At 43.0% G+C, this 1,153,433-nt stretch overlaps 1 protein-coding gene across 13 annotated transcripts; it reads right to left on the bottom strand.

Annotated features, from left to right (window-relative positions):
* Positions 1–346,584: 346,584 nt before the first annotated feature.
* TJP1 (tight junction protein 1) lies at positions 346,585–1,085,283 on the bottom strand. 13 transcript variants are annotated; one of them, XM_077473241.1, is made up of 32 exons: positions 1,084,848–1,085,283; positions 1,070,930–1,071,083; positions 849,586–849,718; positions 793,441–793,494; positions 486,240–486,296; positions 457,348–457,472; positions 446,633–446,735; positions 445,790–446,069; positions 442,871–442,974; positions 434,185–434,353; positions 428,860–429,004; positions 422,387–422,520; positions 419,174–419,279; positions 417,326–417,476; positions 413,747–413,855; positions 411,674–411,893; positions 410,053–410,237; positions 406,838–406,933; positions 402,842–402,924; positions 402,264–402,474; positions 400,226–400,326; positions 399,364–399,711; positions 396,145–396,393; positions 394,754–395,635; positions 393,600–393,694; positions 392,035–392,259; positions 387,404–387,454; positions 386,296–386,441; positions 382,736–383,204; positions 378,079–378,296; positions 377,827–377,970; positions 346,585–348,325 (listed from the first exon to the last, which is right to left on the bottom strand). In XM_077473241.1, exons 1-32 carry the CDS (start codon positions 1,085,266–1,085,268, stop codon positions 348,231–348,233), a joined length of 6,063 nt encoding a protein of 2,020 aa, XP_077329367.1. In that variant the 5' UTR covers positions 1,085,269–1,085,283; the 3' UTR covers positions 346,585–348,230. The 13 variants fall into 13 exon arrangements, with proteins under 13 accessions (XP_077329367.1, XP_077329368.1, XP_077329371.1 ...); XM_077473242.1 differs by having other exon boundaries at positions 377,866–377,970; XM_077473245.1 differs by having other exon boundaries at positions 377,887–377,970.
* Between the last annotated feature and the right edge of the window lie 68,150 nt (positions 1,085,284–1,153,433).

Below are 1,153,433 nucleotides of genomic sequence, written 5' to 3'. Positions count from 1 at the left end.
AGAGGAGATCACAACCTGGGGGGTGTTGTTTGCCCCTGGGTAAGTCTGCCACATGTCTGCTGTTCATCAAGGTCCCAGCTAGGCTAACTGGGGAGGGGTAGTCTATTGGAAGCTGTTGGAGCTGACAGAGGGACTTTACGTCTGGAGATCTAGTCTGGTATCACTGGAGAGGTGTCTGGAAGATATCGGAAGGAGGCAACCAAGTATCCAAGGGCATTAGTGAGTACAGGCTTATGTTAGAGATCTTTGAGACTGTGTGCTGCTACCACCCCTCTCGTGCTAGAGTCAGTTTTGTTCAAAGGGGACATTGTGTCTGGTGTTCTGAAAAGCTCAGTCCATTAATTGCTTGTGCTTGCTCAGATCCTTAAGAGATAGTTCAACATCCTCAAGCTTTCTATATCTGATATATTTATCTGTTATGTGGCTGAGGCAGAGAAATGGGTAGATGACAATACAATCTCCATCTCAACCAAACAGAGGAAACTTTGTATTCATTCAGAGAATACAAAACTGCTTATGAATTGCTGAGCACTGCTCAGCCCTGCTCAATTTTGAACTGGTTGTGGAATGGGAGGCTCACATCCCGCTACTGGAACATAGAGCTGTATAATGTATGTAGCTGAGACGGGGGCATCTGTATGTGTAGAAAACAGTTTGTTTGGGCCAGCTTGTTAATAGATAAAGTGATAAAAAAATAAATAGATGCTAATAGTCTGCAGGAGATCTGGTAAGAAAACAAAATAGATACTAATAGTCTGCAGGAGATCTGCAAAAAAAATGAAATAGATGCTAATAGTCTGCAGGAGATCTTATGTAAACAAATAGTAATCTGAAAAAGAAATTAAAAATGAAATAGATAGTATCTATATTCTATTCTGTTCTATTGTTTTTCTAGTCTATTCTCTATTTCCATTCTAATCTTTTCTATTCAAAAACTCGAATGTCGAAAAAAAAAAAAAAATATATATATATATATATATATATATATATATATATATATATATATATATATATATATATATATATAGATATATATATAGATATATATAGATATATATAGATATATATATATATATATATATATATATATATATATATATATATATATATATATATAAACCATCTTCCGATCTTCCATCTTCGCATTTAGTATATAATGATTTTGACTTGAATAGAAAAGATTTTAATAGAATATAAAAGAATAGACTAGAAAAGCAATAGAACAGAATAGAATAAAATATAATATATTCTGTTCTATTGTTTTTCTAGTCTATTCTCTATTTATATTCTAATCTTTTCTATTCAAATTCGAAATCATGCTATACAAAATTCGAATGTCGGAAAGATATATATATATATATATATATATATATATATATATATATATATATATATATATATTATAAAACCACCATCTTCCGAAATTCGAATTTAGTATATAATGATTTCGATTTTAATAGAAAAGATTTTAATAGAATATAAAAGAATAGACTAGAAAAACAATAGAACAGAATAAAATATAATATATTCTATTCTGTCCTGTTCTATAATTTTCTAGTGTAATTTCTATTTTATTATAATCTTTTCTATCCAAATTTAAAATTAATGAATTAAAAAATTTGAATTCATACTATTCGAAATTCTAATTTATTCTATTTGAAATTTGAATTTCAGAAGATGGTTGTATATTATTTCTATTTTATTCTATTAAATTATATTTTTTTCTAATCTTTTCTATTTGAATTAGAAATTTTGGAAGATGGTTAGTTACTTATATACATCTTTCAACTCAACTTCTCATACTTGCAGTGTACCAGTGCAAAAAAACACACACATCTTATTTCTTTTATATTTATCACATCAATGAAGTTGTCAGCATGCCTGATTGAAGAAGTCACGGATGTCGATCGCAAGGCAAGTACCGTATATACTCGAGTATAGGCCGACCCGAATATAAGCCGAGGCCCCCAATTTACCCCCAAAAAAACTGGCAAACTTATTGACTCGTGTATAAGCCGAGGGTGAGACATGCCTGTCCATCCCTGTGTGTGTGTCCGTCCATCCCTGTGTGTCCGTCCGTCCCTGTGTGTCCGTCCATCCCTGTGTGTCCGTCCATCCATCCCTGTGTGTGTCCATCCATCCATCCATCCCTGTGTGTGTGTGTGTCTCCATCCATCCATCCATCCATCCCTGTGTGTGTGTGTCTCCATCCATCCATCCATCCATCCCTGTGTGTGTGTGTCTCCATCCATCCATCCATCCATCCCTGTGTGTGTGTGTCTCCATCCATCCATCCATCCCTGTGTGTGTGTGTATCCATCCATCCGTGTGTGTGTGTGTGTGTGTGTGTGTGTGTGTGTGTGTGTGTGTGTGTCCAGCCTACCTGTGTCCCGAGCCTTTGTCCCGAGCCTCCGTCCCGTGCCTTGCCTTGCCTTCGTCCCGTCCCGTCCCGTCCCGTGCCGTGCCTTGCCTTGCCTCCGTCCCGTGCCCTCTTCGTCGGCGGCCATTGTAAAATTCAAAAGCCGCGCCTCCTCCTTCGCCTGTGATAGGCGGAACACTGAATTTCCCAGCAGCCTGTGTTCCGCCTATCACAGACGTCGTATCATCCTCGTCCGTAGTACGAGGATGATACGACGTCCGTGATAGGCGGAACACAGGCTGCTGGGAAATTCAGTGTTCCGCCTATCACAGGCGAAGGCGGAGCCGGAGGCGCGGCTTTTGAATCAGAATGGCCGCTGTCTGTCTGCTCGACACGCTGATCGAGCGGGCAGACAGCGATGACTCGAGTATAAGCCGAGGGGGGCACTTTCAGCCTCAAAAAAGAGGCTGAAAATCTCGGCTTATACTCGAGTATATACGGTACATATGCTGTATGTCATTGTCCACTTGCCACGTCACCTGCCACAAGTTGTGTATTGTCCACTTGCCATGACACCTGCCAAGAGTGCCTCGTGACCTGCCACGAGTGCCACATGACCAAGTTGTGGATTGTCCACTTGCCACGTCACCTGTCACGAGTTGTGGGGTTCCTAGCACCAAGTGACTCTGAGATATGGGCAATATGTCAAGTACTTTTCTGCAGAAGAGAATGACATTTTGCGACCTTACTTTGGGGCCACGTATCTCGGGGCCACTTGTAGCTAGGAACCCCAAATTTGGTATGCAAACACAGTAGAACTAGCACTACAAAATGTCATTCTCTGCTGCAGAAAGGTGTTTGAAATTTTGCGACCCGAATTTGGGGCCCCGTAACTCGGGGTCACTTGAAGCTAGAAACCCCAAATTGGAGATTTTGTAGTGCTAGTCCTACTGTGTTTGCATACCAAATTTGGGGTTTATAGCTACAAGTGGCCCCAAGATACGTGGCCCCAAAATGTAATTTTTCGAATTTGATTCAAATTTCGTCCGAATTCGGTTGAATTCGTTAGCATTGTAATTCCGTAATTCGGATGCATCCGAATGTCCGAATAATGAAAATTCATCCGAATTTCGATTCGGAACGAAACGTAATGCACATGTCTAGTTATAACACATGTCAGATTTTCTTATTCTCCATCTGTTTTCCATTTGGAAGATCTCCCTTTACTTCCTGTCCCATAGTCAAACAGGAAGTGAGAGGAAATCCATAAAAATTAAAGTAGAAGCCCACCCTAACACTGAAATCTCTACATCTACAGACATCCATGATCTAACACTAACCTATCTAATCCTGTAAAGAAGAAATCAGAATACCCTGTATATACCTTTTTTGAAGCTGATCCGACCCGATCCTGTGCTGAGCTGTCAGCTGCGGCTTTGCTGTGGAGGTGGGTGCAGAGGACACAACCGACATTGGAAGCCCCATAGTAAGTCTATCCCCATGCATTTCACAGCAGCTGTCAATTGTGTCCTCTGCAGAGCTTCCGCTGCTGGAGACCGGACTGGATCGACTTCAAAAAAGGTGCGTATTCGGTCTTCCACTTACTAACTAAATTGATGCAACACCCCATAGATCCCAACCCAGCAATGGCCTTGCTAAATTTGCTACCCCAAGATCTTACTAAAGCTCAAAACCGACTCTTTCTCCAAGTAACAACTGCGGCTAAACAAACGATTGCGAAAGCCTGGAGGACACCTTCCCTGAATATAACTGAAACAAAACATAGAGTTACACAGGCAATGATTCATGATAAGATAGAGACAGTCATCCTGGATAGGATCCCATTGTTTAATAAAATATGGCCACCTTGGGTAGACCATTTCCTACCGAAAGATTTTGATACTCGTCTCATGGCTCCTTAGCCCAGAATGGGCGCAAATTTACTGCCCGTGGTTCGCGTGGGCCTTCCGACCATTCCCATTCCCTCTTACCTCTTCTACCCTATCCTCTGGTATTACCTCTTTTCCTTTTTGTGTCCCTATTTCTTTCTTTCTTCTCATTCCTCTCCCTTTTTCCTAAATTCTTTTTCCTTCACTCTCTTTCTTCTATACGTAAAACTTACCTCGCGGAACTCTCCTATCTACCGTTACCCCTGGTAATAGTTGTTATTTCAACAATGTTTGTTAAATGACTTTCCTTCTTTTGAGTCCGTAAGTTTGCTTTTACCCGGCCCCCTCCTGGGATACCGTACATCTGCTATACTTTATGTATAAAGGGTCCATGGGCCTATCTTAGAATCTTCTAATGTATCTACTTCTGCAAACTTAAGATGCAGCCTATCTGGTTACTTTCTGTTACTGCTACCATTGTAAATTGTTCTGCTTATTCTAGTGTGAATTACTTGACTTTTCAATAAAACTATTTGAAACAAAAAAGGTACGTATACCGATTTCTTCTTTATAGGGCTAGATAAGCTAATCTTATATCGTAGATATCTGTAGATGTAGCGATTTTGTGTTGTAGTGGACACCTTTTAAGGGAATTCCTTTGGTACCCCAGGTTACCAGATCTAGCGTCCCAATTGGAAGATTTCCACTCTGTTGCTTTTCTGGGGATAACCCAACATTTGGGATTTTCTTTACTTTCAAAAATAATGGTAAACCGGACAAATAGAGGGGGTGACACCTTAACGGGGATACTGACAGCAATAAAAACTGATAAGTGTTCTAATTCCGCGCCACTGCATCCAAAACTACAAAAAAAGTTTTGCCTTTAGTTATGCTTTATAAGCAAATTAAATCTTTCAAATGATATTCCAATTTTTTGAGAATTTTTGTTCAAATGTTCCAAAGATTTTTTTTCTACGAATTTTCATTCAAAATTGTATCTATCTAGGTTAAGGCCAGGTTAAGGCAGGTAAGTAACACTTATAGCTCTTGTCCCTAGCCTGTGATTGGACAGTGAACAAGAAGTAGCAAACCAATGAGCTCATCTCTCCATTACTCTGCTCCTTCTTAGCATATAAGCACTGCAGCATAAGAAATTGGCTCCTTGTGCTGCTCACATTCTTCTTTCTGTAGTACAGGGGATTGCACTTGATATCAAGTGAAATTCAGATACTTAGGCCCCTTTCACAAATGCGGACATTATGTCCGTATTTCATCCATCCGTTTGCGGATGAAATACGGACATACATGCATTCCTATGGGATAGCGGGTGTCTGCGGATAAACCTCCGCAGACACCCGCTATCGTCCGCATCCGCTATTGTCCGATTCTGCAGACGGAGGAAAATCCTATTTTTCTATCTGTCTGCAGAGCGGATCGGATGAACACGGACAGGCGGTCCGTGTTCATCCGATCCACCATAGAGGAGAGCGGGGAGCTGACAGGGCGGTCCCTGCACAGTGTGCAGAGACCGCCCTGTCCGCCGCCGGCTCAGCGGGGACAACGGAGCGATTCCTCGCTGAGCAAGCGGATCATCCCGGGGCGACACTGCCTGCATAAGAAAATACATTTAATAATGGATAACTGAATACAGAGCTGCATTAGTTTGTGTTTTTTGGTATTGCCCAAAATGTATTGTTTTACAAAGTTCTGTTATGCATCTATAGCCAAAATTTCAGCATGTTAAGTGTTTGTTTGTGATGGCTTCATCAGTATTTTGGCCATGAAAATCATTAACAGCTTGAGAAAGTGTTACACAGGGGTTTCAAACAGCCTTTCATTTAATTGGTTATCTGTGCTAAAAGCAGCTAAACAATCTGCTCTGAGCCAGCATGAGATATCCTGTAGCTACCTTAACTTCGTATTTAAAATAATTGTTAGTGTTCTATATTATTTCACATATTTTATATTTGCCAATATATATATATACAGTATATATAGTAGTTCCTTCTTGAAGCCAAGGCTTTGTTATGCTGTGTATGCTCCTTCAAACTGTCAAGAAATTGGAAAATATTTGATACAATGCTTTTCTATTGATTGTTGGTCTCTCTCTACCATCATCAATTGATATGAACGTATTTTAGCCAAAAATCAAACAGCTAAAGTGCCACCACCACCACATGAGCAAATATAGAAAACTCGAAGCGGAAGACAAGTCATAACCTATACCTAAAACTAAATTTAACCACTGAAGGACCAGGCCTATTTTTCAAAACATATTATTTGCAAGTTAACCACCTCGCGCCCGCCCTATAGCCGAATGACGGCCGTAGAGCAGGCGCGTTCGTCCGGGTGGCCGTCCTATTGTTTACTTCCGCAATGCGCGCCGCCGTGGGCGCGCATCGCGGAAGTTCTGTGTTCGCCGTGTCCCCCGGGGACAGGCAAACACAGATCGCTGTAAACGGCCAATCACAGCGGCCGTTTACAGCGTGATTGGCATGTCCAATGGGAGATGATCTCATATGTAAACATATGAGATCATCTCTCAGCGCCGCTCTCCCTCCTCACACAGAGTGTGAGAGGGGAGAGATGAACGGCTGCTTCGATCTGTGCAAAAAAAAGTGCCATCCTCCCCCAGCAGTGCCATCCATCCTCCCCCAGCAGTGCCATCCTGCCCCAGTGCCATCCTGCCCCAGTGCCATCCGCCCCAGTGCCATCCACCCCAGTGCCATCCACCCCAGTGCTACCTGCCCCCAGTGCCATCCCCCCCAGTGCTACCTGCCCCCAGTGCCATCCACCCCAGTGCTACCTGCCCCCAGTGCTACCTGCCCCCAGTGCCACCTGCCCCCAGTGCCATTTGTCACCAGTGCCATCTGTCATCAGTGCCACGTATAAGTGCCATCTGCCATCAGTGCCACGTGTCAGTGCCACGTATCAGTGCCATTTGTCATCAGTGCCACCTGTCAGTGTCACGTGCCATCTGTTGTCAGTGTCACGTGTCATCAATGCCACTTATCAGTGCCATCTGTCATCAGTGTCACGCGTCATCGGTGCCATGTATTAGTGCCATCTGTCATTGGTGGCACGTATTAGTGCCACGTGTCTTCAGTGCCACGTATTAGTGCCACGTGTCATCAGTGCCACATATTAGTGCCACCTGTCATCAGTGCCACATATTAGTGCCATCTGTCATCATTGCCACATATTAGTGCCATCTGTCATCAGTGCCACATGTCATCAGTGCCACGTATAAGTGTCATCATTGCCATGTATCAGTGCCATCTGTCATCAGTGTCACGTGTCATTGTCCTGGTGCTTCAAAAGTGTAATAAATAGTCAACAAGTTAGATGTGTAATTTATGTTCCTAGAACACATGATGGCGCTACCTGCATGTTGGGCCTCTCTATGTGGCCAGGCTGTGAAAAAGTCCCACACATGTGGTATTGTAATACTCAGGAGGAGTAGCAGAATTTTTTGGGGGGTGTCATTTGTGGTATACACATGCCATGTGAGAGAAATAACCTATTACAATGACAATTTTGTGGAGAAAAAAAAATGAAAAATCGTAATTTTGCAAAGAATTGTGGGAAAAATATGACAACATCAAAAAGCTCACCATGCCTCTTACTAAATACCTTGGAATGTCTACTTTCCAAAAAGAGGTCATTTGGGGGGTATTTGTACTTTCCTGACTTGTTCGGGTCACAAGAAGTGAGATAGTCCACCAGTACATCAGATGTGATCAATTTTGTGCGATTCGCACCACAGCTTGTAGACTCTCTAACTTTCACAAAGACCAAATAATATCCACTAATTTGTGTTATTTTTACCAAAGATATGTAGCAGTATAAATTGGGGCCAAAATTTATGAAGAAAAATTAATAATCTGCATAATTCTGTCACAGAAACAAAGAAATATGCGTTTTTTTTCAAAATTTTCGGTCTTTTTTCATTTATAGCGCAAAAAATAAAAACCCCAGAGGTGATCAAATACCACCAAAAGAAAGCACTATTTGTGGGGAAAAAAATACAAAAAATTCATTTGGGTACAGTGTTGCATGGCTGAGTAATTGTCATTCAAAGTGTGAGAGCACCGAAAGCTGAAAATTGGTCTGGGCAGAATGGTGTTTAAGTGCCCAGTAAGCAAGTGGTTAAAATCAGTTTGTTTTTTTGCTAGAAAATTACTTAGAACCTCCAAACATTATATATTTTTTTTCAGACACCCTAGCAAATAAAATGGAGATTGTTGCAATACTTTATGTCACACTGTATTTGTGCAGCGATCTTACAAATGCAATTTTTTGGGAAAAATACACTTTTTTGAATTAAAAAATTTGAAAGTTAGCCCAATTTTTTTTATATTGTTAAATATAATGTTACGCATAGCATATTGATACCCAACATGTCATGCTTTAAAATTGCGCCCACTCATGGAATGGCGACAAAACTTTGACTCTTAAAAATCTCCATAGGCTACGTTTAAAAATGTCTACAGGTTACCAATTTTGAGTTACAGCAGAGGTCTTTTGCTAGAATTATTGCTCTCACTCGAACGATCACTGTGTTGTTTGGACACTGCTTACATATGCGGGTGCGACTTACGTATTTGTTTGCTTCTGCATGCGAGCACGGCATAATGGGGCACTTTAAATTTTATTTCATTTTTCTTATTTTACTTTTTATTTTTATGTTTACACTGTCCCTTTAAAAAAAATCTTTTGGATCACTTTTATTCCTATTAGAAGGGATGTAAACATCCCTTCTAATAGAAAAAAAGCATGACAGGACCTCTTTAACCGTTTCAGCCCAGGAAGATTTGGCTGATCAATGACCTGGCCATTTTTTGCGATATGGCACTGTGTCGCTTTAACTGACAATTGCGTGGCCGTACGAAGCAGTACCCAAACAAAATTGATGTCCTTTTTTTCCCACAAATAAAGCTTTCTTTTGGTGGTATTTGATCATCTCTGCGGTTTTTATTTTTTACGCTATAAACAAGAAAAGAGCGTTGATTTTCAAAAAAACACAATATTTTGTCATTTCTGCTATAATAAATATCCACACTTTTTAAAAAAAAATATATTTTTTTTTTTGCTCAGTTTGGGCCGACATGTATTATTCTACATATTTTTGGTAATAAAAATCGCAATCTCCCCTAGCAATGGTGACGAAGGCCACAGAGGTGTCCCTAGAAAACCCAAGGGAGCTGTGCGTTTTGCAGCTGGAGGTTGCCTAGGACAGCTATTCTGCCACTCTGAGGGATAATAGGGTACCTGAACCTGGCTATAACAGGATGTTAAAGCGGAGGTCCACCCTAAAGTGGACCTTCTGCTCATTGGAATCCTCCCCCCCTCCAGCGCCACAATTGGCACCTTTCAGGGGGGAGGGGGGTGCAGGTACCTGTACAGTACAGGTATCTGCACCCACTTCCGGGATGGCTCTCTGCGGAAAGGGGCGTAGATTACGCCCCTTTCCGAAAGTCCCCCGCTGCCTGCTGGGAAACACAAAGATCCCAGAGGCAGCGGGTCCATGCTTATTGCGCAGCGCGACTCGCGCATGCGCAGTAGGGAACCGGGAAATGAAGCCGAAAGGCTCCACTTCCTGATTCCCATACCCAAGATGGCGGCAGCAGCACCCGAGAGACGATCGAGAGATCGGCTTCGGGTGCCGACATCGCGGGCGCGCTGGACAGGTAAGTGTCACTATTTTAAAAGTCAGCAGCTGCAGTATTTGTAGCTGCTGGCTTTAAAAAAAAAAACGCGGACTCCCAGCGGACTCCCGCTTTAAATGCAAAACCGAAATGCTTGAAAACACTCATGGTGGAATTTTTTTTATGCCGTCTGGCAATGACAGATAGGAAAGCGTTCATGCGTTTAATGAAGCGCCACCAGAGCAAGTTGGTGAGAGTGTGGTATTGCAGCCTACTCTGGTTAAAAATGTGTTACAACAGTCTGGTTTGAACAAAAGTGACACGTGCAACGTGTCCGTTGCTGAGCCACTCTGTCCCTTTGGGAGCACAGAGATAACAGAATGGAACAGGTGGGCAAAAAGCCTATTGGCTTTGTTGGAAAAGGCCTCTGTTAGTAAGAGTGTAGCAGACATGACTTCTGCGGTGCCAGATGAAGGACCTGCAGAGCAACTTATATGCAAGGGTGCACTTGCTACTGCAGATGTTGCTCACGAGATGGAAACGCCAAGTAAGGGTGAATGCACAGAAGAGGTCATGTCTGTGATCCACAAAGGGCATAATGATATGGTAATGGTTGATGCCATGCCAAATGAGCTAGGGTTGGTGGAAGTGCCAGACGGCACAGAAATAAATTAAGTGATTGTAGTCACAGGTCCAAATGTTGTATGTGATGGAGGTCAGGGGTCAGGACAGTTGCTGGCAAAGGATCTCATGCCAGTGGAGTTGGTGTATAGTGAAGCGGCCGTAGACGACCACTTCGCTGGGTGCAGTTCCTCTCCAGACACTGCCCTGCCGAACATGGGGAAAATGAAATATAACAAATGCATTTATATTTCTGACCATGATGAAAAATGCAGCGCATTGGCAATTATTGATGGTTTGGTTACCATGGGTGACAATAAAAATAATGGCGAGCGCACAGCAGAGACATTGTGTGTGACCCACAAAACTGAGGTGGACATGGAGTGTCCAAGTGACATTGTCGCTAGTAATAATCTGGAGCAATTCATTGAGGCTGAGCCTGAAAATTTGCGTATGAGTCCAGCACCTGGCAGCGCTTTGGTGGAGCACCAGGCTGTGGTTACCTCCAGCTGGGAGGATGTTCATTTGAAAGTTGCAACTTCTCAAGTCTCAGCAAATTAATCTGTCTGCATTCCCAGTGTCATGAAAGTCCCCAGGAAGGACTTAGGTCTGGACTCAAGGGCCTGGTTTATAACCAAAGCATTAAGAGATGCTTGAACTTTTGGATGTACAGCCAATCTATACTAGTGTGTCTCCTCCACAGTCTAACGGTCTGGTACTGCGGAATACCACTAGGTGGAGCACTGAATGGCAGGCTGTACAGAACAAAGAACAGGACAGGAATGGTTTATTCCTGAATTTGTTACTTTTGTTAAAAGTTGCCACTGTGTATGCTGCTTTATTACGTCCAGAAGAAATAATATTTGAGAGAGACTTTGGAAAAATGGAAAATAAGCCTAAAATGTCTGTGGTTTCACCTCCTAATAGCCAGATGAGAAGCATTTCTGCTGCTCTGGTCCAGGGTGGTGCTGGTCAGTTGTCAGTGAAGGGCGCGTATACTGCACCAGTGGAAAAACCACATGAGATGGAAGGGCCAAGTGTGGACCAGAAAACAGCAGAAATCCTGATCGGGGCTCAGATAGAGGTGGCTAAAGGAACCTGGGTCCCCAGTCCCATAGTAGGCTCATGTGACAAACCTGATACGGTTCCTGAGACAGGGAAATGGATAAGAAGTGCAATAAAAGTTGTATGTGGATCAGGCTGTGTTGGCAATGGTCAGGTGGTAGGACAGCTGCCTTCAGAATGGGGGACACCTGAGGAGGTGGAATCTGGTGAGGTCCCCATAGGTGATGGTCACCCTCTGGTGTGTGTGCCTTCTACAGACACTGCCCTAACAAACCCAGGGAAAACTGTTGATGACATTTGCAACATTGAGAGGTGTAATGTTGGTTTAAATATATTGGTCAATGATGAACCAAATAATTTGTTGAAGGTATATGATAATGCGGTGTCCAAAGGTGTTGGGAAACCTGGGAACCTGAAGCGTGGAGGCAGAAGGGTTGGTAGAAAGACCAGCGGTAATCCATTAAAATTTCAGGAGAGGAAGTGCTTATGGAAATGCACTCGGAAAGGAAAGTTGGGAAGGTCGCATCAAAGCAGAGTGACAGTGAGGCTTAGAGGGAGACACCAAAGGAGGCATTGGGTAGAGTTCCCCTTTAGGAGAAGTGAGGTTGGACAGGATTGGACTCTTGTAAATGGTAGCTGGCACAGAGGTGCCAAAAGAAACTTGTGTTTTCTGCCCTCTGGGTCGAAACAAGGGGGGGGGGGGATATGTGGTAGTGTGGTACCCCACCAGCAGAAGGATGCAGGGTTCTCAACCAGGCAGGTTGAGGGGCTCCAGGGGAGTTGTTTATTTGGGAGGAAACTGGCTTTTCAGTTTCCTCATTTTTTACAAAAATCCAGTTGGGGACCTGGAGCCCGGAGATTCCATAGCGTTATGGGTGGGACGGAATCTCCAATCCTGGGACTGGGTTTTGGGAACAGCCAGAAGTCTGGCTGCTTGATTGAACAGGTGGGTCCTTGGCTCATAACAGGGTCCACCCTCCCGAGGAGTCCAGGCAAGTAGACAGATGGTCCAGGCCTGTGGGCTGGAACAACGAGCAAGCTGGAAGAGTGCTGAGGTACAGAGTGGACAGGAACTCCATTATAGAGCTGAGAGGGCTGAAGCATAAGCCTGAGTAGCAGTGCTGCTAAAGAGAGCCAGGTGGCTTGATATTTTCTGTTCAACTTACAGTGTTTGCTGTGGAAAGCTGATACCCCTGTGTGGGCAACCCTCCTGTTATTGGACTTGTTTTCTTTTTCGTTTAACCACTTGCTTACTGGGCACTTAAACCCCCCTCAGTCCCAGACCAATTTTCAGCTTTCAGCGCTGATGCACTTTGAGTGACAATTGCGCGGGCATACAACACTGTACCCAAATGAAATTTTTATCATTTTTTTCCCACAAATAGAGCTTTCTTTTGGTGGTATTTAGTTACAGCTCGGAGTTTTATTTTTTGCTAAACAAACAAAAAAAGATGCAAAAAAAAAAAAAAAAAAAATCATGTTTTAATAGTTTGTTATAAAATTTTGCAAACGGGTCATTTTTCTCCTTCATTGAAGTGCGCTGATTAGGCGGCACTGATAGGCTGCATTGGTGGGCACTGATGGGCTGCATTGGTGGGCACTGATGGGCTGCATTGGTGGGAACTGATGGGCTGCACTGGTGGGCACTGATAGGCATAGTTAAGGCGGCACTAATAGGCACAGATAAGGCGGCACCGATGGGCACAGATAAGGCGGCACTGATGGGCAAAGATGGGCACAGATAAGATGGCACGGATGGGTGGCACGGATAAGTGGCACGGATGGGTGGCACGGATGGGCACTGATAGGTACCACAGATAGATGGGACTGATGGGCACTGATAGGTGGCACTGATAGGTGGCTCTGATAGGTGGCACTGCTGGGCACTGATGGGCGGCACTGCTGGGCACTGATGGGCGGCACTGCTGGGCACTGATGGGCGGCACTGGGGTGCAGCACCTTTGAGGCAGATTGGGTGGCACTGTGGGTGGCACTGTGGGTGGCACTGTGGGGGGCACTGTGGGTGGCACTGTGGGCACTATGGGCACTGACAGGGGGCACTGACGGGGGGCACTTACTTTTTCTTTTATTTTACTTCAGGATGGCACTGCGGGAGGCAGGTGGGCACAGGCAGGTGGCAGGTGGTCCCTTGTATTGATGGCCGTGATCGGGACTGATGTCCCGATCACGGCCGCCGGTGATCGGCTTTTTTTTTCTCTCCTCGCGCTGTCAGCGCGAGGAGGAATAATAGCCGATTACCGGCTCCGTTCTATCACATGATCAGCTGTCATTGGCTGACAGCTGATCACGTGATAAGGGGTCGGGATCGACCCCTTACACGGATCGGTGATCAGGCGAGTCTCACGGACTCGCCGATCACAGAGCGCGCCGCGCGCGCCCCTCAGGGGGCGCGCAGGCCGCTCGTAACCAGGACGACGTCAATAGACGTAGTCCTGAAAATGTAGGTCCGCGCTAATGCCGTCATTTGGCAATAGCGCGGATCTGAAGTGGTTAATAAAAGTGGGCCAACAAGCCCTTAAATGGCATGACTGGCGTGGACTCTGCTCAATGGTGTGCTCTACATAGAAGCTAAAGAACCTCCAAATATCACTATATATACATATACAGTATGAGTATACCCCTCACATTTTTGTAAATATTTTATTATATCTTTTCATGTGGCAACACTGAAGAAATTACACTTTGCTACAATGTAAAGTAGTAAGTGTACAGCTTGTTTAACAGTGTAAATTTGCTGTCCCCTCAAAATAACTGAACACTAGGGATGAGCTTCGTGTTCGAGTCGAACATACGTTCGATTTGAACATCAGCTGTTCAAATTCCGAACGTTATGGGCCGTTTGTGCCAAATTCGTGTGGCGTTCACGGCCCACAATGCACTGCGATGGCGCAGTACATTGCTGGCTCATGATTGGCCAAGCATGCACTGTGACCCCGCATGCTTGGCCAATCACAGCACCGGCAGCGAGGAGAGCCATGATTGGCCACAGGCAGGATGCCTGTGGCCAATCATAGCTCAGGCTGTGTAGTACACGCCCCACACTATATAAGGCCGCCAGCGCGGCGGCCTTGTGTAGTGTGTTGGTGTCTGTAGCAGTTAGTGGGTGTTCTGTGTACCTTCAACACAGTATACACGGATCGTTATCGGCCGATTTTTCGTTCTTGCTCTTCTTAGGTGGTTGTTGTCTGCGTACCCTGACCACAGTATACACCGCTATATTCACCTATATAGCTAGCGATATATCTATCTTTTATAATAGAGCTTGCAGTCAGTGTTAGGAGCTTGTGCTGTCTGCGTGCTCTGAACCCAGTACACACCGCTATATCCACCTATATAGCAAACAATCTTGCTCGTTTTATATAGAGCTTGCAGTCAGCGGTAGGAGCTTGTGCGTGCTGTCTGCATGCTCTGAACCCAGTATACACCGCTATATCCACCTGTAGCGGGGTCTCTTTAAGGACTATAAAACTACTGTTCCCAGAACCCCACTGGTTCCCAGAATGTTTGGAGTTATGCCCCAGAGACTCATGGGGGAGGGCATATAAGGAGGGGGAGAGGCCTAGTTCGCTCTTTTTGGACACCCCCCTCTCTCCTAGCAAGAGGAGATCTGTGCTGAACTGCTGGAAGCACAAGGCCTGAAGCCTGGGCCTTGTGCTCTTTTCCAAAGAGCTCTCTGCCAGCCTAGCTGCACCTGAGAGACATCTTCTCATCCTTGCTGCAGTACACCAGAAGGATTGAAGACTCGGAGGTCGGTGGATTCCTGTTCCTAGACGAAAAGGCAGAGAAAACGGACTTGGACTTGTCCGGGTGGTGAGAGCTGTTTAAAGACAGATGCTTTATCTTTATTATTCGTTTGGATTACAAAGTTGTTCTTCAAGTGCACCACCGAAAGATTGCTAGTGAATATTGTTTTACTGGACTTCCATCTAGATCAGTCAGGCCTGACTGCATAGGTAGATAGTGCTGGGTGTTAGTTTACCCATGCGGGGAAGTAGCTGAAAAAGGGCAGCGTTAGAGTTGCATAGCAATACTTTATTATGCTGATTACTCTGTTTATCTTTATTACTGGTTACTGCAGGGACCTGCTTATGTGTTGCAATCCAAATGTTTGATTCATGTTATTCCTTTTATAAAAACAACAAGTAAAGTCAGTTATATACTTTCAAAGATTGTCTATGAGCTTGAGTTATCCACCCACGCACACACACATATTTAGAGTATAAGCGATTTAATGTGTATTGCTAGATACTAACTGTGCCAGAGTGGGTAGAGCAGATTGCCGGGGGGGTTGGCAGAGCTGTGCTCAGGGCCCAAACCAAACTTGCGGCCCTCTTAAGTGAGGGTATCTCTATACGTGGGGGCTCGTCCGGGATTTCTGAGACAGCGGTGAACACGCCAGAGGTACCGGCATGGACCCACAGGGAGTCAGAGCGTGGTGTGAAGCGGCTAAGGCCGACCCAAGGCAGTCAGTGGTCATTAGCCTCCCAGGGGAGAAATGGTCGACTGAGACCGTAGAGGAGTTAATGAAGTCAGTGTCCCCAGACCATGAACCATGGGTGATGGAGATAAAATCAGACCTAGACATCTCATATCAGTACGCGCTAGTGGAATACTGGGATGGGATGCCGGAGGCTTGCAAGCGAAACTGTGTACGGACACAAGACAACAGATCCTATAGGTTGGCGCACGCAACAAAGGAGGAGCCATCGCCAACGGGATCACCGCAGGCTGCGGCCCGTACCTCACCCGAGAGTCTCAGATCAGCACCGGCCACCCTTAGCGCAGAACTGTGTGCTGTCCTGGGGGAGATTGTGGCCCAGTGCAAGAAGGATCCCACAGATTACCCGATGTCGGGGTACAGAAAACTCCGGATGTTTTCAGGGAGGAAACCTGTACCTTCGGAAGAAGAGGGATTTGAAGAGTGGTTAGATAGCGCAACACAGGCACTAGAGGAATGGGAAGTTCCAGAGCGCAGAAAGAAGCAGAGGATTGTGGAAAGTCTAAAGGGGCCTGCTCTAGAAGCCGTACGCAACCTGAAGATGAGCAGGACAGACTGTAATGCGCAGGAGTACCTAGATGTATTACAGAATGTGTTTGGTGGGACAGAGAAAATCTCTGAGCTTGCTTATCAGTTAGAGCATTGCTACCAGAAGAAAGGTGAAAAACTATCAGATTACATGGGACGTTTAGATAAAATCCTGCATAGGATGATCCTAAAGAAGGGGATCAGCCCAGGAAAAGTAGATGAGGCCCGTGCTCAACAGGTACTGAGGGGAGCTCAACCCATGGATCCTATTGCATGGACACTGCATGCCCGACTGGATGGGAAGAATCTGGAGTACACTGACCTCATCTGAATGATCAGAGAGGAAGAGGCCCTACTGGAAGAGAAAAGGGAAGAACATCTCATCGAGCCCGTCGAACAACCGGTAGCAATAGTTACACCGGCCATGACTCCCGCTAGAGATAAAGAGGTGGACACTTTGATGTTACAGATGTCCCAGGTGATGGAGATGTTGACTGCTATGATGGCGAAAGGTCAAGGGGGAGCCGAGAAACCAGGTCCTAGGAAGGAGTTGTTTCCAGATACACCAACACCAAGCCCCACTCGAGACCGAGAAGAGATGCTATGCTACAACTGCGGGGGCAGTGGCCACTTCGCCAGTAGATGTTCCAGTCCCAAGAAGAAGAAGATAGATAACCGCCAGCCGGCGGGAAACTTCAGAGGGCCCCGGTGAGAGAGTCAACCGGGTGCCCATGCCTTTCAGTGAACTCCAAACTGAATAGAAGGAAGAGAGAGAGAGAAAACCAGACCCCTCAGAAGGAATGTCTACAAATAAGAGACAATAACATCCCTCAGCGGGTTTGTACTCCCATTACTGTGGGGAGGGTCAATGCATACCAGGCTCGAAAAAGAATAAAGTCTAAAACCAACTGGATGAAGACGGGTCCCCAGAAGAGGGTGGCCTCAACCCGGCCCTACCCAGAAGAATTGGTCGGCCCGTCCCCCACTGTCTCCATCCAGGTGGAAGGAGTCTACACGAAGGCCCTCCTGGACACTGGAGCTCAAGTGACTTTGTTGTACAGAGACTTCTATGATAGGCACTTGAGCCATTTGCCTATACAGAAGATAGAAGAGCTGGAGATATGGGGCCTGGGAACTCAGAGTTTCCCCTACGATGGTTACCTGCCCATAAAGCTGACCTTCGATCCCTCTGTGACGGGGAAAACAGAGGTGTTTGACACCCTGGCAGTTGTGTGTCCTAGACCGCCCGGGGCCAGCAAGATGTCCCTCATCATAGGGACCAATACGGATCTGGTGCGAAGACTTCTGACCCCTCTAGTGGAGACGAGAAACCATCAAGATCCCAATATCCATCCCATGCTGAAGACAGCCTACCAACGGTTGGTCCTAGAGCAGAAGACCCCAGGAGAGGGGATAGGGAAGGTGTGGAGACTTGGGAGAGAGGGAGTGGTGCTGCAGCCCGGAGAGGTAGCCTGCCTCAGGGCCACGGTGAAGCTTACCTGGGAGCAGCCTGGCCCCTTTGTAATGCTAGAATCCGATCCAAGGGAGGACCACTCAGGCCTGGAAGTGATACCTGAAGTGATTTCAATCAAGGCCCTGAAGAAGGCTCGAGGAAGAGTCCCAGTGAGTGTGAGAAACCCTATGGAGAGACCCATAGAGATCCCTGCCAGGATGCTGTTGGGGCAGGTGAGTCCTGCGGCCCCAGTCAGCTGGTCAGAAGTAAAAGGAACGGGTATAGGAGGAGATGTTTGGGAGAAACTTTCCATGGAGAACCCGGACCTACCTGGAGCCTGGAAGGAGAGAGCCAAGGCCCAGCTGACTAGATGGGAGAGGATTTTCTCAAAGGATGAGTTTGATGTGGGATGTGCCAGGAGTGCCACCCACCGAATCCGCCTCCAAGAAGACAAACCCTTCAGGGAAAGGGTTAGGCGGGTCCCTCTAGCTGACCTGGAGGATCTGAGAGAGCAGCTTGCGGAGTTGAAGAAGACTGGTGTGATTCGGGAGTCTAGAAGTCCCTATGCCTCCCCCATAGTGGTGGTCAGGAAAAAGAATGGGTCGTTGAGGCTTTGTATTGACTACAGGACTCTCAACAGGAGGACCATCCCTGACCAGTATACCACACCGAGAATAGAGGATGCCCTACAGAGTTTGTCTGGTGCCAAGTGGTTCAGTGTAATGGACCTCAAGAGTGGGTACTACCAAATCCCCATGCACCAGGAAGACCGAGAGAAGACAGCTTTCATAACCCCAGTGGGATTCTTCGAATTCAACAGAATGCCTCAGGGCCTGTCTGGAGCCCCTGCTACCTTTCAACGCCTCATGGAGAAGACCGTTGGAGACATGAACCTCATAGAAGTCCTTGTGTACTTGGACGATGTCATTGTCTTCGGGAAGACTTTGGAAGAACATGAGGCCAGGTTGGAGAAGGTGTTGAGAAGATTTAGCGAAGAGGGACTCAAGCTTTCTCCCGAGAAGTGCCGGTTTTACCAATCCTCTGTGAACTATCTGGGACACATAGTGTCTGATAAGGGAGTGGCTACAGACCCTGAGAAGTTGGAGGCAGTTACCTCTTGGCCAAGACCGACAACAGTCACAGAGCTCAGACCTTTCTTGGGGTTCTGCTCCTATTATAGAAGATTTGTGGATGGGTTTGCCCGGATTGCCAAGCCACTAAACGAATTGCTCAAGACTGAAGGAGAAGAGGATGGCTTGGGACCTAGGAGGGCCGGTGAGTCGGTTCAAGATCAGTGGAACCCAAGGTGTGAAGAGGCTTTCCAAACCTTGAAGAGGAGCCTTACCACGGCCCCAGTCCTGGCCTATGCCGACCCCACCAGACCATATGAGCTACATGTCGATGCCAGTCATGAGGGCCTAGGCGGAGTGCTCTATCAAGAGTATGAAGAGCAGCTACGACCAGTGGCCTATGTGAGCCGGAGCCTGACTCCCTCGGAGAAGAACTACCCCACTCATAAATTGGAGTTCTTGGCCCTCAAATGGGCAGTAGTAGACAAACTGAAGGACTATCTCTATGGGGCGGAGTTTACCGTAAAGACAGATAACAATCCTCTGACCTACCTCTTCACTACTGAAAAGTTAGATGCAACCGGACACAGATGGTTGGCTGCATTATCCGGATTCAACTTCAGTCTAAAGTACAGATCAGGGGCTGGAAATAGGGATGCAGATGCCCTGTCCCGAAGATCTCATGTCATGGTCAATGACTGGGAAGACTGGACCCAGGTAGCACCGGAAGGAGTGCGAGCACTCTGTCAGGGTGCTGAGTTTCAAGCAAGAGGGGGCCCCAGAGCAGAGGAGATAGGAGTCACCGCAGTGGGAGTCCCTCAACCCTACTGTGGGGTAACTCAACTAGCAGAGGAACTCCTGCCAAAGCTGTCCAGAAAGGAGCTGAGCTATGACCAATTGGAAGACCCCATGGGGAGATTGATCCTTGAAGCTTTGGAGAACGAGAATCCAGAGGGACTTCGACATCACCCTTCCAAGGAGGCTCGCCTGCTGAGGAAAGAGTTGGATAAGCTACAAGTACATCAGGGAGTGGTCTACCGAGGGGGCCCCTCTGATAACTCAGAAGATAAGTGGCAGCTGTTTCTCCCAGAGAAGCACCGAGAGACGGTACTAATTGCCTTACATGACCAGCATGGCCATCTAGGGGCGGATAGAACTTTCCAGCTTGTCAGAAGCCGGTTCTATTGGCCCTATATGAGGGCAGAAGTGGAGGAATATTGCCGTTCTTGTGCACGATGCATCCAGAGGAAGACTCTACCCCATCAAGCTGCCCCAATGGGCCACCTACAGAGTCAGGGTCCAATGGATCTGGTGTGCATTGACTTTCTCTGCCTCGAACCCGATTTGAGTGGATCGGGAAATGTTCTGGTGGTAACCGATCATTTCACCTGTTATGCCCAGGCTTTCCCCACCAAAGACCAAAAGGCCTCCACTGTGGCCAAGGTGCTCATGGAAAAATACTTTGTCCACTATGGATTACCACAGAGAATCCACTCAGACCAAGGAAGGGACTTTGAGAGTCGTCTGATCCGGAACCTACTGGACTTATTGGGAGTAGAGAAGACCAGGACTACACCTTATCATCCACAAGGAGATGCCCAACCTGAGAGGTTTAATCGGACCTTACTAAACATGCTTGGAACTCTAGAGACAGAGAAGAAGCAACACTGGAGCCAACACATATCAGCTTTGGTGCACGCTTACAACTGCACCACAAGTGATGTGACGGGTTACTCCCCCTACCGGCTCATGTTTGGGAGAGAAGCAAGATTGCCGGTGGATCTGGCCTTTGGCATTTCCCTAGACCATGCCTCTGCTACCTCCCACAAGGGATATGTGGACCGACTTAGACACAATTTGAAAGTGGCCCATGAACGAGCTCAGGCGGCCTCGGACCAAAGGGGAGCCCGCAACAAGAGGAACTTCGATCTGAAGGTTCGAGTGCAAGACCTGCAGCCTGGGGACCGTGTACTGCTACGCAATCTGGGGATCCCTGGGAAGCACAAGCTTGCTGATAGATGGAGATCGGAGCCCTATGTCATTTGCAGAAAGCTACCTGGATTGCCTGTGTATAAGCTAAAACCAGAGGGGAAAGTGGGGCCCTTGAAGACTTGGCACAGGAATCATTTCCTCCCGCTTACTGAAGCAGTCAGAATACCTCCAGTGAGAAATTCACCTGAATCTGTTTCCATTCTGGATACCCCGAGACCCAGCACTCGGTCTCAGACCTCCCGAGTTAGAGATGGACAAGATTCCCAACGAGGTGAAGGTGGAAGAGGAGAGCTTGAGTGGCTGTGGCCTTCATCAACTCCAGGAAATTCTGCCATAGATCTCCCACCTACGGAGGATACACAGGATGGGACACTGAACCCAGAAGCTACAGAGTTCATTCCATCTAGTGGTGTGCCTGAAGGCTGGGAAGATATCCCTAGCATTTACTCAGAAGAGGAAAGGACCGATGTTCCAGAACCAGTGATGCTGTCAGAGTGTGTTCCTGAAGTAGAGCCTGAAGTCCCAAGAGAACAGAGAGCTCGCCGAGTTGTGAGACCCCCCAAGAAGCTAACCTACTCTCAAATGGGGGAGAGCTCTGAGGACTCTGTTGTGACTGCTAGAAGAAGTGCTGAACGCTCTAATCCCTCCACTGACCATTTGGTGGAGGGCCACCCCAGCTCACTCTCTGGCACAGTTAGGCAGGTCACTCATGCCAGTGTGACCTGTGGGACAGGGAATCCCACCTCTGAGTTCTGGTGGAAATTCCCTGTACCAATATCATACCCAGCACTTTCAAAATTGGTACAGGATATGTGTTAAAAGTTTATCTTTGGGGACCAAAGAGTTTAAGTGGGGGGAGTGTGTAGCGGGGTCTCTTTAAGGACTATAAAACTACTGTTCCCAGAACCCCACTGGTTCCCAGGATGTTTGGAGTTATGCCCCAGAGACTCATGGGGGAGGGCATATAAGGAGGGGGAGAGGCCTAGTTCGCTCTTTTTGGACACCCCCCCTCTCTCCTAGCAAGAGGAGATCTGTGCTGAACTGCTGGAAGCACAAGGCCTGAAGCCTGGGCCTTGTGCTCTTTTCCAAAGAGCTCTCTGCCAGCCTAGCTGCACCTGAGAGACATCTTCTCATCCTTGCTGCAGTACACCAGAAGGATTGAAGACTCGGAGGTCGGTGGATTCCTGTTCCTAGACGAAAAGGCAGAGAAAACGGACTTGGACTTGTCCGGGTGGTGAGAGCTGTTTAAAGACAGATGCTTTATCTTTATTATTCGTTTGGATTACAAAGTTGTTCTTCAAGTGCACCACCGAAAGATTGCTAGTGAATATTGTTTTACTGGACTTCCATCTAGATCAGTCAGGCCTGACTGCATAGGTAGATAGTGCTGGGTGTTAGTTTACCCATGCGGGGAAGTAGCTGAAAAAGGGCAGCGTTAGAGTTGCATAGCAATACTTTATTATGCTGATTACTCTGTTTATCTTTATTACTGGTTACTGCAGGGACCTGCTTATGTGTTGCAATCCAAATGTTTGATTCATGTTATTCCTTTTATAAAAACAACAAGTAAAGTCAGTTAGATACTTTCAAAGATTGTCTATGAGCTTGAGTTATCCACCCACGCACACACACATATTTAGAGTATAAGCGATTTAATGTGTATTGCTAGATGCCAGAGTGGGTAGAGCAGATTGCCGGGGGGGTTGGCGGAGCTGTGCTCAGGGCCCAAACCAAACTTGCGGCCCTCTTAAGTGAGGGTATCGCTATACACCTATATAGCTAACTATCTTGCTCATTTTAAATAGAGCTTTCAGTCAGTGTTAGGAGATTGTGCGTGCTGTCTGCGTGCTTTGAACGCAGTATACAACGCTATATCCACCTATATAGCTAACTATCTCGCTCGTTTTAAATAGAGCTTGCAGTCAGCGGTAGGAGATTGTGCGTGCTGTCTGCGTGCTCTGAAAAAGATGGACGGCAAAACAAATTATACAAGGGTGATAACCCTTCCCTATGTTTTCCAAAAAGCTTAAAAATAGTTTTTTTGACTGGAGCTACACTTTAAAAATGTACCAGTTGAAAATTACAAACAGATTCAACTTAACACAACAAACCTACACAGTCCCTGTCTTGTTTGCACCGCCTGTATACTGCTGTTCTGAGTATATAGGGCCTGGGGGCCACGCGTATTTCCATTTTTTTAATATGGGTACGGGGGTTCCCCTTAATATGCGTACAAGACCCAAAGGGGCTGGTAATGGGCAGGGAGGGCTACCCATGGCATTTTTCTCAATGATTTTCAACCATATTGCAGGAACCAGATATAACATTAAAACCGCAAGCAGTTTTAAATGACGTTATTTCCGTTAAATGTCATTTTGTGCAGGGACTCTTCTAAACACGGGAAACACGTGGCACTTCACAGGCATACTACAGACACCCCCCAGGCACGGTATTTAAAGGAAAATTTCACTTTTTTTTCACTTTAATCGTCATTAAAATCAGTGCTCCCGCCAAAACGGCCATTTTTAAAACTTTTTTTTGCATTGACCCATGTCCCCTGGGGCAGGAGCCAGGTCCCCAAACCCTTTTTAGGACAGTATCTTGCATATTAGCCGTTAAAATTAGCACTTTTCATTTCGAACGTTCGAGTCCCATAGACTTCAATGGGGTTCTAACGTTCGTACGAATTTGTGGTCCGTTCCAAAGTTCTGGTGCGAACCGAAACGGGGGGTGTTCGGCTCATCCCTACTCAACACATAATATCTAAACTGCTGGCAACAAAAGTGAGTACACCCAAAAGTGGAAATGTCCAAATTTGGCCCAATTAACCATTTTTTCTCCCCAGTGTCATATGACTCATTAGATTTACAAAGTCTCGGGTGTGAATTGGGAGCAGCTGTGTTAAATTTGGTGTTATCACTTTCACTCTCTCATATTCACTGAAGTTCAACATTGCTCCTCATGGCATAGAACTCTCTGAGGATCTGAAAAAAAGAATTGCTCTACATAAAGATGGCCTAGGCTATAAGAAAATTACCAAGACCATACCACAGTTTAACAGGACATGTTCCACTCAGAGCAAGCCTCACCATGGTCGATCAAAGTGAGTGCAAATGCTAAGCATCATATCCAGAGGTTGTCTTTGGGAAATAGATGTATGAGTGCTGCCAGCCTTACTGCAGAGGTTGAAGGGGTGGGGGTTCAGCCTGACAGTGCTCAGACCATACGCTGCACACTGCATCAAATTGGTCTGCATGGCTGTCATCCCTGAAGGAAGCCTTTTATAAAGGCAATGTACAAAAAAGCCTGCAACCAGTTTGCTGAAGAAAGGCAGACTAAGGACATGGATTACTGGAACCATGTCCTGTGGTCTGATGAGACTGATGGTGGTGGGAGCGTCATGGTCTTGAGCTGCATGAGTGCTGCCGGGACAGGGGAGCTACAGTTCACTGAGGGAACCATGAATGTTAATATGTACATGTGCTGTGACATCCTGAAGCAGAGCATGATCCCCTCCCTATGAAGACTGAGCCGCAGGGCAGAATTTCAACATAATGACCCCAAAAACAACTCCAAGATGACCACTGCCTTGCTAAAGAAGCTGAGGATAAAGATGATGGATTGGCCAAGCATGTCTCCAGACCTAAACCCTATTGAGCATCTGTGGGGCATCCTCAAATGAAAGGTGGAGAAATGCAAGGTCTCTAACATCCACCAGCTCCGTGATGTCGTCATGGAGGAGTTGAAGAGGACTCCAGTGGCAACCCATGAAGCTCTGGTCAATTCTATGCCTAAGAGGGTTAATGCAGTGCTGGAAAATAATGGTGGCCACACAAAATATTGACACTTTGGACCCAATTTAAACATTTCCACTTAGGGATGTACTCACTTTTTTTGCCAGCGGTTTAGACATTAATGGCTGTGTTGAGTTATTTTGAGGGGACAGCAAATTTACACTGTTATACAAGCTGAACACCCACTACTTTAAATTGTAGAAAAGTGTCATTTCTTCAGTGTTGTCACATGGAAAGATATAATAAAATATTTACAAAAATGTGAGGGGTATACTCACTTTTGTGAGATACTGTATATATACATACACAAGTAAAAATTATCAAAAACTGTAAAAACACAAAAGTGTGATATGTGAAGATGCAGTTTAAAAAATCAGGGTGAAAAGACACCAGGGTGCCTTGACGTGGCTCTGTGGCTCACGCATGCGTTTGCAAATGCGTGCGGACTAAACCCCTGTTTTTAACGCATACTGTTAGACAGGTTAATTTGGTTGTCTGCGAGCTGGTGGTAAGTAGGCTTTGGTTTTTTTTCCCTGGGCATTCCCCAGACCTTGTTGTTACCTTTAAAGACACCTCTACAAATATAAATTTTAGAAAAGAGTCCAAAGTATCAAAACACCAGCAAAAAAATTGTGTGCATCAAAGTGACGCACCCCCATAGACAGTGAGTCTATGGAGAAAGGAAAAGTGAATTTCTGTGTGTATAAATGATAAATCTGTGGCTCCAGAGTCACTCAGTGATCCTCCAGCATAAATACAGCAAGCACGCTTACCAAAGTGAATGGACTCATATACCATAGCTATTGAGTCAAATGGGCTGTTTTCTAGTCACTCTTTCGACGACTCAGTCCAGCCGTATAGCCTTTTTGCAGATCTCCATACACTCTGAATTAGGACCAATGCGGGGATCACCGCATTCACAGGTATACCTCCCATCTCATGGATATATGCAAAGGAATACCAAGCATTTGCACATAGTGTAAAACTATTGCTAAAATTCTTGTTATAATATACACTAAACACTTAAAAGAGTTTGATGAAACTGTTTAAAACATCCATCACTGAAATTGTAAGGGGAAAGTCCTGGAACAAAGCACGCAATGACATCATGGACACAAGCTCCGTCCGACATGTTTCGTCATAATTGACATCGCCTTCTACTGCCTGTGACTGGAAGTGAAGGAAAGAAACAGCATAGTGAGCGCATATATCTATCACTCTGCCTTCTCTTTCTATCAACATGCACGTAAACTGATTACCTCCTTGAATTATTTATTATTATTAATTATTTTTTTATTATTATTTTTTATTAATTAATATTATATTATTTTTTTCACACTCCAGCCCTGCTTCACAGGGACTGCAAGAGGCTAACCCCAGATAAAATTCAGGTACTTGCACTGCTTGCAATTAAAAAAAAATGCATGTAATGATGTATTTATTATTACAGAGCTACATCAATCTGTGTTTTTTTACATCTGCCTGGAGTTCAGTATTAAATTGAGAAGTATCAAAAACATAACATGATCAGAATCGGCAACTAAAAAAAATGGTTGCTATTCCTTTAATTCAGCCCATTTCTTCTCATGTGACAGAATAGCATGTGCTTCCATGGTAACCAATTTACCATATTGATGGTAATGTGTAGCTTCTATTTACTATTCCATTGCTCACCACCTACTGTATGTCTCACACATTCCTATATGACAACACAATTATATATTGACGTTGCACATCATATACTTGGCCAGACTGCTGTAAAATGTCCAATATTTACTGTGATAAATATGTGTGGTAGCGCAATTCCCTCAAAGTTACAATTTACAAATTGGCGCCTTATAGCTAAGGTTAGTTTCTAACTGAACCAGAATCTATGTATAGAACTCTACATTGGCCACCACTAATTTGTAGTACTCCACAATTTTTCCAATTGCAAATTGAATATATGTTTTCAAAGACCAGGACTAAAATATAGAGCATGTAACACCACATACAGTATAGTCATTTTATGTGTATACATTGCAAGAGATCTTGGATAGCTTTATTGTACTGTTATATATACCCAACTGAATCCAGAACCAATGCCTTATAATTCTGAGCTGATTTCTTTGGAAAGGTGGGAAAAAAAAAGTACCTAATCTAGATATTATTCTTTGTTCTTTACTTACATCATTGCCTGTACCTCTACAATAACTCCTTTGCCACTAGGTTTCCTAAGGATGATGCTGCTGCCTCACATCTGAATGAGGCACATGCACATTACACTTTGGTTCTTAAATGGTTTTACATTATATTTGATCTGATGCAAAACTACCAATCCTGAACAGTGTATCCCACAATAAACTCAATGTAAAAAAATATGCACAGCTAATGTCATACACACTACCTATCTAACCAAAACTGCCCATTGATTAAGTCTGATTTGTATCACCTTATTAAAATACATTGGGATTTTTATTACAACTCAAACTAAGATTGTAGGGGGCGCTAGGAGACAACTATTCTTTTAAATTCTTCTAGCTACTTTGTTTTGCAGTGAAAATGCTGCCAGTAAATTCTCCGAAGTTGTCAAGCAACAACTGATAAACTCTGGATGGCTAAAGAGGAGCACCTTGTACAAAAGTTCATAACACTCAAATGTATTTTTGAAATGTTTATTGGTAAAGAGCATCAAATACAGCCAACCCATTTTGGGGGAAAGTCCTCCCTCTTCATCAAGGCTTGAGCAGTGGAGTCATGATGAGATGCAATAGGAGACCTATGTTGGGGCTTGACAAATACTGTATTTATTGCTCAAAATAAAAAAAACATTTATGGTAATTATAATCTTAAAACTCATGAACTGCTGACTGTATTTTGTGGTTTTGGGGCCTCCTGGAATAAAGGGACCAGATCTTCAAATATTCCAAATTTCATAAAAGTTCATATCTATCATTACATAAGGATAATACCTAGGTGCTGGTGAAAGCATTTAAATATCTTACTCTAATGCCCTGTAAACATGGTTGGAAATTCCAATGGAAAAAATCAGATCGGATCTTGTTGTCGGAAAATCCGATCGTGTGGGGGCTCTATCGGATTTTTTCTGTCAGATTTTCAGACGCACAAAGTTTGACAGCAGGATCTAAAATTTTCCGACAACAAAGTCCGATTGCATAAATTTGGCCGTGTTTAGACAATTACAACATGCAGCATGCCACGCATGCTCAGAATGAACTAAGAGACGAAAGCTATTGGCTACTGGCCCGCTTATAGTCCCGACATACGTCTTTGACGTCACCTCATTCAGAACGATCAGATTTTGTGGTCAGAATGTCTGACCGTGTGTACAGGGCATAAGAAGGCCTCAAAACAGAGACAGCAAGTAGCTCATGTGTTTTAGGATTATCCTTAAAAGATTTGCATTTGGAGTAATAAATAAAGTCCTTATTAATTCCTAACATAGGTCTCCTATTGCATCTCATCGTGATTCTAATTACATCCACTGCTCATGCTCTGAAACACATTGGTAGTATTTAAAGTGATTGTAAACAATTATAGTATTACAGTAGTATCACCAGAGTAAGAATGCAATTATACACCTCGTGAAACACACACCCCTCTGGAGTACAAACTCACCAGACGCCGCTAGAAAGAGAGCCTTGTATCAGTATACAAACACCGCTCTGTGCTGACACCTCACTTATCCAGAAGGTCCACTGGTATAGGTACTCCGATTGTATCATAAAACACAAGGATAGATGTACCTAGCGTAATCTTGTTTATTATAATGCAAAATACCCATACAGCAGAAACCCCCCTTAATCCTAGCTGCTTACATTTATAATGCAATCAACAAGCATAAAGAAATGAAATAGAGGGCGCTATCACCATCTCCAGCTGTCCGCTGGAAGTGTGTTGTTCCTTGCAGACACTGTATTACAGTTCCGGGTAGAAGGCAGAGCGCGATGGAGCTCACAACGTCACTTCCGGTTTCCGTGCTGGTCAGACTGTATGGATATTTTGCATTATAGTAAACAGGATTATGCTATGTACATCTATCCTTGTGTTTTATGATATAATCGGAGTACCTATACCAGTGGACCTTCTGGATAAGTGGGGTGTCAGCACAGAGCCGTGTTTGTATACTGATACAAGTCTCTCTTTCTTGCGGCGTCTGGTGAGTTTGTACCCCAGAGGGGTGTGTGCTTAATGAGTTGGATAATTGCATTCTTACTCTGGCACACTAAGAGAAAAGTGACTGTGAATTATCTGAACTGTCCACATATCCATCTGCTACATAAAGACTGTTGGCCGTGGTGTTTGCCATTGCCCTATGGTTTCATTACCATCAATTTTTTATTTCTATTTTTTATTTTATTTTGAGCGCTGTTTTAGTATTTATCTGATGCAAGGAGGACTTTAGCTCTGGTGATACTACTGTAATACTATATTTATATTTATCTAAACAGCTGCTTAGTCTTATTTTATGTTTTGTTTTCATCTCTATTTTATATTAGTAATTTAATATTTTTATTTTTTGCTATATATATATATATATATATATATATATATATATATATATATATATATATATATATATATATATATATATATATATATATATATATATATATATATATATATATATATAATTTTTTTTTTTTTTTTTTTTTTTTTTTTTTTTTTAGATTTTATTGTCAGAGACATCGACATATGATATCGAATAGTTCAACACATCTACCTGCTGCTGGCACTGTAGGATTGAGGTGGCGCTGAGTGGGGACCCATAGGCCATAGTTATACCTCATTTATCTATTGATTGTAAACAATTGCCTTGTAAAACAACCCATTCAAATTATAATAGAAATGAAAGGCAAAACATTTGTGTACAAATATAAAAAGAATATAAAGTAAATACAAAAAAATAAAAAAAATTCTAAAGAGCTGTGTAAGAGCTTCCCAGTAAATGGCTGTCCAAGTGGTCGTGGGTGTCAGGACAAGCCTGTTCATTGGAGAAGAGCAGGCTGAGCTCTCAGCATAGCTAGAGAACTGTTCTTCTGCTTAGAGCCAGTTCACACTGCGGGCGATGCGAGGCGACACGACTTGCCTCGCCTCGATCTGACAAGTCGCCCCCGTTCTGTACAATGGAACCGTTCTGAGAGGAGCGACTCGAGTCGCTCCGACTCAGAAAAAAGGTTCCTGTACTACTTTCGGGCGACCTCGGGGCGACTTGCATTGACTTCTATACAGAAGTCATCTGCAAGTTGCCGCTGAGGTCGCGGCAGGTCGCGGCGAGGCAAGTCGGTGTCGCCTCGCATCGCCTGCAGTGTGAACCGGCCCTTAGTGTGGTTCGTTTTTAATAGGAAAGCAGAGGGACTGGCAGGAACACCAGGGATTTCATACAAGGAGGAAAATGATACTTTTCATATAAGTACATGGCACAGAAGCCACATGTCAGGAATATGAAATGTTGGGGTTACATACTATTTAATGGCAAATAGTAGCAAAATACTATGCAACGAGAGGCCTGTCCACTAAAACTTTGAAACAGCTTCCAAAAGGGCTGACTGGCAGCTACCTAAACATTGATTCTTTAGTGTAATTATAAAATGTGTCTTTTATTATAAAATATTGTATTTTTGTCATTGCCTATTGGTGCATCAGACATTTCAATTTATTTAAATAGTAAAAATAGCAATCACCAATGGTTGCAGGAAAGAAATTTGCACCGCGTATGGCCAGCCTTACTGTGGGCATAACATTTAAATATTGTGTTGTTTTTCCTAGCATTTGACATAAAATATTATTTACCAAATAGGACAGCTTTATGTAGTTGCTCCCTGTTTATCAGGTACAATAACAATTCTCTTTCTTTTTTTCATTCTGTTTTTTTTATATCCATGCAATTCTGTTTATTATTTTACTTTCTTTTATAATTATAATTATGTTTACCTTTAAAGTGTTTTTTTAAGTAGTTATTTAAATGGAACATTCAAGTAATTCAGCTTGGCACAAAAGGAAAAAAAGGATAGAATAGCAATTAATCTCCTTTATGATGCAAAATACTCATATGCTTTTCATCCATTCTCCAGCTTTATAGCTGAGGAATTGCTGAGAACTTTTAGACATTGGAATGCATTTATCATACCATTTCTTTGTTTCTAGAAATATATGGTATTGCCAAACAGTCCAGAATATTGCTGCTGGGTTTTATAGGCATTGTGTTTAAATTCATGAGACTTGTTTTTGTTTTGAAAAGATTTCTTAATATAATTTTTACAGGAATACTCAATAAAAGAGTATTCATGGGCTATGCAAGAGTTGGGCTGAGACAGATGAGAGATAGCAGAAGACAATATGTCAAATGATCAGTAAATCTACATGAAAAAAGTTTATTTTATGTGAAGGTGCTGTGAGTACATTCACAAACAAGTATATAAGAAAATAAGATATTTATGTATCTGTAACTTTTTTATGTGGCCTGGCATTTTTGCTTAAAGTGGTTGTAAAGGCAGAAGGTTTTTTTTTTATCTTAATGCATTCTATGCATTAAGATAAAAAGCATTCTGTGTGCAGCAGCCCCCTTCAGGCCCCCTAATACTTACCTGAGCCCCATCTCGATCCAGAAATGTTGCACAAGAGACCCAGCTTTAACTCCTCATTGGCTGAGACAGCAGCGAAGCACCAATGTCAATCAAAATCAATGAGACAATAAGGAGAGAGGGGACGGGGTGGGCCATGGCTCTGTGTCTGAATGGACACACAGAGCTATGGCTCAGCTCGGGTGCCCCCATAGCAAGTTGCCTGCTGTGGGGGCACTCAACAGGAGGGAGGGACCAGGAGCACTAAATAGGGGTCTGAGCTGCTCTGTGCAAAACCATTGCACAGAGCAGGTAAGTATAACATGTTTGTTATATTTAGCAAAAAAATAAAAATAAGACTTTAGTATTCGTTTAAATCTGTAAAAACAGTTTGTAAATTCTTTATATGGGGTTATACAATTGTAGAACAGACAGTCAGAGTGTGTGAAAAAACAACTTCCTGTACAATATTATCAGTTAATTAATTAAAATGATTTCAAGCCAAAAGTTTATTTTATTTTATTTTTTTAACTTTGGATAGGTTTGGGAAGAACCTCTATTATATTGTTTATTACTGTCTATGTCCCCGGTGGAAAGATTTTCCCTCACTTCCTGTTTCAGTGCTAGCAAAAATCATTGTAGAGGTTCTTACTCTTAACTTCTTAACTCTTACCTTCTTTATCCAAACTTGTAAAACACATGTACCTGGGCTCCTCTTTAAGTATTTTCAGTTTGGGTAATACCTATACTCCTGTATATTTATCAATTGATCTCATTAACGTTTCTCATACTGTACATAAAATGTGCAATATTTGAGGCTATTTAATTATTTTAGAAAATAATGAATTATTTTTAGTAGACCTTTTTATTATTTTATTTAGAAAGTAATTAAACTATATTTATGGACTCTATATATTACTTTGGAACATAAAGAAATAATGTTTAGTGGCTCTTTCTTTTAGAAAACCTGAGATATTGGATTTCTGCATGTTTACTTACATCTACAATGGGGTTTGTCCATAGATTAAAAATTAAAGTAAAGCAAAGATGCTGATATTTTTAATAGCTGTGACAATACAGGTTGATGCATATTCTCAAACCTGTTTTGGTTGCAAGGTTTTGGGAAACTGAGTGTGGTTAATGCAAAATTAGAACAGGCGCCTGTTTTGTGTGTTTTGTGTTTAAATGGACTTTTAATGAGGGCAAAGTAAATGTTTTTCCATTGTACACATTTTCTAAAAAAAAAAAAAAAAACCCTAATATTGCATATTTAATACGATCTTAATTACAAAAGAGGAAGTCTATACAAAATATTGTCTAAACTTAATGTTTAAACCCCAACTCTGGGAAATTCAAAAATGATACTTTGCAGTGGGGCTGCGCCAAAACTGCAAGGGTTAATTGCCCATTTCAGTCTAGGGGTCATAGACAAAAAGATCCACTTACCGGATCCTCAAACACTTCTGTCCTGTTTTTTTTTTTTTTTTTTTTTTTTAACTGATTCATCTTTATTAGAAAAATTTTTCCCAGTACAAAATAACAATGATTTCCACAATTCACAAAACAACTTCATTTCATACATAAATAGTACAATAGCGAGGGTGCTCCCGACCCACACATCGTGGCGGGCTCGCCCTCCATCTCTTCCACCCCACCACCCACCCCCGCTTCGAGCGCACACTGCTGATACCCACCCGACCAATAATGGACGGCTGGTTTAGAGGGGAATGAACACCAGTTGATATGGAGAAGAGAGAAGAAGGGAAACCAAAGAAGGAAATCCACTGCCACTCATCAACCAAGCAAATGCTAGGCCGCCCCCTCGGAAGACTCCCCTAGGGGGTAGCCCATACTGATCAGCCACGGGTTCCATATTGCCCTAAAATTTTTTACGTTGTTTTGTTTTATAAACATTGCTCTCTCGCACCAAATAGTAGAGTTGATTGCATTAACCCATTGTTCAATCGCTGGGGGATTTATGGCTTGCCAATTTATAGCTATCAGTCGTCTGGCCTGGTACAAGCATCTCAGGACAGACAACTTGATTAGGGGAGGGATTCTATCCTCCTCGAAAATCCCCAATAAGCACGTCCTGGCTTCTGGTTTCAAGGTAGTCTTAAAGGTCCTATTTATTCTAAGTACTATTTCTAGCCAATACCCATACAATTTTGGGCATTTCCATACCATGTGGAAAAGGTCCCCCGATGCCCCACATCTGGGACAGCTGTCGCTAGATTTCCTGCCCATTTTCCACAGCTTATAGGGGGTATAATATGCCCTATATATAAGGAATAAGTGTGACACTCGCTGCGATGGGGATATGGAGACCAATCTCCCCTGCTCAAGAGTCTTAGCCCATTGTTCCTGAGTTATCGGGCCCACATCTGCTATCCACCCCCTCCTGCTCTTATACGGGCCCTCTCCCTTCAGGATCCTGCCCCTGATCTTTGTGTATAATCTGGAGATCTGACCTTTTGCTTGCCTGCAATCTATGAGGCTCTGGAGCAGGGGAGCTTCGGTCCGTTCAATCTCAAGTGACCCAAATTGAGCTTGAATACCATGTCTCAGCTGTAAATATTTAAAGAACGTCTTATTGGAGACATCAAATTCCCGTCTAAGGGCCTCAAAGGGTTTGATTGTGTTCCCTTCGTATAGTTGCACCAACCTGTTAATTCCCTGCCTATCCCATTCTAAAGATCTATCTATTTTGTTTAATTCGCCTAGGTATCGGTTTTGCCATAGGGGCGTGTAGCTAGTTACTCCCACATATCCCATGGTTTGCTTTACATTATGCCATACCTTCCTCATTAGTACATTAGTAGGGCATCTGTGGACAAATGAATTAGCCTCCAAGACTTCAGCCAATAGCTTATGGGGTACCCCGACCATCATCGAATTATGGTTCGGGGGCCCTCCCTCTTGAAGCCCTGCCCCCTCTAAATGCTGGAGTTGGGCAGCTAAAAAATATGCTTTTAAATGGGGTATGGCCAATCCTCCCTCCTCCACGGATGTTCCCATAGCATCTTCTCCCTCATGCTTCAATAGTCTAAGATCTTGACATCAATAAGACCAATGCAGGGTCCCTCTTTGGACATAAGGATGACAAGGGACAGTCATTGCCAGAGCATGGGGGAGCACCATTTACCACGGGAGCGGAGGGTCAGGTAAGTTAAAGAGCAAAAACCTGACCCTAGTCCAAATAAGCAGTTAACCTATTTTTTCAATTTCCCAAAGTTGGACTTTAAATTAGCAATTGGCTTCTTTGGCGGTGTGGTCACTGCATCTGACTTTAAAGCAGAGTGCCAGCCAAAAATATCAAGATAAAAATGAGTAGTACAATAAAAGATACATTAACCAAACCAACTGAAATATTAACCTTCAATACAGAGAGTCCATCAGCAGTACTTTGTTCTACTGATGTTCTCAGATGGATAATCAAAGATGCAGCATTTATCAGGAAGAGGGAGCTTGGGTTCTAAAGAAGAATCCCAGAGCTGGCAGTACTAACGGGGAGATATTGTTGGGGAAATCACAGAAAGAAAATAGGGAGCATGGAGCCTGTCAGGGTCCAGTTAAAGGTACAGCATCAGTTCTGGGTACTTAATACATTGCATATTAATAATTAATATCCATCATTTATAATGGAGCATAAAGTAATACTTTTCATGGCTCTATCCACTGTTCTGAAATGAGAAATAATCCTGTTGATGGTACCCTGTTTCCCCCGAAAATAAGACCTAGCATTATTGTCGGTGATGGCTGCAATATAAGCCCTACCCCCAAATAAGCCCTGCCCTGTTTTCCCAAAAATAAGCCCTACCCTGAAAATAAGACCTACAAGGACTTTAACTAGGGCTTATTTGGGGGTAGGGCTTATATTTCAGCCATCACCGACAATCACACTAGGTCTTATTTTCGGGGAAACAGGGTATGTGATGGAATGATTTATGTTGTTTTATATTATTGAGTAATCTTTTTCATAATCATTTTAAAATAGTCCTATAGGAAGGCAAGCACTGTAAGGTGATTACTTTAATTACATAACTTTTACAGTATGTATTTGTTTTATTCTCTGCTTGCCTTGACAGTAAACATGGGAGTACTTTTCACATTTCAACTGACATTTTGGATTATTAAAAACAAATCAAAAAGAGAATATATCCTAATATTTATGTACAAGTATCAAGTGAAGTGAACATAAATGGAAAATAGTAAGTTTCAGCACCATGGATAGCAAGACTAAAGAAACGTTATCATTTTTTTAACTGTAGAAAAATGCCTTATCTTTCCCCTAGAAAATGTAAAAAAAGAAACACGTTCCCATGTGTTGTTTACAATATTCCTATTATGAATGCCTAGATGATTACTTAGCTATACTTTTCTGTGATCTGGTGATATGTGGACAGACCTAATATATAAAAGATCTCACCAAATATAAACAGAATATGCTTGAATAATCAAAATATGAGGCTTTATGCACACTAGAAAGCTATAAACTACTTTAGAAATGCTGACCAAAAAACCCTAATGTTTTATTGTTTTAACAATGTTTAGCCTAAGCTATGTTTAGTAGCTGTAGCATTAAGAAGTGGGCCACTGGTGTCCTTAATAACCAGTGAATAGCTGAAGGAGTGGGGGCCAAGAAGCCATGGATGCATCATCAGCTGTCAGCGGGGTTCTCTGCTGACAGCTGAATGTAAAAGAAAACATTGCTGACAAAAGAAAAAATGTGAAATGCCATGGGGGTCCCCCAAATTCATAGCAGACCCTCAGGTCTGGTATGGATTTAGGATGGGAACCCTCATACCAAAATAAAAAAAAATGTCACAGGGTCCACACCAAAATCCATACCAGACCCTTATACGAGCATACAGCCTGGCAGGCCAGGAAAGGGGGGGATGAGTGAGTGCCCCCCTCACCAAAACCATACCAGGTCACATGCCCTCAACATGGAGGGGTGCTTTTGGGCAGGGGGGCTTCCTCCAAAACACCTTGTCCCCATGTTGATGGGGACAAGGGCCTCTTCCCCACAACCCTGGCCAGTGGCTGTGGGGATCTGTGGGCAGGGGGGCCCAGATCCCAGTCCCCCTATGTGAATGAGTGTGGGATACATAGTACCCATACTCATTCACCCCCCCCCCCTCCCAAAAATGTAGTGTAAAAAAAGTCAGTAGACAGTTTTTGACAAGTCCTTTAAGTAAAAAAAAAAGTCCCCCTGTGTAAATCCATCATCAATCACAATGCTCACCGCCATTGCCAACCTGAAAAAAAAGAAAAAAAACACCTCCACACCTCTCCCGACAAAGGCTCCCGCCATCTGACAGCTCTTAAATATAATATATATTATGAAATCACCAACCCAGCACGCCCCTGGTCAATGACATTACAAGGGGGTGGGGTCATCCATCTTTTTACTGAATGCTATTGTTACACCTGTTAATCTTTACATTTTGCCTTCTTTGGAACATACACAATTTTTCCTGGTATTTTTCCAGTCTATCAGTTGCAGCAGACATTCAGTTTAGTAACAATTTTTCAGTTTAGTGACAATAAATTGTAATATATAAACAATAATTGTAATATGAACTATGGGAAACAGACACTAGAGAATAAAGTAATTAATACAAATGATTTAATAGGTGCATACAACCATGCTTTTCAGAATCAGAACCGTTAAATGTGAAGTTCTGTTAAATACTACCTACTGACGATGCCATATATACTCAGCATTTAGAAATCACCTTGTTAAATCACAAGATGTTACAGGTTCAAATTCTCCCTGAGAGCATACCTGACCTATTAGTGTTCACTTCAGAGAAGTAAAGGAGCATTGTGTGCTACGCACAATAAGAGACAAGAACCGTAACACATCTTGCTAACCATTGCTTTTAGGGAAACAATAGGAACTCTTTTTTTGATCCTTTTTCCTAACATATACTTCAGCAGATATTTTCCTACTTCCAGTATGGAAGAACAGAGCCTGGGAATGTGGGTAATTATACAGATTTCAGATTCTCATAAGAGATGCATGGTAGCAAATTCACTTCAAAGTCCCTATTTCTTGGCATATTAAAGTAAGTTTGACTTGATGACATCTCTTTATTTTCCAGAATTTATATTGATGATTGATAAAAATTACTGACTAAAGGTCCAAATTGTTGTTTCTAACAAATACATGTATCTACTTGTAACTAAATCTGGACTGATTATCAATAGGTGTGGCTAAATATTGACTCTCAGATCTCATGCGGTATACTATACATTTTGTATACCCTAGACCCACTTACTTGGAAAATAATGTCCAAGGTACATTTTTCTCAGGGAGTGTTTATTTTCTATAGTGCTAACCCCCAGAGGGATCGCTGAAAATAGAATGCGTTCCTCTCACCAACATATGTATAAAACGTGGGTTGCACTAACTGTTTTTAAGTTCCACTATATTTTACAAAACCCACAAAGTGCCGTGCATATATTAAAACTTCCTAAAAAACTACTTACTCCCTCTTCAAACTTACTGAATGTCGCAAGATTGCTATAGAACAGTGTAAACCAAAAACACACAGAGTAATGTGATTGAATTGACACCACTGTAGAACTGCCTACTTAACCCGTATTACGGGCATGCCACCTCCACAGTAGTGTCAAATAGTTTAAAGTGCAAAACGATGCCTTGAAAAATGTGAAACAAATATCAAAAAAATATATAACAATCAATTACAATGTACAATGGATGTCCTAGGTAAGTGATCACTCCAGTGTCAAACAATTCCAGTACACAATGCATATCCTAAGTGGGTGATCACTCCATTGCCGATTCTGGACACTAACACGACACTACACAGTAGAACATGCCAGGCACACTCTCACCCCCCTTCACCCCCCGATCACCCCCCCAATCACCCCTGCCCCCCCAGTCACAGTGACACCAATTGCATTTTTTTTTTTTTTTTGCATTGGTGTCATTTGTGACTGTAATAACTGTTAGGGCAGTTAGGGTTAGCCCCCTTTAGCTCTAGGGTACCCCCCTAACCCCCCCAATAAAGGTTTAACCCCGTGATCACCTCCCGTCGCCAGTGTCACTAAGGCTGGGTTCACATTGCAGCGGTTTATGAGAACGGATGTGATTCGCACCGCACTGCAGTGCAAATCACATCCGATCTCTGTGCGATTCGAGTTCAGCCATACAGATATAGTATGGCTGAATTCGCGTCGCACCCGCCGCAAATTCGCACGGGACCCTTTTTTTGGTCTGCAGCAGAATCGGATCGCATGGGTGTTCACACCATGCGATCCGAGTTTGCAGATCGCACTGCGATATGCAAACTGATCTGGGGGTGTCATTAACATTTCACTGACACTCCCAGCAGTTCGCATAGGGCAGTGTGAACTGCCGCCAGGAGGCATGCGATGCGGAAACCCGCCGCGGATTCGTGGCGTTCCCGCATCGCTCCAGTGTGAAGCCAGCCTAATAAGCGATCGTTTTTCTGATCGCTGTATTAGTGTCACAGGTGACGCTAGTTAGGCAGGTAGGTATTTAGGTTCGCCGCAGCTTTTTATAGCGCCAGGGACCCCCATATACTACCGCATAAAGCCCCCTGATTGCCCCCTAGTTAACCCTTTCACCAGTGATCACCATATAACTGTTACAGGTGACGCTGGTTGGTTAGTTATTTTTTTATAGTTTCAGGGCACCCGCCATTTATTACCTAATAAAGGTTTAACCCCCTGATCACCCGGCGGGTGATATAAGTTTGAGGGTCAGATAAGGTCTGCGTCGCCCCAGGCAGCGTCAAGTTAGTGCCAGTACCGCTAACACCCACGCACAAAGCATACACCTCCCTTAGTAATATAGTATCTGATCAGATCTATATTAGCGTCGCCAGCAGGTTAGGTTTAGGTTTCCCAAAACGCATTGTTAGCGGGATCAGCCCAGATACCTGCTAGCACCTGCGTTTAGCCCCTCCGCCAAGCCCAGACCAGCCCACCCAAGTGCAGTATCGATCGATCACTGTCACTTACAAAACACAACACACATAACTGCAGCGTTTGCAGAGTCAGGCCTGATCCCTGCGATCGCTAACAGTTTTTCTTGTAGCGTTTTGATACAGTCGCTGACAGCCTAGGTGCTTTTTTACCTGTGAGTCTCACTAGTGTACCCCTAAATTTAGGGGTGTCTACTTTCCAAAATGGGGTCATTTGGGGGGGTTTGTGCCATCTTGGCATTTTATGGCCTTCAAAACTGTAATAGGTAGTGAGGAGTGAAGTCAAAAATGTACGCCCTTAGAAAGCCTGAAGGCGGTGCTTGGTTTTCGGGGGGCCTGTACGCGGCTAGGCTCCAAAAAAGTCCCACGTATGTGGTATCCCGTACTCAGGAGAAGCAGCAGAACTTATTTTGGGGTGTCATTTCACATATGCCCATAGCATGTGTGAGCAATATATCATTTAGTGACAACTTTGTGAAAAAAATAAATAAAAGTTTGTAATTTTCCCGCAACTTGTGCCAAATATAAAATATTCCATGGACTCAACATGCCTCTCAGCAAATAGCTTGGGGTGTCTACTTTCTAAAATGGGGTCATTTGTGGGGGCTTTGTGCCATCTTGGCATTTTATGGCCTTCAAAACTGTGATAGGTAGTGAGGAGTGAAATTACAAATGTATGCCCTTAGAAATCCTGAAGGCGGTGCTTGGCTTTCGGGGCCCCGTACGCGGCTAGGCTTCCAAAAAGGCGACCACATGTGGTATCCCCGTACTCAGGAGAAGCAGCAGAATGTATTTTGGGGTACAATTCCACATATAACCATGGCATGTGTGAGCAATATATCATTTAGTGACAACTTTGTGTAAAAAAAAAAAAAATTTTTTTGTCATTATTCAATCGCTTGAGGCAAAAAAATAAAATATTCAATGGGCTCAGCATGCCTCTTATCAATTTCCTTAGGGTATCTACTTTCCAAAATGGGGTCATTTGGGGGGGTTTTGTACTGCCCTGCCATTTTTGCACCTCAAGAAATGAGATAGGCAGTCATAAACTAAAAGCTGCGTAAATTCCAGAAAACGTACCTTAGTTTGTAGATGTAACAACTTTTGCGCAAACCAATAAATATACAGTTATTGACTTTTTTTTTACCAAAAACATGTGGCTGAATACATTTTGGCCTAAATGTATGACTAAAATTGAGTTTATTGGATTTTTCTAATAACAAAAAGTAGAAAATATAATTTTTTTTCAAAATTTGCGGTCTTTTTACGTTTATATCGCAAAAAATAAAAATCGCAGAGTCAGTCAAATACCTTTAAAAGAAAGCTCTATTTGTGGGAAAAAAAGGACGCAAATTTTGTTTGGGTACAACATTGCATGACCGCGCAATTACCAGTTAAAGCAGCGCAGTGCCAAATTGTAAAAAGACCTCTGGTCATTGACCAGCAAAATGGTCCGGTCTGAAAGTGGTTAAAGACCATAGTGATAATACCACTGAAGGACAGACTTCCAATTACCTCAGATGGAGATATATTCAGGTGAATGAACTGGCTAGATATGGCTAGTTTGTTTATCCATTCATCAAACTGCAGAAAGACTAGTTAGGCGGCGTACACACGCGGGGACTGTCTGCCGAAACTAAGTTCGTCAAACAGTCCGCTCAAACTTTTGAATGAACGAACACGCCCACACACGGCACTTTTTGAGCGGACAAATACGGCAAACTTTGTTCGTCGTACTAAGTCCGCGCAACTTTTGAAATGAGCGGACTCGCCCACACACGAGGCAACAGTCCGCTCATTTCGAGCGCGTGTGCAGGTAGGCGGGGCCCGCGAAGGAGACGTCGCGGGCTCCGCCGCCTGGAATGGACTTAAAGGGGAACCCCAACGCCGAAAAAAATCGGCGTGGGGGTCCCCCCAAAGTCCACAACAGACCCTTGTCCGAGCACGCTACCCGGCCGGCCAGGAAAGGGGGGCGAGCGAGCGCGCCCCCCCCTCCTGAGCCGTACCAGGTCGCGTGCCCTCAACATGAGGGGGTGCCTTGGGGAAGGGGGGGGCCGCGCGGCCCCCCCACCCCAAAGCACCTTGTCCCCATGTTGATGAGGACAAGGGCCTCTTCCCGACAACCCTGGCCGTTGGTTGTCGGGGTCTGCGGGCGGGGGGCTTATCGGAATCCGGGAGCCCCCTTTAATAAGGGGGCCCCCGGATACCGGCCCCCCACCCTATGTGAATGAGTATGGGGTACAATGTACCCCTACCCATTCACCTGTAAAATAAAAGTACCCAAAAAAAAACAACACACGAGATAAAATATTTTATTGCACAGCTCCGGGGGTCTTCCGTCTTCGGGGGTCTTCTCGCCGGACTCCTCCGCTATCTTCTTGTAGCTCTTTTGCTAGCGGAGGAGTCTGGCTTTCTTCCTCCCCGCCGCCGGCCTCTTCTCCCGACTTCGGGGGTCTTGTCCCCCTCTTCGGTTCTTCTGCCGGGCCACCGCGCCTTCTTATAGCTCTTTTGCAGGCGGTGGCCCGGTCTTCTGTCGCCGCCTTCCGTTCTTCTGTCGCCGCCTTCCGTTCTTCTGCCGGGCCACCGCGCCTTCTTATAGCTCTTTTGCAGGAGGTGGCCCGGTCTTCTGTCGCCGCTGTCGCCGCTGTCGCCGCCGCCTTCCGTTCTTGTTCTTCTTCTTGTTCTTCTTGTTCTTCTCCAGGAGATGTTGACACGTCGCTCTCTCCGGCCGGAATGCCAGAGCCGCGCTGAGCGGCCACTTATATAGTGACAATGGGGCGGTGTCACATGGTATATGTCACATGGGTTGGTCACATGGTGACCCCGCCCCCTTACGATGTCATAGTCCCCATGTGACATCAACCCATGTGACCAACCCATGTGACATATACCATGTGACACCGCCCCATTGTCACTATATAAGTGGCCGCTCGGCGCGGCTCTGGCATTCCGGCCGGAGAGAGCGACGTGTCAACATCTCCTGGAGAAGAACAAGAAGAACAAGAAGAAGAACAAGAACGGAAGGCGGCAGCGACAGCGGCGACAGCGGCGACAGAAGACCGGGCCACCGCCTGCAAAAGAGCTATAAGAAGGCGCGGTGGCCCGGCAGAAGAACCGAAGAGGGGGACAAGACCCCCGAAGTCGGGAGAAGAGGCCGGCGGCGGGGAGGAAGAAAGCCGGACTCTTCCGCTAGCAAAAGAGCTACAAGAAGATAGCGGAGGAGTCCGGCGAGAAGACCCCCGAAGACGGAAGACCCCCGGAGCTGTGCAATAAAATATTTTATCTCGTGTGTTGTTGTTTTTTGGGTACTTTTATTTTACAGGTGAATGGGTAGGGGTACATTGTACCCCATACTCATTCACATAGGGTGGGGGGCCGGTATCCGGGGGCCCCCTTATTAAAGGGGGCTCCCGGATTCCGATAAGCCCCCCGCCCGCAGACCCCCACAACCAATGGCCAGGGTTGTCGGGAAGAGGCCCTTGTCCTCATCAACATGGGGACAAGGTGCTTTGGGGTGGGGGGGCCGCGCAGCCCCCCCTTCCCCAAGGCACCCCCCCATGTTGAGGGCACGCGGCCTGGTACGGCTCAGGAGGGGGGGCGCTCGCTCGCCCCCCTTTCCTGGCCGGCCGGGTAGCGTGCTCGGACAAGGGTCTGTTGTGGACTTTGCACACCCGCCTACCTGCACACGCGCTCGAAATGAGCGGACTTCCCTCCGAGCGGGAACAGTTTGCTCATTTCGAAAGTAGCCTACACACGAGCGGACTGTTCGCTCAAACCAAGTTTCAGCGGACAGTTTTTCGGAATTTCCGAAAAACTTTGTTCGTCAAACTGTCCGCTGAAACTGTCCGCTGAAGCCCCACACACGAGCGGACTGTCCGCTGAAACACTGTTCAGCGGACAAAGTTGAGCCAACAGTCCGCCCGTGTGTACGCGGCCTTAGGGTCAAACTCATGTTGAAACCTGAACCCAAAGCTCATTCCTAGTATATGTTTATATACATGCACAAAAAAAAAGTAAAATAACATGGGTATGCCAAAACAACCCATGCATCAAACATGCATTCTTTTACATACTATATTGATACTTTAAATCAAACCTTTAGGGAAAATATGAAAAAAAATTATGACTGGGAGCTTCTCTATTCAATATTGCAATGCAGCTGCTTGAGTGCATTATCAAGAGTCAATAATACTGTAAAGTTGAGAGGGCATGCCCATGGCTATTTAAATTCCAACTATCAGAAAGTTTGTATTTACATTGCCAATTTGAGAGGGCTGTGGTCAGCAATGCAATGACAAATTAGGCTTGGCAAAAGTAGTATGGATTACCTAGAAGGAGACCTAGTAAAGTGGTTAGGGTCCCATGGGTGCAGAGGCCTGGTAATGTAATGTAATCTTTTACCAGTTCTCAGTTGATGGTTACTTTATACACATCATACATTGCTGTTGCAGAAAGTGAGATTAGGATTTATTTTGTTCCCTCCCTCTAGTTATTGAACATATCAGAAGCCATGTGTAAACTGATTTATTTTATTTTATTTCATTAAAAAGAGATTTGTGCTCAATGAATGAACACTGAATTCCATCCAGTGTAAATATTACAAAACATTCTACTTGCCACTTTCTTCCTGCTTATACACAAGAGTCAACCGGGTGCTGTATACAGATTTTCTAAGGTCCGTTTCACACCAGAACACAGTGCAATCTGCGATCTGCAGCGGGTGTCAATGTTAACTTAATGCCACCCCCACATACAAGTCTCAAACGCAGTACATTTGCCTGCACTAGATTGCATGGTACAGTAGTAGCGTAGTGCTGTGTGTTTAACTACCTGTGGCCTGCCCGTCGCCATTGCACATCGGCTGTTTGAAGTGGATTACCGTTGTTATGGCAGCAGATAGCTGCCATAACCCTGATATCCTTTTAAATGGCAGACAGTCTGCTTTCAGATAAAAGTGGTCTCCGTGTTGGATTCGCCGTGAGATAACTTTTGTCGGGGACCGGAAAGGGCTCCCGCCACGCTCCGGTCGCCTCTGTCAAAAAAACATTTATTTATTTATTGCATTTAAGTGCAAATGTGAGATATGAGGTCTTTTTGACCCCAGATTTCACATTTAAGAGGCTCTGTCATGCTTTTTTTCTATTACAAGCACCCTGTCCCACCAAGCTTGTGCGCAGAAGTGAACGCATACGTAAGTGTTCAAACCACACATTTGGGGTATGGCCGTGATCGTTAAAGTGAGAGCAATGTGTAACTCAAAACTGGTAACCTTTAGACATTTTTAAATGTTGCCTATGGAGATTTTTAGGTGTCAAAGTTTGCCACCATTCCACGAGCAGGCACAATTTTGAAGCATTACATGTTGGGTATCAATTTACTTAGCGTAATATTATCTTTCACAATATAAAAAAAATAGGCTAACTTTACTGTTGTCTTATTTTTTTTTATTCAAAAAAGTGTATTTTTTCCAAAATTGCACTTGTAAGACCGCTGCGCAAATAAGATGTGACATAAAGAATTGCAATGCCGCCATTTTATTCTCCAGGGTGTCTGAAAAAAAATATATATAATGTTTGGTGGTTCTAAGTAATTTTCTAGCCAAAAAGAAATTATTTTAGCTTGTAAACACCAAGTCTGAAAAATAGGCTTGGTCCTTAAATAGTTAAAGTAGTGCATGCATGCTGAAATCAAACTGTACCTGGATCCCATGTGAATCGCAAAGGAATGCACAGCATGTTCCCTCTTCTGGGAAGGCTGTCGACAAAGTTAAGGAGTGTTGGGAATGTTTGACCATTCTTCCAGAAGCAGATTTGGGAGATCAGGCACTTATGTTGGAACAGAAGGCCTGGCTCGCAGTCTCCGCTCTAATTTATCCCAAAGGTGTTATAGGGTTAAGGTCAGGACTCTGTGCAGGCCAGTTAAGTTCCTACACCCCAAACTTGCTCGTCCATGTCTTTATGGACCTTGCTTTGTTCACTGGTCCAAATCATTTGATGGAGGGGGGATTATAGTGTGGCGTTGTTTTTCAGGGGTTGGTCTTGGGCCCTTAGTTCCAGGGAACACCTAAGGCGGCAGCATACAAAGACATTTTGGACAATTTCATGCTCCCAGCTTTGTGGGAACAGTTTGGGGGTGGCCCCTTCCTGTTCCTACATGACTGCACACCAGTGCACAAAGCAAAGTCCATAAAGACATGGATGAGCAAGTTTGGGGTGGAGGAACTTGACTAGGCAGGGCCTATACGTGACGCCTTTACGCTATCTGACTGCCGGAATACCCGTGTTTGGAAATCGCCTGCTCGGGAAACCGCTCTGTGCATCTTTTACTGTGGAAATATGTAAGTGCACTTCTATTATTAAAGCTATTTTTTTTTAAAGATTTTTTTAAACATATGGCACTATGAGATGTGGCTTTCCTGCTTTGCATTACATTGCTGGGAGAGTTTGCAGCAAGGGGATCAGGAGGTCCAGGAACACATCCTGGTTATTTTAAATGCACTGTTGACCATTTAATATGGTCCACACAATCTGGTAAGGAGCCAACCTCATCTTATGTCATGGGTGATATCACTGTGGTCATCAGCATTGGAGGTAATAACTATTTATTTGTTGTATTTCTTATATTTATTCAATAAGAGCGTATTCACAAAATTACTTTTTTTTTTTAAATTCATGAATTGGTACTTATTATTTGTTTATAGGATTTGAATATTGTTTTTTCAACATACTAGTTTTATTATATTGGTGTATTTCGTATGAAATGTAAATGTAAATTTATTTCACAGTTTTGCATTTTATGAATTGAGATTTTTATTATTAACTTTATATTAGCTTTTTATGTTCAGTAAGTATGGTATATTTTCTGTCATGTTGTATTAATTATATTAATTTAGTGCCACACAATTTGATTTATTTATGCACTAATTTGGTATCAAAAATTTTAGTTTAGGCTGCTTTTGTGTGTTAAAATCTTCCCCAGAACTATTTTTGTTTTCACAATTTAACAACAAACTTATCTATTCTACTAAAAGTTTACAGTCCATGTCTTTCACATTCACTATTCAAATCTTCTGAATAGTGAAGTTACACTGTGTAGTACACTTAAACATTCAATTTGTGTGCCCATACACCTTGTCATCCAGTCACCATCACACTTCTGCTCTCATCTTCTTTATTTGACCCAAAAAGTACAAATACAAAGGTCACAAATACAAATGGATCAGGAATATAAAATATATATATATACAAATAAATAAAAAATCAGGAATATAAAAGCCAAGGGGTATATACTTATTAGCATATAATATTGTACAGTGCCTTGAAAAAGTATTCACACCCCTTGAAATTTTCTACATTTTGTCATGTTGCAACCAAAAACATAAATGTATTTTATTGGGATTTTATGTGACCAACACAAAGTGGCACATAATTGTGAAGTGGGGATGAGCGAGCCCCCCCCCCTCCTAAGCCGTACCAAGCCGCATCCCAGCATCCTCCTGGACTGTAACATCATAAGGGGCGGGGCCACCATGTGACATCACCCAGTGACCCCGTCCTGTATCCCTATATAAGTCGGCGCACAACGCGTCCCTGCTATTACGGCCGGAGAGAGCGTTGTGTCAACATAGGAAGGAAGAGCAAGAAGAAGGAGAAGAAGAAGAAGGTGATGGCGACAAGACCGGGCCAATGTTAGTAAAAGAGCTGTAAGAAGATAGCGGAGGCCTGGTAAGAAGAACCGAAGAGCGGGACAAGACCCCCGAAGTCAGAAGAAAACCCCCGGACATAGCTTCTCGCAAACTGCAAACAGAACTTCTTATGGCTTTCTTTAAACAATAGCTTTCATCTTTACATTCTTCCATAAAGGCCAGTTTTGTGGAGTACATAACTAATAGTTGTCCTGTGGAAAGCATTTCCCACCAGAGCTGTGGATCTTTGGGGCTCCTCCAGAACTACCATGGGCCTCATGGCTGCTTCTCTGATTAATGCTCTCCTTGTTTAGGTGGACGGCTATGTCATGGTAGGTGTGCAGTTGTGCCTTACTCTTTCCATTCTTTTTAGATGATGGGTTGAACAGTGCTCCGTGAGATGTTCAAAGCTTGGGATTTTTTTTATAACCTAACCCTGCTTTAAACTTCTCCACAACTTTATCCCTGACCTATCTGGTGTGTTCCTTGGCTTTCACGATGCTTTGTGTTCACTAAGGTTCTCTAACAAACCCCTGAGAGCTTCACTGAATGACTATATTTATACTGAGATTAAATTACACACAGGGGGACGCTCAGTGGCGGAATTATAGGGGTCGCCAAGATCGCCATGGCGATCGGGCCCCTTGCTGCGGGTGGGCTCAAGGGCCCCCTGCACTCTTCCATAGGAGGGAAGGCTGAGAGGAGCTCCCCGATCATCAGCCGAACTGAAATCGGCACTGTGCGGGAGCTCCTCACATTAGGCTTAGTAGTGAAAGCACAGTGTGTGCTCTTTGTCTCCCCCTAGAGTGCAGTACCCGGCAGGAAAAGCCAGGAAGGTAAATGTCTGCCGTTTTTTTTTAATAAGACTATCTACTGTATTTCTGTTTGTGTGTGTGTGTGTGTGTGTGTGAGCATGTTTGTATGAGTGAACATGCTTGTATGTATGTGTGTGTGAACATGCTTGTATGTATGTGTGTGTGAACATGCTTGTATGTATGTGTGTGTGAATATGCTTGTATGTATATGTGTGTGAACATGCTTGTATGTATGTGTGTATGAGCATGCTTGTATGTGTGTGTGTGTGAGCATGCTTGTATGTGCATATGTGTGAGCATGCTTGTGTGTGTGTGTGTGTGTGTGTGTGTGTGCGTGTGTGAGCATGCTTGTATGTGCGTGAGCATGCTTGTATGTGCGTGTGTGTGTGAGCATGCTTGTATGTGTGTGTGTGTGTGTGTGTGTGTGAGAATGCATGTGTGTGTGTGTGTGAGCATGTATGTGTGTGTGTGTGTGTGAGCATGTATGTGTGTGTGTGTGTGTGAGCATGTATGTGTGTGTGTGTGTGTGTGAGCATGTATGTGTGTGTGCGTGTGTGTGAGCATGCATGTGTGTGTGCGTGTGAGCATGCATGTATGTGTGCGTGTGTGTGAGCATGCATGTATGTGTGCGTGTGTGTGTGAGCATGCATGTATGTGTGTGTGTGAGCATGCATGTATGTGTGTGTGTGTGTGTGTGTGTGTGTGTGTGTGTGAGCATGCATGTATGTGTGTGTGTGTGTGAGCATGCATGTATGTGTGTGTGAGCATGCTTGTATGTGTGTGTGTGTGTGTGAGCATGCTTGTGTGTATGTGCGTGTGTGAGCATGCTTGTATGTTTGTGAGCATGCATGTATGTGTGTGTGTGTGAGCATGCATGTATGTGTGTGTGAGCATGCTTGTGTGTGTGTGTGTGTGTGTGTGTGAGCATGCTTGTGTGTATGTGCGTGTGTGAGCATGCTTGTATGTTTGTGAGCATGTATGTATGTGTGTGAGCATGCATGTATGTGTGTGTGTGAGCATGCATGTATGTGTGTGTGTGAGCATGCTTGTATGTGTGCGTGTGAGCATGCTTGTATGTGTGTGAGTGTGTGTGAGCATGCTTGTATGTGTGCGTGTGAGCATGCTTGTATGTGTGTGAGTGTGTGTGAGTGAGAGCATGCATGTATGTATGTGTTTGTGTTCATATATGTATGTGTATGTATGCATGTGTTTATCAGTGGCGGTGCATACAAAAGGGTCCACAGGTTCCACCCCCTCTATGACCAAAGGATAGACTCATGCATAGCATAGCATGAATCTATCCATGGCCACCGCTGCCACCCCCATATTTAGGTGTCTTGTCCCTTTTGGGGTGCCGGGTGCCTGAATTACAGTGGCGGGGGGTGTTTTTGCTGCACCTGATTAGAGCCATGGGCTATAATAGGCTTCAAAATAGGTGAACTGCGAGCGCCATGCTTGACGCTCAGTCTACCCAGGTGTGTTAGAAAAATGAATTAATATTCACTTTCCTAACACTGAACGGCCTCTCCACCAATCAGGTGTGCGGGTCTTTTACCCATCACCCGATTGGCTGAAACGATAGACACAGCTATTGGACGCCCATCAGGAGGAGAGGACGGGAGATGAGGATGGCAGTAGCTGCATGGAGGACCCCGCTCATAGCCGTTACCCGCTGCCCCACCAAGACAGGGTAAGTGGCGTGCAGACAGTGAGCGGGCGGTGGGGATTCACAGTGGCAGCATTTGATGGGCACACCAACAGCATTTGATGTGCACAGTAGCAGCATTTGATGGGCACAGTGGCAGCATTTGATGGGCACAGTGGCAGCATTTGATGGGCACAGTGGCAGCATTTGATGGGTACACTGGCAGCATTTGATGGGCACAGCGGTGGCATTTGATGGGCACAGCGGTGGCATTTGATGGGCACAGCGGCAGAGTTTGATGGGCACAGTAGTGATATTTGATGGTACAGTGGTGGCATTAGATGGTACAGTGGTGGCGTTTGATGGGCACAGTGGCTTTAATTGATGTTTTTTAAATCGGTTCCTTTATATGCAGCCACCCACTTGGGACTGGGCCCTGGTGTTCCACCATCGGGCTCGGAGAAAAGAGCCCTGTCCGGAGGTCGGGGGAGGGGGGGGGGCGCCATGATTTCCTCCATCAGGGCCCTGAAGGTTCTAGTTACGCCACTGGGGACGCTATTTACTAATTAGGATGACTTCTGACGGCAATGGGTTCCACTATATTTTAGTTAGGAGTATCAGAGTAAAGGGGGTTGAATACAAATGCATGCCACACTTTTCACATTTTTATTTGTAAAAAAGGTTGAAAACCATTTATCATTTTTCTTCCACTTCACAAATTGGTGCCATTTTGTGTTGGTCTATCACATAAAATCCCAATAAAATAAATTTATGTTTTTTGTTGTAACATGACAAAATGTAAAAAAAAACTCATGGAGTATGAATACTTTTTCAAGGCACTGTATAATTTATATGCAATTGGGTATCTACCCTTTGACTTTTGTATTTTTTTTTACATTCATCACCTTTCATGACCTTTCGATTTTACATTTATGACCTTTTTGTCTTTATTTTGTAGCCTTGATTGGATTGTGTTTAGCCCTGGAAATGCATTGGATTTCTCTGCTATGAATCAATGTTATCATTAAAAACCCTGGACTCTTAGATGTTTGTTTGGCACTCCCATTGGATTTTAAGTCCTTTCTTCCTGCCTGTTATGGTGATGCTACTAGACATTTCAGAGGAAGATATGCTGGGGCTGCACAAACCTCTTGTCACAGAGAGAAGATGAAAAGATATGCTGTAGCCAGGAGACACTGGGGGGAATTTAGTAAAGCGTTACAACACCTTGAGTGGTAGGGTCCTTTTCAAATGGTGTGTGCCTAGTTCAGAAGAGCCTTGCACCAGCTTTGGCACTAGTTCCTACACATGTGACAGATTCTGGTAGTTCATATTACCACCAGTTTTGGAATCTGTGGCCATGGCTATAACAAATTCAAAAAGAAATACCACCAGTTTGTGGATTAGGAAACAGTAATTAAATGCTTCAGCTCCGGAAAAATGTACCCCCTTCCTGACCAGTGTACTTTTTGCTGTTCGGCACTGCATTGATTAAACTAACAATTTTGCTGTTGTGCGACGTTGTACCCAAACAAAATTGACATCCTTTTTTTTCCCACAAATAGAGCTTTCTTTTGATGATATTTGATTGCCTCTGTGGTTTTTATTTTTTGCGCTATAAATAAAAAAACACATTATTTTTTACTATAATAAATATCCCCCAAAAATATATAAAAAAAATGTTTTTTTCCTCAGTTTAGGCCGATTATGTATTCTTCTACATGTTTTTGGTAAAAAAAAATTGCAATAAGCGTATATTGATTGGTTTGCACAAAAGTTAGTGCGTCTACAAAATAGGGGATACATTTATAGCATTTTTTATTATTATTATTTTTTTTTTACTAGCGATGGTGGCGATCTGCAATTTATTGATTATGGGACTCATTTATGCTTTTAGCCTGAGCTACTCTGAAAACCTAAAATATTCCATTAAAGTTTTTCAGAAGATCTTTTGAGAGCTAGGTGTAGGTCTATCTTCTAGATAAGATCTATCTTCAAAAGTTCACACTTTAACCACTTGCTCACCAGCCACCGTCATTATACTGTGGCAGGTCGGCACTCCTGCGCAAACTGCTGTAGGTGTACATTGGTCTTTGCACAGAGGGTAGTGGGTGCGTGCCACGGGAGTGTACCCATGAGTCCGGTGGACTGGATTTCCAGCAGTAACCCACATTCGCGATGTACAGAGGCAGAACGGCGAACTGCATATGTAAACAAGGTGATTCCCTGTTCCTCCAGATGACATGTCAGAAATCTTCTGTTCCCAGTGATCTTTTGTCATGTCCATGGCAGCCCACCACCCCTACAGTTAGAACACACCCAGGGAACACACTTAACCCTTTGATCGCCCCCTGGTGTTAACCCCTTCCCCGCCAGTGTCATTTATTTATAATTTCACAGGTCCCCAAAAAGTGTCATTTGGGATCAGATTTGTCTGTTGCAATGTCGCAGTCCCGCTAAAAATTGCAGATCACTGCCATTACCAGCAAAAATAATAAAAAATAAATCAAAGTCCCTAAATCTTTCCTATAGTTTGTAGATGCGATAACTTTTGCGCAAACCAATCAACATGTGCCTATTGTGTTTTTTTTTTTTTTTACCAAACATATGTAGAAGAATATATAAAATGATGAATAAATATTTTTTTTAGCATTTATTTTGGCTATGTATTATAGCAGAAAGTAAAAAAAAAATATTTTTTTTCAAATTTGTCTGTCTTTTTTATAAAAAAGAAAAAATGCAGAGGCGATTGAATACCACCAAAACCTCTATTTGTGGGAAAAAAAGGACATCAATTTTGTTTGGGTACAACGTCCCATGACCGTGCAATTGTCAGTTAAAGCAACGCAGTGCAGTATTGCTGAAGTGGTTGAAGTGCAAATTACTTTCCTAAAAGGCCTAAAAAAATGTTAATACATTCTGTATTCTATGTTCTTCACAGATATACTGTATATACATGTGTGTGTTTCAGTTTGATTTGTTAGCTGAGAAAGAGGCATTTTTTTCTTTTTTTATAAATGTTCACATTTGCATTTGATGCTGCTTTAATAATATTACATTTGTAACACTTTATAAATAATAAATGTTAATTTGCTTTAACCACTTGCTTACTGGGCACTTAAACCCCCCTCAGTCCCAGACCAATTTTCAGCTTTCAGCGCTGATGCACTTTGAATGACAATTGCGCGGGCATACAACACTGTACCCAAATGAAATTTCTATCATTTTTTTCCCACAAATAGAGCTTTCTTTTGGTGGTATTTAGTTACAGCTCGGAGTTTTATTTTTTGCTAAACAAACAAAAAAAGATGCAAAAAAAAAAAAAAAAAAATCATGTTTTAATAGTTTGTTATAAAATTTTGCAAACGGGTCATTTTTCTCCTTCATTGAAGTGCGCTGATAAGGCGGCACTGATAGGCTGCATTGGTGGGCACTGATGGGCTGCATTGGTGGGCACTGATAGGCTGCATTGGTGGGCACTGATAGGCTGCACTTGTGGGCACTGATAGGCATAGTTAAGGCGGCACTAATAGGCACAGATAAGGCGGCACCGATGGGCACAGATAAGGCGGCACTGATGGGCAAAGATGGGCACAGATAAGATGGCACGGATGGGTGGCACGGATAAGTGGCACGGATGGGTGGCACGGATGGGCACTGATAGGTACCACAGATAGATGGGACTGATGGGCACTGATAGGTGGCACTGATAGGTGGCTCTGATAGGTGGCACTGCTGGGCACTGATGGGCGGCACTGCTGGGCACTGCTGGGCACTGATGGGCGGCACTGCTGGGCACTGATGGGCGGCACTGGGGTGCAGCACCTTTGAGGCAGATTGGGTGGCACTGTGGGTGGCACTGTGGGTGGCACTGTGGGTGGCACTGTGGGGTGGCACTGTGGGTGGCACTGTGGGGTGGCACTGTGGGCATTATGGGCACAGACGGGGGGCACTTACTTTTACTTTGTTATATTTCAGGATGGCACTGCGGGAGGCAGGTGGGCACTGGCAGGTGGCATGTGGTGCCTTTCATTGCTGGCCGTGATCGGGACTGATGTCCCGATCACGGCCGCCGGTGATCGGCTTTTTTTTTTTCTCCTCGCGCTGTCAGCGCGAGGAGGAATAATAGCCGATTACCGGCTCCGTTCTATCACATGATCAGCTGTCATTGGCTGACAGCTGATCACGTGATAAGGGGTCGGGATCGACCCCTTACACGGATCGGTGATCAGGCGAGTCTCACGGACTCGCCGATCACAGAGCGCGCCGCGCGCGCCCCTCAGGGGGCGCGCAGGCCGCTCGTAACCAGGACGACGTCAATAGACGTAGTCCTGGAAATCTAGGTCCGCGCTAATGCCGTCATTCGGCAATAGCGCGGTACCCAAGTGGTTAAAGCCTATTTCATGAGACTGTTAATTTTTTAAAGAACCATATTATTGTATTATTTTGATTTTAAAACCTTCAAACATATATCAAATACATTTGAAAAATAAGTTTTACCAACTTTAAAAAATTGAGTAAGTTAGTTTGCAAATTCTACCCTGTGCATGCATAGGTTTCCTCCCACACCCCAAAGACATGCTGGTAGGGTAATTGTGTGAATTAGCCCTAGTATGTATGAATATGAGTTAGGGATCTTAGTTTAAAAGCTCCTTGAGGGCAGGGACTGATGTGAAAGTATATGTAAAGTGCTCTGGAAATTGACAGCAATTTATAAGTACTTAAAAGAAATAAATTAATATATGTGTTCCTAACTTAAACCTTTCTAAAAACTGGAAAAATGTTGTTGCCTTTTCTTGAACCTATGGTCTATAAACTGGAAAAATTTAGTTGGCTGTACTTAAACCTATGGTCTATAAACTGGAAAAAATTAGTTGGTTTTACTTAAAACTATAGTTCCAGGCAAGTTAAGGTATGTATTCCTAACTTAAAAACACTATGGTCGATAAACCGAAAAAAAATTGGTTGGCTTTACTTAAAACAACAAAGTTGAAAGCATGAAAAGCCTAATGAGTCAGAAAAAAATAAGTTACAGCGTATGTGCTTGGAAGATATCGGAAATGTTACAGCTTCCTGCACAGAGCTAATTTTTGAGGTCCTTTTTTACCTGGTCCTCCTTTCACTGTCACATCATATTTCCAGTGAGTCCATGTTGGAATGACAGTGTAAAAATCACTTATAAGTAAAGAAAGGTGCCACAAATTGTAGTAGGTAGTTATTTTTAAATAGCATGCCCCTGCAAGCCATGCACACAGAGAGCTGTATTGCCAAAGCCTTCCAATTCTTCGTCCTACTATACTATGACACTGCGTATGCGTACATTTTGTCTTCTTAAAGGCTATTATTTCAAAACAAGAAATAATTATAGCTTAGTCACAGTAGTTCAATTATGTTTTGTTTTCAAAGAAAATCTCAGCTATCTATTGTACACTAATGGCCTAAATTATTCAACAAAATAAATCAGCAAAATATTAAAGTGGCATTAACAGATTACTAGGACTTTGGGAGTGTTAGTATACAGGGGTATGGCGGGGAGCCTGTAATGGCTGGGTGAGATTGTGATTAACTAATGACTCGCAGATCTTTTACTGACTAGCAACAAGAGAGGTTTTCTGAGTCTTTATTACATCTGTATGGATTCTAGTGCACTGAGCCCATTTTCTCTTGTTCATCTTCAAGAAAAGCACAGTTCTCCAGGGTACAGATTAGTACCACTATTATATAGCTTTGCCATCTCTGCAGCTAAATAGACTATGTAGTCATATTTAAAGCGGTATTAAACCCATAACCAAAAATGTGCTATATTGTGTGATCAGGTGCTTCCAAGAGTTTCAGCTTTCTGTTGCTGTGTTAATGCGCTCAAGTTAATTAGGTCAACTGGGTGCAAACTGTTACATTATCTTAATCTGGCTATACATTATACAATTCTTTTATTCCATTTCTTTTAGATTTAAAGAGGAAGTAAACCCTTCCAAACAACTTGGACCTATAGGTAAGCCTAGATTAAGGCTTACCTGTAGGTCCAAGCAATATCTCCTAAACCTATATGGTTTAGGAGATATTTGCCCGAAAATGGGCACCGCTGTCTACGGCGCATGCGCCGTAGACAGCGGCGCACAGGCGCACTAAATGCGGCAAATCCAAGAATGGATTTGCCTAATTTGTCGACTCCCGTGCGCATGCGCGGGAGTGACGTCATCGCGGCTTCGCCGTATGGCAGCGGCGGAGCTGTGAGACGCGACTCCCGTGCGCATGCGCGGGAGTGACGTCATCGCGGCTGCGCCGCTGTGATTCGTCGGAGCTGCGAGACGCCACCAGCAACATGGATGCGGCGGACTACAGGGGACAGCGGCGACTTCGCTGGCTCCTGTGTCAGGTAAGTGACACATAATGAGCTACTATGCGATGCATAGTAGTCCATTATGCTTTACCTTTGCAGGGAAAAAAAGAAGTAAACCCATCAGGGTTTACTTCCTCTTTAACTTCAACTATGTAGTCCAAGGGCCTCCCTAATTGCATACAAATTGAAAGTGTATAGGTTTGACCTCATATTATGTGGTTTTGGTCAATTTAAAGCGTGGACATGGACCTGTCATTCACCTGTTCAGTGGAAATCAGTGGAGAGAGTACCTGCTAAGCAAGCAGATTTGCTTTACAGAGTCCGCCCCATGGGAAAGAGGCCTTAAGCCTTGTACACACGATCCAATGGCCAACGGAGCGTCAGACTTTTGTCTGAAGGGCATGTGCCAGGAACTTGTCTTGCATACAAACGGTACACAATTGTTGGCCAACAAACACGAACATAGTGACGTACTAAATGTACTAACAGCTGATAAAGAGGAAGTTCAATTGTCAGGCACCACCCTCTGGGCTCCTTCTGTTAATTTAGTGTTAGTAGAAAATTTTGGAGTGTTGTTTTGCGTTTTGGAATTGGAGGAGAGAACGTGCTAATATTGGCCTTGGAGTTATTGCTTTGACCCAAGTGCAGTCCAGGAACAGGAGGAGGAGAATTCCTTGGACCAAAAATCTGTTGCTTAATCGTGACCAATTATGTCTTATGCCTTTGCTCCAGCAGAATAATCCGGATGATTTTCAGAATTATCTCTAGATGGCGGACCACTGCTTTCACCAACTCTTGGCATTGTTAACCCCCTATATTAAGAAGCAGGACACATGCATGAGGCTTGTCATTACTCCTGAGCAAAGGCTCATAGTCACCTTGCGGTACTTGGCAATGGGGAGAAGTCAGGACCTCACGTTTACCACTGGGATCTCCCCCCAGGCTCTGAGGCTCATTATTCCAGAGACCTGCTCAGCAATTATTTAAGTCCTGCAGAAGGACTATATTCTGGTAAGTTCTTTCCTTTAACATCACATTCTATGTATTTAATGTTTGCTAATGTATTGTATTCATTTCTTGATTCCATAATTAACATTGAAATATGCTGTGAATGTCTTCTTTGTCCTCATGCATGCTTTAAGCTTTTCCTGCTCCTTTTGTGACCTACATGCATATTTTCCTTCACTAACCTCCCCCGCATGCTATACTGAGCCCATACACACCTAGCCTAGTAATTTAACAATATTTTTTGACAGCTACATTTTTGTGCTTACCCTAAACACCCCCTAAAATGCGTCCAAATATTATTGTTGTGCTTCAATTCAGGTAGAGTACAAAAGGCCATTTTTTAGGGCCCAAACTCATTTGTAACCCTCCCTCCCTCGCCCCCAAAAATGCTAAGTCAACAGATACAAATACTCTATCTGCTGACTTTGCAAAACCCATACACACTATCCCTCTTTTGTGGTGATATTTCTGGATGAATTCACCAAAGCATGTAGTGCAAAGGTCTGCCTGATTACTCCTATTATCTTGGTTATTTTTGAATGTCAAAATGTACTGCAATTTGGACAGTGTGTATCCATATTTTTTGATTATGATACCTCTTACCTGTCCATTGGGGTGCCAATAGTGTAAGTAAAGAGGGGCTGGCCAAAGTATCACACATTATTTATGGAAACCGCTCTCATGGAAGTGGAGAGGGTTACCTGTCCAAAACATCTACCCATTAACCCCCCACCATAACATTTTTAGAATTGGTCACAAGAGGGGGTGAGGAATTAGATAAGTTGACCTTACACTTTTGTCTTTAAATACTCATTTAAGTTTTATACTTATGTTGGCCAAGCATGTTTGTGTCAAATCTGCTTGCAATGTTATGTGCAGAAGTAGTAATTTATTTTATTTTTATTTTTTAATCCACAGTTTCCTTCCAACCCACAGCAATGGCAGGACATTGCAGCCTAGTTCTATCATCAGTGGGATTTTCCTAACTGTTATGGTGCTATTGATGGAAAACATGTCCAGATTGTCCCACCATCCAACGCTGGTTCATATTATTTCATTTATAAGGGTTTAAATGAAGCATAGTCCTGCTAGCTGTAGTGTTTGCCACATATGAGTTCTTGTTTGTTGATGTTGGGAAGAACGGCCACAAGTCTGATGGAAGAGTCATTATGCAGACAGAGAGTTCTACAAGCGGCTCCAGAATGGCACCTTAAAGCGGAGTTCCACCCAAAAATTGAACTTCCGCTTTTTGGAATCCCCCCCTCCAGTGTCACATTTGGCACCTTTCAGGAGGGAGGGGGGGCAGATACCTGTCTAATACAGGTATTTGCTCCCACTTCCGTGCATAGATAGCCGAGCCACCTGCAGGTATCTATGCCACTTCTGGTGCCTTCTCTGCCCCCCCACTGTCTTCTGGGAGACACACAGGTCCCAGAAGACAGCAGGGACCAGTGGAATCATGCAGCGAAACTCACGCATGCGCAGTAGGGAACCGGGAAATGAAGCCGCAAGGCTTCACTTCCTGATTCCCTTACCGAAGATGGCAGGTGCCCTGGACAGGTAAGTGTCCATGTTTTAAAAGTCAGCAGCCACAGTATTTGTAGCTGCTGACTTTTGTTTTTGTTACAGATGAGGCCTTTGCTCTGGGGGAACATCTTATAAAGCTATTTCCTATGAGGAACTTCACCCCAGTGTGGAGAATATTTAATTACAGGCTCTCTCATGCCAGAAGGGTGGTTGAAAACACCTTTGGCATCCTCTCCAATTGGTTCAGGCTGTTTTTAACACCAATTAACCTGGCACTATACAAAATCAACCATGTGATATTGTGCTGCTGTATACTCCATAATTTTTTATGAAGGAAGGCTAGCAACTACCTTGCCTCAGTGCCAACTGATGCAAACCCTGCAGTGACATGCCCAGCTGAACAGTCTGCAGCTCAGCCATCTGTGGATGTGATGACGGCTCTAGAAACTTGCCATTCTGGATTGTCCTCCCAAAATGCCAGATATATACGTCAAAAATACCTTGATTATTTTGTGAGTAGAAGGGCAGTGTTTTGGCAGCAAATTGGAGCTGATCCTGAATAATATTTTTATTCAATCACAAACTCATCTTTCATTTGAACTACTGTTGTCTGTGTTTCTTATCTGTATAATATGTTCTCAAATTAAATTTTATTTTGGCCACTTGCTACAATAGTGCAATACCTTATTTGCTAAATGAGGTGACAATCTCTTCATCAGCTAACTATTATGGTGTGCCGTGGGTCTGCTACACACACACAATTTTTTTGTTCTTAATGGATCTAATGCATGCATTTCAAAAACATTATGGCCGGAGTTGGCCACATTTAAAAGCACATTGTCACTGTAACTACAACTTAACAAATACACTGGTATTGAGCATTGAAATAATAAGCCACACATTGTTTAGTAAAAAACATTTTACTCAAAGCACATTCACATGTGCATTTTAACATTTTAAAACAAACCAATATCTTGATGTATAACATGTATGTTTGCCATTATTTTGCCTTTTTTGTGGCTAAACAGGCATGTTCAAAAACATAAGATACACATCCCCAACTCAGGAACTTACAAAGTTTGATTTTGGTAAAGTGAAGGCCAAATGAGACATTAGTATCCCAAGACTGTGTGGATGTTGCCTTCCTCAGATGGGGTGATCACACCCCTCTCAAAGCCAAAATTTGTAGCCACGTATACGTAGAGGCCGAACTATTAAATGTTCCTTGTGATCCCCTGCCAAAATGTGTGTAATTCTAAACATGTTATTTTAGAAACCCACAAAACGCATAGTGTGTCAACATATGCTATCTCTCATCAAAGGGTATCAGTGGATGCGTTTTGGGGGTGCAACCGTTCCTCATAACTAAAGTAGGTCAGAGGAAGGGGTTTCACCCCCGAAACATGTCAATTGATACCCCATGATGGGAGCTAGCGCATGTTGACATGGTGTGTTTTGGGGCTTTAGCAAACTAGATGTAGGGAAAGACATTTTAGGCATGGGATCATGAGGGAAATATAAATGTTAAGGCACAATTTGTGGGCAGCTTCAAAATGTTGGCTTTGCTATTCTTAAAAACACAGAGATTACAATTCACATTAGCTGTAATATATTAAATGTTTGCTTTTGAGTTAAATACCACGTTAAAGCCTTTTTATTATAGAAGGACCCTAGCAAAAAATTTAATCAGGACACTTTTACCATTATAAACAGAAGTCCCCAACTTGTTTGGAACTAGGGACCGGTTTCATGGCTGCCAATTTTCCCAGGGATCGGGGAGGTGTTTGGTGGACGGGTCTGGGGATGGGATATTCACAGAGTCTGTCCTCAGCCCCCCCTTCACACCACAACCCCCTTTTACAGCACAGCCTCCCCTTTATACCAGTGTCCTTCGTTTCCCTTCACATCACAACCCCCCTATACATTGCAGTGCCCCTTTACAGCCTTTACAGTGTAGTCCTCTTAACATCACCACCCCCTTTACATTACAGTGCCCCCTTTACAGAGCAGCCCTTTTACAGTACAGTCCCTTATACATCACAGCCCCCCTTTACATCATCGCTACCCCTTTTACAGTCCAGTACCCTTTACATCACAGTGCCCCTTTACATTAATGTAATATATAAAGGGGACTTGCACTGAAAAGCAGCACTGTAATGGTTACAGTGACCCTTTACAGTGCAGCCCCCTTTATATTATTGTGCCCCTAGCAATCACAGCTTCCTCCATCACAGTGCCCCCTTTCCTCTCTCCCCATTCTAATCTCTGTCTCCCCTGTTTATGACTCGTACCTATGGCAGGGCAGAGGCTGTGCTCGGTACTTATGTCCTCTCCCGGATCCCCTGCCTGCCAGACAATGTCATTCTGTCAGCAGGGCAGGGGGCGGGAGGAGCTCTTCATTCTGAGCTGCAGCTCCTCCCTCCCCCTACCCTGATGATAGGATAACATCATCGGATGGGTGGGCAGGGGAGGTGGGAGAGGACACATGGGCATGGGTGCACAGCAGGTGATGAGTGGTGACCATAGTCTGTGATAGCTCTGTGCTGTGCACCAATTCATCAACAGGCTGTGGAACGGCACCAGTCCGCAGCTCGGGGGGTTGGGGAGCCCTTTTATACAGTAGATATGTAGGTAGTGCCAAGACATGGAGTAAGTTTAGGAGGGAATAAGGCTGTAGGCAAAATAGCAGTTTTGGCCCCCTATCCCTTCAATTAACATAATTAAGTATTATACTATGCACAGTTAAGCCACCCCCATTTGCATTATCTGTACAGGAATAGCCCCTTTAAACAGAAACTGCCTACAATTGCATATTCTTTTGTCAAGTGACAGGCAGGCGCACAGCTTTGACCAGTTAACCCCTGGTTTATTGTAGGAGTATGAAGGTTATACTTGGGCCCCTTAGATGTCCACCAGCTATAGGCTCCTGCTAAGGTTGACTTGTGGATGATATGCCTCTGGAAGTACCACAGCTATGGGACTGGGGACCTAAGCCTACTAGCACAAACATAATATTCTTCTCTAGTCTGTTGTACACCCAGAAGGTAGTATTCTATCATCTTCCGATAGTACAACCTTGGCTCTTTTAGGGTAATTTAAAATTCATATGGAGTGTTGTGCAGTTCACTGCGATATATTATTACTCTTAAGATATTTTTTCTCTTTTTTTCATATACAAATATTCTTTTGACTTTTAACCACTACAGCCCCGGAAGATTTTACCCCCTTCCTGACCAGAGCACTTTTTACAATTTGGCACTGCGTCCCTTTAACTGACAATTACTCGGTTATGCAATGCTGTACCAAAACAAAATTTGCGTCCTTTTTTTCCCACAAATAGAGCTTTCTTTTGGGGGTATTTTATAACCTCTGTGTTTTTTTTTTTTTTGCGCTATAAACAAAAAAAAGCGTAAATTTTGAAAAAATAACAATATTTTTTACTTTTTGCTATAATAAATACCCCCAAATAAAAAAATTAAAAAAAACTAATTTCTTCATCAGCTTAGGCCAATATATATTCTTCTGCATATTTTTGGTAAAAAAAAAACGCAATCAGTGTATTTTGATTGGTTTGCACAAAAGTTATAGCATGTACAAACTATGGGAAAGATTTATGGCATTTCTATTATTTTTTTTTTTTTTTACTAGTAATGGCGGTGATCTGCGATTTTTAGTGGTACTGCGACATTGCGACAAACAGTTTGGACACTTTTGACACTTTTTTGGGACCATTGACAATTATACAGCAATCAGTCCTATAAAAATGCACTAATTACTATGTAAATGTCACTGGCAGGGAAGGGAGTTAACACTCGGGGGCGATCAAAGGGTTCCCCCATTATGTTCTAACTGTGTGGGGAAGGGAGGGACTGTAAGAGAAGACAAATCGTCTTTACTACTTAGTAGGAACAAAAATATGTTTCCTCTTCCCTGACAGCATAGGGATTGGTCCCCGTGCTTACGCTCGTGCACGCGATGATGTGTAGCCGGCTGCAATCGTGCCCACTGGCCATGCGCGTCCTGACATGTGCCCTCTGGTGGCTGAAAAAGGGTAGGACATACCCGTGTGGTGTTTCGCCCAGGGGAGCCATTCTGTCTCAGTATACCTGAGCCGGTCGGGAACCAGTGCATCCCAACATTTGCCACAAGTAGATTACTCTTTTAAGCAGGTTGTTGCTATATCAGTTGACCATGGAAGGGTAGATGACAGCACAATCAGTGTACTTACAGTATCTCACAAAAGTGTGTACACCCCTCAAATTTTTGTAAATATTTTTTTCTATCTTTTCATGTGACAGCTTGTATAACAGTTTAAATTTGCTGTCCCATCAAAATAACTCAACACACTGCTATTAATGTCTTAAACTCTAGCAACAAAGGTGAGTACAGCCCTAAGTGAAAATGTCCAAATTGGGCCCAATTAACCATTTTCCCTCCCGGTGTCATGTGACTCATTAGTGTTACAAGGTCTCAGGTCTGAATGGGGAGCGGGTGTGTTAAATTTGATGTTATCGCTCTCACTCTCTCATACTGGTCACTGGAAGTTCAACATGACACCTTATGGCAAATTGTTGCTCTACATCAGTGTTTCTCAAATCCAGTCCTCAGGCCCCCCCAACAGGTCATGTTTTCAGGTTTTCCATTATTTTTCACAGGTGATTTGATCAGTTTCACTGCCTTAGCAATTACCACAGCCGTTTCATCTGAGGGAAATCCTGAAAACATGACCTGTTGGGGGGGCCTGAGGACTGTATTTGAGAAACACTGCTCTACATAAAGATGGCCTAGGCTATAAAAAGATTGAGAAGACCCTGAAACTGAGCTGTAGCACGGTGGCCAAGACCATACAATGGTTTAACTGGACAGGTTCCGCTCAGAACAGGCCTCGCAATGGTCAACTAACAAAGTTGAGTGCACATGCTCAGCGTCATATCCAGAGGTTGTCTTTGGAAAATAGATTTATTGCTGCCAGCATTGCTGCAGAGGTTGAAGGGGTGTGTGGGGGGTCAGCCTGTCAGTGCTCAGACCAAACGCCGCACACTGCATCAAATTGATCTGCATGGCTGTCATCCCAGAAGGAAGCCTATTCTAAAAAAAATGCACAAGAAAGCAAGACAAGCAGACTAAGGACATTGATTACTGGAACCATGGGAACAGAGGGGCGCCAGACTGAGTGCAGTATAAATCATATATTTAATAAAAACAAGTAGTAACTCACAGGTTAAATTAGATGAGTTCAGTATGCAGTGAAAATCGCCAGTCCTGGAGTCTCATAAATGTCTTCCCTTTGCAGCCTGGGGCACTGGTGTGATCTTACAGGGATCCAGAAAATGCTGGGAACCAGGAGGCAGGAAACAAGAAGCAGCTGGTCGTGACTTCACAGGAACAGGAAGTGTGATTATTCACAGTGGCAAGGAATGGTAATGCATTTCGAAGCTACAGCTTCTTCATCAGACCATGATTAGCTGGCAAACCTGGCAGTCTTATATTACAGAGGAAATAGAAACAGAGAGATCTGATGGGCTGGCCAGCCCGTCAATCAAATACACAGATTCAAAGAGGTAGATGGCTGGAGACCGAAGAGAATGTAAATATGAGTAAGAAGCTTGCTGATTAATAGTGGAAGATAAGTTTATAACGTTTGCAGAAATCGATCAATTCACTAATTGATTAAATACATAAATATAAAATGTATAAATATACCTCAAATTTAAAATGAATACATTTTTATAAATAAATTAACTAAAAAAAAGAATTAAGAAAATTATTAGCAATTTGGAAATCAATTGATTATTATAAATTATAATGAATTAATAAAATGGTGAGAATGGAGGAAAGAGAGGACTCTATGCTAGGTATAATATTAAGTTTCTAAGTTATATCATGACCAAAAACATCATGTACATGTTCACAACATGCAGTTGTAAACATGTACATGTGCAACAAACGCATGTATATACGTGAGTATATACAAACATCTTTCTGTCCCAATACTCTCTAGAGGGAACATACTATTGTATAAAAAAGGGGAAGGGGGAAGACATTTATGAGACTCCAGGACTGGCGATTTTCACTGCATACTGAACTCATCTAATTTAACCTGTGAGTTACTACTTGTTTTTATTAAATATATGATTTATACTGCACTCAGTCTGGCGCCCCTCTGTTCCCATTTCTACACAGAGCTCATCGCTTCACTCTAAGGGAGCTGCCTCCAGGTGCTAATCATACAAGATCTCGGATCATTTATGGACATTATGTTTTAAACAAATGTTTTAATATCATGTGTGCTTATTCACACACATTTTATGTATACCTATATTCCAGTTGTTATATAATTTTATGTTATCACCATATCTAGCGCCGCTGTTCACCCTTGTTATTACTGGAACCATGTCCTGTGGTCTGATGAGACCAAGATCAACTTATTTGGTTCAGATGGTGTCAAACGTGTGTGGCGGCAACCAGGTGAAGAATACAAAGACAAGTGTGTCTTGCCTACAGTCAAGCATGGTTGTGGGAGTGTCATGGTCTGGGGCTGCGTGAGTACTGGCACCACTGGGGAGCTACAGTTCATTGAGGGAACCATGAATGCCAACATGTACTGTGACATACTGAACCAAAGCATGATCCCCTCCCTTTGGAGACTGGGCCACAGGGCAGTATTCCATCATGATAACGACCCCAAACATACCTCCAAGATGACCACTGCCTTGCTAAAGAAGCTGAGGGTAAAGGTGATGGACTGGCCAAACATGTCTCAAGACTTAAACTCTATTGAGCATTCCTAAACGGAAGGTGGAGTAGCGCAAGGTCTCTAACATCCATCAGCTCCATGATGTCGTCATGAAAGAGTGGAAGAGGACTCCAGTGGCAACCTGTGAAGCTCTGGTGAACTCCATGCCCAAGAGGGTTAAGGCAGTGCTGGAAAATAATGGTGGCCACACAAAATATTGATACTTTGGGACCAATTTGGACATTTTCACATAGGGTGTACTCACTTTCGTTGCCAGCAGTTTAGACATTAATGGCTGTGTTGAGTTATTTTGAGGGGACAGCAAACTGACACTGTTATGCAAGCTATACTACTTTACATTGTATCAACGTGTCATTTCTTCAGTGTTGTCACATGAAAAGATAGAATAAAATATTTACAGAAATGTGAGGGGTGTACTTACTTTTGTGAGATACTGTATATGTCCCTGCTTTCTCTGTCAGTTTCCCTTCCTTCTTGTGCTTCTAAATGTCCGCCCTTTGGGTAAGAGGGCAAGTTTATATGCCGTGTTTGGGGGTGGGGTTCCGTCAGTGCTGGCCACTTCTGAATTGGTTTGTATATTTTGGTTGCACATCCTATGAATGAGAATACCATGTTATATAATGCTGGAAACTACTTTATATTATGACTTTTATAGATCTATTAAGCAGTTGTCTTTCTTGCTTCCCTTCTTCTGAAAAAGCCGGTCCATTTGTAAAACATGCCAAAAACTGTGAATCTTCCCCTCGCTCCTCTTGGACACTGGGTAATGAATTGCAGATTACAATTTGGTTATGTACTCTATTAAATTAATATGAAACTGGAATACATCCAATTTGAAGAAACCCATATAGGGGACTAATATTAGATCAATCAAAGCTGTTTTCAACAATGTTTTTAGTATTATACGAATTAAGTGATTAAGTGATTGTTTTAATTTGGGTACTATCCTTGAGCACCATCAAAAGTACAACTATGACCCAAATCCTCTTTTCCCACATTTAGTTCTAATCGAGCCGTGATCTTGTCTGGTACTGTTACTAGAGCTGTATTGTTATTATCATGTGTTCCAAATCTACCTCTTATATAATTGGTATCCATTATAAGGAGAGAATGTTACGCAATAGGTGCTTAGAAAACATTCTTGTGGTGTGATTGTTAGTCTGCATACACAAAGTGAAACATTTATTAAAGTTTATCTAAACTGTTCTATTTTTAGTGAAGTTCCAAATTTACTTCTCATGGAGAGCTGTGCATGATGTCATAAGTCTAGGCTAATGACCAAACAAGAAACAGGAAATGGGCAAGATAAGGTATTTACTGGCAAAAAAAAAAACTGGCGGTTTTACTATCCAAAGTTAAAACAACAAGGGAAGAAGATTTAATAGATGGAAAGATGAAAAAATAACTGAAGGTCTGTTATCAAAACCCAAAACCAAAAATTTTATATATTGCAGTTTGCAGTACAGATGGTCCGGGGACAATCTCACCCCTCCTCCTTCACTGAGAAAAGTTCTTTCATTGATTACACTTATAACATGAGCTGTGAAAGAGCTTATCTCAATAGAGAAGCAGGATAAGGTGTTGGTGGTGGGGGGGTTGTCTAGTGTCTTTCTGTTGGACAATCTTTACTGCTCTTCTGCCTGATGACCCAAAGCTGTTAACCATTGCAGCTCCAGAAGTTCAGAGTCAGGAAGAGGACAGGCATCCTACAGTGAAAGTTTCTCCAGGATCCAGCTTTATTTTTATTTCTTTTAGTAAAGTTCACTTTTAATACTCTATAGCTGGATTTGTTTCAATGGTTTTATATTATAGTGTGACAAGGAGAGTGTGTTTACCATTGTATGTCCATTAGCAGGCTACGGTCTATAGTGAAAAGTTTGGTGGCTGTAAATTATTATGTAATTCAGATCAGAAGACTAATTTAATGGATACCATTAGAAGATTTTTATTTTTATTTTTATATTTCTATTCTAGATTCTATTTTCTATTTGTCTCTTTCTTGCTTAACGTTAAGAAGAAAAAAATTAAAGAGTATATACTGTACATATGGAATAATGCTTTAAAAAAAATCTTATTACATTAACATTGCTGTAAGCTGCATCAGATGTAAAGACCAAGGTGAAAGCTACAGTATATTTATTAAGTGTGTCAGACTGTCTAAGGATGAGATAAGGAAAGAGTGTAACCTTAATGTGCAATGCACAGACCTGTACCACTCTTACTGTAAGGGGTGTAAAGGTCAGGCTTATCTGCATAATATATGTTAAAAGTAATTTGCAATTGATATGTCTAATCCACTTTAGCATTCTTATGAGAAACATAGGATGGAGTGAATGGAAAATTGTAACTTCCGTCTACTAATTAATGAGCATTTTATGTGTCAGGATAAAGATAATGGGCCTTGCAGCTTTGCTTTGTAAGCTGTGATAACTTTTGAGAGGAAACGTATCAGTTTTGCTAAGCTGCCTGGTACGAGAGAGTTTAAATCTCATGGGTGAGTTCATCTGAAAACTAGGAAAATGTTTAGAATAGATGCATTAGACCAGATGTTGGCCTTACCGATAGCTTTATATACAGTCCACAGTGCAAATTTACAGTCTCTCAAGCAATTCATTTTAGCCATGGCACATAATTAAAGGGATCCTGTAGTAAAATAAAATTCAAAGTACTAACAATAATTTACAAAGCCATCCATAACTCTGCCCCCAGCTACATCACTGACCTAGTCCCAAAATACCAACCAAACCGCCCTCTACGGTCATCCCAAGACCTCCTGCTCTCTAGCTCCCTTGTCACCTCCTCCCATGCTCGCCTCCAGGATTTCTCCAGAGCTTCTCCCATCCTTTGGAACTCCCTACCCCAATGTGTCCGACTGTCCCCTAATCTATCCATCTTTAGACGATCCCTAAAAACCCTTCTGTTCAAAGAAGCCTATCCTGCTTCTAACTAACACTGTTTTACTTCCTCCATCAGCTCATCCCCCACAGCTATTACCTTTTGGATCAATTACCCCTTCCTTTTTAGATTGTAAGCTCTAACAAGCAAGGCCCTCTGATTCCTCTTGTACCAAATTGTAATGTAAATGTAATGTCTGCCCTCATGTTGTAAAGCGCTGAGCAAACTGTTGGCGCTATATAAAACCTGTATAATAATAATAAAATAATAAAATACAGCCAGTTGTCTTGCCAGCCCAAGGGCTTCTGAAATTTCTGGTGCACTGACCTGGAGTAAGTATGGCAAACATAGTCAAATGCCAGGCCATCCTGACAAGCAGAGTCCTGACACTTCTCAGTAGTGCTGAGCATGCTGTTACCTCCCCTCCTGCTATCCACCACCACACAGATTCCTATTCAGTGTTGGGACAACGTCATCTAATACCCAGGGCAAAGATATTAAACTGCACCGCTCCAAGATGTATGGGCATAATGTATCAGCAAACCCCCCCCCCCCCAAAAAAACAAACAAAATCAAGCACTAATCTGCATGCTTGCCTCCTAAGCATAAAATCTGCTGCTGAAATCCCCCCCTTCCAGCACAAATCTTTGTCATCCCCCCATCCCACCTCCAAGCTTTAATCCTCTCTCTCTCCAAATCCCTCAGCACAATCCCTCCCACCCAGAAAAAAATCACCCCTCCTAGCACAAATCCTCTACCCTTCAAATCACCCCTCCTCCCAGCACAAATTCTCCCCCCCAAATCCCCCCTCTTTGCAAAAATACTTCCCAATCATTCCTACTAGCGCATATCCCCCCCCCCCCCCCCCACAAAAAACAAAACAAAAATCCTATCCTAACACAAATTCCCGCCCAATTACCATTCAGAGAGCACCCCTAGTTTCCCCTCCTAGAACAATTCTTATCTCCTGTCACCCTCCAAATTCCCCCTCCCAAAACAAATCCCCCCTCCCCTTAATCTCTTTGCGGTGCCCCCCCACCTCACATAATACCACAGTGTCCAGGGCAGCCACCCTTTCTGCCCACCCCTTGTCCTGCCCTGTTCCTATTGCTTTATCACTATTGATGGGCTAGAGAAATGTGGCAGAGGCAGATAAGTAGATCAATCTGAATTTAATAAATAAAAAAATAAGGTAAGAGCAGGCACAAGCAGGCTTGAAGTTACATTTACTGTACACCCCTTCCTTTGTACATTTAAATAGAGCTAACTTGCAAGGTTTTTCATTTGGGGTGGTCTCTGCCCTTTCTTCAGCCAAACTGGGTTTGACTTCCTTTCCCTGGCTAGGGTAAATAAAGTGGCGGGTGGACCTGCAAGGTGGGTTGGTGCATTGGAAGAGCTGGCCATGAAGAACCCCATCCAATGGTAGTATGATCGCCACGTGCTCCCCCTCAGAGATCCCTAGCTTGGGCCTGGGTCAGCGGTGCCAGGGTAATGGTCTATGACAATAGCTGGTGCAAGTACTCAGACACTGAATACTGCCAGCCAATACCTCTATGCAGGACTGTGTGTTTTTATGGATAGGACTGTTCTACCATTTATTTGTACTTTGTGATATCTGTTATTATCAAGTAAAGCATTCAGAAAAGCAAGTTCCATGACTGAACATTCTGCTAATAAGCAATCTGGGATGTATGTAACACCTAACATGGCGTGGAGGGTTCTCACACCCTGGTGGGCCTGATACATGATCAAGGCAGGTGTCTGGTGTCTTTTCTTGTGGCCCTCTAGGTGGAAACAGAGTATGGAGGATTTCACAGCTGTTTTGAGATGAAATGAGGGATCCTGGTCCATGAAGAAATGGAGAACCCATGGAGCATGAAGCTGTATTCACTGTGGGACATTTGGCCATGAACAACCAGGTAGGCCCTGTGATAGTAAGTTGGCAACGAGTCCTCTAGCAGTACAGGAACAGTGGTAGCCCAGTCTCTCAAGTTCCATGGTTTACAGCGGGCCCCCTGGTGCAGGGACTGGCTTATCAAGTGCCTCCAGGGGGCACTACAAGCTGATAGGCTGTAACTGCAGCCTCATCTTTCTGGATATTTGTCCCTCCCACTGTCCAATGAGACCATTGTTTGAGGTCTTCAACTTCAAAGACTCTCAAGCAGCACAAGATTTTACATTAAAACTGTATTTTATGTAATTCTCCAGGAACTGTATTTTAAAACCCAATGCTGTCAATACAGGTTAGAAATTAAAAGGAGATTACCCTCACCGACTAGGGATGTCTTGTGTTTGCAAATATGTTTTAAACAAAATGGGAGATAAAACCTCTACAGTACAAGAGCCATTAGGCGGTTTACATAATATTTTAAGCTGATACAGAATACAATTTCATTATTAAGTACATTTCTCTATGGTTTTTACTAGAGAAATGTTTGTAGAAAATGCTTAAACCTCTTGAACTTTCATGGACAGCTTGATAAAAACCACAGGGACCTGGTGCAAAATATCATATTATCTGAAATGGAGCCATTCATAATTGGGTAATATATCAGGTTTTCAATCCATAAAGCAAACCAGAGGCTCCAACTGCAGATAGCAGATTGGAAAAAAATATGAAGGAAGGAAAAATGCTTTATTCTGTATTCCATTTCATGTAAATAAGAAGAAAATGCAGTTTTAACCTAAAATACTTTCTGGAATGAGGAATTTAAAGTACATTTAGAGCCAAATCTTTTGTTGAGTAGAAAAGGGTTAAACCCCCTTTATGTTTTTTTTTATTTGTGTTTTGTCATTTGTGTTACACTTTCATGTAATTTTTCTGTTTTATTGGACTGTATCAGGTTATTATTGCTCTGTGGTAATGCTGACATCTGGTGGAGGTTTAGAGCCACTACCACATGTTTACTAGTGTGATTTTGGTTTCTTCCTCTACTGTTTATTGCTAGTTAGTTAGTCCAGCTCCAGCTAGACCTTTCCCATTTCTTCTATGTTCCTTCAGTTAGTGTTGAAAGTCATTGTCTGTTTACACTTCTAAAGACCTGAAAAACATCCCCTGTACTGCAAATAGATGAAGTAAAATTGTGTTTGATTCAACTTCTGTGTCTTATTGAAGAGTTAAGCTGCTTGTGGATGGTGCCAGGTCAGCAGGTGAGCTTAATACCTGGACAGGTTGAGCCTAAAGAGGTGTAGCAATGAACAAAATGCCAATTGGATAATTGTACATGTAGCGCTTCCCCAGTGGGGCTTCTTACTGAATCTGTACTACACTGGTTGCCCTGACCTTGCAAGTCCTCCGACACCCTGGGTTCAGACATTTTTGGTGATGACCATGATAATTAGAGAGACACACACACAATTTAAGTGAAACAGTTGAGCTTTGTGTTAGAAACAGATTCTAGCAACATAAACTTAGCCCTTGATAAAGTCTTACTATGGCAAGTGATAACAACAATATAAGACATTAGAACAGGAACAGTAACTTATTGCAGGATATACAGATTACTCACACAATATTCTGTTTAGAATGACCTTTCTTATGTCAAACCGGTCCTTTCTGTACCTCAACACCACAGTCCCAGAAAAGACAAAAAAATATAACACTGTACTTAATTTGATATGAATAATTAAACCTCTGAGTATTTAAACCCGCTCAATTAGCAAACAGAGTCCTGGGTGAAAATACTTGCCCTTAGGGCACTAACTGCTTTAATGGGGGGATATGTTGTAGTCCCCCAGAAGAAAGAAGGCCTTGTGTCTTCAGCTAGTTCCTTAGTGATGTACTTGAGATATCCTGGTAATTAGAAGGAGGTGAAGTAGCCTGGTGACGTCTTAACAAGTAGTGCGTTTCAAAGTATACTTGTGGTGTCCTGTGGAAAGAAAAATGCAGTTGCTGCTCCATCAAGAGTCAGTGTAGCGCCATATCCTACAGACTTAGGCAAAAGAACAAGACAATGTTTTTTTGCATGCAGTGTCTCTTATTGTATCAGAATGGGCAAGTGCCCGCTCACCAGTTCCAATGACTCTCTGTATTGAAAAGTGGCATGGAGCTCCGTGATAGGCCTCTGTAGAGCCTGGCTTAAGGGACAGTGCTGCCCTGTGACACACCGTGCCATGCTGCAGCTCAGCTGGATCTGCTGTGGACGTGTGAGGAGCGGCCTCCAGGCTGCCACTGGACAGTCAGAAGTAGCTGGCAGTGGATGCTCCTGCACCACACTGAAACAGAGTCACTTTCTTGTAGTTCCAGGTTGGGATTCCAAGAGAATGATCCCACCTTCACACAGGCTTTTTATCACCTCTCCCACCATCCTGTTCTCCTCCTCAAGCCGGCTGGTATTTGTAGTCCAAAACAGTCCAGCTGAATGCAAAACATGGCTCCCTGGACTACATGTCTCAGTCACTCTATCTTCAGGATGTAATGACAGTCCAAGCTGAACACTAGGAGAGAGCAGCTTCACAGTAGCAATGCTACACAGTGTCTCCTGACAATGCAGGGAATACTAGCCAGCTCCTGGTTACATAAGTGATTTAGAAAACATTGAAGCCACTGATGCAGCACAACAGTCAGGCAACTGCAATATTGTCTAAGTCACCGGCATGCAACAAATTTGACTTTTGTTGCTGCATATTTATTCAAGGTCAGTGACTCAAAGGATTGTAGCAAGAGACAGCCAGGCAACTAATATTTTCAGAGGGACGTTGGAAAGGACAGCCAACATACTGTAGGTCTCTCTTTTTATTTAAAGGAGAAATATATAATATGCCATTGATGACTTTTCTTTGAAAATGCCAGATGAATGGCTGTCTCAGTCTGCAATACATTGAATCACTGACCTGGAACAAACATGCAGCAACAAAAGTCAGACTGAAGTCAGAACTCTTGATGTGCATACTTATTACAGGTCAGCGACTCAGACAGTACTGCAGGCAATGGGTGAGCGTGACAAAAAGTCTACTAGCATTCAGGTGTATTGTGATCCCTAGCTGCTGAACTGGATAACAAGGAATAACCACTGATGCTTGCAATTCTGTATCTAGCTCCAAATACTGAGGAAAGTCAATAGCTAAGCAATGGAGTTAAAAATCTATGGAATTACAGCGACACAGACATTTTATTGACTGCAATTAATTTATTCCTGGCAACAAAAACAATACAAAGAGCAATTTTGCAACTGATGCATATAGCTGCCACAAAATGGCCTTATATCACTATCACTATGCAGCACTCCATTTAGTAATGTTCATTCCATTGCTGATCCCTCTCTGTTCTGCAGATGGAAGGACATACCGATTGCTGTGTATATGGCCCACGAAAACTCCTCCTTTTCTCAGTGGGTTTACTGGTACCATAACCTTTATTACATTGGCGCAAAAACATCCCCTGATCGATTCAAACCTAAATATGACTTTGATGGTACCACACCATAAGTATAATAAAAAATATTATCTTTATTGTAACAATATTAACCCCTTCACCCTGACATAACACATATATGCGGCCTTACTGCACCAGGGTTTCTTTTTTTTTTTTTTTTTTACGAGGGGCCGCATATATGTGTTTCTACCTTTGTGTTAGCACACAGAACGGGGTCTCACCATACTAATGATCGGGACCCGGATCTTCCAAATCCAGGTCACTTGATCGCTGTAGTAGCTTCTGATTAGCTACCAATCAGTCACTGTGAAGCCGCCCCTGTGAATGGAAAAGAAGGATACAATGTATCATTCTCGTTCCTTGCAGAAAGAAAAAAAAGTGTTTGCAATTTTCTTTTAAATAAATAAATAAATAAAAGTTTTGATCTAGGTCAGTGCCAGGGTTAGTCATACTTGTAACTTTCAACCTTGCAATGCCTCATGGGACTTGTAGTTCCGTCAGGGCTGGGGGGCCATCAGTTTGACACCTATGGTCTAGGGCAGTGTTTCTCAACTCCAGTCTTCAAGGTGCCCCAACAGGTCATGTTTTCAGGCTTTCCGTTATTTTGCACAGGTGATTTGATCAGTTTCACTGCCTTAGTAATTACCACAGCTGTTTCATTTGAGGGAAATCCTGAAAACATGACCTGTTGGAGCGCCTTGAGGACTGGAGCTGAGAAACACTGGTCTAGGGGATGTGAAAAGCACTTTTCCTTACCCAAAAACAAAAAATAAACTCAGTGCTCGTATGAGGAGAGACCCTGGAGGTGTACACAGATCAAATAAATGTGATTAAAAGAGTCTCTCAATAGGAAGGTCAAAAGTCCATAGCAAAAGTATCTAAAATGAAGAGAGGAATCCATGTACCAGCACTAAGGGCAGCCAGTGTGAAGAGCTAGAAGCAGTCTCTGCAATGCAACAAATGAAAAGAAACGCAGCGCCTCTAAGTGCAGTATTGGTAAACCATTTAATAAGTCAAAAGTGAAACTACTCACTCATAAACACAAGCATGATAATAATTCTGCAGAAAAATCCTGGGGTGGTTTTCTCCTAAATGTCCGTATCTCTGAAGTGCAGCTGACAGCTCATGCAGGTGGATTCCAGCATTCGCAGCCTATGAGAACAGCAGGGAACACAGGGGTTTCTGGGTGCAGGTTGAGAGGAAGTCCTGAAATGAATGCAGACACAGTTTTTGTTTTATGCAGCTGTATTTACTCAACTTTCAAGTGAAAGATATAACACCAACATGCCAGAAAAAATAAAAATAAAATCAAAAACAGAATTAGAAGAGTTGGAAAAAGGATCACCACTCATAAAAATGACTTGTAAACTCAAATAGGTATAGCTAATCACCTTCTTGATAGCACACAAAGCCATTTGACTTTCAACTGTGATCAAATGTGGTCATCTTGATTAGCTTAGCATGAAAATAGCTTTTCTGGAGCATTTCCGTCCCTGGTAGCGCAACTGAAGCAAACAACTATGAGTGACAAGGCACTGTCAAAAGATCTTTGGGATAAAGTTGTGGACAGGCACAAGTCAGGAGATGGATACAAAAGAAATGTCAAAGGCTTTATCAATCCCTAGAAGCACAGTGAAGTCAATTATTAAGAAGTGGAAAGTATTTGGTACAACACAGACCCTCCCTGGATCAGGACGTCGCTCCAAACTGGATGTAAGAGCCAGGAGGAGACTGGTCAGAGAGGCTACCAAGAGGTCTACAGCAACTCTGATGCAGTTGCAGGAATTTATGGCAAAGAGTGGCCATTGTGTGCATGTGACAACAATATCACAAATTATCCACGAATTTGACTTGTATGGAAGGGTTGCAAGAAAAAGCTATGCCTCAAGAAAGGCCACTTGCAGTCATGACTAAGCTTACCTGTCCTTTTTTTGGTAGGTTATTTTGATGAGGTGTTATGGTCAAATGAGACTAAAATGTATTTATTTGGCCTCAACTCCAAACGATATGTCTGACAAAAATCCAAATAACATCATTCCTACAGTAAAGCATGGAGGTGGTAATATCCTGTAATGGGGGAGTTTCTCTGCAGCAGGGACTGGAGCACTTGTGAGGATAGAAGGAAACATGGGTGGGGCAAAATACCATCAAATTCTTAAGGAAAATCTGCTACCCTCTGCCAGAAAGTTGTCACTAGGAAGAAGGTTTACCTTCCAACAATGACTTAAAGCACACAGCAAAAATACCATACAGTGGTTAAAGGAGAAAAAGGTGAATGTCTTTGCATGGCTTAGTCAGAGCCCAGACTTAAATCCCATTGAAAATCTGTGGCATGGCTTGAAGTTTGCAGTTTACAAACGGTCACCATCAAATTTAACTGAACTTGAGCAGTTCTGCAAAGAAGGATGGGCAAATATTGCAAAGTCTAGATATGCAAAGTTAGTAGAGACATATCCCAACAGACTAAAGGCTGTATTTAAAGCAAAAGGTGGTCCAATGTTGGAGTTTTATCTTTCACTTGGATGTCATAAGTTGAATAAAACAAAAATGGTGTCTGTGTTCATTTGAGGTTGCAAAGCAACAAAATGTGATTATTTTAAAGGGGGGGTGATTCGTTTCTATACCCACTATAAATGAGTAGTGGACCCTTCTGCAAGCTCAGCACCACTACAAAGGAGGGCTTTTTTGTTTTCTGGAATTTTGCTGTTTAAGGCGAACTAACCCTTTATATGTTTATCTCTAAACATAGCCAGAAACAAGTGCATATTAGTTTAATATACACTGTCATTTGAATAAATAGTAGCTAAAGAAAAAAAGCAGTTTTGTTTATTATTTTTGAGATACATTTCATCTCACCAAAAATGCCTTTCACTGCAAGCAGACGTCTGGCTTCATTTCCTTCAAATTTCCTGGAGGTTTCTTGTGACATCCAATTTCATGCTTTACTTTTTTACAAGCACCTGATGCATAGGAAGGGATTAGAATTATGAAGCTACTGTGCACCAGATGTATTTCTTCTTGCTGGTTCCATTTAAAACCGTAGGATGGAAGCTCAATTTTTCATTCTAACATTGCTACACTACAAAAATTAAAAAGCCACTCCAGATAACTGGTGAAAAAAATCAGCAAATTACAAATGCTTTCAAATAAACAATGCAACTATGCTAAAATCAAAAAGCTCATTTAACTTACCTTATATAAAAAATTGTCTATATTCTACTGCAGGAAAGATTTTCACAGACCATCCAACAGGATACCTAGGAGTGCCTCATCAGTCACATTCCAAATTCCAAGGTAAGTTTAAATCTGATTAGATGATGTAGGAAATATCTAAAGCCTCAAGATTGGCTCTTTATTGATTGGTTTCGAACTAGGATCTGAACACACCTGAGCTCATTCCTATTTAAGAGTATCTTTACCTTTACTTCAATCTAGTCTTCTTAGAACCCAACTTCAGGATAAAAGTAATCCTTCTTACAACCCTCCATTCCATCCTTCTCTCTCTGATCTTTGGTTAAATAAGAAAACTTTCTAAATCCATGTTTTCACTTATCCTATCTTCTGGCCAATTGAGTGCACATGGTGTACGTCCATCTCTAAAAAGTAGAGGCCTGGCTTAAGGCAGAGTATTCCCCCACAGCAGTCTCAGCCTTGTCCCAGGACATTAATGGAGACAGCACAAAACAGAGGTACTTCATGTGTGTGTAAAGTGACCCTGTAACAAAGTGCCTAAAGTAGCCCATAAGATACCATCCCAGGGGTAGACCTCTCATGTGACCCTTGCATGGCGCCCAATGAGGAGGAAGGGTGCATGCTGGGTCATTGACGTCACAAGGGGGGGTTCCACCAGGTGAAATTGCTAATTGGTTGACCCAACCCCTTACCTATTTAAAAACTGTCACATGGCGGAGCACACAGATGGCAGTAGCCTTCGACGCGGGCAGAGCTTCTTTTTTTCTTCTTCCAGGTCCGGTGTTGCAGCAGTTGTCACAATTGATGATGGGTCTACATCAGGGGACATTGTTTTTTTTTATTAAAGAATTGTCAAAAACTGTGTGTGTGTGTGTTTTTATTTCTTTTTGACACATTCTTTTGGGAAATGAGCAGGGGTACAATGTACTCCATACTCATTCACATGGGGGGCAGGATCTGGGGGTCCCATTTTTAATTGGGCTTCCAGATTCAGAGAAGCCCCCTGCCTGCAGACCCGCACAACCACCACCCAGGGGTGGGGGCCCCCATGCTCTCAAGCAATTTCCTCCATGTTGAGGGCAGCCATGTGGCCTGGTATGGTTCTTGGGGGGGGCGCTTGCTCCTCCCCTTTTCTGGCCTTCCGGGCTGCATACTTGGATAAGGGTCTAGTATGGATTCTGGATTTTGGCATGGGGTTCCCCTTGAAATCCAAAGCAGGCCCTTTGGGGGACCCCCCCAAGCTGTTTTTTTCACATTTTTGTTTTGCCGGCAATGGTTTGAAAGCTTTTAGCTGGGAAAATCTATTTAAATGTAATTTTTTTCTTGACATATGTCAGTTTTGTTGCAGCAGGTTCTATACATGGTACAGATGCACCACTTTACAGACAGATTAAGGGGACTCCCCAGGCACTTTATTTAAAGGAATGTTTCATTTTTATTGTGTTACTTTAAGCATTATTAAAATCACTGCTCCTTCAAAAACAATCTCTTTTTAAAAAAGTTTTTTGATACATGTCCACCAGGGCAGTACACGGGCAGTACCTGGGCCCCATACCCTTTAATGGCCAATAACTTCCATATACGCCTTCAAAATGGGCACTTTTGATTTTTCAAGTTCGGGTCCCATAAATTTCAATGGGGTTTGCGGTTCGGGTCTGAACTTTTGCGATGTTTGAGAGTTCTGCCGGGAATTGGTCCAATTCTAGTTTAGATATATATATATATATATATATATACACACACACACATATATATATTATAGTATTTAAAACAAAATACAGGGGTTTTTTTTCAGTGTAAGCAAATGCATGCTTTATTATCAAAGTATATTTACTGGATTTTTAAGCAGGAGCATTCTCCAGTTTCTGTTACCTGTGGCAGAACCTGACCCTGCAGCCACATGTGATGCTTCGTCATTTACCTCACAGCTGTTTAACGCAGAGAAACAATGCAATCACATACATTTCCGACCATTTAATTGAGCAAATCAGTAGCTAAAACCAAGAGGCAATGAAATAAACATGTTTTACTTCACCACCATCATACCCTATGTTAAGAACATACTTGCTTGTAGGGATGAGCTTAATGTTCAAGTCACCCGTAAGTTTAACTCGAACATTGGGTGTTTGCCCATTCACCGAACAGCGAACATTATGGGGCGTTCCCCATAATGCACTGTGAGATTGCTGTATGATGATTGGCCAAAGCGTGCACCTGACCTGCATGCTTTGGCCAATCACAGCGCGCTCTGCTGAGAGAGCCATAATTGGCCAAAGGCAGGGTGCACAGCGATTTGAAGGCTCTGATTTTGGTTCATAGGTTGAGGAAGGGAGTAACGTGAGCCTACAGAGCGGCAGTGCCACAGAAGGACAAGAAATTGGCAGTCATGTTCCCCCAGCTGCAGCATACTGCCATGTTTGCTCCAGTGATGAGAAGGGAGGGGATGATACGGTCACTGACTTTATTTGGTTGCCTGAGAAAAGAGAGGAGGAAAGTGAGGAGGAGGCACAACTCCAACAAGGCAAGATGTCCTACAGGGGGCAGCTTAAGGGCAGCCACCCTATTGCATCATACCGCAGAACTCCGCAGATGCAGGGCGCTGCTGACTCCCCACTGACTTTTAAAAGTTCCTTGGTGTGGGCCTTTTTTGACACATGTGCAGCAGATTGCATCATTGCTGTTTGCAACCTATGTCTGAAGAGGATCAAGCATGGCCAGAACAGCAGCCGCTTGGGCACCACATGCTTAACCAGACATATGACAACCTGCCATGCAGTCTGTTGGCAACAGCACTTAAAAGACCCACATTATAGGAAAAGTCCGACTTCTCCTTGCTCCTCATCTGGGATCTCCAACCCTACTATACCTCCAGTCCTCCCAAAAACCTGCACTGAGAGGAATGAAGGTATAGCAATAGGTGTCACAAGTACTTGCAGCCAATCTGCTACCAGTACACCACCAATGGATTTCAGCAGGCAAATTTTCCCACCCAAGTTCTTGAACCATAAAAAGAAATTCGATCCCAGCCATCCTCATGCTCAGCGTCATGCACTGCAACTGCTGCCCTTTCAGCTGGTAGACTCTGCCCCCATTCGTGAATTTGGGGAATGTGCTATACCACATTGGCAGGTTCCAAAACAGCATTTCTTTTCAGTTATGGCCATTCCGGCTCTCTACCGGCATGTGGAAGGAAATGTTTTGGCCTCGTTGGACAGAGCAGTCAGCAGTAAGGTTCATATTACCACTGACTCATGGTCCAGCAGACATGGGCAGGGATGTTACCTTTAATTCACGGCACACTGGATAAATCTGCTGGCAGTTAGGAAAGTGCAGGACAGGGTTCAGTGTTGAAGCTCGTTCCGCCAACATGCCTCCAAAAAGCTGGTGGTGATTTTGCCACAACATCTGTATGCTCCCCTCCCTCCTCTTATTCCTCTATGGCCTCTTCTGCAGAATTGTACTCTGAACCAGCAGTGCTCCCTAAGCCCTTGTACACACAATCGGAGATTCAGACGGAATGTGTCCGATCGGAGCGTTTTGTCGGATATTCCGACTGTGTGTGGTCTGCATCGGACTGTTCTGTTGGAATATCCGTCGGACCAAGTTTTCCAACTTGCCGGAAATATTTTCCGACAAAATGCTCTGATCGGACATACTCCGATCATGTGTAGAGAATTCCGATCGGACAAAGTGCCACCCATGCTCAGATCAAATTCCTACATCAAAGCTATTGGCTACTAGCCTGAACATAGTTCCATCGTAACAAAATTACGTCATCATGTTCTGAAAGATCGGATTTTCCAACAACTTTGTCCGACCGTGTGTATGCAACAGTTTCGGACAAGATCCATTGGACAAAATCCAACGGACAAAATCCGACGGATTTGGTTGTCGGAATCTCCGACCGTGTGTATAAGGGCCAAACCTTTAAGGGGCTACACAAGCAGTCAGGTTAAAAGATGCCATGCGGTGCTTGAGTTGGTCTGCCTGAGAGACAGGAGCCACACTGGGGCAGAGATTCTGTCAGCTCTGCAGAGGCAGGCTCAGAGGTGTTTGGCGCCATGCCAGCTTCAGCCACGAATGGTTGTATGCGAAAATAGCACCAACATTCTCTCCACCCTCTGACAGGGACACTTGACCCATGTTCCACAATTGGCACATGTCCTGAATTTGGTGGTGCAGCATTTCTTGACCAGGTACCCAAGCTTACAAGATCTCCTGATGCTGGCCAGAAAAGTCTGTGATCATTTCAGTCGGTCATACAATGCCAGTGCTCCGCTGGCTAACATTTAAAGGAAATGCAACCTCCTCACCAACCGCCTCATTTGTGACATCCCCACCAGGTGGAACTCAACGTTGATAATGCTACAGCGGCTGAACACACAGCAGAGGGCCATCAATGAGAACCTGTGCGAGTATGGCACCAGGACAGGGTCAGGGGAGCTTGGCTTCTTTTTGCCATGCCAGTGGCTACTGATCAAGGATGCATGCACTGTCCTGCATCATTTGAGGAGGCCACAAGGATGGTGAGCAGTGACAATGAATGCATCAGTGACACTGTCCCTCTAGTCTTCCTGCTACAGCACACTCTTCATGGAATCATGGACAGGGCACTTGAGGCAGAATAGCTGGAGGAAGAGTAGGTCTTCCTTTCCTCTCAAGGCCTACTTTATCCAGATAGCATCCAGGAAGAAGCAGAGGAGGAGGAGGATTGTGACAGCATGGATGTAGAGGCTAACTCACAGCAGTCTTCAAGGGATGGTTTTCAGTCCCCAGAAACCCAAGGAGTTGTACGTGGCTGGGAGGAGTTAGTTACGGATAATGTGATCCTTAATGACCCAGAGGACTCGGAATTGAATGCCTCTGCAAACTTACACTGCATGGCCTCCCTGGTTCTGCAAAGCCTGCGAAAGGACCCTAGAATTTGTGGTAAAAAGGAGAAGGATCATTACTGGCTGGCAACCCTCCTTTAGGCATGTTACGAGGGTAAATTTGAAGAACTCATCCTGCCTCCACAGAGGGAGCAGAGGATGACAGCATGGATGTAGAGGCTAACTCACAGCAGTCTTCAAGGGATGGTTTTCAGTCCCCAGAAACCCAAGGAGTTGTACGAGGCTGGGAGGAGGTAGTTACGGATAATGTGATCCTTAATGACCCAGAGGACTCAGAATTGAATGCCTCTGCAAACTTACACTGCATGTCCTCCCTGGTTCTGCAAAGCCTGCGAAAGGACCCTAGAATTTGTGGTAAAAAGGAGAGGGATCATTACTGGCTGGCAGCCCTCCTTTAGGCATGTTACGAGGGTAAATTTGAAGAACTCATCCTGCCTCCACAGAGGGAGCAGAGGATGAAACATCTTCAGGAGGCCTTGAAGAAAAGTTTGTGTAACACATTTCCAGACCTTGGGAGGTTGCCATTTCCTGGTGCTGGACAACGTGTTTCTGAGGCTTCGTTCGGTCAGAGGACGAGTGGTGGAGAAGGTGGTCGGCTGACCGATGCCTTTAAACAATTTTTCAGTCCTCAGCGCCAAGGTCTGATAGGTTCAAGCAATCATTGCCAGCGTATGCATTATATGGTGCAGGAATATCTAGGGGCAAGAGCAGACTTGGAGACCTTTCCAACAGATCATCCACTGGGTTACTGGGTCTTAAGGATGGACCACTGGCCAGAACTTGCTCAATATGCCATCAAGCTACTGGCCTGTCCTGCATCCAGTGTGCTTTCTGAATGCATATTCAGTGCTGCTGGAGGGTTTGTAATGGATCAGAGTGCACCTGTCCACAGACTCCGTTGAAAGGCGCATATTTATAAAAATGAATCAGTCCTCGATTAGCAGCTATCATTCACCTGATGCTGATGTAACTGCGTGGGGTTCCCATTAATATCCATAGCAGACCTGAAGGGCCTGGTATGGATTTTGGGGGGACCCCCAAGCCATTTTTTTATTTTGGTGCAGGGTTCCCCTTAATATCCATACAAATCCACAGGGCCTGGTAATGGACTGGGGGGAACCCAGGCTGTTTTTTTCAAAGATTTTTTATGTATATTGCCGGGATCCGGCAATACATTACAGCCGCAAGCAATTTAGGATTACATTTTTTCTTTAGAAATGTAATTTTGCTGTGGGACTTTTATGAACACGGGAAAGATGTGCTACTTTACAGGCAGACTAAAGGGACCCTTATATTATGATATTTAAAGGAATATTTCATTTTTATTGATTCACGTTAAGCATTATTAAAATCACTGCTCCTGAAAAAACATCCGTTTTTAAAACTATTTTTTGAATTAACACATGTCCCCTGGGGCAGTACCCGGGTCCCCATACACTTTTTTGGCAATAACTTGCATATAAGCCTTTAAAATTAGCACTTTTGATTTTTCATGTTCATGTCCCATATACTTTAACGGTGTTCGCACAAATTTTTCTTTGTTCAGCTGCAAACCGAACCAGGGGGTGTTCGGCTCATCCCTACTTGCATGTAAGTTAACATGAAAAGGTGGGTACAGTCTGTATAAATGGATAGTTTATCTTCTTTGTTGATACTGTTACCCTTCAAAATCTATATTTCTGATTTATTAATCAGAAGATATGATATGGGTTGAAAAGAGAATTCTTATTGACAAAGGAAAGAAAGGTTTAACATAACACCATTTATTAGAGTAAGTTACAGGTCTATCTAATACACAGAAAATATCTATAGTCTAAGTGAGGGAGTAAAATATTAGGTTAAAATACAACAAGAGTACAATACATTCATTACAATACAAAACAAGACATATGACAAGCAGGTATACCTTTTTAAGTGCTGGGAGATGATCTGATAATTTACCTAATCTCTGGTCAGTCTCATCTGCCATTATCCTGGGTTTGGGGTCCCCTTAAGAAGGGCCATTTCTCATTGACTTGCCTAGGACCACTCTGATTGGTTAGCCCTCTCCTCCCCTCAATAGCACCTCCTCTTTTGGGTTTAATTGGTTAGTGATAATTAGTCTGAAGCCCACTTAATTAAAGAGGAAGTTTGCTCTTGAATAGGACACTTAACTATGCATAGTCCCAGCCGGGGTAAATTGTCCATTCCTGAACAGATCAAAGAAATATTTTAAGCACATCAACCACCCTTTGAAATGGATAAATGGTTGATTAGCACGGAAGAATACACAAGCCTTTATCTAGCAAATGAATTCGGCTCCGTACCGACTACACACCCAAATGGTATCTGTTCGTGGGTTTTGACTATTACATTAGGTAAACAGCAGGACATCTCCCTCACACCCACACTTAGCATACCTGTAAGACAAAGGTATTTTTAATTTAATTATATACGCTGACCAGACGTCTGTTCCTGTAAATCAAACCATATGGGCAGGTTAAGCTAAAACTATTATAAACCTTCTTTATTTCTTATCCTAATATATACATCTATAATACAAATATTCTACAGATATTAATGAAGATTTCACATAAACTCATAAGGCAACAGATGGCCCCTTGTGGCCAGTTGAGAATATGAGACTCGGCCACACATAGAATAATGGTTTAGGTGTAATCTTCTTTAATATTTGGAACATTTGGCTTTGCCCTCTGAAATGAAATAAAAACTCTTTGAGGAAAAAAACTTTTAAACTCTCCATCTCTACAGTTCACATTTCTGGATCCTAGTATCGGTAGTCCTCACTTGTTCTGAATGTAATAAGTCCATAATAAAAATCATAGGATACAAAACACAATAAAAAACATGAGAGGGATAAAAAAAAACATGAGGATCCTTGTTCTCAACCGTCCAATAATGATAGTGCGAAAGTCAATAATGTCAATCTGGTCATGTTGCCCTTGCTTCTGGGACAGCCTCCCATGGTGATTCCCGGTGGATACCGCATACAGTACTGGCCTTTGGATCAGCTTTCCCGGCAAAGATTATACTTTGTTAATGTGGACAGAGGTAGAGAAAGAACACCACAAGTACCTTTGAGACACATGCATTCAAATTAATGCTTGTCTGGTAAGTCTGAGCAGTTAGGACCTTTTATTAGAATTACCATAGATATACTGCGACATACTGATGAGACTCCTTTCTCAGTGACATGTGTAACAATTTAGTTACGCCCTTCAGCCAGGTGTCTGATTTCCACCCCCCATCTTTCTTCCTCCATGGTCATATGCCTGCAAGTAACTCTGTTCTGCCTCTGCTGTATACCACTGTGTGTCTGTGTATGACCCTTCAAGTGTCCAGGGGGTTCTTGTTGCCATCGCAACTCACCACTAACTCCTGTTACTGAAGCTGTGTTCAGCGCAATATTTGGCCATATCGCTCCATCCTTGGCTACCATGTGTAGCTACTGTACGAGCCCTGCCTTTAGCAGGCTACGGAAGAGGTCATCCCTTTAAGAGTTCTCATTGCAGATTAGGCAGTGTCGCCTACGCAGACAAACATGACTGGATTTCAGAATACAGATAGGTGTGATGTCACCAGTCACTAGTGGCTTCAGGAAAAATCAACCTAAAATACTCTTAAGTACAAATGTACTATACTCCCTGCTATTTGCCAATCACTATGAGTCTCACAAGTCCCAGTATATCTATATGATATTCACGCAATGCTCTTTGAACTGATTATGGCACAAAAAGGAAAAACTGAGCAACATAAAAAAAGGAAAAATGATCAATGACCACATCTGATGACTACCCGATATTAGAACTGTAGAGAGGATTGTATGTCACATATACACAGAAAATAGTCACATGGCTGTTGCTAAAGCCTTATGTTACTATTGTCATGATAATAGCTACAATGACCTAAAGTTATATAAAACAATTATCCAATGTCATAAGAGAAAAACAAAAACTGTTGGATACTCGACCCATCCCCAAAATGCTAAAGGGAAGCTTTTAATATTCTATATCAACATTTGTAATTGCTTTAAATGTTCTCCATATAATGTTCCCCATACTCCCCTCTTTTTTTTTTTTTTTTTTCACCATAGGCAAGCCAAACTGAAGAATCACCAAAAAAAAAAAAAAGGTGATATAGGAAGTAAAGAGAAAAAAAAAAAAGTTTTCCTTAAGAGAAAAAGTTGAAGGAAAAACTAAACAATAAAAAAAAAAAAACTATTCAGATTGAATGCTGCCTCAACCTTTAATTTGTTAAAGAGCCTTGAATCTGTAATTGTGTTAAACAAAATGAGTGATTTTGCCTTTAAACATTGCGCAACACCCTCTCGCGGTGGTGATTAGCATATTAATTGACTCTCCGTGCAAAACAATTTGCAAGTCAAGCAGGCCACAAAAATTTGTATTAGAGAGAGCAGGACCTCTGTTTATTGAAACAGACCGCCCCCACAACATTTTTTTTTTTTTTTTTTTAGAATTTAGTTAGACCTGACTGTAATTAATTCCATTCAAGGCTTCTCCTAAAACCAACATAAAATTATGTTTTAAGGTCTTTATCTGTGTTTCACAATACTTTGCCCCGTCTGAGTCCAATCATCCATCCTTGTTTTGGGCAGTTACCCTAAAATACAAAACTTAAAAATCATTAATAACACCTCACTGTACCTCTCTGAGAGGTTCATAATGGTCTACAATAGTAGTGGATGTTTGGAACAGACTTCCAGCCAAGGTAATGAGTCTATACTTTGACAGACCAAATATGGAAAAACTGGGAGGGTTTGTAAATACTTCAATTCTAAAATGACAATATGTAGATCTATAACCTTCACACATATTAGCATCACATGAGTTAATTTGGAAGGAAAAACAAAACCAAACACAAGACCTACTGAATCCATAAGATGCCATAAGGTGCAAAGTAATGTATCATGGTAGTTTCCGAGTGTCAGAGTGAAAGAACTTTCACTCTAAGCCACAGGAAGGGAGAAAACAAAGATATACACAACATCCCTACAGTTCCTCCTAGTTATAGGGATTGGGATTTCATATTTGTGCACAGGTTATTTATTCGCAAGTACATTTAAACTTGTAAAAAAAAAATTATAAATTGAAACTGGTACCAGTATTGAGCTCATTTCCAATGAAAAAAAAATTATAAAATAAACAGTACAACGCATGCGCATTAGTGTGATCACACTTATTTATGGCCATAATGCAATGTTGAGTACACCCCCTAAGAAAAAAAAAAATCTTTGTTTACACATGGACCGTTCATACCCATGCATTCCATCACTCCCACATACACATTCATTTCGATAGCATGCCATACATCCTGGATAGCACTTTGGTAATTGCAAATGAATTGTTAGGCGTTTCTGGCCTCTGGGAGAATACAAAGGAAAGTGAGAGGAAGAGAGAACAAAAAAAACAAAAACAATGGACTGTTATACCTTACCTTTGTTAGGCGTGTTTTTACGCATATGTACAGCTAATTTGTATGGACATATACTTTCCTGAACTCACTTAAACCTGCAAACAGATTGCTTTGTAGAAGACAGTTATTAATCTTTCCCCCTTTTTATTTATTTAACCTATTTAAAGCAAAACAAAAAAAAAAAATTAAGAATACATCATTCTTATGTGTACATTGGTAAATGGACAATGACATTCCCACTTAGATCTAATGAAACTAAAATGCCATAGACCTCTAAAATGAATTTATATGTTGTATTTCATCCCTGCTTTTAGTGTCCTGGTTTGGTTTGCGCTGGACGAGTTACTCCCTCCATTTCTCAAATTCAGGGAGTCAATGACGTTTCTTTTAAAAGATTGGAATTCTTTCACAAATTCATCCCTTTCCTGTTTAATTTGCCAAATCTCCTGCTGTAAGGTCTCATTCTCAGCCTTAATAGTTGAGGAAGGGATGTATGATTTTGTATTTTCATATTTATTACTCCTGGGCCCTTCCCCCCAGCGTGGTGAGTACACTTCTATGTCCCGCCTCCTTGTTGTATATTGCTTCTGTTTAAATATCATTTCACCAGAAGACACACAAAATTGAGAAATGTGGCCTAAATACCCACAGGTATAGCACTTTATCTTTTGTAAAGTATTAAAACGTCTCTTAACAACTGGTGTGGTTTTAGGCTGAGAATTTTCAATGGCTAAAACCTGATGAACTGCTTTTCCTGTCTTCATAATAGATCTAGGGGTACTTACAAAAGAACTCTCACCTTTCAATGAGTTGTTGAAATTAACGCCTACTCTAGGCGGAGCTAGTTTTCTGTTGTCTGTAGGAAAACTAAAAATGGTTGCATTACAATCTATGTTATGTGTAGATTGCCCCCGCTGCTCTGGGCTGGGAGATGCCTTAACCTGATCACTATGCCATCTCACACCTGAGAGCTCCCCCCTCTGTTGCACATTGGTTGCGTGTGAAATAATGAGTTCATTATTTTTAATTTTGCCAATGTTGGGGAACTTGTCTTGCTTCTCATTTGTGGATATCTGGTCCCCATTGTCTGGTGGGTATGTGACCATGGTGCATTCTCGATTTTCTTGTGGCTCTGCGATTTCTCCCATCGCCACAGGAAAAGTAGAATTAGGATCGATATCCTCCTTTCCCTCATACTTTTCATATTCTTTAATGTCCCCAATTTCATAGGCACAAGTAGGTGCCATAGTATTACCATGTTCGCATCTGCTGGCCATAGCTGCCTGTCCTTTAAGGATTGAAATTGTTTGTAGCAATTGTGACATTGTAATATTGTTATTGTAGATTATAGCTTCAAATTGCTGTATTTTAGCATTCATAGCCATGCACGCTGCATACATGCCTGTCAAGGCTAGACCTTTGAGCTTTTTCTTTTTGGTTGTTTTAGCTAGTTCCTCAAATAACTCCTGGACATAAGTCCAAGGAGATGCTTTTAACTTGGCATCACAGGCAAATTCATTGTTCTTCTGTTTACGAGTATACGTTGCTACAAAACTTTCTAGACAGGACATGGCAGCCATTACCAATCTATACAATGCAAAATTTGTAAGCTAAATTATGTTAACTGTTCCCCTGTACTATACAGCCACTTTGAGATTACCGTATAGAAGGAGGGAAGGAAAACACCTAAAAAAAAAACATAAACAGACTCAAATAAAAATGCAGAAAATACAGTAAAAATAAAACAATATTTCAGCTCACAATAAAACCCTCTTTTATATTAGTGGGGAAACACTAATTATACTCACCATAACATTGAGCCTTCAATACAACAATTGACCCAGGGGACAATAGAACCAAGAGCTTTGAGAATGTGTACTGTAAGCCCCCAAGGATCTATAGGCTGACAATAGTAAGGTAAACGCAGCCGTGTTTACACTAGTATTTGTAACTCAATTCAGTAATACAAAAAAAACCAACAACAAAACTTTTGGAAGGTCTATTATACTATGCTCAGTGCACCTTATTTCACACTAATACACTACTAATAATCTTTCTCAAAGATTAGCTTCAGTATTCAGCAACAAGACTTCCACAGCTCTGTACTTTAACTGACAACAATGAGAATATTACTGCTTGTAAAATTCCACCGTAAAAACAAACAAACTACTTTCTTAAAGCTATGTTATGCATTTAGTGGATAGACCATTTAAATTAAAACAAACATTTGTTGAACCTTTTCAACCCAACCAAGACCACACTCCATTGGCGTCTTTTCAATAAAATAAATGTACTCACCATGCAGGACTCTCAAGCAATTGTTAGAGACAGCAATGAAGCTTGGTGAGCACCAAAGAATGCAATAATAAAAAAAAATTAATAACACTTTTCCCGCAAAGTTACTTCCTCCCCCTTACATCGACCGGTATATAAAGGTACATCCAAAGAACTTTTTCAATTATAATTTTGGGATATTAATGAAAAATAAAAAATAAAATAAAAAATTAATAATAATAAAAAAAAAATAATAAAAAAAAAAATCCAAAACATAAAAAAAACAATAATAATAACTTGTGGTGTATATTCTCTCCTTAGAGTTAATCTAATACCCACTTAATAATAAAAAAAAACATATAATAATAAAAAAAAAAAAAAAACATTTACCTATATTTTTCCCTATATAGATTGGATAAGCTGACTCAGCTTAAATTCCCCCTAATAACCTTTTTATCTAGATAGATTGAATAAGCGGACTCAGCTTAAATTCCCTTAATAAGCTTAATCTCTAATAAACAAATTGTGGTATTATATTAAATACTTTCAGTCCTGTACTCAACTTCGTGGTCGCCACTGTTAACCTTCAAAATCTATATTTCTGATTTATTAATCAGAAGATATGATATGGGTTGAAAAGAGAATTCTTATTGACACAGGAAAGAAAGGTTTAACATAACACCATTTATTAGAGTAAGTTACAGGTCTATCTAATACACAGAAAATATCTATAGTCTAAGTGAGGGAGTAAAATATTAGGTTAAAATACAACAAGAGTACAATACATTCATTACAATACAAAACAAGACATATGACAAGCAGGTATACCTTTTTAAGTGCTGGGAGATGATCTGATAATTTACCTACTCTCTGGTCAGTCTCATCTGCCATTATCCTGGGTTTGGGGTCTCCTTAAGAAGGGCCATTTCTCATTGACTTGCCTAGGACCACCCTGATTGGTTAGCCCTCTCCTCCCCTCAATAGCACCTCCTCTTTTGGGTTTAATTGGTTAGTGATAATTAGTCTGAAGCCCACTTAATTAAAGAGGAAGTTTGCTCTTGAATAGGACACTTAACTATGCATAGTCCCAGCCGGGGTAAATTGTCCATTCCTGAACAGATCAAAGAAATATTTTAAGCACATCAACCACCCTTTGAAATGGATAAATGGTTGATTAGCACGGAAGAATACACAAGCCTTTATCTAGCAAATGAATTCGGCTCCGTACCGACTACACACCCAAATGGTATCTGTTCGTGGGTTTTGACTATTACATTAGGTAAACAGCAGGACATCTCTCTCACACCCACACTTAGCATACCTGTAAGACAAAGGTATTTTTAATTTAATTATATACGCTGACCAGACGTCTGTTCCTGTAAATCAAACCATCTGGGCAGGTTAAGCTAAAACTATTATAAACCTTCTTTATTTCGTATCCTAATATATACATCTATAATACAAATATTCTACAGATATTAATGAAGATTTCACATAAACTCATAAGGCAACAATACATTGGAAATGAATTACTCATTTGACTCTTTTTTAAGAAAACACAAAATTTCATGTGCTGCTATGACCTTTCCTACTGATGTGCACTACAATCTCAGAAGAGCACTGTCTGTCATATATAATTGCTGAAGCAGATTATGTAATAACTCATCTTTGAGCCACAGTAACAGAAAACAGGTAACAGACATTCACTAGCCTAGCTGGCCTTGATAATATCAGTAGCTAGAGATTTTGCGTCATTTAACTGCTTGCTGGCAGTTTCGAACATAAGTGTCTGGAATTGTAAAGGTATGACAAACTTACCTCATGTCATTGACAGCAGTCCATATCCCCTGAGAGAAGGACATTCTGCATGATTACAGGATTGTACCTTAGGGCAGTGAGACAGCAGGGGCTACTGACAGTGGAGAGTAGCAGGCCAGACATCTATAGACTGTGTCAGCAACTGCATGGTGGACACAGGTGTCATGGAGGTGCACAGGGTACACTGGAGGCACAGAATGTTACAGGATGCTCTATGGTCACTAGGGGACATAGAATGTTCAGGGGCCAATAGATGGCACAGAATGCTCCAGAGTCATTAGACGACACAGAATGCTCAGTGGTCACTGGATGGCACTGGATGCTCAGGGTGCACTAGAGACACAGGTATGATCAATTGTCATAAAATACTAAGGGTGCATCGGAGTCACACAAAATGACATAGGATGCTCAGGAGGCACTGGAGTGACAGGGTCACACAGGATGCTCTGGGTGGTTTGTAGTCACAGGGATCACACAGGATACCCAAGGGGCTCTGGAGTCAGAGAGGGTCACACATAATGCTCATGGTGTTCTGGAGTTACAGGGGTCACACAGTATGCTTAGCAGGTTCTGGAGTCAAAGGGGTAACCGAGGATTCCCTAGGTTCTCTGGAGTCACAGGTGTAACAGAGGATGCTCATGGTGCTCTGGCATCACAGGGATCACACAGTATGCTCAGGGCGCTTTAGAGTCACAGGGGTCAGATGGAATCTTTCAGGTGCTCTGGAGTCACAGGGGTCACACAGGATATGTCAGGGGCTCTGAGTCACAAGGGGCCACAGGATGTGTCAGGGGCCCTGAAGTCACAGGCATCACAAAAGGTGCAAAGGGGTTTCTGGCATCACAGGGGACACACACAAAGAAGGCTCAGGGTGCTCTGGAGGGGTCACTCAGATACTCTGCAGTCACAGCAGTCAAGGGCATAACACAGGAGCTAGGTGCTAGTATGGAGGACACAACAGGCATTAAGATATAGGTGAGCACAGTAGCAGGAAGAACATGGCTGCAGCCTAGTAGGATGTTGCATAAACACTGAGTCATGTGTAGCTTCTCCATATAAAGCCATCGAAGAGGAGAACTATCTTCTGACTGAGAACAGTAGTTGTGCTCCAAGTAAAACCCAGAAGTGCTGATGGCCATGTGCCGTTTTAATCCAAGCCCCATAAAGGGCCACGTTTTACCAGTATGGCAGGCCCATTGCTGTCTATTGAGGCACAGAGGCTGCTGACAATGTATAATTGGTATGAGTGTGGTTGCACAGCTCCAAATACACCCACAAGGGTTGTCAGTTGGCCTTACAGCTGCTGCATCCCAATTGACAGTTGTGAGGCCGCTTGCATCCCTGTGCCAGTAACCACAGCCCTGCATGAGGCAGGGATAAAAAATGTCCTGTGTGACCAAGGCCTTACTGATCTGATTTTAGTTTAATTGAATCTGGACTGGTTGCTGTGGATTTTTGCATTTTGCATAGAAAATTTTGCTATTTGGAAAGTGGGTTTAATAAGAATATTGTAAATTTCCTAAAAGGTACACTTAAAGGAGAAGTACAGCCAAATCTTGTTTGGCTGTACTTTTCCTGTGGATCACAGGAGTGCAGTTCATTCTGCTGTTGGCTGACATCACAAGGCCGGTCCAAGCTTAGGAAAGATTGCAACAATAGTGGCATCTGGCTCACTTAGAGTTTGCAGCTTCTCCTCTCATTATTTTTTAATTTCTAAGGACTACATATCCCATGGTACCTTTCTGCCTGCAAGTAGTGATTCCTGTCCCGGACTGCCTTATGAAACTCCTCCTCCCAGCACCTCTGTAGTTCAGAAGGCAGGCTCTGTGAAATGTGTGACACAACAGTGCCTACCCAGAGGGCATGGTAAATGTGTGTCACAGAATTCAAGGAAGTAAATCTGTAAGGATCTTCACAAAGTTAATTTACAAACTTCAAGATCATTCGATTATTTAGAGTAATAGGAGTAGCCTAGAAATAATGGAAATACAATGTGGAAATTAATATATGATTTTACATTTAATCCTTTGCATTGTGTATAAAGGCTGTTTAATCCTGTCTGATCCTCCGCTTATTTTACTGTCTCCAAAAAATAACCTGATATTTACAGAGCCAAGGGATGGGCTGCACGTGCTCAGTTTGGTGTATATTGCTAGAGAGTTTTTCCTTTTTTTTTTCTTGAGAGAGTGGCCAGCACAGGACCAATCAGCACTGTTCAGATGTCCATACAGAGGATCAGGAGAGAATGAAAACTCCTACAAACTTTACTAGGAACTGTTACAAGTCACATGGCTGCTATATACTGCTGATAAGAAATTTTTTTTTTTTTTTTTGCACTGTGGGAGACCAGATATAGTGAATGCAAGTTCAAGGTTTAGTAGCAATTTAACTTTAAAAAAAAAAAATTTTTGTTTTGGATAAAGTTCTGTAATTTGCAGTTAGCTCCCGAGTTAAAAAAACAAAAAAAGTTCTATGTGAAAACAAACTCCAGCAAATAAACATTACCTGTTTTACAAAGCCATAAAAATACTGCTCGGCAGGTTTGTTTAAATTAATATACCATTATATTTTAGCCAATGATCTGTTTAATCTGCTTAGTAGACGCAGCTGGTTCCTGGGATTTTTGTTCTATAACCCAGCAGGGAGCCTCAACATAGTTTTGTGGATTTTTACATAATTAAAATGTTGCAAAGTGCAGGCGCAGCATTGAGTGTTACATATTACAAAACCACCGACATTAAAAGTCTGCCAGTCATTTCAGATACATCAGAGTGATTTCTGAGATATTGCCTGAAAACCACACAACAATTTATCATATTTTAGCACTACTGAAAGCCTCTTTATGATTCCTTTACATCTATTTTTTCCCACAAAAAATAAATAAGGAATGCTGTTTACTGATAAACAATATACTATAGCTCATGGGCATTTGACCAGGTGGCTTTGAACAATGCAACTCATAGTACTCCTTGATGCTGGGCAGTGGATGAGTTTTAATAAATAATATGAAAGTTCAATTGTTAAAGCTAATAATACTACATCTATGGACATGAGAATTATTGACAATTTTGAATCTATACGATTTTCTGTTATTCTAGGGATTGTACATGCAAAGGAAGTAGGCTTGACGTGTGAGATCTCTATGCCAGCATGTCTATATGGGTTAGTTTTCTGGATATGTAAAAAAAGCTAGGCTTACCTATTGAACACAAAAGAATATATACACTGATCAGCCATAACTTAATGACCACTGACAGTTTAAGAGAATAACATTGAATATCTCATTACAACAGTATCTGAAATTCAGTGGCATATATTAGGCAGCAAGTAAACATGTTGTCCTTGAATTTTATGTGTTGAAAGCAGAAAAAATGGGCATCAGAGTTTGTTGTGTATGGGGCTGAGTAGCCACAAACAACAATGGGCACATGAGCTCCAGAACTGGACCACAAAGCAATGGAAGGAGGTGGCGTGGTCTAAAGAATTGTTTCCTTTTACATCGCATGGATGGCTGGGTGTGTATGTGTGTGTATCACTTAACTGGGGAAGAGATGAATGAATGAATGAAGGAAATACTTGTATAGCGCACAATGCAAACTGAATCGCCTCTAGGCGCTGTGGCGAGCTTTGATCATCTGCTAAAAGAGGAAGGTCTTGAGTTTTTTCCTAAAAGCCAGGTGATTTTCTTCCAGGCGGATGTTGATTGGTAGAGCATTCCATAGCCGAGGCCCTTGGACAGCGAATCTCCGATCCCCCTTGGATTTATACCGGGCTTTGTGCACGAGGAGGAGGTTTTTGTTGGCTGATCGAAGATTGCGGTTTGGTGTGTAATGATTTATTTTCTCCATTAGGTATTGCGGAGCTTCTCTATGCACGCATTTGTGGGTGAGGCAAAGGGCCTTGAACGTGATCCGATTTTTTATGGTTAGCCAATGTAGGCTCCTCAGCGAAGGAGAGATGGATTCCCAGGGTTTTTTTCCTGTTATCAGCCTTGCCGCCGTGTTTTGGATCAGTTGTAATTGCGCAAGTTGATATTGGGGTAATCCTATGTAAAGCGAGTTTGCGTAGTCCAGTCGTGAATTAATGATTGTTCCAACTACCACTGCTTTGTCATTCTTTGGGATAAAAGGGATGAGTCTGCGAAGCATGCGCAGCAGATGGTGAGATCCACTGACTACTGCTCCTATTTGCGCATCCATTGACATTTATGCGTCTAAAATAACCCAGAGACTCTTGCCTTTGGTCTTTGGGGAGATAGTCTGCCCAAAGACGGTTGGTGGAGACCAGGAGGTTTTGGTTGCGGGCTTATGATTTCAGTGTAGGATAAGAAGCTCTGTCTTTGATTCGTTCAGCTGGAGGGAGTTAGAGGTCATCCAGTCCTCTATTGGTTTGAGGCAATTTTCAAGTTGTTGTTGGTGATCTTTTTTTCCATTGACCCGGAAATAAAGTTGCGTGTCGTCAGCGTAAGAGTGGAAGCAGAGATCTGAGCATCTGATGATTTGGAGAAGTGGGCGAATGAAAATGTTGAAGAGAACGGGTGATAAAGGAGAGCCTTGAGGGACTCCACAGGTGACTGCCTGAGTTTCGGAGAGGAATTTTCCTAGTTTCACTGTCTGTGACCGATTTCCTAGGAAGGACGCGAACCATTGGAGATCTACGTCTTGGACTCCGGCTACTTCTGTGAGGCGGACGAGTAGAGTATTGTGATCTACTGTATCAAACGCTGCACTTAGGTCTAGCAGTACGAGGAGACACGGCTCTCCATCATCTGCTGCTTCGAGGGCGTCATCCCAAATCTTGAGGAGAGCTGTTTCTGTTCCATGACCCGGGCGGAAGCCTGATTGCAGCGGGTCCAGGAGTTTTTGAGTATCCAGGTGAGGTTGTAGCTGATGTACTACAGCTTTCTCCATGATCTTAGAAATGGTGTTGAGGCTTGTAATTGGCCTACGGTTGTTTGGATCCTGAGGGTCCAGGTTTGGTTTCTTGGGTAGAGGTTTGACGATGCCTTGTTTGAGGATGCTGGGGAGATAAATAACACCAGGATGCAGTATGGGAAGAAGGTAAGCCGGTGGAGGCAGTGTGTGATGCTTTGGGCAGATTTCTACTGGGAAACTTTGCATCCTGCCATTCATGAGGATGTTACTTGACATGTACTACCTACCTATACATTATTGCTGACCAAGTACACCCTGTCATGGAAATGGTATACCCTGATGGCAGTGGCCTCTTTCCGCAGGATAATGCCACACTCTTAAAATGTTTTGAGAATGGTTTAGGGAACACAACAAGTTTGATACTTCAAATTCTCCAGTTCTCATCCAATTGAGCATCTTGGGGATGTTCTCGAAAAACAATTCTGATCCATGAAGGCCCCACCTCACAGCTTACATGACTTAAAAGATCTGCTACTGATAGTTTGGTACCAGATACCACAGCATACTTTCAGAGGTTTAGTGGTGTTCATACCTCAACAGGTCTGAGCTGTTTGGGCAGGAAAAGGGAGACCTACTCAATATTAGGCAGGATGTCGTGTTGTATATATACCAGGAAATTCCTGTTAGCCAGCTATCTTGGAAAATTGTTCTCAGACAATGTAGTTAATAGGGATGCACCGAACGGATCATTGCTTGGTTTTCACCAGAACTTTCGAACACCACAAATGATTGGACCCGAATAACGGACCCCATTAAAATCAATGGGACCCGAACGTCATCATGGCATCATCACCACCAGCTGTATGGAGATGTGGGGGCACAACAAGTGGAAGCACCGAGCCCTGTCCTGCATCTCTTCAGGTTGCACGCAGCATTACCCAGTGTGCTGTGAACGAAATATATCGTCCTTGCCCATGCTTGCCGGACCATGCGTCAGCAGTAAGGTGGATTTTACGGCTGACTGCCTTGCCCAATGATGCTAGAACATTCCCTTCCACGTGATGGAACAGTTTTGACAAGCTTGCCATCAGACGCTGGGCATGTGGGTGGCAGGGACTGTAGATGGGTGGCAGGGACTCTGTAGGGACTCAGCAGACGGGACAGAGAAATTTGCTTGCTACAGTCTACAGCTGGTGATGTGCTGCTGGCAGATATGCTGCTAGCACCTGGGACACCCTGTGTTATACCATTATCTCTGTCAGTGGAGGCTGTTGAAAGGTAATTACTTGGTATTGCAGGGGCAGACTGAAGTGGGTAAAGAGGAGGAGGAGGGACAGATTTGTGCCCCTTTTGTGTAGCTTTTAGGTGCTCTTGCCAACAGGCTGAGTGGTTGGACGTTAAATGCCTTGTTAGGCATGTGGTACTCAAATGGTTGGTGTTTTTGATGTGCCTGTGACACAGTTTGCAGATAGCAACAGTGTGATCTGCTGCAGATGTGCTGAAAAAGGCCCAGACAGCTGAGCTTTGAGGAGTGGAACGGGAGAAAACAGCTGTAGAATGTGATGGAATAGGGTTGCGCCCTCTACTCTTTCTTGCTGTCAGCCTCCTTGTGGTTGTGTCGTCTCACCTTCAGTTTCCTCCTCTTCTCTATCTGGCACCCAAGTCGCATCAGTGACCTCATCATCATTATCTCCATCTCCTTCATCTTCATCATTACCACTGGAGACAATTGGGTGATACGCTGTGGCTTGGGGAACATGAATGCCAATTTGTCTTTCAGCGTTCCTAGGCTCTCTAGGCTCATGTTCCTGTCATCCTGAACCTCAGAACCAACATCTGAATCCAGTAATGTCCGGGCATCATCAAGGAGAAAGTGGCTGATGCTGTGGTCAAATAACTCAGCTGACTCCTCAATGGCTGATGTTGGGGCTATAGCAGAAATAGATGTTGACAAGGAGGCAGATTTATCCACTCTGGCAGCTGCAGGGGACTACACACTTGCCTCTGCTTGCGCGACAGAGGATGAGGAGGATGAGGAAGGTTTAGTAAGCCATTCCACCACCTCCTCGGCATGCTGTATCTGGATAGCATGGGCAAACTCACTCAACAGGAGAAATGGTGCCCTGCCTTAGGACTGATCACCACATCCACCTTTGCCTGTGTACACATTTGTTGCTGGCCCCCTTACAGTGCCAAGGGAACGTCTGCTTCTCCTTGTTGCCCTCCCAGACATTATTGGGAAAGAGGGGGGGCGGTGCTTATAAGCAAATGTAAAGATGAAGTTGAAATCTGTACGTAGATGCACTTTCATCAAGGTAAAGAGGTGTTTGGTACTCACGCTACACAGACACACCCCACGGATACACTATAATATACTGCAATATAGTGCACCAATCGTACAGTGATGCACAGAACTATATAGCGTTAAACTGGCAGTAACGCACACCAAATTATATGGCATTAAACTGGCAGTAACACACGCAAAAATAGATGGCGTTAAACTAGCAGTAACGCACCCAAAACGATATGGAATTAAACTGCCAGTAACACACCCAGAACTATATGGCGTTAAACTGGCAGTAACACACAAAACTATATGACGTTAAACTGGCAGTCCGCCAAAATATCACAGTCCCGCTATAAGTCCTGCTATATGTAGCAAAATACATATTTGCCTAAATTTATTAAGAAATATATATATTTTTTTTTTACTGGATATATTTTATAGCAGAAAGAAAAAACATTTTTTTTTTCAAAATTGTATGTCTTTTTTTTAATGGGGAAAAAAATAAAAAACACACAGGTGATCAAATACCACCAAAAGAAAGCTCTATTTGTGGGGAGGGGGGGGGACAAAATTTTGATTTGGGTACAGTGTTGCATGATCGTGAAATTATCAGTTAAAATAACGCAGTGCCGCATCGCAAAAACCTGGTAATCAAGTGGGGTAAATATTCCTGAAGTGGTAATCTTTCTGAAGGATGTTTAAAGTGTCACAGCTAGTTTAATTTGAATTATCAGATAAAAGGTGTTGTTAAAACAAGGATTTTTTGTGTGGACATACCCTGTTACTCTGTTTGTCTGTTTGTTCATTGTTTGTTGATTATTTGTTTATTGTTGTTTGCTGCAGTTATAATGAGTCAGTACAGGTGGGTCGGTAGAATGTGCAGATCAGTGAAGATCACTGTTCAGCAACAGGCACAGGAAAAGGTTCAACCAAGGGTAAAAAGAGAGAGAGCTGGTGGGGAGGCTAGAACCCTTGTTGAAAGCACCCCACCTCGTGCGATGAGCAGCCCCTGATGCTGGGGTCTCATGAGACTTTTTGCGGGATTATGGTACTGGAGATTCATCGAGACACCAAGATGTTGGTTTATTGGGCAGTGATTAAATTACTGCTGGATTCACTGACAGGGGGACATGGTTACTGTTTTGGGGGGTCTGAATGAGGTAGAGGGAGATTATGAATCTTCCTCTTCCCCCTCGGATTCCCACAGATTCCCTCATTGCTCCCCGATTCTCCACCTCTGAGCTGGTGGGTTTGGGGGTTTGAATTCTGACACGGATCTCCGGTGAGGCGCTAGGGTCACAGCTTCATGCACTGACCGTTTCTGTGTCGATCAGTGAGGATTCTCAGAGTGCAGCGATCATCGGATCATCATCATGTTTAAACACTTCTCGCACGACTGTCTCTGTTTCATGGACTGTTTGTGGACTGTGATCAGTGGCAATCCTTGGGCTCGACGATGTTCGCAGTTTCATACGACGGACACCTACGTAGAGTAAAGTTGTTAATAGAGAGAACTGCTTCATTTTATGTGTATGTAAATTTTTGTCTTGTCTTGGAATTCTAGTTTAGAGTATAAGATTGTTTTTGTCTTCTGAATGCAGATAAATTGTTGGGTAGTTGATATATGTCCTATGATCCTGCCAAGACAGAGAGCTTTGCTAAAGTGGGCAGGTGAGAGGGACAGAGTAGGGTACTCATCTGTGTGTGGTGCTTTAAGAGGATTGAATCGTGGATTTGGACAAAGACAGATTACTATTTGAGTGATCCCTCCTGTCCAAAGTACGGGGGTACATATCCACTCGCAGAGATCTGCTATTTTGTTTCGGGGTGGAAGAGGGGACCAAACCACCAACCATGCCTTCACCACCGCTTTTGTGGGGAGCATACTGCTATATTTGCATTCCATAGTCAGCGAGTCAGAGAGACTTGCTGAGGTGGAGAATGAATGTTAAAGAAGGATTTGATTCAGAAAAGTTATCTATAAAGGTACATGCTTATTGTTAAAATGTTGCAACTAGTGCAGTCTATTCATGAAATGTGTTGGGTACATATTAAGCCCATGCCCACTCCATAGTAAATTGGGAACATTAAAAGGGGAATGTGACATGTCACTGATAAAATTATATGACTATACACTGGTACGAAATGTGTTTTTTTTTTTTTTTTTGAGGAATCTGATCAGATACAAATTTTTAAAAGTAGTATTTCAATTTATGTAATAGGATATTTTGATTATTTCAGTTAGAGTCTGACTGTTTTGGTTGTAATTGCCTATCCTTACATTATTGGAGTTAAAATGTGTTTTTTCTGATAACAGCAAATGTGCTATATTTGTGCAAATTGTTTTAATAGTGTTTAAGCTATATTAACAATGATTGGGGATTTTAAAATGTTGATTTTAACAAACTTAAGAATATTATAATTAAGAGTCCAGAATTTGAAAGTAAACAAAGGGAAGTTGTATATTCCAGGCGCTACGTCAGAGGAATTGTGGTTAGTAAAAGAAAAAGAGAAGTATCTGTGTTGTGTAATTCCGGACACTAGAGAGAAAAATATTAAGGATTAAAGGTGTTATGGACATATATAGGATGAATGGAATGGCCAAATAAATGTGGAATGAGAGAGTGGTTGTAACATTTGACAAAAATGTTTGAAGAAGTTACTAAAATTAAATGACTGGGATCAATATACATTGCTGCATATATTGAGTCTATGGGGTACTAAAATGTGATGGGAAGGATTTATTTGAAATAAGCAATCAGAATGACTATTCTGGACATTTACCTTCTGAATTCACAGGGTGTCAGTCATGAAGTGTTGATGATGAAATGCTGTCTATCCATCAATGTTTTGTTTGTTGCTGATGATAAACAAATTTGCAAAATCGGGAGAGTCAGAATATGTGTTTGGGTAAAATGTTCTGTCCTAAGTCCCTCGGGTCCACTTGGGTCCCGGCAATAGAAGAAACTAAAGAGGTTTAAGTTTTGTTGAAGTTCTGCTATAATACTGGATTTGGAAAAATGTTTAGTTAAATATATTTAACCTATATAATGAAAACCCTTGCTGAGGAACATTTTCATTCCTGCATGTTTTACTTATGTTTGAGTCAATTAAGAATATTATTTCTAATAATATTGAGAATAATGAGATTACGTGTTCGTTGTTTTCTGTTTTTGCATGTTTAGAAGGTGGTCCTGGTGAGGGTCAGGGGGCATATTGGGATTGTTATTGTAGTGTGCCCAGGACATGCTCGACCATTTCAGTGTGGATACTGTTGTTTTGAAGGGATGCTGGTATAGGCACTGTATTATATATGTATTGGTTCACATGTCATCTACCAGCCTCTGTGTTCTAGGGGGAGCCTTGGGGTTGTATGTGGCCTACCCGATAACACCACTAAAAACACACTCATTGGACATAGAGGGGATGCTTATTCAAAGTCTGCAGGAACTCTACATTGTTTGACACCTTAGATCATGTCCTACATCACACTTCATGCATATCTCTGACCCCCATACTGAGATGGCTAACTACTTTCACACCTTGCCCTTCCAGGATTCTCTGAAGGTGCCCAACGGGTCCTTAAGCAGACAGCCACTGGCCTTGGGCGACAGCACGTACATTTATTGTGGAAGAACATGCCATCCATAGATTCTGAATGATTCCAAGTGATGATGTTACTTGGCCTCATTGGTTCCGATAGTGGTGATTCTCAGGGACAGTGAGGAACGTTACTTGCTCAAGGCTAGTGTTCATGCTAAATGCCCCCTCAAACACCGTTATGCTGGGTCATTGTTTCTGGAAAAGAACTTGACCTGGGCATGCTTCCTCTCAGGAGCCTAAGGGGGTATTGACATGATGAAAAGGCAAAATAATTGCTTGGGAGCCCCCTGGGTAACATGGGGGGTTTGGTTTCAATGCTGGATCCTGGATTAATCCTGGATTAGGGATATTGCTATGTTTGTTGTACTGATTTTGCTTATGGTATTACTTTTATATGCCTGTTTCAAGTTTATTATGTGCATGATTTCCCGAGGTACTTGACCTTCCGACCCAGCTGCAGCTAATAGAATGTATCTTAACTTTTACTATGGTCACCAGGATGAGTATGGAACAATGAGAAGAAATAAGTCATGTTCATGATTTGATTTCATGACTTAAAGAGGGGATTGTAGTGATATGGCTGAACCGGAGTGACTCCATCTTTATAAGTTCATATAAGATTAACTTGGGTTAATCTGCTAGTTAGTTCAAGTTCTGCATTTACAGATTGTAGCAGTTTTCTATAAAGCATACATATAAGAAAATATAGCTTGCATAAGCAGTTTTATTCTTCACTGTCTAAATAAAGAAATTGTGTCTCAATATGTCTGAGCCACCCCAGACATGACATAGGGACATAGGGAAGCAGGACTCATGACTATGAGTCATGGAATCATATGGCATAATTAATGATATGTAATGATATGTAATGTCCACCTCTGTATTAACCACACCCATGTTCTATGCAATGATTGGCTAATAATAGCGTATATAAGTTGTATACCGGCCCAGAATTAAACCAGATAAGCTTTGAACATCAACTTTGACTCACTTCTTCTTGTGTTCAGAAATAAACTGTCTCCTCAGTACTGCAGTGCTCAGCTGGTTTCGGAAGTGTGGCAATTGTCATAATTATACCTAGCTGGTCTTTGTCAGGTATATAGAAATACCATTTCAATCACTACATTGTCCAGCTGGAAAATTTATTTTATTGTAAGCACTGAAGTAAATTACTGTGTTTTTTCTCTAATCAGGGACTTACTTAGGCAGTACCACCACTTTCTTAAACCAGGCAGAAGCAAATCAGTAAAAACAATTATTTTTTTTTGCTCAAATAAAATATCTTTTGTCAAAATGTAGCAACACTACTACAAAGCATCAATACTTTCCTTAACCACTTCCCGCCCGGCCAGGGGCGGATCCAGGGGGGGGGCAACGGGTCAATTGCCCCCTCCGAGAATACCGCCCACGGATGACAGAACGGCCGGTTCCGCGGGTCCAATCGCGGCCGGTTCCGCGGGTACCCGCGGGCCGGTTCCGCGGGTCCAATCGCGGCCGGTTCCGCGGGTACCCGCGGCCGGTTCCGCGGCTCCAATCGCGGCCGGTTCCGCGGGTACCCGCAGGCCGGTTCCGCGGGTCCAATCGCGGCCGGTTCCGCGGGTACCCGCGCGGCCGGTTCCGCGGGTACCCGCGCTGAGTGGACGGGTGAGGGGGGGGGCAGCTGGGCAGCTTAGGAGGGCTGCTGGCCAATCAGGAAGCCAGCAGGCAGGGGAGCAGGGAGATGACATCATCTCTCACTGCCCTGCGTCCCTCCAGTTCCGCCCTCACTGTGTAGGAAGCTGTGTGCAGCAGAGAGATTGCATCATCTCTCTGCTGCCTATGTTCACTCTGGGACCCAACAAAAGACCACCAGTAGGTGACAATCCGCAATGTGTGGCAGGCTACGTGGCAAGTGGCAATCCGCAATGTGTGGCAGACTACGTGGCAAGTGGCAATCCGCAATGTGTGGCAGGTGACGTGGCAAGTGACAATCCGTAATGTGTGGCAGTTGACGTGGCAAGTGACAATCCGCAATGTGTGGCAGGCTACGTGGCAAGTGGCAATCCGCAATGTGTGGCAGACTACGTGGCAAGTGGCAATCCGCAATGTGTGGCAGGTGACGTGGCAAGTGACAATCCGTAATGTGTGGCAGTTGACGTGGCAAGTGACAATCCGCAATGTGTGGCAGGCTACGTGGCAATCCGCAATATGTTGCAGGCAACGTGGCAAGTGACAATCCGCAATGTGTGGCAGGTGACGTGGCAAGTGGCAATCCGCAATGTGTGGCAGGCAACGTGGCAAGTGACAATCCGTAATGTGTGGCAGTTGACGTGGCAAGTGACAATCCGCAATGTGTGGCAGGCTACGTGGCAATCCGCAATATGTTGCAGGCAACGTGGCAAGTGACAATCCGCAATGTGTGGCAGGTGACGTGGCAAGTGACAATCCGCAATGTGTGGCAGGTGACGTGGCAAGTGGCAATCCGCAATGTGTGGCAGGCAACGTGGCAAGTGACAATCCTCAATGTGTGGCAGGTGACGTGGCAAGTGACAATCCCCAATGTGTGGCAGGTGACGTGGCAAGTGGCAATCCGCAATGTGGGTCAGGCAACTTGGCAAGTGACAATCCGCAATGTGTGGCAGGTGACGTGGCAAGTGGCAATCCGCAATGTGTGGCAGGCAATGTGGCAAGTGACAATCCTCAATGTGTGGCAGGTGACGTGGCAAGTGACAATCCCCAATGTGTGGCAGGTGACGTGGCAAGTGGCAATCCGCAATGTGGGTCAGGCAACTTGGCAAGTGACAATCCGCAATGTGTGGCAGGTGATGTGGCAAGTGGCAATCCGCAATGTGTGGCAGGCTACGTGGCAATCCGCATCTGGTGGCAGGCGACGTGGCAAGTGACAATCCGCAATGTGTGGCAGGTGACGTGGCAAGTCACAATCCGCAATGTGTGGCAGGTGACGTGGCAAGTGACAATCCCCAATGTGTGGCAGGTGACGTGGCAAGTGGCAATCCGCAATGTGGGTCAGGCAACTTGGCAAGTGACAATCCGCAATGTGTGGCAGGTGACGTGGCAAGTGGCAATCCGCAATGTGTGGCAGGCTACGTGGCAATCCGCATCTGGTGGCAGGCGACGTGGCAAGTGACAATCCGCAATGTGTGGCAGGTGACATGGCAAGTGGCAATCTGCAATGTGTGGCAGGCTATGTGGCAAGTGACAATCCGCAATGTGTGGCAGGTGACGTGGCAAGTAACAATCCGCATTTGGTGACAAGTGACAATCCACATTTGGTGGCAGGCGACATGGCAAGTGACATCCTCAGGGCTCCCACTGATTCTGCATTATGGTGAGTTGAACCATTTAATTTTATATTACAATGTATTAATAGAAATAATGCGCTTCAATCATCCTGACACCATAACAACCATGGTGCCGTAATGATTGAAGCGCCAATACCAGCCATTTCCCATATAAATTGCCCCCCAAAAAACATATTTTATAGCAGTGCCCCTCCCGAGATTAGACTCTGGATCCGCCCCTGCGCCCGGCCTATAGCAAAATGACAGCCGGGCAGTGGTTCAGTTATCCTGACTGGACGTCATATGACATCTTTCAGGATAACTGCCTGCGTGCGCCCGTGGGGGGGCACGCAGCACAGCGATCAGTGGTGTGACATGTCTGTCTGAACCATCACTATACTGATCTTGGTAAAGAGCCTGACAGAGGCTCTTTACCATGTGATCAGCCGTGTCCAATCACAGTTGATCACACTGTAAACAGGAAAAGCCGTGTATTGGCTTTTCCTCACTCATGTCTGACAGACGTGATTAGAGGAGAGCTGATCAGCAGCTCTTCTGATGGGGGGGGGCTGTGTTGATTGTTTCCACATAGGTTCCCACATTGGACCACCAGGGACACCACCAGGATCACCAGGGATGGATGACCAGATATGCCACCCATGGCCACCAGGGATGACAGTCAGTGCCCAAAATATGCCAATCAGTGGCCACAAATGTTGCCAGTCAGCGCCCATTACCAATGCCTGCCAGATTTCTCCCTATCAGTGATGCCCAACAGGGCCATCTATCAGAGTCCATCAGTGCCCATCAAGACCCACCTATTAGTGCCAATCTGTGCCACCTATCAGTGCCAAGCTTAAGTACCCATTAGTGCACCTTTCACTTCCAATCCGTGCCTATCAGTGCCGCCTATGAGTGCCCATCAGTACCGCCTATCAATGTCCATCAGTGCTGCATACCAGTGCAACCTATCAGTGCCCATCAGTGCTGCCTATCTGTGCCCATCATCAGTGCCCACTCATTGGTGCCATCTCATCAGTGCCCATCAGTGCCGCTTTATCAGTGACCATCAGTGTAGCCTCATCAGTGCCCATCAGTGAAGGAGAAAACTTACTTATTTACAAAATTTTATAACAGAAAGAAAAAACCTTTTTTTTTCAACATTTTCGTTCTTTTTTTATTTTTTGTGCAAAAAATAAAAACCCCAGCAGTGATCAAATACCAGCAAAAGAAAGATCTATTTGTGGGAACAAAATGATAAAAAAAATTGCTTGGGTACAGTGTAGAATGACCACGCAATTGTCATTCAAATTGCAACAGTGCTGAAAGCTGAAAATTGGCTTGGGCAGGAAGAGGGTGTAAGTGCCTGGTATTGACGTGGTTAAAGCAGAGTTCCACCAACATCTTTGATTTTATTTATTTTTTAATAACTCTTATGCCCCGTACACACAATCGGATTTTACGACTACAAATGTTGGATGTGAGCTTGTTGGCTTGTCCGACCGTGTGTATGCTCCATCGAAAAATTTGTTGTCGGACTTTCCGCCAACAAATGTTGGCTAGCAGGTTTTCACATTTTCTGCCAAAAAAAATTTGTTGTCGGAATGTCCGATCACATGTACACAAGTCCGATGCACAAAAGTTCACGCATCCTCAGTATCAAGCAGAAGGAGCTGCACTGGCTATTGAACTTCCTCTTTCTCGGCTCGTCGTACGTCTTGTAGGTCACCACGTTCCCAAGTTCGTAATTGTTGGCCAACATTTGTGTGACCTTGTGTATGCAAGACAAGTTGGAGCCAACATTCTTCGAACAAAAATCTACAGTTTTGTTCTCGAAAAGTCCGATCATGTGTATGGGGCATTACTCATAATGATAATAATAATTACTCATAATAATTCATATTTAGCAATTCTTACTCTTGTCATTAGTGTTGCCTTTATGATTATTTTATTGGCAAAAATACCTTTTGATTTTGCCTTCTTAGGTATTCCCATCTTACTTGTGGACAGGAGAAGCCCACAAGCATATTCTTCCAGTATATGGCTCTGCTGTATTCCCAGCATGCACTGCACAGCATGTAGCGCCTCTGGAAAATACACAGGTTGCCATCACAATGGGCGTCGTCATCAGAAGTGCCCGCCCCGTTGTTATGGCAGTCTAGCTCTGAATTATGTCAGGTGCCGCAGTGAGGAAGGGGAAGATTAGAAGGGACCACATAGAAGGAAACTTCACGAAAGGTTCTGCAAATGCTTACAGGTGCTGGGAGGAGGCTCAGCATGATGTGATGTGGGAAGGCTGGGGGAGGAGCCCGAGGCGGTGTCTGTGAGGACGGAAGGGGAGGCAGGAGATCCATGGCGGCGAGTCCGATGCAGATGCTGGTGAAGTGGGATAGAGCACCGTGTTAGAGGATCGCACATGGTGACCCCCGCAGATGCCTATTCCCCGCGATATTGGATCAGGAGACCAAGGAGGAGCGACTGAAAGATGGGGGTGGACAGCAGTAAAGGATGCAGGAAACTGAACAGGGGTAAGTGAGAGATATCCCTGGTTCAATCAAAAAAAAAACGGCTGCAAGAGAAAACACCTGATCCTGAGACCCCACGAGTGTCTGTTGGCGCTGACCCCCCCTCTGTCTCCTCCATACGCCCCCCCTCTTATCTCTGCCTTTGTGTGCTATGCATACTACCCTCCAGAGCCCCTAGGTTATCCAGCGCTGTTGCATTGTGAACTGTGTTTGAACTGTGTTTGCTGTGGAAGCTAAAGAGATTTGGTGACTAACTGAGGGAGAGATGCAGCAGCTGGGGCTGGCTAAAAATTAAATGACTGGAGACATAAGAGAGGTCTTGATGGAGCAATGATTCTTTTTGAAACCTATGAATCTATGAGAGCTACGGAATTCAAATGTTTGTATGAACTGTATGAACTGTACCAATGAGAGGACCTGTTTAAATGTCAATGACTGCCTAATAACCCTAGGAGTGGCTCAATTGATTAAATGCTGGAAGTACTGGAATTACTAAACTGATAGTTGAAACTAGTACTGAGTTTTAAGTTCACTTAAGGACTAAGTATTGATACAGCTTAGTACTGACTGAAAAAGTTATGAACTATGTTACGAACTAAGCTGCAAATTAAGTGATGAACTCTGCGATTTAACTATGCGATAAGCTCGGAGCGATATCTACTGGAGAGTAACTTTCCTCCCTGTGGTGGATAGCAGCTGATTAGATAATTGGGTTAAGCTGAAATAGAGCTGCAAAAGTATAAGGACATTCCTTTTTTTCTTCCCTCCCTCTGCGGTTTTCTTTTTTTTTTCTCGTACCCTCCCGCCTCTCTTACGCTATACAGAGACCGGGAAAGAGGGATGAATGGTACGTTTTTCATAGGTTCTTTATAGGATTTTCATAGGTGCCCCAGCAAAATAAAATACAAAAAAAAAAAATCCACCAAGTCGCAGAATTTTCAATTCCATCTAAACTAGGGGGCCTGAGAGGGTTAAGTGACTGGAGACATAAGAGAGGTCTTGATGGAGCAATGATTTTGTTTGAAAACTATGAACCCATGAGATCTATGGAATTTAACGGTTTGTGTGAACTGTACTAACGAGAGGACCTATTTAAATGTCAATGACTGCCTAATAACCCTAGGAGCAGCTCAATTGATTACAATTCTGGAATTACTAAACTGATAGCTGAAACTAGTATTGAGTTTTTAGTTCACTTAAGGACTATGTATTGATACAGCTTAGTACTGATTTGAAAGATTATGAACTATGTTACGAACTAAGCTGTGAATTAAGTGATGAACGCTGTGATTTAACTATGCGATAAGCTCGGAGCGATATCTACTGGAGAGTAACTTTCCATTCTGTGGTGGATAGCAGCTGATTAGACAATTGGGTCAAGCTGAAATAGAGCTGCAAAAGTATAAGGACATTCCCCTTTTTTTTTCCCCCTATGCGTTTTTTTTTTCCTCTCTCTCTGCGTGTCCTTCCGCCCCTCTTACGCTATATAGAGACCGGAAAAAAGGGACGAATGGTACGTTTTTTATAGGTCCTTTACAGGATCTTTACAGGTGCCCTAGTAAAATAAGTAAAAAAAAAAAAATCCACCAAGTCGCAGAATTTTCAATTCTTAAAGCAAAAGTGAAGAGAAGTATCCCATCTAAACTAGAGAGCCTGAGAGGTGAAACGGCAGGATATTCTTCTCTCCCCTTACCCCTCCTTTCAAATCAATAAAAGCAAAGATTGGAACCGAGAGGTACTCCCCTCTATACCGGACAAGTAATTTGTCAAACAAGATAAATGAACAAGATACATGATGAGGGGAAGATCACATAAAACAACAGAACCTAAAACCCAGAGGGAGAGTTTAAATACTAGTGTAACTGCTAGTTCAATACAAAAATATTTGACAACTAAAGAGGGTAACCAAAAAAGCACAGATGTAGAAAAAAAAACATCCTTGCCAACCAAAAACGCAAAAAAGGAAATGGCTAAGTTAAAAGGAGCCCAAGGAGATAAAACAAGAGAAGATACACAAACTGAGAGAGAGATGGAAACTAACGAGGGGGAAGGGGAAGAACAGCGAAGTATAGCTCAAATGCCCACAAAGATCGAGATGATGGCAATGTTTGAAAGGATGGAAAGTTTAATTAAGAGTGAGATTACAAATGTCCGGATGGATCTGGGCCATTTGCTGCGGAGAGTAGAAAAGGCTGAGGAGAGAACTGAGAAACAAACACAAGAAATCACAGAATTAAAATCGCAAGTGAAAGCACTGCAAATAAACCAAAGAAATACCTTTTATAAAATGGAAGCACAGGAAAATCAAAATAGACGCCAAAATCTAAGGATAAGAGCCCTCCCAGAGCAAAACGGAGAGAAACTGGAAGAAAAAATAAGGAAAATATTTAACCCCCTACTAGGACGAGAAGAGGACGAGGAGTTAAAGATCGATAGAGTACATAGAATCAGAAAGCCTCTAGGAATGAAGGAGGAAACCCCACGAGATGTCATTGTTAAATTCCATCGGTATACAGACAAGGAGAAAATATGGAGGAACCTCAGAGAGAGACACCCGTTGCAATACGAGCAAACAACTTTGCAAGTATTTGCGGACTTGTCAAGTGAAACATTATCCTGAAGAAGACAATTAAAACCATTACTAGAACATTTAAGACAAGCTAATATTAAATATAGTTGGGGGTTCCCTGCAGCATTGATAGTACATAGGGACGGAAAGACGGTTAGATTGAAATTTCTGGAAGAAGTACAGGACTTTTGTACAGAGTTACAGATTCCAACCATTAGTATACCTAAACGATCGGAAAGAGAAGAAAGACTAATTGAAGAGGGAATAGGGCAGAGAGCTTAATGTAGGGGGGGGGGGGTAGGGGGAGAGGGGGGAGGGGGGGCTGGTGTAATGTATTACAAAAGAAACGAGATGGGAGAGGTAAAGTAAATAAAAGTTAATGTGGGTATGGGTGGAAACGGGAAGAGCCTCCCTGGAATATCTGCTCCCTCCTCTCCCCCCCCATGTCTACCGGGCCTTCATGGCTGGGGGGGGGGGGTGGAGGGACACGGAATTCCGGGCTTGGAGCTTCACCCCAAGGGGTGAGGTACATATTCCAGGATGGGGATATATTCTGGATATAGGTACAAGGACCAAAGAGGGGTCTGGGAGGGTTGGGAGGAGGTTGGGAGGGGGGGTGGGAGGGGTGGGGGGAGAAAGAAGACCCGACAGCAGAGAACCTCCCTAAGTGAGAAAAGAGAAAAAACCAGCTTGACTAAAATCTATGTCTATAGTTAATTGTTTGTCATATAACGTAAGGGGGCTAAATGAATCAGCAAAGCGGTTTAAAATTTTTAAAGAAATAGAACAATATGAAGCGGGTATAGTGTTCTTACAGGAAACCCATCTATCATACGAAAGCAAGATTAGAATATATTCCCCTAGGTTCCCGGTGTGGTTTTATGGAGATTCTTACTCAAGGAACTCAAAAGGGGTAGCTATCGGTATAGGACGGGAGGTATACTATAAAATAGAAGAAAGATTAGTCGACCCGGAGGGTAGATTCCTCTTTCTGAAGGGGAAACTATGGGGAGTAGACTATACCCTCGCTAACATATACTGCCCAAATAGAAGTCCAACGGTTTTTCTGAAAGGAATATTGGAGAAATTATGGGATTTTAAAAGAGGAAGAGTAATTATAGCTGGAGATATGAACTTTTGTATGAATCCGCAAATGGATAGTTCGTCCTGTGTGCAGGGGATTGGGAAGGAGCAGAGGAGAATAATAAAACATAGGCTATATCAGTATCAGCTAATGGATGCGTGGAGAACAATGCACCCAAGGATACGAGACTACTCGTTCTATTCCCCTGTACACGGGACGTACACAAGGATCGACTACTGGTTAGTGGAACATAGGGTTCTGGACGAGGTGATATCCACAGATATAGGAATTAGAACATTGTCTGATCATTCTCCAATATGCCTGAAGATCAAAATCCCAGGATTTCAGAAATCTCCTTTTTCCTGGAAATTGAATAGGGAACTGTTGGACGAGAAGGGAGAGGAAATAATTAGAAAGGAGTTGGAGTTTTTTTTTACCACTAATTTAAATGAAGAGAATATGGAAAATATTATTTGGGAGACACATAAAGCTTATATAAGAGGGATATATATTTCACTAGGTACAAATAGGAAGAGAGAAGGTATTAAAAAGAGTAGGGAGTTGAGGGAGGAAATCTATGGATTAGAGCAAGAACATAAAAAGGCAAATGGCAGGGAAAGTGGACAGGTAGTGGACCTATTACATAAACTGGCTATGAAAAGAGAGGAACTTGGGGAATTAATGGAACAGGAAATGAGGACGATATATATCAGGATAACTAAAGAGAGATATTATAGAGGCATTAAAAATAGTAAGATCTTAGCAAAGATATTGAGGAAAAAAAGATCGAAGAATTATATAGAGAAAATATTAAATAAAGAGGGAGAGTCGGTCTATAAAACTAAGGAAATAGCAGAAGTTTTTAGAGAATATTATGGGCAGTTATATTCCGTGAGAAAAAAAGAGACAGAAAAACAAGAGATGAAGAGAAGGGGAAAAATCAAAGACTATATATTTCAAGCAAATATCCCTAAAATACTGGGGGAATTGGCGCAGGAATGGGAGAATCCAATCTCAGTCCAAGAAGTAATACAGGCAATAAAAGAGACCAAAGGAGGAAAGAGTCCAGGGCCTGATGGCTATATAATAGAATATCTAAAAAAGTTTGGAGACATACTAGCCCCAATTTTATGTGCATATTATAATGGACTAGGTACAAAACATGGACTGAGCGAGGAGGCCTCCACTGCGACAATCTCCACGATATTGAAAGAGGCAAAAGAGAATACAATATGCTCAAACTATAGACCAATCTCACTACTCAATACGGACGTTAAATTGTTCGCAAAAATATTGGCCGCTAGAATAAAGAAGTTAATGCCTAGCTTAGTCCATGCAGATCAGGTGGGATTCATTGAGGGGCGAGAAGGAAAAGATAATGGAGTAAGGTCAATATTACTGCTTCAGAGGATGAAGGAGAGTAGAATCCCCAGTCTACTCCTATCAATAGATGCTGAGAAAGCTTTTGATCGAGTAGACTGGGGATTCATGATGGGTACCCTAAGGGGAATGGGGTTTGGACCCAAAATTTTGAAGTGGATAAAGGCACTATATAACAGCCCCAAGGCAGTGGTAAGAGTTAATGGGGTACTATCAACAGCCTTCAAAATGAACAATGGGACTAGACAAGGGTGTCCGCTGTCCCCCCTATTGTTCGTTCTGGCATTGGAGCCACTCCTGGAGACGATAAGGAGAAACCCAGATATAAAGAGGGTTGAGATAGAGGGGGAAATACATAAGACAGCCGCATTCACGGATGATATTCTGTTTTATGTATTTAGCTCACGAATCTCCATGCCAAATTTGTTAAAGGCTTTACAGGAGTACGGGGAATTATCTAACTTTAAAATTAACCCAAGCAAGTCAGAAATCTTAAGCGTAAATATAAATTCGAGAGAAGAACTTGACATTAAGAGAGAATTCCCATTTGCCTTAAAAATGATTATTCAACCTAAAATCCTTTATAAATTTCAGCTATTACCAATATATATCCCCCCTCTATATTTTAAAATGATACATTCTTTAATTTCTAAATTTATCTGGAACAACAAGAAACCTAGAACCCCACTAAAGACTTTGCAAAAGGGAAAAGACGAGAGGGGTCTGAATGTCCCAGACTTTAGAAAATATTACGAAGCAGCAGTGTTAACACGGGTGGTGGAATGGGCAAAATTAGAAAGTAAAAAAAGATGGGGAAAAATAGAACACAGTTTATCAGGCACAAATCTAGGTAGAGAAATCTGGACTCCTTTAAAATATAGATCACTAGGGAAGACAACACCTTTGGTCACAAAAAATGTGTTTAGAGTATGGGAGGGAATACACAAACATAAGTGGAAATATAATTCCCCTTTAATTTATTTAAAAGATAATGATTTTTTTGCACCTGGTAAAAGTACAATAGGAGGGAAATGGATAAAACAAGATAATATGCAATTACGACACATAATTAAAGAGGGGAAATTGAAAACACTAGCAATATTACAGAAAGAAAATGATTGGATGGATTTAAACGAGTGGCGATACCTGCAGCTTAGACATTTTGTCTCAAGACTACCACAACCGCTTAGAGATGGAGAAAATTTGACTGCCTTGGAGCGGATATGTGAGGGGAAAACCCCAAGGGCAGGTATTGCCCAGTTTTATAAGGTCTTGAGACGGGAATGTGAAGCGGAGGTACCAACTTTCATTAAAAAATGGGAAGAAGAGATAGGAGCACGGGGTGAAAACCAAAATATAGAAAAAATATTGAAGATGGTGCACAGATCCACGGAATATAGTAAGATGATAGAAACAAATTAAAAATTTTTAGTAAGATGGTATAGGACCCCAGATATAATGGCAAAGTACCAGGAGGGACAATCTGGGAAATGTTGGAGGAATTGTGGACAAACGGGAAGTTTGGCCCATATATGGTGGGACTGTCCCAAGATTAAAGAATATTGGAGAGAAATAATAAGATATATAGAAGTAATAGCTAAAATACAGTTACCTGAGAACCCATGGTTATGCCTATTCCATGCAGTAGATACCCCAATTAAGGAGTATAGGAATTCCCTTACAAGCTCATTAATAAACGTGGCAAAAAGTCTGATTCCGAAAAAATGGAGGAAAATAGAAAGAAATAGAAGCACCCAAAGTAAAGGAATGGTTAGGAAAAGTTGAGGAAATGTATAGTATTGAAGGGCTGGGAATGGAGGAAGAAAGAGAAAGAAAGAGATTCCATGTGAAATGGAAATACTGGAAAATCTTTAGACAATCTATGATTTTTAACGAGGTAATGGGTCGGTAGGGGTGGGGAGAGGGGTGGGAGGGAGATATTTTAGAAGAACTCGAGAAGTAAAGAAAGAAAACCAGGATAATGTGAAAAATTGAAGGGCATGAATGTATTTTGGTCCTATGGTTTTCTTTTAATACTTGATTATGTTTTGTACGCAACTTAAATGAAAAATTTAAATAAAGATTAAAAAAAAAAAAGAAGGGACCACATAGCAACAGACATTAAAAGGTAAGTAAAAAAAAAAAAAATGTTTTCCAAATGTCATTAGTTAGGTTATTTTCTGCACAGTAATGTCAACTTATTTTTTTAAATGCTTAGCTCCAGCAAAAAGAAAAATCTTTTGTTTGAGATAGATGGAGTAGAGGTTAGAACTTTTATTATTGTTGTCTGTGTCCCCATGAATGAGAATTACCTTCGTCCCCTGTCCAGATATTGGGTGAATAGGGCACTGCTGGGGACACACATGGCATTTAATATTTTCCAAGAGTTCCCTTTTCTACTTTATCCAAAACTCAAAAAAAAGCTCTGTCTGGAGCTGGGCTTTAATTTAGGAGGTTTTGATACCATTGTTCATGTATGTGATAGATTTATTATTATTATTAGTTTTTTTTTTTTTTTTTAGGTAACGTTGTGCTAGGAGACATATAAGAAGCTATAGAACATCAAAGAACAAGCTGGGGATAAAATAGAAACCCTGATTAGATCATTTATAAAAAAAAGACTTTACAGAATTGTGGTAGCACAACAACAGTAATGGACTTTGACCCAGTCAGAAGAAAGCGATCATTTTCTTTTTGGAGTCACAGAAATATAGAAGATCATTTTACCTTCCTGTTAAAAGAAGGGAAATCATTGAAGAAAAAAACAAGAAAAAAACGGTATTTACGGGCATACATTAGCAGCATGTCATTAAACCATCAAATGAAGTATAAAATATGTATATGCAGTATATATTATCAGGAGTCAGAAAGGCAGAGTTACCTTGGTTTTCACTGGATTGATGTCAGCTTTTTCTTTACAATAACAATAAAAAAGGTGAGTGAGTATCTGCGCTAAAATAATAGAAAAGCAGTCAGCACAGTTTGTTGATCATCAAACAAAATATAAAGTCCAAAATGCAGCGCTTCAAATTGTCGTTATTCATATAACGTCCCAATCAAAACTCAATAAAAGCAGAACGATACGAGCAGTGGCGTAGCGTGGGGGTGCAGGGGGTGTCATGGTCCTGGGCACGACATTTAGAAAAAATTAAGAAATTAAGAAAAAATGTGAGCCGCCGTGGCCAGTCAGTGTAGTATATTGGTCAGTCAGTGTAGTGGTCAGTGTAGCGTAGTATGGTGGTCAGTGTAGTGTAGTATAGTGGTCAGTCAGTGTAGTATAGTGGTCAGTCAGTTTAGTATGATGGTCAGTCAGTGTAGTGGTCAGTGTAGTGTAGTATGGTGGTCAGTGTAGTATAGTGGTCAGTCAGTGTAGTATGGTGGTCTGTCAGTATAGTATAGTGGTCACTCAGTGTAGTGGTCAGTGTAGTGTAGTATAGTGGTCAGTCAGTGTAGTATAGTGATCAGTCAGTTTAGTATGATGGTCAGTCAGTGTAGTGGTCAGTGTAGTGTAGTATGGTGGTCAGTGTAGTATAGTGGTCAGTCAGTGTAGTATGGTGGTCAGTCAGTATAGTATAGTGGTCACTCAGTGTAGTGGTCAGTGTAGTGTAGTATAGTGGTCAGTCAGTGTAGTATAGTGGTCAGTCAGTTTAGTATGATGGTCAGTCAGTGTAGTGTAGTATGGTGGTCAGTGTAGCGTAGTATGGTGGTCAGTGTAGTGTAGTATGATGGTTAGTGTAGTATGATGGTCAGTCTAGACGTCAGTGTAGTATAGTGGGCTGTCAGTGTAGTTTGGGGGTCAGTCAGTGTAGTATAGTGGTCAGTCAGTGTAGTACGCTTATTTTGTGCTTTCCGCATTGCTTTTATATATATTTTTATATTTTTATGTGATGACCTTTTTTATCACATCTGTTTATATGCATGATGTGAATAAAGTTTTAGTCTGTTTTGACCTGCACCATCGGATTTCTTTTCCATTTTTTCCATACTGTATTGGATTTACACTGAGCCATTTGGGTGCATCGTATTGGATCCCTGTGGATTTATTCCATTGCAAGATTGCTGGCGTGAATAAGTGCCGCCTTTTGGATGGGTGTCCCTCGACTGTCCGGATCCAGCCTGGTCGCCTTTTTCCTTGCGCTAGTGTTTGGAGCGCTACAAGCTCATATGATACATTACCATATGGTATTTGTATCCAACACATCTGGTAAAAGTGTCACATCCTTCCATAAGATTTCCATCCCTTTCAGATCCACCCAAGATCCAATGTGATTATACCATCTTGTCTATTGGGGTATTCATCACCCGATTGGACTATCTGATCTGTGGGACTGTTGATCATATTGCTTTATATGGGTGATATCTTATAAAGACTTTATATGTATATTTACAAATTTTCTGGAATATTTGAGTTTTCACCTCCACGGGTGTCACCTTTTGATTTTATTATCACAGTTTGAGCATATTAATATTGGTTCTAGATGAATTAGCACTACACTATTTTGCTACATGTGAATTTTGGACTTTGTTTGAGTGTTGGCAGCTTTTTTATATTTTCACATATTATTTTTTGGTTTTTAGCGCAGTTCTTTTTTCACATTCTAAGTATTGGGACACCTGCTTTTAAACACACATGAACTGTAATTGCATACCAGTCTTAGTCTGTAGGGTTCAATATTGAGTTGGCCCACCTTTTTCAGCTATAACAGCTTCAACTCTTCTGGGAGGGCTGTCCACAAGGTTTAGGAGTGTGTCTATGGGAATGATTGACCATTTTTCCAAGTGCGTTTGTGAGGTCAGGCACTGATGTTGGACGAGAAGGCCTGGCTTACAATCTCCACTCTAATTCATCTTCAAGGTGCTCTGTTGTGTTGAGGTCAGGACTCTATCCAGACAAGTCAAGTTCCTCCACACCAAACTCACTCATCCATGTCTTTGTGTACTGGTCCACATCATTTGGTGGGGGGGGGGGGGGGATTATAGGTTGAGGTTGTTTTTCAGGGGTTGGGCTTGGCCCCCTAGTTCCAGTGAAGGGAACTCTTAAGGCATCAGCATACCAAGACATTTTGGACAATTTCATACTCCCAACTTTGTGGGAACAGTTTGGGGATGGCCCCTTCCTGTTCCAACATGACTGCCCACCAGTGCATAAAGCAAGTTCTATAAAGACATGGATGAGTGAGTTTGGGGTGGAGAAACTTGACTGTCCTGCACAGTCCTGACCTCAACCCGAAAGAACACCCTTTGGCTGAATTAGAGTAGAGACTGCGAGCCAGCCCTTCTCATCCAACATCAGTGCCTGGCCTCTAAAATGAACTTCTGGAAGAATGATCAAACATTCCCATAGACGCACTAAACCTTGTGGATAGCCTTCCCAGAAGCTGTTTTAGCTGCAAAGGATGGGCCAAATCAAATTTGAACCCTACAGACAAAGACTGGGCTGCCATTAAAGTTCATGTGTGTGTAAAGGCAGGCATCCCAATACCTTTGGCTAAATAGTGTATCTGGCAAGATTGACATTGGTGGTGGAACCCTCCTACACATAAATACAACATTTAGACATAGTTATAGGACCTAGGAGATGAGACAACTTCTCTACATGAAGCGGAGTGTTTGAGATTCAAACCCAGACACTCAGAGATGCTAAGCAGAGGTTCTAACCTCTTATGCCGCATACACATGATCAAACAATCGGGTGGAAAAGTCCGGCAAACTCAAGTCCGCCGGACAATCCCCCCGTGTGTAGCCTCCGGCAGACTTTTTTGACCCGAAAGTACGGCGGACTTAGAAAGTAGTTTTGCACTCCAATCGTACCGTACTTTTGAAATGAACTGACTTTTCCCACCCGGAGAAAAGTCCGCTCATTTTGAGCGTGTCTCCAGGTAGGCGGGGCCCGCGAAGGAGACGTCGCTGACCCCGCCACCTGGTATGCCCCCCCAGGTCCACATCAGACCCTTGTCCGAGCACGCTACCTGGCTGTTCAGGAAAGGGGGGGCGAGCGAGTGCCCCCCTTCTGAGCCATACCAGGCCACGTGCCCTCAACATGGGGGGTGCTTTGGGGAAGGGGGGGCCACGCGGCCCCCCACCCCAAAGCGCCTTGTCCCCATGTTGATGAGGACAAGGGCCTCTTCCTGACAACCCTGGCCATTGGTTGTCGGGGTCCGCGGGCGGGGGGCTTATCGGAATCCGGAAGCCCCCTTTAAAAAGGGGGCCCCTGGATACTGGCCCCCCACCCTATGTGAATGAGTATGGGGTACAATGTACCCCTACCCATTCACCTGTGAAAAAAAGTACAAAAAAAAAACACACAAGGGTAAAAATAGTTTATTGCACAGCTCCGGGGGTCTTCCGTCTTCAGGGGTCTTCTCGCCGGACTCCTCCGCTATCTTCTGCTAGCTCTTTTGCTAGCGGAAGAGCCCGGCTTTCTTCCTCGCCGCCGCCCTCTTCTTCCGACTTCGGGGGTCTTGTCCCCCTCTTCGGTTCTTCTGCCGGGCCACCGCACCTTCTTCTAGCTCTTTTACAGGCGGTGGCCCGGTCTTCTGTCGCTGCTGTCATCGTCACCACCTTCTGTTCTTCTCTTCTTCTCTTCAGATGTTGACTCTTTGCATCCTCCACTCACAATGGCTCCGACGTGACGGCGACTTATATAGGGACATCACCGGATGATGTCCCCGCCCATTATGGTGTCACAGTCCCAGAGGATGCTGGGACTGTGACATCATAATAGGCGGGGACATCATCCGGTGATGTCCCTATATAAGTCGCTGCACGCCCGGTCCCCGTCATTGTGAGCGGAGGGAGCGACGAGTCAACATCTGAAGAGAAGAAGAGAAGAACAGAAGGCGGAGATAGCGGAGGAGTCCGGCGAGAAGACCCCCGAAGACGGAAGACCCCCGGAGCTGTGCAATAAACTATTTTTACCCTTGTGTGTTGTTGTTTTTTGTACTTTTTTTCACAGGTGAATGGGTAGGGGTACATTGTACCCCATACTCATTCACATAGGGTGGGGGGCCGGTATCCGGGGGCCCCCTTATTAAGACCCCCCGCCCGCAGACCCCGACAACCAACGGCCAGGGTTGTCAGGAAGAGGCCCTTGTCCTCATCAACATGGGGACAAGGTGCTTTGGGGTGGGGGGGGCCGCACGGCCCCCCCTTCCCCAAGGCACCCCCCATGTTGAGGGCACGCGGCCTGGTACGGCTCAGGAGGAGGGCCGCCCGCTTGTCCTCCCCTTTGCTAGCCGGCCGGGTAGCGTGCTCGGACAAGGGTCTGATGTGGACCTGGGGGGGACCCCAACGCCGATTTTTTTCAGCGTTGGGGCTCCCCTTTAAAGTCCATACCAGGTGGCAGGGCCAGCGACGTCTCCAGGTCAAAATGAGCGGACTTTCATCCGCGTGTGTGGGCGAGTCCGTTCATTTCAAAAGTAGGGCGGATAGTACGGCCGACTTAGTAAGCCGTATTAGTCCACTGAAAAAGTGCCGTGTGTGGGCAAGTAGCCCGTTCGGAAAGTCGGACAGACAGTGATGAGCTTCGCCCGTTCGGCGAATTCCGAACGTTATGGGCCGTTCGCGCCAAATTCGTGTGGCGCTCACGGCCCACAATGCACTGCATCATCGCAGTGCATTGCTGGCTCATGATTGGCCAAGCATGCACTGTGACCCCGCATGCTTGGCCAATCACAGCGCCAGCAGCGAGGAGAGCCATGATTGGCCACAGGCATGATGCCTGTGGCCAATCATAGCTCAGGCTGTGTAGTACACGCCCCACACTATATAAGGCCGCCAGCGCGGCGGCCTAGTGTAGTGTGTTGGCGTCTGAAGCCGTTAGTGGGTGTTCTGTGTACCTTCAACACAGTACACACCAATCGTTTTCGGCCGATTTTCGATCTTGCTGTTGTGTAGTGGTTGTTGTCTGTGTGCCCTGACCGCAGTATACACCGCTATATTCACCTCACCTATATAGCTAGTGATCTATCTTTTATAATAGAGCTTGCAGTCAGTAGTGTTAGGAGCTTGTGCGTGCTGTCTGCGTGCTCTGTACCCAGTACACACCGCTATATCCACCTACATAGCTCTTCTCTATTTGAGCCCACTTGCCATCTGCAGGAGTTATTGGAAGTTGTGTGTGCCTCCAGCACAGCACAGTATACATCTGTATTTACCCCTTTATCTCTGGTGTTCTATAAAAAAGACATCTGCAGGAGTTAGTGGGTTTTTTGTGCCTCCAGCACAATATACACCTGTATCTACCCTTTATTGCTGTTCTCTAATAGAGGCATCTGCAGGGCTTAGTGGGTGTTGTGTGACTCAATTACACTATACCCCTTTATCTCTGGTGTTCTATAATAAAGGCATCTGCAGGAGTTAGTGGGTGTTGTGTGACTCCAGCACAATATACACCTGTATCTACCGTTTATTGCTGTTCTCTAATAGAGCCATCTGCAGGGCTTAGTGGGTGTTGTGTGACTCCATTACACTGCTGTTTTACCCAACTCCCTTCAGGCCATTACCATGTCTGGAAGGCCAGCAAGGAGAGGCAGACAGGCGCGAGCCGATAAAAGAGGGAAAGCAGGCTCTGTGTCTAGAGACAACAGTGCTGGTCGTGGACACGGTGCATTGTCATCAGCACGTGGCCATGGGACACGCTTGTCCTTCTTTTCCGCATCTGGACATGTTGAACCGCAACATGCCAACGACTTGGTAGAGTGGATGACCAAGCCCTCTTCATCCTCCTCATCCTCTCTCACCCAGTCTCAGGGTACTAGCAAAGCAGCTACCAACGCATCGTCTTCCCTCCTCTCAATGTCATCATCAGTGACTCCTTCCCTAGACCCACCACGTCCTCCTGAGGAGTCTCCTGAACTCTTTGAGCACAGTGTTGGGTACATGCTCCAGGAGGATGCCCAGTGTTTTGTGGGCTCTGATGATGACACTCAGCTAGAGGAAGGCAGTAGTGTGAGCGCAGAGAGAGGGGATGCTCAAGAAGGACAGCAATCTGGCAGTCATGTTCCACAAGCTGCAGCATACTGCCAGGTTTGCTACAGCGATGAAGAGGGAGGGGATGATGAGGGCACTGACTCCACGTGGGTGCCTGGAAGGAGAGAGGAGGAGGAGGAGGAGGAGGAGGAGGAGGAGGCACATGTCCAATGAGGCTGGATGCCCTCCGGGTGCCAACTTAGGGGCAGCACACCGACTGAATCACACCGCAGAGTTCCGCCTGTGCAGGGCGCTGCCTCTGCGCGTTATTCTAAAAGTTCTTTGGTGTGGGCCTTTTTTGAGACGAGTGCATCAGATTGCACCGCTGCTATTTGCAACATATGTCTCAAGCGTATCTCGCGTGGCCAAAACATCAGCCGCTTGGGCACCACATGTTTGACCAGACATATGTTGACCTGCCATGCAGCTTGTTGGCAAGCGTACCTCAAAGACCCACACCAAAGAACAAAGCGGACCTCTCCTTGCTCCTCATCAGCTGGCATCTCCAACCCCACTAGACCTTCAGTCCTCTCTGAAACCTGCTCTGAGAGGAATGAAGGTGTAGAATTAGGTGTGTCACAGCCAAGTGCTTCCGGGAACTCTGCTAGCGGTACACCCACGTCCGATTATAGCAGGCAAATGTCCCTGCCCCAGCTGCTGGACCGGCGAAAGAAGTTCACTCCCAGCCATCCACATGCCCAGCGGTTGAATGCTAGCTTGGCTAAATTGCTAGCACTTCAACTGCTGCCTTTTCAGTTGGTAGACTCGGCCCCCTTCCGTGAGTTTGTACAATGTGCGGTTCCTCAGTGGCAGGTCCCCAAACGCCACTTTTTCTCACGGAAGGCGATTCCGGCTCTCTACCGGCATGTGGAAGGCAATGTCCTTGCCTCGCTGGACAGGGCGGTCAGCGGTAAGGTGCATATTACCGCTGACTCATGGTCAGGCATGGACAGGGACGTTACCTGTCTTTCACGGCCCATTGGGTCACTCTTCTGGCAGCTGGGAAGGATGCAGGACAAGGTGCAGTAGTGTTGGCGGTTGTTCCGCCACCACGCCTCCAAAATGCTACTATTGGTTGTGACACACCTCTCTCCTCCACCCCCTCCTCTTCTTCTTCCTCCATGGCCTCTTCCAGTGCTCTGTCCTCAGAACCAGCGGTGCTCCGTAGGCGTTCCAGGGGCTACACAAGTACGCAGGCAAAACGATGCCATGCTGTGCTTGCGCTGGTTTGTTTGGGGGACAGGAGCCACACTGGAGCGGATGTTTTGTCAGCTCTGCAGGGGCAGGCCGAGAGGTGGTTGACGCCACGCCAGCTTAAGACAGGAATGGTGGTTTGTGACAATGGCACCAACCTCCTCTCCGCCCTCCGACAGGGACAACTGACCCATGTGCCCTGTGTAGCTCACGTCCTTAACCTGGTGGTGCAGCGGTTCTTGGGCAGGTACCCCGGCTTACAGGATGTCCTGAAGCAGGCCAGGAAAGTCTGTGTGCATTTCCGCCGATCATTTAATGCCTGTGCTCGGCTGGCTGAGCTCCAAAAGGAGTTGAACCTGCCCAAGAACCGCCTTATATGTGACATGCCCACCAGGTGGAACTCAACGTTGGCCATGCTGCAGGGGCTGCACACGCAGCAGAGGGCCATCAATGAGTACCTGTGCGACTACGGCACCAGGACAGGGTCAGGGGAGCTTGGTTTTTTCTCACCACGCCAGTGGGGCATGATCAGGGATGCATGCACTGTCCTGTCACCGTTTGAGGAGGCCACAAGGATGGTGAGCAGTGACAGTGCATGCATCAGTGACACTGTACCTCTAGTCCACCTCTTGGAGCATACGCTGCGTGGAATAATGGACAGGGCACTTGAGGCAGAACAGAGGCAGGAAGAGGAGGACTTCCTTGCCTCTCAAGGCCCCCTTTATCCAGACAGTGTTCCTGCTGTGCCACCCATCACACAGGAAGAGGATGAGGAGGAGGAAGGAGGAGGAGGAGGAGGAGGATGATTGTGTCAGCATGGAGGTGGAGGCTGGCACTCAGCATCAGCAGCAGCAGCAGCAGTCTTGTAGGGATGATTTACAGTCCCAAGAAACACGTGGACTTGTACGTGGCTGGGAGGAGGTAGCTGCGGATCATGTTGTCCTTAGTGACCCAGAGGACTCCGGACCGAATGCCTCAGCTAACCTACGCTGCATGGCCTCCCTGATCCTGCAAAGCCTGCGGAAGGATCCTCGTATTCTTCGGATCAAGGAGAGGGACCATTACTGGCTGGCTACTCTCCTTGATCCACGGTACAAGGGTAAGGTTGCCGACCTTATCTTGCCATCACAGAGGGAGCAGAGGATGAGACATCTCCGGGAGGCCTTGCAGAAAGGTCTGTGCAACGCGTTCCCAGAGACTGGGAGGTTACAAACTCCTGGTCCTGGACAACGTGTTGCTGAGGCATCGGTCAGAAGGAGCGGTGGAGAAGGTGGCCGTCTGACTGATGCTTTCAGACAATTTTTTAGTCCGCAGCCCCAAGGTATGATCGGTTCCAGCACCCATCGCCAGCGTCTGATTTACATGGTGCAGGAATACCTAGGGGCAAGGTCAGACTTGGACACCTTTCCCACCGAAAATCCTCTGGCTTACTGGGTCTTGAGGATGGATCACTGGCCAGAGCTTGCACAGTATGCAATTGAGCTACTGGCCTGTCCTGCATCCAGCGTTCTTTCGGAACGCACCTTCAGTGCTGCTGGTGGCTTTGTTACCGATCACAGGGTGCGCCTGTCCACCGAATCAGTTGATCGACTTACCTTCATCAAGATGAATCAGTCTTGGATCACCCACAGCTACCAAACACCTGAAGCTGATGTAACCGAATAATTTTTTTGAAATATCACATCCCTTCAAGACTGCCTATGCTGATGCTGAGTGACTGTCCTGTTATGTTGATTGTCTATCCTCTTCCTCCTCCGCTGATATGTTGGAAGAACATTTCTGGTTCTGGGTGATGCCTAAGGCCCAATTTTTTTGCCCCTGTTTAACAGGGGCGTTTAAGTACAATTTTTGATGCAATGTTTTGCAGCAGGGCTAATTCCTGCAATCAAACAAGAGTATATGGGAGAGGTTGCAGTGTGGTGGCACCAGCACCAGTGCCTAAGGCCCAATTTTTCTGCCCCTGTTTAACAGGGGCATTTAATTACAATTTTTGATGCAATGCTTTGCAGCAGGGCTAATTCCTGCAATAAAACAAGAGTATATGGCAGAGGTTGCAGCGTGGTGGCACCAGCACCAGTGCCTAAGGCCCAATTTTTCTGCCCCTGTTTAACAGGGGCGTTTAATTACAATTTTTGATGCAATGCTTTGCAGCAGGGCTAATTCCTGCAATAAAACAAGAGTATATGGAAGAGGTTGCAGTGTGGTGGCACCAGCACCAGTGCCTAAGGCCCAATTTTTCTGCCCCTGTTTAACAGGGGCGTTTAAGTACAATTTTTGATGCAATGCTTTGCAGCAGGGCTAATTCCTGCAATAAAACTAGAGTATATGGAAGAGGTTGCAGTGTGGTGGCACCAGCACCAGTGCCTAAGGCCCAATTTTTCTGCCCCTGTTTAACAGGGGCGTTTAATTACAATTTTTGATGCAATGCTTTGCAGCAGGGCTAATTCCTGCAATAAAACTAGAGTATATGGCAGAGGTTGCAGTGTGGTGGCACCAGTGCCTAAGGCCAAATTTTTCTGCCCCTGTTTAACAGGGACATGTAATTACAATTCTTGATATAATATTTCACAGGAGGGCCCCTTCCTGTGCCCACCCAGAGTAACGGTGAGGACTTATAGTGTTGTGGCACCAGCACCACAACCACCAAAGGTCAATTTTTCTACCACTGTTCAACAATGGCATGTAATTACAATTCTTGATATAATCATTCACAGCAGTGCACTCCAGCGCCCACCAAGAGTCACTTTGAGGGCTTACAATGTTGTGGCAAAACCAACACCTTGTTCCGCCAGTTCTGCAGAGCATATAGGGCAGGCCCCTATTTTCAAACATCCAACTTACAAACATCTCCTACTTACAAACGGAAGGAGACAACAGCAAGTGAGATGAAAAAAGATGGACGACAAAACAAATTATACAGGGGTGATAACCCTTCCCTATGTTTTCCAAAAAGCTTAAAAATAGTTTTTTTGACTGGAGCTACACTTTAAAAATGTACCAGTTGAAAATTACAAACAGATTCAACTTAACACAACAAACCTACACAGTCCCTGTCTTGTTTGCACCGCCTGTATACTGCTGTTCTGAGTATATAGGGCCTGGGGGCCACACGCATTTCCTTTTTTTAATATGGGTACAGGGTTCCCCTTAATATGCGTACAAGACCCAAATAGGCTGGTAATGGGCAGGGAGGGCTACCCATGCCATTTTTCCCAATGATTTTCAACCATATTGCAGGAACCAGATATAACATTAAAACCGCAAGCAGTTTTAAATGGTGTTATTTCTGTTTAATGTCATTTTGTGCAGGGACTGTTCTAAACACGGGAAAGACGTGGCACTTCACAGGCATACTACAGACACCCCCCAGGCACCATATTTAAAGGAATATTTCACTTTTTTTTTTCACTTTAATCGTCATTAAAATCAGTGCTCCCGCCAAAACGGACGTTTTTAAAACTTTTTTTTGCATTGACCCATGTCCCCTGGGGCAGGAGCCAGGTCCCCAAACCCTTTTTAGGACAGTATCTTGCATATTAGCCGTTAAAATTAGCGCTTTTAATTTCGAACGTTCGAGTCCCATAGACTTCAATGGGGTTCTAAAGTTCGTACGAATTTGGGGTCCGTTCGAAAGTTCTGGTGCGAACCGAACCGGGGGGTGTTCGGCTCATCCCTACTCAGGAGTTATTATTCTTGATTTATTCTGTGATATTTGGTGTTTTTTTATGGGTGAGTGTAGAATAGTGATATTACCCTCAAATGTTAGGAATTACAAATCTGATGTTGGAACACATATCACATGTTTTGGGCTCAAATTATGATTATTTGGAAATAATAAAAAGCACAAAAATGATGTTATTTAAATTTTAAATTTGCATCAGCAAATTGTTATTGTTTGTGCTTTGTAAAGACACCTGAGTCAGTTTTGGGTAAATATTGTTTTGAGATGGAAAGTAACAAGTAAAAGTGACAGAGAAAAATATATTTTACCAAAACATCAAAACATTCCACATTCTAGTATCCTTAAAAACAAAATGTTTTAAGTTGAAGCAACAATGTTGCGAAGGAAAATGTATTTCAGAGAAAGATACATTTCATCTCAACATTAAAAGGATTTATTTGTAAAAGTTACAATTGTACCATTAGAATCAATGGCTAAAACTTGCATTGGACTATAATAGCGGCAATTTTCACTCCCAAAAAATGCTCTCTAATTAGCTCTCATTTTGGTATTTACTAAAGCGCCGGGTAAAAAAGACACTTGAGTTAAAATGAGAGCTATTTGCAGGTCTGAGCATGCTCAGTTGTGTTGGTACCTAGTTGTCCAAAAATGGGGAGTTTTTCACTTCTCAGACTTTTAAAGATATTTTAGTGTAGAAATCACCTTTTCACACGGTTTAAAAGCAGATTATCTTTAAATAATATACTGCATATTTCAGTACCATTTAGGCAATTATATCATGCTCTAAACATTTTTTCCAAGTGCAATTCTCCAGCTTTTAGCAGCTTAAGGATTTGGGTGCTATTTGGATTCTGTGAACTATAGTAAATTTGATTTTGGGAGTATTTTCTTTCCAGTGCTATAGTGAATACAGGTGTAGCGCCAATTAGTGCTAATTTGTGGCAATTAGCACTAATTAGTGCTAATTCACGGCAATTAGCGAAAAATTGGCAATTAGTGATAATTAGCGCCATGCCACTATAGTAAATGACCCCCATAGTGTCTCTCCTCATTATCTAGAGCAGGGGTGCCCAACCAGTGGCCCGGGGGCCACATGGGGCCCGCGGAGCCCTCTGATGTTGCCCTCGACCTCCTGCTCTCTGATGGCGGGTTGGCAAGCCAAGATTGTGGGTTGCTAACCCACCATCCCAGAGCATCAGTGTTGTTAATGAAGCTGGTGATAGAGAAAGCAAGTGACTAGAGAGCTGCATAAACCGATGCTTCCTGTATAGCTCTTGGTACAGGCAGAGTGATACCAAATGCACTCTGCCTGGGAAATCAACAGCCAGGGATACCTGAATGGAAGACTGTTTTTTTATAATTTTTTTTTATAATTTTTCCTTTTTATCATTTCAAACAAGAACAAGGGAAAAAAACGTAAATAAACAATCTTTCGTTACTTAACCACTTCCCGACCGGATGTACGTCGGCAGAATGACATGGGCAGGCAAATTGGCGTACAGGTGACGTCATCGCGGCTTCGCCAAATGACAGCGCCGGAGCTGCGAGACCCCACCAACAAGATGGATGCGGCGGACTACAGGGAATAGCGGCGACTTCGTTGGCTCCTGTGTCAGGTAAGTGACACATAATGGGCTACTATGCGATGCATAGTAGTCCATTATGCTTTGCCTTTGCAGGGAATGAAAGAGGAAGTAAACTCATCAGGGTTTACTTCCTCTTTAATAAATTGAAAATAAATTAATAAATTGAAAAAGAGAAGACTGTTATTAACGGTAAGTTTATTACTAAAATCAAAGTGTATATATGGGCATATCTCTTCTGCAGTGGTTATTGGGCTGCTTTCAAACTGATCCGCAGGTGCAGTGCAGAACACCGGTGGGTTACCTGCACTGAGCCATAGACTTCTGTTATTACCTGCAGGTGTGGGGAGCTTTCAGAAAGTGCATCACACCTGCAGGATATAATAGAAGTCTAAGGCTGGATTCATACCTATGCAGTTTTAGAGCTTTTTGCATTTTGCAGATTTGAACTACAGTCCATTTAACATGGTTTCCTATGGAACATATTCTGTAGTGCAAATCTGCAAAATGCAAAAAGCACTAAAAATGCATAGGTGTGAATCCAGCCTAAGGCAAAGTGCAGCTAACCCACAGGAAAGCCACAGGTGTACTGCACTGCACTCGCAGTACAGGGAAACCACAGCATGTCAATGTAAAAGAAGCAGTAGGCCCCTTTGGCGTGATCAGTTCAACCCAATCGGACCCTTTGTTCACCTCTACTGAGCCACACATGTAAACAGACTTGTGGCCGTATACACCCACCTACCTCCAATCTGGTCCACTAAAAAAAACGGGGATCTGTCCCATTCCATCATGGCAGATCAGATCGGAAAGGCCCATAGAGTACAGCGTGCCATGTCCGTGTTTGCTCTGCATATGCAGGGTGCACATGGACCTGCCATCCGCCCGCTCCATTCAGTGTGGCCCGCGACTGGTTACTAAGTCACTTAAGTGGCCCTTGCTCTTGGTAAAAGGTTGGGCACCCCTGATCTAGAGTGTCATAACAAAAATCCTGCGGAACTACTTTTAGCACCATCGACAGATTTAACTCCCATTGGTGAGAAAGCATGACTAATGCCGCGTACACACGAGCGGACTGTATGGCGTACTTAGTTCGTCATACAATCAGACGGACAGTCCGTCGTACTTTCGACTGAACGGACTTGACCACACACGGATGCACAAACAGTCCGTCGAAAGCTTGCACGATGACGTGTACAGCACGTATGACGGGACTAGAAATAGGAAGTCCAAGACACAGCAAAGCACCCTTCCGCCGTGTAAATCCTTTCTGGGCATGCGCCATTCTTAGTCCGTCAAACTAGCATACTGACGAGCGGATTGTCCGCTGAAACCAAAGTACGACGGACAGAATTTCGAAAAATCCGAAATTCTTAGTACGCCGGACTGCATGCTGAAAAAGTCAGCTGAAGCCCACACACGAGCGGATTGTCCGCTGAAATGTGTTTCGACGGACTAAGTACGCCATACAGTCCGCTCGTGTGTATGCGGCATAAGAGGGAAATCTCATGGGTTGGAAACTCGCTGGATTTATGACCTAAAATGTTATACTCCTTTTGTGATGAACGTTGATTAGTACGTGAATTGTTTTATTAATGATTGTTGATTTTAGAATTCTATGTATTTTCTGTGTCTAACACTAGATGGCAGTGTTTTTTATTTTTTGTTTTAGATTTGTTATATACTTTTATATAACAAAGTAAATTTTTCCTATTATTTATTATTTTTCAATTAATAATCATTTTCGGGGATTAGAAAATAATTTTTGTAGTGACATTTGTATGATTAATCCCATTTTTGTCAACTGCATTTAACTTGTCTATTATCATATGTGTCCGTGTGGAGAGCCTCCATTTAATTGAATCCTCTCCTTCTGACACACTGGGGGTTATTTACGAAAGGCAAATCCACGTTGCACTCCAAGTGCACTTGAACGTGCACTTGGAAGTGCAGTGTTACATACAGCCCCTTCCCCCCACAGTTAGAATCACTCCCTAGGACACACTTAACCCCTACAGCGCCACCTAGTGGTTACCCCTTTACTGCCTGTGACATTTTTACAGTAATCGATGCAATTTTGTAGCCTTGATCGCTGTATTAATGCCAATGGTCCCACAAATGTGTCAAAATTGTCCGATGTGTCCGCCATAATGTTGCAGTCATGATAAAAATCGCTGATCGCCCCCATTACTAGTAAAAAAAAAATCTAAGGAGTAGATCTGAAATGAGTGGAAGCTCTGCTGATTTTATTATGCAATCATGTGCAAGCTAAAATGCTGTTTTTTTATTTTCCTTGCATGTCCCCTTCGGATCTACGGCGACTTTACTTCCAATGTAAGTGCACTTTCAAGTGCATTTGTAGTGCAAAGTGAATTTTCCTTTAGTAAATAACCCCCATTGATCCATTGCTCATTCATTATTGATCCTCTGTGATGGGCATTTTGGGTGAAGATTGGCAACCTTTCTTTGGTTTGACGGCATATTACATTTATTCTGTCTGGCCAAGATTGAGTCTGCCTAATTTCCTGTATCTCTTATGTGGTTTGGAGTGCAAATGCGGTTGCAGTGCGCTCCAGTGACATCACTTCCAGTCGGCGATGATTTAGGTGTGTTCACTATCTGTATTTCTTGGAGCACTTCTAGTTGGCGAGGACCTGGTTGTGTTCCGCCCACTGGAAGTGGTCATTATTTGTTTACTTCCGGTTTCGGAAGCTTGGCTGAATCGTGCAAGCATAGTTGTACTTCCATTTACACTGATTACACTGATTACAACCACAGCTGATGTTAATGCTGGGTGTCTAATCACTCAGCTCATACATCACTGGGTTGAGTATATATATGGACGTGCTTGCATCGATAGGCCACGCTTCTGTTATCCTATGGCTTTTAATTACTTACTAACTATTTAACTTACTATGCAACTTGACCCTCCCTTCTAGATTGTAAGCTCTAATGAGCAGGGCCCTCTGATTCCTCCTGTATCAAATTGTGTTGTTACATGTTGTAAAGCATTGCACAAACTGTTGGCGCTATATAAATGCTGTATAACAATATTGCTAAGAGTAGGAAGGCACATGGGGGCAAAGGCAAAGTGGGCGGAGCCTAGCAAAAAGTTACCAAAATCTTTTATCACAAGTTGCTACAATCCTGCAATTATTGCTATCAAGCTGATTTGCCTAAACTGGATCAAACCTGTATTGATGGACTGAGTCAGGGAAACCTGCTGTGCCACATTGTAAAGACTGGAAAAGAGTATTCCCATCAAATATGCTATTATTGCAATTTCAAGATATAGAAGCAGTAAAAACCTATATATCCCATTACATCTACTGCAATGACTATACATTGACTGAGAAATGTATCATTGTTTTATCTGTATGTTGCTAGTTGCAATCTGCAAAATGCAAAATGCAGTAAAAATGCATAGGTGTGAATCAGGCCTTACAGAGATCAGGCAAATCATTTACCATTGACAGGGGTGCTTACAATGATCAGCTTTTAATTATTTATGTAAAACCTTTACCCCAAAATATATATATATTTTTTTGTTGCTGTAACTGCTTATAAATTATTAGCTGATGTTTGGCTTCAATTAGTTAGTGTATTTAAATTTGCTAGCATCTAACACTAGCCTCCCTCCAGATTAACAATGATCCTGCCCAATGGTTCCCCTTGTGTTGCTTCATCCAGATTGAGGGCACTGTAATACAGGAGGTTTTCCAGGCAAAAACAGAAGCCCAAAAAAGAAAATTAATGCAGCCACCACATCAAATGATTAGTAAGCTGCAATATATTCCATTGTTGGTTTGGGGTTTAATATTGCTTTAACGATATTATATATTAATAGGCTAATTGCAAGCATAAGTGTCACCTAGCTTTGGTATGTTTGAGTCAGCTTCGAAGAAAATGATTCAATATCACACATTGTGGCATTGTGCTTGAACATACAGCTTGCTGATTTTGTTAGCACTGCAATGTACACAATGCTGCTTTCATATAGACGGAAATATGTGGGATGTTATATGACCATGATGAATTTCCTTTCAGGTAGGCAACTGTTTAACCACTTCAATACAGGGCACTTTCGTACCTTCCTGACCAGGTCAATTTTCAGCTTTCAGCGCTGTCACTTTTTAAATGACAATTGCGCGATCATGCTACACTGTTCCCAAAATTTTGTTCCCACAAATAGAGCTTTCTTTTGGTGGTATTTGATCACCTCTGCGTTTTTTTTTTTTTTTGCTAAACTAATAAAAAAAGACCGGAAATTTCGAGAAAAAAATGTTTTTTTCTTTGTTTTTGTTATAAAATTTTGTAGATAAGTTGGTTTTCTCTTTCACTGATGGGCACTGATATACTGCACTGATAAGGCAGCACCGATGAGGTGGCACCAATAAGATGGCATTGATGAGGTGGCACTGATGGGCACTGATAGGCAGCACTGATAGGTGGCACTTATATATGGCACTGATGGGCATTGATATGCGCCACTGATGGTCACTCATAGGTGGCACTGGTGGGCACTGATGGGCACTCATAGGCGACAATGATGGGCACTGAAAGGCTGCACTGATTGGTACTTATGGGTGGCACTGATAGATGGCACAGCTGGGCACTGATAGGAGGCACTGATGGGCACTGAAAGGTGGCACTGATAAATTTCACTGATAAGCATCACTGGTGGCACTGGCAGGCATTTTTCATTGGCACTGATTGGCAGCTGCCTGGGTACTGATTGGCATATCTCTGGTGGTCTAGGGCAGCACACCTGGTTGTCCAGTGTGGTGGCCATCCCTGGTGGTCCTGGGCAGACATCCGAGGGGGGACTGCACTGTTAACCAATCAGCACAGACCCCCCCCCCCCCCATCAGGAGAGCAGCAGATCGGCTCTCCTCTACTCGCGTATTTCAGACGCGAGTGAGTAAAAGACGATCAACGGCTCTTCCTGTTTACATCATGATCAACTGTGATTGGACATGGCTGATCACGTGGTAAAGAGTCTCTGTCAGAAACTATTTACCTAGATCGGAGTTGCGGTGTGTCAGACTGACATGCAGCGACAACGATCACTGCGATGCATGCCCCCGGGGACGCTGACAACATCATGTGACATCTTGTCAGGATATCGCAACCACTTTGCCGATTTCATTTTTATATAGTGGGTGGCAAGTGGCTAAACACTTGCCGCCTGCCCACCATCAAATGATGGCTGGGCTGTGCGGCTCTTGTTCTGGGTGGTCAACTCTCTCACACCCCCTGGGGTCCAATCACAGCTGGTCACGTGTAAACATGGAGATGCCAGTAATCGGTGCTCCTTGCCTCACACTGACAGAGCATGAGGAGAGGAGAGCAGATCAGTGGCATCTCCTCAGAGGGGGCAGCTAGGTATGAAATCAGGGTACTGATCATCAGTGCCCTGATTACAATTAAGTGCCCACCAGTGCCAGCAATGATTGCCCACCACTGCCAGCAATCAGTGCCAACCAACCAGTGTCCACAATTGCCACCAATCTGTGCCCGCAAGTGCCAGCAATCAGTGGCCATTAGTGATGCCAGTCAGTGCTGGCTATCAGTTCTGCCCATCAATGTTCATCACTGGTGCCCATTAATAATGTCCATCTGTGCCCACCAGTGCCACTTATCTGTGCCCACCAGTGCCGCCTATCTCTGCCCAGTTCCCACCAGTGACCCCCATCAATGCCACATATCAGCGCTACCTATCTGTGCCCATAAGTGCAGCATATTCATGCCTCCTCATCAGTGCCACCTAATCAGTGCACATAAGTGCCGCCTCATCAGTGCCCATAAGTGCCTCCTCATCAGTGCAGCCTATCAGTGCCCATCAGTACCACCTCATCAGTGGGAACATTAGTTGGAACATATGAACATTGTTTTCACATTTTTTTTTTTTTTTTGGATTATTGTGTATTTTTTTTTTTTCTTGATGGTTTAGTAGATAAGATTTGCACTGTTATATCTATTAATTAATTAGAGCGCCCCAAAATTATCATCATTTTACCACCTCATCAGTGCCCATCAGTGAAGGATGTCATTTAAAGTGTGACAGCGCTGAAAGCTGAAAAATGGCCTTGGCAGAAGGAGGGTGTAAGTGCCCTGTATTGAGCTGGTTAAAGAGAATGCGATCAATATAAAGTATATATTGCATCAGAACGCCTTTGTTGAAACTCACAAGATAAAGGAAGAGAAAGACAAGGCTGTTTTTTTCCTCCTGCAAGCCCAATTCACCATGCTGTCTCTTTCTTTATTTAACCCAAGGCACTGACTTTGGGAGTCACCTTACTCTATCTCCTTTTCTGATATTGCTCAGTCAAGGGATTGTTAATTAAAAGCGAGATGTGGTATCCAAAATAAATTCCAAGTGACAAAATAATAAAATGGACATTTTGTGGAGATTGAGTTAAGATATTCTGAAGTCAGCAGGATGTCTGCCTGCAGTACAGAATCAAGCAGAACATCAAGCCTTATCTCTCAGTGGGGCTCCCCAAATGTAAAACTTTATTATCCTTGAAATCCCACTGTTAAATGTGAAGAATAAATATGTAAAAGTGAACTTTTTCCATCTGCAGTATATGCAACATTATTTTGAGTACCACTAAAGTTAAATATATTTGTATTTGCTCATTTTATGATGGAAGTTGGTTTATCTTACTTTTGAAAATAAAAAGAGTATTTGTTTACAGCAGTAAAGGTCTTTGCTCTCATGTTTTTTAATGGCTCCCTGTTCTGGTATTGTGCTGCTAAAATAGGAATTATAACACTGAATGCCATTGTTATGTGCAAGTACAAAGCCTAGTAAGAGGACTGATAGCTCAGTGAAAAGGAAAAACATGTTGAAAGCTAGACATCGATATTAGATGGTGGTAAATTTGTTTGAAATAATTCTTCCATCAAAAAAATGATGGTATGCTCAAACTCAACATACGCTCTTTAAGAGAAGGTTTGTTTGTTTTGTACATGTTTTCTTTATTTATTAGGTTTACAAATAAAAAAATATCATGTAAAAAATATTTCTACTTTTTTTTAGTTGGGTAAATATGAAGTTTTGCATATCATTTTTTATTATCTTCTTTTCATCAAGCAGGTTTTACATGTGTTCTCCGGTATCTTGTTAATTCCAATTTTTACAGTGGTCAATAGCTCAAGCTCAATTTCCCATATACTGTATATAAATGAGCAGGAGTAGTAACTCACATCCATTTTCCCACTGCTTATGCACAGCTGCATCTTGTGTATCACTGAGAAATGGAATCCCCGTTTATTTCCATAGAGAGACATAGAGAAACATTGGTCCTTACGGTGATGACATTTCCATAAAAATGAATAGTGATGCTACTGGAAAGCCCCTGGAAAGAGTGAAGATCTATGAATGAGGGAAAAATTCCTAATTTCTAAATATGAGTATGGTGTCTTATGGGATATGTGGTTTATGCTCATGTAGGTGCTCAAAAAGGATATAGAAAAGTTGGTGAACTCCATGTTACATATGGCAACATTTGCATTAAAGTGGAACTTCAGTCATTTTTTTTCATCTTTCCAGCTATTAAATCCTCTGCCCTTGTTGTTTTAACTTTGGATAGTAAAACATTTTTTTTCTGCCAGTAAATACCTTATACAGCTCTTTTTCCCTCTCCTGAGAGTTTGCCAGGAAGGGAGGGGAGATGAGTCATAAGAGGGACAATTAGAGCTGCAGAGCTGGAGGTGTGCCTCTGTGTGGCTGTGTAAATCCAGGAAGTGAACAGGCAGCAGCTTCAACTGCCCACAGTTAAAATTATTGCAGCCAGACTTAGTGGAGGGATATTTCTGCAGCATATTTGGCAAGTACAGAATCACAGTATACATAAATATATAAAATAATGTGCAAAGTGGTATGAGAAGAGCTTCAGAATAGCAAAGATGTTTTTATTACAAATTATGGATTTTGGCTGCCTCTGTGTATGTGTGTGTGCACATGTGTCTGTATGTGTGTGTGTGCACATGTGTCTGTATGTGTGTGTGCACATGTGTCTGTATGTGTGTGTGTGTGCACATGTGTCTGTATGTGTGTGTGTGCGCACATGTGTCTGTATGTGTGCGCGCACATGTGTCTGTATGTGTGTGCGCACATGTGTCTGTGTGTGTGTGCACATGTGTCTGTATGTGTGTGTGTGCACATGTGTCTGTGTGTGTGCACATGTGTCTGTGTCTGTGTGTGTGCACATGTGTCTGTGTGTGTGTGTGTGTGCACATGTGTCTGTGTGTGTGTGCGCACATGTGTCTGTATGTGTGTGTGCACATGTGTCTGTATGTGTGTGTGTGCACATGTGTCTGTGTGTGTGCACATGTGTCTGTATGTGTGTGTGCACATGTGTCTGTATGTGTGTGTGTGTTCACATGTGTCTGTATGTGTGTGTGTGCGCACATGTGTCTGTATGTGTGTGTGCACATGTGTCTGTATGTGTGTGTGCACATGTGTCTGTATGTGTGTGTGCGCGCACATGTGTCTGTATGTGTGTGCGCACATGTGTCTGTATGTGTGTGTGTGTGCACATGTGTCTGTATGTGTGTGTGTGCACATGTGCCTGTATGTGTGTGTGTGCACATGTGTCTGTGTGTGTGCACATGTGTCTGTATGTGTGTGTGCACATGTGTCTGTATGTGTGTGTGCACATGTGTCTGTATGTGTGTGTGTGTGTGCACATGTGTCTGTATATGTGTGTGTGCACATGTGTCTGTGTGTGTGCACATGTGTCTGTGTGTGTGCACATGTGTCTGTATATGTGTGTGCACATGTGTCTGTATGTGTGTGTGCACATGTGTCTGTATGTGTGTGTGTGCACATGTGTCTGTATGTGTGTGTGTGCACATGTGTGTGTGTGCGTGTGTGTGCACATGTGTCTGTATGTGTGTGTGCGCACATGCGTCTGTGTGTGTTTTTTTTTTTTTTATTGCACTGCACCAAAAGCACCCTACATTTTCCAATGTGTGGGGTACCATTAAGAATTAACGGTGCCCCCTAAAGTGCAGAGCATTCGCCTGTGTGTTGGGAACGAGTGCGACAAAGGCAAGAGAATTCTTGTTGGGCTGTGTATTAGTGCTCGGATGTACACACTTAGACCGAATTTTCAATGGTTCAAAGAATGTCAGGCAAAATGGTCACCCTCAGGCATGTTCACTTCATCAAATCCGGCCCACTTTGAAAAAAGTTTGGACACCCCTGATATATACTATGTTACAAAAGGGTTCCTTTAATTTTTTGAGCAGTGTATAAAATAAGCATAACAGTATCACCAATGGGTTATTTTAAAAATACTTAGTGCACCAGAGCTGGTTGACCATACTTGCATAAAACTCAGAAGAACAGCACGCATAACGATGTTATAAAGACATTCCATATAATCTATCTGTCTAATATTTCTAAGCAATCTTTATTTAAAAAAAAAAAACATTTAATACATGGTGCAGCCATGAAACTGATTTTGCAGAGTGTTTCCTCTCTCATTGAAAGGCTTTATGAAGTTGGATACTAATCTGGGTTTCAGCTGTCCAGCTTTGTAAGACTGGCTTTTTTTCAGGCACAGTAGTTAAAATTACCCTATCACCACAAATTCACACATACACATAGAACATCCTGGAAAAGAACATGCTCTATATTTATCTTTCTGTGTGTTGAAACCTCACTGCTTCACTGCTCCCTGGCCGCTGCAGATATTCAATGCATCCACTGCGGCAAATACCTGTTAGATTTGTCCCACAACGTGGATCTGTTTCAGGCATGTATATCCTGTAGTGACAGTTAAACTAGTAAAGGAAACCACAACATGCGGCAGGGGAACATTTATTCTATACACTGGGTAGTATTAAATACCCTTTGTGGACAGGGAAGAAGTGAAGTGGCAGTGTTTCATTTCACATAGCGTTTCTTGAGTGTTGGCAAAACAGAATTGTATTTTGTACAACTACATCAGTGTCAGTGTTCAGTGTTCAGTAGAGATACATTTTTCAGCCAATAGATGGCAGTGTTTAGAAGTTTGTAGCTGCATCTATGGTATGCACAATGTCTTTTCTCTATAATTATGATGATGATTATTATTATACAGGATTTATATAGCGCCAACAGTTTACGCAGTGATTTACAACTTGAGGTTAGACAGTACAACTACAATACACTTTAATACAGTAGGAATCAGAGAGCTCTGCACTTTAAAGCTTATAATATAAGAGATAATAAAAGTTTCTGTTTCCTGTCTACAGTTAACCAGCAAAGCCCATGTGGACTGTGCACTGTCTGTTCTGTAGGGCTATATACAGAATTTCTAACAGGTTATGGACCCAGACATCCATCCACATCCCAAAAGAAAAAGGGATAAAATGGGATGCTTGCACAAAGGAAGGTGTTGTTGTCGGGTACAGTGAATCTCAAAAGGTATACAGAATTCTACACCAAGACACAAACAAGGTAACTATCAGTAGAAGTATAAACGTCAGTGTGTTCAAAAATTCATGAACTAACACAAACACTTAAAACTGAGGTAAATTCCACATCAGTGTCACATGAAGGTAAGCACCAAAGTGACACAGAAATATAAATAAATGAAGAAAACAGGCCACAAGAGGCTTCAATCAGGAAATCCACCAAAAGCAATAAAGGCATCCCAGCCAATCGTCTGTCCTATGTTGCTTGTTGGAGCATTAAAACCAGAGCAAGATTAATGGGATGAGATGCAAAGACTTCAAACTCATGAGAAAGAAAAATGGAAATGCTTTGACAAAACCATTTACAAGAAACAGATTTATATAACTGAGATCCGAAGGGTGAATAATATAAGGAGTAGTTGTTGAGTGGGGTTGTTGAAATACAGAATTGGATTTTGTACAACTACATCAGTATAAGCATTCAGTAGAGATATATGGCAGTGTTTATAAGTTTGTAGCTGCATCTATGGTGTGCTCTATGCCTTTTTTCTATAATAACATGTTTCCTGTCTGCAATTACACAGCAAAGCCCATGTAGACTGTGCACTGTCTGTTCTGTAGGGCTATATATAGAAATTTCTAACATCGAGCACAAGTAACCCTGTGTGTAGCATTGTAAACATACACAAAGGAACCTAGTGCAGACTGCTGGATGAAAATAGTAACTGTAAAACATTCATATGTAATATTTAGTATTTACCTAAGCGAAAACAGTATCCGGAATTATTTTGTTCATTTAGCTGTGAACATAAGTAAAGCAAACTGGCAATGCAGTGCAAAGAAAATACATTATTTTAATTAAGTAATACAAAAAGAATTGGCCAGTGGACTGTTTTTTTCTGCACTTATATAAGCACTTAGGGGCTGACATTTGACCTTACCAAAAGCACCACTGCTAAGCAAACCATTTTAATGCACCAAAGCTGGCCAAACACATGAAGAAATCCATAGATTCCCCTATCCAGGGTAAACAGCATGGGCAATGTGAATCTGCTACTGTTAACTAATGAACTCTGATCACTAGCACAACTGTCAGAATACACAAACGGTGGATGCAGTTCATTGATGGAAGTCGCTGTCTGACTTTTTTTGCCTAAGTTATTTGATTTCTCAGTGGAAATTTGTCCTGCTGAGTGGTGTCGGCAGGGCCACCCAAGGCTCAACATTTGGTGAGTCCACAGGAATTGGCCAATATTCAAGCCAAGCGTGGCTACTACTACTTTATTGCTAGATAGATGGACAGGCGATGATTACAGAGGGTATCAGTGTCAACATTTATAGAAAAGTTGAATGGGCTAAGAAATGTAAAAGTGATGGCTGTGTCTAAATTCCATGCTAACCATGTTCTTATAAATGTACCTTTTACAACACTTCAGAAATTCTACCTTTTTGCAGGGGAACCTACACTGGTAATAAAGACAACAAAAAAACCTTGCAGAATTGAAAATTACAAGTCGCTTCAACAATTGTATAAATGCTATTTTATATTTAAAGCTCTTCTTCACAGAACAGTTTGTTGTCAAATAAAACTGTGAGTTATCATTTTAGAATCATTAGAATGTTTTACCTGAGGTACATTTCCACAAAGCTAATGCACATTTAATCACTGAATGCTAGAGGGGCAAACAATGCATAATACAGTTAAGTCGCCCCCAGCAGCAACTTTTAAAATTCATGAAACCTTAGAAAAAGTTTCTATATAAAAGCCTTTATGGAAAAAAAAAGTAATGATTATTGGCCTTAAAAGTTTGTTTATGGATACCCACTGTGATAAAAGCAGTAGTTGATATTTAGTTGCCATTGCAGGGCAAACCAAAAAATAACTATGGAATTGATTCCTGTAGAAGGGGGTGCTACTAACATCAGTAGCGAAATGAAAATACCCTACCCTGACCTGTTTGAGATTCTATTGCTTACATCTTCTGAACTTGATCAATAATAATATAGAATTAGGACCTGAAAAAGAAGACTGTACTAAATGTACCCTTGTGGCTGACCAATGTTCAAAAAAGACTAGAAAAACCAAGAGAGAACAGTAGAGAACAAATCACTAGCACTGGATGGCTTACACCCAAGAGTTCTCAAAGAACTTAGCCATGTTAAAGCCAGGACCATTATTCCTATTTTTTAAGGACAGCTTACTGAGTGGAATGGTTCCAGATAAGTGGCAGAGAGCAAAACCGGTTAGGCCATATCCTGAGTATGCCATTAAGTTCTGGTCACCAAGCCTCAGGAAGGATGTGGTGGAAATGGAGAGAGTCCAAAAAAGGGTAACAAAGCTATTAAGGCGACTGGAGAACTTCAGTTATGAGGAACAACTACAATCATTAAACTTATTCTCCCTAGAAAACAAACACTTAAAAGGGGATATGATCACAATATAGAAATCTTTAACCACTTAAGCCCCGGACCAGTTGTCAGCCTAAGGACCAGAGGTCTTTTTACAATTTCGCACTGCACTGCTTTAACTGGTAATTGCACGGTCATGCAATGTTGTACCCAAACAAAATTTGTGTCCTTTTCTTCCCACAAATAGAGCTTTCTTTTGATGGTATTTGATTGCCTCTGTGATTTTTATTTTTTACGATATAAAAGGAAAAAGACTGAAAATTTTGAAAAAAAAATATATTTTCTACTTTTTGTTATAAGAAAAATCGAATAAACTCAATTTTAGTCATACAGTTAGGCCAAAATGTATTCAGCCATATGTCTTTAGTAAAAAAAATGTCAATAAGTGTATATTTATTGGTTTGCGCAAAAGTTATAGCATCTACAAACTAGAGTACATTTTCTGGAATTTACACAGCTTTTAATTTATGACTGCCTATCTCATTTCTTGAGGTGCTAAAATGGCAGGGCAGTACAAACCCCCCCAAATGACCCCATTTTGGAAAGTAGACACCCCAAGGAAATTGCTGAGGGGCTTGTTGAGCCCATTGAATATATTTTTTTTTTTGTCCCAAGTGATTGAATAATGACAAAAAAAAAAAAGTTTACAAAAAGTTGTCACTAAATGATATATTGCTCAGACATGCCATAGTGCACCCCAAAATATATTCTGCTGCTTCTCCTGAGTACGGGGATACCACATGTATGGGACTTTTTGGGAGCCTAGCCGCTTACGGCACCCCGAAAACCAATCACTGCCTTCAGGATTTCTAAGGGTGCAAATTTTTGATTTCACTCCTCACTACCTATCACAGTTTCGAAGGCCATAAAATGCCAAAATAGCACAAGCCTCCCCCCAAATGACCCAATTTTGGAAAGTAGACACCCCAAGCTATTTACTGAGAGGCATGTTGAGTCCATGGAATATTTTATATTTTGCCACAAGTTGCGGGAATATTACAAACTTTTTTTTTTTTTTGCACAAAGTTGTCACTAAATGATATATTGCTCACACATGCTATGGGCATATGTGAAATTACACCCCAAAATACATTCTGCTGCTTCTCCTGAGTATGGGGATACCACATGTGTGGGACTTTTTGGGAGCCTAGCTGCATACGGGACCCCGAAAACCAAGCACTGCCTTCAGGATTTAAATATAAAACGCTAACAAAAAAAAACTGTTAGCGATCGCAGGGATCAGGCCTGACTCTGCGAATGCTGCAGTTATGTGTTTAGTGTTTTGTAAGTGACAGTGATCGATCGATACTTCACTTGGGTGGGCTGGGCGGAGGGGCAAAACGCAGGTGCTAGCAGGTATCTGGACTGATCCCGCTAACAATGTGTTTTTTTTTGGAACCCTAAACTGCTGGGGACGCTAGTATAGATCTGATCAGATCAGATATAGATCTGTTCAGATACTATACCACTACGGGAGGTGTATGCTTTGCACGTGGGTGTTAACGGTACTGGCACTAACCTAGCACTGCCTGGGGCGACGCAGACCCTATCTGACCCTAAAACCTAATTGATATCACCCGCCGGGTGATCAGGGGGTTAAACCATTATTGGGTAATAAATGGTGGGTGCCCTGATGCTATAAAAAGCAAACTAACTAACCAGAGTCTAAGATATGCCCCATTAGGAAGTTTACTCTCCTTAACAGAGTTAGTATCATCACAAGGAGATATACATATGTCGAGATGGAGATATTATCATATGAGAAGATGTGCATGAAAATGGAAAAACCAAGTAATTTACTATCTCAGATGTATAAACTAGTTCTTAGTGAACAAAGTAACACAATTCCTTACTTTATAAGAGAGTGGGAGAAGGAATTAAGATGTACATTTAGACCAACACAAATAAAAAAACGTATGGAAATGACGCACTCGACATCAATAAGTGCAGCAATACAAGAAATGTCATACAAGTTTATAGCCAGATGGTACCGAACCCCAGCCAGAATAGCAGAGATATACCCAACAGCGGATGGGCATTGCTGGAGAGGATGTAAAGATAAGGGGACATACCTTCATAAATGGTGGAATTGCCCAAAAATTAGGACATTTTGGGAGGGAGTGGCAATTTGGATAGGGAGGATAACAGTAAAACCCATAGAAATGACACCCCTACAATATCAGTTTCACGGGACAGAGGGATCCATCAAATCATACAAAAAAGGAGCTACACCACATCTGCTGAATGCAGCAAAAATATTAATACCTAGGTATTGGAGGCAGATAGCATGTCCCACCTTATTGGAATGGAAGAGAGAGATAGATACAATAATGGAGGCTGAAAAATGGATATACGATATAAAAAATCAACAAGAAAAATATAAAAACATATGGGCAGGCTGGAAGCACTATTCCCGAGAGAAAGAGAAATGCCGCGTACACACGACAGGACTTAAGTCCGGCAGACTTTCGACGGAGTTCTGACGGAGTTCTGACAGAGTTCTGACGGACTTTCCGAATGAACGGACTTGGCCACACACAATCACACCAAAGTCCGACGGATTCGAACGTGATGACGTATGACTGGACTAGAATAAGGAAGTTCATAGCCAGTAGCCAATAGCTGCCCTAGTGTCGGTTTTAGTCCTTCAGACTAGCACACACACGAGCGGATTTCTGGGTCCGGCAGAGTTCTGTCGGAAAAATTTGAAACATGTTCCATTTCTAAAGTCTGTCAGACTTTTGCAAATCAAAAGTCCGCTGCAGCCCACACACGTTCGAATAGTCTGCTGGAATCATTCCGTCAGACTTTTGATGTTGAAAAGTCTGGTCGTGTGTACGGGGCAAAAGAGTAAGATAAACCAGATAAAGAATTCTGATAATCCCTCCTGAACCCCCCAGAAGTCCCTAAAGGGAGAGGGAGGAAGGAAGGGAAAGAAAAATCGAGAAGCCGCTGCGTGAGCTTGTGTCCTCCAAAGGTGCATCATAGAAAGGGTAAAGGGGAAGGGAGGGGAGAAGGAAAGAAGAAAGAGAAAGAAATGAGATCCGAACCACAACCTTTTATTTTCTGTTTTTTTTTTTTTTTTTTTTTTGTGTTTTAAGGTATATGGGAAGTGAATAAGTGATGGAAATGTTATCAGAGGAGGGGCTTGGGGGAAGGGGGAGGAGGAGAGATAACCATTGGTGGGGACACATAAATAAATAACACAATTTTTAGAAATCATAAAGGAAGGTGAAGGATCCTCTTAAGCACAAAAATATAAGTAATACACCAAAGTAGGACACAAATGGAACAAAATCACGTAATAACGACTAATGTTTAAAAATTGTTTTTTTCTTTAAAGAAGCAAAGGAATCACAAGGGCATAATAAAAGCACACAAAGAAGGGAAATAACACAGGGAGTAAATTTAAATTTTCCCCCTTTTTTTTTCTCACAGGATGTCTCTCCTCCAGTAACCCCCCCCCCCCAGGCCACCATCTAGTAGTGTTATAGATATGTTATGGATATGTATGTATGTAAATGTGGAGACATTGAAGGACTTGTTTAAGCCTCAATGCCTCAGGATTGAATGTAATTGTTTGTAGAATTTTACATAAGGAAAATAATAAAGATGAATAAAAAAAAAAAACTAACCAGAGTCACCCGTAACACGTATACGTAGATCACTGGTGAAAGGGTTACCTGGGGCAATCAGGGGGTTAAAACCTTTATTAGGGAGTATATGGGGGTACCTGGCGCTATATAAAAACCTGACGGGGAACCTAAATAACTAAATAACTAACCAGCGTCACCAGTGACACTTATACGGTGATCGCTGGTGAAAGGGTTAACTCTAGGGGCAATCAGGGGGTTAAAACCTTTATTGGGTAGTATATGGGGGTGCCTAATGCTATAAAAACCTGGCGGTGAACCTAAAAAATAACTAGCTACCCAGCGGCACCAGTGACACTAATGCAGCGATCAGAAAAAACGATTGCTTAGTGACACTGGCAAAAGGGGGTGAAGGGGTTAACTTTAGGGGCAATCAGGGGGTTAAAACCTTTATTAGGTAGTATTTGGGGGTCCCGGACGCTATATAAAAACCTGATGGGAAACCTAAATAACGAAATAACTAACTGGCTATCCAGCGTCACCAGTGACACTTATACGGTGAACGCTGGTGAAAGGGTTAACTCTAGGGGAAATCAGGGGGTTAAAACCTTTATTGAGTAGTATATGGGGGTACCTAATGCTATAAAAACCTGGCGGTGAACCTAAAAAAATAACTAGCTACCTAGCAGCACCAGTGACACTAATGCAGCAATCAGAAAAACGATTGCTTAGTGACACTGGCAAAAGGGGGTGAAAGGGTTAACTCTAGGGGCAATCAGGGGGTGAAACCTTTATTGAGGGGGTAGGGGGCTACCCTGGACCTAAAACTAACTGCCCTGACACTTTTTACAGTCACAACGGACACTAAATGCAGTGATCAGTAAATAAATGATCACTGCAATCAGTGACAGTGTGACTGGGAGGGGGAGGGGCTGGGGGGTATCGGGTGGCGATCAGGGGGTGATTTGTGTGCCTATGTGTACCTACGTGTCAGTGTAGTGTTGGTGCACTTACTATCTCTGCTCTCCTCGCAGTCCGGTCAAAAAGACTGCCCCGAGGAGAGTGACATCACTTCCTCCCTGCCTGTGTTTACACTACACAGGCAGGGGAAGCTTCTCATTCGCCAGGAGCGATCAAGAGGGGATGGCCCTGGCATGGTTTCATGCCAGGAACCCTACTGCGCATGTGCAAGGCCCAGCTCCTCTCTACTACTGGCCCAGCAACAGGGAGAGGAGGAGGAGGGAGGAGGAGGGAGCCCTGTGGTGATGTGATGGGCCATGGCCCAGACTCCCAGACTGTCCTACCTCCCCCCGAAAGGTGCCAATTGTGGCACCGGAGGGGAAGAGGAGACAAATGAGTGGAAGTTCCACTTTTGGGTAGAACTCCACTTTAAAAGACATTAATTTATCTATCTGTTGTTCAATCTATTTATCTTTTTAATAGCACAGCAGTTACATGTTTACTGGGATGATGCCTGCAGCTTCAGGCAACATCCCAGTGTCATTTTTGTTTTGCCAGCAGCCAGATTTTACGTAAAAGCCAGCCTAGCAAATATTTATCTGCTGGATAGCTTTTACAGGTAGCTGCCTTCCACCTCCCACTGGTGCCTCTATGGGCTCTCCAGTTCTAGTGGCAAGCCCAGAACGAAAGTTGGCACCAGCTTACTACAGAGATCGTCAAGGACTAGACGGTCCCCATGATCTCTATGGTATAGGAAACTGGAAGCGATAAGCAGCAATGAGATGTAAAAAGCGCAATTTTTAAGTGGGTAAAAGATCTGAACACACCAATCTTGATGTGATCAGATGCTTGTAAGGGCAGAGGAGACATCTGGGTCTAATAAACCCCAGATCTCCCCATAAGAAGTACCTGTCACTGCCTATTGCTGTCACAAGGGATATCTACATTAAAACAGGTGGGAAGGAGGCATAGCATCGCTTACTCACTTCCTGTCAGTAGCCTCTGGAGCACAAACCTAACACGGATTGGGCTTCAGTGGCAAGAGAAATTTAGACCCATGTTTAAATCTACCCTTACTGCCATAAGCTACAAGTGGGTGAGTGCAGGCAACAAGTAGCAATTGCTATCATAATATAAATGTGTCACAATGCACAGGTTGGGAATTACTACATTAAATGCAGGGTAGGTGTTGGTTGCCTTAAGCAATGGTTCTGGGGGTTCATTGGGCCAGCAACATAGAATTGTGAATTTGTTTTCATTCATTCTTCAGTGGATGTGATGTGTTTTTGGTTAGTGAATGTTGTAATGCATAAAAAGTTTCATTCCCAACATTCAGGTGTCAGCTAGCAAGAAACACCTCAGTCAGGTATCTCACATTTTTTGTGATTGCCAGATGGCAATTGAGTATAATAATGCCAGTGTCTTGTCCCAACGAGAAGTAAAGAGAAAACTCTCCAGTGGGGACAAAGACCACATAAAATATTCTGATAGAGGTTCTATGTCTTTCTCAGTCTGTCTAAATTTAAAATAAAAAACAAAAAAAGACATTTTTGCTGAAGATAGGTTATTAATGGCTTGCTTGTTGTTTGCAGAATTCAATACCTGAAGCTCAGATTACTCAAAATGAATGAGTCAGAGGAGTTACTCACCTCCCTTTCTCCCAATGCCGTATGGCTTCTATAGAGTTTTAATTATAGAAAGAAATGGCTACTACTGTGAAGTGTCTTTAGGAAGCCCATAATTGTCTTTCAAAAATATGGGTGAACTCAATAATTGTTTGCAAAATAAACATATCAATATTAAAAACAGAAAATGATAAGCATGTGACTTGACCACATAACAGCATTGATTCAATCAGCGCTGTCACACAGGAAGTTCTTAGCCTTGACTAAATTATGACTCCAGTAAGGCCCCTTTCACACTGACGTCCCGTTCAGGCCCGCCTGTCAGTTTTTCAGGCGGACCTGAACGGGTGCTCCATAGAGCTCTATGGAGCGTCGGATGTCAGCGGTTACATGTCCGCTGACATCCGACCCGCTCCGATCTGAAAAAGTTTAACGGAGGAAAAAGCTATTTTTCCATCCGTCTGCGGATCGGATCGGGTGACGACGGGCACTGCGGTCCGTCGTCATCCGATCTCCCATAGGGGAGAGCGGCGCTGTGACAGGTCTGTCCCTGTGCAGTGTACAGAGACAGACCTGTCATCTCCCTGCTCAGCGGGGATCGACGGAGTGATCCCCGCTGAGCAAACGGATATCCACGGGGCGTATCAGAACTGATCCGCCCCGTGTGAAAGGACCCTTACTCGTAGCTTACACAAGGTTTTCCTTTCACTGCTGCTGAAAAAAATCACAGTAGAGTGAAAGTAAGGGAAGCCTTGGAGAGGGCTACATTAACCACTTCAGCCCCGGACCAATTTTCAGCCTAAGGACCAGAGGTCTTTTTACAATTTCGCACTGCACTGTTTACCTGGTAATTGCGCAGTCATGCAATGTTGTACCCAAACGAAATTTGTGTCCTTTTCTTCCCACAAATAGAGCTTTCTTTTGATGGTATTTGATTGCCTCTGCGATTTTTATTTTTTGAGATATAAATGGAAAAAGACCGAAAATTTTGAGAAAAAAAAGATATTTTCTACTTTTTGTTATAAGAAAAATTGAATAAACTCAATTTTAGTCATACATTTAGGGCAAAATTTATTCAGCCACATGTCTTTAGTAAAAAAAATGTCAATAAGCGTATATTTATTGGTTTGCGCAAAAGTTATAGCGTCTACAAACTAGAGTACATTTTCTGGAATTTACACAGCTTTTAATTTACGACTGCCTATCTCATTTCTTGAGGTGCTAAAATGACAGGGCAGTACAAACCCCCCCAAATGACCCCATTTTGGAAAGTAGACACCCCAAGGAAATTGCTGAGGGCATGTTGAGCCCATTGAATATTTTTTTTTGTCCCAAGTGATTGAATAATGACACAAAAAAAAAAGTTTACAAAAAGTTGTCACTAAATGATATATTGCTCACACATGCCATAGTTATATGTGGAATTGCACCCCAAAATATATTCTGCTGCTTCTCCTGAGTACGGGGATACCACATATGTGGGACTTTTTGGGAGTCTAGCCACGTACGGCACCCCAAAATCCAATCACTGCCTTCAGGATTTCTAAGGGTGCAAATTTTTGATTTCACTCCTCACTACCTATCAGTTTCGAAGGCCATAAAATGCCAAAATAACACAAACCCCCCCCCCCCCAAATTACCCCATTTTGGAAAGTAGACACCCCAAGGAAATTGCTGAAGGGCATGTTGAGCCCATTGAACATTTTGTTTTGTCCCAAGTGATTGAATAATGACAAAAAAAAAAGTATACAAAAAGTTGTCACTAAATGATATATTGCTCAGACATGCCCTAGTGCACCCCAAAATATATTCTGCTGCTTCTCCTGAGTACGGGGATACCACATGTGTGGGACTTTTTGGGAGCCTAGCCGATTATGGCACCCCGAAAACCAATCACTGCCTTCAGGATTTCTAAGGGTGCAAATTTTTGATTTCACTCCTCACTACCTATCACAGTTTCGAAGGCCATAAAATGCCAACATGGCACAAAACTCCCCCAAATGACCCCATTTTGGAAAGTAGACACCCCAAGCTATTTACTGAGAGGCATGTTGAGTCCATGAAATATTTAATATTTTGCCACAAGTTGCAGGAATATTAAAAATTTTTATTTTTTTGCACAAAGTTGTCACTAAATGATATATTGCTCACACATGCTATGGGCATAAGTCAAATTACACCCCAAAATAAATTCTGCTGCTTCTCCCGAGTACGGGGATACCACATGTGGGGGACTTTTTGGGAGCCTAGCCGCATACGGGACCCCGAAAAAAACAAGCACTGCCTTCCGGATTTAAATATAAAACGCTACCAAAAAAAACTGTTAAGCCGCGTACACACGGGCGGATTGTATGGCCTACTTAGTCCGCCATACAATCCGATGGACAGTCCGTCCTACTTTCGAATGAACGGACTTGACCACACACGAATGCACAAACAGTCCGTCGAAAGCTTGCGCGATGACGTGTACAGCACATACGACGGGACTAGAAATAGGAAGTCCAATACACAGCAATGCAACCTTTCGCCGTGTAAATCCTTTCTGAGCATGCGCCATTCTTATTCCGTCGAACTAGCCTACTGACGAGCGGATTGTCCGCTGAAACCAAAGTATGACGGACAATATTTCGGAAAATCCGAAATACTTAGTACGCCAGACTGCACGCTGAAAAAGTCCGCTGAAGCCCACACACGAGCGGACTGTCTGCTGAAATGTGTTTTGACTGACTAAGTAGGCCATACAGTCCGCCCGTGTGTACGCGGCTTTAGCGATCGCAGGGATCAGGCCTGACTCTGCGATCGCTGCAGTTATGTGTTTAGTGTTATGTAAGTGACAGTGATCGATCGATACTGCACTTGGGTGGGCTGGGTGGAGGGGCAAAATGCAGGTGCTAGCAGGTATCTGGGCTGATCCTGCTAACAATGCATTTTTTTGGAACCCTAAACTGCTGGGGAAGCTAGTATAGATCTGATCAGATCAGATATTGATCTGTTCAGATTCTATACCACTACGGGAGGTTTATGCTTTGCACGTGGGTGTTAGCGGTACTGGCACTAACCTAGCACTGCCTGGGGCGACGCAGACCCTGACCCTAAAACCTAATTGATATCACCCGCCGGGTGATCAGGGGGTTAAACCTTTATTGGGTAATAAATGGTGGGTGCCCTGATGCTATAAAAAGCAAACTAACCAGAGTCACCCGTAACACTTATACGGTGGGGGGGGGGGGGGGGGGTTGTGTGCCTGTGTGTGCCTATGTGTTAGTGTAGGGTTGGTGCACACTTACTGTGTCCTCTCCTCGTAGTCCGGTCAATAAGACCGCCCAGAGGAGAATGACATCACTTCCTCCCTGCCTGTGTTTACTATACACAGTGGGAGGAAGCTTCTCATTCGCCAGGAGCGATCGAGAGGGGGTGGCCAGAAACCAGCGGCCATCCCCTCATCCCGGATCGCTCCTGCAGCGAAACGGACCGCCGCATCCAGCGGAAGGGGGTCCGATCGGACCCCCACACGCCGAAAGGCGAGCACGTACATGTACGTGCTTGTGCCTGTCGGTGCCATTACACTGACGTACATTGCCATGCGGCGGTCCTTAAGTGGTTAAAGGGGAATTCCAGTTATGGCTTTTCCATCTTGGACCAATCTAAGTATGCATATTCCATGCCTGGCCAATCCCTGAAGAAGAGGAGAAACACTTGAGCAGCCACCACTTATACAGAGATCCTGTTTTCTGGGTCCTGTGACAAGTAGTTTTACTCAACGAATACAAGGTGTCCTCTGATTGAATGAGGTGGAGATTGTGACATCACCACTCATCCTCTCCACTTCGTCCAATCAGAGAATGCTTTGTATTTATTAAGTAAAATGCAAGGTGCTCTCTGAATGGCACTTATGCAGTCCCTAATGGTTATTATGCACAGGGCAGCCACTTGGACAGGATCGATCATATGTAATATCATACATAATATATATAATTAGATCTGAACCAATATAACTATATAAAATAAAAAAAAACATATAAGGCAAACCTATTGCTTTCGCCTGCAATGATTGTTGGCTGTTTTTTTTTTTTTTTCTTTTTTTTTTTTTTTTTTATAAATTTTGTTATAAATGTTGTAAAGTTAGTAGTTTTGTGATATCAGATCGTTTTTCCTCTTTTAATTTTTTTTTTTCTGTAGCATGTAAATTTCAATTAAAGAAAATGAAACTTATGATAGATTGCTGCTTTTAAAAACCCCAAGGGATAATGCTTAATATTTATTTTGTAGCGTTATTGATCTATCTTCCTAGCCAGAATCAGGATTTATAATGTTTGTCATTGTTGATAAGATAAATCTCCCTGTCTTTTAAGACTGGGGTTTGCTAAGATTCAATAGAACAACAGCTGGAACCTGAGCAGCAGGGAGATATTTAATAGTCGGAGGGAACAAAAGATTTGTAAAGAGTAAAAACACTTCAGACAGAGATACTCTTTGATTCTAAAGAAACACAGGATGCTTTCAAACTGAAATATTTGTAAAGTTTATCAGTACCTTATTTTTGTGAATTTCTTCTCCTAAATTATATATAAGTGGAACTGCAGGCAAATAGCTAAATGCACAGCTGAAACAGGTGAAAGATGTGTTTTATTTGCCAATGCATGAAAAGGAGGATCACTTAGCTCTACAGCTTCTTGGGTCAGGGCTTGTGTATTCAGCTTGTGTTTGCTGCAGAACTGCTTTTCTCCCCATACAAGTCAAAGGAAAAGGAAAAGTCCATACAATACTTGAACCACTGTGAAGCCACAATCACAATGTCTACCAAACGTATACCAAAAGGAAAATTATTTACTGCATTCTTCCTCTATGAGTCCCGTAGAAGCAAAACGAGAAATGTGTTGACCCATGAGGACTTATCTCTAAAGGCTATCATTTCTATGGAATATGAATGCATATAGTATTAAGAGGTCATTTAAGAAAGAATATGTTATTGTGAGTGATATGTCGCAGTTTGCACTCACCGTTGTACTCATCAAATTTTACCATTGCATATAGGCAATATGTTTATATGACCTATGGGTTGCAATGTGATTTTACTGTGTTGATTTGTAATAATAAAATTTGTACATGTTTTTATATAAACCTGTACATAAACATGTCCCGCTTTTGTGTTGGTAAAGTCCGATCATTTTCCTTTTGGTATAGGAAATAAAAAAGTCCCTTAAGCCCCCTGTCACACCAATCACGACATTGAAATCATGCTACTTCACTTGAAGTAGAACGATTTCAAATTAGTACTACTTCAGGAGAATTCATGCACCTGATGTCTATGCAAGTCATACCTGAACATTCAAAAAGTAGTGCAAGCATCGTGATAGAGAGCACTGACACCAGCACCATGATAGAGAGCACTGACACCAGCACTGTGATAGGGAGACCGTTAACCCGATGTAGTCCGACACCTGTCGGTCTAGGCGTTCCCTGATGCTGGATCCGGGTGAGACCTGTCGCTGGGTCGGCTGAAAGAATGACCTCATATCAGAAGTCACCAACACATCTTCAAACCGCCCTCTCCTTGCAGGTGCTGTTGGATTGGTACCCGCAACTCTTTCTCTGGGAGTGGGAATTCCTCCTCTGCCAGTGCATGCAAAAGCAGAATGCAGCATTTCTTGAAGCAAGGCCTGTAAGTGTTCCATTCTGACAGCCCTCTGTGATGGTGGTAACACTTCCACCATTTTGTGTTTGTACCGGGGGTCCAAGTACATTGCCACCCAGTACTGGTCCTTGACCTTTATGCTTTTTATACGGGGGTCCCTGTTAAAACACTGGAGCATGAAGGCCCCCATTTGCACTAAACTGGAAGCGGTGTGGTGGCCTGGCTCCTGTTCATCATCCAGGATAATGTCGTCCTCCTCGTTCTCCTCTTCCCATCCACGCACAACAACAGGGATCCCAGAAAGGTTTAAAGCATGCTCTTCTTGCTTCTCCTTATCCACCCTGGCACCATCCTCCTCTGACTCCTCTTCAGACTCCTGTTGTTGACTTGTCTCAGATAGAGTAGCCCCCCCTGGGAATTCATACAGCATTGCGACTTTCTCATCTTCCTGCTCCTCCATGGCTTGATCAATGACACAACGCAATGCACGCTCCATAAAGAAGACATAAGGTACCATGTCACTGATGGCGCCATGGCTGCGACTGACCAGTTCGGTGATCTCATCAAATGGCTGCAGAAGTCTGCATGCATCGCGCATAAGCAGCCACTGGCGCGGTGAAAAAAGACCAAGCTCTCCAGAACCTGTTCTGCTGCAGAGTTCGTACAGGTAGTCGTTAACTGCACGTTTCTGCTGGAGCAGCCTATCAAGCATGTAGAAGGTTGAGTTCCATCGCGTCGGGCAATCGCAAATAAGACATCTGACCGGCAGATTGTGTCGCCACTGAAAGTCAGCAAGGCAAGCCATGGCCATGTAAGATCTTCTGAAATGGGCCGAGATTTTCCTTGCCTGCCGCTAGATGTCCTGGACCCCAGGGTATTTGACAACGAATCGCTGCACGACCAAGTTTAAGACGTGTGCCATGCATGGCATGTGTGTAATTTTGTCCTGTTTCAATGCGCTAAGCAGATTGGCACCATTGTCACACACCACTTTACCAACTGTCAAATTGAGAGGTGTTAGCCACTGATCTGCCTGTGAACGCAAAGCTGAAAGGAGTGCAGGGCCAGTTTGGCTCTTGGCTTCCAGGCACAACAGATGCAGCACCAGGGGCGGATCCAGAATCTAGTCTCGGGAGGGGCACTGCTATAAAATATGTTTTTTTGGGGGGCAATTTATATGGGAAATGGCTTGTATTGGCGCTTCAATCATTATGGCACCATGGCTGTTATGGTGTCAGGATGATTGAAGCGCATTATTTCTATTAATACATTGTAATATAAAATTAAATGGTTCAACTCACCATAATGCAGAATCAGTGGGAGCCCTGAGGGTGTAATTTGCCATGTCGCCTGCCACCAAATGCGGATTGTCACTTACCACGTCACTTGTCACCAAATGCGGATTGTTACTTGCCACGTCACCTGCCACACATTGCGGATTGCCACTTGCCACGTAGCCTGCCACACATTGCAGATTGTCACTTGCCAGGTCACCTGCAACACATTGCGGATTGTCACTTGCCACGTCACCTGCCACACATTGCGGATTGTCACTTGCCACATCACCTGCCACACATTGCTGATTGTCACTTGCCACCTCACCTGCCACACATTGTTGATTGTCACTTTCCACGTAGCCTGCCACACATTGCAGATTGTCACTTGCCACGTCGCCTGCCACACATTGCTGATTGTCACTTGCCACGTAGCCTGCCACACATTGCGGATTGTTACTTGCCACGTTGCCTGCCACACATTGCGGATTGTCACTTGCCACGTAGTCTGCCACACATTGCGGATTGCCACTTGCCACGTAGCCTGCCACACATTTCGGATTGTCACCTAATGTGTCACTTTTCTGCTAAGGTGGTCTTTTGTTGTGTCCCAGAGTGAAGATAAGCAGCAGAGAGATGATGTAATCTGCTGCACACAGCTTCCCACACAGTGAGGGCGGAACTGGAGGGATGCAGGGCAGTGAGAGATGATGTTATCTCCCTGCTCCCCTGCCCGCTGGCTTCCTGATTGGCCAGCAGCCCTCCTAAGCCGCCCAGCTGCCCCCCCTCACCCGTCCTCTCACCAGCGCTAAGCGCAGTCACCCGTGGAACCAGCCGCGATGGCACCCGTGGAACCGGCTGTGCTGGCACCCACGGAACCGGCCACGCTGGCACCCGTGGAACCAGCCGTGCTGTCATCCGCTGGCCGTATTCTCGGAGGGGGCAATTGCCCTGTTGCCCCCCCTGCGCAGCACAGCATGGCAACGTCTCACCTGGCATGTCCAATAGGTTCTGGGGATCTTGGGCGGCGCAGCGGAAGAACAATGTAAACGCATATGTCCGCCGCGCGAGCAGCGTCAGAAGTCCGCCGGTTTGGCAAATCGCGAACGACCAAAATTCGCTGCAAACCGACCGCTGGGCGAACCGCAAGGCCATCTCTACTATAGTGCTATTGTGATTCTATTGCCAGTGTAGAGTGTTAAGCCGTGTACACACGGTCGGACTTTCTTCAAATTTTTTATTTAATACAAGAAGGCCAGGAAACATGGATCAGTACAACCAAAAGTATAGAAAACAGTACAACTGTAGAATAAACAAACGGCAACATTTCTATACCCATGTAGACATAACGCCCTTCGTTAAGGTTTCACCACTAGGGAAGTCTAGAGAGTAGGGTCAGTTAGGCACATATAATTCCCACGGCCGACACCGTTTCCTCCAGGGAGGTGAACAGCCTGTCCAGGTGCGGGGGAGCAGCAATGCATCTGTCCATGTAAACGTGGTCCTTCCTTCTTTTTTTTTTTTTTTTTTTAATCTCAAGCTCTCCCTACAGCGTTCCTCCCAGAGATACTAAAGGACCGGAGGAGGTCCGCAGAGGAAGAGTGTAACCTAGCAAAAGGGACAGGCCAGTAAAAGAGGGGGAGGGGGGGGGAAGGGAAAAGGGGGGAGAAAAGGTAGGGAAGAAGGGTTCTGTAACAATATCCTGAAAAGGTCATCATTCAGCGCTCCTGAGAGCTCGGCCTTCAGTGGAAAACCTGAAGGCATTCCATGCCTGCCATGTTTTAGAGTACGCTTCCTGTCGGTGTTGGCTGGTGAGGATCAGGTCCTCCAGCCGGCTGATGTCATCTACTTTGTGTAGCCATTGAGTGATGGTCGGCGGGTTAGAGGATTTCCAGTTGAGAGGTATGCACGCCTTAGCTGCATCCAATAGGTGCCGTATCACGGATCTGCCATATTTCCGGGCAGGAATATCCGTCATATGAAAAAGAAAATAGGCTGGTGAAAACGGCACCTCCCTGTCAGTGAATGTCTGGGTAATACGCCATACCTCTCTCCAGAAATTATGTAATCGGGGCAGGACCAGAATATATGCAGGAGGGTACCCTCTTCTGAGTGGCACCTCCAGCATCTGTCCGAGGTCGTCGGGAAGATCTTGTGCAGGAGAGCGGGAGTTCTATACCAGCGGGAGATAATTTTAAAGTTTGTTTCCTGTTGCCCGGTGCATAGTGAGGATTTGTGGGTGTAATTGATTATTTGTCGCTTCTGACTGTCTGTGAAGGTGACCGCTAGGTCATCTTCCCACTTAGCAAGATATGGGGGCTGGAAATCTCTTGGGGGTTCAATCAACATCTCATATGCCATAGACAATGCGTGGGCGAGGGTCCCGGTCTCTGTGCAGAGCTTCTCCAGGCAGGTAAGGGGTCTCTGTGAGTCATTGGGTGGTGGCGGCATGCTCTGTAGGAAATGGGATAGCTGGGAAGCCCGTAGAAAGTCTAGGCGGTATGGGCCCCCCGGGTCCGTCAATTCCGCGAATGTCTTCCATCTACCCAGTCGACTAAAATGGGACGCTTGGGAGAGACCCTGTCTACCAAGGTCCCGGAAGCACTTGTCTCTGAGTCCAGGGGTGAAATTCGGGTGGCCGATTACAGGCCGCACCGGCGCGTCAGGTGTCGACAGGTCCGGGTCAGTTAAAAGGAGTGAGCAAATCTTTGCAGTATTGCCTATCAGGGGGTGACGTCTGAGCTCAATAGGTAAGTCTCCATAGCACCACGGACTGCCCGTCAATGAGATGTCAAATTGGTCCTGTTCTAATTGCGTCCAAAGTTTGGTGTCTTTATGGCGGCACCAGTCTAGGAGTCTACTGAGATGGGCGGCATAATAGTATTTCCGAATCTCCGGTAGCGCCATACCCCCCCGATGTTTAGGGTTGGAAAGCATGCTCCTGGGTAGACGTGGATGTTTGCCCGCCCACAAGAAGCGGGTGAAAAGTGAGTGAACCTGCCCAAAAAAGGCCCTGGGAACGTGGACCGGGAGGGCCTGGAATAAATAGAGAAATTTTGGCAGGATCGACATTTTAAGAATATTACATCGGCCCAGCCAGGAGTGCATACCGCCCACCCAACCATCCAAAAGCTTTTGTACGGTTTTCAGTAAGGGGGGAAAATTAAGTTTAAAAAGTTGCGAAATGGAAGGGGGAATAAAGGTGCCCAGATACTTCAGGGCAGTATCTGACCATTTCAGCGCAAAGGAGGTCTTTAGACGCTGCAAACGTGCGGGTGGTATCCCCACGCCCATTGCTTCGGATTTCGAAAAATTTATCCGCAGGTTAGAAAGTTGGCCGTAAGCATGAAATTCCTGCAAAAGGGTCTTAAGAGAGGTCTCAGGTTCTGCCAAGGAGAACATAAGGTCATCGGCATATGCAGACACCTTATGCCTAGCCCCCCCCATTCCTATTCCCTTAATTGCCTCGTTATCACGGACATGGCACAAAAAGGGCTCCAAGGTCAGAGCGAACAGCAAGGGGGACAGGGGGCAACCCTGACGAGTACCATTCGTAATAGGAAACACGTCAGAGAGCATCCCATTCACTCGTACCCTCGCCGTTGGCCCCGAATAGGCTGCTGAAATCCAGCGTAGCATTTTGTCTCCGAGGCCAACATGTTCAAGGGTGGCAAACATAAATGACCACTCAACCCGATCGAATGCCTTCTCGGCATCTGTGCCAAGGAACACACTCGGGGTCCGGGTCTTGGAAGCTATGTGGAGCAGGTTAAGGACCTTTGTAGTGTTGTCCCTTGCCTCTCTAGACGGAACAAAACCCACCTGATCCAGATGGATCAACTGAGGAAGGTATTGTTGCAGCCTCGTGCTCAGAACCTTAGTAAAAAGCTTCAGGTCCGAGTTCAGGAGGGAGATCGGGCGGTAGCTCCCGCATTGAGACAAATCCTTGCCTTCCTTGGGGATAACCGAGATATGCGCCCGCAGAGTGGTGTCGTGAAGTCTGGTCCCCGTCCCCAGCCCATTAAAGAGGTCTACCAGAGGGCCCCCCAGGGTCGGTAGCAGGATTTTATAGTAGGCGAGAGTCAACCCGTCAGGGCCTGGCGCTTTACCCGGTTTCGTACTCTTCAAGGCCGCTTGGACTTCCGTTAACGTAATGGGCCCCTCCAGAGTGGCACGCGCCTCCGGAGACAGGGATGGCATTTTGGAATCGGTAAGATACTGCGAGACAACAGAGGGCGACGGCGGCAAACCGGACAGGTTGTACAGAGAGCTGTAATAGTTCCTGAACTCCTGTGAGATCTGCAGGGGTAGCGACCGTTTTTGTCCCAACGGGGTCACGACCTCTGAAACGTAGGAGGCCAAACGCTGCGCTTTCAAGGTCTGAGCGAGGTGTCGTCCGCATTTATTACCCGACTCGTATACCGTCCGTCTACATCTCTGTAGCGCAGCCCTAGCTCTAAATTGAAGTAGGTCGTTGATTTGTGAGCGGAGAACGTCCAATTCCACGCTGAGGGCCGGCGACGGAGATGTTTTATGCGTCTGTTCCGTGGTATGGAGCTTCGCTAGTAGGGAGTCCAATCTTTCAGTCCTCTGTCTCTTCAGTCTGGCCCCGTGTTTTATAAGGACCCCCCTGATTACCGCCTTATGGGCTTCCCACACTACGCCCATGTCACTGCCTGGGGTGCTGTTTGTGGCAAAATAGTGACCTTTCCTTAGTCACGTCTGCCAGAACTACAGGGTCCTGTAGCAAACTCTCGTTAAGGTGCCACTGCGCTTGAGGGTGCGTAAGATTGTCTGACAAGGTATATTGCATGCTGATCGGGGCGTGATCGGACCACGTAATCGACCCGATGGAAGTGTGTGTCACTGCATGTAACTGCCCGTGCGGTATTAGAAAATAGTCCAGACGTGAATAAGTCTGGTGCGGTCTTGAAAAGAATGTGAAGTCACGTTCCCCCGGATGGAGAAGTCGCCAGACGTCGATAAGTTGTGCCGAATGTAGAGATAAGCCTATACGTTTGCGCATGTCTCTCGAGGTAGTAGATGTACCGGACGAGGTGTCTTCCAGAGGGTTGAGGGGGATGTTCAAATCGCCCCCAACTATCAACTGGCCTTCCGCAAAACGCTGAAGATGATCCAGGCGTTTGCGAAGGAATACATCCTGACGGTCGTTTGGGGCATAAAGATTTGCCAGTGTGACCTTCCTACCCCCAATCAGTCCCTTTAAATACAGGAAGCGGCCCTCCTCATCCGTTCGGGAGCCGATCAGCGTCCACGGTACCCTCGCCGAGATTAAGATCGTCACCCCTCTAGATTTGGCTACCGCATAGTTGGAGTGGTATGCGAAAGGGTAATGTCGACTTCTAAGGAATGGTAGACTACCGTCCCTAAAATTGGATTGGCCTAGGAGGATACCGGAAGTGACGTCCGGGGTACGAACGAGGAAGCCGTTCGTTGTTTGTTAGTGGAAAAACGTTTGATTTTTACTGCATAAATGTGAGTACCCAGGACTTAGTTCCTTTTTATAATAAAGTATTTGTGTGAACGTACTTCACCATTGGAGCCCCCTTTTTCTTTCTTGGGTCTGACTTGTGATCCCTTGCGGAATATCTGGAGGAAAAGGTTTTGGGGGCGCCCATACTACATTTAGGATATACACCGCAAAGTGTTGAAGTTCCCCTACACCCACTGAGGATATACACCCCATTTGAGGACACAACTGTTGCACTGGAGCATTTTGCTGTCTTACTGACAGCAGTGAGGTAAGGTACCCACTGCACTCAGTGTGTGAGCACCCACGTTTAAGGAGCTGCAAAATCACTGGTGGAATCATCCCGGGGTTGTTCATAGGATTAATTTCTTCACATAGCACAGCGTGGATTTATTTCATTTTCTGCATGAACTTTGTGATTTAGCTTTTTTATACTTATTTAGAGACATTTTTTTTGCTGGACTATTATCTTTTGTATTCTGCGATAATAATTTTTTTCACACACCGTTTTATATATTTTTATTGTGTATTTATTATCTTATATATATTTTTTTGCACACATGCTGGCACTTGGATGCACTTTCATGGACTGACACAGATTTGTTTGATGTCACAATTCTTTTGACAATTTTAAGATTTGCGATTCTTTTCCTGTCACTGTATCACGATTATATAGATCATTTTTTCATTTATGAATATTAGTAGGAAATAGTTTTATTTCAAGCACTGTATTATTCACTTGGTATTTATCTTAGAATTAATGGAATTTTAATCGCATGAGCACGTTTTTCAAGATTTTATGCGATTATTTAGTGATTTTAACTTTAATCACATGAGTGCGTTTTCAAGATTTTATGCGATTATTTAGTTATTGTGTTATTAGACTTAATTTATTTGGTGTGGAGCGCAACACCATCTATTTCTTATTTACTGTCACTTTGAGGGGAGGGTTTGCACCTCTGTCGGTGTTTTTTGCTGCAACCACACCAACCTGCTCTAACTTTACCACTATAGCGCGAGGATAACCTACCATTACTAATGGTAGACTACCGTCCCTAAAATGAGTTTCCTGGATAAAAACCACGTCCGCTTTGGCCCGTCGCATGTCATGTATGAGAATCCTACGCTTTTCAGGTATATTGAGGCCCTTCGCGTTAACTGAGAGGATGTGAATAGTATCCATCGCTATAGGCGAAAAAAGAATATCAAGTCAGAGGGTAGGGATGGGGGAGGGGCTGAGGGGAAGGGGAAATAAAAACAAAACAGGGGAAGGGAAAGGGAATGGAAGTGGATTATAAGAATTGGGGAGTATCAGGAAAGAAGGTGGGGTGTAATTAAACTAAATAAGGGGAATGGGGCCGTCACAATCCTGAGCGGCCAAGTAAGCAAAACTAAAGTAGCCTAGTCGGCTGCGACGCTCACCAGAGCTACCTCTGGTAACTGAGCGAAAACCTAAGTGGGAGCTGGAGTGAACCGAGTTGTAAGAGTGAACTCCCGGTCCTGTATAGCATCTCACCCCCGGCAACCAACAATCACATGTGAAAATAGCTAAAGACAGATGTAATAAGAAAAAACCGGCATAACAGTAAAAAACTAAAAGCAAAGACATTAGGTTAGCAATGGCATAGAGCGGCCCACTCGGCAGTAAGTACAGCCAGGGGGGAGGGAAACCACCAAGGCAGGTGGCCATATAGACCAAAAGAGTCCGCCATGTGGGAGCGGAGGCCGCTGCGGGTCACCAGCACCCATCACCGAACACTAAGTCCTGCAGGGCGCGCTTCTCCACCTCGGCCTCCCACCCCCCCAAAACGACCCCCTACCCCCCCGGGTGTATGTTCCAGTGCCGAGGCATGGGTCAATATAAAAGGAGACCCCCCCTCCCCAATACCTCTCGGTAATGTGCCCTATCAGGCGGAAAAGGCTCCCACAGGCCCCACGGTATACCCGCGGGTCCCCCTCCCCCCCCCACGTATAGGCTAAAACAGGTCAATACACAGCCCGGTGCTCCCCCCCACAAACAACCAGTGCAGCATATACAGGCCGCAAGTCCCCTATAACAGAAGTCCCGGCTGCTTCACCTGAACTGGGGTGCAAAAAGTTCCTGCAGATGGTGGACCAGCTGACAAACCTAGAAAATGGTCGGTCCGTGACGGTGGGTTTCAGTCCGGTCCCCTGCACCAGCAAAACATAGGTCAGAGCTGACAATTTGTTCCTCCAGACTGCAGCTCAAAAGAGGGTAAAGGGCCACTCAGCAGCGAAGCGTTGCCCAGCGCAGTTCAGTACAAAATGGGTGACAGTGGTGGCATCCGGGAATTGTCCACTGCAGATAGCACGGGGCGGATTTCACTGGCCGGGGTGCCGGGTTGTAGGGAGCGGAGGGCATCATCAAAAATAAAATAAAAAATAAAAAATAAAAACAGAAAAGACCTGTCCGGGAAGTGGCCCAAAAGTCCGCGACAGCCGCCCACGCCAGAATGGCCACCAAGGGCCTCCGGGGGGAAGAATCCCACGGGACCAACGGGGGGGCCTGACTGGCAAGGGGGGGGTGGGGGGGTGCCCATGGAAAAACAAGGTGGCAAAGAGGACAAGGGGGTACGTATATCCACAACAAAGTGTTCACATCACCTATGTCAGAGTTGCTTCTGCCGTTTAGAAGTGGGGCGAGTAGCTGGAGTGGGTGGCCCAGGGCCTACTCACGTGAGGCGCCTCCTGAAGCCGATCGGTGTCTCCGACGTCCTCGTTGCTGGCGGGGGGGCTGGGGGCCCCGGTTAACCGATGCACCCGATCTGCCCACTTGCCGCGGGAGTAGCTGCAGCCAGTCCGGGATCGGGATGGGCTCTGTCCCCAGAAACCGAAACAGAGCCGGCAGGTCGGCGGGCGTCTGTAGGGTGAAGCTTCCAACGTCTTTGCGGAACATGACGGACAGGGGGTACCCCCAGCGATATGTGCAACCAAGCCGTTTGGCCAGGTCAAGGAGTGGTCGAAGAAGGGCCCTCCGTCGCAGCGTAGAGCGGGACAGGTCCTGCAGAACCCGGATGGTCGCACCATTCACCTCCACATCCCCGAGCTCCCAGGCACGTCTCAAGATGGATTCCTTCTGCGTGTAACGGTGCAGTCTGCACACAAGGTCCCGCGGTCTGTCTGGGTCTGTCGGTCTCGGGCCGAGAGCTCTATGCGCTCTGTCCAGGGGCACCACCACATCTGGATCTCCGAGCACCGCGCGGAAAATATTGCCAACTACCGCACTCACGTCCTCCGGGCCTGCTGTCTCCGGGACCCCCCGGAGCCGCAGGTTGTTGCGGCGGCTCCGGTCTTCCAGGTCCTCCACGTGTAGTTGGAGGGAGACGGCGGCATCTCTGTGTTGGTCCCTCGATTGTTCCAGCGCGGTAACCCTGGCCTCCAAGGACGTCAGAGATGACTCCCCCGCTGTCACTCATTCCGCAATACCGGAGACCTCTCCGCGGACCTCCTGGATGTCTCGCCTGTGCGTTTCCTCCAGCCGCAGAATCAGCGCCTCCACGGCAGACTGTGTTGGGAGGGCCTGGTGCATGTCTCTAATGTCCTGGTCTAGCATGGAGGGTGCAGGAGCCGCCGGGGCAGGCATCACCCCTGCTTCCTGTTCCGTCTCCGCCATATAGTACTCCGGAGGTGTCTCCTCGCCGGGCCGGAGCGAGCCCGAGGGTTCCGGTCGTGGATGCTGCGGTGAGGCCTGCAAGGCCTCTCGTGGAGTTGCGACGGCCGCTCCCGGTGTAGAGCCCCCACCGCGCCCGAAGTAGCGGCGGAACGAACCGGCGGATTTACTGTGAGGGGTCCCTCGCGTTGCTCCCCGTGTCCGGTGCTTCCTGGATGAGCTCATGCCGGTAGAAAAGACTATCAGTGCCGGGGCATGAGGCCTTGGAACGGGAGCTCCAAGAAAAAGCTGCCTCACTCGGCCATTCCTTAGCCACGCCCCACGGTCGGACTTTCTGGCAGAAAAAGTCAGACCGAATCATTTCATTGGATATTCCGATCATGTGTGGGCTTTATCAGACTTTTTTTTTCGAAAATTCTGATGGACCTAGAAATAGAACATGTTATAAATATTTCCAACGCAATCAATTTCTATGGGGAAAACTGTTCATCTGTATGCTGTTTCAACGGACCAAAAACTGGCTATTGAACTTCCTTTTTCTAGTCCCATCATATGTGTCATAGACTTTGGTGTGCATTGCTGTGTACTGCATCACCTTATATTTTTGTGGGTCTGTAATGAACTGCAAATCCCCTATATATTCATTCAGTTGCAATAATGAGAAAAATACACTTTTAAAGGTAATAAAATAAGACTGGTACTTGGAAAACTAGGCTAATGAGGATAGAAATGAAATGGTGTGTTTTCATTATAGCCAAGAGGGCCATAGGGACTATGAATACATTTATATTGCCTATTCCATGATTAAATACAGGCACTGGGAGCCTAAAATGAAATATAAATAAATAAGTCACTATAAAGTTGTTCAGAATGGCATGTTATACCACAAATACATTACAGAAACTACTGGTTTAGATGTAAGGAAGTTTATCAAACTACTGTGCTGCTTTTTAATATGCTAACAAGGAATATGCTGATAGGAGAAGGAGAGTGGCCCCACCAGTGTGCTGCTGCTCTTTCACTGTCCAGTTATTAGACTGAACATCACTTTTTCTTTCTAAAGTATAGTTGTAACAAAGAATGTGGTATCATCCACCTGGCTGTGCTAATTGGTAGGGGTGTGTAAATCTCAAGACTGAATAGACCGAAATATGAATCATTTGCCAGGGAGAAAAGCTCAATTCAGGGCAATCTATAGTGCATGGCAAAAGGGGCAGCTGCCCTGGGAAAAGTAATTGTTGTGGGGCTAAAGTAGCTGCCCCTTGAGCCCCTTGTCATGAAGAGTCTCGATCTGGTGGCAACGGAAGCAGGGGGAAGGTGAGAAACTAGGGCAGCTAGTACTGGGAGCCCAAGGCGGAGAAGACCTACACTGCCGCCCTGACCCCAGGAGAGATGAGCAACGGGCGCTGCATCCTTGACGCCTCCCAGATCCTGGACCCCTCCAACCACCTCTTCTCTCCCAGCTCTGACATCAACAGCAATGGCTGCCTGAAGGCCAAGGGCCCAGAGGATGAGGACAGGCAGGAGCGCAGGCAGCCAGAAACCACAGAGCAGAGAAAGGAGCAGAGCACCCCCATCATCACCCAGAATGAGAACAGACCCTGCACACTGCTGGCATGCAAGGTACTGGGCATCACACACACCTACCCACAGACAGGGGCTGGGACAGGGAGACACAGGGGGGACTGCAGACAAGGCTAGGGGTCTCTCCCTTTCATCCCCGCTAACCTCACTCTCAACCCCCTCTCTCCCCCCCTCTCTCTCTCTCTCTCTTTTACCCCCTCTCTCTCTAATCCTTCCCCTCTTACACCCCCTCTCTCTCTCTTCTATTCTCCCCCTCTCATCCACCACCCACCCATCTCTCTTTCTCATTCCCCTTTCCCCTCCCCTCTCTTTCTCATACCCCCTCTCTCTCCCGCACCCCCTCTATCACCCTTTCTGTCCCTCTCACCCCCTTCTCTTTCTCACCCCCTTCTCTTACCCCCCAACCCCCTCTCTCACTCACCCCCCGCCTCTCTCTTTCTTACCCCCTTCTCTCGCTCACCTCCCTCTCTCACCCTCCTGTCTTTCATCCCTCGCTCTCTCATACCCCTTTCCCCTCCCCTCTCTTTCTCTTACCCCCTCTCTCTCCCTCACCCCCTCTATCACCCTTTCTGTCCCTCTCACCCCCTTCTCTCACCCCAAAACCCCTCTCTTGCTCACCACCCCACCCCTCTATCTCTCTCACCACCTTCTGTCTCTCTTACCCCCTTCTCTCCCCCCTCTCATTCATCCCTCACTCTCTCACCCCCCTCTCCACCCCTCTTTCTCACTTCCCTCAATCATCTCCCCTCTCACCCCTTTCTCTCATGTGTGTGGGAGGGTACAGTGGGGAACAGATTTGGGCGGTACAATGGGGAAAAGATGTGAGGGTACAAATGTGTGTGTGGGGGGGGTGGTACAGTGGGGAACAGATGTGCGGAGGGTACATTGGGGAAAAGATGTGGGTGGTACAATGGGAAACAGATGTGTGTGTGTGTGTGTGTGTGTGTGTGTGTGTGTAGGGGGGGTACAGTGGGGAACAGATGTGGGGGTACAAATGTGTGTGTGTGTGTGGGGGGTACAGTGGGGAACAGATGTGCGGAGGGCACAGTGGAGAACAGATGTGGGCAGTACAATGGGGAACAGATGTGGGGGTGCAGGTGTTTGTGTGTGTGTGTGTGGGGGGGTACAGTGGGGAACAGATTTGCGGAGGGTACAGTGGGGAACAGATTTGCATGGGGGTATAGTGGGAAAGTAGGGGGAAGGGTTTTTTTTGGGGGGGGGGGATCTGGCCACAGGGAATAGCTGAGAAACCTCGCACCGACACCCGACCACAGACTTTCTTTTAGAAATGGGGACAGTTTGCACCAGTCAGGAACATATCCAGGAGGCTTAAAGCCCAGTACACACTGCTATTTTTTTTTAATTCAACCCAGCGAACCAGATGGAAAAAAAACTGACAGCTCGGAGCCACTGTACTAACAATTAGATGTTAGTACAGCAATCTCACCGCTGTGCTATTGTGTTCTGACAGGGGGATGGTCCCCCACCCCCCGACGCATCAAAAACTGCAGCACATTTTCATGCGCTCTAAACCACATGGTGCAACAGCAACATGCGATTCAGTGCGGTGCAATTTTTAAAAAACGGTTGGGGAATTTCTTCCTATATTTCTGTGGGCAGGGCAGCCTAATGAAATGAATTGGCTGTCTACATGCAGGACACTAAACCACACAGATGTGAACACATTCTTAAGCCTCGTAAACATGATTGGATTTTCGATGGGAATTGTGTGATAACAGGCGGTTGGCGGAAAATTTGTACGCTCCATCAGACAATTGTTGGATAGCAGGTTTGCTATCCAACTCCAAATGTCTGTTGTTGGATTTTTCGAGCGTGTGTACACAAGTCTGACGGACAAAAGTCCAAAGTACAAACATGCATGCTTGAAAGCAAGGATGAGCCAAAAGCGGTCGGTCTTGTAAACTAGCATTCATAATGGAGAATTAACATTCGTAACGTGGCAAATTATGAATTCTCGAAATGCATCGCACAATTCTCTTCATCTTTAATGGGATAATAATGAAGCTGCTTTGCTGGTAATACAAAGGCTTTTTTTTCTAGTGATAGCAAGAATAATATTATTATGCTTTTTTTTTTTTTTTTTTTGGGCTGGTTACCACAGTACCATTATCCCGTAGTTTTTAAGATCAAAGATACAACTATGTTGGTGTCCCTTGTTAATTTTACATTGCATTTTTTAAAATGTAACTGCCTACTCCCAAAATGTCATTTGAAGTAAAACACATAGCCAAGTATTATTCTCCACAATTTTTTTTATTGTGCATTAAAAAAAGAAAACAAATAAAATTAGACATGCTATCTGCCAATAGAACTTAACCAAAAAGTACATTCTATGCATCCAAAAATATAGAAAATATACCAAATCAAATCATTATTCAACCAAAAAATTATGTCAAAGCAATAACTCCAAGGCCAACAATAAATAACACGTTATCTATTACAATCCTGCAACATGTGTAGTTGATGAACGGCCCTTCAGAAACAAACTGAAAAGCACGAAATGAAAAGCGTGAACTGAAAAGCGTTAGATGAAAAGCGCGAAAAATAAGAAAAGCGCAAATCACCACTCACCAAACATCTACTAACACAAAATTAGTAGAAGGAGCCCAAAGGTTGGCGCTAAAGAGCTGAAAAACCATGTAGTATGTCACTACGTTCGTGATTGTTGGCCAACAATTGTGTGCTGTGTGTATGCAAGACAAGTTTGGGCCAATGCCCTTCAGACAAAAACACGGTTTTGTTGGCGGAAAATCCGATTGTGTGTACGAGGCTTTAGGTTGCACTTACACTAGCATCCTGAACCAGCCTTGGGTGCGGTTCAGGCCCTTGGGCTGGTTTGTTGTGTAGTATCAGTGCTCCGAACCATGCCCTGCACCAGTTAACCAAACCACGCCTGGGACCACTTGGAACGGAATACAGTTCTCTCCATAGAGAAATATGTAATGAAATGGGGATTGCTGGCCTGGTTAGCAGGGGAGTGTGCCCAGGAACACTTGTAAGTGCTCAGGGTACCACTTCCTTACCATCTAGTGTGAGTGCAAACCGGGAGGAAGTAGGCGGGGGGACAAATGGCACTCCATTGGCAAAAAAGCATGCTACACCAGGTCGGACAGTGGCAAACATGGTGATAGGTAGCTTATGTTTGGGAAAATAGCAATTATACATTTTTGCACGCTATTAAAAATGATCATCCTAATATTAATGTTAAGAATTTGTGTATTTTACTTGTTCCTATTTTTAACATGTACGTTTGTAGGTACTTTATATATGTTTTGTCATTGGGCACCAGCTCACATTATAGCCTGCATGTGCCTATCTCTCTAATAAGCTGATACATCCCTTCAACATGACATCTGTATAGAAAAATAATATGGGGAAACAAAAGGCAGAGTTCTCTATACTGCAGTGAAATGGATTGTGTCAAGCTTAGTACCTCTGCCGGGTTAGCCCCCCCATATCAAAATGTTTGAACAAATCTTATGCAGTGTTAGAGCTTTGTTATATCAGGTTAGATCAACCATTTTTTACGTTAGATCTCACACAGAAGAAGCAATATTACCAGTTATTTGCTGGGGGGGCTAACACATCATCAGCTCCCATCAAAAATTGACCAAACAGTTAGCTATTTTGGAAGCTATTTGTTAGATCTGGTAAGATCAAGTGGTTTTAACTTTAGATCTCAGATAATTAGAAACTTATTAAGTGATTAGTGAGGGGGGCTGGCCAAAAATCATTCAGGCTAATAGATATTCATTAGATCTGGTAAGATCAAGTGGTTTTAACGTTAGATCTCACATCATTTCAGAGATATTTTACATCAATTTAGAGAAATTAGGTGGTACATAAGGACGGTTAACCCCCCCCCCCCCCCCCCCGTATCAAATTTTCTGGCCAAAAATCATTCAGGCTAATAGATATTCATTAGATCCGGTAAGATCAAGCGGTTTTAACGTTATATCTCATAATTTCAGAGATATTTCACATCAAAATAGAGATATTAGGTGGTATATAAGGACGGTTAGCCCCTCCACATGCAATTTTCTGACCAAAAATCATTCAGGCTAATAGATATTCGTTAGATCCGGTAAGATCAAGTGGTTTTAACGTTAGATCTCACATAATTTCAGAGATATTCCACATCAATTTAGAGAAATTAGGTGTTACATAAGGACAGATAGCCCCCCACCCCTGTATCAAATTTTCTGGCCAAAAATCATTCAGCCTAATAGATATTCGTTAGCAAGAGCAAGTGGTTTTAACATTAGATCTCACATAATTTCAGAGATATTCCACAAGGTCCCAATGAGCACATGGGCCTCCATCATCTGTAAATAGAAAAAGTTTGAAACCACCAGGACTCTTCCTAGAGCGGGCCACCCAGCCAAACTGAGCGATTGGGGGAGAAGGGCCTTAGTCAGGGAGGTGACCAAGAACCCGATGGTCACACTGACAGAGCTCCAGCTTTTCTCTTGGGAGAGAGGAGAACTTTCCAGAGAGCAACCATCTCTGGAATACTCCACCAATCAGTCCTGCAGTGGCGGCCCGTGTATTGTGGGTGCACGGGCACCATCCCCCCCCATCCATGCACCCCGCCCCATTCAGGACATTCATACAAACCTGAGCTGTAAAAAAAAAAACACATCCTCCCGCTGTCTGTTTTACAGCTCAGATTTGTAACAAGTAAACAAACCTGTTGCTATGACAACGACCATGTCTGCAGTCGCTGACCATCTTTAGTATAATGTTCTCAGTCCCTAACGATCTCCTGTACCATGCCCGCAGCCTCTGACACCTCCTGTATCATGTCTGCAGCCTCTGACATCTACTGGATCATGCCTGCAGCCTCTGACCATCTCTTGTATCATGTCCTCAGTCTCTACCCATCTCTTGTATTCTGTCCTCAGTCTCTAAACAGCACTTGTATCATGTCCGCAACCTCTGACCATCTCAATATCCAGATTTGTTATAAACATGAAAAAAAACGAACAAAAAAAAACAAAAAACAGTCCTTGAAAATGTTCATCCACAAAATTCCGTGTTATTGTATTAATCAAATGTCATCCCATCCCCCGTTCTTTTATAGAAATTATCCTTAAAATTCAATACAAAAAGTGCTCCCCGCCAGTGATGGTGCAAATGCCCCTCCCCAGAACCCTGAGGACCTCTGGGCCAATCACATGTTATTTTATCGCCAAAAACCACCAAATCAGCGTTTCTTCATCCAATAGATATATTCTCCCCTCAATGAATTTCCACCAGTCACCCAAAAAGGAAATGACAAGGTCATTGTACAACGTGCTTTTATTAATAAATCCCCTTTAGAATCTCCTCCCAAAATGATGCTTCCACATTCCAGTGCCCAGACCGGCGCCAGCTCCATCTGCAGATTTCTATCCATTAATATCCTACAAGTAGTTCCCCCAGCACCGCCGTTCCTCCCACCATCTTCCCTCTCTATACAAACTATTCTCTTTTCACTCTCATTTCTCTCTTTTAGCATTTTAATAAAATGACATTTAAATATAAAATGGCCCAATGAGTAACTCCTTGTCTTTGGCAGACTAAGATGTTCCTACGACTCCAGTTTCATTCACATGCAGTGCAGCATAGGAGCTGTTACATTGTACAGAAACATACAGCAAGAAGCTGCAGTCCCACCACAAGTTAGAGCAATTAAGTGGTTAGCTCTTCTGCCTGGCAGCACTGGGGTCATTTGTTCAATTCCCAACCACAGCGCCACCTGCCTGGAGTTTGCATGTTCTTCTTGTGCCTGCGTGGGTTTCCTCCGGTTACTCTGGTTTCCTCCCACACTACAAAGACATGCTGGGAGGTACATTGGCCCTAGTATGTGTATGAATGTGAGTTAGGGAGATTAGATTGTAAGCTCCTTTAGGGCAGATACTGGTGTGACTGTACAATATACAGGATGGAAATAGATGACTGTCTCCTGTACTGACTGATCATTACCACATGGCCTACCTGTTGGATTGGCTCTGCAGACTCCTCTTCTCTGTTGCCGATACCTGAAGGTTTCCTGCCAATCTCCTGGACAGGTTTGTTGGTGGCGGGGTGTCCTCTGGGCTTTTACGGCCCTCTGTGGAGACACCAATTACACAGCGAGACCCTTTATCTCCATAGCAACTGTGAGATTTTCCTTCCATCTTCTGCAGCATTGGGAAGGTTTGTGGTTTGTGGTTACTCATCTTAGGAAGGTCCGGTATTCATTGATCAGAGCCATAGACATTCCCTATCTGCTCACATTCACAATACATTTTACAGCTCTTCATACTCCAAAGTAAAGGAGAGAAAGAACTTTCCTCCAACATTTCCATCCAAAGAAAACATGGGCGCTTTACATGTCTGCCCGTTTCTTTAAAAAAGGTTTTGTATGGTGGTCACCGATACAAAATGGAAATATGGCGGAACACGGCATGCCGCAGAAATGCGCATTTCCACACAATCCTGGAACATGCAAAAAAAAGGAAGTGCCATTTATTGTAAATGTCCCCCCAAAGCGTGAGACCCCAATACAAAAAATGTGGCAAAATGCGTGGGAAATAAAACAAAGTGAAACGTGTCATGAGATCACACTTGTGGGGCATAGGGCAACGCACTGAAATCAATAGGGGGAGCTATGCTTGTTGGGTATTTGCCATCCAGGTGTATGTAGGAGGTTATAATCCCTCTCCACTCCATCCAACACTAACAATAAAAATATTTTTCTTTATTTACAATTTAACATATGACGGAGAAATAGAAAAAAAAAAATATTTGGCATTGAAAAGGTCAAAATGTGTGCGGATAGGGGGGGGAGGGGAGGGTTTACTTGGTTTAACAGTTAAAGGGTTGAAACAAATGAACAATATAGTTTGGTAGTGAAAGGGTCAAAAACTGAAAGAAAATAAATTGATTTGGCAGTTGAAGAGAATGAATCTCCCTAAAGGGGGCGCAGACAGCAATAATTCCTGACAGAGGTTCTAATCCCTCTCCACTCCATCCAACACTAACAATAAACAGGATTTCCTTCAGTTATACATTAACCACTTCAGCCCCAGAAGGATTTACCCCCTTCCTGATCAGAGCACTTTTTGTGATTCGGCGCTGCATCGCTTTAACTGACAATTGCGCGGTCGTGCGATGTGGCATCAAAACAAAAATTGATGTCCTTTTTTTTCCCACAAATAGAGCTTTCTTTTGGTGTTATTTGATCACCCCTGCGGTTTTTATTTTTTGCACTATAAATGAAAAAAGGGTGTCAATTTTTAAATAAACGCATTCTTTTTTTACATTTTGCTATAATAAATATACCCCAAAAAATATATAAAAAACATATTTTTCCTCAGTTTAGGCTGATACGCATTCTTCTACATATTTTTTGGTAAAAAAATATCGCAATAAGCGTTTATTGATTGGTTTGTGCAAAAGTTATAGCATTTACAAAATAGGGGGTCGTTTTATGGCATTTTTATTAATTTTATTCAATCATTTTTTTACTAGTAATGTCGGCAATCAGCGATTTTTATCATGACTGCGACATTATGGTGGACACATCGGACATTTTTGACACATTTTTGGGACCATTGTCCTTTATACAGCAATCAGTGCTATACACATGCACGGATACCTGTGTAAATGACACTGGCAGTGAAGGGGTTAACCACTAGGGGGCAGTGTAGGGGTTAAGTGTGTCCTAGGGGCGTGTTTCTAACTGTGGGGGGTGGCCCATCAAAATCGCCCCATCATACTGCACCCATCAAAATTGCGCCATCATACTGCCTCATCAAAATTGCCCCCTTCAAAACTGCCCCATGAAAACTGCCCCCATCAAAATTGCCCCCATCATACTCCTCCTATCAAAATTGCCCCATTGTACTGCCCCCATCAAAATTGCGCCATCATAGTACTCTTTTATAAATGATTAGTAGAGGCTGTCCTGTCCCCCAGGCTCTGTATTTAATCAGAGATAAGATGTTACAGCCGCCTCCCCCACTGCCCATCACTGTGTATAAGAAGCTTTGGTAATCATGGCGACAAAAGCCTGATTACCCTTTTTAAAAATGGCGTTGGCCACTGCCTTGCATCGCGTCATTTCCGGTTTTGAAATAACGCAATGCTACAGCCCAGCGATGCCTATTGCCTCCTGGGATTGATGACAAACATCTTCCAGGAGGCATTGCAGACAGGAAATGAAGCACTTGGCCGCGGCCCAGAGGAGGAAATTAAGATTTCAATCTTCATTATAACAATCAGTTTAACCACTTGAGACCCGCGCTATAGCCGAATGACGGCTACAGCGCGGATATCCTTTCCCGGGACTACGTCTATTAACCACTTGAGACCCACGCTATAGCCGAATGACGGCTACAGTGCGGATATCCTTTGCCGGGACTACGTCTATTGACGTCCTCCCCGTGCACGAGCGGCCTGCGCGCGCTCTGTGATCGGCGAGTCTATGAGACTCGTCTGATCACCGATCCGAGTAAGGGGTCGATCCCGACCCCTTATCACGTGATCAGCTGTCAGCCAATGACAGCTGATCATGTGATATAACGGAGCCGGAGCCGGAGCCGTGATTGGGACTGATGTCCCGATCACCGGCGGCCGTGATCGGGACATCAGTCCCAATCACGGCCAGCCCTGCCAGTGCCCACCTGCCCCCTGCCAGAGCCCACCTGCCCCCTGCCAGTGCCACATCATTAAAAAATAATTTCCCCCCTGTCAGTGCCACCCAGCAGTGCCCATAGTGCCACCCAGCAGTGCCCACAGTGCCACCCAGCAGTGCCCACAGTGCCACCCAGCAGTGCCACCCAGCAGTGCCCACAGTGCCACCCAGCAGTGCCCACAATCTGCCTCAACAAAGGTGCTGCACCCCAGTGCCACATATCCGTGCCCATCAGTGTCATCTACCAGTGCCCATCAGTGCCCAGCAGTGCCGCCCATCAGTGCCCAGCAGTGCCGCCCATCAGTGCCCAGCAGTGCCACCTATCAGAGCCACCTATCAGTGCCCATCAGTCCCATCTATCAGTGGTACCTATCAGTGCCCCTTAGTGCCACCCATCCATGCCACCCATCTGTGCCACCCATCCGTGCCATTTTATCTGTGCCCATCTTTGCCCATCAGTGCCGCCTTATCTGTGCCCATCGGTGCCGCCTTATCTGTGCCTATTAGTGCCGCCTTAACTATGCCTATCAGTGCCCACCAGTGCAGCCTATCAGTGCCCACCAATGCAGCCTATCAGTGCCCACCAGTGCAGCCTATCAGTGCCGCCTCATCAGCGCACTTCAATGAAGGAGAAAAATGACCTGTTTGTAAAATTTTATAACAAACTATTAAACATGATTTTTAATTTTGTTTTTTTTTGCATCTTTTTTTGTTTGTTTAGCAAAAAATAAAACTCCCAGCTGTAATTAAATACCACCAAAAGAAAGCTCTATTTGTGGGAAAAAAATTATAAAAATTTCATTTGGGTACAGTGTTGTATGCCCGCGCAATTGTCATTCAAAGTGCATCAGCGCTGAAAGCTGAAAATTGGTCTGGACATGAGGGGGGTTTAAGTACCCAGTAAGCAAGTGGTTAAAAAAAAAGATCTGCCAAATCGTTTTCAGCGCACACAGCGGCTTGGGGTGCCGAGGACTTCAAAAAGTTGGTGGGACTCTGCTTTAACATATGGGGGAGAAATGGGGGGGAAAAAGAATTGGTTTGGTAGTGAAAGGGTTAAAAAAAGAAAAGATTTTGTTTTGGCGCTAAAAGAGTTTCAGAAAACAAAAACTTTAAAAAAAACTTTGTTTTTCAAGGAAAGGTTAAAAAATGAAAAAATATGGTTTGGCAGTGAAATGGTTCATAAATGAAAGGAAAAACAATTGGGCCATTTTATATTTAAAACAATTGGTTAAAAAATGGGGGGAAATATGATTTGGCAGTATAATTTAACATATGGGGAAGAAAATTATTATGGCGGTGAAAGGGTTAAAATGTGTATAGGGGGAGGGAGGGTTTACTTGGTTTGGCAGTTAAAGGATTGAAATAAATGAATATAGTTTGGTAGTGAAAGGGTTAAATCTCATTCACAATAACATGTTCTTCCAGAAGCCGTATCCCTATTAGATCCCTATACTGATCCTACAGGCTGAATTCACAAAGTTCACAAATGATGGTCATCATGAGATTTAAAAAACAAAAAAAAACCTCTGCCTATAATGTCATTGGCTGAGCCACTATAAGCAGGCGCAGGGAAGGCAGGTAGCAGAAGCTGAGAGGTCACTGACCAGTAAAGACATGTTTTTTATCTCTCCTGAGATTCTTCTTGCGATTTGATTTCATTTGATTTCTTTAGTACATTTAAAGCGTGTTTCTTTAGTCTTAATAATGAACCGATTTAAATGTAATCAGCTTCTTACTCTGAAAAACACCAAAGAGAAACCCAGCATAGGAAGGGTAGCTATGGTAGGCGGTATCAGTGACCAGACTGCAGATACCCCAATCAAAAAGCCCCCCAAAATGAAGAGGACCCAGGCATTTGTGCGCGGCTGTTTCAGAGTCGTTGTTGGATGTTTTGGTTCCAGCTGTAAAGCCAATGGACATCACCGGGATACAGACACTGAGATTGATGAGTATTATGGATAGCGATAGATACAAAAAGTACTCTGGATAAGTCACCTACACTAATGGATCAAAGCAGTGTTGCCAACCTACTAGATTGAAATTTACTGACACAACACCCAAAATTTACTGGCACAGCCAAGTTTTTACTGGCATTTCCAAAAGTTACAAAATTACAGTTTTAGGTGCAAATGAGAGTATTTAGGCTACAAACAAATACAATATGCAATTAGCAATATGATTTAAGCCATTCCCGCAGATGTGCGTACTCGGCTTTCGGGGGTTATACCGGGATGATGCCCGCAGCTGCAGGCATCATCCCAGTACCATTTTTTAGAGCTGGCAATTGGCTTTCCGAGCATAACAACCGATGCAGCTAAAAGCCGCTCGGTTGTTGTCCCGGAGGAGCGGGAAGGGACTACCCCCCCCCTCCCCCGCAGCCTCCCGCCGCTCTTCCTAGACCTCCCTGTGGCACCGGAGAGCCAATCAATGATCCGGCTCTTCCGGTGGCTGGTGACAGAGTGGAACAAAGCCAGAAATGGCTTTGCTCCAGTCTCCTTGATGTAAACACGGAAGCAACATCACAACGTCACTTGCTGTTTACTCGACTGCCAATGGCACTGTATTTAAAAAAATATATACAGTATTCAGATATACCATTTTCAGTGATCTGAATACTTTGACGTGCAAAAGAGAGGTTTGGGGTCTTTTAGACCCCAGATCCCTCCATAAAGAGTACCTGTCACCACCTATTACTGTCACAAGGGATGTTTACATTCCTTGTGACAGCAATGAAAGTGATCAATTAAAAAAAAAACACAATTTGATAATATAAAAATAAATAAAATAAATAAGAAAAAAAATATCAAACCGCCCCCCTCACCACGAGGTCGAACAGCAAAGAAAACGCATATGGAAGTCACGCCCGCATATGTAAACGGTGCTCAAATCAAAATTAAAAAAATTTAATTGTTGCCTAAGAAGGTTTTTAGGTACCAAACTTTGTCGCAATTCCACGAGTGCGTGCATCGTATCGTAGCCCATTATGTGTCATTTACCTGACACAAGAGCCAGCAATGTCACCACTGTCCCATGTAGTCCAGAGCATCCATCCTCTTCCGGGTATCGCTGCTCCGGCCACTCACAGCGCCGGAGCAGTGATGACGTCACTCCCACGCATGCACACGGGAGCCACCACTAACGGCATATCACCATTAGCAGTGACATGCTGCTAATAGCGATAGTGAGACTGCGCACCGCTGTCTACGGCGCATTCACCGTAGACAGCTGTGACTGTCTTTTAGTAAATATCTCCTAAACCGTGTAGGTTTAGGAGATATTTCTTGGACCTACAGGTAAGCCTTAATCTAGGCTTACCTGCAGGTCAAAGGGGTTTGTAAGGGTTTATAACCACTTTAAGTCACTGGGCAATCAGACGCCAGTGGAGGGATTGGAGAGAGGGTTAGCTGAGTGGTTGGTAAGAGATGAGCCTAGCAGCGGTATTCATGATAGACTGAAGAGGAGATAACATGCAAAGAGGTAGGCCTAAGAACAGGGAGTTGCAAAAGTCAGAGACAACAAGTTAGTGAATGAGCAGCTTTCACCAGAAGTCATTACAAGCTTAGAAAAATGGCTAAATTTAGGGTATTTTTTGCAATATCAACAGTCCTTGCTGTAGCTAAATACAAACAGCATATTCCTAAGTGCACAAATGCATACTAAAATATGTATTCTCCATTTAAAGTGGTTGTAAACCCTTATGCCGCGTACACACGTAGCAGACTATCCGGCGGACTTAGTCTGGCGGACTTCCCGCCGGAATTTCAGAACGAGCTACTTGCCCACACATGGCACTTTTTCAGCGGACTAATACGGCGTACTAAGTCCGCCGGACTATCCACCGTACTTTTGAAATGAACAGACTCGCCCACACACGTGGAGGAAAGTCCGTTCATTTTGAGCGCATCTCCAGGTAGCCGGGGCCAGTGAAGGAGGCGTCACTGGCCCCGTCACCTGGTATGGTATGGTATGGACTTGGCGGCCCCCCCACCCCAAAGCACCTTATCCACATGTTGATGAGGACAAGGGCCTCTTCCCGACAACCCTGGCCGTTGGTTGTCGGGGTCTGCGGGCGGGGGGCTTATCGGAAACCGGGAACCCCCTTTAATAAGGGGGCCCCCGGATACCGGCCCCCCACCCTATGTGAATGAGTATGGGGTACGATGTACCCCTACCCATTCACCTGTAAAAAAAAAAAGTAAAAAAAAACACAGCACACAAGGGTTAAAATAGTTTATTGCACAGCTCCGGGGGTCTTCTGTCCGTCTTCGGGGGTCTTCTCGCCGGACTCCTCCGCTATCTTCTGCTAGCTCTTTTGCTAGGAGCCCGGCTTTCTTCTTCGCCGCCGCCCTCTTCTTCCGACTTCGGGGGTCTTCTCCCCCTCTTCGGTTCTTCTTGCCAGGCCACCGCGCCTTCTTCTAGCTCTTTTACAGGCGGTGGCCCGGTCTTCTGTCGCCGCTGTTGCCGCTGTCGCTGTCTTCTGTTCTTCTCTTCAGATGTTGCCTCGTCGCTGCCTCCGCTCACAATGGCAGGGACGCTGAGCGCGGCGACTTATATAGGGACATCACCGGATGATGTCCCCGCCCATTATGATGTCACAGTCCCAGCATCCCTATAGATGTCCCTATATAAGTCGCCGCCGCGCCACGTTCCGGCCATTGTGTGCGGAGGCAGTGACGAGGCAACATCTGAAGAGAAGAACAGAAGAACAGAAGACGGCGACAGTGGCGACAGAAGACTAAGCCACCGCCTGTAAAAAAGCTAGAAGAAGGCGCGGTGGCCTGGCAAGAAGAACCGAAGAGGGGGACAAGACCCCCGAAGTCGGAAGAAGAGGGCGGCGGGGAAGAAGAAAGCCGGGCTCCTCCGCTAGCAAAAGAGCTAGCAGAAGATAGCGGAGTCTGGCGAGAAGACCCCCGAAGACGGATAGAAGACCCCCGGAGCTGTGCAATAAACTATTTTAACCCTTGTGTGTTGTGTTTTTTTTTTACTTTTTTTTTTTACAGGTGAAGGGGTAGGGGTACATTGTACCCGATACTCATTCACATAGGGTGGGGGGCCGATATCCGGGGGCCCCCTTATTAAAGGGGGCTCCCGGATTCCGATAAGCGCCCCGCCCGCATACCCCAACAACCAACGGCCAGGGTTGTCGGGAAGAGGCCCTTGTCCTCATCAACATGGGGACAAGGTGCTTTGGGGTGGGGGGGGCCACGCGGCCCCCCCTTCCCCAAGGCACCCCCATGTTGAGGGCACACGGCTTGGTATAGCTCAGGAGGGGGGGAGCGCTCGCTCGTCCCCACCCCCTTTCCTGGCCGGCCAGGTAGCGTGCTCGGACAAGGGTCTAATGTGGACCTAGGGGGGTACCCCCACACCGATTTTTTGGCGTAGGGGTTCCCCTTTATGTCCAAACCAGGTGACGAGGCCAGCGACGCCTCCTTCGCTGGCCCCGGCTACCTGGAGACGCACTCAAAATGAGCGTACTTTTCCCCCGGGCGGGAAAAGTCCGTTCATTTCAAAAGTACGGCGGACTGGCACACACACGGCCGGATTGTCCACCGAAATGCGAGTCCGGCGGACAGATTGGAGTGCAAAAATACTTTCTAAGTCCGCTGGACTTTTAGGTAAAAAAAGTCCGCCGGAGTCTACTCACGGCGGGATTTCCACCAGATTTTTTGATCGTGTGTATGAGGCATTACAGACCACTTTAACCTACAGGTAAGCCTAGATTAAGGCTTACCTGTAGGTGCAAGAAATATCTCCCTAACCTACACGGTTAAGGAGATATTTTCCAAAAAACCGGGAACAGATGTCCGAAGGACCAAATACGACGCAAGGGCAGCTATTGGCTACTGGCTATTGAACTTCTTTTTCCAGTCCCGTCGTACGTCATCACGTTCAAAACAAAGGACTTTGGTCCGTTCATGTGTGGGCAAGTCCGTTCGGTCAGGAACTCCGTCGGAACTCCATCGGGAAGACCGTTGGACCTTTTCTGCCGGAAAGTCTGGCCGTGTGTATGCGGCATTACTATGGACAAAGGCAAACTTCTTCTGAAGCAGTTATCTGAGTGAGCCGTTTTTAACACTAGTTTTTCTAGCGTTGGGGCCCAGTCTATATAGTGGTGCACATGAGTACAGCCCAGTAACGTCTGCATGCAATAAATAACACTGATAGTTAGAAAGCCAGTTCCTATGTGCTTGGTCTCTGTTAGCAGCAATAGGTTAATGGCAGCAGTGTCTCCTCACCAGTCCCAGCGATACAGCAATAGCGTTCTCACTGTTCAGTTCTCAGTTCACTTCTGGATCTGCCTAGAGGGGCTCTGCTCCTCAGTCCTCATCCTAGACCTAGAGGATGGAGGCAAGGTAGTGTTAACCCATTCCGTTAAAGTCCAGTAGAGACATAGAAAGCACTGCAGCACAGTGTCCTAAATTGCTCACTAACTCTAGCCAAGCACCTGGCTACAATCCATGTAAACAAAAAAAGCTTTGGCTGTACGTTCACGTTAACTGGTTTATAGATATTATGAATTAATACTTTCACTCTTTGTTTTTTTCTGCCTTTTCTGCAATAACAATATTCAGATGAACAGAAGCCATTTAGCTGTAATTAAAGTATCTGCAACCATCTTGAAAGACAATAGACTTCCATATAGGAACGTATTACACAGCTGTGTGCAATTATTGCATCTTTGTTATTTTTCTAGCATATATAGTGATTCCTTGTTGCCTAGCCCTCTATAGTAAGACACTCTTTGAATGTGTAGTAGCTAAATTTCTGATTTTTTAAACAATGCCCTGTACTTGTAATGTCCTTTTCAATAATGACATTTGTTTTAAAATGTTAATTTTTTTAATCAATTTTATCCAGCTTGGAGTAATTTCATCTATATGATAGATATTTACAAGTGTGTTTTTTTTTGTTTAATTTTTATTTTATTGATCTATGCATTTCTACCTTATGGCAATTATCAATTCATATTGTTGCTTTATTTTCAAATTTTGTATTTCATGATTACAATGATATTCAGATTTATGTTTTACTATGTGTATGTAACATGCAATTTTATTTTTATCAATAATAATCAATAAAAAAAATTGAAACAAAAATTTTTAATTTTGCAAAAAAAATTAAAAATCATGTATTCCTTTTATTCTGCATAACTGCAATGTTGATGCCTCTGTGAAAGATTTGTAATTTGTAATCTGAGACATTCTTAATTTTTTTTTTCAAATTCAAAAGTTTACTGCAACCTTTTAAGACATAATTCAAGACATTTACTTAAATAAAATATAATCTGTACTCAGTGGTGGTGCATCCATAGAGGGGGCAGTAGCTCCGCCGCCTCTCTCCTGCACCGTTCTATCACCAGTAGATAGTTTCATGCATTGCATGAATCTATCTATTGTCACCGCTGCCACTCCCTATTCAGGTGTCTGGCCCCTTGTCAGGCGGGGTTTCTTTTGAAGCACCTGATTAGAGCTGTCGGCTCTAATAGGTGTCCTGATTAGAGCCGTGGGCTCTAATAGACTTCCGAAAGGGAAAACAGCAGGTGCAGTGCTGTGCGTTCGCTATTTACACATTGTTGTGTTAGAGAAGCGAATACATCGCTTCTCTAACACTCACCCGCCTCTCAGCCAATCAGGTTGCATGGTCTGTGTTACCTGTCACCTGATTGGCTGAAATCACAGGTGCCTACCAAGTGTCCAATCATTGCAGAAGACGAGAGGAGGAGCGTGGGAGAAGACATTGGGGTCAGGATGAAATGGAGGACACCGGACACTGCTCGCCGCCTGCTGCCGTCACCCGCTGCACACTAGAGACAAGGTAAGTGCCGGGCAGATGGCGGGCGGGGGCAGAGTGGCAGCACTTGGGGCACAGTGGCAGCAATTAATGGGCACAGTGGCAGCATTTGGGGCACAGTGGCAGCACTTGGGGCACAGTGGCAGCATTTAATGGGCACAGTGGCAGCATTTGGGGCACAGTAGCAGCACTTGGGGCACAGTGGCAGCATTTAATGGGCACAGTGGCAGCATTTGGGGCACAGTGGCAACACTTGGGGCACAGTGGCAGCACTTGGGGCACACAGTGGCCACATTTGGGGCACAGTGGCGACATTTAATGGGCACAGTAGCAGCATTTAGGGCACAGTGGCAACATTCGATGGGAACAGTGGCAGCATTTAGAGCACAGTGGCAGTATTTGGGGCACAGTGGCAGCATTTGATGGGCAACGCGGCTGCATTTGATTGCACAGTGAGGCTGCAATTCATGGGGGTTTTTTTCTGAATTTTTCAGTTTGTTTGCGCCCTACCAAAAATTTTGAGCACCAGCCGCCACTGTTTGTACTTAAAAAATTAGTTGACATTGGACATAAGTCTTGTAAAAGCCATAGAAGTTGGTAAATTACTTTTTTAAATAGCCTGAAAATGCTAATTCATGTAACTGCAATATACAGTATTCATTCAGGATTTGAGGATCTAAAGTTAAGTGTTAGGTTTAAGGTCAGGGTTTAGGAGGCTAAGTGGTAGGTTAAGAGTTAAGGATTAAGTTTATAAAGACCCTGTCACCATACTTAAGTTTGCCAGTAGAGCTATACCTGTAAAAGAAGACTGTAAGGCCACGTACACACGCGGGGACTGTTCGCCCAACTTTGTCCGCTGAACAGTGTTTCGGCGGACAGTCCGCCCGTGTGTAGGCTTTCAGCGGACAGTTTCAGCGGACAGTCTGCTGAACAAAGTTTTTCGGAAATTCCGAAAAACTGTCCGCTGAAACTTGGTTTCAGCGAACAGTCCCCTCGTGTGTAGGCTTGTTCGTCAAACTAAGTTCCGCGCATGCTCAGAAAGGATTTACACGCCGAAAGTTGTAATGCAGTGTATAGGACGTCGTATTTTCCGTCCCGTCGTACGTGCCGTTCACGTCATCGCGCACGGTTTCAGCAAACTGTTCGTTCGTCGTGTGTGGGCAAGTCCGTCCATGCTAATTTTGAGTGGACTGTTTGCTGAAACTGTTTGACGGACAAAGTTGAGCGAACAGTCCCCGCGTGTGTACGCGGCCTAAGTGCTTACCTTTCCCACTGCCTGCAACACCAAACACTGATGCAGTCTTAAGCCTAGTATGTCGGGCAGCATGGGCCGGTTCAATAAAAAACAGTCTCACGTCTTTGAAGTTGAACCCCAGCGCGACTTAGGCACAACTTGCATGTGACTTCTGTAACAGAAGTCAATGCAAATCATACCAAAGTCAGACCAAATGTAGTGCAGGAACCCTTTTTCTAAGTTGGAGCGACTCAAGTCCCACCGATTAGAATGGTTCCATTGCACAGAATGGGGTCCAACTGATGTGACAAGTGCGCCAAAGTCGGAGCGATTGTCGCATCAGTGTGACCCAGGCCTTAGGAAATATCCACCTGCTCTGCTCTGTAAAACATTTCCAGCATGCACATAGCTGAATAAAACTAAGGAACTTATTTAGCATGATAGAATTTGTTCAGGTAGGCAGAGATCATTCAAGTACACAGAGATCGTTAAGTGATTGGACATTAAAGCTGAAACAAGCACCACACACATTTTGGATTCACAGTGCATCTTTAGAAGACTTAAAGGGTGAAGAGTGAAAAAGTAAGATAAAAAAAATTGAAATTAATACAAAGATGAATTATATTTATACTATTTTTAATACTTCATAGAGAGATGATGGTGCCAACAGATGTTGTCATTAAATGATCATAATACAAAATGCAAAACATATTCAAAAGTAGTTTCTATGGTTACTGTACCTTAACTGAATGTTAAAAATATAATATTGTAAACTGGATAGTTTACAATTGCTACTTAACCACTTGCTTACTGGGCACTTAAACCCCCCTCAGTCCCAGACCAATTTTCAGCTTTCAGCGCTGATGCACTTTGAATGACAATTACGCGGGCATACAACACTGTACCCAAATGAAATTTTTATCATTTTTTTCCCACAAATAGAGCTTTCTTTTGGTGGTATTTAGTTACAGCTGGGAGTTTTATTTTTTGCTAAACAAACAAAAAAAGATGCAAAAAAAAATAAAAATAAAATCATGTTTTAATAGTTTGTTATAAAATTTTGCAAACGGGTCATTTTTCTCCTTCATTGAAGTGCGCTGATTAGGCGGCACTGATGGCTGCATTGGTGGGCACTGATGGGCTGCATTGGTGGGCACTGATGGGCTGCATTGGTGGGCACTGATGGGCTGCACTGGTGGGCACTGATAGGCATAGTTAAGGCGGCACTAATAGGCACAGATAAGGCGGCACCGATGGGCACAGATAAGGCGGCACTGATGGGCAAAGATGGGCACAGATAAGATGGCATGGATGGGTGGCACGGATAAGTGGCACGGATGGGCACTGATAGGTACCACTGATAGATGGGACTGATGGGCACTGATAGGTGGCACTGATAGGTGGCTCTGATAGGTGGCACTGCTGGGCACTGATGGGCGGCACTGCTGGGCACTGATGGGCGGCACTGCTGGGCACTGATGGGCGGCACTGGGTCGCAGCACCTTTGAGGCAGATTGTGGGCACTGTGGGTGGCACTGTTGGTGGCACTGCTGGATGGCACTGTGGGTGGCATTGTGGGTGGCACTGTAGGTGGCACTGTGGGCACTATGGGCACTGATGGGGGGCACTTACTTTTATTCAGGATGGCACGGCGGTGGGCAGGTGGGCACTGGCAGGGGGCAGGTGGTCAGCTGTATTGCTGGCCGTGATCGGGACTGATGTCCCGATCACGGCCGCCGGTGATCGGCTTTTTTTTTCTCTCCTCGCGCTGTCAGCGCGAGGAGGAATAATAGCCGATTACTGGCTCCGTTCTATCACATGATCAGCTGTCATTGGCTGACAGCTGATCACGTGATAAGGGGTCGGGATCGACCCCTTGCACGGATCGGTGATCAGGCGAGTCTCACGGACTCGCCGATCACAGAGCGCGCCGCGCGCGCCCCCTCAGGGGGCGTGCAGGCCGCTCGTATCCGGGACGACGTCAATAGACGTAGTCCCGGAAATGTAGGTCCGCGCTGATGCCGTCATTTGGCAATAGCGCGGATCTGTAGTGGTTAAAATATGGTAGTTGTAAAGCTACCGGGTTTTTAACCTTAATGCATGCCCCACATTAGGGGAAAAAAAACTTTGCTGCAGAATCCCCCTCAGCCCCTCCTTATACTTGCCTGAACCTGATTTCCATCCAGCACCGTGCACGAGAGCAGTGGCTCCCTCCCTCCTCACTGGACAGAATGATAGCAGTGGGAGCCAATGGCTCCTGCTGCTGTGAATCAAATCCATTGATGAGGGAGTAGAATAAAATGCATGACTTATTTGTCAAAAGCATAAAAAAATCAGATGCTTCATAGTGAGACTGGACAGAAACGCATTGCCCAGCCAAAGCTGAATTTAACTCAAACATTTGCAAGTGGTGGCTCCCACATGTTCTGTTCATAAAGATTGCTAGTGGATGCTTGCAAATGTAGAAAATGTGTTTGTGTGTACTTTATTACAGGTTGTCTTTTTAACAAATTCCTGCCTGGCCTATGGTAAAATGATGACCGGGCGGGACAATCGCAGTTCTGGGTGGATGTCATATGAGGTCCTCCCCAGAACGAAGCTTGCACATGCCCCGCAGGCCATGCTGTGGTGTGTTCTGACACCCGCTGTTTCCGGTGGATAACAGATCTGTGTACTGGCCCATTGCTGGTACCATGTGATCGCTGTGACCAATCACAGCAGATCACATGACAACTGTACACAATGGATGGCTTTCACTCATGCCATTCATTGTATAATATTGTGTTTATCTCTGTGATTGGTCACAGTAATCACATGGTACACACTGGGCCAATCACAGACCAGCTGTACCATGTGATTAGCTGTGGCCAATCACAGCTAATCGCAAAAGTAACCACTGAAAGTTAATTGAGAAAAAAATGGCTGCTCATAACAGTGAAATGCACTGTTATAAGCAATCATATTGTGCTAAAAAAATCCAGCTTGTCGCCATAGAGTAGTACAGTGCTGCTATGGGAACACTGTAATGCTCTGATCCTAGTATGTAAAAAAAAAAAGAAAAATCATAAAAAAAGAAAAAAAGTAATTAAAAAAGTCAGTGTCCCTGATCACTGCCACACCAGTTATATGATTACGTTGTACTGCACTGGTGACAGTATGTTTAAAAAAAAAAAAATTAACTTCTTAATTTTTCAAAAAATTGTAACAAAAAAATTGCAACTTCAAAAAGCTTGCCATTCCTCTTACTAAATACCTTTGAATGTCTACATTACAAAAGGGGTAATTTGAGGTATATTTGTACTGTTCTAGCATTTTCAGGCCTCAAGAAATAAAATAGGCCACCAGTACATCAAGATTCCTCGATTTTCAGATATACAGTGGGGAAAATAATTATTTGATCCCCTGCAGATTTTGTAATTTTGCCCACTTTTTGCCCAATTTTGCCAAAAGAAATGAAGGGTCTATAATTTTTAACATAGGTGTATTTTAAATGATAGAGGCAGAATATCAACCAAAAAACACATGATACAAATGTTATAAATTGAGTTGCAGTTCAGTGAGTAGAATAAGTATTTGATCCCCCACCAACCAACAATAATTCTGGCTCCCACAGACTGTACGCCACACTGAAAAGTGTGGCGTGCATTTGTATTCAGCCCCCCTGAGTCAATAAAAAGTTCCTATCCGAAAATGCGTTCATGTGTATTGAGTTTTTGGTTGTAATTTGACAAAATGTGGAAAATGTCAAGGGGTAGGAATACTTTTTCAAGGCACTGTATTTTGCAAAGAAAAATCGGCATAAATTTCACTCTCTAGATGTACAAAACTGGTAGAGACATACCCAAAAAGACTTGCAGCTGTAATTGCAGCCAAAGGAGGTTCTACAAAATATTGACTCAGGGGGGCTGAATACAAATGCACAGTTCACTTTTCTGATATTTATTTGTAAAAAAGTTGAAAACCATTTTCCTTTCACTTCACAATTGTGTGCCACTTTGTGTTGGTCAATCACATAAATTACCAATAAAATACATTTACGTTTTTGGTTGTAACATGACAAAACGTGGAAAATTTCAAGGTGTGTGAATACTTTTTCAAGGCACTGTAAATAATTGGTTTGGGCCATTATAAAACATGTGAATGCTTCTCTGCCATTCAGGAGAAGCTTTGTATTTTTAAAAGAGTTGAGTGGATGACATCACAATTTCCGACTCAACAAATCGGAAAAAGCCTTGTATCTATTGGTAAAAATGTATTGGTAAAAATATAAGCCATCAATAGTGGAGAAGCACTCAAAAAAAAAAAAAAAAGAACCAGTGTGCTTCTGGTCCTTTAAGGGGGATTGGGCTTCATCCAGGTCCACCTGCCCCTCATCTATCCATTCATGCATGTGCTTCCATTGTGGAGATGCATATAAACATAAATTCATTAGCGTTAGGACTGCAAGCATACACAGGGTGCCGTGAAGAGGCCTTGCAGCTTATGCATGCATTTGCAAATGTGTACTAACTAAACCCCTGTTTTTAACGCAAACTGTTGGACGGGTTACTTTGGTCAGTTAGCAAACTGGTTGGTGAGTTGAGCTATGGTATGTCCTGTCTTTGTATTTCATGTGTCTGCCCTTCTCTGTGCTCCTTGCTGTGAAGGCCAGTTATAGGTGGGGGCGGGGACCTTTTGGTTTGTGAGTGGAGAAGCACTCAACCTAACTTTTATTTTCGGCAGCAGACTTGAAGCTCTCCATGTTGCTGTCAGAACACAGTACCGCTTACTGTAGTAGGTAATGCTACTACAGTATATTACAGTACACACAGTGGCCACATTCTTCTGTAATGCAAATAGTTTATTTAGGGCCAGTTTGATCCAAATACACTATTTAAAGGCCAGCAGAGGTAAGACCTTAGGCCAGAAGGAAACAATCTAAGAAACAAATCCAGGTTCCTTCTATGGCTCACAGTAACGGAAGAGCAACACTGCTCCAGGTGAAGTAATCCCCCCTCTGATGACTGGGTGCTGGTTCAGTCCGTGGTTTGAGCGTAGTATCCGATGTATGAGAGAAGTTGGCCGCACTGAGTGTGTTATCTTCTCTCATACATTGTGCCTTCTATGGCTAACAGCACATGAACAGAACACAGAATATCTCTCATCCAATTCAATTGTCGGGTTTGCATATACATTTACAAATGTTATTTTTTCATTATTCTGTCTAAGACAGTTAATATTTTACATTTTGTAGACATGTCACTGGAGAAGTGATCGAGGGGGTGTACATCTCACCTAGGTTGCTACACAGTGTGAGATGGTAAATCTAGGATGGATCAGTTTCTCAGCAGCGATATGCTGCTGAGTTGTTATTTAATTTTGCCGGGCCTGGGTTTATATGGAATGGCAGGTAGGTTTGGTAGAGGGACCTGTCATTCCACATCCCCCGATCCAGTTCTGGGTTTGGGATCAGGTGAGCTTGGATCCTAATTAGCCTGGGAAGCTAAAGGCTCTGTAGGGTCTGCAGGTGATTGCTTCTCAGCCAGGGAATGAACAATCTGTGTGTTGAAGGAAGCTGCAAGCACAGCCACTGCTGGAGCTAAAACTCACCCTGCGATATCCAGGCGAAAGACGCGGTGTTTGTAAGTGTCAGATAGGTGAGCAGAACCTGTTAGTAAGCGCCCAGCCGGGCTAGGACTTTTATTTTTGTTGTACTTAGAAAGCACGGTGTTGCTGTATATTTTGTTTGCTGGATTGTTTGTACCACGAATAAACGCCAAGATCTGCTTTATCAAATTCCAAGTCTGCTGTGAACTGTGTCCAAACACACCCTACCCCGGGAAGATCCCTTACAATTGGTGGAGGTAGCGGGCAACGCGGTTGCTAGGGGCAACGGTGTGGACAGACTTGGCTACAGCTGCTGATGTCCTGGGTGAAAGCTGCAACTACACTCCAAAAACAGTCCAGCAACATGGAGGAGATGCTGAAGCAGTTTATGCAAGTGAGTTTGCAACAACAGCAGGCTCAGACAGAGGCCAATAGACGACATGAACAGTCCATGGCTGAACAACAGCAGATGATGGCTGCACAACAGCAGGCGCAGACAGAGGCCAATAGACGACATGAACAGTCCATGGCTGCACAACAGCAGATGATGGCTGCACAACAACAACTTATCGAGCACCTGATAGTAAATCGAGAGGCGCCTGTGGTTGCTAATCCACCCACAATGGAGGGAGCCGCTCCAGAGATTTTTTCTGGGAGAAGGACTGTGCAGAAAGCGCTGCAAAAGATGACTGCTGAGGACGATGTTGAGGCCTATCTAACAGTATTTGAGCGCGTGGCTGAGCGAGAGAAGTTACCAGCCGCTGAGTGGGCAGAGGTAATTGCGCCCTATTTAACAGGTGAACCTCAAAAGGCCTACTATGACCTCAGTGAGCAAGAGGTTAAGGACTATACTCGGCTAAAAGAGGAGATGCTTGCCCGACTAGGAGTTACTACTGCAGTCCGTGCCCGGAGGGTACGCAACTGGAGCTACAGTCTGGACAAATCAGCGAGGTCCCAGATGTATGACCTAATCCATTTGGCAAGAAAGTGGTTGGAGCCAGACACTTCTACTCCTGCACAAATCCTAGAGAAGGTCGTGATGGATCGCTACCTCCGAGCCCTTCCTACTGACTTGCAACGCTGGGTGGGACAAGGTGATCCTAAGAATGCAAACGAACTTGTCAACCTTGTGGAGAGGTTCCAGGCGACTGAGGACTACCTCCGTGATGTTCCTGCAGCATCTTCACCTCCCCGGAGCGCCAGATCTGTGCCGTCAGCTGGTAAGAGACTTCCATCTATTGGGGGAGTGTGGAGGGGTGCTGATGGGGGGAAAAGGGCTCAAGTGGTGTCTCAGGGACAAAAGACTGGTGATGGTCCCGGGTGGCTAAGGGGCTCTGAAAAGGACTCCTTGCCAAAGAGACCAGGCCCTATCCAGTGTTGGAGATGCCATGAGGCGGGACACGTGTCGGCCCATTGCCCTCTTACCTCTGAACCCATGGAATGTGACGCTAGCAGGCGTCAGTCGCTATTTGCGGAACCATCTTGTGCTGCAGTTCCTGGACTAGAGACTGAACCGCAAATCTGCAACATCACAATCAATGACTTTCCTGTTAAAGCGTTAATGGACTCAGGAAGCCTTGTAACCTTGGTGCATGCTAGCCTGGTGACTGGGGACTTAGAGTCTAAAAAGCATATGAGTGTTGTGTGCATACATGGTGATACAAAAGTGTACCCTATAGTGCTGGCTAAAGTCGGGACTGAACAAGGCACCGTACAATATGAAGTGGGTGTGGTTAAAAACCTCATGCATAATGTAATATTGGGGCGCGATTTTCCATTATTCTGGGCTCTTTGGGAAAAAAGAAAAATCCCCAAAAGGAGTGAGGATACCTCTAAGGGGGTTGCCTTGTCCACTGTGAATGATAAAAATGTGCAGGATGAAAATGATTGTTTTCCTTTGCAGGTCCTGGCTGGGGAGGAGGAGGCTCCTCCCACTGAGCAAAATATACTAGACTTAGAGGTGTCTAGCGATAATTTTGGGACTGCACAATTACAGGACCCCACTCTCAAAAATGCGAGAGAGCAGGTTGCTGTTATGAACGGGGTACCTCAGGAACCAGATGCTGAAAAAAGATTTCCACATTTTTCGGTGACTAATGATCTTTTCTATAGAGTCAATAAGGTTAAAGATGAGATTGTGGAACAGCTTCTGGTACCTAAGCCGTACCGGCGTCAGGTGCTTGACATGGCACATAACCATGTTCTTGGGGGACACTTGGGGACTGACAAAACGCGAGAGAGGGTTCTCCAGAGGTTTTTTTGGCCGGCCATATATGATGACATTAAAAAATACTGTGAGTCGTGCCCCACATGTCAGGTTAGTGCCCCAGTGTCACATTTTCGCAGTCCTTTGGTTTCGCTCCCTATTATAGAGGTGCCTTTTGAGCGTATTGCCATGGATTTAGTGGGTCCCATTGTAAAGTCAGCTAGAGGACACCAGTATATTTTGGTAGTCCTGGATTATGCGACCCGCTATCCTGAGGCTGTACCCTTAAGAAACACTGCATCTAAAACAATTGCACGTGAGTTGTTTTATATGTTCTCTAGGACTGGGATCCCCAAAGAAATCCTAACTGACCAAGGTACGCCATTTATGTCGAAAGTAATGAAGGAATTATGCAGACTATTTAAAATCTCACACATCCGTACCTCTGTGTACCACCCCCAGACGGACGGATTGGTGGAGAGATTTAATAAAACTTTGAAACATATGTTGAAGAAAGTGGTGGCAAAAGATGGTCGTGACTGGGATCATTTATTACCCTACCTCATGTTTGCTATTAGGGAGGTGCCCCAAGCGTCCACAGGGTTCTCACCATTCGAGTTGGTCTATGGTCATCACCCTAGGGGTCTACTAGACATTGCAAAAGAGACATGGGAGAATGAGTCCACCCCATACAAGAGTGTTATTGAGCATGTAGCACAAATGCAGGACCGTATAGCCACTGTAATGCCCCTGGTAAGGGAACACCTCCAGAGAGCTCAAGAGGCCCAAAGTAGAATTTACAACCGGTCCGCAAGAATCAGGACATTCAACCCAGGCGATAGGGTCCTTATACTAGTCCCCACTGTTGAGAGTAAATTCTTAGCGAAGTGGCAAGGTCCTTATGAAATTGTTGAAAAGATCAGTGAGGTGAACTACAAGGTGCACCAACCAGGTAGAAGGAAGCCTTTCCAAGTTTATCACATAAACTTGATCAAGCCCTGGAAAGACAGGGAATCCTTGGGGGCGACAAATACTGTTAATAATTTGTCACAACCAATCCCTCCAGTCAAGGTAGGTGATACTCTATCAGTGTCACAGAAACAGGAGGCTCAGGAATTTTTACAGAAAAACAAAAACAAGTTCTCTGACCTCCCAGGGCGTACACACCTCATCCATCATCACATTGAAACTGAGCCTAGAAGCAGAGTAAACCTTAAGCCCTATAGGATACCCGAGGCACGTAGGGAAGCCGTATCTGCCGAGGTAAAACGTATGCTTGCTCTGGGGGTAATTGAGGTGTCACAGAGTGAATGGTCCAGCCCAATTGTGCTAATCCCAAAGCCCAATGGAACTTGGAGGTTCTGTAACGATTTCAGAAAGTTGAATGAGATCTCCAAGTTCGATGCGTATCCTATGCCCAGGGTAGATGAGTTGATTGAGAAGTTGGGTAACGCCAGGTACATAACCACCCTCGATCTCACAAAGGGCTATTGGCAGATTCCACTTTCTGACGAGGCTAAAGAGAAAACTGCTTTCTCCACCCCTGATGGGCTATTCCAGTATGTAGTGATGCCGTTCGGGTTACATGGAGCGCCTGCAACTTTCCAGAGGTTGATGGACTTGATTCTGCGACCACATCGTGATTACTCAGCCGCCTACCTCGATGATGTGGTCATTTTTAGCCCTGATTGGGAAAGTCACCTCTGTAAGGTACAGGCCGTGTTGGATGCCATAAGTGATGCAGGGTTGACCATAAATGCCGAGAAGTGTGCTCTAGCCCTAGAAGAGGCCAAATATCTGGGCTACATTGTTGGAAGAGGATTGGTTAGGCCACAGCTAAATAAAATTGAGGCAATACAGAATTGGCCTAGACCCCTGACAAGGAAACAGGTTAGAGCTTTCCTGGGTATTACGGGTTATTACCGTAGATTTGTGCCGAACTTTGCCTCAGTTGCTGCTCCGCTAACTGACTTGACAAAGGGCGGAAAGACAGCAATGGTCACGTGGACCCCAGAGGCCGAGGAGGCTTTCCAAAGCCTTAAGTCTGCCTTGTGCCAACCACCTGTGTTAGTCACCCCCGATTTCAGGCGAGAATTTCTGGTCCAGACAGATGCCTCTAGCACAGGCTTAGGTGCAGTACTCTCACAAGTAGTGAATGGTGAGGAGCATCCGGTGACGTACTTGAGTAGAAAACTAACCCCGGCCGAGAAAAATTATGCCATTGTGGAGCGAGAATGTTTGGCAGTGAAGTGGGCCCTAGAATCTTTAAAGTATTACTTGCTAGGCAGGAAATTCAAGTTGGTGACAGACCATGCCCCCCTAACATGGATGAAGTTAAACAAGGAGAGAAATGCAAGAGTGACTAGATGGTTTCTCTCCCTACAAAACTTTAATTTCACTGTGGAACACAGGCCAGGGAAATTACAGGCAAATGCTGACGCATTGTCAAGGGTAAGTTGTCTGTGGGGACAAAAGGCTCAGCCCTCCGGTCTGAAAAAGAGGGGGGGGATATGTAGACATGTCACTGGAGAAGTGATCGAGGGGGTGTACATCTCACCTAGGTTGCTACACAGTGTGAGATGGTAAATCCAGGATGGATCAGTTTCTCAGCAGCGATATGCTGCTGAGTTGTTATTTAATTTTGCCGGGCCTGGGTTTATATGGAATGGCAGGTAGGTTTGGTAGAGGGACCTGTCATTCCACATCCCCCGATCCAGTTCTGGGTTTGGGATCAGGTGAGCTTGGATCCTAATTAGCCTGGGAAGCTAAAGGCTCTGTAGGGTCTGCAGGTGATTGCTTCTCAGCCAGGGAATGAACAATCTGTGTGTTGAAGGAAGCTGCAAGCACAGCCACTGCTGGAGCTAAAACTCACCCTGCGATATCCAGGCGAAAGACGCGGTGTTTGTAAGTGTCAGATAGGTGAGCAGAACCTGTTAGTAAGCGCCCAGCCGGGCTAGGACTTTTATTTTTGTTGTACTTAGAAAGCACGGTGTTGCTGTATATTTTGTTTGCTGGATTGTTTGTACCACGAATAAACGCCAAGATCTGCTTTATCAAATTCCAAGTCTGCTGTGAACTGTGTCCAAACACACCCTACCCCGGGAAGATCCCTTACAATTTATATAATTAAAAATTTCACATTATTGTAGAATTTGGGTTTTTGTTAAGAATGTACTTGTCCTTTTACTTATCAGCATTATTCTTTTAGTAAAAACTGTTTAAAATGTAATTTTTATCCTCAATTCCAATTGCAGATTCTTTCAACCGTAGTAAATGTTTTGGTCTAACACTTATTTTGGGTTCGGTGCTACTTCATCTCATGATAATGTTAAATATAAATGCAAGACAGGTTTGTTAAGAGGCTCATACTGATAGCGAGTATACACATCTTTTGCAGCACTTCTGAACAGGAAAGATTAGAAGCGATCACATAGTGGGGGACAAATGGCATACTGAGGAATAGTTCAGTAGATAAATGAGCTTCTCTCCTTTATCACAACATCTGTTTTGTTCTTATTCTTGCCTATACTGATACCCCCTACAATGATTCTGCCTCGAGGAGTTATCCAAATGCTTGCTAGTAGCTGTGTTTTCTGCTTATGGTGCCCTTCCAGAAATAAGCCTCCTGCATAGTAAATAATATAGGATATATACAAGAAATCTAGGAGTCATATGGAATATAATTTCTTTGGTGCAGAGGTTAACATGATAATCCATAGCCTGATTCTTATAACCTTCAACAAGAAAGCAGAATACAATCAGTGGTAATAGGTAGGGGATCATTTTTTTTCTTTTTGCTAATGAACATCTGGATTGAAGATTTTAAAAGACTCACTTTCATGCTGAGATTTTTGATTGGTTAGTAGCATGGGATTACCCCTTTGAAATAAATTGTTGAAAAATGGCAATCAGGCAACAAGGAGCTAAGTGATTAAAAACCTCATGTAAGGATGAACACTAAGTATTCTTATTAAGGGTTGTACTGAATAAAAATGACTTGATTCCCTAATCCACACATTCACAGTGGATGGGATATTGCTCCTCGCACTTCCCTGCTGTTAGAATACACTTCTGCCTAGCAGCTCCAGGGTCACTGGTTCAAATCCCAACCACAACACTACCTGCCTGGCAGGGGCATAACTAGAACCTTCAGGGCCCGGTGCAAGAAACCATAATGGGCCCCCCTGACCCAGCCCCATACTTCGAGGGCCCATGTGTCCCCCCTGTACACCTGAATAGGAGGAGTGTCAGGTGTGACATATAGAGGAACTGATCCCCTTCATTTTCTTCCTGCAGCCACTGAATGCCAGCGGGAGGAGAAGTAGGCTTTCAGTGACTGCAGAAGGAAAATGGAGGGTATTGGTTCCTTTATATACCGCCCCTCCTATCCTGGTGTACAGGGGTGAGGCATGGGCTCCCTGGAGCATGGGGCTGGGATGAGTGGCAGCGAACCGTGGTGGTAGTGATGGGGGAAGGGGATGGGATGAGTGGCATCAGGGTGGGGGGGATGGGATCAGTGGTAGCGGAGGTGGTGGGGTGGATGGGATAAGTGGCAGCGGTGGTGGTGGGGGAATGGTATGAGTAGCAGCGGTGGTGGGGGGGTGGGATCAGTGGCAGTGTTGGTGGTGGGGTGGATGGGATGATTGGCATCAGTGGTGGTGGGGGATAGGATGGGATGGGTGGCAGCAGTTGTGGCTGGATGGGATCAGTGGTGGTAGTGAGGGGGGTTAGATCAGTTGCAGTGGTGGTGGTGGGGGGTGGGATCAGTGGCTGTTGCAGGGGTGGTGGTGGAGGGTGGTATCAGTGTCAGAGGTGGTGGTGGTGAGGGGGGTGGTATCAGTGGCAGCAGTGGCAGCAGTGGTGGTTGTGAGGGGGGGTGGGATCAGTGGCAGTGATGATGCCATCCTCCCCCACCACCACCTCTGCCTCTTACTGATCTCATCCCTATCCCTCTCATCACCTGGTGATGGGTGGATAGGGATGAGATTTGTGGTGGCGGGGGGTTCAGTAATAGGTAGAGGTTGACTGACAGTAGAGAACGGGCGGGCCACTGACAGTGGAGAATGGCCGGCCCACATAGGCCAGTCCCTGCTGAAAAGGACAAATTTCGATCCATGTATGGCTGGCTTTAGAGGTTTATTTATAAAGCACTGGATCTGACATTCAGCAGCATTCATTGCAGGTCAATTTTCCAGGTGTATGTGTTTTACATGACGATGATGATGCCTCTTTTTTTCAAATTCTTTATTTATATAAAGGAATAAAGCAACCATCAGAGCAGAACAGTAATAAATGGATACAATATCCCACATAAGATAAAGACAATCCAAAGTGACATGGTAACATAATGCAAGATGCATAAAAAAGCAAGGTTTACTGATATCTAGAGTAAAACAAATAAAGTCTCTTTTCCGATGACAAGAAAATAACTGTAGTAAATATGGCAGGGCTCACTGCAACGGATACTCCAATTTTCAAAAGAGAAAATTAAAGAAACAGGAAAACTAAGGGATGCCTATAGGTGCCAGAAAGAAAGGGCTCAGAGGAAAAAAGAAAAGGAGGTCGGGGAAGAGAAAGAGAAAAAAGGGGGCAATTGAAGAGAAAAAGAAGGGGGGAGCCAGGGTGATGGGGTGCACTTGTACATTAGCAAGAGGGGCAGGAAGACTTCAATCTCCAGAGTAGTTTTCCAAAAGTGCCTTACCCTCTTCTAAATATACAAACATGTTCCAATATGATCATGTCTTAATATATTGCTCTCTCTCCTGTTTTGGGGTAGTAAGGACTAGAGCCTCTAGAGCATTAATTCTCCTGACTTTATTAAACCACATGGCACTAGAGGGGGGGATTAGGGTTTCTCCAGCACAAGGTAACACAAGCCTTGGCGGCATTAATCATGTGACGCAGGACTGATTTCTTGTATGTCTTAAGAGCAAAAGTAGTGGAGCAGGAAGAAGGCAGGATCCTCCGGTATCAGAAAATCTGTAAATTGTTGGGTGATATTTTGCACCTCCAACCAATACTGCTTAAGTCTTGGACAAGTAGATATGAAGCAAGGTCCCCTGTTCCTCATGGCATCTCCAGCAACAATCCGAAGCTTATGGAAGTATTTACACAGAACTGACAGAGTGTGATACCAGCGTGTTAATAATTTGTAATTGGTTTCTTGAATAGGTGTGCAAATGGATGATTTCAGAGCAAGGTGCATGATGTTCTGGCATTGGCAGATGTGAAGGTTCTATTGAGATCCCTCTCCCATTTGCTAGGGCAGACATAATAGAATCCTCCCGGGGGGGGGGGGGGATTAGTAGCATGTACATCTTAGAAAGAGAACGGGAAGGGGATCATTGTCCTCTCAGTATGATTAAAACATCGTCAGCCAACGTCAAAAGTTTGCCTAGGGTCCTAAGGTTCGGAGATAACAGAGCAATTGCAGTGCTTGCCAGAAATGTAACCCCTACTGTCCGACTGTGTCAATGTAGAAACTGAGGGCCAATTATCAGAGCTCAAAAATTAGAAGCTTAAAAACATCCTCTCTTGAGAAGACCATGAAACGGACCAGGCTCTGTTGCCGGAACGGAGCTAGAGTCCCCCAGGGTGGGAAAGAAATATGTCTCTTAAAGTAAATCTGTATGTCGCCCAAGCAAAGCAAAACAACAGGTACAATGGCAGCCCACCAAAGAAGCATATACGTATCTTCTTCATTGGCACTTCTTTCAGCCACCAGGAGTAAAAGGCGAGACGTGTGCTAACTATGAGTCACAGAAGCCAAAGTCAGCTCATTCAGGGCTATGGACTCCTCTGTAATAATAGTATTTGGCCCAGCATCATCACATGGAAAGAGTCACAGTCCTTTAACTCCCAACACTGAACAGATCAATGAGGAAATAAACAAAATGCAAATACATGCTGCTGGAGAGATTAAAGCAAATCTGTACCTTGGGCCTGACTAGGGACCTCTCTCATCCTCCTAGGTGTCTTTATGGTAAATATAACAGTCCATAAAATGCTCACATACTGTGATCTGACACCTCTGGCCTGCCCCAAATTTCAACTTTGATAATATCCTTCTTAGTGCGTTTGTCTCTTTGTTGGCCACACATGCACATTAATGTTCTATAGAGCTAAACAGAACTGTCTACAAACTCTCTGCAGTCTAAAAGAATCATTAAAGGAGTTCTATAGACACAGCATACACTTTTTATACCATCAGCATTGTAATAGCAATATAAACACTAATTATTGAGCATCCAATATAAGCTTACTTACTAATCTTCAATTAATTGGCCTTTTTAGCTACTTTGTAGCTATAACCTAATGGCCTAATTTGCAACTCATTATTATTGATGTGTTGCATGAGATAATTGGAAACAAAATGTAATCTCATTATACTAAACAGTTAAAAATTGAATATGTAGATAAAGTTTACTTATAAATATTCTTTTAACATGGAAGCCAGATTACTAACTATACGATTCCCATATGGAGACTACCATCACAGCCAGGTGTCTACTGAAAGCACTAATTAACTGGCTTTCAGGCTAGCCCAATGACTTCTGTACTTTCAATGACCCAAAACAAGTATGAAGTAAAATTCTAACTTATATTGACTTGGCTGGATATATGCTTGTTTGGGTTAATTCAGAGCCTGGCAACCAGTTAGTAAAGGCAGCCTACAAGATTCTTCCCTTCCTAGGTGTCTTTGCAAAGGTTGACATTTTTCCCAGGTCATAGTATATCTAGTAGTAGTTGGTCACATTCAACTGAACTTGTTGAAGACTTTTCATAGACATAGCATATCCAAGCCACTTCTTCAGTTTAGAACTTAAAGGATACATTCACCTTTTGAAAAAAAAAATGCAATTTTTTTTGCAGGTAAAAAAAGGTGCATTTATAATTTTTTCTCTAAGGAGCCTGCAGAGCAGTCATGCTCCTGCAGACTCTCAGCATAGCTGTCTATTCATACCTCGTATGGGCAGACAGTTACCTGAAAGCAGGAAGATCAATGGACTGTGAGGACACTCACCAGCACCCTCTCAGCTCATTGAGAACTACAAGCAGGGCCGTCTTTAATGCAGGGCAAATGGGGCAGCTGCCCTGGGCCCTGTCATCGCTGTGGGGCCCAAAGCAGCTGCCGCCAACTGGACAGAATACTCCAAATGTGGCCGAACCAGAGTTCTATAAAGTGCCAAGATTATTGTTTTATACTTGGAGTGACTCCCCTTTTTTATGTATGCTAATATTCTGCCAGCTTTGCTAGCTGCAGCTTGACATTAGGTGCTATTGCACGGGCTGTCTTATACTAGGACACTAGATCTTTCTCCATCCTTGATTCCCCCAGAGGTTCTCCCCCTAGTGAGTAATTTGTGTTTATGTTTTTATTCCCCAAGTGCATTACTTTACATTTGTCAACATTAAACCTCATTTGCCATGTAGTTGCCCACCCCATTATTTTATTCCGGTCTTCCTGTAAAATTTCTATATCCTGATGTGAAGTTATTGCCTTGCTTATTATGTCGTCTGCAACAACCAAGATTGAGCTATTTATCCCATCCTCTATATCATTTATGAAAAAAATTTAACAGAACTGGTGTCAAAACAGAGCATACTTGTAGGCATTTATTCACAGGAATTCACACACAGAGCCACGCTATTTTCAAATTGTAACAGCCAGTGTGAGGAGAGGATCCCCCAACTTCTGTGATGCCACGTACACACGATCGGAATTCCGGCCAGAAAAAGACTAATGAGAGCTTTTCATCAAAAAATGTGACCGTGTATGCTCCATCGGAATTTAGCTGCCCGAATTTCCGCCAGTCAAAAATTGATAGCATGTTCTCAATTTTCCCAACGGAAAAACTTTCTACCGGTAAGTCCGGTCGTGTGTATGCAATTCAGACACGACAAAAATCATGCATGCTCAGATTCAACTCGAGACAGAAGCTATTGGCTACTGGCTATTAAACTTCCTTTTTCTAGTCACGTCGTACGTGTTGTATGTCACCACGTTATAAATGATCGGAATTTGATGTGACCATGTGTAGGCAACACAGCTTGAGCCGAATTCCGTCAGGAAAACCATCAGAGCTTTTTCCAACGAGAATTCCGATCGTGTGTACGCGGCATGACCGGGAGGGGGTTTGGGGGGGGAGACTGCACATGCTGTTCCATGTTCCATGTTCTAAAGCTGAACTTATCCTTTAATGCCAAACTCCAGGTTTACTATGACTTTAAAGATTTTGATTGGCCAAGCTGGCCCATGCTTCATGCAGTATACAGTGCTGTGTTTCAGCAGTGGACACTTCCCTCCTGTTCCCAGAGCAAAGACTAGTTGGGCTGATCACTGATTGGCTGAGGTGGAGAGGCAGGTAGATGAAATCACAATCCCCACCTCAGCTAATCAGAGGAAGATTTGTTTAAATTTATAAAAATACAAAACTACCTGTGAATGGCTGAGTAGTGCTCAGTCCAACTTAGTTTTGTTCTGGAAACAAGATGGAAGTCTTTGTCCCACTGCTGCAATACAGCACTGTATATAGCTGATGCTACATACAGTTTATATAGTGCTCCCGGTGAGAGAATCTGTTTGTAAAGGAAATCATTTGTTTAGGGGAGCTTGGCCCAAACAAACTATTTAAAGTCAAAGTAAACCTGGAGTTAGGCTTTATGAAGCCACTTGGATTGGCTATGAAGCATCTTGTCCACTTCCTGACCCCGCTATAGCCAAAAGACGGCTACAGACCGATCATCCAGTTTTGGGCAAGTATCCATGGATGTCCTTCCAGAACCATGCCACCTGTGGGCCCTGGGTGTGCATCCAGAAGCTCTGTGACCGCTGTGCTCTTTGGACACAGTTGATCACAGATCGTGGTAAAGTGCCAATCACAGTGGCCCTTTACCACATGATCAGCTGTGTCCAATCACAGCTGATCACTTGTAAACAAACTTTCTGGTTTTCAGCATTCCTTTCCTTACACGCTGTCACAGCGTGAAGAGAGGAAAGCCGGTAACCAGAAATTCTGACAGGGCACGTTTACACTGACATCAGGGCACTGATCATCATTGTAGCCCCATCAGTGCTGCCTATCAATTCTTATCAGTGCCCATAATTTCTGCCTATCAGTGCTGTCTATCATTGACCATCACAGCTGCCTATCTGTGCCGCCTATTGTTGCTTCCTTATCAGTGCCGCCTGTCAGCGTCTTCTTATCAGTGCCTGCTCATCAGTGCAGCCTATCAGTACACATCAGTGCCACCTAACAGTTCCCATCCGTGCTGCTTATCAGTGCCACATATCAGTGCAGCCTCATCAGGGCCTCATCATCAGTGCCCATCAGTGCAGCCTCATCAGTGCATATCAGTCTTTTTTTTTATTTGTTTATAAAAAAAATAAACCCAGTGGTGATTAAATATCACCAAAAAAAGCTCTATCTGTCTCATAAAAATCATAACAATTTCTTTTGGGTACAGTGTTGACTGCGCAATTGTCAATTCAAAATTCGACAACGCTGAAAGCTGAAAATTGGCCTGGGCAGAAAGGGGGTGAAAGTACCCAGTATTGAAGTGGTTAAACATTAAAGAACATGTCCAGCTCTGTGTGACTAACGACCCCATGATAATATAGGTGTCCTTACTTTATAATCACTGTAAGAGAGCTTCTGAGCAATGTATTTTTCTGGTTAAGAAAAGCCCATTGATTGGTCCTGTTTATCAAGCCGCATGTCATGTTCCATAAGCACAAGATGACTGCTGGCCGAACAGGCATCAGCTGCCTGTGTGGGCACCTTGTAGAAAATCGCTGCTTACAGTCAAGTGTACAATCAACACGATCTTTATTTATCAAGAAGTCCAAAGGCTCCAGGAAAATTACACAACTGCTTGGAACGTAAATTATTATGCAGAGAGAGCAGCATGCATTTTATTTTATTACTTTTTACTGCAGTCTACCTATTTAACAGGCAAGGGGGAAGTCCAATTATATTGATTTAACATCAGTTGCAACATCCCCAGACTACAGATTGAAGACTTTGCCCTATATCTAGGGTGAGTAAATATATTTTGTTACAAATCCATGGGAAAAAAGTTATATATTCCTGTCTCTGCACTCATTAAGCACTTTGTTTAGACCCTGGTTAGCTCTACCAATAAGCAGTACATCTGCAATGATCGGAGTGAGCTTTATTCATGCTTTAACCTTTCTCTTTCATTAGCCTGACTACTTTTTACATGAAGCCATAAAAAGACATCTTATAGCACAGAGAGCAAACACCAACTCTTCTAGTGTTATAGTCATTACTTAGTCTTCCTCATTCAGTCTATTTTCTTCTATTTACTCCTCCACATCACAGATTGTGTTCAATAAACTCCATACATGGGTAAAAAACAGCATTCCAACCTGAGAATTACTTTTCACTAGTACGTCATTTTATTAATACATTTTATTAGTTTCTGGTTGGCCACCGGAGTCTGTGGTTGATTGTGACTTCAAGGAAAATCGAATTCAGATTTTAAAAAAGTCATTGCTGTGCAAAAATAAGCAAGCTTCTTTATTTTTCTTACCTCCCTCTAAGCCCACCCAAATCTCTGGTGGCTAACAACATGGACTGCTTGATGCAGATGAAAAGCCTTGTAAAATTAAAAATCACTGCTGTGAGTATTAATATGGGAAATTGGGAATACCCATAATAAATCAATGCCACCAAGCAGCAAGCAATTTATGAAGAATTTTGTTGAATTGTTGTTGCTGTCAATAAACATATGTGTAATGCATGCCTCTAATTCTTTCCTGGAGTTTTCATTTTATTATCTATACAGCCACATTTTTTTTGTATACCTGCATCTATTCCTATATTTTCAAGTACACATAGGTTGTTATTGCTGACCACATTCTTAAAATTCTAGTTACCTGTTTCCAACTTTCAGTTACTGACTTAGAAAACATATGTATTAAATAAAGTCAAATCTTCTGATTTGCATGCTTGTTTCAAGTAATTGATTTAAAAAGTATTAGTCATTAAATCAGCTTGAAACCCAGCAAAATTGTATCGTAGCATCCTCCCAGCAGGGGTTGATTGCTTTGGGCTGTTCAGTGTCCCACAGGCTGCTGTTCTGCTACTTCCCCCTGTTTTCTGGAGCGTTCTGGAAGTATAGTGAGAGGGAGAGAAGAACAAGCAGCCTGATTATTTATGGGTCGCTGGCCAATCCCTGGAGGGGATTGTTCTGTATTTGGTTAGAGAGCCTATAAATATTCTGAGGCCTGGCAGCCAGTGGGCATAGTTCCAGGGACCAGCCTTCTGGAGGAGACTTCTGTGCAGGTGGCTCTGCCCCTGGGGCAGAGGAGAAGCCACAGTAGTTCTTACTTTTGAAAGACATCACAGTCCCAGCTAGGCTTAACTGGGTGCTCAACCAGAGAGAGAAAGAGCCTGGGTCAGAGTCTGGATAAGAGCCAGGAGGACAAGAGTGAGAAAGCCCTACTATTCTGGGACTGAGTGTGTACTTGATCCTGCTACACAGTAGAGAAGTAACTGTGGGGCAATTCATCTTACAAGACAGTGCTTGGTGCAGCTAGGGGTTGTGCAAGACAGCCAGGAATTGTACTAAATAACCAAGAAAAAGTACAGTACAGCCTGAAGTTGTGCAATACAGTTTGTTACAATTTGTACAGAGCAGCCAGAAACCTAGCAGTCCTCAAGTTCTACAGTTTGAGGTATCCCACGCTCCCAATCCTAGAAAGTTCCTGTTCAATAAAAAACCCAAAAGAAACCCCTAGACTGATTCTTGTGTCAGTGGAAGAATGAAGAAAATGCAGTGCTGTTTAGAAATAAATAAAAAAAATTCTAACGTTAAAGCTATTTTCCCAATTTCCCTCCTCAAGGGGTGCAGTCTTAATCTGCCATAATAACTATTCCTTAGAGCTTAGAAAGTAAGCTGACAAGGAGACACGGCTTAACAGCTATTTCGCCCTCCTGGTTTCTAGCACAAGCAAGACTTCCTCTGCAAACTGAATGGAGGGCTGTCATTCAAAAGTGACCTCAAGTCTATACTGTAGTGTATGGGACACAAGGACACACTTACATTTATTTCTATGAGTCTGCTGTGTGTTGCAGTGCAAGCATTTTAAAATCTACTGTGCTAATAATTATAGCTAAAAATGTTGGGCACAGCCATGTACATTATCTATTTACTTTCTTCAGGAAAAAATAAACAGGTTTCCCACATGTGATGTGTCCTTTTGTGTGTCCTTTTGTCCTGAAAAGTATTCAGATGTAAATACTACAGGTCCAAAGAGCTTTGCTAAGACAATAGACATTTTTGTTTTATGAGTTAGTAGCATCAGCATCACCGTCATTATCATGAACCACAGCATGGCAACAATTATGGAGAATAAGATAAAAGGCAAATGCCTAATATGTTTCCAAATGCAGCAGCACTATAGCACAGCAAAAATAGCACCATCTGTATATTGTACTAGGTAGAAAGTCTGTTACTGAAGAAAAAATAGACACAAATTATTTTATTTATTGCAGCAGAAGCATTACAGCATAAGTAGCTTCAACGGAGCAGAGAGGATGACAATAGTAATAAATATCTGGACAAAAGCAGATAATTCATTTTATAATTTTATTTAAAGTGCAATGAATTCTGGAACCAGGTGATTAGTAGAGGTCCAGCAATATACAGTATAGCTATATGCAGTTTTTGCGTTGGACCCAGTAATGTACCTATCAAGCAAGGTATGAGGTTTGGGTTTTGCTGCAAATTTTAAAGGGGAGGGTGGGGGTTAGAGTTGCAATTTCTTTGAATTTTTGTGTGTGGGAAGAGTCAGTTGCTGTGCTGTGCTATGAAGTGCTATATTTACTGTGGGTTGCAGTGTGGTGGGTTACATATTCTTCTGTACCTTTCCATCCCCGCCGTGTTCACAGTTTAGAGACCAAACAGTTCTTTTTAGCACTACCTTCCTGTGTGCATTAGTAACAACTGTAGTTGCTGTTTAGCTGCTAGGCACCCATTTCCAGTATATATTTTTCTACTTTATTTTCTGCTAGGTTAAAAATAGGTTGTGTTTATTGCTTCAGGGTTTAGTTTTTGGATATATATATATATATATATATATATATATATATATATATATATATATATATATATTTTTTTTTTTTTTCAAGTGCCTTTTTATTATTTTGGGGTGCAGCTTACATTAGTTGTGGTCACAGGCAATGCTGCCCTTTGTTCGCAGCACTTTACCACATACCGTGCTTGTGTGCGGTAAAGTTATCCCCCTATTGCCATTGATGCTATTAAATTGAAAAAATGTTAGGCAAGCTAAAGTGAGAGGCAGAGATCCTTACGCAGAGGTAGTACAAAGGGAGCAGGTTCTGCAGTACAAGCAATGATGTGGCTGAATATAGAGGTCATGGGACCACACTGAGGAGGACAAAGTGAAGGATCTTTCGATTGGTGATTCTTGAAAGGGCACACAAAGAAAGGAAAAATTCTGAGAAAAAGAAAAAAAATAGGAAAAGGCAGGAGATCCATTATGGTCTGTAATTTAAATAATGCTAATGTGTTGTAGAAAGTGTTCTGAAGAACATAAAAAAAATGAACTTGCATATGTCAAAGCTGCAAATGACCAAATGTTATGGCAAATGCAAACTTCTGAGATAGCATATGGAGAATACGCAGGAATAGGGATGGCCCCGATGTACGTTTGACTCGAAAATCAGGTGTTCGTGTGTTCGCTGAACACATGAACAATAGGGGTGTTCGTCGGGCTGTTCGCCCACCAAGTGACCCATAATGCACTACGCTCTCACAGTACATTGGTTGCTGATTAGCCAAAGCATGCACCTGACCTGTATGCTTTGGCCAATCACAGCATAGTGCGTCACCACAGTTTTTTGTTTTTTTTGGCTTTCCTCATTTGTTTTTCTTTTTTTTTATATTTGCAGCAGCAGCAGCAGTAAAAAAAAAATATTCTCCACACTTGCTGCACCCTTATTTTCTTTTATTTAAAAATAAAATAAAATAAACTATAATAAAACGGTTTATGGTGCATCAAGCACAAAAGTATTGCTCCCAAACACCATATTACCATCCCACACTCTATAATAAAAAGTTATAAAAATCCTACCAAAGAATCTCCACCATGTCCGAAAGACCAACTAGGAGTGGCAGACGCTCACGTGCAACTAAAAGAGGTCAAGCAGCCTCTGTGTTCACAGTGAAAAGTAGCGGTCGTGGACCTGGTGCAACCTCTGCAGGCGGGGCATGCTTGTCCTTTTTTATTCCGGTGCTGGCCGTGTTATTGAGCCACAACATGCAGAAGAGTTGATGGAGTGGATAACTAAGCCATCCTCATCCTCTGTCACCCAGGTTCATACTAGTTTGACTTCCCCCATAGCTGCCAAAGCGGCCTATTCCCAATTTTTCTGCACCTGTTTGACAGGTGCATGTCATTTCAGTTCTTTTTTCTAGTTTTTAACAGAAGGCCTGTTCCTGCACCCAACAAGAGTAACTGTGAGGGGTTACAGTGTTCAGGCACCACCAACACCCAAATCCCATGACAGAATTAAGAAAAAAATGGCATGCCCCCCCCCCCCCTCCCCACCCCAAACCCATACCAGGCCCTTGGATTAAGTAAGGATTTTAAGGGGAACCCCATGCCAATTTTAAAAATTGGCATGGGGCCAGGAAATGGGGGGAAGGGGCGAGCAAGTTCCTCCCCTCCTAAACCATACCAAGCCACCATTCCCATTTTGATGAGGACAAGGGCCTCTTCTTCACAACCCTTGCCCAGTGGTTGTGGAGGTCTGCGGGCAGGGGCTTATCAGAATCTGGAAGCCCCCTTTAACAAGGGGGCCCCCAGATCCCAACCCCTCTTATGTGAATGGATATGGGATACATAATACCCCTACCAATTCACCCCAAAAAAATAAGACAAGAGGTGGTTTTTGACAAATCCTTTATTAAAAAGAAAATAATAAAATTAAAAAACAATGTCCCACGATGTAGCTCCATCATCAATCATGGCGCTCCCCGCACTACCGAGCTAGAAATAAACAAAACAAAAAACATAATGTTTACACACTGATGGCCCGCTGCCGAACATGCTACCTTAGAACCCAAAGGAGCTGCTCTAGAACATGACGGCACTAACCAGTTCAATATAGTGCAGAAATTACCATAATAACATTGAAAATTAATATTACGTGCAAATTATGCAAAAAGTGACATAAAGTGCTTTAAATTGATCAAATTACTAAAGTGCAAAAAATTTGTAAATAAATAAATATAAATAAGTACAAAATTAATTATATATATATATAAATCAAGTTCATAAATAGCTCATAAAGAACTAATATATACATGCAATAACCGTAACAATGAATCACTGTCATATAAATATTAGTCCAAATTCAATCTACTGTGTAACAGTCCTCAAATGTGTATTAAATATAAACACCAGCGTGCAGATCCAACTTCCACAAAAAGATGTCTGTGAGCCACCTCCACCACTAATAAACAAACTGCCGCTTACCAGAACTTAATGCTGAGACCACACAGCGTGTTGTTTGTAACCACAGCCGAGGGTAAGGGTATGGACACAGCAGAACTTTTAACGTTGGTTCAAAATATCCGCCACAAGGGGCCATACATGCGTTCCATTGATATACCAAAACTCCCACGTATTAATCCACAATGAAAGAAATATGCGGCCAAATTCCCAAAATGAAAAATAGACTCACATAGCATAAAACCTTTTTATACTTTAATTCGCTAATTTTAAAAATGCGCACTTGCATAAAAAACAAATATATCCAGCATAACAAGCGAGCCGGTTGGCCTCGCTACACAGCCACACAGCTACAGCCCGTGGCTTCCGGGACCTAGCGTACTGCGGTGGCGTCAGAACGTCGCTCCTCCTCCCTACGCGTATTTTCATCAATAGGACATCATCATGGGGCACTGCCTCTGACGATATCCCTCTTGGCTGAAACATGTAAGGCTGACTGATGCAAGCATGCTGAATATGGAATTCTGATTTTAATCTACTGTTTTTTGATGCCCATGTGTAACTTCATCACTGTAAGAGCACTACAATAAAATTTATATTCTTTTACGTACAGGCTTCACTATGTTTTGTTGCTTCACTTTTTGCTTTACATGTCATATGTAAATATTTGGATTGTTAAATTTAGAGTCACCCTGATTGCTTCTTGGATACATTCATGGCGGTTGGGAGAGATTGATATCAGCTAAGAGTGGCGCAGTCCTGGTAACCATCTGTCCATCTGGTGGCGAGTGGAAGCTGTTTAGCCCCTGTGATTTATATTTTGATGCTCTTCTCTATCTGATTTCTGGTAAGCAGATTTGATGCACCTGGGTGTTGTGTGCCTTTCTCTGCACTCCCTGGAAATGGTGGAAGCTTTCTCACTATCATAGAGTGTTTTTCAGCATTCTCTTCAATGATTGAACTTGAATAAGCGCTGCACTTTGGACTATATAATGTAAATGCCTGATTCTGTCTTGTTATATGACTCTTAACTTCTTGTACAGTAGTACTCAAGCCCCATATACACCTCAGAGTTTTGTAGATTTAAGCTTGAAGCTCCAAAATGCTGGAGAAGAAAAAAGCAATTATATTATCTCCACTACAAGTTGCCTAATTAAAAAAAGTTTTTTTTTTTCCACAATATTTTTTGTTCCATAGAAATACATGGAAACACTAAATTCAAGAATTTTAGTGCATTTTGTTGTGCATTTTTTAGCGTTTTTCTGCTCAAGTGCAACAATTAAATGAAAATATATAAATAATATAAATAAATACAAGAAATAAAAAGCACTAAACCCAACCCTTAAACCTAATATTAAACCCTAACCCTAATCCTAACCCATAAACCTAATCCTAACCCCCAATATTAACCTTTAACCTTAATATTAAACCATAACACTAATATAAACCCTAACCCTAATCCCTAATATTAACCCCTAATCCTAACTCTTAACCGAACAAAACAAATAAATACACAATAGGCAAATAAATAAAAATAAAATATTAAACTAGCCCCTAACCCTAACCTTTAAACCCTAATCTTTACCCTCCTACAAAAAAGTAAGAAAATTAATGAATAAATAAATAATAGTAATAAATAATAAAAAAAGCAAATAAAAAAGCTGAAAAACATAGCAACAAAAATGCCAATGCTCAAAAACACTTAAAAACGCTGTACACAAATGCGCAAAAGCGTGCATATAAACATTTGAAAAAACGCCCCCCAAAAAAATGCTCAAAAACGCGTTAGGGAGGAACGAACTGCACAAGGAGCCAATCCAGTTCATGCTGACAGGAGCAGAAGACAGAGGGATGAGCATGCTGCCACTTCTTCACTGTCCAATCACAGGCTGTGGGTGGGGAGGAGACAAGGTTGTGTTGCTTAACTGCAGTAGCAAAAATTCAAGTCACCAACCTTGCAGTGCCATCTGACAGGGCTGTGTATATCTCATATATCTGTACTTGATAAACAAACATGCAAATCCTCTGGCAGGTAAAACAGATAATATATATGTATTCTAGTTGTGTATTTATCTGTTTATTGGCAGTTTATCTCAAATTTGAATATGTGTCACACAAGATGATCCAGTCCAGAACAGGCTTAATTTAATATTATCCACCAGCCTTCTGTGAATAACAGGCTCAGTTGTCTTTTTTTGTACGTTACTCTTTATTTTCATGCAATTATCCTTCTTGAACTCCCCTCTTTTATGGAAATACTATAAAATGCACAGTTTTAAGGCTTTTTTTTTAATCTACATAGTAATTTCCCACTTTAATACATGCATCATTTTGATTGAAATATATGTGATGGTGGGAACTAGCAATTTATGCACAATAACACCCAATAACAGTTATTCTAGTATTATTTAGTATTGTTTGCATAGTGCCTAATAGCATAGATGCTCTTTTTCTCTGACAGAACTCAAGAAATAAAGTGTGAAATGTCATTTCTATAGAGTTACAGAACATTTTAAATTGTACACTTTAAAATAACACATTGCCGGTCATTTGACTCTGAAAATGTAATTTATGCAAAACGTAAAGAAAAAAAATAATGCCTTAACATCTCATATTGTAATACTTGTAATGCATTTTCTCATTTGAATAAGCATACTAAATGTGCACGCATGTTTAGCCTTTTGTATTCTATCAAAGCAAGGTATAGTCTTTTCATTTTCTTTTTAGCTATGCATGTAAAATGGATTAGCTTGATGTAAAATATATTAAAGGGGGGTATTTTTTTTTGTTCCTATCTATGATTTGTAATGATGTATATACACATGGACAGCTATATTTGCTGTGTACATATACAGCAGGGGTGCTCAACCTGTGGCCGAGGGCCACATGTGGCCCCTGGGGCCCTTTCATGTGGCCCTCGACCCCAAACCAGGGAAGCACACTTCTATTTTATCTTGCGGGCTTGCTGCTGTGCTCTCTGAAAGTGCACCACACCCGGAAGATATAATATGGCAAAAGCACAGACAACTCGCAGGCATTTGTAAATTGCAACACATCAGTGTGAGAGCAGCCTTATAAGGGGCTCGGGACAGTAAGGGCTTGTTTACACTCTTGGATCGGGGAGAGATAAAAACACATTGTTGAGCCATGTTTTTACCACACCCTCCCAACCATTGGTGTAGTGTGAGGGGTTGCAATGGTGACCCCACCACATGTTCCAGGGGGCCTACGCTCTTTTACACCTAGGCAGGAAGGGCTGCGTGGGCATATACAGGAATCAGTCCTCTCCATTTTCCTCCTGCAACCGCTGAAAGACAGCTTCTCCTCCTCTCCCAAACACCCGCAGGAGCTGCAGGAGGAAAGTGTTCATTATGCTATTAAAAATAAAAATTCTAAATTCTGAACCATTTCATTTAATTTCATTGTGGCCCTTGAGCGGTTACCAAATCACGTTAGTGGCCCTCTCTCTTTAAAAGGTTGAGCACCCCTGATATACATGATTATGCTTTGAATCAACTTCTCAAAATACTAAATAATGAAAATAAAAGTCAATGAACTGGCCAACTCATTGATAACATTCCACTTCTTTGTAGCTGATTTCTTATCTCAGCAGTTTTCAAGGAAGGATCTTGGGAGCAGTGAAAAAGAGTGGATGTGCTAAGGAGAAGCAAAGCCTGGTACACACTAAAAGTTTTTTTGATCAACCCAGCGTGCTGAACAAAAAAAAAAATGGAAGAGCTCAGGAGGAGCCACTGTACCAACTATCCAATGTTAGTACAGAGATCTCCCCTGCTGTGCTATTGTGTTCAGTCAATGCTCTCAGTCATTGGCTGAATGCGCTGATTGGGTGCCAATCAGCAGACATTTTTCGGTCGTGCCCCTTCGGTTGGCTCCTGGCGTCCTGGCTGTCATGGATACAGGCTGGATGTCCAGTTTTATTGAACCGGCCGAAGCCGCCTGATATTTGGTCTGTGTGTATGACCATTAAGAATAGGGTGAAAAGATATATAATACAATAATTAAAAATACTACTAGTAATGGTGTAAATAACTTAATTCTATGTGTAGTTTTTAACGTTACACTTTGTGTGCTGCTTGTGTGCAATGCTTTTTGGTCAGAGCAGTGGATACTTCAGTTTAATATTTCTAAATGTAAAATAATGCACCTAGGGAAAAAGAATCTCTTTAGAGAGTACAACATTGGGGGTAAGTTTTGGTCAGCATTACAGAAGACAAAGATTTGGGGGTACTTATTTAAGATGATTGCAAAATGAGCAAATCGCGTGACCAGACAGCGGGGAAAGCGAATAGAATTCTAGGATGCATCATTAGAGGGATCATCAGCGGGAGGTGGGAAGTTCTGATTACCCTATATACAGTAGATCTTTAGTGAGACCTCATTTAAAGTACTGTGTCCAGTTCTGGAGACCTCACTTACAGAAAGATATCGATAAGATAGAACGAGTTCAGAGATGGGTAACAAAAATGGTGACAGGTTTGGGGGACAAAACCTATAGAGAGCGACTTCAGAAACATAATATGTACCGTGTGGAGGAAAGAAGGGAAAGGGGAGACATGATTGAAACTTTTAAATATATCAAGGGGATGAATAAGGTTCAAGAGGGCAGTACTTTCAATATGAAACCAAAATCAAGAACATGGGGACATGACCTCAAACTAACTGGAGGAAAGTTCACAACAAATCTTGATATTATTTTTCTAAAATGGTAGTTGATGCTAAAAATAAACTTCTAGCAGAGGTAGTGAGACAGTCAACAGTAAATTGTTTAAAACATGCTTGGGAAAAACATAGAACTATACTCACTAACTAAACAAAAGGTTAATGGAAAAAAAAATTCACAAAACATGTATTAAAAAATAAATAAAACGTCTTTTTTCTGCCGTCACTTTTCACTGTAATCACATGATGCAAGTCTGTAAGTCAGCTAAATATTAAAAACAGTTGATAAGGGAGAAACAGAGTAATGGCATTGATCCAATGGGAATTCCCTAATTGCAAATACTTATATCTCTATAGTTAAAATTAAATATCTTTAGTTTGCTAAAGCATAATGTATCATTTACAGTTGCCATGTTTTTGTTTTGTTTTTTTCATTAACCACTTCAGCTCTCATAACGCCACACCCCCTATGGACCAGATCAATTTTTAAAATTTCTACTATGGGCATACTGATTTGGTTATATCTATCTCATCACCTTAGATAACTAAGTAAGAAATATGTAAAAAAAATGCAATCCATAGACAAAACAATTCCAAAAATAAAAGAAAACACTGTGGATAAAAAGTATACATTCAAAAGCGAAAGTAATGCCACGTACACACGACCGGACTTTCCGACAGACTGGGTCCGACAGAATCATTCCGTTGGATAGTCCGATCGTTTTTCTTTGAAAAAATCTGACGGACCTAGAAATAGAATGTTTCAAATCTGTCCGACGGACTCAATTCCTATTGGGAAAACCGTTTGTCTGTATGCTGGTCTGACGGACCAAATATGACGCAAGGGCATCTATTGGCTACTGGCTATTGAACTTCCTCATCACGTTCAAAACTAAGGACTTTCACCCGTTCGTGTGTGAGCAAGTCCGTTCGTTCGGACGTCCATCTTAACTCAGTCAAAAGTCCGCCGGGAAGACCGTCTGACCTTTTCTGCTGGAAAGTCCAGTCATGTGTATGCGGCATAAAAGAAAATTCCTCATTTTGAGTTTAACACCAGAACAGTAATAGAGGGGAAACCTTCCAATAGCGACACAAATTTTGGTGAGCCTGGTGACACCCCTGGATTCCCTCACTTTGAAGGGATTTCCTCTCACTTCCTGTCTCAGCAAAAACAGGCAGTGAGAGGAAATCCCTCCAAAGTGAGGGAATCCAGAGGTGTCACCAGGAAAATCTCCCCTATGGGACATAGCTGGCCAAAAATTGACAGGGGTTCTAACCCTCCCTTACTACATCCAAAGTAAAAATTAGTTTTGCCTTTAAATACATTTTAACTGACATCATATGAGGACTGAATCTCATTCTTTTGATCTGCAGATCAATAAGTAGATACCAAAAGTAATAATGTTACTTTGTATCTCTCTATCTCGTGGCTGAACAGTGTTTACAAAGAGTTGATGTGTCAGTGTTTGGCAGCAGCAATTTTTACAGCTGCTGTATTTACATAATACTCCTCATGTATGTTTGACAGTCCATATCCTGGCAACAAGGAGGGAGCAGCAGTGGGTCAGAAAAACAGGGCATACTACTTTGTCCATAGCTGCTTAAATACTGCACAATACCTCTATAAAGATAGAGAAAGAAAGGACTTTAACCACTTAAGCCCTGGAGGATTTGGCTGGCCAAAGACCAGAGCATTTTTTGCGATTCTGCACTGCATCATTTTAACTGACAATTGCACGGTCAGGCGACATGGCTCCCAAACAAAAGCAACGTCCTTTTTCCCCCACAAATAGAGCTTTCTTTTGGTGATATTTGATCATCTCTGAAGGTTTTTGTTTTTTGTGCTATAAACAAAAAAAAGCACCAATTTTGAAAAAAAAAAAACGCATCATTTTGTGCTTTTCTGCTATAATAAATATCCCCAAAAAATATATTAAAAAAACATTTTTTTCCCTCAGTTTGGGCTGATACGTATTCTTCTACATATTTTTGGTAAAAAAAAAAATTGCAATAAGTGTATATTGATTGGTTTGCACAAAAGTTATAGCGTCTACAAAATAAGGGATAGTTTTATGGCATTTTTATTAATATTTTTTTTTTTTTACTAGTAATGGTGGTGATCAGCGATTTTTATCATGACTGCGACATTATGGCGGACAGGTCGGACAATTTTGACACATTTTTGGGACCATTGCCATTAATGCATCGATCAGTGCGATTAAAAATGCACTGATTACTGTAAAAATGTCACTGCCAGTGAAGGGGTTAACACTAGCGGGCAGTGAAGGGGTTAAGTGTGTCCTAGTTTGTGTTCTAACTGAAGGGGGATGGGGACTGTGCAGGGAAAATAACAGATTGTCTGCTCTTACTCTGTATGAACAGACGATCTGTCAGTTCTCCCCTCAGAGAACCGAAAATTGTGTGTTTACACACACAGTTCCGTATTTTTCGCGTGCTCTGAGCCATTGTGAGAGGCCCCGCGGTGATCGAGACCGCCGGGCACTCGCATCGGCTCGGGGTGCACGTACAAGCTCCCTAATGGCCGTCTATGGTACCGACGTACCACAACGGTGATTTGCGCAGCCAAGCCATGTTTCCGCAGTATAACTGCAGTGGCTAGTCAGCATGCGGTTAAATGCTGCCACTTAAAACCCCCAATATAAAGTGAAAAAAAGCACTAGAGTATTTCATATAGTAAAACAATATACAATAAAACATTTTTTCAAAAACTTTTAAGTCCAACCTATGTGTGTGATTATACATCAGTATATACTTGTATGTTGTGGCCATTCAGGTGCTTATCTAATAGTTTTTTGAAACTATCTATGCCCTCGCTGAAACCACCATCTGTGGAAGAGAATTCCACATCCTTGTCGCTCTTACAGTAAAGAACTCTTCTACGCAGTTTAAGGTTAAATCTCTTTTCTTCTAATTTGAATGAGTGGCCACGTGTCTTATTAAATTCCCTTACACAAAAAAATGTCATCCCTATTGTGGGTCACCAGTATGGTATTTGTAAATTTAAATCATATCCTCCATAACTATAATATCTAGCCCAGACATTTACATGTGGTATACAAATAATGAAAATTGAGTATTCAAAATCATATACAGGTATCGATGGGCTGGATGAAGGCGGACCCAAAAAAATCTTGATCGCTACGCGTTTTGCTAGACTTCCTCAGGAAATCCTATATCATTGTGAGAATACATCATAATTATTCACAAGTCATTACAAGTTTCCATAAAAAGTATATTTTCAAATGTAACAATATTACATCTAGTGCTAGTGCATCGCAATTGTCAAATATTTGGATATTTGCAACCTGTGAAGCTCTGGCGAACTCCATGCCCAAGAGGTTTACGACAGTGCTTGAAAATAATAACGTTGGGGTTCCCCTTTAAGTCCATACCAGGCGGCGGGGCCAGCGACGTCTCCTTCGCGGGCCCCGCCTACCTGGATACCCGCTCGAAATGAGCGGACTTTTCTCCGGGCGGGAAAAGTCCGCTCATTTCAAAAGTACGGCGGACTGGCATACACACGGGCGGATTGTCCGCCGAAATGCGAGTCCGACGGACAGTATTACGGAAATTCCGAAATACTTAGTCCGCCAGACTGCACGCTGAAAAAGTCCGCTGAAGCCCACACACGAGCGGACTGTCCGCTGAAATGTGTTTCCGCGGACTAAGTTGGCCAGACAGTCCGCCCGTGTGTACGCGGCTTTATATCTAGTATGCATATCTTTTACTGTTATGTGACATGTCATTAACAATTTTTTCAATGCAATTTGGCAACTGTACTATGCATGTTATGCTGTATAATGTCATGCCATTTAATGATTTAGTAACAAACATTTGGATGTTTTTACTTATATGATTTGTTTGGTTTCCCCATGCACACCTCATTCAAAGTCCCAAACCTCCCCCCTCTTAAATTGTATAATGTATGGCCAGCCTAAGGGTATGCCACAGCCTTCCAGAGAACATTTTTATTTAGAGGAATTTGTAGTAAAAATATACTAAAATAATTTTCTAATTAAGGTATTTTTTACAATGCATATATTCCCTGTGACAAGTTTAAAGTTCCTACCCCATTGTGTGAAGAAAACGTCTGCACTTTTAAGAATTAAGTTTAGGTTGCATGGGAATTACTGCAGTGTAATATTATGATATTTATGCTTGGCCATAGGCTTGTTGTAGCAATAAGTTCTTACTGCAGTCCCCGAATATCTTTATTTGTCTATAACTAATGAAAAAGAAAAAAAAAAAGTCGTAACTGGGAAGCCAGTGTATGGGATATCTGTTCAGCAGAAATTTCATTTAACCTTTTTCCCTCAACAATTATAATACCAGCCCTGAGGCCACTGTTTAATGAACATTTCTCTTAGCTACCACGGTCTTGCGAACAGGGTGGAATTCATTCTGGATGTTAACCCCATAGGATTTGAGCCATCTAGAACTGGTGGCTTGTTTTCGTTATAATATAGTAGGAGTGAGACATTATAAACTGTAATCCTGGGATTAGTTGAAGTTTAAAAGCAATATAAGTCACCTAGCACAAGCACAGTTTCTACAGTACATTCCAATATCAAGCCAGCCGAGGCTGTGTGTTTCTTGGAATACTTGTATATAGCAGTGGTTATGTAACTATGTTGTATGTAGGGAGTGGGATTCAATCATTTCTGTTATTGTTCGTTGCACACATAGAACGTTATATTAGAGATATTTTACTATGCTCTAAATATCCAACGAAAACACCCATCCAGTAGAGTTGGGTTTGGTGATATATTCCCTTTGTGGCTATAGCAGGTATAATAAATAATGAACTATGTGCATTGTTGGTGTCTTTGCATTGCTTATTGAAATAGTATAGCAGCTCAACACTTGTGGAACCAGAGGTACATTGAGTGGGCGGTTATGTCTTGGCAGATATAGTACATGTGCTGATGAACTGTAAAGGAGAGCAGTACAAAGGCTGCAAAGGCTATGACCCAAGACGTGTGGACACAGAGTTCACACATTGGGTTGATTTACTAAAACTGAAGAATGCAGCTTCTGCAGAATATCTAAAGAATATCAGCTTCCAGGCTTTATTGTCAAAGCTTGATCGACTACCATGCACAGGTGAATCAGATTTTGCATTCTCCAGTTTTAGTAATCAACCCCACTGCCTGCACTAATATCCAGTTCCTTGAGCACTTCTCATCTCTATATACTGTATCCCTCTCCCTGCACTCAGTTATATTCAATCCCCCGAGTGATACTCATCTCCGCACATCGTATGCCTCTCGCTAGGCTCAGTGATATTCATTCTCTTGACTGATGCTGATCTGTGCACCATTCTCCACAAACCTTCATTCTGAACTCCATCAGGTTATTCCTCTGCAACATCTGCCATGGTCTGTCACCCATCACAAACCTGCAATCCCTACATCTTTGATACCTGTTTATGAATGCCATTTCAAGTTCTGATAATTTTTTATCTGCCCTTTCCCCATGCCTGTATTTTCTCCTTTAATAAGACATTACCTGTATTGTCAGCTCCTTAAAGGGCTGAACTCTAGTTCTAGCCAAACATAGCAGTGTTTGGTTCAAGGTAGGTTAGGTGAACGTTTCTAATGCTTGGGAGCTGAAAACTGGGGGGAAAAAAACTTTTAAAAATTCCATTCAGCCATGAGCAGTGATTTTTTTTAAATGCTTAAAAGGAAACATCAAAAATGTCCAATTCCTATAAATAAAATGCCTAGGGTGCCCGAATCCTGCCTGTGAAGCGGCAATCTCTATATTGTGCTGCAATAGCACAAATATTTGCAAAGGAAAAACTTTTCAAAATCTGGAAGCCCCCTTTAATAATAAGATACCACCCACTCCCCCTCCTTCATGTTAATAAATATGGGTTACATAGTATTCCTACTCATTCACGACAAAATATGTAACCTAGAAATAGACACCCAAATTAGACATATTCCTGGGAATTATAGGCTAGTCAGCCTAACATGAATTGGGGGTAAATTATTTGACGGGATGATTAGGGACTATATACAAAGATTTACTGAGGAGAAGAATATCATTAGTGGTAATCAGCATGGGTTTATGAGGAAGGGGCTGTGGATGTGGTGTATCTGCACTTTGCAAAAGCATTTGATACAGTCCCCCATAAACGCTTAATTTACAAAGCTGAGGTCTGCAGGACCATAGGGTTTGTGTTTGGGTAAAAAAAACTGGTTGCAGTGAGGAGTCCAAAGGGTAGTGATAAATAACATGTACTCAGTCTGGTCTGGAGTGGTAAGTGGGGTACCCCAAGGTTCTGTCTTGGGACCAATTCTATTCAACATATTCATAAATGATATGGGGTATGGGATAACTAGTTCAGTCTCAGTTTTTGCGGATGACACAAAGATAAGCAGAGTAATAAACTTGCATCAGGACATAGAAATTTTGCAGAAAGACAATTGGGAAATGAGGTTTAATGTGGCAAAATGTAAAGTAATGCACTTCGGGTCAAAAAACAAATGAAAAATATTCACTAGGTGAAGAACATCTGGGAGAATCAAGGATGGAGAAGGATCTAGAGGTGCTAATAGATGACAGATTGAACAACAGCTGCCAAGCTGCAGCTACCAAAGCAAGCAGAATATTAGCATGCATAAAAAAGGGATATACTCCGGGGACAAAACTATAATTCTGCCACTTTAGAAAACTCTGGTTAGGCCTCATCTGGAGTTTTCCGTCCAGTTCTGGTCACCAGTCCTCAGAAGGGATGTGCTGGAGCTGCAGGGAGTTCAAAGAAGGGCAACAAAACTAATAAGGGGACTGGAGGACCTCAATTACAAGGAACGGTCGCAAACACAAAATTTCTTCTCGCTGGAGATGAGACGATTGAGAGGGGACATGATAGCGATCTACAAATATCTCAATTCAGTCCGTGGGAATTTAAAAGGACACGGAGACACACAATGAGACTAGAGGAGAAGCAGTTTAACCTTTTACTGCATAGGGAGTTCTTCACTGTTAGGGCAATAAGGATGTGGAACTCTCTCACACAACTGGTGGTAGCTGAGGGGAGTATGAATATTTTAAAAGACTCTTATGCCATGCACACGACCAGTTTTTCCGTCAGAATAAACTCTGGTGGTCGTTATGATGGAGTTCCGCTGAAACGGACTTGCCTACACACGATCACACCAAAGTCCGTTCATTTAGAACGCGGTGGGTACAACACGTATGATGGGACTAGAAAAAGGAAGTTTAATAGCCAGTAGCCAATATCTGCCCTTGTGTAGTTTTTGGTCTGTCGGTATAGCATACAGACGGACAGTTTTCTCGATAGGAACTGATTCCGACAGAAAGATTTAAAACATCTTCTATTTCTAGGTCCGTCAGAATTTTTGAAAAGCAGAGTCTGATGAAGCCCACACATGATCGGAATATCCAATGAAATGATTCCGTCTGACCTTTTCTGCTGGAAAGTCCAGTCGTGTGTACGCATCATTAGATAATTATAGACACTGATACACATCTTTTTTCGGTCTTACCGACTATGCAAATGTGTGACAAGTCCTTTATTTAACAACTTGACCACTGGGCACTTAAACCCCCTAAATAACCAGACCAATTTTCAGCTTTCGGTGCTCTCACATTTTGAATGACAATTACTCAGGCATGATAATATTATATATATATTATATTAATAATATTGGTGTATATTATTTTGTCTTTGTGAAAGTTATAGAGTCTACAAGCTATGGCGCCAATCCCTGAAAATTGATCACACCTGAAGTACTGACAGCCTATCCCATTTCTTGAGAACCTAACAAGCCAGGAAAGTACAAATACCCCCCAAATGACCCCTTTTTGGAAAGTAGACATTCCAAGTTATTTAGTAAGATGCATGGTGAGTTTTTTGAAGTTATAATTTTTTCCCACAATTCTTTGCAAAATCAAGATTTTCTTTTCTTTTTTTTTCCACAAAATTGTTATATTAGCAGGTTATTTCTCACACACAGCATACGCGTAGCACAAATTACACCCCAAAACACATTCTACTACTCCTCCTGAGTATGGCGATACCACATATGTGAGACTTGTACACAGCGTGGCCACATACAGAGGCCCAACATGCAGGGAGCGCCATCAGGCATTCTTGGAGCATAAATTACATATATAATTTCTTGACTACCTCTTACATTTTTGAAGGCCCTGGAGTAACAGGACAATGGAAACACACCAAAAATGACCCCATTTTGGAAAGAAAACAACCCAATGCATAATTTATGAGGCATATCGAGTCTTTTGAACATGTAATTTTTTTCTACAAGTTTTTGAAAAATGTGTAAAGAAAATGAAAACGTATTTTATTTTTACACAATGTTGGCATTTACACAATATTTCTAACACATAACATGTACATGGCAAAAATTACACCCCGAAATAGATTCTCCTACTCCTCCTGAGTACGGCGATACCACATGTATGAGACATTTCCACAGCGTGGCCACATACAGAGGACCAACATGCAGGGAGCACCGTCAGGTGTTCTAGGGACATAAGTTTCAAATCTAATTTGACTATCTTACACTTTTGTGAGGTACTGTAGTGGCATGGATGTGGCATGGATAAGCATGAATGGGGATAGGTGAGCATTAATGGGGAAGGATGAACAGTGGATGGGGATGGCTGAGCATGAATGAGTATGGCCGGGTACGGCTGAGTATGGATGGGTATAGATGGTATGGCTGGGTATGGCTGAGTACGGCTGGGTATGGCTGGGTCCGGCTGGGTATGGCTAATTATGGATGGGGGTGGATGGGATGGCTGAGCATGAATGGATGGATGAGTATTGCTGAGGATGGATGGATGGATGGATGGATGGGTATGCAGAATATGGATGGATGGGTATGCAGAGTATGGATGGGTATGGATGGGAATGCAGTGTATGCAGAGTATGCAGAGTATGGATGGGTATGCGGAGTATGCAGAGTATGGATGGGTATGCAGAGTATGGATGGGTAAGCAGAGTATGGCTAGGTAAGCAGAGTATGGATGGGTATGCAGAGTATGCAGCGTATGGATAGGTATGCAAAGTATGCAGAGTATGGATGGGTATGCAGAGTAAGCAGAGTATGGATGGGTATGCAGAGTATGGATGGGTATGCAGAGTATGCAGAGTATGGATGGCTATGCAGAATATGGCTGGGTATGCAGAGTATGCAGAGTATGGTTGGGTATGCAGAGTATATATGGGTATGCAGATTATGGATGGGTATGCAGAGTATGCAGAGTATGGATGGGTATGCAGAGTATGGATGGGTATGCAGAGTATGCAGAGTATGGTTGGGTATGCAGAGTATGCAGAGTATGAATGAGTATGCAGAGTATGGATGGGTATGCAGAGTATGCAGAGTATGGATGGGTATGCAGAGTATGTAGAGTATGGATGGGTATGCAGAGTATGGATAGGTATGCAGAGTATGCAGAGTATGGTTGGGTATGCAGAGTATGCAGAGTATGGATGAGTATGCAGAGTATGGATGGGTATGCAGATTATGCATGTGGTTGGGTATGCAGAGTATGGATGGGTATGCAGAGTATGGCCGGGTATGTAGAGTATGGATGGGTGAGTATGGATGGATTGATTGATGGATCTCTCACTAAGCAGCACTGTGGGAACTACACATGTAGCCCACAGCGCTGCTGCCACAATCTCTCCCCTCTCCACTCACACTGGACAGAGAGGGGAGAGAGGAACCGGAAATCACGCCAGTTAGTTTACATGTGATCGCTCTGTCACTTGACGGAGCGATCACGTGGTAAACGGCCGCGATCAGCCTAGTCATCCAAGCGGCCATCTACCTGGCTTTCCACGGTATCCTACGACCTAGTGAATTTACCGTCATCGGCTCCGGCAGTCAAACACTGCTCCTACACCACCTGACTCGCTTTCGAACCATTACACCCTTTATCTCACAGTCTGCAAAACGAAACAAACCAGACCTGGGATTGACATCAACCTATCTTAGACTAACAACTCCTGGTGCCCAGTGACGCTGCTTGACCAACTACTGTCCCATCTACCCAGCCAATCTGATGGTAGCTTGTTGCTACCCCTTCTAACCAGCCCCTTGAGTGGCAGCCAGTTTATCAAGCATGTCAGGATCCTCCTAAGCAACTTGGGCTTAAACCCCAGTCAGTTCTCTCAACATTCCTTCCGGATTGGAGCAGCCTCAGCTGCCTTGCAGCATGGAGTACCAGACCATGTCATCAAAAAACTAGGCCAATGGAAGTCCACTTGTTTTGCCACACACATCCCAAATCATCAGGAAGAAATGGCACAAACCTTCACCAAGCTGGCTCAATAACCACAAGAATCAATAAAGAGTTATTCCCCTCTCTGAGTCATTAGCCCCCTTTTTCTTGGCATACTGACCAGACCACCAAGGCACACTTCAGGTCTATTTATGTTGTAAGTCTTGTCACATGTTTATGTGATCCACATCTATCTCGGTCATAGAACCACGACCATAAATAAGAAGGCCAGTATAGTGGCCTGAATTTATGGGAGCAGCCCGGAGGGTATTTAAGCAGCCCACTCGCCCATGCTCTTTTTGGTTCAGTGCGCAATACCCTTCTGCCCTTCCCTTTTTCAGGGCACTTCTCAGCATATCCTACTTCATAAACTGCCCATTACTTACCTTGGTTATGCCCCCTTTTCTTGTCATACCGACTGCACCACCAATGCACACTTCAGGTCTATTTATGTTGTAAGTCTTGTCACATGTTTATGTGATCTACATCTCTCTTGGTCATAGAGCCAGGACCATAAATTTATATATATATGTATATACAAACACACACACACACACACGTATTTCTGGTGGTACTGCTACATTCCAGCAATCTGCTTTTTGCAGTCAATTTATTTTTAATACTGAAAGCTGACTTACTTTTCTGCAGTGTAAGACATTTACTTTCTATTTATTTGAATGTTTTAATAGAGTAAAAGGGCAAATCTACATTTCACAAATAATTAATGTGCCTGCAGCATCAAATGCTTGTATTGTATAAATGGTCCTTCTCTACATGATTAATGAAAGGACAACTTCAAGTTAAGGCAGCAAATCAAGGCTGAAGGCATGGAGGAGGTAAATGTAGTACAGAATATTACACTCAAATATTATGTCCTCATTTCCAGTCTCATTCAAAGCAAACCTGTCACAAGAGAAAAAACAACAAGAGCTACCATTCACAACCTCTATTAAAAAAAAATGCTAGTTGTCAGGTTATTATGCAGACTCACAAATCAGAAAAAAATCAGACCATCTTATCTACACAATTATTCTGGATCATTAACTCAAAGTTTTGAAGCAAGAAGGTTACCATGACAGCCAAGTAACAAGCATTTAGAAGGATAGGTAACTATTAGTAGCCTCCATGTTTCTCTCAGGACAGATTTACTTGAAGCCCATCTTAGGTAAAACCAATAAAAAAAATCCTCCTACCACCTTTATCTAATCTAAACATCATCTTTAAAAGAAAACCCTAGCTAAGAATCCCACTTGTACCCAAATCTATGATCATGTTACACATCAGACCCAAGATTTCTTTTGTCTACTTTAGTAGGGGAGTATCTGTTCTGTAGTGCCGACATGACTTCATGGTGACATGGGCGTTGCCCACGGGCTGCCACAACTTTCGGAAGAGATGCCTGGAGATCATGTGACAGCAGAATCAGGTAAGCATTTATGGGTTTCTCAGTGTCTATTTTCAAAAACAGATTAGCCAGGTGGAATGGGTCACCTTTGCTTTTTCTAGGAGTTGGGCTGTAAATCCCCAGTTCTAAAGCATTTTTGCATCTTACAGTCTGCCATTGTGCCAGAAATTTCTACATCGACCTCTACCGCTAAGGTTTTTTTCTAATTTGTGGTCATTACATTAGAAAAATCAATTTTTCCAATAAAAATGAGACACAACTGCTGTTATGATCTCAAAGAGAAATAAAGTAAAGAAATACAATAGAAGGTTTTTAAAAAAATGATGAAAATGAGAAAAAAACAAAAATACCTTCAACCCAGACGAAGCTAATTGTTGTAGTCATGCTGAATGTTTTACACAATATATACGTCCTGTAGATATTTGGCAGGCTCCCCCATGGTCAACAAAATAGGATAAAAATGACACAATCACTACACCTATATTAAGTAGTGATTGGGCCCAGGAGGAAAAAATTGTGATAATAATTCACATGAGCTCCCACATGCCCTCACCTCAGAAAATTTCTTCATGGGAAATCTGAGATGTGTTCCTCTGAATTGACCCAGCATACAAAAAAAAGAATGGGAAATTAAGAAATTCCCAGAGCAATTCTTCAAAAAGAAACAGGCAGATTTGTCAACAAACATTAAGTATTTATTACAAAAATTCACTTAGCACTAATCAAAAGTAGAACATACCTCCACCAAATACACTAAAATTAGACAACGCTGCCTAAAGACTCAGATAGCCATCACATTCAGACATACATCCCTCATTATTCACTTAATGAATCATTTGAAATTACTGTGTTGGTGTAAATAATAGTGTTATCAAGGCAATTTGCTTATATTACATAAATACCAAACACAGAGTAAGGATCATGTCCGTGACTCTATTAAACCATGACAATAGGCAGTAATGAGAACAGTTGGCTCTGGTAATGTTAAGTAGTAGATCATAGACAGTTCATGGGTTAATAACAGAATGAAAGAAAAATTCACTGGTAATGCAAATTGGAAGATGGAAAAAAGTGGAGAAACAAAAAGCCAAATCTAACACACTCCACGCAAAACTCTAAATATGGACTTGACAAAATTATTGGTGTACTCAATTTAAAATTTGGTAGCACACCCCTTGGAAAAAATACAGTAATTGAAATCAATTCCTTCCTGTAAATATCAATGAGTTTTACACCTCTCTACTGTAATTTTGGGCCACTCTGTATAGCTCCAAGGGAAGCCACAGCACTCTATGCTTAAAGTAAATGCCCAAGTGTTCACCCACATAGAAATCGATATAAATCCAAAACTTCTTTAGAGGCACGCACAAGTCTTGCAGAGGAGACAGATCAAAAACAGCAGTGTTTTTATTGTCAACATTTCAGTGAAGCTCAATCCATCTTTCTCAAAAACGGTCTTCAGGAAAAGAACATATGAAAAAGGGCGAGTAAAAACAAACAATTTATTAAGTATCCACTTACATAGAAGACTCTAGCATGCTGTATGCATAGGCAATGTGGTATGTTGTACCATTGAAGCAGTAGGCAGGATGGACTGGAGGGCGGCTGTGTGTATGCAGGCACTGAAGACCAGAGGTCGGCGGTGCCAGCAGACTCCAAAGTGCCTCTGTCAGAGTACTAGATGGAAGAGGTGACTGCTCGCATAGACCTGGACCCGCCGCAATGGAAATTTGGAGTCCAGCAGCGTCAGCAGGCTCTCACACACTGCTGCAGACACCAAGAGATGAGACATGAACTGGGGAGGGGACGGGTCACAACACATTTCAGAGGCCCCGCCTCCTTCTTCAGGCTGCTTGAGGAAGATGGACTGTGTTTCAAGTCACAGAGCTATCTGAAATAAATCTGCTATAAAGGTGTACCACATCCCCAAAAAGATAGAAAAATGGAGAAACCCCCCTAGATGTGGGACTTTATAGGTACTACCATATTCACATACGTAGAAAAATATGTAAAAAAAAAATTATTATACAAAGAAATACATAGTTACAATATCACAGAAACATATAAATAATCAAGGATGCATAACAATACACAAAAAATCATGGATAGGTGTAATGGAGTAACCCAAACCCAACAATGTTTCAGAGATGAGTCGTATTCTCCTTCATCAGGGTTTTTTTTTTCAGGTAACACCATATCTAAAAGATTTAGACAAGGGAATCAGCCATAAAAATCACAACTAAAATTGTTGTAATGCCATTTGATAGTACAATACATATACTTACATCCTAATTACTAGATAGGTACATTTTAGCATCCAAAACTATTTTAAAATAAATGCAGAAGAGACATCCTGACGCAGGGGCCAATCCGGATCCCGTCCAACCAGATATTCTTTAAAGAGTATATAGATGGTAAAAAAAAAAGGGAAATTGGAGAAAGCAAGGGAATAATATTGCATTCCCCCACTTAATCACCTATCCTATCAGCCACACTGCAGTCCAAAATATCGGACCAACAGGGGGCCTACATGTGCACTGGGGCCCAAAAAAAGCTGGAGAATCTGCAAGGGAAAACAAACAGAGGGACATCACTAATAAAATAAATGAAATGCTATATACAGAGGGATGCATATCATGTTGTAAAATGCAGCCTCACCTTAGTCAAACAGTGATGTCGCTTACAGGCCACTAATGAACAGGAGAGGGACGCATCAAGGGCCCCGGGGTCCCATGAAATTGTATCCACTGGCAGGTAAAAAACAAAAGAAAATAAATAAATATGTGTATATATGTTAAATCCCCAGATGGGAAAAATACAGCAAATAATATAGCCGGATGTATATGCATGCAGCATAACATATCGATAATGAGTGAGAGATCCATCCATCCCAAGGGACATTTATGTTCACACAACAAACAAAAAAGAATACCTGCACAGACTGGGTTCAAGTCATGGCTCCACTAAGTATGCCAAAATCAGCGTCCGTCTCCAAGCCCTGTCTCACCTGTACTCAAGCAGAGCTTAAATAGTGAGCTAAGGGCCCAGAAAAAGCTGGAGAATCTAAATCAACCAGTGAAGTCGCTTGCAGGCCACTAATAAACAGGAGAGGGACGCATTAAGGGACCCGGGGTCCCATGAAATTGTACCCACTGGCAGGTAAAAAACAAGAGAAAAGGAATAAATATATGTATATATATATGTGTTGAATCCCCAAATGGGAAAAATACAGCAAATAATATAGCCGGATGTATATGCATGCAGCATAACATATCCATAATGAGTGAGAAATCCATCCATCCCAAGGGACATAGATGTTCACACAACAAACAAAAAGGAATACCTGCACAGGCTAGGTTCAAGTCATGGCCCCACCAAGTATGCCAAAATCAACGTCCGTCTCTAAGCCCTGTCTCACCTGTACTCAAGCAGAGCTTAAATAGTGAGCTAAGCACAGCTGATCGGTCACAGACCTGTGCATCCAGCTGACCCAGAGCAGTCCTCCAAGAGCGGGCCCCCTGAGATGACATTACGCCCCACCTCCACACTGCGCAAGTATGCCTGTGAAGTGGCACGTGTTTCCCGTGTTTAGAACAGTCTCTACACAAAATGACATTTAACGGAAAAAAAGTCATTTAAAACTGCTTGCAGTTTTAATGTCATGTCTGGTTCCGACAATACGGATGAAAATCATTCAGAAAAAAATGGCATGGGTAGGGGCCCCCTGCCCATTACCAGCCCCTTTGGTTCTTGTACAGATATTAAGGGGAACCCCGTACCTAAATAAAAAAAAAGGAAACGCGTGGGGCCCCCAGGCCCTATATACTCAGAACAGCAGTATACAGGCTGTGCAAACAAGACAGGGACTGTGTAGGTTTGTTGTGTTAAGTAGAATCCATTTGTAATTTTGAACTGGTACATTTTTAAAGTGTAGCTCCAGTCAAAAAATCTATTTTTAAGCTTTTTGGAAAACATAGGGAAGGGTTATCACCCCTGTGTAATTTTTGGGCCATCCGTCTTTTTTCATCTCACTTCCTGTTGTCTCCTTCCATTTGCAAGTAGGAAATGTTTGTATGACACTGTAAGCCCTCAAAGTGACTCTTGGTGGGTGCTGGAGCGCCCTGCTGTGAACAATTATATCAAGAATTGTAATTACATGCTATTGTTGAACAGTGGCAGAAAAATTGGGCCTTTGGTGGTTGTGGTGGTGGTGCTGGTGCCACAACACTATAAGTCCTCACAGTTACTCTTGGGGGGCGTAGGAATGGGCCCTGCTGTGAAATATTATATCAAGAATTGTAATTACATGCCCCTGTTAAACAGTGGCTGAAAAACTGGGCTTTAGGCACTGCTTGCTGGTGCTACGACACTGCAACCTCTCCCAGATACTCTAGTTGGAGTTCAGGAATGAGCCCTGCTGCAAAGCATTGCATCAAAAATTGTATTACATGCCCCTGTTAAACAGGGGCTGAAAAAGTGGGCCTTAGGCACTGGTGCTGGTTCCACGACACTGCAACCTCTCCCATATACTCTAGTTGGAGTGCAGGAATGAGCCCTGCTGCAAAGCATTGCATTCAAAATTGTAATCACACGCCCCTGTTAAACAGGGGCTGAAAAATTGGGCTGTTGTCATCACCCAGAACCAAAAATGTTCTTCCAAGCTATCAGCAGGATCATTGAGGAGGAAGAGGATAGTCAGTCAACATAACAGGACAGTCACAAAGTATCAGCATAGGCAGTCTTGAAGGGATGTGACATTTAAAAAAAAAATTATACGGTTATATCAGCTTCAGGTGCTTGGTAGCTGGTGGTGATCCAAGACTGATTCATCTTTATGAAGGTCAGTCGATCAACCGAGTCGGTGGACAGGCACACCCTGTGATCGGTTACAAAGCCTCCAGCAGCACTGAAGGTGCCTTCCGAAAGAACGCTGGATGCAGGACAGGCCAGTAGCTCAATTGCATACTGTGCAAGCTCTGGCCAGTGATCCATCCTCAAGACCCAGTAAGCCAGAGGATTTTCGGTGGGAAAGGTGTCCAAGTCTGACCTTGCCCCTAGGTATTCCTGCACCATGCAAATCAGGCGCTGGAGATGGTTGCTGGAACCGATCATACCTTGGGGCTGCGGACTAAAAAATTGTCTGAACGCATCGGTTAGATGGCCACCTTCTCCACCGCTCCTTCTGTGACTGACCGAAGCCTCAGCAACACGTCGTCCAGGACCAGGAGTTTGTAACCTCCCAGTCTCTGGGAACGCGTTGCACAGACCTTTCTGCAAAGCCTCCTGGAGATGTCTCATCCTCTGCTCTCTCTCTGACGGCAAGATAAGGTCCGCAACCTTACTCTTGTACCGTGGATCAAGGACAGTAGCCAGCCAGTAATGGTCCCTCTCCTTGATCCGAAGAATATGAGGATCTTTCTGCAGGCTTTGCAGGATCAGGGAGGCCATGCAGTGTAGGTTAGCTGAGGCATTCGGTCTCACACCAAAGAACTTTTGGAATAACGTGCAGAGGCAGCGCCCTGCACAGGCGGAGCTCTGCGGTGTGATTCAGTCAGTCTGCTGCCCCTAAGCTGGCCCCCGGAGGGCATCCTGCCTCATTGGAAATGTGCTTCCACCTCCTCCTCCTCTCTCCTATCAGGCACTAATGTGGAGTCAGTGACCTCATCATCCCCTCCCTTTTCATCACTGGATCAAACCTGGCAGCATGCTGCAGCTGGTGGAACATGACTGCCAGATTGCTGTCCTTCTTGAGCTTCCCCCCTTTACTGCCTTCCTATAGCTGGGTATCATCATCAGAGCCTTCCAAATGCTGGGCATCCTCCTGGAGCATGTACCCAACACTGTGCTCAAACAGTTCAGGGGACTCCTCAAATGGACATGGTGGGTCTAGGGAAGGAGTGACTGATGACATTGAGACGATAGAAGAGGACGCGTTGATAGCTGCTTTGCTAGTACCCTGAGCCCGGGTAAGAGAGGATGAGGAGGATGAAGAGGGCTTGGTCATCCACTCTACCAAGTCTTCGGCATGATGCGGCTCAACGCGTCCAGCTGCCGAAAATAAGAACAAGCATCTCCCATGGCCACATGCTGATGACGATGCACCACGTCCACGACCAGCATTGTTGTCTCTAGACACAGAGCCTACTTGCCCTCTTTTATTGGCTTGTGACTGTCTGCCTCTCCTTGTTGGCCTTCCAGACATAGTAATGGCCTGCAGGGAGATGGGAAAACCAGCAATTGGGTAGTGTATATTGTGCTGGAGGCACACAACACCCACTAACTTCTGCAGATGCCTGTATGAGAGAACACCAGCAATAAAGGGTAGATTCAGGTGCATACTGTGCTGTGCTGGATGCACACAACACCCACTAACTCCTGCAGATGCCTCTATTAGAGAACACCAGCAATAAAGGGTAGATACAGGTGTATACTGTGCTGTGCTGAAGGCACACAACACCCACTAACTCCTGCAGATGCCTGTATTAGAGAACACCAGCAATAAAGGGTAGATACAGGTGTATACTGTGCTGGAGGCACACAACACCCACTAACTCCTGCAGATGCCTGTATGAGAGAACACCAGCAATAAAGGGTAGATACAGGTGTATACTGTGCTGGAGGCACACAACACCCACTTTAACTCCTGCAGATGCCTGAGAAAAGAACACACTGTCCCTGCCTATCTAGCTCTTTCCCTGCACGCCGCAACACACTATACAAGGCCACCGCGCTGGCGGCCTTATATAGTGAGGGACGTGCACTAAACCCCCGAAATATATATATATATATATATATATATATACAGTGGTGTGAAAAAGTGTTTGCCTCCTTCCTCATTTCCTGTTCCTTTGCATGTTTGTCACACTTAAGTGTTTCGGAACATCAAACCAATTTAAACAATATTCAAGGACAACACAAGTAAACACAAAATGCAATTTGTAAATGAAGGTGTTTATTATTAAAGGTGAAAAAAAATCCAAACCATCATGGCCCTGTGTGAAAAAGTGATTGCCCCCTAAACCTAATAACTGGTTGGGCCACCCTTAGCAGCAACAACTGCAACCAAGCGTTTGCGATAACGTGCAATGAGGCTTTTACAGCGTCCTGGAGGAATTTTGGCTCACTCATCTTTGCAGAATTGTCCTAATTCAGTTACATTAGAGGGTTTTCGAGCATGAACGGCCTTTTTAAGGTCATACCACAACATCTCAATAGGATTCAGGTCAGGACTTTGGCTAGGCCACTCCAAAGTCTTCATTTTGTTTTTCTTCAGCCATTCGGTGGTGGACTTGCTGGTGTGTTTAGGATCATTGTCCTGCTGCAGAACCCAAGTTCGTTTCAGCTTGAGTACACGAACAGATGGTCGGACATTCTCCTTCAGGATCTCTTGGTAGACAGCAGAATTCATAGTTCCTTTTATCACGGCAAGTCTTCCAGGTCCTGAAGCAGCAAAACAGCCCCAGACCATCACACTCCCACCACCATATTTTACTGTTGGTATAATGTTCTTTTTATGAAATGCAGTGTTCCTTCTACGCCAGATATACTTGGACACACACCTTCCAAAGAGTTCCACTTTTGTCTCATCGGTCCACAGAATGTTGTCCCAAAAGTCTTGGGGATCATCAAGATGTGTTGTGGAGAAATTGAGACGAGCTTTGATGTTCTTTTTGCTCAGCAGTGGTTTTCTCCTTGGAACTCTGCCATGCAGGCCATTTTTGCCCAGTCTTTTCCTGATGGTGGAGGCATGAACGCTGACCTTAACTGAGGCAAGTGAGGCCTGCAGTTCCTTGGACGTTGTTGTGGGGTCTTTTGTGACCTCTTGGATGAGTCGTCGCTGCGCTCTTGGGGTAATTTTGGGCGGCCGGCCACTCCTGGGAAGGTTCACCACTGTTCCATGTCTTCGCCATTTGTGGATAATGGCTCTCACTGTGGTTCGCTGGATTCCCAAAGCTTTGGAAATGGCTTTATAACCCTTTCCAGACTGATAGATCTCAATTACTTTCTTTCTCAATTGTTCCTGAATTTCTTTGGGTCTCGGCATGATGTGTAGCTTTTAAGGATCTTCTGGTGGACCTTACTGTGTCAAGCAGCTCCTATTTAAGTGATGCCTTGATTGTGAACAGGTGTGGCAATAATCAGGCCTGGGTGTGGCTAGAGAAATTGAACTCAGGTGTGGACAACCACAGTTATAGTATGTTTTAACAAGGGGAGCAATCACTTTTTCACACAGGGCCATGATGGTTTGGATTTTTTTTCACCTTTAATAATAAACACCTTCATTTACAAATTGCATTTTGTGTTTACTTGTGTTGTCCTTGAATATTGTTTAAATTGGTTTGATGTTCCGAAACACTTAAGTGTGACAAACATGCAAAGGAACAGGAAATGAGGAAGGGGGCAAACACTTTTTCACACCACTGTACATGGATGTTTATTCCACGGAATAGAGGGCTCCGTAAAACAATACAACAAAACATTAGTACCCTATATGCTCAATGCAGCAAAAAGCCTTATCCTTAAAAGATGGCAGGAAGAAGAAAGCCACAAAATGATAGACTGGGTCCTGGCTATTGAAGAAACATATTATTTGGAAAGTTTGAGATTTAGCGGAGAAGAGGGAAAGGAAGAAGCGATGGATAAATGAGAACGCTGGCAGGAATTTAAGAACATGTGGAGGTATGTTGAAATAATAACTTAAAAAGAGAAGAGGTAATAAGCTATTAAAGAAGAAAAACATATAGAATTTAATATGACGAGAGGTAGGAGGGGAAGAGGGGAGGGTGAAAGAGGGATAACATGTACTGATTGGAAATCGGACTGTATATGTTTTCTGTCTTTTTTTTTAAAATGTGAAATTTGTAATAGAAAAAAAATAAAAATAAAATAAAAAAAATACATTTAGTCGGAGGAAAAACAAAAATTAGGAGAGCATTGAGTAAGAGCAATAATCGTTTGTCTCTATGTCAGGAAGTATTCACACTCAGAGTGGAGCACGTTAGCATGTTAAAGGCAGGTATACATCAGATTATATAGTTCAACCAAACAATAGTATAGTACACTCTAAGGCTGAAACAACTAATCGATTATTCGACAACTAATCTATTATGAAATGAATCGATTACTATTTTCATAATCGATTAATCGGCCAGTAACATAATGGGGTTAAAAAAAAACAAAAAAACGAAAATGAGCCCTTTATAGTAGAAAAAGAGCAAATAATCGCTAATGCAAATATTACTTTCACTATTCTACAGTAAAAAAATGAACCCCTTACAGTAGTATCTACTTTTTTCTACTATAAAGGGCTATTTTTTTTTTTTTTTTACAAACGTTTTTATTGGTGGTAAAAGAAAGATAAGTAGATCAACAGACACAAGTACATGACAGCGTCAATGGAAAGCATAATAGAAATACACAGCATACAAATGTTGCTGGCACAGCAGCGGACCAGGCACAAAAAGGAGTTTTTACAAAAGCGATTAACGTACACAGCCTGGACCGTATGCACCAGATGATGCTTATCAAGTTTAAAGATGTATATAATAGAAGGTTAGTAAAACAAGGGAAAATAAACTAAACACAAATAGAAAGTTAACCGTGCAATAATTATTAAAATTTACTTCACGGACAGATAGCTAATACTCCACAGTACTGTCTCCAAGCTGGTGCTAGTCTTAGGCCTGGGTCAAAGATATAGGAGAATAAACCATCAAAAGTAGAAATATAAGAATTCAGTGGGACCGCCTGGACTCCGATGTATCACCTACTGGGGGATATAGGGGGGGGGTCCCCCCATAGGACCGGAACACACCGGCCATTCGGACCATTTGGCTGTGTGGACATGCATGGTGTCCATAATGGTGTGGTGTACCCGTTCCATTAGACGGATAGCGTCCATCCTACCAAGGACCCCCGACCAGGAGGTGATCTGCGATCGCCAATGTAGCGCAATCGTCCAGTGAACAGCACAGAACAATGTGTTGATCAACCTTTGGGTGGGGCGGGAAACCCCTGTTATAGGAGCGAACAATAAACAGTGTGCGGGTGACAAGTCGACCACGGATCCAACAATCGAGGACACCATGGTGCGAACCCGATCCCAAACTCCCTGGAGCTGGGGACAGCTCCAGAAAATATGGATCAAGGAGCCCGTTTCCGGGCAACCCCTAAAACAGTGATCAGGAACCGTGGGGTAAAACCTGTGAATCCTATCCGGGGTGAGGTACCAACGAGTGTGAAGCTTCACCACGGTGTCCTTCACCGCCATAGACCTGGCACACCTATGCATATTCACAAGCATCGTACTCCATTCCTCAGGCGAGAACTCTGTGTCTAGATCAGTTTCCCAGAGGCACATCGCCCTAGTCTTCTCTGGCATCTGGGATTCCAGAAGATGTTTGTACACCGTAGAGATAATACCCCTGTCTCTGGAGTGTCTGTAGCATAAAGATTCAAATTGAGTATTGGAGATGGTGTCTAAAGAACTATAATGTGTTTGAAAAAAGTGTCGAATCTGGAGATATTTGTAAAATTCCGCCCTAGGTACCTCATGTTGTGATTGAAGTTGTGAAAAGGAGGTGAAGACACCTCGTCTACCAGAAAGGGCCCGCAGAGTGACCAAGGACTTCTGGATCCACCATCTGAAGGCAGCAGGAGACCCAAACGCCAGAGGGAATCTCCTATCGCCCAAAAATGATGCCAAAGTGGGTCTGTTAGGCCGCAGTTTAAATTTAGTCCTATACAGTGACCAGAGGTAGAAGGAGCTACTCACTATGTTATTAAGAGGGGCTAAGTCCCTTGGACGGAGACTCTCCTGCCACAGGACTCCTGGGAGGAAATAAGGCCGCAAAGACTGAGTTTCAAATTGCAACCACGGTATACCAACCGTAGGGGCATGCCATTGAGCCGTCTGGGCCAACCTGGCCGCTAAGTAATATAGCCATACATCTGGGAGTCCCAAGCCGCCCTGTAGAAGTGGACGATGTGTTAGGTGTCTCCCCAGCCTGGGCCTCTTGCCCAGCCAGAGAAAAGTGTTAATATCGCGTTGTAGAGTGGTGAGGGCTTGGCGTGACACATAAATAGGGAGAGCTCTGAAGTAATAAAGTAGTTTCGGCAAAATAGACATTTTAACCGCTACAACCCTCCCTATCAAGGGGATGCGATATGTCGACCACAGACGCAGCCACCTCCGGACCATTGTAAAGGTCGGCGGATAGTTGGCGCTATAGATTTCTGGTAAGGAAGGAGCTAGATGGACCCCTAGGTATAAGATAGTGCTTTTAGAGAGAGAGAGTCCAAAATAGGAGCGCATATTAGAAACGTCTGCAGGGGTAAAGTTGATAGGAAGGGCAGTACACTTAGCTAGATTCACCCCCAGGCCTGAAAGCCTGTGGAAGGTGCCCAAAAGCTCAAGAAGATTGGGGAGAGCTATCAAAGGATTGGGTAAAAACAAAAGGACATCGTCCGCGTAAAGGCTAAGCTTGTACTCCCCTTCCTCTTTCAAGTACCCCCCTATGTTCGGATTAGTAATAATGGCTCTGGCGAGGGGCTCCAGGGCCAAGGCAAATATTAACGGGGATAGGGGGCAGCCCTGGCGGGTACCCCGACCTACAGGAAAAAATTCTGAGGAACTACCGGGGAGTTTGATCCTAGTTTGGGGTCTATGATACAGTGCTTTAAAACCATTAATAAATTCGCCCCCGAAACCAAACCTGGCCAAAACCCGGTCTAAATAGGGCCAGAGGACACTGTCGAATGCTTTTTGGATATCCAACCCTAAAATCAGGACTTTACGGGAGAAAAGGTTCGCATCTTGAATGATATTTGTTGCCAAACGAATGTTATCAGTGATCTGCCTATTGGGGATAAAACCAGTCTGCTCCGGGCCCACAAGGGCACCCACAATAGGTGCCAATCTGTTTGCCAATATCTTTCCTAGGATTTTAATATCATTATTTAACACCGAGATGGGCCTAAAATTCTGGGGTAGGGAGTGGTCTTTATGGGGTTTGGGGATCAGGGTCATATTAGCATGCAACATCTCGTCAGGGAGAGTCTGTCCTTGTAGCGTCTGGTTAATGAGTCTGGACAATTTAGGGGCCAGGATCTGTGAAAATTTCTTGTAATATGTGGAGGTGTAGCCATCCGGGCCGGGGGCTGTAGAGGATTTGAGTGTCTTAATAGTGTCCAACACCTCCTGGTCGGTGCAGGGGGCGTTAAGTGCGGTCCGCTGTGAATCGGAGAGGGATGGAAGGGGGAGCGAGTCCAGCCACTGATCTACATTGTTCGGCAGGGGTTGCGAGGGAGGGGATAGAAGGTCTCGGTAAAAGGAGGAGAAAATTTTGAGTACTTCATTAGGGTGTGAGACCAGATTACCCTTGTCATTTTTCAATTTATAGACATGAGTAGGTTGTAAAGATTGGTGTAATTTCCGAGAGAACATCCTAGAAGCTGTGTTACTGTGTAGCAAAAATCTAGCTTTTGACCACCGAAGCGATTTCTCGGTACGTTCCGAGAGGATAGTGTCTAGTTCGGTTCGCTTTTGATTAATCAAGCGAAGGGCTTCAGGGGAATGTGCCTGTGCGTGGGACTGGTAGAGGGCTCACAGGTCCCATGTGAGGGCCTGGATCCTAGCATTACTTTGTTTCTTCCTAGTGACTGCAATTTCAATTAAACGGCCACGAAGAACCGCTTTATGAGCGGTCCAAAGAACCTGGGGTGAGATGTCCGGGGTGTCATTAATCGCAAAGTAGTCTGCTAGGTGGCTCTCAATCTGAGTATAGGTAGTGGGGTCAGAGAGTAGGGAATCATTCAGTCGCCAGGAGGCAAGAGAGGGGGAGAGGCCTACGTGGGAGGTATGGAAGGCCACAACCTGATGGTCAGACCATGGGCACGGGTGGATAGTAGTGTGTGAGGAATTGGCCAAAAGAACCGGGGAAGCAAAGATATAATCTAACCTAGCGTAACTATCATGAGGGTGAGAGTAGTGTGTATATTCTCGGACTCCAATATTAAGGGCCCTCCAGGTGTCGATAAGCTGCAAACCATCCAATGCTTTAGAGAGGAATTTAGGGAAAACCCTAGCGCTATGTGATGTTCGGCTCCTATCCTCCACGGGATTAGCCACTAAATTGAAATCTCCACCCACTATCAGGTGGGGGGAGATGTATCTGTCAAGAGTACGCAGGAAAAGGTGATAGAAGGCACTCTGTGCAGTATTAGGGGCGTACAGATTAGCAATCGTAACCTCCTTACCCTGTAATTTACCCTGAACAATTAAAAATCTGCTATCCTGATCTTTAAACACATGCAAGGGTTCAAATGGAACAGAATTACGAATATAAATTGCCACTCCTCTGGTCCTGGAGTCAAACGTAGTAGTGTAATGTAATTTATATGACTTATCAAAAAATGTGGGGCAGGCCCCCGAGGAGAAGTGCGTCTCCTGTAGTAAAATGATATCCGCCCCAATATGCTTATAGTATCGGAAGGCTTTCCTCCGTTTGTGTGGGGAGTTAAAGCCCCTCACATTATGTGAGATAACATGGAGACCCATATCAGCCAGTGTTTAACCGCAAAGGTGCGGTTGGTCCGCAGGGAGAATTGAGATTAATATGACTGGGTCCAGAACCAGAGGGGCTCGCATCGGCCAATATCAGGCCAAATCTAGTACATATAGGGCCATCAGGAGGTCCGATATGAAACGGAGATCCATCAGCCTCGAGCTTACAGTCAAAGAAAACACATTCCGTCGTGAAGTCAGCAAAACAAATAAACAAAAACATAAAAAGAAAACTTAACACTCTATGGGATCTGGGTGGAAAGTCCAGCCAGATCAAGAAAATTGTGTAAATACCAGGCCTTGCGGCCCAACTGCCACCTGCTCCGCACATGTCCCACAGTGGGTGAAGATCGTTAGCCTACTGGGAGACTAATCAGAGATGAGCGTGTTCAAATAACCTGGTACTCAGGTCTCTGGAACTAAGGATACGTGAGGAATGGTGTGCAGGTATGGAAGGGGGGAAGCGCAGCTACGAGTGTCAGAGAGGATGAGACACGGGAGAAGTAACGAAAAAACAAAGTCACCTCCTTCAGCCTCCCGGTACACGGAGAAAACAGAGGATAGAGTAGCCGAGTACGTGTTGAGCGTTAGGAAATGGGGATTCTGGAAGATCCAAGGACAGATGAAGGGAGGATTTCTTAAGAGGTTACGGTCCGGAGAACAAGACCTCAAACGTCCGGTAGTGGCTGAAGTCTGCGGGACCTTCTGTCTCTTTGAGGCGATGGTGTAGCCCAGATGGGGGATGGCCGTGGGGTCGGTGGGTGACGGGGTGAACGTTGTCGTTCCAGGAGACCCAGCTTCACCAGAATATCTTTGCCTTCGGATACCATAGAGGCAATGTAAGTAGAACCGTTGTGAGGCACGATCAGTTTAAATGGGAAACCCCAGCGGTACCGTATGTGGGCAGTCTGTAAGGAGGAGGTAATCTCCTTCATTTTCCTTCGCTTCTCTAGTGTTGCCGGTGAAATATCTGGGTAGATCTGGACAGAAGCTCCGTCCAGTTGGATACGAGGCATGTTTCGTGAGGCACGAAGGATTTCCTCCTTTATAAGGTAGTCCTTGAGACACAATACGATATCTCTGGGCGGCTTCTCGGGAGGAGGTTTGGGTCTCAGAGCGCGATGTAAACGATCGCATGTAAAGGCTTCGTTAGGTTGGTTCGGAAGTAGTAATTGAAACAGACGGACGATCGTGTCTGGGAGGTCTGTCACCGACTCGGGGATACCTCGCACACGAACGTTGTTCCTCCTGTTGCGGTTGTCGAGGTCCTCCAAGTGGTTTTGAAGTTGAACGACCGTGTCACCGAGCAGCTCATGATCCCTTCGTAAGTCCGAGTAGGCAAGGTGCAGTTCGTCGTGCTTAACTTCCAGGAGGTCAGTCCTATTGCCAAGGGCCGCCATTTCCTGCGATATCAAGCTCGTGGATTTATGCAGCTCCGCTTGGAATTTCTTCGCCAGCTTGTCATACATAGAGGACAGGCTGTCCTCCAGATCAGCTTTAGTGAGAGTGTCGCCCATACCTTGGAGCGGGCCCGCCGGCCGCGAGGCTGCATCGGCCTTGGGGGATTGGGCGCCATCTTGGGACATGTCTGGTCTGTCCGAGGTCCGCAGAAGGTAGGCCGTAAGAGAGCGTTGAGCGGTCTTCCGCTTGCTTTTCTTAGATGTCGGCATGCACAAGTGGTCCCGCAGGAGATTAATGTTATTTGTGGGCCAAAAGACGGTCCAAATCGTCCCGGGGAGTGATATTTATTCTCCGCTGCCCCGGGAGCTCAGAGAACTAGCTGCTGCCTCGTTCCTCGCCGCGCATGCGCCCCGGCTATTTTTTTTTTTTTTAACCCCATTATGTTACTGAACCTCTTAGACCTGGTTCACATCTTTGTGTTTATTGGTGCTTTTTGCAGAAATGCACTACATTTCATTTACATGGTTTCCTATGGGACACGTTCACATCTGAAAGGGTCAGGGACTTTTAACGCAAAATGGTGCTTTATTGGTTCAATATACTTCAATGGAGAAACTGCAGAAATGCATGTAATCCGTTTTTGCTGCAATTTTTGTTTTTTAATCTGCCCAAAGAAAAGGCAAAAATGCAAACTGCTGTAAAATCACGTGCACAAAAATCAAAACGCACAGCAAAAAGCACTGCAGACACAGATCAAAAGCAAAATGTGTACCGAGCTTTATGCTGACCACACAGATCAGTTTTCAGATGAAGATATTCAGACAAAAAATCTTTGTACATTCGCTGAATGAAAGAATTTTGTTTGAAATTTTCACTTGTTTTTAACATTCTGTTTTTAAAATGAATGTAATTTCTGAACGAAAACCACAAACACTATCTGGAAATTCCTTTGACTAAGAAGTTTTCTATTATTTCTAAATTTTCCTGTCACTGTGATTGAAAATGAACATCATTTTGACCCACTTTTTTTTTTAAAGGTTATTAACTGATTAATAGATTAATCGAAACAATAATCGGCCAACGAATCGATTATGAAAATAATCGTTAGTTGCAGCCCTAGTACACTCTGCTCGGCCTTGTAGGATTGTCATCTAAATTTGGCTTCACCTACTTGCTGCTATTGGGTTAGAGGCTTAGTCCCCACATGGAACGAGAATGCGATCCACCCTACTTAAATCTTTATCCATTTCAGCATTATTGCTTCTCGGCCTTTTGACCATGATCAAGTGTCACATCGACTTTAGCCCTTAGGGGTGTCCCTGTTTCCCAGCTGGGACGTTGATAGGCATTTTGATCTACCCAAGTCACTTGGTCCCTGTGGGGTACCCTCTGCTCGGCCTTGTAGGATCATCGATTCAATTCGGCTTCACCTACTTGCTGCTACTGGGTTAGAGGCTTAGTCCCCATATGGAACGAGAATGCGATCCACCCTACTTAAATCTTTTTCCATTTCAGCATTATTGCTTCTCGGCCTTTTGACCATGATCAAGTGTCACATTGACTTTAGCCCTTAGGGGTGTCCCTGTTTCCCAGCTGGGACGTTGATAGGCATTTTGATCTACCCAAGTCACTTGGTCCCTGTGGGGTACCCTCTGCTCGGCCTTGTAGGATCGCCGATTCATTTCGGCTTCACCTACTTGCTGCTATTGGGTTAGAGGCTTAGTCCGCACATGGAACGAGACTGTGATCCACCCTACTTAAATCTTTATCCATTTCAGCATTATCGCTTCTCAACCTTTTGGCCATGATCAAGTGTCACGTCGACTTTTTCCCTTAGGGGTTTCCCTGTTTCCCAGCTGGGACGGTGATAGGCATTTTGATTTGCCCAAGCCACTGGGTCCCTCTGGGGTATCCTCAGCCTTGTAGGATCGTCGATTAAATTCGGCTTCATCTACTTACTGCTATTGGCTTATAGGCTTAGTTCCCACATGGAACGAGACTGAGATCCACCCTACTAACTTCTTTTTCCATTTCAGCATTATCGCTTCTCGGCCTTTTGGCCATGATCAAGTGTCATGTCGACTTTAGCCCTTAGGGGTGTCCCTGTTTCCAAGCTGGGACGTTGATAGACATTTTGATCTACCCAAGCCACTTGGTCCCTGTGGGGTACCCTCTGCTCGGCCTTGTAGGATCGTCAATTCAATTCGGCTTCACCTACTTGCTGCTATTGGGTTAGAGGCTTAGTCCCCACATGGAACGAGAATGCGATCCACCCTACTTAAATCTTTTTCCATTTCAGCATTATTGCTTCTCGACCTTTTGACCATGATCAAGTGTCACAATCGACTTTAGCCCTTGGGGTGTCCCTGTTTCCCAGCTGGCACGTTGATAGGCATTTTGATCTACCCAAGTCACTTGGTCCCTGTGGGGTACCCTCTGCTCGGCCTTGTAGGATCGTCGATTCATTTTGGCTTCACCTACTTGCTGCTATTGGGTTAGAGGCTTAGTCCCCACATGGAACGAGAATGCGATCCACCCTACTTAAATCTTTTTCCATTTCAGCATTATTGCTTCTCGGCCTTTTGACCATGATCAAGTGTCACATAGACTTTAGCCCTTAGGGGTGTCCCTGTTTCCCAGCTGGGACGTTGATAGGCATTTTGATCTACCCAAGTCACTTGGTCCCTGTGGGGTACCCTCTGCTCGGCCTTATGGGATCGTCGATTCAATTCGGCTTCACCTACTTGCTGCTATTGGGTTAGAGGCTTAGTCCCCACATGGAACGAGAATGCGATCCACCCTACTTACATCTTTTTCCATTTCAGCATTATTGCTTCTCGGCCTTTTGACCATGATCAAGTGTCACATCGACTTTAGCCCTTAGGGGTGTCCCTGTTTCCCAGCTGGGACGTTGATAGGCATTTTGATCTACCCAAGCCACTTGGTCCCTGTGGGGTACCCTCTGCTCGGCCTTGTAGGATCGTCGAATCAATTCGGCTTCACCTACTTGCTGCTATTGGGTTAGAGGCTTAGTCCCCACATGGAACGAGAATGCGATCCACCCTACTTAAATCTTTTTCCATTTCAGCATTATTGCTTCTCGGCCTTTTGACCATGATCAAGTGCCACATCGACTTTAGCCCTTAAGGGTGTCCCTGTTTCCCAGCTGGGACGTTGATAGGCATTTTGATCTACCCAAGTCACTTGGTCCCTGTGGGGTACCCTCTGCTCGGCCTTGTAGGATCGTCGATTCAATTTGGTTTCACCTACTTGCTGCTATTGGGTTAGAGGCTTAGTCCCCACATGGAACGAGAATGCGATCCACCCTACTTAAATCTTTTTCCATTTCAGCATTATTGCTTCTCGGCCTTTTGACCATGATCAAGTGTCACATCGACTTTAGCCCTTAGGGGTGTCCCTGTTTCCCAGCTGGGACGTTGATAGGCATTTTGATCTACCCAAGTCACTTGGTCCCTGTGGGGTACCCTCTGCTCGGCCTTGTAGGATCGTTGATTCATTTCGGCTTCACCTACTTGCTGCTATTGGGTTAGAGGCTTAGTCCCCACATGGAACGAGAATGCGATCCACCGTACTTAAATCTTTTTCCATTTCAGCATTATTGCTTCTCGGCCTTTTGACCATGATCAAGTGTCACATCGACTTTAGCCCTTAGGGGTGTCCCTGTTTCCCAGCTGGCACGTTGATAGGCATTTTGATCTACCCAAGCCACTTGGTCCCTATGGGGTACCCTCTGCTCGGCCTTGTAGGATCGTTGATTCAATTCGGCTTCACCTACTTGCTGCTATTGGGTTAGAGGCTTAGTCCCCATATGGAACGAGAATGCGATCCACCCTACTTAATTCTTTTTCCATTTCAGCATTATTGCTTCTCTGCCTTTTGACCATGATCAAGTGTCACAACGACTTTAGCCCTTAGGGGTGTCCCTGTTTCCCAGCTGGGACGTTGATAGGCATTTTGATCTACCCAAGTCACTTGGTCCCTGTGGGGTACCCTCTGCTCGGCCTTGTAGGATCGTCGATTCATTTTGGCTTCACCTACTTGCTGCTATTGGGTTAGAGGCTTAGTCCCCACATGGAACGAGAATGCGATCCACCCTACTTAAATCTTTTTCCATTTCAGCATTATTGCTTCTCGGCCTTTTGACCATGATCAAGTGTCACATCGACTTTAGCCCTTAGGGGTGTCCCTGTTTCCCAGCTGGGACGTTGATAGGCACTTTGATCTACCCAAGTCACTTGGTCCCTGTGGGGTACCCTCTGCTCGGCCTTGTAGGATCGTCGATTCAATTCGGCTTCACCTACTTGCTGCTATTGGGTTAGAGGCTTAGTCCCCACATGGAACGAGAATGCGATCCACCCTACTTAAATCTTTTTCCATTTCAGAATTATTGCTTCTCGGCCTTTTGACCATGATCAAGTGTCACATCGACTTTAGCCCTTAGGGGTATCTCTGTTTCCCAGCTGGGACGTTGATAGGCATTTTGATCTGCCCAAGCCACTTGGTCCCTCTGGGGTACCCTCAGCCTTGTAGGATGGTCGATTAAATTCGGGTTCATCTACTTGCTGCTATTGTGTTATAGGCTTAGTCCCCACATGGAACGAGACTGAGATCCACCCTACTAACTTCTTTTTCCATTTCAGCATTATCGCTTCTCGGCCTTTTGGCCATGATCAAGTGTCATGTCGACTTTAGCCAGGCATGTACTGGCCATTGGGACTACAGGGAGTTTCCCGGTGGGCCGATGGCTCAGTGGGCCGGTTTCAATGACAAAGTAATGGCTGCGCGGCTCGCCCTCAACTTCACGCAGTGATGTGAGAAAGATGAGAAAAATACAGAGGAGAATAAGTGAAATAATATAAGAGGTTAGTGAGGACTCCTTATGTTATGCTACTTATGTTATTTTGCACAATAGCGTATAGTTTTATATAAAGTTTTTGCGCTTGTTTGAAAAATTAAAGTGGGCTGGTCTGGATGAAGCCCAGGGCCAAATTTTTGTCCCAGTTCAGCCCTGACTTTAGCCCTTAGGGGTGTCCCTGTTTCCCAGCTGGGACGTTGATAGGCATTTTGATCTACCCAAGTCACTTGGTCCCTGTGGGGTACCCTCTGCTCGGCCTTGTAGGATCGTCGATTCAATTCGGCTTCACCTACTTGCTGCTATTGGGTTAGAGGCTTAGTCCCCACATGGAACAAGTATGCGATCCACCCTACTTAAATCTTTTTCCATTTCAGCATTATTGCTTCTCGGCCTTTTGACCATGATCAAGTGTCACTTCGACTTTAGCCCTTAGGGGTGTCCCTGTTTCCCAGCTTGGATGTTGATAGGCATTTTGATCTACCCAAGTCACTTGGTCCCTGTGGGGTACCCTCTGCTCGGCCTTGTAGGATCGTCGATTCAATTCGGCTTCACCTACTTGCTGCTATTGGGTTAGAGGCTTAGTCCCCACATGGAACGAGAATGCGATCCACCCTACTTAAACCTTTTTCCATTTCAGAATTATTGCTTCTCGGCCTTTTGACCATGATCAAGTGTCACATCGACTTTAGCCCTTAGGGGTATCTCTGTTTCCCAGCTGGGACGTTGATAGGCATTTTGATCTGCCCAAGCCACTTGGTCCCTCTGGGGTACCCTCAGCCTTGTAGGATGGTCGATTAAATTCGGGTTCATCTACTTGCTGCTATTGTGTTATAGGCTTAGTCCCCACATGGAACGAGACTGAGATCCACCCTACTAACTTCTTTTTCCATTTCAGCATTATCGCTTCTCGGCCTTTTGGCCATGATCAAGTGTCATGTCGACTTTAGCCAGGCATGTACTGGCCATTGGGACTACAGGGAGTTTCCCGGTGGGCCGATGGCTCAGTGGGCCGGTTTCAATGACAAAGTAATGGCTGCGCGGCTCGCCCTCAACTTCACGCAGTGATGTGAGAAAGATGAGAAAAATACAGAGGAGAATAAGTGAAATAATATAAGAGGTTAGTGAGGACTCCTTATGTTATGCTACTTATGTTATTTTGCACAATAGCGTATAGCTTTATATAAAGTTTTTGCGCTTGTTTGAAAAATTAAAGTGGGCTGGTCTGGATGAAGCCCAGGGCCAAATTTTTGTCCCAGTTCAGCCCTGACTTTAGCCCTTAGGGGTGTCCCTGTTTCCCAGCTGGGACGTTGATAGGCATTTTGATCTACCCAAGTCGCTTGGTCCCTGTGGGGTACCCTCTGCTCGGCCTTGTAGGATCGTCGATTCAATTCGGCTTCACCTACTTGCTGCTATTGGGTTAGAGGCTTAGTCCCCACATGGAACAAGTATGCGATCCACCCTACTTAAATCTTTTTCCATTTCAGCATTATTGCTTCTCGGCCTTTTGACCATGATCAAGTGTCACATCGTCTTTAGCCCTTAGGGGTGTCCCTGTTTCCCAGCTGGGACGTTGATAGGCATTTTGATCTACCCAAGCCACTTGGTCCTTGTGGGGTACCCTCTGCTCGGCCTTGTAGGATCGTCGATTCAATTCGGCTTCACCTACTTGCTGCTATTGGGTTAGAGGCTTAGTCCCCACATGGAACGAGTATGCGATCCACCCTACTTAAATCTTTTTCCATTTTAGCATTATTGGTTCTCGGCCTTTTGATCATGATCAAGTGTCACATCGACTTTAGCCCTTAGGGGTGTCCCTGTTTCCCAGCTGGGACGTTGATAGGCATTTTGATCTACCCAAGCCACTTGGTCCCTGTGGGGTACCCTCTGCTCGGCCTTGTAGGATCGTCGATTCAATTCGGCTTCACCTACTTGCTGCTATTGGGTTAGAGGCTTAGTCCCCACATGGAACAAGTATGCGATCCACCCTACTTAAATCTTTTTCCATTTCAGCATTATTGCTTCTCGGCCTTTTGACCATGATCAAGTGTCATATCGACTTTAGCCCTTAGGGGTGTCCCTGTTTCCCAGCTGGGACGTTGATAGGCCTTTTTGATCTACCCAAGCCACTTGGTCCCTGTGGGGTACCCTCTGCTCAGCCTTGTAGGATCGTCGATTCAATTCGCCTTCACCTACTTGCTGCTATTAGGTTAGAGGCTTAGTCCGCACATGGAATGAGACTGAGATCCACCCTACTAACATCTTTTTCCATTCCAGCATAATCGCTTCTCGCCCTTTTAGCCATGCTCTGGTGTCACATCGACTTTAGCCCTTAGGGGTGTCCCTGTTTCCCAGCTGGGACGTTGATAGGCATTTTGATCTACCCAAGCCACTTGGTCCCTGTGGGGTACCCTCTGCTCGGCCTTGTAGGATTGTCGATTCAATTCGGCTTCACCTACTTGCTGCTATTGGGTTAGAGGCTTAGTCCCCACATGGAACAAGTATGCGATCCACCCTAATTAAATCTTTTTCCATTTCAGCATTATTGCTTCTCGGCCTTTTGACCATGATCAAGTGTCATATCGACTTTAGCCCTTAGGGGTGTCCCTGTTTCCCAGCTGGGACGTTGATAGGCCTTTTTGATCTACCCAAGCCACTTGGTCCCTGTGGGGTACCTTCTGCTCGGCCTTGTAGGATCGTCGATTCAATTCGCCTTCACCTACTTGCTGCTATTAGGTTAGAGGCTTAGTCCGCACATGGAATGAGACTGAGATCCACCCTACTAACATCTTTTTCCATTCCAGCATAATCGCTTCTCGCCCTTTTAGCCATGCTCTGGTGTCACATCGACTTTAGCCCTTAGGGGTGTCCCTGTTTCCCAGCTGGGACGTTGATAGGCATTTTGATCTACCCAAGCCACTTGGTCCCTTTGGGGTACCCTCTGCTCGGCCTTGTAGGATCGTCGATTAAATTCAGCTTCCCCTACTTGCTGCAATTGGGTTAGAGGTTTATTCCGCACATGAAACGAGACTGCGATCCACCTTACTAACATCTTTATCCATTTCAGCATTATTGCGTCTCGGCCCTTTGACCATGATTAAGTGTCACATCGTCTTTAGCCCTTAGGGGTGTCCCTGTTTCCCAGCTGGGACGTTGTTGGCATTTTGATCTACCCAAGCCACTTGGTCAATGTGGGGTACCCTCTGCTCGGACTTGTAGGATCGTCGATTCAATTCGGCTACACCTACTTGCTGCTATTGGGTTAGAGGCTTAGTCCCCACACGGAACGAGAATGCGATCCACCCTACTTAAATCTTTTTCCATTTCAGCATTATTGCTTCTCGGCCTTTTGACCATGATCAAGTGTCACATCGACTTTAGCCCTTAGGGGTGTCCCTGTTTCCCAGCTGGGACGTTGATAGGGATTTTGATCTACCCAAGCCACTTGGTCCCTGTGGGGTACCCTCTGCTCGGCTTGTAGGATCGTCAATTCAATTCGGCTTCACCTACTTGCTGCTATTGGGTTAGAGGCTTAGTCCCCACATGGAACGAGAATGCGATCCACCCTACTTAAATCTTTTTCCATTTCAGCATTATTGCTTCTCGGCCTTTTGACCATGATCAAGTGTCACATCGACTTTAGCCCTTAGGGGTGTCCCTGTTTCCCAGCTGGGACGTTGATAGGCATTTTGATCTACCCAAGTCACTTGGTCCCTCTGTGGTACCCTTTGCTCGGCCTTGTAGGATCGTAGATTAAATTCGGCTTCACCTACTTGCATCTATTGGGTTAGAGGCTTAGTCCGCACATGGAACGAGACTGAGATCCACCCTACTAACATCATTTTACATTCCAGCATAATCGCTTCTCGGCCTTTTAGCCATGCTCATGTGTCACGTCCACTTTAGCCCTTAGGGGTGTCCCTGTTTCCCAGCTGGGACGTTGATAGACATTTTGATCTACCCAAGCCACTTGGTCCCTTTGGGGTACCCTCTGCTCGGCCTTGTAGGATCGTCGATTAAATTCAGCTTCCCCTACTTGCTGCTATTGGTTTAGAGGTTTATTCCGCACATGAAACGAGACTGCGATCCACCCTACTAACATCTTTATCCATTTCAGCATTATTGCTTCTCGGCCTTTTGACCATGATCAAGTGTCACATTGACTTTAGCCCTTAGGGGTGTCCCTGTTTCCCAGCTGTGACGTTGATAGGCATTTTGATGTACCCAAGCCTCTTGGTCCCTGTGGGGTACCCTCTACTCGGCCTTGTAGGATCGTTGATTCAATTCGGCTTCACCTACTTGCTGCTATTGGGTTAGAGGCTTAGTCCCCACAGGGAACGAGAATGCAATCCACCCTACTTAAATCTTTTTCCATTTCAGCATTATTGCTTCTCGGCCTTTTGACCATGATCAAGCGTCACATCGACTTTAGCCCTTAGGGGTGTCCCTGTTTCCAAGCTGGGACGTTGATAGGCATTTTGATCTACCCAAGCCACTTGGTCCCTGTGGGGTACCCTCTGCTCGGCCTTGTAGGATCATCGATTAAATTCGGCTTCACCTACTTGCTGCTATTGGGTTAGAGGCTTAGTCCGACATGGAACGAGACTGAGATCCACCCTACTAACATCTTTTTCCATTCCAGGATAATCGCTTCTCGGCCTTTTAGCCATGCTCAGGTGTCACGTCGACTTTAGCCCTTAGGGGTGTCCCTGTTTCCCAGCTGGGACGTTGAAAGGCATTTTGATCTACCCAAGCCACTTGGTCCCTTTGGGGTACCCTCTGCTCTGCCTTGTAGGATCGTCGATTAAATTCAGCTTCCCCTACTTGCTGCTATTGGGTTAGAGGTTTATTCCACACATGAAACGAGACTGCGATCCACCCTACTAACATCTTTATCCATTTCAGCATTATTGCTTCTCGGCCTTTTGACCATGATCAAGTGTCACATCGACTTTAGCCCTTAGGGGTGTCCCTGTTTCCAAGCTGGGACGTTGATAGGCATTTTGATCTACCCAAGCCACTTGGTCCCTGTGGGGTACCCTCTGCTCGGCCTTGTAGGATCGTCGATTCATTTCGGCTTCACCTACTTGCTGCCATTGCGTTAGAGGCTTAGACCCCACATGGAACGAGAATGCGATCCACCCTACTTACATCTTTTTCCATTTCAGCATTATTGCTTCTCAGCCTTTTGACCATGATCAAGTGTCACATCGACTTTAGCCCTTAGGGGTGTCCCTGTTTCCCAGCTGGGACGTTGATAGGCATTTTGATCTACCCAAGTCACTTGGTCCCTGTGGGGTACCCTCTGCTCGGCCTTGTAGGATCGTCGATTCAATTCGGCTTCACTTACTTGCTGCTATTAGGTCAGAGGCTTAGTCCCCACATGGAACGAGAATGCGATCCACCCTACTTTAATCTTTTTCCATTTCACCATTATCGCTTCTCAACCTTCTGACCATGATCAAGTGTCACATTGCCTGTAGCCCTTAGGGGTTTCCCTGTTTCCCAGTTGGGACGTTTATAGGCATTTTGATCTGCCCAAGCCACTTGGTCCCTGTGGGGCACCCTCAGCCTTGTAGGATCGTCGATTAAATTCGGCTTCATCTACTTGCTGCTATTGGGTTATAGGCTTAGTCCCCACATGGAACGAGACTGAGAGAGACACTACTAACTTCTTTTTCCATTTCAGCATTATCGCTTCTCGGCCTTTTGACCATGATCAAGTGTCACGTCGACTTTAGCCCTTAGGGGTGTCCCTGTTTCCCAGCTGGGACGTTGATAGGCATTTTGAACTGCCCATGCCACTTTGTCCCTGTGGGGTACCCTCTGCTTAGCCTTGTAGGATCGTCAATTAAATTAGGCTTCACTTACTTGCTGCTATTGGGTTAGAGGCTTAGTCCGCACATGAAACGAGACTGCGATCCACCTTACTAACGTCTTTATCCATCTCAGCATTATTGCTTCTCGGCCTTTTGACCATGATCAAGTGTCACATAGTCTTTAGCCCTTAGGGGTGTCCCTGTTTCTCAGCTGGGACGTTGATAGGCATTTTGATCTACCCAAGCCACTTGGTCCCTGTGGGGTACCCTCTGCTCGGCCTTGTAGGATCGTCAATTCAATTCGGCTTCACCTACTTGCTGCTATTGGGTTAGAGGCTTAGTCCCCACATGGAACGAGAATGCGATCCACCCTACTTAAATCTTTATTCATTTCAGCATTATTGCTTCTCAGCTTTTTGACCATGATCAAGTGTCACATCGACTTTAGCCTTAGGGGTGTCCCTGTTTCCCAGCTGGGATGTTGATAGGCATTTTGATCTACCCAAGCCACTTGGTCCCTGTGGGGTACCCTCTGCTCGGCCTTGTAGGATAGTCGATTAAATTCGGCTTCACCTTCTTGCTGCTATTGGGTTAGAGGCTTAGTCCGCACATGGAACGAGACTGAGATCCACCCTACTAACATCTTTTTCCATTCCAGCATAATCGCTTCTCTGCCTTTTAGCCAGGCTCAGGTGTCACGTCGACTTTAGCCCTTAGGGGTGTCCCTGTTTCCCAGCTGGGACGTTGATAGGCATTTTGATCTACTCAAGCCACTTAATCCCTTTGGGGTACCCTCTGCTTGGCCTTATAGGATCGTCGATTAAATTCAGCTTCCCCTACTTGCTGCTATTGGGTTAGAGGTTTATTCCGCACATGAAACGAGACTGCGATCCACCCTAACATCTTCATTCATTTCAGCATTATTGCTTCTCGGCCTTTTGACCATGATCAAGTGTCACATCGACTTTAGCCCTTAGGGGTGTCCCTGTTTCCCAGCTGGGACGTTGATAGGCATTTTGATCTACCCAAGCCACTTGGTCCTTGTGGGGTACCCTCTGCTCGGCCTTGTAGGATCGTCGATTCAATTCGGCTTCACCTACTTGCTGCTATTGGGTTGGAGGCTTAGTCCCCACATGGAACGAGAATGCGATCCACCCTACTTAAATCTTTTTCCATTTCAGCATTATTGCTTCTCTGCCTTTTGACCATGATCAAGTGTCACATCGACTTTAGCCCTTAGGGGTGTCCCTGTTTCCCAGCTGGGACGTTGATAGGCCTTTTTGATCTACCCAAGCCACTTAGTCCCTGTGGGGTACCCTCTGCTCGGCCTTGTAGGATCGTCGATTCAATTCGGCTTCACCTACTTGCTGCTATTAGGTTAGAGGCTTAGTCCGCACATGGAATGAGACTGAGATCCACCCTACTAACATCTTTTTCCATTCCAGCATAATCGCTTCTCGCCCTTTTAGCCATGCTCTGGTGTCACGTCAACTTTAGCCCTTAGGGGTGTCCCTGTTTCCCAGCTGGGACGTTGATAGGCATTTTGATCTACCCAAGCCACTTGGTCCCTTTGGGGTACCCTCTGCTCGGCGTTGTAGGATCGTCGATTAAATTCAGCTTCCCCTACTTGCTGCTATTGGGTTAGAGGTTTATTCCGCACATGAATCGAGACTGCGATCCACCCTAACATCTTTATCCATTTCAGCATTATTGCTTCTCGGCCTTTTGACCATGATCAAGTGTCACATCGTCTTTAGCCCTTAGGGGTGTCCCTGTTTCCCAGCTGGGACGTTGATAAGCATTTTGATGTACCCAAGCCACTTGGTCCCTGTGGGGTACCCTCTGCTCGGCCTTGTAGGATCGTCGATTCAATTCGGCTTCACCTACTTGCTGCTATTGGGTTAGAGGCTTAGTCCCCACATGGAACGAGACTGAGATCCATCCTACTAACATATTTTTCCATTCCAGCATAATCGCTTCTCGGCCTTTTAGCCATGCTCAGGTGTCACGTCGACTTTAGTCCTTAGAGGTGTCCCTGTTTCCCAGCTGGGACGTTGATAGGCATTTTGATCTACCCAAGCCACTTGGTCCCTTTGGGGTACCTTCTGCTCGGCCTTGTAGGATCGTTCGATTAAATTCAGCTTCCCCTACTTGCTGCTATTGGGTTAGACGTTTATTCCACACATGAAACGAGACTGCGATCCACCCTACTAACATCTTTATCCTTTTCAGCATTATTACTTCTCGGCCTTTTGACCATGATCAAGTGTCACATCGACTTTAGCACTTAGGGGTGTCCCTGTTTCTCAGCTGGGACGTTGATAGGCATTTTGATCTACCCAAGCCACTTGGTCCCTGTGGGGTACCCTCTGCTCGGCCTTGTAGGATCGTCGATTCAAATCGGCTTCACCTACTTGCTGCTATTGGGTTAGAGGCTTAGTCCCCACATGGAACGAGAATGCGATCCACCCTACTTAAATCTTTTTCCATTTCAGCATTATTGCTTCTCGGCCTTTTGACCATGATCAAGTATCACATCGTCTTTAGCCCTTAGGGGTGTCCCTGTTTCCCAGCTGGGACGTTGATAGGCATTTTGATCTACTCAAGCCACTTGGTCCCTGTGGGGTACCCTCTGCTCGGCCTTGTGGGATCGTCGATTAAATTTGGCTTTACCTACTTGCTGCTATTGCGTTAGAGGCTTAGTCTGCACATGGAATGAGACTGCGATCCACCCTACTAACATCTTTTTCCATTCCAGCATAATCGCTTTTCTGCCTTTTAGCCATGCTCAGGTGTCACATCGTCTTTAGCCCTTAGGGGTGTCCCTGTTTCCCAGCTGGGACGTTGATAGGCATTTTGATCTACCCAAGCCACTTGGTCCCTGTGGGGTACCCTCTGCTCGGCCTTGTAGGATCGTCGATTCAATTCGGCTTCACCTACTTGCTGCTATTGGGTTAGAGGCTTATTCCCCACATGGAACGAGAATGCGATCCACCCTACTTAAATCTTTTTCCATTTCAGCATTATTGCTTCTCGGCCTTTTGACCATGATCAAGTGTCACATCGACTTTAGCCCTTAGGGGTGTCCCTGTTTCCCAGCTGGGACGTTGATAGGCATTTTGATCTACCCAAGCCACTTGGTCCCTGTGGGGTACCCTCTGCTCGGCCTTTTAGGATCGTTGATTAAATTCGGCTTCACCTACTTGCTGCTATTGGGTTAGAGGCTTAGTCCGACATGGAACGAGACTGAGATCCACCCTACTAACATGTTTTTCCATTCCAGCATAATCGCTTCTCGGCCTTTTAGCCATGCTCAGGTGTCACATCGACTTTAGTCCTTAGGGGTGTCCCTGTTTCCCAGCTGGGACGTTGATAGGTATTTTAATCTACCCAAGCCACTTGGTCCCTTTGGGGTACCCTCTGCTCAGCCTTGTAGGATCGTCGATTAAATTCAGCTTCCCCTACTTGCTGCTATTGGGTTAGACGTTTATTCCACACATGAAACGAGACTGCGATCCAACCTACTAACATCTTTATCCTTTTCAGCATTATTGCTTCTCGGCCTTTTGACCATGATCAAGTATCACATCGACTTTAGCCCTTAGGGGTGTCCCTGTTTCCCAGCTGGGACGTTGATAGGCATTTTGATCTACCCAAGCCACTTGGTCCCTTTGGGGTACCCTCTGCTCGGCCTTGTAGGATCGTCGATTCAATTCGGCTTCACCTACTTGCTGCTATTGGGTTAGAGGCTTAGTCCGCACATGGAACGAGACTGAGATCCACCCTACTAACATCTTTTTCCATTCCAGCATAATCGCTTCTTGGCCTTTTAGCCATGCTCAGGTGTCACGTCGACTTTAGCCCTTAGGGGTGTCCCTTTTTCCCAGCTGGGACGTTGATAGACATTTTGATCTATCGAAGCAAATTGGTCCCTTTGGGGTACCCTCTGCTCAGCCTTGTAGGATCGTCGATTAAATTCCGCTTCCCCTACTTGCTGCTATTGGTTTAGAGGTTTATTCCGCACATGAAACAAGACTTCTATCCACCCTACTAACATCTTTATCCATTTCAGCATTATTGCTTCTTGGCCTTTTGACCATGATCAAGTGTCACATCGATCTTAGCCCTTAGGGGTGTCCCTGTTTCCCAGCTGGGACGTTGATAGGCATTTTGATCTACCCAAGCCACTTGGTCCCTGTGGGGTACCCTCTGCTCGGCCTTGTAGGATCGTCGATTCAATTGGGCTTCACCTACTTGCTGCTATTGGGTTAGAGGCTTAGTCCCCACATGGAACGAGAATGCGATCCACCCTACTTAAATCTTTTTCCATTTCAGCATCTTTTTTACTTCTCGGCCTTTTGACCATGATCAAGTGTCACATCGACTTTAGCTCTCGCGCCAACGTCACCACGACAGTACAGCGGAGGGGCAGGGCGCAGGGCCATCCCACCGGCGCGGAGAGTCACAGCCCAAATAGCCATGAAAACCAGATGTAAAAGGTGACAGATCCCACCCTCACTGTATGCCCCAAACGGGGACTGTCTCCCCGCATCGGGCGCACATGAAAAAGACAGGAGAAAAAATATAACAAGGTAAATAGCTTTAAATAAAGCTAGAATTAAATCCAAGCAATATACATAGTCTATGGAGGATGGAATAAAGAGGAACCCCGCGTCAGCGTCTCTACCGCATTGTGCAAGGAAACGGCAAACCAAAGAGACAATCCAAAATAGAATAAAATAAAATAAAATAAAGTGAATAATTGCCCAGTAATGTGGGCATAGAATAGGAGATCAGCAAACTCAATCTGTATGAAAGAAAATCCAATGAACAAACGGTAAAAATTGCTCATATTACACTGGATCAGATGGAAACAAACATATTCATACAGACATACCCCAGTTAATTCTCCATTCCTCCAGAGTTGAACCCCTCCAAAAATGGTCCAAAGCAAACGTCCTCATTGAGGCCAGGGGGGCAAGTAGCCCTCAAGGTATGTTTCCACCTCAGTTTGAGCTGGAGGAGACTCTTATTCCAGTTCCCTCCCCTAGGACTGTGATGGATATGGTCCAGAATCAAAAATTTAACCCTAGGAAAAATGCACTGATGGACTAGGGTGGTGTGTCTCCCCAAAGGCAGGTCAGGATTACAGACCTGCATGCTACGAATGTGGCGATAGGCTCTCTTCCAAAAGGGGAGCTTGGTTTTCCCAATATAAAAACAGCCTGGTCATGTCCCCGTCTCCAGAATTTCTGGACCCAGGTGCATGGAATAGCTAGCTCCATTACTGACAGCCCTATTGATTTTACAGCAGCCCACATGCTCCTACACCACACTCCAATCCCAAACCGCTCCTATATGCACTCACTAGGCTTGCACCTACTCAACGCTGCCAAATTGTGCATCCCCATCCATTGGGGATCTCCCACTGTTCCCTCCACATCTGACTGGTTAAAAAGGGTGGCTAAAATAGCTGAAATGGAGGAACTCATTTACATTGCCAAAGACTCACCGCACAAATTCGCACAGATCTGGGATAAATGGACGACTTTTCAAAGCTGTCACCCCTTGAGCTTAGGGGCCAACCAGACTAGTCTCCCACTTAACAGGTGACCGCTTGTCTAAATTGGGTTACCCTATCTGCCTCGAATCACCCCGATTGCGTGGTCCCGGGATATGTAGGCCAGCCCGCTTTATCGTTTTTCCCCCTCATTCTGCTCACGGACACTTGGGGGAGCCCGGAGAGAAATCCCTCCTCCCCAACCGGGGCTCCTACTCCCTATCCCCCCATCCCCTTCTTTTTTTGTCCTTCCTTTCATACCTGCTCTTTCCCTCTTTCCTTCTTTCATTTGACTTGACTACCCCCCTGTATGGGGTTTAGACTTTTGACGCAGACTCCCATCCCGAGAACGGTTGACGACTTCGCACTGACTATGTGTACCCCTCCCCAGCCCCCTGCGCCTCTCTTATGACTGCTGTTTTACCACCCTTCCTCCACTTCACTCCACTACTCACTGGGGCTCTTGACCGATTGCCATGGGAGACTGAATATCCCCGTGTTGAGCTACATTGTAACTGAACTGCGACCCCCTTACCGCTTCCTGTGCTTGCATTCGTGGTGAGGAAAAGGAAGGGAGTAGAGGCGTAGGGGACATAACATTGTGTTTAGTTTTAATAGGAGACGCTGGGTAGGACTCACCTCTGCTCTCCAATAGGAAACCTTGTCCGATTTGACTGTTCACATGTTTTATCTATGCCATTGTTATTGTCTGTGATACCAACTTGTACTTTTCTCATTTTGTACATCAAGTCTTACCTGTTATACCTCTTTCTTTGAAAATAAATAAATATTTTATGGAAAAAAAAAATAAAATAAAAAACAGCCACAATCACATTGAAGGAGATACACCACCCCAAATGTTTGGCAATTCGCAAAATGGCGAGCTTTAAAAGTTTGACCACTAGGTAAACTGGGATTTTTACTAGTGTTCATGTATCGACAATACCCACATGCACCACACATGAAGGTGCCCTTATATTTGCAATGTTCACTAGCTTCCTTTTCCCTATATTCACTCTTAACTAGGAGGCAACAGATGTTGCCCTCCTAAAGGTGAAGAGAGGTACATCTGGGATTAGACAACCAAGTTGAGGGTCCAGAGTGTTCCAGTATTTTAAGACAATCTTACGGGTATCAACATATTGATTACAATATTTTGTTATGATTCTGAGGGGATTATCCTGACTAGGAAGTCGTTGGGAATACAAAATGTCCTGTCTAGTTCGAGTTGTGGCCCGTCGGAATGCCTTTTTAAGTGACATGTTAGAGTACCCCCTCATAAGAAGCCTATGTTTCAATTTATCTGCCTCTGTTTTAAAAGTAGCATCATCCGTACAATTACGTCTTACCCTTAAATACTGACTGTATGGTATAGACCTGATCAGGGTCTCAGGGTGAAAACTAGAAGCATGCAGGATATTATTTCCTGCAGTTTCTTTACGATAGAGACTGCTGCTAAGGGTACCATTCTCATTCCTGGATACCTGAACATCGGGAAATTAGATGGTATGGGTATTTAATGACATGGTAAAGGCAAGATTGAATTCATTATGGTTCATTCTTGCTAGGCATTGACTCAATAGTTCCAATGGGCCATCCCAAATGGTGAAAATGTCATCAATGTACCTAAACCATACCAAGAATTGGTCTGTGGACATTGATAAGTCCTCACCACTTAGGAACATGTGTTCCCACTCCCCCAGGTACAGGTTGGCATACGATGGGGCACAGCATGTCCCCATTGCAACCCCCTGCACCTGAAGGTAGTGGGAGCCATTAAAAGTAAAGACATTATGATGTAGGATGTAGTCTAGAAGGGACAGGATAAATTCGTTGTACCCCCAGTCCACATCACTACATTGATAGATGGTATGCTTCACAGCTGCCACCCCCTTGTCATGGGGAATGGAGCTGTAGCGCGCCTCCACATCGATAATCACAAGATGGGCACCCCTGAGAATCACTAGATTCTCAATAATCTTGAGAAAATGGATTGTATCCTTCACGTATGATTGTAACCCAGTGACAAATGGTTGAGATGCTTGTCAATGAGCCTACTGGCATTTTCACTGATGGGACCCTTGCCGGAGATTATCGGTCTACCCATAGGATTATGTATATCCTTGTGGACCTTGGGAAGGGAGTAGAAGGTTGGTACTTTAGGAAAGTTTGTTTGAATGTAATTCAATGTCGTCTGGTTAATAACATTGTTAGAGTAAGCCTGATCAACAAGTTGATAGTATTCAAGATTATATTTTTGAACTATGTCAGAGGTTATCCTTCTGTACCAATTCCTATTTCTCAAAATCTTAGAACACATAGCCACATATTGGGTACTGTCCATAAGGACAATAATGCCCCCCTTGTCCGCCGGTTTAATTACTATCGATGTGTTTTCACTAAGGGATCACTAAGGGATTTCAGAGCCCTCCTCTCAGAGGCATCGAAGTTGGTTGATATGGGAGAACCTACATATAGCTTGTCAATATCCTCAAAAAGGTTGCAATATTGGGATTGGAACTCGGAGAAGGAAACAGAGGATTTTTTCTTTTTTTTGTAGGCCCCCTGTTGGTCCGATATTTTGGACTGCAGTGTGGCTGATAGGATAGGTGATTAAGTGGGGGAATGCAATATTATTCCCTTGCTTTCTCCAATTTCCCTTTTTTTTACCATCTATATACTCTTTAAAGAATATCTGGTTGGACGGGATCCGGATTGGCCCCTGCGTCAGGATGTCTCTTCTGCATTTATTTTAAAATTGTTTTGGATGCTAAAATGTACCTATCTAGTGATTAGGATGTAAGTATATGTATTGTACTATCAAATGGCTTTATAACAATTTTAGTTGTGATTTTTTTGGCCGATTCCCTTGTCTAAATCTTTTAGATATGGTGTTACCTGAAAAAAAACCCTGATGAAGGAGAATACGACTCATCTCTGAAACGTCGTTGGGTTTGGGTTACTCCATTACACCTATCCATGATTTTTTGTGTATTGTTATGCATCCTTGATTATTTTATGTTTCTGTGATATTGTAACTATGTATTTCTTTGTATAATAAAACTTTTTTTTACATATTTTTCTACGTATATGAATATGGTAGTACCTATAAAGTCCCACATCTAGGGGGTTTCTCCATTTTTCTGTGTTTCAAGTCATCTCATAAATTTTCAATGGGGTTTAAGTCTGGGTTCTGATTGGGCCATGAAAGGACATGCAAGGTCAATGTCCTTGCATGGCCTAGTCAGAGCCCAGACTTAAACCCCATTAAAAATCTGTGGAATGACTTGAAGACTGCAGTCCACAAATGCTCATCAAATTTAACTTAGGTAAATATTGCAAAGTCTAGATGTGCAAAGTTAGTAGAAATGTATCCCAACAGACTAAAGTTTGTAATTAAAGCAAAAGGTGGTTCAACAAAATAAGGGGGTGATCTGTTTTCAAACTCAGTGAATATGATTTTGAATTATTTTTTTTCCTGACATGTTGGTGTTATATCTTCCACTTGGAAGTTATAAGTTGCAAGAGTAAATACAGCTGGATAAAACAAAAATTGTGTCTGTCTTGATTTCAAGCTGCAAATCAACAAAATGTGATTATTTTAACCAGTTGCCGACCGCCGCACGCCGATGTACGTCGGTGCAATGGCACGGGCAGGCATAAGGGCTTACATGTACGTCCCTTGCCTCCCGCGGGTCGGGGGCCCGATCGGGCCCCCGCCCGGTGCCTGCGGCGGTCGGTATTCGTTCGGGAGCGATCCCGGACGAGGGGACGGCCATTCATTCATGGCCACCCCCTCGCGATCGCTCCCGAAAGAAATGAAAATGCTCGGTGACATCACTTCCTCTCCTGTAATGTAAACACAGGAGAGGAAATGATGTAATCTCTCCTCGTGTCGGTCTTTTTCGTTCCGGCACGGAGGAGAGAGGATCGGTAAGTTGCACCCAACACTACACTTACAGTAGAACACGCCAGGCACACTTTTCACCCCCCTGATCACCCCCAATCACCCCCCAATCACCCCTGCCCCCCCCAGTCACAGTGACACCAAGTGCATTTTTTTTTTTTTTTTCTTTTTTTTTTTTTTTTTTTGCATTGGTGTCATTTGTGACTGTAATAACTGTTAGGGCAATTAGGGCTAGCCCCCTTTAGCTCTAGGGTGCCCCCCTAACCCCCCCCAATAAAGGTTTAACCCCGTGATCACCCCCCGTCACCAGTGTCACTAATAAGCGATTTTTTTCTGATCGCTGTATTAGTGTCACAGGTGACCCTAGATAGGCAGGTAAGTATTTGGGTTCGCCGCAGCTTTTTATAGCGTCAGGGACCCCCATATACTACCGCATAGCCCCCTGATTGCCCCCCAGTTAACCCTTTCACCAGTGATCACCATATAACTGTTACAGGTGACGCTGGTTGGTTAGTTATTTTTTTTTTGTTTCAGGGCACCCGCCATTTATTACCTAATAAAGGTTTAACCCCCTGATCACCCGGCGGGTGATATAAGTTTTTTAGGGTCAGATAAGGCCTGCGTCGCCCCAGCGTCAGGTTAGTGCCAGTACCGCTAACACCCACGCGCAAAGCATACACCTCCCTTAGTAATATAGTATCTGATCAGATATATATTATCGTTGCCAGCATTTTAGGTCTCCCAAAACGCATTGTTAGCGGGATCAGCCCAGATACCCGCTAGCACCTGCGTTTAGCCCCTACGCCAAGCCCAGCCCAGCCCACCCAAGTGCAGTATCGATCGATCACTGTCACTTACAAAACACAACACACATAACTGCAGCGTTCGCAGAGTCAGGCTTGATCCCTGCGATCGCTAACAGTTTTTTTTGTAGCGTTTTGAAACAGTCGCTGACAGGCTAGGTGCTTTTTTACCTGTGAGTCTCACTAGTGTACCCCTAAATTTAGAGCCCAAAATGGCAAAGCGAAGGTACACTAGTGATGAGGCCTACACGTTTCTGAGCATGACAGATAGTGAAGAGGACGTCACTCATCTGTCAGATTCAGGCTCAGAATACGAACCTGTAGAGGACAGCGGCTCCATGACAGATAGCTCTGACGACGGAGATGAGGCCGCTGCTAAGAACAGGTGTGCCCAATCCCGTATGTATTCTGTTGTTGAGGTGCAGGAACCGCAGGTCACTCGTATGGTGCAGAGACGTACTAGAGCCGCTCAGCCTTCTGGTGAACTGGCAAGCACCAGCGGCCTAGTACACCCTGGACCTACATCCAGCACTGCAGTAACACGTGGTGACGTGGCGAGTCCCATAAGTGCAGTTCAAGCTGGCGAGGTGGCAAGCACAAGTAGTGTCCCGCTGCCACCAAGAAAACAAAGACAGGCCCGTCGTACCCATAGTGCCCTTCCTGCAGAATTCGCCAATCCTATTTGGGTGCCCACCACTTCTGCAGAACCCGTACTTCCCCCATTCACTGGCCAACCTGGCATTAACGTGGAAACAGTTGATTTTACGACACTTGACTTTTACTCACTGTTTTTCACCGAAGATCTCTATAGATCTATTGTGGACCAAACCAATTTGTACGCTGCTCAACACATCGCCACTATTCCCCAGTCCGCCCTTGCCAGACAATGGAAACCAGTTACGGTTTCCGAATTTAAAATCTTTCTGGGCCTCTCCCTCAACATGGGCATAACCAAAAAGAGTGAGTTGCGGTCATATTGGTCCATTGACCCAATTCACCATATGCGCGTGTTCTCTGCTTCCATGTCCAGGGCACGATACGAGATGATTTTGCGGTTCATGCACTTCAGCGACAATGAACTCTGTCGTCCTCGTGGAGACCCTGAGTACGATCGGCTCTACAAAATTCGGCCCCTCATAAACCACTTCAACCAACGTTTTGCAGCCTTGTTTACTCCCGATCAAGTTGTCTGCGTTGATGAGTCCCTGATTAAATTTTCTGGTCGCTTGTCATTCAAACAATACGTCCCCAACAAGCGTTCCAGATACGGGGTCAAGATGTATAAGCTCTGTGACAGGGCCACAGGCTATACACGTAGTTTCATGGTTTATGAGGGAAGAGATAGTCACGTAGAGCCGGAGAACTGCCCTGACTACATAGGAAGCGCTGGCAAGATAGTGTGGGACTTGGTGTCACCCTTATTCGGAAAGGGGTACCACTTGTACGTGGACAATTATTACACAAGCGTGCCACTGTTTAGTCACTTGTTTGATCATCAGATTGGAGCATGTGGCACCGTGCGACCTAATCGCCGGGGCTTTCCCCAGCGGCTTGTAGAGTCCCGTCTTAGGCTGGGGGAGAGAGCCTGCTTGCGCAGTAATAATTTGCTCGCTATGAAGTGGAGGGATAATAAGAATGTTTTCGTTCTTACCTCCCTTCATGCAGACACGACGGTCCAAATTCCTACGGCGACTGGTATTGTGGAGAAACCCCTCTGTGTCCACAAATATAACCTTAACATGGGAGGGGTGGACCTCAATGACCAGTTGTTGGCGCCGTATCTAGTTGCCCGTAAGTCCAGATGCTGGTACAAAAAAGTGTCTGTTTATTTATTCCAATTGGCTATACTGAATGCTTATGTACTACACAAAGCTTCAGGACGGACTGGATCCTTCCTCAAATTCCAGGAGGATATCGTCAGAGCCCTTCTGTATCCAGGCGGTGCTCCACCTCACCTTCCCCTACCAGATGCAGTAAGCCGGCTGCATGAGAGGCATTATTCTTATGTCCTCCCGAGTACCCCTACCCAACGAGCCCCCCAAAGAAAATGTCGTGTCTGCAGAAAGCGCGGATTTAGGCGTGACACCCGTTCTTATTGTCCCCGCTGTCCTGGCCAGCCTGGTCTTTGTCAGGGTGAGTGTTTTGAACGCTACCATGAACTAGTTGAGTATTAGCGTAGGGTACAGCATTGCACAAGCTAGGCACACGTTCACAGGGTCTCCCAAGATGCCATCACATTTTGAGAGACCCAAACCGCTGGAACCGTTACAACAGAAGTGTTAAAGTTACATAAAAAAGTGTTAAAAAAAAAAAAAAAAAAAGTAAAAAAACCAAAAAAAACAAAAAAAATATAAAATAAAAAAACCAAAAATAGTTGTCGTTTTATTGTTCTCTCTCTCTCTATTCTCTCTCTATTGTTCTGCTCCTTTGTACTGTATTCTATTCTGCAATGTTTTATTGTTAACCATTTTTTGTTTTCAGGTATGCCATTCAGCTGTAGCGTGGATTTATTTATCTTGACAGCAACAGCGTTTGCTCCCACGATACGTAAAGCCACGACTCCAGCGCTGTCGGAGGTGATTTCACCACCACAGTTAAAAAAGAGCATATATGCCGAAGCATGGGGGCATAAGGGGTGGAGGAGCGATTTTGTTCCTAATGCCACGTACATACAGTCAAAATTCCGACGGAGGGCTTGCCCGTGGAAAAGTTTGAATGTATGTACGCGGCATAACTTTTTTGCGGGAGGATGCCCCCATGCTTCGGCATATATATATTTTAGGCACAGATTGTGTTAAATGTGTTATTTTTTGCGATTTTTTTTGTATTTGCTTTGCAGGTATGGTAAGTCCTACTGTTATACTGTAATGTTACTTTGTTTTATTGTTAACCATCATTTGCTTAGCAGGTACGCCATTCTGCTGCAGAGCGGATTTATTTATCTTGACAGCAACAGCGTTTGCTCCCATGATACATAAAGCCGCGACTCTAGCACTGTCGGGGGTGATTTCACCACCACAGTTAAAAAAGAGCATATATGCCGAAGCATGGGGGCATAAGGGGTGGAGGAGCGATCTGCTCCTACCTTTTGCGGGAGGATGCCCCCATGCTTCGGCATATATAAATGGTGCATGTATGCCCACCATTAGAAAGTGGGTGGATGAAGGGTGGTATCTAATGGTGGGCATACCCACCGATCAATATTTTTTTTTCGTTCAGCCCACAGGCTGCATGAAAAAAAAAATACAATATATGCCCAACCAGTTCCAGCAACATACTGGTATGTTGCGGGACTTTGAGTGCTTATACCAGAATGATGCCTGCAGGTTTAGGTATCATCTTGGTATCATTCTTTTCAGCCAGCGGTCGGCTTTTATGTAAAAGCAATCCTAGCGGCTAATTAGCCTCTAGACTACTTTTACAAGCAGTGGGAGGGAATGTCCCCCCCCCCCGCACCATCTTCCATGGTTTTCTCAGGCTCTCCTGTCCCAACAGGGAACCTGAGAATGCAGCCGGTGGTTCCGCCAGCTGACCATAGAGCTGATCAGAGACCAGAATGGCTCCAATCATCTCTATGGCCTAAGACACCGGAAGCTACGAGCATTTCATGACTTAGATTTTGCGGGATGTAAACAGCGCAATTGGGAAATTGGGAAAGCATTTTATCACACCGATCTTGGTGTGGTCAGATGCTTTGAGGACAGAGGAGAGATCTAGGGTCTGATAGACCCTAATTTTTTTTAAAAAGAGTACCTGTCACTACCTATTGCAATCATAGGGGATATTTACATTCCCTGAGATAACAATAAAAATCATAAAAAAATATATATAAATGAAAGGAACAGTTTAAAAAAAAAAAAAAAAAAAGCAAAAAAAAAAAAAAAAAAAAAACACCCCTGTCCCCCCCTGCTAAGGCGCAACGCGGAACACAAGCGTTGGTCTGGTGGCATATGTAAACGGCAATTGCACCATGCATGTGAGGTATCACCACGAAGGTCAGATCGAGGGTACTAATTTTAGCAGTAGACCTCCTCCGTAAATCTAAAGTGGTCACCTGTAAAGGCATTTAAAGGCTTTTAAAAATGTACGTAGTTTGTCGCCGCTGCACGTTTCTGCGCAATTTTAAAGCATGTCGTGTTTGGTATCCATGTACTCGGCCTAAGATCATATTTTTTATTTCATCAAACATTTGGGCAATATAGTGATTTTTAGTGCATTAAAATAAAAAAAAGTGTGTTTTTTCCCCAAAAAATGCGTTTGAAAAATCGCTGCGCAAATACCGTGTGAAAAAAAAAAATGAAACACCCACCATTTTAATCGGTAGGGCTTTTGCTTTAAAAAAACACTTCATGTTTGGGGGTTCAAAGTAATTTTCTTGCAAAAAAAAATATTTTTTCATGTAAACAAAAAGTGTCAGAAAGGGCTTTTTCTTCAAGTGGTTAGAAGAGTGGGTGATGTGTGACATAAGCTTCTAAATGTTGTGCATAAAATGCCAGGACAGTTCAAAACCCCCCCAAATGACCCCATTTTAGAAAGTAGACACCCCAAGCTATTTGCTGAGAGGCAGGTTGAGTCCATGGAATATTTTATATTTTGACAAAAGTTGTGGAAAAAATACATTATTATTATTTTTTTTTTTTTTTTTGCACAAAGTTGTCATTAAATGATATATTGCTCAAACATGCCATGGTTATATGTAAAATTACACCCCAAAATACATTCTGTTGCTTCTCCTGAGTACGGGGATACCACAAGTGTGAGACCTTTTGGGAGCCTAACCGCGTACGGTACCCCAAAATCCAAGCACCACCTTCAGGATTTCTAAGGGTGTAAATTTTAGATTTCATTCCTCACTGCCTATCACAGTTTCGGAGGCCATGGAATGCCCAGATAGCACAAAATCCCCCCAAGTGACCCCATTTTGGAAAGGAGACACCCCAAGCTATTTGCCGAGAGGTATGGTTAGTATTTTGCAGACCTTCATTTTTGTCACAAAGTTTTGAAAATTGAAAAAAAGAAAAAAAATATACATTATTTTTTTTTTCTTCATTTTCAAAGACAAATGAGAGCTGCAAAATACTCACCATGCCTCTCGGCAAATAGCTTGGGGTGTCTACTTTCCAAAATGGGGTCATTTTGGGGGGTTTTGTGCTATTTTGGCATTTTATGGCCTTCAAAACTGTGATAGGTAGTGAGGTGTAGAATCAAAAATTTACACCCTTAGAAATCCTGAAGGCGGTTCTTGGTTTTCGGGGCCCCGTACGCGACTAGGCTCCCAAAAAGTCCCACACATGTGGTATCCCCGTACTCAGGAGAAGCAGCAGAATTTATTTTGGGGTGTCATTTCACATATGTCCCTGGCATGTGTGAGCAATATATCATTTAGTGACAACTTTGTGAAAAAAAAATAAAAAAAAATAAAAGTTTGTAATTTTCCCGCAACTTGTGGCAAAATATAAAATATTCCATGGACTCAACATGCCTCTCAGCAAATAGCTTGGGGTGTCTACTTTCTAAAATGGGGTCATTTGTGGGGGTTTTGTGCCATCTTGGCATTTTATGGCCTTCAAAACTGTAATAGGTAGTGAGGCGTGAAATCAAAGATTTACGCCCTTAGAAAGCCTGAAGGCGGTTCTTGGCTTTCGGGGCCCCGTACGCACCTAGGCTCCCAAAAAATCCCACACATGTGGTATCCCTGTACTCAGGAGAAGCAGCAGAATTTATTTTGGGGTGTCATTTTACATATGCCCATGGCATGCGTGAGCAATATATCATTTAGTGACAACTTTGTGAAAAAAAAAATAAAAAAAAAAAGTTTGTAATTTTCCCGCAACTTGCGGCAAAATATAAAATATTCCATGGACTCAACATGCCTCTCAGCAAATAGCTTGGGGTGTCTACTTTCTAAAATGGGGTCATTTGTGGGGGTTTTGTGCCATCTTGGCATTTTATGGCCTTCAAAACTGTAATAGGTAGTGAGGCGTGAAATCAAAGATTTACGCCCTTAGAAAGCCTGAAGGCGGTTCTTGGCTTTTGGGGCCCCGTACGCAGCTAGGCTCCCAAAAAGTCCCACATATGTGGTATCCCCGTACTCAGGAGAAGCAGCAGAATTTATTTTGGGGTGTCATTTCACATATGCCCATGGCATGTGTGAGCAATATATCATTTAGTGACAACTTTGTGAAAAAAAAAATAAAAAAAAAAAAGTTTGTAACTTTCCCGCAACTTGCGGCAAAATATAAAATATTCCATGGACTCAACATGCCTCTCAGCAAATAGCTTGGGGTGTCTACTTTCTAAAATGGGGTCATTTGTGGGGGTTTTGTGCCATCTTGGCATTTTATGGCCTTCAAAACTGTAATAGGTAGTGAGGCGTGAAATTAAAAATGTATGCCCTTAGAAAGCCTGAAGGCGGTGCTTGGTTTTCGGGGCCCCGTACGCGGCTAGGCTCCCAAAAAGTCCCACATATGTGGTATCCCCGTACTCAGGAGAAGCAGCAGAATTTATTTTGGGGTGTAATTTCACATATGCCCATAGCATGTGTGAGCAATATATCATTTAGTGACAACTTTGTGAAAAATTTATAAAGTTTGTCATTTTCCCGCAACTTGTGGCAAAATATAAAATATTCCATGGACTCAACATGCCTCTCAGCAAATAGCTTGGGGTGTCTACTTTCTAAAATGGGGTCATTTGTGGGGGTTTTGTGCCATCTTGGCATTTTATGGCCTTCAAAACTGTGATAGGTAGTGAGGAGTAAAATTACATATGTATGCCCTTAGAAATCCTGAAGGCGGTGCTTGGCTTTCGGGGCCCCGTACGCGGCTAGGCTTCCAAAAAGTCGACCACATGTGGTATCCCCGTACTCAGGAGAAGCAGCAGAATGTATTTTGGGGTACAATTCCACATATAACCATGGCATGTGTGAGCAATATATCATTTAGTGACAACTTTGTGTAAAAAAAAAAAAAAATTTTTTTTTTTGTCATTATTCAATCGCTTGCGGCAAAAAAATAAAATATTCAATGGGCTCAACATGCCTCTTATCAATTTCCTTAGGGTGTCTACTTTCCAAAATGGGGTCATTTGGGGGGGTTTTGTACTGCCTTGCCATTTTAGCACCTCAAGAAATGAGATAGGCAGTCATAAAATAAAAGCTGCGTAAATTCCAGAAAATGTACCTTAGTTTGTAGATGTGACAACTTTTGCGCAAACCAATAAATATACAATTATTGACTTTTTTTTTACCAAAGACATGTGGCTGAATACATTTTGGCCTAAATGTATGACTAAAATTGAGTTTATTGGATTTTTCTAATAACAAAAAGTAGAAAATATCATTTTTTTTCAAAATTTGCGGTCTTTTTACGTTTATATCGCAAAAAATAAAAATCGCAGAATCAGTCAAATACCTTTAAAAGAAAGCTCTATTTGTGGGAAGAAAAGGACGCAAATTTCGTTTGGGTACAACATTGCATGACCGCGCAATTACCAGTTAAAGCAGCGCAGTGCCAAAGTGTAAAAAGACCTCTGGTCATTTACCAGCAAAATGGTCCGGTCTGAAAGTGGTTAAAAAGGGGGTGATTCTTATCTATACTCACTGTGTGTGTGTGTGTGTGTGTGTGTGTGTGTGTGTGTGTGTGTGTGTGTGTGTGTGTGTGTGTATATATATATATATATATTGTGAGGGGTTAGCTCGGCAGTGGGTGTGTGTGACCCCCTGGATGGGTTCACAACACAAAATTAGGCACAGCAGACAGCGTTGTAGGTGCAAAAAAACAAAATATGCAGTTTATTTATGCTACATGCAGTGAAACATATAACAGCCAAACAAAAATAAAACATGAAAATAAATCCTGCTCAGCTTGACCTCTAATTACACACTTAGACTCCCTGTCTAACAACTGAGTGCAGCCTTGTGCTGCCCCCAGTCCCTGTCTCTGTTGTAGGGGTTTGCCACACAGGCGTTAACTCACCGCACAGAACAGGTATCACACTCCCCAGTCTATACACACAAAACTGGTTCCAGGATGGAGCATCTCCCTAAGCATGCTGGGGTTTTTTGTAGAGGTCTTAATGAGCCCACTTACTTCAGCTGGGCTCATTAACTCTTCCCCTCTAGTTGTACAAGTCTGCGTAAAGCCTGAATCTAGGGCACACATATTTCCCATCCTGGATACAACCAGGTGACTTTACCTGCGTGCTGCCACAATATATATATATATATATATATATATATATATATATATATATATATAATGTATTTTTTTTTGCATGAGTCAGCAGTTTGTTTTGTGCTAAGTCTACAATATACAGTAGGAGTTAACCCCTCTGGAAAATGCTGCTAACGGAATGATAAAGACTCAACTGCAGTCAGTTGTAATAGAAGTGAGATGTACATACAGCATGTCAAAATGTCATTATCAGGTTTTTTTTTAAGACCAGCAGTTAAGACTAATCTAGGGTTACTTACAAACTGGTTGCTAGGCAATATGTTCTCTACTTCAGAGCACTGACTGCTCTTTTAACAGAGGCTAGCAATTAGTTGTCTGCAGTATTCAGCCTCAGCTTTTTTCCCCCAAATCAATATAAAATATATGTTTGAACCAGCCCATAAGGTCAAAGCAAAACATCAGAAATTATGGTGAGAAGGCACAATGAAATCATAACATTTTAAAGGAACTTTTTAGGTGATACAGCAATGAATCACAGACACACGAAAGTATAAACGCATTAAACCACATATATATTATTTGTATAACAGCTAAAACTCAAAAATTCATGACAAAATAATTAATATCAAAATTCAGTGCATAACACAGTGTGGAATAAAAGCATGTAATAACTTCAATCTTTGCTCCAACCACAAAAGGGAACTGCATTATACAGCCCGTAATGAACCAGACAGCAGGATGGGGGTCATACTCAACCTGATTCTCAGACTTCTGTGTCAGCTTCATCAGGAGATGCTGTGAGCATATCTAAAAAGACCATATAAAAAACATTTTGGTACACCCCTACACTGCACTAAAATATACATGTAAAAAACGTGAAGCAATGAAAATGTGAAAATCTGTGTCTTATTATGGATCAAATAAAACAACACTGCTTCTACATAAAAAATCCCAAATAAAAAATACACACAAAATATAAAAATAACACATTGTGGAAGTCAAAGTGCCTTTTACAATGCAGCACTGTGATAAGAAAACACCCAGTGTTCGTAATGCCGCCTACACACGATCAGACTATACGGCGGACCAGAGTCCGCCAGACAATCCGCCCGTGTGTGGGCTCCGGCGGACTTTTTCTTTCCAAAAGTCCGGCAGACTTAGAAATAAGCTTTGACTCAAAATTGTCTTTTGAAATTTTGAACACGACTCCAGTTAGCCGGGACTAACAGAGGAAGTCAATGTTGCCGCTTCCTTCGTCGAGATTGACACATCGCTAGCCCCGTCAGCTGGTATGGACTTAAAGGGGAAGCCCTACATCGAAAAAATGGCATGGGGGTCCCCCCCAAGTCCATATCAGACCCTTATCCGAGCACGCCGGTCAGGAATGGGGGTGGGGATGAGCGAGCGGCCCCCCTCCTGAGCCGTATCAGGCTGCGTGCCCTCAACATTGGGGGGTGCTTTGGGGAAGGGGGGACATACAACAAGCCCACATTAGATTTTTAAACAGTATATACAGGGATTAGTTGCCCCCCCCCCATATATACATATCAGGCTGTGTTCTGGAGCAAAATGAAGAAATCCTCCTCCAATTGGATACTGTAAACTGAAGGCATGAAAATAAATGATCAAAAAAGAAAATAAAGTGTGAGATAAAATGTAAAAAAGAAAACGTGGTCTTGTTAGATGTCTACTTATGTGCCCCTTTGAATCGAAGCCGATCGGCAGACCTTTTTTGGTCATGCCCCTTCCACAGAAGCCGGCCATTCGACTGCATTACACACTAGCCAGCTGCATTACACATGGCCTGATTGTTGGTCGGTTTCTATTGAACCGCCTGATGCCGCCCAACATTCGGCCTGTGTATACTAGGTTTTAGGCAAAAGTTTCCTACATATCCATATCACCCCAAAATGTCCTTAAAATTTTAATTAGGTGAAACCCAGAGGTGTCAATTTCCCATGGAGGTTCAGGTGGAGGCAGATACAGAGGGAAGGATCACATAAATCACCCCAGCTGTAAGCACATCATACAGGACAGTCCAAACCAAAGTTATTTTGCTGTTATTTTCTGTCAGGGGATACTCACTGCTCTCTACATCGGAGTACTGAAAAAACTGTGTAATTTATAACTTGCATGGTCCCACTTTCTCCAGGTGCAGGGCGTTGCGATGTGGACATGTTGTGCCCCATCATACGCCAATCTGTACCGGGGAGGGTTGTAACTTATTCAGTAAGGAGGGCTTGTCCTTATGTAACCAAAGGAACATATGTTTGGCAGTCAACAATACAAATGCCGTACACAGGAAAACACAATGCAATTGACAATGAAGTGCCAGTAAACTTGCGGCAGGAGAGCCGCAGCACAGAATGAATATAAATCAGTCTGAAAATGTCAGTTTGTGGCTGAATCAATCCACACTTACAAGATCTGCGATTTAAGGTAAGTCCAAGCAACGGTGTATGGAAGCCATCAAGGGAAGAGAAGTTTACACTGTAATTCGCAGCTTCTGTAAACCTGATCTGCGAAGGATCCAGATCCTTGTAAAGGAAAACAGAGTGACCAGAGTGCTGAACTAGTAAAGTGCAACATAGTTTTGTTTGTGAATATAATATCCTCATTTACATCAAGGCAAGGAACCAGCAGCTTCCAGAGTAGAAGGTTAATTCCATACACTGTGAGTAGACACAGACCGCTGTGATATGGAACCGAGCACCTGGGGTAGTGTGGAGACAGACCAGCCAAAGCGGAGAGACTCTGGCACTATCTGATAGAGATGCATACTAGCACATTATGACTTTACCTTGTAGGGAAAAAAAACATCCATCGGTATACAACCGCTGTAAAAGATCTTTGCAATGAATACTTAGAACAAAATAGATTGTTATAGCTTCTATGAATGCGGGTGATACTCTCTCTAGTAATGAGATACTCTCTCTCTAATGACGTACAATGTAGGAGTGTATGGCACTGTACCACTCACAAACATAAATCTATACTATTTCCCTTACTCTGAATAAATCCCAGTATCTGGGCATTTTTGCAACAAGTCATTAAAAAATAGATCAACTGTATTTGGATGGAGACATTCCCATGATCTCAGGCCCTAACAACAACACTAACAAAATTATAAGATCATTTTGTTACTACCCTAAAGCCAGGGGAGGGCTGGGCAATTGCATCCCTGCCCCCTGGGCTGCTCTGATATAGCCCCTCCCTACTCCACACCATTGGCTGGCAGAGGCTGGACCTGCTCTCTGCTCAATCTGAGCAGTTGGCTGGAATCCAGTGAGGCTCCTGGGAGGCTGGGACCATCCAAGTAAGTGAGCTGCTCCTCTCTCCTCCTCTCTGCAGCCAAAGAGTTTTTTTCTAGCAGCCTGTGCCAGTACCTTGCCCTCCTAGGGCTAGGTGATATGATGAGGGCTCTCACTGACATGCTGCAGTTTGGCTGCAGTGCTGGTGTACTGGCAGTCATCCTGCATGTTGCCTCTGGGACATAGAGGATGCACATTTTTACTGCATGTTCTGAAGTGCACAAAACGTCCTGCATGCTGCATGTTTGGTGCACTTTCAGAACATGCAGCAACAATGAGTAACCTAAAAGAAGTCTGAGGGGGTGTGACACCCGCCAGTACACCCGCACTTCAGCCAAACCGCAGCACACCAGTGTGAGCCTAAATGCTTGTATTCACTTGCAGCAGCCACTGCCACTCCTCTGAAAAGTGATCCATGCTCAGGTCACTTTTAAGAGGCATTTGACAGGCAGTGAATAGTTGATATCACATTTCATCCCTGTCTGCTTTAACCCCCCTAAATGCCAATCCCTGCAGGTAATGACACAGTTCACTTTGAACTCCACCTTATTTCCATTATTCTCTGTAGGTATTAGATGTGGTCTCACCTTTTTGTTTGCACATCTAATACCAAAGGGTACTTTCACACTGGCGCGATGTGGGTGGTAGTGGTACACCGCTGCTCGTTTTAGTGGCGCTTTATCATTGTTTTAGTGGCGCTAGCGGGGCACTTTTAACCCCCACTAGTGGCCAAAGAAAGTGTTAAAAAGGGCCGTGTTGCATTCATTTCAATAGGCTGAGCACCTCTCCCAAACCGCCCCAATAATGCTGCTTGTTGGACTTTTCAGAATGTCCTTCACGCGCACCGCCCCAGTGGGAAACCTGGGGTGGCATAAGAAGCGCTTTACGGGTGCTATTTTTTAGCACTAAAACGCCTGTACAGCGCCTTCAGTGTTAAAGGACCCTAAAGAGAGTTCTGGAAATAAGGTGGAGTTCAAAGTGAATTTCTACACCTAAGTGGAGCCCCCCTTTCAGAAGATTTGAGGATATTATTAAACCCAGAAACTGGTGGACTTAGGCCACAATAGACAGATTGAAATTCTGCCGGTTCAGCGGACATTTCAATCTATCTCTGTGCAGACTAGTTGTACAGAATTTGACTCCATCAACTGACAGTACAACCAGCGTGTCTTTATGGTTTTTAGCGATCAGTGCTGGCTGCTATAGCTGCCAGCAATGATCACTGTATTCTGATGGCTTGGAAACTTTCACCTCAGAGCACACACCGACACACGGCTCTTACGGAAGCTTGGTAATTCAAGTTCTGGGCTTCCCTAACATTACAGCCCTGTGGGGCTGTGACCAAGTCTGGGCAAGAGCTGGGATATGACATTACTTACCTCATATCCCTGCCACTCGTAAACCTGCTCCACTGCAGCACCAGGCCCACAATGCCCTTAATCTGGCCTGTGCTCCGGCATGCGCCTGCGTGTGCATTTCTTACTATCTGCAATTGAGACAGGAGGAACCTGCACCCTGGTGAATCTGGTGTTCATGCCGGGGAGACAGCAGGACTTGCGTGTTTAGCCTGCTGCGCTCACTGTGACTCTCAGCTACTCTGCTTGCTTGGCTTACCCAGTGGTGTGGTGCTCACTCACCAGAGAAGCTCCGGACTCCACAGGTAGTGCTTAGTGTGGTGGCAGTGACAGCACAGTCTTTAGTCTTCATCTTCCTGCAGTCTCATTGGTCTGTGTACTGGGTGTGGGGAAGGGGCCAGCTCTTTTTCTCAGTCTCTCTGGGGGCAATCATACAGTCTCTTTCTGAGAGACTGCTCCACTTCACACTGCCTGTGCAGAGACTGACTGCTTCACAGTGCCTGCACAGAAAGTGACTGCTCTCTCTGTGCAGGCAGTGTGAAGCGAGGTCTGTGCAGGCAGTGTGAATCGGGGTCTCTCTCTGTGGAGGCAGTGTGAAGCGGGGTCTCTCTCTGTGCAGGCAGTGTGAAGCAGTCTCTCTCTGTGGAGGCAGTGTGAAGCAGTCTCTCTCTGTGCAAGCAGTGTCAAGCAGTCTCTCTCTCTTTGGGGCAATGTGGAGCAGTCTCCCTCTCTCTCTGTACAGGGAATGTGGTGTAGATGGATGGTGAGCTGATTCAGTGGTTCAATGGGCCACTTGACTGGACTTGCCCCCCAGACCTAAGGCTGCCATCCCTCCCCTGCCTAAAGCCATCAAATAATGGGGGTAATATAGTAATCATGGATAATAGTCAATATGAGGATATGTGTTAAAAGATATTTAATAGTAAATGGTACCAAGCAATACCTGCTGAGAAAATGTGATACCTGCTGAGAAAATGTAAGCTTCAAGATGTGTTTTGGGGGATTATATATATATATATATATATATATATATATATATATATACACACACACACACACACACAGTATCTCACACAAGTGAGTACACCCCTCACATTTTTGTAAATATTTTATTATATCTTTTCATGTGACAACACTGAAGAAATGACACTTTGCTACAATGTAAAGTAGTGAGTGTACAGCTTGTATAACAGTGTAAATTTGCTGCCCCCTCAAAATAACTCAACACAGCCATTAATGTCTAAACCGCTGGCAACAAAAGTGAGTACACCCCTAAGTGAAAATTTCCAAATTGGGACCAATTAACCATTTTCCCTCCCCAGTGTCATGTGACTCAATAGTGTTACAAGGTCTCAGGTGTGAATGGGGAGCAGGTGTATTATATTTGGTGTTATCGCTCTCACTCTCTCATACTGGTCACTGGCAGTTCAGCATGGCACCTCATGGCAAAGAACTCTGTGAGAATCTGAACAAAAGAATTCTTGCATGTGCTCAGCATCTTATCCAGAGGTTGTCTTTGTGAAATAGATGTATGAGTGCTGCCAGCATTGCTGCAGAGAAGGGGTGGAGGGTCAGCCTGTCAGTGCTCAGACCATACGCCACACACTACATCAAATTGGTCTGCATGACTGTCGTCCCAGAAGGAAGTCTCTTCTAAAGATGATGCACAAGAAAGCCTGCAGTTTGCTGAAGACAAGCAGATTAACCTCCCTGGTGGTATGATTATTTCGGATTTTAGGTGCTGAAAGCGGTACAATTATTTTGCATGAAAATTTGGCATTTTATATTGTAGTCCTGTAATTCTTAGGAATAACATTTAAATCTGTCCAAACCAGAGTCTAGCAGACATCCCAGGTATGATAAAGTTTGAAAAATGAAATCATAAATTATAATATAATAAACAACTATAAATAATTATACCAAATAATAATATAACAATAATAAAAAATATTCAATAATGTAATCAAATCAAAAACACTGAAATTTGCTCAGTTGCAGAATTGTCACTGTCATTACTTTTCAGTATTTAATGACGGATCTCCCCACAAATCGATATCGCTCAATTCTGTGAGTGATTACAATTTATTATCGCTGTTTTTTAGCTGGTCTAAAATAATTTTTGATGTAAAGGGACAGATTTGGTTGCTATGGACAATCTCCAGTTTCCAGGCATAAAGAACAGTTTTTATAATATAACACTGCATGCAGGACACTGGGCAGACCACTAGGGTTAAAGGGGATGTGAAATAATTACATACAGCAATGTAATCTGTAAGATTACATTATACTGTATGTAATGTGTGTGTTTCTCTTTTTGAATTTGGTGCCGATCTCCGCCCCCGTGCGTTGCAACGCTCGCAGGGAATGGAGATCGGCTCCGTGATGAATCGAGCGGAGGACGAGCCACTCGTACAGCGGGGGGGGACATCGCTGGATCCAAGGGAGAAGGTAAGTAAACCTCCTCCTGGATTCAGCGATGCGGTCCCGACTCTGGCTCAGGGTTACCGCTTTTGGTATAAAACTTCCACACCGAGCCAGACTCAGGAACACGGCCAGGGGGGTTAAGGACATGAATTAGAGAGATAGAGAGAGCGCATTTGATACAGCTCCTATTGCTAAAGATCAATTGGAATATCTTATTGCAAGATTTCCTTGGATCCCCACACTCTATGCACTTCCAAAATCCATAAAACCTAAAGGTTCCAGCTAAGAGGCCAATTGTGTCTGAGACTGGATGCTACTTAGAAAATGCTAGTATACTAGTGGACAATCATCTAGAACCCCACATTGTTAGTCTGCTATCATACATAAAAGATACAATAGATGTGCTTAAAATTATTGAAGGTATTGCTGGGCCTTTTTTTGTTAGCTATACTGTAGATGTAAAAGCACTCTACTATAGCATTTCCCATGATAAGGGTCTCTCTATGGTTGATATCTTTTTGAAGAAGGGGCAATCTAGCTGACCATATAATCTTGGAGCTCTTAAGACATATTTTATCTTTGCTTTCCAAGGTTCCAGCAACCTTCAGGTGCACACCCATCATATGCAAACCTGTACCTACATGGCAAGATGGAAATGCTTCTGTCACATACCTGATAGTTACTGAAATGATGAGGGTGGTGTCTAATAGACGTGTGCATTCGTTTTCGTCCGAATGCATTTTCGTCCGAATTTCAGGTATTTTCGTTTTCGTTTTGACAAACGATAACGAAAGTGCAGATTCCGAAAAACTAAAGATCCGACATAAATAAATGCTTTTTTTCGTTTTCGTTGTTACAACAGTTCGATATAGAATAGGAGATTCGAAGTGACCGTTCGATATAGAATAGGAGATTCGACGTGACTCCATATGTCTATTGAACCTGTGGTCGAATGTGCCTAAGTTTCGTTTACCTCTATTAGTCCTATTATATAGAAAAGCTTCGACAGAGAGTAAATATTCGACATAGAGAGAACAGAATCGACAGAGAGAAACGATACTGGAATTGGGTGGGGGAAGTAAATAAAAAAAAAAATAATGATAATATTCGACGGGATCGTTGCACGTTTGTAATAATATTCGACGGGATCGTTGCACGTTTATAATAATATTCAACGGGATCGTTGCACGTTTATAATAATATTCGACGGGATCGTCGCAACTATACGACACTGCAATCGTACATTTCGGCAATCGAATGCTCCGCCTATAGGCTATATAGTTTAGCAGCTCCATCGAATCTTCTTTATCCATTCGACAGATACCATAAGCCTTCCAAGACAGATTCGACCGTAATTCATGTGGATTTTCGGACGAATGCAATTTTTGCACGAAAAACGAAATAAATAAAAACGAATTTCGGGAGTAACTAAATAAATAAAATTTACGGACGAAAACGAAAAAACGAAACAAAATATTCTAGTCTGCACATGTCTAGTGTCTAATATCTTCAGCCCAAGTGCCACTGGAAACTAGGCTGAAAACGAGCATTGATAGAAGGCATAAACAATTGAGCAGATTTACTGTTCTGAACACCGACAAGCCAGGACCCGCCATCGAGTGGATCGAACGATACCTCAAGATGGCTGACATTGCGTGTGAGAAACCATTGCCCGTTTAGGCTCTGAGGAAAGGGGTTCTCCCCTGAAACGCGCCAGCCATCTTGAGGTGTCATTCAATTCACTCAACGTCAGGTCCTGGCTTGTCGGTATTCAGAACAGTGAATCTGCTCAATTGTTTATGCCTTCTATCAATGCTTGTTTGTTGTTTTATGTTTAATAAAGCTTTACCAGTGGTAATGCGCTAGGTCGGTGCACCCTCCTTTTCTTTTCTCCTCTCGTGTATGAATACCCATTATTCTGAGGAGGGCTGCAAGATGGCAAGCATTACTGTATGAAGCTGGTCACATCCCGTACTGAGGAACTAGACACCTGAGCGCAGGAGAGATTTCTATTAAGGGACAGGGGGGGACATGAGTGCTGGAAAAAGTTGCTTGCAGGACTGTAGAAGCCAACTAGGAAGATCCGGCAGAAAGTGTGGGTAGAAGTATTGGGTCAGTGGATCTATTGGGAGAGCCAATAAAAGTCGAAGTGGAATTCAGGCTTGCTTATAGGCTCATGACTGCAGAGTCCACCAATGACACCAGCAAGCAGACAGGCAGCAGGAGTATACAAAGAAGTCTGCAATTGATTCATATAGTAGTCCAGGACTTGAGAGCAGCATGGAGCAGAGACAATAGCAAAGTCACAGGGCAAGCCAAGGCCAGCAACAAGCAAGAAGAGCAGTACCAAACCAAAAGCTGGATCAAGGACAGAGACAAACTGCTAAAGCAACTACAAAGAACAGGATCCAAAATCAGGTCAGGAGAAAGCTGAGTCAGTAAAAAAGAATCATAAGCAAAGCACAGGTCAGGACACAATGCTAAAGACCTAGTCAGGCATCCCTTAAATAGGCTGTTTGGTGCCAATGCTGACCCTGGGCATGCATACACGTCTATGCATGCACTGTGAAGCACATGCCTAGCCACGATTCCAGGACTCTATAACTCCATTGTCATTTGGACCACCTTACTTATTGAACTTCATAAATGTATGCCTCTACTAAGTATTAACGACTTTAATCACATTTACTATGCACAAAAATGCCCATCAAATCTCATTCCTGGATGTAATTATTAAAGTTATCGAGGATGGTACATTGGCTATGAATCTTGACTATAAACCAATTGTGAGAAACACCATACTTTACGTCATCAGTGCTCACCCCCGTCCACTAATAAGTATTACATACAGTCAGTGCCTCAGCATACAGTGCAATTATCGAGATGACTGTTTCTGAAATCAAATCTAAGGCCCTTTGTGATAGACTGCTATTGAGGTGTTACATCAAAAGAATTTAAAAGTGTACCACTGATCCTGTAAGGAATAAAGAGAGTGATTGTTATTTAACCCTAGAAAGCTACTATCAGAATTATTACCAGACAGCATACAAACATCATCAAAGTTTACATATACTTTTGAACAAATACTGGTATCTGCTAACCAACAACAATACATGTAAAACATACATTGGTAACCAACTGGGGCTTGATTTCAGGCAGTCAACATCAGTATGTGACAGGCTTGTCCAAATGCACTATCAAGAATCAGAGGTGGCCCATGTGAGAACTGGGGCACCAAAAAATGTTATCATTGTAATCAATGCCTAAGAAATTCTGATGAAAAAGAGTTTAATCTACCTAATGGAAATGTATTTCACCCCTGACATTTGGTCACTTGTACTACAGAGGGTATTATATACTTAATGCAATGCAATTGCAGAGCCTTTTACATGGGGTAAAATAAAAGAGAGTTCAGCAAGCGCATCTACTATCATGTATACTATATTTAACAAACAATGGAAACTGATCAACTCCAATTAGCAGAACTATAAAGGTGGCCATAGATGGAGTGCTCTTCTTTTCCCAAAATCACAGGAGGCTCTCAAAAATGTATACAGTTAGGACTGCAATCAATACTGGTGTGTCGTGAGGTGGCCCTGCAACGTCTGCATTTATTTGCAAATATATGCAAAACAAAACCTGTGTTTTTAACGCAAACTGTTAAACAGGATAATTTGGTTGGTTGCAGGCTGGTTGGTGAGTTGAGCTGGGAATTTTCTTTGGTTTTGACAAATTGATCCCATACTGCAGACCCAAGTCAGGTGAAGGGCTTTGGAGCGGTCGCACTCTAGTGGGCAAGTTCGTGGGTCGCATGCACATTGTTCGCAAATCATTTTCAGTGTGTTCTTGTCGTTTCTAAATTTCACCTCGCTCTTCTCAGGCCTTTCTGATTTCCAGTGCGTTCTGACCATCCGACCGTTTTGAAGCCATGTTGTGGGTACGTGCTCATCGTAGAGTTTGTGCTGTGCAGGGGCTTGGTGTTGGGGTTCTTACTTTGACCCAAGCCCAGTCCATGAACAGGACGAGGAGTTGTTCATGGGCGAAGAATTGGTTGCTCCAGCGTGACCAATTCTCTCATATGCCTTTGTAGCTGTGAGAATAATCCTGATGATTTCAGGAATTATCTCAGCATGACAGACCCCCCCTTTTCACCATCTGTTGGGTTTGCTGTTCCCTTATATTACCAAGCAGGACACCTGCATGCGGCAAGCCATCACACCTTAACAAAGGCTAGTCGCCACCTTGCAGTACTTGGCGACGGGGAGAAGTCTACAGGACATCAAGGCATCTCCCCCCAGGCTCTGGGGATCATTATTCCAGAGACCTGTTCTGCCATCATTCAGGTCCTGCAGAAGGACTATATTAAGGTAAGTTTTTTCCTTGAACATCACATTCTATGCATGTAATGTTTGCTAATGTATTGTATTTCTTTCATCATTCCCTAATTACGATTGTAATATGCTGTGAATGTCCTCTTTGTCCTCATGTATGCTGGGAGTTTTTAATGCTCCATTTTTGTTCTTTGTGCATATTTCCCTTCACTAACCTCCCCGGCATGCTATCCCGGGCCCATAAACACCTAGCCTAGTGTCACTTGATGTATTTTGTCAGCTCAATAGTAGAGCTTTACCCTAAACACTCCCTAAAATATGTAAAAATGTTATTTGTGTCCTTAAATTCAGGCAGACTGCCAGAAGCTTTTTTGGGGGGTCACAAAATGATTTGGAACCCCCCCCAACCGCTAGGTCAACCGATACCAATAGTCTGTCTGCTGACTTTGCCAAACCCATACACACTATACCTACCTCTTTTGTGGTCATATTTATGGATGAATTCACCAAAGCATGTAGTGAAATGGCCTGCCTGAATACTTTAAAATTGTACTGTTTAAAGTTTTGTTCCATTATACTGATAGGCAATTGCAGAATGTAAAAATGTGCTTCAATCTGGACAGTGTGTATTCATATTTTTGTATTATGATACTTCTTACCTGTCCAGTGGGCTGCCAATAGTGTATGTAAAGGAGGGGCTGGCCAAAGTAACACACATTATTTATGGATTCAGCTCTCAATGAAGTGGAGAGGGTTACCCCTCCAAAACATCTCCCCCCACCCCAAATTTTTTACAATGGGCCATCAGAGGGGGTGATGAATCTGATAAGTGGATCTTAGATTTTTTTATTTAAATACTCCTTCAAATAAATGTTATACTGATGTTGGCCAAGAATGTTTGTGTCTAATATGCTTGCAATGTTATGTGCAAATGTATTTTTTTCTTGTTTCACTCCACAGTTTCCTTCAACGCCACAGCAATGGCAGACTGAGGCTTCCCAATTTATATAATGTTTGGGGGTTCTAAGTAATTTTCTAACAAAAAAATTAAAATAATGATTTTAACTTGAAACCAACAAATGTCAGAAAAAGGTTTTAGTGTTTAAGTAGCTAAACTTTTTTCACTTACACACAAAGCCTATTCCATTGACAAATTGTTACAATGTTTATTCTTAAGTTCAACTGATAAAGAATGTTTTGATTCTTGGCAGACTGCCCGGTTTTTCTTTTCCTTTCTTTTGAGGGCTGTGGCTTCAGAAGGGCAGAGAGAATTATTTGCATAGAAAGGATTGTGAAACACTTTAGTCAAGATCACGATAACAATTCCTGACTTTTAATTGTGCAGCTCTACCTACAGGTATGTGCTAACTGAACCATCTCCACCCAAAAACTGAAACACTGCTATCTGCTTTTCTTATGTCTATTTAATAATTGCTGGTATGTTATTCTTGCTTAACCATCTGTAGACCTGTCCACATTAAAATGCTTTATTATCTCCCTTGTATTACCCAAAATTATCCACTTAAGGACCGCCGCATGGCAATGTAAGTCGGTGCAATGGCACCGACAGGCACAAGCACGTACATGTACGTGCTCGCCTTCCAGCGGGTGGGGGGTCAGTTTCGCTGCAGGAGCGATCCGGGGTGAGGGGATGGCCGTTGGTTTCTGGCCATCCCCTCTCGATCGCTCCTGGCCAAAGAGAAGCTTCCTCCGCTGTGTATAGTAAACACAGGCAGGGAGGAAGTGATGCCATTCTCCTCGGGGCGGTCTTTTTGACCGGACTATGAGGATAACAGTGAAAGTAAGTGTGCACCAACACTACACTGACATGTAGACACACATAGGCACACAAACCCCCCCCCCCGATCCCCCCGCCCCCCCTCCCCCTCCCAGTCACAGTGTCACTGATTGCAGTGATCATTTATTTTCTGATCACTGCATTTAGTGTCAGTTGTGACAGTAAAAACTGTCAGGGCAGTTAGTGTTAGGTCCAGGGTAGCCCCCTACCCCCCCAATAAAGGTTTAACCCCCTGATTGCCCCTAGAGTTAACCCTTTCACCCCCTTTTGCCAGTGTCACTAAGCGATCATTTTTCTGATCGCTGCATTAGTGTCACTGGTGCCGCTAAGTAGCTAGTTATTTTTTTAGGTTCACCGCCAGGTTTTTATAGCACTAGGTACCCCGATATAACACCCAATAATGGGTTTAACCCCCTGATTGCCCCTAGTCAACCCTTTCACCCACTTTTGCCAGTGTCACTAAGCGATCGTTTTTCTGATCGCTGCATTAGTGTCACTGGTGCCGCTAAGTAGCTAGTTATTTTTTTAGGTTCACCGCCAGGTTTTTATAGCGCTGGGTACCCCCGATATACTACCCAATAACGGTTTTAACCCCCTGATTGCCCCTAGTTAAGCCTTTCACCCCCTTTTGCCAGTATCACTAAGCGATCGTTTTTCTGATCGCTGCATTAGTGTCACTGGTGCCGTTAGGTAGCTAGTTATTTTTTTAGGTTCACCGCCAGGTTTTTATAGCACTAGGTACCCCCATATACTACCCAATAATGGTTTTAACCCCCTGATTGCCCCTAGTTAACCCTTTTACAAGTGATCACCGTATAAGTGTCACTGGTGACGCTGGTTAGCCAGTTAGTTATTTAGGTTCCCCGTCAGGTTTTTATATAGCGTCAGGGACCCCCATATACTACCTAATAAAAATTTGAACCCCCTGATTGCCCCTAGTTAACCCTTTCACCAGTGATCACCGTATAAGTGTTACGGGTGACTTTGGTTAGTTAGTTTGCTTTTTATAGCATCAGGGCACCCGCCATTTATTACCCAATAAAGGTTTAACCCCCTGATCACCCGGCGGGTGATATCAATTAGGTTTTAGGGTCAGGGTCTGCGTCGCCTCAGGCAGCACTAGGTTAGTGCCAGTACCGCTAACACCCACGCGCAAAGCATACACCTCCCGTAGTGGTATAGAATCTGAACAGATCAATATCTGATCTGATCTATACTAGCGTCCCCAGCAGTTTAGGGTTCCAAAAAAACGCATTGTTAGCGGGATAAGCCCAGATACCTGCTAGCACCTGCGTTTTGCCCCTCCGCCCAGCCCACCCAAGTGCAGTATCGATCGATCACTGTCACTTACAAAACACTAAACACATAACTGCAGCGTTCGCAGAGTCAGGCCTGATCCCTGCGATCACTAACAGTTTTTTTTGGTAGCGTTTTATATTTAAATCCGGAAGGCAGTGCTTGGTTTTCGGGGTCCCGTACGTGGCTAGGCTCCCAAAAAGCCCCCCATATGTGGTATTCCCGTACTCAGGAGAAGCAGCAGAATTAATTTTGGGGTGTAATTTCACTTATGCTCATAGCATGTGTGAGCAATATATCATTTAGTGACAACTTTGTGCAAAAAAAAAAAAAATTTAATATTCCTGCAACTTGTGGCAAAATATAAAATATTTCATGGACTCAACATGCCTCTTAGTAAATAGCTTGGGGTGTCTACTTTCCAAAATGGGGTCATTTGGGGGGGTTTTGTGCTATTTTGGCATTTTATGGCCTTCGAAACTGTGATAGGTAGTGAGGACTGAAATCAAAAATTTGCACCTTTAGAAATCCTGAAGGCAGTGATTGGTTTTCAGGGTGCCATACGCGGCTAGACTCCCAAAAAGTCCCACATATGTGGTATCCTCGTACTCAGGAGAAGCAGCAGAATATATTTTGGGGTGCAATTCCACATATAACTATGGCATGTGTGAGCAATATATCATTTAGTGACAACTTTTTGTAAACTTTTTTTTTTTGTGTCATTATTCAATCACTTGGGACAAAAAAAATAATCAATGGGCTCAACATGCCCCTCAGCAATTTGCTTGCGGTGTCTACTTTCCAAAATGGGGTCATTTGGTTTTTTTTTTACTGCCCTGCCATTTTAGCACCTCAAGAAATGAGATAGGCAGTCATAAAATAAAAGCTGTGTAAATTCCAGAAAATGTACTCTAGTTTGTAGACGCTATAACTTTTGCGCAAACCATTAAATATAGGCTTATTGACATTTTTTTTACTAAAGACATGTGGCTGAATAAATTTTGCCCTAAATGTATGACTAAAATTGAGTTTATTCAATTTTTCTTATAACAAAAAGTAGAAAATATATTTTTTTTCCATTTATATTGCAAAAAATAAAAATCGCAGAGGCAATCAAATACCATCAAAAGAAAGCTCTATTTGTGGGAAGAAAAGGACGCAAATTTTGTTTGGGTACAACATTGCATGACCGCGCAAAAACCAGTTAAAGCAGTGCAGTGCGAAATTGTAAAAAGACCTCTGGTCCTTAGGCTGATAATTGGTCCGGGGCTGAAGTGGTTAAGGCCCGTTTTACTTTAGTATCCTTTTGCAAGTCTGTTTCTGAAGTACGAATTTTTCTCTGTTAACCAGCCAAGCTTTATTACCTCCTGATTTTTTATTGAAATCCACCCACACCCCACTCCTATCAGTATAAATATATTTCTTTTTGGAGGAAGGATTTGCAGGTGGCACACATTTGCAACTAGGGCTGTTTCTCAAAGTGGGAGTACTTCTGACTCTGCACTTCAGCAAATGCACAAAGAGAAGGGACACAAGAAAAAAACTTTGAAAAACACCACACAGACATCAGGTAACCTTGTTTATCGTTTCAGCTCTTTCTCCTTGTAACATGCACTCTCTACCACTCTCTACCACTCCTTTTGACAGCTCTGTCCTCTATCCTAAATCTATCTCTCCTTCACCCCTCTTCTCCCCCCCACAGCATATGTATATCACCCTCACTTCTGTCCTCACCTTATTACTGCACCCACCAACTCCTGCTAATTCTAAATCCACACACACTAAAATATCTCCAAGACCCTGGGGCATGTCCCTTCATATAAATCCCACTCCCATATTACCTCCCTCACCCTCCTGCTTTCTCCTAACCTCAGGAGATATATCCCCAAACCCTGGGCCTCCATCATTTAACTGTATCCCATGCACCCTTCACCCTCACCCTTCTATTCTTTCCAAGACCAGACTCCCTTTCTCTTGTGTCCTTTGGAACTCCCACTCTGTCTGCAACAAACTCACCTCTCTCCATGACCTCTTTATCGCCAACTCATTTAACCTACTTGCCATTACTGAAACCTGGCTCCACGAATCCGACACTGCGTCTTGTGCTGCCCTATCCCATGGTGGTCTTCTCTTGACTCACTCCCCCAGATCCAGTGGACGTAAGGGAGGAGGTGTCGGAATCCTTCTAGCCCCACATAGCATGTTTCAGGTACTTCAGCCACCTCCCTCTCTGTCACTCTCCTCTGTGGAAGCGCACTGCATTCGTCTTTTCACTCAAGTTTCTCCAAGGATAGCTGTGACCTCTAGACCAGTACCAACCTTTCTTGATGACTTCTCTGCCTGGCTACCCTACTTTCTTTCCTCTGAAATTCCCACAATCATTCTTGGGGACTTCAACATCCCTATTAATACTAACACTCCTGCCCCTTCCAAACTTCTCAGCCTAACCTCCTCCTTTGACCTGAAGCAGTGGTCCTACTCACTCGGAAGGCAATACCCTTGACCTTGATTTCTCTCACCTTTGCACTCCATGCAACCTTTATAACTATCCATTCCCTCTCTCTGATCACCACCTTATTAGTTTCACTCTCTCCCTCTCCTCCACCTCCTCTCCCTCCAACTGCCTAAAAGTTACCCGCAGAAATCTTCTCTTCTCTACTCTCTAGGATAAAATATCACCCCTATCCTGCACCAACCTAGCCACTTCTGTCTATAACACTTAACTTCAACTTCACTGGACTCACTTGTCCCCCTCACTACACACAGAATCAGACCCCGACCCCTTCAACCTTGGCAAACAGATGATACTAGAAGTCTGAAAAAATGTAGCCGTGCTTATGAGCACCTGTGGTGTAAGACTCAGAGAGATTTCAACCAATATAAATCTGCCCTCCAAAAATACAATTCTGTCCTCTCTGCCAAGCAGACCTATTTTATCTCACTCATTAGCAACTTATCATCCCATCGCTGTCAACTCTTCTCAACCTTCAACTCTCAACTTCGTCCTCCACCGCCTCCACCCGCCAACTCACTCACTGCCCAGGAGATCGCTAATCACTTGAAATAGAAGATTGATACAACTCGAGAGGAGATCTCTACTGTTCCGATACCCTCCACGCTTTACACTTCATGCCCACAGGCACAATCATTACTTCCCTTTTTCAACCCCACCACTATAGACGAGGTTGCTAAACTACTTGGTAATGTCTATCTTACCACCTGCCCTCTGGCTCCTGTTCCCTCACAAATGTGCTCAGGGGCGGACTGACCATTGGGCTACTCGGGCACTGCCCGAGGGCCCCATGCCACTAGGGGGCCCCATCAGGGTTGCCAGCCTCAGTAAAACCCAAGATTATAGTTGCCCCACTTCCAGTACCTTCTCAGCCAATAGAAACATGTCTGTGTGTACTGTGTGTGTGATATTATACTGTGTGTGTGTTTGTGTATACTATGTGGCCCCATAATCTCTGATTGCCTGGGGGCCCCATAATCTCCTATTGCCCGGGGGCCCCATGAGTTGTCAGTCCGCCCCTGAATGTGCTACGTTCACCCTCTGGCTCTATGCTACACTCTCTAACCCACATCTTTAATCTCTCCCTCTCTTCTGGCATCTTCCCCAACTCTCTAAAACATGCACTTGCCAGACCCATACTTAAAAAACCCTCACTGGACCCATCCAATCTTAACAACCTATGCCCCATCTCCTTGCTCCCCTTCTTATCCAAACTCATCGAACGTCTGGTCTACAACCGACTGAGTGTCCACCTCGCTCATAATAGCCTTCTTGATCCCCTTCAGTCTGGATTTCGACCTCAACACTCCACAGAAACTGCTATCCTAAAACAAACGATCTACTAATGGCCAAAACCAATCGACACTATTCTGTACTCCTACTCCTGGACCTCTCTGCTGCCTTTGATATAGTTGACCACCCCCTCCTCCTCAAAAAACTCCATGCCTTTGGTCTCCGTGACTGTACTCTTCGCTGGTTCTCTTCCTACTTATCAAACCGCACCTTTAGCATTTCTTACAACTCAACTTTCTCCTCTCCTCTTCCTTTCTCTGTTGGGGCCCCCCAAGGTTCTGTTCTTGGACCTCTCCTGGGGGGGGGGGGGGGGGGGTTAATAATGGTGTTGTGGTAACTTGACACAAAAATGACAAAAAATATTATGGAGATCGGTAGAAGAAAAAATCTCATAAAAAACAGAAGATCTTGATAAAAAAAAAAAAGTAAATCACTATAAAAAAAATGGAGATCTTCGTAAAAAAAAGAAAATAGAGATCTTCATTAAAAAAAAAGAAAATGGAGATCTTCATAAAAATATGAATAAAAAATGATCAATATAAAAATAAATTAAAAGCATTATTCCGGAGATCTGATGAAAAAAATAGCAATAACATGAGATCACAAGAAATAATAAAGAAATCAGTTTGTGAGAACTCTGTGTGAAGATCAGCAGCAAAACAGCTTCATTATTTTAGAATTATAAAGAAGAAGAGAATGCGCTGCACTAAAAGAGTAAGAAATGCGCAGACTGGCGAATGTGCTATCTCCATTATGAACGCTAGTTTTACCAGACCGAGAGCTTCCGTTTTGTACTCGATTCAGAGCATGCGTGGAATTTTGTGCGTTGGAATTGTGTACACACGCTCGGAATTTCCGATAACGTATTTTGTTGTTGGAAAATTTGAGAACCAGCTCTAAAATTTTTATTGTCAGAAATTCTGACAAACAATGTCTGATGGAGCCTACACACGGTCGGAAATTTCCAAGAAGCTCCCATCAAACATTTGTTGTCGGAAAATCTGATCATATGTAACAGCATTATGCCCCGTACACACGGTCGGACTTTCCGACGGAAAATGTCCGATCGGAGCTTGCTGTCGGAAATTCCGATCGTGCGTAAGCTCCATCTGACTTTTTCCATCAGAATTTCCGACACACAAAGTTTGAGAGCTGAGTCTAAAATTTTCCCACAAAAAAATACGATCACGTAAATTCTGACGTGTGTAGCCAATTTCGACGCACAAAGTGCCACACATGCTCAGAATAAATTACAAGAGGGAAGCGATCGGTCTAGTAAAACTAGCATTCGTAATGGATATAGCACATTCGTCACGCTGCAATGTTAAAAATTGTTTAATGCGGCGCATTCTTTTTCTTTATGCTAGAGAAATGAAGTTGTTTTGCTGCTCATATTCACAAAGACGTCTCACAAACGTCTTTCTTTATTATTTCTTGTGATTTCATGAATATAATATTTTTATTTGTCAGATCTCCTGAATATTTTTTTATTTTTAGATGTTTTAATATTTTTTAAATATTTGTGTTTTTGTTAATCAAGATCTCCATAATTTTTTTGTGTGCTTTTTGTGTCAAGTTACCACAACACCATTATTATCTTTTTTTATTTTTTTTTATTTTTAATCTCAAGGAGGTTGGTGTGCCTTGTTAATTTGACTTGTACCTGCCTACTCACAAATAAACTGTCCTTTTTTAAGTCAAGCACTTAGGCAAGTATTTCTTTAACCAAAAAACCTTTATTAGGGGTCATAACTAAATAAAGAGAAAGGCAACGCTGGAGAAACAGTTGAAATTGGTGAAGTCTTTGGCCCCTAGGGCACACATCATCTCTTTTAATGCATTGGTGGCCTGAAGAGTCCATATATTAGGGAGTACAATCTGGTCCAGAAATCAAAGAGATCAGCAACTGCAGATGACATATATGTCCCCAGGCTGTGGTCATACAAGAGCCTGCATCTTTTATCAGACCAGACTGAACCCAGGCCATCAGTCTCTGGTCTTCCTTCCACGCTTCCTTCCAGGCTGTGGCTTTGGTGTTGGGGGTGTGGTAGAAGGAGGAGGAGGAGGATGGTCCAACTCACACAGGTGTTTTTTTTTGGTGATGTCACCCCTCAACCCCTTAGTGTGAGATAAATTATTTCCTCACACATGAGGCATTGGCCCTCCTCCATTTTCTGCAGTGTGCATGCAGCCATGGAGGCAAAGGCCTCTTGAAGAGTGGGGGTGGTTTTGAGGGCCGCAGAAGCCTCCCCAATCTGCCTGAGCGATGACTCCTCCACGTTCCTCCCCTTTCTGGGCCTTTAAGTTGGAAGGAGGAGAGGCGGAACCTGGGATTCTGTGAGGCTCCTAGGCCTGCCCACCTCCTGGCTGCCACCAACCCCTGCCTCCTCCTGGCTGCTACATTCCACAGCCACCTCCTCGCTGCCACATTCCATGGCCTCCTCCTGGCTGAGGTCTTCTGTGTATGAAAAAGGGACATTGTTTTGGTTTTTGGTTCATCAATCACACACAATTTTCAACTCATGACTGTTGCAAATTGAATGTTAACAAATAGAAAAGACTATCATTCTGACCCCAGAATTGTTCATTCTTGTCCCAATTATTTTTGGATACTACTGTTTATTGATATGTAAAACACTTTAATAAATCAGCAATTAGTGATCAATAATCACATCTAGTTAACATCATTAATTTTTACAAAACAAAATATGTAGAACAATACTATACCTGGCTCAATCTGGGCTCCTTCACTTCTTCCTGGCTGGAAGTCCCAGGGCTGGAGTTGGAAGCCTCAGCTGGGGTGGAAGGAAGTATGGAAGGAAGGGTTGAGAGGGATTCCCTGACTTCAGTCTGGTCTAACAGAAAATGCAGTCTGTCATAGTACCACAGCCTGAGGACATAAATGTCATCTGTTGCAGCTCCTGACCTCTGGGAATCCTGGACCTTCTTGCGATCCTCAGGCCAACAATTTTGGCTTTTAAATAGGGGATGTTTGCCATGGGGACCACCGGCTTCACCAACTTCAACAGTTTCTTCAGCACTGCCTGCCTCTTTAATTTGTTATTATAATGGGGTTGTTTGACCTGCCACAGACAGGGCAGCTCCCTGTACTTGTCAATGAAGATTGGGAGGAAACTGTGGTCTTTGAACCCATCCATTTTCTCTGCAAGACATAACACAAGACAAACCCTAATGTCAGTTTAAACTCGCCTAATCTTGACCTAATATAGGCCTCAATCTATAAGCAGTATAGGCCAGTGATGCACCAAGTTTAAATTGTACCCTCGTTATAATGATTGTTACTTCCGATACTCCGTCCTCCGCTCACAGATTGTACATATGACGCACACATGTTATGTTTTATATACACTGCACATGCGTGATATTCCGCCTACCCCTGACATTCTTTCCAGTCTATTCCCCACCCCCTCTCTTTTGGCGCAGTGGAGAGAGCACATGGCAGAGACACAGCATGCTAATTTCAGCAACGAGGACGACGACGAAAGCCCGGAGCCAGAAACGTCCTGATCCCGGAGGAGATTTAAGGCCTCAAATATGTCCTTTGTAGAGATGGTGGAGATGGTGGGCATATTGAAGAGGGCCGAATATGATGGGAAGTATGGACCTTCCCCAAACCCAAATGGGAGAAAGACCAAGATCATGACTAAAGTTGTGAAGAGTCTGCAGAAGAATTTTGGGGTACAACGATCCAAGGATCAATTGAGGAAACACCGGTCAGACCTGAAACTGAGGGCGCACGATCAGTACAGAATGATCAAGTGAGTTCTTCAAAAAAGTAAGTAGTTGTCCTGTGTTCATATTATTATTATTACTTGCATACTGCTCCATGTGCTTTTCTTTACTGTTGTACAGTTTAAAATGGCAACTTTCATGGGTTTAATCGGTCATAGGAAACATCATTCATTCACTCACTAAAATATGATGTTTTGGGAAGTTGCAGTTAACTGCATTTCTTCAGTCCTATTTCTATTCAAAGAAGTTTGTTGTCTAGATGGGTTTGTAACTAGAATGAAATGCAAACTTGATTCAGTGTAAAGAAGAGGACACTCAGCAGCTGTTTACACATCTGGACTCAGGAGCACTAGTGTGGGACACCAGAACGCCCTTTTTATTAGGGTGTCCCACACACGTGCTCAAGTGGATACTATAGGGGTGTCTCCATCTGTAAAACTTGCACAAAACAGGTAAGTATTCCAGCTTTAGAAAGTGTAAAAAATAAAGTTTTCAGCTTGGAACTCTGCCAAAAAAGACAATTGTATGACACTTTCAACAATGTTTCATATTCCTATTTCTGTGCTAAGTATTCCTTTTTTTAAATTCTCATAGGGGAGAAAAGACTCTGGATGTCTGAGGACACCAGGAACCCCACACCCCCGAAAGAAGGGGAAATACCAACACCACAAACAGAGGAGGAGGGAGAGGTTGTTGAAATTGGCAAAATTGTCACCGCAACAGGTCAGTGTCTGAGATCACAGCTTCAGGTAATAGATGTATGCCTGCATTTTTATAATACATGGTGTGTTTTTTGTTTATTTTTAGGTGATGTGGATGTTGATCTTATTTCACCAGTGAAAGTGCCCAGATCCTCATCGGGGAGATAATGGGGTGCAATCGCGATTTAGAAAATCTAAAGAAAAACATCAATGATGTTCAACAAAAAATGAAGAACATCATTGATGTTTTAGGGAGAATATAAAACACACAAAATTAACTAGCATTGATTTGAGTTTTTAAAAACAAGTTTAACATTTCTTGAAAAGCCACATTTTGAAGATGCACACAGTGTGTCAAAATGTGCTATCTGCCATCATGGGAGATCAATGTACACGTTTTGTGGGTGCAGCCCCTTTCCTCGCTACTAAAGTGGCTGCGATGAAGGGGTTGCGCCCCAAAACCCTTCCATTGATCCCCCATGATGGGAGATAGCACACATTGACATTAGGAGGGAAATGCCCAGTTTGAATCGCAATTAGTGTGCATCTTGAAAATTTGGCTTTTACAGGGGGGACATCACCTCATCTGATGAAGGCAATATCAACACAGTTTTGACATACTAATGTCTGATATTGCCTTCACTTTTCAAAGTTGAAATTTGTAAGTTCCCGTGTTGTGTATGTTTATGCTATGAAATATGCCTGTTTTTAAAAAATGGCTAGTTATATTAATGTTACAAAAAATAATGTTATTATACACCAAAAATGTTGGTTTGCTGAAAAACCCTTTTATAAATGCACATGTGAATGTGCTTTGAGTAAAAAGTTTTATTATCATCAACAATGTGTGGCTTCTTCTTTCAATGCTCAAAAGCATTTTTTGTAGTAAAGTTGGTGTTTTCAGTGACAATGGGGGTTATTTACTAAAGGCAAATCCACTTTGCACTACAAGTGCAGTTTCAAGTGCACTTTTGCAGTGCACTTGTAGTGCAAAGTGGATTTTCCTTTAGTAAATAACACCCACAGTGCTTTTTAATTTGCCCCAATCCCTCCATTTTCATGACTCCCCAAATTTCATTGTGCTGAAAATGATGAATATTTTTGTCAGTAATACACTACATACATTAACAACAAAAACAAGGGGTGTATGTGTGTGTGTGTGTGTGTGGCAGACCCACAACATAATAACATTAGCTGAAGAAGAGACTGTCACCTCATGTCTCAACAAAAATTTGGTTTGCACCGTTGAAGAAAAAGGCCCCAAAAAAAAGCAAAATAAGATAACCTGGGAGAAGGCTAAAAGAAACCCCAGCAGTAAATCAAAAAAATATTATTCAAAAAATAAATTTATTTAAAAAATGTCTCAGACATTATCTGGCATATCAATGGCCCCCCTACTCACAAAGTACTCCATGTATCTTCTTCTGACCTCACGGACGCTTTAGGGGGGAAAGCCAGGATGGCCAGCTTCAAGTGCCCTCAGGGTTGTAGCATTTGCAAAGTTGGCCTCAGGCCCAACTGAGGTCAGATAGTTTGTGGAATTTTTTATTAGAAAATTGTGCAGAATGCCGCAGGCAAGCACAATATGATTCATTTTATATTCTGCCATGTGTATGGGTGTCAAAAATAGGTGGAACCAGCTGGCCATTATCCCGAAAGTGTTCACCACTCTTCTGGCTCTGGCCAGCCAGTAATTAAAAACCCTCTGGTCCGGGGTGAGGGTCCTCATAAGGAATGGCCGCATAAGATTGTCCCCCAGTGCAAAGGCTTCATCCGTGACAAAGACCAAAGGGAGTCCTTCCACATTGTCTTCTGGAGGTGGCAAGCCCAAGCTGCCATTCTGGAGACGCCTGTAGAACTCCATCTGGGTAATTACTCCACCACCCGACATCAGGCCATTTTTCCCCATGTTCACATAGAGGAACTCGTAAGTAGCTGACACCACCGCCAACCTCACTATACTATTATACCCCTTGTAATTATAATAGTATGACCCAGAGTTGGGGGGTGGGACTATGTGGACATGTTTCCCATCAATTGCCCCTCCACAGTTGGGAAAGTCCCAAGGGGTGGTAATGTGGGAGGCTACAGTCTGCCATTCCTGTGGCATTGAAGGAAACTGTGGAGTCAAACAAGAAAAAAAAAATAGCACATAAACATTGCAAGCAGATTAGACACAAACATTCTTGGCCAAAATCAGTATAACATTTTTGGAAATGAGTATTTAAAGACAAAAGTATAAGGTCCACTTATCAGATTCCTCACCCCATCTGATGGCCCATTGCAAAAATTTAAGGGGGGGGGGATGTTGGACAGGTAACCCTCTCCACTTCATTGAGAGCTGAATGAATAAATAATGTGTGTTAACTTTGGCCAGCCCCTCCTTACTTACACTATTGGCAGCCCACTAGACAGGTAAGAAGTGTCATAATAAAAAATAAAAATACACACTGAACAAATGGAACACATTTAGATAATAATATGAGAAACAAACTTTAACCACTTGACCACTGGGCACTTAAACACCCTTAATAACCAGACCAATTTTCAGCTTTCGGTGCTCTCGCATTTTGAATGACAATTACTCAGTCATGCAACACTGGACCTATATGAAATTTTTGTCCTTTTTTTCACACAAATAGAGCTTTCTTTTGGTGGTATTTAATCACCGCTCGGTTTTTTATTTTTTGTGCTATAAAAGAAAAAATACAGAAAATTCTGTAAAAAAAATGAATTTTTCTTTGTTTCTGTTAGAAAATTTAGCAGATTAGTAATTCTTTCTTCATAAATTTTGGCCAAAATTTATACTACTACATATCTTTGGTAAAAATAAGTACAAATTGGTGGATATTATTTGGTCTTTGTGAAAGTTATAGAGTCCACAAGCTATGGTGCCAATATCTGAAAATTGATCACACCTGAAGTACTGACGGCCTATTTCAATTCTTGAGACCCTAACATGCCAGAAAAGTACAAATACCCCCCAAATGACCCCTTTTTGGAAAGAAGACATTCCAAGGTATTTAGTAAGAGGCATGATGAGTTTTTTTTAAGTTGTCATTTTTTCCCACAATTCTTTGCAAAATCAAGATTTTTTTTACTTTTTTTTTTTTTCACAAAATTGTCATATTATCAGTTTATTTCTCACACACAGCATATGCATACCACAAATTACACCCCAAAACACATTCTGATATTACTCCCGAGTATGGCGATACCACATGTGTGAGACTTTTACACAGTGTGGCCACATACAGAGGCCCTACATGCAGGGAGCGCCATCAGGTGTTCTGGAGCACCCAGGACAATTCTGACATTTCTCTCCTACATGTAAAAATCATCATTTATTTGCTAGAAAATTACATAGAACTCCAAAACATTATATATGTTTTTTTAGCAAACACCCTGGAGAATACAATGGTGGTCTTTGCAACTTTTTATCGGTATTTGCACGGTATTTGCACGGTATTTGCGCAGTAATTTTTCGAATGCTTTTTTTTGGAAAAAAAAACAGTTTTGTGCTTAAAAAAAAAAAAACACAGTAAAGTTAGCCCAATTTTTGCATAATGTGAAAGATGAAGTTACGCTGAGTAAATAGATACCTAATATGTCACTCTTCAAAATTGCACACGCTCGTGGAATGGCGCCAAACGTCGCTACTTAAAAATCCCCATAGGGGACGATTTAAATTTTTTTTACTGGTTATATGTTTTGAGTTACAGAGGAGATCTAGAGCTAGAATTATTGCTCTCGCTCTAACGTTCGCAGCGATACCTCACATGTGTGGTTTGAACACCGTTTTCATATGTGGGCGGGACTTACGTATGCGTTCGCTTCTGCATGCGAGCACATGGGGACAGGGGCGCTTTAAAAAAAAACATTTTTTTTATTGTTCATTTTACTTTATTTATTTTAGTTTGACATTTTTTTCCCCAAAAATAATTTTTTTGATCACTTTTATTCCTATTACAAGGAATGTAAAAATCCCTTGTAATAGGAATATGGCATGACAGGTCCTCTTTACAGTGAGATGTGGGGTCAATAAGACCCCACATCTCACCTCTAAGCTGGGAAGCCTAAAAAAAAAAAAAAAAGATTCTGGCTTTGATCGTATTAGCGATTCGGTAGAAGCACCGGAGGGCGGCGGGAGGGGGGGGGGAATGTCTATGGCTGGGTATTGCAGGGTATCACCGACTATGGCTGGGTATCTCAGAGTATGGCTGGGTATCTCAGATTATGGCGTTGCAGAGTATTGCGTTGCAGAGCATTGCAGGGTATTGGCGGGTGTTGCAGAGCATTGCAGAGTGTTGCAGGGTATTGGCGGGTGTTGCAGAGCATTGCAGAGTGTTGCAGGGTATTGGCGGGTGTTGCAGAGCATTGCAGAGTGTTGCAGGGTATTGCAGAGTGTTGCAGAGCATTGCAGAGTGTTGCAGAGTGTTGCAGGGTATTGCAGAGTGTTGCAGGGTATTGCAGAGTGTTGCGGAGTGTTGCGGAGTGTTGCGGAGTATTGCGGAGTGTTGCAGAGTGTTTCAGAGTGTTGCAGGGTATTGCAGAGTGTTGCAGGGTATTGCAGAGTGTTGCAGGGCATTGCAGAGTGTTGCAGGGTATTGCGGAGTGTTGCAGGGTATTGCAGAGTGTTGCAGGGTATTGCGGAGTATTGCAGGGCATTGCAGAGTATTGCAGGGCATTGCGGAGTGTTGCAGGGCATTGCGGAGTGTTGCAGGGTATTGCAGAGTATTGCAGAGTGTTGCAGGGTATTGCAGAGTGTTGCAGGGAATTGAGGGGTTCATTTTCGGTGAGCAGCGATGTGGGCACTGCAGATGCAGCCCACATCGCTGCTGACACCGATCTCTTCCCCCTCCGCTGTACCGATCGGTACAGAGAGAGGAAGGGAGGAACCGGCGTCATAACATGACGCCGGTTTGTTTACAAGTGATCACCAGCGGTCATGGATGCTCTCGTGTGCGTGCCCCAGGGGGCGTGCGAGAGCAGAATTCTGGGAGGCCGTTAATTAACGGCCTCTCAGAGTTAAACAACCGCCCTGAAGCCATTAATCGGCAATGGGCGGTTGTTAAGTGGTTAAACAGTACCATTTAAAAGTATTCAGACAGGCCCTTGCACTACATTCTTTTGTGAATTCATCCTTAAATCTGACCACAAAAGAGGTAGGTATACTGTGTATGGGTTGCCAAAGTCAGCAGATAAAGGACTGGTATCAGCTGACTTAGCGATTGGGGGGAGGGTTCCAAATGAGTTTGGGTCACCAGAAAAAAAAAAAGCCTCTGGCACTCTGCATGAATTTAAGGACACAAATAACCTTTTTACACATTTTAGGGGGTGTTTAGGGGAAAGCACTACTATGAAGCTGACAAAATACATTGTTAAGTGACAAGGCTATAGGTGTACATGGGCCCAGGAGAGCATGCTGGGGAGGTTAGTGAAGGCAAACATGCAAGAAGGACAAAAAAGGAACTTTAAAAGCTTCCAACATGCATGAGGACAAAGGGGCACAGCATATTACAGCCTTTTACAATCATGGTAATTAGGGAATGATGAAAGAAATATAATACATTGGCAAATATTAAATACATAGAATGTGATGTTAAAGGAGAAAACTTACCTTAATATAGTCCTTCTGCAGAACCTGAATAATGGCAGAACAGGTCTCTGGGATAATGATAAATGGGGGGAGATGCCTGTTGAGAACTTGAGGTCCTGCAGGCTTCTCCCAGTTGCCAAGTACTGCAATGTGGCGACTAGCCTCTGCTCCGGAGTGATGGCTTGCTGCATGCAGGTGTCCTGGCTGCTGATATAAGGGGACAGCAAAGCCAACAGACGGTGAAAAACGGGGTCCGTCATCCTGAGATAATTCCTGAAATCATCAGGATTATTCTCCTGGATCTCACGAAGCAAAGGCATGTGCGTGAATTGGTCACGCTGGAGCAACCAGTTCTTCGCCCATGAACTCCTCCCCACCCTGTTCATGAACTGGGCTTATGTCAAAGATAGAAGCCCAACACCAAGCGTCAGGAAATTAGCAGACCAGACTGTGTGGACTTCACAGAGGAAACCCAGAATGCATGTCAGATGCAGGCTCAAGGTCAGAATACAGGTAACAAGGTCAGGGCACAGGGAGAGAGATACCAAGGCAAGCATGTGAGGGCTTCCCGGGTATTTATGTGAAAGCAGTAATTGTCCTCATGTAACAAATGAGCACAGGAAGTGTTGTCTGCTCCATACTGCCAAGATTCATCTGCTGGTGGACGCCAGTACTGCGGCCCAATGATGACATAACACCAGCAGGGAAAGTCTCCCCTGACAGTTACAAACTGCCAGGAGACACCTGCTGGTGGACCTCAGTACTGCATGCCAAATGATGGATCTTACCAGCGGACGGACTCTTTCCTGACACCAAGCCCCTGCACAGCACAAACTCCACGGCAAGTACGCACATGCAACATGGCTTCAAAATGGTCAGCTGGCCAGACCGGACTAACAGGAAGCACTGAAAAACAGCAAGGCCTGGAAGAATAAGTTGAAAATCAGCAACGAGCAGACAAGAACGCACTGAAAATCAAATACGCTACTATAAATAGCACGCACTGACAAACAAATGCAAACTGACTACAAACACTGAAAAGCAGATACGAACCCACAAGCACAAACTGAAGAGCAGTAATGATCTGAAGCCCAAGTCTGAAAAGCGCAAATTGTCTCTAACCAAACTTCTACTAACACGCGATAAACACGAGATCAGCAGAAGGAGCCCAAAGTGTGGCGCACGTGGTACTGAACTTCCCTTTTATAGCCCCGTCTTACGTGTTGTACGTCACCACGTTCTTGACGATCAGAAATTCAGACAACTTTGTGCGACCGTGTGTATGTAAGGCAAGTTTGAGCCAACACCTGTCAGAAAAAATCTGATGGATTTTGTTGTCGGAATGTCCAATCGTGTGTACGGGGCATTAGAGTTCATTGGAGGCTGGCAGTTGGTTATCAGGTACATATTTTTTGAAAATGTTTTTCCAACCTTGGGAGCACAAGTTGGAATTTGGATGGATTTAGTTTGGGGCAGCTCACACTGATCTGCTGCGCTTTGGCTGCAGCACAGGGTAACCGGGGTTTTCTTGCAGGTTAGCTGCGCTTTCCCATAGATTTTTATTATGTCTCGTGGCTTTGGTGCGCTTTCTGAAAGCACACTGAAGCTGCAGGGCATAATAGAAGTCTATGGGAAAATGCAGCTTGTCCACATGAAAATCACAGGCACACTGCTCTGCTCTACAGCTGGAGGCAGCATCATAGCTCCCTTAGGCCGCGTACACACGGGCGGATTGTCTGCCCAACTAAGTTCGTCAGACAATCCGACAGACAGTCCGTCCAAATTTTGAATGAACGGACTTGACCACACACGATGAACAGACAGTCCGCTGAAAACTTGTGCGATGACGTGTACAGCACGTACGACGGGACTAGAAAAACGACGTCCAATACACTGCAATGCAACCTTCGGCCATGTAAATCCTTTCTGAGCATGCGCCATACTTAGTCCGTCCAACTTGCCTACACACGAGCGGACTGTCCGCTGAAACCAAGTTTGGACGGAGAAAAACCAAGTTTGGACGGACAAAATTACGGAAATTCCGAAAGACAAAGTCCGTCAGACTGTCCGCTGAAAAAGTCCGCTGAAGCCCACACACGAGCGGATTGTCCGCTGAAACACGGTTCAGCGGACTAAGTTGGGCAGACAATCCGCCCGTGTGTACGCGGCCTTACTCTGCTTACCCCTTCAAAAAAAAATTTGGGCTCTGAAATTGATTTCTTTGATTTCTACTGCAAACATTTATGATTATGTTTTAATATGCTATTTTTAAATATACTCACCACATCTGATGAAGCAGATGCATAGGTCTGGGGAACGTATTGAGTACCCCAGGCTCAGCAGTGTAATACATGATTATTAGACTTCTTCTATTAGTAAAGTTCATTAGGGGCTGTATGGTAGAGTTTTTTGTTGGTTTTTGTGGAGGCAGCTTACATACTTTTATTCCTAACTCTATTATGCACAGCATTTTGATACAAATTATTTTGTGTATTTCAGATTTTCAGCTTTTTGTACAAATAAAATATATGGTTTTATAAATATATACTTTTGTTTAAGTTTGTGATTCATCTTTGAATCACACTCCTTGAAAGAATAATTTCATCTTTATAAAAAAAAAATAATAAAAATGATAAATGCACATCTTTTTGCAAGTAAAAAAAAATGTGCATTTATTTTTTTATTAGGAGCCTGTAAAGCAGGGGTGCTCAACATGTGGCCCGTGGAGCCCTCTGATGTGGCCTGCGACCTCAAACCAGGAAAGTTTATGTCCAGACTCTGGGATTATGGTTCAGCAGGCCTAGATCGAGATCAATGAATTATTGACCCACCCTCCTAGAGCATCAGAGTGCATGGAGCTAGCACTGGTAGCAAAGGAAGCAGGCGCCGCATTGATACCAAGTGCACTTCACCTGGGACCTTTCCGGCAGCCTAGAGAGCGATGCCAGCAGAAACTGGTAGAGGAAAAGGTCAGTGTATTAAACACCACATACACTGCACTTTTGCAATGGGCATATTAGCACTTAGAAAAAGGGTTATTAGGCTGCTTTTACATTGATTCCCAGGTGCAGTGGAGTGCACCTGCGGCTTTCCTGCATGTCAGCTGCACTGAGTCATAGACTTCTATTATATCCTATGGGTTTGGTGCACTTTCTGAAAGGGCATCAAAACTCTTGAATGCAGGAGTTTTCGTGCACTTTCAGAAAGTGCACCATATCCACAAGATGTAATAGAAGTCTATGGTTCAGTGCAGCTAACCCGCAGGAAAGCTGCAGGTGCACTGCTCTGTGGGTAAACAGCAGCGTATCAGTGTGAAAGCAGCCTTAAGGGGGCTCAGGACAGTAAGGGCTCGCTTTTCAGAAGGTGAAGCACCAGCACCTGTACTGTAAAGCATTGCACCCGTGATTAACAGGTCATAGATGCAATCTCAGGCTCCTGCAGACTGTCAGTGTAGCTATCGGCCCGTACCTTGTTCGAGCAGGCAGTTACTGAATGATAGGAAGAATCAATGAACTATTTAGAGCTTTGATCAGCACACTGGTAGTTCATTGAGAACTACAAGCTGACAGCTACAATGGCTGATGGAAGTTGCATTTTTTCCATTTATAGTACTCTGTAAATGAATGACGCAGCCAGATGGCAGTGGGTGGGGGGAGAAGATGCCCAGGCTGCTGTCACAACAAGAACTCAGGAGGATACTTGGGGTGCTCAGTTAGTAACATGTTACATCCTAAATATGGGTGTAACATGTTACTAAAGGTGAACTTATTCTTTAAATGTTGTGTTTTCTTTCATACTTTTTTTTCTTGTGTGTATCATACAGTATTTCACAAAAGTGAGTACACCCCTCACATTTTTTAAATAAATTTTATTATATTTTATAATGCAATAACATAAACAAGAAATGACACTTTGCTACAATGTAAAGTAATGAGTGTACAACTTGTATAACCATGTAAATTTGCTGACCTGTCAAAATAACTCAATACACAGCCATTAATGTCTAAACCGCTGGTAACAAAAGTGAGTATACCCCAACAGAAAATGTCCAAATTGGGCTCAAATATTTCAATATTTTGTGTGGCCACCATTATTTTAAAGCACTGCCTTAACCCTCTTAGGGATGGAGTTCCCCAAAGCTTCACAGGTTGCCACCGGAGTCCTCTTCCACTCCTCCATGGCAACATCATGGAGCTGGTGGATGTTAGAGACCTTGCGTTCCTCGACCATCTGTTTGAGGATGCCCCACAGGTGCTCAATAGGGTTTAGGTCTGGAGACATGCTTGGCTAGTCCATCACCTTTACCCTCAGCTTCTTTAGCAAGGCAATGGTCATCTTGGAGGCAGTGCTCGTCTTGGCAATCTTTTTATAGCCTAGGGCATCTTTATATAAAGCAACAATTCTTTTTTTCAGATCCTCAGAGAGTTCTTTGCCTTGAAATGCCATGTTGAACTTCCATTGACCAGTATGAGAGAGTGAGAGTGATAACACAAAATTTAACACACCTGCTCCCCATTCACACCCAAAACCTTGTAACACTGAAGCCCCATACACACTATCAGTTTTTCTGCTGAGTTTTTCCTTCAGACTTACCAAAACCATATAATATGAGGTCAAACCTTAGGAGTTTCAATGTGTATGCAATCAGGCAGGCCCTTGTACTACATGGTTTTGGTAAACCTGAAGGAAAAACTCAGCAGAAAAACTGATAGTGTGTATGGGGCTTAAGGAGTCACATGACATCGGGGAGGGAAAATGGCTAATTGGGCCAAATTTGGTCATTTTCATTTAGGGGTGCACTCACTTTTCTTACCAGTGGTTTAGACATTAATGGCTATGTGTTGAGTTATTTTGAGATGACAGCACATTTACACGGTTATACAAGCTGTACACTCACCACTTTACATTGTAGCAAAGTGTAATTTCTTCAGTGTTGTCACATGAAAAGGTATAATAAAATATTTACAAAAATGTGAAGGGTGTACTCACTTTTGTGAGATACTCATGGGCGTAGCATAAGGGGTTGCGGGGGTCACAATCGCAACCCTGCCCCTAGCTCCAGGGGGGCCCTGCAGCCTCCCTGTCATATTACATCCTCCATAAAATCCAGCTCCGATCTGCCCTAGGGCCCAACAGCCACACTCTAGTACTGGGCTTCCACTTTTCCGTCCACAGTCCACACCCCTCTGTTCCCACTGGCTGGGGAGAAGCTGTGAGCCATTTCCTGAATGGAGAGGAGCACAAGGTGAGAACAGCCCAGGATAGGGAAGTGTCTGTGCAGTGTGCTGGAAACATGGAATTGTAACCAAGCTCGTTGAGGCAAGAGGAGGAGAGTGCCGTCCTGTAGCCACGATGGCACTGATGTTACTGGCGAGGTATGACACTGCTCAGTGTCTCCTAGTCACCAGCTGGGATTTTCTGTACCCCCCACCCGGGCATGTCTACTTACCCCACTTCCCTGACAACTGGGGAAAAGACATACACCTCCGGGAGGTGACCTCCTGCCAACATTGAAAGAGAAACCTTCAGAAATTGCTAAAACAAATCCCTTAACCTGCAGGGAGCTCTGGAGGGCTGCAGGCTCCAGATTTTGTGTCACATGGCTTTGCCCTCCCAGATCTTAGTTGCCCACCCAAAGCCCCCTGACCACCCCCTCCACCCTGCATGCTATGCCCGGCTGCTGAGCTCCTTTCCCATTACAGCACTCTATACTGTTCTTCCTCCACAGGGCTGAAATCACATTCCTTTACAACACAGCCAGTTAGTCATGATTTGCACAGGGTGTATCTGCCTACTGTAACTACACTACTGTTCCGACCAGAGAATTTCACAGATCAGAAGGGCAACATAAAAGCCAGATACACCCTGTGAAGACTGACAGACTGTGTGTAAAGGAATGTGATTTCAGCCCTGTGTAATGTGGGGGGGGAAGCTATATACAGCGCTGGGATGTGAAAGGAGCTCTGCCAAGTGACCTGCCAGGGGTCCCTGTCCTCTGATTCTCCAGCGGTGATCCCTGTCCTCTAATTCTCCAGCGGTAATCCCTGTCCTCTGATGTAAAGAGGGAACTCTGAAGCCACTATCTTGGTATGTGGTGGATGTATCTGCACGCACGTTGGAAGTAGTGAGGGGGGGGGGCCAGGTCAACCTTTGCATCAGGGCCCACAAGCTTCAAGCTATGCCTCTGGAGATACTGTATATACAAACTAGAAATGATTATGGTATTGTTACCTGAAAGCTCTACAAATTGCTATTTAAATCAATATTGTTCTGCTTTTATCAAAAATATGTTTTGTTACACTTTTTCCAAATAATTGCAGACATCGGATGGATATGGAAGAAAATTCTCATATTTTAGATTCTATGGCTGTTTATTTTTTATCAGTCCTTTTATTATTTTTAAACCTTTAGTGTAAGTTGGCTAGTGATGAAGTGTTCCTGCAGAGGTTTTGTAAAGGAAGAATTAGAAGCATGAACTATTTGTTCCTTTATACGCTTCTATAGAATGTAAGAGAGCTTCATATTTATCACTAAAGTAATCTCTCTACTGAGGAATTCCAGCCTGATCTGATTTTTTAAATAGAGACCATTATATGCCCTTCTTTTTCAATAGCATATTTCAACATTTTTATGGGTAGCATTAAAAAAGCTGTTCTGTGCACCTTACAGAAAGCATTCCCCCGTTGTCATTTATAAAAGAACAAGTCATCAACATCAATCAGACACCAACATCCTATTAAGGAAGAAATAAATGTAGATCTTATATTTTGCACTCACTCATATCTTTTGATTTAGATAAATACCTGTCTTCCTTTCATATACCACAGATATAATGAAATACCCACCAAATATTGCAATAAAGGAGCTATAACCCATTTTATTAACTTTTATTGGGCTACAGCTCCCACTGAAATCGAGGCATCCTTTACTTTTAACAGCCTTGTGGTAGAAATAATGAGGGTTAATAATTGGAATGCCTGATGAGGCCTCAAGGACAATTTAATACAAAATTCAAGAACAAGACAGCATGTGTGTTAAACAACTCAACATATCTTGTAAAGGGGTATCACCACCAGATAGTGACCAAAAATCAAAGAGAATACAAAAAGAGGAAGATTTGCGAAGAAAAGGTGGTAAGTGCTAATAAATGATTTGCTCTTCTTGAAAGACAAGGTTTTCTTTAGAAGTAGTACATGAAAGATTTGTAACAATGGTACATCGGAGGGGGTTGTCACCTCTCTGTATGTATTTACGTCAATTGACCCATGCCATCTCTCTTGGTGTCCCAACCATGCCCATGCTGTTGTAAACTCTTTATTGCTCACTCTCTCATGTCACATCTACCAAGCAATCCTTAGGGTCCTTTCATACAGGCAATCTGATCAGGTCCACCTGTCAGTTTTTCAGGCGGACCTGATTGGAAGGTCCATGCATTCCTATGGACCAGCGGGTGTGAACAGACTTGTGTCCATTTATACCAGACTACCTCCAGGTTCTATCAGGCCTACTAAAAACAATATGGAGGACTACATCCTCTTCCATTTGAACTCTCGGTCTCCCATAGAGCAGAGTGGGCTCTGTCCGTGTCCACTGAGCAGACACAGATCTGTCATCTGCCCTGCTCTTTTCCAATCAGGGGAATCAGCTCACAGATCCCCCGCTGATCTGGACGGAACTGTCTAATGAGAGAGCATAATTAATCTCTGAATGTAAATGTGAAAGTGTATGTATAGTCTACCTCAATACTAAGAACGAGTTTTCTAAAATGTTGTTAGGCAGGTATAACCAATAATGGTATAGTGGGAAATGACTAAAAGAACCAAAAATATATCCAAGTGAATCGTTGCATAGCACAGTAAACCCTTCTTAGAACTGAAGGTATTCACACGGAATGTAGCTCTCCTACTATAATGCTTCATCTCTTCATGTAAACAAACATGGACAATCCTTAATTTTCCATATACTGTGCACATTATCCAGCTTTCCTAGCATTATTCATAAAATGAAGCACAGGATAAGCAATATTGTTTTGAAGTTATACCATGCTGGCACTAGTCTCATTAAGAGTACTCATCAATATTTATGTCACCATGGAGATAACAAGTGCCCAATCACCTCTACAGCTTATTCTTATAACTCATCCAGAAAGGATGCATTACAATCCAACATAATGAATATTATGTCTGCATGATTATACTATTATTTATAGTCCAATAGGTCATTACATCATTAGTACAAATACAAGAATTCTTTGAGGAAAATGTCTAGTAAAGCATAGAGGCTTTTTTCAAGCACAATAGATCCAATTCTGCACTAGAGTGAGATGAGTGATAACAATGAAAATTTAGCTATTTGAAAATACATTTCCAGGGTGATAATGAAATGTTGCAACATTTAGGCTTAATAATCTGTTAAAGTAAATCTGCAATATAGTGACTGCTAAAAGAACAAGATAATACGGTACTTTTTAAAAAAAATGTCAGCGCTACAGGAATCTAACTACAAGGTTACGTGTTAAAGAAAACCAATATTGAAAAACATAAGGGCTGCCATTGCTGACCTCTTTTGAAAATGCTAGTTGCCTGGCTGTAATGATGGCCCTTTCCAAGTAAATAGATACCAAACATGTCATGCTTTCAAATTGTGCACGTCTGCACAATGGCAACAAATGATGTAAATTTTACTATCCATAGGCAATACCTTAACCACTTCAGATCCGCGCTATTGCCAAATGACGGCATTAGCGCGGACCTACATTTCCGGGACTACGTCTATTGACGTCGTCCCGGTTACGAGCGGCCTGCGCGCCCCCTGAGGGGCGCGCGCGGCGCGCTCTGTGATCGGCGAGTCCGTAAGACTCGCCTGATCACCGATCCGTGTAAGGGGTCGATCCCGACCCCTTATCACGTGATCAGCTGTCAGCCAATGACAGCTGATCATGTGATAAAACGGAGCCGGTAATCGGCTAGTATTCCTCCTCGCGCTGACAGCGCGAGGAGAAAAAAAAAAAGCCGATCGCCGGCGGCCGTGTTCGGGACATCAGTCCCGATCACGGCCAGCAATTCAAGCGGACACCTGCCCCCTGCCAGTGCCCACCTGCCACCCGCAGTGCCATCCTGAAATAAAGTAAGTGCCCCCCTGTCAGTGCCACCCAGCAGTGCCCATAGTGCCCACAGTGCCACCCAGCAGTGCCCACAGTGCCACCCAGCAGTGCCCACAGTGCCACCCACAGTGCCACCCAGCAGTGCCACCCACAGTGCCACCCAAAATCTGCCTCAAAGGTGCTGCACCCCAGTGCCGCCCATCAGTGCCCAGCAGTGCCGCCCATCAGTGCCCAGCAGTGCCGCCCATCAGTGCCCAGCAGTGCCACCTATCAGAGCCACCTATCAGTGCCACCTATCAGTGCCCATCAGTCCCATCTATCTGTGGTACCTATCAGTGCCCATCCGTGCCACCCATCCGTGCCACTTATCCGTGCCACCCATCCGTGCCATCTTATCTGTGCCCATCTTTGCCCATCAGTGCCGCCTTATCTGTGCCCATCGGTGCCGCCTTATCTGTGCCTATTAGTGCCGCCTTAACTATGCCTATCAGTGCCCACCAGTGCAGCCTATCAGTGCCCACCAATGCAGCCCATCAGTGCCCACCAATGCAGCCCATCAGTGCCCACCAATGCAGCCTATCAGTGCCGCCTAATCAGCGCACTTCAATGAAGGAGAAAAATGACCCGTTTGCAAAATTTTATAACAAACTATTAAAACATGATTTTTTTTTTTTTTTTTTTTTTTGCATCTTTTTTTGTTTGTTTAGCAAAAAATAAAACTCCGAGCTGTAACTAAATACCATCAAAAGAAAGCTCTATTTGTGGGAAAAAAATGATAAAAATTTCATTTGGGTACAGTGTTGTATGACCGTGTAATTGTCACTCAAAGTGCATCAGCGCTGAAAGCTGAAAATTGGTCTGGGACTGAGGGGGGTTTAAGTGCCCAGTAAGCAAGTGGTTAAAAGCCTTTACAGGTTACCACTTTAGATTTACAGAGGAATAATTGTAGAAATCCACCCAAGTTGACCCACAGGTTGCCAACATCCTGATATCAGAGAACATGTAAAGAGAGTACCCCCAGTAAAAGTACTATGGGACTTTAAGGGAAACTAATCAATAACAAAATATAGAAAAACGGAAACTTATTTGTTGATATAAAAGAAGTGTGGTGCATACATCACCATACATCAAAACACGTAAAATAGAGAGCAGAATTGGATCATGTAAATACACTTCCTTCAGTATAGAGACTGATGCTTTTCAGGACCGGTATAAAGTCCTTTCTTCAGGGACATTTCATGCAAAGTATTACTGCTATACAACATTCGATCCAAAGTAAGTCTGCACTATGAGTACCACCTGATATGGAGCCAAATATGAAAAGGGGCTCAGATGTTATAGGGAAACTTTGAGGGATATGAGACCTGGAAAAGTAATCTCAGTTGGAATGTTTACGGGCATCAGGTGAGTTTGAATAAGTGGAAAGCCATTTTTCTGAAATTGCAGATTTGAACTGTACTGCTGATTTTACTGGTAGTATTATCGGATGCCACAAAGAACAAAAATGTTTCTTTTGTAAACAGGATAGATAGCTAGCCAGGACCAATACGGACAAGCGTTTATCCTGGGATGTGGCTCCACTCCACACTTTTTATATAAACAAATACATTTTTATTTTTCTATATTTTGTTATTGATTAGTTGCCCTTAAAGAATTACAGAGGAAGTCTAGTGCTAGAATTACTGCCCACGATCCAACATTTGTGACGTTTGTGATGATACCCCACGTGTGGGATGATCACGATTTGCGTGCATGCAGGACCAGTGCATGTGTTCATCTTTGTATGGTGGATGGAGGCCATTTAAAAAAAAAAAAAATATTAATTTATTTTATTTTTACACTGTTGGTTTACATTTTTATTTTTTTATCATTGTTATTGCTATCACAAGGAATGTAAACATCCTTTTGACAGTAATAGGCATGTTAACAGGTACTTTTTATGAAGTGATCTGGGGTCTATAAGACTCCAAATCCCTCCTTTGCACTTAAAAGCATTCAAAAAGCCAAGATCACAGTTTTTTCGAATACTTACAATTTTCAAAGAATGGTGCCAGTAAACCGGAAGTGATGTCATGTTATCATTTCCGGGTTACCATAGCGGAGGCCCAATCAAAGCCAATCCCAGATTTCTTTGGTGTCTTTGACTAGCCAGCAGATGTCCTGGCTAGTAGTTTGGGTCTCCTGGTGAGACAGGAGAGCTAGAGTGAGCCATGGAAGACAGCAAGGAGGGATGTACAGAGCTGGTTAGCCACTCTGGTTGTTATTACAAGAGAGCCGACTGTCGGATCTAAAAAACAGTAGTCAAATGACGTACCAGGTACTTGTTTTGGGGGCAAAAATTGTGTTTAAGTTTCAGACAACAAATTCTACCATTTACATAATGGTTGCAAAGGAGGGATCTTGGCATTTTTGCACATTAATTAGTGCATTTTTTTTAGCTGTGATGCAGAACACAGCTTTAACCAGATGTAGATATATTTTCACAATTTCAATAAACGTTTGTTTTTCCTGTGATTGTGTTAATAAAAGCCAATATAATAATTCCATCTGTTAGGCAATTTCCTCTTTGCGAGTAATTCTGTGCCAACTGCATGGCCTTTAAAATAAGACTGAATGCAGTGTATTATATTAAACACATAATTGGAGATTTACAGATTGCAGCCTGAGTTTTGCTGTTCTATGAAAATATCCTAAAAAATAAATATTTTTTTTGGTCCATCAGCAAACCTGAAAAGTGCTTCATAAGAAAACTAAGGAGCTTGTTTTTTCCCAAACATGTGCCATATAGCACTGAACTGAGCTAAACAATCAAGATCAACAGATTATTACTAGATGACAGTATTTCTACTGAAATGACTACATGTATTATTTTACCTTTTAAAATGGAACTACACCTGGGGGGATGTTTTGCGCTCATCCTTCTGCGATATTTAGTTGTTTGGAACCTGGCAAGGATCTACAGAACATGTGTGCTAGTTTCTGTCAACAGACTAGGTGGGTACCAGCAGCTTTCTTGCACATGCATACAAACAACCCATGTGCATGTGTGCCACAGGTCTCTGTCACATCTCGCAGTGTGATTTCACTCTGCAGCAAATCAGAAGGCAACAGGGGAGCTTAATTTATTCTAGCCTAGGTCATAAAGCAGCAAGTGCTGCAGTGTAGCACAAAAAGGTAGTAAACCTTTTCGAATAAAAAGGAATACCCAATTGTTCAGAAGAGACAGGGAAGAACTAAAAAAGCTAAAATTGCGTTGAAGTTGGGTGAAGTTCCACTTTAAGTGGTTTCAAGCTTTCGTGTATGGTTTTCGAGGCTTTGGTAAGGTACAATTTGAGGTAACAAACTTCTACTTAAAAGGTATTCTGGTAAGCATCAAATGTTGGCCCTCATTTTCCTGTGGACGAGTCAAGATAACCAAACTTAGTCTTGTTAACTTGGAAAACAATCCATAGCTTAGTGCCTAAGCGGTTTTGGACATCTCCAAAGCACATGTATCGAATCACCTGGATTCTACCCACATTTGCCACAATTAATTCTTATAGGCCAACTGTGTACAGTGGTTTGGTTGTTTCAAATAGCCAAATTAGCTCTGTTCGGCAACAACCCAATGCTTATGCCATCGGTTTGTCAAGTTCTTGAGATCATTCATTGACAGGTGCATTTATCCTGCAGTTGACCTCCTTCAAGCAGGTTTATCATTTATATAGACTTGTGTGGGAATGCAAAACCAGCTTTAAGCAAAGGCCTGCTGACATAGGCACTTAGTCTGATTTACAAAAAAAAAGGATTTTATGCAATAGCCATGGTGACCTAGTAGATTGATGGTAGCAAGTGGCCTCAGTCTGCACACACTGACAGCCTTCTGTGAGGTCTGTTGAGCAAACCAGGAGTGAGCGTGCTTCTTTTCCCTGGTCTGCCTGTAGAAGGAAAGAGAAGCTGTTAGAAAATAATGGGGGAGATTTACTAAAACCGGTGCACACAGAATCTGGTGTAGCTGTGCATAGTAATCAAAAAAGCTTTTAATTTGAGCTTGTTCAATTAGGTTTTGACAATAAAACCTTGAAGCTGATTGGCGACTATGCACAGCTTTACCAGATGCTGTGTGCTCCAGTTTTAGTAACTCTCCCCAAATGTATTACTGACCAGGATCCTAGCGTACTGTGTGGGATTGTTAAAGGCGCATACCTATCAGGCAAATTTGTGTGCAAATATGTTATTGTATTTATATTTTTCAGTAAAATAACATTCCTATTGCACTAGCTTTGCACTTCCCCTTTTAATTTTTCATGTTTACAAAACTGGGACTGTTACGTGATGTCCAAAAGCCCAATAAACCACAGATGTAGCAAAATGTGCCTTGACAGGAAACAGTGGCACCTGCTTATTTAGACCAGCCTTTTTCAACCAGGGTGCCCAGGCACCCTGGGGTACTTACACGTTTCTTCAGGGGTGCCTTGGCAAAATGCCTAACAATTCCCCTAGAATTGTATACAAGCCAGTAGGTGGATCAAGCCTGCCAAGACATTGTGCACCACTACAACCTTCCAGCTGCTGGGCACCTGCACAGAATCCTTATTTACCCCTTTCCTGACTCTCTTCATCAGCACTGGGGTCATATTAGCGGAGTGAGGGAAAAGAAAAACATTGGTATACTAGTCAGTGCCAGTGTGCTTTTGAAGAATAAATTAACTCTAATGTTTGGTGTGTGGATGTTGCTGGGTTATGTAAGCTTTTAGATTTTTTTTTTCACATTTTGGAATGGGGTGGCCCAACAGTGTACAGAAATCTAAAGGCTGACTTGGCTATAAAAAGGTTGCGAGACACTGCTTTAGACCATAAGCTTGATGATCTGTCTGAGACACTTAAAAATGGTGAAAAAAGTAGACACGCACAGCTTGAACAACATCCAGACAATGAAGGAAGGTCTCCGTCTGACCTACTTTTGCCAAAAAAAACCCTGGATAGAATCACAATGTCTTGGTTAAGAGGAAAGACTAAATCCACCCTAGGAAGTAAGAAGGCTCTAGGTCGGAAGCTGGCAACCTGTTGAATGCAATCTACCTGTGGATCACTTCCAAAATAGAGGATACAGGAAAAAAAGCAGAGATCTACAAAGCCAGATTCTTAGCTAGGGTGGGCGGCGTTAAAGCCAGCATGTCAGATTTTTAGCGTGTAATTATTGCCAGTGGCTAAAGCCACTACCAGAAATGATTGTGTTCTCCTGGCAGGGACAGCTCCCTGTGCACTCTTGCTGAGAGAACACAATGGGGCTGATTTACTAAAATGGGAGAGTGCAAAATCTGGTGCAGCTGTACATGGTAGCCAATCAGCTTCTAATTTCAGCTTATTTAAGCTTTGACAAAAAAAAAAATGGAAGCCAATTGGTTTCTATGCAGACCTGCATTAAATTTTGCACTCTCAAGTTTAAGTAAATCAACCCCAATAGCTCCACAGGAGAAATTCCCTCATCAACACTGCCTGTGTTGATGGGGATTCAAGCGATTTTCTTTCTTGCAAGGGCCTGCATAAGTGTTACTTTCAGAACCTCCCTGCTCCTCTTCTTGCTGTCTATGACACTGCCTGACTACTCTTCTGGCTAACAGTCCTGGCCAACTGTTGCATACACTGAGCAATATTATAAAACGCAACACTTTTGTGTTTGCCCCTATTTATCATGAGCTGAACTCAAAGATCTAATGCCCCATACACACAATCAGAAATTCTGCCAGCAAAAGTCGGATTTGAGCTTTAAGTCAGAAATTCCGACCATGTGTATGTTCCATCAAACTTTTTCTGGCAGAATTCCAGCCAGCAAAAGATTGAGAGCAGGTTCTCTATTTTTTGGTCGGAAAAAGTTCCTATCCGAAAATCTGTTCATCCGCATGCAATTTGGACGTGCAAAAAATCACGGATGCTCGGAAACAGATCGACCCATGCTCAGAAGCATTGAACTTGATTTTCTCGGGTCATCGTAGTGTTGTACGCCACCTCGTTCTTGGCAGTCGAAAGTTCCGAGAAATTTTGTGTGACCGTGTCTATACAAGGCAATCTTGAGCAGAATTCTGTCGGAAAAACCATCCAAGTTTTTTCTGACTGAATTTCTGATTGTATGGGGCATTCATCTTTTTCTATGTACACAAAAGGCCTGTTTCTCTCAAATATTGTTCACAAATCTGTCTAAATCTGTGTTAGTGAGCCCTTCTACTTTGTCGGGATCCACCTCACAGGTGTGGCATATCAAGATGCGGATTAGACAGCATGATTATTGCACAGGTGTGCCTTAGGCTAGCCACAATAAAGGGCCACTCTACAATAAAATGTGCAGTTTTATCACACAGCATAATGCCACAAATGCCACAAGCGGAAGGAAGCTGTTGCGGATAAAAGTCTGACCGTGAGTACATCTGTGTCTAATTATTTGCCGGCAGAGGAATATAGAGATTCAGAGCTAGAGACATTGTCAGATCTAGAAGATGGGGACATTCTTGGGGTACTGTCGGAGTTGTTGTTGCGGGCAGGGGGAGATGATGTGGCTGCCACTTGTGCAAATGTTACGGACTGGTTAGAGTTGACCTCTGGGAATGGAGTGTTGAACGTGGCGGGTCCGGTCATGGTGAATGTGACTCTCCCAAAGCCTGTGAAGTTGTCCACACTAAAAAGGGGCTCTGCCATGCTGGTGCAGCGGTCCCCAAACTCCTGCATACCACCTGGAGAGGGAAATGCCCGTAGGCTACTAAAACTTGCAAGGTCACAGAGACTGTTACACAAAAGGGTGGCTGCTGAGTATGGGTTGGAGTTTCCCTATGTCCCCAGAGATAATATGACTATGATTGAGGAAAATCGTGCTGCTTGGTACGAAGATGATGTTTGGAACTACCTCAAGGTACCAAAGCCGCTTCGGAAAAGGGCCTTTTCACGAGAGCTTTATGAAAGGTTTCAGCGGTGTTTACTACACTAGAGCTACGGTTGGCACATTTACAGTGACAAAATTATAATATACCGTGCGGAAAAGGAAAGCGCCATCTACTTCATCACTACTGTGGATGCTGAAGCTAAAGATCTGACTCTACCTGACCCAAGGTTCTATTGGTGAACTGTTCCTGGAGCAAAGTTTTAAGAAAGTTTGCAGAAAGAAAAGGAGAGGAGTTTCCTTGTGTCTTTAAATTTTTTCAGTGTTTCTGCAATCCACAAAGACTCTGGGGTAGTTAGACAGGTGGTTCTACAGCAGAACGCATGTCAAGTTCTTCAGGATTTTTGGCCTAACGTATTCACTTGTTAAAGGACTTGCAGTTACAGCGGCTCTGACCTCTAGGTGGCGTGAGTTGGCAGGAAAAATAGTGATAGTGCACAGAGACATTTTTTTCACTAATGATTAGAAGGTGTTAGAGAAGACATTTCATATGCTGTTGAAGGAGGAACTTCCGTTGCATAAACGCTGGAAACTTTCCCTTCAAACTATAGGATGTAGTGTTGCCCTTCTGCATTATGATTTCTTTTTCAGGATACATTGAGATCAGCTATCAAGATCATCGGAGGAGTCCGGGTGGGCTAGATAGCTAGTTGGGTGGTGTGCATACAGCATTGATGTGACATTGTGATAAGTGTTAAATGTTTGAACATGTTTCCCTTTCTTTCCCTTCCCCAACACCAAAAACAACAACTCAGGCGCTGTTAGTTTTTTCGTTATTGAATAGGATTTTTACCCCAGTTGTTACCCAGATGATGGGGACATCGTCTAAATGGCTGGGGGCGATGTGTAGCGGATGACATTTGGGATCAAATGTCACACGCATTGTAAATTTAGTTTTTGTCTCAGGAAAATAAGATTCTGAGGGTTAATTATTGTAGGTAGGCCTAACACCAGTCTGACCAGAATAAGTTGAAAGTTCTGCTTGGTCAAGTGAACAGGGAGGTGCACATGACAGGCTAGAACCTAGTCTGGTTGGATGTTTTGGTATCGGCCCTCTTGGAACCAATCAGCGGGAGTGCCGGGGCCCGCTGAGGAGTCTGGGAGGAGGTACTTAAACAGGTGTGGGTCACGTGTTTGGGATTCCGGAGTTGTTTGTGAGATCCGTGTGGTCTGTTCTAGTTCCAGGACCGGGGTAGCCCCATGAGGTGTCCCGGTCACGGGGTGTTCCTGTCAGTGGCCCCTGAGAGACCTGTCTAGTCTGGGGTAGGGATCCGTCCGTTCCCGAGTCTTGGAACCGGCTGGTCCGAGGGGCTGTAACTGAGGGAGGATTCAAAGTTTCCGGGTGTGCTCTCGGCTTGGAGGGACACCACAGCTCGTGGAAGTGACCGGGGGAGGACTCTTCGGAGGAGGGCCGGCAAGTGGCATCCTGAGAAGTGACTGGTTACGGAGTTGGGAAAGACATTGACGAAATTCACACTTTTCCAGTACCACAAAGGAAGCGGGAAGCGTTCCAGGTACGGTTGGAAAAAGGTTCCCGTTTACTCTCAGTTGATTGTTTTGAGTCAACGTGCTGACTGCCATGATCTCTGGCTAGAAGTACCCAGCTGCGAGTGGCTACTCTCTGGGTGGAAATAGAGACTGTGTTAAACCTGCAGTTCAAGGTGCCTGAGTTCTTCACCCGTGCCCTCTGTTCCCTAAGAGACTGTGTTTGTGAAAGTTCTACTGCAAAATAAACCTTTTTGAAAGGACTTCATTTGTTTCAGTGTACAAGTCGTTGGGTATCAACCCAGGGAACCCCTAGACATGGAGGAGCAGGCCAGGAGAAGGTAACCGGTAAGCCCATTAAGTCAAGGCCGCCCTGCAACGGGTTATGGCCGCTACATCTATATAGTGTTTGGGGGTTCCGAGTAATTTTCTAGCATAAAAAAAAAGGTGGTTTTTACATGTAGGAGTGCCAAAATAGGCCCGGTATGGAAGTGATTAAATACTGACCGTGGCAATACATACTACCGTCTCCTACGCTGTGTATTACTCATTGATAGTACCCAAAGCTAAATGCTGATCCAAGTCTAATTAAAAAAGGGTTAGGATTTGTCCCACATGAAAGCTTCTTTCCCTGCACCAAGTGAAGCATGTTTTTTTCATGTACTATGGTAGACCTTATGGGAAGTGAATGTCCTAGCTTTTAGCAACAAAGGAATTACATATTCAGAAAGACCCTGTCCCTCACACCCTGGGTTTCAACAGATGTGCTGTTAAAGCTAGCGATGGTCAGGCAAGGTGGTAAACTGATCCTTGGGTCAAAAAAAATTCAAAACAAACTTGGAAAAGGCCTTTGCTAGAAGTCTGCTCAGGTCGAAGAACCAAATCTCCCTGGGCCAATATGGCGCAATGAGGATCAGCAGATTGTCTTGAATCTCTATGCTGCAGAGCAGATGAGGAAGGAGTTTTATATAAGAAAAGGCAAAAATCAAGTTGTACTGATTCTACAGTATCACCAGAGCATCCGCGGTTTTCGCCAGAGGATCATCTTGTTAAACATGGATGCCAGGTGGTCCACATCCAGTGTCTCGAACACTTTCAGATGTAGGGCCCATTATCCTGAATCTAAGAGCTGGTGGCTGAGAATGTCTGCCTGCCAATTGTTCACGCCTAAGATGTAAATGGCAGACATTCTCAGAACAGAATGCAAAGTTCTGTTAAGTACAGAAACCTTCCTACTTCTCTTGCTGGAAAAAGACTTCTGGATCTTCAGTGATTGATTTACTTCACTGCTATGGCATTGTTTGGCTAACACCTGATCAAATGAGCCACCAGTCAGGCTGTGGAGGCCATTGAGAGTACAGTGAACTCATTGTCATGTTCAAGAAACCAGTTTGAGATGATCAGAGCTTTGTAAGGTGGTGGATTATTCTGCTGGAAGTACCAATCAGAAGATGGGTACATTGTAGTCATTAAGACATGGACATGGTCAGCAACAATGTCCATGTCTTAATGGCCGTAATGTTTAAATGATGCTCAATTTTTACTAAGTGGCTCAAAGTGTGCCAAGAAAATATCTCCCACACCATTACACCGCCAGCCTGAACTGTGGATACAAGGCAGGATGGATCCATGCTTTCAAGGCAGAAAGAAAAACTTCACAAACCCTAGTCCATCCAGTTCTAATCTGTCACTTTTGCTGCTCCAGGCATTTTTTTATGATTTCACTTATGTACTTTACGATTTTACTTTATGTACTTTAGTTTGCCTGTTTGATTCACAAATCAAAAAACACACAATAGCTCAGTTTCTGTGGATCTCCAAATGTTTACACTCTTCTTTGCAGTTTTGTGTAAGGACTATTAAAAACTAAACTTTACATTTCTACTTTCTGCTAAGAAAAAACCAACACAACCCTATCAACAACAATACATACAGTGCCTTGCAAAAGTATTCGCCCCTCTTGAACTTTTCAACCTTTTGCCACATTTCAGGCTTCAAACATAAAGATATAAAAAAATTATTTTTTGTGAAGAATCACCAACAAGTGGGACACAATTGTGAAGTGGAACGAAATCTATTGGATTTTTTAAACTTTTTTAACTAATAAAAAAAATGAAAAGTGGGGCATGCAAAATTTGGCCCCCTTGCGTTAATACTTTGTAGAGCCATCTTTTGCTGCGATTACAGCTGCAAGTCGCTTGGGGTATGTCTCTATCAGTTTTGCACATCGAGAGACTGAAATTCTTGCCCATTCTTTCTTGCAAAACAGCTCGAGCTCAGTGAGGTTGGATGGAGAGCATTTGTGAACAGCAGTTTTCAGCTCTTTCCACAGATTCTCGATTGGATTCAGGTCTGGACTTTGACTTGGCCATTCTAACACCTGGATATGTTTATTTGTGAACCATTCCTTTGTAGATTTTGCTGTATGTTTGGGATCATTGTCTTGTTGGAAGATAAATCTCCGTCCCAGTTTCAGGTCTTTTGCAGACTCCAACAGGTTTTCATCCAGAATGGTCCTGTATTTGGCTGCATCCATCTTCCCCTCAATTTTAACCATCTTCCCTGTCCCTGCTGAAGAAAAGCAGGCCCAAACCATGATGCTGCCACCATGTTTGACAGTGGGGATGGTGTGTTGTGGGTGATGAGCTGTGTTGCTTTTACGCCAAACATATCATTTTGCATTGTGGGCAAAAAGTTTGATTTTGGTTCTGACCAGAGCACCTTCTTCCACATGTTTGGTGTGTCTCCCAGGTGGCTTGTGGCAAACTTTAGACGAGACTTTTTATGGATATCTTTGAGAAATGTCTTTCTTCTTGCCACTCTTCCATAAAGGCCAGATTTGTGCAGTGTACGACTGATTGTTGTCCTATGGACAGACTCTCCCACCTCAGCTGTAGTTCTCTGCAGTTCATCCAGAGTGATCATGGGCCTCTTGGCTGCATCTCTGATCAGTCTTCTCCTTGTCTGAGCTGAAAGTTTAGAGGGACGGCCAGGTCTTGGTAGATTTGCAGTGGTCTGATACTCCTTCCATTTCAAAATGATCGCTTGCACAGTGCTCCTTGGGATGTTTAAAGCTTGGGAAATCTTTTTGTATCCAAATCCAGCTTTAAACTTCTCCACAACAGTATTACAGACCTACCTGCTGTGTTCCTTGGTCTTCATGATGCTCTCTGCGCTTTCAACAGAACCCTGAGACTATCACAGAGCAGGTGCATTTATACAGAGACTTGATTACACACAGGTGGATTCTATTTATCACCATCAGTCATTTAGCGCAACATTGGATCATTCAGAGATCCTCGCTGAACTTCTGGAGTGAGTTTGCTGCACTGAAAGTAAAGGTCCCGAATAATTTTGCACGCACCACTTTTCTGTTTTTTATTTGCTTAAAAAGTTTAAATTATCCAATAGATTTCGTTCCACTTCACAATTGTGTCCCACTTGTTGGTGATTCTTCACAAAAAATTAAAATTTCATATCTTTATGTTTGAAGCCTGAAATGTGGCAAAAGGTTGAAAAGTTCAAGGGGGCCGAATACTTTCGCAAGGCACTGTAAATGAAGAGATCTTCTACAAGGTGTTGAACTTCAAGAGGATTGTAACTCAATATACTTGCGTTGCATTACCCCTTACAATGTGCACTTTTAACACAATATCACAAATCTCAGTACCTTCATCCATGCGTTTCCTTTTCATTCATGTCTGTAATTATTTTGGTAATGGAAAAATAGGATTTTTATAACAGCTTACCTGTAAAATCCTTTTCTTTTGAAGTACATCACAGGACACAGAGCCATAGTAATTACTATGTGGGTTATAGTCCACCTTCAGGTGCTGGACACTGGTACACCCTACGACAGGAAGTTGCCTCCCTATATAACCCCTCCCAATACTGGGAGTATCTCAGCTGTGTAGCAAAGCAATACACGTGTATACTAGAAAGAGGGGAAGGACCCCTTTGTCCCATGATGTACTTCAAAAGAAAAAATGTTCTTTAATCATACATCACAGGGCACAGAGCAATGGTAATTACTATGTGGGATCCCCCAGAGCAATACCAACCGAGGGGAGGGAGACGCAACCAAAGTAGGGCACAAAGAGATCAGAGGATTTATACTGCTGCTTGCAGTACACTGTGTCCAAAGGCGACATCCTCATCTCTTTTTACATCCACCAGATAGAATCTGGTAAATGTATGGATTGAAGACCAAGTTGCCTTGGTCTTGGCCTTGCAGAATTGAGCCATGGAGGCTTGGGGAGGCACTGCCCATGAAGCACTAACAGCCCTAGAGGAGTGCGCTTTGATTTTAGAGGATAGAACTACCTCTTTAAACCATAAGCTTGAACGATCTTTTAGGACCTTCAGGCAACATGAACAAAACATCAGTTTTAAGAATCTGAGCAGTCGCCTTTAAGTAGACTTTGACTGCTCTCACCACATCAAGAGAATATAGTTATTTTTCTCCCATAGAACAGGGTTTCTGGAAAAATTAAGGTAGAACAATATCCTGGTATAGATAAAAACCTGATATTACCTTTAGTAAAAAGTTAGGATGAGGACGCAATACTACCTTATCCTTGTGAATAAAATAGGATTTTTTGTACTCGCCATAAAATCCTTTTCTCTGTAGTTCACCAACTGACACAGTGCCTTTCTTAGACCATCGGCTGTTACGCCACCTTCAGGAGAGGACTAGGCAGAACATGTTAATATGTTATAACAAAACTAGAACTTTCTAGTTCTGCCCAAGGGGCAGTCACTTGGGTAACAACCCCTCACCCTGCTACTGCAGCCTCAGTATGTCAACAAGCAGTATAATGTAAAAATAGGAGGGGAGGGTGCTGTGTCAGTTGGTGAACTACAGAGAAAAGGATTTTATGGCGAGTACAAAAAATTATATTTTCTCTTACGTTCACCGACTGACACAGCTCCTTTCTTAGACCATCGGGACGTCCCCAAGCAGTGCCAAAACAAGGGGTGGGAAAACAGCATAAAAACTTCACCCACAATGGCAAGTGGGAACCAGTATAAAAACAAAATGGGCCTCAGACGATGCACTGACATCTACCTTGTAGAATTTTGTAAAAGTGTGAACAGACTACCAAGTCGACGCTTTACACACTTGAGTGACAGACGCTTGATGTCGGAAGGCCCAAGACGTTCTAATTGTCCTTGTAGCGTGGGCCATGACCAGAAAGGGGGCACCCGCCCCTTCAAGGAGTAGGCCTGTACAACAATCTGTCTAATCCACCTGGAAAACGGCCACCAAAACAAACAAGGAGTCTGACTTCCGCAAGGGAGCCTTGACAAATACCCCACAGAGCCCGAACAGAGTCCAAGGAATGGAGGGCCACCTCCTTAGGATGTGTCGGCTTAGGACACAGAGATGGTAACACAATGCTTCATTGATGTGGAACGCCGAAAACACCTTCGGCAGAAAAGACGGTTGTGGACGCAACACCACCCTATCCTGTGGATAACCAGATAGGACGACTTGCTCCGAAACCCTCCTGGCCGAGTGATGGCCACTAGAAAGGCCACTTTCTGGGAAAGAGTCAGCAGGGGAATCTCTGATATATTCAAATGGCGGTTTCTGAAGTGCTGCTAACACCAGATTCAGAACCCACGTGGGTAATGGTGGACGCGCCGGAGGAACTACATGTCGGACCCCCTGAACAAAAGTGCTCGCTAGAGAGGGAGACGCCAGGGGTCGCTGAAAAAAGACAGCCAAAGCTGATATTTGTCCCTTAATGGTGCTTAAAGCCAATTTCTGGTCTACACCTTGCTGTAGAAACAGTAGGATCCTGGATACAGAAAAGGAGCGCAGATGCCATCCTTTCTCCTCACACCTGGAGATGTAGTCCTTCCAGGTACGATGATATATCTTCAGAGAAGAAGATTTCTGTGCTCTCAACATAGTTGGGATCACAGAGTCTGAAAGACCCCGGTTCCTCAACACCTGGCTCTCAATAGCCATGCCGTTAAAGCCAGCGATGGTAAGGCAGGATGGAGAATCGGACCTTAAGACAGAAGGTCCAATCGAAATGGCAGTTGCTAGGAAGTGTCTGCCACCAGGTGCACTAGGTTTGTGTACCAAGGACGCTGAGGCCAATGTGGCGCAATCAGTATTATTGGGATCCATCGACTTCCACTCTGCGAAGCAGACATGGTAAGAGTTTAGTGGAGGAAAAGCGTAGATCAGCTGGTACTGATCCCACGGAGCCACCAGCGCATCTGCCCACGGATCCCTTGTCCTGGACACGAATCTCGGCACCTTCCGATTGAGACGGGAGGCCAGAATATCCACATCTGGTGTGCTCCACCGCAAGCACAGTAACCTAAACACCTCCGGATGCAACGCCCATTCTCCTGGGTCCAGCATCTGACGACTTAGATAGTCCGCCTACCAGTTCTCCACTCCCAGGATGTAAATGGCCAACAGGGCCGGTACATGTCGCTATGCCCACCGAAGTATGTGAGCGACCTTCCGTGCGGCGGCCTAGCTTCTTGTTCCTCCTTGGTGATTGACATATGCCACAGCCGTGGCGTTGTCTTACTTGATCCTGATCGGATGCCCTCGCAGTCTCATCGGCCATGTGGAGAGGCATAGCCTGATCGCTCTCAGATTGAGCCGATTGATCGGCAACTTGGATTCCTCCGTCGACCAGAGGCCCTGAGTCGACTGAACTCCCATTACTCAACCCCAGCCGGATAGGCTGGCGTCCGTTGTGATCACCGTCCATTTCAGAGGTAGGAATGACTTCCCGGTCTGAAGTACCAGGGACTTCAGCCACCAGATCAGGGAATCCCTGACTAACTGGCTCACCTGAATCTGTCGATCCAGGGACAAAAAAGAGATTTGTCCCACTTCGTCAAAATCTCCTTCTGCAGAACTCTGGTGTGGAACTGGGCATATGGTACTGCCTCGAAGGAGACCACCATGAGTCCCAGGACTCGCATGCAGAAGCGTAGCAAAGACCACTTGCGGATCATCAGCAGCTCTGAGAGTCTGCAGCTTGTCTGAAGGGAGAAACACTCTCACTTCCATGGAGTCCAGCAGCAAGCCTAGGTACTCCAAACGCTGAGTTGGTACGATCACTGACTTCTTTAGGTTCAACAGCCACCCAAATTCCTGCAGGGTCTGCATGGTGATCTCCTCCTCCAACTCTGAGGCGGAAAATGCTCTCAGGAGGAGATAGTCTAGGTAACTGACGATCGCGATCTCGCGTTGTCGTAGCAATGCCAAAACAGGAGCCAATACCTTGGTAAAGACTCGGGGGGCTGATGCCAAACCAAAGGGAAGAGCCACAAACTGGTAGTGGGCTTCCCCAACTGCGAATCGCAGAAACCTCTGATGCTGAAGGTATAAGGGTATGTGCAGGTACGCATCCTGGATGTCCAAAGACGGAAGGGAGTCCCCTTGATGGTGTGCAGCGACTACTGAGTGAACTGATTCCATTTTGAACCCCTGTACTAGGGATGCACCGAAATTTCGGCCGCCGAAACATATCGGCCAAAAATGGCCCTTTCGGCAAAAAGCCGAAAGAGAATTTCCGCCGATACTGGTGCTGAAAATGGGGCGGGGCCTGCTGGGCTTGGCCCCGCCCCCGGTGCCGCCCATCACGGGGGTGTCATTCTGTCTTTAGCTCTCCTCCTCCCCTCCCTCCTCACCCATGCTGCAGTCAGCCTGTGGGGTCTCGCTCCAAAGTCCCCCTCTCCACAGTGATGGCTGATGTGTAAATCGGCTGTGCAGGAGCTGGGCACGATGTTTACTGTGAAAGTGAAAGCAAAGGAGAGGTGTCTAGTAGTGTGTGCTGTGCTCTCTGCCTCCCCCTAGAGTGCAGTACCCAGCATGGAGATTAATGTAGAGCTGCAGCTGCCAATTTAAAAAAAAAAGAGACTGGCTATATAATATATATATATATATATATATATATATATATATATATATGTTTGTATGCCTGTGTGTGTGTGTGTGTGTGTGTGTGTGTGTGTGTGATATGTGTGCATGTTTGTGTTAATATATATATATATATATATATATATTATGTGCATGTTTATATGTGTGTGCGCATTTATGTGTTATACGTGTGTGTGTGTGTGTGTGTGTGTGTGTGTGTGTGTGTGTGTGTGTGTGTGTGTGTGTGTGTGTATATATATATATATACATATACATATATATATATATATATATATATATATATATATATATATATATATATATATATATATGTGTGTGTGTGTGTTTATATGCACTGGTGAGGCACAGGCAGGCTCTGGTAGGCTGCTGGGCACAGTGAGGCTGCATTGATCTCCTGTACCATGCCTGCAGTCTCTGACCAGCTCCTGTACCATGCCTGCAGTCTCAGACCAGCTCCTTCACCATGCCTGCAGTCTCTGACCAGCTCCTGTGCCATGCCTGCAGTCTCTGACCAGCTCCTGTGCCATGCCTGCAGTCTCAGACCAGCTCCTTCACCATGCCTGCAGTCTCTGACCAGCTCCTGTACCATGCCTGCAGTCTCAGACCAGCTCCTTCACCATGCCTGCAGTCTCAGACCAGCTCCTGCACCATGCCCGCAGTCTCAGACCAGCTCCTGCACCTTGCCCGCAGTCTCTGACCAGCTCCTGCACCTTGCCCGCAGTCTCTGACCATTTCCTGTACCTTGCCCGCAGTCTCTGACCATCTCCTGTACCATGTCCCCAGTCTCTGACCAGCTCCTGTACCATGTCCCCAGTCTCTGACCAGCTCCTGTACCATGTCCCCAGTCTCTGACCAGCTCCTGTACCATGTCCCCAGTCTCTGACCAGCTCCTGTACCATGTACCCAGTCTCTGACCATCTCCTGTATAAAAATATTTTTTTAAAAATAGTCCATTTCGGTATCGGTGCTGTTTCGGTTTTCGGGATCAAGGAAGATTTATTTTCGGTATCAGTTTCGGCACCAAAAAACCCATTCGGTGCATCCCTACCCTGTACTTTTACAAAGTAATTGAGGGCTTTTAGGTCCAAGATTGGATGTACCCCTTCCTTTTTGGGGACTACAAACAGTTTGAGTAGAACCCCTGGAAACATTCAGATTCTGGAACAGGTACTACCACCCCACGATTCAGCAGCTCTTACCGCCCCCGAAAGGGCCTCGCGGCAAGCCAGGAGTACGGGTATACTGGAGGGGAAGAATCTGTTTTGTGGCCAAGAGAGGAACTCCATCTTGTAGCCGGAGGAAATCAGATCACAGACCCGTTGGTCAAACAGCCGAGAGTTCCACCAGGTTGCAAACTCCCAAAGGCCATCGCCCACCCGAGTTGTGGGTGGGGGCAAACCTTCATGCACTTTTGGTAGCACTTTTGCTCGCAGGCTTGTTAGGCTTGGGGTTCCAGGGATGCTTTTGTCCTTCAGAAGCCCTCCTGTCGGGCTGGGGACATTTGCCCGGAGCTCAGGGCAGACAAAAGCCGTTTGTGAGCGGAAAATGAGGGCTCTTGCCTACGGCGTGGCTCCTTAGCCTTCCTGGCCTGTGGGAGTAGTGTACTCTTACCACCTGTAGCATTTTTAATAATGTCACCGAAAGAGGCTCCAAAGAGCCGGTCGCCAAGGAAGGGCAGATCTGTCAGGGCTTTCTTGAATGCCTGGTCATCCGACCAGCATTTTAACCAAATCAGGTGGCTCAGCACCATCTGCTGACACTGAAGTCCTGGATAACAGAGGGAGAGTATCCAGGGCCACATCACAAACGTACTTAAGGCCTGCACCAGTTGGTCTGCTAGTTCCACGCAGACAGGAGATGCCTGTTTTCCCAATTCGCGGTGCAACAGTTTTGCCGACTCAATGTCTGCGACACAAGTGCGGATGCCAGTACTGGTCGCATGGTTGACCCCACAACCGTAAACAAGGAATGAGCCACTGCCTCTGCCTTCCTGTCCGTGGGATCCTTAAATGCACGAGACCACCTCTTGAGAAGGCTTTCCTCAAAGGGGTAACGTACCGCCATATATTTGGGGACTGAAAAGGTCCGATGCGTTCGACCCCATTCCTTGTAAATTAACTTGTCAAAATAAGTCAGATACGGGAACACCTTAGGTGAACGGGCTGGCTTACGGGACCCAAAAGGGGCCGCTATATCAGCAGAGGGATCTGCTGGCTCCTGAATTTTCAGTGCATCACGCACAGCTGTGTTAAGTGCTCCAACAAGCGCTTTATCGCGCACGGACCCAGACGGGGACCCATCCTCACTGTCTGAACAGTCCTGGTCAGCGTCGTCTGAAATGATAGAGTAGGGGTCACCACCCACAGCAGGGCCCAAGTTTGCATCAGAGCTCTCCCTGGAGGCAACAAATGAATTGAGGACCTCCAACAAAGCGTCCAGGGGCACTGCGCATTCCGCAGGTGAACCGGTTGCAATTGCCTGGAATTCGGGGGAAGAAACACCAGTTTCTGAAGCCATGCTGACCCTACCCTGTCTGCCACTTTTGGGGACTTAGAACAGTGATGGTCCCAACCTCCTTACTGCTGCTGGCTGAGGGGCTCTTTACCGCAGGACTCACCACCCGGACAGGTTCTGCGTTGTCCAGCAAGTAGTGCCCGTGTTCTCTGACAGCTCCCAGGTGCAGAGGAATTCGCTCGGTGTCATTCAAAGCTGCTGCTTATGGCGCTGAAACCTCTCTGCAATGTGCTCGGGCTCAAAGAAAATGGCCGCCAAGCGTCCAGCATAAGGACATAAAGCTCTGGGAAAATGGCTGTCGGGCTACAGGGACACATGTCGTCTCTAGAGAATGCTGAAAAAACGTGCTCAGGCTTCGAAAAAATGGCTGCTGGGCGTCCAGTATAAAGGATAAAACTACAGGGGAAGTGGCCACTGAGAAAAAGGAGAGCATGCGGTCCTTTGCCCATACCCAAGATGGCCGCTGACACTGAAAAACCATGAGGTACAGTGACTGAAAAAGGCAGTGATCAGCGCTGCAGAGATCACAGACAGCCTCACAGGCACCTCCAGGGAAATAAAAAAACACATCACAGGACACAGCCAGCCAGAGCAGCCCCCCCCCCCACAGGCGAGAGCCCCCCGGAGAGCCCCTGTACAAACACACCGCTCAGCAGCCACAAGCAGCATCCCCCACGGGGGGGGGGGGAGCTAGGGACAGGGAGAGAAGAGAGGGAGGCGAGGGACCCCTGAATTGACCTCCCAGGGAATGCCCAGCTGCTCAGCCCCACCGAGGCAGGGAGAGCTGTACTTACCAGTCCTGAAGGGCTGGGAGACATTGCATCACAGACCCACTCTCTGATAAGTACAGGGTGGCTGCTGGCCTCGGCACACTGCGACACAGACATCAGTAGCCTGGTCATATGTGCGTCCCGGAGCATAAAAGCTCACGACCACCTCTGAAGCTGAGGTATTTTCGTGGCTGGCCTAGCGACTACAAGGATAAGGGTATCCAGCCTGTCACCCAGCCGGCTGTTGATAGCAGATCACAGGTTCATTCATCTTGCGCAAAAAGCAAAGCTTCTGCAGAAAAAAAAAAAACACGGACCGATGGGCCCGTCAGGGTTCCTAGGACCTTCTCCATCACTAGGCAAAATAAAACTGAGGCTGCAGTAGCATGCTGAGGGGTTGTTACCTAAGGGACCGCCCCTTGGGCGGAACTAGAAAGTTCTAGTTTTATTATCACATGTTAACATGCAATGTCTAGTCCTCTCCTGAAGGTGGCATTACAACCCAATGGTCTAAAGTAGGGATGAGCAGAACCCCAATGAAGTCTATGGGACTCGAACGTTCGAAATTAAAAGTGCTAATTTTAACTGCCAATATGCAAGATACTGTCCTAAAAAGGGTTTGGGGACCTGGCTCCTGCCCCAGGGGACATGGGTCAATGCAAAAAAAAGTTTCGAAAACGTTTTGGCGGGAGCACTGATTTTAATGACGATTAAAGTGAAAAAAAAAAAAAGTGAAATATTTCTTTAAATATGGTGCCTGGGGGGTGTCTATAGTATGCCTGTGAAGTGCCACATGTTTCCCGTGTTTAGAACAGTCCCTGCACAAAATGACATTTAACAGAAATAACGTAATTTAAAACTGCTTGCGGTTTTAATGTTATATCTGGTTCCTGCAATATGGTTGAAAATCATTGAGAAAAATGGCATGGGTAGCCCTCCCTGCCCATTACCAGCCCCTTTGGGTCTTGTACGGATATTAAGGGGAACCCCGTACCCATATTAAAAAAAGGAAATACGTGTGGCCCCCAGCCCCTATATACTCAGAACAGCAGTATATAGGCGGTGCAAACAAGACAGGGACTGTGTAGATTTGTTGTGTTAAGTTGAATCTGTTTGTAATTTTCAACTGGTACATTTTTAAAGTGTAGCTCCAGTCAAAAAAACTATTTTTAAGCTTTTTGGAAAACATAGGGAAGGGTCATCACCCCTGTATAATTTGTTTTGCCGTCCGTCTTTTTTCATCTCACTTGCTGTTGTCTCCTTCCGTTTGCAAGTAGGAGATGTTTGTAAGTTGGATGTTTGAAAGTAGGGGCCTGCCCTATATGCTCTGCAGAAATGGCGGAACAAGGTGTTGGATTTGCCACAACATTGTAAGCCCTCAAAGTGACTCTTGGTGGACGCTAGAGCGCCCTGCTGTGAACGATTATATCAAGAATTGTAATTACATGCCATTGTTGAACAGCGGTAGAAAAATTTACCTTTGGTGGTTGTGGTGCTGGTGCCACAACACTATAAGTCCTCACAGTTACTCTGGGTGGGCACAGGAACGGGCCCTCCTGTGAAATATTATATCATGAATTGTAAATACATGTCCCTGTTAAACAGGGGCAGAAAAATTGGGCCTTAGGCATTGGTGCTGGTGCCACGACACTGCAACCTCTCCCATATACTCTAGTTTTAGTGCAGGAATTAGCCCTGCTGCAAAGCATTGCATCAAAAATTGTAATTAAACGCCCCTGTTAACCACTTGCCGACCGCCTAACGCCGATGTACGTCGGCAGAATGGCACGGGCAGGCATAAGCACGTACATGTACGTGATTTGCCTCCCGCGGGTCGGGGGCCCGATCGGGCCCCCGCCCGGTGCCTGCGGCGGTCGGTTTTCGTTCGGGAGCGATCCCGGACGAGGGGACGGCCATTCATTCATGGCCACCCCCTCGCGATCGCTCCCGACGAATAGAAATCCCCGGTGACATCACTTCCTCTCCTGTAATGTAAACACAGGAGAGGAAGTGATGTATTCTCTCCTCCGTGTCGGTATTTTTCGTTCCGACACGGAGGAGAGCGGATCAGTGAGTTGCACCAACACATCCCACACACAGTAGAACATGCCAGGCACACTCACACCCCCCCTTTACCCCCCGATCACCCCCCCAATTACCCCTGCCCCCCAGTCACAGTGACACCAATGTCATTTTTTTTTTTTTTTTTTTTTTTTTTTGCATTGGTGTCATTTGTGACTGTAATAACTGTTAGGGCAGTTAGAGTTAGCCCCCTTTAGTTCTAATGTACCCCCCTAACCCCCCCAATAAAGGTTTAACCCCGTGATCACCCCCCGTCGCCAGTGTCACTAAGGCTGGGTTCACATTGCAGCGGTTTATGAGAACGAATGTGATTCGCACCGCACTGCAGTGCAAATCACATCCGATCTCTGTGCGATTCGAGTTCAGCCATTCGCCGCACCCGCCGCACCCGCCACACCCGCCGCACCCGCCGCAAATTCGCACGGGACCCTTTTTTTGGCCCGCAGCAGAATCGGATCGCATGGGTGTTCACACCATGCGATCCGAGTTTGCAGATCGCACTGCGATATGCGAACTGATCTGGGGGTGTCAGTAACATTTCACTGACACTCCCAGCAGTTCGCATAGGGCAGTGTGAACTGCCGCCGGGAGGCATGCGATGCGGGAACCCGCCGCGGATTCGCGGCGTTTCCGCATCGCTCCAGTGTGAACCCAGCCTAATAAGCGATCATTTTTCTGATCGCCGTATTAGTGTCCCAGGTGACGCTAGTTAGGCAGGTAGGTATTTAGGTTCGCCGCAGCTTTTTATAGCGCCAGGGACCCCCATATACTACCGCATAAAGCCCCCTGATTGCCCCCTAGTTAACCCTTTCACCAGTGATCACCATATAACTGTTACAGGTGACGCTGGTTGGTTAGTTATTTTTTTATAGTTTCAGGGCACCCGCCATTTATTACCTAATAAAGGTTTAACCCCCTGATCACCCGGCGGGTGTCATTTGTGACTAATAACTGTTAGGGCAGTTAGGGTTAGCCCCCTTTAGTTCTAAGGTACCCCCCTAACCCCCCCAATAAAGGTTTAACCCCGTGATCACCCCCCGTCGCCAGTGTCACTAAGGCTGGGTTCAGATTGCAGCGGTTTGAGAACGGATGTGATTCGCACTGCAGTGCAAATCACATCCGATCTCTGTGCGATTCGAGTTCAGCCATTCGCCGCACCCGCCACACCCGCCGCACCCGCCGCAAATTCGCACGGGACCCTTTTTTTGGCCCGCAGCAGAATCGGATCGCATGGGTGTTCACACCATGCGATCCGAGTTTGCAGATCGCACTGCGATATGCGAACTGATCTGGGGGTGTCAGTAACATTTCACTGACACTCCCAGCAGTTCGCATAGGGCAGTGTGAACTGCCGCCGGGAGGCATGCGATGCGGGAACCCGCCGCGCATTCGTGGCGTTCCCGCATCGCTCCAGTGTGAACCCAGCCTAATAAGCGATCGTTTTTCTGATCGCTGTATTAGTGTCACAGGTGACGCTAGTTAGGCAAGTAGGTATTTAGGTTCGCCGCAGCTTTTTATAGCGCCAGGGACCCCCATATACTACCGCATAAAGCCCCCTGATTGCCCCCTAGTTAACCCTTTCACCAGTGATCACCATATAACTGTTACAGGTGACGCTGGTTGGTTAGTTATTTTTTTATAGTTTCAGGGCACCCGCCATTTATTACCTAGTCTCACTAGTGTACCCCTAAATTTAGGGGTGTCTACTTTCCAAAATGGGGTCATTTGGGGGGGGTTTGTGCCATCTTGGCATTTTATGGCCTTCAAAACTGTAACGCCCTTAGAAAGCCTGAAGGCGGTGCTTGGTTTTCGGGGCCCCGTACGCGGCTAGGCTCCCAAAAAGTCCCACATATGTGGTATCCCCGTACTCAGGAGAAGCAGCAGAATTTATTTTGGGGTGTCATTTCACATATGCCCATGGCATGCGTGAGCAATATATCATTTAGTGACAACTTTGTGAAAAAAAAAAAAAAAAAAAAAAAGTTTGTAATTTTCCCGCAACTTGTGGCAAAATATAAAATATTCCATGGACTCAACATGCCTCTCAGCAAATAGCTTGGGGTGTCTACTTTCTAAAATGGGGTCATTTGTGGGGGTTTTGTGCCATCTTGGCATTTTATTGGCCTTCAAAACTGTAATAGGTAGTGAGGAGTGAAGTCAAATATTTACGCCCTTAGAAAGCCTGAAGGCGGTGCTTGGTTTTCGGGGCCCCGTACGCGGCTAGGCTCCCAAAAAGTCCCACATATGTGGTATCCCCGTACTCAGGAGAAGCAGCAGAATTTATTTTGGGGTGTCATTTCACATATGCCCATGGCATGTGTGAGCAATATATCATTTAGTGACAACTTTGTGAAAAAAAAAAAAAAAAAAAAAAAGTTTGTAATTTTCCCGCAACTTGTGGCAAAATATAAAATATTCCATGAACTCAACATGCCTCTCAGCAAATAGCTTGGGGTGTCTACTTTCTAAAATGGGGTCATTTGTGGGGGTTTTGTGCCATCTTGGCATTTTATGGCCTTCAAAACTGTAATAGGTAGTGAGAAGTGAACTCAAAAATTTACGCCCTTAGAAAGCCTGAAGGCGGTGCTTGGTTTTCGGGGCCCCGTACGCGGCTAGGCTCCCAAAAAGTCCCACATATGTGGTATCCCCGTACTCAGGAGAAGCAGCAGAATTTATTTTGGGGTGTCATTTCACATACGCCCATAGCATGTGTGAGCAATATATCATTTAGTGACAACTTTGTGTAAAAAAAAAAAAAAAATTTTTTTTTTGTCATTATTCAATCGCTTGAGGCAAAAAAATAAAATATTCAATGGGCTCAACATGCCTCTTATCAATTTCCTTAGGGGGTCTACTTTCCAAAATGGGGTCATTTGGGGGGGTTTTGTACTGCCCTGCCATTTTAGCACCTCAAGAAATGAGATAGGCAGTCGTAAACTAAAAGCTGCGTAAATTCCAGAAAACGTACCTTAGTTTGTAGATGTGACAACTTTTGCGCAAACCAATAAATATACAATTATTGACTTTTTTTTTACCAAAGACATGTGGCTGAATACATTTTGGCCTAAATGTATGACTAAAATTGAGTTTATTGGATTTTTCTAATAACAAAAAGTAGAAAATATCATTTTTTTTCAAAATTTGCGGTCTTTTTACGTTTATATCGCAAAAAATAAAAATCGCAGAGGCAATCAAATACCATCAAAAGAAAGCTCTATTTGTGGGAAGAAAAGGACGCAAATTTTGTTTGGGTACAACATTGCATGACCGCGCAATTACCAGTTAAAGCAGCGCAGTGCCAAAGTGTAAAAAGACCTCTGGTCATTTACCAGCAAAATGGTCCGGTCTGAAAGTGGTTAAACAGGGGCAGAAAAATTGGGCTGAAGGCATCACCCACAACCAAAAATGTTCTTCCAACATATCAGTGGAGGAGGGAGAGGATAGACAATCAACATAACAGGACAGTCACTCAGCATCAGCAAAGGCAGTCTTGAAGGGATGTGATATTTCAAAAAAAATTATTCGGTTACATCAGCTTCAGGTGCTTGGTAGCTGTGGGTGATCAAAGACTGATTCATCTTGATGAAGGTCAGTCGATCAACTGATTCGGTGGACAGGCGCACCCTGTGATCGGTAACAAAGCCACCAGCAGCACTGAATGTGCATTCCGAAAGAACGCTGGATGCAGGACAGGCCAGTAGCTCAGTTGCATACTGTGCAAGCTCTGGCCAGTGATCCATCCTCAAGACCCAGTAAGCCAGAGGATTTTCAGTGGGAAAGGTGTCCAAGTCTGACCTTGCCCCTAGGTATTCCTGCACCATGTAAATCAGACGCTGGCGATGGTTGCTGGAACCGATCATACCTTGGGGCTGAGGACTAAAAAATTGTCTGAAAGCATCGGTCAGACGGCCACCTTCTCCACCTCTCCTTCTGACCGATGCCTCAGCAACACGTTGTCCAGGACCAGGAGTTTGTAACCTCCCAGTCTCTGGGAACGCATTGCACAGACCTTTCTGCAAGGCCTCCCGGAGATGTCTCATCCTCTGCGACGGCAAGATAAGGTCGGCAACCTTACCCTTGTACCGTGTATCAAGGAGAGTGGCCAGCCAGTAATGGTCCCTCTCCTTGATCCCAAGAATACGAGGATCCTTCTGCAGGCTTTGCAGGATCAGGGAGGCCATGCAGCGTAGGTTAGCTGAGGCATTCAGTCCGGGGTCCTCTGGGTCACTAAGGACAACATGATCCGCAGCTACCTCCTCCCAGCCACGTACAAGTCCACTGGTTTCTTGGGACTGTAAATCATCCCTACAAGACTGCTGCTGATGCTGAGTGCCAGCCTCCACCTCCATGCTGACACAATCATCCTCCTCATCCTCTTCCTGTGTGATGGGTTGCACAGGAGGAACACTGTCTGGATAAAGGGGGCCTTGAGAGGCAAGGAAGTCCTCCTCGTCCTGCCTCTGTTCTGCCTCAAGTGCCCTGTCCATTATTCCACGCAGCGTATGCTCCAAGAGGTGGACAACAGGTACAGTGTCACTGATGCATGCACTGTCACTGCTCACCATCCTTGTGGCCTCCTCAAACGGTGATCCCTGATCATGCCCCACTGGCGTGGTGAGAAAAAACCGAGCTCCCCTGACCCGGTGCTGTAGTCGCACAGGTACTCATTGATGGCCCTCTGCTGTGTGTGCAGCTGCTGCAGCATGGCCAACGTTGAGTTCCACCTGGTGGGCATGTCACATATAAGGCGGTTCTTGGGCAGGTTCAACTCCTTTTGGAGCTCAGCCAGCCGAGCACAGGCATTAAATGATCAGCGGAAATTCACACAGACTTTCCTGGCCTGCTTCAGGACATCCTGTAAGCTGGGGTACCTGCCCAAGAACCGCTGAACCCCCAGGTTAAGGACGTGAGCCACACAGGGCACATGGGTCATTTGTACCTGTCGGAGGGCGGAGAGGAGGTTGGTGCCATTGTCGCAAACCACCATTCCTGGCTTAAGCTGGCGTGGTGTCAACCACCTCTCGGCCTGCCCCTGCAGAGCTGACAAAACATCCGCCCCAGTGTGGCTCCTGTCCCCCAAACAACCCAGCGCAAGCATGGCATGGCATCGTTTTGCCTGCGTACTTGCGTAGCCCCTGGAACGCCTACGGCGCACCGTTGGTTCTGAGGACAGAGCACTGGAAGAGGCCATGGAGGAAGAAGAAGAGGAGGGGGTGGAGGAGAGAGGTGTGTCACAACCAATAGTAGCATTTTGGAGGCATTGTGGTGGAACAACCTCCAACACTACTGCACCTCGTCCTGCATCCTTCCCAGCTGCCAGAAGAGTGACCCAATGGGGCGTGAAAGACAGGTAACGTCCCTGTCCATGCCTGCTGGACCATGAGTCAGCGGTAATATGCACCTTACCGCTGACCGCCCTGTCCAGCGAGGCAAGGACATTGCCTTCCACATGCCGGTAGAGAGCCGGAATCACCTTCCGTGAGAAAAAGTGGCGTTTGGGGACCTGCCACTGAGGAACCGCACATTGTACAAACTCACGGAAGGGGGCCGAGTCTACCAACTGAAAAGGCAGCAGTTGAAGTGCTAGCAATTTAGCCAAGCTAGCATTCAACCGCTGGGCATGTGGATGGCTGGGAGTGAACTTCTTTCGCCGGTCCAGCAGCTGGGGCAGGGACATCTGCCTGCTATAATCGGACGTGGGTGTACTGCTAGCAGAGTGCCCGGAAGCACTTGGCTGTGACACACCTAATTCTACACCTTCATTCCTCTCAGAGCAGGTTTCAGAGAGGACTGAAGGTCTAGTGGGGTTGGAGATCCCAGCTGATGAGGAGCAAGGAGAGGTCCGCTTTGTTCTTTGGTGTGGGTCTTTGAGGTATGCTTGCCAACGAGCTGCATGGCAGGTCAACATATGTCTGGTCAAGCATGTGGTGCCCAAGCGGCTGATGTTTTGGCCACGCGAGATACGCTTGAGACATATGTTGCAAATAGCAGCGGTGCGATCTGATGCACTCGTCTCAAAAAAGGCCCACACCAAAGAACTTTTAGAATAAGATGCAGAGGCAGCGCCCTGCACAGGTGGAGCTCTGCGGTGAGATTCAGTCGATGTGTTGCCCCTAAGCATCCTGCCTCATTGGACATGTGCCTCCTCCTCCTCCTCCTCCTCTCTCCTACCAGGCACCCACGTGGAGTCAGTGCCCTCATCATCATCCCCTCCCTCTTCATCGCTGGAGCAAACCTGGCAGTATTCTGCAGCTTGTGGAACATGACTGCCAGATTGCTGTCCTTCTTGAGCATCCCCTCTCTGCATTCACGCTACTGCCTTCCTCTAGCTGAGTATCATCATCAGAGCCTACAAAACACTGGGCATCCTCCTGGAGCATGTACCCAACACTGTGCTCAAAGAGTTTAGGAGACTCCTCAGGAGGACGTGGTGGGTCTAGGGAAGGAGTCACTGATGATGACATTGAGAGGAGGTTAGACGATGTGTTGGCAGCTGCTTTTCTATTACCCTGAACCTGGGTGAGAGAGGATGAGGAGGATGAAGAGGGCTTGGTCATCCACTCTACCAAGTCGTTGGCATGCTGCGGCTCCACATGTCCAGCTGCCGAAAAGAAGGACAAGCGTGTCCCATGGCCACGTGCTGATGATGACTATGCACCGCGTCCACGACCAGCACTGTTGTCTCTAGACACAGAGCCTGCTTGCCCTCTTTTATCGGCTCGCGCCTGTCTGCCTCTCCTTGCTGGCCTTCCAGACATGGTAATGGCCTGAAGGGAGTTGGGGAAAACCAGAAATTGCGTAGTGTATATTGTGCTGGAGGCACACACACAACAATCACTAACTCATGCAGATGGCTCAATTAGAGAAGAGCTATGTAGGTGGATATAACGGTGTATACTGGGTTCAGAGCATGCAGACAGCACGCACAATCTCCTACCACTGACTGCAAGCTCTATTTAAAACGAGCAAGATAGCTAGCTATATAGATGGATATAGCGGTGTATACTGGGTTCAGGGCACGCACAATCTCCTACCACTGACTGCAAGCTTTATTAAAAAAGAGAAATATAGCTAGCTATATAGGTGGATATAGCGGTGTATACTGCGGTCAGGGCACGCAGACAACAACCACTACAGAAGAGCAAGAACGAAAAATCAGCCGATAACGATCTGTGTATACTGTGTTGAAGGTACACAGAACACCCACTAACTCCTACAGACGCCAACACACTACACAAGGCCGTCGTGCTGGCGGACTTATATAGTGTGGGGTGTGTACTACACAGCCTGAGCTATGATTGGCCACAGGCATCCTGCCTGTGGCCAATCATGGCTCTCCTCGCTGCCGGTGCTGTGATTGGCCAAGCATACGGGGTCACAGTGCATGCTTGGCCAATCATGAGCCAGCAAGGCACTGCGATGGCGCAGTGCATTGTGCGCCGCGAGCGCCACATGAATTTGGCGCGAACGGCCCATAACGTTCGGAATTCGCCGAACAGCCGATGTTCGAGTCGAACATATGTTCGACTCGAACACGAAGCTCATCCCTAGTCTAAAGAGAGAAGCTGTGTCAGTCGGTGGATTACAGAGAAAAGGATTTTACGGCGAGTACAAAAAATCCTAGTTTTTTTTCCCACAGTGCCAAATCCGAATGGAAAAATAGGTTTGAATCAAACCCCAACTTCTGTTCTTACATGGGGACCCCCATGATCACTTTTTTCTTTTTCTCTGGATCCTTAGAAACGTTTGATCTGAGAAAACAAGGAGATGGGTACTCTAGTTTGTACCCTGGAGCTATTGAGAAAGTCCCCCATACGTCTCAACACTCTTCCTGCCAGATCATTGAGAACTGCAGAAAAGTTCCCCCTATTGAACCAGACGGTGGAAGCCGCCGTGACTGCCTGGAGGCTGATGCCTCTGGCACAGGAGAAGAAGCTTTAAAATGAAAATACCTTTACTCCTTTTCTTAAATTGCAAAAGGGGTGCTTTCCACTAGAATTTCTTTAGATGTATTATTCGAAACATCCCCAAATAGCTGCTTCACCGCAAAAGGGAAGACTAGCCAGGAGCTTCTTACAAGGGCACTTGGTGAAGAGTGTAAGGCCTGAAGGATAGAAGCTCTCATAGAAACTATTGCAAACATAAAGCTGGATAACCTTGAACACCCATTTAAACTGGTCTCTCAATGATTAAGCAATTATTGTCAGTGCAGCCGGAGACACTCAATCTGCCAGAGAAAAAAAAAGTGTTTTTTTTTCCATTTTTCAATAGGAGTTCCACCTTTTTATCCGTTGGATCCCTAAGCATTTGAGCATTGTCTGCTGGATAAGTCAAATGAATTCACAGACGATATAGCAGCGTTTCCTCCACCATAGGAATTTCCTCCACCATAGGATAAAGTGTGAAAACTTTTTAGGAGGGGAAAAAAAAAATGCTTATCTGGGTGATCCACTGAGACACAAAAAAGCTTTTCCAGCAATGAATGGACAGGAAAAGGCATGCACAGCTTGAGGAGGCTTTAGTGAACCCAAACACTCAGTTAATGATACATATATGTAGAGCAATCATTCAGCAAGAAATTGCACCATCAATCTTAAGATTGGAACAGCTGATCCTCCTACATTTGACACCTCAGAATAGGAGTCGTCAGCCTCTCCCCTGAGGGAATTTGTCTTCTTCTGTCCCTAGGTTCCTCAGTTTGAGGGTCCTGGGTAACGGAAGAGAACCTGTCACATTTTGACCCACACTGGGATGCGATTAAAGTTGCTAAACTTTTTTTTTTTTAATTATCATAAAATAAACAGGGGCTACAGTATCAGACATTTTAATGGCCCTGGTTCTCACTCTGACCAGCTATCTCCTCTCAGGTGAGGATGCCATTTGTAGAGATGAGTAGGCTTTCCAGAGCTTGAGGGAGACCCTTTTAGCTTTTTTGGGGGTTGTTTCAACCCCCCCTTCTGACCATAGCTCAATGCACAAAGTAGAGGTACTGCCAGAAGAAATCGCATCCACTGCTACTGCTAATGCTCAGCTTGAGTCAAATGGTAAATGTGTCAAATAGGAAATGCCTGTATCGCCAAAATCTATTTCATGCTATTCTTTGCTCTCATGTCTCTCTGACAATTTTGCAGCCAGCATAAATGGAGATTATTTTTTAAAACACACTCCCACGTTGGATGACAACGCCACGCTAAGCCCTGACACCACCCCCAGTCCCCCCCCCCCCCCATCATGCCCCCCCCCCCCCCGTTTTTTTTGGAAGAAATCGGCCTCCGATCTGACAGGAACGGCTGAGTGAGGGCGGGATGGCGTGGAGGAGACCTGGAAGCCGCCGCCGTGTAGGGCCAGTGAAAGAAAACGACATTGCCAATCATTTTTAGTTCTCCCTTATACTTAGCCTCTTGAAGAGGAGAAGAGTTCAGCTCAGGTGGGGGTGTCTGGAGGAAGCAAACCCTCCCAAAAAAAACTTACCAGAGGTCTGCCGCTAGCCGGAAGAAAAAAAAAAAAGACTGCTGCTTCTGTGACACAGCGTGGCTCTGAGCAAAGCATGAGAAGGTACGTGCTGCATACATGCCCCAGTGGTGACATTTAGGTGTGACATTTACTTTAAAGGAGATATTTTATAAGAACATTTAAAAATTCCTTAGAAAAACTCCACTTACCTTTCCCGCCACATGGTTTTCTGTGGTAAAACCAACGGACGCAATCTTCACCCTTCATGGTGGGTTCCGTTAATAAACCTTCAGGAAGCAGGGACCCCACAATTCTGGACCTGTAAAAAGCACCCTGCCAGTAAAACTTTATGGCCTTAATACCAAAAGTACTGGATCCCGGGGTCCAGCTCCCTACAAAGAGAAGGGTTGCAGGCAAAACCCAATTTCTTCGGATACGGGGCGTGGCTTGGAGCTCGGAGCGGATGGCAGCAGGCTAGAGGAGCTCCGTTACACCCTCAGCCCTGATAGCACAATATCCACCATAACCACCGGAGATCATGAACAGATCCGCCCGCCACAATTCTGGAAGCCGCTCCCGTCGTTCCACACCGACACCGAGCACCAGGAGCATCCCAGACATCTTTAAAACACAGCCTCGCCGTGGCAAGGCCCTATCCAAGATGGCGCTGCCTCGTGGTGAGGACGAGTTCAGCGAGGACTCTCAATCCGCATATGAGGAGGAGGTAAGAGATGCACCGACAGATCACCCTCTCACCCTCACAGACATGATGAAAATAGCCGCAGATATCAAGGGCACCTTTTCATCCGCCATCACGGAGTTGAAGGCAGACGTCTTGTCCATCTCTGAAAAGCTAGAGAGAGTGGAGAGGGCTGGCACTCACCGAGACACAGCTATAGCGCGCCTGGACAAAATCACAAACTCCCACACGACCCATCTCATTGCAATGAACAGACAGTTAGAGGATTTGGACAACAGGGGGAGAAGGAACAACATTAGGGTGAGAGGCATCCCGGAGTCGGTTGAAACCAGCAACATTCCTTCTGCCCTCCAATATGTGTTTAATGAGCTACTGGAGCGCCAAACCGACACTCCAATTGACTTTGTGAGGGCCCACAGAGCCCTGAGAGCCAGGCCTGCTGAAGCGGCCCCCCCACGGGATGTGATCTGTTGCCTCTCGGACTTTAAGTTGAAAGAGGACATTATGGCGAAAGCAAGAAGCAATGCCCATATCACATTTAATGACACTGAAATCTCCATTTTCCAGGATCTCTCCCCCATTACTTTGAGCAACAGGCGTGCGCTGCGCCCCCTGCTGGAGGCCTTACGGAGACAGAACATTCCCTATAAGTGAAAATTCCCCTTTGCTTTGAATGTGACTTATTCGGGCAGACAATTGTACTTACGCACCCCTGATGAGCTGCCAGGATTTTGTCGAGACATTCAACTGCCTTCTATTGAGCTGCCCGACTGGTACAGGGAATTTCACTACGCGCCTGCCCCTCAGGCCGCTCAGGGATCCCCCCACTCTACTCCCTCAAAACCTCCGCACAAAAGGGGGAAGTTCCTGAAACAACCTGTTCCAGGCTCCAGCGCTACCCCACGACGCTCCTCCACGCCTGGAGCCCTGCAGATGAATCCGGCTCCAGAATGAGGTTCGTTCGGCCATGGATGCTCCGCCTGAATTTTCGTATTTATAGGAACGATTAAGTCTAGACGTGCACCTCTTCGGTTTCAAGGGTTTCGTTTTAAACGTTCGCTGTCGCTGCTTCCCCTCCGGATTTCTGGCATCTTTTCTCTTCGTTCGTGGGATTGGTTCGTTTTGTTTTTTCGGCATACTCACCTACAGGAGAACGGTTGCTGGACGTGCAGGGGCACATTATCCAGATACACGAAGGGCTCGAATCGACTTACCTTTCCTTTTGCACTATGTATCTATGCAAAATGGCTCTGAGTGGTCAGGCCTTCCGAATGCATTCTCCCAACAGACGCTGGAGTTGGACTTATCACTTGCACAATTGTGGCCTTTGACTTGCTACTGCCTGACCCCTGCCCATCGAGCTTGGAGACATGTCGTATTGCTATGTTTTTACGGATGGAATTCGAGACCCGCAGCAGCGGTCAACTGAACTAACTATTTCAGGTGCCACAGGCTGGCGTTACACAGGTTTACTCCCGCTACCGGGTATTACGGTTATGGTGATATTTTTATGTTGCACTTTGGTTAGTTTTAGCGTGTTAAACATAGGGCTGGGGGGGCGCGGAGAGCAGCAGATACTTTGGAACAGACCACCTGTCCCGGATTGTCGGGGATCTGGACTGTTGACGTAGTTCTGGGTGTTACTCCCACTACCCCCACAAGGGACACCGTGGGTTGACCCCGTGATTGACCTTCCTAGCTTGCTGGGGTTGTCATCCGGTGGGTCATTTCACGGTCCCACTTCTTAGAAATCACCTCTGGGGACTGCTCTCCAGAGGCTAATTACCAGTTTTTTTTTGTGTGTCCCACTTTCTAGGTGTCGGTTAGTGGGCTCTCACCTTTTTTTCCGCTACTTTTTCCCCCCTCCCGTCTTTTACCCCACCTACTTTTCTTTCCCCCCGTCCCTCCTCTCTCTTTTTCCTGCCCCCCCCCCCCCTCTGCTCCCTCTACCTCCTGTGGCTTCCTCCTTGCTCCCCTCGTCCACTTTCTTTCTCTGAATCTCACTTTCTCTCTCCTTCACTCGACTCCCCTCCTGCTACACGATGATTTACTCTGCTCTGGGGGGGAACCCTACCGTAATTTCGCACAACGTGCGTGGTCTCAATACTCCACAAAAACGGTCACAACTGTTGCGCCACTTGGGGAAGGGGAGGCCGTCCTTTGTGTTTTTGCAGGAAACACATTTCAGGGCTAGTGAGATCCCTAAACTGACCAACCAATGTTTTCCCAAAGCTTTTCATGCAGCTAGCCCTGACACGAAAACTAAAGGGGTCTCGATTTTGGTGAGCCGGGACTCTGGCTTCGAGCTCACTCAGCAATTGGCAGATCCTGGTGGACGGTTCCTCTTCCTCAAGGGGAAGGTGGGGGAACTCCCTGTCACGCTGGCGAATGTCTATTTCCCAAATGTAGCACATGTGAGTTTTTGTCAGAAATTGATTGATGAGCTTTCTGGGTTTGCTACGGGGTGCATAATCCTGGGGGGGGACTTCAACATTTCGTTGGACCCCCTTCTGGATACTTCAGACGGCAAGTCTGCAATTTCATACCGCAAACTTAAAAAGATAAGATCCTTGCTGCATTCCATGGCACTGATGGACTCCTGGCGGGTCAAGTACCCCCAGGGTAGGGATTTCACTTACTTTTCAGCTATACACAACAAGTACACCCGCATAGACTTTTTATTTCTGACACAAAGGGACCTACCCACTATATTGGACGCACGCATTGGGACGAGATCGGTGTCTGATCACGCACCAATCTCCCTGACCTTAACACTACAACCGACTCGCCGACAGACGAGTAACTGGCGACTTAACCCCGCATTGTTGACGGACCCCCCGACCTTGGAACAGATAAGGGAGACCATACAACACTATTTCAGTGAAAATACGACTGCTGATGTCTCACATATGACGGTTTGGGAGGCACACAAATGTGTCCTTAGGGGCAGACTGATGGGATTGGCGGCACAGAGGAAGAGAGTGGCAGAACAGGACTTAAAGGAGGCTTTTGCTAGAGTGAGGGTTTTGGAAGCACAACACAAGAGATCAGTGGCAATGCTACTGGCCGACGACCTCCTGCTGGCACGCAGGACTCTCCAGGAGAAGTTAGACCTACAGGCCAAGCGGATCGTGTTTTTCCGCCGGGGCTTCTTCTACGAACACGGTAACAAAAGTGGCAAATTTTTGGCACGGGCTTTGAGAGGAGTGCGGGCCTCGCATACCATCACCCAGATCAGGAACCACGAGAACCGGCTGGTTCAAGATACGGACAGTATTGCGGCGGAATTTCACGGGTTTTACTCGAAGCTGTATAACATTCCTCCCCCGCATAAACCAGCTCGGGTGGAGGGGTCGAGACGCGAGATTATAGAACAGTACCTTCAAAGCAGTGGCATGCCAGGTCTCTCGGCAGAGGATGCCGGGGAGCTGGACAGGCCTATTACAGCCTCGGAGCTCACGCAGGCTATTCAATCATTAAAAACCGGGAAGAGCCCAGGCCCGGACGGCTTTTCCGCCATTTACTATAAGACCTTTGCACACCTTTTAGTGCCACCCTTATTGAGGGCCCTGAACTCCCTTCCCGAGCTCTGGGAGGTTCCACCGACCTTTAACTTGGCACACATTACGGTACTTCCCAAGCCAGGGAAGGACCCTAACGCCTGCTCAAGCTACCGGCCAATTTCGCTGCTCAACTTGGACATAAAGCTACTGTCAAAAATCCTAGCTACTAGGCTGAACACATTCTTGCCCGCACTGATCGGTCCGGAGCAGGCAGGCTTTATGCCCGGGAGAGAGGCTCGGGACAATGTTATCAAGGCGGTGAATCTCCTGCATTGTATGAGGGGGAGCGCGGTCGAGGGCCTTCTCCTGTCCACGGACGCGGAGAAGGCCTTCGACAGAGTGGCGTGGGACTTTATGTTCGCGGTTTGCAGGCGGGTGGGTTTTCAGACGCGACTATTGGCTTGGCTCTCGGCGCTGTACCACCGCCCGACGGCTCGTTTAAAAATAAATGGGGCTCTTTCTGAACCTGTAAGCATACGCAACGGTACACGCCAGGGCTGCCCGTTATCGCCAATATTATTTATCCTTGTACTTGAACCATGCATCCGCATGATCAATACAAACCCTTCCATTAGTGGCCTCAGGCGGGGACCTTCGCATTTCAAGCTAGCCGCTTATGCGGACGACCTTCTATTCTTACTGTCACAGCCCCACATCTCGATCCCTAATTTACTAACTGAATTTGAGATTTTTGGTTACCTTTCAAATTTTAAAATTAACTGCGAGAAATCGGAGGCGCTGAACATATCCCTGAGTCCTGCGTGCCTGAGGATTGCCAAGTCTAATTGTCCCTTTAAGTGGGTAGATCACAAACTCAAATATTTAGGGATTTGGCTCACGTCCAACCCAGACGGTCTATACGCACAAAACTTCCAACCCTTTCTGGGTGACTTACGTGGGGACCTACAGGCATGGCACACTCACCCGTTGTCTTGGTTCGGGAGGGCGGCTGCTATTAAGATGACAATATTGCCGAGGGTACTATATCTTTTTCACACACTTCCCATTAAGTTGCCTAGAAGGTTCTTCACTCACTTGCAAGCACTAGTGAGAAATTTTATATGGGCCTACAAGAAACCCCGAATTAATCTCTCTACCTTGACTTTGCCGAAGGTAAAAGGGGGTATCAATCTCCCAAACTTCAGACTCTACTACTATGCGACGCATTTGGTTCGCATACTGGACTGGAATTGCCACGCCACGACTAAAGACTGGGTGAGCTTAGAGGCTGGCCTGTCAGATACGCCACTGAGATTCCTGCCATGGGTTGTGAAGGAGGCTAGACCGGCCATGCTTGTGTCACACCCTCTGATAGGTCCAACTCTGGAAGCCTTTGGGGAAGCATCACGTCGGTGTAGATTAGCATCCACTCCAGGCCCATTAACACCCTTAGCTCACAATTCTTCATTTGCGTCCGGGCACTCTACGGTGTCTTTCCCACATAAGGCTGATGGGACACCCACGACTGTGACACACTGCTTGGAGAAGAACAAACTTAAAACCTTTCCAGTACTGGCACAGGACTTGCAGGCAAAACACTTCACTTACTGGCAGTACAGACAGCTACATGACTATATCCACTGCGCGACCAACAGACCGCATTTTTTGAGAGAACAAACATGGTTTGAACAATTGTGCATCACGGGTGAACCAGTGAGAAGGGCGACATCCCTGATATACAATTGGTTACAGTCCTCCAGGACTGATTGCTCGACCAGACATAAACTGGACTGGGAGAGGTTTTTCTCCAAGACCTTTACGGGCGAACAATGGAGTAATGCATGCATATTGGCACACAAATGCTCTATAAGCACTAGCACACAAGAAACGGCGTATAAGGTCCTGACGAACTGGTACTTCACGCCAGTTAGACTTAGTAGATGGTTCCCAGGCACGTCAGCATCTTGCTGGAGATGTGGAGGTGATGGCGGTGATATGTTACATATATGGTGGAGCTGCCCGAGCCTTAAAGGGTTCTGGGACGGGATCTGCTCGCAGATTCGCTCCATCACGGAGACGGGCATTGACCTTACCCCCGAATGCTGCTTACTCCACATCTCCAGCTATTCGTTAAGCAAGTACAAAAAGTCACTGGTGCGCCACTTGCTGAACGCTGCTAAGGCGATTATTCCCAGACATTGGAAGACCACGCGCCCTCCCTCTTTGAGGGAATGGCTGTTGGAGGTGGACTCCCTGTATAAAATGGAAGAAACGGTGGCGATGGCTACAGAACGGACTGACAAATTTCACAGACTATGGAGACCCTGGTTTACCTTTAAATACTCTGATGCTTTTGCGAAACTTCAAAGCGGTTGAAACCCTATATTAGCTATGCACGTGTCTGTTTAGTAGTACAATGGTCTCATGTGAATTAAGCTAAGCCTTACATTTCGGTTCTCAACTAACTCACATCCTGAATTGGGGTTATGTGATGGTTATAATGTAACATCCCTATTGCCGTTATGAAGCCAACTAGTGTACTCAAGATAGGTTATTGACAGGTTCTCACTTTTTCTGTTCCGCACCTCCCCCGTCGCGGGGTGCTCACCACCTTTTCTTTTACTCTCTACCCTTCTTTCTTTTCTCCCCTTTCCTTATAGACACTTAAAATTCACCCCCACCATTTGCAAGTATCCTATTATATGGACCATCGGGGGTTTATGGGCGATTACCTCATCAGATACCGCATTTACAGAGGTCCTGATTGATGTTGGGAGGGGGTCTCCTTTTTCCTCGGGCCTCCCCTCCAGGATGCTTAATGTTACCGAAATATAAGGCTCTCTGTATTGGTATCTAGGACTGAACGATATAATTTGTTATGCATCGTGGGTTTGATCCCACGACTGTTCCTTAATTTTTACTGCACTGTATTGTGATGTCAAATGTTTCAATAAACTTTTATTGGTCAATTTCTTCGGATACGAGGCCTGGGTACCAGTCAACGTGGCCTAAAAGACACATTGAATGGATCCAGCTGCATAGCTAGCCCAAGCAAGAATTGCTCCAGAGGAGCTCAGCACATCACATCTTTACTCGTGACCAACACCTTAGACACTGATGAAAAAACTGAAATACTCCCATTAGTGGTAGGGGTTATATAGGGAGGCAACTTCCTGTCTTATGGTGTGCCAGTGTCCATCACCTGAAGGTGGATTATAACCCACATAGTAATTACTATGGCTGTGTCCTTTGATGTACGATTAAAGAAAAGGGCTCTGCACATACAGTCAAACTCAAAAGTTTGCATACCCTTGGAAAATACCCTTGGTAAAATACAGTATGTATCAGAAGAAAACATGAATGAGCAGGCAAAACACATTTCCTTTCATTTCTTATGGAATTCATATTCAGCTGTAGGTCATATCAGAATGGCAAACCCTAAAATAAAACACAGCAACAAGTTAAAAAATGAAACGACCCTTGTTCAAAAGTCTGCATACCTTTAGTTCTTAGTGCTGTGTATTGTTCCCTTTAGCATCAATGACAGCATAAAATCATTTTTAATAGTGGTCTATGAGGCCCAGAATTCTTGCAGGTGGTATAGCTGCCCATTTGTCTTAGCAAAATGCCTCCAGGTCATGAAAACTCTTTGGTCGTCTTGCATGAACCACACATTTGAGATCTCCCCAGAGTTGTTCGATGATATTAGGGCAGGCGACTGTGATGGCCACTCCAGAACCTTCACCTTTTTGTGCTTAGGGTCACGGTTGTGCAGGAAAGTCCAAGAGCATCCCATGCGCAGAAGAATGCCAATTGTCTGCCAGTATTTTCTGATAACGTGCTGCATTCATCTTGCCATCCATTTTCACAATATTACCCATGCCTTTAGAGCTCAACCACCCCCCCCCTCAAATATCAGTGAGCCGCCACCATGCTTCACAGTGGAGATAGTCGCTCTAGGCCTTTTGACCCCTCTCCAAACATGGCACTTAGAGTTGCGACCATAAAGCTCTATTTCGGTCTGGTCACTCCAGTTTAGAGGGTGACAGAAGTTGAGGCATTTTCAACTCGACCATGCAGCTCATTTTTGATAAAGTATCGTCACACGCTTCTTGAAACTGCCACACTGTCTTTTTCCAGAGCAGCTTGCATTTGTCCTGAGATTACCTGTGGGTTTTTCTTTGTATCCCAAATGATTTTTCTGGCTGTTTTGGCTGCAATCTTTCTTGGTCTACCTGACCTTGGCTTGGCATCAAAAGATCCCCGAATTTTCCAATTCTTATAAAGTGATTTGAGAGTAATGACTGGCATATTCAAGGCTTTGTATATCTTTCTACATCCTATTCCATCTTTATAAAGTTCCATTACCTGTTACACAGGTCTTTTGACAGTTCTTTTCTGCTCCACATGGCTCAGTATCTAGCCTACTCTGTGCACCCACGTGAGTGCGAACAAACTCATTGACTATTCATACACAAAAACGATTTGCAATTCAAAAAGGCACAGGTGTAGGAAATTAACATTTAATTGCCATTTTAACCAGTATGTGTCACCTTGTGTGCCTGTACCAAGGCCAAATATTCTACAGTATGCAAAATTGATTAGGGCCAGTTGGGTGATTTCTGTCATCACTAGGATTTAAAAAGGAGCCAGAGACTATGCGATAATAAATGGCTTCATATGATCACCATCCTTAAATAAAAGACAGTTTTTGGCATGATCAGTCATTATGCCAGGATATGCAAACAACTGTATACTTATACATTCTGGGTAAGAAATTTATGTTAGCAGTGTAATATCTGGATAAAGTTGCAAATCTTTGTGTAAAACGAGCAAGATAAAATACTATTAAGCACTTTGATACCCTTGTAGATTTACATGTAGATCTGCCTGATCTACAGAAAAATTCTGACATTAGGAATCTAGATTATTATTCATCAACTGGCAATTCATTTGTCACTAGTAAAACACTTTTGGAGTTAGAGGGAAAAACTCTGATGTAGATCATTAGCTATACCTATGGCTTGTATATGCCTGGACTTTTCATTTAAAGAGGAAGTAAACTTATCCATAAAACAGTTTCATTTACGGCACGTGCCGGAAATGCAACACTCCCATTGGTTGTGCGTTCAACCAAACTGACAAACCATCCAATCGCTGGTGTTATAACTGATCACATGTGCAGCATCATGGCAGTTGTAGATTAAACAGTGGCAAAGATGGCAGCTTCCTTGGTTGAAAACAATTGGGGGGGGGGGTTACTTATACTTTAAGTGCTACTTAAAAGATTTTAAAATTAAAAACCTTCTGTGCTGCAGCTGTCCCCCAGAGCCCTTTTTCTTACTTGAACCCAATTGTTTCAGCGGCGAGCATGAGCCCAACAACTCCAACTGCTGTCTTGAGTCCTTATTGGATAGATTGATAGCAGAAGCCCTTGGCTCCAGCTGCTGTCAATCAAATAAAAGGGACACAGGAGTCGGGGGTGGGGCCAAGTACTGCTGCCTGTCTCAATGGACGCAGCAGCAAGACTCGGAGCAAGCCCGCACGGGTGTCCAGATGGAAATCGGCTCTCTGTGGGGCGACTCGCCAAAGAGAAGAAGCCAGGAGCTCCACCGGGGGACCCCAAAAAAGGAGGACCGGGCCGCTCTGTGAAAAACCCTTGCACAGAGCAGGTAAGTATGACATGTTTGTTATTAATAAACAAAACTAAAAACTTTACAACCACTTTAAAGTGTTACTAAACCCAGGACCCTGCATTCATTATATCTGGTCTCCCACAGTACACAGAACATGGAAATGCAATAATTTTAGTAAATATAAACCTCCAAATACCGTTTCTTATCAGCAGTATATAGCAGTCTTGTGACATCTACAGTGTATGGTTAAAGCTGTTAGGAGGCAATTTCATACTGCAATGGCTGTTCTACGAGTATGCAGGACCCCTGTCTGGACAGTGCTGATTGGCCCTGGGCTGATCACATGCACTCTCCCCCCCAAAAAAATAAAAATAACACTCTAGCAATACACACCAAACTGAGCATGTGCAGACTGACTCCACCAACTCTGTCTTATCCGGAGAGTTTTTGGGAACAATGCAAGAAGGGGAGGATCAGGGAAGACAGGCTCAAACAGCCTTTTTACACAATGCAGAGGATCAACCCCCTCAGAATCCACAGTGATTATAACAAGCATGCTTTACTGCATATACAGACTGATTTTATGGTTGTGGGTTTAGTAACACTTCAATATACCCAGTCTGTTTACCACCCTAGATTTCTTCACACCCCAAACCATGTGGAGAAAAGTCACAGCACGGCCTAGCAGAACCTGAAAGTTGCTTAGAAAAGAACCCTAAAGCAGTGAATGGGAAGACTGTGGATCTGGTGGGACCATTTATGCACTGCACTCACCTCCCACAGCCTACCTGCTGGATGCATTACAACACTACCATGATCCAAATGCAGTCAAAACAAACCACAGACTCAAGCAATATTTGATTTATTTTATTTTAAAACCAGTTTTATTTGTATATTTAGAAATGTGTAATTTTTTTTTTAATAACTGCAAAGAAAAAAAATAATAATCAGCCACACGTGAAGAACTAATAGTTGATTAGGAGAATGCAGTGCTGTATCTTCTACTGAAACCGTGCGTATGTGCCATAATAAATTGTCTATTAGTAAAAAAATACATTTTAGGGCACATTATACAGAATCCTTATCACAAATTGCAGCAGGAATACTTTTTAAAGATAATAAACTAGAGAATTCTGAGGAGTTATGCTCAGCATTTATAAAGATAGCAATTTTTGTGCATTTCGCTTCAAAATGTTCTTGTGGTGAGTACTGTAGAAATGCGCTTTATTGCTGCAGATGTTACAAAGTTCAAGGCTCAAAAAAGGTAGGAGTACAAAGGTATCCTTAAGAAACGTTCAGGTTTTCTTTTTCATTTTTCTTTTTTTACAAAAAGTAAAGCTTAAAAAAGTTAAATTTACAAAAAGAAAAAAAAAAAAAAAGAAAAAAAAAAAATAACAAACAAAAAAATAAACAAAAACAAAAGCAAAAAGTGGTATGCACGCATTTTATATACAGGCATTGTAACATCTTTGAGAATTTTCTTTTAAATGCATAGCAGAAAACATACAATTTCCTTCAGTATCTTCTGGGTTGACTTGCAGAGGTTAACTTCTTCCTTGCTAGTCCACCATAAAATGAGTTCACAATAAATCATAATTTTCAGCAATCTTTCTTCATTACACATTACCCTATATAAGCGCAAAAAGCCATATGAACTTCATAGAACAGAGAATTAGGAAACAAAGACTATCATAACATGAGGGTAAGGCATCCCTGCTGGTTAAATGTGTGTAGTAAATGGTTAATTTACAGATCCATAGAAGCACCAGAACCAGTCAATCTTGTAAACCTTGTAGTTCTAAAGGGGTCCACAGTTCATGTTCAGGCCCCTCTCAGCAATGGGGAGAAAAATAAATTATTATTATTTTTTTTTTTAACTGAACTATGCGGTGGGCTGGGCATTAAGCACAATCATGGCATTTGGTATTTTAAATAAAGTATTAACATTCAAATCTTTGCTGCTGGAGAACACCTAATGGGAGTTTTAGCTATCTCCACAGCATAGGCGTGAATAAAACTGATGACTGGTAGATCCTTCATACCTAACACGTCTTGGAGTTCTGGTGCAGATGCTAGTTGATAAAAAGTAAAAGTGCTAGTCTTTTCTATCAAATTCAAAAACAACAAAAAAAAAAAAACGCACGCAGGATCCTTCAGTGACATCGGGCGACCGGTTAAAGTATCATTCTGGGAACAGGCTTTATTGTAGTGTTATCAGGATTGGTCCTTTGGAGACAAACTAAAGCAACTGAAAAAGGCATTTGTTATAAGAGACACTAAAGGTGCGACATTGGTATGACCTTCATATGTCATGTCTGAGGCCCATATTCTGACCATGGCTTTAAAGTCTACTCCGTAAAACGCAAGTTCAGGCAAAAATTTCTAGCACTAATGAGTCCCATTGTAATTTAGCGATCAAATAATACTCAATAGGATGTGTAAAGATAAATAGGTCCAAAGCAGGTTTCACATTTTTTTCTGATCTTTACACTGTAGGCTTAGAAGTGATCTATCAATACAGAGACACAATTTGCTCCAACAAGATAGTTAGGATCACCAGGAAGTGATTTGTTCTGCCAGTGTTTGGGATCACCTGTAGATATATTGGGAAAACAAAAGGAAAGGTTAGTCTTTAATTATTCATATCACAACACATCACTTTTCCTTACGCCATGATGTAAAAAAAAAAATATATACATTTAATAGCTTTGAGGATTTCTTTTTTTTCAACACATGTACGGCTCTTTATATCTTCCTTCTTTTATTCTTGGTATATGGTAAAATTCATTCATAAACATTAAAGCCAAGTAACGCATGCTATAATTCAAAAGATCTAATACTGCCCTCTATAGGCCATTTCTAAAAAATGCAGTACAATACCTGGGGGGAAAAATATCAGTACACTATTGATATAAGATGAAGTAAAATTAATCATTTTCCTTTTCCTATTATTTACAGAGACCGGAGAGAATAAAATGACAATCACTGAAATATTTTAGGTCACACAGTATTTGCGCAGCAGTCTTTCAAATGCAATTTTTTTGAAAAAAAGGCACTTACATGAACTTAAAAAAAAAAAAAAAAAAACCATAACAGTAAAGTTAGCCCAATTTTTGTGTATATTGTGAAAGATGTTACATAAAGTAAATAGATACCCAACATGTCACACTTTGAAATTTCGCACGCTCGTGTAATTGCGACAAACTGCGATACTTAAAAATCTCCATAGGTGACATTTTAAAAAATGTCTACAGGTTACCCGTTTAGAGTTACACAGAGGCGATCTAGAGCAAGAATTATTTTTTATCACCAACGATTGCGGCGATACCTCACATATGTGGTTTGAACAGTGTTTTTTTGGTGCCGAAATCCGGGAACGAACCAACTGAACAGTGTTTTTATTTGCGGTGCGACTTGCGTATGCGTTCACTTCTGCCCACAAGTATGGAGAGAGGGGGCACTTTAACCACCTCATGCCCAAGGTACATATAAGGTCATGGACTTTGAGGGGGGATATCTTAATTTTTTTATTTATTTTTTGATCTCATCCCTTCCTGAGGAGAGGAGAGGAGAGGAGAGATGTGGGGTCTTATAGACCCCACATCTCTCCATAAAGAGGACCTGTCACGCATTATTTCTATTACAAGGGATGTTTACATTCCTTGTAATAGGAATAAAAGTGATTAAAAATTTTTTTTTTAAAAGGGAAAAAAAGTGTAATAAAAAAAAAAAAATAATGAAAAAAAACTAAAGCGCCCCCATCCCCGGGGGCTCACACAGATGAAAATGCATACGTACGTCGTGCCCGCATATGTAAACGAATCACACATGCGAGGTATCACTGCGAACGTTAGAGAGCAATAATTCTAGCCCAAGACCTCCTTCTGTAACTCTAAACATGTAACCTGTAAAAAAAAGTGCCGCCTATGGAGATTTTTAAGTACCAAAGTTTGCCACCATTCCGTGAACATGCGCAATTTTAAAGCGTGACATGTTAGATATCCATTAACTCTGGGTAACATCTTTCATATTGTACAAAAAAATTAGGCTAACTACTTTTTTTTTTCATTAATGAAATTTTATATAATGTTTGGGAGTTCTGAGTAATTTTCTAGAAAAAAAAATAGTTTTTACATGTAGGAGCGAAGTGTCAGAATTGGCCAGGATGGGAAGTGGTTTACATTTTTTTCTTATTTTTCTTATTTTATTCTAGTTTTATTTTTTTTACACGTTCTCTAAATTTTTTGTTTCTGATTTTTATTTTTGTCACAAGGAATGTAAACATCCCTTGTGACAGTGATGGTCAGTGACAGGTACTCCTAGTGAAGAGATCTGGGGTCTAAGACCCCAAATCCCTCCTTTGCATTTAAAAACATTCAAAACGCCAAGTTTGGCAGTTTTGATTGTAATTTTTTTTAAATTTGGCACCTATAAATCTTCAGTAAACTGGAAGCGATGTCATGTTATCGCTTCTGGGTTACTAGATCCAAGACCTGATCGAAGCAGATTCCAGCATTATTTGGGTCTCCGGCCAGCCAGCGGACACTCCGGCTGGTCACTTGGGCCTCCCGGTGGCACGAAAGAGAGGGGGTGTCCCCTCCCACTCCTTGGGATAACAGCCGAGCAGCTGCTAGCCGCATTAGTTGTTATCCCAAGAAAGCCAATTTGCAGTTTGCTCTAAAAAACGTACTGGGGTGTTGTGTGCTGCTACATCACCGCGGTACAACCCCTTCAAGACGAAGGCCGCATATTTGCGTATGGTCGGGGTGGAGGGGTTAAGGTAACGTTTCCCCACATATAAAAACAGAAGGAATTCAATTCACTGCAGTACCATTAAAAACGTAAGAGTTAAAAGTGATACTTTTTTTTTTTTTTTTTTTTTTTTTTTTTTTAGACAACAATGTTATACTTACCTGCTCTGTGCAGTGGTTTTTGCACAGAGCAGCCCATATCCTCCTCTTCTAAGGTCCTTCTTTGCTGCTCCTGGTCCCTTCCTCCTGCCCCCACAGCAAGCAGCTTGCTATGGGGGGAGACCCAAGATGAGCTGCAGCTCCGTGTGTCCATTCAGACATGGAGTCGTGGCCCAGCCCTACCCCCCTCTCTCTTCATTGGCTCACTGACTTTGAGAGCAGCAGGAGCCAATGGCGCTTTATTGCTGTCTCAGCCAATGAGGAGGGAGAGTCTGGTCAGCCAAGTCTCCTGTGCAACATCGCTGGATCCAGATGGGGCTCAGGTAAGTATTAGACCCCTTTCACACTGGGGTGCTTTGCAGGCACTACAGCGCTAAAAATAGCACCTGCAAAGCGCCCCGAAAGAGCCGCTCCTCATACTCCAGCGGTGCGCTGGCAGGATGGGAAAAAAAAATAAAAAATAAGTCCTGCTTGCAGCATCTTTGGAGCGGTGAAGAAGCGTTGTGTATACAGCTCCTTCACCGCTACTGCCCATTGAAATGAATGGGGCAGCGCGGCAATACCACAGGCAAAGCTCTACTGCAGCAGCGCTTTGCGGTGGTTTTAACCCTTTCTCGGCTGCTAGCAGGGGGTAAAACCACCCCGCTAGTGGCCTAATATCGCCCCTGTACCGCCCCATTGTGAAAGGGGCCTTGGGGGGGATTCTGCTTTTACAACCACTTTAAGCTCAACTATAATCAGCATACGCATAAATACATTACATTCATACATGGGTCTTTTCATTAAGGCACTAGAAATCTGATCACTTTTGTACTACGAAACAAGAACGATATTTTTGTTGCTGCTTGAAAATGTTTATCTACCTTTCTGACTATGCTTCACGTTACAACCATATTTAAAGTGTTTGTAAAAGTTCACATTTACAAAACAAATAAACAAACAGTCATACTTGCCTGCTCTGCACAGAGAAGCACCAAGCCTTCTCTTCTCCGGTCTCCTGCTGGAGCTCCTGGGCGACCCCCCCCCCCCTCAGCTTGCTCTGGGGGCACTTGAGTGCTCACTCCCGAGCCACCTCTATGCGTCTATGAGACAAAAAGCATGGTTTGACCCTGCGCCCCCATTCCTTCCCAACTGGCTGTGATTGACAGCAGTGGGAGCCAATGTCTCCTGCTGCTGTGTCTCAGCCGAAGAGGAGGCAGAAAACCCAGAAGTGCTTCTGCTCTTGTGCACATCGTTGGATGGGGCTCAGTTGGGAATAAGGGAGGGCTGCAGAAGGAACTGCACACTGAAAGTTTTTAACTTTCATGCAAAGAATGAAAACATAGTGCCATCCTGTAGCCCCGTCGCCAAGCGTCTTATTATGACGCAGACACAGCACAGGAGGAGTGGAAAGCACCGGCGGATGACTCCAGAGAAGGAGGTTCGGTGCAGCTCTGTGCAAACATTACCATCATTATCAACTATTTTCATAATCGATTAATCGGCCAGCCAATTAGTTGGCCTGCATGCAGAATGCACTATTTGTTTCACATATCAGGAAATACAGTGCAGCACAACGTCCATACACGTAAGTGCCCGAGAACTTGTGAATGCGAATGTGTGAGGAGCTATGCCTCATAGAACATGTAGTCCTGGGCAGGAAGTGAGTGGTTCTAAAGGCAGAATTTTCTTTTACTTTGCTATGGGGCGCTCTATACTATACATTGCAGCTTGCAATTGGGGCACTCTGAAGGCAGGAGGAGGAGCCAGAAGCATCAGTGGGGGGCCTCAGCAGAGGAGAACCAGGGCTGCTCTGTGCAAAGTCATTGCACAGAGCAGGTAAGTATAACATGTTTGTTGTTTAAACAAAAAAATAATAATTTAAAAGACTGTGCAGGGAAGATCAGCATCTGAACCCAGAGAAGGTGGAGACTGATAGACAGAGGTAATATAAGGCATTACAATTACATTTAAAGTAAACTTTTACCAGTATTGTGCATTATATTTAAAATGATCATATCCATATATATATATATATATATATATATATAGTCTGTGGAAATTAAAGATTAATTCCTCGATCAATCGATTCATTTCTTTCGATCGGTACTCACCTCTCCGCCAGCTTCCGGGTCTTCAGGTAGTTCAGTCGGAGATCCAGTGATGTCACAGACATCGATGTCACTGGACTCCTCCCCCTTCCCCAAGTGCCTCCATTTGCTAACGAAGGTAAGGGGGGGGAGGAGTCCGGTGACGTTGAAGTTCCGATTTAACGTAACGCGTACGGGGAGGAGATGCACATGATGTCACTCGCTGCTGCCCTATGGAACTAACACGATTGTCAGCTTTACATGCTGTGCTTTTATCATCTTTATGTGAGTAGTTTGTGTTTGAACACAAAAATGAAATCTTATACTTAAGCGTTAAGCACCTAGATCTTTTCTTTCTACCCATGACCTGGCATCCTTGCTGAGATCTAAGGAGACGTGAGAGAAGTTTATGGTACGTGTTAACCCTTTTGATACCCGCTTGCATGACCATCTGTCTGCACAGGGGTCCATGCCATAAGGTGAGAGTGATTCATTAGACCGGAGGTGGAGGGATTGTCACGCTACTGTGGAAAGAAAAATGACTTACGTCAGTGCTACAGTTTGAATTTAAACCGTATTTGTGTGAATTGTGCAGTTAAGTCATGGATTGTGGAAACTAACTAGTGTCGGGTGATTGTATATAGTGTATACCACATTTACCACTGACTAATGCAGAGTTGCAATGCAAGGAGATCAGCTAAAAGTAGTTGGATCTGTATGTGCGTTATAGTTAATCGAAATTAGTTGATAGATTTAAAAAAAATTGATTAATCGAACATTTGTATATATTATTACTATCACTGTTTCACTGTATAACGAACCCCTTATAGTAGTCATTATCTGCTCTTTTTGTACTACAAAGGGCTAATTTTCATTTAACCCCATTATGACAGGTGATACTAGAAAAAAAAAAAAAAAAAAAAAAAAAAAAAAAAGCATGCTGCTGCTCCTAAATGTCTTAGGCCTGGTTCACACCTATGGGTTTTTTGCAGAAACACACTACAGTTCATTTAACATGGGTTTCCTATGGGGCACATTTATATTTATGCTTTTTCCAGCAGCTGCATATTTGAGAAAGAGTCAAGGACTTTTTTCAACGCAAAACTGCGTTGAACTTAGACGTCATCAAACTCCTCCCCCCTTCCCTTTGTTAGCAGTTTTTTTTTCCTTTTTTTAATTCAATGGAGAAGCTGCACAAAAGCATGGCGTGCATTGTTGCCACAAATTGCGTTTTTTAATCTGCCACAACATATTGGGCAAAAGAAAGCATAAAAAAATAAATAAAAAAAAACTGCAAATCACAGCAGGATCAAATGTGCAAAAACATACAGCAAAAGGCACTGCAGAAAAAGATCAAAAGCAAACTGCATGTGTGCAGGTGTGAACCCAGCCTTAGGCTGACCATACATGATTTTCAGACGAAAATATACGAAAAATCTTTGTACATTCGCTGAATGAAAGAAGGTCGTTTGAAAATTTCTCTTGCTTTTAACATTCAGTTTTATAATGAATGTAATTTTTGAACAAAAACCGCATACACTGTCTGAAAATTCCTTTGACCAAGAAGTTTTCTATTCTGCCCTTTTGTATTTTCCCATCACTGTGGTTGAAAACAAATGTCGATTTGACCCCACTAATGATTAGAAAATCTAATGAAGATTCTTAAAATTGAATTTTTTGAGGGAGGACATGGTTTTTGTATGGCCAGCATAAATGACCGGGAGCTTTTATCAAGCCACCTGCCTATGACAAGGGCGTCTGTCATACATATCTTACAGTTCTGTCCGAAAATCTGCAAAACCATCTTTAATTTTTTTTTTCCTATAAATAAAAAATGTAATCTCCGAGTCTGATATTTACCAGATTCAACCTCTAATAGTATATACAGTATCTCTCTTCTGTCTGTTACCGTAGTCTCAAGAGTGGATTAGAGATTTTTCTCCCTAACAATATAGTTGGTCATTTATATTTATCACTGCATAGAGATATTTAAGAATAAAATTGCCTTTTATTTTAAACTTTACATACCAACTAAATTATACACCACACTTTTGTTAAGGTGATTATCTGATTCATAGAAAAAAATAAAAATAAATAGGCCAACTAATCGATTATGAAAATAATTGTAGTTGCAGCCCTAAAAATATAATTATATATATATATATATACGCGCACACACACACTTTACTACATTGATAAATGCACATTTTTCTTTACAATATGGGTGCATTTTATTTATTTTTTTACAAAAAAGGTAGAATATGCCTTTAACTCCTTGCTACATTTAGATATATACATGTCGAATGGGGTAGAAAGACTGAAATGATTAATACTACTTCAATTTCCAAAATTACCACTAGCTGTGCTTCATAAGAAAAATACAAGTTCATTAATGCCAAGAAAGGCAACATGCCAAACAGTACAGATAGTAATTTTCGGCTACAATATCAGAAATCATTTCCGTACAACCAATGAGCAGCAAATGACAGCCAATGCTGCAGTATAGTCCACAAGTCCTTTGCAACAGAACACCGCCATCCAGTGGCCAGAATACCAAACCTGCTTTCCTAATCTCTTCAAACATGAAGTTCAATTAAATGGGTGATCAATTGAGTAGTTTTATTTTTAATCATTAAAACATCTATCTGTGCAATACTGTAATCAGTTTCAGCTTCTTCATATCATGTCTTGACCTACTTTCATGACTTAATCATGATTCATGAAATAGAGAAAGTGGTCTTTTTACTGCTGGAGAGGCACGTTACCGTTTATAAAAACACTCCATAAAATGCAAATATGAGGAAATTATTTCTTACAGCAAGCACACGCAGCAAAATGTACTTGTGGAACTGCTCAGAAGTATATCTGAAGTGCGGCACCCAGAATATGTAAGACTTTTTATACAAGCTTTAGAATTCATGTTTGGCATATGAAAATAACAATTGCAGATGTGATTTTTTCCAACCAGGGACCACTGCATACTAGACAAGAGGGACAAATGACACTTCCTGTGAATGATGCTGACACATCAATACTCTTCTTCAAGGTTTTCTTTTTATATATCTATATATTAAAAATGACGGTGTTACAATAGTGCAGTGCTGACTTTTAGATGGGTTTTCAATTTGTTGTGTGAATCACTAAAGAAGAGTGACCAAATATTAAAGATATAGCTGAATGCTAATTTAACCACTTGCCTACTGGGCACTTAAACCCCCTTCCTGTCCAGCCAAATTTTTAGCTTTCAGCGCTGTTGCATTTTGAATGACAAATTGAACGGTCATGCAACGCTGTACCCAAATAATCATTTTTTTTCACACAAATGCAGCTTTCTTTTGGTGGCATTTAATCACTACTGGGCTTTTTATTTTTGATAAACAGAAAAAAAAAAAAACCCTGAAAATGTAGAGAAAAAAAGTTTTCATAGCTTGTTATAAAACTGCAAAAAATTGTAAACGGGTCATTTTTCTCCTTCATTGTTGACGTGCACCAATGAGGCTGCACCGACAGGCAGCACTTGTAGGCACCGATGAGGCAGCAGCAGCTCTCCCTGTTCGGGACTGATGTGCCTCTGATAGAAGACGGTGATTGGCTTTTTTGTCCCCTCTCCATGCTGACAGCTAATTACCGGCTCTGTTTACATCATCTGATCAGCTGTCATTGACTGACAGCTGATCACATGGTAAGGGGTAAGGGGTCGGTATCGATCCGATCTATGATCGACAGTCTCTTGGACTTGCTTATCACAGAGCGAGCCACATGCAGGCAGCTCATGCACGTACATGGATGCTCTCCTAGCAATTTAGGCCTGTGCTGTAGCTGTCTTTTGGCTATAGCGCGGGCAGGAAGAGTTTAAAGTAGTAGGGTGAAAGTTCTTTAAGCTATACTTTTTCTGTGGGTCACAGGAGTGTAGTGTACTTAGTTATGCACTCCAGAGACGCGTATTCAGCCCTCCGCTGTCTGCTGCCATCACTTACTTGGTCCAGGCTCTGAAGGGAACCCGACTTTAGGCTAGGTTCACACTATTGCGATGCGGGAACGCCGCGAATCCGCGGCGTTTTCCCGCATCGCATACCTCCCGCCGGCAGTTCACACTGCCCTATGCGGACGGCTGGGGGTGTCAATGTTATGTTAATGACACCCCCAGATCCGTCGGCATATCGCAGTGCGATCTGCCGACTCGCACAGGAATCGGATCGCATGGTGTGAACCCCCATGCGATCCGATTCCGTTGCGGACCCAAAAAAGGGTCCTGTGCGAGTTTGCTGCGGGACAGCTGCGAGTTCAGCCATACTATCTGTATGGCTGAACTCGCAGTGCTACGGAGATCGGATGTGATTTGCTGTGCGAATCACATCCGGATCTCCCCCCGCAGCAGTGTGAACCCAGCCTTAATGTTAGAATCCACCCAGATGTCTGAGCGCTCCTGCCCCCTCCACAGCCTGGGGCTCCAGTAGGTGCTGGAGGGGCAGAGAAGAGAGCCAGGATCTCTATTCACTGAAGACCAAGAATTGAGCAATCGGTGGTGTTATAGAGCACGTGGGGGCTGATGCTGCATCCACCTAGGGGAGTATGATTGATCGTTATTTTGAAATCCCCAAATTTCTCTTTTAAAAGGAAAAATACTTTAATATTTTTTTATTAATTTTTTTAATTATGCAGAGCTGGTACTTTAGCCACATACTGTATATTGTTTTGCTAGGAATAACAGATAAATACAAGCCAATTAAACAGTTTTTTTTTTACAAGAGGGGTGCACTACTTGGCTCTAACATGCTAAATAGGTCAAGTGGCCGCACCAGTCCTAATGAAATAAATACTTCCACTTTTGGTGTATTTTACAGATCTTCTTACAAAGGGCATTCGCTAGTTTAACCACTTGCCGACCGCCGCACGACGATATACGTCGGCAGAATGGCACGGGCAGGCATATGGGCGTATATATAAGTCCCTGCCTGCCCGCGGGTGGGGGGCCCGATCGGGTCCCCCCCCGGTGCCTGCGGCGGTCGGCATTCCTTCGAGAGCGATCCGGGATGAGGGGGCGGCCATTCATTCATGGCCACCCCCTCGCGATCGCTCTCGACGAATGGAAATCCTCCGTGACATCACTTCCTCTCCTGTAATGTAAACACAGGAGAGGAAGTGATGTATTCTCTCCTCCGTGTCGGTATTTTTCGTTCCGGCACCGAGGAGAGAGGTTCGGTGAGTTGCACCAACACACCACACATACAGTAGAACATGCCAGGCACACTCACACCCCCCCTTTACCCCCCGATCACCCCCCCAATTACCCCTGCCCCCCCAGTCACAGTGACACCAATTGCTTTTTTTTTTTTTTTTTGCATTGGTGTCATTTGTGACTGTAATAACTGTTAGGGCAGTTAGGGTTAGCCCCCTTTAGTTCTAATGTGCCCCCCTAACCCCCCAATAAAGGTTTAACCCCGTGATCACCCCCCGTCGCCAGTGTCACTAAGGCTGGGTTCACATTGCAGCGGTTTGAGAACGGATGTGATTCGCACCGCACTGCAGTGCAAATCACATCCGATCTCTGTGCGATTCGAGTTCAGCCATACAGATAGTATGGCTGAATTCGTGTCGCACCCGCCGCAAACTCGCACGGGACCCTTTTTTTGGTCCGCAGCAGAATCGGATCGCATGGGTGTTCACACCATGCGATCAGAGTTTGCAGATCGCACTGCGATATGCGAACTGATCTGGGGGTGTCATTAACATTTCATTGACACTCCCAGCAGTTCGCATAGGGCAGTGTGAACTGCCGCCGGGAGGCATGCGATGCGGGAACCCGCCGCGGATTCGTGGCGTTCCCGCATCGCTCCAGTGTGAACCCAGCCTAATAAGCGATCATTTTTCTGATCGCTGTATTAGTGTCACAGGTGACGCTAGTTAGGCAGGTAGGTATTTAGGTTCGCCGCAACTTTTTATAGCGCCAGGGACCCCCATATACTACCGCATAAAGCCCCCTGATTGCCCCCTAGTTAACCCTTTCACCAGTGATCACCATATAACTATTACAGGTGACGCTGGTTGGTTAGTTATTTTTTTTATAGTTTCAGGGCACCCGCCATTTATTACCTAATAAAGGTTTAACCCCCTGATCACCCGGCGGGTGTCATTTGTGACTGTAATAACTGTTAGGGCAGTTAGGGTTAGCCCCCCTTTAGTTCTAAGGTACCCCCCTAACCCCCCCAATAAAGGTTTAACCCCGTGATCACCCCCCGTCGCCAGTGTCACTAAGGCTGGGTTCACATTGCAGCGGTTTATGAGAACGGATGTGATTCGCACCGCACTGCAGTGCAAATCACATCCGATCTCTGTGCGATTCGAGTTCAGCCATACAGATAGTATGGCTGAATTCGCGTTGCACCCGCCGCACCCGCTGCAAACTCGCACGGGACCCTTTTTTTGGTCCGCAGCAGAATCGCATCGCATGGGTGTTCACACCATGCGATCCGAGTTTGCAGCTCGCACTGCGATATGCGAACTGATCTGGGGGTGTCATTAACATTTCACTGACACTCCCAGCAGTTCGCATAGGGCAGTGTGAACTGCCGCCGGGAGGCATGTGATGCGGGAACCCGCCGCGCATTCGTGGCGTTCCCACATCGCTCCAGTGTGAACCCAGCCTAATAAGCGATCGTTTTTCTGATCACTGTATTAGTGTCACAGGTGACGCTAGTTAGGCAGGTAGGTATTTAGGTTCGCCGCAGCTTTTTATAGCGCCAGGGACCCCCATATACTACCGCATAAAGCCCCCTGATTGCCCCCTAGTTAACCCTTTCACCAGTGATCACCATATAACTGTTACAGGTGACGCTGGTTGGTTAGTTATTTTTTTTATAGTTTCAGGGCACCCGCCATTTATTACCTAGTCTCACTAGTGTACCCCTAAATTTAGGGGTGTCTACTTTCCAAAATGGGGTCATTTGGGGGGGGTTTGTGCCATCTTGGCATTTTATGGCCTTCAAAACTGTAACGCCCTTAGAAAGCCTGAAGGCGGTGCTTGGTTTTCGGGGCCCCGTACGCGGCTAGGCTCCAAAAAAGTCCCACATATGTGGTATCCCCGTACTCAGGAGAAGCATCAGAATTTATTTTGGGGTGTCATTTCACATATGCCCATGGCATGCGTGAGCAATATATCATTTAGTGACAACTTTGTGAAAAAAAAAAAAAAGTTTGTAATTTTCCCACAACTTGTGGCAAAATATAAAATATTCCATGGACTCAACATGCCTCTCAGCAAATAGCTTGGGGTGTCTACTTTCTAAAATGGGGTCATTTGTGGGGGTTTTGTGCCATCTTGGCATTTTATGGCCTTCAAAACTGTAATAGGTAGTGAGGAGTGAAGTCAAATATTTACGCCCTTAGAAAACCTGAAGGCGGTTCTTGGTTTTCGGGGCCCCGTACGTGGCTAGGCTCCCAAAAAGTCCCACATATGTGGTATCCCCGTACTCAGGAGAAGCAGCAGAATTTATTTTGGGGTGTCATTTCACATATGCCCATAGCATGTGTGAGCAATATATCATTTAGTGACAACTTTGTGAAAAAAAAATAAAAAAAAATTATTTTTTTGTCATTATTCAATCGCTTGAGGCAAAAAAATAAAATATTCGATGGGCTCAACATGCCACTTATCAATTTCCTTAGGGGGTCTACTTTCCAAAATGGGGTCATTTGGGGGAGTTTTGTACTGCCCTGCCATTTTAGCACCTCAAGAACTGAGATAGGCAGTCGTAAACTAAAAGCTGCGTAAATTCCAGAAAACGTACCTTAGTTTGTAGATGTGACAACTTTTGCGCAAACCAATAAATATACAATTATTGACTTTTTTTTTTACCAAAGACATGTGGCTGAATACATTTTGGCCTAAATGTATGACTAAAATTGAATTTATGTGATTTTTCTAATAACAAAAAGTAGAAAATATCATTTTTTTTCAAAATTTGCGGTCTTTTTCCATTTATATCGCAAAAAATAAAAATCGCAGAGGCAATCAAATACCATCAAAAGAAAGCTCTATTTGTGGGAAGAAAAGGACGCAAATTTTGTTTGGGTACAATATTGCATGGCCGCGCAATTACCAGTTAAAGCAGCGCAGTGCCAAATTGTAAAAAGACCTCTGGTCATTTACCAGCAAAATGGTCCGGTCTGAAAGTGGTTAAAGGGTTAGTGCACCTTTCACCAAAGGGTGAATTAAAGAAGAAAACTTAACATTTCATATTCCTGATATGTACCTGCTCTACCATGTACTTATATGAAAAAGTAACCTCTTCCTTTGTGTGAAATGCCTGGTGTTCCTGCCAGTCCCTCTGCTTTCCTATTAAAAACTTCCCACACTAAATCAGGAGAACACAATGTGGTCAGTTCTCTAGCTATGTTGGGAACTCAGCCTCCAATGATCAGACTTGTCCTGACACCCTGGGCTGGAGGTGTAACAGTATACTGTAAGCAAAGGCAAGCGTTCATTGGCCAGTGCTGGCCATATGACTGCACTTGACCAATGAATATCCTTTTGAAGCTCCTTTCTTGCAGGATGAGGTCTAGGAACAAAGTAGAGGTTCTCACTGGTCAACAAGGCCAACACTGGCCATTGTGGGCAATAAGTTCCTTTACAGCTTCCTAGAGCTGCACAATTAATCGTCAAGAATCGTTATCGCAATGTTGACTAAAGTGTTCCACAATTCTTTCTTTTCAAATAATTCTCTCTGCTCTTCTGAAGCTACAGCCTTCAAAAGAAAGGAAGAGAAAAACTGGGCTTGGCCCCATAGTTTCAGTGAGTGAAACACTTAAAGTGGTTGTATAGTCGATTTAGGTACTTTTACCTACAGGAAAGCCTATAATAAAGCTTACCTGTAGGTGAAAAAAATATCTCCTACACCTGTACGGTTTAGGAGATATTCCCCCTCGCAATGCGCTGCTGATGGCAGCGGCGCATGTGCACAGAGGATTCTCGGCTGGAAGTCCGGCCGACTCCGGACCCTGCCGGGAAGAAATCTCCCGTGCGCATGCGCGGGAGTGACAATATCGCGGCTCCGGCCACTCACAGCGTCGGAACCAGGATACTCGGAAGAAACGCAGAGGGAACATGTCAGCTCCCTCGGCGTGGATCGGGCCAGATGTCGGGGCCTCGTTCTAAGGTAAGTATTTCATAATGAACTGGTATGCGGTGCATACTAGCTCATTATGCCTTTTCCTTTGCAGGCGAGTTAAAAAAATAATAATAATTCAGAGGGTATACAACCGCTTTAAGGCATCAGCATACCAAGACATTTTGGAAAATTTCATGCTCCCAACTTTGTAGGAACAGTTTGGGGATGGCCTCTTCCTGTTCCAACATGACTGCCCACCAGTGCACAAATCAAGGTCCATAAAGACCATAATGCACAACACTCTCCTCCCCCTTCTGCCCACTGCTGCGTGTACCTTATAAACTCCAATTTTCCAACACCCTCTACACATAGTAGAACATCCCAGAAGGTTAAAACTTCACAAAACAGTGCTGGAAGCTGTATAGTTACTGTAGAGTTCTCTTCACTGAAACCAAGGGTCCAAGCCCAACCCCTAAAAAAAAACACACAGCATAATTCCTCCTCCACCAATTTATTTGGATCGGTGCACAAAGCAAGGTCCATAAAGACATGGATGAGCGAGTTTGGGGTGGAGGAACTTGACTGGCCAGTTCTGACCTCAACCCAATGAAGAACACTTTTGGGATGAATTGCGAGCCAGGCCTTCTCATCCACATCAGTGCCTGACCTCACAAATGCAATGGGTGGGCCAACTCAATATTGAACCTTACAAATAAAGAGTGGGATGCCATTAAAGTTCATATGAGTGTAAAGGCAGGCGTTACTTTTGGTAATATAATGCATTAACTGCTGTTGAACGATCCATTTGTTTATCCAGTCCTGTGAGTTAAATACCTCTGCCACATTGCACAACCAAGAAAGCTACTCTGCCATCTCATAGCAGTTTTGCTTCCTAGGTCAGGAGTTTAGCATTGTAGAAAACATAGAATTCACAATATTGCCTGTACCGAATTGCAACCCATTTGGTAGTGAAGTTTAACTCCATATGAGGAAAACGAATATAGGAGCAAGGTTTGCGTTTCACCCAATTACTTACATACATATATATATATATATATATATATATATATATATATATATACACACACACACACACACACACACATAATAGACGTCAACCTACAACTAAAAACACTAATGTACAGATTCTGTTTGCAAACTATGGAAACATCGCCCACAAGTGGTAAATGCGATTAACCACCCCATTTTGATCCCTGTCATGAGGGACATTAAAGCGGAGTTCCAATCATTTGTTTGTTTATTAAAAGTCAGCAGCTACAAAAGCAACTGTAGCTGCTGACTTTTAATAAACACTCTCTTGTCCCAGAATCCAACGGTGCACTCACCGCAGCCGTGTTCTCTCTCGGCAGTGCCAGTATCTCTACTATGGGCACCCGGCTGCGACAGCTTGTGGTTTTCCAGCCGAGTGCCCACTGCACTTCACTCTGACTGATCTCAAAGTCTTCTAGTACCCGTCGTGTCCCAGAAGACTTCGGGAAGGAGAACTATCAGCTTCCAATCGCCTAAGGCGACTGGAACACAAGTGGGAGAAGGTACCTTTCACAAACAAAAGCCTATAGGCCTTAAAGCAGAAGGTCCACTTTCGGGTGGAACATCGCTTTAAATATAGCGATCCATAGAATGCTCTCAAAAGATCCAGCATTCTGCGGACAGTTAAGATGGTGGAAAAATAGGCAATTTCTAGAGTTTTCATATTCCACAAACAAAATTTGCGTTTACAGTGCCAGTCACACATACAAAGTTTATTGGGGGGGGGGGGGGGGGGGGGGGTTGGAAAAAAAACAAGCAAAAAAAAAAAACAATACAAAATACAATATCTAAATTGGGAGGATTCTGCCGCCCACATCAAAATGTGTGTATGGGGGGAATCCTTACCATTTAGATATTGTATTTTGATGGTGGGGGGACTTCCCTGCCATCAGAATACACAGATCAGTGCTGCTTAATAAAGCCTGGGGCGCAGATAGAGCAGGGAAAATCCAACAGGGCTGTTGTATAGAAGTGGATCAGTAGATAGCTTAGTGCCCATACATGGATCAAAATTTGGCCAGTCTCTCCTGAACTGGCTGAAATTTGAGCAACGTATGGCTGGCTTACGGCAGACCTGAAGGGGAACTATCCACTAGTTTCCAAAACATGAGCATTGTGATATCTGAGTAATAACAGCAGTATTCCCGGCTTCTTTGTTTACATAACATTTTTGGATGGGGAATCTCCCAGCTGACAGTTGAACGGGGCCTGGGATAAAGCCCTGTGTGACAGCAGACACATTCATGACAGCTTCCCAACGCAGACATGCCCTACTATCAGTAGCAGCTCAGAGCTGGTTTTAATTAATGCCATCTACTTGAAACTGGCAGTAGGTCTTTAAGAATCTTGTTGCCATAGGTTCCGGTGGTAGATTGAAATACCTGAATCTGTTGCCTGTTTTTACCAAAAATGGCACAAATGCTTGCGTGAATTACCACTTGCCCTCCAGAAGATTCCCCCCACAAACCCCCCCCCCCCCTACCCCAACAGCTTGCTATGGGGGCAGCTGAGCCACGGCTCCACGTGTCCATTCAGACATGGAGCGTGGCCTGGCCCATCCCCCTTTTCTCTCCTCACTGGATTGACAGCAGCGGGAGCCAACAACACCACGCTGCTGCCTCAGCCAATGAGGAAGGGAGTCCAACGAGGAGGGGACTCCGGAGACACAGCGCTGGATCAAGATGGGGCTCAGGTGAGTATTACGGGGGGGCTGCTGCAAACAGAAGGCTTTTTAACTTAGGATAAAAAAAATCTTCTGCCTTTACAACCACTTTAAATGGATTTTTTAAATGCAACCAGAGTAAGGATCTAAATTCTGACCTGATACTAGTTTCTTGAAGTCCCTGTACAGCAGGGCTGGAGTGTGAGAGAATAAGCACAATGAGCCATTGTGTTCATTTGCAGACAAAAATATGCTGATAGGAGGAGAGAACAGAGCGACATAGAAATTAGCTCATCGCTGTGCTGCTTCACTTTTCACAGTCCAGTCACTGGCTGGGGTGAGTCCAAGATGACTTGGGCTCAGAGGAAGTGGGTTGAATGATGCTGACCAGACTCAAGACATGCTTCAGAAAAAGAAAGAACTGCAAGGGAACTTTCTGGACTGGTGAATACTACAGCTGGATTGAAGGTGAATACTGTCATTTAATCTTTAAAAAATGTTGTTGTTTTTTTTAAGCTTGCTATTTTTGACTTACATTTTGCTTTCCTGTCGCATCATGGCAGCATACACTCTGGGTTGTGACTCCGCCCCCACAACCTGATAGGACCACATAGCTATAAGATGAAGATACGCCCCCCCGCCACGGTATTCTCTTATTTTTCCTTACCTGTTGGGACCGCATGGATCATCACCCTCTTACCGTTTCGCCCCAGCCAGGTTCTAGCCTCTCCTGGGTGGAAGTCCTTACCGGTACAGCCTCTAAAGGAAGCTAAATGGAAGGAACCCCACTCTGGTGATCTCAGGGGTATGAATACTTTTTCTCTGCAAACAGAGCATTGCCTCTGTAGCCGTTGGAAGTAAGCCTTAAACAGGCTGAAGGCATATAATAAAAAGATCGGTCTTAAAGCCTTAAACAGGCTTAGTACCTGCGGTGGTCTCCGGTTTCCTGTTCCTCCCTGGTGTCACTCTGTCTGCAACCTGACAGCATACTCTCTGCCTTCAGTATCTCTTGTCACCTTAGGTTTTCTGGTGCCTTTACCCCAGTGTTGCCTTTCTGCCATATTTTACTTCCTTTTCCTTAGCTCTGTAGTCTCACATCAACATCACCACTCTTCCTGGTCACTCTGCCTCTTTGCACATGCTCACTGTGCACTTTGGGCAGCCTGTGTATGTCTATCTATGTCTTTTCCCTTTTCCAAGATGGCGCCGGTGGCCGCATGGCACTACTGAGCATGTGCGGGCGGTACATGACCCCGGCTCCAATTTTAAAAGGGGAAGATGCCTTTTTTAACGCAGATACCTTTTTTTGCCTGTTTTTTTGTGCTCAGCTGAATTTCATGACTGCTGCATTTCTGTATTTTTCTACCCCAGTGTTGCCTCTCTGTTTGACAAGTATCTCCCCTGTATTTTTCTTCTCTCTATTCCCCTCTTGTTTCTGTTATGGCTTTATCTTCCTTACCCTTTTTGTGTTACCTGTGTCTTCAGGCTTCCTCTGTTCCCTATCCATGGAGACCACTGCTCCAGCAGATCACCACCAGCATAATAGGTAAGAGGGGAGGAGTTTGGTAAGTAGAGAAGATCGAAAAAGAGAGCAGGACGCACTAGCGCTACCTAAATGGTTAGCCCCATCAAGTCCACAAGATCATCTCGCAGAGATTCCTCGCATAGAAGAAGCCGCTCTGGCCATAGGCGGAGCCATTCGGGTGGAGGAAGTCGCTCAGGGAAAGGGAGTCGCAGAAGGAGTCGCTCCAGGTCTTGTTCAAGGCGCAGCCATTCCCGCCGAAGAAGATCCCCTGACCGGAGGCGCCATTCACCAGCACGCCACTGCCATCCTTCTGAAAATACGTGCTGGGTATGTGGGGCCATTGCTCTTCCAGATATGTTGGCATGCCGCTGGTGCTTTGAAGAAGCCACCAGAGAGAAAGGGCAAGAACACAGAGAGCTCACAGAGTCTTCTGCCCCACGTGTCGCTCCCGACACGGAGTTATCTCCACGGGGTGCTTCGCTGGCTCCCCCAAGTACTTCCAGAGAGCATGATTCTCCTTCAGATGAGGAAGAACTAGAGGCTTCAGCGGGCTTTGACTTCTCCCTAATAGAGCCTTTTGTGAGGTCAGTGAAGGGGGCCATTAGCTGGGAGGAACCCCAGGAGGCCCAACCCAAAAGCAGAAAATATTTCCCGAACCTGATGAGAGAACCCGAAGCCTTCCCCTTCATTGATGAGTTGGAGGAACTTATCAGAGACGAGTGGCAGAGACCCGAGTAGAAAGCAAATCTTAACAATCGGCTTGCCAAACTATATCCTCTAAAGGAGGCTAAAATTAAATCTCTCGTGTCCCCGCCAGTGTTGGATGCATCCCTCATGCGCGTGGCCAGACACGTTACGCCCCCTATCGAGGACGCTGTGTCATTCAAGGATGTCCTGGATAGGAAGATCGATACTGATCTCAAAAGAGCTTACTCAGCAGCAGGAGGTGTATGCAGGCCAGCAGTGGTTCTTGCAGCTGTGGGTAAGGCTATTGCCAGTTGGTCAGCAAGCACAGAAAAACTTGTATCCAAGGCGCTGATCAGGACCAAATAGTTAGGGCCCTGCAAGAACTAAGCCTTTCAGGGGATTTTGTGGCAGAGGCATCTGTGGATGCTATTAAGTCTGCATCCAGGGCTATATTGTCCTCGGTAATGGCCCGACGGGCTCTCTGGCTCAAACCCTGGGCGGCAGATCCTGCTTCCAAGTCCAATTGGTGCCGCATCCCGTATGATGGTGAGAACCTTTTCCGCGCAAAATTGGACTCTGCTATTTCTAAGGTTACTGGCGGAAAATCAGGGCCTATCCCCTCGGATAGAAAGCCAAAGCTTCAGAGGCCTCCTCCCTTTAGGCGTAACCTCCCGGACAGGTACAGGGATGCCAAGTCCTACAGGCCTGGTAGGGAGTACAGAAGGAACTGGAAGGCCCATCAAACGTCCTTCCTGACGTCCCAGAAGCCCAGGACCCCGGCATCTACTGACCAGAAGTCCTTTTGAAGGCGCGTCCGCCCAGCCAGCAGTGGTGGGGGCCAGACTCTCAAAGTTCACGCTGGTCTGGGGGGAAACAATAAGCGTTAACCACCGTTCACATCGGGCACAGATGGTCATTCAGGTGACTTCCCCCAGGGAACCATTTTTGCCCAACAAACCTCCCGTCATCCCGGCAAAAGAGGTTAGCCTTGACCCGATACGTTCAGGATCTGCTCCAAAAGGAAGCAATTACCGAGGTGCCCCTATCCCAAAGAGGTCGGGGGTTCTATTCCCCTCTATTTCTAGTAAAAAAGAAATCAGGGGACCTACGTCCGGTCCTGGATCTAAACGTAAACCGCTCTATCCAGGTAGAAGCATTCAAAATGGAGAGCCTACAGTCTATCCTCCAGGCCATAAATCTGGGGGACTGGATGCTCTCCATAGATCTACAGGGCGCCTACCTCCATATCCCTATCCATTCAGAACTCCAAAAGTTCCTCAGTTTTTCGCTAAACCACAGACACTTTCAGTTCTGAAGTAGTCAGTTTGGAAATTCTGTGGCTCCCAGGACCTTTACAAAGGTTCTTCTTCCCGTTATCGCGCATCTGATGGAGAGGGGGCTGCGAGTCCACCATTATCTGGACAATATTCTTCTCCTCTCAGACAGCCGGGAGTCGCTGTTACAGCATTGAAAGATCCTCGTCTCCACTCTGCAGAATCTGGGATGGCTCATAAACTGTGGGAAGAGCCAGACTCGGCCCACCCAGAGAATGATCTTCTTAGGAGCCCAGTTGAATACAGTGCAGCTGCCTCCGGAGAAGTCTTCCCTGTTGGTCCGGAAGGTGAAGAAGGGCATTCTAGCAAGATCCCTTTCGGCCAGAGTATGCCTCAGCCTTCTAGGCTCCCTATCAGCGACAATTCCTATGGTCCGTTGGGCTCATTGGCACATCAGACCTCTGCAGAACTCCTTCCCACATCAGTGGGATGGTTCATCCATGACCCAGACGATCCGGATCTCGGAGACAGTCAGGCGCTCATTGCGTTGTGGTCCCCACAACTTAAACAATTGCAAACACATAGTCATCCCTCCTCAGGAGGTAGTGACAACGGCCGCCAGTCTAGAAGGTTTGGGAGCCCACTACCAGTCCCATGTAGCGCAGGGCCATTGACCTTTCGAAGTACGGGACTCGGCATCGAATGTGCTGGAGATGAGGGCAGCCCTCCAGGCTCTCCTGGCCTTCAGCTCCCTTTTAAGGGGGAAGCAGGTCCTCTTAACGATGGACAACAAGGTTGCTGTCGCCTACATAAACAGACAGGGGGGACCAGGAGTCCCTCCATGATGCGGGAAGTTCTCCCTGTGATTGAATGGGCACCGTTGAACCTGAGGGTGACTTACATCCCGGGGGTCGAGAACATCTTTGCCGACACACTCAACAGGGAGTTTGCCTTCAACGAGTGGTCCCTGAGCCCTCAGCCTTCTCCCTCATCTGCCAGACCTGGGGTCAACCAGACATAGACCTTGCTACGACTCTGGCAAACTCCAAATGCCGAAGGTTCCTGTCGAGGTTTCCCTTTCACTTAGCGGAGGGGACAGATTGCCTCCAGCATCCCTGGAACTTCCATCTCGGGTATATCTGCCCTCTGACTCAGAGATCAACAGCATTGATGATAGCGGTGATTCCTTTTTGGCCCAGGAGGCCATGGTTCACCACCCTCCTACAACTGAGCACGGCAGACCCTCTTGCTCTTCCCTGTCAGCCGACTTGCTCTCCCAGGGCCAGCTACTACACCCAGATTCGGAGAAGCTGCACTTGATGGCTTGGGGGCTGAGAGGGCTAGGTATCTATGTCAGGGCTGCTCCCAGAAGGTAGCTGATACCCTGCTCCAGGCCAGAAAACCTACCACCAACTGCACCTACCGCAGGGTCTGGGAGAAGTTTGTTGCCTTCTCTCAGGGCCTTGGCCGGGATCTGTCCTCCCTTTCGGCTCCTCTGATCCTAGAGTTCCTGCAATCAGGCTTAGACAATGGTCTTAGCTCTAGTACTCTGAAAGTTCAGGTGTCAGCTCTATCCGCCCTGACAGGGGTTAAATGGGCTCACGATCCCCTTGTTATGCAATTTCATAAGGCCTGTCTTAAACTAAGACCATCTAGGAAGCCTTCCTTTCCAACATGGGACCCATCAGTCATCTTAGAGGTACTATCCAAAGAACCCTGTTTCCCGCTGGAAAACATCTCCCTCTGGCACCTGACACTAAAAGTCACCTTTCCTGGTCGCAATCACATCAGCGAAGAGAGTTTCAGAGATGCAAGCATTACTGATTAAGGAGCCGTATCTGATCATTCATCCAGACAGGGTAGTTCTAAGACCCTTGGATCATTTTATCCCAAAGGTGGCATCCTCTTTTCACTTCAACCAGGAAATCAACTTGCCAGCTCTTAACACAGACCAGGGTGACCCTCATCCTCTGGATGTAAGGGGCAACATCATAAAATATCTTTCCCTGTCCAAATCCTTCAAAAGATCGGAGAACCTCTTCATCATTCCCTATGGCCTTAGGAGAGGTCAAGCAACATCGGCCCGAACCACTGCCTCCTGGTTAGTGAAGGCCTACTTGCTGAGTGAGTCGCAAATTCCTGAAGACCTGAGGGCTCATTCCACCAGAGCAGTGGCCACCTCCTGGGCAGCATATTGTAGGGTCTCAGCGGAAACCATCTGCAGAGCGGGCACTTGGTCCTCCAGGAACACCTTTATCTCTCACTACAAGGTGGACTCAGCTCAGCTATCAACAGTAGAATTGGGAAAGTCCATTATTCAAGCCAACTCTTCTATTCCTTGCTAATAAACATTTACCTTTGCATCTCCCACCCAGTCTGCGAGTTAATCCCCAGAGTGTATGCTGCCATGATGCGACAGGAAAATGGAAAATTGTATACTTACCTTTCCGTAATTTTCCTTTCCTGTCGCATCTTCATGGCAGCATACAATATCCCACCCACAAAGGTGATTCATATATACAGAGAATACCGGGGCGGGGGGCGTATCTTCATCTTATAGCTATGTGGTCCTATCAGGTTGTGGGGGCGGAGTCACAACCCAGAGTGTATGCTGCCATGAAGATGCGACAGGAAAGGAAAATTACGGAAAGGTAAGTATACAAATTTTCCATTTTCTTAACCCCCAGGACAGCTAACATTTGCTTACTATGGGGCACATAGGATACCTGGTGACCCCATACAAATATAACTGGGCATGATGTTTTTTGCCAAGCTGTTCCTTCCATTGCTTTGCATCTTAATACAAAAATGTAAAGAACAATTTTGTAACTGTGCTTATAAAATAATTCATTACTCATTAAGATGATAATGAATGTAATCACATATTCTAATTACAGACAAAAGCCACGACGTCCTTCTGGAAATTATAATTTAGGAAAAAAAAATGTCCTTGTACCTATAAACATAGCAGAATCCAACATGTGGTCAGTTTAGAAGCAATGACCAACCTTGACAAGTGATGCTTTTCAGGAGAGTGCAAGCTGGTTCCAACAAGTAAACAATCCACTAAATGAGCCTTCATTAATAGCCTTTCTTGAAAGCATTCAAACAAAAGACTTGGCAAACTCGAAGCAGAGTATGCCAGCAAGGAATTTCAATACTGCAAAATGATTTAATTAGTCCAGACATTACAGCACACTGGCTCATTAAAAACAGCAAGCTTTCCTTCAAACCTTTAATTTAAGATGGAGGGTTAATTGCTACAAAAAGCATTATGTGTACCTCCAAGTACTTTTGAATTACCAGATGCTTTAGATAGAAATTCTAAAAATAGGATTTTTGAACCCGCAGTAAAATCTTTTTCTTGGAGTCAACTGAGGGACATGGGAAGTCTGTCACCTTCTGGTTATACTGCCGCCTGCAGGAAGATTGGATACTGGCAAACAAAACACCAATACCAATATGCCTTTGTTTTGTTGCAAAGCAGTAGAGGGCATGATTAAACACAAATGGGTGGTTTTTGTGTCACTCAATAGATCCCAATAAACAGACTTTTATAGCGAGTAGAAAAATTCAATTTTCCTTTCTGGAAAAGGGTACACAAAAAAAGTCACTACGGTGGCTACCACTGAAGCACTTGATTATTCCTGGCCCACCACACATTCATTCCAAAAGTAACCTATTGTAAGTCTTTGGCAATGTTTATGATCAATGCCACTAGACATTGCATCTTGTGCCGCCGCTGGTGGTCAGACCGGAGCCCAACAATAAGGGAATGGTTTCAGAGGCTCAACAAGATGGAAAAAGTTGGAGTTTATTAGCATCTCTCAGGACAACATGTCTAAAATTACTTCCAATATTTCCATGTTGGATTAATTTCAAAAACTATCCAACAATGCCATGACCTCTGCTATTAGTGTCTTTTTGCCAATACCAGAAGTCAGCTTGGAGAGCTCAATATTGTTCTGGCAGATTTTTGCTTGTGGTATTGTGGAGGGTAGGTGACAGGCCAGCCCCCCCCCCCCCATCTCCCCCAATTTTTCTCCCTCTTTTTTTCCCCCCTTTCTTACCATCTGCTTTATTTTTTACCCTCTGCCTTCATGACTACATTCAATAAGGTTTCTGATGGAGTACACAAAATCCCATATTGCCTAAAAGGAAAGTATGTATCAGAGAGAAAGAGACTCAAAGCCTAAACAGCAGACAAGAAAAAGACATCCCTCTTGGAAACTGAAGAGCCTTGTCCTGCTTAAGGAAGTGATCAGAGCCACCCTAGGGCAAAAGGAAATCAACGAACCTGAACCCATTGCAGATGTGGCCAGGTCAGACATTAACCTGCCAGAGGCGATAGATAAATACAAAGAAAGACCCCCTTGAGGTTGAAGAAGAAAATGAATACCTTAAAAAGGAGTTCAAGTTCCTGAAAACTCAGAGAGGACCACATTTTGATCCCGATACATGTGAAACTCACTTTACAAAGACTTAGGCAAGGGGTGGGAGGTTAATCTTAACCCAAAATAATGAGGTTAAAAAAAAAATGCACATTGGATACTGCAAATAGGTTGGGCTAGAGCTTGGCTACCTGCAGTAAGGGAGGACACCTCTTGGGCGAAGCCTCACGATGCACCTTGCTGGACAAGCCTTTCCATGCTAGAGCATCAAAGAATCACAAATTTAAAGCTTTACATGGCTCTTTGGAGTGCCACATTCAAACCCTAATCCAGTGTGGTTGGAACGTGGCACTCCAAAAACCAGGCTAAAGATATCAGCTCTAACAGCCAATGGCAGAGTTGCCTGTCGGAACATAACAGCTCAGTGGGGGAGATCTCTGTACTAACTCCGGATGGTTAGCGGAGCTGTCAGTTCTATTTTCCTTCAACCCAACCTGTAGTGTGCACCAGGCATTAGAGGAGGATCTCATCAAAATTTATGGCAAATTAATGCAGAAAACCAGTTCATGCCAAGGGGTTTACATACCTTTTCTTGCCACTATATAGACTTCTACTCTGTATTTAGCTGTCTGTCATAAAGCAGAGTTCCAGCCATCTTGTAATTTTTTTAAATAACCCCCGCAATTGTCGCTGCCACTTTACTCTAAATCGGCATACTGTATATTTGTAATCTTTTACTTTTTAATAAAGTCTAGCATTACTTACAGCACCCGTGGATAATGTTCGTGTCCATTCGGTGTTAGGCCGCGTACACACGCGGGGACTGTTCGCCCAACTTTGTCCGTCAAACAGTTTCGGCAAACAGTCCGCTCAAAATTAGCATGGACGGACATGGCCACACACGACGGACGAACAGTTTGCTGAAACCGTGCGCGATGACGTGAACGGCACGTACGACGGGACGAAAAATACGACGTCCTATACACTGCATTATAACTTTCGGCGTGAAAATCCTTTCTGAGCATGCGCGCAACTTTGTTTGACGAACAAGCCTACACACGCGGGGACTGTCCGCTGAAACAAGGTTTCAGCGGACAGTTTTTCGGAATTTCCGAAAAACCTTGTTCAGCGGACTGTTCGCTGAAACTGTCCGCTGAAAGCCCACACACGAGCGGACTGTCCGCTGAAACTTGGTTTCAGCGGACAGTTTCAGCGAACAGTCCCCGCGTGTGTACGCGGCCTTAGGTCATCTGAAGAGCGCTGGCAATTTTTCCCGGGATTAGGTGCAGCTGGCTACTCAGCATGCACCTCCAAATCTCATACATGTGCAGTGGGAACTACTCATGGCATACTATGTGTATAGCAGGTTGCCATAGCAACGGCAGCATCGGAGAACGTTCCCAACCCATTGTTATGGCAACTTGTCAATTAGTCATGCAACCCAACAAGTTGCCACACGGAAGGAACCAGCGGTTGCCAATGGGAGGAAGGAGATTACGTAACTCGCTGCGGCGAGGTAGGGTGGAAGTGGAGTGATTTCTTACATCTAAAAATTCACTAAAACAAAACTAATAAAAATTACAATATCCAAAAATTAATGGCACAGGGATAGGCAAAAAATAAGGGCGTGAGTGCAAAATAGAGTGCAACTTCGCTTTAAGTTCTAGATATTTTTTCTTCTTCTTCTTTCTATTTCTTTTTAGTTTTTTATACATAGGGTAAGGGTTAGAATATTTTTAGTGAGTGTTTCCCTCACTTTGATTATTGTTGTAGTTTTAACATATTTCTAAAGACTGATGTCACACTATGGTGTCCGTTTAGGAAGCAGGGAGATATAGTATTAGAGGAGAGATATACTGTATATACCATCAGAGGAGAGATATACTGTATATACCATCAGAGGAAAGATACACTGTATATACCATCAGAGGAGAGATACACTGTATATACCATCAGAGGAGAGATATACTGTATATACTATCAGAGGAGAGATATACTGTATATACTATCAGAGGAGAGATATACTGTATATACTATCAGAGGAGAGATATACTGTATATACTATCAGAGGAGAGATATACTGTATATACTATCAGAGGAGCGATATACTGTATATACTATTAAAGGGTGAATCTGGTAAATATCAGACTCAGAACAAATTTTTTTTATTTAACCCTTTCATGCCTTTCAAGTCTATGTCTGCCATTTGGTGTTTACAAGTAGCATATTTTTTTGCTAGAAAATTACTTAGAACCCACAAACATATATATTTTTTCAGCAGAAAATCTTGAGAATAAAATATTGATTGTCGCAATATTTTATGTCACACGGTATTTGTGCAGCAGTGTTTAAATGCAACTTTTTAGGAAAAGGGACACTTTCATGAATTTAAAACAAACTAAACTGTAAAGTTAGCCCAATTTCTTTTATATAATGTGAAAGATGATGTTATGGCGAGTAAATAGATACCAAACATGTCATGCTTTATAATTGCACGCACTTGTGGAAAGGCATCAAACTATGGTACCTAAAAATCTCCATAGGCGACGCTTTATATTTTATTTACGGTTACCAGGTTAGAGTTACAGAGGAGGTCTAGTGCTAGAATTATTGCTCTCATTCTGGCGATCTCACATGTGTGATTTGAACACCGTTTACATATGCGGGCGTGACTTCCGTATGTGTTTTCTTTGCTGCGCGAGTTCGCGGGGACGGGGGAGCTTTACATTTTTTTTATTTTTTCCTTATTTCTTTTTATATTATTAAATGTTTTTTTTTTTGTTTTTTTTTTAAACACATTTGATCACTTTTATTGCCGTCACAAAGAATGTAAACATCCCTTGTGACAGTAATAGGTGGCGACAGGGACTCTTTATGGAGGGATCAGGGGTTTAAAAGACCCCAAATCACTCCTTTGCACTTCAAAGTATTCAGATCGCTGAAAACAGCGATTCTGAACACTGTATTTTTTTATTTTAATCCGGCGCCACTGGTAAACCGGAAGTGACATAGTTTACATTCCAGCCTGTGGCTAGACAGTGGTGTAGTGGTTAGCACTCTCACCTAGCAGTAAGAAGGGTCGCTGGTTCAAATCCCAACCACGACACTACCTGCCTGGAGTTTGCATGTTCTCCCTGTGCCTGCGTGGGTTTCCTCCGGGTTTCCTCCCACGCTCCAAAGACATGCAGGTAGGTCACCTCCCGCTCCTCCAGGATAGCAATCAAGCGGCTTTTAGCCACATCGGTTGCTTTCCCTGGAAAGTCGATCAGAACGTTAAGAACGTTAAAAACAAGTGAAAATTTCAAACAACATTCTTTCATTCAGCGAATGTACAAAGATTTTTATTCTCATCTGAAAATTGATCCTTGTGGCCAGCTTAAGGCTCAGTACACACCTATGCAGTTTTGCTTTTGATCCGTTTCTGCAGTGCTTTTTGCTGTGAGTTTTGATTTTTGCGCACGTGATTTTGCTGCGATTTGCATTTTTATATATTTTACCAATTTGCTGTTGGGCAGATTAAAAAACACAAATTGCTGCAAAAAAGCATTACATGCTTTTCTGCAGCTTCGCCATTGAAGTATATTGAACCAAAAAAGCAGTTTTGCGTTACCAAAAAAAAAAAAAAGAAAGTCACACATAGATGTGAACCAGGTCTAAGACATTTAGTAACAAAGGGGTTAAAAAAACTAAAAAACTAAAATTAGCCCTTTATAGTACAAAAAAAAATACAATAAAAACCTATTGTAAGGGGTTCTTTTTTTACTGTAGAACTATGAAAGTAATATTTACAGTAGCGATTATTTGCTCATTTTAGTTTTTTTTAACCTCTTGAGATCCGCGCTATAGCCGAATGACGGCTACAGCGCGGACCTCCTTTGCCGGGACTAAGTCTATTGACGTCGTCCCGTGCATGAGCGGCCTGCGCGCCCCCTGAGGGGCGTGCGCGGCGCGCTCTGTGATCCGTGAGTCAATGAGACTCGCCTGATCACCGATCCGAGCAAGGGGTCGATCCCGACCCCTTACCACGTGATCAGCTGTCAGCCAATGACAGCTGATCATGTGCCAAAACAGAGCCGGTAATCGGAAAAAAAAAGCCGATCACCGGCGACCGTGATCGGGACATCAGTCACGATCACGGCCAGTGTATCAGGACCCACCTGCCCCCTGCCAGTAACCCCCAGAGCCTTAATAAAGTGCCACCCAGCAGTGCCCCCCATCAGTGCCCATGATGCCACCCAGCAGTGCCATACATCAGTGCCCACAGTGCCATACATCAGTGCCCACAGTGCCATACATCAGTGCCCACAGTGCCATACATCAGTGCCCACAGTGCCATACATCAGTGCCATACATCAGTGCCCACAGTGCCATACATCAGTGCCCACAATCTGCCTCAACAACATTGCTGCACCTCAGTGCCACATATCCGTGCCCATCAGTGTCATCTACCAGTGCCCATCAGAGCCACCTATCAGTGCCACCTATCAGTGCCACCTATCAGTGCCCATCAGTGGTACCTATCAGTGCCCCTTAGTGCCACCCATCCTTGCCACCTATCAGTGCCCATCAGTACTGCCTTATCTGTGCCTATCGGTGCCACCTTATCTGTGCCTATCGGTGCCACCTTATCTGTGCCTATCGGTGCCACCTTAACTGTGCCTATTAGTGCCCACCAGTGCCGCCCATCAGTGCCCGCCAGTGCCGCCCATCAGTGCCCACCAGTGCCGCCTCATCAGCGCATTTCAATGAAGGAGAAAAAATGACCTGTTTGCAAAATTTTATAACTATTAAACATGATTTTTTTTTTTGCATCTTTTTTTGTTTGTTTAGCAAAAAATAAAACTCCCAGCTGTAATTAAATACCACCAAAAGAAAGCTCTATTTGTGGGAAAAAAATGATAAAAATTTCATTTGGGTGCAGTGTTGTATGGTCGCGCAATTGTCATTCAAAGTGCATCAGCGCTGAAAGAAAATTGGTCTGGGACTGAGGGGGGTTTAAGTGCCCAGTAAGCAAGTGGTTAAATTCCATTATGTTACTGGCGATTAATAGATTATGAAAATAGTAATTGATAAATTTCATAATTGATACGTTGTCGTAGCCCTAACTGCCGCCACACAAAATTTTACCTTGTTCCTTTGAAGAATGGTGATGTGATTCCATTATACAGTTGGGAACCTAAACACTTTCTACTCTCAAATATACAAGCACAGAAAAAATAAAAATAAACCTGCATAACTGGAAAAATACTATACAAAAGTTTTAGGTTCTAAAAAGCCGTACATGTGTGGAAAAAAAACGAAAGTGAAACGGAAATGCAAATGTATGGATTCAATTGACCAAATCTTGGTAAACAGTGATTCATGCTATGTAAGCGAGAGCAACCAAACGACCCAAAAGGACAGATGGAAAAAGCGTACCCGACGAGGTGTCGGATGATTTTAGAGCAAAAGACCAACCATCAGGAGTCATAGACGCACAGTGTGGTAAGCGCAGCTCCACTGGCTTCAGGAATTTTAATCCATGGGGTCCACACATTACTAAAGGACTAAGCAACGTTTCGCCTGCAAAAAAAAAAAAAAAAAGAGAACCAAATATGAGAAATCATATTTACAATGAAGTGAGCTATGCAGTTATATTCTTCTAGACAAAAATCATTAGACGCCTCAAACCTTTCTCCTTATCCAGAGGTGGTAAGATGCTGTTGTCCCTGCAGACCTTGAAGTAGATTTCCTGCTCAATGCTGTCAGGGATTGCTCCTTGAGGTATGATGATACTGACCCCCGTCTCTATGGAACTCAGCACACCGCCATTGCTATTAAAGATGCCTCGAGCAGTTGCCACCACAGTGTGAGCTTCATCCTCATCATCGTCTTCAAGGGCAGAGGGACTAAAACAGAAATATTTGGTAAGGAAAACACAGATAATACCAACTAGAAAATAGAAATAACTGCAAGAAATTAGATCTGCATTTCTAGACCAACACACTGGGGGAAGATTTACTAAAACTGGAGCATTCAGAATCTGGTGAAGCTGTGCATGGCACCTTGTTCAATTAAGCTTTGACAATAAAACCTGGAAGCGGATTGGTTTCTATGCAGAGCTGCACCAGATTTTGCACTCTCCAATTTAAGTCAGTCAGTCAGTCAGTCAGTCAGTCAGTCTCTTTCACAAATTATGGTAGATTATAGACACAATAACTGGACTGGCCACAAAAGTTCTTCATGGAACAGATCTCTTAGCCCTTGTACACACGGTCGGACATTCCGACAACCAAATCCTTTGGATTTTGTCCGAAACTGGTGTTGCATACACACGGTCGGACAAAGTTGTCGGAAAATACGATCGTTCAGAACGTGATGACGTAATTCCATTACGATGGGACTACGTTCAGGCTAGTAGCCAATAGCTTTGATCTAGGAATTTGATCTGAGCATGCGTGGCACTTTGTCCGATTCTCTACAAATGATCGGACGAAGTCCGATCGGATCATGTTGTCGGAAAATTCTATAGCCCAGCTCTAAAACTGTCGGTCGGATATTCCGACGGAAACAGTCCGATGGAGCCCACACACGGTCGGATTATCAGACAACACGGTCAGATCGGACATTTTCTGTCGGAATGTCCGACCGTGTGTACAAGGGCTTACAGTAAGGCTCCATTCACACTTATACAACATGACTTTGGAGCACAACTTTGGATGGTGCAACTTGGATGCGACTTTGACCAACGATAATGGACAACTGTTGGACAACTGTGGCATTAATAACATTCAGGTTTGACTTTCATGTGACTTTTGAGGGTTTATAATGCAGTCAATGGCACTGTAGTCGCATGGAAATCAGAGCAAAAGTAGTGTAGGAACCTTTTTAAAGTCGTTGCAATTTTAAGTCGCACATATTTGAAAGGTTAACATTAACATGGTGTGTGACTTATGTGACTTTAGTGTCACAAGTCGCATGACAAATCGCGTGTAAAAAGTGTAAATGGAGCCCAAATGTATGTGTCTTGGCAAAATGAACAAATAAAAAATGTAGCTGTAATGTAAAGCGTTTATTACCCCAACACTTTATATTCCTGATATGTGGCAGCTGTACCATGTACTTGTATGAGAAAGTATCCTGTTCTCTATGTATCGCTTTCTTTATGCAGTCCCTGGTGTTCCTGCCACTCCCTCTGCTTTACTATTAAAAACTGACCACAATAAGCAGGAGAGCACAACGTGGTCAGTTCTCTAGCTATGCTAGGAAACCAGTGTGCTTTACTCCACTGATCAGACTTGAGAACATCGGGAATGTAATCACTTATAAAAAAGGGGAAACAGCATTTATAATGTTTTTTTCTATCTATACAAAAATGTTTTGCCTTTAAAGAGGAAGTAAAGACTGGGGTAGGAAAAACTTTCCCTACATGCATGACAACGTAGGATTCCATGGACTTAGAATTTTAAAATGTTATTTTTTGATTGTAAGGGTGGCAGAATTTACTAACAACTAGGAAATCAGTTCCGGATAGATTGATTCTTCGAGTGACTAACAGAGTTCTAGCTTCAGGACACAATTTTAGCAATTATACAGTGAAAAATATGCAGCTGACATTTTCACAATGTCTAAAATTCAACACCATAAAAATGCTGCAACTGTCTGAGAGTCCTGATTATGCCTGTGAAAGATAACTGCAGCCACTCCACGTACAGTGCAATTTCAACCAGCATTTTAATTGGGCTACATAGACCTTCATGAATCACCATGCTTCCACATGATCAACTGGTTTCTGCTTCACCTGCTTGTCCTAAAAATGCTACATTTTACCAAAGAACACTGAGTATCGATTGGTTAAATGTCTCATGAGTCACAACTACATAACTTCCGAGTACATGATACTACGATCATTATACTTGGGATAATTGTATCTGTACCTTAACCAATTTTATCTGTACTTTAACCACTTGAATGACGGCCACAGCGCAGATATGAATTCCCGGGAGGCCGTCATGATGGCCTCCCCTGTGCACGCTCCCTGCGTGCACTGTGATCACTGAGAGTCACTGAGAGTCGGGTGATCACTGATCCAAGTAAGGGGCTGGTCCCGGGCCCTTACCATGTGATCAGCTGACAGCTGATCACATGATCAAAACAAAAGCTTGGTGATCGCTTTTTTTTTCTTCTCGTGCTGACAGCGGAGGAGAAAAAAAAAGCCGATCACCGGCTCATCTTAAAGGGACATCGGTCCCAAAACAGAAGAGGCAATTATGCCATATGAAAGTGACCACAAGTGCCACCTATCAATGCCCACCAGTGGTGCCAATCAGTGCCACCTAGAAGTGCTGCCTATCAGTGTAACCGATCAGTGCCCATCAGTGCCGCCTCATCAGCGTACATCAAAGATGGACAAAATTTACCAGTTTTAAAATTTTATAACAAAATAAAACTTTTTTTTATTCGGTCTTTTTACATTTTTTTTAACACACACAAAAAAAAAAAAAAAAAAAAAAAAAAAAAAAAAAAATCGCACAGGTGATCAAATACCACCAAAAGAAAGCTCTATTTGTGGGAAAATAAATGATAAAAATGTCATTTCAGTACAGTGTTGTATGACTGCGCAATTGTCCTTCAAAGTGCACCAGCGCTGAAAGGTGAAAATTGGTCCGGATAGGAGCAAGTGGTTAAAAAGGAAAAGCAAATCTAGACAAACCTCCATAAAAAGTCCAAATACTCATGAATGAACTACTGTACTGGCTAAAGGATTTGTAATTGTGTTTCGTTTTGAGTCACACATTACTAGCCAGCCAGGCTTATGACAGCTAATTGCCGACTTGTCTTTGCAATTCCAGTTTCTACTTCCTTTCCTCTAACCTGCTCACTGCACATTGAATCAGCATCGTCACTGATGATTCCTCGTCCAATAAACAGGAAGGTGCCACAGAAGCTTTAGCCACTTCAGCTCCAGTAGATTTTACCCCCCTTCATGACCAGGGCATTTTTAGCCATTATTTGGCATGGCGTTGCTTTAACTGGTAATTGTGTGGTTTTTCCCCACAAATAGGGCTTTCTTTTGGTAGAATTTGATTGCCACTGGGTTTTTTTTTTTGCACTATATATCCATTAAAAAAAAAAAAAACGAATTTCATCATATTTAGGCCAAAACGTATTCTGCTACATGTCTTTGGGAGGAGGAAGAAGAAAGAAAAAAAAAATAAAAATCATCACGAAGTGTATATTAATTATTTTGAACAAAAATTATAGCATCTAAAAACTATGGCATATACTGGAATTGTAAAAAAAAGTCATACTACTAATGGCGGGTACTGGCAACTTATAGTGGGACTGTAATAGTGTGGCAGACAATCTAACACTTAGGCTGGGTTCACACTGGTGCGAAGTGGATGCGGTTTTCCCCACATCCAATTCACATCAGGGGCTTTTAATGGAATCAGTTTATACAACTCGAAGGACGGCTGTGAAGCTGTTTGCAGAAGAGTTCTGTGCTTCTTCTGGTCCATTTCAGGTCCAAATTCTGCCAAAGTTTTGAGCCTGAAACGGAGAACAGGGATGAACCAAACCCCTTGCGGTAAACCACTCAAATGTGAATGCAGCCTGAGGCTGGGAGGGAACTGACTAAATGACACTGACCTCACAATTGATACTAATACAGTGATCAGTGCTAAAAAATATACACTGTCACTGTACTAATGACACTGGCTGGGAAGGGGTTTACATCTAGGGGCAATCAAGGGGTTAACTGTGTGCCTACAATGTTTTCTGTGTGTGTTCGGTACTGTATTTTCACTAAGCAATGTGCCACTTTACACTTCCTGCTTTCCAGGGGGAAAGAAAAACAAACAAACAAAAAAACGGCACATCGCTGTTGTCAGAAGAGAGCTCAACGTTGTTTAACTACACAGAGCTCTCTTCCATCAATCACTCAGCCAATCAGCGGATGGCAGTCACAAATCATTGGCCATGACCATTGACTGGCTTGTGCTGCAGCGAATTGTAGCCTTATGCACTACCCCCTACCCAAAAGAAGCGGATCATGTACATTAACTTCATCTGGTGCAGGGAGGGACTCTGCTGCAGTATATCTGTGGCAGGTGGGCCCCAAGTGGTTTAAGATGAACCAGGTTCTCTTTGGCAGAGACCTCACAGGGCTAGCTGAACAGATTTATAAATACTTTGGAAAATAAAAGTATAGTGATAAAGGTGTGCTGGGTATTACTATAAGTGTCAATGTGTCTTATCTTTTTGCATAAATAAGGGAATATCCTTTAAATGTAAAATATTTTAAAGCATCACACAAATATTCGCAATATAATATTTAAAACACTACCTGACTGGGACTGCTTTAGGCACTGCATTAATATTATTTGGTTGATACTTAGATTTGCTCTCTGTTGGCTTGGATGTGCCATCTATCTCTGGAGATATAGCCACATTGGTTGATTTCAAAACGGATTGAGGAGAATTCTGAGGTTTGGTGGGCAGCTCCGGCTTTCCTTGTGCTTCATTGGACAGAAGATTATGGTTGAATTTGGGGCTCTCGAACTTGCGCTCAAAAGGTCTGGCAGAGCTTGTGTAAGGTTTAGGAGTAAAGCGGTTATATGATGGTGTGATGGTTTTTCCAATCTGTTCGGTGCCATTAACAGGAGCTTTGTCAGGAAAGCTTTTCTGAGGAAAGAAGTTCGACTGAACTGTGTCCTCTCTGTTGGAAGGTCGGAAGACGGTTGGCTTGGTTTGAGGTGGTGGTGGCTCTGGTTTTGTCACTATGGAATTTGTGATCTCCAGGGAAACAGAACTGACTGTAAAAAAAAAAAAGACAAAATAATTTACATTTTACATCAAATAGCTACAGAGAGCAGAGTCAAAGAAAAGTGCACCGCATCAAACGTCTAACTGCTCCCCTTATGTGCTTGAAAGCAGAACTCCATGAAATGTTTTCCCCCCAGTGGAGCCGTGCCCGCACTGCATGGGTTAACTGCTCATTTTGTCTAGGGATATAGTTACCCAATCCTTCAACCCTCCAGAAAACTGCGCTCCCCCATAGCCAGTGGTGGACTGTTCCTGTTGTCCTTACATCCAGAGTCGATCTATGGGTGTGATGACTTCAGGAATGGTCCATTCACAAGGCCGCTAGGGGGCAGAAGTGGTGGGGACTGGTCTTGTGCTTGGAGGATCGGTGGATTAGGCAAGAATATCTCCGCCCTGTAGACAAGCCCAGTTCTTTAATCGGTTGCTGGCTTGGAGTCTGTCACCCCCCCCCCCCCCCCAACAGGCCTAATCATTGATGAACTTTATGATTAAGCCCATCAGGTGAAACATGTTAAGCCGCATACACACGGGCGGACTGTCTGTCCAACTTAGTCCGCCGAAACACATTTCAGCGGACAGTCCGCTCGTGTGTGGGCTTTAGCGGACTTTTTCAGCGTGCAGTCTGATGGACTAAGTATTTCGGAATTTCCGTAATATTGTCCGTCCAACTTTGGTTTCAGCGGACAGTCCGCTCGTGAGTAGGCTAGTTGGATGGACTAAGTATGGCGCATGCTCAGAAAGGATTTACACGGCGGAAGGTTGCATTGCTGTGTATTGGACGTCCTATTTCTAGTCCCGTCATACGTGCTGTACACGTCATCGTGCAAGCTTTCAACGGACTGTTTGTTCATCGTGTGTGGTCAAGTCCGTTCATTCGAAAGTAGGACGGACTGTCCGTCGGATTGTCTGACGGACTTAGTTGGCCAGACAGTCCGCCCGTGTGTGTGGCTTTAGATGAATGGTCCTGGGTGCAAGGTCATATGTTGAAACTTGCCAGCTGATTAAAGTTTTGCCTGTGAAGACATCATCAGTGTGCGACTTTTCCTTTGGCATATGCCAAAATATCTACATATGCTATATTTAACAGTCAGTACAAGTTTTTAACTAGCTTAATCCCATAGAACTAACAAACATGAACTAAACAAAACCTTAAGGCCTTGCGCACAGGGCATAGGAGTTTATTCTCAAAACGTGCTGTATTTTTGCTGCCAGAACTTGGCAGGAAAAAATAAATTTATGGTATGTGCTTTTGTATATGTATGAGGTTGAGAGCACATGCAATCTACTGACCAGCATATTTTGTTTATTTTGGTTATTGGAATACATTTATGTGAATAAATGATGCTAGTTAATTCCTCTTAGAACACGCTCTCTTCAAATACACCTGTAAACACCTATGTGTACATGACTATTTAAGCTAACAAATGTGTTTACAGGTATGAAAAAAAAATAAAATTCTGAAGCCCGTATAAGAGGCATTTACACCCTAAATATAGATACAAATGCTATAAAATAGATTTGTAGTTTTTACCTTAAAAGAAAATGATCCAACATGCACATTTTTTAAATTGTTCCATATTTTTGTTATTGTAAGAAGTAGATTTTTGCAAGTTTCATATTGCACTGCAATCACACCAGTTTGCTTAATAATTTTAGGGATATTAGCAACACAGAGTGCATTGGTTTTTGTAGTTGGCAAGCCCAACAAGTAGCCTAGTAAGGCGCAGTAAAGCATAACTATTATGCAGTACTGATAAGCATTAAAAGGATAAGTGCAGCTGCATGCAAAAAAGGTTTTTCACTTTAATGCAGAAAATGTATTCGGATTAAAAAAATAAATAAAAAAAGTTGTGCCTTTAGAACCACTTGAAGCAGACCCCGAGTCCATATAATAATGGCTTCCCCATGTACATTTATTAGTACAAACTATATAGGAAGAAGACATTTTTTAACCACTTCCCACCCGGCCAATGCATATATACGGCCGGGTGGGAGCCGTCTACTCCTGATAGGACGTTCAGGAACGTCCTTCAGGAGTAGCGGAGGATCACCCGGACACGGCACATCTCAGATCGGCAGGAGGGCTCTGTGATTGGCCCTCCTGATCACATGACGGCCGTGTCCAATCACGGCCGTCATGTGATGTAAACAAACAGCCGGTTGCTAGGCAATCGGCTCTCCTCTCCTCACACGGAAGTCACCGCTGAGGAGAGGAGAGCAGAACGCTGCAGCCGGCTGATGATCAGTGAGTATGGGCTGCTTTTTACAGCTTTTTACTCACTGATCATCAGTGTAGTGTAAACACACAACACACCACACAGTACAAACACAGTCCCCACATATGTCCCCAAAACACACATGTCCCCAAATAATAAAAACACATGTCCCTAATAATAAAAACATGTCCCCCACATATGTCCCACTAAAATCACATGTCCCAATGATTATCTGCACACATATGTACGTGATCACCTGCACACATATGTACATGATCATTTGCGTACATATGTCCGTGATCACACAAAACAATTATTATACACTTAACGGAATTTTTTTTACCAAAAACATGTAGCAGAATACATTTTGGCTTAAATTTATGACAAAATTTGATTTTATTGGATTTCTTTTCAAATAGAAAAAAGAAAATATTGTTTTTTTTCCAAATTTCCGCTATTTTTGCGCTTATATCGCAAAAAAAAAAAAAACCGAGTCGTGAATAAATAACACCAAAATAAAGCTCTATTTGTGCGAACAAAAAGATAACAATTTCATTTGGGTACAGTGTAGCATGACCGCGCAATTGTCACTGAAAGCGCTAGAGCGCTGAAAGCTGAAAATTGGGCTGGGAAGGAAGGGGGTGAAAGTGCCCTGTATTGTAGTGGTTAAACATTAATTCATAGTTAGTCTGGTTAGAAAAAAAAAAATAAAAGACAGACAAGTCCATCTAGTTATAAAAGGGTGGAGAAAAAAAATATATATACAATCCTATATATACAAATGATCCAACACTCACATTAATAAGGTTTTTTTACATAAATTCATTAAAACATCGTATGAAGTAAAATAAAATATACAACTCACCCTCTGTGTGGGGATGTTTTGCATGTGCTGTATGATTGACGAGCACTGGAGAAGGCTGGTTGTACTGGGAGGTTACTTGAGGGACCGGGTCATAACGTTTTTCAGTTATGGGTCTGTCAGGAGAGTCCGTATCTACAGGTTTTCCCCTGTCAGAACAAACATCAATGAGTCCCACAGTAATAAAAAAACTTTTTTTTTTTAATTACATACTGAGAGGGGCTTAAATCCCAATGGAGACATTTCACTTAGCTACTAATTATAGCAGAACTGAACATTTAGGCATCAACCGAGAATCACTTAAGAATGCATGAGAGACCATTATAAGCGAATGCAGACAGGTAACAATACCCTAGCTTATCGATATATATGCCAAATGATCAGATAATAAATGTTTTTCTTCTACTTGCCTGATCTGCATTCTGGGACAAGGGTTCTCATATTCATTAAGCGAATACTGACTGCCAATGTCTTCAGTTCACCACTTTTCAAACACACACTAAGTGATTCATGTATGACCGGTATTGCCGTATATACATTCACTCAAAACGAGAAACAGCCACCTTCACGCCTTGGGTGGAGAACAATACAGAATCAGGATGTTAATGCAACAGCACAAACTCGACAAACAGAGGCAGATGACTTGTTTACTGTCCATTCCAAATGTATGATTTATCTCCTCCGTGAGACTTTTTTTTTTTTCCAGCAACATTGAATATAGCAAGAAAGCAAGCAGGAAATCCGTCCAAGTCACAGATGATGCAACCAGGATTTACTCCCAGACACAGACTTATTCATCGTCATTGCTGATGTTCTCAGCAAACTGGACATACAAACAAATGCCAACTGGAACTGGAAGCATCCCAAATAACAACCCCCAGCTTTATGTGCACTAGTGTGGCAAAAAAAAATTTTATTTAGCAGAATTAAAGACATTATAGGTTTAGATTTACTGATTGATTTTGGGTTGACCTTGAAAAATTTATTTCTATCTGTAGAGGAAAAACAGATAACAGGCTGTCTAAAATGACCACTTTAGCTGGGTGCACATAATGCTGTGGTAAGTCTAAGAGGAATGACAAAGACAGCCTTGTGTTAATGCCAATCTTACCACTTGATGTTCCTTTTCAAGTAGTCATAGCTAGTGTAAGAGCCAAGAAATCTAGGCGGTGGCAAAGCAAATGTGACAGAAGAATGAAAGAAAAGGGTCAATCTACCTTTAAGTAAATTAAGACTTGCAAGACTTTTTTTTTTTTCTTTTGAAAATACTTACACAAAGTCTACCTACTGAAGAGTGACAAACTCCTAATCTAAGAAGGTTATTTATGGAAAACATTGAAAAAGCAGAGCATTGCTGGCATTAAGAGAGAAAAGAGGAAAGAAAACTTTAAGCGGTCCCTAGGATCTATTTTGAGAAGACATAGTACATAAGCCACAGTGATCATATTAGCATTGTTATCACACACTGGATTATATAACAAATGATTATTTGATAACATAGTTTAGATAGCACAAATAACCATTTCACACAAAGGCTTTCATTCCTTCCACTTGCATCACAGTGTACAGATCGAATGACTAATTGGCTGCTCAAGAATATCTTATGCTAAACTTAATGTGGACTCCAAGTAAGAAAATCAAAGCAATTCAAATAGAGAATGGCACAAAATGTAGGAGAAATGAAGACAATTCTTGTAACATTTGCTTGGTTCTGGCACATTGCTACCCCCGGTAATGAACACATTCATCAGGCACCATCATCAGCAGGTAACTAGAACGTAAGGTACATGATCCATAAGCCATTACATAAAAATCTTTTGTAACTCTGCATATCTGCATCAATGTATTAAAACCGACAAATCAAATTTACACCTCAAAAATGAATACAAAGTCACTGAAAAGGTTTAAAGAGACGCTACAGTCTTCCTAGCCCAAATTTTAATAAAAACATCCTCATGATTTTCAGGCATCCAATTTGGATATTCTCATTCATGTCCATATAATAAAGTACCTGCCAAAAGTGTAATTTATTATCCCCTGCAGAAAACCCAGCAGCGGCCATCACAACTGTGGGCATTTGAAGCCAGTGCCCATTCTTATCCGTGATTTCTTAAAAAATGGCATCTAAACTTCTCCCAATCGCATCATTTCCGGTCTGGAAACCGCACGATGTTAGAAGCTTAGGATGCGCAAAGACTTCTAGGATGTCGTGGTGTCAGTAGGATAGGCTAACTACATCACTCACCTATGCATTTGAAACCAGAAGTGGCAGGAAACAAAGAAAAAATAAAGTTTTCATATCCAATTACAACACTACAGCTGGGTATCAAGATGAGCCCAAATCTAATTAAACAGCTCAGCCCTTCCCATATAAAAGGTAACAAAAAATAGGCCGAAAAAGTGAAGATGTTTAGAAGCTCCTGCAGTGGAGGAATACAACATTCTGCCAGCAAATGCTGCCAAACCGCTCTCTCAATGTCTCCAGTAATGAGATATGCTGCTGTAGTTCCTGGCTTCGCCCTCCTCCAAAAATGGAGTCTTAGCCGTTCCGCAAAAAAGAAGTGCTTGCATACTACTGGAAAAGAAAGATCCAACAAGACTGACTTCCTCATAATGGCTAGCATTACAGATCTTTCTGTTCTGATTCCTGAGAAAAGTGAGACGTAAAAGGGTGACTCAACGTGCCAACACATTACCTACAACTGAAATATTTATTTTGAGAAACTTAGCCTTTAAGCGAACTTTTGCTACTTTTCTTCTGAAAATTCTATCATTCTAGAACCAACATGGTGTCAATTGATTATAGAATGATTACTATAAATAAAATGGAACGATTAGAAAAGTCAGAAATTACATATATGATGCAGTTATTTACTAGCATTACTACGGGACTTTTGTTTACACGAGTCCCTAACTGAACATAATTTTAGTACCAATTGATCCTTCCAGTAGATAGCTGTTGATCTTATCAATGATAAGATTGATCTTTCATTAGATCAATTTTTTTACTTCCTTTAACATGCCAAGCTGTCCACCAAAGTGACATGTTAAATGGTTCAAGAAAAGAACAGTTATCACAGACAAGGGTGCTTACAACAGTCCTTTAGCAAAAGATTTTTTCCCAAAAGAATAAACTTCTTAGCTGGGATTAAGCGGTCATTTTTCTTTATTTTTTTTCTTTAATTAAAGCAGAACTGAAGTCCTGCTGTCAAAAAACACGAGCAGGCAGCAGGCTTTTATTGCAGGAGAGACCTACAAAAAAATGCCCCTACCTGTCTGAATGCCGGGATGACAGGTTCCTGCACATGCTGCATCCCCCCCGCCAGCCAAAGAGACCCTAAAGCCCCATACACACTATCAGATTTTCTGCCGATTTTTGTCTTCAGATTTACCAAAACCATGTAGTGCAAGGCCTGCCTGATTGCATACACATTGAAACTCCTAAGGTTTGACCGGATATTATATGGTTTTGGTAAATCTGAAGACAAAAATCAGCAGAAAATCTGATAGTGTGTATGGGGCTTAAGACCAGCACTCAGAGGAAGACTGCGGCGCAGGATTGCTGGACAGCCAAGTATGGAGACTTTAGTTCTGCTTTAATGTCTATCTACAAATACATCTAAGACTACCCTGTCTACAGGACAGCAATTTTGTGTGATTTTTATCGCAGAAGGAACTGCGTTGTCACCCTGTTAAGATAAATAGCAGATCTGCTGTCAGGATCAAAAAGTTAATACTAATGTTATGAAGGAACTCAAAAACAAAAACTACTGTAATTTTGCCAGTGACAGCATCATATTTTCCCATTTTTTATTTTGTCTATAGTCCCACTTTAAAAGATAACTAAAAGGCAAAATTTATTGTTCAGATTTGAAGAGAATGTAGATGGATTAGAATACCTGTCAGTGCCCTGATTTAGGGAGATTCGCCCTCTCTATTTGTCCTGTTTATCATTATCACTGAGAAAAGTGAAAGAAAATCCCAAATTTTGGGTTGTCACCAGAACAGGAACAGAGGGAAGGCTTACAATGACGATACAAGTTCTAGTGACAATCAGGGACTTTCTATCACTTCTTGCTTTGGCTATGGGACAAGAAGTGAATAACACGAAGACAGAAAACAAAAAAACTGACAGGGTTCCCTTACTCTAAACAAAAGCTTTGCCTTTAGTTCTACATAAAGCCTAGTACACATGAGCCGAATGTTGGGTGGCAACAGCCAGTTCAATAGAAACTGACCGACATTCGCCCTGAGTATACTGCAGCCGGTTGGACAGAAGCTGGCCAACGGAAAGGACACAACCAAAAAAAGTCAGCTGAACGGCTCCCGATCAGTGTTCTCAGCCAATGGCATCCACAGCTTAACAGGCCGATCACTTTACTAACATCAGATAATTGGAACAGCTGCTCCAACCTGAGCTGTCAGTCTTATTTTTTTTCGTTCAGCTTGCGGGGTTGTACGAAAATAAACTGGTGTGTACTAGGCTTTAGGCTCGGGTTCACACAGGGACGACTTGTCCAGGCGACTTCGCCGCCTTACAAGTCGCGCTCCGTTCTGTACTATGGAACCGTTCTAATAGGAGCGACTCAAGTCTCTCCGACTTAGAAAAAAGGTTTCTGTACTACTTTGGGGCGACTTCAGACGACTTGCATTGACTTCTATACAGAAGTCGTTTTGCAAGTCGCCGCTGATCGTGTGCAGGTCGCGGCGCTGCAAGTCGTGCTGCCCCTGTGTGAACTGAGCCCAAGTCTCTAAAGGGTGAATATAAATGTAGACTTTTAAAGACACATTGAATCCCTGAAATACAAACACCCTGAGGCATACATAACACACGCACACATGCACGCACACACACATGTGCAGCCAGTATTTAATCCATCAGAAAAGCAGGTGTGAAAGTGAGTATTATAACCTAGATGTAATCTCCAAAACAAACCGAAACAATTATTCAAGAGAGGTTTATGAGACAGTACAGGTCATGCAAAAATAAGGCATGTAATAAAGTGCTTTAATTGCTTAGGGTATTATCTGAAGTCCACATATTCCTGTCCATTTGTGCCCTATAAATATGTCAGATAACTGTAGGAATAACTTTTTAATTGTAGTTATTTATTGTAATCATGTTCTCCCTGGTTTAACTAAATTAAATTAACTGTATTAAAGAAATGTAGGAGCCAGCCTGTAAAAGAAACCACAACCAGCATTTAAAAAGGTTATCTTTGTTACAGATTTACAGTTATTTAAGCAGCCATTTCATTATTGCACTTCAGCAGTAACAATTACTTATAGTTAATAGTCTAGCATGGCAACTGAATATACACTGCAGTGTATAATAGCTTATACAGACTACTATAGTTTTTTTTTTTGTTTTTTTTAAATGGAAACTATCTAGGTTTATAATCTTTCTTTTAAATGGAAAAGGAAGGATCCTACACTTTAAATTTGGCAAGATAGAAATAATTATAGGTTATCTACTTTAAAAGAGGATTGTAAGTTTGCCAATTAGCCTTTGCCACCTTGTGCTTAAAGTATCCATACACCTGCAGTGTATGATTTCATTACAAACGCATGTGACAGCACAACACGTTAGAGAAGCCCCATCTTCCCAGCACACATTAGATAAGAGTAAAGTCACAAGTACAGCTTTCACACATGAGGTGCTACGTCTTTCACTGCAAAGGGTCAGGATGTAGGTGCAATGAAGAGGTCAGAGAGAGACAAGTGCAGCATGTCAGAACGTACTTGGAGGGGTAGCTGTTAAAGCTAACTTGGCTCTGAGACTGTCCAGGTTTAGAAGGTTCAGGGAGGATGTTTGTAGGAACAGCAGTAGTGGGCTTGTCAAAGTTTCTACGATCAAAGTAAGACAGCTGCTTCCGATAATATTCCTCATCTTCTTCGGGATCGTAATTGTTAGCACGAACTATATCTTCTGGTGGCTTCAATTGAGGTTTCTGAGGTTCGGGTACACTGAAACAAATAAAACAAATAATGAAATAACGCGTGTGAAATGCACAAGCAGAACGTTAGCACTGAAATTAACTATTTGTATAATTTTTTAATGTTCTCAGAGGAATGAACTACTGAGGACTAGGTGTGATCCGGGCTTGTAAAGTTGGACAAGTGACCACAGCTGGCCATATATATGTATGATTGCTTTTGTTAAGTCAGCAGGCTGAATGAAAGAAAAGTAACAGATTCCTCCATCCACGCCAAACAGAGCAGATGGACGAATCTCTCCTGGCAATTTCTGTATTTTGACAGCCGGTTCCCCATAACACAGCTGCATCTGTTTGGCTGTCAATTTTCTACTCAGGTACTACTACAAATGTCGACTGAACAAATCAACTTTGGTTGGGATGGATGGTGCCAGAGCTTAAACGCTGGCCGATTCAGTATGAATTGGTCAAATCTCAAGCTGTGTATGGAAGCCTCAAGAAAGATCCTGCACCATGAAAGCACAATCTACATGTACCCATGCGATAGATCCTGCAAACCAGCATTCCTCGGAAGGGGCTGTTATTGTGTGGGTCTAGACCATGGGGTCTCCAAACTGTGGATGTGAACCTTTCCTTGTCTTTATCCCTTTGACCAATGAGGCACTATTCCTCCCACTGACACCAGAGACAGGGAACCAATTCTCCCACTGACACTAATGATGGGGTACTATTCCTCCAACTTACACCAATAATGTAATTTTTTTTTTTTTTACTCCCAGTGACCACCAGGCCTATGGCATTACTTACTCTTACTGATGGCAGTGTGCTTTTTACTCCCATCCGGCCCCCCTAATATTTGAAGGGCAGAAAAATGGCCCTTTGTTTTGAAAGTCTGGAGACCTATGGCCTGGACTATATTTATAGCTCAACCTTCCATAAAATTTTAAGAAGGAGGTCTACATATCAGGGCGGCAAGAAGGTAAAAACTAGCGCTTCCTAAAGAACTTCTTTAAAATTAGGAAATTTGCATCATTATCAATTCATGACAAAGTATGCATTAGAATCCTCAAAATAAAAAATGTAAAAAAAAAGTCTATCATATATATCTCTATGTGATGAGCGACTGAAACAACATGTTTAAAAGCAACCAGATAAAATAGAAAAGAGGTACTTATCAAGCAAGCATGAACTCCCCTTTAGTGGACCGCACATTCACTTAGCTGGTGACTGATCTCTCCACAGTTCTCATAAGTCACAGAGGTAAAAAATATCATTAGCAGCAAAAATAAAAGCAGTTATAGAATATGCATGTGTGGTTTAGCCACTTTCATTTAAATAACAAAGGAACTTTGTGAAAGTTTGCTTCCTTACCGATAAGTAGGCTTTTCTTGATCATAATGAGGCAGTGGAGCAGCTTTAGATGCAGTTACTGGAACAGTTATTGGTTTGGGTGCAACTTCTGGAGCCTAGAATAGAAAAAATAAAATTGTGTTAGTGACAAACTTCCAAAGTCAAAAATTAAAACAGATGACCCTACAGAAAAGGTATGTTAAAAAAAAATCCATCTATTAGATGGAGAATATATATATATATATATATATATATATATATATATATATATATATATATATATAATCACGCTGAAAGAGCATTTAAAGCACATTATGTCTCTAAATTTAGTTTCCTCTTTATAAAGGTTTCCCCCAAAAAGCTGTGAATCCAAGTAAAAGCAAGCTTGTGTGAATGGTGTGAAAATGTCAGTTCAACTGTCTTTTCTACTAAGGAGGAGAAATTACATGCAGTGCATTATTTCAGTTTTTTTATACTGCCAAAGGCAACCAATATACATATGTCATATATCCTTATATTTGTGTTGTGTACAGGTATTAGAGAAGACTAAGCCAGAAACAAAAAAAAAAAAAAAAGATTTGGTTCACGCCAGTGCAGCTCTGCAAGCAGTGTTTGGCACTGGCATGGCAGCCCATTCATTTGATTGGGCTGTTGTGCCTCCTGAAATGCAGGGAAAAAGGTCCTTGCTCCATTTTTGGAATTGCAGCCCACACAGGAACTGCAAGTGCAGTGTGGATCCTTTAAGTTTATTTAATCCTTTAAGATTATTGGCACCCGCACACATCTTCAGCATTATTCTGTGCAGCTGTTTGCGGCTGCAGAAATGGGAGCAATCCCACAGCAGCAATTACCTGCACAGATGTAAACCTAGCCTAAGACCAGTGTAATACATTGAGGTTGATTTACTACAGGAAAATGTACTGTGCACTGCAAGTGCATTTGCTCTAGATCTGAGGGGAAGCTCTAATAGTTTCTATCATCCAATCATGTGCAAGCAACATTGCTGTTTTTTTATTTTACTTGCATGTGATTGAGTATTATTTACAAAGTGAATTTTACCTAATTTACTAAGCTCTGAAACAAGTGCACTTGCAATGCACAATATACTTGCCTTTATTAAATCAACCCAATGATTGCCTGCTATGAATGTATAACTGAATAAACCCATTGAATACCTTTAAAACAGATACATCATTAACGTCCTTGTTTTTTTCTCCTGGAACCGTTCTCTTGTTCTCAAACATTTTGACTCTGGTAAGAACAGACTGTGGTTTCATGGCTGGGTCATCATCATCTTCACTCACAGAGGCTGGTGCAGGAACAGGTTTACTGTTGGTTGGCAGAAGGTCAGACTTCATCTGAGTAGGAGGAGGAGGAGGAGGAGGCATGGTTTCCCCTCTAGGAGAAAGATCATATTGCCCTTGTTTTGCATTAAATCCCTGGGAAGGACTATGGTCATAGCCTCTTGGATGTGGATCAAAATATGGTTTAGTTTCAGCAGCCCTAGAAGTGGGTACAGAAGGAAAGCTTTGAGGCTCTGGTTTATAACGCATATGCATATCATATTCTGCAGGAGCGGGCTCCTCATATAGTAGCTGGGGTGCTTTGTAGTTTTTAGCTGGTCGAGGTCGATTGTCGTAGGCAACAGGAGGAGGCTCTTCAAATCGAGGCTGTTGTGGAAAGTAGCTGCGTTCAAGGCTTTCTTCTGAGTGCTGCCTCACACTGAAGTCCCTATGCTTACCATCAAACTGCGACCTGGATGAATACGGCTGCTTATCATCATAATAGCCCCACTGTTCATCATAAGTAGGCACATGATCATCACTATGTATTCGAGGATCATAACCATGAGGGTATGGATCCACATATTCTGAAGCAGATTCATATCTGTAAGATGCATCAAACTCTCTACTCATTGGTTTTTCTGCATAGGATGGAAGAGCATCAAAGTTCAGGTTGCTTTCTTTCTCTGGTCTCTGATGGCTAAGCACTTGTTGTTTCATCAAGTAGTTGTGCCTGGGATTATCTTCCACAGAATATGGCTCTTTTCTGAAAACCTGCATGATAAAAGAAAGCCTTCGGTTAACAACCAGAACAAAACACAGGATAATAGAAATCAAATCACATCAAAGCACCAGCCACAGGGTGGCAGCAAACATGCAGAATTTCCATTCTCTATGAAGTGTGAAGCAGTGCTGGAAACATGTTAAATGGAAAAACACGTTAGGTTTTCAGCAACGTGATTTTTGCAACATAAAAGACATTTATAGCAAGTTGCTTGGTATATGAAGTTGGTAAGGAAAGCATGCAGTACTGGAAAGCCATGCAAGAAAAAAAGCAAAGTAAACCCCAGTTGATTTAGATGCAGCATAGTGAACTGCTCCAAATTTCCAATGTCAATTTATTGACTACCTTTGTTACTGTAGGCACCTGACCAATACAGTGCCGTATTTCAGGTACCATCAGTAAGGCAAGGTTAAAGAAGAAGGTGTTAAAGAAAGAAGAATCTCAGATGCAAGTATGACTGGAAGTAGAACAGACTGGTGCAACAATGTAGCACAGGTACCTTTGCTGGATCTATGTGCACAGGTAAAGATGAAGGCTCTTGGTCTCTTAGCATTATGTGAGCTGCCTCAGTGTTTGGTGATCGCATTGGGCCAGCTTGTGCTTGGTAAGAGCTGTATGGGGCAGGGTTTGGTTCCTCCAATCTGACATTACTTAGAGTTACATTAGGATTTACAGCAGCAGTTGAACTTGCAGTGTTTGTTTCAGACGGCAGAGAAAGGTAAGGGGCAGCGGGTAAGGCGTCTGCTTTCTGTGGAGTGTGTAAAATAATGTGTTCACTTAATACAGCACAAAAAAGCAATCCAAATGTCATAGCAGTCTGTTAAGAACTGCTTCACAACTACAGATCTATACAGCTACTAACTCATCCTAAAAGCAGATACACAAAAAGCAAAGAAAAAACATCTATTTTATATATTTTTTTTTTTTTTACATCTGACTAAGCTAGGCAATTATAGTACTGAACTGGTTTAGTACCCTATAAAAAAAAGTCTGATATTAAAATATATACAAACACAGTATTTTGCATAATTTCAGTCCCAAAGAACATGTTAGTAGCTAATTGACTAAGAAAAAGATCACTTTAAAAACAAAGCATACAAGATTTCTTGATTCTTCTTTTTACAATAAAAGTTACATTCTTCAGTAGTAAATAGTAAACATTACTTTAAGGGCCGGTTCACACAGCGAGGCGATGCGAGGCGACACGGCTCGCCTCGCCTCGCTCCCGCAAGTCGCCCCCGTTCTGTACAATGGAACCGTTCTGAGAGGAGCGACTTGAGTCGCTCCGACTCAGAAAAAAGGTTCCTGTACTACTTCGGGGCGACTTCGGGGGCGACTTGCATTGACTTCTATACAGAAGTCCTCTGCAAGTCGCCGCTGAGGTCCCCGCAGGTCGCGGCGAGGCAAGTCGGAGACGCCTCGCCGCGCCTCGCTGTGTGAACCGGCCCTAAAACAGAAGTGCAGATTTTAACAAAAAAATAATAATAAAACAAACACACACACACATATTCACCTTGGTGGATGCAGCATCTGTCCAATCCTACATCTTTCCTTCACCACCTCTAATACAGAGTTAGGAGTGAACAAAGACTGCTGATCGCTCAGTTCTCAGGCTTCTGTTAGCAGAGAGCTGATGACTGTCAGTCATTAACTCTGTGCTGCCCCCCCAGCACTCACTGAAGTGCTAGGCTGTGGCAGGAGTGGTTGGCTCAGGCCATCAGCAGTGCGTTGAGATGCTGAGCCAGCTGCTGGTCAGGCACCTGGATGGATCAGACATAGTTCAGATCCCTGCAGAGCCCAGACTGGCTCTGTGACATCAGCGGGCATTAGTCCACTGCCTGCTGAATAAGGGGCACAGGAGTGTAGAACTAAAACTCAATGTAGAACTATGACCCACAAGAGATGTATGGCCAGAAGAGCTTTGGCCATACTTCACCTTTAACAAACATGGCTTAATACACACACTGATGTATGCAAGTGACCAAAAGCAAATCATTGCTCATGGCAACCAATTCAATTTTCGCCAAGGGTCGGCGCCTGAGCAACATAAACATCCCGTCGCAAACTTCATACATGCAAAAAACTTCACCACTCTGCCTTGGTTGCAGTTACTTTTTATTGTGTACACCGATTCAAACTAGTTGACGTAAGATCCAAGATCAATCTCTTTTGGAGACAATGGTAAATTGAGAAGACAGAAACTCGCATGGTGAGTTTGGAGAGGTTTTCTTGTTTAATGTCAATGGACAAGTCATAAGGAAATAGGACTTGTGAGTACACAAACACATGGGGGTTGATTTACCAAAACTAGAGAGTGCGAAATCTGATGCAGATGTGCATGGTAGCCAATCGGCTTCTAACTTCAACTTGCTCAATTAAGCTTCAATAAAAAACAAAACTGGAAGCCTATTGGTTTCCATGCAGAGCTGCACCAGATTTTGCACTTTCCAGTTTTATTAAAGCAATCCCATTGAATATCATTCAGGTTTTAGCATAATTAAGCAAAGTATCTGAATGGAAAGTTCTGCATTTCCTCCAAACAACCTATTAGGTTCTCTGCATTTTCCAACCTTCACTAGGAAAAACAGAAGCGGATCATTATAGGAAACCTGTACGGAAAAAATCTATAGGCTCTGGTACCAAAGTCTCCTTTTCAAAATGTCAATTGCTCGTTATGCTGGTCTTTGAATCACTGGCTTGGAAGTAGTAGATAGCACATCAGGGCATCTGACACTGCCCTGACTTCACTAGCTGCATGCTTGTAACGGGTAAGTGACTCAAAGTACTGAGGTCAGAGAAAGTCAAGCAAATCAAGGGAGCCTTCAAAGTTTTTTTTACAGGTTTATATTAATGGGATGCAGTGAAAGAGGATAAGAAGATTACTGCAATATACATACCCCAATTCTTAAAGCAATACTGCAGAATGCTTTTTCAAAGTGTTTAGTCTGGTAACATATTGGTCTATGAAATAACAGACCACATAAGAAAACTGGAATACCGTGACAAGACATACCAGTTCTAAAAGCCAGGGGAAAAAAAAAAAAAAAAAAAGTACCCTATACATTTAGGGAAGATCCAACAAATAGAAATAAATACTATGACAATTTGATTTTTAATTAGGTCTACATGTCACAATTCTTCAATTAATGCACTGTGATGTACCTAGTGTTGTGAATAGGCCCTCAGCCATTAAAATACTCAGCGACATCTGGTGTTTAAAACGCACACACTCAATTTTATGAGCCATCCACTCTAATAGGCAGACCTACCCTTATTTATAACTACCCTAGTCAAACTATTTGAACAAGGAAATACTAAAAGACATGACAAAACCTACCTCTACCCAACATCTACTTGGGAAATCCTGGACTTGCATCACAATGAAACTGGCTTTAAGTAATAGTTGCTTTAAATATCTGCTACCTGTGTGTGTAAATATACTTCTGTATGAATGATGGCCTAACACTTCTGTATGAATAATGGCCTATATGTGATCAAACATGGCTGTAAACCTGTGAAAGGTCTCTACAAATGTTTAACCATCTATATACCAATAGTTTGGTAAGCAGGTCTCATGCTAAGCAAGAACCCTATTTTTCTGAGTCTTTAAATAAAACGTAAACTTATTCATTAAACAGTGTCTGAATATTAACATACCTTATACATTTAATTTACTACACTAGAAAGAAGCATGCACAAAAAGCTAAACTGGACTTACCTGTTGAGAAGGAACATTTTTAAATCCCGGAGAATCCGTTCTGATGATTGGCTGTGGGTGTTGTGGATAGGATGGGAAGGCTTGGTTTTCCTGATGTATTCCTGAATTGTCATCCCGAACAGGTTCAGAAGAGCGAGTAATGGCAGACTCCGGCGGAGTCCCTGCCTCATCATTAAGCGTCTCATCCAGATCTTGGTCAGTGTAAGCCCCTCCTTCTGTGTCCGTATCTTCATAGTCTGAAGTGTGCCTACTATCAGTACTATACATTGAGTACTCACTACCTGGAGCTGATAAGTAGGATAGACGGTCGTCATGCAAATCAAGATCATCATCTGTGCCTCCTTCTGCCTGCACCGAATGAAGTCAAGTTAGACCAGGTTAGTAATGCTACATCTGGAATCTTTGCTGGAGAAGTCCAGGAATTTATTTACTATATTAGATAGCTTTCTAAAATCCACACGATTGTCTGGACATCTTTTCCACTAATGCACATACTGAAAACTATACACTATCCCCACTATTTCAACAACCCATGGCTAGTGTTTCATTGTATGTATGGCTTTTGGAACACATGATACCCCTAAAAAATTAATACAGTTGCTAACAGAAAAAAATATGTCCTTTAAAACATGTAAACACCTTCAGCAAGAGTGTTAAAAGTAAAAAAAAAAAAAAAAAAAAAAAAAAACACTTTAAGTGTCAGTTGTACTGTGCATCACATCTAAATCAAAGGCAAAATGAGCGGTTTCATACATTTGCAGCTTCTGTAAAGTGAATTCCAGGCACTGCATTCTAGTGAGTATGCTGAAAACATTGCCACAAACTCATGCACAGAGATACTAAAACTTAGAGAAAATCTTACTTTGCCTTCCGAGACCCAAACCAGCTGGTTCTGTTGTTGCTGTACAGCTTCCTTCAGCCCTCCATACCAGCCATCATTCATAGAATTAAGATTAATGGTTGCTGTCAAACAAGACGCGTTAAAAAGATTTAAATACATCATTATTTTAATCCTGTTATCTTGGCATAGCAGATAGCAACCTTTAAAAAAGCCCAAAATATTTAAATGGATATATAAAAAGAGAAAGTAGAACATGTAGTGAATAATTGCAACACTGATTTACCAGTGAATTAGAGGATAGATATTGTAATAAACTACAACATTTTTATATCCATTGAAGAATAAGATTTGTAAGTACTTTCGTGCTGTCTGCATTTGTATTTATGGTCCAGCAGCATCATGTGGTCAGAACACAAAGCACACTACAAAGCACTCTATCAAACATCCATTTATTCCAGGCAATTCATATGCATTACTGCAAGCAAGTCTGCTTGGTTTAAAGGCAACCAGTCCAGATGAAAACATAGAAAAGTACTGCAGAAAAAAAAAATTAGTTTCATTCATTTTTTTGTCTTAGTATAGGTCAGTGTTTGTCCCAGGCATGTTTTAAGCCATTTACTAAAATGACCGACTCACTACCTCTGCTGGAAGTTTATTCTAAGCATCAACTACCCTTTCAGTAAAATACTTTCTAAGATTAGTTTTAAACTATCCTCCAGTTAGTTTGAAGTCATATCCCCATAACCCATAGCAATATGGGTAGTGCCTTGTCACGGATGATGAGACTGCAGGGCTACCATCCTTATCCTTGCTTTACATTTACCGAATTGGGACAAAGATGTGAAGTATCTGACACCTCACTAGCTGTATACTTGTCTGTAATGTACCTTGCAGTATGGGGAGGTTGGCAGTCCTGGAGCATGACTTTAAAAACAAAAACAAAAAAACAAACAAAAAACAAAACAAAAAAAAAAAAGCCACAAAGCCATATTTGTATCCTGACAGGTTTCCTTTAATGTGGCCATACATAATGATTTTTCCTTTCTTGCTGTGGAAGCGTATATGCCCCTATACTGTAAAAATCACGTTTAGGTCATGCCTGGTTGGAGCATAAGATACCATTTGATTAAAGGATAATTCACCTTTGGCAAAGAATTACACCAGTATTTAGGGTGTAACATGTAATCAAAGAGAACCTGCCTGTGCCCCTCTGACCCCTCTAGTGTGACAGCACGCAAGGGATCTTCTCCTGATCACAAATTAAAAAAGGTGAGGCCATGCGGGACTCCGTACACACAGCCACTTAATTTATTCAAAGAATTTTCAGAATGAACGAACTACAAGTACCATCAGCAAATGGCTTGTAGCTCTCAATGACCTGAGGACATTGGTGAGCGCCCCTGTAGTTCATTGATTTTCCTGCTCGCCATTACCTGTCTGCTGGTACAGGCAGACGGTTATACTGAGATGCAGACGGAGCCTGATATTGCACCCATGGTTTCCTGATCGCTGTGGTAATGCTCTGCAACCTCCAGGGAAAAAAATAAATGCACATTATTTCACCTGTGCAGTCAGGTTGTAATGTGCCTTGCTGGCATTATTTAGGGCCCATTCACTTTCTCTGAACCATAGAGTACTGCATTACATGCAATATGTCATGCATCAATGTGTGTTGCATTAAGGCAGCTCATTTATTATTAACTGGCTGCAAACGGGAGGAAATGGTCCAAAAATCTACAAGGCCTTTTTTTATTACCAGCACAACGCACAGCAATGCAGAAGCATTGACCACTACTGTAACAGTGGGTTGGGGTGCCATTCAAAATATATGGTAATGGAACACACTGAAGTGTGTGCATTACCATGTGCAATAACCACATAGGCCCTTACAAACCAGCAGCTCATAGCATGTTCTGCAAAACTTAATTTTTTTTTTTTTTTTTTTTTTTACTTCAAACATGTCTCGTTTATTATGGCAAAAATTCTAAATAATCCTGTCACCTGTAAAGCTTTCAAATGGTCAAAAAATTATCACTTGCACAATGTATTTTGTACCTACTTGTAAAAAGGTGATGATTATTTTTGCGTAATTTATGTGAACGTTCATAAAGTTTTCGGGCACTTTTTCGAGATTCCGGACACAACCTCGTTCGCATAGTTTTCACACCCTGCTTGGAGTCAGGGTTAAGGAACACTACAATTGGATACCACTGTGCATAGTTCAGGCGATCTACAGCATTTGGGGTCACATCCAGAAGTGCATGTTTATCCTGTAGAAACAACAGCACTGCATGAATTCACTAATACGAGCACAGAACAAAATTATATAAATAGGTAATCATCCTGTTTATTTCCAGGCAGTATGTTATAAACACATATATAAGGATCTCCAATGCCTATATCCCTGAGCTAGCATTTGGGAAGCACAGGTAAATGCATATAAAGGCAAAAGCATAGCAAGAAAATCCAATTTCTTTACAGCATCCGATAAATTGTTAAAATCTATTTGCTGTTGGATTTAAATGCCTAATCAGCTAGCATCAATCCTACACAGACACGATTGAAACTGTCAGCTTCAGCTGAAAGATGACCAACTCAGGCTATTTTTCAAAACATCCCATTGTATTAATCACTCACCCTGTCAATAATCTGTTTGATTGTGTGGAGACGAATGATCCCAGAGCTGCGCTGGTCAGTACCTGCATCTCTTGGTTCACTTCCTACAGAAAAATAAACAAAACACTGAGTACGCAGATAAAAAGATAAAATGCCTATTTCTGTATGTTAAAGATATGGATTACTATAGTTCACATTGCACCCTCATGAAAAAACAGGATAACATATCCTTGCTATAGGAATTTATCTTGCCTCTAGAAGGGGTACTTCATGGTAAAAAACACGAGAGATGAGAGGAGTGACAGAAAGACATCCTGGTTATTTTAAATGCACTGTTGACCATTTAATATGATCCATGCTATCTGGTAAGGAGCCAACCTTATCTTACATCACGGGTGATATCACGGTGGTGATCAACATTGAATATAACAAATATTTATTCACCTTTACTCTTTGCATTGGCCCTGGAACCTTTAACTGCCTCTATCTATCAATCAATGAATATAATTGGGTTTCGTAGACCCTTAGGAGAGGATAAGATTGCCTTATATGGAGATGATACACTTATTTTTGGGAGACACATTGGGGGTTATTTACTAAAGGCAAATCCACTTTGCACTTGGAAGTAAAGTCGCTGTAGATCTGAGGGGGGACATGCAAGGAAAATAAAAAACAGCATTTTAGCTTGCACATGATCGGATGATAAAATCAGCAGAGCTTCCCCTCATTACAGATCTACCCCTTAGATTTAGAGCAAATGCACTTTCATGTGCACTTGTAGTGCAAAGTGAATTTGCATTTCGTAAATAACCCCCATTTATCTTCTTTGAAGGGGACAGTGTCTAATATATATGGCTCAGTCTCAGGTTTCACAATGCATTGGGATAAATCAGTTCTTTTACCTGTGGATCCTCTGGTGACCAACCTGCCAAATTCAGCCTTTCAAAAAGCTGTAGTCTCTACATTTAAATATCTAGGCATACAAGTTACAAGTAAATACATAAGTGGAGAGGAATTTAGTCCCACTACTTAAACCCTTGGTTTTTTTCACCTTAATACATCCAATGCAGTGACCTCCTCCCCCCCCCCCCCCTTTAACTTACCTGAGTCACGTAATTCCCTCAGTGGAGACGCGCTCTCCCTCTCTGCATGGGGTCCCGGCTCTCGATTGGATAGATTAATAGCAGTGCAGCCATTGACTCCCACTGCTGTCAATCAAATCCAATGATGTGGACGCCAGGGACGAGTCTGGGAATCGAGTCTGTGGACGCAAATGCTGGACTCGGGAGTGTGCCCCCACGGAAACCCCCTTGTAGAGTGCTTCTCTCAGGGGGGTTATCTGATGAGAGGAGGAGCTGCCAGAGCCGCCAAGGAACCCCAGAAGAGGAGGATCGGGACCACTCTGTGCAAAACGAGCTACACAGTAGAGGCAATTATAACATGGTTGTTATTTTTTTTTAAAACAGGAACGTTTACAATCACTAAGTGGTTTAAGCAAGCAGGGAAAATTTGGAGTAAACTCCCTTTAACAATAACAGGAAGAGAAAATTTGATAAAGATGATATGGATGACACAACTATTATATCTGTTGCATAATTGTCATGTATGGCTTCCTCAAATGTTTTAAACAAATAGATACCTTGTTTAGAGTACTTTTTTGTAGATATAAACACCCCGGATTAGATTGGAAATTCTGCAGCTGCCTAAAGATAAGGGAGGGCTGGCTGTAATGCCAGATTGTATTATCTGGCATCCCAACTTCAGCAATTAAATGGATGGAATGTCAGAGGATCCCATACAGCAGATTATATTCTCTCAGCTGCCGATAGATCCGCAGGTACAGTTAATTGTAGCATATCATTTCTATAGTAAAACATAGTTTAGCCTACATTTAATAAGATTTGGACTACTATTCAACAAGATGCCCAACATGAGGGAGATAAACAATATAAACCTATATAGAATAATCTGCAATTGCCTGAGGTTGCAAATCTTTAAAATTGTGATCTATTGAAGAAGGCTAGAATTCTGCTTCTTTGTCAAATTTTTGATAACCATTTAATAAACTGGCAGAAAGATATAATTTACCTAATAAACTATTTTCTCAATATCTACAACTGCGGCACGCTTTGCAAAGTTATGCAGGGACTTTTTTATTAAAATATAATCCTTCATCAATCCTAACTTTGGCAGCAACTGCAAAACGCTCTAAACAGGGACTTATAGAGGAGTATATATTCTTCTTTTCGAATGCAGTTAGAATTAATTCACAAGTGAATAGCTTTAGTTGGTGGTGTAGGGATCTAGGAGACACTTGGTGATGAGGAGTGGAAACAAGCTCTGAAGAATTTATTTGAAGTATCCTTATCCTCTTCACAGTGCCCACTATACCCTTTAAATATATACTCTTGGGGCAAAGCAGATACACCAAACTGCTCAAGGTGCACTACTGATACAGGCACACATACATATGCTGTGACAATGTCTTAACTGGATTGCTACTGGGAGGGTGTATTTGATATTTTAAATCTGTTATGTTTTACATAGGTTCATTTTGAAATAAAAATAGCATTGATAGGGATTATACCGGGAGGCACCCACCCAGCTGAAATGCATGTGATGTGGCTGAGAACTATATATATGGCTCATAAACTTATATTACAAAAATGGATATCAAGATACCCGCCAACAATAGATCCATTGATTGGGTGATCAATCATAATCTAAGATGAGAGGAATTGATATATAAAACATAGGAGGAGTTTTAAAAAAATTCCTAAAAATTTGGCATTGGTCATTAGTTTTCAACCAGTTTGATCAATCAGTTGAGACAATTAAGGATGATGAGGAAAAACAATAATGACATTAAGAAGGGAGATAAGCATATATATTCCATTGAGGAGCATTAATGAGATGAAAGGTCTTGAGTAAGCATCCTTTCACGTTACAGCCGCATTAGCAGTAAAGCCCAGCTAGTTTTTTTTAGCAGCGCTTTAGTGACGTTTTTCAGCTGCTAGCGGGGTGCTTTTAACCCCCGCTATTGGCCGCAGAAAGGGTTAATAGTGCCCGTGTAGCACCGCTGCCGAGGCGGTTTCGCAGCGGTGCCCATTCATTTCAATGGGCAGGAGCGGTGTATACAATGCTTCTCCACCTCCCCAAAGAAACTGCTTGCAGGACTTTTAACGTCCTGCCAGAGCAGCACCCCAGTGTAAAAGCACTCTGGCTTCCACACGGGGAGTGCAGATGAAGCATTTTTCAGGCGCTATTTTTAGTGCTAAAGTGCCTAAAAAACAGCTCCAGTGTGAAAGGGGTCTAATGATTTTAGCATAGTCAGGGGAGCGTAAATATAGAAATGTATTTTTGTTTTTTTGGGAGGTGTGCTTGGGTGGAGTTTTTTGTGGGAAATGCTTATTTATTTTTTGTATTATGAAAAAAATCCACTAAAAATTATGTGACTAGGGGGGAAAAAAAAAATGTCTTCCTTGAAATTGCTTATATTTATTGAATAAGAGCGACATTCACTTGCACATGGAACAATACACCTATTGTCTGGATGTTGCAAATGAATTGCCTATTTTTGAGATTTGTTAATTCATGAATTGGGACTTGTTTAAAGAATTTGAATATTGTTTTTTCAAAACACAAATTTTATTACGTTGGTGAATTTGTTATGAAATGTAAAATTGCATTTATTTTACACTTTTGCGTTCTATGAATTGAGATTTTTATCATTAATTTATATTAGAGTTTTATGCACATTAAGTACAATATATTTTCTATAATGTTGTATTAATTTAGTGTCACACTATTTGATTTATTAATGTTATGGATGTTTGCATTCTAGCGATCGGATATGCATCTTGGGTTTTCTCAATTCAGAGTTTTCTAATCTTTATTAGATAACATTTACAAGAATGGTCAGCAGGCTTATAAAGAAATGACAGCTAGACGAAGGCCTAGTGTAACCATTCATTGTGAAACGTATATACCAACTGCAGCAAAACAGTGCAAACTTACTTGCCACCTCATAGATATCAGGCTCTTCTCTAGCTAGCTTCTCTCGTGCAACATCAGCAATGGGACCAAAGATAACAACGGGCCTGAGGAATCCAGCTGGAAGAGAACAGGACAAACAGTTTGAACAATGAAATGCAAAATGTTAAATGAGAAGTCAGTTAAAACACATTTTCAAAATGATACTACTCTGTACCTTTGTATGTAAACAAGGAATTACCACTGAAGTACATCATTCAGCAAAAAAACAGAAATGTGATAAAGTGAACCTTGTCAGCTTAGTTCTGCTTACTATTCAATAGCAATGCAAGTGCTGAAACAGTCCTTCATTACAAATTATCATATTGCAAATCGAATACAAAAGCCCCTCTCCCAAAAATGTCTAGAATAAGAAACAACATTGACAACATTCTCAACCAACCACACCATGCACAATTCTCTGCTCATATCCCAAAGACTGGGGAGAAATATACAATGGAACACAATATATAATCAAAAAAACTGGATCAAGTGCCTATATCCTGCAGGATTGTACACATAGGCATGCCAACACAACGTCTTGTATACGTCATGAGTATACAAGGTTAATGTGAAAATGATGATGCTCTCCACCAGAGATATACAGCTGTACAGCTATGGATGTAGTTCTGCCACAAGTGAGCCTGCACATAGCTGTGAGTCTTACAACTTCCAGTTACAAGATCAAATCATGATGTGCTCAGTAACTACCAGGAAGGCAAGGGGGAATGGCTGGTCCCCAACTATATTGCCCGCGTTGCATGTGACAGACAAAGCAAAGTCAAACTTGGCCTGGTCGCATGAGAAGTTTTTTCAATCGCCATGACTGGGAATTGTCCAGCCCTGCTTAGTCACATGTATTTCAGCACGAACATTGAAATTATTGAGCAAAAGTGTGGGCATAATTACGATTTTTTTAATCAGTTATATTAGTTCAGTATAAGGTCTTATGAGTAAAAAGTTTAACACCACTTTGCACTACATTATCATAGGAAAACATAAATATGGAAAAAATGTAATGTAATGTATGTATGTATGTATGTATGTATGTATGTATGTATGTATGTATGTATGTATGTATGTATGTATGTATGTATGTATATATATATATATATATATATATATATATATATATATATATATATATATATATATATATATATATATACACACACACACACACACACACACACACACACACACACACACACACAAATACAAAAACACTATCTCACAAAAGTGAGTACTCCCCTGATATTTTTGTAAATATTTTATTATATATTTTCATGCGACAACACTGAAGAAATGACACTTTGCTACAACGTGGTGAGTATACAGCTTGTATAACAGTGTAAATTTGCTGTCCCCTCAAAATAACTCACACAGCCATTAATGTCTAAACCGCTGGCAACAAAAGTGAGTACACCCCTAAATGAAAATGTCCAAATTGGGCCCAAAGTGTCAATATTTTGTGTGGCCACCATTTTCCAGTACTGCCTTAACCCTCTTGGACATGGAGTTCACCAGAAATTCACAGGTTGCCACTGGAGTCATCTTCCACTTCTCCATGATGACATCACGGAGCTGGTGGATGTTAGAGATCTTGCGCTCCTCCACCTTCCAATTGAGAATGCCCCACAGATGCTCAATCGGGTTTACGTCTGGAGACATGCGTGGCCAGTCCATTTCCTTTACCCTCAGCTTCTTTAGCAAGGCAGTGGTTGTCTTGGAGGTCTGTTTGGGGTTATCATGTTGGAATACTTCCCTGCGGCCCAGTCGTCGAAGGGAGGGGATCATGCTCTGCTTCAGTATGTTCCAGTACATGTTGGCATTCATGAATCCCTCAATGAACTGTAGCTCCCCAGTGCCGGCAGCACTCATGCAGCCAAAGACCATGACACTTCCACCACCATGTTTGACTGTAGGCAAGACACACTTGTCTTTGTACTCCTCACCTGGTTGCTGCCACACACGCTTGACACCATCTGAACCAAATAAGTTTATCTTGGTCTCATCAGACCACAGGACATAGTTCCAGTAATCCATGTCCTTTGTCTGCTTGTCCTCAGCAAACTGTTTGCAGGCTTTCTTGTACATCATCTTTAGAAGAGGCTTCCCTTCTGGGACGGCAGCAATGCAGACCATTTGATGCAGTGTGTGGTGTATGGTCTGAGTACTGACAGGCTGACCCCCACCCCTTCAACCTCTGCAGAAATGCTGGCAACACTCATACGTCTATTTCCCAAAGACAACCTTTTGATAGGGCGCTGAGCACGTGCACTCAAATTCTTTAGTCAACCATGGCCAGGTCTGTTCTGAGTGGAACCTGTCTCGTTCAACCACTGTATGGTCTTGGCCACCGTGCTGCAGCTCAGTTTCAGGGTCTGGCAATCATCTTATAGCCTAGGCCATCTTTATGTAGAGAAACAATTCTTTTTTTCAGATCCTCAGAGAGTTCTGTGCCATGAGTTGCCATGTTGAACTTTCAGTGACCAGTATGAGAGAGTGAGAGCGATAACACCAAATTTAACACACCTGCTCCCCATTCACACCCGAGACCTTGTAACACTAAACGATTCACATGACACCGGGGAGGGAAAGTGGCCAATTAGGCCCAATTTGGACATTCTCACTTAGGAGTGTACTCATCTTTGTTGCCAGCGGTTTAGACATTAAATGGCAGTGTGTTGAGTTATTATAGCAAAGTTTCATTTCTTCAGTGTTGTCACATAAAAAGATATAATAAAATATTTACACAAATGTGAGGGGTGTACTCACTTTTTGAGATGCTGTATATTCAAATACAGGAACGTTTAAAAAAAGAGAAACTGTCAGCCACCCTATCTGGTAAGGAGGGGGTGCAGGGATGAGTGAACTCAGTTGTATGTATATTTTCACATAAATGTGTGAGTTTATACAAGAAATTGTAACCATGTGCCTTTCTGTATGTATGATGCAACTCAAGAAATTCAACTAAAAATGTATATGCAAAGGAAAATAAAACAGGATGTGTTTAAGTTAGTCATGAAGATAGCATTACAGAGAAGAGGCCAGTTCCCTAAATGTCTTCTTGGTATATAGGATTTCCAATACCCCATCTTCAAGACCAGAGTTTCACTTTAAGGAAACTGGTCCTTTTAAAAGGAACATAGCTTAAATGGAAAAAAGGTCAATAAAATGACAAGTGAGGAACATCAAACCTTCTCGCAACACGACTCTTTCGTATGCAGGAAACTTTGTTTGAACAGGTTGGGCAGAGATATCTTCTCGGCTTTTCCTGAGATTTCGCTTAGAAGTTCGGAGGCCTCGAAAACGCCAAAAATCTGCACGATCGCCACCGGCCGTTTTGGGAAGAGTGTACTGTACACTTGCAAGCTGCTCAGCTCTGATAAAAATAGAAAAAAAAAAAAAAAAAAAAAAATGATGACAACCTGTTAGAAGATCATTGAAAATATAATGCAGCAATAAATTGTAAGACATCGTTATGCCTTTCCTCTACAACCAGTAGTCTTTTCTTGATGACTTCTTGGGGTCAGACCATAATCAGCTGCAAGGTAAATTTCTTATCCCAGCATCACCTAACCTGGTCTAAGGCCAGTATCAGGAAGCATCGACAAACAAAAAACCTATTTGTTCAGGAAATCAGAGTGTACAGTTTTATGGAATTTTATTATTTTTACATAAAAGATGTTTATAGGCAGCATAGATCCTTTTTTATACCTTATACGATTGTCATCACTGGACTAACAAGTTGTATATTGCAGATTGGATGGTATTCAATACTGTAATTAACACTAAAACATTTCCACAAGGGCAAAGGTCCAAATTTTTGGTTTGAACATTTTGCAAACCAAAAAAGCTCCATTATCTAGGGTTCCGTGAGATATGCCCAGGGGTTCCTCCACAGACTTATATTAGCCTGAATGTATTCTTTGAGCTCCTGCACTGATGTCACCATATACCATGTGCCAGTTCTCAAAGCACATTTCCTGCCTCCACCTCCAGCTACACACTCACGCCCCGCACTTAGATAAACTTCCTATAAATGGGATAAATCACTCTCTCCTTTTTTATTCGATTTATAGTCATGAGTTTGAGGTCCTCGCTCACTGGTACAGGAGCAGCAGGGGTCCCTTTTTGACAAATGCATGTGGACATCAGTGAATTCCCCCATGTGCCACTCTTTTGTTCCCCACAGGGGCATCTCTGCCACAAGGCTTCTGTCCTCCCCTCTGTAGGGTGGGCAGTTGAGGTGCATCCAAGGGTCATAAAATGTGTTTGAAGAGCACATTTTAGGTTAGTGAAATTTTTTTTTAGTTTTAGTATTGCAAGTGTAAAAAATAAATCATAGTTTCTCACTCTGTTGCCCATGCACATATTGTTAATTCTACCCCTGCATGTTACCATCAGAGGTTCAGATATACATATGTAAAACACCAAGATGAATTACACCATCCTTTGGTCTATAGCTTTACAACACATTCTTGTATTTCTCAGGCGACAATTTAGTGATAACTGAACACCAAAGTAATCCCAGGTTTCACATTAAAGAAGTCAATTTTATTATTTATTTTTTATTATATCTGCAGCTCACGGATTACACCAATGAGCTGTAGATTACAGCATTTTCAGGGTTTCCCAAGACCTACACTACTGCTGCACCTTTTTTCTGCTGTACTTCTGTAGCTGTATATACCTTACTACCAAGATTAACCATCTTAGGTTTAGAGGCTGATTATAATAGCCAAGTTGTTTAGCACAATAGTAAATTGATGGCCTAACAAAATTCAGCAATAAAGTATTTTACCAGTTTTCTCTTACCTGTTTTTGTTTGGAATAATCCCTCTTTCCACTTCCTTGTGATTCCTCCCAATTCTTATAGCTAGCCATGATCCTAGTTTCCCATTGTACAGTGTGTCCACCACCCGGAATACCTCTCCTTTGTTAAAACTGAGTCCATAAGGCGATTCCTTTTCATACTCAAAATGCGTTCGGATATAGAAGGAATCCCCAACATCTGACTCGACAATGCGACGATAAACTGGAAGAAACAATATGAAAATGATTTAAAAACCTCGTAAGAATTCACAATTGACCACTAATTGATAATTCCAGGTTTCTACTCAAATTAAACAGAGTTGAGTACTTTCCATGATCATTTTTTTTTTCTTGCACAAACAGTTAAGTTTACAACATAAGTATTTGGGGGTCTACTCCCATCTTCTGGGTCCAGGAAGTACTGATACAGAGGTCTTATCTTAAAGTGGTTGTAAAGGCTGAAGGTTTTTTACCTTCATGTATTCTACACATGAAGGTAAAAAGACCTTCAGTGTGCTGCTCCCCCCTCAGCCCACCCCCTCTCCCCCCTTTAACTTACCTGAGCCCAATCCAGCAAGGTAGACTAGAGCAGACGCTCTCCCTGATCTCTCCCTCCTGATTGGCTGAGACACAGAAGTGGGAGCCATTGGCTCTCATTGTTGTCAATCACAGCCAGTGAAGAGGGAGCTGAGGGTGGGGCCAAGTAGTGCACTGTGTCTCAGACACACCAAGGCGGCTCTCGGAAGCAAGCGTGCACAAGTGCCCCAGAGTAAGCAGCTTGCTATGGGTGGCACTCAGCAGGGGGAAGGGGCCAGGAGTGCAGGCTGGGGACGCGAGGACAGGAGAATCGGGGCTGCCCTGTGCACAGAGGAGGCAAGTATGACATGTTTGTGATTTAAAAAAATAATAATGATCTGAACCTTTACAAATGCTTTAAGCATTACTAAATAAGAAAACAAGGTCACCAAAATTCACAAGACTTAAAGTGGTTGTAAACCTCAGACATGAAATATGAACAAAGCATATCACGCTATAGTGTGTACTCAAGAGTAGCAAGTGTAATTTCTGTCTGCTGCTTTGTTCCTTTCTCATCAGCATAAGTCTCTTCTGCCAAGTTTTCTTGACACCAAGAAAAAAAATGGTGAGGGACCTCCAGCTGATTGACAGCCTCAGCTCTGTTCCTGTGTGATGTGTGGAGGAGATTGTGTCCCTTCCAATCAGCTGTCAGTTCTCCTTGCTGAGCTCTGCAGAGTAACTTCAGCTCTCCACTCCCTTGTTCTGAACTCTCAGACAAGCAATAAAATTCAGCATTTTGAATGGATGCATAAAAGAGAAGACTGCAAACAGATACAACTTGCGTAGGAGGATTTGTTTCATCGCTGTGCATCACCTGAGGCTATTCACTTCACTGGGTGTATGTAAAGGTTTACAACCACTGAGCCAAGACTAACCAAGTATCAAAGATGATGGACAATAGGCATTCCAAAGATTCAGGCTTTGACCATACATGCAGTCCACCAATATTTGAGCCTGAGAATAGTACAGTGTTTCCAGGAATGGGCAGAAAGACATACTAACCCCAACTTAGACAATTCAGTGCCAACTGTCTGATCAGCAGGCCTCAGCATGTTAGGGCAGGAGAAACACATAACTCTGTGCAAATATAATTTCACAAAGTTGATAGAACCTCCTGGAAGTGTAATGCTACTAACAAACTGGGGTGGCAGGTATTTACAATATAGGTTAGTAGGTACCTTAGTGTGCCAGTCCTAGCATGAGCAATGTAGTTCACTTTCCCTCCCTTCATTATAGGAACATTCTAGAGCTATGTGATTTGTTATGGTGATAATTTAAACACCTTTGCACAATGATAGGACTGTTTTCTCTCTACTTATCACGGATATAAAGACTGAAATATTCATTCATTATAATGTAGCGCCTACATTCAATGAGTTAGCAGGTTAACATTACAATCTGAATATTTGACAGATGTCATAAACTGCATAACCTGTATTCATATGCAGTATGATACAAGACTTTGGAAAACTATCATCTAGGTCTGTTACTAATACTAACCATCTTTTTTCTTCTGTGCCAGAATTGTGACCTCTTCTCCTTTTGGTAGATCAAGCAGGAAAAGGACAGCTTCCTCTCTGATAATGTTTGTGAAGTCCACATTGTTTACCTGTGGAACACAATATGCATTTTAAAATGTTAGGCATTGTATAGACCAGACATTTATAGATGGTAAAGACAATACAACTTTTTAGACTTAATATTAGTTTGTGCCTAAATTCATTAACTGAACAGACATCCTTAAAGAGAAATGTGCTACAATGCTTGACGAATATACACCATTTCCTGAAGGAAAGCATGATTAATCCAATAGAGCAAAAATAAAGTGCTGCGCAAACTAATGGCGCTATATAAACCCTGTATTATAATAATAATAATAATAATAATAACCAAATCTTCTAACACATTAGTCATCTGCTTTGACAATAAGTACAAGTGCTGCAGGTAAAAGTACTAGCTATCGTCTGCCAACATACCTTTAGAATTAAGTAAACACAGAACTTATAACTCCTGTACCTGTATTTCAGCAGGAGCAAAGGAAGGAATTCAATACGGTGGATGAAGGGCAGCTATATGACCGCTATTAAAAGAGGTATGGAGTTTTTATATTATATATATATATATTTTTTTTTTTAGAAATCATACTTGCCTAAGTGGATGCTGCATCTGTCCCCTACCGGCTCTAAGGCTGAGAACTGAGTGATCAACAACCACTGACCACTTAGTTCTTAATGCTCCGTAAGCAGGGAGCTGGTGACAGTTAGTCAGCAGCTCTCTGCTCTGACGCCCCCATGCGCTCACTGGAGCGCTGAGCTGTGTATGATGAGAGGCTGAGCCAGGTGCTGTTACAGGGTTCTGGGTGGATCCCCATATGGTCACGATCTTTCCCGAGCCTGGACCGGCTCTGTGACGTCAGCCGCTGTTACAGCAGTGCAGAGCGAACTGCACTCCTGTGATCCACGAGAGAAGTACAGCCAAACGAGTAATGGCACCCCAATGCTCCTTGCTAGTGCATGCTTTTGTGGGAGCAAAGTATCGTACATTCTGGTGTGGCATGATTTAAAAAAAAAAAAAAAAACGAAGCCCAAATGTAACGTAAATTTTCCCCATTCCTGGGCTCCTTTAAAACTGGTGTACCTATTTTGCTACCAAATTTTTAAATAAAATTTACTTTAACGATGAATTAGTCCCGGTAATTTTGTTTCTAATTTCTTGCAACAGTATTTTTCATTTATAATTATTGGTGGGGGCAGCTCCAAATACTTTGATTTCTTAGCAACATGTTCTTCAAAATACCTTACTGAAAACATGCATTTCACAAGAATGAGAGAAAGTTCTAAAGATCTAGAAAAGCAATGATGTCATGTCTTCAGTTCGTGTGCCCTGCATTGGTTTTACCAAAGGGCATTGGAGCGCTTGAAAGAGATCGTAATTAACCAAGTCAAATCTAATTATATCCTCTGTATTAAATTATTCCAGAGCTTCTAATTACAGGGAGCTGCATAATTAACCCTTATTAAACAGAAATTAGAATACTCCATTACATTTCAAGGACAGCTAAAATACTAACATTTTGGGACACACACACACGGGCGTCACTGCACTAGCTGGCACATTTCCATGTTTAATCGGCAGGTATGGGAGGGAACCCCCCAGGAACAATCCCCCTCACTATATGTTTGCTATACATTTCCATTCACACAGCATACCTAAAATAATGTAAAACAATATTTCCCACCTTTCTATTTTTTCCTTGGAGCAGTGTTATACACAGCATATATTGCTTAGAATAGTACATTGAAGCTGAACTCCAGGAAATGTAAAGGTTCTCCTCTGCAGCAGGGCTGTGTTCTTAATGCAAGCATTAATGGCTCATTTAGGTCTGGGGGGGGGGGGCAGGTAAAGCAGCTTTACTTGCATGATCCTGCGCATAGCTAAACTGATTCTTGGCAGCATCTTCCCCCCTGCAATCCTATGTCCAGATACCACTGGCTTCATCAAAGATCAATGCAGGGACCATAGCCCTGCTGCACTGGAGGCATAGATGATGAAAGACAGTCCACTGTCAGAGTGTAGGGAGAGCCTTTTGCCGGGGGCAGAGAATCAGGTAAGTAAAAGTGCTTTTACCGTCCCCTAAACTAAATGAGCACTTGTGTGGGTGCAGCCCCGCTGCAAGGGAGGACTTTTAATTTCCTTAGAGATGGGCTTTAAACATACAATGTTTAGAAAAGTGCATTAACATACAACGAATCGCCCAAACCTTGAAATCTTTAACCCTTTGTTAGGATATATTATACTTTGTATAGTTCTTCAGATTATCAAAGTGGGGGGGGGGGGGCTGCATTGAGGATTCTAATTGAACCTCTTTATATTTTGTTACGACAGGCAGCATGGACCTCTAGTTGCAAGTACAACTGATAATGAAGAAGATCTGTCAGCATAGTACAGACAGGGTTAATTATGGTAAACCTAACCTCCCAGCCCACTCCTTAAAGTGGGAGTTAACTCATACATGATTTTTACTTCTAGGTAAGCCTTTAATAAGACTTACCTATAGGTACTGTAAATATCTCCTCAACTTGCACCATCGTTCAGGAGATATTTACTGTACATGCAGTCGGTGACATCACGGCCGTTCCTTCACAATCTGCTGCCATAAATAGCTGCTTCCACACACATGCACGGGAGTGATGTCATCGCGGCTCGGGACACTCTCACAGCTGGAGTCTGTGAACCCGGGAAGGAAGACCAGGTGAAGATGGAAGCACCTTCAGTGGTGACCGCATGCCACTGGAAGGCTTTGTTTTCAGGTAGGTTTCACATAATGTGCTAGTATGTGATGCATACTAGCACATTTTCATTTATTTTTAACCTGTAAGGCAAATTTATAAACACCCAGCGGTTTACTACCGCTTTAGCATTACAGAGAAAAGAAAAGCAATGTATGTTTTTTTTTTGTTTTTTGTTTTTTTTAAAGCAAGTAAAGGGTAAGCAGCTATATTTTTTTTCCCATAAAAGTTATTTTTTTTTACATTTATGCTATGTAAATGGAAACAAGTAACACGAATAATATAAAAATAATAAGAAATTTGTCTGAAAAAAATAGAATTACACCTGGCTACCAATCACACAGCATATGTCGGCAACAGCAGCAGGGTTTACGCGAAACTCCTGGCTGCTCCCGCAGCCGGGAATGTGTTTACATTTGACAAGCTGACGACTGTCAGGTGGAAGCGGTCCATGAACGCTTCCACGCACTCCCAATTTGCCTTTTAGTCCCCCTAATTGATAAATATATAAATGATGAAAAAAAAAAAAAAAAAACACTGTAATAATTGAAGATATGCCCAAGAACTTTGCATGACAGTGTATATTAAAATAATACTTTTTCATGCAGTACTTCTTTTAACTTTTTTTATAAGATGAAAGTGTCTTTAAAGATCATCTTATTTGAAAGGTTTCTACATGGAATCCCACATATTCTTGCTGCTAAAAAGCACACTAAAGTTTAATATTCTGAACATAAAAGGCTGCAAAAAAAATAAATAAAAATAAAATAAAAAATCCCACATTACTTACTCTAAGAATCTGATCACCTTCTTCCAGTCCTTCTTTAGCTGCAGGGCTGTCATCCAACACACCAGCAACAAAAATACCCACATCATTTCCTCCAGCAAGACGTAGTCCCACACTGTCTCCTTTTCTAAACTTCACCAGTTTCATGCTAGGCCTGTGTGATATAATATAATATTCTTTATATCTAAAGAAAAGCGTAAATTTTACATTTATGCATTCTGGCATAAACAAAACACAAATACAGATGTTAATGTCTTCCAGTATTTTTTATTTTTTTTTCCCTAAACATACTGGCTCGATTGGAAAGTTACAACAGTTCATTGATTATTTTACGGACATCTTAGAAACCAAAAATTACAGTTCCACCGAGAAGACACAATACAAAAAGGGTCTTATGACAAAGTAGGAGTATTTGCTCAGAATGACTGAAAATTTTGTGCAGAAACAGATACAAAGGTATTTAGCTTTGAGCATTGTAAGGAAATTAGGTACTCATGATATGCCTGACAAACACGCAAACTATTAATCTGCTAATTACGCTCAGCACAGGATGCACACTGAAATCATGGCCATTTAACCAAGGGTTAGCAGACCAGAAATCAGGGACATCTTAATATAATTATGGGTCCCTGGACAAAATAATGCACTGGGGCCCTACAAGTCTGCCTCAAATTTACGCACCTATTCACAAAAATGAAAGTAGCTAATAGAATTAAACATACTTATTAGTACTTTTGATGAAGTCAATTTTAAACCATGAGAAAACATACCATAAATCAAAGACTGATCAACACAAACAATAGTAGTGCAGAGGACAGGGCGTCAAAGGGCAGCGTACAGGGTCAGCGAGGCAAGGAAGGCAGAAGAGCACAGTATAGGAGGCAGTAATGTATAATACAGAAATGGTCTCCTCAAGCAGAGCAGCACAGGGAAGCTGCAGTCACAGATCTTCCCAGTTGTGGCACTGTCAGTGGGCTAAGCACACAATCCAAAATGCAATCTCCCCCCCCCCCCCCCCACACAGTTTCTGGCACTCTGCAGGGTTTAAGGGAGAATGCCCCAGGCAAAGCATTGTGCTGCTGCTGCTTGTGTGGGGCGGGATGTGTACTGCTCTGATCACACGGGATGGAGAGGAGGGCCAGCAGGAATCAGAGCCACACACATCCCACCTACACAAGCAGCAGTACGATGCTCTGTCTCTGGGTTCTTCGTTAACCTCTGCAAAGTGCCGGAAGGGAGTCAGAGACTGTGGGCAGCGGGGGGAGTGGGAAGGGCAGGAGTAGTGGGAAGGGCAGGAGTAGTGGGTTCCTGCCAGCAAACTCATACATTTAAGGTGAGCCACCATAAGTGCAGGTCAAAACCCATTGTGGGGAGCTAAAAAGTCATGGTGATTCAACTTCAATGTATAAAGAAATTATTTCCTGCAGTTTCCTGAAGTGAATATCAGCCAGAGAACTATAGCTTCTGTAAAGGTTTTTTTAATTTCTTAAAAAAAACTTAAATATATTATATAATAAAAAAAGTCAGCAAAAAGAACATAGTAGATGTTATGCGACTTTTCTCCCCCTGCTGATCTGTTCATTCTACAGGAAGGCAGCATAATGTCCACTGACAATACAAAAAGGTGGGAGCAAACAATGGTGCAGTGTCCCCCCCAACAAGAAATGGGGAATTTTTTTTTTTTTTTTATGTCATCATGTCATTCTTTATTCTTCACAGAGCTATAGCAAGAGTTAAATTATATTCCTATATTACAGCTGCCTATGAGCATTTGGTTTCTATTGCTACATTTTTCTGCGGGAAAAGAGAATGGGAAACTTCAGTGATACAATCAGGCAGGAGCTCCCTTACCGTAGCATGCCATCTTCATGTGTGGAGTTGGGAAAAGGTCCATCAGATGGACTGACAGGTAGGTCTACATCAGGCTGTCCTGACTGGGCATACACAGGCTTTGGCTCTAAAAAGGGAAGAAAAATAATACGTGTAAAAATAACTACAGTGGATATAAAAAGTCTACGCACCCTGGTTAAAACACAAAGATAAATCATTTCATAAACGTTTTCCACCTTTAATGTGACCTATAAAAACTGTACAACTCAATTGAAAAACAAACTGAAATATAAAAAATAAATAAAAATATGCGGTTAACTGGGGACGTAGCCGTGTTCAGAATTAAGCAATCACATTCAACTCATGTTGAATAGGAGTCAGTAGACACCTGCCATCATGTAAAGTGCCTCCGATTAACCCCAAATAAAGCATCAGAGGGATCTCATTGTTAAAAGGTATCAGTCAGGAGAAGGATACAAAAGAACTTCCAATGCATTAGATATACAATGGAACACAGTGAAGTCATCAAATGGAGAAAATATGGCACAACAGTGACATTACTAAGAACTGGATGTCCCTCAATAATTGATGAAAAGACAAGAAGAAACTGGTCAGGGAGGCTGCCAAGAGGTCTACAGCATCATTAAAAAGAGCTGCAGGAATATCTGGCAAGTACTGGCTGTGTGATATACAAGGATGAGCTCAGGCGTGTTTGCATACTCCACGTGCAGAGTCGCCAGAAAGTCGGAACATCGCTTAATCACAGGCAGTGAGACATTGCCCGATCTCTGCAGCCCTGCATCGGGGCAATGTCTCAATTCCTGTGATTAGAGCAGCGCTGTGCCGACTTCCTGGCGGGCTCTGCATGTGGAGTATGCAAACACGCCTGAGCTCATCCTTAGTGGTATGTGACAACAATCTCCCATGTTCTCCATATGCCTGGACTGAGTGCTGTAATAAAATGAAAAGGTGCTTCAATAAAGTATTAGTTTAAGGGTGTGCACACTTATGCAACCACATTATTTTATTTTTTATTTTTATGTCCCTCTACCTAAAAGATTTCAGTTTGTTGTACAGTGTACAGGTTACATTAAAAGGTGGAAAAAGTTCTGAAATGATTGATCCTTGTCTCATTCTTTTTTACATCACAGAAGCCTGACATTTTAAACACGGATTACTTTTTATAGCCACTGTATAAATTTCTACTAAAATTATATCAAACAGTATGTTCCCATAATTAAAAGCAAAACAGAAGAATTCAAATCAGATTTAGCCTCGAACAGGATTCCTGTCTTCAGTGATATTTACTGCATCGCTGACCTGCACAATGCGTGCCTCATAGGCCGTCTTCCCCATAAAGGAAAGATGAATATGCTATGTACATGTAATTAACTGTCAGTGTTGTGTAATTGATATACGTGGCAAAGGAGTTTGCAAAGATGCTGTATGTGCAGAGGATCTAAACAATGAAAACCCTTTGCATCATTAATTTGTGATGTAGATGTAAATCCTACAAATAAGATAAAGGTGTAATATAAATGTTGAATAGTCATGTAACCAGCTCATCCACAGTGTAATGCTGACCATGGCAACCTATTGAGATGTGCCTCACTGCAGTGTGGGATGAGCAGGCCTCAGAACGGACCATTCTAAAACCGAGATATGGTAAGAAGGCAAATCAATTCCTTTAAAGCTATAAAAATAATTTCACGTTAACTACTCTTAACCAGGATCCCACGACTAAACTGGCACATAAATCATTTAAGATTAACTTCAGAACATTATGACTTGTCCTTGACATGCTTAATTATTCCAAGTCTATTTAAAAGGGAACTACCACTAAAAACATAGTAATACTTTACAGCCTTAACAGTTGGAATGCATCTGAAAAATATATACTGGCAAGAGACAGTCACTGTTGAGTAGTTAATGCACACAATACATTATTTCAATTATTTTGATTTACAACGATTAAGGTTAAGTAAAAAGCACATTTTTAAGCACTGCCTTATAAATAAGTGCCTTAACCACTTGACTGGGCCTTTTCTGTTTACATGTTTTTGCTAGAAAATTTCTTAGAACCCCAAACACTTTATTTTTTTACAGCAGAGGCCCTAGAGAATAAATTGATGGGTTTGCAATTTTTTTTAATGTCACCGTATTTACACAGCAGTTCTTCAACCCTTTTTTTTATGTTAATGCTAAAAAAAAAAAAAACACACAAGATGCATAACCAATTTTATGGCAAGATGTGAAAGATGATGTTACAGTACAGTGAAGTAAATAGATACCAAACGTGTCAAAGGATGTAAATTTTGCAATCCGTAGACAACACTTTAAAAGCCTTTACAGGTTACCACTTTAGACTTGCACAGGTCTAGTGCTGGAATTACTGCCCATGATTTGAAGTTTGCAGCGATACCTTTCATGTGTGGGGCGATCGCAGTTTGTGTGCATGCGTGACCGACTCCTGTGTTTGCCTTTGCATGCAAACACGGGGGGGAACAGGAGCACTTTAATTTTTTTTTTTTTACACTGTCACTTTAAAAAAATGCTATTACTTTCATTGCTATCACAAGGGATGTAAACATTGTAACAGGCAGGTACTCTTTATGGAGAGATCTATAAGACCTCAGTTCCCTCCTCTGCCCTTAAAAGTATTTCATCACACCAAGATTGGTGAGATCAAATGCTTTTGATTTTTTTAAAATGGCACCGTTTACAACCAGGTTACTATATCAGAGCCCAACAAAGCCAATCTACTGGGATGATGCCTGCAGCTGCAGATATCATCCTGGTATAATTGCTCAAACTACAGCAACACAAGGGTACATCGCTGGAGCGCAAGCTGTTAATGTAATATAGTGCTGTTAAATGCCTCTGAAGATTTTTTTTGTTGTGCCCGACAAAGGAAACATTTCCTTATGACAGACCCAACTTTCAGCACAGACATAATTCTATTCTATTTCTAAAAAATAAAAAAATAAAAATAAATAAATAAATATAGTGTCAGAAAGTACTGATGTGTGACACAGCCAATTTCCATGTCACTACCCCTATAGTGTATTCAGCTGAGCAAAAGTTAGAACAGCCAGGCCAGAGGTGGACCAAGAGATATTACACATGGGGTCACACAGAACAAAACTGCTCTGGGATATCAAGCCCTGTTGCACTTCACAGAAATATTTTGAGCTTCTGGTGAAGTCATGCTAGAAAAAGGAGTTGATTTATCACCTGGTAAAGGAGGCGTCTGCTTTTCTGCTCTGTCCAGATCATCTGCTGCTCTCACTAGGGTTGCGCCGTTTGTATTCTTCACGGGTGTAGATACTCCAGGCTTTGATACTTTATCCTCCTCTCTACTCCGCGTGCTGCAAAATAAGTATAGAGTTAGTATTGTGTGGATGATAATGAAGCCTTTACCAGTTATTTAATTATACAGGATTTATATAGCGCCAACAGTTTGGGAAGCAGTTTATAACACGAGAGCAGACAGTACAATTACAATACAATTCAATATAAGTGGAATCAGAGGGCTATGCTTGTTGGAGCTTACAATCTAAGAGGGAGGGTCAAGTAATACAAAAAGGCAATAACCTTAGGAAATTAGCTGATGAAGAAAATAAAAGTGCAGTTAGGTGGGGCAGGATAGGCTTCTCCAAAGAGGTTTTCAGGGATTGCCTAAAAGTGGGCAGAGTAGGAGATAGTTGGGCAGATTGGGGTAGGGAGCTCCATAGGATGGGGAAGGCTCAGGAGAAGTACTGGAGGTGAGCATGGGAGCTAGAGTGCAGGAGGAATGAAGAGAACGATTTGGTTAGTATTTTGAAAATAAGTTACTGAGGTAGTTGCAGAGTTACAAAATATATAAAAATACTGGTAAAATCAACCCCGACTTCTAATACCTATTATGGACCTTATTTTTTTATTTTTGCCCTTAAGACCACAGCTGCTCCACGATTGCCTACTCATCTGCTGCAGCAGCTACTTTATGTTCAGGTGCATGGATTGTCATCCACCAGAATAGATTCTGGCAGAAAGACCATTGAAGCATTAGACTAGGCAAGCTGGGATATCAGAATAACACTAATAACGTGTACACTTGACCGGACTTTCCAGCAGAAAAGGTCCGACGGTCTTCCCGAAAGAGTTATGACAGAACGGACTTGCCCACACACGAATGGACCAAAGTCCGTTAGTTTTGAACGTGATGACGTACGACGGGACTAGAAAAGGAAGTTCAATAGCCAATAGCTGCCCTAGCTTCGTATTTGGTCAGTCGGACCAGCATATAGACGAAGGATATGCAATTAGTGGACCTCCAGCTGCTGCAGAACTACAAGTCCCATGAGGCATAGCAGAACTCTGACAGCTACAAGCATGACACCCAGAGGCAGAGGCATAAAGGGACTTGTAGTTTTGCAACAGCTGTAGGTCCGCTAATTGCATATCCCTGATATAGACGAACGATTTTCCCAATAGAAATTGATTATGTCGGACAGATTTGAAACATGTTCTATTTCTAGGTCGTTCGGAATTTTTGAAGAAAAAAAGTCAGATGAAGCCCACACAAGATCGCAACATCCAAACGGAATGATTCCGTCTGACCTTTTCTGCCAGAAAGTCCGGTTGTGTGTACACGGCATAAGAAAAACAAAGAAGGGTGGCTGAAATAATCTTAAATATGATCTCTGCTGCAACAGGTAAAAAATAAAAAATAAAAAAAAACTAGCAAGCTTGTCAAGGTGTAAATTACGATTCCCTACCATTACCTGAATAATGCATAGCATAGTATACCGCATTTCTAGATTCTTGGTCTTATAAAATATATAGATGCTTCACCGTTCCACATATGCCTTTAGAATCCTGTGCAGGCACATAATGTGAAGGTCAGATTCAAAAACAAACCCTAGCTTATGCCGTCAGGCTGTTATGAATAAGATGTGATCACACTATTAGAGTTAACAAGCATAAAGGGGGAAGAAACTCAGCAGTCACACGGTGACAAAGCTGCCAATCATTTTCACAAATTTGCTTTCATTATATCTGTCATTGTTTTACCAGCATTCAAATGCAATACAAGGCTCACAATCCCATAATTCTGGAAAGACAGCTCGTAACCTTGTTGTCCTTTATTAACTATAATTACAGGAAGCATGTTCCAGAAAAGATAACAACATTTTTCTAGTCAGTCAAGAGTCAATAGGGAACAGGCCTGTTTGGAAAGATAAAGCCAGTGATTTTTTTAAACATGGGTGGAATGTTTTGTATGATACAATAGGCTGGCACATGAATACACCAAAGATTGTAATAAAACCGCTCATTACAAATAATAAAAGGCCAAGAAGAAAAAAGCAAGAATGCATCTTGTTCAGCAATGTTGTCCAAACACTAGGCCTGCTAATGAGCTTTTTTTCCCCCCACCAAATAAAGCAAAGATGGATTTCATTGGGTTTCTCTTTTTTCAAATTTGTGAATTTTAAGTCTGATCCATGGAGAATTATATCCAAATGACTGCACTCTCATAAATCGAGCAGAGTGCTGCAGAAAGCAATAGTGTGTGCACCTTTTTTATAACCGCTTCCCAACCGCCTCACGCAGATATACTGCGTCAGAAGGGCACATACAGGCAGATTACCGTACCTGTACATTGCCCTCCAAGAGGTGCTTGCAGGCGCGCCGGGAGCTTAGTGACCATGGGTCCAGTGTACTCTATGTCCGCAGGCATACCCGCGATCGTTTCACGGTGAGGAAGAACTGAGAGATGCTAATATAAACAAGCATCTCTCCATTCTGCCTAATGACACTGTCACTGATCAGCGCTCCCTGTAATTGGGATAGCTGACGTGTCACACACAGCCCCTCCCACCTCAGTTAGAATCAGTCCCTAGGACACACTTAACCCCTACAGCGCCACCTATTGGTTAACCCCTTCACTGCCAGTGACATTTTTTCAGTAATCAATGTTTTTTTTCTTTTTTTGCATCGATCGCTGTATTAATGCCAATGGTCCCAAAAACGTGTCAAAATTGTCTGATGTGTCTGCCCTAATGTCGCAGTCACCATAAAAAAATCACTGAACGCCGCGATTACTAGTAAAAAATAAATAAATAAATAAAAATGCCATAAAACTATCCCCTATTTTGTAGACGCTATAACTTTTGCGCAAACCAATCAATAAATGCTTAGTGCAATTTTTTTTAACCAAAAATATGTAGAATACATATTGGCCTAAACTGAGGGAAAAAAAAAATGTTATATATATTTTTTGGGGATATTTGTTATAGCAAAAAGTCAAAAATAATGTGTTTTTTTCCAAATTGTCGCAATTTATTTTTTGTAATAGCGCAAAAAAATAAAAACCGCAGAGGTGATCAAATAACACCAAAAGAAAGCTCTATTTGTAGAAAAAAAAATTCAATTTTGTTTGGGAGTCACATCGCACCACGCGCAATTGTCAGTTAAAGTGACACAGTGCTGAATCGCAATAAGTGCTCTGGTCAGGAAGGGGGTAAATTCTTCCGGGGCTGAAGTGGTTAAGTGCTCTCAAAAGGTGTCCTACAGGAACACATATGTATACAGATGTAAATAGACCTAGGATCAGAGATAAACACGTACACAGATCCTTTATTTTTATCATTGCTAATTAATCAACATAAATTACACATCAGAGCGCTAACAGCCTCTGCAATTCTGGTCATAGGTGGGCCAGTCTTTTGAATGATGAATTAGGGTCATTTTTAAAAGCAGAAGTAAAAGTTAAAGTAGTACAGTCAAAGCTTGTTGGCTCTGCACTCCTGTGACCCATGTTCAGCAGACAGCAGGCTAAAGTCTGCTATTGGCTGTCACAGAGCCAGTCCAGGCTTGGGCAAGATCGTGACAATGGAGTCGGGATCCGTCCACATGCCCCAACCAGCACCTGCCTCTCAGCGAGTGGCTGAGAGCCTGAGCCGGCCCTTCCAACCCCCGCCATAGCCCAGCGCTCCAATGAGTGTGGAGGGGCAGAGCAAAGAGCTGCTGGCTGGCAGGGAGCAGTGAGAGCCGAGCGATTGGCATTGCTCAGTTTTCAGTGATCGAGGTGCCGGGGGGGGGGGACCAATGCTGCAGCCACCTAGGCAAAAAAAAAACCCCTTGGTTCGGGGCAATGTGGGACTTCTTTACTGACTTTCCTTGGGAATTCTTCCCACCATTTAAATGCATCCACCTAGGCAAATATGATTAAAAAAAAAAAAAAAAAAAAAAAAAAAAGGAAAAAAAACACACACATACATCTTTTAGCCCGGGTTCACACTGGTACGATGTGACTGTTACCCTACATTGCCCTCCGGCATCGGTCTTACATTAATCCTATTTCCATCCGACTAGAATGAACAGAAGATTTTGCTCCCACTTTGAGATAGTCTGACTTGTCCTTTGACCAATCAAAACGATCCCAGTGTGACATATATTCCTTTTACTGCTGCTGGAATTACCATGTCAGACGTTACAAGCTGGATGGTTAGGACGACGATCCGACTTCAGTGATATTCAATGGGCTGAAGTAGGATCAAAGTCAGACCAAAGTAGTGCAGGAACCTTTTTCACAAAGTCGGGCCAACTTGTGTCAGACCAGTTAAGATGGCTCTCATAGGGAATCAGATTTATACACGTCATGCGATATGAGCTCCCAATGTCGGAGCGTTTGTTGAACCAGTATGAACCTAGCCATAAAGCGATATTAAAGCCTTGTGGAGTTTTTTTTTTTTTTTTTAATAAAACATGTTAGTTATACTTACCTGCTCTGTGCAATGAATCCTCCCTCCTGCCAGGTGCCCGCACAGCAAGCCTCTTGCTCCGGGGGCACTCAAACAGGCGCGCTCTCGACCCGCAGCTCTGTGTGTCCATTCACACAAAGAGCCGCAGGCTCGGCCACGCCCCCTCAGATTCCCGATTGGCTCACTGACTGATTGACAGCAGCAGGAGCTGGGAGTTTTTTTTTTTTTTAAAGCCTCTCTTTTAATGATCTGTTTTTAGAAATATCCTGGATATATTTTTAAAAAAAACATACAAGGAAACTTTCAGGTTATTTTCAAAAATGTGAAAAATTCAGTTTTGCAAGTTTAATGCACAACAGATGTTGCCTTCTCTGCCTGTAGCACATGAAGATCATAGAGAGAGTCCTGCTGTATCAGGATTTTGACAGCTTCAAACTCAGAAGTGTTATAGCTCAGGTACTGGAGGAATTGGGTATACATAACAGTACACAGTGCCACCGGAATGCAGATGTTATCGAGCGTAGAATGTCACGATTCACAGAAACGTTAAGAATGGTAACCGATTAACGCACACATCACAGCGATCACAATGATCTTTGGAGTGTGGAGCTGCACGTAAGAAACAATGTGAACATCCTTCCAGGTGCCCCGTGTGTCCAGAAAGGCATCAATTTACAGTGGTGGGACAGACAGGGGTTAGGAACAGAAGTGATCAATAATAAAAGACAACAAACCAGAAATGTGAAAAAGCGTAGAAATAGATTTGTAGACAACGGACTAAATAACCAGAAACATTCAAAAAAACAGAAAGAAAAGGGCTAATTAATGTGAAACAACCTGAAAATGTATAATACTACAGGGACATACAGCAAGAAAAAAAGGCAGAAAAAGAGAGGCCATATAAATTCCAGAGGCAATGTTTGTTGGAGATATGTAACTGAAGTTAAAGTGTTACTAAACCCACAACAGTAAAATAAGGCTGTATATGCAATAAGGCATGCTTGTTATACTCACTGTGGAACCTAAAGGGTTAAATCTCTGCATTGTGTAAAAAGGCCGTTTGATCCTGTCTTCTCTGATCCTCCCCTTCTTTTACTGTCCCCAATCAAGCTCCTGATAGAACAGAGCACTAGGAATCCCACTGCACATGCTCAGTCTGGTGTGTACTGCTAGAGCGTTTATTTTGGGAGGGTGCATGTGATCGGGCCAATCAGCACTGTGCAGGCAAAAAGTCATGCAGCCTCATAGGACAGTCAGAGAATGAAAAACTCCTCCTAAAAGCTTTAACCAGTGCTAGGCTGGACACTGATAGAAGTCACAAGACTGCTATATACTGCTGATGAGTAAAAGTTGTTAGTATATATTTAAATAAAATAATTGCATTCCCATGTTCTGTGGGAGACCAGATATAGTGAATGCAGGGTCCTGGGTTTACTAACACTTTAAGGCTGGAGAATAGACTCGTACAGGATAGGATGCTTTTTTTGAAGTTAAATATTCTGTTGTGAACAGTAGATGGAATATCACCTCCTGAATGTGGAGGAATTATGTGGGGCTAAGCTAGCAATCTGTCTTTGTTTCTAGGTGACAACTTGTACAAAATTATAGCTGCTTTTCCCATGAGTCATTAAAGGTGTTATTGCAGAAAGTGTATGTGTTCTGGCAGTGTGCTTAGATTCCCAACATCTGTGATATGTCAGGATGATGTCCTCAATATGGATAACACCAGAGCAGAAATTGTACATTCGCCCCATAGTCAGAATAGATTCAGCTCACCTTTACCCTCAAGCATTTGTTTCTCAACTCTAAATACGAATAACCAAAAAAAAAGAAAAAAATACTCTATTTTATGTTAAAAGATTTCAGAAAATTAAAAAGAAAAATTATGTACCATATAAAATATATAAAACCTATGCATTAAAGTTCCAAATACAAAACAAAGACTAATGAAGCCATCACCTGCTGTTACTGTGCTGTTGTGGAGAATGTCTGGAATGGTCTGAAGGCTCCGATCTCTGGTCAGGAGACCGTGAACGGCTGCGGCGGGGCCGGTCATGTGAACGGTTGGAATGATCCGATGTCAGCGACTGAATTTCTGAAATGTCTGTAAAAGTAAAATAAGCTTTTTTTGTGGAAATGTCCAATAAGAAATAAGCATTACGCAAAATGCTAAACAAAATAAAAGCTTACTCTTAAAATGAATGCATTTAAAAAGGCCAAGGGTCCTAAACCTTTGTCATTCTGAGACTGAACACAGTTGTGAAGCACTTCAACAAGAATATGAATGCCAATGTTTCGCAACCAAGAACAGGTATACACCTGGGAGAACTCAATAAACTAAGTGGTTCTAAAAGGTAGAAGAAGTTTTTTTTTACTCGGATGCATTCTCTGCATGACGGTAAAAAGACCTATGTGCAGCTCCCCCTTAGCCTTCTCTTATAGTTACTTGATCCCCGACTCAATCCTGTGCTGTGCCCTGAGCAACATCTCTCTCCGTTTCCTCTCCGAAGATTAAGGCAGCAGTAGGCGCTATTGGCTCCCGCTGCTATCAATCACAGCCAGGAGAGAGCAGGAGACAAGGTCAAGCTATGCTGTGTGCGACAGTGGACACACACAGTGCGGCTCAGGAGTGAGCCCGCACAAGTGCTCCCAAAGCAAGTGGCTTGCTATGGGGACACTTAGAACAGAAGAGTAGCCAGAAGCGCTAGCAGGGGACCCCAGCGCTCCTCACACATTTACAAGTTCTTAGACACTTACTGACATGTATGGACGGTGTAGTGCACTGTGTATATAATGACATGTATGAACAATATACTGAGCTGTATCTGTGCTGCACTATATTTTCTGATATATAAACAAATAATGCATTCTGGATGCGTGTCAACTAATCAGCCGACCAATTATGAAAAAGTTTTCATAAATCGATTATGCTGATTGTTTCAGCCCTAAGACCCCATTCACACCTGAGCGTTTTGTAGCCCTACGCCTGAAGCTACAAAACGCTGGAGGGGAAAAAATCCATTATTCTCAATGGAAATGGTTCACATCTCCACTCCAAGTCGCCTGAAGCTCAAACAAGTTCCGGACCCTTTTTTGTCGCGCGAATCGGGCTGATTTGGGCGTTTTCATTCCCATAGAAACTAATGGAAACGATCGATTTGAGCGTTTAGCGCGACAACGAGCGTTTCTATGGGCGTTTTGACGCTGTATCTGCTCAATGCTTAACATTGGTGACCTTTTGCCCTGCACAAATTCGCGACAAAACGCGGCAAAAAACGCCGCAATCGCAGTAAAAACGCAGCGAATCACGGTAAAAAACGCCGCAAAAAACGCTTGAAAAACCTACGCTCAGGTGTGAATGCAGCCTAAACCTCTCCCTCCTCCTCAGTTTTGCTTATCCCGAGTAAAATGGAAAAAACGCTTTCCATTCTTCTATATTTGTTGCTTGAATTTTGAGATTTTTTTTTTACTGGTAGATCCATATTGGATATCCTTGAAGTCTTTCCAGTTAGCCAATAAGAGCAGGCGTTCCCAGTTGATTAAGTTTTCTTTGTGAACTGTCAGGGACATTAACAGGTCATCAGAGGCAACCCATACATGTTCCACTTAGCACTGAAATCTGCTATTCAGGTAAGGCCCAGTTTATCTAGGGATATACTGCAGAGTATCGGGACCAGAGTTGGGGCAGTTTCCCTGTCTCGGTCTCTGAGGACTCACTGCTGTGATTGGATAGCAGGCTAATGGCTAAGAGGATATATTTTTCTCTTTTTTTTTTCTACCGTTTTTGGCATTTCGGTTGTATATGGCCAGGCAGTATGCGAGAGGAAGTTAAAGCTCTCCTTTTTTTTAGCTCTCCAAAATACCTTTAGGTTGCATGCTGTGCATTGTACTTTATTTTAGTGGGAACTTTCCCTCTTTATTGCACCTTAGAGTCGTTTTACTGCTTGTTTCGGGTGGCTGCAATTTCGAATCTCTGGCAGTTTTCTCTGCTTGGCCTGATTTGAAGATGCAGTACTAGACTAGTGAGCTTGTGTAGTTTGATTTGTTCCTGCAACCTTCTGCCAAGGAGAATCTCTTTCTTCAGTCTTTCTTTCACTCTCCACAAGCCCCTCACACCGCCTATTCCACAGAGAAGCGATTGTACACATTGGTCACACAATCTTTATAAACACTGGTACACTTCTAGCTTGGGTCCACGAGTGTTCCTGGAGGATTTGAGCTGCTCTTCATTTTCTAAAAGTACATCCCTTTTGGTTATTAGCACCATATCTGCCCCCGCCCCTCCCTTTCGTCCTTGGGTGCTCATTGCCTCACAGAAAACGGATTTTATTCTGGTATACAAAGATTAATGTTAGTGCAGGCTGCTGTTCCCCCTGATTGCAAATGCTTAAACGTTCACCATATTACTCAGCAGAATCAGACACAAAAGTGCTTAGTATGTTTGATTCTGTCAAAGGACGGTTTCTCGGGTGTGGAGTTAATCCCTAGAGAGACCCCACCAGCTGAACTTTAGTGTTTCCTTTATAACTGGGACTTCATATTCAACTCTTAAAATTAGAAGATTCCACTGTAACTTTGCCAAACATGATGTCTAGGCTTGGTTTTCATATACCTAAATGTTCCACCAAGATGTTTCCTTCTCATATCCTATTTGACGATTTTACATACATAGATTGGAAACACCCAGACAAGCAATTCTTTGCTCCCAAAACATCTCCTAGCAGTCTCTCCCTTTGTGGAGGATTGTGCTGCCAAATGTAAATCCTCCTCCCACAAAACTGACCCACCAATGCTCTGACCAAAGCTATATGAGATTCAATGTCCTTTAAAGCTTTTGCACCTTTTTTTTTTTCCTTTAACCACACGTTAAAATCCATGTTTTAGGCCTGAAGATTAAAAATACCCAAAATATTATGTAATTTTCTTTAAAGTGTTTGTAACCATAAAAAGTAAAATAAACATGCTCCTGTCCCTTTAAGGTAAAAGATATAGCACAGTGCTTCTGCCATGTCAATTTTCCCTTTCTATGTTGTACAATACCTGGCTGATCCTGCCTGTCCCTGTGTTCCCCTCTGTAAACTGACCACATTTATCATGGCTGCTTCTCACTGATAGCGTGGTCAGTTTACGTGCCTGGTCATCTAGCATCTCTGCATCTCCCCCCTTCCCATCCCTCTCTCCGTCCCTTCCATAGACTGTGTAAAAGCCAATCATCTCTCCTCCCGTCTCTTCTGCTCTCATGACTGAGTAAGTCAATTCCCTGAAGCTGCTTTAGTGCTTGTAAAGTAAAGAAACCTGTATTAATTCATTTGATCCTCTGCTTTAGGTCCCTGTTCAGTACAGTGTGTGTGCTTTCCTAAAATTATAATGCCAAGTACCTTCTTTCCAGAGTCCCGCTGTGCAGACATGTGATCTCCCTCTGCTAGCTTGCATGCACCAATGGGGAATCTCAGCCCCTTCCACTGTAATTACTCGGGAAGGGAAGCAGAGGGAGGTCACATGACAGGACAGCAGGTATTTAGCATTATAATTCTAGTAAAAACACACACACTGTACTGAACAGGAACCTAAAACAGAGAGAATCAAAGGAATTATAGTAATACATGTGACTTTACAACCACTTTAAAGCAGAGACACGGTATACAAATTTTTGGCAGTTTTGTCACATTAGCACAACTGCTCATCAAAAGTTTTCAGAAAAAAGGACATGCAAGTTAAATTTTAATTCACACACATGCAATACAGTACTTTTTTTTTGCAAAATGTGAAGGTGCCCCACAAAGAACTGAAGCCATTTTGATCAGCATTTCAGTTAAGCAACAAGCAATTTCTTCTTTAAGGCCCAACTCTAGCCAAAAAATGATGTTCTAGATAGAGTAGGGCTTGGTCAGTACAGAGAAACCAGCAGATGCATACCCTAATATACATTAAAACAATACCAAATATACATATAATAGAATTTATGAATGAAAAGCACCACAGCAAACAGCTAAGTGTTAAACCAACTGCTTGTTTTCCTTTTATACATATATAATATTGCTAAGAGAAGTATGGTCCAAGCTTTTTGGGTCATACTTCTCCTGTGGGTCACAGGAGTGCACTTACTGTTGCCAGCTCTCCGCTGACGTCAGAGCCACTCCAAAGTCTGGAAGGATCCTGACCACACTGTTGGGATCCCCCCAGCTGCCTAATTGACAGCTGGCTCTGCCTATCAGCACGCAGCTGAGAGTCAAAGCTAGCTTCTCCCCCCACCCCACTCCTGATTATTGCTCCAGTGAGTGTTGGAGGAGCAGAGTAGAGAGCAGTGACTGACAGTTATTACTCACTGCTCTGAGCAGACCAAGAACTGAAGGATCATTGGTCATGTGGTTGCTCAATTCTCGGGTTTAGAGCAGACATGGAATGGCTGAAGCTCCACAGCAAGGTTGCAGCATAGGGGCGAGTATGCATGTTTATTCTTTTAAATCAGAACTCGCCATCAAGACCCTGAAACTAGACATAAGCCAATCCTGACATGTAGTACAGCAATGTAAGAACCAGTGTCAGGATAGTGAGATTCTGAGTATCCACAAGTTTACATAAAGAAAGTAGTAGAGAAGAACCAGAAATAAAGTAGCTTACTGATATGCGAACATCAGGAAACTATAATGGAGGTGGAGGACACCTTAAGTCAGATTCTCCTCTTAGAGGATCTCACCATCCTGACACTGGTTCTTATATTGCTGTACTATGCATCAGGATTTGCTTTGGTTTAGTTTTATGGTCTTGATGGTGAATTCTGATTTGAGCATGTTGTTAACTTTATTACATCTGTATCAATGACATGAGCAAAAGGTTGAAAACACTAAGCAGTTTGGTGTGTTACACTTTAATGTATAAATTAAAGGCATGTCAGGGTTTAATTGCTGTCTGTGTCCCACTTGTGAATATGTCCCCTTTCCTACTGTGAGTACAGGAATTGACAGAAAATCTCTTCAAATGGAGCATTAAAAAAATAAAATAAAATACATTTTTAAAAGAATATGGAAGTCTTAAAACTGGATTTTTTTTTAATTGCAGTCTGTGCTTTCCCGTCTTTGTGATATCCACTACCGCTGTTTCTTGTACAGATGCCATAGAGAAAGTAGAGAAAAATCTCCCCCCCCCCCCCCCCAAAAACAAAACAAAAGCAGAGATTAAAACCAGACAGAAAAGTTAACTCTTTCGCACTCTGTTCCAAAATGCCTGGATTTTAAATTAAGTAATTGCCCGATTTCATCATTTATTTCCACAATGTCACCATACCGTCTCTCTCTGAAGCGTTTGCAGAATGAAGGCTGTCATCTAGATCTGGGACATTCAGTAGAGTTGCTCGCTCATCTCTTTGAACTACCATTTTTAATTTACCCTTTGACCTTTCTATCAATGTTTTTGCATCGGACAAAGACATGTTTTCGGTGACTGTGCCATTAATCTGCAAAACAACAATGGAGGGATTACTGGTTATTCATGCTTAGAGTAAATTATTTCTAAATGATTGAGTGACATACACAAAGTTAACAAAGACCAGATGTATTTAGTCTGTACCAAATCCTGCAAGCAAAGCATGACTGGTGTCTGACTTGTTGGCTACTGGTTTACACTGCTATCTAGAAAACTGAAAATAATGTTCTCAAAATAATGTTCCATTTACTTAAACAACAGATAACTGCAGGGTCAAAACTCCTTTATAAAGCATTAGCATGGCAAAGAAATTCCAACTGGGCAATAAAGTGGAAGGCTGGCCAATTTGTAATGGAAATTGCATACAATGTTTTGATACAAGTGGAGGAAAACATGATTCTACATGCAAATGCATCAGGAAATCTTTCCTGCAATCAGAACTCAGTTAAAGCGGTGTTGCACAGAAAAAAAAAACATCATTAAAATTCCTAAAAAAACATTTGGAAAAACTCACCTCTAAATGCCTGTTGCTAGTGGGTCCCTCGTAGTCTGCCTCCTTCAGTGCCTGGGCTGGTGACATCACTTCCCCTTGGCGCAGGAAGGGCTCCCCTCCCTCCCATCAGTCATCTGGGACACGGGACAGGTCCCAGATGACTGCACGACCAAGATCTCACATGCGCAGTGGGTGCCCGGCTGGTGGGGTGCCCATAATTGCAATGCCGGTGCCGCCGAGCGGGGGGACAAGCGGGGCTTCGATCCTCCCGCATCGCTGGTCCCTGGAACAGGTAAGTGTCCGATTATTAAAAGTAAGCAGCTGCAGTATTTGTAGCTGCTGACTTATTTTTTATTTTATGGAAACTCCTCTTTAAGTAGCAGCATTTAAGCATTTCGATTTTAAAGAGGAGCTCCAGTCTCCTGTGTAAAAAGTAAGAGTCTGCAGCTACAAAATCTGTAGCTGCTGACTTTTAACGGCCACTCACCTGTCCCACAAACCAGCGTCGTCCTAACCCAGACTAGTTTTCGGATTCCCGGGGCTGCCATCTTAACTGTGGGCACCCAGTTGTGACAGCTGGGTGCCCACTGCACATGTGCTAGTCGCGCTGCACATTTTGAATAGTCCCCCAATCTTCTAGGACCTGTGATGTGTCCAGGAAGACAGAGGAGGGAAGGAGGAGATTGGAGAACTTCCGTTCCGATAGACTAGGTGGTCGGAACGGAAGTGGTAGCGGGCACCTGTCAAAATCAGGTACCAGTTACACCAGCCCCTCCCCCAAAAGTGCCATTCTTAAAAAAAGGAGGTGGGAGGAGGCATTTCCCCTTTTGGGTGGAGTTCCACTTTAAAATGTGACATTTTGTTACATTTACAAACCTCTTAGACCGCAATTGTTAGAAACAAACTTTACAACTCAGTTACTTGAATTGGCAAATTCCTCTAAATCGAATCTTTCGATAATCCCAAAACATTATCAAATTTTATCAAAATTTGAATGCACACGCTAGGATATCCTTGCCATCCAATGAGATCAAGAGTAATGTATGTTAGATTATAACTTGCGTGGTTGGGCTTGACCTTTTGGCCTGGAAAGAACACTGGGGAGATATCGCAAAAGAAAAGCCAGGCCATTTATACACACCAGTATTACTTCGCATTTAAATACAGCAGCCATATGGCCTTTGCTACATAAGAACATTTGTACCGGTGTTTCCACATGACTGAGAAAACAGTCTATAGCCTCCTGCAACTGATCACAAAAAGCAGAACTGTAATCTGCTATATTGCTTACAGTTGCTGCAATATTCAATAACAGTCTGATTATAAATGTCTGCAATTAGAACGGGTCCTTTGCCCATTCTAGCAATTCAGGTTTGCTGCAATTAGCTGCCAATGTCAAACAATCCACAAATAAGTATAATAAAGTTCATCAAAGTGAAAAAAAAAAAAAAAAAAGGCTGTGACAACCAAAAGAATTACAATTCTTCATACTGCTTACCAGAACAATTGGATCTCAAACAAAAAGAGTCATAAGATATGACTTCAATCAATGGAAATACTACAGCAGGGATATGCAATTAGCGGACCTCCAGCTGTTGCAGAACTACAAGTCCCATGAGGCATAGCGAGACTGACAGCCACAAGCATGACACCCAGAGGCAGAGGCATGATGGGACTTGGAGGTCCGCTAATTGCATATCCCTGTACTACAGCATCATCACTGGCTCTGCCACACAAGTTTCGATATCACTCCACATCAATGTCATAGATAGTAAGTGACCGACAGAGGAAGAACAGATACTCATAGTGCAACATCTTTCCCTGACAAAAACAGTTGCGTAGAAACGTGTTGGGCGGACCTTGTGGTCAGTGAGGTCATCGCGCACAATGTCGGAAGTTCTGGCAGCGCCATTTTAGCTTCTGTCTATGCGAATTGCTGCTGTATATAAGCGCAAGTCATTTTACCTATTTTTTTGGGGGTTGCACTATGAGTATCTGTTCTTCCTCTGACCATTGATGTGGAGTGATATAGGAACTTGTGTGGCAGAGCCAGTGATGACGCTGTAGGATTTCAATCGATTGAAGCCATACAGTGCCTTGAAAAAGTATTCATACCCGTTGAAATTTTCCACATTTTGTCATGTTAAAACCAAAAACTTAAATGTATTTTATAGGGCTGAAACAACGAATCGATTATGACATTAATAGAGTACCATTTTCATAATCGGCCCGCTGATTAGTAGGCGTGCATACAGAATGCATTATTTGTTTACATATCAGGAAATACAGTGCAGCACACATACAGCTTAGTACATTATCCACACGTCAGCAAGTGCCTGAGAACTTGTGAGGAGCAATGCCTCATGGGACATGTAGACCTGGGCAGGAAGTGAGTGGTTCTGTGGTTCTAAAGGCAAAAGTTTTTTACCTTGCTATTGTTCTGTACTTAATGCACAGAAAAAAGCAGTGTAGAAACAGATCAAAAGCAAACAGCAAAGGAGATTTGTTTTCTATTCACCCCTGAGGAAGCCATCGGTATGGCGAAACATGTAGGGAAAGATTGATCAGACAGAATCTAAAGGCCAATACCATCTGTGCCCAACATGCTCTATATTTAAGGCTGTCTGATAATTGGATAGAATATATACATTGTATGTTTTAGTATGTCACTGTATCTTTGTCTATGTGGGATTTATATTGTTTATTGTATTGTTATACTTTTTTATTCTGTGTGATATTTATTAAAAATTGTGATAATATAATCTATGGTTTTCTATTCTTCTTTTGAATTTGGCACCGCAATAATCCCTTTTCTCCCCGGTCGTGCTCTCTTTTCATACAATTTGGGGATGAGGTGCAGTATTGGCTAATTGACTCCTTGCCACGCACAACCACACAAACAGCATAGGTGTGTACCGAGCCTTATGCTGGCCACATGGATCAATTTTCAGATGAAAAATCTTTGTACATTCGCTGAATGAAAGAATGTGGTTTGAAATTCTCTTGCTTTTAACATTCTGTTTTAAAACAAATGTAATTTCTGAACGAAAACCACATACACAGTCTGAAAATTCCTTTGACCAAACAGTTTTCTATTATTTCTAAACTTTCCTGTCACTGTGTTTGAAAACAAACGTCGATTTGACCCCACTAACGATTCGAAAATCCAACGAACATTCTTAATATTATTATTTTTTTTTTGAAGGAAGACATTGTTTTTGTATGGACAGCATAGAATATATTAAAGTTATGTTTGAAAATCTGCAAAAACTTTTTTTTTTCTTTAAAAAAATAAAAATAAATAAAAGATCAGAGTCTGATGATATTTACCAGATTCAACCTCTAATAGTATATACAGTATATCTCCACCTGTTATTCTCAGAGCAAATTCAAGATTTTGCTCTCTAACCATATAGTTGGTTATTTATATTTACCACTGCATAGAGATATTTAGGAATAAATCCGTTTGTGAGAAGCCATGTGGGGGACAGAGCAAACATGTAGAAGAAGGTACTCTGGTCAAATGAGACCAAAATATTACTTTGTGGCCTAAAAGCAAAACGCTATGTGTGGTGGAAACACTGTACATCACCCTCACTGTGAAACATGGTGGTGGCATCATCATGTTGTGAGGATGCTTTTCTTCAGCAGGGAAAGGGAAGCTAGTCACATTTGATGGGAAGGTGGATGGAGCTAAATGCAGGGCAATCTTAGAAGACACAAAACATATCTTTACCTTTCAGCAGGTAATGTAATGGTTTAGATCAAAGCATATTCATGTGTTAGAATGGCCAAGTCAATGTCCAGACCTAAATCCAATTGAAAATATGTGACATGACTTGAAAATTGCTGTTCACAGATGCTCTCTATACAATCTGACAAAGCTAACTTGAGCTATTTTGTAAAGAATGGGCAAAAATGTCACTCTCTAGATGTGCAAAGCTGGTAGAGACATCCCCAAAAAGACTTGCAGCTGCAATTGCAGCAAAAGGTGGTTCTATAAAGTATTGACTTGGGGGGCTGAATACAAAAATGAGCGACACACTTTTCACATATTTGTAAAAAAAAAAAAATTTTTTTTTAAATGTGAAAACCATTTATCATTTTCCCTTCCACTTCAAATTAATGTGTCCCTTTGCATTGATCTATCACATAAAATCCCAATAAAATACATTTACGTTTTTAGTTGTAACATGACAAAATGTGTGAAATGTCCAGGGGTATAAATACTTTTTCAAGGCACTGTATCTTATAATGTATGGATGTATGTCAGTTGAGCTTATCTGATCTCTCTTGTTTGAGATACAATTGTTATGGTAAGCAGTGGGTGTATCCTGGTGGCGTGGATGTCCTCATAACACTGGCTCACTTTGGGATTTACACGGGATTGAGATTCTTTTAATTGTCACTTTATTATACTTATTTGTGGACTGTGAGATTTTCACTTTTAAAAAGAGAAAGTAAACTTTTTTGTGTGTTATATTATTCATATTTTGTACTCTAGTATTGCTTGTGTGCAGCTGTCCCTTTTTAATTTGTTATACACTAGGCACAGGACTTTATTTTTATATCGATAGTAAACTGAGGAGAAAATTAATAAAAAAAAAAAAAAAAAAAAAAACACATCTTTACCTCCTGCAAGATAATGTTATAACGTGTTAGTAGTATACGCATGGCATACTAGCACATTATACGAAACATACCTTAAAAATGAAGCCCTCCAGTGGCCCGCTGTCACCACTGAGAGGACTTCCATCTTCACCTGGTCTTCTTTCTGGCTTTGCGCCTCCAGTTCTTTGAATGGATGAGTTGCAATGAAATCACTGATTACAGCACAGGGCTCTGAAGGAATAGCATGGGTATGCCGTCACTGCAGAGAGCATGCACCAGTGACGTCACTGGCGGCTTCACAAGTAAATCTCTCCTAAACTGTGCACATTCAGGAGATATTTACAGTACCTACAGGTAGGCCTTATAGGCTTACCTGCAGGTAAAAGATAAACAAAAGCATACACTACCACTTTAATTAGTTGCATAGCCCATAACCAGCTGCCTGAGAAAAGGGATGACTCTCATTCATGAAGATCATTAACGGTAGAATCAACAGTGCTACAAATCCATAATTTATCCAATAAGAATATCTTCCTTTAGGCTCGGTTCACATATATGCAATTCGGATGCGTTTTGAACCTCAACTGATTTGCATAACATGTGAACCAGACCAGCTTTCAATAGAGCCGGTTTACATATATGTGGGGGCTGGTTGCAGTGCAAAATTAAAAAAAGGGTCCCGTGGGTTTTTCAGTCTGATTCAGGTACGATTTTTTTGCCAAATTCACACCTGAATCACCCCTGAATGGAAACCGCAGCGGACTCTGCACAGAAGCCAGTCCCGTATACATGTGAACCAAGCCTTATGTATTCATATGCACTTCTCCTGCTCAGACTACTTTGCTTTTAGAAAAGATCACGTGGTCAGTCAATGCCAAGGTACTGGTCATGTGACCAGCACCAGAGGTAACTATGTTTAAATGAGAAGATTACGTTTAATAGCATCCATGTTTTAAGGCATTAGACCAGGTTTGAACATGATGAGAATCAAAAAGCTCACACTGCAGATGCATTCCTCCCATATAATAGCGAGACTTGTTTTGTATGCGATAGAAAGAACTGCGACTTCATAAATCTTAGCTACTGATGTGAAATAATTTTCAAGGCAGGACACCACGAATCTCACATCAGCAGTTTTATCCCCACATTTTTCATCCATGAATAAGAGGGCTCCAGATTCCTGTAGTTCAGAAATGTAAACTCAGCTAGTGTTATTGATCAACATCCCTAGGAATTGTTGAGCAAGCGTCACTGCAGAAATGAAAAGACAGGCAGAGCTGTGAAACAAAGATTGCCAATAAACCAAAAGTACCCTACTAGCAGAAAAAGAGAAGTTGGCTCTTGTTAGCAAATAAAATGATTGCCTCTGCGTTCACCCACTCTTACATTTTAGTCCAATTTTCCAGCTGAACTATTTTATTCACAGAACAGCAAGTCCTACATGCAAAGATCAGATCGATGAAAGGTGTAATGCTGTTAACAGCGGTCAGTGTCAAGCGTACATAAGTACAAGATTTCTCACAAAATTAGAAGTAGCTTATTCAGTCCTCAGTCATAATGCCGGCAGGTTTACCCAGAGGTTTACCGAGTCTTGTATAATCCTGCACCAGGCTGATGACGAAAGGAAGCAAACTGCAAACATTTATGCTACTGATCACACTTCATTAAAACATTCATACATATGGATAAATACAGTGTGCTGGTTACTTAAAGTTATATTAAAGCCTTTTCTTTTTGTAATTAAAATAAACATGTTATACTTACCTGCTCTGTGTAGTGTTATCCCACAGAGCAGCCCTGATCATCTTCTCAGGTCCCCCACGCTGGGGCTCCTGGCTCCGCTCCCTTGACCAGTGCTCCCAATAGCAAGCAGCTGGCTATAGGAGCACTGGGACATGCTCATTCCTGACTCATTCCTGAGCCCTTCTCTATGCATCCATAAGAGCCCTTTCACACCGCACTGCCTAGGGCAGTGATGGCGAACCTTGGCACTCCAGATGTTTTGGAACTACAATTCCCAGGATACTCATCTACACTGCAGAGTGCATGAGCATCATGGGAAATGTAGTTCCAAAACATCTGGGGTGCCAAGGTTAGCCATCACTGGCCTAGGGCGTCAGCGGTAAAGTGTTGCTATTTTTAGCATCGCTTTAGCGCTATTCAGCCACTAGTGGGGTGGTTTTAACCCTCCTCTAGAGGCCGAAAAGGGGTTAAATCTGCCAGCAAAACACTGCCGGAGCGGCGTTTTGCCAGAGGGCTTTCACACTGGAGTGAATGGAGCCGATTTTTCAGGCACTATTTTTAGCGCCGTAGTGCCTGAAAAACACTGGTAGTGTGAAAGGGGTCTTAGAAACAGAGCCGCAGCTCGGCCCCCACCCCCCACTCTCTCCAAACACCATCCTTTACAACCACTTTAAAGCAGAACGTCTCCCAAAGGGGAAAAGTCAGATTCTGCCCTTCCCCTCTTCAATAATTGAAATGTATTTTTTTGGAGGGGGGGCAGGTGCCCGCTCCCACTTCTGATTAGATTGCTGCCTCGATTTAACTGGGAATTCAGCTACCACCACCTGCCCTCCTCTTGTGACACCTCACAGGTCCCAGGAGACTGCGGGACTATTCACAGGGCGCAGTGGGCAGATGGCTGTGATGGTCTCAAGGAGTCACAGTCAGCTGCTCACAGTTAAGATGCAGGCATCTGAACCTGAAGACCAGCAAAAGAGCAAGTTTGGGTTAGGACATTGCTGGATCCTTGGACAAGTGTGTGTTTTTTAAAAGTCAGAAGCTACAGTATTTGTAGCTACTGACATTTACATTTTTGTTTACAGGGTGAAGCTCCTCTCTAAGGCCTCTTTCACACAGGCGGCCTAGTAGGTAGGAGGATAAAAACAGGAGGGTGGAATCACAGTTTTAAAGTCACATAGATGACCCACCTAAAGCCTACTATACAGTCGGAGGAGGCTGTTCACATGCTGCAGAAAATGTATTGCAGCAAGCCAAGTTGACAGGCAGTACCGTCACTACCAAACTCACTCATTCAAGTCAAACTCTTAGCCTGCATTGAAAATTGCTGCTCTGCAATAAAAAATAAAGGCATTCTGGAGGCGGCAGGATTGCCTCCTGAAACACCTGACAGCTGATGCTTATTCACACTCTGAAAAGCGATCCAGCACTAAGCACCTTTCAGAGAACAGAGAAATGTTAACAGAACCATTTTTTTTATGTACTCATTTAACATCTGTAATCACTATTTGATACTACACTAGTTGCATAGATATAACAAACAATAGGAATGCTTTATTGCGTGTGCAGTGCTGTGTAATAAAAGTTCACTTCATTTCTACTTTAGTAAATCACCCATAGTACATTTCACTACAATTTATGGCACACAAGAAGCTGGCTTAGTATATTGCTAATCTGTAAGTTAGTTATAGAAGAAACCCTTACCTTAAGCACAACGTCGCCTTCCTGAATATTTCCATCTCTCGCTGCCAGACTATCTTGAGAGATTTCCTTTACAAAAATATGGCTGGCTAATCTTAAACCATATTCTGCAAAAACAAAATCATACACAAAACACACTTATCCCACGGGTAGTATGATACATGACTACAACCTCAAAAATGATACAGAAGGACAATACCAAAAACAGACATAGCAAACATGGGCCCTTCCACACTGATCAGTTTTTTGATGAGCTTTTGGGGATTAAAAAGCAGAAGAAAAATGCTTAAAAAATAAAAAATGTATTCCTTTAAATACTATGAAATGCTTCACACGTTCCATTTGAAGTCAATAGACGGTCATCAAAAGCCCATCAGTGTGAAGAGGCCCTTAGGCCGAACAAAAGTGCATCAAAAAAACTGATTAGTGTGAAAGCCCCTAAAAGTTAAAGCTCAATACACTTGAGGGATGTAGAAAAAAAAAAAAAAAAACCCTTTGCACAAGCACAATGGTGGTGCAGCTCTTCTAAATTGGCTACAGAATCATTCAGTGCTCTTTGGGAACCTGCTTCATTAAAGTCTTTGTTACCCCAACACTTCATATTCCTGAAATGTGTCTGCTGTACCATGTACTTGTATGAGAAAGTATGCTGCTTTGTTCGTATTGCTTCCTTTGTGTAAAATCCTCCCCCAGCTTCTCAATGGGAATATCGGTGTACTGCTATTTCTCCTCCCAAAGCTCTTATGTAGCTGAGAACAGAGGGAATGTGATCACTTATACAAACAAGTGGGAAACCGGTATTTATATTGTTTTTATATGTATATACAAATGTTTTTCCTTTCATTTCTATTTTAAACTGAATGGGTTGTTTTACAAAGCGATCATTTACAATCACTTTACAAGTCCATCACAAATCAGTAAAAGTATTAAAATAACTGGCGGACAACAGGAACCTCAAAATGCTTGGTGCAGCCATCCATGGCACTCAAGAGCGCTCAGACACAGCATTAGATAGAACGTGAACACTAAAGTTTAGCACACACAGGCCAAATATATGGCAACATCGGCTGGTTCAATAAAAACCAGCCGACATTCATTTTGTGTGTATGGCAGCTGGTCCGACACAAGCCGACCAAACTGGATGTGCATGCTGAAAAACCAGCAGCCAACTGGCTCCCGATCAGCGCTCTCAGCCAACGGCTGATAGTGCTGGCCAGAGTGTTCGGCAGGGGGGCCTACCGCCTGTCAGGACACAATAGCACAGCAGAGAAAATCGCTGTACTGACATCAGATTGTTAATACAGCGGCTCTGAGCTGAGCTGTGAGTTTTTGTTCGTTCAACCCATTGGTTTGAATGAAAAAAGCTAATGTGTGTACTGTATATAAATATACACAAAAATACAACCATGACATTAAAATTCCAGCACACCTGATACAGTGCACTTCTTGGTGCTTCATTTTTATATCATAAAAAATTTTGAATTTCTAAAAAAAAAAAAAAAAAAAAAAATCATCCCAAATTATCAAATACAGCAAAGAGCCCTAAAGATGGCTGTGCCAGGAAATCAGCAATGCATGTCCACATATAGAACAAGAAAAATAAAAGTATTGAACACATCACCATTTTTCTAGGTAAATATATTTCTAAAAGGTGCTATTCACATGAAGTTTTCACCACATGTCGGTAACAACCCATGCAGTCCATACATATAAAGAAACCAAAAACAAATAGGTTCAGAAATTAAGTTGTGTAATAAAATTGAATGATGCCGGGAAAAAGTATTGCACATGAAGAAAGGGAGGCGCAAAAAAAGAAAGGAACTTAGACACCAGTTGAAATCTATCAGTAATTAGAAAGCATTTAGTTTCAACTCATGGCCTATAAAAAAAAAAAGTGTCTCATTACCATGGTGTCACACAAGAAACATCTTATGATGGTCTAAAAGAAAAAAAGCTCTCTCAAGACCTTCGCAAAATTATTTTTGCAAAACATACTGATGGCATTCATTACAGAAGGATTTCTAAACTTTTGAATGTTTCAGTGAGCACTGTTGGTGCCATAATCAGTAAGTGGAAAGGACATAATTTCACTATAAACTGGGCACGACCAGCTGCTCCTCGCAAGATTTCTGACAGCGGAGTGAAAAGAATTATCAGAAGAGTTGTCCAGGAGCCAAGGACCACTTGCGGAGAGCGTTAGAAAGACCTGGAATTAGCAAGTACTATTGTTTCAAAGAAAACCATAAGTAATGCACTCAACCACCATGTCCTGTATGCATGCTCAACATGCAAGACTCCACTGCTGAAGAAAAAGCATGTTGAAGCTTGTGTAGAATTTGCTGCACAACATTTAGACAAGCCTGTGAAATAATTTAATTTCTGAACTTATTTATTTTGGTTTCTTTGTATGTATGGATTGCATGGGTTGTTTCCGACATGTGGTGAAAATTTCATGTCAATAGCACCTTTAGATAGATTAAATATACACACACACACACACACACACCTAGAAAAATGGTGACGTGTTCAATACTTATTTTAACCGCTGTTTGACTACTGAATTAGGCCTCATTCAGTAGGGAGTACTATAGAGTATGCTCTTGATTTTCTGTGCATTCCCATGCAGGCAGTCCCATTCATGTTACTTGGGAATCAGCTGCTGCACGGACACAGCCACTGCTCCCAATTGACAACAATGTGAATGCAGACAGTGTACGTTTGGGGCTGCGCACCCGCAAGGCTGTCAAAATGGGAGCAGCAGCTGTGTCCATGCAGCCTCTGCATCCCAATCGACATGAGTGGGACTGCCTGCATGGGTATGCAAGGAACACCTGTGCATCCCTGTGTGGGTAAACAAGGGCGTACGCTACAGTACGCCTGTGTGAACAAAGCTTAAAAAAAGTACCACAAATATAAACATACCTTCATTTTTTCTAGATTTCACCAAGGTCACTTTGGAAGGTTTTGGAGGTTGACTGGAAGCGACAGATCTTCTGTCTGATCTAGGCGATAAACTTCTTTCTCTGCTGGCACTTCTGTCCCTTACCCAGCTCTTCTCACTCCTCCTGCTGGCACCAGGGCCACTGTGGGCACTTCTCTGGTCAGGCACCTCATCCTCGTAACTGTCCTCCTCATTTTCAGATACTGGCTCTGGGTCAGGGCGAACCACAGGAAGCTGAACTTTTTTCTTCCGTCGTATAGTCTGGAAAAGGTTTGATGGGAATGGTAAGATAAGATGCCAGGTTCAATAACAAGAAGCTGAATTGTAATATGATTACTAGTATTCCATCAGCCGCTGTGCAAAAATATGAGGAAAGATTAATTGGGCATGTTGAGCAATTGGTTTCAAGGAAAACGCTGATCGCACATAATTCAGATCAATCTAAGAGCCGCAAAATCAGTCTCATAAAAATGCTGTCGAGGTGCCCAACTCTGAATAATGGATAAAATGATGTGGAATTTATGAATTGGCTTAAACGCTGGATGTATGGATGCCAAGCTTTTAAAATGTGTGACACTAACATAACATACATTTTGATCTTTAAAGTGCCAAGTTTAAAGTAACCACATTAATTACCAACAATCAATATCCGACCCATAAAAGCAGTGTCTATTTTTTAAGCCGAATATTTCTAGAAAGCTTTTCAGGAAAGGCTTAAATTAATTTTAATCTGTCTGACAGGCTGGGAGTCAGGACACATAGCATAAGGAAAACAAATTAACATAGTATTAAGAAAAAAAAAAAAAAAAACACAAATAACTTACAATTTTGGCATTTTTACCACTCTTTCTCAACTGTTGAACAGCAAACGCATGCTCAACGTTATCCATGGACACTCCATTGACCATTGCAACACGGTCATTTTCCCTGCAAAGACAATGCAGAAAGTATTAATGTTTGAATATAGGAGTTTAACTTTCATTTACATTTTTTTTTTTTTTTTTTTAGAAAGGGCCAACAACCATAGCTAGCTTGTGTATGGTCTGCACAGTATTATAACAAATCTATATTGCAGTCACACCTGTCTGTAGTGCTCATAATCAGTACTCACTGTTCCTATCTTTGTATTAACTCTTAGCCCTTGTACACACGGTTGGAGATTCCGACGGAATGTGTCCTATGGGACCGTTTTGTCAGATATTCCCACTGTGTGTGGTCTCCATTGGACTGTATTGAATATCCGACTGACCAACTTTTCCAACTTGCCAGTAAAATTTTTCAACAAAATGCTCCGATCTGACATATGCCGATCATGTGTAGCCTATTCCGACGGACAAAGTGCCACGCATGCTCAGATCAAATTCCTAGACCAAAGCTATTGGCTACTAGCCTGAATGTAGTCCCGTCATAACGAAATAACGTCATCACGTTACGTACAATCGGATTTTCCGACAACTTTGTCTGACCGTGTGTATGCAACATCACTTCCGGAATTAATCCGTCGGAATTACTCCGACGGATTTGGTTGTGGGAATCTCCGACCGTGTGTACAAGGGCTTATAGGTCAACATGTCCACAAATTCCATCATTACCCATGTATGGTGAACACGCATACTATCCCAATGCCCCTATAGACAAGACAGGACAGTCAGCTGGGCAATGTTTCCATGCTTCCAAATACAATGTATAGGCTGTTAACACTTCTTGGGGAACCAAGTTAACACGTTGGAAAACCTTTTCTGAACGACTATTTTACCATAAAATAACACTCCGCTTTAGTTGCCCGGAACCATTTTCGGAGCCTCTCCATGGGCAAGAAACCGTTGGTAGCGCCAATTTGAGTTTATGGTGTCAACTATGAACAGCTGTCATGTGCCTGAGGGCAGTGGAAGAGTGTCTGCATAGCCATCCATTCTTCTACATCTCAAGACAGTACACACGGATCAAAATTTGGCCGGTTCAGCAGGTCATTAGACTGGCTTCAGTCGAACTGTCCAGCTGGAAAACCAGCATTTAATCAGCCACTGCAGCGCTGATCAGTGTGCTTTGACAATGGGGCATGGCGGTGTGTCCACAATGTAAGAATACAATAACGCAGTACTGAATGGTGTCAGCTGTGCCAAGTTTTTTTGTTTTGTTTTTTAAGGGTAACTGTACTTTTTTTCACTAACGTATTTTTTTTCACAATTTCAGGATCCCAACACCATTTTTCCTAGATTAATACTAGGTAATACTGGTAGCACCCATCTAACAAGTGGCTGCCAAACTTGGTTTCCTACTCACAGCTTGCCATCTGGACAAGATGACAATGCATTAATGAGGCCATTGCTGTGCTCTCCTCTTCTGTACACACGTTGAGCATTGTGCAAAGCAATAGGACCTTCTCTAGCCCACACTATTGCTGCTCCTTCTACCAGTGTGAGGCCTGTTGGATAGGGCATTACTAGATTATAAAAAGCAGCAAAACTCAGCGTTGGCAAGCATAGTGAATAAATAACATACTAGGCAAGTCATACACCCATAAAAAAAGTGTTCTATCAGCTACGGCTTCGAGAGAATGACATTTTATGGTCAACAAACTCAAATCCAATAATTCCATTTTCTTCTTGTTCCTTTTTTTGTTAAAGCGGGAGTCCGCCGGGACTCTGCGTTTTTTTTTTTTTTTTTTTAAAGCCAGCAGCTACAAATACTGCAGCTGCTGACTTTTAAAATAGCGACACTTACCTGTCCAGCGCGCTCGCGATGTCGGCACCCGAAGCCGATCTCTCGATCGTCTCTCGGGTGCTGCCGCCTCCATCTTGGGTATGGGAATCAGGAAGTGGAGCCTTTCGGCTTCATTTCCCGGTTCCCTACTGCGCATGCGCGAGTCGCGCTGCACAATAAGGATGGACCCGCTGCCTCTGGGATCTGTGTGTTTCCCAGCAGGCAGCAGGGGGACTTTCGGAAAGGGGCGTATTCTACGCCCCTTTCCGCAGAGAGCTATCCCGGAAGTGAGTGCAGATACCTGTACTGTACAGGTACCTGCACCCCCTCCCCCCTGAAAGGTGCCAATTGTGGCACCGGAGGGGGGGAGAGTTCCGATGAGCGGAAGGTCCACTTTAGGGTGGACCTCCGCTTTAATTGCTGGTGAACATACAAATCATACTTGCATGCTCTGTGCAATGATTTTACACAGAGCAGCCCAAATCCTCCTCTTCTGGGGTCCCACGCTAGCTCACTCTGCTCCTCTCACCTTCTGAGTGCCCCTATAGAAAGCTGCTTGCTATAGGGCACTTGAGTGGGCTCGATCCTAAGCTGGGCTCTGTGTGTCCATTGACCTAAACTGCGTGGCTCGGTCCGACCCCCACAATCTCCTCTTAGGGTGTGGATTGACAGCAGGAGCCACTGGCCAGTGCCTCCATATCCAGGATAGAGTCAATGCTCTTGAGCACAGCAATGGATCAAAAACCTGGCTCAGGTAAGTAGTTAGCATGGGCTAGGGGGAACCAAACACAGAAGGTTTTTACCTTAATGCACAGAATTCATTAAAAGATAAACAACCTCCTGCCTTTAGAACCACTTTAACCTTTTCACCACAGGGATTAAAATCAAAAAGTGGCACAATAGCCTTTTTTTCTTTGTAGGCGGTGAGCGTTGGATTTCCCAACGCGCCTTTGATGTTGTTCTTCATATCAGACCTCTGGTCCTCCAATGACAACCAGAGGTTTGTGTGAGCATGATGAGCCTTTACTGGATTATCCTCATGGACAATGCATTCCAAAAAATGGTAACCAAGAGGTTCAGCTTAGAGACTTTCGTGTCATGGTAGGATAGGTGGTGTGCCACCACCTCCCCATGGGAAACCAGTTAAAACCCAGCAGGAAATCTGACCCTGTGTTACCTCTGACAAAGCTGAGCACAAGATTGTATAGAGTTCAAGACCAAGTACAAGCAATGTTACCATGTACATCTCTTTCAAGGCCAGTAAAACACAGCGACAAAGAGGAAAAATAGGTTATTTTAGTTTCTCACATAACACAAGTTTTCCTAACAAGCGATCACTTACATGTACCGCTTATATGTAGTGGTCCTCACTAAAGTAGAATAAAAGGGCTTAAAAAAGGGTAAACAGACCGCTATATGATCCTAGAAAAGGGGGGTACTGATCTGACACCATTAGTAACTCTGACAAAGCACTTGACTAATCTAGAATATTACAATTACACCTTAAAGTGTGACTAAACCCACTTCATAAAAAAAAGATTAATAAAATGGTGTATTACATGCTGTTCATACTTGGTCACTATGAGATTTGTTTTCTGTATTCTGCAAAAAACCTGGTTGATCTTGGTGTTCTCCATCTCCACCTTCTGTTCATGTCCCCAATTCAGCTAGGGATTTTGCAGCTGTGGTGGCAACTCTGCACATGCTCAGTTTTCAGTGAGTTTCTATGCTGAGCATTTCCTCCCCATCACATCTAAGGAGCCCGTGTGACTATAAAAGTCACATGTGGGTGTATACAGATTGATAAATAAAAGCCCACTCTATCCCTTCTCCTTCATGCCCACTAACCAGCTAGCTAAACACTATGGGGGTGGCATATTACATTAACGGTGGCTTCACCTACCTCTTATTCTAAGACACAGACTGGAGGGGTATGACAGTACAAAAAAAAAAATGGTCACTGTCCCCCACCTATAACTAGCCTTCACAGCAAGGAGCACATGAAAGGGTGACACGTCAACCAAAACCAACCAGTCTGCAAACAACCAATTTATCCTGTCTAAAAGTTTACGTTAAAAACAGGGATTTAGTTTGCACACATTTGCAAATACATGCGGAAGCTGCAGTCCTAGCTCTATACATTTTTGAAAGCCTCCACAGTGGAAGCACATGTATTATAATGGATAGAGGGCAGGCAAGTCTGGAGGGAGCCCAACCCCTCCTTAACCCCTTGCCACCCAGGCCAATTCTGACATTCCTCTCCTACATGTACAAATCATAATTTTTTTGCTAGAAAATTGCATAGAGCCCCCAAACATTATATATGTTTGTTAAGCAGAGACCGTAGAGAATAAAATGGCGGCCACTGCAACTTTTTATCTCGCACGGTATTTGCACAATAATTTTTCAAACACAGTTTCAGTTTCATGCTTAACAAAAAACAGTAAAGTTAGCCCATTTTTCTTATTTATTTTTTATTTTTTTTGCATATTGTGAAATATGATGATACGCTCGCTGGGTAAATAGATAACAAACATGTCACGCTTCAAAACTGCACACGCCTGTGGAATGGCGCCAAACCTTGGTATTTAAAAATCCCTATTGGCGACCATTTAAAATAGTTTACTGGTTAAATGTTTTGAGTTACAGAGGAGGTCTAGGGCTAGAACTTTTTCTCTTGCGCCAACGTTTTCATATGTGGGCGGGACTTACATATGTGTTCGCTTCTGCGTATTTTTTTTACTATTTTGACACTTTTTTTTTTAATCACTTTTATTCCTATTACAAGGAATGTAAACATCCCTTGTAATAGGAATAAGCATGACAGGTCCTCTTTTCAGTGATATATGGGGTCAATAAGACCCCACACATCTCATCTCTAGGCTTAAAAGCCTGAAAGAATAAAAATAAAATAAAAAAAACACCCCCACACACACACACGATCTCAGCTTCCCAGCCGAGGCCGGGCGTGACGTTATAATTTCGCGCCCGGCCTCTGAGCAGTCATAAGGACTCCGGGGACCATTTGGTCTGCTGGAAATCTCTTTGGTCAACATCCGACTCACTGATGGCAGCAGTGAGTTTGGAGAAGCACCGGAGGGCAGCGGGGGGGGGGGGGGGGGGGGGGATTTCCCCTCTCGCCACCTGTAAGAGCGATCAAGCGGTGGAACAGCTACTATGATCATTCTTATGGTGTAGGGAATCGCCGGCACTAAAAGATGATATCTGAATGATTCCTGTAGCTGCAGGCATCATTCAGATATCCCCACTCAAACGCAAAGACATCATATGATGGCTGGCGGGCGGGAAGTGGTTAAAGGCACAGGGGCGCACTGGTAGCAAAAAGGTGTCCAGTGTACTCCAACAGTACAAATGGCCACTGCCCCAACCAATAACTGGCTTTCACACTTTCCTGTGACTGGCACAAATCCATCCACATCATGTTCTTGCCAAAAAATAATAAATATTTGATTTCAAATATATATATATTTGTATGACAATTTAAAACAGTTTATGGATATTAATATTAATTCTGAACATTTTAAAACATGTGACCTGCAGACAGGATTGGAAAGAGCTGGTCATGTGACAGCTGTATATTAATTAGGAAAAGGGTACTTCGATTTTTTTTTTTTGTTTTTAATTAAATTAATTACAGTGCCATCATCCACATACATAAATAGAAGGGACGATGTAAACAGTGTGCGTTTAGTATCACTTTAACCTTACAAAAGAAAGAAGATAATCTGTTTTACTGAAAACATTTGAAACATTTGACATACTCTATAAAAGATACAAATAGGTAAACCGGGCCATTAAAAACACAAAGTATCTTCTGTTTCAAAAGGTGTTAATGTAGTGTTCATACATTTTCAGCTAGCCATGCTAATGCAGTTAAAATAAAACCAAAGTGTGAACTGCATATGTATGAATTACACAATAACACCTTTACTTTTGAGCACATTTTTTTTTCTTTACAGGTTTACACCGCTTTATTTCCAACCGCAAAGGGAACCCTGCTTTAAAGTTTAATCCGAACGGAGGCGGTATAAAATGTAATTGCAAAACCACTAGCTGAAATCTGAGCAGATGGAGGAGGAAAGTCAAGAAAAAAAAAAAAATAATAATCTGAAGCACTTAGTTCCAGGAGGGACTGTATGCCCACAGACATAATGGCCGAAATAACATCACAAAGCTGCAGCCGTCACGCGCTGCATTGTGTCACTAGACTCGTGACTGTTGGCGCAGGCTCCATAGATAAATAGTGGACATTTGAAAGTTTACTTTAGTATTGAGGAACTGTTGCTTTCACCTGTCTGGCCCTCATCTAAAGTCATAGGATATGCCAACAGCATGCAAAGAGGAATGAAGCCTGACAAGTAAAAGGGAAAACAGTTTGAAAAACCTCCTTCAAACATGAAACACAAGGAAACCCAGACACACAAACAGAAACTAGTCCTTCAGTCATGCAGGTATTACAGTTCTACTGATGGAACTAGGAATAAAATCACATGTACGGCAAGTTAACATTGCAGATATACAAGATTTGCAAGGCAGAGGGATACAAATACATATACACAAAAGTCTGAAGTTCTTTTAAATCAGTGGTCTCCGAACTGCGGCCCGGGGGCCAGTGGTGCCCCTTTTCTTGCATTTATATAGCCCTTGGGGCACTATTTTATTCACTGACCTCAATGGTAGGACACAGTTCCTCCCAATGACATCAATGGGGCCCAATGGCACCAATGATGGGGCCCAATTTCTCCCAAGGACACCAACAATGGGAGACAATTCCTCCCAATGACACCAATGATGGGGGATCGTTTACTCCCACTGATGGGACATTTTGTACTCCCAATGGCCGCAGACCAGCCCTTGGTCTAAAAGACCGTAAACTGGCCCTTTGTTTAGAAAGAATGGAACAGTTGCAGTCAACTATCATGAATACAGAGTGTAATGTACATACACAAGCCTTCTCCAAACACATGTCAAAGGTCATCACCTTTCTACGTATGGCCAGTTTGCCAACAAAATGATTCATAAGGGTATAAATAGAACAGTGTTTTCTAGCTCAACATCCAAAATTCTATCCATTTCAATGGTGGTTGTTAAAGTGGTGGTAAACCCTTACAATTCATTTTTACTACAGGTAAGCCTATAATACAGCTTACCTGTATATAACCTGCACAGTTTAGGAGATATCCCCTGTATCGGCATATGCAGACCTCATCAGCACATGCGCAATGAAGCAACAGCTCATTCATGCCGTTGCTTCAGCTGACATGCCGTTACTGGCAGCGTGCGCGGGAGGGACATCGTAGTTTCAGCCAATCACAGGGCCGGAGTCAGCGATGCCCGTAAATAACTCCAAGAGCGATGGCGCCGCCCAAACCCACTGTGGGGGCCTTGATTTAAGGTGTGTATTTCATAATGTGCTAGTATGATATGTTTTTTTTTTTTTTTTTTTTTAGTGGATGGGTTTACAACCACTTTAATATAGATACCCCAATCCAGAAGTTTTAAAAGCTACTTTAAAAAGACAGAATTGAGAATTTTTGTCCCCATAGACTTAAATGGGAACAAATCAAGAATTTTGTACTATTTTTAGCCTGTAAGAACAGATTCTACCCCCTATTGTTTTCCATTGGCGCAAAACAAAAACACCTGAAGCTTGGATACACATGTAAAACGCTTTAAATAAGCTTCTAAAACACTCACATACACATGTAAAAATGCTAAAAATATACACCAGAAAAAAAATCGCTCTGCTCAGGTGTGAATATACAGGTGTTCAAGAAATTATATATATATATATATATATATATATATATATATATATATATATATATATATATTTATTTATTTATTTATTTATTTTTTCCAGTGTAAATATTGCACACCTAACTGGATTTACCATCATTCTTTATAATTCAGAACAGCAGTAACCCATTATTCTGTTGTCCTTTTGGGTTGCGTTTTACTAGCATTCCAAAAGTTAATGTTTTGGTTAAAAACTAAAAAAGCAGCTTAACTAAGAAATGCAATTTATTGAAGTGAAGATTATTCCATGACGTCAGATTGTCAAGATGCTAAAGATTTCATACAAAGATGTCTACTTCTGCCATGACAGAAGAGCCCAGTCTTGTTCTTCCCAGGATGGAAAAATGTAATCGAAGGTCCACAAGCAGGACTGCCAAGTGGATAAGTACCTTAGAATCAGCGGTTCAAGAAACCGATGCCTTACTGGTGCTCATTCAGTTGCTTCCTTAAATAGTACAGGCCGAATACCAGTGTTATCTACAACCGTGAAAGGATTACTTCAGAATATTAGACTTAGGGGCAGAGATTCAAAGACTGAGGTGTTAGAAACAACAATATATGTGAGACAAAGCAGAAGAAAGTATCCCAGAGGACTGCATGATGCCTTATGTCAAACATGGCAGAGGAAATGTAATGATATGGACCCGACTTGGTGCTGGTAAAGTGGGCATGTTACACAGGAACCAAGGAATGAAGTGAACCATAAAGTGTCCTAATATCCGTCTCTAAATACCCGCCCCCCCCCCCCCCCCCAAACACACCCCTGATGCCATAATCTTCCAGCAGAAGGGTTACTAGAACTAAAGGGATAATCCTCCCCCACTCCGACACCCTAATCTTCCAGAAGGGTTAATAGAACTAAAGGGCTAATCCTCCCCCATCCCTGACGCCATTAATCTTCCAGCAGAAGGGTTAATAGAACTAAGGGGCTAATCCTCCCCCATCCCCAATGCCCTAATCTTCCAGAAGAGGCTTTCATAGGCAGGCATCAAGAGAGCCTGACTATGCCTACCCTTTCTTGCCATCTACTCCATTCATAGAAGCCGTACTACACCTTTTATGAATGAAACACAAGCTATGAATAGAAGGGGTGGATCTTTCAATCATCTGCTGTCCTCCATTCATAGAAGCTGTAGTTAGTATAAATTCTATAAATCAGTGGTCATCAACCCTGTCCTCAGGGCCCACTAACAGGCCAGGTTTGCAAGATAACAAATACATCACAGGTGATATCATTTGCTGCTCAGTGATTGCAGTATTCTAGTCTGCAGCTCTCCAAGGTAATACATAAAACCTGGCCTGTTAGTGGGCCCCGAGGACAGGGATGATGACCACTGTTATAAATGGAAAAGCAAGGTGGAAAGGGCAGCAATAAATCGGGATTTCTTGAGGAGAGTTTGACGGTCTCTCAGTTTTATTAACCTCCATGCCGCAAGGTTATGGTATCGGGAGGGGGGCATAGACAGAGAAAGATTTCTACTAACATAAGAAGCACCAGCACAAGGATTACATCCTACTGACTGTAAGTTATGTCCCTTGTGTTGATATTTCTGTAAATGTTTTGGCTGCACTTGGAATTTAAAAAAAAGGGAGCCACTGTAATATCTAATCGACTAGCCAGCACAATCAACAGCATCAACCATATCAAAAACATGGAGGGAACACCCTCATCATAACAGAAACATGCACTACAAGAGTTGCACCACCGAGATGAATTACAAAGGTCAGAAATTAAAAATCGCCCTAGATATCTTCAAAAACTTAAAAACTAGATTGACAAATGTCTAAAAAATACTATTTTCTGCAGACTCTTTGATAAACAGTTTATGAATAGAAAGATTACAACAAATAAAAAGAAAGTTAAGACATTGTAAATGTAATGCTACCTCGGTGCATAGTAATTGTGTCTACTGTTATGAAACGCATGTATCTTTTCTATTTAAGGCTCATGCACACTGAGCTCCCCCGAATGCCTTTTCTCTTGGCAGGAAGAAAAGCCGCTTCAAAAATGCACCCAAAGCCATGTTTTTGCACACATGTTTAGGTGGGTCAAGCGTTTCAGCATTAATGGCTTCTATTAGCCAAAATAAGAATTTATTTTGGCCGTTGGAATGAATGAAGGCTCAAGCACTAATCATGCCTAGCATTTAGACATGTTTACATGCATTTAGGCTCGTCAAGCCTTTTTTCTGCTCAAGAGCTCCTCTACTGAACACAGTGGTGTCCGTTTTTTTTTTTTAGCATGAAAATGCCTATGTGCGCATGGACACATAAGCTAAAGGAGTGGTGCGTTTACAGACAGAAAAGAAATGCCTGTAAAAGTGGTGTTTTGCAAGCCTTGTCTGCACAAGCCCTGAATGTAGCCTGTACATGATCTGTATGATATAATATATCAGCCTGGGGGCTTCAACAGAGACGTAACAGCACAAGCAAACCATGACAAACATTGCAGGGCAATCTGCAGCACTGTGCTATGGAAACAAGCTACCAAAGGAACGGTGTGGAATATATAGCAAGCAAAGACCCAACGTAAGACAGGCAGTTCTCACTGCCGCAACCTGAAAGTTGGCATGACTTTGCCTGGCAACTTGGAGGCAACTTCAGGGAATTCCTGGATAAGCTTCCTGTAATGTCAGATCCAAATCACACCAATTAAGATAAGGATCAGACTTGGAGGGAACTTCCACAAAAGTCTATGGGCACAAGTCAGACAGAAGTCACCTTGAAGTAGTACAGGAACCTTTCCTAAAGTCGGAGTAACTTCAGTAGTGCCAATTAAGACAGCTCTCATTGACTAAAATGGGATTTCACATGTCACGCAACTTGGGGTCTTACAAGTCGGAACCGAGCCTAAAAGGCCAATAATTTGCAATATAATGAAGTGTTCAACAATACTGAATATGAGCATTACATTGAAATAGGAGACTGACAAATCTAAAAAGTAAAAACAAATTTTAAATAATTACCCTTTGGATATACCAACAGGTATACATGTAGAATGAAAAAAACCACTTACTGCAGCAGGCCTTCAGCAGGTCCTCCTTTGAGAACATCAGAGATGACTATTGACGTTTCTCCACTCTGGAAATGAGGGTTGTCTCTACCTCCTGATATTGCGATCCCAAATCCAAATCCTGGGGCCTATGGAGGGAAAAAATAAAATAGTTTTAATCAAGGTTACCATTTTAAACATGCAAGAAGCAAACAGCTGCAGTAGTTCTATTCATCCGTCATCTACAGCAAGTGTTGTACAAATCTTTTCCTTCAAGTCAAATTGATACATTCAGTTTATGATGCACATTCTAACTCCACACATTAGGAATGATTAGTGTTTAAGGCCCAATTCACACGGCTGCAACTTGTCCTGCAACAAAGTCGCACCCAATTAACAGCAACTGAACCATTCTAATTGCTGTGACTCAAGTCAGAAAAAGTTTAGAAAAAGATTCCTGCACTACTTTGGAGCGACTTCATCACAACTTGCACTGACATCTGTCAAATGCAAGCCACGATGAAGTCGCACAGGGATGTCGTCTTCAAAGTTGTAGGACTTTGGAGCTGCGCTGGTAAACCCTCACCTTGTAAAAACAGCCCATTCAGTTTAAAATAGAAAAAAACATTTGTGTACACATAGCAAAAAAAAAATATATTTAATATATTTATAAGTGATCACATTCCCTCTGTCTTCAGCTGCATAAGAGCTGGGGGATAAGAAACACAGCACACTGATCTTCCCAGTGAAAGTATGTGTGGGCGGAGGGGGGAGTGTCAGGACAAGTCTGAACAATGGAGAAGAGCAGGCTGAGTTCCCAGCACAACTTGAGAACTGAGCACACTGTGCTGCCCTGCTTAGTGTGGTCAGTTTTTAATAGAAAAGCAGAGGGACTGGCAGGATCACCAATGATTTCACACAAAGGAAGCAATACAAAGAGAAAAGGATACTTTCCCATACAAGTACATGGTAACGCAGGCACATATCAGGAACATATGTTTGGTTGACATTCTTTAAAAAAGGTAAAAACGTACCTCTCTACATCTAATATAGTTTGCGAAAGCAATGACCTGCATAACAGAACATACACACACATACACATATATATATATATATATATATATATATATACACACACACATATATACACACACACACACACACACACACACATACATATTTACTGCCATTTCTTCTTAGTAGTACCCAGATATGTTCAATATGGCCACCTACTGAACTCTCAGCCCCTACATCATGCCCTGTATGACAACGTGCACATTTTGGGAAGAAAGCACAGTCACCACCTTTCTAACAGTTCTGCGTCCCATTACTGTGTATAGGAAAACCCGTACTTTCTGCTAGACTTTCCCTGCAAAGCACACCCTTGAAAGAAGGAATAGCGCTTTCTACTGCTTAGTAATTGAACAGAATTAGCATGGACCGCATTGATTTAATGGGGTTGCACGAAGTGGCAGCTCTGCATGCCTAGACTGAAACAAAAGTCCATTACGCACGTGTTTTACCTAAATAGGCTGCAGACAAATAGCTAGCAGTGTATTTTTCATTTAAAGTGATATTAAAGCTTAGTATTTTTTACATTAAAATAATAAACAGATCATACTTGTCACGCCTGCCTGCTCTGTCTAGTGGTTTTGCACAAAGCACCCCCGATCCTCCTCTTCTCAGGTCCCCCAACTGATGCTCCTGGCCCCTTCCTCCTGCCCCCAGAGCAAGCAGCTTGCTCTGGGGGCACTCATACAGGCTTGCTCATGAGCCACTGCTCTGCGTGTTCATTCACACACTGAGCTGCAGCTTGCCACCACCCCTCTCTCGCCTCAATGGCTCCATGTACATCATTTTCTTCAAACTATATTCAAAACAAAAGGCCTTTATGTGAACCTTTTTTGGATACTATTGAGATTGAAGGGAAACTTTTTATTGGGACTCAGTGGATACCTTTCCAACCTGTCAACATGGAGCCTTGATTAACAATTTGTAGGAAAGGTTCCAATGCTAGAAAGGAGAAATGGCAGGAAAGGCCAGGGTAGGATATGCAAACACTGTGGGGAAGACACGTAAGGGGTTATTTACTAAAGGCAAAACCACTTTGCACTGCAAGTGCACTTAGAAGTGCAGGTGCTGTAGATCTAAGGGGGACATACAAGGGAAATAAAACACAAATTTGAGCTTGCACATGATTGGATGATAAAATCAGCAGAGCTTCCCCTCATTTCAGATCCTCCCCTCAGATCTACAGTGACGGCACTTCCAAGTGCACTTTTAGTGCACAGTGGATTTGCCTTTAGTAAATAAACCCTACAGTATCACACATAAGTGAGTACACCCCTAACATTTTGTAAATATTTTATTATACCTTTTCATGTGACAACACTGAAGAAATGACACTTTGCTACAATGTAGAGTAGTGAGTGTACAGCTTGTATAACAGTGTAAATTTGCTGTCCCCTCAATATAACTCAACACACAGCCATTAATGTCTAAACCGCTGTCAACAAAAGTGAGTACATCCAAATGAATGATGTGAATCCAAGTGAAAATGTCCAAATATGGACCAAAGTGTCAATATTTTGTGTAACCCTCTTGGACATGGAGTTCACCAGAGCTTCACAGGTTGGCACTGGAGTTCTCTTCCACTCCTCCGTGACGACATCACTGAGCTGGTGGATGTTAGAGACCTTGCACTCCTTCACCTTTCATTTGAAGATGCCCCACAGATGCTCAATGGGGTTTAGGTCTGGAGACATACTTGGCCAGTCCATCACCTTTACCCTCAGCTGCTTTAGCAAGGTAGTGGTCGTCTTGGAGGTGTGTTTGGGGTCGTTATGTTGGAATACTGCCCTGCGGCCCAGTCTCCAAAGGGAGGGGATCATGCTCTACTTCAGTATGTCACAGTACATGTTACCATTCATGGTTCCCTCAATAAACTGTAGCTCCCCAGTGCTGGCAGCACTCATGCAGCCCCAGACCATGACACGCCAACCACCATGCATGACTATAGGCAAGACACTTGTCTTTGTACTCCTCAACTGGTTGCCGCCACACATGCTTGACACCATCTGAACCAAATAAGTTTATCTTGGTCTCATCAGACCACAGGACATGGTTCCAGTAATCCATGTCCTTAATCTGCTTGTCTTCAGCAAACAGCCATGCAGACCAATGTGATGCAGTGTGCGACGTATGGGCTGAGCACCGACAGGCTGACCCCCAACCCCTTAAACCTCTGCAGCAATGCTGGCAGCACTCATACGTCTATTTCCCAGAGACAACCTCTGGATATGACACGGAGCACAGGCACTCAACCTTTTTGGTTGACCATGGCAAGACCTGTTCTGAGTGGAACCTGTCCCGTTAAATCACTGTATGGTCTTATGCATCGTGCTGTCGCTCAGTTTCAGGGTCTTGGCAATCTTCTTATAGTCTTGGTCATCTTTATGCAGAGCAGATCCCCAGAGAGTTCTTTGCCATGAGGTGCCATGTTGAACGTACAGTATGAGAGAGAGAGAGAGAGCGCGAGCGATAACACCAGATTTAACACACCTGCTCCCCATTCACACCTGAGACCTTGTAACACCAACGAGTCACATGACACTGGGGAGGGAAAATAGCTGATTGGGCCCAATTTGGACATTTTCACTTAGGGGTGTACTCACTTTTGTTGCCAGCGGTTTAGACATTAATGGCTGTGTGTTGAGTTATTTTGAGGGGACAGCAAATTTACACTGTTATACAAGCTGTACACTCACTACTTTACTTTGTAGCAAAGTGTCATTTATTCAGTGTTGTCACATGAAGAGAGAAGAAAACATTTACAAAAATGTGAGGGGTGTACTCACTTTTGTGAGATACTGTAATAAAAATATAAACTATATAACCGTATATACTCGAGTATAGGCCGACCCGAGTATAAGCCGAGGCCCCCAATTTACCCCCAAAAAACTGGAAAACTTATTGACTCGTGTATAAGCCGAGGGTGAGACATGGCTGTCCATCCCTGTGTGTCCGTCCATCCCTGTGTGTGTGTCCGTCCATCCATCCCTGTGTGTGTGTCCATCCATCCATCCATCCCTGTGTGTGTATCCATCCATCCATCCATCCCTGTGTGTGTGTGTGTGTGTGTGTGTGTGTGTGTATCCATCCATCCATCCATCCATCCCTGTGTGTGTGTGTGTGTGTGTGTGTGTGTGTGTGTGTGTATCCATCCATCCATCCATCCATCCCTCTGTGTGTGTGTGTGTGTGTGTGTGTGTGTGTGTGTGTGTGTGTGTGTGTGTCCGTGCAGCCTTGTGTGTGTGTCCAGCCTACCTGTGTCCCAAGCCTCCGTCCCGAGCCGCCGTCGTCCCGAGCCTCCTCCGTCCCGTGCCATGCCTCCTCCGTCCCGTGCCATGCCTCCCCCGTGCCGTGCCTCCTCCGTCCCGTGTCTCCTCCGTCCCGTGCCGTGCCGTGCCTCCTCCGTCCCGTGCCGATGGATCGCCGCTCTTCTCGGCGGCCATTCTACAATTCAAAATTCCGCCTCCGCCTGTGATAGGCGGAACACTCAATTTCCCAGCAGCCTGTGTTCCGCCTATCACAGACATCCTCTCATACTCGTCCGTAGTATGAGAATGAGCGGATGTCCGTGATAGGCGGAACACTGACTGCTGGGAAATTCAGTGTTCCGCCTATCACAGGCGGAGGCGGAGAAGGAGGCGCGGCTTTTGAAAATTAATGTCCGCCGTCTGTCTGCTCGATACGCTGATCGAGCAGTCAGACAGCGGCGACTCGAGTATAAGCCGAGGGGGCACTTTCAGCCTCAAAAAAGAGGCTGAAAATCTCGGCTTATACTCGAGTATATACGGTATTAGAGCTGCACAATTCTGGCCAAAATGAGAACTGCCATTTTTTTTTGCTTAGAATAAAAAGATCAACGATTCTCGCAACATAAAATCTTCCACATTATAAAAGAAAGAAAAAAAAAAAAGTGGACTAACTTTTCTGGTTCGTTTTTTTTTTTTTTTTTTTTTTTTTTTTTTTAAATTCATTAACTACTTAACCACTTCCCACCCGGCCAATGCGTATATACGGCCGGGTGGGAGCCGCCTGCTCCTGATAGGACGTTTGGGAACGTCATTCAGGAGCAGCGGGATCGCGCCCGCGCAGCGGCGCGATCCCGATGTGCTCGTGTCACCCGGACACGGCACATCTCAGATCGGCAGGAGGGCTCTGTGATTGGCCCTCCTGATCACATGACGGCCGTGTCCAATCACGGCCGTCATGTGATGTAAACAAACAGCCGGTTGCTAGGCAATCGGCTCCTCCTCTCCTCACACGGAAGTCATCGCTGAGGAGAGAAGAGCAGATCGCTGCAGCCGGCTGATGATCAGTGAGTATGAGCTTTTTTTTACAGCTTTTTACTCACTGATCACCAGTCTAGTGTAAACACACAACACACCACACAGTATAAACACAGTCCCCACATATGTCCCCAAAACACACATGTCCCCAAAACATACATGTCCCCAAATAATAAAAACACATGTCCCTAATAATAAAAACATGTCCCCCACATATGTCCCACTAAAATCACATGTCCCAATGATTATCTGCACACATATGTACGTGATCACCTGCACACATATGTACATGATCACACAAACCAATTATTATACACTTAACGGATTTTTTTTTACCAAAAACATGTAGCAGAATACATTTTGGCTTAAATTTATGACAAAATTTGATTTTATTGGATTTTTATTGAAGTAGAAAAAAGAAAATATTGTTTTTTTTTTCCAAATTTCCGCTTTTTTGCGCTTATATCGCAAAAAATAAAAAACGGAGTCGTGAATAAATACCACCAAAATAAAGCTCTATTTGTGCGAACAAAATGATAAAAATTTCATTTGGGTACAGTGTAGCATGACCGCGCAATTGTCACTGAAAGCGCTAGAGCGCTGAAAGCTGAAAATTGGGCTGGGAAGGAAGGGGGCGAAAGTGCCCTGTATTGAAGTGGTTAAAGAGGAAGTAAACCCTAATGGGTTTACTTCCCCTTTCATTCCCTACAAAGGCAAAGCATAATGGACTACTATGCATCGCATAGTAGCCCATTATGTGTCACTTACCTGACACAGGAGCCAGCGATGTCACCGCTGTCCCCTGTAGTCCGGCGCATCCATCTTTTCGGTGGGGTCTCGCAGCTCCGCCACGGTCATTCGGCGGAGCCGCGATGACGTCACTCCCGTGCATGCGCACGGGAGCCGACACGCGCGGCAGCTGCATTATTGGAAATGCTGCGCTCAGTGCGCCGCTGTCTACGGCGCATGCGCCGTAGACAGCGGTGCCTGTCTTCGGGCAAATATCTCCTAAACCGTATATGTTTAGGAGATATTTCTTGGACCTACAGGTAAGCCTTAATCTAGGCTTACCTGTAGGTCAAAGTGGTTTGTAAGGGTTTACAACCACTTTAAGTGTTTTTTTGCCAAAAAAAAAAATGCATTTGAAAGACTGCTGCACATATACAGTGTGACAAAATATTACAACAACCATTTTTATTCTGTAGGGTGTCTACTATAATATATATATAGTTTTGGGGTAATTTCTAGCAAAAAAAATATACAATTTTAACTTGAAACCAACAAATGTCATAAAAAGGTTCGGTGTTTAAGTGGTTAAACTTTCCTCACAAACAAAGTCTATTTCATTGACAAATTGTTACAATGTTTAGGCCTCATGCACACGGACGTTTTTACAGCCGCTTTTTTGAGCTTTTTTTGCAGCTTAAAAACGGCTGTCCATGTTAGTCTATGGCTTCATGCCCACCTAGGCGTTTTTGAGCTGCAAATGGCATAGGCGTTTTTAAGCTGTAAAAAAAACCCAGGACCAGTGCATTCCGTGGCGTGGAGCTAGAGCTGTAAAAACGTGAATCGCGCGAAAACGAGCACAAACGCGCACAAACACGCAACATATTTTCTTTGTTTTCTGAGTCCTATAGCCAAGAGATGTGTTTCTTAAAAAAAGCTACTTAACGCGCAAAAACGCCAATGCAAAACACGGTAAAATTCACGTTTTTAATGACGATTTTTCCAGGCGTCGGAGCTAGCTTTGCAGCCAGTTTTTTAAAACGTCCGTGTGCATGAGCACTTAGGCCTCATGCACACGGACGTTTTTACAGCCACTTTTTTGAGCTTTTTTTGCAGCTTAAAAACGGCTGTCCATGTTAGTCTATGGCTTCATGCCCACCTAGGCGTTTTCGAGCTGCAAATGGCATAGGCGTTTTTAAGCTGTAAAAAAAACCCAGGACCAGTGCGTTCCGTGGCGTGGAGCTAGAGCTGTAAAAACGCGAATCGCGGGAAAACGCGCAAAAACGCGCATAAAAGCGCAACATATTTTCTTTGTTTTCTGAGTGCTATAGCCAAGAGATGTGTTTCTTAAAAAACGCTACTTAACGCTAAAAAAACGCGCAAAAACGCGCAAAAAAGCCAATGCAAAACGCGGTAAAAATCACGTTTTTAACAACAATTTTTCCAGGCATCGGAGCTAGCTTTGCAGCCAGTTTTTTAAAACGTCCGTGTGCATGAGCACTTATACTTAAGTTCAACTGATAAAGAATGTTTTGATTCTATTCTTGGCAGACTGGCCAATTTTTCTCTTCCTTTCTTTTGGAGGGCTGTGGCTTCAGAAGGGCAGAGAGAATTCTTTGCATAGAAAGAATTGTCAAACACTTTAGTCAAGATCACGATAACAATTCTTGACGATTAATTGTGCAGCTGTAATAGTAATATATATATCGTTACATCATTTATATCCGGGATATCTCTGTGTGCTTAATTTGAAAAGCTTAATTTAGTAGAGGTATTTTTATCTCATCTATGGTAAATGGTAGCAATACAGACTTTATCTGAAAGCCCAAAAATAGTCCAAATTTGGAGGCGAGGCGCATAAGTTCCATTAACGACTGAGGTATCCTCCAGGAAAATAAGAGCGTCATCTGCATAGAGGGGCACCTTATCCTCTCTTCCTGCCCATCTGAACCCAACTATTTCTGATTGTCTAACAGCAAGGGCAAGAGGTTCCACTGCTGGGGCAAACAGAGGGGACGGGGGGGGGGGGTCCCTCTAGACAGAATAAACAGACTAGATAATGTATTATTAATGTTTGTGTTCCTTTGCTAAAGTAAGCCATTATTTTTTTTTAATGTATGCATTTTCAAATAAAGACTGTCACTTTTTTCCAAGTAGTTGGCGCTGATGCTGAGCTACCATGTAAAACCTGTATAAATGAGATCAGTACATCAATTCTGAAATGACTTTTTAAAGGACTTTGTGCAGTGTCCCCTTCCTTTCAAAGCCTTAAAATACAAGGCGAGAAGTAATAAATGAACTCCTGCAGAAGACTGAGCCTACACTGATGAAATGACATTGTATAAAATCTCCATGTGTAGACACTGAACTAAAATGGCTCATTTATAGCACATACATAGGGCTGCATTGCTCATCACAGTCCCAACACAACAAGCAGCTGAAATCCATTGTTTCTAATAGGCTCAATTCAAACCAAAGCACCATGTGGGTATATGTAGGTGAAAATGGAATATGCTGCACCTAAACGCACTTAATCCCCATAATTAACCACTTGCCGACTGCCGCATGTACATATACATCGGCAGAGTGGCATGGACAGGCAAATGGGCATATAGGTACTTCCCTTTAAATTTGCCGTCGTCTGCGACCCTGCCGCGAGCTCTGTGTGATCACGGGTCCTGCAGACTCCACGGGGATACCCCCGATCGTCTCATGGAGAGGAAGTAGGGGGAAATGCTGATGTAAACAAGCATTCCCTGTTCTGCCTAGGGACGCTGACCCCGATCACAGCTCCCTCTGATCAGTGTCGTGTCACACGCAGCTGCAAGCAGCATCTTTGCAGCACTGTAGGAGTGGTGTATAAAAACACTGTGCATGAAATCAATGGGCGGCAGCGCTTTGTGGGCGGTTTTAACTCTTTTCCGGCCGCTAGCGGAGGTTAAAAGCTCCCAAAAACCTCAGCAAAAATGATGGTAAATCGAGGCTAAAAATAGCGGCACTTTACCGTCAACGCCCCAGTGTGAAAGTAGCTTTAGTACTCTTAACTGAGACAAGTACACACTATAGAGGGATATGCTTTGTTCATATTTCATGTGGGAGGTTTACAACCACTTTAAAAAAAGGGGAGAAAAAGATTTGGCTTCTGCCATGAGGAAAAAATAAATCAATTCAACCCAAATGATTTTTTCTCTAAAATGCATGTCAACCCGAGTGTGTGTAAACACAAGCTAAACGCAATTCAAATAAATCCAGCCACAACTACCGTATTTATTGATGTAGAACACGCACTTTTCCCCCTGAAAATAGGGGGCAAATCACCTTGGAGGGGGGTGAGCAGTGGCAGAATTCACAAGCCGGTTACTCAGCTCTTACGTCACACACAGTCCCACCTCCACCACTGTCATTATACCAGTGTTCTGTCTATCACAGGAGCTGGTCCAGTGCCGATGGCGGAGGCGGGACCGTGTGTGTGCGAGAGGCGAGTAAACAGGAGATGACAGCTTGGTGATTTCCTGCACTGTCCATGCAGTGCCTGCATCGATGGTGAGGCTGCAGATGGGCATTGATCAGGCTGCATGGATGAGATGGGCTGTAGATGGATGAGCATTGATCAGGCTGCATTAAGCTTGCAGATGGGCATTGTTCAGTGTGCATTGATGGGAGATGAGGAGGCTGCATTGATGGGCACTGACCCCTATTTTAATACGTTATTTAAAAAACACTTATCTTTCCTGAAACTTCCCTCTTAAAATTAGGGTGTGCATTATACGCCCATAAATACAGTAATTAGATGGTTAATGATTAAATTAAACCAAGGCTAGACCAATAAAAAAAAAAAAAAAAATGATACAAATGCACAAAAAGTCCAAACACTCCTGCTCATGCCATTTTCCTAATAAATATATTATTTTTATCATAAGAAATGTAAACCCTTTTTAAACCATACAGGGAAAATGTAAATACTGACAGCCAATATTTTGGACTGGTTGTTCTTTGCAATACAGTACAGCTTGCATAAGGATTCATTCCTTGTGTCATACTCCATGGCCTGGCACTTCTAATAAGGGTAAACATAGTCCGAAGCCTCCAAGTTAATCACACATTGGCATCTGGACTATTCCTTGTGACTAACCCACTGCAAGAATTAGGTTCACACGCTGGCTGCTAATCCTACATTGGCCAGACCTTTCATGCTGTGCAGCTTACTCACATCGAACGGATGCTACAAAAAACAAGCCGGGAAAGACGCATCTCGCTAAATGATTATTTACTGGCTGTAGGAGGCCACCCAGGAGTAGAACACAATATATTCCATATAATAAGCCTATACAAGTGACCAGTCCTATATAGCAGGGATATGCAATTAGCGGACCTCCAGCTGTTGAACTACAAGTCCCATGAGGCATAGCAAGACTCTGACAGCCGCAAGCATGACACCCAGAGGCAGAGGCATGATGAGACTTGTACTTTTGCAACAGCTGGAGGTCCGCTTATTGCATATCCCTGCTATATAGCTCTACTCTTCATAACCCACCTCTCTAAGGCCAGCCATAGATGGTGCAAATTACTTTCCTGCAATCACTGGTTGCAGGAAAAAAATTTGCACTATTCCCCCAACACAGTGCAGACCGGGGGAGGGGAGGTCGTCCCTGCAGGGACAGCGATTATTGCTAGCGGCTATAACAGCCCCTAGTGATAAATCGCAAGCAAATCCAACAGGCTGGTTTTACCAAAGTTGATTGATCAACTTGGTATATTCCGTTGCCCCTACACGGTTCAAATCTCAGCCTTTGCGACAGCAATTATAACCCCTGTTGCTTTCAGCAGGCATAGCCGAAATCTGAATGGAGCTGCTGTGCAAAACCAAAGCTTGTGTGAATGAACCCCAAGGCCAGCCATAGACTATTCAAATCTCTGCAGGAACCGCTTTTCTCAAATTTTGTTGCAGATTCCGAACTTATGTTATTCTGAAAAAATAGCTGCTTGTTCCTCTGTATCCAAGTGCAGAGTGAATTTGAATGAGAATGATTTTATAATTATCAATCAGCTGCTACACTTGCAGGGGTCTAATGAGAAAAGTGTCAGGGTCTGCATTCCTTTAGCTGTGATAAAAATTATATTTTTGTTGTAGGAGATGCCCAAAAGCTGACCTGTATCTTAGTGCAGACTTCTGGGAAAATCAGAAAATTACATATCTAGGGGGGACATTCTGTACACCATCTGTGTACAGAACGCCTCCAGGTAGCCATATTGCGCACACACACACACACACACATATAATTATTATCAACAATTTTAATATGAATTTATTGTTGGCACCTTTAGTACAAGAAAGGCCAAGAAAAATGCAGTCTGCGGTCTCTAACCATCTCTTGTATGTCTGCAATCCCCTATTTAAACACACTGCTATAGCATTAGCAAAATTTCCATTCGGGGCACCTCTAGCAGACCTGATACAAGAGATCAAAAGCAGCCTCGCCAGATGCAGCCTCACCAGTACCCGCCAGACGCAGCTTGCCTGTGCCCAGATCAGAGCTGTGATCTCCCGCTGTGTCATGGGACTGGATTTGAATTTCCCAGCCGCAGTAACAATGTCCCACCTCCTGTGATCACGTCACACTGATTCAGTGTCCTACTATTGGATCAGTGTGCCATCTATCACAGGAAGAGGGACATTGTTACTGCGGCCGCCTGGACAATTCAGCTCCGCGACACGCAGATTGCTGCTCTGCGAGTAGATGGCACCCAGGGCAGACCCGCCCCTTTTTCGGCTCTATTGTCTGCATTTTTCTTATTTCAGCCATATGCCAAAAAACAGTTTCCAGCTGATAATTTTCAGCGGCTGAAATTTCGGTGCACCACTAATTACAATATGACTTGTGTCACAGTTTTATGTGTTATTTTTTTATTTGCCATTTTTTGCCTACAAAAGTGGCGTTACCCTTTAAATAATTTCTTACTGTTTTTTTGCCTCCTTGTAACATCTGCCAAAAGCTCCATATCTGTTTATTGGGAACAGGCAGTACGAGTTCGTATCGGTCATGTGTACTGCTCTATGCACACCACACATCCCAGAGTCCACCCCAAAAGAGGCTACGTTCCCACGTACAGCGGGGACCACGGAGAATGAACGTAGCCACCCTCTAACAGAAAGTCTCATCACAGCAGCAAAAAATAAAATAATTTGGAGCTCTGGAGGCAGCTGAGAGCAACAGAAGGAACTTTTTCAAGTTAAGAAGACATACTTGAATAGAATTTTCTTTTTTCAAACCAGAGTTCAGTGTCACTTTAAGGTCACCAGGTCACAGCTTCCGTAAAGTCTTAGTTTCCCACACGCTATCACATAAGTTCTGCCAGTGGGGTCAGATGAGGCGATGTGTACACAGGGAAATGAACGTTATTTTAGCAAAGTGTGCAGAAATCATCCTACTCCACCATATACTGACATTATCTATTATAGGTATAATAGCACGACTGCTCAGAGTATATAATACCAATCTTATTCTGTTCTTTTTGAAGTGCATGTCTGGGGGAAAACATATCCAGTACGTATCTTCAATACATGCACACTTCCCCATGTTTTGGATCCAAGTACAAATAATCCTAGGATAGAAAGTGTGTAACTGGTAGGACCACCAGGTGAAAAAAAGCAAAGAAAACTAATGCAGCCACCACTTCTAAATAGGGTTGTACCGATCCCGGTACTCTTACTAAGCATTTGTACTCGTGCAAATGTTTTGATAGCTGAAACTGATACCTTTGCGGTATGAATTAGGTCCATACAAAATGAATAGGCTCAAATCACACAAGAATACGGTGCAATTTCTGTCCGAATCGCAAGCGGTCCCCCCCCCCCCCCCCACTGGTCCTGTGTGAAGAAACCGCTTTTGATTCGGACAGGAATTACACCGTATTCCTGTTCAAATTTCATGCAATTCTTTGCAGTGCGATTTGAGCCCATTCATTTTCTATGGGTCCAAAACGCACACAAGAAGGTATCGGTACTGAGTGTCAGCTTGCACTTGACCCTAAAGTATCAGTACTTGCAGGTAGAAAACAAATATTGGTGCAACCCTACTTCTAAGGACTGGTGAGCCTCAATACAGTTTTGCTGTTGGGATTAAATACATAGAGTCCAGTATGGATCCAGCCCTGTGACCGTCTGCAGCAGCACTGCTCTTTCTCCCCGGTCTCACAGAACAGACAGATAGCAGCAGGGGCCATTGGCTGCTGCTTTCAATCAAATACAGTGAGGAGGAAGTGGGGGACGAGCCATGCTTTGAGAGTCAATGGATGCACACAGCCCAGCGGTTTGCCATGGTGTCAGACACAGAAGAAAAGGAGCCTAGATTGCTGGTGGGGAATCTCAGAAGACGAGGTTACACGTAAATATAAAACTTTTTTTTTCTTTTTTATATCTTGGGGTAAAATAAAGCAGCTTTTAGAAACTCTTTAAAGCTAAACTCCAGACACAAACATTTTTATTTAAATATATTCCTCCTTAATAACTACAAAGAACATAACTCCAATTTGTGTGCACTACATACTTTTACAAGGTAATATATGGGATTGTAAAGGTCGGTCACATTGCCCTCTACATGGCCTGTGCAGAGAGCTGTGGAAAGGGTTCAGCAGGTCCACCCAGTACAGGAGGGGCGGAGACAAGACCAATCGCCCTGCACAAAGACAGAGAGCAGCAGCGGCCGGTCTGTAGTACAGGAAGCACAGAAACAACGTTTTACAATGATTACTGCACAGATCTGGAAGAAATGCACAAAGCTCATCACTCACAACACTACATATTCTGTGAATGGGAATTCATAAAGGGTGACATGTACACTCTTTAGAACTGTGTTGGGGTGCAGCACTGAAGGTATCGGTGCTTGTGTCATGTACAGGAATCTAAAATATTTAAAAGCGGAGGTCCACCCTAAAGTGGACCTTCCGCTCATCGGAACCCTCCCCCCCTCCGGCGCCACAATTGGCACCTTTCAGGGGGGAGGGGGGGTGCAGATACCTGTACAGTACAGGTATCTGCACCCACTTTGGGGATAGCTCTCTGCGGAAAGGGGGGTAGATTACGCCCCTTTCCGAAAGTCCCCCCGCTGCCTGCTGGGAAACACACAGATCCCAGAGGCAGCGGGTCCATCCTTATTGCGCAGCGCGAGTCGCGCATGCACAGTAGGGAACCGGGAAATGAAGCCGAAAGGCTCCACTTCCTGATTCCCATACCCAAGATGGCGGCGGCAGCACCCGAGAGACGATCGAGAGATCGGCTTCGGGTGCCAACATCGCGGGCGCGCTGGACAGGTAAGTGTCACTATTTTAAAAGTCAGCAGCTGCAGTATTTGTAGCTGCTGGCTTTTTAAAAAAAAAAAAAAAAAAAAAACGCGGAGTCCGGTGGACTCCCGCTTTAAAATAACAGCGCTAGCGGAATAATATACAAAAAAAAAAAAAGTGAAATCTTAAATTTGATATTAACATAAAAATGGAGTGCTAAACCACAAAAATTCATGTCCTTGATGACGCCCCCGACGTAATTTCCGGTTTGAGAGCCAGTGACGCTACCTCCGGGTGTCTTGTAACGCACGCCAATGTTTGTGATCCAGGAGCACGTTTTTTACTCATCTCAGCGCAGTTGTGTCATTCACGCGTTTTCTTTTCAGGTTTGCCTTGCTACGCTTTGGGAATTCGTGAGATTTATGATACCACTTCCATTTGGATATTTGGGCTCCACCACATTAACCCCAAGTTTACCATGACCCTCGGACTGCAAAGCTAGGGGTCTATCATATTTGGCGAGTGGGGACACTTGGAGGGAAATCTTCCAACCCGAATCGCATTGAAGTCTATCCATTAACGCTGAAGTTTCAGCGCAAAGCACTTTATAGTTGAACTTTATTAATTTAGTTCAATATTTTTTATTTAATAATGTTGAATCATCCCAGGAGACACTGAGCACTATATTAATGTCATTTTTGTGGTTTAGCATTTTTATGTTCATATCAAATTTAAGATTTCACTTTTTTTTGTATATTATTCCGCTAGCGCTGTTAAATATTTTATTTCATAGGGTTTTAGGACCTTTGCAACAGCTGCTGTGGTCTTACCATTTAATCATTCCTTCTAGTGTGAGTTTTCGTTTTTTTTTTTTTTTTTTTTTTATGTACATGAATCCGTCTGTATTCACTAAGGCTCGGTTCACACAGGACGCGGCACGACTTGCAGCGCCGCGACCTGCCGTGACCTCAGCGGCGACTTGCAAAATGACTTCTGTATAGAAGTCAATGCAAGTCGCCCGAAGTCGCCGCCAAAGTAGTACAGGAACCTTTTTTCTAAGTCGGAGCGACTCGAGTCGCTCCTATTAGAACGGTTCCGTAGTACAGAACGGGGGCAACTTGTCAGGCGGCGAAGTCGCCTGGACAAGTCGCCCCTGTGTGAACCGAGCCTAATACCTCAATGCACCCCCTCCCTCCCTAGCCACAGAAGACAGAAAAGGCACGTAGTGCTCTGGAATGAAACAACTACACACTATAAAGGGATAAGCTTTGTTCATATTTCATGTCTGAGGATTACAACCAATTGAAAGTGTTACTAAACCCAGGACCCTGCATTCACTATATCTAATCTCCCACAGTACACAGAACATGGAAATGCAATTATTTTAGTAAATAAACTGCTAAATACCTTTTCTCATCGGCAGTACATAGCAGTCTTGCAACTTCTATGAGTGTCTGGTTAAAGCTTATAAGAGGAGTTTTCATTCTACTGGATAGTGCCAATTGGCCCTTTGCTGAGCACTTGCATTCCCAGGAAAAAAAAAAAAAAAAACTCTAGCAATACACACCAAACTGAGCATGTGCAGAGTGCCCCCAAGGCTCTGTACTATCAGGAGATTGATTTTACTTGTTGTGGGTTTAGTAACACTGAGGCTGGGTTTCCCCGCATCCAATTCACATGACAGGAGGGTGTGACCGGCTCTCATTGAGAGTCGGTTCACACATCTGCGGGGCGGCTACACAGGGGTCTTTGGCTCAGTTTCAGGTCCAAATTCAGGCAAAAATTTGGCCCCAATTGTCCCTGAAACAGAGAGCAGGTACGACCCCTGCTGTGAGCCACACATGAATTAAGTGTGAACCCAACCTAAGAGCACAAAGTGTAATTTATGTATCTTATGTTTGTTCCTCTGCTATCAGCACAAATCACATCTGACAAATTTTGATGACACCAAAATAAAAATGGTGACAGGGGAGGGATCTCCAGCTGAAGGAAAGCCTCAAATCTGTTCCTGTGTGCCGAGTTAAGGGAAGTGTGTCCCTTCCCTCCAATCAGCTCTCGGAGCTCTCCTGACTGAGCTCTACAGAGTAACTTCCGCTCTCTGCCCTGTTTTCTGACAGCCCAGAGAAGCTTTATAAATTCTGGACTTTGAACAGATGTAGAGAAGACTGCAGATAAACGGGTAGAACTTACGTAAGAGGGTTTGTTTCATTTCTGTGTATAACCTGAGGCTAGTCACTTCACTGGGCATATAGAGGGGTTTACAACCACTTTCAAGGAAATGACCACCAGAAAAGTGATGTTGGGTCTGCTTTTAATTCCCCTATTGAGTTGTGTGAATGGAGAAGGGGAGAGATGGGAGAGATGGGGCAGCAAAAACGTGACTCTCACTTTCCTGTAGGAGAGCTGCCGTGGGCTGGAAGTACAGAGATACAAAGCAGCAGTTTGGATGTGGGATAAAACAAAATTTAAAAAGGTAATGTTTTCTTTACATACCACAAGTCACAAAAATCTGGAGTTCCAATTTTACTATGTGTACTACAGCTACCTATATAGTCCTGTGCAGGTTATGTAGTGCCGGCTCTTAGATCTGGGTGAAATCTGTCCACATCTGACATAACCGTCTAGTGAAAAGCAGACAAATGTGTAGATTTTTGTAGTACATGTCAGGGCACTGACACTTGGCCAGGAATATACCTGACCCCTTCCCAAAATATTACTAAGTTATAGGCTTACATCCAGTATTGTGCCTTTATTGACCTGCATTGATAAATCAGAGCTGGAAATGACTCCAGAAAATGTATGAACCAGCAATAGTGCAGCTTTGATCTATCATATACAGTTCTCACTGACCACAGAGGCCATACTGTATATACATAGCCCCCATCCCAACACTCATACACTGCTCTCCCCCCTCAGTTTCCAGATATAGACTGGGCAGACATCAAGTCCCCATGTACAGCCTGGGCCTAAGATTCAAAGAAGCTGTACAAGGATAAAAAGGGCCGCTTTGAAGACTAAGACTGGTCATACATATAGAGAATTTCGGCTGTTTGCAGTGTGATTGGCTATTCATCACTCAATATCGACTTGTCTACTAACTGATCGAATAAAATAGTTTCCATGATTGAAAGTGTTCAGTCAAGAACATATCGTTTTTTTCCCCTTTTCGATTAAAACACACATATACACTTTGGTTGAATTGGTAAAAGTTTTTCTTTGGAACCATCGACATTAGCCGGGCCTACTGCCGAAATCAGCACCAATGTCAAACGATCTTTTGGAAAATGGCCAGTTTCAGCTGAAATTCTATAGGTTTGTGGCCAGCAGAAATATCAAAAAACACTCCCCACTAGGTCCTGATAAACCCAGCCATCTACAATTCAAGAGATAGAAATCTTACATACGTATAAATAGACATTTTCTACCATCATCTCCAACATTCCGCGGTATAATAAAAGGGTTTGCTGATGTCTAGACACTTAATTATGCTTCTCTGTGTTTATTCATTCAAAGCAATCTACATCCAGTTACGTCCATGTATTATTTATTGTGCAGAGGCAGAGGAAACTGTACAAACAGTTACCAGTTCCACCCAAAACTAATCCTATCATTTAGAGGACAGGATAACTGGGAACCACATAAGCACAGCAAAGGCTCTCCCACAAATCCCCCTTTGTATTGCCAAGTAACTTCATTGCTGTTACCGTGCGATTCCATCATAATGCATGTCAACCCACCGTGTTCCATGTCCTCAGTGCCACAAAGGACAGAGAATAAAATTCAAATATGTAGCAATGGCTGATCTCATTGCTGGGCAGGAATATAAATTTAAAGTCAATCTGTCACTATAAAATGCAGTAAGCAGCACTGCTACAACTGAGAGACAGAGCACAGTTTCTAAATCAATGGTATATGAGATTATATATATATATTTTTTATTTATTTTTTTATGACAGCTGTAGGGTGTATTTTTGTTTGTAAAATCAACTTGAAATAGTAACTAATGCAGCGTACACACGACCAGACTTTCCGGCAGACTAGGTCCGAAGGGATTAGTCCGGACAATCCGATCATGTGTGGGCTAGTCCGATCGTTTAAAAAAAAAAAAAAAAAAAATCCGGACCTAGAAATAGAACATGTTTCAAATCTATCCGACGGACTAAAATCGGAAAAACCGTTAGTCTGTATGCTGGTCCGACGGGCCAAATACGACACAATGAAAGCTATTGGCTACTGGCTATTGAATTTCCTTGTTTAGTCCCGTTTACGTCATAACTTTCAAAGCGAACGGACTTAGTCCATTCGTGTGTGGTCAAGTCCGTTCAAAACTCAGCCAAAAGTCCATCGGGAAGACAGTCGGACCTAGTCTGCCGAAAAGTCCAGTCGTGTGTACGCCGTATATAAACAACTCTATCGCATGCAACTGTAAGTCAAGTGCTAAAATTTGGTAAAGGAATGGGCCTGTAGGGGGAAAAAAAATGAAAATATAATATATATAGTTATATTTTCATTTTTTTTTCCCCCCCTACAGGCCCATTCCTTTACCAAATTTTAACACTTGACTTACCGTTGCATGCAATAGAGTTGTTTATAGACTTTTGCCGCGTACACACGACCGGACTTTTCAGCAGACTAGGTCCGACTGTCTTCCTGACGGACTTTCCGAATGGACTAAGTCTGTTCGCTTTGAACGTCATGGCGTAAACAGGAATATTATATATATATATATATATATATATATATATATATATATATATATATATATATATATATATATATATATATATATATATATATATATATATATATATATATATATTTTTTTTTTTTTTTTTTTTTATTATTATTTATTCATTTCACTAGCAACAATTATTAACAGCAGTTCATGAAAAAAAAAAAAAAAAAAAAAAATTATAACACAACACCTCAACAGCTCATTTGCCAAGTGTCCAAAAATACCAGCAATTGAAAAAGTCATTGATTTAATTCTACTCTGCAGACCAGCAAACCCGATGATAAAATGATCTGACAATAGTTTACACAATACAAATTGTAGATTCTAAATATTGACATGTGCAATAAAAAAGGTCCATTGTTCTTGCTGCAAGAGCCTGGCATCACCGCTTGTTTGTTTACAAGCACAGCTGTGGCATATTAGGCACATGCTCTGTGACAAGCTACCACTCGGTGCAAGTCCTTCTTCATTTAAATAATGAATTTATAGTAAAAAGTATATAAAATCAGCCTTTCCACACAGAGGAACCTTTGAAATCATTTTCTGGTCTCGGAACCCCTGACAAAATGACAATATCTAAAACTCATGATACATCAGTGCAATGGTCAGTGGGAAGAATGCTCCTTACACTTGTGGACACTGGGAAGACTTACCCTCTTAAGCAGTCTACACTGTGCAAATTGCTTTCCTGCAACCATGTTGATTCCCCCATCAACAGACAGTGCTGACAGAGGAATCCCTCCTGCCCTGTCATTGTATTCTCCCGGCAGGGGTCCTTGCTGGGAGAAGACAGCTTGCGGCTGATATAGCTGCTAACAATCGCAAGAACTGGCAGGCTGGTTGTACCTTGATAAACTTGGTGCATTCAACCTGCCCATACATGGTTCCTGCTGAACCAGCCAAGATTTGAACCATCTAAGATTTGAACCCTGGTTGAGAAACCCTGATATAAAAAGAGTAAAATATAAACAAAAAAGTCTGCTGATGTGTGGAACACATAAGACCCAAACATATGCATTTGCACTAAAATTCAACTGTGTTGGTGCCTCTTTTTTGCCCATATATTGGAAACATATATTTATTATTTGGCACATTTTTAGAGCTAAATTTCCACTTTAAAGCTTAATTTATATTGCAAAAATGAAAAGTGTATTAAATAAATAGATGCCTGTGCCACTTGTAATAAACAGCGCCCCTACAGGACAACTAAAATTGCAACATAGGTGCAAAGGAATAATAAAGTTACATTGTGTGCATTATAGAGCATAAAAACAAAGTAGCCATATACGCATCTTTAAACACACAGTTATGAATGAGCCCATAATAGGCACAATAAGAAGGAAAGGGGTCAGTGTAACATAACACTGCTCAACCTCAGCACCCTAAATAAAACCCTATCAGATGCCTGTTGAGTCCCCCCCCCCCTCCGAATTTACATGGTAAAATTGAATATTGAACCTATTGTCCAACGCAGAGAATCTCCCACACCCCATTGAAATCGCACTCCATTCATGCGATTTGCCACCAGTGTTGTTAAATAAAGGATACACCAAACAGATCGCAAAACAGTGTGATTGCAAGATTTGGAATCAAAAAAAAAAAAAAAAAAAACACACACGATAGAGATGCCTTCACCTTTATTTTGGGCAGTATGAATTGAGCCCATACAAAGTGAATGGGCTCAAATCGCACTGCTTATAGATCGCATGCGACTTGAATAGTAATGTGGTGCAATTTCTATCCAAATCGCATGCAGTTTCCCGCACCACATAAGTGTGAACACAGGCTTATGGGCACTTGTATGGCACCATCAATTTACACAAACACACACACACACACACACACATTGTACCTTCACATCAGTCCCTGTTCTCAAGGAGCTTACAATCTAAAAAGGTCCCCAACTCACATTCATACATATACATTCTAGGGCCAATTTAGACAGGATCCAATTTACCAACCAGCATGTGTTTGGAGTGTAGGAGGAAACCCACACAGGCACAGAAAGAACATGCAAACTCCATGCACATCAATGGAAAAAGCAGAGTGCCTAAACCCTGGCTTTTAATGCATACTGTTAGGTTATGTGGTTGTCTGCGAGCTGGTGGTAAGTCAAGTTTGGTTTTCCCCTTGGATTTATCCTTGGCCTTGCTTGGAAAACCCAGAGCTGGATGCAGTGATCTCTGGTACAATAACGTTTTATGAAAAGTGGGCATCTGTGTCCACAGAGGCACAGGGAACATGGCTTCAATATGGTTTCCATAGAGAAACAAAAAAAGTTGGACGAGGATTTCATATCTCTCTGTTCAGTTGTATCCCAACAGAATGGATAGCAAAGGCTTACAGCAGGTACCACAGACACCAGTTGTTGAAAACAGCCAGACCAGGAGACACTCATGTCAAGAAATGAAGGAAATCTTCCCAACAGAACAGCCCATAGTAAAATCCTGGCAGAGGTTCTAATGGACCTTCACTCTAAGCCAGAAATACCAGCTGTCCTGGATTCTACATTGCTCGTCACTTCCCGTTAGCAACCAATGGCACCAATTGCCTACAGACAGAACCCAGGACCATGGCAATGTCTGCATACTCAGAGGTGCACAAACACTTCCCGAAAACTTCACTCAAACAAGTTTCAAGTGCGGACAGACGTGATTGTCAAATTCCATCTGTTACACATCCACAGGTAACAGCACTGACACTGCAGCACATGGCAAGCTTCCCAAAGGTGACCTGCTATTCTGCAAGTGTACAGGAATGTGTGCCACTGGCTACAGTATTACAGGTGTCAATATTTGCTAAGAAAAGCAGCAGAGGGTAAAGGGCAATTCTACTAAAAGTGTGAGAAGGGATGTCAGAACAGACAGGGGCTGCTGGGGAGATGGATCTTCTGGCTGCAACCCGTTTTTCTGTTTGGCTTTCCAACAATCGGTGCAGCGAGTTGCTTTGGACGTTTTATTCAAATCGTTGTCTTGCCCAGTAAAGCCGTAAAAAATCCAAAGCAGAGCTTACAAAATCAAAATCTCACCATGAGTGTAGAAAAAACCTTACATATGTAAAAGTGGAAGATAAGAGTCTTGGTATATATGCTCCATTAATATCCACAAAATATGAAATGAAGAAAACCTGTAGTCCACCGTCACTATGACCAATTATCAGTCATATCTAAGCATATGGAAATGTGGACTGTTAGGCCGCATTCACATGGGTATACTGATCTGTGTGAAGGGCAGTCTGTCAGCATCTTCATCTGTGCATCAGACCCAGTGAAGGGCGAGTTCGGAGATCCATGCAGCCGGGCACCTGTTGTTGATTTGAACACGTGCTTCCTGGGCGGGTGAAGGCGGCCCTTCACATAGGTGTACGAACTGGTACACCCGTGCCAATGAGGCCAGAAATATAATCATGGATTGGTGTAGGGAGGAATAATCAACACTATTAAGACAGACTATAAAAGCAGATCTTCACTGTATCTGAGCACCAAAAACACAATTTTATTCATTTCCAATATTGAAAGCAAACTCCTCAGTCCATCCATGTCTCCAGATTTTATTTTGTTGAGAAATCACTTTAAAAAACATCCCTCTAGCATTTCTGGCCGTGTCCACCTTGACTAGGGCAAATAATTCATGTAGCATTTACTTCATGAAATTCTTCTGCCCGTAGCTCAAGCATGCATGCAGGAGGGTGTTCTGAGCTGAGAAAACCCCTCCTGAAGACTCCTGGGATGTATGACATCATTTGCCTAGGCATCAAAGCCAGGAAGTAACGGAAGAAATGTTACGTTTAAAACAAGTATCATATGCTGTCCTATCCATTTATGAATGCTGGCAGCATGAGGATTACAAATAATCAATGCTGATTGGGAGAGTGAAGTTCTGCTTTAAATATTACTTAAAAAAAAATAAAATAAAGAAGTTTAAAATGTAATTTTAACCACTTGCATACTGGGCACTTAAACCCCCCTCCTACCCAGACCAAATTTTCAGCGCTGATGCAATTTGAATGACAATTGTGCGGTCATACAACACTGCACTCAAATTACATTTTTTTTAATAATTTTTTTTTTCACAAATATAGAGCGGTCTTTTGGTGGTATTTAATCACAGCTGGGGTTTTTATTTTTTGCTAAACAAAAAAAAAAAAAAAAAGGAAATCTTTCTCCTTCACTGATACGTGCTGATGAGGCGGCACTGATAGGCACAGTTATGGCGGCACTGATGGGCACAGATAAGCTTGGGGCAATCTCCTTGATCGGGACCAATGTCCCTCTCACAGCTGCCGATGTTTTGCATTTTTTTTTTCTCCTCACGCAGTCAGCACAAGGAGAAAAACTAGCCGGTTACCACCTCCGTTTACATCACATGATCAGCTGTCATTGACTGACAGCTGATCACATGGTAAGGGGTCAGGATCGACCCCTTACTCTGATCTGTGATCCAGCGAGTCTCAGACCCACTGATCACAGAGCGCAGCGTGCACGCAGGCCGCTCGGGCACGGGAGGACGTCAACAGACTTTCTCCCAGCAAAGCAGGTCTACAGCGTGGATCTGAACAAGATAAAGATATTTTAAAATGCTGAATCCATACAAATTCTTAAAAATTAAGGCATAAAAAAGGAATGTGCCATCACAACCATTTTACAAATTATGTTTTGGTAAAGCACGGCAGAAAAACCTGCTAACCGGTAACAGACAAAGACAGTCCTGCCATTTCAGGTTCTTTTTAGGCCTCGTACACACGAGTTGGCCAGAATTCTGGCTATTGGAATGCATGTCTGCCTCTTAAGTCCCCTGTCACTAAACTGATACACATAGTTTGTATGGACACACAAGTTAACACAAAGGGGAGGTTACAGGCAAATAAAAAAATTTAAAAAACTCAAACGCCTGCAGAAGCAGCTTTTTTGAGCTGCAGTGTGCATGAGGCCTTGTACAAGAGCTCCTTCACTATGTAAATCCCTGGTGCCCAACCTGCACCCCTTTGATATAAGATTTGCAACTCTCAGACCTCAGCAGTCTGTAGTGGGAACATTGATGAGGGTAATAGCATTGATCTCTACTAGCCCAATGTAACATGTTCCTGGGTTCATATTGTCTACTGCAGCATATCCCCAGCCAAAAAAAATGTAGCCTATCCACTGACTCTCATTAGGTATGAAGTGTCTCACAGTCGTTTCAAGTATTACATAAATTGAACAATTTGGTGATATGAGGGGCCACGTTTGTGGCCCACCTTTCGCGCACAGGTTGCCCACCACTGATCTAGATATTCAGCTACAACCAGAATTGACATAACTGCATACAGGAAGACATCATCTAGTGCCAGTTTTATTTAGCATTACTTATTGTAAAATATTAATTTAAAGTAAGGCTGGCCATAGATGGTCCGAATCGTGCGGACAGGCTGAACATGGTACATGTTGATTGATTATTCAATTTGGGTACAACCAGCCTGCTGGATTCGCTTGCGATTATCACTAGTGGCTGTTATAGCTGCTAGCAATAATCACGGTCTTCTCCCGGCAGGGAAGGATAACATTTGGGGGGGGGGGGGGGCTTTGGGCCTGCATCTGAAAGATGATGGCATCTCTAATGTTCAAAACAGTCAGTCACAAGGTTTGTTCACATGGGCAGCCAGGCAGTGGTAAAAGTGGGTAGCTGATCTTCAGTTTTACCACCCACCTAAACATAGAAAATAGAACCACTCAGAGCTGTACACTACAAATGCTTTGGCAAAGATTAAAGGGCATGTCGCATTTGTCAGATGGGAATGTCCCCAAACATGATCCATGCAAGTGAATAGGGCCACACTGCAAACACATGCACTGCATGCAATAGCGGCAGTGGGTTGACATTTTGAGGGTTAAAAGCGGCATCATCGTCATCTCCTGCCAAACACTTGCTGAAAAGCACCCCAAGCAAGCTCATATTCTCCTGAACAATTTTAGAGACTATCACTAGGGAAAGAAAAAAAAGCCGCTAACAGAAAAGTGCTTTCTTATAAACCTGAAAGGGATCCTGACAGGGAGTTACAAAAACACCATCAATGGTACCAGCAGAAAAAGAGAGCTTTGGACCTCTGTGTCCGGCAACCAGTCTGCTGAAACTTCACACTGAGCAATCTCCCGGAACAGACCTTACAGGAATCCTTCGGCTCCTGTGCCTTCTCCTGCTGTCACTGCAGAGCACAATAGTGATGTAGGGGGCATCATGAGGAACCACAGCAGCCAGCAGTGTGCTGCCTTCTCCACACACCTGAATGCATGGTACAAGACCAGTGCCAGGCAATTGGGCCACCTACATCATCAGGTATCACTGCCAGCATTTATACCTGGACAGGATAACATGTAGCTCCTGCCAGTCCTCCCCACTACATTCTTATTGGCTGCCTCACCCACAGGAAATGTTCAGCAGGCAGGACAGAGCGGCAAGTTCCAGCCCCACCAGGAACCATTGGAGCTTTGCCTGTCAGGACGTGCCAACATTCAGCCAAAGCAGGGGCCACAAAAAGCTGTAGCAACCATGTGCCGGCATCTCTGGGTGCTGTAGGCTGTGTTCACACCTATATTAATTGGATGTGGGTTTCTCCGCATCCAATTCGCATTACAAGAGATTGTGACTGGCTCACTATGGAGCTGGTTCACATATCTCCATTGCGGCTGTGGCGCAGCTTACATGACCTTGGGCTCTGTTTCAGGGCGCCGAATTCAGGCAAAAATTCATTCCTGAAATGGAGAACAGGGACGCACCGAAAACCCTGCTGCGAGCCGCATCCGTCAGAGGTGTGAACCCAGTCTAATACATGGTAGCAGTCTATTTTAATCACAAACTCTTTGACACTAAGATACATACAGTGAATATAAAGGGGGGGGGGGAGGAGCTGCGCTAATAGTAACTATATAAAAAATGAACATGGTGAACCTCAAACCAAAATAAATGAAGAAAAGAAGAAATTTTATAGTGATAAAAAAAAAAAAAAAAACCAACACCAGAAATTAGAAAAGTGCAAATCTGTGAATCAGTCTTCAAAGTATATGAATTGCTTTTCAGAGTCCTCTAAAGGTGGCAAATCTCTCCACTACATAGATTTTCACAGTTACCAGATACCAAGCGGTGTATCGCTTGTGGCCAATCACCGGTCAGACTCAGATGACAGCTCACATCCGAGAAAACCTATAATGGAGCATAGATGGACAGTCTGGGACTCATAAGCAAATCCAAAGGGGCCAATCTCGTTCAGAGAGGAGACTCAAAGTAACCCAAAAATGATTGACAGATTTGCACTTTATAGCATTATACCAACTTCCAGTGTATAACTTCAAGCGGAGTTCCGCTGCCCCCCCTGCAAAATATGTAAAGTCAGCAGCTGCACATACTGTAGCTGCTGGCTCTTAATATTAGAACACTTCCCTTACCTAGAATCCACCGATGCCGGGACCCCAGCCAATGTTTACATCGGCTCTCAGGTGCTGCCTTTCGGCTTCACAGCCAGTTGCTTCCCTACTGCACTTTCTGAATGGCCCAGTGGCGGGGGACGGAGGAGGTCGGCGAAACTTCTGAGTGATCTCGCAGCAGTGGGATCTCTCAGTAGTGGAGACGGGGGTACCTGTTAAAAACAGGTACCCACTCCCCCCTCCCAGAAAGGTGCCATAGGAGGGACTCTGCTTTCACGTGGCCTTACACGGGTAGAATTTTGTTAGCCAATACTCATTTTCAGAACGTCTGTTCAATTATCTTCAGAGGACGATTTGATAATCGCTTTCCACCAGAGTAAGCAAATACACTCTTCTCTCCTCCCCCCAGGCCCTGTTTTCACAGCAAGCTTCTCCCCCCACTCCCTTTTACAATCTTAAAAAAAAAAAAAAAAAAAAAAAAACGCAGCCATGTGGGGATCCATGCGGCCACATCATCCATTCCCAGTGAATGGGTTCTGTGAATGGGAAAACTACAAGTCTGGAAATCCTTTGCTGCTGCCAGCTTGAAGTTCTCAATGAACTACCACAACACTGTTGATCACTGATCATTGTAGTTCATTGATTCTTCCTGTCACAGTGTAACTGCCTGAGCGTATCGGAGGTACAAGCAGACAGCCTGCAGGAGCATGGCATTACACCACCCACAAACTGTGACTGTAATGCTTTACATGTCCCAGACATAAATGTAAAAAAAAAAATTTCTTGTAAAAATTGTGCATTTATTTCTTTTTTTGTAAAGTGAACTTATCCTTTAATCTGGAAGTAGAATGTCCGTTCTCCAAAAATCGGTACATTGACATGGTACGCGAATAGAAAGACATGCAAAATCAGCCAAATCCAAGAATGCGCCCTCGAACGGTCAGACAAGTGATTTTTACGCTTTCTTGACCAAGCATGCAAAATTTAATTCTACAGGTGTAAAGCCAATAAAAAGAATTGCATTTTTTCAAAAACACCACAATGTAGGCCAATGCAGGTAGCTATAGACTGTTTAAACCAGCATCTCAATCTTTTTAACACAGAGGAACACTTGAAATAATAGTTCTCCGGTCTTAGGGAACCCCTGCTAAAAATTAGACATCTACAAATGATGATACATTAGTGTGATGGTCAGTGGGAAGAACGGTCCTTACATTTGTGGTCATTGGGAAGAATTACCTCCTTACAGATAGCTAAAAAGATCAATGGTGTGAGTGGGAACTTATCTGAGAGGCAGAAATTGCCCAATGCTGAAGGAACCTCTAGCAACCTTTGGAGGAACCCTGGTTGAGAATCACTGGTTTAAACAAACAATATACATGCAGTAAAGACTTTAAAAAAAAAAAAAAAAAAAAAAAGGAAAAGCTGCAGATAAGTTCTAAAATAAAACAGTGCAGAGAAATCAGAAATTTTAGACCTGTTGCACATGGACATAATAAACGACAACACGAGTGCATTGTCTTCTATGGGATGACGCACACAGCTGTATCTAGATCTCTAATGCAGCAATGTGTTCAGAGCCGTAACACACAAAATAATAAAATAGAACACATTACATGCGGGTGTATACAGGTACATTAGATCACTGGTAGATAGCAGAGGACACAGCGGTAAGAATTTTAGGCTGTGTATGCAGGCGTAGAATTCTTCACCCTCTTCTAGCTGCCAGTATTGTGATTTACACATATACTGAACACTGCTATGTACTTATGGATACAATGTAAATATTCCTAGTGTTATTTCTGTAAGTGTATGGGAATGCTCAGAGACAGTCACTTATCCCAGATTGACAGTGGCCCTAATCACCACCTGCACCCACCTGTCAAATCGGGGTAAGTGGTTGTGTCCCCATACAATTACATGGGATGCCTGCATGCAGAACCTGGCAGCCGTAGTCCATAAATGGGCTCTGTGCAGGCAGCCAATGAAAGTGTAATTTGACTGGTGGGTGGAGAGCAAACCCGAACTCATGCAGCGAGCATTACCACTCCCCTGCACTGGTACACCTGTCCTAATGGGCTGAGCGGCTGTGTCCCCATACACTTACATAGGCTGCCTGCATGCACACAGCTGATTCACCAACTACAAACTTCAGCACCCATGTGAATGAGGACTGTCTAGTCCCCCACTTAGCAAAACACATATATATCCAAGAATCCAATACCAAGCAGAGCCAAGCCTGACTTCCCTGGACGGCACACAACAAAGTGACAACAATGAGTTCAAAGTTTACAACTAATTGTGACAAAAGGAAAATGACAAAACTGATTTCCTTCTCCTCGGCTTCCTGACATCTGGCTTTTGTCTATTGTTCCCAGCGGCGGCCCGTATCCTGAGCTACACACAGGCAATGGATGGGACTTACCCTGTGGAGAGTGACTGTCTGCTGCTCCCATATCGCCGTCTCTTCCATCACCGTATTCTGAGGAGATACAAAAGACAACACACAGCCGTTATATATAGACAGCAGTCAGGGGGTAATGAGTATACACAGCAGTCAGGGGTATACACAGCAATCAGGGGGTGAGGGGTATACATAGCAGAGAGGAATATATATATATATATATATATTAAAAGGAAGGGGTGGTGAGGAGTATATAGAGAGGAGTGTATATAGAGGAGGGAGGGGGTGAGGAGTATATAGATAAGGGAAGGGGGGGTTAGGAGTATATAGAGAGGAGTGTATATATAGGAGAGAGGGGATGAGAAGTACATAGCGAGGAATATATATATATATATATATATATATATATATATATATATATATATATATATATATATATGAGGAGAGGAGAGGAGAGGGGAGGGGGTGTGTGTGTATATATATATATATATATATATATATATATATATGGGAGGGGGGTGGGGAGTATATAGAGAGGAGAGGAGCATATATATGAGGGAGGGGGTGAGGAGTATATATATGAGGGAGCGGGTGAGGAGTATATAGAGAGGAGAATATATAGGAGGGAGGGGGGGGGGGGTGTGAGGAGTACATAGACAGTAGAGGACACAGACATGTAATGAGTGTACAGTCCCCCATAATAATAACATTGATAATAACGGTGTCCGGTGTAACAAGTCAGTGATCCCCTCCCCCCCGGCTGGGACATGTAGTCCCCCAGTCCCTCAGTGAGACTCTACAGGTGGCCCGGCTAGAAGTAAGTGATGGTGGCTGGCCTAACAGACAGGAGTCGGCGCCTCACCCTCGTCATCTCCGGTCAGGGAGGCACACAGCCCCCGGTAGCGGACACCGGCTCCTCCCGGGAGGTGACACAGCGCCGCCCGGCTCCTATTACCGGGGAGCGGTGCGGACACGGCGACGTATGTTCTATGCTGGGCTGATGGATCGCTCACTCTGGACTGGGCGTAGCCAGGGAGGAGCTGGGGGCGGAACAGCGATTCTCCCAAGCCCCGCCCTCTAACAATAACAACAAACACCAGGAAGAACGAGCTGTGTGGACAAGGAGAGGGCAGAGCCGGGTCACAGCTCCGTCCGCTCACCGGGGCTCTGTGTACAGCGGGAGAAGCCAGGCACAAACTTCCCGGCCGGCATACCAATGGTTAATACATTGCGGGCACTTTAGAAAGAGGCGGACCTCTCCCTCCGGCCCGCCCGTCGCCGGAAACGTCACAGCGTCCCATCGTAATGACGGGAGACGTCAGACGCAAACCCGGTTCTACAGACTCCTCCTTCCCCGGTGCTCCCATAGCGCCATGTCTAGAGTGGGCACAGTGCCCATAGAGAGGCTGACTGCACGTGCCTACATGTGCAGGAAATCACAACTCGGGTCCTGTCCACCATTTCCAGGGACAGTTCAGAAGATAATCACTGTGTGTGTGTGTGTGTGTGCAGCCACATCTCTCATAACTCTCTCTGCTGGTTTAATCACTTAAAGATGAGTTCCAGCCTGGGTAAAAAATAAAAAAGCAAATACTGCAGCTGCTGGCTTTTAATGTAAGAACACTTCCCTGTCCAGGGCGCCCGCTATGTCGGCACCCGAAGCTGACTCGTCCCTCAGCTCCGGGTGCAAGTGCCGATGTTCTAGCGGCTAGTACCCGCTGTGGAGAAGTGCCCGGGACGAAAGGCGCATGCGCTGTACAGAACTGCACAGCAGCTGATTTGAGACAGCACCTGCGCACAATAGCCGATGGAAGAATTTTTTGTGTCAGATTGGGCCTAGCGCTGTCGAGGTGTGTTCATGTTGGTGAGGGGCAGATTTGTATATGTGGGGGCGCATTTTTAAGCAGAAAAATATTTTTTTCAGCTCTGAACATCATTTAAAAATTCGCCCCCATCATGTACAAATCTGCCCCTCACCAACATGAACACAACTCGGCAGTGCGAGGCACAATCTGACACAAGCAAATTCTTCCGTCGGCTATTGTGCGCAGGCGCCGTCTCAACAGCTGATCGTAAAATCTGATGTTGTGCTATTCCGTACGGCGCCTGTGCCATTCGTCCCGGGCACTTCTCGATAGAGCACTGGCATCATTACTAAGGGAAACAGGAAGTGAAGCCTTGCGGACTCACAGCCTATTCCCTACTGCGATTGCGTGAGTCGCGCCGCACTTTCTGAATGGTCCCTGCTGTCTTCTGGGATCTGTGTGTCTCCCAGAAGGCAGCAGGAGGGAGGAGGAGGGGCCGGACATTATGTAGTTCGCTACACAATCTTTCCCCGGAAGTGGGAGCGGATATCTGGATTTGATAGGTATCTGCTCCCCCCGAAAGGTGCCAATGTAACAACATATTCAGCGACTCATCGCAGTTTTCTATGGAAGTGACGTTCCGTCGCCGCCATCTTGCTACACCCCAAACTCATCCACAGTAAGGATACACTGAGAAGGGGAAAATGGACATCTTGTTACACCCACCGGAGTTTTGCCTTTTGCGCGTATTTATAACAGTAAAGTGAGTTTATATCGTGAAATACAGGACTTACAACTCCACTTGACTACTCAGCATCCCTGTTCACCCCACAGGTTTACTAATCTCACAGAAGTTCACTGCTTTTACAATTCAACATCTAACCAGTCAGAAGGAGTCCTAAGTCCTGTATTTCACTATAGAAACGCAGTTTACTGTTATAAACACACGTGCAAATTGCAAAACTCCGGTGGGTGTAACAGCATGTCTGCTTTCCCCCTTCTAAGTGTATCCTTACTATGGAGGACTGCTGGGTGTAGCAAGATGGCGGCGACGGAACGTCACTTCCCATAGCAAACTGCGATGGGTCTCCGAATATGTCGTTACACCAAATGTAACATGGGGGGGGGGGGATACAATCAGCGGAAGTGCTATTAAAAAGCCTCTTTTTGAGATTTGTTGTTTACAATTTAAAATCATAATTTTTTTGCTAGAAAATGACTTGGAACCCCCAAACATTATATATTTTTTTCAGACACCCTAGAGAATAAAATGGCGGTCGTTACAATACTTTATGTCACACCATATTTGCGTAGTATTTTGAATTAATATATAAGAAATCAGTAAAGTTAGACAAATTTTTTGCTATAATGTGCAAGATGATGTTACGCCGAGTAAATTGATGCCCAACATATCGTGCTTCAAAATTGCGCACACTTGTGGAATGGCGACAAACTTTGTCACTTAAAAATCGCCATTGGCGATGTTTAAAAATTTCTACAGGTTACCAGTTTTGAGTTACACGGGAGGTCCAGTGCTAAAATGATTGCTCTCGCTCTAACGATTGCGGTGATACCTCACCTGTGTGCTTTGAACGCCATTTTTATATGCAGGCGCAAACTGATTCTGCGCGCAAGCTCAGCTGGACGGGGACCTAAAAATGATTATTTTTTTATTTATTTTTATTTTTACTCTTTGAAAAAAAAAAATGGGTCACTTATTCCTATTACAAGGAATGTAAACATCCCTTGTAATTGAAAAAAATCATGAGAAGACCTCTTTAATGTGAGATCTGGGGTCAATAAGACCTCAGATCTCACATTTACACTTAAATGCAATAAAAAAAAGTATTTTTTTTCCCCAAAAAATAAAAAATTCCCCTTTAAGACCACTGGGTGGAAGTAACATTTGACGTCGCTTCTGTCATCCAATGTTATGGAGCCGAGTGGTGGCCATCATTCCCAAACTCGGCTCCATGCTACTGAGGGGATAGGATCGAATCGTCTTCACCGATACCGACAGTTCTGGTAAGCGATAGAGACAACCAAAGCGTGGCAGGAAGGGGGGCACCTCTCCCGCTGCAAATAAAAGTGATCTCGTGGCGAATCCACCACAGAGACCACTTTTAATTGAAAGTGGACCGTCCACCATTGAAGGGGATACCGGGGTTATGGCCACTATCTGCTGCCATAACCCCGGTATTCCACATCAAATACTAATGTATAACAATGGCGGCTGGTCCGTAAGTGGCTAATGTGCAGTTCCTGATATGTGCCTGCTGTACCATGTACTTATATGAGAAAGTCTCCTGTTCTCTTTGTATGGAATCCCTGGTGTTCCTGCCAGCCCCTCTGCTTTCCTGTTTCAAACTGACCATGATAGGCATGAGAGCACATCCATTCTAGTGTGGTCAGCTTTCTTGCTGTGCTGAGAGAACAGCCTGCCTGTCCTCCAATGTTCAGACTTGTGCTGACACAGCCATTCACTTGGAAGCTCAGCGTTTGGCTATCCTCCTGCTGACAAACCCCTCTGCCATGTTGTCACCCAAAGTCAGGAAGTACCTTAGTATTGCATAAGACCTACAAACACAAAGGTGCAGCGCTCTAAACAGAGGAATACCAACAGGCAGGGTGGAGTCCACAGGTAGGTGCTCAGGCAGCGGTGTGCTCCAGCCAACACCCATATAGGTAGATAAAATATAAAAATAGCTGGCAACTCCAATCCATAAGAATCATTTATTGGCACATGTAGGAAAACAAAAAAGCAGATGCGTTTCGGCTGAAGAGCCTTGGTCATTGTATAACACCTCCCCTCACACCTCATCTCCTTAACATGTGGGAAGGTGATGTGTATTTTACAGACAAACCTGTAAACAATGCTAACTGATGACAGCAGAGAGGACAGCACACTAGATTTCTGGCAGGATCAACAGGCATTTCTTGGGAATTAACCACTTGTCTACTGAGCACTTTCACCCCCTTCCTGCCCAGGCCAATTTTCAGCTTTTAGTGCTGTTATACTTTGAATGACAACTGCATGGTCATGCAATGCTGTACCCAAACTAAATCTGTATCATTATTCTCACACAAATAGAGCTTTCTTTTGGTGGTATTTAATCTGACAATGTTCAGCTTTTATTTATTTGTGTAACCTTTATCTCAAAAGGGAAAAACAAACTGATTGCTGTAACTGCTCATAAAGTGTGAGCTTATCACTATATTTAAATTCACTAGTACATCTAACACCCCCCCCCCCACCCCCAAGACTGATAATGCTGCTGTCCAAATCTGCCCCCTGTGCTCCTTCATTCAGAGTGGAGGCCCCTTTCAGACAGAGCGGAATCCACCAAGAGGATCCACCTGCTCAACAGGGGATCTCTCTGCTGATCCCTGCTGAGCAGGCGGATAACAGGTCCATATCCACTCCGCTATGCAGAGTGGACAGGGACACAGGCCGCTGTTCTCTATTAGAGGTCGGGTGTAAACAAACCGCCTATCTGTTTACATTTGACTGTCATCTGGTCCAATCTGTCATCCGTCTGATTTTAGTAGACCACATCGGATGCCGGCGGATGATAGTGGACACATGCCCGCTGACATGTGCCGCTCCATAGAGAACAATGGGTGTCTGATCGGTCCCGCCTGAAAAACTGACAGGCGGACCTAATCGATCCGCTGCTTTGAAAGGGGCCCAATACAGGAGATGTGTTACAAGCCAGATCACTGGGGGGAAAAGCCTAAAAAAAGAAAACAAATGCGTTCACTACATCTAATGATTGGTAAGCTGCAATATTTTACATTTTTGGTTTTGGGTTTAATACCCCTTAAAGCAGTCTGCAACAATTTATCCAAACAGGAATGGTATGGGACATGACATGGAGAGTGTAAGGTACATAGCCAGACCCAAGAACACATGCTACATCGGAGGGCTCCCGTTATATGCGATTGTAGTGACCCGATCGGAGGGTAACATGGCTCCCACATCCTCCAGTACATCTGATAGCGTGGTGAGCATGGATCTACCGCCTCCTCTTTGGCTGAGACCAGGTCTTTTCCTCTATCTGCTGTCAGAATTGAATTGGCTGGTGAACAGTGCAGCAATGCAGTTCAAATCCAGCAAGGCCAGCAAATTCCACTTACAAAACAGAACATTGTTAAATCAACCAGCAAACCCGTTTAGAGAAAAACAGTAAAAGTAGCTTCATATCCTACCATATCACACATGTTGCACTTTCTATTATTTCTGTGAGACATCAGAATGCGAATTTTAATGTAGGACGGAGAGATGACTGAACCCCGTCCATAGCTGGGCTGAAGTCGTGCAGCTCAGGGGAATCACAGTCATTTTCTGTCAAAAACAGATTTGTTCTTAGAGTTGCACACAAATCTTATCACCCATGGTGTATGCTGTGAATTGTGGGCTTTGTTATGACCAATCCACACAAATCATAGCTTATGCAATGTATCCCAAAAGACAGAAACCCTCAATCATCCATACAATGCAAAATATAGCCGTGTCAATCAAAATGCAATTCATCACCTCTGCTGCCTTGAATGGGCCAAGCAAAAGAGGAGAGATTTCTGGCAATAATAAGCAGGATCTCAGTTTGCTGGATCTAACAATGGAAGAAAAAGACTATCTGGTGCTCTGTGATTGTGTCACTCTCAGATCCATTGGTGCTCTGAGAGGACCGCATAGCTTATCATCTGTTTCTAAAGCACCGCACCTCTCAAAGGAAGACGGGCAAAAAATCTAAATATGTTCCATTGGGATTTAAATGCATTCTGCCAAAACACAGCTGTCTGTATTCTAAGTACCTCCAATGATTCATGTCCTGGAATTCTTCGACCACTACAGGTGGAAAATTCAGTTCATACTGGTACACTATGAAAGGGGATAACAAAGACTGGCACAAATGCCGAAAAATGGACCAGTTTCTATAGGTCCGCTTAATTGGCATATTATACTACAAAATAATAAAACTAGTGCACATGGATTTGTTAATTTGTCACATGGTGGTGCACCAGATATTGGTGGAGTGCGCCAAAATATGAAGTAATCTTTCCCAGGGTCTATCCTAAATTTTCCCCTCTCCTTCCTGCGTTGCTGGACCTCGCTGATCGTCCATACCCACCCCCCTCTCCTTCCTGCATTGTTGGACCTCGCTGGCTGTCCATCCCCATTCTCCTTCCTGCGTTGCTGGACCTCGTTTGCCATCCATACCCACCCCCCTCTCTTTCCTGCATTACTGGACTTCGCTGACTGTCCATACCAACCCCCCTCTCCTTCCTTACTGGACCTCAATGGCTGTCCATACCCAGCCCCCTCTTCTTTCTGCATTACTGGACCTCGCTGACTGTCCATACCCATGACCCTCTCCTTCCTGCATTGCTGGACCTCGTTGGCTGGCCATACCCATCCCCTTGTCCTTCCAGCATTGCTGGACCTCACTGGCCACCCATACTTATATCCCTCTCCTTTCTGCATTACTGGACCTCGCTGGCCATACATACCCACCCTCTTCTCATTCCTGTATTGCTGGACCTCACTGGCCATCCATACCCATTTCCCTCTCCTTTCTGCATTACTGGACCTCGCTGGCCATACATACCCACCCTCTTCTCATTCCTGTATTGCTGGACCTCACTGGCCATCCATACCCATTTCCCTCTCCTTTCTGCATTACTGGACCTCGCTGGCCATACATACCCACCCTCTTCTCATTCCTGTATTGCTGGACCTCACTGGCCATCCATACCCATCTCCCTCTCCTTTCTGCATTACTGGACCTTGCTGGCTATACATACCTACCCTCTTCTCATTCTTGTATTGCTGGATCCCGCTGGCCATCCATACACATCCCCCTATCCTTCCTGCATTACTGGACCTTGCTGGCCATTCAGACCCATCTCCCTCTCTTTCCTGCATTTCCGGACCTCATTCATTCACCTCTCCTTCCTCCATTACTGGTCCCTGCTGGCCATCCATACCCACCCCGATTCTCCTTTCTGTATTACTGGACCTTGCTGGCCATTTATACCCAACCTTCTCTTTACTGCAAAACTGGACCTCACTGGCTGTCTATACACAGGGCCTACTTCAAAGAGGTGGGACCACCAAAAGAGGGGGTAAGTGACCTTTTCTGTGCAAAATCATTGCAAAAGAGGAGGCAAGTTGAACTTATTTTTTTTTATAAAAAAAAAAAAAAAAAACCTTAGTATGACTTTAACAAATATGTGTGGTTATGTATTATATAGCATGATGACTAATGAGAGTCATCTTCTGAAAGAAGCTAACCTGTGTAGATAAACGTACAATGTTGCACATAGTATATACTGTATCTCAATGTAGCAATGTGTCCAAAATCTTTGAGGGAACATTTGATACATGATGAAGAAAGGGCACAGCAGTAGATTTTCCTTTATGTTAGTCTTTCTCCATTTCATCAGAGTAAGGCCGCGTACACACGGGCGGATTGTCTGTCCAACTTAGTCCGCTGAACCGTGTTTCAGCGGACAATCCGCTCGTGTGTGGGCTTCAGCGGACTTTTTCAGCGGACAGTCTGACGGACTTTGTCTTTCGGAATTTCCGTAATTTTGTCCGTCCAAACTTGGTTTCAGCGGACAGTCCGCTCGTGTGTAGGCAAGTTGGACGGACTAAGTATGGCACATGCTCAGAAAGGATTTACACGGCCGAAGGTTGCATTGCAGTGTATTGGATGTCGTTTTTCTAGTCCCGTCGTACGTGCTGTACACGTCATGGCGCAAGTTTTCAGGGGACTGTCTGTTCATCATGTGTGGTCAAGTCCGTTCATTCAAAAGTTGAACGGACTGTCTGTCGGATTGTCTGACGAACTTAGTTGGGCAGACAATCCGCCCGTGTGTACGCGGCCTAAGACCTCACTCACATGGACGACGTGGCCCATACAACATTTGTTTAGGCCGGCTGGAGCTGCATGCAGGCAGTCTATGTTACTCTATTGGGATGCAGCAGCGGTACAGACGGGGCAGGAAAGTAGTCATGAAAACAGAGATAGCCTGGAAATAAGTGAAAAGGAATCTAGTGTTCCCATTGGACTTAGAGGACAGATATAGCCATACATATTACTAGATCATTGTTCAATCTCTGAACTGTCAAATTTTTACCAAAAGCTACGCACTATTATTATTATTATACAGGATTTATATAACGCCAACAATTTATTTAGCACTTTTCAACTTGAGGGTAGACAGTACAAATACAATGCACTTTAATACAGGAGGAATCAGAGGCCCTGCTCATTAGAGCTTACAATTTAAGAAGGAGGTTAAAACTATGAGGCTCTACCTAAAGATGTTGGGGCTGGCTGTTCAGAAGGCACAGAATTTCATCTCAGTTACAGAATTGTTATCTTATAGAGACATAATAGACCTGTCATTTCATATGATGCATACCAGTTCCTCCTAAAAATGCACATTTCCTTAATACGCTTAACAAGCTCATAAGGTCTGAAAAGCAGACTGACAGCGGGATTAATTCCTAATAGACATCTATGGCTAAAAATCTCCCTTACCATGTCTGGTAATCCACATTAATGAAAGTAGGACAGAATATCAAGGTCAAACACCGACACTGAAAGACTTGTATTAGCAGAATAAATGTGATTAGAAATTACCGCTTAAACTCGCAACTGGACACGCAAAGTATGAAGGTGAATAGTGTGAGGGCCGGTTCACACCAGCATCACATGACATTGATGGCAAAGCCACTGGTATGTGTGGTGAAGGGGACACTGGGAACAATGTGATACTGGGGAGATACACTTTGTTACCAAAAGTATTGGGACACCTGCCTTTACACACACATGAACTTTAATGGCATCCCAGTCTTAGTCCATAGGGTTCAATATTGAGGTGGCCCACCCTTTGCAGCTATAACAGCTTCAACTCTTTTGGGAAGGCTGTCCACAAGTTTTAGGAGTGTGTTTATGGGAATGTTTGACCATTCTTCCAGAAGCGCATTTTTGAGGTCAGGCACTGATGTTGGATGAGAAGGCCTGGCTTGCAGTCTCCTCTCTATTTCATCCCAAAGGTGTTCTATTGGGTTGAGGTCAGGACTCTATGCAGGCCAGTCAAGATCCTCCACCCCAAACTTGCTCATCCATGTCTTTATAGACCTTGCTTTGTGGTGCTATAATTCAGACATTGAGAACCAGCAGTCAGAATATGTTTATGTATCAAGGAAAAGGAGTTTCAATGCATAACAGCAATGCTACATGGGCAGTTTCTGATCGCATGAATGCAAAACGTATATCTGGGAGGGGACACCAGGCATTACATACGTACAGTAGATATTGACTTGCTCTCTCACACACATTCTACCCAAACTGAGGACAATGGTCTTCTTTTGTCATCTTAAGTGTCTATGGGTCCTCAGGGGTCAGATCTTCCCAAAAACAAAATGAAAAGGAGTTGAAGTAATCTTGGCAATTTGTTTGGTAGGTTGGTAGATCACTAGAATCCAGAGAGAACTTAAAGTACAACTAAAGGCTGTCACTGCTCTGCACCCAGTCTTGCTTCTGGGATTGCGTACTCCGGCTGTCTGATTGGCCATGCCACGATGACCTCACTCCCATGCATTCGCGTAGGAGTCATGGACCATAGCACAGGGCTCTGAAGGATTGGCAATGGTACGCTGTCCCTTAAAAACGCATGAGCCAGTGACATCACCAGCTGCATGCAATGTGAAAATCTCCTGAACCATGCAGGCTAGGAGATATTCACAGAACCTACAGGTAAGCCTCTTTATAGGCTAACCTGTAGGTGCAAGTGCAAAAATAAACTTTACTTTTGCTTTAAGAGTGACTTCTACCTGCATTGTATCTTCATATTTTGGCAAAACTGCAAATGCAATATACTTTTTATGGATATAAAAAAAAAAAAATCACATGGATGAGCTGTAGTCCTTACCACTGAAGGTAGTAAACATAACCACTACACTTTCCCCTTACGTATGCTGCAGCAGGATGGTATGTTTGGTCCAGCCACAAACATAACACATCGTGGTAAAGGGGGTGTGGACTTATATAGAAGGGGTGGAGTTACACACTTACACTGCAAGCAAGTATAGGAGTATTTGTCTGCCATTTCAGATACACGGGCAAGAAGAACTACTACAGCTGCTCCTAATACAGAAGACTGGCATGTAAAAAGTGTCATATAGAACTTCAATCTGTTGGTATTGTGGATGGGGTCCTATGCAATGAAACATAGGTTCATTAAGAGTCAAAAGAAAAAAAATTCCTTTATAATTTAGCCCAGGGGTCTCCAAACCTTTCAGTATGATGGCAGCATTGTATATTTTACAAATACATGTAGCACTAACCCCCGAAGAAGCTGCTGGTTAGATTTGGGCTTTCCGTTACCTTCTGTGTTCCTCGTGGCACCTCTAGGGGATGTCCCGTGGTAAATGGCCCAGTAGCTTGAGAGACCGACAACAGATCCACTTGAATGGATTTTATTTGCAAAACGTAGACAATGAACAGTCTCTTAAATTAGGATCAGAGGGTTGGAAAGGAATTCAGGTACTCTTAGGCCGCGTACACACGGGCGGATTGTCTGTCCAACTTAGTCCGCTGAACCGTGTTTCAGCGGACAATCCGCTCGTGTGTGGGCTTCAGCGGACTTTTTCAGCGGACTGTCTGACGAACAAAGTCTTACGGAATTTCCGTAATTTTGTCCGTTCAAACTTGGTTTTGTCCGTCCAAACTTGGTTTCACCTGACAGTCCGCTCGTGTGTAGGCAAGTTGGACGGACTAAGTATGGCGCATGCTCAGAAAGGATTTACACGGCCGAAGGTTGCATTGCAGTGTATAGGACGTTGTTTTTCTAGTCCCGTCGTACGTGCTGTACACGTCATCGCGCACGCTTTCAGCGGACTGTCTGCTCATCGTGTGTGGTCAAGTCCGTTCATTCAAATTTTGAACGGACTGTCTGTCGGATTGTCTGACGAACTTAGTTGGCCAGACAATCCGCCCGTGTGTACGCGGCCTTAGTGTCAAAGTCAAAATGTTGAAGAACTTGCTAACTGCATCCAGAGAATAGCCATTCGCAACTGGATGATCACTCAGGTTGGACAGTCCCTCTCTCACAAGGCCTAGCAGCCAACAGGGTGCTTACTCAGGAACAAGTCTCTGCCACAGACATTGTTGTAGAACGTACAAGATAATGTCTTTGCCACAGACGTTGTTGTAGAACACGTAGGGAAACTTAAGCTCAAACTTAAACACTTGTAGGATACCTGGATTTTTCAGACAGCTTGGCGATATCCACAAAACCGGATTCTATCGGGTACTTCAGCCCTTCCAGGCTCTTACTAAGAAACCAACCCATACGTGGTCTTCTTCTGAAGAGTCCTCCCCTGGAATGCTTGAAGTCACTGGGTCTCTCCCAAACTGGAGATGCCACCCAACCACCTCAGAATCCTTCTTTAGTTTCCTTGCCTCGGGCTAGCCAGCCCGAGACATAAAGATCGGTTGGATCCGCACCCCAGGCCATAGCCTTCCTGGGGGCTGGTCAGGAGGACCAGGACCACGAAGTCAGTACATCATTCTGGACCGGAACCCCAAACCACTTGACGTCCGCATCTTAAATACCCACTCCCAGAAAGCACAGCGAGAGCACCACTCCCACTGGGCGGGCTCCGAGAGAGAGTAACTTAAGCACCCAACCAGAACATAGTTCCATGCCTACCAGAAGAGACAGCGCCCCATGTGGCCAAGCTGAACATTTCACAGTTCAGTCAGACTGATGCTGAAGTCCAATTTAGATAATTGCACCCAAACCAAACTGCAGTTTAGGCAATTTTAACTTTAAAAAAACGCATAGCGTGTGCTCTTCAGGAGCTGCCGCTACATACATATAACTAAAGGAATACAATTTTAAAGAATGAATAGACACACTCCAAGAAATAAATTCTCATCATAGGCCCCCATCACATCAGAAGTCTTCCATCAGAGCCACCCTTAGATATCAAAGTATCCCTTACATCAGGGTCCCTCTCAGAGTTCCCAAATACTGTACATCAGCATCCCTCTCAGAGTTTCCATACAAATTAAGGTCCCCATCAAAGCCCCCCTTAGATCAGTGTGTTCATTAAAGTCCCCCCTTACATCTGAAGCCCCCTTCACATATCAAAGCCCCCCTCAGAGTTCTGATATTCTTCAGAGTCCCTCCCAGAGTTCCCATATATATCAGAGTCTGCATCAGAGTCCCTCTTAAATCAGTGTCCTCATTCGAGTCATCCCTTACATCAGAAGCCCCCCATAACTTTAGAGCCCCTCTTACATATTGAAGCCCCTTTGAGAGTTCCCATATATAACAGGGTCCCTCTCAGAGTTCCCATATACATCATGGTCCCCATCAGAGTCCCCCTTACATCAGAGTTCTGATTGGAGTCCCCCTCTTACATCAGAAGCCCCCCCCCCCTATATATCAAAGCACCCTCAGAGTTCATATATACATCAGGGTCCCTCTCAGAGCTAACATATACATTAGGGTTCCTCTCAGATTTCCCATATACATCAGGGTCCTTCTCAGAGTTCTCATATACATCAGGGTCCCTCGCAAATATCCCATATACATTAGGGTCCCTCTCAGGGTTACCACATATAACAGGGTCCTCATCGAGGTCCCCCTTACATCAGAATCCTTTGTAGAGTTCCCTCTTACATCAGGGTCCCCATCAGAAGCAGAAATCAACTGATATGAATCCTCAATCTGTGCTCAAGGATACGCCACAGACCCCAGCTGCGGGCTGCAAAAAAAATAAATCGCAGCGGGCCGGATGTGGCCAACGTTTGGAGGCTCCTGGTTAAGTCTGTATACTTATGACATACATACTGTATTAACTCCCTGGCTCTTAGGGGGAAAAAAAAAAAAAAAGCGTACCAACGTACCCCTGTGTATGTATTTAAAGAAAATATACCTTCAAGGGTCTAATAACCCAACACCAAGTTTTAACTATATGTTTGAATTTTCAACACAAATTATAGTGTATATTGCAGGTATATTACCATAAGACGAATGCCTAAAAACCACAAAGAGTTACCCATGTGCCTACTTATAACTGAACATTACAGGATGAAAACACTTTCCAATCAGTATAAAACCAGTTCTCAGCCTTAAAGATCCTGGTGTGACAGCCGTGTAAATTATATTGTTAATCAAGTTTCTGAGATGGTTTTACGGGCCTCAAACTGCTGCCGTCAGCATATGAGATGTTGCACCAATGTACAAAATGCTTTGAGGGATTAAGAGGGATTTTCATATTAGAAAGAGGTGCATGCCACAGATTCCTTATGCGTTTGGAATACATCAGCGAGGAAATGCAAATGTAAAACAGCGCACAGTTTAAGATTCAGTGTTAGAATTACTGAATGTAAAAATCAGAGGGTCTTAAAATACATTGTGGTTAACTGCAGGCTTCTAAGACAAGGAAAAGGCTGATAAAAATGTTTTATGATTTTTTCCTTCATAGACGCAAGCATCAAGGAGAGCACATTGAGGAAAATCAATGCAAGTGTGGATATTAAAAATAAACAGAGCTAGACGGAGACATGGGAATGTCAAGGAAAGCATTGTAAAAATATCACCGAAAGGAGACTTGAATATTTACAGAATACAAAGAATAGGAGCTACACCATTGATACCGAATACAATAAGCTGATATATTTTGCCAATACTGCACTATACATACTGGAATGCAACGGGAGAGCTATGAGTGAAGGGAAACCATTCATAAGACATTAAATTGTAATCCATTTCAATAACATAATAAAAGAATCAAACTGCGAGCAAAAAATACAAAGCAAATTCCCCAAAAAAACGACTATTAACTGCATTGTTAATAGCAACGCCACCCATAGTCCACACAGTTCAGTGAGGCCATGTAGGGTTTTCAAAGTGATTTAATCTTTTTTGAAATTGCAGAGGTAGATCTTATGCCAGTGACAAATGGATGAGCCACCGCTGGAATGGTGTCATCCATCAAAATGCAATTCTCCCACAAATTCCTCATGTCATGCATCAGCCTTCCAGCAAATTATTAGCATTAGTGGTATTACTAAAGAACTCGTCTTGAACATGGGAGTTAACGTTTGGAGAAAAATTCTGTTCAGGTCACTTTAGTTATTAAAGCTTTGAACACAGGAAAGTACAGCAGAAAACCGCTACACACTCCCTGATTTTCATCAACTTTTGTTGTGTTTTCTTAAAAGAGAGAAAAGGAATGTTCAGCATGGGCCAAATGGTGGATGGGAATGAGTCATTATCTTTTAATATCACCCCTGCTTTGAAGAAGCCAAAATAAAAATGCACAATACACTGTTTAAGGCCAGATCTGCCATGCCTGAAATCTCTCCCTTGCAGAGGGTCTGCGCCCACACTGCATGGGTTAACTGTGTGTTTATTATAGAGGAGGGTAAAGGCACCTTTACTTACCTGATCTTCAGATGTTCCAGCAGTCAGTTGTCCCCCGGCATCATTATGTCCTCTGCAGGCCTATAGACCCTGATTTGGTCTTGATGACATCAGGACCTTAGACCAGTGGAGAAGATGCTGCAGGGACTGGTCTAGCAGCAAAGTGGCACGGAGGATCAGATAACTAAGTCTTGCAGTGTGGGCACAACCCTACTATGGAGGGGGAATTTTTAAGTTTCCTGGAGTTCAACTTTAATGTATCCTGGCATAGGTAATTATGCAGTGTATAAACCGGTTAGGATCAGGATCTGAACCCACGACCTCTGCTGCATCTGGCAGGAGAGTCACCTGCGAGGCTGGACAGCTACTTGTCTGATCTCTTAGTACAGTGGTCTCTAATCTGTGGCCCTGGGGCCAGATGTGGCCCTTTGCTTGCCTTTATATGGCCCATGAGGCATAATTCCTACCACTGACATCAACAATGAGGCACTATTCTTACCACTAACACCAAAGATTGGGCACTGTTCCTCCTACTGACAACAACGATGGGGCATAATTCCTTCCACTGAAAACAAAAATGGGGCACTATTTCACTACCGACACCAATTATTTCTTCCCCTAATACCAAAGATCGAGCAATGTTTACTCCTACTGGGCACAGTTCAGCCCCCTAAAGTCTGAAGGACAGTAAACTGGCTGAAAGTTTGGAGATGCCTACCTTAGTACAATCTTGCCTTCTCTTTTGTTTCTGGTAAACCTTGAACTCCTTGCTCCTCAAATGAACTTCCTGATTTAAGCCATGTCCCTGCACATCCTGTTTGCCAGTTTATTGTGCTCTCTCCAGCCAATATCTTGCTCCTTTGTGTATCTGCAACTGTCCTCATCTCCACTACCACTCCTTACCAACCTTTGGCTTGTTCCTGAACTATGATTCTGCTTGATCCCAGCCTGCAATCATTTATTGACCTTTGGCTTGTTCCTCGACTAGGCTTCTGCTTGATCCTAAACTGCAACCACTTGTTACTGACCTTTGGCTTATTTACTGGCTATGCTTCTGCTTGTTCCCTACCTGCTTTACCTGTTGTTGGACCCTCCTGGTGGAGCGACCCTAAGGCCCTCGACCTGGCACTAACATGCAGCAAAAGTCATCGCAACCATCAGGAGCTCTGGTGAATACCGGATAGTGTGTGACCCTGCACCTCGAGTGACATAAGCCAGGGTGACCTGCTTAAGTATGTGTCCAGGTGGTTGGTGGAACCCTCTTTACTGCTATAGCTACTGGTCTCCGAGTCAGACCCCTGACTGATTTTCATTACAGCATGTGAGTTGGCTGTGCTCACAACCTGTGAACCTAAATATATCTAACGCCCAAATTGTATATATTTTTATTTAAAATAGAGTAGGGGTGGGTCAGTCTTCTGTTAAATTTCTTTTCACTTACTGTCTTGTAGACTTAACAGGAAGTGAGAAAATTCCTCCCTGATATGTATGGATATTCTTGGTTGTCATGGGAACAAGTGTCCCCATTGGAAGTTTCCCCTTCTATTCCTATTCATCCAACTAATGTTGGATCTACCCTCACTTTCATTCCCAATGACATTTGTGATCAGGACAATTAGGGTGAATCTCCTTAATGAGGACATAGCCAGCAATGAATACCTGACAGAGGTTTTAACTCTCATCCAAACCTAAACAAAAACGTTTTCCCCTAGTTATGCTTTAAAGTGATTTTTAACCTCAGACATGAAACTTGAAGAAAGAATATCTCTATAATGTGTACTTGGCTCAATCCAGAGCACTAATTGTCATTGGTGTTTGCTGCCTCGCTCCTCTATCAGCATGAGTCACTTCTGACAAGTTTTACTGACACTAAGGCCGCGTACACACGCGCGGACTGTTCGCCCAAACACTGTTCAGCGGACAAGGTTGGGCGAACAGTCCGCCCGTGTGTACGCGGCCTAAGAGAAAAAAGGTGACATGGGGAAGGATCTCCAGTACACAGGCTTTGATTGACAGCCTTAGCTTGGTTCCTGTGTGCTGTGTGAAAGGGGGGGTGTCCTATCCCTCCAATCCGCTCTCACTGAGCTCTGAAGAGTGTGCGTTCAGCTCCCCGCCCCCTGCTTTCAGGAAGCTCAGACATTCTGTATAAATTCTGCACTTTGAAAGGATATAGAGGAGAGATTGTTATAGATAAAGAGGTGAAACCAATGTAGGAGGATTTGTACAGAATAGAAAAGTATCACTGCCGACCAAATCAAACACTTTGACTTCTAATGCAAACATCAAGAAAACCCACCAGTACTGTTCCTACTACAAGGAGCATAAAACAATAAAAGTCCACCCTGCACGTCAGCTCATACTCCACTATCCACACACAACTAGACAGGTCACATCTGAGATACACTTTTTTCACATAATTCCAATAAGGAACTTGTTACTTTTGCTTTTCAAGCTGAATGCGGCCATCATCAGAACAACTGCAATTAAAGTTGACACAGCCGCCAGCAACGGCGAGGAACTGACCGAGGCAGAGTGTCTAATCTAGAAATGTAATTCAGCGCTACCCAGAGGGTGAAGAGGAGAATCAAAACTGGACATGCAATAGGAGGGTTCATCTAAAATTCTACAAGGACTCTCCTATGTACAGCAATAGAATATTCTTCCTGATAATATGGCATGTGGGTGGAGATGAAAACACGTAAACAAGAATGGATTTATGATACTGCATTTTATCAGATAAGAGTGCAGGAGATCATTTACTAGATGTCCAAGCCAAAAGTCTGATATAAAAAAAAAAAAAAAATGTACGGATCTCTTTGAAATCCAAGTGTACAGCTAGCCATAAAATCATACTGATCGGATACTGCATGGTGTCAGATGATGCAATTAGATTTAAAGTGGCTGTAAATGCAGAAGGTTTTTTAGCTTAATGCTTTCTTTGCATTAGGCTAAAAAAGCTTCTGCATCCAGCAGCCCCCCTATATAAATTACCTGAGCCCCCTATCTATCCAACGATGTGCAAGAGTGCCTCGGCCATCCTGTCCCCACTTCCGTGAGTCTGGCCACGGCTTGGCTCCCTCCTCCCCCCCCCCCATCCCCAGGCCAGTAGGAGAGCACACTGGGGCCTTGCGCATGCGCATTAGGGACCCAGCGTGAAGCTGCAATGCTACACTGCAGGGTTCGCTTACCCGCAATGGCGGTGGCAGCACCCGACAGCTATTGGAAACATCAGCTGCAGTGCTGACATCGCTGGACTCCAGCACAGGTAAGTGTCCTATGATTAAAAGCTGCAGTATGTGTAGCTGCTGGCTTTTAACCACTTCAATACAGGGCACTTAAACACCTTCCTGCCCAGACCAATTTTGAGCTTTCAGCACTGTCGCACTTTGAATGACAATTGCGCGGTCATGCTACACTGTACCCAAATGACATTTTTATCATTTTTTTCCCACAAATAGAGCTTTCTTTTGGTGGTATTTGATCACCTCTACGGTTTTTATTTTTTGCGCTACAAATAAAAAAATACCGAAAATTTTGAAAAAAAAATGTTTTTTTTTTGTTTCAGTTTCAAAACTTTGTAAATAAGTACGTTTTCTCCTTCACTGATGGGCACTGATGGGGCTACACTGATGGGCACTGATAAGGCGGCACTGATGGGCACCAATGAAGTGGCACTGATGAGGTGGCATTGATGGACACTGATAGGCGGCACTGATAGGCGGCACTGATAGGCGGCACGGATGGGCGACACGGATGGGCGACACGGATGGGCGACACGGATGGGCGACACGGATGGACACTGATAGGTGGCACAAATTGGCACTGATAGCTGGCACGGATTGGCACGGATTGGCATGGATGGGCGGCAGAGATGGGCATGGATAGGCGGCACAGATGGGCATGGATAGGTGGCACAGATGGGCATGGGTGGGCACTGATAGGCGGCACAGGTGGGCACTGATAGGCGGCACAGGTGGGCACTCATAGGCGGCACAGGTGGGCACTCATAACAGGTGGGCACTCATAGGCGGCACAGGTGGGCACTCATAGGCGGCATTGGTGTTATACTGTACTAATGGATGCCAATCAGTGCCAAACAATAATGCATGCCAATCAGTGATGCCCATTGTGGGCACTGATTGGCATCCATTATGGGCACTGATTGGCATCCATTGTGCTGACCATTGGCATCCCTGGTGGTCTAGGGAGGATTACCTTTTCCCTGGTGGTCTGGTGGCGTCCCTGGTGGTCCAGTGTGGGCATCCTGGGGGGGTGTGCTGATAATCGATCAGCACAGACCCCCCCTGTCAGAGGAGCAGCCGATCGGCTCTCCTCTACTCGCGTCTGACAGACGCGAGTGAGGAAAAGCCGATCACCGGCTCTTCCCATTTACACTGTGATCAGCCGTGATTGGACACGGCTGATCACGTGGTAAAGAGTCTCCGTCGGAGACTCTTTACCGAGATCGTAGTTGCCGGGTGTCAGACTGACACCCCGCAACAACGATCGCCACGATGCGCGCCCCCGGGGGCGCGCAGCGGCTCATAATCCTGAGGACGTCATATGATGTCCGGTCAGGATTATGAAACCACTTTGCCACCGTCAATTTGTAATAGGGCGGGCGGCAAGTGGTTAATTTTTGCAGGGGTGAGCGGAACTCATCTTTAAGGTGGCCTTAGATGAATCAAATCTCGGACAGTTCAACAAGGACCGGCTAGAGATTTAATCCCTCTTTGGGCAAGCGAATTTTACACAAGTTGATCCATCATTTGACTTGGGTATAACCAGCCTGTCCTTTTTTTTCATGTGATTACTGCTGTTAGCTATAGCCACTGGCAATAATCACTGTGTTCTGCTGCTCAGAAAGGCTCCGCATCAGCATAACACAATAGCGCTGTGGGTGGGATTCCCCCACTAACACTGACTCATATCCAAACATACCTAAGCTCAACCCCCCCCAAAAAAAGGATCCTGTTTCTTTAATGCATGTTAAACAGCATAGTGCTTGTGCTGTGTAATTTATCCCTTCCTATGTTATAAAATACCTAGCTGATCCTGCCTGTTCCTGTGTCCTCTATGTGTACTGACCACGGTAATCATGGCTGCTGATCCATGATACTGTGATCAGTTTACTTGCCTTTGTCATCCTGTGTGTTAGAGTTGCTTACCCTTCTTCCCCTCCCTTCCTGCCTCCCTACCTGTCAGTTCCTATTGTGGGAGCGATCTCCACACCCACCCTTCGCCTCCTGACACTATTTCATGTGGCAGTGAAGTCAGTGAGCACTGAGTACCATTACTGCCAGCCCCCATGTTATAACAAGGTATAATACACAGTGTCAATGTTTTTTTTTAAATTATGCTGCTAACTACCTTATTTCAGAGCACCGCTGTGTGGTCATATGACCTCCCACTGCTCTCCTCCCCTGATCTAAAGACTACAGTGGGAGGGGCTAAGCGGACAGGACAATGTGATCGCACAGCAGAGCTCTGAAATAAGGAATTTAGCAGCATAATTTAAAGAAAAACTTGACACTGTGTATTATACCTTGTTACAACAGAGGAGCTGGCTTCCAGCTTTAGATGGACTAGCATATTTAGATGACTAACAAATTAAAAGAGAAGTATGGGAATTTGTGTTACTTCAAAATCATACTTACCTAGGTGGTTGCAGCTTCGGATCAATGCTTCATCTGTCTTCCGCTGGCTCTAACACTGAGAATTGGACAAATACTGCCGATCACTCGGTTCTCACAGCTTTCTGAGCAGAGATCTGCCCTTCATCTATCCTATCAGAATGCATGTGCTTCCACTGTGGAGCCTCTTATAAGTTAGAGGTAGGAACTACAGGTAACAGGGTGCCTTGCCGAGGCCTGTAGCTTACGCATGTATTTGCAAATGTGTGCAAACTAAGCCCCTGTTTTTGTTGCATACTGTTAGCCCTTGTACACACGGTTGGAGATTCTGACGGAATGTGTCCGATCGGACCGTTTTGTCGGATATTCCGACTGTGTGTGGCCTACATCGGACTGTTTCTGTCGGAGTATCCGACGGACCAAATTTTCCAACTTGTTGGTAAAATTTTTGGACAAAATGCTCCGATAGGACATATTCCAATCATGTGTAGAGAATTCCGATCGGACAAAGTGCCACGCATGCTCAGATCAAATTCCTACACCAAAGCTATTGGCTACTAGCATGAACGTAGTCCCGTTGTAACGAAATAACGTAATCACGTCGGATTTTCTGACAACTTTGTCGGACCGTGTGTATGCAACAGTTTCGGACCAAAATTTGGTTGTCGGAATCTCCGACCGTGTGTACAATGGCTTAGACACGTCAATTTGGTTGCCCGCAGGCTGATCGGTAAGTAGAGCCTGGTATTTTCCTTGGATTTTTCCTTGGCCTTTTTTGATATTATCACAGAAGAGACATGGCAATATCTCTTCCGCAATAAAATACACCTACCTGCCTGCTCACAGTCTTCTGCGGCATCTAAAGCTGAACTTCAGCTAACAATTTTAGAGTTTCAGTAACAGTTTCCTTTTGGGATAAAGGTTCTACATAAATAAAAGCATGGTGTCTTATTAAAGAAAGTTGAAAAAAAAAAACAGACTTACTGGCTGAATCACCAGGTCCAAATAAAAAGAAAACAAGTACAATATAAAATTATCACATCTAATGCCGCATACACATGATCGTAATTCTTGTTGGAAAAAGCTCTGATGGTTTTCCCGTCAAAGTTCCGAAGGAATTTCGCTCAAACTGTCTTGCCTACACACGGTCACACCAAATTTCGACCGTCAAGAACGCGGTGATGTACAACACGTACAACGGGACTAGAAAAAGAAAGTTCAACATCTAGTAGCCAATAGCTTCCATCTCGTAGTTGAATCTGAGCATGCATGAGTTTTTGCGCATCGGCATTGCATACACACGATCGGAATTTCCAAAGTTTTTCCATCGGGAAAATTGAGAACATGTTATCAAATTTTTGCTGGCGGGAATTCGACCAGCTAAATTCTGATGGAGCATACACACTGTCGCATTTTCCGATGAAAAGCTCTCATCTGTCTTTTGCTGCCCGAAATTCCAATCGTGTGTATGCGGAATAAGGATTGCTAAACTGCAATATATTACATTTTTGTTTTAATATTTGCTCTTCTCCAACAGGAAAAGTGTTTCCGTGAACATTCTCACATAACATTATACCTAAAATTAAATAAACAGCTGCAGGCTGTATGACACACTTGCACAAAAGACAAAAACAAAATAAAAAATGCTTTAAGCGTTATAAAAACATCATTTTTATTTTCTGCGGAAGCCTAATGTTTGTGGTGTGAACAGCCTATGGGAAATACTGGCCGCTCCAATCACACCTGCCAACTCTTTCTTTTCCAGAGTGTGTGTGTCATTTTCAGCTGTTTGTTTTCCCACCTCAAATTCTGTTTGGCTGTATGCCTAACACTTCTGCCGTACATCACTGAACAGAACGACATGGAAAGACGTATCACTAGCCACGTGAGACAGAACCTTCCCATTGTAAGACTACAGGACAAGGTCACAGGAGATTCCAGCACATGTTATCCACATTTTCAATTCTTCTGCTTGAAGGAAAAGACTGGGCACCAAAAATAACAAACGCACTCTAAATACACAACTTGAAGAACATCTGGCAGAAGAAAAATATGGAGGCTGCCATTGTTGGTCATCTTCTAAAAAACGCTGGTTGTCTGGCTTCATTACTTTTAAGCCACTGACCCAAAACACGTAAGCAGCCAATGACCTTCTGAAATTCTTATATCTATGCTTGTTCCAGGTCAGTGACTCGAAGTATTAAAGCCAAAACATCATAATGCCAGGCAAGTAGCATTTTTTTTTTTATTCAAGAAGTCTTTATTGGGAAAAGAACAGAAATGACACAGATACAGGTTATACATGTAGTCCATCAACAGGAGCACATATACATAAGCTACATGAGTACAAACAATAGACCCTTTAGATGTCTGACAACAAAACCATTATAATTTCCCAGTAGAAAAGTGTATAGGTGTAACATTATAGGTATAGGCAAACAATGGGATGAGAAAAACCACAGTCGGGGGTGAAAAGTACAGGAAAGGGTCGAGAGATCGTTGTTCAGAGGAGGGAAAAAAGGGAAGCACTCCATAAGAGTTATAAACGAGCACAGCAGTTATCTGAAGCTTTAAAGGCCATAATTGCAAGATGGGGAAAGATGGTCTTGAAGGACAACCAACATGCCCATATTTTGGTGAAAGTGGAGGGAGTGTCAGAAACCATGAATCAGACCAAGACAGAAGTACAGTTAAATCACACTTGTTTAATAATGAAAGTAAATAGAACAAACATAGTCAAAACATAGCCAAAGTTCAGTAACCGTAACGGATAGTCAGACAAGCCAGGAAGTCAGGAAGCCAGAGAACGCAGTGGAACAGCAAGCAGGATCTGGAGCCAAAAAGAATGTTAGCCAAGCAAGTCTTTAACAGGAATGCAGGAGATAGTCTCTGTGATGTTGACCAAGGTGAAGGCAGAGATCATCTGGGCTGGACAGCTTAAGTAGGCAGGACTGACAAGCAGGATATCATCAACAGATGAGTCACTGTGGAGAGATTGGAGCTGCCAATTAGCCGACAGCTGAGTGGCCAGCTCAGAGAAGGAAGGGCTGAGCCCAGCCCTGACAGGAAGATTAGCGCCATTAGGTAAATTTGATCCACTTTCTAAAGCCACTGTTTCACTGAAGGAATATTCTTCTGTTTCCAATATAGAGGTATAAGAGCAAAATACAGTGAAATACTGTGAAAAAGCACAGTATTAACGGTAAGATTTGCGGATGACCGCTCGTCGTAACACAACTGACGTCCAAAAATCTAAGCGTGTGTACAAGCCTTTAGATTGTAAGCTCCTCGAGTGCAGGGACTGATGTGAATGTACAATATACTGTATCTCACAAAAGTGAGTACACCCCTCACATTTTTATAAATATTTTATTATGCATTTACATGAGACAACACTGAAGAAATAACACTTTGCTACAATGTAAATTAGTGAGTGTACAGTTTCTTGTATAACAGTGTAAATTTGCTGTTCCCTCAAAATAAATCAACACACTAATGTCTAAACAGCTGGCAACAAAAGTGAGTACACCCCTAAGTGAAAATGCCCAAAGTGTCAATATTTTGTGTGGCCACCATTATTTTCCAGCACTGCAATAACCCTCTTGGGCATGGAGTTCACCAGAGCTTCACAGGTTGCCACTGGAGTGCTTTTCCACTCCTCCATGACGACATCACAAAGCTGGTGATGAAGAGCAGAGATCTTGCACTCTTCCACTTTCCGTTTGGGGATGCCCCACAGATGCTCAATAGGTTTTAGGTCTGGAGACATGCTTGTCCAGTCCATCACCTTTACCCTCAGCTTCCTTAGCAAGGCAGTGGTCCTCTTGGAGGTGTGTTTGGGGTCCTTATGTTGGAATACTGCCCTGCGGTCCAGTCTCCGAAGGGTAGGGGATCATGCTCTGCTTCGGTATGTCACAGCACATGTTGGCATTCATGGTTCCCTCAATGAACTGTAGCTCCCCAATGCCGGCAGCACCCATGCAGCCCCAGACCATGACACTCCCACCACCATCCTTGATTGTAGGCAAGTCACACTTGTCTTTGTAATCCTCACCTGGTTGCTGTCACGCACGCTTGACACCATCTGAACCAAATAATCTTGGTGTCATCAGACCACAGGACTTGGTTCCAGTAATCCATGTCCTTAGTCTGCTTGTCTTCAGCAAACTGTTTGTGGTCTTTCTTGTGCATCATCTTTAGAAGAGGCTTCCTTCAGGGACGACAGCCATGCAGACCAATTTGATGAAGTGTGTGGTGTATGGTTTGAGCACTGACAGGCTGACCCCCCACCCCTTCAACCTCTGCAGCAATGCTGGCAGCACTCATACGTCTATTTCCCAAAGACAGCATCTGGATATGACTCTGAGCATATGCACTCAACTTCTTTGGTCGACCATGGTGAGGCCTGTTCTGAGTGGAACCTGTCCTGTTAAACTGCTGTATGGTCTTGGCCCCCGTGCTACAGCTCAGTTTCAGGGTCTTGGCAATCTTTTTATAGCCTAGGCCATCTTTATGTAGAACAACAACTCTTTTTTTCAGATCCTCAGAGTTCTTTGCCATGAAGTGCCATGTTGAACTTCCAGTGACCACTCATTTTGCACAGAGTGGCCCCGATCCTCGTCTTCTGGGGTTCCTTGGTGGCTGTTTAGGCTCCTCCCCGCTTCTGATAACCCCCTCTGGAAAACACTCTCCCAAGTTGGTTACCTTGCGGGCACTCTCCCATGTCCTGTATTCAGCGTCTATAGCCGCCGTCTACAGGACTCGGCCCCGGCCCCCAGGCCTTGCGTCATTGGAGTTGATTGACAGCAGCACAAGCCAATGGCTGTGCTGCTATCAATCTATCCAATGAAGAGCCAAGAAGACAGAGCAACGGAAGAGTGCGCTCAGGTAAGTAAAATGGGGGGGGGGGCTGGGGGGCCAGTGATCGTAAGTTGTTTTTTCACATTAATGCATAGGATGCATTAAGGTGAAAAAACAGGAACCTTTACAACCCCTTTAACACACCTCCTCCCCATTCACACCTGAGACTTTGGTGTGAATGGCACCGGGGAGGGAAAATGGCTAATTGGGCCCAATTTGGACATTTTCACTTAGGGGTGTACTCACTTTTATTGTTGTTTAGACATTAATGGCTGTGTTGAGTTATTTTGAGGGGACAACAAATTTAGACTGTTATACAAGCTGTACACTCACTACTTTATATTGTAGCAAAGTGTCATTTCTTCAGTGTTGTCACATGAAAATTTATAATAAAATATTTACAAAAATGTGAGGAGTGTACTCACTTTTGTGAGATACTGTATATGTAGAGTTCTATGTAAAGTGATGATGCTATAAAAGTACCTGTAATAAATAAAAATAAAATAAATAATCAGAAAGTATCTTCAGTGAAACCTGCATGTGAAGAATAATCAGCCTCAAAATTTTACAGGAATTTGCTGTCTATACATCTGGATCTTCTGACCATAATGACATATGATTTCACTGCAGATAACCTCTGCCCAGGGATTTTCTCATCGTATGCTCAGTTTGAACTATCCAAGTCTGGTTTCAGGGTGAGCGACAGCAAAGATATAAAGATCATGACTAAATTAGGTGTTGCAGTTAAATGATTTGTTCTGCAGATCACAGAGACCTGGAATGGTGCCACCCTGGCATACAGTGACGTGTCTCTGTTTTACAGGAAATGCTGCATCTTGGATTTACGCTTACTCAACTGCATACCTTTAAAAGCACTTGGATCTGGAATTTAAAGTCATTTCTAAATACTGCTGCATAATAAAGGTGAAATTATATATATATATTACAGACATATACACACACACACACACACACACTCACACACAGGCACACACACTCATATGCATACACACAGTTCTGTATATACAAACACTCACACTTTGAATATTTATCGGAAAATAACTGCCCCGTAATTCAACCACTACTCGGATTTACTCATTATTACAGGTATTTGAATCAAACAAGGTTCAGCATACTAAGCAGGGGCGTAACTATAGGGGGTGCAGCAGTCGTGACCGCAACTGGGCCCTGTGCTGCAGGGGGCCCATGCAGCCCCCTCTACATATGGCTGGCAGCATAGGCAGCTAGGGGTACCAGTGCACCATGCACACGAGTGGCTGGAGGTGGAGGGTGACTAGCAGAGCTCCATGCTCGACTATCGCACTGGCTGCTCTTTAGTTGTGCATTCCCCGCATCACCTGTGTCCTTGGCCGGCTCCTCAGAGTACCCCTCTCCTGCTTCATGCATTGCCGCTCAGCCCGATGTCTGTTCTCCCCAGCCAGAGTCCCGCCCCCCCCCCGAGTCCGGCCCACACTGCACCACACTCCCCGGAGGACACTGCAGGCTTGTCTGCCAGCCCCCCTCCTCCCCCGTCATACACAGATGATGAAAGGTCTTTCTGGGAGATATGCTGATCACCCGTCCAGCCCACTGGATGGAGCCCATGCCAACATGGACGAGTGCACGGCCTGCAGCTTGGTCATGGTGAGTGAGAGGACCCCATCCCCCACACACCATTACATACCCCCTCCATCTCCCCCTGGGGACAGGGGCCCCTTCTCACGTGGGGACAGTGACTTCATCTGCCCTGGAGAAAAGGACCTCATCTCTTCTGGGGAGGGGACGGGGACCCCATCCTGCCTAGGGACAGTCCCCCAATGGGGCACCTAAAAAAAAATACTACTGATGCCAGTGGTGGAACTACAGGGCTCACAAAGGTCATACCTGTGACCACTGCCTGGAGTTCCACCGCCGGACTCGGAGGGAAGGGTAGTGGCTGGGGTTCAGGGGGGCCCTTCATGGTTTCTTGCATTAGGGCCCTGAAGGTTCTAGTTACGCCACTGATACTAAGCTATGAAGCATGTGTTTGCCATAATGTTTGATATTTTCCATCATTCTATTATACTTGTTCAGTAGTGAAAAAAAAGCATGACTAGACACTGAATAGCTGTCAATACATATTTGAACAATCAGCAATAACAATAACAGCCCATGAATAATATATACATCCAATGCCTGTCTTTTGCTCTAAAGCAGGGGTCTTCAAACTGCAGCCTGGGGACCAGATATGGCCCTTTGCTTGACTTTATTCGGCCCTTGGGGCCTATTCCTTTCACTGATACAAGGGACTATTCTCTCCTACTGACACCAAAGATTGCGTACTATTCCTCCCACTGACACCAGAGATGGGGCACTATTCCTCCCACTGACACCAAAGATGGGGCACTATTCCTCCCACTGACACCAAAGATAGGGCACAATTCCTCCCACTGACACCAAAGATGGGGCCCTATACCTCCCACTAACACCAGAGACGAGGAACTAATTCTCCCACTGACACCAATGATGAGGCACTATTTGTCCAACTGGCACCAGTGATGGGCCACTATTCATCCCACTGACACCAATAATGCATTTTTTTTATACTCCCCACTGACCACCAAGCCTATTGTATTGCTTACTCCCACCAATGGCAGGGCACTGTCTATTCCCACTGGCCAGTCCAGCTTTCTTAAGGTTAGAAGGGCAGTAAACTGGCCTTTTGTTTTGAAAGTTTGGATGCTCCTGCTCTAAAGAGTATCAGTTGTAGTTGGGTTTATGCGAGAATCTGGTAAGTTTTTGTAAAAAAAAAAAAACGAAATAGAGGTCAAATATAAGACTTTTGTAAGAAGGTCTGTACATTTATAACAATATCAGTCTCAGTATTCAGATTCTCACAAAAGCAGAACTGTGGCTGGTATCCTCGTGGGTGCCAAGAACACATGACAGTCTGCTGAGCGGCCATGCAAACCACAGCTATGGATGGATCCTTATGGCTTTATAGGTGGTGGTGGGGAGAAAACACTCCTTTAAATGTCTTCTAAAGTAGATCAGCACACAATATATACCGCATAGATGGGTATAGTGTTAGCAAGATACAACTGCTGCAGAAACAAGATTAATAAAGCCCATTCTGACTGTAGAGATAGATGATCTGCAGACGAAGGTAGACAGGCCTGTCCTGGGGAACACTGCCATGAACAAGCATACTGAGAGTATAAGCATGTTATGTAACACATTTAACTGATTCCAAATAAATTATTTCCTGTGTTGGTAATCCATCCTTTATCTGCCTGTGTTTGTGTCTGGTCATATCACGGTTATTAAATCTAAAAATAAATGCAGCCTGGGTGCTTAACCTGTATTTTGGAAATTAATTTCTTTACAAGCAGATGCTTCTCTTTAGACCTATAGATCCTTGGCACAATATTCTTCCAAGTATGGGGATTCTAGGTTCTGATGTAGGGAAATGATTTTATTACAAGCTGATGCTTGGAAAACAACTTATCTTTTATAATATATTTTGGTTATGTTCTCATTTGGGGATATGTTTCAGACACAACATAATTAACTTTGGTCACATATTGCAATATTTCGAATTGCAATGCTAGAAGTGCTGCTTGACAAGTGCTGGATAGTACACGAGTGTCATAATTCATCCATACAGCGTGGGCATTTTTTACTGCAGCTACACAGTAAACAAAGACTTTTCCAGTTTAAATAAAGAAAGAAGATAGTAATACAAAACTATAATAATCATTATCATGAATGGTACCTGAGACAACATGGTAGCAGTCCCATATGTCTGATCACCCACAACAGCTCCTAAACTCAAGCTGTAGGGTCTGTTTGGATGGAACCAATAAATTGGCCATTACATTTTTAGTTGTGCAAAGAGCCTAGAGCAGTGATGGCAAACCTTGGTACCCCAGATGTTCTGCAGTGTAGATGAGCATCATGGGAAATGTAGTTCCCAAAACATCTGGGGTGCCAAGGTTTACCATCACTGGCCTATAGCATCCATACAACGAGAGGACACACAAACCTCCTGCAAATAGTTTCCCTATGGAGAGTGAACTAAGGATCTCAGCACAACCCTGCCAAAGTAAATATTCCTATGTATTAAGAGGCCCACACTAAACTGCTGATTACAATTACTTGGCTTCTAAATACTGTTCGCCGATGCTAATCAAAACTGAATGTGGTTTTAAACAGTCCATAAAGTAGCTTATTGCTTCAACTGTGTCACGCACAAATTTGTAAAGAACATTTGCCCCTTTTTAACTAATGAAACCACCAAGCTACTCATTCCCTCCCTTGTTACCTCTCGCCTTGACTATTGCAACTCCCCTATAATATGCCTCTTCATAGGCTATCCTTTCTTCAGGCTATCATGAATGCTGCTGAAAGTCTCATCCACTTTACCAACTGCTCAGTGTCTGCCACCCCTCTCCAGCCAATTTCTACACTGGCTTCCGATCGCCCAGCGAATTAAAGTGAAAATACGAACAACATACAAAGCCGTTCACAGCTCTGCCCCGAGCTACATCACCAATCCTGTCTCCAAATATCACCCAAACCGTCCCCTCTGCTCTTCCCAAGACCTCCTGCTCTCAAGCTTCCTTGTCTCCTCCTCTCATGTTCACCCCCAGGACTTCTCCAGAGCCTCTTTCATCCTCTGGAACTCTCTACCTCAGTATGTTCAGTTATCTCCTACTCTAGCTGCCTTTAGGCAGTCCCTGAAAACGTATCTCTTCAAGGAAGACTATCACACCTCCAACTAATCTTTTATCACTTCCATCAGCTCATCCTCCACAGTTACAACCTTTTGAACCACTTGCCCCCCCTTGTTAGATTGTAAGCTCTTATGAGCAGGGCCCTCTTAACCCTCTTGCATTTTATTGCATTATAACTGTACTGTTTCCCTGTTATATTATAAACTTCTGCATAAACTATTGGCACTATATAAATCCTGTATATTAATAATAGTGTTGTCTATTATCTCCAGTCAGATTCCCCCTCTAATTTTTCAATCCACATGAAGAACATACACCGATTAGCCATAACATTAAAGCCGCGTTACGGACACATTTTTTTTTTTTATTGATCCGAGCATAATGCATTATTACATTAAAAAACTATTACATATGTTTAATAGAATAGTTGATAAAACATATATTTTATACTCACAAGTTTGTACATCCTCTTCTGGCCTTCTGCCATCATGATTGTGGGCATGTGAAGCCCAATCAATACCTCTCCCAGGATTAGCGTTGGAGAGGTGGGTAATCAGCATGCACCTCTCGATCTCATGCATGCGTGATTCATCAGCGGCCTTAGCGCGGATTGTTTCTAAAGTTGCCACAACAGCGGGCGGCTACAGAGGAAGGTCCCACTATGTTGTTATGGCAACATAGATGTGATCCGCCTTAAATTGCGTAATTTCCTGTCAGGAAATAGCGCGATTTTTGATCACAGTACTGCCCACGTACTCCTGGGAAATAATGACATATCCCAGGGGCACAGGCGAGGGAGGAAGTGACGAGAAGCGCCACGGACCAGGGAGTAGCAGATTAGGAGGACTCTATAGAAACAGGGCATTTCTGGTAAGTATAAAAAAAAAATGTCCTCCAAATGTTTCTTTATAGGTTTAAAGGCGTGTCATTATGTAAAAAAAAAAATTCAGGGTGGAACTCCTCTTTAAGATCGCAGGCAGGTTAAGTGAAAAACATTAATTATAAAATCATATAGGATAGCCGCGCTAAAACATCTAAATTACAAATGAGCAGCCACTTAAGCAATCTGTGACACTAGATGCAAGAATTGTGATAAATATATGAAGCAGTGCTAAAAAATGTAACTCAGTATTGTGAAAACACAAAAATGAATCAATATAATGACATCAAACTTATCAGTTAAAAAATGTGTATAAAGAAATCACACCAAATATGTAAATAAGTGTCCATAAGAGCCTGTTAACAAGGGCTAAAAATGAAAAATATATGTGAAACAAGAAAGTTCTAAAGCGGAGGTCCACCCTAAAATGGACCTTCCGCTCATCGGAACCCTCCCCCCCTCCGGTGCCACAATCGGCACCTTTCAGGCGGCAGGACCCGACAGATGACCTAGCGATCGGCTTCGGGTGCCGACATCGCGGGCGCGCTGGACAGGTAAGTGTCACTATTTTAAAAGTCAGCAGCTGCAGTATTTGTAGCTGCTGGCTTTAAAAAAAAAAAAAAAAACGCGGAATCCCGGTGGACTCCCGCTCGGAAACAAATCATCCATAATTCACTTGCTCCACCAGTGTCCCCACAATTCGTAGTGCTTCCACCACCAGGTGACACCAAGTATTAAAGCTTGTTTTTTTTAGCGCTGCTTCATATATTTATCTGATTAACATTAATTATCTTGTTACAATGGCATTTGAAAGTCAGTAGGATATATTATTATTATCATACAGGATTTATATAGCGCCACCAGTTTTACAACATGAGGGCAGACAGTACAGTTACAATACAATGCAATACAGGAGGAATCAGAGAGCCATGCTCATTAGAGCTTACAATCTAGGAGGGAGGTATAGGCAAGGAAGTGAACATGTTGTCCATGAATTTGATGTGTTGAAAGCAGAAAAAAATGGGTTTCCCAGTTGTTGTGCCTGGGGCTTCTTACCCACAGAGTAGTCAAAGTGCCCATGCTGACTCATGTCCACAGCTAAAAGCGCCTACAATGGGCACATGAGCATCAGAACTGGACCACAAAGCAATGGAAGGAGTTTGTCTGGTCTAATGAATCAGGACTTCTTTTACAGCATATGGATGGCCAGGTTCATGTGCGTTGTTTACCTGGGAAAAAGATGGCACCAGGATGCGGTATGAGAAGAAGGTAAGCAGGTGGAGGCAGTGTGATGCTTTGGGCAATGTTCTGCTGGGAAACCTTGGGTCCTGCCATTCATATGTCTGTTACTTTGGAAGTAAACCCCTTCATGGAAACAGTATTCCTTGATTAAGAAAAGGTTTAAGGTACACAACAAGTTTGAGGTGTTGACTTAGCCTATAAATTCTCCAGATCTCAATCTGACGAGCATCTGTGAGCTGTGCTGGAAAAAGTCTGATCCATGCAGGCCTCACCTCACAACAGGCCTTAAAGGATCTTCTGATGGCTTGGTGCAAATACCACAGCATACCGTCAGAAGTTTAATGGTGTCCATGCCACTAAACCTCTGCTCAGGGCTGTTTTTGTGACAAAAGGGGGGTCTACTCAATGATGTTATGTCTGAATGGTATATAATCTTAGGCAGGCCATAGATTATGCAATTTTCCTTTCTTCCACCACGGGTAGATGGCTACTGCATCAGTGTTTACCCACACGTGCTTAAACAGCGTATTTTCCTAAACACAAAAGTGGCATATTCTGGGAATTATGCCATATGCGCCTGCGTGATTAAGCATTGATGCAAAAACTATCGGTATTTACAAGCAGGCGGCTGTGTACAGCCATTCACTTGCCTTGTATATGCAGACCAAGACATGCAGTGAGAATGGGCTCTTAGTGTAAGCTGCCATTGCAGGTAAAACGTGAACATTTTTACTAGACAGGAAGTCCAACATCATTCCCAGCTACACCACCTTCATTTTATAAGGCTTCTTCTCTCATAACGTCCTAAACCATCTACATATTCATCTGTGAATCAATGTCATTAAAACAATCACAATTTAATACATTTGTTTATGGAAATGTATCATTTGTATACTGAAGCCTTTTTAAACTGTAAATGTATTCTTCATTGAGTAAGCAATGTGAATGTATGAATTGGATTGATATGTTTTAGGATGCAGTTAATGAAATTACACCTATATTATGGGACCCCCAAAGATCCTCTATAGAATGAAAACAAACTCTAGCTATGAGTGCTGCATCCGTTCCCTCCCCCATTCCTCTTCCATACTGCCATCCTGCAAGGTCTGTCGCCAATTTCTGCCATGTATTTGGGACCTGCACTGAGATCCGAGCGATCGAACATCACTGATGGCTCGGCTCTCTCAGTTTCCCTACCAGTCAGCAGCTCTCCACTCTGCCCCCCCCCCCCCCCCCCACTGCATCGGTCCAGACACCTGGTGGATCCAGACTTTATTGTGGCAATGACACTGTGCCTGGACTGATTTGTGATGTCATCAGAGAGCAGACTTCAGTCTGCTCTGCTAAAAACGGGTCACAGGAGTGCAAAACGAATTGCAATCCTGTGACCAGTAGGAGAAGCACAGCCAAACGAGCTTAGGCTGGACTTCTCCTTTAATGCATGACCTCTGTCCATAATCAAGGAAATGTCACTTCCTGAGAAGAAACTACATATCCCACAATCCCTGAGTCTCTAAATTTATTGCTAGTGCAGATGAGAGCTATAAAGTAATTAGATGGGACACAGACACAAGCAGGCAGAGCATTCACAGACACGCATGAGAGCTCATGCATGTAGTGTTTCATCACATTACCACTTCAATATGTGTGATGCAACACAGAAAGGATGGTGGGCCATAGACTGAATGCTGAGTAACCCGGAACAGGAAGCTGTCTTGTCCCCTTGACATATGGAGGACTGGCTAGTTAAAGCAATACATTAAAAGCTGCAGCCATCACATGTGATCCCATCATCACAAGGTAAACAAACAGTACAGGAAATATTATTAGATTGTAAGCTCTTCTGAGCAGGGCCCTCTTAATCTTCTTGTATTTTATTGTATTGTAACTGTATTATCTCCTTTTATATTGTAAAGCGCTGCGTAAATTGGTGCGCTATATAAATCCTGAATAAAAATTAATAATAATATAACTACACTAATTTAATATTAAACCAATGAAAACATTTTAAAGTGTACAATGCCTTTACATAATCATGCAATGCAAGGTCCACTTCATAGCTGTAGTAAACCACACCTTAAAAAAAAAACAACCTCCTAGACAATGGCATATTGTGCTAGTATGCATCGCATACTAGCACATTATAAAATAGAATGAAGCCCTCCATCACACTTGACAGGGCTTCCATCTTCACATGGTCTTCCTTCTGGGTTTGAGAGCTTCAGTCAACTGATTGGCTGAGTCACGATGACCTCAATGGGTATGCTATCCCTTCAGAGCGCATGCGTCGGTGACGTCATCAGTTGTATGCAGTGTGAATATCTCCTAAACTGTCCAAGTTTAGGAGATATTCACAGTACCTGCAGGTAAGCCTTATTATAGGCTTATCTGTAGGTACAAGTAACAAAAAAAAGAGTTTACTACCACTTTAAAAGAAATGTATAATCTGTACACGAAAAGGAAGAGATAGTCTTTATGTGACTAATCTTTATCAATATGTTTCCATTGTCAGCTAGTAAGACCGTTCTTTATTTAAATAACAATATGGTAATCCTCATTCATTCATTCCAAACTCTAAAGATTAACTGAGGTGACTTCACCTGGGTGGCAGGAGAAGACAATACAGAGCAGGCACCGCAGTTCCTTTTATGAACAGCTTGGAAGGTTTACCTAAGAGCACTAAGTTAGGAGCCATTACATAAGATAAAAATGTAGGCGTTAGCTTCCTTTCCAGCACTAAATGCTCTGCAATGACTGTGGCTATAAACACACATCAATTCTTATAAATCACGGTAAATGCAGAGTCCAATTCCCAGTCTGCAAAAAAAGTCAGGACATTCTGACAACAGGTTCAACAGTTATGACACAGCGATAAAAATGTACTGAACTTGTTCACAGCTGACACGATTTCGCTGCATTTCCCATACAAGATACAGTAAAACCTTGGATTGTGAGCATAATTTGTTCCAGAAACATGCTTGTAATCCAAAGCACTTGTATAGCAAAGTGAATTTCCCCATAAGAAATAATGGAAACTCAAATGATTCATTCCACAACCATTTATTCATAGGTCCTTCAGTTTATAGTCCATATAAAAAGATATATCATATATCAATGTGATAGGTTGTGTAACCATAAAATGTCCATCCCCCAATGGAAGCCTCCACAAGGGGATTAGAAGCAAAATCCAGCAGGAGCTACAGGGTATAAAGGCGCCTCTAATGCCATGTACACACAACTGAACTTTCCATCAGAAAAGGTCAGACGGTCTTCCCCAAGGACTTTCGACGGAGTTATGAAGGACTTCCGAACTAACGGACTTGCCCACACACAAACAAATTAAAGTCCGTTCGAAAGTCCGTTAGTTTTGAACGTGATGACGTATGATGGGACTAGAAAAGGAAGTTCAATAGCCAGTAGCCAATAGCTGCCCTTGTGTTGTATTTGGTTCTTCGGACCAGCATACAGACAAACGTTTTTTTTACGATAGGAACTGAGTCCCTTGGACAGTTTTGAAACATGTTCTATTTCTAGGTCCGTCTGAATTTTTTAAAGAAAAACGATCAGACTATCCCAGACACGGTCGAACTATAAGACGGAATGATTCCATCAGACCTATTCTGACAGAAAGTCCAGTCGTGTGTACGTGGCATTAGTGTAGCAATATGGTTACATTTAATAGAGGTACAACATTTAGCAACTCACATGGTTAATGATTAAAAGAGGCACATTTAAGTATGCAGGCATCCGGGGTAAAGCTGTCCACATAGACCGTGCTCCACACCGCCGGCTACCACCGCCGTCAGTCTACAATCATGACTACCCTGCAGTAGAGCAATCTGAAAGGCTGAGGCTTGAACCGCTTGTGGAGTGCAGTGTGGAAAGGACAACGTTGATGGCTGTGCAGAGGATGGTCTATGTGGACAGCTTTACCCCGGATCCCTGCATACTTAGATGTGCCTCTTTTAATAATCAACCATGTGAGTTGGTAAATGTTGTACCTTCATTAAATGTAACCATATTGCTATACTTAGAGTCGCCTCTCTTCTCTTTTATACTCAGTTGTGACATGACGATTCTTGTACACAGGGGTCAAGTCCTGGGGAAAAAAGTGTGGGAACTCCCACCCAAGATCCACTCCCCCACCAAAAAAAAAAAAAAATGATGGGACACTATTCCTCCGACTGCCACTCTATACACCTAAGCTAGCTGTGGGGGCTATCTTACCAAAGAAACACGTGTGTGTCACTTCACTCAGCAGAGCCACTAGGTACTCACGAGTCTGCCGTTCCTGGCCGCCATAGTCGCCACCGCATCAGTACAGGCTGCAGCAACTTCCAATCCAGTCCTCACGTCGGCACCTGGCCCTCTCTCTTCACAGCTCTGCCTTTGCAATTTGTAGAGTGCGCCAATGCTGGGACAAGATCATCCAGTGCCCAGGGCAAACTCCTCACCCCCATATGCCCCCTTCTAGCACAAATACCTCCCCCTTTAGCACAAATCCTCACTCCCCATATCCCACCTAAAACATAAATCCACAAATTCTCTTACCTCCAATCCCCCCTCTCAGCACAGACCCCTGTCCCCTCCGTCTCCCCCTAGCAGCAAAACTTCCACCTTTCAGCACAAATCCTCACCCTCATATAACCCCTTCCAGTACTAATCCCCCCTCTCAGCACAGACTCCTGTCCCCTCCGTCTCCCCCTAGCAGCAAAAATCCCACCTTTCAGCACAAATCCTCACCCTCATATAACCCCTTCCAGGACTAATTCCCCTTCTCAGCACAAACCCTTGCCTTCACCTTCTTTCCTAGCACACGTCCTCCCCCATCTCCCCATCCCAGCATAAATTCTCCCTTTCATCACAAATCCTCTCATCTCCCCCTTCTCGGCATAAATTCTCTCTCTCATCACAAATCCTCTCTCATCTCCCCCTCCCAGCATAAATCCCCCCTCTTAGCAAAAATCATCCCCCCTCTCCCCCTCCCAGCAAAAAAATCCCCCCTCTCAGCAAAAATCCCCCCCCCCCCCATCTCAAACCTGTGCCTCCTTCTCTTCTCTCCCAGTACAAATCCTCCCCCATCTCCCCCTCCCAGCATATATTACCCCTCTTAGAAAAAAAACCTCCGCCATCTCCCCCTCCCAGCAAAAATCCCCAATCTCATCACAAATCCTCCCCCATCTCAAACCACCTCCTTCTCTCCTCTTCCAGTACAAATCCCCCTCCCATCTCCTTCTCCTGTTCTGTAAGAGCAGCCTGATATGCTGGGACTTGTAGTGCCCTGGATTATGGGGGACTGAAGAATGGCAGCCTACTCTGCTGGGACTTATAGTGCCCTCTGTGGGGGACTGAGGATTCCTCAGTCCACCCACAGTCTAGGGCACTACAAGTCCCAACATAGGAGGCTGCCATATCTCAGCCCCCAACAGAGGGCACTACAAGTTCCAGCAGAGTAGGCTGCCACCAGTCATCCAAACACAGCATGAGGAGACCACACAGCTTTTCACCCCCATACACTTCTCCCCTTACAATAGTGTCCTTGGCTCCTGGCTGCCCCTCTTCAGAGTCTGAGCGGCATGTCAAACTGCATGGTGGGGCAGTGGGCGGGATTTCCCCTTGTCAGACACGTCCCCCCTCCCAGACTCCGGCGCAGCAAACAAGGCTGGAGATCACTCCGGCATCGCTCACACACCTCAGTAGCTGTGGGCAGCAGCGGCCGGATCTACAGACTGGGCATCGGCAGATGCGGCTGCCGACTTCCTTCCTGCACTGTGTCCTTCTGTCCTTCACTATGCGGCGATGCTGGTCATCGGCGCTTAGTAAAGGATCGGCTCGGGCGGCTCTAGTCTGCAAAGGGAACGGCGTTCCTGCTGTGAAAAAAGTGCAGGGACGCCGTTCCCACGCGTTCCCGCAGGACTCGAGCCCTGCTTGTACATCAAGACATCGCTTGTATATCACGTCAAAAGTTATTATAAAATTTTGCTTGTCTTGCAAAATGCTCTTAAACTAAGGTTTTACTGTGTGTGTGTGTGTGTGTGTGTGTGTGTGTGTGTGTATTTATCTATCTATCTATCTATCTATATATATATATATATATATATATATATATATATATATATATATATATATATATATATATATATATATATATATATATATATATATATATATATATATATATATATATATTGCATTAAATGGGTCATGATCACAACGATGCAGTAGACATGAAAGGGCTTGTTTACTGCATTGGTGGTACCTATGACCTGCATTTTGCCAGTGAAGTAGACTAAACAAAAAAATAAATCCCTCTCAAATGCAACACATATGAGGCCGGCTTCATACCCACATGCACATGTAGTAATGAGCACTGATCATCTTCAGATACACAGACTGAGGGGAATTAACAAGCGTAATCTTGCACCACTCTTCTAAACAAAAAAGGCCCTTTTGTTAATTAGGAAGGATCAGTACTGTGGCAGTGAAAGATACAGCACAGAGAACATGGAGCTGCATACTCCGATTGCTCTGCCATCACCATCCCCCACTTAGCTTAGAACATGGGGGGAGGAGGGGGGGGGTGTTAAAGTAGAACTATAGGAAAACTTTTTTTTTCATTTTTGGTAGAGTAGGGGGAGTGTTATAACCGCTGTCATGTTTTTTTTTGGGGGGGGGGGGCTTGTCCCACTGGGGAGATTTACATTCACTTCCTGTCCCATAACCAAAACAGGAAGAGGGAGGAAATCCCTGCAAATTAAGGGAATCCCTTGGGGACCACCAGTCACCCCAACTAGTATCCTCATTGGAAGATGTCTCCTCTATTACTTTTCTGGGGACAACCCAAAATGTGGGATTTTTTTTTACTTTCAATACTAATGATAAATAGAGATGGCAGAGATTGCAATACAAACCTGACAGATGCTCTTATCCATCTCTACTCTATCCAAAACTAAAAGATAAAAAAAATAAAAAATAAAGTTTTGCCTTTAGTTATAAGTTAACCCTACAGGCTCTGCTCATGTAGTGTAATCACTGCACAGGCAGAGAAAGGGATGGAAGAGATGTAAGCAGATGTACTGACAGCTCACACCTGGCTTTGCCCAATCAGAGGAAATCTTGTATTTATTCATAAAATGCTATGCTTCCTATGAGTGACTGAGTAGCTATGACTTTGTTGGGGGGAACAGGACAGGAAGTCCCACTACCGCTGCCAGAACCCAGTGCTGTATACTGTGTGCGGCTGATGCTACATACAGTTTATATAGCACTGACAAAGGGGACTTCTATTAGTGAAAGGAAATAGCTAATTTGGACCAAATTAACTATTTAAAATTAAATAGATCCTGGAACTAGGCTGTAAAACATATGACATAAAAGGATTTAACACACAGAGAAAATATCTATATAGCACAGAGGGAATGGTCCTTTCAGGTGGCTCTAATGACCTTCGCACAGGCTAGACGTTGGAGAATGTGTAAAACCTATGGTGAAACTTAACAGATCAGACATTTCAATGTGACACTTTAACCCACAGCAGTTTCCTATATTCAGTCTTTCTGACCGCAACTCCTCACCACATCTTCTCACCCAAAACCCCACCGCTTCCTCAAACCACCATCTAGAAGAAAGATTTGGGGTCATAGAGAAGAGCACGACACTGCCGATAAAGACACCACCCTAGATATCAGAGCAATAGTCTGGTGCTAGATTATATCTTATATTTAAAATATATCAAATATATACTTAATTAAAAAGAGAATTCTAGATAAAACTCAGTTCAGTTATAAAGACGCATACTGTACCTATGCCTGCTATTTGTTTTCAGATACACCAAAAACAATGCTGTATACATTTTGGAGCAGAGAATTAAAGCTGAACTTCAATTTATGTATTCATAAAAAATATATATATATATATATATATATATATATCACACATACAGGTAGGTATTTTTCCATATATCTATCACATGTACATGAATCTGTCTTAATATAGGCCTCCTATATTCCCTGTAAAGCATTGCACAGACTGAGTAGGGGAAGGTCACCATTCCCAACCAATCAGGAAAATGCCTAAGGCTGGATTCACACCTATGCATTTTTAGTGCTTTTTGCATTTTGAAGATTTGCACTACAGAAAGTGTTCCATAGGAAATCATGTTAAATGGACTGTAGCGCAAATCTGAAAAATACAAAAAGCACTAAAACTGCATAGGTGTGAATCCAGCCTAAGGGCTCTTTCATACGGATGGATGGGAAGGAGGTAAAAACAGGGGGCTAAGACGCATTTATTCCTTCTCTCATCTGCCCACCCAAATTCTAACATTACAGCCTGACAGGGGCTGTACACATACACAGCCCTCTCCAGTTTTAAGTCAGGCTGCAGTGTTTAAAGGAGAAGTACAGCCTAAGATAGTTTTACTGTACTTCTATGGATCACAGGAGTGCAGTTCCTTCTGCACTCATGTGACCTGTTTTCAGCAGACAATGACCTGAACCTCGCTGTCAGCTAACGTCACAGAGCTGGTCCAAGCTGGAACCGCCCAGAGTCCTTGACCGGTACCTAACTCAGCCTCTTAGCAAGCCACTGAGAGCCTGAGCTAGCCACGCCCCCTCCACAACCCAGTGCTGTGAATGTGGGGGTGATGAGGGGGTTCTGTACTGCAGTGCTAAACCTAGCAGCTAATCAATGAAGTACTTATTATCAGTGCTGCAGTCTGATTGCTGAATTCAGGTACAGGGAATAATGAAGGCACTAAATGTGTAATATATATATATATATATATATATATATATATATATATATATATACACACACGCACACACACTATATTACCAAATTACCAAAAGTATTGGGACACCTGCCTTTACACATGTGAACTTGACATCCCAGTCTTAGTCCGTAGGGTTCAATATTGAGTTGGCCCACCCTTTGCAGCTTTGACAGCTTCAACTCTTCTGGTAAGGCTGTCCACAAGGTTTAGGAGTGTGTCTATGGGAATGTTTGACCATTCTTCCATAAGCACATTTGTGAGGTCAGGCACTGATGTTGTACAAGAAGGCCTGGCTCACAGTCTCCGCTCTAATTCAGCCCAAAAGTGTTCTGTCGGGTTGAGGTTAGGACTCTGTGAAGGCCAGTCAAGTCCCTCCATCCCAAACTCACTCATCCATATCTTTATGGGCCTTGCTTTGTGCACAGGTTCAAATCATTTGATGGAGGGGGGATTATGATGTGGGGTTGTTTTCATGGGTTGGACTTGGCCCCTTAGTTCCAGTGAAGGGAACTCTTAAGGCATCAGTATACCAAGGGATTTTGGACAATTTCATGTTCCCAACTTTGTGGGAACAGTTTGGGGATGGCCCCTTCTTGTTCCAACATGACTGCCCAGCAGTGCACAAAGCAAGGTCCATAAAGACATGGATGAGCGAGTTTGGGATGGAGGAACTTGACTGGCATGCAAAGAGTCCTGACCTCAACCCAAAAGAACACCTTTGGGATGAATTATGCCTTGTACACAAGGTCGGACATTCCGACAACACGTGATTTGTGCCAAACTTGTCTTGCATACACACGGTCAAAGTTGTCGGAAAATCAGATCGTTCTTAACGAGGTGACGTACAACACGTACGTCGGGACTATAAACAGCCCAGTAGTCAATAGCTGTGGTCTCTTATTTATTTATTTAATAATTATTTAATTTTGTCCGTTGGAATTGTCTACACACGATCGGAATTTAAACGATTGGATTTTTTTGTCGGAAAATTTTAGATCTTGCTCTCAAACTTTGCGTGTCGGAAGCTCAGACGGAAAAAGTCAGATGGAGCCCACACACAATCGGATTTTGCAACAACAAGATCCGATCGCACATTTTCTGTCTGAAAGTCCGACCGCGTGTGCAAGGCATTAGAGTGGAGACTGTGAGCCAGACCTTTCCGTCCACATCAGTGCCTGACCTCACAAATGGTTTCTCCTAAACCTGGTGGACAGCCTTCCCAGAAGAGATGAAGTTGTTATAGTGGGAAAAGGTGGCCCAACTCAATATTGAACCCTACAGACTAAGACTGGGATGCCATTAAAGCCCATGTGTGTGTAAAGGTAGGCGTCCCAATATTTTTGGTAATATAGTGTACATACAGTATATATATATATATATATATATATATATATATATATATATATATATATATATATATATACACACACAAAACACAACACAAGCTGGCCAACTTGATGACTTTGACTCAGTTGTCCTGCTTGAAAATGTATTACAATACATTTGAACATAGAATTTTTTTTTTACGCATAGGTTTGCTATAATATAGTATTTCAAGTGTTTTATTTATAGAATACATTTAGGACTGACATATCTCAATTTTTATTGCAGGTTACAAGTCAGTAATTAAAGGGCAGGAATGCTTCAATTCACTGGACTATTATTTAATAGGAACAATACATTCTGCTCTCTGTGCACTAACCCCCACTTTGTTTATTTTGGTGTTTTTTTTGGGACACACCTGGTTACGTGCATAGGTGACTGTTTTTAAACTGTTGGTGCTGTCCACCCTCCAAGACTTTATAGCATTAATACACACATAAGAAAACAAAGACAGGTTGCAGCACAAGCTTCTTCCTTAATAATTGAAATAAATCAGTTACATTGTCACAACAAACTGGCAACAGTTTCAAGCATGCAAAATCTCTTCATCAAGCCAATCAAATGACTACAACTACAGTACATAGTGTCACCAGTCTGTGAAATAGTCTAGAACACTAACTGGAAAGAGAGGCATTTCCCATATATGTTAACCCTTCATTTACCCTTCAATTCAAGATATACTGTATATCTATCAATCTATCTATATAGATAGAAGTAGATCATTGGCTTGCTGATGTTTACTGTATAGTATGCTATACAGTATACTGTGTATATATATATATATATATATATATATATATATATATATATATATATAGAGAGAGAGAGAGAGAGAGAGAGAGAGAGAGAGAGAGAGAGAGAGAGAGAAAGATACACACAGTATACTGTATAGTATACTATACAGTATACATCAGCAAGCCAATGATCTACTTCTGTTCTCGTAAAAAATGGCTATTCCACCATTAGGTGCTACCATCTTGCAGAGAGAATAAACAGCCGCACTGATTACACACAGCCTACACATCAAAGACGCTGCCACCCTTCATGTGGCCCTAACATGACAGGGCAGCAGCCAGGGAGATGGGTTATGACCCACTCACATTTCCAGTGCAGCACATTGTGGCAGTGCATGCTGGCACATTGCAGCGACATTCATTTTGAAATGCAACACAGTTCCAATGCATACGTGTTGCAGCACACCACAACGTCCAGCACTTCTGCATTGTGGTATAGAGGTGTACAACTGTTTTTTGTTTTTTTTTTGGACATTTGGTTGCACTGCTAGCCTATTTATGTGAATAGGATGGCTTAAAGTTATTGTAAGGGTCATTTTTTAACGCATAGGATGCATTAAGGTGAAAAAAAACGGAGGGTTTACAACCCCTTTAATGCAATGCATGTTAACTTATTAGAAATGCACGTCAAAGCTTAGTACACACCATGATTTTTTTTTTACGATCATCTCCATCTGAAGCCACTGTACTAACAATCTGATGTCAGTACAGCAATCTCCCCTGTTGAACTATTGTGTTCTGACAGGGGGGCGGCCCCCCATCAGGCTGAGAGCTCTGATTGGGAGCCAGCCGGCCTCTGGTTTTCCAGCATGCACATCCAACAGAAGCCAGGTCAGACCGGCTGCCATACATATGGGCTGAATGTTGGCAATTTTTTATTGAACCGGCCGATGTCACCTGACATTCGGCCTGTGTGTACTAGACCTAACACAATGCACCAGGATGCCAAGGTCTGAATGGGCCCTCAGACTTTGTGTAATCACTGTGCATTAGTCCACATGAATAGAAGGGGGAAATTTAAACACATTTGCAACACCCATTACATTGTAACACCCATTACAAGTATATTACAGTGAACAGAAACCCTATGTCATCCTATTGTCTGTTAAATAGAAGAGATTGTAACAGGATTAAAAACACCAACCAAAAATTTAAACTTTTCCCTCCACATTACAGTGTGGGGGTCATAATGGCATAATACGCATGTGCAGCAATGCCTCATTAATGCACATTGCAGCTCTTTTAATTATTTATTTTACTTCTGAATGTTATTGTTATGTGCCATGGTATGTTGCAATGTATTACAATGGGGTTGATTTAATAAAACAGGAGAGTGTAAAATCTGGTGCAGCTGTGCATAGAAACCAATCAGATTCTAGGTTTTTTGATCAAAGCTTAATTTAAACAAGCTGACATTAGAAGCCAAATTGCTTCCTTGCACAGCTGTAGTTTCGTGTGCTTTTTCTGCACTAAAAATGCATGCACAGTGTTTTCCATGTATTCCAATGGCTCTAGCTCACACCATGCAGTCAGTTTCCAGTGCAGAAACTGACCGAAAACTGACTGCATGGTGTGAACTAGAGCCTTTATTGCCTTTATCTCAATCCTTTTCCCCATTTGTTAGTCATTTTTATTTTAATGTAAACAGATAAAAAATAAAGGAGGATCAAAAAGTGTGATAAACTATTCCCCATTAAAGAGGAAGTAAAGGCACTTTAAAAAAAAATGCAACCTGCAAGTCAAAGGAGCATACTAGCTCATTATGAATAACTTACCTGAGAACGAAGCCCCCGAAGCGGTCCTCCTCCTTTATCTTCACCACTGCCATGTATTCCGGACTGACTTCTGGGTCTCGCTGCTCCGGCGCTGTGATTCGCCAGAGCCACGATGACATCACTGCACGCCACTGTCTATGGCGCATGCGCTGTAGACAGCGGTGCCTGTCTTTTTGTAAATATCTCCTAAACCGTGTAGGTTTAGGAGATATTTCTTGGACCTACAGGTAAGCCTTAATCTAGGCTTACCTGTAGGTCAAAGTGGTTTGTAAGGGTTTACAACCACTTTAAGTCCTATGTACCTGTTCAAAATGCACATTGAAAAGTCCTGCATGCGGCATCTTTGGCGCTGTTTTTCAAAATCTGCACAAAACATATTAAAAGGACCTCTATGTACTAATGTGTACTTTATGTACCTTCTAATTCCCATCCCCCAATAAATTCTATATATATAATAACTCCAGGAAAAGGACCCGATCCTATACCAAGATGTGCTTTCTCACATAGTTGTAATTTTTACAGCAATTAACAAATATAACAGAATATTTCTATTTTAAGCCTGATCTCTGCACAGGGTAATAAAACATTACCATGGCAACCATCGGCGACACAAAAAGAAAAGAAAAACCTGACAATTGTTCCTGCCATTCTGACATTAAAACCATATCAGGGACATTGTCAGTTATCAGAACAAAACTGAACATGAGAAAGTGGATTTCAACTAATTCTTATTGTACGTATAGCAAATTTATCCGATTTACTAAGGAAAACTACTGAACAGCTGAACCCGAAATCTCAATATTAAATATTGTGACGACACGCAGAATGCACAATCTGCTCCCCCAGAGCTCAGCTCCCCGTCTGAGCTTAATTGCCTTGTAGCATGACATTGCCTCCCACAGTCACATCACTGGTAACATAGGGATTTCAGTAGCTTTACAAATGATGTTTTTGTTATCTCATCTTATGTATGAAAACATTCAGTGATGTTCAATTAGTATATTTTAAGACTCTTACATTGTTATCCTGGAAAATAGAAAACCATATAACAAAGCCCAGAGGAGTCAGGGCCGCTTTACACCAGCCATTGCATTACAGCATAGTGGGTGGTATGCCGTGCGATCCGATGGAGTGCTGAGCATGTTTTTTTTTTTTTTTTTTTATTGAAATGTCACAATGCTGCTGTTAAAATGTAGCTCCGATACTCCTCCATTCAGAATGCAGACACCATAGAGAGGAGGTGTATTACTGGCAGGATATCAGGTGAAAATAGAGGCAAAAAGTCTAATGAAGACTAATGCAGCCAGCACATTTTAAGCCTGTTTAGGCAAAAATCGAAAAAAAAAAGAATGAAAAAAAAAATCAGCACAAGGGACATTATTTACAGTCAGTAGGATGTGTCCCTTGTGCTGCTGATACCCTTTCCGCCCTCCTCCTACATTCAGAGGCTGTACAGCACTACAGTCTCTATGAATGAATCATGACTGATCAATAGAGGGGGGTGGACCTTTCAATTATCTGTCTGTAGTCCATTCATAGATCACGGATCATTCATAGAAGATGTAGCATGGATTCCATGAATGGAAAAGGTGGGTGGAAAGTGCAGGCATGCTGGCTCTATTGACTCTGGCCACACTTGAAGATTATGGTGGTGGAGGTTAGGTGAATGGACGAGCCAGATGCTCGAGTCGAATTATGCGGTGTTCGTGGCAAATTCGAAAAGCCGCAGAACACCATTAAAGTCTATGGGACACTAACATGAAAAACCAATAGTGCTCATTTTAAAGGCTGATATGCAAGTTACTGTCATAAAAATATCGTGCCTGGGGGGTGTCTATAGTATGCCTGTAAAGTGAAGCATTTTTCCCATGTTTAGAATACCACAGCAAAATTACATTTCTAAAGGAAAAAAATTAATTTAAAACTGATGGCTGTAATGAATTGTCGAGTCCTAGTGTCAAAAACTGTCCGGCCATCGGATAGTGTAGAGAAGGAGACTCCGAAAATCTCAGAAGAAGAACGGCGCCTGAGTCCAGGTGCAAGCTCCACCATCCAACTGGACATACGGTAGCACATAGTAACAGGGCCCCTTCGCTCGCCATGCTTCGGGCACAGCCTCACTTCGCTTGGCTATTTTTTATTTATTTTTATGTCCACTTGGATGGTGGGGCATGAACCTGGACTCACGACGCAGGCACCTTTCATCTTTTGGAGACCTTCGGCGTCTCCCTGTCCTCCGTACTGCACAAGCGCAGTACAGGGCGGACACTATCTGATGGGGGACAGTATTCGACACATCACATCAATATAGAAAAAATATAGATAAAACTCATTGAACAAAATGGCATGGGTTCCCCACCCAGTCCATTACCAGGCCCTTTGGGTCTGGTATGAATATTAAAGGGAACCCCGAACCAAATTCTAAAAAAAAAAATGCGTAGGGGTCCCCCCAAAATCCATACAAGGACCTTCAGGTCTGGTATGGATATTAAGGGGAACCCTGCAGAACCATGTGCCAAGATTAAAAAAAAATGGGGGAGGGGTGCCCCCCCAAAATCCATACCAGACCCTTATCCGAGCACGCAACCTGGCAGGCCGCAGGCCCCTCTCCTGAACCATACCGGACCACATGCCCTCAACATGGGGAGGATGCTTTGGGACGTCGGGGGGGGGGGGGGGTTCACCTGTTTACCTCACCGGATAACAGCTGTCACAAGAAGAAGCATCATTCAGTGGGAGCCTCCCATGGTTTCGGCTCATCCTTAGTCCGGGGGAGGATTGGAGGAGGATTTAAACTAATAGAGGAGCCCAAAGAACATCCTACTCACTGGAAGTAATGTCCCTTGTGCTGATTCTTTATTTTAATTTTATTTGTGACTAAACTTAGGCTTTAAAACAGAATTCAAGCTTTATCCTAACTACTGTTACGGCTGTCTCCTCCCTGCTCCTAACACCCATGCTGACTAACCCGTGCACAAAAGATGTATATACTTACCTTTTTTCAGCCCACTTCAATCTGGTCACATGTTCCCCATGTCAGCCAGCAGCAGCTGCAGGGGAGAGGAGAGAGCACTCCACAATTGCTGGTAAAGCCTGGAGTGGTAATGTTACACATAGGCTTCAATGGCCCACCGGTTGTTGGCCTTCCTTCCCCTCCCCTGCAGCCACACTGGCTGACCCAGGGAAGATCACGTAACCTTACTGGAATGGCCTAAATATAGGCAATTGTATACATCTTTCTTACACAGGTTATTAAGCCCGCAAAACGCCGCCGATATTGCAGCACTGCCCCATTGATTTCAATGGGGGGCAGCAGTGGAGGGGCGGTGAGTTCACCGCTCCAAAGAAGCTACTGGCAGGACTTTTTGTGACGCCCTGCCAGCGCACCGCTCCAGTGTGAAATCCCTGAGAGCATGGAGCAGCTGTTTTAGGGCGTTTTGCAGGCACTATTTTTAATGCTATAGCACCTGCAAAACGTCCTCAGTGTGAAAGGGGTCTTAGGTTTAAAGTGATTGTAAAGGCTGAAGCATACTGTGCATAAAGGTAGAAAACCTGTGTGTTGCTCCCCCCACAGGCCCTCTAATACTCACCTGAGACCCCTCTCTATCCAACTATGTGCATGGGAGCCTTGGCTGTCCCAGGTCACTCTCTCCTCATTGGCTGACACAAAAGCAGGAGCTATTGGCTCCCACTGTTGCCAATCACGGAAAGTGAGACAATAAGAAGAGAGCAGGGGGCAGGGAGGGCCAAGCCGCAGCTCTATGTCTCTTATGGATGCATAGATTGGGGCTCAGGAATGAGCATGCACCAGTGCCCCCATAGCAAGCAGCTTGTTATTGGGAGCACTGGTCAAGGGGGAGGAGCCAGGAGAGGTGACGGGGGACCTGAAAAGAAGAGGATCGGGGCTGCTCTGTGCAGAACCATTACACAGAGCAGGTAAGAATGACCTGTTTGTTATTATAAAAATAAAATAAAATAAAAACTGAAGCTTTAATATCACTTTAAGCCAGAATTCCAATCTAAGGATAAGTGCAATATATTACATTATTGTTTCTGGGTTTAATACCACTTTAATTATCTTCATAAACAGAAAAATATCAGCCACCACGATTCAAGTCAAGCAGTCTTGATACATATAGGCATCTTAAACTGGCCCAGAAGACTATGAAAATCCAAAATATCTGCTTTCTGGAGAAAAATATCTGATCTTCAAGGCACTAATAGGATCTGAAATAAGTCACTTGAATTATACTCTCTTGTTCCCGATAGATTGACTGCCAAGTGTCAGCAGTTCATACTATGACAGCGACGACAGCTGAGTGATTTTAAACTGCAAAGCATCTTTCCACCCCTGTACTATGCTTCCTTCTATAAAGACATGAATCATTTCTTACCAACCCAAATGAATCCTTTTTATATGAATTAATATTTATCATTGTTTTGCCAAAGTCAAGATTAACATGTTAATTTATAATAAACCCAATATTACAACTAGTATACTGCTTTAAATGAAAACTCCACAAGATAATTGCACCCATAGGGGCAGCACAGTGGCTAAGTGGTAGCACTTCTGTTTAGCAGCACTAGGGTCATCGGTTTCAATCCCAACCATGGCAATACCTTCCAGGAGTTTGCATGTGCCTGCGTGGGTTTCCTCCGGGTACTCCAGTTTCCTCCCGCACTCCAAAGACATGCTGGTAGGTTAATTGGCTCTGTCTAAATTGGCACTAATATGTGTACCTATGAATGTGAGTTAGGGACCTTAGTAAGACCTTGAAAGCTCCTTGAGGGCATGGACTGATGAGAATGCGCAATATATATGTAAAGCGCTGTGTAAATTGACAGCCCTATATATTGTAAGTACCTATAATAAATAAAAACAAAAATTAGGCAGTTATTTTTTTTAGTTGTAGTCTGAAAAGCAGATCGCAGTACTCTGGGTCCTGATGACTCTTCCCCAGCTCTAGGTTTTTACAGAGGTATGGACCTTCAGCTACTGTACATAGCTGGAGAATGCATCAAAGAAGTACAAGTACCGAAGTGTCACCAGACTTGTACTCTATGGATAACTACAGTTTCTCTACTATGATATTTTTTTTCATTCTCAACTTTCTTTGAATAAATTATGCTGATTTCAAATATGACTTGAGCCACCAGGGAGAAGAACCCCTCAATGCATGCTGACCGCCCTGAATATACACAGATCGCATTATTACTGTCAGCCATAACCTGTCAAGGCATGGACACCACTAGACCTCTGTAGCTATCCTTTAAAGCGGAGTTCCACCCTAAAGTGGAACTTCCGCTCATCGGAACTCTCCCCCCCTCCGGTGTCACAGTTGGCACCTTTCACGGGGAGGGGGTGCAGATACCTGTCTAAGACAGGTATTTTCACCCACTTCCGAGCATAGACTCCCATGGGAGTCTATGCTGTTTCCTGTCCCGGCGCGCTGTCTGCTGGGACACACACGGGTCCCAGAGACAATGCGGACCATTCCCATTGCGCTGCGCGACTCTCGCCTGCACAGTAGGGAATCCGGAAGTGAAGCCGCAACGCTTCACTTCCTGATTCCGTCACCGAGAATGGCGGTGGCAGCAGCCGAGAGCTGAGCGATCGATCGGCCTCGGCTGCCAACATTGCTGGACCCTGGGACAGGTGAGTGTCCATTTATTAAAAGTCAGCAGCTGCAGTATTTATAGCTGCTGGCTTTTAATATTTTTTTTTCCAGTGGAATCTCACTTTAAGTCCTATAAGTTATGAGGTAGGGCCTCCTTGGATCGGACTTGTTTTTTTAGCACATCACACAGATGCTTAATTGGATTGTGATCTGGAGAATTTGAAGGCCAAGTCAACACCTCAAACTCATTGTTGTGTTCCGCAAACCATTCCTAAATTCATCAGACCAGGCCACCATTTCCATTGCTCTGTGGATATGTTCTGATGCTCAAGTGTCCATTGTAGGTGCTTTTGATTGTAGACATGGGTCAGCATGGGCACCCTGACCAGTCTAAGGCTATGCAGCCCCATACACAACAAACTGGGATCCCCTGCATCTTCGGACATCTTTCTATCAGATCCAGCATTAACTTTTTCTGCAATTTGAGCTACAGTATCTCTTCTACTGGACCGGATTACACAGGCCAGCCACCGTTTCCCATGTGCACCAATGAGCCTTGGTTGCCCATGACCCTGTCAATGGTTTGCCAGTTATCCTTCCTTGAACCACTCATGGAAGGTCCTGGCCACTGCAGACTGGGAACATCCTACAAGAGCTGCAGATTTGAAGATGATCTCACCCAGTCACCTAGCCAATACAATTTCAAAACTTATATTTCAGGGGCAACATGTTCACCTGATGCCTAATATATCCCACCCACTTTCAGGTGCCCTTGTCATGAGACAATCAATGTTATTCACTTTACCAGTCATTGATCATAATGTTATGGCTAAACAGTGTTGGTGTAACCTGAAACATAATCTGAAAGGTGAGCATTCTGGTTTAAGCGCTGCAAGCCCTCATAGACCCCACTGCTGAGGTTATAACTCTGCCTCCCTCTCCTCCCATCCATTCACCAAATGAAGCCTGCATGTTTTCTGAATGGCCAGGAGGAAAAGGGGGCAGAGACATGGCATAGAATCATTGCATCACAGTGATGGCCCTGCAGCCTGATCCTCTAAACACAAGTCCGTGATAGTAGCAGTTGTAGCTGGTGATTAATATTTTGGGTGGGCCCAGAGCCCACTCTTTTTTGAAGCCCATTAGAGCCCCAGGCTCTGATCGTGTGCTTCAAAAAAAAAAAACATTGAAATCCATGCAACCAGCACCCTGCATGTAGTTTAGGGGGCCAGGCGCATGGATGGGCCGCGCCCCCTGTGCCCTGCATTATGTGCGCCGCCACTAGATAGTAGGTGGTATATTTATATAATGACCGCTTCTTCATCAACACACGTTCAAAATAAGTGGGGCCACAATTTTATTTTATGGCTTCCAATGTAATTAATCCAAAGAATGGTGATATTTACATAACAATGACAAAGTGTTTAATGTTAGACATCACCTCCCCTCTTCTGAAAAGCTTGCAGCATTAACACAATGTTACAATTTTCATTTGTAAACAATCACACTTGAGACCTCATGCACACAGGGTGTGTAGCCCCACTGCCTGCAGCCAAAGTCTGACAGGCTGAAATACACTGCGTGATACTTGTGGTCCTATGTATTCCAGGATGTATACCTGGAATGCAGGTATTCAGCTTCGACAGGCTGCGGGCAGTGGGATAAAAAAAAAAATGTTGGAATTTGATGCACAGCCGCAGTGTGCATGTAGCCTTGCCTGGCTATAGACATCATCTGCAGTCTGAGATAGAAAATGCCGTCCAACCTGTAAACACTGACTATGATCAGCCTCCATGTGTTCCCATTATAATCCAATTATTGTATATCCATGGATGGGAAAAAAACAAAGTATCGGTCAGGCCTCATGCACACTGTAACACTTATAAATTTCTTCTGGCAGGAGAAAGCAGAGTTAAAAAGCTTTTAAAACCACGTTTAGATGCGTTCAGATGTGTCAAGCATTTTGGCGTTCATTTATTTAATTGGCCAGAATGTTAATTTATTCTGGCCACTGAAATGAATAAATCCCCAAGCACTAAATATGCCTATTGCTTAGCCCTGGTTCACATTGGTACGATTTGACATTTGGCACCGTCTTAAATCGGTGCGATGCTGCATTTGCAGTGCCGCACTGATTTCAAAAAGTCGTTTCTGTACTACTTTTTGAGATTTTGGGCTGCGAATTACATTGACATCTGTGCAGAAACCTGCATAGATGTCTCTGAAATCACGGCCAAAATCAGAACTGACAAGTGGGAGTGAGATTTTGCCAGTTCTTCATTCCCGTGGCTCAGTGTGAACCTTGGCTTAAATGCATTTAGATGCGTTTACATGCGTTTAAGCGTGTTAAATGCTCCTCTCCTGAACGCACTGGCCTTGGTTTTTTTTGCCTGTAAACACATATGTGTGCATTCTATGCATTGAGATATAAAGCCTTTTGCATGCTAAAGTCCACAAGTGCCTCAGTCATCTGGGACTCTCCTCCTAATTGGCTGAGGAACAGCAGCAGCACCATTGGATCTTGCTGCTGTCAGTTAGCCAATCAGGAGAGAGAAGAGGCAGGGAAAAACTGGGGGGCCCTGTGTCTGAATGGACGCAGGGAGCTGCGGCTTGGCTCAGGTGCCCCCATAGCAAGCTGTTTGTTGTGGGGGCATTTGACAGGAGGGAGGGGTCAGAAGAGCCGAAGAGGGACCCGAGAATAGGAGAATCTGGACTGCCCTGTGCAAAGCTCCTGCACAGAGCAGGTAAGTATGACATGTTTAATATTTTTATAGAAAACAAAACAAAAAACTAGACTTTACAATCACTTTAAACGTGGTGTAAAAAGTAAAAAAAAAAAAAAAAATATATATATATATATATATATATATATATATATTCAAGTATGTATTCTGAATAAAATAAATAAATGAATAAGGATATGGTTTAGTGTCACTTTGAGAAAAACAGGGATGTTTTAAATTACATTTTACATGCTGAGCTCTCCTTCGGAAATGCTAGCTGTCTGGCTGTCATGCTGAGCCTTTACTTTGGTAGTGCTTTTGTGACCAGATAGGGCCTGTTGACACTTGCTGCAAGCTACAGCTATCCAGACTAGTCTCCATTATGTTGCAGAAAAATACAGTATGTCTGCACTTCTATAGAACGTGCTGCAACCCACCTCAATGCTTGAAGTGTGAACATGTCACATAGAAAGCAAGTGTTTCCTATGTTCCCTTGTGGTGAATGATGTTGATTGGGTGCAGAAAAATGCCAGTCCCGGCACACAGTGTGACCCTAATAGGTGTGCAGATATAGGTACACGGCGATAGGTATGCCGGCAAGAACATCTGACTATACTTCTGCTTTTCTGATTGGTTTAATCATTCCAGGTCAGTGACCTACCGAGTACTGAAATCAGAGGATCAGCATAAGAGCCAAGCAACTAACATTTGCATTAAAATAGGCTACAATGGAAACCCCTGTGTTATTAATGCCAGGTTTGCAGTAAAGCAGCAAAGTGATTTCCACCAGCACATACTCAAAGCCTATGTTTACTTTTTACAGAAGCCCTGCCCAACCATCCTAGGAACATGCAAAGACATGGCTTCAAAAGGAGTAACCGTATCATGATAGAATATTGGGTCCCTGAATACTGACATATGGACCCTCCTCTGGGATAATGACCACTGATTGGTTCCTGGGCAGCAGATATCTTTCCTTTCTCCGGCATATATAACAAATAGGAGCCGAGTCCAGGAACAGAGGACCCCCAACACATCCAGGATCCATACCACACAGGTCCCATGTTTATTCATACATGTCAGTCTGCAAGACCACCAGGACTACTACTCCATTATAGTAAAATCTGATTTGCTCACTGTATATTTTCTTATATCATGAAGATACATTATCAAGGAACGGAGTAGGAGGTGAACCTTCCTTATGATAAATGTTCAATGCTGATTATTGATTTCTTAATAGAATGTTTATTGGGAGAGGCTAAATATGAACACAGTACTGTTCAAGAGAGAGGCTGTACACCATCGCTATGGGGGAGAGGATTGGAAAGTCGATTTCAAAGTAAAAATTCCATCATGCCTGCTAAAATAATAATAAAAAAAAAATAACAAATAATATTTATGTTTGTTAATGCGATGGTTCTTCAAAAAGTTTGCACTTTCTTAAACTCTATTATATAAATAAAAGTGCAGAAACTTTTTAAAGACCCCTCATAATAATAATACTAATATTTAAAACAATCCCAAAATCAGTACAGTGCTCATGGCTTTTATAACCAAAACAATTCCTCAGTGTAACAATAATCCCCCCCCCCCCCCAATACTACACCCATTGAACACACAGAAATAACACTCACTGGGAAACTAGAATATACCAAGATAACAATCTACACTTTTATACACATGTCCATATGTGAATGTGCAATATATATATGTAAAGTGCTGTGTAAATTGAAGGTGCTATGTAAGTACCTGAAATAAATAAATGATAAATGAGTATACAGAGATGGGGGGTCAGGGTATTTCCTGTAATATATATTATACCCAATATATTAGAATGGTGGGCGATCCTCAATCTTTAATATAGATAGATAGATAGATAGATAACATACACAAAAAAGTATATATCTTATATACACACATAAAAAATGTAAGATATACAGTATGTGTATATATAGTGTGTATTTATCTATAAATGATCATATGAGAGCATGTCTATGTATATATAGTACATGTGATCATTGATATCTCTCTCTCTATAATATATAGATAGATAGATATCCAATCCTCATATATATACACAGAGAAGATCATGTAGATTATATATACAGGATTATTTATCTATCTAGCGCTATATATATATATAGAGAGAGAGAGAGAGAGAGAGAGAGAGAGAGAGAGAGAGAGAGAGGGGACAGAGAGACAATCCTATAGATTCTCTCAAATCTATAGGATCCTCTCTCTCTCTCTCTCTGTCTCTCTCTCTCTCTCTCTATATATATATATATATATAGAGAGAGAGAGAGGATCCTAGAGAGAGAGAGGGGGGATTATATATATAGAGAGAGAGAGAGAGAGAGAAAGAGAGGATCCTAGAGAGAGAGAGGGGGGATTATATATATATATATATAGAGAGAGAGAGAGAGAGAGGATCCTATAAATATATAGAGGGGGGTCCTATATATATATATATATATATATATATGTATATATATATATATATATATATATATAATCCTGTAGGTATACATAGATCTATAGAGATTCCTGTAGGTATATATAGATAGATATATAGAGAATCCCGTAGGTATATATAGATAGATATATAGAGAATCCTGTAGGTATATATATACTGGCATAGAGATAATCCTGTAGGTATATATAGATATATAGAGAAGATCCTGTAGATAGGGGATATCAGCCAATACTGGGATATTGTGGGATCGGTCGGTATTCGATTCCTCCCTAGACACACACGGAGGGATCCGGTAGAGCGGCGGTGGGGTGAGCTCTCCTCCCCCGGTGATCGGACTGTCTCTATACACAGACCGGACATATCCCATATATATAGAGTCCGGAGAGCGGAGCGGGTCCCGGGGACTCACCTCGGTGTCGGGGGTGTCCGGTGCTCACAGCTCTACACCCCGGGGATCGGGTTCCTCTCCGTACTCCGTCCAGTATCGGATCTTTTCCGCATACCGCCCGATAATCCCTCCGATCACATCCCCCGCACTCCGCCCGATGTTCTCCGAGGACCGGGCCGGGATCGGACTGCTGGGGTGTCCGGTGTGAGCTGTGTGTCGCCTCCCCCTCCCCCTCTCTGCTAGACGTAGCCGGCTCCCCTCCCTACACGTGGGCCGGACGGAGCGGAGGAGCCGGGACTGGGATCGGTGGGATGGATGGAGGAGATCACACTGCACGCCCTGTACACGGTGTACGGCCACCGGACTCCTCATAAGAATAGAGGGCCACATCCGGCCCCCGACACCTCCAGAGGGCCGCACTATAGCGAAGTGTTCCTGTACATTCAGGCACATTATCAGAACAAATCAGAATGTACCCCAACACCCCAAAATATCACTCCTCATGTACTGTGTACTACCGACTGAGGAGACAATTCACCATAGCTCCCAACTGTCCCTGATTTCAAGGGTCTGTCCCTGATTTGGAGCAATGTCCCTCTGTCCCAATTTCCTCCTCATTTGTCCCTCATTTTGGTCTGATCTATATAGATGGATATAAAATGCATTTTTTATCTTTCAAAAAGTGTTTCCCAGTGCTCAACCTTTCATCTAATTTCTAAAAGCCAATATAAATGTAGTGGATGACATTTTGGACAAAGTGTCATTCATGTACAAATTTATTTTTTTGCCTCAGAACAGTAAAGGGGTTCTGAGGGTTAATTATGTTAGTTTAACTTTGACATGAGTTTGGCTGGGCTGTGTTGGAGTTCTGCCTGGTTATGTGTACAGTGAGGTGCACATGACAGGCCAGAACCAGGCCTGGTTGGATGTTTTGGGTATCAGCTTCCCCGGAGCCAATCAGTGGGTGCGCCAGGCCCCGCTGAGGAGTCTGGGGAAGGGTACTTAAGGTGTTGAAGTCACGTGTTCCGGGTTTATGTTCGTGAGGCCTCAGAGTCTGTTCCTGTTTTTGGACCGGGTAGCCCCGCGAGGGGTCCCGTCACAGGAGCGTTCGTCGCTCTGCGACATGTTTCAGTTGGTTGACCCCAATAGACCCGCCTGGACTGGGGTAGGGATCCGTCTGTTCCCGGAGTTCCGGAACTCCGTGAGGGAGGATTCAAGGCGTCCGGGTGTGCTTTCGGCTTGGAGGGGCACCGCAGCTCATGTAAGTGACCGGGGTAGGACTCTTCGGAGGAGGGCCAAGAAGCTGGCATCCTGAGAAGTGCCTGGTTGCTGAGTTGTGAAGGACACTCATGCTTTTTCCAGTACTGCCAAGGAGACAGAGAACATTCTAGGTACTGAGGAAAAAGGTTCCTGTTCACTTTCAGTTACAACTGTTCAAGGTCAGAGATTTCACAAGTTCTGAATCAAGGTGCTGACTGCCATAATCTCTGCCTAGAGATTTGTTCAGCCCTGAAGCACCCAGCTGCGAGTGGCTACTCTCTGGGTGGGACTAGAGACTTTGTTGTATCTGTAGTTCAAGGTGCTTGAGTTCTTTCACCCTTGTCCTCTGTTCCCATATGAGACTGTGTTGTTGGCTGTTACCCCTGCAAATAAAAAACCTTTTCTAAAGGACTTTTATGGTGTCAGCATCCAAAGTGTTTGGGTACGAACTGTGGGAACCCCTTGACGTGGAAGAACAAGCCAGCGGAGGTAACCGGTAAGCCTAAAAGTTAAGGCCGCCCTGCCAAGGGCTATGGCCGCTACATAAAGGAATAGTAGTGGTAAAAAAATCAATTGTGGGTTTAATTAACCCTTTTTTTCTTGTTAAGTCTCCTTTAAGCGGGTGTGGCAGGGGGCATGTCCTATGCCTACATGCATTTGTTAGTAGGTGTCCCTCATTCCCATCTCAAAATGTTGGGGGGGTATGCTTCACCATCACCCCCAGCATTGGTGTCAGTAACTGCAACAGTAATCCCAATCATTGGTGTCAGCGTCCATAATAATAACAACCCCCATCATTGGTGTCAGCATCCATAATAATAAAAACCCTCATAATTGGTTTCAGCGTCCATAATAATAACAACCCCCATCATTGGTGTCAGCATCCATAATATTAACAACCCCCATCATTGGTGTCAGCGTCCATAATGATAATAACCCCCATCATTGGTGTCAGCATCCATAATAATAACAACCCCCATCATTGGTGTCAGCATCCATAATAATAAAAACCCCCATCATTGGTGTCATGTCCATAATAATAACAACCCCCATCATTGGTGTCATGTCCATAATAATAACAACCCCCATCATTGGTGTCATGTCCATAATAATAAAAACCCCCATCATTGGTGTCATGTCCATAATAATAACAACCCCCATCATTGGTGCCAGCGTCCATAATAATAACACCCATCATTAGTGTCATGGTGGTCCACATTGGAGTCCATGGCCACAATAATAACCCCCAGCATTAGAGTCAGTGTCCATAATAATAACCCCAGAACTAGTGCCCATGGCCACACTAATAACCCTATCATTGGTGTCAAGGTCCATAATAATAACCCCCAGCATTGCAGTCAGTGACCTCAATAATAATCCCCATCATTGTTGTCAATGTCCATAATAATAACCCCCATAATAACCATAGGTGTCAGTGACCTCAATAATAATGCCCATCATTGGCATCAGTGTCCATAATAATAACCCCCAGCATTGGAATCCATGGCTACAATAATAACCCCATCACTGATGTCACTCAGTAACCACAATAATAACCTCCATGATTGGTGTCAGTGACCTCAATAATAACATCAATCAATGCTGTCAGTGACCTTAATAATAACCCCATCATTGGTGTCAGTGGACACACAGGAACAGTTACCCAGATCAGGCCTGACCTATCACAAAGACTGGCTACAGAACAGTGCAAAATCACCATGGAGAGGAACTTCCACAGATAAAATAATAGCAGGACTGCGCCTTTTTGGTCCAAGTTGTGGATCTTATATACACTGATGAGGGATAAACATGAGCCCAAATCGTCCTCTCCGCTCTTCTCAAGATCTTCTACTCTCAAGCTCTCTTGTCTCCTCCTCTCATGCTCATCTCCAGGATTTCTCCAGAGCCTCTCCCATCCTCTGGAACTCGCTACCTCCACCTGTCCGGCTATCCACTACTCTTGCTACTTTCAGGCGATCCCTGAAAACTCATCTCTTCAGGGAAGCCTATCACGTCTCTAACAAATCTTTTACCACTTCCATCAGCTCATTCCCTACAGTTGCAACCTTTTTTACCACCTGCCCCACCCTATTAGATTGTAAGCTCTTCTGAGCAGGGCCCTCTTAATCCTCTTGTATTTTATTGTATTATAACTGTATTATCTCCCTTTTATATTGTAAAGCGCTGCATAAACTGTTGGCACTATATAAATCCTGTATAATAATATTAATAATAATAATAATAATAAAGAGCCGGTATCAAACTTCATATTCTCTCTTGTGGCTTTCCAATGCCCATCCTGCCCATACAGTGATTGATGGGGTTATGCCACACCTGGATTTTATGTTCAAATAGACATGGGTACAATTTTTTCTTATACTATTAGTAAATATCAATCAAACCAACACACACACACATTTATATATGTAAATGTAGCTCCGTGTTTGATTCTCTGTCCCCTCTGTCAAGGATCTAACCATATTTGACAGTTTGCATAAAGGAAGTGTGAAATGTCAAATAAACATGTTACTGCTGTCACACAGGAATACTCACTGCATTTACTATATATTTACAATGACATCCTACTATATATAACACACACTGAGAATACAGTAGGCAGAAAAGGTTTTTCTTTGCACCTTTCATACCCACCGGTGTAATAAAACGTGCTCCTTCGGGGATATCTGTTTTTTAATACCAATGGTAAACATGATTGCCAAGAGGGATGAAATTCACTAGCATGCTGGTTCCATCTATCAACACACTAGCACAGTATATACAGCGGTGTGATCAATAACACAAAGTCATAAATTGCACATCCGTATTCACTGATTGGATTACACTGAACTGCTCATCGCTGAATTCTCATTGGCTATTATCCGGGAGATACACTATATTGTCAGAAGTATTGCCTTTACTCGCACATAAACTTTAATGGCATCGTAGTCTTAGTCCGTATGGTTCAATATTGCATTGGCTCACCCTTTGGAGCTATAAAAGCTTCAACTCTTCTGGGAAGGCTGTCCACAAGGTTTAGGAGTGTGTCTATGGGAATGTTTGACCATTCTTCCAGAAGTGCATCTGGCTCGCAGTCTCCACCCTCATTCATCCCAAAGGTCTTCTATCCGAATAAGGTCAGGACTGTGCAGACCAGTCAAGTTCCTCCACCTCAAACTCACTCATTCATGTCTTTATGGGCCTTTATGGATATTGTACACTGGTCCAAATCATTTGGTGGAGGGGGGATTATGGTGAGGGATTGTTTTTCAGGGGTTTAGTCTTAGCCAGAACTAACTAAGCCTAAAACTGCTCCTGCCCCCTTCTAACACCTATACTAACTACCCTAGAGAAGGAAAATCCTTATACTTACCTATTCTAAGGGTGCTCCGGTCCAGGCACATTATCTCCCCTATGGCTGGCTTCCAGAGAGAAGAGCGAGCAGCAGCAATGGATGGAATGCCTGTGCAGTGACGTCATCCATAGGCTTACTATAGAGCTTCTGTTGATAATAGGCAAGTATAAACCTCTTCCTTCCACAGGGTAGTTAGTATAGGAGTTTGGGGTGCTTACATATACCCAGTGAAGTGATTGGTCTCAGGTAATACACAGAGATGAAACAAATCTTCTTACATAAGTTGTACATGTTTATTTGCAGATATTTTTTCTCTACATCTGTTCAAAGTGGGGGCAGAGAGCTGAAGTTACATTCTGCAGAGCTCAGTGAGGATAGCTCTGAGAGCTGATTGGACGGAGAAGATACCCCCCCCTCCTCACAGGAACACAGCTGAGGCTATCAATCAGCTGGAGGTCCCTCCCCATCACTATTTTTCTCTTGGTGTCAGGAAAACTTGTCAGAAGTGATTCAACAGTGCTGATAACAGAGCAACCAAGCAACAGACAAAAGTGACACTTAGGGGGTTATTTACAAAAGGCAAGTCTACTTTGCACTAAAAGTGCACTTAAAAACAGCGTTTTTTCTTGCACATGATTGGATGATAAAATCAACAGAGCTTCCCCTAATTTCAGAGCTTCCCCTCAGATCTAAAGCTATCTACAGTGAGTGCACTTACAAGTACACTTGCAGTGCAGAGTGGATTTGCCTTTAGTAAATCAACCCTTTAGTGCACTTAACTGAGACAAGTATACACTATAGAGGGATATGCTTTGTTCATATTTCATGTCTGAGGTTTAAAACCACTTTAAGCTTAGTTAGTTCTAGCCTGGAACTCCACTTTAAGGTAGAACTCACAATGAGCAACTCTGATTTATTGTTGAAGTCTATTTTGGCATGTTTTCTCCCCAACAGAATTCAGTAGGAGCGCCTGAAAAATGCACAAAACAAGCATTTTCTTGTCTAGTAACTAGCTTTCCATTGGCTAAAAATGAAACCAATTGAATGTACAAATGCTCAAAAAGCCACCCAAAAAACAACCAAAGACGATCAACTAAAATATCAATGTGACCTCCCTGTGCATAGAGGGGCACACGTTGTGCTGTATGATTACAAGTGGCGCTGTCATTCAGAGTATCAACTGTGTTATATCCCCACCCTGTGCTCACTAATATACTATAATAAACGAATAAGCAGCCATATGTAAAGACCCATAACAATAATATACCAACATGATATGCCAAATATGTAATACATCCAGTTTACAGCATTACTTTTAATTCTGTGCAAACAAGTGCACTCTGCATCCATGCCTTACAACTATTCAGCCCTGCTACAGGCATACCTCCTATACACTTCTATAGTGTGAAACGCATCAATCTACCTGCATTTCCCTTACCTGTGCCCATCCAGTGTTTTTATTACATGTATGCTTCAATAGGTTTTCTACTTTACATCTTGTGTGGGTGTGCTGCCGATCCAAAGTTTCTCTGTACCAGGCATACCTCCCCCTCACTCCTCCAACACCGGGTGCAGTCCTCCAGCAGTAGGTGGCTGCTCCATAAAGTTCACTCTCAAACAATAAGAAAACGGAAGCTGCTCTCCATTAAAGACTCTTGTATATTTATAGAAGAATTCCATGCACAAGCTGATCCATTTGTCCCACAAGCCTAACGCGTTTCACTCCATCTACATATAAGCTCTGGGTGGAGTGAAACACATTAGGGCTTTTGGGAAAGGTAGGTCAGTTTGTGCATTGAATACTTCAATAAGCATACAAAGGCTTTAAAAAGAAGAGCGGTTTCGTTTTACTTGTTGCTTGAAAGTGCTCTATAAATGGGAATTCCCATACAATACAAAATGCCAGAAAGCCACCTCACCTCAAACTTCCAGTATGAGATTCTCTGAAGTTAAAACTCATAGATAACAAGCAATTCTGATTTATTGTTGGTAATGGAAATGATGAGATCATGATCAGTAATTTTTCGTTTCCAGGAAAAGAAGCCTCCCAGCTCTGTATGTCTTGCCTGTACACCATCATGTAGGAAAATACTTGGAAGGTTTTCAGGTACACTGCATGACAACATTAAAATCTTGTACAGAGTAATGCCGCGTACACACGGGCGGACTGTATGGTGTACTTAGTCCGTCATACAATCCGACGGACAGTCCGTCATACTTTCGACTGAACGGACTTGACCACACACGGATGCACAAACAGTCCGTCGAAAGCTTGCGTGATGACGTGTACAGCACGTACGACGGGACTAGAAATAGGAAGTCCAAGACACAGCAAAGCACCCTTCCGCCGTGTAAATCCTTTCTGAGCATGCGCCATTCTTAGTCCGTCCAACTAGCCTACTGACGAGCGGATTGTCTGCTGTAACCAAAGTACGACGGACAGAATTTCGAAAAATCCGAAATACTTAGTACGCCAGACTGCACGCTGAAAAAGTCCGCTGAAGCCCACACACGAGCGGACTGTCCGCTGAAATGGGTTTCGACGGACTAAGTACGCCATACAGTCCGCCCGTGTGTACGCGGCATAAGGCTTTGCAGTTTTCTTATACACAACTTGACATCCTCCACTTTTATTGACTCCACCATCAAGATGTTTCGTGTGAATGGACTTTCTGCTGCCACAGCTAATGCTAAGTTGACTCAGTTGCATTATGGATTCACTGTACTCTAAAGTAAATTAACATGTGGATGATCCAGAGGCAAACAACCTTTTAATGACCTTGGAGGAGAGTGGAAACTGGGACTTTTATTATGTAGATCTCCAAAAATTGACAGATGATTTAATCCGAAATGTCAGGTTTGGGTGGGCAGCCTGTGTACACGAGTGTGTGTTTTGTTGCTGACAGTCCTTTGTGAAGCTTTTATTAAGGATCTAGAATGCAGAATTTAATTTGGATTGTATAGTACCATGTACTGTACTTGCATTCAGTGTTGTTTTGTTCATACATTGCACTGTTTTTAAAAATGTAGCAGGAATTTTTCTTACTTGTTCAAACTGCTGTTATTAGTCTATTCAAGGGAATGCAATGTAAATGTAGCATTAGTAGTCTACAGCAGTGGTCTTTAAACTGCGGGCCTTTGCTTGCCTTTATCTGACCTTAAGGCTGGGTTCACACTGCTGCAGCTAGGAGAACCGGATGTGATTCGCACCGCACTGCAGTGCAAATCACATTTGATCTCTGTGCGATGCGAGTTCAGCCATACAGATAGTATAGCTGAATTCGCATCGCACCCGCCCCAAACTCGCACAGGACCCTTTTTTTGGTCCGCAGCAGAATCGGATCGCATGGGTGTTCACACCATGCGATCCGATTCCTGTCCGAGTTTGCAGATCGCACTGCGATATGCGAACTGATCTGGGGGTGTCATTAATGTTTCACTGACACTCCCAGCAGTTCGCATAGGGCAGTGTGAACTGCCGCCGGGAGGTATGCGATGCGGGAACCCGCCGCGGATTCGCGGCGCTCCTGCATTGCTGCAGTGTGAACCCAGCCTAAGGGCACTTTTCCTCCCACTGATGAAAGACATTATTCCTCTCACTGACACCAACAATGGAGCAGATTTTCTGTTACTGACATCATCAATGGGGAACTATTTCTCCCATTGACACCAACAATGGGGTACTATTCCTCATACTGACACCAACGATGGGGCACTACTACTCCCACTGACACCAATGATGGGCACTATTCCTTCCACTGACACCAATGATGGTGTCAGCTATGTGTAAGCACTGATTCCAGTGCGAAACGTGTTAGATTTTTTGTACCCTTTTCCTTGCTGTGGATTATTTGATGTGACCTCCGATTTTTAATAAAAATACAGGATTTTAAGCCTTTTTCCGGTGTGCGGCTATCCAGAGTTTTTTGCCATTGCCTGACACCAATGATGGGGCACTATTTATCTTACTGACACACCAACAATGGGGTACTATTCCTCACACTGACACCAACAATGAGGCACTATTCCTTCCACTGATATCAATGATGGGGCACTATTCCTCCCAAAGACCCCAACAATGGGGCCAGTGTTCCTCCAATTGACATCAATGATGGGGCATTATTATTCCACTGACACCAACAACGAGGTGCTATTCCTCCCAGTGACACTAATTTTGATGTACTGTTCCTCCCTTTAATGCCAAAGATGCATTGTTTACTCCCAATGATGCCAGGACAATTTCACCTTCCATTGGCCACAGTCTGGCCTCTCTAAAGTCTGAAGGACACTAAACTGGTCCTTTGTTTATAAAGTAACTTGAGGCTGTGTTTGTCTTGAGTCTGTGCTTGATGCACTTGTACACAAGACATTTGGAAGGACTACATGTGAAAAAAATGACTACAATTTATTTATATACAGGCAGTCCCCGAGTTACATTCATTGAACTTACGACTCATACTTACAAATGGAGGGATACATCAGGAAGTGGGAGGAAATCTTATGCCCCATACACACTATCAGATTTTCTGCTGATTTTTTCCTTCAGGTTTACCAAAACCATGTAGTGCAAGGGCCTGCCTGATTGCATACACATTGAAACTCCTAAGGTTTGACCTCATATATATATGGTTTTGGTAAATCTGAAGGAAAAACTCAGCAGAAAACTGATAGTGTGTATGGGGCTTAAAGGGAAGGGAAATTCACTCATTTAAGAGTCATCATGGGAAAAAGGTGTCTTTACTGAAGACTTATCACCAATCCTTGTTTCCACGACAACCCAAAATGTTCAAAATCCAATTGTCACAGGGACAGAAAGTGAGTTGAAATCTTCTGAACAGGTTCACAGACAGCAAAACAAACATTACAGGGGTATTAACTCTTCTCTATACTATACAAAAAAACGTAAAAATTATTTTTTTTGGCTGGAGTTGCACTTAAAATTTTTTACCTGTTCCAACTTACATACAAATTCAATTTAAGAAAAAACCTACAGACCCTATTTTATTTGTAAAACGGGGACTGTCTGTATGTTGTGCTATGTCAAAACTATGTTTAATTGGTCACAGCAAATGTGTTAACTTGGTCAAAGATATTATTATTATTATTGACCAATCTTGATAATTTCAGCTGAATCAGGCAACAGTCTCATACCTGTAGCAGCAGGAATGACCAAGGCTGACCAATCTTGGAAGAACGTTCAACTGGAGGGGGTCTAAAAATGGAATCCCATTGCTAGTCTTTGAGTTAAGCAGGCACTAAAAGCTGTCTGTCCTCCCCTCCCATCTCCATCACTTATATGTGTATACTCAGATGAGCTGCATTTACATGTTTAGAGACCCTTCTTAATAGACATTCGTTCAAATGATTGGATCATGCTTGTAGGATCAATCAACTGCCTTAGGCCATCTTCAAACATCTCAGTTTGTTTTCTTATCCCGATGATATGCTCAAGTCATTTGTAGAGATGCATACCAGAAGCTTTGTGCCTTCAATGTAATAATATTCAGTAAGAGGTTAAAAGGTAGAAAGGCCTCAGGTAAGGATAGCAAGGCTCTGACTGCTATGTAACCTGGAAACGGTCCAGAATATGATATCATTACCTACACAAACACAAGGCAGCATAGCAAACATGCTTCAGACTCCAGTACATCCCTTCTCCACACGTGAACAACATCGAAAGGCTGATGATCCTTCACATATGCATTGCCGTCTATTTTGCTGCATCTTCCAGCACAGGAAAGAAAATTACGGTCTTGAGAAAATCCATTCTTTACAAAAAGTCTGTTCTCTCCAACCCCTTACCTACCTTTGTGTGCATTCACAAAAGCCCTTCGTGTATTATTTGGGGTGTGTTGACCTGCAGTTATTCATTGACCGCCATTCAAATGGAGTCTTTCAAAGCCACAAAGCACTACATCTAAAATACATATCAACACAATGTGCACCTAACGCATGTATCCTGTTTTGATTGAGCCCTTAGAGAGATGTATCTAATTAACAGAAGGCAAGAATAAATGTCCGGGATACAAGACAGAAATGACTGGTCAAATAAATTATCCGTATCAACACATTAGGAAACCGGTGACCAGGTTTTATCACAATATCATTTGTACTGTTTACACTGTAGTTCCTCCGATGTTAGTTTCATCTAGTACAAAGTAAAATGACAACAGAGCATTCCCATAGGGAGAGGTCCACATACACGCATAGCATGGTAACTCATTTAACTGCATTCACAAAACAAGCATTTTCTTCCCCTATGCAAGCATACTTTGTATCAGCGCATTTACTGCACTGCAGCACTGCAATGTTTTGCATTTGTTTCATTAAAACACCGTAGCAGTGCGCCTAGGTTATATACATAGGGGCTGCTGAACTGCCAGGATCCTTTGGGCTTTAATGCAGGCAGTTGCCTATAAAAAAATGGGCTACAGTATTGTCCTTCTAAAGAATGAAGCAAACACAACTAACATGAGCTTCAAATGAAATATTGTCTGTCATTGCAAAAGCGCAGAATTTTTCCTGCTCAAGATATTTCATATGCGGTGTGCTCCATTTAGAAACAATTGATTTACTAAAACTAGAGGGTGCAAAATCTGGTACAGCTCTGCATGGAAGCCAATCAACTTCTAACTTCAGCTTGTTCAATTAAAATTGACACTAAAACCTGGAAGCTGATTGGTTTCTATGCAGTGCTGAATTCGATTTTGCACTCTCCACTTCTAGTAAATTCCCACAGTGGGTCCAAGGGAGATTGGAGCATCCATGTATACATTCTTCTGGAGTTAATAACACCTCTTTTATTTGCCATATAGACCATAATCTGAAACATACATCCAAGTGGCACCAAAACATATGGTCAGGTTGTTCAGCGAAAAATAGAGATATTTATACGAAAACTGAACATGAGAGATAAAGTGCATTGTATGACTTCATATTCATATCCATGTCATGTGGAGTAATTTTGTCAATTTTTTATTTATTTTTTTACAAATTTTACCTTTTTTACAAATGATACCAATTTAGTAACTTTTGGAACTTGACAAATCAGCACTGATGCTACTAATTTTAAGAATTGCAATACATATGTAGCTTCTCTTATCCAGATTATTGCAGAAAAATTTGTGATCTTCTAGCCTGATGATGAAGCAGATACCAAACAGGTCTATCTTTTGATTGCAATGATAAGGGCCCATTAACACCACTTGGATTAGGCTACTACTGAATCCAGGGACACCCAGTCCACTTGCGCTTTTTAAAAAAAATTCAGAAATGCATGTCACATTTTTTTCCCAGTAAAAGTTTCCTTTAAAGTTTATCTCCAGGCAAAACCTTTTAGTTTTAGTTTTGTATAGAGTGGGAAAAGGGTTATATGACCTGTCAAGTACTTATTACGGTCTGTATTCCTATTGGGGAGATTCACCATTATAATAGTCCTTGTGACCATTGTAAGTGAGAAAAAGGTAATGGAAAATCCAAAATGTTATAGTTGTCCTGAGAACAAGGGTAGGGGAAATCTTCCAACTGGGACATCATCTCTGGGAACAACTCTCTAAAAGCAGATTCCCCTAACTTTACCCTACAACTTTTTGTTGCATATCTGGGACAGGAAGAGATGGAGAATTTTCTTATGGTACACAGACAAAAAAATAACCTGGCAGGGTTTTGTAACACTTCCCTACTCTATCCAAAACTAAAAAAGTTTGGGCTATACATACACCTTTACAGAAAGAGTAGACATTACAGGCACTAATATAGTGCTGTCAATTTACGCAGCTCTTAAATACATATTGTACATTCACACAAGTCCCTGCCATCAAGGAGCTTACAATCTAAGGTCCTTAACTCGCATTCCTACATACACATACTAGGGTCAATTTGCCTACCAGTATGTCTCTGGAGTGTGGGATGAAACCCACGCAGGAACAGGGAGAACATGCAGACTACAGGTAGTGTCGTGGTTGGGATTTGAACCAGCGACCCTAGTGCTGCTAGGTGGAAGTGCTTACCATTTAGACCTGAACGTAGCGTCTTTGAGCACTTTTATGGCATTTTTCCACGCATCTTATTGCGAGTTTTTGCGTGACTTGCGCATTTGTATGCAGTGTTTTTGGACTTTGGCCTTTATTTTTTAGCCAACAGAGAAATCTATTATCTGTTGCATCATTTGTTGTTAGGTATTTCAGCTTTTCCATTATCTTTTATTTCTTCTTTTATTATTATTATTAATTTATTATAATGTTTTTTTTTCGTTAGAATAAACTCAGTTTAGGTTAGGATTAGGAGTTGGGATTAGGGTTATTTATTATTATTTTATTTATTTTTATTTTATTTTATTTATTGTTATATGAATACTAATAAATGAATAAATACATGTAAAATACACAATAAAAATCATAAATAAAAAATAAAGTAATTCAATAAATTAATACTAAGTAACAATAAATAAATAATTAACCCTTAACTTTAACCCTTACCCCTTAAAAAAATTAAATAATAATAAATAACTAAACACTCTAACCCTAACACAAAATTAATTATTATTATTTTATTATTATTAACCACTTCAATACAGGGCACTTAAACACCTTCCTGCCCAGACCAATTTTGAGCTTTCAGCGCTGTCACACTTTGAATGACAATTGCACGGTCATGCTACACTGTACCCAAATTAAATTTTTATAATTTTTTTCCCACAAATAGAGCTTTCTTTTGGTGGTATTTGATCACCTCTATGGTTTTTATTTTTTGCGCTACAAATAAAAAAATACCGAAAATTTTGAAAAAAAATGTTTTTTTTGTTTCAGTTTCAAAACTTTGTAAATAAGTACGTTTTCTCCTTCACTGATGGGCACTGATGGGGCTACACTGATGGGCACTGATAAGGCGGCACTGATGGGCACCAATGTGGCACCAATGAAGTGGCACTGATGAGGTGGCATTGATGGACACTGATATGTGGCACTGATAGGCGGCACTGATAGGCGGCACTGATGGGCGACACGGATGGGCGACACTGATGGGCAAGACGGACGGACACTGATAGCTGGAATGGATTGGCATGGATGGGCGGCACAGATGGGCATGGATAGGCGGCACAGATGGGCATGGATAGGCGGCACAGATGGGCATGGGTGGGCACTGATAGGCGGCACAGGTGGGCACTCATAGGCGGCACAGGTGGGCACTCATAGGCGGCATTGGTGTTATACTATAGTAAAGGATGCCAATCAGTGCCAAACAATAATGCATGCCAATCAGTGATGCCCATTGTGGGCACTGATGGGCACTGATTGGCATCCATTATGGGCACTGATTGGCATCCATTGTGCTGACTGGCATCCCTGGTGGTCTAGGGAGGATTACCTTTTCCCTGGTGGTCTGGTGGCGTCCCTGGTGGTCCAGTGTGGGCATCCTCGGGGGGGCTGTGCTGATAATCGATCAGCATAGACCCCCCCTGTCAGAGGAGCAGCCGATCGGCTCTCCTCTACTCGCGTCTGATCACCGGCTCTTCCCATTTACACTGTGATCAGCCGTGATTGGACACGGCTGATCACGTGGTAAAGAGTCTCCGTTGGAGACTCTTTACCGAGATCGTAGTTGCCGGGTGTCAGACTGACACCCTGCAACAACGATCGCCGCGATGCGTGCCCCCGGGGGCGCGCAGCGGCTCATAATCCTGATCACGTCATATGACGTCCAGTCAGGATTATGAAACCACTTTGCAGCTGTCAATTGCCTATAGGGCGGGCGGCAAGTGGTTAATAATGGATTTTTTTGTTTGAGTTTTGGTGTTTATTGTTATATTATTATTATTATTATTCAGGATTTATATAGTGCCAACTGTTTGCGCAACACTTTACAACATGAGGGCAGACAGTACAGTTACAATTCACTTCAATACAGGAGGAATGAGAGGGCCCTGCTCGATAGAGCTTACAATCTAGGAGGGAGAGTCAAGTGATACAAAATGTAATAGCTGTGGAGGGGTGATCTGATGGAGAAATTAAAAGTTCAGTTGTTAGGTGGGGGCTGGATAGACTTCTCTGAAGAGGAGGGTTTTCAGGGAGTGTTTAACCACTTTCAGACCGGACCATTTTGCTGGTAAATGACTAGAGGTCTTTTTACACTTTGGCACTGCGCTGCTTTAACTGGTAATTGCGCGGTCATGCAATGTTGTACCCAAACGTCCTTTTCTTCCCACAAATAGAGCTTTCTTTTAAAGGTATTTGACTGACTCTGCGATTTTTATTTTTTGCGATATAAACGTAAAAAGACCGCAAATTTTGAAAAAAAAATGATATTTTCTACTTTTTGTTATTAGAAAAATCCAATAAACTCAATTTTAGTCATACATTTAGGCCAAAATGTATTCAGCCACATGTCTTTGGTAAAAAAAAAGTCAATAACTGTATATTTATTGGTTTGCGCAAAAGTTGTCACATCTACAAACTAAGGTAAGTTTTCTGGAATTTACGCAGCTTTTAGTTTACGACTGCCTATCTCATTTCTTGAGGTGCTAAAATGGCAGGGCAGTACAAAACCCCCCCAAATGACCCCATTTTGGAAAGTAGACCCCCTAAGGAAATTGATAAGTGGCATGTTGAGCCCATTGAATATTTTTTTTTTTTTGCCTCAAGCGATTGAATAATGACAAAAAAAAATTTTTTTTTTTACACAAAGTTGTCATTAAATGATATATTGCTCACACATGCTATGGGCATATGTGAAATGACACCCCAAAATAAATTCTGCTGCTTCTCCTGAGTACGGGGATACCACATATGTGGGACTTTTTGGGAGCCTAGCCGCGTACGGGGCCCCGAAAACCAAGCACCGCCTTCAGGCTTTCTAAGGGCGTACATTTTTGATTTCACTTCTCACTACCTATTACAGTTTTGAAGGCCATAAAATGCCAAGATGGCACAAAACCCCCACAAATGACCCCATTTTAGAAAGTAGACACCCCAAGTTATTTGTTGAGAGGCATGTTGAGTCCATGGAATATTTTATATTTTGCCACAAGTTGCGGGAAAATTACAAACTTTTTTATTTTATTTAATTTTTTCACAAAGTTGTCACTAAATGATATATTGCTCACGCATGCCATGGGCATATGTGAAATGACACCCCAAAATAAATTCTGCTGCTTCTCCTGAGTACGGGGATACCACATATGTGGGACTTTTTGGGAGCCTAGCCGCGTACGGGGCCCCGAAAACCAAGCACCGCCTTCAGGCTTTCTAAGGGCGTTACAGTTTTGAAGGCCATAAAATGCCAAGATGGCACAAACCCCCCCCCCCAAATGACCCCATTTTGGAAAGTAGACACCCCTAAATTTACGGGTACACTAGTGAGACTAGGTAATAAATGGCGGGTGCCCTGAAACTATAAAAAAATAACTAACCAACCAGCGTCACCTGTAACAGTTATATGGTGATCACTGGTGAAAGGGTTAACTAGGGGGCAATCAGGGGGCTTTATGCGGTAGTATATGGGGGTCCCTGGCGCTATAAAAAGCTGCGGCGAACCTAAATACCTACCTGCCTAACTAGCGTCACCTGTGACACTAATACAGCGATCAGAAAAACGATCGCTTATTAGGCTGGGTTCACACTGGAGCGATGCGGGAACGCCACGAATCCGCGGCGGGTTCCCGCATCGCATGCCTCCCGGCGGCAGTTCACACTGCCCTATGCGAACTGCTGGGAGTGTCAGTGAAATGTTAATGACACCCCCAGATCTGTTCGCATATCGCAGTGCGATCTGCAAACTCGGATCGCATGGTGTGAACACCCATGCGATCCGATTCTGCTGCGGACCAAAAAAAGGGTCCCGTGCGAATTTGCGGCGGGTGCGGCGAATGGCTGAACTCGAATCGCAGAGATCGGATGTGATTTGCACTGCAGTGCGGTGCGAATCACATCCGTTCTCATAAACCGCTGCAATGTGAACCCAGCCTTAGTGACACTGGCGACGGGGGGTGATCACAGGGTTAAACCTTTATTGGGGGGGTTAGGGGGGTACATTAGAACTAAAGGGGGCTAACCCTAACTGCCCTAACAGTTATTACAGTCACAAATGACACCAATGCAAAAAAATGCATTGGTGTCACTGTGACTGGGGGGGGCAGGGGTAATTGGGGGGGTGATCGGGGGGTAAAGGGGGGGTGTGAGTGTGCCTGACATGTTCTACTGTGAAGTGTCGTGTTGGTGCAACTCACCGATCCTCTCTCCTCGGTGCCGGAACGAAAAATACCGACACGAGGAGAGATTACATCACTTCCTCTGCCTGTGTTTACATTACAGGAGAGGAAGTGATGTCACGAAGGATTTCCATTCGCCGGGAGCGATCGCGAGGGGGTGGCCATGAATGAATGGCCGCCCCCCTCATCTCGGATCGCTCCCGAACGAATACCGACCGCCGCAGGCACCGGGGGGGGGGGGGCCCGATCGGGCCCCCCACCCGCGGGAAGGCAGGGACTTATATATACGCCCATATGCCTGCCCGTGCCATTCTGTCGAAGTATATCGTCGTGCGGCGGTCGGCAAGTGGGTAAAAGCAAGGAGATAGTTGGACATATTGGCGTAGGGAGTTCCAGAGGATGGGAGAGGCTTGGGAAAAGTCCTGGAGGGGAGCATGGGAGGAGGTGATGAGGGAACTAGAGAGCAGAAAGTCTTGGGAGGGAGGAAGGAAGGGAATGATTAGGTTGATGTCTTGAGACTAGGTTAGTGATGTAGCCGGGGCTGAGTTGTGGATGGCTTTGTAAGTTATTATTAGAATTTTGAATTTAATTTGTTGGGTGAGTGGAAGCCAGTGGAGGGATTGACAGAGAGGGGTAGCAAACACTGAGCAGATGGTAAGGTGGATGAGCCTGGCAACAGCATTCATGATGGACTGAAGGTTGGATAGCCTGTGTAAAGGTAATCCCATGAGGAGGGAGTTGCAGTAATCGAGGAGGGAGATGACTTGGGAGTGAACTAGGAGTTTTGTGGTGTCATTGGTTAGGAAGGGGCGTATTTTGGAGATATTGCGGAGGTTGAGATGGCAAAATTTGGAAAGTGTTTGGATGTGGGGCCGAAAGCATAGTTTAGAGTCCAGGATTACACCTAGAACCTTGGCATGCAGGGGCTGATTGATAGTAGTGCTATTGATTTTGATAGAAAGATCAGGGGCAGAGGCATGTGGGGGAGGAAAAAATCAGTTCTGGATAGATTGAGTTTGAGGAAGTGGTTTGACATCCAGGCTGATATGTCTGTTAGTAAATTAGTAATACGTGAGGAGACTGGAGGCGTGAAATGAGGGGTAGAGAGATAGATATGGATGTCGTCATCATAGAGATAATGATGGAAGCCATGGGAGGCTATTACCTGACCCAGGGAGGAGGTGTAGATGGAGAATAGGAGAGGTCCAAGAACAGAAGCTTGGGGGACCCCAACAGAGAAAGGGAGAGGAGAGGAGGCAGAAGAGTTGTAAGTGACACTAAGGGTGCGGTTGAATAAGTAGGATGAGAACCAGCGAAGAGTCAGTCATGAAGTCATGAGGAGGAGGGGGTGGTCCACTGTGTCAAAGGCAGCAGAGGGGTCTAGGATTAGAGTACAGAATAGAGTCCATAGGATTTAGCTGTTAGTAGATCGTTTGTGAGTTTTAGGAGAGCAGTTTCCGTGGAGTGTTGAGGGCGGAATCCAGACTGAAGAGGATCAAGAAGGTTATTCTTGCTGAGGTGGTCACTCAGTCGGTTGTAGACCAGACTTTCAAGGAGTCTGGATAAAAAGGGGAGCAAGGAGATGGGGCATAGGTTGTTAAGATTGGTGGGGTCTAGTGAGGGCTTTTTAAGAATGGGGGTGGCTAATGCATGTTTTAGAGAGTTTGGGAAGTGTAGAATAGAGCCAGAGGGTGAATGCAGCAATTGTGGGGGAACAGGAGACAGGTGGCAAGGTGGATTATTATTATTAATAATAATAATAATAATAATAATAATGTATTAAATATTTTTTAAGTTTAGAGGTTAATTATTATATATTAATGTATTATTACATATCATTAATTAATTTAACTTTTTACTTTTTACAAAAAAAGCTTCAGAACATGTTTGAGCTTCAGGCAACAGAGTGGAGATGTGAACCATCTCCATAGAGAATCATTGATTTTTTTCTCCTCCAGCATTTTTGAGCTTAAAGCTTCAAGACACTCAGGTGTGAATGCAGCCTTAGACCCCTTTCACACTGAAAGCACCTTTCAGGCATTTTAATGTCAAAAATAGCACCCGTAAAGTGCCTGAAAAGCGCCTCTCAAGCCTCCAAAGTGTGAAAGCCTGAGTGCTTTCAAACTGGGGCGGTGCACTTGCGGGATCGAAAAAAAAAGTCCTGCAAGCAGCATCTTTGGGACAGTGTGGGAGCAGTGTATACACCACTCCTAAACCACCCCTGCCATTGAACTGCTACTGCTAGTGGAGTTAAAAGTGCCCAGCTATCAGCCTAAAAGCAACGCTATAACAGCGGTATAGAGGTGCTAAAACAGGCAGCGCGTTACCGCTAGTGTGGCCTGTGCCACAGTGTGAAAGGGCTCTTAATCACTGTGCTACCCCATTGTTTACTGAAGGCAAATAAAGTGTTCACTTTAAAAGGGAAGTTGCACTTTGCAAGAGAATTATCCCCAGAGTTTAGTGAATGAAGTTAAGCTCTGCTGTCTACCATCATCCAATCACCTGCAAGCAAAAAAAAAAAAAGATATGTTTTTTTCTTTGCACAAAATTGGATCATTTTGGTATAGAAAACTTCCTTGCACAGTGCAACTTCCCTTGTAAACTGAACAGCATATTTGTCTTTAGTAAATCAACCTCATAATCTGAGCACTCCAGCACATTAACAAAATGTTGCTCAGCTTTGTCACGAATTTCCACTATGGCAACTAGGAGCTGCCCAAAACAAACAATGAAACTGACATGGTATACTATCCCATTTGGATGTCTGTGCATAGGAGCCCCAGGTCATAATAGGAAGATCTATCAGTTGCATAAAAAAAGTTATCATTGCTTGTATCTTAAGCAGCCCATAGATTATGCAATTTTCTTTCCTTCCATCATGGGTGGAAGGAAAGAAAATTGCTTGATTCCCCCATTAACACATTTAGTGTTGATGGGGCAATTCCCCCCCCAAATGTTGTGTTCTGCCAGCGGGGAGCCTTCCCTATCAGCAGAATGCATATATATGTATATATATAAATATATAAAACTCTTCTGGGAAGGCTGTCTACAAGGTTTAGGAGGGTGTCTATGGGAATGTTTAACCATTCTTCCAGAAGTGCATTTGTGAGGTCAGGCACTGATGTTGGACAAGGGGGCCTGGCTCGCAGTCTCTGCTCTAATTCATCCCAAAGCTGTTCTATCAGGTTGCAGGCCAGTCAAGTTCCTCCATCCCAAACTCACAAATCCACACTATGCTGCTAAAAGTATTGGGCCACTCCTCCAAATGATTTTGGTGGAGAGGGGATTATGGCGTGGGGTTGTTTTTCAGGGGTTGGGCTTGGCCCGAGGAAAGAAGAAAATCCTGGACGGCCGCACACCATGGAAGGCATCTTTATTGATATGAAATAATAAAATCCAAATACAGTCACCTCATAAATAGGGAGAGAACAGGGCAGCTAGCTAATGCGTTTCACGCCCTATCATGGCACGCATTCATAGCTAAATGGGCTTGGCCCCTTAGTTCCAGTGAAGGGAATTCTTAAGGCATCAGCATACCAAGATATTTTGGACAATTTCATACTCCCAACTTTGTGGGAACAGTTTGGGGATGGCCCCTTCTTGTTCCAACATGACTGCGCACCAGTGCACAAAGCAAGGTCCATAAAGACATGGATAAGCAAGTTTGGGGTGGAGGAACTTGACTGGCCTGCACCAAGTCCTGACCTCAACCCAATAGAACACCTTTAGGATGAATAAGAGCGAAGACTGTGAGCCAGGACTTCTTGTCCAACATTAGTGCCTGACTTCATAAATGCGCTTCTGGAAGAATGACCAAACATTGCCATAGACACACTCCTAAACCTTGTAGACAGCATTCCCTGAAAAGTTTAAAATGCTATAGCTGCAAAAGGTGAGCCAACTCAATATTGAACCCTGCGTACTAAGACTGGGATGCCATTAAGGTTCATGTGCGTGTAAAGACAGGTGTCCCAATACTTTTGACAATATAGTGTACATGTGCATGGCTAGCTTTACACTACCTGATCACAGCTAGAAATGCTTAGATCAGTGCCAGAGTATTCTGCATTAACCAGATGTGCGTATATTCATATGGTGTGTTAATTCATACGTTAACAGATTTCCCCAGACTATCACACGATCTAATGACTGAGGCTTACATATGCATCCAAGACCAATATATGTATAATTAACATTGTACAGAGATACAAAATATACGAGTCACCAACAACTATCTCATCACGTTTTTCTTATCAAATGGAACTAAAACTTAGGCCAGTGTCAGAGCATAAAGAATCTTACGTAAATGTACTCTTGTAATGACATGTCTTAGGAGTATCTTAATTACATAAGATTTTGCTTTATTATATGCATTGCTACACCTGTGCTGAGTGACACTTAGCAGGAAATGACTAAGTAGATTTACCACACAATGTCAAAATTGTGCATTGGAGTAATTGAATAGTGTTAATGTAATTGCCTATAAGTCTGCGATAGAAACTATAAAAAGGTCAGTGATTTCAACGTAGTTTTGTAAAATCTGCAGTGTTACCCAACTCTCATCAGCTACAAAGCATTTACTGTATAACGTAACATATCCTAATAGACAGCACCGTAATAATTACATCACAGTGGTTTTCTGGAAAAAATCTTCTTCTTCTGGCAGTACATTCTTTGTGACCTACTGTATATATGCTCAGTGGCCAGAAAAAACAGAAACACCTATATTGCCGCATACAACTGCTCTGACCCTGATCAGCTGTTATGGCAATGCCTCACTGAGGACTCTTTAGCGTGCCAGTACAAAAGCGGGCCGCACAGACATCTGTGCTTCCTGCAACTCCCCAAGGTTGATAGGTGGAATTTGTTCTAAATACATAATGTCATATCATTGTAGAAGTACAGCTGGAACCGGCATTCATAGGACTCCTGATTACATTTTTCCAGTAATCACCAGACCAGCCATTCTCAGCTAGGCTGCTGTGAAACCCTAATGTTCCTCCAGAACTTACTAGGGTTTCCCTGAGCTGTGGCTGCTTGACCTCCCATCCAGCAGTATTACACCACTGACCTTTTTAACTGTCTGTAAGGGTGGCAATCTAACCACCAATGTAAGGGAGGATCTCTTTCCACTTACTACCAATATAAGGGACATTTTTCCATCTGACAATCAATGCAAGGGACAGTCTTCCAAATTACCCCAATTAATTAATTTTAGCTGGGCTTCCCTGTCGGTGCCAGAAGAGGAAATTGGAATTTGTGGCCAATGGGGGGAAAAGAAGCAATCCCAAATAAAGGAGACAGGGTGTCCAGCCTAGAGGAGAGGAGGCCCTTATCTATATAAGCATTTCATATCTGTAATGTGGCATGAACTATGAGGGGCATAAGGTCTTTGAGCTAGATCAGCCCAGGGCAAGGAGGTGACCTCAGGGAAGAGGTGATCAGTTCACAACCGAGTCCACAATGTGGTAGAAGTACTATGAAACCAATCGACCAACCTAATCAGAGAATAATGGAAATAAAGCAGTGGCTGGGGCAAGGCAACCCCACTCCTATTTTAGGTAGCAACAGGACTGTTTGAGGGATCCTGGGTTTCTTGCAGTGTCATGAAAAAGGCCCAAATTGCCTTATTAAGGGAAGAAAAGAAACCTAGAGGTGGTTGAGCAGTAATTGCTTGGAAGATATACATTAGTTTCTGTAGGATGTCCATTCTTTAACCTTATTGTAAGGGTTCCACTGTGGTAAAACGCTTAAGAAATGATGCACTAGACCAGTGATGGCGAACCTTGGCACCCCAGATGTTTTGGAACTACATTTCCCATGATGCTCTTGCACTCTGCAGTGTAGTTGAGCATCATGGGAAATGTAGTTTCAAAACATCTGGGGTGCCAAGGTTCGCCATCACTGCACTAGACTATTACTAATGTTCCTTAACTGCAAAACATTTTACAGTTTATCAGGAATATGGGATGCGCCCTGTATGGTCACCTTCCTTTGCATCCCGCACAGCCAAGAGTCTGATGCATTATGTGTTCTGTATTGGCTGTTGTACTCACAAATGTATTATGATGTTAACTGTTGTATGTTTATTCACAGCCCCACATGTTAAATAGCAAATATGTGGTTGGGAGTAATAGTAAAACATGATCATCTCACAAAATTAATATTTAAACTGAAACCTCACATACAGCCAAAACATTTCAGGGTAATTGGACTCCCCCATTTCAAGGCTTGAGAAATAATATGCAACAGAATCAGGAAGAAATGCATTTTATAGCCTGATTTAGGGCTAGTTTAGGGTTGACGGTCAGCATGACCTGACTGCAGCGAACCTCTAAGTGGGGTTGGATTTTCCGATGGAAAATGTTCGATGTGAGCTTTTTGTCGGAAATTCCGACTGTGTGTAGGCTTCATCAGAATTTTGATCACACAAAATTTGAGATCTGGATCTCAAATTTTCCGACAACAAAATCCGTTGTCGGAAATTCCGATTGTGTATACACAATTCCGACGCACAAAGTTTGATGCATGCTCAGAATCAAGCAGAGCCGCACTGGCTATTGAACTTAAATTTTCTCGGCTTGTCGAGTGTGTTGTATGTCACCATGTTCTTGACATTCTCAATTTCTGACCAACTTTGTGTGACCGTGTGTATGCAAGAGAAGTCTGAGCCAACATCCGCCCGAAAAAATGCATGGATTTTGTTGTCGGAATGTCCGATCAATGTCCAATCGTGTGTATGCAGCATAATGCCCCGTACACACAGTCGAACATTCCGACCACAAAATTTGTCTAATTTTTTCTGACAGATTTTGTCCGAAACTTGTCTTGCATGTTGGTCTCACAAAGTTGTCGGAAAATCCGATCGTTCGGAACGAGGTGACATAGAAAACATACGAGGGGACTATGTAGAGGCCAGTAGCCAATAGCTTTCATCTCAAAAAATTTTCTGAGCATGCGTGCCACTTTGTGCGTCAGAAATTCTCTACACACGATCGGAAAAAGTCCGATCGGATTTTGTTGTTGGAAAATTTTAGATCCTGCTCTCAAACTTTTTGCCCCATACACACGGTTGGAATTTCAGACGGAAAAAGTCCGATAGAGCCCACACACAATCAGATTTTCTGAAATCCATCTGTTTATTTTCTCATCAGCAATCAACAGAAATAAAATTAAGATTCCTTAATATGTACAACTGACACAAGAAAAAAATTGCAGGAGAGTCTTACTACCTACATGTCTGGTATAGGTGACCATGTCTGTTCCCTTGTGTCTGCACCATCCCTAGATTAAAAGCCCTTTGGCAGCTAGGTAAGTGCCATGCAAGTTTCAAATGTTCCAAATAGTGTAGCTTTCCTTCCACCCTGCTATATAATCTAGTCAGCTACTGTATAAACATTAACACCTACCTCCTATAAAGATTACCAGTAGCTAATAGCTATGGTAAGTCACTATAATATACTGTATAGCAACTCCTTATTAAGAAGAAGATTTCCTAATATTTAATTGCCATATGCATCATTGCAAGCTTGAAAGCCCTCAGGGATTTCTAGTATATACAGTATATATATTAGATTGTGATCACCCAAACGTTCGCAGGAAAGTCTTACTACCTAGCTCCTAATTATAGCTGACCATCTCAGTCTCCCTTGCATCTGCACCATCCCTACTACCCAGATTAGAAGCCCCATGGCAGCTCGGTAATAGTCCTGCAATTTCCACTCAACTGGTGTGGTTTTCCTTTCAGCCTGGTTACTTACAACCTGCCTGGCTCCCTGCAAATGTCTACACTACGCCTCTCCCAACATGGGGTCTCCTTATACAGTGGAGAGCTCCTCACTCTTCACTCTACTAACCCCCCGTCAGCTGACTTTCTTCTTCAGACACTTTCAGCCTCCCGACATGGCATTTGTCTCTCTATAGCTGAGAACTCAGGTGAGAGGTCCACTGTGATAATAGGAAAGTCAAAACTAAAAGTGGTGCCCCCCTGAGTTGTGGAACTCTGGCTGTCTGCATACCGGCAGCAGTGCGATTCGCCTCCTGGCCCAGTCTGCCCCATAAGACTGACGCTACACTAAAAGTGAACTGTAAGCTAGCGGGCACTCTTTTCGCTCCCCCACAAAGTGCCTCCCTAGGCCTGGGCCTTGTTGGTCTAGGCCAAGATTCAACTCTACCTTTTAAATAGCGGATTTTATGATTATGAGTTGTTCTGATCTATTCATAGTACACTTTAAGATTTCTGCCTAGGGCTTATTTGCACTTATGCGTGTGCCGATCACCATAGGCTGCGCTGAGCAAGCTCACAGATTTTCAGTGGATCCTCAACCCAAGTCCATAGGCCAAAAAAATGACATGTCTAATTTTTTTCCAGAACACTGCAAGCTATGTTTGAGTACTTCATGAATGAATGTTGGGATGCCATTGAAAATGAGTAATAATGCATCACATGTACATTCACACTATGCTAAGCAAGTTATCACAGCTCTGTAAGCTCTATTTTTGCCTAAATGCCCAACAACTTTGCAATGTGCAATCCTGCACTCCAGGCAACAGCAATCACAATTTTTCAAAGTCTAGTAGATCCGATTTTAAGCCCATTTTCAATCCTATTTTCAATAATCAATTTAAATAAATGTACAACTGGGACTGCTGTTGCATACCTCTTTTCATGTAGATCCACATAAGCAAATGGGAAGAGAATGTCCAATTTTATTGCATTTGCAGGGTTCCTGTTAAGCAAATGTAGTCATTGAGATTCTCAATTTAAGACCTAGAGCATAGGAATCTCTCAGATGAATGAGAATCTCTCAATCATTCTAGAACTCTCAGAATAAATCCCTTTGTGGCTTTTTCACTGAAAAATGTATGTGCAGATATGTAAACTCTAGGAAAAAATAACCTAAAGAAAATATGATCAGAACAATATTCCCCTGTTTGCTATATGAAAAAGTATCTGAATTACATTGGGTATAGGTTTCATATTCAGGCAGTAATTTACTGCATATCCTATACATGAACAGAAAGAGCAGCTGTGATAAAATAAGTCAAATTCATCAGGGAGGCACCTCTTCTGCTCATAAATGACTCACTGCTACTCTATCATCATGCTAACATCGAAATATGTCAAAACAAGCATAGGAATAGGAAACAATATATAATGTGTATAAAGTCTTCTGCTGCAGCTGAAGCTCACTGTCATGCTTTTTCAGCCATCTGAACTAGCTAATCGGGAATAACAAGTTAAAAAATTCAAAATACAACACATCTAAAAACGCAATTTACTCTTTAAACAATGCACACGCCATTGGTTACAATAAGTAACAAACATTCCCAATAAAAAATATTTTTAATGGGAATAAATCAATTTACTGTAAAATTTTGCTTAAAAAATATTATGATATGATATTTTATGGATCAACAATCAGAACAAAACAGAATAAAAGCTAAAGGAAATGATCTTTATAATCCTATTTGGAATGAAATAAAAGGGGCTAATTTACTAAAACTGGACAGTGCAAAATTTGGTGTAGCTCTGCATAGAAGCCAATGACCAAAAACCTGGAAGCCGATTCGTTTCTATGCAAAGCTGCACCAGATTTTGCACTCCATGTATAGTAAATCAACCCCATAATCTTACATTTTTTGCTTCAATCAAAGGGATATTTTTCACCTTACTGGTATATCTCATATTGTGCGATCACCAAATTTTACCTATCATGCTTTATTGAATTAGAGCCCATCTCCCACCAAAACATTATTTTTAGTATTGACTAAGGGTTAGAACTTCTCTCAGCCCTTTTATTTTGCTAACAACCTCACACATTTTCTAACCCTCCCCCATTCTACTACAAGAAGCTGTTTTTGGTACTGCCTCTGTCCTCATTTGGGGGAATTTCTCCTCAATTCCTGTTTCTCTGAACCCCATCACTGAGACAGGAAGTAAAGAAAAATTACCCCATTATTCAAACCCTCCTCCTCTCTATTGAAAAAAAAAAGTTTTGGTTGGAGTTTGGGCCTATATTTCCCATTGTATCCAATTGCACGTTTTAGAATTGCTTTCTTCCAAGGAAGCTCTCTATAGTTGTCTGGTGTTCAACCTGCAGCCATGGGCCCTTTGGTACTTTATGTGTTTCCCTCAGGCCCCCCAGCTGATGACAATGGGAGCATTTTCTTTTAAAAGGGGCTGTAATACCAAAGATTTCCTCCAATCTTCAATTACATGGCCCAATCTCTAAGGTCTTCTGCAACATATCTCCAGACCCCATTGCCACCTTCAGTATGTTTCTATTCTGTGACTGCAGTATAGTCACAGTCTCTGACAATCTCCTGTAGCATTACAAGTGCTAATTATTATGTGCAGCTCCCAGGGGATGTCAAGGCAGCAGTTGATGCCCGCTATATCTAGTAGGTTGACCACCACCAGTCTACTTCCATATATCATTTTCACAGTAACCCATCATTTAATAGGTTTATTTTACACTCAGCAAAGAGCATAGAAAACGCAATGCCAATGTATAAGCAAACCTGAAATAACACACAATTCTTAAAATATTATGTCAGTATGGGTCCTTAATAGTAGAATTTGGCATCGTATTCCCCTAAGGCCATTTTTATTTTATAACTGCTTATGTTCACAGAAGTCAGGCATACCTTTCATTCTTTTAGGTTTGTGGCCTCACCATCTATTCTATATTAAACATACTATACTGCAAAAAAAATGTCATACTATATTATTAATATTTAATATAATTACTATATTACTAGACATTATACTATGGAACTATATGCTATACTTTACTAAATAGAGCAGGGCCCTCTGATCCCTCCTGTATTGAATTGTATTGTAATTGTACGGTCTTCCCCGATGACAGTAAAAAGGCGCTGCGGAAACTGTTGGTGCTATATAATAATAATAATAAATACTATACTATTACTAGATTTTACAAGAGAAGTTAATAACATTACATAGCTCAGTGCATTTTTTGTTTGCATCTTCCCAATTAGAAAAATGTTGGACCTATTTATAGGTCATGTCTGTAGAGAGAATTATCTCAGAAAAGTGTGTTGCCCCCATCAATCACAGAGATGTAGAATAAGAGGAGAATCTCACTGGTTCCAAAGTATCAACACAAACTGTCCAAGATAGTTTTCCCTCTTTAGAAACGTGTATAACTGTTCTTTCTGTAAGAAATCACTATATAGTTTTCAAACAAAAACACTTTAACTGTGAAAATTTACAATGCTACTAAAGCTTTATTACCCGAGCAAACGATGAATGTGGTTTTCAAAGGAATTTATCAGGCGCCAAAGTCCTTATCACAAGTCTATATTTGAATCCCTGCATGCCAATGACATTAACCATTGCCTCTGCATACATTTTTCACATTCTTCTCAGGGATCTGTTCTTTTAAGGGTATCTTATACGTGTGCAGCAAATATATCCTCCACTACCATTAGATAAAAAAATAAATAACATCATTGAAAAGTCATCACAACTTTCCTCTAAAAATGGAAAACATATGGTATAAATTATTAATCATATTCTTAACCACTTAAAAAGTGGATTTTCCAGGTTATTAACTATGTTTTTGATTTAAGAAACACTGCCAACTGCTAACCTTGTAGCAAGTGACAGCGTGTACTGCGTCCAAGCTATGTAAACCAATCAGGGCAGAAATCAAGGAGTGTTCACTCTTATCACTCTACTAGGCATACATACCATTATGTAGCCTCACATCGAAACTGCATAGTTTCACTCTTCGCTGCAACACCAATATCCAGTAACAATCATCGTGAGAACTCTACGAAACAGCTTCCACCATGCACTGTAGAAATCCTTTAATGAGAAAGCCTGACAACTAGAAAATGTTCACAGATGAGCTCAATCTTACTAGATCACATCATCAACCTGTTCCTTTTCCATGCACCACCCCTACCCTCAGGCAGGTTAATGGTTACACACAGCCAAGGAGAAGAAGGTTATAGTCCACCCACACACACATACACCTGTATTTCAAGTCACTCAGCCTGTACCAGTATCCGCCCAAGCATAAGTCTTGTAGTAAAATGGCACTGCTTGTTATCCAAGATTTCCATAGTGAATCCTTTTACAACTATTTTATATATATATATATATATATATATATATATATATATATATATATATATATATATATATATATATATATATATATATTGTAAGGGATCTTCCCGGGGTAGGGTGTGTTTGGACACAGTTCACAGCAGACTTGGAATTTGATAAAGCAGATCTTGGCGTTTATTCGTGGTACAAACAGTCCAGCAAACAAAATATACAGCAACACCGTGCTTTCTAAGTACAACAAAAACAAAAGTCCTAGCCTGGCTGGGCGCTTACTAACAGGTTCTGCTCACCTATCTGACACTTACAAACACAGCGTCTTTCGCCTGGATATCGCAGGGTGAGTTTTAGCTCCAGCAGTGGCTGTGCTTGCAGCTTCCTTCAACACACAGATTGTTCATTCCCTGGCTGAGCAGCAATCACCTGCAGACCCTACAGAGCCTTTAGCTTCCCAGGCTAATTAGGATCCAAGCTCACCTGATCCCAAACCCAGAACTGGATCGGGGGATGTGGAATGACAGGTCCCTCTACCAAACCTACCTGCCATTCCATATAAACCCAGGCCCGGCAAAATTAAATAACAACTCAGCAGCATATCGCTGCTGAGAAACTGATCCATCCTGGATTTACCATCTCACACTGTGTAGCAACCTAGGTGAGATGTACACCCCCTCGATCACTTCTCCAGTGACATGTCTACATATCCCCCCCCTCTTTTTCAGACCGGAGGGCTGAGCCTTTTGTCCCCACAGACAACTTACCCTTGACAATGCGTCAGCATTTGCCTGTAATTTCCCTGGCCTGTGTTCCACAGTGAAATTAAAGTTTTGTAGGGAGAGAAACCATCTAGTCACTCTTGCATTTCTCTCCTTGTTTAACTTCATCCATGTTAGGGGGGCATGGTCTGTCACCAACTTGAATTTCCTGCCTAGCAAGTAATACTTTAAAGATTCTAGGGCCCACTTTACTGCCAAACATTCTCGCTCCACAATGGCATAATTTTTCTCGGCCGGGGTTAGTTTTCTACTCAAGTACGTCACCGGATGCTCCTCACCATTCACTACTTGTGAGAGTACTGCACCTAAGCCTGTGCTAGAGGCATCTGTCTGGACCAGAAATTCTCGCCTGAAATCGGGGGTGACTAACACAGGTGGTTGGCACAAGGCAGACTTAAGGCTTTGGAAAGCCTCCTCGGCCTCTGGGGTCCACGTGACCATTGCTGTCTTTCCGCCCTTTGTCAAGTCAGTTAGCGGAGCAGCAACTGAGGCAAAGTTCGGCACAAATCTACGGTAATAACCCGTAATACCCAGGAAAGCTCTAACCTGTTTCCTTGTCAGGGGTCTAGGCCAATTCTGTATTGCCTCAATTTTATTTAGCTGTGGCCTAACCAATCCTCTTCCAACAATGTAGCCCAGATATTTGTTTTTCTGTAAAAATTCCTGAGCCTCCTGTTTCTGTGACACTGATAGAGTATCACCTACCTTGACTGGAGGGATTGGTTGTGACAAATTATTAACAGTATTTGTCGCCCCCAAGGATTCCCTGTCTTTCCAGGGCTTGATCAAGTTTATGTGATAAACTTGGAAAGGCTTCCTTCTACCTGGTTGGTGCACCTTGTAGTTCACCTCACTGATCTTTTCAACAATTTCATAAGGACCTTGCCACTTCGCCAAGAATTTACTCTCAACAGTGGGGACTAGTATAAGGACCCTATCGCCTGGGTTGAATGTCCTGATTCTTGCGGACCGGTTGTAAATTCTACTTTGGGCCTCTTGAGCTCTCTGGAGGTGTTCCCTTACCAGGGGCATTACAGTGGCTATACGGTCCTGCATTTGTGCTACATGCTCAATAACACTCTTGTATGGGGTGGACTCATTCTCCCATGTCTCTTTTGCAATGTCTAGTAGACCCCTAGGGTGATGACCATAGACCAACTCGAATGGTGAGAACCCTGTGGACGCTTGGGGCACCTCCCTAATAGCAAACATGAGGTAGGGTAATAAATGATCCCAGTCACGACCATCTTTTGCCACCACTTTCTTCAACATATGTTTCAAAGTTTTATTAAATCTCTCCACCAATCCGTCCGTCTGGGGGTGGTACACAGAGGTACGGATGTGTGAGATTTTAAATAGTCTGCATAATTCCTTCATTACTTTCGACATAAATGGCGTACCTTGGTCAGTTAGGATTTCTTTGGGGATCCCAGTCCTAGAGAACATATAAAACAACTCACGTGCAATTGTTTTAGATGCAGTGTTTCTTAAGGGTACAGCCTCAGGATAGCGGGTCGCATAATCCAGGACTACCAAAATATACTGGTGTCCTCTAGCTGACTTTACAATGGGACCCACTAAATCCATGGCAATACGCTCAAAAGGCACCTCTATAATAGGGAGCGAAACCAAAGGACTGCGAAAATGTGACACTGGGGCACTAACCTGACATGTGGGGCACGACTCACAGTATTTTTTAATGTCATCATATATGGCCGGCCAAAAAAACCTCTGGAGAACCCTCTCTCGCGTTTTGTCAGTCCCCAAGTGTCCCCCAAGAACATGGTTATGTGCCATGTCAAGCACCTGACGCCGGTACGGCTTAGGTACCAGAAGCTGTTCCACAATCTCATCTTTAACCTTATTGACTCTATAGAAAAGATCATTAGTCACCGAAAAATGTGGAAATCTTTTTTCAGCATCTGGTTCCTGAGGTACCCCGTTCATAACAGCAACCTGCTCTCTCGCATTTTTGAGAGTGGGGTCCTGTAATTGTGCAGTCCCAAAATTATCGCTAGACACCTCTAAGTCTAGTATATTTTGCTCAGTGGGAGGAGCCTCCTCCTCCCCAGCCAGGACCTGCAAAGGAAAACAATCATTTTCATCCTGCACATTTTTATCATTCACAGTGGACAAGGCAACCCCCTTAGAGGTATCCTCACTCCTTTTGGGGATTTTTCTTTTTTCCCAAAGAGCCCAGAATAATGGAAAATCGCGCCCCAATATTACATTATGCATGAGGTTTTTAACCACACCCACTTCATATTGTACGGTGCCTTGTTCAGTCCCGACTTTAGCCAGCACTATAGGGTACACTTTTGTATCACCATGTATGCACACAACACTCATATGCTTTTTAGACTCTAAGTCCCCAGTCACCAGGCTAGCATGCACCAAGGTTACAAGGCTTCCTGAGTCCATTAACGCTTTAACAGGAAAGTCATTGATTGTGATGTTGCAGATTTGCGGTTCAGTCTCTAGTCCAGGAACTGCAGCACAAGATGGTTCCGCAAATAGCGACTGACGCCGGCTAGCGTCACATTCCATGGGTTCAGAGGTAAGAGGGCAATGGGCCGACACGTGTCCCGCCTCATGGCATCTCCAACACTGGATAGGGCCTGGTCTCTTTGGCAAGGAGTCCTTTTCAGAGCCCCTTAGCCACCCGGGACCATCACCAGTCTTTTGTCCCTGAGACACCACTTGAGCCCTTTTCCCCCCATCAGCACCCCTCCACACTCCCCCAATAGATGGAAGTCTCTTACCAGCTGACGGCACAGATCTGGCGCTCCGGGGAGGTGAAGATGCTGCAGGAACATCACGGAGGTAGTCCTCAGTCGCCTGGAACCTCTCCACAAGGTTGACAAGTTCGTTTGCATTCTTAGGATCACCTTGTCCCACCCAGCGTTGCAAGTCAGTAGGAAGGGCTCGGAGGTAGCGATCCATCACGACCTTCTCTAGGATTTGTGCAGGAGTAGAAGTGTCTGGCTCCAACCACTTTCTTGCCAAATGGATTAGGTCATACATCTGGGACCTCGCTGATTTGTCCAGACTGTAGCTCCAGTTGCGTACCCTCCGGGCACGGACTGCAGTAGTAACTCCTAGTCGGGCAAGCATCTCCTCTTTTAGCCGAGTATAGTCCTTAACCTCTTGCTCACTGAGGTCATAGTAGGCCTTTTGAGGTTCACCTGTTAAATAGGGCGCAATTACCTCTGCCCACTCAGCGGCTGGTAACTTCTCTCGCTCAGCCACGCGCTCAAATACTGTTAGATAGGCCTCAACATCGTCCTCAGCAGTCATCTTTTGCAGCGCTTTCTGCACAGTCCTTCTCCCAGAAAAAATCTCTGGAGCGGCTCCCTCCATTGTGGGTGGATTAGCAACCACAGGCGCCTCTCGATTTACTATCAGGTGCTCGATAAGTTGTTGTTGGCTTTGGCGCAAAGCTTGCAACTCTTCCTTATGCATCCGCTGTTGTGCAGCCATCATCTGCTGTTGTGCAGCCATGGACTGTTCATGTCGTCTATTGGCCTCTGTCTGCGCCTGCTGTTGTGCAGCCATCATCTGCTGTTGTTCAGCCATGGACTGTTCATGTCGTCTATTGGCCTCTGTCTGAGCCTGCTGTTGTTGCAAACTCACTTGCATAAACTGCTTCAGCATCTCCTCCATGTTGCTGGACTGTTTTTGGAGTGTAGTTGCAGCTTTCACCCAGGACATCAGCAGCTGTAGCCAAGTCTGTCCACACCGTTGCCCCTAGCAACCGCGTTGCCCGCTACCTCCACCAACTGTAAGGGATCTTCCCGGGGTAGGGTGTGTTTGGACACAGTTCACAGCAGACTTGGAATTTGATAAAGCAGATCTTGGCGTTTATTCGTGGTACAAACAGTCCAGCAAACAAAATATACAGCAACACCGTGCTTTCTAAGTACAACAAAAACAAAAGTCCTAGCCCGGCTGGGCGCTTACTAACAGGTTCTGCTCACCTATCTGACACTTACAAACACAGCGTCTTTCGCCTGGATATCGCAGGGTGAGTTTTAGCTCCAGCAGTGGCTGTGCTTGCAGCTTCCTTCAACACACAGATTGTTCATTCCCTGGCTGAGCAGCAATCACCTGCAGACCCTACAGAGCCTTTAGCTTCCCAGGCTAATTAGGATCCAAGCTCACCTGATCCCAAACCCAGAACTGGATCGGGGGATGTGGAATGACAGGTCCCTCTACCAAACCTACCTGCCATTCCATATAAACCCAGGCCCGGCAAAATTAAATAACAACTCAGCAGCATATCGCTGCTGAGAAACTGATCCATCCTAGATTTACCATCTCACACTGTGTAGCAACCTAGGTGAGATGTACACCCCCTCGATCACTTCTCCAGTGACATGTCTACAATATATATGTATATATATATATATATATATATATATATATATATATATATACAGTTTATATATTTCTGTGTCCAGTATGAAAGCCCAATTCCACCAATTTCCTATTGCACTTTCATTTTTTTTAATACATGTTTTAGATTAAAAGTATTTCTTTAATTAAATGAACTGCCTAGCCCATATGAAAAAAAGCCTTCTGTGCAATAGTCACCCTTTCTGGGTGAAAGACTTCGGCCTCTTTCACACGGGACGGATCCGTGATGATCGACCCCGTGGACACCGGCTTGCTCAGCAGGGATTGCTCCATCGATCCCCGTTGAGCAGGGAGATGACAGGTCTGTATCTGCACACTGTCCAGGGACAGACATGTCAGAGCACAGCTCTCCCCTATGGGAGAACGGATGACAATGGACCGCAGAGTCCGATGTCACTCAATCCGTTACGCAGACGGATGGAAAAGTAGGTTTTTCCTCTGTGACACTTTTTCGGATCGGAGCGGGTCGGATGTCAGTGGACATGTCACCGCTGACATCCGACGCTCCATAGAGGTCTATGGAATATCCGGTCAGGTCCGCCTGAAAAACTGACAGAGGCCTTCCACTGTCATTCATTTCACTTCCTATCGGTTTAAGGCCCCTTTCACACGGGGCGGATCAGTAAAGATCCGCCCCGTGATGATCCGCTCGCTCAGCGGGGATCGCTCTGTTGTCCCCGCTGAGCCGGCTGCGGACAGGGCGGTCTCCGCACACTGTGCGGGGACCGCCCTGTCAGCTCTCCGCTCTCCTCTATGGGGATCGGACGAGCACGGACCGTGTGTCCGTGTTCATCCGATCCGCTCTGCAGACGGACAGAAAAATAGGATTTTCCTCCGTCTGCAGAATCGGACATTTGCGGAGGCGGACAATAGCGGGTGTCTGCGGATGCTCATCCGCAGACACCCGCTATCCCATAGGGATGAATGGATGTCCGTATTTCATCCGCAAACGGATGGATGAAATACGGACATACCATCAGCATGTGTGAAAGGGGCCTAAGGCATCATGAGCCACCCCTTCAGGTATGTCATTCCATTGCAGAGAAGTCATGTTGTTGAAAAATTGATTTGTGTATCCTGTCACAGAGTGGTACTGTGGATACAAAGACAGGGTAGAAATGTGCCACGTCCTAACATTAAATGAATTTAGATAAAGAAGGGACTATGGACTTTTTAGGCACCATAACAAGAGGATTTAAATATCAAAAAATATTTTATTAGTATAGACATAAAAAAGTTTTTTTTACAAATCTTTTAAAATCCCACAAAACATAATTGTAACCATATACAAAATACAAATGTCTACTGTAACACAACCATAATTCAAATGGAGACTAGGAAGATATATTGTAAACATTTCATGGTAAAGTCAAAAATCCAAGAATATAGTAGAAAGTCAGAATTGCGGTAAAATTATGTTGTTCAAATAAAGGAGATTGGCTCAACATGTTTCGCATGCAATCACTGTCATTCATTTCACTTCCTATCAGTTCAAGGCATCATCACCCCTGCAGGTATGTCATTCTATTGCAGAGAAGTCATATTGTTAGTGCTGCTTTCTGCATCCATGAAGTGCACCCAGTGCCACAGAAGAGGACCCTGCACATCATGTAACTGGTCTGAAGAGAGCTCATAAAAAGGCATTTATGCAAAAAAAATTTAAAAAAACACCTGTAAAGGGAATGACTATTCTTTTATAGTGTGTACTTGCCTCAACCCAAAGCACCTATTGTGGTTTCTGCCTGCTCTGTCATTCGTCCGCCATCTGCATGAGTAACTGTTTACAGTTCATGCCAATACCAAGCAAGAGCAGGAGACAGCCCTTTCCCTGCCCCTGCTCCAGCACATTGCAGACGATTGACAACCATAGCTGTAAATGTTTCCCTATGAGACTGTGTAGAGGGGCTGCGTCCTTTCCCTCCACTCAGGTCTCAGATTACACTCAGCTTTCCTTTCTGTGGTCTGCAGTGTGTGATCTCAGATCCCTGCCCCCTGCCTTCTGAAAGCTGTGTAAACTGTGCAATCTGAATGACTGTAGAAGGGAGAGGGCTGCAGGTAAGCAGGTACAACTTATGTAGAAGGATTTGTTCAATCCCTGTGTATCACCTGAGACAAGAAACTTTAGCTGGTATATGTAAGGGACTTACAACTACTTTAAGTATATATGAATATAAAACAAAGATAACATCCGCACATTGTTAATAGTAATTCTAAGTGTGATTTACTGTAGTAATGCATAAGGCTATGTTTATGAAGAAGCATTGAAGTGCAGCTTGCAAAAAAAAAACCTAACCTGCTGCATTTTTGATGTGGCCTCAAGCAAAGCGTGTTTTGTATGTAAAATGCATTTTACCACAAAGCACTACAACCCTAACATATGGAAACCACAGATATGGGAATGTAGTAGTAGCAGCGAACGCACTTATTGTTTTCTTCTATAATATTAATATAGGAGGCCACCCTCCTTAGCTGTCCCAACTTTATTTCTCCTTTTTGACTTTGTCTTTTCTTATTATGGGTCTGACCTCAAAAACCAGGGGTTAGAACAGTACTGCATTACATTCACTGATCTGCTGTGTTGTGGGGAAATCATAAACCAGTATGCTCATCTCTAGTATGGAAGTTAAAACAGCTTGAGATTTGTATATCATTTCCTTTGCCTTTATTGTCAATGTAGTTTTAAAGAGGAAGTAAAGTTTTTTTTTTTCAAAATGGCTGACAGGTAGGGTATTAATGACAGAAGAGACCCTCTTGGTCTATTCTGTCATAAATGCATCCTTCTGCCTGTTAGCTGTCATGTTCGTTGAGCTGCGTATGCACAGCTCAGCAAACATTTACAGCCCTGATCCGTGCTGCAGAATAATCGCGGCCTGGCCTATTAAATGGCATGGGACCCAGAAGGAAAACCGGGTGAAGATGGAAGCACCGGGGCGCCGCCAGATCAGTCCCATCGCTGCACTGAAGAACACCATATGACAGGTATGTCTGCCATAATGTACTAGTACGCTGTGCATACTAGCACATTATGGCATAACCCACCTTGGGGGCCTTAAAACTAAATTGTTATAGCAGACTTTACTTCCGCTTTAACTCTTTCTATAATAACTAAAAACTGCTTGTGTTAATGATATTAGAGTTGCAGCAAATTAGATAAAAATAAGATAAAAAAATCAATAAATCGTGTATAATAATAAGAATTACTGGCAAAAATAAAAAGGTGAATAAATGTACTAAATACATAAAGCATTTAAATAATATCAATACAAATAAAATAAAAACAGACCAAAATGATGATCATAGAACATTTTCATACTGAAAACAATTGTTGGTGAATATGTGTGGATTGCAGCATGTTTAGTGTGTAGGAATTAGTTTCATTAACCCAAATTCCTTTGCTGTTTATTCCCAGCAGGATGGTCCCCTCCCTTCCCGTCCCTCTGAATCTCATGTCAGGAGGAGGCAAAGAGCAGAGGTCCCATGCCAATCTCACCCCTCCCCCTGCTGGTTTAAACCAGGCTCACAAACAGCAACCAATATGGAGCTTTACTATCACATCAGGAGCCTTGTCACCCTGCCTGGAATCACGCCTCTTCACAAGGGCTGATTTTAGAAAATAGGAAATTATTCACACTAACATCATAATATTTTGCAATTGTCAGAAGTATTCATTTCCAGATAAATTGAGGTAAAAAAGGCCAAGACTGGAAACCAAGTGACTACTGGGTAATTTATAATAGAAACATAGCCCATTGCAAGAACTGCAGTCATGTGTTCATCTGATACATCACTTTACAGTCATCGACTAAGGATGAAAAATGTAAATACATCATTCAACTTCCAAGCATTCTTAGCATACGTCATATGATTAAGCGGGATTGTGAACTGTTACGATTATTCAATTATATAAATGTATTATATATAGATTTATATATACATATATATATATATATATATATATATACACAGTATCTCACAAAAGTAAAGTGAGTACAGTACACTGCTCACATTTTTGTAAATATTTTATTATAAAATATAAAAGTGTAAATTTGCTGTCCCCTCAAAATTACTCAACACACAGCCATTAAAGTGGTTGTAAACCCTTACAACACACTTTGACCTATAAGCCTAGATTAAGGCTTACCTGTAGGTCCAAGAAATATCTCCTAAACCTACACGGTTTAGGAGATATTTGCTGAAAGCCAGGCACTGCTGTCTACGGCGCATGGGCAGGGCGGGAGCAGTCTATTCATCACTCCTAAACCGCCCCTGCCATTGAAATCAATAGGCCTGCAAATCGCTTCAGCAACGGCATTTTGTTGGCGGTTTTAACTCTTTTCTAGGCCGTTAGCAAGGGTTAAAAGCACCCTGCTAGCGGCCGATAAGCACTGCTATAACAGCGGTAAAGCGCAGCTTAAAACTAATGCATCCCGCGCCCTAGTGTGAAAGGAGTCTAAGGCAATCCCTGACAGCCCTTCTTGTCAGATAGGCCTATCTTGCCCCCATCTAACATCTGTACATTTATTTTCTGCATCAGCTCATCCCCCACAGTTATTACCTTTTGTATCACTTGACCTTCCCTTTTAGATTGTAAGCTCTATTAAGCAGGGCCCTCTGATTCCTCCTGTATTGAATTGTATTGTGACTGTAGTGTCTGCCCTCATGTTGTAAAGTGCTGTACGAACTGCTGGCGCTATATAAATCCTGTATAATCATAATAATAATTAAAGGCTGATTCAGAAAAACATCCTGTGATATCTGTAGACACTTGTTTAAACAGCCTAAGCATTCCTATAATATACAGGAGGGTATTTACTAAAACTGCAGAATCTAGTGCAGTTCTGCATAGAAACCAATTAGCTTCTAAGTTTTATTGGTAAAGCCTAATTGAACAAGCTAAAGTTAGCTTTTTGGCTGATTGGCTACGATATACACCAACTCCCTATGCACCAGATTTTGAGTGCTCCGGTTTAAGTAAATCAACCCCATGGTGTTTTAACTTAATTGTGTATGTGTACCAAGCCTGAAAGAGTAATAATGTTTACCTGGTGGAAACAGTGCTATTATGTTTTATAATGTGTGGATATAAAAAAGGTTCAGTGAATTTTATGGGTATTAAAATAGAGCTGAATTGAATGGAAACCCACATGACCTCACATTGATCACAAATACACTCAGGAGGCCCATCTGTGCCTGAGAAATAAAGGAAGCCTACAGTGGTAAGGACAATACCGGGCCTGGCATATTCATAGAGCTCAGCAACAGGTGTTCTTCGGATAACAATTCTCAGTTACAGGGGAAGTGGGGTAGGCTTGTGTTCTACAGCTGTGTCTGGTGGATCACCATAGCTTCTAAGCAGGTTGACTTCTATGTATGCAAGGCCTAATTTGCCTATTTGTTTGGAGTGTATCCTCAAAATGGCAATGGCAAGAACAATACCTAGCCTTCATATTCACAGATCTCAGCAATAGGTTTTCTTTGGCTACCAATTGCTGATAACAAGGTGAAGACTTGTGTTCTACAGCTGTACCTGGAGGAACACCATAGCTCCTAGGTTTTTTGAGTTCTCTGTATGCAAGGCCTAATTTTCCAGTTTGTTTGGAGTGTAGCCTTAAAATTCTTGCCTGCTAGGTCTTGAGGTGACACTGCAATGTGCAATGTGTGTGTTCTAGAAGAACTTATACCCCTCATTTCACCAACCGAGCTGAAAGATATTTGGCAACATTTCATATCAATGAGCTTTATATACTTGATTGGTTCATAAAGCAATATCTGCTTTTGGGATTAAACCTTAATGTGCAGCTTGATATTTCTTTTCGTTTTTATAGTTTTTATTTCACTAGGTGTGCGATCTGTTGGGAATCTATCATTCAGAGTTTAAACCATGAATAAATGCTGAGCTGCATATTGTACACTTCACTAGAACATCTCATTTCTAAGAATTAAATGTCACTGATTATTTATTTCTTAATCATTTTTAGTTAACTGGTTGGAGTGACTGTCATTGAAACTGAAAAGGGAACTATTTAATAACATGTTCCTCTGATGCAGTCAAGCCAAGTAATATAAGTGTATTTCCAGGAACCATCAACCATCACTTCACAGCAGAGACAGATCTCTAAATATAATTCAGAATTTGTTTCAGAAAATGGAAGGAGGCTCATATGCAAGATGCAGATACCCAAAATTGTTCATATCTGTGTCTATATTTAAATTTCTAAAATGCCACTTTCATTGAAGACCTCTGAGTTCCTAAACTCCATTTTCTATAAAGCATTTCTGGATCCATAAATATCAGGCCTTTCTAAAATGCTAAGGGCACCCTGCTTTAAAGGCTGCCCACTATTTTGCATTTTACTGCATTTTACTAATGGCCTAGCATTGTGATGGGCAGCCTCACTAACTAATAATGAAGTACTGAAAGTCTCTATTAGCAAATCAGGGTGCAGAAGTTTTATGGATCCAAGAAACCTTCCTTCAGTAACCTGGATGGAGGCGTCTGGTTTTCAGTGCAAGTTGCATGTTATTGATGCCAAGGTTTATCTTGGGGTGGTTTTATAGGCTCCTGCTATAATGTACAAGTATGTACCACATAGTTGCACATTATGCACACTTACGTTCTAGTGTGCCCCCCTTCAGCAATGCAATATATGTGTTCCCTCTCGTTTCTCAGTCACTATTGCTGACATTTTCTGCTTATCTTCTGCTTGGGTTCAGCGTCTTTCAGGTCTGCAATTGACCGGTGATATAGCTATATAGCTCCTACACCACCCAGGTGCATTCCTTGACCTTGAAACCTTGATAAAGGCAGGAAAAGGCTGGAGGTGCACTGTGCATGTTCCATGGGGGAAAAAAAAACACTGGGAACAAATCTAAGATTGATTTTTTATTTTTTTTGCAGAAAAAACTTTGCATGTATTTACCTTATTTTTGACCTTTAGTTCCACTTTAATACCAATGGTGGTCATTGACCACAATGTTGTGTCTGCACCCAAGTCTACCTTGGACAACTATGACATGATCAAGAAAAGTAACAGCCATTTACAGTTCTTCTAAACCTGTCTGAATTAAACTATTAGCACCTCATTCATTAATCTCTGGGGATAATTCTCTTAAAAAGTGAAGTTTCCCTTGACATGCGAACAGCCTTTTTGTCTATATTAAATCAACCCCACTAACTTCTATAGAGTACCAACAGAACACAGGGCCAGCACAAAACAGGTTTAAAAAAGTGTAAAAACTGCAGATGTCAGATCCTAATGTCTACAGTAAAAAAAAAAAAAAAACTTATTTAGAGGGTATAAAAGGAAGGCAGAAATGATCTCATATAATTAGCTATAGGTAAAGAATAACAAATACTAAAAAAAGAAATATAGGCAGTCGGAAAATGTAATTGCTATTCATTCTCTCTTGTTGGCATTTACCCATTCCAGCCTCTTGTTATAACTAACACTCTTGATTATATTTCCATGTAAACCTTAGCATTACTTTGTAGGACATACATACACAAGATATACACAAAATCATATACATGAACAAAGCCAACAAGGCAGGGCCACAAGCGATACTAAGCACGCACGTGTCACTTGCAGTTATTTTCAAACAAATCCTTGCAATCCTTTCTGTGAACATGTTCGGGTTTCACATTACCTGAGTCACTCTAGAAAGTTATGGAAGGTCCAGCGGTATAAGAATAGTGAAAGGGTAAAGCTCACCTCTCCCATGGTTATCAATGAAATGTTTGCCTGTGAAGCAACTTTGGTCTCAGTATCAATAGCTCTCCCCTGCAGGGGGACATAAATGTTGGTTCAAGCTGGTACATTTATTCTGGAGCCAGAACTTTGCTTAGAGTGGAGATGCCATATTTGAATAAAACAGGGCTAAATGGGGTTTAAAAAAATGCAAAGGGCTGCAGCAGATTTCCTAAGGGTTGCATCTACCTAATTCCAAACAATACTAAAGTATTTTTTTGATAATCTTTAGGGTGCTAGAGAATACTGTGGGGCTTCATTCAATAAACATTCCTGAACTGACAAAAGAATGCAAAGAATGGACACAAAGAAGGAATGCATTGGCTGCAATAAAACACCAGCTTCACATGCTCAGCTTAGGACCTGTAGACCTTTGTGTGGGCCACATCAATATTTGGTCATCTTTTTTTCCCTCACTAAACTCTATGGGGTTGATTCACTAAAGGAGAAGTCCAGCTTGAGCTTTTTAGGCTAGGCTTCCCCTAAGTGTCACAGGAGTGCAATTCGTTTTGCACTCTTATGGCCTGTTTTCCTGAAACCCGCTCTCCGCTTATGTCACAGGAATCAGTCGAGGCAGCACATCATCCCGACTTCCAAGTCTGGATCTGCCAGCTGCCTTGAGTGATGGCAGTCTCAGCAAGCCTCTGAGATGGCAGCTCCTCATCCGTCCACAGCTCAGCGCTCCAATGAGCATGGCGGAGCAGAGAGGAGAGATGCTGATTGACAATCAGCAGCTCTCCTCTCGGGGGATCTGTGAAAACTGAGCCATCGGCAATGTTTGGTGGATCGGTTCTTAGTACAGAGATGGTGGGGGACAGATGCAGCATCGGTCTGATGCTCCATCCACCGAGGTAAGTATGAATCTAAAATAAAAAAAATCCCATGCTTCTCTTTAAGGGCCAGTTTACACTACTGCACCACGCTCTGGCCACTGCATGGGTGTATCTGTGGTTTTTGTGCATTTTAGTCGCAGTCCTATACACTTTTATTATGTTCCACATTTTTTGCATGCTTTCCGAAAGCGCAGCAAAGATTCAGCATACACTGACTTTCAGAAAATGCGGTAAATACGTGCAACCTAATAGAAGTCTATAGGACAGCGGCTAAACCCACGAGTAAAATGGGAGAAAACCTTGGATACACTTGCGCTGCGGCCAAAATGCTGTGCAGCAGTGTGAACTGGCTCTAAAGGAAAAAAGACTGTCCACTATACAAGGAAAGCTGCACTTTGCAGAGCTGTTGACTTCCATCATCCAATCATGTTCAAGCTAAAAAGGCTGCTTTTTTATTTTCTTTGCATGTGATTGGGTATTCTTTGTAAAGTGAAAATTCCCTTGCAACTTCCTTTGCAAAGTGAACAGCCTATTTGCCTTTATTAAATCAGCTCATATGGGTCAAGTTAAATTGACTTTATAATAGCAGCTCCCAGCTCAATTTACAGCAACTGATATAATCAAAATATGTAATATAATCTAATATATATAATATATATTAAGATTTATTGTAATAGTCATGGTGTTAGCTGGTATGTTTACATCATATATAAAGTGAACATATTAAAGTAAAGATGATGTATGTTTAGTGCATCCATACTAACCACTAGTGAGCCATAAATACACTTAGTGCATAAATCTGTGGCCAAGGCAGAAGCATGCCGGCTTTCAGATTCACTGACCCATAGCTGAAAACCAGGGATCCAGAACATGTTATTTTCCGACTCCTGCTCCTGTTCTTCTATCTTTAATCTTTAATCAATGAAATAAGGTGTATTGATTTTTTTTTCTGCTGTTTTTTTTTTATTTTTATTTTTGATGCTAAAAATAATTTCTGCACATCCAGTAACCACCTTTTCGGTGAACATGGCCTTGGATGCAGAGAATGTATAATTAGTTCACTTAGGAAGCTGCAGGGTTATTGGATATACAAACATACAATGCTATATGTAAACACAATTCATTGTCCATGATGCAAGCGGTTGTTTCCTCTTGATTCAGGTTTAGAGCTGTTTGGAGATGAGTTATAAGTCTCCACAGAAATGTGACAGAAAATAAAGAAAACTGCACAGATATTTTGACTGATATTGCTGGCCTTCTTCTCAAAATGCTGGCTGCCTGGCTGCCTGGCTGTCTCTGGCTTCAATACCATCTGAGGCATTGGCCCAGAATGCTGGCTGCCTGGCTGTCTTTGGCTTCAATACCATCTGAGGCATTGGCCCAGAATATTGGCTGCCTGGCTGTTTCTGGCTTCATTACCATCTGAGGCATTGGCCCAGGACCTGCATGCAGATCAGGAAAATGATAGAGAAGACCTGACCTGACCTGCATACTTGTTCTGGGTAACTGACAAAGAATTAATTGAAGTCATTAGATCAATGTGATAGCCAAGAAAATAGCAATTTCCTTTAAGCAGCAGAAAATGGGCAGTGAAGGTTGTAGGGAAGTAGAATTAGCACTTAAAGAAAACCTACGCTTTCATTCTGGACAAAGCAACAGGTTTTCTTTAATCTTTCTTCTCCAGGGCTGTGCCAGGGATGGATGCCCCCTTGTGGTGGTCAGGTTTCTGCTTCCGCCCACAAGCTGTTAGTTGCAAGGATGATGGCGGATAGCCGCAAAGCATCTTTGGTTGCTAGGGAATCTGCCCAATATCAACCAATGATTTTGTGCAGCATGGGGGCTGAACATGCACTGAATGTCCAGTATGGACATGCCATCCTCAGTGCTGCCACCAATTGTGCAGCCTCCGTGACTCCCGCTTGAGGCAGCGAAGCAGCTGATTCAGTTGGCAGCACAGACCTGCCAACCCCTCCCCTAAAATATACCTTCCTTTCCCCCAAAAAAAGAAAAATTCCTAGTACTTCCAGGTATGAAGGAGCATGTTACTTACTTCATGTGACATGGCTGGGACAATCAGCTCTTTCACATAGGATTCCATAGCCTTATGTAAGCCATGACCCATAGTGTACACAGGACTTTACTACACTCTCAGCAGGGCAGAGAAAAGGAGGTAAGTATATTCAGCTGAGGAGGGATAAATTGAAATGAACCTGCATGAGCAAAGCGCAAGTTCACATTGAGCTTAGATTTTGGAGGGTATACCTGATACACCTTTGGACTTTAAATGGGTAAAGTGTCTCTCCGCTTTTGCTGAGAATAAAATAATCCCAGTCTAGATGATTTATATACACTACAAGAATTGTATCCAGTGTCTGAATACTTACAGGCGTGAAAAAAAAAAAATGAAACTTCTATTGCAGGAGATGCCTGAAATTTGTCTTGTAGGTCGATATAGACTCCTGGTAGAAGCAGAGACCAAATTATACAAAGCTGGAAAGAGGGCCTACATATGTACAAACTAGGTTTTTAAACAATAACACTCACTAAAAGAAATAGGTAATAGGTAAAATATGTTGAACTCTCTCAAATATACAATATATATCCATATAGATTATATATATATATATATATATATATATATATATATATATATATATACTGATATCTCCACTTGCCTGGTATGCTCTTGGAAACCCATTACATTTTTGTTTTTTTTAATTTGCCATGGAGTTCCCCTTTAAGATCATCAGAGCATGAGTCACATGCCAAAGTCGGATCAGTTAAGGCCGTTATCGGACTTCAGTGATATTTAATAGGCTGAAGTAGGATCAAAGTTGGAGCAAAGTAGTGCAGGGAGCATTTTCAAAGTCGGACCAACTTGTGTTGGACCAGTTAAGACGGCTCCCATAGGGAATCATTGATTTTCACACATCACACGACATGAGCTCCCAATGTCGGAGCGTTTGTCATACCAGTGTGAACCCGGCCTCATACTGAGAAATCAATGTACACAATTGGAGGTAGGAGCACAGAACTAGAGGCAGCTCCTGGCCAACAAAGACAGTGACAATTAAATGGTTTATACAAAGAAAAAACCTAAGCAGATCTGGGGGTCATGCTTGTGCTAATGGGATTTGACCTGTAGGAAATGTCTGGTGTAGAGTTACACACTCTGTAGGAAGAGCAGACAATAATTGGAGTGCAGTGTTGAGGAAGCTGAGAATTGCTCACATGGCTGAGAGGTCTATATCCTCCTAGCAGAGCCTAATGAATGTCAGCTCTGAGCATACGGCAACATAGGTCACGATAAAACATGTCAAACTGAAAATAGGAGTGGTGGCACTGCAATAATTTTACATCATTTACATTTAGATCTGGTTATTCACATTGTTGTAGAAGCCCACTCAAGGCTGGTTCACTTTAAGAAAATGATAAGTGAGGCCCACACTGTACTTAAAGTGATAATAAACCCCCATTTTTAAGTACATTTAGCGGCTGATTTAATCAAATATTCAGTATGCAGCTTCATTTAATCCTTGCCTATATTCCAGCTTAATTTGGTGCCATGACTACTGCCGCAAGTTTCCTGTTTCTGGGTGGCTCTTTCCTCCTTCAGCATCCTATAGAGCGACCCTTCCCTGCAGGGACTAGAGTTGTATTGCCTACACCATGTGCATCAATAGAAACACACAGCACCGTAGTTTGGATGGAAAAGCACTCCCCCCTCCTCCTTCCTTCTTCTCCCTTTTCCAAGCTAACAGACTGTCTGGAAACTGCACTGTCCGCTATTAACTCTTTCCTGTGAAAAATGGAATTTCGGGGAAGCAGCACTGAGAGAGCAGGAGCGCACAAGTTGTATACTGCATGTTGGGTTAAACATTTTAATAAAAAGTTTATTAGGAATGTTTATTGTATTGTGCTTAATGAGATAAGCTAAAATGCTGATGGTTTAATACTACTTTAAAGAGGAAGTAAACCCTGATGGGTTTTACTTCCTCTTTGTTCCCTGCAAGGTAAAAGCATAATGGGCTAGTATGCATAGCATACTAGCCCATTATGTGCCACTAACCTGCAAACGAAGCCTGCGATGTCCCCGATTTCCCCTTTGGTGGCCGTGTCCATCTTCACCCCTCCTCCTTCCGGGGGCCACGGACTCTGGCTCTGTGACTGGCCGGAGTTGCGCGACGTCACTCTTGCGCATGCGCGTGGGAGCCGATGGTCACAGTACGGGTCTGTAGAAATGTCACGAATCTGGCCTTTCTTCAGTGCGCATGAACCGATGACATCATATACAGCAAATATCTCATAAACCGTGCAGGTTTGGGAGATATTTCCAGTACCTACAGGTAAGCCTTATTATAGGCTTGCCTGTAGGTAAAAGTGGTCTGTAAGGGTTTACAACCAAGTTAAGTTCACACTGGGATTACTATAAAGCAGGGGTCTCCAAACTTTTTAAACAAAGGGCCACTTTACTGTCTTTCAAACTTTAGGAGGGCTGGATTTTGGCCAGTGAGAGTATAAAATGTTTTGCTGTCAATAGAAGTATACAGTGGGGGTTATTTAGTAATACTGGAGAGTGGAAAATCTGGTGCAGCTCTGCATAGAAACCAATCAGCTTCCAGGTTTTATTGCCAAATCTTAACTGAACAATCTGAAGTTAGAAGCTGATTGGCTACCATTGCATAGCTGCACCAGATTCTGAGTGCACCAGTTTTAGTAAATCAACCCCAGAGTCCCCTCTTTGGTATGGGGGGGGGGGGGGAGAGTGTCTTATCGTTGGTGCCCCATCTTTAGCATTAAGAGGGAAGGATAGTGACCCATCGTTGGTGTCAGTGGGAGGAATAGTGCCCCATCGTTCCTGTCAGTGGGAGGAATAGTGCTCCATCGTTGGTGCCAGTGGGTGGAATAGTGCCCCATTGTTGGTTTAAGTGGGAGGAATAGTGCCCCTATGTTGGCGTCAGTGGGTGGAATAGTGCCTCATTGTTGGTGTAAGTGGGAGGAATAGTGCCCCATCATTGCTGTTGATGGGATAACTAGTGCCCCATCATTGGGGTCAGCGGGAGAAAAAGTACCCCATCATCTGTGTCAGTAGGAGGAAAAGTGCCCAATCATTGGTGTCAGTGTCAGGAACTATGCACCACCGTCTAGATAAAAGCAAGCTACTAATATTGGAGCATGCAAAATCTGGTGCAGCCGTGTATGGTAGCCAATCAGCTTCTAACTTCAGCTTGTTCAATTAAGCTTTGACAAAAATGGAAGCCGATTGGTTTCTATGCATGGCTGCACCAGATTTTGCCCTCCCCACTTTTAGTAAATCAGCCCCATAGAAATCAGGAGGAAATGAAGAGCAGTTGTCTAAGTCAGGTTTCATATTTTATGTCTTAAGAAAATGAGGTAAAAAATGTATTGTTGGGGCGACTTCTCTAATTTTCCTTCCTTCACTTTTTATAAATCAGCCCTATTGCACCCCCATTTTTGAAAATTCATCTAATTCATTATGAGACATTTTGTGAAAAGACTCACCAAAGTCGTTATGAACCATAGCAATCACAGGCTGCAAGGACTGGTTGTTAAAGGTATGCGTTAAACTTTCTCTGCCTATAGGTATGTGCATCACCGCTCTGTACACACCGCTCTGTACACACCGCTCTGCTCTCTGCTTCCTTTTACTATATAAGTTATCACCACTCTATATGTCTTTGTTGACATCAACTCAATATGTAAATTCTTCTTTCATATTTGACAATAGCAATATAATACGTGTGAGAGCTGGAATCTGAGTCTGCGGCAATATATGCTGTACTGTACATTTATCTGTGTGTTGCAGGAAGGAATATTTTCGTGCATGGTTTGTCAAGCATGGTAGTTCTCTCTTCTGCACACCATAAAAATGTTTAGTATTTCCAATGAATATAATCTCCAGTACATTCCTGGCTTAATATTCGCCTTTACAAAGACAACCTAACCAATGTATTGCATCCATCACACCTTCATATGACTACTTTGCATTTCCCCATTTGAGTCTAAGATGCTTTATTAATAGTGCTGTACCTTATTAGCTATTTAGCCCCCTTCCTGACCAGGCCATTTTTTGCGATACGGCACTGTGTTATTTTAACTGACAATTGCGTGGTCGTGCGACACTGTATACCAAAAAAAAATCAATGTCCTTTTTTCCCCACAAATAGAACTTTATTTTGGTGGTATATAATCACCTTTGTGTTTTTATTTTTTTTTGTTGCGCTAAAAACAAAAAAAAGACCGACAGTTTTGGAAAAAAAACAATATATTTTACTTTCTGCTAGAAAATATATCCAATAAAAAATTTTTTATTTGTTCATCAATTTAGGCCAATATGTACTCTGCTACATATTTTTGGTAAAGAAAAATCCCAATAAGCGTATATTGATTGGTTTGCGCAAAAGTTAGAGCATCTACAAATGGGATGGATTTATGGACTTTTTTTTTTTTTTTATTGTGTAGCAAAGTATTTAGCCTCTTACAGTCTAATGAGGACCTCTAAAGCCAATGATAGCTGACATCCTTATGTAAGTAGTGGGTCGTGAGGCAAAGTGGGTGCAAGGTGTACGTAATTGGGCACCAGACACTTCTTGAATGCAAAAGAGATGTTTATTTCTTTTACAGTCTTAGCCGATGGACAATGTCCGATAGGACTGTGTTGTCAGATAATCCGACAGTGTGTGGGCTCCATCGGACTGTTTCCGTCGGAGTATCCGACAGACCAAGTTTTCCAGCTGGGCTATAAAATTTTACGACAACATGATCCGATAGGACTTTGTCCGATCATGTGTAGAGAATTCCGATCGGACAAAGTGCCACGCATGTTCAGATCAAATTTCTAGACCAAAGCTATTGGCTACTAGCCTGAACGTAGTTCCGTCCTAACGAAATAACGTTATCACGTTACGTACGATCGGATTTTCTGACAACTTTGTCCGACTGTGTGTATGCAACAGTTTCGGACAAAATCCGTTGGACAAAATCCATCGGACAAAATTCGACGGATTTGGTTGTCGGAATGTCAGACCGTGTGTACAAGGGCTTAGGGCCAGGACACCCTTAAGCCGTTGCAATTTCAATTGGCATCTTCTGAGACTTCAATAGGAGGACAGCCGTACTTAGCTTAGCTTCACTACAACTTCTACTTGTAGCTCTTCAGCCCCTTGAGCTCCTGGTCTCTCACTTGACCCTCTGATTCACTGACTCTGAATCCCTGGAGCTCCTCAATGTTTTGCGATGGTATCTCCCTCAAGCATCACCCACGCTTCCCTGCTGTGTCTCTAGCTTGGTACTCCAGATACTTCTCAAGTTTAACCCCTGCTAACCGGCTCGGTTCCTGGCTTGACTCACGAGGATGCTCCGCAAGTGTCACATCTGCTAGCTAGGTCCCTGACTTGATCTTAAGTTTCCAGATTCTCCACCGTACACGTTCAGCGAGAATGCTGCTCTGGTACTTGCTTCGGTTACTTACTGTGATCCCTGGTAAAGGTGGTTGGTACCTTTAGTGGCAACAGCTTCCCTTCTACCTCCAACCACGACAAGTTCCCCGACCGGCAGAACCGGCACTTCTGGTTGGGCTGCAAGCCGCAGTCCCAACCCTGTGCTTCCCTCTTACTTCTGGATAGGCCCTCACACAGCCTGGTAGACAGATGCCCCCGGGATAGGCCCAATCTCTGGCCTAGCAACCGGGTGGAAAAACACACGTCCACCCAGACAGCCATCCAGGTGGCACAGAACCTAGATCACCTGACTCCACCTGAATATATAGGCTCTTGCAACAGCCCAAGGGATTCAAGAAAACCCCTGGCCATTGGCTGAGATACCCCATATACCCATAACCTGACCTTAGTTGTCCTTTTCATATCTAGTACCACCAGGTGCCCAGCCACCTAGTGGTAGAAGAGAAAAGTACCACAAGGTCAAACTTAGGGAGAAATCAATGAATCTCACATCTAACAATTGACTAAAGTAACTACTCCTGGCAAGTAAATCTGTGAGGAGCATCCCTGACTAAACCCCAGGGTGCTACAATTGTTTTTACTACTAATGGTTGCGATCAGCGATTTTTAACGGGACTGTCACATTGCGGCAGACAAATCTGACACTAAGTGACACTTTTTGAGTGCTTTTTAACTGTGGGGGGGAATGCTGTGAATGGAAGCAAACAGATATCCATGTTTCTGCTTAGTAGAAACAGAAGATCTCCATTTTCTTCCCTCACAGAATGGTGGTTTGCCTTGTTCACAACGGGAGCAGTTCACCGGCGGTGCATGTGCGCACCCCAGACCTCATGCACAAAATCACATACAAGGTGATTATATGTGGTAGGTGGTCCGGAAGCAGTTAATGCAGGAAGTTTAGAGCTCAAATTATAATTTTAATTGGCTAATTTAAAGCAATATTAAACCCTATTTTTTAAAATTTTAGCAGAGGAAGTCCAGGTGACTCTACTATTATATATTCCATTTCATTAAAAGTCTCTTTCCTATTTGTCCTGGGATGCCTACAGCTGCTGTTAGCTTCTCCCTGCTTGAGGGTGTCACCTTTAGCTGGTCAGGTGCAAAGGATGGAAGCAGATTGAGCTGAGTTGTGCATAAACACACACAGCACCCTCCAAGACATGCCCCTTATTTGGTAGTACAGTGGCTTGCTGGTTAGTCCTTCTGTCATGCAGCACTGGTCTCATTGGTTCAAATCCAACCCATAATACTACTTTAATGGAGTTTGCATGCTCTCCCTATGCTTGTATGGGGTTCCTCCCTCTGCAGACACCGCTATTTCTGGATTCATGTACATGTCGCTTTTTTGATACCAACAAAATGTGATTTTTATTAATTCTAACTATTAACATCTTTTACGTGACAATATTACACTATGTTGGGTTTCTGCTTTTATGGTTCCATGTACGAGATTATTATTCCATCTCACATCGGACAGTAACGATTTGTTCACCTAATTTGATGTGGCTCTACAAGCTGAGTCCAAGGAATATCCAAACTATCGGATAAATCCCATATACAAATCCCATAAGACTTGGGGGACGTATGTCTCACTTAGTCCAAGTCCTCTGGTAAGCCTCCTCTATTCCCACGGTGGTGGTGGTGTTGTATGTTAGAAGAGCACGTCGTTTCTGAAAGCAACTTTTTGAAAATATCGACCTCTCTACATACTCACCATTGGACATTATATTTCTGAGACTTGTTAGGCACAAGCACTTTTTTCAATATTTTTTTCACTTATATATTTTTATGTATATATTTTTTCACTTATATTTTATGTTTATTAATTTTTTTTAAATAAGACTCTGGTTCCTATGTTTAAATAATATTAAGGAATATGGTTTTTCTTGTTTGAATGATTTATATGGTGATCCGTATACGTTTATTCCTTTATCATAGCGCTACACATCAATTTCTTAATTTCTGGGAGTGTCAACTTCCTTTGTCCCACCATCAGGGCCAGGACAAGGGGTGTGCAGGTGGGACGGCTGTCCTGGGCAATGTGGTATCATGTGAGGTGGGAGGGCATCGCAAGGAGGGGGGAGGGGATTTGTCTTGGAAGGGGGAAGGGAGAAATTTGGGGAGGGGGGTACTAAGAGTGTTGATTTGGGGAATTTGTGTTGGAAAAGGGCATCAGGGTAAGACAATTTGAGCTAGGAGCGGGGATTGAAGAGGTATTTGTGCTGGAAGGAGGGGGGATGTGTAATAGGAGGGGAAATTTTAGAGGTAGAGGGTTTGTGCTAGGAGGGGTGAATTTTTTTTTTTGGTTGAAGGGGGTTGCTGAAGGGGGATTTGGGGGGAGGGGGGCATAGATTTGTGGTGAGAGGGGGGCAGATTTGTACTGAAGAAGGGGGAGTTTATGCTTAGGGGGTAAGCATGTGGATTAGTGCTCATTTTTTGTGGGGTGAATTTTTGGATTTTTTCTGACAAATAATTTTCATATATCTTGGTGGGGGGGGGGGGGGGGGGTATAACTAATTCTTCTCACTGACCTTCACATCACTACCATGATAAGTCATCACTAATGGTATATCAGACTACAAGTGGCTGTTCCAATCCACATTAGCGGGCATTTTACCATCAGGAAATCCTTCCTGAAATGTGCCATCCAGCCATCCTTGGAGGGAACATAGACAAGAAGTGGCTGCATGAGGTCAGCAATGCACAAAGGGTGAAAATCAACAAAGGGTGAAAATAAGGGAAAAATGGTTTTATTTTACACAGTCCTTTAGCAAAGCTAAATGTCATTCAGTTAGGGTTTACATTTTCTTTAATTGCTCCTGACATTTCTCTCCCACATCTTCCATGCTCTACAAAGATTCCAACCTTGTAAATTCAGTCTACTGACCTATGGATACAAGCAGCCTGATCTTTGCCATACCTGGCAATGCACTTGTCTACATGTATGACATTTAAGCCTAATTACTGTATTGTATAAGCAGTAAAAGAAATTACTTATTAAATTGTGGTAACTGTGTGCCTTCTTTCCTACCCAACTTCCCAATAACCATTTGCCAGTAACTGCTTTGGCCCTTAATAAATGTCAAAAGTTACACTAGGAGCATTTTTTGCTTTCCCAATTACATTTTAAAGGATTAGTTAGTTCTCTGAGAACTGATACTTCAGTTTTAGATGGCTAGAGAGTTGCACCCCTTGACCACTGCTTATGATATTGGTGAGATCTCTATGAGTTCCTGGGTTTGCACACCTACCATGGCCATTATGAGGGGAGCCTACTCTCCTGCTAGACTTTTCATTGGTTTTCTGTTATAGAAAATACAAGAAGATGAGCTGGAAGGTAAAAATGGAAGTATGAATTATGGTAAGTAAATCTTGCTGTTAAAGTATCCAAGAAATTTAAGAGATGTTTCAACCCACCAGGCTCCACCTTTAACTAAAATATGATTTTCAGGTACATCGACTCAAAAGTTGGCAATTATTTTTGCAAATGTTAAAATCTGATTTAAGACTCCTTAGGATTTACCAACAACTGAATAGTATGTTATGCATATAGTTGCAGCACAGTGCTCTGGGCTTTCAAGGGCTAAAACATGTGTTCAGGAGACAACAAATCACCACAAACCCTTAGGGAGATTTACTCCCTCTAATTGATTGCCATGTTCCTGTGATAACTGTCAATGAGAGGATTTCCCTCAAATTGAAAAGATAACTTCTCACTTCCTGTTGAATCTATGGAAGACCCCCTAATGAAACACAGGTGTAAAAAAAAAAAAAAACTGACAGCGGGTTCAACACTACCCTACTCTATTCAAAATAATAAAAAAAAAAATTCATTTAGATATACTTTACTTACACTATATAGTTGTTTTAGATTGTAAGCTCTTATGAACAGGACACTCTCAGATGTTAAAGTGTATAGAAAGCTTTCAACCTAAAGTGGTGCTAAAGGCTCAAGGTTTTTTACCTTCATGCATTCTATGCATGAAGATAAAAAGCCTTCTCTGTGCAGCAGCCCCCCTAATACTTACCTGAGCCCCATCATGATCCAGCCTTGTGCTCGAGAGCCTCGGCTCTCCAGGGGACTCTCCCTCCTCATTGGCTAAGACAGCAGCAGAAGCCATTGGCTGCTGTCAATCACAGTCAGCGAGCCAATGAGGAGAGAGAGATGGCAGAGCCTAGCCACAGCTCTGTGTGTGAATGGACACGAGGAGCACCAGCTTGGGAGCCCCAATTGCAAGCTGTTTGCTCTTGGGGCACTCTGTGGGAGGGAGGGACCAAGATCGCCAGCGGGGGACCAGAGAAGAGGAGGATTGAGGCTGCTCTGTGCAAAACCACTGCACAGAGCAGGTAAGTATAACATGTTTGTTATTTAAAAAAATATATATATATTGCCTTTAATATCACTTTAAATAGAGTCATTTTAAAACCAGATGTTGCAGCATGGATTGTGCTTATACTAGACAAGCCATTCTCAACCAGGGTTGCTCCAATGGTTGCTAGGGTTTCCCTGAGCTGAAGTTGATTGACCTCCCATTCCATGGTATCTGCATAGTTCCATGGCCAATGATTGATTCTATAAGTATAGCATTCTGACAATTGCTGTAGCGGGCATTGTTCCACTTAGAAAGCAAGCTTTACCTGGGGGACTGGAAACCAGTGTTCCTGCCCAAATGCCGTTGAAATGTAGTAATTATCCTCTGATACAATGAAGCTGACTACTCAGTAAAATCCATTAGAACAATTCTTTGTTGATAAATAGCAGGATACAGCAGTAACTCACTAGCGCGTTTTGCCCCAAAGCCTTACTCATAGCATGGCATTGTTCCTAGTAAATTGGTTTTAGTAAGGGTTCACTGAGACCTAATTTTATTTTTATTTTTTAACAGAGAGAAAGATTTTAGGGGTTCTTCTAGGATAAAAAGGTTGAGAGAGGCTGTACTAGACTGACAGAGGTGCCCAATCCAAATATTTTTTTTTTAAATGACACTGGTACCAAATCAAATCCTTATAAAGTACTGGGTGCTTTGCACAGTGTAGTCTTATGGTAAATGTACTCTCTGGTACAGACAAACGCAAGCATTTGATTGCCTGTAGTTTATATGCAGAAGTGTTATCAGAGGATTAGATCTAAATCCTTCTAATGTGTCCGATAAAACAAAGGAATCAGAGTTTTCATAGGACATGATGACTAAAAAAACGTTTCAGAGCCCTTTTTCCATAAAATAAATGCAGGCATTAAATCTAAGGAGTGAGCTGCATGCGTGGTTCCTGTGCTGTAGCTGGCATTTTACTCTTTTCCATGAGCTCTCTCAGCTGAATTGTACACATAGCAACACAAAATATGGGTTTCCTCTGGGATCGCAGGGCACATATATTTACTTTGCCAGCCCAGGGATCCATTGGCTACTTCGTTGCTACTTAGATCTTCCCTCAAGGCAACAAAAGCTGCATGCAATTGTGCTATATTAAACACGGTATAACTTGGGGACAAATGTCACTTCAGCTCAGCATTGTATTTAAGATATAAATAGATGTTCTCGTCACTTCATAGAGCAGCACATATTCTTTAATAAACTGTAACATTTTTCATATTTTACATTACCTTTGTTACTTTTACTTATATGTGATATTTTTCTAGGAAATGATTACATTTATTGATCACATTTAAAATAGAAATAGAGTCTATTAACCACTTGCTTACTGGGCCCCTAAACCCCCCTCCTGCCCAGACCAATTTTCAGCTTTTAGCGCTGTCACTCTTTGAATGCTACACTGTACCCAAATTACATTTTTCCCCCACAAATATAGCTTTTTTTTTATGGTATTTGATCACCTCTGGGTTTTCTATTTTTTGTTAAAAAAAATTAAAAAAGACTGAATAAAAAAAATAAAAATACAAAACCGTTTTATATTTCGTTAATTTTGCAAACAGGTAATTTTTCTCCTTCATTGATGTACGCTGATTAGGCTACACTGATGGGCACTGATAAGCTGCACTGATGGGCACTGATAGGCTGCATTGATGGGCACTGATAAGGCTTCAATGATGGGCACTGATAAGGTGGCAATGATGGGCACTGATGAGGTGGCACTGGTGGGCACTGAGAAGTGGCACTGATGGGTGGCAATGATGGGTGGCACTGAAGGGCATTGATAGGTGGCACTGAAGGGCACTAATAGGTGGCACTGATAGCTGGCACTGATGGGTGGCAGTGATGGGCACTGATGGGTGGCAGTGATGGGCACTGATCGGCACTGGTAGGCAACACTGATAGGCAGCACTGCTAGGTGGCACTGATGAGGCATTGATTTTCACCACTGGCAGGCATTGATAGGTGGCACTCATGGGCATTGATAGGTGGTACTGATGTACTGGTGGGCACTGATTGGTGGACATTGATTGGTGGGCACTGATTGGTGGGTACTGTGGTCACATATGAGGCGGCTTCGCCTCTCCTAGCTCTGGACCGATGTCCCTTCAACAGAAACCAGTGATTGAGTTTTTTTTACTCCTCATGCTGTCAGCGTGAGAAGAAAAAAGAAAAGATTACTGATGTTCTGTTTACATCATGTGATCAGCTGTCATTGTTTGACAGCTGATCACGTGGTAAGGGGTTGGGATCAACCACTTACTCTGATCTGTGATTACCCGAGTCTCGATGACTCTGGTAATCACAGCACACGCTGCGCACACCCTGTAGGGGGGCGCAGCAAGCTTGCAAAGGGGTGGACGTCTATTGATGCCCTCCCAGGAAAGCAGATCCATGCTGTAGCCATCATTCGGCTATAGCGTGGATCTGAAGTCAATAATGCTAATACATCATTGTTAGCAATGTGACTGATTGGAGCAGTTTTTCTCAACCAGGGTTCTACAGAAGTATGGGGTTCCTCCGGTGATTGCTGGGGGTTCCTTGAGGACAAAACCGTGGCATATTGATCTTTACACTGGTTTGCTATACACATGTTTATTCCCTTTGTGTATATTGGAACAAAACAAAAAAAGGGAGGAAAAAAGCAAATTGGACATAATGTCACAAAAACTCCAAAAATGGGCTGGTCAAAATTCTTGGCACCCTTAATATTTGGTTGCACACCCTTTGGAAAAAATAACTGAAATCAGTCACTTCCTATAACCGTCAATAAGCTTCTTACACCTCTCAACCGGAATTTTGGACCACTCTTCCTTTGCAAACTGCTCCAGGCCTCTCTTATTGGAAGGGCACCTTTTCCCAACAGCAATGTTAAGATCTCTCCACAGGTGTTCAATGGGATTTAGATCTGGACTCATTGCTGGCCACTTTAGAACTCTCCAGTGCTTTGTTGCCATCCATTTCTGGGTGCTTTTTATAGTATGTTTGGGGTCATTGTCCTACTGGAAGACCCAAGATCTTGGACGCAAACCCAGCTTTCTAACACTGGGCTCTACAGTGCGACCCAAAATCCTTTGGTAATCCTCAGATTTCATGATGCCTTGCACACATTCAAGGCGCCCAGTGCCAGAGGCAGCAAAACAACCCCAAAACATCATTGAACCTCCACCTTATTTCACAGTAGATACTGTGTTCTTTTCTTTGTAGGCCTCATTCCATTTTCGGTAAACAGTAGAATGATCTGCTTTGCCAAAAAGCTCTATCTTGGTCTCATCTGTCCACAAGACATTTTCACAGAAGGATTTTGGCTTACTCAGGTACATTTTGACAAACTGTAGTCTTGCCTTTTTATGTCTCTGAGTCAGCAGTGGGGTCCTCCTGGGTCTCCTGCCATAGTGTTTCATTTCATTTAAATGTCGATGGATAGTTTACTCTGACACTTATGCTCCCTGAGCCTGCAGGACAGCTTGAATTTCTTTGGAACTTGTTTGGGGCTGCTTATACACCATCCGGACTATCCTGGGTGCAACCTTTCATCAATTTTTCTCTTCCGTCCATGCCCAGAGAGATTAGCTACAGTGCCATGGGTTGCAAACTTCTTGATAAAGTTACACACTGTGGACAAAGGCAAATCTAGATCTCTGGAGATGGACTTGTAACCTTCAGATTGTTGATATTTTTCCACAATTTTGGTTCTCAAGTCCTCAGACAGTTCTCTTCTCCTCTTTCTGTTGTCCATGTTTAGTGTGGCACACACAGACACACAATGCAAAGGCTAAGTGAATATCTCTCCTTTTTATCTGCTTTCAGGTGTGATCTTTATATTGCCCACACCTGTTACTTGCCCCAGGTGAGTTTAAAGGAGAATAACATGCTTGAAACAATCTTATTTATCCACAATTTTGAAAGAGTGCCAAGAATTTTAAACAGCCCATTTTTGGAATTTTGTGTGACATTATGTCTAATTTGCTTTTTTCCTCCTTTTTTTGTTTTGTTCCAATACACAGAAAGGGAATAAACATGTGTATAGCAAAATATGTGTTACTGCAATACTTTTCTGTGAGAAATACTTGATTTTCTGGAAAAAATTCTGGGGTGTCAACAATTTCGGCCATGACTGTATGTTTATATGCACCTCTCTGTCTTTCACATGAATCAAATGTTCACTTGACTTTCATTTTCTATTTTTCTATTTTATAAACGGCTTTTTAATCAATCGCTGTATACCAAAGATGTCTGCAATAAAACAGAAAGGGCCTCAAACCTATTCCATTACTAATCAGGGACCTAAATAGATGTAGGTATATACTGATGTATAGCAATGGTCATCAGTATACTGTATATCCATACGTCCACTGAAATACATTACTGTCCAGTTTCCATCCAAAAAAGGGGGGCCTTGAGCTCTAATTTCTACCCCTTTTAGTCTTTCTCCTCCTGAAATAACACAAAAAGTCTCAGTGCTTTTATTTTATACATCCTCTTGTTATGCTGGAAGTTAATGAGACTGAACTAAAACATGCAGATTTCCCGAGCGGCCTATGTAAGCTATGGAGGGTGATTCATTTGTCTGTCATATACCAAACACTAGAGTACCAATTTTGGATTGGCTAACCGATTAATTACTACACCACTACTGGAATTCCAGTGAGAATGACTACAAGCTCTTAGGCACTGGTGTGCGTACCCCAGAGGGTATTTCTGGCAGGTTACTGGGTCTAAAATAATGTGTGCAATGAAATATGAAAGGTTTTTATAAAAAAAAGTCATTAGCACCTAAATGATTTAGGGATGAAGGAACCAGGGAAGGCAACATACTGTATAAGCGAAAGGAAAAAAAAGGGAAACTAATCTCTATTAAAAGCCTTGTGCATGTTTATTGAAATGTTTGGCACACAAGCTGTACCTCTTATCCTGCAAGTCCTAATGCATTTCACTCCATCCGCAACTTATTAGTAGAGTCTTTAAGAATAAGTTCACGATAGAGTGAAACACATTAGTGCTCGCAGGATAGGTGGAACAGATTGTGCATCAAATAGGCTTTTAATCGAGAGCATCTTCTCTTTTCTCCCCCCTGGAATTTATGGCAACTGCTGGGAGCCTGCACCCAGAGCTGGAGGAGTGAGGGGGATGTGTGTCTAGTGAAGGGTCTCTGTAGTGTATATCAGCTCATTCAGGACAAAGAGACAGATTCTGTGTCCCCCAAACACCTTATCATCACATCTCCAGTTACTTAGTCTGTGGCTGCTGCAAAATACCCCATGCTTCCAGGCATGGAGGAGCATGTGACCTGCTTTTATTAATGAAATGACTGGCTGCAAGGCCATAGAGAGAGTCTGTGATGGAGGGAGTGACATCACCACTCCCTCTAAGTTCCAACACCAGCTATCACTGGTATTTTGTGGCTACTACGATGGAGAAAGGCACAGCAGGGAAGCACTGGAGAGGCCGGAGGGTGGGCTTTCACAGACCCAGTCATTCTTGGTTAAGTTGACAGGGTTGCTTTAACCACTTCAATACTTCAAATTTTCAGCTTTCAGTGCTGTCACTTTGTAACAGACAATTGCGCAGTCATGCCTCACAGTACAGAAAATACATTTTTATCACTTTGTTTCCACAAATATAGATTTCTTTTGGTGGTATTTTATCACCTCTGCATTTTTTATATTTTGCTAAACTCAATAAAAAAAGACCAAAGATTTTGAAAAAAACAAAATGTTTTTCTTTGTTTTTGTTATAAAATTTTGTAAATAAGTAAGTTTTCTCCTTCACTGATGGGCACTGATAAGCTGCACTGATTGGCACTGATAAGGCGGCACCGATGATGTGGCACTGATGGGCACTGACAATGTGGATTGATAGGCAGCACTGATGGGCACTGATAGGCAGCACTGATATGTGGCACTGATAGGCACTGATAGGCAGCACTGATGAGCATGCATAGGTGGCACTGGTGGGCACTGATGGGCACTGATAGGCAAAACTGATGGGTACTGAATGGCTGCACTGTTGGGTACTTATGGGTGGAACTGATAGACGGCACTGCTTGGCACTGATAGGTGGCACTGATGGTCACTGAAAGGAGGCACTGATGGGCATTGATGGGCACTGATGACTGGCACTGGCACTGGCAGACATTTTTCTCTGGCACTGCTTGACATCTGCCTGGCCACTGATTGGCCTTTCCCTGGTGCTCTAGGGTGGCATACCTGGTGTTCCAGTGTGGTGGCCATCCTTGGTGGCCCTGGCGACATCCTGGTGGTACTGGGAGAGCATCCAAGGGGGGGCTGTGCTAATAAACAATCAGCATAGACCCCCCATCAGGCAAGCAGCCGTTCAGACGCGAGTGAGGAAAAGCCAATCAATAGTTCTTCCTGTTTATATCGTGATCAGCTGTGATTGGACACGGCTGATCATGTGGTAAAGAGTCTCTGTCAGAGACTCTTTACCTATATCAGAGTTGTGGTGTGTCAGACTGACACACCGCGACAACGATTGCCACAATGCATCACAACCACTTTGCCGACGTCACTTTGCTATATGACAGGCAGCAAGTGGTTAAAAAAATAGAAAAATACTGTCTTACTGAAAGTGGCTGTAAACCCTCACATATACTCAGTGAAGTGAACAGCCTCAGATGATACACACGGATGAAACAAATCCTCCTACATATGTTTTACTTGTATATCTGCTGTCTTACCCTTTCTACACTCTTTGGAAAGTGCAGATCATGTTAAAAATGTTTCTTCCTCTTTCAGCAGCACATAGGGGTGGGTGGGGATACTTGATTTACACTGTGTGAGAGCTGATTGGAGGAAAGGGACCCCCCCCCCACACACACACACACACATAGGCAGAGGAATGAAGGAACATGCAGAGCTGTATTCTGAATAGATAAGTTCCCTGCTTATCTACCTCTATCAGCTCATATGTCAGGGGAATTTGTCAGAAGTGACTCATGCTGATAACAGAGTAAGGAAGCACCAGAGAGAAACAGCACTTAGAGCTTTAGAGAGAGAGAGAGAGAGAGAGAGAGAGAGATAGAGAGATAAGTAAACACTACATATATATGTGCTTAGTTCAACTTTTTTGAATGAGGTTTACAACCACTTTGATCCTTCTTCATCGGTCATTGCAATTTCTTCCTGGTTCTAACAGATTCTAGATTCATGCTACCATGTACTGCATAAAGCCATAAACCATATGCATTCTATTTGCACTGCTTTTTATTTATTAATTACAGGCATTTATATAGTGCCAACAATTAATTGTCCTAGCAGCATGTCTTTGGAGTGTGGGAGGAAACTGAAGAAAGCCCACACAAGCACAGGGAGAACATGCAAAGTCTATGCAGACAGTGTCCTGGATAGGATTCAAGCTGGGGACTCCAGTCCTGCAAAAACGGAAATTTTTTGCTGGGTGACAATAAAAGGTTGTTACATTGTCACACTGATGTCTAAGACTGGCCATACATTATACAATTGTCTTGTAAAATGTTCCTTCAGATTTACCAAAACCATATAATATGTGGTTAAATCTAAACACTGTTCATTTGTATGCAATCATGCAGGCCCTTGTACTACAGACCACAGTTGAAGGTAAATCTAAAGGAAATTGAATAAGAAAATTATATAATGTATAACCAGCCTAACACCTGAGCAAATTGAAATTAACCTTACTGAATTGGTAGGGGAAGGAAATTACGGAATATGGACATAAGTCCATGTTCTGCTAAATAAGATAAAAAAGTGAAGCATTCAGGAAACAAAAATAATAATGGAAGCTAAAATGGTAAAAAAAAAAATTCTTTGAGTTTTTACAAATATCCAAGTAAGTTTATGAGCACTGCTGTGCTTTCCTTCTGAAAATCCTAGATACCTTCTAGTCATGATAACCGTTCTGCTGAGTTATTTCTTTAAGTCATTGACCTGGGCACCAACCACTGAACAAGTATGTAAATAAGGACCTCTGACATTTCAGACTATACTAATCTGCATGTCTGTTCTAGCACAGTGACTCACAGATAATATTAGAGCCAGTGGGGTCAGGTAAATAATAATAATAATATATATAATAATATATCAGGCAATCAATGGAATCCCCTTATTTTCTAATGACATGTCTACTTTCAATTGTGTGCTTATGATGCCGTAATAATATTTTTCTAACTATGTGTAAAGAAGGTTAATGACATCTTTCAGATAAGTTTCGGGCCTTTTTTTTATATCAGTATTATTGAAATATTATTAATTAATTTAGAAAATGTGCGGGTTATGTTTCTGGGCATTCAAGAGTGTTACAACGCAGTGTAAAAATATGTTGCTATCAGCAGCTTTTCAGACATAATTATGTGGTTCTTTGATGACCAACTACAAAGAATCCAAGAACTTAATAGCATGTTTGTGTAAAATATAACAAACCCTTTGTCGCTTTCACATGTATAAATGCACGTCTCCACTTAATATTATTATTTTTAGTTCTTGATCTGTGTCCTCCAGCAATGTGGGTTGTCTATGCATTTAGACCAAAGCTATAGCACTGGTGTCAGTAATGTAAATGGTCCTGTTCTCAGTATGGATAATGGACATGTTTTAACTTGAAAATGTAGTAAGTGTATAAAGAAAAGTAAATAAGCACTGCTCATCTAGAACAGAATTTATAACAATGAACTTATAATATGAACAGTTCTGCATTAGAAATGTCAACCAAATGTATGGCAATGATCAGCCCATTTACACAATACCATGGATTGCTGCAGATACAGTACATTCAGAACTTTTGTGGAAAACAATTCTCTCCATTATGGTGTTTTTTTTCTGCGAATAGCTACAGTATTCCTTTCCTGTAAAAAGAGCAGTTTTGGAGGTTTCTGCTACACATATAGACATGCAGATCATATACTGTATATGCCTTGTGTCAAGGGGACCTATGATAATTGGGCATGGTGTCTACAGTGGCCATGGACATCAGATTGTTAGTTGGTCCAACCTAAAATGGCTTGATCAATTATCTATTACATCATGTCTATAGATTACTTAGACATAACTACAACCTTTGTGCTGTATGTAGCACAGTCAGAAGCCCAAAAGCCTATCAAGTTGATCACCTTGTGACCTTTGTTCTGAACCCCAGCTCTGCAGTCACTGTCCCTAGTGATTCTAGCACTTGGTGGACTCACTTATCTCACTTGAACTGTGCTTCTCAGTAAAATTTACTCTTGACTTATTAGAGTTGATCTACTGAAACAGAAGAGTGCAAAATCTGGTGCAGCTCTGCTTGTTTGCACCCTCTGCCACATTTGGCACTTCTTGGGGGGATCAGGTACCTGGTTTCTGCCCCCCCTCTTCTTCCCCAGCAGTCTTCCGGGACATATCACAGGTCCCAGAGAACTAGGGGTGATTCAGAAGGCACAGCGTTGCTACCACATGCACAGTAGGAAACCCCCTGTGAAGCCGCAAGGCTTCACTTCTAGTTTCCCTACTTGCTATTCTGGCACCTGTACCCTGAAGCTGATTGAAGAATAATTTCGGTTGAGGACCTTGCTGGATCCCTGGACAGGTAAGTGTCCTTATGTTAAATGTCAGCAGCTACAGTATTTATAGCTGTTGTCTTTAATTTTTTTGGAGGAGCCTGGAGCTCCTCTTTAATTGAACAAGCTGAAGTTAGAAGCTGGTTGACTACCACAAACAGCTGCATGATATTTTGCACTCTCCAGTTATAGTAAAATGAAACCAACAATATAAATATTTGTGAAGTCCTCAAAATATGTAAATTCACATAGAGGTATGAAAGTGCTTCACCAAATGTATGTGCATTGCATAATAATATGATGTGTCTTTCCTGCATAAAGTGCTTAGTGCAATGTCCACAAAAGTGTTTTCCATTCTTGTGATCTCATAACATTATCCACTCTTTGACCTTGCTCACGTGCTCCTCCTCACCCCACAAAATGTGCTTACTCACCAAACTTTTTGACCTCCTATATTTAAATAGGTAGGTCAACTGTGCTTTAATAGAGCAACCATCTCTCTTTAATTCACTTCCACTTGTCCCAGAATTCTGCATATATGACGCCCAGTGGCCTTGTAGTGCACCTTAAATGCCCAAGAATCAAAGAGAACACAAGCCATTGCATAACTATTTATTGCTGAATGTGCTACAAACAATATAAAAAGTGCTTCCATGAACTAACTGAACCAGGCAACCGACTATCTGTCACCCAGTGGTGCTGCTCTGCTCACTTCCTGGAGCCATTGTACGTGCCAATCAGTGAATATGAAACCAGATCAAAAGTCCCACCCTACGCGTTTCATCATTCATCAGGTCTCTTCTCCAATAAGACGCACCTGCTGGCTCTCAATCTTTTTTTGAATGTACACTGAGCTGTACATGGGTGGCTCAACGCACATCTCCGGCACACTCTGGCTACATGGGATTATGTCATCTTCCGCCAGACAATAAAGAGGCTGAAAACCCAGAACCAAGAAGTGGCCCAGATAGAAAGTGACGGTGGCTAGCAAAGGATGTAACTGTTGCACTGCTGGAAGGTGGAGGTGAAAATTTTGCAGAGTTTAGTTCCACTTTATTGGCAGGATTACCAGATGAAATTTGCAGACTGCAAAACGTATATAAAGGTTTGCAGTTTGCAAGTTGTGTACCAGGATTATGGCTGAAGATATCAGTCCTAACCCCAGAATTGTTTTTTACAGCTGGCGGCTGGCTTTCTAATAGAAGTGTTCTGAGCAGCTCATGAGCTACTGGAACGCTTTCAGAAGTGATCTTTTAAAGGTAAAGGAGAGATTTGAGGTCTTTTTGGCCCCAAATCTCACCATAAAGAGGATCTGGCATCCTTATTTTTATTACCAGAGATGTTTATATTCCTTGTAATAGGAATAAGAGTGATTTAAAAAAAAATAAAGGGGATGGTGTAATAATAAAAAATAAAAAGTAAAATAAATAAGAAAAAAAAATGTAAACGCCCCCCATCCCTCTATGCTCACGTGCAGAAGCGAACATATATGTAAGTCGCACAAGCATATGTAAACAGTATTCGCACCACACATGTGAGGTATCACTGCAAATGTTAGAGCGAGAGCAATAATTCGAACACTAGACCTCCTCTGTAACTCTAAACAGGTAGCCTGTAAAGGTGTTTAAAGTGTCGCCAATAAATTTTTTTAAGTGCCATAGTTTTACCATTCCACAAGCATGTGCAATTTTAAAGCCTGACATATTGGCAACTATTTACTCGGCATAACATCATCTTTAACATTTTACCCAAAAATTGGTGTAAATATTGTGCTTTTTTTTATTATTCATTAAAGTGTACTTTTTCCTCAAAAATTGCATTTGCAAAACTACTGCGCAAATACCGTGTAACATATCACCATTTTTTTCCCTAGGGCAGTGATGGTGAACCCTGGCATCCCAGATGTTTTGGAAGTACATTTCCCATGGTACTCAACTACACTGCAGAGTTCATGAGCATCATTGGAAATGTAGTTCCAAAACATCTGGGGTGCCAAGGTTCGCTATCACTGCCTGCTAAAAAAAAGTATAATGTTTGGGGGTTATAAGCCAGGATGGGCCAAATGGACCCCTGTTCTGTTCGCACCAGAACTTTCGAACACAGCGAAAGTTTGGAAAGCTTCCAAATTGCGCCCACTCGTAGAATGGCGACAAACTTTTACCCTTAAAAATCTCCATAGGCGACGTTTAAAACATGCTACAGGTTGCATGTTTTAAGTTACAGGGGAGGTCTAGGGCTAGGATTATTGCTCTTGCACTAACGATCATGGCGATACCTTACATGTGTGGTTTGAACACCACTTTCATATGCAGGCGTTACTCATGTATGCGTTCGCTTCTGCACGCGAGCTCGTCGGGACGGGGCGTGTTTAAAAATTTTTTTTACCTTGTACTGTACTGTACTGTAAAATACCCTGTATTTTACCTTTTGTTTTTTATTTTTACACTGTTTTAAAAAAAAAATCACTTTTATTCCTATTACAAGGAATGTAAACATCCCTTGTAATAGAAAACCGCATGACAGGACCTCTTAAATATGAGATTTGGCATCAAAAAGACCTCAGATCTCATATTTACACTAAAATGCAATAAAAAAAATGTAAATTGTCATTTAAAAAAAAGCAATTAAAAAAAAATGGCCCTTTAAGAGCTGTGGGCAGAAGTGAGGTTTTGACGTTGCTTCCGCCCAGCAATTGTATGGAGACAGGTGGGGGTCATCTTCCCCTCACTCCATACCCAGCTAGTGACCGGACCCGATCACTTCCGCCACTGCCGACGACTCCGGTAAGCAGCGGAGGGCACCGGAGAGCAGCGGGGGGGCCCCCTCTCCTGCCACCGATAGGAGTGATCTTGCAGCGAATCTGCCGCAGTGACCACTTTTATCTTGTAGCAGACCACCTGCTGAAAAAGGGGATATTGGGGTTATGGCAGCTAGCTGCTGCCATAACAACGATATCCTCCTTCAAACAGTCGACGTAAAACTGCGGCGGGCAGTCCGTAAGTGATTAGACTGGCAGTAACGCACGCAAAATTATATGGTGTTAAATTGTCAGTAACGCCCAAAGAACTATATGGCGTTAAACTGGCAGTAACGCACACAGAACTATATGGCATTATATTGGCAGTAATACACACAGAAGTAAATGGCGTTAAACTAGCAGTAACGCACAGAGAAGTAAATGGCATTAAACTGGAAGTAATGCACAGAGAAGTAAATGGCGTTAAACTGGCAGTAAAGCAATCAAATAGACGGCATTCAACCGTCAATATACTGATGCTATCTGAACTGTCCCTTTTCTAGCTATACACTAATGTAAAGATTATTGACATGGTCTTACTACACTACACTGAAACTATATGAGCTGTCCCTACTTCACACTAATGTATGTATGAATGACATGGTCTCACTACACTACAGTGAAACTATCTGAACTGTCCCTACTCTACACTAATGTATGTAGAATTACACGGTCTCACTACACTAGTCCCTACTCTAGCTGCACACTATGCAAAGCTGAATGATGGTCCTCCTCACTACACTCACACTATCCCTAGACTGACACTAAACTAATATTCTACACTGACAATTGAATCAAAATAGCACAGTATAGCACACTAACTAACTAATAGCATTGAACAAAACCCTGTTCTATCTCTCTCCATGCCAAAATCACACTGAAAATGGCTGCCGTTGAAAGAATACTTTTATACTGTGGGGCAGAAATGAGCCATGATTAGATAAAGTCATGAAGACAGTGTCCAATTATGACTCTGCTCTGTGTCCTGATTGGCTGAAGCTTTCACTGCTTCAGCCAATCAGGGCTTGCAATGCACTGTTCAGCGCCGCAATGCATTATGGTCGGTTTGGGGGGGCGAACAAATGGTCGATTGACCCATTTGTTCAGCTGTTCATAGAACGTCCAAACAGTGAAAGTTCGGCCGCACTTATGCTCGGGCCAAACCATTCTACCATCCCTAGTTATAAGGAATCTTTCAGCAAAAAATACTGATTTAAACAAAAAGTGCCAGAAAAAGCCTGGTCACCAAGCGGTTAATACTGCCACTAAATAAGGACCAATAAGCTGCAATAGTATTAATTATTTGTGGGGTTATAACTGTGGACCAAAAGGATGCTTCTATCAGCACAAATTAGCATTTTTTTTTTTTTTACGCACGTCATGTTTTAATCATATGCCATTGTAGATAGAGAAGAGCAACACTGTAATATTCATATTAAAGGAATGATGCAAAAATGGTGTTAAAACAATTCCTCTGCCCAGAGTTTACAGAGTGCCTCACTGGCTCAGCATTCTGCCACACATGTTACATGTCCAGATCTGGAGAAGCTTTATTTAGCACATGAATATGTTTAATTTATAAAATGATTTTGTAAAGTGCGTGTATTACCACTTTTTGCTGCTGTGTTTGTTTCGCAGCTGCCTGGATCCTTTTTCTATTTTTGTGTGCAAGTGAAGACTGAGTCTTTTGTTTGACAAAGCGTGAAATAAAATTCAGGATCTGTCTTCAGGCTGCGGACTTGCATGCTTGCTCTCTGGAGTCGTTCAAGCTGGTAGCAATGAAGAGCCAGATACAGAACTACTGTAAAATATTATTTATTATATGTAGGGATGGTTAGACAAATGCTGCACAGTTTGTACAGTACAGTTGTATCAGGAAGGTTGCTTTGTGCTTTTGGGTCAGCTCAGAAATGTCATGCACTTTATGGAATAGATCATTATTAAACAAGCACTGTACAATTTAAATAATCATCTTATGCTTGTACTTTGAAGGCATTCTGCATAGTGTGTGGACCAGTGAAGTCAACTGAGTACTCAGAGGCTGAATGCGACCCTTTAGCCCTTGTACACACGGTCGGACATTCCGACAACAAAATCCATCGGATTTTGTCAGATGGATTTTGTCCGAAACTGGTGTTGCATACATACGGTCCGACAAAGTTGTCGGAAAATCCGATCGGTCGTAACGTGATGACGTAATTTAGTTACGACGGGACTACGTTCAGGCTAGTAGCCAATAGCTTTGGTCTAGGAATTTGATCTGAGCATGCGTGGCACTTTGTCCGATCGGAATTCTCTACAAACGATCAGACAATGTCCGATCGGATCATGTTGTCGGAAAATTTTATAGCCCAGCTCTAAAACTTTGTCGGTCGGATATTCCGACGGAAACAGTCCGATGGGGCCCACACACGGTCGGATTATCCGACAACATGGTCCAATCGGACATTTTCCGTCGGAATGTCTGACCGTGTGTACAAGTGCTTAGACTTCCTAAACCTACCATATTAGCTTGTGGGTCAACAGTATTTAAAGACTTGTAAACTTAATATGTTACTTTATGTAAAATAGCTAGTAGCAGCATTCAAAAATATGTATGCAAATGCTGTATGCCTATACATCTAATGAAGTGTTTAAAGTAGAACTATAGGCAAAACTTTTTCTTTCATTTTGGATAGAGCAAGGGAGGGTTATAACCCCTATCAGATGTCTTTTTTGCCATCTGTGTCCCATTGCGGAGATTTTCCTTCACTTCCGGTCCCATAGCCAAGCAGGAAGTGAGAAGAAATCCCTGCAAATTAATGGAATTATTTGGGGACCCCCAGGTCACCAGAAGTGTCCCCATTGAAAGAATTCCCCTCTATTACCTTTCTGGGGACAACCCAAAATTAAGCATTTTCTTTTACTTTCACTTTCAATGATAATGGTAAACAGGACAAATAGAGAGGGTGAATTTCCTTAACGGTGGCACAGCCACAGACACCAATAAGAACTAACAATCTCTCGCCACTCTCTCTCCACTCTATCCAAAACTAAAAACACATGTTTTGTGATTACTTATACTTTAACACTATATATAGCATTGCTGTGCCATTGGTTATTCTATGTCAGCCTTTCTGAACATCTGTACCCAAGTGGAACACTTATATAATTTCAAATCTGGAGGAACCCCTTCTGAAACCAGTTCATTGGCAGTCCTTAGGAAAAATCCCCCTTACATTGGGGGCCAATGAGAACAATGCCCTCTCATAGTGATGGCATATAATGCCACCCTTACAGATATTAAAAAAATTATTGGCGTCATGCAGCTGGCAGTTCCAAGTGGCCTTGGCCCTGGAACTATGCAGGCACCATTAAATGGGAGGTAAATCAGTCACACCTTTAAGGAACCCCTAACAACCTCAGGACCCTAGAATTAAGAGGAATCCTGGTTAAAAAGGGGCTTTAAAGCAGCAGTTATTAGTGCTAATCTATATGATTAAAGAAAGATTCCAGGAAGGCTTAGTTATCAGTTCAACAATTCTGTAGCAAAATCCCATTATAATTTTAGGCACTAAACATCTCTGTGTGAATTTTTTTTATTTTTTGGTCTTCACAGTTTATTCAAATCGATGAAGAAAAATCCACCCCATCATCTGCTGCAAGTCACTGAGTTACAGAAAAGTGAAATGAATGGGCATCCCTTGGTTCTCTACAGGTATAAATCCCGTCTGCCACAAGATAGTACTATACACACAGGAAAAAAAATTGCTGCAGTAAGACAATGCTATATGCTAGAGATACTGGGGCTTCTGGAACTTACTGTAATGTCCCTTCATTTCCCAAGAGAAGAGCTGTAACTTATATGTCAACAACTAATTATTCTAGCTATCAGGTCTGCCAGGGGAGCTCATTGTCATACTGAGAACTTGGGCAGATCTCAGCAATTTATTGGTATATTTTAATAAGATGCTCATGCATATACCAATCGTACTTTTGGTGGAATCTTGGATTCTTCTTTAATGAACAGAAAGCTATCTGAGCGTAAAAAAATGAAAGTTACACCACTATACTCTAAAATGTCTTCTGAAAAGTCCAATTCCACCCAAAACCTTTTTTGTTTTGTTTTTATAGAGTGGAGAATGGTCGGGTCTTCTGTTGGATTGTTACAACTGTCTGTGACACCCCTTACTCGTTATCCCCCCCGCATCAAGTCAAAATATGAATGGACTAGGGGTCATTTTGGGTAGGAAGGTACATACAGAAATAAATAACCACATAGGGATGCTAATATTTCCATTCCACTGTAAAAAAAAAGTGTATCTGATGCTGTCCTTGTCCCTGTTGGAGATATTTTCCATTACTTTCTGTACCTCTGACTCTGATGAAAATTCTCCCCACCAGGGACACAAAATATAATAGAAACCATTCATAAGGTTTAACTTCACCCCCTCTATTTAAAGCATAAAACATTTTGGCTGGAGATAATCTCTAAAACCTTTCTATATAAAGTAAACTTTTTACCGGCTTCCGGCACATGATATATTTATAGTTATAGACTATAAAATGTCCAAACTTGCTTAAAATTGCAGCTCTGGAGAAAATATAAAGCAGAAAAAGTAAACTAGTCAATAGTGACTTCAGTAATGCACATCTAGGATAGAATCATTTTGACTTGTCTGTTTTGAGGGCAAACATTGCCTTTAACCATAACTTTCTATCTGCTGTACTTGTCAAAATTTTCCTGCTGCTGACAGTGGTTTCTCATCTTGTAAAAGAAGAGGTGTTGTAAAATGTCTTGTTTTCCATTGTCGGTTCGTCATCACTGTTTTTTTGATGGCATTACATTTTCATTACTGAAAGAATGATCCTCCCGTCATTGCTTCTCTGGGCCTCAAATATGAAAAACATTGCTGACGTCACCCAGAACATATCTAGGTTGCCGTTTTATCAGTGAGAAACTCCCCCACGTACCCTCTGACAGGTGCCCTCCTCCTAAACTTCTTCAGGAATGTGAAGTGGCCATCTGGAAAAGAACACTTAAGATTCCTCCAGGAAAATTTAAGAAACAGTGTTTGATAAGGAGAGAGGCAAGAGTTTGCTGCTTCTGATTGAACGTGCACTGATCTATATACAGCGTATAATGTTGTGTCACAGAAATGCGTTACCATTTAAATTCAGATAGTTATTGGCATTTTCAAATACACTATTTTACTGGGTTCCTTTATCCTTGATAGAGAAAGAACTTCAACAAAGCTAAATGGCCTTGACATTACAATTTAATGGTATTTGCAAAAATGTTTAATTAACCTTTTTTTTCAGTTGTGGACTGGCTAATTGTTGCTAGGGGCAAACATAGTAGTGAGGCCCTTTGTAGCACAGCTCCAGCATGTCTGTAGCTGATTCCTGAAAGGATAGTCATCGCTATGACTGCTTTTTAGGAATTAAACATAGGTGTTGCTGCTCATTATTGGAAATCCTGAGAGGATCCCTAAAGCTGGTCATCATTTGGCAAAATGAGAGCGATTCAGGAGTATTTTCCCCTTTCCTTCATGCCAGGGGTATACATATCTTTTAAGGAGATTATTCTGCTGAACATAGGGCCTCTGGGACTTAGGGGATCCAAATATACTAGAAATTCACGTTGGAACCCCATCCTGCTATCATGCAGACCTTGAGGCTTCTTACTAATGCAGGTGTAAAGCATTTTCCGTGATACCCTAACTGTATTTCTGGCAGTGAGTATCTTTTGTTTGAATAGTTCTGAGGCATGCAAAATGTTTTCCCTATTTCTCTTAACACCATTCGGCCTGGGATTGAAGGGGCTATTCATTATCTAACCTAACTACATATGTACTTACACTACACTTGAAACCCTGGACCTTTTCTCCCTAACTCCCCTTGAGTCTTGGAGCATAACCCTTGTTTTGATGGTGTCTCAGTTTTTCACAATGTACCTTTTAGCATTTGTAATACATGAATGTATTATGTATGGGGGTTGATTTACTAAAACTGAAGAGTGCAAAATCAGGTGCAGCTGTGCATTATAGCCAACTTCAGCTTTTTCAATTAAAGGGGTTGTAAAGGTAAATGTTTTTTTCACCTTAATGCATTCTATGCATTAAGGTGAAAAAACATCTCACAGTGCTGGCACCCCCAGCCCCCCCCCCCCCCCGTTTTACTTACCTCACCCCTCGAAAGTCACAACTGCTGCACCCCCTATAGTTACGCCCCTGGCTTTGACCCACATGAGCTGCTGATTTCCAGGGAAAAGACACATAGCCACTGTCCCAGCTCCATGTTAAAATGGGTACTCACAAAGGCTTTTCTTCATCTGCATCTATTTATCTGTCTAGTTATCTGACTATGTGTCTACCTAGCTATGCACAGTCAGTAAATGTTTGCAAGAAAAATTGTTCTTGCACAACTGCCCCTAAGCGTTGTTTTCCTCCATCACTTCTTGCTATCACCTCCCCTGCTTTGCACTTACCATTTATATATTGCTTTTTCTTTATATGTGGTTTGGCATAACATTTTAGCATAGCCCAGAAAGTGAAAAGATACTGTAACGCAGCAAAGCAATAAATAAGTTGCCCATTTGCAGTACAGAGAAGTGTGATCGGCATAGACAGGTTTTCAGAGCAGAAAGAAGTGTTTTAATCAGGGTTCATAAAGTATTATATAGCGCCAGTTTTACAACTCAGCTGTTTTTGGATGGCTGATTTAATTCTCAGCTGTGCATTAAAAATACACATTGGGAAAGTGTACTCCACTTTTATTGACACAGTGCCGTTCATTAAAAAGATGAAGTTTACATTAGCAATACAGTAGCGTGGGGCGATGGTGTCCTCTTCTTGGCTGTGATTAACGCAGTGATAGAGTGAGCTGTGGATTAAATCTTTTTCAATTAGCAGTTCTGCTGCTCTCTCATTTTGCTTATACCCTGTAATAAAAAGGCCAGCTAACAAATTTATTGAAGACTCTTATGTGATATCTTCACATGAGCCAGCAAGATAATGGAAATGAATATGAAACAAGTTGCTTGAAAAAAGCAGACTTGCACTTACACTGCCCTATTACTTCTTAAGGGAGATATCCTTACTGTTTAACTGCAACTTTTTTTTTTTATTATTTGTGGCAGACTAACAATTAAGAACGTTCCAACCATTTCCATTTACTGGTTATAACAGGTCTGTCTTTTCCATGAAGAAGATTTCTTGCCTGTCCATTCTTGTGATTTACACTGTTTTGCCATGCAGGTGGCACCACTGTTCCTCGACTTAGGTTCAAGCATGCTCAATGGACAATGGGGTTGATTTAGAAGTAGAGAATGTTTATTTGGAAAAAAAGGAGAAGCTAAGGGAAGATAAAATAAAAGTGATTGTAAACTCAGAAGGGTTTTCATCTTAATGCTTTCTAGGCAGCCCCCCCCCCCCCCCAATACTTACCTGAGCCCCAACTCTATCCAGGGATGTCCACGAATGCCTTGGCCATCTGGGACTCTCCCTCTTGATTGGCTGAGACACTGGCTCCCGCTGCTGTCAGTCAAACTCAGTTAACCAATCAGGAGAGAGAATCCATTCCATTTGTGTCTGAGTCCATTCGTGTCTGAATAGATACAGGGAGCTGCAGCTTGGCTCAGGTGCCGCCATAGCAAGCTGCTTGCTGTGGGGGCACTCAACAGGAGGGAGGGGCCAGGAGGTCTAGCCAGGGACCCAAGAAGAGGCGAATCTGGGCTGCTCTGTGCAAAACCACTGCACAGAGCAGGTAAGTATAACATGTTTGTTATTTTAATAGAATAAAAAAATGAGACTTTACAATCACTTTCATTTTGGCTACCCAAACTGGGGCAAGAAAAAATAAAGATTTTAGCTTGCATGTGTTATGATTAAAATGAACACAGCTTTACCTAATTCACTAAGTAAACACTAACTTTGGAAAGTTAACATTGTCTATTGACAGACAGTGTGTAAGTGGCCACCTGTGCTCCCGTTGGCTTTGGTCTGTGGCACAGTGTTTGCAGGAAATAGTTCAGTGGTAGAAGTTAAAGAATCATTATAATTTTTTTTACAGTTCTGTCTCTGATGAAACAAAGTACATGCAGTACTTTGTCCCGTGTTTCAAAGTGGTTCCTAACTATAGTTATGAGGTCTGATCTGATGGCCTCTCCTCCTGGTATGGCCTACCCAACAACAGCTATGAAGGAGAAAGCTGATTCATAGCTGCAACTTGTTTCATCTGTGAACAATTTGCATAGACAAGGAATGGCAAGAGCAAAGCAGAGGCTGGCACTTCCCCCTTCCCTCTTCATTCCTCTTGCTGTTGCTTGTCTGTGCAAAGTGTTCACAGCTGAAACAAGCCATAGCTTTGAATCAACCATCTTCTTCATAGCTGTTGTCGAATTGGTAGGGAGGACCTCATAACTAGGGTTAGAAATCACTTAGAAACATTGATACTAAACGTAGATCTTCTTTAAGTCTTCAATTTAATGCATTCACGTGTAATCAGGAGGCTCCCATTTCTCCCAGAAGAGAAATGTTTCATCACTAGGGGCGGACTGACAACTCATGGGGCCCCCGGGCAATCGGAGATTATGGGGCCCCCAGGCAATCAGAGATTATGGGGCCACAGAATATACAAACACACACACACACAATATACAATCACACAGTATACACATACTTGAACACACAGTATACACAGACATATTTCTATTGGCTGAGAAGGTACTGGAGAGGTGGGGCAGCTATAATCTCGGGATTTTTAGACCAAAAGGATGTCAGTAAGGGACATTTCAGAGACAGATGTAAAAAAAAAAACACAGATTTTTACATACTGTCCCTGGTTTTACTGAGGCTGGCAACCCTGATGGGGCCCCCTAGTGGCCCAGGGCCCTCGGGCAGTGCCCGAGTAGCTGAATGGTCAGTCCGCCCCTGTTCATCACCTCCTACTCCTCTGAGTCCTGTCAATAGGAAAAGATGTGAGGGGAAACCAACTCATTGAATTTCCCATAGTAAAGTGGGGACAGTTAAAGTCTTTTTGAGGATATTATTGTTGCCTATGTTTTCCTGTCCCAGTGCTTCACATCACGTTAATTTCTTGTCCTGTTGTCAAAGGGGGAAGTTAGTGGAAATTTCCCCTGTGGAGTCACAGGTAACAATAGAACCTCTCATAGGTTCTAACCATTCCTCACTCTTTGACTGGACTCACATTTCACAACATGAAATGCCAGTCCCTATGTTTTTTCTTTTAACAGATATCAGGCAAAAGAATTTTCAACGACTTGAACTTTTTAAAGCCAAGTACATTTTTAAATAAAACCTTTGTGTTTTCATTACATACCTACATGCATAGACTTTAACCTTTTCCCACTTTGACCAAGTGAAATTATTACTGAGACTATTTGCTTCTCTATGCAATTCAGGCGAGTCAGGGCTGGTGAGAGGGGCCGGGAGGTTTCTGTATCTTGCTTCCTAAAAACACTACCACACCTTGCTTGCCTCATTACTGCTTTCAAGATCCCTCAGCCCTAATGGAAGCAGTGGGTTGGATTTTTGGAGGAGTTATCAAAATGTCTTCATGGATAGCTGTCAGTCTGGTGCTGTTGGAAATCCTAGACAGGATGCATTTGCATGAATATCATCTTTGGTAAGGGCCACATGTGATACTGAGTCTCCATGAATAAAATAACTAAAATCTAATTGATGGAAAGGATTTCCCAGACTGCTTTCCTCTTACTTAGGCTGGTGGAAGGTCCCAATAGAGTAGTGACCTCCACATCACCTGGTGGGGTGGACATGTTCCTGTTGGGTTCAGGTTGGAAAAAAGCAAGGAGTCCTCAGTGGCTACTCCCAAACTGACACTTCAACCAAAACAATGATCTCTCTAACACATGTATGCATTGTGTTTTAATGTGTGTACGAAAACCTATGTTCCTCAAAGTTTTACCTGATGGTCTCCCAATATCTGTATCAGATTTCAGTCCCCAAATTGCATTTCTAGACCCCTTCTTTTCCTGTTAAACTGTTTTATGTATCTACTTGAAACTTCTAAAATAAAGAATTAAAAATATGGGCTGGCTAGACACAGTAAGAATTGGGAAGAAATGTCTAGATCAGTGGTCTCCAAACTGTAATCCGCAGGCCAGATGTGCCTCAGTGCTAGCCTATATCCAGCCCTTGGGTCATTTCTCCTTTCACTAATATGCCCACTGACCACGAAGCCTGAGGCATTGTTTATTCCCACTGAATACAGGACATTTTTTACCTTCAATGTCCACAATCTGCCCCCCCCCCCTAAAATCTGAAGGATGGTAAACTGACTCCTTGCAAGGAAAATTTGGGGGTCCATGGGCTAGATGATGCTGGATGACCTTCAGTCAAGAAATGAGGAAGGCACTACCTGCCTGCCTGCAGCTTCTAATGCACACTTAGAGATGCTTACAGTGCTCAGTGAAATTAGTGTATGTGATTTTAGTAGAGAGAAGTCTGTACAACTGTGCAAGATTGATGGTAAGGCTGGAGTTCAGTTTTAGGGACACAATGTGATGGCAAAATTGGCCTGCCTATAAAGATGATATATTTCATCCAATTTTGCCAAAGATATTTATTAACACGTGTGATAGCATTAGTGACCAGCAGGGAGTGGGAGCAACTAATTAATAGGTATTCAAGAATGCATCGGGTTAGCGAGTGACTAGGACCCTATAACTTGCTTACATAGTAAACAGTATATGAATGCAATAAATAAATCAATGCAAATTACTTTACTGGCATACAGTTTTTTCTTAATGTTTTTATGAATCACCATGCATCTGCTGCCCTGGTTCTTTACAGCATATATATACAGATGTGCAGTAAAGAGATTGTCTTCTCTGATTTAACATGCTACTGCAAAATCTGGAAATGCATTCTGCACTTGGCAACTTTTTGTAAAAATACAAATCATTATAATAACACTTGAATACCTCCTAAAGGATTGGCTTAAAAAATGTAACATTCTAAAAGGAGTGTTCTCTGATGGGAGGATGAAGAAAAACAATGAAGTCTAATTCGTTTTACATGTGCAAACAAAATCTTGTTCTATGAAGGATGAGTCTCTATTATCCAAGCTGAGATCATTTTACCATCACTGTGCAAAGTCATCACATTTTTTTCTTTCTATCAAACTAACCTTTTAGGCCAAACTTAGTATCACATATGGATTAAATTAAACAGTCGTGGTGGTCTATACCTCTTCATGAAGAGTTTTGGATTTATTTTGGTATGTTGCACTTCCCAAAGGCAAACGTTCTGTCTGTAACCTTTATAAAAGAACAGAGTCAGATTTTCTATTACATTTTCACTAAAGCAATATATGGACCAAAATGGCTTATTCAGTAAGGAACTAGAAAGAGCAAAGGATAATGTGCAATGTACTATGCATACCACCCAGATATCAGTTGTCTGTAACAAATGATAATGTACAATGTACTATACACAGCACCTACATATTGGTTGTCTAGTTGTCAGGTGGTGCATCAAAGTTTAATTTTAACGAGTCCGTGTACTGCATATAGAATATTGGCTTTTTTAAAGTGTTACTAATCCCACAAAAGTAATACCAGTCTGTATACAGTAAAGCATGTTTGTTATACTCACTGTGGAACCTAAGAGGTTAATCCTCCGCATTGTGTAAAAAGGCTGTTTGATCCTGTCTTCTCTGATCCTCTCCTTCTTCCACAGTCCCTATTCCATCTCCTGATAGTACAGAGCCTTGGGGGCACTCTACACGTGCTCAGTTTGGTGTGCGTGGCTAGAGAGGTTTTTTTTTTCTTGGGAGGGTGCATGTGATCAGCACAGGGCCAATCAGCACTGTCCAGACAGAGGGTCAGGGGTCCTGCAGCCTCATATGAAAACTCCTCCTACAAGCTTTAACAAGACACTAATGGAAGTCACAAAACTGCTATATACTGCTGATGAGAAAAGGTATTTAGAAGTTTATGTAGCACCCACCCCATTTAGATGGGTGATAAATAGGTTTTCTGTACATAGCGATAGGTAAATTTGGCCAGGGCCTTACACTTTTCTTTGCCTGGTTGTTTATTTTGGAGAGGGGAGTGCTAGAATAGAGGGGTGTGTGGCCACCTACACATTGGCTCAGAGAGATCCCCTCAGCCTTTCAGTGAAATGTTCTGGAAGGGAGGCAGGACTTGGGACTGGAGTGGCAGGCAGCTTATGTGGAGAGCTCTGGACCAATCATTAATTTGTGTTGGCAGGGGCAGGACTCGCATATAAGCTGGGGGTCACATGCTTCCGTAGGAGGAGGAGGAGAAAGAAAGAACCCAAGATGTAGTGTGCAGCAGGAGCAGGCTTGAAGGCCTGGGGGTTCAGATACCCCATTGCTGGATAGCAGGAGCGGGTTTGAAGGCCCAGGGGTTCAGAGACCCCAGCACTGGATAACGCGAACAGTCATCGCAATGTAGTCCAGAAGAGAAACCGGGTGTCCAAGCCAGGTATCCACCGGACCGTGCGGAGGAGGAAGTAGGTGTAAAGCAGACGGAGGAAACTGGGATCGACCTTCTGTGGGAAACATGGACTGTTGATGGGAGGTGAGCAAAGGAAGTGCAACCCAGTGGTGCTTTTCCGTAAACTTGCTATGTGTCCAAGGACCTAGTGAGAGACACTTTCCAGAACTGACATTGGGCGGATTGCAAGAGTTAAGGAATTAGGCAGGTGAGGCCTTGGGACTTTGGAATCTACAACCCACAGTATTATTCAGAGTGATGCTAGTCAGTTCATAAAAGGGAAGTATGCAGGATCAGAGTCAGGAACCAGATTTATTAGAGGCAACTCATATCTTCTACACTAATGTAACATCCACTCAAGTTCAAAAAATAAAGCCTTTAAAAGATAAAGACTGCTGTTTGTGGATCTTTGCATGGGAAGAACTGAACCATTGGCATAAAGGTAATGAACAACTTTGCAGCTCCCAAGGGAGTAGTACGCTACATTTATATTTACTAAATTGATTAAATTTCCATGTTCTGTGTACTGTCGGAGATCAGATATAGTGAATGCAGGTCCTGGGTTTAGTAACACTTTAATAAGCACAAATTAGTGATGTAAATTAGAAGAAAGATATGATAGTGTTACCTTTATTTTCTAACTTGCAGAGGGCCAAAGATACTTGTAATGTATATGTGTTGCAATTGGCTACTGTACAGTATAAAGTAGTTCAACATTCTTTAGCTTATTAAGCCTTTTCTATCCTATCAGGATCAGCTTTTAAGGCCAAACTCCATCTTTACATTCAGTCTTGCACAGTTTTAAAGGCTACTGTCCTGTACCGAAAGTGCTTACTCTTACTACAGGATCATCTAGCCTTTTTCTCCCCTGACTGTCCCTGATGTCCCCCTTCATTCATTGGATTTTAATTGTTTCAATAATGGAAGTTTAGCATCACACATGCAAATACAGTCTGCTCAGGAAGGTCTGCTCCTCAATACTGACATTCGCCCTATAGCAAACATTTTGGTATTTGCTAGACTCCCCCTAAGTGCCGGTTCACACAGGAGCGACTTGTCAGGCGACTTAGCCGCCTGACAAGTCGCGCACCATTCTATACTATGGAACCGTTCTAATAGGAGTGACTCAAAGGAAAGAAAAAGGTTCCTGTAGTATTTTTGGGGCGACTTCAGGCGACTTGCAATGACTTCAGAAGTGAGTCGTGTTGCAAGTCGTGTCGCCCCTGTGTGAACCGGCACTAAGAGTCAAACGCTACTTGCATCAGGATAGAGGGCACTTGAGAGGAGTCCTGAGTCAGGGTTCTGTGATGTTTCATGAATCTATGTACAGCACCTCTCCAGACCCCTCCCACTAGCCGTGATCTGCCCAAATTTCATAGAAATGACCCAGTGACAATGACTAAAATAAGGTACTCATACCTCCCAACATTTTGAGATGGGAATGAGGGTCACCTACTGGCAAAAGTATGTAGGCATAGGGCACGCCTCCTGTCATACCCCCTTAAAGGAGAATTAACAAAAAAAAGGTTAATTAAATCCACAAGGGCATTTTTTTAACCACTACTATTCCTTTATATTGGCTTTTAAAATGTACAAATGCAGCAATTTAGAAATTTGATGAAAGGTTTAGCACTTGGAAACACTTTTTGAAAGATGAAAAGTACATTTTATATACAACTATATAGATTAGACCAAAATTTCTCCAAATCAGGGACAGTCCTTCAAAATCAGGGACAGTTGGGAGCAATGGGTACTGTATGTAATGCAAACTGAAAGGTTTCGTTTACAATTAAATTCTTCACTAGTGAAGTAATCCTAAGTTCACAAAATGGACATCAGCTAATTTCAGACATCATAACAAAGCTTCCAGTGAAAGATAGGGCACACTTATCACATGTCATAATTTGAATATATTGTGAAAGATGCAAAAAAGAAGGGGGGAGGGGTGGGACTTTAAATGAAGCACCACAAGGTGCTTCCATCCCGGTAATGTATACGAACTGGAAGGACGTTTGGGACTTTAAATGAAGCGATTGAATAGTGGAGGTGAGTTATAACTACATAATATTCAATTGATGACATACATCATAAAAAAATATTTATTGATTTAATATGTAGTACAAAGCACATGTAAAAAGCATAAACATGATGAACAGATTAGTACAAACATAGTACCATAAGATCAGGGTAATAGACAATATTTATATGGGTAGATACCTTGGTAGATGAATGCCATGGCAACCCGCCCAAAACTGGCACATGTACCCACATGGTGCATATATATATGTATATCTATAAAAAAATATATATATATTTAAACAAATCTTTCTCAAATGTTGTACAATATGGAAACAGGTTGCTGAATAGAGATCAGTGTCAGGCCATATGGAATATTTAACTGTAGCATCAAGTGTAGCTCGACACGTTTCGTGGATTTTTCCACTCGTCAGGAGCAGATGCATCGATAGTTCCAACCCAAACAGCAACCGCAATGCATGGTGACTGGCCAAGGGCAAGCCGTGGATATATATCCCACCGCGGGAGCTGAGGCAGCATAATATAAAATTGCAACATCCGGTAGTCACAAAGTAGGTGGAATGTGACCGGGAGAACTTCCATGGTGTCACAACAAAGCGCTACCAACGAATGGATGTGCATTCACCCCCAGAGGGAGACTGGCCATGTGAACAGCCCACACTGTTCTCCCTTGCTTACCGCAAGGCATTGCCCTCTAACTTCTCCATCTACTCGATAGCCAAGGCATTGGTCACCTGATTAAAGATTTGCATCTCAATATGACTTTTATACAAGCCTTAGTTAAAACTGTCTCTCAGCTCCTGATGTCCCCACCCTACTGTCTCATATTTCTGAGGCTGCACTCGGGAACGGGTTAGAAGGGATTTATTACAGAAAAAAACAGAACAGAAGAGATGTCCTTTAACCTCCCTGGCGGTATGATTATGTCAGATTTTTGAAGCTCAAAGCGGTACATTGTTTTGCATGGAAATTTGGCGTTTTATATTGTAGGCCTGTAATTCTTAGGAATAACTCACTTAAATCTGTCCAAACAAGAGTCATCCCGGGTATGATAAACTTTGAAACACAAAATCATAAATTATAATATAATTAATAACTATGAATAATTATAAAAAATAATAATATAGTAACAATAAATTGTATTCAAAAATGTAATCAAATCAAAAACACAGAAATTTGCACAGTTGCAGAATTGTCGCTGTCATTACTTTCAGTGTTTGATGACGAATTTCCCCACGAATCACTATTGCTCAATTCTACAAGTGTTCTAATTTACTATTGCTGTTTTCTAGCTGGTCTAAAACTGCTTTTTGACATAAAGGGACACTTTTTGGTTGCCATGGACATTCTCAAGTTTCCAGGCAGAAAGAACAGTATATATAATATAAAATGCAGGGCACTAAACAAAGCACTAGGGACAAAAGGGAGGTAAAATAATTTGATACAGTAATGTCATCTTACAGATTACAGTGTATTGTATGTGTTATGTATTTTTCCCCTCCCCCATGCGTTGCAACGCTCAAAGAGAACAGAACACGGCACATTGATGAATCGAGCGGAGTACACAGCCCGTGGACACAGCAGGGGAACATCGCGGGATCCTGGGGACAAGGTAAGTAACTTTACCAGGATCCTACGATGCGATCCCGAGTGTGGCTCGGGGTTTACTGCTTCCTACTAAACAAAGTATTTACTGATTACTTTACTTTAAGCCTGGTACACACTACTAGTTTTTTTGGTTCAACCCACTGAGTTGAACCCAAAAAAAAACTGATAGTTCCGGTCGGAGCTGCTGTACTAAGGATCCGACATTAGTAAAGCTGAGCTGTTGTGTTCTGACAGGGGGAACTGCCAAAAAGCCAGCTTCTGTTAGATCGGGTGACATACATACACATGGCCTAATGTTAACTAGTTTTTATTGAATCGGCCGATGTCTCCCAACATTCGTGTGTACGGGGCTTTACCTCTAATTTCTACCCATTCTGTTCCTGAATTTCAGTGCATATTAGCAGGAACTTAATTTTGAATGTAGATTCTTATTGCTATATATGGTTTTGTTATAAAACTGTATGTACTTGTTAATAGAAATATTTGTTATGTACTTGTTTTATCTGTATTATCCACCTTTGTTTGCACACCTCATTTTGGATAAAACATTGAAGCTGATTTTCTTAAGGATTTGAATTGTTCGCCCTTCAATTATCCAATCATCTGAATAGAAAACCGCTGTTTACTTATCCTATCTTTGCCTGATTGGATAATTGAAGTTAATATTCACACACTTTATTGTGCCAGCATTCTCAAATCGTTTAGTAAATCAGCTTAATTGGCTCTATAATAAACAATAATAATAATAGCCTCCGGAACTCCTGTTTTAATATTATTGTGTAGTGTATATTACTTAGCATTTCATATTTATCTTATGTTCCTTAAAATGCATCATAATCTAGGAGCTGTGTGTGAAATGTCCACAAAAAATTACTGTTTGCCTCTTGAACAATAACACTTTATTTGGCTTATCTTTAATCTTATTGTATTAGAACATTTAACAGCATTCAGTGTTTGATTTTTTTTTGTATATAATTCATGCCAAAATACAAAGTTAAAGCAGATGAGTGCTGTGAATTCAGGCTAGTCTACTGTGTTCATTAACCATGTAAGCCAATGGTTCCTGTGTGAGAACAATTTCTTGGCTTCCCAGTTCAATGATTGCCCAAGTTTGATCCTGTGGATACATAAATAGATAGATAGATAGAGCGGTGGTGATAACCTGAACTCTGATTATCCACAATACGCATTTGGGGACAGTCATTGCCCCCTCTACTTCCAGTCCAAGAGGAAACCTGGAAAAAGAACCATCCATGTCTCAGTGCCATCAGGCAGGAAGTGAATACGTTGATCAATGTCTGACATCATTTGCATTTTACAAACCAAAAGAATGGTTAGGGATCAGTGGTAAATATTTCTGGGATAGACAGGAAGCCGGCGGTAACCACCAGCAACCCCCCTCCCCCATGTGGACAGACAGACAGCAGACAGGAAGGAGGCAATCGCTGCAAGCAAACCCTTGCCCCCCTGGCATTAGTGGAACTGACCTTACATTAGGAGGCAGGGGGAAGAAAGAGCTTCTCCTCCCAGCTGAACAGGAAGTGTGTCCTGAGACCCGATTGGCCAGGGAGTCCTAACACTCCCTGGCCAATTGGGTCTTAGGATAGGACCCATTTCCTGATTAGCCAGAAGGAGAATCAGGAAGACAATAGCAAATATTAATTCGCTATTGTCACGCAACTGGGTGGGCTCAGGGCACAGTGTTCTGCTCCCCGAGCCCACCCTTTTTTGAAGCCAATTAGAGCCTCAGGCTCTAATCATGTGCTTAAAAAAAAAAAGAAAACCCTGTTGGAATCAATGCGTTCATTGATAGATTAGAGGGCTGAGTACATGGATTAGGGGGGCGTCGCCCCTGCGCCCATATAGACGGGCCGCCACTGTTAGGTATAGAGAATCATGAAGGAAGCATCTTACTTTTTCCCAACAGTAGGGGATCCCAGCACCCATCTGACTCACATCTAGTATAAGTGGTCAGTAGGAAGAGAAATAATACCCTATCAGTTTGTAGGAATAGTGCCCCAACATTGGTGTCAGTAGAAGGAATAGCACCCCATCATTGGTGCCGTTGGAAGTAAAAGCACCCCATCAATAGTGTCAGTAGGAGGAATAGTATCTCACTGTTGGTGTCATTGGGAGGAATAGTGTCCCATCTTTGGTGTCAACAGGAGGAATAATGCCCTATCATTGATATCAACGGGAGGAATAATGCCCTATCATATGTTGTAAGTTAGAACAATATTACCTCATTGTTGGTGTCAATAAGAAGAAGAGTGCCCATTATTGAAGAATAGTGTTCTATCATTGGTATCAGTGTGAGAAATGCCAACCCACTGTTGGTTTCATGGGGAGGACTACTGCCTTACATCATTGGGAGGAACAGTGACTTATATCATTGGGAGGAACAATGTCTGAAAGGCAGATACAAGGAATCAAAGGGCTACAGTTCTAAGCCACTGATCAATGTGGTTGAAATTACTAGTGGGGATCTCGAATCTAAGCACTTCCAACTCTCACCTGAAGCTTCTGAGAAAAATAATTTCATGGCAGATTCCAGGACCAGTTAATATAAAACAAAGAAGTTACTTTATGCGAAATTACATTATGGTGTAATGAAGTCCATTTGTTTAGCTAGAACTAACCCCTAACCCCCAGAAAGCCTTTTACTATGACAAGATGTGAACTATTCTATAAATAATGCTTACTCAGTTCACTTGTTCCTACAAGATAGGCTTTTCATGCATTCTTGTATTTCTTATGTCTACTCACTTCCTTGCAGCCCCATGCAGACAGGTCTACCTTTTACATGCTTTCTATCACTCAGAAATGTTTGTATCCATTAGGAATTTATATTACTTCCTTCATCACTACAACATCAATTCCAATGGATGATGAAAGGCTCTGTTCTAATCCCCTCCATATTAACATCAGAATCGTAGTTATGAATTACCCAGCGTTTTCTATGTCATGTTTATAGTACACTTTCATATATCAAGGGACGTTTGGGCCCACCAGTTCTGCAGTGTGTATACTTCTAAAATAAATGAACTCTCAAGGAAATTCATTTAAATCCTTTCGGTCATTACTCACATTTTTATTAATATTAAATGATTCATTTTTCATCAGAATTCACGCGGAATTGCTAAAGCCTTTTTTTGTTTTGTCAGTTCTCTATTTTCATGCCTTATATTTTTTAGGGCTGAATCACTTTGCAGGATTTCTATCGTGCATTAAAATGCCATGACTAATGGCTTACTCATTAAAATGCATTGCTAATTAAGCGTAAGAATGAAAAAGCCTTAATGGGAATATACCTCCACCCATAAACACATTTATAAAACAGGCAGAATTAGTGACCATTCAGATGTTAAAGCGGGAGTTCCGCCGTTTTTTGTTTTTAAAAGTCAGCAGCTACAAATACTGCAGCTGCTGACTTTTAAAATATGGACACTTACCCGCCCAGTGCGCCCAAGATGTCGGCACCCGAAGCCGATCTCACGATCGGCTCTCAGGTGCTGCCGCTGCTATCTTCGGTATGGGAATCAGGAAGTGAAGCCTTGCGGCTTCACTTCCCGTTTCCTTACTGCGCATGCGCGAGTCGCGCTGCGCAATAAGGATGGTCCCGCAGGAAGAGGCGCAAATACCTGCAGAATCTGCGGCTATCTATGCCGGAAGTGGGTGCAAATACCTGTACTATACAGGTATCTGCACCCCCCCCCCCCCTGAAAGGTGCCAATTGTGGCACCGGAGGGGGGGAGGGTTCCAATGAGTGGAAGTTCCACTTTAGGGTGGAGCTCCGCTTTAAAGTAGAACTAAAGGCAACATTTTTTTTAGTTTGGGAAAGAGTAGAGAGGGATTAGAATCCTTGTCAGATTTTTACTGCTGTCTGTAAGGATTTTCACTCTCACTGTTTGTCCTGTTTACCGTTATCATCATGAGCAAGAGTGAACAAAAAATTTGGGTTGTCATCAGAACAGGAATATACGGGCAACCTTCTGATAGGGACACTAGTTCTGGAGAGTCTGGTGATAAGGATTTTGTCACTTCCTGTTTTGACTATGACACGTGAAGTGAAAGGAAATCTCCCCAATGGGACACAGATGGCAAAAAATAAAATTGACAGGAGTTCTAACCCTCTATTACTCTCTCCAAAATGAAAAAAAAAAAAAAATAATAATAATAATTTCTATATTAACTTTTATCTCATGTGAAAAAAAAAAAGAAATTGGCCTCCATGGACCACAACGCTACTTTTAATCCTGAGTTCTTTCCTCTATCATTAAAAATAGGCTCCAAAGAAAAACAATGCTTGGATTTATAGCAGTTTAAAAAATTTAATTGAGGTAGCATGATTTCTTTACAGAAACTGCTGTAAATCAAAGCCTTGTTTCTTCATTTAGTTGTTACTGTTATGAGTATTATAGTTGCTTTAATTACTTGTGTCAAAATGCACTATAAAGTAAACATATCATGGTCAGAAAAATAGAAGGCCATTTTCTGTAGCAGAAGTGGGCCTATCCTTGACATCTGCATACTTGAAACTACATGTACAGAGATAACAGCAGCTCTCTTTCTATAATTGCTGTGCAGTAACGGATTACTAAGAATAGGTTTAAAGTGACACCCAACTTCCCTTTCATAGTTACATGGTTAGTCAGGTTGAAAAAGGATAAGAAAAGTCTATTTAGTTCAACCTAACAAAAAAAAAAGAAAAGAAAACATCTATATAAAGAATCCTATACCCACAGTTGATCCAGAGGAAGGCAAAAAAACAGCATGGTGCAGCTTGCTCCAGCTGGGGGAAAAATTATATTCTGATCCTCTAAAAGCAATCATATACTCCCTTGATAATGCATAATCATAATTGACACTGGGGCAGATTTTAAAATAATCAAGAATGTAGAGGTAATGAATGACAAACAAAGGAATATAAGACACCCTAAAATATAAAAGTGTTACTAAACCCAGGACCCTGCATTGTCTATATCTTGTGTCCCACAGTACACAGAACATGGAAATACAATTACTTTAGTAAATATAAACTGCTAAATACCTCATCAGCAGTATATAGCAGTCATATGACTTCTATCAGGGTTTGGTTAAAGCTTGTAGAAGGTGTTTTCATTCTCCCCTGATTGCCCTATTAGGATGCAGGACTCCTGACCCTCTGTCTGGACAGTGCTGATTGGCCCTGTGCTGATCACATACACTCTCCCGGGGAAAAAAACAACAACTTTCTAGCAATACACACCAAACTGAGCATGTGCGGCTTGTCCCCTAGCTTCTGTACTATCAGGAGATGGATTGGGGACTATGGAAGAAGGGGAGAATCACTCTCCACTCTGCTGCTGCATTGCTTTTTGGAGGGGGTAGGCACAGCTGGCTCCACTGAGAGCTTGAGCCAGCTGTCAATCAGCAGCCAGGTGGATCCTGACAATATTACAGCGGGAAGCATAGCCCACTATGAGCTGACTATGGGTCGCAGGAGAGCAAAAGTAAGTGCACTTCTGTGACCCACAAGAAAAATACGACCAAATAGTGTTGGCCATACATCTCTTCTAATTGCATTTACAAAATCCCAAACTTCACTGCCATTGTGGACATCTCTACATTATCTGTCACAAACACAATTTCCTTATTGCTGCATAGAGATAAATGATTTATGAATGCTGTTATTTCTGCTTTAGTAATGGTCCTTCCACATGAGCGTTCAGTCTGGATCTTTTCTATAGTTTTTTTAGACGGATCCAGACTGATGTAGGTCTATGGGTAAGCTAATGTAAACAGATGTATGTTTATGTCTGCAGAAAAGGGTTTGCATTCTTTTCTGTTTTTTGCAGGCATAAATGAAGAAATAGGCTTTCCAGGGATTCGTCCATGAATGCATACTGTCTTAAACATTGATACCGTTAGGTGCCCCATTTAGCTACAACAGCTGTCATTCTTCCATTGAGTTTGACAGACTGCCAAAGGTGAGGCTGAATAGGACTCCTGTGTGTGCCCTCAACCCACAGCTTAGCTCCAGTGCCCCAGGAGGTGGGGGGGGGGGGGGTAAATGCCCAGTCTGCATGGGTCCTTAACAAGAAATATTTTTCTTGCGTGAAAATGTTAAAATGTATGAAGTTGGAACTGATGTAAACTGACGGTATCTGTTTATATTCTTTTTTGTCTGCAAAACGGAAAATGATGCTGATCTTTTCTGTTTTTTTTTTCTGTGGACATGAACAGACTCAGATGTAATTGGCTGCAAAGGGACTTTTAACAATCACCCGCACATAGACAAACATTGTGATTCAGTCTCGATCCATATAAACAAACTGTCAGACAGATCCACACTGAACGCTCGTGGGAAAGGGCCCTTGGGTTGGAGGTCCATCCCCAAACTGTTCCCACAAATTTAGGAGCATGAAATTGTCCAAAATGTCTTGGTATTCTGACGCTTTAAGAGTTCCCTTCACTGGAACTATCCAACCCCTGAAAAACAACCCCCCACCAACAACCCCTCCCCCCGCCCCCTCCACCAAATGATTTGGACCAGTGCACAAAGCAAGGTTCATAAAGACATGAATGAGCGAGTTTGGCGTGGAGGAACTTGACTGGAGTCCTGACCTTAACCCGATAGAACACCTTTGGGATGAATTTGAGCGGAGATTGGGAGTCAGACCTTCTTGTCCAATATCAGTGCCTGACCTCACAAATGTGCTTCTGGAAGAATGGTCAAACATTCCTATAGACACCCTCCTAAACCTTGTAGACAGCCTTCCCAGAAGAGTTGAAGCTGTTATAGCTGCAAAATGTGGGCCAACTCAATATTGAACCCTATGAACTAAGACTGGGATGCCATTAAAATTCATGTGCGTGTAAAGGTAGACGTCCCAATACTTTTGGCAATATAGTGTGCATACTTACACTGGTTCCAAGCTTGATCAATATAGCCATGGAAAAATTGCAGTACCTATTCTTCAGCTTTAATAGTGCAGATCAAACTGCAGTCACTGTGTGCAATGTGCAGTAATCCATAGCAACCAGATTTCAGTCCACTATAGCTGGTGATAACTGATTCATTGTTGAAAGTCATGTGTGTAAGCTTACAGCAATTTTGATGACATTAGTAGATACTTGTGTAAAATGTTTCTACATTAGGTAGGTTGCAGCAAAGCCAATATTCATTACCGTCTATAAAAGAACTGACCTGACACAAGTACACTTTTTGCTCGGACCAGCTCTTCAAAACATTACATGATTGTGTGGCTGCTAAGCAACTATCACTGCTACAAAGCAGGCTTTATAGCTTTTTCCTGGACAGATGGGTGAAGTTTTCAGGACGTCTTATGTTATCTTTTCTATTTCAAGAAGTATTGGGTCCTTGGCCTATTGTTAGCAGCACACACAAGAAGTGAGACGTGCTGAGAGTTTGGCAACATAATACCATGCCCATTTTATCCTTCACTGATGAAGTTTAGTTTTTGCTGGCATGGATGCATGTAGGGAATGAAAACAGATACCGTACACTGAATACCAGGTTTATAAACCAGAATTAACTTAAGATGGTTTAGGCAAGAAGTGGCTTGAACATTAAAGAACAAGTCTATTAGATTGTAAGCTCTTCTGAGCAAGGCCCTCTTAATCCTTGTATTTTATTGTATTGTAACTGTATTGTCTCCCTTTTATATTGTAAAGCGTTGCATACACTGTTGGCGCTATATAAATCTGGTATAATAATAATAATAATAATAAAGTCAGTTGAATAATTATTACTAGCTATTTGTCACAAACGAAGTGTCCAGTCCAAACCTAAGTTCAGACCAGACATCTGCTTTTGAGGCTGACATTTGGTAGCTCGAACCTTCAGCTCCCTCCACATATTTTCTATGGGGTTAAGGTTTGGAGACTAATTAGGCCTATCCAAGACCTTAATGCGCTTCTTCTTGAGCCACTCCTTTGTTGCCTTGGCTGTGTGTTTTGGGTCATTATCATGCTGGAATGCCCATCCATGACCCATTTTCAATGCCCTGGTTAAGGGAAGGAGGTTCTCACCCAAGATTTGACATGGCCTCATCCATTGTCCCTTTGATGCTGCAAAGTTGTCCTGTCCCCTTAGCAGAACCCCCCCCCCCCCCAAAGCATAATGTTTCCACCTCCATGTTTAATGGTGCGGATGGTGTTCTTGGGGTCATAGGCAGCATTCCTCCTCCTCCAAACACAGCAAGTTGAGTTGATGCCAAAGAGCTTGATTTTGGTCTCATCTGACCACAACACTTTCACCCAGTTCTCCTCTGAATCATTCAGATGTTCATTAGCTAACTTCAGACGGGCCTGTACGTGTGCTTTCCTGAACAGGGGGGGGGGACCTTGCATTCGCTGCAGGATTTAAGTCCTTCACAGTGTAGTGTATTACCAATTGTTTTCTTGGTGACTATGGTCCCAGCTCCCTTGAGATAATTGACACGATTCTCCTGTGTAGTTGTGGGTTGATTCCTCATCGTTCTCATGATCAGGTAAGATCTTGCATGGAGCCCCAGACCGAGGGAGATTCACAGTTATTTTGTGTTTCTTCCATTTGCGAATGATCACACCAACTGTTGTCACCAAACTACTTGGTGATGGTCTTGTAGCCCACTCTAGCCTTGTATAATCTTGTCCCTGACATCCTTGGACATCTCTTTGGTCTTGGCCAAGGTGGAGAGATTGGAATCTGATTGATTTCTTCTGCGGAGGTGTCTTTTATACAGATAACAAGCTGAGATTAGGAGCACTTCCTTTAAGAGAGCCAGAAATCTTGCTGATTGCGTTTTTCTGGATATTTTTGTTATTTTGTCTGTTAAAATAAACCTACCATTAAAATGATAGACTAATCATTTCTTTGTCAGTGGGAAAACATAGAATATCAGCGGGGGATCAAATACTTTTTTCCCTCACTGTATAGTTTCCTTTTATAAGTAGAACTAAGCAGATGTAATTTGGCCACAAATGTTACATAAAAGATAAAAGGTGTAAAAAAAGGTATTTTAGGTCTTTATTTGCAGTTTTTCAAATTGTTAAAAAAAAAGTCAGTTGCGCGGCTTGTGGTGAATCAGTTTCTTATTGCTGGGTTTAGTATCCACTGAGGGAGGAAGTTGAAAAACCACAATAACCATTCACCAGACAACTTCCTGTGGTGGTTCTGTCATTTCAGCTAAGAATAACACAACTGAGTAAAACAGAAAGGAAGGAACAGAAAATCTCATCTCTCTTACATAAAGAAGGCATGTATGCTATTGAGAAATAAAATACAACAAAGCATCTGTCAGTCTTCACATTGATGGAGACGGTGTATCAAGGTGGGAAAAAGTGCAATGAATCGTTTTGTAAAAGGTTTAACATTTTTGTTAGGCCCTTTTACTTAAAACAAATGACAGGATAAAGGTTGTTTTCACACCTATGTGCTGCAGTAGTGCAGCATGCACATGTTAGTGCACTGCAGTGCCATTCTTTTTGAATGACACACCAACACACTGAACCTGCATCAGCAGCTTACTTTAATGTGCATTGTTTGAGTCCAGAAAAGTAGTGCAGTTTCATTTTCCAGTCCTTTTCAGACATTTAAAGGGGTTATAAAGGTTATTATTATATTTTTTTTTATAACAAACATGTCATACTTACCTCCTTTGTTCAAGGGTTTTGCACAGAGTGGTCCTGAACCTCCTCTTCTGGGGTCCCCCACAGCGCTCCTGGCTACTCCTCCTCCCAAGCGCCCCCAACGGGGAGACGCTTTCCATGAGGGCACTTGTGCGGGCGTACTCCAGAGTCCTGCTGCTGCGTCCATTGACACACACAGCAGGACTCTGCGCCGCCCCTGGCTCACGTGTCACAGTATTTGATTGACAGCAGCAGGAGCCAATGGCGTGCATATAACTTATAACGCACTGGCCCAAAAGGGTCTTATTAGGTCGCAAAGGGAAAAATAAAAAATATTATTATATTTAAAATACACTTGATTCACTAAATTTGTGCTGCAAATGTTGAAAGTCAAGACCCCCAAAATGGTCTGAAATACATTTTTGGGGTTCCATTAATTAATTGTATAATTCATACTATTTATTTTATATAAGTATCCTATATTTGTCCATTATGGACCCTATTCCTTCCAATAGTGTGTTTCCCATTGGTAATTTTTTACCTGCAGCCTTACTCTTAGGATCTTCCCTGTGCAGCTCTGCCTAGTACTACACAGCCTTTTTTTCAAACCAGCTTGGCCAGCTTAGTTCTGCCACACATGCACACCATGGTTCCATATAAAGTTTGTTTCAATCAAACAATTGTGTGCTACTGAGAAGGAAAATCCTGCGTAAGGTTCTAGACCAGTAGTTCTCAACCTTATTATCCTCACACACGCATATGGGAATACAAAATAGGCATTGTAATTCTGGAAGGCTTTGGATGGGGCTGGCTGTCACTGCAGGGGATGGGGGTTATCGAGGGAGTTGGGGACTCCACATCAGTCTTGTTGGCCTTGTAATGGTAAGGGATGAGGTTTCTGGAGGGATGTGGGGGCAACTGTAGGGGATGTGTCTCTGGAGGAGACTGGGGGTCTCTCTATGAGGCTTTAGGCTACATAGAGTCACTGTGGGAGACTAGAGGGCACAATGGCTCTGGAATGCAAGCTAGGGGGCATGGGAGGGGTCTTAGCACTGTGGGGTTTGAGAGCTCTTAGGGGTCCCAGAGGCACTGTAAAGGCCCATACACACGATCAGACTTTTTGACAACAAACATGCAAATTAGCTGTTTTGGAGCAACATCCGACCGTGTGTACGCTGCATCGGACAAACTTTTTGGGTTTTCATCGGACTTTTGTTGGCTGTGCAAACGGACAAACTTTCTGGCAACAAAAGTCCGATGGAGCAAAGTCTGATCGTGTGTACAGAAAACCATAGGACTTTTGTACAAAGTACAAACAGGCATGCTCAGAACCAATGCAAAAGATCAGACAACAATACAGAAGTTGACCAAAGGTGGCGGTAAAGAGCAGAAAAACCACATGATTTGGTGAAAGTTGGCTGAAAAAGTCCTGCTGTGTGTATGCAATACAAGTTCAGGGCCGACGCCCTTTGTACAAAAATCCAAGGGAAAGTTTGTACAAAGTCCTATCGTGTGTATGAGGCTTAAGAGGTTAAGGTGTCCTGCATCTGGCAGTGGAAGGCTGCATAGCACCATTGGGAACTGGGAGGCACTGTGGCAGGTTAGGTGGTCTTAAGACCCATACACACGATAGGACTTTGTACAAACTTTCCCTTGGATTTTTGTACAAAGGGCGTCGGCCCTAAACTTGTATTGCATACACACAGCAGGACTTTTTCAGCCAACTTTCACCAAATCACATGGTTTTTCTGCTCTTTACTGCCACCTTTGGTCAACTTCTGTATTGTTGTCTGATCTTTTGCATTGGTTCTGAGCATGCCTGTTTGTACTTTGTACAAAAGTCCTATGGTTTTCTGTACACACGATCAGACTTTGCTCCATCGGACTTTTGTTGCCAGAAAGTTTGTCCGTTCCCACAGCCAACAAAAGTCCGATGAAAACCAAAAAAGTTTGTCTGATGGAGCATACACACGGTCGGATGTTGCTCCAAAACAGCTAATTTGCATGTTTGTTGTCAAAAAGTCTGATCGTGTGTATGGGCCTTTAAGATGGCTTGAGGCCTGGAAGATAGAAGGCAGTGGTTTTTGCAGAACCACTGTTCTAGACAATCTGTTTCCCTGTCTCATATGACAGTGCTGTGCCAATCACAATATTCAATCGCTGTCGCTTGAGTCTGACACATGATAAAACTAAATGGAGTAGTGGAGGATTGAATGAAAGGTATGTGCTGCTGGGGAGGAGGGCATTAAAACAAACTCCATGCTTTGCCCTGCTTGAGTAAAGCACATATTCACTTGGGTGATCACTTTATGGATGTTCAATTTTCACACGAATAAGTGAAAAATATTTGACTTATAATATTGTAGAATTAAAGAGACTCCAAATACAGTTGTAGAGTTTTAAATCAAAGTTGTTACAATTACATAGTTAAATATACATTTACGTGGTAAATACATTTGAAAGAAGACTCATGTTGATGGACATGGTTTAACCTTTCACAACTGCTGCAGCTTTGGACCAGAGGAAGGTGACTGAGCAAATGTTGCTAATCTTGCTTTACATTAGGAGAAAAATTCCTTCATGGTGACCAAGGTCAGTTGGCTCAATTCCTGGAACTGAACATTTCTCTTTTACCCTTTAATAGTCATAGCTCTGGACATTATTATCTGCAAAAATGGTCCAGACATTTTTTAATTCCATTAGTCTTTCTCTGGAAAAAAAAAAAAAAGTTTCCCATGAAACAAACAAGCAAACACTTCACTTTCAGAGGGGTCAGACTTCTGAAGCTGCGTGTGCAACTTTTCCGAGGTCTGCAAAATAAAGTTTGCACATGCACATGCATGAAGGTGTGGGCAGCAAATTTCTGCTAGTGTGCCATAGCTTCCAACTGTCCCTGATTTCGAGGGACTGTCCCTGATTTGGAGCAATGTCCCTTTGTCCCTCTTTCCCCCTCATTTGTCCCTCATTTTGGTCTGGTCTATATAGTTTTATATAAAATGCACTTTTTATCTTTCAAAAAGTGTTTTCCCAGTGCTAAACCTTTCATCTGATTTCTAAATTGCTGCATTTGTGAATTTCAAAAGCCAATATAAAGGAATAGTGGTAAAAAAAAGCCCTTGTATTTTTTATTTAACTCTTTTTTTTCAATGAATTCTCCTATAAGAGGGTGTGGCAGGGGGGCGTGTCCTATGCCTTCATACATTTGCTAGTAGGTGTCCCTCATTCCCATCTCCAAAAAAATGGGAGGTATGGTGTGCGCATTTGCACATCACACAAAACAAGTGGGCAGATACATGTGTCATGGCTGTGCAGAAATGCTAGAAAATATTCCAATTTGCTGCCCACACCTTCATGCATGTGCGTATGAACATAGCATCATATGTACCAATGGGAGCTTCTGTAATAAGATTTTGGATTTCCAGTTTTTTAATATATATAATCCCATACGGTATATATGAGATTTAGAGCATCACAAAGTACTGAAAAAATCAGTATGACTTTAGTCATTTTTTTTTAACCACTTGCCTACCAGGCACTTACACCCCCTTCCTGCCCAAGCCATTTTTCAGCTTTCAGCGCTGTCACACTTTGAATGACAATTGTGCGGTCGTGGTACACTGTACCCAAACAAAGTTTTTTTTTATCGTTTTCTTCATGCAAATAGAGATTTCTTATGGTGGTATTTAATCATTGCTGGGTTTTTTATTTTTTACAAAAAAAAAGACCAAAGATTTTGAAAAAAAAAAGTTTTTTACTTTTTTTCTGTCAGTAAATTTTGTAACTAAGTAATTTTTTACTGCTAGGTGAGAATGTTACCCACTACACCATTGTGCTGCGCAATAATGATGAGGCAGCAAAATGGGCACTGATGAGGTGGCACTGATGAGGAAGCACTAATAGGTGGCACTGGTGGGTACTGATAGGCGGCACTGGTGGGCACTGATAGGTGGCACTGGTGGGCACGGCACGGATAGGTGGTACAGATGGGCACTGATGGGCATTGATGGCAGTGATGGACATTGATCAACAGCAGTGATGGGCATTGATGGGCAGCACTGATAGGCGGAACTGATTGCCAGCACTGACTGGCATTACTAATGGGCACTGATTGGTGGCACTTGTGGGCAGTGGTGGGCACTGATTGCTGCCACTGGTGGACACTATATGCTGGCATTGGTGGGCACTGTTTTGTGACACTGTATTTATTTCTTGTAATCAGGGCACTGATGATCAGTGCCCTGATTATATCCCTAGATGTCCCCCTGTGAGGAGATGCCACTGATTGGCTCTCCTCATACTCTGTCAATGTGAGGCAAGGAGAGCTGATTATTATTATTATTATTATTATTATTATTCAGGATTTATATAGCGCCAACAGTTTGCGCAGCGCTTTACAATATGAGGGCAGACAGTACACTTACAATACAAATCAATACAGGAGGGATCAGAGGGCCCTGCTCGTTAGAGCTTACAATCTAGAATCACAGGAAAAGGGGGGCAGGAATCAATAAAACCCATTCAAATGACAACTGTCTATGGCTGGCCACACATCCAATTTTTTTTCAATCAGCCAGTGAGCTTACAAAAAAAAAAATTAAAAAAAAAAATTAAAAAAAATAAACCACAAACAGATTTCCCCATCTACACAAGTGAGGTGTATGGAGGAATCCTCCCCGCCGGGGGATTGTATACAGACAACGGAGCAGAACCCCTGATTGGCTGCAGTGCCGACTGAAAGAATATTATCCAACAAGCCAGTTTGATTGTCTATCGAATGATTACCGGCATCTCCTTGTTTACATGTGACCGGCTGTGATTGGACGCAGCTCCTTACAGAGATCGGGGTCGCACCGTGTCTTAGGAACATGGCACAGCCACGATCGCTGAGCTGCGTGCCCCCACAGCCGCACGAGAGCCGTCATATAACAGCATCCCAGAATGAGAGTTACATCGCCCCACCGTCATTTGGCGTTGGGCAGGCAGCAAGCAGTTAATGAATTAAAATGATACTATATAATTCATAGAAGTGACACATTTTTAGTTTATTTGCATTACATTAATTAGAAAGAAATCTGACATTAACATTTTATCACATTAAAATTGATTGCATTGATTTCTAAAATTCCAGTTAATCGAGAAGACTGGGAATTAAAACTTAAAGTGACAGTAAAAGATATCATTACTTTCCAAAAAATATTCCATACATATGCATTACTTAAAGCGGGAGTCCTGCGAATTTATTTATTTTTTTAAAAACAGCAGCTACAAATACTGCAGCTGCTGACTTTTAAAATAAGGACACTCACCTGTCCCAGGGTCCAGCGATGTCGGCACCCGAGGCCGAACCGTACCTCGGTCCTCGGATGCTGCCACCGCCTGCTTCGGTATGGGAATTGAGTCGTTCTGCGCAATCCGAATCCTCCCTGCTGTCTCTGGGACCTGTGTGTGTCCCAGCAGACAGCAAGGTGGGACAGGAAGAGGCATAGACTTCCGTGGGAGTCTATGCCTGGAAGTGGGTACAAATACCTGTCTTAGACAGGTATCTTCACCCCCCTCCCCCCTGAAAGGTGCCAAAAGTGACACCGGAGGGGGGGAGGGTTCCGAAAAGCGGAGGTTCAATTTTTGTGTGAACCTCTGCTTTAACGGCCTTGCAATCTATTTTTCATGAAATTGTTACTTACCGGGGATAGTTATTTAAACTGGAGCACTCAGAATCTGATGTTTCCACGAAAATAAGACCTAGCGTAATTGTCGGTGATGGCTGCAATATAAGCCCTACCCCCCAAACAAGCCCTGAAAATAAGCCCTACACTGAAAATAAGACCTACAAGGACTTTAACTAGGGCTTATTTGGGCGGTAGGGCTTATATTGCAGCCATCACCGACAATCGCGCTAGGTCTTATTTTCAGGGAAACAGGGTAGTAACCAATCAGCTTCTAACCGCAGCTTATCCAATTAAGCTTTGAAAATAAGACCTAGAAGCTGATTGGTTACTATGCACAGCTGCACCAGATATAGTCCATCGCAGGAGTGAGTCAAAGACACATAGGACTACAGAGAACAAACATATCTATAACACCAATATAACAGGAAATCAAATCACAGCAGCAAAAAAAAAGGAACTTGAAAATTTGGAGGAGACTGAGAGCCATAGAATGTACTTTTTTGATATAAGAATATCCATTTTTTTTTACCCAGCATTTTGTGGCACTTTATCGTTAGTATATTTTTGTACACTGGATCCCAACCTGGGTACAAATGATAACTTCATGTACATATGCACTGGGCTGCCTGAGTATGGATGCATCCCATGCACAGCCCTGCGGGATTTTAAAGAGCAGACTTACATTTTTAGTAAATCAGGTGGCATGTGCTAAGAATGAAATTGTACACCATAACGCGAGCTTACCCAAGGCAGCCAATCAGATTTTTGCAGTCTTTACACACAGCAAAACATTGGAAAACTTGCACTGCATTGTGGGAACACACTTTATTTCCTAGCAAGCAGCTGTTTGTGCCATGAGGAAGACAAGGCGGGCACCCACACACAAATAGTCTTATCTGTGTTTCATGGCAACACGTATATATATATATATATGTATATATATATATATATATGTATATATATATATATATATATATATATATATATATATATATATATATATATATATATATATAGATAGATAGATAGATAGATAGATATATAAAAATGGATACTTTTTTTTTAACGTGATCACAGCTGCATAAGGTGGAGCACATTGCGTCCCAGGCTTCCTGAGTTTTAATGCTGTTTAATGTCTAACCAAATGGTTAAAAATAACCTATTTTAAAAAAAATGATGGATAACGGAATTACACGATGAAGCTTGTTTTTGATATTTCCATGCATGTATGAGACTGCTGGGCAGTGGAAGTAATGCCCTGTACACACGGTCGGAAATTCCAATGGAAAAAAGTCAGATCGGATTATGTTGTAGGAAAATCCGATCGTGTGTGGGCTCTATCGGACTTTTTCCATCGGAATTTCCTACGCACAAAGTTTGAGAGCAGGATCTAAAATTTTCCGACAACAAAATACGATCGCATAAATTCCAATCGTTTGTAGATTATTTGTGGAGAATTCCGAAGGACAAAGTGCCACGCATGCTCAGAATAAATTAAGAGACGAAAGCTATTGGCTACTGGCCTGTTTATAGTCCCGACGTACGTGTTTGACGTCACCTCGTTCAGAACGATTGGATTTTCCAACAACTTTGTGCAAACGTGTGTATGCAACACAAGTTTCGGACAAAATCCGCTGGAAAAAATACGACAGATTTTGTGGTCGGAATGTCCGACCGTGTGTACCGCTCTGGGTTGGTCCTGGATATCCATATACAGCCAGGTGGTGATGTGAATGCTGGCTACCCCTTTGGGGGGAGATTTCTGGTGAGTGAAGCATTCAGAGGGGGATCACCAGTAGAAATACCGGGGCACACCTCATGTATTTGTGGAATTCTTCTTGTTGCAACACCAGGAACCAGTGTTTCCCAGCAGCACTATAAAAGGAATTATATATACAGTAATATCTTGGATTAAAAGCATAATTAATTCCAGAAGAATGCTTCTATTAAAAGCATTCGTATATCAAAGTAATGTAAACTCAGATAATCCGTTCCACAGCCACTGCTTGTCTATGTAGTACCGCATGTGATGTGGCCAGAGGTGTGGGGGCACTGGACACACTTAGAAACACTCAGAGACGATTGATGACCACTCGGAGAGACACTCGGGAACGGAGTGTTTCCGAGTGTCCCTGAGCGCCTCCGAGAGACTTTGAGGGTCTCTAAGCATCACCGGCGTCCCCGCACCTCCGGCCTAATGTGGTACTGCACACCCCAGCGGCTTGAATCCTGCTCATCTTGCGAGACAACGCTCGCATAGCGAGTCAGTATTTTTTCTAAAAAAAATAGCTGGTATTGCGAAATGCTTGGAAACCGCGTTACTCGCAATCCAAAGTTTCATTGTATATATTTTTAAACATGATTTTTGGAGCACTATAGGGTCATATAACCTTTGTCACTTTCATTTTGAATCGCGTAAGGACTTTTAACTTGAAGCACTGGTCACTTTATATGCTATTTGCACCAATTTTTTGTTTTATTTGAAGTCACTATTTATTCATTATACCACATGGTTTGTATTTAAATATGTTATATGTATTTTCTTGCATAGGCCATAGTACTGGCTTTCTTTACACATTTTATAAGGCACATACTGTTTTAAACAATTCAGCCATGGAAGATCAGGCTGCTGAATGACCAGGCCATTTTTTGTGATTCTGAACTGCGTCGCTTTAACTGACAGTTGCGTGGTCGTGCCACGCTGCACCCACACAAAATGTACATCCTTTTATCCTACAAATAGAGCTTTCTTTTGATGGTATTTGATCATCTCTGTGTTTTTTATTTTTTGCGCTATAAACAAAAAAAGAGCGACACAATATTTTGTACTTTTTGCTATAATAACTATCCCTATATATATATTTTTTTTTTAAAAAGCACACTTTTTCTCAGTTTTGACCGATGTGTATTCTTCTACATATTTTTGGTAAAAAAATTGCAATAAGCGTATATTGATTGGTTTGCGCAAAAGTTATAGCGTTTACAAAGTAGGAGATAGATTTATAGCATTTTTATTATTATTTAAATTTTTTTACTAGTAATGGCAGCGATCTGCGATTTTTTTATCGGGACTGAGACATTATGGTGGACACATCGGACACTTTTGACACATTTTTGGGACCATTGTCATTTATACAACGATCAGTGCTATAAAAATGCATTGATTACTGTCACTGAAACAGGTCACTAGCAGGGAAGAGGTTAACACTAGAGAGCAATCAAGGGGTTAACTGTGTTCCCTGTGTGTGTTTCTAACTGTAGGGGGAGGGGACTGACTAGAGGAAATAACAGATCGTGGTTCCTAGCTATAGGAACTCACGATCTGCCTCTCCTCACAGAACAGGGATGTGTGTGTTTGCACACACACGTCCCTGTTCTGTCTGTCATGCCCACGATCGCTTGTGGCCGGCGGGCACCGCGACCAATGTCCACAAGAATCGGCACCCCCTGAGTTCTATCCTGCTTTAAGGAGCTGACGGATAGCTACAACGGCTTGCGGGATCGTGCCGATCTGCCGCAGTATAATGACGGCGGCTGGTCGGCAAGCGGTTAAAGCAGCACCATACCCACTTTTCAAATATGCTATGCAGTGGGATGTGTCAGCAGGAGGAAGAAAAACAGCAGCACACTTGGTCTTCCCAGGGAGTAGCTGTGCAGAGCGGTGTGTCAGCACAAGTCTGACCAATGGAGAACAGGCAGGCAATTAGAATGCAAAGAGGACAACTGACCATGCAAGAATTGCTGTGCTTCCATGGCCCGGAGTGGTCAGTTTGAAATAGGAAAGCAGGAGAACTGGCAGAATCACCATGTATTTCACACAAAGGAAGCAATGTGAAGAGAACAGGATATACATATCAGAAATATGAAATGCTGGGGTAGCATAAATGGCCTTTTAAAATACCAATATTGTTTACAGACTTTGAAGTTTACCAGCATGGCAGCTGAAATGTATAATGAAAGCCTTCTGATCTACTCTGGGCTCAAACTGGAATTCACAAATAGAAAATATTTTTTTCTAACAATTGTGATCACCTTGCCATTGGAACAGGTAAAGCCCATTAGAAAAATCCTTCAGTGCAATGTGTAAAACACATTAACATTTAGATGTAGATTGATGTTGCTGGGGACAAGGACATACAGTATGTATGTAAATAACGGCGTGTGTGTGTAACAGGTGCATCTATGTTTCTGGGGGCAGAGATACAAGAATGCAAGACAATCAATGTCCTAAATTCCCAGAGAGGGGGAAGGGACCAAAGCGGATGTGAAACTCCACTCCGTCCTCTGTTCTGGCATGTAAACAGCAAATGATAAGCAGTGAGCACTTCAAACACAATGATGTTGTTTATGATGCATTATTTGTTTGGAGCTGCTCTTTGAATTTCCTGTGTGATGCTGCCAGACTTGTGTACTACACAAAATGTATTTTATAATAAATGAACATTGTATGTGTGCATGACAAAAATAATTATAGTACACATTTATCAAAATTAGGGGGAAACAAGAGGGAGTCATTTTCTAGAAATTGTATGCACCTACACCCCCCAATTACTGCAAGAGCTTAAAGTGGACCCTCACCCAAAAACAAAAGTTGCCTGATTGTTATCTTGCCCCGAGCCTATGTCTAAATGCACTTTTTTTGGGGGGAAGGAAGTAACTTTTTTTGATGGTACCCAATCCCACTTACGCAATCTTTAGCTAAGCAAAGATGACGTTGCCTCACCCCCACATGCAGCTTCCTGGAACAATGTCCCACATCTCAGGGGTCTATAGGACCAGTCTCCCTGCGAGTCATTTGGCCACCATCTTGTGTTTGGGTCCAAATACAAGATGGTGGTGCCAGAGATCCGCAGACATTCGTTTAATCATTTCTGGGAAGACAGTGCTGGACTCTATGGGCTAGTAAGTATCTGTTTCTTAAAAGTTGGCATCTATAGTACTTGGAAGCTGTTGAAAGCTGCTCCTTAAAGAGGCTCACTCACCTAGCTCATTCAGGCCCACTCCTCACTTATACCCAGTTGTCCCATGCCCCCTGCAGCTCCGTTCCTCTGGAAATCAAACCCCGTGTAAACTAGAGGAGGGTGTCAGAGCTTACACAGGACCAATGATGTCACCCTCTCCCTCTCATAATAGTGCTTAGGCCTGGCAACTCCCAACCCTGGAAACACCCCAAAAGTGACAGATTCTGCTGCAACTAGTAGTCATGTAGTAATAAGAATTGGGGATTATAAACAGTTAGCAGAATACAGTATGAGAGCATATCTCCAGCATTTTAGAAAAAACCTTCTCTAAGCCCTTGTACACACGGTCGGACATTCTGACAACAAAATCCGTTGGATTTTGTCCGATGGATTTTGTCCGAAACTGTTGCATACACACGGTCGGACAGTTGTTGGAAAATCCGATTGTACATAACATGATGACGTTATTTCATTACGACGGGACTACGTTCAGGCTAGTAGCCAATAGCTTTGGTCTAGGAATTTGATCTGAGCATGCGTGGCACTTTGTCCGTCGGAGTAGGCCACACATGATCGGAGTATGTCCGATCAGAGCATTTTGTCAGAAAATATTTCCAGCAAGTTGGAAAATTTGGTCTGACGGATATTCCGATGGAGACAGTCCGATGCATACTACACACAGTCGGAATATCCGACAAAACGGTCCGATAAGACACATTCCGACGGAATCTCTGACCGTGTGTACAAGGGCTAAGAGTGACTCCAGCATCTCAAAGATCTCAACTTCATGGTATAGCATGTGAGGCTGGTCCTTCTTCTCACAATGCATTTCCAGTACACGAGTGGCCTAAAACCTTGGGGCCTAGGTGCCGAAAAAGCTTTTATAATATATTTAGGGGTGAGAGGGCATTTGGAATGCATAATAGGTTTTTCCCAGAGATACTTTAGGTATGCTGTGGCTCATAATAATGCCAACTATAGACAATTCCTTCTAATTTATTGCATGCACCAGCATCAGTAGACTTTAAATGGAAATATTCAATATCCTTTGTACTTGATTGGAAACTTGAAGAGTACATAGGTTCTCTGTGCCACAGTATAAATTACTCCTTCAATTATCCTATCCAGAATCTAATAGCATATCTAATAGTATAACAATGGGTAGCTTGTGAACATAGGGAAATAAATGAGTCCGGTGGATTTCCCCAGTTGACTCTTATTTATCCCCCAAAATATGGCCAGCACCAGAAGTTAGTTTGCTAGTGCACAAATGTGCATACTTTGCCAATAAGAATGTGCATGTCTATCCGCTGCTGGTTCTAAAGCATGATTGTTCAGCATTTGGGTCTTCTAACCTTCATATCATATGACCTCTCTATGGTAATGCTCTACATTAGTAAAATCAATCATTTGTTGTATACAGCTAGTTGAACTGCTACTAATTATACAATAATATATTATTGAAACATAAGCTGCATATACAGTATACTATATGCACACACACACACACACACACACACAAAAGATAGGAGGTTATTGTCATGGTTATGCACTAGAGTTTGTCTGCTTACCTGTCTCCATGTGTTCATCTCTAGAGACCAGCCGACTCTCACGTGACTGCTTTTGTAATCCCTCCTCTGGCATGGCTCCACCCTAGCTCCTATCAGAGAACTCTATATTAACGTGTGCACTGCAGGTCTACCCTGCTGATCAACCTTTGTGTGTTAGCTTCCTGTTACCTGCCTTGTGCTCTTCTGTTGTTCTGTTACCAACTTTGGCGTGTCCCTGACTATCCCTGTTTGCCTGTGATCCTGACCTTTTGGCGTGTCCCTGACTATCCCTGTTTGCCTGTGATCCTGATCTTTTGGCGTGTCCCTGACTATCTCTGTTTGCCTGTGATCCTGACCTTTTTGATGTGTCCCTGACTATCCCTGTTTGCCTGTGATCCTGACATTTTGACGTGTCACTGACTATCCCTGTTTGCCTGTGATCCTGAACCTTTGGCGTGAACTCTGCTGTTCTTGACTGCTTGTGGCCCCGACCTTGGCTTTATCCCTCACTATCCCTATCCTCCTGTTGCCTACTGTGGGTGTGAGCTGGGGGACCCTGGGGGTTGCGACCTGGAGCCAGTTGCAGCCCAGTCCATCCTCACCACTAGAGGCTCTGGTGAACACCTGCTGGCTCTTAGACTCCGCGCCCCAGGGAAAACTACTCTCTAACCCCGGTGGGATCCGTCTTGGTGTTGTGGCAGCCCTGCTTTCCTTATCACCTTGACACCTGTCCGCAGCACTCAGTCATAGGGTCCACAACCTTGCGGTGCACTGCTGATCCCTACGGTGTGCATCTGTCGCCTGGCCTCTAGGTGACCTGACAGTTATCCTATGTAAAAATGAAATCTTATATACTGAGAAAACCATCCCCTAAATAATTCGACCTTGCAGTGACATAAGTCAGACGCTGCCCTTTGTAGTCTTTCTCTCTTGAGTGTCCTAAGCACATCAATCATCTCATCACCTAGAACCTCCTTGCTCACCCACTCATTCTTGCGCTCTGTCCCATTCTACCATCAACACCCTTTCTCCACACACTTGTTGTCAGTCAGGGGGCTTAGTGATGTCTACTTCCCCTGTTAGACAAGATGCCATATTCTCCCCTAAGCACCAATTTCAAAGGCTGGACATAGATCGGATGATTTGTGGGAAGTTTGCCCTTCAAACAGTGGCAGATGTATTTTGGACTCTTAACTGCTCTGTGCATTAAACTTTCTCAAAAATGTTTTGTCATCAAGCTGTTTTTGTTGGCCTCTGTTGATAAATGACTATTCTTTGAAAATCAAACATTCCCAAAATGGGTCCATTTATGGGTAGACTTAAAGTAGAACATAAGGCATAACAACATAAAACATAACTTTTTTTGGGGGTGGAGGGATGGAGTAAGGGAGAGTTACAGCCCATTGAGGAAATATTCCTGCACTTCTGGTCCTATAGACAAAACAGGAAGTAAGAGGAGATCCGTCCAAAGTGCGGGAATCCTTGGTTGTCACCAGGTTCACCAGACCTAGTGTCCCAGATGGAAGATTTCCCTTCTATTTCTGTTCTGGTGACAACCCAAAATTTAGGATTTTCTTTCACTTTCACTCGCAGTGATAACAGCAAAGAGAACAAACAGAGAGGGTGAATCCCTCTTGCAGGGGCACTGACAGCAATAAAAACCTGACAAGTGTTCTAATCCCTTACCACTCTATCCAAAAGGAAAAAAAAAAAAGTTTTGGCTTTAGCAATACTTTAAACGAATTCAACTAATACTCTTCAGAATAGTCCCAATACTTCTTTGGTAAGATTTAATTGCTTTTACTTTTATTTTACTGCCCAATCAGCTAAGAATGCTGATTGGCTGATACTAAAAACCACAAAAATAAGGAATATTTTGTAGTCCCACTAATTATTTCTAATATTAATCAGCCTGCATTTTTTCTTGTTCAAGGATCTTTTATATTATTTTCTAAATGCAAATACATGGCACAGTATATACAGTAATTACAATTGCCAATACAATTGCTACATAGTTAACACTGTGGGACAACCTCAATTGGGGTAACCATGGCTGAACTGATCAGCCTGCATTTTTAGAGACAGAAATTATCAGCAGCTGGCAATACTACTTGCAGACTTATACTAGAATAATTTGCTTCTTTAGGAAAGTTATCATTCTTTGGTCTGGAAAACTACAAGGCTGGCCATGACACCCTCATCAGATGATCATCACATGACCACCTCTAACTGTGTGTCCTTGTACTTATCACATCTGCACATGTCTAATTGGAGTTTTATAGTGGCCTGACGGCAGGGAGGGTCCCAACCACTAAAAGCTATTTCCCGTGGTTTTATTTCTGTTCCACCTCATGCTGCATCTCAGGAAAGGGTGGGTATCATCAGCATAACATAGAAACTGAAATTCTAGAGCCCAGAATCATTTTTCTGCTGTGGCCAAGGCACGTAGCCAGCCTGTAGAAGTAAATCACAACTATTTCTACAATGTTCATGTTTATACCATCTTAGATTCCAGCAAGTGTTGAAACTCTACCTCCCTATATATTTTGTAGATATTTTTTTTTACAAGATAAGGAGTAAATTATTTTATAAGTACATGGTTGGGAACATAAAGGTGATTATTAAACAAAATAGTTTTTGTCCTGAACTCTATTTATCATAGCAAGCGGTGCACTCCATGGGACATATTCTGCTTATTTTAACAAATGTATTCACAGTATGGGGCTGGGAGGATTAATATTATTTCATACATCTGGACAATGTGTACTTCTAAACATAGAATACGTTTTTCATTCTAGTGAGGAAAAATATTTGGACAATTACGTAACTAAAGGTATGTTACATGGCCCAGGGATCACTAGGCTAATGAAAAGTGTTATAAAAATAAAATATTTTACTAAGAAAATAAAGAAAAGCCTAGATGAACCAGGATTTATGAGACATAAATAAGAATATATAATTTTCAGACTTTCTATGGTTATGTTACTCCTTTATTATTCCTTACGCCACTCTAATTCACACTATGGGGTACTATTATCCATCCCTTATCCATCCCTTCCTGGAATAGTGTATCTGTAAGCATTAAGGGGGTTCATTTACTACAGGGCTGTAGATATGTCACCAGCACACCAAGGATTTTTCAAATGGATCCAAATCTTTATTTAGTGGCCACAGCTATTAAAGTGGTTGTAAACTGAAAAAAATATAAAACAAAAAAACAAACAAACCCTGTAAGACATAGGCATTATGAGCTAATATGTTCATTATTAAATACTTACCTTAGATCAAGCTGTTGCTGTGGTCCCTGCACACTGATGTGACCAGTGACAGGTCTCCCGGAGTTATTTCTGGGTTGGGGGGCTCCAGCGCTGGAGTTCAGGGGCAGTCGGTCACGGCACCGGCCCTGACGAAACGGCACGAGCAGGCCGTTCCTTCAGTGAGCATGCGCCAATGACGTTGGAGCAAGGGTATATGTTAAATATATCCTAAATGGTGCAGGTTTAGGAAATATTTACAGTACCTACAGGTAATCCTTATTATAGGCTTACCTGTAGGTACAAGTGGTGTAACTAGGTTTACAACCACTTTAACAAAGGCAATGTTTTGGAGCCATACAGGACCCCTTCATCAGACTGGCCACTTGCCTGATAAAGGGGTCCTGCAAGGCTCTGAAACATTGGCTTTGTTAATATGCTGTGACCACTAAATAAGGATGGGTGCACACTATCTTTGCATGTGGCTCATAGCAGGGGTCTGGTGCGTCCACATTCACCATATCAGGTCTGATTTTTTTGGCTAAATACGGACCTGAAATGGACCAAAAGACAAGTTCGCACCAGAGCCGCAGTGGAGGAATGTGAACTGGCGCCATAGAGAGCCAGTCCAAATCTCCTGCTATTGCGAATTGGATGCAGGGAACCCGTATCCAATTCGCAATAGTGTGATCCCAGCCTAAAGCTTTGGATCAGTTTGGAGAATTGTTCTGGTGCCATATCTTTCCAGCCGATTGTTGCTGCAGCACCCACTGACACCTAACAGTTAGTTTCAGGAAGTTCCAAGGAACCTGTGCATGAAGGATTTTTCAATTAGATCATTTACTTTAAATCCAACTTGGTCTTTGAAATGATCATTGGTTAGGTTGATGTTCTTATGTGATGCTCTTGGTGCATCAGACATCAGTTCACCAATATTTTGGGTTGACACATCACTTCTGAAGGATAAAAATCAACTTTTTTGTTCAGTACAGACACTCCACCCAGGATCCTCCCTCTAACATATTTCATGCCATACTGAGGATTATTCATAGAGCCAACATCAGATGTCAGTGCTTGACGAGTATGGTGAAGCTAAACTTCACAGCAACGCACAATAGGCAAAGGTAGACATCATTTTCCATATAGCATTTAACATCGCACATTATTTTCTCTGCCTCTTCCCAAGCTCAGGAAACAAGCTTTGTTTTGGAAATTCCTTGTTGCAGATTTTATATTACATATTCACTTTAATATTTAGATATGTGTTTACTGATAATAATATACTGTATGTATTCATAGCTCATTTCAACAAGCTGAGTGTATCATTTTGATTTGTTTTATTGTGTCCAGGGGCGGACTGACAACTCACGGGGCCCCCGGGCAATAGGAGATTATGGGAACCCCAGGCAATCAGACATTATGGGGCCACACAGTATACACAAAGACACACACACAGTATACAATCACACAGTATACACAGACATGTTTCTATTGGCTGAGAAGGTACTGGAGAGGTGGGGTAGCTATAATTTCGGGATTTTTCGACCAAAAGGATGTCGGTAAGGGACATTTCAGAGACAGATGTAAAAAAAAACCACAGATTTTTACATACTTTCCCTGGTTTTACTGAGGCTGGCAACCCTGATAGGGCCCCCTAGTGGCACGGGGCCCTCGGGTAGTGCCCGAGTGGCCCAATAGTCAGTCCGCCCCTGATTGTGTCATACACATTAGTGATATCATTACAATAAAAGTTTTATTTTACAGTTATCCATATATTAATTAGATGTTCATCATTGTACCTCTCACAAAGATCACAGTACAAACCGACAATCCCATTATCTGTTTTTGTTTCAAAAAATGTATCCATCTTTGTGTAGGCATCATCCATGGCCAGCATTTACTACAGGACTGAGATTTTGGCTCAGAGGTAATACAGTTATGTAATTCCTGCTGTCTGTTTAGTTATTGTCTGTGTTCAAAATGTCTGGCCCTGATCACCCCCCCCCCCCCCCCCCCCGCTGTAGCCTTGAGACTTGCTAAAAAAGTTACAATGTTGCAGTCTGAAGAAATGCTTACTTCTACCTGCAGCAGACTGATGACATCAACTACAAGCAGTATTAAACCCAAAATAAACATTTATTATATTACAGCTTACCAATTCTTATGCTCTGTACACATGGTCGGACATTCCAAACACAAAATCCGTCAGATTTTTTCCCACTGATTTTTTCCGAAACTTGTGTTGCATACACACGGTCGGACAAAATGCGATCATTCAGAACGAGGTGACGTTCGTTACGTATGACGGGACTACGTAGAGGGTAGTAGCCAATAGCTTTGGTCTCATAATTTTATCTGAGCATGCGTGGCACTTTGTCCGTCGGAATTCTCTACAAACGATGGGAAAAAGTCAGATCGGATTTTGTTGTGGGAAAATTTTAGATCCAGCTCTCAAACTTTTTCTGTCGGCATTTCCAATGGAAAAAGTCCGATAGAGCCCACACACAATCGGATTTTCCAACAACATAATCCAATTGGACCTTTTCCGTCAGAAAGTCCGACCGTGTGTACAGGGCATTAGATGTGGTAACTGCATTCAATTTTTTTTTTTTTAGGCTTTCTTTCATTTTAGCCTGGTGATTGGCCAGTAAGTCTCTTGTTTTTCAAAGGAAAAAGCTTTATGCCAGATGCATCAGTATCAATCCCACAGAGGCCTAAGTCTATGGTGGTAATACTTTTGGGGCTTACTTTTGTCTTTTTTATCCCTATCTCACCACAGTACCCACCTACGTTACCATACAAGAGACATAAAACTGTACAACAGAGATCGGTGGTTAAAAATTGATGGTGTTAGGCATAGTAAGGCCTTGTTTCACATGGGTGTACTACAGCATCATCTGTGCAAGGGCTGTTTTTGCCCTACACGGGTATGCACAAGTGTTTTGTGGATTCCCATGCAAGCAGTCCCATTCATGTAATTTAGGATGCAGCAGCTGCACAGACAAAGCCACTGCTCCCATGTTGACAGCCATGCGGGTGCATGGGCCTGAGCACAGACAGGGAGCATTGGATCTGTCTACGCAGCCATGGGGATACACAGAACACCTGTGCATCCCCTTGCACGGGTCCACTCTGTAGTAGGCCCATGTGAAAGAGGCCTAAATGTGGTTTGCCTAAACAAATTTAGCATTAGATGTCTGACCCATTTTATCTTTTATCTATTTCAGCCAGTTTTTTGCACAAATATTTACTCAGTATTTGGCTTCTCTTTATTATAATATTTCAGCATTGGAATGTCATAAAAGAACACTTATCAGACCAATGCAAAAGCCTGCTATTATTTGGACAACTGAAATGAAATTGTGCCAGGTTTAACCTGTTTTCAAAAGATGTACTAATGTAAGTGGCATGTTTATTGCAAATCAATGTAAAGTAGTTGTGGCTGTATATTTATTTAAGGGTGATTTAATCTTTGCAAGAAAATACATTACCATTGTAAGTTGTTTAAAATAATGCTTTACCTTGTTTGTTGAAAGAAGTCTTTAAGTGGAATTATCATTAAATATTCATGTTTACAGCGGGTTCTGCAGGCCCAGAACACTGAATTAAAAGCGGGGCTGTTACTATGTAAAATCATGCCAGTTGTTTTTCAACTGCTGATTCTCGCAGGGAAGTTGAGCACGGGCAAAACAGAGATAGGGCAGAGTAAAACTGCACTTTGCAAAGTGTACAATCTATTTGCCTTTAGTAAATCAACCCCAAACTGTTCAGTAAGCTACCATCTACCACCGCCTACCACCAAGTTGACCACATAGCCACACCTCTTATAAGTCAGGATCATTTTACATTGTCTGTTTTTTCTTTCCATTTGAGCTAGGCACTTATAAGAGGTGTGGCTATGTGGTCAACTTGGTGGTAGGCGGTGGTAGATGGTAGCTTACTGAACAGTTTGGGGTTGATTTACTAAAGGCAAATAGATTGCACACTTTGCAAAGTGCAGTTTTACTCTGCAAGTGCACTTGCCCCAGAGCCTAGTAAATGAGCAGAAGCTCTGCTGACTTCAATTATCTAATCATGTGCAAGCAAAAATGCTGTTTTTTTATTTTCCTTGGATATTATTGGGTATTTTTGCAAAGTGAAGCCTTACCTCATTTACTAAGCTCTGGAGCAACTGCACTTGCAGAGCGCAACTGCACAGTCTATTTTCCTTTAGTAAATCAACACCTTTATGTTTATAAATGAACACAACAGTACACATCCCATTATGGTTTGAGAAGTGGCTTGCTTTCAGGCAGTCGCCAAGACACTACTTGTAGGTTTCCACGGGAATCCCCGATTCAACTTGCAGTTGGTGGATTGTGTAGTGATTTAAGAATAATATACTCAAATAGACTTGCATGTGTAATCAGATGAAGGAAAACATCAAACAAGTTCAATATTTCTGCCATCTCCCACACATCAAGCTTTCCCTCAATGGACACCCAACAGTAGCAAAAGCAATATAAATAAAGAAATAGCACCAGAACACATTCAAATGAAGTCTAAGATCATTTTAATTGTTGGTAAAAAGTCACATACCAACGTCCAATGTGTCTAGGGGGCATCATCCCTCTCCTTCATCATGGTTCAACACAGGAAAAAAATTGGATGCACTCAGAGAAAACAGTGGTTTCTTAGATCTATATTAGAACCAGGATTGAACTCTCCATATGGAGTAACAATTTGACAGCAGTTGCTGAGCAGAAAAGTCAGGTTGTTACTCCATGTGGAGAGTTTAATACTGCTTCTAATATATGTAATCTTAGTGGAATGTGGTCTTGAGTAGGGATGGGTCGAAACACAGGGGGCGTTCGACCCATCCCTACTCAAGACCACATTTGCCTGTTTGCAACATGCAAACAGGCAAAAAATTTGTTTAAACACACGGACACCGTTAAGGTCTATAGAATATGAACATGAAAAATCAAAAGTTCTAATTTTAAAGGCTTATATGCATGGTATTGTCTTTAAAAAGTGTTTGGGGACCTGGGTCCTGCCCCAGGGGACACGTATCAATGCAAAAAAAAGTTTTAAAACAGCAGTTTTTTTGGGAGCAGTGATTTTAATAACGCTTAAAGTGAAACAATAAAAGTGTAATATTCCTTTAAATTTCGTACCGGGGGGGGGGGGGGGGGGTGTCTATAGTATGCCTGTAAAGTGGAGCATGTTTTCCGTGTTTAGAACAGTCTGACAGCAAAATTACATTTCTAAAGGAAAAAAAGTAATAAAAATAAAAATATTGTCCTTTAGCATGGAACATACATTCCACATTAATAATTACGCTGACAAATGTGTGCTGTAAATTTCCTCCAGCATTGCTCCTGTTTCTTCTTGCTGGATGCTGCCATTTTGCCCAACTGTAAATTTAGGACTTCAAAAACAACTTCTGATTTGCTACTTCAGTTACCAAAAACATGCAGTAGAGACAGATGATTAAATAGTTAGTCCTCCCAGATGGCAGTTAATGTTGGACAAAACGACCTAACAGTTTCTTATGTCATCTCTGGGCTTGAGCTCCCAGAGCTGAACATCTCTTACAAAGGATTACTACTACCTCTATATCGTAGAATTTAGCTTCATTTTCATTTTGGAAAGTGCTAAAGTAATAGTGACCAACCAAATCAAATGAGAGTACGCTACTGTAATATAAGGAGTCATTTTTAGTTATGACGGGGACTCACGACTTCATGTGCTGGAGGATACAGCACCCTATACAGTTCAAATTAAGTCTGCCCATCAAATTGCATGCAATCATACATCCCAAACATAGTAGTTATTGATTTATGAATGTTGACACTTAAATGGCTGACATGATGATAAATGCATAGGTCATCACTTAAGCAGGTCTAAATAAAAAGTATATTTCCACCAATAAACTTTCCACATGGCTACATTAATCTAAGCCACTGTGAACAAGAGCAGCAGTTTGTTTGGTCTTAAAAGTTAACCCCAGCTTGTAGCTTTACAAATAAACTAGCCGCCGTCTGTACAATGGTGCTTTGTTCTCTCCCTGTATGTGGCTAGGACCATCCCATGGAGAGATTAATTCCCTTTCATCAGCCTTTCCTTTTCTGCTAGGACCTGATATTGGAAGTACTGCTCGTGGACATAAATCTAAAAACAAGCACAGTCTTCCATTATAGCAAGGTACAAAATAGGTAACAAAATGCACAATGACAGAATATTAGAAAAAAAAGTGATGGCTTCATTGCTGATTAGTACAGCACAAACACCCAATGAAGCAGCCCTTCCGGAAGCCAGTGGACCAATATTTCAAATAATGCAGTTTATCCAAAAGCATTACAATGCCTACCATCAAAGAAGGTATCCACAAATATCACATGACGGAACTGTTGCTAGAATTGGCAGTTCTGGGCAGAAATTTGTTGCACTCTGCAGGGGCATTTACTCCAGAACTTTGTAAATGAGGGAAAGTTCTGCAGACTTACATCATCCAGTCATGTGCAAACAAAAATGCTATTTTTTTGCTTGTTTTTTAAATTTTTAAAGCATGTTATTAGTATTATTAGTAGGTTATAGTATTTATTGCAAAGTGAAGCTTTACCTCATTTACTAAGCTCTGGGGCAAATGTTCTTGCAGAGTTCAACTGCACTTGCAAAGTGCACATTCTTATTTGCCTTTTAATAAAACAATCTCCATTGTAATTATAGCTTGGAGCATAGGAGTTTGCCTATCTCTTGTCTTCGCTGTTTTGTGAGAGACTTGCAAAAAAAAAAAAATAGATGGAAGAAAAATGCAGCAACCCCTTCCAGTGTAGTATTGTTAATGTAAATACAACGTATACTTTTAAAACTGATTATCTTAAAAGAAACGCTGATTTGATGAACTCATATTTTGTGATTTTTCGAAGGACACCAGAATTGGTAGGTGCAACCTGTTACATTTGTGAGCAGGGAATATATCAGTATCAATATTCTCACTGAAACTCTCACAGTTTGCCCAAATCCAGACATGGAAGTGGTGGGATATTGGTGGTCAATGGCATGAAAAAGACTCATCTGGTGGCACAGATTTTCTTTTTTTTCACAAAAAGTTTCACAGGCTCTTCAATCGTAAAGATTGATGTAGTTCAAGAGCTGCTTTGTAAAATATATGCTATTTTACCGTACAGACAGGTTTTTTTCACAGCATTGGCCACCAATATCTTGGAGCATAGCCATGCCCCTGGACTGGCCCCTTTCCATAACAGCCTGAGTCTCGTTCCTGGCAAAGTGTTGGGGGCATATACTTTCCATCACACAGGGCTGATATGAGGAAAGAAGTCTTGATGGATTCTTGGCAGAACCACAATATAGATGTGCAATCACTGTGATCAGTGCCGGTGTCATGTCAAATGGTGTCCCCCGTCGTATAGTGTCCTCTGTGTACTGCGCATGAGCAGTACACGTGACAAGCAGATTCCGAATATATCTGAAGATGAACGGTGCCTGCGCCATGAGTCCAGGTTCAAGCCCCACCATCCAAGTGGACATAAAGTTAGAATAAAAAAGAGCCGGCTTGGGGCGTCTACTTGGATGGTGTGGCTTGCACCTCGACTCACGGAACAGGTGCCGTTCATCTTCGGAGATGTTCCGAATCTCCTTGTGCTCCGTATTGTGCAAGCGCTGCGCCTGCGCAGTACACAGCAGACACTATTCGATAGGCGGACATTTTTGGACAGAACACCGGGACAAGATCATCCAGCGCCCAGGGCAAAGACGCCAAACCTCCTCCCCAGTTCATGATGTGCAAGCTTAGGGGATCCTACGCCCAGCAGTCACTTGCTTGTCAAATTCACTGCGACTGTCACTACTTCTGCCAGCCTTGTAAAAGAAAGAAGGTGCCCCCATCCCTGCAGTAAACCATTACGGCGAGGGCAGCCATCCCTCTCGCCCATCCCTTGTCCGGGCCCTGACTGTGGGTTCCTCACTGTACCCCATGCCCCATTCAGAAATTGGATTGTATTGTGATTGGAGGAGGCATGAATGAATGTCACAATTTCCACTCCTCCAATCACAGCATTCTGTGAAAAGAATACAAGGTGTCAGAAAAGTGTGAGCTTAATAAAGGTAAAAGATTTACCGAGAGCTGCAGCATCCAGAGATGAGGCATAATTCACTGGAAGTCATTTATTTTTGCAGTGCAAATACAAAATAGTTTTTGGCTGGAGTTCAGCTTTGAACCATAGAACTTCAACGACAGTGAGTAAATAGACATACCTAGTTAATGTCGTTTTAAAGCTGTTCACATAACTAAGAATAAAACTAACTTTTAATTACTGCCAACCACAAGACCACTCTTTGCTGCAGGCATGTATTATTTAATATGATCTTCAGATTACAGACATGACCCTTGTTTGTGATTGAATACAGGCATGAATGAGTTAATCTGTCTTTCTTTAGAACATTATACCATTCCAAATCCTAACAGATCTTTTCCTGTTCTATAAACATTTTTGTTTCTCTTGTCCCAAAGGGCGTTCTTCTCTGAGGAACCTGAACATTGAAATTACATTGTTGCAGGATAAAGGATTGTTTTTAACGGTACATAATTTCCTGAACATAAAACAAAGCAAGGGAAGTGAAGAAACTGCAGCTGCACATTTTAAAATCCCATAATATCACAGAACAGAATGAGTTTCTTGTAGAGTAGAAAGAAAACCAATGTCTGCTGGAAAATGTAGAATGTCTATTATTTTAAGGTGTTTTTTTTTACTTAGAGTGAACCTACCCCTAAACGTTACAGCTTTGCCTACATAGATAGATAATGAGAAACAGAAGAGCTGGAATATTTAAGATTCCTGGAGAAATGAATGCTCTGGACTCCCTCCAGTGCTGGTCACATGTGCAAACCTCGGCACCCATTCACATGATCACTGCTGAGGAATATCCAATTGGAAATCAAATTTTTGTCTTTACTAGATATCACATGATTAAATGCCTAGGCATTCAAATATGTAATAACACAAGGGCGCATTGGGCAGTGTTTTCTTCTAGTTGCAGATGTTCATCTTTTTAAAAAATCTTTATAGATACTGTCCAGATTATAAACCACAGTGTGCCTATGTTAACATTCCAGTAAAAATTTTTTTTTTAAACAGCATATCATATGCAGTCACATAATACAATGGATTTTGTTGGATGTTGAATCAAACTGTGTCCAAGTTCGATTGACCCCCCTCTTCACTCCCCCAGTGGTCTGCACTCCCACTCTGATTGAAAGTAATACTTCCCAGGCACGCTCATATCATCACGCCTTCCATCTAGACCACAATGATCCCTGCTCCAGTGCTTGGTGATCTATGGAGAGTTCAGTGATTATGGTTTGCACTCATACTGATGTGAACCGTATTGGACTACATGTAGACTGTGCCCCAGACCACCTCTTCCAAGTGGTGCACATAACTATACCCAGGCATAGTTTGGAGCACTCATGTTACTCAAATGATCTGTAGAGGGAATAAACAAATTGCCAGTGTGAGTATAGAAAGTTAGCTACGCAAGCCAAAATCTTTAGTTATACCTCCATAAAAACATATTTTTAAGTGGTGGGTGATCGTACACCTTGTGTTTGGCACTATATATTTACAGACCTGGTGTAAACATCCTGTGACTCGCCATCTGCACTGTTACTGCCTGCCCGGTCATCAGAAGATCCTCTGTTGTGCTCATTGAAACAGAACAAGTTATAAAATTTGAGACCAGCAAAGACACACTAGTAATGAATAGAGATAGCAACAAAGTCAGTAAGTGCTGGGGGGCAAAAGACAGCTACCCTAATGGTTCTGGTCATAAGACCTAAGAATCTGAAAGAAAAGCTCACCCTTTCATCAAGCCATGGAAATATTCCTCCTTCCAAGAAATATGTGCATAAAGTCAATAAATTACACCATCTCCCTCAATATTTCTTTATGGAGAAAGCTCCTGGAAACACAGAACAACCACTGATACATCTTGGCCTCAGGTGGTCTTAAGTTGGCTATATTGAGTAGAGTTTCCTTAGAAAAAAATGTTTGTTAAATTCTCTATTAATGGGGTCAAAAGGATCATTTTCAACAGTAGTGACAAGGAAAATCCAGGATGAATTTTTCTTGAAGGAGCAAAAACTCCAACTGTCAATTTGGTTTTAGCTATGACTAAGGCAGGCCATACACGGTGCAAATTTCTTGGCTGCAACCGGTCACAATTCAAACTGCGTATGGCAGGTCTGCGCTTTGTTAGGTATAAACACATCAGCGTCAGCAATTGCTCTGTGTATGTCCAGGTGCTTTTCCAGTAAAGAAATACTCAAGGAGATGCTGGAATTGAGTATTTATTGACTTCAAAAGCCAGTTTATATTGACTATTCCACACCTCAGGTTTTTCAGAAGAAGCTATGAGTAATCCTTCCTTTCAGTAGAACCGTTGTGTTGCTGTCCCCTCTTCTGTGAACTTTCAGCAGTTTAGTGAAAAGGTTACCGAAGAGGTTCTTTAGTCATTACAGAGCACAAGGTGTGCCAGTACTTATGCAAATACATTAAAATGAAGCCCTTAGCTAGATTAATTTAGCACTCTCCTAGTTAGGCAAATTTTGTAACCAGATTAGCAGCAATTGTTTGGTCTGGTCTGTTCAGCATTCTGGTTGCCTCCAAAGGGGACCCTTTGTATGCGTAGAACTAGATGTCCAGAGCACCCACCCCCCTCCTTGCATCAGATGTCAAGAGTCTCCCACCCTCCCTTACATCACAGTGCATCCCCTTTACTTTGTGCTGCTGTAGGGAAGGAGCTGGGGGCGGAGCTGGGAAGCAGAAAGTGTAGGGTCTGGGGAAGGACCACAAGAGGAGCTGCTGAAGTGTGCTGAATGCTGATACCAAGTGAGGTGGGGACGAGGGGGTGCTGCAGTTGCACAGATATGCTCTGTAAGAGGAGTCCTGTCTTCATCCCTACTGCCGACTGCTAAAATAGGGTGAGGGTGGAGATAAAGGGGTGCCACAGCTGCAGGAGAGGTGCGAAGGCCACATGAAATGTCCTGGTGGGTCGAATTCAGCACTGGGGCCTTGTGTTTAACACATGTGATCTAGAAGAAGTTTCTTTAGCTTAGGGAAGGAGAATTCAAATGATCAGCCTGAATATGGAGCAGGGTGACCCTGGGGAGGTGTGACCAGACAGTGTCTGGGCTGCTGTTAAATAGCCTTAAGCCCTGGGGAGATTGCCTTTTTCCACTCTGAGTGGATGGGTCTGTGAGGTGAGCAAAGGGTTCTGCTTGCCCCTGGTTCCCTTTGGATTGGATGCTACACCTATGGACTGATCTTGTCCCAGAATTCTGTGAGTAGAGCCCCCTTTCTGTGCTGCACCTCCAAGCTACTTCATGGTCCCAGCCATGAACTTATGGACTATTCCAGTCTATCTATACCTGTGATAAATCAAATTTATGGTCCCCAGCCATGAACTTTTGAAATAAATGTTTCAAATCTACCTCTAGCTGTGGTTCAGTTACTGAGAGAGAGAGAAGTGTCCTCTGCTAACAATATTTTATGTTTGGAGTATCCCACATCACCCCAAATCCACTCGCAAATTTCTACTAGCAAATATCCCTTAAAAAAGAGATAACCCCTAGACTGATCAATGAGCTACAGTTAGTGGACTGTTGTTGCGTGCCTGGCTGCTTCTGCGCTACTTTTGGGGAAGCAAGCTGAAAATTCATGGTGGCCCCAATGGGGGTAGTACTATATTGCAATGTTTTTCTTTTGCCAGTCCTCTCTCCTTAAAACCAGCTGCCTATACCACTGTATTCAGGAGTGTTTTGATATGTTGCTTTCTGAAGGTCACCTCTAATAATAAATGTTACCATCATATGTTTACTAAGCGTTTCTCGCATTTGTGACGGGTTTACTTACACATACAAAGCATAAACAATTTATGAATATATGCACAGTATACACTATACAGTAACACTTTCTTCCATTAGACGTAATCTTTCCTCCTAGTCATCTATATCTAACTTTGCATTTGCTCTTAGTGATCTGAGTTTTTACTTCGTTTGGCCAGTGTCAAGAGAAGTATTAAACATTGATCCCCTTGTATCTTAAAACTCAAGCGTGCATGATCCTGGCAGTTTGGGGCCATCATATCGCTAGTGGCAAATAAGTTGCTTTTAACTCAGAGAATCTGAGGATTGCACTGACAACAAGGCTTAAGTTTACATTAATTGAAAGTGACTGGTCTCCCCATTTTTCATACGAGCCATCCGAGTAAAGATGTGTGATTATCTATATTGAGGGGTAGATTTAAGTCATCTCTGGTCAACTGTTTATTTAGATTGCATTTATAACACCCCTATGTAAACTAGATCCATCATTTGTCATCCTTTACAACACTTTATCATTAGTTTCAAAACAGCACAATGATCAAAGTGTCATGAAGGCACGATGTCAGTGAAACGCTAAGCAAACACTGTGACTCTACTAATGCCATTGCCAAACAGCATGTTCTAACAACTAATCTAATTTTTATATAATTCCTTAAAACAAAAACACACTAGTCATTTATGGGTTTATTTACTAAAGCTGGAGAGGCAAAATCAGGCTCACTTCTACACCAATAACACCAGCTTCTAGCCTCAGCTTGTCAAATTAAGCTTTGGCAATAAAACCTGGAAGCTGATTGATTTATATGCAGAAGTGAGCTTGATTTTGCACTCTCCAGTTTTAATATACAAACCCCTTAGTCTCAATTAGCTTTAAAGTATACAGTTTATATGGTCAACATTTTAAATCATATATAATTTCCATATTGTATTTCAATTATTGATAGCCTACTCCTTCTAATCTTAATGATCTTGATGTTTGTAACCTTACTTTGTTAGGATCCCCACACATGTTCTTCCTTGAATTATGTGACATATATTCATCATGTCTTCTGGGTAGGCACTGCTGTGTTACACATTTCACAGAGCCTGTGTGTTCTGCCGAAAACTCCAATTTGCCAAAATCTCCAGCCACGTGACTTCTGGCGACTCTCCAGCTGCAATAATTGGAGATTCCGACGAGTTGCCTGTTTTCACAGAACACTGGCAGCATATACAATACAGTACATGATATAATGAGTGGACATTGTTAGTCCACCTGATACTAACCAACAAGATGGCTGTCTCCAAGGTGGCTACAACTTTTTTCCTCCTTACCTAGTGTCCTGTCAAAACAGGCAACTCCTCCAGTACTGTACTGTATACACTGCTGGTGTTCTGTGAAAAAAAGCAACTCATCGAAATCTCCAATTATTGCTGCTGGACTGTGCTTGGAGATTTTGGGGAGTTGTTGTTTTCGGCAGAACACCTGCGTTCTGAGCTACAGAGGTGCTGAGAGGAGGAGTTTCAGGAGCCGGAGTCAGTACAGGAATCACTGCTTGCAGGCAGCAAGGTGCCATGGGATATGTGGTCCTTAGAAATTAAAAGTAAACAGCAGAGGAGAAGCTACAAAGCATGCAGGGAATCCAGAAAAATGTGGAAAGAAATGACCATGCAGACAGGTATTTTTCAAGTAAGTTTATGTTGGATTGTGAAAAATAACTATTGCATACATCCAAACTTTTTGAGATGGGAATGAGGGACACCTATCAGTAAAATTATGCAGGCACAGGACACAACCTTACCAGGCTCCTTAAAGGTGAATTATATAAAAAAAATTATTTAAACCCACAATCCCTATTTTTTAGCACTACTATTCCTTTATACATGCTTTTGAAATTTACAAATGCATCAATTTAGAAATTGGATGAAAGGTTTAGCACTGGGAAACACTTTTTGAAAGATAAAAAGTGCATTTTATATACCACTATATAGATCAGACCAAAATGAGGGACAAATGAAGAGGGACAGAGGTACTTTCATGACACATTTACTGTACAGTAATCAATACAGACTGTGTGCATGATCCACAATATGGAGCCAAGGTGGGTCGCAACTCACAATACAGAAACATTCAAGCTTGAATTTATATGACAAAACGTGTGATGAGTTGACGTGCTTTATAAAACAGGCCCGTTTATTAGTCCCAACCCAGCAGGGAGCTAATCAGTGCTTGCATATAAATATCATATATTTACAAGAATTTATAAAAAGCACAACTAAAGCTTTTAAACGGCATGAGTAATACATTCACATATTACTAACCCATCATAAGCCTGGACAATTCAAACTGAACAGATAAAAAAACCTACATGACCAAAAGTTAATTTCAGTAAAAGCTGCATGGCAAAACAACTGGTAGATCAGAGTTAAAGGAAGCTAAGGTTACATGCTAATCTTTTCACATGTAATAGCTGAGCCTGGCCCCATTCTCTCCCATCAACCCACATATAGGCCTTTCCTTGTGATGGCCAATTTCACTGAGTAGGAAGGCTTGATAGGTGGGAGCAACATGGCAAACTTGACTTTTGCTAATAGAAATTTATATATAAAGTTGGTTGCCTAAATCTCATTTAAGGTAACATTTTATTATGTATTTTTCACTAAACAATAATTCTGAATTGCCCTAGTTTGTGAAAGGTTTACATTAAACTAGACATTACATGGAGACATACAGAATGCTTGTTCTTATTATGCACAAACATGTATCATGTACTTACAGATTACAGAAACAGGTGCAAATGTGTATTAAGCTACAACAAAGACCTAAATGAATTGTTTTTATCCATCTATTAGAAGTTAGAAAGTGAAAACATATTTGTAAGCGCTTTACAGTGAATAAGGTAAATTAACACTGGCAGGGTAAACCTTAAAGGTACTCCACCGACATTGTGTAGTATGCACCTAAGGTGGCTAAATGTTGCTATTAGTTTCTTGTAGAGCATTTCATCAGCCCTGAAAAGCAGTGTGCTCTGTTCTGCAAATAGCAACCAGCTCTTGCTGCTACCATATCTGTCCCCCACCTCCCTATACACCCAATTTACTCATCACTGACAAAGGAGGCCTTACTTACCTATGGTGAGGTTCAACTAGCGGGAAGAGTGAAAGCAGTGTTGAAAAACAAAACCACAGGAGCTGTCACTATGTGCCTCACCCGACCTTTAGTTCACTGACTCTGGAAAGTGTCATCCACTAAAGTCCACCTCCAGGAAAAAAAAAACTAGCAGTGGGTCGTCCCCCCCGTTTCTGAAAGGGTTAAATACACATTATGTCTAAGGCATAGCTCCCAACTGTCCCTGATTTCGAGGGACTGTCCCTGATTTGGAGCAACATCCCTCTGTCCATCTTTCCCCTTCATTTGTCCCCCATTTTAGTCTTATCCTCATAGTTGTATATAAAATGCACTTTTTATCTTTCAAAAAGTGTTTCCCAGTGCTAAACATTTCATCCAAATTCTAAATTGCTGCATTTGTAAATCTTTAAAGCCAATATAAAGGAATAGTAGTGGTAAAAAAAAAAAAAAAAGCTCTTGTGGGTTTAATTAACCTTTTTTTGGTTAATTCTCCTTTAAGGGTGTGTGACAGAGGGTGTGTCCTATGCTTACATACGTTAGCTAGTCCCTCATTCCCATCTCAAAATGTTGGGCGGTATGTCTAAGGGTTCTGGAATATTTATTCCACACTCCAGTAGGGTCGCTCCAGTAGAATCCCTCCAGTGGTGTGACCATTCCCCTGCAACCTCATTTCTAAGCTGCTGTCACGCACTCGACCCCACCACATACCCAGGGTTATTAGTTCTGTACTGTATGTGACTAAGCCGAAGGACAACAGACAGACTGGAGCTTCAGGGAGAAGAGGACAGCCAAAACAGGGTATAGGGTAAGAAATTCTGCCTCTCCCGTACTCCCTGGGCATAACAAGCATTTAACCCTTTCAGTGGGACCCATTCTTGTAGTTGGGCTTTAAAAAGACCATGACACCAACTTTAAAAAAAAACTGCAGGCAGGAAAAATCAAGTATTTTAAATGCTTACCAACAGTGTTTTTTCTTTCCAAAATTACTTGTTACTCACTTGCAATGTGCCTGTGATCTTGCTAGAAAAATTGATTAGTAAATTCCCCAACAAAGCCCCTTGCATGTCATAGCCCTCTCCTCTTCTGGGAGTGTAATAATTCTTTGTACTGGCCCAGTTCCTCCATTCCACCCTACATAACCTTTTACGTAGCAGCCAGGGGGAGAAGTGAGAGAAATACTATGGAGTGTCATTTTAGTGACAGGTCTGAATCTACTGGTGCTGCTGACTTCACATCCAAGATGGCGGCTCCCGGAATTGATTTTGGATATGTACACTATTGAGGCCTTTACAGGTAATCAACAAGCATAAAATACTTGAAATGTACATGCTATATTATATTGAAATATGTGGTCTTGCAACAGGGTATTTTTAAGAGATCAATGAGAAATCACAGACCCAGATCTCAGTAAGAGTGCTTCAACATAAGTAATATTAACTTCTAATATCTCACTGTTGAATGGAAATCTCATTTAAATGTGAAAATGTCTAAAACTGGCCACACATGAAATTTAACCGATTCAGCAGGGACTGGACAAATTTCAATCCATTTGTGGCCATTGCAGGTCAACTTACCAATTAACTTCTGTTCAACTGCCCTGTCGAATAAAAGCTGCTCAATCAGTGCTGCAGGCAATAGGCTGCTGCGCTGATCTGTGTATTTTGACAGCAGGGAGTTTCCCCATTGTCAGAATACAATAGAGCAGAAAGGAGGATTCCCCCATCCATACATTTGTGGTGGATGAACCATTGGCTGAACAAAAAAATCTGAACCCTGTATGGCCAGCTTTACAGAAACACAGGTCAAGCAGACATTGTACAGTTCAGGGATATGCCAACTGAATCATACACATAAACAAAAACTGTGTAAAGAGACTGGAAATATTTTAGGCTTTTCTAGTGTTTAAACAAGCATTTTTCTACACTTATATACCAAGCTCCAGTCAAGGTTTTTATATATAAAATATTGCTTTACATTTTTATAAATTAAATTGAAAGGTGGACTTATCCTTAGATTCATTTATTCAGTTTGCATATTTGTAATCAATGACCTTACTAAGAAAAGGCATCGTCCTCCAATATTTTCAAGTTCAAACCTACAAAGTCACTAGATTTCCTATTATTCACAGCTGTCTTTAAAAACCTAAGTCTCAATTTATCAAATGGCAAAAAAGTATATTGTTATTCCACTGTGGATGTTTACGTAGATGCTTTCATTAACTATTTATAGATGGCTCTTTCTCGCAATCCAACAATTCCAGGATCGTCACATTTGTTAATTTATCAAAAAAAATAGTTTTTGGCAATCATTTATTAGCATGAAACGTAGATGTCTAATACTGTATATAATTAAGGGCTCTACAAGAGTATTAGTGCAAATAAATCAGTATAAACTGTTTTGGAAAAGGGGCAGTCTACCCAAAAGTGATATTTTAGTTATATGGGAGGAGCTTCATGGGTTGAATAAGCCCGGGATAATCCAATAGAAAGACCCCCTTGCCATAATTTTGCCCACTTCTGGGTGTTTGAGCTCCTATTGTTACATTTAAAGTGATTGTAAAGCTTTTAAAAAAAAATAAGATAACAAACATGTCATATTTGACTTCTCTGTTCAAGGACTTTGCACAGAGCAGCCCTGATCATCTTATGTGGTCCCCCGTTGGCACTCCTGGCTTCTTCCCCCAACGAGTACACCCATAGAAAGCTGCTTTCTATGGGGGCACTCATGCGTGCTCAATCCCTATCACCTTGTCTGCATCTATTGATACTCACTCATCACAGAATTTGATTGACAGTAGTGGAAGCCTCCCTCCCTGTGAGGAGGGAGAGAGTGGAGAGAGCCACTGATCTCATTCACAGCGCTGGGTCAAAATCATGCTCAGGTAAGTACAAGGGGGGGGGGGGGGTAAGGGGGGGAGGATCCTGTGACACAGAAGGTTTGTTTACCTTAAAAGAGAAGTATAGGATACATTATTAAAAATCATACTTACCTAGGTGGATGCAGTATCCTCACCATCTCTAAGGCTGAGAACTGAGTGATCAAACACCATTGATTGTTATGTTCTCCACACTGCTCTGAGCACAGAGTGGTGACTCTTGGTCACCGCTCTCTGCTCTGCCCCTCCAGCACTTACTGGAGTGCTGTGGAGGGGACAGGAACAGCTGGCTCAGGCTCTCAGCGGTTCGCTCAGAGGCTGAGCCAGGTGCCGGTCCAGGCACCTGGCTCATATACACATCACTTCCCAAGTTCTGTGGGAAATGCCAGAGATAGACGTATTCATAGCTAAAGGTGTAAATGGCACTTGGACACAACCAAGACAGCTGTTACATCATATGACTTCAAACATTTATACCAAGTATATCTGCTTAAACAGAAACACATGTTTTGATACTTATAACTAAATGTTTGATAAATAAATGGCTATTCCATTTACCCAATCAAGGTCATCATGCTGTGCAGTCTTCTGGACAGTGAGAGGGCCTGTCATTCGGGTGGCAACATATGCACACGCAGAAAGAACCTTCAACTTAGCGTTAGAAAGAGGAGAAGACACTGGACCCGGAGCCTCACATGACCACAAATTTAGAAAAGTAAAAGGAACTTTTGTATTTAAATTAGAGGAGATTGAAAGTAGAGTGTGCATGTGTCTAGGGGGATCTGCCCAGAGGACACCCTTAAAGGTAGTAAGTACCCTGCTACACTGCAGCAAGCATGGCTGTGCATCAGTGATCTACTTAAAGGGGATTTCCACGTTTAGTAAAAACTAACAATCTCAAAGAGCTTACTTATAACAACTCACCTTGTTGTTTATATAAGTGTTAAGTCCATCTCTGCATTAAAAAATGGTTATCCCGCGACATTGGCAATCAATACAATCCCCATCAGTGAAGGAATGGATAATGGAAATGGATTACATTGAGAGGATGGAGACCCTCCTGGCACATGAATTGGATACATATGAACAATGCCGTCAGGTAAGGGCCCCCTGGAGGACTTTTAGGGAGTCATCAGAAAATTAGAATGATTTATGGGAACTTGAGCAAAATCGAAATAAGGCATAATAATCTTTGAAAACATGATTATGTGTTGCCATCATTTTTCCCCATCTTTTTTTTTCTTTTTGTTTTGTAGTTGTCTCTTTTTTCTGTTGTTGTTGATTTTATTATGTAAGCTTGTATAATGTATTTATAAATTTACTGATGATATGATTATGCCATTAATGTATGTATATTTGTCTATTTGTATAATAATTTTCTAATAAAATTAAGATTGAGAATAAAAAATGCTTTCATTAAAGGGCACGTGATACTAGACTATACTTTTATGTATCATCACAGGAGAGGGGATTGCACTGTAAGCATAAGGCAAATAGTCAGCATCCCTCTGAGACATCCACAAAAAGGGCACTGCCATAGTCTATGACTATAGACTCCCATTGACATCTCCTAACAGAGGTCCTTGCTATTAATAGTTTAGCGTTCTGCCTCTCCATATGCAGACATCGGTCCTTAAAATATGCAGCCATCTACAGTTTAATAATCATGTGTTATTAATGAATGAATCAATTATTTAGTCTGTCTATGTGAATCAACTGTAGTAATGTTATGAATGCAGGGGAAAATAATCACCATATAACCGTTCATTAAAACGTAGCTGACTGACTTCTGTTGCTCAATCCTTTTGAATGTCCTTGTGTCAGTTGCGTGGACACACTTTTGAGGCATAAACAAATTTAAACTGACCCATCTTTTAGCCTGAGATCTGCCATTTCAGGCACTAACCTCAAACCCTGTGAGCTAATGAGCTCTGGGACCTCAGAAGGCTGGTTGGGATTTGGGAGAGAGATGTTTCGAGATCGTGGCATGCCTCAATACACATTGAATGTGACAGGCCTGCGCAATGCTTCCAGGAAAGCCATGGTGTCTGATTCTGCTTTCATGCTACAGGGCAAACTCATTTCTGAAAATTGTCCTGTGCTTCAGCAACCAAACAAATTAGTTGCTAGATAGATCTACAATCTTGATGAGTGCAAATTAGACTTCAGCTGTGTCTTCTAGTGCGCTGCAATATGAACCTACTTTTCAGGGAAAGGAATACACACATAGTATGCACACTGAATGAGGTTAAAAAATAAAAAGAGCAATCTTATGTCATCTTTCCAGCTGGAAAATTCCAGAATCTGTATATAGCCTTGTGCACAAAAAAAAAAGGAAAACTTTCTCTTTGAAGGTGGTCACTCTTTCTCTATCACCTGTTAAATGCCACAGCGGTGGTCCACCCACCACATCGCTGTTGCTGTGATTGACATCTCCAGAAGTCACAATTTGGAGAACTGCAGTAATGGGTAATGGTCACAAATGTTTGTTTATTTATTACAGGTACTTATACAGTGCCGTCATTATACACAGCACTTTACATATGCACTCCTGTATTGAATTGTATTGCAACCGTGCTGTCTGCCCTCACGCTGTAAAGCCCTACGCAAACTTCTCATCAGGGCCGTCTTTAATATTGATTGGACCCTGGGCAAAACTTTTCTTGGGGCCCCCCCATGCAGTTTCGCTCTCCACCTGCTCTGAGACATACAATAAATAGCAGCTAGACTCAAAATCAGTTTACTGAATCAGATCAGGCAGCTATTGCGATTGGTTGCCAGAGGTTACAGTGCATCATTACCGCTCACTGTCTGGTTGCTAGAGGTTACAGCACACATTGCGGCTCACTGATTAGTTGCTAATGGTTACAGCACATAATTTCTGCTTGTTGATTGGCTGCTGGAGATTACTGTGGATATGACCTCGGGGGGGGGGGGGCAAGATATACATATCAATGCCGCCGGCCGCCGCTATTTACATATGAATGATGGTAATTTACATGTAAACACAGGGTCTGCAGGTGAGTCATCTGTACACAACAAAAGGGCAGAGCTGGGCAGCATTAGTAGCAGCAATTCACACTGAGATATCGGGACACAGCACAGGACTAAAACCTCAAGGGACAAGGGAATTTAAACCAGGATAGTTGGCAAGTATGAGGCAGCTGCTTTGGGCCCCACAACAATGACAGGGCCCAGGGCAGCTGCCTCTTTGGCCCTGCCTTAAAAACAGTCCTGCTAGAGGCTCTAATAGGCTTCAAAAAGGGGTGGGCTCGGGGTGCAGAGCCCTCCCAGTTGTGTGAGAATAGCACATGAATATTCGCTATTCTCACACTAATCCTGCTCCCGGCCAAACAGGAAGCTGAAAGGACAATCGATCCTACTGGACGCCTAGCTGGAGGAGAGCAAAAATATTACAGCGCACACATGCAAAAACTAACATTTACCTCCAGCAAGGCTTTTTAAAAAACTAGACATTTTCAAAAAACATTATCAAAAAATATGGGGATCTGGTGACACCATATTGCTATACAGTGCTTAAGCCCACTTACTGCGACAAAGTACCCCATAATTAGTGGGTCCCACTAATTATGGGGTACTTTGTCGCAGTAAGTGGGCTTAAGCACCATATAGCAATATGGTGTGACCAAATCCCCATATTTTTTGATAATGTTTTTTGAAAATGTCTAGGTGTTTTTAAAAAGCCTTGCTGGAGGTAAATGTTAGCTCCAGATGACGTCTGAATGACGAAACGCGTAGGGCGTGGCCAGATACGTACACCTTCAGTGCAAACGGCGTGCGAGCCGAGCGGAAGTTCCGAACGCTTTTTTACAATACGTGTTTTATCGTACTAAATGTGAGTACTTTTAAGTTGTTACAAATAAACTGAGTTGCAAACATACTATACCATGGAAAGTCCTCTTTTTTACCATATGTAATACGAGGTACAACATCCCCACGGAGGAACGAGGGATCTCCCCAGCATTCCAGCAAAGACAGCCCAAGAAGCGACACAGTGGCTTATACTGTGGAGGCTGATCCACCCCGGACGGGGTCGTATTTCTGGTGAGAGCAAAATTCATAAATACGAACGGATAAGCGAAGTTACTCCCTTCATTCCTCTTCTACACATAGAAAATCTCTCTCTCTTTTTTCACTATCCAATTTTCATTTTTTGTATTTTTCATTTTTCAATTTTTACCCTATTAGACTTTCACATCTGATTTGTCGCTGCAAGATTTTTTCACATTATTTATTTATTTATTATTTTTTATATTATGGACTACATCTCTATTTCTTATATTTTTTATATTTTTTATATTATGGACTAAATCTCTATTTATTCTTGTATTTTTTCCCAATTTTCACATCTACAATTGGGAATTTTTTCGAGTATTTGTTGCACTTTTCATATTTCATTTTTTCACTTGTGTTTCACAATTGTACAAATTTGTATTTTTGGTTTTTGCTTTAAGGTTATGTGATTGAATTTGTATATCAAAGCTCTTGGTTATGCCATCACCACAATCACAGGCACATTGAGTATTTTTTAGTATATATTTTTAAAGTTTCACGGTTGATTATAGATTGAGTTTAGTATACATAGCATCATTTATTTTAGGCATCTAATTCATTTATTGGGTAATTCACATTTATATATATATATTTTTTATTCCTATTCCTATTTTCACCCTATTTTTATATTATATTAATTTATTAACCAGCAAGCTGGAAAATTTATATTCATTTTTGTATTCACAACTTAATATTGATTGATATATTATTTATTGGGTTTATCATTTTAGTATATCTTGGTTCATTCAGGAGTTTCTAGAGTTTAAAACCATTAGCCAGCAAGCTGAAAAATCTGTACATTTCTATGACATTTACATTTAGTGAGTTCAAAAAGGTATAGCGCCATATCTATTTTCTCTACCTCACTTTTCTTACTGTTCCATCCATTAGGACGGAAACAAAATAGAGGCTGCTCTTACCTATATTACATTATATTATATATACTCTCTGTTTAACAAATTCCATAGCGCGCCCTATCCTTTTATTTTACAAATGTTAGTTTTGCATGAGTGCGCTGTAATATTTTTGTTCTGTTGTATGGTCTTATAGCAGCACCATCTTTATGCATTTTTTTAGGGTGTGCCCTCCAAATATCTTGTTTGTGTACTGGAGGAGAGGACACAGGAGCTACTGCCTTTCCCTCTACAAAGGATACCCAATCACGTGCAAGGAAAATAAATAAAAACAGCAATTTTGCTTACACATGATTGGATGATGGAAGTCAGTAGATCTTTTGCACATTTACTAAGTTCTGGCGCAACTTTGATTGCACGATTGATTTGCCTTCAGTAAATCAACCCCAAACTCTTTCCCTTCTAAGATGAGAAGAAGCAAGCTTCATCCTTGGCCGAGTATGGAAGTGAGTGCCAGTGCACCAGTGACCCATTTAAGAAGAGGCTACTGTTTCCCTGGGTATTGTTCTTAAGCTGATCTGTGCCTAGCTATGAATTATGTACTCTATGATCCATGTACTCCCAAATACAAAAAAAAAAAAAAAAAAGACTTGATCATTTAGAAAGGTCCTACAGACTTTCAAACTTTCACTTTATGATTGTATTGTACTCTTATTGATTTCCTTTTCATCTTTGCTTCACTAATTGACAATGATTAATTTCTCCATGAGACGGCGTGTAGCCCACAGGCCACTAATTAAGAGAATATATGTACCTTTATGTCAATGACTGTAGATATTGATTACTTGGAGACTGCTTTTAAAAACAGCATGACGCATGCAATCTTATTGGAGTCTGAAGCACACTTTATACCTGACCACTAAACTGTAGTCACTACTGTAATGTTTAATAGTTCAAGATACTGATGAAGCATATTCATTTACAGTGGTTATGATACTGACATAACAGTAAAACCACCACACTAAATACAATATAAATGTATATATAATGGAATGGGAGACAGAGGCTGAACATAATCCAACCAGCAATCCAACAAGCTCTACATATTTCATGTTGCTGAGGATCGGGACTGCTAATGAATTTCAGCACTAATGAAGCAAGAAAGAAAAGAGTAGCTGGGCTGTGGGTTTATTATTACTTAGGTACATTATAGGGGAGGTCATACAAGCTGCTGCACAGCAGGAGCCACCACTTTCCACTATGTTCACACCAGGGCGTTTTATTTCAGTGGGACCACAGGGGAACTCAGTACCGGCACCTCCAGCACTGAATGTCTGCAATAGCAAGGAGGGCTAGGGTGTGCTGGGGGATTATGGTTGCAGGTGGGGATTTATTTTGGTTTGGTTTCTATTGTTGCTTGGGTAGCTCTTTTGTTGCTGGTGGGAGTCCATTGTTGCTGGGGATCAAATGTTGCTGGGAGGGATCTACTGCTGAGGGAAATGTCTATTAATGCTGGCTCCAATAAGATCTGTTGTTGCTGCTGGGGTGGTATTTTGTTGCAGGGAGTCCATTGTTTCTGGGGGGAGTCTATTGTTGTGTGGGGGATCTACTGTTACTGGGGTGGGGTCTATTGTTGCTAGGAGGGTATACTATAGCTGGGGTGGGTTATATTGTTTTGTATACTTTTTACAATAAATATAACAATACAACAATACATCAATATCATCTGTCAGTGGCATCCATAAGGCAGGGATTTTTTGAGTTTATCCATTCTTGGATCCATTGCTTGGAGTATGGGAACCAAATAATAGGGGTATGGTGCTGTATCTCTAAATAATTTACAAAGCAATGAAACACAATGGGGGTTATTTATGAAAGGCAAATCCACTTTGCACTTTCAGTGCACTTGGAAGTACAGTCACTCTAAATCTGAGGGGTATATCTGAAATGAGTGGAAGCTCTGCTGATTTTATCATCCAATCATGTGCAAGTTAAAATGCTGTTTTTTATTTTCCTTGCATGTCCCCCTCGGATCTACAGTGACTTTACGTCTAAGTGCAAAGTGGATTTTCCTTTAGTAAATAACCCCCAATGATCTGCATTATTATACCTAAAATGAAAGCTTCCTGCATGTAGCTAGATTATGTATTCATGATTTGCCTTTTTTACATAAAGAAATATAATAAAAATCCTTATGGTTTTCTTCCAGCTGGTCTTTTCCTGGCTATCCATAAATAAAGTAATACCATTTTCTGAAGTCATACTGGTACTGAGCAGGACTGGCGATTATGATGACAGTTTGGTGAAGGTGGTATGGAGACATATTGGGTAATCTATTGGGGGTTTGACAACCCCTGTCACAGGTTAAAGATAAAAAAAATAGGTATAAGCAACGCTAAGAGCATAACATTAAAGGTAAAAGTCCATAGAGTTTAGGATAAAGTCCTTGTTCAGGGAAAAAACTGGAACCACCCACCGGGTAGACAGAGACACAATTAGGTGAGCACGAACTTATCCTCCACCGAAGATCAACACACCAGGCCTCTTACCAAAAAGAATGGACCACTAAATTACAGGTGGTCAAACAAGCATGATAAATTCACAGAGCCACAAAACCATTTCATGAAGCTCATAGATGGTTGGGTCTTGTAGTCTCACCCGTCTTCTCCACCATGCTCCACTGATCTAAACTCCTGATGTCACCAAGGACACTACATGCAGAGTCGATAGCCCTGCATTGGACGTGATGACGCTGAGGAACAGATTACCAACAAAGTGCGGGGAAGCATCACTCGCTGAGGGGTGATGGCGAGAGACTGAAGAAGAACAATTTATGTCAGCTGCTTTATTATCATTACTATCACAGTGATTAATGTTGAATTTATTATAAGTTAAAGATATGCAAACCTGTCAAATAATACAAGAACGATGACACCAGGTCTTGAGAGGCCATTGAATTATAGTCCAGAGGAGCTGGAGCAGAGGAGCTCAAGTGTATATATCTTTCTGGTAAGACCGTTAACGAAAAGTGGCTGCAGGGTAGGGAAAAGGAAATGAGAAAATGTTCCCAATGTTTCATTTGGATTAGATGGGGAGAATTATAGCATCTCAAAAATGATAGTTACCCTGAATTCATTGGGGCATGGACTGATGTGATTAGAGCAACATTCCCTGAAAAGTGCCAACCAATATCTTAAAACTGTGGAAACATTGCTATCGATGATGAATATTTTTGGCTACAGTAGGCTGACAGTGGCTCCTCCCAATAGACAATAAATTATCATCTTCTTGCATGCTCTCTGAAAGGCAGAATATTATATAATTAGCTTCCTTAGGTCAGGACTGGTGCAATGTTTTCTGGAAAGCAACAGCCCATGTCTTGGTGCTATAAAAGCAAATTGACGAGTAGAATCAGTTGCAGAGGACTACCAGTGATATGATGGACACATTCCCAACATAACTCTGTGGACTAGCACTGCTCCCTCCCTAATAGAGAGAACCATGCCAGTCTGGACATTCTTGACCTGGGTTAAGCCAGACAAACAGACACCCCCCTCCACTCTCATCCTACTGCAGGAGTCATTAAGCATATATTGTGTATTATAATATATAAAAATGTAGGCAGAAAGGTGGCCTTGAAGAGAAAAGGTAGTAGTAGTTCATCCCTGATCTAACAGCCAATACTATAAAGTAGCAAAATTTACTTGAGTTGGCTAATGTGCTAACTGCAGTCAGATGGCTACGTTTACTGGTGAGCTAAGGGGGGGGAAAAAAGCTTGTCATACTTTGATAAAGAATTACGCACTATGGCAGGTTGTATATGGCTGGGAGGTAGTTAAAACACGGCATTCAATCAGATTCAAACACCAGTTTCTTCCCCAGTACAAATTGTACAACAAACACAAAATGGTACAAGGAGCTTGGTACACAGTTCCATTCAACTCCGTGTTAGCTTTAAACTTTAAAATAAAATCAGTGCTAGATATGTATGACATATAGATGTAAAACGTTCTACATGTATTCTTAGCAACATTTCTGTGCACTACATTTCTTGTAAACAGTAGATACATAGTGTAACTTTCCGTAATTTACAAAACTTATGGAATCCAACTAGCCAACCTACAAACCTATAACATTCTGGTAAAAAGTACAGGCTTTTCTTGCACACATTTGCAAAAATATTGAAAGCCAAACTCGCACGAGATGGCACCTCTGCATTGTGTAAGCCCTAAGTTTAAACTATATAAGCACCCAATCAGCTAACAATGAATGGGAGCTGGCTTATTGACATGTTAGAATATATACGATTCGTATTCTGTATACCAGATGGACCATATATTTCATATCATAATGTTGCAAGAGTTTTACAAATGATTTACAATAACAATTTTTCATATGGTGAAGCACAATACTTTACAATGTATTGTTATAAAGTCACGGATTAGACCTCACTCTAAACCGAAGACCATAATTACTTAACATGCAATAACTGATAGATAGTTATGCCACTCAATGGGGTTGATTTACTAAAGGATGGACTTGTGTCTTTTTTTCGACCTCACCTACTATGTAACTATTTAGATAAGCACCTGAATGACCACAACATACAGGGATATACAAGGTAATACTGACATATAATCACACACATAGGTTGGACTTGATGGACTTGTGTCTTTTTTTCGACCTCACCTACTATGTAACTATGAATTGAGAAAGTTCACATTGTATGTACATTTAGCTTAGTGAATACGGCAAAACTGTGTTCACTTCAATCGTCCAATTATGTACAAGCAAAATCCTGTTTTTTTTTACTTCTGATTGGGTATTTAGAGTGAACGCAGCTCCACTTTATTTACCAAGCTAAGTGAACATTCCTTTTAGTAAATCAACCCCCAATGTAAAATGAACATCAGGCACTTAGCTGGACTGGAGCAAAGAGGAGATATTACCGATAACAATCAATCAGATTGATCTAGCTTTTATGAATCAGACAAGTAGACAAGAGACAGGTGTCTTATAGAACAGGTGGGAGCATTAAAAAAAAAAAGCTATCTGCGACAACGCTCAAGGGAGCAAATAAAAAGAAAATCCGACTACTTACGGGAGCAGACTTTTCCGTTAACTTGGAACTGGGAGAACAGGTGACCGAGTCTTTCTTGTCTTTCATCATGTTCACTGTTTCTCTGTTAAATGTGTGTATAAAATCCCTGTCTCATCCCTCACATCCTCGTGAGAGTGGTTTGTAGAGACTGCATACCACAGAGATTCAACAAAAAAAAAAAGGAAGCAGTTCGTTTAATGTTAAAAAAAAAAAAAAGTCAAAGAAAAAAGTCAGAACACAGGGAACTCTTTGAACAGCAAAGCCAAAAATGTCTGTGCAGCATATTGCTACAGAGAACAGCAGTGAGACTTCCTCTGTTTCAAGTGTAATTACACAGAACGGAACAGGAACAAGTAGATCAGCGAGTGTTCTAGCAAACCCAACTCCACTTTTTAAATTTGTAGTCTGCAAGTATGTGGAAAAATAAAACACTTTGGAAAGTATATTTTTTAAAATTTTATTATTGATAACAAAAATTCATAAAAATACAAATTCATTAAAAATAATAACAGGTTATTGATATATTTAAAAAAAAATAGCTTAAAATTCATAAAAAAATTTTTTTTTACTCACCTCTAAATACCTGTTGTTAGGGGGTCCCTCGTAGTCTGCCTTCTTCAATGCCCGGGCTGGTGACATCACTTCCCCTCGCGCCGCACAGTCATCTGGGACCTGTCACGTGTCCCAGATGACTCTGCGTGTATCACGGCGCCCGGCGCTGCTCGTGCATTCGCAGTGGGTGCCCAGCTGTGAAGCCATAGTAAGAATGCCGGTGCTGCGAGCGGAGCGGTGAATGAGGGGGGCTTAGTTCCCCCGCATCGCTGGACCCTGGGAGAGGTAAGTGTCCGATTATTAAAAGTCAGCAGCTGCAGTATTTGTAGCTGCTGACGTTTAAATTTTTTTTTTAGGGGGCACCCCACTTTAAATAAAGTATATCTTTTATTTTTGAATTTGACATACAACGATTGTTAGTGAAGAGGTACAAGATGTATGACAACTATAAGTCATTTATTGGGGCTGTTTCACTCATAGGTAATTTGATAGGGATTATTTACTAAAGAAGTAAAACATGTTTACATTGCTTGGTGGTTACGATGAAGCAGTGTTAGCTGCCATCTTCCGACCAAGGGCAAGTAAAAATACAGAGGAAGATTTACTAAAACTGGAGCACTCGGAATCTGGTGCAGCTGTGCACGGTAGCCAATCAGCTTCTAACTTCCACTTGTTCAATTAAGCTTTGACAATAAAAACTGGAAGCTGATTGCTTTCTTTGCAGAGCTGCACCCGATTTTGCACTCTCCAGTTTTAGTAAATCCCCCCACCAGTTTATTTTTTTATCTGGGCCGCACAGCGGCTAAGCAGTTAGCACTTCTGCATAGAAGTACCTTACCTTCCAAATTTTTGGGACACCTATTAGAAAAAGTATGTAGGCATAGGACACACTCCTTGCCATGCCCCCTTAACCACTTGCTGACCAGCCGCCTTCATTTTACTGCGGCAGGTCGGAACGATCCTGCAAGCTGTCGTAGCTATACGTCGGCTCGTGGGATTGGGATAGCAGGCGCACACGTGCTTGCTGCACTGTGGGGGGGTGTCGATATTCACGGCCAATGTGTCAAAAGTGTCTCATGTGTCCGCCATAATGTCGCAGTCCCAATAAAAATTGCAGATTGCCACCATTACTAAAATAATAGTAATAAAATGCTATAAATCTATCCCCTATTTTGTAGACGCTATAACTTTTGTGCAAATCAATCAATATACTCTTATTGTGATTTTTTTTTACCAAAAATATGTAGAAGAATACATATCGGCCTAAACTGAGAAAAAAATTCGCTTTAAAAAAAAAAAAAAAAATGGGGATATTTATTATAGCAAAAAGTACAAAATATTAATATTGTGTTTTTTTCTCAAAATTGTTGCTCTTTTTTTTCATAGCGGAAAAAATAAAAACCGCAGAGATGATCAAATACCACCAAAAGAAAGCTCTATTTGTGGGAAAAAAAGGACGTCAATTTTGTTTGGCTGCAACGTCACACGACCGCGCAATTGTCAGTTAAAGAGACGTAGTGCTGAATCGCAAAAAATGGCCTGGTCATTCAGCAGCCAAATCTTCCCGAGGCTGAAGTGGTTAAAGAAAAATTATACAAAAAATAAAAGATTAGTTAGAGTTTATTATTAACTAATTCCTTAATATTGGTGTTTGACATGTACAAATGCAGCAATTTGGAAATGGGATGAAAGGTTTCGCACTGGGAAACACGATTTGAAAGATAATTAGTGCATTTTATCTACAACTATATAAATCAGACCAAAATAAGGGACAAATGAGGAGGAAAGAGGGACAGAGGGACCTTGTTCCAAATCAGGGACAGTCCCTCGAAATCAGGGACAGTTGGGAGCTATGTAGTACTAGAGTCATAAGTTCAAATCCCAACCACGACACTACCTACCTGGAGTTTGCATGTTGTCCCTGTGCCTGCGTGGGTTTCCTCCAGGTACTCCCTTCCTTCCACTCTCCAAAGACATGCTGGCAGGTTAATTGGCTCCTATCTAAATTGGTCCTAGTATCGTGTTTCTCCGAAAACAAGCCTGGGTCTTATATTAATTTTGTCAGTAAATGACACAGTAGGGCTTATTTTTAGGGTAGGTCTTGCCATGTAATTTGCTGTCTTCTCTCCACCTGCCTGACAGGAATCCCCAAGTTAAAATGCTTGTAAAATCGTATAATCCACTCTATTACAGTAGTATATAATGTACAATATGTGTGTTTCTGTAATATAATTGTGCCAAATACCTTCATTATAGCGCCGCTCTGCGATTCTGTGACCCGCCGGACCTCTCTTCCCCACAATTATATTACAGAAACACACACATTGTACATTATATACTACTGTAATAGAGTGGATTATAGGATTTTACAGGCATTTTAAACTAGGGCTTATTTTCGGGGTAGGGCTTATATTCCAGCCTTGCTGGAAAATAACGCCAGGTCTTATTTTCGGGGTAGGTCTTATTTTCGGGGAAACACAGTATGTGTATATAAGGTAGGGACATTAGATTGTAAGTTCAGGGACTGATACATGTATCTGCAATATATATATATATGTAAAGCGCTGCGTAAATTGATGGTGCTATATAAATATTATTATATTATTATTATTATTACAAAACCTGTATAATAATAATGATAAGTACCTGTAATAAATAAATAATTAATTTCACACATGATTGGATTCTTAAAGAGCAACTCCATGTTTGTTGAAGAAGAAAACATTGCCCTCTAGGTGATCTATGTGCATAGTTAGGATTTTAACAAACTTCGTTCCAGATTTCTACCTGCTGTAATTCTGAAGAAATATCTGTTTGTTTGTCTTTGTCCAAGTGAATCTGTATGTGAGTGGTATTATAATTATCAATCAGCTGCTGCAACTGCAGAACTCTCTAATGAGAAAAGTGGCAGGGTCTGCTTCCATTTAGATGTGGTTTCCCTTTGGGAATATCTCACCAAAAATTTAATTTTTGTTGCAGGAGATTCTCAAAATCAGACTTATCTCAGTGCAGACTTCTGGGGAAATCTGGTGTCGCAATAATATACGCTATATATTTTTTCATTTGATTTTTTTTCCCCTCAAATGTGGAGTTACCCTTTAAAGCCCAACCTCGTCTTTTTTTTTTTTTTCTTCACGCCTTAATTTAAAATCTCTTTATACAGAATTTAAATCCTGCAATGTTTTGATTGGTCTATTGATTTCATGGGCCCCTCCTCTTCTTATCAGGCAACAGTAGTCCTCTTCTGGAAAGAGCAGTGTGCAGAAGTGTGACATGTGTGACATGTCTGTGAGCTGTGAGTTTTTTATTTTTATTTTTTTCGTTAGGGTAAGGGTTAGAGTTAAGGTTGGGTAAGGGTTAGGATTAGGAGTTGGGGTTAGGGTTATTTATTTATTTTTGTTAGGGTTAGGGTGTTAATACTACTACTACTACTACTACTACTACTAATAATAATAATAATAATAAATAAATACATGTACACAAATAAATAAAAATAATCATAAATAAATACATTAAATAAATGAATACTAAGTAATAATAAATAATAATTAACTCCTACCCCTAACACATAAACAATATTTAAAAAAATAAATACATAAATAACTACACACCCTAACCCTAACACAAAATAAATAAATACATTATTATTTTTATTTTTTTTTCAGATTTTGGTGTTTATTTTTTTTTATTATTATTATTATTAATAATAATAATAATAATAATAATTATAGTTTATTTAAATTGTTTTAAGATTATGGGTTAATTATTATGATTTTATGTATTATTACATATTATTAATTAATTTTATTTATTTATGATGATTTTTAGTTATTTGTGTATTTATTTTACATTTATTTGTTCATATATTATTACAATTTTTTTTTTTTACATTTTTTCATTTGAGCAGAAAATAGCGCATTTCCATTTATTTCTATGAGAATAAAAACATGCCAAAAATGCTCAAATCTGTTCGATTCGAGCTACAAAAAAGCTCCACAACTTTTTTTTAACTTCAGGGGTTTGGCTTCGCCGATTTATAGAGGACAAGTGAACCATCTCCATAGAGAATAATTGATTTTTTGTCCTCCAGCATTTTGTAGTTTGAAGCTGAAGTGTGAATGGGGCCTTTGGGTACCAGAAAAATCAGTTTTACGTACCTGATTCCCTGCTCCCCCAGCAGCTAGCACTCTCCGCTACTCCTCTACGCTCTGGCGGTATTGAGTCGCTTGGTATGTCCAATGCATTGTGCTTGATGAAGTCAAAGAAGCTGCAACGGTTGGAGCATAGGGGAGAAGAGGCTGCAGGCGCCAGTCTAGAAGTTCATGTGTGAGCGGAGGATCAGGTAACTAAATCTGCTTTTCTGGTACCCTGGGCCTAATCAAGCACTTATTTTAACCTTGCATCATGGGGAGCAGCCAAACTGCAAAAGAAGATTTCTGTTTAAAAAATAAAATGTTTTGCTATCTTGCCCTACACAAGATGTGAAGTCCATAAAATCCTGCCTTTCTATCTCCTTACTGGGATTGAGATTTTTAAATTCATGCTTTCAATAAAACGCAAACCTCCAACCTGATTTGCTTTTATTCCTGATTGCAAATCTTCTGTTGATCTGCCTGGAGGCATAAAAATATTTGCCTGTTGGAGTTAACGCTTTTGCTTCTACTCTCTCTGTAAAGCAATACGTAGTTATTGAAATTGGTTCAGAATTTTTTCCCGTCAGCCAACTTATTTATGTCATAAGCAATAATTCAATAAATAATTTTAATGAACTAATATTAATAACATGGGAACAGAACAATTCTGATTCAGGCAGGACATAAATCTGTTTCAGTGCGTGCATCCTAAGCTTAGCTCAGCTCCAATAAATCCACTTTTTATTAATATTCCCTCCACCTCTTCCAGTTAACCTACTCAGAGATAAACTGATATACTGTGTGTACTGTAGAGCCAGGTGCTCTCGCCACGCAGTGGGGTCAAACAGATTCAGGCAATTTCGTAAGAGATGCTTTGTAGCTTAGAACCACATGAGTCTTGCAGCTAAATATCATCTAACCATGTGATGTCCAGAGTATCTATACAGTGCCTTGCAAAAGTATTCACCCCCCTTGGGATTTTTCGTGTTTTTTGTTGCCTCACAACCTGGAATTAACATGGATTGCTTGAGGATTTGCATCATTTAATTTACAGAACATGCCCACTAGTGATGGACGAACTTCCGACGGGACGTTTCACGAACGCGGACCGCGAACGGGGCCGACCGTTCGCGAAACCGAACGTTCGCGGCGGGCCCCATTGACTTCAATGGGAGGCGAACGTTTTAAACCTTTAGGTCGAATTTGCTGCCACAGGATAATTATTAGGTGGGCAAACATAGTCCCACCACATGGCCAATGACATAACACATGTATGGGGTGAATTTGGGATCGATAACTACAAGCATTCTTTTTTTATATGGAAAATTGTTCTGACAATTCAGGACTGTGGCGCGCATGAAGGCAATGGAGGAGAGGGAAGGTCAGGGACCAGGGTAGGCAGAGAAGAGGGTGCAGGAGATGATCACCAGCAGCGTGACATACAGCAATGACACATGCACCGTGATAGAGGCATCTGACAACAGCACCGTGATAGAGGGCACTGACATCAGCAGCGTGACATAAAGCATTAACACCAGTACCGTGACATACAGCATTGACAGCAACACCGTGATAGAGAGCACTGACATCAGAAGCGTGACATACAGCACTGACATCAGCACCGTGATATACAGCACTGACAGCAGCACCGTGACAGAGAGCACTGACATCAGAAGCGTGACATTAAGCACTCACACCAGCACCGTGATATGCAGCACTGACAGCAGCACCGTAAGCAGCCCCAGGAGGAAGTCAGCACAGCACAGGGATGGTGGGAGCCCCTCATAATAAGAACCCCCAGGAGGAAGTCAGCACAGCACAGGGATGGTGTGATCCCCTCATAATAAGAACCCCCAGGAGGAAGTCAGCACAGCACAGGGATGGTGTGATCCCCTCATAAGCAGCCCCAGTAGAAATATGACACCGCTCAACCTCTTCAAAGAGGAGGGTAGGGGCATATAGTACGGTGTGCTTTTTTGGGACAAGGAAGTGAGCCAAATGAAGAAAGAAGGTCTGTGTGCTTGATTAAAAAAAATTGTTTATAGACATATACATGGTCTACTGGTCACATGTGTTGAATTCCTCCGAGATCCATGCCTCATTCATTTTTAGAAATGTGAGGTAGTTAACACTGTCGTGAGCTAGGCGAGTACGCTTATCGGTCACGATCCCCCCTGCTGCGCTGAACGTCCTTTCGGACAGGACACTGGATGAGGGGCAAGCCAACAGTTCGATTGCAAATTGGGCAAGCTCTGGCCAGAGGTCAAGCCTGCCCACCCAGTAGTCCAGGGGTTCATCACTCCTCAGAGCTTCCACATCGGCCGTTAACCCAATGTAGTCGGACACCTGACGGTCTAGGCGTTCCCTGATGCTGGATCCGGATGACACCCGTCGATGGGTCGGCTGAAAGAATGACCTCATATCCGAAGTCACCAACACATCTTCAAACCGGCCTCTTCTTGCAGGCGCTGTTGGATTGGTACCCGCAACTCCTTCTCTGGGAGTGGGAATTGCTCCTCTGCCAGCGCACGCAAAAGCAGAATGCAGCATTTCTCGAAGCAAGGCCTGTAAGTGCTGCATTCTGACAGCCCTCTGCGACGGCGGTAACATTTCCGCCATTTTGTGTTTGTACCGGGGGTCTAAGTACGTTGCCACCCAGTACTGGTCCTTGACCCTTATGCTTTTTATACGGGGGTCCCTATTAAAACACTGGAGCATGAAGGCCCCCATTTGCACTAAAGTGGAAGCGGTGTGGTGGCCTGGCTCCTGCTCATCATCCAGGATAATGTTGTCCTCTACATTCTCCTCTCCCCATCCACACACAACAGGGATCCCAGAAAGGTTTAAAGCACACTCTTCTTGCTCCTCCTCATCCGCCCCGGCACCATCCTCCTCTGACTCCTCTTCAGACTCCTGTTGTTGACTTGTCTCAGATAGAGTAGCCCCCCCTGGGAATTCATCCAGCATTGCGACTTCCTCATCTTCCCGCTCCTGCTCCTCCACAGCTTGATCAATGACACGACGCAATGCATGCTCCATAAAGAAGGCATAAGGTACCATGTCACTGATGGCGCCATGGCTGCGATTGACCAGTTTGGTGATCTCCTCAAATGGCCGCAGAAGTCTGCATGCATCGCGCATGAGCAGCCACTGGCGCGGTGAAAAAAAACCCAGCTCCCCAGAACCGTTTCTTTCGCAGAGTTCATACAGGTAGACGTTAACTGCACGTTTCTGCTGGAGCAGCCTATCAAGCATATAGAAGGTTGAGTTCCATCGCGTCGGGCAATCGCAAATAAGACGTCTGACCGGCAGATGGTGTCGCCGCTGAATGTCAGCAAGGCGAGCCATGGCCGTGTAAGATCTTCTGAAATGGGCCGAGATTTTCCTTGCCTGCCGCAAGATGTCCTGGACCCCAGGGTATTTGACAAGGAATCGCTGCACGACCAAGTTTAAGATGTGTGCCATGCATGGCACGTGCGTGATTTTGCCCTGTTTTAATGCGCTAAGCAGATTGGCACCGTTGTCACACACCACTTTACCAACTGTCAAATTGAGCGGTGTTAGCCACTGATCTGCCTGTGAACGCAAAGCTGAAAGGAGTGCCGGGCCAGTGTGGCTCTTGGCTTCCAGGCACAACAGACGCAGCTCAACCTCTTCAAAGAGGAGGGTAGGGGCATATAGTACGGTGTGCTTTTTTGGGACAAGGAAGTGAGCCAAATGAAGAAAGAAGGTCTGTGTGCTTGATTAAAAAAAATTGTTTATAGACATATACATGGTCTACTGGTCACATGTGTTGAATTCCTCCGAGATCCATGCCTCATTCATTTTTAGAAATGTGAGGTAGTTAACACTGTTGTGAGCTAGGCGAGTACGCTTATCGGTCACGATCCCCCCTGCTGCGCTGAACGTCCTTTCGGACAGGACACTGGATGAGGGGCAAGCCAACAGTTCGATTGCAAATTGGGCAAGCTCTGGCCAGAGGTCAAGCCTGCCCACCCAGTAGTCCAGGGGTTCATCACTCCTCAGAGCTTCCACATCGGCCGTTAACCCAATGTAGTCGGACACCTGACGGTCTAGGCGTTCCCTGATGCTGGATCCGGATGACACCTGTCGATGGGTCGGCTGAAAGAATGACCTCATATCCGAAGTCACCAACACATCTTCAAACTGGCCTCTTCTTGCAGGCGCTGTTGGATTGGTACCCGCAACTCCTTCTCTGGGAGTGGGAATTGCTCCTCTGCCAGCGCACGCAAAAGCAGAATGCAGCATTTCTCGAAGCAAGGCCTGTAAGTGCTGCATTCTGACAGCCCTCTGCGACGGCGGTAACATTTCCGCCATTTTGTGTTTGTACCGGGGGTCTAAGTACGTTGCCACCCAGTACTGGTCCTTGACCCTTATGCTTTTTATACGGGGGTCCCTATTAAAACACTGGAGCATGAAGGCCCCCATTTGCACTAAAGTGGAAGCGGTGTGGTGGCCTGGCTCCTGCTCATCATCCAGGATAATGTCGTCCTCTACATTCTCCTCTCCCCATCCACGCACAACAGGGATCCCAGAAAGGTTTAAAGCACACTCTTCTTGCTCCTCCTCATCCGCCCCGGCACCATCCTCCTCTGACTCCTCTTCAGACTCCTGTTGTTGACTTGTCTCAGATAGAGTAGCCCCCCCTGGGAATTCATCCAGCATTGCGACTTCCTCATCTTCCCGCTCCTGCTCCTCCACAGCTTGATCAATGACACGACGCAATGCATGCTCCATAAAGAAGGCATAAGGTACCATGTCACTGATGGCGCCATGGCTGCGATTGACCAGTTTGGTGATCTCCTCAAATGGCCGCAGAAGTCTGCATGCATCGCGCATGAGCAGCCACTGGCGCGGTGAAAAAAAACCCAGCTCCCCAGAACCGTTTCTTTCGCAGAGTTCATACAGGTAGACGTTAACTGCACGTTTCTGCTGGAGCAGCCTATCAAGCATATAGAAGGTTGAGTTCCATCACGTCGGGCAATTGCAAATAAGACGTCTGACCGGCAGATGGTGTCGCCGCTGAATGTCAGCAAGGCGAGCCATGGCCGTGTAAGATCTTCTGAAATGGGCCGAGATTTTCCTTGCCTGCCGCAAGATGTCCTGGACCCCAGGGTATTTGACAAGGAATCGCTGCACGACCAAGTTTAAGACGTGTGCCATGCATGGCACGTGCGTGATTTTGCCCTGTTTCAATGCGCTAAGCAGATTGGCACCGTTGTCACACACCACTTTACCAACTGTCAAATTGAGCGGTGTTAGCCACTGATCTGCCTGTGAACGCAAAGCTGAAAGGAGTGCCGGGCCAGTGTGGCTCTTGGCTTCCAGGCACAACAGACGCAGCACGGCATGGCAACGTCTCACCTGGCATGTGGAATAGGTTCTGGGGAGCTTGGGCGGTGCAGCGGAAGAGACGCTAGCAGCGGAAAAGGAGGAGCCAGCTGAGGAGGAGAGGGAGGAGGATGGAGTAGGAGGAGGAGGAGGAGGAGAAGAAGAGTCAGGCCTGCATGCAATCCGTGGCGGTAAAACCAAATCTACATGGGTGCCACGGGTTACATGCTTGACGGCCGTCAGAAGGTTCACCCAGTGGGCAGTAAAACTGATATACCTTCCCTGCCCGTGTTTGCTAGACCACGTGTCTGTGGTCAGATGTATCTTGGCACCGACACTGTGTGCCAGAGATACATTCACTTGCCGCTGAACATGGCCATATAGCTCTGGGATGCCCTTCTCCGAGAAATACTTCCTTCCTGGGACCTTCCATTGTGGTGTTCCAATGGCCACAAATTTGCGAAAGGCCTCCGAGTCCACCAGTTTATATGGCAGTAGTTGGCGGGCTATCAGTTCTGACAAGCCAGCCGTCAACCGTTGGGCAAGAGGGTTTTCCGGCGTCATCATTTTTTTACGCTCGAACATTAGGCCCATGGAAGCCTGCCTTTTTGCAGAAAAACGTGAGCTTGGCGTGATGGAAGGTGGAGTGGAGGACAATTGTGAGGAGAGAGGAGAAGGAGAAGTAGAAGACGAGGCAGGACGGTGAGAGCCTGCAGTGTGGCTTTGAGTGTTCCGTTGTTCCCACTCGGCTCGGTGATGGCTGCTCATGTGCCTTCTTAAGGCGGTCGTCCCTAGGTGAGTGTTGGGCTTACCGCGACTAATGCGTTGACTGCAAAGATTGCAGATGGCAACGCTATTGTCAGCAGCGGACACGTTAAAAAAAGCCCACACTGCGGAGCCATGTGCCGGTGTCCTGGGAGCGCAAGCTATGACCGTACATGGTCGATGACTTGCTCCTGATACATTTGCAGTCTGCTTTGTCCCTCCTGTGCAATGTAAGTTAGTCCTGCTTCTCCTCCCTATCTGCTGGTCCATATCTCCCTCTGAACTCCCCTCCTCTTCCTCTCTTGTGGGCACCCACGTGACATCACTAGACACGTCATCATCAACGTCACCTTCCCCACCGCTATAAGTAGAGATCTCGGAGTAGGCAGCAACACCGGGGACCAACCTCCTCCTTGGGCTGATCTGGGTACTGTCGTCAGACTGCTGAGTAGCGGTTGTTGCTACCTCCTCTTCCGGATCCAATACCAAGAGTGGCTGCGCATCAGAAATGTCCTCTTGATATGGATCGGAAAATAATTCCTGTGACTCAAGCGGAAGGTATGTGGTGGTGGTGGTGTTGTTGGTGGTAGTGTCTTTGGGGGTGCACATAGCAGAGAGTGAAGAAGAGGGTGCAGATCGAGAGGATGAGGAGGGTGCAGAAGAGTAAGGCTGAGTGAGCCACTCAACCAAGTCTGGTGCGTCCTTTAAAGTAATTGAACGCACCTTCTGCAACTTCCCACTTTGGCTCAAGGCTGTTGCTCCTGCCCTACCCCTACCACCCCTGCGGAAGAGCCTGCCTCTTCCCCTGCCTGTCATTTTTTAAATGACCCTGTGACAAAACTCTTAGTCCCTATACCGATGAAGGACTGCTGCAGTATAGGGCAGCGGTCAGCAGTGGTGCACCTCAACCCTATCTATTGTGGACCGATACCGGTCCTTACAGAACAGCAGACTGTGCCTCACTCAACCCTATGTACTGTAGCACCCTTCACCAAGTTACCAGTCCTTATAAGGACCTTTGTGGACCAAGTAGGTTGTGTGTGACTGATTAGCAGACTGTACGTCAGTCCCTATACCGCTGAAGGACTGCTGCAGTATAGGGCAGCGGTCAGCAGTGGTGCACCTCAACCCTATGTATTGTGGACCGATAACAGTCCTTATAGAATAGCAGACTGTACCTCACTCAACCCTATGTACTGTAGCACCCTAGACCAAGTTACCAGTCCTTATAAGAACTTTTGTGGACCAAGCAGGTTGTGTGTTAGTGATTAGCAGACTGTACTTCAGTCCCTATACCAATGAAGGACTGCTGCAGTATAGGGCAGCGGTCAGCAGTGGTGCACCTCAACTCTATCTATTGTGGACCGATAGCGGTCCTTACAGAACAGCAGACTGTACCTCACTCAACCCTATGTACTGTAGCACCCTAGACCAAGTTACCAGTCCTTATAAGAACTTTTGTGGACCAAGCAGGTTGTGTGTTAGTGATTAGCAGACTGTACGTCAGTCCCTATACCAATGAAGGACTGCTGCAGTATAGGGCAGCAGTCAGCAGTGGTGCACCTCAACCCTATCTATTGTGGACCGATAGCGGTCCTTACAGAACAGCAGACTGTACCGCACTCAACCCTATGTACTGTAGCACCCTACACAGACCAAGTTACCAGTCCTGATAAAGAGCTTTGTGGAACAAGTGAGTTGTGAATGTTTAGCAGACTGCAGCAGAAGGGCAGCAGTCAAGTATAATATTCTTTCTATATTTGGAAGAAAGAATATTATACATGTACAAGCCTATTACCGTACCACTGATGCCAGTCCTGAAAAGAACCTTTGTGGAACTAATAGTAACAGCAAGTCTTTAAACTGACCCTCACTGCCTGACAACACTGTTTCCTTTCTGTCCCTATACAAAGTGGCAAAAAAGAGTAGACTGGAACGATTAGTGGTTACTGGAACAGCTCTTTTGTGGACCTGATAGTAACAGCTAATGATGATGATGATGATGATGATGATGAAAGACTAATCTGGCTGTCCCTGTAGCACACACCGTCCTTTCCCTTTCTCTAAACTGACAAAAGACACTCAGGCTGCTGCAAGAATCAGTAGCACAGCAAACCTATATACACCTAACACCTATACCAGTCCTGAAAAGAACTTTTGTGTACCAAATAGCTAGCGTTTTATCTGTCCCTACTCCACACAGCAACCTTTCCCTATAGTGACAGAAGAAAGAATGTAAAATGGCCACCAGATCGGGTGTGTTTATAGGTTAGGGGGAATGTCCAAGTGTCCATGTGCTGTCATGTCTCAATTCGCTGTCCTGTACCCCATGATAGACGTGTCATCATAGGTCAAAGTTCTTTTACACATTAAACACCTAAGTCCGTCGGGGCGAACGACGGGAAAAGGCGAGCGAACGAGCGGACCGCGAACGACTGAAATTCGCCGCGAAACGACCGCCGGGCGAACCGTTCGGCCATCACTAATGCCCACAACTTTGAAGATGTTTTTTTTTAATTGTGAAGCAAACAAATAGGACAAAATAACAGAAAAAGTCAAAGTACATAACTATTCACCCCCCCCCCCCCCCCCAAGTCAATATCACGGCTATCACAGCTCCAAGTCACTTTGGATAAGTCTCTATGAGCTTGCCACATCTTACCACTGGGATTTTTGGCCAATTCCTCCTTGCAAAACTGCTCCAGCTCCTTCAAGTTGGGTGGTTTGCGCTTGTGAACAGCAATCTTTACGTCTGACCAAAGATTTTCTATTGGATTGAGGTCTGGGCTTTGACTAGGCCATTCCAACACATATTTACATGTTTCCCCTTAAACCACTCAAGTGTTGTTTTAGCAGTGTGTTTGGGGTCATTGTCCTGCTGGAAGATGAACCTCCGTCCTAGCCTCAAATCGCACACAGAGTGGTACAGGTTTTGCTCAAGAATATCCCTGTATTTAGCATCATCCATCTTTCCCTTAACCCTGACCAGTTTCCCAGTCCCAACTACTGAAAAACATCCCCACAGCATGATGCGGCCACCACCATGTTTCACTGTGATGAAGTTCTTTGGGTGATGTGATGTGTAGGGTTTGCACCAGACATAATGTTTTCTTTGATGGCCAAAAAGTTAAATTTTAGTCTCATGAGACCAGAGTACCTTCCGCCATACATTTTGGGAGTTTTCACATGCCTTTTCGCAAACTCAAAACGTGCCATTTTGTTGTTTGCTGAAAGTAATGGCTTTCATAAAGCCCAACTGCATGGAGCATATGGCTTATTGCGGTCCTATGTACAGATTCTCCAGTCTCTGCTGTGGAACTCTGCAGCTCCTCCAGGGTTACCTTAGGTCTCTGTACTGCCCTCCTTGCCTGGTCCATGAGTTTTGGTGTGCGGCCATCTCTTAGCAGGTTTGCTGTTGTGCCATGTTCTTTCCATTTGGTTATGATAGATTTGATGGTGCTCCTAGGGATCATCAAAGATTTGGATACTTTTTTATAACCTACCCCTGACTTGTACATCTCAAGAACATTGTCCCTTACTTGTTTGGAGAGTTCCTTGGTTTTCATGGCAGTGTTTGGTTAGAGGTGCCTCTTGCTTAGGTGTTGCAGCCTCTGGGGCCTTTCAAAAAGGTGTGTATATGTAAAGACAGATCATGTGACACTTAGATTGCACACAGGTGGACATCATTTCACTAATTAGGTGACTTCTGAAGGTAATTAGTTGCACAAGAGCTTTTTATGGGCTTTATAACAAAGGGGGTGAATACATACGCACATGCCAATTATCATTTTTTTATTTCTGAAAAATAGTTTTATGTATATATTTTTCTAATTTTACTTCACCAGACTATTGTGTTCTTATCCATCACACATAATTCAGATTAAAAAAAAACATTGAACTAAAGGCAGTTATGTAACAAAATAGGTAAAAAGCTAAGGGGGTGAATACCTTTGCAAGGCACTGTAGTATTGCTCCTTTTAAGCCTAAGGAGCATGTTTACAAAAAAATATCTAATTTTATAAAAAATATATAATTTATTTGATATTTATACAAAAGGAGCATACACATGGAATGTAAACATATACACAAAGATTGCAAAAATAACACAAATATATGTATATCCCATGGTTTAGTACATGGGTGTTCCACCTTTTGAAGAGCGAGGGCCACTTAAGTGATTTGGTAACTGGTCGCAGGCCACAATTTAAAGCGGGAGTCCGCCGGGACTCCGCGTTTTTTTTTTTTTTTTAAAGTCAGCAGCTACAAATACTGCAGCTGCTGACTTTTAAAATAGTGACACTTACCTGTCCAGCGCGTCCGCGATGTCGGCACCCGAAGCCGATCTCTAGATCGACACTCGAGTGCTGTCGCCGCCATCTTGGGTATGGGAATCAGGAAATGGAGCCTTTCGGCTTCATTTCCCTGTTCCCTACTGCGCATGCGCGAGCCGCGCTGCGCAATGAAAACGGTCCCCGCTGCCTCTGGGATCTGTGTGTTTCCCAGCAGGCAGCGGGGCACTTGCGGAAGGGGGCGGGCACTTGCGGAAAGGGGCGTAATGTACGCCCCTTTCCGCAGAGAGCTAGCCCGGAAGTGGGTGCAGTTACCTGGATTATCCAGGTAACTGCACCCCCCTCCCCCCTGAAAGGTGCCAATTGTGGCGCCGGAGGGGGGGAGGAATCCGATGAGCGGAAGGTCCATTTTAGGGTGGACCTCCGCTTTAAGGAGAACTTACTGTCTTGAGCCACCTATAAGGCCCCTTTCACACGGGGCAGAATCTGTTGCTCAGTGGGAGATCTGTCCGCTGATCCTCTGCTGAGCAGAGCGGGCAGATGACAAGTCTGTGTCCGCTCCGCATATGCCAAGAAGACATGGGCACAGTCCACTCTACTCTGTGTACCCTCCGATACACCCAGATAGCGAGGAATGGATCCCTTCTTTTTTTTTGGCAGATCGGAGTGGATGTAGGCTGGTGTAAACGGCCACAACTCCCTTTACATTCGCAGCTCCATAGAGGTGAATGGAGGGTCCAATTGGGTTTATTTAAGAATTTATTTTCTGTCACATAAAGAATTTATTAAAAATAAATTGCAGGAAGCCATTTATAAAACATCTATGCATTTGTACACATGGGCTAAGCAACAACTCAATAAGACCATCTTAGCCCTTGTACACACGGTCGGAGATTCCGACAACCAAATCCGTCGGATTTTGTCCGACGGATCTTGTCCGAAACTGTTGCATACACACGATCGGACAAAGTTGTCGGAAAATCCGATCGTTCAGAACGTGATGACGTAATTTCGTTACGATGGGACTACGTTCAGGCTAGTAGCCAATAGCTTTGATGTAGGAATTTGATCTGAGCATGCGTGGCACTTGGTCCGATCGGAATTCTCTACACATGATCGGAGTATGTCCGATCGGACCAGTTTGTCGGAAAATATTTCCAGCAAGTTGGAAAATTTGGTCCGACGGATATTCCGACGAAAACAGTCCGATGCATACCACACACAGTCGGATTATCCGACAAAAAGGTCCGATGGGAATCTCCGACCGTGTGTACAAGGGCTAAGAGTTACTGTACCTGCAAGTTCTATCTATTGACAGTTGATGCCTTGTATGGGGAAGCGCGTTGGGTGGAGCACCAGTTCTTGACTTCACCATGCACCAGCTGGCTGGCTAGAGCCTTGGCTGTTTGAAAATTGTTTCATTGTTTTTGGATGCCTGTGAAGCTTTTAATAAAGTTTGTTCTCTATAATCTGAGATCCACCTTATCTGGTAAGCGGCCTCTCTTATCATATTTACCGAACAGAAGTTTCAAGCCCCATTCTGAGTGTTCAACGTTGGGGTATATTTGTTGGAGCACCATATGGACTTGAATGCACACACTATTTGATTTGTGTTTGTTTTTTCAGATATATTGTTGTGTTTGGTTGCGCAATTTTACTTTATCTACAAATTTATGAGCTAAATATTCAGGCTATTTGAGTTGCAGCACCTAGCACACGGTCACATTTGATTTTTTCATTTACAATTATCTTTATATTTTTTTATCACAATTTTTTATATATTAATTTATTTTTTATTTTTTTTAATTCGGGGCAGCGCATATTTTTCACCTTACACTAAGTTCAATCTATTCCCTTAAAGCATAACTTCAACAAAAAATACTGTTTGTAGTTTCAGAAGTACTGGAAAAGGGTTTGAAACCCCACTCGTTTTTTTACTTGCCTGTGTTATCTTGGGTCATCATTGGCACATTATTTTAGGAGTAGTCTGCCAATGGGGGCATGGGCAGTAATAATCTGCTTATAAAGAATGAGTAACCTCATAAGCAGATACACCCAGATAGAGAGGAATGGATCCCTTCTGTTTTTTTTTTTTGGCAGATAGGATTGGAGGTAGGCGGGTTTAAACAGCCACAACTCCCTTTACATCCATAGCTCCATAGAGGTGAATGGAGGATCCAATTGGGTCTGCCTGTCTGTTTTTCATTTTGGACTGGATCGGACCCTCCATTCACCTCAGCGAGTGCACCTGAGACTTTTTTTGTGGGTAAGCTGCACTTTGCCCATAGACTATATAATATTCTATTATATCTTGCAGTTATGTCGTTCACTTTCTGAAAGCATGGCAAACCCACATGATATATGGCTCATTGCAAGTAACTGTGTGAAAGCTGCCTAATAACCATTGCAGAGTTCTGATATTATGCCCTTTGCTACACTGTGACTTTTACAAAACTGACCTTTAATCCTTTACTTTCTGATCTGCAGGAATCGCTTTTTACTTCAGGCGTCACCAGCTGTAGAAATGTTGCTGTCCCAGGAGGAGTGCATTTGTTAGCACCCCGCCTGGGACAGGAGCCAGCGCTATAGAGGAAGCTTCTGCTTATGCGGCTCTGCTCCCTCCGCAGTCACTTGCTTCCACCTTCTCTACCGCCAGCTTCATTCACAAGACTGATGCTCTGGGATGGTGGCTCGGCAACCTCGATCTGGTCTTTCCACCTGTTGGGCACCCCAAGTTTAGTACAACAAAGTTGCCAAGCAGCAGCCATGGAAACATTTAGGAAGTAAACTTAGATATACTATAGGATATCTAATATTTGATGTGTGATCTCCCAACATGGAAGACAACAGGCTACAGAGGTGAGACCAGTAGGAAATTGAGTGAATTCGCATCCCAGTGTATGGATTTTATTTACTTAAAAAAATAACCAAGTAGAAGAGGGGTAGTGTGAGTAGAGGTAGATCTTAAAATATTTTAGTAGTAAATCAACACAGTAAATCTTTTCTACAAGGAAACAAGAGCAATGTCAAAACCTTGTGCACAATAACAAGTGCCACAAATCATTTTCACACAGTTCAATACCAGGATGAATCCACAACCTACAGATTTATTACTCTGACCTTAACATATAAAACCTTCTACCTCACTCCAGAAATCAATATCTGGTTATCGGGTCACTACACAGATAAGGCTTGTAAAAAAATAATATAAGGTCACAGTATATGGCAGCAAATTTGCTTACCTGGAAAAGAATAAAAACCACAAACCATGGGGAAAGTGGTTATACTGAAACGGGTCATGTCCTCCAATATTTGTAACCACACACAGAGACCACTGGAGTTATAATTGTCTATGCCTGTGTGACACCATGCTTTTTTTTTGCTAAGCCATTTTTTTTCTATGTCTAGGCCACTGACCATCCCAAGTATAGTTTTACCTTGGGCTGTAATGATCTTATAAATTACTTGTATACTGCTCCTTAAAAGAACTTCATGCAACAAAGGTACCTATAATACTTTTCAAACACTAGCTGACTATAAGTTGACATGTTTAGAGTGGCAACTGTTTAATAAAAATGTATTGTAGGAAACACTACCTCGTTCATGCAAATATTTTGAACTAAACTTTTCTGTCAAATAAAGAATGTATTTAAAAGAAATATCAGGAAGCCATTTATAAAACATCTATTCATTTGAATACCTGGGCTAAGCAACAACTCAATAAGAACATCTAATGCCTTGCACACATGGTCGGACAATTCCAACCACAAAATTAGTCGTATTTTTCCGACGGATTTTGTCCTAAACTGGTGTTGCATACACACGGTCGGACAAAGTTGTCGGAAAATCCGATCATTCAGAAACGTGATGACGTCCGTTCGTTACAATGTGACTAAGTTGAGGCTAGTAGCCAATAGCTTTGGTCTTGTATTTTGATCTGAGCATGCGTGGCACTTTGTCCGATTGGAATTCTCTACAAACAATCGGAAAAAGTCAGATCAGATTTTTTTGTTGGAAAATTTGAGATCCTGCTCTCAATTTTTTTCTGTCGAACTTTCCGATGGAAAAAGTCCGATAGAGCCCAAACACGATTGGATTTTCCGACAATATAATCCAATCGGACCTTTTCTGTCGGAATTTCCGACCGTGTGTATAGGACATTAGAGTTACTCTACCTGCAAGCTTGATCTATTCTCTTAAAGCTCAACTTCACAAAAATTACTGTTTGTAGTTTCAGAAGGACTGGGAAAGGGTTGGAAATCCTGTTAGTTTTTTTTTTTAACTGCCTGTGTTATCCTGGGTCATTGTTGGCACATTGTGTTAGAAGTAGTCTTCCCAATGGTGGCATGGGCAGTAATAAAAATCTTCTTATATAGAATAAGGAACCTGCACCAGTTTTTTTTTTTTTTTGGCTGCCCATGTCCAATTGTAAAAATTTCCCATCACTGCCTGTGTGGTTAACACAAACTTCATATGATGGCTAGGTGTGCCGGTACAATCTGTTACATAAAGATCTTTTATTTTTAAGTTCTTTTCTATGTACATGTATGCTCAGATCACCTAGGTATGCATGTTTAAATCTGAAGGAGACAAGCAATGAGGAGGACATGTCTGATCTTGGCTTATCTTGTGGAAAACCAAAATCAAAGGACCAGGAAAATAAATAACAACCAACTGAGCAACATCAAGGACATCATGTCTGAAAAAGTCAGTGCGTGCCCAAAAACATGTGATCATTTTATGATGTCATCATTATTATCTGGATTAGATGGCAAAAATGTTATAGCAATCACTCAGAAATGCTTTCACATATGGTAACCACAAACCTCTGCCGATCTGACCTGTTCCCAGAGTCCTGGAAAAACGTGGTTCTTTTGGTTATAGGACAAATGTGTTCCCATCCCCTGCTCCCACAATTCAGTGCTGAGCTGTAAATGCCAGACCTGAGTCACATGGGGGGGCGAAGGTAATGTCAACTTTGCTACTTGCACAGGATTTTTATGGGCCTTCAGTGGTACTTTTGGATAACAGAAGAGGGCATTTTAGGTAAAAGCAACTTTAGTCTTACTCTAAAGCACTTACATGTTTTCCCTAATATTTCTTAGTGAGCACAGGTAATAGTTTCCATACACAAGCTTATTAGCAGAATAGGTTGTTTTAGATATAAACCTTGAATTACTGCTATTATGCAGGTGCATTTGTAAGGGTAACTAAGGCTATCAATAGATGAGTAGATATTTCTGTTAGTAGGACATGCAAAACACTTTGCAAAATCCTTTTTAAACCCTTTCGTCCCAGCCCCAGGGTCTCTTTAACTGGGTCATTACACCTGGGGGGTGGGAAAGACTGGCTGATCATGTCACCACATTGTAATTGGCTGCCACAGTGGTTACATGTTTGGGGGCTGGCAGGATCATTATCAGAGAATGAAGCTGTCTTTGGCAGCTCAGTCACTGTGCTGGTAGCACACAGTGAGCCTGCTCTCAGCACAAAAAACTTTGCTGCCCATGGGTACATACGTTCAGTGTGTGGGCTTCTTTGCCAATGCACATATGTGTTACATTGGAAGTGCTTAATCCTCAGTAGCAAAAGAAAACACTGGGTCCACTTGGAAAGTCTCAGTGACAATAAACATTTTACACCAGAGTCATGTCCAAAGTAATTTTACACCAGAGTAATGACCCAATAATTACAAATAAAGCATGAAATGAGGAGAATTATTTGTGTTTTTATGGCCAAAGGTACAAGGCTCAGCTGCAATAATTAAACTGGCACCATCTCACAGAAAAAACAGTTTACTCTTTTTAATAACATTGTTAATTTATGTTTTTCCTTATAAAGCTATTAGAGGATAATAAACGAGGAGAGAAAAAAAAAAGGCATGTAGAGGAAAGAAATGCTGCTGTGATACATCCTGGCCTCATGGGCCCTGTTGCACTCTTCACACACCCATATAATTACATCATAGGGGATAATAAAGTAACATCCTCAGCAAAGATTTAATCAGCCATTCTCAACCAAAGTTCCTAAGAACCCCTAGGGATTCTTCAGAGGTTGCAAGGTTGATTGACCCCCTATTTCATGGTGCCTGCATAGTTCCAGGGCCAATTGGTAAAGCCAGCAGCATGACACCTATAATCTTTTTTAGCTGTCTGAAAAGGTGGCATTCTGACCACCACTGTAAGGGCGGCATTCTTCCTACTGACCACCGACAAAAAGGTCATGTTTCTAATAACTCATGATGAACTGGCTAAATAAGGGTTCCCTGAGACCTGAAAATTATATTGGGGGTCCCATAAGCGTAAGAAGGCTGAATTTCAAAGCGGGCGGCTGGTATGCTGGATGCCATTGTACAATAATTACCGTATATCTGCTAATATGTGGGGTTATAGCATTATGAATTCTTTAAAGCTCCTAAAGCCTTCATAATTTCAGATTGTCCTTCTAATTTCAGGTTTTTCAGATGTGCCCAAAGTTTGGATCCCCTTACCTGCCCTTAACACGATATTCTAACGCAAAGAAACCTTTACTTCACTATGCAAAAAAGGTGTTAGCCCTGGTTCATGCTGGCAAAACGCACTACTTCAGTGTGATTTCAAAGCCACAGATCAGTGCAATTTGCACCACCGATTTCATCCTAGCTTCTGACTTAATTTAACAGATGTCTGTGCAAGTCTAAATGAGATTGGCAAAAAGTAGTACAAGAACCTTTTTCATAATTGCTGCAACATGAGACGGCGATATGTATGGTTCCATTGCCGGCAATGAGGTGCGACTTGTCATGTGATTTGTAACTGTCAAATCGCATGACAAATTGCACCGGTGCTTAATGAATGTGGGCTGCAAATAAAAGAGCTGTTATATTTATGTTTATCTTCAACAAGGGCTATAGCATTTGTAGAATTTTACCAGTGTTGTGTTCTGTGGCCATTTCCGATATAAATAGTGCTCAGTGGAGGTCTCTTCTAGGATCCTGGTGATCTGTGAATTCCCAGTCTGCACCTGTTCCTTCTACTTTTTCCCTGGAATTTGTACCAAACTTTAATAGTGTAAAAGCAAACAAGAGGAGCAGCTGTCACCAACCAGAATTCGTTTTTAGCAGAGATGTGTTAATGTCATTATCAGACTGAGGCCTGAGCCTGGAGGTCAATGAAAGGTCTAAATGAGCTTGCCCAACCAAAGAAAACAGTTACTGTCATTTAGCATAGTCATTCAAAACCAAGGGAACCAGACAAAAAGACTGCATGGTGTGATTTAGTTGCAATAAAACCTGCTAGATTTAACACCATTTAAAAAAAAAAACCTACAGTACCCAGTTAAATTATAATTTTTATTGATTAAACAGATTATCATTGTTTAAGTGAACCTGTGTGTCCTCTATACCAAATAAAAAAAACAGCACTAGGGATCAGTTTTGACCCAAACCCAACCCGTTTACAGCTCAGTAAACCAGTTTGTGTCTGTGCGAATCCAAGGCTGCTGTGTGTAAACAAACGTTCAAGGGATCCCAGGCCATGTCACTGAGCAGCATTCCCAGATACTTTGTTTACATACAGCAACCAAGGTTCTGACTGTCATTTTGCAGCAGTGGTATTACGGGGCTACTTTGTTTGCCATCAATTCATCATAGATTCTGATTGATAACGTGAATAATGCTGGATACATTGCATGGGACATTGTTTACATTTTTTGACTTTTTCACAGTGTGGGTGTTTTTATTTGCTTTTTACATTTTTTCGGAATAGGTAATAAAGGGTTTTAAACAATTCAGCCCTGGAAGATTTTACCCCCTTCCTGACCAGAGCACTTTTTAAAATTTGGCACTGCGTCGCTTTAACTGACAATTGCGCGTTCGTGCAAAGCTGTACCCAAAAAAAATTTGCATCCTTTTTCCCCACAAATAGAGGTTTCCTTTGGTGGTATTTGATCACCTCTGCGGTTTTTATTTTTTGCGCCATAAGCAAAAAATAAATAAATGCCAATTTTGAAAAAAAAAATATATTTTTTACTTTTTGTTATAATAAATATCCCCCAAATTAAACCAATAATAATAATAATAATTTCTTCATCAGTTAAGGCCAATATATATTCCTCTACTTATTTTTGGTAAAAAAAAATCGCAATAAGCGTATATTGATTGGTTGATTGGTTTGTGCAAAAGTTATAGTCACATGTCATTTTTATGGCATTTTTATTATTATTATTTTTTTTTTTTACTAGTAATGGCGGTGATCTGCAATTTTTAGCAGTACTGCAACATTGCGGCGGACAGATCGGACACTTTGACACATTTTTGGGACCATTGACATTTATACAGCGATCAGAGCTATCAAAATGCACTGATTACTGTGTAAATGTCACTGGGAGGAAAGGGGTTAACACCAGGGGGCGAAAATTATGTCTCCTCTCCCCTGACAGAACAGGCATTTGTGTTTACACACACAAATCCCTGTGCTGTCTCTCGTGCCCACAATTGCGGGTGGCCAGCGGGGATCACGCCCACCGACCACATATATCTGGTCCCCCCCGCTGTGCAGCTGGTGCACGTGCCCCTGGCAACTCTTAAAGGAACAACGTACCCATAAGTTGTTTTGCCCAGCCGTGCCATTCTACCAAAGCATATAGGGGTGAGCCGGTCAGCAAGCGGTTAATGCACCTTGCACTCCTTGTTCACTGTGGAGGGGGGGGGGGGGGTGTATATCTGGCGAATTATAAAAGAGGCTTCAAGATTTCACTTAGCCCCCCTCTCAGGCGTCAGGAAACACTTTTGAAGGCAGGTTTCATGATTGACAATGGATCTACTGTACATCACTGGGCAATGTGATTGCTGGATTTACAATTAGGATTTTTTTTTTTTGGCAAAAAATTACTTTAATCCAGTGTGTGTTTATTTATTTTTAAAATTTTGGGGGGAATGAGTAATAAAGAGAAGTAATGTACCACGGACTCATTTACCGTGGTTGATGGATATCTGGGGGGCCCTTATTGTAAAGCTATAATCTAGTGTACCCTATATACTGCATTTCTGTCTATAGGGTGGCTGTATTGCCTTTTTGTGTCCCTATGAAGTGAAGCCCCAGCACAGCCACTCTTACATGCATATTCCCAGCTGTGACTGTATACTGTGGTGCTGATGCTCCATGTGCACAGACAAAAAGCAGACTGGCAAATTGGTAAATTTATATAACAAATAGAGCATTCTTTTGGTAGTATTTGATCACCACTGGATTTAAATTTTCAATTAAAAATTAAAAAAATTTAATTTCTTCATGAATTCAGGCCAAAATATATTCTGCTACATGTCTTTGTTAAAAAAAAAAATCCCAATAAGTGTATATTATTTGATTTGTGTGAGAGTTATAGCATCTATCAACTATAGTATATATATACTGGATTTTTTTATTCTTTTTTTATGCTAGGAATGGCAGTAATCAGTGACTTATAGAGGGACTGTGATAATGCAGTTGATAATCTGAAACTAGCTGACATTGGCTGGGGGTACACTAAAGCCCAGTATACACGGGCCGAATGTCGGGAGACATCAGCCATAAGAATGAGCTCAGGCATGTTCGCAATTCCATGTGCCCTCGCCCGACAGGAAGCTGATACATCGCAGCGCTACTCACAGGCAGCAAAACATTAGCAGATCTGCGGCTCTACAGACCGGGAAATGTCTCTCTACCTGTGATTATCGATGCAGAGTGCCAGCTTCCTGGTGGGCACGTAGAGTTGCTAATACGACTGAGCTTATCCTTAATCAGCAAGTTAAAAAAAACAAAAAAAACACTGGGCCTGTGTGTATACCACCCTGTCCAACTGGCTTCTGTTGGACGAACATGCTTGAAAACCAGCAGCTGATGGACTCCCGATCAGTGATCTAAGCCAATGGCGGAGAGTGACGATCAGAGTGTTTTGGCGGGCGGGGGGGGGTGTCCCTCTGTCAGAAAACAACAGCTCAGCAGGGGAGATCGCTGTACTAACTTTGCATAGTTATTACAGCGGTTCTGACCGGAGCAGATCATTTTTTTTATTCAACCCTCTTCTGCCACGTACACATGATCAGACATTCCGACAACAAAATCCTGGATTTATTTCCGACGGAGGCTCAAACTTGTCTTGCATACACACGATCACACAAATGTTGTCGGAAATTCTGAACGTCAAGAACGCGGTGACGTACAACACGTACATCGAGCCGAGAAAAATGAAGTTAAATAGCCAGTGTGGCTCTTCTGCTTGATTTTGAGCCTGCATTGAATTTTGTGCATCGGAATTGTGTACACATGATCAGAAATTACCTGAAAGCACTGATCACAAACCAGATATGTGATCCAGCTCACAGCGGCCAACTTGCCGCAGTAGATATATGTGCGGCAGTCGCTAAGCGGTTATTATTATTGTTGCAAATAATTATTATTATTATACAGCTGTTATTATGCTGACACACCTAGAACGCCCTCTAGGTAACCAAGTCTGTGGTTGGGATTTTATTGCGAGTTAGGTTGTGTCAATATTGCTATTACTTTTTGAACTTGTATATACTATTTTTCTTATTTATATATTTACTATTTGTCTAATGTTCATGCAGTCTATACATATTTCAATTTTTTTTTACAATTCCTTCATCCTCTTGAGGAAGCAGCAAAACATGTCGAAGAAAAGGCGATTGGGAATCCGATTTTCTTGTGAATATTTTTGGGTATATACATGATATATTATACCATTTTACCATGTCTAGGGAAGTTTTCCTTTTTGTACATTGAAGGCATAACAATTTTTATCATATATATATATATATATATATATATATATATATATATATATATACACACACATACATATTATACACACACACACATATATATATATATATATATATATAGATATACATACATACATACACACACACACATATATACATATATATATATACATATACACACACACATATATATACATATATATATATATATATATATATATATATATATATATATATATATATACACACACACACACACATTTTATATATATATATATATATATATATACATATACATACATACACACACATATATACATATATATATATATATATATATATATATATATATATATACATATACACATATATACATATATATATATATATATATATATTATTTTTTATAAAAACATTTCTGATTTTAATACAGTGGGTGCCAATAAAGTCTAACTATTCAAATTTTGTTTTTGTATATTATACAGCAGTTTTCTTTCAAAACCCCTTTTTGTGTTCTAAAAGTGATTTTGCATGTTGCATGTAAAAAAATAAAAATAATAAAAAAAAATGTATTCCATTGTCAACTTGCTTATATTCTATACATCTTCCTGCCAAGTTACAGACTTTAAAATTATTTAGCAGCATTCATATTCACCAACACAGTGAAAGTTACTGGGCAACAATGAAATGCTGAAGCAGTTGTTTCTCCATAGAAAGAAAACATTATTACATTCCTTTTTGAAGTGACCCCCACACATCCAGAGAAAGGAATGTGTGTGGGAACCTATTGACTGAGTGAGCAATGGCTGTCATCTTCGTTCAGCCTCACAGACACAAACAAATTAGCATTTTTGGCAACAGCAAGTTACGAGTAACCTTCTTCAACCTATATCATTTCCTAGGACTTTCCCTTTGAATAATTAATGCATATAATGTGTTTTACTAGAGGATCTTTCCCGATTTAGCATTTTCACCTCAATGACACTGTCACTTAACATGCACTTAGAGAATAACTTATACTATGGCTAATTGAGGACAAGGGCTTATTTCATGTGCCCTAAATGTTGAAGAGCTTTACTGAAAACCTATTCTTCTATAAGTGGGGCTGTGTCATAATTTTAGCAGAAAAGAGGCTAGAACGCCACGCACATGTGCAAATATTCAAACTTTTTACTTTAAAAAAAAAAAGGTTCAAAAGGTCTTGTCTTAAAAAAAACAAAAACAAAAAAAAAACAGAATACCCCCCACCCAAAAAAAAAAAAGAAACAAAAAAGGTCAAAAACAAATAAAACATAATGCAGTGCTCTAAAATGGCTATAGATACATTTTAACAAACCTTTAAAATCTTAAGCCCCATACACACTATTCGATTTTCTGCAGAATTTTGTCTTCAGATTTACCAAAACCGTGTAGTGCAAGGGCCTGCCTGATTGGATACAAATTGAAAAAAATGATGCCCCATACACACGGTCGGACATTCCGACGAAATCCGTCAGACGGATTTTGGCCGAATCTTGTGTTGCATACACACGGTCGCACAAAGTTGTCAGAAAATCTGAACGTTCGGAACGAGGTGACGTTCAAAATGTACGACGGGACTACATAGAGGCCAGTAGCCAATAGCTTTTGTCTCCAAATTTTTTCTGAGCATGCGTGGCACTTTGTGCGTCGGAATTCTCTACACATGTTCGGAAAAAGTCAGATCGGATTTTGTTGTGGGAAAACTTTAGAACCAGCTTTCAAACTTTTTCCGTCGGAAATTCCGACGGAAAACGTCCCATAGAGCCCACACACGATCAGATTTTCTGAGAACATAATCCAATCGGACTTTTTCATAATCCAATCGGACAACAGACATCCGTCCGCCAAAAATTTACTAGCCTGCCATCCAACATTTGTTGGCGGAAAGTTGGCCAACAATTGTCTGATGGAGCGTACTAATGGTCAGCTTTTAGGCAAACAGTCTATCATCACACAATTCCTTGCCCGAAAATCCGATCGTGTGTACGAGGCTTTACTTATGAAACTTGTCTCTATTCTTAGCAGCAAAACCTACCTACTGGCTGCAAAACCTTATCATGCCTGCAGAATCATAACTAGATCTTGTGGTATTCTTAAATTAAAAATTTAAAAAAAGCACACTATTTATTGACTTTCCTTTCTTTGTTTCAGGTTTTGACACTCGATTGATCAATCGCCGCTTCCCCCCGTCGTTTAAACGATCACTGATTCGCTCGCCCGCCCCCCCCCCCCGACCAGCTCCGCACTACACATCCAGGTTGCAGCTTCGGCGGCTTCCTGCCTTCATCTCCTCCTGAGTCCCGATGGTCCCTTCTACTTTGGGCCAATCAGGACTTGGGACTCGTTGGCCAATCGGGTCTTAGGAATTCCGGCCAATCAGAAGAAGACAAAGGAAGACATTAGCGAATATTGTTGTCCGACCCCCAAGCACCCCCCCCCCCCCGTTTTAATCACCTGAGCCCTTCGTTCCCTCGGCAGAGACGCGCTCTTCCTCTCTGCCCAGGGTTCTCGGCTCTTGATTGAATAGATTAATACAGGGCTCGACAAACCCCGGGCGCCAGATCGCATTGGCGACTAGAATTTGTGATCTGGCGCCTGGGGCAGCACAGCGGGGGTATCCTGTCTCCTTCCACCCCCCCCCTGGCGTGATCGTGTCGGGCCGCGCCGCCGCCGGCCGGTAATTGAGGCCGCGGCTTTGAGGCCTTCTGTGGTCCTATGTTTAGTTCTGCAATCTGGCGCCATCTAGTGGTGGCTGTTGGTATGACAGCCAGCGATGCTAATGAAGCTTTCACTTCCCCGCCCATCTCACCTTTACTTAGAATAAAAAAAAAAAAAATGTGTGTGTGTGTGTATATATATATATATATATATATATATATATATATATATATGTGTGTGTGTTTAGGAGTTCTAACAACCTAGAGAATAAAATGGTGGTCGTTGCAATACTGTCTGTCACACCGTATTTGTGCAGCGGACTTACAAGCGCATTTTCGGGGAAAAAGTCTTATTTTTTTTAATTAAATATAACAGTAAAGTTGGCCCAATTTTTTTATATTGTGAAAAATAATGTTACACCGAATAAATTGATACCCAACATGTCACGCTTCAAAATTGCGTCCGCTCATGGAATGGCGACAAACTTTTAGCCTTTAAAATCTCCATAGGCGACGTTTAAAAAATTCTACAGGTTGCACGTTTTGGGTTACAGAGGAGGTCTAGGGCTAGAATTATTGCTCTCGCTCTACCGAACGCAGCGATACCTCATGTGTGGTTTGAACACCGCTTTCCTATGCGGGCGCTACTCACGTATGCGTTCGCTTCTGCACGCAAGCTTGGCAGGACAGGGCGCATTTAAAACATTTTTTTTTTCTTATTTTAACTTTTTATTTTTTCACGGTGCTTTTAAAAAAAAAAAATTGTCACTTTTATTCCTATTACAAGGAATGTAAAAATCCCTTGTAATTGAAAAAAACAGGACAGGTCCTCTTAAATATATGAGATCTGGGGTCAGAGAGACCTCAGATCTCAAATTTACACTAAAATGCAATAAAAAAAAAAAAAAAAAAAATTGTCATTTGAAAAAAAAAAAAAAAAAATGTCCCTCTAAGAGCTATGGGCAATGACATGGAGACAGGTGGGGGGGCCGCGCTATCCTCCCCTCACTCGTCTCCATGTCAGGCCAGGGACAGGTCTGGATTGCCGTTACCGACCTGGCTCCTAACTTTTTTAGCTGGCTCCTAGATTCCAAGCAAATTTGTCAAGCCCTGGATTAATAGCAGTGCAGCCATTGGCTCCCACTGCTGTCAATCAAATCCAATGACGCAATCAAATCCAATGATGCGGCCAAAACCGGCATTCTGTAGACACAAATGATGGACACAGGAGCACGCCCACAAGGTAACCCCCAGGGCAGCACTTCTCTGAGGGAGTTTACGGATGCGAGGAGGAGCCACGAGAGTCGACGGGGACCCCAGAAGACGATAATCAGGGCCCTCCCTCCTACCGAGTGCCCCCACAGCAAGCAGTTTGCTATGTGGGCACCCGAGCCAAGCCGCAGCTCTGTGTGCCCATTTAGACATGGAGCTGCGGCTCAGTCCTGCCCCCTCTTTCTCCTCATTAGCTCACTCACTTTGATTGACAGCAGCGGGAGCCAATGGAGCCCGCTGCTTCTTAGACAATGAGGAAGGAGAGTCCCGGACAGCCCAGACTCTTGTGCAACATCGCAGGATCGAGATGGGGCTCAGGTAAGTATTAGGGAGGGGCTGCTGAACACAGAAGATTTTCTTTTTATCTTAATGCATAGAATAGAATGCATTAAGATTAAAAAACTTCTGCCTTTAGAACCACTTTAAAAAAAAGTATCATAAATAAAAATATTGGATCCATGTACCCCTAGTGCTGGCATGGGTCAGGTATTCCATATATTTTTTGTATGTTATGCCTTTTGATATATATTATATTATATTATATTATATATAAAATATAGACATATATACTCATATACAGCCATAACTTTATGTCCAACCACCTTATATTGAATAACTCCCATTTTGCCATCAAAACTGCCCTGACCCATCGAGGCATGGTCCCCACTAGACCTCTGAAGGTATGTTGTCATTTCTGGCACCAACCTGTCAGCAGCAGATTATTTTATTAATGTAAGTTGCAGGGTGGGGACTTCACGGATCTGACTTGTTTTTCCAACACATCTCACAGATGATTGGTTGAATTGAGATCTGAGGAATCTGGATGCTAAGTCAACACCTCAAACTCATTGTGTTCCTCAAACCATTGTTGAACCATTTTTACATTGCGGTGGGTCATATTATTCTGCTGATAGAAGCCACTGCCATCAGGGAATATGGTTTCCATGAAGGGGTATACTTCAGCAACAATGTTTAGGTACGTGGTATGTGTCAAAGTAACATGCACACGAATGGAAAGGTTTCCCAGGAGAACATTGACTAAAGCATCACACTAAGTTTGCTGGCTTGCCTTCTTCCCATAGTGCATCCAGGTGCCATCTCTTCCCAAGGTATGCAATGTTCAGCAACTAACCTTCCACATGATGTAAAAGAAAACATGATTCATCAGACCGGGCCACCTTCTTCTATTGGTCAATGGTACAGTTCTCATGCTTATGTGCCCATTGTAGAGCTTTTGGCTGTCCGCATGGGCACCCAGAATCGTCTGTGGCTACGCAGGCCCAACCACAACAAACTGCGATGCCCATTTTTCTGCTTCCGACTTCAGAGACAACATGTTTTCTTGTTGCCTAATATATTCCACAGACTTTCAGATGCCATTGTAATGAGATAATCAATGTTAATTGCAAAATCTGTCAGTGGTCTAAGGTTATATTCACACACAGTGGGGTGACTGGTGTTTTACTGCTTTGTAAAATGTGAGTCATCACAAGGACACCCAGAAAACAATCCCATTCACACTGCAATGCTGCCAATGCTGCCCGGCAGTGCCCGAGTGCCCGAATGGTCAGTCCGCCCCTGCTAAGAGGATACTGAAGAAGTTTACCTCTCTGGCCGCTGTATCGTTGTGTGTGAACCGACCGTTAAAGTTTTGACGAGTGTATAAAAAAAGTGTATGTTCACTTTGCAAGGTGAATGATAGTAAATAAGGTGAACATGTGTTTACTTTAAATACCCAATCATGTTGGAATAAAAATTAAAACACAGGATTATTGCTAACACATTGGTAATTGAAGTGTATTCTCTGCTAAACTCAGTGAACTTTCACTTTACATTTGAGAACATTTATTTTGCTAATACCCTTTTCTGTGAGAAAATCAATGTGAGTGCATATTGCTGCTCATTTTTTTATTTTTATTTTTTATTTTGTTAAGGTTCATTTTTTGAACAGGGGATACAAATCCACTGACAATAGATAGATAACAAAGAGAATGAAAAGTAACCCTCTGATTTGTTATGTATCTACAGATTAATGCAAAGGGCTACAAACACACAAGGTAGGCATTTCCACCAAGGGCCTGCAATTGGAAATTCTGCCCCTTCCCTTTGCCTACACCTGTACATCAGGGCAACAATAGCCATGTCCCTTATTCATAAATCTCCCAGGAACTGAACAGCAGAGCCATGCAGAGAGTGATCAATAGTACCAGCAGTCTGCTGCAATTGCAAGTTTGAGATCATAAGTAAGACAAATGTGCAGAGGCGGCTTGAAAGATGACATCATTCTGCTGACACAGAAGTCTATAGACTGGCTGAAGCCATACGACGGGGAATTAAACAAGGGTTTGCCAAAGAGAGGTCTTCAATAGATGATCGGATATGTATTCCCTGGCTGGGATATTACACTGAGAGACTAGAGGAATTAAATGGAAGAGTCATTTTAATAAAAAGAAAACCTTTGAAATGATTAATGACCCTGTTATATAAAGTACTTATATATATACTTATATATATATATATATATATATATATATATATATATATATATATATATATATATATTACACACACACACACTATACTACCAAAAGTATCTGGACGCCTGCCTTTACACGCACATTAACGTTATTGGCATCCCAGTCTTAGTCCGTAGAGTTTAATATTGCGTTGACCCACCCTTTACAGCTATAACATCTTCAATTCTTTTGGGAAGGCAGTCCACAAGGTTTAGGAGCGTGTCTAAGGGAATGTTTGACCATTCTTCCAAGGTGTTCTATCGGGGTTGAGGTCAGTACTCTGTGCAGGCCCGTCAAGTTCCTCCACCCCAAACTCGCTCATCCAAGTCTTTATGGACCTTGATTTGTGCACTGGTGGGCAGTCATGTTGGAACAGGAAGGGGCCATCCCCAAACTGTTCCCACAAAGTTGGGAGCATGACATTGTCCAAAATGTCTTGGTACGCTGATGCCTTAAGAGTTCCCTTCATTGGAACTAAGGGGCCAAGCCCAACCCCTGAAAAAAAAAAAAAGCCCACACCACAATCCCCCCTCCACCAGTTGATTTGGACCAGTGCAAGCAAGGTCCATAAAGACATGGATGAGTGAGTTTGGGGTGAAGGAACTTGACAGTCCTGACCTCAACCCGACAGAACACCTTTGGGATGAATCAGTGACCTCACAAATGCGCTTCTGGAAGAATGGTCAAACATTCCCATAGATACACTCCTAAACCTTGTGGTCAGAATTCCCAGAAGAGATGAAGCTGTTATAGCTGCAAAGGGTGGGAAACTCAATATTGAACTCTAAGGACTAAGACTGAGATGTATATATAATATATATATTTAAATATATAATTTTTACTCTCGTTAGATTTGCCAACATTCAATCATGCAGGGGATTGTAAGAAAATATTTCTTACCTTTTCTCCTTAACAAAAATACCAACACAAATACAGGTATGAGTGTTTAGGCAGAAACCTCTATTACACCATTTCAAGCTCATCTGAAAAAGCTTAGTTGTAGCACCCAGATTCTCTACATGAATGTCTGTGTCAATCATCTCAGGCTGGCGGTGTATGTGGTGTGCTCGATAATTCCTCATTTGTAAGTGACAGAATAGTTGCTGGTCTGAGCGGGTCACCACTGACTGCCTTCTTTTATATTTACCAGCTTTCATTCTAGCAGATAATACTCCAAACAATAGCAGCTAATGCCAGATTACTATTCTATAATGACACTGTGTGACACAATGGCGTCATACACCTATCCATCTGCCCTCTGTTCTATATAAATGGCCAAGTGAATAATGATAATAGCAATAATTTGTCAGACACTCCTATTTTCACAATTTAAAATATTAGGTTGTACAATAAGGCCTCCTGCACACAGGATATTTTTTCCTCCCAGAATGCCTATTCTCCTGGCAGGAAAAAAGCAGCTCAAAAAACGCCTGATTTTCCACCTGCGCTTAGGCACATTTAGACATGTTCAGGAATATAAAGCGCTTCAGTGTTCATGAATTCCATGAGCCATTCATTGGCATGAATGAACACTCAAATGCTAAATGCATCTAGTGTTTAAGTGTGTTTAAATGCGTTTACATGTGTTTAGGCACAGCAAGCGTTTTTTCTGACTATAAGCTCCTCTCCTGAATAGCTGGTGATGTTTTTTTTTTCAGCCTGTAAACTCTCCTCTTCTAATTTTCCTGTAAAAGCATATGTGTCATGGCTAACATAGAGGTGCCTTTACAGACTGAAGCAGCCTCAGGTCCTGTGTGCATGGGGCCTTAAGCCTCGTACACAAGATCGGATTTTCCGCAGGCAAAACTTTGGAACTTTTGTCTGAAGGGTGTTGGCCAGGAACTTGTCTTACAAACAAATGGCAAGGAATTGTCGGCCAACAAACACGAACATAGTGACATACTACTTGGTTTTTCAGCTCTTTAGCGCCACCATTTGGGCTCCTTCTGCTAATTTTGTGTTAGTAGAAGTTTGGTGAGTGTTGATTCGCATTTTTCATTTCACGCTTTTGTTTGTAGTTTGTTTCTGAACGGCCGTTCATCAACTAGCCATGTTGTGGAATCGGAGGAGATAACGCGTTATTTATTATTGGCCTTTGAGTTATTTCTTTGACCCAAGTCCAGTCCAGTCCAGGAACAGGAGGAGGAGGATTTCTTGGACCAAAAATTGGTTGCTTTATTAATCGTGACCAATTATGTCATATGCCTTTACTGCGGGAGCTTCAGGAGAATAATCCAGATGATTTTCGGAATTATCTCCGGATGACAGATCCCGGCTTTCACCAACTCTTGGCATTGCTGACCCTCTATATTAAGAAGCAAGACATATGCATGAGGCTTTTATTTTATTTTTGGTTGAATAATGATTTGATTTGGTATATTTTCTATATTTTTGGATGCATAGAATGCACTTTTTGGTTAAATTCTATTGGCAGATAGCATGTCGAATTTTATTTGGTTTTCTTTTTTTAATGCACAATAAAAAAAATGATGGAGAATAATACTTGGCTATGCGTTTTACTTCAAATGACAGTTTGGGAGTCGTCAGTTACATTTAAACAAAAAAAAATCTAAAATTGACAAGGGACACTAACATAGTTGTATCTTTAATCTTAAAAACTACAGGATAATGGTGTTATGATAACTGGCACCAAAAAAAATAATAATAATAATAACAAGCATAATAATATTATTCTTGCTATCACTAGAAAATAAAAGCCTTTGAAAATTAGTTTGCAATAACTCCATCAGTATCACCAGCAAAGCAGGTTATTATCCCATTAAAGAAGAAGAGAATGTGCTCTGCATTTCGAGATTTCATAATTTGCCGCGTCACGAATGTTAATTCTCCATTACGAACGCTAGTTTACAAGACCAACCGATTCTGGCTCGTCTTTGAAAGATGGCCGCCGCACTACCCGAAAGCATCGTGGAACACAGGGGGGCAGAAGTGACGTCAGCAAGGGGGCGGAGGTTTGGAAGAGGGAGCCTCTGAATATGATCTGAAATACGTCACCACCCACTTGCTGACCTCACTTTTTTGCCCTTTGGATTCCACATTGGTTTCAGGAACTGTGGTGGCCATCTTGCTCCTCCAGATTCTCCATTCCTGCTGCTGCTGGTCAGCACAGTGACAGGGAAGACTGTCTAAAGAGGACTTCACACATTGATGAGCCTGCTTATTCTATAATCCCGTAAGTGTTTTTAACCATTGCCCTTTAATAAACTTGCTGACTTACTACACATGGAAAAGCCTTTCTCTGCATATCTTAGCAAATCGGCTCCAGCCACTGATCAGATAGTCCCACTGGCAGAATACAATGTCCCAGTGGGGGAAATTCCATGATCTTCCCCATTTGTGTGTACGGAGGGATCTGTTTGCCTTTTTTTTTTTTTCAACATGCTGGAAGAAAAACAATCTATCTATGGCCAGCTTAAAGAACTGCTTTTCATTTAACAGGAGCATTGTCAATCTGGTCTTTGATCTGCCTATCAGGTCAATCAATTAGGCATCCCAACTGAAGAAATATGTACAACAGGCTGGCAGTACTGCTGCTAATTGTGAGCCAATGGGCGGTGCTGTACTTTTAGGATCCCCGAATGAGACATTTTGCAGCAGATTCACAAAAAGCTATTCAGCGAGGCACAATGACAAACTGAGAAATAGATTTGGTGTTTACAAATACATTAAGGGGGTTTTAAAGACTAACATTTTTTTACCTTAATATGCATTCCCTGCATTAAGGTAAAAAATGACCTGATAGGGGCTATAACCCTCCCTTACTCTTACCAAAATGAAAAAAAAAGTGTTGCCCATAGTACTACTTTAAGCACAAATTTCGGATAATTTTATGGAGAGGACTAAGAAGATATAACCATGCCAATGGTGCGGCAGAAAAGGAAAGTCCAGGATGACAGGACAGTCAAAATTAGAAGCCGTGCCCCCCCCCCCCCCCACAGTTGCGGATTGCTGGCCGCCAGCATACTGGAAGCAGTGCGGCCACTTTTGTGGGTGTTAGACTAATTTGCCTCTCAGTCCATAAGACCGGCGCTACACTAAGGCTATGTTTCCACTATTGCGTCCCCAAGATTTTGCGGTGATTTTTTGCAGTGATTTTACCGCAATTTTTGTGCCGCGACTTGAAGCAATGCCTGTGTCTATGGACCTCAAGTCACATCAAACTTGGATCAAAGTAGTGCAGGAACTACTTTGAAGTCGCTGCGTCTTAAAGTCGCACAGATATGAATGGTACTCATTGGAAATCATGGGGTACGACTTGTCATGCGACTTTTCAGTCCCAAATCGCATGAAAAGCCGCACTAGTGGAAACATAGCCTAACAGTGCAAGCCGGCGGGGATTCTTTCCGTGCTTCCCTCCTGCAAAGTGCCGCCCTAAGGGCCGGTTCACACAGCAGGCGAGGCGAGGCGACTCCGACTTGCCTCGCCGCGACCTGCCGCGGCCTCAGCGGCGACTTGCAAATGACTTCTGTATAGAAGTCAATGCAAGTCGCCCCGAGGTCGTCCAAAAGTAGTACAGGAACCTTTTTTCTGAGTCGGAGCGACTCGAGTCGCTCCTCTCAGAACGGTTCCATTGTACAGAACGGTGGCGACTTGCGAGAGCGAGGCGAGTCGTGTCGCCTCGCATCGCCCGCTGTGTGAACCGGCTCTAAGCCTGGGCCTTGTCGGCCTAGGCCAGGATACAGCGTTGCTCCTTATACATACCTTCTCACTCCATCAAGCACTTCCTGACCTGAGAAGAGGAGGTTCGGGGTCACTCTGTGCAATTCCACAGGTAAGTATAACATGTTTGTTATTTTTTTTTTTTTAATCCTTTACAATCCCTTTAAATCTGGACAAAACAAAATAAGAACAAAAGTGTTTTCAGCAGTATAATACTAATACAATAACCAAATGGCCCTCTCCTTTCAACCTATAGAGGAATAAAAGAAGAATTCTGATTGGTTGCTGTTGTGCAACAAACTCCACTGTTCTCATTTTCTTTTTCCAGTTGTAATGAATTATCCTCTGTTTAGAATCCAATCTAATTACACTTATTAGAGAGGAATTAACAAAGGCGGACATATTTAAAATATCATTTTACAAATGTTGTGATTCATGGTATACATTCTTCGTAGCTTAGAAATAATAGACATGTTGCCATGAACCAAAGATCTGATTCACTAGTAGATTTAGAAGGATAAATATCACTTAGGCGTGTGAGTGATACATAATGACGTATATTATCAGCCTCTTCCTAAAGACGATCGCGCCACTGACATTGCAGATACTGCACACCCCTAAGTATTTTATAAAAAATCTGTTGGGTTTTTATTGCTGTCTGTGATCCAAATAAGGAGGTTCGCCTCTCTATTTTTTATGATTAGCGTTATCACCAAAGTAAAAGAAAATAACAAATTGCAGGCTGTTCCCAGAACGTTAATGCCCCATACACACGATCGGACATTGATCGGACATTCCGACAACAAAATCCATGGATTTTTTCCGACGGATTTTGGCTCAAACTTGTCTTACATACACACGGTCACACAAAGTTGGTCGGGAATTGCGAACGTCAAGACCGCGGTGATGTACAACACGTACGACGAGCCGAGAAAAAATAAGTTCAATAGCCAGTGCGGCTCTTCTGCTTGATTCCGAGCATGCGTCGAACTTTGTGCGTCGGAATTGTGTAGACACGATCAACGGATTTTGTTGTCGGAAAATTTGAGTTTCAGATCTCAAACTTTGTGTGATGGAAATTCCGATAGAAAAAGTCAGATGGAGCCTACACAGTTGGAATTTCAGACAAAAAACTCCCATCGAATATTTTCTGTCGGAAAATCCAACCGTGTGTACAGGGCATAAGGCTCCATTCACACTATGGCGTTCTGGTTTGCGGGTGGAATCACTGCGATTCTGCCTGCGATTCTCAATCTCCGCAAACTACAGGATGCCCTTACGATCCCCATTATTTTCAATTGCACTCAAATCGTGGCATGATTTTGCAGTGATTGTCACCTGACGAATCATCGTATAATCGCGCAAACAGAATCACGAGGCAATTTTCGCCCAAAAGAAATTCCGGAACTTTTGGGCAACAGGCGTCCCACGATTCTGTGAGCACAGGTCGCATGCCACAAGTCGGATCAGTGATTGTAAAGGTTTTTTGTTTTTTTTTAAATAACAAACATGTTATACTTACCTGTTCAGTGCAAGGGTTTTGCACAGAGCGGCCCTGATCCTCTTCTTCTGGAGTGCCCCGGCGGCGCTCCTGGCTCCTCCTTTTCATCGGGTGCCCCCAAGGAGAGCCACGTTCCCTGGGGTCACCCGTGTGGGCACTCTCACGAGTCCTGATGCTGCATCCATTGACATAGACAGCAGGACTCAGCCCCGCCCCCCGCTCCTGTGTCACTGGATTTGATTGACAGCAGTGGGAGCCAATGGCTCCTGCTGCTATCAATCTATCGATGAGGACGGAGACAGTAGCTGGAGTCGCTGGGCTCGTGCACATTACTGGAACAGGCGGGCTCAGGTAAGAAAAAAAGGGGGGAGAAGCTGCAGCACAGAAGGTTTTTCACTTTAATGCATAGAATACATTAAGGTGAAAAATCTGGAGACTTTAGAACAATGATCCAACTTGAATGTGACTTACATTCAAATCAATGGGCTGAAATTTTGCCCAAAGTTTCAAAGTTGGACTGACTTGTGTCCCACCAGTTAAGGCGGCTCTCATAGGGAACCATTGTTTTTTACACGTCATGCGACATGTGCTCCTAAAGTTGGAGCGTATGTTGCACCAGTGTAAACCAAGTTTTATAAATTCTTTAAATGGATGTAGAGAAGCAAAGACTACAGATAAACCGGTACAACTTATGTAGGAGAATGTGTTTCATGTCTGCGTATCACCTGAGGCTAGTCACTTCACTGGGTATATGTGAGGGTTTACAACCACTTTAACCACTTCACTACCCAGCTATAGACATATGACGTCCGGAGATGGGATCTCCCACCCTGGGCCGGCGATATGTGACGTCCTCAGCTTCCCAGCGGTATAGGGAGCGCACTTCAGCGAGGAGCCAATGCACGTGCCTGGTGGCCGCAATGTCCGCCGGGCACCTGCGATCGCTCGTGACAGGGCAGGAACATGGATCTGTGTGTGTAAACACATAGATCCACGTCCTGTCAGGGGTGAGAAGACAGATAGTGTGTTCCTAGTATATAGAAAGTTCCATCCCCCTACAGTTAGAATCAATCCCTAGGTCAGTGTTTCTCAACTCCAGTCCTCAAGGTGCCCCAACAGGTCATGTTTTCAGGCTTCCCATTATTTTGCACAGGTGATTTGATCAGTTTCACTGCCTTAATAATTACCACAGCAGTTTCATCTGAGGGAAATCCTGAAAACATGACCTGTTGGGGAGCCTTGAGGACTGGATGTTGAGAAACACTGCCCTAGGTAATACATTTAATCCCTTGATCACCGCCTTGTGTTAGCTCCTTCCCTGCTAGTGACATTTACACAGTAATCGGTGCATTTTTATAGCACTGATCGCTGTATAAATGTCAATGGTCCCTAAATAGTGTCAAAAGTGTCTGATCTGTCTGCCGCAATGTGGCAGTCATGATAAAAATCGCGGATCGCCGCCATTACTAGTAAAAAAAAAAAAAAAAAATGATAAAGAAGCCATATATCAATAACCTATTTTGTAGGCGTTATAACTTTTGCACAAACCAATCAATATATACACTTATTCCGTCTTTTTTTTTTTTAACCAAATATGTAGAAGAATACATATCAGCCTAAACTGAGTAAAAAAAAAAATATATATATATATATATATATATATATATATATATATATATATATATATATATATATATATATATATATATATAAAAATTTAATTGGGATAATTATTATAGCAAAAAGTAAAAAATAATGTGTTTTTGTTCAAAATTGTTGCTCTTTTTTTGTTTATAGCGCAAAAAATAAAAACTGCAGAGGTGATCAAATACCACCAAAAGAAAGCTGCTCTATTGGGTACAGTGTTGCATGACCGCGCAATTGTAATTCAAAATGTTGCAGTGCTGAAAGCTGAAAATTGGCCTGGGCAGAAAGGGGGTGAAAATGCTCGGTATTGAAGTTTAAAGATGATCCGGAGAGGACTCAGTGTACTTTTCCTTTAAGAGCATATGCAAACATTTCCAACGCTAGCAAACCTGTTTGCTTTCCCTTGTAGGAAAAAAAAAAAAAAAGGGAGTTTCCATGAACACAAATGATAAATAATTATTTCCTGTGACTTTGCTGCGTAGAGTTCAGATCCTTATCATTTAGCTTGTTTACAAATTGTCAGCCATTGGAATGTGATAAAGCCTGCTGTACTGCTGCTGGAAAAACATTTCCTAAAGAGTAAACAGAGTGCGTATGCGGAGAGTGCTGGGTGTAGGATAGGAGTGCGGCTCAGGGACAGGACCTGTGCTGTTTATAAGGGACAAGATGGAGAACCCGACCAATGGTAAAGAATTAGTCACTCTAGTTTGGTTTCATTGAGAGTGAACAGGCCTCTCCTTCCACTCGCAGTTGTTTACTTTGTAACTCCACCTTCTCCTGTTAATCTCCTTCAGGAACATCATCATTACTCTTCGGGAAAATAGCACCTGATATTAATATGACATTATGGGTGTGTGCATCCAATTTTCCTTCATTAATATGCTCTGTGCTGGGCTGGTCCGACATGTTGTAATGACTATTCTATGAGATACATTATATTACATGACAACACACACAGATTCCATTTTATACTTCACTGCCTCCATATGAATATGACATAAACACTTCTCCAAAGCTGAAGTGACACTAAACAATACCTTTATTCTCCAAATGACTGGGCTAAAAATTGCACCGCACTGAATCGCACAGGAACGTGGACTGAATTGAGATTCAGTGTGGAAATTAATATATGATTTTAAACTTTGACCATAGATGCACTTCAGGTCATGCCATAGGCGCGTGCACAGGTTTTGGTGGGTGTGCCTGGGCACACCCTAATCACCCTGTGCAGTGTGCCTATTCCCCCTGCTTGCTGGCATCCCTTGTCTCTCCCCTACAGTGTTGCCAGATTCTCTCTTCTACTGCCTGCTGCGGGGAATGTTTATGAATGGATGAATGAATGAACACAGTGAGTGAGCTGTACCGATCGCTCCCATGTTCATTCTTAACTGAAGCATGAACAGGCAGTCGTTCAGCAAAGAGCAGTTCCCATGCGTTCACTGTCCACTTCAGCTGAGGCTACTAAGAAAAGGACTGTGGAAGATCTGTCCTCATTCTCTGTGTCTCTGTTTAGACACTTGATATTTCACCAAAGCCCCCCAGGGGCTCCTAAAAATAGTAAAAAAATAAATAATAATATTGTAAAAAAATAATAACAAAAAATAAATTAAAAAATTAAATAAAAACTATTGACACTGTCCACTGCCCTACTGACACCAATCTATGCCCTACTGACAACGTTCACTGCTCTACTGATATACACACACATGTGTTTGTGCTCTCTGGGATGCACACCCTAATGAAATAGGCTGTGCACACCAATGAGTCATGCACATATTAGAACCAGGCACACCAACAGAACATTTAGGAACCTCCTGTCTTGGGGTCACATAGGGTATATTCTGCAGGTGCAGGTGCAGGTAGACATGATCCTTGTAGCTATCCCACAAAACACTCCCCCTTCAAATGTAACCTACTGCAGCACTTGAATTAACTTTCCCAGAAGTTGACAAGGACAGTCTCTAGGATCTTTTCAGGCTTGTACTCACTTTGCCCTTGCTTCTCAAATGCTTTCCTGTAGTACCAGCCAGTTTCTGTACCATGCTCCTCCAGGTTAGATCCTCCATGGACTCCCTTCAACTGCTTTCAGGAACTCTGGACATGGGTCCCCTAGCTCTAGTTGGAGCTGGGACCCAGATGGCCTTTTCTAGTCTTCAGCTATGTGCGCAGAGGACCGCAGCCCTCAGGCTGGGTTTTCTCCCACAGGGCAAGGGCCCTGCTGTTCCAGGCCCCAACTTATTTATACACACCTGAGCCCCTAATGGCCATCCCTTCTTCCAGGGATTGGCTGAGGCTGTATTAATATACAAGTGAGGGCCTGCCTCTACCGCCCACTAAATTCTGGAACCTACCAGAAATCAGGGGAAGCAGTCAAGCCTGCAACCAGCAGAACCCAGAACAGCCAAAAGCAATCACCAACTGCAGGGGAGTCAAAAACTAAATTTGCCTCCAAATGTCAGCAACCTTGCTAGAAGGGTGTTACACTACTATGGTAGTATTGCTACCTCTTCTACCAAACACTATCACAATACCCAGTCGTGTGATTTTCATGGGCCCAGACCTAGGATCCATACACAAAAGCACCAGTTTATGGCAGTGCCTTAGGATGGTCTAGCGTGCTTTTTGTTACAGTACTTCGTTTGCTGTATCCAGTATAATAAATATAACTTGACATTAGTCTGGTTACAACTATAAAATAAAAGATGTAAAAAAATAAGCTCATTATGTGTAGTGAAGCACACCAATGAATGTCAGCATTTCTCATTACATAATGATTTTGCTTATTTTGCTTTATATTTTGCATTTTCTCCTAGAACTGTAAAGATGCTGGAACTGTAACTTTTTCTCTCTCTAGAAAGGATTGTGTACGCTTGACAACCTATCTTTCGGAAACTGTAGAATGACTCCCGAACTTCCTTTCTTCATTGGTGACAGATAGAGTCTATAGATATCTGTTCCCCACGCATTGCCTTGTCCTCATTCAACCTCACACAATCACTGGCACAATACGCCTCTTTATTTGCTCTGCTTATTTAAGCGTTTGTCTGCTCAGCAATACAATTTGTGCTGACCAGGTATCTTACCAGGGACAACATACAGGACAAAATGAAAAGTTATTAATGTAGGATGCCTTATGCAATTTTATATCAGTTTTACCATCACGTTGATGAATCTTTTTAATCGTCTTTTTTTTTTTTTCAAAAAATGTACTTAAAACTGTAGCGCCATTTAAAAAAAACTCCATATTTATTTGGGACCCATTCACACGAGCAGTGGCTGGCGTTTTTTGCTTTCTGGAAGAATGGCAGTCACCCCTAGGGCACATAGAAAACAATTGTTTTTTATTTACCCTGTTTTCACTACAATCCAACTTAAAAGTGCAATAACATCGTACCTCACTGGGTGGCACTGTATGTCACCACACAGTAAGTGCAATGCACTGAGCTGCTGTACTCTGAAATTAACCTCCCTGGCGGTACGATTATTTCGGATTTTAGGTGCTAAAAGCGGTACCGTTATTTTGCATAAAAATTTGGCGTTTTATATTGTAGTCCTGTAATTCTTAGGAATAACTCTCTTAAATCTGTCCAAACCAGAGTCTAGCAGACATCCCGGGTATGATAAAGTTTGAAAAATGAAATCATAAATTATAATATAATAAATAACTATAAATAATTGTACCAAATAATAATATAACAATAATAAAAATTATTCAATAATGTAAGCAAATCAAAAACACTGAGATTTGCTCAGTTGCAGAATTTTCACTGTCATTACTTTTCAGTATTTGATGACGGATCTCTCCACAAATCACTATCGCTCAATTCTGCGAGTGATTTCAATTTATTATCGCTGTTTTCTAGCTGGTATAAAACCATTTTTGATGTAAAGTGACAGTTTGGTTGCTATGGACAATCTCCAGTTTCCAGGCAGAAAGAACAGTTTTTATTATATAAAACTGCATGCAGGACACTGGGCAGACCACTAGGGACAAAGGGGGTGTGAAATATTTACATACAGCAATATAATCTGTAAGATTACATTATACTGTATGTATACTGTGTGTTTCACTTTTTGAATTTGGCGCCGAACTCCGTCCCCGTGCGTCGCAACGCTCGCAGGGAACGGAGATCGGCTCCGTGATAGATCGAGCGAGGCACGGCTCGCTCGTACAGCGGGGAGACAACGCTGGATCCGAGGGAGAAGGTAAGTAAACATCCTCCTGGATCCAGCGATGCAGTCCCGAGTCTGGCTCGGGGTTACCGCTTTTGGTATCAAAATTTCACTCGGGAAGACCGTCAGGGGGATTAAGTGTCGCTTTGTACACTACAAATAAAGTTGCTGAAAAAAAAAGCCACGTGATGCGGTAAAACGTGCATAAGCCCTTGTACACACGGTCGGAAATTCTAATGGAAAATGTCCGATCGGATCATGTTGTCGGATAATCCGACCGTGTGTGTGCTCCATCTGGCTTTTTCCGTCGGAATGTCCGACCAACAAAGTTTGAGAGCTGGATATAAAATTTTCCGACAACATGATCCGATCGGACTTTGTCCGATCATTTGTGGAGAATTCCGATCGGACAAAGTGCCACGCATGCTCAGATCAAATTACGAGACCAAAGCTATTGGCTACTAGCCTGAACGTAGTCCCGTCGTAATGAACAAACGTCATCACATTCTGAACGATCAGATTTTCTGACAACTTTGTCCGACCGTGTGTATGCAACACCAGTTTTGGACAAAATCCGACGGATTTTGTTGTCGGAATGTCCGACCGTGTGTACAAGGGCTAACGCACAACTGCTACACATCACCGCAGCCCAAGATGAACTGCTGACTGCGCACTGCTCCAGTTTAATAAGTCAGCAAGTGTGATTGGGCCCTTAAGAAAATATAACAGGGCAACAGCACTCAGGTGTAAGGATGGGAAGCAGAACTCTCAAACAGGGGAAATGTTCTAACCTGAACGGCGAACCCCCTTGAAGTCTATGGGAGGCGAACAGGAAAAATCAAGTGTCCATTTTGAAGGCTTATAAATGATAATAATAATTTTAAAAAATTATTGTTTTTGCAGGAGCAGTGATTTTAATTATTCTTAAAGTGCAACAATACGAATAAAAAATCCTTTAAATATAGTGCCTGGGGGGTTCCCTTAATGTGCCTGTAAAGTGGCGCATCTGTAACATGCATAAAACGTGCTGCAGCAAAAATAACATTTCTAAAGAAAAAAAAACACGAGTCAATTCCTATTGTAAATGACTTGCAGTTGCAGTTTCCAGCACCCAGCTATTAAAACAATAAAGAAAAAGCGGCATGAAGTCGCCCCCCGCCCAGTCCATACCAAACCTTTCGGGACTGGTATAGATTTGGAAGGGAACCCCACGCCATAAAAGACCCTTATCCGGGATTGCAGCCTGGCGGGTCAGGAAAGGGGAGGGGGCGAGCGAGCTCCCCCCCCCTGAACCATACCAGGCCACATGCCCTCAACATGGGAAGGGTGGGTGCTTTGAGACTGGGGGGGGGGCTCCGTCCCCCCACCCTAAAACACCTTGTCCCCATGTTGACAACCCTGGGCTGTATTTGACAAGGTCTGTGGGCAGGGGACTTATCAGAATCTGGAAGTCCCCTTTAACAAAGGGGCCCCCAGGTCCCACCCCACCCCCCATGTGAATGAGTATTGGGTACATCGTACCCCTATCCATTCACCAACAAAGTGTCAAAAAGTAAACACATGAGACAGTTTTTGACAAATTCTTTATTAAAAAATAAAACATCAATCACGTCACCCGCCAACCCGAAAAATTTAAAAAATCAAAAAGGCTCCACCTCCCGGGAGGCCTCCCGCCAACTGCTGCTCTGCGCTTTGACATTTTTTATATAGGTAAGGGGCGGGGCCACCTAGCTACATCACCCGGTGGCACCGCCCCTTCTGATGTCACAAACTGTGTATGCTGGCCATGCCAGTTTTTTCTTTATTTTTTTAACCGCCACTTTTAAAAAATTTTTATTGTTCAGCTGTCAGTGGGGAAATCCATTGACAGCTGACGACTCATCCATTGTTAAGCACGCTGTGGCCGGCTTCCTGGCCCCGCTCCTTAACAACTAGCATACATGCAGAATGCACTGTGCACCGCTTAGTGCATTGCGGAGTGTTCGTCAGGGCTGCACGCTCGGGCCCAACCGCTCACCCATCCCTACTCAGGTGGTTGGTGGGAAATCAATGTGTTCTCATTCCCATGCTTTGTTATATGCTCACAGAGATAGGAGGTAGAATCTGAGGCATATCCAGCCCAGGGGCGGACTGACAACTCATGGGGCCCCCGGGCAATAGGAGATTATGGGGCCCCCGGCAATAGATTATAGGGCCCCCAGGCAATCAGAGATTATGGGGCCACACAGTGTACACACACAGTATACAATCACACAGTATACACATACATGTACACACAGTATACACAGACATGTTTCTATTGGCTGAGAAGGTACTGGAGAGGTGGGGCAGCTATAATCTCAGGATTTTTAGACCAAAAGAATGTTGGTAAGGGATATTTTAGAGACAGATGTAAAAAAAAACACAGATTTTTGCATACTATCCCTGGTTTTACTGAGGCTGGCAACCCTGATGGGGCCCCCTAGTGGCCCGGGGCCCTCGGGCAGTGCCCGAGTGGCTGAATGGTCAGTCCGCCCCTGATCCAGTCACATCCAGAACATAATGCATAAAGTATAACTAAAAGGCAAACTTTTTTTTAATTCTTTTTGAATAGAGTAAAGACAGATTAGAACACCTGTCAGTTTGTATTGCTGTCTGTGCCCCCATTAGGGAGATTGACCCTCTATATGTGTCTTGTTTACTGTTATTGTTGAAAATAAAAGTAAAAGAAAATCCAAATTTTGGGTTGACCACTTACTCTATCCAAAATGAAAAAAAAAAAAAAAAAAAAAAGGTTTACTTTTAGTTACACTTTAATTCACAAAGCCAAAGCATGGGCTTTTGACATAAGAATTGTTATTTCCGATAATATCATTTTTTCAGCTTTCATTAGCTCTCACTAGCTCATTGTTCACTCATTATCGTTATGGCACGTGATATAATTGTAGTTTAGTGAAATGGAACTTGTGTTTTGCCTCATGTGAGATATTAGGAAGAATGCTGCATAGCCGAATCCTACTCTAAAGCCCCATACACACTATCAGATTTTCTGGTGATTTTTGTCTTCAGATTTACCAAAACCATGTAGTGCAAGGGCCTGCCTGATTGCATACACATTTAAACTCCTAAGGTTTGACTTCGTATTATATGGCATTAGGGTGTGCACCCAAAGGTCAAACAAATGTGTGTGTGTGTGTGTATATATATATATATATATATATATTGTAAGGGATCTTCCCGGGGTAGGGTGTGTTTGGACACAGTTCACAGCAGACTTGGACTTTATAAAGTAGAACTTGGCGTTTATTCGTGGTACAAACAGTCCAACAAACAAAATATACAGCAACACCGTGCTTCTTGTGTATAACAGGCACAAAATAATAACAAAAACAAAACAACCTAGCCCGGCTGGGCGCTTACTAACAGGTTCTTCTCACCTATCTGACACTTATAAACACAGCGTCTTTCGCCTGGATATCGCAGGGTGGATGTTAGCTCCAGCACTGGCTGTGCTTGCAGCTTCCTCAAACACACAGACTGTTCGTTTCCCTGGCTGGGAGCAATCACCTGCAGACCTTGCAGAGCCTTTAGCTTCCCAGGCTAATTAGGATCAAAGCTCACCTGATCCCAAACCCAGAACTGGATCGGGGGATGTGGAATGACAGGTCCCTCTACCAAACCTACCTGCCATTCCATATAAACCCAGGCCCGGCAAAATTAAATAACAACTCAGCAGCATATCGCTGCTGAGAAACTGATCCATCCTGGATTTACCATCTCACACTGTGTAGCAACCTAGGTGAGATGTACACCCCCTCGATCACTTCTCCAGTGACATGTCTACATATCCCCCCCCTCTTTTTCAGACCGGAGGGCTGAGCCTTTTGTCCCCACAGACAACTTACCCTTGACAATGCGTCAGCATTTGCCTGTAACTTCCCTGGCCTGTGTTCCACAGTGAAATTAAAGTTTTGTAGGGAGAGAAACCATCTAGTCACTCTTGCATTTCTCTCCTTGTTTAACTTCATCCATGTTAGGGGGGCATGGTCTGTCACCAACTTGAATTTCCTGCCTAGCAAGTAATACTTTAACGATTCTAGGGCCCACTTTACTGCCAAACATTCTCGCTCCACAATGGCATAATTTTTCTCGGCCGGGGTTAGTTTTCTACTCAAGTACGTCACTGGATGCTCCTCACCATTCACTACTTGTGAGAGTACTGCACCTAAGCCTGTGTTAGAGGCATCTGTCTGGACCAGAAATTCTCGCCTGAAATCGGGGGTAACTAAGACAGGTGGTTGGCACAAGGCAGACTTAAGGCTTTGGAAAGCCTTCTCGGCCTCTGGGGTCCACGTGACCATTGCTGTCTTTCCGCCCTTTGTCAAGTCAGTTAGTGGAGCAGCAACTGAGGCAAAGTTCGGCACAAATCTACGGTAATAACCCGTAATACCCAGGAAAGCTCTAACCTGTTTCCTTGTCAGGGGTCTAGGCCAATTCTGTATTGCCTCAATTTTATTTAGCTGTGGCTTAATCAACCCTCTCCCAATAATGTAGCCCAGATATTTGGCCTCTTCTAGGGCTAGAGCACACTTCTCGGCATTTATGGTCAACTCTGCATCACTTATGGCATCCAACACGGCCTGTACCTTACAGAGGTGACTTTCCCAATCAGGGCTAAAAATGACCACATCATCGAGGTAGGCAGCTGAGTAATCACGATGTGGTCGCAGAATCAAGTCCATCAACCTCTGGAAAGTTGCAGGGGCTCCATGTAACCCGAATGGCATCACTACATACTGGAATAGCCCATCAGGGGTGGAGAATGCAGTTTTCTCTTTAGCCTCACCAGAAAGTGGAATCTGCCAGTAGCCCTTTGTGAGATCGAGGGTGGTTATGTACCTGGCGTTACCCAACTTCTCAATCAACTCATCTACCCTGGGCATAGGATACGCATCGAACTTGGAGATCTCATTCAACTTTCTGAAATCGTTACAGAACCTCCAAGTTCCATTGGGCTTTGGGATTAGCACAATTGGGCTGGACCATTCACTCTGTGACACCTCAATTACCCCCCGAGCAAGCATACGTTTTACCTCGGCAGATACGGCTTCCCTACGTGCCTCGGGTATCCTATAGGGCTTAAGGTTTACTCTGCTTCTAGGCTCAGTTTCAATGTGATGATGGATGAGGTGTGTACGCCCTGGGAGGTCAGAGAACTTGTTTTTGTTTTTCTGTAAAAATTCCCGAGCCTCCTGTTTCTGTGACACTGATAGAGTATCACCTACCTTGACTGGAGGGATTGGTGGTGACAAATTATTAACAGTATTTGTCGCCACCAAGGATTCCCTGTCTTTCCAGGGCTTGATCAAGTTTATGTGATAAACTTGGAAAGGCTTCCTTCTACCTGGTTGGTGCACCTTGTAGTTCACCTCACTGACCTTTTCAACAATTTCATAGGGACCTTGCCACTTCGCCAAGAATTTACTCTCAACAGTGGGGACTAGTATAAGGACCCTATCGCCTGGGTTGAATGTCCTGACTCTTGCGGACCGGTTGTAAATTCTACTTTGGGCCTCTTGAGCCCTCTGGAGGTGTTCCCTTACCAGGGGCATTACAGTGGCTATACGGTCCTGCATTTGTGCTACATGCTCAATAACACTCTTGTATGGGGTGGACTCATTCTCCCATGTCTCTTTTGCAATGTCTAGTAGACCCCTAGGGTGATGACCATAGACCAACTCGAATGGTGAGAACCCTGTGGACGCTTGGGGCACCTCCCTAATAGCAAACATGAGGTAGGGTAATAAATGATCCCAGTCACGACCATCTTTTGCCACCACTTTCTTCAACATATGTTTCAAAGTTTTATTAAATCTCTCCACCAATCCGTCCGTCTGGGGGTGGTATACAGAGGTACGGATGTGTGAGATTTTAAATAGTTTACATAATTCCTTCATTACTTTCGACATAAATGGCGTACCTTGGTCAGTTAGGATTTCTTTGGGGATCCCAGTCCTAGAGAACATATAAAACAACTCACGTGCAATTGTTTTAGATGCAGTGTTTCTTAAGGGTACAGCCTCAGGATAGCGGGTCGCATAATCCAGGACTACCAAAATATACTGGTGTCCTCTAGCTGACTTTACAATGGGACCCACTAAATCCATGGCAATACGCTCAAAAGGCACCTCTATAATAGGGAGCGAAACCAAAGGACTGCGAAAATGTGACACTGGGGCACTAACCTGACATGTGGGGCACGACTCACAGTATTTTTTAATGTCATCATATATGGCCGGCCAAAAAAACCTCTGGAGAACCCTCTCTCGCGTTTTGTCAGTCCCCAAGTGTCCCCCAAGAACATGGTTATGTGCCATGTCAAGCACCTGACGCCGGTACGGCTTAGGTACCAGAAGCTGTTCCACAATCTCATCTTTAACCTTATTGACTCTATAGAAAAGATCATTAGTCACCGAAAAATGTGGAAATCTTTTTTCAGCATCTGGTTCCTGAGGTACCCCGTTCATAACAGCAACCTGCTCTCTCGCATTTTTGAGAGTGGGGTCCTGTAATTGTGCAGTCCCAAAATTATCGCTAGACACCTCTAAGTCTAGTATATTTTGCTCAGTGGGAGGAGCCTCCTCCTCCCCAGCCAGGACCTGCAAAGGAAAACAATCATTTTCATCCTGTACACTTTTATCATTCACAGTGGACAAGGCAACCCCCTTAGAGGTATCCTCACTCCTTTTGGGGATTTTTCTTTTTTCCCAGAGAGCCCAGAATAAAGGAAAATCGCGCCCCAATATTACATTATGCATGAGGTTTTTAACCACACCCACTTCATATTGTACTGTGCCTTGTTCAGTCCCGACTTTAGCCAGCACTATAGGGTACACTTTTGTATCACCATGTATACACACAACGCTCATATGCTTTTTAGACTCTAAGTCCCCAGTCACCAGGCTAGCATGCACCAAGGTTACGAGGCTTCCTGAGTCCATTAACGCTTTAACAGGAAAGTCATTGATTGTGATGTCGCAGATTTGCGGTTCAGTCTCTAGTCCAGGAACTGCAGCACAAGATGGTTCCGCAAATAGCGACTGACGCCGGCTAGCGTCACATTCCATGGGTTCAGAGGTAAGAGGGCAATGGGCCGACACGTGTCCCGCCTCATGGCATCTCCAACACTGGATAGGGCCTGGTCTCTTTGGCAAGGAGTCCTTTTCAGAGCCCCTTAGCCACCCGGGACCATCACCAGTCTTTTGTCCCTGAGACACCACTTGAGCCCTTTTCCCTCCATCAGCACCCCTCCACACTCCCCCAATAGATGGAAGTCTCTTACCAGCTGACGGCACAGATCTGGCGCTCCGGGGAGGTGAAGATGCTGCAGGAACATCACGGAGGTAGTCCTCAGTCGCCTGGAACCTCTCCACAAGGTTGACAAGTTCGTTTGCGTTCCTAGGATCACCTTGTCCCACCCAGCGTTGCAGGTCAGTAGGAAGCGCTCGGAGGTAGCGATCCATCACGACCTTCTCTAGGATTTGTGCAGGAGTAGAAGTGTCTGGCTCCAACCACTTTCTTGCCAAATGGATTAGGTCATACATCTGGGACCTCGCTGATTTGTCCAGACTGTAGCTCCAGTTGCGTACCCTCCGGGCACGGACTGCAGTAGTAACTCCTAGTCGGGCAAGTATCTCCTCTTTTAGCCGAGTATAGTCCTTAACCTCTTGCTCACTGAGGTCATAGTAGGCCTTTTGAGGTTCACCTGTTAAATAGGGCGCAATTACCTCTGCCCACTCAGCGGCTGGTAACTTCTCTCGCTCAGCCACGCGCTCAAATACTGTTAGATAGGCCTCAACATCGTCCTCAGCAGTCATCTTTTGCAGCGCTTTCTGCACAGTCCTTCTCCCAAAAAAAATCTCTGGAGCGGCTCCCTCCATTGTGGGTGGATTAGCAACCACAGGCGCCTCTCGATTTACTATCAGGTGCTCGATAAGTTGTTGTTGGCTTTGGCGCAAAGCTTGCAATTCTTCCTTATGCATCTGATGTTGTGCCGCCATGTACTGTTCATGTCGTCTATTGGCCTCTGTCTGCGCCTGCTGTTGTTCAGCCATGGACTGTTCATGTCGTCTATTGGCCTCTGTCTGAGCCTGCTGTTGTTGCAAACTCACTTGCATAAACTGCTTCAGCATCTCCTCCATGTTGCTGGACTGTTCTTGGAGTGTAGTTGCAGCTTTCACCCAGGACATCAGCAGCTGTAGCCAAGTCTGTCCACACCGTTGCCCCTAGCAACCGCGTTGCCCGCATTCTCCACCAATTGTAAGGGATCTTCCCGGGGTAGGGTGTGTTTGGACACAGTTCACAGCAGACTTGGACTTTATAAAGTAGAACTTGGCGTTTATTCGTGGTACAAACAGTCCAACAAACAAAGTATACAGCAACACCGTGCTTCTTGTGTATAACAGGCACAAAATAATAACAAAAACAAAACAACCTAGCCCGGCTGGGCGCTTACTAACAGGTTCTTCTCACCTATCTGACACTTATAAACACAGCGTCTTTCGCCTGGATATCGCAGGGTGGATGTTAGCTCCAGCACTGGCTGTGCTTGCAGCTTCCTCAAACACACAGACTGTTCGTTTCCCTGGCTGGGAGCAATCACCTGCAGACCTTGCAGAGCCTTTAGCTTTCCAGGCTAATTAGGATCAAAGCTCACCTGATCCCAAACCCAGAACTGGATCGGGGGATGTGGAATGACAGGTCCCTCTACCAAACCTACCTGCCATTCCATATAAACCCAGGCCCGGCAAAATTAAATAACAACTCAGCAGCATATCGCTGCTGAGAAACTGATCCATCCTGGATTTACCATCTCACACTGTGTAGCAACCTAGGTGAGATGTACACCCCCTCGATCACTTCTCCAGTGACATGTCTACAATATATATATATATATATATATATATATATATATATATATATATATATATATATATATATACACACATACTGTTTATACAAACTATATATTACCAAAAGTATTGGGACGCCTGCCTTTACACGCACATAAACTTTAATGGCATCCCAGTTTTAGTCCGTAGGGTTCAATATTGAGCTGGCCCAGTGCTCTGTGCACTGGTCCAAATAATTTGGTGGAGGAGGGATTATGGTGTAGGGTTGTTTTTTTGGCTCCTTAGTTCCAGTGAAAGAGAACTCCTTTAGCATCAGCATTCCAAGACATTTTGGACAATTTCATTCTCCCAACTTTGTGGGAACAGTTTGGGGATGGCCCCTTCCTGTTCCAACATGACTGCACACCAGTGGACAAAGCAAGGTCCATAAAGACATGGATGAGTGAGTTTGGAGTGGAGGAACTTGACTGACCTGCATGGAGTTCTGACCTCAACCTGATAGAACACCCTTTGGATGAATTAGAGCAGAGACTGTGAGCCAGGCCTTCTCATCCACATCAGTGCCTGACCTCACAAATGCGCTTCTGGAAGAATGGTCAAACATTCCCATAGACACACTCCTAAACCTTGTGGATAACCTTCCCCGAAGAGTTGAACCTGGTATTGCTGCAAAGGGTGGGCCAACATAATTTTTTTTTCTGAGGATCTCTCTGAGGATCTGAAAAAAATAATTCTTGCCCTACATAAAGATGGCCAAGACCTAAAAGATTGCCAAGACCCTGAAACTGAGCTGCAGTACAGTGGCCAAGAACATACAACGCTTTAACAAGACAGGTTCCACTCAGGCCTCGCAATAGTCGACCAAATAAGTTGAGTGCACGTGCTTAGTGTCATATCCAGAGGTTGTCTTTGTAAAATAGACGTATGAGTGCAGCCAGTATTGCTGCAAAGGTTGAAAGGATGAGGGGTCAGCCTGTCAGTGCTCAGACCATACGCCGCACACTGCATCAAATTGGTCTGTGTGGCTGTTGTTCCAGAAGGAAGGCTCTTCTAAAGATGATGCACAAGAAAGCCTGCAAACAGTTTGCTGAGACAAGTAGACTAAGGACATGGATTACTGGAACCATATTCTGTGGTCTGATGAGACGAAGGTAAGCATATTTGGTTCAGATGGTGTCAAGCATGTGTGACAGCAACCAGGTGACACAGACAAGTGTGACTTGCCTACAGTCAAGCATGGTGGTGGGAGTGTCATGGTCTTGGGCTGCATGAGTGCTGCCGGCATTGGGGAGGTACAGTTCATTGAGGGAACCATGAAAGCCAACATGTGCTGTGACATACTGAAGCAGAGCATCATCCCCTCCCTTCGGAGACTGGGCCGCAGGGCAGTATTCCAATATGATAACCCCAAAGACACCTCCAAGATGATCACTGCCTTGCTAAAGAAGCTGAGGGTAAAGGTAACTGGCCAAGCATGTCTCTGAACCTAATCCCCTATTGAGCTTCTGTGGGGCATCCTCAAAAGAAAGGCAGAGAAGCAGCTCTGTGATGTCATCATGGAGGAGTGGAAGAGGACTCCAGTGGCACCCTGTGAAGCTCTGGGGAACTTCATGCCCAAGAGGGTTAAGGCAGTGCTGGAAAATAATGGTGGCCATACAAACTATTGACACTTTGGGCCCAATTTGGACATTTTCACTTAGGGGTGTACAGGCATACCCCACTTTTAAGTACACAATGTTTTTTTTTACTAAAGCTGAAAAGTGCAATATCAGGCTCAGTTCTGCATAGAAACCAACCTCAGCTTGTTCAATTAAGCTTTGGTAATAAAACCCAGAAGCTCATTGGTTTCTATGCAGAAGTGATCCTGATTTCACACTTTTAAAGTTTAAAGATTTTGCACTTTAAAGTATGGCCTGTTTTGTTTTTTTAGGTCCCGGTTTCAAATGTATCGATCAGACATAACTATAGTATAGGAATGCCATGAAAGAGGCTGCAGTGGCAAGTGAGCAAGAGCAGAACATAGCACATATCTCCAATCAGTAATCAATCCTCATCGCAGGCAGAGAAACAAAACCCGACTCAGAGACTGGATTACAAAATGCTATAGTGGGAGGTGTTGCCTATATTCCATTAATGGGAGTGCAGTGAAAGGCCCGTATTATCCTGCCAAGCTGCCGGTAGTAGGCACTGCACTCTGCTGAACTTTCATCCTATCATTGTGATGACACTTTCTGAGCTGTATGCTACAATCTGCCAACTGGCTGCATCCTGCATCGTTCAGAGGAGACAAGTCACAAAATCCCTCCGCTCAGTTATGAAGTGATAGTTTTCACTAAAGCACAGGCTATAACGCAATTATCACATGCTAAGAAATGATCAATGCATACAATCATGAGTAGAGTAACTTGAACCCATTAAGATATTTTTTTTTTTAATGTAATTGTCATAGTAGAGTTTTTGGCAGCCAGAGTTTAACAGTATTATGTGTGTTGTTTTCATTAGAGTAGGACATAACGATCAGATGGCTCAGCGGATGCTCAGCTAGCTGACAAGACAAAGAGTCCAAGCCAAGAGATCAGATAGCTTGAGTCAGACAGATCCAAGGTCACAGACCAGAGAAAAGACCACACTATACAAGAAGACTCCAAACAGGAAGGAAGGCAGTGCAAGGTACAAGCGTAGGAGCAAAGACGCATTGCTAATAGCTCATCTACAATAAATGAAACTAGTACAAAATATTGTTCTACAGGAGGAGGAGAAACTAGGACATATAAGCCCAATTATTAACAAAACATTAGGGATAACTCCATCTCCGCTCAACCAACAAGTGCAAACATTAAATTGGACCAGAAAAGATACAACTTTCTATATTATTTGGGACATTTAATGTGATAACCTCAGACATGAAGTATAAAAGGGAAAAAATATAAAAAGTGAAATTGAAGGCTCTGATGTCCCTAAGGCCGCGTACACACGGGCGGATTGTCTGTCCAACTTAGTCCGCTGAACCGTGTTTCAGCGGACAATCCGCTCGTGTGTGGGCTTCAGCGGACTTTTTCAGCGGACTGTCTGACGAACAAAGTCTTACGGAATTTCCGTAATTTTGTCCGTTCAAACTTGGTTTTGTCCGTCCAAACTTGGTTTCAGCGGACAGTCCGCTCGTGAGTAGGCAAGTTGGACGGACTAAGTATGGCGCATGCTCAGAAAGGATTTACACGGCCGAAGGTTGCATTGCAGTGTATAGGACGTCGTTTTTCTAGTCCCGTCGTACGTGCTGTACACGTCATCACGCACGCTTTCAGCGGACTGTCTGCTCATCGTGTGTGGTCAAGTCCGTTCATTCAAATTTTGAACGGACTGTCTGTCGGACTGTCTGACGAACTTAGTTGGGCAGACAATCCGCCCGTGTGTACGCGGCCTAACTCTCCAACTCACGCTAGACTCCATCAAGTGGGCAGCACGGTAATGACATCACCAAACGTCTTCAGGTGATTTAGAATGACATTTGGTGATGTCATTACCATGCTGCTCACTTGATGGAGTCTCTGACAAGAGGAAGCAAAACCGTGACTCTACCAAGATGTCTGCCTCCGCAAAGAGACAGTGGTAAGTTGTAATGTGGAAAAGATCAGCTGCAGGAAGGCAGCAGGAAGTACTGTTGACTAGTTCTTTGTCCTCTGCCTTCCTTTTTTGGGATACAGGTTCAAGAGTTTAGTTCCTCTTTAACATTATTCACCTATAATGTTATGGCAAGGCATGAGCATCTGGTGTCAGGACTTCAGCCCAGCATTTTTTGGTGCTGGAAGTTTGGTCTGAGCAAGTAGGTGGGCCACGCTCAGAGGTAAGGCTGATCCACATGGACCGATCATCGATCGGTATCTGCTGGTTCAACAGAAACTGGCTAACATTTGCCCAGTGTGTACAGCAGCCTGTTCGAAGGAAGCTGGTTCAGTTAAACGAGCATGCTGGAGAACCAGCATCTTATCAGTGCTGGCAGCAAAGGGCTGATTAGTGTGTTCTGGTAGGGTGGCAGTCCCCGTCAGAGCAAGATAGCTCAGTGGGGGAGATCACCACACTAATATCACTTAGTTAGTACGGCGACCCCTTATACTGTGTGCCTAGCTTTATACTATAGAGACACCAATTTTTATGTGTTATACATGTAGGGATCTCCCTTAAAGTTTTCTTTGCTTTAGCTACGCTCTCATAGGCAACCAACTGACGTGTGATCTATCTTTCAGACTACCATGGAGCGTGTGTGTGTGTGATTTCTCCATGTCTACACAGTTTTACAGCATAAAGATACACAGTATAAAGCAAAAAGCTTCTGGCTGTAACAGGTCTTTGTTGAAAAGAAGAGATGAGTATGAAAACAAGAGGTGGGTTTACCAAAACAAGGGTTAGAGGAAGGTCTAGAGTGTGTATGGGGGGGGGGGGGGACACATATGGGCAGTTTAGAGTAGAGCATCACTTTCTGGGCTTCAAATATTAGCATTGGCCTACCAAATCTGAAAATAAATTCATCATGATATGGTATATCTGCATATGTTTGTATGGCAATATCTGTTTGAAAATTAGCTGACCATTTAGGTGGCTTGATCTGGATGGTGACTTAGTCACATGTAAAATGGACTACAATCCATTGGCGGCCCGTGCATTAGGGGCACACGGATGCTCCCCCTATCCATGGCCCCAAAGTGGATTTGCCTTTAGTAAATAAACCCCTATGAGTTACAGTTTCAGCTCCAATAATCCTTTCATGTTTAATATTTTTTATTGTTTTGAAAAAGCACAAAAAATATATAAGGAAGACATAGGGGTTGATTTACTAAATCCACTTGCCACAGAATTTTTGTACTTTCTAAAAAATACTTTTTTGTATCTTACTATGGGGTTGATTTGCTAAATCCACTTTGCACTACAAGTGCACTAAAAAGTAAAGTCACTGTAGATCTGAGGGGGACATGCAAGGAAAATAAAAAAACAGCATTTTAGCTTGCACATGATTGGATGATAAAATCAGCAGAGCTTCCCCTCATTTCAGATCTACCCATCAGATTTACAGCGACTGCACTTCCAAGTGCACTTGTAGTGCAGAGTGGATTTGCCTTTAGTAAATCAACTCCTTAGTTCTAAATAAGGCACTAAACCGCATAAGTCACAACTTCAGGTTATGCAAATTGTACGAAATCCAAAGTTCCACAGCCCCCTAGGGTTGCATACGATCCATTCACTCGAATAAACTATGTTGGCAACGGCACCATAAAGTATGCGAAAAAGAAAGTGTTATAACATCTGTATTTAAACCCCCCCCTCCCCTCCCCGTAATAAATGGGGGATTACAGCTACGAATTTGTGTTGTGTCACTGCGCCTCATAAACAATCTTCACAATAAAACTCAAGGAGAAAGTTAGGGAAAGATAAAAAAAAAAAAAAGGGGGAAGCAATTAGAGTAGAAAAGGTGTATCCCTGTTGGTAGACCCTCCATCAGGACCGGGTTCCAAGTGCCACCATCCATAAAACTTTGTGGAGTTGGCCAAAGAGGCCAAGTCTTGTACTAAAACCTGCAGAAAGCTATGTTGTCAACCATATCACACTATTTAGGCAATGGCAGTGAGTAAATACACCAGGATTAAAAGAGATTTATCTTATTAGGATACCCTAGAAGAGAAATGTTCCTGCTATTGTTACTACTTTTGGTACTTTTTAATCTGGTGAACATTTTTACTAAAAACTGTAAAATGCTGCATGTTTGTGACTATATGAAAATATTTTAACTGCAATTTGTAATTTGTATTGCATAAGCAGTGTCACCTATGCAGGGTACACTGCAAATCCGTTAAGGGTTAGGTCTGTGTGGCATTTATTTTGAAGGCGCTAATCCTAAGGATCGGATCCATTTAGAGCGCCTATTCATTTATTTTATGTCCTTAGAGGTAACATCTCTGGATTGCGTTCTCTATGGTGTGAACATCTTTATTGCTAATTGTTAAGACACCACGGGTGAAATGTTAAATCTTTTATATAGCTGAGCTATAAAGATTTATATTTTTATATAAATACTGAACAGAAAAGTAAATGCCTTCATCATTTCACACTCTGTGCACACATAAAAGGTCAAACCTACTACGATACAGTATAAGCTGGATATTTTTGTCTGGGTGGGTGTTTTGTGGCCTAGGTAAGTGATGTTAAAGCAGATAAAAGTCATTACTGATCCACATTGGAATGCTATTACTATTACTCCTTGTAATCATTTTGAACTAGCTATAGAGTAATACAGGGTAGTTCTTCACCACCCTATGGTTATTACCAGACTGCCCATATAAATCAGTCTTGAAACATAAAGCATAACTGCTACATCTATGTACATACCCCTAGGGTTCCATTTATAAAGCGGTGGAATGGCCATACTGCAGCAGATTTTAGAGCATAGTGGAAACAACATCTGCTCTGTTATAAAAGGACCCCTAAGTTTGTGAAACCCATCAGAAGAAAAATATTTCATTCTAATACTAAATACAAAGTACTTATATACTATAATAATACAGATTTGATTGAACAAATACTTGGGAGAAAACGCAACAAACGTTTGTACTGTACTGAACTAGGGCTGTTTGAAGCTGAGCAGATAGCAGTGCTCACTGGGCCAACGATGCTCTATGACAGAGGTCCCCAAACTGTGCCCCGCAGGCCAGATGTGGCCCTTGGAGGAATATTCCTTCCACTGATATGAAGCACTATTCCTCCCACTGACACCAATTATGTCATTTTTTGTACTCCCATTGATCACCAAGCCTATGGCCTTGTTTACTCCCACCTAGTGTTGGCACTTTTTCTTCAAGCCAAACCTCTAAGCCCTTGTACACACGGTCGGACATTACGACGGAAAATGTCCGATCGGACCGCGTTGTCGGATAATCCGACCATGTGTGGGCTTCATCTGACTTTTTCCATCGGACTGTCCGACCAACAAACTTTGAGAGCTGGATATAAAAATTTTCCGACAACATGATCTGTAGAGAATTCCGATCGGACAAAGTGCCATGCATCCTCAGATCAAATTCCTAGACCAAATCTATTGGCTACTAGCCTGAACGTAGTCCCGTCATAACTAAATAATGTCATCCAAACGATCGGATTTTTCCAAACGATCGGATTTTCCGACAACTTTGTCCGACCGTGTGTATGCAACACCAGTTTCGGACAAAATCCGATGGAGTCTGTTGTCGGAATGTCCAACCGTGTGTAGAGGGCTAACACTTTAGCGGTGCACAGTAATTTTTTTTCAATATACACTATAGGATTGTAACAGACCTGGGACACCTTTGGGAGCTCCAAGGAGAATAGTAATGCGGCACACATAGTGCCCCCTCACCCTCCTGTCAGGCCCTGTTCAGAGCCACAGTCTTGTCTGAATAATGTTGGACAGTCCGTATTTTGAATCATGTGTCCGGATTTCAGTCCCCCTGAAACCCAGATAAAGGATTCAAAACCCGGCCTGTGCAGGTGAATCCTGAACAGGTGGCAACCCTACTCCCACCAATGCCAGGGCATTTTCTACTCCCATTGGCTACAGTCCGGCCTTGTTAAAGTTTGAAGGGCAGTAAACTGGCCCTTTGTTTTGAAGGCTTGAAGACACCTGTTCTATGACAATGCATCCCTTGTGGTTTGGGCCTCAGCTGACAAACTGTTAGTCTGGATCTGAATTGTAGCTTGGTGCCATTAGGGGTACTGCTGTTCAGGGTGTATGATTGCCCACACTAATTCTGAGCAAATAAAACAAGTGGATGAATTCTGATACTGTTTTAAAACAATACTATGAGTGTACTTCTTTTACTGAGTGTATTTCTTTTAAATATCTTCACATAAAATAAAATACATTTTTACTCCTTAACTACATTTGCAATAATTATGTGTTTACAAGTTTTTTTTCTTACAGAGGTGATTTGTATCTTTGGATAGCTGCCCTTTAAATATTGAAGCTTGAACTATGTAGTGGAAATGAAATAAATCACTTATTTAACTAGGAAATAAAAGCATCATGCAATAAAAGTTTTAAGTCATAAAAAGAAGAGTGATATTTCAGAGACTGCCAGCGAAACTTCAATACCTCTGGCAGATCTTTCTCAGAAGCTTGTACATGAAGTATTCAGCCAGGAAGTGCTCAATCGAACGTGTGATCTGGTCTTCTGAAATGTCATGAATATACCAGGTATAGGAAGGTCGGGCAAGTGCGAGTCGATGCTCTTTTATTTATATGATCTGCAGATGACATTTGCTTAAGTAAAGCTGTCATCAAAAGCAAGTAATGCATATAAGCGTTAGTCAAAGGAACTCAACAGGATTCACAGTTCATCCTTTTGCAACATTCGCAAATCAATAATATGCTTAAATCAATTATAGCACAGCACAGTAAATCCTTCCATAACATAAAATTCACATGTAACATTTTTTCATATATCCCAAAAATAAAAGATTATTCCTCATTTCAGGACAGTTGGCAGAGCCTTGGAAATCATTGTTTTATGCTCCACTGGCCAGATACCCATCTAAACCACTGGTGTATAGTGCGTATATAGCCTAATATAAAGCCATTTATTTAATTTTTCATATTTTTTTCTTTAATTTTTGCTCCGCGGTGCACACACTTTAAAATAACACAGGATGCAATAAAAAAGTGAGCACACAGAAAATAAACCAAAAAATGTGCACAGGGTGTACATATGGTCCTTCTCCAAAGAGAAAGGACCTTGGCCCTGATCCACCAGGAGCTCAAGACTTCCAACAGTGACTGGGGTACTGGTGGTCCATCCAGTCAAAACAAGGTGGACCCCATTCTTCATGGGACATGGCAGTGAAAGGTCCACAAAGAAAAAGGTGGAGCTTCCCCAAAGGAAGACCCTATGGGAAGGGGAGAACTTGAACATAAGACCACATCCCCCCCCCCCAATCAAGACTTTTAGGGCAAGTCCAAGGACCTTAACCCTACTCATCGGAAGTAAGTAAAGTGCAAAATAAATAAGTGCTTGGGGTTACCAAATGCAAGGCATTGGCAGGCCTTACAGACCCCATGGGGACAAAAGATCCTCTGGTCCCAGCCAAAAGACCAAATTTGGAGGCAGGAGTGAAAAAAGGGGGTTGTGATCAAGGTGCCATACCAAAAACACTGTGAGTTGCCTCAAAGTGAGCTATTCTGGCACCCCTGAATTGCCACTCCAGGGGCACTCTTGCAAACTGCAAACTCTGTTTCAAGCTATCTGGTCAACATCAGTGCAGTGTATATAAACCATGGCTTCTATGAAGTAGTGCTTGAGACCCAACAAATATAACCATACAGGCTATGGTGAGGAGGGAAATAAAGCAATCAAAAAGCCCTCATTTGTATGGTTATACTGTCTAAATCAATTACGAAAATAATGAATTTAATCCACTAGAATAATTTGTGATTACACTGAACATGAGCTGGTGAAATTGTTACATGCAGGCATATTAGAATTTATTTTTATTAGACTGGACTAAGGGCTTTGCAATTTCTCCAAAGAATTGTGATATTCGCTAATCACAATACAGAGAAGGAAATAATGCCCCATGTTCAGATATGAGCATCTCCTAAGCATTATTTTATTATTTATTAACAGTTAAAAGATAATTTTAGCTAAACACTTAAATACAAACAGATAATTGCACTATGTATGTGTGACATACCTTGCTTCCTATGGTAACTGCATCAGTCTAGAAAAAGGTATTTAAATGTGGTCTATCCACCACTAAGCTAAACTAGAAAATGCATAGGCCTGAATTATGCCAAATATCTGATGTTGCCATGATATGTATCCTGGCATATGTTGTATTATCGTTCGCATTTAATGTTTTTTTTTTTGTTTTTGAAGGTTTCAGCTGTATAATGTGAAACAGTGCATGATGAAAATTTTTATAATATACTGAATGTCTGAACACACGAAACTCAGTACGAAATAAAAGTATGTAACAGTCAGTATAATGTGCAAAATTCACTTAAAGCGGAATTGCAGGTCTTTGCACAGTTAAATTGTTCCAGGGGGTCCCTGTGGGATCCCCATAGAAGATGAAAATCACTGTAGTAAGCACCGCTACTACAGTGATTGCTGTTGGCTTTTTCTCAATGAATGCAATGCATTCTCTGCTTGGAGGAAGTGGAGAGGTGGGGCAGGGATGTCCCAATCTCTACCTCATCGAATCAGAGAATGCTTTGCAATGTTCTCTAAGGCCTGATTCACACCTATCCAGTTTTAGTGCTTTTTGCATTTTTTAGATTTGCACTACAATCCATTTAATGGTTTCCTATGGAACACGTTCTCTAGTGCAAATCTGCAATATGCAAAAACATAGCTCCCAACTGTCCCTGCTTTTGTTGGACTGTCCCTGATTTGGAGCAATGTCCCTCTGTCCCTCTTTCCCCCTCACTTTGATCTGATCCATATAGCTGTATATAAAATGCACTTTTTATCTTGAAGTGTTTCCCAGTGCTAAACCTGTCTTCCGAATTCTAAATTGCTGCTTCTGTACATTTTAAGAGCCAATATAAAGGAATAGTAGTAGTAAAAAAAAAGAGCTTGTGGATTTAATTAACCTTTTTATTGGGTTAATTCTCCTTTAAGGGGGTGTGCCAGGGGGAGTGTCCCATGCCTACATACATTTTCTGGTAGGTGTCCCTTATTCCCATCTCAAAATGTTGGGAGGTATGCAAAAAGCACTAAAAATGCATAGGTGTGAATCAGGCCTGAATGGTGCCGTGCCAAGCAAGCTACCTTCTGTGTACACTAATCAGGGCAGCTGCACAGGCCCTGGAACCCAGCAGCAATCGCTGTAGCAACATCGTCTACTACAAGAGTTTGCAGCTTCCATAGGGATTGGCCAGGTATGGTATTTGTATGTTACATTGGTCCAAGTTGACCAATGTAACTATGCAAAAAGTGCCATACCTGGAATTCACCTTTAAAGTCTACATTACAGCTCTTTAGAAAGCAGTGTTTTTTTTCTTATGTTTTGTTCAAGTCACTGCCTTTCTTATTTATATAAAAATTCCATATAAATGACTATTATATCAAAACAAAATTATACTTGGTTCCATAGTTTCCAAAAAAGGTGGAGCTTGGAGGAGGGGGGGATATTGAAGTCAATGGCGGTCCGGCGGAGGTACCTGCGCCTATTCTCTGATATAAAAAAAAATTCCCTGCATATATTTAACCAATCATTTTAGCTCTGTGATTTAGGGTCTAAAAATAAGATTTTCTTTTTATACTTCTGCATATTGTTTGTGTTATGAGCATGTTCCAATACAATCTAATCCAGCAACAACAATATGCAGAAATAGAAACAGCCCAGAGATACACGAGGACAGATATGTAGCGCTTAATTCTACGGTTCACTGTGCTCTGGTATATGCTGGGGGCTCTTCCTAGTCTCATCAGTTGGAAGCACGCAGTAAATTGAAATAGTGCTTTTAGGGAATGATCGTTGTGGATTTCTGTGATGAACCAACTTTCGCACCCAAACCCCTGCTGCCGCCTTTTTTACATTCCTTGCACATCAAGTAGAAGTTTCCAGGTCTCAATGTAATCTGACTTCCTAATTAACCTTAAGCATGCAAACTGCTCTTCTGTACTATAATTATTGGTGTACATGGTGCCAGTGTGTTGTTGCTATGTCTATGCATGGCTTCTGTGTAGATTTGTCTTGTGGCTACAAAACGAATTAAATGCAGAAACAATATAGAAAAATCGTGAATCTAGGTCTTCTGGTCCAATCTGGTGCTGAGGTTTTGCTTCATTGGTTCTGCAGCGGCCAGGCTGGTGCTAATGTCCTCTATAATATTTATAATCAAACCATAGCCAATTGCAGCAAGAGCCTGGAAGAGGGCAAGGCCATAGATTCCTAAACAAAAGATAGATATGATAGATTCATCCCGGCATTCAAGGAAGACAGAGGAGGAGGGTGATACACAGGATTACATGGAAGGAAGCAATTACTGATACCATTTTGCACATTGATACTTTGCCATAGCTCCCAACTGTCCCCCTAAATTTGAGGGACTGTACCTGATTTGGAACAAAGTCCCTCTGTCCCTCATTCCTCCTCATTTGTCCCTCATTTTGGTCTGATCTATATAGTTATATATATATAAAATATAAAAAAATATAATAAAGTATAAATAAATAAAAATAAAGTATATAAAATGCACTTTTTATCTATCAAAAAGTTTTTCCCAGTGCTAAACCTTTCATCTGATTTCTAAATTGCTGCATTTGTAAATCCCAAAAGCCAATATAAAAGGATTAGAATGCCCTTGTGGGTTTAACCAATCTTGTTTTTTTGTACAATTCTCCTTTAAGGGGTCGTGGTAAGGGCTGTGTCCTATGCCTGCATACTTTTTCTGATAGGTGTCCCTCATTCCCATCTCAAAAAGTTGGCAGGTATGCTTTACCAATCATAGATAATTTCAAATTTGCATATTGCTTCTTAAGCCAGCTAACAAAGCATTATATGCACTGGTCACACTTTTTTCTTGATATGTTTAGGGACATTTTTTTCTCTTTTTTTGACCTTTTGATTTGGGCACCACATACCTGTAATTAAATAGTGCTTATACTGGTGTATAATGTCAATAAAGTTGTTCATCAATAGAGACTGGGGATCTCAACATCATCAATATCACATACTATTGATTCACTAAAGGCAAATAGACTGTGCACTTTGCAAAATGCAGTTACCCTTTGCTGAGCTTAGTAAATAAGGTAAGGCTTCACTTTGAAAAGAGTACCCAATCACGTGCAAGGAAAACTTGAGAAAAATTATTGGAAAATAAGAGAAATAATTTTTGCTTGAGCATGATTGGATAATGGAAGTCAGAAGATCTTCTGCTGACTTACTAAGTTCTGGAGCAGTTGCCTTTTGTAAATCAGCCTCTTAGTGTCACTTATTAAAGCTGTATTAACCTCCCTGGTGGTATGATTCAGTCTGAAATTAGGTGCTGAAAGTGGTACAATTATTTTGCATGGAAATCTGGCGTTTTATTTTGTAGTCCTGTAATTCTTAGGAATAACGCTCTTAAATCTCTTCAAACCAGAGTCTAGCAGACATCCCGGGTATGATAAAGTTTATAATATAATAAAGAATAATAAAAATTATTCAATATTGTAATCAAATCCTAAAACACTGAAAAAGGGACACGTTTGGTTGCTATGGACAATCTCCAAATTCCAGGCAGAAAAAACAGTATTTATAATATAAAAGTGCATGCAGGGCATTGCACAGACCACTAGGGACAAAGGGTGTGTGTAATTTTTTAATACAGTACTGTAATCTGAAAGATTACAGTGCTGTGTGTGTTTTGTGTGTTTTTACTTTTTTGAATTTGCCGCCGTTCTCTGCTCCCGTACGCCGTAACGTCGCAGGGAACGGAGCTCGGCGGCATTCGGCACTGTGAATCGAGTGGAGGACAGCTCGATCACACAGCGCGGGGGACATCGCTGGATCCAGGAGACAAGGTAAGTAACTCTCCCTGTATCCTCCCCTGCATCCAGCAATGCGATCCCGAGTCTGGCTCGGGGTTACCACTCCTGCTAGTCAGGGCTGGACTGGGACAAAAATTTGGCCCTGGACTTAATCCAGACCGGCCCACTTTAATTTTGCAAACAAGCACAAAAACAGTATATAAAACTATGCGTAATTGTGCAAAAAAACATAAGTAGCATAACATAAGGAGTCCTCACTAACCTCTTTTATTATTTCACTTACTCTCCTCTGTATTTTTCTCATCTTTCTCACATCACTGCGTGAAGTTGAGGGCAAGCCGTGCAGCCACTACTTTGTCACTGAAACCGGCCCACTGAGCCATCGGCCCACCGGGAAACTCCCTGTAGTCTCAATGGCCAGTACATGCCTGCTGCTAGTAAATTCCCAACCCGAGCCAGACTCGGGATTACCGCTAGGGAGGTTAAACCCAAAAGCAAACATTTATTAGATTGCACCCTACCAGTTCTTAGATGCGATGGCTGCATTCGTTTTCTTTTATTTTCACCTGTTGATTCTGCCAGTAAGGCCTCTTGCACACTGCATCTTGAAAAACCTCAGTACAGCGTTTTTTTTTATTGATCTAAAATGCAGCCCATTGTTTACAATGTGCCTGTATACACAGGCGCTTATAAAAGAACACTGCATTTTCTTGAGTGAAAAAAAAAATATAGAAAAATCTGCATTCCCGGTCCATATTTTGCGCATATGAGCATAAATATTAATGTATTTTCCCTAGGAATGTATTGTGTGCGTGAGTACGCTTATATGCGCATGTGTGAAAATATACATGCCAATGCGTGCAAAGCAAACACCTGAAATGCCATTCAAAAAAGCAGATCCTCAAACATCAGTAAAATGTGCAAGAGGCCTAAGTCTGTTGTTTTTTTGTTTTTTTTTTGCAGTTGTCACAGCTACGGGGTTGAACCATTTACTACTGACAGGAGTGCTTACAATAATCACATTTTATTTACTTATGTAAAAGCTTTTATCCTAAAAGGAAAAAAACTGTTTGTCGCTACTGCATATAAAGTGTTAGCTGGCATTCAGTTTGTTAATGTATTTAAATCTGCTTGTACCTTTAACACTAGGGCTGTGTTCACATTTATGCAAATCGGATGCTTTTTTTTACTGCATCCAATTCACATAACATGTGAATGTGAACGTCTTTCAATTCAGCCAGTTCACACATGTGCGGGGCAGCCGTGGTGAGGTTTTAAAGGGGGTCCTGTGCATTTTTGGGTCTGGTTCAGATTCTATTTCAGGTAAAAATTTGCACATGAATCGCACCTGAGCCGGTGAACAGAAACGCACCGGACTGCCACACTAAAACCGCGGCCGCATATGTGAACCCAGCCTTAATGTACTGACAATGTTGCTGTCTTTTGTGCCCCCTGTTCACCTTCATCCAGAGTAGGGGCACTCTAATACAGGAGCCACTGGCCAGGCAACCAGGTTGTAAATTATGGTGTGTGATTAACCACTTCAGTCCCGGAAGGATTTACACCTTTCCTGACGAGGCCATTTTTTGCGATACAGCACTGCGTCACTTTAACTGACAATTGGGCGGATGTGCGACATTGTACCCAAACACAATTTATGTCCTTTCTTCCCCCACAACCAGAGCTTTCTTTTGGTAATATTTGATCACCTCTGCGTTTTTTATCTTTTGCGCTATAAACAAAAAAAGACTGACAATTTTTGAAAAAAAAAAAAACAATATTTATTATTTTCTGCTATAAAACATACCCAATAAAAAAATGTAAAAAATCTTATTTCTTCATCAGTTTAGGCCAATTTGTATTCTGTCCAATACGCGTCAATTGATTGGTTTGGACAAAAGCTATAGCGTCTACAAAATAGGGGACAGATGTATGGCATTTTTATTATTTATTTATTTTTTACTAGTAATGGCGGTGATCTGCAATATTTAGCTGGACTACGAAATTGTGGCAGACAGATCAGACACCTAACTGACATTTTTGACACTTTTTTGGGAACCAGTGACATTATTACAGTGATCAGTGCTAAAAATATGCACTGACATAGTACATTAGCAATAGCACTGGCAGGGACGGGGTCAACATCAGGGGCGATTAAGGGGTTAAATGTGTTCCCTCACTGTGTTTACTAACTGTATGGGGGGTGGGCTGCCATGAACAACACACAGATCCGTCTTCCATCACCTGACAGATTGGAGATCTGCCGTGTTTACCATGGCAGAACCCTATTCTGTCACTGTGGGGAACAATCACGGGCAGCCGGCGGACATTGAGTCCCACCAGACTGGCTGATTGGCTCCCCCGCTGGCCAATCAGAGGCACGCATGTGCCCACAGATCGCCGTGTATGGGCCAGACGTACACCTACGTGATTTGCGCAGCCAAGCCAACCTGCCGCAATATTACTGCGGCGGCTGGTCGGCAAGCGGTTAAGGATCTGGCCTACAACACATGTGGTCGGATCATTCTCATACAGTTATTGGCATATTAACTTCTGCATTAAACTGTAAATTCCACATAGGTGAGTCAATGATAACAGATTAACTATAGTTGAAGATATGGCACATCATTTTAAAGAAAGCTCATAAAAAATACAGCATAATAAAATATGGTCTAGCACAGGGGATACATGATAAAAAGGGTCACTTGCCCCAAGGTTCCTGTTTCCGGGTGGCTCCTTTCTCTTTCAGCATCCTATGAAGCTACCCTTGTGACTAGGGACAAGAGTTGTGTCTCTTTACACTATGTGCACCCATAGAAACACACAACCCTGTAGCCTAGGTGAGACTAAAATTGAATTATTTGGCCTCAATACCCAACAATATGTCTGGCAGAAATCCAATACAGCTCACCGTCCAAATAACACCATTCCTACAGTAAAGCATGGAGGTGGTAGTATCCTGTTATGGGGGTGTTTCTCTGCAGCAGGGACTGGAGCACTTGTAAGGATAGAAGGAAAAATGGATGGGGCAAAATACCATCAAATTCTTGAGGAAAATTTGCTGCCCTCTGCGAGAAAGTTGGGAAGAAGGTTTACCTTCCAACATGACAATGACCCAAAGCACACAGCAAAAATTACCACAGTGGTAGAAGAAGAAAAAGGTGAATGTCCTTGCTTGGCCTAGTCAGAGTCCAGACTTAAACCCCACTGAAAATCTGTGAAATAACTTGAAGACTGCAGTCCACAAACGGTCAACATCAAATTTAACTGAAATTGAGCAGTTCTGCAAAGAGGAATCGGCAATATTGCAAAGTCTAGATGTGCAAAGTTAGTAGAGACAAATCCCAACAGACTAAAGGCTGGAATTAAAGCAGAAGGTGGTTCAACAAAATACTGACATAAGGGGGTGATCCTTTTTCCAACTCAATGATTTTGTTTTTTATTTTTTTATTTTTTTCCTGACATGTTGGTGTTATATCTTTCACTTGGATGTTATAAGTCGTCCTGGTAAATACAGCTGGATAAAAGAAAAACTCTGTCTGTGTTTATTTCTGGTTGCAAAGCAACAAAATGTGATTATTTTAAAGGGTGGTTTTTCTATACCCACTGTACAATATTGTAACACAGTAGTGCCGGAGGCTTCTGAAATTCACTATAGTCTGCTTGTTATGATACATTAAATCATATATTATGAAATAATTTATCTCCTGTATCACAAGACACTGTTATTAAAATCATCAGAATGTGTTAGGCGTTGATATTGGAAAGTGACTATAATAAATGTAACGGTCATTTTAGTTGCTGCTCTGTTTTAATTGGATTTAAAACCACCCAAGTGGAAAGTTAAAAACAAAAAAGTGAAAGAAGAATAATTCTTAATTGTTATACTCATTACTGTTCTAGTGAAACATGATTAATCTCATATCTTTTGTGCCATATCTTCCTAAAGTGATGGCTTGTTGTCGGGGTCACAGGTGTATGGTGTGAAATTGTTATTACAAGAGCCCCGTTTTTCAGTAATCATCAAAAAAAAAATTGCTTCTTCCAGCCAGCTGGCATGTAAATGCTAGAACAGAGGGTTCTACTCACTGTAAGGAATTTACCACTCCCTGGAACTGTGCTTCTTGACAAATATTTGTCCATGATCTGCCTTTTTGTTACGGGGCTAAGTGTGGGATTTGTTTATTAGAAGTCTAATCAAGGCTGACCTACACCCTGACAAAACTCGGATAAAAATACAATTAAATCTATGTGTTACATTATCCCTGTTCATCTGATCAAGCCACACAGTAGTTGGAAGTTGGAATATTGCCCTCTCAGTGGCTCCTAAAGTGGAACTAAACTGTATCTGAGGACTAGGGATGAGCCGAACACCCCCCGGTTCGGTTCGCACCAGAACTTGCGAACGACCTCCGCGTTCGGTACGAACGTTAGAACCCCATTGAAGTCTATGGGACTCGAACGTTCGAATTGGAAAGTGCTAATTTTAACGGCTAATATGCAAGATAGTGTCCTAAAAAGGGTTTGGGGACCTGCCTCCTGCCTCAGGGGACATGGGTCACTGCAAAAAAAAGTTTTAAAAACTGCCGTTTTGGCGGGAGCACTGATTTTAATGACGATTAAAGTGAAAAAAAAAAGTGAAATATTCCTTTAAATATGGTGCCTGGGGGGTGTCTGTAGTATGCCTGTGAAGTGCCACGTGTTTCCCGTGTTTAGAACAGTCCCTGCACAAAATGACATTAAACGGAAATAACACCATTTAAAACTGCTTGCGGTTTTAATGTTATATCTGGTTCCTGCAATATGGTTGAAAATCATTGAGAAAAATGGCATGGGTAGCCCTCCCTGCCCATTACCAGCCTATTTGGGTCTTGTACGCATATTAAGGGGAACCCCGTACCCATATTAAAAAAAGGAAATGCGTGTGGCCCCCAGGCCCTATATACTCAGAACAGCAGTATACAGGCGGTGCAAACAAGACAGGGACTGTGTAGATTTGTTGTGTTAAGTTGAATCTGTTTGTCATTTTCAACCGGTACATTTTTAAAGTGTAGCTCCAGTCAAAAAAACTATCTTTAAGCTTTTTGTAAAACATAGGGAAGGGTTATCACCCCTGTATAATTTGTTTTGTCGTCCATCTTTTTTCATCTCACTTGCTGTTGTCTCCTTGCGTTTGCAAGTAGGAGATGTTTGTAAGTTGGATGTTTGAAAGTAGGGGCCTGCCCTATATTATAGCGGTATGTACTGGGTACAGAGCACGCAGACAGCACGCACTATCTCCTAACACTACTGACTGCAAGCTCTATTATTAACCACTTGTTAGCCCAATGTTTGCATAAAGTGAAAGATGAAGTTATGCTGAGTAAATAGATATCAAACATGTCACTCTTCAAAATTGCACATGCCCGTGGAATGGCGCCAAACGTCGCTACTTAAAAAATCCCCATAGGCGACGCTTTAATTTTTTTTTTACTGGTTACATGTTTTGAGTTGCAGAGGAGGTCTAGGACTAGAATTATTGCTCTCGCTCTAACATTCTCGGTGATACCTCACATGTGTGGCACATGCGAGCACATGGGGACATGGGCGCTTTAATTTTTATTTTATTTTTTTATTGTTCATTTTACTTTATTTATTTTAGTTTGACATTTTTTTCCCCAAAAATATATTTTTGATCACTTTTATTCCTATTACAAGAAATGTAAACATCCCTTGTAATAGGAATATGGGGTGACAGGTCCTCTTTACAGTGAAATCTGGTGGGGACCCCACATCTCACCTCTAGGCTGGGAAGCCTGAAATAAAAAATAAAAAAAAAGATTCTGGCTTTGATCGTACTGGCGAGTTGGTAGAAGCACCGGAGGGCGGTGAGGGGTGGGGGGCGTCTATGGCTGGGTATTTCAGGGTATCACCGAGTATGGCTGGGTATCTCTGAGTATGGCTGGGTATGGCAATTTATGGCAGGGTATTACAGAGTATTGGCGGGGTATTGGCGGGGTACTACAGAGTAATGGCAGGGTACTGCAGAGTATTGGGGGTACTGCAGAGTAATGGCGGGTACTGCAGAGTAATGGCGGGTACTGCAGTGTATTGGGGGGTACTGCAGAGTAATGGGGGTTACTGCATAGTAATGGGGGGTACTGCAGAGTAATGGCAGGGTACTGCACTGCAGAGTAATGGCAGGGTACTGCAGAGTATTGGGGGTACTGCAGAGTAATGGCGGGTACTGCAGAGTAATGGCAGGTACTGCAGAGTATTAGGGGGTACTGCAGAGTAATGGGGGTTACTGCAGAGTAATGGGGGGTACTGCAGAGTAATGGCAGGGTACTGCACTGCAGAGTAATGGCAGGGTACTGCACTGCAGAGTATTGGGGGTACTGCAGAGTAATGGCGGGTACTGCAGAGTAATGGCGGGTACTGCAGAGTATTGGGGGGTACTGCAGAGTAATGGGGGTTACTGCAGAGTAATGGGGGGTACTGCAGAGTAATGGCAGGGTACTGCACTGCAGAGTAATGGCAGGGTACTGCACTGCAGAGTAATGGCGGGGTACTGCAGAGTAATGGCAGGGTACTGCAGAGTATGCACTGGTATTGCAGAGTATTGGCAGGGAATTGAGGGGTTAAATTCGGTGAGCAGCGATGTGGGCACTGCAGATGCAGCCCACATCGCTGCTGACACCGATCTCTTTCCCCTCCGCTGTACCGATCGGTACAGAGAGGGGAGGGAGGAACAGGCGTCATAACATGACGCCGGTTTGTTTCCAAGTGATCACTCCGTCATTTGACGGAGCAATCACGTGGTAAACGGCCACTATGAGCGCCCGTTTACCGTGATCCGTAAAGCGACCCGGCGGTCACGGATGCTCTTGAGTGCGCACACCTCGGGGCACGCGAGAGCAGAATTCTGGGAGGCCGTTAATTAACGGCCTCTCAGAGTTAAACAACCCCCCTGAAGCCGTTAATCGGCAATGGGCAGTTGTTAAGTGGTTAAAGCTAGATCACTAGCTATATAGGTGAGGTGAATATAGTGGTGTATACTGCAGTCAGGGCACAGACAACAACCACTACACAGCAGCAAGATAGGAAATCAGCCAAAAACGATTGGTGTGTACTGTGTTGAAGGTACACAGAACACCCACTGCTTCAGATGCTAAGTAACACACTACACGAGGCCGCCTCAAAGGCGGCCTTATATAGTGTGGGGCGTGCACTACACATCCTGAGCTATGATTGGCCACAGGCAGGATGCCTGTGGCCAATCATGGCTCTCCTCGCTGCCGGCGCTGCGATTGGCCAAGCATGCGGGGTCACAGTGCATGCTTGGCCAATCATGGGGCAGCAATGCACTGCGCCACCGCAGTGCATTGTGGTCCGCGCGCGCGTCACTCGAATTTTGACGCGAACGGCCCAAACGTTCGGAATTCGCCGAATGGCCAATGTTCGAGTCGAACGTACGTTCGACTCGAACACGAAGCTCATCCCTACTGAGGACTACAGACTGAAAACACTATTTAAAGCAGAATTCCACCCAAAAGGGGAAGCTCCACTTGTTTGCACCCCCCCCCCCCCACTGTCAAATTTGGCACTTTTTGGTGGGGAGCGGGTACCTGGTTTTGACAGGTACCCACTCCCACTTCTGGGTAAGATCGCCGCATGGCAATATACAAGATTTCTGGCCGTCCTCCTTGCCCCTGCTACCTTTTGGGACACTCACAGGTCCAGGAGATGGTGGGACCATTCACAAAGCGCAGTGCAACTCGCAAATGCACTGTAGGAAGTAGGCTGTGAAGCTGCAAGGTTTCACTTCCTGTTTCCCTTACTGTGCCTGCACCCGGAGCCAATTGCTGACTTTACATTTTTTTTTAGACTGGAACTCCTTTTTAATTCATTTTTAATATTCAAACCATACTCACCCACGTCTCCATGCTTTATTTAGTTGACAAATCACTTTGAAAAACATCTCCCCTCGTTTTTCTAGCCATCTTGAGTGAGGGCAATTGATTCATAGTTACTGTGCATAGCTGCATAGTTAGGTTGAAAAAGACACTAGTGTATCTAGTTCAACCAATGAAAAAAAAAAAAAACACAAATAGAAAACCTTCATATACACTATCCCAGTGTTTCTCAACCTTTTTTCAGTTAGGCCCCTTTCACACTGGGGCGGTTTTCAGGCGTTACAGCGCTAAAAATAGCGCCTGTGTAGCGCCTGAAAAAACCGGCCCCTTTCACTCCAGTGTGGACAGTCTCAAGGCAACCTATTCTAAAATGGAAAAAAATATTTTAACAGTTTTACATAATGCGGCAGCATCGACACCTGTAGGACACCCAACATTAAAGGTGATTTATTCTTCCAAAGCAAATATACTTTTGCACACTGGTACTGACTAGTATTCCAATGTTTCTTTACTCCCTTAGTTTCTCTCCATCACTCAGCTAATGTGACCCCAGTTTTGACAGGGAGGTGCAAACAAGGATGCTGTGCAGACAATCAACACCCTTCTTATCAACACTGATGACATCACTGGATGTTAGGATGCCTGTGGCTGCAAGACTGTAATGGTGCACAATAACAACCTGTGGCATCGTGTAACTAAAAGGCATGCTTCATCCACCTTCTGGCTTGTATACACTTTCGGGCAATTTTTAGGCATTTTGCCAAGGCACCCCTGAAGAAACATCAAGGCACCCATGGTCCTATACCCAAAATTACAATAAAGCATCGTCCAATTCAATCCGGTCGGGGAAAAAACTTTCTTCCTGATCCCCCAGGAGGCAATTGGATATTCCCTGATTCAATTAGTCTTTCCTATTTAACCCTTTCAGACCTGAGATCAGCCCTCCTCTTCTCTTAAACCCATTCAGACCTCAGATCATACCCTTTTCATTCTTCTTTAACCCCTTCATACTTTAGATCAGCCCCCGCCCATTCCCGCCCATTCCTCATTAAACTTTTCAGACTTTAGATCAGAACCCCCTTGCACTTTAACCTCCTCAGACTCCAGATAAGCCTTTAGTTTGCTCTAAGGAAGCTTTCTAGTGTCTGGTGCTGGGGCATAGAAAGCAATATGGTAGGCAGCAGTAGTTGGATGGATAGGTAGCCCCAACAAACTACAATTCTCATTCCCCGAGCCCTGACCAAGCCCCCCCCCCCCCCCCCCCCCCCGCTCAGGCCCCATAGTGTCCATGTGTGCTGCTATGGTGGTTCAGCCGCTGTTCAGGCTTTTTTGTTTTTTTTCCCTTTAGTTTCATGTGGTGATTCTGCCAGTAACACACTTCTTGTCCTAGAGGCACAGGTACAGATACCCACTGCCCCTTGATAGGTGCCAAATATGGCAGCAGAGGGAGGAACAAAGCAAACAAGTGGAGCTTCTCCTTTTGGGTGGAGCTCTGCTTTAATGTAATTCAAAAGTAATTTTTTTATATTTTACATTTACCTAAAAGGTACATTATATTAACGTAAAACAAAACAAGATAAAGTTGGCGCACAAATGAATGGTCTCTTTAAGAGCGTTTGACTATCTCGTGGGATGTTTGTTTATTTAAATAAATGTCCTGTAGATGGTCTCAATGTGCGGCTGTTAACCCATTATGGACTTGGTAAAAAATGGATGCAGCAGAAAAAACGATCAAAAACAGCGCATCAAAGGGACTAGTAGATTGATGTGAAAAAGACTTTAAAATGTCATTTATTAAATGTAAAAAATAAACACAGACATCTGATCCCTGCAGGATCTCAAACACATAAAAAACACCAATCATAAAACGGACAGATGTTTGATAATGAAAAGCTCCTCAGATCTCTCAATTATAACTTTGGAAAGGTCAAAACCAACGACCAATGTGCACAGCTTTCGAATGCCTAATGAATGCAATCAATCATCTGAAAGAACCCAAAAAGTCAGTGTAAACGAATGGAACAACGTTTCTAGGGACACTCACTTCATAGGTGTTCAATGGGCTGCAGAGCTGATGAGTCCAGTCTGATGACCGAGGGGGAGGTGTTTATTTCAGCTCCATCTGAAGCGTTCGGCTTGGAGGCAGAGGTGTAATGCTGCACGCTAGGTGGTAAGGATCAAGCTTAGTCACCAGATGATATCAGCTGTACACATAGGCAGCTTGGAGAACGCTGCACTGCCTGCAGTGCGGCTTGTCCGAGCGGCTGTGGATCACATGAGAGGCTTGTCACGTGGAAGGCTGTGAAGGGGAAGGTTGCTATGCCGACTCTCCTGCTTACATGTTTCGCGCTCCTGCGCTTTGTCAAAGCTGGAGCGGCATACAGCAACCAGAAAGATAAAGGCATCGGGTAGTGTGTAGGGGCGGGGACTGTCGAAGTCTCTCAGGTTAACCCCTAATGTGTCACTAAGCCTCCTGCAGTTAAAACCTTATTAGACAGGGGTCTGTGTCAGTGAAAGAACTGTTAGAAAACATCTAATAGGAAATGTGGATTGAAACATATGGTTGACACAGTGGTGTAGTGGTTAGCACTCTCACCTAGCAGCAAGCAGGACGCTGGTTCGATTCCCAACTACGCCACCACCCGCCTGAAGCTTGTATGTTCTCCCTGTGCCTGTGTGGGTTTCCATGGGGATATTAAAGGATATACAGAAGGGAGAAGAATGCTATGGATAAAAGGACACTGTAAGTTAAAAAAACACTGTAAGTTAAAAAAAAACTCAAGGGGGGGAAAAAATGCGGAGACCAAGGGCAAAAAAACAAATTATTTAAAAGATATATTTTATATTATTATTATTAAGTCCTTTCCTATAGGATAGTTAGAATAAATATATTAGCTACTCTTCGTTCATAAAAAAAAAAAAAAAAAAAAAAAAAAAAAAAAAAGGAAAATGAAAGAAAATGAAAATATATTTTCTATAAAAAATGTAGGGTGGCGGTCATGAACGATGAGTAGCGACTATATCTGAGTAACCTATATCAAGAGGTTATGCTGAGGATGTCAATGTCTTCATTGAGGCCATCAGGCGAGAGAGACCCCATAAGATATATCCAGAAGGTCTCCCTGCGACAAAGGTGGGAGAATCTTTCGTTGGCCGTTAGGGTACCCTTGGGGATAGCCTCAATTGCAAGGACCTCCATTTCTTTAAAGTTTTTATCATGACAATGGCGAAAATGGCGTGGCACGCTGTGTTGAATGCAGCCCTCTTTAATCAGGCGGCGATGTTCGCCCACCCTGACTCGTAGGGCCCGCATAGTGCGGCCTACATAAAGGAGGCCACAGGGACAACGTAAAACATATATTACGTATTCTGTAGAACACGTGATGAATTGTTTAATCTCAAAGGTTTTTCCTTTGGATGTAGTGATGGTGGATTGGCCATTGGGGATGGACTGACAACGTTGCTACAGTGCAGGAGATCCAAGCTATGCTGTAAAATGCCCTATTTACTTTAATATGTACATAATAATAGTTTCAATAAGTTGGTAAATTGATAGGTAGCATGGAATAACAATGATACAAATGATGTGTCTGCAGTCAACGTCAGGAATGTGAATGTGGTTAGTATGTACAATAAGCTATTATTAAGACGAAGTGTACAATATAAAGCAAATGTTTATCATGGAAAACCTGGATGAGACAGAAGACAGGATGAGACATTTGCACGACTGAAAGAATTATTATGTACATGTCCTGTTATATCAAGCCATAATAATTATAATACACACAGCTTAGTTATATGCTCACAGTCCACCACCCAACATAAGACATACCATAAATTTGACACCAACAGGCATATGTTTAGTTGCATTTAAATTCTTGAATCTGCAGAGTGTTGGAATTGTGTAGCTTTGATCATTTTCTTTAGTTCTATTTTTTTCAGAGAGCAACCCAACCCTAAAGTTTAAATCTCTTTTTTCCAGTCTAATCACAAAGAACTGCTATCATGAACATTTATCATGGCTAATTAACTATCAGTATGGCTATTCTGTGTTTCCTTGGTACAGGTATAGTCAATTTACCTATTTCTTGATCATTAGAATTTGATGAGCTGACACCTGTTGTCTAAGGTTTATAGTCACACGTGTTCCTTACTGGCTTGCCCCCTTTCAAGTGCTTCTATGCATTTGTCTCTACAGTAACTACTCAATGTTCATACTATGGTGACCCCTTATGACAGTTCTTGGGGGTTTCATGTGTCCTTCAGTCAGTAAAGTGTATAGACATGTATAGACAGTTTTGTTCACCTTACATAACACATATTCATATACAGGATATTTGTACTCAACAGAGGTGTGTGCAGTAATACATTATTGGGGGTACATACCTTAACAGATAAACTTGATTTGAACACCATACCATCAATAATCACATTACATGTATAAAGTCAAAATAAGCAAATCTTCAGTTACACCAAAATCTTGGAAAATTTTTATATAGAGATCCTAAGAAAAAAACAGAGTAGTGTCCCCACTTTGCATTTTGGCTAAGACCACGTGTAGTATTTGTTCTTATGAATGTCCAGTAGAGGTACACTACCATCATTCTGGCCTGCTGGCTGTATAGTATCCCTGCTCGTATGATGGGGATCCTGAGGGATTTTCCCCATGGGAACAGAAACGGAAGCACTCACCAGGTAAAGTGGGGGTCAGTAGTAATTCCCTGATGTGGAGATTAAAAGGGGCCCAGTGCTTTCTGGTTCATGCAGTGCTGTCTTCTCTGGTCAGGGGTTGAGAAGGCAGAGAGCGTGAGGTGTCAGGTGCACCCTGGGAGTGGTGAACCAGGGGTGCTCTCAGTATCACTATGGGTTTAGGACCTCACTGTGAGAATGAACACTAAGTCATGACACCTCTTGATCTTTTATTTGCACAATGCCGAATGGGCTAGGCCATTTGGTTGAGACTGGGGCAATTTTTGTCAAGGCCTAGACCGTGGTGCACATTTGCACTCTCTTATTTACTCTCTCATTTGTCACTGCACTTTACTCACAGATGGTAGGGTGTGGGTCTTTGGGCTTACAGTGAAGTAGAGGGGGAAGTTGTGTGGCCATTAGGTTCCTTCCTTCCCTGCCTAGGGGGAGGGGGGGCTCTCTTCTCAGGAGAGCCCCAACCTAGTACCTGTTGGTTGGCTCCGGCTGATCAATGAAAAGTGGGATTCGCCGGGAATTTTGGATAGGTAGACCTGAGTATGCCTTGTCCTCAACAGGAGTCTTGCATCCTGGGGGGCCAGGGAGGGGTTATTCCTCTTCAGGAGGGGACCAAAGGCAAACCCTAGTACACTTTTTTATGTGTGTGTTCACATTATTTTATTTCACTTTGGTGTTTTGTTTTTGCACACCCACCACATGCTGGAAACAAAGTAGTGTCCCTACTTTTAAATTTCTCACCAACAAAGGTCAAACCATTTCAAAACTGTTTTATACGCTCTAAAAAAAACAACTGCCATCTTTGTGCCACATAATCTAGTTTTAAAATATAGAAAGTCGCATTCTAAAAGGGAACTATCAAAGTGCAAAACCTAATCGCTTGTTTTAAAGGGAACATTGATTACCACATCCAAGGACAGGCTAATAAGCTCAGCGTGTTACCATCATTTTGTCAGATGTGGAATACTAACCACAGATACTGCTATTTCTTTTGGCATTCAGCATCAGCTACCTGGCATTCATCCACCCATGTACATTAGCTAGGCAGATATTTATAACTCTTGGCTGAGGAAATGTTGGTGCTTAATAAATAAATCATACAAACAATTAGATGGAGAAGCCCCTGTGAGACCTACAATCTACATATACTAAATGACTTGTACTGGGCCTGCAGTTTCCTAATTGTATTTATTTTGAATGTATTGTAAATTACTATGCCTCTCCTGTAGAAGGCCTGATCAAAGCAGGTAGCAGAATCCGTCAGATAAACAGTGACATTGAAGAGTACAGGACCTTGAAATATATGCAGGTCATCAGTACATGCCCAGGGATCCAGCTTAGAGAAACTCGATGAGTATCAGACTCTCGAGACCATTATATGTAATATGGAAGTCTCACCTAGTCAGCAATAAAGATGTATAGACAATCTGATGTGTCAGAATATGAACCCATTGGGAATTTTCTGAGGTAAAACTTAATCGAGATTTTACCATGATCCTCACATACAAGAGGAAAGCAAACAAAACAAATCTGAACCCTACTTGTGGAAACACAGAGACCATTAACAGATAAACTAAGGAAAAAATAAAGTAGTGTTATTTTCAATTGGTGGAAGAGAAAGAAGAGTACATTACATATAATGTATGAATTTGAAACACTTAAATGCTCAAGTAAGAGTTAATATTTTAGTTAGAAAAAAGAAATTTTCTTCAATTCCGGACCCATGTGAAGGTTCATCTCTTGAACTGCCTATTTTGATGTGCTTTCAAAGCATGGACATCTACTGTAATTTCTTTTAACCTAAGCAAAGGTGAAATTGTGGATCACTTAGATGGTGGATGAGGTCTCTGTTAATGAAAACGTCGAAGTCCAGGGGGAAATTCCCCAAGAAAACAATCCCTATATATATTTTAGAGATAGAAAGTATATTTTGTACCATTTTGTAACATGCAGTTGTCTGGTATACACAATAATATAATCAGTTCTTTTAATCAGGGATTCTGTAGCCATCAATCAAGTGTGGTATGTTTACAGATAAACTACATTTTTTTATTAACTTTGAAATTCATTTTCACAAATTCTTGGCAAAGTAGTAAATAGCTAAAGATGAACTCCAGGAAAATGTTAAAAAAACCTCCCTTGAAGTAGGGCTATCACTTGTTTAGGTGTAGGGCAGGGGTCTCCAAAATGTGGCCTGCTGTGGCCCTCTGCTTGCCTTTATCTGACCCATGGGGCACTATTCCTTCCACTGACACCCAAGACGGGTCACTAATCTCCACACTGACATCAATAATGAGGGACTAATCCCCCCACTGACTTCAAAATTGAGGGACTATTCCTCCCACTGACATCAATAATGAGGGACCATTCCCCCCACTGACTTCAAAAATGAGGGACAATTCCTCCCACTGATGCCAACTATGTAATATTTTTACTTCCCCTGACCATCAAGCCTATGGCAGCATTTATCCCCACCAATCCCCACTTGCCAAAGTCTGCCCCCCTCCTAAAGTTTGAAGGGCAGTAAACTGGCCCTTTGTTTGCCCCTGGTCTAAGGGAACAAGAAACGCTGTTTTAGGCTTGGTTTGCATAAAGGCGAATTGTATGAGTTTTGAACCGCATCCGATTTTCATGACATGTGATCCAAACCGACTTTCTATGGAGCCGTTCAGATATGCCAGCCGCAGTCCATTCTTAAAAAGAGTCCTGTACATTTTTCAGTCTGGTGTGAATTTACAGTATATCACAAAAGTGGATATTAATGGCTGTGTGTTGAGTTATTTTGAGGGGACAGCAAATTTACACTGTTATACAAGCTGTGCACTCACTACATTACATTGTAGCAAAGTGTCAGTTCTTCAGTGTTGTCACATGAAAAGATAGAATAAAATATATACACAAATGTTTGAGGTGTGCTCACTTTTGTGAGATACTGTACATGTCATACCCTGTAAAAATTTTCACCAGAAAGGAAACCATGCCCGGACATATGTGAACTGAGTGAACTGAGCCTAAAGCCCCATACACACTATCAGATTTTCTGATGATTTTTGTCTTCAGATTTACCAAAACCATGTAGAGCAATGGCCTGCCTGATTGTATACACATTGAAACTCCTAAGGTTTGACCTCATATTATATGGGTTTGGTAAATCTGAAGGAAAAAATCAGCAGGAAATCTGATAGTGTGTATGGGGCTTAACTTACCCAATCTTCTGCAGGCTTCTCCATGTTGTAAGACTAGTCCCCACAACCTTTTTTGCCCCGCCATTTGCAAATCCCCTGACACCTTTAGGACACTTGCAGGTACCATAGCCCTAAATTGGATATTAGGATGCCAAGATGCAGTCCACTGCTGTAGTGTAGGGGAGCACCAGCTGCTGGGGAGTGGAGGATCAGGTACGTAAAACTGCTTTTCCTGTCCCCTAGACTTCAACAAGCATTTAATCTTTGCAAGGGAGGATTTTTATTATCCCTGGAGCTGGGCTTTGAGTTTCATGAGTAGTTATGCCAGGGGTTGAAAAGAAAGCTTACTGATATATTTAGGAAGGGAGTGGTACAGGTTCAATCCAATTTTACAATCTTTTTTTTTTTTTTTTTACAATCTTACCTAAATATACAATAAGTATGAAATCTAAAGAGCAAAGATGAACAATACATTGAGTTTGTATTCAATCTGTAGTCCCTTAAATATCATAATTGGAAGTAGATCAAAATAGGATTGTACAGTCAGTTTTTATAGTGTGTAATCAGCTTTAAAGTGGTAATAAATCCAAAAACAAAAAAATATCATATATTGCAGCTTACCAATCCTTATATGTGATAGCTTCATTAGTTTACTTTTTTTAGGCATTTTCCCTTTATTTCACCTGGTGATCCAGTAACACACTTCCTGTCTTGGTATACACTGAGGTGGGTGGAGGAATCCTCCCCTCTGTGCCATTGTATTCTGACAGCAGGACTCTCCATCATCAGAATACACCATTCAGTAGCTGCAGATGCTGATCGAATGAAAGTATTCCATCGCGTCCATTCACAAGTAAACAAACAGGGATGGCTGCAAACAAATCAAAATATTTCTGGTTCCTGATGAACTGAACGGATTTTGGTAAATTTTTGCCCACTCTCAACCCTTTAAATGCTACTTTTGATGGACACAGCTTGGTCTGGTAAAGAAAATGTAAAAATAACAGACTTATTAGCTGGATCGCCAACTGAAAATAAAGGAAAAAAAGCTCAGCAAAGTAAACTAATGCAGTCACCACATCTTATGCCGCGTACACACGGGCGGACTGTATGGCGTACTTAGTCCGTCATACAATCCGACGGACAGTCCGTCATACTTTCGACTGAACGGACTTGACCACACACGGATGCACAAACAGTCCGTCGAAAGTTTGCGCGATGACGTGTACAGCACGTACGACGGGACTAGAAATAGGAAGTCCAATACACAGCAAAGCACCCTTCCGCCGTGTAAATCCTTTCTGGGCATGCGCCATTCTTAGTCCGTCGAACTAGCCTACTGACGAGCGGATTGTCCGCTGAAACCAAAGTACGACGGACAGAATTTAGAAAAATCTGAAATACTTAGTACGCCAGACTGCACGCTGAAAAAGTCCGCTGAAGCCCACACACGAGCGGACTGTCCACTGAAATGTGTTTCGACGGACTAAGTACGCCATACAGTCCGCCCGTGTGTACGCGGCATAAGAATTAGCGAGCTTCAATTTAATAAATGTTAGTTTTGGGGGTTATTACTGCTTTAAATGCGTTTGTTAACCCAACATTTCATACTCCTGATATGTGCCATGTACTTGTATGAGAAAGTATCCTGTTCTCTTTGTATTGCTTCCTTTGTGTGAAATCCTAGGTGTTCCTGCCAGTCCCTCTGCTTTCCTATTAAAAACTGACCACACTAATGCCGGCCATACACGGTTCGTATCTAAGAATTTTCGTATGAATTTCGCACCATTAGTGGGCTACAGCAACAGCCGATTTTCGTGCGGAAATAAAATTTGAGGAATCGGACATGTTGGAAATTTTTTGAAAAACAAACGATTTTCTAATCAATGATGGGAGAATTGTGCGAGAAATGTAATAAGAAAATAAAATTTACAGAGATAAAAGAAAATTTGCGGAGAGAAAAGAAGATTCCCGGCCAAGAAATTTTTTTTCTGTAGCAACATGAGGTGAAATTGAAGGCTTGGTCGGCCGAATTTCGAAAATCAAAGGTGGCATCATCGGATCACAAAAAAAAACTAATTTTCTGATTTTGAAAAGAAAATTTGTGAGAAATTCGACCATGTATGGCCTGCATAAGCAGGAGAGCACATCGTGGTCAGTTCTCTAGCTAAGCTGGGAACTCAGTCTGCTCTCCTCCAATGATCAGACATGCCCTGACACACCCCCTGCACAGCCATTCACTGGGAAGCTCAGTGTGCCATTGCTTCTACTCCTCCCCCAGCTCTTATGCAGCTGAGAACAGAGGGAATGTGATCACTTATAAAAAAGAGAAAAAAAGGTATTTATAATGTTTTTTATATCTATTAAAAAATGTTTTTCCTTTCATTTCTGTTGAAAGCTGAATGGGTTGTTTTACAAGGTCATCCTTTAAAATCACTTTAAGATTTTTTTTTTTCCTGTGGCACCTGGAGACACCCAGCAAGAAAATGAAATAATAATAAATAAGCAGATATGAAACAAGTCACAGAGACAGTTCTGAAAATCTTTAGGAAAAACATGCTGAAGGTCTAGGAAGGTGACAATTAATCAAGACTGATTATGAACTAACAAGATCAATACACAGTAATTAGGGCAATATCAAGTGATTCACTTAGCAGATAACTCTAAACCTTTCTCTTAATAAAATGCACATCTAAAAATAGGTACATATCCTTACTAAAGTAAGTCTTATTATACATTCACTTTGGTGCAAACCTCCAAACTTGACTATCCTACCACAAGAACAGCTGGACTTTCCATGGGGAAGGCAGGCAAGTACACGTAAACAGAAGAGGTGAGTGGGAGATATTGAGGAAGGAATGACAAGCTAATTTGTTTGTAGATGAAGAAAGCCTTTGGGCCATTGGTATTTCTGATTGTACGTGTTAAATATGTGTGTCCTGACCAGCCTGATGTCTGCATGAATGATTTGATGGTACCACCAACGTCCATTAACCGAAGCTTCCAGGTAGAGTGTATGACCAATGTATTTCTATGTTTGGCCAAACAACAAAAGAGGGCAATATAGATATCTCTACAAAATGTGCATGGTTTTATTTTTTGTAGATATTAATGTATCTTTTGACTTTTATTATATAAGCTTTAAAGTTCAGGAGTATAACAGTTCGGGATCACGTCCAAAGCCATTTGTCTTAAACATAAAAGTCTTCATTTTTTTGTCAAGCAAACGACATAACTTCTAGCCGCAAACAAAAAACATACAAAGTTCAAGTAAGGGATTTACATTAGGAGCTTCCTTTCTTAAGTGCTTCTTCCCGGGGGCTGCTTAAACCCCTCAGTACCACAGTCCACGTAATCAGGTTCTTTCCCACCCAGATCACTCCGAACCTCCAAATAAGCAATTATTAAGACAGAGAAACCCAAGACTATTGGTCTCAATGAGGTTTCAGAATAGATGAGGATGTGAGGTTGTCTGGTAATGTTATCTTTAGACATTACTCTGTTGTCTCCTACGGCTTCTTTTCTTTAGTTCTCTCTGTAGAAAATTGACTTTTCAGTAACATTAACTTGAAAAAGTTCAAAGCAGACCCTTCATTAGATTATGAGTATCTCTATGGTCAAAGGTTCAGAGGGTCTACAGAGTAGCTCTGAACATGTGAAGGATCATCTTAAAGCCCATACATGATGGGTGTCTGGAATTCATAAGGAGATATTGGCAAGCCTATGTTTACTAGGTCAAGACCTTCTGGCAAAATGGGCTACGACGGCCACAAGACAATCAGCTATTTTAAAATTCTTCCCAGCAGATTGTGCGAATAACTCGTTTTTTACCATAAGCTTGGAGATTTTATTTAGTCTATTATAACCCTCTACCAAAAGTGCTCATGTAATAGGCTTTTATATCTATACATATAAACATTAGCTGTGTGCGTCTTCATTCTATATATGCTTTATAACTAGGTTTCATAATACTAAATGAAAACAGACCTTAAGACCCCTTTCACACCAGGGCGTTTCGCAGGTGCTATAGCGTTAGAAATAGCTCCTGCAATCCGCCCTAAGACCCCTTTCACACCACACCGCCCATAGCGTCGGCAGTAAAACACCGCTATTTTTAGCGGTGTTTTACCGCTGGATTTTCGGCGCATTTCGGCCGCTAGCGGGGGCACTTTTACCCTACACTAGCGCCCGAGAAAGGTTAAAACCGCCAGCAATATGCCGCAATAGCGGCGGTTTGTCGGCGGTATTACAGCGCTGCCCCATTAATTTCAATGGGAAGCAGCGGTGGAGGAGCGGTAAACACACCGCTCCTTCACCGCTCCAAAGAAGCTGCTGGCAGGACTTTTCCCTGACGTCCTGCCAGCGCACTGCTGTAGTGTGAAAGCCCTCGGGCTTTCACACTACAGACAATGGTGCAGCTTTTTTAGGGTGGATTGCAGGTGCTATTTCTAACGCTATAGCGCCTGCAAAACGCCCTGGTGTGAAAGGGGTCTAAAAAAGCTGCACTATTGTCTGTAGTGTGAAAGCCCGAGGGCTTTCACACTACAGTGATACACTGGCAGGACGTCAGGGAAAAGTCCTGCCAGCAGCTTCTTTGGAGCGGTGAAGGAGCGGTGTGTTTACCGCTCCTCCACCGCTGCTCCCCATTGAAATCAATGGGGCAGCACTGTAATACCACCGGCAAAACACCGCCCCACTAGCGGCCGAAATGCGCCGCAAATACGGCGGTAAAACGCCGCTAAAAATAGAGGCGCTTTACCGCCGACGCTATGGGCGGTGTGGTGTGAAAGGGGTCTTAATGAGAGGAATGGGAGAAGTTAGTTGCTTAGTCATTATGTTGATCCACTGGCTCACATCACTTTAAGTCACTGAACTGGAACATTTCTTTCAATGGGAAAAAATCTGGAAAAAGTCACAAAATAAATAAATAAATGGTATATTTGTTTTCGGGTCAGTCAATCAAGGTACTGAAGCCAAAGAATCAACATGGGATCAAGGCAACTCCTTTTTCTTGGGGGGGGGGGGGGGGGGGTGGGGGGGTCAGATATGTTGTCCTCTGTTTTCTCTGAAAGGTTTCATATACAGGTTGCCATACTATGCAAAAGAATTAGGAGTGCAGCTGAAATAACTCGATTTCCTGTTATTCTAGGAGCCACCAGAAGGAAACAAGATGCCATTAATATGCTTACTGTGTTACACCGGTCTCGTAGGGGTGAACACCAGGATGTGAAGCTGAGAAGACGCAGTGTTGTTCAGGACATCCTATGAATGTATATTAGTCACTCAGTCAAACAGCATTATTCTCACAGCTTGGATTGTCCCAGTTTAAGAGCTAACAGATGAGCTGTGAAAAATGACTGAATATACCTGAACTGTCTCATACTAAAAGATAAGAAAAAAAGCTTTTAAAAACCTGTCTTAAAGAATATGTAATCCCAGAATTTCATATTCCCAATATGTGACTGCTATACCATATGACGCTATGACTTTTGCGTAGACCAATATCAATATTATTGTGATTTTTTTTTTACCAAGAATATGTAGAAGAATACATATCGGCCTAAACTGAGGAAAACGTGTGTTTGTTTTTTTTTTTATTTGAGATATTTATTATGGCAAAAACTTCAAAATATTGTTTTTTTTTTCAAAATTTACCCTCTTTTTTTGTTTATAGCGCAAAAAATTAAAACCACCAAAAGGCAGCTCTTATTTATGGGGAAAAAAATACATACATTTTGATTGGGTACAACGCCGCATGACACAATTGTCAGTTAAAACAGCACAGTGCCGTATCGCAAAAAAATGGCCTGGCCAGGAAGTGAGCAAATCCTAAGTGTTTAATAAAAAAAAATAAAAAAATCTAAGAATATTTTTTCTAAACACCAAATAGCGCATTCTGATGCTCCACTCCTGTCTAAACCTTCTTGGAAAGACAGCTTGAGAGTCATATTAAGGCTTCATGCACACTGAGTGTTTGTTCAGTTCCCCTGAACTCCTTTACTTCTGGCAGCGAAAAAACTGCTTAAAAAGCGCACTTAAAGAGGAAGTAAACCCTGATGGGTTTACTTCCTCTTTGATTCCCTGCAAATGTAAAGCATAATGGACTACTATGCATCGCATAGTAGTCCATTATGTGTCACTTACCTGACACAGGAGCCAGCGATGTCACAGATGTCCCCTGTAGTCCGGCGCATTCATCTTCTCGGTGGGTCTTCGCTGCTCCGCCGCTGTCATTCGGCGAAGCCACGATGACGTCACTCCCGCACATGCGCATGGGAGCCGCCACTCGCAGCATATCGCCATTGACAGCGGCGCCTGTATTTTGGCAAATATTTCCTAAACCGTGTATGTTTAGTAGACATTTCTTGGACCTACAGGTAAGCCTTTATCTAGGCTTACCTGTAGGTCAAAGTAGTTTGTAAGGGTTTACAACCACTTTAAGTCTCCTCTCCTGAATGCCCTGGTGATGGGTTATTTTTTCTGCCTGTAAACGCTCCTCCTCTAAAATATGCTTGTAAATGTCTATGTATGCATGGGCACATAGGCTAAAAGGTACATTTACATGCAGAAAAAAAAAGAAAAGTTAAATGACTGTAAAAGTGAAATTTTTAAAGCCTTGTGTGCATAAGCCCGAATTATTTAACCACTTGCCGACCGCCGCACGACGATATACGTCGGCAGAATGGCACGGGCAGGCATATGGGCGTATATATAAGTCCCTGCCTGCCCGCGGGTGGGGGGCCCGATCGGGCCCCCCCCCGGTGCCTGCGGCGGTCGGCATTCCTTCGAGAGCGATCCGGGATGAGGGGGCGGCCATTCATTCATGGCCACCCCCTCGCAATCGCTCTCGACGAATGGAAATCCCCCGTGACATCACTTCCTCTCCTGTAATGTAAACACAGGAGAGGAAGTGATGTATTCTCTCCTCCGTGTCGGTATTTTTCGTTCCGACACGGAGGAGAGCGGATCGGTGAGTTGCACCAACACTCTACACACACAGTAGAACATGCCAGGCACACTCACACCCCCCCTTTACCCCCCGATCACCCCCCCAATTACCCCTGCCCCCCAGTCACAGTGACACCAATGTCATTTTTTTTTTTTTTTTTTTTGCATTGGTGTCATTTGTGACTGTAATAACTGTTAGGGCAGTTAGAGTTAGCCCCCTTTAGTTCTAATGTGCCCCCCTAACCCCCCCAATAAAGGTTTAACCCCGTGATCACCCCCCGTCGCCAGTGTCACTAAGGCTGGGTTCACATTGCAGCGGTTTATGAGAACGAATGTGATTCGCACCGCACTGCAGTGCAAATCACATCCGATCTCTGTGCGATTCGAGTTCAGCCATTCGCCGCACCCGCCGCACCCGCCACACCCGCCGCACCCGCCGCAAATTCGCACGGGACCCTTTTTTTGGCCCGCAGCAGAATCGGATCGCATGGGTGTTCACACCATGCGATCCGAGTTTGCAGATCGCACTGCGATATGCGAACTGATCTGGGGGTGTCAGTAACATTTCACTGACACTCCCAGCAGTTCGCATAGGGCAGTGTGAACTGCCGCGGGGAGGCATGCGATGCGGGAACCCGCCGCGGATTCGCGGCGTTTCCGCATCGCTCCAGTGTGAACCCAGCCTAATAAGCGATCATTTTTCTGATCGCCGTATTAGTGTCACAGGTGACGCTAGTTAGGCAGGTAGGTATTTAGGTTCGCCGCAGCTTTTTATAGCGCCAGGGACCCCCATATACTACCGCATAAAGCCCCCTGATTGCCCCCTAGTTAACCCTTTCACCTGTGATCACCATATAACTGTTACAGGTGACGCTGGTTGGTTAGTTATTTTTTTATAGTTTCAGGGCACCCGCCATTTATTACCTAATAAAGGTTTAACCCCCTGATCACCCGGCGGGTGTCATTTGTGACTAATAACTGTTAGGGCAGTTAGGGTTAGCCCCCTTTAGTTCTAAGGTACCCCCCTAACCCCCCCAATAAAGGTTTAACCCCGTGATCACCCCCCGTCGCCAGTGTCACTAAGGCTGGGTTCACATTGCAGCGGTTTGAGAACGGATGTGATTCGCACCGCACTGCAGTGCAAATCACATCCGATCTCTGTGCGATTCGAGTTCAGCCATTCGCCGCACCCGCCGCACCCGCCGCAAATTCGCACGGGACCCTTTTTTTGGCCCGCAGCAGAATCGGATCGCATGGGTGTTCACACCATGCGATCCGAGTTTGCAGATCGCACTGCGATATGCGAACTGATCTGGGGGTGTCAGTAACATTTCACTGACACTCCCAGCAGTTCGCATAGGGCAGTGTGAACTGCCGCCGGGAGGCATGCGATGCGGGAACCCGCCGCGCATTCGTGGCGTTCCCGCATCGCTCCAGTGTGAACCCAGCCTAATAAGCGATCGTTTTTCTGATCGCTGTATTAGTGTCACAGGTGACGCTAGTTAGGCAGGTAGGTATTTAAGTTCGCCGCAGCTTTTTATAGCGCCAGGGACCCCCATATACTACCGCATAAAGCCCCCTGATTGCCCCCTAGTTAACCCTTTCACCAGTGATCACCATATAACTGTTACAGGTGACGCTGGTTGGTTAGTTATTTTTTTATAGTTTCAGGGCACCCGCCATTTATTACCTAGTCTCACTAGTGTACCCCTAAATTTAGGGGTGTCTACTTTCCAAAATGGGGTCATTTGGGGGGGGGTTTGTGCCATCTTGGCATTTTATGGCCTTCAAAACTGTAACGCCCTTAGAAAGCCTGAAGGCGGTGCTTGGTTTTCGGGGCCCCGTACGCGGCTAGGCTCCCAAAAAGTCCCACATATGTGGTATCCCCGTACTCAGGAGAAGCAGCAGAATTTATTTTGGGGTGTCATTTCACATATGCCCATGGCATGTGTGAGCAATATATCATTTAGTGACAACTTTGTGAAAAAAAAAAAAAAAAAAAAAAAAGTTTGTAATTTTCCCGCAACTTGTGGCAAAATATAAAATATTCCATGGACTCAACATGCCTCTCAGCAAATAGCTTGGGGTGTCTACTTTCTAAAATGGGGTCATTTGTGGGGGTTTTGTGCCATCTTGGCATTTTATGGCCTTCAAAACTGTAATAGGTAGTGAGAAGTGAACTCAAAAATTTACGCCCTTAGAAAGCCTGAAGGCGGTGCTTGGTTTTCGGGGCCCCGTACGCGGCTAGGCTCCCAAAAAGTCCCACATATGTGGTATCCCCGTACTCAGGAGAAGTAGCAGAATTTATTTTGGGGTGTCATTTCACATACGCCCATAGCATGTGTGAGCAATATATCATTTAGTGACAACTTTGTGTAAAAAAAAAAAAAAAAATTTTTTTTTGTCATTATTCAATCGCTTGAGGCAAAAAAATAAAATATTCAATGGGCTCAACATGCCTCTTATCAATTTCCTTAGGGGGTCTACTTTCCAAAATGGGGTCATTTGGGGGGGTTTTGTACTGCCCTGCCATTTTAGCACCTCAAGAAATTAGATAGGCAGTCGTAAACTAAAAGCTGCGTAAATTCCAGAAAACGTACCTTAGTTTGTAGATGTGACAACTTTTGCGCAAACCAATAAATATACAATTATTGACTTTTTTTTTACCAAAGACATGTGGCTGAATACATTTTGGCCTAAATGTATGACTAAAATTGAGTTTATTGGATTTTTCTAATAACAAAAAGTAGAAAATATAATTTTTTTTCAAAATTTGCGGTCTTTTTACGTTTATATCGCAAAAAATAAAAATCGCAGAGGCAATCAAATACCATCAAAAGAAAGCTCTATTTGTGGGAAGAAAAGGACGCAAATTTTGTTTGGGTACAACATTGCATGACCGCGCAATTACCAGTTAAAGCAGCGCAGTGCCAAAGTGTAAAAAGACCTCTGGTCATTTACCAGCAAAATGGTCCGGTCTGAAAGTGGTTAATGAATGATTTTGCTAATAATTGTTATTAAATAATTATTATTGAATTTTCTTAAATAATAATTACACAAGTATTGGTATTAATATTAATTTATTAATAACCTCTAATTTTTAGAAGCTAATTGCCCACACAAGAGAGACGGATTGTTTTATGACTTGGATTCGGAAATAGTTCACCTTTATGCATGTTCTTATAATGTGTGTGTTGACTATTGTATAGGTTAATATATTTGGAATAGCAACTCAATCTTGGCACTTGCCCTGATTTACCAAACCTAATAAGCTACAGCAGCCAATCAGGATTTATCTCTCACTTACTAGAACAATGAACCTGACTGATTGCCACAAGCAGAGACTCTTTTTTTTTTTTTGCTGATTATTCTGTCCCTGTGTGTTTTCGATCAAAGCATGTAGCTTTTATTTATGGCAGTATGATGTTTTCTGGTGTATATATGGTGCCAGTTGAGATCACGCTTTCCGTTATACAGGCTAGCTGATATTAGAACGCTAGACAAACAGTTAAATACTCATTTAAAAAACATACATGAAAGCTGATTTACCTGCCAATGGACTTCAAGCATTGTCCGAAGATTTAAACACCTCTGCCACACTGCGCAGCCAGAAAGATCACCTTACTCATTCCTGGATCAGGTTTGTTGCTTACTGAACTGCCTGAGTGTTCATTGGACAGAAGTGATGTTGCAGATGTATTGCCATGCATTCAGGCGAGAGGTGACACAGGAAGCTGCATTGCTGAACCAGGAAGTAAATGTGTCACCAGTCTGGTTGCACAATGTGCAATCTGGAGCAACTGCACTTGCAAAGTGCACAGGCTATTTGCCTTTAGTAAATCCACTCCAATGTGGGTTAGCAGCCGAATCACCAGGTGAAAATAAAGTAAAAAAAAAAAACGAAAAAAAGAAAATGTATGCAGCCATCTTATTTCAGGAGTGGTAATATATTGCATTTTCGATTTTGGATTTAAATACATTATAATTTATATTTAGCCGCCTACATGAAGACCTTGGTACCCTTGCTGCACACAGGATCTAACTGCTGCCCAAGTCATTGTGGTTGATTTATTTTTATTGTATTTATTACATTTTGCAATTGAATTAATTTACTAAAACTGGAGGGTGCAAAATCTGGTGCAGCTGTGCGTGGTAGCCAATCATCTTCCAGGTTTCTTTGCCAAAGCTTAATTAAACAAACTGAAGTAAAGAGCTGATTGGCTACCATGCACAGCTGCACCAGATTTTTTTCTCTCCAGCTTTAGTAAATCAACTCCATTATCTTATACACTTCCGGATTCAACGCTTTCTCCTGACTCATAGATTGGTTTCATCTTTATGTTTGTATTACTGTTTCATTTTGATGGTTTCTTTGCTGTAACTCCGATATTTAATCTAGCTTATCATTTAATTGAAACGTTTTTTATTCTTTTTTTTATATTGTTCTCAAACAGCTTTCATCGGTAATTGACTAAAAGCAGACGCGTGTTCATTTTCGTCCTTCATGATGAAAAGCATTAATCTCCATGGTTCGGAAGCTGTGTATCTGCGACCAGCCACCCAGTGACTGGTTGTCATTAAGGCTCCATGTGCATGCATGAATGAGGACACTAAACACTCATCTCATCCAGCTGTTTTGCTGATTGCTAATGTGGCCGTCAGTGGAAGGCTCACCTGGGATGTGTGCTGTTAGTGCGCAGTCAGCACTCTAAGTGCTTGCGTTGTGCTGAGCTCAGAACTTCCAGCTGTCCCTTGTCACCACTGCAATGACATGGCTGTGTACTGGGAAGTGCTCCCCTGCCTAAAACAATTTGGACATCTGTTTTATTTTTGAGATCTTGTCGTAATTTATTCATCAGCGCAGAGTTGTTATTGATGTAAACCCTCCTAAACAACATCCTGTTTTAGTGGCAGAAAGTGCATAAAATGGAGTAAAAAATGGCATAAAAAAATGCAAATTGTTGCGGTTTTCATTCATTTCAACAGCAAGCTGTGTTTTTGGTGTGGTTCTCAAAACCGCACCAAAGATGCAGCATGCAGGACTTTTCAAAACACACCACACCTACAGTGCAGTGGTGTGAAAAGTCCCATAGCAGAGGCGTAAGAAGAACCATCAGGGTCCCGGTGCAAGAAAACATGAAGGGCCCCCCTCGACCCCTCACCCTTGCATCACAGGCCATAGCGTTCCCCTTTATAGTGCAGTCCGTAGCATTCACTTTTACATCAGCGTCCCCCCTACATCATGGTCTGTAGTGTTCCCTTTTACGTCAGAGTTCCCCCTTACATTAGGATCTGCAGCGTTCCCCTTTTCATTAGCGTTCCCCTTTACATCACAGTCCACAGAGTTCCCCCTTACATCAGACTTCATAGTTCCTCTTTACATCACAGTCCACAAAGTTCTACCTTACATCAGAGTCCACAGAGTTCCCCTTTACATCAGAGTCTGCAGGGTTCCCCCTTACAGTGTACCCTGATGAAAAGGGGAACTCTGTGGATCTTGATGTAAAGGGGAATTTACTTTAGTAAGTCAACCCCTATGTGTACTGGCACCTTAGTATATCATTTTGCATTGTCAGTGAAGTCTATGATGGCACATCTCAAATTGAGTGGCTTTACCTAGCAGGAAGAAGAAGCAATGTGATTATCAAGCCAAAAGAAGACAATGGTTCAGTGGTTATAATTTCTATTCACTGCACCACTACTGCATTGTGTTTTTTCATTATGATTGTCTGTAGTGAACACTGTGAGGGACATCTCTATCCATTTAGGAGATAGCAGTGGAAACACTAACTACTGGCCTGGTTCAAAAGCATTTATGCCTGTGATGTAGTATACTGTCATGTGGCAAGCGTAGCAGTTCACAACTCACAGAATATGTTGCAACCTCCCTGTCACAGTTAGAGGTTTCAGAATCATAAGCTGAACAAAATTGACCCTGCACTCATAATTTTTCTTTAATATCTAAAGGCCAAAAAAAATAAATCTTCCCAGCCCCCTCAGTAAACAAAACAATGCCTCTACCCTTCGCCCCACAGCTCTTTAATTACCTCCTCCGATAGATGTGGCCTACCATGCAGTCTACAGCCCAGCTGGTAAAAATCTATAGTTGGGCTGTCCACAACTGTGCACCAATGTTCCACAGACTTGAATGGAAAATTGCTCCTGCAGTATGGGTTGTCACATTCAAGTCTATGGGACATTAATGCACAAGCAATCTGACATTAGATTTTCATGGGCCTGGCTCTAGATAGAGTGGGAGGCCACAGCCATCAGAGGAGGTAAGTAAAGAGTTCTACCCATTTTTTTAAATTCTCTAAATACCTTTTTTCTACGTCTTCGTGCCACACTAACCGCCTAGGCGATTATGTCACAAAGCGATTCCCATGGATTCCTTGAATATCGGTGTCATCTATCCCAGAAGTCCATGGGAATCACCTAATACCGAAATCTCACGTGATCGGGGGAGTTAGGTGCCATTACTATGACAACCTGTCTGGAAGTAACATTGTCGCGCAGTGGTATTATTGCACATGCGCAAGATTAGGAGGTATATGCTGGGTAGCCAGCTGCACCAAATCCCAGAATGAAGACAACAGCCATGGACCCTGCCAGCTTCCGAGATCAGGTTAGTTTATAAAAATTGAATAAAAACAAAAAGGACCACATTGCTGTCATTATCCTAATGTTGCAGTGGAAGTAGTAACAATTGCAGGGGAGCTTTTAGAAAAAAAAGAATTGGGGGAGTGGATCGCCACTTATGGGGGGTAATGGGTGTTAGGGGTAGTACAGTTTAGTTCATTGAGGGGGCAGGGGGTGGGGAAGAGGGCTGAGGGGATTTTTACCTATTCTGGAACTTGTCCTTTACATATTCCAGTAAAAACTGGAGATGTGACTCCTCACCCATCCATAGCAGCTGCCTCTAAGGCCGCGTACACACGCGGGGACTGTCTGCCGAAACTAAGTTCGTCAAACAGTCCGCTCAAACTTTTGAATGAACGAACACGCCCACACACGGCACTTTTTGAGCGGACAAATACGGCAAACTTTGTTCGTCGTACTAAGTCCGCGCAACTTTTGAAATGAACGGACTTGCCCACACACGAGGCAACAGTCCGCTCATTTTGAGCGCGTGTGCAGGTAGGCGGGGCCCGCGACGGAGACGTCGCGGGCTCCGCCGCCTGGAATGTACTTAAAGGGGAACCCCAACGCCGAAAAAAATCGGCGTGGGGTCCCCCCAAAGTCCACAACAGACCCTTGTCCGAGCACGCTACCCGGCCGGCCAGGAAAGGGGGGCGAGCGAGCGTGCCCCCTCCCGAGCCGTACCAGGCCGCGTGCCCTCAACATGGGGGGTGCCTTGGGGAAGGGGGGGCCGCGCGGCCCCCCCACCCCAAAGCACCTTGTCCCCATGTTGATGAGGACAAGGGCCTCTTCCCGACAACCCTGGCCGTTGGTTGTCGGGGTCTGCGGGCGGGGGGCTTATCGGAATCCGGGAGCCCCCTTTAATAAGGGGGCCCCCGGATACCGGCCCCCCACCCTATGTGAATGAGTATGGGGTACAATGTACCCCTACCCATTCACCTGTAAAATAAAAGTACCCCAAAAAAAAAACACACGAGATAAAATATTTTATTGCACAGCTCCGGGGGTCTTCCGTCTTCGGGGGTCTTCTCGCCGGACTCCTCCGCTATCTTCTTGTAGCTCTTTTGCTAGCGGAGGAGTCCGGCTTTCTTCCTCCCCGCCGCCGGCCTCTTCTCCCAACTTCGGGGGTCTTGTCCCCCTCTTCGGTTCTTCTGCCGGGCCACCGCGCCTTCTTATAGCTCTTTTGCAGGCGGTGGCCCGGTCTTCTGTCGCCGCCGCCTTCCGTTCTTCTGCCGGGCCACCGCGCCTTCTTATAGCTCTTTTAGAGGCGGTGGCCTGGTCTTCTGTCGCCGCTGTCGCCTTCCGGTCGCCTTCCGTTCTTCTTCTTGTTCTTCTTCTTCTTCTTCTCCAGGAGATGTTGACACGTCGCTCTCTCCGGCCGGAATGCCCGAGCCGCGCTGTGCGGCCACTTATATAGTGACAATGGGGCGGTGTCACATGGTATATGTCACATGGGTTGGTCACATGGGTTGATGTCACATGGGGACTATGACATCGTAAGGGGGCGGGGTCACCATGTGACCAACCCATGTGACATACCATGTGACTGTTGTGGACTTTGGGGGGACCCCCACGCCGCTTTTTTTCGGCGTTGGGGTTCCCCTTTAAGTCCATACCTGGAGACGCGCTCGAAATGAGCAGACTTTCCTCCGAGCGGGAACAGTTTGCTCATTTTGAAAGTGGCCTACACACGGGCGGACTGTCCGCTCAAACCAAGTTTCAGCGGACAGTTTTTCGGAATTTCCGAAAAACTTTGTTCGTCAAACTGTCCGCTGAAACTGTCCGCTGAAGCCCCACACACGAGCGGACTGTCCGCTGAAACACTGTTCAGCGGACAAAGTTGAGCGAACAGTCCGCCCGTGTGTACGCGGCCTAACAGTTGTAGCACAGCAAAGCACAATGCCATGGACTGCAATATAGGCAGACGAGAATTGCCTGTACACATAGAGACTACATTAACCAATTTTGTGAGATGGCTATCTTACAAAGAATGTAAAGTGTACACAAATATAGTGACTTAAAGAGACTTAGAATATGAGTACATTTTCAAAGGCAGGATAAGCAGATCACATGCCATAGATGCACAGAAAGGAGAAAATGAAAGCCATTCCTTTCCAGGTGAAGTTCCTTTTCTGAATCCGGCTGCTGGCATTCATCCTCAGGTTAATGCAGGTCATTAATGAATCCCTAAGCTAATCAGTGATTACTTTCTAACTGAGAAGAATCCATTGTTAGCCAAGACATTAAGGCCAGTAGGTTCTGTTACTGCATAGAGAAGACCGTCAACTGTAGAAACGATGGGGAAATCCTCTTTATGACAGGAAGCATTTGCATTACCATTGTGCTAAAACTGCTTTAAATTTTGAGTAATCTAATAAATACTGTTAGTGTTCTGCATTTGTGTCTGAAAACTGTAAAAGACATGGATGCAGAACTCGGACAGTGAGTCTGGTAAGTGGGAATCTGTGACAACAGTATATCGCTGCTCCGGGTGGGAAACCTCTCCCCATACATCTCCTCCAATCAGGTGCCAGTCCAGCTCTTATGCTGCATGGTATTGGCATACCTCCCAACTTTTTGAGATCGGAATGAGGGACACCTGTTAGCAAAAGTATGTAGGCATAGCACACGCCCCCTTAAAGGAGAAAGAACGATTAGTTAAACCTACAAGTGCTTTTTTTTTACTACTTCTATTCCTTTATACCGGCATTTGAAATTTTACAAATGCAGCAATTTAGAAATTGGATGGAAGGTTTAGGACTGAAAAACACTTTTTCAAAGATAAGAAGTGCCTTTTCTATAAAACCCTATAGATCAGACCAAAATGAGGGACAAATGAGGAGGAAAGAGGGACAGAGGGACTTTGTTCCGAATCAGGGACATTCCCTCGAAATCAGGGACTGTTGGGAGCTTTGTATTGGGGTAATGAATAAACGCTGGTATTTGCAGGAAACGCATTTACCTATCAGTCTTCTGCTGTACCTATACCACTTATCATTTTGGTCTTGACTGTTCAATAAAATGTGATCGGTGTGCAGCCATCCAGATTTTCTTTTCTTTTTTTAGATACCAAGTAATCATAGGTTGGTTGGACTGCATGACTATAAGGAAAGGTGAGTTTAATTTTTACTTCTGGATCACCTTACCCCCTCCACAGTTAATGGTATGCATTAAAGCCCAAATCTGGGAAATTGTAGAATTATTCCTTGCAGTGGAACGGTGATTGCCCTGCAAGAGTTAATAGCACTTTTTCTTCAGGGGAGAGGAGAAACAGTTTTACTTAGAGAGTGTCTCACAATTTGAACACTACTTACATGGCTCTGAACACGATCATTTGCACATTCCCACTGCTATCAATGATGCGAGCCATACTCTATCATGGCTCAGTGGGCCATAATTTTGTATGGTTATGCTATGGTTCCCATGTACACAGACCTGCTTACTTAGGAGTTTAAACGTGGTCACCATGGAGTGGCCAATCCCTTGGTGTAGCATAAACAAACATCCTTAAAAGAGTAAACAGATCTGCCGTGTCCACGGGAAGGTTTCCACAGCCAATGGTATTCCACCAACGTCTGTATGTGCAAATACACTCACATGAGCGTATTACAGCAAAACTGACACTGGGGGACATCTGACAACATAAATTAATAAAAATTTCCACACCAGACCAAACGAGCCCCACTGCAAGATAACATTTTTTAGTTTCCCAGAGTTGGGCTTTAAGGTTGCTGATCATGGGCACAACCAGATTCATTAAAGGGAATCATATCAATGTTTACTTGGCTGGGCATATACCAAAGGTTGTTCTTTGACCCTCAGCTTAAAGCTGCACTTCAGGCATATATAAAATAACAAAAAAGAATGCAATTCATATTGCCAGTCAGTAAACTGGGGCGAGGGTATTCTAGACCCAACTGTGCTGCTGCTGCAGTGGAGGTTGAGGACTTGGCTGCTCTGTCTGACAGGATTTGGATCATAAGGCTGGATTGACAGAATAACAAATCCTTTACAAGGTAAAACAGTTCCCATACAAAGTATATATTTATCTCATTTGTGTATTTAGCTGTTTGTCTGAAGTTCAATATCAATTCTAGGGCACTGACCTGTGACTGAAGTATCTATCTTAAATATGCAGCCCACAGAAATGAACGCACCTCTGTAGTTGGGTAATTCTCAGGCAGGTAAGAACTGAGATAATATTTTTCATTCAATTGACTTTACAGGTGACTTTTAGTAATGTTGTCCTTTATAGCCCCTCTACCCTCGCTAAATGTACCCAGCACTGTTATATACTTACTCAGCCCCATTTTGAAGATTTTCCATGTGGAACCTTGAATTATAAAAAGTGCTGGCTGAGCTATTTGCCCGCTGCATTCCAATGAATGGGACCATGGTGAACACACCCATCCATAGGTGCATCGATAGGAATACTTGGGCATAGAGATTCTAATGCACAGAGGAAGCAGAGCCCAGCCAGCAATATTTACAGTGAAAGGCTCTACATCACCAGAGAAAGTTGAACAGTGAAGAACTCTGCAGGGGGGCTTAAAGTAAGTACTTAACATAACTGGGTACATTGAGGGGTGGGGAGGGGAGTGGTGGCCTTTAAAAGACCACAGGGGGTCTCATGCTCAACACAGAATGCCTTGTATTTTTTTCAATGAATACAAGATGCTCTCTGATTGGACAAGGTGGGGAGCGAAGACTACTACAGTGATTGTCAGCTTCCTCAGTGGCCTCTCGGGTATGAGTTATGCATACCTACAATGGTCCACGCTGAATCAATATAATTGGCTCAGCAATAATGCAATAAACACCATAGCTGGAGTTCAGCCTTAAAGTTTGTCAAATGTAATAGCATATGTACATTATGTACCACATGTATGTATATTACAATTTCTCAATTAGAATTAAGCATAGCTACACTCATGAACAAAAATGTTATGTATTGCAGCTTACCAGTCCTAAGAGAATTGTCCGCAAGTACAGAAAATACCAGTTGACCTTGCTAAAAATGAAGTGTCCTTGTCACTTCCTGTGAGCTGCACTGAAGACCAAAAAATGTTATCTCTTCTATGTAAGCTATGCAAGCTAAACTATGTAAGCTAATTCTACCCCCCCCCCCCCCCCATGTAATTGAGAGAACAAACACAGACATATTAGGAGTCCAGCCGGGGTGGCAACCATGGCTTGCTCCACAGGTACAGCAGAGAAGTGAGTGTAGCCCCCTTAGGACAGGAAGTGAGTTATCCACATGATTACCAGGTAAAAATAAAAGAAAAAAAGCTTAAAAAAAAGAAAAAAATGCAGGTATATCATCCAAAGACAGGTGAGCTGCAACATATCACATTTTTCTTTTTGGACTTAGATACACGTTAAATGTCCTATACTGTAGAAGTTATAAAACAAACAACTATAACCTTCTAACTGCATAATTAAAGTACCCAAATTCCATAGTGAAGTTATTATTTCCATAGATAATTTTGGGTTGATTTACTAAAAACGAGAGCGTACAAAATCTGCATAGAAACCAATCAGCTCCCGGGTTTTATTTCCAGAACATAATTGAACAAGCTGGAAGGAGTTGTAAAGGTTCATGTTTTTTTCACCTTAATGCATCCTATGCATTAAGGTGAAAAAACACCTGTCCGTGACCGACTCCCCAGCCCCCCCCCCTTTTACTTACCTAAACCCTCAAACTTCTCCCACGGGGAAGCGCGCTCTCTCTGCAGGGGGTTCTCGGCTCTTGATTGGATAGATTGATAGCAGCGCAGTCATTGGCTCACACTGCTGTCAATCAAATCCAATCACGTGGGCACCGGGGGGGTGGGGGGGGGCAGGGCCGAGTCCTGCTTTCGGCCTCTATGGATGCCGAATGCTGGACTTGGGAGCATGCCCGCAAGGTAACCCCCCGGGAGAGCGCTTCTCCCAGGGGGTTTTCTGATGCGGGGAGGAGCCGCAAGAGCCGCCCAGGGAGACCACAGTAGACGAGGTTCGTGGCCACTCTGTGCAAAATGAGCTGCACAGTGGAGGTAAGTATGACATATTTTTCATTTGAAAAAAAAAAAAACATGAACCTTTAATGTCACTTGACGTTAGAAGTTTATTGGCCACCACGCAGAGCTGTACCAGATTCTGCACTCTCCAGGTTAGTAAATCAACCCCAATATTACTAAGAAGGTTGACATTTTAGGTAGCATTTCACTCATGCCCTAGGTTAAAGCCGCTCTTTAGTATATTTAGTAAGTGTAGCTAAGGGAACAAAAGGAGGAGACTGCAAATATTTCAGCCACTGCACTGTAGAGCTACGCTTGTCATACACAGTGTAAATACAGAGGGAGAGAAGACAATAGCCTCATTGTGTACCAGCCAGGAAAGAAAACACAGTCTACATTCCAACAGTATTAATCTGTAATATCCAGGTAAGAAGGAGAACTGAGCCTGCTCTCTAATTTTATGTCTTGTAAACTCTTTCAAGACAGACCTCTTTGATAAAAATCACACAGACATTGGAAAGAACATATATTGAACATAGAGTGTGATCAAGACAACGCTGCCAATATATGAGTGTTCTACCCAGCATGTCAACATCTTACAGACCTTCATCCCCATTTATGGCTGTCCATGAACCCCCCCCACACACACACACACAATCAGATATTATTTTTTATTGGTGGAGTTAGGTACCTTTTCAGCAAATCTTGGCCACCCCCTACTGGGTTTCTCACCTACACGAGAATGGCAAACCCTCCAGCCTTTGGAGCCTCTTAAGATATTGACGTAGTGCTTCCCAGGAGGCTCTACGTCCATTTTTGCCGCACCGTGCATGCACCAGGCAATGTTCACACACTGCAAATGCACATGGGGCTGACTCAAAAGAACCCATAAAAGACAACTAACCTTCTCAGGACATCAGAAGAGAAGATGGAGGCTTACAGTAGACAGCGCTGGATTCGCTAGGTGGGTGAGTATTTTTTAAAAGGACAGCTCAGCTGTCAATTTAAGAGGAGAATTTTTTTTTTATAGTTTATCACTTTTGTGATACATCATCATAAGATAGGACTTAGGATCATGTAATTGATATGTTCTTTTTTAATTTCTATAATCATATGATCAGGTATGATGAATGATCACTTAGGGCTAACAGCACTACAACAATGTTAAAAAAAGACTGGTTTATTTGTAGGTGGATACCGTTGCAACAACATTTAATATGCAGGTTTCTATTAATTTTTTTGTCTAAAGTCATTTGGTGAGAAACCTTAGGCCAAGGCACTAAGATATGATTTCTTATATTACCTATTTTTATTCTTTCATTGTGCCTTCTTCCAGCCTCTTCAAAAATAGGTTATTATATGACGGAATCAAAAGATTTGCCTACACCTGTGAAAGTACCAGCATTTAATTTTGCAAAGTGTGTTGGTCAAGACTTGTTTTCTGGCAAGGATGCTAGTTACTTGGAGTACTTATGCTTATAATATATTGATGTTATCTAGTCCTTCACCATACGGCTCAACAACATGGTCAGCGAGTAGCTGAACGTACTCTTTTAAAGATATGTAATGTATAGCTGTAGAACCCTTTTAAAAATTAGAACTATGCATCGTCCTTGTCCTTGTTAATGCCTCCAAACAGATGGCATTTAAATTGTGTTGCTGCCCTCTGCAGGACAAAACCAATTTCCAGCTTACAATATATTTCTGTTGGAAATTGAATAAAAATATCGGCACCAATAGTGTTCCAGTCACACCTCATAAGTATTACAATGTGGCATCAAACCCGCAAAATAATAGACATATAACCACTCTGCTTCCAGTTCTAATAGCTAAATCACGCCTGTTCATTATGCTTGGAAATGCATAGAGTGCATAGACAGGTCAAGCAACGTTACTTTTCTATTGCAATTTGATCCATGTTCAGTAATAATGCAGTAATTAGAATGGCATCTTCACTAATTTTTGGGACCACAAACTATATGGCCCAATATAATTTGTAAACTGCAACATATATAAGCAAAGTATGCCAATGTCGCAAAAGTAGTAAGCAATGTTTTATCTAAAATAGTCATATGATAGTCCTATGAAATAAATAACTTTTATGGTTACTTTTTGTTTCTGCCATATATACATACATATATACATACATATTAGAAATTGAATAACTTGGTGTGTTGGTGTCTCCTTGTACACAATTGTATATCAGAGACTGGAAAAACTTGAATGTTACAAGAAAGGAGTCCTTGTTCAGTTTAATGTAAAAAAAAAAAAAAAAATGCTCTCAGTCAAAATTATGTAAAGCAAGGAGTGGGAACAAACAAAAAAAACATTTAGGGTATCAAATTCTTATCTTTGTCTTATGATCAACTTTTAACCAGCACTGGAGCAGCATTTTCTCCAGGAAAGGTAAAGCTGGCCATAGACGGATCATAATTCAGCCAGTTTAGCAGGGTCCAATTGAACTTTAGTACCATGTGTGGCCATCCCCTTTCGACAAAAGTCAATCCTTGAAAGAGTTTGTTGATCAGCAGCTTCAGCCGTTGATCACTGTATTCTGACAGTGAAGAGCCCTGCTGTCATGTCGGAATGTGTCCTATCGGACCGTGTTGTCGGATAATCTGACTGTGTGTGGTATGCATCGGAATGTTTCCGTCGGAATATCCATCGGACCCAAATTTCCAACTTGTTGGAAATATTTCCCGACCAACTGGTTCGATCGGACATACTCCGATCATGTGTAGAGAATTTTGATCGGACCAAGTGCCACGCATGCTCAGATCAAATTCCTACATCAAAGCTATTGGCTACTAGCCTGAATGTAATCCCATCGTAACGAAATTACGTCATCACGTTCTGAAAGATCGGATTTTTCGACCGTGTGTATGCATCAGTTTCGGACAAGATCCGATGGACAAAATCCGACTGACAAAATCCGACGGATTTGGTTGTAGAAATCTCCGACCGTGTGTACAGGGGCTAAGGCAGGTCATACATAATGCAAATTTCATTCCTGCAACAATGGCTGTTACTGTCCCCGCTGTCACCACCATTAGAAGACAGTGACTATTGCTAGCGGCTATAGTAGCCGCTAGCGATAATCGTAAAAGGATCCAGCAGGCTGGTTGTGCCCAAGTCGATCAATTGATCAACTTGGTACATTCAGCCTGCCCATTAACGGTTCAATTCAGACCGTGTATGGCTGGACTAAATCATAGCCAGGACCCCACTCCACAAAAGCGGTAATAACGTGAATTGGTTGAACTAGTCTACTTTTAGTTTTTTGTTTCTTTTCTCCAGTTTAAGAAAATGTGTCCTAATGAATTATATCAGCAAAGGACTATATCATTTTCATAGAAAGACAACAAGCAATGCAGGGATTTACGAATACTAACATTTTTCTCAGCTAAACAGAACAACTCCAACACCAATTTGATGTAAATGTGATTAAGCAAAATCCTAAGCATAAAATTTAATAATAAAATAAAGAATGGAACAAATCTGATGAAAAAAAAAAAAAAAAACAGGAATATAAATGCAGTTTAATAATATACAGACTATTTAAGCCACTATCATTCCAAACATTTGCTATGATTGCACTGATAAAAAATTAAAATAAGCCTGGGATACAAATGTTCTAAAGTTTTAATTCTATCATTTAAATTCATCAAGGTCAGTTAACAAAACTGTCCCCCGGAGGAATTTGAAATTGTTTTCAAAGCTTCTCTAATACTGTTATAGAAAAATGTGTCTGGTATGGTATAAATAATCTGATGATGTTTCCAACTTAGAAGGCCCTCTATTCCAAGGTCATGGGAATGTTACTGTTCGGAAGAAAAACCAAAAGTATTACTACAGGACTGTGTAAGGAACATTGTATTTCTGGAGAACTTGTATATACAGGTCATAAAGTCTTATGGGCCTCTGTAATTATACAGCTATTATAGATGGGGAAAGTGTCTTTGTTGTTTATAGAAACCAATCAAATGTCGATAGTCATTTCCTGAAACCTGTAAAATGAAAGGAAGAATCTGGTTCTTAGATATAGAAAAAATGTGATTTTAATTTTTTCCAACTCTATATTAAGAAACAATTCTCAACTCTGAAAATGAGATGCATTAATGGTAAATGATTTCTATACCCCTTCACTGAATCAGAGGTGAAATAATATTACTGCCTTGTGGACGTTCGGTAAATGCATTAGGTCAGATATCCTTGAAGACCATGATGGAGCTAGAATTGCATGAGGGCCCATTCACACTTCTCTGTTTTAACGCAGATGTATTTTGCTAGAAATCAATATAAATACATGTAACTTAATTTAAAAACACATGTGCGTATGAGTGGATTCAAGCAGATTGCTGTGTGTAAAATACGTATCTGCCAGTCCTCTCTAAATACTAAACTGTAATAAGTTCCCCATCACTGTTTGCTGGCTCTTATACAATATGTGTAGGAGCTCGGCCACAATGTGCTGCAATGTATATGCATGTCATCCCAAGTACATATTTACTTGTTTAATGCTTTCTGCAGTTAATCATTCCATACATCCACTTTTATTTTTTTATTTTTTATACTTATTTCTCTGGGGTTGATTTGCTAAAGGCAAATAGATTATTTACTTTGCCAGGAAAGTTGCATTTTGCATTTGCTCCAGGGCTTGGAGAATGAAGTGGTGACACTGACTCCCTTCATCCAATCATCTACCTTGATGAGTACTAGAAGAGGTTGCCCGCACTCCAGTCTTCAGAGAAACGTGAGCTTTATTGATTAAGATCTAGATAATACAGACATCACAGACCCAAAATACAGAATAGCAGCATGATGACTAAGTGAATTCTGCGTGAAACGCGTTAACCATTGTGCTGCTATCCTGTATTTTGGTGCTGTGATGTTTGTGTTATCTGGATTAAATATTCCATGAAGCTTGTATTTCTCTGAAGACTGGACTGCAGTCAATCTCTAATTGTACTCATCTGGATTGCTATTTGGGTGTGCCTCACCTGGAGCAGTATTTGCCTGTTCACTTCTAACAGTTGGGATTCAATTTATTATATACACAAAGGTGGTACGCTAAACAAAATAGCTTATAATGTTATATTAAGGTCCCACTGTAGAAATCACATATACGTGATAATGAAGGTGAATCCAAAAACCCTCCACCTCGTTGGGATTCCATGTTCTTTACCTTGCACATGATTGGGTATTCTTTGCAAAGTGAAACTTCACCACAATTACTAATCTCTGAGGCAAATTCCCTTGCAAAGAGCAACTTCCTTTGTAAAGTGAACAGCCTATATGCCTTTATTAAATTGACCCCTACACATCATGAATTTTTATTTTTATTTCTGTCCAGTTTATTCAATGCATATTCATATGCAAAGTAGTTCTTTGTATATTTGTAAAAAGTTTACTTCACAGTAAAGAATTAAGAAATAATGCCTTTGCAGTGCTTGTTAATTTAGGAAACATATATTTTGTTGCAGACATTGAAACTATGAAAGTATGAATAATGAAGAAGAGCTGCAACTTTGGTAATAAGGAGCCTCTTGTATAAATAGTCAGTTCTGCTCTGAAACCACCAATCAGACCCACATTTGTTGAAAAAGATTACAGTGAACTTTTAAACTGTTAGCTGTTTGGTTATACTGCAATCACAATATTCTATATTATGACATCATTGTTAGTACTTCTACACACAACTGATCTATAACTCTAATACAAATGTCTTTAAACTGTGTATTTTTTCCCCTAAAACTATAAACAGCTGTCAGTTTGTAACTTTGTAGCTGAAGAGATATTTTATAGCCTGAGGAAGACTTCATTAGGCTTACAGGGTAATGTCAGTGCTGAGCAGGATGACCATAAGCTCTGAGGGCACTAAATGTAAACTTCTGCCTAGCAGCACTAGGGTTGTCCGTTCGAATCCCAAACATGGCACTACCTGCCTGGAGTTTGTATGTTCTCCCTGTGCCTGCATGGGTTTCCTCTGGGTACTCTGGTTTTCTCCCACACTTCAAAGATGTGCTGGTAAGTTGATTGGCTCCTGTAGACAGCGGCGCGCAGGCGCACTGAGCGCGGCGTCGTCAACGTCAATGACAGCGGCGGAGCTGCGAGACCACACCGAGAAGATGGATGCGCTGGACTACAGGGGACATCGGTGACTTCGCTGGCTCCTGTGTCAGGTAAGTGACACATAATGGACTACTATGCGATGCATAGTAGTCCATTATGCTTTGCCTTTGCAGGGAATGAAAGAGGAAGTAAACCCATCAGGGTTTACTTCCTCTTTAAGGGTCAGTGTTGACAGTAACTTGGCAATCCTTAATAAGTTAGTGATGGATATGTGTTATCTTCACATGCACGCAGATTTTCTATGTTTAAATTGCCTCCACAGCCCCCTATTGGGGCTTCCTTCCACCCCAAACCCCATATCATGCATGGGGGCTGCCATTGCTTCTGTCTCACAACTGCATAAGACTCAGTGGGGGAAATTTACTAAAACTGAAGAGTGCAAAATCTGGTGCAGCTCTGCATAGAAACCAATCAGCTTCCAGGTTTTATTGTCAAAGCTTACTTGAAGAAGCTGAAGTTAGAAGCTGATTGGCTACCATGCACAGCTGCACCAGATTCTGAGTTATCCTGTTTTAGTAAAGCTCCCCTGATATATTTAAATATTATAAGTGGATGCCTAGAGACACAACAACAGAAAATCTGATGGCAAGGAGGGCACGGAAAACCCTGGAAAGATGAAAGTACTGTGATGCACCTCAACAGATGGTGGGTGAGATGCTCATAGCATTAAAAATAAAATAAAAGTGAACCTGTGTCCTATTTTGAACTTTTATATAGTAAAAATCCTACCTAAGAGAAAACACTACAAGGTGCCTGCTTCTACTTTCATTAGAATAATCTTCTGTGCTCTCTAATATAGTTTCCTTCCTTTTTTATCTTTATTTTTAATACTTGGGCCAGACTTACTACCTCAGTGGCCTTTAAAGTGGAACTAAACCCTACTACCCTTTCAGCCATGGAAGCTGCCATTTTAGTCGCTGTTTGATCTGCAACTGCCATGTTCCTGCACATATGAATAGTTATGACTCCAGCCATTTGATTTTTTGACAATGTGGTTGACAGCACAAGCAAATGTGACAGTTAGCATTCCCAGCATGCCTTAAACGTAACAGTTTTTTTAAATCATTAAATCAATGGGTTTAATTCTGCTTTAGCTAAATCCATCTAACAGTTTTAAAAACTGGCATGTGCCAGGAATATAACTATCAAATTAGCTTATGCTCTAAACTAAACTGTCAATCCATCAGATGGCTGGAGTAATAACTGATCGCATGTGCAGCACCATGGCAGTTGAAGATCAAGCAGAGGCTAAGATGGCAGCTTCCTTGGCAGAATATGATAGGAGGTTTTAGTTCCGCTTTAGGTCCCTCTTTTTTAAACAAGGAATGGCAAAAGAGATTAGGTTCAAATTTGTCCAAGGAATAATTTCTGGAACTTGAACTCCAAGCATATCAAACTCATCTCTAGATTACAGTTGGCAGAGCTTAGCCATCAAGTAAGGAAAAGTCAGATCCCAGTAAAAATGTGAAAATCAACCAGAGGAACATTTGAGAGACATTTATGGCTAATAAAAGTAATTACAGGAAGCCTTCTATCCAGCAGTACCTTTACTTTTTCAAAATTTTAAAAGAAGTACAGTTTCATGTCTAACACTGCTTGGGTTTCTTATGCCACTCGATTTGTTGCTGTACCCACAGAATGTACCCACAGAATGTGGCCTTCTGTTGGTTAGTTTTTCATGTTTAGAGAAAGAACCGTTGTTAATAATGCCTGCACATTAAACTACTTCATTTTTTACATGTAGGTCCTATTATCTGGTATCATTCTACCATAAAGAATCCCAAATGGAAAATACTCTGAGACAGTGAGCTGTTCCCACACTTTTTCAGATTCCCACTTTAAAGTGAGAAGATTTTTCCTGTCTCAATTTCCTCACAATTTGCTTAAAATTATGCCATTTCTTCTATTATGTCTGGAAACAGCCTCACATCTGCCCTCCACCTGTTTATGGTTTATTTTAACATTTTCTCACTTGGCAAGACATGCTATTAAAGCAAGTAAGCCTAGGCTTTCTGGGCTGATTTCTCAGACACCTCGGAAGGCCATGTTTAATCACAGGCTGCCAGTAATTACAATTATTGCACAAGTATAAACTGTGTGACAGCTTTGCCAGAGAGGTGACAACAAAGTAAATGCTAATTAACATTCCAATATTGAAGATAAACATGAGAAAAAGTTCTTTCCATCTATTTATTGTGGCTTTCATGGGAGAGATTAAACTATTCAACAACACAAGCGGAATGCACCAACACAAGCCAAAATCACTGGACTGAAATAATCCACACTTCAAAAAAGTTATTTGCTGGTGTCTAGCTCCATTCTTTATTTTTAGTTGTTAGGACACAGAAGATTAGTTCAATGACTAGGCTAAATTTTCTCCAAAAGGCAGCAAGTATGTCTTCTTTAAAAAAAATAACAATAGGGCCTGTGCTGGCAGGTTTTTGTTTGCTTCCAGTAGGTTTTGCATTATCATACAAGTCTATGGAAATGCAAAACTCATTAAATGTAGGTCAGAGGGAGGTCAACTGCAGGTCTAATGCACTGTCAATGAGTTCTGAATGAAAGCAGTGCCAAACTGATGCCATGGACACAAGCCCAAACCTGTGAACACAGGGCTTTATTTGGGAATCTCATGTTTCTCTGGATGCTTGTTAAATGTAAGTTATGCAACAGATATAAGCATTTTGTTCAACAGATTTGGCCAAACACCAATACCATGGACATCCTACTATGCAGAGGTTTTCCAATTTGATTCCAATAAAAAGGGAACAAGCTTTCACCTGTATGTGTGGTCCTTCTGTTGGTTTTGTATTGCAGAGCTTGAGTGGAATATTTAAAGTTAACTTGAACTTTGACAATGCAGGGTAAAACAACAGTTGTATTAAGTGCCTCTCCACAAGCTGTTGAGTTGACAATAGGCTTGTGCAATTAGTTTCGTTAAAAAAACGAAATTCGGCCGAATTTTGCATCTTTCGGACATTTGGATGCATCCGAATGTCCGAATAAAAAAATAACTAATAACGAATACGAAAGAAATATAACGAATGAATTTGAATGAATTCAAATTAATTTGGTATTTCTTTAAAGATCTAATGAAACAAAAGGTCAGCTCAAAGTAAATCTTATAGTCCAATCAGCTAATTAATTTTGTGTCGGAGGTTGGATTACTGGCAAAGTGCATTCCTGAAAACTGAGTTAGAAGGGTGTTGTATTGTATTTGAGCCGAGGAGAAGAGACGTTGTCATTGTGTGTGTTAAAAGATTCAATAAACAAACGACTTTCCAAACTACGAATCATTATCACGAATGTCTATACATACATAAATAGCGAATTTCAACGAATACGAACGAATGAATTAGACACTCTACGAATAATAACGAATTATCCGAAAAAAACGTATTAACGTAACATAACGAATATAACAGAACGAAATTATGTATTTTACGAATGACAACGAACCGAAACTAAACGAAATTTTCTGTTGTGCACAAGTCTAGTTGACAAGTGCAAAGAGAAAAGTTCCTGTGTAAACTCCAATTTAGCCTACTTAAATCTTACATAGGGCTTAGTACTTTTTATTGACCCCATAGGACAGCACTCTGGCTTGGGGATTGAACTCTCATGCTATTGCATGTAGGTCACTTTACTGGGGTCGTGATTGGAGCAACTGGGGTAAAAGTAGTGAGCAGGCAGAAAATTAAATCACCTTGTTTCTTTGCACTGTACATAAACTTAAGTCTATGTGTAATTTAAAAGTAAAGCATCACTTCTTTCAGGTTGTGCAGTGCTGGGCAGTATTTTTTCAGGAAATGGAGCCAGCAAGCTGTACTGCTCATGTGCAGTTGCCGACCAATAGAAATTAAGGGAAAAACTATCTACCTAGGTCAATAGTCATTCACTCAATTTAAAAGGCCAACCCTATATAAACCAAAAGCAAACAGGCAGGTCCTAACCATAGAAAAATCTGTCTATAACCACACTTTGGTTGCTCATACATGGCCAACACCAACGTTTAACCTTTGTTCAACCCAATTATCACTATTGCAGTGTGGCTTTAAATTCATTCATCAGTAATATTTTATGCCAACAGCAATTTAGACAACTCACACTGGTCTTGTGTGAAGCTGTCAGATGCTTTTACAGAAAGATTTAAAAACTGTAAATCTCCTTTAAACTGGGGATTTAAACTTGGCGGAATTTACAATTAAATGTACAACAAACTCATCTACAAAGTGCTTCCAGAGTGGAAAAGTGTCCAAAGATTAAACAATATAAATAGCTGCCTGTGCCTACTTTTTTGCTTTGTTTGCAGTACAGTCACACACTTCCCTTTACTATGGTTCACTTCTATTACAAACTGTCATGGTAAAAAATGTAATTCTTGTCGCTTAATAGGGAATTTGATAGCTCACAGTGCATGTCAAAAGTCAAAGGTCCAAATAGAAAAGTTCAGAACCCAGTGTGAAAAGTGAATCTCAATCCCAACTCATAAGTTGCCTGAAGAGCACCACAAGAAACTCAAAGGGCTATGTGCTCACCTCATGGATGAACCCTAATTATCTGTGTTCTCAACATCAAACATGGCCTCCAACCAATAAGCCAACTGAAAATGAGAAGAACTTCATAGTATTCACTGTTTAAACACCTTTTATTATTAAAAAAAACTGTAAGCAATGTATGCTGGCTCTTACAGCTCTTGGAACAGCGTGGCTTGACTACACATTTATGCTTAGATGTGAGTCGAGATGGCAGCTTGGTACTTTCATTCATTTTATCTGCTTGCTACCACTTTTAAATGTGAGTGCACACAGTTTTTTTTATATATTAATAGTGTTTAAATTATATGAAGTTCTTCTCTTTTTAAGCTGGGCTATTGGTTAGAGATGTTGAGAACTTCTATTTGGGAGTGTTTTGTACATCCATGGGATTTCTGAAAGCTTCACTGGCCCCTGTTATGAGGATCCATACATGGGGTAAGCGCATGCTCTTTTGGGTTTCTGGTGGTGGTCTTCATGCAACTTATGATTTGGGATTGAGTTTCACTTTTCACATTGGATTTTTGACTTTTCCATTTGGACTGGTATTTTGTGCATGGAAATTTGAGAACAGTTTTTTTTAAATGTTAATCATCACAAGGGCTAATTAATTATGTGTTTACGTTTGTTTACGTATATTTTGGACATTTTAGAATTACCTGAATTTGCACAAGTCATCAGAAACAAAAGTGTCGCAGATGCTTCATGAATTTTACGCAATACATTAAGAAGAGGGATTAACGCCAGAAAAGTTGTGCAGCAGCATTATTGAATTCCCCCAATATCTTTAGGAGCTGCCAATTGGATTTTTCTATTTGCTTATTTCTGCCTTCTTTCTCCTTTCAGCAGTCAATGTAGGCAATCTCATTGTCAGACATATTTAAAATGCAATTGGGGATGCAAGAAATAATGAAAATCTAATTAAGTCATCTAATCAAAGTTAATTAGGTGCAACGCAGTTTAAGTAATAAAATGTGTTTCTTTTTTCTACAATGATCGTATATGCGCACTAAATTTACAATTTCATGTTTACCTTTAGTTCTAGCTTAGCTTACACTTAAACGTGTTATTTTATAAGTCTTTAAAATCTGAATCTGAAGAATGTCAGCGCTAAAAGTTGTTTTAAAACCCAGAGTGAACTTAAGTGAACACATCCGTGAGGAGACATGTTTGCTAAGTGCTAGCAGATTAAACTGTCATTAGCAAGGGCTTTATGGGTAGAGGGCTTGGCTATTGTATAGTGAAACCCACTAAAATACAAAAGGCAAAAATGGCATGGAGTCCTGCCTTGCACCTAGACGCACGCGCAAAATATTGACGGTCAGCTAAGACTGTTTTGTGATGTTTTTGCACTAATAACCTGTTATCAGAGAAAACTTACTATGTCACCAAATGAGGAACATATGGTAAGATCTCCAACAACTGGAACATTGTTTTTCTTTGTTACCATGGTACTTATATGATCCCGTTCATGCCATGGTAAATTGTACAACAATAACACAGCAATTTATACATGGAATTTTATAAAGTGAGACATGTAATAATATCATGTAATACACAGTTTTTAGTTTATTTATCTAGTAACATATTAAAGAAGCATGTTTATTTTTTAAAAAGAAGAAAAGGTAACAAACAAAAAATAATAAAGACTAGAAATTCAAAATATGATCATCTTCTATCCCAGTGACATGCTCTTAAAAGTTATTTTATTGTTTGTTTGTTTTTTTTGTCCCATACAGTTATGATATGCCAAATAAAATATTTGGTTAACTAAAATAAATATTAAATAAAATATTTGGTTAAGATATTTGATTTTATATATATATATATATATATCACACTCGAGTAATTTGTTTATAACTGTACAGCTACGCTAAACAGCCTTCTTTAATTCCCAGAGATCCAATACAAATAAGGAACACAATTTTAAATCAGTCTATAGAGCCAGCCGAATTGAAACAACAGAGTCACTTATCCCCAAAAACTGCATCTGTTGACAAATGTTATGTACTTACGCACCTGCTGAGCTTGGAAGTCTCCCATCATGTCTGCGGATTCACAATGCAGCATATCCTTGTCAGAAAATGCATTAGAAACAAACAGTCAGTGAAGAAATAGAGAGGCAAAGAGAACATCAGAATTAATTACTGAGGGAGAAATAGGACAAAGCAGTATTCAGGCAGTGCAATGAATACACAAAATTCTAATAAAACAACAAGACAATGGAAAAGCACTACTGCATTGCAGGATGAAATAATGAAAGTTGGAGAAACCTTCTGGTACTCATTGCATACCCCAGAGGTAGGAGGTGGCAACGGGAGATTTAAACATTTAACTGCCTGCCTCCAATCGGTTCACATTTTTGCACTGCGGTAATGCACTCAACTGTGTGTTATGTGCGTTGGTGGGCTGCGGTGCCATTCATTCTTAAAGTGGAATTCCAGCTTAAACCTAACTAGCCTTAAAACTGTCCCCTCCCCCTCCTAACACCTATGCTAACTAACCTCTGTAATAAAGATATATATACTTACCTATTTTCTGCTTGCTCCGGTCTGATCACATGATCTCCCCTGTGTCAGCCAGTGGGGGCTGCAGGGGAATGGGCAGAATGCTCAACAACTGCTGGTAAAGCCTGGAGTGATGACATCACCCATAGGCTCCCATAGCCCATCCATTTTTGGTGCTCCCTCTTCCCCCCTGCAGCCACCACAGGCTGACACAGGGAAGATGGCTCATGTAACCAGACTGGAGCGGTGGTAAGTATATGCATCTTTTTCACACAGGTTAGGTGGGGGAGGAGACCGTTTTAAGGCTAGTTAGGTTTAATCTGGAATTCCACTTTAATGGAACCCAAACTTACTTTTCTATTGCAGTGCACCACAACAAACTGTAATATATTTCCATGTGTTGTGGTGTGGTCAATTGCAATAAATAGTACATGACACTTTTTCGTACAATTTGTTGTGGTAGGAGGACCACTGAAATACATTTGCTGCCTTAACGCGTTGCAACTTAGCTCATGGAGGAACACATATCAACGTATATGCATTACTGCAGTGCAACAATGTGAGCCTAGCCTTATTACCCATTTAGTAGGCAAGTATGGGAGTATTTTTTCTGTCAGTTCCAGGAAAGGAGCACAATAAATATAACAATACTTGACCCAATAATGGCCCATTCAGTGAGTTGGAAGGTTTATTTGGAGACAGATTGCAAATAAAAGGCATCTGTCACCTATACATAAATACAAAATAGCCATTTTGTATGATAATCATCTGATCAATTTACAACAAACTAGCTATAGGCAAAAGGCAAATTCCCGTTCCTAAGTACACTGGCTTTTAAAGTGTGTATAAAAAATACTTTTGACTATCCAAACACTTTAAAGTGATTGTAAAGGATCGTTTTTTCTTTTTTTTAAATAACAAACATATCATACTTACCTCCACTGTGCAGCTCGTTTTGCACAGAGTGGCCCCGAACATACTCTTCTGGGGTCTCCCGGCGGCTCTCGCAGCTCCTCCCCACATCAGCTACCCCCTAGGAGAAGCACTCTCCCAAGGGGGTTACTTTGCGGGCGCGTTACCGAGTCCAGCATTTAAATCCATAAACACGAATGCTGGACTCGGCCCTGCCCCCCCGCATCATTGGTTTTGATTGACAGCAGCGGGAGCCAATGGCTGCACTGCTATCAATCTATCCAATCAAGAGTCGAGACCCCGTGGAGAGAGGGACAGCATGTCCCCGTTGAGGAGATGAAAGGGCTCAGGTAAGTAAAACGGGGGAGGCTGGGGGGCCGGTGACTTCCAGGTGTTTTTTCACCTTAATGCCATAAAAGTTTGGGATTTTTTTTTTTTCCAATGTTTAAATACCTTCAGGCTTTCTGAAGCGTTGAACTTCCATATTACCTCGCTGTGGCAAGGTATGACAAGGGACACAAACGATTGCATATGTGGTTTATGCCAATTTGCATTGCATAGGCTGCGATTATCAGGGGGTACTTAAAAAAAAAAAAAAATTATATATATATGGCTAGAGCTCCGCTTTAAGGGTTTAATATAGGGCAAAACAACAACCAACCCATAAAAACTGAAATTCATCTTTCATTTTATTTGATACTCAAGGCTATTGATAAAAGCTAAATTGCATTTCTTTCCAGGCACATCACTGCTTTTTATCACATTAACCCCATGTTCTTTGTTACTGAATGATGTCCATGATTTCTAGTGAAATTATAGCTTCAATAACAATATATCAAAATGGCCAATTCAACTGTAAACATGCCGCAGATTTGCTTTAACTTAAAAGTTTAAAGGGTCACACATCTTACATTAAAGTTTAATGCCTTAAATCGGTGACCTCACAACCAATATATTCTGTTTTGATTTCCCATAAAAAAAGAAAAAAAAAGGAAACACAATTTGATTTACGCATTTGATACTCTTTGTTATTTTTGACAGTTTATTTTCGGCAGCAGTACTTCTTCTAATGAAAATCATGACGGACTTTTATATTGAACTGCTTTTAATCTTTCAATGGTTTAATCTGGACTTAAAATAAGTACAGCCATGACAAAGAACCTACTTTTTCTATGAAAGCATATTTATATGCTCCTAATCCATGCTTTCCTATCAAAGCTGAGTATCAGGCACAGTAAAACATATACATTCATAACCTGTTTTATGTGAAAACTATATTGTAAGGTTTCCGTTCCAAGGATATGAACGACAGACTCATCTGCTGCCTACAAGATCTTGGAATTGCTTATAAAAAATACTGCCTAGTAGTATAGCTTGTAGAATACTGCAGCATTAAAGCCGAAGATTAAAGGGATATTATTTAATCATTGGAAAAATACACACTTTTCGAGCTACAGACACTATTCGTTTGGAAGCTGCCTCTGATAGATAAGAAGCCCAGTGTTTCATGTAAATGAAGCTTTGCCATTGCTGTGATTGAATCCGCAGCGTAAAGTGTCCTAATTTTGCTGATCTGTAATGAATGAATCACTTATAATGACTTACATTAAAGATTGTTCATTGGGTGATTCATGTTTCTCTCTTTTTCTCGCTGAAATGAAAGCAAACTCACCCTGAAATGATCCTTAACAGGATATGCTTCAATTTATTTTTTTACAGAATCCAATAGACAACAATGACCTCAGTGTGTATGTGAAAGCCACGTACAAATAAGAAGACACTGTTTTACTAAGAAATGTATATTATTTGTGTGTCATCCTTTAACCAGCTATTAAAGGAGCTATTGTGCAATAAAAGTACTGCTTATAAACCCGAAAAGGACACATCTAATAACAAGACACAAAGGACAATGATGTGCCATAACCTAGCAACCAATTCTATATCAGGAGGTTAGCCGTCTAGAAATGGCTAAAGACTGAATTCTAGGGGTTGATTTACTAGGCAAATAGACTGTTCACTTTGTTGGTGAATTATCCTCACAGCTTAGTGAATGAGGTGATGCTCTTTTGACTTTTATAATCCAATTATGTACAAGCAAACATTTTTTGATTGGGTATTCTTTGCAAGTGAAAATTCACCACATTGCCAAGTAAACAGCCTATGTGCCATTATTAAATCACCCCTAGCTTCTAGTTTGTTGCTAGTGATTATAGTTACATAGTTAAAGGGGAGCTCCATCCAAAAAAGGAAGCTCTGTTTTTTTGCATCCTCCCCCCCCTCCGCTGATACATTTGACATTTTTCATGGGGGTGGGGCAGGTACCTGGTTTTAACAGGTACCCACTTCTGGCTGACTTTGCTGTGTCAAACTCATCCAGAAGTTTGGCTCCCCTGCCCTTTCTCCCACCTCGGGGTCATTCACAAAGTGCAGCGTGCTTTGTGCATGTGCAGTAGGAAATCGGCTGTACATACATAGGACCCATTCACACCAATGCATTGCAGTAGGCTTCACTGCTGGTTTCTAGTGCCTGGGATGATTGAAAAATCAGCTTGGGCGAAGACACCGCTGGATTTGTGGACAGGTAAGTATCCTAATATTAAAAGGCAGCAGCTACACTATTTATAACTGCTGACTTCTTTTTTTCTGAAGGAGCCTGGAGCTCCGCTTCAATCTGGTTGAAAAAATACACAAAGGTTTGACATTCCCCCAAAACCCAAGGCCTCATCTCTCTATTATACTTCTCCATACTAAACAACTTTAACTCGTGTACCCCCATCTTATTGCTCCAACTGGGAAAGGGACTTTGATGCCACACAAACCCCTGAGACTTGGAATAAAATCTGAGAAGCATTATTCCATTCCTCCCGTAATGTAACAACTTTAGAAAACTGCTTTCAAATATTGTCCCAGTGGTATTTTACACCAGCTAGAATTGCTAAATGCCTCCCTGCCTACCCTTCTACATGCTTCATGGGATACTCAAACCTAAGAGTCATGAAACATATATGGTGGATATGCCCTGAGGTCAAACAACTGTGGATAAGGGTCTATAACATGGTCAGGAGGTGTCCAGGAGTCCCTTGAGCTGTGTCTAATGTACTTTCCATTTAATGATGCATGCGTAATTCTAGGACCAATACCTATACATTTGGCACATCATATTTTTTTTTGGGGGGGGGGAATGGGTACCTGGTTTTGATAGCTACTCACTGCCCTACTTCCAGACCAATTGAGTGGAAGTTTGCCCCCTCCCCCGCCTTTCCCTGCAGCCTTCTGGTACACTTTACAGGTCCCAGAAAGCTGCGGGACCAATCAGATGGTTGCTTGGCATGCGCAGGGAGCAGCCGGCTGTGAAGCCACAAGCAGTCACAGCCAGCTGCCCACAGCTAGTAAGTCGGTGCTGGGGACCAAAGCCTGATAAAGAAACCAGTTGAGTGAAGACAGCACTTGATCCTGGGACAGGTGAATATCCTCATATTAAAAGTCAGCAGCTACAGTTTTTTTACCCATTTAATATTTATCAAGTGATGGAAAAAATGCAGAACAAATTGATAAACTGGTCAGGGATTATTTTATTAGGGCTCCATCACACCAGGGTGGTTTGTGGCGGTACATTTAATGCAAGCGTGTTATGACGGACATTAACAACTTCAGCCCGGAAGGATTTGCCCTCTTAAATGACCAGGCCACTGCGTCACTTTAGCTGACAATTGCGCGGTTGTGCGATGTTGTACCCAAACAAAATTGACATACTTTTTTTCCCACAAATAGAGCTTTCTTTTGGTGTTATTTGCTCATCTCTGCTTTTTTTTTGCGCTATAAACAAAAAAGAGTTACATTTTTGAAAAAAAAAACTATATTTTTTACTTTTTGCTATAATAAAAATAAAACAATAAAAATTTATAAAAACGAATTTCTTCATCAGTTTAGGCCAATATGTATTCTTCTACATATTTTTGGTAAAAAGAATTGCAAAAAAGCGTATATTGATTTGCTTGTGCAAAAGTTATAGGGTCTACAAAATAGGGGATAAATTTATGGCATTCTTATGCCATTTTTTTTTTTTCACTAGTAATAGTGGCACTCTGCAATTTTTAGTGGGACTGCAACATTGCAGGGGACAGATCGGACACTTTTGACATATTTTTGGGACCATTGACATTTATACAGCGATCAGTGCAATAAAATGTAAATGCCACTGGCAGGGGAGGGGTTAACACTATGGGGTGATCAAGGAGTTAAGTGTGTTTCCTAGGGGTGTTCTAACTGTGAGGGGATGTGACTGATTAGAGGAGGAGCCAGATCATTGTTCCTACTTAGTAGGAACAGACAACCTGTTTCTCCTTCCCTGTCAGAACAGGGATTTGTGTGTTTACACAAACACACAACACCTTGTGTATTCCCTACCCCTGAAGCACTGCTGCCATCTTCCCCCTTACCTTCTGCCAGCTGCGTCAGGGCAGCTGGTAGAAGGGCACAGGAGGATCAGGTTCAGAATAGAGAGCAGGTGGGGGAGTCATATTTACTGACCCTTTACCTTCCCTGAATGAACACAGTGCGTGATCGCCACCGATCACATCTGTGTTCATTCATAACTGAAGCATAGTAAACTGTGTTTACTATATTTCAGTTTGTGAATGCACAGGAAGTTGCTGTACAATGAACACTTCCTGTTCATTCACTCTCCAGCTGAGGCTGCAGAGAAAGGAACTGAGGAATCTTTGTCCTTAGTCCCTTTCTCTGTCTCTGCTTTGCTCTCTCTTTCGGGTTTGCTCTCTGAAGAGCAATTTGACAGGTGGTGAGGAGGTTTATTGCCTCCTCACAACTGCTTTAACCCCTTCAACCCAGCACTAGAGTGCCACAACTGTGTTCATTGCATGCAGTTGTAGGGTGCTTGCAGCGCAGTGCCATTCACTTGAATAGGCTGCTTTCGACAGGTGGTATAATATGTGCTGTGGCTGTAAACTAAGGCATCAAGCATCTGTACACCCCCAGCCTCTGCAGGTAAGGTGGGTAGCAGGTGGGGGACAGTAAAAGTGCAGCGCAACCACAGGGTTTTACCACCACTAGTTTATTAAGCCCCTGCTAGCTGAAGCCGTCCTCTTGTAATGTGTTTGGTGAATACAGAGACTGTACAATTCTGTGTGAGTTATCTTTTCATGCAACAAATCTGCAAACACTCATATAAAGGATACTACTTCATAATACAAGGTCTGCGAGTCGTTACTCCCCAAGTAAGGTGCCCAACTTAGGCCTTGCTTGCACTCTACTGCAATGCATTGGTGTGAATGGGTCCTATGTATGCACTTTCTGACAGCATTACAAAAGTCTAAATTCTAACAGATAATAACAAAGTTAATATCCTCTTTTTGGTTTTTCATCTTTACCTCCTTTTGATATAATGGCGCAGATTCCGTCCCTTTGGTAGAACTTCGGTTTGGGCAATATTCTCATAATTACATTACAGGCCCTGCGTGGTCGCCCTGATAAGGTTTTCTATGCTACAGTGGCTCTGATGAAAAAAGAACATCCTTCAAAACTAGTCAGCCGGCAGGAACCCTGGTGGGGTCTTCCATGAGCTAGAGGCTTTGACAAAGCTGGGAGATTGTAGCCAATTGCAGTGGCTTGATGAGTGATTTTACTACCTATACTTGTGAGTACCGTATATACTCGAGTATAGGCCGACCCGAATATAAGCCGAGGCCCCCAATTTACCCCCAAAAAAACTGGCAAACTTATTGACTCGTGTATAAGCCGAGGGTGAGACATGCCTGTCCATCCCTGTGTGTGTGTCCGTCCATCCCTGTGTGTCCGTCCATCCCTGTGTGTCCGTCCATCCCTGTGTGTCCGTCCATCCATCCCTGTGTGTGTGTGTGTCCATCCATCCATCCATCCCTGTGTGTGTGTGTCTCCATCCATCCATCCATCCATCCCTGTGTGTGTGTGTCTCCATCCATCCATCCCTGTGTGTGTGTGTCTCCATCCATCCATCCATCCCTGTGTGTGTGTGTATCCATCCATCCCTGTGTGTGTGTGTCTCCATCCATCCATCCATCCATCCCTGTGTGTGTGTCTCCATCCGTGTGTGTGTGTGTGTGTGTGTGTGTGTGTGTGTGTGTGTGTGTGTGTGTGTGTGTGTGTGTGTCCAGCCTACCTGTGTCCCGAGCCTTTGTCCCGAGCCTCCGTCCCGTGCCTTGCCTCCTTGCCTCCGTCCCGTGCCGTGCCTTGCCTCCGTCCCGTCCCGTCCCGTGCCGTGCCGTGCCTTGCCTTGCCTTGCCTCCGTCCCGTGCCCTCTTCGTCGGCGCCTCGGCGGCCATTGTAAAATTCAAAAGCTGCGCCGCCGCCTTCGCCTGTGATAGGCGGAACACTGAATTTCCCAGCAGCCTGTGTTCCGCCTATCACGGACATCGTATCATCCTCGTCCGTAGTACGAGGATGATACGATGTCCGTGATAGGCGGAACACAGGCTGCTGGGAAATTCAGTGTTCCGCCTATCACAGGCGAAGGCGGAGCCGGAGGCGCGGCTTTTGAATTATAGAATGGCCGCTGTCTGTCTGCTCGACACGCTGATCGAGCGGGCAGACAGCGATGACTCGAGTATAAGCCGAGGGGGGCACTTTCAGCCTCAAAAAAGAGGCTGAAAATCTCGGCTTATACTCGAGTATATACGGTAGTTACATTTGATTTGCCTTCAATTAATTTTACGTTGGATAATGTACTAGGCCAGTGCACACTCAGTTTTTATCTTTTTTCAATAGTGTTTTGAGGACAACCCAAGTCCTAGAGCGAAGCAAGGCTGTGCAATAACATCCTCCTGTGACAGTAGAACTCTTTTCCGATTTGGACTATCACATCAATGCACATGAGAATATCGTTGTTGACATTCACATCAGTCCCTGCCTTCAAGGAGCTTGCAGTCTAAAGTCCCCTACCTTACATTCATACATACACATACTGGGGCCAATTTAGACAAGAGTCAATTAACCTACCAGCAGGTCTTTGAAGTGTGGTAGGAGAACGAAGTACCCAGAGGACACCTACGCAGACACAGGGAGAACATGCAAACTCCAAGCAGGTAGTTGGGATTTGAACCAAGTGCTGCTAGGCGGACGTGCAAATCACTTAGTCACTGTGCTGCCCCCAACTGTTTCAGAAATGCCCATTTTTTTTTCAATTTAAATTTGTGTAAATAACGGGAGAAAGTCAGGTGAATTTTGGGTGAAAACATCAATAGGTAAACCTGCCTGGCTAATAGTTAATACTGTGGCTTGAAGCTCCACAATGGCCCTTTAAAAAGGATGCTTCGGAAGCAGACACATACTAAAATACTTATTTTGACAGATACAGAAGAACTGCTAAGTAAGAAGCATATAATTCACCTGTTTGGCAGACAATCTCTTTGCAGTTTCAATAAATTTCTGATACCCATTTAGTAATTAACCGTCACACACATAAGCATTTAGACAGGAAAACATGCCAACATTCATTATACAACAAACCAACTACATAAAAATATGAAAAAAAAAAAACTTTTTAATCACAATAGTTACTTTGGTTGTTTGAAACTCATTATTAAATTCATGGTGATTGGCAATATTCTCATCATCTTAAATATACTAATTAAATTCATGGTGATCGACAATATTATTCATCATTTTAAATATGCAGTACATTACACGAAACAGCAAAATGTAAGTAACCTCTGGGTGATGCTCTCTGTAATCCAGATTATGTACAGCATATGTTTGCATTTCCCTAGCCTTCAGCCATATGTCTAAGATATTATTTGCTCTGTAATGAAAACCATTGGTGGTAAATGAGATAGATAGTAAGCTGGAAGCTTCTCTGGGTATCAGCTGTCTTTTATGATAAGCCTTATTTAAAAGAGAGGAAAACCAAAATCTTGTTTCTACAATTTTTTTTTTTAAAAGGAAACTTGCCAGGACAGCTGTTGACCTGTCACAGCCAAGTCGCCAATCCCATGCTGGAGACTACCACTGTCCTGATTCTGATCTTAGGTTAGCCACATTACTGTGCATGCTACTAGTTAGATCTGTTCTGGTCCCTAACTTGGGTAACCTCCATGAGATAGTTTCTATCACTGTTTAAGAGACATGGCTATGACAGATAACAATGTGAGAAGTGGGTTTCTTAATTTTCAGGAGCAGAACACTGGTTCCTTTTCTCGGTTGGGAAAATGCGGTTACTAGTTCGTGATGTAATAAAGTACAGTGAGAGGGATCCTTTCACTCCCAGGTTGAATCTCACCTGGTTTATCAGGCTTGTCCCCAGTAGAAGACAGGACTCTCCCTAACTGCTAATGCTTTTCTGGTAGGAATGGGGCTGCATTTGTCTGGCCAGGGGCTGAGAGGTGCCAGGAGCTCCCACTGATGTGCCCCCTGAGAATGGCGTTCCAGGGGTGCCAGAAAAATTATTTTTGGAAGTGGTACACATTGATTTTTCTCACTGGCATTTGGATTACCTCGTGTTACACTTTACTTGCCCACGCCGCTTGAGTGGAAATTTTGACAAGTTTATAGCAATATTAATAGGGACTCAAAGGCCCGCTGTGTTATTGCACATAGCACTTTTTTATTTCTCAGTATTTATTAATGAACATTTACACTGCATTTTTATTTTTTGTTTTGTTTTTTTATTTACGCATAGAGAGAGATTGTGCAGGTTATTCGGGCCTGCCCTGCCCTGCCCTCCCTTCCACTCATGCCAACGGGAGGATCTGTGGCCTTCTAGTCTTTTGCTCCTTACCAACCTGGTGGCCTCTCATCAGGACAGCCCCTTACCAAGTATTTGGAGTAAGTCTTGAAATGAACAAGGGTTATCTTGATGGCCCAGACAAAGCCAACATGTGTCAAGGATTCAGAAGGGCTGCTTCATCAGCCTTAAAACTTACTGTATACCAGGAGGCTACTGAACCATTGATCAGAGCAGGCAGTGTATCCCAATACATATTCCTAAGTTTCATTTTGTGCCTCCTCCAGCTATAAGCCTCAATGAACTACACCTCTAAATCCTTTAAATTTACTGCCATTTATTCAGACTCTACAACTAATAATTTTTCATTTGCATGTGTTTTCATAGCAGTTACTCTTCCTTATCACACTAGTGTGAAGAAGAGTGATGCATTCCAGATAATAAAAGAGAAGTATAAGATCCATATATATATATATAAAACAAATCCTTATACTTACCTAGCTGGATGCAGCATCTATACAATTCTGCACCTGTCCCCCGCCACCTCTGCACAGAGAACTGAGCAATAAAACACTGCTGTTTGCTCAGTTCGTCCCTCAGCTCTGAACTGAGAGCTCTGTCAGTCAAGGGCTCTCTGCTCTACCTATCCAGCGCTCACTGGAGCACTGGGCTGAGTGGGGAGGGAGCAGCTGGCTCAGTCTCCCAGCGGCACAGCTGAGAGGCTGAGCCAGCCGCTGATCCAGGCATCTGGGTGAATCACAACTGTAAATTTGATATCTTTCCCCAGTCTGGATCAGCTGAATGACAAATGAACTGCACTGCTGTAATCCATAGGAGAATTAGGGCCAAAAATGCTTTGGCCTTACTTCTCCTTTAAGGCTAGGATTGCCACCTTTTTTCGTAGCCAAACCCCAACACTTAAGCAGCACACAGAATAATTTTTTTTGTAAAGGGGAATGCTGTGGGCTCTGCTGTAAAGGGAAACTCTGATGTAAAGGGGGTTCTGCTCACCAAAGCACCCACTTACATCAGAGTTTCCAGTATTCCCCCTTAAATCAGGGTTCTCAAAGCCCCTCTTACATCGGAGTCTGTGGAGCACCCCTTACATTTGAGTCCTGCTTACCTCAGTGTACTCACTCGCTAGGAGGCAGAAGAGACAAGCGAGGGAGGGGGGATATTTCAGTCACATAAAATTAATGGTGAGCTCACTCACCTAAGGATGGAGGCTCAGGCATCGGCACCTTTCATCCACGATGTATCTGCCAGCTGCTGGGCTTCAAATTTCCTGCCTACACATCAATTTTCTGAGGCACAGCACATCAGGGATTGGAGTGTGGCTGGGCAGACAGAGAGGGATAGTGGTGGGAAGAGGAGGAGCAGATTGAGCCCTCTCTCCCACTTGTGCGAGGGGTAGGGGAATAGGGGAACTATGTTGGCTCTGGCAGTGTGAAAGAGTGTCACTCTCCTTAGACAACTCCAACCAGCCCTCCAGACGATTGGTAACCCTGGTGCATATGTAGTTGTGGTACTCGGTTACTTGGGGAGTGATATAAATATGGAGGGTTTGGATTTCCCCTGTTTATTATACATTTGTATTAACTTGTCTATTCCTATAATTAGCTAGTCTATCAAAGCTCTGAATAAAGTTATTGGTAATGGTACAATAACAGCTATAATAATAATAATAATAATAGCTATAAAAATGAACACACATCTTAACCGCCTAAGGACCGCCCCCATATACTGTGGCAGGACGGCCCTTTAGCGCAAAATCACGTACTTGTATATGACTCTCTTCTTCGGCTCTGGGGCACGTGGCGCCGCAGCTCCACTCCCGCTGTCATTGAACACAGAGGGAGACAATCAGTGGGTCTGGCGGATCATTCATAGAGGCAGAACTGTGGTCTGCCTATGTAAACATGGCAGACCGCTGTTCTGCCAGAAAGGAAAATGGAGATCTCATGTTTCTACTAAGCGGAAACATGGATCTCTGTTTTCGGTTAGTCAAAGCACTGCCCCTACAGTTAGAAAGCACACATAGGGAACACATTTAACTCTTTGATTGCCCCTGATATTAGCCCCTTCCCTGACAGTATCATTTGTGCAGTGACAGTGCATTTTTTTAGCACGGATCACTGTACTGGTGTCACTGGTCCACAAAAAGTGTCACTTACTGTCAGATTTGTCTACCAAAATGTCGCAATCCCACTAAAAATCGCTGACCACCCTCATTGCTAGTAAAAAATATAAAGAAAAAAAAGTCCCTAAATCTATCCCATAGTTTGTAGACGATATTACTTTTGCGCAAACCAATCAATATACGCTTGTTGGTATTTTTTTTTACCAAAAACATACATACATACCAAAAACAAATACATATTGGCCTAAATTTATGAAGAAATTTGATTTTTAATTTTTTTTTATTGGGTTTTTTCAAAATTGCTGGTCTTTTTTGTTTATAAGGCAAAAAAATTAAAAAAAACACAGAGGTGATCAAATACCACCAAAAAAAGTGCCATTTGTGGGAAAAAAAGGACATCAATTTTATTTAGGTATAGTGCTGCATCAACCGTGCAATTGTCAGTTAAAGTAACTCCGTGCCGTATTGAAAAAAATGGCCCGGTCATGAAGGGGGTAAAACCGTCCAGAGCTCAATTGGTTAAATAAACAAGGGTCTCAATTATGTCCCCAAGAAAGTGAGAATACTAACATAAAAACACTAAAAGTAGACTCCAGAGCAATAAAGCAAAAGAATATAGATGATACTTTACGTAAGGGCATCCTCTGTATTCAGTATCTTCAGGTGGGCTCAAAGGGCAAGAAGCCAAGAGCAAAGATAAAGAACTTTAGGCTGATCATTACTTTTAAAGCCCACTCAAACACCACCCACACAACACCCACTGTCCGCTTATCTAACCATCTGTATCCAATAAGAATCTTTAAGAGGTCGTCCTTCCTAATCACCAGGAAGTATATTCTTCTCTTCCCGTCATCCAGGTAGTATGCTGTAATGTTCACTAGGTGCAGCATTCGTCCATGAATCACTGTTACTTGACCCGGGTCATCCTTCAGTAACAACTGGCCTTTTATCTTCTGTAACTCAGGACATTTAAATTGGCACCGCCACCCAGGAGGTCTTATCTGGTGCTTCTCTACCCCCTCCCCCCCATACCTCACATCAGGAGGCCTTGCGAGAACATCCTGTTAGGATAAACATCCCCATTTATGACTCCTTGCTGGTTAAATGATCTGTACTGGCATTTCAAGATGACATTTTCCAACACAGGCCAAATGGCTATATCCGCCAGCCATTAAAACTCTAGAAGTATGATATTAAACCATGTTGCCTTCCAACAGGGTGCCACAGACTGGTCTGAATATTGTGTCTTTGAGTTTTGGGGGGTGAATCCTGGGCAGGTGGCAATCCTAATTGTAGCACTTTCTATTCATACTCATTGCTTACAAACAACCTGATTGATTTTTTTTTCAGGTAGTGATCATAGTGCCATCATTACCTGCAGCCTTTTTCTGTTCTGATACCCTTGCAGCCTACTGCTGGTGCATTTGCCAAATTTTGTCCACTGCTTGAAGCAAAAATAATACTTGTACAATTGTCAACACAAAAGAACGCCAGCCACTTCGCCATCCTGTATTATGCATTGTTTGTGCTAAATTCCTGTACAACTGCCAAGACAAAGCTGCCTGCCACTTGGTCATCCTTCATTTTGTATTTCTTGCAGCAAGGCTGGCCCTTGGTTAATTGTTATTTTTCAATTTCAGGAAAAAAACAAAAAAAACTTTACTTGCTAGTATTTGACATTAATACAGTATTAACCCACAATTCCAGTGCATTTTCCAGAAAGTAATACAGAATGCCACCAGCATTTCTTTCTTAGCTGGCAAAATGAAATAAACAAGCATCAAGTACAAACAGAAAGGCGAGCTAGCAGTGTCCTCTGTTGGCTGTTTGTAAAATACATTTCCAGTATGGTGACTATTGAGAGAGTGTCAGAAACAAAATGCCACAGGCAAAGAGTAGAATAGAAAAAGTCAATAATTGAACCAATGTTTTCACTGTGGCGCTGATGATTAGTGTGCATCTCAGATCCAGAATGTTTCTGCTGATTTTGCCAATGGCTTTTAAGAAATACGTGTTTCCAGCACAGCAGTTTCCTATTCTGAGCATGAATTGCAGGGCTACACTGGGTGGCAAAGCTAAATAAACCTCAGGACAGGTAAAACAGGTTATTTTATGTATGTTGTCCATGTAGCTATTTATTTGGAATTTGGTTTAAAGTCTGTCACTGAACAACCCCCCCCCCCCAACCCCAACTCATCAATACCTCCTGGCAGAGTGAAGACCAGTGATCCACTGCTGCAGATCAGGCCAGTCTTGTTGCAATGGCAGGGAAGTGTACATGTCATTGCCCTGCCACCCAGAGGGACCCAGCATGTCATGTTATCATGGATTTAGGTAAGTACTTGAAGCATTTTGTTTCCTTATTTATTTATTTTTATTCTTGAGACACTTAGCAAGAGAGGAGAGCGGGGGGGGGGGGGGGGGGGTAATGTTTGTGAAGGAGATTCTTGAAAAAGGATCTGGTATCAAAGCTAACCTATGCTTTGCATGGATTGCAATAAAGGAGATTTGCCTGAATGCTACCCTTCCCCACAGCACAACCCCCCCTTGCTTCCACTCCCCCAAATCTCTGTTATATATAGCTGCTGGAGGCAAGTAAAGTACCTGGTAATTCCAGACATGGCAAAGCATGAGACTCACTAACTTTCCTCCTATGTGATAGTGCTAGTGGTTGCCAACTGGTGCAGCGCAGGACAGTGCAGTCAAATGGAAATGGGCAGATAGTTCTTAGTCCTGTATAAGCTTGGAATAGAGATTATACAGGGTGTTCTTTCATCACTCTCAATGGGTGAACGGAGTGGTGGGGGGAGCAAAGCGAAGATATGTGCTGCTGGGCAGGCGGGCATTAAAAATCTGGTCATTTACCTTCCTTTGCCCTGCATGGTGTCATAATTGTTTTAAGATACAATGGGGATTATTTACAAAGGCAAATCCACTTTGCACTGCAAGTTCACTTGGAAGTGCAATCACTCTAAATCTAAGGGGTAGATCTGAAATGCGGGGAAGCTCTGCTGATTTTATCATCCAATCATGTGCAAGCTAAAATGCTGTTTTTTATTTTCCTTGCACGTCCCCCTCGGATCTACATCGACTTTACTTCCAAGTGCACTTTAAGTGCACTTTAATGTGCACTAGCAGTGCAAAGTGGATTTGCCTTTAGTAAATAACCCCCAGTGTATGGAACCCTGTAAACATATACACCTTGTAAGCATTCCTCCCATTCCACTGAAAGAAACAAAATCTTTCTGAAAATTCTTGTCATTGTGTTTGACGTAATGAAAGCAGCCTTGTGCACTGAACTCCTCTCTGATCTTTTATGATGCATAGGTAGCACATAGGACTATCAATGTATAAAGTTATCACATAAGTAACAGAGATTGTGAGGACGCAATACAACGGGGTAATATGGTGCACCTTCATTTTCCTTTTGACTTATACAAATAGAATACCGCTGATGCCAACATAACCCTGGGTTGTTGAGGAGAAACTCTTCCTTTAATAAATACACATTTCAGATTGATAAAGATAATTTTATATATATATATATATATATACACACACACACACACACACACACACACACACACACACACACACACACACACACACACACACACACACACACACAGTGGGTAAAATAAGTATTGAACATGTCATCATTTTTCTAGGTAAATATATTTCTAAAGGTGCTATTGACATGACATTTTCACCACATGTCGGTAACAACCCATGCAATCCATACATACAAAGAAACCAAAACAAATAAGTTCAGAAATTAAGCTATGTGTAATAAAATGGAATGCCACAGAGAAAAAGTATTGAACACGCTAACTGAAATTTATTTAATACTTCTCACAAAATCCTTTGTTGGCAATGACAGCTTCAAGATGCCTCCAGTATGGAGAAACTAGTTGTATGCATTGCTCAGGTGTGATTTTGGCCCATTCTTCCACATAAATGGTCTTCAAATTTTGGAGGTCCTGTGGGCCTCTTCTACAAACTCTGATCTTTAGTTCTTTCCATAGATTTTCTATTGGATTCAAGTCAGGTGATTGGTTGGGCCATTCTAGCAGCTTTATTTCCTTTCTTTGAAACCAATTAAGAGTTTCCTTGGCTTCGTGTTTGGGAATATTTGCCTTGCTGAAATGTCCACCCTCGTTTCATCTTCATCATCCTGGTAGATGGCAACAGATTTTTAATCAAGAATGTCTTGGTAGATTTTTCCATTCATCCTTCCTTCAATGACATGAAGTTTGCCAATACCGTAGGCTGAAAAAGAGCCCCACAACATGATGTTTCCACTTCCAAACTTAACTGTTGGTATGGGGGTGTTTTTGGGGTGATGCACAGTTGCCTATTGACCTCCAAATATGGTGTGTATTATGGCATCCAAAGAGTTACATTTTGGTGAAACCTGACCAGACTATATTCTCCCAGTATTTCAGAGGCTTGTGTAAATGTTGTGCAGCAACTTTAAACAAGCTTCAACAAGCATTACTTATTGATTTCTTTGAAACAATTGTACCTACTAAATCCAGGTCTTTCTGAAGCTCTCCACGAGTGGTTCTTGGCTAGTGGACAACTCTTCTGATATTTATTTTAACTCCGCGTGCCTTCTCCCCTCTCTGGGTACCAAACTCCGGGCCCCACTCACTGTATTTAGCTGTTAGATTGGAGTTCAGCTTTAAAGTGTCCCTTCAGTCATTCTTTCAACTTTCCATCTATTAAATCTTCTGCCCTTGTTGTTTTAACTTTGGATAGTAAAACATTTTTTTTTCTGCCAGTAAATACTTTATACAGCCCACTTCCTATTTCTTGTCTGGTAATAAGCCTAGGCTTATGACATCATGCACAGCTCTCACTCTTGTAAGAGTTTGCCAGGAAAGGAGAGGGGGTGAGTCATAATAGGGCCAATAAGAGCTGCAGGGCTGGAGTTGTGCCTCTGTGTGTGTGTGTGTAAATCCAGGAAGTGACCAGGCAGCAGCTTCAGCTGCCCACAGTTAAAATGGTTTCAGTCAGACTCAGTGGATGGAGATTTCTGCAGCATATTTGGCAAGTACAGATTTACAGTATATATAAAATAATATATAAAGTGGTTGGAGGGAAGCTTCAGAATGGCAAAGATGTTTTTATTACAAATTATGTGAGCAGACTGCAGTTCCTCTTTAAGTTTACACTATACATCCACTGTGGACTTTTCACATTCACAAAACCATTTGGCAATGTTTAGGATTACGCTCTGGATTACATAGTACTATTTTCAGCACCCATCACTACCTTTTCATAGTAGTGATGGGTTTAGAGGCACCTGTCATCGTGTCATTATGTGTAGGTGTGTACAAGGACGGGGGAACGTGTGGAGCTAACCTCTGCCTACTCTTCTTCGCAGACCACAAGCTCTTGAGATGCACATTCTTACTACATTTATTTAATAAATCATCTGTTTATTACATAGGACCTTAACAATGAATAAATAACTGACATAAGGGGGGAATTTTTAAAACAAGGACATGGCTGAAATCTCAGCACTTTCTACATACTGCTTATTCTTCCTAGCTTGCTTATTGCTTAGCACAGCAATGCGTTGATAGTTTTTTTTTGTAAAGTTTGCATATTTTATCCAAGCTGCTGTCCAATCTGATGTCACAAGGGGGTGGGTCTTTTATTGCTCAAATTTGCACTGTACATACAGCAGTAAATCGGTTCAAACATTACACATTAAAATGTACAACATTCTAACTTATTACTTCCCTTTCGATGTAATTCAATTCATACAGCTTTCCCGCTGATACATTAGTCTGATTTCAAGCCAGAAACAACGAAGAACAGGTCACCATCAGAAAGTCATTATGAACATGAACCCGAGACAGAGTCAACGAGACATCAAACTGGCTTACAGAACCATGCCACTGGACATGGAGTGTTTATGTGCATAGGTTTACACATTACTACTACTACATTACTACAACACATGCAGTGTGTTGGAAGTTGGGAGGTTTATTTGATACATTTTATGCTATAGTTCTTATTCATGAGGCCTTATTCCTTAGACATAAAATATATATATAAAAAACACAAATGTATGTGGCTCTGTCATTATTATATGTTTTTTTTTTTTTTTAATGCAAGCATTGCAAGTACCTGTATTTGACATGGTATCAGCCTCTTGCAATCCCAGTACAGCAGATCTGGGGTGTGAGAGAATTTTAGAAGCAGCACATGGAGCCAATCAGTATATGAAAATAAGCATGCTGATAGGAGCAGAAAGCAGAGTGGCAAACAGATAAGTTCATGACCGAGCTCCTTCTCTTTTTGCTGTCCAGTCACAAGCTAGGTCCAAGACAACCTAGGCTCAGAGGAAGTGGGGTGAATGGTTGCTGGCCATCTGACTTATGATAAATAGTAGTAGAAAAAGGTACTGCAGGGGGGGGATCTCTGCTTTGGGTTCTACAGGGGTAAAATATCATGCCTGGGGGGTACCCTTAGTCTGCCTGTAAAGTGGCGCATCTGTGCAATGTGTAGAACAGTGCTGCAGCAATAATGAAATTTCTAAAGGAAAAAAATGAATTCTAACTTGCTCGCGGATGCAATGTATTGCCGGCTCCCAGCATAATTGATAAAAAATCTATGAAATAAATGGCGTGGGGTCCCCAGTCCATACGCCAAAAAATATATATATATTTGCAGCCTGGATGTCAGCCTGAACCATACCAGGCCACATGCTCTCAACCTGAGGGGGTGGGTGCTTTGGGACAGGGGGGGGCTCTGTGCTTCTTACCCCAAAGGACCATGTCCCCATATTCTCCACTGTATTATATATACTACACGGACTGCACTATATACTCTGAATTGTATTCTATATACTATACTGATGGCACTATATACTCTCCACTTTATTATATATACTAAACGAACTGCACTGTACACTCTGAACTGTATTGCATATACTACACTGACTGCACTATATACTCTGAACTGTATTATATATACTACACTAACTGCACTATACACTCTGAACTTTATTATATATACACTACACTGACTGACTGCACACTACACTAACTAACTGCCTAATCTCTATTCATTCACTATATAGGGCTGCCGTGTAAGCAGCAGCCTTATATAGTGTGATTGGCCAATCATGACTCCCACAGCACATCAAGCTGTGATTGGCCAAAGCATGCAGGTCAGGTGCATGCTTTGACCAATCAGCAGCTGTCAATGCACTGTGATCTCGCAGTGCATTATGGGGCACTCTGCGGTGGGTGAACTTGCCGCGAGCGCCCCATATGTTCATTTGTTCTACGAGCCTATCCCTATTCAGCAGTCTTAACAGCCAACGGGTTTAAAAGCTAAGTTCACCTTTTACACAAATTGGTGCATGTAGGCAAGGAGCCTCAGTAGTTTAAAACGCACCACGCTCTTAGTAAATTTCTTTGAGCAAATGTTTACCTATTTAATTTTGTAAAATGGTTGTGGTTACAGGTATGATAACATACTATTCAATTAAATGCGCTGTGCTCGTTGCAAAAACATTATTTAACGCAAATGCCATACCTGTAGGAAATATCTGGCATCCATGAAGCCTGGTCAAAATACTTCCAATGTTTATTTTACTATATACTGGTTTATTTCCAGGACACAGCAGATGTTAGGTGGCCACCTCCAACTTCACGGTTCCTGATGCAAAAGCTGCACATGCACAGTGCGCACTCTCTCCCTTCTATCCGGGGGCGGCTGAGCTCAGAGCTGCTGGGATAGGAGAAGAGAGAGAACATGCATGGGCTAATTTTGATGTAAGAATGCTTGCTCCTGTGGGGCGAGTAACCAATGCTTGGCGTGTCCTGGAAATAAGCCAAAACTTAGGAATGTAAACATTAGGAGTATTTCGGTCAGGCTCAATGGGAGACAGAAAGGCCTACAGGTTTGGCATTTGCATTCAACAATATTTTTACAAAGGGCACAGTGCATTTAATTGAATATAATGTTATCACTAATGTAACCACAGCCATTTGACAAAAAAAATTAAAAATCACATGCTCAAAATACATTCAGAGTTAAAAAAAAAAATCTAATGCTTCATACAACATATGGAACAGCACAATGGGTTTATTAAAAGCAGAAAAAAAGTCAGGTATTTGGTGTTCTAAGTTGGGATGACAGGTGAAAGCAAGATGGTTGCCAGGGGCAAATAAGATGTTTCTTTATATAATTTTAGCTCAGTGAGACTATTCTAAACTGATTGCATATGATGAGAAACACCTTACTTCCCTATTCTCTTGTTTATACATCAGTCACAAACAGGAAGATACTTTATTACGTACACCCGTTCAATTGCTTGGTAAAACAAATTGCTAACCAGCCAATCACATATCAGCAACTCAATGCATTTTGACATCTAGACGTGGTGAAGATGACATGCTGAAGTTTAAACTGAGCATTAGAATGGGAAGAAAGGGGATTTAAGTGACTTTGAATGTGGCATGGTTGTTGTTGCCAGACTAGTTGGTCTGGAATATTTGCTAATCTACTGGGATTTCCACTCACAACCATCTCTAGAGCCAATGCTCCATACACACGATCGAACTTTCCAACAACAAAACCGTGTTGTGCGGACGAAAATGCTTTGATGATGTCAGAGGTCAGAGGAGAATGGGCAGACTGGTTTGAGATGATAGAAAGGCAACAGTAACTCAAATAACCACTCCATACAACCAAGGGTTGCAGAATACCATCTCTGAATGCACAACACATTGAATCTTGAAGCAGATGGGCTACAGCAGTAGAAGACCACACCGAGTGCCACTCTTGTTAGCTAAGAACGGGAAACCTAGGCTAAAATTCTCACAAGTTCACCAAAATTGGACAAAAGAAGTTTGGAAAAAAGTTGTCTGGTCTGATGAGTCTCAATTTCAGCTGCAACATTCAGATGGTAGGGTCAGAATTGGGTGTAAACAACATGAATGCATGGATCTATCCTGCCTTCCATCCTGCCTTGTATCAATGGTTTAGGCTGGTGGTGTAATGGTGTGGGGGATATTTTCTTGGCACATCTGGCACACGGGCCCCATAGTACCAATTGAACATTGTTTCAATGCCACGGCCCATCTGAGTATTGTTGCTGACCATGTCCATCGCTTTATGACTACAGTGTACTCATCTTCTGATGGATACTTCCAGCAGGATAATACTCCATGTCATAAATCTTAAATCATCTCACCACTGTTTTTTTTGAACATGACAATGAGGTCACTGTACTCCAATGGCCTCCACAGTCAGACAAATGTCTGTTGTCGGATTTTCCGATCGTGTGTACATAAGTCTGTCGGACAAAAGTCCAAAGTACAAATACAAATGCTCTGAAGCAAGGACAAGCGAGAATTGGTCAGTCTTGTAAACTAGCGTTCGTAATGGAGAATTAACATTCATGACACCGCAAATTATGAAATCTCCAAAATGCAGCGCACATTCTCTTCTTCTTCAATGGGATAATAATGAAGCTGCTTTGCTGGTGATACTGATGGAGTTATTGCAAAAAAATGTCAAAGGCTTTTTTTTTCTAGTGATATCAAGAATATTATTATTATTTTTTTTTTTTGAGCAAGTTACCACAACACCATTATTCCGTAGTTTATAAGATCAAAGATACAACTATGTTGGTGTCCCTTGTCAATTTTACATTGTAATTTTTAAATTTAACTGCCTACTCCCAAACTGTCATTTGAAGTAAAACACATAGCCAAGTATTAACCACTTACAGACCGGACCATTTTGCTGGTCAAAGACCAGACCACTTTTTGCGATTCGGCACTGCGTCGCTTTAACTGACAATTGCGCGGCTGTGCGACGTGGCTCCCAAACAAAACAAAATTGACGTCCTTTTTTTCCCACAAATAGAGCTTTCTTTTGGTGGTATTTGATCACCCTTGTGGTTTTTATTTTTTGCACTATAAACAAAAATAGAGCGACAATTTTGAAAAAAAACACATTATTTTTTACTTTTTGTTATTATAAATATCCCCCAAAAATATATAAAAAAAACATTTTTTCCCTCAGTTTAGGCCGATACGTATTCTTCTACATATTTTTGGTAATAAAAATCGCAATAAGCGATTATTGATTGGTTTGCGCAAAAGTTATAGCGTTTACAAAATAGGGATAGTTTTATGGCATTTTTATTAATCTTTTTTTTTTTTGTTTTACTAGTAATGGCGGCGATCAGCGATTTTTATTGTGACTGCGACATTGTGGCGGACACCGGACATTTTTGACACATTTTTGGGACCATTGTCATTTATACAGTAATCACTGCTATATAAATGCATAACACGCTATCGCCTCAGATTCCGCAACATGTCTGGTTGATGAACGGCCGTTCAGAAACAAACTGAAAAGCACAAAATGAAAAGCGCAAAATGAAAAGTGTGCATCGACACTCACCAAACTTCTACCAACATGAAATTAGCAAAAGGAGCCCAAAGGATGGTGCTAAAGAGCTGAAAAACCATGTAGTATGTTACTACGTTCGTGATTGTTGGCCAACAATTGTGTGCCATGTGTATGCAAGACATGTTTCGTGCCAACGCCCTTCGGACAAAAGTTCACGGTTTTGTTGGCCAACAATCCGATCATGTGTATGAGGCTTTTTCACTGCTGCTCTTGGGGAATCTAGAAGAGCCTAAGACAATGGACACAGGTAAACCTCTCTAGTGCTACAAAAGGTGAACCAGGGCCATATGACATCACATATATAAATATATAAATATAAATAGCAAAAAACAGATACACACAATTACCCTATAAATTGATTATCTTATATACATCATATCTCTTTTATGCTTATGTAATCTGTTTTAATAATTTCTAAAAATAAGAGTTGATATTGTTTTTTAAATTTTTTGATTGTACCTTCAATACTATATCTAAATTTCCAAGGTTTAACTTTGATATGAACTCAATGAACTCATTTATAGGGGTGATAGCACTAGGAGGTGAACATTGTTGTTATTAATTCCACTCCATTTAGTTCTACAAACATATATAATATAATATAATAAAATATATTATAATATAATATGTCTGCACCTGTAAACATCAACATAACCTTTGTCTTATACACTGGGACCCCTAAAGTCATGGGTCCTGTAGCAGGGGCTACCACAGTAGCCTACCCACTGCTCAATAATCCTGATTTATTTCCTTAACAAAAAGCCATGCATACATTTTTATAATTTTTATTCTATTTTTTTTATTATTAAAAATGCAATAAGTATTATAATTGTTTTGTTTTTGTCTAATATAAATCTCTAACATTAAAATATAAATAATCGGCTTTCTTTGCATAATAAGTCTAGAAGCCACCTTGAAAGACAGGAGGTTAAAGGCTTAGTTACAAAGGCCTGCTGATACATTAAAAATGCAATTTATAACCTATACAAAGCTACTAAAATCAATAAATGGCATCAAATGGCGCCCACATCAACCCAAGACATTATCAGCAAGACACTGCATATGGGATTTAATGTGATACTTCGCCTATGCCTGCAAGATGTATGTATACGCAGAGAAAAATGTTCAATAGCTACAGAGCTGATTAAATCCAAGTCACGGTTAGGCAATAACACAGTTTGATCAATATTCGCATGTGAGGAAAGCCATTTTAGTGTTTTAGGAACCTTCACTGAAGGTGACTGTTGTAACTGACATAAACAGTATGGGATGCAGTTCACAGTATTACTAGCACCAGCACAATGTTAACATGATTTGTTACCCACGGATCAGCTTTAAAATCTGTTTTATCTGCAAACCATTTTCGTGACTGATATGCCAGTATTCTGCACTGCCATCTGGAAAAGCAGAAATTTGCTGTCTACTACTGAAACACATCTAACGAAGAAAATGAACACAAGTGCTTCTGAATAACACACACTCAATCTATGTTGTAAGAGATTGCGGCAAAATATTGGCTTAGAAATAATATATTTCCGTATCTTATATTTAGGATATCTATGATAAAAACTGTATTCACATTGCTTCTAGCTAGAAAATAACACTTTAAAGCCTCCACTCCAACATGGTTGCATGCAAACAGGCACACGCATGCACACACATATGCATACCACTAAGATGTATAGGTGTGCCTATCAGTTAACCCATACCCATAAAAACACTTAAAAAAATTAGAAATCTCTAGCAATACAAAAGGCATCTGTCCAATGCAATTGTACAAATAATGTCCAAAAATGACTACCACTCTTCCTAAAGCACTTTATTCAGCCAGACCAAACACATAGTGAGTCCCTGCCTACTCACTTCCCCTTTCTGACTCGTTTCAACCTTATGGGCTTATTTGTAGAGTAGAGAATCTATGGTTAATCCCAAAAGAGTGAAATAAGTCATGAGTGGTCTGTATGGAGGGTCTCTCCATGTGTTTGTTCTGAATAAACTTTTGAGGAAGAGCTATGTTACTGCAGTGACATTAAAGTGGTACGTCACTTATAATCAGAAGTTCAGCAACCTCTGTAATGCCGCGTACACATGAATGGAAATTCGGCCAGCAAAAAACAGATGAGAGCTTTTGGTTGGAAAATGTGACTGTGCGTATGCTCCATCGGACCTTTGCTGGCCGAATTCCAGCCAGCAAAAGATTTAGAGCAGGTTCTCAATTTCGGTCGGAAATAATATTCCGACACGCAAAATTCCTACGCATGCTCGGAAACAATTCGATGCATTGAACTTCATTTTCTTGGCTCGTCATAGTGTTGTTCGTCACCGCATTCTTGACGATCGAAAATTCAGCAAACTTTTGTCTGACCATGTGTATGCAAGCCAAGCTTGAGTGGAATCCCGTCGGAAAAAAACATCCAAGATTTTTCTGATGGAAAATCCGCTCGTGTGTATGGGTCATAACTGTACAAGTGATGATAAATGTTTTAAAATTAATCAAATTCTATGCTTAAAAAAAAAAATCTGAAGTTCAGCTCATTATCCTCCTCCCTGCCACGAATGTAAAACATTTTTTCTTGGAGCAGATACCTATTTCTGGAAGGTACCTACCTGCAACCTCGGGGACATGTCACAGGAGACAGCAGGACCATTCAGAAAGTGCAGTGTGTCTCACAGAAGCACATTGGGGAGCTAGCCATAAACCAAAAGGAAGTCACACCCGGCTTCCCACACTCAAGATGGCAGCGGCAGGGACACAAAGACTAGTGAAGAACCGGCTTGGGTGGTGGCAGCCCTGCATTTCTGGGCTGGTGAGTACCTGTTTATTAAAAGTCAGCAGCCACAGTGTTTGTAGCTGCTGACTTTTAATTTTTCTACAAACGACTGACGTTCTTTTACTCTTTGTTATGTATTGATTTCTGAACCCCTAGCCAGAACGCTTTAGTGGTGTAATCCTTTATTATTATATTTTAACAATATTTGCTTGGTCTTGTTACTTGTATATATAAGAACTGCCTGTAGTATCAGTAAAAGAGGGAGAGAAAAATAATGTATTATATATACTATAACTGTCATTTTAAACCATTTAGTGGAAGCTGCAAGGACAGCAGGATAAGCAAGAGCCAGAATGCTCTCTAGCTAGACATAGAAATCAATTGGGGATTTTGCAGATTTTACATATGTTCAGTCTTTTGCAAATTTCTTGCAGGTTTTCTTTTTCTTATGCCTGGTGATTCTGCTAGTAAATGACATACTGCAACTTCTGGCCCTAGCTTGACAAGGTTGCCTGAGTGTCTATGTAGGAGCAGCATTGTAACCCTAGGATGCACATTTTCAGCCTTTTTACATCAAAATTGTCCAAAGAGCAGTATGGAAGGTCCTTCTTAAACAGTAAAGACAGATTCACCTATGGCTAGGATGCGGGCACACAAAATAAAACTGCTGCCAGAAGCAGTGGATCCATACACAGTGCATGACTCTCATGCCGCATACACACAAGAGGACTTTCAGGCAGACTAGGTCTGAAGGGATTAGTCCATCGGACAATCCAATTGTATGTGGGCTAGTCTGCACGTTTTTCAAAAAATAAATCTGATGGACCTAGAAATAAAACATGTTTCAAATCTATCCAACGGACTCAATCCGACAGACTAAAATTGGGAAAACTGTTCATCTGTGTGCTGGTCCGACGGACCAAATAAGACGCAAGGGAAGCTATTGGCTACTGGCTATAGAACTTCCTTGTTTAGTCCCGTTTACGTCATCACGTTCAAAACTAACGGACTTTCGAGCGGACTTAGTCCATTCGTGTGTAGCCAAGTCTGGCGGAACTCCGTCGAAAGTCTGTCGGAAAGAACGTCGGACCTAGTCTGCCAGAAAGTCCAGTTGTGTGTACGCGGCATCATAGTTACATAGTTAGTCAGGTTGAAAAAAGACACTAGTCCATCTACTTCAATCAATTAAAAAAAACAAATAGAAAACCTCAATATACACAATTCTATACTCATAGTTGAACCAGAGGAAGGCAAAAAAAAAAAAACAATAAAGCATTCTAATGTGGGGAAAAAATTCCTTCCTGGTCCCCAATCGGATATTCCCTGGAAAAACTACCCCTGGTATTATTAGATTAAATTTTAGATATCTTTTGTGCATTTAGGAATGCATCCAGCTCTTTTTTTAAAACAAACAATCTACTGAGCTAGCCATAACTAATTCTTGAGAGAATCTATTTCACATTTTCACAGCTCTCACTGCTTTTCCGTATGCAAAAGTTAAATCTGTTTTCCTCCAGATGTAAGGAGTGCCCTCTTGTCCTCTATAATGACCTGAAAGTGAATATTTCAACACCAAGTTCACTGTATGGACCACTTATGTATTTTATCCGTTTAAGCCCTGGACCATTTGGCTGGCCAAAGACCAGACCACTTTTTGCGGTTCGGTACTGCGTCGCTTTAACTGACAATTGCGCGGCCGTGCGATGTGGCTCTCAAACAAAATTGATGTCCTCTTTTTCCCCACAAATAGAGCGTTCTTTTGGTGGTATTTGATCACCTCTGCGGTTTTTATTTTTTGTGCTATAAACAAATAAAGAGTGTCAATTTGGAAAAAGATGCCTTATTTTTAAAGCGGTTCTGCACTCATAATAATACATTTGCCCATTCTGTTGCCTCTAGACCGTACATTTGATAATGCCACATGTTTTTTTTTTTTTATTAATCTACCTTTTGTAATTCGTAGTTTTTTATTTTCCTCCCCTGCGGCGATGGGCGGTCTCTTGCGGGGATCAGCATCATTTCCTGCTGAAGCCCGCACTGTCTCCTGGGATCTCGTCCAAGTAATCCCAGGAGACATTGCGGCTAATGCACCCGGAATCTCGCGAGATTTCGGCTAATACACCCCGAATCTCGCGAGATTTCGGGTGTATTAGCCGAAATCTAGCGAGATTCCGGGTGCATTATAGCGTCTACAAAATAGGGGATAGTTTTATGGCATTTATGTTAATAATTTTGTTTTTTACTAGTAATGGCGGCGATCAGCAATTTTTATCATGACTGCGACATTATGGCGGACATGTCGGATGATTTTGACACATTTTTGGGACCACTGGCATTAATACAGCGATCAGAGCGATTAAAATTGCATTGATTACTGTAAAAATGTCACTGGCAGTGAAGGGGTTAACACTAGGGGGCAGTGGAGGGGTTAATATGTATCCTAGGGAATGTTCTAACTGAAGGGGGGGATTGGACTGTGCACTCTGTATGAACAGACGATCTGTCAGTTCACGGCTCAGAGAACTGGAAACTGTGTTTACACACACAGCTCCCGGTTCTCCGTGTACCGCCGGGCACTCGCATCGGCTCAGGGAGCGAGCGGGGGGTGGCGTGCAAGCGCGCCCTAGTGGCCGTTTATGTTACTGACTTAACATAATGGCAATTTGCGCAGCTGAGCCATGCTGTCTAGGTGCTTTAGTCACCTTTATTTTGTTTAAATATTTCTGAACTATACCAATTTTGAGCCATCGTGGATATTGGAGCTATGTCAATATTATTCCCATTAGGGATTTGAGCCTTATTATTTAATAAATTAGCCTTCTCTATGTCCTCAGAAACCAGCTCAAAAGTATCTAGTAAAAGGCCTACATGCTCAGACCTGTCCTTTTTGACTGTAAATATATTTGGAGAGTTTTGGGGGGTTTCCCTACTCTCTTTTGCAACTTTTCATTTATTTTCAATTTGTATTGCCTTGATTTCCTTTTTACATATTCTGTTATATTATTTGTAACTTTTAAATGATGATAGTGTTCCTTAATTTTTTTATTTTTAAAAGCTCTTTTCTTATAGTTTAAAACTATTTTAACTTTGGACTTTCAACCCAGTAAACATAAACTTTAAAACTGATTTAAAAAATAAATAAAATGGCAGTTCTATGTAATTTATGTTTGTCCAGCTGATATAGTGCAGGAATTATTTTACTCTAAAAAAAACACCAAGTTATACATATATGAATAAATGGGCCAAAATTCAAACAAAATAGGGGAATACTGGGGTCAATTACTATTTATGTTAATCAATTTACAATTATGGGGGGGGGGGGTGTTATGTAGGGGATGTTAAAGCTGAACTTTACCCTTAACAACTTATCACAAATATAAAGTTCTTTAACAAGGAACATACATTCTACATGAATAATTATGCTACCAAAATAAGTGTGTGCTGTAAATTGCCCCCAGCATTGTTCCTGTTACTTATTGCAGCAGGTTTCAATTTGCTGTAACCCAGAGCCCATGAGCAGTAGTAAATCTTTCAGCTTTCAGCAGATTGGTCTCTAATGGCGCAGTGCCAAAAAACAGAGAGCAACTGAGCATGTGCAGAGCAGGGTGAGACAATGTATTACTGGATTTTAAACAGTACAGGCACTTCTTTTTCTTCAAATAACAGTTTATTTATTTTTCGTGGTCGTATAACAAAAGTAATAGTACAGGCATACAGCAATAGCAGTATGGCTCCCAAAATACAAGGGGCCCACTGTAGATAGACAGTGCAGAATAACACAGTATTGGGAGGTGCAGCGAGATCAGGCAATTCGACCAAGGGTGCACAGCGGGACGAAAGACACCAAAAGTCAGTTATCCGTGCTGGGAACCAAGAGGCCACCCAGGGTCTGCTGCCTAGCTTATATGCCAGATTTAAAACAGAACAAGGACCATCAGCAGTATTAACAAAAAGAGTGGAATAGAGAAGAAGAGAGAGAAGCAAAGAAAAAGAAAGAGAAAAAGAAAAGGAAATAGAACGCCAGCGGTCTACATCACCATATCCATACCGGTTCGCCATCAATTCTCCAGCAGCCGCCATCTCTCCCAGACCAGGTCCTGCTCCTCAAGCCTATCCCTCACCCTGGCAGTAATTTTCTCCATGAGCTCAACATCCTTGATCCTGGAGTATAAGGCCTCCCTAGATGGAGGCAATGTTTTTTTCCAGTTTAGGGCTATCAGGCAGCGGGCCAGGCACTTCTTTTTAATGTTTTATATAGCTACACCTGCAAAGGGGGCCAGCCTAAAGCCTAGCAGGGCTTAATTTTCCGACTAAAGTTCCACTTTAGGCACATAAGTTGAGTAGACATAGCCGAAAGCATAGAACAGGGGTAGGCAACCCCTGGCACTGGTGCCGCAAGTGGCATACAAAGCCCTTTTTACCGGCACTCGACTCTCTCCCCATCAGCAGACCAGTGCAGGGAAGTGTCAGTGAGACACTAAAAGATGGGAAACATTGTTTGGTTCTCTAACTTTGCCGTACTGTTACTGTTGAGCTTCTGGGAACTTTGTGTAAATTATTTCTGAACCTTTGCATCACTTACTACTGAATCCCTGCACTCTATGTCCCTTTAAGCCACAACCAGTATTCAGCGCAATGAAAATCACACCCAACCACTTTTTCTCAGCTGCGGGGGGGGGGGGGCCCAACCTATGATCTTGCACACAGGCCCACTGCTTTCAGAAAATGCCCCTGACCTGAGCTCATCATTGCACATCCATTCCAGATGCTTGTATGCAACATCACATATATAGTTACATAGTTAGTCAGGTTGAAAAAAGACACAAGTCCATCCAGTTCAACCAAAAAAAATATATATATATATATATATATATATATATATATATATATATATATATATATATAATAAATATACCAGCCCATATACCCAATTCTATACCCACAGTTGATCCAGAGGAAGGCAAAAAACCCCAGCAGAGCATGATCCAATTTGCTAAAGCAGGGGAAAAAATTCCTTCCTGATCCCCCGAGAGGCAATCGGATTTTCCCCGGATCCACTTTACCTATAAATTTTAGTACCCAGTTATATTACGTACACTTAGGAAATAATCCAGGCCTTTGTTAAAGCAATCCACTGAGCTGGCCATAACCACCTCTGCAGGGAGTCTATTCCACATTTTCACAGCTCTTACTGTGAAGAAACCTTTCCGTATTTGGAAATGAAATCTCTTCTCCTCAAGACGTAAAGAGTGCCCCCTTGTCCTCTTTGTTGACTTTAAAGTGAATAACTCGACACCAAGTTCCCTATATGGACCCCTTATATATTTGTACATGTTGATCAAATCCCCCCTTAATCTCCTCTTATCAAGAGTGAATAAATTCAGTTCCTCTAATCTTTCCGCATAGCTGAGTTGCTCCATGCCTCTTATCAGTTTGGTTGCCCTTCTCTGCACTTTCTCCAGTTCCCCGATATCCTTTTTGAGAACTGGTGCCCAAAACTGAACGGCATATTCCAGATGAGGTCTTACTAATGATTTGAACAGGGGAAAAATTATATCTCTCTCTCTGGAGTACATACTTCTCTTAATCCAGGAAAGGACTTTGCTCGCTTTGGAAACCGCAGCTTGGCATTGCATGCTATTATTGAGCTTATGATCTACAAAAAACCCCAGATCCTTCTCCACTATGGATTCACCCAGTTGTACTCCCCCTAGCGTGTATGATGCATGCATATTCTTAGCCCCCAAGTGCATAACCTTACATTTCTCAACATTAAACCTCATCTGCCACATAGTCGCCCAATTAGACAGAGCATTGAGGTCAGCTTGTAAATTGGTGACATCCTGTAAGGACGTTATTACACTGCATAGCTTGGTGTCATCTGCAAAGACGGAAATGTTACTCTTGATCCCAGACCCAATATCATTTATAAAGATATTAAAAAGCAAGGGTCCCAGCACTGAACCTTGGGGTACACCACTCATAACCTTAGACCATTCAGAGTAAGAATCATTAACCACTACTCTCTGAATTCTGTCTTTTAGCCAGTTTTCTATCCATCTACAAACTGATGTTTCCAAACCTGTAGACTTTACCTTACACATGAGCCGTGTGTGCAGAACTGTATCAAACGCTTTTGCAAAATCCAAATATATCACGTCCACCGCCACCCCTCTGTCCAAGGTTTTACTTACCACCTCATAAAAAGAAATCAGGTTTGTGACAACTCCTTTCTTTCATGAATCCATGCTGTCTGTTGCTCAAAATATTTTTTTCCTGCAAGAACTCGTCTATGTGGTCTTTTATTAATCCCTCCAGTATCTTCCCAACTATAGAAGTTAAACTAACAGGTCTATAATTACTTGGTAAAGACTTTGTTCCCTTTTTAAATATAGGCGCCGCATTGGCCCTGCGCCAGTCCAGTGATACTATTCCTGTCATTAATGAGTCCATAAAAATTAGATGCAATGGCTTTGAAATTACAGAGCTCAATTCTTTTAGGATCCGTGGGTGGATGCCATCAGGTCCAGGTGCTTTATCCACCTTTATTCTGTCCAAATATTTCTGGACTATATCACTTATGAGCCATTGTGGATTAGGGGCTGCGTCAGTACCACCCCCATTGTGGACATGAGCTCCCCCATGCCCCTTTGTATACACAGAGCTGAAGAAAGTATTTAATAAGTTAGCCTTCTCTTTGTCCCCAGTCACCCACTCCAGATTATTTTGCAAAGGGCCTACATGCTCAGACTTAACCTTTTTACTATTAATATATTTGAAGAATTTTTTGGGGTTAGTCCTACTGTCTTTTGCAATCTGTCTTTCATTTTGAACATACATCACAGACCTCACAGACATCACATACATCACATACAAGCACATGGGCTGGATGCGAGAAGTGGATCAGCAGGATGAGTGTGCCAGGACAGGTAGATGTGTCTCATCTCTGCTTCTTTTCATCACTCCGCATATCGTAGATGAGAAGAGGGTACAGAGGTGGAGCAGATGAGCAGGAGGGAACAGCGGTGGGGCAGATGTGCAGGAGGGGTTCAGAGGTGGAACAAAAGAGCAGGAGGGTAGAGCGGTGGGGCAGATGTCCAGGAAGGTACATTGGTGGAAGAGATGAGAAGGGGGTTCAGAATTGGGACAGAAGAGCAGGGGGGTACAGTGATGGGCCAGATAAGCAGGGGGGTCCAGTTTGGGGCCAGATCAGCAGGGGTTCAGTGTTGGGGCAGAAAAGCAGGGGGTGACGCAGTGGGGCAGATGTGAAAGGAGATGTATTGTTGGGGCAGATGAGCAGGGGGTTACAGTGGTGGGGCAAGAGATGAGGGGGAACAGTGGTGGGGCAGGAGAGCGGGGGGGAACAAAGGTGGGGCAGAAGAGCAGGGGGTACAGAGGTGAGACAGATGTGCAGGGGGTACATTGGTGGGGCAGATGAGGAAGTGGGTTACAGTGGTGTGGCAGATGAGAAGATGGGTTCAGGGTTAGGACAGATGAGAAGGTGATTCAGTAGTGAGACAGAAGAGCATGGCCATACGGCGGTGAAGCAGATGTGCAGGGAGATATAGTGGTGGGGCAGATGAGAAAATGGGTACATTGATGGAGAAGATAAGCAGGGGGATTACAGTGGTGGGACAGATGTGCAGGGAGGTACAGTGGTGGGAGGGGTGAGAGGGGGGTTCAGCAGTGGGACAGAAAAGCAGGGGGTACAGTGATGGGGCAGATGAGCAGGGGGTACAGTGATGGGGCAGATCAGCAGGGGGGGTCAGTGTTGGGGCAGAGGAAAAAGGAAGTACATCGGTGGAACACGTGAGCAGGGGGTTACAGTGGTGGGTGGGGCAGAAGAGCAGGGGGGCAGATGTGCAGGAGGTACAGACATTAGCTAAACGTAACCAATTTAAAGAGAAAAGTAGTAAACATTGAATACTCAGAACAAGAGCAAATTTCAATGCTGATCAGGAATAAATCAGTAATTGATATATTAAGGTAACCCAAGGTTATCTTTAGCACAGTAAACAATAAAAAATAAAAAAAAAGTAAAATAAATAGAAAATAGATTATAAACACATATGGGTAATGCAGTATTTGTATTGAGTACCCGATAAGGGATACATTAAATTACCCTTCATATAAAAGATGCCCTAAGAAAATAAGGAGTAAGACATGAAAAAAGAAGAAAGAAGAGGAAAAAGAGAAGAAGAAGAGGAAGAATCTCTCGAGGTGATGACCTGACTCATGACATAGACAAGCAATACAACAACTTTATCACAAGGATACTAGTAAGGTAACAACAATGACTGGTCAAAATCAGACAAAAATAAATATTTAACCCATGGTTGCCAAATCATACGGAATTTGTCAATATTACTGTCTTCTATGGCTGTCATTTTAGCAAAAATGTGAGCTTTGTTCATTCTACGTTTGGCCTCTGCCACAATCAGAGTATTGGTCTTCCATGTCTTGGCTATGGTTTGTTTGGCCCCAGTATTAATGTGAATAAGTAGCTTGAATTGTGTCCGGGTAAGTGAAGCCGGTTTAAGATTTAAAAGTGCTATAGCAGGGTCTGGGGCAATAGAGATATCTAAAGCTTTAGAAGCCATTGCAAATATATTTTATTTATTTTTTGTAGCCAGCATATTTGATATACGCCCTGGGATTATTGTAAAGAGAAGAGACCCAAGTCAAGAAGTGTTTACCGAAACCCCATTGTTGGAGAGTATATTGCATATAAGGCCAAGTGACTGAGTCAAATGCCTTTCTGATGTCTAAAGATAGTAGGCAAGTTGGGATACTTCTAGATTTAGCTGCATGAATGAGTAAAATTGTTTGTGGAATATTATCTCCTGCCTGTCTCTTGGGAATAAAACCCGTTTGATCTCGGTGTATTAGATGACCTATAAAATTATTCAAATGTGACGCAAGGATCTAGGCTAGTAATTTAATGTCTAAATTGAGGAGGGACATGGGGCGATAATTAGACCAGGAAGTGGAGTCAGAACGTGGTTTGGGTAGCAAGACTATGATAGATGTTAATGACTCAGATTGAAATGAATGACCATCCAAGAGAGAATAAAGGGCTCTGGTTAAGACTGGAGTTAAAATGTGTGCAAATTTTTTGTAGTATGATGCCGAAAAACCCATCCAGGCCCAGCCTTTTATGTAATTTCAATCCTTTTACAGCAATTTGAACTTCATTTGTTGTAATGGGGCACTCAAGTCTCTCTTGCTGCTCATTATTAAGAGTAGGGCGCTTAATATTAGAAAACATCTTATTTGCGTTAGTCAGATTAAAATCTGTAGCAGGGGAATATATTTTAGCTAGATTAGAACGAAACACCTCTAGTATTTTAACTGGGTTACTAGTATATGCGTCTCGGGATGTTTTCAAACTTATGGAGGACCGTAATTGATTTATTGATTTTAAATATTTTGCCATAGGGGTGGCAGGTTTATTAGCTTTAAGATATTGGATATGTTGGTGTTTGTGTAAAAGTTTGTCTGCTGAATCCGTTAAAAATAGATCTAAATCTAGGTGGGCTTTATCTAGTTTAGCATTATTAATGGCATTTGGGGATGATTGAAATGCATTATGACAAGAATTAAAAGTAGCTTCTAACTTTGAAAACAAAAGTTTACGTTCTCTTTTAAGCTTTTTGGCTTGTTGTATTAATCTGCCCTGAATGGCTGCTTTATGGGCTTCCCATAAAGTAAGGTCAGAAATATCACCCGTATCATTAGAGGAAAGATAGTCGGTTAATGCATCTTCGATCTGAAGACGATGGAAAGGGTGTGTTAATGTAGAGTCATTGATACACCAAGTGGTATCGTGTGACCTGGGTATTGTAGAAGCAAAAGTGGTGTATATTGCATAATGGTCTGACCATGTAAATGGAAGGATGTTAGAGGATAAAATTTCAGGAATCATACTAGAAGGGACTAGAATATGGTCAATGCGAGAAAAAGATTTATGTGGGTAGGAGTAATGTGTAAAATGTCTACTAGTGGGGTTAGTTTTGCGCCACGTATCTACCAAACCATGTTTAGTAAGTAACTGTTGAAGGTTTAACTTATTGGAGTTGATGATGGGGGGGTGTCATGAACAGGTGTGACCAGATTGTGTGGACTGCACAGAGGAAACCAGAAACACATGTAAGTGAATAATAATGGTGTTTATTTACATTGGTGACAAGTAAGTGAATATAACAGTGCACAACCAACCCAAACCCACAAACAAATGGTATATATAAATAATAGGAAATACCGGAATCGCAACAAAAGCCAGGCCAAGGTCATACACAGGGGGGTCAGCAGATGCGTAAGGATGGGGAATAAACAGGACAGGGCGAGGACGGATGGGTGGGCTGCAGAGCAGGGATCCAAGGCAAACAAGTGGGACAGGTCCAGGATGGGATCGGAATAGATCAGGTCGGGTCGGGTCAGATGCAGGCTCAAGGTCAGGATAGCGGACTCAAGGTCAGGGCCCAGGGAGAGAGATGCCAAAGCAAGCATGTGTGGGCTTGCCAGGTATTTATAAGACTGCAGTAATTGTCCTCAAGTAACACCTGAGCGCAGGAAGTGTTGCCTGCTCCCTACTGCCAGGATCCATCCGCTGGTGGACGCCAGTACTGCGGCCCAATGATGACAAAACACCAGCAGGGAAAGTCTCTCCTGACTGTTACAAACTGCCAGGAGACACCTGCTGGTGGACCTCAGCACCGCATGCCAAATGATGGATCTTACCAGTGGACGGACCCTTTCCTGACAGAGGGACTTATCTAAAAAAGGAAAAAATGTTGTATTCAAATCACCACATAGGACTACAGTACTAAATTTGTGTGTTTCAACCACATGGAAAAGATGGGATAAGAAAGATTCTCTTTTTTTATTCAGAGCATAATATGATACAATTGTAATAGCTATATCAGATATATAACCAGTGAGAAGTATATATCTACCCTCGGGATCATTCAGTTGTGTTAGAAGGGTAAATGGCATAGAATCCTATAAGAGTCCTGCTTTGTTTAACTGTGGTAGAAGCGGTATAAAATTGTGGATATGAGGCATAAAGAAATTTAGGGGAAGCTTTTTCAGTGAAGTGGGTTTCCTGCAAACAGAATATGTGTGCCTTCTTGGCTGAAAAGGATCGCATTGCTTTCGTTCACTTGTGTGGAATATTAAATCCTTGTACATTAAGGGATAAAATGTTTATGGGAGCCATAACAAATCAAAATAGACTATCACAAAATAAGAAATATGGTTTGAGACTAGAGCACTGGTCACCACCTCGAAAGAGAAAAAAAGAACAGAAAGGACAGAATAAGGATAAACGATGTTCGATCGGATAACCCTAGTATGAAAATACTTTGATATTAAACACAAAAAAAGCGCTAGGGTATAGGAGTAATCAAAGGACTCCTAGAGGCTCCAGAGCCATCATCAGAATCTTGCATAATAATAGTGAGGATCTAAAGGTGGCAAAGGGGGCAAGTAGTTCCAGTAAGGACTAACTACGCCGGTAAACCAGAGGAACTATACAGTAAGCATCAATATATTGTAATAACAGATGTGATTATACATAAACAAATTATCAAAGCCATAACCAACCAGAAAATGGCCTCATTAGTAATGATAGCAAAGAAAAGAAAAAATAATAATAATATATAAAGAAAAATAGGAATTGGATATGACACTATTAATAAAAGAAGGCCTGTTTTTAGGAAATAATAGACAAAACAACAAAGAAAAGGGGACTATTATTTTCCATCTGGTAAAAATGTAGAAAATTAAAGTAATAATTAAAATATGTATATATATATATATATATATATATATATATATATACAAGAAGACCATAAAATTGAAATCATGGTATCTTTGGAATTAAACTACTTTAGTCGGAGTAATATCTTGTAGACCTGAAAAAAAAAAATAAGCCAAAAAAAACAGTCTTCGATATTAGGATTCTGATTTTCAAATTGATCACACTTATGCAAATTCTGACGTGACGAGGTAGATGGGTAAGGGTCTTTTGCTATATTTTGCTGAGGGGATCTGGAAGCTGATCTGCATGACTGGTCTTTAGATGTAGCTTGGTCTGCAAGGCCCATTTCAATAACGGCTGACTGTAAGTCCTCTGAAGAGTGACATACATATCTGGTTTCTAAATGTGTAAATTTGAGAGAGAAAGGGAACCCCCAATGATAGGTGATGTGATGTAGTCGAAGAATTTGTAGTTGGGGTTTAAGAGCACGTCTTTGAGCTACTGTAATAGGAGATAGGTCTGCAAAGAGCTTATATACTGTTCCTGGAAGATGAGGGAGTCCTTTCCTCTAGCTGCTGCAAGCAATTGCTCTTTTATACAGTAGTAATGCAGGCCATTTGGTTTGCGTGGAGCCAATGCTCTGTGTACTCTGTCCATCTCTAATCTCTCCACAGGAATACCAGGGTGTAATTCCTGAAGTAAAGCTGTGATAGTAGCTTGCACATCAAGGACAGTCTCAGGGATACCCCTAAACCTCAAGTTAGCCCATCGGTCTCTATTCTCTTGGTCCTCTAAGCGGGATTGCACTATAACATTCTCTTCTTTAAGACTTCTAAAGAGATATAGTTCTGTGTTTGGCTTTCAATATCATCTATGCGATTTTCTAATTCAGCAGTTCTCAGACCCAGCTCTTTTATTTCTCTTATCAGTTTATCGGTAATGTGGTCTGATGTCTGTTTTAGAGCTTTCTGTAGCATACATTCATATTTTTAAAATATTTTTTAAATATGACAGATTGAAGTTCTGTTTGCGAACCACCAGAATCAGAATCAGACTCCCCATTGACATCCGCAGTATTTAGGCTGATTTTCAAAGGTCTAGCCTTAAGTGAGGTACCAGTCTGTGAGGAAACTGCCGCTGCCATTTTAGAAGACGGCAGAGGCGGCGTTTCTTTTCTGATGCCGGTTTTAAATTTTGACTTTGTGCCCTTCAAAACTATATTTGGAGATACCTGAGGCTTTGAAGGGTGTCTGGCTGGTGTTATTACCAAGTTTAAGAGTTTCTGTGACCTGTAGTCCTCCGTGTCACTGGAGAGGGGCTCTAAGCCGGTATTACTATCCTCTCAGGCTTCCGCGCATGTGCCAGGAGTAGTGATGGCCGAACGGTTCGCCCGGCGGTCGTTTCGCGGCGAATTTCCGACTTTCGCCGTCCGCGGGTTCGAACGCCTTTTTCCGTCGTTCGCCCCGGCGGACTTACGTGTTTAATGTATACAAGAACTTTAACCTTTCGTGACACGTTTATCATGTGTTACAGGACAACCAATTGAGACATGACAGCTCATGGACACTTGGACATTCCCCCTAACCTATAAATACACCCGATCCGGTGGCCATTTTACATTCTTTCTTCTGTCACTGTAGGGAAAGGATCCTGTGTGGAGTAGGGACAGAGAAAACGCTAGCTATTTGGTACACAAAAGTTCTTTTCAGGACTGGTATAGGTGTTAGGTCAGCAGCCTGAGTTTCTTTTGTCAGTTTAGATAAAGGGACAGAGCGCTGTATGCTGCTATTTTAGGGACAGCTCAGCCAGATTAGTCTTTCTTCATCATCATCATCATCATCATCATTAGCTGTTACTATCAGGTCCACAAAAGAGCTGTTCCAGCTAATCGTTCCAGCCTACTCTTTTTTGCCAATTTGTATAGGGACAGGCAGGAAGCAGTGTGTCAGGCAGTGAGGATAATTTTAAAGACTTGCTGTTACTATTAGTTCCACAAAGGTTCTTTTCAGGACTGGTATCAGTGGTACGGTAATAGGCTTGTACACGTATAATATTCTTTCTTCCAAATATAGAAAGAATATTATACTTGACTGCTGCCCTTCTGCTGCAGTCTGCTAATCATTCACAACTCACTTGTTCCACAAAGCTCTTTATCAGGACTGGTAACTTGGTCTGTCTAGGGTGCTACGGTACATAGGCTTGGGTGCGGTACAGTCTGCTGTTCTGTAAGGACCGCTATCGGTCCACAATACATAGGGTTGCCGTGCACTACTGCTGACCGCTGCCCTATACTGCAGCAGTCCTTCATTGGTATAGGGACTGACGTACAGTCTGCTAATCACTAACACACAACCTGCTTGGTCCACAAAAGTTCTTATAAGGACTGGTAACTTGGTATAGGGTGCTACGGTACATAGGCCTGAGTGCGTTACAGTCTGCTGTTCTGTAAGGACCGCTATCGGTCCACAATACATAGGGTTGCCGTGCACTACTGCTGACCGCTGCCCTATACTGCAGCAGTCCTTCAGCGGTATAGGGACTGACGCACAGTCTGCTAAACACTAACACACAACCTGCTTGGTCCACAAAAGTTTTTATAAGGACTGGTAACTTGGTATAGGGTGCTACGGTACATAGGCCTGAGTGCAGTACAGTCTGCTGTTCTGTAAGGACCGCTATCGGTCCACAATACATAGGGTTGCCGTGCACTACTGCTGACCGCTGCCCTATACTGCAGCAGTCCTTCATTGGTATAGGGACTGACGTACAGTCTGCTAATCACTAACACACAACCTGCTTGGTCCACAAAAGTTCTTATAAGGACTGGTAACTTGGTATAGGGTGCTACGGTACATAGGCCTGAGTGCGTTACAGTCTGCTGTTCTGTAAGGACCGCTATCGGTCCACAATACATAGGGTTGACGTGCACCACTGCTGACCGCTGCCCTATACTGCAGCAGTCCTTCAGCGGTATAGGGACTGACGTACAGTCTGCTAAACACTAATACACAACCTGCTTGGTCCACAAAAGTTCTTATAAGGACTGGTAACTTGGTATAGGGTGCTACGGTACATAGGCTTGAGTGCGGTACAGTCTGCTGTTCTGTAAGGACCGCTATCGGTCCACAATAGATAGGGTTGACGTGCACCACTGCTGACCGCTGCCCTATACTGCAGCAGTCCTTCAGCGGTATAGGGACTGACGCACAGTCTGCTAAACACTAACACACAACCTGCTTGGTCCACAAAAGTTTTTATAAGGACTGGTAACTTGGTATAGGGTGCTACGGTACATAGGCCTGAGTGCGTTACAGTCTGCTGTTCTGTAAGGACCGCTATCGGTCCACAATACATAGGGTTGCCGTGCACTACTGCTGACCGCTGCCCTATACTGCAGCAGTCCTTCATTGGTATAGGGACTGACGTACAGTCTGCTAATCACTAACACACAACCTGCTTGGTCCACAAAAGTTCTTATAAGGACTGGTAACTTGGTATAGGGTGCTACGGTACATAGGCCTGAGTGCGTTACAGTCTGCTGTTCTGTAAGGACCGCTATCGGTCCACAATACATAGGGTTGACGTGCACCACTGCTGACCGCTGCCCTATACTGCAGCAGTCCTTCAGCGGTATAGGGACTGACGTACAGTCTGCTAAACACTAATACACAACCTGCTTGGTCCACAAAAGTTCTTATAAGGACTGGTAACTTGGTATAGGGTGCTACGGTACATAGGCTTGAGTGCGGTACAGTCTGCTGTTCTGTAAGGACCGCTATCGGTCCACAATACATAGGGTTGCCGTGCACTACTGCTGACCGCTGCCCTATACTGCAGCAGTCCTTCATTGGTATAGGGACTGACGTACAGTCTGCTAATCACTAACACACAACCTGCTTGTTCCACAAAAGTTCTTATAAGGACTGGTAACTTGGTATAGGGTGCTACGGTACATAGGCTTGAGTGCGGTACAGTCTGCTGTTCTGTAAGGACCGCTATCGGTCCACAATAGATAGGGTTGACGTGCACCACTGCTGACCGCTGCCCTATACTGCAGCAGTCCTTCAGCGGTATAGGGACTGACGTACAGTCTGCTAAACACTAATACACAACCTGCTTGGTCCACAAAAGTTCTTATAAGGACTGGTAACTTGGTATAGGGTGCTACGGTACATAGGCTTGAGTGCGGTACAGTCTGCTGTTCTGTAAGGACCGCTATCGGTCCACAATAGATAGGGTTGACGTGCACCACTGCTGACCGCTGCCCTATACTGCAGCAGTCCTTCAGCGGTATAGGGACTGACGTACAGTCTGCTAAACACTAATACACAACCTGCTTGGTCCACAAAAGTTCTTATAAGGACTGGTAACTTGGTATAGGGTGCTACGGTACATAGGCTTGAGTGCGGTACAGTCTGCTGTTCTGTAAGGACCGCTATCGGTCCACAATAGATAGGGTTGACGTGCACCACTGCTGACCGCTGCCCTATACTGCAGCAGTCCTTCAGCGGTATAGGGACTGACGTACAGTCTGCTAAACACTAATACACAACCTGCTTGGTCCACAAAAGTTCTTATAAGGACTGGTAACTTGGTATAGGGTGCTACGGTACATAGGCTTGAGTGCGGTACAGTCTGCTGTTCTGTAAGGACCGCTATCGGTCCACAATAGATAGGGTTGACGTGCACCACTGCTGACCGCTGCCCTATACTGCAGCAGTCCTTCAGCGGTATAGGGACTGACGTACAGTCTGCTAAACACTAATACACAACCTGCTTGGTCCACAAAAGTTCTTATAAGGACTGGTAACTTGGTATAGGGTGCTACGGTACATAGGCTTGAGTGCGGTACAGTCTGCTGTTCTGTAAGGACCGCTATAGGTCCACAATAGATAGGGTTGACGTGCACCACTGCTGACCGCTCACCTATACTGCAGCAGTCCTTCAGCGGTATAGGGACTAAGAGTTTTGTCACAGGGTCATTTAAAAAATGACATGCAGAGGAAGAGGCAGGCCCTTCCGCAGGGGTGGTAGGGGTAGGGCAGGAGCAACAGGCTTGAGCCAAAGTGGGAAGTTGCAGAAGGTGCGTTCAATTACTTTAAAGGATGCACCAGACTTGGTTGAGTGGCTCGCTCAGCCTTACTCTTCTGCACCCTCCTCATCCTCTCGATCTGCACCCTCTTCTTCACTCTCTGCTATGTGCACCCCCAAAGACACTACCACCAACAACACGACCACCACCACCACCACCACATACCTTCCGCTTGAGTCACTGGAATTATTTTCCGATCCATATCAAGAGGACATTTCTGATGCGCAGCCACTCTTGGTATTGGATCAGGAAGAGGAGGTAGCAACAAGCGCTACTCAGCAGTCTGACGCCAGTACCCAGATCAGCCCAAGGAGGAGGTTGGTCCCCGGTGTTGCTGCCTACTCTACTTATAGCGGTGGGGAAGGTGACGTTGATGATGACGTGTCTAGTGATGTCACGTGGGTGCCCACAAGAGAGGAAGAGGAGGGGAGTTCAGAGGGAGATATGGACCAGCAGATAGGGAGGAGAAGCAGCAATGACTTACATTGCACAGCAGGGACAAAGCAGACTGCAAATGTATCAGGAGCGAGTCATCGACCATGTACGGTCACATCTGGCGCTCCCAGGACACCGGCACATGGCTCCGCAGTGTGGGCTTTTTTTAACGTGTCCGCTGCTGACAATAGCGTTGCCATCTGCAATCTTTGCAGTCAACGCGTTAGTCGCGGTAAGCCCAATACTCACCTAGGGACGACCGCCTTAAGAAGGCACATGAGCAGCCATCACCGAGCCCAGTGGGAGCAACGGAACACACAAAGCCACACTGCAGGCTCTCACCGTCCAGCCTCGTCTTCTACTTCTCCTTCTCCTCTCTCCTCACAATTGTCCTCCACTCCACCTTCCATCACGCCAAGCTCACATTTTTCTGCAAAAAGGCAGGCTTCCGTGGGCCTAATGTTTGAGCGTAAAAAAATGATGACGCCGGATAACCCTCTTGCCCAACGGTTGGCGGCTGGCTTGTCAGAACTCATAGCCCGCCAACTACTGCCATATAAACTGGTGGACTCGGAGGCCTTTCGCAAATTTGTGGCCATTGGAACACCACAATGGAAGGTCCCAGGAAGGAAGTATTTCTCAGAGAAGGGCATCCCAGAGCTATATGGCCATGTTCAGCGGCAAGTGAATGTATCTCTGGCACACAGTGTCGGTGCCAAGATACATCTGACCACAGACACGTGGTCTAGCAAACACGGGCAGGGAAGGTATATCAGTTTTACTGCCCACTGGGTGAACCTTCTGACGGCCGTCAAGCATGTAACCCGTGGCACCCGTGTAGATTTGGTTTTACCGCCACGGATTGCATGCAGGCCTGACTCTTCTTCTCCTCCTCCTACTCCATCCTCCTCCCTCTCCTCCTCAGCTGCCTCCTCCTTTTCCGCTGCTAGCGTCTCTTCCACTGCACCGCCCAAGCTCCCCAGAACCTATTCCACATGCCAGGTGAGACGTTGCCATGCCGTGCTGCGTCTGTTGTGCCTGGAAGCAAAGAGCCACACTGGCCCGGCACTCCTTTCAGCTTTGCGTTCACAGGCAGATGAGTGGCTAACACCGCTCAATTTGACAGTTGGTAAAGTGGTGTGTGACAACGGTGCCAATCTGCTTAGCGCATTGAAACAGGGCAAAATCACGCACGTGCCGTGCATGGCACACGTCTTAAACTTGGTCGTGCAGCGATTCCTTGTCAAATACCCTGGGGTCCAGGACATCTTGCGGCAGGCAAGGAAAATCTCGGCCCATTTCAGAAGATCTTACACGGCCATGGCTCGCCTTGCTGACATTCAGCGGCGACACCATCTGCCGGTCAGACGTCTTATTTGCGATTGCCCGACGCGATGGAACTCAACCTTCTATATGCTTGATAGGCTGCTCCAGCAGAAACGTGCAGTTAACGTCTACCTGTATGAACTCTGCGAAAGAAACGGTTCTGGGGAGCTGGGTTTTTTTTCACCGCGCCAGTGGCTGCTCATGCGCGACACATGCAGACTTCTGCGGCCATTTGAGGAGATCACCAAACTGGTCAGTCGCAGCCATGGCGCCATCAGTGACATGGTACCTTATGCCTTCTTTCTGGAGCGTGCATTGCGTCGTGTCATTGATCAGGCTGTGGAGGAGCAGGAGCGGGAAGATGAGGAAGTCGCAATGCTGGATGAATTCCCAGGGGGGGCTACTCTATCTGAGACAAGTCAACAACAGGAGTCTGATGAGGAGTCAGAGGAGGATGGTGCCGGGGCGGATGAGCAGGAGCAAGAAGAGCATGCTTTAAACCTTTCTGGGATCCCTGTTGTGCGAGGATGGGGAGAGGAGAATGAAGAGGACGACATTATCCTGGATGATGAGCAGGAGCCAGGCCACCACACCGCTTCCACTTTAGTGCAAATGGGGGCCTTCATGCTCCAGTGTTTTAATAGGGACCCCCGTATAAAAAGCATGAGGGTCAAGGACCAGTACTGGGTGGCAACGTACTTAGACCCCCGGTACAAACACAAAATGGCGGAAATGTTACCGCCGTCGCAGAGGGCTGTCAGAATGCAGCACTTCCAGGCCTTGCTTCGAGAAATGCTGCATTCTGCTTTTGCGTGCGCTGGCAGAGGAGCAATTCCCACTCCCAGAGAAGGATTTGCGGGTACCAATCCAACAGCGCCTGCAAGAAGAGGCCGGTTTGAAGATGTGTTGGTGACTTCGGATATGAGGTCATTCTTTCAGCCGACCCATCGACAGGTGTCATCCGGATCCAGCATCAGGGAACGCCTAGACCGTCAGGTGTCCGACTACATTGGGTTAACGGCCGATGTGGACGCTCTGAGGAGTGATGAACCCCTAGACTACTGGGTGGGCAGGCTTGACCTCTGGCCAGAGCTTGCCCAATTTGCAATCGAACTGTTGGCTTGCCCCTCATCCAGTGTCCTGTCCGAAAGGACGTTCAGCGCAGCAGGGGGGATTGTGACCGATAAGCGTACTCGCCTAGCTCACCACAGTGTTAACTACCTCACATTTCTAAAAATGAATGAGGCATGGATCTCGGAGGAATTCAACACATGTGATCAGTAGACCATGTATATGTCTATAAACAATTTTTGGAATCAAGCACACAGACCTTCTTAATTCATTTGGCTCACTTCCCTGACCCAAAAAAGCACACCGTACTATATGCCCCTACCCTCCTCTTTGAAGAGGTTGAGCGGTGTCATATTTCTACTGGGGCTGCTTATTATGAGGGGTTCCCACCATCCCTGTGCTGTGCTGACTTCCTCCTGGGTGTTCTTATTATGAGGGGCTCCCACCATCCCTGTGCTGTGCTGACTTCCTCCTGGGGGTTCTTATTATGAGGGGATCACACCATCCCTGTGCTGTGCTGACTTCCTCCTGGGGCTGCTTACGGTGCTGCTGTCAGCGCTGTATGTCACGGAGCTGCTGTCAGCGCTGTATGTCACGGAGCTGCTGTCAGCGCTGTATGTCACGGAGCTGCTGTCAGCGCTGTATGTCACGGAGCTGCTGTCAGCGCTGTATGTCACGGAGCTGCTGTCAGCGCTGTATGTCACGGAGCTGCTGTCAGCGCTGTATGTCACGGAGCTGCTGTCAGCGCTGTATGTCACGGAGCTGCTGTCAGCGCTGTATGTCACGGAGCTGCTGTCAGCGCTGTATGTCACGGAGCTGCTGTCAGCGCTGTATGTCACGGAGCTGCTGTCAGCGCTGTATGTCACGGAGCTGCTGTCAGCGCTGTATGTCACGGTGCTGCTGTCAGCGCTGTATGTCACGGAGCTGCTGTCAGCGCTGTATGTCACGGAGCTGCTGTCAGTGCTGTATGTCACGGAGCTGCTGTCAGCGCTGTATGTCACGGAGCTGCTGTCAGCGCTGTATGTCACGGAGCTGCTGTCAGCGCTGTATGTCACGGTGCTGCTGTCAGCGCTGTATGTCACGGAGCTGCTGTCAGCGCTGTATGTCACGGAGCTGCTGTCAGCGCTGTATGTCACGGAGCTGCTGTCAGCGCTGTATGTCACGGAGCTGCTGTCAGCGCTGTATGTCACGGAGCTGCTGTCAGCGCTGTATGTCACGGTGCTGCTGTCAGCGCTGTATGTCACGGAGCTGCTGTCAGCGCTGTATGTCACGGAGCTGCTGTCAGTGCTGTATGTCACGGAGCTGCTGTCAGCGCTGTATGTCACGGAGCTGCTGTCAGCGCTGTATGTCACGGAGCTGCTGTCAGCGCTGTATGTCACGGTGCTGCTGTCAGCGCTGTATGTCACGGAGCTGCTGTCAGCGCTGTATGTCACGGAGCTGCTGTCAGCGCTGTATGTCACGGAGCTGCTGTCAGCGCTGTATGTCACGGAGCTGCTGTCAGCGCTGTATGTCACGGAGCTGCTGTCAGCGCTGTATGTCACGGTGCTGATGTCAGTGCTCTGTATTACGGTGCTGCTGTCAGTGCTCTGTATCTCCTGCACCCTCTTGTTTGCCTACCCTGGTCCCTGACCTTCCCTCTCCTCCATTGCCTTCATTAGCTCCATAGTCCTGAATTGTCAGAACAATTTCCCAAATAAAAAAAAAATGCTTGTAGTTATCGATCCCAAATTCACCTCATACATGTATTATGCTATTGTCCAGGTGGTGGGACTACGTGCTACCCCCTAATAATTACCCCGTGGCCGCAAATTCGACCTAAAGGTTTGCGAAATTCGCCTCCCATTGAAGTCAATGGAGCCCGCGGCGAACGGTCGTTTTCGCGAACGTTTGTGTCCGTTCGCGTTTCGCGTTCGCGAAACGTCCCGTCGGAAGTTCGTCCATCACTAGCCAGGAGTCTACTATTCTAAGTGGGGAATCTATCCTTTGCTCCATTTCTAGTTCTTGATGCAGTGGCATAAGGAAAGACTTTGCCAATTAATCCTAAGCCCTGAATAGTAGCCAAAGGTGTCTATTATACTCATAGCTTTTGTCAAGGTGTTCTGCGTATCCCGCTCATATAGTATAATATCGTCTGCATAAAGACCAATCTGTTCTCTACTATCCCCCAACTCTATCCCCTGGTATTTTTCAGTCTGCTGAAACCGTAGGGCCAAGTACTCAATTGTAATTGGAAATAAAAGGGGAGATAGTGGACACCCCTGTCTCATGCCCCTGAATAGATTTATTGATGGGGTCAATATTCCATTAATCAATAATTTTGATCTCGGGTTTGCATATAATATTTTAACCCATTGCTTAAATCCATAGCCAAACCCAAACTTCCCCAGTGTTGTCTGCAAAAATCTCCATTCTACAGAGTCAAAGGCTATGGCTGTATCAAGAGATGCCAGAGCCCCTGACTCTTGTATATATTCCCTCATTTGTGCCACTAGTTGGTTCTATGAATATTTATTGATGTTGATTTACCAGGTATAAACCCTGTCTGGTCTGTGTGGATTATAGATGTTATTACAATGTTTAATCTTTTAGCCAGTGTCCTGGCAAGGATTTTGTAATCACAGTTTAACAAGGATATTTGCCTGTAAGAGGTGCATTCATGTGAGTCCTTGTCTGGTTTTAAGATTAATATTACTGTTGCCTCATACATTGAATATGGAAGTTCCCCCCCAACAAGGGCCTCTCTAGTTAAAATTGGGGCTATATTATCTATATATTGACTGTACACTTCCAGGGGTATCCCATCTGGTCCCGGGGATTTATCAGTAGCTAGCGATGAGATTGCCTCCCTTACTTCTTCCTCCATGATCTCCCCGTCCATAAATTTAGCATTTTCTCTTATTATTTCCAGGTACACTATCTCTTCCAAATAGCCATCAACATTTGGCCAGAAAGAAAAATAGGATGATTTTGGACTTACAGGATTTACAAATGCTTGTAAGCAGTGGCGGCAGGTGCTAAACTTTTTGGGGAGGGGGCGAAAAACAACCCCCCCACTGGTCCGCACTCACTGCTCCATGGTCACGGTGCCGCAGCTACCTTGGCTTCTCCTCCTGGCCCAACCTGATCCGCCTCCTGTCCTGATTGGCCGGGAGAAGCCGGAAGACAATAGCAAATACTGACTAGTGAGCCCAACTTTTTTCAAGCCAATTAGAGCCTTCAGACTCTAATCACTATCCCCGCATGCAAACTAGGGGGGCCATGCCCCTGCACCCCTTTTGGACCGGCTGCTCCTGCTGGTACATTTATTTATTTGGCAAACAGCAATGAGAGAATACATGCAGACCTTCATCTGGGCAAGTTGGAAGCATGCATAATGCTACACTCTGTAGGAGTACTCACTATTTCCTTTGGACTGCACCACTTATGCATCTCACTATAGGATACTGTGATGGGTATTGATAAGTATTGATTTTAGTTCATGTAGACTTCCCCTATCCTTTGGCTCTGTATGGTGAAATTTGATGGCTTTGTCATCTTGACCTCTCGCTCGCTGCTTGAAGCAAGCATGTTTTTTTAAATTGGGCCGTATCGTTTTGGGATGATCCTGAAGAAGCAATTAGATTTGCGAAACACGTTTATCTACTACGCCGATTTGTAACTATACCTATGTGTGATATATTATGCTAATTTGTAACTGTACTTATGTGTTCATTATATGTGGAATACTAAGAATATGACATGTTGTTTTTGTTTTTAATTATTGTAATAAAGACTCTCTGCTTTTATGATATTTTGTGGATTGCATGTTTCTGTTGAGGCACAATTAAAGTCCCATTATACTAGTCTCTTATCTATGATTTCATGAAACTTCTATTTTAGAGTTCTTGCTAAGCATTATTTGTAGCACATTATATGTGTTTTAATCTTGTTGTACTTAGATGAGCTAGGTTTCACCCCACCCCAGTACAGTCTTGTCCTATCAGAAGTTTGTCGGCGCATGGTCCAACCATGCTGTGGTTGGCAAGTCTTGGTAGCTGGGAGGAACCGGAAATTATGTCACTCCTGGAACCAGGAGCCAGAAATGATGTCATGTCAGGAGGTAAAATAGGTAGGAGATTTTCGAGAAAGGAGTTTCCTCCTCCTCTCTCTTTTCACCAGGGTCTGGCTCAACTATCCTTTTCATTATGCTGTTCTATATAATTTTTAGGTGGTGCTCATTTTACTTATACAATGTACATGCATGTATTTTTGTTTAGATGATTTCAAGTGGTTGTAAAGGTAGAAGTTTTTTTTCTTACCTTAATGCATTAAGGTAAAAAACCTTCTGTGTGCAGCTCCCCTGCATCTCCCTCAGCCCCCCTTTATACTTTCCTGAACCCATTCTCGATCCAGCGCGGTGCTCCAGAGCAGCAGCTTTCTCCTCTCTCTCCCCCTCACAGGGCAGATTGATACCAGAGGGAGCCATTAGCTGGGCTGAGGGAGCCAGGGGCAGGGCAGGGCCGAGCCACGTTGTCTGTGTCAATGGACGCAGACAGTGTGGCGGCGGCTTGAGCTCACAAGTGTGTCACAATAGAAAATGGCTTCCTATGGTGGCACACCGAGAAGAGAAGAAGCCAGGAGCACCAGCGGGGGACCTGAGAAGAGGAAGTTCAGGGCTGCTCTTTGCATAAAAAAATTACACAGAGCAGATAAGTATAATATGTTTGTTATTTATTTATTTTTTATTGCATTTACAATCACTTTAACAGTGGAGCAATATATCTGTGCTGTATTTATGTTATGTTATGCTTGATATGTGATATGTCACACTTGGCTATTTGTACCTATTGTATAATTGTATGTATATGCCTAATGCAACTTTATTGCTAAAGCAATGTGGTGTGCTTACTATATATATATATATATATATATTTATTTAAAATGATTGCATAAGTATAGAACCAGGTTCCCTTGAGGTGACCTTGTATAAGATAGTCAGAGTTTGGCAGATGGATGTGATCGCAAGAGCTAGTTGCATAGCAGGGCCTGCAAGGGTGAACAGAGCTATAGAAAAGGACTCCAAAACATTTATCCATGAGGTCCTTGAACACCAGGACTTCCTCAACATTTAAGGTATTAATGAAAGGAAGAAAGTTGATGAGTCCACAACAGGGACCGCAAATATTTTTCAGAAAACTAACTTCAGTGGTATACTGCTTAACAAAACACTTGGTAAAAGTAACAATCTTTCTCTTTATACTCAAATTGAGTATAAAGGAAAGATATCTGCATGCCAAGGCTATTTTAGAGAGCCCAGGCAGGTGACCTTTGGCAAGGTTAACACAGACAGTTCTAAGTCAGGGCACATGTGCACTGCATAAATAAGGACCTAAATGGTATGTCAGCATTCAGACTCTCCTTTAGAATCTGATAAGGCACCATACTCATCTTCTACATCTAAATGGGGAAAGATCATCTGCTGTTAGAGGAAGGTCAGGAACAAACTCTGGAGGAGAGATAGAGGGAACCCACTTGTATCCCCTGCATGATGAGGACTCTAACAGGGTTGCGAGTTGACCCATAAATTCCGCTATTAGAAAATTCCTTTGACACACAGGAAGAGTGGATCTCCCCAGAAGGGGTTGGAGAGGTCCCTAATGTAGGCAGCAACTCAGGCTTGTAGCAGCAGCCTGGAATTACATCATCATGATCCTCAGGGGAAATGTTGCAGACACTCCCTGCTTTGTTAGCTAAACATGAGTCAGCAAGACCCCCAGGGCTACCCCTCTGATGCCTGAGGGTGGGTTTCACAATACACTACAGGGCAGGAGTGGTTAAGGCCACCTGTGATCCTACTGAAGGCAGCAGAGAGTGCAGAATACATGTTCTGAAGGACTGCTGTTGCAAGGGCATTTGGTGGAGAAGGCAGAAGAGGCTAAGCCAGGTCTGCACACATGTCCACAAATAATGCACTCATGCACAGTAAGTTTGACAGTAAGGTGTTTGGAAAATGAAAAACATCACCAAATTTGTTTTTCAGCTGTCATGCCATTGACAAACCCTCAGGGAACTGAAGCAGCACCTTGGGCTCCTATTTAAAAGCCAAGAACATTTACTAAGCAGACATCTTCAAGCATGTGGTTCACCCCAAGCCTATAAACAGGGTGTTAGGGACAAATCTTATTCACAATCTTTGTTCGCCCATATGATTGGCATACACCCTATGCAGTCTTCAGAGACTGGGCGCCACTAGACAAGTGCTCCTTAGTCCTGGTACTATAAAGCATCCTGCCTAGGTGAGCACCAAACGCAGTATCCAGCACCCTGCATCTTCTTCCTGGTGGGTTCCAGGTACAGTACCCCAGGGCATAGCTGAGAAGTTATGGATAAGGAATCTGCAAACAGAAGAAGCTGAATAAAAAAAAATGACTTTGTAAAAAGTGAAAAAGTTTTTGCTTCTTGGAGAGAGAAGATGTCTATTTCCTAAGGTCATTATCAAAAAAAAAAACATGCAGGGAGTAGAAGGGGTTATACTGGGGTTTTCTTACATCTATGCTTGTCAGTGCCCAATTTTCCTTTAAGTCATTGGGTCTAGAATGCAGCATCCAGTGTCCTGTAACCTATAAGTAAGAAAAAATTTGCCAAATGCCGGTGCTTATTTAACAATTTGGCAACTATGTGCACACTGACAATATGAATAAGCACATTCACATGCGAAACACATCAAGGTTTCTATTTTTATTTCTCACTGCTTGCGGCACTTACAATAAACCTACAAGCAGATAATATTGTGAACCTGTTTTCCTGGATAATTACTTTGTGCAGTGGGACCAGGTAAAGCCCAGGAGGCACAACTTACTGCTGCAGAGGTGTTAAGATTAAGCTGGTCACCCTTGCGGCAGAAAATTATTTATTTACAACACTGCTAAAGTGCAGAGTTTACCTGAGAATGATGAAGAATAGGTAGAAGTGTGACTTTGGTAGTACTGACTCAGAGAAGTGATTGACTGTTCATGCACCCCATTGCTGGCAATGCCTTTGTATTGGTTTATAAGAGGAGAGCCCGCCCTAACTGTCCTGTGGACAGGGTAAGAAGGGAAACCAATGTGTAAACTGCCAAATGTTATTGAGTTTGTGGAAAAGCTCTCGTTAACCTGCATTTGCAGTAGGCTTTCACTAGGCAGATTGTCTGAAACTTCACCTTATATAAATTTACCCCATGCAGATCAAACCTTGTGAGAAATATTAAACGGACAACATTTTAATTGCATTCAGCAGCTGATTTAATCACTTCAATACAGGGCATTTATACACCCTTCCTTCCCAGACCAAGTTTTAGCTTTCAGCGCTCTCACACTTTGAATGCCAATTACTCAGTCATGCAACACTGTACCCAAACAAAATTTTTATCATTTTTTTCATACAAATAGAACTTTCTTTTGTTGGTAGTTAATCACCACTGGGTTTTTTATTTTTTGCGACATAAGTGAAAAAAGAGCGAAAATTTTGAAAAAAAAACAATTTTTTTTAGTTTCTATGATAAAATTTTGCAAATAAGTCATGTTTGTTCATAAATTTGGGCCAAAATTTATACTGCTACATCTATTTGGTAAAAATAACCCAAATTAGTGGATATTATTTAGTCTCTTTGAAAGTTAGAGAGTCTACAAGCTATGGTGCAAATCTTTGAAAATTGATCACATCTGATCACACCTGATGCACTGACGGCCTATATCAATTCTTGACGCTCTGAAATGTCAGGAAAATACAAATACCCCCCAAATGACCCCTTTTTGAAAAGTAGACAGTCCAAGGTATATAGTAAGAGGCATGTTGAGTTTTTTGAAGTTGTAATTTTTTCCCACAATTCTTGGGAAAAAGAAGAATTTTTATTTATTTATTTTTTTACAAAATTGTCATAATAACAAGTTATTTCGAATACACAGCATATGCATACTTCCAATTACACCCCAAAATACATTCTGCAACTCTTCCCGAGTATGGCGATACCACATATGTGGGACTTTTACACAGGCTGGCCACACAGAGAGGTCCAACATGCAGGGAGCACCGTCAGGGGTTCTAGGAGCATACATGACACCTCTAATTTCTAATTTTTAATGACCTATTACATTTGTGAAGGCCCTGGAGCACTAGAACAATGGAATTACCCACAAAATGACCCCATTTTATAAAGCAAACAACCCAACGTATATTCTATGAGGCATAATGAGTCTTTTGAACAGTTCATTTTTTTTCACAAGTCTTCGGAAAACGTGGAAAGAAAATGAAAACATATTTTTTTTTACACAAAGTGGTCAGTTTATAAGATATTTCTCAAAGCATGTACATAGCAAAAATGACACCCAAAAATACATTCTGCTGCTCATCCAGAGTATGACCGTACCACAGGTGTGTGACTTTTACACAGCATGGCCACATACAAAGGCCCAACATGCAGGGAGCGCCGTCAGGCGTTCTAGGAGCATAAATGAAACCTCTAATTTACATTTGTGAAGGCCCTGGAGCACCAGGACAATGGAATTACCCACAAAATGATCCCATTTTAGAAAACAAACACCCCAAAGTATATTTTATGAAGCATTATGAGTCTTTTGAACGGTTGATTTTTTTACACAAGTCTTCAGAAAACGTGGAAAGAAAATGAAAATCTTTTTTTTTTTTTTACACAAAGTTGTCCATTTTTAAGATATTTCTAACACATAGCATGTATATAGCAAAAATTACACCCCAAAACACATTCTGCTACTCCTCCTGAGTATGGTGATACCACATGTGTGAGACTTTTACACAGCCTGGCCATATACAGAGGTCCAACATTGAAGTGGTACCTTCAGGCGTAATAGGAGCATAAATTACACATCTCATTTCGTTCCTACCTATCACACTTTTGCAAGTCCTGGAGCACCAGGACAATGGAATTACCCCCAAAATTACCCCATTTTTGAAAGCAAACACCTCGACGTGTGTTCTATGAGGCATGGTCTGCAAATAGGTACTCGGGTACACTGACGGGCTGGTGACAGGTACTCCGTTACTCCGACGGGCTGGTGACAGGTTCTGTTACTCCGACGGGCTGGTGACAGGTACTCCGTTACTCCGACGGGTGATGACAGGTACTTTGATGGCTGGTGACAGGTCCTCTTTATTGGGGGGGTAATCAGTGTGTGATTGGTGTACACTAGGCGGTAACAAGTTGTTACCGCAATCTCCTCCTCACACACGATCGGTGTGTGAGGAGGAGAACCCAGTAACATCTCGTTTTGTTTACATTGTGACCGGCTGTGATTGGACACAGCCAGTCATGTGGTAAAGAGCCAATTTCATTGGCTCTTTACTTCGATCGGGTTGGGCTGTGTCAGAGTGACAAGCTGCATCACCGATCGCTGTTCTGCACGCGCCCCAGGCACGTGCACGAGCGACATGAATTTGCAAAGTACATGTGACCGGCTGTGATTGGACACGGCCGGTCACGTGCATCAGGGTGGACGGCGCTGGCAACCACACAGATCGGGGATGGGCTGTGTCCGAGGGACACACCTCATCTACGATCGCCGCGCTGCGGGCCCCCGTCATATGATGTCCACCCAGGATGGGAGATCCCATCTGTGGACGTCATTTGACTATGACCCAGTATTGAAGTGGTTGAATACTTACTGAGAATACAGGTTCATTATCCCTTTATTTCTATGGTCCATTTTAATATAGTGCCATTATCTGCCCCAGGTTTCCTGTATCAGAGTGGCTTCTTTCACTGGCAGCATCCTATGGAGACACCTTTGTATGCAGGGACTAGAGCTATGTCTCCCTACACGGTATCAATAGAAACACATAGCCCCATAGCGTATGATAGCAAAGTTCTCCTCTTCCTCCTACCCCCTTCCTTCTCCAAACTAACAGACTGAATTAAGATTGCACTTGCCACTGTAAAAGTAGAACTATAGGCAAATTTTTTTTTAAATTTGGATAGAGCAAGGGAGGGTTATAACCCTGTCAGATTTTCTTTTACCAACTATGTTCCATTGTGGAGATTTCTCTTTACTTCCTGTCCCATAGCCAAAAAAACTGAAAATGAGAGAAAATCCCTGCAAATTAAGGGAATTCATGGGGACCCCCAGGTCACCAGAACTAGTGTCCCATTGGAAGATTTCCCCTCAATTACTTTTCTGGGCACAACCCAAAATTTGGGCTTTTCTTTTACTTTCAATGATAATGATAAACAGGACAAATAGAGAGGGTTAATCTTCCTAATGATGGCACAGGTAGCAATATAAACTGACAAATATTCTAATCCCTCTCCACTCTAAGCAAAACAAAAAAAAAGAAAAAAATTGCCTTTAGTTATACTTTAATGCTTTCCTGTGAAGACCAGAAGTTCAGGGAAGCAAAACTGAGACAGCAGTAATTAGCTGCATTGAAAGTTGTAAACTGCAAATGCTGGGTTAAGAATTGTAACAAATAGTTAACTAGGGAGTGTTTATTTTCTTGTGCTCAGTGTGTTATACTAAAAAAGGCTGAGGGTTTAGTACTACTTTAAGTGCCAGGATTCTCATCGTACTGGTTTCATATATATTAAATGTTATCTATGTATATCCTTATCTAATAGAGTTTACATTAATAGGTCTATTTTCAGTGTTTTTAACCCAGATTCACACATCTTTTAATGAATATTTACCCAATTTTCTTATTTAATTGTATGTGATATTTCAGTTTTATTAATATTTTCAATAGGTAGTGGTGCTGCCTGGCCAGAGGCAGGGTTGTGGATTGAAGCAAAATACTACTCAATGCCCCTCGGTATAGCTCCTTTCCTGGGTGAACAGAAGTAACAACTCGCTTTACCTGTATGCAAAATGATAGTAAATGCATAAAATAACACCATTTTGATGATTTCAATGATTTTAAAGATCCCTTCCAGTCACCACAGCCACTAACAAAATATACAGCTGTGATCATTTCAACAAACGCAGGTATTGCGAACACTTACATTGAACTCGCAGAGATCCACACTGTCCAGGCTTTTGCTTCTGTGGATCCGTCCTTTTATTCTCCGTAGAGATGGCTTTCCTTGGCTAGTACTTGAAGCGGCTGCATTGGGGTTCTCCGATGATGGGGTAACCCTGAAATAAATCAAATATAGCTGTTGAGTTTAAACTTTATTTTAAATAATTCAAAATGTCCCCAACTATTTAAGAAACGGAAAACTCAATAAAATGTGTATAGAGGTTTAAAGAAGACATGTTCTGCATCAAGCAAGTGCTTTTTTTGCTGCTCGCTGCATTTATGTGCGTGTCGGATGCAGTTGAAGGCTGAGAGTACAGCAAGCAATGAACAGTATGGAACCTTTAATTGCTACAGTAAGAGCACAAAGCGAAGTCAGATAATCACCAATGACTTCTCTTGTTCGTTTCCCTAGTGTTCTCCTTTAGCATTTGCTATCAAAAAGCTAGTAAAGCATCACAATGAACATAACAAATAGACGGTGCTTTAACCTATTTTGGATACCCACTGGTGGTATTTCCTTGAAGAGTTTGCAGCCCCCCAAGCTAACATACATCTCCTAAGCAGGAACACATCACTATCACCCCAAGCATTCTGTCCAGATAATGTGCAGTTAATTCATGACCTTTCCGTTTAACCCTGTGTTATCCAAATTCTGTTAAATGAAAAGTGTAAACTCACAACATAAACACTCTATATACAAAATAAAATTCCCCAATAAAGATCAGAACATGATGTTCACATGTGCATGGAAGCACAATTGAATGAATGCTGAATATTCAGAGAATTACCGTATTTATGTTTATTGAGGATTTTTTTTTTATGTACTAACAGTTAAGCTTCATACACACAATATGAAAATTGGATGAAAAATAACACTTTTGAAGTGTTCATGAATATGAGCGTATCATTTTTTTTTTTGGTGGGGGAGTGGATCTTGGGTGGGAGTTCCCACACTTTTTTCCCCAGGACTTGACCCCTGGGTATACGATTGCACTGAATCTTGTTATTTATGATGAATTTTCTCACCTCACAGAACAATAAGGCCAATTTACACTAAAAGACTCCAACTCTTATAGTCTTGTCAAAATGATACTCAAGAGGGTAATTACTCAATGAGACATAGTTCCCATGCATGGGGAAGTTCCCAAGTGAATGGATAATACGTAAATATTCCCATAAATAGCATTATGCACTAAAGTCACCAGTGACCACCAAAAAACCTTAAATGATCCAATGAACAAATAGCAGGGGATAATGTACTATACAGTGAAACAATGATGCAAGGGTGCTTGGACTAAGGATGTGACAACCCAAAATAACTGTAGGCTGACCATCAATGCATTCACAAAGTTCTATGTTGCAATGTGTGTATCCACCTTAAAGTGGTTGTATAGTCAAATTTTTAACTTTTACTTACAGATAAGCCTATAGTAAGGCTTACCTGTAGGTAAAAAAAATCTCCTAAACCTGTACGGGTTAGGAGATATTCCCCTTGCAATGAGCTGCTGACCTTGCTGGAAAGAAGTCTCCTGCGCGTGTGACGACATCGTGGCTCCGGCCACTCACAGCGCTGGAGTCGCGATACCTGGAAGACACGCCAAGGCAACATGTCAGCTACCTCGGTATAGACCAGGTGAGATACCGATGCCTCGTTCTAAGGTAAGTGCATACTAGATCATTATGCCTTTTGCCTTACAGGGGTATAAAAAAACAAAAAAGTGTCAGCTGGTATACAATCGCTTTAAAAATGAAGGTCTGCTGCTGATTTCGAGTATAAAAGGAACAATCCACCTACAGCTCAGGTTTTCTCCAGAGACACCTGGAAGCACCTAGTAGCACAAAGCTCTCCTAATGGTTGGACTCTCTATATCAGCCATTCTCATCTAGTACTTCATGAAACCCTATGGTTCCTCCAGGGGTTGCCAGGGGTTCCATAAGCTGCGCCTAATTATTATCATACAGGATTTATATAGCGCCAACAGTTTGAGCATCGCTTTACAATATGGGGGCAGACAGTGCACTTACAATAAAAATCAATACAAGAGGATGAGAGGGCCCTGCTCATTAGAGCTTAATTGACTTCTCATCTGATGGTGCCTCCATAGTTCAGGGTCCAAGGCCATTTGGCAGAGGCCCAGGCCTGGTGATTCTGACCACCCCTGTGGGGGGGGGGGCATTCTTCCCACTTACTACCACCAGTGTAAGGGACACTTTCCCAATGACCCTCGACTAATCTTACCAGGGGTTCCCTGAGGCCTGAAATTTATTTCAAGGGTTTATCTGGGGTAAAAAGATTGAGAAGTGCTGCTCTATATAAAATATGCGGAAATACCAGAATCATTTTTTTTACTAGCTTCTCAATTCTTTTAATTTATAGTACCAATAAATTCTCAAATAAAATTGTGTGATTTTACTTACAATGAATATGTATGGGTTTATACTTTGTCATCATAGGAAAACTAGATATATAATTTATTATGACAGAGCCTGTATCAAAAATCTTAACACAAATACTTCCATATTATATACAACAAACCGTCATGTTCAGTTCAGCTGCTGGACTACTTGTTTATATTAAGATAGCATACAGGGTCATCTTCCAAAGATGTTAATGCAATGGTTGAAACATGGCAAGGAAAAGTTGGAACAGGAAGTCAAATCTAGCAATATTTTGTTCAAAATGCAATCAAAGCATACACAAGGAAAATTGGATTTGGGGCAGCAATGGTGGATGAACCGTTTGACCTTATGACGCCAATGACAGTTGGACCTCCTACACTCCTTATAGTTTCAAGCTTGTGTAATGCTTACTCAATGTCATGATATCAAACACAATCACTCTCAGTTGTACGGTGGCGGTGTATGTGTATATTGAGTTTGAAAGGCTTGGGGTTTTTAGTTACCTAAACTCTCTGATATGGAATATGAATTAAGAATAATAAAACATTTTAGTAAACCTTCAAAGCAACAGCCTATTACTTATTGTAAGTAGATATATTTGGCATGGTAATGTCTGTTAGAAGCAGAAAACTAGAAGGTAAATAACATTAATAAAAGCAGTGACAAATGATTTTTCCCACAATATGAAATGGGGAACAAGAACTTGCATGTCACTGGTGACAGGGGTCAGTGAAACCATTTATTATCAATAACATCAGTAACGCTATCAATTAACTGCAATGATACTGTACTGAAGTACTGATAATCAACATTGAAGGTAAAGAGCTGATTTGATTCAATGGGGTCACATGTCTAGGTAAAACTGTAAAAGATGTTGAGAAAGTAAGTCAAGAGAACATTTGACTGACAAGTATGTCATAATGAATAATACTGTGCAGATCTACTGAAGCCACACACATTATGTATAATATGAACACATGCAATACAATTCATATATGTACAAAGTAAATGTAATTCACAAAGTGCCATAGTGTCTACCAGATTTTCTCAACCTTTTCATCCCAGAGGAACCCTTGAAATAATTTTTAGGTCTTGAGTAACCCCAAAAATATTTGGGGGCCAATGAGAATACACCATTTACTATATAATGGTGATCAGGATGACACCCTAAAAACGGCTAAAAAAAGATAATTGGTGTTGGCTCTGCCAAATGGTGTTGGGCCCAAAACTGTCCAAGAATTATCAGATAGGAGGTCAATTATCCATAGCTCAAGGGACTTATTCCCTTACTCATGGGTATTCCCAAGTCTGTAAGCAATGTGTACTAGATAACTCACTGGATATGAAATATTTTCTGTGTATACAATAATCAGCCCCAGTTTTACCACACATAACCCAGCACAGAACAAAGCAGAAAGCATGAAAGCTGCAGTGCATGTTACTATTTAATAAAACAGTAGATCAAGACTAAGCAGCCCACAGGAGCTCACAGCAGCCCACCGGTACTCTTAAAAACACCAGCTCGGCCAAACTTCAGAATTGCTAAACTGACAATTTAGAGCAGGTCTTCTAGTCAGAAAAATCCTGTGGAAAGTTTATGGGCTATGAGGACTGGAGGTGGACACCAATGATTTATTGCGCACACTATATACAGTATCTCACAAAAGTGAGTACACCCCTCACATTTTTGTAAATATTTTATTATTATTTTTAATGTGACAACACTGAAGAAATTACACTTTGCTACAATGTAAAATAGTGAGTGTACAGCTTGTATAACGATGTAAATTTGCTGTCCCCTCAAAATAACTCCACACATAGCCATTAATGTCTAAACCGCGGGCAACAAAAGTGAGTACACCCCTAAGTGAAAATGTCCAAATTGGGCCCAATTAAACATTTTCCCTCCCCGGTGTCATGTGACTCATTAGCATTACAAAGTATCAGGTGTGAATGGGGAGCATGTTTGCTAAATTTGGTATTATTGCTCTCACTCTCTAATACTGGTCACTGGAAGTTCAACATGGCACCTCATGGCAATGGACTCTCTGAGGATCTGAAAAAAATAATTGTTGCTCTACATAAAGATGGCCTAGGCTATAAGAAGAGTGCCAAGACCCTGAAACTGAGCTGCAGCACTGTGGCCAAGACCATACAGCAGCTTAACAGGACAGGTTCCATTCAGAACAGGCCTCGCCATGGTCGTCCAAAGAAGTTGAGTGCACATGCTCAGCATCATATCCAGAGGTTGTCTTTGGGAAATAGATGTATGAGTACTGCCAGCATTGCTGCAGAGTTTGAAGGGGTGGGAGGTCAGCCTGTCAGTGCTCAGACCATACGCCACACACTGCACCAAATTGGTCTTCATGGCTGTCGTCCAAGAAGAAAGCCTCTTCTAAAGATGCTGCACAAGAAAGCCCACAAACAGTTTGCTGAAGACAAACAGACTAAAGACATAGCTTACTGAAACTCCTGTGGTCTGATGAGCTGATGAAGTGAGGAGTACAAAGACAAGTGTGTCTTGCCTACAGTCAAGCATGGTGGTCAAAGTGTCATAGTCTGGGGCTGCATGAGTGCTGCTAGCATTGGGGAGCTATAGTTCCTTGAGGGAACCAAGAAGGCCAACATGTACTGTGACTTACTGAAGCAGAGCATGATAGCCTCCCTTTCAGAGACTGGGATGCAGGGCAGTATTCCAACATGATAATGACCCTAAACACACCAAGACAACCACTACCTTGCTATGTCATCATGGAGGAGTGGAAGAGCACTCCAGTGGCAACCTGTGAAGCTCTGGTGAACTCCATGCCCAAGAGGGTTAAGGCAGTGCTGGAAAATAATGGTGGCCAAACAAAATATTGACACTTTGGGCTTAATTTGGACATTTTCACTTAGGGGTGTACTCACTTGTTGCCAGCGGTTTAGACATTAATGACTGTGTGTTGAGTTATTTTGAGGGGCAGCAAATTGACACTGTTATGCAAGCTGTACACTCACTACTTTACATTGTAGCAAAGCATAATTTCTTCAGTACTGTCACATGAAAAGATAAAATAAAATATTTACAAAAATGTGAGGGGTGTACACACTTTTGTGAGATACTGTATCATCTCAAAAAAATCATAATCACAATCATTCCAGTGCAGAAGTGCAAAACGGTGTCTGGAAATGGCTTATATGTTAACATAATTTGCATATATCTTACAAACTGGCATTTGTTAATGTTAGTGATTATAAACTTGTAACTTTTAAAACATTTGCCAAATTCAGGTAATAAACTTGTAAAAAATAGTGTACATGCAATTATAATGAAAAAAATTCTGGGACTTTAAAGGTGTTGAACCTTGTCTCAGTATAATTATCAATACACACTTGCTGAATTAAAAGAGATCTTTATTGTACAAATTGTTAAAAGTTCTGACACTGGGGGTTAACATATATCCCTTGTAGATAGTAAAACATAGTATTAGCATATCATCAGAACCCAAGGCAACCCGAAGATAAAGGCCCCTCTTTATGTATGCAAACAGTATCATTTTAGAGGTAACAAAGGTAATCATATCACACAAGGAGGGAGTAACTCATCCTGACTCATTTTGCCATTGCTGGCTTCTTCAAGGACTTGGAGGGGTGCAGTAACAATTGGTTACTAGAAAAGAGAGGATATACATACATAATATATATTCACAAAACATATTCATCCTCATCACTTTTCCATTTAATACATATATTCATCAAATTGACTTTGTTTGTGACTCAGGAGGATCCAGCAAATAGTCTAATTTCATGTGGCCAAGTACCAAACGGATCAGGAATCTGGAGGCTGAATGAGCCAGGATACCTCACAGAAGGGCCACCAGACAGTGCCCCAAGAGGGGGGAAGAAGAGGCGGCACCACCCCCACTATAAGTTGTGTGTAAGATGCTAACACAAGAATATAGAATGCCTATAAGGTCATCTTATCCACCATGCACCACACCAAATATCCAGCTAAAACCACAGCCATAAACCATGTATAACCCTACCCAGCCTAGCTGGCATGTGTGTATAATCCCAATGGAAGGCAAAGGGTGAACAACTGTATCAAAGGTATGTAGACCTCGACAAATAAAAACACATGAAAAGAATCTCATCATTGCTAGATACCAATACCAATACAAGTCCAAACCATCATCATTGCTAGATACCAATACCAATACAAGTCCAAAACCAAACATAAGGGAACCCCCCCCCCTTCCCCACACCCCTATGTTTTTGAGTGAGGAGTTTGCATTGAGGACATTTTGCAGGTATCGTGTTTTGGCATGTATGTTTTGTCCCTGGGGGGGGGTTCATTTATGTTCGGTTTGGGACTTGTATTGGTATCGGCATCTAGCAATCAGGGAATTCTTTCCATGTGTTTTTATTTGTCTAGATCTACATACCTTTGATGCAGTTGCTCACCCTTTGCCTTCCATTGGAATTATACACACATGCCAGCTAGGCTGGGTATGTTTATACATGGTTTAGGGCTGTTGTTCTAGCTGGGAATTCGGTGTGGGGGATAAGATGACCTTATAGGAATTCTATATTCTTGTGTTTCTTTTTGTTAGCATCTTAAACACACCTTATAGTGGGAGTGGTTCCGCCTCTCCTTCCCCCCTCTTGGGGCGCTGCCTGGTGGCCCCCCCAGTGGCGTATCCTGACCCATTCAGCCTCCAGTGTCCTGATCCATTTGGTGCTTGGCCACATGAAATTAGGCTCTTTGTTGGATCCTCCTGAGTCAAAAGATATTTTAAAAACTGTAAGTCAGTTTGATGAATATATGTATTAAATGGAAAAAGTGTTGATGATGAATATGTTTTGTGGATATATATTATGTATGTATATCCTCTCCATTGTTACTGCACCCCTCCAAGCCACTCGAACATCGGTCGTTCGTGCGTTCGCCGAATTCCGAACGTTTGGGCCGTTCGCGGCAAAATTCGTGTGGCCCACAATGCACTGCGATGGCGCAATGCATTGCTGTCTCACGATTGGCCAAGCATGCACTGTGACCCCGCATGCTTGGCCAATCGCAGCGCCAGTAGCGAGGAGAGCAATGGTTGGCCACAGGCATCCTGCCTGTGGCCAATCATAGCTCAGACTGTGTAGTGCATGCCCCACACTATATAAAGCTGCCTTTCAGGCGGCCTCGTGTAGTGTTTGTTAGCATCTGAAGCAGTGGGTGTTCTGTGTACCTTCAACACAGTTACACACCAATCGTTTTTGGCTGATTTACTATTTTGCTCTTGTGTAGTGGTTACTGTCTGTGCCCTGACCGCAGTATACACCACTATATTCACCTCACCTATATAGCTAGTGATCTAGCTTTAATAATAGAGCTTGCAGTCAGTAGTGTTAGTGCGTGCTGTCTGCGTGCTCTGTACCCAGTACATACCACTATATACACCTACAAAGCTGTTCTCTATTTGAGCCCGATTGTCATTTGCTGGAGTTATTGGAAGTTGTGTGTGCCTCCAGCACAGCACAGTATACATCTGTATATACCCCTTTAACTCTGCTGTTTTCTTGTTATTGTCTGCGTGCCCTGACCGCAGTATACACCGTGATATTCACCTCACCTATATAGCTAGTGGTCCATCTTTAACAATAGAGCTTGCAGTCAGCAGTGTCACTCAGGAGATAGTGCGTGCTGTGTGCCTGCTCTGTACCCAGTACATACCGCTATTATCCACCTACATAGCTGTTCTCTATTTGGGCCCGATTGACATCTGCTGGAGTTATTGGAAGTTGTGTGTGCTTCCAGCACAGCACAGTATACATCTGTATATACCCCTTTAACTCTGCTGTTTTCTTGTTATTGTCTGCGTGCCCTGACCGCAGTATACACCGTGATATTCACCTCACCTATATAGCTAGTGGTCCATCTTTAACAATAGAGCTTGCAGTCAGCAGTGTCACTCAGGAGATAGTGCGTGCTGTGTGCCTGCTCTGTACCCAGTACATACCGCTATTATCCACCTACATAGCTGTTCTCTATTTGGGCCCGATTGACATCTGCTGGAGTTATTGGAAGTTGTGTGTGCTTCCAGCACAGCACAGTATACATCTGTATATACCCCTTTAACTCTGCTGTTTTCTTGTTATTGTCTGCGTGCCCTGACCGCAGTATACACCGTGATATTCACCTCACCTATATAGCTAGTGGTCCATCTTTAACAATAGAGCTTGCAGTCAGCAGTGTCACTCAGGAGATAGTGCGTGCTGTGTGCCTGCTCTGTACCCAGTACATACCGCTATTATCCACCTACATAGCTGTTCTCTATTTGGGCCCGATTGACATCTGCTGGAGTTATTGGAAGTTGTGTGTGCTTCCAGCACAGCACAGTATACATCTGTATATACCCCTTTAACTCTGCTGTTTTCTTGTTATTGTCTGCGTGCCCTGACCGCAGTATACACCGTGATATTCACCTCACCTATATAGCTAGTGGTCCATCTTTAACAATAGAGCTTGCAGTCAGCAGTGTCACTCAGGAGATAGTGCGTGCTGTGTGCCTGCTCTGTACCCAGTACATACCGCTATTATCCACCTACATAGCTGTTCTCTATTTGGGCCCGATTGGCATCTGCTGGAGTTATTGGAAGTTGTGTGTGCTTCCAGCACAGCACAGTATACATCTGTATATACCCCTTTAACTCTGCTGTTCTATAAAAAAGGCATCTGCAGGAGTTAGTGGGTGTTGTGTGCCTCCAGCACAATATAAACTACCCAACTACTGTTTTACCCAACTCCCTTCAGGCCATTACCATGTCTGGAAGGCCAGCAAGGAGAGGCAGACAGGCGCGAGCCGATAAAAGAGGGCAAGCAGGCTCTGTGTCTAGAGACAACAGTGCTGGTCGTGGACGCGGTGCATTGTCATCAGCACGTGGCCATGGGACATGCTTGTCCTTCTTTTCTGCAGCTGGACATGTTGAACCGCAACATGCCAACGACTTGGTAGAGTGGATGACCAAGCCCTCTTCATCCTCCTCATCCTCTCTCACCCAGTCTCAGGGTAGTAGAAAAGCAGCTGCCAACACATCGTCGTCCCTCCTCTCAATGTCATCATCAGTGACTCCTTCCCTAGACCCACCACGTCCTCCTGAGGAGTCTCCTGAACTCTTTGAGCACAGTGTTGGGTACATGCTCCAGGAGGATGCCCAGTGTTTGGTGGGCTCTGATGATGACACTCAGCTAGAGGAAGGCAGTAGCGTGAGCACAGAGAAAGGGGATGCTCAAGAAGGACAGCAATCTGGCAGTCATGTTCCACAAGCTGCAGCATACTGCCAGGTTTGCTACAGCGATGAAGAGGGAGGGGATGATGAGGGCACTGACTCCACGTGGGTGCCTGGAAGGAGGGAGGAGGAGGAGGAGGAGGCACATGTCCAACGAGGCAGGATGCCCTCCGGGGGCCAGCTTAGGGGCAGCACACCGACTGAATCACACCGCAGAGCTCCGCCTGCGCAGAGCGCTTCCTCTGCGCAGAGCGCTTCCTCTGCGCGTTATTCTAAAAGTTCTTTGGTGTGGGCCTTTTTTGAGACGAGTGCATCAGATCGCACCGCTGCTATTTGCAACATATGTCTCAAGCGTATCTCACGTGGCCAAAACATCAGCCGCTTGGGCACCACATGCTTGACCAGACATATGTTGACCTGCCATGCAGCTCGTTGGCAAGCATACCTCAAAGACCCACACCAAAGAACAAAGCGGACCTCTCCTTGCTCCTCATCAGCTGGCATCTCCAACCCCACTAGACCTTCAGTCCTCTCTGAAACCTGCTCTGAGAGGAATGAAGGTGTAGAATTAGGTGTGTCACAGCCAAGTGCTTCCGGGAACTCTGCTAGTGGTACATCCACGTCCGATTATAGCAGACAAATGTCCCTGCCCCAGCTGCTGGACCGGCGGAAGAAATTTACTCCCAGCCATCCACATGCCCAGCGGTTGAATGCTAGCTTGGCTAAATTGCTAGCACTTCAACTGCTGCCTTTTCAGTTGGTAGACTCGGCCCCCTTCCGTGAGTTTGTACAATGTGCGGTTCCTCAGTGGCAGGTCCCCAAACGCCACTTTTTCTCACGGAAGGCAATTCCGGCTCTCTACCGGCATGTGGAAGGCAATGTCCTTGCCTCGCTGGACAGGGCGGTCAGCGGTAAGGTGCATATTACCGCTGACTCATGGTCCAGCAGGCATGGACAGGGACGTTACCTGTCTTTCACGGCCCATTGGGTCACTCTTCTGGCTGCTGGGAAGGATGCAGGACAAGGTGCAGTAGTATTGGAGGTTGTTCCGCCACCACGCCTCCAAAATGCTACTATTGGTTGTGACACACCTCTCTCCTCCACCCCCTCCTCTTCTTCTTCCTCCATGGCCTCTTCCAGTGCTCTGTCCTCAGAACCAGCGGTGCTCCGTAGGCGTTGCAGGGGCTACGCAAGTACGCAGGCAAAACGATGCCATGCCGTGCTTGCGCTGGTTTGTTTGGGGGACAGGAGCCACACTGGGGCGGATGTCTTGTCAGCTCTGCAGGGGCAGGCCGAGAGGTGGTTGACGCCACGCCAGCTTAAGCCAGGAATGGTGGTTTGCGACAATGGCACCAACCTCCTCTCCGCCCTCCGACAGGGACAACTGACCCATGTGCCCTGTGTAGCTCACGTCCTTAACCTGGTGGTGCAGCGGTTCTTGGGCAGGTACCCCGGCTTACAGGATGTCCTGAAACAGGCCAGGAGAGTCTGTGTGCATTTCCGCCGATCATTTAATGCCTGTGCTCGGCTGGCTGAGCTCCAAAAGGAGTTGAACCTGCCCAAGAACCGCCTTATATGTGACATGCCCACCAGGTGGAACTCCACGTTGGCCATGCTGCAGCGGCTGCACACGCAGCAGAGGGCCATCAATGAGTACCTGTGCGACTACGGCACCAGGACAGGGTCAGGGGAGCTTGGTTTTTTCTCACCACGCCAGTGGGGCATGATCAGGGATGCATGCACTGTCCTGTCACCGTTTGAGGAGGCCACAAGGATGGTGAGCAGTGACAGTGCATGCATCAGTGACACTATACCTCTTGTCCACCTCTTGGAGCATACGCTGCGTGGAATAATGGACAGGGCACTTGAGGCAGAACAGAGGCAGGAAGAGGAGGACTTCCTTGCCTCTCAAGGCCCCCTTTATCCAGACAGTGTTCCTGCTGTGCCACCCATCACACAGGAAGAGGGTGAGGAGGAGGAAGAGGAGGAGGAGGATGATTGTGTCAGCATGGAGGTGGAGGCTGGCACTCAGCATCAGCAGCAGCAGTCTTATAGGGATGATTTACAGTCCCAAGAAACACGTGGACTTGTACGTGGCTGGGAGGAGGTAGCTGCGGATCATGTTGTCCTTAGTGACCCAGAGGACTCCGGACCGAATGCCTCAGCTAACCTACGCTGCATGGCCTCTCTGATCCTGCAAAGCCTGCGGAAGGATCCTCGTATTCTTCGGATCAAGGAGAGGGACCATTACTGGCTGGCCACTCTCCTTGATCCACGGTACAAGGGTAAGGTTGCCGACCTTATCTTGCCATCGCAGAGGGAGCAGAGGATGAGACATCTCCGGGAGGCCTTGCAGAAAGCTCTGTGCAACGCGTTCCCAGAGACTGGGAGGTCACAAACTCCTGGTCCTGGACAACGTGTTGCTGAGGCATCAGTCAGAAGGAGCGGTGGAGAAGGTGGCCGTCTGACTGATGCTTTCAGACAATTTTTTAGTCCGCAGCCCCAAGGTATGATTGGTTCCAGCACCCATCGCCAGCGTCTAATTTACATGGTGCAGGAATACCTAGGGGCAAGGTCAGACTTGGACACCTTTCCCACTGAAAATTCTCTGGCTTACTGGGTCTTGAGGATGGATCACTGGCCAGAGCTTGCACAGTATGCAATTGAGCTACTGGCCTGTCCTGCATCCAGCGTTCTTTCGGAACGCACCTTCAGTGCTGCTGGTGGCTTCGTTACCGTTCACAGGGTGCGCCTGTCCACCGAATCAGTTGATCGACTGACCTTCATCAAGATGAATCAGTCTTGGATCACCCACAGCTACCAAGCACCTGAAGCTGATGTAACCGAATAATTTTTTTTGAAATACCACATCCCTTCAAGACTGCCTATGCTGATGCTGAGTGACTGTCCTGTTATGTTGATTGTCTATCCTCTTCCTCCTCCGCTGATATGTTGGAAGAACATTTTTGGTTCTGGGTGATGCCAGCAGCCCAATTTTTCTGCCCCTGTTTAACAGGGGCGTTTAAGTACAATTTTTGATGCAATGCTTTGCAGCAGGGCTAATTCCTGCAATAAAACTAGAGTGTATGGCAGAGGTTGCAGTGTGATGGCACCAGTGCCTAAGGCCCAATTTTTCTGCCCCTGTTTAACAGGGGCGTTTAAGTAAAATTTTTGATGCAATGCTTTGCAGCAGGGCTAATTCCTGCAAAAAAACTAGAGTGTATGGCAGAGGTTGCAGTGTGATGGCACCAGTGCCTAAGGCCCAATTTTTCTGCCCCTGTTTAACAGGGGCGTTTAAGTAAAATTTTTGATGCAATGCTTTGCAGCAGGGCTAATTCCTGCAATAAAACTAGAGTGTATGGCAGAGGTTGCAGTGTGATGGCACCAGTGCCTAAGGCCCAATTTTTCTGCCCCTGTTTAACAGGGACATGTAATTACAATTCTTGATATAATATTTCACAGGAGGGCCCCTTCCTGTGCCCACCCAGAGTAACTGTGAGGACTTATAGTGTTGTGGCACCAGCACCACAACCACCAAAGGTCAATTTTTCTACCACTGTTCAACAATGGCATGTAATTACAATTCTTGATATAATCGTTCACAGCAGGGCGCTCCAGCGCCCACCAAGAGTCACTTTGAGGGCTTACAATGTTGTTGCAAAACCAACACCTTGTTCCGCCATTTCTGCAGAGCATATAGGGCAGGCCCCTACTTTCAAACATCCAACTTACAAACATCTCCTACTTGCAAACGGAAGGAGACAACAGCAAGTGAGATGAAAAAAGATGGACGACAAAACAAATTATACAGGGGTGATAACCCTTCCCTATGTTTTCCAAAAAGCTTAAAAATATTTTTTTTGACTGGAGCTACACTTTAAAAATGTACCAGTTGAAAATTACAAACAGATTCAACTTAACACAACAAACCTACACAGTCCCAGTCTTGTTTGCACCGCCTGTATACTGCTGTTCTGAGTATATAGGGCCTGGGGGCCACACGCATTTCCTTTTTTTAATATGGGTACAGGGTTCCCCTTAATATGCGTACAAGACCCAAATAGGCTGGTAATGGGCAGGGAGGGCTACCCATGCCATTTTTCTGAATGATTTTCAACCATATTGCAGGAACCAGATATAACATTAAAACCGCAAGCAGTTTTAAATGGTGTTATTTCCGCTTAATGTCATTTTGTGCAGGGACTGTTCTAAACACGGGAAACACGTGGCACTTCACAGGCATACTACAGACACCCACCAGGCACCATATTTAAAGGAATATTTCACTTTTTTTTTTTCACTTTAATCGTCATTAAAATCAGTACTCCCACCAAAACGGTAGTTTTTAAAACTTTTTTTTGCAGTGACCCATGTCCCCTGAGGCAGGAGGCAGGTCGCCAAACCCTTTTTAGGACACTATCTTGCATATTAGCCGTTAAAATTAGCACTTTCCAATTCGAACGTTCGAGTCCCATAGACTTCAATGGGGTTCTAACGTTCGTACCGAACGCGGGGGTCGTTCGCAAGTTCTGGTGCGAACCGAACCGGGGGGTGTTCGGCTCATCCCTACTGACAAAGGCAAAGCGCATAGGGGTGAGTTACCCCCTCCTTGTGTGATACAGTTACATACTGTATATATTCATGAAGTTACCTTTGTTACCTCTAAAATTATACTGTTTACATACATAAGGAGGGGCCTCTATCCTTGGGCTGCCTTGGGTTCTTATGATATACTAATACTACGTTTTACTATCTACAAGGGGTATATGTTAACCCCCAGTGTCAGAACTTTTAACCAATTGTACAATAAAAATCTCTTTTAATTCAATGAGTGTGTTTTGATAATTATACTGAGAGGAGGTTCAACAATTTTAATGTCCCATTTGTTTTTTCGATTTTTTTCATTGTCCTTTTCCAGGATGTGGTGTCGACTAGGTCAGCCAGGACCATATACATTTTTCTATTTTACATGCAATTATAGCTTACTGAATACATATCTGGATTAAAGGTGATTTTTGTAATATTTGCCTGGGGTTTGGCATTTATGCTCAAATTTCAAAAACTAAAGAAAGCTATAGATTATTAACACAAGTCAACCATCTCCTATCTGCATAATGTATTGGTTCACCAGTATGATGACAAATGTGCAGACTACAACCTGACAGATGTTTTAGATCTCATTAAAAGCTCATCAATATAAGATATTGATCAATGGCTCCTATTATATAGGGTTTTCAGAACAACTAGACAATTTAACCATTGGGTTACATTTGGGGTGTTAATTAATCATTACACAATATACAGTATAATGTGGTGGAAAAGCGTTTTTCACAGTTGTGCTAATTTGATATCTCAGCACATCAGTAGCAGCATCAGCACCTAGTACAGTAAGTATAACATCCCAGTGGATAAGTCAGTATTAAACATATTGAAACCTAAGAATGTAATATATTATACCTTACTATCGCTTAGATGCTATTTTACTTCATTTTCATCTGGTGATCCTGACAATAACACATTTGCTGTCTCTGGGTAAAAGCACTCATTACCCATATTGTCTCTATGGAGAAGCCCCCCCCCCCCCCTTTTTTATCTCTAGCATACTGTAGAAGGGAGGTGTTTTGTTGTCCTAACTGACCTAAGAGATAACAGGGAGCAAGGTTACTTATAACAGTCAGCTCACGCAAACAGCAAAAGAAGTTATGAGTTGACAGGAATTTTGGAAGGATTAACAGGTATTTGTATGCACTTATTGAACAGATATGACAAAATGCTTTCAAGGACCAAATAGAAGAAGTTCATTTTTTTAGGATTGATATACTCTTTAAAGCTGATCTCCAGACAGCCCCACCCTAAGCCCACGTACACACGGTCTGAGATTTCCACAACCAAATACGTCGGATTTTGCCTGTCGGATTTTGTCCGTCGGATCTTGTCCGAAACTGTTGCATACACACGGTCGGGCCAAGTTTGCGAAAAATCCGATCTTTCAGAACTTGATGACGTAATTTCGTTACGATGGGACTACGTTCAGGCTATATCCAATAGCTTTGATGTAGGAATTTGATCTGAGCATGCGTGGCACTTGGTCCGATCAAAATTCTGTACACATGATCGGAATATGTCCGACCGGCCCAGTTGGTCCGGAAATATTTCCAACATGTTGGAAAATTGGGTCAGACGGAGATTCGGACGGAATCAATTCGATGCATACCACACACAGTCGGATTATCCGACGACACGGTCCGATAAGACCCATTCCGACGGATTCTCCGACCGTCTGTACGCGGCATAATGCTAATTGATTGCTGGGAGCATCCAAACTGGGTGGCTTCATAGGAGCCACCTTAAATGGAAAGCTTTGCTGGTATGTAGTGGATTCAGAGAACAGGACAACTGCAATAATTCAAGAAGCAGTAAAAACCATAAGTGTTCACCTCATCCATAATACTTTAAACAGTTACATATCATAGTTTCTAATAAATGTGTTATAAACTGTGTTTATCCCCTTTGTTTACAAAGGTACTATTATAAAAGTACTTGTATTCAAGCTCAAAGCAAGTTTAGAAGCACACAAATTATGGTACCAGGAACATGACATCTGGCGCCTTCCTACTGCCTTTAATGTCCCAACATTAAAGGCAGTAGGATGTCAGGGAACATTTGTTCCCCAATCTCCTTTGAGGTTAATAAACCTGGAGGTAACATTTATTAGGCCACTTCTGGGTTCAGAGCGGTCATTCCTCGATTACTGTAGCTGGGAAAGCAGCTAAACAAGGACAACCTGTGCTTGATTATCTGCAGTGGAGGGCAGGTGAGACTTCGAGGTTCTAAAAGATTCCAATTTCTCCGTAAAGAGGACCTATCACCTGCTCATGCTATCTGCTATTGGCGGCTCATTTAGCATAAACATTTATTTTACTATCACTTTAAGTGTCAGAGTGTAAGAGTTTACTTTTAGGATTCGGTGTTAAGATTCAGGTACCAGGAAGGTTGGTGTTTTAGTTTGTTCACTCTAGATATAGATGAAAATACACGCAGTTTGCATACTATCAACAAACAATATTGCCATGTGTCTTTAGATGCATCACTATGCAGTTTTCAATGTACTCATTTCAGTGTCTTGAACAGCAAACAACAGATCAAGGAAGCCAAAACTGCAGCATGCAGAATATTTTCAAAATGGAATGCAATGCATCAATTGAGAGGACAGTCCTCATTGAGGTAAATGTATTCTTAAAGCAAGAAATGCAAACTGAATTACATCTGTTGTGAACAAGAACAACGAACAATGTGTTTAAATAACTAGGGAAACCTAATACAGTACAGGCAGGTGTTTTGCTACAAGAATGAAAGGCCCGTACACAAGATAAGAAAATCGGAAGTCAAATTTCATCCAACGAACAATTTGCTGATTTTCGGATCGTCAGTACGGTGCTTTTGACAGCCAATTCCGGTTTTTCATCAGACAAAAGCTGGATGTGAAAACTATACATTTTTTGTCATACGCGATCTCAACGTCAGATTTTCTTTAACCACTTGCTTACTGGGCACTTAAACCCCCCCTCAGTCCCAGACCAATTTTCAGCTTTCAGCGCTGATGCACTTTGAATGACAATTGCGCGGGCATACAACACTGTACTCAAATGAAATTTTTACATTTTTTTCCCACAAATAGAGCTTTCTTTTGGTGGTATTTAATTACAGCTGGGAGTTTTATTTTTTGCTAAACAAACAAAAAAAGATGCAAAAAAAAAAAATCATGTTTAATAGTTTGTTATAAAATTTTGCAAACAGGTCATTTTTCTCCTTCATTGAAGTGCGCTGATGAGGCGGCACTGATAGGCTGCACTGGTGGGCACTGATAGGCTGCATTGGTGGGCACTGATAGGCTGCACTGGTGGGCACTGATAGGCATAGTTAAGGTGGCACTAATAGGCACAGATAAGGTGGCACCAATAGGCACAGATAAGGCGGCACTGATGGGCACAGATAAGGTGGCACTGATGGGCAAAGATGGGCACGGATGGGTGGCATGGATGGGTGGCACTAAGGGGCACTGATAGGTACCACTGATAGATGGGACTGATGGGCACTGATAGGTGGCACTGATAGGTGGCTCTGATAGGTGGCACTGCTGGGCGGCACTGCTGGGCACTGGTAGATGACACTGATGGGCACGGATATGTGGCACTGGGGTGCAGCACCGTTGTTGAGGCAGATTGTGGGCACTGTGGGTGGCACTGCTGGGTGGCACTGTGGGCACTGCTGGGTGGCACTGACGGGGGGCACTTATGTTTTATTAAGGTGGCACTGGCAGGGGGCAGGTGGGCACTGGCAGGGGGCAGGTGGGCACTGGCAGGGCTGGCCGTGATCGGGACTAATGCCGCCGGTGATCGGCTCGATTACCGGCTCCGTTGCATCACATGATCAGCTGTCATTGGCTTACAGCTGATCACGTGATAAGGGGTCGGGATCGAACCCCTTGCTCGGATCAGTGATCAGGCGAGTCTCATAGACTCGCCGATCACAGAGCGCGCCGCACGCGCCCCTCAGGGGGCGCGCAGGCCGCTCGTGCACGGGATGACGTCAATAGACGTAGTCCCGGCAAAGGAGGTCCGCGCTGTAGCCGTCATTCGGCTATAGCGCGGATCTCAAGTGGTTAATTAGTACAGTCTTCATCCGAAAAAAAACGTAAGAGCAAAACACATTATGTCACTTCTGAAGCTGAATTCTGTCGTATGAGAATTTTCGTATGGTTAGTAATCTCTTCACTTTCAACATCTAGTATGCAACAAAGAATGGACAAATGGTTGTCTGAAAATCTGATCGCGTGTACGAGGCTTGAGAGACCTCAGCAGTGTAAAATTGGCCAGCAGCAGAACAATTTTAATCAGGGATAATAAGCCTAATTTGTGCAAGCCTGACTTTTTCTATCTATGAAAATAGGGGGTGCAGTAAAAGTGAGTGATATAATGTGAGGTGTTTAGATACACGCTGTTCTTGTGTTTATTTTTTATTTTCTTTCAAACAATGCAAAAGCTTGCTGTAAACAACAGGCAGCTCCAAGAACATAAAATAACCCACAAAAGCAATTAAAATGTCAAAATACCTCACTTGAAACAAAAGCCTGTTTTTTTTTTTGTTTTTTTTTAAGAAGGAGGCCTATCAGCAAAAAATAAATGCAAAAAAAATAAGTTTAACCCACAAAAGGCCCTAACACCAATACCCTAAAATATCAAATTAAATAGAAAAAACCCAAACTACCACCTCTGAAAAAAAGAAGATATTTCTAAAAGGAAACCTTGCAACAACAAAATAAAACGGTTGCAGAAGACAAGAACATAAGAAAGAAGGGGGGGGGGGGTATTGATTGCCTTAAGAGCTAGCAATCAGAAATAAAGCCCAACTTCATAACTGACCCTAATCTCTCTATATATAGTTTGTTGGATTTCCCTACAACAGTTTCCATTCCACTGACACTATGGCTGCTTTTTTCCCTCCTTATTATAGCAGGATTAACCAAAATCCCCCTTATTGGCCCTTCTAAGCCTGCTGGCCACAGTTCAAAGGCAATGTAGCACATTATTGTTTTTAAAAAATGGTCTGAATCTGCACATAAATTCACCAGGACCATGAATCTCAACCCTACAGGATTCACCTTGAACCCATACTGAACTTGCACCACATCCCTACTATACAATGCATTGCCTCCACCACTATATAGGAGGAAAATATAGAGAAATGGTGTAGAAGTGAAATGAACATCCAGATGGACTCCATTCATATTTGTATTTCCAACAACAATTACATAATTTAGGTGGAGATGGCTCTTTCATTACAAGTTGAGAAAGAGTGGAGAATTTGTGTTAGGAATTGCAATTTGATGATGGACATGGAATCAATGACAACCTTCCCCCACTCATTCTAAAAAAAAGTATATCTTGCAGAAAAAAGAGCTCAATATACATTGCTTTTCAAGTGCATGTATAACGATATCTGCAAACTGTCAACTGTTAATTAGTTTGATAGAGGTAGACTGAAAAGAGAACTGTTTATGTTCTTCCTGGGATATTATGTTCTGTAACCAGAACTGTGCTGTCAGCCAGTCACTAGAAGCATACAGGAGATGAGCTGATCTAGCAATCTGTACACACCAGGACTTACTGCCTGGTGCCGGCAACAAGATTAGATGAAATTCTACCCCATGCAGGGTGATGACTTCAAAGAACAGTGAATGCACCCCATTCATTCTGCACCACCAAACATGAAAAGAAAATTGTGCAGAATGAACCATATGTGTTTCCAAACAGAACACAGATGCTGATATTATTTTATTATTTGACTTCATGTCCATGTATATTTTTATTCAATAAGTGCAGAGAGTAAAACTGAATATAGGTACTCATAGAAAACATTCTGATTTTAACTTACTGAAAGATTAATTGTGATGGTTGATGTTTTATTGTACATCATGTAAAGAAGCACTTCAGTAGTCATTTATGCAAGTCCCCTCCCCCAACTCTGGGCAATATGTGCTCTTTATTTGATTTACATTTTTAGACAGATACCTTTTTTATTTTTTTAAATGTAATGTAGTGATTGCCTGACTGCTGCATTACCATTCTTCTCCTTCCTGTGGTATGGTGGTGGGCAGGGAGCAGTGGCAAAACAGGGACTACATGTCCCAGAGGTCTGTACAGTACAGGCTTCTGGGGGCATGGACTCTGTAATGTACAGACCTCTGTACAGTCTAGTTAAGACTGTTGACTTTTAGCAGCTGTATCCTTATGTTACTCCTTTAGTACTGAGAGCTACAGAGCTGGAACCCGCAAGCCCCCTACCCTGAAGATCTGCATTTTGTTTTTTGAAACGCGTTGGAAATTCTGTCTGACTGACAAAGCTGTGGGCTTTTTCTTGCAGCTGGTTTCCATTTCTGCTCCCAATATTTGTGTTTGTTGCATTTATCCCCATGTTCATGTTGCTATATATTATCAATGTGTAATACATTTTGAATCATTTTTTTAACATCAAACTGTTTGTGGCCCGGTTTAAAGTCCCAATCTGAGGAATTCATGTTTTGACTCAACGTTTCAGGAATGTGGCCCACAATCAGTTTAAGTAATTAGTTGCAGTAGAGGGTCTCTTTTAACAGATGCAAGTCCCATCATTTCAATTCTATAGCACCTCTGTTTTATATGCTGTATTTTTGCTTTGTACTCTTTACTACACTATAAGAGCTTTCTAATTTGTCCTGTTTCTTGTTTTTCCTGTGGTTATCCCTGCATTTATTCTATGACCCACGAACCAAGACGCAGTAAGGAATTTTAATGCACTGAAAGAAAAAATTGGAGTTAGGACCCCATCTGCAGCAAAGATAAATGAAAAAATCTACAGGAGTTCTGAAGTCCTGTTTTATAGAAATCCTTAAAATAAGCATCACTTTCACTAGTAGTGGGACAAGGTCTTCTGGCCCTCAAGATGAGGATACCAAAGTGTACTCTTGCAGATCGGGATGTACAGTATCCGGGATGTAGTATTCCTACTACAGGAGTTGACACTCTTTATCTACTATGTATTGGCCAGCACTGAAATTGCAGCTGTGACAAAAATATGGTCTTAAGCCTGGCAAATTTGCATCAGAACTGCATCAAAAACGCACCTGAACCACTGAACAAATGCTTTTTTTTATTCGCAGTGAAAACAGACATACAATACACACTAGACATGTGTGAACCAAGCCTAATTTTTTTTAATGCGGTATTAAAAATACAAATAAGCAAACTGGATGAAAATAAAAAATTCTAATTAAAAAATTATAATCAGCAAAAAATAAACAAAATAGCTATGGCGGAAGGAGTCAATAATAGTTAATTAGGGCTAACTAAGGGTTAATAAGAGGTTAAATAGCTGTTATTTAAGTGTGAAGGGTCCCTAAATGCTGAAGAAAAGCCTAGACGATACATATTTAATAACACATTGTATGTAGGTTTTTCAGAAACCTAGAGAAAGTGTGCACATTTTTAAGTGCAGCCAATCAGAAATGATTTTGCTGAAGTCAGACAAACACATGATGTATTCTGATTGGCCGATATAAAACGTTTTATTGAATAACGCTGTAACAGATTTACATTTTTTTAAAAGTACATAAAAATTATGTAATATGTCCTTCAGATAAATAAATGTGTACTGAATTAATGGTATATATATATATATATATATATATATATATATATATATATATATATAATTTTTTTTTTCAATATTTTTATTCAAATTTTCCACAAAGAAAATTTCAGTATCTGACATCGTAGATACACAGAGGAACAAGAAAACAATAAAGAACAATTTGAGTAGAGAGAAGAAAAAAAAAAAAACTGGATGTACATGTGCATAACTGTGAAGGTACTTTAAAGAGTTATTGGATCACCACATCCAGATAGCTATCCTTTGTCTCGCTCCATATAGGGGTCAGAGTTTGCAAACAACTGGGCCCCTGATATCTAACCCTCCATTTCGGCTTCAGTGCTATAGTTAGCACTAAAGTAATGATAGTGGAATAAGTGCTGGCACATGTCTTGTCAAGAACACTCAAATAAAGAAGGGAAAGAAGAAAAGTAGCTATAGTAGAATGAGGTGAAGAAATAGGGAATAGAGGGTAAAGAGAAAAAGAAAAAGGGATGCACTCCAGCTCCGGGGGAACGCCCTCCAGCATCGCACCAGATAAGCCTGTTACCCAGTTACAAGGTCTCTAATCCATGGATCCCACACTCTGTTGAACCAAGCCATTCTATCGGTTTGTATTGCCGATAAGTGTTCATTCACCATTATCCAGGACAATTTTGTTTTAAGTAAGTAAAAGGGTATTATTGGTGAATTCCACGATTTGGCTATGGAGATCCTCGCTGCTACAAATATGAAAGCTATACGTTTTCTCATTGGCTTTGATGCCCCCTCCACGGGGCGTCCCAGCAGCGCATGCAGAGGCGACTTACGGAGGTTCACTCGGGTCAGAGAATATATAAAATTGTACGTGCGTATCCAAAACCGTCGCACCTTTGGGCAAGACCACCATATGTGATACATGGTGCGGTCTGCATTACAGCCGCTAATGCACCGTGGGGACGCTCCAGGAGCAAAGGTGGCCACTCGAGCTGGAACCATGTACCACCTCATCAGCACCTTATAATTTGCTTCAATCAAAGAAGTGTTAAAAGATTTAGATGCACATTGTACTATTTTTTGTTTTTTTTTAAAGATATATTTATTGATTTTTGTCACATACACAACGATCTTACTTCTAACAGTCTATAACAGTGATGGCAAACCTTGGCACCCCATATGTTTTTAAAACAACATTTCCCATGATGCTCAACTACACTGCAGAGTGCATGAGCTTCATGGGAAATGTAGTTCCTAAATATCTTGGGTGCCAAGGTTCGCCATCACTGGTCTATAACATCCCATTGCATCAAGTAACTATAAGTATATCAGGGCAAATACAGGGGGAAAATGGTCACAACTGCAATTCTTCAAAAACCAGTAGCAGATATAGGGCTGCTTACAGCACTGGTTTAGGAGACACAAGTGTGTAGGCAAATGCAGCACACCTTTCCCATATTTTTTCAAATATTTGTGGCTTTCCCTGAGTTCGCAAGTGAGTTTGTACATACTGAACATGGTAAAACAGTGTGGAAATTTAAGTAGAAAGGGAAGAAGATCCTTCTATGTTAGCAGGATCGTCTCCCTAGCATAAAAATACAGTATATGTAATAACACTAGCATATTTGGGAATTTGTAGGTCTTCAATAATACCTAGTAGTCAATTAGACCACTGACCTTTAGCTAGAAGTCTTGGACATACTGAAAGGTTCAGAAACAACAGTATTTCCATATCACCAAAAGCATACCGTGGAAGTGTATAGATCCATTTTATGTAGTCTAGCAAGTGTAAAATGGCTCTGATGGTACAAATTCAGTTGTATCACGTATCCTCAAAATCCAACCAGTCCTGGTCAGTAATTTGGAAAGCAGGTGAAGGCCATCTGAGTTAGTAAGGGTAGAGTGGTAAGCAGAGACTAATTAGGCAGTACAGTATCTAGTATGGTCTTGAACAAAAAATGTTCAAACCAGGTGGTGATGGTGGGATTAATATAAGTTCCAAATTGCATTTGGATTGTGTGATAAAGTTGGTAGCTGTGAAATTATCATTTAGAGGGTAGTTTGAATTCTTCCTGTAAATGAGGGAATTACTTAAATTCATGGGAGCAATATACACCAGTCATTAACATTAAGATTACTGACAGGTAAAGTGAAAAATACAAATTATCTTGTTACAATGACATCTGAAAGTCAGTGGTATATAATAACAGCAAGTAAACATGTTGTCTATGAAATTAAAGTCTTGAAAACAGCAAAAATGGGCACTGAAGTTTGTTTTTTATGGCACCGCGTAGCCAGTCAGGGTGCTCATGCTGACCCATGTTCACAGTCAAAAGAACTTACAATGGGCAAGTGAACATGAAAACTGGACCAAGGAGCAATGGAAGAAGGTGACCTGGTCTGTTGAATCAGGTTTTTACATCATGAACATAGCCAAGTGCGTGTGCATTGCTTACCTTGGGAAGAGCTGGCACCAGGATGCAGTATGGGAAAAAGGTAAGCCAGCAGAGACAGTGTGATGTTTTGGCCAATGTTCTGAAGGGAAATATTGGTCCTGCCATTTGTTACTTTGACACATACCACCTATCTAAACATTGTTGCGGACCAACTACACCCCTTACCTGGTGAAGAGATGGCACCAGGATGCAGTATGTGAAGAAGGCAAAAGTAGTCCAAGGAAGGAAAAACAGCAAAACGGTGACAGGGTCATGGGCAGCCAAGGATCTCTGATGCATGTGGGGAGTGAAAGCTGCCCTGTGTAGTCTGAGCAAATAGAAGAACTACTGTATATCAAATTGCTGAAAAAGTTAATGCTGAATCCAATAGAAAGGTGTCAAAACAAACACACAGTGCATCATAGTTTGTTGCGTATTGGACTGGTAGTTGCAGGCTGGCCATTGTGTCCACAGCCTACAATGGGCTTGTGGGCATTTAGAAGTGGACCATAGAGCAATAATAGAAGGTGACCTGGTCTGAAGAACCACATTTCTTATCTATTATGTGGATGGCCAGGTGCGTTTGCATTGCTTACTTGTGGAAGGGATGCAGTATGGGAAGAAGGCAAGCCAGCAGAGACAGTGTAATGCTTTGGCCAATGTTCTGCTGGGAAATCTTGGTCCTGCCATTCTTTTGGATGTTACTGTGACACATACTACCTACCTAAATTGTTGCTGACCAGCTACATCCCTTCAAGGAAATGGTATTCCCTGTTGGCAGTGGCCTCTTTCAGCAGGATAATGCACCCTGCCACACTGCAAAAATAGTTAAGGAATGGTTTGAGGAACACGGCAACAAGTTTTAGGTGTTGACTTCACCTACAAAATCTTCAGATCTCAATTCATCGAGCATCTGCGGGATGTGCTAGAAAAGAAATACAGGAGCTATTAACCCTTTTTTGGCCACTAGGAGGGGTTAAAAGCACCCTGCTAGCGGGCGCTAAGGGCCGCTATAACAGCGGTAACGCCCGCACCGCCCCAGTGTGAAAGGGGTCTTCCTGTGCAATACCTTTTACATATGCATTCAGAAAATGTTTCGATAATCACAGAAACTGAAAATAAAGAATAAAAAAATAAAAATAAATCATGAATGAATCCATGGACAGTCAGAGTTGGCCAGGGGTTGAAAATAACTGGCCTATTGAAGCAGCAGTATGGGGCTTGAAGATCATTGAATTAATATGTTCTCTAAAGGGGAATATTATACTATGGTAAGGTAAATGCTGTGTTCTCCCTGTTAAAGAAATGTATGGTTATTTTTAGGGGAATAAAATGTACAGTATATTGTAGTCAGAGTCTTCAAGCGGGAAAAGTGATACTCCTAAGAACCAAGGCCTGAGGTGTGCCTTGGCCTAGCTGGTCAGTATGCCTGAGAAGAGGGCCTACCCTGAATGTAAGAATAAGAACAAAATACTATGAGAATGTATGAAACTGGGGAACGGGTGGGTGGGAACTCAGAAACCCTAACGACACTGGCCCTGACAGAGGAGGAGGCTTAAATAGCCCTCTCAGGCTCCGCCTACAAATACAGGCTGGCCTGCGGCCAGCCTTCAACTTGTAGTCAGAGTCTTCAAGCGGGAAAAGTGATACTCCTAAGAACCAAGGCCTGAGGTGTGCCTTGGCCTAGCTGGTCAGTATGCCTGAGAAGAGGGCAAAAGACACAAAATTTAGGTGAAGAAGGGAAGGTAATGAACAATCACAGATAAAAGGTGCTCCCGGACGGCAGCAGTACGTATCCCGCAAGTACCCGGAAAGTGTTCGCAACGGCAAAAGAACACACCAACTCCTGCCTTGGCGATGAGAAGGAACCCCCTAACAAACCTGTGACACTCCCCTGAACCCAACTGAACATCCCCTGAAAGATTGAATTGAGCCGGATTCCCGTGACACCCAGACCCGAGAATGAACTGCTTGTGAAATGAGAGGATACGCGAGGGGAAAGGAACAAGGCCTGGCCCAAGGAAAACCCCTGCAAAAGATGATGAACTACCCCAATGAAATAGCCCAGAGACATACCCCCCCAAGAGGGTGAGTGGCAAAAAGACCACTAGCAGGAGTGCGAAAAGCTGGAAACCTGATGGATGTGACGGAGTAAGCGGATAAGGCCTCTGCCCATGCAATAATACTGTCAACCTGGAGAAATCAACCGTACGCAGGACCCAGGTCCCAACGGATACGATCGGGTCATGCTACAGCCTGAACCCAACAGCTGGGACAGAAACCTGAACCAAGGAGGGCCACACTCCCTCCTGGGGAAATGGTCCCCATGGCATAATAGACATACCCAAGCCCCCCATACTTGGAACAAGCTGGGGATCGGAAAAGACGACTGGACTGATGTCCCTAAGTGGAACTCCAGGCAATAAGTTCAAACAAGATCAGAGCCAAGAGTGGCATCCAAACCATTGTGACATCTGCCCAACCTACACCCCCAAGGACCGTCACGGGGACGTGGCTTAACAAACGCCCTGAGAGAGACTATACATCCCTGGGCAGTAACCGGGGCCTCAACACAACAGGACATCAACTGAAGGAAAAAAAAAAAAAATTATTGACTGCTTCTGACCCAAGGGTGAGCCCAGTGGTGAAAAGACATCAGCACCAACCCACTAGCCCCTAACGGCCGGGCTGAAGGAAGTGATAGCAAGCATGGATGATATTGGTATGGATGCCAAGACGGCCCAACCTGAAACACAAACTAGAGAAATGACAGACAACCAGACATGAGAACAACAATACCCCCCCTGCCTAACTAAGAATGAAACATGAGCAGAAAAGTCAAGACCACTGTACTTAAAAGAACCTGACTGACTGACGGACGGACCCCCCCCCCCCCACCCAACATGTAAGTGGTAAGTGAGCTCGAGTGACCTGCAGTGCAGAAACAGGCAATAACCTGAAACTCAAGGCTTGTGTACCCACGGACCGTGGTGGGTAGTCGTATGGATGTGGTAAATGAACATGCAACGTATGACGTATGGTATACGGGCGAGAAGATTGAGGACAACAATCAATTAATAAACGAAAAAACCTCAGCCCGTATGGATCCATAGACGTGACAGATCCTGACATGTGAGCCCTAGCTACCTGACCCAGGTACAAACATGACACAGACACGATGGGACATGACAATCAACAAGGACGAACAACTACCAGAGTATGCCATGAGTGAATAATGCCCCTCTGAGAAACTCTGAGACTGAATAACCAAGTCTGAAATACCATGACAGGCATGCTGGCAGCAACACAAAGACAGAAAACGCTGAGACAGAAAACGCTGAGACAGAAAACGCTGAGACAGAAAACGCTGAGACAGAAAACGCAACATGCCATGATGAAAAACATCATGACAGAAAAACGCTGAAACTAACCGCTGAAGCCAATCAATGACAGCAACAGCCAAAACTGAAACGCTGAGGCATAAATGAAATGCCAGAAATCCCGGGCCAGAAATGCTATAACAGAAAAACTGCGACAGTGACACAACAGCAGAATCCTGGCCAGCAATGCAAAGCCCGAAAACACGCTGAGACTGAAAGCAAAGACAGAAATCCTGGTTCAGAACGCCATGACGGAAATCCTGGTTTAGAACGCCATGAAAGAAATCTTGGTCCAGAAACCACCGCAGTCCAGGGGCAGCACGCTATGACAGCAGTCCAGGGTCAGAATACTATAACAGCAGTCCAGGGGCAGCACGCTATGACAGCAGTCCAGGGTCAGAATACTACAACAGCAGTCCAGGGGCAGAACGCTACGACAGACATGCCGGGGCAGAACGCTATGACCGGCATCCAGGGGCAGAAACGCTATGACCGGCATCCAGAGGCAGAACGCTATGACCGGCATCCAGGGGCAGAACGCTATGCCAGACATGCTGGACATAAACGCTATAACTGAAAAACTGGACAGACCGCTATGACAACGCTGTGATGGAAAAGCCGCACAGAAACGCTGTGACGGAAATGCAGGACAGAACACTTGAGACAGCAACGCTGCACAGAAACGCCGAGACAGAAATGCTGGACTGAGCGCTGTGACAGAAATGTCACGTGGAGCTCAGGTGGGGGGGGGGGGCCCGCCACGTGGAGCTCAGGCGGGTGGGGAGACCCGCCACGTGGAGCTCAGGCGGGTGGGGAGACCCGCCACGTGGAGCTCAGGCGGGTGGGGAGACCCGCCACGTGGAGCTCAGGCGGGTGGGGGGAGGAAACCCAGCACATGGAGCATAGGGGGGGTGCTCACCACGTGGAGCTCAGGGGGGGGGGGGGACCAACCACGTGGAGCTCGGGATGCCCACCATGTGGAGCTCAGGGGGGGGGGGAGACCAATCACGTGGAGCTCGGGATGCCCACCACGTGGAGCTCAGGAAGGGGGGGGGGGTCCCACCATGTGGAGCTCAGGAGGCCCACCACGAGGAGCTCAGGTGGGTGAGGAGAAGGAAACCCACCACTTGGAGTACAGGCGGGAGGAGGACGACCCACCACGCGGAGCTCAGGAGGCCCACCATGTGGAGCTCAGAGGGGGGGGGGGACCCAACATGTGGAGCTCAGGGGGGGGGGGGGGAGACCCAACACGTGGAGCTCAGGAGGCCCACCACGTGGAGCTCGGGGGGGGAGAGACACCCAACTCGTGGAGCTCAGGAGGCCCAGCACGTGGAGCTCAGGAGTATCGTTAGATGTGTGAAATTGCTCCGGGTGCCCTTTGCACATTGTACTTACAGTTTGGTCAGGTCAAACACCATTTAAATGAGCTGCATGGCCTCCTAGAACGCTTCGTTAATAATATTAACGTGAATCTGTAACACATTCCTTTTTTTTTTTTTTTTTTTTTTTTTTTTGAGCAATAAGGGACTCAGATCATTATGCGGTTTGTGAGATTTAAAAATATTTTCCATGGAAACCATAATTAATTATGGGTCATAAAGTGATGAAAAATACAACATGTACTGTTCTCACTAGAAGAAGAGCTGGAGGGGGAATCCTCCAACGGGGACACCCGGTGACAACTGTTTAAATGAAAATAACCACTTCCAGTATCCACAGCCAAAACGCACTTCATCTAAGGATGAAACCTCCAAACGCTAAGTGAAGCGTTTTAGCTCCTCTGTGAACCAGAACGTTCACAAGACCTCCGGATGACAAGCAAACTTTTATCCCCCGACATCCAACCCGCACATAGCTCTAAAACTTTACTGCAGGAAAAATGCGGGGGGGGGGGGGGGGGCAGCGCAGCCGAATACCCTCCCCTCCCCCTGCCAGGATAACCAGCGGGTACACTGCATACCATCCACAGATCCAACACAGCTGTGCATTTCATTAGATGAAGGGGCCGAGTGACACAAGTAAATAATTAACCTATTCTGCTCTGCTGACAGATTTTAATACAAGATAACACAAAAGGGGCATAATGAGCTTAAGATAAGTTGTGGAGGCGGAACGGGGGGGGGGGGGGGGGGAGTCAGCGCGGCCGATTATCTCCCCCTCCCCCCCACCAGGAGAATCGGTGGAACACAGCAAATGGGGGGGGGGGGAGGGGGAGTCGGCGCGGCCGATTATCTCCCCCTCCCCCCCACCAGGAGAATCGGTGGAACACAGCAAATGGGGGGGGGGGAGGGGGAGTCGGCGCGGCCGATTATCTCCCCCTCCCCCCCACCAGGAGAATCGGTGGAACACAGCACATGGGGGGGGGGGGGAAGGGGGAGCCGGCGCGGCCGATTAGCCTCCCCCTTCCCCCCCAGGAGAATCGTCGGAACACAGCACATGGGGGGTGGGGGAGGCGGCACGGCCGATTATCTCCCCCTCCCCCCTACGAGGAGACACGGCGGGTGCTCCGTACCTGCGAGGGAAGAGAGGGACCAGGAGCGCAGGTCCAGCCGAGCAGGCAGCCAGAGCGCACGGGGAGAGAGGAAACGCCGGGCGGCCGAACACCCCCGCCCCCCACTCAGAACCAGCCGACCCTCCGCACATGCGAGGGGGTGCCGCGGCGGCCGACCACCTCCCCCCCGTCAGGTGAAACGGCGGCGCCGAGCACAAGGGACCAAGGGGAGCCGGCGGGCGGAACAGATAGGCTCTTTACCGATGGAGAGCAGAGCCAGCCGATCACCCCCTCCCCCGCTGCCACAAGAACAAGGGGAGAGAGGATCAAGCGGCCGCCAAACATCAGGCGGGCTCTTGGCGGCCCCTGGTGACAGCCGTGTATGGGAGCATAACCAGCGGCGGCCGATCGCCCCCTCCCCCCCACACAGGGAGAATCAGCCGGCCGCCACGTGGGTTTGGCGGCCGGCTCCCTAGGAGAGCTAGGAGCATGAGGAGTGGACGGTAAGGGACAGCTGCATCCCCGATCCCCCCTGGCACGAACGCGGACGGGCGGCATGCTATTCAGAGGGAGCGGAGGGTGGTGAAGGATGGCTGGACTGTCGCCCCCCCCCCCACCACCACCACCAACCACGCTGCAGGAACATCGGCTGCAAATACCCTGCCTTCAACTTATCAATTTTCACAATGATAAATGGATATTAAACTTTCGACAAAATAGGATAAATATAGTTGCAGGCTGAACACTACAAGGTCAATACACATTACTTCGATAAGAATCTAAAACAAAACAGTGCAGGGCAAACCCAATCAATAGTACATGATTAAAAAGTCAATTTCACAAAAACATTCATAATCGACAGGATATCTGCCATTATGAGGACGTTACATAGTTACATAGTTAGTCAAGTTGAAACAAAATACAAGTCCATCTAGTTCAACCAATAAAACAAAAAACAAAACAAAACATACAATCCCATATACACAATCCTATACCCATAGTTGATCCAGAGGAAGGCGAAAAACCCCAGCAAATCATGATCCAATTTGCTACAGGGGGAAAAAAAATTTCCTGATCCCCAGAGAGGCAATCAGATATTCCCTAGATCAACTTTACCCATGTTAGTACCCAGTTATATTATGTACACCTAGGAAAGAATCCAGGCCTTTCTTAAAGCAATCTACTGAGCTGGCTAGAACCACCTCTGGAGAGAGTCTATTCCACATTTTCACAGCTCTTATGCCGCATACACACAATCGTAATTCTTGTCGGAAAAGCCTTGGATGGTTTTTCCGACGGAATTCCGCTCAAGCATGTGTTGCCTACACATGGTCACACCAAATTGATGACCATCAAGAATGCGGTGACATACAACACTACAACGAGCAGCGAAAATGAAGTTCAATGCTTTCAAGCATGCATTGAATTGTTTCTGAGCATGCGTCAGAAATTTTGCGCGTCGGAATTGACACAGACGATAGAAACTTTTGGTGGCCGAAATTCCGCCATCAAAATGTTCGAAGAGCCTACACGCGGTCACATTTTCTGATGAAAAGCTCTCATCTGTCTTTTCTTGGCCGAATTTCCGATCATGGGGCAGTGCAGGCCTTAGCGGTAAAGCGGCGCTCATTTTAGCGGCACTTTACCGCTGTTATAGTGGAGCTTCAGCGCCACTTTTTGGGCAGTAGCAGGAAACTTTTAACCCCCTAAAAAGGTGGTTAAAAGGGGTTATAACGCCCATGATGGTGTCCATTCATTCCAATGGGCAGGGGCGGCTGCTTACAGGGCTTTTTTTTTTACAGTCCTACAAGCATACCACCCCAGTGTGAAAGCACTTGGGCTTTCACACTAGAGTGCCCCCTTGTCCTCTGTGATGACCTTACAGTGAATAACTCAACACCAAGTTCACTATATGGACATGTATTTTGTAAATGTTGATTATATCCCCTCTTCAAGAGAGAATAAATTCAGTTCTAATCTTTCCTCATAGCTGAGCTCCTCTATGCCTCTTATCAGTTTGGTTTCCCTTCTCCAGTTCTGCACTTTCTCCAGTTTCCCATAGTAAAAATAGTAGGTGAGGTTGAAAAAAGACACAAGTCCAACCTATGTGTGTGATATGTCAGTATTACATTGTATATCCCTGTATGTTGTGGTTGTTCAGGTGCTTAACTAATAGTTTCTTGAAACTATCAATGCCCCCCGCTGAGACCACCGCCTGTGGAAGGGAATTCCACATCCTTGCCACTTTTACAGCAAAGAACACTCTACGTAGTTTAAGGTTAAACCTATTTTCTTCTAATTTTAATGAGTGGCCACGATTCTTGTTAAACTCCCTTTTGCATAAAAGTTTTATCTCTATTCTGGGGTCACGAGTATGGTATTTGTATACTGAAATCATATCCCCTCTCGAGTGTCTCTTTGTTCAGTGCTCGCAACTTTTCCTTATAACTAATATCCTCCAGTACCTTTATCAGCTTTGTTGCCCTTCTTTGTACTCGCTCCATTTCCAGCACATCATTCCTGAGGACTGGTGCCCAGAACTGGACAACATATTCCAGGTGCGGCCGGACCAGAGTCTTGTAGAGCGGGAGAATTATCGTTTTATCTCTGGAGTTGATCCCCTTTTTAATGCATGCCAATATTCTGTTTGCTTTGTTAGCAGCAGCTTGGCATTGCATGCCATTGCTGAGCCTATCATCTATTAGGACCCCCAGGTCCTTTTCCATCCTAGATTCCCCCAGAGATTCTCCCCCCCCCCAGTGTGTAGATTGCATTCCTATTTTGCCACCCAAATGCATTATTTTACATTTTTCTACATTGAACCTCATTTGCTATGTAGTTGCCCACCCCATTAATTTGTTCAGATCTTTTTGCAAGGTTTCCACATCCTGCGGAGAATGTATTGCCCTGCTTAGCTAAGTATGGTTTGAAAATACAGAGATTGAACAGTTAACCCCATCCTCCAGGTCGTTTATAAACAAATTAAATAGGATTGGTCCCAGCATAGAACCCCATTCCGAGTACTCCCCATTTATTACCACCCTCTGAACTCACCCTTGTAGCCAGTTTTCAATCCATGTACTCACCTTATGGTCCATGCCAAGGGGCCTTATTTTGTACAGTAAACGTTTATGGGGAACTGTGTCAAATGCTTTTGCAAAATCCAGATACAGCAGGTCTACGGGCCTTCCTTTATCTAACTGCCAACTCACCTCCTCATGAGAACTTGTTCCCAAATCTGAACTGCATATTCCAGATGAGGTCTTACTAATGATTTATATGGGGCAAAATGATAACCTCTCTTAATACAAGAAAGGATTTTGCTTGCTTTGGAAACCGCAGCTTGGCATTGCATGCTATTATTAAGCTTATGATATACCAAAACCCCCAGATCCTTCAACCCTATGGATCCCCCCAGTTGTAGTCCCCCTCATTACTCATTGTGAACAATAAATCAAATTTATTAGTCTTTATCATCCGATTGGTGCTATTCATCTGGAGGATTCCATGTTATCCACACACATTCAGAGAGCGCTGTCCATTTCCTTTGTTTGCAATTCCAGTTACCATGTGTACCAGTGTTAAACAGCTGCACCCGATTGGCCCTTTGGGCAGTGGACAGTGTCATTCCCCATAAGGACATAGCACTTGGGACACTTTGTATTTTTTTACTCCCCCTAGTATGTATGATGCATGCATATTCTTAGTACCCAAGTTCATACCTTTTCATTTATCTACATTAAACCTCATCTGCTACAGTTGCCAAATTAAACAGTGCCTTGAGATTGGCTTGTAATTTAAAGACATCCTGTAAAGATGTTTTTCCACTGCATAGCTTGGTGTCATCTGCAAACAATGAAATGGTACTTTTAATCCCAGACCCAACATCATTTATAAAGATATTAAAAAGTAAGGGTTCCAATACTGAACCTTGGTGTACACTACTGATAACCTTAGACCAGGGTTTCTTAACCAGGGTTCCTCCAAGTCCTGCCCAAAGGACGTAATGCGTACGGAGGAGGAGCTACATATGATGTCACCCTCGGCCATCTTTTTGGTTGATTGTTTGCAACCAGAACGTTCGAAACATGCACTTGGTACAAGTGCTTGCCTTGTAAGTTTTTTTAACCTTTTTAAAATAAATATACCAATAAGCAGAGAGCACTAGATGTTGTTCTATTTTAATCCATCTACATATAGTCCATGGAGGGATCATCATCTGTGTCACTGACTGACTATCAGAAGATTTAAATATCCCCATATTGTGAGAAAGCGCATTTAGACTATTCTGGTCATATTAAGGAGGTATGTGGCTGCTTTTGGTGGAGGGGTTGGAGTTGGACTCACTCTGACTCTTGCATGCCTATATTGGACACACAGTGTCGATTATGAATGTTTCTGGGAAATTGACTTTTTAATCATGTACTATTGATTGGGTTTTGCGCTGCACTGTTTTGTTTTATATAATCAATATTCATTTTCCCCCTCTCCCCTTGCCCTTCTCTGCAAATTAGTAACATAAATTATGGGCTCTAGGTGAGACATTATCAACATAACAGAAAGTGAGGGAAAAACTCTCTGAAGGAGTCCCAAATAACAGCAAAAATAATGCAGGGGCTTTACCCATTCCCTACTATATCAAAAACTTAAATAAATGTTTTTGGCTTGACATACATTTTAACCACTTCAGCCTGGAAGGATTTACCTCCTTAATGACCAGGCCATTTTTTGCGATACGGCACTGCGTTGATTTAACTAACAATTGTGCGGGCGTGCAACGTTGTACCCAAACAAAATTGAGGTCCTTTTTTTCCCCACAAATAGAGCTTTCTTTTGGTGGTATTAGATCGCTTCTGCTGTTTTTATTTTTTGCGCTACAAACAGACTAACAATTTTGAAAGAAAAAATTATATTTTTTACTTTTGCTAAATATCCCAAAATTATTTATTTATTTGTGTATTCTTCTACATATTTTTGATTAAAAAAAAATCCCAATAAGCGTATATTGCGTATATTGTTTGGTTTGCACAAAAGTTATAGCGTCTACAAAATAGGGAATATATTTATGGCATTTTTATTATTAAAGGGTAACTCCACTTTTGTGGGGGGAAAAAAATGCAAATAAAGAAAACATAATATAGTGTGTACAATTACGATATAAGTCATATTGTAATTGAATGTTACTAAAAATGACCTTTCCTTTTCAATCTGCAGCCGCCATAATTTTCTATAAATGCAAAGCAATATGGCTACATGGAGTTGTTCTGTGCACAGAATGTGTACTGACCACTCCCCAGAAACATAATTTCCTGCTTGTGTGATTGGCTCACCAATTTTCCCAGAAGTCTGCTTAAGATTTCAGGCATCCCCTGCAACAAAAATGTAATTTTTGGTGAAATATTTCCAATAGGAACATATCTAAAGGGATGCAGGCCCAGCAGCTTCCTCATTAGTGCCCTGCAGTTGCCACAGCTGACTGATAATGATGAAACCACTCCCATTAGACCTACTCAGCCCAGAGGCACAGACAAGCACACATGGATTTTATCAGAATAACAAAAAGTTAGGAGTCTGCAACAAAGGTTGCTTTAATCCTTGCAATATACATAGATCACCCAGGGGGAATGTTTTTTCTCAACAAAAGTGGAGTTACGGTAATTTTTTTTTTTTTTACTCGTAATGGCGGTGATCAGCAATTTTTAGCGGGACTGAGACATTGTGGCAGACAGATCGGACACTTTTGAAATTTTTTTGGGACCAGTGACGTTATTACAGTGATCAGAGCTAAAAATAGCCACTGATCACTGTATAAATCACTTGACAGGGAAGGGTTTAACACTAGGAGGCGATCAAGGGGTTAATTGTTCCCTTGGGAGGCGTTTCTAACTGTTGGGGGAGTGGACTGACTGAGAGTAGAGAATGATCGCTGTTCCTGATCATTAGGAATAGACAATTTCTCTCTACTCCCCTGACAGAATGGGGATCTGTTTGTTTACATTGGCAGATCCCCGTTCTGGCTCTCTGTGGAGCTATCGCGGGTGGCTGGCGGCCATCGCTGCCACACGCATAAGTTCTGGCGTGGCATGCCTTCCTCCTATAGCCATCAAAGTACCTGTACTGCGATTTGCGCAGTCAAGCCAACCTGCCACAGTATAATTGCGGCGGTTGGTCAGCAAGCAGTTAAAGCATTACTACATACAGTAGACAGCATTTCTCCATCTTATGAGTATTTCTGCAAAGCTGTGCAGCTTCTCACAGTCATAGAGAAACCTATGTAAGAATGGGAAATCCATTACACTCTATGACCGTGTTTCTCAACCTTTTTTCAGTCAAGCCACCCTTTAACCACTTCAGCCCTGGAAGAATTTACCCCCTCCCCCCCCCCCTTGCTTTAACTGACAATTACGCGGTAATGCAGCGTTGTACCCAAACAAAATTTTCGTCCTTTTTTTCCCACAAACAGAACTTTTTTTTGGTGGTATTTGATCACCTCTGCGGTTTTCATTTTTTGCGCTATAAACAAAAAAAGAGCGACAATTTTGAAAAAAAGCAATATTTTTTACTTTTTGCTATAATAAACATCACCAAGAAATCAAAAAAAAAAGAATTTCTTTCTCAGTTTAGACCAATATGTATTCTTCTACATATTTTTGGTAAAAAATCGCAATAAGCGCATATTGCTTGGTTTGCGCAAAAGTTAAAGCATCTACAAAATAGGTACATTTTTGGCATTTTTATTATTTTTTTATTAGTATTGGTGGCGATCTGCGATTTTTATTATGACTGCGACATTGTGGAGGACACATCGGACACTTTTGACACTATTTATGGACCAGTGACATTTATACAGCGATCAGTGCTATAAAAATGCACTGATTACTGTGTAAATGACACTGACAGGGAAGGGGTTAAACACTAGGGGGCGATCAAGGGGTTAAGTGTGTCCTAGGGAGTGATTCTAACTGTGGGGGGGGTGGGCCACTACAACATGACAGCGATCACTACTCCCAATGGCAGGGAGTAGTAGATCTCTGTCATGTTGCTAGGCAGAACATGGAAATGCTTTGTTTACATAGGCATTGCCCCGTTCTGTCGCTGCGTGTCACTATCATGGGCCCCCGGCAGACATTGAGTCCATGGGACCCGCGGGCACGTTCACAGAGTAAGTGGCAGGAGGCGCGTGCCCACAATGCCGCGTCTTAAAGGGGACATACAGGTACGTCAATTTGCGCAGCCGTGCCATTGTGCTGACGTACATCGCCGTGTGCTGGTTGGCAAGCGGTTACATTTATCCACAGTCTCAGAGCACCCCATTCTAAAATGTAAAAAAATATTTAAATAGTTTTACATCCACACACATAGGATCCCAACATTAGAGGTGATTTATTCTTCCAAAGCAAATATACCTTTGCACACTGGTACTGAATAGTATTCAGTTTCTCTTCCTCACTCAGCTAATGTGACCCCAGTACTGATGGAGAAGGGCAGGGGAGGGACAAACAATGCTGTGCAGGGGCCTGACGTCCTCCTTATCCACCAATGACATCATCAGTTGTTAGAACGCTGGCAGCTGGAAGGTAGTAATGGTCTACAATAAGAACTATTGTCTTTCTGTAACTAAAAGGCAGGCTTGATCAACCCTCTGGCTTGCATACAATTTTTGGGCAATTTTTAGGCATTTTGCCAAAGCACCCCTGAAGAGACCTAGGGGTACCCCAGGGTGCCTGGGCACCCAGGGTTGAAATAGGCTACTCTATGACATGGAGGCTGCACATAAATATGCCAGTTTTGGTGATAAGAAGCACTACCCTGGTATTGTGCAGACTACCGGGTTCAGAAAGAAAGACTGTTCTTTAGTCTGCACGTTATATGATCATTCTAATACCCTGTAAAAAAAATCTATCATGGCAACACTGCTGGCCTAACCTACAAATGCTAGTTGCCTGGCTGTTGTGCTGCCCCTCCTTCTTTAAAGATGAGCAATTCAGTAATCAGGCCTCATGTACAATGGACACTTTGGCCATTGCTCCTAGGCCCTTTTCCTCCTAGCAGTGGTGTTTTGGCAGAAAGAAATGCTTGAAATTTCTAAACTCATGTAGCACGTTTAGGCACATCAAGCCCTTGGGCGTTAATTTAATTGGCCAGAATAAAAAATACCATAGTGGCTGACTTTTAATAATAAAACACCTACTTGTCAGGGATCCAGCGCTGTACTCAGGCTGGTTCTTCGCTGGTGCAGTGGGCTCCCTACTGCGCATGCGCTTCACTGTGTAAATGATCCCGCAGTCTCCTGGAACCTGAGCAGTGTCTCAAAAGGTTGGGGGCCTTGTGATTCCACCAGAAGTGGGGAGCTTTCAAAACTAGGTACCAGCTCCCACCCAAAAAAAAATAATTATGTTCCAAAAGTAGAAGAGGGAGAGTGGAACTTCAGTTTTTCGGTAAAGTTCTTCTTTAAAGCGGTGGGCCAGCTTACATTTTTTTTTTTTGAAAGTCAGCAGCTACAAACACTGTAGCTGCTGACTTTGAATAAGCACACTTACCTGGCCAACCCGTCCCTCGGCTCTCAGGTCCCGGAGCCACAATTTGGACTAAGGGAAACAGGCAGTGGAGCCTTGCAGCTTCGCTGCCCGTTTCCTACTGAGCACGGGTGACCAAATTTTTAGGAAAATTTTGATGTTATTTTTTTTAGGGTGGCCCTCCGCTTTAAAGCAGACGTACCAGATGCTTATCCTTTTGACTTTTCTCTGGCTTGCCTGATCTGCATACTTATTTTACATCAGTGACCTAGAAAGTAATGAATGCGGCAGGTCAGAATAACAGCCAGGCAGCCTGTATTTTTAGAAAGAGGTCAACAATAACAGTCCCTATTTTTTTTTATTAACGGGTTTACTTAACCGCTTGCCGCCCGCCCACTATCAAATGATGGTGGGATGGTGCAGCTCTCGTTCTGGGTGGACATCATATGACGGCGCCCAGAACAGGCACTCTTTCGTGCCAGCGGGGGCGTGCAGCACAGTGTTTGCGGCCACGCCATGTCCTAGCAACCTGACCTCTGTAAAGAGTGGATCACGCAGCTCTTAAACCATGTGAGCACATTGCAATACCTCAGAGCAAAACAACTGGATATCATGTTTCTTTGTTCTGATCTGGTCTTAACCAACATTCTTAACCATGGGTCTGTAGTACCATTGGGTTCCTCTTGAGATTAACAGGGGTTCTGTGAGCAGTAAGCAATGGTGAATTGAACTTCCGCCACTAACCACGAAGACAAGGGGCAAATTTCCCACTAAGCCCCAATGTAAGCAGCCATTTACAGTGCCTTGAAAAAGTATTCATGCCCCACATTTTGTCATGTTACAACCAAAAACGTAAATTTATTTTATTGGGATTTTATGTAATAGACCAACACAAAGTGGCACATAATTGTGAAGTGGAAGGAAAATGATAAATGGTTTATAATTATTTTTACATATAAATATATGAAAAGTGTGGCGTGCATTTGTATTCAGCTCCCTTTACTCCGATACCCCTAACTAAAATCGAGTGCAACCAATTTGCTTCAGAAGTCATCTAATTAGTAAATAGAGTCCACCTGTGCGTAATGTTCTATAGCTGTTCTGTAAAACCCTCAGAGGTTTGTCCAAGGCCAAGGAACACACCAGACAGGTCAGGGATAAAGTTGTGGAGAAGTTTAAAGGAATTGTAAAGTGAATTTTTTTCTTTTTTTTAAATAACATACATGTTATACTTACCTCCACTGTGCAGCTCGTTTTGCACAGAGTGGCCCCGAACCTGCTCTTCTGGGGTCCCTCGGCGGCTGTCTCGGCTTCCTCCCGCAGGTACTTCTCACGTTCATGTGAGCTCCCTCGCATGGTGAGAAGCACCTGCGGGCGTGCTCCCGTGATACAGCCGGCGGCTATAGCCGCTCGCTGTATCACACGGCCCCGCCCCCGGCGCTCCGCGTCAGTGGATGTGATTGACAGCAGCGCGAGCCAATGGCTGCGCTGCTTTCCATCCATCCACTCCAGCCAATCAGCGGCCAGGCTGAGCGGTGAAAAGGACGGCGGGGGTGAGCGCGGGATTTTCGAGGGGTCAGATAAGTAATACGGGGGGGGGGGGGGGGGCTGGGGGCACAGGCGGTGTCAGATGTTTTTTCACCTTAATGCATAGAATGCGTAAACTGTCGGCGCTATACAAATTGTTAATAATAATAATAATAATAATAAGGTGAAAAAACATTTACCTTTACAACCCCTTTAAAGCAGCATTAGGTTATAATAAAAAAATATCCCAAGTTTTTAACATCCCAGGGAGCACTGTTCAATCCATCATCTGAAAATGGAAAGAGTATGGCACAACTGCAAACCTACCAAGACATGGCCGTCCACCTAAACTGAGAGGCCAGGCAAGCAGAGCATTAATCAGAGAAGCAGCCAAAAGGCTGTTGGCAACTCTGCAGGAGCAGCAGAGATCCACAGCTCAGGTGGGAGACTCTGTCCACAGGACAACTATTGTATGCACAAAGAATATGTATTGGCGCATGCGTGAGTGCCCTCGCGTGCGAGCAGGCGCACACATGTGCCAGACTGGTGCCAGACAGCCTATTTAAACTGAGCAATGACAGATACACATTGCTGAGTGGTCTGTCAGCTTGTTCCTGTTAACCTGTGCCTTGATCTGTTCCAGTTACCTGTGTTTAACCCAGCTTCACCTGTACCTTTATTTGGACTTCTGCCTGCCTGCCTGTGACCTTGGCTTGTGTTTGACTGTGATCCTGTCTCATGTTCCTGTACCTTGTGTACTGAACCCAGCTTGAATCCTGTCTTAGCTTCTGCCTCACATTCCTGTACCTGCTCTGCATGGCGGTTGATGACCCCTTGGCTTATGTTCCAGCACCGTTTCCGCCTGGTGATCCAGCAACACAGAATTCCAGTTCTCAGTGCCTGTCCGTTGATCTACAGCCATTGGGTTCCTGCCAAGGCCCAGCTGGTGTCACCCGTTACATAGGCCCTCGTGCCACCCTGTGTCCTTCACTCCCTGTCATCTCTACCAGGGACACACATTGGACAGTGGACAGGAGGTGCAAGAGAAGCCCTCTCTACAGCTCGATCTCCACCAGGTACAGTACCCCTCAGCCAAATGTTGGAGATCGAGAGAGAGGCTTCGCCTCTGGAGTTGCTATGCCTGCAACTTGCCTCTCTTACCGAGGCAGTCAGCACCTTGCAAAAAAGCTACCGGCAGCTGGAGGGTCACATCCAATCCATGGCCTCTACCTCAGCAACTTCTGCAGCTGCTACAGCACCTGGCCATTCCACATCCGAACAGACTGTTTCCGCATCCACGGGAACTATGCCTCCACTGGAAACCCAAGTTCCTGCACCAGAGGGATTTTCAAGCGATCAACACAAATTCCATGCATTTAAGAACTCTTGTGAACTTTACTTTGTCCTGCAACCAAGAACCTTCTCACTTGAAACCACCAAGGTGGGTTTTGCCATATCCCTGCTTCTTGGAGAATCACAGTCATGGGCCCATAAGCTCCTGGAATGGAACAGTACAATCTTGGACTCTTTCTCTTCATTCCTTGAAGCAATGGCTCAGCTCTAAGATGACCCCTAGCGTACAAATACTGCAGAGTCTACCCTCCATACCCTGCGGCAAGGTCATCGACCCGTTGAGGACTATGTTGCAGAATCCCGCCTTTGGGCCTCTGATACGGGTTGGAATGATGCAGCCCTATGGCATCAATTCCGCCTTGGCCTGTCTGACGGACTCAAAGACAAATGCTCAAGTGGGGGTCCCAAGTTCCCTCAATAGCCTCATTGGTCTTGCTATCCAGCTTGTTCGTAGGTTCAGAGAAAGGAGAAAAGAAAAAAATGGCATAACCACTATACCCATCATTCTGCAGGCAAGACCCATGCAACTAGGACTTTTGCGTTCTCCACTCTCTAGTGAAGAAAAGCTGCAAAGACGCCAAAAAAACTTGTGGAGTAGTGGGACATTATCTCCAAAACTGCCCTGTGAGGCCCACGAAGACCAAGATCATTCCCTCTACCTACCTTGCTAACTGTTCTGTAGGAAAGGGATCTGCTCATATCACCCTGTTCCTGTCAGTTCAGATCCCTGGGAAAAACATCCAAGTGCCAGCCATAATTGATTCTAGAGCTTGCAGCTGCTTCATGGACAAGGACTTTTTCCAACATCATCAAGTCCCTTTGCAGGCAAAGACGTGCCAGTTATCCATCCATCTGGCCGATGGATCCCGTCTCAGGTCTGGGCCTATAAAGCACGAGACTTGCCCACTTCTGGCTGTATCTGATACTGGTCATCGGGAATATTTATGCTTGGACATTATTCCATCTCCCCTGTTTCATTATCCTGGGCATCCCCTGGTTGCAAGCCCACAACCCGCAGATAAACTGGGGATCAGGAGAAATTACTTTTTCATCCACCTACTGCCAGCAGTCTTGCCTTCACTCCATGCCCATGGAACCTGCACCCCTTTTGGGCATACATACTGACTCTCCTGTGTCACAGCTCATACCTGCAGCTTATCATGAATTCCTTGAGGTCTTTGATAAATAGAGAACAAACATCCTACCACCTCACCGCCCGATTGCCCAATTGAACTTTTGCCAGGTGCTGAAATCCCTTTTGGGTGCATCTTTCCCCTCTCCGAACTGGAACTTAAAGTATTACATCAGTATATTGATGAAAACTTGGAGAAGGGCTTCAACTGGCCTTCCACATCCCCTGCGCTGGAATATTCGTTGTAGAGAAAAAGGACCATACCCTGTGTACCTGTGTTGATTATCAGGAATTAAATAAAGTCACTATCAAGAACAGATTTCCTTTGCCCGTGGTTCCGGAACTTTTCCAACGTTTCAAAACATCCACTGTGTTCACGAAGCTTGATTTACGAGGTGCATATAATCTGGTGCGGATCCGCAAAGGGGATGGATGGAAGACGGCCTTCCGCATTAGATTCGGACATTATGAGTATCTCGTTATACCCTTCGGGTTGTGCAGTGCTCCTACAACATTCCAGCATTTCGTCAACAACATTTTCAGAGACTTCCTTGACCCATTCCTGATTGTATACCTAGATGACATCCTTATCTATTCTAATTCCATCCCAGCACACCGTGAACACATGAAAAAGGTTCTCTGCCCATTAAGAGACCATGGACTATACGCAAAGGCTGAGAAGTGTGAATTTGAAAAATAAACAATCCAATTCTTGGGACTTATTTTTTCCACTTTAGGCATCTCCATGGATCCCCAAAAGGTTAAATCCATCCTTGAATGGCCCACTCCTACAGACAGGAAGAGCACACAGAGGTTCATAGGATTTGGCAACTTTTATCGCAAGTTTATTAAAAGTTTCTCTGCCATTATCTCTCCGGTCACCGAGCCCACAAAACAGAATACTCCTGCAACACAAGCAGCTTTTGATCAGTTAAAGACTCTGTTTACCTCAGCACTCATTTTACAACATCCAGATCCTGCATCACCATACGTTCTCGAGGTAGATGCTTTGGAGAATGCCGTGGGTTCCATCCTGTCACAGTGCCAGGGAATGAAGTCTCTATTACATCCTATTGTCTTCTTTTCTAGGAAACTCAGCCCCGCAGAAAGAAATTATGATGTGGGAGACTGAGAGTTATTGGCCATAAAGAGAGCCCTAGAAGAATGGCGTTACTTGCTGGATAGAGCAGCGCATCCCATTTTGATCTTTACCGATCACAAAAACCTTGAATATTTTAGAACAGCCAAACGATTAAGATCTCGTCAAGCCAGGTGGGCACTGTTCTTTTCCCTTTTCTCCTTCCATATCACCTTCAGACAAGGTTCCAAGAATGGCAAGCCTGATGCGTTATCATGCATTTACCCAGAAGAAGAAGAACATCACTAAGCAGACAATCCTGCTGGCCCAAAGTTTTTTGCTACTACAAGTAGATCTGATCACCCAGCTTAAACAGGCATCCATGAGGGATGTTCTACCACAAGGTGTTTGCTTCTAGGAACAAGAGGGGTTATTCCTGCACAACCAAAAAGTGTTTGTACCCCCAAGTCTGTGCCACAAGTTCCTTAGCCTGAGTCATGACCATCCCTTGGTGGGACATTTTGGGTAACCAAGACAGTGGAGCTAGTGCAACATTCCTTTTGGTGGCCAGGTCTAAGGTCCGATTGCAAGGATTATTTCGGTACCTGTGGGGTCTGCACCTGAAACAAAAATGATAAAACCAAATCCTGGGGTCTGTTAAGACCGTTACCCATTCCCAAGAGACCATGGGAAATGATTGACATTGACAGATTAATGAAGATGGCCCATTTCGTTTCTTATATTAGGAACCCCTTCAGCAACAGAGACCTTAATCAAGGAAATGGTTAGACTCCACGGGGTACAGAAAGATTCACTACCATCTTTGTGATCATTGACAGATTAATGAAGATGGCCCATTTCGTTCCTATATTAGGAAAACCTTCAGCAACAGAGACCTTAATCAAGGAAGTGGTTAGACTCCACGGGGTACACAGCAGCATCACTTCCGATCGGCGGGTAGAATTTATGTCCAGATTCTGGAAAGATCTTTGCAGATCGAAACCTGTTTCTCATCAGCCTATCACCCTCAGACAAATGGCCAAACAGAATACACAAATCAGACTCTGGAACAGTACCATCAGTGCTTCTCATTCTTTCCCCAGGATGACTGGGCATCACTTTTATCCCTGGCAGAATCCACTTACAATGATGCAATTCACTTGGCTACAGAACAAGCCCCGTTTATGGGTACTTCCCAGCCTTCCTACCTGACATCTTGCCTGATTCAAAATTAGAAATGGCCTCACAGAATGGTTCAAAAATATAACCTTACAGGGTGCACCCTCATCCCAGTTGTATATAAACTGAATGTTTGAGACCTCTGGTCTCCAGGCAGAGGTAGCAGGACGGCGTCACGACGCAGAGGTCAGTGTGGGGTTCAGGGGTATAAATGGCGGTGGTTACCGCTACTCCTGTATGCCGACTGGACCCAGGGGACTTGCTTGGCATCAAAGTGATCGGTGATTGGATGATCCAGACTCCTGGCACTATTGGGACCTGTTACTATTTATATCATGTTTATTGACTGCTTTTATCAACTTTCATTTATTATTACTTTACTATGAATTGATACAGATGGTCCCTATCTTATAGTCCTGCTCTAATTTGGAGGCTGCCTACCCCACATACCGATCCGAATTGTGCGGCTGTGGTTTTTCCTCCACTCTACTCTGGCCATCTTTGTTTGTGTCCCTGGATCCTCCCCTTTTTTAACATTATATTGGTAATTATATCTACAGATATAGGGAAAGGGGTTGTAGGGGAGGGGGGTCTATACGTGGAACACTAAAACCACGAACCGGCCACCCATCCCCCAGTAAAATGAAGGACAGTCTTGATACCCAAAGATTGTAGCAAAAATAGTTAGAATGATTTTTATTTAAACACAAATTGAAAAAAAGGTATATATGAACAATATTAAAAACTTTGATTGATACACGGTATAGTTATAGCGTATACATGTATATTACGGCAGTATTTAGTATCCAAGTTGGTCTTTATTCAACTAGTTTCGCGACTTTTTTGTGAGTCACGTGGTGGTTTCCACGGTGACCCGAAGCTTGGGCGCGTCGCCACGTAGTGGCGCATGCGCATACGGAGCGGCGGACCCAGCGGCGTCATAATCTGGCGCTCTGCGCTGATGCTCTGACGCCGCCGGGTTGGAGGTTAAAAGGGCGCCATTATGGCGTCCTTTTAGAGCGGCTTGTGATGGACGGCAAGTAAATCCCTGGTTAGAACAGATTCCTGACGAATTGGATGGCTGGGAATGAGGCGAAACCTTATACCCTGGTATTTATACCTCCTGTCTGCTTTTATACAACCCGACTTGCCTTATTTTTTCCCCCTCCTGGCAAAGCCTGATATGGTTTATGTTTGATTTTGCCAGGATCAACATTCGGGTGTTTAGAACAAAGGCTATTCTGAACCAGATTGATGACAGGATTTTCTCTGTACATAGCCACTTATATTCCGCTTCTATCCTCATGGATTTTCTGCACGGTCATCCTCACTGTATTGCTTGAAAATTGCTAAACATATTGGTACGTAGATGCTGAGATTAAATATTGGGGACACTAGTGTCACTGTTACATATTTATATATCAGCAACAATGGGCTTATGTCCAGTGACAAAAGGGTTCTCTATTTATTTATCTATCTATTTATTTGGCAATTTTTTCTTTTTCTTTTCCAGCCGGCTTTTATTACCTCCCGTGTCCGCCCCAAGGGTGGTCAAAGCCTGGTAGGCAGGGACCGCCCTGGCTCTAAGGTTTTTCTGCAATACGTTTTTTTCATAGCGGTGAGCCACTCACTCCAATTTTCTATGAATAGTAATGCACTGTATGTTTTGAATTGTATTAACATTAATATATAAAATATTGACATGGTATGTTTAATTCTAGATAATATCAAGGTCTCCTGAAGAAGCGACAAAAAAGTCGCAAAACTAATTGAATAAAGACCAACTTGGATACTAAATACTGCCGTAATATACATGTATACGCTATAACTATACCGTGTATCAATCAAAGTTTTTAATATTGTTCATATATACCTTTTTTTCAATTTGTGTTTAAATAAAAATCATTCTAACTATTTTTTCTACAATCTTTGGGTATCAAGACAGTCCTTCATTTTACTGGGGGATGTGTGGCCGGTTCGTGGTTTTAGTGTTCCACGTATAGACCCCCCTCCCCTACAACCCCTTTCCCTACATCAAATATATAAGGATGAGGATACCATATATTTTATTATATTTTCTTTAGTATTTGAGGCACAATAACATAATTATATCTACAGATATATTGGGTCCTCTCTATATTTTTCCTTCCTCCTTTATCATTATTTCACTTCAACCACTTGTCACTGGTTTTGTACTGTCACCCCAGTGGGTCCAACTTTGGCTGTTTTGATTTCTGTTTGTCACTCACGGTTGCTTGGTTTGTAGTTTTACACCATTTCTGTGGATTTTCACTGGATTCTACTAGTCACTCATCACTATCACTATTAGGTTATAACCCCTGATCATTGATGGTCATACACATTGAATTCACATGATTATGACTCTAGATCACTTGAGGGGCCCCCCTTGTTTTCCTTTAAGCCATTGAATTGAATACAAATATTTTCATATAGATATCGGTTGGTATCGGGGCTTCATACCCCTCCCAGTCGCCGGGGGAGGCTTCCCCCTGTACGGTCTTGGCTTGTCCTGGGGTAAGGGCATTTAGGTAAGACTCTGTTCTTGTTTTGTATTGTAAAATTGTCTCCTTAATTTTCATTCAAATTGCTTGTGATTTATGATCACCTTTGTATACATATATTTCTCATGGATTTATGAGTAATTGATGTATTTTTAGATGTAGGTAATTCCTGAAGAAGCTGAGAAGCGAAATTAGTCGAAATACCTCACCTTCCCCATGAATTTTCGATATGTTTGAATTTTATAATGTTTTTTATTGAAATAAACTGTATTATAATTTTTTTATGAAAAATTTGCTTTTTTTCCTATGTGATGCATTCAATTCATGTGCACCGTAATAGTCCCCTCGCTCATACCTTCCTGATACCTCTGCCTGGAGACCAGAGGTCTCAAACATTCAGTTTATCTTGCCCAATTCCTCGGTGCCTGCAGTCCAAGAAAGGATAAGTGCTCTTCAGTCGAACAACAAGGTATTGTAAGATGCCATTTCTAAAGCACAACAAGACAATAAAAAATTATTTGACAGGAAAAGAAGAGAAGACCTAAAACTTCAAATAGGAGACAAGGTCTGGTTATCCACTGCCAATTTAAGATTGTCATGTCCATCCAAGATCCATTTCCTGTCAAGAGGCAGATTAATCCAACCACCTACAAACTTTCACTCCCAGAGACTTAAAAAATTCACCCTGTCTTCAGTGTGTCCCTACTAAAAACCGCAAAGTTACACCCATTCCCTGATCGCGAGTCAGGTCCACCAGCACCTATTATAATAAATGGCAATGAGGTTGAGACAATTGTGGATTATAGAAAGAGAAGGAATGTGATTCAGTTTTTAATTAAGTGGAAAGTCTACGGACCAGAAGACAACTCTTGGTGAACCAGAATCCAATCTCCATGCCAAGATATTGATACAGACATTCCTCCAGGCTCACCCCGAAAAAAGGTTACAAATGGGCATCCAGAGGTTGCCCATTGGGGTGGGGAAATGTAAGGGAAGTCCAGTTAACAGATGCGCATTGACGAGCAGGCGCGGGCACAAAGAATATAGTGTATTGGTGTATGCGTGAGCGCGCACGGGCACAAGCAGGCGCATACGTGCACGTACTGGTGCCAGACAGCCTGTTTAAACTGAGCAATGACACATACACATTGCTGAGGGGTCTTTCAGCTTGTTCCTGTTAACCTGTGCCTTGATCTGTTCCAGTTACCTGTGTTTGACCCGGCTTCACCTGTACCTTCCTTTGGACTTCCGCCTGCCTACCTGTGACCTTGGCATGTGTTTGACTCTGCTCCTGTCTCATGTTCCTGTACCTCGCTGCCCGACTGTGTACCAAACCCGGCCTGTATACTGTCTTAGCTTCTGCCTCATGTTCCTGTACCTGTTCTGCCCAGTTGCTGATGACCCCCTGGCTTATGTTCCAGCAACGCTTCCATCTGCTGATCCAGCGACATGGAGTTCCAGTTCTTAGTGCCTGTCCAGTGATCTACAGCCATTGGGTTCCTGCCAAGGCCCAGCTGGTTCCACTTGCTACATTGGCCCTCATGCCACTCTGTGTCCTTCACTCCCTATCATCTCTACCACGGGCGTTGGACAGGAGGTGCAAGAGAAGCCCTCTCTACAGCTTGATCTCCACCAGGTATGTGACAAATCTGGCTTTTATGGAAAAGTGGCAAGAAGAAAGCCATTGTTGAAAGAAAGCCATAAGAAGTCCCGTTTGTAGTTTGAGAGAAGCCATGTGGGGGACACAGCAAGCATGTGGAAGGAGGTGCTCTGGTCAGATGAGAATGTTTTTTAAACTTTTTGGTCTAAAAGCAAAACGCTATGTGTGGCGGAAAACTAACACTGTACATCACCCTGAACACACCATCCCCACCGTGAAACATGGTGGAGGCAGCATCATGTTATGGGGATGCTTTTCTTCAGCAGGGACGGGGAAGCTTGTCAGAGTTGATGGGAAGATGGATGGAGCCAAATACAGGGCAATTTTAAAAGAAAACCTGTTATAGTCTGCAAAAGATTTGAGACTGGGGTGGAGGTTTACCTTCTAGCAGGTCAACGACCCTTAACATACAGCCAGAGCTACAAAGAAATCGTTTAGATCAAAACATATTCATGTGTTAGAATGGCCCAGTCAAAGTCCAGACCTAAATCCAATTGAGAATCTGTGGCAAAACTTGAAAATTGATTGCTGTTCACAGATGCTCTCCATCAAAATCAGACAGAGCTTGAGCTATTCTGCAAAGAAGAATGGGCAAAAATTTCACTTTAGAAGTGCAAAGCTGGTAGAGACATTACTAAAAAAAAAAAGAATTGCAGCGAAAGGTGGTTCTACAAAGTATTGACTCGGGGGGGGGGGGATTGCGGCTGAATACAAATGCACGCCACACTTTTGACATATTTATTTGTAAAAGAAATCAAAAACTATTTATCATTTTCCTTCCACTTCACAACTATGTGCCACTTTGTGTTGGTCTATCACATAAAATCCCAATAAAATGCATTTACATTTTTGGTTGTGACAAAGGGATATGAATATTTTTTCAAGACACCGTATGCTCTGGCCACTAATCTTAAGCCGCGTACACACGGGCAGACTGTCTGGCCAACTAAGTCCGTCAGACAATCCGACGGACAGTCCGTCCTACTTTCGAATGAACGGACTTGACCACACACGATGAACAAACAGTCTGTCGAAAGCTTGCGCGATGATGTGTACAGCACGTACGACGGGACTAGAAATAGGAGGTCCAATACACAGCAATGCAACCTTTCGCCGTGTAAATCCTTTCTGAGCATGTGCCATACTTAGTCCCTCGAACTAGCCTACTCACGAGCGGACTGTCCGCTGAAACCAAAGTTTGACGGACAATATTACGGAAATTCCGAAATACTTAGTCCGCCAGACTGCACGCTGAAAAAGTCCGCTGAAGCCCACACACGAGCGGACTGTCCGCTGAAATGTGTTTCGGCGGACTAAGTTGGACAGACAGTCCGCCCATGTGTACGCGGCTTTAGGCACGCCACTGTTTCTACTGTCTATGTTTATTTTCTGCTATTACCATTCATTTCAAGGTTATTACCAAAAACATATTAATTTAATTGAGGGGGGGGGGGGGGGGGCTGTTCAAATTATCTGGGTGTCAAATACCATAGGTATGCCTTGTTAAGTATTATTTTATTGAAAACTTTCCACAAGTTATTGATCACATTCTTGTACAGTGAGAAGGGTTGTACCAAAGGTGCTAATAGACCAAGGGCACCTCTGGGAACACATGTTGAGGTTCTGGTAAGATACCATGATAACTGGTTTGAATCACATCTAAGTCTAGTGGCAGCCATACACAGTTTGATAAATGATCAATTTATTTTTTGATCTTTCACTACAGAAATACTCAAGCAATAGTTGATAATACACACAGTCAATATATCACACGCCGGGAAGTAGATTTTGATCGGTAATTGGAGGAAACGATCATAAATTATCAATCATATCTCTTTAATCCAACCTCATAATCCAATTGATTGAAACACAATCAAAAACATGAGCAAGTCATCTTAGTTCCACTGATTAATGAAAAACAATTGATAATTTTCTACTCTTTGCAATGGACTCAAAAACAAAAATCTAAACTGAGTCTAGATTGATCAGAAGGGAAGTTATGGCTATTTGATTGGTTTCTGATTCAATAAGTTTGATTGAATCGCACATTGACTAGGTAATAAGACTCACCAAAAATTAAGTCACAATATGATGACACGACAAGAATACAAATCAAATGTATTATCATTGCTTAGAAGCAATATTAAAAAAAATAATAATAACAGTACATGGTAACAGTAATTGAAAAGAAGGTAAATTAGATATTGCTCCAAAATTGGATAATGTATAAAATGTATCATATCCATATCTCAAAGGAGACCTGTGGCACGCATAAGACCGGGAGCACGTGTCCTGGGTGCCAGGGCTTAGCAATGCCCCCAGCTGTAGATATAATATTTTTTAGTAGGGGGTTCCCTGCCACCTGCCCCTTTTAGGTGAAAAACTCACCCACACTTAAATTTTAGTTTTTTGGGCCATCACAGATAAATGCTGGTGGCATTTACATTAGGACCTCATTCATACTAGGTGTAGCAGAAATGCTACTATGCGTGTCAAACACACCATAGAAGTTCATATACAACATTTTGGCACCATAGGGCAGTTATGGTGCATTTTTAACTCATCATTAACGCTTGTAAAACGCCAGTCTAATGCCCAGACTAAAGTTCATAAATGTCAGTCTAATGCCCATACTAACACTATAGAAGCGTTTGTTAACCATTAGAAATGTAGTCAAGTGTGAACAAGCCCTAAGCTAGTTGCGTTTTGGCAGCAAGCATTTTGACTTGATTCGTACGTGTTTTATCGCCCCACAGACCATTTGGGTTGCTATTAAGAAATAATGCCCCTGCAGACATGTTGTGCGCTTTGTCATATTTTTGAAAAGGTGGGCTAAAATGCAACCAAAGTGTGAAAGCAGCCTAATAAGAATCTGGTAATGTTTATACATTTTACTAAAAGTACTTTTACTGTTCCTCAGTGTCGCATTGATGTGATATATCTAAATAGTATATTCCTTTCTACTGAAAGGTCGTATTGGGTGCCTGGTTTATGAGGTAATTCTATGGCTTTTGTGTAGAGTACCCAATAATAATGATCATTAATATGCAAATAATTTCTTTAATAAAGGCCACATAGTTAATACCGTAGCAGCATCTATTAATACTTCATGGACTTTACCAATGTATCATTGCATACATAATCTATATTCTTCCTAAATACATTGCTACACATTAAAACTTTACAAAGTACAAATAAAAACAAGATTTGTTTGCATTGCAGAGCAAAGTTTACAATGAGTAAAATGAAACATCAAAGTCTGGATACAAATGAACTATGTAGCAGAACTGTCCATGTACACAGTAAACCTCTGTGGGGTTTTCACTGCATTGCAGGCACAATATTCAGCATATTATAAAACATTGCACTGTACAGTGTACAATGAACTGCTGGCAATTCACCCATGGCCAATCCTCAAGGATTCCAGCATGTCATTGGATCATATCACACCAGGATATGCATTGCAACACATTTCTCCTTCTGTATAGTGATGGTCACTTACTAGACAGCTCTCCGTTATGCCTACATTTCACATTATCTCACAAAGGCCATAGATCCATCATCTATTTTCCTAAACCCATGCTCCATACTTGCTGTGGACACAGCCAATACAAGGACTATGGTCAGTGAACCTGAATACAGAACAGCACCTGGTGCTGAATGTCTTTGTACTGCAGTGTCAGGAAAAGCCAGACCAGTATAAAGGAAAAATGAAAGAATTGCCAGCATCTTCCTGCCAAGCTTGAGAATCATGCAGTGTGGTCAGTGTATAAGTATATGAATGCATTATTCATTATGGCCCATACCTAGGCTGTACATTTACACCAAGCATCATCCACAGCCATATATCATTTGAAGTCATCAGACAGTTAAACAATGCAGGATACATGCTTTACTATGCCATGGCATCTACGAAAGCAGCACTGCATCACAGTGATTGAACCTAGCAGTATGCACTCCATTGTAACCCACACAGCCACCCCCCATTCATTTATGCCTGAGCTAGTCATCTGTGTAATGTGTTTTAAGGACAGACATTAGAAGATGTAGGACCAGGGATGATCTCCCATGTGCAGTCTCTACACACATCCTATGATCCCAATGATTACTATGCAATGCATCTTGCAGACTACACATGTAGCATGTGAAGTGGATGATCTAGGGGAAGGCCAGCATGCACGGTATCCCCCAGAATGTGCTTTAGGATGCAAGAGGAAGAGACAGACATTTGAGGATGGAGTACCATGGATGTTCCCAATGTGCATGGTAGCCTCATATGATCCCAATGTGCCCCATGCAATGCATCATGCAGAATACACATGTAGCAGACTCTGTAGACAGTCCAGGGGAAGGCCAGCTTGCACGGAACCCTAGTAGCCAATAAGCAGTCCTATGTGCATAGTAGCCCCTACACACATTCTATGATCACTATGCAATGCACCATGCAGGCTACACATGTAGCATGTGAAGTGGAGCATGCACTGTAGACGATCCAGGGGAAGGGCTGCATGCATGGTACCGCCAGAATGTGCTTTAGGATCCAAGAGGAAGGGACAGACATTTGAGGATGGAGGACCATGGATGTACCCAATGTGACTGGTAGCCTCATCATATGTTCCCAATTAACCCCCATGCAATGCACCATGCAGACTACACATGCAGGCTCTGCAGATGGTCTAGGGGAAGGCCAGCCTGCATGGTACTCCCAGGAAGAGAAAAGCCCCCCGTGTACATGGTAGCCCCTACACACATCCTATGATCCCTGTGCAATGCATCATGCAAACTACACATGTAGCATGTAAATTGGAGCATGCACTGTAGATGATCCAGGGGAAGGCCAGCATGCATGGCATAGCCTCTACACACATCATCTGAACCCAATGAGCCCTATGCAATGTACCATGCAGACTACACATGTAGACGATCCAGGGGAAGGCCGGCATGCATGTCCTCCCAATAACAGAGAAGCCCCCCTTCCAATGTACATGGTAGCTTCTACACACATCATCTTATCCCAATGAGCCCCATGCAATGCACTATTCAGACTACACATGTAGACGATCCAGGGGAAGGCCGGCATGCATGTCCTCCCAATAACAGAGAAGCCCCCCTTCCAATGTACATGGTAGCTTCTACACACATCATCTTATCCCAATGAGCCCCATGCAATGCACCATACAGACTACACATGTAGCATGTGAATTGGAGCATGCAGTGTAGATGATCCAGGGGAAGGCCAGCATGCATGGTGTAGCCTCTACACACATCATCTGATCCCAATGAGCCCCATGCAATGCACCCTGCAGACAGAGATGCCCCCCCCCCCCCCCATCCCCAAGGTACATTGTAGCCCTTTCACAGATCCTACGATCCCACCAATGAGCCCCCCCCCCCCCCCCCCCTGTACATGGTAGCCTCTACACACATCATCTGATCCCAATGAGCCTCATGCAATGCACCATACAGACTACACATGTAGCATGTGAATTGGAGCATGCAGTGTAGACGATCCAGGGGAAGCCCAGCATGCATGGCCCCCCCAGTAACAAAGAAGCCCCCCAGACTCACCACAGCCTCCTCTTATAAGGTAGAATGTTCCCCCTGTTGGAAGGAGTCACTCCGATGGCCATCTGCAGCACAGTCAGGTATTTCTGGTATTTCATTTTGTCTCCCCCCTTGGTTCTCCCCTCCGATGCCCCCCCACAATGCTCTGCATGCGATCATGTAATTGGGATTCGCAGACATCTGCCCCGTCCCCCCCCCCCCCCGTGTCTCTCTGTGTCCCGGGCTGTGCTCTGCTCTCCCCTCGGCGTGTCTTGTCAGCAGATCGCCATTTGTGAGCGGCACATAGAGATAACATTGACAGCTCGAGGTGGCAGCGCCATCCTTCTTCCCGATGCTGGGCTCTCCCCTCCCTCCTCCTCCTCCTCCTCCTCCTCCTCTGTCACCAAAGCCCAGCAATCCTATTAGCGCCTAGAATAGCGTCCCATTAATCCCTCTCTCCTGGTTTACGTGTAATGAGGTTGTGGCTGCAAACACCGGCTATAGAGATCCGAATCAACGGCAACGCAGCATCCCGGTCCCCTGTCTATGGCATCACTGCAAAGGGCATGGGAGGAGGGGGAGGGGGCAGCGCTGGGCAATAAGCACATTAAGCAATTATTTGATACCAACCAAAGAACCCAGCAGAGTACAACCTTCTACCACGTGATCTGCCTGGATTCTGCATGCACTTCATTAATAGAGCAAGAAAACTGCATTGAGAACTTCACATGTCAGATCATAAGAGCTGATTGTTGTAACCAGGTATATATTTGTTTTAAAAACTGCACTGTCCACATGTCTTCAAAGGCAATGTCATACAAAACCTAATATAACTGTTTAAGGGGTCCTTCACACTATCTCTGAAGAGTGATCCCCAATCGGATCGCTCTTCAGAGAGCATATAACAGAAGGTAAGGCGGTGTTATATAGCCCCTTGAACTCCACACTAACCTTGCAGAGCAGCCCCATTCACCTGAATAGGTCATGTTTGGTGGTCACAATACCCGATGAAAGCCACGGAGGGTATAATTCCCTTCATAACCGCAAAGCATTGCAACCGCGGCATATCCACACCCCCAGCCGCTAGTGAAGCACTGCGCCAATTTAACTGACAATTCCACGGTCTATATTTCCCCACAAATAGAGCTTTCTTTTGGTTGTATTTGATCAGCTCCGCATTTTTTATTTATTTTTTTTGCACTATAAACAAAAAAGAGCAGAAATTTTGAAAAATAAATAAATAAAAAAACAATATTTTTTACTTTCTGCTATAAAACCTAAAAAAAAAAAAATAATAATGCAAAAAAAAACAAATTTCTTCATCAATTTAGGTCAATATGTATTCTGCTACATATTCTTGGTAAACAAAATCCCAATAAGCATATATTGATTGGTTTGCGCAATACTTAGACCCCTTTTACACTGGGGTGGTGGGTCCATTGGCGGAAAAGCGCTGCTATTTTTAGCAGCGCTTTATCGTCATATTTGCGGGGGTATTCAGTCACTAGTGGGGCACTTTTAACCCTGCTAGTGGCCGAAAAAGGGTTAAAACCACCCGCAAAGTGCTGCTGCAGCAGCGTTTTGTCGGTGGTATAGCCGAGCTGCCCCATTGATTTCAGTGGGCAGGAGGGGTGGAGGAGCGGTATACCCACCGCTCCTTCGCCACTCCAAAGATGCTGCTAGCAGGACTTTTTTTTACTATCTTGCCAGCGCACCACTCCAGTGTGAAAGCCCTCAGGCATTTACACTGGAGTGAATGGAGCGGCTCTTTCAGGGCGCTTTGCTTGTGTGTTCTAAGTGTATGGGGGATGGGCTCACTGGAGCAACACACAGATTCGTCTTCCTGCATAGCAAAAAATTCAAACAAAGAAGACACCGCTTGACACCGGCGATCGGTCACTACAGTCCAAATGCACTGGGTGCAAGCCACAGTCCGCTACCGATGATCAATAGGAAGAAAAGAACGGTTGCATTGATCAATAGGATGATCAATAGGAAGAAAAGAACAGCTGTACACCACAGGAACCTTCTCCTGGGTTCGGACACTCTGTCTTTATTGGCTGTTATTTGCAAATTTTTGGAATAAAATTGTTGGAACGTTCCTGTGGTGTGCAGCCGTTCTTTTCTTCCTGCATAACAAAAAGATAGGATCTGTGTGATCTCCCCTGTCAGAACAGAGATCTGCCTTGTTTACACAGGCAGATCCCCATTTTGTCACTGCAGGGAACAATCGCGGATGGCCGGCAGACATCAAGTTCACTGGACCCTCTGATCGGTTCTGCCGCTGACCAGTGGGAACGCGCGTGCGCCCACAAAAGTGATTTTACGAGTCAACGTACACCTACAGAAATTTGCGCAGCTGAGCCACCTTGCCGCGGTATAACTGTGGCGTGTGGTCGTCAACTGGTTTTAAAGGCAGAAGGTTTTTTTTTATCTTAATGCATTCTGTGCATTAAAGGAGAAGTATAGCCAAAGCTTGTTTACCTGCGTTTCTCCTATGGATCACAGAGAAGTTTGTTTTGCACTCCTGTGACCCGTTTTTAGCAGAGAGTGGTCTGAAGTCCGCTTTCTGCTGAAGTTACAGAAGTTAGTCTAGGCACCGCATCCTCACAACCATAGAGTCAGGATCCACCCAGATCCCTGGAACGACACCCGGCTCAGCCTCTCAACAAGCCATTGAGAGCCTGAGCCGGCCGCCCCCATCCGCCTCCACAGCTCAGCGCTCCAATGAGTGAGGAGGGGGCAGAGCAGAGAGCTGTGACTGACAGTCTGGAGCTCTCTGCTCATGGAGCTCTGAGAACCAAGCGATTGGCTGTGTTCAATCGATCAGTTTTCAGTGTAGCGCCGCTGGGGGACAGATGCAGCATTGGACCAATGCTGCATCCACCTAGGTTAGTATAATTCAGGAAAAAAAAATACTCTTTAAAGATAAAACATGAATAAACATAAACATGAATAAAACATGAATAATGGATAGATTCATGCATGAATCTATCCATGGCTGCCACCGTTACCCCCTATTCAGGCGTCCAGCGCCTTTTCGGACACCAGGCACCTGAATTACAGCCATGGGGGTATATTTTTGAAGCACCTGATTAGAGCCATAGACTTCAAAAAAGATGGGCTCCAAGCACAAACTATTGCGGTTGGAGTCCACCCAGGTGTGTTAGAAAAGCGAATGGAAATTCGCTTTTCTAACACTGAACCGCTTCTCCGCCAAACAGGAAGCCCAGGTCTGTTACCCGTCACTTAACTGGCTGAAAGGACAGGCACTGCTATTGGACCCCTATCAGGAGGAGGGGAGGAGATGCATGGAGGACAAAGCTCGCTGCCTGACCCGCTGCAAGGTCCCACAGCTATTGCCATCTGCTGCCTGATCCACCACCAAGATAGGGTAAGTGAGGGTCGTGCGAGGGGGGGGGGGTTACAGTGCCAACTTGTGATGGGCACAGTGGCGGCATTTAATAGCACAGTGGTAGTATTTGATGGGCACAGTGGCTGCATTTGATGGGCACAGGGGCTGTAATTGATGGGCACAGTGGCTACATTTGCTGGCACAGTGGCTACATTTGCTGGGCTCAGTGGCTTCATTTGATGGGCACAGTAACTACATTTGATGGGCACAGTGGCTGCATTTGGTGGGCACAGTGGCTACATTTGATGGGCACAGTGGTTGCATTTGATGGGCACAGTGGCTGCATTTGATGGGCACAGTGATTGCATTTGATGGGCACAGTGAGGCTGCAATTGATGTTTTTTTCAGTATCTTTCAGTTTGTTTGCACCACTGGGGCAGGGCCAGGCCGCGGCTCTGTGTCTGAATGGACACGGGGAGCTATGGCTCGGCTCGGGTGCCCCCATAGCAAGTTGTTTGCTGTGGGGTCACCCAACAGGAGGAAGGGGCCAGGAGCAACAAAGGGACCCGAGAAATAGGAAGACTTGGGCTGCTCTATGCAAAACCACTGCACAGAGCAGGTAGGTATAACATGTTTATTATTTTTAACAGAAAAAAAGTGCTGATCAGTTTTTATTTATTTATATAAAACATTTATCATGAAAGGAAAAGATTAAAATAAAACTGTTGCTGTAATTGCTAGCCGGAGTTTAACTTTGTTAGTCAAGTCCATGTAAATGTGCTAGTGCATCTAACACCCTCTCCCCTGATTGGCAAACTGTTGTCCTGAGTGTCTCTGTTGTTCCTCCATTGGAGTGGAGACCAGGGCCGTCTTTAATATTGATTGGGCCCTGGGCAAAAATTTGCTTAGGGCCCCCCTCCCCCCATGCAATTTCGCTCTCCACCTTCTCTGAGACATACAATAAATAGCAGCTAGACTTAAAATCAGTTTACTGTATCAGATCAGGCAGCGATTGCGATTGGTTGCCAGAGGTTACAGCATATCACTACTGCTTACTGACTGGTTGCTAGAGGTTACAGCACTCCTTAAGGCTCACTGATTAGTTGCTAGAGGTTACAGCGCATGATTTCGGCTTGTTGATTGGCTGCTAGAGATTACTGTACAGTAATACTGCTCACTGGTTGCTGTAGGTTACAGCACATCATCTCCTCACTGCAGGGGGCATGATATACATATGAATGCTGCCTTATTTACATATCAATGCCGCTGGCCTCGGCTATTTACATATGCATGTCACTGCTATTTACATATGAATGCTGGTTATTTACATGTAAACACAGGGTCTGCAGGTGAATCGTCTGTACACAACAACAGGACTAAAACCTCAAGGGACAAGGGAATGTAAACTGGGATATTTGGCAAGTATGAGGCAGCTGCTTTGGGCCCCACAACAATGACAGGGCCCAGGGCAGCTGCCCCTTTTGCCCTGCCTTAAAGACGGCCCTGGTGGAGACACCCTAAGACAGGAAGTGTGTTACTAGCTGGATCGCCAGGTGAAAAAAAGCCTAACAAAAGAAAACGAATACAGCCACCACTTCTAAAAGAGAAGTATGGCCAAAGTACCAAAGCTCCTGATTGATCTCTTTTAAGAATCGGTAAGCTGAAATAGATCACATTTTTGTTTTAGGGTTTTGACACACTTTAACTGCTAGCGGACGGCATCACTTAGATGCATGGCGGCAAAGCAGCTTCTCTGCTCTGTATGACGTGTCAGATACATGATCCAGGACTTCCAGGTAGGGGGCGCACACGCGGCCCCGGCTGTGTGGGATTAATCACAGCACAAGCCAAAAAAACACAGAGCTCCCTTTCCCTGAATAATGGAACGGAACAGCTGGCGCTCAATCATTGGCCGGCTCCATCATTCAGATAAAGGGAGCTCTGTGTTCTAAACAACACAGAGCTTTGAATAGTGACAGGGAATCTTGCTGATTTTTTCCCCCTGCAAAGCAGAGACAAAAACAGCAAGACCTAGTAGTAAAAGCACCACATAACACACCCACACACATTATAAATTGTTAGGCACATGTTTAACCCCGTGATCTCCTCTAGATGTTAACTCCTTCCCAGCCAGTGTCATTAGTACAGTGACAGTGTACAGTATTAGCACTGATCACTATATTATTGTCACTATGGATGTCAGTATCAGTTAGACCTCGTTCATACTTGAGCGTTTTTCAGCTCGAAGCTCAAAGTTCAAAAATGCTCAGCAAGCAAAATCCCATTAATTTCAAAGGCCCCTGTTCACATGTGAGCGTTTTGTCGCCTGTAGTAAAACGCCTGTTGCTCAAAAAAAGTACTGTACATGAGCTACTTTTCAGGCACATTTGAGCGATTTTGTTGCCATAGACTTCAACGTAAAACAGCAGAAATTAGCATTTTTTTTCAGGCATTTTAAGCTTAAACAGCAGCTCCTCTCCTCTTTTCTAGCATCACTCCACACCTAGGTTTCTATTGGCCAAACCAAAGACACCTAAATGAAAAACGGCTGAAAAAACGCCTATAATATTTACAAATTTGCTCAAAAAAACTGTCAAAAACACCTGAAAAATACATCTGGAAAAAATGCTTGAAAGAAACATCTGAAAACTCTGAGGCTCAAGTGTAAATGTAGCCTGATTTAGTTAGTGTACCCCCCAGCCAGTGTCAGTTAATGTCAGATTGCTCACCATACTATCACAGTCCCATTATATCCACAATTGGCTGATCAGCACTAATACTAGTATAAAAAATAATAATAATAACAGTTCCAGTATCTATACCACACGCTATAACTTTCATGCAAACAAAATAATATACACTTCCTGGTTTTTCTTTTTTTTTTCTTTTTCTTTTTTTTTTTTTAACCAAAGACATGTAGCAGAATACATTTTGGCCTAAATTCATGAAGAAATTCAATTTTTTTATTTTTTTTATTACCGTAGATATGTTTTATAACATAAAATAAAAATATAATTTTTTTTCAAACTTTCCATTTTTTTGTTTATCTCATTAAAAAAAAAATCCAGCGGTAACCAAAAATTACATACATTTCATTTGCATACAGTGCTGCATGACCGCGTAATTGCCAAGTTTAACCACTTAATAACCGCCCTATAGCCGAATGACGGCTACAGGGCGGTTTCTTAACTCTGGGAGGCCGTCATATGACGTCCTCCCAGAATTCCGCTCTCGCGCGCCCCCTGGGGCGCGCACTCGAGAGCATCCGTGACCGCCGGGTCCACAGGACCCGGCGCATCACGGATCACGGTAAACGGCCGCTCATAGCGGCCATTTACCACGTGATCGCTCCGTCAAATGACGGAGTGATCACTTGTAAACAAACCGGCGTCATGTTATGACGCCGGTTCCTCCCTCCCCCTCTCTGTACCGATCGGAACAGCGGAGGGGGGAAGAGATCGGTGTCAGCAGCGATGTGGGCTGCATCTGCAGTGCCCACATCGCTGCTCACCGAAAATTAACCCCTCAATTCCCTGCAAATACTCTGCAATACCCTGCTATTACTCTGCAATACCCTGCAATACTCTGCAATACCCTGTATTACTCTGCAATACCCTGCATTACTCTGCAATACCCTGCAATACTCTGCAATACTCTGCAATACTCTGCAATACCCTGCAATACCCTGCAATACTCTGCATTACTCTGCAATACTCTGCATTACTCTGCAATACTCTGCAATACTCTGCAATACCCTGCAATACTCTGCAATACCCTGCAATACCCTGCATTACTCTGCATTACTCTGCAATACTCTGCAATACTCTGCATTACTCTGCAATACCCTGCAATACCCTGCAATACCCTGCAATACTCTGCAATACTCTGCATTACTCTGCAATACTCTGCAATACTCTGCAATACCCTGCAATACTCTGCAATACCCTGCATTACTCTGCAATACCCTGCAATACTCTGCATTACTCTGCATTACTATGCAATACTCTGCATTACTCTGCAATACCCTGCAATACCCTGGAACACTCTGCAACACCCGCCAATACCCTGCAACACTCTGCAATGCTCTGCAACACTCTGCAATGCTCTGCAACACCCGGCAATACCGTGCAACACTCTGCAATGCTCTGCAACACCCTCCAATATCCTGCAATGCTCTGCAACGCAATACTCTGCAACGCCATACTCTGAGATACCCAGCCATAGTCGGTGATACCCTGCAATACCCAGCCATAGACACCCCCCCTCCCTCCCGCCGCCCTCCGGTGCTTCTACTGACTCGCCAATACGATCAAATCCAGAATCTTTTTTTTTTTTTCAGGCTTCCCAGCTTAGAGATGAGATGCGGGGTCTTATTGACCCCATATCTCACTGTAAAGAGGACCTGTCATGCCATATTCCTATTACAAGGGATGTTTACATTCCTTGTAATAGGAATAAAAGTGATCAAAAAATTTATTTTTGGGGAAAAAAATGTCAAACTAAAATAAATAAAGTAAAATGAACAATAAAATATATTTTTTTTTTTTAAAGCGCCCCTGTCCCCATGTGCTCGCATGCAGAAGCGAACGCATACGTAAGTCCCGCCCACATATGAAAACGGTGTTCAAACCACACATGTGAGGTATCGCTGCGAACGTTGGAGCGAGAGCAATAATTCTAGCCCTAGACCTCCTCTGTAACTCAAAACATATAACCAGTAAAAAAAAATTAAATCGTCGCCTATGGGGATTTTTAAGTAGTGACGTTTGGCGCCATTCCACGAGCCTGTGCAATTTTGAAGAGTGACATGTTAGGTATCGATTTACTCGGTGTAACTTCATCTTTCACATTATGCAAAAATTGGGCTAACTTTACTGTGTTTTTTTTTAAGCACAAAACTGTTTTTTTTCCAAAAAAAAGCATTCGAAAAATTGCTGCGCAAATACCGTGCGAGATAAAAACGACCACCATTGTATTCTCCTGGGTGTTTGCTAAAAAAATATATATAATGTTTTGGGATTCTATGTAATTTTCTAGCAAATAAATGATGATTTTTACATGTAGGAGAGAAATGTCAGAATTGTCCTGGGTGCTCCAGAACGCCTGATGGCGCTCCATGCATGTTGGGCCTCTGATAATATGACAATTTTGTGAAAAAAAAAAAAAAGTAAAAAAAATCTTGATTTTGCAAAGAATTGTGGGAAAAAATGACAACTTCAAAAAACTCATCATGCCTCTTACTAAATACCTTGGAATGTCTTCTTTCCAAAAAGGGGTCATTTGGGGGGTATTTGTACTTTTCTGGCATGTTAGGGTCTCAAGAATTGAAATAGGCCGTCAGTACTTCAGGTGTGATCAATTTTCAGATATTGGCACCATAGCTTGTGGACTCTATAACTTTCACAAAGACCAAATAATATCCACCAATTTGTACTTATTTTTACCAAAGATATGTAGTAGTATAAATTTTGGCCAAAATTTATGAAGAAAAAATTACTAATCTGCTAAATTTTATAACAGAAACGAAGAAAAATTAATTTTCTTACAGAATTTTCTGTATTTTTTCTTTTATAGCACAAAAAATAAAAAACCCAGCGGTGATTAAATACCACCAAAAGAAAGCTCCATTTGTGTGAAAAAAAGGACAAAAATTTCATATAGGTCCAGTGTTGCATGACTGAGTAACTGTCATTCAAAATGTGAGAGCACCGAAAGCTGAAAATTGGTCTGGTTATTAAGGGTGTTTAAGTGCCCAGTGGTCAAGTGATTAATTAGCGCAGTGCCGAATAGAAAAAAATGGCCTGGTCATGAAGGGGGAAACATCTTCCGGAGGTCTTTATTTCTGTATGTACTTATTAATGGAAACAATCATGAGTAGGGGAACTTCATCACCATTATTGGTAAACAGGGACATTTCTTATCATAATATGTTGCTGTTGTAACAATGTAGACATTTCTTTTATACACTGCACTAGCCAAATGTGTCCCAAAAAAAAAAAAAAACTAAAAGTAATGTGAGCTCTGGAAAGTTTTACCCCCCTTCATGACCAGGCAATTTTTTGCTATTTAGCACTGTGCAACTTTAACTGGTAATTGCACTGTCATACAACACTGTACCCAAGTTAAATTTATATAATTTTTTCACACAAATAGAGCTTTCTTTTGGTGGTATTTGATCACCACTGAGTTTTTATTTTTTATGATATAAACAAAACAAAACAAAAAAAAAATTACTTTCTACCATAAAACATATTTTTTTTTTCTTTTTAGAAAATCAAATTTCTTCATAAATTTAGGCCAAAATGTATTCTGCTACATGCCTTTGGTAAAAAAAAATCCCAGTAAGTGTATATTGATTGGTTTGTGTTATAGATATAGAGTCTACAAACTACGGAATGCAATGCATATTTGCCACACTTAAATGACTCAGATCATCAAACAAATGTAATTCTTACACAAAGATAACCTGAGCAAATACAAGATGCAGTTTTTAAATGATGGTTTCATTTATTAGCCACTTGCCGACCGGCCATAGCCAAAAGACGGCTACATTGCAGTCGTGTTTTTCTGGGTGGACGTCCCAGAATCTTGCTCTCGACGCCTCCCTGGGGCGTACTCCCACAAACATCCGTGACCTAAAATGATGGAGCGATCACTTGTAAACAAACCGGCGTCACGTCATGACGCCGGTTCCTCCCTCCCCTCTCTCTACCACTCGGTACAGTGTGAGGGGAGAGATGGCAGCAGCGCTGTGGGCTGGATGTGTAGTGCCCACAGCGCTGCTCAGTGAAAGTGCTCTGCCCATACTGTGCAATACTCTGCCAATACTGTGCAATACTCTGCAACACTGTGCCATACTCTGCCAATACTCTGCAACACTGAAATACTCTGAAATACTCTGCCAATACTCACCAATACTCTGCAATAAATTTTAACAGAAAGAAAGAATTTTTATTTTTTTTAAACAAATTTTCAGTCTTTTTTGATTTATAGCGTGAAAAAAAAACCCAGCAGTGATTAAATACCACCAAAAGAAAGCTCTATTTGTGTGAAAAAAAGGACAAACATTTCATATAGATACAGTGTTGCATGACTGAGTAATTGTCATTCAAATTGTGAGAGCACCGAAAGCTGAAAATTGGTCTGGTTAGGAAGGGTGTTTAAGTGCCCAGTGGTCAAGTGGTTAAGGCAAAAAAGCTGTCCAAACCTACCTGGCTTTATGTGAAAAAGTAATTGCCCCCTAAACCTAATAGCTGGTTGTGCCACCCAAGTGCACTTGAACTTGAGGTCATGAACTGATGGCCGGACATTCTACTTTAGGATTTTCTGGTAGAGCTCAGAATTCATGGTTCCATCAATTATGGTAAGTCGTCCAGGTCCTGAAGCTGCAAAGCAGCCCCAGACCATCACGCTACCACCACCATGTCTGACTGTTGGTATGATGTTCTTGTTATAAAAATGCTGTATTCGTTTTATGCAAGATGTAACGGGGCGCACACCTTCCAAAAAGTTTAATATTTGTCTCATCAGTCCACAGAATATTTGCCTAAAAGTCTTGGGGATAATCAATATGTTTTTTGGTAAATGTGAGATGAGCCTTTTACGAAACATATTTATTTATTTACGAAAGGCAAATCCACTTTGCACTGCAAGTGCACTTGGAAGTGCAGTCGCTGTAAATCTGAGGGGTAGATCTGAAATGAGGGGAAGCTCTGTTGATTTTATCATCCAATCACGTGCAAGCTAAAATGCTGTTTTTTATTTTCCTTGCATGTCCCCCTCGGATCTACAGTGACTTCACTTCCAAGTTGTGTTCTTTTTGGTTAGCAGTGGATTTTGCCTTGGAACTCTCCCATGGATACCATTTTTGCCCAGTCTCTTTCTTATTGTTGAATCATGAACACTGATCTTACCTGAGGCAATTGAGGCCTGCAGTTCTTTAGATGTTGTTCTTGGTTATTTTATGACCTCGTGGATGAGTCATCGTCACGCTCTTGGAGTAATTTTTGTAGGCTGGTCACTCCTGGGAAGGTTCACCACTGTTCTAAGTTATCTGCATTTGTGGATAATGGCTCTCCCCGTGGTTCACTGGAGTTCCAAAGCCTTAGAAATGACTTTGAAACCCTTCCTAGACTGATACATGTACATTACTTTGTTTCTAATCTGTTCCTTAATTTTTTTACATTGTGGCATGGTGTGTGGCTTTTTGTGATCTGTTAGCGTGCTTCACTTTGTCAGACAGCTTTTATTTATGTGATTTCGTGATTCAACAGGTCTGGCAGTAATCGGGCCTGGGTGTGGCAAGTAAAATTTAACGCAGCTTTCCAAAAAATTGTGGTTAATCACAGTTCAGCTTTTTTTATATGAACAATGGGTTACCGTATATACTCGAGTATAGGTCGATCCGAATATAAGCCGAGGCCCCTAATTTACCACAAAAAAAATGGGAAAACTTATTGACTCGTGTATAAGCCGAGGGTGAAACATGCCTGTCCATCCCTGTGTGTCCGTCCATCCCTGTGTGTCCAGCCCTGTGTGTCCAGCCCTGTGTGTGCAGCCCTGTGTGTCCAGCCTACCTGTGTCCCGAGCCTGTGTCCCGAGCCTGTGTGCTTCTGCACATACGGCGGCCATGACAGGATCGCCCCACCTCTTCTCGTCTGACAGACGGCGGCCATTCCACTGTTCAAAAGCCGCGCCTCCGTCTGTGATAGGCGGAACACTCAATTTCCCAGCAGTCTGTGTTCCGCCTATCACGGACATCTTCTCATCCTCGTCCGTAGTATGAGGATGAGCGGATGTCCGTGATAGGCGGACCACTGACTGCTGGGAAATTGAGTGTTCCGCCTATCACAGACAGGGAGGCGCGGCTTTTGAATAGTTGAATGGCCGCTGTCTGTCTGCTCGACACGCTGATCGGGTAGACAGACGGCGGTGACTCGAGTATAAGCCGAGGGGGGCACTTTCAGCCTCAAAAAAGAGGCTGAAAATCTCGGCTTATACTCGAGTATATACGGTAATTTGGCGCACTTTGGGCGTGGCTATACAAAGAAAAATATGGCAAGGGGATCAGTATATAGGGCAAGTATCCAAGTCCATGACATATGGGGAGTTATTTACTAAAGGCAGATCCACTTTGCACTACAAGTGCACTTGAAAGTACAGCCACTGTAGATCCGAGGGGGACATGCAAGGAAAACAGAAAACAGCATTTTAGCTTGCACATGATTGGATGATAAAATCAGCAGAGCTTCCACTCATTTCTGATCTACTGCTCAGATTTACAGTGACTGCACTTCCAAATGCACTTGCAGTGCCCTTGTAGTGCAAATTTGCCTTTCGTAAATAACCCCCATAGTCCATGTAAGTCCTTGTAAGATTGTAAGGAATGCTTATCCCAAGAAGGCTGCCAGCTTACAGATAGAAGAAACTCTGGAACATAAAAACAGGGATACTCCACCAGTGTAACCAGACAAAGGACAGATACACGGACATTCCAGCTAGCGACACCAGCAGTACCCGGGGCGGCATGGATGACACTGATAACTATGCTGTTCAAAATTGCTTCAGTATTCCCATTTTGGTTTTAATCCATTAAATGTCTTAACTGCTACACTTAGAAGGTACTGCTTTGCCCCTGTTTTATTAACAGCTTTTTCCCTTAATAAATGAAATAATAATTTAATAACCGCATCTTGGATTTACTTGGGTTATTTTTGTGTAATATTAAAATTAGTTTGATGATCTGAATCATTTAAGTGTGAGAAAAATGCAAAAATAAATAAAAATCAGGAAGGGGGCAAATACTTTTTCACAGCACTGTATATACTAGAATTTTTTTTTTATACTAATAGCGGTGATCAGCGACTTATAGTGGGACTGTGATAGTGCAGTGAGCAATCTGACACTAACTGACACTGGTTGGGAGGTAGACAAACTAACTGACACTGACATCACTAGTGACACTAATAAAGTGATCAGTGATAATATTATACACTATCACTGTAGTAATGACACTGGCTTGGAAGGGGTTAACATATTGGGGCACTCAAGGGGTTAAGTGCATGACTAACAAGTGTTAATTTATGTAATGCGTGCTGCTTTTTACAAAAAATCTGTTTGTTTCTTCTCCCTGTGTCCAATCACAGCGGGAGGCGGGGGGTGCGTGCGCCTTGAACCCAGAAGAAGGAAGCGATGTACAGGTACGTCGCCATGTCTGTACAAGTCCATAGTAATATGCTGCGTACACACGATCTAAGTATCCGGCGGATAACCCGCCGGACTTTGCAGCGGATGTCCGCCGGACTTTCCGAACGAGCGCACCTAACCCACACACGACTGGACTTTTGAAATTAACGGACTTGCCCACACACGGAGTAAAGTCCGTTCATTTTGAACGTGGCTCCAGGTAGACAGAACTAGCGAAGGAAGTGAATGTCACCACCTCCATCGGCGAGATTGACACCTCGCTAGCCCTGTCACCTGGTATGGATTTAAAGGGGAAGCCCTATGCTGAAAAAACGGCGTGGGGGTCCCCACAAAGTCCATAGCAGACCCTTATCTGAGCATGCAGCCCGGCCGGTCAGGAAAGGGGTGGGGAAAAATGAGCGCAAAGCACCTTGTCCCCATGTTGATGAGGACAAGGGCCTCTTCCCAACAACCTTAACTGTTGGTTGTCGGGGTCTGCAGGCGGGGGGGATTATCAGAATCCAGGAGCCCCCTTTAATAAGGAGGCCCCCAGATCCTGGCCCCCCACCCTATGTGAATAAGTATGGGGTACATGGTACCCCTAACCATTCACCTGGGGAAAAAAGTATACATAAAAAAAACACAACACAGGTTTTTAAAATACTTTATTAGACAGCTCTGAGGGTCTTCTCTTCTTCTGTCTTCAGGGGTCTTCTCACCGGACTCCTCCTCTACCTTCTGCTCTTTTGCTAGCTCTTTTACTAGCGGAGGAGACTGGCTTTATCCTTCGTCGCCGCTGCCGACTTCGCGTTGTGCGGCGACTTATATAGGGATAAGGGGCAGGTCACTGGGTGATGTCACATGGTGACCCCGCCCCTTATGATGTCAGATCGTGTGTACGCGGCGTTAGTGGTTGAAGCAGTAATTGTAAACACGTGACTTTTTCAAAGGGTTTCAAAAAGTCACATGACGGTGACGCAACGCGTGATGGAAAGGAGACCTGACAACGCACGAGTGATTCTAGCAGCGCAGCGGCTGCAGGCTCATGCAGTGATCTGACCATTCGTATTGCGCTGTCATTCTTCTGGATATGTGAGTCGCTCTTTATGCTGATTTAGCGATGTTTGTGTTTACAATATTGCGCAATGTTACCCTTTTTCTTTTTTTAAATGGAACTACCGGATTGGAGGAAATAAGATCTATCTCTTCCTTGGAGCTTATTTCAATTGAAGGGAGATAAGTGTGGTGATCTTCCCTGCGATATCTTCACTGATCTGAAGTTGTTTTTATACCTAGGACGAGTCAACCCTTTCCTCCTTTGTGTGATCCTCCCTGGATAAGTATATTTTTATATTTACTCGCATAATACTTTCTACTAATGTGAACTTCTTTCCATGTGAATAATTATTATAATTTTTACTAAAATTATTGAAGATATATTTTTATATTTGATTACTCAGTAGACACACTTGGCGTGTTGCTCTGCACTATTTATCTGCACTATTTATATAGTTTATTCATTTTAATATTTTCTCTTTTTTAATACCTGGTGTGTATATGATGTTTATCACGATTTAATTTATTCACTTATTGTCTGTTACATCTTGGGATATCATTATTTATTTATTTACGCTGGTGCTAGGGTGTGGATTGATTCACAATCAATTTATTTATTTATATAATTATAAAATTACACACTATATATATTTTTTTTTTTTTTCCCGCAGGCATAATAGGAGTAGGATTACTTTGAGGAGGTTTTGTTCCTTCACACAGGTGACTGCCAGGATCAACCAGGTATTCCGATGGAAGAAGTACGTGAAAATGATAAAGACTATGATTTTTCAAACTACATATGAACACACACATAAAAAAATAAATATTTAGCTTTAACTGACAATTGCGTGGTCGTGCGATGCTGTACCCAAATAAAATTGATGTCCTTTTTTCCCCGCAAATAGAGCTTTCTTTTAGTGGTACTTGATCACCTCTGCGATTTTGAAAAAAAAAACTGTATTTTTTACTTTCTGCTATAAAACATTCCCAATAAAAATGTTTCTAAAAATCTAATTTCTTCATCAATTTAGGCCAATATGTATTCTGCTACATATTTTTGGTCAAAAAAATCCCAATAAGCGTATATTGATTGGTTTGCGCAAAAGTTATAGCGCCTATAAACTATGGGATATATTTAGGGACTTTTTATCAGGACTGTGAGCAGCTATTTTTAGCGGGACTGCAACATTGTGGCAGACAAATTGGACACAAAGTGACACTTTTTGCGGACAAGTGACACCAATACAGTGATCAGTGCTAAAAAAAAATGCACTGATTACTGTATAAATTACGCTGGCAGGGAAAGGGTTAACACCAGGGGCACTCAACATGTTAAATGTGTTCCCTGGGAGGTGCTTTCTTACTGTGTGGGGAACAGATACACTGGAGGAAAAGAGATATCATCATTCAGCTTAGCTGAGTCACAAGATCTCTCTTTTGCTTCCTGACAGAGCAGCGGTTTGCCTTGTTTACATCGGCACACCACTGCTCTGTCTCTTCACAGAATGATCAACGTGCTGCGGCAGCCATCGTGGCCGCTGGACCCGCTGATTGAATCCTACTGTGACAAAATCACGTACAGGTACCGGGTCGTCCTGCCACATTATATATATGGTGGGTGGTTCGGAAGCGTTTATTGGAGGCTTCACCTCCCTCTTATTCTCTCACAGACTGGAGGTGCATGACACAGCATGTGACTGGCAACAATACGCCCACACCATGTTCTTTCCACTAAAAAATAAAGATTTGATTTCAAATATATATTTGTATGACAATTTAAAAGAGATTATTGATATTAATTATTTATTTCCCTTATTTTCTTTTACTTCCAAAGGCTTTTTTTAATTTTTTTTTATTAACATGTGACCAGCAGCAGAGGACTAGAAGCTCCTCCCTGCTTATGGATCTCTGCAGACAGGATGGGAAAGATCTGGATCATGTGGCAGATGTATATCGATTAGGAAAAAGCTACTAATGCCACGTACACACGACTGTTTTTTCCGTCAGAATAAACTGACATTTTTTCCGATGGAGTTCCGCTGAAACAGTCTTGCCTACACACGATCACACCAAAGTCCGACCGTCTAGATGCGGTGACGTACAACACGTACAACTGAACTAGAAAAGGGAAAAAGAAAGTTCAGTAGCCAATAGCTGCCCATGCGTCGTTTTTGGTTCGTCGAAACAGAATACAGACAAACGGTTGTTTTATTTCTAGGTCCGTCAGAATTTTTTGAAGTCCGATGAGGCCCAAACAGGATCGGGAAATCCAACGAAAAGATTCCGTCTGATTTTTTCTGCCGGAAAAGTCTGACCGTGTGTACACATTAGCATTAGATTTCCTTTTATTAAAATAATTACAGTGCCATCATCCACAGATAGAAATAGAAGGGACCTGGTAAATTAAACAGTGTGTGTTTATTATCACTTTAAAGGACAGCTCCATCGTCATTTTTTTTTATTTTTGATGAGCATCAATGGGATGAAAAACAGCTTCATTCTTATATTGCTGTGAAATTGTGCCCTCCACAAGTGAGACCTTCCAACCCTGCACTGCCTGGGACTGGTCTCACAATGACAGCTTTGTCAACTGCATTAGGCTTATCTTATCTGCTCTTTACTTAGTACTGTATGTATCTACCAGCTGAAACAAGATCATCATGTTAGATTCTGATCTCACCTGCGGCCGCCCAACATAGCATGGTACAATATATTTTTTTGTTAGTAAAATAATATGAAGAATAAATGCCATATTTCCCCAGAAATATAACAAGCTGTTGGATGTTTCATCCCATTGATGGTCATCAAAAAGTAAAAAAAAAAAAGATTTTTGATGGAGTTGGCCAAGTGACACTAATGTCACTGATGTCCCTTATATTTCTGTATATGGATGATGGCACTGTAATTATTTTAATAAAAAGAAAATCCAAGTATCTTTCTCCTAATCGATATACATCTGTCACATGGCCCAACTCTTTCCCAGCAGAGAAACATAAGCAGAAGAAGCTCCTAGTCACCTGCTGCCGGTCATCAAAATAAAAAAACAGCCTTTGGGATACAGAGTAACAATATACAGTATCATTAACATTAATAACCGGTTTGAAATTGTCATATAAATATATATTTGAAATCAAATCTTTATTATTTTTTGGCAATAACATGGTGTGGGCATATTTCTGCCAGTCACAGGCTGTGCCACGCCCCTCCAGCCTGTGTCTTAGAATAAGAGGGAGGTGAAGGCTCCATTAATCTACATGTAATAATCTGCCCCATTGTATTTAGCTGGTTAGTGGGCACGAAGGAGGAGGGAGGGAGTGGGCTGTCATTTACCACTGTGTATATGCCAACATGTGTGACTCTATAGTCACATGGGCTGCTCAGGTATGATAGAGAGGAAAAGCTCACTGAAAACTGTGTAGAGTTGCAATCGTTTTTTTTAAATTATCGATGCTCCCTGCTGAAACCACTGTCTGTGGAAGAAAATTCCACATCCTTACCACTCTTACAGCAAAGAACACTCTACGCAGTTTAAGGTTAACCCGCTTCTCTTCTAATTTTAGTGAATGGCTGCGTGTCTTTTTAAATTCCATTTTGCGGAAGAGTTTTAACCCAATTGCAGGGTCACCACTACGGTATTTGTACATTGAAATCATATCCCCTCTTAAGTGTCTCTTCTCCAGAGAGAACAAACTCAGTGCTTGCAGTCTTTCCCCATAGATGAGATCCTCCAGTCCCTTTATTAGTTTTGTTGCCTGTCTCTGTACTCGCTCCATTTCCAGCATATACTGCCTGATGACTGGTGCCCAGAACTGGACGGCATATTCCAGGTGCTGCTGGACCAGAGTCTTGTAGAGTGGGAGAATTATCGTTTGTATTAATCACTTTTTTAATGCATGCCAATATTCTATTGGCTTTAAATGAATAAATAAAGTCGCGCTATGGAAAAATCAGATCTCCAATGTGATAGAAATATGTGAAATAAAATTAGAAAAATGAAGAGAGAAAAGGAAATATACTGGGTTAGAGCTGCCTGTGCCTGAAACCCTCACTTCCTTATTGGGGAGGAGAGGGAAATGAAAAGTGTAAAATAAAAAGGTTATGGCGCTAAACCCTATCAGTGACGTGATGAGTTAACTTATCATCAAAACCTGGTGTTTATTTTTTATATAAAAAGAAAAAAACTGTTGGTGATAACGTGCAGAGATTTCCTAAAACAGTTTTATCCAAAGAAAATTGTGTGTGATTAATGTGGAGTCAACATTCATGTTCCATTATAATTAAAACCAAAATGGGTATTAAATTATCATATGCGTATCAACCTACTATGGATAGGTACTAAAAACATGTAAACATTCATTTAAGTGTGCAAAATGGTGGAAATATTGTTAGTATTCAACAATGTGCTAGTTCAGAACAGATTGTGCAAACATGTGCAAAAAATGTGCAAAAAAGCAACTAAGGGTCCTTTCACACGGGGCGGATCAGTTCTGATCCGCCCCGTGGATGTCCGTTTGCTCAGCGGGGATCACTCCGCCGATCCCCGCTGAGCAGGGAGATGACAGGTCTGTCTCCGCACACTGCGCAGGGACGGACCTGTCACAGCGCCGCTCTCCCCTATGGGAGATCGGATGACGACGGACCGCAGTGCCCGTCGTCATCCGATCCGATCCGCAGACGGATGGAAAAATAGCTTTTTCCTCCGTCACACTTTTTCGGATCGGAGCGGGTCGGATGTCAGCGGACATGTCACCGCTGACATCCGACGCTCCATAGACCTCTATGGAGCACCCGTTCAGGTCCGCCTGAAAAACTGACAGGCGGGCCTGAACGGGACGTTAGTGTGAAAGGGGCCTTAAGGTCAGAACAACCAGGGGTCAGAAATAATTCAACCAAAAAATCGCATGAAGACGCAAAATGTGCAAATAAACAACAACTAAGGATCAGAACAACCAGGGGTCTGATATATTTTCAACCAATAATCGCATGAAGACGCATCTATGTCCAATGTAAGTCCAAAGTTAATATTTGGCTTAGTGATACTGCCTCTTCAGATTATTGTTGTAATTGGTACATAAAGTCAATAGGGAATATTTGATTCACTCGTGCAAATAGTGCGGGTTTTCAATTAGAGAACTTCATCCCCGGTGCGCCACTCAGTGCTATAGTATGTGAATGCTCTCACCAGAGTTAGTGCCCCTGTGGGGCTGGATGGACCTTCACAATGTAAGCCACTGTGTCGCTCTCTGGCTGCTGCTGGTGCACTGGGTGAAGCTTCGTTATTCCGTCCGTATGGTATCCAACGTTAATTATATAAGGAAAGACATATCCATAGTGTAATACGTTCTTAACCAAATCGTTCGTTTATTAATATTAAGATCTACTCACATTTTACATTAAAAGCATATGCGTATGGAAAAAACTCAGCCGTTCGTCTCAAACGAGTGCACACAACGTGGCCACGCCCTACGCGTTTCGTCACTACGACGTCCTCTGGAGCGGCCATATTGGTGCACCTTACTGCTTAAATAGGGTGCAGTGCTCCACTACGCCTGCGCTGAACTGACAGCGCCATTTTGGGTGTGGGATGCCCTTACTCTGCTAGGGATAAACACAGTTACTCCCCCTGTAGCGCCCTTGGGGAAGACAGATAGAATTAGCCTTGGAGCACTGCAGCCTACCCATAAACCATACCCAATTTAGATGACATTCCTTAGTATTTTCCCATTAAACCGAAAGTTTATAATTACTTTTATCTGGGGAATATTGGATAAGTAAACAAAAAATATGGAATAAAAATGACAAAAAATACAATAAATAAATATATGTATAAAAATACACATATAAAATTCACATATATAAAAAATTCATACATATATAAAAATTCATACATAAAAAAATTCATACATAAAAAAGGGGGTACACATTAATACTGAAGAAAAACGCATGAAAATTCATAAAATTATGTGACATCATTTAAGAGGTTTTTTTATATATTTAAAAAAGGTTTTTTTTATGCATGCTAATATATAAATATAGAAGAGGAAATTATTCCAGAGGAAAAGTTTTTTCAGATCGCAATGGGTACATTCCCACAAATAGCTGCCACCATTCCAGGTGGCTAGGGAACATACCCAAGGGCCAGCTTCTACGGTTATACAGGAACTGTAGCAAAATTGACGACTTTGACAAGCAGGCGGAAATCGTCATCGAAAGGTTTAGGAAGAAAGGGTATAAAGAAGAAAATCTCCGTAAATTAAAAAATGAAGTAAAACATATGGATAGGAAAAAATTTATTGAAGGCAAGAAAGTAAAACCAAAACAAAACCTCCATAACATCGCGTTCCTTACAGGGTATAACAGGCAACACAAAGATGTGGAGCGTATCATCAAAAAACACTGGCCGATCTTACAAGCAGACAGCTCACTTCAGGCCATGTTGCCGAACAAACCACGGTTCATCTACAGGAGGGCTCCAACACTCCGAAACAAATTAGTAAAAAATGTGGTGGACCCACCAAAACAAATAAGAATCTCTGAAACCCTAAAAGGATTCTATAAGTGCGGAAACTGCCTCCCTTGCAGAAATAGTAAAAAGACCGAAAAAAAGAAAACTACTTTTAAATCCACCTCTAATGGAAAAGAATATAAAATCAAAGAATTGATCACTTGCAATAGCTCCCACGTCACTTACGTCATTGAATGTCCTTGCCACAAGCAATATGTGGGAAGGTCCACCAGGGAGTTAAGAGTCAGGACAAGGGAACATATTGCAAATATCAAAAAAGGCTTCCAGAAACACAGTGTTTCCAAACACTTTAGGGATTTCCACAACCGGGACCCTGGACAAATGATTTTCTACGGAATAGACAAAATAAGAGGCCACTGGAGAGGGGAAGACAAAACGATCAAAATATCCAGGAACGAAACAAAATGGATTTTTAATTTAGATACCCTCCAGCCAAGGGGAATGAACATAGACTTAGACCTCAATTGCTTCTTAACTAACTTTTAATAGCTAACTGCTTGCCTCAGCATTGGATAATGCTGGACGAATAATCCGTAGTCAAAGTCGAATGTTATCCATACACACACATGATGTTGCAGGATTCCAACAAGACCTAGCCACATATATAAGTAGCCTATCTGCCCCAACACAAGACAATTCATGAACTTCATGGCCTACACCTTTGGGTTCAGGTCGAATGTTATTCATTCAAAATACATTAGATGTGTCGGAATTACAACAAGACTTGACTACCAGACACTTTAGGTATATGAGCGTCCCTTTATACACTTCACATTTACATTTAATTCTCAGTAGGTTAGAACATATTCTTTAATTTAAATTTTTAATTTTTATTTTTACAGTACGACCAAACAAAAAATAGTTTTACCCCCAATGGGGAAGTAATAATAATCTAAACAATCTAAAGGTCCCCCTGTTGGAACCAAACACACAGTCACAAACATCACAATCACCTATAGGACGATTCTAAATAGACCTTCCCAGTACCTCCACATATACATTTAAATCTTTTTAGAATTTTAATTTCTCCCGAAAAACCTTCCTCTTGAAAAAACTTTTCCTCTGGAATAATTTCCTCTTCTATATTTATATATTAGCATGCATAAAAAACCCTTTTTTTAAATATATAAAAAAACCTCTTAAATGATGTCACATAATTTTATGAATTTTCATGCGTTTTTCTTCAGTATTAATGTGTACCCCCTTTTTTATGTATGAATTTTTTTATGTATGAATTTTTATATATGTATGAATTTTTTATATATGTGAATTTTATATGTGTATTTTTATACATATATTTATTTATTGTATTTTTTGTCATTTTTATTCCATATTTTTTGTTTACTTATCCAATATTCCCCAGATAAAAGTAATTATAAACTTTCGGTTTAATGGGAAAATACTAAGGAATGTCATCTAAATTGGGTATGGTTTATGGGTAGGCTGCAGTGCTCCAAGGCTAATTCTATCTGTCTTCCCCAAGGGCGCTACAGGGGGAGTAACTGTGTTTATCCCTAGCAGAGTAAGGGCATCCCACACCCAAAATGGCGCTGTCAGTTCAGCGCAGGCGTAGTGGAGCACTGCACCCTATTTAAGCAGTAAGGTGCACCAATATGGCCGCTCCAGAGGACGTCGTAGTGACGAAACGCGTAGGGCGTGGCCACGTTGTGTGCACTCGTTTGAGACGAACGGCTGAGTTTTTTCCATACGCATATGCTTTTAATGTAAAATGTGAGTAGATCTTAATATTAATAAACGAACGATTTGGTTAAGAACGTATTAAACTATGGATATGTCTTTCCTTATATAATTAACGTTGGATACCATACGGACGGAATAACGAAGCTTCACCCAGTGCACCAGCAGCAGCCAGAGAGCGACACAGTGGCTTACATTGTGAAGGTCCATCCAGCCCCACAGGGGCACTAACTCTGGTGAGAGCATTCACATACTATAGCACTGAGTGGCGCACCGGGGATGAAGTTCTCTAATTGAAAACCCGCACTATTTGCACGAGTGAATCAAATATTCCCTATTGACTTTATGTACCAATTACAACAATAATCTGAAGAGGCAGTATCACTAAGCCAAATATTAACTTTGGACTTACATTGGACATAGATGCGTCTTCATGCGATTATTGGTTGAAAATATATCAGACCCCTGGTTGTTCTGATCCTTAGTTGTTGTTTATTTGCACATTTTGCGTCTTCATGCGATTTTTTGGTTGAATTATTTCTGACCCCTGGTTGTTCTGACCTTTAGTTGCTTTTTTGCACATTTTTTGCACATGTTTGCATAATCTGTTCTGAACTAGCACATTGTTGAATACTAACAATATTTCCACCATTTTGCACACTTAAATGAATGTTTACATGTTTTTAGTACCTATCCATAGTAGGTTGATACGCATATGATAATTTAATACCCATTTTGGTTTTAATTATAATGGAACATGAATGTTGACTCCACATTAATCACACACAATTTTCTTTGGATAAAACTGTTTTAGCAAATCTCTGCACGTTATCACCAACAGTTTTTTTCTTTTTATATAAAAAATAAACACCAGGTTTTGATGATAAGTTAACTCATCACATCACTGATAGGGTTTAGCGCCATAACCTTTTTATTTTACACATTCTATTGGCTTTGCTTGCAGCAGCCTGGCATTGCATGCCATTGCTGAGCCCGTCATCTACTAAGACCCCCAAGTCCTTTTCCATCCTAGATTTCCCAAGAGGTTCTCCCCCTAGCAAGTAGATTGCATTCATGTTTTTGCCACCCATATGAATTATTTTAAATTTTTCTACATTGAACCTCATTTGCCATGTAGTTGCCCACTCCATTACTTTGTTCAGATCTTCCTGCAAGGTTTCCACATCCTGTGCCCATTCTTCATGAATCCATGCTGATTAGTGGTAGATCATAGTGGTAGGTCTAAATGATGTTTATTCCCCTCTCCCCAGCTGCACATATTTATCATTCTATTACCCCCCTGCTGGAGCAAGGAAAGAAAGTGCTACGTATGTTCCAAGTTGCTTTAATTAGGCGGTTTAGCCACGGTGCCCCATTGAGTTCAATGACCAGGAGCAGTGAAGGGGTGGTATACACACCGCTCCTTCACCGCTCCAAAGATGATGTTAGCAGGACTTTTTTTACCGTTCTGCTAGCGCACGGCTCCAGTGTGAAAGCCCTCGGGGCTTTCACACTGGAGAGACAGCAGTGGCTGTTTCAGGTCGGTTTGTAGGCGCTATTTTTAGCACAATAGCGCCTGCAAAACGACCCAGTGTGAAAGGGGTCTTAGAGCTTGCACAGTGTCTCCCTACATCCCCATGTGACATTGCCAATTATCTAGCATCATTGCTGTCACATGAAGTGAATGATATGCTTCCCATACACTGAACTATTAGGTATTTTGATTTCTCTGAGCAACTAAAAAGAGCAGTAAGGGGACCAATGGGCATACCTCCCAACCTCCCAACTTTTTTAGGATGGGAAAAGGGGACACCTATTATCAAAAGTATCTAGGCATAGGACACACCCCCTGCCATGCCCCCTTTAAGGAGAAGTATATAAATAAAAAAAGATTAGTTAAATCCACAAGTGCTTTTTTTTTTTAAGTCTATTCCTTTATACCTGCTTTTGAAATTTACAAATGCAGAAATTGGATGAAAAATTGAGCATGGGAAACACTTTTTGAAAGATAAAAAGTGCATTTTATGTACAACTATATAGATCAGACCAAAATGAGGGACAACTGAGGAGAAATAGAGGGACTTTGTTCAATATCAGGGTCAGTCCCTCCAAATCAGGGACAGCTGGGAGCTATGCCAGTGAGTGTGTGCTCCTGGAAAGGAGAGCATTAAAGCACATTAGTAAAACTAAAACTCCTGCACTCGCACTGCAAGGGTTAAATGCTCTTTTCTTTCTAGAGGACAGTAAAATCTTAAGCAGACAGCGTTCCTCCAGTGGTGGACTGTTCCTTGGTGACCTATGGAGCCTGCATGATGCCAGAAGAATATAGATCGCTAGTGTGTGGGGTAGAAGAGGCAGCAGGGACTGGTCTAGCAGCACAGAGGAGCCTGCAAGAGCAGAGGATCAGGTAAGTAAAAAAAGTAAAAAAAATCTGAATCCCGAAGACCTAAACAAGCAGTTAACCCTTGCAGTGTGGGCGCTGTTTTTCTGGTGTTTACCTTTAAAATTATTGTAAAAGGTTTTTATCTTCTTTTAAAATAACAAACGTATGATAATTACGTGCTCTGTGCTATGGTTTTGCACAGAGCAGCCCCGATCCTCCTCTTCTAGGGTCCCCCCGCTGGTGCTCCTGCCTCCTCTTGCCTCCTCCTGCCATCCGAGTGCCACCATAGCCAGCCGCTTGTAGGTGGGATGCAGCGTGTACAGCAGCAGTAACTCACACAGACAAGTGCAAAAGAAAATTTGTATTGAAGTAAAGCAGCGACAGTTCACAATATCCCGGAGAAACCCTGCCCAACCAGGTACACTCACAAATTCCAACTATGTGAAGATGAAAGGTATCAGCTGGGTTGATAGCACCTGTTAACAACTTCACGCCTGCGATATACCCGAAAGACGGCTACAGCGCGGGCTTAGATTGCCGGGAGGGCGTCCATGTACGCCCCCCCCCCCCTGTGCGCGCGCTACACGTGCCCCCGAGTCCTGTCCTTGGGATTCAGCTGATCACAGATCACACCATTTACCACGTGATCAGCTTTCAGCCAATGACAGTTGATCGCATGATGTTAACAGAAGTCGGTAATCTTTGTTTTTCCCCTCACGCTGATAACGGAGGAGAAAAAAAATAAGCTGATTACCGGCTTGTGTAAACGGGACATCAGCCGCACTCAGTGGCAGTCACTGCTGCTAAGCAGGGCACACCAGTGCCACCTACCAGTGCCCATCAGTGCCACCTACCATTGCCCATCAGTACTGCTAACCAGTGCCCACCCGTGCCATCTATCAGTGCCCATCAGTTCTGTCAATCAGTGGCCATCAGTGCCTCATCATCAATGCCACCTTTCAGAGCTGCCTATCAGTGCCACTTATCAGTGCCTACCAGTGCAGCCTATCAGTGCCACCTATCAGTGCCGCCTATCAGTGCCCATCAGTGCCACCTCTCAGTTCCGCCTCATCAGTGCCAACCAGGGCAGCCTCATCAGTGCCCATCAGTGCCACCTATCGGTGCCCATCAGTGCAGCCTCATCAGCACACATCAATGAAGGAGAAAAATTACCTGTTTGCAAAATTTTATAAAAGACTATGAAAACTGTTAGTTTTTTTCAAAATTTTCATTTTTTTTTTGTTTAGCAAAAAATAAAACCCCCAGTGGTGATTAAATACCACCAAAAGAAAGCTCTATTTGCGTGAAAAAAAATGATAAAAATGTCATATGGGTACAGTGCAGCATGACCGCACAAATGTCATTCGAAAAGTGACAGTGCTGAAAGCTGAAAATTGGCCTGGGAATGAAGGGGGTATATGTGCCCAGTAAGCAAGTGTTTAAGAGAGTGGAATATGACCTGGCCATCCAGTGACCCAAACGAGATTATGTTCAAAGGAATTGCGACCCTACACATTCCCTCCTCCCCAGGAACCTTTCTCTATCCCTAGTACTGTCCCTAACAGGTGGGGGACCTGTCTCTACTCTACCAACTCACCAAAAGCTTGCCAAGCCTGGGAGCCCGGACCTTAAGTAGCCTCCGCCTGACCAAAGATTTCTGCAGAAGTCATATGGGGCATCAGCAAACCATAGAGCAGGGGTGTTCAAACTTTTTTAAAGAGGGCCAGATTTGATGAAGTGAACATGCGTGGGAGCCGACCATTTTGCCTGACACTCCTTGAACCATTAAAATTGGGTCTAAGTGTGTTCGTTCAAGCACTAATACACTGCCCAACAATAATTCTCTTGCTTTTGTGTGTGTGGTAAAGAGATGAGCTCGGGCGTATTATTTGGATATACCATATTTATTGGCGTATAACACGCACATTCACTTTAAGAGGGAAAAAAATTGTAATTTTAAATAAAGAACTGTGAAGCAAAATAATGGTCAGTGCCCATCAATGCTGCCTAATCAGTGCCCATCTGCAGCCTCACAAGTGCCCATCTGCAGACCTACCATTGCCAGGAATGCAGAACCCACCATTGCCAGGGATGCAGAACCCACCATTGCCAGGTACGCACTCACTGTTGCCAGGAATGAACTTACCATTGCCAGGAATGCCCCTACCATAGCCAGGAATGCCTCCACCACGGCCAGTAATGCCTCCGCCATTGCCAGGAATGCCTCCACCATTGCCAGGAATGCCCCCACCACAGCTAGGAATGCACTACCACAGCCAGGAATGCACCACCATTGCCATGAACGCACTTACCATTGTCAGGAATGCACTTACCATTGCCAGGAATGCCCCACCATTGCCAGGAATGCAGCATAATTGCCAGGAATGCTCTCACGAACACCAAAGATTACCTACAGGAGAATCTACTGTTTACACGGCGGCCTCTTTAATAGAAAGTTCCGCCTCCTTTGATGGACAGAACAGTCGTCCAATGGCAGCGCCAGAGGCGGGACTTCCTATTACAGAGGCCGCCCGTAAACAGGAAATTCTCCTGTGTACGGCGCTCGGGCCTGCCTCATCCCTGTCCCTTCCAAGACATATACATCTTTTGTGGCCCTGGCGCTGGGAGATCGTCGGGGGAAGTCGGAAGAAGAGGGTGGCGGCGAAAAAGAAAGCCGGGCTCCTCCGCTAGTAAAAGAGCTAGCAGAAGATAGAGGAGGAGTCCGGCGAGAAGACCCCCGAAGACGGAAGACCCCCGGAGCTGTGCAATAAACTATTTTAACCCTTGTGTGTTGTGTTTTTTTTACATTTTTTTCACAGGTGAATGGGTAGGGGTACATTATACCCCATACTCATTCACATAGGGTGGGGGGCCGGGATCCGGGGCCCCCTTATTAAATTCCAATAAGCCCCCCTGCCCGCAGACCCCGACAACCAATGGCCAGGGTTGTCGGGAAGAGGCCCTTGTCCTCATCAACATGGGGACAAGGTGCTTTAGGGTGGGGGGGCCGCGCGCATTTAAAGGTTGTGCGCTATGCATAAAATAACATACAATGTGTATTGTAAATAGGTCCTTAGACATATTAGGATTCTCCACACATTTCCCAACATTTTGAAGGCTTTCAAGTTTCCTGTTCTCCCAAGACTCTAATGCCCTGTACACACGGTCGGACATTCCGACGACAAAATCCGTCTGATTTTTTCCAAACGATTTTGACCCAAACTTGTCTTGCATACACAGTCGCAAAAAGTTGTCAGAAAATCCAATCATTCAGAACGCGGTGACGTACAACACGTACGATGGGACCATAAAGAGGGCAGTAGCCAATAGCTTTTGTCTCCTAATTTATTCTTCACATGCATGGCACTTTATCCGTCAGAATTGTCTACACACAATCGGAATTTAAACGATCGGATTTTGTTGTCAGAAAATTTTAGATCCTGCTCTCAAACTTTGTGTGTCAGAAATTCAGACGAAAAAAGTCTGATGGAGCCCACACATGATCGGATTTTTCGACGAAACAAGATCCAATCACACATTTTGCATCGGAAAGTCAGACCATGTGTACAGGGCATTACTGTGGCAGCTCAGACCTCATCCACTATTAAGAAACCGGCTACACACCTTATGCAAATCATAGTTACATAATTTTATAGGGTCTAACGGTATAGTGGTCAGTAATATTTCTGACATTTTCCATCACTGAGAAAACTATTGGTAAGTGATCTCCAAAATATCTATTCTAGCTTGCCTCAACTTCCTGCCTGCCACTACCCAGATAGCAAGTAATTGTGCTAAAAGTTTGAAAATGACTTGCTAAGCTTTGGTTAGACATGCCAGGCTTCACAAATTTGTTGCACAATTGCAGCAAGTCCGCATTGCATAACTCCAGATCAACTTTCTATGCAAACATTCTGCAAGTCTGCTGCAAGTTCTGGTTCAGTTATGTTGTGTAATAGTCATCCCACCACAGGGGTCGCTGTGGCTGATATTTCATCAATACTTCCTGCTGTGTGTAAGGTTTTGAAGCACAATTTGGAATGTTTTATTTTTCCTTGTTTATATGCTAGCAGCTCATATTAAACAAAGACCACACCAGGTCTAGTGGCGCTTTTAGGAGAGTGAGTGGAATGTGATTTTCCATATAGGGATCCATATATTAAAGCCTTGTCAGATCAGCTGTGGATTTTGATACAGGGAAGGAGAGGGGACTGTGAACTGCCATTAAAGCGGAGTTCCATACAAAAATGGAACTTCCGCTTTTTTGAATCCTCCCCCCCTCTGGTGTCACATTTGGCACCTTTCAAGGGGGAGGGGGGAGCAAATACCTGTCTAATAAAGGTATTTTGTTCCCACTTCTGGGCATAGATACCCATGCCACCCGTGGGTATCTATGCCCCGGAAGAACTTTTATCACTGTTTCACATTTTATTGTATTTTTTTTAACCACTTCCTGACCACCTGCCGGTTGGATCCCCTGGATAAACTATCATGGATATACGTCGGCTCGCTTTCAGAACACTAGGGGGCACCGGAGCCGATGCGCATGTGTGACCGCCAGGCACCCGCAATCCCTCCAAACAGAGACAGAATGGAGATGTCAATGTAAACAGACAGATATCCGTGCTGTTAGGAGAGAGGAGACCTGATCTGTTGTTCATCCCCCCCCAGTTAGAATCACTCCCTAGGACACACAGTTAACTCCTTGATCACCCCCTACTGTTAACCTATTCCCTGCCAGTGTCATTTATACAGTAATCAGTGCATTTTTATAGCACTGATCACTTTATAAATGTCAATGGTCCCTAAAAAGTGTCAAAAGTGTCTGATCACCGGCATTACTAGTAAAAAAAAAAAAGTATAATGAAAATGCCATAAATATAGCTCCTATTTTGTAGACGCTATAACTTTTGCGCAAACCAATCAATAAAAAAAAAAGGGATTTTTTTTTTTTACCAGAAATATGTAGAAGTATACATATTGGCCAAAACTGAGGAAGAAATATGTTTTTTAAAAACATTGTGGGAGATATTTATTATAGCAAAAAGTTAAACATATTGTTTTTTTTTTTTAAATTGTCGCTTTTTGTTTATAGCGCAAAAAAAAAAAATCACAGAGGTGATCAATATATATAGGGACTATATTTTCTATTTTGGCTCCTATGCGGATTTACACTGGCCGCATTTTCCGATAGTAAGTTTAAAGTCTCAGCTCTCTCAGTCTCTGTGCTGCTGGCGGAAGAGTGAATAGGCTCACACATTGCCTGACTCTTTCAGCAAGTAAGTGCTGAGGGAATCAGCAGGAGAAGAGGAACGATGGCAGGCTCTGGTCCATGCAGTAGTCCATGTTCTCCATCCATCTCCCTGTGACAGACTCGGCAGCTAGCAGTGCACACAGAGGGATCCCTGGAAACACACAAGAAGGTACAGTACATGACTTGGGGGAGGAAGGGGCACCTGCTATGCTATTGTCACTGTCCTGACTCCTGCTACAGCAGCACCTTTCACATCCAACTTTACTTCTCCTCTCCGTGTAATGGAAGTCTCTACACCTTCCCAATCACACCGATCCTCTATCTCCCCCTCCTTCACTTTCTGCTGTTTGCTGTCCCTTCACATATATCTTCACTGCTCACACACACCCTGCATCCTCCATGTCAGATCTGACCATTCCCATCACTGACAGACATCCTTTCAATCCCACATTACTTTTTATCTCTTCTACCTGTTCAGCAGCTCAGTACATTCTCTGCACCCATTTAAGGTGGCCATACTAGGAATGAAATAATAAAAGGAACCATCTATTCTATGGACACCTTAAATGAGTGCAGAGAATGTACTGAGCTGCTGAACAGGTAAAAGAGATAAAGTAATCTGAAATGGAAAGGGTGTCAGGCAGACAGTCAATATTGTGGACCCCTAGAGAGGAATGCCTAGATCTGAGACCACACTTGTAAAAAAAATAGGGGCTTATTTACACAGCTGGGATGGGCAGTACAAGCAGGCAGTTGAGCTGAAGTTTTAACACCCCCGACCACCCCACCTGAAAAGAGATGCAGCCACTCAGTGCTGTTCAATGGCAAAAATGAAATTGCATTTCACCATGAATAGGGTGCACTACAACTACCCTGCAAGTTCATGCAATGAACATGGCTGGGGCATTGTGGGTCTACATATGATGGGCACAGTGAGGCTGCATTTGATGGGCACAGTGAGGCTGCAATTGACTTGCATAGTGAGGCCACAATTGACGAGCACAGTGAGGCGGCATTTGAGGGGCACAGTAAGGCTGCATTTGACAGGCTGTCAGGGTTGGCTTAGTCCTTCCTTTTCTGGGCTGGCTGCTCAGCTGTCGTCTAATTACCAGCTCTCATCTCTCTCCCAGCTGTTCCTGATCCTGCTCGTCTCACCTGCCTACTTAAAGTGGTTGTAAACCCTTACAAACCACTTTGACCTACAGGTAAGCCTAGATTAAGGCTTACCTGTAGGTCCAAGAAATATGGTTTAGGAGATATTTACCTGAAGACAGCCACCGCTGTCTACGGCGCATGCGCCATAGACAGCGGAGTGCAGGCGCACTAGGTATGCCGCAGATCGCGGCGATATGCCGTGAGTGTCGGCTCCCTGCGCATGCGCGGGAGTGACGTCATCGCTGCTCCGGCGAATCTCAGCAGCGAGACCCACGGAGACCCACCAAGAAGATGGACGCTCGGAACTACAGGGGACAGCGGTGACTTCGCTGGCTCCTGTGTCAGGTAAGTGACACATAATGGACTACTTTGCGATGCATAGTAGTCCATTATGCTTTACCTTTGCAGGGAATCAAAGAGGAAGTAAACCCATCAGGATTTACTTCCTCTTTAAGGCTGTCCAGCTCGCTTATTCTCTGCCGTTGCCTTGGTCACATCACAAGAAACCATCTCCTGCATTCCCGTTTAAAAAAAGGTTTGCTGACATCCCTTCTGGCTCATTATCCTACTTGCTGTTCCTCCACTTGGATCCCTGACTTCTGGCCTGGCTGATTACCCGATCTGGTTATTGAACTCTGGCCTGGCTGACTACTCGATCCGGGTTACTGGACTCTGGCTATGCTTTGACTACGCTTACTCTATTTACCTTTTTATTTTTTATTAATAAACAAGTGTGATTTAATTGTACTTCTGTCTCGGTCTGGCTCATGGTTTCTGACACAGACACAGTGAGGCTACATTTGAAGGGCACAGTGAGGCTGCAATTGACGTGCACAGTGAGGCTGCAATTGACGTGCACAGTGAGGCATTTGATGTGCACAGTGAGGCTGCATTTGATGGGCACAGTGAGGCTGCAATTGATGGGCACAGAGAGGCTTCATTTGATGGCCACAGTGAGGCTTCATTTGACGGGCACAGTGAGGCTTCATTTGATGGGCACAGAAAGGCTCCAATTGATGGGCACAGTGAGCCTGCATTTGATGGGCACAGTAAGGCTGCAATTGATGGGCACAGCGAGGCTGCATTTAACGGGCACAGTGAGGCTGCAGTTGACGGGCACAGTGAGGATGTAATTGACTTGCACAGTGAGGCTGAAATTGATGGGCACAGTGAGGCTTCATTTGATGGGCATAGTGAGGCTGCAAATGATGGGTACAGTTAGGCTTCATTTGACAGGCACAGAAAGGCTGCAATTGATGGCCACAGTAAGGCTGCATTTGATGGGCACAGTGAGGCTACAATTGATGGGCACAGTGAGGCTGCAGTTGACAGGCACAGTGAGGCTGCAGTTGACGGGCACAGTGAGGCTGCTATTGATGGGCACAGTGAGGCTGCATTTGATGGGCACAGTGAGGCTGCAATTTACTTGCACGGGGAGGCTGCAATTGATGTGCACAGTGCGGTTACATTTGATGGACACAGTGAGGTTCCATTTGATGGGCACAGTGAGGCTGCAATTGATGGGCACAGTGAGGCTGCATTTGACAGGCACAGTGAGGCTGCAATTGATGGCCACAGTAAGGCTGCATTTGATGGGCACAGTGAGGCTACAATTGATGGGCACAGTGAGGCTGCAGTTGACAGGCACAGTGAGGCTGCAGTTGACGGGCACAGTGAGGCTGCTATTGATGGGCACAGTGAGGCTGCATTTGATGGGCACAGTGAGGCTGCAATTTACTTGCACGGGGAGGCTGCAATTGATGGACACAGTGAGGTTCCATTTGATGGGCACAGTGAGGCTGCAATTGATGGGCACAGTGAGGCTGCATTTGACAGGCACAGTGAGGCTGCAATTGATGTTTACAGTGAGGTTGCAATTGACTTGCACAGTGAGGCTACAATTGATGCACACAGTGAGGTTTCATTTGATGGGCATAGTGAGGCTGCAATTGATGTGCATAGTGAGGCTGCATTTGATGGGCACAGTGAGGCTGCAATTGATGGGCACAGTGAGGCTGCAATTGATGGGCACAGTGAGGCTGCAATTGACTTGCACAGTGAGGCTGCATTTGATGGGCACAGTGAGGCTGTATTTGATGTGCACAGTGAGGCTGCAATTGACTGGCATAGTGAGGCTGCAATTGACTGGCATAGTGAGGCGGCATATGATGGGCACAGTGAGACTGTATATGATGGGCACAGTTTTATCTAGCAGTATACATAATCACTTGATAAATGGTTATTTATAGCCCTGCATTACTAACAGTTTAATTTCAGTTTGTTTGCACCCCGCCCCCTGTCATGGTTATGCAATAGAGTTCGTCTGCTTACCTGTCTCCATGTGTTCATTTCTAAAGACCAGCCGACCCTCATCTGACTGCTTTTATAATCCATCCTCTGGCATGGCTCCACCCTAGCTCCTATCAGAGAACTCTATATTAACCTGTGCACTGCAGGCCAACCCTGCTGATCAACCTTTGTGTGTTAGCTTCCTGTTACCTGCCGTGTGCTCTGCTGTTATTCCGTTACCGACTTTGGTGTGTCCTTGACCATCCCTGTTTGCCTGTGATCCTGACCTTTTGGCATGTCCCTGACTATTCCTGTCTGCTTGTGGCCCCGACCTTGGCTTTGTCCCTCACCATCCCTATCCTCCTGTTGCCTACTGTGGGTGTGAGCTGGGGAACCCTGGGGGTCGTGACCTGGAGCCAGTTGCAGCCAAGTCCATCCTCACCACTCGAGGCTCTGGTGAACACCTGCTGGCTCTTAGACTCCACGCCCCAGGGAATCTTACGCTCTAACCCCGGTGGGATCCATCTTGGTGTTCTGGCGGCCCTGCCTTCCTATCACCTTGACCCCCGTCCGCAGCAGTCAGCCGTAGGATCCACAACCTTGCGGTGCACTCCTAATTCCTACGGTTTGCATCTGTCACCTGGCCTCAAGGTGACCTGACACCCCCCAAATATTTTGAGCACCAGTAGCCATTGGCTCTTGCTATAGACTTGCAGGACTCTTGTTGTAGACTTACCACTGCAAATTTGCTCTTGCTAGAGACTTGTCTCGCAAATTTGCTACAAATTGGAAAAGTGTCAACTAGAACTTCAAGTGCTCTGCAAGTGTACAACTTTCCAGGGAAGATGTTCAGCAAGTTCACAAGACTTACAATTCAATACTGCCACACATGTGTGGCAAGATATCCTTGCTATCTGGGTCAGTGGTGGCCCGCCCCCCCCTCTTCCTAGGTGTAAAAAAAAAAAAGTTAAAAAAACAAAAAACAAAAAAAAGTTAAAAAAAAAAAAAAATAAAAAAAACGGGCCCTTTAAGACATTTAAAAAAAAAATGTCATTTAACAATTTGACATAGTCTACTGTGGCGCCGGTCACAGTGCACTATGAGAAGCGCCACGTCGATGCAATCACAAGATTGCATCCATGGCGCTTCATTTGCGGGTTAAAAACCCGCCTTGCGGCGCACTGCAGAACGCCGACTAGCTTCCGCCCGTAAAATCACTGTGATTCTACGGGCGGGAGCATTGTCATTCGGCACTGTGATTCTACGGGCAGTCACTTTCGGCTTTCGGCTGCTTCACAAAACCCGGAAGTGACGTCGGCAGCTCTGTTCCTTAGCCCGAGCGGAGCTGCCAGACAGTGAGACAGGTGAGTCACCGCATAAAGGCTTTCTAGTTTCTACTTTGTTGAGAATGTTCATGCATTTAGCTGAATGAATGCAAAAAGCTTTCACAGCCAGAAAGGTTTCCCCAGGCCAGGCGACTTTTGCCGTGGCCAATCAGAGAATGAGCTCTGAAGGGGGAACTCCACGCCAAATTTCAGAAAAAAAATTTGACGTGGGTTCCCCCTCCGAGAGCATACCAGGCCCTTAGGTCTGGTATGGATTCCAAGGGGAACCCCCTACGCCGAAAAAACGGTGTGGGGGTCCCCCCCAGATCCACACCAGACCCTTATCCGAGCACGCTACCCGGCCGGCCAGGAAAGGGGGTGGGGACGAGCAGGCGCCCCCCCCCTCCTGAGCCGTACCAGGACGCGTGCCCTCAACCTCGGGGGGAGCACCTTGTCCCCATGTTGATGAGGACAAGGGCCTCTTCCCGACAACCCTGGCCGTTGGTTGTCGGGGTCTGCGGGCGGGGGGCTTATCGGAATCCGGGAGCCCCCTTTAATAAGGGGGCCCCGGATACCGGCCCCCCCCACCCTATGTGAATGAGTATGGGGTACAATGTACCCCTACCCATTCACCTGTGAAAAAAAGTACAAAAAAAAACACAACACAGGGTTAATTTATTTTATTGCACAGCTCCGGGGGTCTTCCGTCTTCGGGGGTCTTCTCGCCTGACTCCTCCGCTATCTTCTTGTAGCTCTTTTGCTCCTGGAGAAGGAGAAGAAGAAGAACGGGCGGCGGCGGCGACAGAAGACCGGGCCACCGCCTGTAAAAGAGCTATAAGAAGGCGCGGTGGCCCGGCAGAAGAACCGAAGAGGGGGACAAGACCCCCGAAGTCGGGAGAAGAGGCCGGCGGCGAGGAAGAAAGCCGGGCTCCTCCGCTAGCAAAAGAGCTACAAGAAGATAGCGGAGGAGTCCGGCGAAAAGACCCCCGAAGACGGAAGACCCCCGGAGCTGTGCAATAAAATATTTTAACCCTGTGTTGTGTTTTTTTTGTACTTTTTTTTCACAGGTGAATGGGTAGGATACTCATTCCCATAGGGTGGGGGGCCAGTATCCGGGGCCCCCTTATTAAAGGGGGCTCCCGGATTCCGATAAGCCCCCCGCCCGCAGACCCCGACAACCAACGGCCAGGGTTGTCAGGAAGAGGCCCTTGTCCTCATCAACATGGGGACAAGGTGCTTTGGGGCGGGGGGGCCGCACGCCCCCCTCCCCCAAGGCACCCCCCCCATGTTGAGGGCACGCGGCCTGTTACGGCTCAGGGGGGGGGGGCGCCCGCTCGTCCCCACCCCCTTTCCTGGCCGGCTGGGTAGCGTGCTCGGATAAGGGTCTGGTGTGGATCTGGGGGGACCCCCACGCCGTTTTTTCGGCGTAGGGGGTTCCCCTTGGAATCCATACCAGACCTAAGGACCTGGTATGCCCTCGGAGGGGGGAACCCACGCCAATTTTTTTTCAGATTACATAAGGGGCGTGTTTTATGAGAAGTGGGAGGGGCCAACATTATGGGCGGGATCATGATGGGCGGGGTCTAGCGCCCCCCCATCCAAAAACTTCACCAGCCGCCACTGATCTGGGTACTAATAAGTTAGTTTAATATATAAATTCTACAAAGACATCATTTCTCATAAACATCATAAACACAGAAGGGTTAATGGATCACAATAGCAATTTATGATCAGTGTACCATGTCGAATGATCGTTATAGTGCTCAGTCTGGATTGTCATGGGACAATTCATCATTGATGTAAACATTTGTGATGACAGTTATAATGAATGATAACCTCCATTCTCCCCTTCTGTACCTTTTGTTGAACTACTTGTTTATCCTGAAGGTTAAACAATAGTCCATATTAGTGTGCTTACAGAAAGGTTGACATTTTGAATGTAACATCAGCCATACTTGTCCGTCATGCTCAAATAAACAAGCTAATACAGTGAGGGAAACTATGGTATTTCTGTGGCTTTAGAAGAGTGAAAAAATGGGAAATCCTGGGATTAGTGCAAATCATTGTGGCCTTGCATCAGTTGATTCCTACATCCAGGTTCCACCATTGATGATATATATATAATATGAGTTCTATATTCTACATGTTCTTGTTTGGGTTTTCTCTAGGTACTCATGTTTCCTCCGTAAACCTCATAACATACTAGTATGCTAGTTATATTTCATCAAGCATCTGTTCCAAGTTCATATGCTAGTATGACATTTAAAGAGACATTAGAGCAGTCTTTATCAACCTTTTTACCTCAGAGGAACCCTTAAAATAATCTCTGGTCTCCAGGAACTTTTACTGAAATGAATTACAGGTGAAGTATGGCCAAAGCCTGTTTGGTTGTACTTATCCGATAGATCACAGGAGTGCAGTTCGTTCTGCATTCATGTGGCTCATTTTCAGTTGGCTCAGGCTCAGAAAAGATCCTGACCATATGGTCAATATCCATCCAGAAGCCTGGACCTGCACCTGGCTCAGCCACTCAGTGATCTGCTGAGAGCCTCAACCAGCCCCTCCTGCCCCTCCACAGCCCAGTGATCCAGTGAATGCCGAAGGGGAGAGCAGAGAGCCCCTGACTGACCATCCCGGCTCTGTTTTAAGAGTGGTCGGGGGAGAACTGAGTGATCAGTGGTGTTTGATTGCTCAGTTGGACAGATGCAGCATCGGATCAATGCTGCATACACCTAGGTGAGTATAAATGTTTGTTTTTTTAACTACTGTACATCCTGCCAGTGCTATAGCCGAAAGACGGCTGCAGCACGGGCTTAGTTTGCCAGGAGGGTGTCCATGGGAGTCCTCCCGGGATCCCTTGGACTCAGCTGATCACAGACAGAGGGAGAGGGCCAACCACAGTAGCCCTTTACCACGTGATCAACTGTCAATGACAGCTAATCACAGGATGTAAACACAAGCCAGTTATCGCCTTTAATTTCCTCATGCTGACAGCTTATGTTAAGGGGACATTGGCACTGATAATCAGGGCATCGATTATCAGTGCAGTCCACCAGTGCTGCCAATCAGTGCCCACCAGCGCCACCTATCAGTGACCATCCGTGCCTCCTCATCAGTGCCACCTATCAGTGCTGCATATGAGTGCCCATCAGTGGCGCCTATCAGTGCCATCTCTCATTGCCCTTCAGTGCTGTTTATCAGTAGTATCTTTCAGTTAAAATCCAGAACTTCTCTTTTAATCTGGGGCAAAGGAAAAATGCCTTGTTCATTGGTAGTCAGTAGGAAGAATACTTATAGTGGTGGTCAGAATGCCACTCTTGCAGATAGCTAAAAAGATAATTGATCATTCTGCTGTCGTTGCCAAGTGATAAGAGATTGCTGGATGATCTTCAGCTTACCCATGCTCCTTGTTCACATGTAGCCTGCATTCTCTCAATTCCTCATTACTGACCCAGCTTTTTTCGCCCCTCCCGCTGGGTGTATAATTATGTAATTGGTTTAATTTAACACAGTGTTTAGATATATTCTTACCTAGCGTGGGTATAAACATCAATTATAAGTATTCCATACATGGAAATGGAACTAACAATTATAAAGGTTACTTATCCACTTCCTCCAAAAGGACATACCTGGATGTCCTTTATTTGAAGATGTTATACCGGGGTCATGGCTGCAGCAGCAGTAATGATCCCACTATTGTTTTTTCTGCTGGAAAAGCTCTACAATGTAAAAGTCCGGGAGTGGTTAAACCCATTTATATAGTGGCAGGGACTCTCATTGTCACACTTTTCAATGTGACCAAAGTCCCCTCTAATGCCCCGTACACACGATCGGATTTTCTGACAACAAATGTTGGATGGTAGCTAGTTGGCAGAAAGTCTGACCATGTGTGTGCTCCATCGAACATTTGTTTCTGACTTTCCGCCAACAAATGTTGGCTAGCAGGTTCTCAAAATACCATCAACAAATGTTTGTTGTAAGACTTTACACAAGTCCGTCAGACAAAAGTCCACGCATGCTCGGAATTAAGTACAAGCCGGAGATATAACTGTAGCGGCCATAACCCTTGGCAGGATGGCCTTAACTTTTTGGCTTATCGGTTACCTCCGCTTGGCTGGTTCTTCCATGTCTAGGGGTTCCCAGAGTTAGTACCCAACAACTTTGGACGATGACACCATAAAAGTCCTTTAGCAAGGGTTTTTATTTGCATGGGTAACATCTAACAACACAGTCTCGTATGGGAACAGAGGGCAAGGGTGAAGAAGCTCAGGCACCTTGAACTGCTAATATCAGAAAGTCTCTAGTACCACCCAGACAGTAACCACTCGCAGCTGGGCGCTTTGAGGCTGAACAAATCTCTAGCCAGAGATTATGGCAGTCAGTACTTTGATCCAGAACTTGTGAAATCTTTGACCTTAAGTAACTGGTAACAAAAGTGAACAGAAACCTACAGGAACCTACTGGAAAAAGCGTGGATTCGTCAGTATCCTTCACAACTCAGCAACCAGGCACTTCTCAGGATGCCAGCTTGTTGGCCCTTCTCTGAAGAGTCCTCCCCGGGTCACTTACACGAGCTGCGGTGCCTCCTTAAGCCAAGAGCACACCCAGATGCCTTGAATCCTCCCTCAGTTACTGTGCCTCGGACCAGCCGGTTCCGGGACTCGGGAACAGACGGATCCCTACCCCAGACGAGGCAGGTCTATTGGGGTTAGCCAACCAAAGCATAATGCAGAGCGACGAACGCCCCCGTGACTGGAACCCCTCGCGGGGCTACCCCGGTCCAGAATCAGGAACAGACTACTAAGCCCTCACGAACGAACCACCCGTAACACGTGACTTCAACATCTTAAGTACCCTTCCCCAGACTCCTCAGCGGGGCCGGGCGCACCCACTGATTGGCTTCGGGGAAGCTGATACCCAAAACGTCCAACCAGGCCTGGTTCTGAGACTGTCATGTGCACCTCACTGTACACATAACCAGGCAGAACTCTAACACACCCCTGCCAAACTGATGTCAAAGTTAAACCTACACAATTAACCCTCAGAACCCCTTTACTGTTCTGAGGCAAAAACTAAATTTGTACATGAATGACACTTTGTCCAAAATGTCATCGCTACATAACTATTGTCCGTAATGAAGGTATCACGTACGTCACTACGTTTGTAATTGTTGGCCAACATTTGTGTGAACGTGTGTATGCAAGACCAGTTGGAGCCAACATCCTTCGAACAAAAAACCACAGTTTTGTTGTCGGAAAGTCCGATCGTGTGTACAAGGCATTAGACTCTTGTCTCAGGAACAAGTGTCCTAATTGAAAGATTTCCCAGCTATTCCCTGGAATGTCAGGGCTGTCTGTCCTTCACTATGAGAACCTTAACCTGTGTGTCTTAAATTTTGTGTATGTCTCTTCCCCCAAAGCCTCCTTTGCTCTCTCTCCCTAGTTCTCCCTATTGTAGATCTGCTGCCTTCTGCTCTCCCTGCACAGCTGACCGCTGTCAGCCCCATCCATGACCTCAGCACAAACCTAATACCACAGTCCTGTGCAATTTTTCTGTAAAAATATGCAAAATACGTGTGCAAAAATGAAATAAAATGTTCACCAATGCCAGAAATCTGCCAAGCAAAATAGGTGAGTTGGAAGCTTTGGTGCATGAAGAGAACTGATTTAAAAGTGATCTCAAAACGAGTGTTCAAGAGGACCTAGTTACATAGTTACATAGTTAGTCAGGTTGAAAAAAGACACAAGTCCATCCAGCTCAACCACTAAAAAAATAAAAATAATAATAGCATCATACAATCCCATATACCCAATTCTACACCCACAGTTGATCCAGATCCCCAGTAGAGCATGATCCAATTTGCTAAAGCAGGGGAAAAAATTCCTTCCTGATCCCCCGAGAGGCAATTGGATTTCCCCCGGATCAACTTTACCTATAAATGTTAGTACCCAGTTATATTATGCACACTTAGGAAATAATCCAGGCCTTTCTTAAAGCAATCTACTGAGCTGGCCAGAACCACCTCTGCAGGGAGTCTATTCCACATTTTCACAGCTCTTACTGTGAAGAAACCTGGTGCTAGGTGGCAAAAGGACCAGGGGCCCGAAGTCCAAGGCCAGAAAGGGGGGGGCAGGTTTTTTTGGCTGGGCCGTGACACTGACGTTAGTGACCTACATACACTGACCTACCTACACTTACAATAGTGACCTACCTACACTCACCTGCCTGACCTACATACACTGGACATTTACATACACTGACGTACATACACTAACGGTAGTGACCTACCTACACTGACTGACCTACACATACACTGACATTTACATACACTGACCTACCTACACTAACCTACCTACACTGACATTAACCTACACTGACCTACCTACACTGACTTACCTACATTGACATTTACCTACATTGACCTACCTACACTGACATTAATATACACTGACCTACCTACATTGACATTTACCTACACTGACATTCCTACACTGACATTTGCCTACACTGACCTTCCTACACTGACATTACCTTACACTGACATTTGCCTACACTGGCCTACCTACACTGACATTAACATACACTGACATTAACATACACTGACATACCTACACTGACATTTGCCTACACTGACCTACCTACACTGACATTAACATACACTGACCTACCTACACTGTCATTTACCTACACTGACCTACCTACACTGACATTTACCATACACTAACATTAACATATACTGACCTACCTACACTGACATTTACCATACACTGACATTTACATACACTGACATTAACATACACTGACATTTACCTACACTGACATTAACATACACTGACCTACCTACACTGACATTAACATACACTTACCTACCTACACTGACCTACCTACACTGACATTAACATACACTGACCTACCTACACTGACATTTACCTACACTGACCCACATACACTGTCTGACCTACCTCAGTGTGCGGTGTCACAGCAGCCAGGCCTCAGAGGAGGAGGAGAGGAGAGCGGCTCGCCCGAGCACCAAGCGGGGATGTGGCGCGGCAGCCGCTTTGTAATTTGCACCTTCTGTGTCCAACAGCCCCTATGATGGACGTCACACGTCCCGCGGTCCCGGCATTGGACCAGTGGGACGTCCATCATAGACGTGCAGGCTCCAGAAGGCGGGACCTGCTATGGCACTCGGCCGCACCCGGCCGTACTTGGCCACACTCGACGGTGCTCGGGATCAGATTGGTCCCGGCGCTCGACGCGGCGCTCGGGGCTAGCAATGGAGACCCTGCAGAGCTGAGACTCTGGGCTTTAGGGGGTCACATTCAGGGCTTCAGCCCCCCCTAGCCACCCCCTCCCGATGCCCCTGCCTTTCCGTATTTGGAGATGAAATCTCTTTTCCTCTAGACGTAAAGAGTGCTCCCTTGTCCTCTTTGTTGACTGTAAAGTGATATTATATATATATTTCCAAACCTGTAGACTTTACCTTATACATGAGCCGTGTGTGCAGAACTGTATCGAACGCTTTTGCAAAATCCAAGTATACCACATCCACCGCCACCCCTCTGTCCAAGGTTTTACTTACCTCCTCATAAAAAGAAATCAGGTTTGTCTGACAACTTCTGTCTTTCATGAATCCATGTTGTCTGTTGATTAAAATATTTTTTTCCTGCAAGAACCCATCTATGTGGTCTTTTATTAATCCCTCCAGTATCTTCCCAACTATAGAAGTTAAACTAACAGGCCTATAGTTACTTGGTAAAGACTTTGTTCCCTTTTTAAATATAGGCACCACATTGGCCCTACGCCAATCCAGTGGTACTATTCCTGTCATTAATGAGTCCCTAAAAATGAAATACAATGGCTTTGAAATTACAGAGCTCAATTCTTTTAGGATCCGTGGGTGGATGCCATCAGGTCCAGCTGCTTTATCCACCTTTATTCTGTCAAAATATTTCTGGACCATATCACATTTGATCCATTGTGTATTTGGGGCTGTGTCACTACCACCCCCATTATGGACATTAGATCCCCATGCTCCTTTGTATATACAGAGCTCAAGAAAGTATTTAATAAATTAGCCTTCTCTTTGTCCCCAGTCACCCACTCCAGATTATTTTGTAAAGGGCCTACATGCTCACACTTGACCTTTTTACTATTAATATATTTGAAGAATTGTTTGGGGTGTCCTTCTATCTTTTGCAATCTGTCTTTCGTTTTGAATTTTTGCATCCCTGATTTCCTTTTTATATATTCTGTTATATTCTTTGTAACATTTAAATGACACTAATGTTCCTTAATTTTTATATTTTTTAAAAGCTCTTTTCTTATAGTTTATAGCTTTTTTAACCTTGGCCATGAGCCACATGGGTTTTATTTTTAGCCTTTTAAACTTATTGCCCATGGAAATATTGAATAGTTGATGGGGAGTGTGATAAGGATGAAACATTATGGGTGGTTTAATAGAGTCTGATAGCATAGTGCAGAATGTGGTAATGTTAAATAGAGAATGTACAGTGCAGAGTGTACGGTGGTGGTTAGTTTGTGTAGGAGAGGGGTGTGGAGTGTATGGCAGTGGGTAGTATGTGTAGGAGAGGAGTGCGGTGTGTATGGAGGTGGGTAGCATGTGTAGGAGAGGGGTGTAGAGTGTATGGCGGTGGGTAGTTATGTGTATGGCAGTGGGTAGTATGTGTTGGAGAGGAGTGCAGAGTGTATGGAGGTAAGTTGTATGTGCAGCAGACAGTGATGTAAGTAACTCAGTTAAAATAAACAGAGTTACTTAATGCAGTTACTTTAGAGGGTAACGAGTAATCTAATAAATTACTCTTCCCCTCATGGTAACGCCGTTCCCATTTCTTGGTGGCGTTACCGCAATTACATCCTGTCTGGACCTCCCCATCCCGCCCCCCTATCCAGAGAGAGAGAATGTACTCGGCCGGACTGCCAACACACGGAGTAAAGTCCGTTCATTTTGAATTTGACTCTAGGTAGAAGGGACTAGCAAGGAAGTGAATGTTGTCGCCTCCATCGGCGAGATTGACACCCCCGTCGCCTGGTGTGGATTTAAAGGGGAACCCCTACTCTGAAAAAATGGGGTGGGGTCCCCCCAAAGTCCATAACAGACCCTTATCCGAGCACGTAGCCCGGGCCGGTCAGGAAAGGGGGTGAGGACGAGCGAGCGCCCCCCTCCTGAACCATACCAGGCTGCGTGCCCTCAACATGGGGGGGGTGCTTTGGGGAAGGGGGTTCCCTGCGGCCCCCCCACACCAAAGCACCTTTTCCCCATGTTGATAAGGACAAGGGCCTCAAGGGTTTGCCGGCAGGGGGCTTATCAGAATCCGGGAGCCCCCTTTAATGAGGGGCCCCCAGATTCCGACCCCCTAGCCTATGTGAATGAGTATGTGGTACGATGTACCCCTACCCATTCACCTGGGAAAAAAAGTGTTAATTAAAAAAACACAACACAGGTTTTTAAAGTACTTTATTAGACAGCTTCGGGGGTCTTCTCCCGCCTTCGAGGGTCTTCTCGTCAGGCTCCTCCGCTATCTTCTGCTCTTTTACCACCGAAGAGAGCGTCGTGTCAACATCAGGAACAAGGAAGAAGAAGAAAAGAAGAAGAAGAAGAAGGCGGCAGCGTCAGCGACAAGCGACAGCGACAAGACCGGGCTAACGCTAGTAAAAGATCCGGCAGAAGAAGCGAAGAGCGGGACAAGACCCCCGAAGTTGGAAGAAGACCCCCCAGATGGCGGCGACGCAGGAGAAAGCCGGGCTCCTCCGCTAGTAAAAGAGCTAGCGGTAAAAAAGCAGAAGCCCGGTGAGAAGACCCCCGAAGTCGGAAGAAGACCCCCGGAGCTGTCTGATAAAGTACTTTAAAAACCTGTGTTGTGTTTTTTTATTAACACTTTTTTCCCCAGGTGAATGGGTAGGGGTACATCATGCCCCATACTCATTCACATAGGGTAGGGGGCCGGAATCTGGGGGCCTCCTTATTAAAGGGGACTCCCAGAATCTGATAAGCCCCCCACTCGCAGACCCCGACAACCAACGGGCAGGGTTGTCAGGAAGAGGCCCTTGTCCTCATCAACATGGGGACAAGGTGCTTTGGGGTGGTGGGGCTGCAGGGCCCCCCTTCCCCAAAGCACCCCCCCCATGTTGAGGGCACGCGGCCTGGTACGGTTCAGGAGGGGGGTGCTCGCTCGTCCCCACCCCCTTTCCTGACCGGCCGGGCTGCGTGCTCCTATAAGGGTCTGCTATGGACTTTTGGGGACCCCACACCGTTTTTTCAGCGTAGGAGTTCCCCTTTAAATCCATACCAGGCGACAGGGCTTGCGAGGTGTCAATCTCGCTGATGGAGGCGGCAACATTCACTTCCTTTGCTAGTCCCGTCTATAGAATATAAAAAAAAAGTCACAGTAACTTTGCTGAGTAATTAATAACTTTTCCAATGTAGTAACCGAGTTACTAACACAATTACTTTTTGGGAGAAGTAATTTGTAACTTAACTAATTACTTTTTTAAATTACGATGACCAACACTGGCAGCCAGGGCCAGATTAAGAACATCATGGGCCTGGTGCTGAGGATTTTGGTGGGGCCTTTTATAAACAATAAATAAATAAAAATGCAAACTATTTTTTGTTATAACAAATTCAATTAAAGAGAAAGAGGGAGAAAGAGAGATAAAGAGAGAGAGAGAAAGGGGATGAAAGAGGTGTGAGGGGTAAGGGAGGGAGGATGAGAGAGAAAGGGAGGGTGAGAGAAAGAGGATGCACATGAGCATGTGTGGGAATGACATCACAGCCTGGCCAAGACAAGTGACCGAAGGCACAGAACCCAGAAGGAAGACCGGGTGAAGATGGAAGTGCCCGGGCCCCGCCAGATTCATCACAGCACAGCACTGGAGGGCTCAGTCTGACAATTTAAGTGTACCCTAATGTGCTAATATGCTGTGCATACTTGTACATTATGACATAACCTACCCCAGGGCCTCTAAAAAGTAGTAATGTTAGAAAAGTTTACTACCGCTTTAATATCACAGGAGCCTCTCATGGGGTCCCCTACTGACCCAGTGGCCCTTGGGCAGTGCCTAAGTGCATAGTTGTCAACATTTCAAAAATATTTTCAGGGACGCTTTTTTACAAGTGCTATATTTAGAGTAGCTGACACCCCCTATGTTCCTCTATACATCACAATAGTAATTACAAAATTAAATACGAGGACTGTGAGATTTCCTTTAGTTGAACTAACAAAAGTGCCCATTCTAGAGCTGGTAACATTGAGGATATTCAGAATAATGTTAAAGAACAGTTTTTGTGGGTAAGAAGCATAGGGGAGGAGTATGGATGGTATAAAAGTGGGAAGTATGTGCAGGTGAGGGAGAGGAATGTGGAGGGTCTAACAGTGGGCACTATGTACATGAGAGGAGTGCAGAGGGTATGACAGAAGGCACTATGTACAGGAGAGGAGTGTGAATGGTATGACAGTGGGCAGTATGCACAGCAGAGGAGTGTAGAGGGTATGACATTGGGCACTATGTATAAGAGAAGAGTGTGGAGGGTATGACAGTGATCAATATGTACAGGAGTGTGGAGGGTATGACAGTGGGCACTATGTACAGGAGAGAAGTGTGGAGAGTAGGACAGTAAGCAGTAATTACAGGAGAGGAGTGTGGAGTGTATGACAGTGGGCACTATGTATAGGAGAGAAGTGTGGAGGGTATGACGGTGAGTAGTATGTACATGAGAGGAGTGTGAAGGGTATGACGGTGGGCACTATGTATAGGAGAGGAGTGTGGAGGGTACGACAGTGGGCACTATGTACAGGAGAGAAGTGTATGACAGTGGGCACTATGTACAAGAGAGGAGTGTGTAGGATATGACAGCGGGTGTTATGTATAGGAAAGAAGTGTGGAGGGTATGACTGTGAGCAGTATGTACAAGAGAGAAGTGTGGAGAGTATGACAGTGGACACTATGTATAGGAGAGAAGTGTGAAGAGTATGACAGTGGGCACTATGTATAGGAGAGGAGGATGAAGTAATCTGGGAAGGAAAAATGTAAAGGTTTGTGGAAGGATGTTTAGGGAGTGCGTAGTAGTTAAGCAGGCCATACATGGATTGAAATTACACCAATTAAGCAGAGACCAGCTATAGTCGATCTATGTATGGGCTAGCTGGTTTTACACAAGTCGACCTATTAACCGACTTGAGTACAACCAGCCTGTCAGGTTTTCCCCAAAACAATCAGCGCTGCCAGCTATAGTTAGCAACACTAATCATTGTATTCACTGGCAGAACACAATAACACTGCGGGAGTGATTGCCCCATTCACAGGTCAGCAGGTGAGAGGGTGTGTGAGGACAGGCAAAGTTTGCAAAATTTCTGCGCAAATATCGTGTAACATAAAAAGTTGCAAAGACCACCATTTTATTCCATAGGGTGTCTGCTAAAACAATATATAATGCTTGAGGGTTCTGAGTAATTTTCTAGCATAAAAAAAATGATGATTTTTAAATGTAGGAGAGAAGTCTCAGAATGGGCCTGGGTGGCAAGGGGTTAATTATCATAAGTAATATACAAATAATTATTACAAGCACTGTGAGTTCATCCGCTCAGTCTGCTGCAGAGTGTTCCAGCTTGTATTTATACTGGCCGCTCTGTATGTAGCTTCTGACAGGCTGTGCAAGCAGCCCTGTATCTCTGGAACCATAGAGGATAGCAGCCCCATATTTTAACCAGTGCTGGAGTGGGTCCTTAGCTACATACCCCCCAAATGTGGGGTCGATTTTTTTTATCATTATTATTATTTATTTTTTTTGGGCAAATGGGCCTATCTTAAGAAAGGGGCCTGGAGCTGCAGCTCCAATAGCCCCTATGTAAATCCAGCCCTGCTGGCAGCAGAGGAGTGTGGAGTGTATGGTGGTGGGTAGTATGTGCAAGAAAGAAGTGCAGAGTGTATGACAGTGGGTAATATGTGTAAGAGAGGAGTCGGAGTGTATGGACGTGGGTAGCATGTGTAGGAGAGGGGTGAGGAGTGTATGGCGGTGGGTAGTTACGTGTAGGTGCGGAGTGTATGCAGTGGGTAGCATGTGTAGGACAGGAGTGTGGAGTGTATGGAGGTGGGTAGTATGATGTGCAGGGTGGTATCAGTAGGACAGTGAACAGTGTCAGTAGTTATTTATTTTTGCTTTTTTAATTTTGTTTTATAATGTTATACTTTTATTTTTTATTTTTTTCAAAATGCTCTAGATGGACAAAGGACAGATTTTTTTTAAATTTTAATTATGTTTTACAATTTTATTTTTTAATTATTTTGTACAATTATTCTTTTCACAATGATTGGTCAGGTGGACAGTAACAGTAGAGCAGTGGACAGTGTCAGCTGTTTTTTGTTTTTATTATTTTATTATCTATTTGTTTTTTGTTTTTTATCATTTTTTTTGTTCACAGTGCTTCTGGGGAGAGGGGTGGGAGGGGGTTTATGGGGCAGTGAACGGTGTCAGTAGGGCAGGGGACAATGTCAGTAGAGCAGCGTATGGTGTCAATAGTTTTTCAATTTTTACGTTTTTTTTTTACAATTTAATTTATTTTTACAAAAATTTCACAATACTTTTTAAGCAGAGGAGGTTGGGACTTTGGACAGTGTCAGTAGGGGGGTGGGGGGGGGGGGGGGGGGGGCGGGGGGGCGTGGTGTCAGTAGTTTTTTATCTTATATCATTTTTTTACCAATTTAATTTTGTAATATGTATTTCCCTTTTTTATCAGCCCTGTTGGGGTGCTTTGGTGAGATATTAGGGGTCTAAGCAGACCCCTGACATTTTTCCTTTGAGACAGAGAAATGGACTGAGGATAGAGATTCCCCAGTCCATTTCTCAGCAGCTTCACCATGGAAGATGAATGAACAGGAGACAGCGGCTCCTCTCCATTCATAAACTGAAGCACAGTAACTAAGTTTACTCAGTTATTACAGGACACAGGAGTGATCGGTAGCGATCGCTCTTTATGTCCAATTCAGAAAAGAAAGGGGCCGGTAAATTACATATTTACCGGCCCCTTCCTTCGCTCTCCATCCCGGCATCCCCCACTTGAGCCGGCGGGAGAGGAGAGGAGCCATCTGCAGGGGGGACAAGGGGAGACAGAGGAGGAGCATACAGCAGTGGGAATATTTCTTTAGAGTGAGCAGGCCTGGCACCAGCCACCGAGAGAGCAGGCAGCTACATCTGTGGATACTGATTCTCGAGTTTTGGTTGCGGGCAGAGTGATATCACCCACACTCACACTCTGCTTTAGTTGAGCCAGAACAGCAGCGACTGCAAGAGACAAAGAAGAGGAATTATCCTCAGACTATTTTGTTTAGGTCTTTGGGCTCAATTTACTAAAGCACATCGCATTTGGTATTTAGGTGATTGGACTATTTTTTTCCCAAATATTGCATGCGATGCTGAAAATGCCAATTCAGTATCACCTTATGCAGTATTTACATCAAAATCCAAAAACAGTAAATACCACATAAAATGGTGTTAAAGTCAATTCACAAAAGGAAATAAATAATTAAATGCATGCAGTAATCAAGCAGTGGTCCAGGCATTCAAGTATTTAAATAATGAAAAAATATAACAGCCAATTTTGACTTGGTGTTCACAGCAGAAGGCGTGCGGGGAGCGTGCAAAGGGGAGGACACCTAATGACGGCGTCCCGGCAAAGCAGATCTGCACTGTAGCGATCATCCGGCTATATTGCGGAGCTGAGGGAGTTAAATATTGGCCTAAACGGATGAAGAAATTTGTCTTTAAAAACTTTTTTGGGGGGATTTTTATTATAGCAAAAAGTAAAAAATATTGTTTTTTTTTTTTTCAAAATTGTCTTTTTTTGTTTATAGCGCAAAAAATAAAAACCACAGAGATGATCAAATACCACCAGAAGATCTATTTGTGGGAAAAAAAGGACGTCAATTTTACTTGGATACAACATCGCACGACTGCTCAATTGTCAGTTAACCACTTGAGACCCGCGCTATAGCCGAATGACGGCTACAGCGCGGATCTCCTTTTCCGGGACTACGTCTATTGACGTAGTCCCGTGCACGAGCGGCCTGTGCGCCCCCTGAGGGGCGCGCGCGGCGCACTCTGTGATCGGCGAGTCTACGAGACTCGCCTGATCACCGATCCGTGCAAGGGGTCGATCCCGACCCCTTATCACGTGATCAGCTGTCAGCCAATGACAGCTGATCATGTGATATAACGGAGCCGGTAATCAGCTATTAGAAAAAAAAAAGCCGATCACCGGCGGCCGTGATCGGGACATCAGTCCCGATCATGGCCAGCCCTGCTAGTGCCCACCTGCCCCCTGCCAGTGCCACATTAATAAAAAGTAAGTGCCCCCCATCAGTGCCACCCAGCAGTGCCCATAGTGCCACCCAGCAGTGCCCACAGTGCCACCCAGCAGTGCCCACAGTGCCACCCAGCAGTGCCCACAATCTGCCTTAACAAATGTGCTACACCCCAGTGCCACATATCTGCGCCCATCAGTGTCATCTACCAGTGCCCAGCAGTGCCGCCCATCAGTGCCCAGCAGTGCCACCTATCAGAGCCACCTATCAGTGCCACCTATCAGTGCCCATCAGTCCCATCTATCAGTGGTACCTATCAGTGTCCATCCATGCCACCCATCCGTGCCACCCATCTGTGCCACCCATCCGTGCCATCTTATCTGTGCCCATCTTTGCCCATCAGTGCCGCCTTATCTGTGCCCATCGGTTCCGCCTTATCTGTGCCTATTAGTGCCGCCTTAACTATGCCTATCAGTGCCCACCAGTGCAGCCTATCAGTGCCCACCAGTGCAGCCTATCAGTGCCCACCAATGCAGCCCATCAGTGCCCACCAGTGCAGCCTATCAGTGCCGCCTCATCAGCGCACTTCAATGAAGGAGAAAAATGACCTGTTTGCAAAATTTTATAACAAACTATTAAACATGATTTTTTTATTTTTTTTGCATCTTTTTTTGTTTGTTTAGCAAAAAATAAAACTCCGAGCTGTAACTAAATACCACCAAAAGAAAGCTCTATTTGTGGGAAAAAAATGATAAAAATTTCATTTGGGTACAGTGTTGTATGCCCGCGCAATTGTCATTCAAAGTGCATCAGCGCTGAAAGCTGAAAATTGGTCTGGGACTGAGGGGGGTTTAAGTGCCCAGTAAGCAAGTGGTTAAAGTGATATAGCGCCATATCGCAAAAAATGGCCTGGTCATTAAGGGGGACAAATCTTTCCGGGGAGGAACTGGTTAACTAGACACTGATAGAAGTCACAAGACTGCTCTAACTGCCGATGAGAAAAGGTATTTAGCAGTTTAAATTTACTAAAATAGTTGTATTTCCATGTTCTGTGCACTATGGGAGACCAGATATAGTGAATGCAGGGTCCTGGGTTTAGTAACACTTTATTAAATTATAACTAAAGGCAACATTTTTCTTTTAGTTTTGGACAGAGTGGGGATGGATTAGAAACTCTGTCCATTTTTTTTTTCCTGCAAACAAAACAAACAGAGGGTGTGCCAGCCTTGTGCATTATCCCACAGGGGTGGTGCTCCCTCTGTTTTTTCACAGTTGTTCCTGGACTACCTCAGTCACTAGAGGGCATCAATGCCTGGCACTTCCCTTGATGTTGTTTAAAAAAGAGTCACGTGAAAATTGAACCTAGCCCACCACACTTATGCACAAGAAGTGTTATATCTGTAGCGCCCTGCTCCTAATGAGCAGACGCTATTGTTTTTGCAAATTTAAGTTGTCTGAAGCTGCAGTTTGGCTCAGACTATTTATTTCTGTACCAGTTCAGCTGGGTTGTACTAGTTTCCACTTGGCCGTAGGTGTCGCTGTTACCACTGGTAAGTGTTGGAAATGCAACAGGCTGAATGCATTGAATACCACTTTTACTCGGAAATAGGTGGTTCACCCGCTGTGCATTCTGGGTAGTGGTACTGACACCATTTTGAGGGGTCTCTTGTCCGGGGTTCGCTATCCCGACCTCATGGACCTCCTGGCCTGGGGTGTGTGCTGCCTGTTCCTGTGTCTTGGGGCCGGCTGGCCCAAGGCTTTGTAACTGAAAGGGTAGGCTCAAAAGTCTTGGGGCCTACTGATCCAGGGGTGGTCCTGTGCTGTCTTGCCTGCGGGGAGAAGCCAAGCGACTGAAGGATCCAGGGGAGGACTTTTTCAGGAGAGGACCGAGCAACAAGGCTGGTATCTCTGGAAGGGCCTGGAGACTCAGTTGGAGGACGCAACCCGGGTCACTAACCACAAAGTATCGCCTTTGGCTGAAGGAAACTGGTACTGTGTGACAACTTTTTAATTTCTCAAGAAGTTCATTTAAATTGACAGAGAATTTGTTGGCGCATCTCACCGGCTGCTATGTCAGTGGAAGAGGCCTATCCGGTGATTGCTAGTAGACATGTGCAGAGTAAAATATTTCGTTTCGGAATTTCGTTTTCGTCCGAAAAATTTATTTATTTAGTTACTCCCGAAATTCGTTTTTATTTATTTTGTTTTTCGTTCAAAAATTGCATTCGTCCCTCTGATGTAACGGAAACCTGCCTGTGTTACATCAGAGGGGTGTGGGGTCACCCATACGTCACGGGGAAGCCCGGGTTTCCCCTTGCGTTAGAGGGGGCGGGGTCTGGTGATGGGTGGCCCGCCCTCCGCATATAACAAACGTCAGGCCGCCGGAATCCCCGCAGTGTCCCCTCCGTGGAGACAGAAGATGGATGGATTTGCTGCGCTGATTCAGTTCAGCCATCGCTGGACCCCGGAGAGATGGTCGTCCGTCGCTGGATAGCAAGAGTGGATTACCACCGCTGGAATCTTTTTTTTTTCTTTTTTTTTAATAAAGGAATTTTTCAAAAGTGTGTTTGTCTTATTTAACTATTTTTTACACTTTCTTTGTGAAATGGTAGGGGTACTTTTGTACCCCCTTACCATTTCAAACAGGGGGGGCGGGATCTGAGGGTCCCCTTGTTAAAGGGGGCTTCCAGATTCTGATAAGCCCCCCGCCCGCAGACCCCCACAACCACCGGCCAGGGTTTTGGGGATGGAACCCTTCTCCGCATCAACATGGGGACAAGGTGCTTTGAGGGGTCACAGACCCCCAAAGCATCCTCCCAATGTTGAGGGCATGTGGCCTGGTACGGTTCAGGAGGGGGGGGCGCTCTCTCGTCCCCGCCTCTTTTCCTGCGGCCTGCCAGGTTGCGTGCTCGGATAAAGGGTCTGGTATGGATTTTTAGGGGGACTCCACGTCAATTTTTTTTAAAATTTGACGCGGGGTTCCCCTTAATATCCATACCAGACCTGAAGGGCCTGGTAATTGAATTTGGGGGACCCCCACGCTTTTTTTTTTTTTTTTTTTCAATGACTTTCAATGAGTGTTCTCTGTATTACAGAGCCGACAATTCATAATAGCTGCGAGTGATTTTAAAGGACTTTTTTTCCTGCATAAATGACACTTTCTGCAGGGACAGTTCGAAGCACCAGAAACATGCACCCCTTCACAGGCATACTATAGACACCCCCCCCCCCCTACGAAATTTAAAGGAATATTACACTTTTATTGGTACACTTTAATCATTATTAAAATCACTGCTCCCGAAAAAACGGCCGTTTTTAAAACTTTTTTTTGCATTGATACATGTCCCCTGGGGCAGGACCCGGGTCCCCAAACACTTTTTAGGACAATATCTTGCATATTAGCCATTAAAATTAGCACTTTTCTCTCTGTCAAATCTTTTTTCTCTGTCGAATATTTTCTCTATATAATGTTGGACTAATAGAGGTAAGGTTAGGCACATTCAACCACAGGTTCTATAGACACAGATTGTTATTGTCAGAGTCACGTCGAATCTCCTATTCTATATCGAACTGTTGTAACAACGAAAACGAAAATAAAGCATTTATTTATGTCAGATCTTTTGTTTTTCGGATTCTGTGCTTTCGTTTTTGGTTTGTCAAAACGAAAACAAAAATAGCTGAAATTCGGACGAAAATGCATTCGGACGAAAACGAATGCACATGTCTAATTGCTAGATCCAGCCTATGGAAGTTGATTGTCCTCTGGATCAAGGAGATACCTCTAACCCGCAGTTACCAGGTACCTGAACTCCCCTTAACTCTCTATTGGAAAAACTTTTTGTTTATTTCAAATAAATCTTGGAAAAAGGACTCAGTGTTGGAGCTAACGTTCTTTGATTCACTTTACAACGGGATCCCTGAGATGGACGAAGCAAGCAGGTGAGGTAACGGTAAGCCCAATAAAAACCAGCAGCTCCTTCAGGGGTCAGTGCTACATATCATTACAGGTTCTTACTGCTGTCTGAGTCTCCATTTGGGAAATTCACCATCTCTATATTTGTCCTATTTACCATTATCTGCAAAAAAGGGGAGGGTCTGGGACTCTAAATGAGGTAGATCTAGCATGGCTAAAAGATGAGCCAATGTAACAAGACATGTTTTAATCATAAAAAAAACATGACATAGCAAGATGAGTACATACATAGTAAATAGGCATAATAATCACATATTATTGACCAGCTATTCATAAAACAATCATAGTAACTTAGAGATGACATATTGAGGTATCGGAAATTGTCTATAGTAAATAATCTCTTGAAAAGTAGCATGGTGGGGTAGCTAGGAAGTAGGTGGAATAAAACCATCTAAAAAGAAAATGGTGAATCAAAATTGGCCCGGATTGTTTTTATGAATATCTGGTCAATAATATGTGATTATTATGCCTATTTACTATGTATGTACACATATTGCCAAGTCGTGTTTTTTTAATGATTGAAACATGTCTTGTTACATTGGCTCATCTTTTAGCCATGCTAGATCTACCTCCCCTTTTATAGGCATATAGATAGGGATGAAGCTGTGTGATCCCACACACCTCATTTAAAGTCCCAAACCCCCCCCCCCACCCCCTTCTTTTTGTTCCATATGATTAGGGATGGAGGTATACTAGCGGCTATTATGGAATCTGTGATCTAATATTTCCTTCCCATGTAGTTCAAGGTGAACTTTTGTATCCATCATGTGTTTTTTAATAAGACATATGTTGATATTGATTCAATACTCAAATCACACATAGCAACATTTTTTATAGATGGTCATGTTTGTCTGACCTTCGTGATCTTTTTCTGGTGGGCTGGTTTTTGTTCATTACCCGGAAGCTGCAAGGTGTATTGGGGGCCCTCCCTCTTCCCTCCCATCCACCTTTGGTTGGTGCAGGGGATTGGGTGGGCCTGTCCACTGCGCATCAGCGGCACGCCTCCCCGTATCATGCACCTGGTGCCCTCCCTTGGCATCTTGTTGCTGGCATAAGTGGGATTTCTATTGTGGCTAGCACATGGGGAGATGTATCTAACTGTCATGGGCGGCTTAGGTCGCTTCGGCAGGAGGGCCTGCCCCCTTTTTTTGTCTGCCAGCGTGATGCTGGGAGGAGCCCATTTGGTCAGCTGAGCACATAAGGATCCCCATTTGACTCTGCTAGCTCTCCTGGCAGCACCTCCCGCAGAATACTGCTCAGATCTGTGGATCATGGTTCTATGTCACCGCTTTAGGTAATTACCCGGCTGTTCGGTGCTTTTAAATTATACAATTCACCTTCATATACTTATGGTTTGCTGGATTTGTTCACTTTTGCATCATTGGAGCCCATATTGGTTTCCTTTTGACCACAGTTCTCATGCTCACATGGTCTAGACTTATTTGACATGTAAATACTTAAGCCGCGTACACACGGGCGGACTGTCTGGCCAACTTAGTCCGTCAGACAATCCGACGGACAGTCCGTCATACTTTCGAATGAACGGACTTGACCACACACACCACTTTTTGAGCGGACTAATACGGCGTACTAAGTCCGCCATACTATCCGCCCTACTTTTGAAATGAACGGACTCGCCCACACACGCGGAGGAAAGTCCGCTCATTTCGAGCGCGTCTCCAGGTAGGCGGGGCCCGCGAAGGAGACGTCGCTGGCCCCGCCGCCTGGTATGGACTTAAAGGGGAACCCCAACGCCGAAAAAAATCGGCGTGGGGGTCCCCCCAAGTCCACAACAGACCCTTGTCCGAGCACGCTACCCGGCCGGCCAGGAAAGGGGGGCGAGCGAACGCCCCCCCCCCCTCCTGAGCCGTACCAGGCCGCGTGCCCTCAACATGGGGGGGTGCCTTGGGGAAGGGGGGGCTGCGCTTTCTAAATCGATTGCTAAATCGTTTTCAATTGTTTTTTACAAAAAAATATGAAAAGTGTGGTGTGCATTTGTATATTCAGCCCCCTTTACTCTGATACCCCTAACTAAAATCTAGTGGAACCAATTGCCTTCAGAAGTCACCTAATTAGTATACCTATATATAGAGTCCATCTGTGTGTAATTTAATCTCAGGATAAATATGGCTGTTCTGTAAAGCCCTCAGAGGTTTGTTAGAGAACCTTAGTGAACAATCAGCATTATGAAGGCCAAGGAACACAAATTATTGTTGGTATAAAAGTCATAAAAATATATGTCAAGCTTTGAACATTTCACAGAGCAAAGTTCAATCCTTCATCCAAAAATGGAAAGAGTATGGCACAACTGCAAACCTACCAAGACATGGCCGTCCACCTAAACTGACAGGCAGGGCAATCAGGGAAGCAGCCAAGAGGCCCATGGTAACTCTGGAGGAACTGCAGAGATCCACAGCTCAGGTAGGTGAATCTGCCAAGAGGACAACTATTAGTCGTGCACTTCACAAATTTGGCCTTTATGGAAGAGTGGCAAGAAGAAAACCATTGTTGAAAGAAAGCCATAAGAAGTCCCATTTGCAGTTCACGAGAAGCCATGTGGGGGACACAGCAAACATGTGGAAGAAGGTGCTCTGGTCAGATGAGAACAAAATTTAACTTTTTGGCCTAAAAGCAAAATGCTATGTGTGACGGAAAACTAACATTGCGCATCACCCGCAACATGTCATCCCTACCATGAAACATGGGGGTGGCAGCTTCATGTTGTGGGGATGTTTTTTCTCAGCAGGGACAGGGAAACTGGTCAGAGTTGATGGGAAGATGGATGGAGCCAAATACGAGGCAATCTTAACCTCCCTGGCGGTGATCACGAGTCTGGCTCCGGTTAGGATTTTACTATCATAAGCGGTAACCCCGAGCCAGACTTGGGATCGCATCGCTGGATACAGGGAGAAGTTACTTACCTTGTCCCCTGGATCCAGCGATGTCCTCCGCGCTGTGTGATCGACCTGTCCTCCGCTCGATTCACACAGTGCCCGAATGGCGCCGAGCTCCGTTCCCTGCGACATTGCGACGCACGGGAGCAGAGATCAGCGCCAAATTAAAAAAAGTTAAAATACACAAAACATACACAGTACTGTAATCTTACAGATTACAGTACTGTATAAAAAAAATTACACACCCCCTTTGTCCCTAGTTGTCTGTCCAGTGCCCTGCATGCACTTTTATATTATAAATACAGTTTTTTCTGCCTGGAATTTGGAGATTGTCCATAGCAACCAAAAAGTGTCCCTTTATGTCAAAAGTGATTTTAGACCAACTAGAAAACAGTGATAATAAATTAGAATCACTTTCAGAATTGAACGATAGTGATTTGTGGGGAAATTCGTCATCAAACACTAAATCTAATGACAGCGACAATTCTGCAAATTTCAGTGTTTTTGGATTTGATGACATTATTGAATAATTTTTATTATTATTTATTATATTATAAACGTTATCATACCCGGGATGTCTGCTAGACTCCGGTTTGAACAGATTTAAGAGAGTTATTCCTAAGAATTACAGGACTACAATATAAAACGCCAAATTTCCATGCAAAATAATTGTACCGCTTTCAGCACCTAAAACCAGAATGAATCATACCGCCAGGGAGGTTAAAAGAAAACCTGTTAGTCTGCAAAGAACTCGAGACTGGGGTGAAGGTTCAGCTTCCAGCAGGACAATGATCCTAAACATACAGCCAGAGCTACAATGGAATGGTTTAGATCAGGCATGTCCAAAGTCCGGCCCGCGGGCCAATCGCGGCCCGCAGTCCGGTTTTGAACGGCCCGCCTGGTGTGCTGCGGGATCAGGGCTGTCAAATGAGCCGATCCCCGGCACTGTGTGAAGCTCCGTCGGCTTCAAAAGTGAAAGTAAAGTGCAGAGGAGTGTGCTGTGCTCTCTGCTTCCCCCTACAGTGCAGTACCCGGCTGAATGAGGAAATGGAATGGAAAGGTACTGTACTACAAGCTAGATTCGTTTTAAAAAGGCTTTATTTATGTGTATGTGTGTGTGTGTGTGCATGTGTGTCTGTATGTATGTATGTGTGTACATGTGTGTCTGTATGTGTGCATGTGTGTCTGTATGTATATGTGTGCATGTCTGTCTGTATGTATGTGCATGTGTGTCTGTATGCATGTCTGTCTGTATGTGTGTGTGTGTGCATGTCTGTATGTATGTATGTGTGTGCATGTCTGTATGTATGTATGTGTGTGCATGTCTGTCTGTATGCATGTGTGTGCATGTGTGTCTGTATGTATGTATGTATGTATGTATGTGTGTACGTGTGTGTGTGCATGTGTGTCTGTATGTATGTGTGTCTGTATGTATGTGTGTCTGTATGTATGTGTGTCTGTGCATGTGTGTGCATGTCTGTATGTATGTGTGTGCATGTGTGTCTATATTTGTGTGTGTGTGTGCATGTCTGTCTGTATGTATGTATGTATGTATGTGTGTGTGTGTGTATGTGTGTCTGTATGTGCATGTGTGTGTGTGTCTGTGCATGTATGATTGCATGTGTGTGTGTGTCCATGTATGCGTATGTGCATGTGTGTCTGTATGTATGTGCGTGTATGTCTGTCTGTATGTGTGTGCATGTATGTGTGTTTGTATGTGTGTGCAGCATGTGTGTCTGTATGTATCTGTGTGCATGTATGTGTGTGTGTGTGTGTGTGTGTGTGTGTGTATGTATGTCTGTATGTGCGTGTATGTGCGTGTATGTCTGTATGTATGTGTGTGTGTGCATGTGTCTGTATGTATGTAAGTATATGCATGTGTCTGTATGTGTATGCATGTGTCTGTATGTGTGTATGTCTGTGTGTATGTGTATGCATGTGTGTTACTTTTAATCCAGACCCCCCCCCCCATTCTTGTACCATCAGAACTGCTTTTGTGGTGCTTGTGTGTGTGATAGCAGCCAGGATTGCTGCTCCTCTGAAAAGCAATCCATATACAGATCGCTTTTCAGAGGCATTTGAAAGGTGGTAAAGAGGCATTATGTTGCCTCCTCACCACCTGTTTTAAGCCCGTAAATGTAGCATCACTATACCGCAACTGTGCAGTCTACACAGTTGCGGGGTAGTTGCAGTGCAGGCCCATTCACCCTGAGCATACCTCCAGCTGCAGCCACAGCATGTGTACACCCCCAGCTGCTCCCTCTGCAGCTAAAGGGGGAGAAGTTGGGGGTGGTAAAAACAGCTTAACCATGTAGTTTTACTGCCCCTCCAATAAGCCCTTGGTTCACATCTGCATGGCTGCATGCTGTGTGTAGGGCAGCCCATGCATTTCAATGGGCTTCCATACCCACAAAAATGCAGGGAAAGAAGTCCCAGAGCTTTTTTTTTTTTTTTAATTGCGCTGCACCAAAAGCACCCCATGTTTCCAATGTGTGGGGTACCATTAAGACTTAACGGTACCCCCAAATAACAGAGCATTCGTCTGTGTGTCGGGCAAACGAGCGCGACAAAGGCACGAGAATTTTTGTTGGGCCAGGTATGAGTGCTCGAATGACCGAATTTTAATGGTTCAAAGAATGTCAGGCAAAATGGTCGGCCCTCACACATGTTCACTTCATCGAATCTGGCCCTCTTTGAAAAAAGTTTGGACACCCCTGGTTTAGATCAAAGCATATTCATGTGTTAGAATGGCCCAGTCAAAGTCCAGACCCAAATTGCTGTTCACAGACGCTCTCCATCCAATCTGACAGAGCTATTTTGCAAAGAAGAATGGGCAAAAATGTCCCTCTCTAGATGTACAAAGCTGGTAGAGACATCACCAAAAAGACTTGCAGCTGAAATTGCAGTGAAAGGTGGTTCTACAAAGTATTGATGTCAATTGATGTATTGATATAAATATGAACAATTTCAAGGGGTGTGAATACTTTTTCAAGGCACTGTGTATCTATTTTCTCCAGTCATTTTGCCAGATTTTTAGACTTTTTTGTGTATATGCAAGCATAGCTATCATTTGCTGCAAAAAATCTCCCAACCACTCCAAACATAAAACAATGTCCATGCATATCACAATGGTCTAATCCCTTTATGTCATATGTAGTGGGGATACTTTACTTTCACAGTTATACAAGTATTCTTACAAAGGTTTAAGAATTGGAGCTGTTAGGAGAGGCGTGTCATCACTTTGAAGGTTTGACAGATGGATACCAGAGTGACACTTTCAAGAACATCAGAGAATGATAATAGCTATTCTCTAACAAGAAAATACAGACCTGTCCAAAGATATAGAAATGACTGCCAAATATCATAGCAAAAATTACTTTAACCTTTTCAATGGCAGAACTGTTTTTTGCATTTTTTTGCACACGTTTAAAAAAACATTGAATCATGAAGATTACACAAAATCCCCAAACATTATATATTCTCAGAAATCAGACACCCTAGGAAAATAAAAGTGGTAGTTTTTTTTTTTTTTCACACGATATTACTGCAATGCAGGAAATGCAAAATTTCTGTAAAAAACACGTGAATCTTAGTGAAACAAGTGCAATAAAATACCCACATTTTTGGTAAAATATAAAAGATGAGGTTGCATAGAGTAAATTAATACATGTCAATGCTTAAATTTGTGTGCGGCTGTGAAATTGCGACAAACTTTAGTACCCTATATTTTCTTTAGGTGATGCTTCAAAAGCCCCTTATAGGTCATCAGTTTAGTGTTACAGGAGAAGGACTTGAGCTTTTTGGGAGGGGGATTTTGCGTGCTTGGGTGTAACTTTATGTTTTTGCATAAAAAAACTTTTTTTACCTAACTTTTTTTTTGTTCATTAAAATGGGAACAGAAAGTCCCCTATGTGATGATTTTTCGGTGACAGGTTCTTTAATGAGACATTCCAGGTCTAAAACACCCGGCATATCTCCTATGGGCTCCACTGAATGTATTACAATGCAGATCACGTTGCAATACAACCCTTCTCAGCTATGCTAACTGGGAAAGTGACAGATGACCCGGAAGTGACGTCAAACAAGGCGCTTCATGGGTCACAGCAAGAAGGGGAGGAGAGCGGTTGTGTGTCCACAGTTCTCCCCCGCCCTCACCCACCGACACCCACCATGTCAGTCCCAGGCCCTCAGATGGGCAAGCAGAACCCGTAAAATATGGTGGGAGCGCCGGTACTGAGGGTGCGTGAAAACAATTTGACAGGATCCTGTAAGTTTTACACACAATCTCCATCGCTTCCCCCTCCCCCCTGTCAGGTCCATACGAAATACGGACATGGCAGCGAAAGGGCTAAAGCAGGGTTTCTCAACTAGGGTTCCTCCAGAGGTTACCAGGGGTTCCCTGAAACTGGAAAATTATTTCAAGGGCTCCTCTGTGTTGAAGAGGTTGAGAAAGAGATTTACCCCTCTTCATGACCAGGCCATTTTTTGCAATACAGCACAGCATTACATAAACTAACAATTTACGAGGTCATGCCAAGCTGTACCCAAATAAACAACGACAATTTAGAAAAAATAAACAACATTTTTTACTTTCTGCAATTAAACATATCCAATAAAAAAAATGTAAAAATAGAATTTCTTCATAAATTTAGACCAATATGTATTCTGCTACATGTTTTTGGTAAAAAAAATCCCAATAAGCGTATACTGGTTGGTTTACGCAAACGTTATAGCATCTACAAACTATGCATATATTTATGTAATTTTTATTTATAATTTTTTTTCATGATAGTAATGTCGGCGATCAGTGACTTTTAGCAGGACTGTGATATTGCAGTGGTCAATCAGACACTAATGCCGCGTACACACAACCAAACTTTTTGACAGCAAAGGTCCGACGGAACGAATCTGTCGGACAATTCGATCGTGTGTGGGCTCCATTGGACCTTTGCTTGCCAAAAATCTGGCGGACTTTAGAAATAGAACATGTTTTACATTTTCTCGCTGGAACTCCGCCAGACCCAGTTCCTAGCGGGAAACCCGTTTGTCTGTATGCTGGTCCAACAATGTCCCTTTTAGGTCTGGTATGGATTTCAGGGGGAAGCTCCTACACCGAAAAAACGTCACGGGGGTCCCCCCAAAATCCATACCAGACCCTTATCCGAACATGCAGCCCGGCCGGTCAGGAAAGGGGGTGAGGACGAGTGAGCACCCCGCTGAATCATACCAGGCCGCATGCTCTCAACATGGGGGGTTGGTGCTTTGGAGAAGGGGGGGCGCTCTGCGGGCCCCCCACCCCAAAGCACCTTGCCCCATGTTGACGAGGACAAGGTGCTTTTCCCAACAACCCTGGCCGTCGGTTGTTGGGGTCTGCGGGTGGGGGGCTTATCAGAATCCGGGAGCTCCCTTTAATAAGAGGGCCCCCAGATCCCGGCCCCCCCATCCTATGTGAATAAGTATGGGGTATATATTGTACCCCTACCCATTCAACTGGGGAAAAAAGTGTCAATAAAAAAAACACACTACACAGGTTTTTAAAATTATTTATTAGGCAGCTCTGGGGGTCTTCTTCCGACTTCGGGGGTCTTCTTTCGACTTCGGGGGTCTCTTGCGTCTCCTCCGCTTTGCGTCTTCTCCCGCTCTCTGATTCTTCTGCCGGGCTCCTCTTTTGCCGCTCTTTTGCTAGCTGTGGCCCGGCTTTCTCCTTCTCCATCATCGTCGTCTTCTTCGTCGTGAGAAGAGGCCGGAGTGTGGAGGAGTCGGAAAAGACTCCCGAAGTTGGAAGAAGACCTCCGAACTCGGAAGAAGACTCCCAGAGTTGCCTAATAAATTACTTTAAAAACCTGTGTAGTGTGTGCCAGGGATACCCTGTGAAAAGGCAGGCACACGGGCGTGCGCGTGTGCGCACATGTGTTCCTGCGAGAACGAGCCGTACTTGACTATGCTAATCTTGACCCTTTGTTGCTGAACCACTGCCTGTCTACTGACTACTCTCTGCCTGCTGTATTACTACCTGATTACCAGTGTTTGACCTGGCTTGTCTCACCTTGCTCCAGTCTAGTCCTGATCCTGTTCCTGCCTAGATCCAGGGGTCGCTGGCCCACACCTGTTGCCACTGCTTCCTACTGCCTCTACAGTCCAGTCCATCCGGTGGATCTTCTCTGCGCATCTGTACCAGCTACCACGGATCATACAGGCACTCCTACCTCGCTGCGCTCCTGTACCATTGTTACAACCCCAGTGGTCCCCGAGCCAGGGCTGTAAGAGACATCTCTTTCTACAATTGGCTCTGATACTAGGTATCAGACAGCCATGACTGAGCCTACAGAAGGAGCCTCACAGAAGGAGGAAGTAGGCCGCCACCTCTCAGCTCTCGCACAAGCTGCAAGACCTTACATGAGGGGTACCTTAAGTTGGAAGGACAAATTCAGACTCTTCCTGTCAGCTCAGCTCCAGCATCCTTCACTACACCTCCACCCGGTGACCCCGACACATGCCTATATAAGTTGTAGTGCACCTCACACACAGCACAGGGAGAGAGCGTTGTGTCAACATCGGAAGAAGACCGGAGGGAAGAAGAAAATGGAAAACACCGGGCCACCACGAGCAAAAGAGTGGCAGAAGAGCAGAAGATAGCGGAGGAGCCTGGGAGAAGAATCAGAGAGCGGGAGAAGAATCGGAGAGCGAGAGATGAATCGGAGCCCAGGAGAGAAGGTCGGAGACTGGGAGAAGAGGCCAGAGAGAGCAGAGGAGTCGGAAGAGACTCCCAAAGACAGAAGAGACCCCCGTAGCTGCCTAATAAACTACTTTAACCCCTTCCCGACCGGTGCACGACGATGTACATCGGCAGAATGGCACGAGCAGACAAATTGGCGTACAGGAACGTCCATTTGAAATTGCCGCCTTGCCATGTGCTGGTCGGGACCCCCGCGAGTCAGTTCGCGGGTCCCATGGACTCGATCACCGCAGGGATACCCGTGATCCTCTCACGGGGAGGCTCAATGGGGAGATGCTGATGTAAACAGCATCTCCCCATTCTGCCTAGCAACAAGTGACACTGATCTCTGCTCCCTGTGTGTCAGGGTTTCTGCCGCACGGAACGGGTGGATGTGCGGGTACGCGTACGCGATGTTCGCGTACGCACACGCGGCATTCGCGTACGTGATATCTGACCCGGCTACCGTCTGACCTCGCTGACCTCTCCTGCTCTGACCCCAGCCTGCCTGACCTTGCTTTGGACTGTACCTCTGTTGCCGAACCTCTGCCTGCCTGCACTTCTCTTCTGCCTGCTGTACTTACCTGTCTGCTTATCCATTGTGACCCGGCCCGCCTGACTATTCTTCTGCTTTTCAAGTGTGCTGCACCCGGTCCTTGCTTCCGCTGCCTTGCCTGCTGATCGCTGCCTGCCTGTCTACCATCTTCTCTGCAGTTCCAGCATCCAGAAGTAACCAGCCGCTGCTTCCAGTCAGACACTCCTACCACGCTGCACTCACGGGGCCACTGTCTCCATTCCAGTGGTCCCTGAACCAGAGCTGTAAGAGAAGTCTTCTTCCATCAAGTCGGGCTCATCATCAGGTACCTAACAGTACAAACAGCCATGACTGAGCCTGCGGGAGAAGCTTCCGCCATGAAGGAGATCTGCACCCACTTAGCGGCCCTTACACAGGCTGTGAAGACGCTCCAAGAGGGATATACCAGACTGGAAGAGCAAGTTCAGCACCTTTCCGGTACCAGTCCTTCCACCTCAGCATCACCTCCTCTTCCTACTCAGCCTGCTACCCAGCCTGCAGTGGTGATGCTCTCTCCTGAACCGAGAGTACCTGTTCCCGAAAGGTTCTCGGGAGACCGATCCAAGTTCCGGGCCTTTTGTAATGCCTGTCAGCTATACTTCGCCCTCCAACCCAGGACTTTTTCACTTGAAGCTACCAAGGTGGGGTTTGTGATATCGCTACTACAGGGAGAACCCCAGACGTGGGTCCACCGTCTCCTGGAGGGTGACAGTGGTATTACCCATTCCCTTTCTTCATTCTTTGAGGCTATGGCACAGCTTTATGAAGATCCTCAGCAAACTGTCACAGCCGAATCCGCTCTGTCTGCGCTCCAGCAGGGCCACCGTGCGGCCGAGGACTATGTTACTGACTTTCGGTGGTGGAGCGCAGACACCCAATGGAATGACTCTGCTCTAAGACATCAGTTCCGCATGGGCGTCTCTGAGGGACTGAAAGATGAACTGGCCCGTGTCGGTATCCCGGACTCTTTGGAGGAGTTGTTCACCTTGGCCATACAAATTGACCGTCGACTTCGGGAACGGCGGGCCGAGCGTTCAACTCAGCCCCATCGCTCGAATTGGATGACTGCAAGGGTTCCTATTGCCACCTTCTGTCCTCAGCCTGCTCCGCAAAGGGACCCTGCCAGTCCTGCTCCTGACACTCCTGAGCCAATGCAGCTGGGATTGATGCGTCCCATCTTGTCTCCAGAGGAACGTGCCCATCGTCGCCAGCTGAACTTGTGTCTTTACTGCAGGGGGTCCTGACATTATGTTAACAACTGCCCTGTTAAGACACTTAAGTGCCTTTCCTCTGTGTCTCCTGTTCTTGTTTCCCTGCAAGCCAGCACAACCCACCTTGCTCTCCCTCTCTCATTGCAGTTCCAGGGAAGGACGGTCTCCACCAGCGCCATCATTGATTCTGGGGCTTGCAGTTGTTTTGTCGATGCCACCTTTGCCAGTCTGCAAGCCTTGCCCCTTCAGAAGAAAACCCACGGACTGTCTATGTTCTTGGCTGATGGGTCCCGCATCCCCTGATGGCTTGTACCCCTTCCCAGCACAAGGAGCTCCTCACCCTTGATGTGATTTCTTCCCCTCTATTTCCTGTGATCCTGGGCATCCCCTGGCTTCAGGCCCATAATCCCTGCATCAACTGGGCCACAGGCGAGATCAAGTTCCAGTCCAGCTACTGCCAAGAGCACTGTCTTCGTGTGAACTCTGTTGTGCCCTCTACCCTTCTTTGCCTTGATTCTGATCAGGACTTATGCCAGCTGGTGCCTGAACCATACCATGAATTTTTAGACGTTTTCAGCAAGTGAGGAGCAGACACACTTCCACCTCACCGCCCCTATGACTGCCCCATTGAACTTCTTCCAGGAGCTGAGATCCCGTTTGGGGCGTATCTTACCCCTGTCTGAAAAGGAGCAAGAGGCTTTAAAGGTTTATATTACAGAAAACTTGGAGAAGGGGTTCATTCGTCATTCCACCTCCCCAGCAGGCGCTGGAATATTTTTTGTGACCAAGAAAGACCAGTCGCTCCGGCCCTGCGTGGACTATCGTGAGCTTAACAAGATCACGGTTAAGAACCGTTACCCTCTTCCTCTGATGCTGGAGCTCTTTCAGAAACTGAGATCAGCCACAATTTTCTCCCAGTTGGACTTAAGGGGGGCTTACAACCTGGTTCGCATTCGGGCTGGGGACGAGTGGAAGACAGCATTCAGGACCCGTTTCGGGCATTACGAATACCTGGTCATGCCCTTTGGCCTTTGTAATGCTCCTGCCACCTTCCAGCATCTCATTAATGACATGTTCAAGGACTTCCTGGACATTTTTGTGATCGTCTACTTGGACGAAATTTAGATTTTTTCGGGGTCTCTCGAACAGCATCGGGGTCACGTGGGCAGGGTGTTACTCCGGCTCCGTCATCATGGACTGTATGCTAAGGCTGAGAAGTGTAGCTTTGAGCAACGGAACATCCAATTCCTCAGGCTTGAGATCTCCCCGGCTGGCATCAAGATGGATCCTCAGAAGGTTTCCGCTGTTCTGGACTGGCCTGCACCTATGGATAAAAAGGGGGTACAACGTTTTGTGGGCTTTGCAAATTTTTACAGAAAATGTATTAAGGGATTTTTCACCATAATTGCCCCCATTACCCAGTTGACAAAACAGTGTGTACCCTTCCACTGGGGGTCGGAAGCCCAGGAGGCCTTTGAGAGACTCAAAAGACTGTTCACCTCTGCCCCCATCCTCAGCCACCCAGATCCTCCCCTACCATATATTCTTGAAGTGGACGCTTCCGAAGTAGCTGTGGGGGCAGTTGTGTCCCAGAGGCAAGGCGGCAACGATTTGATGCACCCCGTAGGGTTCTTCTCCCGATAGCTTTCCACTGCCGAGAAGAACTATGATGTCGGTGACCGTGAATTACTCGCTATCAAATCTGCCTTGGAGGAATGGAGGTACTTGTTGGAAGGTGCAGTTCATCCAGTGCTGATCTACACCGACCACAAGAACTTCGAATACCTGAGGACTGCCAAGCGTCTGAAGCCCCGACAGGCCCGTTGGGCCCTGTTTTTCTCACGTTTCTGTTTCCACTTTACTTACCGTCCCAGATCTAAAAGACCTTGCTGCCCCGGACACTATACTACCTGTGAGTACCTTTCTACTTGTGCAACCAAACTTGCTGTCGCAGATCAGGGAGGCATCCACTAATTCACCTGCACCACCAGAGGTCACACTGATTTCCAGAGGGAGTCTTCTATGGAAGGAGAGCCACGTTTTTGTGCCTGAAAGCATCCGAATTAGAGTTCTAGCCCTCCTCCATGATCACCCGTTAGCAGGACACTTTGGGCCCCGTAAGACCTTGGAATTGGTACAGCGTACCTTCTGGTGGCCCGGCCTGAAGGAATTCTGCAAGAAGTATGTCGACTCCTGTCCTGTGTGCATCCAGAGCAAGGCAACAATGAATCGGGCCTGGGGACTTCTGAAGCCTCTTCCTGCACCTGATCGGCCTTAGAGGATGATCACGATGGACTTTATTGTCGAGCTTCCCTGCTCTGAAGGTTGCACGGCCATTTTTGTGGTTGTAGATAGACTGACTAAGATGGCCCATTTCTTGCCCTTGAAAGAGGCTCCCTCTGCTCCAGAGACGGCCCGTGTCTTCATAAAGGAGATAGTCAGACTGCATGAAGTGCCTGCTAACATCGTGTCTGACAGGGGGGTCCAATTCACCTCCCGGTTCTGGAGGGCCCTGTGTGAGTGTTTGAAGATCGAGCTGGCTCTGTCATCTGCCTACCACCCCCAGACCAATGGACAGACTGAGCGTACCAACCAGACCCTGGAGCAGTACATTAGATGTTTCACGTCCTTTGTCCAGGACGATTGGGTATCTCTGCTGCCCCTTGCGGAGTTTGCCTACAACAATGCTAGTCACTCAGCCACAGGGCAGTACCCGTTTTTTTGCTAATTACGGGTTTCACGTAACCTTTCTGCCTGACTTTCTTCCAAAGTCACCAGTTCCAACAGTCCAGGACACTGTGACCTTCCTCAGTCATAACAATCGGGTGTTACAAGAGGCGGTATCCAAAGCTCAAGCAGACAGCAAGAAGACCTTCGATCGTAAGAGAAGAGGGGAATTGAACCTGCAGGTCGGAGATCAGGTATGGCTTTCTACGAACAATCTTAAATTAGCCTGTCCTTCTAAGAAACTTGCGCCCAAATTTTTGGGACCCTTCCCTGTAAAGAGAAGGATTAATGAGGTGTCGTATGAGTTGGTCTTGCCTGATTCAATGAAAATCCACCTGGTCTTTCATGTGTCCTTGCTGAAGCCCTCGGTGCCCGATCCCTTCCCGGGTAGAAGTTACAGACCACCTGAACCCATTTTTATCGATGGTAGCGAAGAGTATGAGGTGGAGGCTATCCTCGATTGTAGAAGGAGACAAGGTCAGAGACAGTTTTTGATTAAGTGGAAGGGGTACGGTCCAGAAAGTAATTTGTGGGAACCCGATGGTAATTTGCATGCCAACAGACTGGTCCGTGCCTTTTTCTCTGCTCATCCGGTGTTCGCTTACGCACGCGCGTGTGTGCGTTGGTGCGGTTTGGCGCCAGTGAGCCTATTTAAAGGAGGCTGCTGCATCTACTCGGTGCTGTTTGTGTGCAGCTCTGTACCCGAACTACCTGCTATCTGCCTGCTGTTGTGATATCTGACCCGGCTACCGTCTGACCTCGCTGACCTCTCCTGCTCTGACCCCGGCCTGCGTGACCTTGCTTTGGACTGTACCTCTGTTGCCGAACCTCTGCCTGCCTGCACTTCTCTTCTGCCTGCTGTACTTACCTGTCTGGTTATCCATTGTGACTCGGCCCGCCTGACTATTCTTCTGCTGTTCAAGTGTGCTGCACCCAGTCCTTGCTGCTGCTGCCTTGCCTGCTGATCGCTGCCTGCCTGTCTACCATCTTCTCTGCAGTTCCAGCATCCAGAAGTAACCAACCGCTCCTTCCAGTCAGACACTCCTACCCCGCTGCGCTCATGGGGCCACTGTCTCCATTCCAGTGGTCCCTGAACCAGAGCTGTAAGAGAAGTCTTCTTCCATCAAGTCGGGCTCATCACCAGGTACCTAACACTGTGATTGGAGCAGAGATCAGTGTTCACTAACACACAGCCCAGCCCCCCACAGTTAGTAACACGCCCTTAGGACACACTTAACCCCTCCACTGCTACCCCCTGGTTAACCCTTTCACTGCCAGTGTCATTTACACAGGAATCAGTGCATTTGTATAGCACTGATTGCTGTATAAATGACAATGGTCCCAAAAATGTGTCAAAAATGTCCGATGTGTCCGGCAAATTAAAATCTCTGATCGCCGCCATTACTAGTAAAAAAAAATTATTAATAAAAATGCCATAAAACTATCCCCTATTTTGCAAATGCTATAAATTTTGCGCAAACCAATCAATAATCACTTATTGTGATTTTTTTTACCAAAAATATGTAGAAGAATACGTATCGGCCTAAACTGAGGAAAAAAATGTTTTTTTATATATTTTTGGGGGATATTTATCATAGCAAAAAGTAAAAAATATGCGTTTTTATTGTTTTATTTTTTTGTTTATAGCGCAAAAAATAAAAACCGCAGGGGTGATCAAATACCACCAAAAGAAAGCTCTGTTTGTGGGGAAAAAAAGGATGTCAATTTTGTTTGGGAGCCATGTTGCACAATTGTGAAATTGTCAGTTGAAGCAACGCAGTGCCGAATCGCAAAAAGTGGTCTGGTCTTAAGCCAGCAAAATGAACAGCAAAGGTCCAATGATGCCCACACACGATTGAATTGTCTGATGGATTAGTTCCGTCAGACCTTTGCTGTCAAAAAGTATGGTCGTGTGTATGTGACATAAGAGAAACACAAGCAGTAAATCAAATGAAATAGGAGATCAGTTTATATATATTTTTTTTTTTATTTAAAACGTGTTTTAGACATTGTCTGGCATATCAATGGCCCCCCTACCTGCAAAGTACTCTACATACTTTTGACGAACTTCGCAGGCGCTTTGAGGGTGCAAGCCAGGACAACCAGGTTCAAGAGTCGTCAGGGTTGAAGTATCAGGAAAACCAGCCTCAGTCCCAACTGAGGCCACATAGTTTGATGCATTTTTCCTTAAGAAATTATGGAGTATGCAGCATGCAAGGACAATATTATTTATTTTATATTCTGCCATGTTGATCACTGTGAAAAATAGGTGGAACTGCCTGGCCATTATTGCAAAGGCATTCTCCCCCACTCTTCTGGCTTTGGCCAGCCGGTAATTAAAAACCCTCTGGTCCGGGATGAGGGTCCTCATGGGGAACAGCCGCATCGGATGGTCACCCAGCCCAAAAGCTTCATCAGCAACAAAGACAAATGGGATTCCTGCCACATTGTCTTCCGGAGGCGGCAAGCCCAAGCCTCCATTCTGGAGACATCTATAGAACTCCGTCTGGGCGAGGACTCCACCATCCGACATCCACCAATTTTTCCCCACGTCCACATACAGGAACTTGTATGTTGCCGACACCACCGCCAACAGCACAATACTATTAAACCCCTTATAACTGTAATAGTATGATCCCGAGTTGGGGATTGAGACTATGTGGACATGCTTTCCATCTATTGCCCCTCCGCAGTAGGGAAAGTCCCACTGCTGGTCAAACTGGGAGGCCACAGTCTGCAATTCCTGTGGGTTTAAAGGAAACTGTGAAGTCAAACAAGAAAAAAAAATTGTACACTTTTGCACATACAAATATAGAATGGTCCTGCGCAACACAAAAAGTGCTACGTGCTTCAAATCAAAATAAATATAAGTGCATAAAAAATGTAAATACATAAAAAAAGGCACAAAGAATAGTCCCAAAAAACAGTCCCAAAATCTTGGTTCAATAGCATCAAATACGTTCAAGGAATGGTGCAAAGAAGGTGTTCATATAAACACGGGAAACTCTATGCTCCCAGAACTCTCACCTCAGAACCTTTAAAAATAGGCACATCAAATAGATCAGACAGCTTCAGTTCCGTTCTTAGCCACCAGAGGATCTTCAATAATAAATTATTGAAATGCCATGTATATCCATGCTAAGCCACCAGAGGGCCAAACATCATTGTATTATTGGATGGTGTCTGCGATGGCGATCTCTGCTGATATGTGCAGCTCAAAGAGGAAACATAGGGAGAGAAGAGGGGCTCTAATAGTGTAGTAGTTTATTTAAAAATAGGGTACAATCAATTAAAAATAAGATCAGACTCTCACATTTAAAAATATAAGACAGCGCATAAAGAAAGATGGTGTACTGTCGTTTTCCGCCAGTCTTACTTCACTTCCGGTATCGCGCACGGTCACTCCCTATGCATTATGTCAATCACGTGGAGCTTTCTAACTTGCCCAATCTTATCTGCAAAATTTTCCAGATCCCAATAATCTCCGAGTTATAAGAGATCATATATTGCATGAGTTGAACAGATATGTGGATTCCTCCTGTATGTAATCCAACCTCCTCAATGGATCAATCCAGCAGCCTCTAATTAGCTTCCCAGACCTGCACACTCCAGCTTGGACTCACTTGATTCTCTCCACTCGGTGTATGTTACATCCAATAATACAATGATGTTTGGCCCTCTGGTGGCTTAGCATGGATATACATGGCATTTCAATCATTTATTATTGAAGATCCTCTGGTGGCTAAGAACGGAACTGAAGCTGTCTTATCTATTTGATGTGCCTATTTTTAAAGGTTCTGAGGTGAGAGTTCTGGGAGCATAGAGTTTCCAGTGTTTATATGAACACCTTCTTTGCACCATTCCTTGAACGTATTTGATGCTATTGAACCAAGATTTTGGGACTGTTTTTTGGGACTATTCTTTGTGCCTTTTTTATGTATTTACATTTTTTATGCACTTATATTTATTTTGATTTGAAGCACGTAGCACTTTTTGTGTTGCGCAGGACCATTCTATATTTGTAATTGCTATTGTGGTATTATGTGTAATATCATTTAGGTCCAGCTGCAATGCACTAGCACTTTATTGCATATTTACACGTATAACTTTTGTTAGTTTAGTGCAATTTTTGCTCATTCACTTATTTTAGGTCCAGTTGTAACGCACTAGCACTTTATTGTATATTTACACGTTTTACGTTTGTCTGGAATAATTGGTCTATACACTGGTTTATAAGAGGAATATTACCCCCCTTTTTTCATATACTTTTTTTACCTTGAATTAGTAGCGTGAAGGCTTCACTCACTATCACACTTTTGCACATAGCATTGCAAGCAGATTGGACACAAACATTCTTGGCCAACATAAGTATAACATTTATTTTACGGAGTATGTAAAGACAAAAGTATAATGAGGTCCACTTATCAGATTCCTCACCCCCTCTGATGGCCCATTGGAAAAATGTTAGGGTGGGGGGGATAGGTAGAAATTTTGGACAGGTAACCTTCTCCACTTGAGATTGATAAGATTGAGAGATGAATGCACAAATACTTTTGTGTTACTTTGGCCAGCCCCTCATTACTTACACTATTGGCAGCCCACTTGACAGGTAAGAAGTGTCATAATCCAAAAATATGAATACACACTGTCCTTATGGAAGCCTATCAAGATAATAGGAGAACAAAACTTTAAACAGTACCATTTGAAAGTATTCAGGCAGGCCCTTGCACTACATGCTTTGGTGAAAAAATCCATAAATATGAACACAAAAGAGGTAGGTATAGTGTGTATGTGTTTGGAAAAGTCAGCAGATAAAGGATTGGTAATCGGTTGACTTAGCAGTTGGGGGGAGGTTCCAAATGAGTTCCCCCCCCCCCAAAAAAAAGCCTCTTGCACTATGCCTGAATTTAAGGACAACAATAACATTTGTACACATTTTAAGGGGGTGTTTAGGGTAAGCACTACAACTACTATTACAGCTGACAAAATACATTGCTAAGTGACTAGGCTAGGTGTGTATGGGCCCAGAATAGCATGCTGGGGAGGTTAGCGAAGGCAAATATGCATGAAGGAAAAAAAGGAACTTTAAAAGCTTCCAGCATGCATGAGGACAAAGAGGACATTCACAGCATATTGCAATCGTGTTAATTATGGTATGAAGAAATAAATACAATACATTAGCAAACATTAAATACATAGAATGTGATGTTAAAAGAGAAAACTTACCTTAATATAGTCCTTCTACAGGACCTGAATAATGGCAGACCAGGTCTCTGGAATAATGATTCACAGAGCCTGGGGTGGAGATTCCAGTTGTAAATGCAATATCCTGGAGACTTGAAAAATGGGGTCCGTCATCCGGAGATAATTCCTGAAATCATCAAGATTATTCTCCAAGATCTCCCGCAGCAAAGGCATTTGAGAGAATTGATCACTCTGGTGAAACCAATTCTTCGTCCATGAAATCCTCCTCGCCCTGTTCATGGACTGGACATGGGTCAAAGCAAGAACTCTAACACCAAGTCCTAGCACAGCACGAACTCTACTAGGAGTATGTACCTGCAACATGGCTTGAAAGGGAACGGTTGGTCAGAACAAACTGACAGAAAGCACTGAAAATAAGAAAGGACCTGAGAAGAACGATCTGAAAATCAAAAACTAGTGCACAAGAATGCACTGAAAAACAGATACGAACTATTAAATAGAATGCCCTGAAAGACAGGAATGAACTGAAAACACGCAATGAAGAACAGATACGAACCCACAAGCACAAACTGACAATCAGTAACAAACTGAAAAGCACGAGGCTGAAAAGCACGTATGGTCTCTCACCAAACTTCTGCTAACACTAGATAAACATGAGTTTAGCAGAAGGAGCCCAAATGGTGGCACACTGGCTATTGAACTTCCTTTTTATAGTCCCGACATACGCGTTGTACGTCACCGCGTTCTGGACGTTTGGAATTTCCGTCAACATTTGTGTGACCGTGTGTATGCAAGACAAGTTTGAGCCAACATCCTTTGGAAAAAAATCCACGGCTTTGTTGTCGGAATGTCCAATCGTGTGTATGCGGCATTAGTGTTGTGCTGGCTGCTACTATATATATATGTCAAAGCGATATACACCAATTTTTTCTATTAGTATTGGAGAACACTATAGAGTAATTCCATTTAGAACAATGTGAACTAGCATTCATTCACTAGGTACTGAAGGTTGACAGTAAGTGAATTTAAAGCATCACAACAATTCTTTAATATAATATAATGCTGGCAACAATCCCTCTAAGTTGGCTGACCTGGAAAGTAAATAGTTAATCACTTAAACTAATAAGAACACCACCCTGCATGTCTGCATTCTGAATCGGCTGGATCAGCTTTTAACATTTTTCTTTGCAGGTCAGTAAAGCTAGCAGGAACGTTAAAATCTGGCCTTTTTACAGACGGAAATGCAAGCTAGAATTAATTACCATAAGGCACTCATGGATCAATGCCTAAGGCAGCCAGGAAAAAGAAGCAGGGCTTTAAGCAGCAGAACATTTACAAATTGTGCATTTTGTTTAAAAAATAAAACTAGGTGTACCCATTGCTGAATGAGGCAAAGACTTCTCTCAAGTGCACTTTCCAATTCGACTTTGTGAAGCAGAACCAAAGCTTGTATTTCAGATGTATTGATAGCATAAAAATGTAATTAAAGCGGGAGTCCGCCGGGACAAATACTGCAGCTGCTGACTTTTAAAATAGTGACACTTACCTGTCCAGCGCGCCCGCGATGTCGGCACCCGAAGCCGATCTCTCGATCATCTCTCGGGTGCTGCCGCCGCCATCTTGGGTATGGGAATCAGGAAGTGGAGCCTTTCAGCTTCATTTCCCGGTTCCCTATTGCGCATGCGCGAGTCACGCTGCGCAATAAGGATGGACCCGCTGCCTCTGGGATCTGTGTGTTTCCCAGCAGGCAGCGGGGGACTTTCGGAAAGGGGCGTAATCTACGCCCCTTTCCGCAGAGAGCTATCCCGGAAGTGGGTGCAGATACCTGTACTGTACAGGTACCTGCACCCCCCTCCCCCCTGAAAGGTGCCAATTGTGGCGCCGGAGGGGGGGAGGGTTCCGATGAGCGGAAGGTCCACTTTAGGGTGGACCTCCGCTTTAAGATGTTACACCCCTGGTCAGGGTCAGATTAAAGACAACACATGCCCTATGCACATCCTAACATTGGGGTCCCCCTTGGCCCCACCATTGCTTAACTGATAAGACATGAGGACTCACTAAGTGCTGAAAGTTTAAGAAAGTTCTAAGCCTTCTTCAGTTTTCTCCCAAGTCAGCTCCTGTCTAACTATAATAATGAAAAACTTTTTCATTTTATCTTTTTAGCAGATTGGACATGGAAATCACTTCCTTTGCAAATGACCGAGTCCCGAGTATCTAGCAGCCTAACTAGGAAGGTGCTACATTTGTCTTTCCAAAAAACAAATGTAGCATCTACCTAGTTAGGCCTGGTTCACACCTATAATTATTTTTGTGCGTTTTCAGTTTTGTAGAAACACACTACAGTCCTTTTAACATGGTTTTTCTATGGATGTAGTTCACATCTGTGTAGTTTATATAAGGGGCCAGGGATTTGTTTCTGGTTTTTAGTTCCATAGACTTCAATGGATCAAAAATGTGTATTGAAAAACGCAAAATGCACCTGGAATATGCAAACTGCAACCTGCAGAGGTGTGAATCAGGCATTAGGCTGCTTGGTAAATTTATTTTTTTATAATCCAAAAAATCCCAAAGGTTATCATACTTAGGGATCCTGATCGCGCTCTCATAAATTCTTTCCCAATGAAAAATCAATACCGTGCCATCAAATACAAGTTTTCATACAATACAGAAGGAATAAAAAAGTGAAAAAAAAAAAAAAATGTCTGTGTGATACAACCAGTTATAAAAAGCTCTAAGTCTGAAATTTGGTGACAATTTCCCATGACACCACAAATGTGCTCTTTTGACTCCAACTATTTTTATTTTTTAATTCTCTTTGACAATATTACACTATGTTATACAATTTTTTTTCTGGGTTAAACACGTGTGGAGCCAAAAGTTTGTCTATGATTTCAAGCCTTCAAAAAGTTCACTGCTGTCATATCCATTTGGGAATTAAAGGCCCAGGCTGGGTTAAAGCCAACTGCGTATTTGGCTTACTTTCTGGTAAGCAGAAATTTCATCAGTTGGTGGTGCATTTCGCTGTGGATATTACTGGTGTTTTTTCTGTTTGGAAGTCCTTTCATATAATCACTGTGGACCTGTAATTGGGACTACATAATCACTGTGGACTTGTAATTGGAACTACATATTTCTTTGTATATTTTTCACTCATATTGAGCATTTTTAAATAATTATTTTTATTTAATTAATTATTTCTACCTATTTTCACAATATCATTTTATTTTAGGTTAAGTATATAGGTTTCCGGTCGTCCGAGCGGATGTGAGAGAGGAGAGGGGAGGGGCTTGACTGCAGCGTCCTCGTGAGCAATGGAGGGGGCCCCGAGGCGTACGCTGGAGACGAGCGCAGGGAGAGAGTGCGCCGCTCCGGAGTGAGGGCTGACCGTCCCTAGCCGATCCCCACCTTCGTCCCTTCCGCTCGAGTAACCGCCGATATGGACTTTCAGATGGCCGGCCGGCCCGTTCGGTTACCCGCATATCACTCACCAAGCAGGTTGTGAACGAGTGGAGGAAACAGCGGCACGAACGGAACGACTAAGAGCAACATTCAGGCGGACTGAAAGGAGGAGACCCTTCAGGAGACAGCGGAGCCTCCCCGGACACCCCCCCCGAACACACTCCTGATCCCCGAGGAGGAGCATCCCCCGCTCGGCGAACGACCCAGAGGGAAAATAAGGTCAGATCTTTGCAATTGGCAGCTGCTGTAATGTGACTGACTGTATATGCAAATATACACAACATTGGGTCGGACAGTGTACTAAGAGAGGAAAAAGAACTTATCAGAACTTATCAGAGGTCTGGAAGGGAGAGAGCGGTATCTCAGAGTTTGGATCCAGGCGGCTGTGCTTAAAGTGATAGTGGGTCTGGGTCCTCTCTCTCTCTATTTTGTCTCTGCCGGGCCGTATTACCCCCCCTGTGGGTTGCTGAAGCTAATTAAAGGGACAGTACTATATCTTGATTGAGCTGTCGTAACTACGGTCAGGTTGTAAAGCCTGCTATGTGAGGAGGGGTGGTGACAGCACAAGAGAAACCCCCGGCCCAGGGAGCGTGAAAAATAAATAATATTGTAGAGGATCGGGAGGGAGAAAGTAACTCTGGTAATTCTGGTAATTCAGAGCCCGGACCCTGGAGGCTGTGTCTAAAGTACAGAGGGTCTAGGTCCTCTCACTCCTTTCCGTTTTTGCCTGATTGTGTTACCCCCCTGTGGACTGCGGAGGTTAACTAAAGGGGCAGCACTATGTTTTAACTGAATTTTTGTAACTACAGATTTTTGGGAAGCCAGAGGCAGGACCCAGTAGGTTATGATAAAAGTATACTGGGTCTAGCCCCTCGCAATCCTCTCGCTGCCAAAGTGGTGTAATCCCCCCACAGTGGACTACCGCAGGGAAATAAAGGGACATTATTACACCACAGTCGAGTTGTCTTGGCTGTGGTAGAAAAAGACGGTAAATCAGAGGACGAGCGGCGACAACACAGGAGAAATACCCAGCCCAGGGATCGCTCAAAATCAAAGGAGAACCCTGGGGAAAAGAAAGTTAAAGGAGAACATGAAGGGAAAAAATCCCAAAACGAACGAGCCAAAAACTTCAAGGGAGAGTCTAAATACCAGCTCGATACAGAAATATTTAAAAGAAACAAGTCAAAAAAGCCCCGGCCTCGAGAGAAATCAAAGGGGGGCGAGAGAGCGTAAGAAAGTGGCTGGAAAACCAGAGGGGGTAGGGGGAGATTCCTCTGGAGAGGACTCGGACCAGGAGAGTGGTAGAAGGCAAGATGGAGAAGCCTCTCAGATACCCACAAAAGGAGAAATGCAGGAAATGTTTTTGAAATTAGAAAACACAATTAAAGCTGAGATTCTAACAGTCAGGAAGGACATGGGGCACTTGCTGAGGCGAGTAGAGGAAATGGAGGAACAGACTGGAAGACAGGCTAAGGAAATAGTGGACCTAAAAACACAAGTACAGAAAACGCAGGAAGCGCATAGAGAGATCCGATATAAGATGGAGGAACAGGAGAATCAAAATCGAAGACAAAATCTGAGAATCAGATCCTTACCAGAACAACAGGGAGAAGATCTAGGCGTAAAAATGGGAAAGATATTTAATCCCTTACTGGGAAAGGAAGAAGGGACAGAGTTAAAATTAGAGCGGGCGCTCAGAGTGAGGAAACCCCAGGGGTTGAGGGAAGAGGTACCGAGAGACGTAATAATAAAATTCCAGGTATACGAAGATAAAGCCAAGATCTGGAGTAAACTCAGAGGTCTATCCCCAGTGCAATATGAAGGTTCAACACTGCAGGTCTTCCCAGACCTGGCACCGGGAACTCTGGCGCGGAGAAGAAGACTCAAACCCCTGCTGGAACAACTAAGAAGTGCAAATATAAAATACAGTTGGGGGTTTCCGGCTGCCCTCCTAGTGCAGAAAGAGGGAAGGACTGTTAAGCTTAAATTCCTAGACGAAGTAGAGGACTTTTGTAATAAAATAGGAATTCCAACCCCCCTGTTCCCGTTAGACCCTTGGGAGGCGTAATGACAGCAGAGGTGTAGGTAGAGGGAAATGTATGAAACCTGGCCGATGTGTAACTGCTCTTTTTTTCAGTTTTTTTAGCGTTTTCTCTTGTTCGTTTTGCTGGGGGGAGGGGGGGGAGGGAGGGATGGTTCGAGGGAATAGAGGGGGATCGGGGCCCCTGAGGGGGTAAGAAGAGAGGGGCCGCAGTTAAGGTCAAACCCCGGGAGAAAGGGCTTGCAGAAGGAGTAAAACTTACTATGCAAAGCAGAGGCCTGGAAGGGGCCGGGGGGGGGGGGGACGAGGAAGGGATTGGGGGGGAGGGGGGGGGAAATGTTCCTGGCAGGTGGGGGGAAGAGGGATTGATAAGGAAAAAAGGTCAGAAAGAAAGATAAGAGGGGGTTCTAAAGTATGTCAAAGGGCGCAGAACAAACTTTCCCAGGGTAGGTTCGGATGACAGAGATAAAGTTTGTGTCATATAATGTAAAGGGTTTGAATTCTCTAGATAAGAGATTCAAACTTTTAAAAGAATTACAACAATATAAAGCAGAAGTAGTATTTCTTCAAGAGACTCATTTAACGCAAGACACAAACGTGAAACTGTACTCCGAAAACTACCCAAATTGGATTTACGGAGACTCGCCAATTAGGAGGGCCAAGGGTGTGGCAATTGGGTTTGAGAAAGGTATAAAATTCAAAGTGTCAGATAGGCTGATTGACCCGGAGGGGAGATACTTGTTCTTGAATGGGAACATAGGGGATAGAAATATCACTCTAGCCAATATATATTGCCCAAATAAAAATCCTGAGAGATATATGATACAAACATTAGGAAGACTCGCGGAGTTTAAAAAAGGAGATGTAATAATGGCAGGGGATATTAATTTCTGTATGGACCCGGCATATGATAGTACGTCCAGTGCAAAGGGGAAGAGTGTGAAGAATTTAAAAAATGTTAGGCTCAGGTTGAGACGGAGCCAACTGATAGATGTCTGGAGGATACAGCATGAAAAAATAAAAGACTACACGTTTTATTCCCCAGTGCATGGGACGTACTCCAGGTTGGACTATATATTGATTGAACACAGATTATTAGAGTTTGTTAGGGAAACAAAAATAGAAATAACAACCTTCTCAGACCACTGTCCGGTGGCGATGAAGATGAGGATACCCGGAATACAGAGACACCCGTTTACCTGGAGGAAAATAGGAAAAAGCCTAGCGAGACAGGTGAAAAGTAAGAAAGGGTTTAATTTTATAGATAAAATACAGGATAAGAAAGGTAAAATGGCATATACCTCTAGGGAAATAGCGGAAGCATTCAAACATTATTATGAAGCACTGTATAACGTGGGACAGAAAGGGGAACAAGGTAAAGGGAAAAAGGAGAAAATTAAAGAATTTTTGCATAAAGCTAAAGTACCTCGAATAACAGATGGGGATAGGGAGGTTATGGATAGTCCCATTACTGAAGATGAAATCTATAAGGCTTTAAAAGATACAGCTTCAGGGAAAAGCCCCGGCCCAGATGGGTTCGTGATCTCGTATTATAAAAAATGTAAAGAAATTTTAGTTCCCCAATTATGCAAATATATAAATGGAATAGGCACAGAATATGACATGGGGAGAGAAACACTCCGGGCCGCGATTACGTTGATCCCGAAAGAGGAGAAAGAGCATACACTATGTGGTAATTATAGGCCGATAGCTCTGCTAAATACGGACGTAAAGTTGTACGCCAAAGTATTAGCAGCAAGATTAAAAAGCAAAATGACAGAATTGATACACCCGGACCAAGTCGGATTCATTCCCGAGAGAGAAGGCAGGGACAATGGATTAAGGGCATTGCTCCTTATCCAAGCATTAAAAAAATAATGGGTCCCCAGGGCTATTCCTGTCAGTGGACGCTGAAAAAGCCTTTGACAGGGTAGACTGGGGACTCATGCTAGAAACATTAGAAGAGATGGGGGTGGGTCCGAGGATGTTACACTGGATCAAGGCATTATATAAGAATCCACAAGCGACGGTAAGGGTTAATGGAGAATCTTCCACATTGTTACAAATGGGAAATGGCACCAGACAGGGGTGTCCATTATCGCCCCTGCTGTTTGCGATTTCCCTTGAACCCCTGCTGGCTGCAATTCGATGTAACCCAGATATTAAAGGGATCAGGATGGGAGAAGAGGAGCACAAACTAGCCGCATATGCGGATGATGTGCTCTTCTTTATTACAAACCCCCGGATAACGATCCCGAACTTGCTAAAGACATTTGAAGAATTTGGACAAATATCAAATCTGAAAATCAACCTTGGTAAATCAGAAGTTTTAAACATAAATATTAGCAAGCAGGAAGAGGAGAGATTAGGAGCACAATTTTACTTTCCCTGGCGTAAAGAAATTAAATATCTGGGAATTCTCCTTTCGAATACCACAAGAAAAATATATTTGAAAAATGATATCCCCCTACTAGATGAAATTAAGAGTGCGATAAATAAAATCTCATCCAGTCCCCTCTCGTGGTTGGGTCGGATAAACGTGGCAAAAATGATTTTAGTCCCGAAGATAATATATAAATTCCAAATGATACCCATTGCACTCCCTGCGACCTATTTTGCAGTTTTAAGGAAAATAATATCGAAATTTATTTGGCAAAACAAAAAACCGAGAATCTCATTTGCGGTATTAAGGAGGGGGAAAAAACAAGGGGGGGTAGCAGCCCCGGATGTAAAAAGATATTACAATGCAGTGGTTCTCTCACGGGTGGTAGAGTGGGTGAAAGAGGTAAATGAAAAGAGATGGGTAGGTATAGAAAACACGTTTTCTCAAACACAATTAGGGAGATTAATATGGAATCCGCCACAACACAGAACATTGGGCACAAATACACATGAGATAACACGACAGGTATTTAAAGTATGGGATCGAATACACACACAAAATAAATGGGGATATAATTCACCTCTGATCTTTTTGAAAGATAACGAATATTTTCCACCAGGACAACAAGAAATAGGGGGAAATTGGATTATAAAAGATAATGCACAATTAAAAGATATCTTAGTAAAAGACAAATTAAGCACGTATCAAGCACTAAGGGAAGACACAGAGTTGATGAGGATTGACGAATGGCGGTTCCTCCAGCTAAGTCAGTTTGTTAGAAAGCTACCCCATCCAATACGGAGTAAAGAAGAGCTTAGGCCTTTTGAACAGCTATGTCAGAAGGATAAACCAAAAAAACAAAAAAAAAAAAACATTGGTATGATTTATAAAATACTCTCAGAGGGGGACGAGATGGACGAACCGGCGTTTATCAAAAAATGGGAAAAAGAACTGGGGGTACAATGTAACACCCAAAATAGAAACAAAATATTTAAATTAATTCACTATGCGGGGGGAGGGAATAAACTGATAGAAACAAATTACAAATGCATAGCAAGATGGTACGCTACCCCTGACAAACTAAGTAGGTTTAGAAACGAACAATCCCCTGAGTGTTGACGAGGATGTAAGATAACTGGGAGTATGGGCCACATTTGGTGGGATTGTCCCACAATTAAAGAATACTGGAAGAGGATAATCGATATAATAAAGGTGGTGACAGGAAAAGAAGTTAGAGAGGATCCATGGACGGTGCTATTCCATGGGACAGAGGAGCCAATAAAACAATATAAATCATCACTAGTCCCCATATTACTTGATGCCGCAAAAAGCCTAATCCCGAGAAAATGGCGAGAGAAAGAGAGCCCTAAAATCCAGGAATGGATCTTTCGGGTAACCGAAATTCAACATCTGGAAGGTGGGGAGGGAGGAGAAGAGGAAACTCCTATAAAGGAGGAGTGGGATAGGAAATGGGATACCTGGGAAAAATTTTAAAAATCATGGAGATACGTAGAGGAAATAACAAAATAGTAATAACGGGAAAGGAAATGTGGAAGAAATTATTATAGGGAAGGAAAAAGACATAAAAAGGGAAAAAAAAGAAGGGAAGGAAGGAAGGAAAAAAAAAAAAATTGAAAAAAAAAAAAAAAGCGGAACCCAGAAGGAAACCAACCAGGAACGGGGGGCGGGAGGGAGGGGGGGGTAGATAGAAGGGTACTTAAGGACATGAGAAAGGCTTTGAAAGAAAATAAAGGTGAAGTAAGATCTTAGAACGACTTGTTAGTAAAAGATATGAATGTTTTGTAGTATATGCTTTTCTCTTGTAATTTTTATATGGATGGAAAAAACAAACAAATAAAGATAATAAAAAAAAAAAAAAGTATATAGGTTTCATTGTTTTAGTGCAGCTTCTCTCCTTTATGTAATTTTTTGTGTATATCTCACAATAAGCTGCTGCTGTCACTTTTTTTCAAATAATTTTTTTCTAAGGATTTTTTTCTAAGCACAGTTTTTTCCCCTTTTTTATTTTCTTACCGCACTCGCTGGAAGCTGTTGACCCCTATAATTAAAAAGGAAGTCAACACAAACTGGCAACTTTCCAGAAGTGGTTACTAAACTGCAATCGATATCTGATCCATCTCCTGGTTCATCTTGTACACATGGATAAATATGCAGCCAATGCACCTTTAGCGCCTCTGTGCCTTTAAGAAGCTCGATGACATGCCAAATGTTACCTTTCAGGCAACTCTGCTTTGGCTGGTGACGAACTTCCAGATTGTGTATGGGAGTGCCTGAAGACCCCTCCAAATGTGACCTCAAAATGAAAAATGAGGTCAAAATGCACTCATGCCCTCAAAGGGTTAATGCCGAGGTAAAGGCTACACTTCCAACGCTACTCAACTAGAAGCAATGCTCAAACTCATAAAACATGCAAAGATAAAAAGGAGGACAAATAGTGTTCTCTGTATACTATGCTTAATGATGCAAGAAAGGGTTAAAAATACTTAAAAGACAAGAACACGTAAAGTGCTATCAATTTCTCTATGTTACAACCACATTATTCAAGCCAAACTCCACTGTCAGGAACATGCTGACCACAGCGCAGTGTCGGTTCAACGACAGAGACAATTACGCATGCATGGACACAATCCCACAAATACTCTTCCTATCAGTCACAGACAAGTATTTGGGAGAATGCCTATGTGCATGCGCTTACGTGCGCACGCCACATTGGCGCTCAAATGGCATATACAGTTGTGCTCAAAAGTTTACATACCCTGGCAGAATTTATGATTTCTTTCCGAGAATATGAATGATAACACAAAAACTTTTCTTTCACTCATGGCTAGTGTTACTGTTGATTTGAAAAATGGGTAGACATATGCCACGCCCCTATATATTATAATTGGAAAATACATTTTTGGATGATGGACTTTATAGGCATAACACTTAATACATAATTTTATAAAAAAGTATATCAATGTATTTATTTCCAGAAACATATGAAACACTTTTAAAAACATACTTTACTATAAATAAAATGAAAATCACACTTACAAGTCTGGCACTTGTACACAAGTGCAAAGTAGAGCACTCTGTAAACAACAATGTACATCGATCGTACAACAAGGTAGCCAAGGGTGATGCCACTCATTACTCTACTATTTGTCCCTCTCTTGATTTTTTCTTACACTCTGCATATCTTATATATCTGAGGATTGATCAGCCCGGACCAGCGGAGTTTCCATTTTACCTCTCACTGCCCATGCAATCACAAGGGATGCTGTTCATCTCATGTGGTAGCAATAAAGTTGAATAAAAAAAAATAAAAAAAATATATGAAATAATACTTGTAAATAAATGATAAAAGTGTTTAAAAAACCATTTAAAGAGCCTTGTTTCCCCATGCTCACTTGCAAATGCAAACATGCACGTAGGTCCCGCATGCATATGTAAGCTGTGATTGCACCACATATGAGATATTGCCACGAACATCAGAGTGAGAGCAAAAATTCTCATACCACACATTTACTCTAAACTAAAGAATTTGCAAAAGATGGTATTTATTTTTGACCCAATAGATTTGTATTGGTTATAACAAGGTTACAAGTATATATAAGTATAAAATAAAGGTAGTACAGTGCAACTTTAGCAGTACAGTCATGCACCAGCTACAATTTGAAATAATTATACAAAAAGATGGGATTTTTATTACACCACAAAAACACAAATAATAAAACAATACATTTTATTAGAAATTGCATAAACATTTAGATAAAACCACAAGGCTCATAAGAAAAGTGGCCAAAATGAACCAATAATACCTATAACAGCATAACCACCTAGCAACACACGGCACAAAATTTGTATTACAGCCAGTCAAATGTTGACAAATTGCTACATGTGGATCCCGACGCATTTCAATTTCAATATTGTAATAATATTGTATAATGATGGTCCAAAAATTGACATACATTGTAAACTAACAGAATTTGGGAAATTGTCAACCAAGAGATAAAATAATATGTCCATAGGTTGTTGGTGACCCCCACCAGTGCAAAGAGAAACAAAGTACAAGGAGATCCAGGGACTCCTCAATAAGGCCTCTTGCACAACGCTGCCTAAAAAAGCGTTTTTAGACATATATCCTTTTTTGTTGCTGATCTAAATGCAGCCTATTGTTTTCACTGGGCCTGTAGACACAGGTGTAAAAACATACACTACATATGGATGAGTAAAAAAAAATACAGAAATATGAGTTGCCGGTTAGTATTTTACATGCATACATGTGCAAATAAGAGCGCAATATGCAAAAAACATGCATAAAATGATAGGTTAAAGAGGTTAAAATTCCATTCTGAGAGCTAGAAGATTTTTTTTCTCGTGTACATACATATGCGTAAATACGTGCAAAATAAACGCAAGAAACTTTGGCCAGGAATACTGATGTTCAAACTTCATTACCATGTGCAAGTACCTTACGGGTATACACTAACTAGTAGAATAAATAAATATAATGATATATAAATATCAATATTGATAACTACATATGTATATATGTCCCAATATACATCACTAGGAGTCTTACCCAGGTAAAAAAAAAGGGGAAGGGAGAACTACCCACAAAGACTCATAAAGGTTCCCATGGTCCACAAGATGTTTTAAGCCCATTGTTGAAAATCAAGTATACAAGGGCATTTTGGTCTCCAAAATGGAAGGGCACTGAAACAAATAAAAATATATAGGTGGTCAAAGTAAATAAACTAGCTTTTTATGCAAAAAGTCCTATGGTGTTAATGTTGGATCCATATAGATCTTACCTAGTAGGTACTGTTCCATTTCAGTACGTATGGTGGATCAGTTTAGTTTTTTAATATTTTGATTTAGTGAATAAATCTTTCTATATGGGGGTTATTTCCAAGACCAGCTGGTTTCTATGCCTTGCCAAGATCAATAAAAGATTTGTTCGACCTTCAGCTGGTAATCTAAGCCTTGCTGAGAATGCTAGTAAATGGGTGAACTCATATTTGCAACCTTTTGTCTTAAGTCAATTAACTTTCTCTACATTATTGAGGGTCTCTGTAGTCTGATGGCCATTCATGAGGAGTTTTTAGGTGTTTAGGTTGTGCAACTTTTTTTTGTTAATGTAACCTATTTAACCACTTGAGACCTGCGCTATAGCCGAATGATGGCTACAGCGCGGACCTCCTTTGCCGGGACGACGTCTATTGACGTCGTCCCGTGCACGAGCGGCCTGCGCGCCCCCTAAGGGGCGCGCGCAGCGCTCTGTGATTGGCGAGTCTATGAGACTCGCCTGATCACCGATCCGAGCAAGGGGTCGATCCCGACCCCTTATCACGTGATCAGCTGTCAGCCAATGACAGCTGATCATGTGATACAACGGAGCCGGTAATCGGCTATTATTCCTCCTCGCGCTGATAGCGCGAGGAGAAAAAAAAAGAGCCGATCACCGGCGGCCGTGATCGGGACATCAGTCCCGATCACGGCCAGCCCTGCCAGTGCCCACCTGCCCCCTGCCAGTGCCACCTCAATAAAAAATAAGTGCCCCCCATCAGTGCCACCCAGCAGTGCCCATAGTGCCACCCAGCAGTGCCCATAGTGCCACCCAGCAGTGCCCACAGAGCCACCCAGCAGTGCCCACAATCTGCCTCAACAAAGGTGCTGCACCCCAGTGCCACATATCCGTGCCCATCAGTGTCATCTACCAGTGCCCATCAGTGCCGCCCATCAGTGCCCAGCAGTGCCACCTATCAGAGCCACCTATCAGTGCCACCTATCAGTGCCCATCAGTCCCATCTATCAGTGGTACCCATCAGCGCCCCTTAGTGCCACCCATCCGTGTCACCCATCCGTGCCACCCATCCGTGCCATCTTATCTGTGCCCATCTTTGCCCATCAGTGCCGCCTTATCTGTGCCCATCGGTGCCGCCTTATCTGTGCCTATTAGTGCCGCCTTAACTATGCCTATCAGTGCCCACCAGTGCAGCCTATCAGTGCCTACCAGTGCAGCCTATCAGTGCCGCCTCATCAGCGCACTTCAATGAAGGAGAAAAATGACCTGTTTGCAAAATTTTATAACAAACTATTAAACATGATTTTTTTTATTTATTTTTTTTGCATCTTTTTTTGTTTGTTTAGCAAAAAATAAAACTCCCAGCTGTAATTAAATACCACCAAAAGAAAGCTCTATTTGTGGGAAAAAAATGATAAAAATGTAATTTTGGTACAGTGTTGTATGCCCGCGCAATTGTCATTCAAAGTGCATCAGCGCTGAAAGCTGAAAATTGGTCTGGGCAGGAGGGGGGTTTAAGTGCCCAGTAAGCAAGTGGTTAAAGAGGAACATTATGAGTTTGTCTTAAAATTTTGGGCTTTTATTCTACAAAATAATGTTTTTGTTTTTAGTTCTCCCCTTTCCTCTTTTTTATCTGGGTAAGACTCCTAGTGAAATACAGTATATTAAGACATACACAACGTATATATACATTTATGGTTTTCAGTTTTGATATTTATATATCATTATATTTATTTATTATACTTTTTAGTGTATACCTTTATTGAAGAATCGCTGGCGCTACTTGTGCTTCCTCTTTCTGTGCACTGATGGGGATCACTGACACTTATAGATATATTATTTTCATTCTTGGCTAATGATTTCCTTTATTTTATTAGTTTGTAATATAAGTCAATTTATGGACTATCATTATACAAGTTATGTGTACAGTATATATTGCATATCCTGTATGAGAATTTTCTTTATATATGTACTCCTATTGCAGACTTATGAGAAACTTATGAGAAACTTACCCCTCGTGAAGATTATCCTCAAATCGAAACACGTTGGAAACCACCTGTAACAATTTTTCAGTGTATTACTGTAATACAAAATTTGTGACATGTATGTTACTAGTTAGTTATGATATCATGGGTACTATTGGCTAATAAAATTTTGCCTTGTGGCTTTATGGAAATGTTTACGCATATTCTAATAAAAAGTATTGTTTTTTTAAATTTGTATGTTTGTTAAAATCCCATTTTTTGCACCTACTTCTGGTTAGAATGCAATCACTTAGGATGTTGCATCTTAGCATATATAAGACTTTATTTTGATTAACTCTAAACTGGTAACCTGTAAAGGCTTTTAAAGCAGTGCCTAAGGAGATTTTTATTTACCGTAGCTTGTCGCCATTTCACATGCATGCAAAATTTTAAATCTTGCTAAGTTTGGTATCTATTTACTCAATGCAACATCATATTTTATATTTTAGCAAAAAAATGGGTATTATATTGTGTTTTTGTACACTAATATTCATTTAAATGTAATTTTTTTCCTAAAAATTTTCATTTGATAAACGGCTGCGCAAATATTGGACTACATAAAAAATTGCAACAACCACCATTTTATTCTCCAGGGCCTCTACTTTCAAAAAATATATAATGTGGGGCTTTAAATAATCTTCCAGCAAAAAGTGCAGATATTCACATATATGCGAACAATTTCAAAATTGCCCCTGATAGTAAGTGATTAAATGTAGGCAATATGCACACTCTACCCTCAGGGCTGCCCCTCTTTATATGAGAGATTGATTTACCTGTTGCAGACAGGTACATGAATCTGTTGCCTGCATAGACATTTGTAATGCAGAATAGCGTGAAAATTCTAAAGAGTGCCTGCAACAATCATGTAGGCCAACAACTGTCATACCTCAGGTGGCCCTGGGCCATGAGGTTTGATGACAAATGTACATGAAGTGGTAAATAAAACCAAATAACGGGGTGAATATACAGTATCTCGCAAAAGTGAGTACACCCCTCACATTTTTGTAAATATTTTATTCTATCTTTTCATGTGACAACACTGAAGAAATTACACTTTGCTACAATGTAAAGCAGTGAGTGTACAGCTTGTATAACAGTGTAAATTTTCTGTCCCCTCAAAATAACTCAACACACAGTCATTAATGTCTAAACCGCTGGCAACAAAAGTGAGTACACCACTAAGTGAAAATTTCCATATTGGGCCCAAAGCGTTAATATTTTGTGTGTCCACCATTATTTTCCCAGCACTGCTGTAACGCTCTTGGGCATGGAGTTCACCAGAGCTTCACAAGTTGCCGCTAGAGTCCTCCTCCATGACAACATCACGGAACTGGTGGATGTTAGATACCTTGCACTCCTCCACCTTGCATTTGAGGATGCCCCACAGATGCTTAATAGGGTTTAGGTCTGGAGACATGCTTGGCATCACGATTACCCTCAACTTCTTTAGCAAGGCAGTGGTCAACTTGGAGGCGTGTTTGGGGTCATTATCATGTTGGAATACTGCCCTGTGGCCCAGTTTCCAAAGGGAAGGGATCATGGTCTGCTTCAGTACGTCACAGTACATGTTGGCATTCATGGTTCCCTCAATGAACTGTAGCTCCCCAGTGCTGGCAGCACTCATACAGCCCCAAACCATGACACTCCCACCACCATACTTGACTGTAGGCAAGACACACTTGTCTTTGTACTTTGTACTGTAATTTGCTTGTCTTCAGAAAACGGTTTGCAGGCTTTCTTGTGCATCATCTTTAGAAGATGCTTCCTTCTGGGACGACAGCCATGTAGACCAATTTGATGCAGTGTGCAGCGAATGGTCTGAGCACTGACAGGCTGAACCCCTACCCCTTCAACCTCTGCAGCAATGCTGGCAGCACTCATACATCTATTTCCTAAAAACAACCTCTGGATATGATGCTGAACACGTGCACTCAACTTCTTTATTCGACCATGGCGAGGTCTGTTCTGAGTGGAACATGTCTTGTTAAACCACTGTATGGTCTTGGCCACCGTACTGCAGCTCAGTTTTAGGGTCTTGGCAATCTCTTTATAGCCTAGGCCATTTTTATGTAGAGCAATAAAAAAAAATTCAGATCCTTAGAGAGTTCTTTGCCATGAGGTGGCATGTTGAACTTCCAGTGACCAGTATGAGAGAGTGAGAGCCATAACACCACATTTAACACACCTGCTCCCCATTGTAACACTAGTCACATGGCACCGGGGAGGGCAAATGGCTAATTGGGCCCAATTTTGGGCATTTTTACTTAGGGTGTACTCACTTTTGTTGCCAGTGGTTTAGACATTACTGGCTGTGTGATGAGTTATTTTGATTGAGGGGACAGCAAATTTACACTGTTAGCCCTTGTACACACGGTCGGACATTCCGACAACAAAATCCGTTGGATTTTGTCCGACGGAATTATGTCCGAAACTTGTGTTGCGTACACACGGTCGGACAAAGTTGTCGGAAAATCCAATCGTACGTAACGTGATGATGTTATTTCGTTAGGACGGGACTACGTTCAGGCTAGTAGCCAATAGCTTTGGTCTAGGAATTTGATCTGAGCATGAGTGGCACTTTGTCCGATCAGAATTCTCTACACACAATCGGACAAAGTCCGATCGGATCATGTTGTTGGAAAGTTTTATAGCCCAGCTCTACAACTTTGTCCGTTGGATATTTCGATGGAAACAGTCCGATGGAGCCCACACACAGTCGGATTATCTGACAACACGGTCCGATCGGACATTTTCGGTCGGAATGTCTGACCGTGTGTACAAGGGCTTATACAAGCTGTATACTCACTACTTTACATTGTAGCAAAGTGAAATTTCTTCAGTGTTTTTACATGAAGATATAATAAAATATTTACAAAAATGTGAGGGGTGTACTCACTTTTGGGACATACTGTACATGCTTAGATAGGTAAGCCCACAGGTATTATGATTTACCAAAAGGAACACCCTGATTCAAAACAAAAGCACAAAATTCCGTCCTGTTGGGGTGAATGCCATTCACAGAAATTGCGTCTTCCTCGAAGGACCACAACATGGTGATTTTACTGCATTTGCTTTTCTATTGTTTCTTTCTAGCTTCTCATGCTGATAGACAGATGCTTGTAATGTTCAATGTTTCTAACATCCATGGGACAGAATTGTTCAGCAAAGAGCAGCCCTAAGTATTTAGTATCTCACATTAGGGTGTTTCTTCCAAAATACTAAAGGCCAAAAGGATTGAAACACAATAAATTATGACTTGTTTAAACAGTGTTAAATATATTCACTGAAGCAGAGCCTGACTTTAAAGGTGATAAATATATGTACTGAGGAACTGAGCAGATAACAAGCAAGAGAAGTGAGAGTGATGTCTGGTATACTGTTATCTTCTGTACATCATTTTGCAAGTTTAATGAAGAAGGGAAATCTTTCTTTGTTATGCGTTACATAAACAGGAAGCCACCAATGACTAGTGATGGTGAGGATTTAGGAAAGCCTATTTATTGAGGATCTATACCAGGGTTTCTCAACCAGGGTTCCGCGGAACCCTTGGGTTCCTCTAGAGGTTGCTAGGGGTTCCCTGAGCAATGGTCAATTTCTGCCTCTTGGGTAAGTTCTCAAGGATGCCATTGATCTTTTTGGTAATCTGTAAGGGGGTAATTCTTCCCAATAACCACAAGCCACATGTATGACGAGTTGTAGATACTTTTTTGCAGGGGTTCCCCAAGACTGGAGAATAATTTCCAGGGTTCCTCTGTGTTGCAAAGGTTGAGAAAGGCTGATCTATACCATTAGATTGGGGGCTTTAAACTGACAGCAATATCAAAATATCAAGCTACCCCTGGAGCACAACTGACTTTACAAAACAACTTTGGAGCACCACAGTTTGTCAACATCCATTATATGGATTATATAATGTTTTTACTGATGCTTCATTGTTTTTAACTCTCTTTAACCACTTAAGCCCTGGACCATTTTGCTGGCCAAAGACCAGAGCACTTTTTGTGATTCGGCACTGCGTCGCTTTAACTGACAATTGCCCGGTCGTGCGACATGGCTCCCAAACAAAATTGACTTCCTTTTTTCCCACAAATAGAGCTTTCTTTTGGTAGTATTTGATCACCCCTGCCATTTTTATTTTTTGCACTACAAACAAAAAAAGAGCGACAATTTTGAAAATAAAATGCATTATTTTTTACATTTTGCTGTAATAAATATCCCCCAAAATATATAAAAAATATTTTTTTCCTCAGTTTGGGCCAATATGTATTCTTCTACATATTTTTGGTAAAAAAAAATTGCAATAAGCGTTTATTGATTGGTTTGCGCAAAAGTTATAGCGCTTACAAAATAGGGGATAGTTTTATGGCATTTGTATTCATTTTATTAATTCATTTTTGTTTTACTAGTAATGGCGGCGATCAGCATTTTTTATCATGACTGCGACATTATGGAGGACACATCAGACATTTTTGACACATTTTTGGGACCATTGTCATTTATACAGCAATCAGTGCTATACAAATGCACTGTTTCCTGTGTAAATGACACTGGCAGTGAAGGGGTTAACTACTAGGGGGCAGTGTAGGGGTTACGTATGTCCTGGGGAGTGATTCTAACTGTGTGGGGGGCGTGGCTACCTGCGACATGTCACTGATCTCTGCTCCCGATCACGGGGAGCAGAGATCAGTGACGCTGTCACTAGGCAGAACGGGGAGATGCTTTTCTACATTAGCATCTCCCCGTTCTTCCTCTCCATGAGACTATCGCGGGTATCCCCACAGACATTGAGTCCGCAGGACCCGAGACCCGACTCACGGAGCTTGCCGCTGGCATGTGCGTGCAGGCCACCTCTTTTACTTTCAAAGATTTTTATTGTATTTTCAAAAATAAACAGTTAGTGTGAGACAATTACAGTATAAGCGAAAGAAGGATGATAATTGCTGTATCATCAGGATACAGAGAACAAGTATAAATGATACAAACATATACCTGGGTTGTAAACCCTACATTGTTTGGATTACGTGGCCTATATAGCTCCTCCCCTTCTGAAGGGAACTATGAGAGAGAGCGGAGGGCAGCCAGGGCACCCCTTTAGGGGAACTTGCTGTGCCTCGAGACCGACTCTCCAATCCCTCCCAAAACTGTATGCAGGTAAACACCCCGGACCACAAAGCAGCAGTACAAGGAGAGGAGAACAAAAATTGTGTAACTGTCTTGTTGCCACGTCAATCTTCAGAAGAGGGGAACAAAGTAGAGTTCATTCCTATCTTCATTTAGACAACTGGTCCCCCCCTAGTCTGGGAGGTTGTTCAATGTAAACCGTGCATATAAAGAGCTCGCAAAAGGCCTGCAAGAGAGGGGAAAGAAAAGAAAAAAGAAGAAGATTAGGAGGAAAGAGGAGTAAGCCCCTGTACACACGGTCGGAGATTCTGCCAGCCAAATCCGTCAGATTTTGTCCGTCGGATTTAGTCCGACGGATTGTGTCCGAAACTGTTGCATACACATGGTCGGACTAAGTTGTCGAAAAATCCGATCTTTCAGAACGTGATGACGTAATTTCGTTACGATGGGACTACGTTCAGGCTAGTAGCCAATAGCTTTGATGTAGGAATTTGATCTGAGCATGCGTGGCATTTGGTCCGATCAAAATTCGCTACACATGATCGGAGTATGTCCAATCGAACCAGTTGGTCGGGAAATATTTCCAACATGTTGGAAAATTGGGTCAGACGGATATTCGGACAGAATCAGTCCGATGCATACCACACACAGTCGGATTATCCGACAACACGGTCCGATAGGACACATTCCCACGGATTCTCCGTGTGTACAAGGGCTAAGGAGATGCCACTGGGGTGGAGAGGAGGCCAGCGCAAAGCTGGGGCCGGAGAATTTAGCGAATTGCTGAGGGACGAGTTTCTTCTGAGTGGAGTGGAAGTACCATTACCAGTTTGTTAAGCCCGAATCCCAGGTATAAGGGAGATGCCCATATATTTGGCCCAAGGTTCCCAGACCGCCTCAAAAGCCTGGGTTCTGTTATTGAGAACACTTGTAAGTTTCTCCTGAGACATAATCCAAGAGATTTTCCGTTTGGTGGCTGGAAGGGAGACCCTCGGCTTTTTCCAGGACTTAGCTATCGTCAGCTTTGCCCCCAGTAGAATAAAATGTACAAGTTTATGTGTGGCTTTAGGTATCATGGGAACAGAGGAGTTTAGAAGAGCAACTTCTGGAGTTTTTGGAATTTGATGATTTGTGACCGTTTGGAGCATGGTGAACACCTTGGACCAATACGATCATATTCTAGGGCATTCCCACCACGTGTGAGCCATAGAGCCCGTGAGTTGGCATTCCCTGAAGCACAGAGGGCTGGTTGTGGGATATATGAGGGCCAATTTGGCCGGTGTGAGATACCGCAGGACACCTCTTAAAGGACAAGGTAAAGGTACGCTAGTTCGCCTCTACGAGCGGGGTGAGGTGGTCGGCAAGTGGTTAAGAATGGTGCTGATAACATTTAAACTTAAAGCCCAACTCCAGGCAGTGGGACTGTGATCGCAATGTATGGGATAACTGCTCATTTGTCCAGGGGCAACCAGAAAGCTTATACTCATAGATCCTAAGGTGCAGCACCAAACGGCACTCCCCCATGATCCAGCAGTGGACTGTTCCTGATGTCCTCACATCCAGAGCTGGTCTTTGGGCCTGGTGACCTATGCAACAGTCCACCGCATAATACCACTAGACTGCCAAGGGGGAGTGATGGTCAGGAGCCACAAGAACCAGTCTTATGTGGGGAGGATCAGAGGGTTAAGTAAGTATATCTTACACCCCATGGTTTGGTTCGCACCAGAACTCTCGAACATCACAAAAGTTAAGACCCGGCCCCTATGCAAGTCTATGGACCCGAACTTGAAAAGGCTTATATGCAAGTTATTGGCCATTAAAAGGATATGGGGACCTGGGTACTGCCCTTGGGGACATGTATCAAATGAAAAATATTTTTTAAAAAGACAATTTTTGCATGAGCATTGATTTTAACGATGCTTAAAGTGAAACAATAAAAATGAAAAATTGCTTTATATAGTGTATGGGGGGGTCTCCTCAGTCTACCTGCAAAGTGGCGCATCTGTACCGTGTATAGAACCTGCTGCATCAAAACTGATACTTAAAAGAAAATAAAATTACATATAAATTGGCGTCAATACAATACCATTCCGGCAATACAAAAATGTTTTAAAAAGTGGCATGGCCATTTGGGCCTGGTATGGATTTTAAGGGGAACCCCATGCCAAAATTTAAAAACAAAATGGCATGGGGTCCCCCCAGAATCCACACCAGACCCTTATACGAGCATACAGCCTGGCAGATCAGGAAAGGGGGAGGACAAGCGAGCGACCCCCCCCTCCTGAACCATACCAGGCCACATGCCCTCAAAGCACCTTGTGTCTATGTTGATGGGGACAAGGGCCTCTTCCTGACAACCCTGGGCTGTGGTTGTAGAGGCAGGGAGTTTTTTCGGAATCTGAAAGCCACCTTTACCAAGGGGTACATAACCTTGTTAAGATCGCATCAAATCTATCCCTAAGTATCTCTGTTTTTTTGGAGATGCAGGGGCAATTAAAGCAGACTTGTTTATATTTTCTGGGGATGTCCACTGCTTCATGGCTACTGAAGATCAGTACAGGAAATTAAACAGCTCACCAATATTGACTTAGGGTACAGACTGGCAGAATATCTTCTGCACAATCCAAGTAAAAGGGTACAAACACTCTTCTAATCCACCTAGTTAATGCAGCCACAAAACAAACCATATCACTCGCCATTAGTCACTGTTTTTATGAATTACAGAAATTATGTAAAAGAAGATCTCATACTCTCTCTTCATGATTAGAAAGAGAAATTCAGAAATACTTGGTTCTCCTGGCTAGACTTTACAACCTCAACAGATTACAATTTTTATCAGATCTCTCTAAACTAGAAACAGTAATGTCCTGCACCCAAGCCCTCCCTCCCCTCCCTTTTCCTTCCATAACACAACCAACCTACACTTCCATACCTCTGTTATTTCACTTTCTAACCACTCCCCACCTAACTATACCTATTTAATATTATTTTTGCACTAAATTCTCCCATACCTTCATGGAAGAAGAAAAAAGAGAAGTACAGTGCCTTGAAAAAGGATTCATACCCCTTGATTTTATGTGAAAGACCAACACAAAGTGGTACATAATTGTAAAGTGGAAGGAAAATGATAAATGGTTTTCAATTTTTTTTTTTTTTACAAATAAATATCTAAAAAGTGTGGCATGCATTTGTATTCAGCCCCCTTTACTCTGATACCCCTAACTAAAATCTAGTGGATCCAATTGCCACCAGAAGTCACCCAATTAGTATAGTCCATCTGTGTGTAATTTAATCTCAGTATAAATACAGCTGTTCTGTGACGCCCTCAGAGGTTTGTTAGAGAATCTTAGCAAACAAACTGCTTCATGAATGAATGAATGAATGAAATACTTGTATAGCGCACAATGCAAACTGAATCACCTCAAGGCGCTGAAGGTGATGAAGGCCAAGGAACACACTAGACTGGTCTGGGATAAAGATGTGGAGAAGTTTGAGGCTGGATTCACACTGCAGCATGCTCCAGCTCACAGCAGGAGTCCGGTGCATCCCTAATCACTGTTTCAGGTCCAAATTGAGCCTGAATTTTTGGCTGAATTTGGACCTGAAAATGGACCAGAAGATGCACAGGTGCAATTCGCTCCGGAGCCACTGCTGAGATGTGTGACCTGGCTTCATAGATAGCTGGTCACAATCTCCTGCTATGCATATTAGACCCGGGGGAAACCCACATCTAATTTGTAATAGTGTGAACCCAGCCTCCAGCAGGGTTAGGTTATAAAAAAATATGTATGTCACAACTGCAAACCTACCAAGACATGGCGGTCCACCTAAACTAATAGGCCAGGCAATGAGAGCATTAATCAGAGAAGCAGCCAAGAGGCCCATGGTAACTCTGGAGGATCCACAGATCAGGTGGAAGAATCGGTCCACAGGACAGCTATTAGTCGTGCACTCCACAAATCTGGCCTTTATGAAAGAGTAGCAAGAAGAAAGCCATCGCTGAAAGAAAGCCATAATAGGTCCCATTTGCAGTTTGTGAGAAGCCATGTGGGGGACACACCAAACATGTGGAAGAAGGTGCTCTGACCAAAATGTAACTTTTTGACCTAAAAGAAAAATGTTATGTGTGGCAGAAAACTAATACAGCAGATCACCCTGAACACACTATGAAACATGGTGGTGGCAGCATCATGTTGTGGGGATGCTTTTCTTCAGCAGGACAGGGAAGCTGCTCGGAGTTGATGGGAAGATGGATGGAGCCAAATACAGGGCAATCTTAGAAGAAAACCTGTAAGCCCTTGTACACATGGTCAGAGATTCCGATTGAATGTGTCCTATCGGACCTTTTTGTCGGATAATCCGACTGTGAGTGGTCTCCATCGGACTGTTTCCGCCGGGAATATCCAACGGACCAAGTTTTCCAACTTGTCTATAAAATTTTCCGACAAAATGCTCCGATCGGACATACTCCGATCATGTGTAGCCTACTCTGACGGACAAAGTACCACGCATGCTCATATCAATTTCCTAGACCAAAGCTATTGGCTACTAGCCTGAACGTGGTCCCATCGTAACGAAATAACGTCATCACGTTATGTACGATTGGATTTTCCGACAACTTTGTCCGACCGTGTGTATGCAACAGTTTCGGACAAAATCCGTCGGACAAAATCCGTCGGGCAAAATCCAACGGATTTGGTTGACAGAATGTCCGACCGTGTGTACAAGGGCTTAGAGTTTGCAAAAGTCTTGAGACTGGGGCAGAGGTTCACCTTCCAGCAGGATAACAGCCCTAAACATACAGCCAGAGCTACAATGGAATGATTTAGATCAAAGCATATTTGTGTGTTAGAATGGCCCAGTCAAAGTCCAGACCTAAATCCAATTGAGAATGCATGGCAAAACTTGAAAATTTCTGTACTTTTAGGGCCGGTTCACACTGCGAGCCGCGGCGAGGCGTCTCCGACTTCCTCGCCGCGACTTGCAGGGGGGGTCAGCGGCGACTTGCAGAGGACTTCTGCATAGAAGTCAATGCAAGTCGCCCCCGAAGTCGCCCCGAAGTAGTACAGGAACCTTTTTTCTGAGTCGGAGCGACTCGAGTCGCTCCTCTCAGAACGGTTCCATAGCACTGAATGGGGGCGACTTGCGGGAGCGAGGCGAGGCGAGCCGTGTCGCCTCGCCTCGCGTCGCAGTGTGAACCGGCCCTTAACCTACACTATTGTGTCTATTTATAACTGTACCAGCCTTTTATTAAATAAAGAATGTATTTTAAAAAAAATGGGATATGAATAAATAACCAATTATACTTGATTACAGTTTCTGGAATATTTCTATGATTTTGAATTACCTGTAATACCTGCTAGCAACTACCAGCAAAACTACAGGGAAACACCTTCTCACCCTGCTTGTGCTAGACAAATGACTAATGAAAACAGCCATGTGAGATGTTTGGAAGACTGACTGACAAGCTATGAGAGCATTGTGAGATTATATTCAAGCAGGTTGAGTAAAATCCTAATTATTTATTTCAGTCAAGCTCCCTGATTTTATTTAGAAGTAGAGCATACAGGGGATTGTAGGATATGATTGTTTGTCCCGTCTTATGTAATAGGCAAAAGAACAAATTACTTTCGAACAGTACCTAATACAGAAAGATAGTACTTTTTAAATGGGCAATGAAATCAATGTGAAAGGGGAATCCTGCCCCACAATAATCGGCACGCTCTGCTTTTACATTAAAGAAAACTTCCTATTTGATTTTATATATTCATAGCCCACAGTTCTCCTGTGACGCTATGTTTAGATTTCGTGTAGTGATAGTGGAGCTTTCAAAGCACAAGTAGGAACAGGTAATGCACTGTCATGCAAGATTTGTCTTAACTGCTTCCGCACCGCCACCACATACAGTTACTGTGGCAGGGCAGCCCGGGTGTGCAAAATCATGTACCTGTACGTGATTTCGTGCATGCAGCTTAGGGAGCACATGTGCCGCCAGCACACCACTCCCACTGTGATTGAACACAGCGGGAGCCAATCAGCGGGTCTGGTGGCCGCAATGGCCACCGAGATACCAGCCAATCATTCACAGGAGAGATGGAGCAACCTTGTGTCAATGTAAACAAATCACACCGCTGCTGTGTCAGGGACCAAAAGAGAGAGATCCTGTTTCAGCTGAGCTGAATCACAATCTCTCTTTTCCTCCATTGAATCCACTCCCCCCCACAGTTGGAAAGCACCTCCCAGGGAACACATTTAACCTCTTGATCGCCCCTGTAGTTAACCCCTTCCCTGCCAGTGGAAGTTATACAGGGATCAGTGCATTTTTTTTTTATCACTGATCACTGTATTGGTGTCATTGGTCCCCAAATAGTGTCACTAAAACTCACAGATCGCTGCCATTAACAGTAAAAACAATAAAAAAAAAAATGAAAAGTCCCTAAATCAATCCCCTATTTTTTAGACGCTATAACTTTTGCGCAAACCAATCAATATATGCTTGTTGGGATTTTTTTTATCAAAAATATGTAGAAGAATACATATTGACCTAAATTGATGAAGTAATTCGCTTTTTTTTTAATTATTTTTTGTATATGTATTATAGCAAAGTTAAAAAATATTGTTTTTTTTTTCCAAACTTGTCTGTCTTTTTTTGTTTATAACGCAAAAAATAAAAACCACAGAGGTGATCAAATACCAACAAAAGAAAGCTCTATTTGTGGGAAAAAAAGGACATCAACTTTATTTGGGTACAGAGTTGCACAACCATGCAATTGTCAGTTAAAGCGACACAGTTACTATCGCAACAAATGACCTGGTCATGAATTGGGTAAAACCTTCCGGGGGTGAAGTGGTTTAAGAGAGAATCATACGAGTGCCAATAGTAAATTAAGAAAAATGAATCAAAGCCAGAATATGCAGATTAACAATGCAAAAACTGTCAATAAAATGAATTACTGCAGCAATTAGCTATAGGGAGGCTGTAGTTTAATGTTACCAGAAGAGGCTGTGAAAAAACATTAATACAGCTAATAATTGTTTTTTTGACATGCTGACATGTTTTACATAGTAAGAGGCTACCTGTATTCCTGTTTATATAATGAGCAGTTGCAAAACCCCACCAGCATACTCATCCTGGGCAGTTGTGACTGTCACAATCCCTAAATTGATGCTTGCAAAGGCTTGGTTCGAACAAAATATTGACATTTTTGGGTGAGTTAATTAGTGTAGGCTTATGGCCCATATACACATGATCAGAAAATCGTATGAAAAATACCGCTTTAGAAGCAATCGTACGATAATCCGATCGTTAGTACAGAGCTTTCAAGAGCCATTCAAGACAGTTCATCCGATATTATTACCAATCGGACAAACGCAACATTTTTCATTTAATTGCCCTAAAACACAATACAAATACACAACAACACATTACATCACTTCTGAATTTGTATTCTGTCGTATGAGAATTTTCGTAACTTTTATAAGCTCTTTGGTTTTGATATGAGACTAGCATACAAAAAAAACGGAAGATCATTGGTCCAATAATCTCATTGTGTGTACTAAGCATTAGGGTTAAATGTTGCCATTGTTTGAATTATGAGTCTACAGATATTAATCTTCTCCACCATCATCCTTACCATTCAGTATTTTTCAAGCTGGATTTTCTATTTAAAGTGCACTTGTCATATATTATTATTATAATACACAAATTATATAGCGCCATCAGTTTGCGCAGCGCTTTACAATGTAGATAGATATATGTAGCGGTACCCCCTGCTCAACCAGGCACACACTTTTCACTCGATCAGAGACATGAAAGCAGTCTTTGCTCTTGTTTTTATGTTTTATTGAGAGGAATTAAACTTGGATAGGGATGAGGAACTTATGAGATGCCCAGGTAATTAAAGTCAAAGTTGGGACTACTATATACATCGCATTATATACAATGTCCTCTTCTCCTCCTGCACGTCCTTGCTTGCAGATCATCATTCCTCTCTCCTCCTGCACATCACTTCCTTTCTTTTTCCAGACTAGCTAGCACTGTAGGCCTTACACTAGCTCAGCTAGGCCTAAAGATTTAAAGGCAGGGATCGTGGGTACCTATGGTGTAGCAAAATAGAGAGTTCCAGTGCTAGCTGTCCCGGTCGGTATTGCTCCCAGTACCACCCAGTGCTGCCCCTCTCCCCTGCCTGCGCTTCCACAATCCTCCAGACTGGCTTGACACCCATCCCAGACTGCTGCATCTCAGTCCTCTCAGGTGTGCCTTCCAGTCCTCCCAACTGTGTGTACACTCACCAGCCTTCTTGGCTGCCTCCGTGGAACTCCTGGAGACTTTTCTGCCAGTGTTCTCCCATTGTCCTATCTTGCTCCTCCTGTGCCTGCTGGCCAGGACACTTCCATAGGTTGTAAGAGGGTCTCGTCCGCACCAGACCCAAGGTCACCCCCCCCCCAGACTGGGGAACTCCCCCAAAGGCAATCTAACATTCCATCTCCATCTTCCACCCGATCAACTCTTCCCCAGCTTGGCTGACCCTAAGTATTTAAGGAGGCCTGCCCCCTGCCAATCCAGATTGGGGATTGGTCAGGGCTCCTTATAACACCCCAGGTGGCTCCACCTCCCCTCTCCACCTCTCTTTCCAGAAAGCATTCATTCATTCATTGGGCAGAATTATTTTCTTCTACAGCAATCATTTTATCGCTTTGTGTACCAACCACCGCCATGGCTCGTGAGCAGATACAAATCACCTTATCTATATGCGCTGGGTTTCTAATAGTGTTTATCTTCTAATTCAAGTCATTTATAGCTATTCACAGAGTCCAACAATTCTGTTGAAATCTAAGTATTCCACGTTTCTAAAATCTGTGCAGTTCCTGTAGCTCTGAGTCAGCATTAGGATGATTCAACAGTTGCTGTCTATACCCAACCACTGTTTATTCATCGCAGGATAATTTTGAAGATGGATGTCCAGAAGGGATTTGCTGCCCTAGATCTATCAGAAAACATATTTATGTTATTCTCCTGGTTTAAGTTAAACATGAATGAAAACCTATTATCTGCTACCTTTTCTGTACTTAAGTTAGCCGTCATTATCCAAATGGCCAGAGAAGAAAGATTATTTAAACATTATCACCAGATCCTTGGAATGTGAGTATTGCTAAGTTGCTGACTTCATTCACTGAACTGTAATCATCGGCAGCTCGGGGAAAATGTCTGTTACATGTTTCTCCCCAAGTCAAGAAATGGTAAAGATTAATTTATGCTAGTGGCTTGTGCATACATTATGTGCTCCTTCAACTGCCTGGAGCACCTCTGAGGTTCTCTGTAGATGCAATGAGGTTATTTGTTATGACTGCTCAAGCCCATGCCTGCTTATTTATAGCAGAGCAAATTGTAAAGTTGACTTTTTCTGTCATGTAGCAGCAATTTACAATTATAAGACATGCCGTTTTCTTCTGTGGTAGCACAGTTTAGTGGTATTTTCTGGTACTAAATAAACTTTATTGCAACAGAAAGTTACATACATTATAAGTGCAAAAATATTAAGAAAGGGAGTTGAATAATCACAAAAGAGCACAAAGTAGCATGTCCACGCAGGGGCAATACATTTTGCATCACAAAAGAGCTAAACGAGTACGTATACCACACAGCTTACTAAACAGCATGGAGTTGAGTCGTTACAGAGGCATTCAGAAAAATGAAATATGTTAACATAAAGGAGACGTAATAACATTATATCCTGTTGGCCTGTTGATTAGCACCGAAAATTGTTTGCTCACTTATAGGAGCAAAAGTTGGGTAAAGTCGTGGCAAGGGATTTTCAACAAAAGGTGTATCATTTATTTAGAAATGTAAATATACAGATAGATGCATGTGTACTTTGATAATTGGGAGAAGTTTATTAACTCCTTCAGATCCGTGCTATAGCCGAATGACGGCTACAGCACGGATCTGCTTAGACGTCCTCCCCTTTGCAAGCTGGCCGTGCCCCCCTGCAGTGCATATGGCACATGCTGTGATCACCCAAGTCATCAAGACTCGGGTGATCACTGATCAGAGTAAGGGGTCGATCTCGATCTCATCCAATGACAGCTGATTATGTGATGTGAACAGAGGATCAGTAATCGTTTTTTTCGGTCTTCTCATGCTGACAATGTGAGGAGAAAGAAAGCCATTCCCCAGCTTCTGTTGAAGGGACATCAGACCTGAGCAGGGAGAAAAGCCGCCTCATATGTGCCCACAGTGCCCACCAATTAGTGCCCACCAGTACATCAGTGCCATCTATCAGTGCCCCCGAGAGCCACCTATAAATGCCCACCAGTGGGGACAATCAGTGCCTCATCAGTGCCACCTAGCAATGCAGCCTATCAGTGTCACCTACCAGTGCCGATCAGTGACCATCACTGCCACCCATCAGTGCCAGCTATCAGTGCCACCTATTAGTACCCTTCAGTGCAACCTACCAATGCCATTCAGTGCCACCCATCAGTGCCACTTCTCAGTGCCCACCAGTGACAACTAACAGTGCCGACCAGTGCCACCTATTAGTGCCCATCAGTGCCACCTTATCAGTGCCATTCAGTGTCGCCTTATCAGTGCCCATCAATGCAGCCTATCGGCGCCCATCAGTGCAGCCTATTGGTGCCCATCAGTGTAGCTTCATCAGCGTACCTGTTTGCAAAATTTATTAACAAAATATAAAACGGTTTCGTATTCATTTATTTTTGGATTCTGTCTTTTTAAATTTTTTTTAACAAAAAATAAAAACCAAGAGGTAATCAAATACCACCCAAAGCTCTATTTGTGGGAAAAAAATGATAAAAATTCTATTTGGGTACAGTGTAGCATGACCTCACAATTGTCATTCAAAGAGTGACAGCGCTAAAAGCTTAAAATTGGTCTGGGCAGGAGGGGGGTCAATTTCCAAAGCTGGACAGTGTTGACCCCTGGAAAGGGCAGTAGAGGCATGATGTATAACAATAAGCATGGATCTAAGATCTAATAAGATAAGGACATTACTGGGTTGATTGGGCTCTGCCTAAATAGTATAGGCGTGGGGCTCAAGTTCAACTGAATTAAGACTTAAATATATTTCAATTTGTTGGGATGAATCTGCTATGCCTATATCTTGCAGCTATGAAGTATATATTCGCAAGGGGACAATCTCAACTGGCATTGGCGGTACTAATGAGGGAGGTATGGCTGGCAGATAAGATGTGGATCTTGGAATGGAGGCTTTACTCTACAACAAAGTCTCCGGACTCCAGGACCCAGACAGAACAAATTAGAATTCTAATAAGGCAAAACGTTTGTTTTATCCACAGCAGTGCCTCACATAGTATATATTATGCATATATTTAAAGGCCATTTAAAAATAAATGCATTTTTAAAGGTAAATTCCATTCCAGCCTTTTCCATTTTTGCTTTTAAACCGAGTTACAAACCACAGGTTACCTGCTAGTCAATTTAATGAACAAGACACATTAGGTATAATAATAAACAAGATAAATTAGTAATTTAGGTCCTTAAACCTTGAAATGTTGGGGAAAAGCTGCTATTTGCCTTTAATAAATCAGCCCCCCCTGTATCAAGTGGGTTTCAGATTGTACTGATAATATTATGTTCAGTTATAAGACCATAATAAGACAAATAGTTTTGGTCCCACCCTGCTAAGGCAGACGTCCCTGAATCATTGATTAATACACCTTGGCTAATTGCCTTACCTCTAAGAAAGCTTGAAGCCAAGAATATCTAAAAGCTTTCCCTCCCTTCTCCATAGGAACATACATAAACATTTTCCCATTGTAGCGGAGCGCTTTTATGCCAAAATCTTTTGTCAGACCAGAGAATGCCTAGATGTTAAATGTCTGTTGGTAAGCGACTGCAGCCCTTTTTAATATTTCTGTAATCCACATATTTGCCCATCATAATTACTAACACAAAGATTTCCTCTTGAAAGGCTCATATTTCTAGCTTGTTATGCCCCTCCAATTGTTCCCATTCACGGAACTGTCTCTATATACATTATCTGGGAAATGTCCAGGACACGTCCTGCTATAGAAGTTCATGCGCAGCCCCTAGTCCAAGCTGTCTGCCCTGGATTTAATTAGGTTGTTGCTCAACCAAACTGCCCATTGGGTTCTTATAAATGCAAGGTCAACCACCAATGCTGGGGTATTTTTCCTCCCACTGAGGCTGGGACATTTTTTCTACCATTGAATGTTGATGCTAGGTATTTTTTTTTCCTTCAGCAATGATTGGCCCATTTTTACAAGTGGCGAGGCATTTTATTCTTCCCCCCGACGCCGGAGCATTTTTTTTTCCCGTCGAAGCCGAGGCATTTTTTCATCCCACAAGCACTGGGAATTTTTTCTTTCCCATAGACACCAGCCATTTTTTCCCTTTAATTGAACACCAACATCAGAGCATTTTTCTCTTTTTCCATCCTTTGACCACTGATGCTGGGATATGCTTTCTAATACTGAATGGCAATACCAGGACATTTTTCCCTGTGATGGTCAGCAATGTAAGGGTACTAGGTCACATACTTTTGAACACTGCACTAAATACTCTGCATTATATGTTACATACGTTGGTCTCATGTACTCAATATGCTGTGTTGTACAAAATAATGAAAAAGGTGCGGGCACCTCTTAGCATAAAGTAGGTTGGCAAGTAAGATGCCCTGATTACAGTACGTAGCATGAAGAAAGTGCATCTAAACCCGAGATTAAACATTTATTATATTGCAGCTCACCAGCAATCTCCATGTGGTGATTGCATTATTTTATTCAATTGTTTTTCCTTTATTTTAATATGAATTTCCTGTCCTAGAACAACAAAGCTTACTTAAAGCGGAGGTCCACCCTAAAGTGGACCTTCCGCTCATCGGAACCCTCCCCCCCTCCGGTGCCACAATCGGCACCTTTCAGGGGGGAGGGGGGTGCAGTTACCTGGATAATCCAGGTAACTGCACCCACTTCCGGGATAGCTCTCTGCGGAAAGGGGCGTAACTTACGCCCCTTTCCGCAAGTGTCCGCCCCTTCCCGCAAGTGCCCCGCTGCCTGCTGGGAAACACACAGATCCCAGAGGCAGCGGGGAGCGTCCTTATTGCGCAGCGCGATTCGCGCATGCGCAGTAGGGAACCGGGAAATGAAGCCGAAAGGCTCCATTTCCTGATTCCCATACCCAAGATGGCGGCGGCAGGACCCGACAGACGACCTAGAGATCGGCTTCGGGTGCCGACATCGCGGGCGCGCTGGACAGGTAAGTGTCACTATTTTAAAAGTCAGCAGCTGCAGTATTTGTAGCTGCTGGCTTTTAAAAAAAAAAAAAAACGCGGAGTCCCGGTGGACTCCCGCTTTAATACACTGTATCTATGTTTTTGAAGCATTGTCTCCCTAGGCAGCTTGCTCCTGCTTTAGATTGCAGAACAACCCCCACTCTTCTTAACTCCATATTATGTTGGGTAGGTGTTCTGTAGTTCACAAAGGAGGGCTGAAAACACTACTTCAGTGCAGCAGAGGACCGTCTTCTTAGCACACTATTATTATCAATATTATCGCTATACAGGATTTATATAGCGCCAACAGTTTGCGCAGCACTTTACAAAATAGAAGGAGACAGTACAGTTACAATATAATTCAATACAAGAGAAATCAGACGGCCTTGCTTGTAAGAGTTTATAATCTAGAAGGGAATGGTTGTTAGGGAATAGCTGATAGAGAAGTCCAGTTTATTAGTTAAAGGCAGGATAGGCCTCTCTGAAAATATGGGTTTTAGGGATCACCTAAAGACGGTAGGATATTGTTGGACAGATCAGGGTACAGAGTTCCAGAAGATGGACGAGGCTCTGGAGAAGTCCTAGAGGTGAATAGGGAGGAGAAAACAAGCAAGCTAGAGAGCATGGGGTCCTGGGAAGAGAAAAACAATGGTTTTGTTGATATTTTGGTTGGTATTCACTATGGGAAGTTATTACTGGACTTCTTGCAGGATCTACAGGTATTTTTTGTACTTATCAAACAGATGTAACCAAACACTCTCAAAGGTATATTTCATACACTTTAATATGCAGCATGTGAGTGGATAAACCCAAGTGCTTTCTTCATCACTCATTTTACTTTATAATGACTTTTCAGAATGTCAACTTCAATACTTTATAGGTTAGAGGAAAGGGTGAGTATAACATAGCATCTTTGTTAAACAGTACATCTGAGGAAGAAGGGGTGACCCCCAGATAAATGTGAATGCTGCTGTTGTATTACTGCTAAATGTATTAGATACTTGTGTTGTGTGGCCACCACATGAATTAGGTGCTGCTATTTTGTGACCATCAAGTGAATGACCTGCTGTTGTGTGACCCAGATATACTATGTTGTCATAGAGAGAAATAAATTCCTCCTGTGGAGGACTCTGAGGAACTGACCCTTTAAAAATAAAAATGAGTAACTCTTTCAGTGAATGAAAAATGTGGGTTTTTTACATTTGTTATACACTTTGCTTGTATTCTTCCATTACATGTTGTATATATTTTTATTAGATTTTATTTTTTTTGATAATAATGCAAAGAGCAATAGAGGCTGAATTAAGCTATAAATCACCACTAACCTATTCAGATCATGGCAAGAAGTTCACCTTGTTTGTTCCTTTTCTGCTGGCATTTGCCAAGAGAGGATAGCCTCTGCAACCCTAGCTGGCACTCTGGCATTCTGCTTTCCGAAATCTCAAAATCTATAAATTATCTTGGGAACCATTGCCACCCAATAGTATGTAACAGCAACCCTGAAGAAGGGGGAGTCCTTTGCCAAAACATGTTGGCTCAATGTACATGTTTACACTTTTAAAAAACATTTTATGAATCACACATCAAAAGTTGCAGTTTTCCAAACACCAGATGCTCCTTCCGTCCTACCCATGTGTTCTTGCTGAAATGACCATAAGGCCTTTTCAGAAAGGTAGCAACCCAAACCCCTAAGAGAGTCCACCACCACCATCTACCATTGGGCAAGACATACTGAAAGGGATTTCTTCCTCACTGCCCACACAACCACCCACCCACTACCAGTGACTGATCCAGCCAGTCCAACACGGTCCCCAGCTCAAATCAAATAAACCAAAGTGATGTCATTGTAAGTGGTATAATTTTTTTTTTTTTTTGTGGTAAGTATACGAGCGCAAATTTAGTAAATGCTGCACTGAAAAAAATTACAGAACAATTTAAATGTAATATATTTTTTCTTTTTATTCAAACAAAAATACCCCAAAGAATTAAATATATATATATATATAACCAAAAAAATATTTTAAATACATTAGAGAAAATTACAAAATGCAAAAGAGATCATATCCAAAGCAAAAAAAAGAGAAAGCTCTGGGGCTTCAGGAGATTTAGTGAAGGAAAGGCCTGTGGACTTATGTTTAAGAGATCTACAGTTTCAGACAAGGCAAAAAGCCTATTTTTTTGTAACTTGGTTTACCTGATAATATTTTTTCCTATATACTGTCAAGTTTTAGCTCCAGTAAACTCTTCAATGAAATAATGATATTCAATTACAGCCACTATGTTGAGAACAGCAAGTGACATTGCACATCTGCACCTTTCTAAGCTTCTGGAAAGCAGCCTGTGCCAGAAGGCTAATTACCAGATGGTGGACATGTTAGGCAAGTGTAACATTTTATTGGAAGACATCTACATGTACTAACACATTCAAGTATTATGTAATGTCTGCAGAACATATTCAGCAAGTGTAATGAACATTTTTGTACTTACTAATGTCTGTAGACTCAAATTATTCAAATTATGGATATTTTTTCACCACTGAGCAACAGAATTCACGTGTCTCTGCTGCTCAATGTTAGACCTATTTTTTTTGGGGGGGGGGGGGGGGGCGACGACAGTAGAATCAGGCATTTGAGACATGTTCCCATTACATTTGCGTGATTTAGGCCACGCCAAAACTGCATGCGATGTGCCACGTTCAACCCCCCCATTGATTCACTGTTAACAAAATAATACACAGAAAATTAAGACAGCTTGTTAAAGTTAGCCTCTCATAAACCCAGACAATTTGAAATGAATGTACCATACTTCTGCTCATTCACAACTGAGCGTTTTATAGCTTGAAGCCTGAAGCTACAAGACGCTGGAGGGGAAAAAAATCAATAATTCTCTATGGAGATGGTTCACAACTCCACTTCAAAACGCCTGAAGCTCAAACAAGTTCTGGAACTTTATTTTTAGCCAGATTTTGTCGTTTTTCTGCTTTTTACATTGGTGACCTTTTGACCTTTAAAAAAAGTGGCCAAACGTGGCAAAATCACAGAAAATGTCAGGTTCTGCCTGAAAACGCTACACTCAGGTGTGAATGTGGCCTTAGAATGGGCCAATTTGTCCCATTTTAATCTTCTACTAAAATCTGTTCACTACATGAGCTGGCCAAAGAAAAATTGTTAACGGTTGAGATGTACTGTAATTGACAAGTAACATTTATAAATATATTTCTTCAATGACCACATGAACCATTGTTTGTTTTTTTGTGACAACTGGGCACCAAAAATGCAGGTTATTCAGACCTGACCATAAGGTTTTATGACTGATATTGCTAGTAGATCACAGGCCAGTGGCGGATCCAGAGACTAGTCTCAGGAGGGGACTCCTATCATACAGTGCAGCCACCCGCAATCTCTCCTAACACAGATAGAACAGCGGTCTGCTGATGTACACAAGGCAGACTGCTGTTCTGTCAGAGCGGAACAGAGTGATCTTGTGTTCCTGCTAACCAGGAACACGGATCACTCTGTTCATCTAGTGAATCCATCCCCCACACAGTTAGCAAACACCCCCTAGGGATACGGTTAACCCTTTGATTGCCCCTGATATTAACCCCTTCCCAGCCAGTGTCATTAGTACAGTGACAGTGCATATTTTTTAGCACTGATCACTGTATTAGTGTCACTGGTCCTCAAAAAAGTGTCAAAAGTGTCAGTTAGGTGTCCGATCTGTCCGCCGCAATGTTGCAATCCTGCCAAAAATTGCTGATCACCGCCATTACTATTAAAATATAAATAAATAAAAATGCCGTAATTATATCCTCTATTGTGTAGACGCTATAACTTTTATGCAAACCAAGCAATATATGTCTATGGGGGGGGGTACCAAAAATATTTAGCAGAATACATATTGGCCTACATTGATGAAGACATTTTTTTGTTTATAGCGCAAAAAATTAAAAACACAGAGGTGATCAAATACCATCAAAAGAAAGCTCTATTTGTGGGGAAAAAAAGAGCATCGATTTTACTTGGGTACAGCATTGGACAACCACACAAATGGCAGTTATAGTAACGCAGCGCAGTATCGCAAAAAATGGCCTGTTTATGAATGGGGGGGAGTAAAACTTTCCAGAGCTGAAGGGCAGCTGCAGCATTTGTTTTTAATTTTCATAAATAATGGCGCACATGTATTTTGTACTTTTATCATTTTTTTACTCACTTTTAGTAAAATATTTTGTCTGCAGACAGGGCAGCATCAGATGACAGTGTTCACGGCTTCTTCCTCCTGTGTACACGCCGCGCTGCAACCTGCAGTGTGGAGAAGACGGAGGGAGGTGGTGGGTGGAGCCAACACTCTCAGGGGTGGAGAAGGAAGAAGGCTCCGCTCTGAATGCTGAGGCTCCTCCTTCTCAGCTGGCCCAGGCACTAGCAACCAGTGCAGGGAAAACTATAGGTCAAGACAGTGGCACGGCTCCACCCATCTCCTCCGCCCTGGTCCAGCGCGGCATTATGGCATTACACAGAGTCTCTCTCTCTGCGCCGCTGATCGGCTGAAGATATTGATGTGAGAGAGAGGGACTCTGTAGTCAGTCAGTGATATTTTCGGGGGGGGGGGGGGTCAATTGCCCTGCTGCCCCCCCCCCCCCCTCCAGATCTGCCCCTGTCGCTGTAGATCCGAGGGGGACATGCAAGGAAAATAAAAAACAGCATTTTAGCTTGCACATGATTGGATGATAAAATAAGCAGAGCTTCCACTCATTTCAGATCTACTCCTCAAATTTACAGCGACTGCACTTCTAAGTGCACTTGTAGTGCAAAGTGGATTTTCCTTCCGTAAAAAACCCCTTTGTATCGCAGAAGCACCTCCTATGAAGTTAGGTTACATTTTTAAAGGCTATGATTACTTTTAATTTTTTTTTAATTAACCACTTCAGCCCCGGAAGAATTTACCCCTTACTGACTAGAGCACTTTTTGTGATTCATGCGACGTGGCTCCCAAACAAAATTGACGTCCTTTTTTTTCCCACAAATAGAGCTTTCTTTTGGTGGTATTTGATCACACCTGTGGTTTTTATTTTTTGCGCTACAAACAAATAAAGAGCGACAATTTTGAAATTTGTTTTACATTATTCTATAATAAATACCCCCCAAAAATATATAAAAAATATATTTTTTTCCTCAGTTTAGGCCGATACATATTCTTCTACATATTTTTGGTAAAAAAAATCGGCGTGAGGCGGTCGGCAATCGGTTAACCACCTCAAGTCTGGGCACTTTCACCCCCTTCCAGTCCAGGCCAAATTTCAGATTTTAGTGCTGTCACACTTTTTTTTTTAATATAATCTTTATTTTAGCTTTCAGAAAGAGAATAATAACATGAAATTAACATTTACATGAAAACATTGCTAATATTGCATCATCAGGGATCACATATATTTCAACAACCCCATATATGCAATTCACAAATCTGGTATACAGAGAAAACAAAAAAGAGGAGAAAAATAGCTCCATAAAAGCAATCATAATCATGTGTACTGGTATTCCAGGTTCCCTAACATCAAAGGTGTGGCTTTTAGGAACTCTTAATTGAGAGGGAACCACCCATACAAAGACAGTGCAACCTCCGCTCTGCCGCTCTGTGGCAGCGGGGCTGGGGGTTCCTTCCTATAGTGACTGGCCATTAAATGCGCCCACAAAGTCACCATAGGAGAACTGCTGTTCAATGGTTAGGGCCAAGATACACCAGGCCACGTAAGCATAAAGGACATTAACCCAACCCCCCCCCCCCCCCCCCGTAAAGGTAGTGAGATAAAAGTGAGATAAAAACAAGGCCCCCTCCCAAAAAGAAAGGAAGTGGGTAAAAGAAAGAAAAGGACGCCACACACAAGATAGAGTGTTCTACCAGCAAGAAAATAAACAGCAAAATGTACATATACAAACAAACGGGAAGAAAAATGAAATAAAATGCGCAACTCAATTCTTCCCACCTCAGCGCTACAAGTTCAAGAATCGCACTCAACAAATCAAAATCGTTGGTTTGCACCTAAAATAGCAGCTACTTCAAAGACAATGTCTTAGTAAAAACATACAAATGATTATAAAACTTTTGCAACTTATTAACCACTTCCCGACCAGCGCACGACGATGTACGTCGACAGAATGGCACGGGCAGGCATATTGGCGTACATGTACGTCCAATATTCGTTGCCGCCGTGCCATCGGGAGCGCGCCGCCAGCGGCGCGCTCCCGCGCTGGTCGGGACCCCCGTGAGTCCGGTCGCGGGACCCGCGGACTCGATCGCCGCGGGCATCCCCGCGATCGTCTCACAGAGCGGCCGAATGGAGGAAATGCTGTATAAACAAAATTTTCCCATTCTGCCTAGCAACTAGTGACGCTGATCTCTGCTCCATGTGATTGGAGCAGAGATCAGTGTACACTAAATGAAAGCCCAACCCCCCCACAGTTAGTAACACACCCCTAGGAACACTTAACCCCTACACTGCCACCCACAGGTTAACCCTTTCACTGCCAGTGTCATTTACACAGGAATCACTGCATTTATATAGCAGTGATTACTGTATAAATGACAATGGTCCCAAAAATGTGTCAAAAATGTCCGATGGGTCCCCGACAATGTCGCAGTCACAATAAAAATCGCAGATCGCCGCCATTACTAGTAAAAAAAATAATAATAAAAAATTATTAATAAAAATGCTATAAAACTATCCCTATTTTGTAAACGCTATAACTTTTGCGCAAACCAATCAATAATCGCTTATTGCGATTTTTTTAACCAAAAATATGTAGAAGAATACGTATCGGCCTAAATTGAGGGAAAAAAATGTTTTTTTATATATTTTTGGGGGATATTTATTATAACAAAATTGTCGCTCTATTTTTGTTTATAGCGCAAAAAATAAAAACTGCAGGGGTGATCAAATACCACCAAAAGAAAGCTCTATTTGTGGGAAAAAAAGGACGTCAATTTTGTTTGGGAGCCACGTCGCACGACCGCGCAATTGTCAGTTAAAGCGACGCAGTGCCGAATCGCAAAAAGTGGTCTGGTCTTTGACCAGCAAATTGGTCCGGTCTGAAAGTGGTTAAAAGGCAATCACATTTCCATAATCCAAGCAGCGCTACAGTCAACATCACTTATTGACATAGATATACATAATTAAACTGTATACATTCACATATATTCAGAATAGTGCTGCTACAAGATTGTTATATACTAAATACAAGTGTGCTGAAAGGTAGACCAAGTCCGTAAGAAGACTATATAAGGTGAGTATGTTTAGGTTCGTTGGTTCGCCTGGACAAGGTACAGAAATGAGGGGTCAGCTAGTGCAAATAATGCAATATCTACGCTGTCACACTTTTAATGACAATTACTCATGCAGGCAATACTGTGCCCAAATAAAATTTTTAGAATAAAAAAATTAGATAGATGGTGGTTATAAAAAAGAAAAGTGACCAAAAATTTCAAATTTTTTTCCCTTAGTTTCTGTTATAAAATTCAGCAAATAAATATTTTTTGTCGTAAATTTAGCCTAAAATCTATTTAGTCTTTTGTGAAAATTATAAAGTTTACAAACTTTGGTATATACTGTATATTTGAAAATTGACTAGTCCTGATTTATTGACTGTCTTTCTCATTTCTTGAAGTCCTAAAATGTCAGGACAGTACAAATACGCCCCAAATGACCCCTTTTTGGAAAGTAGACAATCCAGGGTATTTGGTAAGAGGCATATGGTTTTTTTTTAAGTTGTAAGGCTACAAGGTGAAGGAATGAACCTCCAAGGTGATATTCTCTGAAATATTGCCTGTGCCATGCGCAAAACAGGAAAGACAGGGAGATTAGAGAACTGAATGCATGGCTAAAGACCTGGTGTAAGAAGGAGGGATTTGGGTTTCTACAGCACTAGGCTGACTTTTCATTAGGGTACAGCATATATGCTAAATGGAAGGGGGTCTGCTGTGCTGGGGGACAGGTTTATGGGAAGGTTAGAGGAGTATTTAAACTAGGATTGAAGGGGGGAGGATGAATTAGATTATAACGAGGCAGACAGATCAGACAGGGGTCAGTGGTGGGTGGAATGGGGAAAGATATTGGGGGGGGGGCTATGGCAGGTGATATAATGGTTCCCCTGTTACAAACAACCATTGGAAATGATACTATTTGTACAAAAATAAAAAATATGCAAAATACATGTACAAAATGTGACAATGGATTAAAGTGTTTGTTCACCAATGCTGTGTCCTTAATGCGACAGCAGAGCGGACTATATATAAGTAATAGAGACAGCTGACTCCTTGACCCTTTGAAAAAGTCACGTGTTATGTGGAGGGAGGAGCCAGGTGTCTGTCGTCACTTCCGGTCGCGGCCGAGACCAGAAGTATCGTTGTTTATATCCGCGATTATCGTTATTTGAATGTAAGTCTGGATATTTTTTAATAAATCGTTGTTTTATCAATACTTCACATTGGAGCCCCCCTCCTTCTTTCCTCTCCTGTATTTTGCTCTTCTATATATGATGATGCATGCTGGTGGCCCAAAGTACATGAACTAAAGGAAGTGTGAGACTGCAGCCTATTGCATACATAGTGCCATATGGTCCTTTGAGACCTGTTATAGAGGTGAAAGGCTGGGGGAAACAAGGGGTGAACTTTGAGCACCGAAGTGTGGATCATCGGTGGAGTGCCACTTGATTGAATTTCGTTTGCACTGCATGGATATATATTGAACTTTGGGACGTATTTGCACTTTATGTAAAATATTTCTTGGATTCATTGCTTGCACTTTGCACTGTATTGAAGCATTGCACTATTAGCTACCTTAAGGTCATTATATGGTTACAGAATTTTTTTGACCTTCTTTGCACTTTGTTATTTGCACAATTGCCTATTCGTACATTTTTTTGGGAACTTTACTGCACTTTAATAATTTTTGCACATTAATTTGTTTATACAATACATGTATGATATATTTGTATTGTTTTTTTATTTTTTGGTATATTTAAAATTGAGTTCATTTATATTTAGGTAGCACCACATTACCCCCTTTTTTTCATTATTTGCCTAATGGTGTAGAGATCACTTTTTCATGTGAGCAGCTTCCTATATTTGAAAGATTAATAGATAGCTGGCTAGGTTTGTGCGCACCAGTACTGTTGTTTTTTATTTAGGTGCATTTGAAGCTTTGGTGTATGAAGAAAACTATGATTTAATTGGTATTGCTGAATCTTGGTTTCATTCTTCACATGACTGGGCTATTAATATTCCTGGCTATGCTCTCTTTCAGAAAGACAGGGTAAAACAGAGGGGTGGTGGTGATTGTCTCTATGTGAGAAGTGATCTCAAAGCGAGTGTTAATGAGAACCTAGTTGATGGAGATGAGGCTGAAGCATTATGGGTGGAACTGCATGTGGGTGTGCGTACTACAAAAGTAATCATTGGAGTTTGTTATAGACTGCCCAGTGTTAATGAGGAGATTGGGACTCAGCACCTTGCACAGATAGAAAGGGCTGCAAGGGCTGGGACAGTAATAATAATGGAGGATTTTAACTACCAGGAAATTAACTGGAATAATGGCATTGCTGGAACAGTTAAAGGGCAAAAATGTATGAACCTATTAAAGTCTTGATGATGAAACGCATCAGAGCATTACCTTACAGCAACCAGGAGTGACATGTGCGTGTCACTACCAGGAAGGAACAGCCAGATACTTTCAACGCAGTGGATGCAGTGGACGGCAGGCGGCATTCCATGCTGATTGATGATAACACACCGTTTGATTATTCAACAAAATGTCTGTTACAATTTATATTGTATAAGTGTAGGAGCATTTGGGCGGTTGAAAAGTGTTGTAAGTGGTCATTTAGTGAGGCAATGGACATCTTTCCAAGGGTTTTGGGGTTGTGATTGGAAAACAGGATTGAGTACATATCTGAAATCAGGTGTCTCTGCGGGTCAAGAGTCCAGTTTTTATTGTGGTGGTGGTATACTCACCTGGTGGAGGGATCCGGATCTACCTATATCTACAGTATTATCATTAGTTTGATATTTTGATTATTATGGTCCAGCTTAGAGACTGATGACTTTGGACTCCTTTTAATTTTGCTGTTTTATTCATCACCTTTTTTAGCACACCACTTTTTTGTTATTTACTTACACTACATAGTTGATGGTTTAACTAAAGTAGATTGTACAATCAGGCTGTATAGTATAGTACTTTCTGAGCTGGATGGAATATATTGAATATAAAATCTGTGTGTTTTCCCTCCCTCTTGCTTTCCCTGAGCTGGATTACAAGAACAATGTCACCTGGGTGTCTCAACCCACTCCCTACCGTTTGCTTACACATATGAGGAAATAGCACAACGGGTGGAAATAAAAAAGAGATGGTACAGAAACAAGGGAGGTGTGGTCCAGAGTGGTAAAACACACCCTATTATATGATGCAGTTAAGCAGTGCATGATGGGATATGAAGTTTCCTGCATGTTCACATGATGTTACAGGAAGTGATAGGCTAAAATGCATCTTTTTGAAAATTTGAAATGAGAGGTGCAGTCTTAAGGAGGAAGTAAACCCTGATGAGTTTACTTCCTCTTTCATTCCCTGCAAAGGCAAAGAATAATGGACTACTATGCATCACATAGTAGCCCATTATGTGTCACTTACCTGACACAGGAGCCAGCGAAGTCACCGCTGTCCCCTGTAGTCCGGCGCATCCATCTTCTCGGTGGGTCTCGCAGCTCCGCCGCTGTCATTCGGCGAAGCATGCGCATGCGCACGGGAGCCGAGACACGCGGCATTGCGCGGCATCTTCGTTATAAAGGATGCCACGCTCAGTGCGCATGCGCGTCGCTGTCTAAACCGTATAGGTTTGGGAGATATTTCTTGGACCTACAGGTAAGCCTTAATCTAGGCTTACCTGTAGGTCAAAGTGGTTTGTAAGGGTTTACAACCACTTTAAGGCTGACATAGACTAGGTAACATTTAATGACATATAAAATATACTGAGTTTTTGGCCATTAGGAGCGATGGTGATAGATGGTAATACAATGAAAATAGCACATACAGTAACTGCAGTCCAGCATGTATGCATTGCACCATGCTGATTAATTATAATACATTGCATCCCTAAGCAAAGAGATCATGAACACCCACGGACTTCATATAATTTTAGAGGAAAGTTAGCTGCTTTTTTGCAAACAGCACCAAAGAAATCTATCATATGTGAGTACTGAAAATGTGAGAGCGCTGAAAGCTCTGAAAACTGGCCTGGGAAGGAAGGGGGCGAAAGTGCCCAGTATTGATGTGGTTAAAACAGGCACATCTAAGCATGCAGGCACCCAGTGTAAAGCTGTCCACATAAACTATCCTCCTCACCGCCATCGACATCATCCCTTCCACGAGCACTTCAAGCCTTGCTTTCAGATCACTCTACTGCAGGGTAGTCTTCCCAGTCACGATTGCAGACTGACAGCGGTGAGAGCCGGCGGTACGGGGGATGGTTTATGTGGGCAGCTTTACCCCGGATGCCTGCATACTTAGATGTGCCTCATTTAATCATCAACCATGGGAGTTGCTAAATGTTGTACCTTTATTAAATGTAACCATATTGCTACACTTAGAGGTGACTCTCTTCTCTTTTATACTCTGTAGCTCTTGCTGGATTTTGCTTCTAATCCCCTTGTGGCAAGATTTCAAATATGAGGCTAATAATCTTAAGAAACGTTTGCTAGAGAGGGGGTATAGTCACAAATGCCTTAAAAAGGCATTTAATAGAGTGGAGTCTAGCAATAGACATGCTTTTTTAGCTCCAAAGAAAAAACTAATTACTAATGATGGCCCTAGAATCATCACTACTTACAATAATGACCACAATATAATACTTGCATTATGTAAAAAGTACTGGCATCTTCTGACCTCTGACCCAGCTGTAGGCCCTTTTGTGCCCCCGGTTCCAGTGATTACCTACAGACAAGCTAAATCGGTAGGTGAGCTACTTGTTCAAAGTGAATTTAAGGGGTCTTCTAGAGGGGACCCCTGTAAGAACAAAGGCGCGTTTCCATGTGGCTCTTGTGCATATTGCAGATACATGGATTCTAGGAAGACCATCTATTTGCCAAATGGAACCCGTTACGCTCCAAAACACTACTCAAATTGTCAAACCTCTGGGGTAGTCTACCTTATTGTATGTAGCTGCAAATGCTTCTACGTGGGGAAAACTATCCAAAAACTATGGCAAAGGATATACTGTACCAACATGTTAAAGCTATGCAAACAAGTGATCCAGATGTCCCTCTGGGCAGGCATGTTGCACAAACACACAATGGAATTTTTCCTAAGATCTCTGTCTTGGTAATAGACCGCCTACACCCCAGTACTCATGAGGGAGTTTTTAATAAATATCTATTACAACATGAGCTTGTATGGATATGTAACCTAGCTGCGACTCAACCTTTTTTGCCAGGTTTTGTAATGGGTGGTTTTGACAAAGATTTGTGAGATACCCGGGATAATTTGCTATCCTATTATTTGGAGAATGGGGTCCCTGGTGGACGACGTGCGGATATGTTTGCCGCATGGGTCCCTGCACTACCCTCTGATTTTTAAGTTTTGGTCAGTATATATATATATATATATATATATATTTTTTTTTTTTTGACTATAAGATGTTAAATCCTTTTTTTTTCTCTATGTTTCCTTTTTTTTTAGTGGTATAAGATGCTTGAGATGTGTCCCTTCATCCTCTCATTTAGTGAATCGCATATTATAGTGTTTTCAATATGCACCATATTATCAGTTTGCCGGCTAAAAGAGTAAATACTTTTCTCTTTCTACTTAAATAATTGGGCAGACATCCCCCCTTTCCCACATAATGGCCTCTTGGCTCATTCTGGCACACCGGGGCCTCCGGATCGAGGTGTTCTGCATCCATTGGACACTCGGTTTTTTAGCTTTGGGCTGACGCTACATTGCGCACTGTTTGGGGAGCCTCTGGCCCCCAGCACCTGCGCAGTCGGCACTTTGTCCATCCCTGCCAGTAGCTTCTTGCCCTCAGCGACGTGTCGGCAGCTCTGTTGACGCCTGACATCACCGGAAGGGATCCAGTGATGCCGGGTGCCGCGTGAGCCGGGGCAGGCCAGGTTTCCAGACGGGGACGATTGGGCTGCTTGGGATTTAGGTGTATGGATGGACCGCCGTATGTCGGTCCGGTCTCTAACACCGCCTTCAGCTAATTAGCACAGGTGCCCTCATCTGGGTTCCAGTGCGGATAGGCTCCTTGTTTCAGCAATTAAATGGTGGGTTACTACTTAAGCAGGTAAGGTTGGGAGATTTTTCTGCTGCACAGCTAGGATACAGGCTTGGTCTCAGTGAGCTGCATTAAGTGCTTTAAGGCTGGAGGTAGGATACTTCTCTCATTACTTATACGCCTTTGCTCTCCGGTACATTCTCAGCTTTAACGTTGCAATTAGCTGTCTTCATAGTTTTTGATGTCCTGCTCTGTTGCCTGACTTTTTGTTGAACTATTTATGCTCCTCTACCGTTATATTGGGTACAGACACATATGCTTTTGCTAATTGGCTATATGTAATTTTGATAGTGTATTTTTGATACTGCCTTTGAAACCCGTTGTGAGACCTGCCTATTTTTAGCTGTTATCGTATTTCTATTTTTATATATATATATAATTCTTTTATTTTTTTCTAGCTATTATCTTTATTCAGTTCTATATACTTTTCTTGGCAGGCATTCGTTTCCAGCCTTCTCTTCTTGGCCCTCCTTGCATGCACTGATTGGCTGCTCTTTATTTGGGGGATCTGCTGCTCAAAGCCGGGCATAATACATATCCAGTTTAAAAACTGTCTTTAGATATATTTTGCGCTACACGCTATGTCCCTTGATCGTTTAAATGATACTTAACTTACTTTGCGTTTCGGCAATCTGCGAGGCTTGAGTGATCATTTACCTGCATCTGTGCTATCTATTTTTAAAGAAACACTGAATTTGTAAGTACTCTAATGTATATGATTATATTTAAAGAGGAAGTAAAGGCAAAAAATATTTTTTTTTAAAACGCACCCTGTAAGACAAAGGCATAATGAGCTAGTATGCATAGCATACTAGCTCATTATGAATAACTTACCTGAGAACGAAGCCCCCGAAGTGGTCCTCCGTCTTCCTCTTCGCCGCTGCCATGCATCCCAGAGCGGCTTCCAGGTCTCACGGCTTCGGCGCTGTGATTCGCCGGAGCCGCAATGACGTCACTCCCGCGCATGCGCATGGGAGCCGAAACTCGTGGCATATTGCCACGATCTGCGGCCTGCCCAGTGCGCCTGCACGCTGCTGTCTATGGCACATGCCTATACGGTTTAGGAGATATTTCTTGGACCTACAGGTAAGCCTTAATCTAGGCTTACCTGTAGGTCAAAGTTGGTTGTAAGGGTTTACAACCACTTTAACTATTATTACTAAATATATCCTATTTGTAGATATTTTGTATTTACTTTGTAACATTCATATATGTATATTTTTCAGTAGAACGCTATGAATATGCTACCGTGTAACCCCTGAGGAAGGACATGAACACAGCATCAATTCAACCTTGTGGCTGCATTTTCCCGAAACATGTTGGGTTTTGTTGGAATTGTTTATTTTCTCTGACTATGTGGTAATGAGAGTTATATGTCTCAACATTTGGGGTAGCTGCTCTATTCTGTGTTCTATTTTATGTTTTTTCTCTAGATGTCTATGTCAGTCTATGTCTATTTAACTTTACAATAAACTTTGTTTATGCTTTTTTATATATACTTTGATAAACATTCATTTGGGTTTTCTACTATTTTTCTTGCCCATACTATTACTTGGGGTGACCTTTTGTAGCTTTTATAGACAGTTTGGGATGTGGCAGAGATTGGTAGTTCAATTCTTGGTTTGGTGTTCTCTTTTTCTCTTCAATTGTTCCCCCTAGTCCCCTTGTGGAGGCTTCCATTTGTGGATGGATATTTTATGGTTACACAGCCTATCACATTGCTATAATTTTTTTTGAATGGACTATAAACTGAAGGACTTATGAATAAATGGTTGTGAAACGAATCATCTGAGTTTCCATTATTTCTTATGGGGAAATTCACTTTGGATTACTTTGCTTTGGATTACAAGCATGTTTCCAGAACGAATTATGAAATCCAAGGTTTTACTGTACATGCTCTGCGCTTCCCATAGGTTTACTGAGACCAACACAACTAAACATAATAAGCTGCATGGAAAAAAATTATGTGCAAAACAATTCAACATGAATTTTACTGAAAGAGCTGCTAAATACTACAAATACTCAAGGCCTGTGTGCAAGGCCAATTTAAACCATTCTATGTGCATTCATAGTCCTGCTAATGTAGTCATTCCACATCTAGTTTTTTCTGAGATTACGCTCTGTTTCTTTGTCCTCACAAATTATATAAATCAGCTGATCTCCATTGTTCTGTTTGTACTCTTTATAAAAAGAGTTGAAATTTGACATAATGGAGATGGAAGATTAAAGACATCCATATTCTACATTGAATATTTACTGAGCACATTAACATCAAAAACTATGATAGTAAAGAGGCAACCTGGGGCTTAGTGCATCCCTTGAGAACTTCGTCTTCTGCCCTCCTGACCCCAATTATGCCTTTTAAAAATTTCTGTCCTCAGATGGTACAGAATACATTCTAATAAGAAATGCAACATCACAGAAAATTATCCAGTCTACATATATAGCAGTTAGTGATAGGTGACTATGTTCCCAGGTTCTTTTTAATAAAACAGAAAAGTGACTGCAGAAAGAAGGCCAAGTGGTCCATCAAGTCTGCCAGGTTTTTTTGTTTTTTTTTTTGTTTTTTTAGTACATGTTTTTGTATTTTTATTTTGTTACATTTTTTTGTCTGAGTACAGATCTATGTTTGTCCCACGCATGTTTGACTGAAGTACATGGAGAGGGCATGGGAAGCTAGGCACTGCTATGGATCATGAAACTATTTTTCATGATATTTTCAGGTGGCATTGAGGGTAACACTGAAATTACAAACCCTTTGACCGCTTGCCATCTGCCTGCAGTAGTAGTACTTTGAGCAGGCGGTAGCTCCAGGCCGGGCGATATACTGGTACATCACAGCCTTTCTTCTGGTTTCAGCATGTGCCTGTCCCCTGCCAACCTGTACTGTGATTGGACACAACACGAGTTTGGCACCTGATTTCAGCCAATGATTTTGGCTGAAGTCAGCTGATTCACAGAACTGTGTTTTGTGAACAGTGATCTGGCTGTTTCTTCTCCCCAAAACAACCAAATAGTTAGCCCACATTACACACATTGTTAGGCACACAAATAATCCTTTGACTCCAAGATGTTAACCCCTTCCCAGCCAGTGTCAATAGTACAGTGACAGTGTATAGTATTAGCACTGATCATTGTATTAGTGTCACTATTGATGTTAGTGTCAATTAGTCAGTTAGTTTAATTCCCAGCCAGTGTTAGCTAGTGCCAGGTGTTTTACTACAAATGAATCACACAAAGTCCAGCGCTTATCACAAGAAACATTAATTACGATAAATTGCAAAAAACAAATAAAAAAATGATATCCTTTCCAAGAAAAAGACTATGCATAGACTATGCACCTGATTTCAAATCACTGCAAAAACTTGGGGAGCGTTTGCGATGCCGTTACTTCTAATGGTACCCCAAATGCGCCATGATTTTGCCGTGATTGCGGCGCGATTTACCACATAACAATCACGGCAAAATCATGGCGCATTTGGGGTACCATTAGAAGTAACGGCATCGCAAATTGCAAAAAAAGCTTGTGTTCCTTTTTGAGCAACAAGCATTGCTCATTTGCAAATGCAGCGCAATTTACTGTGCGACAATCGCGGGAAAATCGCGGGAAAATCACAGAGAGATTGGGGTGCCATTAAGAACTAATGGCATCGCAAGCGCATCCTGCGTTTTGCAGTGATTTGAAACCGCAGGCGGAATTGTGGCAATTCCACCTGTGATCAGGTGTGAATGAAGCCAAGTGTTTGGAAAAATAAAAAGTAAAAATAAATAAAAAAAGGCCACAAGTGTACAAAACATGCTTCCAATGATCAAAGTAGAACAGAAAATCACCCACAAATCCAAAAGGGCAGGAAAGATACCTCAGAAGTCCAGTGGAAATGAAAGTGAAGTTGGCTGCTTACCAGAAGTAATTGGCTTACAAACATAGGAAAAGCCAGTAGCGCATTAGGGGATCAACCCCAAACAAATACGCAATGAATGATGTAACAGCCCTCTGACTCACAGCTCCATTCCAACTTCAATCCAGGTCCATAGGGGGCATATATAATACAAATACTGGTAGTTCAATATATGCTTGAAAAGAGTTATTAAAAATTAAGAGAAATCCACTCACATTCTGAATTAAATAAACAGGCATCACAATCCCATTAACCTACAGACAGACTGAGATCGGGAGCAAAGATCAGTGATGTGTCACACGTAGCCATGCCCACCCACAGTTAGAAACACTCCCCAGGACACCCTTAACCCTTACACTGCCCCCTAGTGGTTAACCCCTTCACTGCTAGTGTCATTTACAGTGTCATTTACACAGGAATCAGTGCATTTGTATAGCACTGATTGCTGTATAAATGACAATGGTCCCAAAAATGTGTCAAAAATATCCAATGTGTCCGCCATAATATCACAGTCATGATAAAAATCACTGATCGCCGCCATTACAAAAAAAAAAGTTTAGTAAAAAAAAAAATTATTAATAAAAATGCCATAAAACTATTTTGTAAATGCTATAACTTTTGCGCAAACCAATCAATAAATGCTTATTGCAATTTTTTTACCAAAAATATGTAGAAGAATGCATATCGGCCTAAACTGAGGAAAAAAATGTTTTTTTTAAATATATTTTTGGGGGATATTTATTATAGCAAAATGTAAAAAGGGTGATCAAATACCACCAAAAGAAAGCTCTATTTGTGGGAAAAAAGGGACGTCAATTTTGTTTGGGAGCCACGTCGCACGACCGCACAATTGTCAGTTTTAACAACGCAGCGCCGAATTGCAAAAAGTGCTCTGGTCAGGAAGGGGGTAAAATCTTCTGGGGCTGAAGAGGTTAATCCTGCACTTTGTATCTAGCACACCCTGAACTCTACACATAATGCACTCCTTAAGAGCCTCCACTGTGCAATTTAGCCCCCCCCCCCCACCATCCGAATGCAGTTGGGGGGGGCGTGGTTGAGTTCCTGCAGCTATTCTCTGTATAAATATATATATATAGTCTTACAGATACAACTGGCCCTTTGAGGACAACCAAAATGCAATGAAGCTGAGTTTGACACTAGAGAGAAAGCGTATGTGATAGGGCTTTACTACAGGAATTAAGATACTGCAGAAGATAGAACAGTTTAAAATTGTCCAGTAGCAGGGAAGTTTTAATTTGGGATAATAGGACAAAATGTTCTAAATACAAAGAGTATAATCAGGTGTTTTAATACAACAATTACTATACCCCAGATGATACAGCAGGGGAAAGTTAGCCGGTAGCCATATATTTTTTAAAGAGCAAGGCTAGGCCCATATTTACTAGAGACAAAGAGCACAGGCTGGGACTTTACAACAAGTATTAGGATGAGGCAGAGGACAGGGAAAAAAATAGCTAGCAGCAGGACAGTTTTAATCAGTGATAATAGGCCTAACTTGTGTATATCTCATTTTATTTTATATATGGGGATGGGGGGCAGAAGTTAATCTCACATGCAGTTTGCCATGTTTCCCTACAAGAGTTTCCAACTTACTGATACTAATAGCTGCTCTGTGGCCTCCCCGCTTTTATAGTGAGGGGGCTGGCATAACCAAACTCCTCCTTATTGACCCTTCTAAGCTTGCTAGTAGAAAGGTCATATAGTGTATTATGGTTTAAAACTATTTCTCTGGGCAAATCTGCATATAAAATCTTGAACCCCCTAGAATTTGCCTTAAACCCTTTGTAGCGGCAAACCGGAATTGCATCCCTAACAGCAACCAATGACAGTTGTGTTTAATTTCTAATGGTGTAAATAGGAATAATGCACATTTTATGATAAGCAGTGATGCATAGGGTGCTTCAAAATTAAATAAGTGCAAGAAATACGTTTTTTTGAAAAACTGATATACAGTTTCTGCCACAGGGCAAAGTAAATGCATTACCATTCATATACCTGTATGAAAAGAATCAAAGGCAAAATTTGAATTATTAATGCCTCCTTAGGGTGGTCTAAGTTTCTTTTATGAACAATCAAGCCCTTGGATGACCTTCGTCATGCATGAAATGGATATCATGTGTTCAGTATGTCAAACTAGCTTCCCTTTTTTGAGTGACCTGTAATGCCATATCTAGTTATTTCTACTGAATCAGCAGAAACTCAAATGCATCTTCTGTTTTTCTCTGATTACACCAATATGCACTTTTACAAACATTAGCTCCTTTATCATTTTAAAATGTACTCACAGCTATGCCATAACCATTCAGATCACGCAATAGTTATCATTATTATTATTATAATACAGGTTTTATAAAATAAAGGCAGACATTACAGTTACATTACAGTTTGGTACAAGAGGAATCAGAGGGCCCTGCTCATTAGAGCTTACAATCTAAAAAGAAAGGATCAATTGAAACAAAATGTAATAGCTTTGGGGGATGAGCTGATGGAGGAAGTAAAACAGTAAAACAGGCTTCTTTAACCTCCCTGGCGGTATGATTATTTCACATTTTTGATGCTCAAAGTGGTACAATTCTTTTGCATGGAAATTTGACGTTTAATATTGTAGGCCTGTAATTCTTAGGAATAACTCACTTAAATCTGTCCAAACCAGTCTAGTAGACATCCCGGGTATGGTAAAGTTTGAAACACAAAATCATAAATTATAATACCACAAATAACTATAAATAATTATATCAAATAATAATATAATTCTAATAAAAATTATTCAATAATGTAATCAGATCAAAAACACTGAAATGTGCTTACTTGCAGAATTGTCGCTGTCATTACTTTCAGTGTTTGATGACGAATTTTCCCCACAAATCGCTATCGCTCAATTCTGCGAGTGATTCTAATTTATTATCGCTGTTTTCTAGCTGGTCTAAAACCTCCATTGATGTAAAGGGACAGTTTTGGTTGCTATGGACAATCTCCAGTTTTCAGGCAGAAAGAACAGTTTTTATAATATAAAACTGCATGCAGGACACTAGAGAAACCACTAGGGACAAAGGGGATGTGAAATTATTTCATACAGTAATGTAATCTGTAAGATTATAGAGTACTGTATGTAGTGTGTGTTTCATTTTGGCGCCATGCTCCGTCCCCGTGCGTCGCAACGCTCGCAGGGAATGGCGCTCAGCTCTGTGATGAATCAAGTGGAGACACAGCCATCGCACACAGCAGGAGGACATCGCAGGATCCCGGGGACAAGGTAAGTAAGCTGTACCTGGATCCTGCAATGCGATCCCGAGTGTAGCTCGAGGTTACCGCTTTTGGTACTAAAAATCCACCCCGAGCTACACTTGGGAATACTGCCAGGGAGGTTAAAGAGAAGGGTTTTCAGGGATCGTCTAAAGATGGATTAGAAGACAGTCAGACAGATTGGGGTAGGGAGTTCTAAAGGATGGGAGAAGCTCTGGAGAAATTCTGGAGGTGAGCATGGGAGGAAATGACAAGGGAGCTAGAGAGCAGGAGGTCTTGGAAGGACCGAAGAGAGCTGCTTGGTTTGTAATTTGCGACTAGGTTCCCCTTTCTCTTAGCACATAAAGGCATCGTACAGTAGATGCAGACCACAATGAGCCAATGTACTCTTCCCTGTGTATCTTTAAATTGAGGAGCACACAGTAGCACTGGAGGTGGTGGAAAAAGCACAGGGCAAAATTCAAAGATGTCTGGGATTTTAGTAGTTGGCAAGATGGCCACCATCAATAGAAAGGGAGCCTAATGAAAAATGGTTTACTTTATATTGAAGAAAAATATCTATTTTTTTTTTTTATATATTATGGATGCACCAGAGCATTTGGATCTTTAACGTTTCCCTAATTATATCTCATAGTACTTTCTCCCACTGAAGAAACTACAGTGAGTAAAGGACTGTTATGAAAAGGAAAGGCAGAAAATACAAAATACATTTTGAATGTATGAATGCACACACAGAGCTGCAGCTTGGCTCGGGTGCCCCCATAGCAAGCCTAAAAGGAGGGAAGGACTAGGAGCGCAGGAGGGGGCACTGGGAAGAGGAGGATTGTGGCTGCTCTGCACAAAACCACTGCAACAGAACAGGTAAGTATGAAATGTTTGTTATTTTTAACTAAAAAAACAACCAAAACAAGACTTTAGTATCACTTTGTTTGTAACCGGAGTAAGGCCATGAAACTTGAGCATAAAGTTATCGCTGTACGCTATTAAAGAACTTTTTAAAACTTTGACATTAATTTGACACTTGAGATGAAATGATTTGCCCATGTCTCTTCATTTTCAGCTAGTTTTGTTCAGTCTCAGTCGAAGACAGGTGAAATTCAGAGATAAGAGCCTGACAAGCTCACAGAGCGGAGCTTTGTTTGATTTAGCATGCTGCTCCTTGGTGAGCTTCCTGTTCAGGCTCAGTCCCAGACTTCTCTGGATGAGGCTTCCTGAGGCTCAGCATGCTGCTCTGCCTGAACTATTGAGGGCAGAAACAATTGCTTTGGTTTGATCTCTTAACTGTTTTTATTTGGGACCAAACATCATTTCCTTGGGTTAAACAAAGTAAAGCAAATAAATGTCCACAGCTAACACTGCACTATTTCTAAAGTTCATAACCTATATATTAAGAGGCATCGGCTTATCCCACAATAATGGGAGGAAGCCTCTGTTAATTATGTTGCTTAAAATTATAGTTGTGGCTAATGTAGAGATAAACTATAAGGACTTTAAGACATAGACGACACAATCTGTAATAACAGTATTTTCTGTACATGCTGAGTACACTGACATTTTGCAGGCACAGCAGGGTTATAATTAAGAATATAAATATCTTGATATAAAGATAGTTGGAGCTTAAAAGTGCAGCGCAAATGTCCTGCAGTAGAGAACTTGCCTGCTAGGGATGAGTGAAAATAGTTTTCGCTTTCCTGAAACTTCATAGAATATCGAGACAATGGGGGTTATTTACTAAAGGAAAATCCACTTTGCACTGCAAGTGCACTTGGAAGTAAAGTCGCTGTAGATCCGAGGGTGACATGCAAGGAAATAAAAAACAGCATTTTAGCTTGCACATGATCGGATGATAAAATCAGCAGAGCTTCCCCTCATTTCAGATCTACCCCTTAAGCCCCGTACACACGAGAGGATTTATGTCCGACAGACTTCCGAAGGAGTCCTGCCGGAGTTCTGCCGGAGTTCCGACAGAGTTCTGACGGACTTTTTGACTGAGCGGACTTGGCCACACACAATCACACCAAACTCCGACGGATTCGAACGTGATGACGTACGACTGGACTCGAATAAGGAAGTTCATAGCCAGTAGCCAATAGCTGCCCTAGCATCGGTTTTAGTCCGTCGGAATAGCATACACACGAGCAAATTTTTCGAAGGGACCGGGTCCGGCGGAGTTCCGTCTGAAAAATTTGAAGCATGTTCCATTTTCTAAAGTCCGTCAGACTTTTGCGAATCAAAAGTCCATTGCAGCCCACACACGATCAAATAGTCTGACGGAATCACTCCGTCGGACTTTGGATGTTGAAAAGTCCGTTCGTGTGTACGCGGCATTAGATTTAGAGCGACTGCACTTCCAAGTGCACTTTCAGAGCAAAGTGTATTTGCCTTTCGTAAATAACCCCCATTATGTCTAAATTTTGCTATTTGGCAAAGTGATTGGAGCCAATTGCAAAGGTGAAGTTAAGGTGGTAGTGGGTGGTTTTTAAAGTGTGCCTTTGACTTGAACCTCCCTGGCGGTACGATTAGTTCTGGTTTTAGGTGCTGAAAGCGGTACAATTATTTTGCATGGAAATTTGGCGTTTTATATTGTAGTCCTGTAATTCTTAGGAATAACTCTCTTAAATCTGTTCAAACCAAAGTCTAGCAGACATCCCGGGTATGATAAAGTTTATAATGATAATAAATAATAATAAAAATTATTCAATAATGTAATCAATAAACAAATCCAAAAACACTGAAATTTGCAGAATTGTCGCTATCATTAGATTTAGTGTTTGATGACGAATTTCCCCACAAATCGCTATCGCTCAATTCTGCAAGTGATTCTAATTTATTATCGCTGTTTTCTAGTTGGTCTAAAATCACTTTTGACATAAAGGGACACTTTTTGGTTGCTATTGACAATCTCCAAATTCCAGGCAGGATAAAAAACAGTATTTATAATATAAAAGTGCATGCAGGGCACTGCACAGACCACTAAGGACAAAGGGGGTGTGTAATTTTTTTATACAGTACTGTAGTCTGTAAGATTACAGTACTGTGTGTGTTTTGTGTGTTTTTACTTTTTTGAATTTAGCGCCAATCTCCGCTCCTGTGTGCCGTAACGTCACAGGGAACGGAGCTCGGCGGCATTTGGGCACTGTGTGAATCGAGCGGAGGACAGCTCGATCACACAGCGCGGAGGACATCGCTGGATCCAGGGGACAAGATAAGTAACTTCTCTCTGTATCCAGGGATGCGATCCCGAGTCTGGCTCGGGGTTACCGCTTATGTTGCTAAAATCCCAACCCGAGCCAGACTCGGGATTACCGCTAGGGAGGTTAAATGACTACTGAGGTTTTGGGAAGCTCCTTTCAATTCATTATCCACTTGATCGCTGGAAGATTTACCCCCCCCCTTCATGATCAGGTAATGTTTTGCTTTATGGCACTGCAGTAGTTTAACCACCTGACATCCGTGCTATGGCCGAATGATGGCCACAGCGTGGATGTGAATTCCTGGGAGGCCGTCATATGACGTCCTCCCCTGTGCACACTCCCTGCGCGCGCTGTGATTACTGATTTACTGAGACTTGGTCGATCACCGATCCGAGTAAGGGGCCGGTCCCTGCCCCTTACCATGCAATCAGCTGTCAGCCAAAGACAGCTGATCACATGATGTAAACAAAAGCTCGGTGATCGTTTTTTTTTTCTCCCCGCGCTGACAGCGGAGGAGAAAAAAAAAGCCGATCACTGGCTTATCTTAAAGGGACATCGGTCCCGAAAAGGAAGAGGCAATTATGCCTCATTTATAGAGTAACAGTGCCCACAAGTGCCACCTATTAATGCCCACAAGTGCCACCTATCGATGCCCACCAGTGCCACCTATCAACGCCCACCAGTGGTGCCAATCAGTGCCACCTAGAAGTGCTGCCTATCAGTGTAACCGATCAGTGCCCATCACTGCCACCCATCAGTGCCCATCACTCGGCTCATGTGTAAGGTAAAGTCTACAGGTTTGGAAATATCAGTTTGTAAATGGATAGAAAATTGGCTAGAAGACAGAATTCAGAGAGTAGTGGTTAATGACTTTTACTCTGAATGGTCTAAGGTTATCAGTGGTGTACCCCAAGGTTCAGTGCTGGGACCCTTACTTTTTAACATCTTTATAAATGATATTGGGTCTGGGATCAAAAGTAATATTTCTGTCTTTGCAGATGACACCAAGATATGCAGTGGAATAACGTCTTTACAGGATGTCTCCAATTTACAAGCCGACCTCAATACACTGTCTAATTGGGCGACTATGTGGCAGATGAGGTTTAATGTTGATAAATGTAAAGTTATGCACTTGGGGCCTAAGAATATGCATGCATCATACATGCTAGGGGGAGTACAACTGGGGGAATCCATAGTGGAGAAGGATCTGGGGGTTTTGGTAGACCATAAGCTCAATAACAACATGCAATGCCAAGCTGCTGTTTGCAAAGCGAGCAAAGTCCTTTCCTGTATTAAGAGAGGTATGGACTCCAGAGAAAGAGATATAATTTTGCCCCTGTTCAAATCATTAGTAAGACCTCACCTGGAATATGCCGTTCAGTTTTGGGCACCAGTTCTCAAAAAGGATATCGGGGAACTGGAGAAAGTGCAGAGAAGGGCAACCAAACTGATAAGAGGCATGGAGGAACTCAGCTATGAGGAGAGATTAGAGGAACTAAATTTATTCACTCTTGAGAAGAGGAGATTAAGGGGGGATATGATCAACATGTTCAAATACATTAGGGGTCCATATAGTGAACTTGGTGTTGAGTTGTTCTCTGTACGGTCAACCCAGAGGACACGGGGGCACTCTTTACGTCTAGAGGAAAAGAGATTTCATCTTCAAGTACGGAAAGGTTTCTTCACAGTTAGAGCTGTGAAAATGTGGAATAGACTCCCGCCAGAGGTGGTTCTGGCCAGTTCAGTAGATTGCTTTAAGAAAGACTTGGATACTTTCCTGATGGTACATAATATAACTAGGTACTAACATAGGTAAAGTTGATCCAGGGAAAATCCGATCGCCTATTGGGGGATCAGGAAGGAATTTTTTTCCCCTGCTGTAGCAAATTGGAGCATGCTCTGCTGGGTTTTTTTTTCGCCTTCCTCTGGATCAATTGTGGGCAGAAAATTGGGTATCTGGATTGTACGATTATTTTTTATTTTATTTATTTGTTTTTAAGGTTGAACTGGATGGACTTGTGTCTTTTTTCAACCTGACTAACTATGTAACTATGTAACTATGTATCACTGCCACCTATCAGTGCCCATCAGTGCTGCCTCATCGGCGTACATCAATGACGAACAAAAATTACCTGTTATAAAATTTTAAAACAAAATAAATAAAAAAAATTTAATTTGGTCTTTTTACATTTAAAAAAATAAATAAAATCGCACGAGTGATCAAATACCACCAAAAGAAATCTCTGTTTGGGGGAAAAAAATGATAAAAATTTAATTTGGGTACAATGTTGTATGACAATTGCCATTCAAAGTGCGACAGCGCTGAAAGCTCAAAATTTGGTCTGGATAGGAGGGGGGTTTAAGTGCCCAGTAAGCAAGTGGTTAGCCGACAATTGTGTGGTCATGTGATGCTGTACATAAATTAAATTTATGTCCTTTTTTTTCCAGAAATAGAGCTTTCTTTAGGTGGTATTTGATCACCACTGGGTTTTTTTTATGTTTTGCACTTTAAACAGAAAAAACAAACATTTTGAAAAAAAGAAACAATATTTTTTACTTTGTGCTATAAGGCCCCTTTCACACTGAGGCATTTTTCAGCACTGAAAATAGCGCCTGTATAGCGCCTGAAAAAAGCGGCTCCTTTCACTCCAGTGTGAAAGCCGGAGGGCTTTCACACTGGATCGGTGTGCTGGCAGGACGGTAAAAAAAGTCCTGCTAGATGCATCTTTAGAGCGGTGAAGGAGCGGTGTATTCACCACTCCTAAACCGCTCCTACCCATTGAAATCAATGGGGTAGCGCGGCTATGCTGCTGGCAAAGCGCTGCTGCAGCGGCGCTTTGCGGGCGGTTTTAACCTTTTTTTTATCCAAGCCATGTTGTGAAATCAGAGGAGATACCGTGTTATTATTGGCCTTGGAGTTATTGCTTTGACATTATTTTTTGGGTTGAATAATGATTTGATATATTTTCTATATTTTTGGATGCATAGAATGCACTTTTTGGTAATGTTCTATTGGCAGATAGCATGTCTGATTTTATTTGTTTTCTTTTTTTAATGCACAATAAAACAAATTGTGGAGAATAAGACTTGGCTATGTGTTTCACTTCAAATGACAGTTTGGGTGTAGGCAGTTACATTTAAAAAAATACAATGTAAAATTGACAAGGGACACCAACATAGTTGTATCTTTTATTTTAAACTCTACGGGATAATGGTGTTGTGGTAACTTGCCCAAATAATAATAAAAAACATAATAATATTATTCTTGATATCACTAGGAAAAAAAAAGCCTTTGAAAATTAGTTTGCAATAACTCCATCAGTATCACCAGCAAAGCAGCTTCATTATTATCCCATTAAAGAAGAAGAGAATTGGGGCTGCATTTCAAGATTTCATAATTTGTCACGTCACAAATGGTAATTCTCCATTACGAACGCTAGTTTACAAGACCGACCGCTTCTGGCTCGTCCTTAATTCTGAGCATGCGTGATTGTACTTTGGACTTTTGTCCAACGGATTTGTGTACACACGCTTGGAAAATCCAACAACATACATTTGTCCACGCAAAATTTGAAAACCTGCAATCCAACATTTGTCCACGGAAAATGCGACAACAATTGTCCGATCGTACACATGGTTGGATTTACCACCAACAGCCTGTCATCGAACATTTCCCGTCAGAAAGTCTGATCGTATATAAGGCTTAAGTTGTGCACTCCATATGTATGTAAGAAGATCTAAGAGATGGTAATGCAACATGTGCGCACTCAGAGCACAGACCATGTGCTTTCTAAATCTAATTCAAAAGCTCACGCTGAAGTGTTAAATCAAAAGTAAATACAAAATAGAAAAATGTGACTGCAGCTGCTGCACAAAGCTGTTAAAATGTTAACAGCAGCCTATATCAAACAGTATACATCCTAATAGATGGTACCTTATACATCAATATAATTGTGACATAAAAAACAAATTCTGAAAAGTGCTTGGTGCTTTTGTAAAAAGTGCAAAGTGATCCAAAAACTTTGAATGAGTGAGGGAATTCCCCCTTCGGTGACCCCACTCACCAGATATATTAGATCCTCAGCTTCGCAGTCTGGGATCAAAAAGTAGTGATCTAATGATCTAGGGATATGCAGAATCGTTCCTCAGCACACTCTTCCAGGAAGATATTTTTATAATAGGAAGGATATACCACACTCCATACATGGAAAAACAGAGAAAGAACTCACAGTGAAACACTGTTTAGCATGAGTTATCAAGCCCATTAAATGTGTAACTTACAGGATATTTGGCAAAAACAGGCATCAGTACAAAAAATCTGCATTCGCAGTTGTGTGGTGTGCGTTTCTACAGAGGCGGAAATTGCGTCACTGGTTAACATAAACCGGAAGTATGTAGACGCGTTTCGCCCCTCCTTCAGGGCATTCTTTGATGACATCAGAGGGCACCCGACTGCTGGAGCATAGGGTAGAAGAGGGAGTGGAGACTTGTCTTGCAGCATGGAGGAGACTGCAGGAACAGAGGATCAGGTAAGAAAATCTGCTTTTTTTCTGATCATCTGTTTATAAATGATCATTAACCCTTGGAGTGTGGAGGCAGCATTTTTACTTTCACTGAAGCTCTAACTCTTAAATAAAACACAGAGGTGTATTTTAATTAAGCTGAGAAGTTTTTTCTCAGTTCAGTTCTCGGCAGTTCTCAGAGGAAAATGATCTACTCTGCAGCCTGTTTATGGATCAGAGAACTTAAAGGGGTTGTAAACCCTTGTGTTTTTTCTATACATTAAGGTGAAAAAACACCTGGCAATGACTGCCCCCCCCCCAGCCCCCCATTTTACTTACCTGAGCCCTGTATTTCCCTCGACGGAGACACGCTTTCCCTCTCTGCACGGAGTCCTGGCTCTTGATTGGATAGATTGATAGCAGCGCAGCCATTGGCTCCCGCTGCTGTCAATCAAATCCAATGTCCCGGGGGCGGGGCCAAGTCCGGCATTCGTGTCTATGGATGTCGAATGTGCCCGCAGTAGAATTAACCACCTGACATCCGCGCTATGGCCGAATGATGGCCACAGCGCGGATGTGAATTCCCGGGAGGCCGTCATATGATGGCCTTCCCTGTGCATGCTCCCTGCTCACTCCCTACAGGGGGCGCGTGGTGATCACAGAGTCACCGAGACTCGGGTGATCACTGATCTGAGTAAGGGGCTGGGACTGACCCCTTACCATTTGATCAGCTGTCAGCCAATGACAGTTGATCACATGATCAAAACAAAAGCTCAGTGATCGCTTTTTTTCTCTCCTCACGCTGACAGCGGAGGAGAAAAAAAAAGCCAATCACCAGCTCACCTTAAAGGGACATTGGTCCCGAAATGGAAGAGGCAATTATGCCTCATAATTGCAACCTGAAAGTGCCCACAGGTGCCACCTATCTATGCCCACAAGTGCCACCTATCAATGCCCACCAGTGGTGCCAATCAGTGCCACCTAGAAGTGCTGCCTATCACTGCCACCCATCAGTGCCCATCACTGCTACCCATCAGTTCCCATCACTGCCACCTATCAGTGCCCATCACTGCCACCTCATCAGCGTACATCAATGACAGACAAAAATTACCAGTTTTAAAATTTGATAACAAATTTAAAAAAATATATATTTTTTTTAAATTCTGTCTTTTTACATTTCTTTAACAAAAAATAAAAATTGCACAGGTGATCAAATACCGCCAAAAGAAAGTTCTATTTGTGGGAAAACAATTATAAAAATTTCATTTGGGTACAGTGTTGTATGATCGCGCAATTGTCATTCAAAGTGCATCAGTGCTGAAAGCTGAAAATTGGTCTGGATAGGAGGGGGGTTTAAGTGCCCAGTAAGCAAGTGGTTAATCTGAACAGGCATAAGAGAGCAGAGACTGGACCAACTAGAGACAAAGCAGGAGAAAACAGAGGAACATACTAAGGGGACCAAATAAACAGCACACTCCCCACCTGGTATTAGTAGATGCCACTATATTAAAAACAATAAAACTAAAACACACGATTATATGAAACACCTCACTACTTCTGTGATGACATTGTTACGTCACTTTTGTTATAACATTATTTCACATGTGACCTGGTCATGGGCCAATACTTATATAGCCAAGAAAGAAATGTATTTTGCATAGCTCCCAACTGTCCCTGATTTTGAGGGACTGTCCCTGATTTCGAGCAATGTCTTGCTGTCCTTCTTTCCTCCTCATTTGTCCCTCATTTTGGTCTGATCTATATAGATGTATATAAAATGCACTTTTTATCTATCACAAAGTGTTTCCCAGTGCTAAACCTTTCATCTGATTTCTAAATTGCTGCATTTGTAAATTTCAAACGCCAATATAAAGGAATAGTAGTGGTAAAAAAAAAAGCACTTCAGGGTTTAACCAATCTTGTTTTTTTGTACAATTCTCCTTTAAGGGGGTGTGGCAAGGGGTGTGTCCTATGTCTGCATACTTGGGAGGTGTGTATCTAATATCTATTAACATGTTATGTACAAATATCAATCCATATAGTTAAGAAGTAAATCTTACAGCATCAATGAAGCTAGCCAAAAAAGTAACACCAATTCACGTGGTCCATAATATCGCTTAGCAATGTGTAACAACCAAATACACAACTAACAAGCTTCTTCAATTATAGTATTTAACGTTAGGATGTTGTCACTGAAAATAGCATTACTAGACTGTAAAGAGGATTACACACGGATTTGAGTACACAGAACAGTAAATGGCAGCATCGGATAACTTAGGGAAAGGTTTTTACACCATCCTTCTGGCATTGCTCACACATACATACAATTCAGCTGCATTGACAGTTTGCATCGTTTTATCTGCCAGGGGCTGCAAATGCAATGCTTGACATGTTGTTACTTTTTTTCCTGTAGACCAGCAAAAGCATTATTACCAAATTACCAAATTACCCAGAACTTTGGGAGCATAGTATTAAAATAGACAGATAGATGGAAGAGAATGCTTTCTGATGTGTATGCATTTAACATAGCAATACTGAAAAGATGACTGTATTTATTATTATTATAATCAAATTTTTTTCATTACCAACAACTGTGTTCATATTTCAAGTCCTCATAGTACCTCCTAGCAAATAAATGTTATTATAGGAATTCTAGTATAGTGGTGCCCCCAAAGGTCAGCCCTCCATTGTTATCAGAATGCACAGAAATCAGCAGGTATTTTCAGGGATATGAATCATGCACAACACATGGCAGCAGGAAATGTAGTTATTTCAAAATAGTATAGTATGTTTATACCACAATGTAATTGATCATGATTTCCCCCCCTATAGCCACAGTACAGTGAGTGAGTGTTGCATCATACACCAGGGAAAAATAAAAAGCCCGATCTAAGGACCAGTAGGCTGCAGTTGGTTTAGATACACTTCTTGGAATTGATTTACTAAAGGCAATTAGACTGTTCCCTATGTAAGGAAAGTTGCACTGTGAAGGGAATATTCCCCAAAGCTTAGTGAATGAGGTGATGCTCTGCGGACTTCCATCATCCAACCATGCGCAAGCAAAAGATCAGTTTTTCTTTTTTTTTTTTATTTACCTTGCACATAATTGGGTGATCTTTGCAAAGTGAAATTTCCCTACACTCACTAAGCTCTGGAGAAAATTCCCTCTGACAACGTAATTTCCCTTGCATAATGAACAGACTGTTTGCCTCTAGTAAATCAGCTACTGCACTTAAAAAAAGTACCTAGCATAATAAGCCATCCCCTTACAGATGGACAGAACATCTAAGCCCTTGTACATACGGTCGGAGATTCCGACGGAATGTGTCCTATCGGACCATTTTGTCAGATATTCCGACTGTGTGTGGTCTCCATCAGACTGTTTTCCGTCGGAATATCCGACGGACCAACTTTTCCAACTTGCCGGTAAAACTTTCCGACAAAATGCTCTGATCGGACATACTCCGATCATGTGTAGCCTACTCCGATGGACAAAGTGCCACGCATGCTCAGATCAAATTCCTAGACCAAAGCTATTGGCTACTAGCATGAACGTAGTCCCGTCGTAATGAAATAACGTCATCACGTTATGTACAATCGGATTTTCCGGTAACTTTGTCCGACCGTGTGTATGCAACAGTTTTGGACAAAATCCGTCGGACAACATCCAACGGATTTGGTTGTCAGAATGTCCGACCGTGTGTACAAGGGCTTAGGGCATAAAGGGAATGTGTGTTCAAGTAGATCTAAGCCCTAACTGAATCATTTAAAATGTGAAAAAGTGTCTCTGCATGCCTACATGCATCAAAACTCGTGTTTAGCAGTTGAGAATTCATTAATTTCAATGGCCAGAATAAATATGGCTACAATCACATCAAGTATAATGGCCATAATAAATTATTATTCTGGCCAATGGAGTCCATAAACACTCAAATGCTTGATGCACCGAAATGTATGTGCAAATCGCAGCTGTAGGTCGATTTTTTTTTAAGCAGGCATTTAAGGGAGCTGACCAAACACTCATTGTACATGAGGCCTAACACTTACAGGTCTTCTTCATTACCCTGGGCATGCTAAACTTCACTGTAGTCATCAGCACTACATACAGTGATAGCCATGATCTTCTTGAGTGGTGCTTCAGTGGCTTCCCTTCTGCACACTGACCACAGGGAGTCACCCTCTCGGCACCAACACCATTCAAAGAACACCTTGTATTTTTTTCTCAGTGAATACAAGGCATTGTCTCATTGGACAAGGTAGAGAGAAGGAACATATTACAGTATATCACAATATCCATTTTATCCAGTCCAAGAACACCTTGCATTTATTGAACAAAATACAAGGTTTTCTCTGAATGGCAGCAATAGTGAGTAGTGAGTTAGAGGTCAATGGGCAGAGTAGAAGCTGCTGGAGCAGCACCTGGAAGGTCATGGCTACCATTGTAAGTAGCACCGACTACTACAGTGTCTAGCAGTATCCACCATGGCCCTCTGGATATCAGATAGTTACAATAAGCCAAGTTGAATCATTATAGGTTTTTAAAATAGATAATTCCTGGAGTTACGCCTTAACAAAAGGAAAAAAAAAAGATTACCACCTTCAAGTTGGATATGCTCAGATCACAAAGTCAGAATATACTCCTTATAGACTGTCAGTAGACTCGCACTCTTATAGAAAAGGAAACCTGTCCACAAACATTGTAGACTCTGTGAAAACTTTCTGACACTTTATCCTAACATACTTCAATTTACAGCGTGCTGTGTTTCTAATTTCTGTTCCTCTTTGTCAAAGGAATGTGGGCAATTCAGCACGGTACGCTATTCTTTCTGTACACTGAGTGATTATTCACAAAGTGGTGTTACGATGAAGTGTAATGGTGACCATGCACATCTTTGATTTTATTATCTGATTAATGTGCAATCCAATCAGACCGACTGAATCAGCAAGCAATCAAGAAGGCATCATTTCCCTTCCAACTGATTTAGACTCCATTCATATTGGATTTGATCAAAATGAGTCAATCTGCCAGAGTGGAAGATGATTGATCATGTTGCATCGATCGGTAGCACTAAGATGCTTTGATCAAGAATCTGATCGTATTTTGATCAATCGGATTATACGATTGCACAGGGAAAACAGAGAATCAAGAAGCAATCAATAATATTAATTTACAATCCTATCTTCCAACTATAGATCAAATAGAAAAGGAGAAACATTACTGCTCTACTAGTGAGAATAGTGTGTAAGCTGCCAGCACCAACAATAAGACTAATTGTAAATGAAAATGTAATAAAAAGTGCAGCGCTACAAATGTATGTATACCCAAAGAGTAAACTGAGTAATAAGTGAACATGTACAACAGCAGTTAAACTGTAATGTTTTCAAGAAAAGAAAAGTGCATTAATCTTTAAATTCAGTGCTATTAATGGTAACCTTAATCCAAACAACACGTAAGAGTCAAGTGACTTCATATAAACGAAAATAAAAATAAAAAGTAAAGTAAAGAAATATATACTGTATGAATGAACAATAACAAAAAATAAAGTGTAACATCAGTAGATAATTAAATCAACCTTGATACATATCAACACAATATAAAGTCCATCAATAATGAGTATCATGTTGTACTCCTCTGGAATGGCCCATGACGACATGAAAATTAAACTGATCTCAAAACACAAAGATGGTAAAGTTCCGATATTCCGAAAACACCCAGGGCTGTGCTCCACCACCAAAAGAAGGGGTAGGTACTCTTACAATAAGACGTGGACACACACACCAGCGGCGGTGGGTCAAACATGCATATATGGAAACCCGGATCTCAGGCCACGATCTCCAATAGTTAAATAAGGTATTCTCAGCAACGGAATACGCAGACAAACCCGGAAGCAGGAAGGCGACCTCCTGATCTGTATGGTATCTTTAAGGATTTCCTCCAGCAGTGGGTAAAAGGTGATCATAAAAGGAATAAGGAAGGTTACCATATGGCATAGATCAAACAACATAGGATTTAATGATATATAAAAAGTACAGACATCATTCAAGATGTGTACATATAAAATGTGATCACAGAAAATTCATAAAATAGGTGCAGTGTACAGAGCTTGACAGGCAAGAACTCAACGCGTTTCATCCCATGGGACTTCAACTGGAGTAAGTTGAAGTCCTACCCCAGTTGAAGTCCCATAGGACAAAACACGTTGGGTTCTTGCCTGCCAAGCTCTGCACACTGCGCCTGTTTTATGAATTTTCTGTGATCACATTTTATAGTTACACATCTTGAATGATGTCTGTACTTTTTATATATCATTAAATCCTACATTGTTTGGTCTATGCCATGTGGAAGCCTTCCTTTTTTCTTTTATGATCACTGTTTACCCACTGCTGGAAGAAATCCTTAAAAATACCATACAGATCAGGAGATCGTGGTCGCTTTCCTGCTTCCGGTTTTGCCTGCTAATTTCGTTGCTGAGAATATCTTTTCAACTATTGGAGATCATGGCCTGAGATTGGGGTTTCCATATATGCCTGTTTGACCCACCGCCACTGGTGTGTTTGTCCACGTCTTATGGTAAGAGTACCTACCCCTTCTTTTGGTGGTGGTGCACAGCCCTGGGTGTTTTAGGAATATCGGAACTTTACCATCTTTGTGTTTTGAGATCAGTTTGATTTTCATGTCATCATGGGCCATTCCAGAGGAGTACAACATGATATTCATTATACATGGACTTTATATTGTATTGATATGTATCAAGGTTGATTTAATTATCTACTGATGTTACACTTTATTTTTGTATATTGTTCATTCACATATATTTCTTCACTTTATTTTTTATTTTTATTTTGGTTTATATGAAGTCACTTGACTGTTAATGCATGTTTTTTCTTGACAACTATAGATAAAAATCCACTTCCAATACTTGTGTCATATCGATCAAATAGGTCATTGACTATAGATTAATTATTTCCATCAAAAAGCAAAAAATATATAATTTATTGATACATGTGTGGCCACCGTAAAATGTTGCAGCCTGTCAGGATGCTCCCACCAGCAGACAGTCTCATCCTCCCAGAAGACCTCTGAGGCGTAGAAGAATGTGCGTTCCTGTTGCACATAGAAACCGGACTGTGGCGCATAGATGTGCGCAAGCGAGAACAGGAGCGCAAACAGAAACCGTCCTAAATAGGCTAGTTTGGTGCCAGAGCGCGCTAGCTCCTGCGCGCATCCGCGCTGGCACCAAACTAGCCTATTTAAGTTCAGCCAACACCTTGCCTGGTGCTGCTTTATATTCAGCTTCCGAGTATCCTCTCCTCTGTGAACCTGTGTCCTGATTACCTGTTACCTACCCGGCTCGTCTGACCATCCTTTGAACTCTGCCTGTACCGACCTCGGCTCCTCCAGTGACCTATCTCCTGTCTCCTCCCTGGTACCTGCACCTCTGATCTGATTTGACTTGGCTTGCTTCCTGACTGCGATCCTGCCTGAACCTTGTACCTGATTCTGCCTGCTGTGTATGACCCTGCCTGTTTGACCCTGCTCCTTGCTGCTGCCATCTGCACCTGCTGCCACCTGTTGATCTCCTGCTGAAGCTCTCTGGTATCTCCACCAGCACTTCTGGGACTATCGCTCAGCTGCCACCAAAGACTTCCTGGCACTCGTGCAACTCTGCCCTCTGGCGCCTTCTGTTTACTCTATCAGGGGCCCTGAGTCAGAGTGGTAAGGGAGGCCTTGCTCATCCATTCAGGCTCTTCTACCAGGTATGTAATACAGCCCTTGTAACTGATCTGTCATTAGATCAGTGAAAGATGAATTCGTATTTAGGTTACTGCACTTTAGGTCTACTGCCCATAGCATAGGTAAAAAAATCTGTAGTGTACACAGAAAAAGCTAGACATCTTTCAAATGATAAATTAAAAAGAACCCTTTTCACCTTTTTTTCTTTACTTATTTTTAAAATAGTTTTAGTGTTTAGAACAGGTCAGATTAGTATGTTGTTTAGTTTCTTGCAAACACTGCCATCTTGTGGTTAAAATCAATAAATAAATAGCCATTTATCAGTACTGAGGACACTGAAGTTGATTTATTAAAGAAATAAAGACTATTCACTTAAAATACTGAATATTCACCGAGTTAAGTAAATAGGGTAAAGCTGTGTTCACTTCAAATCAACCAATCATGTGCTAGAAAAAATTCACATGGCTGGGCATTCAAAGTGAACAAAGGTTTGTCTCATTTTTTATCATTCACTTTGGAGAATGAATTTTGTGTAGTGTGTTGTGGTGTCATTGATTTAACATGGTACCCCGATACACAAGCTTTGCATGGTTGGGGGCTGCTTCCTAGCAGTGGCTGCTGGTGTGTGCTGGGAGGAACTGTGCTGATCCCAGTTCTAAACCCAGTGCATCAAACTGTTTATTTATTTCTTGTCTATGAACTGTATTGAAATGTCACAAGTTCTATTGACCACAGATTGTTGTGATGAAGTGTGCTGAAAAAAGTACTGCATTCTGTCCTTTTTTCAGTGCACACCACTGCAACATGATGGTGTGAACTGGCGTGATAGGAAGAAAGCATTTTTTTGTATAGTATTGTAGTGCTGGCTCCTGAAGAGCACTCGCTATGTGTTTTATCATTTAACTTTTTCTTGGAACCACAGTTTGGTTTTTTAATTATTCTAAATTTTGACCTCAGTATCAGTCTGGCTGGACTGCACGGTGTTCTGCCTGATTATGGGTGGCGCTGTTCTCCCTGGCAGGGTCCAGAACGTAGTCTAGTTGGGTGCATTAAGATTTTACTCTCTCTCAGAACCAGCCCAGTGGGAGTGTCACTCTTGCTGTGCATTCTGGGAGAGGGTACTTAAGGTGCGGACGTCACATTTTTCGGGGGTTCCAGTCCAGAAGTGCTTTCTGGCTGATGGTCCTGGTCCTCCTGACCAGTCCCCAGGACTCTCATGGTCTGGGGTGCCGATCCACCCGACCATAGGTCTCGGGGCTGGCTAGCCAGAGGCAAAGAAACTGAAAGAAGGATTCAAAGGTGGTCCGGTGCCGTCTCGGTTTGTGGAGAGGCCCAGCAACTGTGAAGGTATCCAGGGGAAGACTCTTCGGGAGAAGGCCACGCAAAAGTTGGCTTTTCAATAAGAGCCTGGACAAGTTGAAGACCCCAAGTGAATCTGGTCTTGTGTGGTATTGCTGGACCAGCTGCAAGATACTGGTACCCTCCAAGGGTTCTCCAAGTGTTCTACAAACTTTCAGTTTTACTCAAGTGTTCTATAGCAAGTCTGTGGCAGAGACTGTATCTGATTGAAGCACCCTCTTGGCTGCTAGGCCTGGTGAGAGACTATTCAATAAGTTTGAGAATCCAGCTGTGAATGGCTATTCTCTGGATTTGCTACTGGTGAGAGACTTTTCCTATTTCCTAAGAGTACCTGGACATTCCTACCTAAACCACCTAACCCTATGTTGAGAGACTGTGTTCGTTAACTACTTTTTGCAAATAAAAATCCCTTTAAGTGGACCTGGCGTCAGTCTCTGCAGTTCTTGGGCCTTCTACCCTAGACACACACGAGGTGAAGAAGGTAATGGTAATCCCAATTAAATCAGCCCCTCCGGGGGTCAGTGCTATAGTATATTATAGTAGGTAAGGTTGAATAAAGACAATAGTCCTTCCAGTTCAACTTTTACAGGTGCATGTGTGTCAGTGTCTATATAGCCCATATCCCTGTATGTCGTGTTCCTTAAGATGCACATCTAAGAGTCTCCTAAAACTATCAATATTCCCCGCAGCCACCACCAATTGGAAGAGAGTTCCACATCCCTATTGCTCCGACAGTGAAAAACTCCCTTCGCAGTTTAAGGTTAAAACGCTTCTCTTCCAATCTCAATGTGTGGCCCCTTGTCCTCTTACATTCCTTTTGACTGAATCGTTTTTTTTTTCCTATGCTAGGATCGCCATGGAGGTATTTATAAATAGATAGCATGTCCCTTCACAAGCGTCTTTTCACCAGCGAATAAATTTAGTGTTTGCAGTCTTTCCGGGTAATTGAGGTCCTCCTGTCACCTTATTCGTTTTGTTGCCCTTCTTTGGACTCTCTCCAGCTCCAGCACATCCCGTCTGAGGACTGGTGACCAGAACTAGACAGAATACTCCAGATGTGGTCTAACTAATGTTTTATACAGTGGTAGAATTATAGTTTGTCTCTTGAGTATATCCCTTTTTTATGCATGCTAATAATCTGCCTGCTTTGGTAGCTTCAGCTTGACATTGCATGCTATTTTTCAATCTGTCATCCACTAGGACCCCCAGATCCTTCTCCATCCTTGATTCCCCCATCGGTTCTCCCCCTAGTGAGTAGTTTGCGTTTGTGTTTTTTTCCCCAAGTGCATGACCTTACATTTCTTCACATTAAACCTCATTTGCCATGTAGTAGCCCACTCCATTATTTTATTCAGGTCTTTCTGTAAGATTTCTATATCCTGATGTGAAGTTATTGCCCTGCTTAATTTTGTGTCATCCGCAAAAACTGATATTGAGCTATTTATCCCGTTCTCTATATCATTTATGAATAAACTGAATAGAATTGGCCCCAAGACAGAACCCTAGGACACCCCAGCCCACCCCACTTAACCACTCCAGACCAGTCTGAGTACACATTAGCAGAGAGATGGTAACTACCAGCTCTAGCAGTACCAGCAGTACAACAACATCATATAGCGTTGCAGATATCAAGGATGTTAACTGATGACAGTATGTAAAAAAATATATATTTTTTTTCAGTTTTTTAACATTTATTTCAGTGCAGTGTTACCATAGTGACACTGTACTACTCAGGGGAGTTAATCAGGATTTTTTTTTTTCATACTACAATTGCTTGTAACAGTGATGATCACTGTTATAATCATTTTTATGAATGACATCCATTCATTGCCAGCGTGTGCTATTATGATAGCTGTGATTGTCCCTGTCTGTACTATGTGATTACTGTGACCAATCATAGAGATAATCACAATAGTATTGTATTTTCCGGTGTATAAGACGACCTTTTACAGTAAAAAAAAATGGGCGAAAAGCGGGGGTCGTCTTATAAGCCAGGTATAAAGCTGGGGTTATCATATGCCAGCCGCCCGCTGGATGTTAAGCCCTCCGGAGTGTGCAGTAATACTGTATACATACAGTATACACCACTGAGCCAATCCCGGTGAGCGATGTATTCTATTAATGAATACATCGCCTGCTCGGATTGGAGTAACAACCTCTGCCAATCCGAGCAGGCTACATACAGTAGCCTGCTCGGATTGGCTGTGAGAGTCAGAGGCAGAGGCTGATGGTGTTACAGCCTCCGCCAATCCGTGCAGGCTTTGTATTCAATAATAGAATGCATAGCTCACCGCGATTGGCTCAGGGCGCTATACTGTATGTATACTGTGAGACAGCATGTTACCCGGCGCCAACTTAGTTTCTGAACAAACGGTATTACCGCACAAGGGGGTCGTCTTATACAGTAAGCACAGCACAAAACCAACGTTTTAAATCGAAAAGTAGGGGGTCGTCTTATATCCCGGGTCACCTTATACGCTGGTAAATACGGTACACAACGAATGGCTATGAATGAAAGACATTCATTGTGTACAAGTCTCATGTGATCACTATTATCAAATGATACTTAGGCTAGCCTGGTACAATGATCTGCCATCCAATGTGTACGTTGATCAAGCCACAGCGCGGTCGCTAGAATGCACAGGATGCACGTGATGGGGAGGCCATCATATTATGTCCACCCAGGATGGGAATGTGACTGCTCAGCCATCATTTTGCTATAGACTGACCAGGAAGCAGTTAATTATTCAGGTGCGCATTGGGTTTTCAAAGTAAATAGGGATTTGCTTTTCATATCTTTGGATAATTGAAGTGAATATTTACACAATTTATTGAGTGAAGATTCTCAACTTCTTTAGTAAATTAACCTCAATATATAGATGTAAACTCCTTAATACAATCCCAGCCATACGAGTGATCAGCCTATTTTTCTTTAGTATATCAACCCCAATATTTAATTGTCATTTTATCATTCATGGGCATTTCTATACAGCCAATGAATGGAATCCTCTGTTGGTTATATACTGTAAAACAGAAGGGAATTCTGTGCCACATTTTTACCTTACTACTGCCGGGCCTTTTATGTCTTTCATTGTAACCCTGACTGCAAATACGGTTTTATATTTTTTTATACACATTTTTAGAGTGCTACTAAAAAGCCGTGTATGTAGAACAAATGGCCTGTTTTACTATCCCAACTAATGCACTGTTGTTGCTGTCTAACATAGAAGTTGTCTGTTTTACTGTCTGAGAATGGTTTAGTGCTTAACACAGCTATCCCAGGGAAACATTCAATCTGTCATCATCCAGTTTATGGATGGCAGTACATTATTTTTAGGCCACAAGAAGTCAGAGCCTGATATCAAGATAAGACTCTCGCAGTGACTATTTATTACCATGGTGATCATCAAAAAAACAGCTGTCAAGTCTATCAATCGAAACAGATATAAGGATTTGTTATCAATTTAAAGCCCCGAGCAGATAATTAGTTCCATCATATTTCTTCCCTTTAAAAGTTTTCATGAGCATGACAGCACAAATGTAGACATTATGTTTACTTATCCTTCAAAGATACAAGAGATTTCACAATTTTTGGATATCTACATTTGTGCTGATCATTGTGCACATCATTAACCACTTCAATACCGGGCACTTTCCCCCTTTCCTGCAAAGGACAATTTGCAGTTTTCAGCACTTTCGCACTTTGAATGACAATTGAGCAGTCATGCAACACTGTACCCAAACTACATTTTTATCACAAATAGAGATTTCTTTTGGTGGTATTTGATCACCACTGGGGTACTGAAAGGTGCCGCTGATGGGCAGCACTGATGATGAAATACTGACATGTGTTACTGATTGGCACTGTGATGGGCACTGATTGGCACTGTGGTGGGCACTGATTGGCACTGTTATGGGCACAGATTGGCACTTTGATATAAGATAATCAATATCTTTATTATCTTTTTTTGGTATATTTTTGGTTAAAAAAAAATCACAATCAGTGTATATTGATTGGTTTGCGCAAAAGTTATAGTGTCTACAAAATAGGGGATAGATTTACGGCATTTGTATTATTATTATTATTATTTTTTGCTAGTAATGGCGGCGATCTGTGATTTTTAGGACTGCGACATTGGGGTGGCAGATTAGACACTTTTGACACTTTTTTGGGATCATTGACATTTAAACAGCGATCAGTGCTATAAAAATGCACTGTTTATTGTGTAAATGTCACTGGCAGGGAAGGGATTATGGGCGATAAAGGGGTTAAATGTATTCCTTTCTAGGTGTTTCTAACTGTGGGGGGATGGGACTGACTGTAGGAGGAAAGAAATCGCTGTTCCTAATCAGAAGGAACAGACAATCTCTCTCTCCTCCCCTGGCAGAACAGAGATCTGTCTGTTTACACTGACAGATCTCCATTCTGTCTCTGTCAGGAGCGATCACGGGTGCCCAGAGGACATCGTGGCTGCAAGGCATGAGCAACAGCTCCTATGTCACACAGCGGGCATGTGCGTGCGCCTCCGGCAGCACGTGTGTGCCACCGGCAGCACGTGTGCCCCCCTATGCCCCTTAAAGCAGCCGCTGTACAGCTATGGTGATTTGCACAGGGGAACTGACCTGACGACATATAATGACGGTGGCTGGTCGGTAGTGGTTAAATTTTGTTTGGGTACAGTGTTGCATGACTGCGCAATTGTCATCTGAAGTGTGACAGCGCTGAAAGTAGGCAAGTGGGTAATTGTACAAGCAAAGGGTATCTTCACTTTTGTTGAGAAAAAAAACATTTACAAACATTAACAAACTTTGTTACTCTGAAGAAATCACTGGGGCTGATTTATTAAAGTCGGAAAGTGCAAAATCTGATGCAGGTAAACAAGGTAAAGTTAGGAGCATATAGTGTAAGTCCTCTACATACGAACCCTTGGGTTGTGAACTTTCAAAGATGCGAACATGTTTTTGCAGTTTGTTTTCATTCAACCCAAAGGTCTGGTCTGACAGATCGCCATACCAACACAAGCAATGTTGGTGCAGCGATCTCCCCAACTGTGCTATTGTGTTCTGACAGGGGAACTTTGTCTGCAAGCACTGATCTTTGTTGTGCTTACAAACAAGTTTTACTTACGAACGAGCTCCCGGTACGGGACTCATTCATAAGTAGGGGACTTACTGTAGTGATGTTTTCTGAAATTTGACAGCAAAAATGGAAATACATTTTAAAGTGGTTCTATAGACAAAAAGTTTATTTTACTTTAATACATTATCTGCATATATGTAGCTATAATAAATAAATTAATGAATTAAGGTAAAAAAGCCTTCTTGCGTCTGTGCCTCCCCCTGGACCCTAAACACTTACCTGACATCATTCTCGATCCAGTGCTGTCCCTGCAAGCAGCCATGCTCTCCTCACCTACTACATTCTCGGGGTTTACTGAGCCAGTCTAATATCCAGCTAGGAGGGAACGGGGACACGCGGGTTTATTTACTAAAACTGGAGCACTCAGAATCTGGTGCAGCTGTGCATGGTAGCCAATCAGCGTCTATCTTCAGGAAAATTATATTAAAGGATGAGGCGTAGTGATGTTCAGTAAATCAAAAATGCAAATACAAATAAATAGCAAGCTAAAATTCCATACAGTATATGATAAATCCCAACACCAAATTGTGATGCTCAAAATCGGATTCCTAGTTCTTCACCACAAGTGCTCAAGAGATGGGTGGCCACTCACCAGAGAATTATGACCCCTTTTTACAGGAAGGTCAAACAGCGCTTCAGAAATACCAATTGATTCCACTGACAGCACAGTTCCACTCCACTGGCCCCTCGAGATGAAACTAAGATGAGAAAAATGACTCCACAAGAGACAGAGGGAGGTCTCAGTGTAGTATTTTTAATAGATAAAAGAAAATGACAACAACAAATGGCGATTACACTCACAGGTTACAGTGTTGATCCAGGCACCAGGTGTAATCAGCATGTGCAAGTCAGCTAGTCCTAAAGGGAAATCGTGAAGGCCGCATCTCTCCTAAGGCCAAGCCTAGATAGGATGTGGGATCAGAACCTGGAACGGCGGCTCCTCTGCTCCGAAATATGTTTGGCCATATTATCGTCTTCAGGGAGACACTAAGATGTTTGTTATTTTAATCTTAAAAAATAGCTTTACTATCACTTTAAGGCACCTTTGTGCTCACCAAATGAATACCCTGCAGGAGCTGTAGAACTACATATGTTAGTCTTACAAGATCCTTATTCAAAACAATAATATTGTTTTCTTCTTTTATATTTTTTATAAATAAGCTTTTTTACTACGAATGGTGACAATGGATTACATTTTAATAGGCGTAAGCAGTTGTTAACACTAAGGCTGGCTATACACGATTGGAATGTCAGCTGGTTCATCAGGAACCAGAAGATATTCAAACCATTAATGGACAGGCTGAATGTATCAAGTTGATCGATCAGCCTGCCTGATTCTCCTGCAATAGGCACTAGCGATAATCACTGTGTTCTCCCGGCTGGGATGGCTTCCCCTGCCCCCCCCCCCCTCCACTGGGAGAAGACCATGGCCGTCAGGAGGGATTCCAACATCATCAAGACTGTCTGTGTTGATGGGGAATTCAAGCAAATTTCTTTCCTGCAACCTGTAGTTGCAGGAAAAAAATGTGCTTAGTGTATGGCCAGCCTAAAAATTTACATCATAGCCTCAGTTCCACAATTTTAATCTAATTTACTAATCCTTATTTCAACAGCTTTTTTTGACATTGCTGAACTACAAGCTGAAGTTAGGAGATGATTGGCTACCATACACAGCTGTACCAGATTTTGAACTCTCCAGTTTTAATAAATCAAACCCAATGTGTTAAAACATAAGGGAGTATTTTTGTCCCACATTTCACCTTAAGCTGGATACACACTATAAAAATTTTGTTGTTCAATTTCCTTTAGATCTACTTTCCACTATGTAGTGCAAGGACTGGCCTGCTTACATATCATTCGAAAGTGTTTAGGTTTGAGCTGATATTATATGGTTTTGTTAAATCTAAAAGGAAAGTTGTACAAGACATTTGACTCAGTCACTTGGCCTTATATGCAATATACTCTCCAACAATGGGGTTTCGGTAAACACTTCTTGACTTGGGTCTCTTCTCTTTACAATAATCCCAGGTTGTATATCAAATATGCTGGCTACAAAAATAAATAAAATATATTTGCAATGGCACTTTTAAATCTTAAACCGGCTTCACTTACACGGACAAAATTCAAGCTACTTATTCACATTAATACTGGGGCCAAACAAACCATAGTCAAGGCATGGAAGACCAATACTCTGATTGTGGCAGAGGCCAAACATAGAATGAACAAAGCTCTAATTTTTGCTAAAATGACCGCCATACTTGCAAAAGAAAATAATATCTTATATGGGGTGAGAAAGGTTTTAAGACACTTGGACTGATCCATACTTTACAGATTAAAACACTATGGAGTAATAGCGTGGGTTGGACAAATTGCCAGTGATGACATTTTTTTTATTACAGTATATCTAAAACATTTTTTTTTGATTTTGGATAGAGGAGTGGTTAATTCACCTGTTAGTTTTTGCCATTTGTGTTCCACTGGAGAAATTGTACTTTCTGACCCGTAGACAGCATAAAACTAAATGATCTGGTAACAACTTAAAATTTCAGATACCCTTCCTTACTTCCTTCATTCCTGGTGATAGTGGTCACCAGGACAAATGGAGAGAATACATTTCCCAATTTATCCCAAAAGAAAAGAAAAATATTTTGACTTTAGATATACTACGGCTCACTTATAAAGTGGTAAATCTGACATTCACGAAACATTACCTGCAGGTGAATCTTCTTGATGCATTTTCTATGCAAAGTTAAGGCTTTCTACATTAAACACTGTAACAAGCACTGTCATTAACCTCCAACCACCCTTGCTCAAGGGTCCAGTATTTCTAGTCACTGCATATTGGTTCAGTAAACATCCCAGGTAAAGTCCGGCAGAAAGTCTGATGTCACAATCAGGACACTGGAACCTGGTTTCCTTTTGGATTTTCTTTCCACTGTCATCTCACTTCAAGCAACAAACAATGGACATCCTTGTAGGTGCTGACTTTTTCTCAGTTGGTGGGATGTAGTCCATGAAGTGACAACCAGTCAGGCGTTCTGGGTTCACAACACCAGCACGACGTCCAGCTCTATTCACAGCCATTGGTGTTTGTTGGTTCACAAAGATCAGTTTGACAACTTTCCAAATAAAGTCAGAATGAATCACAGGTTTGTCATTCTTTTTTTCTTTTTTTTTAGCAGAATGTAGGCATTCCACAAGCATTGCTCAAGAAGATGCTTGAAGATCTACTTGTGGCTTTGTGATTTCTTTTCCACCTTTTGTACGTATCATAACAGTGGAGGTATTATGGATTGTACTCATTAGGCACACATCTATTTTGTCACGCCATCACAGTGTCATCATTTTGCCTTTCTGCCAGGTAACCATTTCTCCAGTCTTCAGCTTCTTACTGCCAAACATTGGCGGCATGTCACGCTGGTTAGCCCTAATAGTTCCATAGGCATCCGTTCATCCGCATCGTGGTTCTGCAGAAGAAACTCATAAAGTTCAGGAGATGTGTAAAAGTTGTCAGAAGTTACGCAATGGCCCTGATTTAGCAATGGCTTAATCAGTGTAAGAACAGAAGATGTTGCCATTCCATAGTTGCTGTATTTTGGGTTGAATTTTGTTCCTTTGCCAGTGTATATGACAGAATTCCTAATGTAGCCAGTTGACAATTCGCATAGCATGAATGATTTTACGTCAAATAATGCTCTCTTTGATGCAATTTATTGTATCCAGCTGAGTCTTCCCTTGTAGGCCACTAGACCTTCATCTATGCTATTATCTCTATCTGGCACATAGTTATGTTGGAAAGTCTTCAGAATCATTTGAGATATTTCCCAAATTTTCTTGAGTTTTGGTGCTGGATGAGCAGTTTCATCAAATTATTTGTTTTCAAAGTGCAAATATTTTATTATCAGGGAAAATTTGTACTCTGACATGACCGTGCCAAATAATGGAGTGGCAAGTAATTTGTTAGTTGTCCAATAGCACTGGGTTTCCCCACCACTCCCTGAAGAATTATTAGGCCCAGAAGTTTCCAAATGTCATCTTTGGTCACTTTTTCCCACTTTCTACTTCTTGAAAGCTTCCGATGCGTACTAGCTTGTTGCTCTTGGTACCAGTTTGTCTCCATAACTATTTTTTCAATAACCTCATCGGTCAGAAATAGTTGTAGGTATGCCAAGGAGTTGTCATCTTCAATGTCCACTTTCATACCAGGTGCTCCAGCAAATGGGAATCTTGGGGGCGCTGCGTGATTCGTACCACAGTCAATAGAGCACCAAGTCCGCACATCACTGAGCTCAGTTGCAGAATATTTGCTGAAATCACTTTCTGTGTCTGATGATGAATTTCCCCCACGAATCACTATCACTCGATTCTGTAAGTGATTCTAAATCACTATCGCTATTATCAAGCAAGGTAGTACCCTCCCTGGAGGTATGATTATTTCAGATTTTAGGTGGTGAAAGCGGTACAATTTTATATTGTAGGCCTGTAATTCTTATGCCGCGTACACACGGTCGGAGAATCCATCGGAATGCGTCTTATCGGACCGTGTCGTCAGATAATCCGACTGTGTGTGGTATGCATCGGACTGATTCTGTCCGAATCTCCGTCGGACCCAATTTTCCTACATGTTGGAAATATTTCCCGACCAACTGGGCCGGTCGGACGTGATCCGATCATGTGTAGAGAATTTTGATCGGACCAAGTGCCTCGCATGCTCAGATCAAATTCCTACATCAAATCTATTGGCTACTAGCCTGAATGTAGTCCCATCGTAACGAAATTACGTCATCACGTTCTGAAAGATCTGATTTTTTGACAACTTAGTCCGACCGTGTGTACGCAACAGTTTCGGACACAATCCGTCAGACTAAATCTGACAGACAAAATCCGACGGATTTGGTTGGCAGAATCTCCGACCGTGTGTACAGGGGCTTAGGAATAACTCACTTAAATCTGTTCAAGTCTAGTAGACATCCCGGGTATGATAAAGTTTGAAAAATGAAATCATAAATTATAATATAATAAATAACTATAAATAATTATACCAAATAATAATATAATAATAATAATAAAAATTATTCAATAATGTAATCAAATCAAAAACACTGAAATTTGCTCAGTTGCAGAATTGTCACTGTCATTACTTTTCAGTATTTGATGACGGATCTCCCCACAAATCGCTATCGTTCAATTCTGCGAGTGATTCTAATTTATTATCGCTGTTTTCTAGCTGGTCTAAAACCACTTTTGCAGCAAAGGGACAGTTTTGGTTGCTATGGACAATCTCCAGTTTCCAGACAGAATGAAAAGTATTTATAATATAAAACTGCATGCAGGGCACTGGACAAACCACTAGGGACAAAGGGGATGTGAAATAATTACATCCAGCAATGTAATCTGTAAGATTACATTATACTGTATGTAATGTGTGTGTTTTACTTTTTGAATTTGGCACAGGGAACGGAGCCCGTGATGTGATACACCGAGCAGAGGATGAGCCGCTCGCACAGTAGGGGGACATCGCTAGATCCAGGGGATAAAGTAAGTAAACTCATCTTGGATCCAGCGATGCAATCCCGAGTCTGGCTCGGGGTTACCGCTAATGGTACTGAATTTTCACCCCGAGCCAGGAATACCGCCAAGGGAATTTAACCGCTTCTGATGTAGAGGCCCGCTTTTTGGATGCCATGGATGTTCTCCAGAAAGAACAGTAAATCTGCAGGCAGGGCACTAGACAAAGCACTGGGGACAAACTGAGGTCAAATGATTTGATACAGAAATGTAATCCAATAAGATTACAATGTATTGTGTGTGTGTTGTGTGTTTATACTTTTTGAATTTGCCGCCAGTTACACCCCCCTGCGTTGCGATGCTCACAGTCAATGGAGCCAGAGCACACATAGCATCGGGAGGATGATCCGGCCACCGGACACAGCGGGAGTACATTGTGGGATGATGGGGACAAGGTAGGTAACCTGTTCCAGGATCCTGCGATGCAATCCAGAGTGTGGCTCAGGGTTTCCGCTAATGGTACTGAAATTTCACCCTGAGCCACACTCGGGAATACTGACGGGGAGGTCAACAGGTATTTTTGGTACTTTTGCCAAAAATGTTCTAAAAACTGAAACAGGAAACAAATGCAACCACCACATGTAAGAACTGGTAAGCTGCAATATTTTACATTTTTGTGCTTAGATTTGTTTATCCTTTAACAATGTTGTCAACAATGCATTATGTAATAATGGTAAGATTGGGGTAGATGTCCGCATTGCTAATTTATTAAAATAGCACTGTTTATGTAAGAGGTTAGGTGATGAGAGGGTGATCTAAAAATGGATATCACTATATGACATGAATAATTAACTATTTAGGTGTTCTAATTTATAATGCCAGCGGCTATTCCAACTTTATAGAAAGCTTTTATGCAATGCCTAAAGTACACGAACACCGAAATAGTTTCCAAATGATGTTTTGGCTGGGCTTAGTTTCCACCTAATTAAGCGTGTATTATTTAGCTTTGAAAAGGGCTTGAGATACAAGAAACAGACACAGCATGTAATCTGTGCATTCTAAGTATAACATTGATGGAACTGAAACCAAAAGGGAACAGAATGCATTGCTAATTTGTGATTAGAGAAGTTTACATGATGCTCTAGACCTTCTGCAAGGGTTGAAGCCAAACACTTCATCAGAGGTTAGTCATCTTCATTTATCATCTTCCTGAAGGGAAGTACATGGCAGAACCTTTCAAATGCTAGCATCTAGATATTGACTTTGTAGTGAGAAAAACTGCTGTTTAATGATTTTGCTGTGAAACTCTAGTTAATCATCAAGGCTTTTCTAAAACCTCAAAGGAGGGCTGGAATCATAAAGAACAGTTTGTGCCCCAATTTTAAGTGAAAAATGGACTGAAAATGTGTTTACAGTTCTTTATAGCTGGATGATTATGCTTTTGCTGCAGCACAATAATTAGTGCTTTCCTCCTTGTTTCAAAACAATGTGCGGTTGAATGGTTTTACTTTTTGCTAATTAAGTATAACTTTCAGAAGTTTTCTGTATCTTATTCTATTATTATGGAAAAGAAAAACCCTGGAAGTCAGAGGGCCTGCTGTCTTCGACCTCTTGCTGCGCCTCCTGGCCAACAGCAGAAAGTGGAGCAGGTCTTGTGGCTCTGGGCTGCCCAATGACATGTGCAGCTAAAATTCTTGCAGCAAAAGAGGCAGAACATGGATATCACCAGCACATGTCTGTATGTCAGGGACGTGCGGTGAGGTCAGTGGCTGGTGAGGCACTGGCTGGTATCAGAGCCAGATACACACAGGTTACATACACCGCAAACGTTAGAGCGAGAGCAATAATTCTAACACGAGACCTCCTCTGCAACTCTAAACATGTAACCTGTAAAAAAATTGAAAGCATCAACTATGGAGATTTTTAAGTACCGAAGTTTGGCGCCATTCCACGAGTGTGAATTTTAAAGTGTGCATGTAAGACCCCTTTCACACTGGGTGTTTTTCAGGCGCTTTTGGGCTAACTATAGCGCCTGTAAAGCGCATGAAAAATGTCTCCCCTGCAGCCCCAGTGTGAGAGCCTGAATGCTTTCACACTGGGGCGGTGTGCTTGCAGGACATTAGAAAAAGTCCTGCAAGCAGCATCTTTCGGGCGGTGGAGGCTCCTCCACCACCCCTGCCATTGAAATCAATGGAAACCGCTGCCGAAGCGCCTGCAAAGCGATTCGGGAGTGGCACTTTGCAGGCGCTTTTAACCCTTTATTCATCTGCTAGGGGTTAAAAGCTTTATATATACAGTATCTCACAAAACTGAGTACACCCCTCACATTTTTGTAAATATTTTATAATATCTTTTCATGTGACAACACCAAAGAAATGACACTTTTCTACAATGTAAAGTAGTGAATGTACAGCTTGTATAACAGTGTAAATTTGCTGTCCCCTCAAAATAACTCACACAGCCATTAATGTCTAGACCCCTGGCAACAAAAGTGAGTACACCCCTAAGTGAAAATGTCCAAATTAGCTGTTTTCCCTCCCCGATGTCATGTGACTAGTTAGTGTTACATGGTCTCAGGTGTGAATTGGGAGCAGGTGTGTTCAATTTGATGTTCTCGCTCTCACTGTCTTACTGGTCACTGGAAGTTCAACATGGCCCCTCATAGCAAAGAACTCTCTGAGGATCAGAAAAAAATAATTGTTGTTCTACATAAAGATGGCGTAGGCTATAAGAAGATTACAAAGGCTCTGAAACTGAGCTGCAGCACGGTGACCAAGACCATACAGTGGTTTAATAGCACATGTTCCACTCAGAAAAGGCCTCGCCCTGGTCGACTTAAGAAGTTGAGTGCACATGCTCAGCATTATATCCAGAGATTGTCTTTAGGAAATAGATATATAAGTGCTGCAGAGTAGGGATGAGCTTCGTGTTCGAGTCGAACGTACGTTCGACTCGAACATTGGCTGTTCGGCCGTTCGGCGAATTCCGAACGTTTGGGCCGTTCACGTCAAAATTCGAGTGACGCGCGCGCGGACCACAATGCACTGCGGTGGCGCAGTGCATTGCTGCCCCATGATTGGCCAAGCATGCACTGTGACCCCGCATGCTTGGCCAATCGCAGCGCCGGCAGCGAGGAGAGCCATGATTGGCCACAGGCATCCTGCCTGTGGCCAATCATAGCTCAGGCTGTGTAGTGCACGCCCCACACTATATAAGGCCGCCTTTGAGGCGGCCTCGTGTAGTGTGTTACTTAGCATCTGAAGCAGTGGGTGTTCTGTGTACCTTCAACACAGTACACACCAATCGTTTTTGGCTGATTTCCTATCTTGCTGCTGTGTAGTGGTTGTTGTCTGTGCCCTGACTGCAGTATACACCACTATATTCACCTCACCTATATAGCTAGTGATCTAGCTTTAACCACTTAACAACTGCCCATTGCCGATTAACGGCTTCAGGGGGGTTGTTTAACTCTGAGAGGCCGTTAATTAACGGCCTCCCAGAATTCTGCTCTCGCGTGCCCCGAGGTGTGCGCACTCGAGAGCATCCGTGACCGCCGGGTCGCATCACGGATCACGGTAAACGGCCACTCATAGCGGCCGTTTACCACGTGATTGCTCCGTCAAATGACGGAGTGATCACTTGGAAACAAACCGGCGTCATGTTATGACGCCTGTTCCTCCCTCCCCTCTCTGTACCGATCGGTACAGCGGAGGGGAAAGAGATCGGTGTCAGCAGCGATGTGGGCTGCATCTGCAGTGCCCACATCGCTGCTCACCGAATTTAACCCCTCAATTCCCTGCCAATACTCTGCAATACCAGTGCATACTCTGCAGTACCCTGCCATTACTCTGCAGTACCCCGCCATTACTCTGCAGTGCAGTACCCTGCCATTACTCTGCAGTGCAGTACCCTGCCATTACACTGCAGTACCCCCCATTACTCTGCAGTAACCCCCATTACTCTGCAGTACCCCCCAATACTCTGCAGTACCCGCCATTACTCTGCAGTACCCGCCATTACTCTGCAGTACCCCCAATACTCTGCAGTACCCTGCCATTACTCTGTAGTACCCCCCAATACTCTGCAGTACCCTGCTATTACTCTGTAGTACCCCGCCAATACCCCGCCAATACTCTGTAATACCCTGCCATAAATTGCCATACCCAGCCATACTCAGAGATACCCAGCCATACTCGGTGATACCCTGAAATACCCAGCCATAGACGCCCCCCACCCCTCACCGCCCTCCGGTGCTTCTACCAACTCGCCAGTACGATCAAAGCCAGAATCTTTTTTTTATTTTTTATTTCAGGCTTCCCAGCCTAGAGGTGAGATGTGGGGTCATATTGACCCCCCAGATTTCACTGTAAAGAGGACCTGTCACCCCATATTCCTATTACAAGGGATGTTTACATTTCTTGTAATAGGAATAAAAGTGATCAAAAATATATTTTTGGGGAAAAAAATGTCAAACTAAAATAAATAAAGTAAAATGAACAATAAAAAAAATAAAATAAAAATTAAAGCGCCCATGTCCCCATGTGCTCGCATGTGCCACACATGTGAGGTATCGCCGAGAATGTTAGAGCGAGAGCAATAATTCTAGTCCTAGACCTCCTCTGCAACTCAAAACATGTAACCAGTAAAAAAAAAATTAAAGCGTCGCCTATGGGGATTTTTTAAGTAGCGACGTTTGGCGCCATTCCACGGGCATGTGCAATTTTGAAGAGTGACATGTTTGATATCTATTTACTCAGCATAACTTCATCTTTCACTTTATGCAAACATTGGGCTAACAAGTGGTTAATAATAGAGCTTGCAGTCAGTAGTGTTAGGAGATGCGTGCTGTCTGCGTGCTCTGTACCCAGTACATACCGCTATAATATAGGGCAGGCCCCTACTTTCAAACATCCAACTTACAAACATCTCCTACTTGCAAACGCAAGGAGACAGCAGCAAGTGAGATGAAAAAAGATGGACGACAAAACAAATTATACAGGGGTGATAACCCTTCCCTATGTTTTCCAAAAAGCTTAAAGATAGTTTTTTTGACTGGAGCTACACTTTAAAAATGTACCGGTTGAAAATGACAAACAGATTCAACTTAACACAACAAACCTACACAGTCCCTGTCTTGTTTGCACCGCCTGTATACTGCTGTTCTGAGTATATAGGGCCTGGGGGCCACACGCATTTCCTTTTTTTAATATGGGTACGGGGTTCCCCTTAATATGCGTACAAGACCCAAATAGGCTGGTAATGGGCAGGGAGGGCTACCCATGCCATGTTTCTCAATGATTTTCAACCATATTGCAGGAACCAGATATAACATTAAAACCGCAAGCAGTTTTAAATGGTGTTATTTCCGTTTAATGTCATTTTGTGCAGGGACTGTTCTAAACACGGGAAACACGTGGCACTTCACAGGCATACTACAGACACCCCCCAGGCACCATATTTATAGGAATATTTCACTTTTTTTTTTTCACTTTAATCGTCATTAAAATCAGTGCTCCCGCCAAAACGGCTGTTTTTAAAACTTTTTTTTGCAGTGACCCATGTCCCCTGAGGCAGGAGGCAGGTCCCCAAACCCTTTTTAGGACACTATCTTGCATATTAGCCGTTAAAATTAGCACTTTCCAATTCGAACGTTCGAGTCACATAGACTTCAATGGGGTTCTAACGTTCGTACCGAACGCGGGGGTCGTTCGCAAGTTCTGGTGCGAACCGAACCGGGGGGTGTTCGGCTCATCCCTACTGCAGAGGTTGAAGGGGTGGGGAGTCAGCCTGTCAGTGCTCAGAGCATACACCGCACACAGCATCAAATTGGTCTGCATGGCTGTCGACCCAGAAGGAAGCCTCTTCTAAAGATGATGCACAAGAAAGCCCGCAAACAGTTTGCTGAAGACAAGCAGACTAAGGACATGGATTACTGGAACCATGTTCTGAGGTATGATGGGTCTGATGGGACCAAGATAAACTTATTTGGTTCAGATGGTGTTAAGCGTGTGTGGCGGCAACTAGGTGAGGAGTACAAAGACAAGTGTGTCTTGTCTACAGTCAAACATGGTGGTGGGAGTGTCATGGTCTGGGCCTGCATGAGTGCTGCCAGAACTGGGGAGCTACAGTTCATTGAGGAAACCATGAATGGCAACATTTACTGTGGCATACTGAAGCAGAGCATGATCCCCTCCCTTCGGAGACTAGGCCGCAGGGCAGTATTCCAACATGATAACGACCCCCAAACACACCTCCAAGATGACCAAAGTCTTGCTAAAAAAAGCCAAGGGTAAAGGTAATGGACTGGCCAATCATGTCTCCAGAACTAAACCTTAAAGTGGATGTAAACCCAAAATGTATTTATTTATTTATATGGATGTCATAATGTAGAGTATAATATTTCCTATCATTTGAGCCCAGTCTTGCCACAAATCCAGCTCTGCGCAATCATCTTTTATTGTTCAGTGAGATAAATCTTGACAAACAGAGAAAAACGTTGTCAAATCCTCCCCCTTGCTGTGAGTGCCAGGTGATTTACATATCTTGTGCACTAATTTTTAATTCCCTCCCACTCCTTTCTTCTGCTGCTCTGCCAGAATTGGATGTTCCACACCTCAGCATGATTGGGCATGCTGAATTCATGTGGTTACTGTCTTTTCACTGGATGTTAGAGATCATGGCAGAAGTTCAGTGTAAGAAATACACAGGAGGAAATGCATATTGACAAGGGGAGTGTAGAGGTGGGCGGGGAGTCTACTAACATCACGACTCCACCCACCGAGCTCCAGACAACAGACTCACCCATAGAATATGCCCAGTTTTTTGGATCTCATAACAAACAGAGGGGAGACATTTGAGAGGTAAAGATACATGCAGGGGGCATGCATATCCTTATAGATAACCCCTATGGCAGTAGTTTAGAAAGGATGAAAGGATGACATTGGGTTTACATCCACTTTAATAAACATCTGTGGGGCATCCGCAAACAGAAGGTGGAGGAGCGCAAGGTCTCTAACATCCACCAGCTCCGTGATGTCGTCATGGAAGAGTGGAAGAGCACTCCAGTGGCAACTGTGAAGCTCTGAACTCCATGCCCAAGAGGGTTAAGGCAGTGCTGGAAAATAATGGTGGCCACACAAAATATTGACAATTTGGGCCCAATTTGTATATTTTCACTTAGGGGTGTACTCATTTTTGTTGCCAGCAGTTTAGGCATTAATGGCTGTGTGAGTTATTTTGAGGGGACAGCAAATTTACACTGTTATACAAGCTGTACACTCACTACTTTACATTGTAGCAGAGTGTCATTTCTTCAGTGTTGTCACATGAAAAGATCTAATAAAATATTTACAAAAATGTAAGGGGTGTACTCACTTTTGTGAGATACCGTATATACTAATCTGACTGTGTATATATATATATATATATATATATATATATATATATATATATATATATACCTCAAATACACTGCCTGTACTGACTGAATATAGAGTTTACACTGTATATATAGGCCAGCGTATACCGTATTTATCGGCATATAACACGCAGCGGCATATAACACGCACCCTAAGTTTAGGAAGGAATTTTAAGGAAAAAAACTTTTAGGAGGGAAGTTTAAGGAAAAAAACTTACATTTAAATGCGCATCAATGCAGCCTTATCAGTGTCCAACTGCAGCCTTGTCCATTATTGCAGCCTTGTCAGTGTCCATCTGCAGCATTGCCAGTATAATTTGCAGCCTTGTCATTCAGCTTTGTCAGTGTCATTTGCAGCCTTGTCATTCAGCTTTGTCATGCAGCCTTGTTGGTGTTATTTTCAGCTTTACCATTCAAAAATGGTGCCCCTGAGATATAGAGTCAGATGTCCTGCTTTCGGCCAAGTCGCAGAGAACGGCTGAAGGTGCCGAAAGCCGCCCACAGGCTCACAATTGGCAGGGGATCGGTTCATAACACGCACCCACGATTTTCCCCTGCTTTTAAGGGGAAAAAAGTGCGTGTTATACGCCGATAAATACGATATATATATATATATATATATATATATATATATATATATATATAGATATATATATAGATATATATATATATATATATATATATATATATATATATATGAATGAATGACTTGTATAGCGCTACAACTGTGAACTGAATCGCTTCAAGTATATATACTACCGTAGTCTGACTCTATGTATGTATATCAAATACACTGGCACTAACTAACCTGCCTGCCTAATCTAGCTCAATCTCTCTATCTCTGTCCACTTTAACACACTATACGGCACTGTGTAAGCAGCATTTTATAGTGTGGGGTGTGGACTGCATAGTATGCATTAAGGTGAAAAACCGTGAGGGTTTACAACCTCTTTAACTCAGGGGAGTACAGCCAGCAGCACAACACAAAACCATAAACTTACTTAAGAATGTTGATTTTTTTTTGGGGGGGGGTTGTAAAAATGTATTTACACTTACAGAACACATGCGTCCGACTGGAGTTTTATCTCATGTCATCCGTTTGCGGCAGCACCTAAATTTGTGAGCAACTATTTTTAAGGTTGAAGCACACAAAGTGCAAAATTAGAACCAAAATATCTGATGAGGACCTTGAGAATGCATTGAGAATTGCTACTACAGCCATCAAACTAATTAGATACTGATGCGTTTGTTTTTCAGAAACAATGTCAAATATCACACTAGTTTTATGCTGCCCTCTTTTCCTTTCATAATAAAAATTCAAAAAATTCAGTTTTATTACTGAAATAGGCACATATCTTTATCAGTGATCGTTAACTTGTGATCCGCCCAACTTTTTCTGCTCACCAGTTCTCCTTATTGTTAATGTATTTTATGTGTGGCCCAAGACAATTCCTATTCTTCCAATGCGGCATAGTTGGACACTCCTGGTTTAACTTGACTGATTACAAAAGGTTCAACATTTTATATTCCCCTGCAGGCAATGATTACTTGTTATCTTGCAGAAAAGGTTTAACAATCACAGCCATAAACAGAATGGGTCTCATTTATAATGAAAATAAGAATGTGTGCGTGAAATAAGATTTGACCATACTGCCTATTTTATTAACTATGCTATAAGACAATGTTGGCATGAAAATCCCTAATGGACAATTGTACCTTTGTACAATTGTCCTTTAATAAGTTCCCTCAAACGCCCTGAGTGCATCTTAGCCTAGGTTCACATTGGAGCAATTTGGCATGCGATTTGACATGTCAAATCACATGCCAAATCAACAGCTATTGCCGGCGATGGCACCGTCTGAATCGGTGCGACGCCCAAAAGTAGTTTCTGTACTACTTTTGATGACTTTGGTTTGGGATTTCCATAGACATCTGTGCAGCAACCCGCACAAATGTCTCTGAAATCACCCCCAAAGTCAGCTGAACGTGCGCAATTTCATTCCCACTGTCAGTGTGGCTAAAAGTTGAACTCTAGACAAAACTTTATTCCAGTTTTGAGTAGCGTGAGGAAGGATTTTCGTAGCCGAGTCCCTGATTGGGAAATTCGCTTTCAGTGCTGAAATATTACAGTTGTCAGTGGAACAGCAATAGAGTATAAATCTCCCAATAGGAAACATTCTTGTGACAGCTGTCAAAGATGGCATTTCCATTCACTTGCTGTTGTGATTCTGGAACAGGTAATGAGTGTAGATCTTTGCAGTATGACACAGGCAGAAATTAAAAGCTATTAGAGGTTCAAACCCTTCCCATTCTCTCTAAGTCAGAACATGAAAGGAAAATGCTGATTGGTTGCTATAAGCAACACAAGGGGAGATTTACTAAAACTGGAGCACTTAGAATCTGGTGCAGTGGTGCATTGTAGCCAATCAGCTTCTAACTTCGCCTGAGATGGGAGTAGACATAGGCCTTTTGGCTTGGTTCATGCTCTCTCATGAGGTCTCCCTTCAGGGTAGTCCCACGAGTACTTGGGTGGGTCTACTTTGGCAGACCTTCCAGAGAAAGGGTGTCCTGTCTGGTTTCGGCCAGATGGACCCAAGTGAAGTACCTCAGTCCCAGTCTGGAGCCTAACGCCCCAGGGGATCACAATGAGGTCCTTCCTAGGGAGGACAGTGCAGCACCCATTGCCCCTTTTTTAAAAAAAAAAAAAGTTAGACTTAGACAATAAAACCTGGAAGATGATTGGTTTCTATGCAGAGCTGCACCAGATTTTGCACTCTCCAGATTTAGTAAATTTTACCCAGACAGTCCTTCTTCTGGTTTCTATCTTTAACAAACAAATGAAAGACAAAAACAGAACATATCATAGCTCAACTCACCAAACAGTCTGCCAACCGACCAAATTAGCCTGTCCAACAGTCTGTGTTAAAAACAGGGTTTTAGTTAGCACGCATTTGCAAATGCATGCGTAAGCTGCAAGGCCTCTTCACGGCACCCTATCATTAGACTATGATCAAAATATGGCCCTCCATAAAGCATATGGACACCACAATCCCATGATAGCAAATTGTCCAAAAATGTTTCAAAATACAAAATTTTTATGGTGGTATCTCAATCTACTCAAACAATCCATTTTTCTAACTATATGAAAAAAATAATATACTATCATTATTTACAATCCAATAAAATTGTTACAAATACATATCATAGAACATACATACAAATCAGTACTTAGGTGTTACAATCATTAATAATACCAGAGACATATGAAATAACATTTCCATAAGTTTACTATCACCTCAAATGAAACACAGACATCTACCGAATTCAGCAGACTTTTGATTGTAAGAAGACAATTTTGTTTTTGTATGTTTTGCAGATAATCTGTTGTGAGTATGTGGCAAAACATGCAGGAATTCCCAAACTACCTTGGGTGGGGTGTACAGAGGGGGACTTCAGAGGACATAATAAGGCAGGGCAGATCGTACCCTTCACATTGGAACTCCTACTATTATGCCTTGTCCTATCAAATGACCTTGCAGAACTTTGAAAGGTTGCCTATAGATTTGGGATTTCTGGTAGCACCAAAAAAAGTGAGTATGCCTGCCTGGAGTTTGCATGTTCTCCCTGTGCCTGCGTGAGTTTCCTCCAGGTACTCCAGTTTCCTCCCACATTCCAAAGACATGCTGGCAGGTTGATTGCTCCTGTTTAAATTGTCCCTAGTATGTGTATGTATGAATGTGAGTTAGGGACCTTAGATTGTAAGCTCCTTGTGGGCAGGGACTGATGTGAATGTACAAAATATATATAAAGCGCTACGTAAATTGACAGCGCTATAAAAGTACCTGTTCTAAATAATAATAAATAAATAATGTGTCCTTGTCTTATTTATTTGTTGGTTCCAGTAAGTGCATCCTGTGTACAATGAGCCACTAGAGGGCATTCTTGGTTCACACTTAAGGCCCCCCACATCCGCCTGCCATATGAAGAGATAGAGTCCAACAAACACAGATGCGTATAGTACATCCGAATATACTGGGAATTTTCAAAAAAACTCTAAATCCTGGTTGTTTGTACTAACTCTCTTGTACAACTCTTGTACAACTCTCATGGTTTAACTGGATTTAGAGCTAAAACTTTGCAATTGTATTATCCCCCTGCTGGTGAAATCTGGCATTACATTTTCATCATAAAATGCAGTCATTCTCTATGGGAATTGTAATATCTTGTATGGTCAAACTTTCATCTTTGAATGATTGCAAACAATAGCTCCATACACAGGGGTTATGGTTAACGAAGGCCCATCAATATTATTACAGGAAAAGGTTGCTGTCAAATAGAGAATTTTATTTTTTCTTGAAAGCACAAAGGGATATGAAAAAATGTGAACATTAACCTGTAATCCTCGAAAGGCTCTTGCATCTCTTCTTCCCCAAAAGCATTCCATTCCATGTCATTGCTCTCGTTCTGTTTCTGTTCCTGCAGCTCGGAGGCAGGCTTCATCTTCTTCTCATCTGCCAGAAAGTCTTGTAAGCCTCTGTGCATCTGATCTAGGGAAACAACAAGAATTGGCCGCTATAATCTGCAAAGCATCTACAGGGTTTGTGCTGTTTGATGTGCAGCCTACTCTAAAGACAGTACATTGTGCTGATTGCTTTGTGTTCAGCTGCTCATGCTGTATAGGAGAAAAAAAAAAAAACATCTCTTATGAAATCATTGTGACACCAGGGTAAATTAATGTCAGATTGAATATGAATACCCACGCGAGAGATGCGATTAAACAAAGTGAAATGCTTTATCGGAAAGATATTTTTATTTGAAGGCCTCAGAGTATACCACTAAAAGAATCTGAACAGGACAGAAAATCCCAAAGCAAGATGTGTCACAGCTGATGTTATATCTCAGCCAGAGTCGGATTTTACATCCCAGAGAGTCTGCATATTAGGTGATCCTTTAATCAAATGCCTATATGAAATATTTCATGCAATCCGGGTCATCTTCAGACATTCAAGTAATTTTTTTGATGTGCCTATGAAAACAAATATTCAGTTCTATAACAGTTAAATGTTTCTTCATAAATAAATTGTTATATATTATATATATATATATACATATATATATATATATATATATATATATATATATATATAGATAGATATATATATATATATATATATATATATATATATATAGATATATATATAGATATATAGATATAGATATATATATATATATATATATATATATATAAAAATATATAAATACAATGGATCTTCCCCTACATTAATACCCTCCCAGCCACTTGGCATCCAACTAGTACTTCTGGGGAAGTCTTTATTTAAAAAGAAAAAATGTAAGATAGCATTTTAAATGTTGTTTTGCAATATACTGTATACTGGCTATTTACCAATTCTGTCAATCCCCAGAAGGGCTGACATATATCAAATATTAAATAAAGAAAGTAAAAGCAAAAACACAATTGGCATTTCTTTTCATTTTTGTCGATAGTGTGCAATAACCTTTATTGGTACTTTGGGGAATTAAAGCTGAATTCCAAAAATGATCGTTTTTTTTATTTTTTATTTACTTTGCTCCAGCTTTCTTACATTTAATCTTGATTGTGACATCATGCTCCCCTACACTCCACCTCCCCCAATGAACGAACACATTGCATTCATTGGAGAATTCCAAAAGTAAACATTTATTGTTTTGTAGCTTACCAATCCCGAGATGTGATGGCTGCATTCGTTTTTCTTTTTTAGGTTTTATTTCTTTTATTTTCACCCAGGATTCTGGCCAGTAAGAGTCCATTCACACAGGGGCAACACAACTTCCAGCGCGATGTTGAGACGCAACTTGGACACGACTTGAGTATGAATCACAGCGCTACTTGGGGCAACTTACAAGGCAACTTGAAGGGGACTTTGGCAGTGGCCAATCACATAATAATCAGCTGTGTGGGAGGGAGGGGTTTGCCTAGAAAACAATTTTTACTTCCTGGAAAGTTGCTTCAGTTAGAAGAGGGGGGTCCACTTTGGAGGCAACTTCCATTGAAATCAATGGATACAAGTTGCCGAGAAGTCGGATTGAAGTAGTATAGGAACCTTTTCTGAAGTCGGGGGAGTGAATTCAGTAGTGTACATTAGGCCAGGTTCACACCGGAGCGATGCGGGAACGCCGCGAATCCGCAGCGTTTTCCCGCATCGCATGCCTCCCGCCGGCAGTTCACACTGCCCTATGCGGACTGCTGGGAATGTCAGTGAAATGTTAATGACACCCCCAGATCAGTTCGCATATCGCAGTGCGATCTGCAAACTCGGACAGGAATCGGATCGCATGGTGTGAACACCCATGCGATCCAATTCTGCTGCGGACCAAAAAAAGGGTCCCGTGCGAGTTCGCGGCGAGTGCGATGCGAATTCAGCCATACTATCTGTATGGCTGAACTCGCATCGCACAGAGATCGGATGTGATTTGCACTGCAGTGCGGTGCGAATCACATCCGGTTCTCGCTGCCGCAGCGGTGTGAACCCAGCCTTAAGATGGCTCTCATTCACTTACATAGATTTTATCATGTTGTGCGACTTGAGGCAACTTGGGGCGACTTCAATTCGGATCCAAAGTTGCCCCTTAGTGAATGGACTCTTAGTCTGTTGTTTTTCAATAGAACAAGTTCTCTTGCAAATGTATCATTTAAGAATGCTGAGACAAATCAATTACACTGACAGGGTACATACAATGATCAGCTTTTATTTATTCTGGTAAAACCTTTATCCCAAAAGAAAAAAAACCTGTTGCTGTAACTGTGGAGTTAATTTACTAAAACTAGAGAGTGCAAAATCTGGTGCAGCTGTGCATGGAGGCCAATCGTCGTCTAACTTCAGCTTGTTCAATTAAGCTTTGACAAAAAAAATGGAATCTGATTGATTTCAAAGAAGAGATGCACCAGGTTTTGCACTCTCCAGCTTTACTAAAGCAACCCTTGTTTGTATAACTATCAGTGTGAGTTGGAGTTTGGCTTTCAATTTGTTAGTCTATCTAAATGTGCTAGTACATCTAACATCCCCTCCTCCCCAGACTGACAATGCTGCTGTCCAAAGAGGCCACTGTGCTCCTTCATCCAAAGTAGGGTAACTCTAAAACAGGAGATGTGGTACTGGCCAAATCATCAGAAGAGGATGGCGCAAACCATGTCCTAGATAATCTGATACTCAATACATGGTAAGTTCTTAATGGTAGGATTCAGTAAATTGGTTAATACTAACCCAGAAATCTGTTAATTTTGCTAATATTGTAATATTAGTGTCGCACAGTGTTGCCCACATCTTTAACTTACTTGTGATTTCTATGGTTACTGGAAGATGCAGAGCTCTTTCATGAACTTCATGACTACTTTATTTTGTATCTATGGAGACCGACGAGTGAGTCATTTGCTTCCAAATTTAACATATATAGTACATATTTGCACAGCATTGGATTATCATTTTGAAAACCCAAACTTTCTTAAACTTCAGTAGGCATTAACTGTATTTGCTATATTGGTATTTCTATTATTATTATACAGGATTTATATAGCATCAACAGTTTGTGCAGCAAAATTCACCTTTACAAAATAAAAGGAGACAGTACAGTTATAATACAATTCAATACAAAAGGGTTCAGAGGGTCCTGTTTATGAGAGCTTTCAAACTTAAAGGGAAGATCAATTGATACAAAAGGTCATAATTGTGAGGGATAAGCTGTTGGAGACAGTAAAAGTACAGTTTTTTAAGTGGAATAGGCCTCCCTGAAAAGATGTGTTTTCAGGGATCAAAAAATGGTGGACAGAGAGAGTAGCCAAACAGATTTTGTAATGAGTTCCAGAGGATGGGAGAGACTCTGAAGAAGTCCTGGAGGCTGGTATGGGAAGAGGTTACCAGAGGACTAAAAAGTGGGAGGTCTTGGATGGAGCAAAGGAAATGATTTGGGTGATATATTGACATAAGGTTGGTGATGTAACTCAGGGCAGTATGGTTGGCTTTGTATGTTGCGGTTTGCAGCTCCTGCGACAGGAAGCACGGTGTTAGATATATGGATGGAAGTTAGATGGTGGAGGGCCAGGATTAGAGAATATATCCCAATAAGATAGGAGAAGCAGAATGGTGAGAGAGGTATTATTTGATATTTATGAAGGTGCAAATCCCAGCCTCCAGAAGGATCTGCATGTGCTTTGACAGCTCACCCGATTGCCACTGCCACTTGTAAACACACAGCCTGCAGAAGAAGTCTTCTAATACTATATCCTCTGCTGGGCTCTGTATTTTATGATGTCATCCGTCAGAGCCACACAGGAAGCGAGTAATGGATGACTTACTCTGAATGAATGAATGAAGGAAATACTTGTATAGCGCACAATGCGAACTGAATCGCCTCTAGGCGCTGTGGCGAGCTTTGATCATCTGCTAAAAGAGGAAGGTCTTGAGTTTTTTCCTAAAAGCCAGGTGATTTTCTTCCAGGCGGATGTTGATTGGTAGAGCATTCCATAGCCGAGGCCCTTGGACAGCGAATCTCCGATCACCCTTGGATTTATACCGGGCTTTGGGCACGAGGAGGAGGTTTTTGTTGGCTGATCGAAGACTGCGGTTTGGTGTGTAATGATTTATTTTCTCCATTAGGTATTGCGGAGCTTCTCTATGCATGCATTTGTGGGTGAGGCAAAGGGTCTTGAACGTGATCCGATTTTTTACGGTTAGCCAATGTAAGCTCCTCAGTGAAGGAGAAATGGATTCCCAGGGTTTTTTTCCTGTTATCAGCCTTGCCGCCGTGTTTTGGATCAGTTGTAATCGCGCAAGTTGATATTGTGGTAATCCTATGTAAAGCGAGTTTGCGTAGTCCAGTCGTGAATTAATGATTGTTCCAACTACCACTGCTTTGTCATTCTTTGGGATAAAAGGGATGAGTCTGCGAAGCATGCGCAGCAGATGGTGAGATCGACTGACTACAGATCCTATTTGCGCATCCATTGACATTTGTGCGTCTAAAATAACCCCGAGACTCTTCGCTTTGGTCTTTGGGGAGATAGTCTGCCCAAAGACGGTTGGTGGAGACCAGGAGGTTTTGGTTGTGGGCTTATGATTTGGGTGTAAGATAAGAAGCTCTGTCTTTGATTGGTTCAGCTGGAGGGAGTTGGTGGTCATCCAGTCCTCTATTGATTTGAGGCAGTTTTCAAGTTGTTGTTGGTGATCTTTTTTTCCATTGATCCGGAAATAAAGTTGCGTGTCGTCAGCGTAAGAGTGGAAGCAGAGATCTGAGCATCTGATGATTTGAAGGAGTGGGCGGAAGGAGGAGTGTTGGATCTGTGTTAACAAGTAGTAATGAGCTAAGGCTTGGTCCAAAACCAGTTCAGCCCAAACCTGCAGGAAACTGTCACATCATAGCAGACCACAAACCCAATTTGCTGCAGCTAGAGAATTCCCTGCCCCACATGATGGTGACATTATTGACCTACTATGGTCGCTTGGATATTTGATCTAATGACATCAGCCAGCACCCCCGCCCCTTTGATACATGTGCCAGCAAACTGCAATCATGTGGCAGCTTTCTGAAGATACAGGCCAAACTGGTTTGGGGCCAAACCTTAGTTCATCACTATTTAAAATAATTTACAATGGCAATCTGGCAAACTTTCAAAGTGCGCTTCCAAAGGTCTGGATGGCCAGTTTAAATTCAGGGTAAAAGAGCAAAAAGCATAAGTGAATTTTGTTTTAAAGTGCATGTATCCTTTAAGGGCATGATAGCAAGGGGAAAATTCCTTAGTTCCCCTTCCCTCTGTGACCTAAGTGCATGTTTAGCTTACCTAATCCAGCCCTAGCTAGAGTGCATGTAGACAGAAGCAGCTGCAGGAGTGCTAGTTTGGTTTGTGTTTCTGGCTTGCACAAAACTAATGTGTCAGGATCAAGATACGTTTAGCTCTTCTTACTGTGCCACTTGAAATGCTGGGCAGTTCCCTGCCTGATCCCTTGCACAACCTCACTTTATAACTTGTTTCTGTTGAACCTTGAACTCCTTGCTCCTCCCCTGAACTTCCTATTTAAGCCATGTCTCTACACTTCCTGATTGCCAAATTATTGTGCTCAGCTCAAGCCAATATCTTGCATCTTGTGCTCCTGCTTTTGTCCTTATCATCACTACCACTCATTACCAATCTTTGACTTGCTCATTGACTACACTGCTGCTCAACCCTAACCTGCAACCACTCATTACCAACCTTTAGCATGTTCTTTGACAATGCTTCTACTTGATCCCAACATACAACCACTCATTACCAACCTTTAGCATGTTCTTTGACAATGCTTCCACTTGATCCCAACATACAACCACTCATTACCAACCTTTAGCTTGTTCTTTGACAATGCTTCCACTTGACCCTGACCTGCGACCACTCATTGCTGACCTTAGGCTTGTTACTTGAGGACTTTAGTTGACCTGCTACATCTGTTACCAGACTTCAGCTTGCTTACCTCCTGGTGGGGTGATTCTGAGGACTGCAACCTGGCAGTAGCAGGCGGCAAAACTCATCTCCACCATCAGGAGCTCTGGTAAAGAATGTTTAGTGCTGAGACTTCACGCTTCAGCTGAGTCTGCATTACCTGCCAGGGAGACTTGTTTGTGTAGGTCTCCTGCTGGTTACTGTGTGAATCTTTCTACTACTTTAGCCACTGACCTCTGAGACTGACCCCTGATCGTGGCACAATGTTTCAAGTGATGTTGAAGGAACACAGATGTTGCAGTGGATTGCCATCTCTAATAATCTGGGAAGCTAGCGTTGCATGTTATGTATAGTATTTACTAAAAGACCCATCTCACTAATCAAATAAAAATAAATTATGAAAAGTTTTAATCTTTTTCAGTATGTTCCAACAACAACTGTAGGTTATTTTAATATATTAATATACATGTAACATTTTTAGATATTATAAACTATAAAACATTATAATTTACAAAGGCAAATTGCTCATGTATTTCCACTTTAATGAGAATCACAAAATGTTAAGTCTAAAGCAAATGTTTTGTAAATGCCTGCATAGGTCATCATTTAATTAAAATGTAGTTAGGAATAATCAAGACAAGAATTAGGGATGAGCCGAACACCCCCCGGTTCGGTTCGCACCAGAACTTTCGAACGGACCCCAAATTCGTACGAACGTTAGAACCCCATTGAAGTCTATGGGACTCGAACGTTCGAAATTAAAAGTGCTAATTTTACCAGCTAATATGCAAGATACTGTCCTAAAAAGGGTTTGGGGACCTGGCTCCTGCCCCAGGGGACATGGGTCAATGCAAACAAAAGTTTTAAAAATGGCCGTTTTGGCGGGAGCACTGATTTTAATGACGATTAAAGTGAAAAATAAAAAGTGAAATATTCCTTTAAATATCGTGCCTGGGGGGTGTCTGTAGTATGCCTGTGAAGTGCCACGTGTTTCCCCGTGTTTAGAACAGTCCCTGCACAAAATGACATTTAACGGAAATAACGTCATTTAAAACTGCTTGCGGTTTTAATGTTATATCTGGTTCCTGCAATATGGTTGAAAATCATTGAGAAAAATGGCATGGGAAGCCCTCCCTGCCCATTACCAGCCCCTTTGGGTCTTGTACACATATTAAGGGGAACCCCGTAACCCATATTAAAAAAAAAGGAAATATGTGTGGCCCCCAGGCACTATATACTCAGAACAGCAGTATACAGGCGGTGCAAACAAGACAGGGACTGTGTAGGTTTGTTGTGTTAAGTTGAATCTGTTTGTAATTTTCAACTGGTAAATTTTTAAAGTGTAGCTCCAGTCAAAAAAACTATTTTTAAGCTTTTTGGAAAACATAGGGAAGGGTTATCACCCCTGTATAATTTGTTTTGCCGTCCGTCTTTTTCAGAGCATGCAGACAGCACGCACAATCTCCTACCGCTGACTGCAAGCTCTATTCAAAACAAGCAAGATAGTTAGCTATATAGGTGGATATAGCGGTGTATACTGCGTTCAGAGCACGCAGACAGCACGCACAATCTCCTAATACTGACTGAAAGCTCTATTTAAAACGAGCAAGATATTTAGCTATATAGGTGGATATAGTGGTGTATACTGCGTTCAGAGCACGCAGACAGTACGCACAATCTCCTAACACTGACTGAAAGCTCTATTTAAAACGAGCAAGATATTTAGCTATATAGGTGGATATAGCGGTGTATACTGCGTTCAGAGCACGCAGACAGCACGCACAATCTCCTAACACTGACTGACAGCTCTATTTAAAACGAGCAAGATAGTTAGCTATATAGGTGAATATAGCGGTGTATACTGCGGTCAGGGCACGCAAACAACAACCACTACAGAAGAGCAAGAACGAAAAATCGGCCGATAACGATCGGTGTATACTGTGTTGAAGGTACACAGAACACCCACTAACTGCTACAGATGCCAACACACTACACAAGGCCGCCGCGCTGGCGGCCTTATATAGTGTGGGGCGTGTACTACACAGCCTGAGCTATGATTGGCCACAGGCTCTCCTCGCTACCGGCGCTGTGATTGGCCAAGCATGCGGGGTCACAGTGCATGCTTGGCCAATCATGAGCCAGCAATGCACTGCGCCATCGCAGTGCATTGTGGGCCGTGAGCGCCACACGAATTTGGCACGAACGGCCCATAACTTTCGGAATTCGCCGAACGGGCGAACAGCCGATGTTCGAGTCAAACGTATGTTCGACTCGAACGCGAAGCTCATCCCTAACAAGAATAATAAAGACATACAGCATCTCACAAAAGTCACATTTTTGTCATTTTTTTATTATATCTTTTCATGTGACAACACTGAAGAAATGACACTTTGCTATAATGTAAAGTAGTGAGTGTGCAGCTTGTATAACAGTGTAAATGTGGTGTTCCCTCAATATAACTCAACACACAGCCATTAATGTCTAAACCACTGGCAACAAAAGTGAGTACACCCCTAAGTGAATATGTCCAAAATGGGCCCAAAGTGTCAATATTTTCTGTGGCCACCATTGTTTTCCAGCACTGCCTTAACCCTCTTGGGCATGGAGTTCACCAGAGCTTCACAGGTTGCCACTGGAGTACTCTTCCACTCTTGCATGATGACCTCATGTAGCTGGTGGATGTTACAGACCTTGCGCTCCTCCATCTTCTGTTTGAGGATGCCCCACAGATGCTCAATAGGGTTTAGGTCTGGAGACATGCTTTAGCAAAGCAGTGGTCGTCTTGGAAGTGTGTTTGGAGTCGTTGTAATTTTGGAATACTGCCCTGTGCCCAGTCTCTGAAGGGAGGGGATGATGCTCTGCTTCAGTATGTCACAGTACATGTTGGCATTCATGGTTCCCTCAATGAACTGTAGTTCCCCAGACCATGAAACTCCCACCACCATTTAGGCAAGACCCACTTGTCTTTGTATTCCTCACCTGGGTGCCGCCACACACGCTTGACACCATCTGAACCAAATAAATTTATCTTGGTCTTATCAGACCACAGGATATGATTCCAATAATTCATGTCCTTAGTCTGCTTGTCTTCAGCAAACTGTTTTCAGGCTTTCTTGTGCATCATCTTTTGAAGAGGCTTCCTTCTCGGATGACAGCCATGCAGACCAATTTGATGCAGCGTGCGGCGTATGGTCTGAGCACTGACAGGCTGACCCCCCACCCTTCAACGTCTGCAGCAATGCTGCCAGCACTCATATACCTATTTCCCAAAGACACCCTCTGGATATAACACTGAGCATGTGCAATTAAGTCTTGATCTGGCCTCAGCACAAATTAACTGGAAACCTTTAGTCACTTTTACGTGGTGGTGCCAAATTTTAATTTTCAGATGGGAATAGCTGCTTGCATTGCAACATTTCTTGCAAAGTGCAGGTTACACCAACAACTGTCCCTAATTCATATGCATAAACAAGACGGGCTGGGATTAACTTTAATGAGATTAAAGGGGTGAAAGAGTCACATATAAAAAGATTGCTGTTTATTTACCTGTCTAAATGTGATAAGATGTTTTTCTCAAATTTGTAAAAGTTGGACAGTAAACCTTTTTCTGCATTTTCAGGGTAGGGTGCATTCATTAATAGGGCCATGCTACCAGAAGTGCAGATAATATGCACAGTGCAAAAATCAATAGCAATCAATCAGCTTCTAATTCAGTGTTGTCAAACAAATGAAAGATTTGTTTTAATTACTGTATTTATTAATTTTCTGGAATAATTTTTGTCTTAAGCTTATTGTTTTGATTCTGATTACAGACTTCGAGAATATTTAGGGTACTAACAGATAACAAAGCACAAAATGTAAATTAATTTGAAAAGATGTAAGAAATCCATAAATATATGATCATATATAATATTCCAAAATCAATACACGCTCTGGCCACCTTATTAGGTGCACCTGTTCAATTGCTTGGTAACTTGCTTGGTAACACAAATTGCTAATCAGCCAATCATATGGCAGCAACTCAATGCATTTAGGCGTCTAGATGTGGTGAAGAAGACTTGCTGAATTTCAAACCCAGCTTCAGAATGGTGGAAGAAAGTGTGATCTTGAATGTTGCATGGTTGTTGGTGCCAGATGGGCTGGTCTGAGTATTTCAGAAACCGCTTATCTACTGGGATTTTCACGCACAACCATCTTTAGGGTTTACAGAGAATGTTCTGAAAAAGAGAAAATATCCAGTGAGTGGCAGTTGTTTGGATAAACATGCCTTGTTGATGTCAGAGGTCAGAGGAGATTGGGCAGATTCGTTTTAGATGATAGAAAGGCGACAGTAACTCAAATAACCACTTGGTAGGGTCAGAATTTGGCGTAAACAACATGAAAGCATGGATCCATCCTGCCTTGTATCCACAGTTCAGGCTGCTGGTGGTGGTGTAATGATGTGGGGAATATTTTCTTGGCATGCTTTGGGCCCCTTAGTACCAATTGAGCATTGTTTAAACGCCACGGCCTACCTGAGAATTGTTGCTGACCTTGTCAATCCCTTTATGACTACAGTGTACCCATCTTCTGATAGCTGCTTCCAACAGGATAATGCACCATGTCACAAAGCTCAAATCATCTCACCACTGGTTTCTTGAACTTGACAATGAAGTCACTGTACTCCACTGGCCTCCACAGTCACCAGATCTCAATCCAATAGAGCACCATTGGGATGTGGTGGAATCATGGATGTGCAGCCGACAAATCTGCAGCAACTGCGTGATGCTATTATGTCAACATGGACCAAAATCACTGAATGCATGCCATGAAGAATTAAGAAAGTTCTAAAGGCAAAAGGGGTCCAACCCAGAACTAGCAAGGTGTACCTAATAAAGTGACCTTTGAGTGTATATTACAATTGGATAATGACTAAGGAGGATGAGAGGTGATTACTAGATAAATATATTTAGATTCCCATCTTCTTGGCTGCTGTTTTTTAAAAACTAGGAATGACACCCAATGATAAGCAGTGATTGTTTCATGCACTGTATGACTTCTCTATAGTTGGAGGGTCATACATCTATGGTAAGCCTTCCAGTGTGGCAATACAATGGCGGAGATTCACTTGGAGTGCGTTATACACAATCATTTTTGTTGGACTTTGCACACATTTTATTTTGTGATTTTTCCCCTGTGCATTTGTTTTTTACTGTAGCATCATGATCACATATTTACAGATTTCTTACATCTTTTCAATATAATATGCATTTTTTATAGGATGAATAGCGCAGCACATTTTGGGTAATATGTAGGAGCTATGCTAAATTTTGCATAGCGTGCAAGCTGCTTTTCACTATCTGCTATTGTATTTTTCCACAAGCTTGGTTGCACATATATGTTTTTTACTCACTAATAGATACTAAGCCTCTGTAGCCTGACACCTGACATTTCATCAGGTTAGGAATACAATTGGGTAGAGTAGAGGGGGAAAGGCTCAACTGTTAGTGGCAGTGGTAAACCACGTATGAGACAGGGACAACCAGGAATCATCCAAGCAGGGCTTTGTCCTGCAGTTTTGTTTCGAAAATCAGCAAAAAAAATTTAATGCAGGAGGGCTTTGTACAGCAAGTGCACAGCATGAAACAAACAAAAAAAAACAAATCTGCTCATCTGACCAACTAACCGTTTTGCATTTGATAATAATGATTTTTTTAAACGAATCAGACATAACAGTAACAAGTACACAGGCTGTCCTCGAACAATGGGAACTTAGGTTTCATTGTTGCATTTCAGTTGACAGATGTAAACAGGTCTGTAACCTAGGCTGTAGCTTGGCTTTTATATAATATATGGCACATATATATGATACTAGAGTGCCATCTTGAGGGAGAATTTAAGACTACCTCTCTAAATGAAAACTACAGTTCACCAGTCGGTTGTTAAAGAGGAACTGCAGTCTGCTCACATGATTTGTAATAAAAACCACTTTGCCATTCTGAAGTTTCCCTCCAACCACTTTGCATATTATTTTATATATACTGTGATTCTGTACTTGCCAAATATGCTGCAGAAATCTCCCTCCACTGAGTCTGGCTGCAATCATTTTAACTGTGGGCGGCTGAAGCTGCTACCCGTTCACTTCCTGGATTTGCACAGACACACAGAGGCATACCTCCAATTCTGCAGCTCCCATTGGCCCTTTTATGACCCCCCCCCCCCCCTTCCTGGCAAACTCTCACAAGAGTGAGAAAGAGAGCTGTGCATGATGTCATAAGCCTAGGTTTTTTTTACAGACAAGAAACAGGAAGTGAGCTGTATTTACCGTCAGAAAAAAATGTTTTACTATCCAAAGATACAAAAAAAAAAAAAAAAAAAGAAGATTTAATAGATGGAAAGATGAAAAAATGACTGAAGTTCAGCTTTAATATAAACAAGTTTGTAACTGTTGACAACAAAAATCCCAAATTAAAGCCAGCAGCAGAGACTGATCGATGGGGACTCCATGAAGCATTAACACCATAGAAGCAAAGTCTGTGCCAGACCAGAAAAAGATGCCGCTTTCGCTTGATTCCCCAGCAAATGCTTAAGAAACCTGGGTCCTCGTTGTTAACAGAGATCATGAACACACAGTAATCAGAGTTAAGTAACATTTTAAGGGTATTTCTACTGTTACAGACCATAGTTTCTGCTTATTTGCTAAGCATCTTGCTTGATATATCTGTCAGTCTTGTACTGTATTCCTAATATTGTAATAGTTTTTTTTATACAACATTTTTGAATAGTAAAAGCACATTTATACACTGCAGAGGTCTGAGCTTCCTTGCTTATACCGCAACATAACCTTGCTAGATAAAGATAGATAGATAGATAGATAGATAGATAGATAGATAGATAGATAGATAGATATCCTAACTAACAGGTAGCCCCCAAATGGGTTCCCTAACACAAAATAACTCATAAGAAAGTCTGGCTACCAGGTAAGATGCAAACCTAAGTATGGAGGCTTTATCCCCACTCAAAACTATACACAGCCTCCAGGCCCAGAACAGGCCTTATTAAGAGCCTGAAAAAATAGAGCTCCTCACCATGTGTAGGTGAGAGATCTAGATGATTAATTTACCATCTACAATTCTGCCAGCAAGTGCCTCAAAATATATAAATATAGGTATTTATCACATGCTGCTTCATAAAGAATAACCTATTTCACTGACGTATATATAAATATATCAGTTAAAATATTTTCTATTCATTTTATCTCATAAGTATTACATCCCACAATTATTAAGACATTATTGGGATCAGGTTCAATTCATATAAATCAAATTACTTTATTTAATTCATAATCATTTTAGAATCCTCCTGTCACTATTGGATAACTATATAATGCATAGACTTGTGATACCACTATATAAAATGTAGCTATATATAATAACTAGAAACAATGTTGCTTATACAGCCTAGAAAAGTAAGCAATTACACGGGTGAGAATCATAAAAAATTAGACTGAAGAGAATGCGACAGAATGCAAAAACAGCTAAATAGATGTTAAAATAGGTTGAACTTTTGGATGTAGAACATTTGTTATCCTACAACATAGATTTTCCAGCATGTTGAAATAACAAATGGTTCCAGGATCCAAGTCGATGATAGCAAAGGCAGTTGTGACATCACCTGTCAAATTTTGTGACACATCTGCTTATCTGCAACCAATGGAATACAGTCTCCATCTACAGCAATGTAACCAAGCCAAAACTAGACAACAAGTACCCGTATCTCATCAGCTGCTGCAACAACCCAATCTCCCAATTTATTCGTTTTGTAGAAATGCCCTATTTTGTATTATTTGTCACACTTTTCTGCTCACCTTTACAGTCTGGAATTAATCCTGATAGCAAATGAGGCGAAATCTCTTCCAAAATAGAACAAAACGCGCAGAAAGCACTAGGACCTTTGACAGCAAGTTTATCAAGGAAAATCTCTGCTCTTGTCCTGCAGCTATCATAAGACAGAACCTCTCTGTACTCATCCAAGGAGAAAACCTTTTCATAAACAAGGTATGACAGCACTTTATTCACATCAAGCTCAGCAAGGATCTTCTCTCTGTGGTTGTTCAGAATGACGGAAGGCCATTTCTTCCCATCTTCATTCCCTCTCTTTATCGGCTGTGCTAAATTGTGAAACCAACACTTGGCCGACCTGCCGAGCATCTTGAGTTTGTAGTAAATGATGCGAAATTCCAGCACTGCATGTTCCAGGCAGGGCTCTTCATGTTTTAATATGCACATAATGTGAACATCGGGAACGTAGCTTCATTCTGCTCTGGCAATTAATGTAATTCTTCTGACACAATGAAGGCCTTCTCCAGACTATGAAGCATACTGGTTTACAGCGAGCAGTTACTTAAGAGGATTACTTGACACTAATAAGCCCCTGACAATTCCTAATGTCTCCTGAACAACAAGGCAGAGACACAATGATATACATGGTAAACAAAATTCTTCTGAACACGATTTCCCCAGAACATTTACTATTAAATAAAATAGGAAACGTATGTGCTAAACTGTAAAAAGGAGCATCATTAGCAAACCAAATGCTAGTGATATTTAAAGTGACCTTCCAACGTACAAGATTGTAAACATATTCAGTAAAAAAAAGGGGGTATTACAGTCATTTAATCAATGTAATATTAGCCAGGGTCACTCTACAACAAATGGACTATACAGAAATTGCCCAGCATACATGTTCTTTGAAAGGGACTCTACCATTTTGTATATTTTTTATTTTTTTTATACTCAAATATATACATATGAAAAATTTAAAAATAACAAAATATATGAAAAAGTGTGTGTAGGCAGTGGGGGTAGGATTAAAGCTCAGGAAAAAAAATAACAACAAACAAAAATTCCCAGCTCACTTACCAGCCAGCCTGCAACAAACTGAATTGACCCTAACAGTTCAAATTAAAAACAAGGGGTTTAGTTTGCACACATTTGCAAATATATACATAAGCTGCAGCAGCCACATTACTGCACCGCAGTGTACTACAGTCCTAATTCTATAACTTTGAGAGTCTCCTGAGTTGGAGCACATATATAATAATGGATAGATTAAGAGCAGGTATGTTTGGAGGGAGCCCACCACTCCTTAAAGGTATAGGGATGCACTGGATAAAGCAATAGCACAATGGCAGTGAAGGTATCCAGTGTGTTCATTCACTAATTCACAGACAGTATAAAGAAATGGTAACCACCCCAACCCTTAACTGGCCTTTACTGCAAGGAGCACATGGAAGGGTGACGCATTTCAAAAAACAACAAAGAAAAATTCCCAGCTCATTTACCAACCAGCCTGCAACAAACTAATGCCACATCACAGGATCGGAATTCTCTTCGGAAAAAGCTCTGATGTTTTCCCGACGGAATTCCGCTCAAGCTGTCTTGCCTACACATGGCCACACCAAATTCCAAACGTTTAGAACGCGGTGATGTACAACAGGTACGATGGGACTAGGAAATTGAAGTACAATAGCCAGTAGCCAATAGCTTCCATCTCGTAGTTGAATCTGAGCATGCATGATTTTGGCGTGCCGGAATTGCATACACAAGCTCGAAATTTCCAATAGAATGTTTTTCCATCGGGAAAATTGAGAACATGCTATCAATTTTTGGCTGGCGGAAATTCGGACAGCTAAATTCCGATAGAGCATAAACACGGTCGCATTTTCCGATGAAAAGCTCTCATCTGTCTTTTTCTGGCCAGAATGCCGATCGTGTGTACGTGGCATAAGAGTTCACGTTAAAAACAAAGGGTTTAGTTTACATACATTTGCAAATATATCCATTAGCTGCAGCAGCCAGGGGTACTGATTGGGGTGGTTACCATTTGCTTTTAAAAATCCTTTATGATCAAAACTCATCAGCGCAAAATATTTTTAATAACATGAAGCAGTCAGTGTAACATTATTGCTATTACTAGACTGGTTGCCATTGTAGGCTAATATTGCCTAATTAGGTAACTACAACAGCATATGAGTGGTTTAGTTAATAGATGACTCATGAAACCTATTATTTTTTCCTGGTGCTATAAATCCTTGGAATGGTTCTTCTTAATGAAACAGGATTACCAGTAGAGATTATTACAATCCCAGTTGAATTATTCTGCCATTAGTAATCTGTCAGCAGGGATATTACATATGTTATTTCACCTCTTACGTGACAGATGTCAGGTCTAAGAAACATCTGTAGTTTTTCTTAAACTGCAAGTGCCATCTGGTCATGTTGTAGCCTGTCATTCATGATGCCATTTACTATAAGCGTTATGGAAGCTTTATCCAAGTTCTTCTATATTGTGTATACTTGCTGTTTATGACAGCTCTAATGACTACAGCACAATGGCACAAAAAAAAAAAAAACATACTTTCCAGCTGGTCAGCACATAAAGCCATTGTAAACTGTTTCAACATTTTGGGATAATAAAAATAAGTTTTTGTTGCATACATTTGCAAATACATATAAAACCAGGAACCACCATCCTCCTTTAAATTGGGGGCAGACATACCTTGGATGTAGATCCATCCTCCTTAACCCTTTTGTTGCCAGACCTTTTCTCAACATTTAACCTCATGTGGCCAGATCATTTTTTTCTTCAGTTTTTTATTTTTTCACTATTTTTTACTCTTTATTTACAGTTTCTGAATGCACAGCAACCATAGAATAAAAATGGGGGTGCTGCTGATTTTGTACATCCCTTGATAGTTGCAAAAATGTTTTTCATAATAATACATTTTAAAGAAATACACTAAAACCATTATTATGACACACAACATGCCTTGCAAAATTCCTACTAAATCTATAAGATAAAACTGATTTGTATTAACTGCTTCATGCCCGGGCCATTGTAAAATGATGGCTGAAAGGGTGGCTTATTGTTTTGGGTTGACATCATATGGGGAGTTTCAAAAAGGGGGTTTGGGTGAATTTTGTACTGTTCCGGCATTTTTGGGCCTCAAGAAATTAAATGGCTGTCAGCTTTACCTTAAGCTTCTTTAGCAAAGCAGTGGTCGTCTTGGAGGTGTATTTGGGGTCGTTATCATGTTTGAATACTGCCCTGTGGCCCAGTCTCTGAAGGGAGGGGATCATGCTCTGCTTCAGTATGTCTCAGTACATGTTGGCATTCATGGTTCCCCATGGCTCCCAGTGCCGGTGATCTGCCAAAAACTGTCCAGCCATTGGATAGTGTCCACCCTGTACTGCGCAGGCGCAGCACTTGCGCAGTACGGAGGATAAGGAGACTCCGAAAGTCTCTGAAGAAGAACAGCGCTTCCGGCGCGCTGAGTCCAGGTGCAAGCCCCACCATCCAAGTGGACATATGGTAGCACAAAGTAACAGGGCCCCTCGCGGGCTCGCTTCGCTCACCACGCTTTGCTCTGCTATTTTTTATTATCTATGTCCACCTTTAAACTCTATGTCCACTTGGATGGTGGGGCTTGAACCTGGAATCACAGCGCAGGCGCCATTCATCTTCAGAGACCTTCAGCGTCTCCTTGACCTCCGTACTGCGCAAGCACAGTACAGGGCGGACACTATCCGGCGGGGACAGTATTCAACACATCACCGGCAGCACTCATGCAGCCCCAGACCATGACACTCCCACAACCATGCCGCGACACACGCTTGACACCATCTGAACCAAATAAGTTTATCTTGGTCTCATCAGACCAAAGGACATGGTTCCAGTAATCCATGTCCTTAGTCTGCTTGTCTTCAGCAAACGGTTTGTGGGCTTTTTTGCGCATTCCTCTTTAGAAGAGGCTTCCTTCTGGGATGACAAGTACCTCTCATTAGTGACCACCTGTGTCATGGTGGAGACCTCATGTTCTCCCATATAGAGGAGTATAGCTCCTATAGTTCAGAGAAGCAGGATCTCCAAATCTATGGATAGTGTAGGACCTGTTGTAATATACCCTGTTTCCCCGAAAATAAGATCTAGTTAAACTCCTTGTAGGTCTTATTTTCAGGGTAGGGCTTATTTTTGGGGAAACAGGGTAGGGCTTATTTGGGGGGTAGGGCTTATATTGCAGCCATTACCAACAATCACGCTAGGTCTTATTTTCGGGGAAACAGGGTATATATATTATATGTTGTTATATATTTATATGTGTGTGTATGTCCACGTATTTTACATATGGTGTTATATGGACACATACAGTACAAGATTGACCAGGCCAACTCAATTACACATATCAAAGGGGACTTGTTGACCAAAAGGTTGTTAAGGTGGTATCTGTTAATCTAATTGCGCATATTGAAGGAAACTTGTTCATGTTAATATGCAAGAATGCGAATTAGGGCAGTTTATGGCCAGCTGTTCACGGCTAGGGGGTCATCTTCTGTCTCTCTGAAAAACACATGGAGATCAAAGCATTTAATGGAAAGGGCCAATCAAATTGCTCAGCCATTCAATGTGTTGGGGATATAACATGGCGTTCAGTCTTGTCTGGATGTGTGGTTATGAAGGCACCAAGGACTAAGGAACATGGAGCTCTGAATATGTTCTAGATTTGTAAGATTATACTCTGTTGGATTGTGTCATCTGTTGCAAGTGTTGGAAGTCAATAAAGTGCATCTCTCTGGAAGAATTGGGTTGCTGCAGAAGAGTACTTATAATAACTAATTAATTATCTACCCACACTATATAATATATCACTACAATGTAGTGATATATTTTATATAGTGGGTAGATGATTAGTAGTTATTATAAGTACTCTTACGCAGCAACCCAATTCTTCCAGAGAGATGCACTTTATTGACTTCCAATACAGAACAAAGTCTTGTAACAGATGACAAAATCCAACAGAGTACTATGACATGTCTCCTAGACCTGTGTCTTTATAATCATAATCACTAATCATGGGGTACTTTGTCGCAGTAAGTGGGCTTAAGCACCATATAGCACCATGGTGTGACCAAATCCCCATATTTTTTGATAATGTTTTTTTGAAAATGTCTAGGTGTTTTTAAAAAGCCTTGCTGGAGGTAAATGTTTTGCATGTGTGTGCTTTAATATTTTTGTTCTGTTTTGGGGGGAATTGTGCCCCATCCTTTATGTCATTGGGTGTCATTGGGTCCCATCATTGGTGTCATTGGAGGAATTGTCCCCAATCATTTGTGTCACTGGACCTCATTATTGGTGGAAATTGTTCCCTGTGGTTGGTGTCATTGGGAGGAATTGTGCCCCATCATTGGTGTCATTGGGGGAATTGTGCCCCATCATTGGTGTCATTGGGCCCCATTATTGGTGTCAGTGGGAGAAATTGTGCCCCATCGTTGGTATCATTGGGGGAGGGAATAGTGCCCCATCTTTGGTGTAAATGGGAGGAATTGTGCCCCTTCATTGGTCTGAGTGGGGGGGATTATGTTCCATTGTTGGTATCAGTGGACGAAACAGTGCCCTGAGGGCCGCATAAAAGCAAGCATCTGGCCACAGTTTGGAGACCCTTAATGTAGAGCAACAATTCTTTAATATATACACCATAGTTTGTGCACTGTATAACTTCCCTACAGACTAAATATTATACACTTATTTGGGTTATTTTCACCAAAGAAATGTAGCAGAATACATTTTGTCCTAAATTTATGAAGAAAGATTATTTATTTGCAAAGTTTTTAAACAGAACCGAAGAAAAATTATAAAAATGTCATATGGATTCAGTGTTGCGTGACAATTGTTATTCAAAGTGAGACAGTGCTGAAAGCTGAAAATTGGCCTGGGCAGGAAGGGGGTAAAAGTGTCCGGTATTGAAGTGGTTATTAAATAACAAATATTTCATATAAAATGTGCCTTTTTGTAAAACAGTACAAATTAAAAGTATGCTGTAAACATAACTTCACATCTATTCCTTGTGGTATAGATCCAGGCATACATTTTATTGCCACACAGGGAGGTTAATTTACTAAAGGCAAGTATACTGTGCATTGCAAGTGCATTCGCTCCAGTCTAAATCTGAGGGGATGCTCTGGAATGAGGGGGAGCTCTGGGGATAATCCAATCATGTACAAGCAAAACATTTTTTTTTCCTTGCATGTGATTGAGCATTCTTTACAAAGTGAAGCTTTACCTCATTTACCAAGCTCTGGAGCAAGTGCACAGTATATTTGCCTTCAATAAATCAACCCCAATGTCTTACAAATAGTGAAGATTACTCATATTGTGAATGTAATTAAAAAAAGATTTATAAAAAGAAAAAAAAAGCACTGCAAAGTGTTGTAACAATACATTGCAGTGCGTGTCCACAATGCACACTGTCATGTGTGCATTACGTGCACCCACTGGTGTGACTGAACCCTAAGTGTGTTGGTGAGTCTTGAATGAGGAATGAGAATGAGCACTAAGTTGGGAATTTACTAAAACTGGTGCACACAGAATCTTGTACAACTGTGCATAGTAACCAATCAACTTTTGCGATTAATATGTAGGTAGGAATAGGGACCCTGGCGTTACCTCAAGAGTGTAATGTATTATAGGGTACACCCTTATTGTATAAGGTGATCTGAGGTCTATCCGCTATATTGGTCCTATATCCCGTGGAGAACGGAAGAAAAACCACAGAATACTCTACAATGTAAAAACATACAAAAAAAACAGACTATATAGTCCAGAATTCCTGAAAAAGATTATCTGTGCTTATATGTAGCTTAGGTGTATAATAACAAACACAGGGTATAATAAGAAGAAAGAGGAGAATAGATTTGGCGCTATACCAAAGATCAAAATACAAGAATAAAGAAAATACAAGAATAAAGAAAAAATGCATAAATTTACCAGCGTGCTGGCAATTGATTTTAGACTAGTAAATAAACAATGCAAATCTAAATTAAAAGGAAAAAAAAAAGGGGGGGGGAGCTGTGCTCCAAAAAGATGATCAATCAATATTAATAGTGAATACAAAACATATTGTACAACATACTATATAAGCCAGTATATTATTCCATTTGCATGCAGATACCAGTGTGCTGGTGACTGTGGCAACAATAAGTGTCTATGTTTAAAGCTGAAATAAATATCCGTGTTGAACCATAAAAGAATAAATGAATCAACAAAAATAATAAAAAATATATGTAAATGAATACGTGAATAACTAGTGAAGAATTAATTGGTAAAAAGCGTTAAGAATTGTGAGGATAAACGGTGATAAAGGTGTGTAAAATTATTAATATACTAGTAAAAAATATATATAATAATAGTAAACATTAAATATAAATAAAGTCCAGTATTAAAAAAGTGATGACAAAAAATAAAAAATAGTGAAAAAATGACGATAAAAAATGGAGAAAAAATATTAAAAATGAAAAAATGACAAAATGAAAAAATGACAAAGGAAACGATAAGAAAATCTTCTATGGAAAAAAGGTGGAAGAAGTGACTTCAATTCCTGTTCCCAGTGCCTGGTGCCCTGTGACCACTTATGAATTTTGCTCTCACCAGAGGTATGACCCCATCCGGGGTGGATCAGCCCTCACAGTATTAGCCACTGTGTCGCTTCTTTGATCTGCCTCTGCTGTGGTGCTGGGGGGGAGGGGGGGGTTCCTTCCTTCCTCCTTGGGTGCTTTGTTCCTCGTGTTACATGTGACAGGAAAGAGGACTTGCCATGGTGTAGTACGTTTTAAAAGTAACTTTATTACAATAAGTAAAAAACTACTCACATTTGACAAGGTTAAAACAAGCTTTGCATTGCTCTGTGTGTTCAAAAATCCCGCCCGGCTTCCCCGCCGTGTCCGCTGAAGGTGTACGTCGTCTGGCCACGCCCTACGCGTTTCGTCATACAGACGTCATCCGGAGCGGCCATCTTCGCACACCTTTTCAGTTATATAGGGTGTAATACACCAATCGCGCATGCGCGGAACTTAGCCGCCATATTTGATGAGGAAATGCCAATACTCGGCTTACAACAGACTGATGTTAAACTTCACAGGAAGTGTGATACCGCGTCTGTGTGGAGCCTTTTGAATTGCTGACAGGGCGCAGATTGTGCATTAGATCTCTATACACGGGACACACACCATAGACCTTTACAACGAATCAATATAAATATAAAAATAAAAAGTAAAAGATGGGAAAATAAGAAAAATGAGAATGGTACTAAGAAAAAATATTAATGGGATCAAATATAATAATATTAATAGAAAATTAAATAGAAAAAATTATGGGACTAGTAAAAAAGGAATATAATGAATGAAGTATGAAATATAATGTAAAAATATAGGTACCTATAGAATAGAATAAAAATATATAAAAAAAGAAAAAAGGTATATATAATGACAGGACATACTTAGGAAAGAGAAGAAGATAAATACATGGATAGGAAAAAATGAATAGCTAAAAAAATGAATAGCTAAAAAAATGAATAGCTAAAAAAGGTTGTTATCCAACTTGTAAGAAATTACTATAGCTAAACAGCAGAGGGAAAGGGAATGCCAAGAGAAAAGGGGGGTATTTGATACATAATCATGATTGTGTTGGACTTTATTAGGTAGAAGGAAATTTTTTAGTATATTAGTGGGAGAGAATGAATGAATAACATTCAACCTCAATTGTAATAAATATGTAAGGTCTTAGTAAAAATAATAAAAAAAATTTTTTTTTTTTTTTAATGGTAAAAAACAAAAGTTAGTAATGCCAGATAAGCTGAATTCCTATTAAGTAGTGGCGTAAATTAAAAAAAAAATTTAATTATACACTGAATATATAAAATTAAATAAAAAAATAATTAAAATTTAGTCAGAATTGAGATTATATTAGGTACTGGCTCATTTTTTGTTTATCCTAACTGTATTTTCAATCTACTTGACGGTAAAGATATTGATGTTTATTGCATGTATTACATTCAACCTGTGTATGTGTATGTATAAAAGAATAAAAATTAGTTAAAAAGCAATTGAGGTCCAAGTCTATGTTAATTCCAGCAGGATGTAAAGTTTCCATATTGAAAATCCACTTGGTTTCATTTTGTGAGATTTTTTTGGTCATGTCTTCTCCTCTCCAATGTCCTTTGGTTTTGTCTATTGCATAGAAAGTCATTTGTCTAGGGTCTTGGTTATGGAAATCCCTAAAGTGTCATGATACACTATGTTTATCGTATCCTTTTTTAATATTTTTAATGTGTTCCCTAATTCTTTCATGCAATTCCCGTGTGGTTCTTCCCACGTATTGTTTGTGGCAAGGGCATTCTATGATATACGTAACATGTGTGCTCTTGCATGAAATGAGTTCCTTAATACCGTATATACTCGAGTATAAGCCGAGATTTTCAGCCTCTTTTTTGAGGCTGAAAGTGCCCCCCTCGGCTTATACTCGAGTCATCGCCGTCTGACTGCTCGATCAGCGTATCGAGCAGACAGACGGCGGACATACTACAATTTGAAAGCCGCGCCTCCTTCTCCGCCTCCGCCTGTGATAGGCGGAACACTGAATTTCCCAGCAGCTTGTGTTCCGCCTATCACGGACATCGTCTCATCCTCGTCCGTAGTACGAGGATGAGACGATATCGGTGATAGGCGGAACACAGGCTGCTGGGAAATTCAGTGTTCCGCCTATCACAGGCGGAGGCGGAGGCGGGGCTTTTGAATTTTAGAATGGCCGCCGAGGCGATCCTGGCAAGGCACGGGACGGAGGCAAGGCAAGGCACGGCACGGGACGGGACGGAGGCAAGGCACGACACGACACGGGACGGAGGCAAGGAGGCAAGGCACGGCACGGGACGGAGGCAAGGAGGCAAGGCACGGCACGGCACGGGACGGAGGCAAGGAGGCAAGGCACGGGACGGAGGCTCGGGACAAAGGTAGGCTGGACACACACACACACACACACACACACACACACACACACACACACACACACACACACACGGACACACACACACAGGGATGGATGGATGGATGGAGACACACACACACATGGACACACACACACAGGGATGGATGGATGGATGGAGACACACACACACAGGGATGGATGGATGGATGGACACACACAGGGATGGATGGATGGATGGACACACACACACACAGGGATGGATGGATGGATGGACACACACACACACAGGGATGGACGGACACACAGGGACGGACACACACACAGGGATGGACAGGCATGTCTCACCCTCGGCTTATACACGAGTCAATAAGTTTGCCAGTTTTTTTGGGGGTAAATTGGGGGCCTCGGCTTATATTCGGGTCGGCCTATACTCGAGTATATACGGTATTAAATTCTCTTCCATTGGTAGTTGAAGTAAATTTGGTAATTTTCCTATTAGTCTTCTTACTTTTGCGGCAGGGGAGACATTGGCCGCACTTGAAAAAACCTTTGAGATGTTCAGCAATCTTTATATTACGTGGGGGGTCAATTGTGTTTTTGACTAGTTTGTTTCTCAAGTTGGGAGCTTTTTTGTATATAAAGGAGGGATTGTTGGGCAATATTTGTTTTAGTACATCATCTGTTTTTAAAATGGACCACCGTTTTTTGATGATCCTTTCAATTTCTTTATGTTGCCTGTTGAAGCCTGTCAGAAAGGCGGTTTCTATGTTCTTAGTCTTTTTGGTACTTGTTCTGTTCTCTAGTACTTGTTTTCTGTCCATTTTTGTTATTCCTTCTTTAAGGGCCTGTAAATGGGATTCTTTATACCCTTTGTTTATGAACCTTTTTATGATGACTTCCGCCTGTTTGTCAAAATCTTCTTTTATGGTGCAATTCCTGTACAGTCTTAGAAGTTGCCCTTTCGGTATGTTGCTAATCCATCGTGGGTGATGGCAACTTGAGGTAGGTATGTATCCATTACGGTCAGTAGTTTTAAAAAAAGTTCTGGTGCCCAAGGACCCCTCTAATTTAAAAATCTGTAAATCCAGATAATCTATAATCTGATTGTCCCAACTTCCTGTGAACGTAATTCCGTAAATGTTTTGATTAATCTCGTCTAGAAACTGCTGTAATTCAGAATGTGTGCCTCCCCAAATAATTAAAATATCGTCTATGTATCTTTTGTACATCTTAAGGTTTTTCCTAGGGACTCCATAGATCTGTTCTTCCTCCCAGTGGTCTAGGAAGAGGTTAGCTACACTGGGTGCATATTTTGCCCCCATGGCTACTCCTTTTGTTTGGACGTAGTATTTCCCTTTGTACCAGAAGTGGTTGTGGGACATTGCCAACTCTAATCCTTCTAATATATAGTTGATTTGTTCTTGTTTTAGTTTAGATTTATTGTGTAGGGCCCAGTTAACCCCATTCAGTCCATCTTTCTGTCTAATGTTTTTATACAAAGAATTTACATCGATTGTTACTAGTATGTCCTTTTCTTCTATCTTGATGTCCTGGAGTTCTTTCAGAAGCTGTCTACTGTCCTTCAGATGTGATTTGCCTTCTGCTACCAATGGTTGTAGAAACCCATCTATGTAAGCCCCCAGTCTTGAAAATAATGAGTCTATCCCACTCACTATAGGTCTTCCTGGGGGGTGTGTTTGACTCTTATGGATCTTCGGTACGTAATATATCACTGGAGTTTTTGGTGCGTTAGGGATTAGGTATCTCGCCTCCTTTTTATTGAGTATCCCTTTACTTAGACCCTTGTTGACATAGGTTGTTAATTTTTTGTTATATTCTTCTCTTGGGTTTTTCTTCAGTTGTTTATAAGTGTCCGGTGTACTGAGGAGTTTGGTCATCTCTTCTTCATAATCTGCTTTGTTTAGTATTACCAATCCTCCTCCTTTGTCTGCTGGTCTAATGACTATATCTTTTTTCTTTTCAAGTTGCTTGATGGTCTTCCATATTCCTTTTCTTTTTGAAGGTTTAGTTGTCAGATCTCTAATGTCCCTCTCTACCATTTTCTTAAAAACTTTAATACCTTCATTTTGTTGTTGGTTAGGGTTGAAGACGGAATTATTTCTTAGTCGGGAATGTTCGAATTGTGTCTCATCCTTATTTTCCTGTATGAGTTTCTTATTGGCAAAAAAATTTTTTATATTTATTTTCCTAATAAATTTTTGTAGATCTATGAACGTTTTCGAATTTATCTAAATCTTTGTCTGGGGCAAATTTTAGGCCTAGATCTAGTATTTTTAGTTCTTCACTGAAGGTGGCTCGGCTGAGGTTATAAATGCCTTCCCCTAGTATTCTCTACTTCTTTATCTTGAGGCCTCCTCTCTTTCCCCTCTTTCGTTTTCTTCTGCCCATCTTGGGGGTCTGTATTCCCTCCTCTGGTGTTCTGGGAATTCCGTGTATTCTCCTCTTATGTTCCCTGGGCCGTTCCATCTGGGGTTCCAGCCTCCATTCCTTCTGGGTGGTCAATTAGACATTAGACATAACCAAGCATTAAGAATAAAAATAAAATAGAAATAAGAGGGCAATAATTGACTTATATAGTATGACATTTTCTATTTTTATTTCTATTTTTATTTTTATTTTTATTCTTAATGCTTGGTTATGTCTAATTATGTGTCCATGATGTGATATACCTTACCAATTTACACTATCCCTACCACATAGTACCCTCATAGATCTAGCAGGTGTATATAGATAATAGGGGGTTGGTTGTATTATACCCTGTGTTTGTTATTATACACCTAAGCTACATATAAGCACAGAGAATATTTTTCAGGTGTTCTGGACTATATAGTCTGTTTTTTTTGTATGTTTTTTTGTATGTTTTTACATTGTAGAGTATTCTGTGGTGTTTCTTCCGTTCTCCACGGGATATAGGACCAATATAGCAGATAGACCTCAGATCACCTTATACAATAAGGGTGTACCCTATAATACATTAAACTCTTGAGGTAGCGCCAGGGTCCCTATTCCTATCTACATATTAATCGCAAATTCACTGCCTCCAGGGGGGTTGAGAATTAGGGGGACGGCAGCAGCCTATTAGATCAATACCTCAGCGCTGCTTCTTTTATCTATATTTGAATCAACTTTTGTGTTTTATTGTCAAAGCTTATTAAAACATGCTGTCCTTACACTTGCTCCAATACCTCCAGGAAGCTTATCCTGTGTTGTAGAGTGTGCCTCCAGCACCCAAGCCCATGGCCTAAGATCACCCCCCCCCCCAGATTAGGGGGCACCTTCAAGGGCTACGACAACCCCCTCAGCATCCCTTCTCCGTCTTTCAACCAACTGCCCCTGCTGGCATGACCCAAGATTATTTAAGAGATGCCTGCCCCCCGCGCCAGCCCACATTGCTGGGGATTGGCTGGGACCATCATCAATACTCCAAGCAGCTCCTCCTAGAATCCACCCTTTACTTCTGAAAGCTTCTCCAAGGTTCAGGAGAGCAGGGGGAGTTACCAATAGTGCTGCTTGATGAGTCATCCAGCCTCCCAATTGGGGCCAATTTACCTACACTAACAACTATGTATACTAGCACACTAAGCTAGAGGTTGCTACACCACTTATTTGCTAAATTCTATAACAGAAACTGAGAAAAACTTGATTTTTTTTTTAAATTTCAGCTTCTTTTTCATTTGTTTAGCAAAAAATAAAAATAATATATATAAATACTAATAAATAATATACATAATAAATATAAACTAATAATAATAATAATAATAATAATAATAGTAATAATAATAAATAATATAAATAATAAATATAAAATATAAAATATAAAATAAATAATAAATAATATAAATAATAATAAATACTATCAAAAGAAAATCCATATGGGTACAGTGTTGCATGAGTGTGCAATTGTAATTCAAAGTTTGACAGCAATAAAATCAGAAAATTGGAGTGGGTAGGAAGGGGGTAAAAGTGCCCCATATTGAAGTGGTCAATGAATGATTTGTCAACCATTATAGTGACCAATACATAGGGCAACCATATATAAGTTTTACTGATCTGGTCAACTGCAGGTGGTTCTGCTACGCCATAAGCCATAAGACTTTGTCAGGGAAACACTTAATGTGTATTCAAACCCAAAAACCCCAAAAAGTTTAATAAACAGTATCTCACAAAAGTGAGTACACCCCTCATATTTTTGTAAATATTTCATTATCTTTTCATGTGACCACACTGAAGAAATGACACTTTGCTACAATTTAAAGTAGTGAGTGTACAGCTTATATAACAGTGTCAGTTTGCTGTCCCCTCAAAATAACTCACCACACAGCCATTAACCTCCCTGGCGGTATGATTATTTCTGATTTTAGGTGCTGAAAGTGGTACAATTATTTTGCATGGAAATTTGGCGTTTTATATTGTAGGCCTGCAATTCTTAGGAATAACTCTCTTAAATCTGTTCAAACCAGAGTCTAGTAGAAATCCCAGGTATGATAACGTTTATAATATAATAAATAACTATAAATAATGATAAAAAATAATAATAAAAATTATTCACTAATGTAATCAAATCCAAAAACACTGAAATTTGCTCATTTGCAGAATTTTTGCTGTCATTAGATTTAGTGTTTGATGACGGATCTCCCCACAAATCGCTATCGCTCAGTTGTGCAAGTGATTCTAATTTATTATCGCTGTTTTCTAGCTGGTCTAAAATCACTTTTTACATAAAGGGACACTTTTTGGTTGCTATGGACAATCTCCAAATTCCAGGCAGAAAAAAACAGTATTTATAATATAAAAGTGCATGCAGGGCACTGGACAGACCACTAGGGACAAAGGGGATGTGTATTTTTTTATACAGTACTGTAATCTGTAAGATTATAGTAATGTATGTGTATTGTGTATTTTAACTTTTTTGAATTTGGCACCGATCTCCGCTCCCGTGCATCGTAACGTCGCAGGGAACGGAGCTCGGCGGCACTCGGGCACTGTGTGAATCTAGCGGAGGACAGCTCGCACACACAGTGGTGGGACATCGCTGGGTCCAGGGGACAAGGTAAGTAAGTCTCCCTGTATCCAGCGATGCGATCCCGAGTCTGGCTCGGGGTTACCGCTCGTGGTACTGAAATCCCAGCCCGAGCCAGACTCGGGATTACTGCTAGGAATGTTAATGTTTAAACTGCTGGCAACAAAAGTGAGTACACCCCTAAGTGTAAATGTCCAAAATTGTGCACAATTAGCCATTTTTCCTCCCCTGGTGTCATGTGACTCGTTAGTGTTACAAGGTGTGAATGGGGAGCAGGTGTGTTAAATTTGGTGTTATCGCTCTCACTCTCTCATACTGGTCACTGGAAGTTCAACATGGCACCTCATGGCAAAGAACTCTCTGAGGATCTGAAAAAAAGGAATTGTTACTCTACATAAAGATGGCCTGTGCTATAAGAAGATTGCCAAAACCCTGAAACTGAGCTGCAGCGCGGTGGGCAAGACCATACAGTGGTTTAACAGGGCAGGTTCCACTCAGAACAGGCCTCGCAATGGTCGACCAAAGAAGTTGAGTGCATGTGCTGTGTCATATCCAGAGGTTGTCTTTGGGAAATAGACATATGAGTGCTGCCAGCATTGCTGCAGAAGTTGAAAGGGTGGGGGGGTCAGCCTGTCAGTGCTCAGACCATACTCCTCACATTGCATCAAATTGATCTGCATGGCTGTCGTCCCAGAAGGAAGCCTCTTCTAAAGATGATGCATAGGAAAGCCGCAGTTTGCTGAACACAAGCAGAATAAAGACATGGATTACTGGAACCATGTCCTGTGGTCCGATGAGACCAAGATAAACCTATTTGATTCAGATGGTGTCAAGTGTGTGTGGCCACAACCAGGTTAGTCAAGTCAAGTAGGCAAGACCGTTGCAGAACGCCAGCCTGTTTGTTTGTGAAGTGACCTGACAGAGCCTGAAAGACGTGGACCGGATTGAGGAGGTCCAGAGATACTCAGCGGAGAGTCGGAGAACCAGATTCATTTAGCGGAGCAATACAGAGCGTCTGGCCTAGCTGACTGAGAGGCAAGCCACAGTCACCGGACCAAAGTGATCACACGAAACGTCAATCTAGTTGGTGAGCGGGTTGCGGCCAACCATTTGTTAACTTTTACACGCAGTTAGACTCACATACAGGCCTCACTGCAATCCGTGGTTCCACGGAGGAGTAGCAGAGCAACTGACACTGAGCAGGCTTGAGGCCTATCTACCTTGGTGCCTCAAGTGTTGTAAATAAGTTATTGGAGTTACACCAGGAGCATTTCAGCTTAACCCTCCACAGACTTTGGATTACAAGTAATAAAGGAATGATTTTAGCTAGCGAAGAAAGAAGACCCCGGATAAAGTACTTTAAGTGAGATCTCACGTTTAGCCTAAGGGGTTAAAAGTAAAGGGCTAAAGTAAGGGGAGCTCCCAGGTGTATATATATATATATATATATATATATATATATAGATAGATAGATAGATAGATAGATAGATAGATTGAGTCAAGTTAGTGGGGTTTATCGGTAGAGTGCAGGCCCAATTGAAACCAGCAGATGCTTCGGGGGTCAGTGCTACATAGTCCTTTAGAAATTGAAAGTAAACAACAGAGGAGAAGCTGCAAAGCATGTTGGGGAATCCAGGAAGATGTGGAATGAGATGGCCAGCAGACAGGCTGCACTGCCAACATGAAAGGAGATTTTTCATGTAAGCTTATATTGGATTGACAATGATAATTATTGTCTGTATAGTCATTTTTTGTGGGTTTGATAATAAACTTGGCAGTGCCTCTACTCAGGACAGGGCTTCTGCGAACAGAGATTCTATTCCTGGGAAATTAACCAGTAGGAAGTAGTAGGAAGTAAGCACAGGGGTAGGCTCACAGTGACTAATCACTGTAATAGCTAATTAGAGGCTATCACAGCAAACAGGTGAGCTGGAACTGGGGTTAGTACATTAGTATGAGACCCAGGGTTCTCGATGAGAGCCCAGTCTCTGTGCTGGGAGCGTGCTGTGTGCGGAACGCTCTCAGCACAAAGAGAGATACGCATATATGCAGCCCCATGGAAAAAGACCCACTTCCGCAAGAAGTGGGTCATATATGCGTGATACAAGGAAGCACTGCGTGACAGAACACATATTTGATTTTTCCATGGGAATAGGTGGTTAGAAGGTTTGTGCAATAGTCTCATACAACTCCTACATACTCTTACAAGAAGCCCCCTGAAGGAGCTGCTGTTAAGGTACACAGGTTCTTTCTCTAATCAGTGCAGAACAGCCAGGCACACAGCTGTCATCCATCTACTCCGGCTCAGTAATAAGGTCTAGGGGTGTCTTTTTGTAAAAAATTTCTCGTAAAACTTGGGAGGGGATCTGGGAGTAATGCAGGATACCCCAAAATGTAACACATTGCTTACAGAGGGCACTTCTATCTTGATTGTAGCACTAGTAATTCCCAAGGGAATGATAATCAGCTAGGACAGTCTATATGTGCACAGCTGAGGAGGCCCATGCACCAAAAATATAGCACAAGTCATAGATGACTGAGGTAGTTCATGTTTCATGGCCTGAGATCAAGAAAACTCCAGCTCAAGTGAGGAGGCTTTATTTATGGCGTCCCAAAGCATACACAGTCCATAGGCACGATCCCCTGGAGCTCACAGATCTATTCCCACACAGGCAAAAGATCCAGCCTATTTAACAGGAACCCATCCACCATTTGGGCACACCCAAGGTTTGGAAATGCCCTACTAAATATTTAGACCAGGAATATGAATTCTCCCACCATTATATCTAGAAGCTTCTCCTGGAGTCAGAGGGAGGTTTTCAAACTCCCAGCCCGTGGAGTCTTCAGCAGACCAAACTAAGCAATTCTGGTTCCTATGTCTACAGCAAAGTTCCATATTGAATTTACCTCACAGCCTGTGTAGGAGGGTGCAATACAACCTTACTTGGTTGCACGAGCTATGGGGTCAGTCACCTCTCAGAGTCTCCCTGGATAGCTGCCAATATCTTTGGCCTGGTGTGGCTTCTGGCCTTTAGGCATACAATCTGCATGGCAGCTTTTTGCCTGCAATGTCGCACATGGATACTTGGGCTCTCTGAGGACTTGGACATTGAGTAGGCTCCAAACCTGGGGGCACCATTAACTCTAAAATGGCATCCCGTTCTGCATCCAGAATGTTTACCCAGAGCAAGATGAACAACAATATATTATTTTTCTGTCTGTATTTACTTGACCGGTGACTGGTTGTCACGTGTATAACCTGATCTGACATTGTGGCCTAGTCACACATTTCTCTTATCATAAAAATGATGGCCTTATGGGAAAAATTATGGCAGCTGAGTTCCTGCCACTCTGGGCTAGCAAAGATCCTGAACTCTTAGAGGAGGGCTGATTACATAGGTTGGTTGAAAGGCAAACAGCTTGCCTAAGTTGGCATTCAAACACTGGACATGAGAGTGGTTTCTACAGCAGCTTGGAAAAGGAAAGTGGTCAGTGAAAGGTTGTAATGAAGATGATGGAGCAGGTGTTGTTGAATGTTACTGAAGTTTCAGCCTTCACTTCACTCTCTTCAGTTTCACCCCATGACCCACTTTGCTGCTGGACATGGGTAGGTCTATAAAACCCCCTTGATAGACTTTCTCTCCTTTCACTGTAAGTATCTGATATGGTGGCGAATACACCAGCGGAATGCTGTAAATGGGGTTGATTGCAGCAACTGAGGAGGAGAAATCCAACTTGTCTTGGACAGGTGCTGCTCCTGCCAAGAACTGTGGTGCAGAGTCATGTGCTTCTGCATGCATGTAGCACCCAAGTGGGTGGAACTCTTCCAGAACATAAGGATACCGTCCGCAACAGACATATTACAGACAAATTTGGTCACGTCCCAAGCAGCTGCAATTCTGCTTGCCAAACATAGTGGGCTCATTAGCTCACCACAGGCGCCATTCAAAGAAAACTTTATATTTTCTCAATGAATGCAAAGTGTTCTTTGGTGTTGAGTTAACTCAACTTGGTGTTGAGTTATTAACTTTAAGGTCATCACAGAGGACAAGGGGGCAGATTTCATCTCCAAATGTGGAAAGGTTTCTTCACAGTAAGAGCTGTGAAAATGTGGAATGGACTCCCTCCAGAGGTGGTTCTGGCCAGCTCAGTAGATTACTTTAAAAATGTACAATGGATTATTTTTTAAATGTACATGATATAACTGGGTACTAACATTTGTAGGTAAAGTTGATCCAGGGAAAATCTGATTGCCTCTTGGGGGACCAGGAAGGAATCTTTTCCCCCGCTGTAGCAAGTTTGATCATGCTTTGCTGGGGTTTTTCCCCTTCCTGGGTATAGGATTGTGTATATGGCATTGTATGATTTTTTTATTTTTTTTATTATTGATTAAACTAGATGGACTTGTGTCTTTTTTCAACTCGAGTAACTATGTAACTATGTTCTCTGATTGGATGAGGGGAAGATTGTAACATCACAGCCTCGCCTCTTTACCTCATTCAAACAGAGAACGCTTGGCATTCATTGAGAGAATGCAAAGTGTTCCCTATATTACACCCACAAAAGATGAGCCTTTTGTATTCACAATGCAACAAGGTAGCTACTCAGCCTAGAAGCTAGTGGAAATCACTGTAGTAGTGGTGCCTACTACTGTGATTTCCATCTTCCAGGGGGATCCCACATGTATGGTACACGCATACTTACATTGTACCAGTAAAAACCGACATACCTGGAAATCATCTTTAAGGCCTTTATCATTTCCTGTTAAGAATCAACACTTTAAAGTGAACACAAATAGTAATGCCAGTGTCGCAAATACATGGTAGTATCTCAGTCTCTCTTCTCAAGAACTTCTGTACTGTGTGTCTCCAGGTCAGATCCTCTGTGGACTTCCTTCAACTGCTTTCAGGAGCTCTGGATGTGGGTTCCCTATCTCTATCTGGAGCTGGGACCCAGATGGCCTTTTCTAAGCATGCATTTACACATGGGCATTTAGAATTGCGGCTATTCTGTCTGCAATTCAAAACGCTTATGTGTGAATGACAAATCGCACAAAGCACATTTCAGATGCCATTCATTTGAATGTCACCTAAACACACAGTATGGTTCTGCCGCAATTGTTTTCCATTAATTTACGCTGCAATCGCGGCAAACCGCATCGTGTGAAGCTTGCCGCTCAAAAAAACTTCTGGAGCTTCTTTTGGGTGACATTCTTCATGCAATGCAGTTTGCCACGATTGCAGCATGATTTCTTGTGTAACAATCATGATAGAGCTGCTCTGCGTTTTTAGGTGAATGGCATCTGAAATGTGCATTGTGAGATTTGTCATTCACACCTGAGCGTTGTGAAATTGTGGGCAGAATCGCGGCTATGTATGAATGTAGCCTAAACTTTAGCTCCCGGGGTCTTCTCCCACAGGACAAGGACCCTGCTGTTTAAGGCCCGGCCTATTTATACACATCCCAGCCCCCTTCTGACCATTCTTCCTGCCAGAGATTGGAGGAGGCAGTATAAATATGCAAGTGAAGGTCTGCTTCCTCCAGCAGAACCAAGCACAGGCAAATGCGATCAAACTTTTCTCCATTGGCTACAGGGGAGCCAAAAACTAAATTTACCTCAAACTGTTAGCAACCTAGCTAGGAGGGTGCTACACTAGATTCACATTAATAAATTAGCCAGACATTAGGCAAGCTGGGCTAAGGATAATCCAATCTTTAGATATTCATCTCTGAGCTTTAAAAAACAGATAGTATAGTACTCCTGTTCTGAAGTCTAGTGTCTTAAAGAGAATCTATCTCCAACCACTGATACCTTCACTGTGCTTTCCTTCTGCTTCATTCATTTGCAGGAGTGCTGAGAAATAGCCAGTATTTCTAGGGCTAGGGAAGTATGTTACCTTCTCTCTTCCTCCCAAGATCCAATGCTGAGACCTAAGTGGCCAATGGCCAAGACCACGCACTGTCATGTGAGCTCTTCGTAACTCCCAAGCCCTGACTGGTATATTCATGTCTGGAAAGTGAGCATTTATAGGACATCATACAAATACACTGACATATGCATCAGCGAAGCAGGGATTACTATACACTTTGTAAAGCTACTGTACATTACCTTTCCTTCCTGTCCCTTGACTTCTAGAATGAGCACCCAGTGCTTCCATCCCATAAGATATCAGACTCATCAGAATCTCTTTAAACCTTTAGAAATGCAACAAAGAAGAATTACACCTGTGGGATTTTAAATGAGGTGAGCACAAAAAGGTCAATGAGAGTATGCAAAGTAAACATGGTTTACATAACATTCATCGTATATGAAATGCATGAACAGAGGTGCCAAATCACTTGGCAGGGATCAAACACAACATTACCAAGCAGCCACATACATATATATTTAGAATTGTTGATGTACAGTAATAGACAGGCATCATATGACTCGATGCGTTTCGCTGCTCGCTTCCTCAGGAGCAGATGTAAATGTAGTGTATATATGACTGAGCCAATGTCTCAAAAGCCATTAAAGCAACAGGTGGTGGCGAGGTGTGTCTATCCCGGGACCTGAAGGGAAGGAACCAGCAAAGACCCCCCAGGGACAAATAGAGGGCAAGCATTACATGGGAGCCAAAGAGTATGACCTTTGATGTCCCTCAATGTCCAACATGATTTTCAGCATAATCCATGTGTCCTCAGCATGTGAAGTGTGGGGCCAGGAAGAGCATTGACCTTTTTGTGCTCACCTCATTTAAAGTCCCAAGGGCGTAATTCTTCTTTGTTGCATTTAATTTGGTAATGGAGGAGTGTCACTGGTAACAGAAGAGAGATAGGGCAGGACGTGCCACCTAAGTGTAGTATCCCAAGGTTCAATACATGGAAACAAGATTTAGAACACTTACAAGAAAAACATTTTTTGCCGCGATAATGCTGGAAGTCACACTGTAACAGTGTGGACTGTCCCACGAGTACGACATCGCCAGAGGAGTCAGGGGGCATCGAGGCTCGAGAACTCCAGGACCTGCTGCTTCTCCCACACTGAGCCGCTGGAACTCTTTTCAAACACCGTTGGGACACACCATAAAGACAGCCTGGACACCCATATACAGATGAGTCCTGATAAATAGTCCTGATAAATTAATCTTGTAAGTGTTCTTAATCTTGTTTCCATGTATTAAACCTTGGGATACTACACTTAGCTGGCACGTCTTTCCCTCTCTTCCTTTGGTTTCACAGAGCCATCACAGCAGCCGCAGGTGGTCATTTCCATAAGCCATCCCAGCGTATTATCCTTATCACAGCACAGTGCATTTTAAGGACTGTTTATTATACCCACACCTTGTGTTTTATAGAGACATTGTTTCCAGCTGGCTGGACTGTTTGAATTACGACTCTATGCACCAGTTTCCTGTTTCCCTTAGTGTCACTGGCAACATCAGACCATTTCTTTTGTAAAACTTTAAAAATGAGCATACCATGTCTGTAAAGTGAATTGAGATGGGATGCCATTCCACTATGAGCAATTACTGTGCTATACACAAGATGACATTGTATTAATAAAAAAAAAAAGTTTAAAAGGTTTTCTATTAAGGCAATGGTGTTAGGTTTGTAATATGGAAGGTAGCAAAATATCCTCACCTTTAAACTTGTAAGGTGTCATTTGCACAAAGTATTATCATAGGCAATATAAGCCATAGGGTCAGCATGATAGCCTAAAAATAAGTTCATATACAGTAAAAAACAAAAAAGTATATATTTATTTATTTCAGACAATAAGTGGATTCACTAAACTATATGTTATTAGCTTTATAATTATTTTCAGCTATACTGTATGTGTAGGAACCCTGTCATAAGCAGTAATGTCCCTATTCTAAGTTTGGCACTGCAAAAATGACCCATCTATTTATGTCCTCAGACTCCTCACTCCAAGTGAAGAATGCAACCCTGAGGTTAATTGTCAGCCCACCTGACCTCTGGGGGTTCCGAATATTCTCTAAGGTGTAGCTACATATTATTTTCAGTTCCTATTTACTAAAGATGATGCCTTTTATAAACCTTGCAAAACGGGGACATAGCAAATTGGCCTCCGAATATAACAATGCCTGGATCCAAAGCCTTTTCAGATGGTGTTTTTGTGTGTTTGGATGGCATAAAGAAGCCATAACCTCTTGCATATATTTGTGTGGTTTGTCAATGAACTATTCCTCCATTTGCTATACTTTTGTTCATTTTGTACTTTATTATTTTGCTCAGCAAGGTGCACTGAATAAAGTATAGCATATACCTTATCCAAAATCCATACAATATTAGATTAAATTACAGGAGTCTAACGTTGATGAACAGGGACAGCTATCCAGTAAAGAGAGCAGAAAGAAAATCGATTCTTTACCTAGGGATGCTTGTTCTATTAAATATTTTCAAAGTACAGTATTGCTTTCTAAAAACAGAATGCATCACATGCATATGTACATCATAAAACCAAAGACAGGGTGTGTTTTTCATAATTTTAGGTTAGCACATAGAGCCATGGAAATAATTTTTCTTTATGTCAACCGTATATCCAGAACTACTGATATATATAGTACAGCTTAAAGTGGAATTCAAGCTTAACACAAATTATTCTTAAAAAATGTTCCTTTCTCACTCTTCCTACCTATCCTGCCTACTCTCGTTGTGTGTGCTTACCCTTTTTAAGTCCCATGTGTTAGGGGGGGAAAAGGGAGCGCCGTCAATGGCTGGGCCATGGAATCCTATGGGTGAGGTCATGGCTCCCGGAATTAATAAAGTCATCAAACCTTCATTGTGCTTCCCTGTTATTTCACTATTTTGCAGGAGTGCTGAGAAATCCCCAGGATGTCCAGGTATGAGGAAGCATATCACCTTCTCCTTTTCCTCCCAAGATGTAGAGCTTGGGCCTGAGTGGCCAATAGCCAAGCCCAAACACCAACATGAGAACTCTTCCCAACTTTCAAGCCCTCACTGTTACATGTCTGGAAAGGATACCATACAAATCCAGCAAGGCAGGAATTAGCAAATCAGGAATTAGTGTACACTTATATTTATTGCCACAAAAAAGAGAACAAATGTACGGACTTTAACTGCATGCCGACCAGCCGCCGCAGTTATACTGCGGCAACATGGCTCGGCTGTGCAAATCGCCATTATGGTACGTCAGTACCATAGACAGCCACTAGGGGGCATGTGTGCTCCACCAGGGGCGTGTGCGCCCCCTGCTTAACCGTGCAGCTGATGCGAATGCCCGGCGGTCGCCATCACCGCCAGGCTCCCGTGATCGCTCGGGGCACACGGAGAACCGGGATCTGTGTGTGTAAACACACAGTTTCCAGTTCTATGAGGCAGAACAGACAGATCATCTGTTCATACAGAATATGAACAGAAGATCTGTCATCTCCCCTGCACAGTCCCATCCCCACTTTAGGTAGAACACACAGTCCCGATAAAAAATCACAGACCGCTGCCATTATTAGTAAAAAAAAAAATTATAATAAAAATGCCATAAAACTATTCCCTATTTTATAGTTGCTATAACTTTTGCGCAAACCAATCAATATACGCTTATTGCGATTTTTTTTTACAAAAAATATGTAGAAGAATATATATCGGCCTAAACTGAGGTAACAAATAGTTTTTTTTATATATTTTTGGGGGATATTTATTATAGCAAAAAGTAAAAAATATTGCATTTTTTTCAAAATTTTCGCTCTTTTTTTGTTTATAGCACAAAAAATAAAAAACGCAGAGGTGATCAAATACCACGTCACATGACCACGCGATCGTCAGTTAAAGCGGCACAGTGCCAAATCGCAAAAAGTGCTCTGGTCTTTGGGCAGCCAAATGGTCTGGGGCTGAAGTGGTTAACAGTATCAGAATGAGACACAACAACCAATTATCTCAACAAAGTTTTATTACAAAAATATTAAAATAACACATGTAAAACATTCAGAGCAAAAGCTCATATAAGAAAATAGGCAATTGGCCAAACTGTATTAGCTTGTACTGTTCTGTCAAGAGGTTGACGCGTTTCACAATCTGCTTCCTCAGGACCATTTAATCTTGACAAACAATAGTAGGCCTAGCCAAAAGAAATACAACATAATTAATTAAATCTAAACATGCAAGGTAGAAAGCATAACACATGCAGCATATCCTCAATAAATTAAGAAAAAAAGGGAGAAAACCACTTACATGCATCCAAAGTTAGGTAAGATAATGGCACGCCATGCATGGTGCAGATGCAGCTTTGTATTTAACATGATACCATCAAAAAGAAAGAGTAGACCCTTTCAAAATCATCCTGCAACACATAACACAGGAAAAGACGAGAAGGTTAGCTGTCTTATCATATATAACCCCTTTTGAACTTAATCAAAAACATAGAGGGGGAGAGGGGAAGGGGTGGGGGTGGCAAAGGGCAGGCACTTACTGAAAACAGGGGTCTCACCCCAAGCCGAATGGAAAGAGGAGAAAGAATCAGATCAGAATGTGGAATCAACCACATATCCATTGGTAGAAGATATCTCTTATGATGTAAAAAATAATCTATTAGATATCATAATGGCAGAACTATTAAGGTTAAAAAGAATTAACCTTTAAGGCCTATGCATATTATTTAAAAAAAAATTATATATGATTTCGTAGGCATCTTAGAAGCCATGTTTTGCTGTTTGTAAGGAGTTTAAATTAGGTTCACTTGCTGATGAATAGACTCTCTTACGAGAGATGTCTAACAACCTTATCACACATTTTCACAAATCATAAATATTGAAGCGTCTGAGACACAGACGAGATAAGAGGAGGGCCAGGAGGCCATTGATTATGTTATATTGAGACTGACTCGTGTTTCAAATGAACAATGGACAAAAATGTATACTTTTTTTTTCTTCTTTCATGACTGAGAAGATGGGACTTATTCAAAAACTGTCTTATAGCCAAGCCTTAATAAGTACCAGTAATTGAATTAGCAATAATTTATATTCAATTATTATTACATTATATTGGAGAGAATATGTGCTTAATTAATTGAACATGTTTACATATATCTTTGGTTTATGTATTTTTATAATTTTATTTTTATAATACTCATATATTTATTCATGATGTATTGTCTGGATATACTTACTCATTAATATGAGTATAGCAGGTTTGACGTACTATGTGCGAGAAAAATATATAGGAATTTTGTTAGTGGTAATACTTATGAATAGCCGGTGTGTTTCTTGAAACCATGACTTAACCCTCAAGGTATGTGAGAAGTTAAGTTAATGGCCTTATCTAAATTTTCTTAAAGCCATGTATTCCATGAAGAGTCAGAAAGTCTGACACATAATGACATCTTATCATAGTTTATAGTTTTCTTCAAAGCTTAAGCCCGGGTTCACACCTATACAAATTAGATGTGCGTTTCCCCGCATCTAATTCACATAGCAGGAGAATGTGACTGGCTCCCTATGAAGCCGGTTCACATATCTCCGGGGCAGCTGCGGAGCGCACTGCACAAAAACACTGTGTGTCTTTGGCTCCATTTCAGGGCCGAATTCAGGCATAGAATCGTCCCTGAATCGTCCCTGAAATGGGGAACAGGGACTCACAACGCTCCTGTGCGATCCGTGGCGTGCTATAGTGTGAACCCGGGCTGAGTCAAAAGTTATTTGGAATATATTTTGACATTATAAGTAAGTTTCCAAAATCATTTTTAATACAACACTACCCCTTATGGTGATTATATCAAAAGTCCAATATGGCCCCCTAGACAATAGTGCCATGGTTACATAGTAAACAAAACATCATTTGACATCATTGATTATGTGAAAAGCAAATACACACCCACTTTGTGGGGGGGGTAAAGGTTGTATAAACATTGGCAGAGAAGGGAGAGAACTGGGGGTTAAGATTGGAAGGAAAGGAGGAAGAGAGGAGAATGGAAAAATCAAGGAAGGGTAGAAAGGTCCCTTGGCATACACAAGCTGATATCTCTCAGACAAAAGGCTCTTATATTTTTGGTAAAGTATAATTTTCTTCTGCCTATTGGTAATTTAATTATTTAAACATATACATAGCTAAACCATTTAATCTTTGCAGCATTAATATTGGAATTGTTTTATTTCTAACTACAGTATGAATAATTCTGTTCCAAGTCAAGAGAAATACATGTTTTGGTATATCTTTACAAAGCTGAAAATTCATCCGTGATTTATCTTCACGATAAATATAAGTCTTGGTTAAATTACCAAGTTTGTATATGCAGGGATGTACCTAAAGCATTTGGCACTCGGGGCGGACCTATATCTGGCACCCCCCAAAATGTAAAAATACCCCACTGTGCCCCTGCATACCTCTGCATCCTTCAATATCTCTTTGTCACTACTGTGTACCCCCTCTCCATAAATGCAGCTCTGGTCCCCTTTACATTACACAGCACCACACCTTTGGATCCCTTTACATTACACAGCACCCTGCACCTCTGGATCTCTTTAAATTGCACAGCACCCTGCACCACTGGACCCCTTTACATTACACAGCACCCTGCACCTCTGGACCCCTTTACATTACACAGCACCCTGCACCTCTGGACCCCTTTACATTACACAGCACCTTGCACCTCTGGACCCCTTTACATTACACAACCCCTGTACCTCTGGACCCCTTTACATTATATAGCACCCTGCATCTCTGGACCCCTTTACATTACACAGCACCCTGCACTTCTGGACCCCTTTACATTACACAGCCCCCCACAGCTCTGGGCCCCTGCATGTTACACAGACACCCCCTAACAGTTCTGGACCCCCTGCTGGTTGCCCAGACCCTCCTAACAGTTTTGTACCCCCTGCATGTTACACAGACCCCCTCCCCCTAACAGCTCTGGACTTCATGCATGTTACACAGACCCCCCCTAACAGTTCTTGACCCCCTGCATTTCACACAGACCACTCCCAGCTCTGTCCCTTCTTAGCGTAATCATGCAGATGGAGAGACAGCGAGCAGCGCTGAACAGAGGGCGGGAACTGCTGGAGTTAATTTTTCATATTAACAAGCTATTGATTGGTTGCTAGGTGGTCCCAGCAACCAATCACCTGCTGGTTTACTTAAAAAGTTAACTCCAGCAGTTCTCTACTAAGGGCTGCTCGCTGTTTCTCTCCCCTGCAGTACAGGAGGAAAGAGAGTGTTTTTTGTTACTCTACTTCACTCTGTGAATCCGACGACCAGTTTTGGGTGTCACACTGGTAGTGGCCCAGGCACCCCCGCGCACTGTCAGAGCTCGCCAGTGGCATCACTAAGGTTGGTGTCACCTGGTGCGGAAAAACATGGCATCACTCCCTCTCCACCAACTATAGTCACCCCTCAATACAGACACCTCTCCATCAGTACAGACCCCCCCTCCCTCAGTACAGGCCCCTCCTATCAGTACAGACCCCTCTGATCAGTTCAGACCCCCTCCCTAAGTACAGACCCCTCTCTTGAGTACAGACTCCCCTACCACAGACCCCCCTACCACAGAATAGACACCCCTTTCCAGTACAGACCCCCTTCAGCACAGACCCCCTTTCAGTACAGACGCCTTTTCAGTACAGAGCCCCTCTTTCAGTACAGACGCCCTTTCGGTACAGACCCCCCTACAGTGCAGACCCCCCATTCAGTACAAACCCCCTTCAGTGCAGACCCCCTTCAGTGCAGACACCCCCATTCAGTACAGACCTCCCCTTCAGTACAGACCCCCCATTCAGTGCAGACCCCCCATTCAGTGCAGACCCCCTTCAGTAAAGACCCCCCTTCAGTACAGAATCCCTCTTCAGTACAGAATCCCTCTTCAGTACAGGCCCCCCTTCAGTACAGACCCCCTCCAGTGCAGTCAGGCCCATAATGTACCTCTGATCAGCGCAGGACATGCACAGGAGGACCCCTCCTCCTGTGTAGACATAAACAGAGAAGAGGGGGGGCGCCTTCACTCTGCTCAGCTTTGTGAGACAGCCGGGACTGCTTAGACAGCCCATGGCCGTGAGAGAAGAGCATCGTTGGTGCAGTGGTATTGCCCTCTGGGTGGTGTCACCCAGGTGCAGCCCCCTGCCCCCACCTTGCAATGCCACTGCAGCTCGCCTCTTCGTGCTCTAACCTGCATCACTGCCTAAACCCATCCGCAGTCACTGCTTCAGTCACGGAGGGGGGGGCACTAGCCTGACACCCCCCCCAGTATGTGGCACCCCTGCCCCCCACTTGGTACACCACTGTGCATATGGTATAACAAATTTGTCCATATATCGTTAAGAGAAGTTTGAGCTTGCAAGGTCTGTTTGTTTGAGAGAAGTCGTGTCAAAATCAACACTTGTTTGTTTTCTTCATCTGCGGAGCCACGGAGGAGCTGTTAACTATTTGCAAAGCAGTTACTGTTTTAAGACATTGGTATTTTAAAACTGGAGCTTGTGGTTATTGTCTCATCATCTGTATTACCCATATTGTGATATTTGGATTTATATTCTGTGTTTATCACCAATTATATTTTGATATTATTTTGCACTGATTTTAGTACATAAATATATATATTTTTGCACAATATCGTATTCCTTTCTGTCTTCAAGTTAGCGCAGATAAACATAGGACATAGGAATCTCCTAAATTAAAGATTCTTGCTTATTTCCATAAATCTAACACTGTTTAATTTTTTAGTATAAATAACCTGACAATAATCATCATATGCTCCTCTCCACAAATGGCATGTACAACCATATATCCATATAGCCTATTACAATTACCATAATAAGTAGGTCAAACAGCTAACAGAGTATCTGCAGAGTATTAACCTCTACAGATGGACTAGAGTGCCCGATATTCCTAGTATCTAAAAAAAAACACAAGTGTCCTCATTTAGAATCCAGCAAATATATATAAAAACACCCTCCAAATTTTTGGGTGAATAAAATATCCAATACCGTCTGTGTCATAAAAGTGGAAAAGGTTACCTACCAATATACATGAGAAGAACCACTTAGTCTGATCTGCTGTTTTCTTAAAGCATGTCTCACTACAAATTGCCAGACCTCACTTCAAGCAGACATCTGAAAACAATATATAACCATTACTCTATTCCAATGTTCCAAACGATAAATCCGCCAGCCACAGCCATCTAATGCAGCTTACCTCCAAGACTATCATCTATTGTATAGCATCCGCCACCATTGTCTCACTAAAAATCAGCAGTCTTAGCCACTGTACACACGGTCGGAGATTTCGACAACCAAATCGTTGTCGAAAAATTTGATCATTCAGAACGTGATGACGTAATTTTGTTACGATGGGACTACGTTCAGGCTTGTAGCCAATAGCTTTGATGTAGGAATTTGATCTGAGCATGCGTGGCACTTGGTCCGATCAAAATTCTCTACACATGATCGGAGTATGTCCAATCGAACCAGTTGGTTGGGAAATATTTCCAACAAGTTGGAAAATTGGGTCCGACGGATATTCCGACGGAATCAGTCCGATGCATACCACACACAGTCGGATTATCCGACAACACAGTGTGATAGGACACATTCCGATGGATTCTCCGACCGTGTGTACAAGGGCTTAAAGGGGTTGTAAACCATAATGTTTTTTTTACCTTAATGTATCCTGTATTTCCCCGCTGGAGTTGCTCCCTTCCTTTCTCTCTGTTGTCCCGGCTCTTGATTGGATAGCTTGATAGCAGCGCAGCCATTGGCTCCCGATGCTGTCAATCAAATCCCATGACACGCCGAATGCTGGACTTGGGAGCGCGCCTGCAAGGTAACCCCCCAGGTGAGCACTTCTCCTAGGGGGTTACAGATGCGGGGAGGAGCTACCAGCGCCGCCGGGAGACACCAGAAGTTGAGCATCAGGGCCACTCTGTGCAAAACGAACTGCACAGTGGAGGTAAGTATGGCATGTTTGTTATTTAAAAAAAATAAAAAAGGAAGCCTTACAATCACTTTAAGTATCTGTGTTTGGTACCAAAAAAAGCGTCTAATCACCTAATGATTACATCTGTGTCAAACAATTCTGTCCTACGTGAGTGTGGGAGGTCCCTAAAGCACTGCACTCCCAGCCCACCCGGTTGTGTGAGAATAGCGAATAAATATGAGACCCGTTTCCCAATTGTCCGAAAGGAGAAGCGATCTTATTGTTCAAGGGGAAGGAGACATACGGCCGGGGGAGAAGCAGGGAAAGACCCACCCACCAGCCACCACAGTCAGACTCCAGGCATGGCTCACCATCCAGCATCCAGGTCAGCCATCCAGCACTCCCTGGCTCAGACAGGGGAGAGAGGAGGAGGATAGAACAGAGTCATCCCAGGCAGGACATCTGCTTCCTAAGGTAAGTAGGCCGTCTTTCCATCTCCCATTACGGGGGGGTGTTCCCCGCATTCATCCGGGGAACTGCCTTGTCTCCCGCCAAGAGGGGAGGTGCGTTGGTTTGCCAAATTATAGTGCACCAGCCACCACTGTTTAGTATGATGTCATACAGTATATTAAATTTATGATTGGACTACCAGATATAGCTGATTTGAAAGCACTGGGATACAGGAAAAATGAAAAAAGTGTATCTGTCAATTTTATAGTACATGTGTTAAGATTCCTACTATGAGGCTAGGATCAAAATACATATGCTCATGCCACTATTTGCAAGAAATGTTACTTATTCAAGCATTACCCTAACAGAGCAGTATACAAGTAGTAATATAATCAGCATGCATAAATGCTGTGCAAGTTTATTTTATTTTTTTAATTGTAATTTTTATTGAAAAGAAAACATTGCAACACAAACAGAAATATGCGTATAAACATTTAGGTTTTGTGCAAGTTTTTTTAAATGACCGAGTAAGATCAGGAAGATGGGTGATTGATCTGTCCCTGCCCTTCTTGTTGCGGTTTGTGCCTGCTTTTTTTCCTAGGAACCACCCGTGTCGAGATGAGGACACATAGTACTTAACTACAATATTATCAACTAGGACAACAGCACACCCAGTTGTTACACAGGCAATTCTCCAACAAGTAAAGTTTTGTTCACACTCCTTTGCATGGGAACTATGGTACATTTCAGGTGCAGGTGTTATAATTTTTAGGTGCAATGTGTTTTTAGTATACTTTAGGTCTGTGTTTTTGCATGTCTAAATATGTTACCATGTATTTCTTATAGAAGGTGCATTTTTATACAGATATTTCTCGTTTAACAGCTTACCTGTTTAATGACCACTCGGACTTACGATCATCTCTCCCCACCCAAATGGCACGCATTGTACATTGTATTCTACAGTACAGTACAGAGTTTTTCTTTGTGTTCTGTATGCAAATTAAAACATTATTGAGCTGTAGTTTTGTGTTTAGAACTTTTTTTCACAATACATTACAGTACAGTAGTTAATGTTTAAAATATTGATTATTTGTCCTCGTTTAACTACCAATTTGTTTAACGACCTGGACGTTGGAATGGAACCTGGTCGTTAAGTGAGGAGTACCTGTACAAATTACAAAGATATGCATTTTTACACAAACATCACCAAAGATACAGTTATGGCCCATACACACGATTGGACTTTTTGACAACAAACATGCAAGCTGTTTTGAGGCAACATCTGACCATGCGTACGCTCCATCGGACAAACTTTTTCTGTTTTCATCTGACTTTTGTTGGCTGTGCAAAAAAACAAACTTTCTGGCAACAAAAGTCAGATGGAGCAAAGTCCGATCGTGTGTACACAAAACCATCAGATTTTTGTACAAAGTACAAACACGCATGCTCAGAACCAATGCAAAAGATCAGACAACAATACAGAAGTTGACCAAAGGTGGCGCTGGAGTAATTCATCCTTTTTTGAAGTGTCGTCAGTAAGTTGAAACGTTACTATGTTCGTGTTTGTTGCCTAAAAAGTCAGATCGTGTGTATGCAATACAAACTTTCGGCCAACGCCAAAATCCAAGGGAAAGTTTGTACAAAGTCCGATCGTGAGTATGGCGCTTTAGAAGGATTTTTTTCAAGGCACTGCACCCAACATGCACCTAAAAGGCAACACCTTTTAGCTTGGTTGGAGAAAGGGGTCTGACACAAGAGGATAAATATGTCTGTCTAAAGCCCATGTGCCCAACCTGCAGTCCCTTCGACACTTTTTGTGCAGCCCTCGGGATCCCTGTAGGCACTGATCTGTGTTTCCCTATAGCCCTGTTATACAGTGCATCCAAAAAGTATTCACAGCGCTTCACCTTTTCCACATTTTGGTATGTTACAGCTTTATTCTGAAATTGAGTAAATTCATTATTTTCCTCAGAATTCTACACACAATACCCCATAATGACAATGTTAAAGAAGTTTGTTTGAAAGCTAGGCAAATTTATAAAAAAAAAATAATAATAATAATACAAATCCCATGTACATAAGTATTCACAGCCTTTGCTCAATACTTTGTTGAAGCACCTTTGGCACCAATTACAGCCTTAAGCCTTTTTGAGTATGATGCTACAAGCTTGGCACACCTATTTTTGGGCAGTTTCTCCCATTCTTCTTTGCAGGACCTCTCAAGCTCCATCAGATTGGATGGGGAGCGTTGGTGTCAGGGAAATTGTGTGCATAAAAAAAATAATTTTTTTTTACTCACCTCTAAATGGCTGTTGCTAGGGAGTCCCTCGTAGTCTGCCTCCTTCAGTGCCTGGGCTGGTGACATCTCCCCCCTCGGCGCAGGAAGGGCTCAGCTCTGCCCCCTCCCTCTTGTCAATCATCTGGGAACCGTGACAGGTCCCAGATTGATTGCGCGGCCACTCACGGCGCACGTCGCCGCTCGCGCTTGCGCAGTGGGTGCCCAGTTACAATGCCATCGCCGCCGAACAGAGGGGGGGCGAGCAGGGCTTCGATCCCCCGCATTGCTGGACCCTGGCACAGGTGAGTGTCCGATTATTAAAAGTCAGCAGCTGCAGTATTTGTAGCTGCTGACTTTTATTTTATTTTTTTAAATGGGCACACCACTTTAAGGCCAAAAAGTTCAATCCTTGTTTCATCTGACCGGAGAATTTTGTTTCCCATGGTCTGAGAGTCCTTCAGCTGCTCTTGGCAGATTCCAGGTGGGCTGTCATGTGCCTTTTACTGAGGAGTGGCTTCCTTCTGGCCACTCTACCCCACAGGCCTGATTGGTGGAGTGCTGCAGAGATGGTTGTTCTTCTGAAAGTTTCTCCTCTCACAATAGAGAACTGCTGGAGCTCTGTCAGAGTGACCATCGGGTTCTTGATCACCTCTCTAACTAAGGACCTTCTCCCCGATCGCTCAGTTTGGCCTGGCAGCCCTCTCTAGGAAGAGTCCTGGTGGTTCTAGACTTCTTACATTTGCGGATGATGGAGGCCACTATGCTCGTTGGGACCTTCATTGCTTCAGAAATCTTTCCGTATCCTTCTCCAGATCTGCACCTCAATACAATCCTGTCTCAGAGGTCTACAGACAGTTCCTTGGACTTCATGGCTTGGTTTGTGCTCTGACATGCACTGTTAACTGCGGGACCTTACATAAATAAACAGGTGTGTGCTTTTCCAAATCATGTCCAATCAACTGAATTTACCATAGGTGTACAATCAAGTTGTAGAAACATCTTAAGGATAATCAGTGGAAACAGGATGCACCTGAGCTCAATTTTGAGTGTCATCGCAAAGACTGTGAATACTTATATACATGGGACTTTACTATGAGACTATGAGAAACAAAATTCTCTGGTCTGATGAAACAAAGATTTGACTATTTGGCCTGAATGGCAAGCATCATGTCTGGAGGAAACAGACCTGGCCAATACCATCCCTACAGTGAAGCATGGTGGTGGCATCATGCTGTGGGGATGTTTTTCAGTGGCTTGAACTGGGAGACTAGTCAGAATCATGGGAAAGATGAATACAGCAATGTACAGTGACATCCTTGATGAAAACCTTTTCCAGAGTGCTCTGGACCTTAGACTGGGGTCATCTTCCAACAGGACAATGACCCTGAGAACACAGCCAAGGTAACAAAGGAGTGGCTATGGGACAACTCTTTGAATGTCCTTAACCCCCCTGACGGTATTCCCGAGTCTGACTCGGGGTGGATTTTTCATACCAAAAGCGGTATCCCCGAGCCAGACTCGGGACTGCATCGCTGGATCCAGGAGGAGGTTTACTTACCTTCTCCCTCAGGTCCAGCGTTGTCTCCCCACTGTACGAGCGAGCCGTGTCTCGCTCGATGCATTACATCGCCGATCTCCGTGCCCTGCGAGCGTTGCGACGCACGGGCACGGAGATCGGCGCCAAGTTCAAAAAGTGAAACAAACAGTAAACATACAGTATAATGTAATCTTACAGATTACATTGCTGTATGTAAATATTTCACATCCCCGTTGTCCCTAGTGGTCTGCCCAGTGTCCTGCATGCAGTTTTATATAATAAAAACTGTTCTTTATGCCTGGAAACTGGAAATTGCCCATAGCAACCAAAACTGTCACTGTACATCAAAAATGATTTTAGACCAGCTAAAAAACAGCGATAATAAATTAGAATCACTCGCAGAATTGAGCGATAGCGATTTGTGGGGAGATCCGTCATCAAATACTGAAAAGTAATGACAGTGACAATTCTGCAACTGAGCAAATTTCAGTGTTTTTGATTTGATTACATTATTGAATAATTTTTATTATTGTTATATTATTATTTGGTACAATTATTTATAATTATTTATTATATTATAATTTATGATTTAATTTTTCAAACTTTATCATACCCGGGATGTCTGCTAGACTCTGGTTTGGACAGATTTAAGAGAGTTATTCCTAAGAATTGCAGGACTACAATATAAAACGCCAAATTTTCATGCAAAATAATGGTACCGCTTTTAGCACCTAAAATCCGAAATAATTGTACCGCCAGGGAGGTTAAGTGGCCCAGCCAGAGCCCAGACTAGAACCCGAATGAACATCTCTTAAGAGATCTGAAAATGGCTGTGCACCGATACTCCCCATCAAACCTGATGGAGCTTGAGAGGTCCTGCAAAGAAGAATGGGAGAAACATCCCAAAAACTAGGCGTGCCAAGCTTGTAGCATCATACTCAAACAGAATTGAGGCTGTAATTGGTGCCAAAGGTGCTTCCACAAAGTATTCTAGATTGTAAGCTATAACAAGCAGGACCATCTGATCCCTCCTGTATTGAATTGTATTGTAACTGTACTGTCTGCCCTCATGTTGTAAAGTGCTGCACAAACTGTTGGCGCTATATAAATCCTGTATAATAAGAATGACATTGAGGAAAGGCTGTGAATACTTACTGTATGTACATGTATTTTTTTTTTTTTTTTTTTTTTTTTTATAAATTTGCAAAGATGTCAAACATACTTCTTTCACAGAATTTTGAGGAAAATAATTAATTTAATCCATTTTGGAATAAGGTTGTAACATAACAAAATGTTGAAAAAGTGAAGCACTGTGAATACTTTCCAGATGCACTGTAACAATCCTTTACCCACAGTCAATCCAGAAGAAGGCAAAAAAAAAACAATAAAGCATGATCCAATTTGCTCCAATGGGGGAAAAAGTTCATTCCTGATCTCCCAAGAGGATATTTCCTGAATCAACCTTACCTATTAATATTAGTATCCAGTATAATTTTGTGCATTTAAGAATGCATCCAGGCCTTTTTTAAAACAATATACTGAGCTGGCCAGAACAAGCTCTTGAGGAAGTATATTCCACAACTTCATAGCCCTGAAGAATATTTCCAGATCAGGAATGAGCAGCAGTATTATGTCTGCATCTTACGTGGAGGTTCGGCGCATGCAAGATTGGGCACAGCAGTGGCATTTCAGCCAAAATGAAACGTCATTCTGCTTATGTGGCTCTTGTGCCCTGTGATTCATAATTGCAAAAAGTGGCCAGCGTGCACAGGTGGTTCTGGTATGGTGAACATTGGGTGTAGACTGGCTTTTACAACATTACTGAGATCCAGAATGAGGGGTGGCACAGAGCGGGGACAATATTTAAAGTATATCCAAACCCAAGCACTAAAATCTCATAAATTCTAACTTTATAACATCATTTAATCTCCCAAATCTCCTCATCACAATAAGGACAATACTAGCTGCATTTACTAGTACCCTCACGGGGAATAGAAGTGTAATAGTTTTTCATAGCCAAGATAATTTTCCAATCTTCATGGAAAATAAATCATGTAGCAAACAACCCAACCCATCATGGTTTGGTGCATGCATACAAGGCAATATATTGACATTGTCAATTGTTGCCTATACTTCTAACTGGTGCTTGTTCATGGTAATGGAAATAATTATAACTGTTCTATACTTGCAATTGAATTATTAATGCTGTAAATTGAATTTTAACTATTTTCTGTGGACTGAACATGCTGCATTTGCTTACATTTGATCACATTTAATAAATCGGTATAGTCACACTGATCCTTGTTGCTATAGGCATTTTGGTGCTGATACCTAAAGCTAATGACACATAGTTTAATATTTGTTGCTATCAAAATTTACTGCTTTTTTGCCTGCGTTTTTATGGAATGACACTTATGTTTTTAGGTTTCATGCAAATAGCCATATTTATTTTAAACAGGATCTTGCTGGCAGCAACATACTGTGTATGAGTTTGTCTATCCTGCATCTGAACATATATGGAGATACACTGGCTTATGTCTGTATGAGCTGAGATGTGTCCTGGTATGTTTTATGGCCTTTTACTTCCCCCCTGCCAAGTGAATGACTCAAATGAGACAGGAACTAGATAGCGGGTTGACCTGTAAAAAAAATGTGTAGCACCCTCTTAGTAAAGAGCAGGCTGCTTAGTCAGGCTCCCCTGTAATCAGTGGAGCATGGGTTGATTACTGTATCTAGGGCTACTCAGTGTTTCGCATGCAGCTGCTCTGCTACTTCCCCCTGTCTTCTAGAGGGTTCTAGAAGTATAGTGGGGAGCAGAGCGGAGCAGACAGCCTGAACATATATGGTACTCCTGCCAATTCCAGATGAGGTGTGTGCAGAAGGTGGTGGGAGATCTCAAATCGTCTGGAACCTGAGCAGCAAGAGGAGAGTCCCTGGGTCCATTGCTGCGGGAGGAGAGCCCTTTTTCGGGGCACTGCCCCTGGGGAAGCTTTCTGGAAGGATCTGTGAGGAAGACACTGAGGTCTCAGTTAGGCTTAGCTGGGGGAAGGGGGCGTTACTTACAAGCCGAAAAAAGAACCAAGGATTAAGTCAGGTCTGGAGAAGCTTGATGGAGAGAGCCAGGAGGAAGTTGGTGGGGAAAAGTACAGCTTTCCTTTGGTGATGAGAATCTACATATTCCTCACTAGGAAGAGCCTGGTGGATATCAGTGGGAGGCAACTGATGATCCTGTGGATAAGTGAGCAAGCAACCCTATTGCTGAGGAGTTAGCGACTGTCTGAGGGGGAGGCCACCGATTCATGCTGAGGGGGAGGCCACCGATTCATGGCCACCCCCTCGCGATCGCTCCTGACAAATGGGCTTCTTGCCTGTGAACTGTAAACACAGGTCAGAGGAAGTGATGTCATCTCTTCTCGCTCTTCTTTTTTCATTCGGGAGCCGTTGAGGGAGGACGTGAAAAGTGAGTTGCACCAACAGACCACTAACACCAGTGCACATAGGAACACAAATCAACCCCCCAATCACCCCCCTGCAACCCCAGTCACAGTGTCACCGATTGCAGTGTTAATTTTTTTACTGATCACTGCATTTGGTGTCATTTGTGACTGTAAAAAGTGTTAGGGCAGTTAGTGGTAGGCCCCTTTAGGTCTAGGGTAACCCCCTAACCCTGTCACTAAGAAATATTTTTTCTGATCGTCATTAGTGTCACGGGTGACGCTAGTTAGCCTGTTAGTTATTTAGGTTCACCGTCAGGTTTTTATAGTGTCAGGTACCCCCCATATACTACCTAATAAAGCTTTTAATCCCCTGATTGCCCCCTAGTTAACCCTTTCACCCCCTGTCACCAGGGATCACCGTATAAGTGTAAGCCCTTGTACACATGGTCGGACATTCCGCCGGAAAATGTCCAATCGGACCATGTTGTCGGATAATCCGACCGTGTGTGGGCTCCATCGGACTGTTTCCGTCCAAATATCCGACCGACAAAGTTTTAGAGCTGGGCTATAAAATTTTCCGACAACATGCTCATATCAAATTCCTAGACCAAAGCTATTGGCTACTAGCCTGAACGTAGTCCCGTCGTAACTAAATTACGTCATCACGTTACGAACGATCGGATTTTCCGACAACTTTGTCCGACCATGTATATGCAACACCAGTTTCGGACAAAATCCGTGGGACAAAATCCGACGGATTTTGTTGTCAGAATGTCCGACCGTGTGTACAAGAGCTTACAAGTGACGCTGGTTAGTTTGTTTTTTATAGCGTCAGGGCACCCCTGTTTATTACCCAAGAAAGGTTTAACCCACTGCTCACCCGGTGGGTGATATCAGTTTTAGGGTCAGTTAGGGTCTGTGTCGCCCCAGGCAGTGTCAGATTAGTGCCAGTAGCGCTAACACAATCGCACACAGCATACACCTCCCTTAGTGGTATAGTGTCGGAACGGATCAATATCTGATCAGATCTATACTAGTGTTTTCCACAGTTTAGGGTTCCCAAAAACGAAGTGTTAGCGGGATCAGCCCAGATACCTTTTAGCACTTGCGTTTTTCCCCTTCGCCCAGCCCAGCCCAGCCCACTCAAGTGCAGTATTGATCTATCACGGTCACTTACAAAACACTAAACACATAAGTGCAGCATTTGCAGAGTCCGGCCTGATTCCTGCGATCGCTAACAGTTTTTTTGGTAGCGTTTGATACAGTTGCTTTTTTACCTGTGAGTCTCACTAGTGTACCAGTAAATTTAGAGCCCAAAATGGCAAATGGAAGGTACACTAGTGAAGAGGCCTACACGTTTCTGAGCATGACAGATAGTGAAGAGGAAGTCACTTATCTGTCAGATTCAGGCTCAGAATACGATCCTGTAGACCACAGTGGCTCCATGACAGATAGCTCTGACGACGGAGTCATTTGTATGCTGGTCAATTCATCGCCGATAATCCCCAGTTGTCCTCCCTTGCCAGAGATTGGAAACCAATTACGGTTTCCGAATTTAAGACCTTTCTGGGCCTATCCCTCCTCATGGGCGTAACTAAAAAGAGTGAGTTGCGGTCATATTGGTCCACTGATCCAATTCACCATACGCCCGTGTTCTCTGCTTCCATGGCCAGGGCACGATATGAGCAGATCTTGCGTTTCATTCACTTCAATGACAATGAACTCTGTCGTCCTCGTGGAGACCCTGGATATGATCGGCTCTACAAAATTCAGCCCCTTGTAAACCATTTCAACCAACGTTTCGCAGCCTTGTTTACTCCTGATCACGTTCCTGATTAAATTTTCTGGCCGCTTGTCTTTCAAACAGTATCTTTCCAGCAAGCGTGCCAGATACGGGGTCAAGATGTATAAACTCTATGACAGAGCAACAGGCTATACATTTAGTTTTATGGTTTACGAGGGAAGAGATAGTCACGTAGAGCCAGAGAACTGCCCAGATTACATAGGGAGCGCTGGCAAGATTGTGTGGGACTTGGTGTCACCCTTATTCGGAAAGGGGTACCATTTGTATGTGGACAATTATTACACGAGCGTGCCACTTTTTAGTCACTTGTTTGATCATCAGATTGGCGCATGTGGCACCGTGCAACCTAATTGCCGGGGCTTACCCCAGTGGTTTGTAGATTCCCATCTTAGGCTGGGGGAAGAGAGCTTGCTTCAAGTGTAATAATTTGCTCACTGTGAAGTCGAGGGATAATAAGAATGTTTTTGTTCTGTCCTCCCTCCACGCAGACACGACGGTCCAAATTTCTACGGCGACTTTTGTTGTGGAGAAACCCCTGTGTGTCCATGAATATAACCAAAATATGGGAGGGGTGGACCTCAATGACCAGTTGTTGGCACCGTACCTAATTGCCCATAAGGCCAGACGCAGGTACAATAAGTGTCTGTATACTTTTTTCAATTGGCTTTGCTGAACACTCATGTGCTATACAGAGCTTCAGGATGGACTGGATCCTTCCTTAAATTCCAGGAAGAGATCGTCAGAGCCCTTCTGTTTCCAGACAGTGCTTCACTTCACATCCCAATTCAAATGCAGTAAGCCGGCTGCATGAGAGGCATTTTCCATATGTCCTCCCTAGTACCCAGGAGCGTAGTGTGAGGATCAAGGTATAAGAATAAAAATGGTTGACAGTATGTTTCACTAAATGCTTATCTCGTCTGTTTTCAGTTGTTTTAACCACTTGGGATCCGCGCTATTGCCGAATGACGGCATTAGCGCGGACCTAGATTGCCGGGACTACGTCTATTGACGTCGTCCCGGTTACGAGCGGCCTGCGCGCCCCCTGAGGGGCGCGCGCGGCGCGCTCTGTGATCGGCGAGTCCGTGAGACTCGCCTGATCACCGATCCGTTATCACGTGATCAGCTGTCAGCCAATGACAGCTGATCATGTGATAGAACGGAGCCGGTAATCGGCTAGTATTCCTCCTCGCGCTGACAGCGCGAGGAGAAAAAAAAAGCCGATCGCCGGAGGCCGTGTTCGGGACATCAGTCCCGATCACGGCCAGCAATTCAAGCGGACACCTGCCCCCTGCCAGTGCCCACCTGCCACCCGCAGTGCCATCCTGAAATAAAGTAAGTGCCCCCCTGTCAGTGCCACCCAGCAGTGCCCATAGTGCCCACAGTGCCACCCAGCAGTGCCCACAGTGCCACCCAGCAGTGCCCACAGTGCCACCCACAGTGCCACCCACAGTGCCACCCACAGTGCCACCCAAAATCTGCCTCAAAGGTGCTGCACCCCAGTGCCGCCCATCAGTGCCCAGCAGTGCCGCCCATCAGTGCCCAGCAGTGCCGCCCATCAGTGCCCAGCAGTGCCACCTATCAGAGCCACCTATCAGTGCCACCTATCAGTGCCCATCAGTCCCATCTATCTGTGGTACCTATCAGTGCCCATCCGTGCCACCCATCCGTGCCACTTATCCGTGCCACCCATCCGTGCCATCTTATCTGTGCCCATCTTTGCCCATCAGTGCCGCCTTATCTGTGCCCATCGGTGCCGCCTTATCTGTGCCTATTAGTGCCGCCTTAACTATGCCTATCAGTGCCCACCAGTGCAGCCTATCAGTGCCCACCAATGCAGCCCATCAGTGCCCACCAATGCAGCCCATCAGTGCCCACCAATGCAGCCTATCAGTGCCGCCTAATCAGCGCACTTCAATGAAGGAGAAAAATGACCCGTTTGCAAAATTTTATAACAAACTATTAAAACATGATTTTATTTATTATTTTTTTTGCATCTTTTTTTGTTTGTTTAGCAAAAAATAAAACTCCGAGCTGTAACTAAATACCACCAAAAGAAAGCTCTATTTGTGGGGAAAAAATTATAAAAATTTCATTTGGGTACAGTGTTGTATGCCCGCGCAATTGTCATTCAAAGTGCATCAGCGCTGAAAGCTGAAAATTGGTCTGGGACTGAGGGGGGTTTAAGTGCCCAGTAAGCAAGTGGTTAAAGACACATCATCCTTAAGGCCGGATGGGTGCAGTCACGTACGCATAAGAGGAAACCATGTCGCAAGGGTCATCTGCCACCTCAGCTCTAAAAGCAGAAGACACTTAGAAATTGCCTTTTATAGAAGTTGTTTTGTTTCAACATTTTTAACGCCTGTCTTTTTTAGTGTATAAAAAGAGCTGTGTGATAATAAAGGACCTCAGAGTGAGTGCGACCGTCTGAGCAGACATACTGAGAACTTCTTTCCGTGTCTCCTTGCTTAGATAAGACTCTAATAATAATTGGGAAACGGTAACATAACTTATGAATAGGTGACTTGCAGTAGTCACACCTAACATTTTTGGCGCACGAACAAGGGACTTCGCTAAAGAAACTACAAGAGGCGAACGAACATAAGGACGGAACGAAGAGGTCGGGCACATCAGGAACCACAGACAAAACCTGCGCAGGTAAGAAAAGCTTTATTTTCTTATAAACTCTGTGCTTCTTAGATTTGTGCCCACCCGATCTGTCTGTATTGTTCTTCAGGTAAAACCAACCTCTGTAGTAAGCGAGTCTTGAATTTAATATTTGACTTATGTTACCGTTGTTTCTTGTCTGTCTCCTTGTCATCTGTCTGTTGTGACTGAGATAAGCCCTGTTTGTATGGTGTGAATTGAAACATATATCATCCCAATGGGTAACGGAATGCGCCCTTAACTCGTAAGAGTACTTGGGGGTCCGACACTTAAGTTTGATATACGCTTTTTGATTCATGAGCCTAAAAACGGGTTGAAAGTATAAGTCCTGACTGCCTCAATAAAGCAGGAATAAGAAACGAATGCTGAGAGATTCCATGTTAAAGGGAAGGGAATAAGGTCTCCACAAAGTCCCGGAGATCTAGTCATATGTGTTTGGCCACCTACAAGAGATGATTGTGATTATTGTTTCTGTTGTATTAGTAGTCGCATTTATCTGGTTGGGGTGTAAAAGTAGTTCGGTTTCAGAATAAGTACCCCAGACAAAGTTTTTGTATTTTGGCACCCTAGGAGGAGAAGGCAACGAGACACTTAGTAAGTGATCCAAACGCCACCTAGGCAGGACTGTCAAAATGGGCCAGACACATGGTAAACCCCAGGAGGAATCTCAGAAATGTTATGCTGTTAAAGACATGATTACAATGTTGTATGGGAAGGACAAGGCACAGGGCACGAATAGGGTTCTCAAGAAATTTGGAATGGATGGAGAAAATGAAAGTGTAGAAGGTTGGGAGAATATAAAGAGAGACAGACAGGGAGAGGTCCTGCAGAACAGATGGGTATCACAAATACAATGTTTAATTAAGGTTTCCAACAGGGCTAAAGAGGAGGGATGGAAGTATTGTCATGAACAGGGTGGATGGGACATGAAGGTCCGACGCAAGAGTCTCCCTTCTGCTCCCGAGGATGGAGTAAAAACGGAAGGTACTCCACCTCCTTATACCACTACCACACCAGGTAGCGAAAGACCAAAACTTTATCCTTCCTTAAGAGGAAGAGGATGGGTATGCCGAGTATGCGGTACCCAGAATACAGACTGGGCACAGGAATGTGTACATTGCGGAGCTCAAAGACCAGAGTCCGTAGCTCCAGTCCACAGTCGGACTAGGGTAATACAAGTAAATAATCCAAATGCGGGTCAAGCAGGACAGCCACCTACAGTGACTCAACAAGTCGTTCTGAGGACATGGACACCTTGGTCGGCTGACACTCTTATGGCATTAATACAGAATGCTCCTGATCCCGTAGCAAAACCTGCCGCATTCTGTAGATTCGTGACACAATTACTAGACACACATGAAGCAACTTGGCAAGATGGGGAAGATTTGTGTAGACATAAAATGACACTAACAATGTTTAATCAATTTATGAATGAAATTGCTCCACATAGACCACAAGGGGATCCAGCGACAAATCCACCAGGAGTACACCCCCGTCATATAGACTCTAGACTCCTGTTTATTAATCAGTTACGAGAATTTTGCCAAAGGAAACAGCAGGAAAGGGGTTCGACAGCGCCCATAAAACAGGCCCCAGGTCAGACTGTTACAGAATTTTACCTCAACATGGAAAGCATGATGGCTGACGAAGGTCTAGATTTAGCCTTACCCGTCACCATTAGGGCTTTCAATCTACAGTTTATGGAAGGACTAGTACCCCAAATAGGTGACAAACTGAAGGCATGTACTCCCGAATGGAGAGCCATACGGGACAGAGGAACATTGTTGCAGAAAGCACAAGGCATAGAGGCTGATTTAGCAGAAGCTAAACCCAGAAGGACACCGGGAGTTAACACTGTTGCCCGGGTCAATGAAGGAGGGAATTCCTCCCGTAAACCTCTTACCTGTTATTACTGCAACAAGGTGGGACATATAAAAAGAGACTGTAGGAAAAGAATAAAAGACGAACAGGAAGGAAACATGGACAGAGACACGAGGGACTACAGACAGAGGCGTACCAACGATAGGGACGATCCGACCGCATGACTTGCCCCAGTCCTAGCTGAATCAGAGAATAAAATGCTCCACATGTTGATGAAGGTGGAAGGTAAACATATTCCTTGTTTAGTTGACACAGGAGCATCACGCAGCTTATTATCTGATTCAGTAGTCCCTCCACACATGACATCCCGTGACACCATACCCATAAGTGGTTATGACGGTCTTTTGTCCGATGCCCCACTGACTAAACCTTTAAAAGTAAAAATAGGGAATGGCAACCACCTGACACTTGTGTATTGTTGCAATATGTAGATGACCTATTGTTATGTTGTCCGGATAACGATACTTGTTTAAAAGCCACTCTATCATTGTTACAATTCCTGGCTGAAAAAGGGTGCAAAGTGAATAGAACTAAGTTACAGGTATGCCAGAAAAAGGTTGTCTTTTTGGGCCACTGTATATCCCAGGGTACTCGACACCTCACTGAAGAACGAGTCCAGGCCATAAGACAAATGAATGTCCCACGCAACTTTAAGCAACTTCGTATGTTTCTGGGAATAGTGTCATATTGTAGACAATGGATACCACATGCCAGTTCTCTGATGCAGCCATTATATGATTGCTTGAAAATAGTACCCTATGTACTCACAGAAGCAGGTCATAAGTCTTTTAGCACCTTAAGAAAGTTACTAATTTTGGCACCTGCGATCGGGATCCCTGACTATACCAAAACATTTCATTTGTACATTGCTGAAATCACGGGACACGCAACAGGGGTGTTGACACAACAACACATCAAACAAAGGCCGGTAGCATATTTCTCAGCGGCTCTCGATCCTGTCTCTAGAGGATCACCGTCCTGTGTACGAGCAGTCGCAGCAGTGTCAATTATCATTGACAAATCCTCAGAAATTGTCTTAGACAATCCTGTAGTGGTACATACCACACTTGACATACACGCCATCTTGTCACAAGTTCAGCCAAAGCACATATCAATGGCGAGGCAGCTGCGTCTGCAATGCACCTTGCTCCTACCTCCCAATGTTACCTTCCAGCGATGCACTTCCTTTAACTTAGCACAACTTCTACCCTTACAGACAGATTTGACAGGGGGGAGTAATGGTGAAGGCACAGCACAAGAAACTCAGGATTCTGACACACTTTCATTTCATGACATAACATCTGATGAACACGATTGTTTTCAACTTATGGAACAAGAGATCACGGGGTTCCCACATGTCACAGACACACCCATTGCAAATGCAGAACACACACTGTACATAGATGGTAGTAGATTTGCCGATGACAAAGGTAAATATCACACAGGTTATGCTGTGGTAACGGACACACAGGTAATTGAGGCAAAGTCATTACCAGCACACATGTCTGCACAGGAAGCGGAACTAACAGCTTTAGAAAAAGCCTTAGAACACTTAGAGGGACAAGAAGGGAACATTTACACTGACTCTGCCTATGCTTATGGTGTTGCACATGATTATGGCCACATATGGAAAGCTAGAGGTTACCTTACAGCAGCAGGCACACCTGTTAAACATGGTGAAGGAATCAAAAGAGTCCTGAACAATCTTCAAAAAGTTAGAAGAGTAGCCATTATGAAGATAGCGGCACACACGAGCGCAAAAACAATTGAGGCAAAAGGAAATGCATTTGCAGATTTAACTGCAAAACAAGCAGCTCTAGGGGAAGTAAGCCCTGAGACCTTAGCAACGGTAAAGGTGAGCATCCCAGAAACCACATGGCAGCAGCTGAGTAAACTACAGGAGCAAGCAGGAGAGAGCGAGAAAGATAGATGGGTAAAAATGGGAGCAGCACCAGGCCTTGACAATATATGGAGGGAAGGAGGCAGAATATGCCTACCTGCCTCTCTATACCCCGCAATGGCAGCGGCTGTCCACTTGCCCACTCATGTCAGCTCCAATTCTATGTATAGGATTGTAAGCCAAGGATGGCTAGCCCCTGGATTCAGTGGTACTGCAAGGAACTACTGTGCTGCATGCCAAATCTGTCTGTTAAATAACCCAGGACAGAGAGTGAAAACCCCACGTAAACATCAGGTTCGGGCCCAGTATCCCTTTCAGAGACTGCAAATTGACTATATCCAAATGCCTAAGAGCGGCCCATTTGAATTTTGTCTCGTGTGCATCTGCTTATTTTCAGGCTGGCCAGAAAGTTATCCAGTGAAGTCAGCCACAGCGAAAGCCACAGCGAAGAAACTGATCACAGAGTTAATACCTAGGTTTGGTCTTCCTGAAACCATAGAATCAGATAGGGGAACACACTTTACAGGAGAAATCATGCAGAATGTAATGGCTATGTTAGGGGTTCAACAAAGTTTCCACACCCCTTACCACCCACAGAGTTCAGGATCAGTAGAAAGAGTAAATGGGACAATAAAGTTAAAAATACAAAAAGCTATGCAAGAGTTAAATAAACCTTGGCCAGAATGTCTGCCTTTAGCTTTGTTCTCCATAAGGTATACTCCAACGGGAAAAACAGGGTTATCCCCATATGAAATACTTTTTGGGAATGCACCCAGACTAGGTTTATACTTTCCACAGAGTATGCAATTGCAATGTGATAGTTTGACTGCATATGTGATACAATTACAACAGCATCTAACTAAGATCCACAAAAGTGTGTATTCTTCTCTTCCAGACCCTAACTCAATAGCAGGTACTCATTCGCTGAGCCCCGGAGATTGGGTCTATGTAAAGAAACATACCAGAAAAGCTTTAGAGCCACGGTTTGAAGGACCATATCAAGTACTGCTGACCACTCCCACATCGGTCAAGTTGGAGGGTAAAGCAGCCTGGATCCACGCTTCACACTGTAAAAAGGAGCCAGTTGGCAAATGACAACATGTATCTTTTTATTCTTTTTGTTTCAGTAATCCTGACCAATAGTTTGGTTACCTCACAGAATAAAATTCACAAGGATGAAGGATTTTCTAAAAAAATGTTATTACTGAAGTTTAAATATGCTTATGCTCGGAAGTCAGGATATGAGAAATGTTGGATTTGCAGTAAATTACACCCCAGTACAGCAAACATACCACTGATGGCAGTTCCTATAAATTATACTGACCTTGCTAACAGTAGCATTAACATAACTGGAACAAATACCAGCAAGACAGTAATGTTTAAATCAAATGGTCTCGCCTTTCCCCCTGCCTGGTGTTTCAACTTAGGGAACACAACGGGAGGAAATAGAGAATGCCAAGACAGCAAGTTTAATTTGTCCATTGTCGTATTAAATGGAAGCTTCTACCCCAGTAATTCCAGCACACACCAGACATTATCTGACTTCCTCACTAACATTGTGGATAATAATGTTAGGTGGTTAGTATCCAACTTATCCCTCTATGGATACACCTCTCGTTATAGAAATGATATCAGTTCAAGATCAGTAGCTCTAGGAAACAATATATACATCTGTTGTGGGGATAAGTGTTATACCTGGATACCTAGAAGGGCTCAGGGATGGTGCTACCTCGCAAGTTTGGTACCAGTAATGGGAGTAGTGGGTGATGAACGAGGTGATCACCTACTAGAAGCTAGTATGCACCCCAGATATCCCCTCAGATATCGTAGCAAGAGAGAAATATTCTTAGAGCAGGACATGGCATGGGCTTGGTTCCCGTCCTGGACAGGATGGGGTATAGACTTAATGAAGCGACTAAATAACTATACTGGAATAATTAATGATATTTTGGAGAAAAACTCTGATGACATTACTAAGTTAAATCTAGAGACCAGAGCCATCACAAAACAAATAGAATTACATGAGTTAGCGATTGAAAGTATGAGTGCAGCATTAACAGGACTCTGTGAGGCTACAGAAGACTATGAATGTTGTACTTGGATACATAACACCAGCATCGAGATACCCGACTATTATGACATCATTGCACGACACCGCACGGAAGTAAAGGATCTACAGGAGAAGGCCCGTAATATTGGCCGTGACTGGGATCCGTTTGGTGGAACTTTTAGCTTCTCAGGGTTATTCTCTTGGCTTAAGAAGGCAGCGATGACAATTATAGTGGTGCTTTTATTTGTATTTCTTCTTTATGCGTGCTTTAAACTGCTCATGTGCTTTTGCAAGAAAGCCAAGGTAAATGCTGTAGAAAAGATGGAACTTTTGTAAGTTGATAAGTTGGATAAGATAGGTGGATTTGGTTCCTTGACATCACCCATCTGTCAGAAAAGCCACTCTTCCTGAATTTTAGATGTTGGTACTATCCAGGGGGATGGGTGTATACCCCTCTGACAACTCGCGGTCAGGGAGAGTACTTTGGACATAGGCCAACTAGAACTTGTTCAGGTGGACCCAGGGTAAGAGGGAAGGGTGATGTCAAAGGGGGAAATTGTGAGGATCAAGGTATAAGAATAAAAATGGTTGACAGTATGTTTCACTAAATGCTTATCTCGTCTGTTTTCAGTTGTTTTAAAGACACATCATCCTTAAGGCCGGATGGGTGCAGTCACGTACGCATAAGAGGAAACCATGTCGCAAGGGTCATCTGCCACCTCAGCTCTAAAAGCAGAAGACACTTAGAAATTGCCTTTTATAGAAGTTGTTTTGTTTCAACATTTTTAACGCCTGTCTTTTTTAGTGTATAAAAAGAGCTGTGTGATAATAAAGGACCTCAGAGTGAGTGCGACCGTCTGAGCAGACATACTGAGAACTTCTTTCCGTGTCTCCTTGCTTAGATAAGACTCTAATAATAATTGGGAAACGGTAACATAACTTATGAATAGGTGACTTGCAGTAGTCACACCTAACAGTAGCTATAGAGGGTGCAAGAGTCGAGTTTGTGACTCGGCCCCAGGCTGCGGGGGGCCCATGCGGCTCCCCTGTCAGTTTTGTCTAAACTTGTGTTAGCCAGAGCCGTAGTCGGGGGGAGCTGGTGGTCATAGGTACGGAAGACTGCTTGCCTCTTCACTTTACACTCTGGATGCAGCTAGCAGCAGGCTGGATAGGAGGGCCGGCGGGCGGCATATAAGAGAACCGATCTCCTCAGCTCTCCTGTCTCCTGCAGGTCTTTCAATGGCTGCAGCAGCAACATTGATTCTCCTATATACCACCCGCCAGCCCTCCTATGCAGCCAAGAGGCAAGTGGTCCTCCATACCCAAGATCGCCAGCTCCGCCTCCCAACTCCGCCCCCCGACCCTGGCTCCCGCTTCCTGTCTCAAGGCTGTTCCTGCTGCCGGACTGGTAGGAGAAAAGCTGCCTGCCCGAGGACACTCCTGGTAAACCACAAACTCTCTGTCACAGCAGAGAGTAAAAGAATGCACTGCCCAGCGAGTATAGTGTTCCAGGTGTGCTGCTGACTGTCACTCTGCTCCCTCCCATCATGCTCTCCCTTCTCACTGCCCTCCACTGCCTCCCCGCCATCAAAAACTGTAAAAAAAAAATAAAAAAATACAATTATAAAGTAAAATGGTAAAAAATAAAAAAAACTACGGACCCCATTCTCTGCCCTACTGACCCTGTCCACTGCCCTTCTGACCCCCAGCCACCTCCCTACTGACCACGTCCACTGCCCTACTGACCCCGTCCACTGCCCTACTGACCCAGTCCACTGCCCTACTGACCCCGTCCACTGCCCTACTGACCCAGTCCACTGCCCTACTGACCCAGTCCACCGCCCTACTGACCACGTCCACCGCCCTACTGACCACGTCCACCGCCCTACTGACCACGTCCACCGCCCACCCTACTGACCCCATTCACAGCCCTACTGACCCCATCTACCGCCCTACTACCATGTTCACCTCCCTACTGACCATGTCCACTGCCCTGCCATGTCCACTGCCCTACAGACCACGTTCACTGCTCTACTGACCACTTCCCTACTTACCACTTTCACTGCCCTACTGACCACGTCCACTACACTACTGACCACGTCCACTGCCCTACTGACCATGTACACTGCCCTACCATGTCCACTGCCCTACTGACCACGTTCACTGGCCTACTGACCATGTCCACTGCCCTACTGACACCATCCACTTCCCTACTGACCACATCCACTTCCCTACTGACCACATCCACTGCCCTACTGACCACATCCACTGCCCTACTGACCACATCCACTGCCCTACTGACCCTGTCTACTGACCACATCTACTGCCCTACTGACCATGTCCACTGCCCTACTGACCCTGTCTACTGACCACGTTCAGTGCCCTACTGACCACGTCCAGTGCCCTACTGACTGACAGCATTCCCAGTCCACACTGACACCACTGGCCAAACTAGGATTGCAAAGGTCGCACTTGTGACTGGGCTCTGGCCTTCTGCCACCATGGCGAAGCCCAAGATTGAAGGACGGCACAAACTGTGAAAGGGTTCCGCTGTGGGCTGTAAATGGTTATGGGATCAGTTGGAAGGGCTTTGGGCTTGGAGGGAATGGCTCCGGTCGGGGATTTGGGGGCCCTTCATGATTTCTTGCACCAGGGCCCTGAAGGTTCTAGCTACGCCTCTGTTAATACCCCTACCCAACGAGCCCCCCAAAGAAAATGTTGTGTCTTTAGAAAGCGTGGATATAGGCGCGACAGGCGATATTTTTGTTACTCCTGTCCAGACAATTCTGGTCTTTGCATTGGTGAATGTTTTGAACGCTACCGTACACTGGTGGAGTTTTAGTGTAGGGCACAGCACTGCACAGACTAGGACACACTTTCACAGGGTCTCCCAAGATCGCATCGCTGTAGGAGGTGATTTCACCACAACAGTTAAAAAAGAGAGCATATATGCCAAAGCATGGGGGCAGCAGGGGCGGAGGAGTTATTTGCTCCTAACTTTTGGGGCGGATGCCCCCATGCTTTAGCATATATATATTTTAGGCACAGGTTGCGTTAAAAAATTTGTAATTTTTTACTATTCTTACTGTTATACTGTAATACTGTAAGGTTACTTTGTTTTATTGTTAACCATCATTTGCCTAGCAGGTATGCTATTTATCTTGACAGCAACAGCATTTGCTCCCACGATACATAAAGCCGTGACTCCAGTGCTGTAGGAGGTGATTTCACCACTACAGTTACAAACAAAATGGTGCATGTATGCCCATCATTAGAAGTGGGTGGATGAAGGGAGGTATTCTAATGGTGGGCATACCCACCGATCAATCTCTTTTTTTCGTTCAGCCCATAGGCTGCATGAGAAAAAAAGATTACAATATATGCTCAACAAGGACCAGCAACATACTGGTATGTTGCTGGACTTTGGTTATACCAGAATGATGCCTGCGGGTTTAGGCATTATAGGATCCCAGTTGAAGTCACGTGCCGTGACGTAACGCGTAGGACCCGAGGCTAACTAAGACACCAGAACAGACGCTCAGGCATTGAGATACGAGCTTGGCGCTCGTTTATACAACGCTTTTTTTATTCTACAAAAATGTGAGTGTTTTTAACAAATTGAAATAAAAGTACCTTTTTCATTCAAAATACTACACCATGGTGGGCCTGTTTTATCTCTTTTAAATGCATATTGAGAATGATATGATCCGAGGCACCCAGTGAAAGAGAGGAAGAAAAGGATTACTCCCACCCCTCTCTCCCCCCCATCCCCCTGGCTCCACTTATAAGTGAATGAAAGTCCAGGATTGAACCGAGCTGAAGGGACTCCCCCTCCTCCTAAAGATTACTCTGCTACACGCTGTATACCTTACAGCAGTAAGGTAATCACCCATTTTTTCCACGGGTGTCTAGGACACTGAAGATCTAACTTATTTTCTGCACTTAAAGGCACAGTGTCACTTTAATATCAAGATAGTTATACACAGTGTTCCAGCGAAGCACTTTTGCACGTTTGCACCAATATTCGCACACTGGATCAAGGACTAAAATCCAATACCGCACTGTATATTTATGTAGTTAGTCGAATTATCTGTGTATACGTTATTTATATATTTTGAGTCAATTTTGCTTTATTCGTTTGCATATCTATCACCTCATGAACCATTCACTTATATTTTATATACATTGCACAAGTGATATAGTCACCTTTTAGCTATAATTTTATTTTTTATTTTTGCTGTTTAGAGATTGCCTACTTTGTCCTTTGTTGTTCTAAAACTATTATGCTTTTCTAAACATACCGTATATACTCGAGTATAAGCCGAGATTTTCAGCCTCTTTTTTGAGGCTGAAAGTGCCCCCCTCGGCTTATACTCGAGTCATCGCCGTCTGCCTGCCCGATCAGCGTTTCGAGCAGACAGACGGCGGCCATTCTACTATTCAAAAGCCGCGCCTCCGTCTGTGATAGGCGGAACACTCAATTTCCCAGCAGTCAGTGGTCCGCCTATCACGGACATCCGCTCATCCTCATACTACGGACGAGGATGAGAGGATGTCCGTGATAGGCGGAACACAGACTGCTGGGAAATTGAGTGTTCCGCCTATCACAGACGGAGGCGCGGCTTTTGAACAGTGGAATGGCCGCCGAGGCGCCGACGAAGAGTGCCGATCCTGGCATGGCAGAAGCATGGAGGCTCGGGACGGGACGGAGGCTCGGGACGGGACGGAGGCTCGGCTCGGGACGGAGGCTCGGCTCGGGACGGAGGCTCGGCTCGGGACGGAGGCTCGGGACACAGGTAGGCTGGACACACAAGGCTGGACACACAAGGCTGCACGGACACACACACACACACAGGGATGGATGGACACACACAGGGATGGATGGACACACACACAGGGACACACACACAGGGATGGATGGATGGACACACAGGGATGGATGGATGGACACACAGGGATGGATGGATGGACACACACACAGGGATGGATGGACACACACACAGGGATGGATGGACACACACACAGGGATGGATGGACACACACACAGGGATGGATGGACACACAGGGATGGACGGACACACAGGGATGGACGGACACACAGGGATGGACGGACACACAGGGATGGACAGGCATGTCTCACCCTCGGCTTATACACGAGTCAATAAGTTTCCCAGTTTTTTGGGGGTAAATTGGGGGCCTCGGCTTATATTCGGATCGGCCTATACTCGAGTATATACGGTACCTATTTAATTAATTTAAGATCATTCACTGATTTTTGCACTCAAATGCACTTTATCGTTAATTGCTGGATATATAACTAATATTTTGGCAATACCGTGGTAATATACCAAAAAATACACTAGAGGTAGCGCAACACCACCCCCCCTCCCTTCACATTATATGAGCATAGGCATCTGCTTGCTGTGTTCATTATAATAGAGGGTTTAACTTCTGTGGGACTACAAGTACCACCAGCTAAACTGTGGGGGTGTCCTTAACTATAACATGGGCTATGCCCGCTCACCACTCCAAATCTCAGATGGATTAGATAACGGTGCAAATGATGAGAAGACTCCAGCCGGAAATCTCTGTGTCTTTGCTCTGGAAAATCGCAGCCACAGCACCATGCTGCAGCTCACTGAAATCCTCTGGATGACCTGAAACACCGGTCCACTTCACTGAAGAAGCAAAGCTGTCCGCAGAGATACCTCTGGGTACAACTGTCCGGCTCCCTGCTGTGTAGGCCACTAATCATCAAAACGACGTCCAGAGAAAGTGATCTAGGCCGCGCCAGCCCTTTTTATACCCTCTCCCAGCAGTCTGTTCTGTGCACTCAGCATTCTGTTCCTTGAAGTTCAGATCAGTCCTGCTGGCAGTGTCACTTTAGCATTCTGAACCACTCGTCCCATGATGTTTTTCTCTACATTCTCACACAGGTAGAGAGGAAATTCACACTTAGAGTCCAGCAAACACTAGAGGGAGCCAACCCCACATTAACAACACAGAAAATGTCTCTAACTTATAAGCATAATAGCTGACCTTGGCTACACTTATGCACTCTGTGTCACCCCTGCTAGTTCAACTGACAAAGAAAAATGGAGTTAGCTGCTTGGAGGATATCAACTGGAATCACATGCATCCGAAAGAACGAATGGAACAAAATACATTTTGGATTCATTAATATTCGGAGAATCTGATGGGTCCACCTCCATCCAACCCAGACACATTAAGAATCATCATCTTATTTCACTTTTATACCTACAGTATTTACCATATTTATTGCAATATGTTTCCATTGCATACGGTTTAGAATGCATTTTAATAATAATGAAAAATTATAAAGTGATATTAAAGGAAATGTCTTATTTTTATTTTTTTTAACCACATGCTGACTGCCTGTGATCGTTTGACGGCATGCAGAATGGCTCCCCTGCACGAATCGCCGTAGCTGTACGTTGGATGCTTTAAGGGGTATAGGGGGCGGACACCCGCCGCATCACTGAGGAGTTGATGCGCGTACCCATGATGACCACAAAAATCTACATCCTGTCAGGGGAGAGGAGACAGATAGTGTGTTCCTAGTATATAGAACACCGATCGGTCTCCTTCCCCAGTCAGTCCCATCCCACAGTTAGAACACACAGTGAGGGAACACATTTAACCCCTTGATCACCCCCTATTGTTAACCCCTTCCCTGCCAGGGACTTTTATACAGTAATCAGTGGCTTTTCATAGCACTGATCGCTGTATAAATGTCAATGGTTTCAAAAAATATGTATGCTTATTGCGATTTTTCTTTTACCAAAAATATGTAGAAGATTACATATCGGCCCAAACTGAGGAAAAAAATAAATTTTTAAGAGAAAAAATTGGGGATATTTATTATAGCAAAAGGTAAAAAATATTGTGCTTTTTTTCAAAATTGTCGCCCTTTTTTTGTTTATAGCGCAAAAAATAAAAACCGCAGAGGTGATCAAATACCACAAAAAGAAAGCTCTATTTGTGAGAAAAAAAAGGACATCAATTTTGTTTGAGTACAACATCGCACGACCATGCAATTGTCAGTTAAAGCGACACAGTGGCGTATCGCAAAAAGTGGCCCAGTCAGGAAGGGTATCAATTCTTCTGGGGCTGAAGTGGTTAAATAATACACACTTTATACTTAGCTGCTCTATGCAATGGTTTTGCATCTCTGATCCTCCTCTTCTCTGGTCCCCTGCCGGCACTCCTGGCCTCTCCCTCCTGTCAAGTGCCCTCATAGCCTAGCTTGCAATAGGTGCATCCAAGCAGGTCCATTCAGATAAGGAGCTGCGGCTCGGCCACACTTCCTCATTGGCTCCTCTCTCCTCATTGGCTCACTGGCTAAGATTGACAGCAGTGGGAATCAATGGCCAATGAGGAGGGAGAGTCCACTGGGAGCCGATGCTCTACTGCACATCGTTGGATGGAGAGGGAGCTCGGGTAAGTATTAGGGGGGGGGCACTGCTGCACACAGAATTTTTTTCTTCATTTTTACCTTCATGCATAGAATGCATAAAGGTAAAAAAACCTTAAGCCTTTAGAACCACTTTAAAATAAACATGAAATAGGTCTGAATCAATTTGGATGATGTTACATTATTTTGGATTCTTCAAACAACAAAAGGCCAAGCTATCACATCATGTCATCCAAATGAAACAAATACATTTAAAGTGGAAGTAAACCCACTTTTTTAACTTTTACCTACAGGAAAGCCTATAATAAGGCTTACCTGTAGGTAAAAAAAATATCTCCTAAACCTGTACGGTTTAGGAGATATTCCCCTCGGTATGCGCCGCTGACTGCAGCGGCGCATGCGCACAAGGGGGTTCTCTCCGCGAAAATCCGGCAGCGCTCGTCCGGCCGGATTTAAATCTCCCGCGCGCATGCGCGGGAGTGACGATATCGCGGCTCCGGCCACTCACAGCGCCGGAGCCGCGATACCCGGAAGAGACGCCGAGGGAGCATGTCGGCTTCCTCGGCGTGGATCGGGCGAGATGTCGGGGCCTCGTTCTAAGGTAAGTATTTCATAATGAGCTAGTATGCGGTGCATACTAGCTCATTATGCCTTTTGCTTTGCAGGTTTTAAAAAAAAAAAAAAAAAAATGCGGGTTTACTACCGCTTTAAATCGTTTCTTTATCATTTATTTCTAATTTGTTGAAATTCATTACTATTGTGATTTAGATATATCTGAATCTCTGAATAACAAAAATGTTGATTCGTAACATAACGTAAGAATCACACATGTCTAGTAGTCATTGCTGACTTGTTTTTAGTATAGGCTCCAGGCTCCAGTCATACCGAATGAAGGCCGAGGGGATTCTGTGGAGGTATCATACATGAATGACGCATTCAGGGAAAAGAGGTAAACATTCATAGAGTGTAATCAGTGGTGGCGAGGTCTGCTGATTACACACTATTATTGACATGCGCACCCTGAGCAGCGGCAGCAGGGTTTATTATTCTGCACATGTGTAAACGTCAGCCCAAAAGTTTACATCCATACACCATAAAATAATGACAGTGACACAGGATAGTGAATGCAGATTTATTTAGTTTTAGTTTACACAGGTCGACGCTGCAGAGAAACAGAGCATTGTGCATGGATCCATAGGATACAATACTACTGTGTTCAGATCCTTATAAATTATGGCACTAAGGCCCCTTTCAGACCAGAGCATAGCAGTAGCGTTTTTTACCTAACGCAAGTCACGACTAGGGCAACCCATTCACATGAAGTTGGCTTCACTATGTGCAACAAACTCCCCAAAGTAGCTTCAGAACCTATTCGGTCGCAGAGCATTGGGAATGTTTTCAATGCACTTTTGTTGCATAACAACATCGCGTCAAAACACACGTCTGCTATCCACTCTTGGGGTACCATTACCCATAGCTCCCAACTGTCCCTGATTTCGAGGGACTGTCTCTGATTTGGAGCAATGTCCCTCTGTCCCCCTCATTTTTGTCTGATCTATATAGTTGAAAATGCACTTTTTATCTTTCAAAAAGTGTTTCCCAGTGCTAAACTTTGCATCCAAATCCAAAATGGCTGCATTTGTCAATTTTAAAAGCCAAAATAAAGTAAAAAAAAGCACTTGTGGATTTAATTAACCCTTTTTTTGGATATATCCCCTTTAAGGGACGTGGTAGGGGGGGCGTGTCTTATGCCCACATACATTTGCTAGTAGATGTCCCTCATTCCCATCTCAAAATGTTTGGAGGTATGCATTACCAATTAATGGCACCGCAAGTGCAACCCGGCGATTGCAGCGCATTTGCAGTACGTTTCTAAAACAGGCGGCAAAACACTTTTTTTGTATTGTTCCGAAAACGCACAGAAGTGAATGCAGCCTGAATGCAGCAAATTGTACAGCCGTTTGCCCTTAACTTTTAGCAGTAAAGCTACTATTACCTCTATTTTACTAAGGTGTCTCATAAACATGCAATTTTGATTTATTCAGACAATGAATACCATACTGGTGTTTTATGTACAGTATGCCTATAAAGTACATTCAATTGTTTGCTTTTATTCACATGTACTGATTACCATTTTCATATGTATTTAAATTCTGTTCTATTTTAAGCCCCTGGCTATAGTGCTGTGCCCTGTAACATAATAAGTGTTCTGACTAATGGCTCTATTGGTTGCAGTGATAGTGGAAAGCTGCAACCTTAGTATAGCACCAGTCAGTATTGAATGGAAGAAGGCATCTCGGACCTCCCTTTAGATGTGCATAGCCATAATCAGCCACTAGGTGGTGCTACATATGTGTACAGTTAAAGTGAACATTTATTTACATATGTATTGCTCACATGTCACAATATATAGCAACATATATATATATATATATATATATATATATATATATATATATATATATATATATATATATATATATATATATATTTTTTTTTTTTAGCTGTACCTTTTGTAATTAAAAAGCAAGTCAAGTAACTATACCTAAGCCTACATGATGCCATATCAGCATTATACAATGTTTCATTCACCCTTACATTATTGCACTCATTATTTTATTAGCTGCCAGCAAAGAAAACTGTAGCCGTGAAAAAGCCCCAAGGTGTTTTCATCATTTTTGCAACTGTTTTACCTGATCTTCTTAGGACATCTTCATTGGCTGATATATAAGTATAGCGATACCCTCACTTAAGAGGGCCGCAAGTTTGGTTTGGGTCCTGAGCACAGCTCCGCCAACCCCCCGGCAATCTGCACTACCCACTTTGGCACAGTTAGTATCTAGCAATACACATTAAATCACTTATACTCTAAATATGTGTGTGTGCGTGCGTGGGTAACTCAAGCTCATAGACAATCTTTGAAAGTATATAACTGACTTTACTTATTGTTTTTATAAAAGGAATAACATGAATCAAACATTTGGATTGCAACACATAATCAGGTCCCTGCAGTAACCAGTAATAAAGATAAACAGAGTAATCAGCATAATAAAGTATTGCTATTCAACTCTAGCGCTGCCCTTTTTCAGCTACTTCCCCACATGGGTAAACACCCAGCACTGTCTACCTATGCAGTCAGGCCTGACTGATCTAGATGGAAGTCCAGTAAAACAATATTCGCTAGCAATCTTTCGGTGGTGCACTTGAAGAACAACTTTGTAATCCAAACGAATAATAAAGATAAAGCATCTGTCTTTAAACAGCTCTCACCACCCGGACAAGTCCAAGTCCGGTTTCTCTGCCTTTTCGTCTAGGAACAGGAATCCACCGACCTCCGAGTCTTCAATCCTTCTGGTGTACAGCAGCAAGGAATGAGAAAATGTCTCTCAGGTGCAACTAGGCTGGCAGAGAGCTCTTTGGAAAAGAGCACAAGGCCCAGGCTTCAGGCCTTGTGCCTCAGCAGTTCAGCACAGATCTCCTCTTGCTTGAAGAGAGGGGGGTGTCCAAAGAGAGCGAACTAGGCCTCTCCCCCTCCTTATATTTCCTCCCCCATAAGTCTCTGGGGCATAACTCAAAGCATCCTGGGAACCAGCGGGGTTCTGGGAACAGTAGTTTTATAGTTCTTAAAGAGACCCCGCTACACACTCCCCCCACTTAAACTCTTTGGTCCCCAAAGATAAACTTTTAACACATATCCTGTACCAATTTTGAAAGTGCTGAGTATGATGTTGGTACAGGGAATTTCCACCAGAACTCAGAGGTGGGATTCCCTGTCCCACAGGTCACACTGACATGAGTGGCCTGCCTAACTGTGCCAGAGAGTGAGCTGGGGTTGCCCTCCACCAAATGGTCAGTGGAAGGATTAGAGCGTTCAGCACTTCTTCTAGCAGTCACAACAGAGTCCTCAGAGCTCTCTCCCATTTGAGAGTAGGTTAGCTTCTTGGGGGGTCTCACAACTCGGCGAGCTCTCTGTTCTCTTGGGACTTCAGGCTCTGGTGCCACAGGCTCTACTTCAGGAACACATTCTGACAGCATCACTGGTTCTGGAACATCAGTTCCTTCCTCTTCTGAGTAAATGCTAGGGATATCTTCCCAGCCTTCAGGCACACCACTAGATGGAATGAACTCTGTAGCTTCTGGGTTCAGTGTCCCATCCTGTGTATCCTCAGTAGGTGGGAGATCTATGGCAGAATTTCCTGGAGTTGATGAAGGCCACAGCCACTCAAGCTCTCCTCTTCCACCTTCACCTTGTTGGGAATCTTGTCCATCTCTAACCCGGGAGGTCTGAGACCGAGTGCTAGGTCCTGGGGTATCCAGAATGGAAACAGATTCAGGTGGATCTCTCACTGGAGGTATTCTGACTGCTTCAGTAAGCGGGAGCAAATGATTCCTGTGCCAAGTTTTCAAGGGCCCCACTTTCCCCTCTGGTTTTAGCTTATACACAGGCAATCCAGGTAGCTTTCTGCAAATGACATAGGGCTCCGATCTCCATCTATCAGCAAGCTTGTGCTTCCCAGGGATCCCCAGATTGCGTAGCAGTACACGGTCCCCAGGCTGCAGGTCTTGCACTCGAACCTTCAGATCGAAGTTCCTCTTGTTGCGGGCTCCCCTTTGGTCCGAAGCCGCCTGAGCTCGTTCATGGGCCACTTTCAAATTGTGTCTAAGTCGGTCCACATATCCCTTGTGGGAGGTAGCAGAGGCATGGTCTAGGGAAATGCCAAAGGCCAGATCCACCGGCAATCTTGCTTCTCTCCCAAACATGAGCCGGTAGGGGGAGTAACCCGTCACATCACTTGTGGTGCACTTGTAAGCGTGCACCAGAGCTGATATGTGTTGGCTCCAGTGTTGCTTCTTCTCTGTCTCTAGAGTTCCAAGCATGTTTAGTAAGGTCCGATCAAACCTCTCAGGTTGGGCATCTCCTTGTGGATGATAAGGTGTAGTCCTGGTCTTCTCTACTCCCAATGAGTCCAGTAGGTTCCGGATCAGACGACTCTCAAAGTCCCTTCCTTGGTCTGAGTGGATTCTCTGTGGTAATCCATAGTGGACAAAGTATTTTTCCATGAGCACCTTGGCCACAGTGGAGGCCTTTTGGTCTTTGGTGGGGAAAGCCTGGGCATAACGGGTGAAATGATCAGTTACCACGAGAACATTTCCCAATCCACTCAAATCGGGTTCGAGGCAGAGAAAGTCAATGCACACCAGATCCATTGGACCCTGACTCTGTAGGTGGCCCATTGGGGCAGCTTGATGGGGTAGAGTCTTCCTCTGGATGCATCGTGCACAAGAACGGCAATATTCCTCCACTTCTGCCCTCATACAGGGCCAATAGAACCGGCTTCTGACAAGCTGAAAAGTTCTCTCCGCCCCTAGATGGCCATGCTGGTCATGTAAGGCAATTAGTACCGTCTCTCGGTGCTTCTCTGGGAGAAACAACTGCCACTTATCTTCTGAGTTATCAGAGGGGCCCCTTCGGTAGACCACTCCCTGATGTACTTGTAGCTTATCCAACTCTTTCCTCAGCAGGCGAGCCTCCTTGGAAGGGTGATGTCGAAGTCCCTCTGGATTCTCATTCTCCAAAGCTTCAAGGACCAATCTCCCCATGGGGTCTTCCAATTGGTCATAGCTCAGCTCCTTTCTGGACAGCTTTGGCAGGAGTTCCTCTGCTAGTTGAATTACCCCACAGTAGGGTTGAGGGACTCCCACTGCGGTGACTCCTATCTCCTCTGCTCTGGAGCCCCCTCTTGCTTGAAACTCAGCACCCTGACAGAGTGCTCGCACTCCTTCCAGTGCTACCTGAGTCCAGTCTTCCCAGTCATCGACCATGACATGAGATCTTCGGGACAGGGCATCTGCATCCCTATTTCCAGCCCCTGGTCTGTATTTTAGACTGAAGTTGAATCCGGATAATGTAGCCAACCATCTGTGTCCGGTTGCATCTAACTTTGCAGTAGTGAAGAGGTAGGTCACAGGTTTTGTTTCTGTCTTTACGGTAAACTCCGCCCCATAGAGATAGTCCTTCAGTTTGTCTACTACTGCCCATTTGAGGGCCAAGAACTCCAATTTATGAGTGGGGTAGTTCTTCTCCGAGGGAGTCAGGCTCCGGCTCACATAGGCCACTGGTCGCAGCTGCTCTTCATGCTCTTGATAGAGCACTCCGCCTAGGCCCTCATGACTGGCATCGACATGTAGCTCATATGGTCTGGTGGGGTCGGCATAGGCCAGGACTGGGGCCGTGGTAAGGCTCCTCTTCAAGGTTCGGAAAGCCTCTTCACACCTTGGGCTCCACTGATCTTGAACCGACTCACCGGCCCTCCTGGGCCCCAAACCATCCTCTTCTCCTTCAGTCTTGAGCAATTCGTTCAGTGGCTTGGCAATCCGGGCAAACCCATCCACAAATCTTCTATAATAGGAGCAGAACCCCAGGAAAGATCTGAGCTCTGTGACTGTTGTCGGTCTTGGCCAAGAGGTAACTGCCTCCAACTTCTCAGGGTCTGTAGCCACTCCCTTTTCAGACACTATGTGTCCCAGATAGTTCACAGAGGATTGGTAAAACCGGCACTTCTCAGGAGAAAGCTTGAGTCCCTCTTCGCTGAGTCTTCTCAACACCTTCTCCAACCTGGCCTCATGTTCTTCCAAATTCTTCCCGAAGACAATGACATCGTCCAAGTACACAAGGACTTCTATGAGGTTCATGTCTCCAACGGTCTTCTCCATGAGGCGTTGAAAGGTAGCATGGGCTCCAGACAGGCCCTGAGGCATTCTGTTGAATTTAAAGAATCCCACTGGGGTTATGAAAGCTGTCTTCTCTTGGTCTTCCTGGTGCATGGGGATTTGGTAGTACCCACTCTTGAGGTCCATTACACTGAACCACTTGGCACCAGCCAAACTCTGTAGGGCATCCTCTATTCTCGGTGTGGTATACTGGTCAGGGATGGTCCTCCTGTTGAGAGTCCTGTAGTCAATACAAAGCCTCAACGACCCATTCTTTTTCCTGACCACCACTATGGGGGAGGCATAGGGACTTCTAGACTCCCGAATCACACCAGTCTTCTTCAACTCTGCAAGCTGCTCCCTCAGATCCTCCAGGTCAGCTAGAGGGACCCGCCTAACCCTTTCCCTGAAGGGTTTGTCTTCTTGGAGGCGGATTCGGTGGGTGGCACTCCTGGCACATCCAACATCAAACTCATCCTTTGAGAAAATCCTCTCCCATCTAGTCAGCTGGGCCTTGGCTCTCTCCTTCCAGGCTCCAGGTAGGTCCGGGTTCTCCATGGAAAGTTTTTCCCAAACATCTCCTCCTTCACCCGTTCCTTTTACTTCAGACCAGCTGACTGGGGCCGCAGGACTCACCTGCCCCAACAGCATTCTGGCAGGGATCTCTATGGGTCTCTCCGTAGGGTTTCTCACACTCACTGGGACTCTTCCTCGAGCCTTCTTCAGGGCCTTGATTGAAATCACTTCCGGTATCACTTCCAGGCCTGAGTGATCCTCCCTTGGATCGGATTCCAGCATGACAAAGGGGCCAGGCTGCTCCCAGGTAAGCTTCACCGTTGCCCTGAGGCAGGCTACCTCTCCAGGCTGCAGCACCACTCCCTCTCTCCCAAGTCTCCACACCTTCCCTATCCCCTCTCCTGGGGTCTTCTGCTCTAGGACCAACCGTTGGTAGGCTGTCTTCAGCATGGGATGGATATTGGGATCTTGATGGTTACTCGTCTCCACTAGAGGGGTCAGAAGTCTTCGCACCAGATCCGTATTGGTCCCTATGATGAGGGACATCTTGCTGGCCCCGGGCGGTCTAGGACACACAACTGCCAGGGTGTCAAACACCTCAGTTTTCCCTGCCACAGATGGATCGAAGGTCAGCTTTATGGGCAGGTAACCATCGTAGGGGAAACTCTGAGTTCCAAGGCCCCATATCTACAGCTCTTCTATCTTCTGTATAGGCAAATGGCTCAAGTGCCTATCATAGAAGTCTCTGTACAGCAAAGTCACTTGAGCTCCAGTGTCCAGGAGGGCCTTCGTGTAGACTCCTTCCACCTGGATGGAGACAGTGGGGGACGGGCCGACCAATTCTTCTGGGAAGGGCCGGGTTGAGGCCACCCTCTTCTGGGGACCCGTCTTCATCCAGTTGGTTTTTGACTTTACTCTTTTTTGAGCCTGGTATGCATTGACCCTCCCCACAGTAATGGGAGTACAAACCCGCTGAGGGATGTTATTGTCTCTTATTTGTAGACATTCCTTCTGAGGGGTCTGGTTTCCTCTCTCTCTCTTCCTTCTATTCAGTTTGGAGTTCACTGAAAGGCATGGGCACCCGGTTGACTCCCTCACCGGGGCCCTCTGAAGTTTCCCGCCGGCTGGCGGTTATCTATCTTCTTCTTCTTGGGACTGGAACATCTACTGGCGAAGTGGCCACTGCCCCCGCAGTTGTAGCATAGCATCTCTTCTCGGTCTCAAGTGGGGCTTGGTGTTGGTGTATCTGGAAACAACTCCCTCCTAGGACTTGGTTTCTCAGCTCCCCCTTGACCTTTCGCCATCATAGCAGTCAACATCTCCATCACCTGGGACATCTGTAACTTCAAAGTGTCCAGCTCCTTATCTCTAGCGGGAGTCATGGCCGGTGTAACTATTGCTACCGGTTGGTTGACGGGCTCGGTGAGATGTTCTTCCCTTTTCTCTTCCAGTAGGGCCTCTTCCTCTCTGATCATTCGGATGAGGTCAGTGTACTCCAGATTCTTCCCATCCAGTCAGGCACGCAGTGTCAATGCAATAGGATCCATGGGTTGAGCTCCCCTCAGTACCTGTTGAGCACGGGCCTCATCTACTTTTCCTGGGCTGATCCCCTTCTTTAGGATCATCCTATGCAGGATTTTATCTAAACGTCCCATGTAGTCTGATAGTTTTTCACCTTTCTTCTGGTAGCAATGCTCTAACTGATAAGCAAGCTCAGAGATTTTCTCTGTCCCACCAAACACAGTCTGTAGTACATCTAGGTACTCCTGCGCATTACAGTCTGTCTTGCTCATCTTCAGGTTGCGAACGGCCTCTAGAGCAGGCCCCTTTAGACTTTCCACAATCCTCTGCTTCTTTCTGCGCTCTGGAACTTCCCATTCCTCTAGTGCCTGAGTTGCGCTATCTAACCAATCTTCAAATCCCTCTTCTTCCGAAGGTACAGGTTTCCTCCCTGAAAACATCCGGAGTTTTCTGTACCCCGACATCGGGTAATCTGTGGGATCCTTCTTGCACTGGGCCACAATCTCCCCCAGGACAGCACACAGTTCTGCGCTAAGGGTGGCCGGTGCTGATCTGAGACTCTCGGGTGAGGTACGGGCCGCAGCCTGCGGTGATCCCGTTGGCGATGGCTCCTCCTTTGTTGCGTGCGCCAACCTATAGGATCTGTTGTCTTGTGTCCGTACACGGTTGCGCTTGCAAGCCTCCGGCATCCCATCCCAGTATTCCACTAGCGCATACTGATATGAGATGTCTGGGTCTGATTTTATCTCCATCACGCATGGTTCATGGTCTGGGGACACTGACTTCATTAACTCCTCTACGGTCTCTGTCGACCATTTCTCCCCTGGGAGGCTAATGACCACTGACTGCCTTGGGTCGGCCTTATTCGCTTCACACCACGCTCTGACTCCCTGTGGGTCCATGCCGGTACCTCTGGCGTGTTCACCGCTGTCTCAGAAATCCCGGATTTACGAGCCCCCACGTATAGCGATACCCTCACTTAAGAGGGCCGCAAGTTTGGTTTGGGTCCTGAGCACAGCTCCGCCAACCCCCCGGCAATCTGCACTACCCACTTTGGCACAGTTAGTATCTAGCAATACACATTAAATCACTTATACTCTAAATATGTGTGTGTCCGTGCGTGGGTAACTCAAGCTCATAGACAATCTTTGAAAGTATATAACTGACTTTACTTATTGTTTTTATAAAAGGAATAACATGAATCAAACATTTGGATTGCAACACATAATCAGGTCCCTGCAGTAACCAGTAATAAAGATAAACAGAGTAATCAGCATAATAAAGTATTGCTATTCAACTCTAGCGCTGCCCTTTTTCAGCTACTTCCCCACATGGGTAAACACCCAGCACTGTCTACCTATGCAGTCAGGCCTGACTGATCTAGATGGAAGTCCAGTAAAACAATATTCGCTAGCAATCTTTCGGTGGTGCACTTGAAGAACAACTTTGTAATCCAAACGAATAATAAAGATAAAGCATCTGTCTTTAAACAGCTCTCACCACCCGGACAAGTCCAAGTCCGGTTTCTCTGCCTTTTCGTCTAGGAACAGGAATCCACCGACCTCCGAGTCTTCAATCCTTCTGGTGTACAGCAGCAAGGAATGAGAAAATGTCTCTCAGGTGCAACTAGGCTGGCAGAGAGCTCTTTGGAAAAGAGCACAAGGCCCAGGCTTCAGGCATTGTGCCTCAGCAGTTCAGCACAGATCTCCTCTTGCTTGAAGAGAGGGGGGTGTCCAAAGAGAGCGAACTAGGCCTCTCCCCCTCCTTATATTTCCTCCCCCATAAGTCTCTGGGGCATAACTCAAAGCATCCTGGGAACCAGCGGGGTTCTGGGAACAGTAGTTTTATAGTTCTTAAAGAGACCCCGCTACATAAGTCATATTGAATGTCTTGAATGGGACTGCCTGCACGAGCATGCACCTGTATCCAGATGTTTGTCTGGGAATGGAGAGTGAGAGAAACACTGGCTGCAGCTGCTCTCTGTGGCTGCTGCCCTGTGGTGCTGAACTGGTTAACAGCTATTTCAGCAATAGGAGGGAGCCGCTGAACAGGAAGAGTTCAATAGACTGATTTAGGCAGCACTGCACTGTGGGAACTGTAGTCCTAAAGGAAAAACCCTACAGTGCTGTAATAAAGAGCTTTTGAACTGCATTTCCCAGAGGGAGATTGAAAGGAGGATGGGAAAGAGCTGCATTTTCTCAGGCTCTACGGGGACACAGCTTCCTCTTGCAAAGAGGGAGCCTGAAGAGTGCACATCGCTGTCCAGTGTGTGCACTGTCACTGCTGTGTAATGGCAGCCTGAGTGGAATTAGGAATGCTAAGTCCAGTGCTACACATGGGACACCTGTGCATCCCCGTGTGGGTAAACATGGCCTTCTGTATATGCTGTAGTACACCTTTGCAAATGAGGCCTTACTCTTTCACTAAATGTGCTCACATGTGACTAGTACTCTGAGCCCAGGCCGGTGTAATGACCTATGGCAGTCTAGGCTCAGAAGAAGTGGTTTGCAAGAAACACGGCTCTGCCCGATCCTCGTTCCCACTTCATTAGCTGTGATTGACAACCTAGAAGACCAATGACATCTAGTGACAGAGAGAAATTTCTGTAGGGAGGCAGCTTTGGTATGAAGATCAGTTATGCAGCATAATTAGCTTTTTTTACTTATTACAGGTTTTTATATAGTGCTTTTAATTTACGCAGCACTTTACATGCTGTACATTCACATCAGTCCCTGTCCCAAAGAAGCTTACAGTTTAAGGTCCCTACCGCACATTCATAAGACCCATACACACGATCAGACTTTTTGACAACAAACATGCAAATTAGCTGTTTTGGAGCAACATCCGACCGTGTGTACGCTGCATCGGACAAACTTTTTTAGTTATCATCGGACTTTTGTTGGCTGTGCGAACGGACAAACTTTCTGGCAACAAAAGTCCGATGGAGCAAAGTCTGATCGTGTGTACAGAAAACCATAGGACTTTTGTACAAAGTACAAACAGGCATGCTCAGAACCAATGCAAAAGATCAGACAACAATACAGAAGTTGACCACAGGTGGCGGTAAAGAGCAGAAAAACCACGTGATTTGGTGAAAGTTGGCTGAAAAATTCCTGCTGTGTGTATGCAATACAAGTTCAGGGCCGACGCCCTTTGTACAAAAATCCAAGGGAAAGTTTGTACAGTCCTATCGTGTGTATGAGGCTTTAGGCAGAAGTGATGAATCCACATAAGGATGAGCTTGGGTGTGTTCGGGCATATGTCTGGACCCACATGACCTATTCCATCAGGAAGGTGTTAAAGCTGACAGCCAAACATAGGGAGCAGAGGCAATTCCCACCCTGCATCTGCCCATATATAAAGGATGTGTATATGTGTGGCAGCAGAGTGGGGAATACTGTCTCTACCTATGGTTGGCGTTGATGGCGTCCTGGCAGTTATGTCTGAACCCATCCCTAGCCACCGAGTTACCCCCATTGGGTTCACACCTAGTGTCTCGTAAATCTGCGTCTTTGACTGTGTTTTTTGTGCGCATTTTTGCACTACATGCATAGAG

This window comes from Lithobates pipiens, unplaced genomic scaffold (assembly GCF_037356315.1).
Source record: "Lithobates pipiens isolate NorthernLeopardFrog02 unplaced genomic scaffold, aLitPip1_a1.2 Scaffold_8, whole genome shotgun sequence".
NCBI classification, from domain to species: Eukaryota; Metazoa; Chordata; class Amphibia; order Anura; family Ranidae; genus Lithobates; species Lithobates pipiens.
Note: the sequence above shows the minus strand (reverse complement) of the source record. Positions and strands in the feature narration are given on the sequence as shown.

Coding starts and splice junctions, on each gene's coding strand:
- TJP1 (XM_077473241.1), bottom strand. CDS start 1,085,268: ATGTGCATATTAAAACATGAAGAGCCCTGCCTGGAACATGCAGTGCTG. Junction 411,894..413,746: donor GGCACAGAAGAAAAAAGATG/GTTAGTATTAGT, acceptor TGTTTCTTCCAG/TTTATCGTCGCATTGTCGAG. Junction 395,636..396,144: donor TGCACATAGATCCAGCAAAG/GTACCTGTGCTA, acceptor TTTATCATGCAG/GTTTTCAGAAAAGAGCCATA.